The 1034721-nt window shown below is 37.9% G+C and overlaps 6 protein-coding genes and 3 long non-coding RNA genes across 24 annotated transcripts; 5 read left to right on the top strand and 4 right to left on the bottom strand.

The window, feature by feature from the left end:
• Positions 1-18729: 18729 nt before the first annotated feature.
• Positions 18730-29551, bottom strand: PAQR9 (progestin and adipoQ receptor family member 9). 2 transcript variants are annotated; one of them, XR_010474697.1, is made up of 2 exons: positions 27459-29551; positions 18730-20536 (listed from the first exon to the last, which is right to left on the bottom strand). XR_010474697.1 is itself a non-coding variant. In XM_065073971.1 (1 exon), exon 1 carries the CDS (start codon positions 28960-28962, stop codon positions 27718-27720), a length of 1245 nt encoding a protein of 414 aa, XP_064930043.1. In that variant the 5' UTR covers positions 28963-29551; the 3' UTR covers positions 21402-27717. The 2 variants fall into 2 exon arrangements, 1 of the variants encoding a protein (XP_064930043.1); XM_065073971.1 differs by lacking the exon at positions 18730-20536 and having other exon boundaries at positions 21402-29551.
• An 8462-nt stretch (positions 29552-38013) lies between these two features.
• U2SURP (U2 snRNP associated SURP domain containing) lies at positions 38014-84150 on the top strand. 12 transcript variants are annotated; one of them, XM_065073959.1, is made up of 28 exons: positions 38263-38442; positions 45689-45736; positions 50237-50335; positions 51394-51508; positions 51913-52046; positions 53184-53225; positions 53988-54055; positions 55588-55682; positions 55770-55802; positions 55913-55995; positions 56312-56477; positions 57584-57795; positions 58738-58781; positions 62045-62149; positions 63246-63312; positions 63401-63564; positions 64662-64824; positions 65333-65412; positions 66450-66537; positions 67889-68011; positions 69110-69266; positions 69597-69692; positions 70277-70343; positions 71336-71498; positions 78742-78852; positions 81264-81382; positions 82253-82429; positions 83633-84150. In XM_065073959.1, exons 1-28 carry the CDS (start codon positions 38398-38400, stop codon positions 83769-83771), a joined length of 3003 nt encoding a protein of 1000 aa, XP_064930031.1. In that variant the 5' UTR covers positions 38263-38397; the 3' UTR covers positions 83772-84150. The 12 variants fall into 12 exon arrangements, with proteins under 12 accessions (XP_064930036.1, XP_064930031.1, XP_064930028.1 ...); XM_065073956.1 differs by having other exon boundaries at positions 55770-55805; XM_065073958.1 differs by having other exon boundaries at positions 55770-55805; positions 63246-63316; positions 63405-63564.
• Positions 84151-95142: 10992 nt separating this feature from the next.
• CHST2 (carbohydrate sulfotransferase 2) lies at positions 95143-98718 on the top strand. The gene has a single exon (XM_005505921.3). The coding sequence runs from the start codon at positions 95560-95562 to the stop codon at positions 96853-96855; it is 1296 nt and encodes a 431-aa protein (XP_005505978.2). The 5' UTR covers positions 95143-95559; the 3' UTR covers positions 96856-98718.
• A 45786-nt stretch (positions 98719-144504) lies between these two features.
• SLC9A9 (solute carrier family 9 member A9) lies at positions 144505-335442 on the bottom strand. Its single transcript, XM_013368144.3, has 16 exons — positions 335055-335442; positions 329267-329469; positions 325127-325204; positions 324667-324743; positions 296258-296373; positions 288453-288558; positions 262160-262298; positions 261204-261309; positions 251738-251826; positions 234255-234368; positions 232337-232448; positions 226841-226994; positions 203707-203755; positions 197949-198028; positions 149374-149479; positions 144505-148859 (listed from the first exon to the last, which is right to left on the bottom strand). The coding sequence occupies exons 1-16, from the start codon at positions 335227-335229 to the stop codon at positions 148638-148640; spliced, it is 1926 nt and encodes a 641-aa protein (XP_013223598.2). The 5' UTR covers positions 335230-335442; the 3' UTR covers positions 144505-148637.
• A 26379-nt stretch (positions 335443-361821) lies between these two features.
• Positions 361822-381145, top strand: DIPK2A (divergent protein kinase domain 2A). Of its 2 annotated transcripts, none has more exons than XM_065073954.1 (3): positions 361822-362673; positions 375641-375944; positions 378248-381145. In XM_065073954.1, exons 1-3 carry the CDS (start codon positions 362020-362022, stop codon positions 378577-378579), a joined length of 1290 nt encoding a protein of 429 aa, XP_064930026.1. In that variant the 5' UTR covers positions 361822-362019; the 3' UTR covers positions 378580-381145. The 2 variants fall into 2 exon arrangements, with proteins under 2 accessions (XP_064930026.1, XP_064930027.1); XM_065073955.1 differs by lacking the exon at positions 361822-362673 and adding an exon at positions 362729-362924.
• Positions 381146-402153: 21008 nt separating this feature from the next.
• On the top strand, positions 402154-927968 carry LOC110361153 (uncharacterized). Its single transcript, XR_010474693.1, has 15 exons — positions 402154-402942; positions 422753-422858; positions 432659-432723; positions 434722-434837; positions 553780-553865; positions 629020-629188; positions 880284-880443; positions 889071-889249; positions 894797-906834; positions 911066-911115; positions 913992-914221; positions 917946-918086; positions 920831-920968; positions 921279-922573; positions 927009-927968. It is a non-coding gene; the product is annotated as an uncharacterized LOC110361153 (long non-coding RNA).
• Positions 446308-467286, top strand: LOC135580245 (uncharacterized). Its single transcript, XR_010474696.1, has 3 exons — positions 446308-446607; positions 447411-447532; positions 464822-467286. It is a non-coding gene; the product is annotated as an uncharacterized LOC135580245 (long non-coding RNA).
• A 5112-nt stretch (positions 927969-933080) lies between the features above and the next one.
• On the bottom strand, positions 933081-958092 carry LOC110361154 (uncharacterized). 2 transcript variants are annotated; one of them, XR_010474695.1, is made up of 9 exons: positions 957871-958092; positions 953019-953103; positions 951492-951620; positions 947500-947703; positions 940741-944513; positions 940442-940597; positions 938169-938343; positions 935790-935894; positions 933081-934786 (listed from the first exon to the last, which is right to left on the bottom strand). It is a non-coding gene; the product is annotated as an uncharacterized LOC110361154 (long non-coding RNA). The 2 variants fall into 2 exon arrangements; XR_010474694.1 differs by having other exon boundaries at positions 933081-935894; positions 940741-947703.
• Positions 958093-981612: 23520 nt separating this feature from the next.
• On the bottom strand, positions 981613-1033323 carry PLOD2 (procollagen-lysine,2-oxoglutarate 5-dioxygenase 2). 2 transcript variants are annotated; one of them, XM_065073951.1, is made up of 20 exons: positions 1032988-1033275; positions 1017013-1017104; positions 1015403-1015539; positions 1010289-1010452; positions 1009193-1009305; positions 1007141-1007204; positions 1006288-1006385; positions 1003526-1003627; positions 999054-999179; positions 997438-997559; positions 991951-992055; positions 990617-990742; positions 989309-989450; positions 988050-988112; positions 986559-986672; positions 986089-986154; positions 985320-985424; positions 984282-984428; positions 983916-984041; positions 981613-982834 (listed from the first exon to the last, which is right to left on the bottom strand). In XM_065073951.1, exons 1-20 carry the CDS (start codon positions 1033088-1033090, stop codon positions 982679-982681), a joined length of 2271 nt encoding a protein of 756 aa, XP_064930023.1. In that variant the 5' UTR covers positions 1033091-1033275; the 3' UTR covers positions 981613-982678. The 2 variants fall into 2 exon arrangements, with proteins under 2 accessions (XP_064930023.1, XP_064930025.1); XM_065073953.1 differs by lacking the exon at positions 988050-988112 and having other exon boundaries at positions 1032988-1033323.
• Positions 1033324-1034721: the final 1398 nt, after the last annotated feature.

The following is a 1034721-nucleotide window of genomic DNA, read 5'->3' as shown; positions in this document are numbered from 1 at the left end:
AGGTAATGTAACATTCATAAAAATTGCTAGGTATCCAAATCAATGTATATGACAGAGAGGTGTATAATCCTCACACCACAGACTTAGGCATTCCTTGCTGCTCCTCTCTGATGGTCAACATTTTTGAAGTCTATAGAAGACCCATTATTTAAAGACATTAAGATATTTCAAGCCTTATATCCACAGAAGAGCTGGCCTCCATACAAAACCACCAACAAAGGCTGTTAGTTCCCATGGCTCACATGTTCAAGGACTCTTTTACATGTGGTTGCTACAGACTTTTAACCTCTTCCAAAGGTAGTTTTAAACTTCTGAACAGTTAATGTGATAAGAGGTTCTGCATTACCACCCTGGAAACATCCAAGGCCAGGCTGGATGGGGCTCTGAGCAACCTGATCTAGTTGAAGACGTCCCTGCTCATTGTAGACAGGCTGGCCTAGATGACCTTTAAAGGTCCCTTCCAACCCAAACTGTTCTATGATTCTATGATAACATCTACAGATCTGTGTAGCAAAGAAAGGTTCTGCGCTGATGAGCAGATTGAGGCAGAGAACAGGCTGCTGGGAAAGGCTGAGGGAGCTGGGTCTCTTTAGCTTGGAGGAGTCTGAGGGATGACCTCATTAATGTTTATAAATATGTAAAGGGTGAGTGTCAGGAGGATGGAGCCAGGCTCTTCTCAGTGACAACCAATGATAGGACAAGGAGCAATGGGTGCAAACTGGAACACAGGAGGTTCCGCTTAAATATGAGAAGAAGCTTCTTCGCAGCGATGGTGACAGACACTGGAACAGGCTGCCCAGGAGGGTTGTGGAGTCTCCTTCTCTGCAGACGTTCAAACCCGCCTGGACACATTCCTGTGTAACCTCATCTGGGTGTTCCTGCTCTGGCGGGGGGATTGGACTAGATGATCTTTTGAGGTCCCTTCCAATCGCTAACACTTGGTGATTCTGTGATCCACGTAGCACATGCAGCCAGGCTCCTGCACCGTCGCTGTATCAGGGGCAACAGCAGCATCACTCCCTGGCATTGGCTATCTGGGAACACGCCCTAAATTACAGACTACAGACAAGGCACTCCATCTAAATTAAACTGTATTTACCAAATGTAAATTATGTTGCTAGAGAGAATTCACCCGTGAACTAAACCAGAGACATCTGGCTGGTTTCTATCAATGGCTACAGAAGGAACAAAAAAGTAAAAGGCCAGTGAGTAGTTACCCATAAATAAAGATGTTGGCATTGACATTAATCTTAAACTGAATTGGTATCTGTTAGAAATACAGAAATGGGAGGGGCCTTTCTTCTTCACCAAGCCCAGTCCCCTACTGTTGCAGGGAACCAAATCCAATAAATCCTTTCATAAACTGATCACACTTCATTTCTGAAGTCAGGAAGTTGCTTGATCAGCATCTGTCAGACTTTGTCTTTGTGGGATAAAACTGAAATGCATGGTTAGGGATTGTATGTAAGAAATTGATATAAATTCAGCTACAAAGGTTTTAAGCTCAAAACCGAAAGGTGGCAGATTTACAGTCTCTCATGCAATCTTAATTATGCTGCCTTGTGTATGTATTCTTTGCATAAATGATGCATAGGTTATGTGACAAAAATAGTATGGATTCACATAAGCATAGAGTCTGTATTAATGTGCACAAAAAAGCCTAATTTCTGACAGTCGACTTTGTAGCTCAAGTAACTTTCCTTTCTTTTCTAATGTAGTTTATTTTTGAAGGTAGAAGAAAATCTATTTTGTGTTATGTGTGTCTCTGAAGTGTGGTATCTAGAGGTGTGGAATGATGAGTCTTTAGTGATAAACTATTTAATGTTTAAACTAGAGAGCTAGTGCCATAGTAATTACAAAAACTGCCTGCTGTCCTAGGGCAACATTTCCTCCTGTAGCGGTCTAGCAGAAACGCGCAGCCTGAGGGACCCCTCACCTCCCATCAACATGTGTCAGCGCTCCAGGACTAAGGCAGAGTCCTCCCTGTCTACCATTGAACAAAGATATTTTATAAACAAAGCTAATGAGACAGATTTCCTAATAAATATCTGGCAAGTGTGACCTCGTCTGCCTGAAAATGAGACAACTGTTGAAGTGGAAAGAGGAAACCTCTACTTGGAATGTAACCCTGAGCGACAGTCTGTCACTGAGACGTTCTTTGGAAAGACCGGGTAAACGATGTGGTGCTGCTCTTCCACATGCACCTCCACGCATCCCTCCCACCTCCCTGTAACAAATTCTATAATGCTGTTGCTGTGAAGCAGCCAAAATGGCCTGCTGATCTGACTGAAAATGAACCTCCTCCCTAAAAGCTTAATTTCTTAGTCTTTATGCTCCAGCTTTCAGGCTTCTCACCAAATCTTCTGTTCCTCTGTGGAAAGTCATCTGTACAATATCCTTTGTACCATGACAAAAAGATGTAAGACCTCTTAGTGCTCTCTTAGTGTTTCTGCACAAGTCCTGTTTATCTGACACTCTGAAATTATTTTAATTGAAATTTATGTAAATGCTATCAACACCAGCTTTTTCTTTCATTTGAATCATAGAATCATAAAATGGTTTGAGTTGGAAGGGACCTTTAAAGCTCATTTAGTCCAATCCCCTGCAATGAGCTGGGACATCTTCAGCTAGATCAGTTTTTTCAGAGCCTCATTCCGCCTGGCCTTGGGTGTTTTCAGCCATCTCCCTGGGCAACCTGTTCCCATGTGTCACCACCCTTGTCATCAAAAATTTCTTCCTTACATATAGTCTGGGTCTACACTCTTAGTTTAAAACTATTACCCCTTGTCCTGTCGCTACAGGTCCTGTTAAAAAGTCTATCCTCAGCTTTTTTATAAGTCCCCTTTAAATATTGAAAGGCTGCAATGAGGTCCCCTCAGAGCCCTCCCTTCTTCAGGCTAAACAACCCCAACTATCTCAATGCATTCTTAAGTGCCAAAACCTTGATATTTTCACTGCCAAAAGAACTTTCATATTTCCTGGAATTGCAAGTTGTCCCTTTCCAGAATAACACTGGACAACTTGCAATAGAGAGGAGGTATCCCTATTTTCTTGATAATCCTAGCACCTAAAATGACTCTTACAAACTGATGTACCCACCCAGTTCCCAGGATTCCCAAATTTGCTTTGGTCTGTAAGCCAAGGATTAGTCTATGTTACGCCTTCACTTGAATCTGCTACTTCATAGAAATGAAAAAAACCCCACACAAGAGCTGTCACTGGAAAACTTGCAGAGCCTCCACCCTTCCCCGGGCTGGAATTCCCACTCTTCTCTCTTTTTGTGTGTCAAGCTTCATTCTCAGTTCGTTTATCAAATGAGAATGTGGTTTCTGGATTAATATAAAAAATGGCTGTGATGAGTCATAGAGCTCCCCCTCCCTTGCTTTCTTTTGATACTGAGATACCAAGTACAAATGCAGGATTGACAGTATTCCCTCACCTTCCTAGGAATTTAGGAACTCCTTAGGAACTGAGCTTACATTCTTCAATTAACTCCTTTGTCTCTTTGCTGGCTTCACCTCAAGTAATAACATATTTAACACAGTTGCAAAATTTCATAATTCGTATTATTATTTAGAGAGACCAGATGTGATGCATTAATCATATCAGTGCTACAGTTTTTCATTATGGCTTTTCTAATTACCTTCTGGTCCCTTCATTTGTCAGTTTGGGTAATTCTGACACCAGCTTCTAATTGCCTCTTCTCTTTGAAGGAACACAAGCTGATATCCGATTTTATTTATTTATTTATTTATTTATTTTTATGTTTTACCCCCTGTTGTTCAAAGTCAATTGCTTATTTGCCAGCACAAGAAAATATTAAGGAGAATGGTGCTGATTTATCATTAGTTTAATTGCTTTTCATCATAATATAAAAATGATAAATTGGACAACTACTGTTAAATTGCAAGTATTCCTGTAAGCAAATAAATCTAATAATTATTAACCAGACTGTTTGCTATCAAGCAGGATGCTTGAAACATTCATGATGTTGTGAACGGATAACTCCATCATAATACAAGCCTCCAAAAGGATTGTGTCAACATTTCCAATGAAGCATCCCAGGGTCCATTAACCAAAAGCGCGGCTTCCAATGACCATATCTCAAAACAGGTGGAGGAATTGCTGAAGTATGGATCAGACAAATGGATTCTAAAAGAATATTTTTAAGCAAGAGCTGTCTCCCTAATAGTGCATTTTAAACACATTGACCCAAGGAAAATATTCGGTACATAAAAGGAACGGGAGAATAAAGCATGGAGTAGAAGGCCATAAAATTAAAAAGGCAGAATTGCCTGCAGGTAACTGTGACTCGGGCAGTCCCATGGCCGAATCTTGCAGCAGCAGACAGAGAGGAGCAAAGCACTTTGGTCTCTGCAGGACATCTTCCAAGCCCCAGCATGGGGCAGGTCATCATCAAGTGTCTGTAAATGCTATTCTTATCTAGAGAGCCTTAAAAGCAAGACAGATTAGCTACCCAGTCATTATCCCAGGCTTGATGTAATCTAAATCAGCAAGTATTCAAGTAGATAATATTATGAAAGAAAATTCCAAAGCAGGTTCCCTTTCCTTTGGTGGATGCAGGAAAGAAACATGAGACTATTAAGTATGCTCATGTCTGGGGAAGGAAATATGAGAGGAGTTAGAAAATTATGTCACTAAAATGGAAAAAAAAATAGTTTCTTTCTCTGGATACAAAATAAAATTATTTTTATGCAGAATATAAATAACCAATAATCCTTGGATGCATTGTCCTCATATAAAGACAAGACTAACTCAGGTCTGCATATGAATAAATTCCTGGAGACTTAGAGTAGAGTCTGGTTTGTAGACTGAGAAATGAGAAGGGTCGATATTTCGAACAATCTAGGGCACAACAGCCTCCTCTTCCCTCCAAAAGTGCCACCATCAGAGACTTTTAAGCTCAGCGCTGGCCTGAATGAAGCAAGTGAGAGTGTGGAGTCCTTGCTGTGTTACAGGACACACTGGGTGGTGCTCACAAACCGGGGATGATCCCAGCCATCTTCCCTTCAAGTTGCCTGCAAGCGACATTGGAAGCATAAGGTAAAGGCACATGTGGATCCGCTCAGATATTGTGACTGTGCAGTGAGAGGCTTTGTCAGGTACTGTACATGCAGAAGCAGAGAAAGAAAAGTAGGGAAAGGCATCAAAGGTGCTCCAGAGAAGTCTGTTTCAGGCTTAGAGTGTGCTTTTGGGAAGCAAGCTGTCAAAAAAGAAAACTGGAACCATGAGCAAAGAAGCTGTCTATTTTTTATGTGTGCTTTAATTGTCTTGTGTTCAAGGAAGAGAAAGTTTTACAGCCTCTATAACGAAGCAGGTTTGTATTAAGGCACCCAGCTTCAGTTTCTTTTTTTTTTTTCTATCATCTTCTGAGTGCTATAGTTGAAAAATAGTGATATTTTTAAAGAGCATCAAATGTGTTATGCTTTCATACTGCTATTGCACAAGTGATACCTGGAACCTGAGCCTCATGGTGCAGTTTCATGTATTATATTTAGTTTACTGTTACTGGCAACACAGACTGGAAATCAGAACTAAGTCCAGTGAGAAACTATTCCATACCAATACCTTCATTGCTGTTCGTGGATTTCCCTCTGCTACTTTTTTCATAAGGCTATACACAAAAAGGAGAAGAGTTTGATCTCATTTATTTACTTCAAATGTTCTTAGGAAAGAAAGTGTTGCGAGCAATTTTGCTTTGGCCGACTAAAACACAGCTTCCTACCTTTACAGATAAGAAAATTCACTATCTGCTTCCAAACTACCATAAACTGTATGGGAAAGGGAAAATGAGGAATGACCTGTTTACGAAATGTGCAGATTGTATGATAGCCTGTGCAACAAGAGATGGGAGAATACAAGGAAATTACCATCAGATGTAATCATTCCTGCACTTGTTTACTTGACTTGAGTAGGAGTCCCTAGCTTAACTGAGCAGTGCAACAGCTACATCTGAATGACAAAATGGGAGGTCTACATCTGAAGGACTTTGTTCCTTGAAGGTGAAAATCCAGATCAGGGAAAATACCCCTTCTTCAACAGGCAGATTAGATGGAGAGACCTGAAGCATTATATTTGGAAGGAAACATCTTGATACAGACATTCTCTGCCAGGTACAAAAAGCCTCACTGGATTCTCTTGTTGTTTATGCTATACCCTCTGCTGTCCTTATTCAATCTTTGGAGCACAGAGTCCTTGGCAAGGAGGAGGGTGTTGCACCACTGATGTAAATTAGGGCTGTTCCTGTACAACAATAAATTGTATCAGGGCTGGGCAGTTCTGACTGGGGGAATTGCAGTCAGTCCCTATGGCCTCCTTCCCATCAGAGTACAGGGGTCATGGAATGCAAAACTGGGGCCAAATTGTTCCACTGGTGGCTGGAACTCAGCTATCTGCCATGTGCGTTACAATGGTATGTTTACTTTTTCTAAGTCCCGAATTGCTGCCCTGGGAGATGCACACATGCGTTCTGGGCCAGAATTTGGAGTTTAGCCTAATATTATGTTTTTGAACACATCTGGGATCTATTATATTGCTGGGTAATGATTTTCACAGAATCATCATTACTTAATATGTAAAGAAATGTCATTGTCAGTATGAGTCTCAGCATGGTATTGCACAGCAACACATCTGAACTCTAGATAAGTGCTTCTTGCTATGGGAAAAATACCATAGGTCATTAAAATGCTGAAGTACGAAGGCCAGAAGTTATAAAAAATGGACCGAACTGATATGGAAATCTGAGGAGCCAAGTCCAGAGGTTTCCAGAAAGTAGCCATTTTGTTTACAAAATGTATCACAAAAGTAACCTACACTAGAAAAGAATTAGGGAAACAGCATTATAGGCTGAAATTAGATATACAGTCAGTATAGAAATGCTTCAGTGTTTTTGTTGTTATACGGAAACAATGGCATGAAACTTCTATGCAGTGCTAACTCAGCAACAGCAATTTAGTACTTTAGGAATCAAAAGTGCAGGGTTAGAATCAAGCAGCAGTTTATCCTTTTTGTATTCCATGAGTTACTTGTTAGAATCTTTTCAAGAGCCTCAGGCTGTTTTGGTTTTAACAGTCTCTGAGGAAATTTCCCATATCCACCAAACAAAGAAAAGGCCAGACTGAGTCAGTAATATTGTCACTTAATTTCACTTCAGTGCCTCTAAACTGTATTAACTTCAGTTTGGAGGAGGACAGTTGAGCACAGGCAAATGTTTTGAAAGAGTCTTTATGTTTAAATGCTTCAACTCACTTATTGAAAGAGTACTTTGAGAGGAGAAAAGTCATTCCATATTCTAAGCCTGGTCTTTGGACTCATTCTTGAAATTACAGTCAAATTTCTTTGTAATCCTTGCAGGAAAGGAACTAAGAACACCTGCCTCTACCACATAATGTTTTCTAGTGGATGTATAGTGTCTTTGAATAAGGAATCAGAGAATTTGCAAGGATTGGTAAGTATTTAAATTTCTGTTGTTACCTATTCTAAAGGTGGAGACCTGTACCACTGTAACTCGTCCACTTCAAAAAAAAAATGCCTGGCTTTCAGTGCATCTGAAAGAGTAGTCAGGCTCTTGTGCTCCTGCTTTATTTACCCTATAATTGTTTAAAAGGTGCGGTACTTTGCCTGAGGTATGCTGAGACAGAATTCTCTCATGTTTCCAGATATACTGCAAGTGCACTGGTAATAATTATTCTGCACAGTGACACCTCGTAAGGAGTTCTTTGCTACAAACAGTACGGACAGAGATATGTGATGCTAGGTGTAAAAGCTCCTGAAAGGGAATCAGAGGGACAGTTTTATCTGCAGCCTGAGTTATAAGTGCAAGCAATGGATCATTATTATTATACTGTCTGTCCAGCACAACATCTCTGTATTCAGCTTTCCAGCTAAGTTTTCAAAGCTCTTGGTTCTTAGGCTCTATAAACTCTGATGACACTTCTCTCTGCCTTGACTCTAAAAACACCTAAAATGTTTGCTGGCCTGTGTCTTGGTTATCACCCTCTCATGGCTGCAGCTTTTATCCAGGTGAAATTGTGCTTCTATGGATTCCTTAATAGTTCTCTGGTGTTATTAATCCCAGAGTCTCTTCTTAAGTACCATTATTCAATTATCTGCTTTAAATGTAAGTGAATTTCAAATACATCTAATTAAAGAAAGTGATTCTAAGATCAGTGTATCTTCTGAAGCACTGCTGTGTCTCTGACCTGCCCTGGATTGTTAATTTATGAGTTTATAGCTGTAGTAGCACTTCTGCATTTTCTGTTACGTAGAAGAAGGCTCCAGCATACATTCCCAGCCAAGCTCTAATGCAAGACTTATACCCAAAAGGTTATAGCTCTAAAAAAAAATGATGAGAGGTCTGATGCAAACACCAAGTTTTCCGAACAGGACTTTTGATCATATTGCATCCTCATTGTGTTCAATGTTTATTTTCACAATTTGACTCCACTTCAGAATTCTTCAGATACTTTGTATTAATATGAGAATCAGGGGTTGAATCTGCCATTCAAATTTGGATAGTTTAGCAGTCCATTCCACTCCTAAACCCAGTTTGTCCATTTTGGTTTAGTTTGGTGTTTGAGTTACCCTCATAATATTAATCTATTTGTTAAACCATAAGCCATATCGAAGTCACGCATCTCCCTAGAAGGGATGAGGTCAATCTAAATACCATCAAAATGCGAATGCAAGCTCAATAGGTATTAGAAGCACAGGTGTAAAAATCACAACTGAAAACAGAAAACCTGTATTGTTTGCTAAAAATTAGTTGATAAATTTTGTAAAAAACAACCAACAAACTCAAACACTTGATTCTGGGATAAAACAGTCTCTTTTTGGGGCTTTTCATATCCAGCTTTTTAGTCCAGAAAAAAAGAAATATAGAACTGTCAAAAGAACAAGAGTTGCTGTTAAAAATAATTCCTATAAACTCCTCAGTATCCATGGTACTAGGTGAATACAGATATTATGATCACCACCTAAAACAGCAAGAGGGTATCAGAGTAACCTTGTTTTTGCGTATTTCTTCAGTAGATGAAGGGAACGTTTTCCAGTTGATGGAAATGAAGTTTTTCCAGGCTGTGAATTCCCATGTTACCCTGTCTTTCACAGAAGCCTTTCACTCTGTGACAACAGGTACAATTCACAGTTTTTAAAGCAGAAAGCAAAGATTATCTACCTGAACTTTGACTAGACTGAGATAGAAGGCATAGAATTTGTGGAGCACATACTGGTAAACAAGACATTATTTAGAAAGACTTTCCAAATTAGTTTCAGCTAATAATTGAATGAATACCTGGACAGGAAAGAAAATCGCAATACCTGGCAGCTGAATATAATTTTTTTTTTTTTGTATTTCTAAATGAAATTAAGTCCTCAGACTCAGTTTCATTTGGTGCAAACTATTCCATTTAATGCAAAAAATGTATTTTATATAAGTGTTTGTCAAAATAATGACACCAGTTGATGTGTAAATCCCATAGAGAAAGAGATCATATTAGCATTCCCAAAGAAGTCAGTGCACACCTCACAAAATCCAAATCTAACTCCTACCTGTGTTTGACAGAAATTTTCCCCTCCCCTCCCCTCATTAGGATTTGCCTCACAGCAGTGACCTGACCACCAGCCCCTTAGTCTGGAACAGTCTCACTTTGTAAAATATAGTTAAATATTCATGGAGCCAGCTGGTGAGAGAAAAAACAATGCTCTAGTTTGGTGGTTGGGTAACCCTCCTGGGGAGGGTAGGGATGTTAGTCCCAGTCCCAGTGAATATGTAATTATTTCTACAAAGCAGAACAGTGTCAACACGAGAAGTGACAAGTCCTGTCTCCCAAAAAATTTCCTTGCAGGAATGAAGAAGGCTAAAGAAACAATAATGCATTTGCCAGAAATTTGCCAGGTATAGTTAACAACAGTTTAAACAAACTCTTAAAATAATTTACAGATTATTCCTGAAATAGCTAAACTTTTGGATGAATAGATGTTCTTCCACATCTCTGAGACAGGCCTTGTTCCTCATATTAAGTGAACAGACCTTTCATCCTCCAAAGCAAAACAGCTCTTAAAATACGTTCCGAATGATTTCTATTTTAAGATCTTAGCATCTCATAACATCATACCTCTATCCTTGCTCCTATTGACATCAATGGAAGGAAAAACAGTATTTATATGTCCCACAAGCAGATCTGTCTCTTGGAGAATGCTGCTCTATAATGGTTTGTGTCTGACAGGAATAAAGAACTCTTGAGACCTGCCTGCCAGCTGAATAGTCACAGCTGTATGGAACTCCAGCGGGAATGTTTTTGCAGTGTGATGGCCGAAGGCATCAGGCAAGGCAAGGTTCTTAGGCACAAATGAGTTTTCATTGAAGTAACTAAAAAGACAGACAACATTTCAGGCAACAAATTCTTATTCAGGGCCAAGACAGAAGGAGTGAGCTTTCAGCTACATGCAGTCTGAGGAGAACTGCTGTCACTTTATCTTGATTTGTGAGTTAGACAATGTGACACACTGTTCTAACATTTTCTTACAGTTCATGAGTTAGCAAAAAAGAACTCACAAAAATCATACGTAGTGCCAGTGCCTTGCTGTGATATATTTCAATATGCACATTTTGCTAAATTCTGAACCTCAGAGAGACATTTTGCATGTAGACACTTAACTGTTACCGACACAAAGATGGTATTATATCTTACTGATGACTTGTGTATAATGTGGCCCCTAAGCCGAAATTCTTCTGATGGCTAGCACACAACAGAAATAGGTATATGATGGGGTAAAAGCATAGGAAAGCTATGAAACCTGGACCAGGGGATGAATATGCCAAGCAACACTCAGTAGGAAATTGTTACATTGTGATAAGATTTGCACTTTAAGAAGGTGGGTCCCTGTGACACCTCTTCCACCACTGCACATGTGAAACCTGGTCCTGAATAACAGCTCTAGGTGTGAAACTCCTGTGAGTGGGCATTGAGAAGGGCTGGGATTTCCAGCAGTGAGTCTCTGCTGAAGTCAGGCATCAGATCCATCAGCCTGGCTTTTATGGCAGTGGTGCTACAACTACTAGCGAATAGATGAAGGGGACACAGACGTTGCTCTTCTGTTTGGCTTCAGGCAACATCCCATGCAGAGGTTTTAGAGAAGCAGTAGAGCAAACCAAGATGGGAAGTGTGCTGAGAGCTCCTTGCCACTCACAGCAAAGAGGAATGTTGTGTCCAAAGCTGTGGGGACGGTCACCTCTGAGTGCCCCAGCACAAAGCCCAGAGACCTTGGTGCTGGCACCTTGTTCACCAGCTGGCCTTTATTCTCTCCCAAATCTCTGCTCGCTTCCAGCTGGGCTGTCAGACTCTGTGTGCTGGTTCTGCGCAATTGCAGGCAGTGGAGAGTGTAGCACAAACACCATCTTTGATCTCCTTCTGTCCACCCTCTCCCAATTGCACAAGTGGATCATTACCTAAAACTTTTGAAGGCCTGTGGTGGGTGACATTTGGCTGCGTAGTGAATTTACCCTGGGCAGAGAGCCACTGATACTGCAGTGAGCTGTTCAAGTCTAATTGAAGCTACTTAAGGCATTAGAACAAGGAACTTGAAATAGGAGAGTTTCTCAGGACTTCCAAGCAGTGAGTTTCACCTTGTATTTCTGATCTATAGACTCCTATGCCTGACAAAAAATAGCATCAGGAATTAGGAATTCACCATCTCTGGCTTAAAGAGGGAGTAAAAAACCTAAGAGACTTAAAGCTTTAGTCACCAAAACCAGAGCTGCCTGAAAATTGCTTTCAAAACTCAGCTGTAAACAGTGTAATAATTCATATTACGGTAACCATAGAGTCATATCCCCTTTGTTAGTCATATGTTTTGCCTATAAAATGACTTTCATGAAACAGAAAAAACTTCACAGAGTAGGGAAGGTCTTTCAGGGGACTGTGTAATCAAAACACAGTATTGTCTGGCATCTAGAAAGAAATTCTTGACTGCAAAACAATACATGATCTTTAACATTTAAAAAATATATTTTCAGATAAAAGATTTTCAAATAAAATTTTGAAGGAAAGCTGCCGTAAAAGCAGAGAAATCTCTGTCTTGAAATTCAGAGATGGGGCACAACAGATTCCTGCACCTATAACCTATGAAAGGACAAGCAGCTGTCAGCAAGATGTAAGAATCCACCAAGAGATACTGTGATGAATACTCAGAGCTTAAGGAATTCAATATTACATTGTGACTGAGCAGCAAGAACTGCACTGAACCTGGTATATGTAGCTGATTTAACAGATGAGCAAGTAAAAACTGGTGCAGAATCTGTATGAAGATTTGCACCAAGGGAGATGTGTGGTGCAAGTATATCAACCAGAAAAAAAGTAGCTTGGAGAGTTTAGCAATAGGTCTATCCAGATTCTGAGGTAAAAATGAACAAAACTTAGATTACTACAGAAAAAAAAATATTGAAAGTGTTAGTACTTCTAAAGCCATAGCAAGAAAATGGAGAATTACTGGCATGTTTCCTGTGTGGGGCAGGTCAGCATTTCAGGCCCTTTTCTTTAGGAAGAAATCACAAATTCTGTCAAACACAGACTGAGGCAATTGCAATGGTCATAAAACTAGGTGCTAACACATTTTTCCAGCACCACATTGCTATTGAAATTCAGCATGAAATTGGCACACAACTCTAGTTGGTGTCTTGCAAATATGCTCTAATGCCTCTCTGCTACCTTACAAAATTTCTTGAGGCTGGTGTTACAATGATGAAATGGAGGCACAATTGTATACATATATTCTGAGTATAGTGTATTTTGCTTTTGCAATTTAGAATCTGGAAAGAGCTAATTGCAGACATAACAATATGTACAGAAATGTAGTAAGCAAGTGTAGCGGATGTGTATGTTTTTGGAGGAAGCAGCATTTCTGTGTTCCTCTAACTGCCCTGCTATGTGCACCATAGCACTTTGCACAAATCCCAGCCCAGCCCAGGAAACAGACCTTGGGCTGAGGCGGTGAGGGCACCTGGCCTTGGGAAATGCGTGCGGTGAGCCACGGCCCAGCTGAGGCTTTGGCATCCTGCAGGCTGGTGGTCACTGGCCAAGTGCTCACAGAAAACAAACTCCTCTCCAGGCCCAGGTCTCTGATGTGTAGGTGATGCGGGTGTAAAACTCCCTACAGCTGTTTGGTTTGTAGCTGCTTGTCTTTAGGTTTCTCATCTGGGTTTTCAACCATGACTTCCTCACTCTGTCCAGCTCTGCTCCTGGCTGAGCTGTGGTCCAGGATGCTGGGCTTAACGTGGCTCATTGCCTCATCTTGCTGTGCTGGTGTAGGGGATATATGAGGCTGGGATGGTGGGGCTGCACATCAGAGAGCATGAGGCTGGGATCCTCTGAGAGCTCTGGTTGTGCAGCTGCAGGATATGGGAGGATGGAGGTTTTGCATATGAGAGCCATGAAGCCTGGCACCTCTGCATCAAGTTTTTTCCACCCATAAGTCTGTGGTGTCACACAAATTCTGTGTAGGCTTAAGGTAACTATTCAGATGAGCACTGGTGAGAACGTTGCTCTGTAATGCCAACTGGGCCAGAGAATTAGTCTGGAAAATTACCTGCAGTAGTCACAGCTGAGCAAGAGCTTATATTTTTTTTTGTCTTAACAGCTCTCCAAAAGCAACTGATACTTCTGGAGCTTGATCTCTGCATGAAAATAATTCAAGTGATTGTGAGAATTTTCAAGAAAATTGTTTGAGCTAAGGGATGATGTGGGAAAAGTTATATTTCCCCATTACATTTCTATTTCTTCCACTGTGTTCCCATCATAAAATAAAAGTCTTTGAATGCACAACTATAAAGGAGGTCTGAAATATGAGACTTGCCATCAGCATACCCTGTGGATGGCTGTCCTTCCTACTTATGAATGGCCTTATGAAAACCCCAGAGTTCAGTGCATGCTGTGGTAATTTGTGTAAGAGGAATTTTAAATATTTCAGTGAAACTCACCCTGCTGAATCCTCTAGAAGGGTGTTGTAGGTGAGAAAACTCCCCTACATGTGAAACCTTTCTGTTCTTACCATGTCAACTACAAAGGCTCATGTTTTACTGCATTAAGTCACTGTTTACTGCATTAGCTATAATCTAATGAGATGCTTCCTGGGGCAGATCCAGGGCTGGAATAGCTGGACAGATTGTGGTGGTTCTATTATTAGAAGCCTGTTATGTTTGACATTGAGCATAAAAGGTGGAGCTGGTACTGCAGAGCATTTCTCACACTCTTAGTTGAGAGTAAATCCCTGCAGTTGTTGTCAGAAAATATGGTCAGGCCTCTGGATTCTCATTTATCAGACTTGCAAGTCAATCAGTCACATTGAGATACACAAAATCTGTCAACAGAGAAATGATGATATCCTAAGAACAAAATCTGATAAGTAAAGACAAAAGTCTTGCTATTACCAAAGCAAATTCTTCAGAGCCTAGAATTTCTGTCTCACAAATATTTTGCCTGTAGCTAGGCTGTGTGCAGACTTAATTTATAGAATGTGTTTGAAACACCCAGAAAAGCTTTACCTATAGGTAGACTGTGTGAAGAAATAAGTGCATTCAGTTTTCAATGATATGTCAGAATAGATTATTGTGTTATTATTGGATTCAACTGAATGTACAGGCATGATTGCATGTTGTCGCATTTTGACCATATCTCACGTGGGACGTAGATTTACTCTACTTTACTGCTAATACAACCAATGGGATAACACAGGAAGAGACGGCTATTGAAAGGCCACAGGTAGGTGTATGTCCTGTCTGTGTCACAGCAGTATGTGTATCTACATGGTGTGAACAAGCTTGGGGCAGGGCATTGGTGTGGCACTGACATGGGGGAAAGCTTCTGTATTCAGCACGGACAGCCTTACTGTCTGCTCCACCTTGGTTTTCCTTGGGGAACTTTCACCCCCATTCGAGGCACTTGTCAGAGCTCAGCTTGCCCTGAATGAGTCAGAACTAAAGAAATATGGCTTCAGGCTTCAGATTGTGAAGAGAAGGTGATGACTTCGTGAAGAGAAGGTGATGACCTGGTGAAGAGAAGGTGATGACCTGGTGAGGTTGAGTCAGAAAGTGTGAAGAAATAAACAGCTGGGGAAAACGTTTTTGAAAGGAAGAAAGTAGCATAGTAAAGACATTCAGAACCATTTTGAGATGCTAGATCTGTGTCCATGCAGGGAGGCTGCTGATCTGCACAGTTTCTGCCAGCACAAGATGGTAATTGGTAATTGGGCATCTTGCACAGGAGCCTATATTGTAAAATACTTTCCAACATGTTGGTGTTAAATGAGAAAGGAGTGCACCAGACTTGCTCATATCCCAACTTTGACAAGGCTGTGGAGATCATCTGACAGCCTCAGGGCAACTCTGGTGTGTGCCTGTGCCCAGAACAGGCTATTTTGAAGGATGAATAGCAGACAGGAAAGCAGGGCTGTCCCAGAGGTGCCGTGTGATCTTTGGCTGCAGGTTGGGAGCGAAGTGTCATTGGCCAAAATGAATTGGAGCTCCCCAGGAGAGCTGGAAAGTCATGGCAAGCCAAGAGCTAGGATCTGTGTCTGTCCCTGAGCAGGAGGGATGAGTGGCAGCTCTGTTTTACAAACAGCATGGCTAATCCAACAGCTCCTGCTCAAGTGGGAAACCATGAGCAGGGGGACAATATGTATACTCTGCAGTTGAAGTAGGGGGAAAGGGCTAGTTAACTAGCAAGCAGGGATTGAATCATAGCACTGTTATAACACTTTGTCATTTCAACATTAGAGAGAAAAAGAGGACTGCAGTATTGCAGGAAGTAGTTTTTAATGCTTTAAATGTTGAAAACTGCATAATGAAATAGATGTGCATTGTTTGACATTAGCTGGGAATATGGTAGATAGACTGTGCTGACACAGACAAGTCTGAAAACTGAACGGCATAGTAAGAAGACTGGTCACATCTAGCAGGCACAGGTCAGCTGTGGCAGGGGATCATCGTGTCCTGCCAGCCAGGCATGTGCCTCATGGCTAACTCGGGCTTTACCAGGGCCAGTCGTGCTCACTTGACCTGAATTTGTCCTGAGAAATCCCCACAGAAGGTTCTGGGCCAGGAAGGAGCTATTTCTGAACTGATGACTTTCAAATGCTCGACCTTGTAGCCCTCCAGGTACTGAAGAATGAAATCCTACCTAAGGGAGTACTTTCAGATTTTTTTCTTTACCTATGGCCTATTTTGTTTCTTTGCTTGTTTAGTACACATTAGTTTTAAACTGTTATATGCATATAATAGGTATGTCAATCTGTATCTACTGTGGTATGCATATGGTAAAGGAAACAGAACAAATGAACTTATTTTAGTCAATATGTTTAAATAAGAAGTCAACATGGCAAGACACATACTCTTGCTATGACTGACTCATACTCAGTTTAAGTTCCAGGAATGTCTAAGAGGGCAGCGTCATCCCGTCCAAAACAGTTTTTCTTTTCATTTGGGATTATACCAGCAAGCAGCTGCCTCTAAGGTATTCTTTTTGCCAGACCGTCTGGCTCTCTGTGCCAGGTTCTCCCTTAAAGCATTCCATGGATGGGGCATCCCTTCCAAATCAGCCCTGGGGCAGTGGAGGTGCCCGGTGGTCCCCGACGGGCAGCGCCGGCAGTGGCTGTGCTGGCCGGGCGTGGGCGCTGCTCCGCTCCCCCTGCGCGCTGCCGGGAGAAGCACAGGGCGAGCTCCCGCGGAAAAAACGTGTCCTTGCTGCAGCCACGCAGCTTCCCAGGGCCCGGCGCAGGGCCACCCTGTCCCGGAGCGGGCTGCGCGCTCCTCCTGGCGGCCCCGCGGCTCGGGCCGCACCGCCCGGCCCCGCCACCGCCCGGGGGCTGCGGAAACCACCGCGGCCCGGCGGGGTTGGAATAGACCTTGTACTGCACTACGCTGCGTTTGATCTTCGCTACTGTTGAGGTCTGTGCATTGAATGGCGCAGATTAAAAAAACCCCTCTGAATTAGCTGACATTTTTCATTACATGTGTTTGTTTGTTAGTTGTGTTTTTTGGTTTTTGTTTTGCTTGGTTTTGTTTTTTTTTCCTAGGCTGGTGAAATATTAGGTGAGGATTCAATCAAACTGTGAGATTTCAGAGAGCTGATGGCTGAGTTTGAAAACTCAGGTTTGTTTTCTCAAAACTGTGTAAGACCAAACCTTGTCTAGGAAACTCCTGCTGGTTGACCTCAGTGTCCTCTGCAGGTCTGCTGGGCACAGACTAATGTTGCAAAGCTTTCTTCTGAACAGCAGGCCTGAATCTCTTTATTCTGAGCTTCATTTGGCACGGCAGGCAGGGCTGTAATTGCCTGGTTCTCAGGCTGCTTTGACTCATGCATGTGGGGGCAAGCCTGGTGGGGTCACTGGGGGCTGTGTGCCACAAATGGACTGGTTCAGCGTGGAAGAGATGCGCTGTGCCACTCTGCATTCCTGCTGCATCCTCTCTGCCAGCACTGGAGTGATGTGATTAGGGAACCAGTAGGGTCACAGGGCTTTTTACCAGCCAGAATTATTCTCCAGCCTGTTTGTGCCTTCCAGGCAAAATGCAAAGGGAAGTGAGTTGAGTCTGGTCCTTGTTTGTGAATTCAGCTCATGAATCACTCATGAAGGCAACCTCACTGCCACTAATCTATTATAGTACACACAGGACGTTTCGCCTTAGAGACTTCATTTACCAGTCTGTTTGTTGCAGATCGTTTAATTCATGAGGTACTGGGTGACTGAAACGACTTTTAAAAGTAAGAGTTCTTGATGTTGAATATTAAGTTGGAAGTCACACTGGGACATATCTGGCAGTCCTGCTCTGACACTGAAGCTAGAAATGGTAACACTTCAGACCCTGAAAATCATAAATGTTTGTCAGCTCTATGTGCATATTTGGCTAATGAATAACATTCCTTGGGGTTATTTAAAAACATCAATAAACTGTGTTTGATACTGCTAGGTGAACATCCAGTACTTTCCCTGGAGGACTTGCACTCTGAGCCACAACTGCTGTGAAGGTGAGATGGCCAGATTCACTGTGGGTCTTCTGTAACTCTGCTTGGAGGTCACTGTGACTTTCAGAAGATAAAACGGTGATTACTTCACTTGGTAATATTTGTAAGTCCACCAGTTCATTTGATTGTGCAAATCTATGAAACAAGTGTGCCAGTAAACTCAAAATCAACAAATCTTGTCAGCTCTATGAGATTAATTTTTCCCTTTTTTTCCTTTAATGTGGAAGACTTCTAAAATGTCTTTTTGGTAACAGCTGAAGAACTCAACCATAGTATGCAAGGTACTACCAACTTTTTAATAAATGTTGCTGTCTGGACACAGTTACCATGTAAGTAATTCAGCCTTATGTCTGAACACAGGATTACACTCATCACAGCTTAACCATAGTGGAAGTATATACTATTTTCCGTTCATTATATCAAATCACTGTATCCTTTGGATTACTGATTATTGCAGTAGAAGCAGAAGCAGATCCTAATGTGCTGGCTGTATACTCCCTCTGAGGTGTTATGGCTGCTGAGTTAGCCATGACTTTATGTGATCTTATATACAAACTGAATATTGCGTTTGAGCAGGATTTGCACTCTTGTATACCCTCAATTCCCTATGTTTCACTGAAATCAGTTAAGTCAAATTATTTTTTATTGCCCAAAGTACATCTGAACTTTAAAATACAGGACATGGCATGCTTCTGTTGGAATAGAATGGTCATAGTTTGAAGGAACGTGCTCTGTTGCTGGGGACAAAAGTATTCGGCACAGAATATTTGGCTTCTGTATTTAATCTTTGAGTCTATATAATAAAGAAATGAACATTATTTTCAAACAGGTAGGCTACAGAATATATTTTGTAGTGCTCAGTGAGTTTGATTACTGGTCCAGACTGGTTTACTCCGAGCTATGGTTTTCTACCAGACTACAAGAAGTGAGGTTTTGTTATTGCAATTGCGACAAGTTGGGAAATTTGCAGTTTTATTTCATGACCAAGTTGGTGCATTTCTAGCTTTTACATAGGTATTTTGCTCATAGTTTCATATTAAAATCTTTCAGACAACAGTCTGAAGGGAGAATGCTTTAAAGGACTAAGGCAGAGGGGAGAATGTGAGTCTTGGGTACTGGAGGGCAGGACACTGCCTTTGGGCCCAATGGCTGAATTTGCTGTGCCAGACTCTTGCTGGCAGCATTTCCCTGGCACTGTCTGCTCATTAGGGCCATGCTTGTATAGCACTCTTAAACACGAGGAAAAGTTCACCCTGTGAATGAACAAAGATAAACATATATTTGTATTAAAGTTAAGCACGTGCTGATGAGCTTTGCTAAATTTGGGATAATAAAAGAGAGAATGTCTGTGTGTACAAAGGTATCAGAGAATCTGTCCCAGGGACTCGTTTACCTTTTGCTCATTATTTATATTATTTCTGAGTGCTTCAGGTATTGCTGCTTGTTATCCACCCTGCTGACATTTCATAGTTATCTTTCTAAGTGCTGCTAAGAAGGAAAGCTGAGATTTTGGGACACTACTCTGTGCCAGTGACTTAATTCCATAGCCCCAGGACTGCAGATGCAGAGAGCTCAGCATATAAAGAGGCAAAAAATCAAGGTTTTTCTTGTTGTACAAGTGGCATTGCCCAGTTCCTTGGGACAACAGAGGAGAGTGCCAGAGAATAGATGTTTCCTAGCAAACAAACAGAGGATAAAAGATGAGAAGTATGCTTAACACCAAAAATGAAGGAAAAATATATTTTAATATTCGTCAGTCAGGAGGGACACAAATGGATTAGATCTTGGAGGCTGGGGAGACTCAAATTAGAGAACTCTATAAAATTGTTTACTCTCCAAAAAATTATGAGATATTGCTGTGTCATTCTCCTGTAAAGCGTATATCATACAGCCAAAGGCTGTGCTGCGTGGCAAGAGAAATATTTCCAGCTCCCCACTAGCAGAAGTGTGCTGCCACTCTTGATAAGAAATCTGCCTTGTAATAGCGAGCTTTCTGATGCAGAAGAGTGCATCTGTGGTTGTCTGCCCCAGAGGCTCTCCTTACCGAAACCAAGTCTTAGCCTTAGCATTAATACAGATTTGCTTTTCGTTTTTTCGTTTTTCGCTTTTTAATTTTTTAATGTTTCGTCTCTACTCACAGATTCTACTAACCATACGTTATCCTATGATGAGAGAGAAAAATCTGAAGGTTAAAGCTGTGTGTCAAATGTCCTTTTGTTCCTCCACAAATACGCTGTCCTGACTTTTTGGGCCGTTTGTCAGAGAAGTGATGTCATGGTAACAAAATGTAGATTGCCTTCAGATTTCCAGCTGGTTATCAGCACAACTATGGAGCCATCTCAACTGCAGGCTGAAGTACTGACCTCAATAAATTGCCTGTCCTAGCAGTGACTTCCATTGTTTTCCATTCTGCTCAGTATTTTGCCATCCTTACAGGCTCCATCAGTTTTGTGAGGTTTTCCTCCAGTGTGTTCATGTCCAGCAGTCAGATCCAGAGCCTCCTGATAACATTAGGAAAGGGCTTAATCAGTCAACAGTAGGATGCAGTCTTTTGAAGCATCCGTTTGTGAGGTGGCAATGGTTGTTTTTGCTGGGTTCCTCGAACACTTGAAGTCATTACCAGATTTCAAATAAGATGTACAAACTCTGCAAGTAAGAGCTCTGAAGAATTTTAGAACTTTTGAAGGAATTATACAAACTTCAACTAGAAGTTCCTACCGTTTTCCTTTGTGTTCAGCCTTTAACACTATTGGAGGGCTCCTGCAATTACGCTGGGCTACATTGAGTTCTGCTCAGTTTTGACACAGAAGGCTTAAGCAGATACTTTCTGTAATTGCAGTTCATTGAGTGCTTTTTGGTGCCTGACTTGGACTGAAAACAATATTCTGTCACTTGGAACATTCCTAGTCTGCCAAATGGGAGACTATTTGATGCCAAATAGATCTCTTAATTTTGCAGTCAATATTTTGCTGTGATTCTTGACATAGCTGTTGCTACCAATGTCTTGTTTTTTCAGTGAGCACTGCAGGCAGAACACTGATCTCCTTATGTGTATTAATGGATTTTAATAAAACAGGGATGCCTATCGTTAACTAGTTAGCATGGATATTGAAGAACTAAAAAGGCAATGATGCTATTTTATTGCTTTAAAATGTAAAAGGCAATGAAATGGCAACAATACTTTTGCAGTGGTATAGTGTTTACAAAAATACCAACACCACTATAAAAGAATTGGAAGTTCCTGTACTTATGCTAACATCATCTGTGTTTGAAGATAGCTACATTCAGCACACTTTCGATCTTACAGGTGTCACAGTAATTTATATTAAGAAATGAAAAAACTTTATAAATGCATTTCTGCAAAAATGTACTCAGAATCAACTTTATTTATAACTCACACTTTTTTTTTTTTGCTAAAAATGCATAGTCATTACATATACAGTAGTCAGCATCCAAAAGTGTACAAAGAGTATATTTTCAAACCCTCCCAAGAGAACCAAACGAAATTCACACTTTTTGTTCATTGCATGCACAGACCCTTAAATGTGATACCTCTTACTAAAGCGTGCTTGAATCTCTAGCAGGCAGACTTGACTTGCTATAAACTGTTTCTCCATACTATTAACCCCAGCTACAACCACAAATCCTAAGGCGTTCATATGAAATAGCGAAGCCCTACTTCAGAATCCTCTGTGTTCTGAGTATGGCCCCTGAAAGCAGAAATCTGCTGGTGGTGTTTCCTTGCAGGGAACTCTGAGCAAAACCCTGCTTCCTTTGTCTGGGTCATTCATTTGTTACTGAATTCAGTGGAGTGAAGCAGCATCTGTCTAAGCCAGTTGTGAAAATAATTTCACGTTATTCCACACCCAGCTCCAAGACATGAAATGTCTTGAATGGAGGTCTGTGCCTTTCAGTGCGTCTGACACTTCCTCGGCATCTTGCATCTCATCTGAGGAGAAGAAAGTAAAGTCTCAGCTGTAACCTGGGTGTTGGTTGTGTAGCCCTGACTTACAGGTGTCTAACAGAAGCTAGGAATATACTCAGGGTTTCTAATGGTAGAAGCTTTGATTTAATGAACCACTCAAACCCTTTGATGTCTTTGTTTGTTGTCCTTTTTTTTTTTGTCTCTGTTGCTGCTGCCAGTTATAAAAACCCTTAAACCCATCATCCTCTAGTCAGTGGTGCTGTTTATATCAGTCCCTCCAGGACAAGGGCAAAGTGGGTTAGCAGGATGATTAGTCAGGGCTCCACAGCAAAGGAAGGGTACACATCAGTGATAAGAAGATCCAAGTTCAGTTTTCGCTCAAGAATAGGATTGGCTCCATGCTGTTGATATTGGGGAACAGGAGGGGAAAAGACAAAGTTGTTTGTCTGATCAATAGAATTTTATGTTCCCAAATGATTACACACGTTTATTTAAAAGCTTCATTTATTTAAGGTCTTTCTACTCTGATAAGAAGTAGCTTGAAGTATGTTGAAATTCCCAGTGGCAACTGAGACACAATCATTGTCTTAGAGACATTGATGGGAAATTTTACTCCATTGTTTTGTGGTAACTGGAATACAATCCATGGCTAAACAAACAAGGAGGCCTCATGTCAGCATTATGGTGCTCCTTGGTACAGGTCACCAGTGAGAATTTCTGAAGAGAATAATATTTAACTCCTGTATGTTTTTTCTTTACTCCTGACCCTTAAGCATTCAGTCAGCCTGTTTGCTACAGCTTAGGTCTCAATTGCGCCCTGCCTGAAGCCAGCGGAAATTTTGCCAAAGGACACAGGATGTGAACCTCCTAGGAGTAGGGCAGTGATGAGGGTTTGTCCCAAGAGTTCATGATCTAGAAACGTTCATGTTCCTCTCCCTGTGAGATGAGGAGCTATGGAAAAATAAAACATTCTCTGTGCCGGAGTTCAATAGTATTTCTTCTTAGCACCTAGGAGGGTCTTTGCATTTTTAAGTGCTTTACAAACATTAGCTAGTCTTCAGAGCAACCCTGCGAGGTAGGTAAGGTATATTCTCCGCATCTTACAGATGTGGAAACTGAGACATAGAGGGTCAAATTCAACCCTGGTACAATTCCAGTGTTTTAAATTAATGCAAAATGAACATGGTTCAAATAACTTGCCCTAGATTACAGAACGGGTAGTGGCAAAGCAGGTACAAGAACCCAGGAGTGCCTGACTCCTCAGCTTGTTACTGGCCACTTGGTCATTTTGACTCTCATAGGCAATGAAAATCAGTATGAACTGGGCAATTACTACAGGTATGATTTCCTTCTGTAAGGCATGTGGATGGTAATCAACTGAGTTAAGTGCACTAATACTTTATGAATGTGCTGCCTCAGAGAGTTTACTTAAACATGAAGTAAAACTTTCATTTTTCTACAGGGCCACTGTTGACAAAACCCCAACATAGTAGCTGGGTTCAGCAAATAAATAATAAGCACAACACTTGGACAACTGAGCAAACCTATCATTTTAGCAAAACCCAATGTGTTTCTACTTTTAACTGCTAAACTTCTACAAGTGCAGCACGCTGATGAAACCTTTCCCTTTGTTTCCAGACTGCAGACTCCAGTTGTGCTAATGAAGCAGCTCAGAGCTGCACAGATATCCTGGAGAGTGACATTCAAATGATTACACTGCAGAAGAAGAAATGGTGTATCGCCAGAGAATATGGGCTACTTACTACAGACCAGGTACATTAGTCTTACACAAAGATGAGCTTAAAGCTTACAGGTTACTCGGCAGTGCCCAGAAGCTGGGCGTATGGAATAAGTGTAGAGTGCAGTTCTAGGCACGTGGTGATTGCAAGGAGGGTGTCTGTGCCACCAACACTCCAGGAACTGGCCCCATCAACTGTCAGTTCACACTGGCACAGGTGTGTCAGTCTGAAGGGCAGTGTTGGCCAAAGACGGAAAGACTCATTGGCATTTTCAGGCCACCACCTTGTGCTCCAGTTCTCACCTCGCCCCCAAATCCCCATACAGATTCTACCACAAAAGGTCTGAAAATCCTTTTTGGTTTTAAAGACGATCTGTAAAGTCCATAGTGTAGACCTTATGGCAAGTACCCAGACGATAAAAACATTATGACAGGTACTTTTTCAAATAAGTTCATTTTCTAGGATGTCCTTATATGCATCTAGTCTGCAGGTTAGACCTCGTGTCTAAGCTCCGGACATGCTTACGGACGTTTAGCCACATGTGCTTTTACAACAAAAAGAGATCCCACTCCCTTACAAGCCACACAGCTGCTGACATTCGCTTGTACATGAGCAAATTCAAGCACTATAATTATAGATGTCTTGTTCCTCTTTTAACATTTTTACTCAGTTTTGTCCTGCCCATATTTACGGAGACTGGTGACCAGACATGGCAAATGGAGCAATTATCTACGTACATGTCCTTCACCGAATAAACACAGACACTCAGGTAGCATTTCCCTAGATATTCTCCACACTTATTGCAACTTCTAAATTTGTAGCCACATTTTAAACAAACATACAGTAATTAGAACTCTTAAAATCTAATCACATCTCCATGTACCCGTTCATACAGCTTGCTTACAGTGGCTTAGAGAGCAGTACTTGCAACCAGCGTTTACAAATAATTCCACAAAGTGCTTCGGCACATACACATGCCTCAACGTTTTGCCAATAGAAACTTCTAAATTAAGCAATATTCTTAATATTAGAGCCAGGTACCACATCGGCAGCATGACTGGGGCTCACAGGCAACTCTTAAAACAGCAGTGAGATTCCAGTAAAATTTCAATTGGTTGCAATCCAACCTTTATACTGTTATCTGTCGTTGAGATATATATAGACGACCCTGTGTGGCCTAACTGCAAATATCAAATGTATTTTTACAAGTTAGCAACAGCCTTTTTTGACATTGCCTCTTGAGATGTCCTCTACATTGTGACTGACAAGCACAAATATAATTCATTATACAACATGCTTTAAAAGCCTTTTTTTTTTTTACGTTTGGCTTCTGCTGTTGCTTTTCTATGAGCTGTCTTCTAGTGCCGAGATTTGGTCTCCTCAGCCTTTTTGATTTCTTTTATAGTTTTTAATTGCTGGTTGGGCATGCTAGTGGCATCTCCCAGGCAAACCCTTTCTACATAATTGGTTTTGAAACTTGGATGAGTCATTGGACTCTAACTCCTATGCTTCTGTTATTTTAAGTTGGATACAACACATCTCAAAGATTTCAGCCTCTTTTTGCAGTAGTGAAAATTCATAGGATGACATGGTTGCAGGTCTTGACCCATTTGCTTTCTATTGTGAGTTTCCAGGCTTTTTTCACAATATAAAGCACATTTCAAAGCATGAGAGTGTTGTGGACCAGCCTCCTCTCCCAGTGGTGCAGATAATTTTCTGCTTCACTGACAGCTGAATAAAGCAATAACATGTTTATGACAAAAGTTAATGAAAATATGTAAAATTAAAAATACGTCATGTAGTTTTAATTTTCTTTTAGTGCAGGTTGGCAAATGAAAACAGAACACAGCCAGCCACATAGGGCTGTGCTGGTTTTTATGGCCCACCAGAGATAACTCAAGAGGCTGCAGTTTGGGAACTGATGTTTCAGAAAATTCTAGCCAATTTCTTCAAGAGACCACATGTGATCCTTCCACAAATTATATAGTAGCAAAACTGAGGTTGGCAAAGAATACATATTTTTGTTAGGCCGTTCTCATCATTCACTGAGAATCTGAAAGATCCAAACCATTAAAGTTAAAATGGGTTGAGATAAAAGATAGAAAGAAGTGGGTGTAATTTTCTTCTAGCTTATACACTTTCATAGGGCAATCTTCACAAAGCTGACATTGGTACAGGACTTACCAGTTATTGGTTTCTGTGATGATTCTGACCCATCTTAAGGATTTGACCTCATAATCCCTAGCTATAGTCCTTCCTATATTCGCAGTATAAACAAAGGGGGCTTTCTCTTACAGAAGACTATGGGACTGGACTCAAACCATTTTATTGGTGTTCAGATGCCATGTCTGTGAAAATAGGAAAGATCCAAGCAGAAATGTATTTCCACAACAGGAGCAAAAAGGCTGAGTTAAAGAGCCACTACACTATTGTGCAGTGTGACACCACTGTTTCCTGAGGATGTACCACTCTTCTTTTTGAAAACAGGGTATACAAGCAGTTTCTCACCTGAACTTCAAGTTGTAACCTCCTTTTGTAATATTATTGCATATGTCAGACAAAATCAAAATGCATCCATTTAAAATCTGCACATAGTTTACAAAAATGTCTTTTCATATAGAAAGTTCAATCTATAGTTAGCTGTTCGTCATGGGAGAAGGATAATACCTGGGCTGCTGTGAAAAGATACTGCTTTGGAAAATATCTCATAATTCTTGTATTTGACATGCATCCTCCCCCCCAGCATCTGAAAGAGGACTGCAAAACACCCGGCTGCAGCCACAACTAATCAAAATAGGAAAAGGTATGGAATGATGAGAAAATGCCAGTAGAGACAGATTTTAGGTCCTGAACTCAGAATCAGCAGTATCTTGTTCTGCAACTCATTTTATGATGGCAGATCTGAAAGAGTGCTCTAATTAAAAAGCAGAAGAAACCAGTTCCACGTAAGTCTCTAAAAGATCCAGAATGAGATCTCATGCATCAGTTACTCTCTTTACATCCACAGAACTCCCACTGAGCTTGGCAGAGGCTTATAGAAAGTCTGGCATCTGACTTTGACTCTAAAGGGCTGATTTGGGGGTGTTTTACCAGGGAAGATAAAGGGGCCCCTTAGCAACCCCCTTAATGCGACAGATGTTTCTGACATGCTGGGGGAAGAGCCATGCCATTATGCAGTGCCCTTCATTTCCCCCTGCCCCTGCTCCAAACTAGCTTGACCCTTTTCTGGTTCAGTTATTCTACATATCCATCTATTTTATTTTAGTATCTGAGTGGCTACACTGACCACTCACTGCCTGTCTAATTAAAGTCTCTCCATCAACTGGTAATTCTGTAATAATTCACAGGTGTTTTTCCTCTCTCTGATAAATCCATTGTTCCCTGGCTGAAAAGGCTGCAAGACCTTAGAAACTATAGATAGCTATCGATTTGTTTGCATTTAAAATCCAGTATGTGGCTGCAAAGGCCTGTTACAGTATCACAGAGGAAGATAAATGTCAGTGCATAATCTGCTAGGAAATTTCACATAGGAATTGATTAAAAGTCTATGAGTAATCATTGCACAAATGTCTTCATATATATATATACATATATATGTAGCTAATAAATATATAGCTAGATATATAAATATATATATGTATAGGCAGAGCTAGTTTAAACCTAATTGTTACGAAATGAGTAAGTGGCATTCCCAGTTCATGCATTCTTCCTAGTAGCAGAGCTAAATTACTTCAGCTTATACTCTAAGCAGCAACATACCAGTAAGCGTTTGCTTGCTTCCCCTGGTAACCTAGTAGTTTAAAGAGCACGAGCAGTTCCACCGTGGTCATTCTCTCTGGCAACCCCCTGCAAAAGGGACCTGGCTCTTGCACAGGTGCATTTCCCCCAGGTTTCACAGCATCTTCAGGACATGGTGGGGCCGGTGTGAGGGTCACCAGTCTGAAGGTCATTGGCCCAAGGGTCTTCAGCTGAAGGGTGACTGGTACGGTGGTTGCTGTCCTGAGGGTTGCCAGCCCGGCTAGTCCTGCTTGCAGAGGTCTGTGACGTTGAGGAATCTCCTGACGACCACGGCCAGGCAGAGTGTCAGGAGCAGCATATACCCCACAGTGCCCAGGTAGGTGGGCACAGCCAAAGGTGCCTTAAGAAACTCAGCCAGCCCATCCTCCACATAGTGCACCTGGTCATAGATGCTGAGGAAGGTGAAGATGTGGAAAAGCTGGTGGCTGTGCCCCACAATATCAAAGAGCCCTGGCTGGATCCGCTCAGGGATTTTGCTGACGTTGAAGAAGGCGGCCACCAGCAGCCAGCAGTAGCGCCGGTAGAAGTAGACGAAGAGCGTGGGGTTGCGGGTGCGGAGGTCAAAGAGGAGGCTCTCCAGCATGATGGGGCAGGCCATGCTCAGCGGCATGGCGAAGACGAAGGTGCGCACAGCAAAAGGGTAGGCGCAGCAGGCGGCGCGGCTGCGGCAGCAGGCGGCCGTGCAGCCCACGGCCAGTGCCAAGGCCACGGGCAGCACCAGGGCGCGGTAGGCTGCGATGGGCAGGCTGCAGTCCAGCTGCCAGCCCAGCCGCTGCTGCACATAGCGGCTCATGGCGCTGGCGTCCAGCAGGCTCAGCCCTGGCAGCAGGTAGTAGGAGTAGGCCACGGTGCTGGCAAAGCCGTAGTAGCTGATGGAGGCGTAGTCCAGGTAGAAGAAGGCTGCACGGAGGCGTGGGGAGAGGCAGCTGAAGAGGTGGGCCGTGCAGCTCATGGCAAAGGTGAGCAGCACCCCCGAGGCGTAGCACCAGAGGGGCAGCAGGGCCGGGTGATGGAAGGGCACGTCCCCGGCACCCCGCAGCAGCAGCAGTTGCCCAAAGCGACTGAGGAAGAGCAGCAGCGGGATGAAGTGGGTCCAGAAGTTGAGGGTCTCGTTGGTGGGCTGCAGCACCGAAGCCAAGCATTCCTGCGCCGAGCAGTGCAGCCGCCGGTAGCCCGACAGGATGAAGCACTCCACGAAGTCCTCGGGCACCTCGTCCCACCGCAGCAGGGCTGCAGGGCGAGGAGGCGGCGCCGCCGCCTCCTCCTTGTTCCCCTCTCCCGCCGGCATGCTGCTGTCCCCGCCGGCCCCGGGCACCCCGGCCGCCCCCGGCCCGCCGCCCGCCGCCGCGCCCCGCCGCCGCCGCTCGGCCGAGGAGAAACCGCCGCTCCCGCAGCCGCCGGCGGAGGAGCCGCGGTGTCTCTGCGCTTCTCCTCCTCCGCCGCCGCCCCCGGCAGCATCACTCATTGCAGCAGGGGCAGTGGCGGCACCGCCGCGGCTCCTCCCGCCCCGCCGCCCGGCATCGCGGTAACTGGAAACCGGCGGCGCATCCAACGCAGCCAGTGCTCCCGGGGAGCGGGGAGAGACGCCCCCTCCGCCCCGGGTAGGGTTTCCCGGGGAGGGAGGTGCTGGACACCCGAGCCGCCGTTAATGATTGATGCGGCCGCTGCGGGGGGGCGGGCCCGGGACAGCCTCACCGCAGCGAGGGGTGCGCCGGGCCCGGTCGGCAGCTCTCTCCGAGTCCCGGGGGCAGGGACACCCGCTTTGCACCCGCTCTTCCTCGAGCGCGTTTTGGTGTCAGAAGCACGAAGGGAGCATCGGCACCTGCTGTCCGCGGGGCCGCGGCTGCGCCAGCGCTGGTGGCAAAAGCCGAGCAGAAGCCTCAAGCAAGGGGAGAGTGACCCCGCGGGGCTGGGAGGTCCCCAGAAGGCGGGGCAGACCTGGGAAATACCCCCCGACAGGGGACATTTGTAGCTGTGCGGATTTCTGCCGTGTGTGCTTCAGTGAGGCTGCCTGAGACCTGATTTCTTGGTGACATTATCCGTCAATGGGCTGGCAGTAGCTGCTCTGCGTTGATCCTTACACAAATCCCACATTTATTGGTGGTGTGGTTATGCAAGCAGCGCAGTTACATAATTGGAATATAAAAATACAGGGGCAATCACTGTATGTGTGCTACTGTACCTTAACGCATCTGAAGCAGATAGAAGGTTGTGCAGAAAGGTAAGTAACTTTCGCAAGTGCAGGTAGGAGCCAGAGTAAGGAATTGGTCTCCACCATTTCAATGCATTTCCTTTTTGCTTGTTTTCAGATCATCTTAAACATCTGATAGCTCTATGTTTTCAAATGTCTGTATTCCATGGTGATATTCAGATATATATGTATAGTCATACAGTATAAAATGAGGTCTAGTGGAGGTAGGACACTCTGCCTAAAGATTTTTATCAAAGTCTTCTATTGGATAGTGAATTATTACAACATGAAAAATCTTCTGAACAAGGAGGTAATAGGTACCACAAAAAAAGTAGAATAGGTGCCACAAAAAAAGTAGTAAAAATGTGTTGCTGAAAGAGATTTTCAATGCATTTTTTCATTACAGTAAAAATATTGATTTTACGGAACTGTCAAAAATAGGGCAGCCTGGTGACTCTGCTCATAACGTTTATAAAAATTACACAGGAGTCCTGCTAGGAAAATAAATACAACTAAACAGTTCTGAAAAGTCAAAAGGAGGGGTAAAATATTAAACTGACTGATTTTTTTAGATAATGGGCCTAGTGTGCTCTGATGTCCGGTGTGTTTTAGAGGGGGTGTTGGGCAGAGTGCAGGGCCATACCAACGTCACACTCCTTGAGGAGTGACAGGCAGAGAGAGGGCTTTGTGGACCCTGCTTGTGGTGAGCCTTGGCAGCACCCACAGTGAGCAGGGCCCCATGTGTGATTGAGGCAGAGGAACAGCTCTTTGGGACTAAATGAAACATGCTCAGCCCCTGGCCAGGCTTCTCATGGGCTGCTCTGCACTAGACAGGCCCTCCTAAAGAAGAGATAAGCTGGGTGCTGGCTCATTTGCTGCATCAATGTAAATGCACCTGGTGGGGAGGGGGCTGTTAGCTAAAGGTGTTGCCTCCCCTGCCCTGCTCACACCACACCACACTTGGAGGTACTCCCATGATCATTTCTGCCAGTCCCTAAGTGATATTCAGTTTCTGGTGATGAGTGCTGTTGCAGCCCCCAGGAAAGAGGACTGAAGTCACCGCCATCTTCAGCCTCCCCTGTGAAGGTCAGATAAGGAGAGGTGGGTGACTCGGAGCAGTCTGGTTTTAGACCTGCGCTAAAGAGCCTGTTGGAAAGCCACCAGCAGCTGTCGCAACAGATGGTGTCTAAAGAACAACAGCGTCTGCTGCTGATTGGGAATGGCTGGCCTTGCAGCAGGGCTCATCCAACATGTTCTGACTTTCCTACAACCTCCAGACTTTCAGGGGAGTGGGAGTTGTTCAGCAGTCCTGCCTCAGGGGGTGCTGAGGCATCACCTGGCTTCTTGGGAGAGACACCTGCCGAGTTTGTGGTTTTGTGGGGGCAGCTCAGGCTGGGAGGAGCAGGTGGGGTTTGCTTCTCATTCGGGACTGACAGTCCCAGTGGCCACTGGACTGTTGGGGCACTGGTGGAGATATGCAGAGAAAATAAATGCCTGGAAATATGTCCCTACTATTGATGTCTTCCCATAATATTTTAAGATGTCTAACAGTAATATATAGGGGGATGACGGCTTTCTGTTTTGTAGAGCCAAGAATCACTTGAGAGACTTGTACTTACCAGCTCCCCTGGAGGAAGCACAGGCATATGGAGTCTATTTAGTTTTGTTTGTGTTGTCCCTAGTAGGTTTACCTGTTAACACTGAGCTACAGATAAATACAAGCAGTGTAGAATATAAATATTCTTTTCTCTGCCTCTGTGTAGGGATCCAGCTTTGCTTTGTCCCAAGTGCTCTGCTGATGTCACACGTATAACATGGGTCTCCTTGTTTGGCCAGAAAGCACCATGGAGATCCCAGAGTTTCTAAAGATCACAGTTCACATCATCACCAAGTGACAGCAATGTAACTTTAGCAGCCATTTTAATAAAACTCATTACTAACAATCTGGTTCTTTTGCTTTTTAGAAAAAAAGGCTGCCTCCTCACAGGGGAGAACGGTCTCTGAGGACAGATGGGGATTTCATAAAGACTACTGCATACATCGCACATTGAGTTAATTATTCTGTTCCCAAGCCCAGCTGTGGAGCAGTGTGCTGGGAACTTACAATTTAAAGCACTTACAACCTCAAAATAGCCTCTTATTCATATGTAGTCCATCAAGGTTAGTATTACATGACTATTATGTGGTAGGCAAGAGAAGATCAGGGCATTTGGAGGTCATAGAGAGGAGTCCACGTAATGGAGTGCATGGAAAGGCCTCAGTGCATTTCTCTAAACCAGGGTTTATATTTAGAAGGGCATGGTCAGCATATAACAGGGTTTCTTCTAGCATGTGTAGAATTTTCTGCAGGCTTTCTCTCCAAATAACCTTTGAGAAGACTCCTAAAACACCGGTGAAGGCACTGCCTAATGAGGTAAGCAATGGAAGATAATGTTGATCGGTGCTGGCTGGAGACTCAAAGAAAAAGATGTGCCAAAATACCAAATGTGCATTAGTTTCTATATTATACTTCTGTTTTATTCATTATTGAAGTCCTTTCACAAAGTATCATTTTGTCTGAATTATCAAAAGCCTGATAAGATATTCTAAATTACTTCAATCCTCCTCAATGAAATTATGCTATTTAGTTAGGAAAAAACCACCTAATTCCACCTTTTGCAATCTAGCATACTCAGCACACTAGCAAAGCAGTCATACTGAGCCCTCCTATTATCCATTGCCTTTCTGAGTAAACAAATGAACCGAGATCTACCACTAGAGAGAAAGTCCTCTTGTGAACAAGCAATAGTGGTGTTTGGAAAATTTAAAATGCTTTTTGAAGATATACCTTCAGCCTCACCCCACTCACACCGGCAAACATCAATCCTAAGAGCTCTTGCTTGACGTAATCCTCTACCATACAGTTCTGTCTCTCTCTTTCATTTCTTTTTCCTTTATGTTTTTCACCTTCAAGACAGATTTTACCAATTTCTTTCTTAATAAAAAGTTTTATCTGAATAAAATAATTTAACCTCTTTTTTTTTTTTTTTTTTCTGGATTCTTATCCTTCTTCATTAAAATATCTTCAGTAAATCTCATTCTGTCCTGACATTTTCTGTGGAACTCCACTGACCATCAGTGAGAATTTGTGGTATTTGGCTCTATTTATTTAAGAAGAGTAGGGTGTTAAGGAAAAAAAAAAGGCTTTAGCCTGGTCTAACTTTGTCTAATGTAGCTCATGCTTGCAGTTTCCCCGGGAGAACATCTTAACAGATACACATACATGCAAATGTGGTCCTTTTGTTCTGCATGATATTTTTTTTTAATCCTTTCTCAAGTGTGTATCAATCTCATGAAAATAATGTCTTGATGTGTAACTTTCTACTGCAACGATTATGATCTTTTATAATAATTGAGTGGGCACCATGCTTTGATCTGATACTGAAGATACTGACTTGCTGTTAGAGATTCTCCCCCATTATCTATTTCAGACAGGATAAACAGGAATCCTTGCATCATTTTCTCCTTCTTGAGTAACTAATTAGGGATAATTATACTTTATAAACATAATACCTTAATAGATAACAAAAAGTTAAAGAAATAATTGTATTTTAAAGCCTCACTAGGAGGTGAGACAAGCTAGGTATGCTAAAGAGAATAGCAATAACTGACACCATCATGGTTGTGTAGCGATGCTCATTTTAACCTCTCTTTCACCAGGAGTTTCTAATTTTCTGCCCTCTTTACCTTCAAGTTGAATATTTTCAGTTTGTGCTCTTTGTGGTTTAAAAATCAGCAGTAAAACGGATCTGAAATAATCTGAAAAACACTCTAAACAAGACAAACTGGGAAAAAGCACTTCACATTTTAAGAAAATTTCTCTGAATGTTTGATTGTATTTTTTTCTTTAAGATTGGGGGTAGAACTTGTGTTTTTCTGGACAACAGCAGATCTGAACATAAGCATTGCAGTGAAATTAGATTCACTGAGATGAAGAATAGCATATTGGGTGTATGCATATTTCCTATGTGTTTTCTGTAGTCAGAATCCATCACTCTTCCATCTACCAGGGGCTCACAGAATGGCTGGGGTTGGAAGGGACCTCTGGAGATCGTTTAGTCCAACCCACCTGCTAAAGCAGGTTCACCGGAGCAGATCACATAGGAATGTATCCAGGCGGGTTTGAAAGTCTCCAGAGAAGTACAACTTGTCCTTTGCAAGGATTGCAGGACTGAACCCTCACTTATAAAGTGCATGGCTAAGGAAATGGTTTTGTTTGTATGTGCTGAGTGAGAGTATTTTCCAGAGCATAAACTGTAAGCTGAAAGTGGGGACTTTTGGTATGGACAAAGATTGCTGTTACACTCATCTTGAACTTCCATGCTTTTAAATAGCTGATACATTTGCACATCTGGATTCCAGTCAAGCAGGCTGTTTCTCTCTGTCGAGAAGCTACAGGAGAACTTTTAGAATCAAGCCTTCATTTGATACTCGCACTAATGACTGAAAAATGTACTGGAAATTACAAACCTTTCTCAGTCAGACAGTACAAGTCAGATGTTTCCCCTGGAACTGATTTGTGTAATGGGTCTCACTACTTGAGGAGTCCCAGGGGGAGAAAGAACCGAGGTTCCCTGATAAGACACATGTCCCAGGAGAGCAGTGGGGTCCTGGGAGGGAAAGTGGCTGCTGGATGTCAGGACTAGAACAAGATTTGCAGCTGAGAAAAGGTCAGGAAGCAGCACTGAGAGACAGAGCAACAGAGACGGCTTCAGCTAGGAGACAGAGCAGCAGCAAGAAGTCCAGGCTGCTAGGGACCTTGAAGCCAAATTGTCCTCTCCCAGCCACCCTTTCTGGCTCTTTTTTGTTATTCTGGGGGTCCCTGCTAAAGCATCTCACTTCAGCCCAGTGGCTCATAGCAGCCCAGGCTACCTGTGCTCCAGCTGTGCATTGTTGCCTGCCTCTGCCCACGCTGCACACGCGCAGCTTCCTAGCAACACGAGAGCACACCGGGGAGTTTGCATCTACCTATTTTGAGAATCCTTGCCTAGAGGTTTTCAGTCTCAGGGGTGGGAGGAGAGGGAGGGTGCAATAAGGGAAAAGAAGCTGGAAGATTGCTGCCTAAGCAATGGGGAAACAGCACACGCAGCCTGTGGGTTTAGGGATCTGTGAGCAGCTATTGAGAGCATGAAATTACTCAGAGAGTTACAAACTTGTACACCCAGCAGCTACACTTCTGTCCTACTCCCGATCTGCCTGTGTCATGCCTTCAAATGTGCTTCCTTTGCTGCAGGATAGAGAACTTCCACAGCATGTTAAATCCTTCCTCTCCCCTTCCCTCACATCCACCTTGCAAAAGGCCTGTGGCAGTTCAGCTGTGCTCTGGCCTGGGTGAGAGCAAGGGAGAGATCTCTGAAAGTGGGGAAAAAACAGCCAGAAAGACACGGGTAGTTCACCACAGCATGTGGTTTACTTAATGTAGCTTAGTGTTAATTATTTATGATAATTCATTATTTTCCCTAGTATATTGCCTAATGATATCTGTCATTGTAACAAAAGTTAATAAACAACTCCCAGGTCTGCATGCAACCAGACCTACTGCATTATAATGAAAAATGTCTAATATTTCCTTTTTAATATTATGATTAGCCTACACTTCCCAGCATTAATTCTCCATAGATTTCTGCATCTTGCTTTGTCCTTTCTTTTTCTCTCTCCTCCCTCCCTTTCCTCTCCCACTAAGCCCAAGACACAGACGTGTTATCACTCACTAATTGTGCATGTGTGCTACTGTGCTATTGCAATGTGTTATAAATAGCACAGATGCAGGGATACAGTTCATTCTGAAAAATTATCTTTAAAGATGACCTTTGAAACTCTAACTGTATCTTTCCTGTTTTTCACAGCATGCTCTGGATCATGGTGCAGTTAATTTGGTGCAGTTTATTAATTACAAAAGAGTATAGAGGCTGAGCAGTAAGCAGAGGATTTAAACAATGAAGTGGATAATTAAAAAGGATTAATGAGGTGGATTAAATAAAAGGATTGAGGTCAAATGGAGCACAAATTTTCTAAACAAAACTCTAGCATCCAAGGGTATGTTCCTCTTTCCAGCTGGATGTTTGCTTTTTATCCAGAAGCATCAGTCTTTCTTTTGTACCAGCTTTATTAACGCAGTCCCAGGAGAACTGACCAGCATCTACCGTCTCCTCGCATGGCCTTAAGTGCCCCTTCTATCCTGTACAACTTCCCCAGCTGGTTTACTTCCAACTCATTGCTGCACCTGTTCCGCTTCCATGTAAAAAAAAATTCCGAAAGCAGGTCACAGATGACACTAATCCTGTGCTTCTGTAAGCTGGTGAAGTGCTTCTCAAGAAAACAGTGAGAAAGATAGGGGAAAGGCGGCCCTGACTTGAATTCTGAAACAACAAGATCCTACCTAATCCATCTCTAAAGCTCCTTGGCCAACATAATTACTTCCTGGGGAAGGGCTCTTCTATGGGCAAATTTGGAGCTCTAAAATTCCTAAAAAGATTGATGGAATTGTCCCCAAATCAAGTGGTGGGCTTTATTTCTTCCTCCTTCCCTCCAAGCCAGCAGTGACCCCACTTCACATCTGTGCAAAACCTCGAGGTGCCCACAGAAAGCTGTGCAGGTGGTTGCAGAAATGGAGAGCTGTCCTCCTGAGTGCTAGGTGAGATCCTACACGGTAAATCATGGCATCAGCTGTAAGTATGGAAAATGTTTATTGTTGTCATTGCTTATTGCTGAAGGGAGCTCAATAAACATCTAATATCTCTTGATCCTTAGCTGCCAATCCATTACCAGAAAATTTTTTCATCGTTATTTTGCAAATGGTGGAAGGAGGCTTGAAAACTAGGGAGAAATGCACATTTCCGCCACATCACCTGTCCTCGCCTACCTCACCTTTTTCTATATTGCAGCCGCATTGTCTGGCCAGCCACTTATTTGACTGCGGCGTGAAGCAGTTTGGAGAATGAGTATTATTAATTTGCTCTTTTTCGTGTGACTTACAAATCCCGTCACGAACGTGACCCCGTGCGGCGCGGAGGGCACGCGCTGAGGCGCGCGGCTAGGGCGCGCCCGCCCCCTGCTGGAGCCCGCGCGCACGGCGCCGTTCCCGCCCCGCCCCGCCGGGGGGGCCGCTCCGCGCCGCGGGAACGGGAAACGCTCGCAAGGGCTTGTACCCGTGTCCGCGCTGCTGCTCGCACGGGTTCATCCCCGTTTCCTGGCTTTGAGGGAGACGCTTCTCCTTCGCTCCGGCTCCCGACGGGCTGCTCGTTTTCACACGTCTGTGGCGTTGCTTCTGCTGACCAACCTGCTCCGCCCTGTCGTGATCTACGTGACAGGCAGTGTCAGGAGCCGCACGGTGACAGTGGCCGTGAACACTCACAGCTAAACTGTCCCCCTAAGGACAGCTGCAGGCAGAGCCACGTGCTCTGTCAGCACATCTCCCGGCAGAGCTGGGTGCAGGTTTCCTGAGGGTTTTGCCCTCCTCTCTGAGCTCCCAGCCCTCTGCATTTGCCGCTGCCGTTCTCACTCTCTTTTTGCCTCCTTTTTGCCCCTTCTGGAAGCTCCCACTTCCTCCTCCACTTAAAAATGTGGCTGGTGGCACCGGCTCCGCTCCCTCCTGTCGCTCACAGGGCAGGAGCTGTCAGGAGTTGGTGGATTTAAGCTTTCATTCTTTTCTGTGTATCTGCTGTCTTTACCTCAAGTATTACCTCAACCCCAGCATCTTCCATGTTATGCTGAAAATTCATAAAAGCGCAGGAATGCAAGACCCGTGATAAATGTAATGTGACCTCTGGCTATAATGTCAATAAAGCAAGCGGCTGTGGTGGTATGCTACCAAACCCAGTGCCAGAGAATTCTCTGTGCTGTCCTTTTCATTATTTATTCCTGGGGTTCCTCTCCCTGATGGAACATTTTGATATTAAGACAATGCCCTTTCCATTTCACCTTGCTAGGTTTAGGTGCAAGCCTCCAAACTGCATGACCATGCACTGCTCGGTGCCCGTGGAAATGGACAGAGCTGTGCAGAACGGCCGAGGCGCAGCGCCCTGCAGCTGCACAGCACTGGCCGTCCTGCCCAGCCCGAGCCCAGCTGAGACCTTCCCGCCTGGAACACACTCCGGGCCCATGGCGGGCACACACAGGACACCCACCCCGCAGCCTTTCCAGTGCCACACGCCTCTGCCGACAGCGAAGAGCTTATAACTGGTTAACTGACCCTGCTAGTGTCTTGTAGGAAAACAGGCACTGCGGCCGAACACCGGCCCCTGGCGCCGGGGTTTCTCTGGTGGGGCCGCCTGGCCCTCACACGGACGGCGGTGCCTCCTCATGGCCCGGGCCGGGAGCGCGGGTGTCGGGCGGGCGCGGGTTCCCGCCACTGGCCGCTCGCCGCTGCCCGCCTCAGCGCAGCAGGTTGCCAGGCAGATTTGGGTCGCCTAGCGACTTCATTTGGGTTTTCTTCTGCTTATGTGCGAGCAGGAGGCCCAGGAGGGACGCAGGCCCCGGCCGAAGCTGGGGATGGCGCAGCCGATGCCCCCGGGGCCGCGCCCGCCGCTCTGCTGAGGAGAGGGCACGGGCACACGCCCCGCCCCGGCGGAGGCCGCCCCATCGGTGGTTCGGCCATCGGCTTTCCGTCCTCCGCTCGCTGGCTCGGCGCTCGCTTCCTCGCCGCTAGGGCTGAGCGAAGGGAGAGGCAAGATGGCGGACAAGGCGCCCAGCGGCTCGCAGAAAGCCAGTGGGAAGGTGAGGCCGTTCCGCGGGGCGGTCCGGGGCCCGCCGCTCCGCCGCCGGGGGACGTGGTTGCTGCCCGTCGGTGCGGCGGCGGGGCGTGGGAGTGGCGGGGCGGCGAGGCGCGGGCGGTGCGGCCTGCTCCGTCCCTGGTCTCTGCTCGGGGTGACTGCGGGCCCCGGGCGGGGGTGGGGAGGCGGGAAGGGGAAGGCCTTGGGGAATCTGCCTTTCCCGGGGTATCCCCGCTCCCCGGGCCCGCCCTGGACACGTCTCTGTCGCGGGCTGGCGGCAGCGGCTTCCTGGCGTGCCCGTGGCCCGGCGGGGGCGAGGAGCGGAGTCCCGGCGGAACGCGCTGGATACGCAGCGCGGGCCGGCCTGTTCCAACCGGTACCTCACCGGAGTCGGCTGGGGGCGGTTCGCTAACGGCCAGGTGTTACCCGTGCGCGTTTCATTTCTCTTGTGCTGGAAGCCCTGATCGCCCCGTGGGCTGGAGCCCGCGTGGGGTTCCTTTCCAACCTGCGAGTGTGAAAGAAAACGATAATTTGAGGCCGAGTCACTTCTTTTGATTTGCGATGAAATTACCAATTTCACCAAATCTGCCGTGGTGTTCTCCGCTCGTTTCACTGTACCAGCTCTGCTGGGGTGGGAGTTGGGCGAAGTTCTCAGGGCCGCGGGGGGAGCAGCGCGGGGCTGCCCCGCTCAGAGCCCTCCCGGCCCGAGCAGGTGAGACCTGGTCTGGGGGACACACCGGCAGCTGACGGTTGAGGATTAACGTAAATGGCCCTCGCTTTCACTCAGCCTTGTTGCAGGTGCTAGGCCAGAAGTAAATCTTCCAACTTCTTAAATTTGATTTTGTGTCTGAGTGTGTAAGTCAGTCAAGGGAGAAGCCACGTTTTGGCTCAGGAATTTCCAGTGATATATAGATTAATGATCTTAACTCGTTTTTGTATTCAGCTAAAACAGGATTTTTTTTTTTTTTTCTGCTAGGAAACTAACTGAAATGTAGTTACCAAGAGCCTTTGCATGTTTGCCCAGTTGGTGTTATTAGAGTAGGAGAGTTTTATTTTTGTTTCCATTTTATGGTCCATTATAAGTACTGCCAGGAAACTTTGGGGTTTTTTTTGCATCTTGCCTTTGGCTTGGAGCTGCAAATAAGAGCTGGACAGAATACTTTAGTAGTAAAGTAGGTCTTAATTTATGGAGAATGGTTTCCAGGGAATAAGACATTTTGGGATTTCAAGAATAATTAGACATAAGATAATAATTTAATTATCGATTACTGCGACTGATAACATGGTACACAAAATCAACCCAGATGTGGTCCCTTTCTTTTCACAGTTACATCATAGACTATTTTTTTTGTCACTTACTGTTTCTGTACTGATGACATTACTTTTTAAATATGCAATAATAATTAGTTTATAATAATTGTTCTCTGTCCTAGTTCTCAGTTCCGCAGAGGTATGTGCAGACACTTAATTCTTCACACTAAGTCATCTGTCCCATTGAAGTCAGTGGGACTACCAGAGAATGTAAAGTCGCATTAGTCTGTTGAGGCCTGGTGAGGAGGTTCTGTGTTTTGCCATCTTTGTGCAGTTCCCCCCCACCGCTCCAGTTCCCATTACTCTGGCTGTATACGCTGTGTTTCCAGTAGTCTTTTTCCCTTGATTTACATTCTAGATCTTCTTGTTTCATATTGTCAATATTATTTTATGTACCAAAGAAAATAATGATAGTACATACCTGGATCCATTAGAATGTTTTTTCTGGAAAGTGAAATAAAATAAGACATGCCTGGCTCTTGGGATTTATTTCCTTCAACATCAACATTCTCGAGGGGGGCAGGGTGTATATGGTGTCTTTTTTTTTCCATTTTATGAATGTTTGTGAAATGTATATCCATACAGATACATCTTTCTGCACACATCTGAAAAGTATAGCATAGCAGCACTGAAATAAGTAATATTCTTATTTTTTGTAATGAATTTATTAATGCAAGGATAAAAATGTGTATTTTTAGTTGAGCCTTTATGAAAATGCTTATGGTTTAATAATCTAAGCAAATAACCATTTTGTTCAATTTTTAAGGTTAGTTATAATTGCATTGTATTTGCAAGTTGTAAGAATAATTGTACTTGCAAGACAAATATATCTTGTAGGCTCCATAGGTTATGTTTTAGTGGCAGTTCCAAGCCTTTCCTGGCTTCTAGCCTTCTTCCTGGGAAGAATCTGGTTCACTATTTGAAAACTTGTTGGAGGTGGTCCAGGAGCACCCATTGCCTGTGTCACTGTGGTGGTAGCTGCTTTTTATGATACTGGCAGCTTCTGAATAAGATTGAGAGTCTCCGATGTGAAATGTGTTGCAAAAGCATTATCTGTTCCTTTGTCACTTTGAGATTAGGATTAGGATAGCGAGATACATGGTTGAGATTTCCAGAAATCTAAATAGGAAAGAAGGGCAAAATTGAGGAAAAGAAAGTGGAGATTGCTTCAAGACTGCACTGGGGGTCAGTGTAGGGTACCACTCTAAAATGGCAGATACTGACGATATTCAGTTATTATCCTGATGTAATGAAATATTAGTTGCCCCATGACTCTGACATTTTCTTATTTTAGCTTCTGAGAATAGTGATTATATTGCATGTCCACTGCTCTTACATATTATACTGTAGACATTTGGTACGATGTGGCAGAAGAGATTATCCACTGCGACCAAGCTGTAGCTTTCCCGTTTTTCATTCTAAAACATTTCTTATTCTTACATGCATTTCTCAGACTTTTGAGTAAGTTATGTATTAATTAAATATTGAAGAACAGTGATTACTTGCTTATGAATGGGCAACTTTCCTTGGTAAGTTAAAGGGTATGAAGAGCAGCAATGTAAAATCTCTACATGTTGTGAACTCCAGTTAGATGTAGCATTCTGCAGGATCGTGAAATTCGTGATGTTTAGTTTTCCTTGTATTGTTGTTCAGCTGGTGACCAGGAGGAGAGGCTGAAGCGTGTTCCTCTGTTGAAACATAGATGTCTTCCTTGTTTCCTCTGTAGCAGTACAAAGTTAAATGTTGGCAGCTGCTGTTCATCTGAGTTTAAGGATATAATGGAATAGCATTCCTTGCAAGTATTTTGAAAAAAAAAAAAAAATAAGTTTGCATTTACTTCGATGCCTTCAAAGATGTCTATTTAGATAGTGAATAATATTATGGTGCGTTATTCCAGTGGATTTAAAGAGTAGGTAGATTATCTATAGAATAATCTGGAGGTGTTGCAAGCATTTATTACCTGGAGAGTCTGATAGGGAATGGAAGAATAAAAAGGACAAGTTAGGCTGGAAACCTCCCTGCTTTTGCTGCATTTTAGCATCTTATTTAAAGCTGTGATTCCATTTGCTTTTCCTTGTTATCAGTGCTGGCACAAACCAGTCCCAGCCTTACCTACTTTTTCCTCCCAAACATTTTCCTCCTTAGTTGATTTGGCATGATTTGGGGTGGGGGAGCCTGCTATGAATTGGGAACTGGTTTGGCTGAACCTCCCCATTGCTGTCTTTCCTGGGTGACCAGTTAGATTGGGAAAAGTGATCGAGTTCAGTGTGAGCAGCTGCCCACTATGGGGGCAGAATCAATGGAAGGTGTTGAATCAGGGCAAGAGTGTCTTACACCAGAGTTTCTTGTAAACTTTACCCTGAAGCTATTGTTTTTTGCAAAGGAAGGGCTTTTATTTATGTTTAAGTTGTAGCCATTACAGTTGTAAAAATAACATTCAGTATTTGGAAGGCCGTGGATTATCTCCTGGATTTTATTGGCAGCTTTTGTTGCTCTTTTTTAAAAAACAAAAATGATGCTGTTTAGTAAAACAACAAAGATACTTGATTATGTCATACAGCACATTTTAAATACTTATGAAATAATAGCATTGTGTCAGTTTTACCCTGAGATTGTTAAATTTGGAGAAACTATGAAGAGCTGGATTTGTGGGCACTTGCACTGCTGACAGGAAGGAAGATCTGGGAGAGCAGTCACCTCTTCTGCGTTTTCTTTGGAAGCCGCCATGAAGCTAAAAGAAAATACAAACATCAGAATGTGCTCTCTGCCTTGGCTTTCTGATAGGAATTTGTCATAAATCTCAGTCATTTGTATAGTCCTTTGGTGATTTTTTTTTTTTTTTTTTTTTCCCTCCTCTCAAAGACTGAGTAAACTTGGCTAGACTCAATAATGGAGCTTTGAGCGACCTGACTTCCAAGACTGTGGTTTGACAGGGCTATATTTTACTGGAATGCCATTTCCACAGCCTGCATTGCTACTTCAGTTGTGCTGGCACAATTCTTTGAGGGACCTCTGAGGTGAAAGACATTGTGAAAGCGATCCAGCTGGAAAATAATCTGGTTTAGAAAAAATATAGGTTTCGTACAGAGTGGTAGAAGCAGTGAATTATGAACAAGAGGACATTTGTAGATTGTTTATGCTGATGATCACTGAAAGATGGATCCATTGCACTTTTTCTGTCAGTGTTTTGAGCATGAATGAGCTATCCTTATGTCTTAAGACGTCATCAGGCGCAGGACAGAGCTTTGCAGATGTTTCTTTCAAAAGTTAGTTCAGTTGAGCCGCTTAATGTGATGAGGAGAAAATAATCATGTTCCAGGTTTCAACACAGGTGAGCTCCTCTGAAGTGCTCCTCTTTGTGAATGTTGGAAAGACACTGTGATTCTGCTGAGCCAACTTGGCTGGTATTAAGGAATCAGAATTGTAACAGAATTGCCCCTTTTGCCGAGGCAGTGCAGATTGATGTGAAGTGCAGTACTTTGAGCATTAGTTTTTTTAATAATTCCTATTTAGAAACTGGCAGATAGTGATGCATAATTTTGTCAAGAATCATTTAATGTTGTGCTTCATGGTGCAGTTTCTTGGATGGTCAGAAGCAGTGTCAAAGGTATGAACTAAATTTATAGATGAAAAGACCTTAAAAGTAAGGGCTGTTTAAAAAGGGTAATAACGTCGCTCTGCAAAGCTGCTCGTTGCTGTGCGATAAAGTTGGTCTGAAAGGTAAAACTGCTCTTAGAAGTTTTCAGAGTGTACCTTAGCAGAAATTCTGTTGATTGGCTAAAGCTCAGGATGGGTGCTCCACAGTGCTGTGGTCTCTGCAACATGGGTTGGTGAGCTCAGGGACCTGCAGACATGTTTGATCACTGGCTGCTTTCCCGCTTTTAGTCAGCAGAATCTCTTGCATGCTGCCATGCCTTGAAAGCCTTTCCAGGCAGTATCATCTGCCCTCTTGCTGGAGAAACGGATTTAATGTCTGTTACTTTTTTATGTTCTTCCTCAGGATATTGTGTCGTAAGTGTCATTGTACTGAGCATTGGTTCAGTTTGTTACGCTGTGTGATGCCTTGTTTGTTGTCTTCCCTGTAAGCAGCTTCAGCACCCATCCCTGTTGGAAGGTGTTGCTTTCCAAAACCTCTGTAAATTAAAAAGATATGAAGAATTGAGAATTAATTATTTCATTCTGCTGTTGCCAAACAGCCTCCTTCCCCCAGGCAGTGCTGGTCTTGACTCTGTCGGTATGCTAAGGCAGATGGTGTTATATCAGTCCACCTTTGAGATTTTTTGATTTTTCTTCTTAACCACAGGTCTGTTTTGTGGCAGCTTTTTCTTTTTTTTTTTTTTTTTTCTTAAGGTTGGAATTGTAACTGATATGTTGATTGCCACAGGGTGGCACCTGGCAGCAGGAAAACATGGTTTTTGAACTCTGGAATGCATTTGCACAGTATCTTTCTTTTATCTGTGTGGTGTTGTGCTGTACATCCATAAATTCTGTGGGGGAGGGCAGGTTTCCTTAGGCTACATTTTTGCAGTATGTAAAGCTGTGAGTGACAGATTTGAGTGCCGTAGGCAGTTGTGAATCACAAAAAATCCAACACCAGATACAGAGGACAAATTTGCAGGAAGCGGTATTAGTAAAAGATGCTTGTGATATTTGCTTCCACGTGTATTTTAATGAATTGCTATTGGTACACGTGAACTGAACTTTCTTTTAACTTCTATGCAAAGATGTGCCTCGTGAATGCTGTATAGTGTTGCAGGTAAGTGGATTTGGGATGTCTTTGAAAGTAAGGCATATTTTTTTTTTTCCCCTGTTTGTTTTTTTCCCTCTTTCTCATTCTTAAGAAAACCCCAAGCATATATTCTTAGGAGTCTTTTGCTTGTCCCTTTTAAGGGTTGTATCTTTGTGTCTCTTTGCCTTTGTGGACTTAGTTCTGGTTCTTGAAGTGCTGTCTACCATTTTTTCCAAATTGATTTGACTGCAAAACATAGGAATATACTTGTCCAAAGATAAAGGTTGCTATCTTAGTTGATGAAAAACTATTATGTGAAATGAAAACAAGGTCTAGTAAATTATCTTGTGGAGTAGCATTTGGTGCTTGTCTGTTTTGGAAGACTGAAGATGAGCACCTTGTATTACTATTTCTGGTGGAGGCTATAAATTCCTCTAATAAGGAGAAATGCTAATGTTCTGTAACTAACGGACAGATTTCAGCTAATGCTAATGTTTTATTTTGAATGAAATTTCAATTTAGATATGAATCATGCATCATATAGTTGTATCTTTAATAGTAGCTGTTATGTCAGTGAGGATTTCCGGAATTTGGGCATTACATAATTTAAACATGTGTTCAGTTCTGGTTTTTGTTTGTTTTTTTTTTTTTTTAAAGCCTGTGCAAATTTTTATATATATTGGTTTATGTGTTAAAGTTCAGTTACAGTTTAAAGTAATAAGGTTAGTTAGTACATACAAATTGGACTTCCATTAGCGTTCTTGTGGTGGCCAGCTTCCATCTATGCAAAACATACTAAGAGCAGTTTTGGAAATGAATTTATAGTAAGGCAAATATAATCAAGCACTCTGTGTGATCCTTAACAGGTTTTGATGACAATTCCTGCAGATACAGTGTGACAAACTTAATATTTTTTGCTTGCAGTGGTGTTAGTGGCATGTCTATAAAATCCAGCTGTGGAAATTCAGATGTTTTTAGTGATGGCAAGAACAGTCTATCCTTAATCCCTTGTTTGCCTTATTTTGACATTGTTCATGCTGTGACCCTGTTCAGATATATCATTAAAATACATTACATGTATCCTTGTTCTTGTGTATTTGGATGTTGAAGTTGAAATAAAAATCACATTTGAAGAACTGAATTAAAAAAACAGAGGTTATTTGGCTGTTTCTTTTTTCTGTGTCTTACCTCGTCTTCATTCGCTCTTCAGGTCAGAGCATCAGATGCAGTACACACCACTGGATCTGCTGATGCACATGTAAGTCCAAAATATTTAAAAACAACAAAAGAAAAACCTAAGCAAAAAAATCCAGCCAAACCCACAAACTCAAAATACGCTTGTTCTCTAAAGAAAACTACTTGCTGCAGGCAGACTGATGCATTGGGTATCTAATCTGTAGGTGTTTGTAATGAACCATTGATTTTCATGTTTAAAAATTTTCCTTGAATCTTTCAAACCACCACAACTGTAGGAAGCTCTACTGCATGATATTGCATTCATAATAGATACTGGAACAGCAAGAAGCTGTAAGGACTCTGTATATGTTTGTCTCTTAGACTAAGAAATAGTTGAAACTACAAGGTGGTTAATCACAAGAGTCACTGGATATTAAAGTGTCTTTTTGTCTGCAGTTGGCTTCTCAAAAATGAGATAGTGCGGCCCTAATTTAATCCTTTGAATTTGTTTCTAATAGAATATACTTAAAGCAAGAGGTAAAATAATTACTTAGTTGTTTTGTTTTTTACCTCGCACTGAGGAGACCTTTGCGTGGTCATGTGGTTGGTACGTTGCTTGACGGCCCACATATTCTGAGCTAAAATGAAAACAGGCAGCAAGAGCCAAATAGAGTGTTAATACCAGACAATTCATTCTGTGGTTTGGATTTTCTTCAAGATTTCAATTTGATTTTTGTATATGAAGAATAGCAGCTGTTAAATTGCTTGTAAGATAACATTATTCAAGTTATGATAGCAGAAGCTTTTAATAAATAAGTAGGTCCTTTTATTGATTTACTTTACTTGCTACAATTTGGAAAAATTACTCTTAAATTTCTTTTGAATATTTTGTTTCGTTCATGGAACTGGGACTTCAGTACTCTGTGCCTTCTTATAGTCAATACAGCATTATGTTTAATAGGAGTTTGCTTTCATACAGTCATTTCATTACTCAGCTAAATGTTCTCTCTTTGCTTCTGTCATTTGCTTTACCCTTGTCCCTTGTCCTTTTCACTGTATTCTTTTCCATCTTTTGAAGGAGGAAGGCCCTCAGGTTTTGTATAGCTCTGTTGCTAGGAGTTCTGTGAAGCTACATGTAGTTAATAATAATGTTATAATTGCCTACTGGAATGTAACTGACAGGCATAAATTAGTTCAAGTCTATTAACTTTATATTGCTCCAGCCACTTCAAACGTGTGTGTGTGTTTGTTTGTTTGTTTTTCCTGAGACCCTTTCTAAACAGAGGAGAACTTAGTGCCAGAAGTCTTGTTATCTTACAGCTGCTTCCCTTGTGTCACTAGAATACATATATTCATGTGGCTGATCTGCAGGTATCCTGTAACGCTACTGTGAGATATTATTTCCTGATGACATGATAAGCCTTGGGTAGGAGTGTGGTATTTGTTTTGTCTACATTGCTGTGCCATAGCAATATGCCCACGTTTTGCTAAGATTGTATATTGTTTGTTATACTGAAATATAAATTGTCTTTCAGACAACAGGAAAAACTGGATTTTATTAACTTTAAAAACACACATATGCATGAAAAGCTCCTGATAAGCCTGTCACAGCAGCTGATGCTGACAAACATAGTGCCATAAAACAGATAACTCCACAGGCAATGCTGTATTCATTTGTAACTGATAGTTTTCCTTTTTATGGTGAAATAGGGAACATTTTTCAAAGAAATACGAGCTGTTTTGGTCATATGCATGGCACAGATGTAAGAGGTTATTTGTGATACTAAACAAGGGTTATAAACTGAAGGTATTTCAAACAGTTATTTTTCACAGTGCTTTTTTGTATGAAAAAAATTCTGAATATGAAGCTGATACTAGAAATAAAACCCTTTACAAAGAAAATTACTGCTAGAGGAAACTTTTTGCAGTTGTCATCTGAAATTTTTAATAATAGGACAGTTAAGTTGTTCACCTTATTTGTCTTGATGTTTTGTTAAATTGAGCTGATTTTAATTTTTTTTTAAGAACTGTCATTGCAAAAGCGATAGTTTTAAGCACCACTGTGCCCTGTGGAAGAGCATCCAAAATATTTTGAAGATAAAGGCTAATAGCTTATGTTTTGGTCTTTGGGGGCTTTATTTTAATGGTCTGATTCTTTATGAATTACTGTGTTAAGCTAGGAGTTCCCAGATAAGTTTCTTGTCTTTGCTTTCCTTTCCTTACCATTGCTCATGTCTTCAGAATGTGGTCTTCATCCTGCTGTCTTCTCTGTGTTTTATTGTCTGTTAACTACCTAAATAGAATTTTCAGAATTCCAATTCCATATTCTCAAGAAATGACTGTTATGTGGAGTCCTTCCTTCATCAGGGTTTGAAGAAGGGAGGAATGAAGGTTAGGTTACCTAAAATAGAAAGAATCTAGGAGCTAAATGTGAGATCTTTTGTTTTATTTATACCTCAAGAACACATTTTCTTCCTCAGGGAAAAATACTGCATTTAACCTTGAAGTACAATTGAAATTTAGCATCCATTTTGTTCTTCAGTTACACCTGTTCAACCATGCACAAACATTTTTCTGGCCAAAATAGTCAAAAGAGCTTATAGAACATTTTGTTTTTTCTTTGGGAAACTGCAGTGATCAAAAAGGAACTGTAGTGCAAAGCATGTATTTCCAAAGGTTTAGAAAGTGTGTGTTGTGTAGCAGTAAGATCTCCAGGCTCTTAAAACAAGTACCCTTCAGATTTCAGCTGTGTTTGAATAATTTATTAAAACCTTTCTCATTAAACCAAGGATGATTTGTTTTTTTAAAAAAACCATGGATTTAATTATTTTGGTTCTATTAGATAATGGTAAGTTCAGAGAGAAGTAGAATCACAGAATCGTTTGGTTGGAAGGGACCTTACATGCTCCTCCCCCCACTTCCCGCTCCCAGCTTTCATGTAGGTCCCCTGTAGGTACAGTAGGCTGCTATAAGGTGTCCCCGGAACCTTCTCTTCTCCAGGCTGAACAACCTCAACTCTCTCAGCCTGTCTTCAGAGGAGAGGTGCTCCAGATCATGTTTGTGGCCTCCTTTGGACTCATTCCAGCAGGTCCATGTCCCTCTTATGTTGGGGGCCCCAGAGCTGGATGCACCACTCCAGGTGGGGTTTCACCAGAGCAGAGGGGCAGAATCACCTCCCTTGGCCATGCTTCTTTTTTTGCAACCTGGGATATGGTTGGCTTTCTGGGCTGCAAGCGCATATTGCTGGGTCATGTTGAGCTTCTTTCCAAACAAGTCCTTCTCCTCAGGGCTACTCTTCATCCATTCTCTACCCAGCCTGTATTTGTACTTGAGATTGCCCCAGCCCAGCTGCAGGACCTTGCACTTGGCCTTGTTGAACTTCATGAGGTTTGCCCAGGCCCTCCTCTCCAAGTGTCAGTGTTCCTCTGGATGGCATCCCCCTTCCCTCCATTGTGTTGACCATACCACACAGCTTGGTGTTGTCAGCAAACTTGCTGAGGGTGAGCTCAATCTGACTGTCCAACAAAGGTGTAAAACAACAGCAGTCCCATTACTGACCCCTGAGGAACAGCACTCATCACTGGTCTCCGCTTGGACATTGAGCTGTTGACCACAACTCATTGACTGGGACCATCCAGCCAGTTCCGTATCCACTGAATGGTCCAGTTTAGAGACAAAGATGTTTTATGGGGCAGTGTTAAATGCTTTGCAAAAGTCCAAGTAGATGACATTAGCTGCTCTTGCCTTATGCACCAATGCTGTAAGCCCATTGTAGAATGCGCCCAAATTTGTCAGGCGCGATTTGCCCTTAATGAAGCCATGTTGGCTGTCACCAACAAACTGGGGGTTGTGTTTCCCTTTTTCCCATCAGCAGAAACTTTACCGGGCTGCCATTGCTTCTCAAATATGATGGACAGTGGCTTAGCAACTTCATCTGCCAGGTCTCTCAGGACCTGTGGATGCATCTCATCAGGTCCCCTAGACTTGTGCACCTTCATGTTCCTTAGGTGGTCTCAAACCTGATCTTCTACGGTGGGTGGTTCTTCATTTTCTCAGTCCCTGCTTTTGCCTTCTGCAATTTGGGTGGTGTGGGTAGAGCACTTGCCAGTGAAGGCTGAGGCACAGAAGTCATTGAGTACCTCAGCCTTCTCCATATCCTGGGTAACCAGGTCTCCTGTTTCTTTCTGGAGGGGACCAACTGTTTCCCTAGTTTTCCTTTTATCACCACCATACCTCTAGAAGCTTTTCTTGTTGCCCTCGGTGTACGTGGCCACATTTAATTTTATCAGAGCTTTAGCTTTCCTAACCTGATCCCCGACTGCTTGGACAATTTCTCTGTATTCCTCGCAGGCGACCTGTCCTTGCTCCCACCCTCTGCAGGCTTCCTTGTTGTGTTTGAATTTGTCCAGGAGCTCCTTGTTCATTCATGCAGGCCCCCTGGCTTACAGGAAGCCTTTTCTTTGTTTTGTTCAGGTTAAGTCACTTGAGGCAGACAGTTTCTGGTCTAGACCAAGGTAAAGAGTAACAATATTTTAGTTGTTTTGTAAGAAGTCTAATGTTTGTTTTCTTACACCTTTTGCAGCCTCTAATGGAAAGCAAGCTTAAAGCATTCAGTATTGGCAAAATGAGTGCTGCCAAACGGACTCTGAGCAAAAAGGAACAAGAAGAATTAAAAAAGAAGGTAATGGTATATAATGAAAATTCTATTTTGTATGCAGAACTGAATTAAGTTTGCTTTAATATTATAATGCGCTTTATCACGGAATTGCATTATTCCAATAATTGTAACTGTCTAAGAATGAAAGTGAGTTGTATTTTACGTGTTTAATTTGTTCTTGGCACCCATGGCATTAAGATAGAGAGAGGATTGCTTCTTTTTCTCTTCTGTGTGAGAAATCAAGTTCTCAGGCATCCTGAAATACTGAATTATGGCAGTCCATTAGTTGTTGTATTGCTCAAAATAAAGACAACCATCACCTTATGTTATTTTCTGTTGTTTTCTTTATATCATTGGATTTCAATAATTAAAGTATCTATTATCTCTGAAATTCTTTCCATATGCATCCTTGTTATTCTGTAAAATGTATTTTTGTTTAATGGCTTCTCTTGGAATTAATAGCAACATTAAAATTGATATTGAATTTTAGGATACTCAGGAGCATCCTAATTTTAGGGAATATGTAGCTTATAGTTGGTAGGTAGAAGTTTGAAGATTTTGGCCTTTGAACTTAACACACACAACTCTATTTCAGTGGGATATCTCTTTCTAAGTTGTTGGGAAGAAATACTAGCCCAAAGAAACATGGTAGTGGTAAATTTAGTGCCTCAGTCTCTCATTGAATTAACTTTATTCTCTGAGAGATGCATAAAGATGATCCTGTTGTTAATCCCCTTCAGTCACAGGTAAGATGTCATACGTGCTGTTCTTTGATGCTTAGGTCAACAAAGCTCCAGTCTCACAGTACTGGTCTTTCACATTATCTTTCCTAGTAGACATTTTTTGAATGTGAATGAACAGTCATATTTGAGCATACAGGCCTTGTTTGTTTTACGTATTACAAGCTGTGTTCTTCCCACATTTCTCAGAAATCTGAATTCTTCTGTCTAAAGCTGAAACTTATTTGATGCAGTTTGTAGCATGAACTCTAGAAAAGGAATGTCACATAGCTAATTTAAGAATAGCTGTCTAGTGAAGGTTGTTCTATAATGATAGTAAATAGATTAACATTTGCTATGTAGGAGGATGAGAAGGCTGCTGCAGAAATTTATGAAGAATTCCTTGCTGCCTTTGAAGGAGGTGATGGTAATAAAGTGAAAACATTTGTAAGAGGAGGAATCGTTAATGCATCTAAAGGTATAGCTAACCTTTTTTTGGGGGTGGCGGTGGGTCATTTGGCTTTCAGTAAAGATTAGGATTGGCTTTGAATTACATTTTAAAATTAATATGTTGCATTAGAAGCAGCAAAAGAGACTTGGTGCTAAAATCTACTTTTATGATTTGACTTAGTACTTAGTGGCATGATTTGTCTTTTAAATTCCAGAGGAAAAATGCTTTGTTTCAAAATACCTAATATTTTTAATTTTTCTTCATGTTCAAAGATGTTAAATTATGGAACATTTGTATTGTCACTTTTAAAAAATGAAATAACATATTGAGTTGAATGAACAAGACTAAAGAACAGAAGCATTCTTTCTAATGAACAGTATTGTGTGGCATTAGTTAAAATAATTTGTTTTTTAATTTGCCTTTAATTTCAGAGGAGCATGAAACAGATGAAAAACGGGGTAAAATCTATAAGCCTTCATCACGATTTTCAGATCAAAAAAATCAACCAAGCCAGCCATCTAATGAGAAGCCTCCATCCCTTTTAATGATAGAAACCAAAAAGCCTGTAAGTTTCTTACTTGAATATTAATCCCATACTTAGGAAGTGCTTAGAAAAAGGTCTGTGTGATCTTGCAGAGTAGTTTTATCTGCATTTATCACATAGTAAAAGGAGGTGGAAATTTTGATTTGCTTAATCCCCTGGCAAATAACAAGATGGTGAAATGCAGAGGTTCAGTAGCCCTGTATCCACCATGGGATACCAGAGCATCATGTACTGCACTTGGATCTGGCTCTTCTACGTTTTTACTATGTTCCTGCTGATTGAGACAGACTTCTCATGGATGCAGATTTAGTGACTGTTGCAAAGTAACAGTATCTCTAATCCTGAGAATTTGTGAAGTTTTAGAAGCAATTCTTGCTGCCCTCTGTTTTTACATTTTTATAACTTTTTTAAAAAAAATTGACCTTTGCATTGAACCAAGTTTTTCTTGTGTTTTTAATTTTTTTATTTTTTCTTTTGTGGTGATGTTTGCGAAGTCCTTTATTTAGCTCTTTGAGTTATACTGAATGAGTTGCAGGACTTGCACATTTTTGAAGCTGAATACCTTGTTTTTATTTAACTTATTTGAACTTGTGCATTGTTTAATAATTTTTTGTTGTTCTTAAACTGAGATTTCATCATAAAAAGTGATGGCAATATTATGAACAACCTTAGTCTTCAAGTCAAGTGATAGTTACGTATGATTACTGTTACTACTAGAAATATGTAATGAGTAATTAATGTCTTGTTTTTCTTTAAAAAAACTTTTAATAGAGCTTACTACAATTTTTAAGCTTAAGTGAAACATGTGATACTGCCTGTTAGGGTGGGAAACAAGATATAATGTGGTAATTGTGGGAAATCCCATGCTAGCCTCCCTCCAGCTTTAAACAAAACTCTAATTTAGACTAGTGGGGTATTACTGGATGGCAGTTTTCATTTTCATTGTATGTAAAGCTCTACAGTTACAGAAGTGAATTGTAGCGTTTTTTGTTATGCTGAGCTCTGTTCTGTCATGTGCAAGTATTTGTACTGTAAGAATATTACTGCTTTTCAAATTTGTCAGAAATACTTATCAAGTAATGCAATCAGTTTACTCACTTGCCCTGTCCAATGGTGATTGAAGATAATGAGGTAAAAATGATTTTATTTATTTGGCAGACCATCCCCAAAAACAAAAACAAACAAACAACTTTGCCTGGGGTGAGTAGGAAGTCCAGTTTTTCCAAAGCTGTAGTGTGTAACACAAACATTTTGTATGTCTGCCTATTGGAAACGTTTTCATTTAAATTTGATTATATAAAAGCAATGTGTTGAACTTAAGAGTTCACATGAGTTAGTTAAGGTGCATATATTACAGTAAAAAAAAAAAAGTAGTAGTACATTATCCATATTTTTGTCATTCAAGAGTTTTTTTTTCTGAGGACCTTGAACTGTTTAGAGTAACTGTTTCTTCAGGCCTCTATTTGTATCCTGAAGGAAGCAAGAGAAGGAAATTCTTTTCACATAGAATGTTTGTCTGTGGATAAAACTATTCAATATATATATGTAAAGTACATTACATATATATGTACACACATATATCAGTTTAATTAGAGCATGGGGGTTTGCTAGGGGTGTAGTCAGCTTCTAAGTGGAACCAACTGCGAAAATACATCACAGATATTTTAAGTTTGTGTGTTGTGGGGAGTGTTTGATCACACATGCATTGTAATGAGAAGTAACAAAGTTAAGTTTAAGCTATCTTTAATTGTATATTTTCTAGCTTTGTGTTTGATAGCACTCAGTCTTAATGTTTTCAAGTCTGTTTTTTTTAATTTTTTTTTTTCTCCTGTAGTTCATTGGTTTGAAAGCTGTGGGTAAAATATGCATGGAAATGATCTACAATTTTGTGATATATGTATAATTTTTATTTTTGTTTCATTTTATCTACTGAAATATTTCCTGATATATCTTTAATTTTAGCCTTTGAAGAAAGGAGAGAAGGAAAAGAAAAAGAGCAATTTGGAACTTTTTAAAGAAGAATTAAAGCAGTAAGTTTACTATAAATAAAGAAGATGCAAGGTTTTAAACTTGTATTTGCAGGCAATAATTAGGACATTGCTGCTAAGCTGTTTTCCAAAGTAGTGTGGTGGTTTGTTTTCTGTGTGTGTGTGTCTTTTGGTTTTTTTTTTTCCTCCCAAATGTTTGTGGAGTGGTGTGGTTTAATTAACAGTAACAATGATAATTAAACATAGTATGAACCCATGCTGGTAGATGCTCATTGCAGGTATGTGTGATTTGTCTGGATAATCAGTTGCCATCTATAATAATGATTCCTCTGGTGTTTCCTGATACTTCTGCCCTTTCTTATGCTGATTGATGATAGAATGTGTTTACCACTATTGCTGGAAAGAGCTTCTGTTTTGAAATGTACCACCAACCAGAGTCTATAAAATTATTAAAAAACAAACCAAAAAAGACCAGTATGCTCGCTTAAATCTTTGTCTGTTGAAATGAATGGATTTCTTTGCATGTCAGAGATACTTGATTGTGACCTCTGAAGAGGTTCGGTACTGCATTCCTAAGCAGAAGAATATCCAGAGCAATTAGCCAAAAAAACTGCATATAAATGCCTCAAGTATTTGAGAGATCGCAGTAAGTGGATGGCTGGCAATGTTTCCAAAGCTACCTAAGCTTTGATCACTTTGGTGTGACTAGAAGCTTTGATGATTGAATCCACCAGCAATCTAGCAGGATAAAAAATGGAAACCTAGGTTTGTTTCTCTGACAGCTGCTGTCAGTATGTTCCTTAAAAGTGGAACTCGGGATGCAATTCTGTTATAAATTAGCAAATGTGAGTCTGTAAATGAGAATACTTGTTAATGTGGTCTCACACATTGTTAAAGTTAGTGAAGATACAGCAAGACAAGTAGATACTGTAGTGGATGAGGACGTTCAGGTGTTTGGTGTTGATGTAAATGTATTGAATTGACAGCCGTGTATTCTTGGCACATGATATCTTTGTACTGGGGTTTAAGGCCAAACTACAAAGAACTGCTTAATTACTCGTATGAGTACTATCCTCAGTGGTACAAACCAAGGTGAGGTCCTATATGTTCTGGAAATGGTCATATGGGGGTGTGTGTCACCTTACAAGGTGACAACCCACGTGCATAAGGTTTAGAAAAGGTAGGAGGAGAAATAGACACTAAGGAGCTGTGTGTGTCTTGAAGAGTCATCTGAACAGTCAGTGGGTCTCTGCCAGTTAGACGTGGAATTTGGGTCACTTTTTCAGAGCAGAGTTCTTATTTCTGGTCTTGTGAACTGTGTCTCAAACTAAGTCAATTCTGTTTCAGATTCAAACACCCTGACAGTATGAATGAGGAAGCATGCAGCTAGAGTAATGGTGTGAACTATATTCCAGTTGATTAAACAGAAATTCGAACATACTGGCAATTTGAAAGTTTTAACAAGTCGATTGTTTAATACTAAAATTCTCATATTTCTAATGTAAATTGAAAATTTTAGAATAAAAACCTCAAAATAGTATTAAGTTGTTACTTACGTTAAACTTGTTTTACAGGATACAAGAGGAACGTGATGAAAGACATAAAACAAAAGGTAGATTGAGTCGTTTTGAACCACCTCAGTCAGATTCAGATGGCCAGCGTCGTTCAAGTGAGTAGATGCTTTTATTTAATGTTTGTTTGGGTTACAAAATTTGCAGACTAAACTATATATCTATATATTTTTCTATTTATTCAGTGGATGCGCCTTCAAGAAGAAACAGATCATCTGGTGGTAATATAAATTCTTTTCTCATGCAATATAATATTGTCACTTAAATGTGTAGCAAGTATTATGACTTCGTTTCTCTTGTTGCTTTTTTTCTTCCTCCATCTTTGTAGTTCTGGATGATTATGCCCCAGGGTCACATGATGTTGGAGATCCAAGCACAACAAATTTGTATCTTGGAAACATCAATCCTCAAGTAAGTTTGGAGCCAAGGAGTAAAGTGCAGTGTTGGTGTTTGAGTCCAGCTGAATTGTTTTTCAGTGGCAATTCCCCCCCATCCCCCCTTTTTATTTTAAACCATACACACATGTTTAAACATATATACTAGGTACATCTGGTGACTGTGTTCATTTGAATAAATGCTCTGTATGATGCTGCAAAAATTAAGGTATCAGCAAAGTGTTGTTTTTCAAGAAAGTAAAAAATTTAAAATCTCGACATTTGGACAATAATATGAATCAGTATCTTAGAAATACAGTAGCAAGATGTTAATTTTACCCTTTTTTGTGTAGATGAATGAAGAGATGTTATGTCAAGAATTTGGACGCTTTGGACCATTAGCAAGTGTTAAAATTATGTGGCCAAGAACGGATGAAGAAAGAGCAAGAGAAAGAAATTGTGGCTTTGTTGCCTTTATGAACAGGAGAGATGCTGAAAGAGCATTAAAGAATTTAAATGGTAAACATGTTTCTCCGTTTGGCATTGTAATTATCTTTGTAGGAATACTGAGGAATGATTGTAAGCGTATCTTCAAGTTGCTTTATCAGGCTAGTGGTAGATGTGCTGTAACTCCAGCAGACACCACGCTGGCAGTGATTTTGGTTTGCACTGTTTTACTGGCAGCTGAATGTCATCAAACTACAGCTACACCAGGGCTGGGAGCAGTGCTGGCTTTTGCTGTGGGTAAACATGTGAAATTTCTGACTGTTCTGAAAATGTGAGCAAGAGCTAATGTTTGATAATATCTTTTATTTAAACAGACTATTTTAAGAAGGAAACTATTACTTGCGGTAGTTTACCAGCAACATTTTTTGTGGGTAAATTTTAACTAGTGCACAGTATATAATCAATAGTTGGTTATAAATATATTATTTTTAATGATGGCTAAATTCCTAATACTGAAGAGGTAACTGTACTACACCAGACATGTAGTTTTGCATGTGGGTTATCTTGTCTATCTTTAATTTGGAAAAAAAAAAAGAAAAAATCTTACATGAAGAAGAAAGCTATGTCCTTAAAGTTCAGGAAGAGCCTGAAAATAAAAAATCAGCATCCTTGACAAAAATAATAGGAAATGAAAGGTTACCCTTGCATCGCTTACTCACAATGGTTCTTTACTAAGCACTGCTAGTAAGTAGGCTTACAACATGTAGAAGTCTAATTGGTTATTACATTCTGTTTGAATAGCATAATTTGAAATCCGTTATTATGAACAAAACATTTTGAAGAATTGAAGTGCAGAAATAATGTCATTTAAAAATTACTCTGTTAATTTTGATGTGCTGTATATCAAAAGTTTTATATTTTCTTCCCACCAGCAATTCAAGTAGTTGTGGTCTTCTGAAAATGTACTTTGGGGAAGATTAATAAAGTATTTCTTTAATAGGCTTTAATTTGCGCATCATGTAGTCTGATAGACGTGATCCACTAATCAACAATGTAAGCAAAAAGTAAATGGTGGCAGGCGAACCTAAATGCTGTGCTTGCATGGAGAAATGTTGAGTGATGCAGAACCAGTTTATAACAGAATGGTGGTTTTGGGTTTTTTTGTGTCACTTTTTCAGGCAAGATGATTATGTCGTTTGAAATGAAGCTAGGCTGGGGCAAAGCTGTACCTATACCACCACATCCAATATACATTCCACCTTCTATGATGGAGCACACCCTCCCGCCTCCTCCGTCAGGACTGCCTTTTAATGCCCAGCCTAGAGAGAGGTTGAAGAATCCTAATGCTCCAATGTTACCGCCACCAAAAAACAAGGAAGATTTTGAGAAGGTAACTTACAGTACCCTGGGCCATATCGCATTGTTAAATGCTACATCTGTGACAGTATTTCAATGGCTCCATATATTTGCATTGCTCAGGCTGACTTTGGCAGCCCTTAGTGTACAAACTCCCTGGCTCCCTGCTGTAGCCCAAGGGAACCTGCCTGATTCCTGAAGCTCTGTTTCATGTTTGTGTTAGGGTACAGTATATCGGGTCTTGATTTATTTTAGTGCTGCTTTCAATCTGGCTATCATTTTCCCCCTCCAGGCTCCCTGGATTTTTTTCTCCTACGTCCCCCCTTTTGTTGGCTGCCATATTGCAGTATCTAAATTGTTTCCTTTAGAGAAAATACTACATTTAAATTTGGGTAGCATTATTTTTTTTACACTAGAGGAGTTGATATATTTTGTGTAGAAGCTAATTAATCTGGACATTGAGTAAGTATTTTATGTTACTTATGGAGTCAGTTTTCAAACTTTTTTTCTGCAATATTAGCTGTTTAAAAGGGTAAGTATCTTGTAATCACAAACCAACTTGATTTACATTTGTAAGAATTTGTTGATTCTTTGAATAACACTTAAATATTAGGGCTATTTTTGTAAGACTTGGGAATAAAGTAATACCAACTTGATCCAAGTCAAATAGTTTACAATCTTTTCATAAATTTAAGAAGCTCTTTCTTAATTATATTCAGTGTAGTACCTATTCAGTGCATCAATGTACATTCTGACAGGAATGTTCTGATACTTTGCAATTAGTGAACCTTTATGGTTCACTGACCAACCATTTGCATTTTGTATAATTGCTTAGTTGTAACTTCACAGCAGTGATTGCCTGCAAAACTTGTGATAGATGTGTAGTATTTTCATTGCATATGTATATTTTTGCTTGTTACTTGTTAACAATACTCACATATTCTATGTTTATTATCTGATGTGACTTCATATACAGACTCTGTCGCAAGCCATAGTCAAAGTGGTTATCCCAACAGAAAGGTACATGTTTTTCTTTATTATTACTGATCTAAATATAGAAAATTTCCACTTCGGAATTTTAAAGAAAAATGGTGATGTTGAGGAAAAGGTAATGGCTTGACTGAGCAATGGTTCTTTCATGACGCTTGAGAGAAATCTGTGTGTTTTACAGGCTTCTTATCCTTTCTTATCTTAATAACTCTCTTTACTGAGGATAGGTTTAAGTAATTATCTTTTGATTGAACTTGAGCACTAGTTTCAGTGTAATGAAGTCACCTGGTGAATGCCAGGGTGAAGTTGCTCAGCTTAGACACTGTGTAAGTCCTGATGTAAACCTCCGAGTACATCACAGCTGGGATGCAGCTGTCCCTAGTGTAGTGCTGTGGGGTTGCTTGTGGTTTTTTTTTTTAATTATTCTTATTATTCTTATTTGTACAATTTGTAACCAATTTAGTTAAAACTGGTTTTGATTTTTGTGTGTGTGGGGTTGGGTTTTTGTGTGTGGTGTTTTGTTTTGTTTGTTTTGTTTTGTTTTTTTTTTTAATGTGGAACAGTTCTCTATTACAAGGGTATTTTTTACATTCTGGTCCCAATCAGTGCTCTTCCCTTCACACTAGTCTAAGTACACTCTTGCTCAGTTAAGCTAAAACCTTTTCCCAAACATAGGAACACAACACTGTTTTAAAAGTAAATAAGCACAAAAGACTACCAAATTCTCTTTGACATTGGCCTTGGTGAGCAACACCAGCTGAACTGTCTGCGGCAGCGGGGGACCAGGAAAACATCATGGGATGGATTGGGAAAGTATACAGTTTTTGACCAGACATTGGTACGATCGGCTCCAATAAATGTGGTTTTATTATAACTGAAAAACTTTTTTTGTTGGCCAACTTAAGCTAAATGGCATTTTAAAATAATGCTCTTAAAACTGTCATCTTTTTTACTACACTTTTAATTGTCACAAAGTCCCTTTTTCCTTTTTTTTGCGTGTGGGGGGAAGTCATAGTGAAACTAGTCGTAGTAGATAAATTTGTCAGTAGATACTCAAGTGCACTACTATTTTTGATGGAATTTGAGGACAGTACAATTTTTGTTTGGTAGAGACATTAATAATTAGGGTGACCGGGAGGAGTCTTGATTTGAGAAACATGGAGTAGTAGAACAAGTACTTGTAAAACTGTACAGTGCATACAGAGCAATTAACTTTCAGAGAGAAATGTGTTTCCATTTTATTTACTGTAGCATTTTGAAAGCTTGTAGGATAAGAAAAGCTCATGTTAATTGAACTGTATTTGAAAATACTTTTAATTTTTCTTTCCTGGTGACTTCCAAAGATGCTAATGACAGCTTCTAAGACTGTTATTCAGTGCATCACATTGTGCAAAAAATTCACTTGATTTCAGTGGGATAATACATTTAATTCTCCTTTGCTGGAAAATTTTCAATACCAGTTTTTAACATCTCTTGCTTCTTAGCATTTACTAAACAGAAGACCTTGTATATACACAATCAAGTTTTTTTCTGAGAAATTCATTTTCAAGTAGTCATGTCTTATATACTGAAATGCATGTAACACCTTCTTTCACATAGAGAATGTACTGAATCTTTTTTTTCCTACATCTGAGGTCTTTCCAAAGCAGATGTTTATGTTAAAGCATAAGCTGCTCTTATGCAACTTAATTGTACTTGATGAAAGAAAAATTCGATGAAAACCAATGGCATGGTTCTGCAGGAAGCCAGAAATGATCACATTGAACTTGCCTGAAAATAAGTGGAAGGTGTAACAAGTCAGAGGCTTGAAAGCTAATTGCAAATTGTTTTCATACTGATGTTTCCAAATACAGTTCATATAAGAACAATCTTGCTATTTAGACTTTCAGAACACTACTTTAAATAAAATGGCTACAGTATTATTGTGACTATGTCCTCTTTACAATGTTTCTGGGATTATAAAAAGCAAACAGGAAAACTGAGCTGTAGGTAGTTGTGGGGTTTTTTGTGTAATATTTGAGGCAAATATAGATTTAATGCTAGCTGGTATAAAAGAGAACATTTTCTAAGTTTGCAAATGGCATGGGCAGGTTTTTATTACTGTTTTTAAGTTGAATATTTTTGTCTGCATTATATCTGTGGCAGATCATTGAATAGTCATGGTAGAAAATTATCACCTCATTACTAAGAAGTAATAGAAAATTCTGCAGCTTTTCAATGTAACAGTTTTTGAAGTTAAATCATTACAAAATTGCTAAAAGGAAATCTAATGAGATACATGTAAAGAACCAAGATCCATTTGTTAGGTCTAAGAAAATAAGTTTTAAAATGTAAAAATCTGTATTTTTGTTTGCATCACATTCAAAGGACACGGGCTGTGAAGCTTTTGATATATGTAGGTAATTTATATTTGAAAATTCAGGATCCCGTTTCCAAAAGAACTCCAAGAGATTGGAAACTGAAGATCACTATTTTTTATAAACTTAGATGACTGTCTCCTGGTAGCAAGCTTTGCATTTTCAGATTTGGCTTGGAAAACATGCACTTCACATCTGCTTCTTGCCTGTCTCAGGATGTAGTGCTGAATGAAACGAATACAGATTTTTAATTTTTTTTTTTAATTGTGATTTGGTTCATCTGAGTGGATGAAGGAGGAAACATTGGATGGTATGACACAAAACCATGGACACTCTTGTTCTATGCCTGTAGTTGAGTCTTGACTAAAAAGAGGTTATCTAAATTAATAAAACTGTTGCCTGTTTTGGCATCCAGAAGGCTATTTGCTTTTCCTTTCATACTTGAATAGGTTGAAAGATGAATGCAGTTTCTGTTGAATATTCAAAATATGTGTGTTTAATTTTGAGCGTAATATTCAGCCACTTCCTTGTCTGTAGAACTTCAGCTAACACTTTGGTCTTAGTTCTAGACAATTTAGATGAGGGCTTAGTTTTTGATAGTTAGTTGTACTTTGGTTTTCTGTTGCCCATTTTTAAGCATAAATACTATTAAGCTTCTGCTAAGCAAGAGATGGTTGTAGGCTAAGCCGTGAAAATTCAGGAATGAGGTCTCCTCTTAAATTCTTACTCCACAACTCCTAGGCATGTCGTTATTTTAGAATGCCCGTGTCTATGGTGCAAGGCTATAATATGTTCCATGTTACCTTATCTTTTATACTGTTTTCTTAACAAGGCAGCAAAATAATCTTCTGCACAGTTGTAGTGTCTTAGGTGGAGTGTAGTTTTATATAGTGTTAGGTCTGAATCAATTTTTCTTTAACTGTGTTGTTGTTGTAGGAATTTGCTCGCTTTGATACATCGAATGATAGAGTTTGTGGTACGGGAAGGGCCTATGTTTGAAGCCATGATCATGAACCGAGAAATCAACAACCCAATGTTCAGGTGCTTATTACTTTGCTTCAATTTGAAATAGTGCTAATATTCACTGCTGCTAATATTTTGCATTTTACAACTGTACAAATACTTATGCTATCTTTTTATGAAGCCTGCACTTTTATTCCAGTTGTTACTAGTGTGTGTGTGCATGTTAAAAAAAATACTATATACCCACTATAAAATACATTTCTACATATATAAAACTATATAACAGATAAATCAAGTAACATTTAATATCTACTTTCTGAGGGATTCGAAGTCATCAGTGGAAGCAATAGCATAAAAAAAAGAAAAATATTTCCCCCCGCTTTACCCTCTTCCCCCTTTATCCCCCCCCCGACAGACTATCTCAATATAAAGTCCAGTCTTCCTGGAGCCTAATTGCTTACCTTCAACAAGAGCTGGGAGTAATTTTTCTTTGATGTCAATAGGAACAATAGGAATAAGGATTAGACTTCAGCTGACACAGTGGAGTTGTCAGAATGTCTAGCTCTTGTCATTAATGGAATAAAAAAGGAACCAGGGAAACACTCAATGAACTTTTAAAAATGTATCGCAGTAAGGTTAAGTGCTTCATTTTGTTTTCTATGTTCAAATTGAGAAAATATGCAGGCGAAAATATCCTGCCCATTAAAAATGGGCTGCTGGTCCCTCTGCCCCCTCCCATCTTGTTAGAGCTCTGACTGACAATTTACTGGTGGAAAACTTGGAGTCATTTAGATCTGAGCAACCCAGGTGTGTACCTCTGAGTTCCTGCACCACTTGTGCAGAGGTTGCAGTTGCTCCCCTAGTGATTCTTTGCACTGATGATTCTTCTGCTTTATGGTGGGGCTGCACAGTTGTTCTTTTTCTGCTTATAACTTGTGAGAGATGCGGCGCCTTGTGCCACTCTGCTCTCTGCTTTGCAGATTGGATGTGTATGTGCGTGGAGCAGTTGCTCGTTCTGCACAGTGATGCTGGACGTGTACGTGATTTTAGCTGTTCACAGAGTTCACTCGGTAGCTGATGTGGGATTCTGAACAGGGGTTTGTGATACTTTTTTGTTACTTCATTTAAATAACGTGTAATATGCTTTGTGCCTCTTCTTTGCTCTTTGGTTTAGGTTTTTATTTGAAAACCAGACTCCAGCCCATGTGTATTATAGATGGAAGCTTTATTCAATTCTTCAGGCAAGTAGAATTTTAGTGACAATTCGTAACTTGAATCATAATGAAAGAAAAAGAACACCAACATAAAAATACTTTTGTTTCTTTGTAGGGAGATGCTCCAACCAAGTGGAGGACGGAAGATTTCCGTATGTTCAAAAATGGATCGTTCTGGAGGCCACCACCACTGAATCCGTACTTGCATGGGATGTCAGAAGAGCAAGAAACAGAAGCATTTGTGGAGGAACCGAACAAGAAGGGTGCACTTAAGGAAGAGTATGAACTCCCATCACTTTATAGTCCTGTTTTAACTGATAACATGCTTGTTCTTCTCCTTTTGCGTTTTTGTAGTTACAATACGTCATCCCTAAAGTGTTATCATGCTTGTCATAATATTACTTAGAAACACAGCACTTTTTAGTTCTTTTTTTGATGATACTTGCTGATAAATATGTTGGTGATTTGGTTCATTTGTCATCATTGAATAACAAGTCTTTTCATTCCAGTTGTTATTAACCATTTAGCTGAAGGGGATTGGGAAGATGAGAGTTTTTTGCTATTTATGTTCCTGTCTGCTGGTAGGGGTATATAGCACCTTTCTCAACATGGTTGACATCTCATAATATCTAAACAGTTATTACAATTTCAAACTTACTGATGCTGTTCATCAGTAATTAAAATTGGGGGCAGTTAATAAGCAGGAAGAGACAGATCGTGAGTGTTCTTTGCTGTGAATTCCAGGTGTGGTAGGGATGGCTATGGCAGTGGAAATACATAAATTATTTTCTTAATTTTGCTATTATTGTTTCAACTGTGTGCTTAGCATGGGGATTTTTTTCTTGTTTTATTCTTTTCATCGTAGTTATGATACCAGTCATGGTTCTGGAGATTTTAAATACATAATTTATTTCCTATATCTTTTTGGAAGGCTCAATAAGTTGCTCTTTTGAGAGTGTTCTCTATGTATAGAGGTCAGGGAAAACATGAAATAATTGCTTCATATTAGCTTTCTTAATCTAATGTTTCTTACTCCACAGCAGAAATTAGTTGCATGCTTTAGATTTATCCATTTTGATTTAGGCTTAAACTAAATCTAGAAGGAGGTATTGATCTGCTTCATTAAGTATTTCTGTTATTTTTCATTGATTTCAGTGTGTAGTCAAGACTGAGTGGGAATTTTTTGCACTTTGTTTATTTATATAACGTGCATGCATATGTCCATGAGTCACTGCAAAAACTCTGGCAGCATAATGTAAAAATATTTAAAATTGCTTTTGTCCTTAAGGTGGAAAAATCAGAAACATCTTTAAAGGGAAATTCCCCAAAGTATTATTAATTTTATGTTGAAAGCATTACAATTCCTGACATTTCAGACAGAGGGACAAGTTAGAGGAAATTCTGCGTGGATTAACACCCCGGAAGAATGATATTGGTGATGCAATGGTTTTCTGTCTAAATAACGCGGAAGCTGCTGAAGAAATTGTGGACTGCATTACAGAATCATTGTCCATTCTGAAGACCCCTCTACCTAAGAAGGTGTGGAGATTTTCTATAGTCTTGTATTTGGGGGGAGGAGCTCGCTTAGCAGCCTGTGCGTATAGTTTCAAGCATTATTTCGCAAGTTTCAGATAGCATTGAGGTTTTGTATGAAAATGTGGGCTTGAATTTAAGGATGCATTTTTCCTGTGGGATTTTGTTATATATTTTCGTTCATTCTGAACCTGCTTTTGAAACATGTTCTGCCTTACTGTGAAGTTGAAAACAGCAGGATAGTCTGTTCAAACAAGGAAATAAAAATTGAAATGCCCTGATCTGTCCTTTGTAATACTGTGTAATATCATGTTACAGTGGCTGTTACACTGTAGCATAACAGTGGGCTAATTGCCTCCTGGCATGTTTATTAACAATATGGCGGTTGTGTTACGCTTTGTTCTAATCTGGTACTTTTAGGTAGTTTGTCTTATATTCTTTCTGGAAAAATGCATATAGTTTAAGGATAATTTAAACTCTAGAGTTAGCTTAATTTAAACATTCTCTATTGCAGATTGCACGATTATATCTAGTGTCGGATGTGTTATACAACTCTTCAGCCAAAGTTGCCAATGCTTCCTACTATAGAAAATTGTAAGTGTAATATTTTAGGTTATTAATGATTAAAAAAAAGAATATCCTTATATTCAGTTTTGTACATCTCTGCATGCATATGGTTGTAGAGAAATTCATACTTTTCTGTGAGGATACTGTTAGAACACTGATATTTATGTCTCTTTTCATGAAAATGTATAGGATGTAGCATGTTAGTGCATGGGACGAATTACTTTGTAATTCCCTATGCGAGGGACCACTTTACATGGAACCTCAGAGAGGTGAGAAAAATTCGTGAGCCTCTTTACAGAAAGAGACTCTAAATAATATGCAAACTACAGTATAGATAATAATCCATGTGAAGTTGTCAATTTTTGAATATATATTTTTTTAATTAAAATATGTTTTTATAGTTCTCCATCAAGTTAAGAGAACTCATAAGGAGATTATATACTTTGTTTCTAGGGTGTTGAGCAGAATTTAGGAAAAATGTCCAAGGGAGAGTGTCTTTGTCCTACTTAGGTGATTGTGTCTGTGTCCCGGAGTCTCTCTAAAGTTAGGGGGGCATGATGGGGAATATTCAGCGTGTTACAAAACTCCAGCGATTGCACATGTTTCTCATTGCAGTGTGTCTTTGCTGTGACAGTTTATTTTTTGCACATTGATTGAAGCTCAAGAGAAGCTGGGCAGCTGTTACTGTGCTGTCATGGAGGGCCTCATTGAGTAAAGTAGAATGGAAACATAACTAAGGATTTTTTAAAAATACAAGTTGAATTTTGAGACAATTATTCCGTTGTATGTAAGGTTGTAAAACTCCTTTTATCCTCCTCCAGTCTTTCCAGGCTGTATAAACAGACGGCAGCAGATGTGAAGATCTCCCTTCACAGTTCTGTTGTTGTCCAAGGTGATTTAACATGTAGTAATCTTATTTGCTTTATAGTTCAGTTCATGGCTACTATAGGGATCAGAACCTTGTGCTTTTGAGTCTTGTGTCCCAGGTATTTTCATGAATTATGTATGTCCAGAAAGCATACATTGCAAAGTTTAACTAAAGAAATGTATATGTTTAATTCTAGTTTTGAAACAAAATTATGTCAGATATTCTCTGATCTCAATGCTACTTACCGTACAATACAAGGCCATTTACAGTCTGAAAATTTCAAGGTATGTATTTCATTGTTATTTACATGACATAGAAGTCGAATAAATAGATGTTCCTGCACAAGAGGTTGCATACTATGATAGGTGGTTTAAACCTCAAGCTTCCTAATTAAGCCTTTTTTTAAAAACAAACCTAAGTTTTTCTGTCTTGCAAAGATAGCCTTGAAATTAAGGAAGAAAAGGAGCATCCAGCAGCTGAGGTGTGCTGGTAGATGTACCCCTGCAGAGTTGAGACGTTATCTATCAAGTACTTGAATTGCAAACAGGGCCTTCAAGCTTTTGGATTATTTTTGGACCACCTGTATTTCAGTGTCAAAACTAAATTTGGTCTCCTCAGTGTGAAAAGAAACTGCTGAACATAACAGCATAAAGTTACTTTTTAATATTTTTGTGATAGTTCGGCTTCATTTTTTGAGGTCTAATAAGCTGCGTGACCGTGGGTAGTTGAGAGCGATTTTTGAGATCAAGGGCTGGGCTTCTCAGCATTCTCATGCTCATCCCGGCTTTTCTTTCTTCTGTTTAAAACAAGGGTGTCAAACTCATTTTTGCTGGTGGCCACATCAGCCTCTTGGTTGCTGTCAAAGGGCCGAATGTAATTTTAGGACTATACAAATGTAGGAGTAGTTTAAAAGATGTCTCTACATTTCTTTTCTTCTTTTATTTTAAAGCAGACTCTTCAAATACAGAAAAACTAACTATACTGTAACCTTTGTATTAAAGTCTTTATCCTGGCTGTCCTACCTTCTCTGCTCCCAGTAGCTCTAGACTGAGAGTCATTTTTAGTTATCTGCTATTTTAAAACTGCTTCTTCCATTATATGGTAAAGACAGGCAGTAGATTATTTTTATAGCTACTTCTCCAGCTACATTTAATGTGTCAAGCTTGAGCTGAAGGCCTATCATTTCAAATATACTTCTACCAAAAAGTGAGAGCGGGAAGATAATTTCACCTGAATAATATGAGTAAGCCCATGTTAATTTTAGTTACTCTGTTTTAGAAAAGTAAAGATATTTTCTGTTACGTTTAGTAGAGACACTTGCTTTGAACGTGTGGGCAAAATAAAATTTACCATTGGGATAGGAATTGTTTACAGCTGAAATTGATAATGTAACAGGAATTTAAAGGGAAAATGAAACCAAAGCATGATTTTTTTTTTTTTTAAAAAAAGTACTTCCTATATACACGGTTTTGTAAATTTACTAGTCTTGCCCAGTATGGTATCATTGTAATATACTCTACTATGGAACTACTTAGGAGTAGCTGTCTACAGTAGTAGTTCTCTGTGGTGTATTTCCGATCACTTAAAGTTTCTTGGGACAAAGTTTTTAGCATTTTTTTGTCCTATTGCTTCTAGCAACGGGTAATGACATGCTTCCGAGCGTGGGAGGACTGGGCCATCTATCCAGAACCATTTCTCATCAAACTACAGAATATTTTCTTGGGGCTTGTAAATATCATGGAAGATAAAGAGGCAGAGGTGAGTGACCATGGCAGTGGTGGCATCAGATGGTGAGGACATATGTGTAAATACAAAATAGGGCTGGCAAGCATAATTTTGATAGCTCTGTCAGGGTGAATAAACCTTTTTTTCCTCTGAATTGTTGCTCTTAAATACAGGCGTAACAGAAATTTTCAGATGCAAATACTGTTTAATCTGCTTATGCATTTATTGCTTGTAAATCAGGTGCTGTGATGGAGTTAAATTGTGAAACCATTTCAGAGCAACGAGTAGTGCAGAGTAAGAGGTTATTTCCTTTGTATTGGAAAGACTGTAGTATGTGTCTGTGAGTTTTGAGTTGGAATTTCAGGCATTAGTTTTAATTCCTAGATAGCTTGAGATCTGGCTGTCTGAATCATCCAGTTCTTTTGTGTGTGTCACGCTTGGATGCAGTAGAGCCATCTGAGCTTGCTTCGAGAGGAAGGTTGTGACAGGTCATTTACACTGGTGATACTCTACTTGGACCTTGGCTGTGTTGTATTAGAGCAGTAAGTTGCAAACTTTCTAGTTGTGCTACAGCATTTATCTTAGTTTGGTTTGGTTTGTTTTTTTGTTTTTTGATAGAGGTTATTTGAAGCGGGGTATGCAATGAGTTTTAGTTATTGCATAGTGACATGTATAAATTATTATTCAATATTTTGAAGCTCAATGCTTAAAATTTCTAAAATGCCATTAGCACTGAGTGAACGTGTACTGATCTGTTTACAGTTACGTATAAATATTGTTTAAGAGAATTGAGACAGTGAACACTAATAAACTGATGTATGTTTAGGATAAGTTCTCTTTTTTTGAATATAGTTATTGCAAAGCTTCCAGTACATTGTGGACAAATTCCAAGTTCTTGCTTATAACTTTTTGTAGGAGGATATTGTCATATTTTTCCTCTGCAATAAGCAATTGTACTAGATAGCAAAAATTGGTAAAGTTGAGTTTTTTGGATTGTAGGTATTTTTAAAACTAAAATGATAATTTTCAAAATTTAAAAATGGTAATTTTAAAAATGACTAAATTAATAATTGGAGAAGTAAAGAAAAGCAATGTAGATTTGTTATTGAAATAATTATTATTTGCTTTCAGGAAGTACCAGATGATCTCGATGGTGCTCCCATTGAGGAAGAGCTTGATGGTGCTCCGCTAGAAGATGTGGATGGAATTCCGATTGATGCTGCTCCTATTGATGATCTGGATGGAGTCCCAATTAAATCGCTGGATGACGATCTTGATGGAGTTCCTTGTATGAAATGTTTCAACTTTACTTTCAGTTTGAATCTTTAATTTTTGATGATGCAGCATGTAGCTTTGCAAAATGTTGAATTGATTCATTTCAATTTGTTCTCAGAAGAGCTAGTTTAAAAACTGCTTTTAAATTGTTAGTGCTTCAGGGACACAGTAGGTGTCTTCTGGTCTTTTGCACATCAGGTTCCAAATCCCAATTTATTTTCTTTGCAAATAAAGAAATGGTATGATGTGCTTCAGTATTTAAATCGGGTTGGTGTATTATGATTTTTTCATTTGAACTTTTGAAGAGCTTTGGAAATGATTTCTGTCTCTCTTTGGATAACAGTGGATACAGCCGAAGACCCAAAAAAGAACGAGCCAATATTTAAGGTTGCCCCTTCAAAGTGGGAAGCAGTGGATGAATCTGAACTGGAAGCTCAGGGTTAGTTTTCAAAGTGTATATTAAAATGAAACACTTCCCTAAAGTAACCCAAAAGCTTGAAGTCACCTGTTTCGTGATTATATTAAATTGATTTGTTTAAGAGTGTTAATATGATTTCTGTAGTAATACAGTAGGATTTTAAGTTGTAACTTCTTTTTTTAGCTGTAACTTCAGTGAAGGAAAGAATGTGTTCTGGTTTTGTTATTTTACTTCAGTAACCTACCAACCTTTAAAAACCATTTCCAGTTCATTAAGAATAAATATTGAAACAAAAATCTGGGTATGTAGTTGGCAGTCTTTCTCAATGTTTGTTTGCAGGATAAGATTTTACCAACTGACAAATATTTGGCTGCTTTTGAAGGATTTAGTGAAACATGAAATGCAGTGTAGGTTAATAGCTCTGTATAATAGTAAATATTTAGATAATGTGCACTTTTGAGTACTCCTATGAAATAGAAAGTCTTTATTAAGTTCTAGATGTTGCTAAATATTATCACATTGTAATCTTTATATCTACAAGGACTACTTTTCAGGTTAAGCGACAGTTTTTTCTGTTCTTACAATTATCTTATCGTCTCTTCTAGCTGTTACTACTTCTAAGTGGGAGCTTTTTGACCAACATGAAGAATCTGAGGAGGAAGAAATTCAAAAGTAAATACTTTTTCATTCTGATGAAAACATATACATTTTCTGCCTCTAAGGTTGAGTGTCTGTGAAGGTCCCTGTAAAAGAGATATTTTTTTATAAGAGCAGAACAAAAATGAAATTTTGAGAGTAAGAAAATAAGAAAATGGAGAAAAATTGGGTTTTTAGTACAGCGTGCTTTCAGCCCTCATAGCTATTTTCTAACATGATGAATTGCACCTTTTGGTAGAGTTGTTAACCATAATCTTTAAATTGACAATGATTTGATAACTTAATGTCAAATAGTAAGAGCTCAGGTGGTATCTTACAGTTTAGAAATCTTGATGTCAGATATGTATGAATGTAAACCTCTGCCTTTTGCTTTTGAGACAAACACCATGGTTACTTTTCTGATGTAGATGTTTCCTTGGAGGCTCATAAGCTCCACACCATCTGTTGATTTTGGGCAGTCTTTAACTTTGTTCATTAGGCGATTGAGAGCGTCTGTTAGTAATGCTGTAAATATCTCACTGCATCGTATGTAGTATGGCAGCACTCTAGTGGCCAGTCTGGGAATAGAATTTTGAATATCTGCCATGTCTCAGGTTTGTCTCCAAAATCCAAAAATGCAGTAAATTTTATTCTTTTATAAAACTTACTGTATCTGAAAAGCTCAGCTACAGCTCGTAAAGAGATTTTGATGAGGTAGGGGACTTGTTTTCTAGCAGAGTTAGATATGGATTTGGTGACTGTAAATTTAAAGAATTCTTCTGCATGCTGTGTATATGAAAAATATATATATCATCTGAGTAAGAAAACCTAATGACTTAAGTTAACGAAATTACGAAGCTATCTGTTTCACAGATGGAGACTGTTTTGTAGTTTCAGACTTTTACATAACATCTTAATAGATTTCAAATCATAGAAACTGAGTTGGAGAGGTAGCAAATTTTGTAACAGATAATTGTCCTTTTTTTATATATATATATCTCGGTTAATTCTTCATGTTTTCTGTAAAGTCAAGAAGAAGAAAGTGAAGATGAGGAAGACACTCAGAGTTCTAAGTCAGAAGAGCAACACATGTATTCCAATCCCATTAAAGAAGAAATGCCTGAATCTAAGTCATCAGTCAAATATTCAGAAATGAGTGAAGAAAAGCGTGCCAAACTCCGGGAGATAGAGGTCAGTATGTGGTGTTCTGTGCCACCCTTCAGTATCTTTCCAATCCTCCTGCCCCTGAGTTCTCTACATATAATAGGGAGTTATTTTTACTGAAATAATTATAGTCCTATTATATAGTGTGTTTTTCAGTCCAGTGTATTTTTATAGAGGTTTGTTTGTTTACAGCCTTGCTTTGCCTTGTTTCGGCTTTCAAAATAATGCAGGAAGAAATGAAAAATTGAGTTGGGGGACATTACATGGTGAGGATTATTCTTCTCTTTCAGAGTCCTTTTTCAGTACCACTGGTAGCCTTAGATTTCTTGGGCTCCTCTACACTTCCCTCCTCTGGGCAAGCAGGAGTGACTTTTGGATGTGGCCCTAGTCCTATGCCTTTCTTGTTCTGTCTCTTGCCTCGAAGTGTCTGTATTTTATTGCATTTAAAAGTTGCTCCTTTCACTGTGTCAGCCATCAAATGAAGTAGATGCAACAAAACTGAGTGGTCCTGGAAATCAGGCATTTTAATTGGAGATGTACATGCAATGTATAGGGCTCACTTGTCCTTTGATCCTTTCTCCAGGCATAGGTGTTAGGGCTGATGAGCGCAAATTCTGATGTCTTCATGCTGGCTTCTGAGCTTGTGGTTGACTGAGATGGTAACTGTAACTTGAGTTTAGCATGAGCTGGCAGCAAAGCCTTTTTGTCACACAGTGCCATGCAAACATTTAAAATTGCATGCAACTTTTCAGCTTGTGTTCATTATTGAAACTCATGATACATCGAATACTGAAATTCTTATATGTTCTGTTCATTGCATTAAAATGATATTAAGAAATGCTAAACTACTTGTTGAAGTTGTAGCATCTTCAAGTGACACATTATAATTCAGGTAATATTTTGAAGGTGGAGTTGTGGCTGCCTACCCATTTATGCTATAATGTGCTGGTTAGCTGAAATCAGACATAGCAAAGGCCCATAATATTATTTTAAAATATTATTGATTATACATCTTAAAATGTCACGACTGTTGTTTCTCCCAAATATGTTTCTGTTTAATAATTCAGATTATTAAAATGAATGGACCGTAACTAAGCAGTTAGAAACCTCTTGCTTTGTGTAGCAGTTTGAGAGTTCACGATTCATACCCATTTGAAGCGAGTAAATTCTGAATTTGAGAAGAGCTAAGTGGGATTTATGTCTGACTTGACTCACGATGGCAGTAGTTCTGTAGCATATATTTGATGTTAGACTAACAGAAGTGAAACTAGTTTTCATCTTTCTGTGATAATGATTGTAGCGGTTATGGAAAGGGCTCCTTTCAGATTGAGTATTTGTTTTGTAGATGTGATCCTGGCAGTCATGGAGGCAGATTAGGAAGTGATTTACTTGAAGCATTGTCAATTTTACACTGCACAAGTGTTGTAATTTGTTTCCTAAATGTATCCCGTCTGTAACTGTTTTAGGTGGTCAATATTTCAGGTTTTCAAGTGCATGTTGCCATCTTTATTCCTTATGGTAACTAAATTACCATCTGAGTTTCAGACTTTTAGAATCACCAGAAAAGGATTGTAATTTTTTTTTTCATTTTCAGAGTATTTCAGACACTATGTAGAAGTACTTAAAATGTAAAATTTCTCCTGAAGTCTGTCATCAACTGGAAAGTACTCCCTGTACTACTTTACAGCATTCATGCTCAAAGGTTCTTAGTATGTAGCCAGCGCCTGCCAAGGAACACGTCCATTATTAAATTTGAGGGGAGGAACTGAGGAAAAACAAACAAACAGAAAAAAAAAAACAACACAGCAAAAAACCCCAACAGTTACCAGCTTTAACAATTATGCCATCTAATATACACTGTTAAAAATGTCCTGTAAAATCTTTGGCAAAAAAACCTGCAAAGTCTGATTGTCAGTTTACACAGTGACTACCAGGGAAGCTGAAACACATTTTTTTAATGCATTTTTTGGAAATCCATGCATGCAAACAGCAACTCTTTCTCTTGGCACACTTAGCAGTCAGCTGGGAGAGGAAGGTGCAGTAAGAAACAAGCTTTGACTACAGCCATGTGACCGAAAGGCAGGTTATTAACGCTTTGTTCGCCTGCCCCCAGAGCCCTGCTAACCTTGCTGAAGTATGAATTCTTTCTGGAACTTGGCAAGGGCAGAACTTTTTTTAACACCAACGAACAGTGATTTCTTTATCGTTCTTTTCTAAATATGGAAAGAATAGCGCTTTGCTTTTCATTGTAACTCAAATCTCAGAATGGTCTTTACCAGTGCTGTGCACGTGTATCTTCTCTTTCCGTGCCCCAGGGACGTATAAAAGAAACGTGTGTACCTCTTTGTAAAGAGACCTCAGTGCCATGAAGTGTTAGAAAAATGGGAATTTTATGTTGCCTAAATTATTCATTAAGTGTTTGTCCTCTAAGTGTACGAAAACTCATAGACAAAATGAAGCAGCATTGTCCTCTGTGTGTTCTGGATTTCAAGGCCCTGTATACCTTTGTCAAGAAATTGAAATTCCATACAGTTTCCATTATTTCCTTCTCAGATTGTGGTGCTTAGTATGCAGAATACTCACTGTTACATATTTGTTCATCAAGTCATAGGAGATATCTGAGGCTTGTAACCATCACTAAAAGAATATAACCCTTCGGTCTTTATAGTCTGTGGAGGTTTCTGCACCTTGCTCATTTGTGGCCACTGCAAAATTATAACAAGATATCTAATTAAATATCTTACTCATTGTGGCTTAATGATAACAGATGAGACAAATTTGCTCTTGCTTGGCCAATAGTTTTGTTGTTTATGGTAGTTGTTCCTTAGAAGATAACTGTCTTAATTCAGCAGTTTCTGGTCTATTTTTGAATGTACTTTTGTTTTACACAAAGAGAAAAGTGAGGAATCTCTTAGCTGCAAGACACATGGCATTCTGCGAGTGTGGCGGAGCATGCCAGATGTCTGTTACCGTTGAAGAGGTATTTCACGTGTGTACACCAGTGTCGCTGTCATCTGTTGTTGATAACACCGTAGCTGCAGAAATTCCACTGCTCATAGACTCACTGGAATACTCAGGCTTTCAAATAAATACTTTGCTTTTGGCAAAATCTAGGACTTGTTGCAGTGACGCTGCTTTAAGGAAAACACTTTGGTTTGCTTGGACGTCTCTCCTGTCTGTAATCAGTCTAAATTTGAGTGAAATTACATATAAAACACAAATTGCTATGTTTCATCCAGCATCCGGTGATACCTTCCTGGTTAATCCTAGTGTGTAGCATGCAGCTAATTTACCTCAAATAAGTTGTGTTTGAACCTGGCTGCTTACGTTCTGACCTGTGTGCATGTGGAATAACCTCTTTTTTTATTTCCCCTGAAGACCACTGTGTGTGGACTCAGACAGTATCAGCAGAAGTTTAGGAAACCAAGAACAGGTTTGAAAATAGATCCGTTTTGAGCAAGGGAGGCTGCCCACAGCAACACCTGCTTGGGTCAAAATGCAAAAAGCTATGGGCAGGGCTTCAGTTTACATCAGTCTTTGGTTTCCATGAATCATCATAGCAAGATTTTACTCTTGTCTGTAGCTTGCTGCTTACTGGTTAGTCTGTAATCAAGACCTCAGCTTCTAGGAATGGCTGAATCTTTCAAGCTCTCAATGAGAGGGGGAAATTTCAAGTTGAGAACCAATAGACAATAGGCATGTTGTAGAGCTGTTTATCTTGAACTTATGAGAGATACCTCCTCATGGCTAGTGAAAAATATGGTCCATGCATTGGAGTGTTTAGTTGAGATTGTTCACGAGAACTCCAGTGGTACTGGACAGTTCTGCATTGCAGTCTCTGAAAACCTCTGAACTCTCTCTAGCCTGGGAGGCTGCTGTGTCTTAAGAATTCAGTATTGCAAAGTTTTGGCACAGGGTTTTGAAAAATTTTCCCCTTCTATATTACCAAGTGTGTTAATGACTCCGAGGTAGCCTAGATACCATGTATCCACTCCTAAGGATGAACAGGTTTGATAGATCTTGTCTGTTAGACAGGAATAATTAAAGAATAACCAATTTAATGAGAATATATTAGTTCTTTCTAAAGGAAAGCTTATGAAGTGGAATGCTTAGAACGTTAATCCCTAGATGCTTAAGCAGATTTAAGCCTAAGTTTTAAGGATCTCTTTCTCCTGAGGGTGTATCTGGAACTGCATGATAGGGATATAAACATCATATATTCTACTGAAAGAGATCAATAGAGTGTTCACTATGGCAAATATGCTATGAATGGTAATGTGATGAAAGGAGATAGCCAAACATGTAAGTCTATATAGTAATTCTGAGCAGTAGAATTCTTTAGAGAATTCTTTCCTGGACTTTGGGACCTAAGTAATTCCTTTTCTTTTAAAACATAGTTACAGTGGTGATGTTTTGGAGCATGTAGCAAAAGCTATTATATGTGATGGCATAGGATGAGTGGATCTAACTGCTCACCTCTGCTGAAGGGGAACATCCTGATCCTGCTTGTGAGCTCTGGCACCTGCTCTTTCTTCCCCTGAGCTAATACATCGCACAAATGCAGGGAAGAAATATTGAAGGCAAGGAGTATGATTCTGCTGGATTAGTGCATTGATCTGGCTTGTGGAAGGCTCAGCCAACCACAGCAGCTGCTGAAAGGGCAGATGAAGGGGAACCCCTTGTTTGGACTGCAGGAGTGGGGAAGGAAGGTGGAAGAGAGCGATCTTTCTGTAGTGAGCTATTGATACCATTTTGGCATTCTGTAACACTTAATCTCCTTTTCCAGGGGATATACTAAAGCCGATTTCCTCTACCCACAGCATCTTTCTAAAACCAGCCAGTTTTCATGGGTTTGAAGGGTGACACAGGAGTATGCAGAAGAGAGATCCACTGATAATTGGCGTGTAAAAGACCACAGCTGTCTCAGGAGATCATATGGTGACAACGTAGTTGGAGCCTGGGGAGGTGTTGAGGCAATGGTTAGTGTACAGGCTTTCCTATGGTCCTCTCTAGGCATGTGCTTATGACCACCTTTCCCCCACCTCTGCCCACAGGTATTGGAAAGGTGACATGCACAGAGTTTCTCTCGGCATTTTACGTTTCATGCCAGCGGTGGGTTGTGTGACATGCACGGAACAGGCTGCTAGAAGTTCAGCTTTTCTTTGCATCCAGATTAGTTTATTAAGTCAAGTAAAGCCTGTTGATCGGATTCCTAGTTTTCCTTAATTTCTTTGGGCTATAGACTTGTGGATCCTTGCTTTCAAAATACGATTAAACAGAGATAGTGTCACAGCTTTGTTGGCTAAAAATGTCAAGAAATGAAAATGAAATCTTCTGGGGTGTGGTGGGGTTTTTTCCCTTTTTTTTTTTTTTCCTGGTGGTCGTTTGTTTGCTTTTTAAATTATCTGGTTGATTTAATTGAGAAAATGAAGTCAAAGTTTTGTGAGCGTTTTGTGACCTTCTAGATCAGTTCAGCCTCCTCTTAACTTCCTCTGTTCAGAATGAGCTATGCAAGCAGCTAGTGGCCTTGGAGTTTACATGAAGGTAGAGAATGCAATCTTGATTTCTTACCAGAACAGGTGGTGCAGGGAGACACTTAATATATGGTTCCAAGAGGTATTCCTGCTTTTGAAACTTCTGCATTTGAAGGGGGGTGGGGGCATTTAAAAAATGCCTTTATAGAAGCTGGAGTGGTATGCGAACAGTTGATGTCAGTTTTCCATTGGCTGCTATTTAATTGGCTGAATTATAAACAAAAATGAAAAATGCTGAAGCACAGATAGAACATACTCTGTAAATGGGGGAGGTAAGCAGAACATTTGTCAGAAATTTACCGTGGTACAAGATAGCAGAGTTATTCCACTGTGTTCTGTGTTTGAGAATAAAATGAAAAATACGTTGTTGGCATAAGCTCTGTAAATGAAGGAGAAGTGGATCCTGTTCAGAGTAGTGCTTATCCCTGCCTGGGTTTTCTATTTTTTAACATATTTGTTCTTGTGATTAGTTTGTTTTTGTGAGCAAAATGCTCAGTCAGTAATTGGAAGGGCTGATTACAGTATATGATATCTTCATATGCAGCGCGGCTTCCTACTTTTGAGAAGGAAGAAAAAACTTTAGGGTTTGATTCTGTGCCTACTTCATAATTAGGGAATTGAGGACCTGGAGAATAGGAATCCTTTCAGATAATCAAAATGAACGCTGTTGCAAAGTCTTTTGCTCTGTGTGTTTTCAGTGTGAAACAGTTAAATATTTCTAAAGAGAAAAATGTTTTGTGTGTTTGCTAAAAATGAAACCTCAAGCACTGGAGAAATATACTTGTATATATGACTGCGTAGGAAATTATTAAACCAGGAAATAAAAAGAGGTCAGGGCATAAGCATTTGGAAGAGGACTGACAAATACAATGTGACTTATTACCAAGCTCCTCCACACCACCCTGAGAAAGAGACACCTCCTCATACGAAAAAATTGAAGGGTTGTTTGTAAAAGGCTGTGGCAGTAAGGATAAAGAATTGACAAATGTTAAGAGATGTGAGTGAAATTTTCTAATGAGAATCAACTTGGAGAAAGGTTTTACTTTGTCTAGGCAGAAAAAATAACCCTGTGCAAAAATTCTCATATTTGCTTAACTTTGTGACTCAGTTAAGGATATTATTGTAGTAAATTTAGTGTTACATTTAGCAGCACTAGTGAGCTGAATTTTGTTGCTAAGCTTGACAGTACATGAAAGAGTATTATGGTAGTAAAAACAAATTGCTTCAAATCATTCACTCTGTGCAAACAGCCCTGAAGAGGAGATGCATTTGTTTTATGTAGTAATTATTTCAATCATTTGATTTTAATATTTGGGGTTGAACGGAAAAAAGTCAGTTTCTGAAGTAAAACTTGGAGTAGGCAAGAGAAGTTGAAACTATGTATTAAGACACCTGCAGCAAATGATCTCATTTAAAAAAAAAAAAAATGGATAATGGTCTGAGAAATATAAGGGTTCGATGTTCTAATGATGGAAACAAAATTTAGTAAAATAACAGACAAAAATCCCTTTATTTTTGTTTCTTAACATGTCTGTAAACAACTGCAGGTGCCTGGAGACAAGTGTGTGGTTTTGTTGCTTTGATCCAGTTTAAATAAAGTTAGTGTCTTTTTGTGCACAAATTTGTATCGAAAGAATGAAGAACAGACTATAAATCATGGAAATTTCATTTTCAGCCACCTGCCTAACTGGATAATCATAAGCCAAATAACCTAATGGTCAGTATTATTTTCACAGCTTAAGGTGATGAAGTTTCAGGATGAGTTAGAGTCTGGGAAAAGACCCAAGAAACCAGGCCAGAGTTTTCAGGAACAGGTTGAACACTATAGAGACAAGCTGCTCCAGAGGGTAAGAAATGTTCTTTGTTTGGCTCTGATTCTGTGATAGGCTTCTGTTGAGTTTATCAAATGTAAGGTGGCATTAAGCGTAACAACACATGCTTCTTGTTAAAATTCTACTGCAATGTCAAAGTGCATGTCTAAATCCAAATGCTTTCTGCAGGGTAGATATAATCTCTCTTTTTAGTCAAAATAATGTATTTCACACCGTGCAGATGGATATCATTAGAATGTATTGAAACCTTGAATAGGTCACTTCTGGATGTACTACATAAACCAACCTGTTAGGTGTGGGAAAGGGAGAGCTGTCAATTGAAGATGTTCATCAGACTTTTCATTTTACTTTTAGCAATTGATCCGTTGTGCTAAAGGCTTCCAAAGGAAGAGAAAAAAGTAGTATTAAGCAGCGTATGTGCTCCTGATTCTCCAGTGTCTAAGATTTCCTGGATAATTCCAGCTCGCACTGTCACCTAAAAGTGAATAATTCTGTACCATTTCATTGCCGTTTTCAGTAGTCCTCTCTGGACTATGAAGTCAGAGCAGCTTTAAAAGTTATCATCATATAAACGATGTCATGTGATCTTGAATCTTTGAAACATAAAAAAAGAACATGTAACCTGTTCGGCCAACACATTTAGTGAGACAGACCAAGTGGCAGTTTCTTCTCTAATCTGGTTTCATGGCCTGGCAGATGCATGATGAAGTGAGATACCCATGTAGGTTCTTGGAAGCTAAAAACAAATAGGCAGTTTTCACCAGGTGTTTTTCTGTCATTTGTTGTTTGCGTTATTGGGTGCTCAATATCTGACTAATTCACTAAAGTAGTTTTGCACGGTACCTTGAAGAGAGAGACTTGGAAAAATTAAGAAAGCAGATCCTTCACGGATTGGAGGTTGATGTTAACAGTTAAGACTGCAATTTTTATAAGTAACTTTTATAAGTAATTTTAAACTGTAATCGTATCCTAAAACTTCCCACTTACCCAGTGTTTTCTGTAGTTGGAGAAAGAATTGATTTGTGCAGTAAGCACGGAATGTTTAGTGAGACAGTAGCTTGTAAGAACAGAATCATAATCCTGATACTTGTTAGATGCCACGTGTTGGATTAGTTCAACCAGATTGCAATATTTTAAGATTTTTAATTCTTTTTTTTTCTGTTTTCATTTTTCACTAATGAACATAATATTTAGGTAAGAAAAATTTCAGTGTAATCTTAACAGATCTTTAAAACAATAGTAACACCATTGTTAGGGGAATAACTTTATATTTTGCTTTAATGCCATAATAATTTTGGTTTGTATAATGTAATACTAGTTCTGATTGCATTTCGCACAGACTTGGTGATTGGTCATTGGTTTTTTTCTAATTGACTATAGAATAAGCCTTCTAAGAGTAAATTTCCTGTTAGTGTTGTATATTGTTAAGAGAGTTGGAACTCATAGCTACTTAAAATACTGTTTATTCTTATTTATCAGGATGAAATAATTAGTTGTGCAATGAAATAAGCTAGGCACATCTGAAGAGCCCATTGATTTTAGTGGAATCTAGCACTAGCTTGCAATGGTAGGTGCAACAATAAGGGACACTGGAAAATTTTATTGCTGAGTCTTACATGTAAATAAAATGTGAGACTAGATTAGTGCAGCTGTCCTGGTATTTTCTGCACTTGTGTTATCTCCCTCCGTCCTTTTCTTTTTCCCCTCTTTCTTTCATTTAGCTGAATCACCCCTCTTTGTCTTCATGGCATATGCAGGGAATCGTTTATTTTTTGCCATGGAAGGAATTTATGCCAGTACTTAAGGAAGCACATTTCCTCATCTCTGTACACAGACTTGCTGATGGTTTAGGTTTATTTCTGCATAATTAGTTTTCTAACTATTTGACAGACAAATGAGGTGTGCACAGGGTATATATTTTCTTTCAGAATGGTCCTGCTGGTATATGGAAATGGACCATATTTATGGGGGGGTTGGACAGAGTAGATGTTATTGCAGAATCTTAAATTTTTGTTTTGTCTTTAAATGTCTTGTAGTTATGAAATTACCTCAATTTTCAATCTGGATTAATGAAGATGAATGCATATGTTTTAACTAGAAAGGTTCCTGGTATTCTTTCATGTTTAATTTAGTTTAGAAAATCTGATACAGCTGTAATGTTTCCCTGAACATTTGTAAAATTGAAGACTGTATCCAATTAGATACTCAGACTTTCTCACATAAAGTGACATCTTTGATGTTGTTGTCAGTGTTTGTGTTAAAATAAATGTTTCTGCTGTGTACAAAGCAATAGTAACAATTTGGAGAGTGGGTATGGCATGACCATTTGTACCTTCACTGCTCAGTGCTTTTGTGCTGTTTGTGATTCACTTGTCTTAATAATTAGTCAAGCTCATCTGAAATCATGAATGCTTCTAATAATTTAGGAAAAAGAAAAAGAGTTGGAAAGAGAACGGGACAGAGACAAAAAGGACAAAGATAAATCTGAATCCAGGTCCAAAGATAAGAAGGAGAAGGAGGAATGTACACCAACAAGGAAAGAGAGGTATGGCTTCCCTGGGAGTCAAGTGGATGCGAGGAAAAACCTCACAGTTACTATCTTTGTATTACCTTGGCAGCCTTGAAATGACATTGTATTACACATCTGGTTTTGAAAGAAAAACACAAACACACCCAAACCAAACCAAAACAGTCCCACCCAACAAAAACAAACAAACAAACAACAACAAAAACAATTAAAAACCCCCACACAGCAAAACAAACCAAACCACAACACCCCATGCTTTGGATATTAAAACATGTTTCAAAATGTTAAAGGCATTGTTGATTTTATCCTGCCCCAAGTGATGTGCCTTTTTGAATGGAATTCCCTTTTGGTTCATTTAAGCCAAATACATTGACCAGTTGAAAACAGGTTATTTAGCTCTCTTTAGCAGTAAATCGACTGTAGAATATTAATCAGAAAACTATGCTGAAATCACACCAGAAATTTGCAGTGACCTAAATGTTATTCATTTTGTAGTGAAAATTCTTCAAAACAGCTAGTTTTAGGATAGTCGATTGTATACTCTGATCTTCTAATACTTGTATAGCGCAACCCTTCCATGGCATTAAGTGTAGGTGTGGTGAAATAGTTTGCTTTTCAGGAACTTATGACGATGTTTTTACACTGCATTAAACAAAAATGAGTCACTGGCCTTAATTTTTTTTCAACCAGAGAAAGTCTGGTGCACATGCTGAACTGGATTTATTTTTTTTAAAGTCATAAAAAGCCTACTACTTTTTAATTACTTAAAATGATCTAACGTTATGTTGGCAAAAGAAAACATCTGCGGAAAGGTATCAGTTTTCTTAATACACAGTTTTACTTCTGAGCATGTATATGTACATAACTGCGTTTTCTTTCTTTACAAAGGAAAAGACGACACAGCGGTTCACCCAGCCCGTCCCGCAGCAGTGGCAGCAGACGAGCAAAATCTCCATCACCAAAATCAGAACGCTCAGAGCGCTCTGAGCGGTCCCACAAAGAGAGTTCACGTTCTCGATCGTCACATAAAGATTCTCCCAGAGATGTCAGTAAAAAAGGCAAAAGGTAAGCTGCTATCTTCACTATCTCTGGTTGTATAAAAGTTAAGTACATAGGTGTGGATTTGGCTGGGTTTTTTGTTTGGTTTTTAGCAGAGCATATTTGATTGGCAAAGCCTCCCCCTTACCTGCTGTTAACAAGGCCGTTCACTTCTGTGTTCTCATTTACCTGTTTGCTGATAATTTTGAGAAACAGTACTTTAACCAAAGTACCTTGCTTCTTCATTAGCTTTTTATTTTCTAAGGGCAAATCTTCTGTAGCACATAGAACTTCTAGAATTATAGTGAGCGTGCAGTCTTTCAGTGGTAATTTGCTTACATTAAGCTCCTGTCCTATGGTTTGTTTTTTAATGAAAAGAAATCTAGATTAGATAGTGCTTATGGTTTTTCATTTCCAAAGTAGATATTACCTATTCTCTAGACTCACACAAATATTTGTCTCTAGTTAATGCTAAACTCAGGGTGAGATTTTATTATTGTATTGATGCTTTTGTAGCTCAGAACTCAGAAGTTCAGCTTCCACTTCTTTAGAGGTGTAGAGTATCTTATTGATATAAGATTCCTCAGACATGCTGAGAAAAATTCTTTGCTGTTGAGAAGATCGTAGTACATATTTATAGTAATTGGATCCTTGTGCTATAAGTTAGGAATTCAAATAGAAGTAGAAAAGTATTTGAGATTCTTTTAAAGTTAATATGATGGTCATTCAATTTAGATTATATCAGATTAATGTATTAGGTGTGAGTTAGATGGCAGTAATTTTATTCAGTTTTCATTCTTTTTCTGTGGGGTTGCATCACAAGCTGAACATGCTTAATGAGAATCAGAAGTATTGCAGCATAACACAGTTCAGTGTAATTTTTCACTTCTGTTCTCTTGTGTATAGATATAGGCTGCTATTAATACAAGAGCCAAGGTGGTTGGGGCATACGTGGAAGGCTGTGAATTCCTTATGTTGGTTTAAGAAAGATATGAACTAGTGTTATTTTTCTTCTGGATTCTAAGCACTGAAGTTAAGCCCAAAATATATTAAAAACCTTATAAGGCAAAAATTGTCTTTTTGTCAAAAGCACGATACCGTTCTTCCACTTAGTAGAGAAAAAGTATTTTCTACCTTGTTTAGCTCAACTAGTGAAATTGAAAATAGCCAAATAGAAAAAGTTGGTATTATCAGTTAGTATTTGACTTTTATTCTTTTCTTCTTTGGCAGGTCGCCATCTGGCTCCAGGACACCCAAAAGATCGAGAAGATCCCGATCCAGATCCCCTAAAAAGTCAGGGAAAAAATCCAGGTCTCAGTCACGTTCTCCTCACAGATCTCACAAGAAGTCAAAGAAAAGCAAACACTGACAATGTTAATATTTTTTATGATGCTGTCACTTACTGGAAATGCGGTTTTGTTTTTGTGCCTGAACAGTCTGTTAAAAAAAACAAAAAAGCATTCCTGATTTATTTTTTTTTTGGTGAATGCACGTGTTTACTCACGAGTATTGGCATCTGTAGACCTGTCATTGTTTTATATTGTACAAAATATCTTCATCGTGACTATTTCCCAAATGAAACATTTTTGTGTTTAGAAGTTTCATCAGAAATGTGTGTAACTGATCTGCTGGCAGTAGTGATATTTTGTTTTAGAATGTTGTGACATAGCAGAAATAACTCAAATGTTCCCCCTTTTTGTAGCTTTGACAATTTGAATTAGATTTCAAATAAAATCTGAACAGAAAAAGAAGGTGTTGTTTTCTTGCCCCACTGGTGATCCAGATCTCTGGAGGAATTCATAGTTTGTTTGGAAGTACTGTGTATTTCAGACATACTATGGTGCTTGGAGCTTTCAGCACAGTGGTAGCTCTGTGCCAGTTTTCACTAGTTTGACTATCAAGATAAAAGCACCTTTGGAATCCAGTGGATGGGTTTTCTTTCCTACCGTGTTATTTTACTGTAAAAAGTTGGACAGTCTGGTACCTACCATGATAAGCTTTACAAGGAAATCTTTGCTTCATATTTCTCCATTTTAATTGCAGGGAATATTTGTGACACCAGAGTGATGGTTTTGTTTTTTAAAAAGGCCTCTGCAGAGATGCATCATGTGTATGTATAAGATATATATGTGATGTATCAATAACAAGCCATATTCATGGCATGCATGAGGAACAATGAAAGAGCAGCAAGCCTGACGCTCTGTGACATCTTCCTTAAGTGTAGGTGCACTAATTGCAACCTACAGTTCACTAAAACTGGTTTAACTTCAAAAAGACACCTTTTACATTACTTACTGAATTTATTTCTCTGTTGTGGAAATTCTTAAAAATGGGGAATTTTTTTTTATGACTTACTTTATTTATTGCTATTTTTGAACCAAGAGGCTGTTGAACTTTTTGTTCCTGTTAGGCATTCCCTTCTCCAGACCTGTTCTCTGTGTTAGGCATTGATGTAGCTTTAAATCGCTGCACCTTGGTCTCTTATCATGCAAACTTTGTGGGTGGGAGGGGGGGAGGGCTGAGAAATGGGGAGGATACAGTGTTTATACTTGGAGGTGTGGGCAGATTGTAATAAAAACATAAAATTAAATGGGATCTGGCCTCCTGTGAACTGTTTCTAAAAGCAAAAGCTGTACTTAACTGCAGGCAGAGTGTGCTGGATGATGGCCTGCTGTTGTACTTGTGTTAGCTACAGGTTTTATGTTAGAATTTTGTAAATATGCTGGGCAAAATCTTATGTGATATATTCATATAGCCTAAGAAGCAATGCTTTCAGAAGCAGGATCTAAAATGTCTATTGAAAAAGTACATATTTAGCTTAAAAAATATATACCTATTTTTTCCGTGTTTTTCTTGATGGGAAACTTGGTTATGAGATTATATAAATTGTTGCAAATGTGAGAATTAAGGGAGAATTCTGTTTGCTAATGAGAACTGAATGATGAACTGGAATATGGAGAATGCATGTGTACTGTAAAGACTTTCTTAGAAGGAGTATGGAGTAGATGCATTAACAATGTCTGTTTATATAATGAAGAATCTGTTTTAGAAACCTGCAGAGTTTATTTTTTATATTTTTCTTTCTCCCTATAACATAAGGTGTTTTCAGATAAACAGATTTTGTTAGCTTTGCTATTAGAAAGTAAGTTGTTCTTTTGTCAAATGCTGTGTATTCACACCTGGCACAGACTAGATAAGGTTCTGAGGAGCACAAAGTAGGTACTAAAATCAGTTGGGGACTGGGAGAATCCTAATTTTACAATAGGAAGAAGATCACTTTGGCTCCTATTAACTTCTCTGAAACTATTACTTTTATCTTGTAGCTGTTTATAAATGGAGGAGTGAAAAATGGCAGCGTTCTGGGTGAAGTGAGACTAAAGAGAGAATATTCCTGTGGCAAACTATCTGCAGAATCCATTGTGTATTTCATGTAATAGATTAAAAATCCTCAAGGTAAAAAATCACTTAGCGTTGTGGGTTAGCCATACTTTTCAATAATTAATTTTGATTTTAGCTTTTATAAAATTCTTATTGGTGATTATAAAAGGCTCAAGCCAAGTAGCTGGAGAGCTAAAGGAGCACATCCATTAGATTTTATTTTGTAACAGCTTTATTATGCAATACCCTTTTCAGTATCTTTATTCTCTAAATGCCATTCTCATACCTCTTGTAAGCTGTTTTGTGCCTCATAGTCTTTTAAGAGCAATTAAGAATCTGTGTACTTAACTGGATGCCTGGTTTTTTCTCCTATTGAAAAGAACATCTTTGATCCTACTTATCTTTTAATTTTCTTCCCTTCTTTAATAAATAGTTTTGTTTATACCTTGGCTTTTCTGCAAAGGGTGGGTGAGACAGCATCTGGTAACAAATCTTTTGTAAAAGATGCAAATTCACATTGAAGACTGAAAATTAGACTGCCTATGAAATTTATTTTTCCTTAGCTCATTGCAGTGACAAGCTGTGGTGGCAGTGTGTCATTACTGTGTGACTTGGGTTTCTGCAGCTTTTGGGGGTGAAATGGTGACAAATCATCTAGTTGGTATAGGATAGGGGTGACTGAAATATTGATCCTGGGGTCCAAAAAGAAGCATTGAGGTGACTCCCTGTGGAGCTCCAGCCTGCGGAGGTGGGGTCCAATGCAAAATGGGTTTTGCATTGTGCAGGAGGAGAATCCATTCGCCCGCAGCCAGGGAGTGCCCGGCCCTCTGCTGGGGGAGCGGGAGGAGGCACAAGTGGGTCAGGGGCCGCTCTGTCCTCTCCTGTTCTGTGTTACGGATGGTACCAGCAGTGGATATTCATGCTTCAGTGTTTGGTGTATCCAAAGCAGAGAAACTGGAGTGTAGGCTGCTGCAGCCAAGCCCTGGAGCTGCTGAGTGACCCCGGCAGCCGGAATCCACAGCTGGTGAGGCCCATCTTGGCGTGGGATCCCAGGGGATGGAACTTGTGTGGTACATTTCCAGGTAGGTACCGGAGGCTGCTGTGCCGGTATGTTTTGGTGAAGCCTCCCCAGCACTCTGTAGGATGTCCAGATGTTTATGTGAAGGCCTTGTAGGTACAGAGTTGCGAGTTCATCTCTGATTTTTTCCGAACCAGTCCTGACATCTGTGGGTGTCTGTAAGAATCAGACTCTGCTCTGAGCACCCTGGCCCTGAGTCAGTGGAGAAAAGCTACTTGGTCGCTTGGAGTTAAAATCTTTCCTTAGCAGTGTTACAGAAGTGTTTATAATTCAACTGCCTTTTTTAAACTTTCCGACCTCCTTTGACTTCTCTGCACACCAGCTGCATATGTTTGGTGTAATACTATTTGAGGAAGACTTGGTTTCTGAAAGTCAATGTCAGGTTATTATTTGGGCACTTAGCAAGGTGCATGTGTTCTCCCCCTGCCTCCCCCTTGGTGGTTTTGAAGTGTAAGAATAAACCACTGATGAACAAGGGTAACAAATTATGTTTTCCAAAGCATATATTTAGAATTGTAACTATTGCTAACATGACTTCAGCTGTCCCAGTGACCCTGAGTGTACCCCTGCTTTCTGCATTTACAAATCACATTCTGCACTAAGATAGCAGCTTTACCTAAGCACACGTGAACCCTTTGAAGTTGCTGGCTTACTGTATTCATTGTGTTTTTCCGGATATAAAACTGCTCCTATTCTTTTTCAATTACTTACAATTATCCCCAGCATTGGGATGGCTTTCAGACTTGTATTGGTTTCATTTTATGAATTTCTGAAGCAGATTTTGTAGCTGAAACTGTGTAAAAATTGTATCAGACCTGCAATCAGGCCTGAGTACTGCCTGAGCCATCTAAGTTACAGAGCACTTAAATGGGAAATCCAGTTTTATCTTTGGGGGCTCTTGGGGATCAACCAATGTTTGAGTCATGTTCTTGGCACATTGAAATTAAAATAGTGCTATCTCTGAGATGTGCCTGGAAGAGGGAGGTATCCTGAGGGAGTTCATGTAACATTGACTTAAAAACTAGAATCTTGTTATGAGAAAAGCAAGATCGGAGAAATCTGTTCTGAGCATCTTTGATCCCTTTAGTCAGCCTGCGTTTGGGTTTTTCCTCCACACATATTTACAGTGGTGGGATTAATATTTTTAATAAATAAAGATTGGAAGTGTTGTATTTCCGCAGAAGGATTAAGGTCTGAACTTTGTATCTAGTTTTAGATTGCTGGCTTGCTCTACTTCACATGGTCGCTTGAGGACCTTGGGGTGAGACATTTCTCAGCTACTGTGGATCTGCGCTGGATACTTACATGAGGATGCATACGTTTGGCTGCATTATGGTCAATGTAGTTTTGCAGGGTATTTGAATTGCTGCCTTTTTCATAAAGATTGGTCTACTTTCTGTGATTTTATTTGCTGAAGAATCTAGATTTTGGGGCAGTTAGTGTCCAATAAGAGGGGTGAACTCTACAGCTGAAGACAGCAACAGTGGAATAATCTAGATCAGAATTTTACTATTCTTTTAAAAATGAACGGTTCAAAATGAGATTTATCAAATTTACCAAATTACAAACCTGCTATTAGCAATCAATCCCTGAAAATTGTCTCAGAGTTGACTTCTGAATAAGGCCGTTGAGTTCATAAACATTTATTAAAACAGCTCATAGTGCTACCTGAAAATTTCTTTTCTCATTGCTGCATGAGCTACTTCAAGACTTCCAATATACCACTGCTTCCATGCTGCTGCTATAGCTGCTCCTCCTCACTTTGTAAGCCACCCTTAAGAATCGTAACTAAAACGCTGATTTCATTTTGTCTGTGTGAATTGTTCACATAAAGGATGCAGAAGTCTTAAGCAATTGCATACTGTCTTTTCCTCCACCTGCTTCTGTCAGGGCAGTCAGTTTTCATGGGTAAGCCTGTTCTGTTTGTCATTTCTCAAGTCTCATCTTGTGCAGGGATGTTTTACTGTGTAAATCTGTCATAAGCTGGAAAGTTTTCTGTTTGCGGTTATTTAAAGAGGAAATGGGAGTTTCACGTTAACTTTTTTGTCTTACTTGCTTTTGGTTTTGTATTTTATGCAGAAAATTTTCCGAATGACATGGTGACAATCAAACTGTCCATTTGCCGATATCCAGAAATGGTTTTATTTCTAAACTGGAAAAGAGCGCTGTTTGTGCGTGTTATGCTCAGAGCAGGTCCCTGGCCTCGCCGGCTCTGCTGCTGGTGGATGCCCATCCTGCCTGTGGTGTCAAACTGTAATTGCTGCTGCTGTTCTCCTGTCAACAGCGACCTCTGCGCTGCCCAGAACCTCATTAACAAGACATGGGCTGCTCGCTGCATAGTTGCCTGTAAAATCCTCTCTTGAACAAAAAATAGGGTACTAAGACATGAACTAACTCTGGTTTGTGCTGTTGGTTGTAGGGAGTTCAGAGATACGCTGATGTGTGTGGCTCTTCCGTGTGACCTGCCAGGGGTTTTGGAAGCTCTTGACATGAAACAGGACATCGCCCATTGTGTTAAGGGACATGGTTATAGAAGCAGAATCTCTTAATTTCCTTTAGGACATAAAACAGTTACACAACAGTTGAGAAAAGATTTCTAATTTTAATAAAAGTCAAACAGAGACTTAACTACACTGCAGTGTCCTCAGGACATTCATAAAGTTCTGGAATTCCTTCAGCTGCACAAACAGGAATTTATAAATATTTATTGAAATTAACTTTTTGAAAATGTCATTTGTGCACCTGGAGGTGAATGTAAAGGAGCAATGGGGCGTGGGGGAACAGCTTTCTACAGATATGTTCTCCGCTTTGCTATTTATTTCTGTTTAAGACAAGCTGGTTTAATTTCGGTCCGTGCCAGCTGCTTCTGCAGCACAGGGTCTGCACGCACAGCTCAGAAGGAACATCCAAGAGGAAACAGGTGCTTTAGAAGGCAGATTGCTGCACCTCTTGCTTAACGGAATGGCTGTTGAAGACTTGAGCATTATTGGAAAGTAGTGTGTTTTGAGGGAAATCAGCTGCCTCTACTGTGTGAGACTTTGAATAAGCTGTTAAGAGTTATACACAGTACGAAAAGGAAGGGTGCAAAATAGAAATAGGCAATTCTAAATGCTACCATTCAGGTTTTTCTCACCCATCTCTAGTGGTGATACCAAAATAACTGTTGTAAACAAATTCATACATCTCCAGGTTTGGACAGCTACTCAATTTTATACAGATTTTATTCACATTTTGCAATCTATAACTTGTGCTTTAGTTTTAAGAATATAGCTTTTAAACAGTGTTTGAGGAATTCAGCATCTATATTTATCCTGCGTAGATTAGGCTAGATACAAGAGTTTTTAATCAACCCACAGAACTTATCAGACGTTAGGTGTATGTAACAGCAAAACCCTCCATCTTTCATCCAAATATAATTTGTTTTAAGATCAAAGGTCTTGCTGATGTTGGACTTCAGGAAGAGTTTCTTCATCTTGTGCCCAGTCCGTCCTTGTGAATGTGAGAAAGGCAAGTCTCAAAGCATAAAAAAATCAAGTCAGGAAGTGCGCCGGTAAGGATCGATCAGACCTTTTGCCCCATCACTTAAACGAAGGGATGCGAGGGTGGAAAATCTTGGAGAGTTCTGGCTGGGGATGGGAAGAAATCATTCAACTAGTCAGGATTAGGGTTTTCTAAATATTCTGAAATATTACATGTAAAAATCGTATATAATTAGTATATAGATATAATAAATATTAAATACTAAACTGTAACATTTAATATTTAAGCTTTAAATGCACACAATGATTTTTTTCCTCATAGTTGAAACTGGGGCATTCTAATCACAGTTGCTTACTCCTTACATTACACATTGCTTGCTGCAGAGTTTGGGGTAGATGCAGCCACAGTATTTATATCTGAGGGGTGACTGGGTTGCAGTGTGCAACAGCCCATACAGGAGAAGATGCATTATTTTCTGCTCTATCAAAGCAAACAAGATGTAATGTTTAAAAATTGAAGCTGGCCTATAAATAAATGTTGAGGGGATTTTAACTTTATTTTTTAAGGTTGAATTTTACTTCTTGAGGAAAGTTTTGTTGTTTGACATAAGTGGTCTAGTACACTGAAACTGACCAGCCTAAATTAGACTGGCGTGAAGTAAAATAGAGGGTGGAAAATATACGCTGAAGTATCTGAAAAAAATTGTGAAGGGCTGTATCTGTACAGCTGCGGAATGTTCCTCTTTCACACACTTAAGTGTGGCTCTTACCACTTAAGCTTTTATTCTTTTGGTTTTGCACGCAGCCAAGACGGTAAGACCCTGCAGAGCCTGGGCCACCGGCTGAGATACCGCCTGCCTGCGCTCTGCACTGGCTTCGAGAGACTGAGCGGAACACTTCACCTTAGAAATTATTGCAACAGGTATAAAACAACTCTGTCACTATGGTGCTGATTTTAATTCAGTTTTCAATTGGCTACAGTAGTATTTAAGCCCATGAGCTAATACTGAAGTATTTCACTGACCTGGGGCTCTATTTCATGGTAGTTTTTACAGCTGCCCTCAGGCTTAAAAAAATCATGGAAGTAGTTCTGCAAGTGGGGTAAGTTATCAGAGTCCTTGGTGAGGATCTAGTCCCCTGGATATATTGTTACAAAACCCTGCCCCATCACATTATTTTATTATTCTTTTTTTTTTTAATCTACGATAGGCTACATAAATATTTTTTTACTTCATTGTAAAAAGCAAGAGAAGTTCTGAACTGCCAGCTGCCTGATGATGACTTTTGTTGGCACTTGGCAATAGATGATTGATTCATTGGTACAATCTCTGTACGTTTTTACAGATCTTTTAAACTTGGGGAGTGTGTATGAACTTTTCAGCTACTTCTTAGAATTAAAATTACTGTTCGAGGCCATTGCTGTGGTCACACACACAGCCATGCCATACCACAGAGCTGACACCCAGCAGCTCCTATTCTAGAAGATCAGCAAATACTTTAAATCCCGGCCTGCAGAAGGAAAAGTAAAATTCAGAATCTCTTTAAGGAGAGTTCTTTGTATACAATGACAATGGCCCGAAACAGCGTGTCTCAGCTTCAACAGATCTGCAGAGCCAGTGATCTGGTGTTTTACTGTCTGTCTTTGTAATACTTTCCATCAGATGTGTACATGATTAAAACAAACAAAAACCAAATCAAAACAAAAAAACCCAAAAACTTGGTGTGGGTTGAAAGCTGTCTGCATAAATCTTTTCTGTATAAACTTATTAAAAATCAATTGATATTGAGTTGCTTAAAGTGATAAGTTGACTACCAGATCTGCAACTTGTTCCGAGAGGAGCGAATATTGCAGCTGCACTGAACCTGACTGATTTCGGTCGGGTTCTGCATGGATGCTTGAGTCCACCTGCACAGAATAAATACATATGCAACTCCAGTTTTGAAAAATAAGATGCCATTTTGCAGCGTGTAGGTCGAATTGAAGATCTGCTCGGACCCATGTTTTCCTAGGTAGAGGGGGAGCAGTGTATCAACGGCCGGGTTACTGCCAGTGCCTAAACTCTCTGTTTCAGAGAGACATAACTGCTGCGGAACAGAAGGGAAGGCGCAGAATCCAATTACAGCTCTTAACGTTTGGGTTTACTGATTAGTTTCACCATTTCAACTGTTATACTTGCAGTTCATGTTTGCTTGTATTTATTGATATAACGTGCTAAATTTTAAATTGTGTAAGAACTGGAGATAGCTTTGTAGTTTTTTTTTTGTTGTTGTTTTGTTTGTTTGTTTTATAAAATTTCATATCTGTATTCAACCAAGTGAAATGGAAAGAAGGGAATAATTCGAACTTCATGCTACTTTAATGATTTTTCACTGCTATAAACTGGTTTTGCTCCCTGTAGTCTGTCCGTTATTGCGTTAGTGCTGCAGCACAATATTGGTGGGGGATACTGTTTTATGAACTGTGGTGTCTCAGTACTGTTCTTGTTATTCATAATTTAATATAGCATAATTGATGCTATTAAAGACCATTCCAAAACCAAACATTTCTGCTTTAGCTGGGTGAAGGTCACTTCATCTTCAGTGAGCATGTGAAGCCAAATAAATATTTAATCCATGCTTTTATAAAAGCGATACAAGCAGTGTATGAAAACTCAAGGATTAGGACTAAGGAATAAAATAACTGCAAGAGTTTAATGCTGCAAGGTGCTTCAGAGTTATGCATATCTCTTTTATTATACACTGTGTTTCAAAAGTTACACCTCAATTGTTTTATGCTCATCAAGTTTAAACTTTGAATGTATTTTGCCCACTAGATACACATTATTTTTGCAGAATATGACTTTAAATGCTTCCTCTGGAGCAGTGTAGGTAAAAAACAGCTTCCCTTTCCCCCTCATTGTTTAATGAAATATGGATTTTTCTCAAATGTTAGTAGCAGAAGCGTCAAACAATCACTAAATGAGTTACTTCTATATGAAAAGTCACAGTAACATTTGAATACTGTGGGCAGCTTGTGAAACGAGTCGCCTGCCTTGTTCCTGGGGTTTGGCTGCATCTCCTGCAGGACAGCAGCTGGGGGGGCAGCAGCGTCTCAAACCGGGGGTCACCCCCGCTCCCCTCAGCCCTGCGAAGCTTTGTGGCTCAGAGGGGCAAGTGGGGAAGAGTGGAGCCCTCCTCCTATGGCTGTCACTCTTCACTTCGGGGCTTTTCCATACAGGCTACTTGGCTGTTACCATCTGTGTAGAAAATCTAGGAGGAGTACAGAAATCCTTTTGATAGGGGAAACAAATATTGTTTACACATTCAGCTCTTCCACCAGGTATGGCAAACAACAGATGAATTTGTGTTTTGCCCACTGTATGAGTGTAAAATTGTGTTGCTATAGTGTCAGATCTGTGCATTCAGAAAATAAATGTTCCATCACAACCTTTTGTCAATGTCATCCATCGTGGAGAGATCAGACTGTGTCTGAGCCAGGTACAGCTCAAATCTATCACCTGCCCTATAGGCGGTGGGCTGTATATGTGTCTCCTATAGATGATGAGGAAGGCTACAAGGATGGGAGAGCTGCTGACTAAAGAAAGCAAGGGAAAGTCCTCATCAAATGTTTCTGCAACTCGTGGTCACCCCTGCGTCTGCTCTGGTCTCCGCTGGGGAAATGCCTCGACAGAATGGAGTCCCCGGGCATTGCCCAAAACCCCGTGGTGGTTCCACAAATGTGCTGTCCCTCCAGATTCAGCTCGGGCCGTACCCGGGTGCGTTCTGGGGATGTGTGTCTTCAAAGCGCTGGTGCTACCTGGAGCTGCACCGCTGTTTGCACTACACTTCATGCAACGCTGCGGCTATAAACCACAGAAGTCATGAACTCCTTCTAGTACGTGATAACCACTCCGTGGCAGCGAGTCTCTGGGTTCACCACCAGCTGCTGAGTCGGGAACGCGGCTGGGGCCGTGGTAGCGTCTGCGCTCGGTTCTCACCGAGCAATCGCGGGGCTGGGGATGTGGGGGGGTGACCCGTGGCCGTGGGGATGGCGTCGACCATCTTCTCGCTTGTCTGCAACAGAAAACTCACCTTGGCGCTGAGTTAGCGGCCGCTCGGGCTCGCTGCCCGCGAACCGCGGCCCCGGCTGCAGGCGCGGTGCGGGGCAGCCCCGCCGCACACACCGCTGCACCGCCCGGGCCGCGCCAGCTCGGGGTTTGCTGACAGGCACCTCCGGATTGCAAAGGGACCGGCTATTTGTAGCGGTTGTAAACATATTCTTAAGAACTGAAGGTACGTTTCTGTCTGAGCTGTACCAGGATGATCCGGTTCGGGTTTTTCATGGCTTTGGAGACGTTCTTAGAGGACCCTTCAGAAATCCGAGTTCCTCCAAGTACCAAGTTAACGATACCAGGGGCACCTTGTCTGTTCCAGCCCTTCTAGGGTGTTTTTTGTTGCCTCCCCCTCTTGTTTTGACTCTTTTCATTTTACCGGCGCAGCTTCACTGCTCGAGGCTGTGCACCCGGGGCAGGGCTGACGGAAACCCACCGCAACACGGGAGCAGCTTTGAACAGCGCCCATCGCCCACCGGCGTTTCAGACCCGGGAGGGGACGAGGCGGGGGCAGCGCTGCAGGCCGCTGCCGGCGCGGGGCTGCGGCTGCCCCGGGGCTCCGGCCCCTCCGCCGCCGCGGGGCGCAGAGGGCTCGGCGGGCACCGCGGCGGGCGCGGGACGGCGGCGAGAGCGACCGCGGCGGCCGCCAATGGAGAGCGCGGGGCGGGGCGCCGCCATTTCGGGCCGCACCTCCGCGGCGGGTCCCTGCGCGGCGGCGGTGGCCGGGGCTGTCCCCGCTGCGGCGCGGGGGCGCCATGCGCGCTGGCGGCTCGGCGCAGCGCCCTGCCCGCCCTTCCCGCCCGCCGCCCCTTGCTCCCGCCCCCGCGGCCGCGGTGCGGGGCGGAGCGGAGCGCGGCGCCGCCTCGCCCCGGCGGCCGCTGTGAGCTGGGCTGCGGCGGCGCCCGCGGCCGCTCGGCGATGGCGGCGCGGCGGAAGCGCGGCTGGCCGCGCGGCTGCTAACTAGGGCAGCGGCGGGGCGGGGGCGGCAGGGCCGTCGCGGCGGCTGCGCCATGCGGGCCGGGCGCGGGGGGCCGGCCGGGAGACGGCGCCGGGGGTGGCGCGCCCTGCTGCCCGCCACGGGCCCTCGGGCGCCGGGGCGCTGAGCAACAGTTGGCCCCGCCGCCGCCCAGCATGAAAGTGTGCCGGCGGAAGGCGCTGGCGCTGTGCCTGGGCTACGCGCTCCTGCTGCTCCTCGCCGCCCTCAACCTGCTGGAGTACAAGTGGCGGCGGGAGCCGCGGCGCTGCGGAGAGCCCCCGGCCGCCCCCCAACATCGCCCCCCGCCGCCGCCCCCGCCGCCTCCGGCCGGGAGTCGCGGTCCGGCGGGCGCCCGGCGGCAGCTGGTCTATGTCTTCACCACCTGGCGCTCGGGGTCGTCCTTCTTCGGGGAGCTCTTCAACCAGAACCCCGAGGTCTTCTTCCTCTACGAGCCGGTGTGGCACGTCTGGCAGAAGCTGTATCCCGGGGATGCCGTCTCGCTGCAAGGGGCGGCCCGCGACATGCTGAGCTCCCTGTACCGCTGCGACCTCTCCGTCTTCCAGCTCTACAGCACGGCGGGCGCCGGCAAGAACCTCACCACGCTGGGCATCTTCGGGGCGGCCACGAACAAGGTCATCTGCTCCTCGCCCCTCTGCCCGGCCTACCGAAAGGAGGTGGTGGGCATGGTGGACGACCGGGTGTGCAAGAAGTGTCCCCCGCAGCGCCTCAGCCGCTTCCAGGAGGAATGTCACAAGTATCGCACACTGGTCATCAAGGGCGTCCGCGTCTTTGACCTGGCTGTCCTCGCCCCGCTCATGCAGGACCCGACCCTGGACCTCAAAGTCATCCACCTGGTGCGGGACCCCCGCGCCGTCGCCAGTTCCCGCATCAAGTCCCGGCACGGCCTCATCCGGGAGAGCCTGCAGGTGGTGAGGAGCCGGGACCCCCGCATCCACCGCATGCCCTTCCTTGATGCTGGCCACAAGCTGGGTGCAAAGAAGGAGGGGGGGGGTGGCTCAGACTACCATGCCCTGGGTGCCATGGAGGTCATCTGCAGCAGCATGGCCAAGACCCTGCAGACTGCTCTGCACCCCCCTGACTGGCTCCAGGGCAACTACATGGCTGTGCGCTACGAGGACCTGGTAGTTGAGCCCATCAAGACCCTGCGGCAGGTGTACGGCTTCGTCAACCTGGCAGTCAGCCCAGAGATGGAGAAGTTCACCCTCAACATGACCAGTGGCCCCGGTTACTCCTCCAAGCCCTTCGTGGTGTCGGCCAGGAACGCCACCCAGGCGCTGAGCGCCTGGAGGACTGCGCTCAGCTACCAGCAGATCAAGCAGGTCGAAGAGTACTGCCACCAGCCCATGGCCCTGCTGGGCTACGAGAGGGTCGACAGCCCCGAAGAGGTGAGGGACCTCAGCCGAACGTTGCTCAGGAAGCCGCGGCTGTGACGGGGCAGTGGGTGCCCACCAGCCGCCCTCGGGGGCAGCTGAGCCCCGCTGGGGAGAGGAGAGGAGCCGTTCGGCCGGCTTGAGTGAGGGAGGGAGCCGGGAAAAGCTGCCTGGTTTTTGATTTCCTCCAGAGACTGCTGAAGGGTAACATACCGTAATGTGATGATTTTTTTCTTTTCTTTCTTCCCCGACTCCCCACCACCCCTCCATTGGGTTAGATGCGATTTAAAAATAAATAAATAAAGTGGAACTGAAAATATGTGTGAAGCCCCTTCCCCTTTCTCTAAAATGCCAGGCAGTAGTTCTGTACCAAAATCTTGTTTGTGAAGTTCTTGTGCGTTTGAAAATGGTAACAAAAACTCTTGCACAATTTCTAACACATCTTTATCTCCCTTGATGCAGAGGGGATGCCCTTGCAAAGTGAAATGCTGAAAATCAGACTTTTGTATGAAAGCAAATGTTCAGACATGATAGTAAAAACAACTCAACCAAACAATAAATGATATTCATTTTTATAATTACCTCAGTTGTTTGGGAATTACCATGTTGCTTATATACAGCTGGAGGGGATGCTTGCTTAAAATAGCAATGTGGACTTTTATAAGGGTATGAGTGGAGGGCTGGAGTCCAACATTTGACGTGTTCGAAGATTAGGAGCTGCTCTCGCAGAAACAAGTACAGATTTCAGAAATGCAGTGCAGGTTTTATGGCTATGTTAAAGCAGGTTTCTATTTAACTATTGTCTTTTTTGTTGTATTTAAAACGTCTTTCAAGTGCCACTGTATTAGTGTCCTAAGAGTTTTAAAACGTTTGCCATCACAGCAGTATTTATTTTTGTCTTGACATGTATGTCCAGGAGTCACTGTCAAATAGAAGTGGATCTACAGCGTGACGAGACGTGCAGGATTTAAAAGGACTTTTATCTTACTGGAAACATTAGCATGTGTGAAAACAAAAATAAAATTATATATATTATCTATATTCTATAGTGCTAACAATGCATAAGATATGTAAGATATTTCTTGACGTTGATTGGTAACAGGCATAACAGGGAAGCACAGAAAAATGCATAAAATGATTTATTTTTCTTCTTTGTCTAAGTGTCTGAGGGTATATTTATGTACAAGGAGGGAGGAAACGTACAGCTGTGTGTTCATAGCTATAATGGAGCTTTTACAGAGTCAACCTAGCATTTGATTTCAAAGTGCTGGTTACATATTAGTTTCTTGTAAATTGTCGTTGCTCTGCAGTGGAGCCAGATGGTGGTCTGGCTCTTTCTGGGAGCTTTGCTTAGAGACTCTGTCCCATCGTTAAAACTTGATTAAAAAAAAATAATAGAAGAGCTTTTACTACTTCTGCTTTTATAATTTCCTGAAAAAGTCATGGTTTATTAAAGGTTAAGTGGTGTGTTGCAAATGAGAAGTGCAGACACCTCAAGTGGTTTTTAATCTTGGTGGTGTTCTCTGATGCTGTTTGAAGGCTCATTTTGGAACTCCAGTTTTTAAACAAAAGTTTTTTTGCCAAACTGTTCTCTTCGGAGACTAGAGACTTTTCTACAGGAAGCACATTTTACATTGCCTATTTGGGTGTTGTGCCTTCAGAAAATGTGAAGAGGAGGAAAAAGGAAATTGATTTGTGAAAATAAATTTATATAAACAGGATGCTGATAAGTGTGTGCGTGCGTATGTGTGAAAATTTCAGTGGTGTGTAGTACGTCTGTTTCTTGTGTTAGTACTTTAAGTTGAACAGGTGATAACTGGCTACTAAGATATTTGAGTTCTTGATGAAATTTTGGCATTAGATGTTGAACTTACCCTGAAAGGGAAACACATTTAATAAAATAGTTAAAAAATTATTGCATAAGGTTGCCTGTACACTTGCTGAATGACTGCATTACACACATCCATTCCCTCAGTTAATCTTCACCATCAGTACAAATAACATAAATAATATCTATCAATGGGAGGTCATATAACTGGTGTATTAGGATGTATTCCCAAATTCCAGGTGGCAATGCTAAAAATGGGAGGGATAGTTGATTTGGTACTTATGGTGTTGTGCAGTGAGGTGTTTCATGTTATCACTATGTACTCTGGTGTGGTGCTGAGTGGATTTTGGACATCTGGGTTTGGGATTTTTTCTTTTTCAGTCAGTGTGTCCTGGGACAGAGCTCGAGTATCTGTTCTGCATATAGAGCATGTTGCTTGGTTTTTATCCATCCGCTGCTGCACCACGCACCCCTGCTACCCAGCGCACAGTCCCGCCGGCAGGGTGTTTGCAGCTGGGCTGTGCGCAGGGTGAGCGGGACCGGGAGCTGCCGAGCGTCTGCAGAGCCGTGTGCTCCCCGGGGACGTGACCCCGGCCCCGGCTTCCCCTGCGGGCTGGGACACTGCGCTGTGATTTCGGCTCCTGCTGTCTTAAGTATGAAACTTTGCTGTGGTTTCTAAACGGGGTTTTGTCATGACAGCATATTAGAGCACAAGATATTTTGATTTCGGGGGGTGAAGCATGGTCATTAATGTGTGCAGAATTCCTTGGTCTCTTCTGGGAAAGTTTTCTGGGCAAGTAAAGTGAACAGGAATTAATTTCCTCTGGGAATGTGAAATAGATGAACTCGATTGACTTAGCCTCCAAAAATCTCCTTTGGATTCTAATTAAAACGCTCATCCTGTTGTTCTGAGACAGCGCTCTCTTCTCTCTTAATAATGGTGCATTGCAAGCATCTCCTTCAATTTGCTGACATGAACCATGTGCCAGTAGAGTTACAGCATCTGAATCTGGTCCATCATTTGAGCTCCACCTACTACATTGCAGTAAGGAATTACCCAACATACCGTACAATTGTACCTGAGCATGTTTTGCTGAACAGAAGAAGTAATCCAAATCTCATTTTGTGAAAATAGAGCACTGCAGGTAAAGCTTCAGGAGAAGTGAATGGGACTCTGCTTGTGTAAAATGCAGGTGGGCTAAGCCCTGTATTTAATGCTGCTCCATTAAAAAAATAAGTATGTGAACAACTGGCAGTTAAAAGAGGTCACTTTTAGTCCTTTTTAATATTCAGAAATGAGGATTAGGGGAATTTAAAAAAGCCAAACATAGCTGAAAAAAGAAGTTTTACATGTGGAAAAGTATAGAGAAAAATAGGGTATCAGGAAGATTATGAACATGGTTACAAAAGACATCTGCCTGTTGTGAGGAGGGGCATCTAGCTGAGGTCAGAATACTGAAATAATACTTGACTCTTATGCTTAAAAATAGTGCCTAGGTTTGCTTTTTGTCTGATTTAATAATTGCAGTGTGCTTCTTCAGCTGAAGCAGATGCTTATATTAGTGAAGAATCAATAGCATACACAAGATACAGGGTGAACTAAGTTGTGCTGGACCAGGAGGGAGACTGCTTTGGAGGCTTCGCCTGTCGTTTTGATGGAACAGAAAGGCCAGTGTGCAACTACGTGTTGTTTTATGCTGTGAACAAAACTAGAAAATTGTACAAGTATTGTAAATGGTAGTGATCACTCTGCGCATGAGAAGACAGGAAAATCCTCTGTTCGCCACTGAATCTACGTGTAAAAGTGTGGAAGGTGCTGCAGCTGACCTGAACACTGATAATGAAACAATGGTTACACAAAGGATCTTTCAGTCTTTCTAACAAAAAGAGGAAGTTCTTAATCTTTCCGATCACTTTGTGAATTGTCAGGTGTTAAGCTTCGTGCCCTGTCTGGGAAGAGGAAAATAACTGACTTAACTTAAAACCACAAACCTTATTTTTCAGTTACAATTTCAACTCGGGTCTCTAGAGATGAAATACTGGTGGTTACAACAAATTCTGAAACAAGTGTTTTTCATCCCATAGACCAGGAGAAGAAGAGTGGGGTTATTCTTTATTTCTAATTGCTGTAGTGTGTTTTAATGGCCTGTGAAAGTGAAGGGTGTTTTAACACAAGCTTTTGCACAGCACAAGGGGCAGTCTTAGGGTCTGTGTTTCAGTTTTGCTTGTGTGCACCCCTTGAAGTGCAGGCACGGGTCTTCCTGGAGCAGCGAATGCCAATTGTGTCAAATTGTCTGGGGCTGCTTAACGTGAACAGGCTGAATGTTGAGCAAATGCTGCTTGGTTACTTAATCAAATGGATCGTAAATACTCTCATTCTCGTGACATTTCAATTAAGGGTATTCTACCAGGATAAATATTACTCTGCTAAAATTATGCATACGAATAAGGCAAGCAGATTTACTTTGGAGTGTGAGACTGCTTGCCATTGGTGTATCTGACTTTGATGGCCAGTGCTCTCTGCTAGTTATCCTGGCAGTCATTGGATGCGGTTTACATTTCGTATCAGAGCTCCTGAGCAAGATCTTATGAAAATGTGCACATTCTAAAATCAAAATAAAAAAACCCCAAACCATGGAATAACATTTCAGCAATACTCATTATATTGCATACTTTTAAAGTAAAAAATAGAGTTTGGTTTATTTGGATTCACTGATATCAAATGAGTTCTGTTAATGTGTTTAAGAGCTCTTGGCTGTCATGATATGCGTTATTATTCATGTAAGTTATCAATTCTGCAAAGAAAATGCATAGATTCTATACAACACAAACTGTTTTAATTTAGCAAGGTAGAAAATTTCCTTGTATTTATTTTTCTCTGGGGCTTGGGGTGCCTTGCATCATGAGATCATTAAAGGATCACAAGAATGGGCCTGCATTATTGAGTGTTTAGTGTTTGGATCAATGCAAATCCAATGAGAATCAGTGTGAAACACAAGGTGTCCTGTCTTCCTTCCCTTGATGCATGAAGAGCTAACATTCCTCACACACATCAGTACCATGAAAAGTATGAAAAGAAACAAATCACAATATAAATGGGAGAACTAGGATTAAAGAATCATGTGCTTTTGCAGTGAAACACGAAGCTGTAAAATACATGTAAAAATATATGGCAGATTCCTTCACAGAAGAAAATTCTATATGTAAAGGATGCATTTATACCCACTAATGTGAGTGAGATCCCTGGTGTCCACTTCACTACAGGAACATGCTTGTCATAAACAGCGTGGTGAGGAGGGAATTGAGGTCAAGCAGTAGGTTACCATCTCTTTGTTCCTGTCAGAGAAGTTGGTGAGTAGCCAGGACAGCCTGCGGGTCTTTTAGAACGAGGTGCCACAAACTCTTGTCTGAATATAATGGCATTATTCTGATGGGGTTTGAATGAAAGTAGGACTTTCCTGCTGAAAAACAAGATGAAAATTAGATTGGAGAAACTCCCCAAATGAAAAATTATAAACAAAGCAATCTGAGCAGGGAAGGCCAGTAGGAGCTGCTGAGTAACCTGTCCCTAATTGCATCAGTGAAGTTTCTAACTGGAAGGGGCCCTGCAGCCACAATTTTAAGGACTCTGAAGATGCTAGTAAGCTTTAAGTGGAACTTTGAAGAATACCATCATGTGTCATTTCCATTGGAATGGGAATATTATGCAGGATTCAGTGGGAGTTATATTTCAGGGTGCCTCCAAAATTCACAGCCTCATAAATTCATATTGGAAGGTGCCTCAGCAGGTTTCTGGTCCAACCTCCTGCTCAAAGCAGTGTCGACTTAGGAGATCAAACCAGGTTGCTCCAGGCTTTATCCTGGTGGGTCTTGGAAACCTCCAAAGACAGAGACTGCACAATCTCCCTGAGCAACCTGTTGCAGTGCTTGATGGTCCTTGTGGATGGTCCTTCAGCAAAGCTGGTCCCAAATCACTAACTATGTTACATAAATCTCTTGTTCCTTAATTTGGTGTTTCGCCTATAACTGCTGATGTGGGTCATGTCCTGAATTCCCCTTAACTGCAGCAGATGTTGGCAGCAGCTCAGCTGTTGTGAAGGGTCAGCAGCAAAATGGTTAACGAGTAGTGATCTCAGTGGAAAAATGTGGTTTCACAGTTAGAATTCTACATCCAGCAATGTCCCTGGTTTTACCCAGGAGTGATAAAGAGGAGAGCAGAGAGAGAAGAAATTCACTTAGAAGAAATGAAAGGAATACAAAGTGGAGTCTGTTGGAAGTTACTCTTTCTCTGCTGTAAGAAGAGAGAAATACTGTTAAGGAAAATGGAAAGAAACAAATGATACCACACAGCAAGGTCAGGAGAAGATGAATAAAGGCATTTGCATGTTAAAAGCAGAGAGGATAGAACCCTGAAGGATATAAGATAAAATGTGCTGATGCTGTGTCCTGTGACCATTTGCAATTAATAATTATACGCAGAAAGAATTCCTCACTTTTAAAACTTACAGTTTTAGATTCACTGGTTTTACTCATGATTTCAAGATGAATTTCAAACATGAATAATTTTCCTGATTATTTGGATACTTTTGGTGTTCCAGTTTGTTTTGGGTATGGATGGAAACAGCATAGCTGACCTTTTGTCTAAATATTCCTTACTTCAGACCTCTGTGCATACATTCTCAAGAAGCCCCCTAGTCTGCTGAATTCTTGGCACCTTCTTATTTTCCATCTGCCAGATGGTTCCTTCTCCCACCAGTCAGGATTATCAGTAATTATGTTTCAAGCCCTGTGCATGTCTCATAACAGTTTATCATGAGAAACATAAAATGGAAAAGGGACATATTTAGTGTTTATATAACTTCCAGAATAACTTCTGGCAGTTTTCAGTATTTGCTTATTTGGCACTGGTGGTTCGTATGGATGCTTGCTGTAATGGTCTGGGATCAGCCCTTCACATCTCACATTAATTGATCCACTTACTGAAATTAGACACCTTACACAATCAGTGAGCAGGTGTTTTTAGGTGTACTAACTTAGTTGGTCAAGTGGTGACCTGCCTCATTCTTCAGGGCACCTATATTTCAGCTTGCCCTCTCTTCTTCCAAGTGACTAGCAGTAGAACAAGAGGAAATGGCCTCAAGTTGCACCAGGGGAGGTTTAGATTGGATATTAGGAAAAATTTAATCACCAGAAGGCTTATCAAACATTGGAACAGACTGCCCAGGGAAGCGTTTGAGTCACCATCCCTAGAGGTATTTAAAAGACTTGTATATGTGGTGCTTGGGGACATGGTTTAGCGGGACTTGGCAGTGTTAGGTTTGTGGTTGGACTCAATGATCTTAAAGGTCTTTTCCAACCTAAATGGTTCCATGATTCTATGATTCTGATTTTATGATGTGGTGGCTACATCAGACCCCACTAATGCCATATGGGGGTGGTTGGAGACATCTGGGGTCTTTCAACGCATAAAGTAGTGAAAAAGGTCGGAGTGCTAGGTCAGAACTCAGGGTTAAAGCATGCTGACCTCCATGAGGTTATGGGCTTTTCACCTGCTTTACTGACTGTAGCTCTAGCTCAAATAACCAGAGCTGGCAGTGGTAAAGGATGTGTGTTCAAAGAGTTTTTGGTACAATTTTAAGGAGTAAGTGGTGGGAAACAGTTATTTATGCCTCTTTGCTGTGGGAAAGAGCATGAAGCAGCCAGTGCTGACCCTAACACTTTGATTTTGTAAGAGTTTAACATCTGGTCCATAATTGCACATTCTTTCATGCTGAACAGGGTAAAAATATACAGTATAAAAATGTAATGTTGTGGCTGCAGTCCAGAGGGTACCTGCTGTGTTGTTTGAACCCAGGAGACCTCACCAGAGGGCACAACTTATGCACTTATGAGCCCCCTCCATTTTATTTTGTTTTAAATAGAAAATGTATCTCATACCACACCAGAAACATAACCACGAAGTTTCAGGAGGCTGTGTGCTGCAGATGCTAATTAGGAATGCTGACACCTGATGTAGAAGAGAAACACCTGGAGGTGGTTGAGGGGATGTGCTGCTAAACCCTTTTGTCTCCCAGACAGGTAACAGTTTCACAGGAAGATGGGATAAAAGCAGAAGTCTTCCCTGGTCCCCCTGGGTTAGGCAGGGCTGAGCTGTCCCCTTTCTTCTTTTTCTGTCTGTGTTTGTACCTGTGCCTTGCTGTTTCTGGGCAGATGCCTCCTGGCCCAGCTGGCCTGCAGGTGCCTGTTGTTCCATGTGCAATCAGCCTGGGGCTGCAGCTGGCCGGGGGAAGGAGCTCTCCTGAGGGTGGGCTGCAGGAGGATAAATGCAGGGCAAGTGCTCCTCTGCTTGGTTTGAGGAGACTTGTTCTGCAGGGTGGTGTGGGTTTGTCTGAGGCACCTTTGGGCGTAAGGACTGCTGTAGACCCCAGGTGCTTATGGCTGCTTTGTTGTTGTCTCTGTAAGTCTGCATGAAGGGCACTGAGGAAAAATACTTTTCAGTCTTGAGGCCTTGCTGTGCCCTGGCTAACAGAAGGAGGTGGTGAGGCTGCCGTGTTCAGGCACTATGTAGAAGGTGTGCTTCAGGATAAAGAGCTGGCAAAATGCCTTGAACTGTGTTGGTTAGGACTAAGGATGCTTCTGAGTGCAGCGAAGCAAGAAATGAGACTCAAGAGCAACACGGATGGCTGTGCACCACGCGGGAGAGATGGCGGGATGAGGAGCAGCTTGTGAGGCACCTCAGGACTGGTAAGGTGAGCTGTTGTGGGGTGGCTGGGCTGTTGTGGTGGGGAGAGTGAGGGTGGCTGTAGTTTTGGGACACTTCTTTGGTTTGTGGGTGAAGGTGAAGCATGTTTGGAAGCACTGTCTGCTAAATTGTGCTGAGGTGATGAACACCAGTGATCTGCTTGTCTTGGGGGCAACAGGAAAATGTTGTTTTGGGCTGGTAATTCGAGGGACTGAAGCTTGAGGAAATGTTAAAAATGAGCTCATATGGTACAAACCCCATGCTTCAGTCAAGTGGGCTCTGAAGTGGTGGTGAGATGTGTAGGGAAGGGCTTTGCCCCCTGTGAGTCCAGGGTGGCTGGTTGGTGCCAGCTCAGGCTGCTGGTGACGCTGGGAGGGGTGACCTCTCTGTCTGGCAGCCCAGTGGTGGGAGGCTGCTGATGGGTGGCCCAGTGGTTGCTGCTGTTGGGGAGCACCAGGTGTGTTTTGGGGAACAGCTTGAAGCTTATGAGGGGCCCCTGTGGAGTAGTGATGCCTGTGGGCTATTCACTGCAGCCAAATGGCAGGATGTTGTTGTTTGTGTGGCGTTCAGGCTGTGCATGTGCTCTGCTGCAGTGAGGACGTTTGGGTCCTGTCTGTGCCATGGGGTGTGTGGTACTGCTGTGTCCTGCCTGGTACCATGGGCATGCTCTGCTGCTGAGCTCTGGCCATCTGAGCACTCCTGCTTCTGTCCACCTCTTCAGGGACATGCAACAGCTCAAGTAAATCCCCTACAGGTAAGAAAAGATTTCGAGTGGATTGTCCCTCACACACATATGTACTGACTGGCAGAAAAATCTGCATGTGTTTACGTGCCTTTTTTTAAGTCTTGTTGGAGCTCAATCTGGAGTCCTTTGAAGTATCTAGTGACAGGCCAGACCCATGCCTGGAGTCACAGATGGATTACAGAAAGTGTCTGTGTTTCCCTTCCTCATCTCTCTGCAATGACCATGCTTGTCCTGACCTCTCATCCCCCTTGCACAGGGGTGAGCTCTTGTCTACTCACTTCTATCTCATTTAGAAAGTGTAGGTGGTCAGGCTCCCTGTTGCTTAATTAGTTCTTTCATAATGAATGATTTTGGTGCTTTGCTCTGAGTGGTAACCCACTGTCTATCCTTGTCATTTCTACCTGAAGAATTATTTTGAAGCTTAAAACTTCACAATTGCTGGCTTTTGCTGTGGCAGAGCCTGTAAACTGTACTTAGATTCCTCAAATCGTATCAAGAAATCGTTGGACTTCTTCCTCACAGTAGGCTTCAGACCTTGGTACAGTGTTAAGTAACGGCTCATCATTTTCTCTTATGAGTCCCTACATAGGAGGTGTTGATAAAATGCATGTGTGTGGGCTCACAGCTGACATCCTTTTGACTGCTCTGACTGCCATGACTGTATGTCCCCATAATCTATAACTTCTGGCTGAAACAATAAGTTAGACATAAATTATTCCCGTGTGTAAACCTTGGATTTTCTTGACTTAAGTGTACAGGCAATATGTAACAGCCTTCTGGATAGCTACTGAATTTATCCCTGTAGGAAGGTGAAATGGAAAAAAAAAACCAAAACCCTAAACATAATTTTAGAAAAAGAGGAGCTAACTGCACAGGCAGATGATGCATTTAAAATGGCTTGTGTTTAAAAAAAAAAAAATCCCCCATAGTACTAACTATGTAGTTAGTACTTCTGTCCTATAATTAAGACAACTACCTTAAGTGTTCCCAACAGTTCTGTATTAGGTTACTGAAGCCAAATCAAGATGCTGCTCTCAGGTATCAAGATTTCTTCTCTGACTCATCTGTAAAGGGCTTGGAGGTGGGCAAAGGGCTCCCTAATGCTGTCTTTGGAGGCTGTTAGTGCCTGGGCGTTCTGCTTCCATGCTATGCAGATGGCCTTGGAGGGAAGAGGGGGGTAACCCGTGAAATCCAGATGGTGAATGAGCTTCCTGTACCCATGCTGGCTATGAGTGTGCACCAGCGTCCTGCAGTACAAGGCTGTGCTGGGTGCTCTGGGAGTCGATGAACAAGTGGGGCAGTGAAGAGATGATAACAAGTCTGACAGAATAGACCATGTTATTGTCTAAAAAGTTAGTTTGACATATGGTTATTCTACCATGAATAGTAAATAACTCATTATACGAAGCTATTACTATTTCTAACACAGCTCTTTGGTACTTAAGTGAAAGCAACATATCTTTTGCATTTATTGGACTGCAATAGTGACAAAAATGCGGCACACTGGCATCCTTATGGGTATGCAGAACACTTGATTTTTCCAGACCACTAGATATATCACTGATGCAGATATACTTCCCTCCATTGTCCATGTACTTAACCATAAAATCTTGTTAAGTCTTCTAGTGGTGGTGTGACCTGGGAGAAGCACCTCAGGGTTTGTGTGTGACATCTCTTCCTAACCTATGTGAGGTTTCTCTGTAGAGAGAGGTTGTGGTGAGGATCGAGAGGTCATGTTGCTCCTCGACAAGCCTGGGGGGGTGTGACAACCCCAGGTGGTGGCATGAAGAACCCAGAGCAGCCTACAGGGCATTGTGTGTGGTAGGGGGCCTGTGTCCAAGAGCTCTTGACTTGGGTCACAGTGACCTGAGAATAACTAAGAGTTTTGAGCCAATAGCTGTGAGATAGGAGCCTTAAATATACAGTGAATCACTTAAGAACATATTTTTGGACGTTTTTAAAAATGGTGCAACAGTGTTGCTAAGTGTGTGTGTGTTTCCATTTCAACCATCCAGGCCTGGCCTATGTGATAAACACATACAGGGGCAGGTGCTGTGGTACAAGAGGTTGTTCAGTGGCTGTGGGAGCAGGAAATGGTGAGGCACAGGGAGCAATTTAGCTCATTGGTTTAACATACTCTTAATTTAAAATCTATGAGTAGTGAAAAAATGTTATTGCATTAAAATTAGAATATGGTATTAACTCATGGTCATTTAATTCTCCCATAAGTAAAAACAGTAACTGTATTTAAGGCAATTCAGAAAGGGAGGAAGCATTTTCTATACTGATGCAAGGCATTAGAGAACAAGTGGTGCATGAGCAGGCCACACAGAAGACATGGTATTTGAGGAGTGGAAGTGAAGATCACTTTCATTTATGTATGTAATGGCAAGAGCTTATCAGGCAGAAGAATCAAAAGAAATTTCTGAAGGTTAGGATTGGGAATTGAGGTATGGGCAGGACTGAGTTTGGATTTACGAGAGGCTAGGTGACAAGGTGCACACGTGTTTTGTATAGATGTCCCTTCTTGTTTTAATGACGCATATTGTATAATAACACTTCTTCCCTTCTGTTATGCTGAGCAGTCTTTGAAGCACATCTTCCCACTCCCTAAAATAGAATTGAAATCCCTAATAATTGCTTTCAGATATATTTGAATTGTAATTTAGCCTTGGCTTCTTGAGTTTGGCTTTCTTCAGTCATTTGCACTCCATCTCGCCTTCAATGCCCCTGTGAGTTGCATGCTTTGCTCTGCAGCCTGGTATAGAGCAGTATGTGTGCCAGCACTTGCACCAGTCTGGAACTATGCCACATCTTGGCAACACCTGTGGTGGACAATTGTTTCACAGCCTCCAATGTAGAGTTTTACAGCAATACATGCCCATGCATTAAGGGTAGTGTTCACAAATTTCCCTGTAATGGAGCTTTTGGAGCCAGAGGAACACTTCTGGTCCTAGTAGGAATGTAATATGATCTCACAGACTGAAACTCGGCTGGCTTTACATGAAAGTAAGGAGAGTTTGCTCTGTGTTTCCAGCAATATTTTATTTTTTTCTTTATAAAAGCAGTTAGCTTCCTGAACATTCCTCTTATTTCTAAGGTGTGCTGCTGGTCCAGCACTCTTTCTTATCTGCTGCTTCATCATGATTTTACTGTAGTGACATCTGTTGCCAGAAAGTCAATGCGGTGAATTTAGGAAGAGCTACAACTGTGTGGGAAGTGGATTCATCAAGTTAAACAGTTGATCTATCACGTTCACTTTCAATATTTGTTTCAGTAATGGATTGCGGTCTGTGATCCAGTTAATGATGGCCTTGGCAGTCACCTCAGTGATAGCTCAGGCTGGCTCTGGTAGTTTGTGCTAGAAAAATCTCTTCAGACAGCAGAGAAAATACTCATGCTGGAGTCCCTGAAGGAAAGCCAGAAAGTCGAGCTTTGGACAAAGGATATGCGGCTCAGTCCTTGTTCCCTCCGCACCCCTTTGACTGTTCATATCCCCGATATGTGGGTGGGCTTGGTTTTTGGTATCAGAATATGCTTACTGAAGTCTTACCCTGAGGGGCTGTCTCTATTCACCCTGGTCTTTTTCACTGTTAAAGACTTGAGGAGAGCCTTTAAAATGCAGATTGAGTGAAATGACTAAAAAGGATATTTCCATTATTGCCATGAATCAGGATTCAGATTTGATTGTGTATTATATTCTTAAATATATTCAGCACAAAATGCCTTGCATTTCAGTATGTGAAATGGTAGGCAGAGCATTAGCTGTAATGGGCCATGAACTGACTCATTAGGCAATGCATCTGATTTTTACTGAGTGCGTCTATTTCAATGGCAAGTTTAGTTCTTCTGATGGGAAGCAGAAATGTTCCATATGTAATATAACAAAATCAGCTGGTTATTTGATGGGGCTGAGAAATGAATGGCCACTTTAGTTCAGTGAAGGGCGAATATTTTTGAATGAAGCTCATCAGATTCATAACCATACCAAATCCAAGGCTAGATAGCTGGGAATTTTTCTCTGAAAAGCATTATAGAATTTTCTAGAAAAATCCAACATGCTGGCTGTGAACGTCAGATGTGTTATCATGTTTTAGTACAAAGGTGATGACCAAATGTGTTAGTGGATTGCATTTAAAAAGTTAAAAAGCTTTTAGGATTAGTGGATTTCCTCAGAAAAAGCTCTGCTTTCTGGGATCACATTTTTTCTTTCCCCCACAGATACTGTCTCAAAGGTAGCTCTTTAACAGAAGATTCTTGAAGTGAATGCTGAAGAGGATAGATACTTATTAATAGGCTATATCAATGTGTGGGGTTTTTTTTCTCCTTTTAAAATCATATGATTTGGATCTAGTCATGTGCAAATCTTTAAATCAAGAGTTTTCCTGTGGATAACGAAGTTCAAATGTTGCATAATCATTTCCCTTCTTAGAGAAGCACTGGCTAATGGATTCTGTGACTTAGAGCTTTATAGCAGGAACACTTTGCAAAAAGAGTGGTACTTCTTCCAAATTGATTTGAATTTGCAGAGTTCAAAGTAGCCATACAATAGCTCTACACCCCTCTGGTCCAGTGTTATAGATGGCTACAGTTATTTGGATAGTTTTGGAAGAGAATAAGGGAAAGGGAGAGTGAGATTATGGAACACAAATGTGGGATAAGGCTATTTCTGGCCAAGTGTGAGGTACTAAACATCTATGGCAGCCTAATGAACAATGCAAGACCAAATTTCTGTTAAATCAAATGATACTTAATGCATTTTGAGTGCCAGCTACAGGAACACATGTTTTCTTCTAAGAATTGGCAACCATCTGCTCTGTTCATGCCCTTTGTTAGCGTGACACACCGCCCCCACCAAAAGCAGTTTGAGGGAGAGCAGACGAGTTGCACAGTCAAATATGTAGATCAGCTTCAAGAGAGGGAAGCCCAGTGTGGTGTTATGCCAATGCTTTGAGAGAACTGTGTTTATGCATAATGTGCCCTCATTAGTATGTGGGGCATATCATGTGTTTCTAGATGCTGCACCAGCAACACAGTTGTCTGTCCATCTCTTTAAATCTTCCATGATTATAACTCATTATAATCACTCATTGGTGTAAGTGAGAGGGAGGGTGTAATAAACTTGTATAATTTGTTTTCTACTTATTGTCAAGATCTCCCAATTGTAAATAACATGAATTAAACCATGTCAGTAATCTAGTCAATGTAAGCTAAATCAAATCTAACATGTGTTTCAGAATTGGGCTACAGATCAAATCAGAATAAACTATTTAGAATGGTTCATGGAACATGAACATCACAATTCTTTGCATACTGAAAAACGTGGAAAGCAATGCTAATTTAAAGTTCAATATATAACTTTAAATTTTGTATGTTTTAATTTTCTAAATCTGGTTGTAAGGTTAGCAGTATTTCAGGTGATCCAGTTTTTATTTCTGTCCCTAGATTTAATCTTTATCCTATTTATCTGCTTTGAGACTTGATTCTGCTGCTTTTTATACCACAAGATTTTTGGACCAATGTCACCTGAACCTTGGTAATTTTGTTTTCTTCATTTATAAACCCAAATGACATAAGACTTATTTATACATTCTTTATACACCCATCTTTTGGAGAGTTTAAGTAGTTGTCAATAATTTCCTTAATTAGAAATATTGTTTTGAACAACACCTGGATAAATATCTGCTGATGTACAAAATATGAAAATTCATCTTCAGGCAGAGGTTTCACTGATATTTGACTTGCAGTGGACTAGGTATTCTGTCAACTACTGTCACAACCTGACTTCTTTGTCATAGGACCATGAGATGCTTAATATTTGTTCACAGTAGATGTTGCATTATGTGTTTTTTGCTGAAATACTTTGTTAAACCCAGAGGAGGAAAAGGATTGCTGGGTTGAACTCATGTCTCTAGAAGGCCCAAGTATTCATAGTTATTGAAATAATCTAGTCATTTACACTTTTATTGGAAAAGAACACTATATACCTAAGTGTTCGAATAAGACTTGTACTATTGAATTCTGCTTTTAAAGCTGTTGAGTAATAACTTTCAAAAAATGCCCTTCCCACAAAAGTAGTGTGAAATGTATGAACTATACAAGAGTAGCTTATTAAATAGTGCTTAATCTACACGTACCTGGCCAGGTTTAAGTCTTTTGTCTGTAATTCCAAAAAAGACTTCCTAAGCCAGCGAACATGAGCTTTCTAATTTTAGTTATTTGAAAGTCTAAATGTTAGAATTTAGTTTTTAGGAGGGAAATGCAAATGTGTGTTAGAGTGGAGCTAAAGCAGAAAGCTTTCCCAGTGCCTGACACGGAAGCTCTGGACAGGTGCTCACTGCTTTCCTACAGCAAATAACTCATCTGCAGTATTCCCTGGAATATTTCTTCAGTCCTTTTGTGATGGACCTTATGCAGAGTTCAGTTTCTCATTGCACAGAGATGCTTGGGTAGAGGAAGGGCTTGAATTTTGGGTTCCATCACTGTAATAAGAAATAAATTGGATACAAAGAGCGTTAGTGTTAGGCCTTATGACTTGGTGCTGTCAGGTGATGCTGTGTTGTGACTAATGACTTTGGCCACTGACTTCAGTAAGAAAGTGGGAAAACTCCATTTATATTTAAGAGCAAAAGACAAGATCCAGAGTAAGTGCCAGAAGCAGATGTGTAACAGAAGTGAAAGCAGTTGGGAAAGAAGAGCCCTATAAAGGGGTACGTTCAGAGCTGATTTAGAGCAGTAAGTAAAGATCATTCAGTGTCTGACTCAAAACAAGATAAAGACAACAGCCATTGAAGGCATAGGCACCATGCACAGAGGGAGTATCTTCATACATTTTAATTGTGGGGGGTGGAAAAAAGTACTTTAATTCCAGATGGTAGTTATACAAATTATATTTTAATTGCTAAGTAGGAATATTTCCCTTTGCCCGTATTTATTTTTTGAGATTAAACTTTTGCTTGTGTGAACAGTGTCTGCAGGCTGGTACACAACAATGGACATCTGTGTGTTTTCAGATCATTAGCAGTAGATTAGTAATTCTGACTGAAATTTTGAGTACTGAGCACTAGGTTACAACAACTGATTTCAGTTGGTCCATAGTAGTGTTGGCCAATTTTCTTCTACTGATGTAGAGTTTTTCCTGCCCTACAGTAGCTGTTCTTTCCCTGGGAAAGCTCTGCAGTTGTGCTGCCTTCTGGGTCCCTCCCTGGCGAGGGGCTGCCCGAGAGCCGCAGAGCAGCAATGCACCCTGTGCTCCTGGCCCTTGTGCTGTCTGAGGGGTTGCCTCATAGCTTAGAGGTGATCTGTTTAAGGAGTTCTTCTGAACCTGATATCACCTTAATGTAATACCAAACACTGTTCTGACCCTATGCAGTGGGTTTAGGTTTCTTTTAATTCTGAAACTGTGTTCATATGGACAAGTGATTGATGTAGCTGTGAAGCTGGTATGCAAGTGTGGAGGACAGTAAAGCTGGGACATGAATAAATTAGCTATTTAGCATCAGCCTTTGGTGGCTCATTTAGTATCTAAGGCAAGTAGGAAGATCAAGGCGCTGCCTTCCTTGGTGTGATGTTGCTGTGTTTGAGGAGCATAGGAAGATGCTGTAAGTGTGAAGCTGTTGGGTAACCTGATTAATGTTTCTAACCAGCATGGAGATTCACGTATCCTGCTTGATTTATAGGGGTGAATGGCCAGAATCCAAACTGCTCCTCTGTGATGGTGTTGTGCAATGGGACTTCAAATTCTCTGAATCACTACTTTTAGCTTGGTTGGCCACATGTATCAAATGGCTGAATTAGAAGTGATGCCAAGACCACTGATATGATCCCCAGTATTTATATCCATCCTGTTTGTGAGCTGCCTGGGCACTGCTCTCTGTAGCACTGAATTGAATCAGCAAGAAAGTTAGGCTAGAGTTGTATGAAGAGAATGAAGTTGTAGAGTGGGCAGTTCAAGAGAAAACTTCTGTTTGAACATCTAAGCAGAAAAGAGGCTGACATTAGCAAGGTAGAGATGTCAGCAGATGCTGAGGTAAATCTGCAATCCAGCTTATCACTAGCACAGACTTATGATTTGTTTAAACAAATTTTAGACACTGTGGATCACAAAACATTTTTAACTGGAGATATGGACCTCTAACCAGTAAATTTAGTGCTACTGACTATGTCTAAAATGCAGGGTCTTAATTTATTCTGTTGGAGTCCTTGGAAGCAGTTTCTGAACATTAAGGGATTAATTTCTCGGTATTAGTTTATTAATTCATGTTGGGAGAATTGCTGGCTTGCAAGAGAACTTGGTAGAAATACACAGAAATATGAATTTTAATTTGCTAGTCACGTGTTGTTGGGAGAAAAAGGGTGAAACAGGTAAATTGCACTGTGGCACAGAGACTGGCACTAGTGTTTAATGTATTCAGAGCTGTTGGGGGTTAAATGTATCACAGCAGAGTTTCTTGCACATTTCCAAAAATGCGGTTGTTTTTGTCTTCCAGCACTTCTCTCTGTAGCAGGAAAATGTGTGTGAAATCCTGCCTTGGCAGGAGGCAGGGACCTGGATCCTGCAGGGAAGACTGCAGTGGTGTCAGGATCCTTCTCTGTGAAGCTCTCCTCTTTGTCACTGAAAAACAGGGATTTTATTAAGCTGAAGGGAGGTTGGTGTAACACTTGGTTCGGGGTGGTGTTATTCCAATGAGCTCAGCAGTGCTGCATTTGGAAACAAATGGACTATATGGACACTTTGCAAGGACATGAGGCTTTCAGCAGCCTGATTGACATGTAGTCTCATCACAACATTTTTGAAGTAGTGCAGTATTTTACACTCACGTCATTGTGGCTTCCTAGGGAGTACAGCAACATACTGGGGAAGGAACTATGTGACATGGCACTTGGTCACCTCTGAAGCCACGGTTCATGGCCTCTGCAGTAACCCTACATTTCCCACAGCTCCAGCTGTTGTTCTTCTTCCCTACTTGTGCCTGGCTGTGTCTCTCTGCTCCACTAGCTGTGGTATGACTGTTGTGATGTTGTGCTATGAACTGGATCAGTGAATGGGCAGCTGGGTTAAAAATAATCTGCTTTTAACCTAGATTATGTCACAAATCTTGTGAGCATCAATCACGTGGTCAGCAGACAGGGACCTGCATGTTGGGGGTGTGGGTACAGGGAGGAAGGAACCAAGTGCCTGGGAGGCAGAGATGGCAACCTGTCAAGCAGGCTTGATGCTGAAACCCTGTACTGTAAAATAAGAAGTTAAGGTGCTGTGTGTGTTCAGATGTGGGCTGCTACAGGATTGTGTTCATATTCCCTGCATCAGGCATGCAGTGTAGGTGGTGTGGCACTTAACATGAGGATGGCTGGCAGCCCTGAAATGGGGCTGTGGAGCATCCAGGGTATTTGTGCAGGGATGTGACCACTCCACAGCAGGCGTGAAGGGCTGTGCAAGACAGTGCTGGGTGGGGAGGTGCCACCACTACCCCCTGGGAGCAGTAAGGCTGAGCTGTGCCTCATGCCCTGTGTGTTGTGGGACACAGCTTAGGTGTGCACATTGAGTAGATGTGAAATTTTTTGTGTGCGTGTGTTTTTTTTTTTTTTTTCTTTCCCCCCTCCCTCCCAGGGATTCTGAGCAGTATTTACGCTTTGTATTTGGTGAGATAGCCACTCTGCTGGAGCACCCACAGAGGTGGTAAGGAGACACAGGTTGATTCCTTTCTTGGTTGTAAGTTTTCCCAGCCACCGGTCTAAAGTAGACTTTGGATGGTCACTGTCCTGGCCTTCTGTTTCTCAAGCATAGTTTTTAGAGCTGGGACATGGCTCAGAAAAGAATGCATTAACTGTGACACCGGGGGAGGATGGGCAAGAAAGGTCTTGGCTTTGTAGCCCACTAACTAAAGCATTGAGATTGAAGCAGTCATTGGCTCCTGCTTCAAGGACTGTGTTAGGCACTCAGTACAGTGTAATCATCCTCCCAGGAGTGAAGTAGCCACATCTTCCAGATCACTTTTAGTCAAGGTGTTCTTGCCAAAGCATCTGTAACATTACTCTGAGTTTGTCAGTGCTCTGCAGCTTGTAAGTGGCTAAAGGATGATGGGGAGGCTGGCAAGGCAGGCTAATAAATTAATAAAAGGTTTTTCTGTGTTAATGGTCAAATTTTGAACTCATCTGAAACAAGGCTTCAGATGGAGCCAAAGTTGAGAACAATTAATTAAGGTACCAATTTTTTATTTGGAGCGTTTAGTTGTGGGATTTGTGGGCAAGATCATGTAGCTGGACATATAGATGCAGCTGAAACTAATGACATGCAGCTCAGCAGAGTGTCATAAGTGAAACAGTTGTAAAATACTCCTGTATTTAGAATTTGGAATTTAGAATATGGAATAACTAATATTTGACTGGCAAATCATGTATGGTGGTAATCTATTTACTGTGTAAAGGCAAGTAAGTACATTATTGAAAACCAATGAGAGAAACCAATCTACAGATGCTGTGTTTGGAAATATCTTAAATAGTCCTTTAATACTGCAGAAATTAGTGGGCTTTGTCTTCCTGGGTTTTGACCTTTTATGGGGTATATTTGTCTGCTTTTATTTGTTCAGTTTTAAAAATGCAGTATTGCAAACAAATGCAAAAGTTCAGCACTGTTCAGAGGCACATGTAAGAGGAATAATGGCTGTTATCCAGAGTCATTTAGCATGTGTCTGCACAGTGCGGTGCTTAACGAGGTAGGTCCCAGAAACAGCGTAACTGCATTAACACTGTGCTCTGCCTCTGCAAACATACCTTTCTTCTCAGCAGAGCTAATTACCCTAAATAGAAGGCTGCAATGATGTGTTTAAACCGTTCTAGGATTGAGAGGACTGACTAAATTTTTCTAGTGTAAACCTAGGCATCCTTTCCTTGAGTCTCTCTTTAAAATTAATTTTCCCATCTGCAGTGTCTCATACTTTGTTACTGATAACTTCCTCACTTTCTCCAGTTGACAAGTTTTAATACAAGATGGAGAGGATGTTTGATAAAGTCAGTAGGAAGGATGCTGGTCTTGAAAGTCTCTCTAGACTGTTTAACATATTGGAGTAAATTAATGCTTTATTTACTGATGCTTAATTTTTTTTTTTAAGAGTGCTTTGTCAATGTGATTATTCAGCCTTGTTTTTATAGCTCAAGTGTATCTATACTATTAAAATAACTATTTTATGCTTCTGAAAACACTGGCATGATATTTCATCTAAGTCCTATGATAGTTGATTTGAGCCTCACCTGTACAAAGTTTTAGTCTGAAAACTCTCCTGTATGCCACATTATAGGGAAGGAAATCATGCAAATATTTTATGAGCAGGCTGACATCTTATGGTGAAATGGTTTGATCGAATCTGTTGATTAATTTTGTACAGTGTTTAACCATATTATCTGTGACTCCACTTTTTCTTCTCATGCTGCCTGTAACTAGGAATACTGACCTGTAAAATCAGTTGTCTTTCCTATAAAGTGTCACAGCTTACCCAGGTTCTGTGTTTTAAGTGATTAATACTCCCTGTCTAGATAGGTCTGTTGCCATTTGCTTTTTAGGGAAGCTTGTTTCATTCATGAATACTTTTCTGTATATTCAGTTTGTCATCTTTGGCTTATTTCTCTTCATATGCAGATCGTGTAACACAGCTGCGGTTGTCACACCTGTGCTGGGAATAAGACAGCCCTGAGGGGAGAGTTTTGCTTTGGAGAGTGTTGTTCACAACACTGCTCATTTCTTGTGAAACCATCCAGAAGGCACAATACTGAGGGGCTTGTGTGGGATTCTGCTGACACAGTATATCCCAGAGCAATGAGTGGAGTGGCTTCTGGAGTCTCTTGCCAAGTATGAGGTGTGATATTGTGTGATTTCAGTTCATCTCAGGCTTGTGTTTACTGAAGGTAACTACAGGCTGAGTCTATTCACTGGCCTTTTCCAAGTATGATACTGACTCTGGCAAGAATCCACTCTCACAGCTGATTTCCTTGTTTTCAATGTCAAAGAGAAATCATGTAGCAGTGTCTACAGAAATTTTCTCACTTTTATAGTCACTATTTCATATTCCTGAAACACTTAAGTATTCAGGGCTGTGAACCTGTCACTCCTCTGGAGTTCTAAATTAACTATGAAAGGATTTTAATATCACAGTTGAATATCTCTGCATATAGCAGAGACTATTGTTAATGGAGACTTATCTACCTGTCCATGTTTCATTGTCCTTGCTTTCCCACTTCATGACTTCTTATTGAAGACGTGTCAATGATCTTTCTCAGTGGTCTTTAGTTGCTTGCTTTGGTTTCATGCATGTTGACTAGATTATTTTTTGCCCCATGCTTCCCTCAGGAGCTGTAACTTGCATTACTGCTTGTTTCCCCTGGATTTAAGACAACACCTGCCTGAATTGGTCTGTCCCCACAGTGTATCTGCCTAGCTTATGGCTGTCCCTCTAATTGACAGACTTGGCTGTCAAGTTGCTTCCTGATGAGACAAAGTTGTTACTGATGGTCATCTGCTGGCAGAGGTCTGTTATCTTTGCTGCTTGTTTTTCACCGACAACAATTTCCTTCTTTGCTTCCAAATCTCACAAATCTCATTACTTTTTTTTTTTGCTTTGAATGTTCCTGGGAAGCTGATATTTATTTATTTGATTTATTCTTTCAATTTACATGAAACGGTAGTAGCTTCAATTAGCAGGCATCCATCTGTGCTCTTGGCACCCTGGTGGTAATTAAAATTGAGTATCTCTGTGTTGTCCAAGACAACATGCAGAAAGAAATTTTTCAAAACCTTTCTGGAAGTGTCTAGGTGTATGGGTTTCCTCTCCTGCTGGCTTCCTTTTGTTTGTGGTGTTGGAGTGCAATCATTGCTGTGAATTAAGCATGTATTTTAACAGCTTTGCCTGCTGCTTTTCTTCAAAGGTTAGCAGTTTTTCACAATAGCAATACTTCACAATATGTACTGGAGTTCACACCCTCTGCCCAAGGCTGAGAAGTCCATGAGCTCTTGTGAAATGGAAAGCTGCTGGGAAAGCAAAACACACAGTGAGGATGTAGAAGCAAAAATTTTGTGCGAGTTTGTCCAGCAGGCTGTCACACTAAAGATTGTGCTGGTAGCTTGCTGGAGACCCACAAAAGGGGCTGTTTCTGGAGCTGGTGGGTTCCAGCCTGCAGCACAATCTCCCTGTCAGTGATGCAGGATTCCTTATGCTTCCTTTGGCCAGTCAACCCAGTGTGGAAGTGCCTAACCTGCAAACCAGCAGTTTTCCTCCTGTTCAGTGTCTTGAGTTCTAATGACCTCTGTCTAATCATGAAAAAGAAATGCTTTTCATTAGTTTAGAACAAACTCTTCCTCTTTCCACTCCCACCTCAAAAACTGGAAAATGCTTTCCAGAAACTATTATTAAATGTAAAGAACTAAGCAATTTTTCTGTGCTGCCAGCTTGCTTCATCAACATTGGTTCACTTGACTGAACCTTCTTACCTCAGTACCAGGAGGCCTCTTGGCAATGGAGATGTGGGAAGGTGTTTAGTTTGTTAGTACAGCATAGAGTGTAATAACCTCACAGCAGATGCATGTTGCCTGTATCTTGAGATGTGTTTTAAAATAAGTGCAGTCTCAGGTGAAAGTTTAGTCCTCTTTAATCTAGCAGAGGACAGACTGCAGTACAGAAGGCTGGAGGAGTAATTTCAGGACACTGGTGACCCATGTGCAACGCTGCTGCCTTAGCCTTGAGACTGGCTTAGGTTACCCAGGAACTGGATAACCAACTTGTATCGTGACATTGCAGACACTACAAAATAAGCAGTCTGTTTAATATTGTTCAATGGCCAATTTTTTCCTTAAAGGTCCCTGCACTAGTGAATTACTGATTAGTGTAATGGGAGCTATGCTGACAAGCTGATTGCAAGGATTGTGCTTTCTTGTACTGCAGGCGATTTGGATCTATTTTGAGTTTTTCAGCTATTAGTTTTCCCTTGTCTTTAGCTTATGTTACCAAACGGTAGGTTAAACCTAGGTGCCCTCAACATTATTCACACCAAAGCTTCTTTCTGACTGTCTTGGAACAGCGTACCTGCTACGTGTTGCATCTATTAACATCTCTGCTGTCAGAGTGAGAGATTTTTGGGAACAATGAAGGAGGGGATTGAGGGTGGAAAAATGCATTTAATACCTGAAATATGAGCAGCTCCTCTTGCTTTGAAATGATTATTTAACATGATGACAATATATTTCTGTTGGCGTCCTTTAAGCAGGAGCACAGGTTTTAAACGAAATTTACCTCATGCTTTGTTAAAGACAAGTATTTTTAGAGTTGTTGTTTTGCTAGAAGTCTGTCAAAAGAAAGGTGGTAATACAGTCTTAGAAGTTATTTTTTTTTTTTTTTGTTCAGTTACTTTTAAAAATCTTTATGCTTCGTACTTGAAGATCTGGCGTCCTTAGTAGGCTGATTTTCATATTTTGAAGTATAGATTGGGTAATACTTATAGCAGTACTGGTAGGCTTGGCATCTTGCAGTCATTCAGGTGTAAGATACAAAATTTATAGGTTGAAATTGTGTGTTCTATTGGAATGGCTGATGCAGTTGGAAAAATTTTGAAAGCTTTTGGGCACAAGGTCCTTACGTTAGGCTTGACAAAATTAGTGCAAGCTTCAAGCTAAAGACATTAGCTGAAGAGCTATGGCACTTGATGTAACCTCCCTGTATTAATCAGCTGAATCATTTTAAAGAAATGTACAGGTAATTGTAGGTGTGTAAAAGTGTTGTCTTCTGTAGAACTATTCACATAACTTTTTCTGAATGTAATTTGGAGGCAGGTATAATTGCTGGAAAAGACCTTCATGTAAATGGATTTTCAGCTTGTTTTTTTAGGACCATAGGCTGCTTTGAGGATAAGACTACTTCAGGCTAGTTCAACAAAAATAATTTGTTGGCCAAAACTGGGATTCACTGTGAAATAGTCCATGTTTAATTTGCTGTGGCTGAGAGGGCTGTTGGAGAGACCTCTGCATTTTGTACCTTATGGAAAAATTGCTTTGCAGCCAAATCTGAGCCTGTGGGTAACAGCAGGATAAGCACTGCAAGGTATAATCCCACATTAAATTGTCAGTCAAAGTCAATGTGTGTGTGTTGTGTGTTTTTTTTTTTTATTTTTTTTTTCTTATGATGAATTAAGCTGTGGAGTTGTTGGAACATGGGGCTGGTTCCAAAGGGGGAAGCATTTAGTTGTAAAATAGGATGTATGGTGGGTATAAGGCTTGGGGTCTGATCCGTTAATCCCACTCACAAGAAAAGAATTTGGAGGCAAATCACTTGTTTCAGCATGTGCTTGGAGGGCCTGCTCATTATCAGGGGCTTCTGCCTTTGTAGTTAGTTCCCTACCTCTCAAGTGAAAACTTTCTTGTAAGTACATGTGGTCTAACATGAGGGCTGATAACACCAGAGTGAGAAATAAGTTTAAAAAAAAGGCATTGTGTTTTGATTTATGTTAGACAAATATTGAGGTCAGAACAGTACCTGGTTATGTTTCCTTTGTGAGTTCATTTAAAAGCATGAGAAAAATATACTTAAGTATTTAACCAATGTCAGCTAAAAATAAATTGCAAACTTCAAAATACTGTTCCCAGATTACAAAATAAAAACATACTGCAAAACCCAACAAAACACAGTAGCTTGACACCAGTGTTAGTGATGATTATTAATGCAATCAGTGATGATTAGATGTAGATATGACACATTTAAATGGAATTTTCTCCAGTCTAAACCTAACCCTATCTATAGTTCTGTGTATGTAACTGATTCAAACTATGTCCTCATGTATTTTTTCTGCCCTGTTGTACATCATGAAAATTGTTAGTGTTCAGCTGATTGCAGACTATTCTGTGCTCCTAAGGAATCACAGCAAAGTCCCCCTGAGGAACTTGAGGAGGCTGGTACAGCCCCTATAGAGCTGTGTGAGACCATTGCTGTTGGGAGCTGGATCAGACCCTGTGCAGGATTGCCTGTTCCAGCAGCACTGTGTCTGCAGCCTCCTGGGAACACAAGCATGACTTCCAGTACATTTTAGCTCTGGAGTTCAGACCCAATCACTTAAAAATATGAAGTTGTAAGCAAGAAGTTATTCACCCAGCGTGAAATGTCACAGGGGAATTTCTAAATTTGGACTTCTGTTGTGCATTTTACTCTGAAAATACATAAAACAAGAGGAAGGCAGCCTAGAAGGACAGGTGGAGAGGAGATGGGTAAGGGGAATGAAACTGTGGAAGCAGCATCAATGAAGCAGGAAGGCTGATGGACTATCAAGTATTGTGAATAACAGACCTTTATTCCACACACACTGTTGTAGTTTGCAGTGCACTGATATTCTCTCTTCTCTTTTATTTTCACACAGCTTGTGGCCCTGTTCAGGTTTAATTCTTTGCTTTGTGGGTCATTCTGGATCACTTAAGGTCCTGCATGAAAGCAGATATTATCCTGCTGGGTTGAAGAGGTGAACTTGCATTATTCTGGATAATTTTTAAGTCTATTATTTTGACATCATAAGTCTACAGTGTTCCCTTTCAGTAGAATGAAGATGGTCAGATAAGGACAGTGTGATTTACTATGTCAAAGAATTACTGATGGGAGGCAATTAAAATAATGGGGGCTTTTCCTGCCAACTGGGGTTTAAAACACACGAGTTGCAACTACTGTATGATACAAAAAGACACTTCTTCCAGGTTTGTTAGAACAAAGAACATGGATGTGAAATATTCCCCAGACTATTGAAAGTCTTTGTCTTTCATTGCAGACCACGTGGGCACCATTAACACCATTTTGTCATTCATACCAGTCAACCATGGGAATGAGAATGCAGTGCAGGAAGAAAAGTGACATTCCTTTCCTTTCATCTTGCTAATAGGCTCTTGGTTTTATGCCTCCGTACAGTATCTGTGTCAGTCCTACCTCCGTGCAATGCTATGGAGAGTCTTTGCCTCAAAGACAACCTGGCCTCATGACCACTGTAAGAAGCACTGGGATTAACGGGCTGCGGGGGAAAGGGGAAGAGGAAAAAAGCTTCTACGAGGTGTGCCTAAGTACTCAATGCCACAACCAAGCATCACATGTTCCTTTCTCACTTCCATTCTTCAAGTCTTTTTAAACAGGATGAAGAGCATGTTTCTTTGCTTTATCTCATTGAATTAGGTAATTACATTAAAATTGGCATACAGTAAGTTGGCAAAATAGTGATTGCTTACAATAACCGAGCCTGGGCTCTGAGTACAGCTCAACATCCTTTCCTGAAAAGAAAACGTGCTCTTGAACCACAGAAAGTGAGCTGAATTTGAAAAAACGTTACCTTTTATTCCTTGCTGGACCCTCTGAGATTGTTCCCAAATCAATTCACTCTGCAGAACAATGGAGCCATTGTTTCCAGGCTGGCAGCAGTCATTTGCACAGCTTGCCTCAATGAATATTTTGTCAGAATGCTTTTTGCATTGCCAATCATCTATGCTAAACCCTACCCCCCAACTTGGAGCTAATTAGGAATGCATAACAGAGGAGGAAGTCCTTTACTTTTCCTCTCCTCGAAATAATTATTTGCTCTTCTAACAGAAAATTCTTGTCACTATAAGAAGAGCAAGACCACAAAAAATGCTTTTCTTATAGTAAAGATGCAGCAGGAGGAATGGACTCTCTTTCTGGAGCTTCTCTTGGGCTTATTTGTGTGTGGAAAAAAGATATTTAGCTGACTGCTTCTGTTTCTCAGAACTTACTTTTTTTTTTTAAATTTTCCCTCTGATCTTTACTGTGTTCTGTTAAAATTGGTTATACCTATTGTAACTCCACTATAAAATCAGTGGTTCACAAAACCATGCTCTGTCACATCTGCCCTGTGTTGGTTTATCGAAACTTCCTCATCTTTGCTTTCCTCCTTTCTCTTCCACCCACACCCAGGCACCCTTGCTAGTTCTTTCATGGAGCTGAGCCTGAGTCCTTTAGATGAGCTCTGAGAAAAGCGTTGAGTGCTGCAGTGGTCTCCTTTGGGCTGTGTCTCTTCTGAAGATGATAAAACACAAATTATTTGTGCTTGTACAAAACAAGATTAATTCTGTTTTATAGCTAAGAATGGCTCAACTAAAAATCTAATTTACAACATAGTCTAGGGAAACACTTAATTAGACACCAAGGAGTAGAAAGTGATGAAGGGGGAAACAGCAGCAAGGCTGAACAACATAAAGCTAGATGTATGCTGTGAAAAGAATTGAAGAAGGCAATATAATAATGTATTAAACTATATAGGTTTATTCTTTCCTTGAAGCAAGACAGCCAGTGTGCATTAATGCTGCCCTGAACAAAGCCCTTTCATCTTCTGGGGACAATTTTGTATTCAGTGATATTAAAATAATTCTAACACAAACCAAGGCTGTCTTGAAATCACTTGAAGATATGGTCTTCCCTAATTCCTGACTTATTTTCTAGATACTGTTTTTCATCGCTGGACATTGTGTTCTGTTGTAAACTGCATCCTTTTATTCATGGGGAGTCTGGCTACCATCTCATGCCAGTAAGGTGGTTCTTGATTTCTGTCAGCATAAGTGAGATAAGTCATGTTTTCTTCCTTTTTAAAAAAATTTCAGCTCATGGTGTTAATTACTGATGGTGGTGAAATGGGTATAGCAGTAAAACCGGGCGGAAATTCTTTCATTTGCTGTACAACTTCTCGTAATGGTTCCTTGCCTATCAGAGTTCTTGTATATCTGGGATTAATTCTGCAACCTGCAGGAGACCTCATCAAATGGTGTGAAATGGGACTTGTATGAGCAATAAGAGTTTTGTTCCTGTTTGTGATGTCTGATATTTTTAATTACTGGGTTGATGGACAAGGCTTGTATTACTGTCTAGTTTTTAGTGTTTACCACTTGCATGATCCTCTTCTTTCCATGAATGCAAAAATTCTATTGACTTGACTACAATTTCAATTTTGTGTGATTTACTGAGTGAAGGTTTTTGTAAGACTCTTATGAAACTAAATTTTACTGAAATAGCTGTTTGGATACAACAAAAGGTGATGATGCAGCTACTCTAGAAAATATTTCCCTGAAAGCAGTTTTTAGTTTGCTTTTGCAAATAAATCTGTCTTCAGTACAGCCGAAAGGCAGTGTCAAAATGTGCTTGGCTGTTTCAAGTTTGATTTTGATAGAATCAAACTTCAGCTGAATATGTTTGTGAATTATCAGAAAGAGTTAGAAGACTGAAATAATAATGGAATTAAGAGGAACTCTGAGAGTTACTGAGAATGTGACACTTCTGTCACTGATAGAAACTAATATTGACACAAGGAACAGCTTCTAAAGAACTACATAAGGTGTAAATTGCATTTGCATTCTTAAAAATCATGATAACTTTTTCCATGTAAAGCTTGCTGTGTGGCACCTGAGAAGGTTGAGTGTAAGTTAGTGCATGCTCTGAAGAGCTGAAACTCTTTAAGGATCATGTTTAAGCAATCAAAGACTTGAAGCCTTAGCCCTGGTGCCAGGACGTAGGACAACTGGAGCAGTGGTCAGAAGTGCTCTGTGGAGTTAGGCTTTCTGGCAGAAACCATGTGTGGCTTCTGCACAGGCTCTGCCAGTACGGCAGTGTTGGAGGATCCTCTAATTATGATCTGATGAACAGACTGACCATCCACCAAAAATATTTTCCAGCTTGCAGATGATCTCCCTCCTGCAAAATACAGCAAATAATTTGTTTTGCACCTATTACATTTTATTCAAGAGGATCACTATGTCTTACAATAGTTCTTTATATTAATTCTCCTGTGTGCTGGTAAATGGAAGAATACACAGAGACAGACACTGCATAAGGTTGTATAAGAAAAAATAGGTAGACGCAGAAATAAATTCTCCTGCTTAATCTGTTTTTTAATTTCTAAGCATAACTTTCAATTATATATAATATTCAGTAATTTCTCAGTGAACACCTGGTCATGTTAGGCACTGTGCCTTCAAGTGAGGTTCTTCAGTAGCTTTGTCACTAATAGGCATTTGTGGGAGGTTTTTGAGCAGTTTCACAGGAATGTACATCATCTTGCAAGACTATGTTTGTAAGGAACAAGAACACAACTCTCCCAGTAGTTTTCAGGCAGAGTTATTAAACTGTTTCCTGTTCTTCCAGTCCAAGTGATCAGCTGTGGGAAGTTGTGGCAACATGTCCAGGGTCAGCAGTTCAGCTCCTCTGAGCAAAACCCAGATGCAGCTTTAAGGGACTGGTAGAAGTATACCTTAACTGCAGTCCAAGGTAGAACTAGTCCATGTGAAGACTTGGGGATGACAGCTGTGACAAATCTCTCCTCAGAAAGCAGCCATGCTTTGGGGACATGGCCTGAGCTCCTGAGAGCACATGTGGGATCCTGAATGGGCTTGTGCAGGCAGGCCCTGGTGGGTACCAGGAATCTGCAGTGTTGCTGCTATGGATAACAGAGCTGTCTCACTCAAAGCTAATTGGAATGTTTTCTGATGTACTGCAGATACAGTTCTTGACTGTATTGCAGATAATCTGTATATATAACTTATATATGCATATGTTTACTCATCCTGAAAGAGAGGAACACAAAGACTGTGCAGCATCATATGTACTGCACAAAGTCTTTCAATAGCAGTAAGCTGATTTCCAGGGAAGAGCTGTGCCTTATTTGTCTCAAACCAATAGCATTTTGTAACTGCTTAATAGGATGTCTTACAGTTTTGACATCAACTTGCATTATCTTGAAGATGAGCGTGTACTTATGCCTTGCGAAAAGAGTGGAGGAGTCTGTCTGTGAGCTGTCCTCTTTTGTGTCCTATGATACCAATACAGTATGTGAGTTTCTTACATTGGTTAATGTTGGGTCAACTAGATTCACCTCAGTTAACAATTAAAAAATTGAGATCATGGTGTATGCCCAAACTGTCCTTGACCTTAAAAAAAAAAAAAAAAGGCTCCCTTTATTATGGCCTACTTTAGCTCTTTGAGGGTGTAACTGCAATTTCTATTTATTTTCAATGAAGTGTTCAAGTACGTGAAACTAGTAATATGCAGAGTGCCATAAACAATATGGTTATCTGTAACAAAAAAGACCTGCTATGTGCACTCCCAGCAACTGTGGTGGTGGGAAAATAGTAATTTAGCTGGATGTTCAGAGCAAATCTTGTGCCTTTTCCTGTCTTTTGAAGTTTCTGTGAGCATACTGCAGAGCCAGACTTAAAGTTCGACATGACTCTAATTAGTGACAGAGAAAAGGAGGTGTATTTGTGTGTGTGTCAGCTGGAAAGATATGCCTTCAAGGACCCTGTGCTGTTGATCTTGGATCTGATTTTGAATTGGCTGACTTGCAAAACAGCCTTTTAAACTTAGATTCTGCTTCAGAATGACTGCTGTCAAAGCAGTAGAAAAAATAAACAAAGTCCTATATGTCTAGCCCTGTAATGTGTGCAAAAAGCAGCTCTAGGAGCAGTATGGTTGGCTGTTATAAATGATGTGCCATAGGCATCCAGCTGTGTAGATGTAAGGCTTTTTCCTCGGGAGATGTGTATGCATCTCTTTGTGTTTGCTGAGGCATCATCCAAACTCAAATATATAATATTTTCTTGGGAACTGAACTGCATTTTAAATGTTCTAGTGGCTTCATCAGGAAGAAATGCAATTGGCTGCTATATACATTTGAAAATATAGGAACAATTGTACCGTTTCCAAACAGGGTCACATGGGATAGAGATAGGGGAGGTAAGACTTGTTCACAGAAAAGGGTGAGATTTCTGTTGTGTAACCTGCCAAGCTGTTCTGTGTGATTTCATCCAGCTGTTCCAGCAACAAATCCATTTTTTTCAGATGCATCCATACATTTGAGATGATTTGAGCTTGCAGAGTTTTAATCTACTGCTGTTTTGGGCTCAGCTTTTGCAAAAATGTATTTACCTGCTTAGTAGTTCTACAGCTATTAAGAGTCTGTAGGATTAAAAGAGAGCAGAGTAGTTTATAGACTGATGCTGGAAAGGGCTGCTCAAAACCTGGAAATTTGGTATAAAAAAACAAATTGAAAAATTGAAAGGCAAAACCACCGCTGCTCAGATTGAACAAGTTTTGTGCGTGTACTCTTCAACAAAATGGGAAGAAAGTTAACACTTTAGCAACTGATTCTTTTTTTTTTTTTTTTTTGACAGGAAGCAAGACACTTTTTAATTATTACTATTTCACCCTCACCCCACTCCTCTGGAACTGATTCTTAGAAATATAACTTCAGACAAATTGAAGACTCATTTTGAAATCAAAAGCCAAAATATCTTGGTGTTTCTCAAGAGACTAACTTAATCTGAAAATGTCAAAATTAAGTATTTAAACCTCTTCAAGAATCCCCATTTATACTTTTGTTGAAAACCCATAGAGCAAATCTTCTAATATGACTAGTAGCCAAATCGTGCTCTCTATGTCTCCAGGGTTTGAGTGGACAGTGAGCAGACTTATGTATTAATTATTATTTCAAGTAACAAGGCAACCTTGAGCCTTGGACAGAAGCAGACCTTTTGGATTAGGTCTGGAGGGTTTCTTGGAGCTGCATGTCATGTTTGGAAGCAACAGAGCTGGAGGAACAGTCTGACTGATGCTGTGAAACAGAGCTGTTATTCAGAGCAGTTCTGCGTCTGAGTTATAAGCTGCAAATTGCTATTGCCAGGTCTGATCTTCTCCAAGTATATACATACATGTCAAGAAATTAGAGCAGGAGTACAAGTAGCCTGGTGCTCCTGGCTAGGCTTGTTTCCAAAAAAATGACCCACCCTCACAAATATAAGTTTACCTTGACCACAGAGAAGCGGGACACGAGTTTAATATTCTGAATAATCAATAGAATACTGAAATAAAATTGGGATGATGAACTAGACAGGGAATAATTTGTGCTGCTCTGCTTGTCTTTTTTTTGGGCTTTTTGCCTAGCTGGCCAGCACCCAGGGAGCACAAACTGCTGCTGTTTGCTCCAGGAAACCAGCAACTGAGGGAAACTGGTTGGGAGTTAAGTCCTGCTTCCCATTCCTGATGATGACAGGCACTTACCCAGGGCAGCAGGGGAGTTGATGGTCTGTCTAAGGAAAGCAGCTTGCCAGGGCTCCACAGGGAATAGCAGCTGCTTGGTAAGGAGGAGCAAAGCATTGGGACTCAGTGATGCAGAAGGCCAAGGCTACAGCTGTATCAGAAAATGTTATTTTGGAAATCCTGAGGTGATGCAAAAAACAGCCTGGCTGAACAACTTCAGCACATAATACTGCAGTAGTGGAGGTACCATGAGAGACCTGCCTGAAGCACTGAGGCAGCTGGAGGTCATCAAGCAAGGAAGCAAAAATGGGGCAGCCTGAAAAGAGGTTCCCAGGCTCGATCGGAGACCCTGTGGGAAGGGCAGGACTCTGGCAACATTACACATCCACCTGAGAGAAGACACTGTGTACTTGGAGGGAGAAACTGGGTGGGCATCAGGTTGAATAGGCTGCTCTGTGGGGACCATGCAACAGAATAATGCTGCACTTGAGTTTGTCATAGGGGTCTCTAGAGATGTCTAATGGTAAATACCTTCACAAGGAAAAAAACATGAAAATGAAAGCAGGAAGGCTGATGGTGTCCCATGTGATGTACCCTGAAGTGAAAGGGGAGGAATTGGAATATTGTAGCATAGCAGGCAAAAGAGATTTAGAGGCTGGAAGTGTCTTGTGACCAAAAAGTAAATTTGTGGAAGCTGCTTCAACTACAAAGTCCCTGACAACTATTGAAAAAATAACTATATTCCTCAGTGTCATAAGTTCTTCTGCTTTGTAAAAAGGGACACTAACACTTTTCAGTGTAATGTTGGATGTGTGTGCACCAGTTATTTACATGTGGGAAGGACCAGAGACCTCTGTCGAGGTCTGAGTCTTGTCATACAAAGTGTTGTAAACAGCAGAAGAGCCCAGACCACTTTAAAACTAATGAATCTGTAATTTAAGTGTATGTATTGTTGTAGGGAAGCTGTTCATAAGAGCCCCAGCAATATGTTGTGGCTTAAAAAGGATATAGGTGGGAAGTGAAGAATAACTGTGAAATGGCAAGAATCAAATAAATTAAGCTTGCAGAATAGTTCTTAGTCATAGACAGAAAATAGTGGGAACAGATTTCCCAATATCTGGCAGAACTGAGAATAGAGTCTTTCCTGACCTTTCAGGAAAAGGTCAAAATAAAAATAAGACTTGAGATACTTATGAGAAAGCGACATAGAATGGATTCTGATGTTCTTACTGTGAGAACAGAGGGGTTTATAACTTCTTAGTCTGTAGCTTCTGTGGCTAGATAAGGTGTGTACTGTTAATTTTGTGATTTGGAATCACAAAAGGATTATTCAGTGTTCTGCATGTGTATAGCTGGCCCGAATGCTGTTGTGGTTGGTTTTTGTTGTGTGGTGTTTTTTTTATCTCCAAATGAATAGTTTGGGCAGAGTGCATTCAATACCAGTCTGTTTTGAAGGAGGGTTGTTAAATGGGAAGTGGTTTATTGATTACTATTTTCACAAGTTGTGATAGCTTACCTTTATCATTTTTAGAGATTCTTGTTTTGCCCTTTCACTTAGTTCAAGGTCATAGAACAATTGATTCAGCATTTGGTACAATTTGCAGTTAAAGGGATGTAAACTGTGGGTGAGGAAGTAGAATGGTTGCAGTGTTTGTTTTACTACTACCCCTTGCCCTTCCTCCCTTGAATGATTACCTGCTGCATTTGCAGGGAAAATTAATAACCAGATTGTCAATCTACAGATTTCTACTTGATCAGAGGCTCAGCTGGATCAAATAGTTCCTTCTTCAGGAGGTGCCGAAGGCAGAAAGGGATTCTGTGGTTATCCACACCCTCCCCCATTCACTAAGACAGCAGCAAATCCATGTTGCATGCTTTTAATTAAAGATGTAATATAGCATTTAGGGTGCAGGACATGGTTATTATTTTTTCTTAGTTATTTTTAATTCTTTATAAGGCTCTTGTGTAACATGACATGTTTTTAAAGTTGTCAAACAGTGTGATCTGGCTGTCATCTGAAAACATAGATTTAATTTTCTGTTTTAAAACCACACCACAAGCCAGCACCCAACAAACAATGCAGTGCTCTCATATGCAAGGATGCACTATCGTGATGTTAGATACTAATTTGCAGTAGATATAATCTGCCTCAATGCAGCAGCTCCTTCTCCATGGGGGATAGAGAGGTCCTGATGTGATTTGAAGGATGTCAAAGCTAGTGGGGATTTTCACCCAATATGGGCAGTGGCTTGGCTTTTAGGTTGGAAGCACAGTAGCAGCAGCCCTGTGACAACAGCTCTGACACTTTTGCCATGATGAAGTTCCCTAGCAACTGTGGCTGGCAAGTGGGGTGTGCTCACAGGGATGCTGTCCTCCCACCTCAAAATGCTGCCCTTCACACACTGCTGAGAGTTGGGGGAGAAAATGGCCCAACTCCAACCCAGACTGTGTGCCCAAGCAACTGAGTAGCAGCTGCTTTGCATATGGCAGGCACACTGAAAAACTGCTGCTGTTTGTGCCTTGGTTTCCAGAGTGATAGTGCTCTCTAGGATGAAATACTTTGTGATGCATATTAGCCAGTGTTTATGGTGGTTTTCGTCCGGAATATATCATACTGGTTAAAGATTGCTATAGGAAACACTATTTTTGGTACTAGGGACAAGAATAAGATATAGACTGCAGAGATTTATTTTTCCTTATGAGGAGGAGTTTGTTGTTAAAATAATCTGTCACATAGCAGCTGTTAAAAGACAATGCAACCACTGCAGTCTAGTGTTTAAGATCATTTTACTTTAAGGAAACACTGTAAGTACTGGGGTGTCTTTAACCTTATTTTCATAATGAAAATAGAAATCTACTGAAGCCTTCTGTGATTACTGATACTCGGGTATTTAAGGCTCTCTGCAAGCAGTAGCCCAAACATCTCTGTGCAACCTCACTAGATAAGGCATTACTCCTTGTTGTTTCTTGGAGGATATTTTCTGTTAATAAACACTATTTAGAGTGTGCAAAGAGTTAATTATATCTTGTGCTTAATGAGCTCTTAGTTTCTGAGAATTTCTCTGGCTGAGGCTGAGAACTGTTGACATGTTTCACAGGCAAACCATTTACTGTTATCCCTGGCTTGCTGAAAGATTGCAATTGCTCTGCCTTTGTAGGTGCTTGTAGTGAAACAGGTGGATGATGGGAATGGGAATTTCCTGATAAAATTGTGCTATAAAATGTGTGTTGTGCAACTTCTGTGAGAAGTTTCTTAATTTTTGTAGCTTTGCTCTCTAAAGCTGCCCAGATTCAGAAATGTAATTGTGTATAATGAAGGCTACCTGTGCCATGGAGCCATTTTCAGAGGAAATGTGGGAGGAGGAGGTGGCAATTCCCCTACAGCCAGTAAAAAATGAAGATGCATGATTATTTCTTCAGTTCATAAGGGAACTGGGCTTCTTATTTATGAGAAGAGACAAGCTTATTAGTCTTGCAGTAACCCATGGTCAATAGAAATATTGCTTCATCTTGTTAACTACACTTCAAGATGTGGGGAAGGTTTAATCTGTTTCTTGTCATGCCTTCCTAATTGTATCACTAATGGGAATCTGTGTCTAAGGGCTATTCACTTTCATGCCTCAGTGAGAGCTGGGAATGCCCAGCACTGGACAGGATGAAGTATTTTGGTTATCTTTTGCTGATGTAAATCAGGAGTTAAAATCCACAGATATGCTGGCATGGTTATAGTGAAAGAGAGAAGTGACTGGCTTTTGCTGTGGAAGTCTGCATGTGTGAATGATAATGACAAATGAATCAGGAAATGAATGAAGAAGAACATGTTGGGAAATGGCAGTTAATATCAACTGAAAGGAAAATAAGCTGTGTACAGCACTTACACAGCAAGGGATGAAAGGAGAGGAGCAATATAGTTAATATGGCTTCTCTCATCACATTTAATTTTTTGTTGTTGATGAAAGCCTGAAAATAAGCTGGAGGCAGCAGACTTTCTTGTCTAATCCCCAAGCACCTTCCCCTTTTCCTGTGTAACTAGGGGAACCTGGCATTAGTCATTACTTCAGGTGATTGGGGAGCAAGAGGGATTTATGGCTGAGAAGTGAAGGGTTTAGAAGTCAGTCACAATTCATCTAATCACAGCCACTGAACCGACTTTAATTTAAGAGCATTTGGCATGTTGTTGGCAAGCTTTCCACCTGTCGTAAACAAAGACACTGAACTAATGAAAATACTTGCCAACCCCCTTACCTCCTACACAAAAAACACTAAAAGGCAAGTGGCAAAAAGATGTGTATGATGTCGAATTAATACTGGCAGGGGCAGGAGACAATCTATTGATCTGCTTCGCATAGGCATGTCTAACTCAGATGGCTGAGTTAAGATGAAATAGTAGGTACAGAGAAGTGGCTTTATATTGAGAGAAAAGGAGTCTGCCTCTAATAATTATACACATGGGCAAAGCAGCTTTTAAAGCAAATCAAAGTGAAGAGTTTGGTCCAAATTCAACTTTGCTACAACTCCACTGAGGGCAGTAGTGTTACACCAAGGATGGATTTGTCTTTCAGACCTTCACAAAGGGGATGTTATTGAGGTTGGTGAAGTGAATTGACAATATAGTGGGTCTCAGGAGGCGATATTCAGAGCAGTTAAAGCCCTGGCCTTTTTTGCCAAGCAGGAACTGTGGACAGTGCGAAGGTCTCTATGTTCCCCATGGTGCCACAGGGAGGGATGTTTCTATGTTTTTTCTTGTGAAAGGGGAAGGCAGTGATGAGAGAGATAGATGGCAGCCTACCTACCTATAAGAGTAGTCATGAGAGGAAATAATGAGCCCTTTGGGGGAATTGAAAATGGTCAGCAGCCTGGCTGAACGAACGAAAATGTTCAGTCAGGTTATGTGCATCTCTATGCACTGTCTTTCCAACTGCTTCCCTTTCCTGCCCCAGCAAAGCTCATATGGTAATGCTATTCCCAGTTTTGTTTACATTTTGTAGCGCTTCAGCTCTGGATTCTTTGGCAACGGCTAAAGCAAAGCAGTACTAGACTTCCCAGACAAGCAACCTTCCACAAAATGATTGTGTGAAGCAATCCTGTCGATTCAGTAAGTGGCACTGTTCTCCCTGACTCAATCCTGTAGCACCATGAGGCCAGGAAACACTGTCAGCAATAATAATGAGTTCTTGGTTACTTGTGACAGAAAAGATGTCTGTCCCTCTTCCTGAAAAAAAAGTATCTAAGAAATATATTCATGCAGAGGGTCAGCTTTTTCAGCAACAAGAATGTAGGTTGTTCTGAGTGAGATTTATGTCCGTTGTGTTATTCAAGTCTGTGACTGTGTAAAGGGCTGAAAGTATTACTTCTTTGCTTACTTGCACCTTTAAAAGTGAAAATTTAAAGAGAGAGGCATTCTTTGGTTTATGCTCCAGTCTCTTCCCAGTTTAAGTGAACTTGACTCAGGCCATTTAAAAAAGCAGAAAAAACCAAATTAGTTTTCTGTGGGAGCATTAAAGTCTTCAGGTTTCTGAAGGTTGTAAATAGCAAGAAGAGAGGCTTCATTTTCATAATGATGAGCAACATGCTGTGAGCAATGGATTGAAATTAAGGGAAGAAAAAATGAGGCTTTGAAACACTGTTTTTCAATGAAGCCTATGTGCCATTGTCACATTCTGAGGAAGAGGCAGGACGTGCCAGCAACTGTTTCCTTTACAAGTGGCGAAGCTGAAACACTGAGTTGTGTAGCCACTGCTTCTCCTGGCAGTGGCTGGGATGATGTAGCTGGTGATGCCATGAAGGTCTGAGACCTGCATGTTCAGTGAGACAGAGGTTGTCACTTTCTTCATGTGCCTTGTGCTCAGTGCTGGCATGCATGACAGAACCTTGGGGTCATCATGGTGCTCCTCAGCTTGAACAATGCAGTGCTTTCCAAGCTATGGAGTGTATGCAGGCATCTGTGGCTTCAGGCTTAACAAACAGCCTGAAAAGCTATTGATTAGTTGGGAAATAATTTATTTTGATTTTTAGTGTTAGTATATTCCCTGTTGGCACTAGAAAGCTGAAGTACCTAAAGGAGATTTGGAGTCTCAGACTGGTGATTAGGTGCATTGCCTAGTGGCAGAAACAAGGCTACAGAGAGGAGGAGGGAAATAGTCAAAACCAGAGTTGCAATGGGAGACTTGAGCTGTGACTTCCAACCTTTTCAAACCTGGGTAGAGGCTATTGAGGTCTCATTCATGGGGTAGGAGATGTCCCCTCCCAGGACTGGTAGTGTCCAGCCTGTTCTGTCTGAAGGTGACTGTAATACTGTGTGCACGGTTTTTGCGAGAGGAGTAAGAACCAGCCCCTGATGCAATCTGCTCCCACCAGATGGGTCAGCTTTTGTTTGCTGTGTTCAGTCTCAGCTCTCTGCTAGTCCTAATGTAAACCCACCATAATGCTGCTCTGTCTGAACACAGGCTCGCCATCCCATCTGCAGCTTGTCATACAACAGGGGCAAAGCAACACTTTTTTGTTGGAGAAAATGGGACCCATCAGTTACCTAACAGTTGTGCATTTGCTTATAATTGCTTCTGGCAAACAGAGTTTGATGTGGTGTTGAAATAAGACTAGATGAATTCAATTTGTGAATTTCCTTTCTTTGTGTGTGTGAGAGATATGAGGGAATAAAAAACAAACCAAACAAAAAAACCACCCCTCCAACAACTAACCAACCAAAAAACCCCAAAATAACCAAACCACCTTCTCCCCCCACCCCCAAACCAACAACAAAATACCAAAAAGATACAGAAAACCCCCAAAACACCCCCCTCAACATTGGATATTAATCCATTCAAAAGGCAATTTAAGACCACTAGTGACCTGCTTCTCGTTCTGCCCCCTCCATCCTTGCTGAGATCAGGAAACTGAGCAGGAATGCACTAAACTGCATCTTCTCAGTAATAATGGTCCAGTGGGCAAGAAAACATCAGTGAATAAACCCTGTCTCAGAAATGTTCTCCTTTAAATGCTTTTACTGACTTCTCAGCTGGGTAACAACAACAGTGCCTTTGAGTCCCTTGTTCCCCTGTTCTTTAGGGTACTGACCTTGGATCCATCTTCTGGTTCATCAGGAAAGATGACTCCAAAGGCTATCCCTCAACTTTGCCTTCCTGTACCACAGCACAACGGGGTTCAGTCAAGTGCAGGTACAACATTCCCCATAGCTGGGTTGCTTGGCAGCATTGGCAAGGACACCAGACCTGTGCACAGAGTGGCATGTGGCTGGGCTGCCTGTCCTGGAACTTTCTAAGCTATGTTCCCTAAATATGGTGAGAAGGAGGTTCTGTTTATTTGTCTGCTTCCTAAATGCCAAGGGAGAGGGGGTGCTTTAAGGTGAAAAGCAGGTGGGATATTTGTAAGGGTATCTCCTTTGAGTTCAAAGATCAGCAAAATTGTTTGATATTTGCCTTCTGAGTTTTTAAATTTCTGAAGTCCAACTGGTTCCCTTCTTTTTTTTTTTTTTTTTTAAATAAGGCAAATCAGGTTTCTAGTCAGAAGGATTTTTTTTTCTCTCTCAGAAAAACCAATAGTCTTGGCAATGCATTAAAGAAACTGGCTACATTGTACAGATGTGCTCTGTTCAGCTCTTCAGATTTCTGTGAAACCTACTTTAGGTATTTGAATTCAAGCCACTGATGCAAGACAGGGAAAAGGAGCCCCACAAAAAGGGAACTGTTTACAGGGCAATTGCCACTGTGTCTGGCAAGCCACTTTCCTTAGCACAAGAACACCATGTGTTGGGACTAACATCTCAGTGAGGATTAAGGTTTTTCGCGCATAATGATAAACCTGCAGTTCAACTCATGCACAGATGATTAAGCAAGTAGATCTGAAAATAAGATCACACTGGGTCCCCATAACCTTCCTTTCTCCTAAGGGAACCATACTTTGCTTGCATCTGAGAAAACAGGATGATTAAAACTTAGATGTCACAGGGCTATTGGGAATGTTGCCAGCAACATTGGTCTCAATGATGCTGGATGCAGAGGTGGGAGGTGTGTGGGAGACAGCTTCCTGGGTGCTGGGGGCAGATGGCCGCGTGTCCCACGTGCTGGGCAGGCAGAGCTGTGGTCGGCAAGGGCTGCTGCTCCTTCCCCTCCAGCAGCCGGTGTGGCCAGGGCCACCTCTCCTCTGGCTGTTAGAAATGCCTGTGTCAGCTCCTCTGACCTCCATGAAACTGAATGCCATTTCAAGTTCTAAAACTTCCTAATTGCTCCAAATCATTTAAAATGGAAAATAATATGCAGAAAAAAATGGAAGATTGGTGCTTCTCAGTTGCTTCTACCTTCTCAGCTTTCTCTGAAAAATAACAGATTTTATGGAAAAAGGTGATTATTCCACTGTTCGGTTTGAAACTGAATTTTTAGTTTGGAATCATGCTATCAAATTGTAAAAATTCCAAGCGAAAAACTTTGAGGATAATTAAAGCTTTTTTTTCTAATGTAGAAGTCTAGGTTTTATAGGTTTTATACTAGCAGAAGTGATTTTACTGGAGAAAGGGTCAATATATTTTGTCTTTTCAAATTTTTTTTATTTTCTGTATAAACTTTATATATATATATATATATATATATATATATTTTTTTTTTTTTTTTTTTTTTCCTGGAACTTCCTTAAACAAAACAGCAAACTAAAAAAACCCCCAAAACCCAAACTTTGCAAACCTAGGAAACTTGCCAAGTTCCCCAAAGTGTGTATGATTCCTGTTGTATAGGTTTCCTTTTGACAGAAAGAGATGTGATACTTGGAAATGTCTCAGTTTTCTCTGTAAAGGGATTAAATGAATATGTTTGCCAAATGGACAGCTTATATGAATGACTTATGATTTTATTTTCTTTAACAGAAATCTGCCAGCTATGTACAGCTGGGTATTTAATTCAAACTGAATAATGAATGCAAGAAATTTATCTTTTTTGTATTCATAAAATCTTCTTATAATGTAATCTTAAACTGGAAAAAAGCCTGAAATTAACAGATGCTTTTGCCCATGAGCATATTAATAGACTGTTGTCCTTCCTTTAACTAGTGTGAGTTTCCTGGCTTTGTCGTCATGTTCCCATTTAAACCTCTGGGGGTTTTGAGGACTTGTCATGGAAAAAGATGATCGTTGTGGGATGGAGCTTATTTGGGTGAAGCAGACAGGGAGCCAGCAAAGCAAAGAGAGGAAGTCGGCTTGTTTGAGAGTGCTGGAGTTCATGTGATAAACGGCATTTTTTACTACCCTGTCGCCGCTGGAGCACAGAGATACTTCTCCTTCCTTATCTGGGATGCCCTGTGTGTGGCCTGTGTCCCCTGTGGGGCTGTTGGCTTGTAGGGCTTGGGTCTGGGCCTGGAGAAGCAGCCTGGAAAGACTCTGTCAGCCAATGTTCAAGGAGGCACTTTGGTGCTTTTATAATGGCTAACACTGGGGTGGGGGAGTTAACAGAAAATCTTAGTATCTGAAGTATTTTTTTCCCCTTCTGAACTAGAATTGAAAACCTGAAATTTCTTATGAGGACCTGAACCAGTATTTTCTCATAACTTTCATCTCTTTAAGTTTATTTTTTGATTTGGGTATAGTATACAATGTCAAATAATATCCCTATGTACTAATATTTAATGTAGTAAGGGTATGAATGTGCAACACTTTAACAAAAACCAAAACAACAAAACCAAACACCCCCCTCCCCAACCAACCACAACAACAACAAAAACCCCAAACAAAGCCAAACCAACCAAACAAAAAATGCAACACAAAAAAAAAAACCCCAGGTGATTGGCTTCTGTTCCATGGGATTTTAGTTAAGTCAGCACAGTATTATGCCATGTTTGATTTTGATGTAGAGGTTCTTCTTTTAATTGCAGAACATCTGAGCAATATCTTTGATCAGTTCTACAGCAAGTGCCCTGCAACAGTTAGAGCTAATTTAACTATACCTGAGTTGCTCTGAATTCTGCGGTTTGTGAAACAGCAAAGGTAAAGACTGTCCAAGGGGAAATGAAATAATTAGGTGCACAAAATGGACCATCAAAGAATGTCAGACCAGAGGGCTCTTTGTCCTGTGAACTCTTGCACTGGCTTTGCCAGTTGTCTGCATTGTTGAGACAGAAAGAGTATTTTATATATAGAGAGGGGGGGGAAAAAAGGACACAACTGATTCTGAGGGCAAGAGGGCTTATGGCTACCTTCAGAGGGGTGATGATTGCTGACCTTCACACATGTACAGTATTTTTCAAAGGTTTTGGGGCAGATCTGCCACTTCTAAAGACACCAGGAAGGAGAGCAGGCCAGTGCAGGAGTTTGCCATCTGCAGGGAAGCATCAACGTAACAGTGTGACAGGCACTGGCAATAAGTGATTTGTTTCTCCAGTCTTTGGTGGTGGTGGCTTCTTGTCAAGCCAGTTCACCTTGGAAAGTGTGGGAATACAAGTCCCTGCAGGAGGAGAGCAGGAAAGGCGCATTTCTTTTCTGCCTGGGATGGCCATTGTCCATGCTGGTGCGTGCAGGATCTGGGCAGGCTCCTGCACCCGTGGGAGCTGATGGATCAGGTCATCCCTCAGGATGCCTTCCCAGGAGCCTGCTCTCACCTGTCTAATCTATCCTTGGCACAGTTACAGGCAACTGGTATCTATGTCTGGGAAGCTGGGGCTGAGTTTTTTGAGGCATGATTTGTCAAGTAGGTGGAAGTGGGTCAAAAAGTCAGGAATAAGGGCTGGGAACTGTGCTTTCAGGGAGATAGATATTAATGCATTTTCTTCATGCAGTTATGGCTTGAAACTGTTAAAATTATATTGTTGCTGTAGCTTAACTTGCTAATGATTTGGACATACTAATTTCTAGATAATACAAAGCCTCTTTGTAAAGACTGAAGGTAGGTGATGCATTAGTGAATTTAACCAGTTTATCTTTAATTAGAAAATCTTATAAGCCCTCTTACTTTCAAAGAGTTTGGGGCTCCATTTAATACTGAAGAGCTGCATGACAGAAAATACATGTAAACCAGAGAATTGTTTCACTGTGGTGCAAAATTAAAATCAAAGCATTAGAGCTTCAATCCACAATTTATGCCTGAAGGAGAAACCTCACAGATCTTACAAACTGTTTTTCCTGTATGCAATATATCCCAATATAAATTGCAGAGCTCATCTGTGTTTGTAGCTGCTTGTGGAGCATATTCTCTTCATATTTTCAGAATTTGGAGGAACAGATGGTGAAAACTTCATCTAAATAAACTGAATCCCAACCAGGGCTATCAACACGAGTAAATACTGGATGTTAAAACCACAAGGAATCCAAGAGCTTCAGGCATTGCTTAGCTCTAACAACCACATCTCTAGCTGTACACTGCTGCTTGCTGAAGTGATAACTTTCTGTACAGGAAGTTTGAGAAAATCCCCATTATCTTAGGCTGTTATGAACAAGAGACCAAATTGTGCATAAGGCATATGCTGGAGCAGCCAAGAAAATAACAACCTGCAACACACACTGGGCTTTTACACTAATCCTGGCCCTCCTGAGGAGTCGTGCAGACTGGTCCACATTGCCTTGGCTGCAATGCTGAGAGACTGAACAAAAGATGAGGTCATCACTCCTCACACTTGCTCACATCTTAGCCTAGTCCTCCCTGGGCAGCCTCAACTTAAAACAAACAAAACAAACAAACAAAACCCCAAACCAAAACAAAAAAACCCTGCCAAACACAAATCTTCCTGAAGAAGGTCAGTACTGTTTAGGTCTCCAAATTATTCCTTACACAATAGCGGAGTTGTGCTGCCATGGAAATCAGTTTAATTCTTGGAGCAGGGAGCGTATTGTGCTGATCAGAGTAAGGTGCATTTTATGCTGCGCTTTTGTCTTACAAGCTCTGCTGAGCGTTTTGGTGGTTCCTGTGGGCTAATTTCAGCGTGACTTTGAGGCTGCAATAGATTTCAGTGTCAGCTGCTGGGTATTCTTCACTTCTGAAAATTGGATTATTTAATTAGGAGCTCATGAGTTTTAGGAGCTTAAGTTTAGACTTCAGAAAACTATGCTACATGTCTGTGGGATAAACCAGTTTTCCTTAGACTTCTGGTTACAGTGGGACATAAAACCAATTCAAGAATATGTTGTCATTACTTTGTTCATGCCAATGCATTCAAATTGTATATTAATGGTACACACCAAGTGTGTCACCGTTTGCTCACTGTGGATGTTGCATGAGCATAAAGGAGTATTCCAGATTACTTTATAATTGTATGTATTTCTGTAAAACGGCCATAAGTGTTGTCACTTGGGATGTTTAGCTGGAATACCTGCCTCATATACAAATAGTGTTCCTTATGTGTGGTGGTGGTTGGTTTGTTGCTTTTTGAAGTGACAGTTAATTGTTGGCAAAGGTGATTTACAGTTACCCTTCCAGAGCACCTGAACTTCACTGAGTCAGGGAATTTGCATCAGTGTTCCTGCCTGTATACTGAAATTCTCTTCCAGTGTTTTCAAACTTCAGTTTAGGGATACACCGTTGCATTCTCCAATGAACTAGGTCAATGTGAAACCCTGCCGGATGCTGGCATGTTGGGGGCTTGTATGTGGGGGTGTGTGTTCTGAGCCAAATTTGGGGACTTCTAAGGTCCATAGCAGATTCTCCATTACTGGTGTTGAGGCCTGCAAATATCAGGGTCTCAGTGTCTTTGGACAGATCCTTACAGTAAACAAGAGTTAAACAGAACAGTGTTATTTTTATTATTTTATTTTACTTTTTTTTTTAAATAAACCTGACGGTTCATTCAGCAGAAACTAGAGTGCTTGTCTCAAACACCCACTTCACATTAGTTTCCATCAGAAGAGGTGCTCCAGTCACTTCTCAAATCAACAGCAGCAGCAGAGCTCTCAGAGTACTGGGAAGCAAACGTGCCTGAACCACAAAATGGTAAGAGAACAACACCACCAGCTGCAAACCTCTGTTTGGTTTATTGCAGATGAATGGGAGCTCTCCCATGGGTGAGGGAGCTTTCTCCCCAGGAGCTGCCTCAGCTTGTAGAAGTGTGCACAAAGGGACCGGATTTAGGGTGTGTATCGGTGCTCTGCAGCTGCTGTTGGTGTGCTGGCACCTCCAGCAGTGGCTGTCAGCTGGCAGGTCTGGGCTGCTGAAGGGTGGGCTGCATCCTCCTTGCTATGAGAAAAGAATGTGTGGACAAGATTGCTCATATGATGTGGCTGACTGGCTCTGAAACTGTGTCATATCTGCCTCACTGGGAATGGTTTCTGTACTCTTTTATAAGGGTCTTTCCTCCAGTTGGTTCCTGTAGTTAAAATATGAGAGCTCTTGCTCTTTATTAGTTGTAGTGAAATGGCTCAAGGCTATTGCAATGTGTCAGACCCACCTGTCTTCAGGCACGATTTCTACTTGGGGTAGAAGTTATATAGTTCATGCATGCTTTCATTATATTGGTTTCTTTTTGAAGAAATGTTAAAACTGTGTTGGGTGTGGATATTGTGTGAAGGGGAAAAAAGGACTTAATAAAATTCTGTTTGCCCAAGCTGTGGGGAAAGTAAAGTTTTCATCTTAAAGGTAAACCAGAGAAGGTGAGACAGACAACTTGGTGAAAAATTGACTAGCTGGCAAAAGGAGAGATGAAATGAGAGGTTGAAGAAATTATATCTTCAGTTGCTTTTCTGCATTTCTGTAAATATCAGGCTTGTATTGCTTTTATTGCTTTGCTAACCGTGCTGTTGAAGGATTAGCCTTCCACCATAGGTCCTTTTTCTTCATTTTCTTTAAATCTGGTTCACCTTCAGCCAGCAGTGGTGGCTCCCTTTAGGCCTGTGAAATGCTTAAGTTTTACGCTACTAATGTCAGGGATAATGGCTCTAGTGAAGTTTTTAGGAGTGTACTTCAGGTTAATTCTTAGTTTCTGACACTACTGGAATACTTAATTTGGGTTTTAGTCTGCAGTTGCTATGAGTATCTTTCTGATCTCTTTCAATTTGAATATCATCTTTGGCACTGATTCTTTTCCCCTTTGTTCCCTCTATTCTTCTTTCATCATTCATTTATTAATTTCCTTTTGTCTATTATATTTTAACTTCTAGTCAGGCATGTGTTCCAAAGTACTGGGTTATATTTAGAAGGTACTGTACCACTGGAAGAAGAAATCTCATTATGATTAAGGGATATTATCTTATTTCAACTCACTTGTATATAACTTGCCCTAGGCCTGCATAATGCCTAATGTAACAGTACAAGGTTATTTCTGTGAGTGTTTGGATTGCTAGGTATAGTGCGCTCTCTCTAGTTACAAATCCTTACTGAATAAAATACCAGTATTTTCTTTACATCTATCCACCTTTTCTGTAGCATACCAGAGCAGACAGCTGGTAAAAAATGATGTAGAACAGTAGCTGGAAAACACTCCTGGGTATTCTCTTTTTGGCACCAGAATTTCAAGCCCCACCAGGCCCTTAGAAGGATGATGTTAATTTGACTTGCTCAGATTTGGGATACTCTGAGGTCTGAAACTTTTGTTTGTTCTATACCACAGATCTCATTTTTTGTAGGGAAATAATGTTGACTGGTGACACTGAATTAGGTCAGGAAAATGTTGATGCTGCTCTGACACTGGTAAAAAAAAAAAGTTTATTTGTGAGTAGAATTGTTCCTGTTACATGTCATGCAGCGGAGCTTGAACAGCACTTGCTGTCTCCTCTGGTGTGTAGACGGGACACTGCCCAGAGCCAGGGTGGGCCAGCATGCTTGGCTGGTAGTAGTGGGAAAGCTGGAAGGGTGTAATTGGAAATGTGAAGACTGTGGGGTTTTTCCTGTGAAATTCCATGGAAGTATGAGACAGTCTTGGCTGGTGGCTTTCCCGGCAGTGCAGCTGTAGTGGGCCTGTGCTGATGGTGTCATGGGGCCCTTAGGAACAGAGCCGAAGTTGGAGGCTGAGATCTGGCACAACTTGGGTTAACTGTATGGAAGTCCACATGGGGCGTGTGTGTGTTGTGGTGTGTGGTGTGGTGTGTTGTGTATGTTTTTTTCATTCCCTCCTGGACACATTCCTGTGCAATCTGCTCTAGGTGAACCCCAACCATTCTGTGATTCATATGGGAAAGACAAACCTGGGCCATTGGTTAGCACTGTGGAGTTGACAGACATTAAGTTTTGCTTTTTGAAGCATTTGTCTCTGCTGCTTAGCACACACTAGGATGTCCAATAGGTTCTTTTAAACTGGTAAGTGTGACTTCCAACACCAGGCTGGTTGAAGGGGATTTTAGCTTTGCTGGTGCTCATCCTTGCACTAGGGTGTCCTATTCCTTTAACCACTTGAAAGGATGAATAAAAACAAAGACAAGTACTGCATTGGCAGATAAGGCTTTTTCTACTCTTTATAAACTTGAACTTCATTTTGTGATTATGACGTAAAAAAAAAAAAAAAATCTGCAAACAAACAAAAAACCCCCACATAGAAAATAAAAACCACACCAAACCCCAAAACAAAAAAAGCCAAAACAACAAACAAACAAATTCAAGGAAAAACATGTTCAGGTGTTTTGTCTAACTCTCCTGATCAGTAATATCTACCTTAAAAACAATAATTGAGCTAAAGGAGGGAAGAGATTTTGTCATCTGAAAATTAGTATTGGGACAAAGGTGAAACAAATATTTGCTTAGGAAATTTGGATCAACTGGAAAATTTTCAAGTTCTGAAAGACTGTTTATAAAATAGAAATGTTGACAAGTCTTTTACAGTTCACTGAGCAGAACTCATGTCTGTTGGGATTACACTACCAGAGATGAGCTTCCTTGTGTTAAGTTATTTAAAATGCTCAGAACTAGTTTGCTTTAAGATGCTGAAAAAGGCTATTTTCCATTCCGATAGAAGGAAGTAGGGGAAAAACATCTTTAGAAGTAGTAGCTTCCAATATCTAAAGTGTGTATTCAGGATAATTTCTTTGTTATCTGAAGGCCATAATTAGTATTTGTATTCCAAGAATTCAGTCTCTGAAAACAGAATTTCGAAAGCATATGTATAATGCTCATGTGCATCTGAAATACACTTATGTATATTACTGCATTTATGGTCTACCCAAATGTATAGCGCTACTTGATGGCTGATAGCAAAATACAGACCAGCTTTCAAAAGGAAAGTACAAGACTGCCCTCAGCCCAGCAAGGCACAGAGGTAAGATGCCAGGTGCAAAGATTGTGAACTGCTCTCATGGCTTCAATGAATTAGTTTAGTGGCTTGAGTTCTGCACAGGGTTAATCAGTTTGCTGAAGATAGTGCTAATGTTGTTACTATGGAAAAGTTCAAGCTCTGAACACAGCAACATGAGTGTTTGCTTCCAACGCCCCTACTTTTGGTGAAGTTACCAAAAGTTGCACTTCTCTGTGAAAGTTATCATAGTGATCTGATATTTTTAGTACAGTGTCTTTTTAGACTGTCTCTGCTGTATAGCCAGGATTCATTCTGCTCCTTCCAACCTCAGCCAAATGATCTTTGCAGTTCAGTATGAAATTTTAGTTATTACTTCTGAAACCTGAAAGGTTTAGCAATATTGCAGATTTCCAACTTTCTTAACATTTTGGCTTTCATACAGAGTATGCAGTTACTATGTTCTGACAATATATCTTACATTTCATTTTCCAAGCAGTGTTTTATTAAATTAACTCGGGAAGAGAAGCTTCACATTTATCGTGAGAGTGACTTGCATGGTCAAACACTGTGTGATACTAAGTAGTTTAAATCTACAGCGTGTGAACTGTGAATTAACATTAAAGGCCTCTCAACATCCATTACTCTGTTTAAACAGTTGAGCAGAATTACTATTTGCTGATAATTTCTCCTTGAATACAAATATATTTCTGTTCTAATGTTGTTTTAACTCTGCATCTGAATATCACGAAAAGAATATTTAAAAATCAGAAAATGGAGAGGCTGAATAGTGTAATGGACAATAGACACTTTTATTGCAACTTGCAACTCAAACTATTGATTTTTCCTGAAAGCCAGTGATAATTTGGTTGCTGAGTGTGGCCTCAGAGGACAAATACCCATCCTGCTGGGATCTCTTGTATTCAGCCTCTTCATAGTCTCAGCATAAAAATCTCATTTGTGAAGGATGTACTCTCTTGTTGCAAGGAATGACTTTTTTGCTAAGCAAAGTAGTCCTTTTAAGGCATCCAGGCAGAATTGGTGTGGAGAGTATTCACTGCAGACTGCTGTTGATAAACAGAATTTCAGACCCTAGAGCTCTCCATTTATCACATTGTACAAGCGTGAGAAAGTTGAACATAGACATAATAAATCAGTAAAAACCCCATAGAGTATGCTGCAGGATGCATTTCAGAGTAGAATCAAGAGCAGAACTGTTGAAGAGCTTGTCATTTCCAGTTCATGTAGCAGTTGTGAAAAACAGCTTTGCATCTTCATAATACTGCAGCAGTTTATTGATTTGCACTGTAATCTAAGGACTGGGATCTGGAAGCCTGGTGACATACACTCGATACTTCTGAAGACTGATATCAAAACTCTGGCTACTGCAATCAGGCCTGTGTTAGTGCCCATCCGTGACAAAACCTTCTCACTGTGGTGCCACATTCACCTCACTGCAGTGTCTCTACCTTCCTATCCTGCCTCTGCTGCCTCCCACTGTGTGCTGTAGGGTGTGCAGTACTGAGCTGGAAAACCTGACCCCATCTATTCTCCATCCCTTCTTGCAACCTGCCACACATCTTTAACCACCTCATGCAGCTAAACAAGGCAAAGCGGGGAGGTGGAAATTCATTAGTTCTTCTCAGAAATTATTGTATCCTAATATTGTTTGTTTTAAACCACGTGGGGATTAAGATCACTTGAAGTTCTTTGATTAGCATTTAGAGGAAAATAAAATGCTAGTTTAAGCCTCTGATCACTTGTAACAGTATATAGAACTCCAGTGTTCAATTTTATGCTTATAACAGCTGTTCTAGAGTCACATTTAACCAGAAATCAATTATCCTGGAAAAGAATAACTAAAACTTGATTATATTTAAGTTTGTATTTCAGCTTCCATCTGTGGTGAAATCAAGACCTATTCAGCTTTAGATTATTCATGGAGATGACTTGATTTATTTTTTTATTTATTTATTTTAAAAATTCTTGTAGACTTCAAATTTCTTTCTTGCTCATTGTCTTTGTATATTAAGAATGACTTTATTTAAAAACCCCTTATGGTTTAACTTTCTTAGTAGGAACATTATCATGCGGTTAGTTTAAACATCTGTAATGAGAAAAGGCATGTGCTGTTAACAACAAAAAGCCTAACAACAAAATTCCTCTGTTTGTACTACTTAGCTGATATATGCGGAAGCTTGATAATAGTATATGTCAGGGAGTTGTAAATATGGTTGACCAGTTGTTTATCCGGTTAGTACATTTATGCAGACACAGTAGATACTACTCTTCTCCTGTTTGTGGGTGTGTGGTGTTTTTTTAAATATCTAACCACCACTGTCCTCAGAACTAGCATGATATTAAGTGCCCAGCATAAATAGCGATGAACAAACTTTTCCTTGGAGCAGCAGTTTTAAGATATAGCTGTTTTGCAGAAATATTTGTTTAGAAACAGCTCACTTCCCTTGAATGATAAAAAATGAAACAGTTGACTTCTTAAATCAAGTTGTACATTTAGAATGACCTTGTAAAGCAACAAAATTTTCCCTGGCATGTAAGCTCTGTGTGCTGCGAAGCTGTGATGACAAATGCCTTGTGGAATAACTGCTGTGTAAATAGTGGTCACGCCCACTCAGTGCAGCAATAATGGGAGCTGTTGTTGATTTCATAAACTTCATAGTCTCCTACTATCCATGGCCAGTTTGGCAGCCTGGTGCAGCCCTATACAGACTAGGTTATAAGGTGCATTTATAAAGCAAATGCTGGGCTGCTTGTCAGCAAAAGTCTATACTGTGAGCATGAAGGAGGCTGATCTACTAAGACTGAGGTGCTGCAATGCATGTTTTAAGTATTTTTAGATCACACTGTTTGGACAAAGTCTTCTGCTTCATCCTTATAAAACTAGTTGCTACTGGAGTAGCAGATATCTGTGTATCTGCTCAGGACCAGCTGTATAAAAAGTGCTGTTATCATGTGAGCACGACTATGTTAGAAGCTGTTTCTCTCCACCCCAGCTGACTAAAGGCTACAAGCAACATTCAAAGGCCTGTGTCTGTGTGGGGGGCACAGTACAGTCAAGTGCCATGAGACAACACGTGACTGTCAGGGACTTGCAGTGGGCTGGCAGTGCCCTATGCCTTTTTATTAAAAATGGAAAACCTGCATATTGTTGAAGGTATATGGATGATGGTAAGCTTTCTCATGGGGGGTGCAGGCATTTAGTTGGTAAAATCTAAGTTTTCTTTGATTTCTGTGCTTAGTATATTTTTCTAGCCTCTTGTTCACATGCTAGTATATTTTATTTATTTGTTTTAATCTTATTTTTTGTGATTAACATTACACTGTTCATGCCAAAGAATTCATCTGGGGTTGACCTGCAGGCTGTTCAAGCTGGAGTTTGTAGCCTCCTAATCCCAGGTCTCCTTCATGAATATCTTCCTTGCCTGTAGCCTGGATGGAGCCTGTTCTGTCCGGTGCTGGCACTGGTATGTGAGCAGACAAGTCATAGTTTTCAGTCAATTCATCGTTATTTATGATATGATCTGTGTCATCACCCTTCAGTTTATCCTGTATTCAAACAAATAAAAAGTTCAGTGACAGGAAGAATCTTAAGGAGAATTTTCATTTAAGCTTTGAGGAACAAGTCTGATGCAATTCCACTTTCATTTTCATTTCATTATTCGTTTATTTTCTCAGGTCTTAATTTAGTATCTTGATGTTGATTAAAGCAAATCGCTTCCTACCACATTCTGCTCTTGAGCAGTGTTGAGAAACATAACCTACCCTTCAGATCTTTAAGATAATTTCAATGCTCAAGTATCACTGATGGGTAGCCAATACTTTCAGCATGTGGCTGAACTATTTAGCATAGGTCAGTCATTTGAAGCTCACAGTATTTGTGGCTGTTCTTGGAAAGGTAGCACTGCAACTAAGACCTTTTCTCCACAACTGTGGATAAATTGTATAACTTTTAGCCTTGAAAGTAATAATCTTTGGGGAAGCGACTTTACCAAAGTGTTTCATTGAGTATGTCAGGTTTTGGTTTACACCTTAAATACAATTAACCAAGATAGATACTTACGCCATATGCAGAGGGGCTGGTCAAGAGCCTGGCAACAGGATTGCACCATTCAGGTAACGTTGTTGTGAGAGGTGGACCAGCGTGTGTTAAGATAGGTTTTAGGTATCTGTGAAGTTTGTTAAAGAATATTTCCCATACAGTTATTGATACTAACATGCTCCTCTATTACACAAAGAAATTTCATTGTAAAGCATAAGGGAGTCATCTAACTGAATGGAAATATCGAAAATACCATCTCTTTACGCACCCGTTGCTGCATACGTTCTCCTGTCATCAGTCTTGTCTAATGTTTTTCAGTAGCAAAAAACCCCCTTCAAACTAAAACCCAACTCTTCATTCCTCCCCCTACCCCCATCAAACCCAAATACCACCAAACAAAAAAATTCCAAAACACTTGGTGCCCTAGATATGTCTTGCAGGGTACCAGAATAGCTAAAGGGGATGTATTGTGGGATACATAAATGGAGTAGGAGCTGGAAGAGAGGAAATGTGAGCTAGATTACCCTCTTTACTGCTCACATCTACAGTTTGCTGTGTGATCTCTTATGTAATTTTAACAGGAAACAATTTAAGATGCAACTGTACCACCTACTTTCTGCAAGAACAGTAGTAAACATTTGCTTAAAAACATACTCAGCTTTTTGTGAAATCAGTGCATTTCTTCAACAGGCAAAATATACTTCATCAAATATTAAGTTTCTTTATCACTGGGAGTGCACATAAGTTGTTCTCTGTAACACTTTATTTTCAGCATCCAATGCATTTGTTTTATACTTCATATGTCAATGATCCTTTGTATAAGATTATGTAAGTTAAGAACAAGTTTTGTGCTAGAGTCTTGCACCTGTCTTTCCAGTCTTTTCATCCGAAAGTTCTTTATTGAGATAAAAACCTATTCATCTTAAGCAATTATATCATCCTCAAATCTGTCAATAACAGTTTTCCTGTGAGTCCCTCAAGTTGACTTCTCTGCTACTTTTACTTGCAAAGTAATTTTCAGTGTTCTTTGGGAAGCAGGTCTGTCAGCTATTTTTACTGCTAGGGAAAACTTGATTTATTGATTGTCATCCCTCTTTCTCCCCCCTGCTCCTTTCTATTGCTGCCTTGCTTGTGTTCTCTCTTTCTCTCTGCCTCCCTAAAAAAAGAAATGAACAAATGTAAAACTGAGTAGTGATTTGAGCTCTACAGCAATATTGTAAAAAAAATACTGAGTAAATAACAGTGGGTCTTAAGCCTAATGGCTACAGACTGGTGGAAGGCTGTGTAACTTGCTCTGTCCTCCACACTACAGCCATGGAAGTTGTTCTAGAGTATCTGGGGTTTGTATGTGTGTTCATATTTTTTAAAAATTAAATTGCATCTGTTTGTGTGATTCCTTCATCCATGGTCATATACCAAGTCAGTGTGAAAAATGGAGTCTACTTCAAAAAATATTAAAATTTTTATATAAATTCTGATCAGAATCATGATCAAGGTGGGAATTTAATGAGATCAAATTGTTTAGGGAAAACTTTAATCCACTTGCTTCTGTAAAAGTCAAATAACACCAAACAATCCTTTACTCATCTACTACTGATCTTGTGTGTAACCTCTAAAGCACCAAGCAGTTAAGAGCTATTGCTTATTAAAAAGCAATGTATGAAAGCCATCAATTAGAGTTGTTCTGTTCTCAGCACTTAAGGAAAACCTAATTAAAAGGCCAAAAATGGAAGTAGGAGCCTAACTCTAGGTTTTTAGTCTTTGGAAATATTGGCTTTGTTAGTACAAACAACTTGAATTGTTTGAACTGAGCTGTCAGACCTAGCATGAAAAATACAGGCTTGTAATGGAAGTTGCATTTAATTAAATTGAGTTTTGTCTGCTCTGTTATTTTATTTTCTTTCAGAATAAGTAACTGAAGACTAGTATTACACTATATTTCCTCCCTAATCTGATGATCTCTGAGCTAGGTTTTACTTCTAAGCAACCTTATAGTTTGAGCTTTTATACCTCACATGAAAAATGGTTCCTGTTTTCCTCCCACACTTGCATGAAGCCCACAGCACATCAGGGATAGGACACACATGCTGAAACAGGCTGCCACTACCACTTTTGTCATGAAACTTTTGTGTCTGGTGTGTTTAACTGGTTGCTATGTACATACACTGTTTTTGAGTAATGGTTTCTCTTTGGGCTGCAACAGGTCCTCTAGGTCCCCTTCCTATTACACTTGCTCCAATGCCTTCATTGTGCATTGGCAATGTTTCTGCTTTGAAGCCTCTTGAGATACAATTTAAAGTGAAGACAATTTTCTTATGCTTGTTGTGTTGTTTCTGATTCTGTAATAAGTTATTTATATCTTCTTTCTTTAACTAGTTGTTATTCAGCACCTTAAAGTGACTGAAATTGTACTGGCCTACTTTTCATTGTTTTAATAACCTATGCCATAAACGTTTCCTCTTTACTGACACAGTTGCTTTATAGTACTACAGACATAATCACATGGTTCAGTGCAGCATGAAAGAGCAATTCTGATCCATGTGCAGTGCTGGCATTTCAAAAGTATATCAGATGTGGGTCTACAGCATTTTAAGGCTGGCAAGGAATCTTAGCACACTCCAGCTGCTCTGGTTGCATCCCCAGGGAAAAATAATTTAAATAATGTAATAAAAGAGGTACTTTTTGCATGAAGGTTGCTTTAAAAATTGGAAGAAACTAAGTGTAAACCTCTTAACATAACTCAGAAATTACTGCCAAACCAAATTCATGCCTAACTAATTCAGGAATAGGGAAAAGATAGTAGGAAAACATTTCATCAGTAAGTCTGCTTCTAGATTTGCACTTTAGCCCTCCATGGGCAGAACAGCTCACCCACATGTCTCAGGTTCTACACCACACAGCATACTGTGTTAAAGGACATGAATAATTTTGTAAAGGTGGTAACATCTAAGCTGGGAAACTGAATTCAGCATGCCTGTATATGCACATGTATAGAATTTTAATCCATGTACAATGCTGGCACATTAGCATGCCTTAATTTGACATTCATATACCAATTTTTCTATCAATTCCTTACATCTCCAGGCTTCCATTTTCTGTTCACATGCCCAGGAATGTTTACCCTGGGACCCCTCACTGCTGCTGGAACATCCTTTCTTCCAGTCAGTCTCATTCTCTCCTCACCACTCAGCAGGCACAGCTACTCTCCCTTCCTGTCTCACTGACACCAAACTCAGTGTCAAAATCTGTTTACCCCTTCCTGGTTCAGCTTCTGTCTCTTCTGAGTTTGACTCATATGATGTCTTCTGTACTGCCCAGCAACAAGCAGCGAAAGCAAGGCCACTGCAGACAAGATAGCTGGCAAACGTCTGAACAAGGCAGCCCAGAGCTGAACCACGGGCGGGTTGTTTGCGGCGGCTGGTGAGGCTGAGCAGCTCAAACACAGCCTATGCACAGGATACAGCATAACAATAGCAACAGACCTTCAGAATTTAGCTCTTGAAGTTGAGGAGGGATGGTGTTTTCTTTTATTTTTTTTAAATTTTTTTTTAAAAAAAGGTATTAGCTATGTGATAGCCTAAAGAGCAAACATTTCCATTGTGTTTGAGTAGGAGCAGGCAAACCATGAAACTTTGATTATCTGAATAAGTTCTGCACGTGGCTGGCTACTGCTAACAGCTGACTGAGATTATTTGGTTACTTTATACAATAGCTTGTGTGTGCATGGCTGAGCTGGTGAAGCACAGAGACATCTCCAGGTCCTAAGTGCATGCACAACAGATTAGAATCACCCAAAGGAGAGGTTTTTTTTAGAGGGGTTTCTCCTCCCGATTCTAGCAAGAGAGAATGAGGTTTTCTCACGTATGACAGAGTTTTCTTCAGAGGATAGGGAGTTATCAGCGTAGACTAGTTGAAAAGTGCATGGCATGCTTATGTGAGATCTAATTGTTAGAATAACAGGTCTGTTTCTGAACAGACCATGAGATCTACAGTGATTTAACATGTAAGGACAACCTCATCTGCACTGTGTGAGAAAGCTGAGAAGGATCCACTACCTCTGGTGTAAAATATATTTTCACTTAGTTGTTACTAGTGAATGCTGCTCTAGTTATTTGTTACTTTCAAATCTTTTAATGAAGTGGTTAAAGAAAAAACAAACAAACAAACAAAACACTCGTTTCCCCCCCTGCCCTGCAACAAAACAAACCAACAAACTGCTAGTGTTTTAACTTAAAATACTAGACAACCAGAATAAATGGAATCATACAAAGTCAAATCATGAGGTCTCTATTTTCTAAAGATTCATTCTCTGTCTTTGTCATTCTCATGTCTGAGAGCAGGGAGAGTGGATGAAAATTGGTGGTAATAAAAACTAAATGTTCTAAGAATGTTCTGATTTGGGAGGGACCCACTAGTGCATTGTTACAGTAAAAGTCTCTTTCATATTCTAGAGCAAAATGCAGTGTCAGACCCAAGAAACTACCTCAGGCTTTTATGCAGAATATGGCTAAGAATTTGCTGCTTTCAAATTTGAAACTGGAAGCATTGCAGAGATGTGAGCAAAATGGAGGGAGTTAATAGAACTGATCTTAGTCAAGTCTTTTTGTATATAAGTATGTGCAAACTGAGAAGTGGCTTGTTCCTTAGTATGAACTGTGTGACGTCTGGGATTTTTGCAGACTATAGCTTCTAGTTTGAGTTCACTGAAACAGAAAGGAAAATTCAGACATCTTAAGTTATTTGAAGCCTATTATACCCCAAATATAACACCTCTGTGCAAAGAAAAAATCTGAGACATAGCAACTTGCTTATATAACTGATGCATGGATAATGCAGCTACTCTTGAAAATGGAAGGGGCATGTGAAAGGATAGAACACCACTCACATTCAAAAAGAATATATGCATAGACACTAATGTCAAACAAATTAACATTAGAAAAATCTTTGGAAGATGCAGACTATGTGAGGCAGTAAAAGAGGAGAAGGAAAAGACCTCCCTGATACTAGCTTTATAATAAAGAAACGACCCTCCATCTAACAAAAAACCCAACCAAAATACAACCAGCTAAAAAAAAGTGCACTGTCAGAGATAGGAGTCAGTTACACACAGTGAAAATACTGCACTAGTGAAATCGGCATTGACACGCATGTGACTCTTCAGAGAAATGTGTGTGGTTCGAAGTTGCCATCACTGGTAGGATTCATCTATCTTCATTCACCTTATAGTAGGGTAGCTGAAAGAAATGTAATCTACCAGTTTTACTCTTTCATCAATGAAGAGAAGTGGCCAAATCCCAAGGCAGTTAGTCTCATCCTGTGGTGCTGGAGTTAATTGGAATGAATTGAAACTAGGATGAGTTTCTTCCTCTCTATTGACTATAAGAATCTGAACAATTAGATTAGGCTTAGATAGCTAATAATTAAGTATCTAAAGTTTGGTGAAATGAATCTCGTATAAGGGTATAAGAAAATTGAACCCCTGAGGCAAAAATATAAGAAACCAAACACACTAGCATCATCCATACCAAGGAAACCAGCAGGCTATGAAAGGCATCCATTTTCATAATTAGGAAATACAATGCTAAATGTATTTAGAAGAAAGAAAGAGAAAAATAATAAACTTTTATGTAATAAATATGCGTCAAAGTCAGCAGCAGAAACAAATTTTAAAACCATGAAGCTTGTGAAAACCTGAATGACCATGGAAGTAATCTAAAAACTACACCTCAATAAAATTCAAAAAGGTTTTCTGACATGTTTGAAGGCATAGAAAACTTTTCAGGACATTGCCAAGTCACAAGAATACCAGTATTGCAATAGGGTTGCTTTTCCTGCAGAAAATGAACTTCTGCATATGGTATGTCTTCAGCATGATTACAAAACTGGAGATAGCGTTGGCCATGAGTAAGTGAAATGATTAGAAAGGACAAGCACTGGTGTGACCTGCTTGTGTGTAGACCCTTAAGGCCTTAAAAAGCCTCTGCCAGCTGCCTCTGATGAGATCACTTCCAAGCTCTTCATATGAAATGCATTCTTTGTATGAAATGCTTCATCTCTGGTACTGGCAGAGGGAATGGATGTGGAGGAATGAGCAAGTTAGCAGGGATTTCGGTGCTCTGTGTGAAAGCTTATGTTCCATGAGAATGTCCTTGGCATCACTGCCTGTCTGAGAAGTATTCCAGAAAACAGATGTGTGAAGAATGGGGACTGGCAGCAGTTACACACCTTGCTAATGTCGATCTAGCACCAGTGGCACCACAAATCTAATAATTTGTGAGCTGCAGGGGGAGTAAACTTTAAAGATTAAATGTAGTGAAGTACAAGTACAAATTGCTTTTGATCAAATGAATTACTTCAGTTGCGTCATAGAAGAAGAGAGAAAACGTCTGATCCAAATAAAGTAAAAGCTATAAAGCTTTTAAAAGCTTCAAAACCTCTAATCAATTATATTTGGTACAATTAACTTGCACCTACGAAGACAGATACTGAGGACAGGAATGGTTGTAGTGCCTCTGCGCTAGGAGACCTGGGGACCAGGATGGTGGTGGAAGGAGTGGGTAGCAAGGGAGTGATGTGAACAAGACTTCCCAAACAAGATGGGCATCATCCTGCTTGAACTAAAATATTATATTGAAAGCAAAGCAAAAAAAAAGGCTGCTACAACTTTGTAAGCACGGGCTGGATTAATATTCTTGCTATGGCCTCTGGTGACATGGGTTGAGGGCTGAAGCCGGTGCACCAAAACCGTACTCAAATAGCAAAACAATTATTTGGCATTTTTCTCAGGAAGTCAGATCAGATATTTCATCATTACATAGATACAGCTGCACAATAACTGTTAAAATACTTCACAGATCTGTAGAGACTGTTTTTTGACAAATCTCCAGCTTCTGCATTGCCAAGATTCAGAGGATGCTCTCACAGTTATAAAGTGAGACCTCTAAAGGGAAATATGATCCCCTATGAGAAAATCCTGTAAAGAACTTCTTGAACAATTTTGTTGAAAGATGAATGAGCTATGAACACAGAGGAAGGCTTAGAGGAACAACATGTCGTATTCTGATGTTTGTGTTTGTAAAGATGCTAACAAAACCAGACACAACAGTTATAATTCACTGTAACTTTTAGAAGAAAAAATAGTATGTTTTTAATAAAAATAATAGAATATCTCTTCCTCTATCAGAAGACTGTGGAATAAAGAGTAAATTAGGAGATGAGTGTATGTCAGTAGGGAAGAGTAGATCCAAAGAAAATGAGAAGTCTTAAAGTTTGAGGACTGGTTGGTGCAGCAGTGAAGTCAGACCAGAGAGCTATTTCAGCCCAGCAGTGTGAGTGTGCAGCCAGAACTGTGATCAGGGATGTGTGGATCCCCTACAGAACACGAAACCAGTGCACCAAGGTGACCTGTGCTGGGTGAAGCCCATGGCAAAGCTGACAGCAACAGGATAATGTGCCATGTATTATTGAAATTATATTATTTATTTGTACAGGTGTGAGAAACCATACTCATTCCAGAGATGGAAGTAGATTGAAAACCTGTCTGACAAGATCAGGACATGGTTTAGAGCTTTTGTGGAAGAGTATTTTACTCAGTAATGTGTTGTGCTTCTGTCCAGTCAGACGATGAGTAAGAGGTGCTGGGAGTGACTTAAAAAAAATCCCATTTTTTAGATCACTCTATGCTGAGCTGGTGAGAGCAGGAGAGCATTTGTAAAGCCCTGTTAATAGAAAGCTTGTTTAGTGTAATATCCTCTGAGAGCCTCTAGTCCTGTGAGCAGACTGGTCCAAAGGTTGACTTCAGATTCTCCAGCAGCTTTTCCCAATGCGTAACCTATGTTATACGCACAGCTATATAGCTGGGTGAAGTTGGAAGTCTCTAGAATGTTTGTGAAGAAAGAACATTAAGAAGTGGAGGGCTCAGTATTGAGGATGGGAAGACATATTGCACAGGAATAGGTTCTGCTGCAACCCAAGGAAAGCACCCTGCTGGCAAGCTAGATCTTTGCTTTGTATAGGTATTTTAAAATGGAGAAAGACCAGTTAAAAAAATCTCTCATGGTATAGTGTTCCCTAAGAGGTATGCAAAGAGCAATTGAGGATAATCAATGATGGTACATATCAGCTAAAAAAACCCCAAAGCAACCAACAAACTAACAAAAAAAAAAAAAAACCTTAACAAAGATAATATCAGTTTTTATACTGCTAGGAATGAAAGAAATGTGAGGTATTCTAATACTATAATTTAAGATTTTTTAAATGTGTAAACCAGGGTATTGTGTTTGGGAATAGTGGCAGATTAAAATAATGGTATAGAGGATACATAGTAGAAGAGATCAAAACTATCTTTAGATCAGCAGAGAAGCTTACCAATAATAAAACAGAAATAGGGAAAAAAAACTAGTAATAGATTTCCATTTGGGATAGTTCATCTTACTGCTCATATCACCACACAAGTCTGGAGCAGGATAACCAAACTCCTTGTATCTCTTTGTGCAAAAGGCTTTCCTGTGAGTGCTGGAGAAAAGTATGTTGGGTGAGGACAGTGTGCTGTGGTGGAGGGAGTTTGAGAGACATGGGGCATGACAAGTGACTTCTGTTGTTTGGTTAGAAATAGAGTTGGGCAGAGGTGGAAAAATAAGATTATTTTTGGTAAAGTGAAGATTTGAAGGGAATATAGTTTTTCCAAGCTATGATATTCCAGATGAGAAGCTGTAATGAGAATTTCTAAGCCTTTTTTCTCTTTCACTGTCTTTCTAAAGGAATGTGGGAACTTAATGAAAATGTAGAGCACTCACTTCCAGGCACACAGAAAGATGTATGATTTTAGAACAGGTATTCAGGGTGCAGCAGTCATTGCCTGAAGAACTCATGGAGCCTGTGATAAAGGAAAGTGTGATCTGTTAGTGTAATGCAATTCCAGCCGCTCAAGCCGAGGCACTGGAGGGTGCCAGGCCTCTGGCAGCAAATTCCCCTGCTTTTTTCTGTATGACCCACAAGATGCATTTGGAGGGTTTTGTTTCTTCCATCAGCATGATAGTAAATAATGGATCTGCCATAGCATGAGGAAATCTGCACCCTTGTATTGTTGTTATTGTCATGTTTGGCTGAAGTATGTAATGCTTTTGTCATTCTTTTTAATGGATTATTTTCACGTGGTGTTAGAGATGTTGCAGGTACTACTCAGGCATCAGTTTCAGAGAGGTTAAGCCAGTCTCTTAAAACTTGCCTGACAGTTCTTTGTTTCCAGTGAAAGATTTCGGAAACAGATTATGAAAGATATTTTTGTTTCAATTTGGCATCGTTCCCTTCTATTTATTGGCACAATACACTGCCTACATGTACCAGTGCTGGCACTGACCCAAATACAGACAATAATAGAGGTGAGGAAAAGTACAGTGCAGCGTGAATGGGCATGAGGTTTTCTCATTCTCAGTGTTCCATTACAAATGGAGAGGTCACCTATTGGGGTTTCAGTCAGGAGTTGCTCATAATACAAAACCAGCTGTATGGTGCACAAGCAAGTGTAGCTGTTCCATGAATGTGATTTGGTTAAGAAACACATTCATTGAGATTGCTGCTTCTCTTTTCCTTTCCCATCTCTGACAACTCCTGCATTCAACTCCTAATATAGATCTGATTTCAAAACTGTTTGCTACTCAGATTTCACTTTAATGGCTTGTTTTCAAATACCTTCACATTTTAGCTGATTTAGACCTAGATTTGTATTCAAAAGCCTAGCTCTGTGTGAATTTATGCTCAGTTTATTTTCTTTTTTCACAGCTATTTTTTCCCCATATAAAACTGATGTAGTCACTTCTTTTTTTTGTAGAGGTATGGCCTGTTCTCTAATAGATTCATGATGGTACCTTAAAAACAAAAAACAAAGCCAAACCAAACAAAAAGCCTCCCAAAAACTTCTAGATGGTGTGGAAACCTAAAATATTTAAAACATATTGCTAAGCTCACTGGATATCTTAGCAGTAGCAGTCATGTTTTTGAGTATTTAATGAATTTTATGTAACACTGCAGTACAGAAATGTCTGGCATCAGTGTACTCTCTTAGAAGATATAGAGCTTGCAGAGCTGTGCGAGGAAATGAGCTGCCTGAGACATTCAAGTCAAATTCTTCTAGAAAAAAAAATGAAAAAGAAATAGGGAGGAGAAGAACATCAAAGAAATGTATTGGGTTTGCCAAAATTTGAGATTACTATCTTGCACTAGATATTATTTGAATTTTCGATTAATTATTTTAAGCTAGACTACATTTAGCTTCACCCTACTCACTGTGGAATCTGGAGACTAACTATCAAAAAGGCTTAATATTGTGAATTGTCAAAAATTATATAAAAAAAACCTCTACCAGCCCAGCACTAGTGAATCAATTTAAAATCACATAATATAAATTTTAAAAATAAACTTTTATGTTCTGGTGTTTGGTATTGGAAAGCTTCTCCAGCCTCTGCAATATAGTCCTTGGAGATGGACCATTTTAGGCTCTGTGTGGAACTTTTTTCCTGTGGCTTTCAAGGGAGAACAGAACTATCACACAGTGGCAATAATATCTATTTAACCTACGTATAGGGCTGTTGAAAATGTTTCTGTACAAATTGGATCTCGTCAGATGTGTCTAATTTTACCCCTTAGATGCAATTACAAGTGTGATAAAAATGACCTGCATTTAATATGCTTTAAGGCATTTTGAATGGTGTTAAGATAAAAAATGAGTTTGCTACAGTATTGACAAGACATGCATTAAATTGATTAACAATTGGCTAGTTGATAGACCTGAAATAGTGATTGCCAGTGGAGAACTGCCATGAATTGGTGAGTGTTTCAGTGGAGGTTTGAAAGGGGTCAATAGAAAACTTGATATTCAATAATTTCACCACTATGAAGTCACTAATGATAAAACATGTGGATGATGCAGACTAAATCATGGGAAGGACAGAGCAGTCATACAGACATATCTTGGTTGCCTGATAAGCTCATCTCATTCAAATATATTTCCTCTAATTGCATTTCTGAAAACAAATAAGCAAGAAGGGCCAAACTTCCCTGCAGTGCCTGCGGGGTATAATGCCAAGGCTTTTCTTGAGCTTTGAGGAGAGTGATGTGTGCAAACAGTGAATAGAGAATAGTGTGTGTGCCAGGGCTTCTGTATTAGACACTAGTGAGTCTGCGGCTGCAATACCATGTCCAGTGTGGTGGTCCATCTTTTAAAGTGGTTTTCAAAAAGTTCAGAAAGATGTAAGAAAGACCTCCCCCTCAGCCGTCCCCCAAAATACTAAAAATAAAGGAAAAGGTAAAATAGTGACTTAATGAACTCCTTAAGTACTTTTTCATGAAAAAATATATGATACTGGAGTGTTTTTTTAAAAAATAAACTAATGCAGGCAATAATCTAATTCTGTGCTAAAAGACACAAACCAGATGTTTTAGCAGTGACTAACCAGTGCAAAATATTCCTAAGGGAAGTAATGAACTTTCCATTGCTGATATTTGCTGATGAGGAACAGACACCTTCCTAATACCTGGTGTTCTTTAGCTGCCACAAGTTTCTGAAATCAATACAGGATGAGATTTAAGAGTCTGCAATGTCCAGGAGTTCAGACTTGATAATGTGGAAGGCCCTGTGTACACCAGAATTTAAGGTCTAAGAATTTAATTAGTTAACACCTTAGAAGCCCTTTGACACTAGAAAAGTCATAGAAGTGCTCACTCAAGTTAATTCCCCCTGGAAAGATAGTTGGCTTAGTATCTGAGAAAGATTTAATCTTTAAGCTTTTTTTTTTTAAACTACTTATGTGCCTAGTTGTTCCAGGTTATGTCTGATGTGACTACACTTGCTAAACCCTCTCTTTCTAGTTACTTACCTCTGCTTCATTTAGCTTGCTAACATTCTGTGAAAGCGCATCATCTAAGCTCTTCTCTGTTCTCTGCCACTGGAATAAGTATTTCATTTTCTTTGTGCCAACCTGTAGTTCTTGAGTGAGTTTTACAATACTGTATTGGCTTTGTACTCAATTATAATAATTAGCTTCAAGTTTGTCAACAACAGACTGTAGAGGACACTTAACTAATTTAGCATTTTTAGAAAAATGCTGTGTGCGGTTATTAAAGGTTGTTTTTTTCTTAAACTCCTGTCTCCAACATAGATGAATACAATTACAGAGACTGACCATTCTCTCTTACTCTGGAAAAATATCCCCAAATCACACTGAGGATCTCACGGAAATTGATACTGGTTCAAAGATTTTTGTCTGTCTCTGCAGAATTGTTGTTGTAAGCTGCAGCAAGGGATCTGATGGTGCATGGTGAAAGCACTATCCCAGCCAGGGTATGATTGGTGATGGACAGCTTTCAGAGGGTCAAATGCTTATTTTGCTGCAGGTGTCACACACAATACATGTCCCAGGCAATAAAATACCTTCAGTGCTGTCACAGAAGCTGACTTAAAGCTGTGTTAACTAGACTCGATCTTCACAAACATCATGATTATGTCAATGACTGGTGAGCAGTAGTAAAATTACCAGGCTGTGGTGCTATCTATAATACAAGTTTAATGCATGGCCCTATATCACCTCAGATAGCTGGGATCATCATCTCTTCATGCTGTGTTGTCTTCCCCCCCGCCCCGCCCTCACTCCTGTGGTACCCAGTTCCCATTCTAGTGCTTTGCACAGCGCTCTTTCTCCCAGAGCAGGGCTGCTTGTCCCTCCTTTCTGCACAGTCCTGCTTGCTCTGCTCTCCAAAGAGCCAGAGGAAGCTTCTGTGTATCGGAGGATCTGTGGGGGGTTTCTGGACCACAAAAACAGCAGCAGAGGAGGGAACTGTGGTGGGGCAGGGTGTTCCCATTACCTCTAACCGTGATAATTTCTCTCCCAGGGAAAGTTGTTAATCTTCTGGGGAGATAGTGAGATGCAAGAGAGATACCAGGTACGGTCTCCAGAAACCTGATTAGCTCCTGATCCACAAGGCTTAATAATGTGGCAGTAGTTGGTCGCTAGTGTGTGGTGAGTTGTGGGTATTAGTATCATGCAAGACTTAAATAAGGTTGCCCCTCCTTAGTTTCATTTCAGCAGCCCAAAGGAACCCTCTGGACAACTTCCTTTCATCCATTTGGATCATTGACATTGCCATTACCCAGATGAGGGATTATGACAACTTTACTAAAAATATATTTTTTGCCTCTAATAATTTTTTTCCAGAGCACAATTGGAGTAGCTCCCTCTGCTATTTTTTTTGCATATATGTCTCTAGACTGCACACAAGAGCTCTCTGTCTGCCCCTTCCTAAATTAATTTTCTGTATCTGAGCATGATGGTGTGTGTGATTCTGGATTCTGTCACAGTAATTCTTGACTATTGCATACCTAGGAAAGTTTTTTTTTTTTTTTTTTTTTTTTTGATCAGAGTGAGGGAATCAAACTGCAATTCCTGTGAGATGCCAAATTAACATTTATAATAGAAATATCTTTGATTTTGCAGATGAAAATGCTTCTGGGTTTAGATGCCTGACTTTTCAATGAAAAGTCAGAATTTTCCAAGGGCATTTTCATTTTCTTGAAAATAGTTTTGAGCTAAAATATTTGACCAGCCTAGCTAAGGCAAACTACATAAACTACATATACAAATACAGCTTTGTCTGACCTACAGCAGCAGTCAAGGACGGAGGATTATAAGTATGTTGTGTTGAGGATCATTATGTAAGTCTGACCTCAGTACTAAGTGAAATCTTTGAACACCTTTTGAAGGAAAAGGGCAATCCAAGGACAAGAAGTTACATGGAAAATCAGGTAAAATGCAGTATATTTTTAACAAAAGCTGATTATATCAGACTACACCAGTATCTATTTTTGATAAGGTAACTGATTTGCTAGATGAGGTTTAAGTAACAGATCAAATACCCATGTATGTTTAAGTAAAGCATATAAGGTACGTTACCTCATATGAAAATATTAGAGAGACAAAGGGAATAGTATGCTTTAGAAGATCAATAAGAAATATAAATCCAATTTAACCAGCTTGTGTCATTTTACAAAGGGTGCTTAAGAAGGGCCAGAGGCCACATCGGCTCTGCCTCAGGCCCCAGTCTTGGGAACAGGCCTGGTACACAAGTCAGGGCAATGCATGAGATAGTGTTCACAGGCACATTCAGAAACAGGTGCAAAACAAAACCAGGATGATGTCAGCAGTACTGAGGAGGATTTGGCTACTCTACTTGAGCAGAGAGATAATCTTGAGGACAGCAGTAACAAAGGGAAGAAATTTAATAGTGTAAAATCCAGTCAAGCACCTTGTGGCTAATAAAATGAGAACACAGTGCAAAACATTCTTGTCCAATACATTTTTCTCCTTAACTGGCAAGTCCTTATTTTTACGTAACCAATAACATCATCTTATTAGGCAAGAGGAACTTAGTAGTTGCAGTGCAAAAGTAGCATGGCTTTGAGTGTCATTAAACAGATGCAATTTGCTCAAGAACTGCTTAGTTAAATTATTTAGGCACAAGGAGATTTGTCATATCAAGAACAGCTTTTCAGGATGTTTCTTGTAACTTATAGATTTGGTTATGTGAGGATGCTGCTTGAATAACATAGACTGGCAACGCTTTGGATGTGTGTGCAAATATATTCACAAATTATCTTTAGAAGGGGCCATCAAACCTTAGAGTGGAGAAATAGAATTAATTAATCTATTAAGCCTGGGACATATTTTTAAAAGCAAAAGCATGTAAAAAATCTTTATTATCAAATGCTTTTAAAGAAACTGTTTTTTTATGTTTCAAGTTTGATTCTTAAATGTTTGGTTTTAACCTTACTTTATTCTGACAAATTTGCTAAGTGTTTACTTACCACTGCTCTCTTCACACTCTTCACTAGAAACTATACTTGTAAGGTATAATAATACTTCCCATGTCTGTCAGGCACCATATTTCAGTGCTTCACAAATACTACTTGAAATTTACAAAATCACATCCTCTTCTGAGCTCGGGAGATGGGAACCCTTGCTCAGCCAGTGACTTGCCTTGTAAATGCACTTTTCAGTTTGTCATTCCATGAAATGTGATTACTAATCTGATATTTGACCTACTTGACAGGCATGTTGTAATCTGTTATTTTTGAGAATTTATTAACTCAGCTCTTGGTTTCTGATTTAAAGTATCTTTAAAATATCTTGAAAAAGATTCACCATTTGAAAAGAGGCTTTTGTATCCGTAGTTCAAACTATACTTAAGTAGATGAATTTTCAAAAGAACACAACAGTTCTGAGTATTGTGGTTTGTAATGCTAACTATTTTAAATTCATTCTGTGATTGTCCAAGAAATGAGATAATTTAAGTGGCTTTGTTTTAAAACCTTGGTATTAGTTATTTTTGAGACTGAAAGAGACTTGAAACCAGGAGAAATTTAAATCAAAAGGAATTAAAATAGGGTGACTTTTTTTAAAAAAAAACAAAAAAACAAACAAAAACAAAACAAAACAAAACATAAAAACAACCAAATATTCTGTCATTTGAGTGACTTATTTCCAGTTTGAAGGCCAGGCTTTTAATATCACGATCAGTTATGCTGATTTACAAAGAAGACGGAGGTAAAATAAAGCAGGTAGTATAGCATTTTGGCAGTCTTAATCTGAGACAGCATTTGAAAAGAAAATGTGTCTAGATGATAGATTCATATGCGGAGTAAAATGATTTGTCTTTATCTGCATTAATGCCATCAACCTAAATAAATTTGAAATTTACTCTTACTCATCTCACTTCACTCATCTCTTTAAATCCACTTTACTCACCTGACTTTTTGTAATCATGGGTCTCAAACAGCTTAATCCTAAACCAACCTATTGAGAAGATAAGAGGAATACATCTAAAAAAATGTTCTTGGCATAAGTGTTATCAGATTAGATCCTTTTCATGAAGTCAACTCCTGCTGCATGTCATAAGATTATGTTGTCTTTTAAGAAAGAAAATCACTTCTCCTTTTGAACTGTGTGGTCTTGTGTGATGGTATGAAAGAAATGGAACAATACCAGAGGTTGGAAAGTAGCGGTGGTAGATAGGTATCCCATGGGAAAGGAATCATACTGCAATTTGAACTCCAGTATGTCATAATTATTTACTTCAGCCTCTTCATTGTAAGAGTTCATCCATCATGGTGTTTGAGCCTGTTTGTTCTTAAGTGATATAAGTGGTACTTGAACACCCACACTGCTATTTTAATACCTTCTCTATTGCTGGTAACAGGTTGTGTGTACACGCTGAAGAATGGTATTTGATACATAATCTGTTTTGGAATTAAGAAACAATCTGAGCCTTCAGTAAAAGGCTGACCTGTTTAGCTTTAAATCCTTTGGTCTGTTTGCAAATGTATGTATTGTATTTTGTTTCCTAGCATTTGTGTTCATGTGCTTCTGCAGTGGACAAAAAGTAGCATCTTTCATGCACCTCACAGCAAGAAAAATTAGAGCAGCTAGCCAGACATCCAAGAGCCAATACAGCATTAAGGATACTCTGGAAGTTGTCTTTCTGAGCTCTTTTGCTGGGTTTGCTTGCTGCTCTCTTCTGTAAGAAAGTGGATTTGCAGTATGTGGAGTTTAAAGGCTTCCACATTTTTTATGGATCACGGAAAAGATTCATTAATCTTAGTTAATGTGGGTTTATGTACATATCACCTAGGCTTTATGCACCAATTTTCTTCTAAATGTCTGAACTTTTCTAATCAATACTCTTTGTTTGGGTTGTGTACGAGATACTTTTTTGGACCTGCAAGAAATTCTGAGACATTTCACCTTTTATTACTTCGTTTGTCCCCTAAGGAACAAACTCCTGAGTTTCTATAAAATACTTGATTTGATTCTTCATCCTCTTTAGTTGCTGACTCCTGAATTAACACATGCAAGTTTGTTTAGGTTAATGGTATTATTGCAGATGAGTAGATACAAATCATTAAACACAGCATATGAATCTGTCATCTAAACACTTTCCTTTCAAATGCTGTCTCAGATTAAGACTGCTAAAGTGCTACACTATCTGCCTTATTTTACCTTCATCTAATTTGCAAATATTTTTACAGGGTGCTCAAACAAAGATTTACCAGCTATGTATTATATATTTTATGTATTGCAAATGATTTCTCTTTTCCTACCAGGACAAAGACGAAAAAGGGAGAATGAATCATTGATCAGCAATTGTACATGACAAATTCCAGAAAAGTGTGTTTTAAAAGGAACTGAAAATGAAAGGGCTGACCCTTAAAATTCAAACTTCCTCCAGCCAAGTAACTGTTCAGTGATGCTGTCTATCAGGAGGAAAAACAGATTTCCTGAAAATCTGTAGACTATGCTCAGTAATAAATTGGGTGGTTTTCACCATTTTTGTAAGGCAATAAAAAGAATCATGGAATGATACTAGAAACTATGGTATGTGTTAAACTGTTGGAGGCAGTTATTGGAGTAATGTGACTCTGCTAATTCTATGAAAGATGATATTTTGGTGTCCTGTGGTAAACAGTTTGGTGACCTTGCATGATTTCCAAGATGTCAGGTCTGCCACAACAAAAAGAGAACTCAATCTGAATTTATATGGTTCACAAGGCAGTGAAGTATGTTGGAAACAGTATGACGCAAAGTAAAAAGTCTATGTTCTTCCCAATCGTCTTCTGACCTGGTTTCTGATATTTGATATGCCATTTAATTTCACATATCCTTCTGTCTTTTGTCTCTGATATTCGTGGTAAAGACATTAATCGAACACTTTGAAATCTACGGCTTAAAGATTTGCCACATGATCCATAGATATCCTTTTTGCAAGGTATTTGTGGAGGAGCTCAAGGGCTGAACAGGTGGTTGAGGGAACTGAGCCACTCTTGCTGCCAAACACACTTGTTCCAATTCAGAGCTGAGTGTAGAAAGGTGAAGGTGGTGTCTGTGGTGATGCACGTCTAACCTTCCCTGTGTTGGTGAAGAGCAGTTACAGAGATTGTTACCTATTATTTGTATAGTATGATTCCCTCATTTTTATTTCTAGTTATTTCTCTCATAGTATCAGGCTGATTGCCACCTATAGTGAAGCACTCTGACAATGTGAGAAAGGTGCCTGAGAAGTGCAGGTTTCCAGTCCTGTCACTCTGGGACACTGGGGGATGCTCCTGTGAACCTTGTCAGGTGAGCAAACTGAAAGGAGCCTGCGACATGTGAAGTGGAAGGAATTTAAGGCACAGAAAGGTTTAATAGCAGAGCATTCCTTTGACCTCACAGTTTTGACAAAGAAACTCCTTACAAGGCAAGCACAATGTGTTTGTGTTTTGTTTTTTTTTTTTTTCTTTTCCTGTTGTTTTCTTGTGTAAGAAAAAGTGTCAGCAGATTTTGTCTGCAGCAACATTGTTTGAATGGGTTTATTGGGCTCCTGTGTTTGTTTAAGCATGAGACAGAACTTTGAACAGACCTAGCATCATTTTGGAGATGCTGTGTGTCAGGTAGTCTTATTTGCCTGCATCTCAGTTCCACCACTGAGGAACTGAGACACCTCAGTCTTTAGTCATACCCTGCTGAGCTACATTGAGTTCTGTCTCCAGAATCAGCAATGGACAGAAAATACTCTTCAATTTCCTTGGGGAATTGAGACTGACAGGTCCCAACTCTTGGGTAGTATTTGTGGCCCTGCTGCATAAAGTCATTCTGTTTTACTCTGTATTGCATGGTCTTTACCTGCGGAGTTGGACTTTCTGTTAAGGTCTAGCAGTAGGTTCCTGCACGTGTGTATGTGGGATAGTGTTATAGGATGGCCTAAGGAAAGGTAGAAAAACGCAAATACACAATACTAGTACTAATATTATTTTGGTTTTCTTATTGGAAGTGTAGTGCTGTCTAAAGCACCTCACTCAGACTGGATAGTGTGCTGTAATCTAAATAGTATGTGTTATAAAACACTTCACGATCAAACAAAACATTATTTCAAGGAAAAATGAGCTCTGTAGCACTCATCACAAGTGTTAAGTTTTACTTCATGATCCTCGCTCTGACAACAGGAAAGTAGCTAAGTTATTTGAACTCATATAAACATTTGCCTTTTGAACATTTTTTTTTTTAATAAAAAAGGGATGCTTGTTTTAGGAAAGATTTGTGATTGACTTTCCTTTCTCCTCCAGTTCTGGACTTGCCTTAATGATATTTGTCTCTTAGATGTCAAGATAAACTATTGTACATGTGCATTTAGTCTTGTGCTATAAAAATGTCAGTTTGGAGGGACTGGGAGGTAGTAATAAGGGATGATGAATAGTGTAATTGGATGAATTCTGCGTTTAGGTGTCTGTCAGGCAGGCTAGATGGAGAGGGTGGGGGAGGGGGCTCACCAGCTTAGTTGTCATCTTATACTCACTCTTGATGTTTGGATGGAGAATCAGAAGGTGATCAAAGTCATGCAACAACAGGAAGGTGGATGGGAAAAGAACCAACATGTGCATGGATCACTGAAACACGAACAAAAGAGGTTTGAGAAAAAAAGAGTTTGTGGAAAAACATTAGTTTGTATTATAGTGCACACTGCATACAGAAAGGGCTGCATGACAATAATAGAGATATTTTATAACATTGCAGACTGTAAGACTGCAGCTTTAAAAGAAGAGCAAAGTGTTTTGCTATGCTCCTGTTATTAAGAGTGAGATCCTGCTTATAAGGGTTTGACTTATGCACTAGATTTCAGACTTGGTGATGATTAGTGATGCTAAATCCCAGGGGTGTTTATGTACATTGTCCTGCTCCTTTTTTCTGTTCCTTTTGGACTCCTTTCATTTCCCTGGATTTTCTGATTGAGAACGTCCATGGACTTGCCCCACCCCATCATCCATCTCTGTCAGGATTAAGAGTTTTCTGCCTCCACTTGTCGGCATCCTAGCTTGCATTATCCACCTATTAATTTTTCCCAAAGGCATGTTCTCTATTTTGTGTTGCCCCTCACACTTCCATTGAGTTTTCTTAGAAAAATATTCAAGAACAACTTTAACTGTTTAAAGTTTCTTAAAATATTTTCTTAAAACTATGCTGCTACGTCACAGATACCTATCTCTACCACACTCTGCCCTCAATCAAACAAATCTTAACCCTAAATGCCCAAATAATACTCAATGATTGTTAATTATCAATGTTTCAATACCTAAATCTATTCTCCTGTCATATACTGTCTGATAATTTTCTTTTCCTGTCTGTGTCTCCATATGCTATAATATCTTGCAGGTTGTTGTCCTGTAAGGTGGGGGGAGCTTTCTCTTTGGTTTCTGTGTGGTCTTGAGCACTGTGCAGCCTCCAGTTTGTTTCTGAAGGTTCTGAGAACAAATGATTTAGAAATAACAATGAAAATATACATATGTGATTTTGCATTTATATTGTGCAGGAGTTTTCTATTACGATTTTTATACGCGCACTTCTTCCCACCCCGCCCCCAAATTTTAGGCATAGAATGAGGTTTAAATTTAAAATGCTGCTCACTCACGATTTTTTCATTGTTCAGGTAAAGATTAAAATTAAAACTAGAAAATATATTAAAAAAGCAAACCCTAAGAAATAATAAAGAAACAGTGTGTTTTTATTGTTTTTAATTTTGTTGTCTTTCAGCTTGCTCATATTCAGGACCACTTTTGCCAATGCAGGACTGATTTCTTCAAAATGAGTTTCCCTTTGGCTTTTAGGCATTAATGCACTGATTTTTCTTTCTGCTACCAAGTATTATCAGATTCTGAAACTGGCTACAATGAATTACAGAACGTTTCTGTCAATCACCGCTGCTCATCTGAGTTTTACTGGGGCTAAAATTGGAAATTCCTTAACAGCGTTGTGTTGGAGCTTGGGTATTTTCCCATAAGGGCCAAGTCCTGTTCCCTCCTTCCTTGCTCCCTGCCTGCATCGCACCCGTGACCAGCTGCACAGTGGTTATAACCTCATGCAAAGTGGGTGAATCTGTGTTTCACCTTGTGTGATGTGAGGGCTGCAATGGTAGGGAGGAGGCGTTAGCTGAGATTGAGAGTTCATATCAGCTGGGAGGAGGCGTTAGCTGAGATTGAGAGTTCATATCAGCTGTTGTTAAGTACTGCAGCAACACTCCTGGTGCAGCGGTTGTTGAATGATGAAGCTGTTGCTGCCAAGTAACTCATGAAGGAAGACTGACCCAATGCGCACAGCCACTTTTCTGAGGTTGTGCAGAATACTGCTTGCTTCCTTTCTACCTGCCCAGCTCACAGAAAATGTCAGAATAACATTATGTTCACATATCTGCCCCTGTACTAACAACTACTATTAATAATTCATAACTTTGTTAGCAAAGGTTAAGTTTACAAGGGCACTAAAACTGTAAATCATGAGCAAGATTAAACGAAAACTGTACTGGGAAAGAACTACAGAAAGCATAAAGGTTTTATGAAGTGATGGCAAGAAATTAATTTGTAGAAAATAAACTAAAACAAAATACAATTGTCAAGTATGGAGAGAGAACACAATACACTATACCTGCCATTTTCCTTATAATCTGCATGACTGAGCTGAGTAAAGGCAGTATTCATATTTAGTTAATCTCTGTGCTTGTGCATAGCATAATATTAAGTCTAATTTTTTGTCCAACTAAAGTATTGATCTCTGTTTCTTCAAAGAACTCATAAAACAAAGATAAAACATCCTTTTTGCAAGTTGTTTCATGTACTTTCTGTTGTGTGTTTGATATAAGTAGGTTGTGTCATACACTTTGTGGGAAGTTTGGTTTAAATTAATGAAACGTAGCATAAACCGAGGCAGTCATGCGAGTTCTAGTGCTGCACAGTCTTGGTGTTCAGGAAATCTTGGAGTTAGCAAGAAGGCAGGATTCAAAAAATTGTAAGTGGGGGAAATAGTCTGCCTTGGGTGGATTTTATGACTGCTCTGTTTGTGTTTCTGAGAAAATAAATAAGCAAAGAACTTATGTGTTAATGAAAGTGTGATAACATATTAGCACATCTGAGTGTGGTAGCTTCTCATGAGACTTTAGGTGGGGGCTGGATGCACTCAAGAGATTTTGGCAATGGTCTGTCATGGTCCAAAGACAGAAGATATTGATAAACACCTTTCTAACAGCCTCTGCACAGGAAGAATACTTCAGTGTTACAGGCAGAGTTCACTCAGTCCTTTGGAGTACTGACACTTACGGTTTTTAAATATATATATTTTTTAAGTGGAGTAAACTCCTGCCTTATTTGCAACCAACATGACCAAATGTCACCTAGTCTCAGAAGCCTTTGAAAACATTCTCCATATGGGTAATTAAACTTCATTGATATGATTAAGGGATTAATGAAGTAGCTTTGCTTACAGATGTGGAAAGATTGCAAAAATATTACTGAAAACACAGTAGTATTCTCAGATTTTGATTCTAAGGACATAATCAATATGACTATTCATATGGAACAGTTTGCAAAACAAGTGTAAGTTGTCCAGCTTGTTTCAGAAAGGAACTTTTGGACTTCTGTTCACATTAGAGTTTTTGATGAAGGCATAGCATGCTGATGGGTATTCGAATACACAGAATCCCCATTAGCATACTCACATGTGTGTGCAGATTAATCTAATCACACCAGGAGCCAGTGCAACACAGATGTTACAAATGAATCAGTTTTTCAAAGGTAAAAAAATTATTTGGTTGGTCTTGTTAATTTTTGGCATCTCTTCAAAGAACTACCAGAATGCTCAGATTTTTTGCTGTGTTTTGCTGCTTAATTTGTTAGCTTAGGGCACGTTTATATTCAGAGCTGTACCACTGAAACTTAAATCAGGTAATTCAATAATAAATTAGGTATCTTGTGCGTCTGGTGCACTAAAAGTGTATACTCAAGGTTTTCCATGACTTTAAGGCAGTTTTAAAATATCACCATTGAGCCAGTATGACTTTGAATAAAGATCAGAGGATATAAGTTTAACTGGGTAATACTGAGAACAGAGGAAAGAGTTTGTTTTTTTTCATAGTAACACTAGCAGACCAGCAGTCACATAAAACAAACTGCCAGCTGAAAATAGTTAGTAAGCTTATGCAACACAGTCCTCCAAAGGTGGATTGCTTCCCTCCTTTCTCATCCTGTCTAGCCAGTGTGACTGGGCAGGACTTTCTGTGCTGAAACAGGAATACCCTGTGCCACTGCCTGGGCTGGAAGCAACTCTTTTGAGAACAGAAAAGGAAGTAACTCATTTTTGTAATCAGCTGTAAACCAAGTTTTTGGTTAACCAATACTTGTTAAAATGTTAATGGAGATTTACATATAGTTATGATATTTTGTTATTATAATAGGTCAAGAGGTTCAGTTCTATAGCCCTTGTTGATAATCCATTTTCTCACCAAATTCTGTGACGCTGGTCATTTGTGTAGGTGCACAGAAGTTACAGAACTGCATCTGCTGAGGTACTGTATAGTCCTTACCAAAACTGACTCTGAAACTGGTTCTTTGGGGTACTGGGGTGTTGTAACACTCAGCACTGCACCACATAACACCAGGATACCTAAGTGCCTGCTGGAATAATGAGCTTTAGGCTTGGTAATAGTAAGACAGGCATAAAGAGACTTTAGAATCCAGATGAGTGAGAGTCCACTGAAGATGCAGAGGAATGAGATGCTGAGAGAGGGTGGGAAGCACAAGTACCTCTCCCTGTTTTGCCCTCTGGTCTGGCAGGCACTCCCATCAGGAGATCTGTCTCCTCTTGGGATCTTGAACTGGAATCTGGGGTTAGACATCCCCTGTGAAAATCAAGCCTCTTTCCCATAACCGCAGACACCTGATGGCCTGGGGGCTGGAGCACATTCAAAAGGCTTGGTTCAGATTTACTTTGCCTGATTCAGAGCTGCAAGTTGAACCACAGCCAGGAGTTCCTGGCATTGTGTTTGTGTGTCCCACCTAGGATTTATTAGTATTAGCCCATTAGACATGGTCTTGAGCCTCAGTTTTCCTCACATGAGACACAGATTGGCTTTAGAGACCATTTTCCACATTTGATTACTTAGACAAGATAAAGTTGCTGTAATGGAAGAAACTGAGAGAGATCTGCACTTGAAGAGATTTCTAGAACTTTTTCAAAAATGAGATTGTCTCTGATGCAAACATGTGGCACTCTACACCTTACATAGCTGGTGATTTCTGCTGGGATGGGGAAAAGCTGTACTTAGGTGGCCTTGTCATCTTCTGGGTATGCCTAAACAATAGGAACAGGCTGGGAACACAAGCAGAGGATGCCAGTTTGTGAGTCATGCTCTAGGATGGCAGCAGCAGTTATAGTTGTGTCCCATGTTTTGCCTGCTGCTGGAAATACAGATATCTGGGGCAGAAGTTTAGCCACCACAAAACACAGGTGCTTCTGGGGATACCTCACAAGGGAAGAGTAACATTTCTGCCATTTAGGTTGATAAGCAACAGTATATGTGAAAAGACTGGGAGTTTCTAACTTGTTTTGGACACTTTTCTGGGAGTTATAGGACACTCTATGCTGCTTCTCATGCCCTTGTACATTTAGTTGAGTATACTGAAAGTGTGTCCTTGAATTCAATGTTGTGTGTGTGTGTTGTGGTTTTTTTTTTTTTTTTTTTCCTTTGGGTTTATCCTATAAATTATGCTCCACCTATACCAGAACCCTAATATATGTTTTATTTTAGCTCAGCACTGCAACCATTTGAGAAAATTATTTACACAGCGAAACACAATAATAGCAGTTGTAACTCACATGAAAAATCTATGCAAATGAAGTCAATATACCAAAAAGTAACAAGTAATTGATATCCTTGGGTGACAGACTAAAGAGGAAATAGAAAAGTGAGAAATATTTTTCTAAATGTAAAAATTATGTTAGAATTAGTCTGTTTGGGGCATCTTCCTGCAAAGTGGAAGAAAAATTTATGGATTTTCATTTACACTAGTTAGTCAAGAAGACGATTTACTGTGAAAAATACCACTTTGGGCTGGTCCGTTCTGCTTCCAAATGCAGCACAGTCCAGTGCTGTGAGAGGCAGTACTTTCTGCAGGCTTACGTGCTTATCCAGAAGATTATTGTCTAGTCACACTGAGGATTTCCTGTACTGAAAAAGCCAGGTGCGTGGGACATAGTATTTTTTAATAAAGTCAGGCCTTTTTCAAGGTTATAACTGATTTTATTTTAGTATCCAGATAGACACATCCTCTATGTGTTTGAAGCTGGAGACTAAAAAAAGAGGCCAGTGGTTAGTAGAAAAGGTGTTTAAGGTGAATAGATACAGGAAAAAAAAAATCACTAAATGAGTATTTTGGAAAAAAATTAGCCTAACAACTAGGCTTTACCCATATTAGGCACTTCTGCTGTTAGAACTATTTCTGTTCAGTCTTAATGTCACTTTAAAACATTAGGCAAAATAATCATGCCTTACTTGGTATCTCATTAAAGAGGTGGAATAGTGCTTTGCCACTTAATACAAAAAATATCAGATACCTGTCCTCCCACAATGTTTATTCTTAAGCTTTCTTGCACCATTCTTTTGCTACTAAATGTCGTGTGCTTCCTCTGCTTGGGACCCTGCTCCCCAGTAGCCAGGGCTGTGGAAAGACAATCACCCAAAGTGGATGGAGCCACAAAGAAGAGCAGGAAAGGACACAGCTGGTAGTGTGGGAGACTTCAGTGGTCTCCACCAGTCTTTTGCCTTTTATAGCTTCTGTTCCAGGTTTCTTTCTCCTCCCCCATGACTCCATTTTTAATATACAGGTAATATCTGTGTGGGGTTTTCTTTGTTTGTTTGTGGTGTTTCCCCCCCCCATTCAGAATTAAAACGGAAACTTCTGCATTTAATGTTCTACATTGTAACTCGGCATCAGTAACAGCCGTCTTAAATTTTTTCTTTGTATCTAAATCTGTAAATACTTTAAAAATAACTATAAAATTTGGCCTCTGTGGTTACTAAGCCTGAACTTTGATGTTTTTGCTCTATGTTTTTCTGTGTCAACTGAACACTATGATTGAATTAGGTTTGTGGATTACAATGCAAATTTCTTGTATAGTACTGAATATAGGTTGGTTTTGTGGATTAGTTATAATTTACTCTAGCTTTTAGAAAAGAACTGATGGCCTTACTTTGGTATCTGCCCAAAGAACATTCCAGTTTCTACTCTTGAAACTGAACATACTTTTTAGTTGTGACATGAAACATGTTTAGTAATCTACTGCTCTGTGGAAAGCACACTCTCCATCAAGGAGAGTTGTTTGACAGTTACTACAGTGAGTAAAGTATGAGGATCTATTTCATCTTTCATTCTACTGTATCAGGCATTAGATTTAATATTAGGGACTAAACAACTTATGCATTAGCCAGTATAAAATTTTGATCTAGTATTATGCATTTATCATGGAATTTGATGGTATTTGAGATACATTCTGGTTCTCCTATGAGGAACATTTAAATACTTCTACTCAGTAGAGTCATTAAATTACTACAGTGCTTTATCTACACCTTCATAAAAAATTGAGTTTTTAAATTGGAAAATGATTGCTTGATTCTTCATGTGGAATGATACTGCTTCACCATCCTCTGTTCTGAAGTTCGTGACATGGGTGTTTCTCACATCTGTCAAAGTAACAGAAGCTCATTTCTCTGTATATAAGAGATATTACTGCAGCTACGGACGTGCCCTCATGGTGTGGCATAAGGACACTGTGTTCTTAAGAAACTTAAAAGAAATACAACTTGTCTTCAAGAAAGTCTTCTTGATCTGCTTGGTAAATATTACTAGACGAACATTGCTGATGGTAGTTTGTTTTAGATTGGCAGACAGTATTATCTGCTTCACGGAAATATGACAAATAAAAGGGCAGATGAGGATGACATCACTCAATCTGAGATTCTCATTATGATCTTTGCTGAAATTCAGAGCTACACCAGAAACTTCAAGATAAGGGAACTAAATCTAGCCTATGATAAAGATACCCGAATGTCACCCTTTATAGGTATATCACCTTACTGTTAAACATACAGTTTTTGTGACAAGACTCAGAGATAACAAAACAGAAAACAGAGAAATTTTTTTATAAAATGCAGATTAGAAGTAGCAAAATACAGGGCTGTGCCACACTCTTTAGAACTTCTTCGAACTCTAGGGATGCCAGTTAAGAACAGGACTTGGATCTAGCCAGGTAATCTATGAAGCCTCTCTGTGGTAGCTTGATATGTGGGATAAACAGATTCTCAAGAGCAGTATTCTATTCTGCACAATCTTTAATCTGTTAAAAAAGTTGCCAACTAGTAAAGACAAAACATAGTTAATATTTTTAGTAATTTCAACAATGTAGGAAGGTGTATTTTAGTCTCATTTTTATCACCTCGGGGTACTTTAGAACTATTTTCCCCAAATTAGATTACTGCAAAGGTGAAGAATACCACCTGATAAGAGCTGAAGTGAAAGAAATGCACAGCGCCTCTCAAGTAACCATATGTGCTCCTCTGGGTTTTCCAAGAATAGCCAAGGTTGGCACTCCAGCTGCAGAAACCAGTGAATCATTCCTCTCAGAAAACATATACATCTGTGTTGTTTAGGTTTTTTTCTCCATTAGAGGGAAAGAAGGCTGAGAGGAAAAACGTAATAATCTATGGAAAGGAAAAAAGTCTACAATGAATTTTTAAACAGTAAATGGTTATGTCACTTTTGGGGAATCTACGTATTTTTAGTCATAGTAAGGTGTTTCTCTGTATAACATTAAAATGTATTTTGTATTTGAGGTGGATAGGAAAATAAGAATATAGATCTTTGTGCATTCTGGAAAGGACAGATGCTATTAGCTTTCTTCCTAGTAGGAAATCTTCTGAAACCATCAGGCTTCTGCATATAAGTAGGTCAAGGAAGACCTCTTCCCAAACTTATACTTTTTAGCTGTAAATAGAAAACTATTCCTCATTTTCATGTCTGAAAGGCTACATTAAACCTGACCTTGAGCTTATGTACAGTTTCACTTGACCTTTATTTAGAATCCCCTTTGCTAGAGAATTGCCTTTTATTGTCACTTAAAATATATTTCACTGCCAATGTTAGTCAGTGTTCAAAGAGAAGAGCTTTCAATTCAGTACAGATGTACAGCAGAATCCTGATTTTACTGATGTTGGTGGAAAGATTTCCACTTATTCTGATGGCACTAAGATCATCTTCTACCTACTTCACTGTACCGATTGCTTTCTTTATTTTTTCCCCTCTGTTTTTCCTCTGGATTACAAAAAAACCTTGCTTTTGACTGAGCAGAACATGTGTTTGTATATATAGAAGTATGAAGTTCTGCATTTATGCAATGACAGTTACATTTGTGTAACTGTGGTATTTTTATGTTTTCATCGTTCTTATCTTTATGAAAGAAATGTGGGTTTTTTTGCTTGTCTTCTATTGCATAACATCTGCACAAAAGCAGGATTCTCAAGCATGCTTCTTGTTCTGTTATTGCTTCTATATATCAATCTACTTTTTTTGGTAGCAGGAACGGCCACCCTGCTTGCAGACAGCACACTGAATAGCATAAGAAATGCTCAGTAGCTGCTTTTGTGGCTTGCGTCTCTCACAACACCAAATCTGATCAAGTTTTGATAAGAGCTGGAACAACAGCAAAATAGGGATCTATCAAGTTACTGGTTTCTTTCTTTCCACCACTTTTATACAATCTAGTCTTTTCTCTCCAGGCTGTCTACCATAACACAAGTATCTTTCCATCTCTTGGTAAATACTGTTGTATACACAACATCTGAAAAGAAAGAGATCCTCATCCTCATAAAAAGGGTGAATCATCTTTGAAGGCAAAGTTACAGGTGCAATTTATTGTTACTGCATCTGTGGAAAATGGTCATTGGGGTCAACAATTGATACCTTAACTACTGTGTGCAGTGGTTTATTCAGCTGCAAAAAGGGAACAATAATATTTATACCACAGGAAGTTTTGAAAGAATAAATATTGTAAGGTGCTTTGAGACCTGTGCTGACAGACTCTACTGACACACGCATTACAGACCTTTGGTTTGAAAATTGGGTCAAAAAAGTAGGCAAATCTGCATGTATTACATTAAAATGGATGGAGAAGCTTCCCTTGACTTCAGTGGGGCTGATCGTGGCCCATGCAACTTCTGTGAAGTTACACAGTGAAAGTGTTGTGAACCTGGAAACAGGAGCATAAGATCCTTTAACTTGCAGATATGTATTATATGCTTAAATAGGTGGTAACGTAGGGGCTTCCTTAATATTCTTCTTAAAACATCAAGGTATTTGTAATTCAGCAGTTCTTGAATATTTTGCATGTTTTGTGAAATTTATCTCTTAAAATTAGAAACATTTAAGGGGAAAAAAAAGTTGTGTGATATCCTTGGTTTTCATGTCTGTGCAGTATTAACAAAATTAAGACATGTAGCAGCAGCATGAAAACAAACTTGCATACTGTTTTGACATGTGCATCTCATGGAAGGATTGTTAATTGGTGAAAATGCCAATCATTACAGAAATGATTCATTCTCAGGAGTGGATTATATCTACCAATATCACATGGCATAGGATGGGTAGTGTGGGAACCAGTCATGACCAATATTTAGGAGAGATTTCAGTCTTCCAAATAGGTCTTCCACAGAAAGAACAGCACTTTTAGCCTGTTGTAAGCACAGAAACGAAAGAGTTGCTTTTAGAGGGACATTAGCGTAAGAAAACAAGAAATAAGGAATTGCTAAAGGAAAAACAAACCAATCAACCACAAACCTATGTGTCTATATTATTAATTTTGGTGAAAAGGAAAAATGGTGCCTTTCAGACACTAGATCCTCACATTAGAGGCACTGGAGAACAAACAGTGACAGTTATCACAGGAGTGATCTGGTCTGAGCCCTGTAAGTGATCAGCTGTTTCCTGACAGCTGCAGGAGGTGGGTTCTCCCACAGCCCTGCACTGGGGACCGGGTGGTGCTGCCTCTGGGATGCGCAGCCCCAGGGCAGAGCTGCTGGAGTTCACTGGCTGTGTGTGCTGGGCTGAGAGAGGGTGAGCACTGCCTCTGTTCTGCCCCTTTTCTTCTAGATACTGCCCCAAATGTTCCTCTGTGCCCTCAGCACTGAAAGATCTTCCTGCACATTTTACAAAAATCACTTAAGTTTTCTGTCCATTCTTGCCTTCCAAGACTGGAGCCATACTTCAGTATCTGAAAAACTGTCAGCTCTGTGAGCAAGGACATTGTTTCTGAAATGCTGAAGTTCATGCTGTGTTGCTGTGTGTGGTGTTGTTCTTGTTTTTTGTGGGTTTTTTTTTTGTCACTTATCCTCCAGGTTCAATGACACGCTTAGTCCTGCTGTCAGAGGTGTGACTGCAGCTTCTGCAGGCTGCTCCTGCAGCCGTGGTGCTCATGAGCTGGGGCTCTGGTGCCAATGGAACAGCAGGAGCAGCACAGCCTGGTGGGGTACAATTGCCAGGGAATTGACTCTATTTTCAGGGCAGGCGTTGCACTGCTAGAAGCAAATAGACAAGAGTTGTCCTAGTCATTAAGTCAGATTTAGTGAGATACAGAACATGCTCTTGTCTGTCAGGAATAAAGAGCAAGTTAAGTTTCATTAACAGGACATTACCAAATGCTTATGACAAGCAGAAAACAGGCTTCCATTGACACAAGGCTATCAATATTGCCTTCTCCAGTGTTAGTCATAGCCTGTTGGTATGATTTACAACATTCTAAGCAGTGACTGTGCTGGTAGTATAGATAAGTGAAGAATGAGTAGCCTGGAGACTCTTGCACTTGAATTGTGAAGAACAGCATCTTTTAAAAGTCTAAACAAAATATAAGCTGTTAAATGTGTGCAGCAATGAATTGCTGATTTGCAAATGGAGGTCAACTCAGTGCTTTTGTCAGAGTTAAAAAAAAGGGCAAGGATTTCCGCTACTTTGGGGTTTCACAGAAGACCAAGAAGCAATTTTGTTAATGGAGCAGTGGGCAGCACTTCTCCTTTTCTTGCCATATCAGAACTGCCACTGCAGACAAAGGCACTTCATTCTCTGCCACAGAGATTTCTCCAGGTACTGGAGAAAACGCCACAGCAGGCTTCTCTGAATCACAAATATGCTGGCTTGCAATTTTCAGGCTCAAGGTAGACAGCTACATTTAAATATGTGATCCTGTATTTCTCCCCTTATGGATCAGTTTGAAACACAGTAATTGGTCCTTGTGGGGAAAGACAGGGATAATTACAGTGGTGCTAGAGTCTGTGTGTAATTATGGAAATCACCTTAGCACAGTAAGTAGAGAGGTTTTAAATCTCAGTTTGGAGTTTTATCATATTGTATATGGCTTAACTAATATTCATGAAAAAGACTGTGCTTGATTTTGCATTTATCTAATGTCATTTAGCATACAAACATATATGAAGTTTAAAAATAAAGGCTGCACTGTGTGTATGTATGGTAAAAGCTGCATGTAGCTCTTGAAACCAGTCTTGAGGCATCTTTAAAGTCTGAAAATGCCATACTTATGGTTTGACTGAGGAAATACATTATTTCAATTAAAAAAGTTAATCTACTGAAATAATACTTGTTGATTCATAAATATTTTCTAACTTACAAATTGGAGGTCATAACAATACTGTTTCTTCTATGCAGGTGGTGTTATTAAATAATGGGTGGCATGCAACGATTTAGACCAATCAAAAAAACTCTGTAGAGTGGTGAAAAGGAAAAGATCTCACAAATATTTTATAACCATTATACTAAAGAAGCATGACTTATGGCGTCTATGAAAGTTTCAACTCTTCAGGTTTTATTAGATTCCTTTCAGACTTTTCAAAGAAAAAAATATTGCACATAGACAATGGCTGAAAGAGTTTTATGGAGACTGAGAACATTAGGTATTATACCAAGGAGTTGTATTGCAATCTCAGTCAGTCTTAGCAGCAATTTATTAATTAACCTATGGTCAGATACTCTAGGCCTGAAGGATTCTGAAAAGATGATGGGTTTTGTAAGTATGCTCCTAGAGGATTAGTATTTAATGGAAGCCTACTACAACTATACAACTATAGAATATTAGATAAGTGCTTGTGCATGGCAGAATGACAGCTCAAAACCATCGACTTACAAAGCTGTTTTTTTTTTTTTTTTTTTTTTTTTGATTGTCTACAGATAAAGGGGGATATAAAGGGCCCAGAAGTTTGTGCCCTCTTGACTTTCCTGATCTTTGGCATGTGCCATGATTATTTCATTTTCTCATCTCTTCCTAGTGAAGCCTCATTTCAGTTTCCAAATTCTGTTACAGCCAACATGATTGACCAGAGTTTCATGATATGGAGAGCATGTATCTCCCTTCATAGATTTCCTGCAGCTTTCCCTTGTTCTGTTGTGTATGCCAAAAGTACATCTTGTCAAATAATGAGATGTATTCTGATTTTTCAGCCTCTATACTACTTCTTATGATACTACCAATAAAAGTTATTTCAGGATGCCACTGGCATTCTGCAAGATAGAGGGTGTGCACATTCTCATTACAATGTGCACAAAAACCTAGGTCTTATGAGATAGCAAAACAAATTATCAACTTTTCATCTGATCTTTTGCTACTAATTTTTTTGCTCCATTTAGCTAAACAGGTGATCTGTCCCAAATGCAATAGTATATTTAGCAGAATGTCTTACCAGTAACCATAGTCTTTGTTTTGAAAAAAACCCAACCACCCAAACAATCCAAACCAACCCACCCAACACCTAAAAATAAGATTTAGGGGGGAAAAAAATCAAAGAGCAATAAGGAAAACTAACAGTTCTAACATGAAAACATCAGGGTCTATTGGAAATTTCAGCTTGAGCTGAGCTACAGATTTAAGGACCTTTCAGAATCAGATGAAGATGAAAGACAGGAAAACATATGGAAACTAATCACAACTGCACTGACATAAGTGGAGCAAGAACTGGAGAAGTGAAGGGATACAATGCTTTACTGAGGATGAAAGAGCTTGAAAGGAAAACCTAAATACTGACTCCTTATCAGTCACTGACTCTCATAACTCGTGTGCAGAGAAACATTGAAGAATTTCAACAAAAATATAGTGCTGGTAGTAACGTATGGTGATTAGAGTTGAAGATTTATTTATATATATTCCTTAGCAGGAGAGCAAACCAGTCCCCTCAGCACCTGAGAGAAGTGGAAGAGGTTAACTTCCATTCTGTAAATGCCAGCATGGGAAGGATAAAAAAGTGAAATGATGGTTAATGATTTTGCAGAGCTTGATCCACGATTCATAGCTTTTATGCAGATCTACAAATCACAATCAGCTGTTTACTTCCAGCTGACAAATGTCCTCTTCATTTGGAAACAGGAATAGGAAGGCTCTAGAATTAACTTCCTGCTGAAAGGTGGCTGTTCTTATTTCACAGTTAATGTATCACCTTGTCTTTGTATTGTTGCATTGGTTGGTCTTGGCTTATAATTTGCAGGTTAAGTTTGAAGCCGTAAGTGTCCTGAGCTTCCCAATTGCTGTAAATTAGCATGATCTGGCATTTCAGAAAGAGAGAGCTGGGTCATTATTTTAAAATGCCATCATATCTGTGACTAGAGCAAATATAAATGAACAAATACAGCTTTAATTGTAGGCTGTATATTTTTTTTCCCCTAATATATTGGTAATAATTTGCCTTAGATTTTATTGTGATATATTATTAATAATGTAGTTGTCTTAATGGAATACTGAAGATGAGTGTAGTTTTTACTTGCATTCTTATTGATTACATATGTTTTTTTTATACTATTTGATGAAATGCCTCTCTCCTTAATATCTGCCTAGTCCCCTTGTCTTGCCTGCTCTCTATTCTGCTTGTCTCTACAGCTCATAAAGAGTGTATATATTAGGTTAAAAACTTGACATATACTTATGAGAGTGTCTTACATCATGTAGCCGTTTACTTGGGTTACAGATCTTGAAGATGGTCTTTGCATTGTGAAAAGACACACCTGAAGGTTGTGCCCATACTCTGGCTCTGTAGGGAAGGACAGCAGTGCACAATGGCTGTGCTGGTGCTTTCAGGTTCCCTGTGCTCAGCTCGGGTTTTACTCTGGCTTTCACAGCAGACAGCTGAAAAGCATCTCAGCCTTCAGCAGGAATGGACTGAAAACACCATTTGTAGTTATTTTAGTTCCAGAAGAGCTCATTTAAACTTAATTTATCTGATTTCTATTGTGTCCTGGGGCAAAAGGGATTTGGAGTGTATTTTTCAGCATCTGCATGTGAAGAAGGAGCAAGATCTTGCACACCAGCCAGCTCAGGTACCCACCCTCGCACTTGTCAGTGCACAGGGTACATGGAACCTTGGCTAGTGTTTGCACCTAGGGGTGGTTACTGATAAACACTGAAGTGTATGCTGCCCAAGCACCCTTCAAAACTGGCTCTTCTTGCCTGGTCCCACCATTACAGCAGTTTGCACAACCCAGTGAAACAACAGGAAAGAGTCATCAAGGAACATTCTGCCCTCAGTTACAGTGGTGTTAATGCTGAATAACTGATTCCATCTGTGCTGGATTTAGTACTTGGAGCAAGAGCTAAGTTATGGCAGGAGTCATATCAATTCCATTTATTCCAAGGGGCTTATTTTGGACTTTTTCATTGGGTTTTTTGTTGTTTTATTGACACTAATACAAGGCAGCAGTGAATGTGTGTGCTAGTTTTGCATGTAATACATCTATATACTTTTCCTGTATGCTATTTTCACAACAACTTGTGTAACTGTAGTTTTAAAATAAAACATAAAATAGGCAGCATAACCACAAAACAAGAGTCACCTCTGTGCTCAAATAACACAGCTTGATCCACAGTCTAAGGGGACCAGCTGAAATTCTGCACAGAATCATTACACCCCTGATATCCCAAGTTCTCTTTTATTTACTGTGAAATTTATTGCCAGAAGATTTTTCTCTCCTCCTCTGCTTTCATTTCCCTGAGAAGTGTGCATTCTAGCAGCAGTCATCAAAAATGCAGGTATTAAGATACAGGGTACAGAAACATAAGAATCCAATAATCTCCTGACTGTGTGTGATAGATTGTAGCTCTTTAGAATTAGTCTTGAGCATTGTTTGATAGTTGCAGTTTTGCACACAGTAGCTCTAACAAATGTTCGTTGCTGAGGAGCCTACACCCACCTCTGTAAGCAACTAGAATCCAAATTAATGATGATGAGAATGGTTCATACATCAGAAGGAGAAAATAATGCAAGAAAAGTCATTTGTCTCCTGAAGCAGGCTGTCTCCTTGACTCTGTCAGAGGAAGGCAGGCATATCTTAGGAAATCAGTCTTGTCTTGTTAATTCCAGCTGAAATGTCTCAAAAATGTTTCTTGCAAGTGTTTTGACAGAAAGTACAGAGAAGGATAAGAGGCCTATTCCTCTGGTACTTCAGCTGGAACTAACATAGGAAGGCTTTTAAAAAAGAATATAGCAAGGGGGCTCCATGGTCAAAATGCGAGCTTATGCATTAATATTCAAGTTAAGCTTCTATATCTGAAAAACTGAAAGCAAAGCAATAAAAAGCAGGAAAACCTTGCTGAAATACAGAAGCCTCTTAATAGATCAAAAATCTTTAACAAATGGAAATAAGGACTTACTCTACTTCTCCAGTGTCCAAAAGTAAAAAGGCTTACAAAGGCTGGTGCTGACTGCATGTAATCTAATGCGAGGAAGTCAGGAACAGCCCCATGTGCATCAAATGCAAAGCAAATAAGCATTTTAATTCAATCTGTCAAAATTAATTAGAAACAAGATTAAAACCCCCCTCACAATCAGATGAAGCATTAGCTTGTTAATGTTAATTCTTGTTCTGTTATTGTTTGTGATAAACTGACTCATAGCTATTTGCTTTGCAGCTGATGAACTGCTCTACAGAATCTGAATTTTCCTTTTATTTACCTCAGATATTTTCCACTCACATTTTCAAGCTGTAGTGACAAGCTCACAGCATATTCCCCAGCTGTAGGGAGGGAGGGTTTTTGGGCAAGGTCTTGCTGAGGCTTCTGCTGCAGGAACTCCCCTCCCCACCCTGGGGATGGAACTGCACACCTTTCAGGGACAGGCTATGGGAGCAGGTCCCAGCTGCATCTTATGAGGAACTCCTGAAAAAGTGTTTGTGATGCATTTGCCCTGAGCCTCCAGCCTGATATGATCCACAGCTATGTGCTACAGCTTCCTAGCTGTATTTCATAGCACACCTACTTGTCCTTTTCCTGCCACGTGCACCCAGGAGATAGCAGCTCCAGCTTGGCACTGCTCTCAGGGGCAGTGCAGCTTTTGGATTGCAATTACCTTGCAGGTGGAGGCAAAGCAAGCATATGCCTGCTTGCCAGCACATGTGTAACAATTTTTGCTCATTTGCTTTGACTGGACCTACCACTCTGTGCATGAAATCACACCCCAAACTTTCTTTATGCCTTGTGTCAGGCTTGGTCTGATCAAATCAGTAGGTACCCCTATTGTAAATCCCACTGTGTGAAGTGGTATTGTGCACTCTCAGAACTGCTGTGTGTCTGGACTAGAGGGACAAAGGCTTGGCCCAGGAGGTCTTTATTTTTATCAGACATATCTAATGTTAGGAAAACACTGTGTATCATTGGTGTAGGTAACAGGTTATTGTTCTGTGCTCTGCAAGGGTGGGTATGTAGACAGAAGAAGACTGAGAAAACAGTCCAAGACCATAATGCTAATTTTATAGTTGTACTCATAATGTAAGCATCCATGTATTTATGCTTAACAAAATAAGATCTAGCTCTTCTATGTGCAAAAGTAAAAACACCAAGATAAATGGCTGTCTTGTTGAATGGGTAGCAACAGAGCCTAAAGCAAAAACATAGAGTTGTAGATGTATCTATTACTATATAGGAAGTTAAAATAAAAATGTAATTTTTAGCTATCCTTTATGTTGTTGGAAATATTGCTGAAGATGCATAGTCTAATAAAATGAACAGAGTTGGCATTCCACACTATTAAGAATAAACCACAACTCACCTGCAATATTAGCCACAAGTCTGCTTAGGTTTCTAATCACATCCCTATGTATGCTGAGAAACAACCTGGGCTGGGAAGGGAGGCATCAAAGAGGTAGACACTATAATTTGGAGAGGGCTGTGGAAATATTTCATTTCTGCCTTATTTCTTAGAGTGACATGATAAGTTAGGTGTCCTTGAACCATCCCTGACTCATTGAGACAGCAGTTAACTCAACCAGAAAATTTCAGCTACCAGGTGAGTTACTGGCCATTTTTTACATAATAGCCTAGGTGTTAAAGCACTGATCTCAGAAGTGAAAGACCAGGACTTTTGGTTCCTCTCAGCCCAAGAGGGTTTGAATCAGCTGCATATATTTCCTGAAAGAATATCCTTGCAGGCAAGACCCAGAGCTGGCTGTGCTGAGGCAATGCTTTCCCTAGAGAATCCTGCTGCTGGGGCTGCACCACTGTGTGAGAATGAAAGTGAGGGAAATGACAGTTGAAAAATATTATTACATTCCATATGGACTACATATATATGTGTACATTTATTTTTTCATATTTTTATTCTTTCCTCAATGTTAAGATTTAAGGTATCATTGAATTGAGTATCACAGATAATGAAACAAAAACTACATCTTTACATTGTCTCTTTAAATTTCTGTAGCAACCTGTGGAACAATCAGATCTGGAGTTGCTTCATCTGCATTTTCATGGATCATTAACAAATAGCATTTTCTGTATAGCACAAAGTGTACATCTCTAGTTTAGCTAGAAGCACCAAGCCCTAAAGACCAATCTTGATTCACTCCAGTTCCCACTGATACTGGCCATTATATGGAGTATCATTAGCAGTTTAACTATGTATTAGCAGACTATATATGTATTTTTACATCTGAATTTTAATTAAATGTGCATGAACCTGACATGCAGTCTTTTGTGCAGCAAGTGTAATTGTATTTTATGCATTTGAAACTTTTGGATGCCTGCTAGTACATGAAAAGCACTTCATGGGTACTTGCATTATTGCATATTTCATTATAATGTAATTCTATATTAGATATTCCATTTATGCAGAATCCAAAAATAGTTTGTGCTGTGTAGCAATGCAAATTTCAGTGAATAATCCACAAAGAATTTCAAAGCCTTAACCATTTGTGACATGCACTATTCTGTATCTTTAATGAGGACTTAACCTTTGAATAAATCATACTGGATTTTTTATGAGTAAAAACCGTTTCTGTGCTTCCCTGTTAAAGAAGGGTCTATAGTTTCTTATCTTAATCACACTGAAAATATTAGGGTTTATCATTACTATTCAAAATTCCTCAAACTGGTTTTAGGTGTTCTGCCAGCAGTTAAAGTGTAAATCAGGTTTCTGTGCTCCCCCTTCCCACCCGACGCTGATCACTGGAGAATGAGGAAGCAGGAGCGGTTTCATGACAGAGGCTGAGCAGGGTAGTGCAATAGCTGAGGAAAAATCCACTTTCTCTATATTTTCTTCTCAAGAAATCCAAATTAAATCACTGTAGAATGGAGGGAGTTTCTTTCCCGGTAGTTTGGGGAAACAGTGGACATGAAAAGGGATGCTTTGTTTTACTTAGTGCAACTGAGGCTCTAAGGACACTAAAGCCGAAGATGTGTAATTGAAAGCCTGAAGGCTGGATGCAGTGACAGCCTCTCTTGTACTGGTGTAAACTAAGACTAATGTACTACGCTTAAGTTAATGGTATTACCCTGATGTAACAATTGCAGTTCAAGTCATCTCTGAATTTAGACCCCAGGTCCTTAGCAGTGCACCAAACACAAAATGAAACAAGGAAGGAACTTCTTGAACAATTTATAGATGTTGCAAAGCTGGGGCTGTCTGTTCTTTAAAGTAGATAGTACTGAGCAGGTTTGGCTAACAAGGATACAATAAATAACAACTTACTGCTTAAAATGTAAAGATTATGGTTGAGGCTAGTGGTTTGTTTTAAGAAATTCCATATTGCAAAAAGTGTAGAGAAATGTTTCATTTTTCAATTGGTTTTCCCTACTTCTGCATCCAAAATTAAATGCTTAAAGTATCATAACATGGTAAAGAATCAGTTCAGAAAAACACGAGGTTGCTTTTAGCATATTGTATAAAATAACCCCTATAAATTTCTAATGAACAGACAGCAAAACACTCAAAGTCTATCAGCACTGGCTAGGAACTTTATAGAATCTGAGTGAGGTTTTACCATTCATAGCACAAAAGTATGTTCCTAGTATGTATGTACATGGAAGGTAAAAAAAGAACCTGTAAAAAATGTCTGCATGAATAATACAACTTTTGCAATGATTTGTAAATAAACATCTAACAATTTTTTTCATCAGGAGTAACAGGACAAATTAAAAAAAAAAAGGACCACGATCATCAGACCAAAATAGTTATCCCATCCATTAGTGTGCAATTAAGTATGCATTTCCTAACCTTTCATGACAGTATTTCTTTTTTGGAATAGCAGCTCCACAACACTAAACTCACAAAATTTTGGTGTTACTTTCATGATTTTTTTAATGTAAACTATATACACTTTGAAGTTATTATTTTTACAGTCTATTACTCTCCATCTGTGCACCCGTATAACCAGTTGTGAACAAGCCACAGAGGAAGTGCCCAACAATGTTTGTGTTGCCACCTGTTCCTCTGCTATCCTAAATTAAGAAGCTTTGTTTCTGTGGGCACTATAAACTGACTTCTATTGGAACCTGTAGTAGAGTTTAAGATGAAAGACAGCCTTTGTCTCCCCTGCTCAGGACTTTTGCATCCTTTAACAATTATTAAAGTGAGCTCATAAGATGTGATCATGTGCTCTAATACTTCATGCAAATGTTAATTCAGTCCTAAATCAGTATTTTCATCCTTCTGATTTATTGTCTTCCCCTTCACTTAGCATCCCCCTCAGAAAAAGTGCTGAATTTAGAACTGGTACTAAGACTGGTTGATTCACAATGTATTTGAGTGCGTGATGATGCATATGTTCTAGTGAAGCAGACACCTATTTCAATGTCAGAAAACAAAAAAACAGTTCTTGAGTTTCTCTGCTGCCAAGAATTGCATTATATAGAATCACTGATTGCCAAAGTGTTCTTAAAATTAGAGACAGACAATTTTTTCCTTTGCACATTTCCTTCAGGCTTATTGGTGGTTCTGTGTTTGTGTGTTGAAGTAGTTGAACTCAACTCACAACTATCACAGCCAGCACAAACTAACGATACCAACAGTGCTTTTTCCAGTGCAACCACCTAAAATGGGAAGAATGCCAAAATACAGACTTCTAAATAGGACCTGTATTGAGAGCCTCATCCACACCCACTGAAGGCACTGGAACATGTCAATGACTTTAAGGGTTTTGCATCCAGATATTAGCTTTCTGTAAAAGAGTTCAATTCAAGAATACTTTCTAATAGAAAATCAGTAACGTGCCCTTTGGCGTTTCTAGTAATAACCTTAATCATCCTGAATTCCTTTAGTCTCACAGCTTTTACAGGAATACCACTGTAATTTAACATTAATAATAGACCCTTACTAGGAAGTATTACCATTTTCTTGCTTAGCTGATGTTATAATTGGAAATATCTTGCTGTGACAATTGCTGCTGTAAAAGTGCCATTTATAGATGCTATTATATATGCAGCATGTGCTGCATGCACGTCTAAGCGTTCTAATATGTGCTAAGTGACTGGAAAGGTAACAATGAAAGATATACATGCAGAAGAACATTTAAAAACACTTTAGATGTAATTCAAAGTAACTTTTTGCACATACAGGGATGTAAGTGACTTGAAAGAAGGTTTTAAGTTATGCTTGATTAAATCTGCCTTATAAGCTTCCTGTACTCTTATATCATAGTTGGGTCTCCTGGGTGCTGTTAAGTATTGTGAGCCAACAAACTGTAATTTCGTGCTTGAGTGGACTAAAACAAGCCTTAGCTTCTGCTGCTTTGTATATTCAGACTACAGTACACTATAATAATAAAGTGAGAAGGGGAGGAAAAAAAAATAAAAGAAAATAAAAAATTGTCACATGGAATAATAATTAATACTTATCAGTAAAATCAGATACTACAGTGGCTTGGCCTATAATTTGTTGAAATCAATAACCTGTGAGTTCATTTACTTCACTAGGCTTTAGATCAACTCCTTCAAGTTCTGTATTTTGATTTGACAGGTACTGTAACAGGCAGCCATACAGGTAGAAGAAAGTTGCAGAACTGGATGGTGTCTTTTTAAAAGTAGCAGTTTTTTGAGTTGTCCATGCTGGAATATTTGGTTCTTGGTCAAGAGCTACTAATATAGCAACTCTGTATAGAATATGCCTGCGAGAGGAATCTTCTGTACTTGGTTCTGTCTTGGTGGTGTATGTGTTGAATTTCTCCTATGCTGAAGTGTAAACCTTGATGCTGGCTGACATGCTAGTGCTGTGTATGTATGAAGTGCTACGTGCATTGGGTGGGACTTGTGAGCATCTGCTGGTTTGCTCAGTAGTGTGAGAAGCAACCCTTGGCAATCTGGAAGGAATGGCTCGGGTGTTTCAGCTCTGGGGTGTTATGCCAAGGGTCCCCAGGCCAGGGGGACTGGCTGCTTACCCCCAGGCAGGGATGGAGCATGGAGTGGTGCTGTGCACAGAACTGAGATTCTTTAATGCCAGCCACTTACACATACTGAAGGAATGAATCATAGGCAGCGTGTTATCTCTGTGTCTAAAGTGCAGGTTTGCTGAAACTAAAAAAAAAAAAGCAGTTTCAGCAGCGTTATAGATGGAAGCTTTACCTGTTCCCTGCCCCTTTTCCATTATTTTCCCTGGCTCTGGTAAACCATGTGGAAGGCACAATAACAGCCTCTGCTGAGAGCCCTGCAAAAGCCAGATTTCTTAGGGCTTCAGTTCCACTTCTCTACTCTTTTGTCAACTTTCTGACCTACTTGGTGGGCTGCCAGACTCCTATGCAGTTGATGAGCATCAGAAACATTTATGAAAGTTTTCATTTTTAAAATAAGCTTTGGAGTTGTTACTCACTGGAAAGATTAAAATGTTATATTTTTTATGAGCAATTTTACTTCTAGTTTTTAGAACTCCCTTTGGGATGAGGATTGATGTTTCTAGCTGTTGCAGATTTTAACACATTTTAATATATTTTTGCATGAAAGACAGTGACATAGTTGCATAAAGACCCATGCATTTACATTGGGGCTGCTGGAGTCTGTGAAACAGTCTTGATATTCAGTTGTGGTCCTTGTTCTCAGAAATTGAGAGAACCGCTTGAACAGCACAAGCAAAAGGTATGCTACATCGAATGAGCTGTGATGTTCAGTAGAAAAGCTGGTGATTCTGCACTGAGGCAGGTTCTGCCTTAGATACCATGCCAAACTCTTAAAAAAAAAAAAAAAAAGCAATGACCATTCAATGCAAAGAATGGAAAATAGAACCTGGCCCAGCATGTCTTTGGTGGATGAGAACAAAGATTTGACAATAGCTTACCTACTGGTTTAAAAAAATAAATCACACAGATTTCCCCTATGTATTTCTTTCCTCAAAGGTAAAAGCATTGCATGCTTCTAGGAAGGTTTTAAAGAAATCAAGAAATTTAATATAATGGCTTTCCTACCAGTAAAGTAAAGTAAAGTAAAACCTTTGGCAAAAGAAGTAATTTTCCAGAATGACTTAATTTGTGACATAAGAGATAAAATAAGACAATAGACAATGAACCTGATCTTTCCATCTTTCTGTTGTCTTCCCTTCCCCTTGTCAGTTCTTTTTTTTTTTTTTTTTTTTTTTTTGGGGTGGGGGGGTGGGCAAGGTACTCAATAAGTGTCAGAGTATAAAATCTGAATAGTAAAAATTTCACACTTTATCTCCTTTTGATTATATTTTGTGCAACCAAAATTGCTGCAGCTCCCTGCTTTCTTCAGGATGATGATGGGGAAAGGATGGGTTCAAATGTTTATATTTTGCAATAAAAATATCAGGAAACTATCACAATTAATCTTTATATATGTCTCTATGCAATGGAAGGGTGAAAATGATGATATGTCATATTGTAAAAGAGCTAGAGGTTTTTTTTTATGTAAAGCCTTTATATTTATCTTCACATTCACACTTGTTTTTTAACTCTATTTAGTAATTGTTTTTCTTGTAAAAAATACCTGGACGTGAATGCAATTTTTTTCAAAGAATTGACATGAGAGAAATTTATAAATGAGAATGATTTTACTCATATATTTAGTGTGGAATTGTTTAAGAATTATTTACCCAGGTTTCTTTCTGTGAATGGAGGACAAACTGAGGTCACTTATTGTCCTGGTTAATCATTAGCCATGTTCCTTTATTAGGTTAATTTGCAGAGTTTCAACAATCTTGTGTCCTTGGAAAGGGTTAGTAAATAGCACCAAATCAGATATACTGATTATCTGTGCTGTAAAAAGAACAATGAGTTTTCTAGAACATGTGCTTGAAAATGTGTTGTTGAGTTGAACGAGTTTTGAGCCAAGTTCAGGCAATTGTTTCCATAATAAAATACCTTATGGAGACCTTCTACTGTTCAAGGTTTGCGGTGTTTGAGGAAGCCTTATGATATAGTCAGCTGCTCTTGTATCATGTTCGTGTTCATCTACTATAATTCATTTACTAAGATTTGTGTTTTCTCTCAGCTTTTATTATGATCTGTTTGTAACAGCTGGAAAGCCGATTCTTGTGCTCTATTGGCATGTCTGTGCTATGACATCTACCTTTCCTGCTGGCCAGTTCTACTGTTTGTGGCACCTGAATTTGCTCACATTGCATTATCTGATGCTTCTTTGATTCATGGTTAGACTGAAGTCTTTCTAAGATTGTCTTTCTTCTGTTTCAAAACTGCCTGGCAAAAAAAGATTCTGGTCCAAAACTAGGACATTAGGTGCTATTTTGCTGTTGGCACTGAAGTGATGAAGAATACCAAATCAGAATATTAGTAATTAAGAAATCTTTCATTCTCCAACAGGTAAAAAAAACCAACCCAACCCCAAAAACCAATGGTGTGCACACACATGCTTAGAGCCTTTTGCCTTTTCTTTCCAAATATGTCTGTCTCTGATATGAGTAGCAAGTCATTCCATAAAAAAAAATCACCTAAAGACCACAAGATGCTGAATTTTTCCTTGATTGTCAGTTCGCCCTGCAGCACACTTTTGCTTTTAGTATCTTTTCCACTTTCTCACAGGTACAGAATAGTACTTACCTTACTCAATAGGCAGCCATTATGCCTGTTTTATCCGCATACAAAGAACAGGAGAAATAAAATGATAGTTACCCTGATAAGTTAAGGAGGATAAACTTTTGGAGTCCACAAATAGTGCAATTCCTTTTGGCTGATTGACTTCAGGTAAGTGCAAGGGACAAAAACAACCTTGTTTTTTAACTGAAAGGAATGCATCTGAATGATGGGCAACTGCAGTTCAAGTAGAAACACTTTCAGAAGTTGTTTTATGGAGAATTGGCTCACTCTGTCCCAGCCTCGTGCTTCTGTTCAGTGAACCTGAATATACCTCAGATTGGAAAAGAAATCTGTAAAGCAGGATAAAGCTCTTCTCCTACTCGATTCATGGCACTGTGCAAGTGAGCCACTTGAAAAGCAAAGCTCTGTGCAGGTTAGGCAGCTTTGTTGCTATTTGGTAGCTTGGAGTAGTACCAAGGCGCAGAAGCCCTGTCCTTGCAATACTCGTGATACCCAGGCTGGCCAGCTAAGAACAATTGTTGTATCTCTTGTGCTTCCTCTCACCCCTCACCCTGCCAGAGATGGGCAGCATTAGTGCTCTGGTCATGTTGCTTACTCCTGGAGGACCACATCACACTCTCATCCTCACCCCATTGCCAGGGAAAAGAAATGATTAGACTTGGCTGCAGGTGGGCCCAAGGCCTCTGTCTTGCAATTTAATACTTATTAAGTACTTAAGAAACTTACCATGCATTTGAAGACTTGGACCCTCTTCCTTCGCTTCGTGCTCTCTTCTGTTGTAATCTTGCACACGTCCTCCTCTTACGCGGTAACTATTTCTTCTCAGTGCAAGTTTGTGTGTGCTATTATAGTACATATCCTTCAACATAATGTAGGCTTCTCTTTATGAACATGGTGAGCATTTATGGATGGAAATATCTTAGCATGTACATCATGGTCTCTTTATCTTCATTTTCAGTTATTTTTGCACTTTTGTGTTTTAGTGAAGCGATCCCAAATCCTTCCTTCTCCTCTCGGTTTATGGTGCGAGAAGCTGGGAGAACAGCGTAGTCATCTTCCTGATGGATGCTACAGAGCAGCCAGTGAGGGGTAAAATACCCCCACAGGAGAAAGTGAGAATTATATGAATACAGAGAGAGAAGCCTTAGTGGACAAAAGCCTTGTATAAGATCAAGTTAAACCAGAAATGATTGCAGGAACTCTGTCTAAAGTAGGTGGAAAAACAGGTGAAGATTGTTTGAAAGACACTTTTATCATCCTAATCTTATCTTCATTTTTTGCGGCAGGCTGTAACTGGGAATACAAGCCTATGTTGAGGAGGAATTCTAACTCTAGTTAGGTACACAATGTCTTGGGACTAGGCAAGGAAAACCCAGTGATATTTGCTGGAGTAAGCAATTAAAGAGGTTTGGGACTGAGAAGAGTTAAAAGCAAATTGCTGGTAGCCCACAAAGTTACAATTTTGTCGTGAGATGTTCTGGAATGGGACAACTTTGAGATGAAAAGCCAAGAGGACACCTCTAAAAACTTAAATGATCTGTTATTAATTTTTATTATTCCTGTATTAACATTTCTTAGTCTAGATTTTGGAGGTTGGGATGTTCTTCTTAGGTGTCAATACCTGATGCAAAGACATTTGCTTAAACAAGCTTTCTCAAACCCAGCGGGCTCTGGATCAGCCTCCTACTGTTTCTTTCAGAATATAAAAATCAAGTTTGATTCTCAAATAGAATTTCAAGCTCTTTTTTGTTTAGTTCTACCCTAGTGTGGCACGTTGCCATTGCCTATGGCTGCTGAACTAAGTGGAAATCATTCATAAGGTCAGCAAGGAACAGTATAACTTTTTCATTTCCTCAGTGATATTTCCTCCCTCTTTCTTTTCCCTTGTGAAATAAATAGGCAAAGAGATGGTATTGCCAGAAGAGTGGGTAGATTTGTGTTAATGCCGAAGAGAAAATGTCAAACTATAGATTTGTCACAGTTTTTTATGCTTTCAAAATATATAACCAGATTATTATTTTGCTGTATTTTTTCTTTGAAAGCTTTATAATAATTTTGTATGCAATCTTTTATTGGGCATAAATACTGTGCTGCATGACAATTTATTTCAAAGTTTAGCAGTGCAGATTTGTAACATTAGGCAGGGGAAAGCAAAAGAAAGTTTGGGTGGATAATTTCTCTCCCTGAAAAGAACGTATTTCAGAAATAGTCACACCAAAGAAATACTCAGAGTTGTGAGTCACAGCATTAGTGGGTTGAACCATCATTCTGTGCAGGTATATGGGTATGTATTTCCAGGATTAGTAAAATGTAGAAGCATTATTTGTAATAAAAATATATTTTAGGATAATGGCAGGGACATAATCTCTTAAAATCTAAACTCTAAAGGAAGATTGTGATTTGGCTGAGAGATTGACACTTAATTTTTTTTTTTTTAAGAATATCTAAAAGAAATCACTTAAAATATTTTATTGAAATGCAAAAGGCATGGAAACCAGGCTTTCTAGCATAAAGCATTAGACACTCATATTTCAAGATTTCTACCATAAAGAATAACCTCTGAGAGGTGGCACTTCTGGTGTGTTCTACAGTCCTTTCATTTTGCATGTACTCTTGTCTGTCTTCTTCATATTGATTTCTCTCTCTCCCACTTCTGCCTCTGTCCCTTGTTTTCTTGCTTGACTCTTGTAATCTCTTTCATGTACCTTTTTTTTTTTTTTTATAAAACTTGTGTCTGTCCTGTTTTTCTGTCCACATTTCTTTTTCCTGTTCTTTTCAGAGTAAAATTTTTTCCTTGTTAATCTGTTCCTTCTGACTCAGAGTTTCTAAGATACCACAACCACAGGCTATTCCTTCTGAAAAGGAAGTGGAGCTGAGTGGTAGTTAAAGCCGGTTATGCTGGTACTCAGCATTAACATTTAAACACATTCCCTATTTATATATAGTATTCACCTACTATTTCAAAGCATTCTTGAGGAATTGTCATAGGGAAATATTTTAATACTAAGTGCTTTTTGGCCCTTAAAACTGGTCTGGCAGATTAATTAGGGCAATACATTAATTCTTAACCAAAAACAAAAAAAGTGTTTTCCATCAAAACTCTCTGAAGGATAACTTCACTTGAATTCTCTAAGGAAGCTGTATTCTCAAAGAGTTACGACTTTATCAGCCAAAATATTTCATCCTAGTTTGCTGCAGCTGGCATCAGAAAAACATACATGTAGCCTGAGCATTAATCGCTACTCAGTAGTGCAGGGTAATGGCCCAAGAGATGTGCTATTGAATAATGGAGCCTACTGGTAGAGCTTTGCCTGTTTAGCTACTGAGCCACTATGCATGGAAATCAGCAGATGGGCTTCTCTTATGTTCATTGTATATCTTTGTTAAAGCCTTAGGGCATGATTGTTATTGTGGGATCTCACTGATGGCTATGCAAAGCCTTCACAGAGTCAGTTTAAAATGGCAATAAATTAGAACGGTAGTTTTGCCATCTTTGCACAGGCATTAGTGACAGCATGGATGTCAAAGGGTGCCTGTTCTACCTTGGTTTTGGGAGGATGTTCTTTTTAAGGATATTAAAAAAAAAAAAAAAATCAAAATACTTTCTTGTAAGGCAAAAGATGTGGAAACCAGACTTTCTAGAATAAAGCATTAGACACCCATGTTCAATCTCTACCACATGTGCCTCAGCAAGAATGAGAATAAAAGCACAAAGGCTCGAGAATCCATGGAAGAGGAAGCGTGAGCTCCAGGGGAGTCCTGGGAGCTACATCTTCACAATGGGTGCATCTTTCTTTGTTGTAAGAGGCATGGGGAAACCAGGGTTGTCTTATTTTTACTTTCTCTTGGGTAGTTACTGCTTTCTGAATATGTGGGCAGGCAGCAGCCATTGGGCTGCTTCAGTGTCCAAGTTCCTGGTTTCCCAAACACCTGATTAATAATGGATTAATTTTATCTTGGAATTTAAAAAGGTTACTTTATTGAAAGCTATTGTCTATGTACTACTGTAGGGTGGAGCTTCTTAGCTTGCTCTTAGTCCCCATAGCCTCAATTAGGAATGTACTTATTACTGCATGGCTCAGCTTCTCTAGACTTTCTGTTTCTTTGAACATCCAATATTTCTTCTCCTTACTAAATTCATTGAATTATGCTTTTGTTTTTAAAAGTATAATATTTTTTTTCTTTTTGGTTCTTAACTATTTTAAAGGTGCTAGTTTTAATACAACTATCATCTATGGTAGGAGTGTCAAAATCCTGAATAAATGTAACTATTCCTACATTTATACAGTCCTAAAATTACCTTCGATCCTTTGAAGGCAACTGCGAGGGTGATGTGGTCCCTGGTGAAAATGAGTTGGACAGCCCTGAGCTATGGCTTAACAGAAAAGGATACTTGTGGTCAAAGCCGTACCATATTCTGAACAGCCACGCGCTCTCAGCTTTGGTTGTATTTTTATCCAAGTTAGATGCACTCTGCAAAATAAATAAATGAATAAAGTGAAAAGCATTTTTATAACATAAATAAAACATAGAGTTCCAATATTAAAAATACATGTCAAGCCAAGTGAAAATTAACTGCACTTTTTATTTATTTATTTATTTATTTATAAATTTAAAAAGCTCCTTTGGCACACAAATGTCATCTCTGAATCAGTTTAGGAGCAAATTGGCTCATATAGCACATTTCTCATTGCTATAATACTCATTGGAAGAGCACAGCATTTACTTTTATTAATGATTCCAATTTTATTAAGCAGCTGAGAAGCACTATATTCTGAGATCAATAAAATGATATTTTGATTTAATTGCCATTGTGGGATTACTTCAGTTTACTCCTACAAGATCAGATGTTATTTGTGTACATCTAACAAAATGTCATTCCCAAAGGGATCATGATATTCTAATAATTATGACGCTACTTTTCTTTCTGTGCTTCTTTCCAAGGGGAGAGGAACATGACTTGAGTAAGCAAGACTCAAAATGCTGCTTTCCTTTCTGCAAGCTAATTCAGGGATGTGCTGCAAAGGTAGATAGGCAGACTGTCCTTTTACTCAGGTCATAATTTGAAACCATAGAATCGTAGACTAGTTTGGGTTGGCATGGGACTTTTAAAGATTGTCCATTCTAACTCCTGTGTAATGAGCAGGGACATCTTCCACTACACCAGGTTGCTCAGAGCTCTGTCCAGTCTGACCTTGAACATTTCCAGGGATGGGGCATCTACTGCCTCTCTGGGCAACCTGTTGCAGTGCCTCACCACCCACATGTTGAAGAATTTCTTCTTTATATCTAGTCTAAATCTACCCTCTTTTAGTTTAAAACCATTACCCATTGTTCTATCACAATATTTTATGTTTGCAGTCTTTGAGATACCCTCTGCATGCTACTTGGCTGTGGCCCCTTGCTAACTTCAGGTGTTTTGAACAATAAGGGGATCCAAACCCACTACTGGCTTTACTACTAGTGATCTGGAAAAGTGTCCTGAATAGCCAGAGTGGGCACCACCACAGGTGGTGCAGAATTCCTAGGTCCAGGGAGCAGTAATGATAATTAGCTACTAGGGGTTTCTATAGGCCAGTTTCTATAGGCCAGGTCTGCAGCTCTTCTGATGGGTATTAATACCACCTGTGGAAGGACAAGCCCTGTTTACTCAAGGCTGTGACTGTGTTCTTGAAGTTTATGGTTAGTGCAACTTTTGCCTTGGCTAAAATGGAGTCTCGTGTATCCCAGAGCTTCCTCAGTGACAGTGAACTTCTTGGGCACAGCATAGTGCTCTATGCCAGCAGTGTCTGTTTGCGGTGAGTTATCTTTTACCGCTTCTCTTTTTGGAAGCACTGGTTGCCACCTGAGGCTTGCAGAGAACTATTTGCATTGCTGTTCCTTAAGAAGGCAAACTCTGCTTCTCGCTGTGTTGGTTTCTTTGGTGCTTGGAGGGCTTATGATTAGTATGATTTGGGATTTTTATTATTCTCTGATGCCCAAAATCTCTAGTACTCTGCTGCACATATCTGCTATAAGGTTTTAAGCTATTTATGGTGCAGTACTCCAAATGTCTATGTGAGAATTCTGCAAGACTGTGTCTCTTGATTAATGAATTTGTGAGAGATATTTTATGTAATACATGTGGTGTCCATGATTAATGCTGTTCTTGATTCCTAGCTTGTATTGAGCTCTTGAGCATTTTGGTCCTTTGGAGGACTGAATAGTAAGCTGGATTCAAAGGTGCAGCTGGATTCCTGGTGTAGCTATATTGTCTGCTACTCTGTCTTTTTAAAATAAACTCTGTAAGAACCACTGTGGGCACTGCTTGTGCCACCTTGCATGCAGGTACTCACAGAAAGGAGTTTGATCTTAGGGACTCTACAAGCTTGGGGAAGAGTGGCTGGAAAGTTGCCTGGTGGAAAAGGTGTTGGTCAACAGCTGGCTGAACATTAGCCAGCAGTGTGCCCAGGTGGCCAACAGCATCCTGGCTTGTATCAGCACTAGTGTGGCCAGCAGGACTAGGGCTGCTGATGTCCCACCTTGGACACTGTTTGATTTTGGGCTGGCCTGGAGTAAAGGAGGCTGAGGGGAGACCTTATGGCTGTCTACAACTATCTGAAAGGAGGCTGTAGTGTGGAGGGTGTTGGTCTCTCTTCTCAAGTAACAAGAAATAGGATGAGAGGAAACAGCCTCAAGATGCACCAGGAGAAGTTTAGATTGGATATTAGGGAAAACATCCAATGTGAATGCTTTTGGGCTACTGCAGATTTTTGGATCCTATGATCTTAAAAAGTAACTTTTAACTTTCTCTGCACTTCAGAGATGCAGAAGTAAGGAAGGCAGCCCACCACATCTTCTGGATGATTTTTCTCTCTAGGAAGTGAGAATGCCAATGTTTCTCATCTCTTACTTGGAAATTACCCATATGGAGATTACTCTCATTAGTCACTTGCAATAAATTCACCAACCAGCTGGCAGATGAAACTGAAGGGGAAAGTATAGATGATTTCCTTATTATACTAATAAATATATACGGATGGTTAAATAAACTGTGAACATTAGTTTGGCAGAGATGATATTGCTACATGTTTTGCAGGCTATTTAGTTTTCTCCCAAGATCAATACTATATCCAGAAATGCTTGTAGAAAATATATTCTTTCACTGTCTCAATAGAGATTAATGTAGCAGAATTTCTAAGATAACATTAACCACCCGAATAAAATATGCTATTGACTAACTTTGCTTATGGGAAATGTGTTAAAAAGCCCACTGCCTTAAAAGCTTTTGCCTTTTTTTAACAGATCAGCTTTGTAGTTCTCCTTAGCAATTATGTATCCTGCGTTCTGCTTATCAGAGTTAGCTTTAGTGTTTATACTCTGAATTTACGTGATATGCAGCAAACTGCTTTTGTTTGTTTTTATATAATATTTTCTATAAAATCCTATATATTGCCTATAGTATATATTCTATAATTCGATTCTTTTAGAACTGAGTTGTGTCTGTCCATCAATAAATAAGCGGATATGAATATGAGGCTATTTCTTCTATTTATGCTTATATTGATGAACACATTTAAAGAAAGATAAGGTAGAACTGACATAAAGAGAGGTGCTTTTGATGAATGAGGTCATAGTGTGGAGAAGTACAGATGCTAATTATATATATAAAAGCTCTCCACCTTTGCCGGGGAAGGAGCACTGCATTCCAGGTCTTCCAACTTGAACCGGAATTTGCTGCTAGCTGACTGCCAAAATTACTGGGTAAGCCGGTCCAGAATAAAGCATAATCAGAAGTCCAGAAACAACCATGTATATGAAAGTCTTGACTAAATCAAATTCTTTCAGAGAAGAGAAAATTGAATTTGTGGAAGGGAAGAAAATGGAGATCAAGATAAAGAGGTAGGAAAAGGGCCATGGAGCCATAGAGCTGCTATTGCTTCTGACATAGTACTCATGAGGTGGAAGGTGTTTAAGGCTTTTTCGGCCTGTAAAAAATCCAGGTCTGGTTACAGATATGGATTGAGAGGTTCCTGCAGCATGATACCCCGTGTCCTGGTAGAGTGGTCACAGAGGAGATGGATCCAAATCTCTGCAGCTGACCTTGTGGCTTCTGCATTCTGGCTGAGCAGGAATAGCCTGGAGGCTTTTTTCCCACTAATTTTGCTGTCTTATAAACATCTTATTCTTGAGAAGATACTCAATTCTCATTTCTGGTACAATCCCGCTGAAGCTCCTATTGACAGCACTAAGAGTTGGCATGTGGTTTAGAGCTCATCTAAGCACGAGCTTTAACTTGTAGTGGGAGATGCTGGCACTTGATATTTTATTTGTCCAGGGATATATGCAAGAAAAACAGCTGCTTTCACTGTGAAGACACACTAACAAAGGAAGAAAATGAAAGGTGGGTAAATTAAATAAAAACATTGTATTAGAAATAAAGAAAGACAACAAAGGGGAAGAAGGGGAATGAGAGATCAGAGAAAATTATGAGAGAACGTGACATAAATTGAATAACTGTGATAGGTACTGAGTTAAAACAAAGAGGGCTATAGAGAATGCAACAGAGTTCTCAATTAGTAAAAGACTGAGATGTCAAAAACAAATGTTCAGAGAAATGAAAATAGAATACAATGTGGGGGGAAAGAATAATCAGAGCATCAAAATTACCTTCCAAAGTAAAATTTACTACTATAAGGAATGCTGACTTGGACATGATAGGGCATGAAAGGTGTTATATTTATTTACACCTTCTATGTTGTATTGCTGAGTTTTGTCAACAGAGAAAGGTGTTAAATCACAGGGCACAGTTGGGACACTGGATGTGTTATTGTTATTTATGAATATTATTATTCTCATGTTTAATAAAATGAGAAAATGAGATAGTTATTGACTTCTGAAGAAAACAGGTTTGGGCAAAGCATGCATTCAGTCAATTTTATACTGCATTCAGTGTTCTCTGATCTTTGATAATTCACGAGTGCTGCAAAGTAGAAAATTTCTGAAATGATATATCTTTAAAATCCAGTCAAGAGTAGATTAAGGCTCTGTGTTCTGGCCTTGTTCAGAATTTGGGCAGAGGCATTGCAAGAGTTCCTACCAAGATGCTCAGGAGGCTCATATTAGTGATTAGTCCCCTCAGAATAAATCAGCATCTTGGCATGGTACAGTGGAATGTTATGCTCACCCTTTTAATAGCGACTGAGTTGTAAAACTAAGATATGAATAATATTATTTTTCCATTTCTTCAAAGAAACATTAGGACAGTTAGGCACCTGAATACCATTCAGTTTCAATGAAAGCTGAGATCCTAAATGCCTTTGGATATGTGCAAATATGTAAATGTTAAGAATACTCAGTATGTAAGATACATTAAAATTCTGCCTAATGATATCTTTAATGTATTTTCAAGTGAATGGAGTATCTTATTCATGTCTTTTCCTAACTCATTTTCTGCATTGATATCACTGTTGTGTGATTTCTAGCTCAGTCCCAGTTGCGCAGTCTGACAGTGCTTGGGCTGGTGCTACCTGGAAACAGAAATCTGCAGGCTTCTTGTGTTGCTGCAGGCAATGCTGCAACTGAAACAAAGCTGTACATGCGTGACAAAAGAGGGAGGGTGACAGGTGAACAGCTGCAGCTTGTTAAATAGCCTCTTTTAGTTTAAAGTTTTCATGTTTTTTTCAAGTTTTAGTTTAAAGTTTGCAATGTATTTGAGTTTCCATGTGAAAAATAACTAAGAAATATTTTTAGAAACCTGACCAACTAGAATTAAACGTTACACATTCTCCTTTTTTATTACAGTGAATTAAACACTGTTCTGAGATGTCTCATTTCCATAAATGAAGCATTTGGAAGGTCATAAATATTTGGATTTATCAAGGTGATACTTCTCTTATTTTGTTTATTAGACCTGTAATGATATCTTCACATTTATTTATAATTTTCTTCAAAACTCTCTAACATTTTAGTTACAAAATTTTCATGAGTGCATGCACATTGAAAAATATATATCCTTTCTTTGTACCTTTTACAATAAAGATACTCTGCAGCTACTTTTTATTTTCAATGTGGCTGTTTTAATAATTTTCAGCTATAACACTATTTTGACAAATGTGATCTGCCAACAACGGAACAATTTTTAATTATGTATGTCTAAAATCCTGACATACCTGGCTTTCAGCTACTGCTTTCAGATCTTCATCTGGATCTACGCCAACTCTGTTAAAAAAAAAAACCCAACAAACAAACAAAACAAAGACAGATGATAATGGTCTGATGTACAGGAGAGAGCCTTGAGGGTGGAAATGTTTCTCTTGTGTCACTCATTTCCTGCTAGGTGAAAAATGCAAAGAAGAGCTGGCAAAACATTAAGATCACTTCTTTAATCAAGGGAGTTCTTAATAAGTTTTAGGGAAACTTGAAATTCTTTTTAACTGCCACTCATAACACCTGAGATTAGATCTTTACCTTGGCTCTGATCCACATCTGGGGAGAGACAATCAATACATTAACCAGTGCTATGAAATCCTTAATTACTGGCAGAAGAGAGGTGTTGAGGAGGTAGAGAGGTGGTGTGGAGGTCAGGACTCCGGTGTTTCTGGACTGTGCTGCATTATGGATTGACTGTAGCATTTGGAAAGGGCTTTACTTGGTGCACAAGGTATGGGGAAGTAAACCAGAGGGGAGAGGAGCTTGCAGTGGCTGATGTGTAAGATGAGGAGAACCTAGGTGGCATTTTACTAATATGGACAGGAAAAAAGTAAAATTGGCTGTTCAAAGTGACGTGGGAGGAGAACTGACATATTTTGAATGTGCCTGATATTCAAAACTGAGGAGAAATGCAACTGAGAAATAAATTGAATGACAGAGGCTTGTGCTGATGTTCACAGCAAGGAAGGAAGGAGAGCAGTGAGGGATGATGAACAAACGTTCTTATCACTGGAGACTGAAGCCCGTGGCTGGAGTGACCAACAGCTCCCACATGCCTCACAAAGTCCCACATAGTATCAGGTCCACCAAGCTGGTACAGAATTTACTGATGCAAATAAAATGTACTCTTTCACTAGGTATTAATATAAGGCCACTTTACTGTTTTTCTGACATTCATCCTTCTTGAGTGTACGTTTGCTTTTGGTAATAACACATCAAAACAGATTTTAAGATAATACTTTATATTAAGAATTGCATCCCTTGGCATTCTTTCCTGTAAATATTATGCATATACTCTTATTCAGTTAGAGACAATGACAGGAACTATATGCAAAGTAGATGCTTTTTATATGTAAATACTGAATGGAAAAGGAAAAAAAAAGGCGTTTGTTTCTGTCATAGCTCTTGAGCTTCAACAGATTTTAGTCCTTCAGGCATAAATATATCTATCTTCTTATTAAAAATAAGGATCCTGATGCTGACTCAACAAGGAGACAGAATGAATAGCTGTTTCTTTCTCTTGTTTAGTCCTGTTGTTCTTTAAATGTCTAGAAAAAGCTTCTGATGGCACTAACCTAGTCATTAGTTTGGAGTACAGCAAGTTAGGTATTTTCCACTTCATTAAAATTGAAATAGTACATAGATTTAACCATCTGACCGATATTGGATTTGCTGTTGTCATGTACAGGACAGTGGGGTCCAGGGCCTTACCTGTTGTGCTTGGCATTGCACGACCAAGCGGTGTATGACAGCCCAGCACCGCGGGGTGTGCAGCAGGACGTGGGGGCTGAAACTGTGGCAGAAATGGAACTGCCATGGGCCCAAACTCACAAAACAGGTCAGAATCACAGAGAGACTCCTGTTCTCCTAAAGGCAGTTAAATGTTTTTCGAACTATGCTCATTTGCTAGATGTGTTCACCAACAGCACTACTTGGCCAATACACCAGCAGTACAATAGTTAAGGATTTGCACAGTTTTGAAAATAAAAATATTCAAAGCATTTATGCATGATAGGTGCAGCTGAAAGGCTACAGCACAAACTTCCGCACACTATTCTTTCTCCTTAATGAGCTTGACTTGACCTCAAAGAATCAGTCTTCTGGGACAAAAGTAATTTCTCCTTCAATGAGTTCTGAATTTACTAGAGTTGAGAAACTGCCAGTTCTGACTGATTGTGTGTCTTGGAGTCGTGATGCATTTATTACAGAATGAGCTAAGGCAACAGAAAACATTTCACTCAGGACTAAAAGGGCCGTAATAGCAAATGGGAAAAGGGTAGGCAATGAGTGGAGCCAATAGGAACCAGAGTTTTTGGCTGTGATATCGTTTCAGTAATGGCGATATAACTACTAACTAATAATTGACAACAGGAATCCCTTGGCATAGAAAAAAAAAAATCTGGATTTTGAGTTCTTGCAGCATTTGTCATATGCTTAAGCTTTTCTACATGTATAATTTCTCATCCTTATAGCTTAAGAGATAGCTAGCTGGTTTGCCTTGTTTTTTCTGTAGACAACAGATTATTATAAAATGGCACATATGAAGATACGTGAAATCTTAACAGGAATACTACATCTAAAGTCAGAAAGAATTGGCAATAAATATATAATGAAATGACGCTTCTTTTTACACGTGAAAAAGAAAAGGAGGCTTCTATGCCACATGAAAGCCATGGAGCCACAGCTGATGTTTTCCTTTGGTCTGGTCTCTACTATCATTTAAAACACAGGACCAGATACTATTGCTGTTTTTCCCATGGAATGGTATCTCACTGCTGGAAATTAGTGTGGGTAATACAATTACCTATTGATTTAAAGTCCTTTGGGAAAAGGACCAGATCATTCTTTACATTCTATGGGAGAGTTTTTAATGCATTAAAATAGCATTATATATTTTTGTAATAATTTGAAGATTAGCAATTTTATTAAGTTTGCACTAGGCAGACTCAGTTCAGTCAATTCTGAAATTGAGGCTATAATTATTTAATATGCAAACATAGGCTTGGGAGCCTAACATCAGGCACCCAGCATTGACAATCATGGTCTGCTATAATTAACTCTGATACACTTGACATGAACCAGAATGCTATTTTTAGACTGCAAATGCTGAAAAAACAAAGCATAACAAATTATATGAGACAGTCAAGACAACTGAAATTACATACAGATACGCACTTCAAGTTTACATCCTTGACTTCCTCAAAAGACCTGCTATATCTAATGCTATTGCCACTAGAATTTGCAAACTTAAAATTCATATAAATTATTATGGAGACCTTTAAGAAATACTCTTGATAATAGCTGTATAAGCACCTTTCCCCCTTTAATCTTCCTTGTTTTCCATTTCTCTGAGAAGCTTTAATAGATGGTCAGAAAAATATTTCCTTAGTATTTTTTCTCCTTTCTTGCTGTCAATTTTGTCTCTTTTCTCCTACTATTTTGTTTTACTTCTTGCTGTCTCCCTTTTCCATCCTTCTGTCCCACTTTCCTGGTTGCTTTCTATTCCTTGTTCATTTCTTCTTGGCTCTTCTAAATATTGTGTGCTTCTATTGCTATCTTCTTACACGTTAAACATTTAGGATGACTTCTCTACTATAAAAACAAATGCAATGATGCATTAATCAGCTCTATATTGCAGTGGAGTTTAACTACTCTGTGTATTTAAGTAGGTTTTAGTAAAGTCTTGGATTCAAATGCCTTAGATGTGGAGGAATTCAAAATCCTGAAAGCTGTTCTGTGTTCTTTTTTCTCTGGGTATTTTCTGGGGGGGGGGGGGGGGAGATGGGGGGAAGGTGTTGTGGGGTGTGTGTGTGGTTTTTTGTTTTTAAGTAATGGCTGTATCAAAACCCGAATTCAGAGATTGTTCAAAATTGCTATATTCAAAATCTGGAAGTGAAGCTTGTGACTACAGCCAGACACAAGCAATTAGGCCTAAGTATCGCTAGGAACTGTGCATTAGTCTGCAGAAGCGCCCTTTACAGTTGGCGGTATTTAAATCCCTGTGTGCTATCAAGTGCATCATTTTTTTTTTTAGTCACAGTCAGAATGCATTGGGTAATAAGAGGAGGAATTTGTCTCTGAATACAAAGCAGTCAATAATGTCTTTTCTTATGTGGTTTGAAATGAAAATGGATGGAAAGATAAATCCCAAATTGTCAGGGGAACTAGTAGTAAGAAATACAAAACCAATCCATAGGAATACCGAGTAGTAAATCACTATTCAGGCATTGCAAACTTTTAATTTCTTCACTTCAAATCACTACAAAGTCAACACAGTTGGATACAAATCTTTGCTTTCTACGTTGAAGCCAGAGAAATATATATAGACTAGTGTTTTCATGAGGATCTAGGCATGTAGAGCAGAAATCTGGGTGTCTATACTTACAAGCGTGATTCACAGCCCTCCCTCACTTTAGGTGCCAGGGAATCTGTAAATTGAGACATTTCTCTGAAATTTGAATTCTAATTACTGAAATTCTGCTTCTGGGTCTATGCAGGCTTTCTGTATTTGCAGAAGGAGCTTGGTTCATGCAAGCTGAATCTTTCTTGCAGTCCCACCTAGTCTGCTTTGCTGTCAGATTTAGCCATGCCTCCTGTGCTCCCTTTCCAAACCAGTGTGGAACCAAAGGCAATTCAAGAAGTGAAAAGTCTGGCATCGCTTTCTGTTTGAGGCCTCATACTAGACAATGGAGATAATAATACTTTCCCACCCCATTGCTCATCAGTTTTGTGTATTCAGCTTGCAAGTACACATCCTTCATTATGTTTGTATAAAATCTAGCTTAAAGCTATGATTTTGTTTAGAGCCCTAGGAGTGCTGCTGTGTAAAATAATTAATAACAATATTGGCTTCTTTGCTTGTCAAAGGTTTTACTGGAAGGACTCACCTTCTCTGTGCAATTGCCCCAGCCGTTTCATTGTAACAAAAAGAATCTTTAAGCCTCAGCTTATATCTCAAAAAACTGTGAATACCGGGAAGGGTTTTCTGAGTAAGTGATTTATAACCCAATTTTCAAAGATGGCCATTAAGCAGCATTTGCAACAGGAGTCTTGAATATTTTTGCATGAATAAATCTGAAGCTTTTGGCTATCCATCATCAGGATATTACATTTAGCACAGAATTATTAACTGTGAAGACTAGAAACATGAACAAAATCCAAAAAAGATTGTTTCACCATCTCTAATAAATCATTAAAATTGAAATTAAAAAATCCTTCAGGATGAATAATGGTTGCTCAGGCCATTATTCCTGTCCATGTGGCAGTAAGTCTGATGTGTATTCCTAACAGACTGACACCTGAAGTCTGCTTTTGCTTCTAGATTGCTATATTGCTACTACATATTGCTATTGCTGTGGACTGGTGCTGTCAAAAATATCTGCTTTTTATAGTACAATATTTCTATTGTCATGAACCCTAAGGAGGCTTGTGGCATGAGTATAGATCTTTAAAGTTCATCTCAAGCTGATTTTGTTAATAAATGAAAACACTTTAGGTTTAAGGCAAGAATAATCAATTGTGTCTCAGCAGAAAGAACAAATCAGTTTAATTTCATGCTGGGAAGGATTAAAATAAATTATCAGGTAAATGATACTTCCTAAATGGTTATGACAGCTGTTTGTCATGTGGCTAATGCTTTCTATCTTATTAACACAGCATACTGAACTAAAACGCAGAGTGTGATTTTAAACCTGCAGAATCATGTGAGAAAAGGGAGGTGTAGTTTGACTTTTGAACTTGTAATTTTGTAAAACTGGTGAGATTTTTTTGGGAATGCTTCTGCAAAACATTAGTCCTATGGTCAAGGTCTGTGGACCATTTTTGGTGGACATATGGAGAACTACTTGGTTGTAGAGTGTGCAATCAAATTAATACAATAAGTGTATAAATGCTTTCCAAGTAAAGAAGGGTTGTGATCCATGAAGGTAATGCGTGAATGTAAACAGATGAAGTTGAAGAAGGAACTGTAGTACTCTACAAGAGATACACAAGTTATAGTCTCTAGATGTGATCTTAAGTATCAAAAAGATGGTAAAATTATGGATAATGTCACTACATAAAATTTTACCAGTTGCTTCCCTACAGCTGTGCAGCTGTCTGAAGTATAAAGCTAAAATTTAAAAATAGATGATGGCTTTCATTTACATTTACGTCATGCACTTATGCAGATAGCAACTAGAAAAAAGAAATGGATCTTTAGTTTTCTGATATCTGATTATCTGTCCTGTGAATCTTATCATGACATAGGGGGGGAGGGATAAAATAGTTTGGTCACTTTGAAGTCTGTATAGCAGAATGTAATATCAGACAGCTTACAACCATGACAGCATGGCAGTCCAGCTCAGGAGTTCGGGGCAGCATTGATTTCTGTCTCTGTAATGCTTCTGGCACACACAGTAGAATGTCATTGTGCTACGTGAATATACCTGTAGTAAGGGATGAGGCCGCTTGCTTAAAAATGTGACTCGAACTTGACTAAAATGAACATCACTTAAATTCTGTGAAATTTTTAGAAATGATAATTTGTCGTAGTATGAGTGCATATAAATAGAATTGGCATAAAATCAGCATGAAGGTTGGCAGCAACCAAAATAATGTGAACATCCGTGTGGTGACAATGTAAGAACTGGGACTTGTTTCAGATTTATGGAAAGATCATTGTAGTAGATTCTCAGTTGATTCTGCAAAGTGTCAGGTGAGGCTATTCTACATTCTTGTGTATATATGTACACATGTGCAGTCTTTTGGGATCCAAACTCACATTTGCTTCCTGCCTCTGATAGTGGGTGCATGAGAAATGTGATTTCTGTGTTTTCTCTAGAACTGTTTGCTTGGACTTCACAAGAGTTGTCCTACTAAATATGTTCAACATGTGGCTCAGAGGCAGGTAGTGAAACCCACGGACCCTTGGCAGCCATGTGAGCCAGCCAGTCAGGACATCAACTGATCAGCACTATTTTGCTTCTTTTCTGTACTGATGTCTCTTCTGTGAAACTCTCCCTTGCTTTACAACGTTGTGGGTTTTTTTTCTCTTTGTTTTTGTTTTCCCCTCTATTTTTGTTTTTCCTGTTTATATACAATTATAGTCTGAGATTTATAAAACTGCTTGCTTTCCAAGCATTCCATAAACAAGTCCTACAAGCTTCTTCTTACTTTGAAGAGCAAGGAGAGCAAAGAGAAAGTCCCGAACAGTGTCAAAAGGTTACATGGCCATAGACAGTTAATAGTCACAGCCCTTCTCAGTTACACTCTCTACTTATTGAACAGGTATGTGATTGCTTGTAAGCAATCAGACATAGATTTATGAGAATAGGATGAGAAAGCTTGAAAGGGCAGTAATCCTCCTAATTTTTTTTTTTTTAACCCCAAATCCTCAGCAAATCTAAAATTTGGGGTGACTGCATTGCTACCGGCAGCCTTCTAAAATGAAACACTCACACTAATAGTAGAATATTTGGTATTAAAATGTTACAAAATTATTAAAAGCTTCATTTGTTCTAAATTGAAAAAAAAACCTTTTCAGACCCAATTGAGATGCAAATGTCTGAAGAAAAATGTGGTTACAAGGTCACATCACTAGGGAATTCTACATTGTGATTAGAGGCACTGAAAAATAACACATGGAAAAGAATGTAACTTGAATACTTTTCTAAAACTGCAAGAGAAGTTTAAATGTGAGGAATATGCATGATAGTAGCTGTGATATACAGTGCTTTTATTATTTAGTTTTCACCTGAGTTTTATGTCTCAGATAAGAGGTAGGACCCCTAGAATAAGAGGATCCCTTGATATCATATAATAGCATTGGTGCAGCATTGACTTTGAACAAGGGATGGGATTTGGGACCTATTTTGGTAGTGATGAGGTTATTTCTTTTGAGTGCCAACCCAGTAAATCCCAAAAAAGCTGAGCTTTTGAAATAGTACTGGATCACTGTGGAGTGGCAAGTCTGTCATGAGGTCACTGTGATCCCTTCTATCCAAACTCTTTACCCTGTAACTGTTGGGGGGAAGGGGATTAAAAAAAGTAATATGTTTTGCTTTCCATTACTTTGAGGCAAATGATCTTGATCAGCACCTGTTGGGACCGATACCAGCCTACATGTTTTAAGGACAAGTGATTCATGCAGGCAGGTGCTTTTTTGCTGCAATGTAGATGTTGCAAAATAGAGAGATATAGGCACACAAATGCCTGTGTTTCATCCTTTCGATATGAGGCAGTACACAAAACACAATATTGATCAGCCACCACATGCTTCAAGAAATTCAGTATTATTACCATACCTCTCTCCATGCTGTGAGGAAGTCTATGCACCAAATGCTCTGAATGCAGTTCTGAAACTGTATTAATACAAAAAAAAACCCTGGAACATTATTAAAAATGTATTTTCAGCTAACACGAAAATACGAAAACACCACTACATTACAAGAAGTACCATTTCTGTACATAGCAAAGGTTCTAATTGCTACTTTTGTGAACACTATGGAGATGAATACAGCTTTCAAAAAAAAAAGTAGTCAGGAATTAGGCCATTTTGTTGGCATCTTACTTAGACTACTAATGAGCTTTGCCAGCCAGGAAAAATGAGAACTGATTTTACAAAAGATCTGTATGAGGAAAAGGAACTGCGTTCAGATGTATTTTGACAATTTCCTACAGATGAGGCTGGTTAATTCTTGGCTCAGAAATAACAGTGCCCTCCAGTGAATTATGTCAATGATTTTCAGAGCAGTAAAGTGTTTGCTTTCTGAATCACTTTAGGTGTCTGTTCCTTTATTTTCCTTGAACTTAAACAGCACAGCTTTGGAAAGAAGCCCAGGCTATTGCAGACGCATTACATTATTGTTAATGTTATTAACCCAAAGTAAACCATTAAATGCTCCTGAGGCATTAGACTAACTAATGAGATGACCAACTCTAAGTTCCCTGGGCTCACAGCATGGGGGGAAACATCATCACACTTCATCTTTCACATTAACGTCTGAAATCTATCATGTAAAGCTGGTACTGGGAGCAGGTCTTTGCATAGCCATTGGAAGCGATGAGTAACGCTGGTCAAGCCAAATTTGTGCTACAACCAAAACACACTGAGTAAAGGCTACTGGTGTGGCTGCTGAGAACTCTGAGAAGGTACCTTGCATGAAAGCTGTCACTCATCTTTCCATTCAGGCTGTTCTATTCACAAACGGTTTGTAAAACAGCTGAATTGCTTAAATTAATATTTAATTTCTGGTGTGAAATATGTTCTCTGAATTCCTACCTGAAATGTTCAGAATAGCAGGAAATTATACCAAGGACTTGTATGGATTGATTGACCCAAGGCTGTATTAAACACACATTCATGGTATATTGGAGAATATACCTTTAAAGATACCCTTTGATAAAACAATTGTACAGGATATGTCAAACTGGCATTTCTGAATTCTTGAAATTGTCTTAACCATGCAGCACAATGGTCTTTAGAGCTGAGGTCACTATCTTTGTTAGCAGATACATTGCAGCTGGTAGTCTAAGTACTGATAGGATTTTCTTCATGTTTTCTCTAGAAGGAAATACTGTAGAACAGAGAGTGCTCAGTTAACTGCAACTTAGTCATATAAACATGGAAAAGATACTATGAAATTTAAGAACGTTATTATTTTTATTTTAGTTATCTATTTTCAGATCAGATGCATAATTGTTAAATTTTGCCAACTCTGGGCATTCACCTTCTTTTTACATTTGAAATTACATATCAAGCTTTATAAAGAAACAGCCTAGGGAAAAGTCTCAGACTGAGTAAAATGTTATGTACTAAAGTGGAAGAATTTGCCTAAATTTTCATCGTTTGTATGCAGTGTCAACAATTATTACCCTTTCAGCTTTAATGGCTGAGAAACACCTCCCCACACCCATATCGAAACACTCTAAAGTAAGTGAAATTCAACCTATGTACATACATTTGCATTATGTCATGTTGTATTCAGAAGAATTCAGGAAATGTCAGGCACTTATTTTGCATTTGCAAATACTTATTCTGGGAAAGGAAAGGTTTCAAATGTCAACTCTAGCTTTTTCATATTGTGTCATCATCAACTCAAATGTGGCTACAAACTTCTTGATTATGTGAATTCTGTCCATCTCAAGTTAAAAATACTTCCCAGGTTTTTTTTTTGTGGGATAGTGAACTGAATTGGCATTCTTGGCTAGATTACTGGGGGCTCTCTCCTAAACATGTACTCTTTTGAGATTTTTTTGTGTGCTGCCTCTGTCCGTCCTTGCAAGCCTTTTACAAGCAGCCAGAAGCAGAGTTAGTCGCTCTCTTGTTGAGTAGTGCTAACTGTGACGCTGTAGTTAAGGTTGATAAAACACTTTCATTTTAATTAATTAAAGCATTTATCTTTCTTACAAAAGCTTTTGGAGACACTCTTCAAAGCTTCTAGAACAGTGCTTTGTTTTGTTCCCCTCTCCCCTTCACTTATAACCATATATACAGCTTGAGCACAAAGCCTGAAGTTCCAGTTGAGGCTGCCTGCCATTTGAAATGGGTGCAGTGGAAAAGGAGCCCTGGGAGGATGAGATAGGGAGTGTGCTAGAAAGACTCATAGTTTTACTTTTGCTTCTTGTGCTGCTTTGCAGTTTGTTGAATGTGTTTGCTGCATTATGATTAAACAAGTGACTCCACTTCATTCCTGTTGTGATTTTTGCCTTCTTGTAAAATTAAGAATAAGCTAATGCACATAGCAACTATGAGCCAACCTCTGAGTTCAAACAATTATGACAATGGAAGCTATAGCTTGCATGAGATAATGAAAAGGTAAAGTGAAGAAAGTAAAGAGTGAGAAATTGCCTCAGTCAGGGGTCCCCAATGCATGTTATACTATTGCCTACAGGTCAAGAAAATAAATGGCTGTTACTACGACAGCCTGCACCAGCTGAGGATCTGTCCCAACTTATCCACTGCCACTCAGCTTCCCTGGGGCTCCAAGTAATTCTCTGTGGGTAGTGACTGCAGGCATGTGTGATAGTTCTGTCGCTGGACACTGGCCTCAGGTTTCCTACCTTACTGAATAGAGTGAGAAAACTTGATATCTGAAAGGCAAGTCTAATGCTCAAAATTCCACATACCCTGCACAATAATGAATCAGTAAATACTGTGAGACAGGACTTCTAAAATGTAAAGGATTTTCCTTCTGTTCATGGTTTAACATTGGCATCCAGAGAGACCATGTATATATACAAGAGTTGATTTGTAAACCACAAAAGCCGTTTTAATTTTTTAAAAGCCCTATAAAATATAACTTTTCCTCTTGTTGAGAGACAACACTTATTGATAAAATCATCAATAAATTAGGCATTTTAAAAGGATTTTGTTTAGTTCTTTGTTAGTGTGATTGCTGACAGTTTGTTTAGCTTGGTACAGCTCAGTGTGGGCACCCCAGGGAGCTTTTTATCTAAAATACAAAACTGGGAAGGCAGGAGACACTGAAACTCAGAAAAGATAAATTAATTATACATTAGAGAAAGAAGATGCATATCCCAGAAAGGAGCAATACATTTAAAATGTAACAGTAGTGCAAATTGAGGCATATGTAATAAATGGGATTGAAAGCTGTGACACTTGCTTAATCTAAGTTGAAGAACTTGTCCCTTGTTTATAATTCAGATTTTCAATGTAAGAGATAGCAAAGTAGCTCACAGTCATTATGAATTAGATTTCATAGCAATAAGGCAATGTAAATAAATTCCCTGAAGTCCAAAGCAATGTTTGTTTTTCCAGTAAAGGCTGTGGGCTGTCTTTTGGAATTAGGGTGGGTGAATGGATGATTTTTTTACTTATCAACGTTGGAAGTATTAAAATAGTATTTTTGAAGGTGTGGAAGAAGGAAATAATGCTGCTTAATTGGTAAACTAAGACATGGCCATTGAACCAGCTTTGGCAACTCATTTCATGGGCTGAGAAGTTTTCTTAGTACTCTCAGGATCAGTGAAATGTAAAACCATGTTCAGTTTCTAGTTTAGGAAGGAACAAAAGTAATGAGGACCCCAAATGGTGCCCACCTAAAATGGGAGTTAGTTACCCACAGCCTGAGATATTCAGATCAATAAAGGACGGTGAGATTGATGGGAGATAATGTAGTCCTACTGATCTCAAGGAAAAAAAAAAAAAATATGATCTTTGGTATTTTTTTGAAAACCTGATCTTCAGTAAATTCAAATATGTGTATATGTAAGGGTCATTAGGTCAGAAAGCACGTGAGAAATCATTCTGTATACTACTGAATAGGGTTCTGATCTTTACTATACAGAAGATTACTGTATTTTAGTTGATGACTCATTTTACATAAAACAGAAACACTCATTTGGACAGGAGTTAAAACCTCTGTAGTGAACACATTAACCACTAGTCTACAAAATAATTTTATCTCATTTTCTGGTTCAGTAAATACAAATTATTTTCTGTCCTCTCTGCTCTGATCTCATCTCATCTCATGGATACATATCCATACATGTGCAGAACTGGTGACGTTTGAGCTAGAATTCCTCCAGAAAGGTGGAAGAAATAGGTGCGAATCCAAGGAAGCAGAGAAGGCCAGAGCTGCTGAGATGCAGCAGGCGAGGGAGAGCTGGGCTGCTGCTGCTGGGGCTGAAAGGAACAGAGAGCTGCCACAGCATTTGTAGGAATCCCTTTGGGTGGAGATTAGAAAAAGTCAGGGAGACTCAGGCAGATGGCCCCAACCTCCCCTAGATGCCCGACCAGGCTTAGTGTCCGCGGGTGAGGGAATAGCAAAGGACACTGGGAAGTTTCAAGGTCACAACACCTTGTCTGCTTGTAAGATCAGTTCAGCAAAGCGTGGCTTTTTAGAATATTTTATAGGGTATGTTTATATTTTCTTTTTAGGGTATTTCACATAAACAGCTCTATATACATAAGCTTTTATATAAACAGCTGTTATATACATTTATTTACATAGAAAATATCTTGGCTTTATAAAAACAGAATTTTATGTACAGTTTTAAAATTCCCTTATATATTATTTGTTACCTAGAAACTGATAATATGCTGTAAGTGCATTGAAATCAATTGCGTCTTGCTGAGATAAGAGGTAATTTTCTCATTTAAATCTCATAGATGTACTGACGAGCAGATCACCGTTGGGCTGTTTCTGCACTGATAATTCACTACAAAAAGCCTGTGTTATAGTGTAATTTGCTGTTTACCAAATGCGAAAAAGCCCACGCTGCTATACAGAGCCTAGGTTATTTAATATCTGCTTTAATTAACCTTTCATATTCAACTAATTCTGGAACAATTTGATAGGTTTGTTATCAAGGGTGCCAGAGCTTTTATTCGACTCTACATTTTTAAACAGAACAGAAAGTTCAGGATTTCCAGAGAAAAGTTTCAGGAGACATGAAAGCTGATGTCACACAGGTCTCTTTTGTCACTGAGGTCCTCTGCAAACCCAGATACACCCACTTACACCAGAGTCTGCTTCTTTTTGCTTAGATTTAAAAGATTTCTATCAGCCTATATACTGTATAAGAGCATTAAGGCCTAATTCTCTTCCCAGTTAGCATCTTTCTTCTTGGTAGAAGACACAAGATTTTACTTATTTATTTTTCTCCTATACTTTGTGTATAGTTTAAAAATGGAATTAAATATTCTTGCACTCCATAAAATACTTGATAACAGAAAGAGGAAAAACACAGGAAAGCTTAAAAACTTGAGAAAGACTGAGATTTATTTTTTTTTTTTTTTTTTAGACTGAAACAATATTTCAAGGTGAAATGAAAACTTTCATCCCTTTAAAATGAAACACTCATTTCACTTTTTCTTAGTGAAGGAATTCTAATATTCTTTGTCAAGCAAAATGAGTGAAGAATTACTATATACACTTTGGAAATTAAGCAAACTAACACCTGTGAAGGACACATTAATTTCATACCCTCCTATTTTTGAGGCCAGCTGACAGTATTACACAGTTCTTAAACTGTGAAAGTTCAGTGAGTTTCCAGAGCAATTATTTTGCAAAAAGCAACAATATCTGATCAATAATAGAGTTAAGAGGCATCTTGATCAATACGTACAAAGCAGGGATGTAAGATTCATCTCAGCAAATGCGATCATTGTGTTTTTTACAGCCAGGATTTTGTACCACATATTTATCTTAAACTTTTAAGGGCTCAAATTATTTTTCTCTACCTTCTACTTACCCTCAAGCAACACCGTTTTGGCATATGCTTGAAGTCAACTGGGTTTATGATTGCACCAATTTATTTTTGGTGGACTAATAGAGATAAGGGTCCAAAGTAATTGGGCATGTTTTGGTAGAAAGTAATGAATCATCAGTTTTGTTCTGAAGTCCCAGGTAATTAAGACATTCTCTAGCAGTATTTCCAGATAAGTTTGTTTGATTACTTATTTGTAGCTTTAACAAATTCATCATGTTGACTGTTGCATAGCAGCTACCTTTTATAGGAGACACATTTTAATGGCACAAATAAAAGATTGCATGAAATGGAAGAAAACTTTTTTTTTTGAGTACTCAGACATCTCAAAGCAATGGTATTTTAAAAGATAATATAAGAAATATTTTAATTGACGCCCACCCTGCTGGAAGCTATGGGTTTGTTTGTAGTTTTCTGGAAATATCTAAACTATCCTGGGTTTTTGGCATGTGGAAAATTCATCTTATTTATTCCTGGTAAACTGAAAGGCATGAATCTTTTGTATTACTCTGCAATTTTCAGTTTCTTCTGTGCTAAATATTCTAGCAATAAAAGTGTATTTTTCACTGTGTCCTTCCTTTCCTGTTTTCAGTTGTTATCTAGAGCTAGAAATACAAGGTATGTGAGGTGGGATTTGTTTGCCATATTAGGAGACTGAGCCCAAAATTAGACCCCTCTGGCCAATAAGGATCAACAGAGTTGGCAGCAGGAGTCGGGTACGTGTCATGCACAAGTCACAGTTGCCATCCCAGATCTCCCATTCAGCCACTGCCCAGGGCTGCCTTTCACAGTTGGAGTGAGAAAACCCAAATCCTCTATATTTTGGTCTTTTTATTTTGTTTTCAAGGACTATTGCAACACAAATGTTTATAAACCTCATTGAGTATCATCCAGGCAACGTGCTATGGTAAATAACTCTGAAAGATCAAACGCACACCTTATCTTAGCAGAAAAGTAACTTGCAAATAAATGATAGGCATTTCAGAAGATCACTGAGATTCATTACCTGGATGATTTCTCATTTTCAGATAGAAATGAAAGGAATTATCCAATTTCTCTTTTTATAATAACATCCAATACATCTAATGTCCAATTTTATATTGCTTCTTGATTTATAGCATTTCCCAGGCTAATTGTGTTCTAGCTACTATTATAAAGCAGATATTACATTAACCCTTTCAGCGTGGGTGTGCCCCAAGAAGAGTTTTCTCTGCTCACAGATAATTTCGTGTGAAGCAGAATATATTTCCCTAATATGTCTTTAGTCAGGAACACCAGATTTTTCCTATTTCTTGTACATACTACATACATGCTAGGGGTCTACATTCCAATAAATCCAGGACTGGTGGCAGAGACTACCAGGCAAAGGGAAAGTATTACATCTAGCAATATGTTTGTATAACAAAGATCTTTAACTAGTATCTAAACCAATGTTTTAGTCTGTGCTACTACAGCAGATCAAAGGGAATGAAGTGATAAGCCAGAATCTGATCTTATGCTCTCTGTGCCCCGTGTCACAAGTAGTCAATAGATTACTGTGCAAATTACTTAAATGCTTAATCACAATGATCTCTAATGGACTTGGCCAAACTTGAAGTTGCTGATACAGTGGCTAAAAGTCTTACAGCTGAAGCTGGAACTTTGCCTTTTCCTCTTTCTCCTTGGGTCTCTTGTTGCTCATCTACTGCTGGACAGAGGGACTGACAGCCAGTTTCCTAGCTAAGTCAACCCTAAATGACTATTTTTCTGTCACACCTGGAGTACTGTGTGGGATCAAGGAGAGGGCTCGGCAGCCAAGATGGGTGTTGTGACATAACTCTCCTTTGGTAACCATGGGACACTGTCTGCTTTAGTTTTATTTTTAAATAATTTTCATAGTGTTCTTTGTGATTGTGAGACTTAACTTTTAAATAGCAATATAGATTTTGTGCCCTAAGAGTCTGCATGTAAATCAGTAGTATCCTAATGCTGAGAAGAGCCTAGGGAGTCAGCAACAGGTTTTCTCATGTGTATGCAATTAGTGTTTGTTGGTGCAGGAAAAGTCGAACTATCATCAGTGTAAAAGATGCTTGGCAAAATGCTGTCCTTGAGATGTTCACAGGTGTAGAAAGTTGTGCAATTAAGGACAGTAGTAATTTAAAAATAATTGCAGCATTAGTGTTTTAGAGTTGTTACAGAAAGGTGTTTCTGGATTTGAGAGGGTTTTGTCGGGATTTAAAAGACTTTCCAGGCAAAGACAGTGTGATCTCTGTTGAAAAAGTGTCTGCATTAAAAGGAACTCAGGGGGCTGAAGTGGCTTGGCTGAAATTGGACTCTCAACAGGAATATTTATTGCAGCCTGATTTAAAATAGTTACTGTACTATGGCTAAGGAGGAATATGACTCTGGAAACAAAGAAAGGACTTTGTTTATTGGAGCTATTTCTGTCACAGAGAGGGAATACCAGCTAGATTGATCATGAGTATTCTAAAAACAAAACAATAAACAGTACAAAGTGCACAGAAATAAAATAGTACTTGAAAATGTACTGCCTTTAATTGAACTGTTCATCTCTGTGTTGTGGTGACTTGCAAATTACAGTTAAAGATAGGCTGACATTCCATTTTCAGTACTAAGTCAACAGATCCTTCACTTTCACTAAATTGTTTTCAAGAACTCTAGAGGAAATATGACCCAAAGGAATACAGTTATAGAGGAGAGAACATGCCAAGGCCAGGAAAAAAACCATTTAATTAAACCTCTTTTTCTAAACTGACCTTCCTTTCTCTTGGCAAATGATAATAGGAAAATGTCTTCAAAGGAATACAAGCAAAACAATTAAGAAAGTTCACAAATGCCCAAGAGACAGGTGCTGTCTGTTCTTTAGCCATGCACAGGCTACTGTGGATTGTGTCCATCCTCAGTATCTGAAAGGCTCTTCCTCATTATCAGGTAAAGATGAAGAACCCCAACCCAGGGATGGAAGAAGCCTTATATGAGAGGAGTTTTCTGTCAAGTTCAAGGTGAAAATGAGCAGTCGCTGCTATTAGCTTGATCATTCAGTACAATCTTGAGTAATACACAGTTCTACCCATGTGCCCACAGCAGATGTTGCAAATAGAAACTGATATGAAAATAATGAATTTTAATATTGCTTACATCCTGTTTAGATAACTTTTAAGACAGTTTGTTGCTGTCCAAAGACTTCCATTTAGCATACGTTATGGGGTTAAGCTAGGTGATGTAGGAGTTGAGTTATATCACCACCTTTCCCATAGCATTCATACACATTCCTACAGATGTGCTCTTGAAGAAGATATTTTTCTGTTAGAACTGACAAAGGAGAGTGAATAAAGCTGTGGTACAGATGCTACAACCCTATGATGGCAAAATGGAACTTAATTCTGGCAGAACTCAGATTTTATTTTTATTTATTTTTTTTTTTAATAAGAAAGACTCTATGTCATTATACAAAAAAAAAAAAGAAAGGAAGAAAGTACAAAGATTTTTGTATAACTGGTAAATACAGTAATGCAGGCAGCACTATCTACCTTGTCTAAAACAATCTGTTAATCTTTTGTTCTCAAGTGCATCCTTCCTTGGTTCCTGCTCAGAACCTCCCTTCTGGAGCCCTGAGGCTCAGTCACATTTTTACCACCATTTTGACCCTTGAGATTTCTTATTACAGCTGTTGCCTTGCTAGATAAGGCAGAACTCTTGCCCAAGTCCACAATATTGTTCAGTGTTTGTTTTTTTTAAATTTGAAGGGACTCTTCTGGGAAGCAGAAAGAACAACTTTGGAAGCTTAAAGTACGGACCAAATCTGATCAAAGCTTCCCACTTGGCAGCAACAAGTGCTACCACTGTGGCATTGTAAGCTGTCTTTCTGCAGCATCTCTTTGAACGCAGCTGAACACAGAGTTTGGGAATAATGAAAAGAATATTTTTGTTACTGAAACTGTAGTGCTGCAATACTGGCCAAGGTCATGTTGTAACTCCAGTTGCTCTATCATAAAGTTCTGTCTTTCAGCAGTCTATAATCAGTCGATAAAGACGTGGGATAAGCGCAGAATCTTACTTTAACAATCAATTTTTTTTGGTAGACAGCCATGGTCACAAGCAGTCAAGCCACAACAGTTTTGGGTTTAGTTTTGCCTAGATGGGCAAAGAGAAACAGCTGTTGGTAGTTATACAGCTGTAATCTGAATAGTGAATAGAATAAGCAGAGCTCTGGGGAACTTCTGGAAGTGAATCTGAAAGTTTGGGTCAGTTAGGGAAGCCAATAGCTGGAGATTAGAAGAACAGTTTGTTTAGATTAATTTAGTTTCCTGAGTTGGTGCTTTCTTATAGAATAGTGCAATGAGGAGTTGCTTCTGCTGAGAATGTGGGTTTGGACAGCCTTGGTCATCCCCCTAAAATGTGCTATGTCAGGCTTCTAGCACTAGTATTTGGAGAAAGTTGGAAGTTTAGAACTGCAGTTTTAGGTGAACTAGAGAGGGCACATTTTCAAGGGCAGCCAGGCGCATGGACACTGCCAGATTCTAAAACACACACCAAAAGCGATGGCCAGATAGGCACAGTGTTAAAAGTTACTGTTCAATGCTGCTGAGCATTTCTTTAGAATATGGAATAAAAATCTCCTTATTCACTGAAGAACTGCTGCAAAGAGATATACAGAGAGTCTGGAAATCCCTTGACAAACATTTACACAGGAGGTGATGATAAACAAACAGGACCTAATACCTACCACACTGCTTTTATAGGACATGTTTTATTAACAGCTTTGTATTTTTGCTCTGCTGTCAGGAGAATCCTTTATCCCCAAACCTCTCATTGCAGGCTTACTGTAAAATGTAGCTCTCTATTTTTAATCAGAGTATAGGGAATGAAGTGAAACATATATCCAAAAGCTTTAGCAGGTAATACTCAGCATCTCCAAAGGCACATTTATTGAATTCTTCAATTTGACTGTGAGCTCATGCTTAAATGACTGTCTTTGTTTTGCTGTTGATGTATCATGATATTATTCTCATACGCTGATGCAGGTTTATTCATTGTCTGCCAAGAGCAGTATTTTGTAGCCCTTTCACACAGGGAGGAAAGGCAATTTTTTTTCTAGTTATACCTCTCAGATAAGCCAAAAGATAATGTATTATTTGGGAACATGGTGCAACTGATTCTGCTCTCAAAGTGCCAGCTGATAACACTGTTACTGACTGTGCATATGCCTCTGTGCTCATGAATGTCTTGTTACTGCACCACACAATTGGGAATGTTTAAATAGGGCCTGATTTTCAGATAGGAAACACTCAATGCTTTCTGAAACTCAGAGTTTAATGTATCTGAAAAAAGAGACAGCTAAAATAAACAAGATGTTTCTGAAAGCACATCTCATTCTTTTAGAACAAAGTTAAAAAATATTCAGACTTCACCAAAAATTTTAAGACTCATTTTGAAGGCTGCTCTGCCTGGGTAAATATGCTAGTAAGATAATGAGAACGATTGGTATGTATTTCTTTTCAAACTATAGTTTGGCTTATGGAGACATGTAGACATAAAACTTATCATGAGTAGGTCAGGTTTCCAAGGCTTTAAGAACCTTTCTTAGATGCAAGCTATAGTTTAAGTAGGAGCATATGCTTCAATATCATTTGTTTGTTAAATGAAGAGACCTAGAAATGTGAACCTTAAACTTGGGTTAACTCCTGGGATCCATTTAAGCTTATTTTTGCAAAAGCTGTCAGCACAGCTGGCCTCTGCAATCTTGTGAGATAGTTGAGTGATATTGATGCCTTAAACGGGAGATGGAAATGGAGCCTTTTTCAGGAGCACATGTTTAGTTTTGATAATATCTTAGTATATGTTTTGGCAACAATTTCCAAGTGTTGTATAAGCCACACATATTTCTGGAATAAATCAGCTGGTAGTTATCTCTGAGGACACATCTTCATCTTTTCTCAAAAAGAGTGACAGATTATATTTACATTAAGATGAATTTTAACTTAAAAAGAAAAGCAGATCAGATGCTATTGCTGTGAGGAGAGGTGGAAGCTTATGGAAATTCCAGTTATTATGGAAACAAAAATTGATTTTTCAGAAGACTATTGCTACTACTGTTTAAAAAGTGCCATAGTTCTATTCCCTGATACTCTGTTGATACACGAGGAGTCTTGGTCACTATTATAAGAACTTCAAAATGCAAATTACAGAGTGTGTAATAAAACATTGAAACGTAGTATACTATATAGAGAACAATTTAAAATAAGAGGGCTGTACAGATCTTGAATACTGTCTTTCACCTTGACTAATGCTGTAATGCATTATGGTAGAGTAAATGGTAAATATATTAGTGTCAGTTATTTGTAATTTATGTTATTTTTACATGTTTTCAACTTAATGGACGAAAGGTTTATGCATGTTTTAAAATGAAAACCTGGATCAGTTTGTCTGTAACATATAAACTTAATCACTTCTATGTAGGATAAGACTGCTGATAGGAATGGTAGCCTATTCTATACAGCTAGGTTGCACACAAATTAAAATGTACATGAATAAGATTCGATTCATCCAAATAGTTTCAGAAATCGTGTGCTCCTTATTCTGAATGCCTTCTGTTCAGTGAAATACATTACCTGCTGGATAATAATTTTATGGTTAAGTGGTTGATTGGCAAAAAAAAGCAGCACACTCAGATTTTGAGTGTTATTCACTTGATCACAGTATTCTTGATTGCTCTTGTCTCCTGAGAAGATTTACCTTTACAGGAACTCATAGGATATGTAGGGAAATCCAGTGTGGTCGCTGCCCTTAAAACAGCCATTCATGTCTTTTTCATCTCCTGTAAGTACTTAATTTTGATAATGTGCATGACTAGAGTTGTTTAGATTAACTGATTGAGTGTTATGCTTTGGATTTGAACAACAGTGGCAAAGGTGGTTCCCTAAAGCGTTGGGAAGTCATATAGAAGTGGTCTACACTGTAAATCCACATCAACTGAACACTTGAGGGCTAGTGTGGTACCTCTCTGCCTCTTCTTACATGGTTGCAGCATTTCACTGGCTTCATCCCTTTTTTTCTGTAACTGGTGACATGCCAACCCATTCCAATGAGTCTCTTTACAGACAATCATGTAATCTTTGTGCTCATTATACAGTTTCCGCTGGCTTTTTGAACCCTCCAAACTAGCATGAAAAATACAATCTCTCTCTTCTAATTTTATATAAAAAAATGTGGAGATAGATGTAGTGCAGAATTGCTGTTCAGGCACCATTGCAAGCATATTGGGGGACTGTGCCCCAAGCAAGGTGGTGGAATTTGGAGTAGCCCCATAGCTCTTTCAGCAAACCCAGGTCTGCTATAACCTATACAGGTATCAACCGGCATGAATTACCACCACCTTTAAACACAATTACTTAGCAAAATTGCTTAAGGCTAAAATGACAAATGCTGGTAACTAAGCAGAAATTCCACACTGAGGTGTAATGAATTATAAAGACAGTTAAATATACTCGCTAGAAAGATAAATCAGAGCCTCAAGATACATTTGTAATTACAGATGTTGATTTAAAGTTTTATCTCATTTTGACCACACACTCCTAATTTATGAAGCTGTGTGTTCTGATGTCAGGAAAGCGAGTGTGAATTGTGAACCTAATAGCTTTATATTGGTAGTAAGAAAATCTATATCCCTGTTACAAAACCAAATCATTTGATTAGTAAATCTGCCTGGCAGATCTGCTGGGATTCAGAGGAGATTCCCAAAGAGGGAAACATTTCAGACCAATAATGATTGTCTACTTTCAGTATCTTTGGCAAAGACAGTTTTGTATGTGGGTAATGAAAGAAGCATATGCTTGCGTTGAAGGGTATAAATAGTTAATGAGAGTCACCTCCTCACTTGTGGTCTCGTGGGCCTTCCTGCCTCTGAGTAGTACTAAGTAGCAGAAGTGCCACTGTATCTGGTTAAATTGCTAGTGTTAGTGAAAGCACTTGGCAACTTTCATTGTAAAAATTACCTAGAAAGCTAGACCAGGACAGGCATCCAGTGACCAAAGTCCTTGGACTGGACACACAACTACTGGCCCACCTCCTTTTTCCCACACTATATTCTCGAAATTATTCCTTAATGTCCTGTGACAGTAATTCAAAGAGATTTAGTCCACAAGATCCAGTGAGAACATTCCTCCTCACCCACATTCCTGTTGCCATGTAGAGCAACGTCATTGCTGACCAACAGTGAAAAAGTGGCAAATCTCAGAAAGATGAGTGATAGTGGCAGAGTATATCCAAACTGTAATGAACTCGGTTGACGTTATGGGGCATAAGAGAGATGTCATGAAAAAGAACCAAACTGTCACAGAAATGGGAAGATGCCCCATTGCATGCAGGTGGCTGCATTTTACGTTTACACACTACACTTGTGTGCTAGTCCTTATTTTGTCTGCAAGCTTTTATCTATGCTGTTTGTTAAACTCCAGTTATCTTCAGCTGATATTTTATAGCAACCATCTGACACTAAGGGTTCTTAATCAGACACCATTCTGTAAACAAAGCAAGAATATGCTATATATATAGAGAAGATAAGGAATTCTGATACTCTTTATTCTAGCTTCCTATTTGCCTTTTTTTTCTTTTTTAAATCTCCCTTTTTATTCATTTCTGCCTGTGAATACAAGTGACTATGACATAATTTAAAAAATAATGTAGTGAAGGAGCATATATAAAACATGAGTAATAAATCAATGGCTGAATGACACACCAATGCAGCTAGATTTTCTAGTATATTCACATTATAATCATAAATACATTATTTATTATATGTTTGTGTAATGAATACACATTTTGGATGAGGGCAATATATGCTTGTATAGATCTTTCTTCAACAGTGAGGAGGACACTACTAACATTTATTCAGAGTCTTTAAAAGGAACAGTAGTGAAACAAACTCTAAGGAAATAAGGATGGATCTACCTGTAGGTCCAAACCCACAACGATCTTTGAAAGAACCTGTTCCTTGTAGTCTGAAACTGCTACCTCTCTTTGGTAGCCAAATACTTCCTTTGTGGTTGCACAACTCTATTAAAAAGCATATAAGTAAGCCTTAGAAAGATGTAGGAACTCAGTGATAGATCCATAGTGATTGCATTCTATTTTGATGGTTGATATTGTAAAGAGAATACTAACCTGATCTGAAGCCACGTGAGCATCGGTGTTGTGCCTCCACCAAACACCCAGACTGTGAAAAACACAACAAGCAGTGCTGTGGTAAACATCATTTGTTTGGGCTGGGATTCTGTCTCTCGAATAGCCAATGCAAACGCTATTGCACCACGTAAACCTGAAAAAACAGACAAGAATGATGAACTTAATGTGATGGAGAAACAGAATTTTACTCTTTTCAGCCCAAAACAAATTTCAAGGGCAATGGAAATTTTCAGACCATGATCATACTTATAAAATGCTGAATTGTGCTAATTGAAAGGATGGTTTTTAATGGAAGTATAAGCAACCATGCAAAAGTGGACAATGAAACTACTCTCATATTCACACACTTGTTTTGCATCCACTGAATCCTTTGTTTTGAATAATTGCAAATTAATTAGTAATCTGGACTCTATGCACGTTAGGAAAGAAATCTATTCCCTGTGTTGTTTTACTGACTTCAGTGGGACTGCTCCTGAAACTAGGTGCATGGGAGAAAGAGGGTTAGCATTAAAATCTGTACCCAAGTATGCTACCCATATCTTGCTTGAAACAATAGAAAATTTATTTTAAAAGTACTTAAAATCTTTCAGTGTGCTAAAAGCAGTCATAATAATTATGACTTAAAAACAATGAATAATTTTTAGAAGATTATTTGAAGTATCTAAAAAGGGGATGCAGAATGAATGTAGATTTTTAGCATTATAACAGTTGTAGAATTATACACCTAGAGAGACTGAGTAAACAAAAACTTTAAAATGTGGAGAAGACAGCTAAAAGTGAGTTTGAAAAAAAAGCCCCAGGGTAGTAATAAGCTAACTAAATAGGTCCTCACAGAGTGACACACGTTAAAAAAGAGGGAGGAAAAAAGCCAGCCCTCCAGCCCTCAGGATGTATAATACAAGTAATACTCTACATTTTCAAATGTTTTTTTATTTATCTATTTTAATTTACTTTATTGTTTTCTTCAAAAAAATCCCCAAAATAACTGTAGAGAGTAAGGCCATTACATGTATACAATACACACTGAATCCAAAAAGTATTTTGCAAGCATTGAGAGATGAAATCTAATAATTAAACCTCTTGTATGGCATTGATGGTATATGCAGAATCATTTAATCAACTGCTAAAAGGCAGCTATTTTTGGAGTAGAACTCTAAAGCTCTCTAACGTTACATAGCTAGACTGTGAATTGTTTGGTATAGAAGACAGACAGTTTATCCAGAGAACAAGACAAAGCCATTTCTGCCAGACTATAGTTACAGTAGCTGAAAATGGTTAGGGGCAGCAGGTTTAAAATCTTTGCTTTTATGAAAATAACACGGCAGTCAACAAGTGGGCTTGTCCTTGACTTTGCTTTTATGTAGAAGACATCTCTAAGGATGCGCATGCTTTCCTAGTTTCTTATGGGAAAAAAATGCCTGCTCATTTTGAACATATATCTGAGGAGGGAATGAACTGCTACTGAAAAGGTCTTTTTCCGGTGGTTATAGTGGTAATTCTAGATGACTAACCCAGATTAAATGCTTAAATTATTGGTGGCTACATTTTGGCGGAAAACAATGCTGCTTTCCACAGCTGCATCACAGTGGTATGTGCAATATTAAATCTCAAACAGCTCTTTAGGCAAGAAGGAATGTAAAAAAAAAAAGTTGTTAATTAATACATCACTAAGACTCTACTTCTTGAGTACTGGACTGTGCATTTTTCCTGTTCAGAGAAATAGTGAGTACCTTCACTGCGTTTTTCATTCATAAAAGGCTCAGTGTTGGTCTATAAGAGCTAATTTAGTTTCAACTAAAAGCCTGTCTAAAGTAAAATAAATAAAGAATTTGCTTCCAACTAAAGCAACGGGAAGCAGATGAATATAACCTAAAATGTAAAGACTTGATGAGAGCAAGGATCTTTATATACTTTCCAGGAACACATTCCAGATAACAACACAAATGAAGGAAGGCATTTTTAACAATCTCAGAAGATGGTAAGATGATGAACTAAACTGAAGATAAGGAAGGTCAGGGTTTCTGTCACACCTCAGGGAAAAATACCAACAAAGCACAATGGAACAGTTGGCTCCAGTGGACATTGGTATCTCAGCTACGCCTGCAAAAAGTGGAAGAAAAAGGCTCTGATGAACCTTTAGCAGAGATTGTCTCCCTTCATCTTTCAGAGATGCAGCACTGACAGCAGCTTCACATCTGTGCTGTGATCCATCCATCCTTTGGGCTCCATCACAGATTTCCTACCAGATTTTCCTGCTAGCTGAGCCTGCCTTTAGGAATCATCTTTTCAAGAGATATTCTGTCATGTGTCAGGGCCTTCAAAGAAAAGGATTTCAAGGGTTAAGCTTAAGTGGCCCACAGGATGGAAAAAGTGTTTTCTATCCTCCGCTCACACTCCACAAACACACCACTCTGAACCCATCCTTCTGAAGAGCCTTGGAGGGCAACAGTGTTTGTGGGTAGCGTGGAGACAATCTGCCAGGAAAGGAGACTTTCTGTATGCAGATCTGGTGTTTTGGTTTCAACCATAGGTCTCTAATCTTTTCTTCCTTGCTTTCTTTCCTCTTTAGCTGATCTCATATGTATCTTTTGGGAAAGTTCACTTTGACGCTTCCCACCACTGTGCATGTATTACTGTGCAGATGTAAATGCCTGTACACAGGCATTCTTTTTTTTTTTTTTTTTTGTTTTTCTTCTGCATTTGTGTTCCACCCTTTCAGACTCCACTGCTGCTGTAATGTCATATATTAAGAGCAACCACCCCTGTAGCACCATGTCCCAGAAGCCTCTCACTGGTTTATATGCTGTAGAGAAGAGAAAAACACAGTAAAAAGGAAGTAGAGATACTGGAAGAAGTGTGGAAGGTGCGGCACTGTACCTGTTTAAAAATCCCCTCCTGGTTATGTAGCAGTGATGCCCAAATATCAGACATGTTATTCCAATTAATAAGACCACCTGGATCTATTTAGTTTCTTTTCCTTTTAATTTTATTTCCAGCTAAAGGTATCATAGTGGAGTCTGAACTGACATGAGCCATTTTTCATGCAGCATAGACAGCTAATGTACAGTGGTAGCTCCCTTACAATTTGAGACATTAGAATATTTCTTTTTCACATGATCAGAGACTGCTGGCCTACCCACTTTGGCTGACATTGAACTTAATTTGAGAAGCTTGGACTTCTATAAAGACTAATCCAGTTCTAATTTACAATGGAATATTATCAAGAATCATGATTAAACATAGTTGTAAAAGTGAATCCACCCTCTGTAATGTGGTGTTAGAGGAGTGGCAGAAGCAGATGAATGTAATAAATCAAAATGCTACATAATCCACTTAAAAGCCTAACTTTTCCATGTTTTCTCAAATGTATTAATACTCCTCAAAAAGCAGAATTTAATTACTTTGGTAGAATTCTTTGCAGAGTAAGGTATACTCAAATGCTAATTGACAATGTACTTGCCTGACCTTAATTGCTTTTTTCAGACTTCGATGTTTATGGTGATTAAGGCAGCAAAACTCAGCAAATAAAGCGGTAAATATTTGGTGCATATGGCAGTGATAAAATGGAAAACAAAAGTAACCCCAAATTTGTTGTTTTCTACATCTTAGTGTGTGGTGCTGTGGAGAGGGAAGCCCGTTTTCCCCATGTGTGATTAGAACCGTATGTTGTACCAGAATATTGCTGCAGATCTCATGTAGGCAATAAGTGTCTTCCTCCAAACTCAAAATGTAATGCCTTGTTTACTCATATCAGAAATGTGTCTTTCTTCTGGCAGTCACTGTCTTCTCTGTTTATCACTATGTACAGGATGATCAATTTATAGTAAATAAGAATGTTATTGGTAACTGAGCACAAATCTTAGTGCAAATTAAAAAGCACAATTCCACGGAAGATTCACAAATCCAATGTGTTCTGGGAAACGTAAAGCTGCGGGCAGCATGGTGTGCAGTCAGTCTTTATTGCTCTACTTGCAGATGATGCCGTTGACTTTTTTATCACGTTGCAAAGACATTTTTCTCTGCAAAATACAGTTTTCCTTTGAAAAGAGTTAAATGTTACTTTTCTGAGTATTTTAACATTCACATTTTAGAAACTTTCAATACTACTACTTTTAGTTCTCAGCTACCAGATTGTACTGGAAAGCTAATGTGTGAGAGCGAGTTCTCAAGTTCATTTGTTGGCTGCAGGCTACTTTCTGCTCCTAGTTCTCTGAAGAATAAAAATTGACTGGAGAAAATAAGGACAGAGAAGTTGACGAATAAGATATGTTTTTAGAAAATTTTTAGTTGTATACTTCATCTGATGAAAAATAAAAACAAAATTGAGGCCCAGAAACTAGGTAACTAATGATATGAAGCTATTTATCATGCTGTTTTCTAGTTGGCCATCTGCTAACTCTACTGGTCGTCTATGTATATGTCTTACCCAGGCAACAATTGTAGGCGAGCAGGCAGTCTGAAAGCCAGTTCCTAATACATGTATGTTACCATCTTCCACTATGGTCCAGCTGGTATTAACTGACAATTTCAGTGGCTGCTTTAAGCATAAAGATTTGAATAGATATAGAAATGAACAACTGTGTTCTCTAGAGAGATGGAATTATATAGGCATAAATGAGGCACCCTGATGTGGAGAACTCCTGACGAGAAAGCCTGAGATGTGGTGCATTGTATTTTACTTGTTATCTCTCTAAATAGATCAGTGTACATCATGGCTGTCAATCTACCTTTTATCTATAAAAATTTGTAACAGGGTTTTGTATAAAAAGCAAGGAAAGGAAGAAAAAAGTGCTGAATTTCTAATTTTAGAAAATTATTTTATCAATGGCACTGGGGATTCTGTGTTTCTGTCTTTTACTGAACAAATATTCTTAGCATATGGGTGAGTTTTTACTAACTAGCATTAGAAAGTAAAGTGGAAGTACTTCTAGCTTGTGGAAGTCCAAAAACGTAGAATCTAGCTGAGATTTTAACAGTTCAAGGGATGATGTGCAGATCAGAATAGAACACGGCTCCCTCTTCAGGCTGGAGTACATATGAAAAGGTCTGTGGAATTAAAGTCTCCTGGTCTCAGGTTTCAAAGTAAAACTGTTCCTGAAGTTAGAAGAATTGCCAAAGACTGTCTGATTTGAGTATCAAGACTAGCATCTTCAAGGCTGGATATTTATTTGCTGGTATGTAAGCATCCTATTAGGTGCACTACAGGTACCTCTAAAGCAACACAACATAAAAACATAGTATTCCCAAATTGTCCTGGATGTTGGACAATGAGTTGAAAAACTGGCTTCCTGGCTGGTAGGTTTCCAAAACAAGCTAATTAAAATAGGTCCAGAGCACAATAAAATTGTTGAGGATACATCCATTTGCTTCAGTAGCTTTGAAAATGCTATCTTGAGTTTTAAGATAATGACTTCATGATAGATGACTTTGTCAGTTGTTAAATGTGGACAGCAAAAATACTAAAATAGCACTCACCTGAAAACATCATCATATGCTGAAAGTTCCTGGGAATCTTTTGTTTTCGACCCAAATTCAAAATGAAAGAAAGTGGATATATGTTGCAAGCTCTTGCTGCAAAAACTGCCACCTAAGATGTAAGTAGCTGAGGAAAATCGTGGAGGAAATACTGAAAAAAACAGAGTTAACTTAAACCCAATATTTCTCCAAAGTTTTAAAAGTGTAATTAAAATGAATATGAGATTATCTTCCTTCATATTCTGCATATCAGATCCTTCTTGCTCCAATTTCATTATGCAGTGCAGTGGAGATTGTCTTCCCCAGACATCCTGGTTTTATATTCATTGTCATATATCCTGCTTCAATCACTCTGCTTTTACTCATCACATTTGTATCACATGTGCCTTCATCTTCAGGCCTTCAGTAAAATGCCTGTCATCAGTTGCAGAGATGGTATAATCTCCTTGAGCAGCAATTTGCAAAGAATAAGTGTGCTTTTGGACATGATTACTTTCTTATTTCCTGACAATTCATATTGTCTATATCCAACATTCTTTGCTTTTTTCCTCCCTTTTTCTTTGGAGATTTTTCAAAAGGAGTTCATTATTACTCCTTTGTGAAACGATCACAAAAGTTACCTGAATTAGAAGCATGGGGCTATTTCAGATTTAAAAGGACAATCAGAGCTCCTTCTACATGCGTTTAGCAGGTTTCGTCCTCCCCTTGTCTTTGTGGCCCTTAGGGCTCAGTTGTGGCACTCTGAGTCTGAGCCACGCTGTGGCCTGTAGAACACATGACGTACTCAAGCGGCAATGCCTGGATGTATCGTATCTGCTGGCCCAAGAGCTGCTCAAAGCTCCTGTGTGCTTGGGAGAACACATCTGAGCAGTGGTTGCCCCTGTGCCCTGTGCTCAGCCACCACGCAGCCCCGTGGCTGTCTGCCAGCTCATAGCGAGAGCTGGGGCACAGCTGAGAAACCTGGGAACTGTGGCTTCTCTGCCCTGCACCTCCCTTCCCTGGCTGGGGATGTGGGGGACACTGCTGCACTCGCCTCGTGGTGAGGGGTGCAATGGGCTTTTGGGGCTTCTCTGTCACATAACCCAACCTTGTAGCCAGGGGATACGTGATGTTGTTCTTCTTATTCATTTGGAAATTACAAATAAAAATTACTACGAGTAAACAGTATGATCCCAACTTTCAAAGCTATTACAGATCATCAAAAAGTGATAAGCAAACGGCTGCTGCTCTGAGCCGAGAAAGTCATTGGGTGAATTGTCAGCATGAAAAAAAATCAATACCACTGTACAAATAAGCAACAGATTTGTTGAGAAACCATGGCAGAATTAAAGATACAGACTTTCTTACCAGTGTCTTAGGCACATGGTGATGTAAATAATTCCATGTACACTAGAGATATCAAATACAAAAAAGGAAAGATTTGAGCAATGCAGAACTGTGTGCTTTTAAGGGACTTTATATCATTTAAGTAGCTTTGGGGAAGTTCTGCTTATGACACATATTTGTCTGGAGGCAGATTCACAGTTGGTAGATCTGCACGGGCTCTGGACAGGCAAAAAGATTTTTTGTGCCTCCAGCTGCCCCTACAGGTGTGTCCCAACACACATCCCCATTTCCCACCCCACTTGTGAACCAGTGGCAAAAGGTCCTCAGTAGGTTTAAACCTATCTGCCTTGTGGCAGATCTGCAAAACAGCAACTGTCACAAGACCATGTGCTCACCTGCATTGAGCCGGTTATTGGGATATACATAATAAACATGATTGGCTTTGGACTTGACAAAAACTTGAGTTTTAGTATTTAAATAACTGACTTGTTTGTTTGTTGACTTTTTTCACATAGAGCACACATTATTTTTATATATATAAAATATGTATATGCATGCACATAGAGATGTACTTCTTTAAAGGAAAGGATACAAATGCACCAAATATAAAAAGAGGATTGAAGATATGATTTTGAAACGTGAATAGCGCGAGTCCCATGTAACAGAAGATGACATTCTCAGCCAAAAAATTCATGAACTCGAACAACTTCAATGAGAGAGAAACAACATAATTATGACTCATGTCTATAAGTGACTGCTGTTTGTCAAAAGACTCCCTTGGAATACAGAACTGTTTAGAGGAAAGAAACAGAAATCACACCTATTTCAAGGGCGGATTTTAAAACCATTCAATTTGCTATATAGTGTGCGTGGTGTCTTTTAGCTTTAAAGAAATCATAGTTGCATGTTTGTGTGATTTGTGTGTGGAAACTTGACAATGACAACTGATAACTTACTTGCTGTTTATGTATTTTAAAGAAGCTTCAATGCAAACTGCAAGGAAGCTGAGGGAATTTAACTTCCCTCATGTTTACACAGGTGAACCTGGGAAGTGGCTCAGATCCTGATTACACACATGGTTATGCATAACACAGAGCTGGGTATGGGCACACTAATTCTAAGAGAGGGAAAAAAAAATCCTAAAAGGACTTCTAAGAATCTGTGCCTTCAAAATATAACATGATCTTTTATTACCGCGAATACTATCCTGCAGATTAAAACTTATTGCACTGTATGGACATCACTATCAACTACTCATTTCAAACTAAACTATTTAAGATATCATTTAAACATATTATAAAATAACCCTAATATATATGCTTATGGTAGTATTTCTTCTGTGAGAAAAAGCAAAGCCAAAATATTCATTTGCCTTGAGGGGATGGTCTTGATTGCATTTGCAGCTGATTATATAAAAAACTAATAAAATAAATTTTTGTATTTATGCACATCTGGAAAAAATTAATCATTGCTGCTGAGTAACTACAGAGGAGACAAAAAGAGGTCTGTCTCTTCACTTCTGAAGTCACTTCTGGGCTCAGGAGACTACACTAATAAATCCTAATACAGAATTAGGGCTGAAGTTTGTCAATCTGTCTACAACCGGTCATATGTCACTATATGGAATGTTACTATGGAGACATTTTATTCATCCTCAATGGGCTTATGTATTTTCTGTAATATGTTTGTGCTTCTAAAAATAAATATCCAGTAACAGTCACTAAGATCTAACAAAGGAAAAATGAGAGCTGTCAGAACCATTATTTAAAACAAATTTCAGAGGCAAAATGGCATAAACCCCAGTAGTATTTGGGAAGATATTTCAGATCTCATGGCAGCCCTATCAGTTATCCCAAACACACATTCCATAGCCCCCATTTTATGCTGCAATGCTGAACAATGTGAAAATAAAACACAAGAAATATTTGCAAGTTAGTAGGCTTAAATTATTTAAATTAAATTTAAATGAGAGAAACCAGTTGCCAAAAAAACCTCAAAGTATTGGAATCTTGTGACCCACACAAATTATTATGGTAAATCTTCACATTTCTATTTTGGGACTTACATATATAAAAAGATATATATTTGTGTGTACATAAAAAATCTTTTGGGGAAGGGTACTGCTATGAGGAGCCATAACTGCACACTTCTGTTGTTGGCATAAGATAGAGACACTCCAGAGGTTTAAAACTGAATGATATTTCACTCTTAATTTACAAAATCTTATTCAAGGCTTAAAGAAACGTAAAGTCGATCTACTATTGATGTGCTTTGGAAATACAGTTTCCAAAATTAAAGTTTCTTTCTCGTATTTTCCAAACTTTTGTTGACATACATTTTTTTCAAGGAAAACAGGTTTTGCTATATTGTTGCTTTTGCTGTATGCTCTTTCTCAATAACATCCCATAGTACATTTAAGCTTTTACTCTTGCTTGAAGTGCTTTCCTGAAATTACTGCTCACTCCTTGTCTCCCAGCAATCTGGTCAAGACGCAGTCTTTATGGATTTCTTGTAAATTCAGTTTAGTGCATCTTTTACATTTCCCTACAAGTTTACCTCAATTTCTGGCTACATGCACCCTGTTGCTTCCTACTTTACTGCAGCTTCAAACCTCCAGAGTAATTTCAGTAAGTGACTCTTAAAAAGGAAAATCTGTAATTTTGACTGTGTGCTTCCAATCAACAGGAATAATATATCTTTCCTTTGCTCACTGGGCCAATGTTTCCTGTGCCACCAGCACAGGCCTATTAGTTTTTTTAGCCTGTATTTACAGTGAATTTAACACTTTTTAGCCAGATACATGCAACACTCTAATCTGTTGCAGTTCATGAATCGTACTGCTGGACATGAACTGGTTTATTTGCAGGAGCAGAGCACTGCTTACTTGCTGGAAGATTAAATCTAGACTAGTTTCCTTTCTTTGTATAGCAAAAATCCAGGTGCTATTTCAATAGCTAATTTAGAGTAGGCTCATTTCTATTGCAGGCACTGCCATGATAGGGGCTTTTATGAAAGATTCAGCTCCTTGGAATGGTAAAACTAGCTTGTTAGCTTCATTCAGAGACTTCTCTATTCACTATATAGTTTGCTGTCTCTTTTTAAAAATATATCCCACATATGACACATCCGTTAATGGAATGCAATCGATACAAATTTCTCACCTTGAGTTAACAACAACAACTTTAAAAATATTGACTGCTTCAGAACTAGTTATTGTCACAAAAGAAGTGATATCTGAATGCCTTTTCCTGGAACACAATGCTTGTAGATATAATGTGAAACTTATCCACCGTCCTCCAGACTTCACTTTTATTCCTGTGTTTAGCAGAGTGCTTTATTTAGTGTTTCTTCAGCTTCTGTGTTTTGTTGAACAGCAATACGGAGCCGATGGAGACGCTCCATTAAGCACTTAATGGTCAGTACCATGCAGTATAAATCCCCTCAGAACAACACAATTTATTCTAAAGAGAACTTCAGAAAACCATGTTAAGAAACATCTTCCATAGAAGCATTTTCCCAAGTTGTCATGACTTACACACAAACGCTTGTCAGTATTTTAAAGATGAGATATGAAGACCTTTTGATAAGAAGCAGAAGAACAGGAGGAATAGGTTTTCATCTGGAATTTACAATTTTCTGAGAGCGCCATGGAGTTCCTAAAAGAGTTGCACGATGCACATTAGCCTCTGAAAAAACATCCTTTTTTGTCTGAGTGGCCATAAGCCAGGTTCATGGTCTGCTTAAATGACACTCAAAAATTTCCCTTATTTTGAATGTGTGTAGTTGCAAGTAGGATTACTTGCATTTTAAAAAAAAAGGGATTAGAATTTTATGTGTCAAGTACTTGGAAGTATTTTGTCAATAACCATAAATTCCCTTTCCTTACCTCCCACACAGACAATTCACCTCTTTCTACTCTAAATGAAATTGGCACTAAACTGCTCATCTGCTGCCATTAGTTTCCCCAAGGCTACAAGAAAATTATACTAGAAACCATTTTAATATACTCATAGTAATAAGACATTTTTTTCTATATAAAAACCTCATTTGTAATGTGCTGTTTCTGTCTCTCCATGAAGTCTATAAATCTGCTTGTAGGTTTAAAGTATGAGTTGTAATAAATCACCAGTGTCAACACATTGCAGAGTAGAATATTAATTACAAAACCACCAGTTCAGAATGAATCCAGGTACTTGGTTTAGGTGTTTAGATCAGCTAGTTACTGAAACTGGTATTTGCTTGGCTTTGGTTATTTTCTCTGTAAAAAAGGATAGTACAAAAGATTTATATTAAAAGACGCCTACTAAAATTGACACATTTATGTATTCAAAACCACATTATTCACCACACCTGCTTAGGTTTTCTATTACTCTCAGCCATTGTAAGTACTAAGAGGGATGTGCAAAACATCAGTTTTAATTTGGGACACTCTTCTGGAAAGTACTGTTTGCAGTTCAGTTCTCACTGGCAGAGGAAGGAATTAGCCCAGCTTAGTGCTGTAACCGCTACGTTTATCTTATATTGATGTTTTAACTCAAGTGAAAAATTGTATGTAATATAAAAACTGCACTAGTTTTATCTTTTGAATGAGGTAAGGGAAGTAACTTCTTTTTTCTTCTTCTTCCTTCCCTCCATCCTTATAGTTAAGTTCAAGCCAATTAGAGAAACAAGCTAGGCCAAAATGAGTTTTGCAACTTGACCTGTTTTACAGAACTACTTAAATTTTCACTGAATATTAAAGAGATTATCTAGGTAGGTAATTAGTGCACCTGGAAGATGGGACACACTAAGTTCCAATCTCAACTGCAATAAAAATAGAATTCTTTAAAGGAGCCTCAAAAGTAGAAAATGAATGTATTCTGTGACACTATCCCCTTGTGGTTAGGGAGATGGAAAATAAGATTTCACAAATCCTAACTGTTTTAAAAATTCTCATCTCAAGGGAATAAAGATTGTATGAAGGTATTGGGTAGAGGCTGAAGTACACCCACAACTTATTTCCAGGAAAATCTAGTTACTTTTATTCACTGATGGCAATAGTACATTCTTTCACTTGATTTAATGCCTGTGATGGAATGTCACCTGCTTCTTGCAGGTACCTGGAAGCCTTCTCTAGTTACATTGATTTTTGCTGGTAACATGGAGGAATGCCATCTGTCTAGGGGTGACATCTGACAGTGATATGTACTTGCACGACATCAAAAGAGAGGGAGATTTTCAATAGTCTAACAGCAGCTAGGCTGTAAAATTGATTATACTTTTTAAGAGAGATGCGAAGGTGACAGAGAGCTATTAAAATCCCAAGCAGTCAATGTTAAGTGATGGTTATAAAATTTATTATGTTTGAATAATGCTATTTAATGAGAATACAGCTATCAAAAATGTTCCATGAAGTCAAGATATTGATAAATCAATTGATTGAAATTGCTTTTCCTAACAATTTTGAATTAAAATATAGTGAGAATTCAGACTACCATAATTTTTCTGAGATTGTAGAAGCCTTTATTGTAGCCTAATTACTTTATTTAGTCTTCCTATTTTGATTAGAAGTTTCAAAATCAGAAAAAGATCTGAATTTCAACCCCTTGCCTGAAATACTTTATACAGCTATAATGAATATTCACAGCATAGTGATCATAATGCTCATTTCTAGAATAACATACTTAGAGGAAAGAATCAAATTAATGATAGGACATAAACCTGTTTATGGTGCTAATTTTGATATCCAAACATATTTCACTGTGAACTTACAAACACACTAGCAGAGAGAGATTCTTACAAGACCTTTGAGGCCCTGGGGCAAAATCCTGGCCTTTTTTGTCAGCAGGCTTTGCTACTGAATTCAATGAGTTTCACCCAAATGGATTTCTGGAAGGCACACAATAACTTTCTATTTCCCTGTAGAGCTGGGAGGTTTAAAACATTCGTAAGGCCTGAGGAAGAACCGGGAAAGTAAAAGGAATAAAGAAAACTACATCACCAAGGGAGAGGCCAGCAATATTTTGCATTTACACAGTATGGATTATTCTTTCTGGTATAATCTATACACCACCACTAAAGTTCAGCTTGGAAGAAGCTGGATAAATTATTGGCACAGAACACACTTCTGACCAGCAACAGTAAAGGAAAAATGTTGGCCTTGGACATCAAGGCAACTTGTAGAAACCTTGGAGTGTACATGTGGCAGCACAGCCAGACTCAGAGCTTCAAGAGAAAATTTACATGTTGCCTTCAATAGAATTTGGATCTAGCTGTCAAAAAATTAATTATTCTATCATTAGTCTTGCTAAGTTGCCTAGGAAAGGGGGTTTCTGCAAACTTCATTGTTTTTTTCAAACATGGATTGGTTCGTAAGCGAGGGAACCTTTTTAGACAAGTATCTCCCTTTCCTGCAGTGCAAACAACTTTTGTTATTACGCATCGGACATTAAGTTGTACCTAAAAATAACCCAAGAATGACACCTTAATGGAAAGTATCACCAAAACAGAGAGGATAGTGCTGTTGCTCCTACAGCTTGTTATTTAACTTGTTATTTGGCTCGCAACTAGAAACAACCATTTCAAAGTGCTTATTTATCTTAAATTCCTGAACAGAGATGCCGCAGGCTCAGAGGAAGGAGGAACCACCTTTGCTCGGTTGTATCAACACCAAGTGCTTGGGGAACAGCTCTCTATGTTCAGCGGTGCTGTATTGTTTGTGAGTAGGAAGGAAGGGTCCTGTTCAAGATGGGGCATAACAGATTAGAGCTGGAAAATTGTTCGAAGGGATATAAGTACTTTTGACTGGTCGGTAATTAATGGTGGTACTAGAATCACTGTGTTCAAGAATTTGTGATTCATTTGGACAAAAAAAACCAAGAAATGTGAATAGCAACTATGATTTTTGTATGTCACTTTTTTCTTAACTATTAGACTACATTACTTTTCTCATCTAACAGTACTCTACGCTTAAAGATATAATCCACAGTGCAGACTGTACTTAGATGAGACAAATGAGACAGAACGTGAAAGGGATTTTCTTGAACATTAAATGTGAAAAGTCCAGTTTCTTAACTACAGAAAATGTCAGATGCTGGCTGGTGTACTTTTTGCAAACAGTACAAAAGACCATCTTGTGAATAAAGCACAAGAAAGCTGCTGTCAAATACAGTCAGCTTCCAAGTGCCTGCAGCTTCTAGTGTGAGTAAATAACTGTCTGTGGTGAAGGGCAGTAACACCCTGCACTTATGTCTCCGAAATACACCAAAAATTGCAGATGAATGATAATTGCAGAAAATGAATTTAGAGGCAATTATCAGGGCTGTTTACATGCGACTTTTACATGGCATGGAGTGTATGTTTGTGCATGTGTCTGCATACACTAAAAGTGTGTGTAAAGGCCAATGGTAATGAATATGTAGTATTATATGATGCACAAACAGGACAAAAATTAATCATGTCAAAAATACAAAAGGTACAGCGGTTGGATGACATTAGTGTGCAAAGCCTGAAAAGTGAAATCTTGCTTTCAAAGTAAGTGTACACAAGCCCGAAGTGAGCCCATGGCTCTTTGAATTTATTTGAATTTAAATGATAGTTTCATAATTAATTTCAATGGGGCAGGTTTGCATCTGGCTGTAATGAAACTCAGCTAAAACCAACAGAAGCTGTTGGAGAAAGTATTGTACAGATTTCCAGTATTTTCAGGTCTACTATATTACTAGTGTTCTCCTTGGTGATGTTTTAGTAATCCCAAAACTGATCTCAGACCCCCTCCTCCCATGCTTACCCCCAAAATAACGGCACCCAGTAAAATAATCAGAAATAAAAAATCCTAAACTAAGACACAGCTCCAAACTGTACTTAAATCTGAGAGCTCATGACCCACTTTATTTTACATAAAATTAAGTATTTGTAGTGAAAAGATACAACCAGTCACTCTTTAATTCACCTTAAAAATAACTCCTGATAAGAATCTGTGGGAAAGCAGAAGGTGGGTGGATTAGGGAAATATCATCTGGCACATCATACAGAGAAATGTTTTTTTCCAGAGAAGTATTAGTCACTAGACAAATATGCACTGCTGAGGATGCTGAATGTCTGGTTGGAATTCTCGCTCAGAACTCTTCTCAAGCTCACTGTCGGCAAAGCGCGGTCAACACCCCCTAACTTAGTATGACTGAAGCAGAATTAAAAGTCAAAAGCTTGAAACAGATGCGCGAACTTGCACGCTATCTTAATTGTTTTAGGTAGGTACCAAACTGTGTGGAAGGACAGGGCGCTTATTAGCATCCTAGTCATGATTTAGATGTTTCATCTGAAGGATTTTGACAAAGGGCGCTTTAGCCCTTACTCATTTCCACAGACGGCACCAGGAGAAAGAGAAGAGCTATAGTCAGCTGTTCAGTATTTCTTGCACTGTTCTACCATGTTGTATGATTGTCACCTTTGAAGGTAGAAAAACCATTAATTGTGTAATGGAAACACATCTGTGTGGTCACTAAAACGATGGGATGCTGGTAAGTGCTGTAGACTATTGTAGTGCCTTATATACATGTATTTATTTTTTCTTGCAGGTTATTGTGTGAGAATTTTAGTTATAGCTACATATTTCAAGATGTTTTGACTAAAGATTTGTGCAGTTTTTAAGCTAATATGGAATTTTGCAGATGGTATCCCTAGAAAAAGAACCTTAAGGGATCAGCACTGATGCAGGAATCATGTAAGTTAAAAAGGAGAGAGATATAGAAAACATATTCCACATTGCAAGAATGGATCTTTGTCAATAGTAGTTTGGTAATGTCAGAAATCCCACAACAGCTCAGATTCCTTAAGGCCTCCCATTGCCCCAGGGTTCTCTGGGATGTGCAAAAGCCTCGTGGTTTGCAGGGGAACCAGAGGCCTCACAATATTGGCAGAGCTGCCAGCTTCCAAACCATGTGGGCTTCCATCTGTGACAAAAAGCTTGATGCTCCACAAAGATCACAATGTCACCTATCTACCCATGCTAGGAATCGCTATCTTAATTTCTTTATCAAATCAAATGACCCCACAGTGAGAGAATTATGACCATGTTGACACAGGCTTATGTAAGTGTGAGGCAACACAGAGTTATAACAAAGGAGCCTATTAATAATACCCTCAACATTAAAAACTATGTAAACCTGTGTGCTTAATTTTACTGCATTGCAGTTTAGCAGTATAATGTACCTATGCACAGAAATAAAAAAACAGATGTTGTTTTCTAGAGGTTGATTGCATAATAAGAGAATTTATTGATAAATCTTATACTAAAATCAGTTAATACAATAAAGTCAAGTGTTAGTGTTTCAGACAAAGGTTAGAGAAAACTATTACCATTAGGACGTAACTATATTTTAGAAAAGAATCTGAGTGGTTTTACTTATATTATCATTATATTTAGAACCTCTTCATTTACAGTGTAAGCAAAATCTCGCTAAAGACAAAGGGCTTTGGTTCATGACATAAACCTCTATTAAATTAGTTTACCTGTATGAAAACTGAATAAAGGCTTAAATAAAGAATCCTACCACAAATTCTTAGATGAGAGAGTTGTGACCAACTACATTTAAGGGCATGTTGTAATTGTCAACTTCTAGAAAACATGAAATTGAATAAGATATAATTTAAGCTAGAGGTAACCTTATGTACTGTAAGGATGTGATGTTAAACTGAACTCTGCTCTGTTTCAGCCCTACATGCTGATGATACAATAATATATTCTTAGCCCAGGATTAGATTGATTTTTGGATTGCTTTTTCTGCCTCTGTATTCCACATCTGCAGGGGCAACAATGAGGAAGGGACTTGATTTGACAGCCCATACACTTAGAGGAAATTCTCTTCACAAAACTAGATGTGCTTGACGGAGATGGGGTACAGGGCTGGATGTTTGCATGGATGCAGACTTGAAAACCAGGGATAAGTGCTGGCTACCCACAGTGAGGAGAAACGTTTCAGAGGTCACTCTTCAAACCTCTCATGTGAAGATCGAGAGAGAGAGACAATAACAGATGTGAGCAAAGTAAAATTACATGATCTGCATAGTTACATAAACCAGTTTTTGATTTGGCAGTAGCTTACATAGCCCCACACAGTTTGACTTCACAGATGAAGTCATATGAAAGTCTCATTTGTGATTCAGGGCACCTTTTGAAGAAACTACAGCATGTGTCTCAGTTTGGAATTCCATTATATATTTCTCCATATGCCAAGGAGATTTTGGCCTATAGGTTTTAATTCCATGTGGTATATGTTAGCTAACTGCTGGCATCTGCTACTGTGCTCTAAAGAGTAAACTATAACCTTAACAATCAAAGAACTTTATTAATATTTAAAGAAAATGTTTAATGTTTAAACAGATTATAAAAACTTTAATGAAGCAATTTGGAAACTAGTTTGCATATGGTATTATGTTCCTTAGCCTACCAGCATCAAAAATGACATAATTTTTCAACAAGATCGGCTTCTCTGTAGAACTACTGCTTTCACTACAGCTCTGGGTTTCTTCAGGCTATGAAGTATATTTCAGCATGTCTATTTTCCAGTTTCTGTGCTTAACCAAAATGAAGGAAAGTTGTTTTCTTTGTTTTACAGAAGACAAATCCATAGATCCAAAATACTGTTTTTATTCAGCAGGATGTGTGCATGTAAGATACTAGACTATGTGTTCTTTACAAAATGCTGATGACGAAGGGACACATCTGATGGGAACTAATGAGGCCAGAGTAAATCTGGACATTCTCAGTTAAGGAATAACTAAAGCACATATGCAAAACCAGAGGAAAAATGGAGATTAAGGAATTAAGTACAGAACTGAATATTCTATATGAGATTTCTGTATGTGGACGCCCAATATATTCGGTATTATGGATAAGATAGTAGGTATTTTATGATGTAAATCATAAATTATGCAGCTACTTACAGGTATACCATAGTTATAAGAAGTATATTATCAGTTTACTTGTAGCATGTTTCCTAGCTGTTTATCAAGAAAGAAACAACGACAGCATTTCCACATAAACTTAAAAGGAGCCACATGTAAAGAGACCACAGATTAACATTCTTTTAGCCTGGTTAAGTAATCAGGAACATCAGTAAGATAATGAGGGATTTTGTGAAGAAATTCAGATTGAAATACATGGTAGTATAATTCCTTTTGCAGAAATCAAGATTTTGTTGTGTTTTTATGATTCCTCTTGTTAAACCCATACAGTAAGCAGCTTTAGCTTTCTTTATAGCATTATACTATTCTACGGGGTTCCATAAGATCTCATGGTACATCTGGTCAAACAATGCATCTGGCGCATTTCCAGTCTTCATCTTTTTTCTGCTAAACACAGAAAATAGCTGTGTAGAGAACTGGAGTTCATTGTACACTTCCTGTCAATTGCAATCCATTTTAAAGGTAATAATTATTACAAGCGCTATGCATGTGGTGCATATCCAATTAGAGATAAGAAGGCAATTTATAAACGAGGGCAGCCTGTTTGTAACAGCCTCAGTGGCTCTGCAGGGATGCAGGAGTCAGCGGGCCGTGCGGTCCAGCTCGGGAGCACGGGGCTCAGCCGGTGAGGCAGCTGGAGCCGCTGCTGCCTCAGGGGAAGGGGGAAGTTGGATGGGAAAGTGCTGGACAAGAATGAAGGGATGCTTCTCTTCAGAGTCCTTAGGCTAGAGCTGTAATGATAGTTTGTATCCAGAGACATGAGAGTTTTTGGATTTCTAGAAGGGTCTACACTGTGACTCATTTGGTTTTCAATAAGTTAGATTCCTCAAAGTTAGCAGAAACGTCTACCTACAATTTCAGGTATCTACTCTTAGCAGCCATGTGCTAAATGCAGCATTAGCTATTCTTCTTCTTTTGACTCCATGCTTATAACCTTTTAATGTCTGTATTGGTTTATTCTCTCAGAAAGAAAAAGAATGTGGGAATTTCTATGTCCGCCCTGCTTGTTTTGAACAGCTGCAAAATGAAGGTATTGCTATAGGCCTTCTCTAAAAACAAATCTGATTAAAATATAGGATACTATGAGCAAGGCTTTCCCCTAATGTAACTCATTTCCAGAATGTTTACTTTAAGCAAATCTGGCTAAAACAAGAGCAAAACAATACTGATACTATTCCAATACAAGTAAATCTTCCCAAATTCATTTTCTTGTTATCAGAAGTACTAATAGCTACTTCTTCAGGCCTTTCTACTGACCACCTGGACTCTTTCCTGAGCAGCACTGCCTGAAGCCCCCGTCTATCACTTTTGAGTCTGAACTTGGAGGGGTTCCAGAAGGTTGGAAATTAGTTTTTTTTTGTTGAGCTACAGAAAGGGAACTATGAGACAGAAAGAGGCAGTGCCCATCAGGGATAATGTTTATGCTTAGGCTCCACTTAAATGGAAGAAAGTACCTCATGCATGCAGCCTGTTTAAATCTAACTAGGAATTTGGACTCTATTGGATCCTTTAGGCAAGAACCTCTTGTATACTTTTTGAAGAGTGCCAGACCTCAGTGCCATGTATTAGTTAAAATGGATTTCCAGTTTACCCTCAGACAGAGTATTAGCCATCACATATGTTATCTTACATCAGACAGCCAATGGTGCTGTATACCTTGGAAGATAATGAAAGAACATTCTAGTATGAAATTTTCCTGCAGGCAGCATGATTTTGACGTGCTGGGAGAACAGATTCCTCCTGCACAGTACATATGTGGAGACTGATTAGAATCTGGTACTGGTGGTCACCTTGTTTGAAAGATAACTTTCTTTTCTCTCAGTGTTTTTCTCTGCCAACCATTCATGTGGAAACACCTGACCTCTTGTAGTGCCTTAAAGGTCATTTTTTCCTAAGTGTAGTTCCTGAAGGAATCACAACAACAGCTGCTAATTAGGCTGCTCATTTCAAAAGGATGAGAATTGTATTTTATGGTGGTTGCTGTGTTGCTAATTATCAAGGACATTTTGCTGTAAGTAGGGTTTTCTTCAGTCTAGAAATACTTTTGAATTTTTTAACAGTCAAGAGACTGAATTGTGAGAGCCATTATAACCTGCCGTTTTGTGTCCTTTTCTTCCTAGAAGTGTAAACTAATTATCTATAAACAATCCAATGTCTGATAACAGAAAATAGTAGGCATTAACCATAAATAAATTCATATAGCCTGTGTGCTTTAGATTAAACACAGCTCAAATTGTTTGGTCTATTAAACACTCGTACAAATAGCAGGACCAAAGCCACAGGGCACACACATGTCCTGTGTGACCGTGGAGGGTTTAAGATAGAGGCACTAAGCCCATTTCTGTTTGTGATCTTGCTGTCTATGATTTCAGAGGGCTGCTGCTCCCAAATGCAATCTGGATGCTATGTATCTGGAGCAGGACCCCTGGCGGGCAGCAGATGGATGCAGTTTGGGCAGCAGTAGCACACAGCCATCTACTGAGCTGCTCCCCTTCTCTCGCAGAAAGATACAAACAGTAGCTGCAGTTCCTGGCATCTGTTCAGGAAACACTCCTTTGAGTGAAGTGTGGTGTTGTGTGGTGTTTTTGTGTTTTTTTTTTTTCCTTTTCATTTTCTTCCTTCCTTTCAGTAGATCTGGACATCTCCATTGCCATACTTTACTTTTTAAGTTATACTTTCCTGTCCCAATTTCCTTCAGCAGTGAGTCTATAATTAAGGATGAAAGAGCATCAAGTCTAAAGTCCATATCGAGACTGTATGATGACATATCAGGATGAAGATACTATAATGATTTGATTTACAGTTCTTGAGGACTTAAATAATATTTCGTCACTTTTGTCAGCAGATTTCAATTAATATGATTAATTAGCATTAAATTAATATGCTTATTAACATGATCTTTTTACACAACTCAGTTTATGATCCAGCAATCAGCTGATTAATCCCTAACCTGTTATCTTGTTGGAAAATGTATATCATAAATAAGCTAAGCAAGTTTAGAAAACTTAATGTATTTTTGAAGGATTTCTAGGAGATATTAGCTGCTCCTCTGCAAAGTGATGACTTTTAGTGATCGTGCTTTATAGTGTGGAGATGAAAATTTGAAGCAATCAGTCCTGTGTCCATTAATGAGAAAAACCCAAAAATCAGTCTGAACTTTGAGTCCTTCAGTGTAAATTAGTATATATTAGTATTAGTAACACTACATGCTTTTGTAAGGTTACTCAGAACTTACACAACACTGAGTTCTCTTGTTTTACCTTTACCCCATTCTCAAGCTTGTATAAAACCTTGCAGGTGAAGTGCTGCTGAAATCTGAATGCAGCATCTTGTGCTCACTGCACGCCCTGTGCAGCTGAACTGTCAGGCCAGAAGCTTTTTCTGTAAGGCAGCTCTTCCCTCACGGGTTTGCCATCAGGATCAGTGAGAAATGTGAGTAACTGTTTGACTGGCAATGTGGTTAGAAAGGCTCTTACACCTAATCTGAGAAAGCAACCTTCAGGAATTAGGCACGACTATTTCAGAGAAGACTATGTAAACAAGGGTTAGACTGGTGGAATGAATGGGAAAGGGCAGGGCAGTATGTGACATACTGACTTGCTGGCTGGACAGGCTTCCCTGTGCCTTCCAGTAATTCCCTGGCTCTGCTTCCATAGGAGGCACATTTCAGAATTCCCCTTCTGGAATTTATAACTTGCTGGTACTGTGTTCTGTCTGAAAGCAGAATTCTCTCTACCCTTACACACTTAACCAACGAGACTTATTGCCCTGTCTCCTGGTCTCTTTGTTGTGGCTGTTCCCTGGAGTTAAAGGAACTTAATCAGAAAAGGATTTAACTTGTAAATATGATGGATAATGTTTACAGCCATTAGAGAAAGCGAGAAGCTTCTTTTAATACCCCACCACTAGGAAACTGTGCTGGTCTTAGCTTGGTGTTTGAGTGAAACTGATAGAGGACAGAGAAAAAAACCAGCAAGGACTGTCTTCCCTTCCTGTAGAAAACACAGTATTGTCCCTTCGCCCTTTCCCAGAGCTGACTGTAGGGATTTACAGTCCGCTATCAACAAACCAGAATTTTCCATTTATCTAGCAACACCTTGCCCAGCCACCGAATTACTTGTAGATGAGCAAATCAACCCAGCCCAACTGTACATCTGAAGAACCCAATGTAAAATCTGAACTATAATGTCTCAAGGTTTAGAAGCAACTATTGTTTGCCTGCAGCATAATGTGGGGTTATACTGGCAGCTGTAAATAATTCTAGAGAAAGCTGCACAGAATCAAAGAGCTTTCAACTGGATTTTAGCAGTTTCATCTTCTCCTTCACTGGAGATATATATTGGATAAATTAAACATTAACTGTGTGAAACGCAGGAGCGCTCTGTTTGACCTTACCTTGTTGCCACAGATGGCAGTGTCAATTTTAAAGTTAAAATCACTACGGCCATAGTCAGATCAATGATGATAACTTAAAAATACTGCCAAAACCCATCTTTCATGTTAAAAACAAGCAATAAAAACACAAATACAGAAGGCTTCTAAATACTTTGTGAGAACTGGAATAATTGGATTGAATGAAAACTCTCTAAAGCCTGCATTTTCCCTAAATCTTTGTTATCTTACTTTTCTTATGGCAGTGTGAAAATAATCCATTGTTTATGATAAGATTTGAGTTACTTTATACTTTCAGATTCTGTAAGTTTCAGATGCTTGAAATCTAATTCTTCTCTTTCATGGGATGTTAAACAGTGATTGACTGGATAATAAAGGATACGTGGGGACTAATAATTACACGGCATCTTTTGACAGGCATTCTTAATAGAGGTTCTTCAATTCTCATTTAAAAACTGTAGATAAGTTTTCATTTTATATCCGTATCTGAAGAAAATCATACCAGTCTTTTAATTCTTTTTTCTTATGTATTCTTTTAGAGCAAATGATGAGGTATTATGAGGAATGCAGAACTCAGCGTCATGGCCAGACACACCACCTCTATCATTATATACTAAATTTTACCATTCAGCTATGAAATTTTAACAGTTAGTAAAAAATGTAAAGAAAATTGTGCAAAGCAGTAGAGAAAAGCATTTGTTTAAAAACAGCTAATACAATTTCACAATCCGATTTACAGTTTCAATCTAATTTCCATGGTTTTTGCCAGCTTTAGCTTCAGCCTTAGCTCACTGTTTTGTCAGCGTACATTACAGTTCACCAGTCCTTACTGAACGATCTGTCATATTATAACAAAAGAGAGAGACCGCCTTTGGATAATTCTATAAATGAACAGAAAACTCCTTGATTTTGGCCAGTAATGATTAATAAAAATGAGTTAGATTGGGAGCGAAGCCATCTGTCTGAGCAACAATATTCGTTTAAAATGCACTGAGGTCGTATTTGATTATGAGAATGCCAAGTGTGTGGCTTAGTAAATTTGCTTGAAGAGAATTCTTGGGGGGAGAGAAAGAGGCGGTACAAGTCTCGCTGAAACAGCTGCATATGAAAGGGTAATATTTGGATTGGAAAATAAATTAGAAGAATTCAGAGGAATTTAGCAACAATTTTTGAACCATATTGTAAGGGAGGCTGAGGATTAAGAGCTTATAGGGGAAGAGCAAAACAGAATAGAAGGGGTGCGTAAAACTCGTAGCTCCATAGAAAAACACATAATCCCTTTCCTGGCTGTCCAAGAGTAGATTCAGTTTATTTTCATTATTTTCTTTTGCATTGTTGAATGGGAGGGAATGAAAGCCTGAAAATGAACAAAACCAGTAAGCATTTAAACAAAATGTTAGTTAATTCTGTAGTGGAAAAGGTTCATATGTAATTAAAAATACTATGACCTTTCTTTTTTCTCGTTCTCTGATGCTCTGCATCATTAAACCATGCAGATGAATCCCTGAAAAAGCTTGTATTAAAATTGTGAAAGTTATACACCAGGGTAGTAATGGCATATGCAGTTCAGTATTTCTGCAAAATAGAAATAATTCTATATTAGATATAAATGTTATTTCCTTATGATACAGTGATCAGAGAAGGGTTCTCTGCTGGAATACTTTTTGAAAGCGTTTGCCTCTACTTATGTGGGGAAATGAAATTGAGAAGGATTATCCTGTTCAAGAGTTGAGCTTTATTCTGGAAGTACTGACCAGAAACTTTTTTGTGATTTAAAATCTGTGAGAGTCTGACAGTTGAACTGATACTGTGGCCAGTATTTTTCTATCAAACTGCTTGATAGAAAATAGGATTTTTGATTAAATTGAGGTGTGCAAGAACTGATGAATCTTTTAATGTAAAGTTTCCAACACTTAAACAGAGGAATTGATGAAAAAGGTACCAGATTGCATCATGGAAATTATAGTCTTGGACCATATATTTCCATTTTGTTCTAGGAGATAGATTTTCTACAATTTGGGGTTCTTGGGACATATGAGTCAACATTAAAAGGGAAGAAAACTGCATTTAAATGACTTCACACAGGATCTAGGTAACGGTGAGGTAGTCTAAAATTACTTCTTACACTGAAAATTATTTTGAACATTGCAATGCCATGTATCTAGTAGTGAGAACAGTCCCAGGTTTTAAAAAATAATTACAATTGCACTAGTCATGTGCTCAAACAGAAAACCGTTGACCAAATTTCTCTTGTCTCTGAACACTAAATAGCACAATGGAAAAAATCACTTCCTTTCTAAGTGTGACAGATTTTTAATGAGGCAGAAATGAAATGATGTCACTGCTCAAGTCTGTGGGCCAGACTGCAGTTTATACAATTGCTTTGCAAAAATCCACATGAATCCAATCTCTCAGATCATTTCTTATTTACCGGAGCTCTTTGAATTCCTTAAGTTCGTAGCATTTTCATATGGAACTTGGTGTAACCTATTCTTTCCTTATCCTCATCTCCTTCACTGACATCTCAGATTTCTTGGGAGGAACCGATTCTTATATTTTTTGCTTATCAAGAGAATTCTTACTGTTTTCCTGGCAAAATCTCTGGTCTTTCCCCTCATGAAGATATAAACCTCTAATTTGCATTAATGAACCTCCATTCAGCTGTATTTCAGTACCTCTGACTTCTGTCTAGTCCTTACACCCGCTGAAGACACAAAGTTGGTTATTTCCATGCCCTACCTGTTTAGTTCTCATTTTGGAATCTGGTGATAGATTGTTGAAGGTATAATGGGCCTGTGTGACTCCGCAGAAAAGGACCGCAACAATACCTGAAATTCAAAGAAAAAACAGAGTTAGCAGGTTTTATTTTCTTACTCAGGTTTGTCAAAGGGCTACATTTAAAAAGCTAATTAGACCATTAACAGCATTTTATAGCAAGAGAACTTCAAGATATGTTTTAGAAGAGCGTCTTGCAACCAAACTAGAATTTTTTCCTTTGATAAAAACCATGAAGTCTTCTACTTGGTCCATCAGGCATTCACAGCATTTCCACTGTTGTGTATTTGGCCCAGAACTGTAGCAAATTTGTTTGAATTAATACATGGTTAATATCTCACCATAATTTGACTGACAGGCAAGACTAACATAATTGTAATATGAAGGACTTCAGATTATTTGAAAATTTTGGCATAGACTGGGTAGGAAAGTAAAAGCTAATTTTATTGCATTTAAATGCTTTGAAAGCACTTGGTACGGAATGACTGCAACAGGGGAACGTCGTTTCTATCTGTGCCTGACTGTGACCCTTATGGTAAGCAGTGAGTAACAATGTGCAGGGTAGACAACAACAACATATCGCTTAAAAATGATGCTCTGGCAGGTGCAAGCCGCACCGCCCACGATGACTACACCAATGACTGTGGCCATGTGGCAGTAATTATACTTCCCAGCTTGTGGAAGGTCTTGAGGAGCAGGGCAGCAGTTTTGTCAGGAATAATAATAATAATAATAAATTTGAATTATATTTCTTATTTTTGAATACTTGCTCCCTGTCCCTGGTCCTACCTCACTAGAAACATTGAGTAACTTTACTGTAGTGTGGTACAATAATTAAAGTAGTTGATAAGATTGTCAGCTTTGGACACAGATAAGGCAGAAGGAGCCCACAGAGGGAGAAAATGGAACAGCAAAAATAAGTGTCCACCAGTAACCATATGCAAATGCCCATGGAGGAAGAAATCTCTGTGCTTTTTTTTCGAACTCGGGACATGTCTACATAGATAATTATATACGCAACAGCTCAGGGCTTGCTCATGTCCATTCCAATCATCATTCCCTGACAACGTCCACGCACATTTCCTGAAGCACGAGGAGCACGTGAGTCCTGCTGTGTTTCCAGGAGCAGCACTGGTGTGCACAGAGCCAGCCCGCATGGTGCCACACACACATGCTCGCCGGGGCTCACACACACAGGCGGTTTCCACCATCCCCCCACGCACTTTAGTTCTTGTGCCTTTCAACCCTAATGCTCACAGCCTCCTAAGATCTAAATTGTGCCCTAATTACCATTTTAGTTCTGCTTCCTCATGGGTTGCTCTGCAAATTTTTAGGTAATTTTTAGCTCATAGGCTGCTGGCATGTACTGAAATAAGACTGATGAATCCAAGGAAACATATTGAGGCAACAAAGCAAGCAAAAGTTACCCGTGCAGGTTTAGGTAATATTCATTCTTGCAACGTGACTGCAGCAGATTTCTAGGCATTTATTGAGTTAAACTAGCACTGAAACATATAAACCAGTTAAACTGGAAGCAAAGAGGATGCAGTAGAGTTGTGAAAATAATCTCAGTCTGTTCTCCATCCTGGACTTGAAACTGGATAAGGCTTCCTCCAGCTTCTCCAGGATGGTGGCATCCTGAGTTTACAAAGGCCAGCAAGAAGAGGCTCAGTAAGGGGGGCAGAATCTACAGTGCTGCAGGCTTTGACATGGTAAACCCAGTACAAAACAATCTGCTACTTCCAAAGGATTAGTACAAGCAGGCCGGGCTTCAGGCAGTCACAGGAAAAATGGATGGTAATGCACTAAGCAAGTGTCAGGTGAAAGTTCTGGTGTCTTGATAGGCTCTTTACTAGGCTTATCCAAACTTCTAAAGGCTTGAATTTTAGCAGCAAGAGGGCCCTGGAGGTGGGTGAAATATCCTCCTCCCCTAAAGCACGGTATAGTTAAGGAAGCATGGCAAATAAAAATTTAGACAAAGTTAAAACTGTTGCATGTGGGGGAGTGTGTGCATGTGGGAACAGCACATTGCCACATACCAGTTAAAGTAATTATTACTTTACCAAACTTTCTCAAATTTCTGACTCTCTTTGGATGACTAACCATGAAAATAGTGCCCAACAAAATCCAACTTACTTCACTTGCAAGGCTTTCTTGTTTCTGTGAAGAAGGGAGGCCTGGAATTAATATGCTTTTGATAGAAGAAAAAAGTATGGAATAAAAAATTCTGAGATGAATTTGGCACGAGGGATAACCGCCATCAGAAAGAAAATGAGAAAGCCAATATATGTATATATTTTTCCCCCACAAACCACTGTGGACATTTCCTTTGCTTCTGGGTTGTCTTGATGTTGTAAATTTACCTGTATCACTTCTACAGAACACAATATCTGCATCCAAGAGAAATTCCACTGAGCTTTAACTGCTGTGTCTTTGTTTTTTAGTGTTTATTTTCTTATGTCTAGTTTTCTTTTTTCTAACTACACCAATACTTTCTAGTAAATAATGTGGGGAGTAGTGAGATTGTTACTGCTAAATGTGTTTCAGAAAGTTCATGTTTTTGTGAGGTTTGATCGTTCTCTTAAATGCGTCTAAGTATTTTTTCTCAGTAAGTGTATTTGATTGTGAAGAAATGATCTGGGGAGTTTAAAAATTCTCAAGGCATTAATAATATGCAATGGGATGCTCAAACAGTGAAATTCCAGTTAAAAAATAGAGCTAATCAGTAACGCTGCTAAGTATCATTAGCTCCAGGCTCAGTAACAGAAATGGAGATAAAGAGTTTCTGATTCGCTTTCTTCAACATAAATCATCATCATGCCAAGCCTTGCATTTTTAAAATTGACTATTAAATTCAGCTATGATTATAAAATGTTTTTTTGACTGCTAAGAAAGTGCTAATTATGGGTAGTAAGAGAACTGAGAGAGAGACATGAGGAATAAAATCGCCTAAATCTGATTTTACAATAGGAATAAATGATCTGAACCATGCAATTATGCAAGTGTAGAAACCAGATACCCCGTTTCTAGGGAAGACTGAGGGAATGCAATGGAATATTTCAATTGCTACAATTGAAGGCTTAATATGTACCAGCCATGTCTCTTGCAATGAATGCTTCATTAAAAGGCTTGGAGAAAATTGTTTGTAATGCATTTCCATGAAAATGATTACTTAAGAGTAATGGCCAATTACATGTTAATGTAACTACAAAGGAAAGACAACTACCTAAAGAAAGAGGCAAACAGAACTTTTCAGCTAGAAGGAAAAAGCAATCTGGATTTCTTTGTAAAGACTATTAAAGCTGGATTTTGAAGTTAGCTGGGTAGCAACATCCCGTAGGAACTGTGTCTGGCACATAAATTAGGTTGTTAAATTTCTGCAAACTTTCCTTCACAGAGAAACAGATAAGACCTTTGGACCTTATGACAATATTGGAATTGTAAACAGAAAGTATTTATTAGATGCAGGGAGGCAGCTAAAGTGAGATGGTCCTTTTACCACCTTCAGTGCTCTGAACTTTAATTCCAGGGTGTTGGACTCTCAGCTCACCTTTTCAGTGCTGTCATATTGTTTCATTTTTAAGTGGCAAATTTAGCAATTACAGAGATATGTAGTACTACAACTGCTGAACAAAATGTAAGTAAACAGGGAATGTTTTGAGTTGAAATGTGTGATCTGTCATGAAGTGCAATACAGCCACTTGTGTCTGTAAAGTTACTGAAATTTTTCACTCAATATAAAATTGAGAAATCTCACAGTAAAATATTGATAGTCACTAGTAAAGTTTCAGCTACAGCTCAACCTCTTTGAAGAGGTCTTATTAGAAATAAAAGCCTATACTTTTATTTGATGTTTTTGCTCCTTATATAATAGAGAAATATTGCTGGCTTGTTACCTGCTCATACAATTAGAGAACTTATTCTTACATTAGTTTTACCAAATATTTGTAGTTGAAATCTATGCTAGGACAAAAGCTGGTAATATTAAAATATAGTATAGGATAAAGCAGTAACTTATATCTTTAAAAGTATTTTTCTGACAGTGTGAACTTTAACATGATAGTATGAGCATTAGTTTATAAGTGTTAATCTAAAAGTAATTCCTATATTTTTTCTGAAAGACAAAATATTTTTTTTATCATTTAATAAATGGGCAAAAGGAAGTGTACCCTTGCTTTTCAGCAGCATGCACAGTGTGCTTTTAGTGCATACTTGCAAGTGACTGGCCACAATCTAAGCTTCAGAATTTGCTAATTTAAGACAATAACACTGACATTATGTCTGCAGGTGTCAGGTCTTTTAGTGGTAAAAAAAAGAATTTGGAAAAATAAAAAGCCAAAGCCAAACCTCTGCCTTCCGGGGAAACAAGGAAATGGGTAAAATGTATAATTTCATTTGAAAAGATCTGAAGGTAAACTGACCAGTTTTCATCCCAAATTGGAAGCACTCCAGAGGTTCAGGGATGTCTTTCTGATGATGCCCAAGCAACAGGAACTAGTCTTTCACCAAATGTAGTGGAATGCGGGGAAAAGAGAACAATGAGGACTCGGTAATAGAGAAATCATTTAAATCAGATAACATTTGCCTTGGAGTCATATTTATGTCAGAATATCTCCACAGAACCTACTGGGAACATCCCAGTGCAGCCTGAATGCGCGAGTGGCAGGAAACGAGGCACCGTCTTCTGCATCAAATTGTTGCAGTAATGAGGCTACGAAACCAGTAGCAACAATATCCCTATTCAGTCTGTTTTCACTGAGTCTATGAAGTGTGACTAATATTTTTTTTTATACTGAAGCAAAGATTCAAGGCTTCTTTCACCACACCTGCACCAACGCAGAACTCAAGCTGGTGCTTTTTTTCATGAAGCTTTCATCTCTGGATTTGTCTGAAGTTGATTTTATGTTGAAGTGACAGAAAGAAACAAAAAACTGACCTGAGGGAATTTTTAGGCCCTCTTCTGAGGAACGATCTTTGGTTTTGACCTGGCTGCTTCAAGTGAGACCTGTGCTTCACTGTTGTACTTTTGTAACTCCAAATGAATTGTTGTATTTGATTTAGATTGGAACTTCTACAGTGAGACACACCAGGTTTTATTTTAGACATGCTGAGAGTGCTTACCTGTTTATCCTGAGCCTGTTCACTAGCAATACGACTCCACTATCCTCATTTTATGCAACTGATCATTGATCTCAGCCTAATGCCAGCTAGAATATGTACTTTTCTCTAAAAACAACCACCTTTCTTTTCTTCTCTTACTATCTTAAAAGGCTGTACCTCCAGCAGGACCTAAGTTAGCCAGACCCAACCATTGACTCAAGTGTGTTTGTGGTCTGGTCAAGTGATGCTGTTGAAAGGGCAAATGGGATAAGTGAAACTGCAGACTATTGTATCTAGCTTATATGTCAGCAAAGTATGTCTAGAACTTCCCCTAAAGTACAGGATCCACCTGATATTCCCATTTTACAATAGCACATATCATCCAGAGCCATCTCTGAAGTCCTACAAGCAAACAATGGGTTAGTAACTTGTGGCACACTTGCCCAGTTGTCACCTGTGTCTGCATAGCACTGCAAATGCCGTCTTATTAGCTGTGAAGAGGCTGCTTTCCTAATTAGACCCAAATTTAATCCTTTCTTCCTGGGAGTGACAGAACTACAGCTTGAGAGTTGAAATCCATCTCCTTTTTGACCTGGAAGCTAAGCTGTCCCTTCTTCCTGGAAGGAGTCTGCCTTCCTCTCTGTGTGACACAACATGGCACAGTACTTATGAATATAGGAAAGAAAACCATAAAGTTGAGAATTTAAAGCTCAGAAAAACTTTCTTTTTTCGGAATAATGCCAGCACAATGAACTAAAGCCAATGAGGTACCAACCCGGATTGTGCTCGCGGTGTTCAGAACTGCAGGCAGAAATGTTTTGATAGAACCCTTCTGAGAGTGATACAAGAAGAGCTGGTCACAACATTTAAAGAAAACAAGGAGATAGATGGTGGATCTAAGACAAATTACAGCAAACAGATCAGAACAGCAAACAGCCACGAGAATAAATGCACTTTGTCAGCAGCACTAAAGGAAATGGAAGTTGGTGACATTTGTTCTTGCTATGTCCTAAATACAAATGTAGCACAAAACTACCCCAGTGAGAAACCAGATCATAATAAGCTGCTTATTTATTTTTGGAGGAAAAGTGTTCTCACTAAGTGGACTGTGCTCTCCTGTGAGCTCCTGAACAAGAAGGCAGGTGTCGGACATATCACGAAATGTTCAGATGAGAATTGCTGTGTGTGAGGAAGTAGCAGTAATTTATTATCACAAGCTATTTCCTTTATAATGATCAGAAAATAATAATTTTGGACTGGGCTTTGAAAATCAGTAAAGGAACGAAGATGATCTCCTCCAACAATTTTTACTTCATGATCTACTGTCTTTCTTAGCTTCATAACACAGGTCTTTAGTGTGCAGAAATCAGAGGTGGTTGGGCCATAATTTTGATGCTTTTACACTAATAAATTCGATATGACTCTGAAGTACACATTAATTGAATGCATAACTGCAAATAAATTCACATACATATATTTGAGTGCATTTTTGCAAGTATATTAATCTGTTTTTATTTGAATATTTACCTAGTTCAAACAGCTGTATATAGAGGTGAATATTAAATGCCCATGTACATCATGTAAGCTTTCACAGACTAATGACTGAGTGATCAGTTAAAAAATAGCAAATTTTGTTAATTATAAAACAAGAGAACAGGCAGTTAATAAGCGTAAGATGTACTTTCCTCATTTATTTTGACAAGTGTTTAATTTAAATTACTTTTTTTTTTTTTTTGTAGCCAACTAGTAAATACTCTGTAATAAAGTTTGAAAATGAAAGCAACTATATTAACACTGACCTCACTATAGTGTGCTCTTACTACAACTTTGCTCAGCAGTCAGGAATTATATACTTTGAAGCAAATGAGAAAGTGCACAAATTAGATTCTACTGTATAAAAATCAATTCATAATGCATATGTCACAGCTTGATGATACAGCTATAAGATTAATAACCATAACATTCATTTATAATTTACAGTTATCAGTATAACAATAATTGTGTAGTCATCTCAGATTTTTACTTTGAATTGCTGGTTTGATCACATCCATTTTTCAACCAGGGTCAGGCCCATGTATTGTATGTTATATATCACAGGATATCTTGAGGTAGAAGAACGAAATATTTAATAAAATATTGATCTTCACTGCTCTTCATTCACATATATTTTAAAAAATCTGCAAGCTAAACAAGGGAGCTCTGCCACTTACTATACCTACCCAAAAACCAGTTTAGCCTGTTATTTATAAATTGTGACATACTTCAATATTAAGACATCAAAAGGCTCATAGTGATTGAAGAACTAGTGTGGAAAGCACTATAAGAATAAAATTATTTTGCAATTATATTACTTACTAGCTACAGGGAAATACTGATGCTTAGTGTTAATCCTTTGAAGTTCATTTAGAAGGAATGAACAGAGGAAATGTGATATCCAAGGAAAATGAAGATGAATATAGGCATAAATGTAGAATGGATCAAGTTAATTTTTGAAGCAAGCCTACTGAAGTAAAAGACTTCAAACTAGGACTTTAGCTGATGGAATGGAGTGGTCCAGCAGGGCCATTGCATGGTTATGATGCTCTCTTGATTGTAATGATTGCTCTTGAGGACAGACACACTTGACTGTAAAACAGATGCATTAAGTAAGACAAGGGGCAAAGCAAGTAAGCTAAAAAAGACTGGAAATGGTAGAGTCCGAATTAAAAGCTGAGTGTGTTCTGAAGGATGAGTGACTTTCCCTGGGCTCCCTGCACCTTCTGCAACAGGTGCTTTGTGCAGCGCATTCCTGTGTGGGAGACTGCACTGCACACATAACCGCATCTTACACGGGTTGCCTGAGCATGGGGGTGAGAAATCAGAGCCACCTCTGAAATCTATGCTCCCAGCAGAACCTAAGTCACTTGATAATTTCTTAACCAATACGGTAATTCTCCTGCTGAAGTGGACGTTTAAAATCATATTATCAAAGATGCAGTTATTTCAGACCAGACTGAGAGAAGATGAAAGCAACATCAAAACTGGTTAAACCAGACAACTATAAATAGCCACTCTAAGATGTAATGTTAGTGCAATACTAATGAAGTCAAAGCACTTAGAAAATACAGCTTCGAATTTCTGAAGCTATCCTCCTTTACTTCCATTTTCATATAGTGATCATGCACATCTCTGGGAGCTGTTAAACATCAAGACACAAAATGGACACAGTCCAGCTGGTATCTGATTTTCTCTGTGTGTTGGAATACCAACCTTTTGTTCTGTTCATGTGCTCCTCTTTTTACTCATTGTCCTGAAGATTCTGGCAGCATGCAAATTTGTGTATTTAATAAGGCAAAGATGCCAGAAATGTAGATGTTAATACCATTTTGGAAACAGTTTCATTGTGTGGCTCATATTAAAAAAGTAACACGCTGGCTCCATAGAAATCAGTAGAAGTATAACTGTTGACTTCAAAGGCTTTGAACTATTTTGCAAACAAACCAGCATGGGCTGCAATAACAGTCTATTAAGCAGTTTTCTTTCCCTGACAGTAACTAGAGCACTAGATTTCAGAGGTGACAGCATCAAAAACATCAAAATGATCAAGCTCTAACAAACTGTTCTTTCAAATCTCACTATACAACAGCTTGCTCTGGAGGTAAACTATATTCTTTACAATTTTTGCCTAAACTTCTGTGGACTTTTTATGTTGTAAAAAGCAGTCCCTGAGTATGTACTTGGCTGCCGTTGCATGATTTCTTTGTCAGTATTGACAAAAATTAAATCATACATCTTTCTGTCACTGGGACATGACTGTACCTCTCCTGTTGCAAAAGGTGTTTTAGACATAGCACTGAACAAGATGAACATTTATTTTAAAATTCCAGAGATGGGTGCAACTCCCTGGCAATGCTGAGGATGACCCTGTCCTCTGTTTGGTCACTGATGGCTGGGAAAAAGGCGGAGGGAGCGGGACATGTGGCGTGCACAGAGGGGCAGAGTCTCCAGCAGCCACAGTGCTCTGTATGTTTGCTTCCTCAGACTTACCTGCAGCTCTGGTCCTCTAGCTGGGCAGAACAGACTGGGATTAATAGTGGCACTCATAGGGACAGGACAATGTGAGAATGGAGAGGAAGAAAACTTAGGGCTTTAGCCTGATCTAATAAGTCTTTGTCTGGAAAAACTACTCAATGTCTCTTCAGATTCATTCTTGAAGGTGAAACCATATCCAATATAGCAACTGGCTTTGGGAAGCTTTATGCATGATGTCATGCCTAAAATAAACAAGACATTTTCCCACACTACAGGCGTATTTTTAAACTGCCTTTATTCAATAAAATGAACTGCTTACCTGTAAGACCAGCAGCTTCTGCTGATAAGAAGGCACTCCAGGACAGGAGGAAAAACAGTCCTGTCTCCAACATTGGGAACTCACACAGTTTTGTAAATTTTGTCAGGTGCTGAAAGGTTGTTGAGGAAAAATAAAAAAGCAGCTGTTTTGTGAGCTAAAATCGCCCCCAACCTGACAAAGGATGAAAGCAAGCAAGCTCCCCCACCATACTCCTCTATACAAGTTGAGTGCAGGAAAAACCGTACAGCTTCTGAATTCTCTTAAACAAAGAGGAAAATCCAGCACAGGTTTTAAACAGGTGCATTCTACAAGTTGGCTATTTCAAGTGCTTTTGTGGTTTTTGAACTAATGCCTAATTGGTTGCATTTTGCATATTCTTTTCCCAGAAAAAGGGGAAAGAAAGTAATTTTGTCCAGTTTTGTTAACAAAATGACTTGTGCCTACATTTGCGTCAATGCAAGACAGACAAAACTTGCTGCCCTTTTGATGATAGTATTTTACAGGAAGAACTGTAAAACACAAGAATAAATGCAGGACAACAGATATGTTTTTTATTTCTAGTTTAGGTAAACTGACTGACTTGATTTGTAGTCTAGTGTTTGCCTTTTTTGTATAATTGCTGCTAGTTTGTAGCTCATAAATAAGTTGCTGTAGTTCATAAATTCATGTTTTAACCTTAGAATATCTCAAAGCACTTTTGTAAAAATGTAATTACTTACAAATAGTAAACTAAAGACCAGAGTCTTGCATTATGTCAGGAAGAAACTTATATAGTTCTTTGTGGATTCTGACAAGGGAAATTTCCTGTCAATTATGATTTGACTGCTTGCAATTTGACTGTTTGCTTGTCTTGAATCATGGTTTGGGCTCAAACTAAAGATGATCAGTCTCAGATATCACACGTTTTTTCTGACATACATTGATACTTTTCTTCAAAAACAAACTATAAAGGATATTAAAGCTGTGACAACAGCATAAGAGGATCCCATGGCAAACGATCCAGCAAAGATCCCCAGGAAATTTCCCACAGACTGGAAGAAAGCAGCAGCATCAAATGCATTAGGATTCTCCTTAGGACTGTAAATGGATATAGAGCTGAAAAGAAACAAAGGGATGGGGAAGAGAAATAGAAAAAGGAATAATGAATTCAATCACATTGTTACTGGAATCAGTAATTGAAAATGGATATTTTTAGGGACTCAAAATGCAAAATGAGGCTTTTCTGGGCTGATAGCAAATGGAAGAGCAAAGCAGATGGAGGCTGAGGGGCGGAATGGTTTATTTTCAAGGTATCACACTGGAAATCAATAGTCTGCTGCCAGTCAGTAAACATTTTTATACTAGAAGTGCCATAAAGAATATTGTTTCCAGGCCAACTAAACATTAAAAGGTGGTAGGTGTATAACGAAACTGCAGAGAAGATAGATAACTTTGAATTATTTATTGGCCATATGTCTTTGGAGCAGTTATATATTCAGAAATATTGTTGATAAAAAGCAGAGTTTTATGGCTGAGGCTCAAATGGGTGACACAAATCACAGCAGGTACCAAATCTGCAGCAGCAATCTTGTCATAAACCACCCAGTAGCTCCCTTCTTGGTGTAACCCTTCATAAATAGGGCTGAAAGCACATCAGGAGCTCAACATGGAAAACCTTGTGGGCAGAATGAATGTTGTCCCCCAGAAAGAAATTGCTGCAGTTGCCAAAGGTCATCTCCTGTATCGCACCCCTGGGTACTGCCACCAAAGGGAAGGCCACACACTAAAGTGTTTTGGAGTTTCAGAGTTATTTGCCACTAGTCAGTTACTGCACAGGACACTAGTAACACCGACTATGCATACCTTTTTTCTTGTTGAGATGTTAATTTTAACAGCTACGAAATAGCTCTAAGGCTACCAAACTAATTAAGCAACCTTTTAGATCTTGTGGTTCCATTGATTTCAGTACTGTAGGTCTTTTATGTTCATTGTCAAAGAAAACATACTGAGCTTGGCATTGGATTCCAGAAAGCAGCTTGGATTGCTGGAAAATTACTGGTATTTTAAGCATTAAAAATTTAGAATTTTTTTAAATGTCTTGAATATTTTAAGCTTCTGCATATTAAGAACGTAATGCCTACAGTCTGATGTCTTTCATCTGGAAATGAGGCTTGGAGATAAAACTCCATGTGGAGGATTTTCTAAACAGTTGCATTCATTTAGGAATCTCCAACTAACATGAAGACATGAAAACAGACCTCATGCTTTCAGTCTGTAAAAAAGGCACAAGGATTCTAAAGGCATATGGTGGAGCACCACTAAATATGAGGGGTGAATACTTACCCAATCCAACAGAAGTTACTAGGCACCAAAATCTGGTATCTTCAGTTACACTGATCAGCACCACCACAAAACTAGTGAGATGATTTGTAGTGGAAAGTGCTATTAATAGCGGTATACAAAATATTGTTCCCAGAGGAAATGCTAATCAACAACATGTTGCTATCTACATTTTCAGTCCTCTTTCAACTGTGACTCTCTTAGACCAGGGGTCAGTCTTTGCTTCTCTTGCCTTCAGATGATTCTTGAAATGTTCCTTGTCTCTGGCCTACTCAGAATGTTTTGTTAGATCCCACATGAAATAAAAACTATATTAAGCCATAGAAACATTCTCTAAACTGATGGAAGAGCTCTATGAAATGAAATCCCATCAGCTGTGATACTGTATGTTTATAGTCTAATTTGCTAAGTTTGTTTTGCATACTTAGGTAGGTTTTGGTTAGTTATTTAATGTTGAAACTATGTGGTTGTGTAACCAGAACTGTTAGATCTAAAACTTTTAGGCATGTTTTGACACAAAGCAGCCACTTGGTTCTCTGATATTTGCCCCAAATAAGTATAAAGAGACTGCGGCTGCTGTTCTGTATTGCTTAGTGAACTATGGATCAGGAACTGATCTTTTGTGCCACTGGTGCTGCCTCAAGCACAGAGTGGGGAATTCAGAGAGGTCATTTTATTACACTATAAAATCAAGGAAAATTGTTCCATTATGGGCTCTGCCCATGGAAGGTATGCTCAGTAATAAAAAGTAGAACCAAAAATCTTGACATGGAGTGAAAAGTTAGTAGTCAAAAGTAAACTATTGCTATTAACTGACTTTTTATTAGGTATGTTAACTTTAAGGCAAGAAGAGGTGACTTTGTCAAGACCTGTTAGAGCTCCAGTTTACCCTCCAATTTACCAATAGCTTTCAGGTATGGAGAAAACTAGAAGAAAGCATCCAATGCTTAAGGCAATTATTTAGGAACAAATACAGAGTAAGTCATTCTCACTGGGCATTTTTTCTACTCAATATGCCCCCAAACTCCATGATTTTTTAAAAGCACCATAACACAACATATGCTCATTATGCTAACCATGGTTTCTGAACTAAATCTTTCCAAAACTCAGGTTTCCCTGCAGCTCAGAGAGTATAGTTCTGTTTTTCATTTTGTATTATTCTGTACTAGAGGTATTATTGTTTATTTTTTTCTGAATATTTTTCTTCTTTAACACTAACTTTTAACCCTTTCAAGCATCTAAAATACATACTAATCTAGCTGATAATTTTTCTATATAAGCTATATTTCAACAGAACATAATTTTATCCTGTTTATTCCAGTGCTTCCTGACAAGCCAATTATTTGACCTAAAAACAAAATTGCAATGTTTAACACTGGAAAGAACCATAATTAAACTTACATTCCTCTACTCTTCTTCCTTTTCCTCAGAACAATTCAAGAAACACACTGGCATGACTTGCTACTTCTGCTATCTGGTCTCTCTTGCTGATACAAAAGGGGTTGATAGCAGTTCACTAACAAGCAGTGTAAGAGTTTGACACTAAATTTGAGACTGTGTTTAGTGTTTAAATATTAGAGGTTTTGTAACTGTCAAACTAGTATGAGAAAAAATGGATTTATTTCTGTAAATTTGTATCAGAGGTGGATTAAGCAAGTTCTGAAAATAAATGCAGTAGAAAACTTCAGAGACTGATAAACGAACAGGACTAATGGTAAAGATATGCTTTACCTACCACCTGTCATGAGACAGAGTGGAGGGACAGAAATAACAGGTTTTTGTTGAGTCCTCAGTGAATGCTTACTAGATATGTCTCGTGAACACCCCTGCTTCACTCTCTACTGCCTATCTATATGTAAGTTTGGTTATCTCTGCATCTCCTTCAGGTTGGAGTAAAGAATAATAATTAGCTTCCTCACTGGTTCTTGTAGGGATTAGCTGATACTTTATCTATTAGAAAACTATTTAACAGATCTCATTTTCTTTCCAGTTCTTATGCGCTTCTTCGACTAAATAACAATGGACAGGGTCAAGTGCTTTCAGAGCTTTCAAAAAGGAAATACAGGCAATATTTATTTATACAATAAATTGCAAGTTAGGATGGTAGCTTTTGCTTGAAATAGAAAGAAGGATTAACCAGTTGAACCATGCTGATCATTTTGCTTCTTTTCTCCTCTCATCTGCTAAATCATTTTAGGATGAAATCTCAGTGTGATGAAGAATGTTTTTTTTCTATGGACTTATAAGGGGATGTAATACTAAAGGTCTCCATTGCCAAGCAAGAAGTGCTTTTGCAACAGAAAGATTACAGTCATATTTCCAGTCACATCTTAATCAATTACTTTTACATCTTCAGTTATTTTCAAGGAAAATCTCTTTTATTCATAAGATCCTTTTCTTCCTGTTAAGTTTTCCCAGCCTGTGAACATAGCAGATCGTACTTCCCTTTTGTTAAAAAAAAATTGAAAGCATTTAGGATTAGAGCAAAGATTTTTCAGTAAGTCATGGAAGTTTTTTGAGGAAAAATTGGTAGGTGAGACTAAATCTTGTGTCCTACCTTTTGTTCCTGTCAAGGTCTGACATGCCTAGGGCCAGTGTGGCACCATCAGATAGAAATGTAACTAGCAGAATAGCACTAAGATCCTTGGTTTTGCTATCAGCCAAAGTGATGCAATGCACGGATCAGACAAATTTTAGGAAAAGGCAATGTGCTGAAGAAAATATACTACAGCACCACAAGAAAAATGTGTACAAACAGCAGAAAATTTCTAATTGTATAATGTAGAATCAATGATTAGAACTAACCAGTAAACAAACAGTTTTATTCCTTTTTTCTTTCTTCTGTCTGTTTGATCAACATGAGAACAAACAGCTTATTATCTTTGTACTATATTTGAAGAAGATTTCTTTCTACTTGCTAAATCAAAAGGCTGCCTCTTGCCCAGTGGCTTCCTTCCTATTTGCTGCACTATCACGTGCCACATTAATACTGCACAGAAAAGAATCAGGAACAGCCTTAAAAATACAAAAACCTCCATACCTGAAAATACAGAAAGGTCAGATATTCCTTAAAATACCTTCACTGAATGAAGTGGGATCTCCCTCGGGTGATAAATAATTATAGAACTGCATTGTGATTTCACCAGCTGCTAATTAAGAAAAATAAAACAGGCCAGGAAAAAAAATAGAGTTCAAGGTTGTTTTAAGAGGGAAAGAAGGTTTTTTCCTGACATTACACAGGAAAAGGTAGGTCACTATACTGTGTTAGAAAAATCAGAGCTTTCAGAGAAGTGGATTGAACTGAACAGTTTCTGTTTCCACACAACATTTTAACTATATAATTTTCCTGAAAGTGTTGGAAGAAAGTTGAAAAGACAGAACTGTCATTTCCCCGCAATGTTAACTGTTGAACTGGAATCTAGATGGACACATGGACAGCACCAGATACCTACACCTTCTCTTGGCAAGGTTTGTGTTGGTAAAGCCTTCCAGGCCTCCTCATAAAATAGCTCCTCACACAGTGAGTAGACAAACTATAAAAATGAAAACAACTGAGGTAAGATTGCAATGTGAGTAGGCAAAGCCGACAAAAGCTCATGTGAAGTAGAGAAGGTTCGCAGACCATTAAAATGGGGCAAAGGAGAGACACACCAGTGCGGGAAGGTGTTGGGAGTAGCAAAAGCAGCTTGAGGCAAATATCTAGAGAGCTTCCAGATGAAAATTTCCAACAACAAACAAGCTTACTGTATTTTTCCGATGTGTTTAAAACAGCAATCAGTAAGCAACAGAATGCACAGAAGGTGCATTAAAAGAACATAGATGAGTATTCAGTACATCCTTTGTATAAAGAAATCTGTCTCCCTGGAATTTATTCCTCACAATGTTTGCAAATGTTTAGAGCATTAAGTCTCCAGAAACATGGATTTCTCAGAAATATACATATTAAGCTTTCTATTTATACAGGTATAAGAACTGGAGAAAAAACCCCAAAAAACAACAACAAAGAAACCTGCTGGCTGAGTTACTGCTCAAGTGGCTGGCTTTTGAGAGCGTTAGAGCCTTCATTTTCCTGGATATCCAAAACTTTATGCTCCTTGGCATCACATAATGGTTTTTATTCCACTCACAACCTGGTTTCAGCACATTCCTAGTAGTGCTACTGGTTTTAGTTCTAGAAAAAATGTCTAGCAGTTATTTTATAAACTATCTTCTAGCTGGGATTATACTGTTCCCTTTTCTTTGTCTCACAGCATATTTGCTTCCTCTCTTTTCTTGTCCTAACTTTTGTTCCTTTCTAGGCTTTTCCAGACTTTATGAGCTATTACAGAACATTTAGTTTTGATTATTTTAAACCAAACTAACACTTAGCTGTTGTCATACACAAGGTTTTTAGTATTTATGGAAACCTTTCTCAAAGTTGGATTTGTTATCGGTTCCAAAGTGGACAGCTGATGGCAGACTTCAAAGCACCAGCAGTACTGGAAAACTAAAGCTGTTACAGACTTTACAGAAAATGTGTTTTCCTATTTATAAAGCGAAGCAACATCTGCATGAAAATAAAATACAAATTCACAAGCTCTGTGAGATTTTTGCTCAGCATAAAATATCACAGGCTAGTTCTACTGATAAGCTTCTTTTTTAAGTGTCACAAAGCACCCTCAGACCTTATGTACCTGGAGGGCTTACTCCGTTTTTCAGTGGTATCACAAAGCAGCTGCAGCTGTCCCTTAACCTGGGCAGTCAGAAATCAGCTTAGCTCATCAGGAGTCATTTTTGGAAGCTAATAATGAATATTTTCTACACTGGTATCTACTTCAGTTTTCTTCTTTGTTCAGGCCTGAGGTGGCACAAGGCAGCAGCTTGTACTACAGTCAGAGAAAATAATGAGTTGTTTGTGTTGTTCCAGGTAGACTTTCCCTAATGCAGATCTTAGTTCTCATCTATCCTCAGACATCAGGGATAGCAGAAAACCTGTCATTCTCCCTCCTTCTCCTCTGCCTCCCCAGCCATTGCCCTTGGGACACCTGCTCTACATCTTCAGGGAGCTTTGGAAACCATCTTTTAATCACAGTGATCCCATTCTTGCTCTGAAAATTCCACCACTTTGCCTTAAAAGGTTCTGGTAGCTCACCCACCTCAATGGGGTTGAGCCCAATATTCTGGTGCCCAGGAAAAATCTCTGCAAGTCCCTCCTGACAGAGGTGCTGCCAACAGCCCCTCCCTCCGATCCCAATCAGAACTCAGTCACTACAGACATGTCAAAAGGAGATCTGACACGACAATTTTGACAATGAGTAACGACCTAACAGGCCTGCAGGCTGAACTATTTCAAGTCTAAAGTCACATCTGATCTGGTGAATAGCTTCTCTACCCCTTTGCATCTGAGAAATGGTATGTGCTGTCCTAACATATCTGTACAAGTATCTTAACTTTTCATTATCTTGTTCTAGGCAAATACTACCCTGTTTTTATTTTTGACAGAAAGAAATTCTGATGAACAGCAACCTGAACTTAAAAGTCTTTGTAAACAAAAACTAAGGCTTATCAAGAAAAATATGCTAGCATTTATCTGAGACTTGGTATAAGAAAGTTTCATTCTTAAATGGCTGCTATTGCTTCTAAATGCCTAATTTTCATGAATCTATTTGAAAATATCACAGTCGTGTTCCAGTGAAAAATCTTTTCCGAGAAGCCTGTCCCGTATCTTTGAGAGGAATGATGCCCATCAGCAGAAGACAGATGGCTGATGGTGGGTCGGCTGTGGCAGCATGTGCTGCATTCTGTGTTACGCTGTTACCAGCCTCTGATTGTCCTTCTTCATGAGGTGGTCGTATCTAAAGGCACATAACTTATGGATTTCTGTGCCTGCAACTATGATCCCTTCTCATTTGGATGCCATTTGGGTATCAAAACTGTAATCCAACTCTGTGTTTAATTTCCATTCTTTTCAAACATCCCATAAAGAGAAATGGTTATTGTTGTATTATTATTGTATTAATATGAAGAGCTGGATTTCTCCCCTGCCTTGCACCTCTCTGTAATCACTTATGCCTACACAAAGTAGAACTTCTAAATTAGAACAGTACTGTAAAAAATATGCAGTTTTTTCTTCATAAAAAACGTGACTGTAAAAGTTACAAAGCAGTGATGTATCAAACCACCAACTCTCTGAGTTAACAAGAAACAATGAACAAGGAAAAAATTCTCCAGTCAGTATCTGGAGGAAAAAAGAAATAAATTCCTATATGTTATTTGAAGCAAATCTGCTGCATCCTGCTAATTATACTACCTAGGGAGGGCATATCCATTGAATAATAGTACCTCATGCTTTTGAAGGCAATTTCAGGGACCCCAGAAGTGCAACAATCCCCAAGATGCACATCAGCTAAAGCTGTTCCTGAACAGGAAGAAAGTGGCAAAAACCAAAAAGAAAACCTAACATTTAAATATTTATATTGTGCCATTAAGGGAATTAGATGTGCTGCATGTGTTAACACTATTACTAACACGCATCTATGAGCCTGAACTACCTTTTTGCCTCCCTACTCCTGCTCCTGAGTGAAGGGAACTACCACCCACTCGCAGCTCTCTCACTACTAGACCCAGCCATCTGAGCTTGTAAAATGATCCTAATGATTCGTATTTCTCTAATAATAAAATAGTGTGTAGTACTTGCTTTCTTCATATATGGCTAGACCTTTGTCTCCTATCACCTTTACATTATTGTTCTTCACTACAGCATTCTTTACCTTTGTATTATCATTCAATTTCTTGTCAATAGCCTCCAAAGTTACTCAGAGCAAAGCTGATAAATATTTATCAAAAACATTTGTACAACCTTCCATTTATAAGAGAGTTCTCACCACCAATCCCAGTGATGAGACCCCGAAATAAGGATTTTCAGTGAAAATTATCTCTCTTGAAAACAAAAATTGAATGAATGTGTAATTGCGAGTGTTCAATGAGCACTTGGAAAAAGAGTTTAATGTGCTTTTGGAGGCCTAATTCCATCTGCAGGTCAGGTTTATTTATACAGAAGTGGCAAACCATGATAGTATGGGACTTAATTTGCTCTACACACAGAGAGTGCAAAGAATAAAACATCAGGGCAAACAAACAAGACACTGACTGATGTGGCTGTAAAGAGGAGGGAAGGTGATTACTGGGAGGATGGGTGGTCTTAATTAAACCCTCCTTTTGTACTTTTTTGTTGGGATAACTCCAAGATGAGATAATGAAGCCTTTCAACTACCCTCATCTTTTACAGTGACTGCACTCTTGCAAATAGATGTGACATTTATCCATGTCAAATGAATTCTACCCCCTGTTGATAAAATGATGTAGCCTGATGGCTGCCTGCACTGAGAGACACAGGTGAGAAGGCTGCAGCAGGTACCAATAAATGACTGTGATTTACTGTCATTCTGCTTGAGCGCTCTAGATGAGAAACTGCCTAAAAGTACTGCTACAATGATGAGCATCTGAAGTAACTCCACCGATTCAGTGCAGTTGTTCCAGATTTACACTGATGTCACAAAAAAAAAAGTAGAATATGACCCAAACACTTTAAGGAACCTCTCAAGGAGCTTGGATAGCCATGAAAAATCCTTTGCTCTTATGGGCAACTAGTAAAGATTAAGCGGAAATAGTTTGCACTGAATCTTTACTGAATCGTTGTTTTCTTAGAATCACACAGCCAGTGATTTTGCTCAGATGAAGCTTAAGACTGAAATAACAGAAAATGATGTATATTTTATGCCAGACAGTGCTCCATTTATGTTTTGACTCATCTTGTGACATTGTAGCAGAACTCACTACACCGGTCTGCAGTGTGAGGTGTTGAGGGGTGAATAGCAGCCTTCCCTTTGTAATAATAGCTACTCCTTATCCTTTGCAAATACGTAGTTCTACTTGCATCAACCTCCTTTGGGGTTTGAATCAACTTCTCCCTGAGAGTTAGATGGTTAAACAGTACTGCAGCACACTGTCATCTTCTCTGAAATCCCCTTATATGAATCTGAATGAAGGGGTGGAGGGGCTATATCCAATTGCTTAGCTGATCGATGAAAGAATGTATACGGCAGGTTCTTATTTAATATTCCAAGACCTTTTCTCTCCTGTGGCCTCTGCTTATGACGATCGTGGGAGTGATATGTTCAAGGGTGACGTGTCCAATTTCTGTGTACAGACAGCACTCCAAACTGACAGGAGACCCGTCTGTAGACAGGTCACTGCTCCCAGAAACAGTGTGAGGAAGCTCCAATTGCCCAGTCCCCCTCATCTGAGGAAAACAAACAGCCTGTTCTTTTGTATTTCTCTCCTCTTTGTCAGTGAAACAGGACAGAGCCCCACTCTCACCACTGATCTGCCAAGCCCAACTATTCCATGTAACTACTCTGTTTTAACAGAGATGTAAGGCTTACCCGCGAATGCTGAAGGACAGAATTGGTAGCATGTTACTGGTGATATGCTACAAAGAATTTAAAGCGTTTAGTGAGGGAACAGAAGAAACTGAAAGGGAACTGCATCTTTGTGATTTCTACCAGATCTCTGTCTCTTAAAAATATAACGTACAAACAGTGTGCTTTCGTAGATTTTTCTGAGGTGTGACAGAAGTACTTTTGGGATTTATTTTGTTTTTCCTCTATACTACCTCTATGAAATACACTGTCCATGACACAAAAGCAAATTAATGAAGCTGGACTAAACAATAACCTTTTTTACAGAAGAAACCCAGAGTTTAGTAGGTAGTCAATGAAGTATGGGTACTCTTAGTCTGTTGAGAGATATTTACTTTAATTTATTAATTTAATTTATTAATTAATTTAATTACTGGTTGTGTTTAAATTATTATATCCCAGGCAGAGCTGAGGTTGCTGTTGGAAGGTGCAGGCGGTGGCTGGGGTGCTAGAAGGGCCATTGCCAGCACTGCCAAACGTTCAGCCTCCCAACAGCCTTGGGCTTCTTCACTTCCAGAATGTTTGCTGTAGCAGATTAAGAATGGAGCCCCAGTCTCCCTTCCCAGAACTTCAGCATCCTTAGGAACTTGTGAACAGAGCAGTACACTGAGGGGCCTGATGCTGAATGCAATTGATGAAGATAAACTACATTATGTCCCATAGAAATTAGAGTGAAAAGAGTCTGAAGGTTTCTCCAAAGTTTTTTTTTCTGTTCAGTGTTCTCCCTCACTCCTGCCTAATATGTAACAAATAGGAAGAAATGTGATCCTTGGCATGTGTCCACAGCATGGTATGTAGTCTCTGTACAGTTCGTACTTGCAAAACACGTTTTATCATTGTCAGAAGAGGCTTAAATAGGAAAACAGTTTTACATTTCATGTATATTTTCTACATCTGGAGTACAGTTTGTCAATCTACACAGATTCTTGTGGAGATTTTTTTTTTTTTTAAGTTTAATGCCCTGAGAAATATTGGGAACAGATGCAAACAAAATAGGCCATGTGATTTCTAACGTGCCTGGACCATACACTGGATGAGACTACCTCAACTCTGACTTGAACCAATGTGACCTCGAGCTCAGTGCAAGACTTCCCTCTTTAGTCACGTTTTATTAGGGAAAATAGTTCACTATTATCTCGGGTACCATAGTATCTTGCAAGCAATATGAAGCAAGTCTTAAGGGAAGGATAGTTCATTTTCAACTATTTTGTGTTAGCATTGCAAAGTGCCTACGACTTTTTCCTTTGCATTAGACATCAGCACTTTTCAAGGATGGGTCATATCTTTGCTCCCCCCAGGGAAGACACACCCAGTGTACTCAGTTTGCTGTCTCTGTGCTGCACTTGAGAACATCGCTAGCATGGGAATGAGATTTTCAAATCTCGGTACCCCTAACAATTTTTTCATGTGCCTACCAAACAGATGACAATTTTTGCCTCTTGCTAATCTGGATTTGAGATTAGGCAGTAGTCTAAAGAAGAAAATCTTTTTTTATCTCCTGAGCAGTTCATCCCACCTACATTTCTTTACTAAAATATTTTCTATATTATTCTTTTAAAAAATAGGAAGGCTGGGAAAAAATGGTTCTGGCATTGTCTGAATGAAATACTATACTGATAACAGAGCTTCTCTCACAAATATTAGTTCCACTTCTATTGCTTTATAATAAATGGTTGCAGCTGTTGCTATGGCAATTTTCATTTTTAAAAAAGTATCCAAGTGAAGACAAGAAATGCAGCTGTTATCATGAGAAAGTCTAAAATAAATCCAGATGTGAATTGTATGCTCTAGTGTTGGCAGTATTAATGTCAGAAACAAAACATTTTACATGTTTTGTCTTCTTGATATGCTGAATCTGAGAATGAGGATTTAGGGATATTCTGATCCTGATCCAAATATAGCAAATGAACACACTGAAGTTTCACCTTAGGGAAAGGCACTTGCTAGAAAAGCTGGTCAGTCTTGCATAGAGAATGGCAGTAATATCCCTGTAGCAACAAGGTAGGCCTGAAGCTCTCCTCATTTACTTTTCTGATAATATGTTAGCATTTTGGTTTTTACAGCTTATAAAAAGAAAAATCTAAGCCATGTTTGTTGACTTACCACTTTGTAGCCTGAAGTTCTTTAAAATTACTGCTATACCTTTAATATTAGAGAACATTAAAACAAAATTACTTGCCAGTGCTCTTCAAGGAAAGTGTAATTCAACTAGTCCCAACACATGTACCAATAGTTATCTGCTGGAAAAATGCACTGTGTTGGGAAGGTATGGTCCATTTAAGACACTTTAAAGAAAAAACTATTTAAAGAGAGAATTTCTGAGAAGGTGATAGCTTTGGACTTATTTCAAAGCCAAAACCAAGAGTTTGAAGTTATATCTCTAGCAAATGCTGTTCATGCCCAAAGCATGAACAAGAGAGGTGCTTGGAGACAGATTGTGTAGTCTGACAGAGTGTGGGACTTTGGCAGGATGGCAGATGGGTTGAAAGGTGCCTTTGCATCTGGTTTGTACCTTTTCTCCTTGCCTGGGAGCTGCAGAAGATGCTTTGGCTGAAGCCATCCTGAACTGCAGCTGGCTCAGTGGTTCATTCCAGCAGCTCAGGGCTGCTGAGAACAACAGACAAGTAGCTGCTGAACCTTGTGGAAATTATTTTGCTCAAGCGTGAAGTCAGTTGTGTTTATGACACCTGCAAATACCCTTTGGAGGATTACTCACCTTCACTCATGGTAAAATAAAACAAAGAGGAGGAATCACCACTTAGGCAGTGAAGCTGACATGGATAGAATTTGAGTTCCAAACTCTAAGGCAATCAGAATGGCAAAAATACCTTTTATCCGTAAAAATTATAGCAAGAAGAGAAATACTAGATCACACACATTCCATATTTCTGAGTTCTGTCTTCAGGGATGTTTTTCTCAAAACTCTTGGTACAGTCTTTATTTCTCCATCCTTGCTACAGGAGTTTCAAATGATAAACTAACTTTAAGCAGTGCTACATAAACACATACTGCTCTTGAAGAGCAATCTGAAAGCTAATTGAAATCTTGAAAATAATCTGGGTAACAAAATCCTAAAAAACCTCCACAGTTTCCTAAATATACTGCTTAATCAAAGAGATCTTTGCCAAATATATTGGATGGGAGTTCTTGCTTTGGTAAGAGTATGTTATTCATAAGTACATATGCTAAGGTTTTTGGACATATAACTGGCAACTGGTCATGAACTATTTCTCAACAGTAAGATTAAAAGAGTAAAGAAAAATCTCCCTTTCTTTAAAATTAAGGTATCTGCTGTTATCTGTGGCCTAGAACCAATGCACTGTGGAAAATCTCACAGAAATGAAAAGCAGATAGATAGACAATTTTTCGTTATGTAAGACTCCATTGATTTATGGATAAACATGTAGGATAACTCAGTAATTTCTACCACTTAGTTTTAAAATAGATACTTTCCCCAGACAGGCAGTTCCATGAGGTTCAAACACAGCTATTAATAAAATTAAAATAATTCTGACTAGCTTCATTGCACTCATAATTACTCGAATGAAGGAGTCTTGCCTCACAAACTTGTGCATTCACCTCACTCTAACGTTAATCGTGCAATGAAAACACTCTCCTAGTTATGGGTTAAGTCCTGCTAATTCTAGAAATAGAACGCAAAACTGTGGACAACCTAAAATGATGCTTTAGAAACACCTTTACGTTACTCTGTAGGAATAAAAATACTGTAATAAAGAAGATGTACACTGTTAAATGGTCTAGGAGGCTGAAATATTTTCTTCAGGAATACTTTAATTTACTAGAACCCTTTCTAGTGTGTCTGAGGCACAGAACAGCAGTCTGCTAGGCACTCTATTGTTCTCATTTCTCTCGCTATCGCTTCTGGCTGTGCTTGCTACAGATCAGTAGAACAATGTAGAAAGGAAGAACCGTTTGATTTCTTTTAAGTCAATATAAATGTGCAAGGAGTGGGGATACAAAATTAAAAGGCTTTATATTTAAAAATGATTTCACTTTTGTGAGATTTTGTAATGGAGAAATTACTAAGGGAAAATTGCGAATATCAGTTTATTCAATGTATCGTTGGGATGCTATTTTGTTCAAAGTTTTAATCATATCTGAACATTTCTTTTCAAAAATCTAAATTCTAATGTCACTATGTCTCCCCAGAAATGTACTGAAATTTCATGGTGAATTCAAGTAACATAAACGTATGCATATACATTCAGAATATGTAGATCATTATAACTGGCAATTGGGCTTGGCAACATCGAAACACCAGACACATTAGGAGCTAACTGGTAACAAGGCTAGATTTTTTCTTTGATACAGTGGTCTTTACAGCAAATGTTCCTGAGCCCTATTTTCCTAAACGCTGTAGAAATGAACAGGCTTTGTCACACCATCCACTCTCAGGGCCACTCACACAACTGAGTGTCCCCAGTCTCCCAGTTTAGCTCATACCTGTTTCATGCCAGGTAATGCTCTCCTTTTATCTGGGTGTTATTTTTTCATCATTTGTGACTTTACCAAAATGGCACCATTTTAGACTACATTTCCCTATTGTATTTGCCCTTTTCCTGAAGACTTTTTTCTATTTGCAGGACCTGTACAGAGAGAATACACGTGTACTTATCTTGGACAGAAACTGTATAACCATGTAATTACAAAGCTTTCTCACTGTACCACTTTGAAATTCAGACTTGTCACTTCTAAAGGAAGGAAAGAGGAAATTACTCATCTGTTACTCATGAGTCTTTCACCTGTGAAAATGTGCCAAAACTGAGCAATTTTTTAAGGTTTCTGAAATGTTTAGTTGACAAATCTCAGCAGATATCTGATAAACTTAATCAGCTAAAAATCTTCTAACATCTCATTTGTATTAGGCATATGCTATCTAAAATGTAAATATTTTTTTTCTTGTAATTGCTGCTCCCCAGACTCTGCCACCTATTGTTTCACCAGCCTGCAGAACTGACCAGCAACATCAATCTCCCTTGTCCTCACTAGCTTCTCTGTTTGTCACAACTTAATAAGGAGGATAACAGAGGTGCAAGTGTCAGAAACAAAGACAGGGTATCTCTTGGCTTTAGAGAATGAAGGAGATTGGGTTAAGAGTTTACAGTCCTAGCTTATCTTTAGAAATAATTTCTTTCCATCTCAGATGGGAGGCAAAAGGACTGGTGACTGCAGCAGAAATGGTGGAGTAGATCATGCAATTCAGGGCAATGGGCAGAGCGAGAGTGAGATGGTGACACTTGTCTGTTGAAAATACAAAGGAGAGAGAAAGAATAAGATTGAGACCGAAACAAAAGAAGGAGGAAAAAAATGAGAGAGTGGAGACTTATAACCATTGGAATAAATTCTAAGAATAGAAATTTGCTGAGTCTCAGAGTTTAAGTGGCTCTGAAATGCAGTAGCTTGAGGTATACAGTCTCTCCTCCTGCTGTGCCTCCACTCAAGGAAGGCAGCAGCATGCTACTGTCATCAATTATTCTCTTTGCTCAAGAGACTAAAGTATATTCTGAAAACATTAAAGTTCTGAATCTAAAAGGTGAAACATGCACAATGAAATAATGTCTTGGGTATGGAGAGAGGGAGGTTTCTGCGTATGAAAAAATAAACCTAAAAATTACATTTGATTGAAATGTTTACAGAAGGTGCCTCTCAACTCCCCTTCTGTAAGACAAGAAAATATATTTAGGGCATTATGTAACTTTTAAGTACTTGATAAGCTTTGCACTAGTTGGATGTGCTTTGTGGATGCTTCAATGTGCACACATAAGTATACATGTGCTCATGTGCACATATAAATGAATTTCATGTAGAGTTATGGCAATTCACTTTAACAGACTCAGTAGCTTAACTCTTGAGTCTTGAAAGATCAAGGCTTGCAGCTGGAACCAGTTTACCTGATGTTGCTGTTGGTAAAAAAAAATTAAAATAAAGAAATCAAAGGCCTTAGAGCAGGTTAGAATGATGAAATCCAAATTAAACTGTATAAAACTGTGTATTGAGCACATAGGTTCTGGAGGGGTTCCTAGAGGGATCAGTAGAGACCTCAGCCTTTCTCAGTGCTCCTGGGTAGCCACTGGAAATATGCAGTCCATTCTCCCAAAGTGTGAATGGGTTTTTCTTTCATGTCATCATAACCAGATCTCCAAAGAATAAAAGAATTTTTATAGGAGTTTATCCTGTTGTAACAAAACCTCTGTCTCTTTGAGATAGCTGTACTCTTCAATAGTGTATTTCTGGAAAGCATTTGAACAATGAAGAAGTATTGGTGGGTACCCAGTAAATGAAATGTCAAGCTCTCCCTCACCTTTCCCATACATAATCCTCTTCTGTCTTCCCTGCCAAGAAGACTCAAAAAATATGCTCATCTACTGCAAGTACCAGACAGACTCTTATGCACAGTATCTCATCCAGAGAGGATGAAATGAGTTTTCTTCTGGAAAACTTCAAGGGAAATAATATCAATACGTTCATTTGAAACTAAAAGGGAGTTGTCTCTGTAAGTAGAATTAGACTCTGTGTGTAATTATCTTGCTCTCAGAAAATCTGTCTTATTCACTAGAGAAAGGTTATTTGGATAAGAAAAAACATCTGGAAGAGCTCAAAAAACAAGCTGACTCGTACCAGGGTGTACTTCAGTTCTGAAGAGTTCCCAATAGGAATCTTTGAAATGAAGAAGTTTTGATGCCAATTTGGTCATTTGTACAGAAAATGTAGCTAAATAATTGCCTCTTAGATGTGATTTGCAAGCACTGCAAGCAGCATTCTTAATTCTGAGCTTGCATTTCATATTTTTAAATGTTATCGGTTTGTTTGTGTATAAGTGGACAGAAATACCTGCAGCTACTCTGATTTGATTGGATATGACAAGTACAGACGTTCCCAGATGATTTGAGCTAAGCTACATTTTCATACATCCCTGCGGGCAACCTCCATAACAGAACTCTCTGAAATCTATTATAGTTTAGCAGACTGCAACCGAAGGCTGTCTATTCAAATAAATTGCATAAACAAAACAAAGCCAATTAGATAACTTATAGCTAGAAAGACCTTTAGCATGTATTAACTAGGAGCTCAGTAAAATTTCAGTGTGGAGCTGAGGTTGGAAAAGGGAAGATGAAATATTAAAAAGTGAAAAAACCCCATAGTGATGAGGACTGCCTCCTGAAAACATTCTGTTCCAAGTCTCCATTTTCATACTGAAATTCTAGCTATAATAAACATTACAGAAATTCCAGAGTATTTTCCCCCTTGACTATAAGCACAACACTGGTCTGTACAGTAAGGCTCACGGAGAAAAAGAAAGCAAGTTTTATTAAGCCAGGACGCTATCCGTTTATGTGGGATTTTGTTTGTTCTGGGAAAGAAGCTCTTTCGAAGTTCCTGCTAATAGCAAGTTTTGTTAGTGTCCCAGTGCTCACGTCTCCTGTTCCAGATGGTCAGTGACGTGAAACTCTAATTATCATCAACAAAATAAGCTGGGACTAAAGCCTTCCTCAAAGGTAAAAAGAGCAGATGGACAACCATAATTTCATTATTATAGAAATAATAGATGGAAAGGATTCCTCATCTACTTTTATAAATCACTCACTAACATTTTGTACAATTAACTCCTTGTTGTATTAATTTATAAGTTACTCTATTATATGACTGGTTGAATGCTGCTTGGTACAGAAGCCTTTCTAACAATACTGGGAACAGTGGCCAAACCCATCTCATCTGTGAGTAACCAGTAAGTGTTTGGGCTGAGCTTCAGTCCAGCATTTTGCTCTCCTACAGGTTTTCAGGTATTTTATTCCCCTCCACAGTGTTACTGTCATCCCTCCTCAGGAATTTTCATTGGAAAAACATCACAAGCAGTATTTATCTGGAATGAGGCTATGGATGACTCCAGAAGTCCAGTTAGTCATTTGTCCAGAACTGTAGCTCACAGACATTGAAATCCCTGAATACTCGTTGAGCATTCAAGGTCATGCAAGTCAGTACCATTGACTCTTCCTATGGCTGTTGTGCTCCAGTGCTGGTCTCACTTTGATCTGTGAGTTCTAGGTCAGGTTTTGCAAAGGCAACCACCCATCTAAGCCTGCCACTGCTCAAGCTGAGCTCATAGAAGCCTCAGTTCCTTCAGTTCCACCAAATTACTTTACATAAAGATGGCTACAAAGAACAGGTCGGGGAAAACTCCCTGTGTCTCTGGCAGAATCTCATTCTTTTTCTGAATTCAGATTGATCACCTGATTGCAGGGTAGAATGGCTTTAGAATGGCTGACAATTCCTGTGCTTTTCAGAGTTTCTTTACAGTTCAGGAACACATTTTGATGTACTACTTAAGGACTTCAGACAGACGTTCCTAACAAAACAACATAAAACTGAAAAATTGTACTAGAGAAAAATAATCAGATTTTCCTCTGCATCCCTACGACTAAACAAGCTTTCCTTCCCTTTGAAGAGTCCTAGCTACAGGTGTGTGTAACACTGTGAGGATCTGTACTTACACAGTACACCACATCTTGGTTTTTCACCGTCTTTTCTCACTCTTGCTTCTTTTTTTCTAGCCATGACTTCATAATCTCAATTTGTTGCTTTCATCAGTTTGACATTTTACTTCCTCTGTCACCTTCTCTTCCCACCCTTTGAAATCTATATGACACTTGTTTTCTTTCAGTAGGAAAATGTTGCATGTGTTAATAATTTTTACCTTTTTGTCATGCCTGATGGCCCATGTGTTTGTATTTCCCTCTTTCTTCCTTGGCTGGAAGCCTGTCTCTGTGCAAACTTTCTACAATAGTTGGCAAGGAATGCGGCTTATATACTTTTCAACAATAAAGTACCCAGGCTGAACAGTTTGAAGTGTAGGTACACTAAAGCTATTAATTGTGTGTCCATAAGGGCCCACTTATGAATACAAGTTTTTACTGACACTGTTAACTTACATACTGATAAGTCTAGGATGTGTGAATAACATTTTGTTTGCACTCAGACACATGTTGGAAATATAAATAAATTTCAATTAATTTCTTTTTCACTATGGTGGCTGAAATAGTATAGTAAAAGACACTAAGAAATTGCATGAATACGTGTTTAAAAATGACTAAAAATACAAGGGCAACAGAGAAGCATTCTTTTTTCATGTGATGATTCAGGACTGAAACAATCATATTTTTTGCTTTTTGCTAAGAGTGCCTAATAAATCTCAGCAGGAGGTGTGGGATACAAGCTGACACATCCTTAGACTTAAACTCCCAGTTACCTGCAGAAAAGGAGGAAACTGAAACAAGGAGAAAGTACTAACCGATAGAAAAATCTTAGTTTCTTAATTGACAACACATGATACGAAAGATTTTGAGACAGTACATATGGAAGCCCATGACGTCACTTTTAAAGGCCACTTTCTGACTATAAATGCAGTTTAAGGGAAAAATACAATATGAGAACATTCTGCTGTCTTTCCTTTGCAAAATTTGTTATTCAGGGGGTTCAGGGATCAAAGTGTGGCAAAATCTATACAGAATAATTCTTCAAAATTGAATGGCAAAGGATCCAAATTAGAGACAGTCCATGATAAAAGAAGAAAGCTTAAAAAATTGTAAAGGGAGTCTTCACATCTCCTGAGATGTGAGTGAAGGAGACACCCATCATAGTTATCAAAACCGATACTATTTCCAACAAATCCCAGCTCTCAACTTTGTTATTCAGCAGCATAGTTACAATATCTTTTTGTGTCCTTTGTAGAACTGCTGATTTTAATATATAATAAAAAAGGAATCACAATTAGAAGTCGTGAAAAGTAGGAAGGCAACACTTGCAGACAATGGATAGTTACCTCACCAAGCCAATGACCAGCTTAACTGGAGCATAAACTGAATATTTGTACCTGTATTTGGTGTTTGTCAAACTTCTGTTTCTTCAGTCTCTGATTACATTTTACTCCCATGTAAACTACCTTCAAGCTCAATGACATAATAACAGAATTAAAACCATGGAAGAAATAAAAATACAGGTAAACATCTAAAACCAGAAAGGTTTAAAGGTTCTTATTGATTTTCTATTTGAGACCCATTTGATCAAAAGAGTTTCTTGTATTTTGAAGAGATCTGAATTGAACTAAAATTAGTAACATCATAAGTGTACCTATCACTAAGAATCACCAGTGTGACAGGAGGAATTCTCTTGACTTTCTAAGGCAATTATAAGGATCAGTGTCTGAGAAATGTCAACCTTAGAGGGTGCTCAGCACAAACTGAATTGAACTCTGGCTTCTGAGTTATTTCCCCTGGAAATGGATACTGGTCTTCGATAAATTTGTCTCAGTTAACATTGCTGTATTATTTTAGAAAGCCCCATACAAGCTTTCAGGAGAAATTCTGCAAAGAAATTATTAACTTGTACAAGGTATTTCTAGACTAGAAGGAGACTATTTTTGAGCAGAGAGTTATGCCATGACATGTATTGATTCAAGTCCATCCTGGAAATGTGTAAGAGGATCCAGGAAACTACTTTTACAAGGGGTTTCCTCACTGGTCATAGCAAAGCTGATCATCACCTTTATCAATTTGCTCTGCCCCTTTTCCCCTCAATACTACATCCTGGTATCACGAACACATTGAATAATTAGAGTTCCTCCTTTATACTTTATACTGCTGTAGCAGATAAGCTCTGTTTACACCAAAGAGGGAAAGACAAAAGCAAGATGAAATGGGTAATCACCAAACTATTTTTAATAAATTTCAAACCTTTAAAACTATTAAAAAGGGGTCTGGATTCTATAGACAGTTAATTTATCAAGCACAGATATGGTGTCATATGCTGCAGCTAGATCATGAAAAACAAACTTGAAATACATCTATTGTTAGAGAAAAATTATATTCTAAGAACTCTGGAAAATGAAATTTCTCCATCATGGCAAACTGCTTGATAAGTCTTTGAACCAATCCACAGAAGCTTATTTATGTAGAAGAGGGTTGCAGTACCTTTCTACTAGCACAGTGGGTTTTTTGGGGGGGAGGGGACTGGGAGAGGGGGATAACAATAAGGGGTGGGGAAGGAGAAAAAAAAAAAAAGGTAAAAAGAAAGAAAAAATGAATGTTACCTATTTATTCTAGACCATCTTATTTTGCCAATAGAGGCTCACTGAGTTCTTGGAACAACATTGTGTCTATGAGCATTAGTAGAAATATGAATCTCACCAACATACACTGTTTTATCAGCAAGGGGTCACACAATAATAGAATCCATTCCACCTCCAGTTCTTGCCTCATTCTAGAATTTAGGCTTTTGAAGCTGGTCCTAGACTTTTGTGAAGGGAGCCTTACAGCCTGACTATGTCAAAATCTGGGCCTTCTATTGCCTAATTTTTGCTAATAGGCATGAATTAACTTTGTGGAATCTGTATAACCGATAGATACTTTACAAAAGAGGCAGGATATCCACTTCAAAACAATCCAGTATTTTTTGTTTACTTTCTTCTTCACCTTCTGAACCATCAAGGTTATTGTCTCTTCCTTTACATACCATTTAAGGTACTTTACTTAAAAATGGCAAGCCAACCTTCACAAGAAAACTATCCTTGCAGTATTACTTTCCTTGCTGCCCAGAAGTATCTATACTTCTAAGCCTTCTAGGGCAATTAGTATTTTGATGTGGGAGGTCTTAATTACATTTGTCAGCCAGTGTTTGCATTCTCTGGCTTCATTGCACACTTTTTATCTCCAGGATTTCCACTTGATGCATGTGTCAAACTGCTTTTGGTTGCTTCTAATAGAGCTAGTAAATCCATTCCTTGCCACGTGTCACAATGTCACATGTTCCCTGGCTGCCACTCACTTGTTCGGATTACTTGTGAAAGACACTGCTGTCTGTTGATGTCCCCGCTGCCCGTGTGGCCGCCGCACCATCGCCTCTCCTAGGAAGGGCATGAAACTCCTCAGGCCCACTGAGCAATGGTCCCGAGCCAGCAGAGAAACGAAGCCATGTCTTTTGCATAACGATGATGCAAATGCTTCTGACATTAACTACAATGGAAACATCTCTCATGTAATGTTCTCTTAGATAATTTGTTAGCAGGGAACACGTATCAGTATTCATTACTGCCTTCCACATCCTGCACTTACTGAGCACTCAGCATGAGAAAGATTAAATAGCTCTGCTAAATATACTGTCTCAATGCAAATGACCTGTTCAGCTACTTTTCAGTCATATCTCAAGCTATTCAATGCTTTTTCTACAACTCCTTCCACACTTTCTTCATCACATTTCTCTGTAAATGTGTGAAAACTATGCCAAGTCCAAACCTACAGCATGTTCACTCAAAATATACACGGATGTTTTCTTCAATAAGTGGTACATAATATGTAGACAGAACAACAAAAAGGAAAGAGGTTAATCTTTATGATTTGGTCAAAAATATCCATAAATTATTAATTTTCGGTCAGATTCTACAGTCTTCAGTGCACACAACTCCAACTAAAGTTACTGGGATCTTTCTCAATTTTGATCTTTAAATCGTGGTCCACAGCTAATAAGTGCCCAAGCACACAGACAGTTCATTGGGTTTGTCTGTAAAGTACTATCTACAAAGCTAAGCAATGATAAACATTCCTGGGTCTGAAATCTGTGAATGGAATAGGTCACCTTGACTGTTGCATTCTATAACACGAATGCTTCTGCAGATCCAAAGCTGAACAAACTGCTGCTTTGTGATGTTCAGGGGACTGGATGGCAGAAGGTTAAATGGGTAGCCAAGAGAACAGCTTTATGTGTGCTGGAACATTCGCGAGTTATATTTTGTTGTTAATATTTTTGAAAAAAAGCTGAAGAAGTTAAAACCCCAAGGGTTAGAGGATAGACAGTGGTAAAAAAAAGCTATCTGGAATCTTTATGAAAATGTGCACTACATCATAGACCAACCCCCAAGAAAGCAAAAGAAGTCACTCTATATAATAGATATTATGATCCAGCAGTACAAGAAACAACCTTAAATTATATTCTTTCTGGAAGTTAAAGTATAAACTCAGGTAAAGTATTTGTGATGAAATACACTGTATCTGAAGAACTGAGAATGATTCTTAAAACTTGTAATAGAATATGACTGAAAGTTATTTTCATAAAAGGTTGCTATAATCTTTGGTCTAAAATTAAATTCCCAATAGTGAAAAAATCTCTAACCATAAAGACTATAAGCATATTTAAACAGACTCAGGAGCAGCTCAATTGTCTTTTCCTACATATGTTTTATTTGTTTGTTTTAGTGTTAGCATATATAAAATACTTCTACAGATAAAGCTTTAGCTGTAAATAGACATAGGATGTGGACACAAGTGCTGGGTCCATTTCCTGGAAAACAAAATGTGCAGGAAACATTTGTGGCATAATTAGTCATATAGGTTTTTTCTGGATAAAAGCAGACATGTTTAGTCATCTAATAGGTATTGCCTTGTAGGGCTCTGTTATTATTTTTCTTAAATATCTGGAATTCTTATTTAAAACAGCCTCAAAAATTGCTCATTTTGAATATTTAAATCCTCATTTTCTTCCAAAATGTTTATTTTCTGTGAGAATTCTCACAGACTTTTTATTAAAAGGAGACTTTTGTCCTAGTAATGAAAAGTTGTAAGCAACTCTGCAAGTTACTTCTATAGAAGAAAATCCTTGTTACGTGTCCAGTCCCCTTGCCTGCAGAGGCCCTTGTGTGCATGAGCTCTCCCAGATGCACAACAGCTTGTCAGCCTTTCTGCAGCCGCTGCTGTCAGCTTGAGTCACAGTGATCCTCCTGCACTGCACGGATTAGCTTAAAATAGCACAATAGAAATGAAATCTTGCAATTATCACAAACACCCAGGTGTTAGGGCTGGCAAGATGGCCTGTAGGAGGGTTGCTAATTTGGCCTGGAGGACTTGTGTGCTTGGTCAGTGTGTTCTGAGGACGGTTGGCCGCAGTGTCTGTACATACTGTTGCAGCAACACCCAGCTAGTGTGACTCTCTAAATCCATAGGCAAAATGGGGGGAAGCTGCTCCTGCTGTGTCCTTAAACTAAATGATAAAGAGCAGAGGAAAAATCGAGGCTGGAGGGAGAAGCTGAAGGCAAAGAGAGAGATCAATAGAAAGCCTTGTTGGCAGACAGCCCCACGGCCTTCACCTTGCCAGACTGCCACAGCCACCCGCAGGGGCCTTCCCGCTCGTCTCTGCCTCCCTTCCCTGCAGGGACCCACTCCTGCAGACATTAACTTGGTTGTTCTCTTAGCTGATGAAAGACACTGTGTATTCTCTCATTTTCTTTTCAGTTTACCATTATGTAACACAGAAAATTGCATATTATTGCTTTTCCAGATTTGTAAACATTATTGTCACACCTTTTTAAATAGTCCCCTATTGCTGTAATAATGAACATGTTGTGTTTGCACCATCCTGAAAAGCGGTATCTGTTACAGAGAAAAAAAATTAGCTGTTCTTTTGTAGTGACAGGAAAATAATGTTCTTAATTTAAACTCAGCTTGGTTCAGTGGGGTGTTATTGCAGCGAAGCTGACATTAACAGTATAACTTTACTTAAAAGGCTACGGGAATGAAGATCACGTTAGGTTGCAGAAACATTGTATTTGTGCAGAAGCTGATCACTTAAGCCAGATATTAATGAAATACGAAATTGATGATGCTGTAGATTCTCTTCAGCCATTACCAATGCCTAAATATGTTAGAGAAGTTAAGGTATCAGTCACCCCAAATATAAAGAAAAATACCCTAGTTTTCCAGTGACAAGATATTCTGTAGTAGAAAAGAGTTGTAATCTTCCATGTGCAAAAAAGAAAACACGAGAAGGAGACACCCAGCATTTGCATCAGGCATCCTTCCTGTAGATTTCTGTATCCATTGCAGGCTGAGGGTCATAGCCCAGACCTGAGTACTGGGCAGACTAGAGGTTAGAAACCCAGGAATCGGGTACTGCCGGACAGTATTTTTCTGTGTAGATTTGCTTTGCAGTCGAGTTGCACCTTTGAAGAGATCCGTGTGCTTTGACATCACAGTGACTGAAAACTACAGACGCTTAAAATATTCTGGGTTTCAAAGAGCTGCTTGTAGCCTGGCTGTTCCACCATCTATAGGAACCTTGCATCAACAGATGAAGTGTAAATGAGCTAAAAACGTCTAGGCCTTATTAAACAAAGCCAGTGAGAGAAAAAACATCTCAGATTTTCTGTCACCTACATGCTTCTTTCCCATTCTGACAGCTGCTTTAATGCTTTTCTATCTGTTCTCTCCACCAAGGTTTCTGTTCTTTGCTTAGGTTCCCTTTTGTGCATTTTATTCGCTGATATACAAGATGCTCTGCTAAGTGACACATTCCAGCCACAGTCACTGCATGTGACAGCCATGCTGTGTCTCATAATGAAATGCCCTGCTCAGACACTTGACAGCATTTGAAAATACTACTCTTGCTCTAAAAACAATGAGGAGTTTAATGTAAGTGAATGTAACTAGACTGGTACTTCTCTGAGAATGATAAGTTAAATAGGAAAACTATAGTTTTTTTTACTTTGAAACAATTTTGGGGCTTTTTTTGCAATCCAACTTTGATAAGTTTCTCCATGGGGTTTCAGACAAAATATAAAGCTCATTTTTAACTACTATAAACTCTGTAAAAGTCTGGTTTTCTGAAGGATAGGATTAAACCTAGTTCAAGGAACTGTATTTTAAGGAGAAAGGTGGCACTGAACTGGGGCTTACTGTGAAGCATCTTCACGCATCCTGAAAAGCTGGATTTGATTTGGCAGAGTTTTGTTGCTTTTAAGATTATCTGAGAGGATTATTTGTATTTCTAGCAAAGCTCCAGGAAGCATATAATACATGCAGAGTGGAGTTAACTTGAGATCCTGTTAATCATGTACTTAGCATCTATGTTTTTAGGACAGCACATATTTGTGTGATTTTGGGCCATCATTTGTGATCTGTTTGAGCCTTCCTGAGAATAAAAAAGCTAGATATAAATTTAAGATAATAAGATCAGCTGAAGCTGTCTCAGATTCAGTAGGCAGAAGTAGATAAACTGAACTACTGTGTACCACTTTGTGGCTTTAATCTTGGAAAGTAGTAGATTGCAAAAAATAAAGAGACCCCATCTCCAATTTTATAGTTGCCCTATGTCTTAGGTGCTCATTCAGCACAATTTTTTCAACATATCTTGTTTATATGAGAAACAAAATTATATTAAATTAAATTTACACATTTTAGAGAATATACTGCTTTCTAAGCTGAAGAAAATGAAATAAAATTATATTCCGGATACATTAGCAATATTTGAATTTTGGTTTTTAACAAATGAAGAATAACTCCAGAACTACATCTCTGTAATGAAACCTTTGAATGTTATATCTATACTTGCACAAAAGGTATCAGTGAGAATTATCAGCAATTAAAACTTGTAACTATCTCACCAAGTAAAGAATGGAGGTGGGTGTACTTACTACGTCAGCACGATAGCCACAGCATCATTTAGGACACTCTCTCCAAACAGGAGTGTGTACAGATCTGTATCCACGTGCAGCTCGTGGAAAATAGCAAGCACTGTCACTGCATGGAGACAAAGCAAAGCAAATTTGTTATTTTCACATTTCCTCTGGCAGTTCAAGAGTTGAAGCAATGTTAGAATACAGGTTTTGAGAAGTCCTATCCTATTTATTACCTAAGTGGATAGCAATAAGTTAAAAGGGATCAACTGAAGTATATAAATTCCTGAAATCCAGCAAGTCTATGAGTCTTGGTGCTTCAGCCAAGTTGGGAAGAAACTTTCCTTCTCACACAGAGAGTCATGCATAAATGAAAATGTCACAGCATATTTTACTGTGCATAAAATACTTTGATCTTGTGACCAAGGAGAAATAAGGGTGTTGAAAAGATTTGGTTTTTGCCATAGACTTGTGTGTGGTGAGTGTAGCACTTTACCTATTTTAAGAAGGATCTAATAACACTTGTCTGTCTGTTCTACACATTTGCTGAGGAACATGCAAAATAACCTTATACCCTGTTCCACCAGCAGCAGAATTACTTTTACCTCAAGTGTAGCATATTGGTAGTCATGAGGCCCTTTCATCCAAATACAGATATCTGATACTTGTAACCCATTTTAAGGTTCTTTTAGCATATCATTAATTTAAATCCCATCCTTCTCCCTGAGTTATCTGCTATATTTGATTTTTAGTTTACCAGTGCAATAGAAAAAAGTAGAGTATGTTGAAATTAAATTGAAGTTCAGCAAATCATTTCAACACACATCCTCAAGGGCATTTAGACACTTGGCTTATATTCAGGTAATTAAGTGCTATAGTTATTAAAAACCACCTTAGTTGGTTTATGCCTCATTTTCCTTACCTGTAAAGACAGAATCACAGTCCTTCCCAAGATCTACCCAGCACTTAATAATCTCCAAATTAAGAAGGCTATCTACATTCTGTGTTGATATTATTTTCTCTTTGTGTGGATGAAACAGAGCTTTCTCTTTTCAAACAGAACTTAATGTAAAAGCCTCCAATTATTTGTAGGGTTAACAATTACATGGTAGCTCACTGTTTCACTGGTGCTCATTCTAGTACATAACTGTGCAACTGACTGTATCCTCATAGCCCAGGAATCCCAAAGATCAGGAGTGACTCTGGGATGCCATGCTAACATCTAACATTTCAAAAATGAAATCTATTTATTTTTACATTGAGATGACTGCTGATAATTCACACAAAAACATGAACAGGTGATTATGGTTTGTGTTAATAACATTTCTTGGAACCTTGAAATCATTACTGATAATATTTTCTAAATGGCACTTAAATATCTGTGTAATCTAAAAATTAGTTTATCAACCCCAAACAGATTCTCAGTTGTCCTGTGAGATTTTTTTGTCAAAGTGATTGCTGTTCATGTGTTATGTTTGAAGAACTTTGGAAGTGTTATTCTACAGAACACAATTTAGGAGATGTGCGTGGCTGAACATTTGCTGATATAGCTATATTTAAATTAGCTAGTTATATTTAACCATCCTGGTAACCTCATCTATCTATTCCCAGTGCAGTTATAATTTAAACTAGGAAAAGAGTTCTTTCCCCAGAACAGCTCAAAGGTGTAGGAAGGAGTTTTTTGGCACAAGATATTTTCTTGGTTCTCCAATATCTATATTCAGGTTTTTGCTTGAATAGCAATGCTGCCGTAATGCGCTACGTGTGGACCTAATTTAGTTTCCCATTCTTTGATGTCATTGGCACAACAACAGACTTGTTTTCTAAAACTGTTTGCCACTTCCAGCTTTTGCTTATTAACTAATTAGTTTGGGCTCACATTAATAGTCCCTGTGAAAATGATAGATGGAAAATAGCAATCAGTCCAACGCACTGGTGGTGTGTCTGTGCAGCAGGCCAAGCCAATTAGGCAGATGCTTTCACATTCCTCTCCTTCCTCTTGCCTCCTAAGAAATCAACAGCTTTCTTACCTTCTTTCCCCACTCTGCTCCAGAAATCTGACTTAAAGTATTTTCAAATGAAAGTGAAACGATAAAGAAAGCAACACGGTAATGCATCAATTGCTTCTTTTGGGAGAGACTCCCCAGTTCTCACAAAATATCTTTCATTGCAAATGTTTCTCCCATTCCAAATGGACTTTAATGGATCTTCCCTACAGCATTGCCAGCTCCTGACTGAAGAATTCTGGTCTCTGCTCTGTCCCTGTGTTTGTCTGGCCCAGGACACAACACGCTTCAGCCATGCCACTGCTGACAGATATTTATCTGACCTGTTTTTAAAGAACTGAAGTGATGCTGGTTCCACAAATCCCAAGGGCAACTAACCTGCTCTTCAGTATCCACACCATTTATAAATGCAGTTATTCCTGAATGTCTAACCTAAATCTCCCCTCCTGCTCTTCAAGTCTCTAATTTCCATTCCTAGCCTAATGAGACATGAATAATTTGTCACATTTATTCCCTTTTTCTTTCCAGCAATATTTTGCCTATGCAAAGACTTATTTCAGACATCTCCTCCCTAAACTGATTCACTTTTTTCAATCTCTTCCTTTTAGTAATGTTTTCCAGCCCTCTAATCACTTCTAATCAGTCCATCTCTTTCCTAAAATACAGTGCCCCAAATCAGATCTAAGTACTGTAGTTGACACTGTCAAGAAACAGAGTGAAAAGATGCTGTAGAACATGTGTTAATAAATCCTGTTTTCCTTTTTTTGCCATGTATTGGTACTGATGACTCATTTTCAGGTTGTAAACTTGAAACCCTTTTCAGCAGTGGATGCTCATTTCTTATCTTATATGAACCTCATTATCTCTAAGCGTAGCATTTATCCTCCTTGATTTTAAATCATTGCAAGAATCATATTGAGTTCTAATCATGTCCTTCAAAGTCTCCTCTCAGCATAGTATCATACGTTAAAGAAGCATCCTCTGTTGCATTAGCTAACTCATTAAGGAAACTGTTAAATAGTATCTGCATAAGAACAGAGAACTATATAGTCTTTAGCACACCCACCCCATTTAAGAGTTCAATAAGACATTTTCACCTTGTTTTGCCACTCATCATCTAGTAATTTCCTCAAGATCACATTTGCCTTCATTAGTTATGGGAATCTGTGGATATAGTTCAGAATGGGCATATTAAAAGGGACATGATACTCTGCTACAGAAGGAAGTTAATTTAAATTATACTCTGGATAGAATAATACTCTGTGAATAGTCAATATTGTCCAAAGTAGTCACACCATGTTTTGTCTGATGGATGACTTTAAAACTCAAGATGATTAATTTAAAAATTCAAAAATTCAATTCAAAATTAATTCAAAATTAATTTGCCCTCCTATACCATAGTATCATATCTAATCTGGGAGAACTTTCATATATAAGTAAAGATTGTGGATACTACATTGCAGTAAGTCTGGCCTCTCTGCCTTTCTGAAGGCATTTTTGAGGAACAGTAAGTAGGGCTTGGTTTTGTGTGGTAACTACTCAAAGACTTGTATAATTCATTAGATACAATAATACCGAATGACTTTTCATTAATGTACACAGCATATCTTCATCTCTTATTTCAATCTAATCATATGAGGGCAGAGATAGAGATTGGTAAAGAAATATTATATATGGCTGGAAGGCCAGGAAATTGGGGCCCAGCAAACGAACATCTTTTGTGGCAGTAGAAAACTGACACAAATAGAAAATACATGTATGTATCAGCTCCTGACTTAGAAAGGGTTGTGAACTTCATTTAAAAAATGAGTGATGGAAAGCCTGAAAAACGAAGCATCTAAGGTTTTTTTGGTACTTGTGCCAAGAGAAATCTGATTCACTTCTTCCTTGTCTTCATGGACTGAGACAACATCTGTTAGGTGCTAAGGCCAGCAAGATTCTGGTTGTACCCAGTTCAGAGCAGTGTCTGTGGGGCTGGTTTGTGGCAAATATCTTTTGACAAACGTAGAAACAAATTGGCTTCTTATTAATTCCTGGAAAAAGTATGTGTAACTGAAATATCAGCAAACTACAACAATCCCTAAGATAACTGTCCAGCACTTATTTGCTGTTACATTTGAAATTAATAAGGAAGCTCAGAAAACAAATGAGAACATTATATAAAGTACTGGTACCTTCTGACTAGCAGTACTAATATATTTCATAGCTCATCAGCCTAAATTATTTTAGGAGGACAATATCGAATGAGAAGAAAATAAGATGAGAGAAATCTCACCTATATTTCTTAACCATTTTTCTCTAAAAATAACAATTTCACTTTTAATTATAGTCTCCTTTCCCTACTAATCAGTCACGCCACTCACAGATTAGTTCAGTGGGGAATAAGAAGAATGCATAAACATATTTTAATCAAAACCAGATTTATAAACACTCTTATATAACCACTGTATAACATGTATTACCTTGCTATATTTATAAATTATGCTTCTTAATGCAAAATGCTTTGATTTTATAAGAAACAGAAATGTCTCTTTCTGATAAATATCCAATTTTATCAATAACAACAGCAGTGGAACTCTCATCTTCAGTTCAGCTGTAACCATAGTAACTTCAAATAGAGAAAAGCCTTGTGATTATCAATAGGACCAAAGGTAAGAGAGTTCATGTAGCTCAGAAATAGCTGTGCTTCAGCAAACCCTCTGAAGGTAAATCTGTTTTCTATGCTTGAAATGTCAAAAGTTTTTTTAAAAAATGCCAGAGAAGCATTAAATATCTCTGGACTGGAAGGTCATTGCACAGAATGTGTTAATAGCAATAGCTGAGACAAACTGTCAAAGTTGTACTTTCCAGTTATTTTTGGTGGCTAAGGCAGAGGTGAGGCAGTTTGGTTTTGCGGGTCTCTGGTGCTCAGAGCCGGAGCACCGATACTTAATAATAATAATAATAACAATAATAAAAATAAAAATAAAACCCCCACTGGTCTGATGTTTTAAATCAAACACTAATGAAGGGAGAATTTGGGAACCTTAAAATTCTATTTCTTAGAAATTAAACCTCTCACCTGAAGTCTTGAAATGAGAAACTTTTTCTGCTGAAAATGGTAAATTAGTGGAAGGAGGAATTTCATGTAAAATGAAGGATTCACTTGAAAGCAACCTTGCTTAGTCCCTAAAGTTTCAACCTCTGCTTTCTAGAGACATGAGAGATTTTTGAGGCATTCCTAAATATCACAGATGTTTAGAGATCACAGTCTATGAGGCAAAGCACAGCCCCAAGTACAGCCAGTCACAAATTCATGTCTTAATCTTGGTTCAAGTGCTAGTTTTCTCTTTAAGAGCAATTCTTCTGAACAAATTTTATGCAAAAATCTCTGTATTAAAGATTTTCAAACACCCTTAAAAACCAAACCCTACAAAGTGCTATATGACATTATTTCTTTCTTCCTAACAATATTAACAACCTGTAGCTGGCATACATTTTTTTACTTCCCTGGTAGCAAAATTATTCATTTAACAGGTAAAGATCTACCAGTTGTCTTTACCATTACAAATAAGGAACTCAATCAAAACAACTTCTGCCAAGTCAACAGATCGGTTTTTAACATCTTTTGAGACTTAATTGCTTTACACAGCCAAAGGAAATTAAATCTCTTTTTGAAAGAAACTTATAATCCTACACAGTGAAGAATTAAATGAAAAATCAGGTAGTAAATCTGAGAGGAATTTATTATTTCATTTTAGGGCAGTAATTTATTACTTTTTTAAGCTAGATATCACATATAGAATCATGAGACTGATTATTTTGTGCCCTAGCATGTATCAGTCCTCCAGAGGACCATATTTTAACTGACTATGGAATTCAAATGATCTCTTTACATGGCTTGAGATTATAATTAATCAGCAAATCCTACAACACAATGTAATATTTTCAGCAATGGCTACTATTTAATTAAGCAAAAATTTCATTCAAAATTCTCTAAGTCTTTGAGGGACTGAAATTTATGGATAAGATTAGCAAAACCACAAAACAGCTTAGACTTTTTTTAATAGACAACAGAGGGAACAACATTAAAAAAACTCTTGTACATGCACAGGCATTCTATGTAAGCAGAAGAGTAATTACAAACAGTATTAATCAATGATTGTCGCACTAAAAGTAGTTCTCTCAACTGCAGTGTTAGCTTATCAAGCCTATGTAAATATCTGGGAATAGTAATCCTTGTTACTTCTCACTCCTTCCAGTGCAAGATGAGCTTCTGTCTCTTCCCCGCTCCACCCCCCCCACCCCGTAATTATTCCAGATTAATCAGTGGTGATTTAATACTATTCTAATAAAAATCAGTGTGTTTGTCTTATATATTTCTCTTTTTAAGTCAACATGTTCATTTGTTAAACTATATAGTATAGGATGGGAAAATGAGGAAAGAAACTAAGCCAACTGCAAAGCTCTATTCATAGCACAGTCCAGAAATGTACTTGGAAACCATAAGCAACCCTATATTCCACAAGCAATTTCTTTTCCTAGATTTTCTATGTGCTTTCAGTTTCTGTGTTTTTTCTCTTGCTCTGAAGATAGGCTTCAATCGTGCTGAATCTTATTACTGTAGCTGGGGAATTTTACAAGTGGCAGCATAGTGAATGCTTGGATTAATTTAAGAATAACAATTTGATGCAGCTTTTACAGCAATCTTGGCAACAACCAGTTTTGTGGAAATAAATTGGTTTACACCATATTTTTAAGCCATCAGAATGATAAATCACAAGCCCAAAGTATTTTGTTAAATATTGAGTGTCTGTTTAAAGAATGGAACAAATCTGTAGAACAACGTTGCTTTTTGTAATTTCTTTTAATAGCCATGAATTTGAAAGATTTATTCATAAGTTTCTCAGAAAAGCTTCTCAAGGGTAGTCAACACTAATGCAGCATGTCATGTGCATCACAAAATGCTTTCTGTTCTACTTTCTGTAACAGCTCAACTGAAAATCTAGCAAAAATCCAATGTACCCTTGTCTCTTTGTAGATAACTTATCAAAAATTCCTTTTTTTTTGCCTCCTTCACTGTCATCCCGCAGATGCAAAAATACTACTTGCCTTTTAATATCACAATACTCTTATTAATGTGTTCAACACAACAAAATCTAGAAAAATCTATCAAACCTAGGCTAACTTTGAGGTTACCCCTGTTTTGATTAGGAAGTTGGACTCAAAGACCTCCAGACATCCTTTCAAATCTAAATGATTCTGTAATTCTGTGTTTCCGAAATTCACTGCATCTGTTTGCTAGACTTGGCTGTTTACTGTAACTTCAGGCTTTAAATCTCACATCTGCAAATTCAAGTCAACCTGGTGGCGTCTATCTTTTTAGATTTGTATTTATCATGAAACACTGCATTTAAATTATAAACTGATACCTTATAAACAGTATTTATGTGGCTAAATCTGAAAGCTAGGTTCCCCATATCTTTAAACTGGAACAAAAGGTCTAAATTATTAACCATGAGGCTCCAGCATTACAGCAGTTCTCACATCAGCAATGAGCAGATACGTGTCCTGAAGACTGGAGAACATCAGTTTTCTAATCTCCTCAGCAACTTCATTTATAAAGTTTGTGAGCTAAACATGGGTAAACCGGTTACCAAAACAAACACAAGGGATCTCTGGAGCCAATTTGACTTATGATTATCAGAATATCAGACATTGAACAGCTATGGAAATTTAAAAAAAAATCAAAACAGAGACTTTGAACATTTCTATGGCATGTACAGTTGTTACGTTATTTACTCTTCTGACTTTTGAAAAAGTATTTTAAACGGTTACCTGGATCTGTTGCAGACATCAGCGATCCAAAAAATAAACAGTCAGTGAAGTGGAATTCCCATCCTTTTAACTGGCCAATGTGTACCATGGCCTTCACAAAACCATACATTATCAACCTGTCAGGGGAAAGATAAGACAGGCATTTAGACAGAGTATATAACACGCTTAATTTACAGTATGAAGCAGGTTCTTATTCTCTCCAGCTTCTTTTAAATAAATGTATCATGTGAATAATGAACATAACTACTATCATATAAAAATTCTATTTCCTATTCAACTGTTCAAGTATTGTATTGAAAAGTCTGAGATAACTCCAAAGCAAAGACTTTTCTGAATAATTGTCATCTGCTGGTAGCAGAGGACAATGCTTTTAGCTGTTTATTTTTCAAAAAGAAAGATAAGGTAAGCTTACGAAGGCATTATTAGGACTAATTTGTAGAACATTTAAACAAAGGCAGTTCTACTATCAGCTCTGTGGCCTGCTCTAATGTTTCTAAATGAATTGTTTTATTCTATCAGCTTTTAAATGTTAGCTGTATTCAAAGTTCCAGATGAGGTCTCCAAATGAGACAGATATTTAAGAACTCACAATGACAGTGAGGCAGCAAAGTCACACTTGAAAACGCACTGCTAAATCCTCCCTAGTTTCACAGGAAATATTATCATTGGTTTATATAACTAGATAAACCTGTCTGAGGTGTGTAATAAGAATCTTGAAACACCTTGAAAAAAGGAATTCAGTTGTTGTTAGAACCGGTAGTAGAATTTTAAATTTTTGTACATTTTCAACCTAGTTAATAAAAAAACCCCATTGCATTCCATAGCTTTTCCATAAACACAACACATAAATTGACAGCTGTGCTTTCCTAATGACAAACTTTAAAACCAAAATCATTTAAACAGGGCTACATGTATTCACACAATTAGCCACATTTTGACCTCAGCTTTGTTCCTAAGATATTCCTGAAGTCGCATATGTATGGAAGATCTGAGTGACAGATGAAGGGCTACTAAACAAACAGACTGAGAGTTAATTACAACTTGTTTTCAGGTACTTTACCAAGCTGTACATTTTCTGACATACAGTAACCTTGTTAAACTGAGAGGGAAGCAGACAGGTCGGTGCAGGATTCCCTGGTGGCCCCAGGTATGTGTGTTGTGTTTACATGAGCTGCCTGGCAAACTGTTGGCCACCAGTTCTCAAACAATTTCTCCAGCTGTGGGTCTCCTTGACTGATGAGCTCACTTTCCCTCCATTCCCAAAGGATAACGATTCAAGACCCTGCAGTGACATTTTTATCCCCAGCACAAATAGGTTTGCTTTAAGGAATTATTTCTTCAAAAAGTGATTGTAGTGCTGCTATCCTGATTTGCAACTGTCCCAAAAGTCAACAGGAATGGAAGTGAGCATATGCATGCCTTTTAGAAATAACTGCCCAAACCTGCTTACACTTTTAACCAGACACTCTTCTGACTCAGTTAAAAATATTCTTAAATCATAAATAAAAATTAAGTTTTGGCTATCTGACAAATTTAGTCATGATAACTCTTTCAATACCCAGTGTAGACATCATCCTGGTCTTTAGTATGGTTTCTTAAATATCACTGTATCAGTATGTCTCCACTTGCTGTCTGTACAAAGTTGCAGATGAACTGGACAAAATTGGATTTGTGAGTCTTTCATTGATGTGGGAGGTCTAAGTTTGCCATAACGTTTGGTACAGTAGGTTTACAGACCTCGGTCTTAGTTCACATACCATTCAATTCTTGGCTGCACTGAAAAGGGAAATGAAACTGTAGGTTGGACAAAACAATGGTGCTGATTTAATCACTGAGATGTTAACCCTCATCCATCAGAGAAAAGAGAACAGCAAAGTCAGAATATTATGCCTCTTTAAAAAAATAAATTCATGAACTACTTAATACACTTTGGCAATGCTGAGGTGATACAGGCCCAATTTTTCAAACACAAACCCAACTAAGTATGTTTGGATTATGTGAGAAACTGCCAGTTTAAATAAACCACAAGAATATGTGCTTTTACCTCGCCCTCTAAAATGTATGAAAACACGTACAGAAATTATTTCCTTTTGAAAATACACTGGTTTATCTTCTCTTTAAAAGCTGTATAATTTTAGTGAAAGTAATACATGAGAGTGATAATCATAATTTATCGGTGACTTCTTACCAAACAACTGTACCAAATGCAATCCCCCTTCACTTTAAATAACTTCACAATAACTTTAAATAAAGTTAAACCAGAAATAATTTATTTAATTTTCAGTTATAATTTTCTAATTACCTCCAAATTTGGTTCCTTGTTATCTTCTTCAAACTACAGAAAAATTTCATCTAGAGGCTATTTTGAAAACTAGAAATCCAGGGATACAAGGGGAAGTTCTGAACTGGAATAAGTTATCTGACATTTGTAAGATTAAGAGAACTATGGCTGTTCATAACAGCAGAGAATTTGCTCTCTGGAAAATAATAAATTCATCGTAATACAGAATATACTTACACATCCACTGAAAAAATGGGAATTTACCTTATTGTATCTCTCCAGACAAATCACAAGCTGAGTATGTAATGTATTTAGTATTTTTAAACTTATACTTTAAATACAATTGCTTCTGTTATCCACACATGACATCAGATCCTGTTCTCAGTTTTACAGATTAGAACTAAGAGAATTTCCAATTTTAAATCAAAGGAGTTACTCTGCATTTTAGACAGGTAAAACTCAGATCGGACCCTAACCCTGGGTATTCCAGCTTGTAATTTTCTGTTATGCAAAAGTGTTACTCTGGGTCTACCAGTGACAGAGATTATTCAGGTGACAGTCTAATATATAGGCAAATTTAAACCATAAAGCAATTTATCTATGAGAAATGTTAACAACAACTCTTTTTAGAGTACTAGTTGATGATGTAGTGCAACTTTTCCACTACATAGTCTCAGCCGGATACTTGAGCTCCCAATGATAGTGACATTAAATGTCATCCAGTATCATACAACATAACTAACTGGTCTTAATGGAAATCCAATGAGGAAAGGCATAGCCCAGTGACAGCAGGGCATTAATCCCACAGAAACAATCTGCACTGGTGTCTCTATTGCTATTATAAAATAGAATTGAAATTATTCTTGATTTTGAAGGCTGCTGTAATTTCATTTGATACATCTAGGCTATTTTTAGCAATTTTACACCTACCAAGTTTCAGCAAATCTGTTTGCTCTATTTATCTTCGATAATTCGTTTAATATAAATGTTCAAAAAATAATTAAAATATCTGTTAAAAAGCTGTAAATAAATCAGCATCAGTGACTCTGAATTTCCTTCAGAGTGTTCCTGTCTCTAGAACACATTCCTAACCCAGTGTTCGCTGTCGGACTCAGCGATGGTTTAGTACTGGAAGTAATATTTGTGAATAACTGGTTTGGTCATGGCAGTGATCATCCCTCTGTACTCACTCACTGGTGAGGCCCCACCTTGAATCTTGTGTTCAGTTTTGGGCCCCTCACTACAGGAAAAGACCTTGAGGTGCTGGAGAGAGTGCAGAGGAGGGCGACAGAGCTGGTGAAGGGTCTGGAGCACAAGTCTGATGAGGAGCGGCTGAGGGACCTGGGGCTGTTTAGTCTGGAGAAAATGAGGCTGAGGGGAGACCTTATCGCTCTCTACAACTATTTGAAAAGAGGTTGTAGCATGGTGGGGGTTGATCTCTTCTCCTGAGTAGCAAGTGATAGGATGAGAGGAAATGGCTTCAAGTTGCACCAGGGAAGGTTTAGATTGGAGATTAGGAAAATCTTCTTCATGGAAAGGGTTGTCAGGCATTGGAACAGGCTGCCAGGGAAGTGTTGGAGTCACCATCCCTGGAGGGGTTTAGATGACGGGTAGATGACATTCTCTGGGACATGGTTAGTGTCGGATTTGGCAGTTTTAGGTTAACAGTTGGACTCAACCTTTTTTTTTCCAACCTAAATGATTCTATGACTTAGAATATTAATAAAGTAGCAAAATAGAAGAATAAAACTTAGATTAGCTTTGCTGCAGGACGACTGACATTTTCTACACCCAAACATTTCTTTTGTTTTTTTTAAATCTGGGGAGGAGCCCATCAAGCTAGAGCAAGTATTTTGCTACTTTGACAGGAAAAGAATAAAACAGTAATATAATGAAACACAGGAGAATTCAGAATTTTCCAGATTATGCAAGTCTGGCCCTTACAAAGTGCGTCCTCTCTAAAAAATGCTACATACAATGCTGTCATTACAGAGTAGAGGAGATGCCATTTACATATTTGAATTGCTGAAGTAAGAGTCATCTTCTGGGAAACTGAGCTTTAACTACCATAATTTCCAGTATGAATTGGCAAGTAGACCACATAAAATCTCAGTACAGCAACGCAAAATAAACTTTAGACTGACAAAGATATCAAAGCAAATGACCGACACTGCAGAACCAGAACAAAAATTCTGCAAGGCTTTAATGATTCTGAGCACTGGGCTGTCCTTCCATTTTTGAAGCTGGACTAAATTAAAGCTTGCCTGTGTGAAAATCAAGAATCTCCAAATGTAAAAGGCCCAGGATTTTTACTACCACAGTTCTGCTGCTAACAACGTTCTACTGCTATGCGTTGAGGAAAGGAGTTTGGAGAGCACATTAACTGTCTGGGTACTGCTGGATGTTTCCAGTGAATTTCTTTATAAAGATGCTCGATAGGAATGCTAGTCTGGGACTGGGACATTCTTAAACTAGCTGTTGTTTAAATGTGGAGGAAAAAAAAGAGCCCTCTCCTATGGACTTATCAGAGAAATTACTACACAAGAAACTACCTAAATGCTCAGATGCAACTCAATAGAAGCCTATTTTTTTTTTTTTGCAAGAGTTCCCTTTAGCAACAGCCAGTTTTAAGAAGGGATCTAAAAAGAGACAGTGAAATTGCTTTGGGGGTTTTGGGGAAGCTCTTGTCAGAAAGTTCTAAATAGTAAAACTTCTATCCAGCATACGCCTAGTAGAACAGAGATAATTTGTAATTTTAAAGTAGAGGCAAGTGGGGTATGTCTGATGCAGAACAGAATGGGGAGACTGGAGGAAAGATGCAAAGAAAGAAGGTCTCAAGGGGCTGGGAGGATGATATTAACAGCAGCCTTGTGAAGAGCCACAAATGGGGTCAGACCACATTTGTGAAGGAAAAGGATCCTGGAGTCATCAAGAGAGGCAGGATGAAAGCTTGGCAAGAGTCTTAGCCATATGGGTGGATGAGAAAGACCATATAAGAGACATGTCAGTAAACAGCATACTCAACATCTAAACACATAACAAAAGGCTGTACAGTACCTAAATGCAGCTGGTAAAAAAACCCCACAACCCAAGTTACCAGCATTTCTGGGAATGGAAGACAACAAGGTGTCCAAAAGAATTGTTGAGAGAGTCTATATGCACGAACAATGAACAAAGCGGGACAAGATGACAATGACAAGCAGGCCACCTTTGCATAACGCAGCTCAGGTACATGTGAGGTAAGACAAATACAAGTTGAAATAAATCCTACAAATCTCTCATAGTAAAAACATGTTCAGATGGGATGGTGCAGTCAGGTGAGAAGTCTTGTGCTGAGATTTGCTTCCAAAAAAATCCTGGCCAAATCCTCAGCTTGCATAAACTGGCATCCCAGCACCTACCTCTGCATTACAGCATACTGGAAAAGTATGCTAAGAAACACAAATTGGCAGGTTGGTCCATAGGATGCTGCTTCTTTGATACCTGCATCCTTATATGCAAGTTAAAAGGAAAACCTATCAGTTCTAAAAGGATCTACTCTTAATTTAAATCCATAAGGGACATAATTAGAATGTGACAGAAACTGCTAAGTGAAGATGTACAATATAAACACCATATCTTCAATACAGACAGCCACATCTGCCTGATGATCTTATCAGCAGTTGTATTTTCTTCAGTTTTGTTATTCACTGCAACATCACTGCTAAATCTCACTGCTAAGGGTCTTTATGGTGTTACGGGTTTAAAAAACGTAATTCCAGACTTAAAGTGTCTGTGCAGTTGTGCTATGTAGCATGAATGAGACTTGTAATTTAAATCTTTCTTGCCAAATATGTTTTCTAATCTGCGGAGAATTTTTCATCTCATATTTTAACTCCCCAAAGGATTTGACTCTATCTAGACGTGATTATCTTGTAGCCTGAAGCCAGCTGAACATAGCTGAACAGATTGTAATCATGCAAGAAAAAGATGAAAAAACCTGAGTTGCAGTTCTTTCTTGTCACGACAAATAGCAATATTAATAAGCCAACAATAGGAAAAGTAGATGATTTTATTCTTGCTCATGTATGAAGTAACATAGTGATTGATCAATATCACTACAGTAATAAAAAGTCACTAGTAAGAATTTAAAATGTATGCTGAAAAACGTAAGTAGTAGAGATGAAAATGAAATACTCATTCATCTATTCCAATCTTTCTATTTCTACCATACCAATATATTTCTACATTTTTTTCTATACAGTGCAATGCTTCACATGAAATATTTTGGCTACAGTGATTCATTATTTTGAAGTGGACTCTGTGCTAGTATATTGTTTCTCTCATCATATTTTAAATCAGTTTTGTCACTAGAAAGGTTATTATCATGGGAGTTTTCTGCAATAAATCGTTTGCTAACTAATCCAAGCAAGAGAAAACCTCAGCAAAGTGTCTCAGGTAACAATAAACTAATAACAAATTTACCATAAGCTATTCTGTATAAATCACATGAGAAGAAAACCCTTTTGGCTACAGAAATAACTGATAGAACAGAAAAGAAACTGGCTTTACAAATCGACTGCATACCTAGTTATCTGAGGCACAATGATTGTTCAGCAGTTGAGTAACAGAACTATATGCACAGCTTTAGCACCTATAGATCTGACAAACCATTCAAGTGAGCACAGATGTGCTCCTGGCAGGGCATTTGGTGATGTTAGAAGAGCTTTTGCTTAGTTTTTCCCAATGAGCAATGGAAAAAAGCTATCACCAAGACTTTTTTTAGCAGTCACAAGTTATCTTCTGTTTGCTTCTTCAATCAGAAGTTTTGATGGGAAGTCTTAATGAAGAGAAACACACTTCACACCTTAGAGATATTGTGTATGTGGGTGTGAGTAAGAATGGCTGCATTTCAGTAACCATGGTACTATTGCTGGATTATCTTGTTAGATATTCCTATGATATTGGACTTTTGGGAAAGTAATGGCTGTTCAGAGTTATCCAAACAATCAAGAAACAGATACTGAATGTGGATGAAAAAAATCCAGCCCAGGTTTCTGTATCAGTCAATTTGGGGGCCACCGATAACAGAAAAAGTTAAGAAATCTGCCACATACTTCAAAATATTTATCTTGGGTTGGACAACCCACCTTAATTGGTACAGGACCAAAGTGAGACACTGTCCTGGGAGAGATGAATTGGAGCACAGGCAAAGCCATCCAGTCCTGGGCTGCAGCAGGTGTGTGTGTGCAGGGGCTGCAGAGGCTGAAGCAAGGCCGGAGGTGGCTGCGCTTGCTGTACCTGCACCTCCTGCTCTACCTCTGCCCAACTGCAAGGGTGTCATGCTCCTTTGACTTTAGGAAAGACCAACAATATTTGTGTTTGATGCTTTAGGACTGGCTGGTACAAGACTCTGTAGAATGGCCAAGTGATCAGAAAGCCTGAATGTCTGAGCCTTTGCTTACTGAAAAACAACCTTCTATGGAGTCATGCTCGAGAAAGTAAAGAATTGCTACATGTCAGTATGAATTTTATTTTAGGTAGTCTTCTATAGAACATTTAACCATGGAAAGTATCTATCGAGATATAGGGCTGCTTTCCTTTAAAATGGAAAAAAAACCAAAAATATTTTGCCCAGGTTCAGAATTTCAAGATGCAATTGTAGACTTTTCTAAATAATGCTAAGTGTCGCAAAAGTCACTGAGGAGTGGAAAAAAAGGGGGTAAGATGTGGACCTATATGAGCTGAAAAGTTAGTGGAGGTCCCCAGACACAGTTGGAAAATGTCGATAAATGGTGTTTCACTTTTTGTTTCTTGTTTTTTTAAACCCTCTTTTTTCAGACTGAATTTCAATCAGCCCTCACTGTACTATAGTTTTACATTTTGCATCAAAGGTGTCCAAACCAATTCACCTAAGAAATGTCATCATCCTGAAGAATTTAGTCTGGTCAAAACGTTCAAGAGTTTTCTAAGTTCAAGAAAACCTGTTGCAGCCAATTCTAAAATTACTTTCTGTAAGAGAAGTTTCTTTCTAGTTCTCAGCTCTGTGGGTGCTTTGTATTCTGAAATGTGAAGACCCTTAATCCCATCTCATTATCAATATAAATGTCTGACTTTAATAAAGACTCTGCTAAATCCATGGCTTTAACAACATCTGATAGTGTTAAGTATCACAGATTAGCTACGGACCAAGAACAAAAGTTTATATCTGTTTCCTTCATCTTTGAAGCTTCAGATGTGTTAACTTTTAATATCGCTGAGGAGCACCTCATTATTATATTGACAGAGGGATATAGGAGGATCATTTTGACTTTTCAACCTCAAGAACATTCCCCGTGTCAAAAAGACTTTTACGTGAGTTTTCTTCAGAACTCCATCTAACAGTCAAATCCTACTTTCAGAAATAAGTTTCAGGACAGTTGAGAATGTCAGTGTAAAAAACCTGAATGATTAAAAGGAAAAAAAATGTCTGATTCAGCAGAAATTCAGAAGAGAAATATTTTGAGTCAAGAAAGTGACAACCAATAATGTTTTGAAATCCCTCTCCAAGTACAGAAACATTGCCAGATGCTAACCTGCTATCAGTCTGTGTGGAAGACAGACTCAGGCTTCTGGTTATTATTCACACTGAACTAATTAATTAATAATTCAGCTATTCTATAAATTTCCAAATTAACCCCCCCTAAAGATTCTGAAATAGCAATATTTTTGCCACACATTTAAAAATACAGTGTAAACATTGAATTTTATGCATAAAATATGGAAATATTTTTATGTAATATTTCCTATCAAAATGTATAAACTCCATGATCAGATGTGCAAGGACCTGTTACGGTAGGTTTTCACTGGAGCACCTGATGTTCCCTTTAAATGAGCTTGTATTACCATTAAAAGATAATTACAAGCAGTTTGTGATTTCAGAATAATATAAATCAGATTAGAGAATAACCTGCTGTAAAATAGAGCATGAAATGAACTACCAAGAAACATGTTTGAAACCGTTTTAGCATTTTTATTGGATTAGGTCAGTCAAATTGTGATACACATGCTCAAGAACAAAGAAAAGAGGAATTGGTAGCCATACCATAAGTGGAAGTGTCAGGTACCCTAAATAGACGTTTAATTTATAGTGCAGTTTTGAAATGTAATATGTTGTTTGATGAAACAGCTGGATGTTTTTAGGATAGACAGGGACCTTCCTGAGGCCTGAGAGTTTCCGTCTCCCGCAGAAATAAGGGACACTTAAGAATATCAACCCCGACGTTCAAGTTTCTAAGTGAGGGTGTGGTTACCTCTTGGGATATTGTTCATTCTTGTGCTGGATTATCTTCCTTAGTCATCGAAATCCAAAAATTAGACCTCTGAAAGTCTGAGAATCTCTGTAAGCACATAGACAGGAAAAGAAACCCATCCAGCCCTTAACAAACATACTTAGTCTGGGTTTATTTTTTAAACAGCATCCTTGCTATAGCAAACAAGGATGGAGGAGAATGACAAGGTTTCTAGTGTCCAGGCTAGTGTTCTCTTTCTAGGGATATAATGTGCAGTGATGTTCATTGGTCAAGTGAAAAGCTCGATTTTTCTTTTTAATCGGAAAAAAAAATAAGATCAACTGAATGACAGGCATAGAGACAGGTCTAATGTGTCACAAAACTAGTGTGATAAACTTTCAGAAACAGGAACCTTCTAGGCCGGCAAATAACTTCTCAGGGTGAAAATATTTGTCCTGATGCAATTCAGAATGAGTCAGCAGGACACGAGCCTCAGAACACTTAACTTCTGGAAAACATGTTATCTCCTGTTCATACTGCTGTACTTAATTGGTGTGCTGGGTATAAATGTTCTTTTAATACATTAAATATCGTAGTAGAGTCCCAAAGAAGCCTGCTATTTTGCTACTGTATCTTTTTTAAAAAAAACATTCTTATTTAATAGGTTTGTGAAGTTGTAATACTAAAAAATTTGATAAGTATCGTGTCCTATAAAGAAGCTGATTCTGCAGTTATAAGTCTGCAGTATTACAAGAGTTGTATCTTCCCCAACCTGCTTATATTCCTGTATCATATACATTACATTGCTCAGTAGGTACACACATATTTCCTTCCCACAGTGTTTTTCGTTCTGCTCCATATAACATAGTTCTTTCTTCATTGTAGTTTTGTTATTTTTATTTCAAATGTGTCAAATGTGCATCTCTTAAAACAGTTCTTTAATTATGGCTAATTACGATAATAACAGTGTTGTGCTGAAGATTGGACTTTGTTTTTTTTTCTGATGCCACAAAACATTTCTGGCAAAGCTCAGTGAGTTACCGTACCTGAGGAGCACAGGCAGTGGGAGAAGCGGGAATACTGGGAAACTAGGCGGGAATAAGATGATTTGTGTTTCCACATTCACTGTCCATTCCAGGCTCTGCTCCTCAGGCAGCCTCAGGGAGGGGTCTATGCCAGCGGCTGGCCCGAAAGAGGGTCCCAAAAACATCTGCCAGATTCATTGCCAAAAATATCTACCTTCAGCCTCAAGAAGGCTAAACTAACTTGCTCCAGCCTTATCACAGAAAATCCATTGGGGCAAAGACTAACAATAACCAAACAGGAGTGTGAGGGCTGAGAGCAGAGAAGCCATTTCCCAATCCTCGGCTCGTGAGCATGTTTAAAAGCAACTGACAAGTTCAAGCTAATGGATGATAGTGCAAATGAAAACCTATTGTCCACACTACCAAGAATATACTAGATATTCAGAGTGCATGCTACTTTTTGTCAGATCCGGGCTCTCCTAGATTGATTAATAAACTACTGCCTTATCAGTTTTAACCTTGTAAAAAGGCCTGTGTAGAAATTATTCTTTTTTTCTTCTTTTAATGGAATTCACACTGCACGAACCCCAACCACACAGCAGTACATTTTGTGGCTCTGTCCTATACCCACACTTTTCACTGACAACAACCAAGCACAGGTTCTGTTTAAGCTTAGGAAGTGCCAGGAAACTAGGTTAGTTGTTGCTAGAAGGCGGCAGTAGGTGGAAGTTATTGCTTATTCCTTTTAGTTTGTAGGACATAAACCTATAGGATTCTGTAGGATTAAACCTCTAGCATAAATCTACAGAAGCAACAAGATCTACTTCACTCCCCATCCAGTTTTTCATTTCCTTTCCTCTGAAGGCAGGACAGCCTTCTAAAGAATCGTATTCTATTTTACTGGTACTGGCATCCAATTAAGAAGACTTACATGGGCACAAGTCAGACATATAAAAGAGAGTTTTACCGCAGCATTTCTGAACAGTTCGTGGAAGTAACATCTTTAGGACAGGTAGACTCAGTGCACCTCATGAAAGGCACTTTTCTAAACTCCAAGGCTTGCACATGCCCAGCTACATACGTGTTATTCCTATTACAGGGTCTTCATAATGCTTATGTGTCTTGTTTAACAAATCAAATTTTCCATTCTACAAGATGAGGCTCGACAGTTTTTAAAACCTAAAGCTACTACTGTGGCTTTTAGCTGAAATGATTAAGTGGAAAATTGCCTTAACTGTTTCCTGGGTGAGGCAAATGAATGATAATTAAATTGATTAAATGGAAATGCAGTTGTGAGGTATTGGCTGCTTTCACAAGGAAAATTTACTTTGTAAATATACAAAGAACAAATGTTTTGATGAGAAAAGATTGAGATAATTGTATGAAAGATTCTGACTTCGGAACACATCTAACATAGTGACAGTGGATAACAGGAGATACAATTATTGAATGTTTATGTAAAAACATCAACCAGGGGACAAATAATTTTTGTCTAACCATGTGAATTCCATATAAAATTAAATACAAACATGAATAACATAAGCATATATGATTTGGCTAGCTGAAAATAACACTGAAAAACTTTTGTGTCTCTTATTCTTCACTTGCCCAGATTGAATATCACTCCTAGACACTGGTTCCTGTCAACAGGGTGTAAGTGCAGAGTAACTGCATGAATAACTTTGGACATACGTCACTATTCACTGGGTATGACTGTCAGTCCCTGACACCACCCCGAACATGTTTTGTATATTTTACTGATATTTGAGTGCTAAAGAGCTTGGAGAAAGAGTCCCCTTTTCATTTCCAGGCATGGAGAATTCTGTTAGATGAATCATATAAACACTTATGTATCAGTAAACCACATCCAGGTGATACAATGCTTTACAAGCCACAGTGTTTACTAACATAAATTAACTGATAATAAAAAGAAGGAAGTCAAACTCAACTTTCTCTGTAAGAACAAGCTGTTTATTTCATTGCAAGTTATACTTCTCTTTTTTTTTTTTTTCCAAGTCTGTGATAGCTGACTGAACGATATTTTCCCTTTACAGTGTACATTAGGGCTCTTTCAGCTGAACCAAGGGTTACCAAAGAGCAAGCAGAGCTGGACCTTAGGGGTAAGGAATGACCTGTCCCCACCTCCAGCATGTCCATGGCTCACGTGAGCAGCCCGGCAGTGCCTGTTCTGTGCTGTTCCAGCTGCCTCCTTCTCCTGCTGGGATTTGTAACCTGGCCAGGTTACAGCTGCATCAGACCTGAGAGCTGTGTCTTGGGCTTAAACTGACCTTAAGTTCCCAGGTTTGTGAAGGCAGAACAACACTACTGATTAGTAGAAAAGCAGGTGCAACTTAGAGTCAGGGTAAATTTATTTATAAATTGGTGTCACATTGTGCAGTTAATGTTTTCATCAGGACGTAGCAGTCGCTCTAGTGCTTGTCACTCTGATAAAGCACGTAGAACAGGGAGCGAGAAATACAGCCTACAGTCAAAACTGCAGGGGGAGTCTGGGTGAGAAAAATGCAAGATAATTATTATGGCTAGTAAGGATATTGGGGCAAATGTCACTATTCCTGCAAAAGTGTGCCATGGGATCTTTATACATGCATTATTCAGAGTTTTACAGTTCTTCCAGAAGCACAGTTACCCTTGCGGGTTGTGCTGGGCAGTATGCTATTAGAGGTGAAAGGAGTAGTTGCTGAACCACTGACACTGCTGTATTATGTTTCATACATGCCAGTGTTGTCTTCCAAAATTATCACCACAGCCTTTTACTAACGTGGGCCAGGACATGGCTGGAGTGAAGTGGCTCTGTAGTAATGCACTGCAATCAGACACAGATTTAACAAGAGCCTGGAAAATATTTTTCTACCAATAGGACTGATTAGACATTCACAGCTAGAGCTGAAGCACTGTAGAAATGCAAATAGTTTTGTTCTCTGTAATGGCAGCAATTACTGCTTTACTTCATCCTATAGCTGGATCAAAGCATAGAGAAAAGGACTGACATTTCTGCAGACTAGAATTGCTCCTTTGTTATTTCCATGCTCCCGGGTTTTTACGGATACTGGACAAGGTACCTGAGAATGCACTGCAGTCACCTTTTAGGGATGGAATAGTGAGCTATATGGCCTAATGGCTCTTTTCTTGCTCTAATTTCTGAATAAATGTTCCTAAATGAGCAAGACTGAAGAACATTCCCTTTTTGGGAGGACACTGATACAAACTAACTGATATTACATTGCCTATGAAGTGTGGTAACTTTTGGTTTTGATAGTCTATAGCAGCTGTAGTCAAATTTGTTTAACACACAAACACAGTTTTACACAGTATATATTTAGACTTTACTGTAAGCTGTAAATTGCAGATTTTTTTTTCTCTTTAATCTCATATGGACAATTAGTTACTCAAGATGGTTTCCAGTATCAGTTTGTACCATAGGATGAACCACTATTCATGAGATACTGCTCATCCCACATTAGAGAAGTCTTTCTTAAATCAGGCTGGGCCTCTGCAGATGGGAAGCATTTTCGAGACTACTCACAAAAGTAAAAAATGCTTCGGAAACAAGTGAATATTAATTGGTTTAGGCTGCCTGTTGTTATAGCTCCAAGTAATTAAGTTAGTAAGTGTTTCAGGAATTTCTTGACAAAACTTTAAAAATTGGCCTTAAGATCTCTATTTCTTTCAGTTTGGAGTTCTTGCTATGTTAGCTTATGTATTATACATTTTATATTAAAGTACAGTTTTTTATATGCATGCATACATGCAGCATTCTATTTTTCATACAGATTTCTCCTGTACAATAGTCACCGATGTATGTTTTGGAGCACTGAAAGAGTTAGATATGTTACAGAATTACTCACAGTTGTCAAACACCTAGTGAAGTCAGCAGACATTTGGGCTGCACAAGGAAATAACGATGACAATGTTTTTTCTAGTAGCTGAATGTACAGTAAAATCCAAACACAACATGAAAGACGAGGCAGAAGAGCACAGCAGAGCTGTCTGCAGTTAAGCAATAGCACTAGCAACAAGGGAGCATGGAATAAATCTTGTTCCCCATGATAGATGAGGAAGCCTCGAGACTGGAAATGAATGTTAAATACCCGTTCAGTCGCAGGAAGCCGCCCAGGCTGCTGGGGGGGATCACCAGCTCCCACCAGCACCCCCAGTCCGCCCGTGAACTGTGCTCTGCCACCCTCTGCTGCCTGCGCCTTGCCAAGCAGCAGCCAGTCCTACCCACAAAAACCCTGTTTGAAGCAACCCCTGTTTTCGGGGGGCAGGTATGGTTGTCTTTCAGTAGCCTTTTACTCTGCAAAATGTCACCTGAGCTTGGTTCTAGGGTGTTCTCAGCAACCACTACAGACCCAGATAGGGAGCTCTACACACAAACTTGGTAGATTTTGTTTGCCACGTCTTTTTAAAACAGTTCAGCTAGCTGCGGTTGGGATGTGACACAGCATCAGAAGGACAGGCAGGATTCTGCACCAAAGCTTCTGGCCCTGAAGCCAACTTATTGCTACCACGTAGCACAGGATTTTGAGCCAGCCTAAGGTGTCCCTTAGGATGGATTGTTCCCAGTTTTCCTGTTCTTCCCCATCCTGTTGCAGCTTAGGCCTGAAGAACACCTGAGTCTTGACTGACTGAAAGACTATTTGTACCTGCTTTTGCTGATTGAAAATAATTTCCATCTCGAATAATTTTAATGAGTGTTAGAACTTCTAAAGGATAAAAAAGCAGATCCAGGAGCTCCATTTACATTCAGTGAAGCTTGAATATGTACAGTGGCATAGAAAGCAGAACCGCCTGCAACACCTTGCCAGGAGAAAAAGCACAGATGAAAGGAGGAATCACAGTGCTAAGGATTTTACATTTCCGTTGCACTTTGATGTTCAGCTCTCCCTCCTCTCCCTCCCCGAAGCAAGTGAACAACATGGTGTGGGACTATGTGCTTCTAAGTGGTTGAATCTGCCTCCAGGCACTCTCCTCCTAGTCCTCCTTGCTCCATTTGAAAGATCATCTGCCTCCCCAGCATCTGTTCATGAGTGATGATGATCAATGCTAAAGGAAGAGAAAGGGCATCCCAATGGCAATTTTATCAACTGGAAATCATACATGAAGCTTTCAAAATGGCCTAGCAAGACGAAATTAAGGATAGGCTAGACTAGAACGATCAAGCAGATCAAAGAAGTGAGAAAAAGAGGGGAAAGTAACTCGGACATTTTTTTAGAGGCAGAAAGCCCTGCAGAAATGGAAGCACGAAGGCACAAATATCTCAGCACAGCATCTTGGCACTGTTCTGTTACACATCCCCTGGAGAATAAGGGCTTATATGGTATCACTGTGGGAAGAAGAGAGCATTCAATTGGCTGAATAACACTGCAGTGCTTCCATTCCCAAAATGTTAAAAAAACACCAAAAGATAAATAGTAAGTCCTCAAACAAGATTTTTATTAAATGACATAATTAATATTCTTTGGATTGTTCAGATTTTAGTTTGCACTTGGATTGTGTTTCTATTTTTTCTTCATAATGAGGCATTAAAAATAATGAAATATCGGTATTTTGAACACCAAAAAATATCCTCAAGTGTGGCACTTTCATGAAAATATGAAAGGTAATGAGGTTTGCCAATAAAACCCAAGTTTGATAACACAGGAGTGTGGCACACCTCTGAAATGTGTTGCCTGGTTCAGCCACCTGTTCTGACTGTTACCAGAGGTTTTTGTCCTTGTAACACAATGGGGTTAGTTGTTAAAAAGAGAGATGTAGGCAGGGTTTGAATAATTAATGCTTTCAAAGCAGAAGCCACCCAGAGGCCAGTACCTAATGAACAGGGGAAGAACACGGAGGAGAAAGAGTTCTGAACTGTGTGGTTACAGGCGCCTTGTTTACAGCCCACAAGTTAACCTCGTGGTGTGGATTTTTTTCTCCTCAGCAGAGAAGCCCTTCTGAGGCTCTTTAATCAGGGGGAATATTATCTGAGAAGCTTTGTGGAACTGTTTGTCCTTCATAAAACAGTTGTGGGCAATTATTGGGAAATGTGTCAAAACTGGTCCCAGGGTGCTCTACTGGGACGTAGCCCGCCTGGGTGCTCCACAGCTCTCCCAGGTCAGCCTAAGGAAAGAACTGCCTGGTTTAAAGAACCTATGAGAAAATATGGATTTTGTCCTTACATTATATTGAACATCTTTGCCTTCAGAACCCAGTGGCTGTTTGTCTCTGCACTGAAAGCCTATGAACTGACAATTCAGGCAGAGAATGAGGGTGAATACCGTGAAGGAATGAAGACTGAGTAGCTTGTGAACGCTGGGTGCCCCATTGCCATCTGTCCTATCAGGCAGTGTTTTCTCCTGGCCAGACCTGAGTGCTCATGGACATATATTTGAGTCCTACACGTTTTACTAACAGGCACCTGTTCTCAGGGCAAACACTGAAATCAAAAGTACCCTTCCCTCAAAATGCACTTTGACCACCAGCTGGTGATACCCCCCCTTCCTACTGTAATAGCACATTGGTTTGTTATCCTGGCTTTGTTACTCGTTTCTATGTTTTTCTCTTACTCAATCGCTCTACTAGCAGGAGAAAGGTCTTGCTACCTTCTTGTCTGCCAGGCACAGTTAGGAGATAATAATGCTCCTTTAATATATGCATCACAAATGCTTTCAGCCAGACTGTGTTGTGAGGGACAGGAGGGAGTGCTTGTGGACACTTGTGGCAGACCTATTCCTAATTATACAGATTCCTTGTATTAGCAGAGCATGCAAACAGGATTACCTACTGCCTGTCTGATAACAGCTGATATTGCCCTACAGTAATGTTAATGCATTGGCAGGGCAATATGTCATTAATCTCTTCTTTCATTAAAACATATATATATATGCACATCATCCTTGTCATATATAAGAATTATATAGAACATAACATCATTGCAGAGACAGTTTTGCAGAGAGAGAGAGAAGTTACTTTATGTGTCTTGGCTCACTGGGAAAACACGACAAAATTTATGTCCGTGTAATTATCATTAGATCTTAATTTTGGCAGGTTTAACTACTATCTTCTCTTCCCATTTATTTTTAAGTGAGTTGTGTGTTTGTCAGTGCACCAGTTCGATAGCCCCAAAGACAGAGAGCATCTGTTTGCCTATCAAGGAAATATATTTACAACATTCACTTCCTCAAAGTGCTCCCGAAAGAGCGCTTCACTCACACACTTGAGGGGCTAACAAGAGGATCAGCAATGTAAAACCCCCGTCATCTTGCCAAGATTTCTAATGAGACTGCAATTCGCCAAGCAGAGGCTGCAACTCCTAATGGGTTTTGCAGTCTATTCCTTTTACTAGGAGCGTCGTGTAACAACTAGTTCAGGCTTCTGAGTCACGTCCAGTCCTGCAAGCGTTCCCATAACTAATGTCATTTTGCTAGTGATGTCCTTAAATCATTGTGTTATGATTCCAGTAACTATGTCCATACTTAGAAAACTAAGTGAAAACATTTGAACATCAGGCTGATTATTAACATTCTGACATTTAGGCATACTGGACAACAACTTTAGCTAAAAGACTGTGACCATGACACCCCTAGTTTTCTAATAATAGTTAATCAGAATTGCTTAATTTACTGTGTTGTTCAGAATACTTGGGTAGACCAGTGTTCAAAGCAGTGAGTGACGTGTAAAGGGTTGGGTAACTCCTGGGATACCCTTACAACCAGCGCTCGAAGTTGGAGGAAAGAGGAGTATCCTGGCTCCTGCCGACTTTGGAAGCTGTTCCCATCGCACAGTGAACAAGATTGCTGGCACTGGGTCTTCCCAGTTTGGAACTGAAGCATTGCCTCACTCCAGTTATCCTGAATGCGGATGCCCCCAAACTGGGCCCACCACGTGGATGGGTGCCCCCAGCACTGACCTAGAGAAGAACTCTAAGTAGAAACCAGGCATTTGAAAAAAAGTTGAGATAAAATGAAATGTTGCTTTTCCTTCTTAATATTTTTCTTTAATAATCTAAAAACTAACACAAAATCTGCCTTTGGATCAGCTTGACTGCCGACTCTTCCCGCTCAGCCACGCACACGCAGGGCACAGGCAGTGCCCAGGAGCCCCCGGCTCTGAACTTGGGCTCAGTCTCGCTGTTCCCCGCCAGCCTGACCCCGGGGGCCGCCGTGCCGCACTGTGCCTGGGGCGCTCACCGGGCTCTGAGCCAGCGCTTCGCCGCCCTCCCCCGCAACACAGACACGACATCCGGGGCCGGGCGGGGCGCAGGGCGGGCTGCCGTGGGGCTGCGGTTAAGCTGCGCCCAGCTGAGCAGCGTCTTAAACCGGCCCCCGCCCGGCCCGGGGGACACGGCGCGGGCAGAGCGCGGGCGCCACCTGCTGGCTGCCGCCGGCGCTGGAGCGCGGAGCGGGCGGAGGCTGGAGCGGAACCGGGGACCCCCGAGCAGCTGGACCGTGCGCCCAATGTGCGCTGTTATAATCCTTTCCTCACTGCTGTCGGGATGCTGTCGGGAAATACTTCCATTTGCGGCTTCTCTCCTTGTTTATTTGTATTTTAAAAGTAGTTAAGATGCGTTTTTTTCTCCTCGGGTGGGCTGTGCCTGGAGCAGAGCAAGGGCTCGCAAGCAGCACAGCCACACGTGCTGCATGGTAAACATACGGCAAAGTTCAACAGCAAAATAGGACCATTCAGAGTCTTCATACAGCCATGAGCAAGGCTCTTGCACTGACTGCCTGACTCAGGATGAAACACAAATGTTCCTTTTGGCCACAGCCGAGGGCTGTTTTGGAAATATGCCAAAATGGGATTGTGATTTGGGCAGGAAAGCAGATTCTAAATAACCCAGCTACATCTGCCAGCCCGCTGGCTCTGGCTGTGCCCTTTGATGCCAGCCTCACCGAGGCCACACTCTCTTACATTGTATGTGAATTTTTGAGCCACCTGAATGGTGAGGGCAAAAAAGTGCTTTTCAGACCCTCCCAGCTGTACAGTATGTGGCATATCACAGCATATCAGGGCAGGGCATGGGGCTTTGGAGTTGCCTCCCAACTCTGCTACAGGCACTGCTTGTGAACAGTCCCATCCCTTCACCTGTCAGCAAGTGCATTTTTCCAAATCTAAAATGAGAGCAATATTCTGCTTCCTAGAAGTCAGTCCAAACTTAAAAAAGTATTTTAACACCTCTGAATGAGAAAGTCTGCGTAGTAGGCAGGTTATACAGTAATGCTATGCTATATGATAGATGGGGGATTTCTGTATGGACCAGATGAGATATCATCGAAAGCTGGTTAAATCAAGTCACTCACCATGGAAGGACTTGTGGATGGAAAACCACCCTCCTGCTGGGCTCAAAAAGTAATGAACATCGGTTTGAAATCCAGCTAGCACTTGATTCCTAATGACGTTCCTCAGAGATGGATACTGAGGTGCATTCAAAACTTGACCAGACAAGGCTCACAGTAACCTGCTCTGACTTTTGAGGTTAGCCTTGTTTTCATCAGGAGATTGGACCTAAGGTCAATTCCACTCCAAATTATTTGATGACAGTGACAAAAGAGTGGTGAAGGGCAGTCTCACTCAGAACGGTGGTTGAAGGGAGAGAAACTGAAATCAGCTGTATCCATATCCCTATGAACGATAGAGGGCAACTGCATAAACCAGATAACGTGATTTGCAAGAGGACTGAACAACATCAGATAGGTTCCTCTGCTTTCTGAATTTCATTTTATGATACTCAGGTTCCACAGAGATTACATAAACACAAACGCTTTCCTCTCCCAAAATTAAATAAATGAAGATCACTCTCAGGGAACACACCTAATGTCTTCATGTGCAGTCTCACTTGGATTAAATCAATTAGGCTAACAGAACTCTGAAAATAATCCATATTCCTCAGCAAAATGAGTCTTTCCTTATGTTCACCACTGAGGGGGTTGTAAGGATGGGTGAAAGGAAGGTGATCAATTTAGAAAATACTTTGTTTTTCAGTCTGGGTAACAGCAGTAGTACAACATAAGCAGGCTACAAAAGGCATCAATGGTGCAGTATCTAGGTCAGCTAGTGTGTCTGTGTATGACCTTACATTCTTGTTGCAGAGTTTCATTGTTAGTCATTGTCTTTTTACACATCAGGTTTGTGGTGTTTTTGTTTGGTTTGTTGTTTTTTTTTTTTTTAACCAGTGACATCATCCTGCTCAAAATTTGCAGTGTGCACGTAAATACCACATAACAGATAAAAGCAATCAAAAAGCTCTCATGCTCCCAGGAAGGGAGAGGTCAAAAAGGAGTGGAGATTGTGGTCTTTTAACATGGAATGTTACTTTGGGTTACTGCTAAGCTTCAGAGGGAGGCTGGTTTGCTGGGAGAGGTGATGGCGCAAAGAGCAAGGAAATGCCCAATCAGCACGTTACAGAAATGAAAGTGACTTTTCCTTAAGGTAGGAGCAGGCTACGAACAGAGGCTCATTAGCATTTTAAGAGCCATCTTCATGCATAAAGTCCTTGCTGCAGCAGGAACTGAAATAATCCCAGTCATTTTTCTTCAGTAAGCTTTTTTATTGCAAACTCTAACAAAAAGGTGATGAGAAAGGAAAACTGCCTGGGAAATGAATTGTTTGGTATGGGATGATGGGGACTAAGGTAATTGAATCAAAAGAAAAAGTGGTAGAAAAATTGAAAGTACAAAATGTCTGAAAGGAATGGACTAGGGGCAGAGTATGTTCTTCTGTAATGTATTCTGTTTATAGCATCACAGAACTGTAGACTAACTTCGGTTGGAAGAGACCACAGGACATCTCTAGTCCAAACCCCTGCTCAAAGCGGAGTCAGCCATGAGATCAAACCAGAGTGCTCAGGGCTTTAGCCACTTAGGTCTTGAAAACCTCCAAGGATTGCACAGCACAGGACAAGCTGTTCCAATGCTTGACTGTCCTCATGGTGAAAAAATTTTTGCTTATATCAAGTCAGACCTTTTTTAAAATTACAATTTATGTCTATCAATTTGTCCAGCACAGTCAAATGTATCATATGGAGTCAAATGTAATGGAGGTCTTCTCAGGCAGAAAGTATTAGGAGGACAGTAAGGCTAGTGAAAAATCTTGGATGGTTCATTGTCATCTTAACAACCAGGAACTGAAGAAAAGCTCTGTATACTATTTAAATGTCATCTGTCACAGTGAAGAATCTGACTATCTGATCAGACCAGCTTTTGCAGGTTTTGTCTCCACTGAGTGTAGCATCTATCCCAGAGCCATCATGAAAGCAGGTGCATTTACAAAACATTTCAGCCTAATAGCAGTTGTGCTCCATAAAAGATTTATCAGACGCAAATGTACTATTTCATCAACTGGCTCAGAAGAGAGATTTGTAAAACGGTAGTGGGTGGGTGAACAAAGCATCTTTTGAGTTGGCTTATTATGAATTTTTTAAGATAACAAGCAGGAGATCTGTGTCACCCTCTCACTTTATGCTCGAAGTCAAGCACACCAGTGAGCTACTGCCTGTACACTTCTAAATGCTGGTCAGCATTTTATCTGTCTGTCAGTAACTGGTCAGTTTGAAGAGTTGCAGGTCGATTCATGCTACTGAAGCAGAACAGGGTTTTCCTTCTCTGTTTTAAATTTCTGTTACACCTTTCACCCTGAAGCAGTGCCAGGCACTTTACAAACAATTCACTAATTCCTCTTTTTGTTGTTGTTATTGTTTTTTGGTTTTTTTTTCCTGGATTCCTGGAGAACATGCTGGTATCAAATACCAAATTAACCATCATTTTGGCTGAGCCTCTTAGTATTCCAGGTCCTGTTTGTTTCTGCAGTCCCACATCTTTAGTGTTTGCCGTAATACAATTCTTTCAATATCCTTAGTATGCTGAGGGGTTCTTCTAGAAGATACAAATAATTATACCCTGCTGTTCACCACATCTGTTTATGAGAAGAAAAATTGTGTTTCCTGCATGATCAACTCTGCTGCAGTAAACAATGTCAGATGTTTATTGCGAAATAGCTACAAATTCTGACTGAACTCACAGCAACACACATACTTGAATGCATCTTGGAAGAACTTCCAGCTCTGTGTGGGTGTTAGTGGCCTGGGAAACACTATTTTATATCAGTGTCTTGATTTAATACAGCTTATTATCCATAAGTTCACAAGTCATGCAAATGAGAGGCTTTTTTTCACTACTTTATAACTTTTAGCACTGCCAGAACTCTCTAAGAATTGCTTAAGAGAAAGCCTCTTGTTTTTTTTTTACTCTCTGCAAAATTCCCGCCCCCAGATATGACAGCAAGAGTATACTTGCATGCTTCTCTAAACTCATACTTTACTAACCCATTTCAGATTCACCAAACATCTTTAAACAAAAGCAATAAGTGGGAACTACCCCTTGCAACTGCAGCTGTGAGTTGCAGCTTGCAACTCCACAGACAGCAAGAGAATTCTTTTCAATGTGGACTGACCAAAGAATCAAAGCGACCATACTGGGGCACCGAGCTGTGAGTGCCTGTTGAATTTCCTCAAGTCAATGCAAAAATGGCAGAATACTGCCTCGTGACAAAGAGAACACACACATTCACACCAAAATGGGATAGGAAGGCAGACAAAAAATCCAAAAAGAGTACCAACACAGCACTATATGCTTACAAAAGTTATACTATACCCAAATGAATGTCTGCTTACTAGTTTTGTTTTTATTTCCAGTCACAGACTGAATATGTGACTTCAAAAGATAAACAGAAATCATTAAAGACACACATCTGATTTCAGGGGGCTTTATCACTGGGGAGGGCAAATGGCCTATATATAACTTTATATATATATATCCCTTAGATAATCTCTACAGCATCAAGATACTTTAACACTCCCCCTCACCAGTTTCTGTTTGTACCAAAAATAAAGCTCTTATGTTTTCTTGTGGGGCGGTGAAGCATTAGCTATTTACAGATGGCCCGTGTAGGAAAGATGGGCCTGGGGTTCTTGCATAATTTGGTGGGAATAGGCAGTAGAAAAAATATTTTAATTCGAAAAAAAATACTACTTGTACAGGAACTAATTGTGAATTAATACAAATGTGATCATCTGGGAAGGCAAGAGTGTAGCTGGTGTAGCAGCAGATAATCCTTGTAAAGACATTTGCCTAGTTTATGCAGGGCTCAGTAACAAGGATACTTTTTTCTGTTACCCTTAACCTGGCCCCATCTGTCCTTGCAGAAACAGTTTCCGAAATCCAGAAGAATCCCATAGCACTGTACAGCAGATTCAAGCCAAACATTTGGTTTTGCTCCACTGCAACACGTAGCTACAAGTGTTTCTTTTCCAAGTTGGAAAGTTTATCCATAGCCCTCAAATGACAAAGAATAGTTAGATTATAAACTCTATACCACTTCACATCAGCAGGCACCATTTGTATGTTTCATCAAGCTTCAGTCAGAAAGTGATATAGAACATGCCCACAGCCAAACTAAACTTCGATCTAGCATTTGCCAAACTACTGAAATATCTATGAAAAAAAGAAAATCCCCAGAGTCACGCAGTGTTCAGTAAACATAACTGTTGCATCATGAGCCTCTCAGGCAAGTGCTGCCATGTGCTTAATGAGAGAGGGAACCTGTGTCTGCTGGGACCTTGTCAATATATCAGTATATCAATATATCAATATCAATAGTCCTATCTCTTGTTTCTACAAGGCCAGAGCAAGCTACTTATAGTTGAGATGAAGGCTGTAAAATAACTAACTTTTCAGGAGGAAATGAATACAAACACACACGCACATAGAGTAACTTTTTTGGTTTTTTTTTAAAGGCTGTTTTCTGTACCAAAAATGATTAATTGTGAATAGTTTAAGTGGTAAGACATTGGAAGGAATTTGTTTCCTAATCTTTAGAAGTACGTTTGGATAGGCGAACTGATGAGAGAACTAAATCTTTGACTGCATAGTTATGTCAAGATGCACCATGCCCATGCAGTTGAACGTTTCTTGCTACTGCTGCTTTTTACCAATGCTGTTATTAATTCAGCCCATTGCTTCCTCCTTTAGGAGGCACAAAGAGGGGCTGTTAAAAGTGCATAGGTAAGACTAAAGAAAGAACATTTTCACAAGGTGATGGAATATCGATACCAGAGACATTTGAAAGGAAAATGTCTACTGTCATAGGAAGGTTATGATGGAAACCTCAATCTTATGCCTTTTTTTTTTCCTTCAAAAATATCTGGAGTAGTATTTCATATTTCTTGATGTTTCTTTCCTTATCTGTTACAAATTTGTATTCATTTATGTGTATATCTATATTTAAAAAAAAGATCTGGTTTAAAAAATATTTAAGATTCAGTTTTTGAAAGAAAGAATTTAGAAAATTCTATTCTATTTTGAGCTTTTAGTGATCATATGCAACATGCATTTGAATATTCATTTGTAGAATGGTGAGGAATGGCAAGGGAAAGAATTCTTGACTGCCTGTGAGAATCAAGTATGATGACTTATCCCTTATACTTTAATTTAAATGTCAGATGATACTTCTTTGTCCAAACTGTTAGTCATTGCAGTTAAACACAGATGCACAAAAAGAATATTTTGATTCTATGTGGGGTTTTTTGTTTGTTTTGTTTTTTTAAATTAGAAGTTCACTTTTAAGCACTGTTTACCACAAAACAATCCGTTATGCTTATTCTAAAGCAAGCATCCATGCACTCACAGACTTGTACTGGAATTCATCAGACCAAACAAAGCAACTTTGGCTCTAATTGGAATATGGGGAAGTCCCACCGCTCCGGCCAGAGAGACTATGCAAACTGAGTAGCTTAAATAAACACCTACATCTTTCCGCTTGAAACAATGATCACCTTGGAATGACTCTTTCTAACAGCAGTATTATCAGCTGTTTGTATTTCATAACTTCACTGTCTTGAAACTACAACTACTCTCTTTTGTTTTCTGATCCAAATTCTGTTTTTTTCTCTCAGCTTTATTCAAGCAAAATTCTCACTGCAGCCACACAGACTGATCAAACTTGGCCTAAGCTGTCTGCAAATAAGTTCGCTATTTGAGTTGCGCACTCAAAAAGCTTTAAATTTCAGAAAAATCAGGCCTTGCCAAATGTAGAAGATAGGCTGGAAAAATATGAATGACAGCAAACATGCTGCATTCTGAGTATCTAAAATGTGGTTTTGGCATTGCATTTCAAGAGAATCCAAGTGAAACTGAATAAAAAAATCACAGATAAGGACAACTTTATGAAGTTATTGCTCTTTTGCATAGGCATCTTGGCCTTGGATGGCACCGAGAATGCTGATCTAAGAAGTCAGGATGATTTCAAGAGGGCAAAAAATGCAAATCTTTCTACCCCCCACTGCCACTCAGCACCTCATATGTTGCTCTGATAGGTTGTTACTATAGTATCAGGATCTGTCCAAATACTTAAGCACTCTTCCACTGTCAAAATCGAAAATATCTATCACAGGCATGAATTATGGAAGATGCATCCCATCAGATAGCACAGTTTATTAAAAGTAAAATCAAAGGGAAGAGAGCACTGTTCCTTGCAAAAGCTGAAGTCAGGCCCTTCTCCCTGCTTCTTAGGGGGCTGATAGGCGTGATGTCTGAGAAGAGATAAAGGGCTGAGTTATTCCAGCCTGTAGAAAAGCAGCTCAGCTTTCTCTTGTAACTAGGAGGTGTGGTAACTGATGTCTTCAGCTAACAGGTGGTTATAGAGAATATGAAGCCACCTTCTGAGGGATGCATAGTGAAAGGATGGTTACAGGGCAATGGTTACAAGGTGAAGCAAGGGAAATCCTGGTTAGATATACAGAAAAACAACTTTTGGAGTGAGGGTGGTTAAACCCTGGAACAGGTTTCCCAGAGAACCAGCAGAATCTGCATTCTTTGAGATACTCAAAACTCAGCTGGACAGGGCCTTGAGGAACTGGACTTAAATTTGAAGCCAGTTACGCATTGATCAGGAACTTGGACTGCAGGCATCCAGACATTGCTTCCAACCTAAATTATTCGCTGAGTCTGTGAAACTCAAGTAGTCTGTTACAACAAGGGACTGCCCACTCTGTGTCAGGGAAAGCCTCAGAGAGACTTAAACTGTATGATTTTTCTTAGGAATGACAGTATTTGGAATTTAGACTAGACTCAAGATATAATGTTTGTTTTAACAAGCTTATCGAAGCTGCTCTGGCATTTTCCACTTACCAAGGGCAATGACACATGTCAGAGCTCATAAACCAAATGCATGTTTAAGAGCATCACTGGGATGGACAGCCCTACTGCTTTTCTGTAGTCTCCCAGAGCTATTAGCAATTGCTTTACAGGAGAGAAATGGTCAATGGCTAAAACAAGGGAGAAGAAGCAGAGGAAGAGTCCTAATGAGATCCAGAACCACTGTTACCTCAGTAATGTGCTAGCATTCAGCTCAAACTGTTATCAGAATTTAGATTTTTTACTGAATTTCTAATTCTAACCTTTGGGGTGCTATTTGCATATGGGTATGAAAAGAATCAACTCCAAGACTTAGGGTCATACAGAGGTGTAAAAAACAACAGGGGAAAAAATGAGCGGTGTAGCTGTCCAAGCTGTGAATGTCATGGATCTTTGAGCAGGCATCCACCCCCAAGTGACAGTGCTGGGATACCGATGTTTCTCTTTCACGTGGATAAGTGCTTTTGGAGCTCTATCACAAACTGTAGAGCCTCACGAAGAAATGAATAGTGAGGTTTAAATGTGGGGACACCAAGCAACCAGGCAGGAAATTGTTCTGATTGTTTAATTATGTCATTTTGTGAAATTCTGTATATTCTGTGTCTTTAAAACACTCACATCTATTCCCCATTAGACAAGAAGGATCCCCAAGATCTAGAGTTTTTTGCCTCACATTCTTTTCCAGAGGAGAACAAGTAATAGGAGAGGGGAGAGGATGAGGTGCCATTTCTAAAGGAAAGCAAAATTTCAGAAAGAAAAGCAAGATTAAGCTTTTCCACCCTAATAAGTGAGACACATGGCACATTGTTCACTGGAATTACAGATTTTATCTGAAATCTAAGGTATCCTTTGTCCTTAGCCCACAGATATTCAGCAGTTTTTTTCACACGGAGGGGAGACAGCCACATACAGAGCTTACACTCCTTGGTATTTCAGCACAGAAGGTGATCATACTTTGAATGTTGCTTTTCATTGTGGAGTTTAAAATTTCCTGACATTTGGAGTGACCATAACTTCCAGAGCATTTAATAGCCACAGTGTCTCAGGTGCATTATGCTTACTAAGCTACTTGTTTATTAGGAATCTAGGGTGTCAAGACAGATATGATGACATACCTATAAAACAACAGTTTTAAAATCATTGAACTCTAGATCAAAATAGTGCCAGACTGAGGCTTTTCACATGAACTTCCACTAAAAAGTTTCACATAGCCTTTGAAATGACTCCATTTATTTTACATATATGCCACTAGGTATTTCTTCCTCCCCTTTTTGAGATTTAAAGTAATTTTTTGTTAAAGATCTGCTCTCCTCTAGAAGTAATTCTGGTTAGAGGCATGGGATTTCATTTGCGAGAATGGTTGTGTTTCTCAGAACAGATGGTTAAAGCTGCAGGGTTGTAGAAAGCAGTTCATGCTTACATCAGTCACGGACCAGAAAGGAAGGACACATTTTCCTGAATGTCCTGGACAGTTTGTACTATCCAAGAGTTTTGCCTTTTCCATCTCAGCATTCCTTGATAAGGAATTACTTGATCTGTTCCATAAGTTGTGAAGTATATTGAAAATGCAGGGTCCACAATTCTTTTTACACTTCAGTTTTTAATTGAAAAAAACACCGAGCACTAATAATGACTTCAGCAATAATAGCAGCATGCATGTACTTACCCTATGACAATGCAGGAGATGGCAGTTCCCAAAAAGGCATAGGTTAAAATCGATCCTAAGTTACGAAAAAAATGTCTCTGGGGAGGAAAGTTTGGAAAAAAGTCCTTTGTAATACAGTAAATACAAGAACATTCAGACCTAGCTGAAACACTGCATCCTAGAAGTACCATTTGTTACAACCCATATCTAAAATATAAGATGAAATAAAAGATTAACATAAGATGGTCTCCTCTGAAAACAGGAATGACCGAGTGTTATAAACCTCACAATCAAATCTTTGTACAGATGCAGAAAGGGAGCACAATGAGGTCCATGCATCTTTCATACTCATCCATTCCTGTTAAATTCCTCCCATGTAATCTAATTGTTAACTGACTCTTTCTACTGTCACTGGCCTATTGGATTTATGGAGTAGTAACCATACTCAGTCACTTTTGTAATGTAAGAAAGAGACACATACCTTCTTTAAACTATATCCAGCATGAAATATAATGGGTGGCAGCAAAATATTGAAGAAGATGGAAGGATCAAATGTCATCTACCAGAAAGGACAAAAGAGAGGGTAAGGACACAAAAAATAGCATTTAATTTGACAGGTTTTAATTGTAACTTCTTATCAGGATTAATCTCAGGATCAGCTTCAATGTCTGTGGGCCAGAATGTTACTCTGAGTTGTTTTCTTACAAGTATCAATGTGTAGTTCCTTACTCCTCATATATGTAGAATACTACTTGAAAAGTTTTTCTTAAAGAAGAATATCAGTCATGCACCACTTTAGAGGGAACACATAGAAGCAGTGTTACCTGTGGTAGCATCTGCACTACCAGACAACCAGCTTAGTCCCATGGCTTAATTCCTGGTTCAGACCTGGAATTCCTGTTCAGTTTCAGGGAAGACACATCGCCAGTGCTGTGCCTCAATTCCCCACATACAGAATGACGATAAAAGAAAAGGCTTACCCTACCAAAACCAGGGTAATGTTTCCTTTGAAGCATACCTATTTAGGCACAGACAGAGCTTGCTAATGTTGCTTAATGAACCACTGGCTGTCAGCTAATATGAGCTTTCTTGAACTACTGCACATGAAAACTGTGCATACTTTGACTATCTTCGTTACTTCACTTGAGTTAACCTAAAAGTGATAAAAAATTATTTAATGTCACATTTTCAGCAGGCAAGCAACATTCACGGGGCCAGGTAATGTAGCTCAGATGCAATATAACTATTAAACTATAACTGTATGATCAGTTCTGCTAACCTGCCAGCACAGATTTCTCTTGTCCTAAAGTTTCTCAGTAAATCTGCTGACTACTTCTCTAGCATAATTTCCATTGTAACACATCTTGTAAAGCATAATCAGTCCAATCCAGTCAATCAGTTTTTGCCTGACTGCAACAAAATAAGCTCTAGACTCTCTGCAGTAACTAGCTATTTCTACTTCCTAACAAAATGTAAGTTTAGCAAAGCTAAATTGTCCTTTTTGACAAAAGCATTGCCTACACAGACATGAAATTCACAAACGGCATAAAGCCTTTTCTTCCAGATTTCGATTTGATGGTGTTATGATGGCCTTAATTATTAGCAGCTCAACTAATTTACTAGTAACATCCTCACTTCCTTGCTGTCTTTTCTATTTCTATATGTGCTGACATAGTAAGTCACATTGTTATGGCAATGAAACTGTAATTTGCTTCTGGTGACAGTTATCAATCTCTGTATTACTGAAGACGCAACATATCCCTGTGTTAGGAAATCTAAGAGGCACTGATGCTGTCCTATTGCCTACATATTTTCTATCTGTTTTATAGGCAAAGGGCTTTCCTTGTATCTTCAGTAACCTAAGGACTAGATTTTCTTATATCCTCAATTATGTAAGGACTAGGTTCAGCCATTCTGCAAAGACTAACTGGATTCTCTGCCAAGACACAGCTAAGGTTCTATTTGCCTTCAGACCCGCAGCTGTGCTCCTGGGTTAGTCTCTTTGCGGTTCCTGTTCCAGGGCGCTGGCTGCCACAGCACCCGGCACAACTTCATCCCATTATGCAGTTTGTTACACTCAAATGCCTGTGTAATGTAATACATTTTTGTTTCCTCAACAGCCAGAAAACGTTTATAAAATACCCATTAAAATTTTAAAAGTCATGCTAGAATGAGGATGATGTTAGGCAAGGCAAAAAGTTCTTATTCCAGCTGCTGTTGGTACACTGTTCATAATTACCTTCAACTTCAGGCACAGAGAGGGACTGAGGACAATGTTTAGTCCCTGCAATTCATTACAAGTAGCTTTCAATAAAATAGAGTCCTGTTTAAAACTACAGTATTGCTGGAGAAAAAAATATTTTAATTTGCCTGTGTACTGCTTACTATTCTGCCATTGGTCTGGAACCAGGCCTCGGATCACAGGACAGTGCTTTTAAAAGACACAGAATATAATTAATACAAAGGCTTGCAGGTCCTTTGTCCAGATAAAGTGCTGTTTTAAGGCTATAGTAATCTAGATGAACTATTTAGCTTCAATAGAGTAAGATCTGCCTACAAACTTACTTCTCTCTTACTGATAACTTGAGTTGATAAACAGGAAGTGAGAGCTCAGCCTGTTTTCCATTCTGCTTACTCTGAATTATAAAGCTGAAAAAAAAATGAGCTGGCAAATAATGTGGCAGCAACTTTAGCTATGCTGAAGTTGAAAACATGAAAGGAAAACATGAAAACATTGAAAACATTGTAGGAAAAGGATTTTCTTCACTTATAAACTAACAGCCTCCAATGTTAATTTTGGAATTAATACAGCGAATATGTTGCACTATTTTTTCCATAGGGATCAGAAATCCCGACTGCAAATTCTATTATCCAAAACCACGTTCTAAGGAATACATGTTTGTAAGTCATGGCACAGCCTCTTCTTTCTGAGAAACACACTTAGTAAACTCTTAGGTGAAAAGGGAATTACAGTTGTACAAAAAACAGTGCATGGTGTGATCATATTTTCTGTTTTTTACATTAGTGCTTCTGCCAGTCAGGAAGGCTGCCATGCATTGGTATTCTCTCCTAAATACTGCTGAATTCCTCTCTCTTTCCTTTTTTAATTATTATTTTTCTTTTTAAGAAGGCATTTGCCAGATGATTTTAAAGGAAAAAGGAGTGAAAATCCAGGCAGGCTGACGCCTCTTCAATAATACAGAGAAACCCACAATTCACAGTTGCCACTTTTAAGAATTTTCCAGCAAAGGGAGACTGTGGAAAGAAGACTGGGCCATGCCCCGTGAGGCAACCAAGGCTTGTGTGGGAGTTGGTGCTCCTCCTTGCTTGTAACACAAGTCAGCTTCAATGTAATGGTTTTGATGAAGATGTTTGAATGTAATGGATTAGTAAATATACCTTGGAAACTAAACACACCCTTTGACTAAAACAAACCTTGCAACCAACTAGCAGGAAAGGAGATGAAGATTCAGCAAAATCTGCCTAGTCTGACTGCCCCAGTGTTTTCCTGTCTCCACCCACCACAGCGGTAACAGCCCTTGACACTCTGGGTCTTCCTGAGAGTGGCAGAGCCTGGTGCTGCATCAGCAAGGAATTTGAGCAGATGGTCAAATCCTAATTCTGCTGAGTTCCCCAATGTACATTCTAAGCATAACTTTATAGTTTTTATAATGATAACCACTATAATACACAGGAACATGTATTACTGTGCTAGATAAACTTGGAAAAAATGAAAATAATATATTGCAATATTGTAAAAAAAAAACACTGCTAAGGGCTTAGAAGCTTCATGTGAATATCTGTTGTCTTTGAGCATAAAATCCAGCTTTTAAAAAGTCCCTCTGCACTCATGAGTTCCTTAAATTGCTGTAATTTTTTAAGAAAGTGGATGTTACAGGAAGTAAATATTGCAAGGGTGGGGAGAGAATATAGTAACAAAGTAAAACATTTTAATTGTTATATACTGGAAAACAGAGAAGGCCATGGCATTGTAAAAGACTGTAAACTTTCTCCCATAACTCCCTTTCTGCATCCAGCCTGAATTCCCACAATGCTGTCTCCCCAAGCTTGGGGGCAGCCAGTGAAACCCCCGCTGAGGACCACTGCAGCAGTGAGTGAATGTTTGGGAATGTTGTCATGCATTTCAGCATTACCAAACTCCCCACTTATCTATGGAGGTTTACATATTTACAGGTTTATATTTTGTAAAATGTCCATTGTTTGTAGTCACCTTTGTTGTGTACAGGAGGTAAACCTCCCTTGCATTATGCTGCCAGAACAGACAAAGGACACAGAGATATCAGTGGGGTTTATAAAGTTGTGGTGGCAATGAATCCAGGGCAGCAGTTGTGCCTGCAAGTGAACACCGTGTCTGCAGGAGGTGGGACAGTCACCTAAAAGAGTTCAGGCAACTATTCTGCCAGCATACAGACAGCTGTATGCGAAACGGTGCTCAGGTTTTTACCACGTATTTCCTTTCCTGCTCTCTTTGCTCACCCTTCTCATGCTAAATTCAGAGTAGTCTCTCTGTGTCACATTTTAGCTTGAAACTTGTTTTCCTCTCTCAATGGTGTAAATAAAAGAAATTCTTACACAGTTTAAAACAAAAATAAGGTTTTACCTTTTGAAGCATTGCATTGCCCTGGTGACCATTGACGTTGTGGTAGCTGATCTCTCTTTTGTATTGATATTCATAGACCTGATTAGTTATATTAATAAGTAGAGTGGATGGCCCAGATTTCAGCTTTTCACATTCATAAACAGTTCCACTTTCAACATCTGATGTTTTTGTTGCGTATCGTATAATTAATCCCATTACAAGACCTGGAGAATAACAAAAAAAAAAAGAAACATAAAACACAAAACCAAAGAGACTCAGGTACTTTAAAGTATCTGATGGTACATAATTATTAATTTGTAGAAAAATGAACTCTTTTAAAGCTCGGACACCTCCTTCTCAGTGGTACCTCCACAGAGGTACACCTCACTCAACACTTCATGGACAACCGTAAAATATTGTTCCAAAAGGGTCATTTCATTAGGATACAGATGTTGGTTTGACGCATGCTCAGTTGTAATCCTGTTTTGAGATCCAGTTGCTGGAATAATTCTGATACAGTTGTTAGCTGAGTTGCTCAGGCACCGCATTTTCAATAGGTACGCAGAAAAGGGAGATGCCTCCATAACTAATGTGCTGTACTGAGCACAAAATAATCAGCTGTGCTTTTGGTGATTTCACACACTTCATTTGTGGGGGCAAAACTGGCACAGTATCCTCAGGTGCATTCTGCTTTCTGTAGAAGACTGTGTGTATTTTCAAGACTGTATGAACATGGGAAAATAAAGCAGAAAGAAGGAAGGGAAGATTAAGACTAGGATTAATTGATTTGATTATCTACAATTCAGGACTCTTCTGTAAGACAGACATTTTAGCTCCCTTTACTGCTAACAGAGAGGAAAATGTACTTCTGCAATTGTCCTCTGCACGCTTCTTTCTGTCCACTCTAGTGGGAGCTTGCATGATAACCTCAGGAGAGGTGACCAACATTCAGCTAGACAACATTACTGAGATTATTTCCACCCCCAGAGACTTGCAAATAAGTTAAGTTAAATAAGTTAATTTGCAGAAAAGGCGTATTTTAAAAATATGATCACAGTAGATGCAGAGAAATAAAGATCAACACTGACTGAGATTTAAAACTGCAATTCAAGTTAGCCTTTTGGGTTTTCTTCTACTGCCTTTAGATCTTATTGTCTGATGGAGTCCAGATCCCTATTATGCACAGAGCCACACAAATAATGAAAGGATAATGAAAGAACAAGGAAATGATGAGAATATCCAAAGGCATACACATATTGGAGAAATTACCTTAGAGAAGATTCTAACAATCGATATTCTTAGGGCATCTTTGAGGTCCTTGTAGCTCTGAAGGAAATTCTATAATGTATTAAATTTGAACAAAATGTGGACAGGATCCATAATGATGGGTTGATTCAGAATATTCTCAAATGGTCTATGGAAGGTTCAGACAAAGACAATTGCTCTCACTACACTATATTGTAAGAGTCAATATAAGTGATGAGATTGTATAATATTCTTTCTCCAGTAATAATAAATGTGCCAAAGACCCTGTATAAACCCCCCCAGTGAATTAAAAATCTGGGAAGAATGTATTTAATATTTTATTAGGTGTATCATTTATGGAATGCACTTTCTGCCTTAAATCATTATATAACATTTGTTTCATTATAGAATTCAGAAGCCCAGATTATATTCCAATAGAAATAATTAATTTTTAAATAATGCACTCTCATTTCCATTACTCCCCCTTCCAAACGGAAATCATGCTTCTGTAATGTATATTTATAAACATTCTTTATAGTTCATGCAAAAAACCCAGAGTGGTGGACCTCAGTCCCCTAAAAAATCAGGAAGCATCTCTAACCACAGCACCACGAAGCCATTTCTTGTGAGTGCTACAATGATCGTGTTTTGCCATTCAGCCTTTCTAGGTTTTCCTTCTAGTCTCATCAACTAGTCCCACAGAGCCTTCAGAGCCTCCCCTCCACCCTGATGGGCACCACACATTCCCTAGGGGTGACAACCATGCCAGCTGAGAACAATTTTAACCAAAGTTGCTAATTAACCTGGCAGATGAAAGGCACAGAATGCATTGGTGGGTTGTTGCTAGTGAGTGTTGGGTTTTTTTTTGGTCTGTTAGTGTTTGGTTTTTTTTTTTTTATAGTTGTTAAAGTTTAATATTGGCTGCCTACCCGTAGGAGTGCTTTAGTCTCTTAATCAGAGGTAACTGGTGGCACCTGTATGTAGCCCTGAGGATGAGAAATTTAGACACACTTAGTTTTTCATTGTGCTAGCTCTGTGCTATTCCCTCACTAATGTGGGGGGCTATGACTTATGTATTAGGTGGGGAATGGGCACATACCATGATGGAGTCAGCTAAAGACACCAGGCCCTGTAGGAGCTGTTTAATAGGCACCTAAGTCTTTTATTTGGTCTAGTGCTAAGAGGCCATCTTCTGGGGTCTGGTGCTGAGGGAGAGGCCACTGAGAGAAGCAACATTCAGGTTTTGTTACTGCTTCTGTAGACTATGCTGTTGTACAGAAAATTGTGCTGAGAATGTACATCAAGGATGCTCTTCCCTTTTGGGGTGGCACAAAGTTATTCTTTCATGTCTACCTGCCTCTTTGATGTACAGAAATCAGAAAGCTGAGTTTGCTGTGTGGGGTCTGTTTGTCAAACCAGCTACAGAAACTTAGAGAAACTTATTCTCTGAGACACTGGAAAATGAAGGGATGAATGAATAAACAGGTAAGTCTTTATTCTCGGTCATTGTTTGTGAGTGATTTTTTCATTTTGGTGCCTAAACAATTTGACTATATAAATAGCTACAAGCTGAACGCCCTGAAATGTATATATACATACATATATATATATGTGTATACCTTTTTTTTGTGTGTATGAAATAATGTTGAATTTGTGTTGAATTAGTTCTTTTGACTTAATTCTAGGTTATGATAAATTATTTGGTTTTTAACTTGCAAGTGCAGAAAGATTTTTAATTTAAATATATGTGTATTTAGTGTTGAAACATAGATTTAAAAAGTCTGGTTTTTAAGTTTCTAAATGGACAGTTTTCCATTATGGGCTTTTATTTAAGCTGGAACTGTTCAGCCTAAAACTGCATTTTCCTACAAAGCTCTTGCAAAAAAAAACAAAACAAAACAAAAACAAAAAAACCCCCCACAACTCTTTTATTTGTTCTATACTTTAAATAGAAGTTTCTGTCAGGCTGTTCCTAGTGTTCGATTTGTGGCTGTTCAGCACTTTGCAGAAACTGTAAAATGCCTTCCTGTTTTTGTGCTTCTGTGGGTTTTTCTTTTCCCCTGGTCTTCCTCATATTTCACTTTCTTCATCCTTTCCACTGCTATTCCCCTGATGGCGCACTTGATAAGGAATACAGACCCATCTATCCTCCCGTGGGACACAGTCTGCAAAATAAGTGGCCATATTGTTCTGTCAAAATGTTTGGTTTCTTGTGCTCCTATTCAGGTATCTAGCAAATAGTTCAATGGGCTGGAGTAAAGCAAACTGTAGCCCAGAGCCTTTAGGTTTGTGCAAAGCAGGTATAAACAGAATTGTTCTCATGATGAAAGCAAAAAAAATAAGCAAGGGCAAGATTCGGGTCAGTGTCAGTGCTTGGTGTCCCAATCCTCTCCTGAAGTAGCTGCCTGTTGATCTGACACCTCTCTCATGACCTCTGACACTCCACTTTATTTCCAGTATTGCTATTCCACAATGCTAAAGATACTCATATCCAAAATTTCTAAGGACAAAAAGGACATCAGCAACTTTTTGGATCTTACAAATAAGCTTTTTTCCCTTTTGAAGGTGGTCATAAATAATGCAAGACTAAATAGATAGCTTATTTACAACCATCAGAAATGTTTCCTTTGTTCATGAATGTTTTAATAATTCAAAAGCTCTGTCCTGCTGGAGCACTAATCTCTTAAGTGATCAAAAGAATATAATGAGCTGGTTCTCCTCATGATGTCCAGATTATGTTCTGGGCAGGCAATGAAACACAACCAAAAGATAGATACAACTCTCATTAAATACTGATTGGTTTGTGATGTTGTAATCCCACATATTTAATTTCTATTTTGATAGGCTTTTGTCTAAATCTTCAACAAATGTTGTCAGCCTCACATGGGAAACAGTACAACAGTGTACAGGAAGCTGCTATAGAAGAGTCACCCACGTAAATTATGGTGATGTTTTTCAAATTACAAGTCGATCGTAACGAATGTATTTCACAGTGTTCTATGGTTTTCCTTTTGATGGATGTTAATAGAAATGTAACAACCAAATGTATTCTCAGTGCTTCTGTGTAGCTTGTAACTCATAAAACTGTTAAACAACAATCTAGGTGATGTTCAACAATGCAAACCATTGCATTTAACTAAGTATCATGTGACACGTATTTCATTCTCAACTGATTCAGTTGAAGTATGTTTTCTGTGTGCAACAGATTAGAAAAAGGGCATACTATCAAATATATTTTTCCCACAGCTTTAAAGTAAAGACAAGGCAAATGAGAATCAAGAGATCCCACAGGCTGCCTCACCCAGGTGTCATGGGCTCAGTGACTGGCTTAATACGAGTCTCTTATTTACTTGCTTTCCTTCAAAATATCAAGTCACTTGTGAAGACAGTGAGCCAAGAGCATGAAATAGCCCGTGTTCTTGAAATTTCTTACAGTTATCTAATGAAATAGTTTGAAAGGGATACAAGGAAGGCTGATCTTAAGCTGTAGTCCTCCTATAGAACTGAGATAATCTAAAAAAATGCTTGATATAGAAAGAGCAAATAAAGTTTTTACCTCAAAATCCAGAGGTCAGTTGCCTTTTCTATTGCAGGCTTGCAGTTGAACCTCCATAAAGTTTTTTGGATGACATGTGCCACGATAAGCGAATATTCTTCAAAATATGCAATCTTAACAAAACCATTTTTGGGTATTACACTGCTAGAGTATGTGATGCACACAGGATGAGCCTGAGTCAAAATAGGCTGGCATTTTGATATGTAATGACTGAGCTGTTGACTTATATCTTCCATTTTGATAGTTACCCACCTATATGTGTTTTATGGTAACAAAAATGGCAGTCACACACTTTTCTCAAAGTGAAACAACAGTAAGAGAGAATGACAAGATAAATTGTTATACTTGTAAGTGTAGGCCACTAAACTAGTGTGAACTTATTATCAGTGGACAATGCAGGAAGTTCTACATGAAAGTGATACACAATATTGCAAAATTTCATAAAAGAAGATTAGAACTAGACAGGTAAACTGAAATTACAGTACAATGACAGTATTTAGAGAAGACTTGAAAAAGACACTCTTCATAGTTCGTTTTTCAAAGGCACAGAGGAAAACCAAATTAAATATCTCAAGATCATTTAAACTTTATTAGACAACACGGCTGTACCCATAAAGCTCCTTAGTCTAACACTTTAGAATGCTACACAAACCAAGCATGGAAAATAAGCAAATTAAATAATCTCTCTCAATGGGAGCATTTAATTATTTTCAAAACAATAAACTCCCTAGCTCCTGAAGTATCATGTAGTGGCTGTTTGCCTGTAGAGGAACACAACGTGCACGTTGTGAGAATAACCAGGTCACGAGTGTCGCTCCCTTACCCAGTCAGCCTCCCACTACTTCATGGGAGATGCTGTTACATTATTATTATTTGACTGTACAGTCATGGATCTGATGACATTTCATTCAGCACACCTTCCGAGCTTCGTCAGAACTTGATCTCAAGCGCCTGATTATAAATATGCAACTAGTGCCAACTTAAGCTGGCACTTGAGTTTATACTCACCATAAAGCATAGCTCCTCCAGTTTCATGCAGAAAGCGGAACCGATGGTTTTTGAACAACCAAATTGTTAATATTGTAAGAATGAGCAGAAAGTTGAAGACTAGCAGCTCCACAGCTCCCTGATGATAAAACTGATCTTCATCTTTCACTGACACGTATTTCTTCAACTTCTCCATTTCATTCACTTCATGGAAAATATGTGCAAAATAAAAGAAAAAAAAAATCACAGGAAGTCAAGTTTTATCACCTTTGGTACAAAAAAGTCCAGATACTACAGAAATTCACAGAAAGCACATCTGTTTCATTTGCAGCCTCAGGGTAAAGTGCCTCAGCTCAGAATTCAGCTGGATTCTGGTTACAGCTTCCTGCTTCTCTCTTAAAGCCGCCCTGTCTCATTTTCAGTGTCGTGGTTGCATCGCTGGACTGCGCTTGCTCCAGCTGCAGATACATGAGTTGCTTCCAAGTCTCAGAGTCTGTCAAATTCTAAAATTTCTTGTAAAACTTAGTCGGTGTTCATAATGCTTGTTCCTATGGTTTACAGCATAATCTCTATCCTAAAAATACTATTTTGTCTTGATAGTTTAAGATGGAAAAACTGATGTTAAAAGGATGGCATAGCAACCTTCACTACATTTTGGAAGCTTAAAAATCTTTCCTCTTTCCTACTTTAAAAAAACCCAAACCAATAACATTTTGGGCCAAACTAATCTGTACAGCATCCATTCCAAGTCAGGTATTAAAATAGAAATAGATACCTAGGTATCCATACTCTTGGTAATTTCAGGGCCGTAGCTCATATTAGTATGAGCATTGTGAAGGAGGTACTGTTGATTTAATCTACAATGTTTTAAAATAATTTTTACTGGGCAAACAATCAGTTCTGTCCTTTGCATAAACTAATTTCATCACGTTTTACAAGTTTTCATTTTTTTCATTCACTTTGTATCAAAAGCTATTTCCTTCTATTTCTTTTATAATTAATGTTTGTTCTTTGCTTAACAGATTTTTTTCAATCTCTATCACTGGTTTTACTCTATTTTCTCCACTGTTTCACTCTCTTATCTCACCCACCTCAAGGGTGGGTGTCAAGAGGATGGGACCAGACTCCTTTCAGTGGTGCCCAACGACAGGATGAGGGGCAATGGGCACCAAGTGAAACACAAGGGGTTCTGTCTGAACATGAGGAAGAACTTTACTCTGAGGTGCCAGAGCCCTGGAACAGGCTGCCCAGAGAGGTTGTGGAGTTTCCTGCTCCGGAGACACTCAAACCCACCTGGACACATTCCTGTGCGATCTGCTCCGGTGAACCTGCTCTAGCAGGTGGGTTGGACTAAACGATCTCCAGAGGTCCCTTCCAGCCTCAGCCATTCTGTGATTGTGTGATTTGGATATTGTATTCAGAGTTTAGAAATGACAGTCATCTTAACATTGTGAAACTCATCATCCGTCTCCAATGCATAAGTATCAAAAGCAAAACAAAAATAATTTGAAAATAACCACATTCAGGAACCACAAGGAAAAACAAAATTCTACTTATGATGAAAACCAGAGTTCTTTGCTGCTCCTGTCAAATAGATAATTTGCAGGTGCTTATAATAAAATTAATGGAAAATAAGCACAAAACAGTAAAAGGATGCCATTTTATACCAAGAATCTCAGCAATTAGACTATTTCCTTCAGATCTGGGAGAGCAGGTTCAATTCCTTTTTCTATTTGAATTTATCTGAACTCTATTTTTCGCCAGATGATAATGAATTTCTCAGTTTTGCTGCTAGAGCAGTTGCAGTATGAAATATTTGATAGGTGTAAGTGCTCATTTCCCAAAGCTGCATTTCCTCTTCTGAAAAATAGGGTTATAATTCTGCTGTATGTCACAAGATAATCTGATGCATGTTTGTGAAGCAATCACCCACTATAGCAATTTGCAGCACACCAGAGCTTAAATGGAAACAATTTTAGATTTAGTATCAGATTTGGAGAATAAACATATTTTAATTTATTGACCCATAACAGAAGGTGAAAATGATAGGAATTTCTGAGTTCTCTTCTCTGTGCCCTACTCGTCTGCATACGGGTCACATGAGTTACATTAAAAACCAAAACAACAACAACAAATCCCAAAACAACAACAATAAAAAACCCAAACCAAACCACAGTATTTTATAATATAAATAAAATATGCTTAGGAGCAAAGGATAAAGAATTAAATTGCATAAACAACTTGAAATCTTTATTTCCCAGTCTCTCACACTCTCTCTTTTAATATGAAGTATTTTAGAAGGTATTGAACATCCTGAGAAAAAATATTAAGAAGAACAGGGTGAGTATCACATATACAGTACAAATTGCTAGGCAATATATTAGTGGGCAAAAAGTAGTACAGTTTCTCTGGCTTTCATTCCCCAGTAATGTATTTGACATAGAGCTTCTAAGTGTGGTTTGTTTATTGTCTGATGGTTTTGGGTTGGTGTGTGGGGTTTTTTTATTGGTTTGTTTTAAATTTATTTGCTTATATTGAAAAGTATAATTCAGAGGGAAATCTAACTCACAGGGCTACTAGATAACCACAGATCGGACTTTATTCAGGAGGAATTTTCTAAAAAATGAGCACACTGTGAGAATAATTTGTGTAGTGGTTGATCACTCATGTTTCTTTTTGTGGAACTGTTTAGAAAGAACTGTAAGGGCACCAGAGAGAATGGTGGTTTGTTTGTTTTTGGAGAAGTGCTGAAGGCATTCTCAGACTTCTTTTATGTAAGAAAAGACATCTGTGTCAGGAAAAGATTTACTCAAAAAACATCATTGTCCTCAGGAATGAGAATTTGGACACTAGCGGTCTTGCTTCAGCCATCACAAAAACTTGCCCTTGTTAGGAAAATGTTGGGGTTTTGGTGTTTGTTTAACTGGTTTTATTTGTTATTTTATATCTACTGAACTAAGGATGACAGGCCTGCTCTGAGGTTTATTTTTTTGTAGGTTATAAGTTTCTGATGTTTGAATTTTAACAACATAAGGACTTCAAAAAAGACTGTATCTGAACAGCAAGACCAAGTGTCTCAATTCTATGAACTTCTCAGCATGTGCTGAACTTAAGTCAGTGAAGTCACTGATTAAAACCTCACTTACTGAAGAGGTTTTGGACTTAAGTTAATCTAGACACATACCAAGCTTCCATCTTTACTGATAAAGGGGTATATTTCCTTAATGTTGGCATAATAAAAGGATGCTTATACTTCAAGAGCCTATTGCTGTAATGGTTGAAGGATAAATTAAGTATTTTATCACTTTAACTGCTTCCACATCCTGGGTTGCATAGAAATGAATTATTTTAGTAGAAAAAACCCCACAGCTCTACAGAAAATAGCTAAATACTTCAAGTCAGACTTTGAGGTTATATAACTATAGCTTTGGATCCTGTGATGAAACATCTCTCTTTTTTAAACTATTGGAATATCCATGATAGCCACAAAAAGGTTGGGAGAAATGATGTTGCTACATATACTGAGTTTGGCAAATTATTTTTAATGCTTTCCTTAATGCACAGAAGCACACCACTAGACACTGGGGAAATGTTCTCATCAGAGTTTTCTATTAGCTGGATGAAAGTTTTAGGCTTGCAGGTGTTGGATTTGGGGTTTAAATACTGCCAAAGACTCAGCACAGCTCCTTATATAATTTGGGGGAAATCTGCTTCCAAAGAGCATTCATCATGCTACAGGACTGTGCTTTTGGGTATTGCTTTCCTCTCAGAGATGCAAGACAATTTTAAATCAGCTTTCCGGACATAGAACACCATCATTGCAGCTTATGAGGAATCCAGAAATGACATCCAAAACTGTTCTTCATGTTCTCAAACTTCCTATTAATCCTTTACAGAGCCATGTGTACTTGTCTCTTGGCTAATCCTGTAATTGTATCCTTGTCTGCAACTGGCACTAACAGAACTTTTAGCTTCTGTGACCATAATGCCAAACAGTAGTTTTCTATTAGTGATTAAAGATAAATTTTATTTAAAACCGTAATCTCCATAATTTTTGGCAATAAGACCAAATAACCTGTTTGATTCTGTGCTCAGACTTTTCCATGTTCTTCCATGTACCCGCATTTTCAGTGGTATCCAGCCCCTTCATCAATTTCCTCTCCTAACTGGAATAACTTCTCTCCAAGTTTTGGTTGGTTTGCAGGTCAGATAGAACAATGTTCTGCAGCAGCTGCATCATATTTGCAATATTGGTAACACAAAAAATCAAGAAGGAAGGGATCTGGATAAAATAAAGCTAGATTTTGTTTTCAGAACAGGCTATCAGGTAAATGAAGAAAGTTTTCACAGGAAAGATCTTTTGAATATTACTTAACTGGCCAAAGAAAGAGCCAAAATATGTTAAAGTTTCTGTTGCAAGGTAGAATGTCAAGTAATTCTCATAATACCATGCTCTTACTACAAATATTTGCTTCATCTCCCTTGGCATGTAATTTTACAAACAAAGAGGTAGTAGTCTTGCTTATTTTCTGTGTTCACCTTATCGGCTCTATGAATTTCACTGAGCATTAATCCGTTCCACCCTTAGCTTGGCAGATGTCAAAGTCAGCTCTTACAGAAACTATCGAGTTTGAACAGAAAGCGAGAGTAGCCTTGTAAATCAGTAGAGAGATTCGCATCTTGGAAAACATAAAGTCAGAAAAGAAGCACAATTTAAAAATTGTAATTAATCACAGTAATTATAGCTAGTGGGAATTCCAAGCAAAGAGACAATGCTTTTAGCAACACTGGCAATTCTGCAAGCATAGGAAAAGTACAGCCAAAAGTAAAAACAAACATTGAAAACAAATGCATCTATGTGTGTAAATAAAAAACCAAGCAAAACAAACTCTGAAACTGAGAAGTCAATCACATTGCCAGTGCCCAGATAACAAATGTTCTGTCACAGCTCGCTTGCCTAAAATCCCCAGACAGGCTGGAACAGGATTAGTGGGATCACAAGAGTTATCCTTCTCTAATCCATTCCAGCCAGGAAGATCTGCCTTGCTACCTCCTCTGGTACACAACTGCCTAGGAAACAGTGGGCGAAGGCCACTTAAGGCCACTAAGCCCATGGTGGTGGGCTGTCAGTTTATAATTGCCAGGCCTTGAGGTATTTTGAAATCTGTTCTACTGCTTAGAAGAGTCTTTCCATGAAATCAGGCTATTTGCTGGTTGCTATTGATTGTTCCCTCTCTTTATTTCCAAGATCAGACTCTGGTTTTATTATGGCTTATTTGGTATTTGTGACATTCTATCTACATGGGTCACAGTGTTTCTAGTGACAGAAATAAGTCTACATAATCTATATATCTAGTATGTCACAACTATTACTCTTAGCCAAAAAATAGCTTTAAAAATAATTTTGCTTACTGGATTACACTTTTCTGTCCAGAAGGCAAAGTCTATTTTTTTTCCCCTCTCCTTGGTTTGGAGCCGGTTTTACTACCTAATCAAAATACAATACTAATTTTGATAAATATACATTGAATTGAGTGGAATTGGACTTTTAATCTCCCGAGAGAGCTGTGATATTTCTGCTCATACGTCACTGTCTCCAGGCAGTGTGTCAACACAGAAAAATCTTTCCTCCATTTTGAGTACCAAGGAATTCAATGCACCCTGGGATTTAACAACCAGCTCGACACACGGGAATCATGATGCTGGAACCAGCCTTTACAGACCAATTTCAATTAGGAGACAGCTGAAATTCTCATGTGCTTTTTTCCCTCTGAGAAGACAGAAATGCCAGACCTTCTGGAGAAATTCAAGCTCTGAAAGAAAGAACAGTTTGCTTCTCTGAGTTATCAAAGTACAGCTGATCTCTGTTTTAGACAGTTTTAGTCAATAGGTTCAGAACTAAGACTAATTCCTATGAAATTCTGAGAAACTTTCTGTGTGTTGGGAGGTTCTTGTGCTTGAGGAAGCGCTCTCTGAAGATCCATCTGCTCTCCTGGGCTGCTGGCATTAATAATACTCCACCCTTCCATAGGAACAGTGACACCACATCACTGATTCGGTTGTGTTGTATATATGGCAATCCACACTGCCACGCAGCAGCAAACATCCTGACTGTGGCTGACATTTAAATCTTAAAAAAAACCCCAAACAAACAAACAACACAAAAAAAAACAAAACAAAACAAAACAAAAAAAAAAAAACAAAAAAAAAACCCCAACCAACCAACCAACCAAAAAACCAACAAAATCTGCCTGACAAAGTATATTACACACAGAATCACAGAATATTGCTCCAGTGTTTTTTGTTTTTCTCGGGTAGATTGTTCAAAACTATGTAATTTGGTGACCTCTGTTTCAAATACAAATTATCTTACATTGTATTGTGTGGTACTAAGGAAAGTTGAGAAAAATAGCTGATTAAACTGGCTCTTAGATGACAAAGACTGTTCTTTTTCATGAGACACATCTGCAAGCATATTCCACTAGAGGGCCGTCTTTACACGTGAAAAGAAAATCTGACTTCTAGCAGTACTGGATCTTCTATCAATTCTTCAGGTTAAAGACGGGTTTTGGTTTACATAAGAAAAACACTGTAGTGCATTACTATACTGGATAGGACCCCGTTCGGAATATATAGTTATTTTTGTGTCTTCATTTTCAGAGGAAGCATGCTGGTACAACTGAATTATTTTTAGTCTGTGAACATGAACATTTTGGATAACTCCTCATTAAATTAAACATCTCACCCAAATTCATATCTTCCCAAGGTCAGTAGGAATCTGATTAGGCCAAAATTATGAGTTCTGACAATATCATGATAGTATTTTTTGTTGGGGGCTTATATTTACATACACTGGCTTTTTTATGTGAAAATAACTCCATCTTTGTGCCTGAGAGTCTAAAACAATATTTTACTAAAACAGGCCTAAAATGACCAATGCTGTTTTCATCCGTATCCAAACAGCAGCTGTTCCTTTTTTCACCTGAACACTGTTTAAAAACTTGTAAATAAGAAACATTAAGAACAGTTAACCATTGTTTCTGTGTAATTGCACCATTCTATCAGCAGCAGTATTTCAAGAACACAGGTTCCATTCTTCCATACTGTAAAGAAATGTAGGCACAAGAAGTGCAGGCAGGTGCTTTTGAAAATCCCAGTGCATGTAAACTCCTACTGGAGACAATGTTTACCCCTGCTTCTTTCCTGTAGTAACCAGTCTTTCTTTAAGAGAACTATATCCAAGACATAACTAATTTAGATCTGGGAATATCTGCCTGGAGTGCCGTATTGCTTCCTGTACCCAAGGGGAAGTCTGAACCGCTCCCTCTCATCTCCAGTCCAGCCCTCGGCCTGCGCTTTCAGTTCCTTTGCCATTGTCTGCGAAGGTTCTGGACAACCATTTCTCTTCATTTCGAGCCATGTTTTACCCTTATGTTGCTTTTAGTTCCAACCTTCTTTTCACAGACCTCTTTTCTTCCAACTGACAGTTTTCAAATATTTTCCTCTTGTACTCTGGAAACTCTAGTTGCTATAGAGACACCTGATGATTACAAAGACAGTGACTACCTTTGTTAGAACCTCAGTTGCTATAGCAATGACTGTTGGCTATGGGTTCAATGAAATCTGCTACATGGTTCATGCCCTTTTACACAGCAATACAGCTTGTAAAAGCTTCTTTTAATTGTTCTGCTCAGTAATGAGACTGTGAGCCAAATTCTGTTCTAATTGAAGTCAGTGGGAGTTTTGCCATTAACTTCAGTGAGACCACGGTATGGTCCTAAACTCCCATGTGCATGAATAACAAAAGGAATCTACTTTCAGCACAGCGGCAAATAGGGAATGAGGGTATGGTTTCATACCTGCTATGAACCCAGTAACGAAACTTGGATGTCTGTGACTGACTGTATTTTAGTAAAGACTGGCTTAAATTATAATTATCTCTTTTGGCTTATTATAGTAAATTCTCAGTTCAAAAATATCATGGTCCTTGGGGGGTGTATGTATTCTTTTAAAGAGAGGAATTGCAAATAAAAATGTTGTCTTTAAAATTCTTAGATCAATTGATTTTCTTCAAGGAGAAACGTTTCCCTATTGTTGCTTTGTAGAAATAGTGACAAGAGGGTAAACACTTTCAAGGAAATATCTTCACAACACAGAGCGGGTGTCCCTACTGAAAAGGCACATGTAATGCTGTTTTTCCAAGGGCCATTATTACTTGGCAGTCTCCCTGCATTTCTTTTTTGACACTATGGGGATGACCTCTGAAGAATGTCTTGAAGCCAACTTTGTGTTTGAGCTATTTCTGTTCTATTTAAGGTATCCTGGAGATAGTTTTAAAGTTGTGGGAGTCCAATTCAATACAAGCTGAGTTTAGAAAGCACTATATTTGATGTTTTGTTATGCTATAATGAAATTGTCTTATATTACGACTGTTTTAGTCACTTGTTTCTACATCTAGCGGCCTTTTTAGGAAGTCAATACTGTTTTCCTGTTTACCCACTGTTTTTGTGAAGCTATGTGGAAATCTGCTGTGAGTTTGTGTCAGCAGAACAGAGGTTCTTCCCCTTGATCCTCTCCATAAGGTCTAAGTTACTGGCAAGATTACAAAATGTCTCATTTTCAGCATGCTCAGAATAAAAACTCTGACATGCCCATTTCAACAGCTGCTGCAAAACTAGAAAACACTCAGAAGTCCTCTTACAGACTTCTGCCATGCACGTTTTGTATGAAAATCTGCTCGTTCTAAGCAGTCAGGAACAGATGAAAGAAAATAATGAAAGTACCTGAAATAACTACCATTGATCCCTTTCCAAGGATCTGGACCAAGATCATCACAGTGGAGTTTTTCATTTGTAAAGTGTAGAATAAAGAAACGTTACCATTACAACAGAAAAACTGAAGTCTTTAGTAAATCACACCTTGTATCAGCACATAGTTTGTACAGATTTCTAGTGGAGTCACTCCCCAGGTACTGTGAGGTACATGCACAGCACTAGAACCCTATACGTACTGCCAGGCTTTCGGTGCGCTTGCTGCTCTGCAGCATTTCCTTGGGCCCAGGCCAAGACTCTGAGGGAATCCAGACTCACTTCTCTTTCCCTTTGTATAATTTCCTCAAAATCTGGCACTTCTTCTTGCTGCAGCAGTCATTCCTGTTTCTCTTCTGCTCTCAAAGAGAAGCTGTGAAAGACTCCTAGAATAAATAATTTTTAAAAATCCTTTCTTATGAATTCTGTTCTCCTCTGGTAATCAGTCTCATCTGATTTTCAAAGTCCATATTAGGCGTTTCTTTGTTTTGGTACTTGCCTGTTGGGCAAACTCATTCTTGCTATTTATGCATGCTAGGTTTTCTATGAATAGAGGCTCATGAATTGTTAACAACTGTCTATTATGAATCCTAGGCAATTATCTTTTGGAGTTTCTGACTGATATAGCATCATCACATTAAAATGAAAGAATAATTCAGGTTTGAATGGACTTCAAGGGGTCATCTGGTCCAAGGTCTGAGCCAGCGTAGATCAGTCAGTGCTTTGCTGTTTCATTTACTGGGTCTTTAACTCACAGGTAGAGAAGAGAGGAAGCAAACAAGTATTGCATTCAAATTAAGTTGGCAGTTTGAAGAAGTTGTATAGAGAAAAATCATTTATAAAATAGACTTGAAATTATAAAGATATACATAAATTCCACAGTATTCAAAGCATTGTATGGTGACTCCTGCATTTTCATTCCTCTATCCATCAGTCAGGTCATGGAATAACATTAGAATTCTTATTTTTGTTGCTGAACTTTCACCTTCTTAGGGATTACATTAGTATTTTCCATCAATCTGTTATGGGGAGGCACAGGAGACGAAAAATACTGAAAATTCTTGGAGACCACTAATATTGGTGAGATTTTCCCTGACTCACCTTTGCAAGAAAGGTCTTTATGACTTATGTCCTGCCTAATCTGTTCTATTTCTGAGGCATGTGAGGAATTCTGTCCTGTCTTCTAACATGCGTACACAATGTATTTTTTGGATTATTCACATAGTCTGCCTGGATGCCTAGTGCATTCTTATATGAGTTATGGGCAAACTATATTCTGGTATTTGAAAGAGATATTATTTTTCATATCCTTCTAGTAAGAATACACAATCTGAAATGAACAACAAACTTAAAGGTGTGCCTATTGCTATGTGAGGGAGAACAGATACTAATTCCCTGCTTGAGGATATTCTTTCCATCTGTGCTCCATGTTAAAATGTACAGCCGTTGTCTGGCACTGGTAGGGAGAGGAACTACAGGTGCTCACCATCCCAGTTAACTAAAGGCTTGAAATAAAGCTGGATTTGTGTGTCTTCCAAGCAAACACGCTGTTCTGGCCAGTGCTCCTTAAGTGCTTAACTGATTAATCAGTGCGCTTTCAGGACACTGAGACTTCTGGGGGTTTTCATGTCTGTCACATATTAGGTATCTCTTAGGAAAAAGAGCGTATCTTCTCAACATCCCTAAAAGGAAATAATTTTAGAAGAAATCAGTTAATTATCCCAGATAGGAAATGCTGGCAAGTTATTCAAACTGAGCCAGCACTTGTAGTATTGCTGCTTTGTTCTCAGACTTGCAGTTAACAGTCTTCTTTATTCACCGTGTTGTCTCCTCTCTTGCCAGTCTTCTTCCATCTCCATTGCATGCAGGCCAGGAGAACCAGTTGTGCCTTGTAAGGCAGCTTTAGCAAAAAGAAAGAAAAAGGGTGTTGAACTTAAATTTAGATATTGTTGTTGCTTGATGTTTCTCCTCTAGTGTACAGCTTGAAGTCTTCCATTAAGAAATACATGTCTGACAACCCAAACCTTGCAAGACTCTCATTAATGTTTATAAATACACAAAGGGTGAGTGTCACGAGGATGGAGCCAGGCTCTTCTCTGTGACAACCAATGACAGGACAAGGGGCAATAGGTATAAACTGGAACACGGGAGGTTCCACTTGAATTTGAGAAGAAACTTCTTCATGGTGAGGGTGACAGACACCGGCACAGGCTGCCCAGGGAGGTTGTGGAGTCTCCTTCTCTGGAGACATTCAAAACCCACCTGGACATTCCTGTGCAACCTCATCTGGGTGTTCCAGGGGGATTGGGCTGGATGATCTTTCAAGGTACCTTCCAATCCTGAACACTCTGTGGTTCTGTGAAGACTTCACGTGCTGAGTACAGCCCTCCAGCTGTACAGAGGATGGAAAGATAGGTCCTCACCCACCAGCATCAAGATTCTCTAAAATGAGAAGAGCCATCAATAAGGAATTATTAGATCAATGTCTCACAGCAGTCCTTTTTTTGTTTTAGTGGCAGCAAAACCCAGAAATTGTGTACATCCACACATTCTGTCACTCTGAAGTGGAGTGAATTGAACTGGTCTTGGAAAAGAGGAAAAGTTGTAGCTTCCCGATAAGCTGAATTTTACTGGATTTGGAGACACAACAGTTATAAAGATTCAGCACTCCTCTTGTTGTTGCTTTCATCTTCTTCCCACCTTCCAAATGTCAAGAAAAAGAGCCTTTGAGTGTAGATCTTCCTATATTCCACAACATTTAACTTGCAAGAGAAAAAAAAAAAGGTCTTTGGGAGTGTTAAATGGGATATATTACACCATGAAACATGTTTGCCAGGTTGAGTTAATGTGCAGGCTTAAAGGTTCTTTTTGTGACTCTGGAAGACTCTGCCAGTGAACCACACAAGCTATTTTGTTTGAGTATTTGTTATGTCTGGTTTTGAATATGGCCTTTTGTTGAAAGACACAAGCAAAAGGTCAGTTATTGGCTCTGACAGAAAGTAATTTCTTGTATTACATTTGCATCTTGCATGCTAATTAATTTTTAGTGGTTTACTGAAAAAGCATTACCTGGCTTCATGAGTTGTTCCTTTATCTAGGAATTATGCATTTCAAAAAATAACATTAAATATTTGGAATTTGGATATTCTAATGTTTTATAATGGTAGGTATTTTTCATGTCTTAAGATGGTAGAAGAAAAGTGAGAGTATGTTAGTATTCTGATAATACAATGGGTTGCATTTTCCCAATGAGAATTCAGATTTCAGTGTCTCCTCCTAAAGCCCCCATAGAAATCAGTTCCATGGAAGTGAATAATTCATATCTCACAGAAGAGCTAGACTTTTTACGAAAAAGTCAGTAAAAATGTTTTAATATATTATTTAAAGTTACTGACTAATAAATGTCATTCAGCATAATGTCGGAATGGAATATTGTACGCTAAGAAATACCTTCTATTGCACTGCTCTTTTATAGAAAGAAGTGGGTCATGTAGTTTTTCATGTGATATTTCAAAAGATATACGGCATTTTGAAAGATATGATAAGAGCACACCTTAAACTGAATTGCAGTCATAGTAGGCAAACAGGGGAATATTTGCATACCAAATGGGAACTGGCAAATGTATATGTCCTTCCTTAACATTTTAAAATTTTCTATTAAAATTATAATTTTGTAAAGGAAAATAGTGCAAGTTTTGATATCGAAAGAACCTTTTCAAGACAATCCTCAAATTTGTCACTCATTTGAAACAGATGGGAGGGACCATAAGGATAGCCAGCCAGATAAACAGTGTACAAGGTGTTTCAAAAACATGTACCCAATTTGAAATCAGTATTGCTTCCAAATTGGGCCCATCTTCTTGAAACACCCTGTATTTTAAACAGAATAAAATCTTGAGTTAGCCTGATTAGTCATCTGCTCAGGCATAAATTATTGTTATTCTGCTTGTGTTTGGCTTTTTTTTTCTGTGCAATCTAAATCTAATGCAGACATACTTGTTTTGCAGTTCATAAAGGTGATATTGCCGTAAAAACAAGCAATTCACAGTTTGTTACTTGTGTTCTGCTATTCTACCTGGTTTCATTAGAAAAATAAATCCCATTTCAGATTTTTACATATGAATTTAGACACTTGAGCCCTGTATTTCTGAAAATACTCGCTAAATGATTAAACAGAGTATATGCTTTGGCCTACGGAAGAATTGCAGTTACCTTAAATTGTCCAAACATCTTCATGTGAGATAACATTTTCAAAAGTACTGTAAATAATGGATTTTGTTTCCAGGATTCATATCAGTAAGGAAAAGTTGCTAGGGAATACCATTATTTGAGTGTCTGTTGCAAAGCAAATAGAAGTCAATACAGTGTTATTTAATGCGGAAAAGGAGATTTATTTCTTAAATAATACTAAAAAATGTTGGGTTTTGTAAGCAGGATTCTTTTTTTTCCCTCCCACTCCTTTTCACATGATCTGCTCAGGGCAAGCAAAAAAGGGGGTTTTTCTTAAACAAAAACCAGCCAGTGATTCAGAAATCGTGAAGGAAAATGTAAAAGTACTGCTGAAATGAAACTACTTTTGAACAAGTTACCACGCATTTTTCTGTCTTGTTGAGACACTGGACAATTGTTACAGCTCATGGCAGTACATCTACAAAGAAACTGGGAATAGGCATCATCCCTCTTTCATGAAAAGGTAGAAACTGTTTCCTCCAGGACAGTCATTTGGTCTTGTAAGAAAACTCATATAGGAAGGACAGGCAAATTCAGTTAATACGTAGAATCAAGGAAAAATTCAAAGCCCTCAATACTGACACTAGCGCTTTGTGAGAAGGCAGCATCATTCAAATGTACGGATCCTGTAAACTGAGGGTAAATACTGCCCCAAAGCACAATGATTTTAGGAAGCCACTTCTCAAAACCTCCTCTGTGGTTTTTGTTTCCTCTTTGAACCTAGCATGACAATCTCAGGACTATGATGCTCTCTTTTTTCAGAAATGGATCTTTTCAGTGTGACAAACTCAAAGTCAAAATTGCCAACTAAAAAATATAGAATTGATGAAGTCTACTTCTTCTAAAGCCCAGATCTGAGAGATGGAACATGTGAATTCCTTGCCTTACTTTGCCATGCACTTCCTGTAAAGATGTTGCCATTTACGTGTTGTGAGATTTACTCATGTTTCTGAATGATTTTGGGATCCCTGAATAGTTACTATACAGGTGTTTGGTGTTATTATGAATTATCAAGTAATTCAGGCATTTTCCTAAAGGAAGACATCCAGCTACACAGAGGCTTAATATTTTGATGCCACCACACACGATCTTTTATTTGGACATGCTGTTGAAGAAAAGCTGCCAATAGCTATACAGAAGACACATCTTTTCTTTCAACTCTGCCCTCCATTTCAATCCCATTTACAGAAGACTATTGTCTTCATTGTCTTTCCTCTGCACTAAAGTGTGAAGTGAAACTTGTGGCCCTCCATTTTAAGTTATTTCCCCCAGTGGACAGAGGTTTCCATGGACAACAGCATTTATAACACTGCAGAATAACAGAAAGCTGGAATCTTGCCAGTCGTGCAGCCTAAATAGTAAAGGATTACAGTGGCATACCAAAAAATCTCTCTTCAGATATGGTACTTGTCACTTCTGCAAAACTATGACATATGTTTTGAATCTCCTGGGAAACTAGAAAATACCATGCTATAATCAATGCTTTGGGTGATGTTTTCATTTGTCCCATAAATCTCCGGTAACAATTTCCTTTGCTTCAGTTCAATACAGAGTAGGTAACTCAGAAACACATGTAATAGCTTTCTCTAATTTTTCAGAAGTGTTTTGTACTGCTACTGTTGAACTGTATGAGTCCAAAATTATGGTTGTTAAATGCGAGTGTACACATTTTTTTTTCAGTATGAAATGTATATTGATTCCACTGAGCAATATTATATCATAAGTAGGATAAAAGAGAGCCTTCTTTTAACTTGAACACTGAATAGTGTACTGAGGAAGATGAAATCCACAACATTTAGTGTCAATGTGGGAAAATATGATGGAATCTTTGCGTTAAAAGGTATTTTTCAGAACCAAAGACCTGGCTATTCAGCATATCTGAATACATGGTGCTCTCAATGTAAACTCTGCAGTCTTTTTTTTTCCTTGTAGCATTAATGTCTAGGAAACAACATTCTCATCAGTAGCCGTGGCATTTAACCAGACATTTAAAAATTTCATTGAAAGAAAAAAATGTTCACGGTGACTTGGTTTACTGTCCTGTCCCTGCTGGAGACTTACAGTTGAATTCTGAGTTGGGTCACAAATGAAAGAGTAATTTGATGCCAGTCACCATCTGTGCAGCATCGCAACCTTAGCACACATTCTAGTATCATTCAGAATGCTGTGAAATCCAAGTTACAAAGACACGCATCCTTGCCTCAGTAGTGAGATGTACCGATAGTGCTGCTTGGGAATACTTAAGCAGCACTACTGCGTGATGGTTCATCCTGTTACTGCTTCATTTATTAAAAGCAGATTCTCATCTCTTGCATCTGAGGAAATGAGATCACCATTTGGCCCCATAACAGTGAAATAACTCATTTGCAACCTAATATGCTTTTCCATTAAGCACCAACATACCAACCAGTGACACATATAATTCTCTACTTCTTGTTTTAATCCTGGTACACTTTCAAATGTACTTCTAATGTTGGAGAATTTTTCTTTATGGAAATATAATTATATCTTTAAGTTGGGATCATGAAACATTTGCATCTGGTGACAGTGATTTTGATACCTACAGATAGATTGCATTAAGCTAACTTTGCTACAGAAAACTGACAGGGCTTACAATTATGCCATCACTAGGTCTGCAAAAGCAGAGCAGGGAAGCAGGCTCTGTAGGACTGCTTTGTGCCAGATGGCACACCATGTCGGGAAAAGCTATTTGAGCCCCTGTGTTCTTGCATTATAACCAGCAGATTGTCAGCTGGAGTAAAGTACAGAAAGTATGTAATGTAAGTGACTTTGTCTCTGTAGGAATTGATTCAGAATCAGAGGATGAAACTATTGATGTTTTGACTTGGGCCGTTTTCTTTCTTCTCTCTCTCATATATCAGTGATTGATAAGGACTACTGCAAAACTTGCTCTGAAATAATTTGTGAACTTGAAAGAGATGCCATTTTAATTAAATATCACTCTCTAATACTGCTTCTCAACCCTATGACCTCAGACACCTACAAGTTTCTTTGGGTGGCAAATTACAAAATACAGCTCTATTCTTTTACATGGTTAAATGCTAGAAACCACGTATTTTCAGATTGCGTCTTGAACTTAAACTTCAGACACAAAATCGGTCTTCAGAGCATGTTGTCTCCTAATAGAGTGTGGCCAGCGAGCACCAGCCTTTCAGTTACCTTCAGGTTCTGTCATTAACGTACAAAACATCAGGTAGTACACAAACAAGTGAACTGCTTGAGAACCCTCACAGCTGAGTATGCGCACTTGGGTGCATGTTCTTTATCACTTAACAGGGAAAGATGCTCACACTGTACATTACTATCATGGTAGAGTTCTGAGAGTGCCCTACCTTAGATTCAGCAAAACTTTGTTTAACCCAAGATAGTTACAATTAAAGACTTCAGAATCTATGAATGAACACTTTCTAGCTATGTGACCAGCAACAAACTATGGTCTTTTAGGGAACCCAGTTAAAAAAATGCAGACCGCCTTTCAAACCAGTCATTAATATTTGTTCCTGTAAACTACTCATTTATCAATGAAAACCAGTGAAAATCAAATTTGAACAAAATGAAAATTAAATAAAAATTTCTACCTTAATTGTATCCCCTCATTTCTTCCAGTGGTTTAATTTTAAACAATCAGCCAGACTGTGGCTTTCTAAGCCATGTGGAGCACCTTGTTAACTTTTTTCTCACTGTTTGTAACTAGAGTACCACCACAAGCATTTTTAAGATGCCTTTGACCTGGCAAATGTTCAAGGCTAATACAATGTATGAAATCAAACTGGAGATCTAGCTGTTTCCTGAAGAGGAGGCAGGTAAATAGAAAATGTTTGGCCTTAAACTTAGATCTTTTTGAGTGCTTTAAAGTGCAAACAAAAAAAAGTACTTATTAGGACAAAACCTTCAAAATATATATTACTGGCAATGCTGTCTTCATTGTTGTCCAAATGTTTCACCTTGTAGAGCAATTTTCCTTTACTTTTTATTTTAGTAAGCAGTTAAACAATAAGTGAATAATGGCTTTTTTAAAGGCATTTGTTTGTCTTAGATCTCTAGAACTTTTCCAGTTAATGAAAGTCTAGATCATGCAGTGAATTAATGAGTAGAAAAAGAGAAACCAACCTCCACCTCTGCACACTGTTACCCTGCAGGCAAAGCCGGACTGAAGTATATTCATTTCCACTAGCTTGGGGTTAAGTTTATACTTTCCAGTTGTAATATTTAAAGTGTAGTAAGTAAAATGATTTTAATGTGAGTTCTGATTATGGTACACTTGCATGCCAAACCCGTATTTGAACACAGGTGATTACATCTTGCTCATTGCCATAGGACTAAGGTGATGAATAGATAAGTCAAAATTCCGTGTATCATTTTGCTATGCCTTTTTTTACTATTGTCTAACTTATGTTCCCGAATTAATATTTTAAAAGTCAATAACTTTTCTGTCTGTTATATTCCTAATCCCTTAGTTCCCATTTACTGTAAGTGAATTAAAATATTTTTTCTTTGTCTTTGTGGCTATTTTTTTCTTTAGATCTCATTTCTCTTGTTCTTCCGACTATGATAGGTCTATAATTTGATCCATATGCCAGTTTTTCCACTTAGAGACTACTGTTTCTATTTATGTAAGAGTACATCTTAACACTCTTGCTTATTTTGAATATGCTACTGTATACATGTTATCCAAGAGTGAACCATGCTCATGTAACACTTTTGAGATCCATTTAAAAAATATTTCCGGTTATACAAGCCAAAACTGAATATTGCTTCTGTAGACAAATACATGTTGAAAGTCATAAATGTGCTGTGGGCCACCATAATGAGACTTCCAGAAAGAAAAGATCATTCTAATATCACTGAATTTAAATCTTGGCTGAAATCCTGCATTGGGATTCTACACTTACTTTCAAGATATTAATCTCCCAAGGTTTTCCTGACCATTCCAGCTCCAACAATGGCTGTGGTTTTGCTCCCTGTTTTTAAAGATACAAATTCAATACTTTCCCCCTTTTTGGTATCTTTGCCTATTACCTTTCTGAGACTAGAGGATTTTAATTAGCTGTCTGTAAACAGATGAACGAGCGGACATTAATTACCAAATGGTTAAACCCATTTCTCTCTTAATAAGTTTTTAAATTATTTTTCATATTTTTTTTCCTCTCAATTCTTTTACAAGTGTTTGGGTTTGTTGGTGGTTGGTGGTGATTTTTTATTTTTTTATTTTAATTATCTTCTTCCTTTTCATTCATTTTTGTCTTATGTTTGTAGCCACCTTACTAAGCACAGCAGCAATACTTTTTTACTTAGGTGTGCTTCTTATGACAAAAGAAACATATCCTTCTGGATTACTTAAGCTGAATTTGCTGTGGCTGTGATCTATATAAACCACAGTTGTGCGGACAAAACAGACTTTACTGAAAGTCTGCGGCACGATTAACCATGATGCTCCTTATTCTAGCCATCTTAATTCTGAGGTCTGCAAACATGTAGGCCTTGTTACAGTGTTCATCTGCAAAGCAGGGTAAGCACTGTATGGTTTTCTATAGGCAAGACTGTTGGCTGATGTAAAAACTGGTTAGAACTGGCTTTTAAATTATGCCAACTAGACTGTAATTTGTTATTTATTTCTGCACAAAGCTTCAAGTTCCTAGACTTTTCAATGTGGTAGACTCCAAACGAAGGTCTTTGCAGCGTTGTGACTATATTCACAAAGGGCACCACTACTGGGGATCATTCATATTGCTTTTCAGCTCTTGACCCTCAAAAGTGGAATCCAAAATCTTTTGTTAGACTCTAAACAATGCAAAGATGGGATAGTAGCTATGTAGCTTTGACTGACTGATGTGATACGTCTGGTAGATGTGTCCTTCATCCTATTGAATGAAGCCACTCAGGTGACACTGGCAAAGGATTGCTTACTGTTTTCAGTTCTGAAGGGACTAAAGCTTGAAAGAGAGGCTCAGCCCTTCTGAACACAGCAGAACTTCAAGCACATATGTATTTTTGCTAGCAAAATATGTCTCCATTGTTAGATGGCATGGCAACTTTTGAAGATTTTGAGATGCTAAGGCCTGAATTTACCTACCAACTCCTACCTGTGCTCTACCATTTTCTACATCTAAACTTAATTTTTAAACATGCTCATTGCCATACCAAATGTTCTGTCATTATTCTTCATATTTTAGTCTTCTTACTTAAGCTTAATTCCTGTTATCATAGTTTAGAATTTAGTTTTGTATTTCTCATTACTACCATTCTCATTAGTTGTTATTAACAGTTCTAGCACATCCTTTGTATGACAGTAAAATTTATTTCATTCCTTTTTTTTCCTTTTGAAGAGTTACTCATCTGCCCAGTGATGCTTTAAGATTTTTTTTTTCAAGTATAGCATATGCAAAATATTTGATTTCCTCCAAGATTTTTGTATTGGGTTTATGTGGAAAGGTTTTGGTAGCTGGCAGGGCCTGCAGGGCTGGTATGAACACACCTTAAGCTGTATTCATGAAGGAACAGAAAAAATACCAAGCTATTACAAAAGTAGTGTCCTTTGTGGCAGCGATTCCTAAGTTGTACAGTTCATTACTATGGTAAGTACTTCCAGTGTCAACAACTGTTTCTTTGTTTCTTCCAGTATGAGTTAATTTTAATGAGCCAGTCATTTCATATTATGTTCCCTACTCTTGAAAGTTAACAAATGCAGTTAGGAGAACTACATCCTTTAGAACATTCAACACAAATGCAGTTAGGAGAACTACATCCTTTAGAAGATTCAACACAGTGCGAGGAAACTCAATTAGGTGTTTAAAAAATATGTCAATAAATGGACAAGAAAGCAAGTCTTTAAGTCCTTCAGTTTACACTGAAGATCAATCATTTAAAAGTGCAATGTTTTACAAACAGAATAATAATGGACCTACTGTCAAACACTTCATCTGCCAACAACTTTCAAATATTTGCATTTGTTTCATGTCTGAAAACCAAATATAGCAAGACTAAACACCTTACCGTTGTTTTATATTTTGAAAGGCAATGCTGTTCACAGGCTATGGACATTTAAGGACAAGCCTACTGGGCCAAACCAAATACCCATGTAGACCAACATCCTGCCATTAACTATTAATATCTCCATGAAGTGGGTGCCTAGGAAGCAATAGGAATAGCACGGACATATATTTTTGCCTATTATTTTTGCAGACTTTTTGTACCTGAGCAATCTTTCTCTAATCAGGGACTTCAAAAGTCAAATACAGTTTCCGTGTACTCAGCCTCAATGTGCTTCTCTCTTGTGAACCTGCCCGGTCTTCCTTAGAACCAATATAAACTTTGAGTATCTGCGGTTGCCTTTGCTGATTGCAGTACTCATTTTATTGCTCTGAAACAGAATCCAAATAGCTTAATTTGTAGGGTTTTTTAATTGGTACTTGTAGTTCTTGCAGTAGAAAAGATGAACATCTGAGACATATGCAGCCTTTCCATTATACTCACCATCTCGTACTTCTATCATATCCCTCCATTATATCTTTTTCTCAAACCTAATAGTCCCAGTTTACTAAATTGCTCCTAGTAAGGAAGTTATTTTTTTGATCACCCCTTGGCTCTTCTCTGAACCTTTTCTAGCCCTCGTTTATATTTTTTATATAGCAGATATAGCATGGTGAACTGTAATACAAGATTCCAATTCTTTTGACCCTTCTCTATGCCAAGTAATATTTTATTTCCATAAGTAATACTTGAGATTTCAACCAGACTTGTAACCTTTCTGTGTTATATTTTCCTCATCTTTAAAGCAGGGATAACATAAAATACTTCTCTCACAAGATTGTTCATAAGATTAATGTGATTATTTTACTGTTACTGACATAAGGCACACACTTTGTTCTTCCTCTGCCTGCTGGACCAAGAGACAGGCTGTTTTATAAAGTATCTAAATAGCAAAGCAGAATGGCATAGCTTAGGTCCAAAGACATCTCTGAAAATGCAAAACAGAGTACAGCATAGAACCAGAGGACAACTGACTAGATTTTAGTCCTTAGAATATGGGATATTGAAATTAAAAAAAAAAAAAAAAAAAAAGCAAAAAAAAAGGCCGGAACAGAAGCCCTAATTATATATTCCTCCTGCAAAGGCTGGCAAGGGAGGAAAACTTCACAACTGTTGACTGTGATTACTACAAAAATTGATCAGTATTGATAATGAAGAAACTAATTATTGGAAATTCTTCTCATCTTTTGAATTTGACAAAACAGTATGGAAGGGATTCTGTTGTGTTACCCTTTGTGCAATAATTTCTCATGGCACAAAATCACATTAAAGCTCAGGCTTTAGATGATCTTCAACAACTCTAAGACTGAAACTGAAAGACGAAATATACCTAACTCATAGATTGGCTTCATTTGACATTAGATGTGTAGCTTTTGAAATGCTGATGTCTTTTTTTTTTCAGGTTAAACACATTAAAATTGAAATAAGAGACATCGTAATCTTTAATGTATATATGCAACAGCAAGGAAAAGCAAGCAGCTGCTGTTGTGGATCACAGTTACCATAGCAATGCATTCCCATAATCACTTACAGATTCATTTATAATGATAGCGACTTTAGTTAAGAAGAATGTGAAAGCTGCCAATAGCATTCATGGGGTTTCCTGTATTACACATTTTAACTGTTTACACTAAGACAATTTTATTAACAGATGGACGGTCACCACTGAATGAGCATGATGAAATAAATTAGGGGGTTGGTTTTCAGTTCCTTTCTTCCAACCTGAATAATTACTTGTAAATAATCCTTGGAAATCAGTAATGTCAATTCACTAGAAGTCCAAGCCAATGTGCAATCAATGATCTCTTATCAAATTTGGTGCAGTCTTATCAGGCTCATACTTGTATAAAATAATACAAAAAGAAGAATAACTTTCAGGGGCCCAGAATTTCCATGCCATGAAAATTCTAATTACTACAAAATAAAACTTGCCAGCTGATCATTGAGTGGTATACAGGAAGAAAGAAAAGAAAAAAATAACCCTAAATCCTCACAGCAGACAAACCTGAAAATCCACTTTAAGCAATTAAACAATAAACAGATATATGAAATGCTATATAATACCTACACATAGAATTAATTGGACAAAATCGAGTTACACATAAAAGTAGCAAAATTTTCCAGTGAAAGAAAAGATCTTATGTGTTTATGGTAAAACTATTGTGTAAAGTTTGACAATGAAAACAAATCATTTTTTTAGCTGAGAAATTTCAGTATTTCCATGAGAAATAAATTGAACGGACTTCACACAATAACATAAGCATTGTTACCTTATTGGTACACCAATATTAAGAACATACTGCCTGAAATCAGAACAAAAATAGATGTTGACTTTAAAGGACAAAAAATAATGGCCATCCTTAACCTATACTTAAAGATGGGAGGAAAGACAAAAACCAACTTAAAAATACTTTTGCTGCTTTTGATATTCAAGTTCAGTGCTATAATCAGCCAATGTGTGTATCATGATGATAAAGCACATTTGATAGGATGTTGGTTCAGCAAAATAACTTGTAACATTATTAAGCTGTTCAAAGCATGTAGTACTTAAGACAGCAATGAAAAGGAAGAGTAAATGAGTAAAAATGCCAAATTACTCAAGGCAAAAATTCTACAGAGCCAATATTTCTGCATTATGCTGCAGTATGTACAGTGTGTTTTGTGCATGAAATTCAACTCAAAAATTTGACGATTATTTATAAAAATGTAATCTTGCTGCTTTTTTTCATTTTGCTTGCATTCTAAGTGGGAATTAGTATTGTACATAGACAATTGAACCACCTATTTACTGCAATTGTTTATTGGTTAAAGAAGGACACTCCCTCCCACTTCTCATACGATAGATTAACCTAAACCACCTCTTAGGTGTCATTTTTCCAGAACCACAATACTAATTTCATTTTGCCATACGGTAAATGGTACAACACAGTAAAACAGATTTTAAATCTGCAGAAGGTGGAATACAGAATAGAGGTTGAGCTACATGTCCTCAGACAACAGCAAACAATGTCGCTCCCTCTTGATCTCTAAGACAACTGGGATAGATGGTTGGCTGGACAGACAGTTTACATGGCACAGCCATATAGCCAGGTTTCTTCAATATGTTATCTTTTCTACCAAAAGATCAAATGTGAAAGTTGTCTGAGGATACTGAATGTTTGCGCCAATCTGGGGATACCCTCTGACATAAAAAGGCAAAATATTCAGAAATCTCAGGTATGCCCACTGCAGCCATTCCTGTGACACAGGCTCCTGAGCTGTGCGTATGCACTCACTCTGATGCGTGTGAATAGAAATGTGAACAGAAACTATTGGTTATAAAGGTGCAGAACTCAAAATTGTTCTTCCCAGCACATCTTTCAGACTTGCCTGGTTAAAGTGACAAGGATCCTTATTTTGAAAGTGGCAAGGTGATTCTGTGAATGTGGGAATGAGTATCTAAATAATTAAAAAAAAAAAAGGATACTCCAGACTAATTTAAAGTATCTGCAAGGATTTTGAGATAGCTGTCATTTGGGACAGCTGATCATTCTGCAGTTTGAAATAGAAGAGCTCAGTGTCAAGTGTCCTAGTAAGCCAGAGTCTGTTATCGAACCTTTACACAGAGCTGCTGGATTACCTTTTCATTCTAAATTGTTTAAATTCTGGGTGGTTGCTTGCTTTCTCGTTATGGAGAGAAAAGGCTGGATCTGGTCAAGCCTTCTTTTAAATCAATATACTAGATAACTTAATCTTGTGCAAGACATCTCTGTAGCCATACAGTCTGTTATTTCCATGAAGCCTCTTGATGCCTCTGAAAACTTTGGGAATATATGATGTCCAATTATATTAAAGGTCTGTGTCTAACTCCAACAACATTGTTATGGGAGATTTTAAAAAATTGATATATGGAGCCAGCAATAATAGGTAACAGTTAGAATGACACTTCATTACAGCAAACTGAGACCCTATTGCTAAGCTACTGCAGAGCAGCCCTCTGCAACTGAACTAACCTGCTGTATGTCAGAGACTCCATGCACTTGCACTCCACTGATGCTCTGTGTTTTCATTCCAGTCACTGGAATCTTTATGAATGACACTGCCATATATAATGAAGTCTTCACAGGAAAACTACTGTAGTTTATTTTGAAACTTAGTCAGAAGAGCACAACTCTAGAAAAACAGGAAATGTATTGCAATAATTGTAGAGCAGCTTTTGTTTTATTTTGCCTTTCCCTGCACCTGCTTTGCTTTTACTTACAAACTCTTCCAAGATCTTTTTTTCACTTTTCAGTCTTCCAAATTGAGTTAGTTGCATCTTCCTTTCAGTCTTTGTTTCTTTTAGTAAAATTTGTAAATCTGTGAAACCAAATTACAGCCATGTTGTCTAAAAAGGCAGTCTCCACCGTCCTCAATCCCTCAGAAACCCCCAAAGTCTCCAATGAATACCAATGAAACCTGAAATAATAGCAACTTTTATGTAACTCAGAACAAGCTTACTGATCTGCTTAGAAACAGCAGATTTATTTATTTGTTTATGGATTTGCAATGTCAAATGCTTTAAGAACACGCCAGTGTTGTTGGAAAAGCATATTAGTTAAACTATTTAAAAGATTCTTTGTACTTTAAAATGGTGGTTTTATCTAGTAAAGATTATTCTGTTCATATTCAGAACAAATGAGAAAGCTTGAGAAATACACAATGTAGAAAATAAACAATAATTCAATATATTTGTTTATATTTGGATTTGTTAGTGACTTCATAAGTTACAGATTAAATATTGTTAGATGAAAAAAAAGAGTACCAACGTAAGACCAAACTTGTTTGGCTTGTGAGTTTGGAGTTTATATCCAGAAAAAATCTGTTCATCTATCAGCATCTATTATTATTATTTGAAATGTGGCACCAAGCAGTGTGTCCACAAATTAAGACTTGAGTTAAGGAAGGTTACATACACTTATTTGTTATGTATAAGTATTTATGTTTTAATAAAACCAGTGGTTTGCAGACTAGAAGTTGCCGATTGGATGTTTTGACTCTACCAGCAGCATTTAACAACGCACATTGAATGAGATGTGGTCATGCCTGATAAACACTCAGAGGTGCGAGTTCACTGTACACATTCAACAGTAACAAATTCTCAGTATGATGGATTCTTTAAGCTGTTTTTATACATATAAATGTGAAAATGCAGTACATAGGGAGATAAGTACATGCTAATGTAAAAAAGACATGTACTTCCAATATGCTAGATACTAAATACTTACATTTATCTATCATGCAAATGAAATAACTGGAAATTATCCAGTCTGCTACATTTCTTACCCCAACGATCATATCTGTGCTGCACTATTGAGACAGAACAAGCAATATGAAGGTTGTCTAAGTAGGGAGAGGCCAGGCTCACTTTTAGAAAGGCAGTGTTGAACGAATTGAGAGTTCCACTTGTGTGTGGTTGGGTTTTTTTTTTCGGTTGTTGTTTTGGTTTTGTTGTTTTTCATTCTTAATCGCTTTCTTTCTCTGTTCTGTGTTAGTTTTACAGAACGGTTCTTAAACTGTGGCCAGCTAACGCGGATGGAAGGAGTGCAGGCTGCGGAGCGCGGCTGAGCGGAGCGGGCGCTGCAGGCGGCACGTCTCTCCCTCCACACGGCGGTGGGACGGACGCGTCTCTGGACACGCTGTCGCGGTCCCACGGAAAACCGAGACACCGGCAAGCACACGAACTGCCCGTGCCAGCTGGAACCTGAGACTGCTAAACCCGTCCCACGGCCCCAGCAAACCAAACCGGTTTATGCAGCCGGGTGACTGTAAGGCTTGTTTGTAAACTGCAGAGTTGTACGGGGTGATTCGCACGGACTTCAGCTGTGCGCCTCTTTCAGATGGGAAGCACGGTGCGCAGGGCGCGGCGGGCAGGGCTGCGGCCAGCCTCTCCCGCAGGCGGCAGGCCGGATCCTGGGCGTCCCGGGCACCCGCGGTGCGTGTCCGCCGGCAGCCGCTGTGCGGCAGGTCTGAGCCGCGCGGGACCGGTCCCGCCGCGCCCCCACAGCCACAGCGGCCGTGCCGCCGCGGACACCCCTGGGGGGGGCTCGCGCCCCCCGCGCTGTGCGGGGCTGGCTGCGGCGGGCGCTGAGGGCGGGTAGGGCCGCACGGGGTGATGGAAGCCGCACTGCCAGCAGTCCCGCCGGTCGTGCAGCACCGCTGGCCCGGGCCGGCTTTAGGCAGCCGCCTCCCGCTGGCAGCCCGAGAGCGCCCCTGCCCGGGGCCACGGGGCGGGAGCCGCCAACATGGCGGCGACGGCTGCTGACCCCCCACCCAGACCCAGGCGGCGCGAGAGTCCGGCGCGGCCGGGGTCGAGGAGGCGGGAAGGACGCGACGCCCCGCCCCACGACGCCCCGCCCGCGTGCCCGCCTCTCGCCCCGCCCCCTTTTCAGCGCGCGCACACGGACCTCCCCGAGCCCCGCCCTCCTCGCTCCCACCCCGCGCGCGTGGCGGCCCCTCCCTCCGCCTCCGAGGTGGGGCGGGCCGCACGCGACCACGCCGCATCACGTGCAGCCAACCGCCGCGGCAGACGGCGCTCGCGCGAGGCCCCGCCCTGGGTAGGCGGGGGCAGCGGCGGGAGGAGGAGGTGCCTCGGGGGGGGGGCGGGCGGCTCGCGCCCACCTCCGCGGCGGCGGGAGCGGCGGTGGCGGCAGAGCCCGTGCCCCTCCCCCGGGGGCGGGGCCGGCCGGGCCGGCGGGCTGCTGGCGCCTCCCCGCCTCCCCTCGTCTCCCCCTCCCCGCCGTCCCCTCAGTAACTTGGCCGCCTTTTATCGGGCGAGCGGCGAGGCGAAGAGTTTATTGGTGCCGGAGCCGCGGCGCGGCCGGGGCGGGGAGCGAGCGCGGCGGAGGGCGGGGGGGCCCGGCTCGGGCCCGTCCGGGACGATGCTGCGGCTGGTGTCGCTGAAGTTGGGGCGGTTGTACCGCTACGTGAAGCTGGCGGTGCTGGGCAGCCTGGCGGCGGCGCTGGTGCTGAACACGCACTCGCTGCTGGCCTCGCTGCAGCGCAACGAGCTGTCGGAGCGGCGCTTCCTGCAGCTCAATAAGTGCCCGGCCTGCTGGGGCACCAGCTGGTGCCGCAAGTTCCTGAACGGGCAGCTGCGGCTGGAGAGCTGGGGCCGCCTGCGCCTCTTCGACTTCTTCAACGTCAAGAACGTCTACTTCGCGCGCTACGGCGAGCCCCGCGAGGGCAGCCGCCGCGTCGTGCTCAAGCGCCTGGGCTCCGCGCAGGAGCTCGCCGACATCGACACCAAGATCTGTCGCCGCGCCACCGGCAGGGGCCGCTGCGACCTCCTGCAGGCCCTGCACGCCACCGAGTTCGCCAGCCTCAACGGCGACGTGCGCCTCCTCACCCCGGACGCCGTGGAGGGCTGGTCGGACCTGGTGCACTGCCCCTCGCAGCGCCTGCTCGACCGCCTGGTCCGCCGCTACGCCGAGACCAAGGACTCGGGCAGCTTCCTGCTGCGCAACCTGAAGGACTCGGAGCGCATGCAGCTGCTCATCACCCTCGCCTTCAACCCCGAGCCGCTGGTGCTGCAGGTGAGCGCGCCCGGATGGGCGCCCGCCCCGCCTGCTCTCCGTGGTGCTGGGCGGGGGCCGGCGGCGCCCGCGCTCGACGCCCGGTCACGGCCGAGCGCCCACCCTGGCCCCTCCGCCCCTTCCCCCGCCGCGGCCGGGGTCTCCTTGGCCGCCGCGCCGGGCGAGCAGCGCTGCTGTAGGCTGGCCTCAAACAGCGGCGAGACGCCGGGGTCCTCCTCTCGGGCTTTGCCCTAACAGTGACCCGTGTGAAGGTACCGGCTGGGCGAGCTGGGAAGAGGGTCTCTGATGCCCACTCTGGGCAGGAGTCATCTCTGTATCTCACTCGGTTTCATAGTTTTTCGCTCTTCCTTAAAGACTTTTGTCTGTTTTCGCGATTTGGCTTCCTCGTCGGCGCTGCTGCACCTGAGGGCTTTAACTCGTTGTCCATCCTTCCTGCCTTTCTGCTGGGTGTGCAAGGGTGCGAGCAGGCAGCTGTGGTGCAGGAGGCAGACAGGGTGGCACGCTGTAAGGCAGACGCTTTCTGGTGGATTATGCTTTTCTTACAATTAAGTGTTAGGCTTTAATCCTACAGCATCTCCCATAACACATATATTCCTAAGGCAGCTATGGGAATCTCTGATTAGTTTCTTAGGGTCTGGTTTAATAGTTAGCGGGTAGAGTCTTTACTGTAATGCTGTTGTGCTTTCCTCTTCGAAAACTGACTTCGTGCCATGTCGTGCTCTTACGTGACCTATATAAAATCCTTGTTTTTCTTTTGGTAACAATTAGAAATAGGTATTTCGTAGCCTGAAAATGGAGCAACAAATAAATGAACAGTGTAGTCTTTTAAGCAGTTACATATTTTATCTTCTTTAATTAGGAGGACTGGTTATGCACGCAGAACAGAAATTTGTGCTTTAACATGTAATGTCAATTTTTAGGTGAAAAATTTGTAGCAAACGGTTCTATTGTGTAGCACCACTCAGTTGCCTCTATTGCATATCTATTTAGATTGTATCCTTGCATTTAGGCTCTTTACACTACTGAGGGAACTCCATGAATGCCTTTAGTGTGTAAGTTTGGACTCAGAATTGTTTTGTCTAAGTACTGGTCTGTCCTTGCTTTTATCCAGTGTATGATAAAAAGAATACTTGCAAATATGTTTGAAAGCATCACAGCATGATTACAATTGTAAAGATCTGCTGTTTCTCTAGTAAGAGACCAAGAAATATCTAATGCTTAAAGAGCAGTGCTGCAGGCTTTACCCTCTAGCAAATTCACCTACTGATTAATTTATAGAGAACGCATTTATGAACACTACTTAATTAAAAATATGTTTTGGGGTAATATGCCTTCTGCCCTCAGTCTCTAGATGTAAATACAGCTCTTGGGTTTTGTTTTCAAAGTTTCCAGTTTGCTTCTCAAACTTAGGGTACAGTGTGTCTTTTCCATTTTACTGTAAAGTTACTTCTGAGCACAGTGAAAAAGGAAAGTCCACTTCGGTAAGAAAATGAAAACTGTTTTGCTGAATATAGTTGGAAATTCTTTGAGAATCAGTTTGTTTTGGCTGCATTTCATACAACTTAGAGTTTTGAGTTTAAACACTGGTTCACGCATACCGAGCCTAGACCTAAATGGTCAGAAAGCAGCTTTGTATTACAGTTCCTTCGTAATTTGCAGGGCTGATAAATGCTTTACAGACAAAGGGTGTGACACAGTTGTGTGTACTATTGTGGGATGGATCAAAGGCCGTGGGCAGCACTGGTTGAGGTAAGAGTCTTGATCCCTGTCAGCTTCTTGGTAAGCTGTGGATGAGCCCTGAGGCTGTCAAGCAAATCTGTTGAAGAGGTGGAAATCTTTGAAGGTGAACTTAAGCACTTTGCTCACCATTTATCTTGGCAAAGGTGCTGCTGAGAGCAGAGCAGTCAAATTGGTGGGAAGTGAGGCAGCCTTTACCAGTGCAGAGAGTGGCAAAGTTGTCTGTCATCTCTTACCAGGTCAAGTGTCTTGCAGGGTCTTTTAAATTTTGATGAATAGGTATATACTGGAAAATATTTCTGGGGAACTTCAGGCCAGCTTTGTGTGTTTAAACACTCAATGTAGTTTCCAGAAGAGTATTCCTCAACTTTGGTAATGGGTACTGAATGCTTGAATACCTTCCCTCAGTCGAGCACGAAATATCTTATCTGAATGAGCTTTTCTCATGTGCATAACGTGTCACGTACCTTTCTGTTCTCAACCTGAGAAACATGTAAGGAACAGATAATCCTGTGTTATGTGGCTATTGCAACAGTGAGATGCAAGGCACTCTTTAATAGAAGTGAAGTTACTTTCCAGAAGTGGTAACCAACTACTGAGAAGTTTGCTTGTATTTATAGATAAGATGTGTAAAACATCTCATGGTATAGTTTCTGCAGTATTGATGAGGGCAGATATTAGCACAGGAATGAGACTCGTAGGCTTGTTCTGAAAATGAGCTGCTTCCAAGAAAGGAAACCTGCGTGAGGTCATGTGAAGATTCAAATGTTAATTTTAAATAAATAAATAAAACTGATGCATTTAACTGATGCTGTCTGCCACTGGAAGGTACAAGGAAAAGTATTGCTAGTTTTTGCTTTGAGCTTTTCATGAAACACTCATGTGACTGTTTAAACACTATGATGAGTAACATTTTTGGCTTAGAAGCAGAGATAACTTCTAAATTCTCAGTGTTTCATGCATTGAAGTTCTGTGGTTTTAAGTTATAGGAGCAGTCAAATGTGAATAGGCACTGAATTTAAAGCTTGATCTTTGCTTTATAATAGAAAATTCACTGTAATAATCTACTAGAGCTAGTAATTTCTGGACTGTAAGACTTTTTATCAGAGATCAGGATTTTAGCTTGAAGCTTATTTGGAGTATGGATTATTCCTAAAGTGGCATTGCGTACAAGCTGCATATTGTTACAACTAACTGACAGCCTTTGCTGCAGGAAGTTTTCAGATGGGGCTCTATCCCATAGCATGATAGACTTTTGTTACAAGTCTCTGAACAGTAGTATACCAGCACAGTTTTATTTAGATTACTTATTGTAATGCTAATTCAATATCTATCTTTTTTTTATAGCTTCTTTATCCACATTTGTTAAACAGTCGCGTAGGTGTACTCAGTGAAGAATTCAGCCCCTTTTGCCACTTCATGAAGCAAACAGAAGGATATCTGCATTATTATTTGGCACAACTTACATGTTTTCTGGGTATTAAAATATTATTTTTACTTTTGTAGAATCTCACTAATCTAGTCAGTAATTAAATCCTCTCACATTTTGATCTGAATTCACATTTGAATGAAACAACTTGTACATGAGGGTTGAGGAAAGAATTTTTTAACTTGAAATGTAAATGTTTAAGATTGAACTTCTGATAGGTTTGGGTTTTCTCCTTCATCTTTCTAGCCCTTTCCTGCAATAAAGGCAAATACTTTTTAGTAAAATGAGTTGTGATCAGTAAGCAAAATTTGCTACATCTAAACTGATATTTTATATAAACACAAACAGCTTATTTGGACAAAAGCAAGAAAAAACTTGCTGCTGTGCCCTTCGACTCATTTAATGGATAACAGATTTTTTAAATAGGAATCACCTGGAGGACAGGATCTCTGCATGGCATCTGATTCATAATTGAATGTAATGACTATGTGCGTCAAACACTTGCAAAGATAGGTCAGCCAAAGTTGCCATGTGAAAAAATAGCAAAATTTTAAAAATAAATTGGGTTACAGACTGAGTACAGTGTGAATATTCACTTCTTGCAGAATTCAGAGAACCAGCGTGGATGTAAGTAGATTTATTCTCGCCCCATGACTTTTTATAAACCACCCACCTTGTAGGTTGTTTTTTTTAAATAACTCTACTGGAGAAACTTTCTTCATTTTTTTAACCATGGTGTGTGCTTAAATAATGAATGTTATTTAACTTTATGAAGAAACATGAGTAATTGTTATTTTCATTAGCAAATAGAAACTTAAACTTGCTGTTATAGAATGAAAAATGTCTGCTGCCTGTGGTTAATTTCCATACAGGCTAAGGTTGTTGTTCAGTCTTTGACTCTTCTTTCATTCCCCAGTTCCTAACCAGATTCTTTTCAAAACCAAGGCAGTTGAACAGAAAGGTTTGGGGAATAGTTAAGTTTTTTCTAGACATAGCTCTTATTTTCCATAGAGCTCCTGCACTAGTCCCTATCAGACTCCAGATTTCCTATTTGGAGCCAGTGCGGTTGTCTTAGTTTTCCAGCTGCTGCCGTTGTGCCACTGTGACTGCTTGTTGTCTAACACATGAAGGCCTGTGGGCTGAGTTTTAAGTTATGTACTTAAACACGAAAAAACCCCCAAACCCAACAATGCCCTGAAAAACAGGGTGAAGAGGAGAACTCCTTGTTCTGGGAATTAAGGAAACTACAATATAGCTCACTTCTGCTGAAGTAAGAAATTGCTTCTAGATAAGAAAACTGTGTTTTTCAGTAAAGTGGTTGTATTTCTCCTAAGATGCTATATTTGGCTGAAAAGACAGTTTACATCTGTCCCATCAAAACTGAAACATAGGTTTTATTAAAGGTAGTAGCAAAAGTGCATCTAGAGCTGGTCTTGCAATACTCAGTGCTGGCTGTTGCACTGGTGCCCAGTATCGCCAGATGCACTATTCAAATGACAGCGCATTTGCTTTGTTTTCAAAGCAAACTTGAAGTTGGCACACAAACTTTGCTATTAAAATTGAAGTAAATAAAATGCTTGCAAGTAATGTGCTTTTACTTTTTTTCCCAAACTGTACAAGGTGTCTGTGAATTCTACCCAGAGTGCATTAATGCAACTTTGTCTTGACCTGTAGCTTTTTGACAACCTGTCTAGAATGGAGATTCTTCAAAGAATGGTGGTGAACATTTGTATCTTGTATGCAAATTACAAGTCTGAAAGACTTTAGTTCGTCCAACTCTAAGAAAAATTCCAATACCACAACAGTATTTCTGCATTTTTACCAGATTGTGTAAATCATTGCCTTTTCTCAGATATATATTTAGTTTTCTAAATACTTAAGCTTAATGGCTTTATTCATCTCGCAACTTCTAATCATTGTTATTCCTAGTGGGAAAAAATAAATAAACAAAACTAAAGGAAAAAAAACCAGACCAAAACAAACAAAACCCCAACCAAACAAATAAACCCCAAACAAAACCAACTGCTGTATCTGTATTCCTGGTATAATTACTGTGCATGAGCAGTCTGTTGCCACAGAACCTAAAATTCTTCTGGTTTTTCTTCATGTCATCAATGAGGTTTCTGTTTGGTTTTGTTATGGGAAGAACAATAACTGCCATCTGGTAAACATACATTAAGACATTAACTGTGATCTCTTTGAAACAATTTCTTGTGCTGAATTCACTCAAAGTAGCAATTTAGCCAAATGTTTTACAGAATTATTTTCCTGATCCATGCATAACTCGGTGAGAAGTAAATGGGTACTTTTCTTGCTTGGGATGTCTCTCTTTTTAAAAAAAAAAAAAGTCACGCACGTTGTTCTACTCATAGGCTATTTTCTGTAGTTCTAGTCTAAATACACTGGTAGAATGCCATCTAGTTTTAATACTTGGTGCCTTTTAAGCTTGCTTCGTTTCTGAATTTGGCATTTCTGATATATAATTCCTATGCTATATATCAAGTGGTGGATTTAAGGTGGTTATCAGCACTACCTGATACGTCCTCTAGTGGACTCGTATAATACTATTTAAGTCCTGGCTCATACAAATACTGTCAGCTGACACCTGTAGAAAAGATAATTCAGAAAACAAAGGATTTAAATTTTAGATGTTAAAGTCAGGCTTTAGTTTTTCTTGATTCCTGTTCTACATACTTCTAGCATTGTGGAGAAAGGAGATTAATTTGTTGTCTCTCCCAGAATTTCCATTGTGCATGTTTTTAAAAAGAAACAAAAAAATCATTGTTTTGTTGGAATAAAATGGAGTAGCCTCATGTTACAAGAATATTTCACTGATTTGATTGAAACTGGACAAAAGTCAAATGAAGGAAATGTAATTTCATTGGGAATACTAATATTTAGAATATTCAATGAAATCTGCTTTTCACTCTGTGTAGGCTATATATGTACATGCTTAACTTCTGTGGGAGTTTTAGTTGAATGTCAAGTAAATTGGCATATAATTGAGAATGAAATTTTCTTCATTATACTCACTAGCTTTTGCAAATACATTTGAATATGTATCTTCTAGAATGCAGATTGGAAGAGGGCAACTGCTTTTGGGCTGTGCTTTTAACCTTCTTTGATCTGAAAAGTTTCATTGTAAAATCTGATCTCCATGCCTGCATGGCTCCAGAGCTTCACTTATTTGCCTTGGTGACTAATGCAAGTGCTACTTCTGTTTACACTGTAGAACCAACAGTACTCTGTGAGAGAGAGCGATTTTTTTTCCTTTTGAGGAAAAGCCCATTATTTAAATTCTACTTGCCATGCCAGTTTGTGCCTGGGCACAGTTTAGTAGGATGATTTTAGTGAAGGCGTCACAAAGAGTGTAATTTTGCCATCAAGGTCTTCAGGATCATAAGGAATGGGAAGACAAGTCCCACTCTGTTTTGCATATGTTTTTTATTTCTATTGTATTTAAGGTGAACTCTTTGTTTCTTTGTTTTGGGTTTTTTTGGGGGGGTGGAATTCATTTCATACAAAAATTGGTAGTGACGTAGCATGTTTCAGGGTAGTTTTGAAAATGAAAAGCATCTTTTTTTTTAACAGTACTGTGGTACAGCAGCTCAAAGACGTCAGCCATTACTTAAACTTTTGGCCTTTTTTGGACTTGATTATTAGGATGAATTGTGTGCTTGGTTGTGATAAACTAATATCCTTTTAAGTGTTTAATTCAAAGAGGGTTTGTGTTATTGCAGACTACAATAGACCTTATCTCCTTCAAGCTGCTGAGTCTTTACTGCATCATCTAATTCACAGCTCTGAACATTCAAAAGCAGTGGCAGATTTGTGTATCTTCTCGTGTTTAGACAGATGGAAGTGAGGAAGACAAATGCACTGATAGTGTGTTTCATGCTTCAGTGAAATGATAAATTCACCCTACTAATTCTCAATATTTATTCTGAGACTACAGTGTATTCTTTTTAAAGACATAAATGCAGTATCATTCTTGCAGGAACAAAGTGACCTTTGTCCCTTTGACAGGGTGGGCTTAGGTTTTTAAGCCTTACTTAGAGAGATATCTTGTAGCTGTGCTAATTAAGGCAAGTAATATTTTTTTTTTATGTATGTGTCACTGGGAATAGAGGTAGCAGACGTTTTTGTTGTATTTACTGTTTTCCGTCTTGCTGTTAGAAGATTGTACATATTTCTGTGTGAATAGAAAAAGGTAACAATTTTAATGAGGAAAAACTTCCTAAGCTACCTATTTGTAGTTTTTCATATGCATTACTATATTTTAAAACACTTTTAAAAGCTTAATTGTTAGTGGTTTCCATGGCATTTCTGTGTATATTCACAGATAAAATGTCAGTGGGTGCATCAGAATTGCAGATGCTTTTGTCAGATAGCAGTTTGTGGTTTTGAACAAGAGCTTAGTTTTTATCTTAATTTTGTACTTGAATATGCTACTTGAAGATTTAAAAATGTGCATTTGACAATTATCTAATAAAATATTTATGCTACTAATAATTTGAGAAGTAAAATAAAAACTGTATTATGCATTGCTCTACAGAAATCAGAGATTTTTGACAGATATTAATATATTTTTGTTTCTAAACGCAAGTTGATTATGTAAAACATGTTTAATGACTGTAGAAGTGTGTGTTCATGTCTTACTGGCTTTCAAAATTTTAATAGAGGAAGAAAACCAAAATCCTCGTGTTCAGTTAGCTGCAATTACATGTAGAAAAACGCTTTCAAAATAGAGTAGTACACAAAGTTACAAATCTGTCCTTGCAAAGACAACAGATCTGCACTTCAATTAATATTCTTATCAAATTCACTGAGTGAACATGAAACTGCTGAATGAGGCACTTGTACATATTTTTATCCCCTTCTTCGGCTCCTGACTTGGGTAATGAAGTGTAGATGTGGCTGTTACATGCCAGTTGGAAGGGAGCCAAAACAGAGATGTTGTTTGTACATGTACAGATGTTGGCAGGATTCCCTGCACTCCTGTTGTCAAAAGATCCTTTTATTGCCATAGAGTTATAAATATATTTGTGTTACAGTATGGCATGCAGATATTTTACCAGTAATGTTAAGGATATTCACTTCTTAATAAACCAAACTGCTCCTAGAATTTCTTGTGTGGAATGAAATTCGTGCACACAATGCAGGAAGCAGAATAGATGTGTTTTGAGGATCAGTGTACCATTGTGATGGACTCTGTACATTCAAAATTAGTTTAATCCATTACATAAATCCCTGCTGCTGCTAGAAAGCAATGTCCTCTCAGCTGCTTTCCTCTCTTCTGCACCTGCCTGTTCAGGACTTCTCCCTTTATTTTGTCCGTACCAGCATGATGCAGCGATGTGGTGAGCTGGATCAGGCTGCTGATCCAACAACACCAGCCCAGCAAGTACCAGCTGCATTGCTTTCCTCATGATGTGAAGGAGGGGATTGAAGTGAGTGTGCTTGGTGTGCTAGGAGAGATGGACACCTTCGCTTCCACGATAGCATGGCCTTTGCCAGGTTCAGCTGTTTGTGGTTGAATTTGTATTTGTAAAGGGAGGCAAAGTTATAAGCAGAGCAGGACTGGAAAGGAGAAGAGTGAAAAATAAAAGGAGTGGTGTGGTCCAAAGTAATATTTAAATACAAATATTTAGGTATCATTACTGTAGCACTTGAATTGAATATATTGCATTGAGTGCTAATAAAATGCAGCAATATGAAAATGTTATGCACAGTTGGTGAAATCAGTTAAACTTCTGTTTAACAGAAAATGTAATCAGAGTAAATTTTCTCAATTTTAAAATATAAATTTGTTTTTATAATATATGGATAAAGTAGACTTGCATGGGTACAGGTACACACGTTTGGACTTCCCCAATACTAAGCTTTATGTCTTTTTCCTGGTAGATGCTGGTAGGTAGTACTTTGAATTTTCCCATATGCCCCTTGACCCCTCTCACTGGAATGAAAAAATTTTGCTTACCCATAGTTCTCTGGAGGTTATGCATTAGCACCAACTCCTGTTGGATTCTTTTTGAGTGAAATGACATGTTCCTTTGTAAATAACTAATTTCATTTGATGGACAACAGCTGTTTGGCTATTGGTTTGTTTTGATCCAGGACGGATCAAAATGATATCAGAAATGATAAATGTGCATGGAGTCTGTTTAGTGGCATTCATTGATGCACAGGCATGAGTTTTCATTATATTGGTCTGTTTGTAGAATAAGTGATGAACACAGAATTAGAACACACTTCATTTGTTGGAAGGTTATTTTGCTAACCACAGAACAAGCTAAAAAACCAAGTTCTTAACTGCGGAACGTATCACTTGACTTGCTTCAAAATAGTGGATGTTTGTCCATATTTACCACCTTCATAAATTGCCCTGAGGCCTACATGCTGGTCTCAAAACCATCAAATGAATTCTGTATCATCCTCAGGATTTTTCATGACCAGATTCACCTATGTGGGTAGATCAGGTGATCAAAATAGGGTAGAAATACAGATGCTTAGATACCCCAAAAACTTTGAACCTATTCTGTTATTAATATGGGTCTGATGTCCTTTGGACCAACCAAGAAAGGTTTTTCTTTGCAATGGTAAACATAGTTATTTCCCCTAAAATTGTCTTCTGCACTTGCCATGTCAGAGGTTAGCTTAATGGCTTTTGCTATAAAGATGACAAACTATGTCAACAGAATATATAAAACATGATTTTGATTTCTTCACATGTACCATGTAGGCAAGATTGGCTATGTAGAAACTTCGAAGAGTCCTTGAAATTCCATAGAGGACATACTGAGCCAGAATAGTCTGAGATGGATGCTCAGCTTCAGTAGGATCCAATAATCAAATAGCGTTAACACTTAAACAAATAGGTATTTTTACTGTCTCAAAATTATATTTAAAATATTAAATAATTTTAAAACTGTAGATGAACAAATTGCAATATTCTTAAGTATTCCAAGCAAGGACTGCTGGAAGCTGGGTGCAGGTTAACCTGGTACTCAGCCTTCAATTTAGATATGGGCTCAGTTAGGGTCTCCATAACATTTAATAAAATGCTTTAATTAAACAGATTTTATTAAACAAATGCCCTTTTAACAAAAACCACTTAAAAGCAAAAGTGGGCATCTTTCACTTGTGGAAAGCAGAAAGCTCATCTTCCTGATGAGAGTAGCTAATAGATAACTTTAAGCAGCATGTCCTGACATAATAAGGCTTGTATTCAGAACGGAAAAATTAAAGTGGTAATCCTGTCTACTCTGATGCTTACGCGCTGTTTAAATATTTTATGGTTTTGGTAATAATAGTTGCCTTAAGCTTTATGTTCTTTATCAAAATGAAAACTTAGTAAAGGCGGGAGGATTATGCTGGAGGATTAAGCACTTCAGGTTCTTGCTGGCTGTGTGATCAGAAGTACATCTATTCCTTCTTATTTGACAGGTATATATATCTGGGAAAAGATATATAAACATTCCTCACCTGACATAATGAAAACAAGGAAGGGCTGTGGGTCATCTGGCACAGAAGAAGTCAGCAAGGAGCATGCTTCCAGAGCAGAAACTTCGATCTTGAATCTGTTCTCTGAAAGGCCTGTAGAAGAAGGATGGAAATGACCGTGCTGTAGTTAGGGGAAACGGGTTTGCTCAGCTGCAGACTCTACAGTTCTGTGCTGGTGATTTAAAGTGAGAGCCATATGAAGTGTTAGAGTGACGTTCTCTGGTATCAGCATAGAATGGGGTAGTCTCCAAAGTAGATGGAGACAATCTCTACACAGACTTTTGTTTTTTCCCTCTGGAAATCTGCAGCTGTTGTAAAATACTGAAAAATTGATATAACCAAGAGAAACTATTGTTGCAGTGCTGAGCAAGTGTTCTTGTTTCACTTTTCTTTCTGTGTGTTTACCAGCAGTCTCTTTTAAAAAAGGTAGAGAAGACAACTATAAGAATTTTCCTCTTGGATATTACTAAAGTATTCATTGATCCAGTGACCTTTTGGGTCGAGGCCAGTTAGTAGTCTTTTGAATGAAACTTAGTTCCTGCCATGGGAGTGTGCTCATGTGGAAAAGCACTAGTGAAATATTTGAGTTCTGCGAGTAAAGATTGGAGCGTGTATTTGTCATTTATATTATTGTATTATCATGATCTAAGCAAATATATGTTTTGGTTTTTTTTTTTTTTTTTTTTTTCCCCAGGGCTTTTTTTAATACTATATTTGAAGCCTTATTGTGTGAACTGAATATAGCCTTAACTTTGCTGTTTGCATTTCAATAACAAGTATTAATTCTTGGGAGTAGATGTGGCTTACAGTTCCTTACGTATGACAGAGGTGCTAGTGTTTCTGACCAACATCAGTATTCTAACCTTGTCTTATTGTCAGCTGATGCCTAGTGCTTAAGATAAAATGGTCAAAACTTTGTTATCAAAGGAACCACAGACATAGGTAAAATTAAGGATTGTTGTAGAGGAGGTATGGGTTCTAAAGCTGCAGTGATTTGGTATGTAAGCACTCTAACTTCTCTAACCATTTTTTTTTTTTTTAAGTGGGATATTTACACAGATGGGTGAGTGCTGGACACCTCTTCCCTGACTGGTCTTGTAGTTCAGCTCTGTTCTATGTGATGTATTTCCTTCCTGTGTATCTTTTCTTGATTTACCATAAATGTTTTCTGCTATCGTGAATTTCAGGAGGTATAAAGTTTCCATTCAGACTCAAACCCACCATGCTGTTCGACATAGGTGTGGTAAAACCTTTGCTACATGATCATTGCAGAACTGATTAGGTGTTGTTTCTGGTGACACCATAGCAAAGTGGTGCACGGGGGAGGAGCATGTCCACATAGTGGTATCTCCTAATTGTTACAATTGGTGTACATTCTAATCTTAGAGAGTGCTAACTTCTACTCATTTGAAGCTTCTTAATTTAAAATTTTGTGGTTTCTTCCTGATACATAGTATGGAGGATACTTTTAAAATGCTTCTCTGTTCATATTGAGGTCTTAGGGCATGTTCAGTACAACTGAAGTAGGAAAAATATGCTGGTGTGGTTGAGTTTTGTTTGTTTGGGTTTTTTATTGCTTGTAGGATGTTATTACTGTTCAGTCTCTTATGTTAACTTCCAAGAAAGCTACGATTTGAGACAGATTTTTACTTTTGGTAAAAATGTTATGTGGCCATGTGTAATAAACACACGGAGTATGTATGTAGCAATTAAGGAATACCAGAATCATAAGAAACCCTGAGCTTTTTTAATGTCTTAATCTGTTCTGTAATCCTTCCTGTGAGAGTTCTTCAAGTGAGAGGATCCTCAAAGGCACCCAGTCAGCTGGGGAAAATGGGAAGGGGGGTGTGGTCGTGGAGAAAAGGAGGTGCCACTTTTTTAAGCTTTTTCCTTTATGTTATTAAAAAAAGTAGGTTTTAATAAAATATATCAGATACAAAATTATCTTGATGGGAAGTATATTTGCATTAGTACAACAGACATGTATAAAACACCATTAGGAAAAGATGGCTGGTGGAATTATGTATGTGAATATATAAATGCATATATAGCACATAGAAAGCTAGATTTTGATTGTATATTATCTCAGGTCCTCCAATTCTTTCCCTTTATTAGTTGAGCAGGGCCTCATGCTCACATAAATACATTTTGTGCTGTTTATTCTTTCCCTTCAAAACTTGGAAGTATATGGCAATGTTGTGTATTTGCAGGTGTTTCTCCTAAATTTTATTGAACAGCCTTTTAAAATCTAAGCTGTTATGTATTAATGAAAATTTTTAAAAATCTTTTTATTTACAGAGTTTTCCGTCTGATGAGGGTTGGCCGTTCGCAAAGTACTTAGGAGCATGCGGAAGAATGGTGGCTGTCAATTATGTTGGAGAAGAGCTGTGGAGTTACTTTAATGCACCATGGGAAAAACGAGTGGATCTGGCCTGGCAATTAATGGAAATAGCTGAACAGCTGACAAATAATGACTTTGAATTTGCCCTCTACCTCCTTGATGTCAGCTTTGACAACTTTGCAGTTGGACCGAGAGATGGGAAAGTTATCATTGTAGATGCAGAAAACGTTCTGGTAGCAGACAAAAGGTTCATCAGACAGAGTAAGTCTCTTCTTTCTCTCTCCTCACCCCATGTCTCTTGCTTTCTCTGCAAGCACAGTATTTAAAGTATGTGTAGTGGCTAAATACCCATTTTGTTGGCTTTATAGCTAGACAACTAATTAACAAGCTAATTAGCTTTCTTCTGCAATTAGACTACTGATTAACTTGACCAATTTGTCAATTTCTATAGTGTTGAGTTTACCTGAATGTGACTTACGTATACTTTTAATCTTTGTAATCCTGCTTAAACGGGGAGGTGAGGGTGGGAGGAGAGGGTCTGGATGTTGGATGAGTTTGTAGAGATGGATGGACAGCTAGATGGGCTGGCTGGCTGTCTGGCCTGCCTTAGCTACAGTAGAGAGGTTCCTTTCATCTTTTCCAGGCATCAAAGTCTTGGCATTCTGTTTTCTGTGAATGACAAGACATTCCTACTGCCCACTTTGCCTTAGTTACATAGCCTGCCTCTGGCTTGGTTGTAATAATGGAACGGAAGGAATGGGTAATTTTAGTCCTGTCTCCAAATGGGAATAGTGCAAATTCGTTCATCTTTCTGTCATCAGTAAAAGCTCAAAGCAGTGGTAACAGGAGAGATGTTTAACCAAGTGGCATTATGTGGATTTATACTCCTTTTAAGCTTATAAGGAAAACTTTACAGACCTGAGGGCTGGAGACACTGAACGTGAAACCCTGGATTCTGCAGAAGTGCCAGCAGGCCAGGTGACTCCAGTTTGAGTGAATAGGGTTTTTTTAAGCTTTGCAAATAGACTTCATATGCTGTGCTGCTGAATTGACTTTAAGACTATGTTTTCTATCCACATATTTTTGTACAAGGAAGTATGGTGTTTGGTTGTTTGGTTTGTTTTTTGTTTTTCTCTCTCCTCTCTCTTTTTTTTTTAATATATTTTTTGGTATTAAATTTAGTATATGTTCCGAGGGACCCTAGATTAAAATTGAACTGAATGCTGAAAGTGTCATGCTTAAATCTGTTGTTTAGTTCCCAGACTAATTTGGATCTAACTAGGATTTTGCAGCATGATTTGTAATCTGACAATTAATTAAAACCACAAAACAAATGAGGACACAAGAAAGTTTTTAGTCTTTATATAAACTTGACATTTAATACTGATTTCATTAATCCTCTGGAAAGTTTGTTTGAACAGTCTTTGTCCAGAGTGATTAATAGGCCTATTTAGATATTTGAATATGTACATTCTGTCCAATTGCACTGTACAGTAATATCTAACTGTACTCTATGTGGGATATCATATTTCAGTTTGCTGAAGTACTTTTTTCCCATTCTCCTTTGTTGCTGCCTTTTTTTTTTTCCCCTTTTGAGTTTGCTGCTCGTTGTACAAATTTTACTTCACATTTTATAGTTTTGGCAGTCACCCTTCAGTCCGCTTTTTTTTCTACACTGGCTTGCAGTGCACCATACATGAATAGACCCATAGTCAGCTCAGAGACTACCAAACACAGATAATTTCTTCTGTGTATATCATAGTGCTAAAACTATGAGTCTCCATGATAAAGACATCTTCTCAAAGCTGGCAGTAATCTAGAAACTTAAGATGAAAGGTCTCTAACAAAACATAGTAATAATTCAGGAGATCTCATATTTAGTAACCTTTTATGTATTATTACTGTGTAAGGTATTTTCTGTAAACCAGCTTTGGCAAGGTCACTAGTTACACCTTCAAATTTTGATAACGTTTTTAATATATATAAAGAAGGGTTTATACATGGATGTAAATGCCATTTGCTCTTTTGGATTTTTTTCTTAGTACCATGTTGGTTGGAAGATAATGTTTCAGAAGTTTATGGCAATTACTTTGCAGTGTTATTTTTGTTCTTTGGTATGCCACTTGCCAGTGTTAGTTCCCAGGGCAACTGGAGAAACCAAATCTATGTTGCTAAAATAAATCATGTTGCTTGTTTGTTTTTCTCTCAACTTCAGCTGTGGGTCATTCTCTTGTACTTGTTTGTGCTACATTTTTTCCTCTGGGTATGTGTGTGCATGTAGATTTAATGTGTTCAGTGTGCTGGTTTTTCTGCTTCCCCTTCTTTGCTATTTTACCCTCTTTCTTTCTTTCCCTTATTTTCCTGTATTGCCAGGGCCATTTCAGCAGAATGGTATATTAAACTGTCTGATGCAATCTTACACTAGAACATTTAAAAGTTTACCTAAACAAAGTTGGTTTATAGTTGCTGTGTATTGAGTTTCTGATTATACTCAGATGCACATGTTCTTTCCTCCTGTCTCTCACTTAATTATTGTTGTTTTACTATCTCCTTATATTTCACAGATAAACCTGAAAACTGGGATGTGTGGTATGAAAGCAAATTCGATGACTGTGACAAAGAAGCTTGTCTGTCCTTCTCGAAAGAGATTCTTTGTGCTCGTGTCACTGTGGACCACAATTACTATGCTATTTGTCAGAACCTTTTATCAAGACATGCCACATGGCGTGGCACTTCTGGAGGACTACTTCACGACCCCCCAGCTGAAATTGCCAAAGACGGCCGACTTGAGGCCTTGCTGGATGAGTGTGCCAACCCAAAGAAGCGATACGGTAGATTCCAAGCCGCAAAAGAACTGCGTGAATACCTTGCACAATTGAGTAACAATGTGAGGTAGTCCACAGTGAAAATTATTTGCAACACTGGCTAAAACACTATTGCAGAGACACATAGAAAATGAAGTTTTAAACTTGTGCATTAAAAAGAGAAAATAAAATAAAAAAAAGAAACTAGTTTATCAGTTTTATAAATACCATAAAAATATAATTTTATGGTGTTATAATGTTCCTTTGCAAACAGACAAGGTACTTACTGAATCAAAACTTGAGCTACTATTGACTCTCCTCCCTAACTGTTTAAAAGGGAGCAGGTCAAAAAAGACTGTGAGAGCTTCATTGACAGCTTGTGTGTCAAAGGGTACTTTACATAAAACTGCATTTGTGTCACAGTTTTGTGAAGCTGATGTTCTTACTTGGAAAGTCAAGTTAGACTGATGGCCTGTTTTAAAGGCCTTTTTCCTGACATCATTGTCTCATTTTTGTGTTTGTTTAAACACCTTGAAGTGGCATTTACATCCAGGTAAATCTAGCTGTCTGCATTGCTTCAAATTTAACAGGCTTTCATGTTAATGCTGTGCAGTACATTCCTACTGTGAGTGCAGGATTCCCACATTTACTGTCTAATCTTAGGGGGTTTCACACTGTTTTACTATGCTTAGACATTGTGTGTTTTTTTTTAAGATCATCGTAAACTCAAATGTCATTTGAACTAACATTCATTTGATGTATTTTGTAGTTCTACCATTGGAAATATCACTTAATGTAATTACTGTACAAAACTTCTACCCTTCATCCCAGTATATACACATGACTGTTTAGCGGGAAATCATGGTATGAGCAAACTCTTATTTTTAACAGAGATAACTTTAGAGTTGGAGAGAGACTACAATAAAAAGATCTGTATGAATTTAAATTGGGGATAGAATTTTGACTAAAATAAAAAAAAAAAACAAAAACAAACACTAGTCCAGTGTAGTTGAGCATAAACCAAAGAAAATGGTTTTGTTTATTAGCTTCTAAACAAATAGTAAAGAAAAAATCCTATACTGTAGTGAAGCTGATAATTCCCAAAATTTCAGTAGTCCTTGGTTACTCTCAAGAACTTCTAAAACTACGTGCTTATGCTAGAAAAAAACACTAATTTGAATAATAGTGTCTAGAAAGTTAGCAGTTTGTTTTACGTCAGTACCAATTCTATGGAATTCAAGTATAATGGAGTTTACTGAATATTCATCTTTTGGTTTACCAGCTAAATTGATTAAGGTGTATTCACTCCAGTCGTCTTTACATGAACCAAGTTTGACTATTCCCAGTGCAGTTAAAATTGACTTGTTGAGGTTTGTGTAAATCTGGAGTTGTTCTTGTAAACTACAGTTTTTATAAAAGCCTCAGTTACTGCTATAAAAACTCACTTCAAAGCTTTCAAAGCTTGCTTCTTCCCCCCCGCCCCAACTACTCTAATGCGTCACTTTCCTGATGTCTCATTCATAAAAAGATACATTTAGGAAATGTATGCATGTTCTTGTAACAGTAATGAAGGAAACTAATATTTCCTAAATGTGTGTTTGATACACTATTTCCTGCAAGCTAAAAAGATTTCTGACCAAGGCAGTAAGTGCTGCCTTCAAGAGCAGAGTTTGTATGGCTCATACTGCATCAAAAGACTGATGGGAACTGCTGCTTTACCAAATTGCTGCAAGTGCAAGGTGAGGGAGATGGCAAACTCACTGACTGGACCTTCTTTCTCAAAGCTCAAAAAGTGGAGCCATATACAGATGCAGAGTGCTTTTTGATTTCTTACACAGCTCTATTAGGAATACTTTAGAATACAAAATTCTGACTTTAAGTCCTCTTTTCCTATATAGTCTTAATTTGCTCTCAATCCCTTGTCTCCTTTTCTGATGGTAGAATGCCCAATGCAGCTTTCAGTTTTCATTTCTCTCCTCCCGTCATTTGAAAACCATTTTACATGCTTTCTCTGGCACAAGCTGTCAGAAAAGATTTGTGTTATTTTTCATCATAAAATCCAGCTATTTGAACAAAATAGACTAACTCTCGGACTAGTTAATACTACCCTACCATAAAAGCCTTGACTTATCACTAAAGTTGACTTTTAAACATCTACCATATTTCCCAATGAGTGAGTGGAGTGTGATTGTCGAAGTTGTAGAAGAAACAAACACTGCCAGTTCTGGTTACAAGCCGAGGCAGTTCTGTAACTGTCAGGATGTCCTATCAGATTTGGTTTGGGGTTTAGTTCCCTGAGAAATAAGTTACTAAAGCTGATTAGAAAAGGAATTTGGAACTTTAAAAACAAAACAAACTACTACAGGGAAAAACACTGTGGAGAGCAATAAATCTTGTTCCGTTTGCACCTATCAGATATTTATTGTACAATAACAATTTATATTTTTAATCATTGCCCATTATTATTGATGAACATGGTGAAATATTTTTGAATGAGATGTTTGGGGTTTGTATGTGCATTACAATTGTCCTTTTGTACTGTAAGTTACTGTTTGATTGGAATATTTTATCAAAACTGTCTCCCTGTGCCTTTATATTACAAGAAAGTTGTTTCTGCAACTTTTAATGATATTAATAAAGAATACTTTAAGAACCTCATCTCAGATACTCATTTGCAGATCAGTAAGTCTTTGAAGCTTCACTTAGTTTAGGATGCATTACAACAGACGTAGAACTAGTTTTTATAGTGTTGCAGAGTTTACCATCATCCAAAGTGACAGGAACTTCTTTTTCTCTTTCTAGTAGCCTGCTTTGATCCACAGTATGAGTGATCTATCAGGAATATTTTTGTTTTGCAGATTATCATAAGTAACACTATTTTTTTAAAAACAACTTGATCAAGCCATATCTTTCTGTTAACTTGAAAATATTTTCAAATTAAACAAGTTGATATCTTCTCTACTGTTTGAGAAACTTATTTTTCCTCGTATGTGGTCATTTATATTGCTAGTACCACTCTGTCTTCAGTACAATATTCTAGCAGTTAATATAATATAAATGCATAATGACTTTCTTCTTTAATCTGGATTTTTCAGTGGGTGTTTGCATTTGAAACTAAATCCGGAAGTTTTACTAGAGTATATGTTACCTTCTAACGTTCTGAGCCTGTGTAATGAATAGGAACAACTTGCCTTGAAAACACTTGATTTTTTTAATTTATTTTTTTAACTTGCATTCCCGGTGCTGCAATTTACACCTCCAGGAAGAACTGCAAACATGTAGACTGAAACTTGTAAGCTCACCAGTGTGCCTCAGATGTCAAGGTTGTTACGATCTGAAGAAGAAACCAGCATGAATAACTGCTGCATCTTTCAACAGTTTCCCAAGTGTAGCATAGTCTGATCCTGGTTGCCTTAAACTTCAAGACTTGGTGTATCTGGTACTTTCTTACCAGGTACTTCTTCAGTGTGAGATGTTCTCTGTGAGACACTTCAAATATGTTAAGCTTTGTGTGCTACTCTGATTTACCAGAAAGACTAGGTTAAATGTGATTTTCTTTACATTTATTGGAGTGGAGACCTTGGCTATCTTTAAAAGGCACCAAAATGTTTTGGTTCTCTACAGTCACTCTACTGTTTTTGTAGAAACCAGCAATGGTGCTTCATGTATTCCTGTTTGGTTTTTGTGTGGTTTTTTTTGTTTGTTTTCCATATGACATGTCTAAATTCAGTACTAACTTCTAAGCTTATTTGTTAGTTGTCTATGTTGTTTGAAGCCTGTGATTTGGAGTTTAGGGTAGACTGAACTGTGAAACCTCTGCAAAATGTGTGTGTCTAGTGAGTATCAGAGGAATGTTCTGTTAGGGAAGTGTATTTTTCAGTTTGAAGATCTGATGTGCTGTCTGATTGCTTTTGAAGTTCCTCAAGGTTCCTATCTCGGGGTCTTCCCATGCCATTAAAAATCCAGCCCATCAAATGGAAACTTCATTAGTGTTGATTTCACACACTTTTTTTTTCTGAAATTGCAATATACAGACCTGCTAATTTATTTGATAGTCCTCACCTGACTAGTTCACTCCTTATTAGCATCACTTATTTCTGCTTTAAATGTTTGCCAGGTTTTGTTGTCTGTTTCCTCACTTCCAGATCATCTTCAAAGATGTACAACTAGTTTAAATAGACCTTTATCTCCTTCATTTTAGTGTTGTAAAGAATTTTTTTCTATGCTGATTAGTCATTTTTTTGATGTGTTGGTTTGCCTGAGGCGCTTCTAAGCATCAGATTCTTTTTCTATTTGATACTGAATTTTATGAACATGTCTCATGCAGTCGTCTTTGGTAGTCTGCCGTGTACAGTGTGCGACACTAACGAGCTTTTCTAGATGGAGAAAGGCCCTGTGGCTGCTGGGTGGCTTTGCAGAGTGTGCGTGTGATGTTGGGACAATAAAGTCTGTTGTTTTGGTGGCACTTGAGTCTGTTGTTGCCACATTGGAAGTATAAGAACATAGATGATTTGTGTGGTTCAAAAGCTTGACAAATTTAAGGAGCATTACTAACAGACATTTGCTACGAATACCAACCTGTGTGTTCAGATCAGAGCAGGAAAGTTCTGACTTGAAAAATATATCTAGGACTGGTTTTTATATTGAGTGGGTTGACTCAGCCTTCTGAGAACAGAAATGTGAAAGCAGAATATACTTCAAAGCAAAATAGACTGCTTAATATACAGCTTGTATTCAGATGGAAAAAAGAGCATTATTTTTTAGGTCAGAGATTCAAATAGCTTGTCTATTAGTCAAATAACTTAAATACACTTTCTATTCTGAACATGGTGCTTTTGTATATGCCTCACTTTTACTGCAAATTCTGGCTTTTGATATTATTAATGGAGGCTTAGTGCATCTATTTAATGTGCCCTTGGTATAACTACAGGTTCCCAAATAGATGGACTGTATCTTTTTAAAGAAATGAGGTTTTCAAAATGTAGTGCATGTTTATTTTGTGCTTTTTTCCCCTCCAAAAATACTTCTGAAACTCCTCAATAGTTGAACAGCTGATTTCATTACTGCCAACCATTAATGCCAACCATCAGTTTAATTCTGACTTGAAAGTTCTCATCTTGTTGGGTATTCAGGCAGGGGTAGGAACATCTGGACCTCAGTAGAGATTTTTTCCTTGCAAGAAAACTTACGGTTTTCTTATTTTGTGGAGATTTTTGTCAGTTTCATATAGTAAATAGTTTTCTTACTGTTGCAAATTAACTTGCAGTTTCAGTGTGGGAAGAAGCTCTGATCTCCATGTGGAGAAAGCATGAAGAGCTAATCATCAGAATTCTGAGGAAATAAAAAAAATCGGGAATATTTTGAACTTGCTGACTTCAGTGTCTCACAGTAGAAAATTAGTATACTAATAATGGGCCTAATTATTTAACTTCTTATAGAATATCAAGAGCAGTTCTAGCTGTTCATCTAGATACTCATTTTAGAAACTATCTGTTGAGATGGTTGAGTTTAACATGCTCGTTCTTGCTTTCCTAAGGGTAAATTTAGAGCTCTGGCAGAAAGCAGATGCAGTTGTCAACAGCTTGTAAGAACCGCTCTGTTCAAGGGAGCTCTGTCTTTCCCAACAGCCGCACACCCAGTGGCAGAGCGGAGGATGTTTGTGCAGTGAATGCACAAAGTTACATGAATGTGGCAAAACATACTTGTTATCTAGTTCTAATATGAAGCGTTGATCAATATACTTAAAAATATGTAGGTTTCTCTTTTAATTTGTTCTATAAATGCTATACATGTGAACACCAGGCTTTTTTTAAAGTCTGGCAGCTGTTCCTTTGTTTGTTTTAGAGGAAGATCAGACGTGACTAAGGATGGAAAAACGTGTTTGTTTCTCAGGCGACAGTCTTATATTGGTTGACTTACATGCTCTTGGTTGTGTTTGTTTTTGTTGGTGGTGATGTTTTGTTTCAAAACTTCCAAGTTCACAAAGGAGGAGAACTTGACAGGAAAATAATAACAGTTTAACAGCTGTCCCTCTGTCCCTTCAGCTGTTCACCTTCCAGTCCTCAGCTCTACATACTGCTACGATTCTCCCTGGTCTTTTTTTACAGATACTGTCAGCTATTCCATTACAATATTTTTTCTAAATTATTTTTCTAATAACTTGGAATACTGTGTTTTGTGTTTGGGTGCTTGGTTGGTTTGTTTTTTCCAAAGGCATTTTACAAAACAATATTAGAGCTTTTCTTAACATCTTTGTTAGAAGAGGTATTTTGTCTTTGCTGACTAGTAAAATGATGTATACATGTTATATTAAATGATATTTCTCTTTATTATTTTTAGATTTTGTTTATTATCAGCATAATCATTAGGTGCAATCCTAGTGCAAATAGATTGGATTAGCATTCTCCTAACATGGTATTTTTTCCTTGATAATGGATTGGGAATTGAAGCAAAGGCTTATGGTCATGTCATTCCCTGTTCTTTTGGAGGCATGAGAGCTGGGTAAAAAGGAACTGGCTAATGGAAGCGTGGTGGTGTTCACTGTTTAAGATGTGAAAAATTGTGTTGTACTACGGAAGTATGGACAGCATATACTTGGCTCTGATGTACGTCCGCCCCATCACCAGGTACAAACATTGTCAGAAACCTTTTTTATATTCTGGATGCAGCTGTCTGAATTTATACATGTTTGTCATGTATATGACTGCACTATCCAGACACTTTAGCAGCAAGTACAGTTGGAAGAAGCCAAAAGCTTTGAGAGGCCCTTGTCCCCGGAGCTGTTCTTCCCCTGGCCCTGCCTGCCCCGTCTCTGCGGATGGGGGTTCGCTCTCCCCCACCAGCCGTGCCCGAGGAGCTGCTCGGCCAAAGCCTCTGCATCTTCGCTCTGTGCACGTCTGAGGTTTTGCTTCAGCCTGAATTGAGGCTTGCCTCCCCAACTGAGCACCTTCTGTATCTTTGTGCTCAATTAGCAGTTTGAACTTGAATGTATCTGCTAGGGTTTGGAAGACATTTGCACATGGATAAGAGCTTCTGGCTTCGTTTTCTATGCAAGAAACATGTTTCACTTGCATCAACACTGCTCTGCAATCAGACCAACACCTGGAAGTGGGAAGATGGTAGCGAGATTCACTTCAAATGTGCCTTACTTCTCCAGAATGTTTGTGCAAACCCAGACTCTAATAGCTAAACGTTGTTTACTAGGCAAAGTGAGGACCTGCATGAACTGACCTTCTTCTGAGTTCTTAAGTTCATACATCACTTATCTTATTTTTTACAGATGTCATATTCAAATTTTATCTCTATACACGAGTGTATACAGGTATAAATATACATACACTAATTTGACATATAAATGTATAAAAATTAAATCTCTCTATACACATGTATACCTATGTATAATATATTTAGCATAAGATGCTATTGCAAAACTCTAATTGGACTCCCAGGTTCTCAGCTAAGAATGATGTTTTACTTAATGGAAGTGTTTTATTTGTGGAAAGTGTGATAACCTCATTTCCCAACTTTGTTGCCTTTATCTAAGTCACTTATCAGGTCTGATGTGTTAAGGACCTACAAACTGATCTGATGCTGGTGTTAATCTATAACCAGCTATTGTTTGGAACAGACTAATTCTTCTAACAGACTAATTCTTCTTCCTATTCTTATTTTAAGTAATTCTTAAGTAAGTTTTTTGTTTTCTGATGCAATAACTGAGATTACATGCCACTGTTGTATTTGTATGATAAGGAACGGTGTTTATTGATTGTTTTGATAATTTTGAAGGTGTTCATGTTGTCTTGATTTGGAATATTAGTCTTACAGACTTCTAAATTTTTTGTCAGTAATGTGAGAAGGATTGTGACTGAATGTTAGATACCCAGTGGTCCTCAACAGAGCCGATCATAGGAATTCTGAAATGTACTCACAAGGGCGCCATCTCTTGTCAATCACTGCATGCAGACTTGGGGCAGACTCTTTCTTTTAATGCCTGGATGTTAAAGTCATGAGAATATTCCTGTGTGTTGGAGCAACTGTAACCCCCCCTTAAGGTTAAAACTTCGTGAAAAGGAGAAAATGTATTCTTATACATGATTTTTAAATCTTTTTTCCCTGTTATGTCTTCTTTTGTTCTGCATTATTCCATACTTGTCTGGAGTTTGTGATGACACTTCATGAGATGTGTCTAGTTATGCTGCCTTTATAATGTTAAAATATTGCAAAAATCACTTTTTAGAAATTTGTAGTTGTTAATTTTTTAAGTAGAACTTCATAACTTTAATGTGATGTATTTCTATAAATGAGAAGTAATCACACTTTTGCCAAGTGTAACCATATTTTCATATTATGATTATTCTTAGACACTTTTTTCCATAATTGGGCTAGCAGTCTATTTTGTATATTTAACTTTGTCTGCTTTACCAAAAACATCCCTTGTGTCAGACTTGGATTTACCCAGGAGGCACGCTCGCTCTTCTGTTACCACTGAAAGTCATGTATGGTATGGACTCTATTGTAGTTGTGCTTACCCTCTCCTGGCTGGAGACCTGGCCTTGTTCTCTATCACTGCTCTTTACTAGTGGGTTATCAGAGCTGCTCTGTTATGCAAACAGAAAAAACGCATTCTGTTGCTTCAATACCATTACATTAGCCACAATATGAAGTACTAGTGCATCTAGTAACCTAAATTCAGTTGTCCACAGCATGAAGTATATTTGTGTAAATTAAAAGTACCTGGGACTGCAAGCATGCACTAGTTTGTAGCATTTCACAATAATTTTGAACACAGATTTAGGATTTAAAATGTGCTTTTGGTCTCACTTGGACATCATGTGATTTGATGTGTTAGGAGAGAACATTTGGTTTTGAAGAGAAACAAAGGCAAGGCTGTCTCTCCTATGTAATATTCTTAAGGAAAGCCTCTGATGAAAATATGTAAAGGACACAGGATCTCATTAGCAATATAATTTTTAGTCTCTTTTTTTTTTTCAAAGAATATATCGAAATCCTTCCTAATACTTGATGATGCAGGAGCTAAGGGTTTAAAGGGGAACTGCAGAACAAGCACAGTGGGGACACCAAGAGCAGCTCTGATCAGGACTCTGACGGTTACTGTCTCTGCCTAAAGTCTAAGGCCTTGCATACTTTTAAAATTTGCTGTATTACAAATTTAAATGAGACTTCCACAAGTTGCTCACAGGATAGAGGTGCCTCTGCAGAAGCGCTTTGCCTTGCTAATGACGTCCTTTTCAAAGGGCAGAGAGAAGAGCATCCGAAGCCAGTTTGCATCTGATGACATTTTCTCTTCTTAGACATTTGGAGTTTTTCTTTTCTGTCATCATTTCCTATCTTCCCCTTCAGAGAAGGAGAAACCTCCAAAATATCTGCACAAGTAGTTTAAGGCTGTTTCTTAACCTTGCGTCGTTTGGAAAGGTAAGGGAGGTAACCCGTGTTACTGTTTAGGTACCGGATCGGTCACGGAGTGGGCAGAAAAGCTCGGGCTGTGCCAGACCCCACAATTAAATTAATTATGTACGACAATGTCTTCATCATCTTCCTGATAATTCAGAAATATTTATAATTCATAGTCCCCCAAGTTGAGAGGTTATTCCTATTATGTAAATGTTATTAAAAATGAGTATTAAAATTTAATATTCTTTGGCCAATTCTAACTTGTAGGATGAAATGTCAAGGCATGTGGGAAACTACGCTGTGGGAATAGGTAAGTAACTGGAATATGTGTGAAAATAGAGAGCTTGACTGTCTGCTGAAGACATCTAGGAGATTTACATATCTCCGAAAGACCTTTAGGTAATTTGTAATCACCATGTTATGGTGAGATTAAGAATCTTTTGATGTAACACAGGAGTGTGTTACAGTAAGTATCTGTTAAAAAGCTCATTCCTGCTGTAGTTTAATATTGAAAACATTTCGCATGTCCGTTATCTTAAAGGTCTTTTCCAACCAAAGCAATTCTATGATTCTGTGAATTCTGTCCTTTTACAGCTTTGTGGTGGATTCCATACGGACACTGTGCATGGGGTAGAAGGTGCTGCGCAGTCCAAATGTGGTGCCTTCTTAAATCCACCCGTTTCTGTGATGTGTTCTGTCTCTCTAAAAATGCTGGGGATAAGTAGAAAATTGTATTAGTAGGACATCATCTGAGTGATAAATGGTTTCTAAGTGCATTTGGTGATTTAGGAAGTATTGCAATAAGCTGAATGTAATTTCTTAGATTAGAGAAAGTGGGCTAATTGAAAATACACCATAGCAGTGGGGTTGTAAGTCAAACTTCTCTTATTTCACATGCATTGTAGGGAGAGTGAACCATGTCTGAGAAAACTCACACACTGGAAAGTCATCCAGAGAGAAGAGATTATGTTTACAAGGGCTTTTGTTCCCAGTGAGGTACACATGGTAATTGCATCTGGTATACAATGATGTCAGCTTACTGAATCGCAGGAAGAGCAGGTACCGGGTGGGGGTCGGGATCTGTTTTTAAGATTTATTAGTGCTCAATATTTAGCAAGAAGAATAGAAATATAATTAGAAGACCATGAACCAGGGTAAGGGTTGTTTCTTCCAAAGAAGAAACAATGAGGGGAGGATGTGTGCTGAAATAGCCCCTCGATTCAGGCAACCAAGAGATGTCCACGGAAGGAAATCTGTTCAGCAGCCTATAATCGCCCTGAGTTCCAGGTAGATGTTGATCTTTTGTTCTACCAATTTCCTTTTGGTAACTGTTTTCTATTTTACAATCAAGAGCCAGAATAAATTTAACCTATGTTTTTCCTTGTCTAGTGACAAAGGAGTGTATGGCCAAGTGTTGGTAGACTGTTGCTCTTCAGGGAACAAAAAGTGTTATAGAAGCAGCACGCAGGTAGAGGCAGAATTCTTCACCTCCACAGTGTCTCAGATTTCAAAGGGCTTCATATACATTATTTTCTATTTCAGTTTGATGCAAAGTAGTAGCTTGCAAAAGGAAGCCTACAGTGACAGCTTAGTCATTGTGCTTTTGCCGGGGTCTGTTAAAAATGAGATTTTGATGCCACCTGGGTTTTCAGTGGTACAAAACAATGCCTGGAGAAATTAAAAAGGAAAAAAGAAAAGGAATCTGAGACCATCTCACCTACCCACCCTCGTGGACAGTTAGTAATGTGCAGAGTATTTAAGGTTTTTGCCCTGTTGCAGGAACCTAAGGGACATTCTTGCCCTGAATCAAGTCGAACATTGATGTGGCCATGAATCCCTGAAACCCCCTGGAGGCATCTCTCAGAATAAGTATTGAATTACCTCGCTTCCTGACGTGTTATTCCGTCCTGTCCCAGAGAAGTCCTTCCTCCAGAAGTCCTTGGAAGACAATGCTGTGTTTAGAAGACAGTCCAGCAAAGCAGGGGAAGGGTTCTGTGAACTCTTCTACCAAAAACATAGTAAACATACCAGGTTCCTGTCTCCTTTCCCCCAGTCAGCGCTTCCTTTGGCTGCTGCCGTGTGTGCACTGATGTGCAGAGCAGGTCACCATGGCTTAGCCAGGGACAGACCAGTCTGTGACACGTCTGTGCCCAATGAAAAGACATGTACAGCTGGGTTTTTATGAAATAGTGTTTGAGCACTAGAACAACACAGTGAAGGCATACAGTGTGTCAAGGTTTGTGCAAAGTTTTAAAATCAAAGAGTTGAATTTCCCTTACTGTTGTGCTACCAGTCACTGCTGTGTGTTACCAGAGACTTTATCAGTTTTGAAGACTGTTATTTATAGAGAGCTGTTTCAGAAAGGGAAATATTGATTGCTACTGCACTGAGATCATAAATAGGGAATGCGCATGATATTTAAGCGCTAAGGTTGTATTTTAATATTGTTATTCAAGAATAGGCTTACATACATCAAAGCAAAGCCTGGACTTGTTTATGGTGCTGTTAAAAATATTTGTATGACATATGTAGTAACATTAATAATGATATAATTGTTAGTAGAAGCAATTTATATTATGGTAATGTCTAGGCACTGCGAGGACTGAGCATCTTCACGAGAGACCTGTGGGAAACAGAGAAGTAAGGACATGATCTGGACCCAGAGAATAACAATTTAGGCATTTGTGTACATGTGGATGGATCAGCAGAAGGTGCGGGAGCAGGTAACAGTAACACAAATCTGGTCAGCTCTGCAAGCTCCTCTCACAGTTCCCCAGCCCAACTGCCACCATTGTGTGCTGTCCGTAGGCATCGTGGAGCAGGGGACTAGGGAATCTCCCCCCATTTACAGTTCAGCACAGAAAGGGCGAGGTTCCATCAGTGAGGGACACAGAAAAAATCACTGCAGTTGGTGTACAACATATACGGATTTTAAGTAGGCTGTTCTGGGCCAAGTCTTTCCCTGAAGGGAACTCTTGCTGAAACTGTTTAAGCCTGCTAAGCAATCCTGTTGGGTAAGTAAAGTGCTGTATTCGGGGCTGAGCTGTGAAAATCTCTCTCACAAAGGAGTGAATGTTCAAGGTTCAAACTACAACATGGATAGATTCATTTATTTGTAAAGCATGAAACAGGAAATATTTCCAAGTCTGGAAGGAGAGGCATAATAATGGTCAAGCCTGTTTCTCTGGCATATCACAGAGGGAAAATTCAGGTGCGTGGGCTCAGAGGAGTGTAGGAGCCTGTCCTAATAAAAACTGGTTTTGAAAGATTAGCATTTAAACACTGCAATCTTGGATTCAGCAAAACACTTAAACACACACTTTAAATTGAAATTTAAGTGAAGTTGCACAGAATCAAGTTTATATTTGTGTTACTTTAAAATGCGTTTGAGGACCATTAAGCACATGTATCCTTTCAGGAAACCTTTATTAGACACCAGAGGAAGTGAATTATGTCAAGATTTTATGTAACCTTAATATGCACTGGGATTGCTGTCCATTAGTTTTCATTTTATTGATGGGAATAGAAAATTAAAAACAAATGAAATATTTAGGAAACTATTATGACTACATCAAGCTGGTCATGCAACTAAAAGGTTTTTATAATTGTGAAAAGAATATGTTGTGTAAATTTTAGAGATATAAGTCTGTATATGTTTCATTTCCAGCTGTTGAATAACAAGTGTGGAAGCTGATGGCTCCATTTGATTTTACTTCTCAGCTAACAGAAGTCTTGAATCAGAACAACATTTTAAAAAAGTTGATCTCTTCAACTTTCTCCTACAGTTGGAATAATATTTGACTGAAGGAGGGCAGTAAATTGAGCAGACTGGTTTAATAAAAGACGTAATCCTTTTCACATATCTCTAGTACTTTTCCAGATGGGAAAGAGCTAATGTATTTATTAAGTACACTTGCAAAGGAGAAGAGCAGCTCTGTAGTCGATGGCGTAGCGCTGCTTTTCCTTGGTTTACAAAGTTACTCAGTTTCGCTGCTTTGAATTTTTGAAACTGTCTTTTCAGTAGTTATTTTAAAATTTAAAACTTATTGAAACTAAAACTTGTTTTAACTTGGCGTGTTAACAGAGGAATTCTTTTTAAAAATATTGGCTTAATTGAGAGAGACTCTGACTATCACCTCTTCAGTGCCTAAGTTCTCATACTCTGGTCCTTCTATAATTAATGGAGAGAAATTTGAATTTTACAATATTACCTAAACAAAAAAAAAGTAAATAAAAGAAAATATTCAGGAAATTCTGCTAAAGAAACAGACAAAGCAAATGCTGCTGCATGAATATCAAATTTATTGGCATGGATTTTCTGAAACAAGCTGAACATATGAATGTGGGACTCTCATTAAATATTTCCCAAATGAGATTACAAAGGTAAAAATTAAGAGTGATTGTTCTAATAGTGTGTGCATAGGAGTGCTGGGTAAAATTGTAAAAGGTTTTTCTTCAGAACTTTGAACTTCAAAGATGAATGTTTCCTGAAATGTCACACTTCCAATACATATAGCTCATAACCTTTAAATGCCGTTACAGTAAAACAAAACATATTTCAGATTCAACACATTAATCCTCGATGAGAGATGTGCAGAGCTGTTGTTTTCAGCAAGCATTCGTATATGGTCACTTGGGTTTTCCACGGGTCTGTTCCACAGAGTCACTTTGCCTTTTAGCAAGTAAACACAGGTTTTATATTTTTACTAGCAAAACTGAGAAAAATCTGTCCTCGAAGAAAAGCAGCTCTATACAATCTCTAGTACAGCCCTATATTTTTCTGTAAAAGCTTCAAGAGCTAACTCCATTTTCACAATGCTGCGTGACACTGTGATTAAATTTGCCTTTTTTTTTAAACATCTCTAGTGAGACATCGTCAGTGAAGCTGCACATCAGCACCCGAGTGCCATCTGGAACAATTGGTCTTTAAACCCGACTGTTAAAAAATGAGGTGATTAAGCCAATAATGTTGGATAATATATGGTTCCTGTATTTTCTATTTTGGTTTGCAAATTCATTTACAATATGTGCTTGCCTGCATACCCCAAACAGTATTTAGTATTTTGGAAGAGTGGCTTTTCTGATTAGTTTATTATTTATTTACCAAACATTATATGTGCAATGGGTCATTAAGTAACATGGCTCTGAAGTGGTATTGGTGTTTGGGGATAGCAGCATTTCCAGAAGTATTTTTAAAAGAGCAAAGGTAAATTGTTCAGAGGCAAAAAGTCTGTGGTGGTTGGATCCCTCTGCCCATATGACTTTTATTCCATAAATTATGACAGAGTCATTTCTGTCTCTGGGGAGGAAGGAAGTTGAATGCAGAACTGTTTGTGCTGAGTCTCTGGTATCTCTGCTGCCTGAGCAGCGGGGGCTCATGACATCAAGTGGGTCCAGGCTGGGGGCTGGTGAGTTGGGGGAGAGAAGAGGAAGAGCAAAAGCAAGAAAAATGGGTCGACATGAAGGCATTTTACTGAGCAAAGGGAAGAACCCTCAGTGATGCAAACACAACCCCTCACCTCCTCCCACCAGCCAAGCAAGGCCTGGCCAGTCTCTGACCAACAGCCACCTTGGCAAGACCACCCTCAGCTTCATCCCCTTCTGTGAGTGTTACTGCTGAGCACGGGGCTTGGTGCCACGCGGGGTCCCCTGGGCATTCCTGGCCATGTCCCCTGCCAGCCCCTTGCCCACCCCAGCCTGCTCTGGGGAGGACAGAGTAAGGCATGGCGAAGGCCTTGACAGGGTGCCAGTGGTGCTCAGCAATAGCCAGAACACCCTCGTCTTGTCAAGCCGGGTTTAGCCACAAAGCCAAACATGGGCACTGTACGGGCTGCTGTGAACAGTTAACCCAGTCCTGGGCAGAGCATGATCCAGGTGAAACTGCAGAACACTCGCAAAGGTGACTATTACAAGGAAAGATGTTTAAGGACAGTATTTTGTTTCAACTATTTATTTCAACAATTTATAAACTCATAGAATACCAAGGTGTAAAGGACCACAAGGATCATCTGGTCTGGCCTCATAGAATACCTGAATTTAGTTTAAGTCTCTTGGATTTTGGGGGTAATATTGTCTTGTTAGGAGAGATGATCAGCTGCTCTCAAATGACTAGTGGTTTATTGAACATGACCCAATTATAATGAGGTGAATGGGAAATATTTTCTGACAGGCTGAGAAAAGCTCTGTGGGAAAGAGCTACGCAAGGTTGTCTTAACTGGGGCAGGAGGGGGTGAATGGAAGTTAACTTTGGGGAGACTGCTCCAGGCACTTAGATAATTGGATGATGGGAGCTATACCAGAACCCAGATAGAATAACTCAGACTTGTTTGAAGTCATTAAAAGGACTAAATCCACTTCAGAGCAGCAGCGTGATTTTGAGTATGGTTTCTTTGGAGAGCCCTGCAGTGAGTGAGCTTGTGTCTCTCAAAGACAGATAGCTAAATTAGTGCCCACTCTACTTTTCTCAAAGGAATTTGAGTTTGTAGCAGTTAAAATTCTCTTCATAGGCACTAATGATTACCTGTTACCTCAGCAACACCACTGGACTGTGCTATTGTTTTGAACATGAGGCTCCATGGGCTGCACAGTTTAATATTTCTTTCAAAATGCCTGAAATACACCAGTAAACAGTTATGGAGAAAGTAATCTTGTACGTCAAGTCCCAGAGATGATATACATTTCCTACCAGTTGCATGATAATAAAAATAATGGTAAGTGGCCCCAAAGACCTGGCAGCTGGACCAAGCAAGAGAAGCATGGAAGCAGCGGCTGCGCTGTGCTGGGTTTGCTGCCGGGTCTCTGTTGCTTTGAGACACGACACGGCAGAGGAGCTGCAGCAGCGGGGCATAAGGGAGTTTCAGTAAAACTGTGGCTTGATTTTTCTGGCCTCTATTGTTCATCAGCTAAAGCTGAAAAACCTATAATCACCCAAAGGAATTACAGTCTTAGTCTTAAGCTCTTGAGATCTTCCATTTTACAAGCTTTTCGTTTGATTTCAAGAGTACAGCCTGGGAGAAATAATGCAATGCATAAGAGACAGTGTCATTTTGGAGTAATTTGGGGGAGAGAATATAGAAAAATTGGTTGTAAATGCCCCTCTCCACCTTTATGTTAAAGAATACAGACTTCATAATACCTAGACTTTTAAGCTGTAAAATTGCTATTACCATAAACATAACTAACAGGGCAAACAAATTATTTTTTCCCTTTGTGTTCTGATTTTATGATAAATATGTAGACAGAAAAATAGAAGCCAATTGCACAGAATAACTGCAGATTCTGGAAAGAATTTTGATTATTGTTAATATTTTGAAAACCAAACTCGGATTGCTGGAAAAAAATGAATATGCGCTGTAAACTCTCACAAAAGTGCATTGAATTTATCATTATGGGTGATTTAAAGAACCTATATACCTACATTTGAATGCACTTACGGAACCTATTGTATTCCTCTTATCATTATTTTAATTGTATTGTAGTGGTTTCATTTCAGTGACACAAAACTTTGGTTTCAATTATTACACATTTAAGGTCATATTAAATTAAATGGTAATTTAAAAATTGATTGTGATAATTTCAAATATGGATACAAAAAAGGTAAGTCTGGATGAAATGCTAAATACAGAATTTGGAAAGCATTCTTATTGTGACTCACATTTTCTCTTGTTCAAATGTATTTGGGTTTTTTTTTTATGGTATTCTCAGACTGGAAAATAGATGTTATTTTCTTTAGCTAAGGTTGTTTCTTAAGGTATTAAGTGAATTAAACTTGTTTGCTGTAGACTTTGGTGTACCACAAGCCCCCGGAAACAGTTGGTTTCAGGCCAAGGGGCGCAGTGCTGCAGCTGGAGAGCAGCGGGCTGGCCGGCCTGATGGCTGCTGACAAGCAAAAGTCTTTAATGGTTGAATTCTGCTAATCTCTCCTCTCGGGATGTACTAAGTTGGGTCTCCTCTGCAAACACAAGCTGACAAGAAACCTTGAGGATTACAATTAAGTATGAAGCCACAGCTCCTTTATCAGAGTTGCCTGGAATCAACCAAAGGATTAAAACCTGACTTGACAGGCAGTGTGGCTGTGTAAGCATCGCCTTTGTAGGAAAACAGTGAACCCTCACCCCTCTGCAGGTCTCCTTCCTGAACCACCCACTGTCAACCAAATCTGTTCCCTCTGGGATTTTTTTTTAAATTATTTTTTTCCCCCATACATAAATCTTTAAGTCCTTGTCAGGTCTGAAACTACAGGCAATAACTTATTCTTTTACTAAATAAAACCAAAAATCACCATTCTCTCATAAAATGCTGACTGAAGATACAATGGGTCAGTACTATCTTTCATTGGTAGTTTACATTTGGTTTGAGTTTTAGATGTTTTATGGCATTTCGGGAACAAAATGTGATCTTATTTTAGGGAACTGACTTAAAATGTATAATAAAGCTCAGTGTATTCTATCAAGTGGACATTATTCAAACTGAATGGAAGCTCCAATATTTTAGTTAGCATTCAGAACAATGTTTTTGTCTTTTCTTGCTTTCCTTTGATTTTTTTTTTTTCTCACCATAGATCTGTAAATATTATTTTGCTCTGAACAGGAAAGTTGTTTCTGGTAATGTGTTAGAATATGTTTGTCTCCCCTCATGTCTAAAATCAGTTCTTCCTTATCCTGTATTAGAAGTATTACAACCTCTCCTCTGCAAAAAGCACATTCTGTGAGAAGTTAATAGCAGTAGGAAATTAAGCTAAGAAGTAGGTGCCAAATAACCTGACTGTACTTCTCACAGTTCTGAGTAATCTGCACTTCTCTTTCCTAATGCCTTTACTAAAAAGGCTTCTTTAGTGTATGTGCTTCAAACTGTAATATAGTGCTTCATTTCTCTCATAATTTCTGAACCTGGGAGCTAAAATAATGGTTTTCTGTGCCTTAGCACATTGCTTGATCTTGCAAAGTCTATTTCATGGTCTGGTAGATCCTAATGGAGATTGTTGGTAATGAGATAACATTTATTTATATAAAAGTAAATTTACTGCCAACTGCCTAAAACTTCCAAGCAATTGAAGTAACAGGTTATTTTTAGTTTTTAGTTTATTTTATCAGTGTGTAAGAAAATACACAATTTCAACTCCCTAAAAATAGCCCCAAATACTCTATGTTTATATGTCACGGTATCAAGACATGATGCCTTTGCAAACTTTGAAATGAGGCTGTATGTGGGAAGATGATGGATTTATGTTTGGAGCTTCTGCTTCTGAAGCCATTAAAATAATTTGGCAATAAATGTTATACCTCTTTCAGTAAAATCAGATCTTATGTGCATCTGTTAACATAGTCAACCTTAAAGCTTAACCATATGCAAAAAGATGGGGAAGTCCTATGGATACTCTTGACAGGCTGTGAGAATGACCTTGGTATTAGCTGTGTTAATAGCATTTCTGAGAATCCGCTGTCGGCTTTTTGCCTAGAGCCACATTGTAAATTATTGCTGCATTGCAGATTACAGTTTAATTGTTCAAGGGAAGTAGGGGAAAAATTACCCTTCTAAACTCCCAAGTGGAATCTATAGTACATCGGTGAAGGCCAAACTGAAAGGTCTAGTATGACAATATAGATGCTGCACAAACCAAAGAGAATCCAAAGATTGCTCTTCCCCCAAAGAGCTCATTGTGCAGTGCACACTGTCTGCACTTTAACTTACGGGATGCATCCCTTTAGTGTGCACATAGAATTTATTTTCAATTGGTGTTGATATGGATGCCCCATTTCAGATATTTTCAGGATGTTTTGTTTAGATCTTGCCAGTTTTCAGGTGGTCATTTGTTTCTAATCCATGAGATATCTGATTTGGGATCATCAAAATCACTTTCCTTTTGAAAGCATGAAACAAGTTATAAACAACTAGACATCCAAAAATCTTTATATTAACCCATGCATGCATTTAAATTAGGGGGGGAAAGAATACAGGGTAAGATCTATCTGTTGTTCACAAGGTTATTAATTGGATTCTATATTGATTTTAAGATCAATTTTGTATCTATAGAACAGACTGATAATGTAATGAGTTCAAGTTTGAAATAGTGAAGCCATGGCTTAATTTTGTAGGTCATATCAATTCTGTGCCAATAATTTTTTAGATGATGGCAGATTATGAGTGCACCTAATAATTTTAAAGGGGTAGAAACACTTAAAATGTCTATTAGCTCTGTTTTATTAAAAACATCTTATGCAGAGTGCTGGAGACACTGATGATTAAGTGTCCTGGTTTTGCTAAAAACAAGTTTCTCTTTTAGTGAATTTGCCTGTCAGCTAGAGCCTTCATATTAACTGCATTTTCCTGGAGAACCAGACACATGTTTTGGTAAACCTAGCAATGGAATGCAAACTTATTGATAAGCACAGATGGACATCTCGCGAGAGGGGCGACGAGAAGCAAGAGACCAAGAAACTGACCAACTGTGTATAACATTCCATTCACGTGAATACTTCATATAAAGTGGGAGATCACGAGGATCTCGTGGGCTTTTCCCTTTTCCCTTCTGCTTATGGCCGACATTAGGAGAGGACCTTGCTAGTCGTCCCTGCGAACTGAGGCCTAGTGGGAGACTGAATCCAGCTCCGATTGGCTGCAGAGTCTAATCCAGGACTTCAGGTGCCGGCTCTGCAGTTGCTGAGACTTTCAAGATTGGTTTTGTATATTTTGTATTATTTTCTCTATTCTTATTAGTAGCATTAGTAAAACATCTTTAATTTTTTCCAACTCTCTTCACTCTGTGCTTCTTTTCCTCCCAATCGCCTCTCCTTAGTGAAAAGGGGGGAGAGGGAGGGGGAAGTGTGGGAGGGGGAGAGGGGGTTAACAATACATCTGCCAGGGTTTTATTGTCACCCCGCAATCTTAACCCTCGACATTAAGAAATCAAGTCTAGTGGCCTCAGGCAAAAGGGAACATTGCACCTACCTTTCAGAAACCTTTCCAAGTTATTTAAAATAATACCTTCTTCACTTTTAACATTTTTTTAAAGATTCAGGAACTTAGGAGTTTCTGAGGCTGTGAAGTTGGCAGTCTTTACTGCATAGGAAGGTTTATTGAGAGATATTAGTTTTACAATCAAAGCATATTAGAAGTTGTAAAAGATGTGTGTTACCTTTTCATGTGAATTTAGACACTGCACAAGTGATGTGGAACATAGCGGATTTAAAAGGTTGCAAGAGAAAGTTTATAACAGTAAGGTGATGGAGCAGAAAAAGGCAACCTTTGCCAATGTTATGGGAGGTGAGATTTTAGGTTTTGCAGTGGTATGCTTTATCTTGTTCTTTGAAAACGGTGTTAGGCTGAAATTATACTTTTTTTTTTTGTTGTTTTGTTTTATTGGTTTATGTTTTAGGAAAAGATTTAAAATACGCGTTCAGAAGATACGTTTAAGGGAAAAAATTCCCTTTGGTCTGCACATATGCTACTGGAGGTGACACCTTTTGCTCTTTCCCTGCCTTTGTAGCTAACCTAACACTTGATGGAAGTTTCCAGAAAGCAGCTGAGGATGCAGGTTCAGCTGTTCACTGCTGCACCCTCAGCTCTGTGTTCCTGCTACCATCCTCATTTAGCTACTGGGAAACATGATTGTTTGCTTAGCCAGTTCATGCAGCTGAATTTAAAACCTGTGATAAAAAAGCAGCTTTTCAGCTCTGGGATTTCTGAATCAGCTCCACGAACCAGTTCACTTGACATTCTAGTTCTCTCTTCATTGCTGGGGAAAAAGCTGGAAGGGGTTGGGTGGGACTGGGGTGTGACAAAGGTCCTGCACTCCCACAGCCAGCCTGAGAGGGCACAGATGGTTAGCTAGCAGTTGTAATGAGGTCTTTTCTGGCCAGTTAGTTTAACGTTCTCTGTGACTGTGGAGATGCTAGTCCTTCCTAAAATAAGTAGCAGTGTGTGCCTTGGTGCCCAGAATGGCTGCCTGCCTGTCCTGGGATGGCAGGTGAGTCTTGGAACAACACAGGTTTCACACTCTGCCTCTTCCCCAGAATGGCTTCTTCCACTGGGGATGGGATTTTACCCCAGCATCAGGAAAAGTACAATTAAAGCTGCAAATCGGCTAAGTAGTTCACTTTTCTTGAATGTAGGTTAATTCCAGAGCAGATTTATATTGTGTTATTTTGTGTTTTTCTTCTGAATTTATTAAAGGATTAGAACTATCTGTTCTCCAGGCACTTCAATCAACCAAATTAAAGCACAGAAAACTGACGAATAAACACTATAATCAGCGTAGAAAGAAAACAACTCGTAATTACCAAATACCTAATTCAGTAAGTATGCAGAGCCAATGATTAATAATAACACCACCACACCTGTGGCATAATTGCCCTTCAGTGCTTTTAAAACACAGCGCTAAACAGCCTTGCAGCACATCCAGGGGTCAGACAACTGACTATTCCAAGTCAATAAAGGAGGAGCATACTTTAAGGTACCAAAGCAGTTTCCTATTTTTTGAGCATAGGGCTGGCCTTAGGGCATCAGCTGATTTCAGGTGCCATGTTGCATTTGGGGGCAGAGCCAGACTCTCAGCTGTGCCGGCAGCAGACCTGACAGGGCTTAGGTCAAAAATTGCACCTTGGAAAACTGCAGGTCACTCCTGTGTGCTGTGAAACACCCATTTAATGTATTCACGGTCACTTGCTCTACTTAGACTTTACATAAATTCCCTCCGAGTTGCTGTCTTGTCCTATTTCATTCTTAAGATGAATATATGTCCTGTCTTGAGGCTTGTAGCAAGCTGACCAAACACTGACTGAAGAAGATAATGTGGACAGAAGTTAAGAAGTGATACGAAGAAGAGATGTCACTGTGCTTAACAAAAACATGCAAGACAGACTAGGCATATGTGATCATCATTAGAGGCAATACCATATATACTGTTGAAGAGGTATAGCAGTATCACAGATATCATGAATCATTTGGGCTGTATCATTTGGAGCGGGTCCAGAGGAGGCCACAAAACTGATCAGAGGGCTGGAACACCTCTCCTGTGAGGACAGGCTGAGACAGTTGGGGTTGTTCAGTCTGGAGAAGAGAAGGCTCTGGGGAGACCTTATAGTGGCCTTTCAATACTTAAAAGGGGCCTATAAGAAAGGTGGGGACAGACTTTTTAGCAGGACCTGTTGTGATAATACAAGGGGTGAGGGATTTAAACTACAGGAGGGGAGATTCAGGCTGGACATGAGGAAGAAATGTTTTTACAGTGAGGGTGATGACACACTGGCCCAGGTTGCTCAGAAAGGTGGCTGATGCCCATCCCTGGAAACATTTAAGGCAAGGCTGAACGTGGCTCTGAGAAACCTGATCCAGTTGGAGATGTCCCTGCTCATGACAGGGCCTTGATGGTCCCTTTCAGCCCAAACTATCCTATGATTCTATGATTTCCTGGGTTGAAACCCAGTTTAGCATTATAACAGCCAAGGCTCTCATCCATGCTTGTGTTTTTTGGAACAATGAATGACATTTCAGATTCTGGGTTTGTTTTTCAGCCATCATCACCATGATAACTCCAAATGCAGCACAAATATACTCTATACAAATACAAATATACAAATACAAATACACATATACAAATATACTCTACTCAGTATCAGTAGAGACTGTACAGACATGATTTTGTATGGGTAGAGGTGAGTACTTCCCAGAGGCTCGTGGTGAGCTTGCTCTCACCTTCAGTCTCTGCCAATGCCCCGGTGTGGATCTAGGCTACTACACTGACATTAAATTATTGAATTGCCAATGTCAGCTGGATAAATTACTCTTTACTTTTGGTGGAAGGTTGCTATCTATTATTAAATGATTCCTGTATTCAACATCTGAAGCACTGCTTTGCAGAAGTACTGCTTTACAGTAACAGGCAAACTAAGTCCTGTACAATCTATAAAACTATTCTTAATTTTCCTGGATGAAAAGTATTACAAAAATAAAAATGATTCATAATTTCTCAACACATATCTAAATTTGTTTGTATTTTAAGCAAGTGGCTTAAATATTTAGAGTCTAAAATTAATGTCAGATCATACTGAAATGTTAGACTAAGTTCTAGAAACAAAGAAATTTCTGCATTGTTTAAAATGTTAAGTATATCTTTTATATCTGAAATAGGTGTTTTTCAAAGTAACATAAGTTCATATTTTATTTGAAATGGGAAAAATAACTTTATCTGAAAAGATTATGTTCTAGGAACTGCAGTACTTTACTCTATTACACCTTTTACTAAAATACCTCATAATTCAAGATTCTTTAAAAAATCATGGAATTTTTGTCATAGTTTGATCATTTTAGCTTGAATTTTGAGCTCAGAAAAACACATCAGTGCTGAGAGCCAGATGGAATTACAGAGCTGTATTGGAATAGAGCTAGTATAGTAAAATATTAATAAGAGTGATTTTAATCTACTCTACATTGCCAAGAACCCTTAGCTTGAGAGAAAGCTGTCAAAAAGATGTGATGTAGTACAAGTCGTAGCTGGAATTGAGGATGCTAAACAAAATTATATGCAAAGCAGAACTAAAATGACATTTCTACAATGGTATCTATGTGTGTGAAACCTAAATTGAAGGTTATGGATGAAATTCAAAACAACAGTACTGGCAGTGGTGTAATTATTGTGCTGAGCTATTATTGTAAACTCTTCATTCAGCTGAGCCTTCCAGGGTACCACATATAATGAAGTTTAGATACTCTTACTTAATTTAAAGCTGCATGTGCATAAGGGTCAATTCCTTTTGGCAATGCTGCCAAGTGGTGTTGAATATTAAAAGGGAGCAGCAGGCTTTAGGAAGTCATGGTGTTAGAAGTGAGTCACTTCAGTGGATCCTCTTGGATTTAGAGCTGGTTTTAAAGCGTAGAAGGAAGTTAAGAGTGATACCGTCTCTCATGGTTCATGGGGGTATGAGATGAGGTATGGATGACCCTCAGCTGTGTAGAGACATCTGAGAGCTGCACCTACCCAAAATTCAGCTGGACAAGATGTCCCTCCATGGCCACTCGGATTCAGTGCTTTGCTGGAATTCCCTAAGGTACCTAGCATGGACTTTGAAGCATTTGATAAACTACTTATATTTCAGCCTTTTGCGATGTTTGTACTATTAAACCTTGACAGACACTGGGTTAAACTCTATTCTGTTCCATTCCGCTGTCTCCACTACCACCTTATACACCTGTTTTATGATAATTCCTAGATTTGTCAACTGATTTTGAGGTCTTCCCACTCAGGAGGCTGCACTTCTGTCCAGATACTCTGTAGCTTGCAGAATTGGGCTGTGTTTTAACGACATAATAAATTCCAGTTTAGTACTCTTCGTTCTGAAAAATTGCTATGGGCACATGGCAAAAATGCTGACCCTGTGTAAAACTCTTTGTAGGTTCTGATAAGTTTTAAAATTATTGACAAGTTAAATTCATCCCAGTCCATTTGTACTGAACAGGTGTTATTTATCTTTTGTAGCCAGAGTAATGTTTCATGAAACTGTAACCCAACCTGCATTTCAGGATTTCTGAACTGGCTAACTTGAAAAATGCAACTGTGTGAATCTGAGTTCAGATCCACACACTTGGGTGTAAGGACAATGACTACGAGTGAAAAATTCCAGCACTGTGTATGGCATGGACTGTAAACAATGCTGCAAACAACAGCATTTCAGCAATGCTGGAACCTTGTGAGCTGAAATTGCTACCTCATAACTTTATGTCAACTATTTTGACATAAAATTATGACATAATTTTATAAGAAACTATTGCTTGCCCTTCAAATAATATGGGAAATGACAGAACAAAATTTAAAGTGTTTTGAGGCAAGAACACTGAAATAGTGATGGAGGATAGAAAAGAATGTTTAGGAATGGTTGGAAAAGCACTTTGCAAAGGTGACCAGTGCATTTTGGTTTAAAAGTAACTTGCTCTTTTTGAACACAAGGAGGAGTGGAGATGCAAATAGTGTTTAAGTATGATTTCAGTTTGCCTTTGAAAATTGCATAGATGCAGCTGGCTGGGAATTGGCTCACTTTGTGTGCCCATGTGTTTTCAAATGATAGATAGGCAAACAATTTGGACTGTTCATTTTTAAGCTACTGTGAAATACTGATGCTTATGGCAGACAGTAATTTCTAGAGCCATTGTATTTTCCTTCAGCACTAGATGACTTATCCTATAAAACTCACACCTTAAAGAACTGGTCCTGTTCTAGTTGCCCTTGCCACATTTTCTTCCCTGGTATAAGTTATCCGTGTAGCCTACCGGCAGTAATAGGGCTGCATTTTATTTTTTTTTCTGTTTCAAGAACTATGAATGCCCTCCAAAATGGGACTAAGTGGGACTCGCATGCAGAAAGACAAGAAGCCTGTTTGCATTCATGATGTTTGGAGGAAGAAGTAGTCTTGGCAAATAAAATAAGTCTTCCTAAAGTAAGATATTGGAAAACAAGACACAGCGAGCTGTTAGACCTCATGTTTGGCTACCGTAATGTAAGAGAGCTCCACCGGGCCGAGGAAGTTCAGATATTGCTGCCTTTGGCTCCTCCTAATTGCCGAATTCCCTTATGTTCATCAGAATTCACTAGTAGTGAGAGGTTGCCAGTTTTGATGGAAATAACCAGAAACTTGAAGTGAAGGGTGAGAAGACTGGAACATGGGGTTGTTGTAATGACTGATGAAATCAGAATGAAGGGTGAATGACATTGATGCCTGTATGATAAACACTGGTGGGTCAAAATCTGAGCACTACTGTACCCCAGGAAATTGCAGTTATATTTAGGAGAAGAAGAAAAAAAAGCCTGAAACTTGCCTGTCAAGTTGCATTTCTCTTACTTATGTTTACTCTTTCACTGATGTCTCCTCAGGTTTTCCTTTTCTATGTGTTTCCTTCTGAGCCTTGACAGGCTAGACAATGTTGTTGAATTGACGTATTAAGTTGGAATACAAAATTTAGAAAAGCATGATGGGAAAATGGTTGTCAGTGCAACTTTTCTGGTGTTCTTCTGGACTTTTATTTGAAATATTATATATTGAAAGCTCCTTTTCCAGCTCTTACCTCATAATTTAATCTACCAGTTTATCCTCTGGACCACAGCACCAGTATTCTGTAGCTGTTGCTTTTCTTGTTTCCTATGACTTGTCTTTCGCACTTGGACTCTTTCATGAAAGGAAAATCAGCAGAGTTCTTCTGCCCATGTTGTCCTGCATATGTCTGGCTTTGGTGACATAGAAGTCTTTTTGTTGTGGCAGTCCCTAGTCTTTCAGCAATTTGGTTCTAAATAAAATACTTAGAGAACATTGTTGGAAATAAAAACCAAAATGCTGATGCAACAGAAGATACAATATGGGGATTTGATAAATGTTACTTCTTCATGCCACTGTCTACTCATGTGCCCAGCTCAGTTTTAGGAAAAGCCATCTATTCGCAGTCGTATTCAAGCACATATTTCAGTGCTTTACTGAGTCAGAGTTTCAGTGATCTGTTTTTTAGATTATACTAAATTATATGAATTACTCACACATGGCTTTGGAGCATAAGTCGCCTTTTTGAGATGTTAGCCTTGTAAAATAAGCAAGATTAAACCCCAGAGGGAAGAAAATCCACATTCCTTTCTACATTTTAGGCACAGGACTCTACTGCAGCAAAGCCCTCCTCTTCCAATAAAAACCCCTGTGGCGAGTTCAAGTATATATATTTTTTGTTTTTCTCTAATATGATCTTGGTGATTTGAAGAATTTGGAATTCACGCTCCTCATCCTATCAGAAAACTTTTATATTTATTACTTAGTTGTGGTGGAACTGCACAAGCCTCCAGGCCAGGGGACTTGAACACAGCTCTCTCACCTCTTGTGCATGAAAGAAATGTGCTTTCACGTCAGACTTTTTCCTCTAGGATGGAAGTAGATTTGAAATCAAAATGGCATTCTTGAAGATTTCTTTCCAGGAAACAGGCCCTTGAGGCTATCTTTGCTTGTCTGAGTAATGAACCGTGACTTGCACCAGAGTCTTAAGCACAACTCAAAGTGTTTCACTGCAGGGGCTTGGGATTAATCACATGCTTGCAATCGAACAGGTGTTTACTTGCTTGCCAATCAAGGATCAACCCATTTCAGTAATTGCCTTTTATGCTAAAAAATGACTACAAAACAGTCCTACTTCTCTGACTTTTCCTAGTTAGCCAAAATGACTACTCTAAAATCCTTATCAACATAATGAATCTCATTCTCATATAATGCAGGCTTTTATTAGAAAACTGTAGTCATATGTCTCTCTCTCTTCTTACTCAAGGCTGATGATTCTGTAAGTGTAGACAAGATGAATGTGCATCGTTCTTTCTGGGATTCTGCACATTCCTTATTTCTCACAGCTCCTTCACTTCTAGGATAGACATTTGTTTAATCAGAGCAGTCCTGCCAGTCATACTTAGTCATTCTTGGAGACACAAACTTGGCTAGTAATTAATTATGCTCTGAATTTGTTAATGAATTCAGGTTCAGGACATCTTAGTATATATTCCTCTCTTGTATCATGTATTGTACCTATACCCTAGACAAACACAAGTGATTGTTTTTAGTAGGCTGAGATTCATGGCATGCTTGAAAAGATGGCTGATTTCTTTGAAGCTGTGATCCTGTAAGGTTAGGAATCCTATCAGCTCCTGGAATAATTGCAAATTGCATCTGATAGAACTGCTCAGCAGCTGTTTTCTGTGCTTTTTTATCATCAAATGCCTGCATATTGCATAAGGTAAATATTCTCATTTTTCAGAAGAGCAAACTGAAGAACAGCAGTGATGTCATTTGCAACAGAGCAGAGGGACCAGAGTGACACCTTTCCGGCTGCCTCAGGCCAGGACGTCGCACTTCAGTCCCTGTCCTCCTTGGTTTGGGGAAGGAATTTGCTGTACAGTGGTGCAGAAGGGGCAGCACTAAAACTGTTCCCATTTGCTGTACGCTGTCCGGTTGGGAAGCCAGCAGGCTGGCAGGAGCTGCTTCCATCTAACTGCACACAGTCTGCAGCCTTCGCAGGAGAGTTAATGCCTTTCTATTCTTCCATGGGAGTTCATTTCAGTTTCTAGCTTATGAATATAAACATTAGTTGGGAAAATGAAAGATTTTCTTATTGATAAGCCATGAAATTAAGTTCTCCTTTGATCTTTGCTGGAAACAATCATATACGTTAACTTCTCTGTTCAGGGAAAATGGAGGATTAGTTGCATTAAACGTCTGGAAAATAAAACAAAAGCCGTGACCATTTTCCTAGGGAATAATGGTGTCGCATTATGCTTTATCAGTATAATTTATCTATGCATTCTGTAGAAAATAAATCCTTTTAAAAGGCTATTGTGAAGAATAATTAAATAAATGAAAAGTGCCACTATTAAAAGTCATCAGCTGAGTTTTTTTGTGAGTTGTGGCCAGGTCAAAAGATCCAAAACCTGTTGAAGCCAGTAAAAAGCCTTACATTGATTTAAACTGACTTTCATATCATTTCATATAATCACGAGTATGCTGTATGAAGGCTACTGTGTTGTTTTTCTCTACCATATCATAATAAGTAAAATATTGAGAAGCTAGAGCAAGAATCAAAGAAGCTTATAAATCCAGTCTCACTATAATTTCTGTCTTAAAGCCACATTTTGAATGCATTTAGGAGCCTAAAGATCAGCTAAAGAACATGCTGGGCTTTTCAAAATCATGCGAGCACTTTCCGGCATGATCAAAAGACCTGCAGGTCTGTGCTGTGGAAGCTGAGGACACTCTCAAAATCGGGCTCCTGGATAAGTGCCCATTTGATTGTATAAAGGATAAGTAGTCATTAAGTCACTGAGGTGCCTTTGCAAATTCTACCCAGAAAAACAACTTCTCATTCTAGAATATCTTTTAGATTTTCAGTAACTGCAATGTGCAAATTCAGTCAAAACAGGACCCCGTCCCAGCTACCACGGCAATAAAGCAATATGACTTATAAATGGTTTGGTCTGTTATTTTAAATACAATTATTATACTGAATTAATTATGTTTTAAGAAAACAATAACTAAAATATTTTAACAGGTCTTGGAAAAAAACTGCAAAAACATATTAACAAGAAAAATGTTAGTGTTGTGAAATAATAAAAAACTTTCTAGCTGAAACATGAAGCAGAATAAATTGTTTTTCCTCACAATAGTTTTGACTCAAGACACTGATTGTAATGTAAACATATCTATAAAGTCAGTGCAACTCAGAAGTTATGTAATTCCAAATTTTAACTTGCCTTGGAAAATGTCCTGAAAAAAAATCAACTTTAAGAAGCAAGCAAAAAAACATAATATTGCTTATAGATCTGTGGTGACATTGAAGGTTTCTAGAACTGCTGTGTTTATTGAGAGTTGAAAATTTGGAATCTGAAAAGCCAGAGAGTGTAATACAATGCTACCATTTGTGGAAACTCTGCTGTGTGTTATCAAATATTCCCAAAAGGTTCCTGGGTATAAAGTTGAAAATTAAATAGTGAGTCAATGTAAAAGCAATTTAATGTTTAAAACTGTGGAATGAGGAACAAAAGTTGTCAAATGGCCAAGATAAATGCAGATCCCTTTTGGTAGTTGTTTTTGCGCATATTCTAGGACTTCTGTGTACTGTGTTCAAAACATAAGTTACGAGATGCATTTTAATTGTCTTTACCTTACATCATGGACCTATGTAACTAAAAGATCTTTGCTTCCAGGGAGTGTGTGGAATTTACATCAGTCAAATTAATGACTCAGGCCACCTTAAAGATTCTATAGCATTAAAACACTTTCTATATCAAGAACACTCTATTATTAGTCAGCACAGTTTGTATTTAAGCTTTCTGAAATTACTTTATTCTCAGGAGAAAATGTTTTACAATGGAAGCCTGATTTTTCAGTAACTAGGTGTACCTGTGTGTACCTAGTAAACGTGGCATAATTAATGCAGTGTAGTTTACAAAGATGATGTACACAAAAAACATCAGGCATAAGGTGAAGGTATGAAATTATATACACTCATTTAATTGTATTCAGAAATTTCTGAAATTACAGTCATTTACCGCAAAATCTGATCAATGAAATGGAGTTTGTCTTGCTGCCACCTCAAATGTGTAATCTTAAAAATAAGTAAGCACTAGGAACAGCACTGCAACCTCCAGCTACCCACAAGTGGCAGCTTGTCTACTCCAAAGGCTGCTTAAAAGCCTTGAGTTCTGTACAGGGTCTGGATGTTACCTGTTAGCATTCATCAGCAATACCTGTGGATAAACACAGAATAGTTACTAGGAGAGTGAATACAAATTGCCTCCACTAGAGAAGACTAGTCATTAGACCTCAGAGGTAAGGAACAGAAGTACTTTGATGCTGATTTCTCTTTTGTCTTTTTTTTCTTTCCTTTGAGGAAGGGAAAATGGGAGAAGACCACATTCAGCAAATGTGGAACTAAATGTGCAGTGCCTGTTAGCAGCAAAAAAGCAACCAGCCCTAGTCCCATGCTGTCAAATGTGTATAGTATGTTTTACTGTTGTCGGTGTAAACAACTACCTGGTCAAGTTCATTAAAAATAGGTTTAAAGCCTCACATAAACTTTCTGTTTCTCAAATGCAGCATCTTAAATGAATCTTAAAGGATCTTGCTGAATTCTTGACCATTTATGTCTTAGCAGCTGAACAGCTGTTGACCAATGGCTGCTGGAAACTTTGTGATGAATGGTAAATGGCTTGGATTGAGAACTGGCTAAAAAATTACAAGATATGTGGAAAAATAAACAGCCAGGTCTTTATTAACATCAAAGACAACAGTGCAGAGTGCCCAGAGATAGATGTGGAGGTTGCTGGAGTCCCACCAGTAACCTCTGTGGGCTTTTTCACTTGAGGGCTGGCAAAAAGGTGAAAGTTACCCATAGTCTGAGAGCATTTTGGCTGGGAAAATCCAAAGGTTTTACTCCTACAGAACCTGAGCACCAAATCTGTAACTTCAATCTGTAATTTAATCTGAGCTGTATCTGATTTTCATCCATAATCAAGCAAGAGAAATGCAAGTGCTGTTTGTCTTTTCTGTATCCACTACCCATAAGGAAACTGAGAAGGGCCAATCTTATGGAAAATTGTCTTGCAAACTGTGGAGATGTACTTGTAGATAAAACATGGTAATCTCCACAGTTTCTTATTGGCCCAGGCCAAGGGATACAGCTCCTCTAATGAACTGCTTTCTGACCTAGGGCACAAGAACAAAAATAATATGTAAGTTTAGCAGTGGCTGACAGTATTGATGTTTGTGACTGCACTGCAGTTATCTTTAGACTTTCTAGCAGAAATGACCTACCTAATATCGCAGACATGCTTTCCTTGAGGGTAGGCTAGACCTGGATGTCTCTGAAATAAAATAATCACATGTATTATCTAATTCTGCAGGCAGCTGAGGAGAGGAAATTTGCACCTCCCAAGCTGTTCTGTCCTATGTAGACTGAACTATGTTGACAGGAACCACTAAAAGCTACAATATAATGCAATTCTTGCTTAGTTGTGTGAAGTAACATCACAAAATGCTTTAGTACAGCAAGTGAAATACCTAGTTAAAATTTTAGAGGAAATGCTTACTTCAACTATAATGTACTTAGAGACTTAGCTAAACTTTGATTTTTCATTGCAAAAAAATGCTCTAAAATCTTTAATAACTTCAAAGGTTGAGGGCTTCAGTTTTACAGTAGCAAAATGCTGACTGAGCTTTCCTCAGGATGAGTTCAAAAGCAAGAGCACCACTTGCTTTGATCAGAGACATATTCTTAATTATATTATGGTTCTAGTGAAGTCTGCATCGCCTTGATAACTGCAACTGGCAAATTTTACCCTTCCATTCCTTCATCATACTATATGAAATGGTCATTTTCCACATATAACTCATGAGTTAATAAATTATCTCCTATACTGCATGGCCTTGCCTCTGATCTCTGATTAGATCAAGATTTTCAATATATGGCTGGAAAGCCTTCCATGCCTACACACTGGCAGAAAACAGGAAAGGAAAACAGTCCTTTCTAGGGAACATGTACCCAAGCCAACTGCTTAAAATTCCTGAAACCTGTATATTATAGAATGTATTTTTGTTTCATTTAATAACAAATAACTATGCTTGAGTCTAGCAGGTCATGGCCATATTCACCAACAGACAATTAATTACGTCTACATGAGAAGGTAGGAACTGAAGCCTGCTGAGAACAAGAGAACAAGAGACTGTTGTTATACAATTTAATGCCCCTTACTGGGACTAAATATCTGCCAAGCTGCCTGCTTTTATAATCCTTAAAAAAACCACAAAGAACCTTTTATGATTGCAAGACAGACAAAAGGAGATGCTGCTGAACTATTGATACTTACTACAGGATCCTTACTACAGAGCTTCAGCAGGTGAGACTGAACATGAAGAAAGGCTTTAGGCAGATTGAGTTGTGCCCAAATGCTGCCAACTGTGCCAGAGGAGACAGGATGAAAAGCATCACAGATCCTCATGTAAATGATGAAGGTCCAACAATTTACACCTATTAGCACATGTGTGTCTTGGATGTCTGTTCTCTAGACAACTGCCTGAACTGTCCACATGGGACCTTGTCACTACCTTCCCTGCCCCAGCCTGTTTCTTTCTACCTACCCTGTCTTCAGTCCATTCCCCACATTGTTTTCATTCCTTCCCTTCTAAATTCTGTTCTATTTTTCTATTTTCTTCAGTCTTTTGTACTATACTGTTTCTTTTTTTTTTTTTTTTCCACTTCTCCCTGTCTCTGTCAAGTCTTTTAAACTTGCTGTCTTTCCTAATTCTTCCCAGCTCTTTTCTTCTGAATTACACAGCTCTCTCTTCAGCGCCAAAGCTACAGAAAACAGCAGTTTCTCCTGTTTCTCAAGCTTGGTGTTAAATTACTCATGGCAGTTGTGCAATTATAGAAAAAAAAAAGTTTCTTTAGTCCAGGCTAGAAGTTGCATATTCAAAACATTTTACTGTCAGGCTTTTCCAAAAACCTCAACTGTTCACGTGGGAACTGAAATTTTGCAGGCTTGTATCTTAACCAAGTTTGGGAAGATTTTCACACCATGACACTGCAGTGATACTTTCCTTCTGCCAAATTTCAATTTCTTGCTCTGTAGCTGGAAGGTGTTAAAAATTGTAAATGAAATTTTCTTTTTTATTGAATGGTAGATCTTTATTGACTTGCAACTTCATTGAAATCAGCTCATCTGTTTAAGCTGGTAGTTTCCAAAATGTTTCAGTGCAAGGCAACCACCCAGCAGCACAGGAAATTCCCAGGGATGGACAACACTGGCAAAGTTATAAACAACTAAAAATAGGTCTTATTGTGGAAGGCTTTGAAAATGCTGACTGTATGCTGTACTCTCATCTCCACATGGAAGAGACAGAACAGAGAGCCTGGCTTTCCTGAGAGGTACCTTGGCAAAAACCTGCCCATCTCTTGAGGCAGTTCACATGCACACAGTTTCTGGGCACATTTCCAAACAGAGAGTGGAGTAAATGCTATTCTGCAAGCCAGGACAGGATTGAAAAACTTGCTCTGTAGTCCCTGTGCTGTCCAATTCAATGAGCAAAAATGGTAGGGCGAGCCTGTGGTTTATATCCTCTTTAGAGATCCCAGAGATTACTGTCTCCATCTGCTCATCACCACCTCTTCTGGAGTTCATAATCTCTGCTGATTCGCCAATGGCAGATACAAGTGGTCTGTTAGATCGGTTGGCTCACTGATATATCAAATACTAAGGAAAAAAAAGAACCAAAAAGTTGGGGAAAGTTAGGTGTGTGGTATTTTTATTTTTTTTTCCTGGAAGGACACCAGCGTAGTTACTATACCTTGGTGTAAAGGCTGATTTACTACTAGTTTGCCTTACAGAATTTATTCTCACAGAAATGTTAATGTTACACAGTTCATTTTCAAGTACTGATAGATTAAGCACTACAGCGTTCTTAACCTCAGCTCTCCAGCACCAGATCAATATGAGCCAATGGCTTTCTGATTAGCCGTATATTGATTTACCTTAATCTAAGTGTAATGTTTCTCCCTAGTCACAGTAATTCCTCAGGAATGCCATGGCTTCCTTTTGTTGTGTTTTTTTGGTGACGTGGCTACAATTCACAAGTAGTGTATGAGCTGTTTCTCCATGAAGAACATAAGCCCTATTTGACTTACTGCTATACTTTGGTCTTAGTGGCATGATCTTTAAGAAGATGAATTAATTAACTTTTAAAACTTTTTATTTAGATATCTGCAATTTTAACTTCTGTGGCATGAATAGTTTTCTTTTTTATCTTTTTTTATTTAATTCTTCATTATCTGAATAAAAATAGTTTCCAGAAAAGAGAGGAGTATGGTGTGCCATTATGGACAGGGGATGAGTGCATAGCAACACAGTTTTGCTTTCTAGAAGTAGGTCTCTTGAGGCTAAAAAAAAAATCTTTTGAGGCTAATTGAAGCCTAGTTATGCTATGTCTGTAAAGGAAGTGTCAATGGCTCAGTAACTTTTTGCCATGGAGTTTTATCTGGTGTGCTCTGTTTATGTGTAAAAGACTTTCCATGATCCCTGTAAACAGCACCTAACATCTGAAATCCAAGGTGAATAATTTCCTTTCCAACCCTGCTACTGTTAGTAAGAGCACCATAGGCTAAATTATGCCATCATTTACATTGTTTGCCCCTATTTATTTCTTTCTGAAAAGACATCTTTGGATAAACTTGTCCAAATCTATTAGTTTTCAGCAGGATTTGCACAGGTGTAACCAAGGACAGTCTGGCCTGCAGCAGTTTATGCAAGTGCAGGTGGCAGCACAGGAAAACAAACATAATCAACATGTGACCTGGCCATCTCTATCTTTTACTGTTCTTTACTGAACAGAAGTTCATTTTCAGTATAATAAAATGATTTACTTGTCACTGCTTCAATGTAACTGAATTGGTGTAATACAAATGGAATAAATATTCGGTCACTGTAAAAGGAATATTCTCTTCCTTTTCTAGATCAATTCCCTGCCAATAGAAGGTTGTTATATACTGACTTTGGTGTTTTGGATAGTTCAATTTTAAATTCTCCAAGCAGCAAGGAATCCACTGTTGCCATTTAAAGGCTATTTCATTTTAATAGCTTCTACTAGGGGGGATTTGCAGCTTCCCTATTTTTTAGCTACATGAGCTAAACCTGTGCGTGTCAGAGGAAGTAACAAGCAAAAGAACTTTTCTCAGCTCAAGTTATGGTTAAAGCACAGCGGTTTGGTGTCCCTGGGCACTTACAGGAATCAAACTTCTTTAAGAGGTATTCAACACCTACAAACTGTATTTGGCTATGTTTTATTCTCTTTAATCCCATCTAGCGTAGTCACTTAAAATACATCTTGCTGAGAAAATGACGTTTGATCCAAGACTGGCTTAGCAACTTTTGGGACTGCCTCATCAGGCAGCTTGAGATGTATTTTGAGTTAAACTCAAGTGATGAAATGTTGCTGTGGGTGCCTGAACTCATACCTGGGAAATAATGACTATTTCAAATACAGTAAGCATTCAAGGACTGGTTTATGTCCTGCAGATTCTGATGGGAGAAGGTGGCAATTTGTGCTTGCAGAATCAGCTGTGCTAGAAAAGGGGTTAACACCTTTGTGACTGTGGCAGCTGTGTAGCTGATTTCTGTGAGAGGTTTTTATTGGTTTAAATTCCACCTGCCCAGTTGAGAAGCTCTTTTGAAAGAGGCTGCCTGGAGGAAGGGTGCTCCTGTCCTGCTCTGGCTCTACTTCTCTTTAGTTTTTTAAGAATAATAAGTTAGATAAATCAGGATATGGAGTTGCGGGTAAGACTGAGAATTGTTTTGCCTTTTGTTATTGTGAGAGATGATATGTAAGTGCAAATATTTAATGTTTTGGGGTGGAATCCCTGAAGGTATACCCAACTGGAAGAAAGCCCTGGCAGCACATTGGCCTGGGGTTCACCAGCTGGTGTCTGCCTGGGCCCCTCTTCACTCATCTGAGCTTCTCCTGAGGGGCAGAAAAGTACATTTGTCACTGTCTCTTCTTAGTTTTACTTAGCTGAGCAGTCCTGACAGCAGCTTAGAGATGTTGCCTAAATCTTGGCAGAGAGAGCTAATGGGGTTACCCAAGGGACTAACTGGTTTTGTCTGGCCTGTGTGCTGCTTTCAGCTTTTGCTGGCAGTGGCACAGGGAATGCTGTGGGTGCGTTCTGCTGCAGCAGCTTTCTTGGTATGTCCATGGTGAGGGTGAGCTAGAGCTTAACCCTGGAGTTGAGGTGAATCTTATTACTAAGGTCTACATTAATCTCTCTGACAACTGTGCTCTTTACCTCAGTGCGTTTCTACTGGATCCAAATGAATTGTTTTTCCTGTGGACACTAATCTGCTTTAAATATAGCAAGCACCTACACAGCACAAGAGGAGACAAGCAGGAACTTATGCCAGCGTGCTTCAGCTATATATTATTGGGATAGTTCTTACAAAAACGCTAGTTCAGCAAATAGGAAAGTGATGTTTTGTCAATCCTATATGGGATCTGTCTACTATTATCATACATATCAGGTTGCGTAAGTAATAAATCAGGGGCAAGTAAATTGTATGATGGCAGAAAGCCAGTCAGTCATTTCTAATCATCACATTATGCTTGGCTATATCTTTAGAAAGTGCATCTGTTAATGTGGGGATGAAGGGAACCTTCCTAGCACAATGTCTACCAGCTGCTCTGTTTTCAGAGGTCTGAAGAGATGATACTAGGTTTTGAAGATAAAATCTGATTTTATGTATTTTTTAAAAAAACAAAAACAAAAAACAAGTAAATCTGGTGAACATGTTACTTGGCTTGAGAATGATTTGGGAAAAATGCATGTGGTAGAAAACCATTTGTTAGGCTTCACAGAAGCAGAAAATCAATTTGACTCCCGCAAGGGTGGTTGTTATCTCTGGTGTGTATGCTCACTGCCCATGTCAGTCCATCATTTCTGTGGCCTTTAGGTTAAAGATATTATCTTCTTTAATGAAATTTAGTTCATTTTCCCAAATGATCTCAATGTCAATTCCTATTTAAAATACACATTAAATGCAGTTCTGGTTTAGGTTAAAGAAGATTAATCACATTCCACTAGTGTAAAGAGGCTACCAGCGATCATATTTTATGGACAATATAGAGAAACTAAGATCAGTAAATCTGAAAGGCCTGTGTTTCTTTTGCATTTCCTCTCTACTTCTCCCATCAGCTATTTTGTAGCAGTGACTGCCCGCTTGGAATAATACCCTTGTTGACATACTCCATGAAATAGTGGGATCAGTTGCAGGATTGGAGCCTGTATGACTTGGGGTCATATCTGATTTTCCTTCCCAATATCTGACCTCAGGTGGTTCCTGTTCTGCCTGTGATGCTGGGGCCTTGCTTGTATGTTGGTTGTTCAGAAGGATGGACACATTTGGTATGGAACAATTCAGAAGTTAAACCAAGAAATATAAGGAAAACTCAGGTTGTATAGAGAGCTTTTTTCCCTCAGTATTGCAGGGATTGTGTACTATTGCATGAGACTGAGGTCAGATTCTAGTGCTATACGAATGCAGAATTTTTAATATGAAAGGAGAAAGAAACAAATCCATTCTCACAATTTTACTCTAGTATTTATTTACTATTAACTTGTGAGAAAGAGATAACTACATTCTGCCTTGCTTCTGCCTATTGATCTTGCTGAAATTAGCTGTGCACTTTCCTATTAATACACCTCCCCTTCAAGAATATGCCTAATGAAGCTTACAAGAATCCCATGGGATGGTTTATTGGAGAACACAATACTGACATTTTGTTTCAGGCTTCAGGTCTGTCTTGAATCAGATACCAAGTTTCTGGCTTATTTTGGGTAAACACAGAATTGAAGCAGGAAATGAGGAAATAACCCTCCTGCATATTCAACTGATATAAAAAAAATACTACAGGAGTAAATATGTATTTAAAGACTTTGGTGATTAACCCTCTTTATAATCTGACAGCTTAGTCTTAAAGCTAATTGTGCAATGACTTTACTAGTTTCTGCATTGGCAAATTTACCCTGAAGACACATCACTTTTGAAGACACATCACTTTTAAAATTTGCAGTAAGAGCTGAGTCAGCAGCTGACCAGCTTGAAAGGCAGAGTGAACAGTTCAGCATATTTTTATCAGTGCAAACAAATGAGTGGAAGAAACATCGTGATTGTCTCAGAATTATTTATTTGTCCAAATCAATTAGCCATTTTTGCCTTGCTCTTTCCTCTGTCAAGCCTCTTGGCATGGGTTAGCAGTCGTGGAGACAGGTGCTGCGTGCCAGCTCTGTTTGTGCTGCGCTGGTATGGCTCTGCCCCAGCAAGGGATGCTCCTTGACATCCTTCCAATTGAAAAAAAATGCTGGTAGTTATATAAACAGCCAGATCCTGCAGATTACTGGTGACTTTTCCAGTACTAATTTTCACTTCTCAGAATTTGATAACTCACTGGCTGAGAAAGAAAGACGAATATTGCAATAAATCCTTGGTTAAGCATGGGTTTGTGTAAAGCTCTGTGGTTTGTAAATCCATTTGATTGCCAGTTGCCTCTAGGAACACTTATTTTTAAAACAAGACGGCTAACTGTTTGTACGGTTTTGTCTGTCTTCATCTTTTTGGCCTATCGCTAGAGGATATCACTTGTTTTTTCCTGCACCACTACTTGGACTGTACTGTGGCCAACACGTACTAAAAGAGTCCTTCTAAAAACACAGCACAGGCACACTTTCTCACTCTCTTTTAAAACCTTGCTTTTCACATCTTTCTCCTTTATTTATTTTTTTTTCTGGTTTTGCTGCTGTGTCTTCCTCCTTGGGCTCCTGTGGTGCCACCTTTCTCCTTGCCCTACTAACTGAGGTCCTAAGCTGTGGCGGTGCCAAGTCTCTGCTCCCAGAAAAGTCTAGTTCCAGGCACAGATACAGAGCGTTGCATGAAACACAGAATACTCCTCAAACCTGTTTTCTAAGACAGTTGCTGACAAAGTGATCAGGAGTGTTGAGGGGCTTGCTTACACCCAGTGGTGGCAGGGCTGCCTCCAGCCTGAGGTGGGTGTGAGGGAATTGCTGATGGAGGGAGCAGGGGTGGGGTGGCCTGGAGAAGGCAGGAGGGGAGGCACAGGGAGTTTTCCTGCTGGGGTTTGGCAGCCCTTTCACACTTGTCTGTCTCAGCCGGAGAGCCGTGTGTCCCAGGGATGGGGTCAGGTGCTGCCTTCCCCTGTGCTGCTGTGTAAGATGGCTGTTGCTGTGGAAACCACCTGCCAGCTTGTCAGTTATGTGCTGCTGAGACCGGCTGCCCGTGACATGTCTCAGAGTGAGCAGAGCGTGATCTGGCAGCACAGCTCCCCAGGGGACACGTGCTGCGAGTAGGTGTGAGGCCCGGAATGGAGGCTCCTCTCCTGGGCAGGGTCCTTGTCGCCTTTGTGCCATGGCTGAGAGGAAAGCTGAGGGGAGGGCATGGGCTGGACTCCTTCAAGAGCGCTGGTGGGGGAAGCTGGCAGTACAAGTTTATCTTAGTTCTCCTTCTGGAGATGTCCTTTAGATAGCAGTTAGTTTTTGTTTTAAGTGTAGAGAATACACACATTGTATAGGTGAAAGCAGCACCGGCATCCATACCTCACTGCCCAGGCATGGAGGGTCCTGGAGGCTTGGCACAAACCACCTTAGTACCTCACTGGCATGGCTGTTCTTTCCTTAAAAACTGTAAGGTTTTTTCCTTGATTTTTGTCTACCGTCTTGCTATGTAAAAAAACAATCCTAATAATACTGAAAGCCATGCAACAGTATATGGTGAAGTGATACTTTAGTTTAAGCTCATAAGTGCTTCATCATCTGTGTAGTCAGTGTACAGCTCAGTTACTTAAGCAGCTGTCAGAAAACAAAAGTACTCTGGAGACCAATATATTCTTCAGGAATCATTTGAGATTATATAGGCAATTCAAACAACCCCTCAATACTTGAAGCTTCGCTTTACATGTTGTCATAACGTTAATGTACCTTTATAAATGAAAACAGGATGCCTTTTATTGTCAGTTTCAAGTGAGAGCAGTAGTATCATTTGGTTTTATATAATGTCAAAACGTTAGTATATCTAACTGCTTTGTTCCTTGGTCATGTATACATGTAGTGTTTTTAGTCTGGATATTGTTTCCAAATTTGTCTTTGTAATTCTTCCTAATATGGCAGAATGTAGTATGTTGAATTAGGTTACACTAAATTACTGTTTGTACCAGGTAAAACTGCTTGGGACACAGTTTAGGTGTCACTGCATGGCCTAAAAAGTTAGGATTACTGTTGAGTAAAACTGTGTGACTCCACCAGGTAAAGTAAAAATAATAAAAGGTACTTAATTATTTTCTGCCTGAATGATACTGCTGGGATCACCAGAGAGATAATAAATCTTATTACTTCATGTTAACTCCAGCCACCTTGTGGTCTTTCTATTTTGATTATGGGTGCTGGTTTGCAAACAAGACACCTTTTGTGTTTCATAGCCTGTGCATGTTTTGTTAGTAATATATTCAGACTTTGGTTGTAGATTTTTGTTGCTTTTTCCTCAAGCAGATATCCAAAGAATATTGACAATAGCAACCTAACTCTCTCTCTCCTTCTGTTGAAAAATGTCATAGAATTCTGAGAAGCCAAAACACACCTGGCAGTCTTCTCCATTGGAAATCTGTAAAACAGTGCTGGCATAATTGAAGCTCTTTATTGTTACAGGCTGATAATCCTGACTATACATTTTAGGAGGAATCATGCTGCCTGACCTCATATATCATATGGGAAGATTTCACAGAGAGCTGCAGTGTCATGTCCACCAGCTAAAACAATTGCCTATCTCTAATCTTCAGGTTTTGATCTGAAGACATAGTGAGTGTTGGAAGCCTGCCACATATCTTGATAAGCTGTTACAAAGGTTAATTACACTATTTCACTTTCTTGAAAATCTGTTTCATTTTCTGGTCTGAAATTTCCAGCTACTGTGGCAAGGGAGCATATTCCTGTATGAAATGTGGTCCAGAGGGAACATTCATGGGGCCAGAGTTCATTAGATTAAGGCATTTGCTGAGGGGTTAAGTCAGGCAGGAGACCTGTGAGAGGCTTGCGGTAGGTAATGTGAATCTGATAAGAAAGGCCATAAGAAGCTGAGAGACAAAGGCCAGAGGTAAAGGGGGAGAGTAAGCAACAGGGAGTGTTATATTCAGTATGAGCCTTTTTTAGAATATTTCTCTTTTCTGATTTGGCTTGAATTTGTACTGTGTGTTTCTGCAGAAACCCACTTGATCAAGAAATCTAACACACAGTCTAAAACTGGAGCTCTGAACTCTGCCATTCAGACTAGCAGTGCAGATCTGAACAGCTTGAATACTGCATGAGCTAGAACGTGTTTTGAATTGGCAGTGGTGATAATCTCTTAGCAACTTTATCCAGTGTGATAGGACATAACCTCCTCTGCCAAATGACACATTGTCCTGTTCATGAGTAGACTGGAAATGGAGTTCCTAGTGAACAGAAATAAGAAACTACAGCTGAACAATGAAACCTATTGTGTTCTGTCCAGTAACTTGGAAATTACTCCAAAACTGCAACCCTCATTTGTAAGGGTGGCAGAGTTATAGCAGCTGAGTAATGCTGGCCAGGTGCTTTGCCTGTGCAGGCCAGGCACAGGATGAATGCCTTGGAGACAGCAGAGGGGTGTCATCAGGCTGACCTGCAGTGTCCCTCTTCTTGCTGTGCCTGCTCTGCACAGAGCTGTTGCTGCTTGTCGTGCAGGGCCCTATCAGCTTGTCCGGGTCAGCTCTTCAGCTTAGTAGCCGGGGCCTGTCTTGTGCTGTAAAGGAGCCTGCTGTAGCCACCTGCTCATGGAGTTGTCCAAAGAAACGTTTCTTTTTCCTAGAAGGCTAGTGTTGAAGAGGTTCCTTCTATTTCACTCCCCATCCTGCACCAATGCAACTGCAGTATATACAAGGACTTCTGTATTTCCTGTACATTTTTACATAGGTGAGATAGTGAGCATAATGGTGTATCAGTCTGGCAGTTATTCTGACAGTGATATGACTCTTGTGGTGAGAAAATTCTAAACAAACATTGAGTTGCAGACTTTCAAATGCAGACCAGAAGACCTGACCTAAACATTGTACTTATAAAGGGAAGTAGATTTAAAGGCTCTTCTCATATTAGATTCTGCTTAAATTAATTTGAAATGGCTTTATGATTGCTTTCCCCCTGCCCCCCCCCCCACCCCCCGAAGACTGTTTTATTGTTTTCAACACTGAAATACGGATGCTGTGTAAAAGAAAGCACAGATTTTGGAAAAGTTTGGTTTCTGCTACGCGCTATTCAGTTTAAAACTAACGTTATGTGGTCAAGACTGTGAAGCTTTTCTGTGGAGACTGTAAACTTGCTGAATCCGCCTGGTTGATGAGCACCCAGAAATTATCTACTCAATAGCTGGAAAAAAAGTCGCTCCTTTGTAAAAGATTCACATTTAAGCAAACAATGCTGCTGCTTGAAGCGTTCACCATGTCATTACTGCCCTACACCCTGTGAATCAGAGATCTGCTCTGCTTGTGTTAATGCAAGACAGTTCTCCCTGTAAAGTGGTAGTTACTTTGTAGTGGTTTAAAAGACTGTGTAAAATGCAGTGCAATGGTTGTTAAGGCCTTGTGCATCCACATTTAGGAGTATTTTGTGACGCTGGGTTTCAAAGTCTACACTTATTTTTTGCTTTAAAAGGGAATCACTAAATTCTGTGAAAACAACCTGCCAAGGCATGGAAAATTCAAGGCAAACTTTAAAATAGAAAGCAAAATGCCTTCTGGCATTTTATTATATAATAGCTTCTATTCAGCCTGCATGTAGTTGCAATTCTTGTTGGCTCTAACGGGAGTTGGATTTATTTATATGTCAGGACTTCTGTAGTTCAATAGTTTCAAATATATCAAAGCATATGAAACAATTGTGTTTTGAACTTCTACGTGGTTTGAAGACTTATTTTCTTTATAGTGCTGCATTTGCATCCAGAAGATTTAAACTTTCAAAAACTGAAATTTACAGTCTAGATATAAGCTTCTGTTTTACTCCTATCTGTTTAAATAAATATTACTGTTCTTTCTCTTGTGAATACATGGTTTGGGTTTTTATAGGAGAAAAATGTCTAACCTCACTAGGAAAATACTGAGGTTGATAGCATTTTGAATCGTGAGTTTGAAGAGCATTTAACTACAAGGTGCAGACACTTGTGCAGTTTTATTTTTTGATATGGAAGGTTTCTGAATCTTAAGGTCATATATAATACTACAATATTCTTGTGTTCCATTGGAAAACCCATTTCTTCCACATATCATAGAATGGTTTGGGTTGGAAGGGACCTTCAAAGGTCATCTAGCCCAACCTTCTTCTAATGATCAGGGACGTCTTCCAGCAGTCCAGGTTGCTCAGGGCCCTGTCCAACCTGACCTTCAATGTTTCCAGGATGGGACATCTACCACCTCTCTGGGCAACCTAGGCCAGTATTTTATGACTCTCAAAATAATAAAAACTTCTTCCTTGCACTATTCTGAATCTTGCCTCTCTTAGTTTAAAACCATTACCCCTTGTCCTTTCTCAACAGGCCCTACTAAATAATGATTTTTCACAGCTTGACAGATATTGGCCCAGACACTTATTGGTGTAAGCAATGTTGTATTCTAAAATTTAGTAGAGCTGTTTTGATATTAACTCAGAAGGGAATTGGTGTTTAGTTTCTGGAGGTTGCTCATTTGATTTTTTTTTTTTTTTTTTTTTTTTTTTTTTTTTTTATTTATTTTAAATCTTCAGGCAATGAAAGCAAAAACAAACCCCAGAAGCCTACAACTTCCTCCAGCTTTTCAGAGTACAAGTGAAATGACAGGATTTTCTTCCAGGAGTAAAGTTGAAAGTAAAGGTGTGTGCCTCATTTTGCATGTCCTTGAAGACCTAGGCTTAACAAATGTACTAGGCAAAACTCTACAGACGGGCATTATGCAAGTGACTGCTTTGTGGAAACTGGTGTAGAGATGGAAGTAATCCATCTATAAAGTTAAATACAGAATGTATGCTACTTTTGAAACATCTGTTGTTAAGATATAGAGGCAATGCTGGTCTCCTTAATTTTGAAGACTGGAAGAAGGTAATTGTTGTAGAGTGCTGTTGTGCAGTGTACTTCCACCTGTGATCTCTAATCTGACTGAACTGCAAGTGATCACAGAGGTGTCAAAATATTGCCTGTGAAATGTTTGCCAAAAACTGAAGTGCCAACAGGCTTAGCTGGAATCTGACTCCTGGTTATTGTTAGCATCTGCTGGCAACAACAGCTACAAATTGCTAGAAATTACCAGCAAGCAACAGTTCTGTTAACCAAACTTGTTATGTTTAGCTCAGTGATAAGTACCACACTGGTCATGTTTCCAGTGAAGAACGGGGACTGCAGCCCTTCTAAGGCAAATCAAAGCAGCTGGACTTGTCCCTCCCTCCCCTCACCTCCTTCTCTCCCCCTCTTTCCCTTCTCCAAGTCTGAGGTTTCAACATAAGTGTTTTGAATAGAAAACTTACTACTTGCCCATATTATTTGAGAATGCTTTTAGTTTCCCATTTGTTTTGTACTCTTGCTGGTACAGGAATTGGCAATGGCAATTTTAAATATGCTCACATGTTTTAATTGGGAGACCATGCTGCAACACTACCACTTTTTCAAACTAATAGGAAACTAGCAGTGAGTGAGGGGAAAAAGTTAGGAGTATGTATTAGATGAACTGACTTAGACACATATAGCTTCAGACATTACATTCTATGTCAAGATATAGTCTCTTTCTGGTCAGAATCTGATATAAATGTTATAGCAGAATACAGTAATTTTTTGCATGAATCTTATTTACATTGACGAATTTTTCTCATTTATATAGCTCTCTAGCTACTGCAGTTAACACAGCTCTTAAAGCGGCCCTTGTCTTTGCTGTGCTGCTTTTTCACTCTTGATTGTTCTTGAATTCTGTAATTTTACAGATGGTTCTACCTTCAGTGGCTTCTAGCTACTATAAGGGGAAAGTGCTTCATCCTGTGTTCAGCACTGCTGTAGTACAGGATACTTTTTCGTCTGTGTGCAATTCCTTGATGCCCTAACTGCATTGTGCCTGAACTTTCAAGAATTTTGTGAAAATACAGAACATGGAGTTGTTTTTGTAAAGTACATTTGTATATATCCACATTGTGTTTCCTCGTTGCCCCACTGATTATCCATCCCCTGTCATAATTCTCTTTCCCAACTGCTTCTCCTGTTTTATTCACTGTTCCCCCTCTCACAAATCCTTATTGTAATAGCAGTGCCTCTGGCAATGTTTCTCCTGTTGTCTTGCTTTAACAATACCACAGCTTCCCTGGAGTGCACTCTTGCAATGGTGACTTGTGACTATCTCGGTGTATCAAGGTCACCCAGCCACCCTGCCTTTGTCCTTCCCTCCTTGGGGAGATGCAGCATTGTCAAGGACTGGAAATCTGCCACTCACTCAGATTGTGATTTCTGACCCAAACAGACATGCTTTCAGATTAGTGCATTCTATACATCACTGACACTGATACATTTTGCAGGCATTGTTTAGGACTGGCTCCCAAAATCCTACAGTACTCTTTAGAGGAAAGCAGACCCTGTCAGAGTGCTGAATGCTTTAGTAACTGGAATTGTCCTTTAAAAGTTCTTCACAGATCATGAGAATCATCAATAATATAAATTTGCTTCATTGAAGCACTGCTTTATCAGCAATTTTAGGCCCACGTGGATTACTTTTGTAACAGGATTAAGAACTCTAATTCTTTCAGTAAGGAATTTGATTTCTAGAAGGGATGCTGAAATTCTGTTATGTAATACTACCTCTTTTTGAAGGGGTGTTAAATGGACAAAGATGTGTAATGTTAAAATAATGCTTGTGTGTTTACACGTGTGAAAGATTTTTATACTGTATGCTATTGCCTTTTCATCCAGAAACTGGTGCTGTAGCTTGATCCAGCAAGCATTTAAGCAATGCCTAATGTTAAAAATGTATAGAGCTAGATGAAATCAGTGAGGACTACCTCAAATTGAAACAGTTTTCTGAATTTGGTCCAGAGGGGCAGACTGTGGGAGGTATTTAACTCTTGATGTGTTCCTAAGAGGTAAAAATGCCTCACTTGCCCTGATGTAATTACATCCTCCCTCCCTTCAGCAGGCCTTGTTATCAGTAGGTGTGGGATATGGCATCATAACGACAGCAGCATGCTCCTCATAATTCTTTAACTTTTGTGGACAGGAGGAGATTTAAAAAAATTGCTAAAGGATTTTCATTGCAGGCCTTCCATTGAAAGCCAGTTATTCAAAACTGCAAATACTGTTATGAAGTTGACAAAATCATTTGACCGCACTGATGATTAATTTATCAAGGGCTTAAAGGCATTAAACCAGTGACCTGGTAAAAAACATTGTCAAATAAAGGGATGCCTACATTCCCAGAGCTGAGGCCTCTTGATAGCTTTTAGATGAGAAGTATCTGCTAAAAGAATGGTAAAAATGACAGTGTTCAGAGAACAGGGTAGACAAAGTCATTTTAAAAGAGAAATAGTGTGGTATTTTTGCATACAGATTTTGCTTGTTGTGTACACTAATCTAGGGCTACAGCAGTAATGAGAGATGAAAGCTGGAGAAAAATAAATTGCCAACCTCTTTCTTAAAGAAAAATTAAAGTTGATTCTATATTATTAAATGCTTGGGCAATAGGAAACTCACCTCCTCTTGTAGTTTTGGATCCTTGCATCCATCTGAAGCCAGATTTAAGCTCTTTCTAGAAAAAGTGTCTGCCTGAGAACTGTGCATTTTAGCACAGGGGCCTCATTCAGGAATCTGTGTATTCTGTAAGACCATGTGGTGCTCTGATATTGCTGGTTATCTCCTGGCTTATGTCTGTTCATAGCATATTTATGTAAAGAATTTCTATAAACTTCACCATTTAGTCTAGATAGTACTGTTAATACTTAAGGCCTTCTGATTCTTGATTAAGTAGAAACTGGACTTTTGTATGTTAAGTTCTGCAATTCAGAAGACATTATGGGAAGGTAAACTTTTATTTTTTTGTCCATATAAGCTAATCGCTTGCTAAACAGTCCAAGAAACTCAAAATGTCTGCTTCAATACATCAACATGACTTCTCAACTACTTTGGCATGCAATATTCTGAACTGGCTTTTTGAGGCAAGAGGGTAATCACCTTCCATCTATTTACAGATTGACTGTATCGGATAGGGTCTGTCAGGGTTATTTGCTCATGGGCAGCACTATGTCAATGTGACAGTACGGATTCAAATGTTGAGGTGATATTATCAAGCTTTGCCAACCTGTGCATTGCAGGAAGAAACATTCCCAATTTTTTAACACTACCTGTTCAGAATGATTTGCCTGGGATGTTGCCCCGCTCCTGTGACCACATCTTGTAACTTTCTGTATAGTTTGACTGTAACTGTCATAACACTACTTCTTCCTTTACATTATCCCAAGCTATTTTAAACATAAGTTTCAAACAGTAATTACTACTATATTACATATCTTGTCTGCTCCAAGGGAAGTTCACACCAATTAGATTTTAATGAATTTATGTAAAATTTAAACCACTAGTCTCCATCTAGAAAATACCCATTGTGATGAGTCCATCATTGCAAGCAGATAAGTGAAAGCAATTCACATTTGTCGTGGTTAAATTACAACATCCTTTCCTTGAACTTTTGTCCAATTTCTACTGTTCAACAATGCTGTAATAGAATATCAAGTCTTGGGCAACCCATGCGATAAATAATAGAGACTATTGTGGTTAATGAATGACCTTGCTGACAGAAAAAAATCATTACAATTAAACATAGTGAGGTAGTTGTTCGGCTTGTTGTTTAAACCCTTTTCCTGTCAAACACCAAAACAAAACACAAAAAGCCCCTAACCCCCCAAACCCTCTTTGCTTTAAAGAAAGAAACAACCATCAGTTTGCAGCTGGGTTGTAAATAAAATAGCACAATCTTCAAACATCACTGCTGGTTTGTGTTATTAGCAGACAATGTGCACCTGCTGATGTCGTCTTTAAAGTATTTTTAGCTGGTACTTAACCAGCAAATCTGGAATTTATTTACTAACACAATCTTTCTTGGGACACTGGCGATACAGACACAGGAGTTATTTCTTGGTGGTGGTATAGTCTTAGTTCTCTTCTCTCAATCATGTCTTCTCAGTTCTTGTTATCTTTTGAGCACACAGCTTGGTGAACCAGAGTGAAGAACTCATTTGAACTAAAAGCAGCCACTTACATTTCCTTACTGGGAGGAAGGTTGTGTTAGTCCAAAAGGCTTTGTAATTAAAGAATACTTTTGCTTAAATACGTACATATTGCAGTAGATAATTTGCGTTGTCTTTCTATGGATGGGAAACCGAGTCAGAAGTCCAGTGACGTTTCCTAGATTGAAACACAGCTTTTTTCATTCTTTCAGTTAATTAAACCTTTCCATCCCTAAAACACTGTAGAAGAGAGAAGCAGAACTCCGAAGAAATATTAATAGCAGGGCGTATAGAAAAACAATCAAATAATTTTTTCAAATGTATTGCAGTGTTGTGTTTAGTTCACTGTATCCAAGTTAAAGAGAAAAGTAGCAGTATTGGAAATTTTTGAGAAAAACAGCTTTTAGCTTTTTTTCATTGTGCTGGAGTGAAACTGCCTTTTCTAAACTTTGCATTATATACTCTTGTACATATTGTGTGCCTTTAATATTTCAAAATGAATTTATTTAGAAAGGTAAATTTACAAAATCTCGAAGTTTGTATTGAATTAGGGATGCTGCAGTTGACACACAAGAAGGTATTTTTTGAAGGTTTTGCCCATAAAACTTAAACTCACTTTCTGTCCTCATTTAAAATACGACTCTTTCTTGTGTAGATCTACTTGCTGGTAAAGTAATTTTTGTTGTTGAGGCTGAGCAAAGTAAAAATGTAACAAGATGAAATAATTGATGAAAAGAGGGAAATATTTTAAAATTACACTTTTATTATTAAAATAAAAGTCACTGACTTTTTTTTTAACCCAGGAGTCCTTTAATATAAAATCACAGTTTAAGTTCTCTGCAATACTATCCTGGTAAAAGATTGTCCTGCTTATTCTGTGACAGGTTCTCTTCATAAACTATAACTTGCCATTGCTGTGTTGTCTCTATATGAGGTTTTGTGTAATATGTTCTTTCAGAGGACATTGCAATTGGAGCTTGGGTTACAGTTTACCATGGTAATCCTTCAGAGAAACCTACTGTTAAGAAGACATGTGGTTATGTTTGTGATTTTATTTTTTTTTAAAAAAACCAACCTTGAATATTTTGAAATGTTCATGTTTGGCCCTATGCTGAACAACCACTAATCTAGGTCTACTTCTAGAAGGGAAACTTGTCATTCTGTATTCTGTCTTAAATGTTTAAGTGAGAAAATTAATTCATTCAGAATGTCTTCCAAACACCTGGTTAAATTTGACTTTTTTTTTTTTTGTGTGTGTGTGTGATTCAAGATGAGCTTTATAAACTTCTGTCATTCTGCATCTAAAGTAGAATCTGAAGAGGCAAGAAATGGTTCCCACAGTATACTGGAGCCTTTGTGGGCTTTGAAAAAGAAGTAAACCGAAAGGGGAAGCAACCACATGAGACAGTTGCGATTTCTATAAAAATTGCCACGCAAACACTTTTCTAAGATCCTAAATTAGCAAAGTACTGATTGTTCTTTAACACATTATGTAGTAAAATAACTTTCTTTGTTCCCTTGGACCATCTCTTTATATTGCTATAACAGTATATGTTGTATCTTTTGGAGAGAGATACATTAGCATTTATTAATAGTAGTTGTCACAGGAAAACTCTCACTGGGATATCACCTCTTGTCATAGAGTAAATCTGGAACAGAATGTTGTAGAAAAGATTTTTGTGTTATGTGGATCTGGTTTTGCTTGACTGCTCCCCTTTAGCCATCTGTTACAAATGGTTTAAAGTTAAATTCAAAGAACTCCATCTCCATATTCTCAAATTAATATATTCAGTTTATATTTTAGTTTCTTATAGTTTTGTAAGTTGCACTAGTTTTCACTTACTACTTTATTTCTGCACTGTTTGTTGCATAGAAGTGCACATTGATGCCGGGGCTTAGGACTTGTCACTCTGGAGTTTTAGAGCTCCTTGAATGGGGCCCCAGATGCATAAGTGAGATAAGCCTGATACCCAGAGAGCCCCTGGGATTCTCCTCTGCTTTTGACACATCACCTTCTCTGCATGAATGGTTTAGATTCAATTTCTTCAAACTGAAGCTGAGCACATGGACTCAATTTTTATTTGCCTTGAGGGTTTTGTTAGAGAAGTGGCAGAAATTATTTAACAATTAGGGCAAACTGAATTAAAAATACAAAATACATTTAATTTTTAAAAGGTTCAAGTGGTATTAGGCAGGGAATGTAAATAAAACATTGAATCACTCGTGCAAATAGCATAGCTGCTTTTAGCTATGAAGATTAAATTCCAATAAACCGAAGAAAAATTAAATATATTATGGCATATATAATTGTATTCAAGAATACTTGACATAGTAGTTCAGCAGTAGGTACCTTCTTATACAATACTATTTTAATTTATTCTTTTTCACCTCACGTAAGCTGCCTGCTTCTGTAAAAATCCCCTACGTTACTGCCAGGGCTGACTTTGTGGTAAGTGTTGTGGTAGGAGAGGGTTTCTGGTGAAAGGGCTGGTCAGGGTCACGGAATACAGGTATTTGCTTTCCAGTTTGGCTTCCTTGTTTCAGTCATGCACAGGAGACGCTTCTGTGGGCTGCTGAAAACACCCCTGCAAATATGGGTCCTTTGCTTACATGATGAAGTGGGAGCTGAGCTCTTCAGAATGTGACCTTTGGGATTTGCTGCTTTCCCTGTTCTGCAGATGAGCAACATTTCCAGCATTTCTCCCTGGGTCTCCTCTCTGCTGATGGTGCTTCCTCCAAGGCAGGCCTGCCTCCTCCTGCTTTTCTACTCATATGCTCTGAATATGCCAATGTCTTTGATCTCCTGGGGGTGGCCCTTAGTCAGTGTCCTGGTGCAAATAATAAATGGGAAAGCTCACTGGCAGCAGAATGCTAGGCTGAAAATTCTTCCAGCCCAGTGTTGCTGAAGTGCGTTTTTAAGTTATTCTTGAATTGCATTTGCCTTGGAAGTAGAGCTTTGTTGCTTCAAGAATATGTGCTTTGTGTATTTTTTTTTTAATGGGAAAAGGACTGAGGCACAGGAGGCTGCTGGGTATAACATTTCCAGTTTCTCCTTTCACTATGCACCATTATCTAAACTTAGCTGTTACTTTAAATACCACTTGGTTACAATCTCTTCCTCATTTTCCTCTTTTTTTCTTTTTATTTTTTTTTAATACCTAATGAAAGCATTGTGCTTGGCTTCTTTGGAGAGTGGAATGATTTGTGAAAAATTCTTGCAATTTATGACAGCCACCTGCTCTCTTGGTCATAGATTAATAACACCTGACCAAGCATGAAAACATGCTGGGGCCATCTGCTGCTCCCCATACTGGGGGGCATTGCGGTGTTGTCTGATTAACTCCACAGCACAGCATCCCATTCAGAGCCATATTATCAACTCTGTGCCAGCCAGCTCGTTTGAGAGAACGTGGAATCTGTTCGTACAGGACCTTGGCAAACAGCATTTTTATGTGGACTCCTTTTGCCGCAGTGCTGCGAAGTCCTCTGTGTGTGTGGTTTTTAAGAAGAGCATTTATTGTTAGTTAATATTCCATAGAGATTTAGTGAACCTCCCTGAATGAACAGCAGGGATGCTGCCTGTGTCTGTCTGACTGTGTCTCACAGGACTGCTGCTGGGTTCCACGTTCTTGCTTAATTCTTCAAGGTACTAAAGTATGTTTTCCACTTTAAGCACAAAAATGGTCCTATTGAAATAAGTACCAGATGGAACAAAAAAGATGACTAAATTAAATTTTTTTTTGTTATTTCAAAATTTTAAAGAAAGAAAAAATCTTTCTTGGAGCTCAAATTCCATTAAGATACCTGCAACAAGCAAACTGCTTGAAGTGGTGGCTTACATTCATATAAAAGATGTTGCTTAAAATAGTGGTGATAATTAGTACCTTCAGGAGCTGGCAGCCTGTATTGTACTTGCACGAGACCCACCTATATAACTAAGTGATCTTCTTTTCAGTTTGGTCCTTTCTTTTTCCACAGTTTTCTGTTCACATCTCGCAATCCTGTCTGCAAAGCTTGACACTTGTGTTTGTGTTACATCAACCAAAGCTTGAGCCTTTATTCTACAGGTAGATCAGCATGTGCAGAATAGTTTATAGCATTAGTCCAAAAGTTTAATCTCCTTGTGCCAAAGGCCCCTACCAAAGCACTTTGTTTCTAGACAAGATCTTGACTGTGATCTTACGTGCTATAACAATGCTATGAGAAGATATAAGCGCTGCATTCTGTAAGGCTTTTCCAAATCTGAGTAGAAAACAAACAGGTAAATTAGTTTGCAGGAGCTGTTATAAATAATGAAGGATGTAAGTAAAAGTCAGAGTTCATGGACATTAAAGCTGAATTTTGAAGGAACACATCTATTTTGGAATGAAGCAGATGCCTGCTCTTTTTCAGAAGTTTGTAGCCCCTCCTCCATTTTTCTCTCATGTCAATACTGAAATTCCTTTTTGATGAAAGTATATATATCAACTTATTTTAAATGAAGACACAAATTACAGAAATTCATTGGTAGTTAGGACATATGCTGGAGTTTCTTTCTCCAGTGTGTTTTGTAGGTTCTAGATGGTTTGTGAAGGGCTTTGCTAGCCTTTCTCACCACACACCTTGGCTTTTCAAATTGTTGTTTGAAACTCTGTGCTCAAACTTGTGGTTGAATGAACATCTGGAAACAAGCAGTGTATGTGGTTGTATCCCATATTAACTACTTCTGCCCAAATATTTTGCTACTGTTCTTTAAATCCTAGGAAGGGAGAAAAACACTTTGCGGTGAGAAAATGAAGTATTTGCTTGACTCAGAATGATTACTCAACTTTTTTATTTGTGGAAACAAATTTAGAAAGCACTCATGTTCCTCTGCAATAAAATTTTTGTTTTGCTTCACCTCTGAACAGAAAACTGTTCTTCATTGTACTGGTTTTGTCTGGGATGGACTCAAAATTACTTACATGGTAGCACAGCTCGAGTACCTCTATAACAGAAAAAGTTAGTAAAGAAATGTTGGTGGCATATTCATGTGTCTACTCTTTTATTTGCTACACAGCTTCTTTTGTAGTCAGTGGACAAGAGAGCTGATTCACTTAGAGGGAACATCATTTTTGGGAATAGAAGGTGATTGAAAGTGCAATTACATGTAATGTGAGTTTAAGTCAATTTTTAGATATGTGACATTGTTCAGTTTAGAATGCCAGATCAAAAAAATTACTTTCACCCCATTTCTACCACATCCTAAGCAAGCATTTTGTACTGAAAATTTATGAAATGCTTTTGATGATGGATTTACTTTCATGATAAAAAAATTAAACCGGTTGCTTATGAGGCTTATATAATGCAGTGGATTTTTATGCTTTGATAAATACTCTTGTGATATTTAGTCCCATTTACATAATACATTGTCAAAACAGGAATTATTCTGAAATGTTTATGTTCTAGGAAGATGAGAATTTCTCTCCCTTCGGAAAAGAGAATCAAAAGAGAACACTGGTCATTTTGTGAAGGTAAGAATGATCTTATCCAGTGTAGCCTGCCAAAAATCATTTTCAAATCTAGTGAATTTGTTCTTATTCAAGAATGGAAATAAAAAATGTCTGGAAATGATTGTCACCCGTTTCTTGCTGGTTCTTCCTTATGAGTGTTCTCCCCACCTCTCCAGGCTGGGACCTCATTTCACAACCCAAGGAAGGCAGCAACTTGGTCCACACTGATCCCGGTTTTGATAGTCTCTTGTTTATCTTATTGTTTCTTTCTTAACTTTCATAATAAAAACAATCATACAGGTCAAAGAAAACAGGCTAAATGCACAACAGAACTAGCTGAAGGTTGAGCTGATGAAATAGTTTTCTGCTGGAAATAGGACTTTAATGAAATTGGAATATCTTAAAATTAAAAAAAGGAAATTAGCTAATTTGACTTTACTCTTATGTTTTAAGAAAAATTAAAATGTACTTTTTTCCTCAAAATGTAGCATTGAAATTACACTAGAAATATAATAACCTTAACAAAATAACTGATTGGCTTAAAAATCAGTATTTGTATAATTTGGAATTAAACTATTTAAAAGTCTTAAATTTTCACCGGATGAAAATTACTGGTGGCTTTTTTCTTTTATGAACACAGCTAATGCAGGTAAAAGACTAGGTAGCTAGAAAAAAATATTATTGGTATTATTGCTCACTGTTCATATGTATTAAGCTACAGTTCTCCCTTCCTTCCTAACACACTCTTTAGTCTCCAAGTAAAAAAGCAAAAGGAATTTGTAATTCATATTCTTCATCAATGTTGCAGAATAGAGATGATATTGAGTCCTGTGTTTGCGCTGTCACTGACCTAGAATTGCAGAGGAATAGTTCTCTTGCCTCTGCTAGACACATCTGTGCCTTATCTCTCCAAACTCTGATTTCTGCTCCTCTCTTTTCCCTTCTGCTTTATGGACTACTCCTTCATTTTAAACAGGTGACACCTCTATCTGACAGCAAAACGCTGCTTTAGCAGTTTGTGAGACCATGTACCTTTTGGGTTTGCTTTCAAACTTCTTACATCTGACTCTCTGGGGCTGGTAAAACTGTAGGTAGAAATTATATTTAATTCTGAGTAATGTTCAGCTGCCTTATGATGCTTAAAGATTATTTTATCCCCCACACAGGCTAAAATATTCTATCAAAATAATTTTCACTATGTGGCACATCATGAGGGAAACTGCTTGTTTGGTCCCAAACTGCTGTGATTCTGTGGCTGAGAGAAGCTATTTACCAACCCTCCTTCAAAGTGGGAATTAGATTTACAGCCTCAGTCTTTCTAGTGTCTCCAAAAACATACACTGAGTGGCCAGCTTCTGTTGTTGTGATCAGTCAAACACCACATTTCTTTTTGTAGGTTTGCACGTTGGAGATACTCTAACTTCCGAGGGCTTTTGGATTTCGCCTTTGTTTGGAGAACAATCTACAAATGTGACTTGCTAACTATACAGATTGTCTGTTATGCCTGTTTTTTAATTACTGTGATTTACTGAAATCAAGGCTTTTTAAATTAGAAAACCATACTTGGTGAAAGTGTTTATGCAAAGGAACCCATGAAAATGTCAAGTCTCCTCTGCTTAGGGGCTTGTGTTTCAGAAATGTGCTCTAGTGTGTTGCCATTTCAATCTAAGATCTCCCTGGCTACCCTTGGGGGAGTCTGCAGGCACCTGCGAGTTTTTGCACAATTCCCGACTACAAAGTCTGTCAGACCCATCAGATTTCAGTTCTTTGTCTGTCTTCATGGCCCATATGTTTCTTATCAGTGCAAACTTGTGACAAATCTTTAGCCTCTAGTCAATTAACTTATGAACTGATACTGCTTTGCAGGCTTTTCTCTGTGTATGGAGCCTGTTTGCAACTAGGTGAAGACCTTATATTATTTAACTTGAAAATTAATACTCTTCTGATTTAACTTCATATGCTTTCTGGTTGCTGAACTGCAATCAGTTGATAATTTCTTGAACTTTTTTCCATTGCAAGGTTTTTCTACATAGAAAGAAGCTCTCTGCTGCTCTGCTTTGTTTTGCAGCAGTATTTTCCACAGAGATCTGCCATCCCCTACAACTATTAATGTCTCAGTGTTGACCAGTGCCGTGGTACGTATACTGTGAGTTTTTTGTTTCACTCTGACTGTTCTTGGCTTTTTCAAGAATGTTCTTGTTTGTATAACTGCCATGTAACCTTAACCATAGATTTGTTACTATTTGCCTATTGTGCTCCTACATGCGTTGTGTTAAGGGGACAAAAAAATAATACATAGTTGTAAAGGGATAGTTTATCTAGAGTTCAGTGTAAAGAAAGCTTTAATTACAGTAGTTGGTGTAGAATTACTGTAAGAATTAAATGTTTGAAACAATGGAAGATACATGCTTACTCTTGCTAGTATATGGTGTTGAATTAATACTTGAATCAATTAACAAGTATTATATAATCTCAGCCTCAGGGTGAGAATCTGGTATTCCTAATAACACTGATTGAGATGCCTTTAGGGAAAGTGTAGAATGAAGTACTATTCATTGTAAGGGCACTTTGCAGAGCATTTCCCCAAGATAGTAAATGTAAGCTAGAATTGCACATGTATTAATCTGGCATGCAGTTACATTGTTTTAGGAAAATCTGTCTATCTTGCAGTTTATAGATGGATGAGAATGCCAGCAAAGCACTCAGACTATCTGCCATTTTTTGAATGGTTGCCAATAATTATGTCTCTTTTGAAATGATCTACAAGGAATTCAAACTGATGAGAATGTAAAATGTGCCAAATGATTTGGCAAAACATCAGGTATCTCTGAACATGGCAGTTCCTGCTGACCTGCTCTATGAAATGACATAATGTGGTGTGACTGACACAGCATAACGTAAAGCAGCATGTAAGAAATTGGAAAATACAGTGTTTTCAAGGCCAAAGTAGTGAGAAAATACTCTGTTGATGGATGTCTAATTAAAAAGAAATCCTGCTGTTTGTGAAATGTCTTTTTGGTCTCGGAGAGAAGAGAATGGATTTTATTTCTGGATATTAGCCTTGCCTCTGATCATCTAAAATATGTTGTTGAAGATATTGGGAAAGGTGGTAAATGACAGGGTAAACATTTGGATCTGCTCAAGGTCTGTTTTCTTCTGGATAGAGAGGGAGAAGAAAGTGAAACTTCCCTTAATAGACTGAATCAAAAGCTTAAAGAAAAACTTAATGATGTGAGAGACTGGGATTCTCTTCTGCATTCAGAATTCTGTGTTTTAACTTTAAACAATAAGTTCCAAGCTATGAGACTTAAATATCCTTTGTCTCATCTGTTACTACCTTGCCTCATGCTCTGATCTTGCTGACATGAACCAAGTTGCTCTCAGAGTAAGGGGACAAAGGGTGATGGTCTGGTCTACACACAGATGCGTATGCTGGCTCTAAACTGAAGAGGATTTACCAGTTATGAATGGGCAAAGGCTTACCTGTGAAAACAGGCTGATGGAAATCCATACCAGCTTGCCAAAATGCGCTAAGAAACAGTCTCTGTAAAATAAATGGTGCTTCTTTTTCACATTTTCATTGTTGTGGTGGTTAGAGTGAGGAAAGGGGATGAGTAGAAGCTGCAAAACTAATAGGATCTTACAGGCTTAGGTTCAGAGTAAGAGCCTGTGGAAATGGATTAAAAACTTGGACCTGTTATGAAATTAAACTTTTAAGACTAATAGCCTTGTTGTACAAGGAACTAAAACGATAGAGTATAGTATTCTTCTGCTACTGCTAATGTAATTTGTGTTTCCAGTAACTTTGATTTTTTTCAGTAGTGCAAAGAAATACTTTTTTTTGGTGTGGTGGAGGCTTTTTTAATATGTACTTTTGTTTAAGCAAAATGCTGAGCAAGTTGGAAGTGCTGCAGGAGGAATTCAGGAAGCATTAGTTCAGAAACAATCATGATGATTGTCTTGTCTACATTTATTTGAGGCCTATGGTGATTTACTAGCCAGTGATATTTCATTTTGACTTCATTGCCGATCCAGCTGCCCTTCTTGAAAAACAAGAGTGGAGCCAAACCTCTCTCCAGTGCTTACCTGGCTCTTCCAGAACTTAATGTAGGTATCCTGCTGAATTTTGTGTGTTACAACCTGAGGTCTGAGTAGAGCACCAAATAAAAGGGAAATTGTACCTTGTTCTTATTCTCTAGGAAGGGAGTACAGTCTACATTTCAGTTCAGCTCAGTGAGATTAGACTATTGCATGAGAGGTTCCTGAGGGGAATGGGAGCAGTTGAAAGAGGAAAAATGAGGCAGGAAGGGATACTGTCATCTACATCAAAAAAATGCCCTACATTGACAGAGAGAAGTGAACTATGTGATACCAATTCACTGGTATTATCCACCTCTCATTTCTCTGATTGGACACCCTTGCTAGAAACACTGCAATAACTGCACCCCCTGAACAGTGTCATACACCTTCTTAGGATAACACAGGACTGTACTTGAGTACAGACTTTTTCCACTCTTGTTTTTTGCTAATAATTGCAGCTCTGGGAGACTTTTTGCTGATATATAAGATGGATAGGTTGTTACTCTTAGCTTAGTAAAATGAAATTGCTATAGATGTGAAAGCGTTGATGTGAAAACACGATGAGGTGTAAGGAAGCTAAGATTACTGCACTGTTGTCCCACTGAATCTTCTTTTTTGCATATTTTGTGAGTCATTTTGATGCACAGAAGCATATGTGTACTGGAGAATATGACACCAAATAAACAGGGAAAAGGAATCTTATGAACAGTCTTCTGAAATAGAATATTTGATGAAAGTTAATCAGTGTTAATGTGATTTATGTGTTTGCTCTCCAATATTACTTCCAGTTTTCTCAACAATGTTTTCCTCTGTGATTTGGTTTTAAACTTGCAAGTTTCCACAATCATTCCCATCTTTCATCATTAGCCCAAATTTAACTAAGAAGTTCCTCAGAATTCTGCTGGTTTCCTAGTATGTTACTTTTATTGAATTGATTCCCCATTTTCTAACCATGCTTCCGTTTTACTGGTTCTAGGACTATGTTTCTGTGTAGTTATAATAACTTTTTTACTATAGACTATTTTTCCTGTGCCTTTTTTACACAATTTGTATGCTTCTCAGGCGAGGTTAGTTACTGTCTATTTGGAGATTCTCCTGAGGTGTGTGTAAGGTGTATATAGGTGAAACATCATGTGTTAAGTTGACTTTGCATGTATTGAAATCAATGGGGATAATTCTTGGATGCAGAATTACTCATTCACTTAATTTTTTCAAGATTGAAACCTAAGATTACAGCAATAACTTTAAGCTTCTCTTTTTGTGTCAAATAATGTTAAGCAAGCTGAAGTTATTTATTTTTTAGCATGAATAAGCAATGAGAGGAATTTTTTAGAGGAACTGGGAACTTTTTTTTAATGTAGCTGCAGTGGAATTTTCTGTTTGATTGTAATGAGATAACCAGATCAAGATGCTGCTTTACCAGACTTTGCCAGAGAACTCACTCATCAGGTTTTCTGTCCAGTCAGCATGGTCTAAGTGTCACAAATGCCAGAAGGCATTAGTTAGCTCAGTCTAAGTTTGCAAGAAGTACAAACTACTACAAAGCTTTTTATTTTCTGACACGAGTAAATGCAGAAGTTCAGTTTAGTCTGTAGGCTGTAGCTTCAGTCATTGGGATGGAAACACCTCTGAGCTGCACAGTTCTAGATGGGGCATGTAGGTAGAGGAAGGAAAATTTCCTTTGGCATCTGGCTTTGCGTACTTGCCTGCTGGGAGTGTGGATGAGCGCTACCATTGCCACGGTGGTGGCTCTACTGATGCTGCTCTTCACTGTCTCGAAGAAAGAACTAGAATAATAATTTACTCATCTCAATATCACTGTGGGCCAAGGTCATTAATGTGGAAAACCTTGAGTTAGCTATACCATGGACCCTTCCTACTCCTTCATTCAGCATTTTAGTAGAGACGTATATAGGCTATGTGTGTCCTAACGTGGCACTGGCAGAAACTGGAAGTATCACAAATGCAAATGATGTATGAAATGCACAAAGTATTATAATGTTAGCTTAAAAAAAAACTAAGGCATAGTTTATGGTATGCAGAGGTATAAACAAAGCTCATTTATTTTTCAATTCGGGCAACATAGAATTTACTACTTTTTAATGTCCAGGCTGGAACAACACTCAAGTTAGTTTTCTTTCTTTTCAGTTTTATTAGCCCATAGTAATGATGGATGCATGCCAAACAACAAACAGTGCTGTTCCCAGTTACTTTTGGTTTTGTTTTTTACACAGATATAAATAGTGAAGGTGATTTTAGTTTTAGGTTTTGTTCATGCTTAGTGATCTTGGCCAGCCAAAGCCTTATGTCCCATTTAATTCTGAGTCAAGGACTGGGCTCAGTCATGCCTGTGAAAACTTGTCAGCTTTCCAACCATTCATCTTCACAGCCAAGGAGCAGGAAAAATGTCTGCAGCTGAACGCTGCTCCTCCCCCAGATTGCTTTTGTCTCTTGCTTTACAAAACTGTCCTTATGCAACACACTTAGGCTGTGACGTAGTGATAACTCCAGTGTGGCTTTCTCAGTTTTAAGTCATTATTGCCTATTATATTCTTTCTGCCTCAAGAGCTGTTCTAATTATATAAAGAGAACTGGCTTTTCATTAAAATAGACACGCAAATCATAGCATGCATAAACTTTCCTTATGAAAAACAAGCTTTTGTCACTTGCTAATAATTTCTACCATATACTTTCTGTATGAAGGGATTAATGGTTTTGATTTCATACAGTTAGATTCTTTTTAATGGTTTTGTTTTTCCCCTTCATAGAAATGGATATGAAATAGTCATGCTCAAAAGCCAAAACAGTCATTGCTGGCTTATAGTTGTTGCAGGATTTGTGTTTGCAATGATATTTTAGTTTCCTTAAGAGTTCAAGGAGTGCTTTAGGTAGTAGTTTTTATTAAATAAAAGGAATAAATAGGAGATCTAAATTGCAATCAAATGCCTGTGGAAGAATAAGCATCTCTGAACAAAGTATTTTAGCTGCAGTGTAGAAGTGCATTCTATCCAGCTGGCAAGAATGTTAATGATGGCAATTACCCATTTATGATAATGAATGGGGAAGGCTGGAATGCAGGATTCTTCTGATGATGATATGACTGCATGAGTGATGTTCAAATAACTTTCAGTAAGATCCATATTATAGGTCTGATTTTTAAACAATGCAATTAATTCCCCTTCATTCTGTCTTTCAAATGAATGTGTTGGAAGGTCAGAAAGTGTATCTGTTGCAGAGGAGAGTGGTGAATCCATAAATGATGAAAATTCACTTAAGTAATATGGCAAATTGTCTGAGGAAATACTGGTATTAAGGATATTCTGTGTGAGATGCATTGGTTTGTGGTGTTGGCAATGATGCTGGCTGTTTGTAGGACTGTGCCACAGGTTCCAGCAGTGGAGAGGGCATATGCTGCTCTCCCAGGTCACCAGAAGGCTCCAGGCTGGATGAATTGTGGCAGTCCATGAATTCTGCAAAGGCTGCAGTGTTGCCATTGCTTGTGGAGCCTCTCAAGTGTGTATCCTCTTATCTCCCTGCAGGTGGATAAATCAAACTTTCAGTAATTAGGAGACTGTGAAGCTTCATGTCCTCCCAAGAATAAGTTAACTGACCTTGAGACTTCTCACATGTAGAGAAGCTCTGCTGAATGGAACAAAAGTGTTGCTTGTGGAAGCTCGTAATGCTCTATTGCATTAAAATATACTTACTTTAAACTTCAAATATACTGTGTTCCACATGAGGTTATAGACTATTCTGTAGTCTCCTGCCTGCTGAGAGAGAAGTACTAACCCTCTGATTGTAGAAAGTGTTAGGGGGTTGGGGAAAGACATCAAAAGTAGAAATTGCTTTTCCATGTGGGATGAGCAGTTTGAGAGAAACCTGAACACAAGCAGCAGAGGAAGGGAGTGGAGTATGTCCCACTGCTGTCCTGGTGCTTATGCACACAACACTGCATTTCAAATTTCGGAAGAGTATGTTAGTGTGGGCTGCACTGATCAAATTAAAAACAGAAACCATAAAAATGTACTGTAAAACTTGTGCTTGATTAAGCATTGTCTCTTATTCCTCAGCCTGCATACTGCCAGGACAATGTGTTATAAATTGTGTACTTGAAAACTCTAACACATTGTTCCTCTGCTGAAAACATCCCTGACAAATTCTTCCCCTGAGCAAGAGTTCACTAGCAAATTCCAGTAACGCTCTGGGTAGTTGTGTGTCGTGTAAACTTGTCTCTTAACCCCTGAACTCTGCTGTTTCTAATTTCAGCTAAACATGTGTGACAGGCCAGGGCTGGGGCTTGTGAAACCAGCTGTTCTGTGCTAATGCTACAGCTGTGCTAGACCACCAGGCACTGTCCCTCACTCCTTTGGATAAAGAAAATATTTATTCAAGTACCTAGTCTTGAAGCAGCAGCGTTCATGAAGGAGACATGGTAGTACTTGTGTAAGCTTCCCTTTCTTGCATTCCTGTGTTTTTTAGAAATGTATGACACAGTTCAGACCAATGGCTTGATGATAAAATGGTTCACTTTATAGCCAAATTCCAGCTGGCTATTGTTTATGTCTAGCTGCAGCTGAAATTTCTCTTGAAAAGAAAAAGAAAAAAGCTGGGGAGGAGGGTGGAAGGGTTGCTTTTCTGTCTAGAGCTGGTCAAATTACTCCAGTTTCACAATATTTTTTTTCCCAAACAGGAAGTTTCTATTATTGGCATAGCTTTGCTGACAGAGATGCTTGTCTAGAGTAGGAAATAACTTCAAATAAGGTCTGACATTTCTGTTTAAAACACAGCAGAATCCCAGACTTATTATTTAGATTTAATAACTGGAGTTATTAAGTTGTATATGTGTATCATAACACAGTTATGTTCTACAATTATTTAGATTTCCTTCTACTCTTGTTAAGTTATCTGTAGCTTTGCTGGTTTCTGTGCAAAGAAAATATAAGAGAATTTAATTTTTCCTTCTTCTGTGATTTTTTTTCTTCACTTTTCTTGTCATTTGGTGAATTGTTTAATGAGCAGTTGTATTCTTCTGTAGATCAGTTTCTTTCTGATTCTAGCTCATGACTCAGCTGTATTTCCAAAGACTGCATCTAGTGTGCATCCTCCCCCAGCCTCCCAGAGCAAAGTATTTATAGAGATCACTTTGCAAAATACATTTTTAGTTCAGTCACTTCAAATTCCGAGCTTTAATTGGCATGGCCGAATGCAAGCTCATGGAATCCAAGCCTACAGCAGTGACTCACTCTTAGTTAAAATTGCACATATCAAATCTGGCATGTCTAGTTACTATTTAATATGCTAATTATCAAACTACTGTATGCTACCTATTGCTAGTATAATAGTCATACTGACCTCCCTGTGTAATTATGCTGCTGCTTATTTATTTTTATTGGAGAGAGATGACCACCTCTTTTCCACCTTGTACATAAATATTTGAATGCTTTTTTTTTAACCTTTCTGCTAACTCAGGTGTGGTTTGTTTGTGGGTTTTTTAATGTGTTTTTGTTTTTAATTATGGGCAGTCAGGGTTGGGGAAAACAAACAAGCAAACAAAACCAAAACCAAGCAACCAAAAAAAACCCCATCAACCCTGCCCCCTGCCACTAGAAAAAATAGTGTTGCAGAGGTCAAGTACTTTTTGATGCATATGCTGTTGGTAGGAAAAGGCTGTACTGAAGCTGTTTCAGCTTTCCTTCATGTAAATGAATGAGGAATAGAAACTGGATGCAGGGCACAATGGTGGAAGTAGAAAATAATGCTACAAGATTTCAGTACCAGCATAAAAAAGAGAAACAAACAACAATGAAGCTGTTGTGCCATTGACTAGCAGTAGCCAATGCTGACCTGGGAGAAAGAATCTAATGACCTTGGAGGAAAGAACAGACTGTGGTTTCTCTCTCTATGGCTTGCAAATCGGTTCCATTCTGTTTCTTACATACAGACTCTTTTCTGCAAGCACCTTCTATCTTTCTGCTTTCCTTGCATTCAGCCTCTGCCCTAAGTGGCTGATGGTTCTGTGTAGAAATGCTTTGAGACACACCATTTAATCTTCGCAAGTGCGTAGCAGGAATCTATGAAGTTTTCTGTGTTAATATACAAGCCTCACTTGAAAGCTTTTGTGAGTGTAGACGGAGTGCATTTGAAACCTATGCCAGATCAGTTACCTCTTTCTTTGTCTGTTTAATGGCAACTTTTTAAAAATAATATGCTGTGACATCTTTATTATGCTTTAGTGATGAGGACAGCGAGCACAACAATAATTTAAACCTCAGTAGGTTAATGCAGTTAGAGATGTCACCATATATTATAAAAGCAATAAAAAGTGGTTTTAATGAGCTTCAGTTGAGTGTGAACCTCAGCTTTATACAGCTCAAACTAGAGAGAGCCTCATGACTGAGCATGCCTTACTGCTTTGGAAACCCACTAGAGGAAGAAATTTCATCTTGTGTCACCAAACACAGGCAGTTTGACCATACCAGTTAGTCTAAGGCTTGTGTAGAGAAAACAGAAATTGAATGAAGTAGAGTGATATTTGCAGACATATTTTAGTTGGCCACCTACTTTACTGTCTCTATATTTGTCATGGCTGAAAGGAAATAGTGTATGCTCTGAGTTTGGTTTGTTTTGTCATGTGTTGGATTTTATGTGGGCAATTCAAGCCAAAGAAAATCTATAAACACTGTCTCCACAATATATAATGTATTACTTTTGCATTGCAACTACCACAGTGCTGTTGTATATAACTTCTTACTGAGATCTGTGGGAGGAATATGCCATTCCTGTAGTGCCTAGACATCTAAAGATTTTAGAGTTCTAATCTTGTGACTTCCCCAAGGTAATGCATTTGTCCTATTTATAATTAAAGCTAGGCTCATGCTCTAACACATCAGACCCTTTTTTCTAGTTTCAGGATGAGGCATCTCTGTTTTCCTAAACTTTGTCACTGGACTTGATAATGTACATACTTTGCCAGTTTGCCTTTCCCTATGAGGTCTTAAAATGATCCAGATTCCTTTTTCTAATCCTTTTAACCTAAAATATAAAATTACTTCATGGGTGCAGAGAGGAGAGGGTGAGCTCTCTGCCTGCTGAAATAACTTTCCTTATCTAGTAGCAAGTAATGAAACCTCTAGGAGTATGTGTCATCATTGGGTAGAGATTTGCTGCTGCTTGCCTCTGCTCTTAAGGCATTAATCCTGCCCATTTGCTCTGTATATGTTGTCTCTCAACAGTTTTCTGATTAATTTCATGTGCTGTGATTCTAGCTTTGTAATTCCAACATTGCAGCTGTGTATAGGTGTGGGGACGGTTGAATTGTTACTCTCCTGTGATTGGGGTGGCAGTCACTTTCTTTCGAAACCTTTTCTGAGATGGTTATAATTTTCTGAATAACTTATTTGTTCTGAAAAATTGTATTACTTACATTACTTGCATTACTTCCAAGTAATCACCTTTATAAAAGTCCAAATTTTACATGTATATAGGAGGTGTATTTTGATACTGAAAATTCTTGTCACTGGTGCAGAGGAAGATATGGGTTTAAAGCTCAGGTTTGGACCATGAGGTCTGGAGCTCAGCAGACCTAAAATTACTTCAAGTGAGAATCTTTCTAATGGAAATGAGGTGTTACTGTGATACTCCTGAGAAATGGTGTGCTCTTTCTATTTGCTTTAATGGGAAGTCCAGTATAGAGCTCACTAGCAACTCATTCTGTGTGTAATTGCTGACTTTTTCCTGTGGTGGCTACATGATAGAAAGAGACGGCTACTCTGCTTATTTAATTTCTAGTTCAATTTGGGTGAACACATTTGCTTGTCAATCGGGTCCCTGAGAAATTTTCAGATTACAGTTACAGTGTTATTCTCTGTTCTGCAGATGCTGATGATCTGTTATCCACACTCCTGATAACAGCCATCTCTGCTTCACTTTTTTTTTCTTCTCTCAAATGACAGCTACTCTTTCTCTCAAATTTTCTAGTTAATTAACTTAATTAGGTTAAATCTTTGTCTTGGAGGCTGTGATATTGAGGGACCTTTTCTTGGCAGTTCTTTTTTCCTAGAGCAGTTCCTGTACTTGTTCTTCCTTTTCAGTTCTTTCAAATTAATAGCTACATATGGTGCTTAATTTAAAATAACAAAATGGACCACTTTTGACTAGTGAAGTTTGGAAGTCTGACTCTGTCTTGGAGCTGATCTGCCTCTGTTTTGCTAGTATAACAATGCTATTTCAGAGGATGGATGCATGTGTGTTATGAGTTAGGTTCTCTGTTCCTCCCCCGAGTAACAGCCCCAGCACATGGAGCTGCTCCAGTCAATGCTCTAGTGTATATCTAAGTGTATAAACTGCCTTTGGAGACTTATGAGCTTTGTTTAGAGGCTGGTATAAGCTATTCTAAAGGCAGCTGATGAAAAAGACTCTTCCTCGAAAATAGCTGTGGGAAATTTTAAGGAAACCAATGGGAGCTATCACCACAAGAAAGGCATAGGTAGCAAGTCTTGAGGGTTTGTTCTGTGGTGATGCATCTTTCTGCAAAGCACAAAAGTGAAGTCAATGAAAAGGAGACAGAAGAGAGCAAATAACTGGTATGGCAGATGTGAACAAAAAGTTATGCCTACATTTCTTCTCCCACTGCTGGTTTCAGCAAGTTTATTCCAATCACTATAAATCCCTACAATATGGGTGGAATCAAATGTAAAAATGGTATTGCTTAACAACAAGATTACAGTGGTATTTACACTCATTACCTGGGCCCTGTCAGTGTTGCTGGGTCACTAAGTCATCAGTGTGTTTGATTATACTGTGCTGAGACCAGTTATGCTGTTGTACAGAGGAATTGGAGGCTACAAAAGGGAGCCATTCCTTAGAGCTACCCTATTTGTACATATACACACCCAAAGGCAGAAAAACTTTTAATATGAGCTGTGCTTTGTGATTTGCTGGCTGGGCACCACTTGGTCTCTGAAATGCAGACCTGATAGAGGAGCATATATGCTTGTCTGCAGAGGCAAAGCCACAAATCTTTGTATCTTATGTTTCATGGTGGGGTGGGTTGGATGATGTGTTTGTGTGGTGTTTTTGTTTTGTTTGGTTGGTTGTGTTTTTTTGTTTTGTTTTTGTTTGGTGTTTGTTTTTTTTGTTTTGTTTTTCCCTTCCACTTCTGTAATGTTAAGTTTGAAGTCACTCTGGTTTTGGAAAAAAATTAAACATCCAGTTCTGGAAGTCAGTTTAGAAACCTAAATATATTTTCTGCCGCTCTTCAAATTCTTAAGCCCTTTTTTACTTTATCTGTTGCCTTTATGTATAAATTTTTTTCTGAAATGATGTCTTTGTCACATAATTACACTTAAAAAACCAGTCTAAATATGAAAGAGTTATTGGGGACTTTTATTTATAATTCCTCTCTTCCTTTGCCGTATGGCTAATATCTCTATGCGTAACTGGGGCTTTGGCATAATTGAAGGATTTCTCTGAGGTCCTTGCACTTGCACCTGTTTTCACCAAGGCTGAATTCAACTTTGTTTTGTGATTTGGATGTTCTTTAGGACAAAAAAAAATTAAAGCACTTGAACCAATAAACTACAGCAGATTTAGCAATGAGGGGTTAAGACGTCATTCTGTGCAGCTGTCTGCCTGTCCCGTCAGCTGTGGTTCCAGCAGGAGAACAAAGCTGGCAGCATCAGACGTGTCTCCAGGCAAAGCACCCGCTCTCTCTGGCCTCCGTGGCCGATGGATCCTGTGGATGTGCCAGACTGACTGACAGTGGCTGAGACACGCATGTGTGAGATGCAATGGGGGCAGAAACTCCTGGCAGAGGAGCTGAAGATGGTAATATCTGCAGCTACCTCAGTACCACCTGATTTTGTCTTGGGAAATTCTGGCTCTGATTGATTTAGCATCGCTTCTTTCAGCCTACCATTGAAAACAGGATATAGTGGAGTCCCTGACGGAGAAAATGATCTTCTCTCTGATATTTCTACTGGAAGGAATACTGTCCAGTATTTCTAATGAATTCTTTTATTAATAATTCTAATGCCTTGGAATCACTCTTCAGCTAAGAATTTAGTGTAATTTTTATTACATATAGTGACTTTTTTTCTTCATCAGTAACAGTGATGAACAAAGGTTATTTTCTATTTTCTCTTTATAAAGAAAACTCTTTCTTTTCCCATTTCTGTGAAGCCTTATTATAAATCATTCACATCTTATTGGAAATGCCATACTTTATTTTCATCTGATGTATTTTAAAAGGTTTTTCAGTCTTCCCAATAATCTTGAGTCTCTTATTTTTGAAGCATTTTTCCCTTGTCATTTGTATCTTTGCTTTATATGCACTGACAATTCTAATCTTGCCAGATCAGAGCTTTGTAATTTTGTTCTTGCAGAGCGTTTAAGTACTAATGGCTTCACAGTAGTGGCACTAAAGAGCTGGGACCTTGCATTACAGACCTGCAGGATAATGTCGTCTTATTTCTGATTTGTACAGAGCTAAGCAAATTGCTCCTATCAAGGGACATGTAAGAGTAGTGCTGGTTTGTAACTGTGGTAACTAGAAATGGGTAGGTTATTTAAAATCTAGTTTTTTGCCCTGTTGTATAGTATCGTGCTTACACTGGCAAATCTTCTCACAGCAAACCTCATGATCACTCATGGACTGGACTTCTGTATTTCTCCTCCTTTCCCATTCCTATGGTCTTACAGTCAGCTACAGGCTGGAGGCCACATGCACATTCTCTATGGACAAGACAATGGTGTAAGTTGTTGTTTTTTTTTTTAATACTTCGATTCTGAAACTTGTGTGAATTTTACCACAATTTAATCATTTCAGCCATATCTGTATTCAATGAATTGTGTGGTTTTGTTATACGGTTGTCCCATCTTGATCCTAGCAATGTAATTGTACTTTGTCTGTATTACTGTTGTTCCTCAAGATAGTTCTAGAAACCATCTCAAAATTAGTGTGCATGCTCTTTCTTTTTCTCATTTTGCTGCTGCTTCTTTGCTCTCTTTATATGTATCCTGGATGCCTGCTATAGAAAGATGGTGGAACGTCTTTATTAGATCAACACATTTTCACTAGGCTTTTAAAGAACTTCATTGAATCCATTTGAAAAGGTGATGAATTATAACTAAGAGAGCTGAGTCTTCAAGTATATTTTCAATGCAAATTTTCATATCCTGTGTAATAGAAATAAAATATTAAATTAAATGCATGCTTCATTCCAAATAGTTTGATACATATTCAAATACATTGTGCAACTACAGAAAAATGTGTGAATTTTATTTAATATATCATAGTTTCTTTTGTTTGTGGACTCTGAGATCAGAATCACAAGTTTTTTCCAATGACTAATGATTAAATCTCCATCATCTAATTTATGTGGCTGAGCATGAATTTAGCAGTCTAGGGTGAACCATGTGCTTTTTGCTGTGCTGATCTTTAGCATTCTTTTCTTATTTTAATGCAGAATTTATCCTTTTGGTTGCTACTTGTTTTCAGTTTGCCTAATTTAAAAAAAAAATGGTGGCGAACTGTTTGATGCTAACAATTCTTTTTCTTCATATCCCTACTGAGACAAAAATCATGTTGTCATGTGAATGTGTGGTGTCTTTTTTTTTCATTCCTACAGCACCAGGTAGAAAGTAGTAAAAATCTATGTTAATGTTATTTTGTTCAGCTTTAAGTAGTTCTCCACTCTCAGCAGAATAAACCAGACCCATCTGACTCAGAGCCAAGAATAACAGTAATGTCTCCTCTTCCTTCTCTGTTTTCTTCCTCCTTCTCTCACAGGAAAAAATAAAATAAAATCCTTTATTCTTTGGTGAGCCCATACAAGTTAAGGCCCTGCATCAAATATTTTTTGAACCCTTTAGCATTTCTGAAGTGTGATAACATATTTTGTGTTGATTATGTGACACATAGTTTACTTATGTTATGCTTGTAAAAATTTCCATGGCCTATGTTGGTGGTTAGAAATGCTGCCAGTATGCATGAGTAATCACAAGAACAGCTGTCGGTCTTCAGATGAAGTCAATATTTGCTTGTGCTTCAAGTTGTGGATATGTTTGTGTGGGAGCTTAAAAGAAAGTATTGATAAATGGTATGAAGCCATCTTTATCTGGACCAGAATAGTAGCTGAGGTGGTGTTATTAAAACTATATTAGAGTTGTGCACAAGAACTATGCTCCTTGCTCAGTTTCTAAAACATGACACTGAATTAAATGTGAATTTACAAGATTTCTAATTTAATAGATTATCTTAGTGGGATCTTGAGGGTTCAGAGAGAGAAAAAAAAAAATCTCAAAAATGTCTTTGTATTAACATAAGAACTAAAAGTTACTATTCTAACTTAATAAATCCAGCTGGAAAATCTTTCTGGTGATGTTTGAGATAATTTTGTTGTTTTATCCTTATTTTTGCATTAGAAGCACAATCAGAAAGCATGTTGGGGTACAACAAAGGAAAAGCTCTTGAGGCATGTTTGGATTCTAGCTTATGGTCTTCCAAATTTCACTTTTAGAGGGGATTTGAGGAATGAGGTGAGACTGGAAGCTTCATGTCTTCAGTGTTCATTCCTGCTTCTGGCAAGAGGAAAAAAGCAGGACTTCTCAATATTTGAATTGTACATTGAAGTAGGAAGTGGGGGTGTGATGGCTGAAAGAACTCTAATGGTATATACTGCAACACAAACATACGAGACCTTTGGCATATGAAGAGCAGCTTTCAGAGCCATCTGTTCTTTTGTTGGAGTTGCAGCAGCTTGCATCAGGTCCAAATACTCACTGATGTGGACTAAACATGTCTCATAACCACCTATTGAAAACATAGCTTACAGGAAGCAAATCCCATGTTGTTTCTAGACAAATTGTGATGATTATTGTGGTATATATCCACTTGGCTAGCTTTTTGTCTGTGCCCTTTTGTTTTTCTTTGGGGAGATTGTGACTGTTCTGACATGTTCATTGGCTGGTATTGGCATATTCAGAGATCAGGGAGACTTACAGTGATGAGAGAAGGAGCTCTGCCTTTCTAGGTAGGCAAAAATCTAGAGAGAGGAGAGGATAGCAACCTGATGTGATCTGTCTTTACAAAGGAAAAGTGGGCTTGGTGAAGGATATAATTCAAATATCTCTCAAACTCCACCTCTAAAGCTCCAGTAGAATCTAATAGCTGACTTGGGCTCTCCAGCCTTTAAATTAGGAGTCTATAATTGTCTGTCAATGAACTGCCAGTCAGCCCTGTGGCAAAAGTGGTTATGATACAAACATCTGGATGCGGTGTTGAAGTGATGCACTCTGGATCCCTTCAGACAAAATCCATCTCTTTTATGGTTCTTATAAATTGATATTAGGAAAGGATACAGCTCAGATCCTCCCCTATTTGCTAAGTCTATCAAGCAAAATGTTACAAACCAAAAAAGTCTGATGGAGTGCTTGAAGGTAATTTGTGTTGGCTATTGATTATTCTGGGAGGTTTGGGAAATGACGGAGCCCTTGGCTTGCATTATCATTGTGAAATTATAAACCCTTTTTTGTTTTGTTGGTCCATGTCCCCCCCCCCTTCCTGTACCCCCTCCCCCCAGGTTTTCTGTTGAATTTCTGATTCTGGAAATGTAAAATATTCAGGCAGACAACCTAAACTGAGTGTTACTTACAGGGGAAATGCTGACTTTAACTTATTTTCTATTCAGATTTTTACTCTGGGCTAACACAGGAATGGGAAATAAGATAATAATTCTATATTTAGTTGGTGTTGCTAACTTTCTCCCAATTCCCGATTTGCAATAGCTACCTCACAGATTTCAGAGTAGCTGTCTGTAACTGTGAATGTGTCAGAAGTTGCTAATGAGCACTTGTAAATGTGAAAACTAAAGTATAAATATTTTTAATCAAAATCATTCTTAAATTATCATAGTTGGTGAATGAATAAGCATCTAGTTAGCCATTACAATTTGTCTAATGACATCCTTGCTGGAGAAAACTATGACCATCCTGTCACCCAGTGACCAAGATCGGGCAACTGCAAGTGTTGAAATGCATGAAGTATCTAAAATATAACAAGGAGAGAATCAATTGCAGAACTCAAGGAAAGAATGCTTCAGAGCTGAGGAATTTCAGGCTTATATATTTACTGGGCTTATATTTATAAATTTCTAAATACAATGTTGTCTTTTAAACCTCCTACCATAATTTCTTTACAAGCACTTAATCTACAGAATATAAAGTATTGATCAAGGACTGTCCATTTAGGACAGATGATGAAGAAGCTATAAACATAGTTGCCATACTTGCAGATATATCAGCAATATATGGCACCTTAAAGCACAGGAAGCTCCTTATTAAAATATATGGCATGGTGAAAAATTATTTCATACTAAAATCAACACCTATGAAAGGACTAATAAATCCATGATTGAATGAGTGTGGTTTTTTTTTTTTTTTTTTTTTTTTTTTACTGTAGAGCCCTGTGTACATTGTAAAATCCAACCTATTTTGTCTATTTGTGATCTTCAAGATTCAGTTACCATATAAAAACCAATACTGTGGAAATTCCATCAAAACACAAATTAATTTCTCCCATTTCTGGAATTATGAAGGTAATGGATAATTTGATATAGTTTGGAGAAAAGTGCAGGCCATGATTGCTTTCTTTGACAGTGCCTTTATCTCTGTGTTCTTTTTTGGAGTAGGAGGTAGTCTGTGGACTAAGGATAGGAGTTCACAAATTCAAAGTTGAATAATTAATTCAAACTATCCAACCTAAACTCAGTTACTCAGTAGCTGAATAGGATATCCAGTGTGGTAAAGATTTTCACACAAGCGTGTTGAAAAACATTTTTCATTTATTATTGTGTGCCACAGATTATTGTAGACTTGCTGTCCTGATTCAGCTGACCAGAGCTCAGAGAAGTTCTTTTTTGCTGCATGACTCTTCAGAAAATCAGTCAAAATTTAAATAACTGGAGTGTTTGCACAGTCAACTCATTCAGTTTAGTGAGGGGCTAAAGAGCAAATCTGGTACTCTCGAACACCTGCCTGAAGGGAATGGAAAAATCCGGAGATGTTTGACTAGTCTTTGAATGGGAACTGGAAGAGTTAAGTCTTTATGATAAATATTTCAGTTTTAATGTAGATAATGTCTAGTTATGGAGAAAAATTGTTTGTGTGGCTGATTCATAGTTAATTATGAAACAAGCCAAAGTCACAGTGATGAACAAGCAGTCATATATGCAGAATTTAAGCCTGTAAATCACGATAGTTGGAGATTTTAGGCTTTGGGACTAATCTGATTTTCTGTTCATATTTGCATATCTCATTAATATGCAATATAATTTGCATATATGACATGATCCCTAACATCAGGTCTTAGCCTAACAATGTATATCCTCAGTAAGAAGCCAAATGGCTGTGCTTTAATCTCACAAGTGCTGGAACCCAATGCACTAGAATTAGATAAAATCTCTGTCCTGTGAGTAACTAGAGGAACTGACCCTGCCACCTTTTAGTCTGCAAAAGCTGTTTGCAGTTTCTTGGAATGATTAAAGATCAATGCTCTGCCTTGGGTTGCTGGATGTCCTTCTCCTGGGTTCTCTGTAGCTAAAATCCTGGAGCGAATCAGATGAATAACTGAACTTAGTAGTTCTCTAGACAGGATGGTGTTCAGCTCTCCTTGGGAAGAGGCTGAGTCACTCCCCACAGCTGTCATGTTATGGAGCTTCCTGTAGAGTGGTGCCAAATCTTGAGATTTTTAGTTTGCTAGTTCTGATTTTTGGCTTAACACTCAAGTTCATTCATTTATGAAATAGTGATTTCAGTTTTCATTTAAAACTAAAAGCAACTTTAACTGTGATATAAATGTAGGAATCTCAAACTGTGAAACAGTACAAACTAAGCTCCACGATGTTCTAAATTCTTGTTAAGATTTAAAAAAAAAAAAAAAAAAAAAATCAACTCCACTGCTCCTGCCCCCCATCCCAGAAAAATAAAAATACAGTAGTATATCTTTTTTCTCTCCCCGCCCCCCAGCCCTGTGTGGGCACGTTGTAGACAGGACAGCCTGTGTCTGGGACTGATAGTGGGAGGACTGGGAGCAGGAGTGACAAGAGCTGCTCTGAGGTGGGATGAGATGAGAGATGATGATGATCATTAGATTGTGGGGACTGTACGCTGTGAGGAGCTCTGCATCTAGAGCAACTGGGAGGCATGATCCCACCAGCAGGATTCTAGACTCCTGTGTGGCTTTCATAGTTCGGGAATACTGAAGGAAGCGCTGTTCCCCTGTTTAATTTTCCCTTACCTGTGTTTTCCAAAACACCTCTCTTGTTTTCATCACTCTGTGGAGTTTCCCCACTTTTCACTATCTATTATACCTCAAAAAAATCAGTTATCTTGCTGTCAGATATGTTTCAAGTAAAAACCCAAATATTCTTCCTAGCCTATTGAGCTATTTCATAATAAAATGTGTTCTAGGTATGCCTCTTTGCATTAGTCCTTAACTTTCAGATCCAGCTGCTGAGGATCCATCATAAAAGAAAAAAAATAATGTATCATACTTACAGTATTTTATTTTCTTCATTGCCTTAAGGTGCTCAACTGTCTTCTTTGAGTAGAATTTGTAATAGTGTTCCATCAGGCTAGCCTTTTTTTGGAAACTATTGAAAGTTTGTGGATGGGATCATGCCTGTTTCCCATGGCAGCAGACTGCCTTAAAATTAGTGGTCACGTTATACTTCAGAAGAAGATTGATGCAATTTTTTAAGGTATGGTATTCTGCTTGTCTGAATAGACCCACCTAGTTTCACTTGTAATTTAAGTAGTGGGACTGCCTGGTACCTCATTATAAACATTTGGTACTGAAAAATGGCAGAAAGTGGCACCAAGTGTTGTTGTTTTTAAAAGCAGCATATGAAATAACATAAGCATTACTGAATGTGACAGTTTTCAAGAATATTTGAAAATTGGATTATATGGACTGTCTATATGAAGGACAGACAGCAAGTCTCATTGCAATGGGCAATGTCAGAAATAGACTGAGAGTGATGGGACCTGAACTGACAGATGTACTGAAAGATATAATATACTTATTGTTTAATCATGTGGATAGAGTAGAAGATGGAAACACTGAGAATAAGAAGCTTACAGTAAGAGCTACTGCTTAATCTGAGCAATAGCCTCTGAGGCTTCTTAATCTACTAGGGGAATTGTATAGATGCAATAAGTCTGACAAGACAAAAAAATAAAGAATCTTGTAAGTAAGTGAAATTCTATATTTTAATTTCTGCTATTCTATAAGGGACTGAGGAAAGGGAAATAAAGAGAGGAAGGCAAAAAAAAAATAAAAAAGTACCCTGCATTAGTTCTGTTCATGATTTAGGAAATGGAGAAATGAGTCTAAGAGGGCCATTTTTTGTTTTTGGAAGCTTGGAATCCCCAGCTTTGCCTGAGGAGTCAAGATGGTTGCACTGCTGATTGACATAGTTTGTGGTTAAATATTGCCATAGTGTCAAAAAGCCTCAGCTAGGTCTGAGAAAAACATGTGGTAAATCACTCTCCCTGTTCCACAGGCTTGTGGTTTAAATGTTTGCAAGGAATTAAAGGGTGTAAAGATTTGCCTGAGAGTTATGCAAGTGCTGCCCACAATGATGTGCTGGGTTGGCAGAATTGCAGCAGCTCACTTTTGATCAATGGGAATGATGTGGGACGGGTGGGAGTGGAATGAGACAAAAAGCAGTAGATCCTAACATGCCCATCTTAATACTTTAAAAATGCTGAGACACTTACAAAGCTGGGCTTTTCAACAAGCATGCTTGTGTGGCAGTTTATCACTTGTGGCCACAGAGAGCAAGGTAATGCAAATAAACACCAGTAATCTATTGGTAGTTAGAGAGGCTACAAATAAACCTTCCCTGCACGTACTGCAAGAAAACACTGCTTATTGCAACGTGTTTGGGGAACCGTGAATTAGAATGATTTTTCAAAGCTAGAGAATCATAAAAGCTATTTAGCATATTTATTATTACAAACACAAGTCATTAGTGTTGGAAGCCATGTAATGTAAATAGACTACTTTCTCTGACCTGTCTGTCATGCTGCTTGTTGAAGAGCACATTAACTTGAACTGGAGCAACTTCTACATGTTCTATGCAACATCCAAATTACATCAGTAGGTAAGGTATTTTAGGAAACTTAATTAGATACCAAAGCATGCAGGTGCTTGAAACTCAATTGCCCAAAAAGGATGGATTGCTAAACATTTCATAACTTCATTTTTGTGCACCGTCTTTCGCTTAATTCACACTGGTTCTGTGAATGCCAAGCAGTGGAATTTTTAGCAGAAATTTTAATAAACACTACAGTAGACAGTTAAAAACTATATATATTTAAAATTCTTCTGAAGTCTGTAGTAGATATAAGATGCAATAATTTTAATTCTTCTGTACTTTATTATAAGGACTTTAAGAAAAATTTCTATCCCTTTTGAGTCCAGCAAATCTTGTGCAAGAAAGAAATGCCTTATGTGGGTTTCTGCAGTGTCAAAGGTTGTTGTCAGCCATAAGCATTTAAACAATATAAAACATAAGCTTAAAAAACAAACAAAACATTTACTACCCTGTCTTTGTTACGTATGGCTTTCTTGCTACCTTAGAGCTCGATGTGTTAGGAAAGTAGCATCATTCTGTGGCTTAATGTCTGTTGAAAGAGATTGCCAGAAATCATCTTTGTAATTACATTAAAAAAACATTCATAAGAGCTGGCAATGTCAGATAGCCTTTCCCTCTCCTAGGTGTCTTCTCTGCTTGTAAAGTGAGTATCTCAGAGTTTTTGCTCTGAGCGCGTTGCTTTCCAGACTGTATCTGCTTCCCTACCAAGAATGACTTCACGACTCATTCTTTAAAGTCTGAACAATGAAACTAAAATATGTTTAATTAAAGCTGGTATGACTAATGATTTAATCTCCCCGTTCCTCTTCTCCATATTATCACAAATGGTGCTGGAATGTCTTCCCCAGCAGGACTGACAAGAGTTTGTCCACTTGTTGCTGTTCTAACTTGCCTGGATTCAGTACTGTCAGTACAGACCCCTCAGCCCTGACAGGGAGTGTTCCAGGAACATGCTGGACACGCTGGAGCAGGAATATCGCTGTACTTCACAGAGACGTGTGCTGAGACTCATTTAATCCCAAGCAGAATTGTTCTGATTGCAATACTTGGACAGTGGTTTCATAACATGGAAGAGTTTCAGTGTTGAGAGATGGGAGGAAGATTATACAAATGAAAAGATAGTTTCAACAGTGTTAGTTAGCTGCCCAAGCTGTTTGAAGGCTTTTCACAATATTTTTTTAGTAATCATTTAGTTTCACAAAGTCACACATCTCAATGCAATTGGTGCCACTGGAGTTACTGTGTCTGGATGGCTCTGTGGGGGTTAATGCATGGCCAGCTTCTCAAATGAACACTTACAGTTCCTTTGAAAAAAAAAAACAAAAAACAAAAACAAAACAACAACTAAACAACCAATACCTACTTTTTGTGTCATCTTGATTTCTGAGAGTTTCACACTGATAGTGATCTCTCTTGCATTTTCTCCTTGTTTTGTGTTGTTTGTTTGCATGGTTTGTTTCGTTTTGTTTTTTTTCTAAGGACTTTGGATTCCTATCCAAATACTGGTGAGATGTAGATTCGTGTCCATCAGCTGTGCAAGAACTTTACGGCTGTAAAGTGCACCTGTCACCTCAGCCCTCATCCTCTGCCCATGTGGAAAGGAAATGTTGATGGAATGACTGTTTTCATTGAAACTGTACAGCTGGGAAGATCAGGCTTTCCTGACAACTATTTGATTTTTACATCTTTCTGCCTCTTAGAGTTGATTTGCTTAGCTTAGGTCAAGTGCTTTTTTTGCTTGGTTTGGGCTTTGTTTGGTTTTGGTGAGATTTTGAGGGTTTTGGGGGGGGTTTTGTGGTTGTATTTTGTTTTGGCTTGAATTCTTGAGGAAGGTACGGTGTTGACAATACTGTGGAAATGTTCAGTTCAAAACTGTACATTTAAAGTCTTGAAAAATGGTTTTAAAAGGGGTCCTAAATCAAATATGTCATGTTATATTTAAACCTACATAACTATTAATAAGTGGAATCCACACTGCATACTTTATAAACAAGTCTCAGGGTAGGGAAGTTAGCAAAGGACCATCATTTCCTTAGAGCACAGAGAATCGCAACAGTGAAGATTCAGGTCATTTATGTCTTAGATAAAACCAATGGAATATTTCCTACATATAGCAAGCTGTTTTTTTCTGAAGAAGAGAGATGAGGAAGACCTTGTCAGTAGATGAGGTTTGATACTCACTGAGCAAAACACACATTATCAGCTCCCAGGAGCTGTTATTCCATTCACTTATTGCCCCTAATCAGGTTTTCTGGTTCAATGAGATGAGTGTAAAGGTTATTAAAGCCATTGTGAGTTAATGAGAAATAGAGATACTTAAAGAAGATGTGTAGTAATTTGTGGTACCTAGTTTTGCAATTAACATGTGCTGTTTTCTATTTATGATCACAAATAACCCACTGCCTTCTGTAATATTGATTGGCACATAGCAAATTGAATCTATTTACCTAATTTTCTTAATACATCTCTGTATTAAACGAGGGGCAAGAAAGCTGAATATAAGCAAGTAAATCAAAGCAGCTGTCTGCTTCCGTTTGTTATGGTGTAGAATTCTAAACTACAAGGGGTATTTCACTGGTAGACAACTTCTTTCATAAGGCAACCTAAGAAGTGGCTTTGTAAGAGACAATCTATTGTTCATTAGGAAACAGCTTTAAAAATATTGTCATAAATAAATCCCTGGGAATCACTGATTGGAGTAAGGTGAATTATGATTTACATCACAGTTAAGTCTAAGATATTTCATTATGTTTTCTATATTCTTACTGAAGATTTATAAGAGCTATTAACATCCTGCAATTCTATGAAGATGCATCCTTCTGAAAAGGAAAAGGTTATTTTGGGGGTTGGTTTAATGCCAATTTATCACTCTACACAAGAGCACATATACAGGTGCATAAGTACATACTCTTAAGGCTTTTATAGTTTTATGTGCTCTGCTCATGTCCTGGGTTATACTCCTTACTGGACAGTTAAGCTGATAAAATTGTTCTTAAGATGTTTCTAGCTAAGATACTTTTAGCAGATTAAAATGGATAAGCAGGATGAACATTTAGTGTATAAAGAACACCATATTCAGCAGTCATGTCCTGCAGCCTCCTTGGAAGATTTCTGCTCTGTGATTGTTATCAAACCTAGATACAGAGGACACGTGTTGGCATCATTGTGTCAGTTGTCCTAAGGTCTTTGTCTATAGGAGTTCTCACTTGTGTAGATGTATTAGGGTAATAGGAAGAGCATGTGGCCGTGTAATCTAGTTGCTCCAAAATAGAAAAAGAAACATTAATGTTCTGAGAAATGCACCAATATCAAGAGAAATCTACAAGATAAAACTTCAGTATTTATTATCTGTTTGTTTTTAGCCAATGTTCGGAACCAAGACATGTCCCAAAACCACAACAGGGGTAAGATTTTTTCCCTTGAAGATGCACAAAGACTTCCAGAAAGCCTTGGAGGCAGAGGGGCAGAGGGATTTGTGAACACTAGTATTTCAGGACTGAATTAAAGAAGATTTATTGAGCCGCTTTTTTATTTTGTGAAGAAAGTGAGATTTTAATTTTATTTTTGGTGGAAATGGTAACTGCAGTTCAGAATGTCGATAGGTTGTAGAATGTATTTTGCTTTTTTAACAATGAAACACCAATTTCTACCAAATAGTTGATGGGCTGTCTTGAAAAAGAGTGTCTGTATTGATCTTTGTCTTGTTGTTGTTGTTTTTCTTATCTTTTTTTGTTTCCCATAATTCCTGATGGACAGAACATGTGTTAGTTATGGTTGAGAAAATGTAATGCTTCACACAAACAGAACTTTTTCTAAAGGTAACTAGGCATCACGCGAGTGCTGATATGCAGAAGTGTCCTATACCTGAAATATCCCAGTTTGTGAAGTTGGTCAAATGCGTCTAATTCATTGTTACCAAGGTCAATACAAAATCTGTTCAGAAAGATCTTAAATAAAAGATTCTATAGGGTCATTTTCCTTTCCTCTGAAAATTAAAACGTTAGGACTGTTTATGTAGGACTGAAGATCAGAAAGCTTGACAGCTGAAGCTAATCGCTTCTGTGAAATTTCATTTAGAAACTGAAGCTGAAAACTGGATTCAGTGAGTGGCTCCTCAGAGTTGAGACAGCTGAAATAACAATTCAGTTCAATGTTGTTTGACTTTCATCTCAGAGCAGACATGAAAAACAAGGTCAGGATCCCCTCAGTGGTCAATAAGGGATGTTTTTGAGTCTAGAGCTGTCCAAGTGTGGTGAACTTTAGAGGACCGAGTGTTTATAATTGGGGAAGGAAAGTCTGAGAAGAGGGATGATAGCACGATGTGACCTTTTGTATTGCTTCAGTTTCTTTTTTTCCAGTTGACCAATCTCAGAATCTTTAGGAAGGTAATTTCAAGCATCAGAGATCTATTAATATCTGGGTTGAGCAGAACTACCCTGCTGCAGAAGCTGTGCCTGAATCCTCACTGACACATCTAAAGTGGCTGAGTAATAGCGTGGTGATCACCAAATCTGACCCGGTGACTTGGGTGATGGTTTTTTTTTTAATCCCAGTCCCACCCCCCCATCCATGTGAGCAAAAATTGCCACAATCCCTTTTGCTCTCTTGAGACCAGTCAGTCTCCAATCAGTCACTTCCCTCTTGAAACTTGAAACTACTTTCAGAAATTGCTTAAGGGGAGAGGACAATCTAAGAGCAGCAGTAGGAAGAAAAAAAAAAAAAAAAATATATATATATATATATATAAAACTTTTTTTTTTTTAAAGATGCATTTCAGAATTTAAGTGAAAAGAAACCATTTCAGAGAACTCCATTAAAATTGGCTTTCTCAGCAAAACTGAGACTCTATCTTTGTTTAGCTACTTCAGATTTGGGATTATTTCTACGTATGTCTTTATAGCACTCTGACTTCTTATATTTACTCACTTTAAAATACATGGGGGTTTTTGTCTTTTTTTTTGTTGTTGTTTTTTGTTTAGTTTGTGTGTGTGTGTTTTTTTTTTTAACTCTTCTACTTGTTTTGTGGCAATTTAACCTACTTAAGTAGAAAAAATAATTCTGGATAAGTTTTTCATAAATGTAGAGCTAGAAAAATGCTTGGAAATTCTTACTGATGCTCACTCAAATTAGATTACAAAGAACATTAATTCAGCTAACCTAAACTTAGTATAGCTAGGGAGAAAAAGTGTCTATGAACTATAAATATCCCGTCAAAGACGAAAAGATCTGCATGGTAATGGTAGACTGTGATTTCCAGTGAATGATAGCAGGGCTTACTTGAATACAAGTAAGTGAACTTAGTGTCGCAAAAAATTAGGAATATTGTATAAGGAATTATCTACATATTTACCTCTAGGTTCGGAACTGGGTTGTATGCAGCTTTTAGTGTAGAAAAATAATTCTAGAACCTTTAAAAGAATATATTGGTAGCATGCACCATTACATGTGACATGAAATACTGCTTTGAAACATCTGTAAATAGCCTTGTTCATCTGGAGATGCCTGGCATGGCTTTTAGCTTACAGCACAATGTATTTATCCATTCACTGCAGTGTACAAGATAATTTGAGGGAAAATTAACATGTCAGCTTGAACCAGTACAGAAATGCTTTTATTCCAAAAGGGTATAGAAGTTCTCAAGTGTAAATAAGTACCTGCTGGTATTTTAGGTTAGCAAAAGTTGTGTACTTGCTGTTCCCTGAATTAATGGGTGTAATTTTGTACAATTTTCTGTGAAATTTGAAGTATTTTAACTTTCAGAACTTTAGTTCCTTTGGATTTTTGCCTATCCCCTTTTCTGACTGGGGGGGGGGGTGGGGGGGGTGGGTGTGGGGGGGTGGATAGAGAAAAACAAACAAAATCCAAACAAGTTGGTCTGAAAAATACTGAAGTATTTGCTCAGAGGTTGCAAAAAAAAAAAAAAAAAAAAAGGGAAATAAGCACGGCCAGAAATAGAATTATTTCACTTTTATTCTGATGCTGTTTCTTCACACTAACCTGGAAGAGTTTTCTGGAGGGGCTGGTGCCTTCAACACTGCCCCCCGCCAGCCTCTGCCATGACTAATTCCATGCTGATACCTCCCTGCAGCTGACTAGTCTGAATAACCGGGTTGATTTACACTTTTCTGAAGTCATGTTTTCAAAAGTTGACGTGAGCGTACACAATACCTTCCACACCCATGAGACAGCAGTTTAGTTTTCTTGAAAACACCTATTTTTTTTAATGGGCTGCAAACAAACACCTAGATAAGGTAAGTTCGAAGCAGGTCGTGCAGTGAAGGTGAGGAAGGATTTTATGTAGGTTGATTTTAGCACAGGGAGTCTGGTTTCCCTATGCTCTGTTTTATTGATGGGTGATGATTGCAGACACTCCTTCAAGAAAGCATAATCTGTATCTTAACTGTACTCAAGAGGATCATCTCTCTCTATCCATTGAGTATATAGCAAACGTATGGCTGTTAACCTCCTTGGAGTAAAGTAGGGCTTTGTAAATACTGCCATGCTGCTCCTTCCATTTTAAGAAAGGCAAGCAGAGCTCTATTCTGTGATATAAGGTCAAACAAAAGCTTAGGCATATAGATAAACGTATGGGGCTGCTTATGACTTTGGACAGCTTTCTAAGAGTCTGGGACTCGTCAGGATCTGCTATTTGTGCAGTAAAAGAGGAAAAAAATTAATGATACTTTTTTTTCTGGTGGCTAGAAAATGCCTGGTGTTTCATAGAAATGCTTTGTTTTTGGTAGTAATTAAGTATCCAGAACCTAAACAGTCATGTTTTATTTGTGTAGACAAATCAAAATCAGTATTAAATAATATTCCTTATGTCCAGATTAAGATTACCCAATCTCACAGAGCTACTACTTGTAGGGAGCTGCACTGCATGTTCTACTATTTGCAGGATCTTCATGGGACTGTAACACTGGATAAATAGCCAGAAAATTTCAAATATACCAACATTTTTATTAGAACCTAATGTTATAGGATCACTTTTTAATATACAATAACTAAAATGACAACAATTAATTGAAATAATTTCATTTTTCATGTAATTGTGGAAAATGACCCATCCTTATTCTCCATAAAATCTTTACATGCCACTTGGCAGGGGCGAGATTGCACAAGATTTCTTTGACAAGGTGTGGAATAAGCACACCTTTCTGTGCATTTGCCCTTATTTATATCCTTTCCCCCGCTTGCCATATATGTTGGCCTTGACTTTATATACCTTTTCTAAATGACCCATACCCATGAAATTCAGAATTTAGGCCTGTCTCCACTAATGTATTGTCTGTTATCTAAGATGACATTGTAATTTTAACCCTGTCAAACACACAGCTGTTACCTGAGCTGGTTGGTTTGCTTTAGCATTTTAGTGTATGTGGGAAATAATGGGATTCTATCTATACTACAATAATCAGCTGTGTAGTAAGGAATAACAATGTTCTAATCAGCATCCTGGGTTAATTATAACTGAGGTAATGATGAAACTCAAGGGAGACTGGGGGGCAGGGTGACTGGGATTGTTAATTTGACATAAAGAGGCTTTTCTTCCAGAAAGCATTTTGATGCCATGTGGTCATTTCTCACAGATAACTAGGCAGCCACCAAATGATGCAACCTCTTGGGGACAAATCTTCCTGTATTTTATATAGCAATCACTCAGCCAGGCCACTGAAGGAACTACTGTTTTCTGAATGGTGTCAGAAATAAAGCTATCTTGTACCTGCAACAGGTCTCTTAACACTTAAGCTCTAACATTTTTCTACCTTAGGAAGCCTTGATCAGTATTAAGAGAAAACTGAAATTGAGGTTTTCTAGGGGTATTTAGATGGAATATTCTGCATTACATTAGAATATGTTTTCCTGTTGTTTGTGTGCCTGATGTTCTGTCTGTCCCCTGCAAGCCTATCTTCAAACATAATTCATATAATTTTCAGTCATCTTTCCTTATTGGCAATAAAAGGAACCTAAGGTCTGGACAAATACATTTCCCTGTTTGAGCATTAGAAACAGCTGAACAGGCTGACTGCTTTTGTTCATTTTAGTGCAAAGAACAATCTCTTTTGTTGGTATTGCTCTGTCCTGAATGTCTAGGGCCAGACTTTTAATTTTTGGCTACAGCTGCCAAAGTCAAGTCCATCAAAAACAGGAATTATGTACTGAGTGATCAGGTATGTGTTGTGATGGCGAACACAGTCATCAGTATTGCACTGCCAACCTAGAATGAGCTGTGGAAATTCTCTGGTAGAGTAACTTGCTGCTATGTGAATACTTTTAGTCTGCTTTTGGTCTGTTTTCCTATATTTTGCTTGGCTATGTGCTCCATAACCTTTTTCACAGAGCTGTAGCAAAGCATGGAAAATTTAGCCGCTCTTTTCCACTAGGGAAACAATGGCTGGTTTATGGGGAAGTGAGCAGGGAACACAAAAGGAAAGCTTCAGTTGTCTTGTATACAGATCATTTGGGTAAAAATTTCCTCTAATATCAGGTGCAGATCTGTGTGTATAAGGAGCCATGAATTAATTTTATCATTAATTTGATTACAGTAATAGTTGCAGGACTTGACCATAAGGACTGCTTTTGGTAACTTACAAACTAGCAAAGTCATTAATTCCCTTTATTCTTGATTAATATATTGTCATGCGTGTTGAAGCTTGTTTCTAATTCTTTTAGGATTACTCCAGTTTCTCCACAGACTTGCCAAAGAGTGGCAATAGAGCAAGCTTGGGCAGGTTGGAATTTGCCTCCCATGTCAATGTACCAGCTGTGACAAAGATGTGAACTCCTAGAGCATTAGCTTAGAGAAAGCAGTTGTCTAAGCCACCCAGATCGGCACTTCTGGTGAGCTGGGTTGGGACTGGGGGTTGAGGACTTCTTGAAGTTATCACTTCTGTGACACCTCAATTTTTCTGGAAGTTCATTGACATGAAGCTCAGTGTCTGGCAATACCAACCTTAAAAGCGACTCTGGAAATTTGGCAGGAGGCAGTCGCCACCGCTGAGTTTCCACAGTTGGTTGCATGCTCTAAGACCTTTTTCACTAACCTGAGCTGCCATGCTTGCCATTACACAAACAAACGCAGCCTTGGTTTGTCGTCTTCATCCAGATTTGCCTTTGTTTTCAGCTTTCATGGATGCTGCATGTAATTCACTCAAGGCAGATTCAGTATTAGAGTGCATTAATGTATTGTCTGTAAAGTAATTTCACCTTTTATTTTAGGAGTTCTTGAGGTCAAAAATCCAGTATTTTCTGTTGAGATGTGAAACGCACCAGTGCTTCTCTTCTGGTTACAGTTATTCCTCCTGGTCTTGCACAGCCTAGCATAGAACAACATGATAACAGTTACGTTTATAAAATGCAGCTCTAAGTGTAACATGTGGTGGGGAATGGTGAATTTCCTGACAGTCTATATTCTCGGCCTAGATTAATGGCTAATTAAACATATTGCTTACCTTCTTCTTATCTGCAGTTTCTCTCTCAAGCATTTTCTGCTGAAACACTGAATACTTCTTCCTTTTGAAGGTAGATGTCATGTAGCGGCCTCTTGGTTATAGGGCATCTTATTAGCTATAGATTTGGGATAGCAGTGGTTTGAGGGAGGAGGGTATACTGCAGAATTTTTTTTCTAGCTTTTTAAAGGTATTTTGTATAAGCAAACGAAGAGAGCTCTTGATAATTTGAAAAAGAAAAGGACTAGCAGGTGAGGAAGAAAAATAGAAGCTAAGCAGAAAAATGTTGGCAAGAATCAATATACCTGAGCTAATTTGATCTAAATTTTTTACTTGCTAATGTTCCCTTTAAAGTTTTGTTCACTTGTGTTAAATATTATCTTTTTCCAACCATTTTACTTAATCAAGTGTTTCTGTCCCCATTCCCTCTAGTGACTGTGTTTCTGTGCTGTCTTGGAAAACCACAGAGCCTTTGGTGAAGAATGGGAAACAGTAGCTGCTTGGTGTATTCTTCAAGTGGTGAACACCTGCTGATGGAGAGGTTCTCAAATGCATGCTGCACACAAAGCTCAGAACAAAACCAAGCAGGATTCTGGAGGAAAGACTGAAATTAAGAACAGTACCTGTTGAGGAAGCACTGCCTCTTTCTTGGCCCAGGGAGAGGACTCACCAGAACAACATGTGGTTGGGAATTAAATCCAGATTTCCTGGGCCTAGTCTGGTGACCAGTCCATAAACTGCAAGTAGTTGCCTGGTCAATTAGTTAAAGACTTGGGATTAATCTCCATTAGAATAATCTCCAGAATTGTCACTCTATGATCAAGCTTCAGGGTTCTGTCCATACTAATGCTTATTCTTTTATTTCGTTGTGATTAGAATCAAGTAAGTGTGAAATTAAGTGTATTCCTGTTCATAAGTAATTAAGATTTGTATCTCTAATACCTGACAAGCTGGAATCATGCTGAGATCAAAAAATTGAGGGAAACCCAGAAACCTAATGACTCAAATTCTATTGGTTGGATAGAGAGATCATATGAACATGAAAGCCTGTGATTAAATCTATCCTTGTGTCTCTGTTTAATCTTCTGCCATGGCTGTCCTTGCTGCACTGCTCTCCAGATTTTCAATCCTTGTCTTGTTAAGTGTTTGTTCTGATCTTTCTTCTCGGTTCCTGCTCTTAGGCTTTTTTAATTCTTTCCACCCTCTGGAGTCAGTAGCTCTCATGCTACAAGGATATTGACAAGTAAAAATTACTGTTCTGAACAACAGATGTTGGATGAAATTATGGCCCCTGCCCTCAAGTTCATTAGGAAATGCATAATGTTTACCACTGTGCTATGGTTTAAGGTCATAGTGCAGGGATGTAGAGCATAAGGACTTAGATGCCTGGAATCTTTCACATGTCGCATATGAACTTCCGAAGTGCACAGGCTGAGGTTTGAGTGCCTGAGCCATTCTGTTGTTGAAAATAACTTTCATTCCCAAATGCAGAGAAAGTGACACTAGTGAAAAAATAAACTAGCTTGATACACATTTAGTGCAGGTATATTTTGTGTTGCTCAGGAATCAAAAAAAATCTAACCATTCTAAAGAAAATGAACTTGAAATTTGAATGTAAATTCACATTTACTGTATATGTGTTCTTTCAAATTTTGTTTCTGATCATAAGTTGGACTAGTTTTTGACAGTCTGCATAGCTTCCTCTTGATATTAATGCAAAGAGAGATCAGTGCAGCATATTGCAGAAACCATTTGCTACTAATCCTGCACAAAAGAGGCTGTGTGAACTGTTATTAGCTACATATAACTTCAATATTCTTTTCAACAGCATGACATATTCTTTCTAAATGAGGAAGACAAAACTTAAAGGTCTTGGTGACACTGCATCTCTGTTACCAATAAGTACATCCTTAAGCCGTAGAATTTTGTGACAGTGTCATCAACATCGCATACAATGTCTGCATCTTTTTTGTATTGCTCTTATTTTGAAAAAAATCCCTGGTAGAAGTTCTTTTCAATATTACTTCACATAAATAGAACGATCCTTCATTGCCTTTATAGGATGATTTCTTAGGGAAGGAATTGTGTTTTGTTCCCACCCCCCCATCTATACCTCTGCTCTGCTTTCCAGTCACTCTGAATTTTAGTTGCTTTTTAATTAAAGCTTTGGTCAAAGGGTCAGGATGCCTTGAACTTAGGCTGAAGGATAATGTAGGATAGGAATTGGATATTTATATAAATCTGCTTTCATTTAGTATGTTTCTGATAGGAAACAGTACTTTCAATTCAGAGCCCAGAACGACTGCATCAACTTGAAGAATGAGTTTATGTATTTAAATAACGTACTTTAAACAAAATGCCCGAACTTTTGCTTTAAGTGAAACAAAGTCATCCCACTTAAAGCAGTGCTTTTGAATATTGAGTCAACCACAGAATTTTCCATAGCTCTTCCACAAGGGTAAATATTAATGATGATTTATGAATTGTTGCTTGTTTGACTCATACACCAGAGTTTCAAAAGATTTAATACAGTCTTGCTATGAAGTGTTTGCTGTCTGACTCTGCAGTCGCTGAATAGTTACTGTTCTTAAGTGATGTAGAAGTAATAGTTTGAACAACTGCACTAAGCCATAGTAAGAAGTTGAAATATCAGCTCTTGTGAATGGCAATTAAATGTTTCTAAGCACTCAGATTGGAGTGCTGAAATTTTATTACTTGTAGCTGCTCAGGCTTTTGTCCAGTTGTTATCACGGGGTTACAGTTTTCTCTTAACTAGATCAAGAGATATTAAGGTTAATTTAGTCTGTGTATGTCTGCCTCACTTCAGGGCTGAGGTTTTTCTACTCTTCTACATCTTGCTGAAATAATAATAATAATAAAAAGTATGTGGACTTCAACCCCCTTTTTTTTCTCTCCTTTCTGAGTATGTTGCTCCTTAAGAGGCTGTTAGCACAGAGGAGGCTGAAGAAAACAAGCAGTTCTAGCAATAAGAAGACTGTACACACTGCTGTGTTCCTTCAAGTGCTTTCCTGTTAAACTACATAAAACTATGTCTGAGAAGGCATGGCAGGCAGACTACATCTATTTAGCTTAGTTTCCCTAGTCAACATGGTTAAAAGCTGGCACAAGCAATTCATAGTACAGTTGCAGAGAGCTGAATACAGCTGCCATAAATCACACATTTTTCACCTAAAATGGGTTAATGTGTGTTTAAGTAAAGTGTCTTATCTGCTTGCACACTATGTTTATTGTATTAGTGTCAGAAACACAGTGATGAGAGTTCCAATCTGGTAGGATTATTTCATATTGCTTTTGGTTCAGGCAATTTCTGGTTCAACTTAAATCAATGTTCGTGTGTCAGTCATTCACCATCACCTTTTGCAAAGAAGGACAATGCTAAACCTTCAGGAACACAGTGTCAATTTGCACCAATTTCTGGGACTCTAAAGGACCTCAATGGCTTTATGTGTTTTTAATCACCACTGTGCGAATACATGCAAAAATGGCAAATCAATATTGAATAAATTCAATCATGAGGGTATTAATGGAATACAAATGACTGCAATGTTTGTTGTTATGAAATTTAAAGGTAAATTTTGGACTCGTTTTATGTATTCCTACACAAGTTATTCCTGAACTGTGCACATCTTTTTCACTTTACTGTAACTTGTATTTTTGTAGTAATTCAAACTAAAACAAGTTAATATAACAAAGTTACTAATATGCTAAATACTAATATAAATGAACGCAATGTTCAGTCTTGAAAGTAATATTAACTCTATAGGATAATTCAGGTTGGAAGGAACCTTAGTTCAGTGTCCAGCTCAAAGCAGGGTGAGCTCTGAGGTCGGCCTTTTACTACTATTGTAGATGCAGAAGATCTTTTTGCTCTTGGTGACTAAGTCTCAACTCCAACTGAGCTGCTGTTTTCCTAACACCATCCTTACATGCCTGGACAATGTTATGAAAATCTCTGTAGCTCAAGAAAAAAATGTAGAAATTTAAAATAAAAAAAGTGTAAAATGCCTATAGGAATTAATTGAGCAGTCTAGAGATTGTGTAGTGTTTGTAACATTTTCCCACTGCATCCAAAAACAGAACCCCATTTCTCTGCCAGTTCTCTTTTTAGTCATCATTTTAAAAAATTTTCTGCACTTGATCCTGCAAGATTCTGAGTTTACTGACCCAAGTTCAGCAAAACATTATTTTAGGTGTGTGAGTAAAACGTAAAAGCTTGCTGGATCATATATTGTGCTTACAATTTGTATGATGAACTTCTAATTTAGTATTTGCATATGATAGCTAATCAAAGGTCGGTTTTTACTTTTACTTTTGCATACATCTGGTCATTTAGATGATGTAGTAAATTGCTTCAGAGCTGAAAAACATTAAAATTGTGGCTCCTGGCCAGCTGCAGCTTAGCAACCCATAGCACCTCTCTTTTCTGCAAAATGCTGATGTCCAGCCTTGTTCAGAGGGGTCCAGAAAATCTGGCACCAAGGCCAAAGAATAGAAAAAAACATATTCTGTTATTGCTCTTGATATGCCTTATCTGTCTCCCCCTTTTAATACCTCTTAAACTAAAGTAAGGCAACCTATTCTTTACAGTGTTCAGTTACTCCAAAGGGAGAGAGCTGGCAGCTGGGTAGAAAAGGAGCTGGAAGTAGAGAGGAATTGTGATGTGAGCTGTTCAGCAGCCACTGTTAGTTGCTTGTATTTACCTGTTCTGTTTGTTGGTTCTCAGGTTTTTTTTGTTTCTTTAACATAGAGTTCTGTTTCTTTAGAGTTCATCCAGTGCCACCACTTGCAAACCAAAAAACAATATTGTTTATAGCGTGAAATCAAGGTTACTTTATCTTCATAAATTTACATTTCATCCAGTAGTATGTTATGACTCTAGTTCCTTATTGGCAAGATTGTGACTCCGATTCTTTACAAGCATTTAAGCCTACTCAGGTGTTATATGAACTGGCCTTTTTTTTTTGTTGTTTTAGAAGCTCTATAGTACTTTGTACTTCTTACAAATTAGACTGAGCTAACAAGCCTTCTGAAAGGCACTTGTGACACTTGAAACCACGCTCAGACCAGCTGGGGAGGATATCTTTCAAAAACTGCTTGACTTAGTGACCAGTGTAACACAAGCTCACAACGTGGTCTCTGCAGGTATCTTGAAGATAACTTCAAGATCCTGCTATTCTGTGATACATTTCTGAGCTAGGGTAGGTATATCTCACTTTTCAGACACAAACAAAGTTAATTCAGCAGATCTTAATGTCTAAGAGGGTTGGAAAGAAAAGCCTCCAGCCCCAATCTGAATTAGGATGATTATAAAGAAGCTCTGATTTGAGTTTGAGAACCTGTTTTGAATTTGAGGGATGAAAAATTGTCAACATCCATTTTTTTTCTCTGTTAGTAAAGATTATCCTCCTTTAGCTATTTATTTGAGCTTTTTTTTTAATTTAAAAGTGATACATTGATGATAAATATATAGCATTTTATTTAAGATGTTTCAAATTAGGGTTTTGAATAAATGTTCTCTTCTTTAGCTTCTCTTGGTGACTTTTGAATAGATACTTGTTGTAACAGGATATACATATTTATGTATATGTATAATGAGTTCAGACAGATGAGGGGACAGATGCTTTCTTCAGCCAGTGTCCCATTATGGATGTTCTCACTACTTGACAAGGTTGCTTTAATTAAGTTTTCTTTAGAATTTTAATCTTTAGCTTCACTAATGTTTTAACTCTTTGGGTTTGTTTCAGGCTTTTTTTATAATATATTGCATGAGTTCATTGCTACCTTTCTCAACGGCATGAGGATTGTTCAATTCTGTTCTTATTTATACTTCTACAGTCCTGATAAGCACATAAAGACAATTCTGCCAAATATCCTATTTAGTAAATACCCGGAAATTTTATGCATTCTGTAGTTACTGCAGTACTGGAATATCAATTTTTGCTCATTCATGTACAAACTTCTGAAATATCTTTGTGCTAAGGAAGTATGTTATTTATCCCTCATTGAAGTATTTAGAACACTGAGAGTCTGACACTTGAGGCAGCTTTCCCAGGCCAGTGGCAAGGTGTTTGGTGGTATGTGGTGTTTTTCGGTGGTGCTTTTTTGGTATTTGATGTACGGGTGTGGTGTGTGTGTGGGTTGTTGTTGTGTGTTGTGGTTTTTTTTTTTTTCCTGTTTTTCTTTTGGTTTTGGTTTGTTTGTTTTCAATCTGTGACCTGAGTAACTTTTCCTCCCAGCAGACAGGACCTCTGCTAGAAACCCCTCCAGACAGTTCTGTGTTTCTGCAGTGGTTCTGAGCTGGTGGGTCGGGCTCACGGTGCAGCTGTGCTTGGGGTGGAGAGCTTTTAACAAGTACCTTGCTGCCTACACCACAACAACTGAGGGTGACTGGAACAGTTGCCTTAAGGTATCACTTGTATTGGGGGAACCTATGGTAGACTTGGGAATCAGAGTGTTTCACCTCACTGTTATACTTTTGGGGTTGCAGTTGGTATTCCTTGCTGAAATCAGGATCTGACCCAGTGTCCTGTTTTCTATCAGAGCATTGCTTACTTGTGATGTGCCACAGGAATCACATAACAAAATAGCACAGATCCCCAGGGTAATGTTGGAACTAGGTCTGCTTTCGTTCATCTGGTTTTCTCTTTGCTTAGCTGCCAAACATTTGTTAAACTCCATGGTTATTGATTTTTCATTCTTTTTAAAGTGCAGCATTTCTCTAGCCTTCCTAAGATCTTCACAGGATGCTATATAAATGTGAACATCTGAATGATTAACAGCCCAATTTTGACACACTTCATATACAAGCATTCAGCTGTACTGTTACTGTAAAATTTCTTACAAAAAGTCTTCAATACAATGAATATTGATTTTTTTTTTTTTTTTTTCTTATGTTGCCAGCACTGGTAACTGCTTTGTCGTCACCTTTGGCTTCTTATAACTCATTACATTATTTTTGAAGGATTTAAGGATTTTCAACGACTTTGACTTTACTGTTGTATTCCTTTTTACTTACACACTACCTTAGTAGTTTTCAGCTTGTACTCCCAAAGCATTTTCCTACCTGTTTGGGGTGTTGTGGACACTGGCCACAGGCTGTCAGGCCTCATGTAGTGGAAGCAACTGGCATTTCCTACACATCATGGGTCTGGAAGGGAAATGCCTGAGTCACTGTGAACACTCACAGCAGTCAGGAGAGAGTGGGAAGGAGATGTGTGAAGAGGAGATAGCAAACCTCATCTGGAAGCCACATTAGCTCTTACACTTCCATAGGCAGTCAGGTAACATAAAGCAAATTCTGCCCAAATGGATTAAGCACCCTGATACAAGAAGGAGGTGAGAACAGACTGTTTCCTGACTCACTTTGAAGTGTTTCTGATTTGCCTTCTCTTTTGGGTCTGCCAGACATCAAAGTAGTTGAGTAACTGGCCCATGAAGCAGGTAAAGCACCTTTGTCAGCTTTATGCCAAAAGACATCACCTTAACATGGGGGAGCTGTCCAGTGTCTCATCTTTCAGTGCTGTAGGTGTCATATGGGGAGTGGTCCTAGCGGTCTGAAAAACTTGGCCTTTTCTCTCCATGCATTCAATCTGTAATGTGTTGGCTTTTTTTTTTTTATTTTTTTTTTTTAATTTAATTTTATTTTTTTTTTTTTTTATTTAGACCTATACACTTCTCTTTTTCTGCACCGGGGACCAGAGTTTTTTCTGATATGTTCGTTTGTGTTGTCAGAGGAGTTCCAGTTTGTCAATGTGATGCTAGATGTAGTAAAGTGGCAGAAATCCAAGGATGTTAACAAATAAAGAGATGTTTTGTGATTGTGCCTTAGTGTGGTAAAGAATGGGAAATGATTACTTTTGACAGGGCAGGCTGAACAGCACCACTTTTCTGAATTATGTTTTGCATTTGAAATGTTAATTACAGAGACTAGTTTAATGAAAATGTAAAGGGGATGTGCACCTTAAATGTAGGTCATACTGCTACATATGAAAACCTCTGCCCTTACAGCTGAAGATATGCCAGACATTTTCTCTAGCGGCAGCAAAGACAGGGTATGCTTGACCTGATCTACATAGTTCACTGGATCTAACATCTGTGTTATGATACTGGAGTTTAGGTGCTTCATTTCTTACCTTATTTTGTCACTTAATTCCTGCCAAAAGAGGATAGCAACTGAGTGTGAAATAAAGCCATGTTTGCGTATGCAAATGAAGTATTTGCAATTGCGTGTTAGATTTTTTTTTTTCAAATTGTTCTCCAAGAATCATTCAGCAGCTAAAAGGAAAAAACTTATTAAATATTTAATGTCTCTGAACCACTCTGAAATAATCCTGTTTCTGCAGCTTTGGTTTAACATAATGGACTATGAAAGGAGGCCAATGATTACATGACCATTTGAGAGTCAAAGTCAAACCTAATTTGACTGCATCAGCAAACAATGAAAGACTTTTGATAAAAATCATCCTGACAAGAATATAGCAGAAATATAACAGAAGTAAAATATGGAGTACCTAGGAGTTCAATGTTCATAAGATAAACTATAGCCTAATGTTAAAAAATGAGTATACAGTGCTCTATATTATTTAACCATAGGGGATGTTTTCTTTTACCCTTGGTCAGCAGGACTAGCACTTTATTTTGTGGATGTACCTGCTCAAACTGGACAAACTGGCTATTACTGGCATAAAATGCTACTCAGTGGGACTGTGGCCACCTGAATGCTGCACTTCTTGACAAAGGATCAGCAAACTTCAGAGAAGTGCAGAGCTAACTGAAAGTTTGGGCAGACCTCTGTTGTGGACAAAAAAAAGAAAGTAGAAAAACAAACAAGCACCAACCAAACAACAAATAAACTAAACAACCACCACCAATGAAATGAAACCCCAAATGAAAAAAACAAGTGTTCTTTCCCAATTTGCTCCTGGAAATGAGCTGCTTTTTTTATTTTTTTCAGAGTTTGGGGAAGCGGAATGACAGGTTTGATCAGAACCGGTCAGATGTCACTGTGACTCGTACTGTGCTTGGCGTATTATTTGGCTCCACTTGTGCAACTATGAAAATAGAGTTTTGCGGACTCAGCTGGAGAGGGTAAAAACATTGTGGTTTGCATTCAGATACAGTGCAGTCTGCTGAAATATGTCTAGCTGAGTGACATAAAATAAAGCATCCCTAATACTCTGTGAAAAGTAATTCCAGTCCTGAGTCTAGAATCCAAGTTATTCCGATAGGCTTTCAGAGATAGTTTCAGGTGAGGCTGAGCTGTGTTTCTCTGATGGGCTTATCAGGTGGATGCTGGACACTTGTCATTAAGTTTTTTCTTTCTTCCCTTCCTCCCTGCAAGAATTGAAGAGTAGCCACAGCATTGCAAATTTGAACTATCTTCACGTGAGTGTGAATCTAGTTTCATCCATCTGTTGACATCCTGTTGAATTTGCCTTTGAGCCAATATTATTCAATAAAACTAAGGCTCTGTGGACCGGTATTCTATTCATTATTTTTCTATTCAAGGATGTGTAAAACTGGAGGAAAATTTGAAAATTATTCTTCCTGTTAGCCACTGTAATTACAGGTGCTGAGCAAAAGATATATTTTCCTTTTATCAGTCCTGCACAACAGGAACACAATGGACTCCAACTCTGATGCAAGAGCTGGGCAATAAAGGTGAATTTACAATTAAAAATATATCAGAAAAAAAAATCAAACTTGTCAAAATGATATTTAAAATAGTGCCCAGTTAAATCTTATACTAATTAATTTGTTTTAGTTTTTAAAACCAGACTTTTTTGTTGCTGTTGTAACAGAATACACTCAGCTGGTTCCTCATTCTGTGCTGCTAGTGTTGCAGCACTAAATAAAAACCACATTTCTTTAACTCTTTCAGTTACTATTCCTGCAGCGCCTAATTTTCCTCACCTTAATATTGGACTTCAATGAACTTCCATCACCTTTAACATGATGAAAATGAGCCTGTGGCATGACAGTTTTGATTGTGTGATTTTAATTTGGTTTTTGATTCTGCTTGCATAATTTACTATGACAGAAGATGTTCTGAGATTTCAGCAGTTAACTTGCATCTGCGGTGGAAGTGAGAGCGGAGTATGTTCATTAATCATACCTTCGTTCCCTCAGTGCACGAGAACACTTCAACTGAACAATTACCTGCAGATAATAAAACCTATTTCTATTCAGGCACTTAAATTTCATTTTGATTAAATAATTCCATGTTTGAGTGATGTTCGCAGGCAGGACACGCTTGTGTAAACTCCCTTGATTAGAGTAGCATCCTGAGGAATTGATCACTTCATGATTTTTAGCTTGAGTATGTTCTGGCAATATGAAGCTTGCTGCATTGTCTGCACGTCTAATCCACCAAATTTTTCACACTGGCTTTAGCATAAACCTCTAGCTTTAGAACACTGCTTCCAGTGTACAAACTGCTAATTGTTCTGGGGTGCAGCTGCTGGATTTAGATTATGAGTTGTGATATACTACATGCATTATGACAGCACATGGGAGCACCAATGGTCCACAGTGCTACACCCCGTGCAAGGAGACCCAGGGAGTTCCCCGAGACCTTCCAACCAGACACAGATTGCCCGGGTGGGCACAGGGGAGCAACACAGATCAGCCTGAAGGGAGATTATCAAATCACACATCAGTACATTTGACATGGGAATGATTTGGATTGTGTAAATCAGGTTTGGATTTGAAGTGTTCTCCATAGCCTGAGAAAAGGAGCACAGGAAGCTGCTGGAAGTAAGAGTGCTGCCTGGGTAGCCATGCTGATAGGATGCCTTTCCTTTAGATTGTGGTCAGGTGTGTGTAAGTATTCCTGAAAAATTTCCATTTGCAGTATTTCAAAGGAGGAGGTTTACCAAACCTGGGGACAATACAAAAGACGGATTTTAATTGAATTTCTGAAAGATTAGACCAGTATGCCAACCATACTGCAGTTTTTAAAAATAAAGAGAAGCCATGATATATTTTTTTTTCCTGGATAGTTGTAGTGTCTCTGAGAATATTTTGTTTATAGAGTATATTTACAAATTGTAACACATACAAGCACATAAAGGTGGATTGCAAAGTTTTTATTTAGTTGTTAGTCACAGAGGACTCCCAAAGAAGGCTGAGATCTGTGTGTTTATGTGAAAATACAAAGTATACCTGCCTAAGGTGTCTACATCAATTTCTTTCTCATTTCACTGTTATTTCATACACTACCTATTGTAGTGTAACACAGACAGAAAAACAAGAAGCACTTAGCTACGTTCAATTTCTGACCTTTAGAAAACTGAGGCATTGCAAAATGAAAAACACACTGGTGACCTGAGCTCTTCTGTGCAAAGCAGTGTCAGCCCTCAGACAGTGCTCCCCTTGCTTCTCCTGGGTCAGGAGGTGGTAGAGCCAGGCACAGGTGTTTTCTTCCTTTTTCCAAAGCCCTTCAGGAAGGGGCAGGAGCAAAGCACTGTGTCACTTCAGAAAGTGTGGCCAAATGATGGGCTCTTATGCAGTTTTCACAGTAAGCCACTGCCAAATTTGTATCTGACTCTAGCACTGCAAGAATAAGCCCTAGCAAAACAATGGGGGAGTGATCCCTTCCACCTACCTGTCCTGTGGTATTGAGGAGTGAAAGATGGTTGGGCAAATTGCTCTTTAATTTCAGTTAATGAGAAAAACCTGCATCTGATTACCCAGCATGCTCTCAGGCAACACTGGGACCCAAGGACTTCTATCGACAGTAAGCCAAACTGTTATGTGTGTGTGTATATATATATATGTTTGTTTTTTTCCTGTTAGTACCTGAGTACATTTATTTTTTCATTAGATATGTTTAAAGCTCTTGATTGGAAACAGAGCCATACTGCTTGGGAGTCCAAATTAAGCTACCAAATCAGCCAGAGGCAATGCCAGTCAGCTTTTGTGTCATAACAATCTTCATTTTAATTTATAGCAGCAAAACGTGTGGTGTTGCTGCTGTTGGGGAGGTGTTTGTACAAATATATTTTTGTGGGTGCTTTGCTCAGCTGAAGCAGGTAACAATTTTTTTCTGGCTCTGGTTATACAGATGACTGGAGAGATCTCTGCTCAGCAAATGGGGAGGGAAACTTGGGTTTATCCATAGCAGAGCACAAGGGGCAATAAAAAGACCTACCCCTCATCTACTTCAGAGTGAAGTGCATGCGCCCATTGCTGTTTTGAGGAATTACCTGAAAACCTAATTGACTTCTTGTGATTGTTTTAAAGAAACATTCTTCAAGTGTAAAGGTAACTGATCCTATGTCTATAAATACAATAAAATAGATGTCCATAAATTGAGGCAATTCTAACCTACTATGAAATCTTATTACAAAAGCAGTCCTAGAATGTATATATCTGATCTCACAAACAAGAAAATAGTACATTATACCTCACTACATTGTTACTGTGCTGCAGCTTTTTTAATGACTACGTGTGACAGCAACTGCATTGTGATGGAGATCACAGGTCTAAACCATGTTAGTTTTCAGAAACCTCACGGAAATGAATTTCTGCTCCCACACACTTCTCCAGTTTCTTTGTTGTGTTCAACATGTGTGCAAAATGGAGTTACACAACACCCAAACCTAAGGAACCAACCGTTCTTCCTGATGAAAGCTGTCCCTTGCCCGTTGAGCAAGTGGGGATTGCTCACACTTGTGTATAAAGCAGGCTCAAGTCTCCCTTTTAAACTGTTCTTGTGTCATTTACTAATGAGAACTAGGTGAGCCTGAGCAAAGTGGTGCAGACTTTGCATGTTTAGTTTTTCTTCCTCATTCCTACCCTTAGAGTATGGTATTTGGGTAGTAACTGTGAAGACTGGGGAAGATCAGTCCTGTTAGTGAAGAAGTAAGGCTCGAACAGGAAGAGTCAAAATTAGTCTTCACTTGTTCTCTTTTTTTCTTCTTTTCAAGTGCTCTGAATGTAAATAAAGGTTGAACACATGGCAGTGTTGCCAAGACATTGTGTGGGTGGGCAAGAAACAAATTTCTTTTCAGTGGAGTTAACTGTGTAACTCTCAGTAAAGCTGATGGCCTGATTCTGTGTTTCTTCAGTCAGCCAGAAATTTCCTGAGGCTGATACTTAGCTGGAGTCTTGATTGGAGGAAGAAACAAAATGATTTTTTGGTATTTAAAAAAAAAAGTGCTTTAGTTGTACTTGCCTACATGCCTTGTGTGTGACTTTAGTTTTTCTTCACTCTTGAGGTATTTTTTCCCTTTATACGCAAATACAAATTATGGAAATTGCTGTTTCCTTCAGGAGAAATATATCCCCCTGCTTATGTCTGTTCTTTGTGTGCAACTGTTGTCCTGAATATGTACAGAGGTGATGGGATCAGGAAAATGGCTCCAATTGGTGTTCATGGTCTAAAATAAGCAAATCCTACTTGTTGCATTGTTATAAAACAACCTGAAGTGAATTTTACTTTTCACTTCTATATGTGCTTCTTGTATCTGTTAAATTTCACTAGTCACAGGAGATTATCTATTAAATATACGTGTACAGACAGGAGACATATTTCAGTACTTATTAACCTGATGTGCTGTGGCATCATTCCAGGAACAACTTGATAACACTATGCAGATTTTGTGTGTAGTATAATTTTGTTTGTTTGTTTGTTTTATAAAATTATGAAGGCATGTCTTGTAGAGATCCTAGTGACATGTTATACAATATAACATAACTAAACCAAACTTATATTAGTTATAAAGTAGCACAAACCTGAAGGGTGTAACACATCCAGTTTTTTTCTCTTGTAGCATATTAGTTTTTAAAAATTTTTTTTTTAATTTCTTCATTTATCTTGCACAGCTGAGCAGGGAAAGCCTGTTATGTCTGCTATTTATCATTTAGGAAGAAAGTTTCCAGATCTTAAAATTTCACAAAACATTATGCAGTCCCATGCTGTTCCTGCTGGGAAGCCGTACAGCCCATGCGCTTGCTCCCTTCCCTTATTATTTACTAATAATAGGGCCTTCCTCTGCAAAGAGGCATCTGCCTTACAAATTCTATGGAACAATAAATTACCTTATGTAGGTGACTGAATCACTTTGCAAGACCACAGAAGGCTAATTTTCCAGTAGTAAATAATAAAACAAAGTTTACTCGACAAGGACAGATGGGAAGACATGCAAATAAGACTATGCAGTCAATTATACATTGTTTTGATGAGCATATGGACAATATAATAGAAAAATAGAATGGGTCCATGCCAGACAAATGAGTTGACTGCATTAAGAAAAGCATTTATAAAGAGTGGTAAACAGAATTACTCTGATTACTGAGCAAGATAAATTACATTAATGGCAACTCTAAAATGACTGAAATTGTTTTGTCTTTAGCAAGAAAAATGTTATTTGGACAACAAGGACATTTTGGGAATGAGGGAAACCAATGTGTGCATATGAGCTTGTATGTATTGGGTAGTGAAATGCAGAATGTGTTTGGTGGCCAGGAAAAGGTCATGCCTGTACTGAAGGTCCTTCCCCTGTATGTGTCACACAAAGAGTCTGCATGTTGCAGCAATGGGTGAAGCTGCCATTTAAGCAACAGTGAATTTAACTTCTCCTCTGAATTCCAGACATACAAACATGCACAGTCAGGTGTCCCCCCGTGTTTGTGTGCCATGTATGCTATTGCTAGTTACTCTTCAGATTTATAGAGTGTGAAGAAATTGTGAGAAACAGTAACAGTTCAAAAGAACAATCAATGCAGCTATGTTCTGAGGCTGAAAGATTTCTCATCTTAGTAGTTTTGTTTTAATGGTAAATCCTATTGCAAGAATTCGGGGAGGATGAAAACATTCGTAAAATATCTCTGAATATTTCTGACCTAACTTTCCTTTGATTAGTATTTCTCCTTGTAAATAATTGTAGACTTCAATCCAGCAAGTGATGGAGAGGTAAAATACGTATAACAAAAAAGGAAATTCATGCTAACTAGCTGTTTAAGCAGTATAAATCACCGACTTATTGTTAATATATTAGGTGAACTTTTATCTCATAACTTTAAAACTCACCTCTTGTATTACGATCAGTTAGACATAACCTGTGGTTCTACCAAAACCAATATTTCATTAACTGAGACAGCTGAATGTTCTTCTAGGATTTTGCCTTTTTGTGTCTTATTAAATAAAACCAAGTGTGGTGATCACTTCTGAAAAAAAACAGTTTTAGGGTAGCCACGATCCTTTTTTGACAAGACACAATTTCCATGTTATCTGCAGCAGGAAGTGCTGTACGTTTCTAGTCTCTGTCTGTTGCTAAATGTGCCAGTTGTTGCAAATGAAATCCATTTTCGCAATCACAAACTGAAGTGTGTTGTTTACGCAATGTATTTAGCCACAGGAAGCTTTTGTTTAAAATAATCTATTCACCATAACTGCTAGAAACACTTATTTTGTCTCCATTAAACTTCTGCTTTAGTTCATTAACATATTGTTTATTGTTGTGTGATTTAGTTTAGTTCCACATGAGTGGTGGCATTGTGAGGCAGAAATTGTTTTTATATTTGTCTTTTGTTTGGAAAGAGAATAATCTAAAGTGATTGGAAGGGGAGGGGAAGGTAGAAAACTTGCATCATAGCTGCACCTCTAAATAATTTTGAAGTTTGCCATTTAAAAATAAATAAAACAACAAGTAGGTACAAGATTGTGCTTATAGGCAAACAGAGAAACAAATGATCTGATAAAACCAATTTCATAGATAGTGTTCACTCAGAAAGGTGTTAGCTTTAAAGTACATTTAAAATATGTACACTGGAGCGGGGAGAAAGAGCTTTAAATTAAACTCAGCCACGCTTTCAAAATTCTGAAGTTCTGAGGGTTTAACTCTCTGTTGCTTTGTGAAGTGCTACCTGATAATCCAATTGGGACTGAGATCTCAGTGCAGATATTGAATGGTAACTGCTTCAAAACACCATAATTTTATCCAGAAAGACAAAAAATGCCTCTCACCCCCTCGCCCCAAATGCATAAAAAATCCTGGATGGTACAGGAAATGTGAAAACCACAGATGGAAACATCTTTGTCAGGATTTCTTACTGCCTGAACTACAGTAGCTAAAAGCTATATAGGTCTAATAGCAAACCAACAAAGTGCTGATGAAGAAGATACACACAAGTCAACACTCTGTGCTGCCCTCTTTGTTTTGACTCAACTGAAAACCTCTGACAATTGTTTTCGGTTAAATTCAAAGTCAATTGTCATACTCTAAAATTGAGGTTCTATAGAAATCTATCTCTGTATATATATTTGTATGCATGCATGGTTTTATATACATACTCTTTCATTTTAGGGGAACATCAAAATATATCCAAAACAAATACACTTGGAGCAATTCTGTATTGCAGTAGTATTTTTCTGCCCTGGGTTGTGATTTGATCAAGTGTTGATGTTATTTAAATAAAATGATGACCAGGAATGACATAAAATGATCTGACTGTTGCAAAACAGATCACCTCATTGTTATAAAACTGTGAGAAGTTAGTCCGAGTATATCAGGATAGGAATCTTAAATAGAGATGATCTAGAAATGTCATAGTAAAATGTTCCTCTGTGCCTGGAGGAGGAGATACTGAATGATTCTAGGCTTTTCTGAAAATTAAAATGCAAATAATTATTTTCATAGTTCTGCATGACAGGAAAACTTCAGAAGATCTACTTCAGAAATTTGGTTTCAGGATTCCTTTCCCCTCCCCCCCACCTTGCCCAGGGTTTTTGGTTTGATGTTTTTTTGTGAGGCTTTTCATATAGGTATTAGTTATGTAATAAGTAACATTGATGTGACTGAATTGCTCAGTAGTATATTGCACTGATCTTCCTGTTTGCTGCTTTACCTTCACTGTTTCTGACAGCACTCAAAACAAATATCTACCTTTTAAGAAAGATGCTATTTTGGCTGATACCAAATCTGAGATAAGAGGTTGAGCTTGGACAGCACTCTTTCATAATCCCTAAAAGAGTTTGTCATTGTTGTATTTTGTGTGGTTTCCCCTCTCCCCTCCTTAAAGTTAAGAGTATTGAAAGAGTATTGGATTTTTGTATTTTCCTGAAAAATTCTGTGAATGTTGCTGATATGCAGTTGTTTAACAACACGCTAGAATTCTTTGCCATATCCTTATGAAAAGATCTACCTACTTCTGTTTATTCCCCGAACTCTGGGCTTCATGGCCAATGTACTTTGGCTGCCTACGTTTGTGTCAGGGTCTCATTGGGACTCCCTGAAATGTAATTTGGTTTTACTGCAGTTTTTATGTTGTTTGTTTTCTCCTTTTCACTCCTCATGAGATGCAACATAAACTGTTTGTAGAACCCCAATGTAAATGAATCAAAAAAGTCTGTCACTGTGAAAGGAGTCCACTTCTGCGCCAGAAAAGTAAGAACAGATTATATGAAGAGAATCTTGGAAATATTTGTTACCTCTTGTAAGTAAGAGGTGTTGAAAACATGCACAGGGAGCAGGTTCTGAGTATGCTGCTCATTTGCTCCTTATACACAGTCCAGCCCCATCACACTATCCCTGTGGGGCCACCAAGGGCTTTCAACCTGCTTGACCTTGTGTTTAAGTGCCCTTGAAAACTGCTACCAGTTGCAAATTATGAGAACAGAGAACACAAGCCTCTGTCCAAATGCCTCTTTTCTTTGCTCAGCTCAAGGAATAGCTACAATGTACTTTTCCTATTTCTATATAGAAAATACCTGCTGTTTTGCCAAAGAGTTCTTTAGCTGGTACTGAGAATATATTTGAGTTGAGCTTCCAATATATGAGCTGAACTTAACGGTCAGCTTTCTGGCAATGTGCTTGTCAAATTGCATTGCTCTGATATAATACAAAAGGTTGCCTAATCCTTGCTTTTGAGAAAATGATTTCCTTAGATCTCGCTTTTCCAGTTTCTTGGAAGTTGTGAATTAAGGGTTAGATGCTTGGGCATATGAAAATTTAATTTTAGCAAAAATGTGGATCAGAAACATAGAGCGTACATGGCATCTAATTAGCAGGAATTTTATTCTGTGCTGTGATTAATGAGAAGAAAACTAAATGCTGTTTCTATCAGAGACAACTCATTTGTGGATCCAATCAAATTTACAATTTCTACAGTTAACTTAATTCAGAATTGTCAGAAATTAACGTGAAAATATAAGCATCTATGCTGATGCAAAGTTTAAGGCAATATTACTTTGCTGTTGAATTACCAGACCAGAACAGGGGTGTACACTTTTTCTCAAACTTAAATCGGGAGTGAAAATATTTACATACTGCTGTTTAAAACTGATGGGTTTTTTTTGCTCTGAAAGAAATGGTTATTTCCTTGGTATGTGTTTTATGAGAAGATTGCTGTGTGGTCTTTTGATTGCGTTGATAAACATGATTTGCTTGATGCCAGCTCGGCATTTGTGCATGAAGTGAATCAGAAATCTTTTGAAGTGTTAGCATGCGTTTACCATATCGTATCTAGAGACAGTTCCCCCTTCCTAGTGCCAGTTGCAACTCTCTCAAAAGCAGCTTCATAGTGTTTTCTATATGGTCGCAGGAAAAGATTGAGTGTTGCTTTAGCTTTTTTTCTGTGAGATTTGGGAGATGGAAACAACGCAGATGAGCCATCCTTATTTGGTCAGTGGGCCTGATTAACTGAAGAACTAGTTGTTTCTGCTTGAATCATTCTCAGCCAAAATTTTAACCCTGATGGTTTCTTCTGTAACATCACAGGTTTTTCTGTTTCTCTGGCTTTCTGTCAGTAACACAAATTATAGATTATACACAATAAGTAGAGATTTGTTTAAAAATCATACAAAAATACACTTGCAAATATGGATTTTTTTCTTATTTATATATATGTGAAGCCCTTAGGCCTATGTTATTTGATGTAATTTCTTGGAGGTATCTAGGAAACACACACCAAATTCATGCCTTAGCCTATTTTGTGATTTTTGTATTGAACAAAGTATATGGAGTACAGGGAAGGAGTGGATGAAAGAGAAAAAAGAAAGTATTAGGAAACTTAGATGAAGAAATGTAATTTACTTAAGCCTTTGAAATAACCAGACATCAGAAAATGTGACAGTAGAAAGACATAGTTTTGCAAAAAAGTGGTTTCACGTTTGAAGCTGTGGGGGGAAAAAAGATCCCATTCAAGCAACTTGGATTATGCATTATTTGCTTCTCATTAATCCATTGATCTAAGAGGACCTGAAATATCATTCAAGTCTTAAAACACAACTAGTAGTTAGAAGTCAAAATATTCCCCCTTTTTTTTTTTCTTTTTTCCTCATAGACAATTGTTCACCCTATTGCAAACAAAGCCATGAAGCTGGTGCTGGAAGGCCGCTGGTGCTCAGATCATGTCTTCAGAGCCACATGTGCAACATGGCCCCACAGGGTCTGTCCCTGTCTCTGGTTTGGGAAAGGACATCTATAGCGCTAGAGCATATCCTTACAGTTAAACAGATAGATACGGTGTTCTCTTTAAAGACGTGGTTGTTCTGTGGAATGACAAAACCTCAGAAAATAGATTATTACACCTAAATATGGATTCTAAGTGCGTGGTAATGAACCTAAATAAAGATAACTGTGGTCTTAAAGGGTCTGATAAGAAATTAATTTATTTTGGTGAATTTTGGAGCAGGATCACATCAGGGGCTGCCAGAGGTGGCAGCTCCTGTGGTAGAACATTACTTACTGCTGCTTCAGAAGAAGCCTGAGGGGTTTCTGCCCTCTGCTGTCTGTGCTTACTTGTTCCTCTTCTCCCTTCTGTAGTCCTCTTTAAACTAAGAGAAATCTGATCCAGAGTTTGATACAGTTTTACAAACAGCAGCACAGGCATTATTGAGTGAGTAATGGAGGAGTGAGCAGAGGGGGAGGCTCAGCACCTTCTATGCTGTGTGTTGCTGGAGAAAATGTAAGGAGCAGCTGTGCTCTGCCAGTGAGTAGCATTGGCTGCTGCAGTGATGTTTCATGTAGCCTGATCCTCCAAAGTGCTGGCATCTATTTCATCTAGAGGATTCTGAGTAAAAATGAACCAGTCAGAGAATATGAGCAACTTGTCAAGAAAGCCAAGACCTGTGCTGCCTTCTGGGGATGCTCACTTGGAATTTATCTAAAAGGGAAACCATTCCAGAATATCTGCTTGCTCATCTCAGCATGAAGCATTTTCATTTCAGAATATGACTGTTTATGTAAGTCTATGCAGGACAGCAATCTCCCTTTACATTTACATTTTTCTTTGAAGTCAGTTCTCTGTGTAAACCTGTCCTTAGAACATCACTTAAAAGTGAGTAGCATTACTTTTTGCAGTATACCCAAAGTCCTTTGGTACTCTGTTTCTAAGGTTATTTGGATTCAAACTATTTCGGCTGATCTTTAGCTCTGGCTCTAGTTAATGAGGGAAGGTATCCTGAAAGCAGATTTTCTTTTGCTGAACAGGTACCTATAAGAGTATGAAGTAAATCTAGACCAAGTTGTAAATGAGATAAATTAAGCAGAAGGTATATTTGGAGAAGAAAAAATGAGACAGCTAGTAAAAAGTAAACGTGAAATCAGAGTTGCTTTTCAGCATAGTTGTAAAATTCTGGAGTGATGGCCGAAGAATAGATTTCAGGAATATATGAATGAGGTTGAGTAACTTCAGTGCAGAGATGCTCTATGAAGTAGGAGAAGACACAAGGACTGAGTAGATACATTTTGTCTTTTAAATGTCAAATCATAGAGAAGGGAGTTCTGACTTAAAAATAAACATCCATGATTATCAAACATTGAAAGTAAATTCATATTTCATACAATTAAGTTTATATTTAATATAGGTTATAAAGTTTTAAGCACATGCTTCTACTGCAAAGTTACTACAATTTCTTTTAACTACAAAGCTTTAACTCGGACGTGAACTGTTAGCTGCTTGGGCCTAGTAAGCTGCTCATGGATGGTACTGTGTACACGTATATCTGAAAATACTTGCTAATGGTATGCTGTTGCACATTATTCTGACATCTATAAAAATATGTAATACTTATCTCTTGACTTTATTAACTATTATTAAACTGTGTATGAATGTAGCTTTGATGGAAAGCAGGACTAAGCTACTGACTTCACTGATCCTAATGTAAAGAAAGTCAATATTTGTGTGTTGCACCTAAGGTTTTAGAAAGCCTTGAGTGTTGATAACAGAGATTGTGTTACTCCAAAGATACAGGAGTGAGAATAAATACGGTAATACTAGTAAATAATGCAGGATCAGTATGGGAGAATAAGAATCCTGAGGATACACAGAGTGCTGAAGAGTCAGGAAACACTAGAATTCTCCTGTGAATGCAGAGATTTATGTGCTGCTGAGGAGCCAGAGAATGATGTAAGGTGCAAATAAATTTAGCAAATGCAAGAATGTTTATTACCTTCACATGCAAATGAAACATCATTTATTTAATCAGTTTTTGACATCTGTAGTGGTGTGTATACTGTGTTTTATATGGTTCCTCTGTAGCTATAAATAAATTTTATTTACAGCATATGAGGCTGCTGTTAATAACAGAGTTACAGCCAGCATCAATTATCTCTGGTATTCTATGAATACTTATTTATGGTTACTTTAGAAGATTCTTGTGGAAGTGCAGTTCTGTAAAACTACCTAAAAGACTTAGCATGAGGACTTCATCTTCTAGAATAAATCCACAGTTGTACGTGACCAAAATATGGAGAATCAGTGAGCTGCTGAATAACCATCAGTGTTAACCCTTATGAGCTAGTGCATTCTGTCATTTTTCTTTCTTAGGGCACGTTTCTCTCATGTCATGAATAAAAGCTTACAAGAATGCTACCTTTGTAATGAGATGAAGGTATAATGATTTAGAATAATAATTTGCAATGTGGTACTAAAGCTTTCAATTTTAAAAAATTGGATAGCTACAGTTATTCAGCAAGCTGATTACAGCCATTTCTTGTAAGTAGTCCTGTGTTTCTTCTCCACTTTTGTGACTTGTCATAGAGGTAATTTAAGTTTCTGGAGCAGAATTGGTATTTTGTTTTAGCATCTTGATATACATGTATCTAGTCTTTGACAGTTTCAAAGCCCTAATGAATTAATTATTCTAGACTTTATTTAGAGTATTCTTGAAGTATAGGGTTATGCATATGAAATTTTCTCTTTATTCTTTTACGTCACTGATGAGGGACATTATAGCTACCAAAAAGCTCACTATTTCACAGGTTTTGTGTCTCTCTGTATTGCAAAGATCCAAATAAGAGACCCTCATGCACAGTGGCAAGTGTGTACTCATCAAATAAAGGAAAAGAGTCGTTTCTGCATTTGTTGCAAAATAATTGGAAGATTATTGGTGGCAGAACTTTACTTCTTATCTGAAAGTCTTTTGCACACAATGAGAGTTATCAGCTTGTATTAGACAAGAATATTTGAGCTAGAGTTGGTAAGCTGTAAATCACCAGAGTCCCTGAATTAACAAAGACATTAGTGTTTAGCCATGTAGGTTTATAGTTGGGTATTTTTCTTTTAAAATATAAAGAAATGTACAGACATTGATATAATTTCTAAGGAGCACATGTATTCATCGTTTCATTGACTATTGCATAATTCCGTTCTCATTGGATTATTATGAAGTGTTTTAATTTGTGACTTTAACAGATTAGACTTTCTAGAAGTACTGTCAGGTCATATATGGGACTGTGCAATTAGTGATAATGCCCTTCTGTTTGTCCAAGATTCTTGAAGGTCTGGTGGATGGTGAAAAATCATCAGATTCATGTTTGTCAAATCACATGCAGATTTCACTGTCAGTGAAACTGGAATTCTGCAGAACTTGAAATATGTTTCTCTTCTATTCTGTACAATATGGGAAAGTAAGAGAGAGGCAGTCTACCAGCAACCCACAGAAAAATTATACATCATCAATTTTGGATGCCAAAGTGTAGTTTGAGCATAAATGAAAAACCATTAAAGAATGTGAGGTCAAGCAGGTATCATGTGGAGCTTGCGTATTTCTTCCCTCAGGAGTAAAGGAAATTACTTTATAATAGATTTTTTTTTTCCTTTTTTTTTTCTTTTAACTGTATGAATAGTAGGAACAAATATGATGTTTTCATCAGAGAATTGCCTCTTCTAAAATAGATAGGTCTCCAAACAGAAAAGAGCTTTTCCATGTTGCTGAAGTATAGATATGGAATATGAATAAAGTCCACACGGAAATGAATATAGAACGCCGAGTAAAACATGGCTGACTGGTCACAGCGTGACAACCAAGTTGCACTGGATCGTGCTATGTGTTCCGCAATATTTTTCTTTCCATCTAGCCTTAGGCAAATACTTTATTTTTCTGTTAATGTTGGCTGGACTGCCACTGTTTTATCATGGATATTTCTGGGTGAGCTGGAAGTTAAACTACCTAAAGTACCTTGGGTTATTATAAAAGACAGGGAAGTTATTTGGCAGTTATATTAATATAATTTCAAACCAATAAAGCCAGACAATGCAAGGAATCTGCCAAAATACATAGATCCTAAAGCTGGCTGCGTTCTCCAATTAGTAAAGAGAAGGCGGCTGTTTCTCCACATCTCAAATGCTCCAAAATTCTGACACTACTGGAAACCAAAGCATGTTGAGGGGTTAATTGTTGCCTTGAGGGTCTGTGACACCATTTCAACTCCAGTTTTACAGGGAATTGCATTAAGTGATTTAACAGTTACTTAAGTAAACAGATAGACCATACTTTACTACAGTCACTTCACTGTGCTGCAGTTAAAAGCTTCCAAAGCAGGAGCTGGAGCATGTCTCTGTGTAGTTATTTTATTCTGCCTTGTTTGGCACAAGAGAAAATAACCTTCCTTCTGATCACAGAGCAGCTCATGCAGAGCGGGAGATGCTTCCTACTGCTTACTCAGTATGAACATTCTCTACTTGCTCTGTTGACCCATAATTTTATAAAAATGACCGGGCCCATACGAAGCATGTTCTTTTGTGACAGTTTTTGAACTGTGAAAACTCATTGTCTGGCAAAACAAAATAGTAAAAAATAAGTAGTTGAAAAAGAAGAATGACTGCCATAAAAATAGTTGGGAACTTCATCTCTCAGTGTTTTTAGGGTTTTTTAAAAACTTTATTTGTAATATTTGATCCTATTTAGCATAAAACAAATCAAGGTGGGAATTTTATTCTACATTTGGTATTTTTCCTGTAATATTCTGGGTTTTATAGTCACAAGCTTTAAGGACAATTCTGTTCCTATTTTGTTGTCATTACATGGAGCACGTTAGAATGGGAGTGTAAAAGCTCTTCCATTGGATGAACTTGGAGATTTTTCAGAAGTAAAACGCTTAGATTTTAACTGGTTCATTTTTATGTATTATGCTATGTCAGACAGACAGAAGACAGGACAAAGTGAAAGTTCAGATTAGGTCCTCAGGGTATTTGAAATTTATCTGAGGCACACACATATTCTTTTTGTCTTTATGACCTGCATATTTGCTTTTGGGCAAATTTCATTTGAAACACATGAAATCCTTCATATGCATAGAAACATGCATGCTTACAGGTCCTTCCAGATGAGAAGAAAGTACTAAAACACAGATGTGCAAAATACCAAATGGGACGGAGGAAAGCACCCAGAGACACACTGTAAGAGCAAGGACGTAGGGGAAAATCTTCCCTTTAGGGACTGTTGCTGATGAAGGGCTTTTTTCTGGCCTGTGAGGTAAGACAGCAGTTGTTAGTGGGTTTAGCCACCAGGCTCTCGCTGCTTCCCACCTCCTGAAATATCTGTCCAGGGGCCTGGATATGCACATGTATGTTGGGGAATGCAGCACGTTACTCCTGGCTGCTGCAACAAGGTCAAGGTGTGCCAGAAGGGCATCTTGGCTACTTTGGTTCTGTAGGCACAGCAGAAATCTTTCTTCTTATAATGAAGTCAAGGTGCATGTTGTAGATCCTGTAAGTTTCCTTTCTGTCCAGCAAAATCCCAAGCACTAATACTTGCACATACTGCTACACTCTTATCTGGTTCCCATTTGATTTTCCAGGTTCTGCTTTTGTGGTTTGTTTTCTTTTTTGCTATGGGTGTTCATCTGTTTTCCAGTAGCTCAATTCCAAGTTCCAGACAGCTGCTGCAACTGTTGCCAGGGAAAGGTTCAGTTAGTTACGCACCAAAGGTCTAATTAGACTTTTGACTGTTAGAGCTCACCTAGTTACTGAAAAAAGATTGAAATGATTCCCTCTCCTCTTGCCATTTCAAATAATTCCATTTGGAGTGCTGGCTTAAAATGGAAATTATGTCTTCCTGAGTTTGAATGATCTATTACTCACTAATTCCCTTGACTTAATAGCTGTTGAAAATATACATAGCATGTTCTATATTCTTTACTTACTGGGAGATGTGATTTCTTGGATTAGGCCATTCTAGATGGAGAAAAGGCACATTTTAGCTCAAATTTCATGTCATTTCCAACTTTGAAGTTGTGTTACATACTGACTAAGTGGTTTGACTACTCTGGTTATTTAAGCATTTAATATCCTCAATTGCTGTACCCAAAAGAAGCTGAGATTGTAATTTGTCTGTCAGAATGCATTTCCTTTGCAGAAGCCCTGTAGCAATGGTAAAAATTAGTGGTTTGCTTTGGGTGTTTCATCAAGTGTGGTCAATTTAAGAAGCAAAATCAGAATGGATCCTGTAATTCTTAGAGCTCATTAATGAAGTCGAATAAGTAATAAGATTTTTGTCTATTTATTCAAAGAAAAGTCTGTGTTAAGAAGTAAGGTGTTTTTCATAGCTAGCACAGAAAGTCTGAACTCACTTCTGCAAGAACTTTGAAGGTCATTGTAGCAATCAGTGAATGAACTTAAATTACAATAGAAATGGATGGAGATGTCTTACACTGATGAAATTCTGTGAAAATAATAACACTGATTTTTTTTTTCATCATAAGTTAGCATAATATGTCATGATACTGTGTTTCACATGGAGAAGGATCTGTGAAACATTAAGGTTAGCTACAGATTGACTGAATTACTAATATGCAGTAGTACTTCTTGCTGATTATATAAACTATGTAGAAAAAAGGGTGAAGACTGAGATGTGTTAGACTTGCAGCATTCTTTGAATCATGCTCACAGAGTTACCACCTCCAATCTATTCTTGTGTTGCTTCTTGTGTTCAGTGTATGGACAGGAACCCCCAAACCTTTTATGTTCTAAACTGGTGATTGCTTAACACTTGTATTTTTATTCCCATTTCATACCCAGGCAAACAGACTTTAAATGTCAATACATTTTTGGAGTTTACACTTGGAATATATGTTAATTTTGGTTTATATATTTGTTTGCTTTAAACAAATTACTTCAACTGAGATTTTGAGTAGTTGGTGGCTCTAGGATTCATATGATGGGTGTAATGCAATTTAATCTAAGTAAATTCAATTTTCATGAATAGAACTTCCTATAATTGTACTGTGGCCCTATACCAAACTGAGATTTGGGAATAGAAATGAAGTTTTGTGAGATATCAATAGGCTTAGGCAAAAGCCTACTAAAGTTTTTGGCAACTTTAATGGGCTCAAGCCAAGTGGTAAGGGAAATTAACACTTTTCCAGTAATAACTAAAATACATACCAACAAGACAGTTGAATGTAGGGTTTAAAAAAAAAAAATCTTGGATGAAACGTGTTTTGTTCAGCAATAATATTAGGGGATAAAAAAAACACAGACCAAAAGACTTGAAGATGAAACAGCTTCTCCCATCTCCCTGGTGGGGTGGGACATTTCAGTCCTGCAGTTCTGAAAATTGCTCTTTCCCATACATAAGAAGACTGAGGGTCCAATTCTGTTCTCTTACCTACATGCTACCCATTACAACTAAAGAAAGCAATTTGTATCTGTGAAAAGTCTCATTAAATCAAACAGCGTTCATTTCAGTACATAATAGTCTCATCAAAATCAATGAGATTGAGGGCTGTAATCTCTGTGACCAAGGAGAATGACGTGTGCTGGTGCCTTCCCTGTCATGGGATGTCTCTGAACCTTTCTGCTCTACCCTGTAATATAGAAAGGAGCCTCATGAAAACCTTGGTTGCTATGTACTGAACTGCTTTAATTTTGCTTCTTTTCTGAAGTATTGTGAGATACTGTGTACCACTGTCCTTGGGATGCCTATTAATATCTATTATAATGGATATACTATTTATTTCTTTTTCATGTTGGTACAAAGGTTTGCATCCACTAAAAAAAATTAATTACCGTGCATTTTCTTTAATGTTTTTCACTTGTAAAAAAAGAAACCCTCAGTAAATGGCACATCTTCTGATGTAATTATTCAGCAATTTAGTTTAATTCTCTGACTCTTCCATTTTCCATATCTTTTCCCAGTCTGATTAACATACACAATGCAAGTATTTATCAGCGTGGTTGAAAGCACAAAGTGCAGCTGTATGCTACCAAATCTAATGAAAGACATCTCGCTGTTTATGTAGGTTGGCTTGAATTTTCCATTCTGCCTTATTATCATTGAGAAAATCCTCTCTGACTGATTATGACAGTTGAAAATGTAGCAGCGGATAATCTGAAGAGAAAAAAGCCCCTAGGTCATTAGAAATGCAAATTATTTTATATTCCCATATAATTGCAGTGAACTACATACTTACTGGAGTAAACAGAACAATAAGTTATTTTCACAATATCCTGTACTGACTTACAATTTAAGGAATTGTTCACAAAGTGGGAACTGATGATTATCTACTGGTGCTGGCAATGTATTAATTAATACAATCAACCATCAGTAATGACACTTGAAAGCATTACGTAAATCTTATATTTGAGTTATGCTTACAATCTGATTAGGAATTACTCAAGGGACTTCACATCATTAGCTGAGTCCTTTTTAGGCTTTTGGTAAGGACCTTTACTTGCTTTCCTTTTTCTGTGGATGATGAGTGGAGGTGTGGGTTGTTTTTGTTTTTGTTTTTTTTTTTTTTTTTTACAGGCACTCTGTGTCTGACTAAATCTTTCACTATATTATCATGCTTTTTGTTATAGAAATGTTATAAACCATTTTGTCAATTATCTGTAGGAGTTAGCAATTGTTATATGCATAAGAATAAAAGGGATAGTCTTTTCTTCAGAAGACTTGATTTCAGTCTTATGGGCAGGAATTGTCTGTGGGATTCCCCTCCCCCATAAACGGTCTAACTGCATGAGCCATTGTGGTGATCAAGATCCGCTCACTTCAAAGTGTTTAAACCATCTCATCAAATACACACTAAGAACAGAAATAATGAACAGCCAGTCTTTCATATTTCTGATATTTTTTTTTCTTCCTGTTTTACTTTCAAGTTTTGAAATCTTTGGCCATGGGGATAATTAGCCTGCCCTTGGGACCGAGTCTGTTCTCTGGCAGTCAGCTTCAACAAGGATCTAAAAATAATTTGCAAATGGAAAGTTGGTTTATGACTGAAAGAATAAATGCAGTCAAATAAGCAAATTTGCTGCCTATGACCTCTACCTTTTAAGTCTTTCTTCCATGTAATGCCAGGTTTATCATATCCACATTCATCTTTTTCCCCTTCTGCTTTTAAAAAAGTGTTATTTTAATCATCAACCTGAGTGAAAGATCATTTATGGTCTCCAAAGAACATGAAGCAACTGGGAATGACAGAAGGAATAAAGATAAACATAGGATGGCCAAGAGAAAGAAGGAAATAGAATACCAAATCTAGAAGGAGCCTGCATTTCCCATATCATGGTGTTCGTGACTGCTGAAGGTATTGGAGAGTGTTATGGAAATGAGCTCAAGAAAGTCATGTTGCTCCTGTCTGTTTACAGCCCTTATGCATTAGATGATTGTGGGAAAGGTTTGTTTTGTTTTGTTTTGTTTTATTTTCCAATTTGCCACACACAAAGCTTAAAAAAAAGTTGGGGCAAGGTGTATCTAAACCACTGATATAAAGGTGCTTAGCTTTGGTGTCTGAGTGAAGAGGGTGAGCTCTCCAAACTCCATAAACAGACGGCAGTCTGTAAAATCATTAGCAACGTGCAAAGTGCCGGTGAGGACTACTTGTTGCTGTCTTCTCCAGCAGTAGCAGCCGGAGGGCATTGGGTGAAGGGTTAGGTTCAGAACAAACAAAATGAACAGAGGAATTAAGGGGTAGCAGGCCTGTGATCTCCTTGAGGAGGAAAACTATGGGTGCCAAAAGTTCAAGTAGGTCCTAGGGCAAATTAGACACATTCATTTGAAGTTTTTTCATGAAAGACTGTTTTTATTAGTAAAATGAAATTATGCTCTTTCTTAAAAGAAACCCTAAGTGATTTTGACTCTTTTCACCAGTCAGGATGAAAGAAAAAAGAATACTTAGTATTTTAAGAATTTCCATCCTGACAATTCTCAGAAACATGGCAAGGTGTTAGCAGCTTTGCAAATAGACTTTGTCTTTTGAAGTTAGATTCAATTTTGGAATAAGATCCCCCAAAACTGAAGACAAATGAGATTGTAAGGATCTAAATGCAAAATAATAACTATTAGGAATGACGGTATGTGTAGTTTTGGGTAGTGCCCTACTCAGCATCCTGGTCACACTGTACAGACAAGTAGTTTCACTAGACTTTGGCTGAAATACTCTAAAATGTAAGCATCTTTTTTTCTGCAACACCTATTTTGTTCTTCAACGTGCCAGCAAGCTTCTTTCACGGAAGCATTAGATCAAACCTAATGTAGAATGAAAGCATTGACTAATATCTTTCCTCTGTGTTTTTAATGTGGGAAAACTCTCTATAAAGAAGGTACATTTACTCCTTAACTAGTACTAAAACATGACAGCTAGCTACATGCTCCATTTGCTTATTGCAAGATTTTAGGTTAGTTTGGCACATAAAACTAGCCTATCACTCCAGCTTCTTTAAACCTTCCAAAAATCCCTCATAAAGTAAGCAAATGTAGTTTTGCATAAAATGTGTAGTGAATATGAGCTACTTTCCTCTTCATTTGTTTTCTCCTTTTTTAGTTGGTGCATATTATGTCAGATGATTCAGGTTTGGGTGGTTTCTCCTAATACAAAGATATGATTATCATCTTAAAAAGAAAAAATCTAAAAGGTAACATACCATCAATTTTACAGATGAAAAGCCATCAAGGGCTTTCTGAATTCTGCATGTTTCTTGTATAGATTTATTGGGTCACTTGAGCGCTAAGTTGTCAAAAAAAAATTATGAGAATAGGAATGTGATGATGATAAGACTCACAGTCATCACTACGAATGGAACGTTTTCCTAGCTTTCAAAATACCTAAGTTTTATATTTTAAAATAATCTGTTCCATTACAACATTCTTCCTTTAATTTTTTCTTGTATCTCCATTTCAATCACCAGTTGGAAGGAAAAAAAAAAAAAAAGATTTGTGGGCTTGATTTTAAAAGAATAAAGATAATATTATCCAAATGTAAATGTATTTCTCATACACTTCAGCATCTCTAGTCTTCAAAGTGAGTTTGGGCCAGTCCTGATATCTAACTCCATTTTACTTTTGCATCCATAGTCACTGTGATCTAAAGTTAAATCATCTACTGGCTGACATAACATTCACCCATTTTAGAAACAGATTATTCCTGTCAATGCTAATCTTAGCTGTATGTGTAAGACTCATATACATACACACTAACTGTGTCTGCATTCCTGTTATATTTTCGCAAGCAAACCTCACTAGGGAACAATATGAGCTGTAAGCAACAGTCTGTAATATGCATGAAAAAAGCCTTTGTTATAATAGTTAACTGTGGTGAATGCTGACAGGGTTACTAAACAGTTTCTTCAGATTTTTTTAAAAATAAAATGTAATTTCTTAGTAAAGGTTTGTTCTGAACCGACTGTGAAGTAACTCAGTTGGATTTCCTTTTGAAAAACAGAATTTGTCTGTTCACTAATTACAGTTCACTACTCTTGCTCTGTACAACAGAATATAGCTTGAGTGTGGTAGCTCTCTGACTCAAAACCACTGATACTTTTCACGTGGAACATACATTTTAAGTCAAAAATGTTAACCAAAACTACAGTCAGATAAAGGAGTCTTGACTAAATAATCTGTTACAGTGATCAAAAGCCATTCTTGTTAAAACACACATTACTGGAAAGAAGCAGCAGCTGATAAAGGATGCTGGTGGAAATATGTCAATGGCCAAAGGGTAGAACAATTTAAAAAAGCATTTTAGAATGTAACAGGGATCAAAATAAACCTTTATTGGATCCTTTTCTTGATATACAGATGGTGAAATCTTCAATAGTGATGCAAAAGATGCAAGAAATGTCAACAACACTTTCTGTCCTATATTTGGAACAAAGCAAGGACACATGCGGACGGCAGATACCAAAGGAATAGAAGGTTCTAGATGTTCACCATTTAGGAGAAAAAAAGAAAAAAAGGTGGTAGCACTGACTGAAACAAGGATTTTTCTTAAATCATGGATTCAGAAAATTTCCATCAGAGACTTTAAATGCGTTAGATGAACAACTGTGCTATTTTTTCACAGATCTGAGAAAACTGTGGAAACTCCTGGTTTGGATGAGTGGTTAACCACAAACCAAGCAGAGACATGATAAATGTAATAGTTAAATAGAGACTGTAAACAAAACATTTTAATTAAAAATGTAAGATATGTCCATCAACATGGCTTCATGAGAAGTATTTTTTGGTAAACGATTTTATTATCCATTTAAGACAAAAATATACAGAGAAGATTTGGGAGGGGATGCAGCTTAATATTGGAGCATAGAAGACTTCTCTGAGGTAGAAATAGAACTGTGAAGGCACCAGCCTGAACATGAGGTGTCTGGAGTTTTGTGGGTTGAAAGGTTAATACAATCCTTTGATTTTCAAAAAGAAAGGACTTATTGAAGTGCTCTTTCCTCTTGCTAAAAACACTGCAAATCTGTAATGTTCATTCTTGTTTTGACAATCCCCAAAGGACTTTCAGATAGCAGAAAAGGATGTCACAGAAGTGAAATAGACTTTCAATGTGAAGTTCTGACTTGCAGCCGATACACAGTGTAGTTGCAGTACATTTGTGGTTTTCTGACCATGTTTTATACGCTGACAGGATCAAACCCACAAGCACAATGGAAATTCCACTTGAAACAAGAAATGATGGATTGATTTTTCTTTTACTTACAGGCCATAAATTCCAAGAGTATTGCAATAATTTTTATGGAGGAAAATTACAGTACCAATAATCATCAGTATTACCAGTTGATGTACAGGTCATGTCTGCAGTACTTAGTCTAGAATGGTGTGAGGAGGAAAGATTACTTTCTCTGTCATAGATACCATATGAGTTTTGTGGTTACAGATCAGTCAGAGCAGCTCTTTGCACCTACAGATTTCTTTGGATAAAACAGACAGGAATGTTACATGGAGAGTTGCTGATAAACTTATAACAGGAGCTGAGCACTTTCCATTGTAGTAAATCTGGTTATTTACATAGCAGTGTAAATTTCTATTTAGATATCTTATTTTGGAAATGCAAATCATTAATCATTTTGTCTTCAGCATTTTGGGTATGAAATGGTAGTTTCAGGTTCTGTTGAAAAAGTTTATGAATACAAGAGTCTAAGGATAGTGATAGTGTGGGTAGGAGTCAAAAGACAGTGCAGTTTGGATTATGTACCTAATCTTCTCCCTATTCTTAATGGCTGGTTGAATCAACAGGGAGTTACACAGAATGGTGGGACACCTCTCTACTGCCTGGTCCTTGTCTGAGGAGTGAGGATTGATGTCAGCTAGTGTGACTTCCAGACATCAACATCCCCTAAGCATGTTGTGCTCTAGTGCCTTCAGGGAGTTTCAAACCTCTGCAATATTTAGCCCTGTGGGCTCTGAATATGCCATGGTGCAATCTGTGTGTAAATATCAGATGACAAACCCAAGGAACTATATAGCAGTTTATATACAGTTCATCAGACTGTATGTTGCGCATGTTGGGGTCAAATATGCACGGTATTTGTGTAAGATAAACTGTGATTGGAAAAGGACCCCCTGTTCTAACCTCTAAACACTCCTCAGCCATCCCAGGCTTGGGAATAGTGCTCCCCTACACCAGGACCCAATTTACAAGTTTTGGGGGTTTTATTATACATTTAAATTGCATATAACACCCTAAGTATATATTTTCTTTCTCATGGTAATCTTCCTTTCCCTGGCAACATTATTAAAATACCTATTTCATTTAACTGCTCTGGCAGATGGCAGCTGGGAACTCTCAGTGGAGAAGATGATGAAGTTTTCCGAGTGCTTGCAGTATACTTGACATAGTAGCAATATCTTCTGAGTTATGTTCTATATAATTTTTGAATCATGTTCCACAGCACTCAGCAGTATCTGTCATATGCTTTGTATCTCTGTCACAGTTATTGCTGACTTCAAATGAGTAATATTTAGGTAAGTTTCATTGAGAAATTCAGGTGAAAAGCTCCAAAAGATTCGCTCTGCAGCAGAGTTTTGTCTTCTATTGATGAGTCATTTTTTAAACAAAATTTAATGAACAGCAAGTACATATAAGTTGTACCTGAGTTTATAAAGAAATGTAGTATTATAATTTATTTTTCTGTGCTCATCTAAAATATTGCTGACTTCCAAGGACAGGCTTTTTCTTTCTTAATTGATCTAAATAAGAACTGGTTCAACAATTAGATGTTTCTAAATAACCTTTACTATATGTTAATGGCAACAAAACTGCTTGTGAAAGCAGTCATTAAAACACAGTAGTCTTTAAACAACAGAGAATGTGCATGGTAGGCAAGGATCAGTTAGTATCAAAGGTAAGAATTCAAAGATTTTCAAATAATTAGAAATAGGAAGTGGAATGGTCTATTGAGGCCACATTTTCTTTTTCTGTGCATAAATTCTTCAACTTTAGTGTCTTTGTTAGCTGCAAACGTTCTGTTTCTTGGGAGATCCTTACCTTAGGCAGCCTTTATGTTCACACGCCAGGCTTCCCATGTTTCTGACTATACAGCATTTTCGTCTGGGAGGTTGAAAACAGATGAGAATATTTGGCTTTTACCCCCTATCTGCCACCTCCTCAGCAGCAACAGGTTCTTGATCTCTCTGCTATACCACTATATCTATTTGCCGGTCTTCTTTCTGGCAAAGGACAAAATGAAAATATGTCTGTAGCATATTTTAAATTCAGTAGAGATTATTTTCTTTCACTATATGTATAATTTCTGGTGGATTTCTTTGGGCTCAGGTTTACATCTCTATAACTAGTACTGTTTTAAAACTCACAGGCAAAGCTGAAATATCCCAGAAGCTGGATGTAAAATACTATCTTAATTGTTTGGATTAATTCATATATACTGCATTCTTTGCTGAAGAAAAGATTTAGAGAAAGATGCAGGGCCTAATTCTTGCTGATGTCAGAGTATCTCTAAAGGCAGCAGCAAATCCTTGCTTTTCTAGATACCAGCTCTTTGGCCGTGGTGATAAGAGTTCACTTGGATTGTGCCATGCTGTTCTTCACACAGAGCAAACTGAGATCAAATATACTGCAGGTTGCAATGTAACACAGAAATAGCCAAGTTCAGGAACACCAGCATTAGGCTTGTGGTAAGCTACATTATAGCCCTGAAGTTTCAAATTGGTCCCTGCAAAGCCACTGGAACTGTTTTTCTCATTAACATGGCGGTAAGCACCTCATGATTTTTCTGACTGAAACACTGAAATACTGCTGTCAGTTCAAGCAAGCCCAAGAGTCCAAGCACAATATACTATTAGGATATAGCTAATGGCAAGAGGAAAAAGGTAATTTCTTATCACTGTGGTGTTCCTGCTCAGGCCCAGACGTTGATGGGAGCGGCCCCCTCCAGCTTCAGACAGCTGGGTTATGGTGTGAGAGCTGGCAGGGCCGAGTGCGCTGTGATCCTGCACCCCCTGGACGGGGGGATGTGGGGTGAACGGGCTTCGGTTGCTTCTGATGCCTTTTGTCAGAGGAGCTTCCCTCTCCCTGGAGAGCTGCTAGCGCCCAAATCGAGAGGAGTCTGTGGGTTTTGTCATTTTGCATTGCTGATCTGCCTGGTGGTGCCTTTACAGTGTGAGTTATTTCATTTTCTGCATTAACTCAGTCTCTAATTTAAAAACATTTCTGAACTGGTGTCAGCGCAGTTCCTGAGCTGAGAGCGCTTGTCTGTCACTGGAAAAACCTGACAAGAACAGATGTTCTGAGATATTCCAAATTTCTTTTTTTCTAGTTGGCAGCTCCTTACTTCTTAAACGTACTTTACCTTTTCTGTGAACCTAAAATGATACAAGTACATTAATTTAAAGGCACTCAAAAAGATATCATGCCTTTTATATTAAAAATGACAAAAGCAAACAATGTGAATGTTCTATAGCTGCCTGGTTATACTTAATGTAGCATATTTGGCTTATCAGCTGTGAAAAAACCTAAATTAATTAGTGTAATGGTGCTGTATTGAAGGAGCTGTGAATTATTTGGGTTGTGGAAAGTAAATGCTGTTTGTATGAGTATTGGGATTAGGAAGACTGTACTAGAATCACTAATAAGAAACTAGGCCATGAGATTTTTGCCAATAACTCTTTGAGAAATTTAGCAGTTTAGTTCTTTTTGCTGCTCATTCATGCAGGATCCCATTCCTTGCTGTAATAAAAGTTGCAACTCTGATACAGCCTTGGTGTTTCTGCACGTCTCACTAGGCATTTTGAAGAAGTACCCCCTGAAGGTGGAATTCTCCAACTGTAAATGGGAGTTCCAAAAAAACCTAAAAATTACTGGGGACATGCCTCAGGCTCCCAGGCCTTGTTTTTAAATAACAAAATATAGAGTGAGACTCCCAGATATCCTTTTCTTTCATGTTCCATGCTTAGGGCCATAGCAACTAAAAAGTCTTGCTGCACTGAGACTTGAGATAAGCTGAGGGAATATTAAACAAGCGAGTATGCAGAGATCACTGGGAGCTCTGGTTTATAAAATAACTAGGAAATTGTGCTGGTAGCTAAAAGATCAAACATTCAACCTATCAAAGGTTATGTTTGAAGTTTTGGGAAACAAAATAAAGAAATTCCTTGTCCTATTTCAATGACTTCTGTGGCATATATTCTTTGGGTGTTGCACTTTCCTTAATAACAGCTGATTTTTGTGGGGGTAAATTTTAGCAGTGCTGCATCATACAGGATGATTTCACAGTAAATGTTCTGCAAACAGTGTGTTAAATTGATTTCTTGTCCCTACTTGAGGTTGATTAAATGTAAATTTCAGGTTCTTGATCTAGTAGTTGTTGGCTTTGTGCCCTGGCTCAGATTAGAGTTTCTTCTAAAACACACTTCAGCTAAAAGCACCAAGATCTTTTAGTTGCCTGTATTTGTGTTTAGAAAAATATTTTTCTTGCTGCAGTGAGGCAGCAACTTTCGCAGAATGGATTTTTTCATTTGGGATATGACACCTAAAAACACTGTGCCTGAAACCAGCTTTAACACTGTGCTGCTTGTCCAGAATACAGGCTTCAAATGCATTTACAGGCAAGAGTTGCAGCAGGATTAATGAAAATTAATTATATATTCTTCCTCATTTTGGCAATTTTGAGTGGATAGCTTTTTCCTACTTCAGGGGAGCGTTAAAAATATGTCTATGGAAAATGAAACCTTTATTTGGTTTCTTGTGAAAATCACATTAATTGGAGAAAGAATAGAAGATTTTCTTTGAAGTAGAACCAAAACCACTGGCAAACAAGACCATTTCTACTCAGCAAAATGCCAGACATTTCCCTGTTTATTTACAGGTCAGGTCTGAAGGAGAGGCAGGAGCCAGGGAACTTTCCTCTGGCTGGATCCCTAATTCGTTCAGCAGTTAAGCTCTGCTTGCCTGTCTGCTTTGTGAATAGTCTGATTTCAGTGGGATTATTTATAATACATAAAGTGAAATCATGAGTGAGCTTTGCAGGACTGGGACCTCCAGAGGCAACTGGCAGATTTAAAATGCATTATTTCAAAATGCACTGAAGAGTTCTCCGTGTTATGCTAAGTGTGAGTTATTACACCAAACTAATCTTCTAGTTATAACTAATCTCTTAGAGCTTGATTCTGTTCATCCTCATTTCAGGAAATGCAAAGTCATTGCCTGAATCAAGTTCGGGTGTCTGGCTTTTTTATTCCTTCATCCTTAATTATTACATAACGTCTAATACAGGGTTTACAGAATAGAGAGGTAGGTCCAGGATATAAATTGGATTACTCCTCCTGAAACCTATGGAGTTAAAATTATTTACAGTGACTAAGAATCTGGCCCATAAACTTCACTGAAAGGCCTTCTGTAATCTGGCAGTATAATTAGACTGGAAGAATTATTTTTGAGGGTTGTTAATACCTGAAAGTGAATATTCACTCAGGCATCATTAGCGTAATAGCAAGGTCACTTCTTGAGGATGCTGAAAAATGGAACACTGCACTGTTTGTGTTGCTCAATTGGACAGTCAATATATTGTTTGCTTCCTGTGTGACTTGTGTAGTAAAACTGGCCTATTAACTGTAGCAACACATACATATTTCCCTAATAAAAAAATGAAACTGGTGTCTCTGGCAATAAATAATAATACACCTAACAAGACAAATAGTGGTGCCTTTTGGTAGAGAGAGCAGCTATTCAATGTGCAGTGAGGACTTTACAAAAACATATAAACTGCAAAACAACTTTTATTTGTAGATGAAAAGAAATATTGTTTATACTGACTAAGCTAGAGAAAGCTTAGCATATGTATTTTTAACACAGTTCATCAGCAGTACATTAAAGAGCAGACCCAAAGCCTTATGGAAATGGAAAGAGGCTGTCTGACTTTAGCGGGCCTTGGTTGATCCTTAAGGTGTGCAGGCTCAGAGGGGAAAGGAGCCATCACACGTATAATATTCAGGCATACACAAAATCACAGTTCCAGCTACACTGTCCCTGTGGGCCAGTCCCACTCACATGATCAGATGAAAGCAGGCTTCAGATAACCTGTCACATCCTGGAAACGGCTGCAGGATTGTTTGTGATATATCAACAGAGACCTTAGCAAAGATGAGGCACAGACACATTGAAAAGTGTCATGAGGGGCACTATGGCTCCGATGGGTGAAATACTGTCTGCAGCCACTTGCTCCACTGGTGAGCCTGGTGTGATGGCGGTGAGGAGAGCAAGAGGGAGCAGCTCCTCTCCATGTCCCGTATTTGTGGCAGTTGAGAGCATCCCCTTGGCTAGCACAGGCGCAGAATGCCCAGTGCCGGTGGGTGCTGCTTGCCCTCGTCAGCAACAAAGCCAGCACTGGGAGTGGCAGAGCTGTCTCCTCCTGCCTCCCTCCTGCTCCATCTGACTACCAAGGGAGGGACAGAGGTAGTCCCTGAACTCTGAAAGTCTCCGTGGGCCTTTTACAGACTTTAGGAGGTGTTTAGGAAAAAAAGTCTTCTCGAAGGTGTTCCCTATCACTGCAGGCTTGCCTGCTAAGACTTCACAACTCTTCTTGGCAAGAAATCAGACATTGCTAATATCTATGGAAGTCTAGCTGCTTTCTTCCTAAACATCCTAGTAAGAATTCATTATTTTTTGGTTAAGATAAGGTGTTTTCTCATGATAGGTCATGTTAGTCCCACCGCAAGACAGTCACCATCAGCTCTTGCACAGCTGCGGTTGTCAGGTCTGTGCAGAGAACATGGGGCTGATGTGGGTCAGAGTGAAGGGTGAGCCCTGCACACGCTCCTCCATCTCCACCTCCACCCAGCTCTGTGTGCGGGTCTCCCCTCGCCTTAGCACCCCATTTTCTCAGACAGGCTGTAGACACATCCTAGTGGCAGAGCAGCACCTGGGAAGAATATGACAGCAGTGAGGTCTGTGTGTGGCTTTCTGCACTAATATGACTGTTGTTGCAACATGTCATTTTACATGCACAAAATGTTTTATGCCTGTACTTAAAGTAGTAGGTCAAGTATTAAGACATCTGTTTTACATCTGTTGTGCATATGAATGCAAACATTGGTCTTTAAAGGTAATTTTTACTAATGTGTTCACCTTTTCAGAATTCACTGTCTTGATGTATCATCAGGGTGATCCATCCAATGCCATCATGTTTCAAGGCAAATAATATGTTTCTAGTATGAAGCTTAAGACATGCTTTGTTAAAAGCCAGCTTCTATCGAAAAGATTTTTCTTTCTTATATCAGAGACTATTTACACTGAATAAAAATAAATGTGCTTCTGAAAGTTATCTGACCAAATTCATACTGTCAGTTTCTAGGAAGCTGTATCAGGAAATTTTGGGTTATTTCATGTCTCTCCATGCTAAGCTCTAAAATCACTTTGTCCCACTTTATGTATTTACGCTTTTGCAATGTTTATAACTTGACCACTGAGGGCTAATCTGGTGCATAATGTATAAAGTGAAAATATGTTATCCATAGCTGTTCGAGCTGGTTAAATGATGGCTTATCAGTATTTCTGTATTTGCTAAGTACAAGTTGGAACTTTTAAATAAAAAGTTAACCTAATCTCCTAATGCAACTGTTTGTAATATTTTCAGTCACAAATTTATTCTTCCAAGAGCCACAAAGCATATACTTAAGACATGTGTGCTCTCTTTAACTACAGAAAAGTGACGGTACTCAGATGAATGATAGGAACAGAATTATTTTATGCAACAAAATGATCAAAGGGAAGCTTCTTGTAGAGTATCATTTGCTAGAAATTTGTGCTGAACTGGAAAAATATCGGCACTTTTGTGAAGTCTACAGAGAACCGCTTTTAAATGTAAATTAATCTACCACTGCTAGCCTTAAAAGCTAAAACTAAAGAGAAAAAAAAGAGAGCATATATCAGAATGTCAGATGCCAGAGTGGTGAGAAGATGAAATGTTTCTTCATTGTTGATTATAAAAGTGAAACTTGGTAGTCATTTGACTGACTGGATCATAAGATACTATCATTAGATATAATGATTGCACAAAATTCTACTACATATTGTCCACATCTTTCTCATTGGGAGTATAAGTGCTCAAAACTCTTTAAGAAGAACAAAAAAATAAAAGATTTGTCTTTCAGGAAACTGCAGTTTTCTCTCATCTAATGGATACATGAATGGTTCCTAATACAAAAAAGGTGAGAAAACACAGTTTCCTCTGCTTGGAAATCCAGAGGAACCTTACACTATATTTTTATTTAGGAGAATTGGGATACTTTCAAAGGAAGGGACCTCTGACATTATGAATACTGCTAATTAACTCTTCCTGTCAGGAGGGTTCTTAAACCTAATTTAGAAGGACCTCTGGGATGTGCCAGCACTGTGCCTGCTGTGTAGCAGTGCTAGGATGGGCACTCACCAGTGGTAGTATAATCTTGTATTTATTATGCAAGGACTGCGGGATCACACAGCAGTCTGAGGTTTTGTTTCCCCTTTTCTACCTAGCCTGACCTGTACAAATTAATTGATATTTTGGTATTAAATATTTTTAAAATACAAACATTTTTTTGTAACTTTCTGATGTATTAATGAGAAAATGGAGAGAGGAGACAGATTTCATAACTTTTAATAAGAAAATATTTATTTTTTCAGCACTTTTTAGTATTACTTTCCGCGGCTAACACTGAAGTCAGTTGTTTTTATGAGGAAGTAAAGTAAATGGGCTAATGTGAACTGAGAGGAAGCCAGTTAAGATCCTCTGTGAGTGGCCCTTGCAAGACCTGTGTGGTTGCAGAGAGCTCACAAGTCTGTCATCCTTGGGCATCTGCTCCAGAGCCTGCTGAAGAGCTGAGACCATCTATATCGGTTTATGACGATGTGTCTGGTGCCCCCCCTTGACTTCTCCACTTGCTGTAGTTACAGGAAATTGGTTGCGTGTGAGGCACCTCCTGTGTAATCTCAGTAGATGCTCTGTTACCTCTTTTTTTTTCTGTGGCACAGTTGATCCTTTCCACAAACACCCACAGCCTGATACTCATTTTCAGACTCACAAGGATTTGACAGGCTGAAAGTGCCTGCTTTGCAATTTCCTGTTTTGGAACAGTCTCCTGACTGCTTTTTCTGTTTTGAGCTATACCACAGGGAAGAGCTTACAGCTCGACATGGCCATCATGCTGTAATAATATATTCCATTAAATCATTAAGTTTACTGTTTGTATTACCTTTCATATTATATATTTTATTTTATTTTATTAAGAGAGACAGCAAAACTAAGTGCTTCTGTTTTTCAAGGGAAAAAAAATACAGTTATATGATGGGAAGAGGGATTGTGGGCTTGTGCAAGACATAACAAGAACACTTAAGTACACTTAACTCTCTAGCGAGGAAAAGCAGAAAGAATAAAAGTCAAGATTTTTCCATGCAGTGGGTGTTTATTTGCTTAACAGTATTCAGCTTCATAAGCTGTAACAGAAACTTCTTTTGGTAGGTCTTTCATGTCTATAAACAGCTTACTGCAGCCATCACAGTTAATTTGATTAGTGGCACTCAGATGTAAACCCAGTGAAACAGCAGCTTAAGAGCACTTTTGCAACCAGTGACTATATTGGGAATTCTAATCTTTGTCAGAGCCACACAGGAGGACAGCTTCTCTCACATTTCTGAATGTTTTTAAACTGTTTTGAACACTTACGTTCTTCAGGGAATGACATATAAAGGGTGAGAAAGATTATCACCTGACAAAGCTTTCTTGAATTAGGTCACTGGAGGCTATTTCATTTAACAGTTGCTCCTTTTCCTACATGCTAAAAATCAAGCTTGTTTTCTGAACTCTTGCATAAGGTAGGGTGGTGTTTCTTGATGTGCAAACACAGACGATGGATGACTGTGGTGTCAGAGAAGGGTGAAACCTTTCTCAAATACCCTCAGAAGGAAGGAAGGACAGGATCCAAATTTCCTGTAACACTTGGATTCTGCACATGTCCCAGGATTGTACCGCGCTATTCCTGTAAATTGTCTTCCCAAGACTATCACTACCCATTGTAGTTAACATGACTTTGTTTCCTGTTTCTCAGGTTCAACAGTATAGTATATTTGTTTGCAGAATTGATGAAATGCCCGGATTTTTTGGGTCTTGCAAATTTTTAAATGGAAAATATGAAATGCAGACCTGGGGCAGAAAAAGAAGGGAGAGCAGCTGAAGGCTTTGACAGCTGATTAGGGGAGTGTTTAGGTGTACAAAGACTGGAGCGATCAGTTTCCAGGTTTGACATGCAGGTGTCAAAGACAAATGCTGAGCTGGGAGAGGATACACTTCCCCTCTCTCCTCTATTGGGAGGAGGTACAGATACAATATTCATTTCGAAGGCTGTACCTGATCCTCTCTTGATACAGCAAAAATGAGTAGAATTAGCTCTTAATATCTCTACTTACATAAAATAATAATGTGAGGTTTTGATTATCACTGGTTTAGTGTGGCTGCCAAAATGATGAATAATGAAGCAGTTGAAGTGAAGGTATTCAAGCTCTGCCACTTGGTTTTACAGTTAATACCTACTGAGATAAATTCAAGCTGCTGGCATTAGTTTCAAAATGGAAAAAAAAAAATTAAATAGAAGTTTAACTTCTGTAAGTCATTGACTTGGCAAATTTTAGGAAAGAGAAAACTAAGCTGCAAATGTGAGCAAATAATCATGTCTTCACTATAAGATTTGAATTACAGAGGCTGCAGAGGCTCTTGGCCCAAGCAGGTTTAATATGCGTTAAGAGCAATAAGATGTCTTCCAGTAACCATGTATATCTGAGAATGGATACATATTACGCAATTATAGAGACTCTGTATCTGATCTGCAAGTTTTTTATGTGGTGTTTTTGTTTGTTTGTTTGTTTGTTTTACAATATGTCCTTTCTCAAAATACTTAGACCTGACTTAAGCTCTTGACTGCAGAGTTATCAGTACTTGTCTGTACAGTATGAAGGCAAGCATACTACTTTATTTTCAATCTAATATTAATCTAAACAGTCAATACACTGAAAAATTATGGCAAACTTTCTTCTGATGATATGAAGACCATATGGTTATATGAAATGTTGTCTGAGCCATTGTTTCACTAATGCTGTGGAGTAAACCATGGCTGCCAGTAAAAGAAGGGCTCTTGTGCTTGCCAGCTTGTTTTTCCTGACCAAAAATTATTTGGATCAAGGTATTTTGCCTAAGTGTATTCAGGGTACTTTATCTAAATATACTTAGGGTACACATCAGGTATGTTTTAGATAAGTTTGCCTATTTATAGGCAAATTTTTATGCATATATTCATGTCTGTATTTATGCCTAAATTCAAAGCTAAACAGGAGCTTTGAAAATTCCAGCTGTTTCACACGCTATGTGCCAGCAGCAGTCAGGTGACAGAATTTCACTGCAAAACTGAATAGAGTTTCTTTAAACAAACTATTCAAACTCCCAGGTCAGCTACAATTTTAATCTGTTTAGCAACCCACCAACCATCCCATCCCTCCCTGGCAAAACATGGGAAAGCAGGAGTTTCTGGAGGGATGATAAATTGAGATCTGATAAACAAAGGTGGGATGAGGGTTTCAGAACTGGTCATGTCTTTTGAGGAGTACTCTGTTCTACTGAAACATGTGTGGATTTACACTGGTTTATTTTATTGCAGTGAAACAAATAATTCAGTTTTAGAATCAATTTGCAGTTAAACAAAGACAGATTGTTGTATTATATTGGCCAATAATGGCTACTGTATATATTTGGTTTCTGCTATTCAGCTTGGTTTCAGGGGCCTGAACAAATGACAGGGAAATAATGTAAAATTGCGTGGCTCAAAGGGCAGCTTAATAGGATACAGAGCCTCTTATCTCTAAGTACTCTGTGTGGGCTTAAAGGGCCCAAATGTTGTGACAAACACTTCGGCAGACACCGGAGCACAATGTTCTGGTTTTTTTTAAAGGGCTACATACTTCAGTGCTACTGACGTCAGTGGAACTGTGAACGTCTCATCTGCTTATAAATGACTTAGTGTGCACTGAAAACTAATTTAGATCACCCAGTTTTTAACTCGCAGCCTTACAGTGCTCTCATGTAAGTAAAAACAACAACAGATATTTTTAGTCAGTTGTAAAATTCACAAGAATCTACTTAGTACCAAAAGGATTCTTGCTGTTTGAGCAATTACCTCTTTCTAAACTGCTTCAGATTGTTGGTACAAGTAGTTGGTCCTGCTTCTTGGGAGACAGAGAAAATAGCCACTTCAACTTGTTTCTTGTTCCACCAATGTCATCTGTTGTTTGTGTATATTAGCAATACCACTAGATGCAAAAGTATTGAAAACCCCAAAAGGAAGTGCCAAAAACTCCCAAGAGATTTCAAGTCACATTGAAGTGCTTGGATGTGTGTTTGCAGAGTGCTTGGATCCTTTTTGGAACTCCCACTAAATCCTAATTTTTCTTGGTGCTGATCATCTGCCGAGCATGGAATTGGGAATGGTAAGGAAGGGACAGACTGTGACTTCTTGCAGTCACTGACTGCCTCAGAGGAGAGGTTAAATCTGAGAAGTCTGTAAGGCCTGGCTTGACTTTCTGCTCATACCAGGGATCCTTGGGGTCTGTGCCAAGGCATAAAATACAGCATGGCCAATGTCTGCACTTCACTTACTAGGAGAGAAATCTTCTTTCCAGGACTCAGCCTGAGTCCTTTCATGGGTCCTGACCAAACACCAAAAAAGTAGAGATGAAAAGGAAATAAAATGTTTACCATGAACAGTGTCAACAGCTTAACTAAATACTGCTGCTAGTGAGGAGAGATCCCATCAGACACCAGTTTTTCATTACTTCAAGAGCTCTTTCATTAGAATACTGAAAAATGGCTGTAATGAAATCTGTCTGGCTCAGCTTACAGGATCTATACACTTACCATAATTATGTATGGTCGTAAAATTCAGGTTCAGCAGGTTCAGCATACTACAAGTAGATTCCTGCTTGCAAGTAAATTGTATTTATTTAAAAAGTTAGAAGTAGAGAAGAGAAGAGAAAGAAGAACATATTGAAAAAGGAAGATATCTCCCAGACTTTCCTGAGAGAGTTTGGAGGATTTCATGCTTACTCTGTAAATGTTGCAGAGGAAACTCAAACCCTTTGTTAAGCTGCCTAGAATGTGCATTCTTCAGAAAAATTTTCATACTTTAAGTTTGAAGATGGCACAAGCCAGCAAATTCACTCAGCGTTTCTAAGAAAGCAGTTTTTTTTCTCATCACAGAAAATCCAAAGCTAATCTTATGAGTATAAAAAGGCACTTATTCCTTTCCACGTATATAAAGTAAGAAGCTATTATTCCAAGCAGACAAAAATTCTGACACCAACCTCTTGATCTCTGACTCACAAACCAACAATGGTATCTGTTCATTACTTCACCCAATATCCCTTTCCACCCTGCTTAATGGAAACTTTTCTTTGGCTGCAGTGTATTTCAATGAAAACTTTTTAAAGTAGCTGCTTCCACACTTTGCTGCTTTATAATCAAGCAGACAGCTCTTCAAAACAGTTCTATGCATATACATTTTTATATATATATATATGTACTGCCTATACATATATAAATAAAATATACACACATATAATATCTGCCCCCCATGCTGCACTCACTGTCGGTTGACTTAGTTCCCATTTAAGAATTATGAGAATTCTGCATACAGTAGGGGTAAAAACACAAAATATTCTTTCACCCTGCTGAGCTGTTTCCATAAAATGTGCAGTCTCTCAAATTGCAGGCAGAGTTTAGAAACTACTGGAACTTTGAAGAGCTGGTAAAAAACCATTTCTTGAGCAGAAAATTTTACTTTTTACAAATTTTCCCTTCTTTCTGATATCTTTTTTTCATTCTTTCTGTCTCCTATAGAAAGTGTCTCTGTTCTATTTGAGTAATGTAGTTCCTAGATCATGGTATGCATTGTGTCTACAGTCATGCATCACTGTGGTGTCTGATTTGCAGGGAAAAAGCAAAGGCTGTGGGCCTGCATTTTTGTTTAAGAATAAGCTATTTACCTATTCTTACTGGGTCAGTTTTGGAATATGAATATCAAAGTCTAATAAGGTTAAAGAACCTGCAGGGAGTCCTTCCATATTAGGAGAAAGTTTAGTATCATGCAGCTATGAAGTGCATGTTGTTACATGCTGGCCCACAGCATTTTTTTCAAGGAAAAAGGAAATAATTTGGTTTTGAATCTCAGGATAGCCACAGCAGAGCATGGTTTAAAGACAATCACACAGCAGTCAGCCTCCTCTACCCTTCCTCCAGCAGCAGCACACAGGTGTGTGACAGCACAGTTACCAAAAACTATAGAAGCGGCGATGAAATGGCTTCGGCTTCTGCAAACTCAACACTGAACGTATTGTTTACAAAACCCAGCATGTAATATCTGGAGGCACGTAGCATCAGCCAGTTCTGATGATATGAGGAGTGCCCTATTTAATTTACCTGTTCAGTAGCAATAGCTAGGGAAGAGTCAAGCCCAGATGAACCTGTAATGCAGCACTGCACTGCTTTTAGTGAAAGCTGAAACAATATCCACCTGCTGTAGAGCACACCTGAGCATTTTGAGTTATTATTTCTGCTCCATTTAAGGGGCTAATACCATGATTTGAGGGTATGTATTAATCATGCCTACATCAATACTGGAATTTCGTTAATAACATGTTAGTTCTTGTTCATAGCAGATGCTCTTTATTACAGCAGGGAGGTTTGGGAGGGGAAGGTACAGTTGACAAAGCACTGTCCTGTTTCTTGTTGTTGCAATTGTCCTGTTTTTGGTTGTTGTTGTTTTTTTTTTTTTTCTTCCAAGTGTGCTAGTCAATCTGTATTATAGTCATGCAGGAGTACAGCGTGACTAATGCATTTCTGAGAGACTTTTCATTTCAGAAAGTTAAGAGTATAAAGCCGTAGCTGGTATTTTAGTGAGGTCCCTTCCCTCAGCTCTGGATGAAAGACCTTTATTTGTCAGAGACCACTCGTACCACACTGAAATCACTGTGAAGTGCCCTCTGTGAATGCCCATTGCACAAAACTAAGAGCACTGTGCTTTCTCATTTCCTCTACTTGTTCTACTAAAACCAAACCAAATTATTGTTTCAATTGTACAGTGCTGTTGCTCGTCTCAACCTCTCTAGAAATAGGCAGGAATAAGAGTACTTTATGCACAGGCCGTATTTCCCATCAAAGTTGACAGATAACTTCACCCAGCTGCTGCTGGCCAGGTCAGCTGGTGTCATCAACTCATTTCCTCTGAAATGACCCTTCTCTCTCTGAACTTGTGCTTGTTTTATACCCACATTCCACAGTAATTTTAATTGTTAATTTTGTGTAGTAGTGAGCCGAGTAGTTTTGGTTTACATAGCATAAGACTTAGCATCCATTGTGGCGTTTATAATCCGTGACACTCATTTCACATCTCATCTGTTGAGTGAAATGTGAAAATAATCATGTTTTTCTATGTTATCAAGGATATCTTACAACCAATGGGAACGGTTGGAGTTATTTCTAGTCCTATGCATTAGTGTAATTTACCAGCCAAAGACCGGAATGACTTTCCTGTTCTCACAGGTTTATAGTAGCAGTAAGTGCCAAAAATACGGAACTGCTACAGCTCATAAACCCGTTGCTGAATCTTAAGATACCAATCTCAATGGCAGGGTTGTTTTTTTGTATTTTCATGTAGCACCCTGGGCAGATTCAGAACTTTTTGACTGCTGGCCCTGCACATAATCACAACTGGCAAAATTCTGTTACTCAAGCACACTGAGTAAAATTCTGGATGGTCTAAATGACATCAGTGTCACAGCTTGATGTATTTTCTATTCACCATGAACAACAGTATGCGGGTTGGAACCTGATTTCTAGTGAGTAAAGATATTTGTTTGGAAACAAATTAGGGTTTTTTGATTTTGCACTAGAGAAGGCAAATATTTGGAAGGGAAAATACAAGACTGTGCTGTCCCCTATAGAGTATAATGTCAAATTACAGTCAACAGATTGTTTAAAGATTGAGAAATTAATTCATAGTGTGAAAACTCATAAGATAGTTACTGTACTATAGGAGCAGAGTGTAAGGATGGTGAAGTTTGGTTATTAGCTCCTTAGGGCAACACTTTGATGAAGTTTGGAATGTTGTTTGAAAAGTCTGTGAGAGAATTTTATGTTTTGTTTTATAGGCTTCAGATTACGTATCTGGTGCAAGTGTCATAATGAATATTAGGAGAACCAATTTGGTTGCACACCTAAATACAGTCAACCAGATTGCTACAGGCTTGCCTCTATGACTTGATATATCTATTATACATCAAAAGGACACAACAGTTGTGCTGTGGACCAAGAAAATTCACAATTACAGAAAAAAAAATGAACACACATCTACTCAGCAAAAGCACTGTGCAACTCATTAGAAATTAATTAAGCAACTCACTGTGAAACCTTTATAAAGTCAAAACTCCCACTGGTCCAAATTTACTGCTAGCCTAGAAGAGTCTAGCTTCATGAAAATCGAATTTATATCAAGATTTAATGTTGCAAAACAGTTGGAGTTTCACATGAGGAAGGACTACAGAATAAGGCACTAGACTCGAGCAGGACGGATTTCTTCTCTTGTTTTGGAGAGAGAGAATCCTCAATGAGTTTTCCTTTCACAGTCAAAGAAGCAATAAACACAGATGTTTCTCTTGAACAATAGATATGGCATAGTATTATGCAAAAGTCACTATGTTGTAAGGACTTGGATTAATCTAGGTCTCTGTCCACTATTTAGAGACAATTTGGGCCATTACCCTGAAGTCAGTAAAAATAGAAAGATATCTATTTTCAGATTTAGGTGACCTATGCAATGATTTCTGATGATCATCAGCCATTAAATCAAAGTCCGAGTTCTGTCCATTCCTGTAACTACGTAAACAGTGTTCAAATTGTACTGATGAAAACACATGGAATTTGAATTGTATCTATGTTAAATTTGTCTTTCTAAACTATCTATATTAAGATGTGAAGATAACTATTGTTGTCCACACACAATTAGACTATGAGTCAGAAATTTTATTTTCATGGTTGGTAACAACTTATTAAATGAAAGACTGGCCTGAAGCACATATTAGCAAAAGAAAAAAAAAAAAAAAAAAGGAGACAGGGAACAAGCTTTACGGAACATGAATAACATTCACAAGTTGTTTCAGGCATTCAGATTTGTAATAATGCAGCTAATTAACTGACTTTTTTTTTTTCTCCAGTTGCCTTTGGAAGTAGTTCCAAATTATATTTTTATACTGAATTAGTAATTGTAAAAGGAAACAGTGCTTGAGTGGTGCAGTTAAGTATGACGATGAGAGCATCACCTGGAGCCTGTTTTCAGTTGGATTTGGAATCTTTATCCTAGATGTACACAGACACTAACTTCTCCTTTCTAGCTGATATGTTCATATTAACCTCAAAAGAATCACTTTATTACCATTGTTCTTCTAACCTCTCCCTGAAGATAAGGAGTGATGCTATAGATCTGGTTAAAGAAGGAAATCCTCGTAGTCTGATTTACTGATGAAACCCCTATGTTTTCATATCCCATTCCTTGTTCCATGCAACATATTTGTTTAGGATTTATAGGAATCCGACAGCCTGATAGAAGCAATAAGTCTATCTGGAATCTTAGACATGTGGTCTTGAAGATTTTCAGGCAGCACACCTGATTTTAATCCCTTACTGGGCACTTAAGTGCTCGTATGTGTTGAACCAGATTCAGAGCTAATGCATTGACCTTGTTGCACCTGCAATGCAGGACAGAGATGATGACAGGAGAGACAGGTATGCAGTCCCATGTCACATGATGGGACTCTGCAGGTGCCATTCTTCCATTTGCTGAGTCTGAGCAAATAATTAATTTTTTCTTACTAAAAAACATAGTTTCAATATATATTTTTGCTGTTTCAAAGGGTTATCATAAGTGACAGGATATTATATGCCCACAGGAAAACAGAACAAACATTTTGTGATAGTCGTTTATCTAAAATTCTGTGTTGTTAGAGCAAAAAGTCTTTATAAAAAAGTACTATTCCATTACTTTCCAGACAGTTCAATTTTTATGCTGTTGCTGGAGAGAGAAAGATCTGTGTGCGATCCACCTTTCTATAGCTGTCTTACAACAGTACAAACAAATTCACATCTTAATTATTGCATTTGGCTAACTGGTATCCAGAGACCAAATAGTGAGAAAAATGACAGAAAATAGATTATCAAGCTAGGTACCACAATGGATAAATTGTATTTTCAGTTATGTCATTGAAAATCCTCTAGAAATCAATGGAGTTAAAGATGGCTTGCATGAATGTGACTGATGACAGGATATGGCCTATTAACTCGGCATTAAAGAAGGGAATAATCTGAATACCTGTAATTAGTGTGGCTGCTGAAAGCAGAGATGGACCTTACCTGCTGCTGTGGAGTATAAAAAAAAATATTCTGGTTTTAAATCCACCTTTCAACAACAAAAATAAAGGAAGAAAACCAATTTTCTACTTGAAAGAAATAAAACATCTATTTTGATAAAATTTTAGTTCCCATTTGCAGAGAAACTGAGGTTTCAAGGCCAAGCAAATCAATAAATACATGTTTACTTAGAGATGTTGCCAGATATTTAAGCCTAAAACTATGTCCCTGTCAGGAAACCCAGGAAACCACTGGCCTCTTCTAAGGCTATAGTAATGTTTTTGGTGGGGTTTTTTTTTGGGGGGAAGAGTGAGGGGAGATGTAATATTAAGGGCCTCAGTGGTACTGTAGATTCCATAGCAAAGCATCAAGGCAAACCAAAAATAGAAAATAAAGCATAATGCAGCTGCAATGAAAGGACTACTTTTTATCATTTTTAAAGTATGCTAAGGTTTGAGAGCTGTCTTAATCTTTTCAAAATAAACCTTACAGGATCACTATCCTGAAGAAACATTCAGCAAAATAATTTTGCAATCCACAAATTCTTTTCTAGGTGCTTTTTTGAATATCGATAAGATATTTCTATTTCACAGAATAAATTTTCCTTTTAGCTTAGAAATCGAAGTACATACAAACTCTGAAATAAATGGATCTTAGAGTTACATAATTCAGTGTTTTAAGATGACCACATGCAATAATTCAGAGAAGCACAGAAAAGAGAGCAGATCAAGCATCCTATAAAGTGAGTCACATTTGAATTTCCAACTTGTTAAGAAACATAGTTTCTTAAAGGTAGTAGTTAGAAAAATAGGTCACAACACAAACTTGTACCCTGGATGTGAATGTTATGTTAAAAATCTTTCACAGCTATTCATATTTTTTCTCCATCTCATTTATTCCTTGAAGCAAGCCTCCAAAGTTTCAATAAGAATGAATTAAAAATGCTAAGCAGATCTCCCCTAATCATCAGGGTAATTTAATGTATCTTTTAATCAGTAGCATTCAGGCTGACTGATATTTGAACAGCAAAGCATCCAGTAGCATGCAGTTTTAAGGAAGACTATATTTATGGTTTATGTACAGAAGTAGCTATTATTAACAGTTGTAACAGTTGGCTTTGCAAGGTAGTACATTTTACAGATCTATATATTGCATCTTTACCTGTCCAGCTGGCTATAAACATAATACAATTTAAACTTGGTCAAAGTTATCTGGGCTTTTGCAGTTTTCTGTTCTTAGAATGTTTTCTAATTGCATCCAGCTGCTTGGAAGTTTGCAGATATTTCAGAAATATAGACTTTGAGGTTTGCAGTGGTGTTTACACATGGAGCAGGTTGCTGCTGCCTTCTTTGTTTGAGTTTTGGTCCTTGGTTTCGAGTAGGCGGGATCCTGTGGAACAGCAGCCAGCCAAGCCCTGCCAGGAACAGTAGGAGCCAATAATGTACTACAGTCCACTGTGGTACCCCACAAAGGAGGTTATTCTACCCCAGACTGGACACTCATGGAAAATGAGGCAGATTATCACTAGAGATGGAAAAAAACATTTTATCTCAGGGAAGCCCTGTCACAGTTTCTGCTAGAACATGGTTTAACATATGAAAATCCTGGAGAGCCTGTATTTTTCTGCAAAAATAAGCAGAATTTAGTCTCTGCACTGTGGAAGCGGGTGCAGAACTTGGAAAGGATGCTATTGTCAGCTCAGATTTCATTGACTGGAATTGTCTCTGAAAACCACTCTGCTCGGACAAGAACCATATGTAGCAGAAATGCTTGTATGTGGTAACAGTGATGTTGCAACCTAAAAATGATTTTATTAAATAAGCAGCAATGTCAATTTCTTATAAGTTCTAATACCACCTAATATATTTGAATAATGAAGTATAATAGGAACATTACAGATTCCTGTGTATTTTTGTCAGATTCTTAAAACTGAGTAGCAACTTCAGTAAGAGATGGGAACACCAAGCTTTTACAAAAGTAGGTAGAAAAAGAGGAGGAAATTTCACCAGAAGAAGAATACTAAGTACTGGATTTAAAATCACTACTGCAAAGGGAATGAAGAGAAAAAAATCTATTTTGATCTTATTTATGGCTTGACAAGACTTTGCATCATTGAAATATAAGATGGACTAATTACATTAAAGCAATTGCATTTAGTTTGGTTTTTTTTTTTTTTTTTTTTTAGTTATCTGTAAAACTAATTATAAAACAGCTTTTAATAAAATATTCTGTGGCAAAGACAATGTATTTTATATTGTCTTTGTTATAAAATGAATAATCTCTTGTGCTGTGGTTTTAAATTTTTAATCACATTCTTCATTTAGACTCTAGGAAAGAAATGAAGATGTTATATTTAACTGCCTCTTTGACAGGGTTTTCTTTGTGAATAGTCCAAGGATGTGATGAAATACTTTCTTTAATGAAGCCTGGGTGATAATATAGAAGCATTTTCTCAATAGTAGAGTCAGTTTAAATGTGATATCTCTAGATATCTCCCTGCGATATGCCTAACTCTAAGTCAAAGATCTTTTTCCAACCTTCATTGAGCCTTAGCCCTAATTTTGTTCATTTTTGTTCATCATGTGTATAAACATCTATGAAGAAAGTAATCAGTTCTCAGAGTAAGCTACAGTCTGAAATATTCTTAAAAATAATTTCAAAGGTAGACCAATTTTCTACTGACCAAACTAGAGAGGTAGAAAAGAACTAAAACATATTTCCAATTTCAGCTTCAAATTCTTAGCCTGAGACTTTAAAAAGTTGTGTTGATTTAATTACTTAGACTCCACAGATTTTAAGGGGAACTGTATGCATATAATCCTTCCTCATCCTTTGTAGATTAGTCAGAGGATTTAATGAAAAAAAAGCAATGTACATATGTGAGCAATTTGGTTTTTTTTTTTTTACTCTCTCAGACTAAGCTGCATATAAGTGTTGGAGTATCCAGTCAGAGACTTTGTAGGGCATTTAATATTTAGAAACCATTAAGCAGAAACGCTTTGAAAACAGCTCTGGTTTTTTGTTTTTAAAAAGTGCCCTAAAATTATTTTTCCAAAGTCATTTGAATATTTGCCACAATTGTGCTTGCTCCTGTGCAACTCCAAAGATAATCCGTGTCCTGAAGGACTTGTACAGCAGATTGTTTGGGCCGAAATGTTATGTGATGACATGCCATTGCCAGCCCTGATGATAACTTCACTTGGCAAGCAATCTCACTAACGTCAGAGGAGTAAAATGTTACTCCAAGTGAGCCACATTTAATCTAGAAAAGACAAAGTCCTACAAGATCGAGGTGTTTTGCTCAAGCATCTTATTTTGGCTGATAATTCTTGAAGTCTGCCAGTGTCTTGGAAACAACGCACAGCTGCCTCTTGCTTCAGGTTGGTTGTGTTTGCAAGCATTGACTCACATCAACATGATACGTCTCTGTAGTGTCATATACAAAAGCGGTATTTCTTGTATCACTGTGATGTTTTATTGCATATCAACCCAAAGGAGGATATCTCCAAGGACATTTTATCTGCATGCAGAAACTGGAAGGAAAGCTGTGTGCAGAGATGGTTAATATGGCAGCCATGTTCTGTGAGACTGCCTTCATCACCTTTCATGGGCTTGAAACACAGAGACCATAAGCCAAGCCTATCCTTTAAATGCCCAACTGAGGAACTCCCAGCCCAGCCATGCAGGCACAACAGCTGCCTTCTGGTCTTGCTGGCTTAAAGTTTCTTCTGAAGTGTCTCTGAGTGACCACCCAGATGGTTAACAAGACGTACTGATGCGCTAAGTGACAGACGTCTTCAGACCTGGCAGACGTGTCGTGCTCACACTGTCAGGACAAACTGCTCACTAGTCTTAGGGGAAGGCAGGGATTTTTGCCAGTTAAATTGAACTGTTTGTCTCAGTGGCTTCTGATCTTTGAACCTTCCAATATTGTGGTTTGTCTAGGAACAATCTATAGGCAAATATATGGGAAAATCTAAGGGTAAAACCATAAGGAACGTAAGATATAGACAGATGATCTTATGATGTTCTCTGATGTGGAGTTCTCTAAAATCTTGTATGTGGAGATGTAAAGTAAGTAGAAGAGAGTGTGTATAAAGATCATATAACTCAATTAGCTGATCTGAGGCTGAGCAAATTTTCCAGAGGAGGAAGAGGAGGAGATGATGATGGATGATGGCCAGCAGGTGAAGGCCAGAAGGTGGGCGTTGGGTACAAGGATGAAGGGGTGAGTATTGCAGTATGGGAGATCAGCAGAACCCACTGCAAGAGTAAAGGGGGACTGGTAAGAGTTAAAGATGGTTGGTATTGATGCTGTCAGATGAGAGATAGGCAAAATCTTGGAGCAGGTAACTCGGCAGTGTAGGTGGTCAATGGAGGTGAGGCTGAGGAGCTCAGGGACAACACGGCCTGTGTGGCAGGATCAATGGGGCTGGGCTGCAGGCGCTTCAGCCAGGGGATTGCCTGGGTTTGCTTTTCTCACTGAAGCCTGTTTTGTGAAATCCTCTACTTTTCAACTCAAAAAGATAACTCCAGATGAGATTGCTGCTTAGAAAATAGGAAAACTCATGAGCTGATGATACTGTATGCTTAATTTCTTAAACTCATGACTGGTATAAGTTATTCAGACATATCTGTGCAAGCAGTTAAACTGAAGTTGCACAGTTCAGCCCTTACTACTAAATAGCTGTAGGATTTTGCTCTGAAATATTTGCTTCATGTTTATTTTTCTGGTGAGGTATGATTGTGAGGTTTCTACAAAAACTGTTGATTTGCTTTATTGTGTTTTAGTGGTCTGGTTTCTGGTAGCTGTCAGTAGAAGCAAAACAGAAACCTTGTTCAGTTCCAGAATCTGCCAGGGCTGTTGGCTATTCTCAGTGAGAGATGTTAGTTACTGAAATAAGCTATCCGATTTCAACAAATCTTGCTAGTCTTAGCTTTTACTCTTTCAAACTTAAATTCCACTGAGAAAAAAAACAGGCATTTAGGTATAAGCTAGTCATGTACTTATCTACCTGCAACATCAAAGCAAAGTTGTATTCCTGCAATCTGGTTTAAACACGAGTTTTGTGGTAGTTGTAAAGCTGGATTTGACCTACTGGCAAGCAAACGTCAGACACATCTCAGCCTTTGGGTAATTTGCAAGTGCCAGATTAGCACAGCAGGAATGACTGTAGCTGGGCTATGGACGAGCCTGACTCCTGTTCAGACATCACTGGCAAAGAATCAATCATCCACAGATCAGTCAGAGCTAATCAACACTTTTCAAGTTATGAATACTGAACACTCGTCACAATCTGCAGCCAAAAAGTTACACATTGAAATTATACACTGAATTAAATGAAGGTAGTACCTTTGAGAAAATTATAAGTGTTTTGCAGGCAGTTTGTGAACAAGGTAAAGTGAAATTAATTGAATGAATGATTTGTCATGAACTATTCTCCTAGCAATAACTTAAAAGTACAGAGGTTCTATTTTTCCTTTTTCTGATTTCACTAAAGAAAGTTTGAAATATTCACCCATATATCCTGCCATAGAAACATAATTCCAGGCTTGGCCGTTCTTTTAATCTTCTTTAGCACTCTGCTGTGCTGCAAGGATCACGGACATCTTTAGGTGCATTCATGAAGGAACTTAGAGCTGAAATGCATTAGGAGTTTCTTCAATTATTATATAATTTGAAATTGTCCACTTTATTATTTTTACCCAATTTCCCAGCTGTATCATATTTACATTAGTCTACCATCTAAAGCCAGCAGGTAAAATTTTATCTATAAGCAACATTCTGAAACAGTAATCTAGTCCAGATTTCTTCCTGATTTCTGAAGTAATTCTGCCTCTGAAAGACCACACATATTAACTGCTGACAGTTTTAGACATTTTTCCAGAATGTAATGTGTTGTGGTTTTCTCTCTCAAAAAAAATTGTTCAGTCTTTATTAATGAACATTTTTATTTAGACTTGACAGATTTGTCAAAATCACAATGCATTCTGACTTGCTTAGATTGGAAGTGAATACCCTGTACCTCTCAGATATGCTCTGTTCTGAATATGAAGGTACTTCCATTGCATGATTTTGTTTTTTGCATGTGAAATATGTCTGAAACATAAAACAAAGTTGTTTGTTTGTTTGTTTTTTAATATTTCTGTAAGTAATCTGTTAAGATGTCACCTTAACAGTGATATTAAGAGTAATTGTGACACTTGATAGTTTTTCACTTTGCCCACAAGTTCTTGCCCCTGTGTAGCAGGTAATGCTGAGTAGTTCAAGGACTCTCCTGCCCGAGGAGATTTTGCTATATTTAATGAATTCCTCCATCCCTGATGTTTTCATACAACATACAGGCTACAGGAAGCATTTTCAGAAGTATCTGTGGCCTCTTACCTCTAAAATCACTAGATATTTTGCTTTCTTCTCTGAGTCAGACTAAAGTGAATTCCTTTGAAAATCTACTTGTTTAAACAGGAGAAAAAAAATTAAAAAAGATTGTGGCCTACTAAGATAAAAGCTTTCTCAGAGAAACACTGACACCTTGATAACACACTTGGGGAATTCTTATTAGCACTTTATTATATGGCTTTGGAGAGCAAAGTCAGATTACTTTGCTGTCTCTGCCAAACTATCTGAGGAATCCTTGAGCAGCATAGAATAAATATCCTTAGGGCCTTTGAAAAGATCAGAGGTACTATGACTGAGATTTGAGACTGCAGTTTCCTAGGACCTTGGTTCTTGAAGCTCAAATTGTCATTATTTAAACGAAAAGCTTCCTCCTTCTGTGAGAACAGTTTTGATTTGTTGCAGTAATGCTATGGAACAGTTTATTGAGGAACAATTAAACATCCTCTTCCCCTACCCCCTCTTCCCAAGATCCTTTGAATTATAGCTGTCCTAACTAATTGCAGTGAGCTTGGGTTTATAGTTCCAACATGCCTAAGGTGAGGAAAACCTTTTAACTAGATTTGCAACAAAACAGTCCAAATTCCCTTCCTCAGAGTCTGAAATACTTTATTGACATAAGGAATGTGAAACAAAGAGAACTACTAGCATTTGTTAACAGTACATTTTGTGCAGCTGCAGCTTCTAGCTGAATTGACGTTATTCAGTACAGCTATCAGTTCCCTTAGGAACAGTAATGTAGGCTTAGACCTGAGACCATGCTGTGATCTGGACACCTTTCCTGTGGCTGAATTTATTCTCCTATAATGCAGTAAGAAGAAGAGTCAGGCAGTGCTGAACTAGAAGTAAAATGGGTTTCTTTACCTCTCTCACCTTGGATTTAGTTTGGAAAAGGTGAGGGAGGAGACCGTTGTTCTCATTTACTTTTAGTGAAACACATCAGAATGTTGTAGATAAGGCAAGTAACAAGCTGGTGTGTAGTCTGGGATGGCTGAAACAGTCTCATGTCTGTTTTGCCACGAGTAGTTGCTGAGATGACTTGCCTGTTGTCCGATTGTTCTCTGGAGACAAAAGGTGTCACGTTGATCTGCATGTGGCCTGGTTGCTGCTTGGTCACTTCACCCCAGTGTTAGCAGATCCCTAAACAGAAGATTTATTCCATCTTTTCTCAACTCTGGGATTTCTGAAAATACGAAATTTTTAAAAACTATTTAATTTTATTCCAATTTAGATTGCTTTGCCAGTGCCAAAATACTCTGTCCCCTGAATTAATTGTGCTTCCCAGCTGTTGTGTTCTTGCTGACTTCATGAAGTTCAAGAGGGATGGGGAGGAGATGGCTCTGGGCCCCAGGACACTGCTGAGGAAGGCAGGAGCTCACCTGGGGTGCGTGTCCCAAGAATCTCAGTCCCTCCCTGCCAGACATCAACCCAGCAGATTTGCCCTGAAGCCATGGATGTCTAGTTGTGAGGCATCGCTCCATAAATCCATGTGTGTTTCCCTGTGAGGAACTAAGTAATTGTCAAAAGTTCATCACTAAGAAGTTTTTATTCAGTTTAAGTTATCTGAATGTACTCTGTTAGTGTTTCCTGCAGAGCTTTTCTGCAGAAAATATTTGGTAGTTGTAATTCTAATATCATTATCTGCTTTGACAATGCTGCAATAGAGAATTCCAAGAAGTTTTATTTTCCTCGCTGTGTTTCCCAAAGAAATCTTGCCTCTGTTAAACACAAACAAGTCAGTGCATTTGTTTTTGTACTTTGAATTTAAACCAATTCAGCTCTAATTGCCTTGAGCTTAGTTTCACATCAATGAAATTGATACAGTGTTTGTGAACTACATGATGGACAACAGAGACCAACTTTAAATTACTAAACTTTTTTTTTCTTAAGAGAAGGGGACTACAGAGACCCAAAGAAATGCTGGAGCTAAATAAATGTGGCTTGTGTTTTATTAACGGAGTTCAAAAACCTTTTGCTGTTTCTGATGTGCACATCATTCCAAGTACATTTTTTTCCCATGAGTCTTCAGACAATGTCACGATGATAAGAAGAATGGATCACCAGACAGTGTGTGAATGCAGTGGGAGTTCATACTCATAAAACTATGGGTGTATTACTAAAAGGCGGATAAATCACTTGAAAGCAGTTCCACCAGCTGTAACCTTGGAACATACTGAGTTGTTAATTGCCAAGACTTGTTCAAAGGTTCCAAATTCATAGATTCAAAGTGAAATATACAATCATTTCAAGTCCAAATCTGCTATGGGATGTGATTTAAGAATATTATGCACTCATAAACTGCTTCTGAAATGTATTCCACTGACTGATTTAGAACAAGAGAGCAAAGGCTGGGTTTGCCACTATGCATTAGGTTCCAGCTTCTTTAAACACCAGGACCATATGTCCAGGATGGGCCAACATTCCAGGCTTTACTGTTAGTGAGAATAACAACAAAAGCTAGGCTTGTGCTCTGCAGTAGTGTGAAATGTATTTTCCTGTTTGTGTACACAACAGAATTTATTTGTGGTCATTAAGGTATCTAGTCCTTGTGGTGCCTTGTCAGTTCCTTTTAAGTGGTAAGATTTCAACATAGGTATTGTACACTTTCAGTGTGCAGAAGACCGTCTACAAAGAGATCTGCATTGTGCTTTTCCTGTTGGTGGTATATAAACAGCACTAGAATGCCTCTAAACACACCAAGTCACCAGACACTTAAACTTTTAATATCAGTGCTTTGCCATGATCTTATTCCTTTTCTTCAGAATAAAATAAATAAAGGTTTATTGATTATCTTTTCCTGCATGTGAAAAGCTTTGAGGTGGAAATATTATTAAGTGTTTTTCATAGCTGCAATTAACTGATATTGAGAATAGCTGATCTCTGGTTCTCAAAATCAAACATTTTCTTAAATCTGTGTCAAGATTTCCCAGTAATACTTGTTTAGTTTTCTTGTGAAGAAGAAAAGCAGTCTTCTTCACAAAGACCATCTGATTCACTTGTACTACTATTTTGTCACTTGAGTGCCATCATAATCAAATGCAAAAATGATGGGATAACACAATAATTATTAGCTGGAATACAGATGTGAAAATGTACAGACTAATTTCACCATGCAGTGTATGGAAAGGAAACAGTCGATAAACCTTTAAATGTATTTGGAAGTGAAAATGAAAGGCTGAAGTGGATACTTTAATTACTAAGGGCAAGGTTCACACTTGGTGGTGAACACCAAATTTAGCATGGGCACAAGATGGGATGTGAACACTGAGAGGAGTTGCTATCGTTCCCCAGGAAGCAAGGACAGCCAAATGCACCAAGTCATCACTTAATTGTATTAGAGCTCATTGCTTTTGACAGAGGCTGTCTCTTGAGGTAGAAGAGATGAGAATGGAACTCAGATGACTTTGTATTTCCTAAAGAAGTGTTTATAAGCCCTATTTCTCAATACTTTGGCTTGTATCTGATGCTGTTTCTAAATTAAATACAAGCAAATGTTTGAGTTTCTTCTTGCAGTCTACCTCAGGCTTTCATGTTGGGCCACCCAAGAGGACGCTTTGTATGGAGGGGTTTTCCAAGCCTCTGAATGGATGTTCAGATGCTGAACTCTGTATTGGAATTCAGTACTGCATCTGCCAAGAGGGTGCGATATTCACATTACGAAGAACACAATTCTTCTTTCATTGAATTGCTTTGCACACACCTTAAAGGAATTGTTGTCTATTGAAATAAGCTATCTTGATAAATTTCATTTGGTATACTAATCATCAGATATTGGAATGTCATGTAAAATTTACTAACCAGATGGCCTTGCTTACATGAGAGATTTACTTTTATTGCTAGATTTTTTCAATATTTGTAATTTTAATATTGCCTTCCACTCAAGTAATATATAGTCACAGAGTATCTAGGGCACTCAGGGCACTGAAGAACTAAACCCTGCAAATTACAAGGCAATTAATTTTTGAATTATTTGGTAACTTCAATTAGAGTGACTAAACAAGGTACACAATTACTTCATTATATGCAAATATATATTTGTGAAGTAATTATAACGCATTACATGTGCCAGGTAAATAGTGAACAAAGGAAGCATCCACACACATGAATCTGACTGAAGACATAAAGTAATCTCCCAGATAGAGGGAACCCACTTGATTTTTTTTCCACTATATCTGAGGGCAGAATTTCAGTTCATATTGTGAATTTTCCTTTTCCCAACATTAGTTGACAAGATAGCTACAGGGAGATCACTAAGCCACTCCGGTTTTCTACTACTTTGCTTTCTAAAATAATTGTTGTCATGTCTTCTCTGTCCAAAAAGTTTTATAGTTACCTGGATACAGTTAATGAGAACCTTGAATTTTGACAGTTACAATGTTTGAAGAACAGGAGCTTTAACTATTAGTAGCAACAATTTAAAGTTCACCACCCTAATTTTGATCCCTTTTGGCCTTATGGAAATGAATTTATTTTGCAATTACATATTCTTATGACAGGCTTGGTCATTAGAGCAAGGAAGCAGAATGAAAACCAGATATTTGCTGGGAAGTGTTACTGTGTGCTCTGTGGTGGGAATCCTCAGCTGCTTTGTCTCCTCTGCCTGGAGTTTCAACTAATGGAAAAACATGCAATAATAACCTGGCATGCTGTGATGAAGAAATGATCATACTAAAGAGGGAATGGTTGAAGGTTGGTTTAGGAGGCTTAACAATTTTTCTTATCGAGATGAATAAGAAACAAATATCATAAATCATATTGGGATCTGTGCTGAGTTCCCTATTATTCTGTCAAAATACAGAGCACCTTACCAGGAATTTTAAGGAAGGTTGTAGTAATGACTGTCACTCCACTGTTGTTCCCAGTATGGGAATACCATGTCCAAGGCAGAGAGGGAGTGAGACTCTGTGTGTGAGAGAGTGTGAGAACATGCTCTGCTTCTTTACTTACCTCCCTTTAAGACCACTGATGGACCCTTACAAATTGTAGAGTACCATGTCTTGCTGAAATACAGTGAGAATTAAGAAACTTATCATACAAGTAGATAGTGATAGGCTGGAGCAATCCTTTTGCCCAGAAGCCTGCTGGTAGTCTGTGCTTAAGGTTGTCTTAAGCATTGCTCCTCAAAAACTTTCTGGGAGGAATCTCAAGGGATAAGATTTACATAATCCTCTCATTCTGTGTTGCTTCTGACAGTGCCTCTTGGAGGTGTTTTTATTCCAACTTATTAGTTGTATTGTAACCTACAAACATATATCTAAAGAACACCTTGTTTCTACCAAGGATTCAAGGCAGTTGAGCATGTTGACCTGTTGTTCCATGGAGGATTGAATGGTCAAAGATTGCAGAAATACTGAACAGCTTTCAATAGAGAGGCTCTAAAAGTATTTTGTGCCTGTTCTAATACAGAAAGAAATGATAATCAGAACATTTTTCAGAATTGGCATTGAGTTTACTACTTGGAAAAGCACTTATCTAGCAAAAGCAAATGATCTCTTTACTTCTTCAAACTATAGACCCTTTTGAAATGTAAATTAGGAAAATGGAGGTCTCAGCGCTTGGAAGAGATCTAACAATTCATTTGTTTTGATTTCCCTTTCCACTGCGGTACCTCCAGTCAAACAATGGGGCTGCCGTGCATAGTTCAGCTGCATCAAAAGAAAAGAGGTATCACTTTTAAAAGATTAAGCTACAGGGATGTGTGAGGCTGAAGTTCACAGAAATACCACCTCTATCAGGTATAGCAATTAGTTATTTCTCTTGTCTCTGCTTTTAACATACAAATTAATTAGTGTACTGATGAACGCACCTGTTACAGCAACAGACCTGAAAGAAGTCCATTTTTTCATGAATGTAAATGCAGAAATAAATGTGCAGAGAAACTTCTCAGTGCTTCATCATGGATGAGAAGAGAGAGATAAAAGAAAATTATTGTAAACTATATGAGGCTGCTGTCCTGACACTGCTATTTCTGTGTATGACTGAAGACCACCATCACTAGTGAGCTGGTGATATACTTCTAAAAACATAAATGCTTAGTTTTTGAACTGTCAGAATTTCACAAAAATTGTTTTCCTAGGAAAGCAGTGGTCCTTTTAACTTCAGTTTCATAGGTGCAAGTAAGATAAAAATTTTATGAAACAAAATAACTTTTTGTGACAGTCATTCTGTTTAGTGCAGCAGGACTGAATATGTTATTCCTAAACTGGAGAAAGCCTCTGCACTAAACTGGAAAATGACACTGGGAGGTGAAATGTCAGATTGTGAAGGTTGTCCTGAGGCTTGCAAATGACAGTAGACACTATTCTACAGAGACACCATGTTGAGTTGACCCTGGTTGGACACCAGGTGCCCACCAAGACTCTCTATCACTCCCTCTTCTCAGCTGGACAGAGGAGAGAAATTATAACAGAAGGCTCATGAGTTGGGATAAGGACAGGGAGATATCACTTACCATCTACTGTCACAGGCAAAACAGACTTGAGGAAACTAGTTTAAATTGTTACCAATCAAATCAGAACAGATTAATCAAAAATAAATTAAAAAACCACAAAATCTTAAAATGCCTTCTCTCCCCCTCTCTTCTCCTTGGGCTCAACTTCACTCCCAAATTTTCTACCTGCTCCCTGCCAGTTGCACAGAGGGACAGGGAATGAGGGTTGTGGTCAGTTCATCACACATCATCCCTGCTGCTCCTTCCTCCTCAGCATGAGGACTCCTCACACTCTTCCTGTGCTCTAGCATGGGGTCCCTCCCATGGGAGACAGTTCTCCATGAACTTCTCCAGCATGGGTCCTTCCCATGGGTTTCAGTTCTTCACAAACTGCTCCAGCTGAGGTCCCTTCCACTAGCCCACAGGTCTGCCAGGAGCCTGCTCCAGCACAGGCTTCCCATGGGGTCACAGCCTTTTTTGGTCATCCTCCTACTCTGGTGTGGGGTCCTCCTCAGACCTAAGCTGGATCTTTGCTCCACTGTGGACCTCCATGGGCTGCAGAGGGACAGCTGGCCTCACCATGGGCTGTACCAGTGGCTGTGTGGGAAACTGGAGCCTCCTTTCCTTCCTCATGTATTCTCACTCCTCTCACCATCTACAGTTGCTATATTTCCACATCCCCGGTTCTTAAACACATTATCCCAGAGGTGCTGCCACCATCACTGACAGGTTCAGCCTTGGCCAGCGGTGGGTGTCTCTTGGAGCCGGCTCGGGTTGGGTCTGTCAGCCACGGGGGAAGCTTCTAGAAGCTTCTCACAGAAGCCAGCCTTGTAAATCCCCCTGCTACCAAAACCTTGCCATGCAGACCCAATACAGATACATATTTAAATGAATCTCTGTATTGTTGAATGGTGCTATTGCAATGTGCAGCAGGCTGCAGAGAGCAGCATTCAGGCAGGACAAACCTTCAGTCCATGAGGCACCTTGCTGTGGGTCACACTGCAGAATTTTTTTGCCCTTGCTGTTCTCCCTGCTGCTTTGGGAAAGTTTGTGCTGATTTGTCGAAATCTGTCTAATCTTGCGTGACACGGCTTTGTGATACTAGCATGCGGTGAAATAATGACTTCAAACACTTTGCCTCAGGAGGAGAAGATTTCCTTGTTAACAGCAGGTGGAAGATTTGGTTATGTGTCTGTTAGTGTTTAGATAATAAGGCTTTTGTACCTATTTTAGGATCTAATAGTTCAGTAACAGCACTCAGTGTTTTATCAAGTATTTTTCTATCACTCACCTCAAACCAGTGTTATTCTATGTTGATCAATGCGTTAAATAATCTTGCAGAATGGATCATGAAAATTATTAGATAGAGCTGTGGGAGCAAGTGTGGATTGTTTTGCACAAATTTTCTGCCTTCTACCTGCATGGCTGGTATGTCATAGATGTTAATGCTAAAAGCAACCATTGTATTGAGGATAGTCAAAACTATTGTTTCACTGTTGGCCTATTTTACATTCTTCCATGCCTACAGGCTTTTTTTTTTTTGAAATTTGGAAATGGTCAAACCTTGATGCAAACACAATGTATTTAGAAAGTAACTGTCAATGTTATCATTGTGAAGCTGGTTTTATGCATGTATTTGAGAAGAACGAACCTTTCTCTTCATGGAGGAAATGATATTTAAGTGTTTTCAGTGAGGATTTTGAACTCTTTTAGCAGATACATAGTCAAATGGGAAGCCCACCACTGGCACTATGTCTGATGTGTGGGAAATAATCCTGAATTGGCAAAGTATTGTCATGTGATAAGAACAGGGCATTACATCAAGTGAATTAACTAATTACTTTGGTGGGATGAAGAGGCCCTGAACTAGCAGTTAAGAATATGTTTAATTTTGAGATAGTATGTCAGTCGCTATTGTAACTCTGCCTCTGAAAAATGGAAGGTTACAAAATAAAGCAAGTTTGGAGGTAAACTTTGCAAACATAAATGGCAAGCTTGGTGCTTTAGTGTAGCACGGCTCCCAGTGCTTTGTTGCTGTTGATGAACACTCTTCCTTTGAACACTTAGATAAAATAACCATTTCTCGATATCCTTCCTCCCTGGTGTGAAGTGATCCAAAGCTACAAATCCCACATGGACTATTGCTCATGCCAGCACTAGTTTAACCTACTTTTCTCTTTGTAATTACAAAAAATACTTCTACAAGTAAAACATAAACTTAAAACCTAGTATTTTAAGGTCAATGCTATGCCTCTGAAGATGTATGCTTTCATATACTTTAATATACTTTTGCTTTTGGTGCAAGGTAGACTGTTCAGTTAGTTGTCCTGCTATACTTTCACAAAATGTATACTTTAAAAAAGATTCAGGATAATTGTTGTTTGTGTCACGTTCATTGTTTCTGGGTTCTGGTTAGTTGATTTTTTTCTAACTAGGTACAGCTGAAGCGTTAATCACAAAAACTGTAAGTCACGGAGAGCAAGGCCACTTTCATCTGCAACAGAAAAAAATGACCAGTATTCCCCTACATAAAAATTAAAAGGGGCTGTCTTTCTGTCACTGTACGGAAGAAATTGCTGTGGACGCTTGCTCATGAGCAGACATGTCTAAGACACTGCTATTCCTGACCAGAATCTGCCCTGTCAATTAACACTCAGCATGGCGGATGCTGCCAGGGACAGAGCTAATGCACTGTGTCATGATTATTGTACTCCTCTGAGCATAAATTGAATGGGGAATAGTTAGTAATTAGCTCAAGCCAAATAGACTCTACACTTGTCTTCTTTTGTCATTAAAGTCCAGGCTGATAACAAAAGAAGCTCTGGTAATTAGCACAAAACCAGGCAAGAAGCCTGACTGTGCTTCAAGAACTCTTTCACACATGCATTTTTGTTCTAATGAAAATTTGACTTGAGAAAACAATGGGCAATGAAGAGATAATTGTACATTAATAAGCAATAATTATTTTAGAAAGAAATTCAATTTAAGGATACTTTCTCTTAATAGGAAAGAATAATTAATAATTACATACAGATTTATGGGTATAGATATGCAATCAAATATGTATATGCATGCAGCCCTTCCCCCAGTTCTCATGGGTAGATCTGAACAGGGAGCTGGTTTTGAATTTTGCTAATATTCCCCACTCCCGGCAATAAGATATAAGAAAGATCTAATTAGATCCTTTTTGAGATAATCTATCCATGCTTCATGAGGCTGTAATGGAATTAAACATCGCCCTCCTTGTACAGTATAACCACTGCATCCCAAGCTAATGGGAAAGAATATGATGCAAATTTTAGGAGAAATATTTTTCTTTTGGTGCCTTGAAGCTATTCCAGCTTGCTTCTTCACTCTGATAACAGTGTTTATACTTCAGATAGTAACAACCAGTACTAAAAACCACCAAGTGTGCATGTGCAGGGAATGCAATGCAGCAGGTCATGTATTTTGGCGTTTCAGCAGCTCTGCTATATTCCTCATTTTTTTTTCCCCTCCCTTGAAAGTGCCATCTAAGCACATTTTCCCAGAGAGATCAATACCTGCTTCATGTGTGTGTAAACTGATGTGTGTGGCTTGCAAGAAAGATATGGTAAAGGAAGACTGGAATTGCTGATATGGACAAATTCATTGAGATAACAGTCTGTTTATCTAAACTTATTGATGTGCTCCAGTTATAGATCACCTATTATTATAGCTATTCATTTCTGTTCATATTCAGGTAATTTTTATCATTTGTTTTTTCTCTACACAGATTGCTCTAAATGACTTTTCTCAAGATTTGAGATATTTCGAATTTAAAAGACAAAATACTTCTGTCAGTTATAATGATAAAGACAAACATAGATAGCTGTAGTTCATTGGTCAATAGTGTGAGGTTTTCAAGAAAAGCACTAGAAGAAATCAGTAGGATGAACAAGAATTTGGGTGATCCTGTTGAACACTATGTTAAGGACTTTGCAGCTTCGGAGCTGACTGTTGGAATAACGGAGCTTTTATCCTCAGCCTGTGACCAGCATTTGCTCCAACCCAGTAAGGGTGACAAACCACTGGCATCCAGGAGCCCTCTTGAGGATCCTGTGAAATGTGTGTGGGGTGGCAATCTCCTTTGTGGAGAAGACAACATGGTGTCTAGGGCTACTGCTTTGATTGCTGATGTTGGCTAAAGGCACAATGTGCCCAGCTTGGGACATGCTGCATGCAGCATGGGGCTGGTGCAGAGAGGCCCATGGTGGCTTCATGGGGTGCCCCAAGGGCAGTCACAACACTTGTAACACCAGCATATCTCATGCATTACATATATAAACCACCCATCATGTTAAAATCAAGTTACTTTTATTCAAAGGATACTGATGAGTTCAAAAGTACAAATGTTGATAAAATTCTCACAGACTCTCCAGGGGAAAAAAAAAATACAGACAGATGTTATCTCCCCCATTTTGCAGAAAGTGAAGCTGGGACTTAAAGAAGGAGTGATTTCCCTGGGGAAAGTACCTTGTCTGTTTCTGAAGTGCCCTTTCGTGAAGCTGCCAGCTTATGTGCGTGTGAATAATACTGAAATGGGGAGTGATGCCATTCATTGTATTTAATGCTGTCACTGGCATCACGGATTTTTTAGCCCTAAATTTTATTATGAAATTTTATTCCATGTGTTTGGAAAGGAAAACTGATAGAACTCATGTCATCATGTGGAGCCTGTGTGCCTTTTAAAATCCTGGTTTGAAAGGTTATAGAATTGCTGCCCTTTGGGTGCCACAGGAAGGAGCGAAATGCTCGGTACCCTGGCAGAGGAGAAGCTGTTTGTGTGAGCATTGGATGCTGGGCTGGTCCTCTGCTCTGGCTCTGGGAAGCGCCTGTTCTGTTGAAGGTGTAATGGCCTCAGTGTGAAAATTATCTCCATCAGGCAAGGATGCACCATGGATATGAAACTTCTGGCACAACTTTGAAGCTGTATTGGGAAATACCTTGCTCAGTTGTGCAATTTGCACTCTTAGATGTAATGCCTTTTCCTTACTGCTTATGAAACTTTATGAAAAAGCAAGGGTCTTAGACTATATCTTGAGTTTAATATTCAGTTTATACAGTAAGTGCAAACAACAGCAGCAAATTATGACAGATATTTCCAATGCTTTTATTGCGCAGTTAAAACCCACATTAAAAAAAATCTGTTTCTAGTACATCACAGCAAATAGCTCTTCAGCATAAATGTTTTAATAGTTGTCAAGTCGCTTTACAAATTTAATATGGGTAAATAGCTGGCAGTAACAAGAAACCTTCACACCAGATAGGAAAACGTAACTGACATTGTATTAAAACAATTAATTTGTCTAGGCAGCCTGGATTATATTTTCACTGTTTAGGTGATACATATTTGTGTTTAAATATGTACCAATGTTCAGGCATTTTGAATGGAAATAAATGAGTGCTGATGGAATTTCATAGTATGGGAAAAAATATTTCTATGGTAGCTCTTTCATGGTTGTGTTACTTAAAACCACAGACCACTTTTTTTTTTTTTTTTTTTTTTTTTTTTTTTTTTTTGGGGGGGGGGGGGTCAGTTGTCTGCTTTTCAAAAAGGTTTTGATTGTAATAGTTCATGAAATTATTTGAGCATCAGGCACTTGGGTACAAGGATAAGAGCTGATGTTCCAGATGGCGTTCCTTCAGAATTTTGTTGTCTGGTTTACTGTTTTATTTAGTTATTTAGTCTTGCACTGGCCCTTTTTATTCTTTTTCCCTGATAAGATCTGACAAATTTTGATTCATCTGAAGAGTTGATTCTGATTTAGTTATTGTCTACGATCTCCTAGGGAAAAGTTTATGGGTATTGTTTTGGACAAGATATTAAAGAAATGAAAACACTGTATTGTTAATGAAAGTCAAAATAGTATCTAAGACCAGGTAAGCAAGAGTCCTTATTTTTAGTGATAGGTTCAAAAAATATCAGCTGGTTATGTTGACCATTCAGGCAGTGAAACTGATAATACTTCGCAGAGTAACTGTTCAGTTAATGATGAGGGTTTTTTGATGCCTTCCAGGATAGGTTAGGAAGGGCAGCTTGAGTCTGTGTGAAACAGCCAGAATAGCTGATATTGTCAGCTGTTTGCTGAGGAATGGGTATCTTGGCTGTTTGCTGCATTGCAACAGGAGCGATGAAACCATTCACATTAAAGTGCACTTCTGTAATGAATTCACTTTTCAGACACTTATAATTCAGTCCTAAACTGGGCTCTATTCTTCGATTTGGCAGTAGCATTAATCTCGAAGCAATGTGTGTGGTGTGTAGTTTTTGTATGTGTTTTGCTGGCATTTTTTTGTTTGTTTTTTTTTCTAATCGTGTGGGAATGCAAACAATAAGAAATTAATAGTTCTAAAACCATTTTTCATTTGCCATGTGATAAGTACAGCTGGCAACGCCTGATTCACCAAGTGTGTAAATCCATGTGGCCTTACAGGTTTACAAAAAATTCTGCCAGGTGACAGCTAAGTCTGGTAAATAGTAAAAAATTTGACACCTTGCTACAATTTATCAGGGAAAGTTACAAAAATGTAAAGGGGTGCCCTTGGATGATAGACCCCTGTTCCCTAGAGAGGTCCATTGGAGCGGTGTGTACATAACCTTGGCCGAGGTGTCTGATGGTGGGAGACCCACCTGCACGGTAGACACACCTGCCTTAGCAAAAGTTATCCAGGTCTGTCATTTTGATGTTGTAGGTATTTTTATTCTATTGATTTGTCAAGAAATTAGAGAAATTTGGAATGTACTATTAGTTGAGATGACAGACAATATTTTGTCCTTTTTCACTCTCTCATGACTACTTTCCAGTGAAGCTAATTTAGGCATGCAGCAATGGGAGTTGTGATGGTGGAGAGTGGGCTGGCAGAGAATATATACACCTAATGGGATATGTTGTTGTCTCTCACATGAATTTTTTGGGGAACAAGTTGAGTTGAAGCTTAAATTTTAATTTGACAGTTTTGTATTTACACAAATGGTGACAAAACCTGCTGTGTTCCCACGCTGATTCATGAGTCAAAAGAGAGCCAGTGTATATCTCAGAGGATCTTACACTAACACTAGCAGAGAAGACAGGGCATCAGAACTGTTGGCTCCATAGCAGCAGGAAACTGATTGATTTCCCCTCATCCCTTCACAAATCTGGATTAGAGTAGCTCTACAACAGGCCAATCAGGAAGATGTAATGGCACTTCTGGCAGCATCGCAACCTTTTATTATCTCCACCTGCACCACTTGACATTCACAACTCCAGCTAGAAAATGCAGGATAATGTCCAAAGTACAGGAGTCTGTAGTAGGCTCTGGTGTACCGTTCAATTATGGAAGTACTTCCCAAAGCAATATTTTAATCTTATGTAGCTTTTGGCTCCGGGGATGGGAAAGTTAGAGCTAATATTTAAGTGAAAGTTAGGCCACCTGATGCCATAGGGATGCAGTTCTGGTCTTCAAACCAGCTGTGTGAACATGTGGATACACTTCAATGATAGATCGCTGGTGGTGTTTTCTATGTCTGGGCTTTGTCAAGCTGAGTGTCCAGGCATGTCATCATTTTAACTAGCAAACTCTTCTCTCCAGCAAACTACAATGTGGGATTGGACATGTCTTGACTCACTTTATTGATCTCATTAATATTGCTCACAATTTTTAGAGGAGGGAGCAGGGTGCGACCCTTACACTACCTAGTCTTCAGCGTCTTGTTGCTGCATGCTCAGTTTGTATGAATAATCCCAGCTCCTTTGTTTTTGCTGAAACAGTGTTCTTTTACAGCTGATGAGCATGTTACTTCTTGTCCTTGACAATGCAGAGGGAAATTCCTAAGGCTGCTATATAAATCAATAGATATGCACAATCCTCTGTCATATTTTCTTTAGAATGTATGCAACATGGCGTGCAATGAGAAAGAACTAGGTCCAAGTTCTTCTGTCAGTTATAGTGATACAGATCCAGCCTAACAAATAGCATTACTTTTATTGGAGCATCTGTATCAATACACTGGAGAGAAAAATCTCTCTTTTGATGTGTTGGATCTGAGTGTTAAAATAAAACATCAAAATTAAGCTAGAGAAGATGTTAGGTATGAAAGGAAATGCAGAAGGGAGTCATCCACATTTTTTTTTCTTATGATGTTATAAAGTACTATAGCCATTTCAATTTGTACTGAGCCAAAAATAACTCAGTAAAAGGGTTTCATGAATTCTTCTCCCTTTTTATCACTGTCATTTTAAGAGAAGAGATAAAAAGAATAGTAAGTTTAATGTAAAAACAGAAGTGAATAGTGTCAAGATTGCTGGTTTAATATGCTTTTTTTCTCCTCATTTGTATTATCCAGTCCTCTTTGTGTTACGTGTCTTCCTGGTTATAGCAGGTAGTTTACATCTCCTCAGACTGATAAATCTGTTGCCTTACTTAAGGCCAAACCCTTGTGTGTATAGGCTTTCATCAGTATGAAGACAGATTTTGCACTCATTTTATTTGTGGTACAGTCTGAGCAACTCAGCGGAGCTCACTGAATGTTTCAAATGTCCAGCAGTCTTAAACAGCCTCATCTTCTGTCTCCTGGTGAAACTTTTATCAGTGTTGCTTATTGCAGTGGGCAGGCTTGAGGAGCTATGGCTAATAAAAACAGCATTTGTATTAGGGGAACATCACTAATAACCTGGGTGAGACTTGTTTATTATAGCTTGAATCTTCACTCTGTTTCGCTAAACACTTAAAAGGGAATCAGAGATAGAAAACAGATGAAGAAATTCTCCACTTAGCCTTTAGCTGTGGTGTCCAAGCGACCACTTCGGGATAAGGACCTGCTCAGAAGTTTACCTGTGGAATCACAAGCTCCAGGCATAAACATGACATTTTCTTGAAGATTTTGACATGATTACCAACTACTGTGACCATAAAACACATGCAAGTCTTAAGCAGACCCCTCTGATTTCCAGGAAGACAGGGTGAAAGCAGATGTTCGCTTACTGTGCTGTCTTGTAGGGCAGGAAATTTCTGTCTCTCCTTTAGTTCTTTAATCTGTAGCTGTTTTTTGTGTGTACAGAAGAATATGGGAAACAAAAGAACAGGCAACGGATAGCTTTTTCCTTGCAGAAGTGGGGAATCTGTATCAGGAACCATTAAAATAACTGTAGATATAATTTTGACATAACTACACCTAAAGATCTCCATTGAGTTAATGCTGATATATAACAGTGTAGCTGAAATGAATGTCAGGTCCTAGAACTGCTTGAATGGTATAAACAGAAAGCACATAGAGACTTTTGGCAGCTAATCTGAAAATTCATATCTAACAGAGATGGATGAATATAAGTTGTGGGACACTTTATCTAACAGTTACTTCTGATCAACTTCTTGTGGGAAGGACTAGAATTCCTGTCACTTGAGAACTGTTCAAGGAGAATTAAAGGAAAGCAGCATACCGTTGGGAACAACACACCTTTGGCTGGTTGGGACCTTCTCTACTGCTACAGGTTTTCCGTACCCTTTTAGTCTTCTATTTCAATGAAGCTACAGCCACCTCGAAACTAATCCTGGGCTAAGATGTGTCCCCCAAATAAACATACTACTCCATTGAATTAACTGACAATGAGAAAGAGTAGAATTGGCCTGATTTGATTGAGGTTATGAATACATAATATGAATACAGGAGCAAAAATGTCACTATTGGTTCTTACATGAACTTTGATATTGAAATTTTATGCCAACTTTTATTTTCACTTCTATCAGTGCAATCTCACCTGACACTGAATTGATAATAATAAGCAAAGAAATTGACTCATTTCCATTGAGACGGAATTGAATTTGGAAGAAAGTGATGCCCTAAGATTATATTGGGGCAACAACTCCAAACCTAAATAAATGAAAGCATTCCTCAAGATAGAATAAAAAATAATGAGATTCACCTACTAATCACAGGCTTTTGTTCCTAAACTGATAAAATAGTTGAGAACCACAGTAAGAATTTAAAAAAGTCTGAAATAATATGAAGAATTAATAGGACGAGCAATCCATTCCATCACAATGGGAATTTACTGAAGAGTTTGTCTGAGCTCCAGAGACTTTCCTTTGTGTTATTTCAAGTGTCAATGACAGGCATGGTGAAGAAATTAAAATGAAAACTTAGTAGAAGTCTGTTCAGTTTAGCAGATGGAGGATTTAGAGGATGCTGGGACTTTGGAAAGTGTGTGGTCCTTGGGAGAATTGTTCTTCAGCATGGTTTTTCTATGGAACAAAATAATCCAATTTCAATAACTCCCTAAATGCATCATTTTAATTTATAAACTAGTCTCTGAACTTTTTTAAAAGAATACCACTGAGTTTACCATGACACTCTTTCACACTGAAAAGAGAGTTGTTAATCTGGTCAACTAAGTTTCTGGTCTTTAGAGGGGGAGCTTCAAGAACAATAATGAAAAGTTTCTCAGTTCCGTTTATAAATCTGGGAATATGTATCAGCTAAATTCTGTCTGTGCTTTTAGTATTAATGGAAACAACAATAAGAATCTGCATAGCCACAGGGTGATCAGTATATCCAGATCTCCCAAAACATAAAAAAGGGATACAGGGTAAGAGAAGGAATGCTTTTCTGTTACGTCTTATGCAAGAATCCTGTTTTGCACTGCCAAGGGGTTTTGGAATGGTACGCAGGAAAACATGCACTCAGTTTCTAAGGAGTAGTATGCTTTCTGGTTTTAAATTACTTAACTATTTATGAACAGTATGTTTGATAAAGGACAGTGAAATCTGTCTGGAAATGCCATCAGTGTTTTCCTCAGCCTTTTGACCAGCGTTACCTAAGTGGAATCAGTGGGATTTTTGTGTTCTAAACTGTGCATAAAGTTAAATATGTGAACTCAAAAAGCTGATTCACTAATTAAAAGAATCTGTCTTGTTCAGGTCAGCTATCAGCTGTGATTTTCTTGAATGATTGATGTTAGACTTTTAAATCCTTTTTTTTTCTTTTAAGTTTAGTGAGAAGCCAAAACAGTGTGACTATGGAATGATCCCAGCTTCCTTAAACATGATCAACAGATTGCTAAGAGCCAATGCAGTAGCAATACTGTACCTAACAGAGGAAATATCTACTCAGTTGATTTTTTTGATTGCTGGCAGTACATGTGAAATGGACTGTCCACTTACTGCTGGCAAATTAAGTACAGGCCAGGGGCAACATAATACAACTAGTCTGCCTGTATCATTATTCATTGTTCCTGTGGTTTGAAAAGCAAACCTGTGACCAGTATTGTTTATTAAAGCCTCTACCTTCAAATGCTGCTCTAGATCCTTCCTTTTCATTTGCGTGTTGCCGGACTGTTCTTTCTGTTAGAATGGTCACCTTTCTCTGACAGGTGCTGGTGCTATTTTGCTTTTGGGGAGTGTTGAACCCAACAGATCCACCTCTCAGTCCATACCAGACTAACCAAATCTTAAATGTGTACTAGCAGGAGGTGGTTGCACAGCATGAGACACAAACTACACATACACGTTTTTTTTCCCCCCTGCCCTTGTGATTCTGGCTGGGGAGCAGGTTTTCTCTCGTTTCAGTCTCTCTGCCCAGCCTGTGGTTAAAACAGATGCTATCGCTTTCTTGACCTTCTACCGCATTCAGATAGTCTGCCCAGCAAATAAGGACTTATTCAATTCAATTGATTAGAGTTAATAGTGGAAGCTATCTTGGCACCTTTTACCCAATATAACTCATCTTCTAAGTATGCAGACTCCCAGAAAAGTAATTTTGCTGGTTCATTGAGTATGAGAAATTTGCAATGCAAATTGAAAATGCATTGTTGTAGCACTTTTGCTTTCAATATGTAAGTCAAACATTTTTCACAGATTTCGGAGCATGCTTCAAATAATATGTGAAAAAAATGCTAATGTAAAACTTGTCTTTTGCTGAATCCCTGGAAAAACTTACAGGTATTGTGTTAGCATAAGGGAAGTTGTTACTGATATATTTTGTTCCATGATTTATGTAAGATGTATACCAAAGTGAAAATAGATGTCTGATACCTGAGAGATACTGCTATTGAGTTTTGTGGAGAGGGGACTGAAAGCAATAATTTTGGTTTTTGTTCATGAGAAACAGAGCAGATGACCTGTGGGCTCTGAGCCGCACCACTGCTTTGATGACAGGGCACTAGGCTTGGTGACCAAGTCCGATTTTCCAAAATGAAGTAATGGTTTCTTATTATCTTTGCATGCTACTTTGTACGTTTCTCACAAAGCCTTCCTTGTAGTGTAGCTTCAATACAATGTGTGTATTCCACCGTAAAGCTCACAGTTCAAAGTTAATTGCTTTATTCTAGGGATTTATTGCTTCCCTTCTCCATGTCTTCCTTTGGCCAAGTGAGCACAAGGGTTCAGAGAGAAGCAGCAGTGCTGTGAGGGGGACGAGAGGAGCTCTGATGTCTAATGTCAGTCATGGGGCAAGACTTATTTGCCTCCCTCTGGATAAACCCCTTCAACAGTGAACGCATCCATCTGGAGTTTGGTCACATAAGAAGATTGGGCTGTATGTCTTCTATGAAAATTGTAATCTGCTTATCTGTTTTTGTTTGCCTTCCTATTTTGGTTTTCCTTTTCTTTGTGCTACAAAGAAAGTATTGCTCTTTTATTGTTAGTTCTCTGGATTAATAATGCAAAAAACCATAACATAATGTCTAGGGTACTTTATTTTCCTCCTACAGTCACGCAGCAGTGTCACGAGCACAGGGCTGTTGCACTTGCAGAGTGAGTACCTAGAGTGAGCTGGGAATTTTTACTTAGAAACAAATAGAATGAGTGAGTAAAGAAAATCATTAAGGCTTCATCTATAAATACTCCCTAATTTAAATTCACATCAGCATGAAATTTTAAAGATTTATTTCCATGATTTGAAGTAAAAGGTATTTGTTTTAGGGCTGATTAATTCACACACTGCCTTATGGGTAAGAGAAAATTGCAGAATCAGAGTAGTATAAATTAACGGTTAGAGTATGTGTACTGAAAGTGCGAGAGAATATTTTAGTCAAGCTTTTTTTCTAATTCCTTCTTCCTATTAGCATGGTGGCTGTAGGGTTTTCTGATTCATCAGTGTTAAACAGGTATGGGTTTCATCACCATCGCAAACAACATTATCATCACAGTGGTTAAACAAAACTACCTACACCAGGAAAAAGATGGGCAAGAATTAAGAAACAGAAGGAATTTATTACCTGGTTTAGAGTGGGAAGCAGTTAGGACAACTATGTTGCTCAATGTTTTTTAATTTGTAAGGAGAAATATACTTCCTTTAAAAAAATAAATTATTTTAAGGGATGATCATGCTGAAACGTAGTAAATATTATGTATAACAGCTAGAGCTGAGGCACCAGTGTGCTTTACCCAGATATCATCCTGCAAATCCATCAGAACAGTGCCGCTGCTCTTGCTCAGCAGAAAGCGGGGTTGGTTGGGTGAGTTATGAGGGGCACAGCTGCCAAGGGCAGCTGTCTGTGCAGGGCCAGTGTTGGGCAAGCTCCTGCTTTGGTTACAAGGCAGTTGCTTTTGAGCATTTAAGGGTGTGTGGGGTGACTCCTGCAGGCTTTCTTTTTGACACGCTGACATGTGCCTAGTTCTCTAATAAGTTTTAGAAGGTTCAGTGTTCTTAATAATTACTTTAATAAATTAAATATAGGGGTTTCTTTTAATGTTTTCTTTATTTCCTATGTTATAGCAAATTGCCTGATTTTCCTGTGAGGCTCTTTAGTGATTAGAATGGAAAGCACATGGTATTTATGAGGGTCATGATATTTCAGATTCTAAAGACAGTTGCAGCACCTTGAATATCTGCTGTCCTTTGTCACTTTGTGGAGCCAATGCGGACTCGAGGCCTTGTTTCCATGGAGGCAGTGCTTGTTATTAAAGATATTTCTTCTACAAACAGACTTGTCAATTCTCATGCCTTTGGTTCAAGCTTTATAGTTTTAAGCCTTATCTGGAGCTTTTATGTTTCATTTTCTTTGATCTTCTGCCAGAAGGCTTTACGTTGCAGACTGAGGTTATGATGTTTGCATGCTTTACTTTTCAGTTGCTCTGTGAACAGCAAACAAGAGATGAAAAACTTACACCGGAGTCTCTTCCTTTACGCAGTAGCATTACAAGTCCTTGAACATGGACAAAGCGTGTTTTATTTCATTACACTTATTATTTGCACGTTTTTCAAGGCTTGAATATCTATTGACAAATACCTTAAGCTACAGCTGGGTTCCTCCTTTGCTCTCCTTCGTGACAAATCAGAGTTGTGAGAGACTTGAACTGGGAATATGTTTCTCTGCAAACCATTTTCACCATAAATCCCGTTGATTTGTTCTTTTTTTTTTTTTTTTTTTTTTTTTAATCTCAGGAAGGTTTAACATTTCTGCTGTTTGGATAGAGGGGCTACAGTATGAATTTTTAGTCCGGAAGACCCTATCTGATTATCAAGTCACCTGTGGCATATTATTTCAGCCATTTTATCTCTTTGAGTTGCCAGAATCGTATACATCAGTTTTATTGCCAGAATCACAGAATTCCAACAGACATTTAGGTTTTGACAGATGGGAATTTGCTATTGCTAGTGATAAACTGTCACGGGGCTAATTATCTCTCTGCTTATTTTAGCTTTCCTTCATTCACCACTCTTCCTTTTCCGCATTATAGAGGCCTTACACTGTGAGTTTTCTTCCTGCGAATTTGTTTACATATCCTTTTCTGGGCAACATTCAGTCTATTCTGATAAACTAAACAGACTGAACTCTTTAAACCTCTTACTGTAAAGCTATTTTAATACCCTAGAATCATTGTTGTTGTTCTTTGCATATTCTTTTCTATAATTGTACCAATCACAATCAAGTAAATCCTGCAGCAAAGCTGTTTCAGATAAACACTCTTTTCCTTCTCAGAATTTTCTGAACTTTTCCTTACAGAGCCTCAACAAGTCTTTGATAACAGATTAAAAATATTTAGTAAAGACTTTTCTTGCTGGGGCACAACTTGATTGTATTTTAACACAAGGAGGACTGCCAATCGTTTAGTTGAACAAGAAAAACCTATCTCTAAAATTAATAGACACTTGAAATTGAAATATAAAACTAGTAGACATTTTGGAAACAGTTTAGAATGAAAAGAATTATCAGAAAAAACTATAAGGAAATAGGTATGTATTCAATTACTCTATGTAATTGAAAGTAACTGTTCTCTCTGTTCACTGTGGCTAATATGCATGGTACAGAGACCTTGGATTGCAATAAGTATAAGTTAGGACACCTTGGGAAAAATTTCTAATAACAAATACACTTACATACTAGAACTAATTTGCAACTGAAGTTGCGGAATTTCCATACAGAAATTTACATACAGAAATTTGCCAGAAACAGTTAAGGATAATTGATCATGGTTTGGACTTGGGGGATGAGAGAGCGGATGGCATTGAAGACACTTTTAGTGTTTCTTTCAACTTTCATTTTGCTTCTATTTTTTTGACGATAGATATTTCTGTAGAATTCTGTGAATCTGTGGTCCTGTCAAAGTCAATGTCTTCCATTGAATTCACTGTGTGGGAAGTTCAAACTTTAAGGTATCAATCTGGTGACCTGAAGTTACTCAGATGCTCTTACCCCCTGAATATTCACAGGTAGTGGATAGTGCTGGTGATTTCTTCTTTCCCAAAGTCACCCGAAGCTGTTTTAGGGCAGATGGATGGATTAGATAGAACACCATGTTACCTGCCAGTCCTAGTTTTATTAATTCTAAGATTTTAAAATTTGATTCTGAGCAATTTCATTAAAAATGGAAATACATACTAAAGTCTCATAAAGAATAACCCTCAGTAAGGAATGCTGTGGAGTATCACAGTCTTGGGATGTCTTTTTTCATTTCTGTAGATTCTACTCATGAGAGTTATTAGAGGTTTCCCTTGCCAGCTCATATCTGTATCTCCCCTGAGCCTCAAGTTCCCCTTACACCCAGTTTAGAATAACGCGCTTTTTTTTTTTTGTTGTTTGTTTGTTGTTTGTTTGTTTGTTTGTTTGTTCATCTTAAGAACAGCAAAAGTGGATCCTTTTGCAATCAGATTACCTGGGCTCCTTCAGGCTCTCAGCAGCAAGACAGTTGTTCTAATAAAACAAAGCACCTCAGAGCCACTCAGCATCATTAGGGTGACCAAGAGAAGAAGGATTACGTTTTGGGCAGAGTACGCAAGGAGAGCTTCCTGGCAAGAATAGGAAAGTCCTGCTGTAACTAGAGTTCTGATAAATGTAGCAAAAAAGATATTTTGGATCAAGTGTCTTGGAGTTGCATGCGTTCTTTGAACAAGGAAAAACTCTACCGGCCTTTCTTATGGTTTGCTCTATTGCCTAACGTTGTCACAATGCACTGACTTCTGAACTATTTTTTGTTTGTTTGTTTGTTTCCAGAGTGATCTTTACTGGTTAAACCTGAGATTTCTTATGTAACTGTGAAAGCTTATCTGTGCTTCAGTTTCCTATCATTTCCAAAATTAGAGTGTTATTTGCCTGCCTCAAAGTATCTACATAGAAAACCAAGATCCTTTTAATAAATTAACTGTGATCTATGATGTATCCAGCTATCATAATGGGAAAGCCAAGGTGTGAAACTGCCTACAGAGGGTTTGGGGGCTGACTTTCTAAAACTGTAAAAGTGACACAGACAAGAAGCGTCATGTTTTTGCTTTGCAAATACAGCCTCAAGGTGATATAAGGATTGAAAAAAAATAGTGTCTGTGAATTTCTTAGGATTCTTTTTTCAGGATAATAGCTAGTATGTAACTAGATAACTGTATACTAGTATATAACTAGTACAAACAAGATTACTAGTTCTGTTGTTTGAGGAAGAGAAACTTAGCAACGTAAGTTCACATGAGGATACTCGGCTTCAGACAGCCCCTTATAATCAGATTTTGGAATGTATTTATACACTTAAGAATGCAGAGAAGTCCAGAGCAGGATTTCCAGAAGCCTCCAGGCACGTTCCCCGAATAGGATTGGGTGATTTTAGACTCAGCTCTAACCTTAAAAAGGGAAGACATGCAGTTGTGGATTCAGACCATCATAGTTGTGTTTGTAAATGATATTTTACATGTTGTGAGCTAAAATATGTCATATTAACCCTCAGTTTAAGAGTCTCAAAGATATGTTGTCTAACATCTAGGTGGGTTACGAGCTTAGACACAGACAATTATGACAATTCTGCTGTTAAATGCTACCTTGATTACGTTCAGTTGTGCATCCTTAGAAAATATTGATGCCGTTATATGCCATTATACTTACTACAGGTACTGAGAAAATGGTCTTCAAATATTCTCTGAAAGCATTTATTCAAATATATTGTGAATGACATTATTCCTTTCTCCAGTTGTTATTACTCCATGACATTTGTATAGAAGAAGATAAAGATATTTGTCAAGTGAATTCACAGGTTTATTCTTCTGCTAGAAATATGACTTTGTGATCTGATAGGAATAATTTTGATGCATAGTTTAAGGAAAGTATCTTTAAAGAAATGAAAAGGATTAAGACCCACATCCCATTGAAATTCTGTTACCTCTGAAAACTTCAGCCTAAATATGTTACCTAAAATTTAATGTGTTGATCCAGAGGTATGAATTCTTGTGGTTAGGCTATTTTTCATGGTCAGAATCAATCTGGTGGCTATATCTGTATATCTATATCTATCTTTTTGTTTGGTCCAAATAGTTTGCTTTTCTGAAGTAAACAAGCTTTCTTTCCTTCCACACTTGCAAAATCTGAGTTAGATTCTCTGCTTTGTCTTTGTTCTTTAATAAATGTTGTTGACTAGAAGCTTAAGTTGAAGATTCAGTGATCAGATCTAAACTTTTGAAAAATCATTTGGAAAAAAACATCACTCCCTTTTCCTTTTCTGATGTTGTTTGCCTGTGAGATACTGCCTAGGCTCCTGTTCCTATTGATCTTGATAGACAGATCGGCCGCCCTTGTGGGGAGTAAGGATCTGGGCCTGTGAAAAGGTAGCAAACCGTTTCAGGTTCAACCTTTTCCCAGCCTGCCTTAAAGTTATTCAGTATTTTTAAAAAATTCTGCAGGCATTGATTGTCCTTTTAAGCATCAAAACATATTATCCAGTAATTACAAGTTGGATTTTTCAGACAGTTTAATTGTTGCAAAAGTCCTAGTAATTAAAATATAACTTTTTGTTTCTCTTTCTCTGCCTGCAAAATACTTGCTTTTATTTTGTCTTTGTTTATGACAGGATGACTGCAAATGGTTTTACATTATTCAGAGAAGAAAATGGACTAATTGGTAGATTCTAAGAGGCTACATCTGTGACAACCTACAAATATATATATGTACATACACTGCACCATAAAGATAAAGAGAACAGAATGAAAAAATCTTGTATAAAAAAAATTTCTAGGTGAACATAAAGATGTAAAATTTCTAAATATTTCCCATTGTAGGATAATCCAGGTCATCTGCCTACATTTAAAGGTAAAATTTTAGAGATAAAGCAACAGAGGTATAGAATTAAATTTACACAGGATCTCCTTGAGAACAATAATTTAATATCTTCCAGAGATCTGAATAGTGGATTAATCACCCATATTTTGTGTAATTACACAAGTCAGGAATCAATACCTTCTGACTTAGACTTTCTCTCATCAAAATTTACAACACACCAAACTAAGAAGAAAGGGAAATATAATTGAATTTGCAGGTAGTTTCTGTGAGATTTTTCATTTTATTAGTCTATAACACTAACCTTAAAAAAAGCCCAAATTTAAGCTGGCAAAAAGAGAGAACAAAAAGCTTGAGGAACCCATTTCACTGACACAATTAATTCAATAGCTACACTTAATTATAAACCTACCTTTGACACTTAACAAGGGTCTATAACTCAGTCCTGAGTGCCCTTAGCTGTAATTATTTCATGGATATTCTAGACATTTACAGTATTACTGGCCTCTTATGGATCTGAAATGATTCCAATAAACAACACTTGTGCACAAAAATTCTTATATATATATATATATATATATTAATGCCTTTGAAACAGTTTAGTATAACATTAGTAGGGGGGTAAAATTTAGGGGAGTTTTCAGTCTGACGAATGGGAAAATTTTGCTGCTTTTAAGGCGATTCTGAATTTACTACATCAGATGAGTTGACAACAGTCCTTTGACCATCTCTGGTTACACTGAAACCTTCATCACTCTGGATTTAGTGCTCCAGATTGTCAGGGAAAAGTATTCATTCAAATGTTACACAAACATAGCCAGGTGAAACAAATGCTCACATGTTCATATCAGACTCTAGAAAAATGTTTTTCTTTTAAAACAAACAAACACCCAGAAAATAGGGTAGGCTCAGGTTCAGCAGGCAGTTTGTTTGTTAGACAAGAACTAGTACTTGTTATGTAACAGGAGAAAGAATTTCTATAATGTATAAAGAAAGAAACAAAATATTACTAAAAAAAACCCCAGTGGTCCAATACTATCATTTCTTGATTTAACTAAATGTGTTCTGAACTAGAATTTGTTGTGTTCTTCCTCAAAGTATAGGCTGTTTTACAGCGCAAAATAATTATTGTAGTACTTTTCCTAATGTCTATGAAATTTAATATCTCTTTGAAACATGGACACTAGAGCTGAATGCCAGAGTCTGCCAAAAGCCTCATTAATACCCTAGTATAGAGATAACACTTTCCTGACCTCCAGTCCATATTTCTGTATTAAGTTTTTGAGCTCCATGTTAACTCAGTGGCTTATCTTGTGTAGTTTTGTCTCTTCCGTGGTCCTGAAATCCTTTTAAATACCACCAGTTTCTATGAAAAGGTGTTTTTGTTTTGTTTTGTTTTGTTTGAAGCACCACCTCTGCTCTTTGTTTCTGTGTCTACAGTTCTTTATTTAATCACTTTAAAGTAACATAAATTAGAATAAATACCTTCTTGCTACAGTATTCTCTTGAGACCAGGGTTTAAAAACAGTGAAAAATAGTTTATACATTTCTGTGGACATCCACAGTTAAATGAGCAAGTATAAGCCAAGAATTCTTATGTCTTCAGCATGACACAAATGATAACTGACTAAGCCTGGGGAAAAAATGGATGCTGCAGGAATCAGGATAAGGGTATTTGTATATGTATTTGGAGTATTGTCTGAAATATTTAATTCCATGTAGTCTCAAAATGTGTGCTACATTTATGCTAAAACATGTTGAGTCAGAACCTTTGTAGGGTTTGCTTTTTGTTTTGGGAATTTTTTATTATTTGTTTTGCTTTGTTTCCCCTTACCAAGTTTCAGTTCCTGCCACTAGTTGTTATGGAAGCATCAGAGGAGAGGGTTAAATTTTATATGATGTTTTCTAAGCTCAGGGACCACTGTGAGAGTATCTAGATTTGGTACTACAGAGTACACAGAAAAGGCACCTGATGAGGAAAACAGTTACAAAACACCTATATATAACTGAAACGCAATATGGGAAGTTTTCTATTTTAAAATGCAAATTATATATAGTTTTAATAACCTGCAAGTATCCTGCAAAGTTCTGCCGAGTGCATGAAGATGAAGCAAAGGGGAAATCTAAGTCATAGAAGTTGGTGATATAAAAGATGTACTGAGTTATCTCCCCAACCTCTTGCAGATGCCGGACAGGTTCCTGTTCCTATTTTTGACAAGTTGCACATATGGGATATCAGTTAAGGGGGGATCTGTTTCTTGAAAGTTTTGTAATATTTACTTCCGTGTGACACAAGGCACACATTTTGAAGTTGCACTGGAATGTCAGCAAAATTTGGTAGGCACAGATGTCAGAAGAGAGCTTAGATGGATGTAACATGGGAAACATCTCGCTTCTGAGGATTCTGTTTGCTGCTATGACCTATTCTTTTTATCAGAGTAAGGTCATACTATATTAACTTGCTAGTAAAAATGTTGTGTAGATAGCTTTGCAGCTTTGAAATGTAGAACACATCACTGGCAGGATTAAAATCTCTGTCTCAGAATAAAACTATATTAACACTGTAAGAAGAGCCGACTTCCATTAATTGAGTCAGCATTAAAACTCTTGCTTTCCTACTCCACTTGGGTGTTGTAAAATTGTTTCTAGGCTACTTCTGCTTTTCGCAAGATTAAAAATATGTATTTGTTAATATACATTGTATTGAAAAATTATCTCATTTACATTTTAATTGTTTATGTGAAAATAAGTGTTTTTATATCACAAAATAAATAAGAACATAAATTTATCTTTTCCCCTAAAGGAACATATTTGACAAAGCTTAGGAACGGTTCTGCTTTCAACAAAAAATATGCATATTATGTGTTTTTTAACTCATTCTAAAATAGAAATTCTGTTCTTATTGAGTCAACTATAAGATTCTTAGAAGTTTGTTTGCTTAGGAAATAGGAATGGGAATATGCTCAGATCGAAGAGAGAAACTGCTTTACAAGGCAGCTTATATTTCTGAATGACTTTTTGCAAGCTCACTAAATTGGATGCTGTTCTTACCATGCTTTGAAAGCGGAATTACTCAGAAGCCTACTTCAATGTCACTGTTTCCTTCAAAAACACCAGTCGTGCTAAAATGCCTGCTCTAACACTGGTTCTCTAAAGCCTCTAATTTATGGCATAAAATATAATTATTTTTAACAGAGCAGAAAAATTTCTTACGTTAGGCCTTATACTTTTTTTCATATCATATTGAGCATTTATAGCTGAATATCTACCTTCAAGCATTTCCATTTTATCCCCTAATTTTTCCCATTTGTAGAGCATAAGTGTCCAATTTAACATCAAATTTCTCTTCCATGGGTTTAATAGCACTTAGATTGGTACTTATGGAAATTTCATAGGTAGAACCAATCTCTCTCAGCTTCCCCAGGGTGGAAATTGCAGCGTGTGGGAGAGAATATGGAGCTACTGAGGGAGAACTCCCTGGAGTGATGTCCCTGTCTTCATCTCCAAAGCATATTAACAATCATTTCTGAAGAGCCACAGCTATATTTGGAGGTGTTTTTTCTAACAAATACAAAAAGAGAAGATAAAATCTTTTGCAAAATCTCCTAATCTAAAAGCTTTGCCCCCAAAATCTTACTGCTGGATGTGTCAGCTGTGCTTGCAATTATGAGCAACTCTAGTGAAGATAATAAGATGCCACTATGTCCAATAGTGTTCACAGCAGTGGAGTTCAAATTACAAAATTACACCTTTTCCACAACTGTGAAATTATTAACTCTCAGAAAATGGCAGATATTTTTTTCGTTATTTCCCAGCTTTTAAATTAATACCATCACTGTTGATTAAACTCAAGGTCACATGAATTCTACAGAAAATGGTCTCACATTCTATGGTTGCTGGTTTCCATGGCAACCTAATTCATATCAAAAAAGCTTAATTTTATTGTGAAAGTTAGCGATGCTTTTAGCACCATAACCTTTGGCAGTTTGTTTTAAAATTACCTTTTGTCCTTTTTCTACAGTACAGTATGGTGCACAGATTTTTTCCTTTAACAAAACATAAATGCTTGAGAGAAGTTACTAATAAAACTTCTGGGTTGATGGATTATTACCAGTAGTAAAACATCAGATGTATGTTAATCAGCTGTCATTGCCTGCAACCTTGATAATCTAGTGGGGGCAGTGTTCACTGTTAGAGCTTTAGTTCTTTTGATGCTGTCCACAAGTCCAAAACCTAAAACAAACATCCCCCTCCCACAGCTATCCTACATCTCTATATATAGATGTATATCCTTCAGGTAGAAGGTGATATTTATATTGTTTTATTTTGAAACTAGAAGGTGATATCTTAACTAACAATCACTGCCAAAATGAAATTGCTGTTCCTCATACAGTTTCTCTTTATGGCGCAACGGCAAGTAATGAGAAATGAACTCTCAGAAAAGTGAAAGCTTCCCTTCATCATACTGGGGCCAAGTTCTTCCCCTGCAGGTTTTGATGGCCATTTCTAAATGTGTTGTTTGCTGACCATAAGTGAATGAAAGTAGGTGCATGCACATGAACTTTCCTGAAGTGAATGGTAAAATTCTCTAGAAGTTGGTATTTGCTCTCCACTTCTGAGTAAAGTTCACGTGATATTGAATTCACACTTATTTTACACAACCATAATTTTGACCAGTCAGGGCAGTATCCATCCCTGTTTCTGCACTGTCATTTTTTTTGTCAGTTACTACTCTTACTTGCATGTCTTTGATATCTTTGAAGTCCTCTCCCACCTACCTGAACTATTATACATCTCACAGGCTGAGCTTCCAGTTTTACAGAGCCATTCAGCTCTCCTCATACTGACTCTGGTGAGGAGAGCTATGCTGGAAATCTGTAAATAAGTAGTTTTTTTCCATTAACTTGTTTTCATGTATTAACATGCAATGGGAAAGTGTGACCTGTGTTCCTAAATGAGTGAGACTGGCAACAAAGTAGGGAAAGGATTTATATTGAGCTCTCTCAGACAAATACTAGGCACTGTTTCATCTGAGTTGCCCCTTTGAAGGATGTGGCCAAGACTCTTCTAATCTGATTAGAACGAGATCAGTCTAAGCTCTTCAGTGGGTAAGATCACTGTTGCAATCAATTGGAGCTGAAATTTCTTCAGTGGACATTTGGTGCAAACTATATAATCACCCTTACACACAGCACAATGCGAAGTTTGAACTAGTTGTCTGCATCTTCCATCAGGAGATCAAGTATGAGGAGGCAGCTGTCAGAAATTGCTAATGAGATGCACTGACAGAGCTGTGTGAATATTTTACGCACCTTATGTCTGTGCAAAAGCCGGTGGAAGCTGAGTTACCGTTATGCTAAATTACAGAAGATTTTTTATATAATTGTATATTCAGACTTGTCAGATATAATTTAAACAGCATGCGATAGTCCCATAGATGTTTGCTGCTTCATACTACCCCATAGTTGTGGCCATTCAGTGAAAACATGACCTCTTCCCTCAAGCACCGTTACCAAGTCTCAATGTGCCTTCCGAGCAACCCCAAAGGAATGTTTTTTCCACAGTTACAACCTGATGCTGAATTTGCTACATGAAGAGGATGAGGTCAACAATTTCTGACTCAAATTTGCCATTGCTTTGGTCAGCTTCACTAGATCAATGATGAAAAAGAGGATGGTTTAACAAAATACCTTAGTCCTGTCTAACTTTGAGCACTGAATTTAAACTTAAACCTAATTTATATCTAATTTAAATCAATGGGATTGCTCATGTGCCCAAATACATAATGCAGCATTAGAGTCTATGTAAATAGGACTCAATCCAACATCATTAAGGTCCAGGGTTTCTTAGTTCTTCTTTAGTGGTAGAAAGATTCTAATTATTGGTATACTACAGGTCTGTGGAAAACACTCTTGAAAACCTTCTGAACAATGTTCTGCAGAAGAAAGAAATCCATAAAACTATTAAAATCATATCCTTCTATTCTGGTAAGCTGGTAGTACAGAAGCACAAAATTTGTGACTGATCAGACTGTTTGTAGACAGCTCTTCCTATTTTTCTCTCTCAGTTTCTTCTTACTGCTGTGAAACACCAATAGTGATCTTCTTTGCTACATCAAAATACAGAAACAATGAGTAAATTTTCATGGTTCAGATTTTTTTTTAAAGAAGGCATTATTGGAGAATCAGATTAGTTTAAGGAATGCTTGTTATTCAGAATTCATTATCTGGATGATAGTCACGCTGCTGGATACTGACAAAATTCTATTAATCTTTTTTTCTAGCTAATTAGGGTTTCTATGCTGTTTTCATCAAAGAATATCCTATTCATAAATTTAGTACATCCAGGACTTATGTTGCATTGCTTTTATTATTATTGTATCACTGTTTCAGTAGTTCAGTTTTAGAACTGCAGACATAACTATGAAGGAGATTTACACCTGACCATTATCCCAGTATTTTATAGCTCAGACTGCAGTACAGTTCCTTTAAAGGCTTAGCACTTACCCTGTGACTTCAGTTTAAAAATACAGTTTGCGTCTTTCTGTTGATAAGAGCTGTTCCTACCACAAGATACTGGAATAATCCGTGGCCCACAATACCGTTTTACTTATTTTGGATAGAATGCTGAGTTTCTGACAGTATTGATTTGCTGCTAAACCAAAAGTTCATTATCAAAATGCACTTCTCCCATCCAATTACATTTTTCTTGCCCACTTTGATGCATAGCACTGTGATTCCTTTCCATGTCCTACTTTGTGCCTCAATGAAAACATGTGGAGAAAAAGCATTGCACAACCTGAGAGCATTAAGTGAAAAATGATCAAAGAAAACATGTTATTCCTTTCACCCTTTTTCAGGGGTTTCTAGAGAGAATACTCAAAAACCCAAAAGTCTTCTTTGTTTGGGGTCATCTATATCTATCTTCATTTTTTTACCAATATCCCTCATTTTCCGAAGTATTTTACTTCTCCAACTATTTTTTTCTTTCTGCCTACAAATAGCCAATTTCATCCATATCTTTTTTTTTCTCATCATGGTTACTGATTTGAAAAATCTGATGTTTCCCTCTGCGCTCTCTACTCTCTCTCAAAAAGTAAATATCCATGTGGCTTATCCTTTGTACCTTGAAAAATATTTATTGCTCAATGTTCTCCTTGATATGTAGTTCAACTGCTGTTTTTCCTGATGCAATTTTTCTTTGATAAATCTGTCACTGAGTGGGTTACCAGTTCAGCATCTCAGTAGTGAATACGTGTTTGTCTGAGGGTGTGTGTGGTTGACCTCGGTGAAGATCAAGGAAGGAAAAAAAAAGAAAAAAAGATAAAATATCCACCTCTTTGTTTCTCTGAATTACTATTTTTACTGTGCATTTGTGTGTATAGTAAATGCACACATGCATATAAAATAACTCCAGATTGCAGTTATAGAGCAAAAAGAAGTTGTTAAGTAAAAGAACTTAATTTTGTTGTGAAGAGTGGAGGCCTGGCTTCTTACGGATTTATGTCCTTTGTCTCCTAAAGCCTGTCTTCTGACTCTCAGTTCTTTCCCAAGTCTCCTGTCATGATCACACTGGCAAGAAATAGCACTTTCTGTTGTGAACATGCAGCTGACAAAGAGGCATATATAAAGCCTGGATCCTGTTTGTCTTTCTCTCTGTTAGAGTGCTAATTTGTTTCTTTCCTGTACAGCTGCTGATTCCCAGAGTATGTGCAGGAGCTTCAGACTTCTATCTTTCAAATTATTCTTCAGCTGGCCGGTATTTACTGTGGGAAAGGTAAGTTAACAGACATGTATCATTATCAAAGATATCTTTCTCCTTTAGTACCAAATAAAAAATGAGGTCAAGATAAAATATACAGTTTGTGTAGAATAAAGTAATTTTGGAGCATCAGTTATTCCAAATGCATGTTTTACTTTGTTATAACAATTGCCAAGTCTATTGAATAAAGTGCTACTAAAAGGACCCACAACACTAAGAATTGGAACCCACATATAGTATTTTACTAACATGTGTGAGCATCAAATATGAAACAACCTCCTCATTGACTGTCCTGCAGAATGGAAATATCAGAATTCATGGCAGCTAAACATACACTGAAGGCAGGACTACACTTGCCATCACAAATACTAGGCCAGTGAAATCGAACTAATGAGCATAGGAATAAAAAGATAGGAACACTCAGCCCTGAGCGACAGCTGTAATATATTGTCAAAAGATGATTCAAGAACCGGACTCCAACCAGATAGAAGTCTTGGACACAAAAGAGATACAGTTTTTATGGCACATGGATTTCCACATTTTCCATCCAACTTGACTTTTCTACATTCCAGAAATGGTAATTTTCTTTCTACATCTCAGAGGAGCTGAGGGTTTCATCAGTCCCCCTACTCCCTTTTTCCTTGTGTTTATCTTTCCTCCTCTCTCCACCATCCCCACTGTCTGTACACAGGACAGTTGTCCCCTCTTCTACCAGACCAAGTACACCAAGTTTTTCCATAAGGAGAGGTCTGAATTTAAGGTAGTCCTTCTGTGCACCTATATGGGACTAATCTTTTTCTTTAAGAAAATATTTGAAAAAATTACAGCCTAGTCTTCAAATAGAATTAAAAAAAAAAAAAAAAAAAAAAAAAGAATTGCATAACAATTTCTCCATAACAATTTCTGCCTCAAAGGTTACAGAACCTCATGTCTCTGCTCATGTCTCTTCTCTGGTTGAATCAGTAAGTGTGGTGGTTTGTGTGTGCCAAGTAGCTGGATGACAGAATATAAATATTGCATAGTAAAATATTGTTCTCCAAAGAACCCAAGCAGACTTAGTATAGAAATGAAACTCCTAAGGAAGCATAAAAGTTCCCTAGCTGAGTATAAAAGTTCCCTAGCTGAGTATTTGCCTCTATTTTCTATTTTAAATAAATAACATTAAAGTATAAGCCCTGAATCCCTATAAAAAAAAAAAAAAAGCCTTGAAATGGTAAAAGGAGTTTGCAGTATTAATGGATTAGAAATAATTCATCATTCTAGCATATTTTTGAGTGCTGTGTCAATTTATTTAAACTTTTTCAGTGCCTTTGCTGGAATGAGGTATAGCTTGCATGAGGAAAGATGTGGCACAAGTTGTAGCTGTTTAACTGGCTGTCAGCAACAGAAACAGAAGACACTTGTATGAGCTAAAAGATATTATCAGGAATGTATTTCCTTTGAAAAGGAAGCACGGCAGGAGCACTTTCAAGAAACTCAATGAATATGAAGATTTTAACTCAGGGACAAGAAAGGAAGAGGCTGAGACGCTGTGTGTAGTTAATTCTATCATATACTGCATTTAGCTGTTGATTCGTGGGATTCTGGTTGAGGTTGGTAACTGATGAATCTTTATTGTAATTAGTAAGAAATGTGCGAGGGGGGAATTTGTGAGAGTGAAGAGTGAATGAATTGTGTGACTTTCAAGCTTTTCATGAAAACATGGCATTTGGATCTCCATGCTGATGTCAAAATTGTATGGCTTAGAAGATAAGTGATCTAGACTACTGTAATCTGGGTGGTGACTGGATGGAAACTAGACCATGTGGAAGTTTTGCCAATATTTCCCCCAGACACCTCAGAGATTCAGAGCAGATTCATTTCCCAGGCAGGTCACTTGTAGCCTTTGAAGAAGCCTTCCAAAACGTAGCCTCCTCACCATGGCATTGCTGCCTGTGTTGGCCCATCGTAGCAGTAATATTTTTCAACTGTGGAATTTCAGCCTTTAGGAATTTTAGTCTTTTCCAAAGCCATGGATTCAGATTTGTATTGCAAGCAGGAGACTGCTGCCAGATTCTGCTGCTCATTATTTACTGCTGGAGGCAGGATCTTTTCCCAGCACGCTGCTGGAGACCAGTCTGCCGGAGATTCCCCCTCCCACTACTTGTGTTTCCTTCAGGCATTGCTGGGCAGTTGGCAACGCCTCCTGACACACATCTCGTTGCTCTCCTCTGATCATCACTGCAGAAGTAAGATAACAATCTTGTCCATGAATATCTTGAAGGGGGGGAACTTTCAAGATACAGTCTCCTCAGCATCAGATGGTAACCAAAAGGAATTAAACAGAAATTAAAACACCAACAGTTGTAGCTTGATCCAGATGTCTGACCATGAAGGAATGTTTGCTGTGATAACTCAGCTTCTTCATCTCTCTGGTTCATCTGTCCATTTGCAGTAGGCCAAAAAACTTTGTCAGTATTCCCAGGCAAGTTACAGACAAGTTCCACCATGGTCAGGTATATGTGACCATATGGCATATTTTGCCTTGTGTTTTTTTTCAGGACATAGGGTGGTTATGATGTCCCAGTCCTTCTGCCTTTCACTTCCACACCTCTGTAATTACAGCGATAATGTGTTCATGATTTCTTACCAAGTCTGTAATATAAAATTAATTTATTTAGGTATTGAATCTCTCTTTTTCCACCGTTCTCTTTCAACTCCTCTGAGTTGCCTTTTATTTTTCAGTTTGGTATCTTAGCCAGTCTCTGCACAAGCCAAATCTCCATGACCCCAATTACATAATATTTCTTTTTAACAACTCTGTGTTGTGTCTTTAAAAAACCCACTAATTTGTTCCTTCTGCTGCTTCTATTTTTGTAGAAAGAATTGACTTGCATATGGCTCATGTGCTCCCTCCTCACCATTTCTCCAACTCACTTTCTCCCTGCTGCTGGGAGAGAGATTCTGTCTGTTAGTTACTGTTTTAGTTTTATCCTGGGTTGCTGTTGCCCAGGATTTAACTCTTGGTAGTCTATACAGTGTTCTATAAGAAAAAATAATATTCCCTATATGTTTTTGTTTCTTTAAAGAGGAAAAAAAAAAAGTAAAAAAGAATCACTTTTTGAATCATTTGACTACTAATTCTAGTTAAAAAATATATGTCTTAGTCAAGCTCATGTGCTAATGTTTGTCCCGTTACCATTGCTGCAAGAAGACACATTCAACTCTAATAACAGAAAATCGTTCATCAGAACCAATCCAGGGGGTGCATAACAGGCCACATGTATGAATGTGTCTGTGGCTACTCAGTATGTAGTGGCTCTAAGCAATATCATTGAACTGGATTCTCTCTGGGAAATGATATTGTTTGGATGTGTGCATTATCCTCACCCTGTCATCTCCATTCATAGCTGGGGAGAAAATGCAGCAGGGACAAGGATTACTGAAAAGCTGTTCTGAAATGTATTTTACTGTGTTTGAATTGCAGTCACACAGAGAGTTTCCCAAAGCTGTCAAGGCTTCTCTGTACTATCTATACGCGTTGCACAAATGAGTAGTGAGAGTGGTTATTAAAAACTCTGTAAGTTAAACAAACAGGAAAGACTGCAGAGGGAGCGGACTCACATCCAGGCATCATACACAGGAAAAGCAACCAATAAACCCTTGATCTCCTGACTTGCTGCATTAAGTTTTATATGCTGTTTCTGTCCTTTCTTCCTCATTTCAGGATGTTCATCTGATACAAGTGCCCACCAAGTGTCAGAGGGAAGAGCTGGATCTCCAGCAGCTTCAAAAACCACAGCTATTGGTGCTCAAAGCTTGTCTTAGCACTTAAGCAATGTTACTTTCGAGGAAGGGAACCCAGGAATGTGTTCCCCCAAAGGTGGACAGTCCAATGGCTGGTTTTACATGTTTCAAGGTTGGATGGCTGCAAATAACTTCTTGTCAATGCAATAGTAATTTCCAGGAAAAACAGAAACACTCTGCCCAAACTGAGCATTTGAGGTCAATTAAAAAAGTTTGTTATGGGGTGGAATAGAGTAGCACAAAACCCTATATATCTGAAAGATTTTGGGAGAAGGAAAGAGCTCGACAGATTTCTAGGTCTTGTCATGTGGCAGAGAGACTACAGGAAGTGCAGTGAGTTGAATTATTGATCCCACTCACACGGATCGTGCCTTTTGTAACTCTGAATCCCATTAAGTACACTTGAGCAAAGGTCATTCTTGAGGATATTACTCATTACTAATTAAGCCTGATTTCTGCCTAACTGTATCCATGCCTTTGATCTCTTCCCTATTGCCTGTGAGAGTTTAACTTTACTCTGGAGTTCCCACTGATGAGGTGGGTGAACGTGCCAGAATGGAGTTGACTCACAGCCTGTGTACCTGCTGGGTGTTGCTGGCCAGGCCTGGGCTGGTGGGGAAGGAGCTCTGGAGGATCTGAGAGCTGCAGAGGCACTGCTCTCCTGTTCCAAGTGCACTCAGTGGTTCCCTGACCTGCTTGCTCACCTGAGCCCTCCTGAACCTCCTGGGGAAAGAGACTAGTAAGGCCAGGAGACAGCAAACAGGATCAGTGCAGGAAGGAGCAGCTGAGATTAGAGCAGTGTCAGAGTTTCACAGATACATGTTATGGACAATATATAAACTTTATCTCTTTGCACTTGGAAGAATACAATCTAAAGCCTGTACTGTTTGAGGGGATTAGTGTGACAGAGAGGGAAAGCCTGTGAGATTAGTCATGGGTTTCTTTTTTCCCCCTGTCTCCTCAGGTTTGTTTCAGAACTCCTTATGCAATTAAAAATAACCAAATAAGAGTTAGGAGTCCTCATAATGCTAGAAATGAAGTAGTTGAAGGGATCAAAAAAGAGGAAAAAAAAAATATGAAATAAACAGAAACAAAGGTGTTACCAAAGAGAAGTGTGATTTTAGATGTTATTGCAGTCCTAGGTAGAATAGATCATTCATGAAGATTCAAAAGAGAACCAGTTTAAACTCAAAAGAACAATGAATTTATGGTATTGTTTTAAAATATTGGATTGGATAACACCTTAGGTTTATTGTACAGCTTACATTAAGTGAGCAAAACAAATCAAACTGCACTTCAGAGACTTGAATACTGCATTCTCCAAATAAAAACCAAAGCAGTTTCATTGTAGAAATCAAAATGAGGGACAAAGGCATGAGACTGAGTCAGGTCTTTCAGATTCATGGAATTTCTAATTTTAGGACAGATTGTATCAGGGATCAGAACACCTAAAATAACTGAAAGCCTTGTTTGGAAGAAATGGGATTGTTTAGAGCAGGAGAACATAGAAGTTTTGGCAGGAAAATGATTAAATGACTCAGTGGACTTAGTTTGCAAAACAAAGAACCAAAATTACTTGCTATGCTGGAAAAGAAGGACTGAGAAATACAGAGTGTGTGATTTTGAATAAAACAAAAAATGCAAATAATACAGCAGAATCCTCAGAACTAAATAGTGTTGTGCCTTTACACAAAGGTGCAATGTTTGCATTAAGCATAAACATTTTCTGAAAATCCATAGACAATGACAAATGAGTGTACTTACACTCTCATACATATTCTTCACAGCACAGATTGAAGCAGAAGGTGATTGCAGAGAAAGGAGAACCAAAGGATAAGAGGATTTCTCTGCACAATTTGTTGAGAAAACGGCTGCACTTTTTGTTTGGAATGTTAACATAAATAGTCTTTCCTTGTGTTCTTTGTAAGATGTTCTCCACACCCAGAGCCCAAACACGCAGCTCTCACTCCTTCCATTTGAAACTCCTTTTTTCCTAATGCTCAACAGTGTAAATGTTGCTATATTAAAAGTTCACCTTGTTATATACTCAGTTGTGCTCAGTAAAGCTCACACAGTGATGGACTCAGACATAGACTTCTGTCTAATACAAGTACATAAGAGCAGTAGGAAAGCTGTAGTACTTGTGTGTAAGTAACAGTCTTGCTTTGTCTGCAAAAGTTTAGTTCTTTACTGGTCCTTTAAGATGAAGAAAATGTATGATAAGTGAGTGGAAAAAGCACTGTGAGACTAGCAAAGCTTTGTTTAGTTTAGCACAATAAAAAAAGATGAGAGGAGATGAGATAGGATATATTTGTTCCTTTAAAGGGGATTTCATTTAATCACCTTTATTTATTTTAAATTAATTTAATTAATCTCAATTTAAGGGCATAAAAGAGAGTGAATAAGAGAAACACCAAGGAGAATAAAGAAGTGTTTAAATGAAAAGACAACACCTGACACAGGCAAAACTCTGTATAAATTACTGATGATAAATATGTCACTCATACCAGAAATTATAGGAATTAATCAGTTCTGGACTAGTTCAGTAATAGTAACAGTGTGGATAAATCAATAAGTCTGATCTCAAGATAGGTTGTATAAATTGTGGTAGCTCTAAATTGGGCCCTTAGGACACTAGTTCCTTTAATACTAGGAAGGATTGAAATTGAAGCTGTATTCACATTCTGCATTATTTTGCCTTCACGTTTACTGACTAACTTGAAACATGAAGTCTGGATATCAGGCAGGAGCTTTGTGGTGGCCCTGCCCCAAAAATGTACCTTAGCTTCATTTACTATTTGTTCTTTCTCTTTCCTGAGTACTTGCTTTATAGAACCTACAGTGAATTACCATGTTAAAGATTATAGAATCTTATTGTATAACTGCTTTGTTTGAGGTTTTTCAAGCTGAAAGCTTTGCTTTTTTTGTTGTTGTGTAGGTAGAGCTGGCAAAAAGATTGATATTCTTGGTAGTTGCATTGTTCAAGCTGAGGTTTTTCTGAAAGATCAGTCTCATGCTGCGGGGCACAGAGGGTGCTTCAGTGTCTTTCCTTGCATTCAAAATGAAATTCTGACATCCCAGAAAATATTGTTTTATGCATGCGGTTTTGTGTGATTCATGAAAGCACCATTGAGGATTAATTTTGTATTATTTCGAAGATATTTTTCATGGCTGGAGCTAGGTGAACATTTATATCTATGTAAAACAAAAAAAAACCCAATGTACCTCTTGGAAACTAATCATGAAAAATGTCAGAGACTTTTTTTTAAAACTACAGCTTATTTTTGCAATCGGGTAAAATAGCGTATCTTTGGATCTGTTTATTATTCTCTGTGAAGGATGGAAACAACAATTTTCTTCTTTCTAGATCTACATTTTCATTATGTGATTGTACATGTTGGAATACAAAGGACATGAATTGGTAATTCCTCATTGTTTGATAAGAATTAATATAAATCAAATTATTAAATATGTATGAAAACTCAGCAATAACAAAATCCTTTGAATAATCTTTCCTGAAAGGGAAAGACTTTAACTTTCTTCATGAACCCGGACACGTGCTATTGATTTATAACTTCTGCAGGAGGAACAATCACCAATACTGCACCATTGGCAAGCTATTTAATGGAACCTTCTTTCCAACCCACAGTATGACAGGTCTCATACTCCTAAGGAAAACCCTATCATTTTCAACTCATCATTAGTTTTCATTGAAGGCCTAGGTCAGGTCACAAACCTTTTTTCAAATACCCTGTGACTATTGCTTTCTCTTCCAGAGATAAATAAGGAAATGATGGATGAAACTTGCCACAGTTGAGTTATTAGTAGAAAATTCATCAGCTAGTCCAGCAGGGGAAAATAATTTCACAAATTCAATAAACCACCAGCAGTATTGTGTGTATATATATGTGTGAGATGCAATAAAAACAGAGATCAACCAAGTTGATTAGAGAGACAGAAACACATTGAAATGCATGTGTGGTAAACTCAGAAGGAGGCTGTTTGATGCGGATAAGCTTCATACTGTGCATCTGTGCTGGTAGCAAAAGTAGCTGGAAATTTTATAAGGACAGCCCTGCAGATTGTGCAAGTGGCTGGTATGGAAGTCAGAAGAGAAGCCAAATGCTTTTCGGTTTATTTCTTCCAGGCCTTAGTGGCTTTCTTCTCTCTAGTCATAATGAGCTAGGGCTTTTCCAAACTACATTAGAGACTTTGTGAAATACCTTTATTTGTCATGGAGTGTTTCTCAGCCAGCTTCTGATACTTCTGAGCATGACACACAAGTAATTCCTTACTTATCTGTCAGTTCCATTGACTTTAGTAGGACTATTTGCAGATGCCTCTCTATTTGATACTAAACAGCTGCTGAATGCTTTGCTGGATCTAGTCCAGAACAAGGTATTAGTCTGCTTAATGACAGATACTGATTCTCAGTGCCACTTTGCTATGTTGGCAATAACTTTAGCCTGTGGCAAGCAAAAGAAATTTTATCTGCTGCACCGAATGCAAAAGTTGAGAAAAAATTGGTCTTTCTTAAGAATTTGCTGTTTCTTTTTGTCTTTTTCATTGCTGAATATTAGCCTGGTAATTTCCTTTACATCCACAATAGCTTGCAACCATTTTTATATGTTGTTTGTTGTAAATGTACAGCTTTTTTTCCCCTACACAGTCAACTAATGTGCTTCTCCCTTCTATCTCAAGTCACTATTTTAGGAACACTGAAGGAGGGAAGAGGCCCATGATAGAAACAAAGCACATTTTATAAAGCAAGGAAATGTGAGCTTTTCTGTGACATTTTTGTCTCAAGCATCTGTCATGTTATATATGTCTGCTGTAGTGATAATTGGTATTCTGTTTCTGTTCTGAAGTAATGCTGAATCAGTAGTGCTTGTACGTGACTTATAGGCTTTCTGTGGATTTAATCCAATAATATATTGCTCCTGAAAATTGTTCTCATTAATGTTACCAAAACAATGCATCTAGATCCCACCACAAACTGAGAGACTACTCTGTAAATGCTTCTATATTTGTTCAAACACACAGTGCTGATACATACTGGTAGACTCATCTCTAAAGCATCACCGATGTGCAGTGGAGCTAAGTAATAGCGTATACAACTAGAAACAGCACCAGTTGCTTTCAATTCCATTTTTGTCACCTGTGGAAGCTTGGAAGGGAGCCCAGCTTTTGTACAGTGCAAGTCATCTGGTACTTGAAGCACAAAATGCTGTTTGTTTTGTCACTTTCTGGACACATGATTTTTGGGTTGAATCCAAAGAGGCATCTTGAGAATTGTGTCTGATGATCAGTAGATAACGTATCGTTCATTGGCTGTATCATATTTTCTGTTGTTTAAAAAGGTATTTCTCCAGAATAATACAAGAGACATTTGTGTGTGTTTGTATCTTGTTTTCCCTCAAAACAGGGAATAAATATTATATTATGGAAATGTAGCTTTATGTTGTGTGTGGATGTATTCTTTAGCATAAAATAAAAACAAGGTAAAAACATTAACAATTATTACCCAAAATATACTCATTAATGAGATCCTTCCAAAGACTCTAATTGTTTTGATTCACAAAACCAATTATTATACAAAGGCAATTTTCAAATATAAATTTAGAAGTGCATTTTAGTAAGTTGTAAACAAACATTAAAATTTTTAAAGAAGATTAGTAGAAAGGTTGGAAAAGGATTGGAAGGTGAGGAAAAAGAAATGCAAAACCAAACTCATCTTGGTTCCAGTGCTGCTCGAAAACTACCTTTCCTGCACTCTGTGCAGAATATTTTTAGTTTTTAGATTCCACTGAGAACTTCTACACAGAAAACTAGAGAACAATGAATTCCCACACAGTGCTCAACAGCAAAGAACATGACAAAGCTCTTTTGTGGACTTCAAACAACTGATGCTGCTAGGACACACAGTTCAAAGAGCATCTTTAGTGCTCGATTCGTGCAAGTTCTGTCAGTCTGCACAAGTATGGGAAGAACTTTGTGTGTACAGAGATTCAGACATGAAAGCTGCTGCTGAAATGTTAGATCAGTCTGAGGCCTTTTTGCAAATGTAGTTCTAAGGAATTTTACACATGGAGAAATATGAAAATTTTGATTATCATCCCAGCAATCAGCACGTCAGAGAGTGTGAAGGGATGTGATGGGGCAAGGGTGAGTGCTGTGACTAGACCTTGTTAATAGGAATTGCACATTGGGGCTGCAGACAGTTGGGCTGAGGGTAGAGCAGCTGGATGCCAACATCCACGGGTACCCCAGTGTCTGCCTGGCTTCAAGAATTGAAAGGAGTCCTTATGTAGCATCATGACTGTTCCTCTCAGATCTGCATCTAAGTGCATGTAGAAGGGTTAAAAGAAAGGCACTTTATTTCTTATTCTTTGTCTGATTGACACCTGCCTGTGATGTACTTTTATTTTTTTTTGTTGTTGTTGTTTAACTGCAAACAAATAGTGTGAATGAATTATCATAGATTAGAACTGATTGGAAGTCTGATCCTATCTAATTAATACAAGAAACAGCAGACTGGCAACGATAACTACAGTCTTGTTAGTGGTTTATTTTCCAGCTAGTGGTGACTATCCAGATGAGATTCCACTGAGAACCTTTGTTTCTGCTGTCATTCTCAAACACTCAAGAAAATACACATTTATTGCTCTTTGCATGAAATACCATTCACATAAAACTCAACAGCTAAGCTCCCATTTATTTAAAGAGATTAAGATTTTATTTCCTGAGTCATCTTTTGCATGGCAGCAATGACAGTATTCATAATTCTCCAATTTTACTAGTTTTAATTTATTATTATTATTACAGTAAGATTGGTTCTATTCATAATTTTTAAAAAGAAATGCCAGCCACATGTATAATTTCGCTTGTATTATATTGCTTGTTCAGTTCTTGTAAACCATACTGCCACAGAAAACATGGCATTGCTGCAGGTAAATTGCCTTACAAATTCTGGCAGATCTGTCAGAAAGCCTAGTGCAAAAGGAAGATTTATTTATTTTTTTCCTCAAGAAGGGTGAAATGCTAAGTCTTCGGTAAATCCATATGTTATAAAAATCATTAGGTGGTGACTGCCAAAATTTCCAAACATTTAATCTGCAGTAAGCATGATCCATACTTGTAGTGCAGATGGAGCTCCTGTGGACGGGACATGATAAAATGAATGCTACCGCCTGTCTCGTCCTTCCTCCTGTGTTCCTGTGAGGTTAAACTGCATTAAGCAATCTTTAGACTAGTAGGTTAAGACCACAGAGTGTGATCTTGATGGTAGACTCAGTCAGTGATTCTTATTTTTTCTCTCCTATAGCCATGCCTCATATCTTAGGTTTGTATTCTGCAGTCATTTGTGTCCTTCTGCTTTCTGTGACTATAGTAGAAACACTGTCCTTTTGTTAGATGCAGTTTATGGAGATCTCTTCTGCCACAGGGTTTAGGTAGAGAGACTAGGAATGGAATGAAAAATTTTTGTTTTGCTATGTTGAATTTTGGAAAATTTATTAGCTTTGTCTTCAAAATATAATGTGGGCTTAATGAAGGAAGGCCTATTTATTCATCTTCAGTTTTGCAAAATATGTTAGGACTCCATTCTAGCTGTGATGTTTACTGTCCTTACTTTGAAGTCTCAGCTATTGAGGATTTTGCATTTGAAAAGTAGCCTCTGCTACGAAGATGTCCAAGTTACTCTTATTAGTGTTTTCACTGTGTCATAGGTAAATCAAATCAATTCCATGAAATCCCTGTCCCCAGAGAGATGATTTCAGGGCAAGCATGTCTGAGCGTCACTTCCATTGAGATAATTATTTCTTAGAAAAAAATAGTAGCTGTGGCATTAGAGTCATGTTGCATCTGTAGGGCTTCAGGGAGGGGGAGTACAATGACAATGCAAAGCATCACAGATATTTTTTTCTTTCTTTAAAATCATAAATACCAGTGATTTTGCCATTGAAAAGAAACTGCTTTTATTAATACATTTTAGTTACGGTTAATAGTGTTTTCATTGTGTCAAAGGTGTATTGAATTTGTTCCATTAAAGCTCTGTCTCCTGAGACACAGCTTCAGTGGGAGCATCTCTTACTGTCACTTCCATTGAAATCATGATTGCTTGGAAGGTAAAAAATAATAACAGTGTCATTAAAGTCATACCATATCTGTAGGACTTGGAAAGGCTACAGTGTCAATGGAAAATGTCACATGTACTCTAACTTGCAGGATTTTAAATTAAAAAAAAAAAAGTGTATGTAAGGGGTGAACATAATACTTTACATCCATTTTAATCTCTTCAGTTCTGCTCTCATGTTTAAACCAATAGGAACTGCTGAGCAGCATTGGAACACTGAGACCTATGAACACATTTGAAAGTAAACATGCAAATCAAAAAGCACAAAGTTTGCAATCATCTTGTTTCAGTCAGCAACAAAGATGAGCATAGTACAAGAGATCAGATGCAACTGCAAATCGAGAAAGTCAAGCCATGAAGCAGCTGAGCTCATTAGAGTTGGTAAAAATAATTTCCTTAACTTCACAGGAATTTGTGTTGGGCTTGAGACTGGAATTCAGAAGCTGTAGCACAGGGGTGTGCATGGTACTTGTGGCATGCAGGGCTCTTTAGATGATGGGTGCTTCTGCGAGTGGTGATGAGGACTGTTTTTGCCACTGCCCAAAAGATGAAAACAAGGGTGTATAAACCTCTCAGACCTATCTGAAGAAAGAAAAGATGCCTTGTTACCCAGCCACTTGGCTAATGGTGACAAAATGTGTGCCTCTCCTTGTACTGAGCTTAGCCAAGGTCTCAGTTCTATAAATTAATTGAGAAGTGATTACTGTACTGACATACAAATACGCATTTTTTAAAATGTCTAATTTCTGTTGTTGCAGGTATGTAGTCAACACAAATCTGTTGCTCTTTTTGATATGTAGTTTTGAACTTTATGGTGAACACGTTATTTATTATGTGAAGTCGGCTGAGAAAAACTGTAACATGACTCTAACTTACTAGAACTTATATACTTACAACTTACTTGTCAAATAGCACTACCAGCAGAGAATGTGACAGCTTCAGCTGCACGCCCCTTCTCCATTCTGCTCACATTTCATTAGAAATCTTGTTCTAATAGAATAAAAATAATTAACTTGTACGTCTTCACAGTCGAGCTAAACAGCCTCAAGTGAAAACAAATTTTGATAATTTACGCTTTCACACTTTCTATTATTTAAATTAGGAGCATGGTGGTCTCTGGCCAGGAAAATCTTAAATCTAGACAAGTAAAAGAAGTTACTTGAGTGGCTTGAATTAACAAGTCCCACATACTGACGTCTTTTTTAATTTTCCACCTCATTAACATCTGCAAATGAGCATGTAAGGCTGAGGCTGCGGAAGTGAGACTCTTGTCATTAAACACATTTGCTGCTAGCAATAACTGGCTCTCCTAATGTTGTTTTGCAGATATGTATGTGTTTACTCCCCCAAAAAAACTGTGTGGGTGGCTTGTGGAGTGATGTAAATCAATACACGTCCTGAATATGTGTGACAGTTACAGCTACCCTTTCCAACCCATTACAACCCAGTGGCACCTGTCTTAGCAGCTCTAAGTTTTAAGCAACTTCTAATAAGTAAAATTCAGTTTTAAAAAAATCAGTCAACCGCTGAAAGACAGAACTTTCTTACTCCAAACTAATAATGACCAAACCTCAAAAAAAGATTCTTCTTGTTCTAAGCACCTCTGTTAAGCTTTGTATCGGATATCACGGAGGTAGATAGTTTTTCAGTAATGTTCTCCCAAATCATAGAACCGGTTTGGTTGGGTCCAACCGTTAACCTAGCACTGCCAATGATCTAGTTTGAAAGCAAATGTAAAAGAGTTTCCTTCACAGTTCCTGCCTGCAAAGGGCTCAGTGAGTTTTGTTCATACAGAAATAAAGGTGGGACATATTCCTTTAATAAATCCAAGTATCAGCTACATATAGTCTGTATAGCATTATCCCAACATATATAGACTATAATTCCATTGTAATAATTGAGTGGATAACACACAGGCATTATTATGGGCCTGTAATTTAAGCCTTGGATTCCAAACCACCATTAGCTGTCATTGGTACTAGTGCAAAGTTGTGTTCCTGTGGAAGTGTAAAAGTGTCATTTCTCAAAGCAGGGCAAATTTATAGACACTTTATTTAAATTGAATCCAGCCATTTTGTTAATGTGCCTGACTGGTCCCTATTGCCATACTCATCCTTGCTAACTGCTAGAAACTTATGATGACAAATGCAGTATTATATAAATCCTTAATAGTTTTTATAACATGATTTTTGTTGTCTTATGATCAATAAATTTCATTTTCTCCAAAAGATTTTAAACGTCAGAACTGATTTTCAGATCTCTTAAAACTGCTGTCATCCGTATCTCTTCCAAAATCCAAGTCCATTGGAAGAGAATTAAACAGCTTGACAAACCAGAAGGAACAACTTGACCTTTCTTGTTTCGACTGTTCTTTCTTAACGCCCCCACAAAGCAAAAACAAACAATGTCTGATGATGCTCGCATACCAGGAAAGACTAGAAAATGGCATTGCTAAGACTTGACATTTTGAGCGGCAGGTGGGATAACAAATAATTTTTCCCCATCTTTTCTTGTCAATATTTAATTTAAGGCACTGAAGCTGATAAATATAGTGCATTTTACTTCCACAAAATAGGAATGTCAATATGCTTCTTTGTCCTAATTGCTAATATGTTGACAAGAACTAAATCATAATTTGACATGAAAACAGACCTTTTTTTTCCTATTTTGATACAGTGAGAATAGTGTATTACAATGCTGATAGAAGTCAGTATCGCATTGTCAAATATTCTCTGTGATGTTTTCAAAACATCCGTCTTTCAGTATTTTGAGATATCTCTCACTTGAAGAGTTGAGCACTCTGCAAACCAATGGCACCAAATATATAATGTTTCTAATTGCTCTGACTTATGAACCCCAAATGTTTTAAATATTAATTTAGACATTAGTGAAGTCAACATCAAGTTTTTACAGTATGTATATCACCTATGAAAATATAAAACAATTAACTGTGCATATATTGTTCTAATTCTAGTAGTTGCATAGACCTATGTCATGACTTATTCCTGTTAATTAGGCTTGCTCTTTCTATCAGTCTCACTTATTCCTGCTAATTAGGTTTGCTCTTTCTATCACTCTACAGATTGTCTACAGGGCCTGTCACTGTACAGTTAAGTTCCTCCTCTGTCATCTCTCAGGTGTGTTCCAGCAGGTTTTGGGAATGGTTTACCCTGTGTACTGGAAATAAAGCTTTACTGAATACACTTTGCTATTAGCTACGCAGCATCTCAAAAGGGCTAAAACCAAACACTAGAAAAAGTCTATAGATTTGGCTTTGACTGAATATCAGCTGAAGGTGGGGCCATATGCAATCCTTGAAAGCATTTAAGCATCTAAAATGAAAGGAAGCATTTAGTGGATTTACAAAGCTCCCACTGGGAGTATTTAAACACAGCTAAAAATCCCACAAATTTTATGTCCCATCTTTTACCTGGTGGCACCCTGGAGTGCCTGTAAAACTTGGAAAATTGCACCAATGAGAGGTTTTTATTTGGACATGTGAACATCTTGTATCGGTAATAGCTACAATATTAGAATTGTAATTGATGTCTCATTGATTTAAAGTTTACCTTCAGTCATCATTTGCTAGGAACTTTTTACTTCAGTCCTACTTTTCTACCAGTAATTTGATGGAGTATAAATAACATGCATATATGGACCGTTAGAGTGTTAAGTTTGCTTTCCACAGGCAGATTTTCTGCTGGATTTCCCTGGTGGAGCACTCTCTGGCTGATAGAAGTGTGAACTTACATTTTAAGGACTCACAGGACACCGTAGTTCCCAAGATTCTCAAATAACTTTTAAAAATTCACTAGAACCAGGGAGATAATGATGGAGAATTGATAGGGTTACATGTTAGTATTAAACCAGTTTCTTCTTGCTGGCTCTTTCATGCATATTTTCTCAAAACTCTCAAACTTAAAACTGTTTTTCTTCCTCCACATAACACTGCAATTACTGATTAAAGTGACTAATTGCTAGTAAGAATGCTATAGCAGGAATAATTTTCCAAGTCCAGATAAAATTTTCAGAACTAAAAAGGAATTCAGCCTTTTTTTTTTTTCAGCAAAAATTTGGATGTCTGCAGTTTCTTCTTATATGGGGATTTCCCTCCTTGCACTTGCTCTTGTTGAACTTCATGTGGTTTGTGATTGCCCAGTTCCCCAATTTGTCCAGATCACTCTGCAGGGCCTCTCTGCCCTCAAGAGTGTCGACAGTTCCTCCCAATTTTGTGTCATCAACAAACTTACTTATCTTACTGAGTACTCCCTCAAGTCCTGAGTCGAAGTCATTTCTAAAGACATTGAAGAGTGCTGGCCCTAAGATGGATCCCTGTAGAACCCGCTAGTGACTGGTTGCCAGCACGACATAACCCCATTTACTAGAACACTTTGAGCCTGGCCCGTCAGCCAATGGCTCACCCACTGTATTGTGTATTTATTCAGCCGTATGCTGGACATCTTGTCCAGGAGGTAGTGCTGTCTGCAAGCATTTTAGGTAGCTAATATAGAAAAACAACAACAACAAGGTTAACAGTTAATTGCTGCCTTACTTTCACATGAGCAAAACAAGATCTGGAGAGGTTTCTGCTCAAGTTCAGAGTCATAGCTACTCTTTAGGAGGCCATTAGACGTCACAGCTCGAGCAAAGTTTTGAGATTCTGTGTGTAGGTACAAGATAGCTGAAACTGAACTTTTTGGAGTGGAGTAACTACTAAGACAAAACTACACCATCCTTTTCATTTTAGTTTTGGGGAAGAAGTTTACAGAAAGATGTGAAGGGGGTGATAAATGAACTCACAAGCTGAAGAACACCCAGGAATAAACAGTCTCCCAAGATCCAGTACTCAGTTTGCCAAGCAACACTTTTTGTCTCTTAAAATATGTACTGGCTTCTTAAAATATATACAGGTACCTTAAAAAAATATATAGATATTGTTACTTCAAACACCCATATAATGAAATGCATTTTCCTCACTTTAAGGAAAAACTAAATAAGAGCTTCCTCACTTTCTAAACCAGACATGCAGTCCATACCTGGATAAACTTTTCTGCTCTGTATGCTCTTAGTGTACGAACATATCAAAATTGTAAATGCCAAACTTGGTGTGAGGTTTGGGTGGGGACCTCTCTGTAAATTCCATTTTCAGTTTGCCAGCAAGCACTTTACCCTGCTCAGTAGCCTACGCCTTTTCAAGAAGCAGAATAACTTAAGGCACTCCTCATTCAGTCATTAATTGTTTGTTTCTAGTGGGATCTCTTCACTGAGTGCACGTTAATGTTCGTGATGTGGGTCACAACTCTGCATTGCTATTTTGTCTAATTACCATCCTTCACTGTTTTTTCCCTTAACTGGAACATTGTGTTCTCCCAGGCACAGTGTATGCAAAAGTGGAGATATCACAAAATGAGAGCAAAAAAAATAACCTAATTATCTTCATGGTCCAGGAAGGTCCAATTAGCAATTAGAGAAATGTGCTGAAATATAAATTGTACACTGCTTCTTTGGACTCTGCTTCTAAACTATAAAGTTCACTGCTCAGATTTATCATGGGATTAACTAACTGCTGATAAGAACACTTTTAACACCATATCTGAACACAGATGGTTTGAGGTGTTCCATACTGCATGAATTACTGAACTGTATTATCATTGCAAGGTTGTTAATTGTCTACCAAGCCTTGACTGGAAATATACTTTAATATATGCTGCACCATCACTGGATGTGCAAAAATGATTACAAACTAGGATTGCATTTTGGCAGTGAAAAAGGTGATGCTGTATCTAATCCACAGTCAAATCCACAATTTATATTCCAAGTGTTTATGTTGTTATACAATAGTCTTCATTTATACTGTTATGTCTCTACTTTGGAAGGTGTCTACATCAATCTTAGAAATCTCTCTCTAGGAAGTCCTAAGACTAGGCATAGATTTGTACTAGCATGCAGCCTGAGCTTAGAAGTCTTCTTGGTGAAAAGCTATTTATTAAAACCTCTGAAGTGAAAGTGGAAGACATCAATGTAAGCACACAAGTAACAAAGAATTTTATCACTTCTTCCTCTGCAGGATGACATTTATTTTTTCTTTTTGTCCAAACAGATTTACATTTCTGTAACCAGAAACTTTGAAGTTGATAGCTGACAGGAATATATACGTCTTTTTCAGAAAAGCAGTGTGCAATATTGAGTGTTGGGGGGGGTAGGCCATGATGAAATATCTACAAAATTTGTAGTCTGTATGATCTGAAAGGCACTAAAGGTAATACCTGCATTTTTCTCCTTGTCCTGGACAGAAGAAAATAGTGGAAAAGTATGCTCTGCTTACTATTATACGTTATATTACCTTATCCATCTTGTCATTCATTTGTTCTAGGCATTTCTTTTTGCATCTCTGTCTTGCAGCATGGACCATATATAACCTCTTTTTTTCTTCTTAGACTAGAAAATGACTTTTATTTTTAGATTTCATACTCAATGTATGAAGTGTTCTCTAATTTCTCACTCTGAAGCCGAACGAGTCCTTGACCACGCTTTGCTGCTCAGGTGTGCCATACAAATCAGGCTGGAAAAATAATAACAGGCAAAGGTACTCACTACACGTAAGGCCTGAGTGCTTAGAACCCAAGATTGCTGTATATAGGCATTTAAATACAGGAGTGCTTCCTAGGGTATATGAAATGTAACGTTGCCTCGTTGTTCCTTAGATGTATTTGGAAATATATTTTTACTAGTTCTGCCTTGTAACAAAATTCTAAAAAATTGTAACCACGTTGATTCCCACAGCCTTTTGGGTTCCTTTGTTCTGTGCCACAGGCTTTGTTGGCTTGCCTTGGAAGAACATCAAGGAAGACGGGGCCATGTTGCTTCAGGGTACAGAGATGATAAGATCTAGGCTGGGGAACTGTTTCCATTTTCCCATTCACTGCATATCAAGCAGGAGTTGGACCACTTGAAGAAGGTCAGATGGAAAGTAAAGAACAGCATGTAGTAAACATGAGTTATGAGAGCATAGGGTTAGTTACTCTAGAAAAAGACAGACAGATCTCCTTTGTCCAGGGAAAGGAATGGAAGGCCACTGTGGACAGGAAGGGAATAACCTAAATAATCCAATAGATAGACAAAAGTAAGTTGGCAAAGAAGACTTCAGCTAGATAGCATAAAAAATAGCAGCTGGGAAAGTGAAACATAGCACGGATTGATTGTGGAAATAAGGCATCTCTGCCATTGATACTTTTAAAGAACAAGTGAAATAAGCAATCCATCAGCAATATCAAGGAAAAGCTAATCCTTCCTTGGGCTAGGAGAATGTTTTTTTCATGTCTTAAAACCCCCTTAAGTACTAACATTTATTTGACTGTATTAAGATTTTACTGGGAGACTTTCAGCCCAAAGGGTATATAATAGGAAGTTCTGTGTTGTTTGTCTGAGAATTTTTTGATATTTTGTTTTCCTCTGGGAATAAATGGAAAATGTCACGTGGGGAATGTCTGGTCAGATAAATGAATGTTGAGAAGTAGAGTGTTTTACAGATGTGCACTGAGCAAGTCTGTAAAGCATATTCCTGTGGTTGCTACAATCAATGTCAAAAATCCTATTGACTTAAGTGGTTAGAGATGCAAACCTTAAGCTACTTGGAAGATATCAGTTAATCAATTTGACTAAAATCCTCTGCATGTGTGTTGAACCAAGCAATAGTTTTCTGTTCTCTTGAGAGGTGACAGTCTATCCTGCCCTACCCCCACCATTCTTGGGCATTCATTTTAATTAATGTTAATTAAATTTGCCTTAAGCGACTTATTTTGCCTTCCAGATTTTGTGAAACATTTTCCATTCTTGCTGCTTGCCTTCTTTCTCTCCTTGGTGCGTCCATTTACAGAAGATGTAGGTGCAGTGTAAAATATTCATTAATCAATTTGCTGAGGTTAAAACAGTCTTTCCCCCCTTTCCCTTCAGTGGTTTGGATGAGTGGGGCTCTGTGAGGGTGACTCAGGGCGAGCTGTTCTCCTTTTGGGGGGGCTGGTGTAGGGCACTGCCAGCTGCCCCAGGACACCAACAGGGACCTGTGGTGGGTGGAACTGGGCTGGCAGCCACCTGTGGGGGTTGTCCCTGGCTGCTGCTGGGCAATGGCATCAGGTGTAGGAGCAGAGCCATGCATACTAGGGTGCAGAGAGCAGCTGTGCTTGGTTATGAGTCTCCTTTGCCCTGTTTCTCACAGCCCCTTGGGTCTGGGTGCCTCCTGGCTTCTGGGGAGGTTCCTGCAGGGTTGCCCCGGGGACAAAAGGCTGCCAGGGGAGCACAGCTGCACGTTGGTGCAGTGATAGCTCTCAGGTGCAAGGGGTCCTCATTCACCTCATGCGGGGGTGGGAGAGCAGTTAATTGACCCTAATGTGGCTCAGCTGCCCCACTGAAAGGACAGAGGATTGGGGTAGTGCTGTGCTGCCTGGCAGAGGTGTGATAGTTGGAAAGGAGCAGAGCTACTGCAGGAAAATTGCTGTGAAAGGTGAGTGACCGCCTGCCTGCCTGCCTGTGGGGAGGGTGCTGCAGGGTTTGTAGGGCTTCTCCTGGGATGGGCTGTGCCTGTGCTGGAGCCTGCCCGGCTGCTCCGAGCAGACAGTGGAGCCCGCCCTGTGAGTGGCCTCGCTGGAGGATCCCTGGGGGTTCTTTGGCACATTGGCCTCAGCCCACCCCAAGTGTTGGCAGCTTGGACATGTGGAGAGCCCGTCTTGGCAGCTGCACTGTGTGTCCTTTGCTGTTTAGATCAAATGAATCTTGGTTTATTTACTTATCTTTTAAAGGGGAGTGGGGAATTTGAGCTCTCCTAATGTGAAATGGTGTTCTGGTGGTCTCGCAAAAATCCAAGTACCTAGTGAGCACTCCTAGGTGGACCTTGATGACTGTAGTGCGAGGCTGTGTTGTGTGATGGGAGGCAACTGTTAATGAGGGGGGGAAAAAAACTCTCCCTCTTTTTTAGGGTTAATCTGTATGCAATTCTAGATTTGAGTGAACTAAACAGCAAGATAACATGGACTTGAAGTTCCTGAAGTTCTGAATTGTGTTGAGTAGACAGTCATAACCTTCTAGGTTTGTTTTAGTTCTACTTTGCTTTTCACTTTTGAAAAGTGATAGGGTACAGATTGTTTTATTTGGAGTATATCTCAAACTGTAGTGTTCTCCTGACTGCTTTATCCTCCTATTCTGTGTACCAAAGAGTGGAATAGTGCATCTTGCAACACTGTAGAAAATTTATGTAACTCTGCTCTTCAAACCCAATTTCCCACAGAACATCATATATAATAACTTGGTCTTACTTCCATTTTTATCATGTTCTCTTTCGACTTAAAGCTAAAACATAGTAAAATCTAGCTTCAGAGTTGGATTTACAGCTGCCTGTGCTCTTAATGAGTGGAATAACCAGTCTGTTATATTAGTGATGTTGGTTTAGATTCTGAAGTATGGTCATCTGTAGATAAAAAAAAAAAAAAGGCTTAATGGGTGTCCAACTGAACATTGTTTTGTTAAACTAGACATACTCATCTGTAGTAAAATCACTGTAATTATGGAAATGTTCTTACTTTCATTGTACTGTGGCAGGTATGGCTGCAGAGGTACATGTTGTAGGAATATCTAAATTAAAGTAATTTCGTTGGTGCTTACAAAGCTAAGAAAGACTTTCACTTTTTTACTTTCAGTGAATTAACGATATGTTTAGGCTTTTAAAAACTCTAGGAAGAATACAGTCTTTCAACAAACTACTTAACTGATGTTTTAAAATACAATATGCTCTTTAATATGTAAGCCTTGTGATCTTTGAGGAAACCCAAGGCTGGTATTTTCACAGTCAGCTCAATCTTTAGTGTAGCAAAAACTAAGGCAACTGTAAAATTTATGTCAGTTACTGGTTGTACAACAAACAGTTTTTCCAATTGTGGCACTGTCTTGTTTTAAACTGACCTGTTTTCCTCAAAATTGTTTTTTATGAGAAAAATGTTCTTAAAATTAATACTCTGAGCATCTAGTTTGAAAATCCCTGGAGAAATCTGGCTGCGTTGCAGACAGTGAGAGCAGCACTGGTTTGGGGGAAGGCAGGGCTTTCTCCTGTCCCTCCCTCTCCAGGAAGGGAGGGCTGGAGAAGATCTTCCAAGTCCCAAACCCAATCACCTGCCGTTGTAAGCAGCTGGTACACCTGGTTCTGTGCAGAAGTTCAAGTTACTTGCTCATATGCATGTCATCGTATGGCTTCATTGATAGCTGAAATCTTCCTCTGCTTCTTCGGCTACTGTTATTCACTTTCAGATTAAACCTGCCAGTCTTGAAGCTGTTTTTGACTCTTCTGCCTTGTTGGTTGTCCCCTTTACACAGATCACGCCCGGGTCAGGGATGACTTGTGATGTGTCTGGCAGTGAATACAGGATGCATGGGGAGAGAATGCTGCTTTCTTTACTTCTGTTTTCCTGTAGTTTTCCAGTCTCTCCACAGTGTAGCACCTCTGGCTTTCTGTCTTTCCCCTCTATCTCCCTCTCCAGTGGCCTCCTGCTGGTCCCACCAATGTCTGTGCACCAGGGCCTTGGTCACCCCTGGGCCTTCTGCCATGCTTGGCTGTGGATGATTCCTGGTGGCCCATCCCGGAGAGGCAGGAGCAGGTGACTTTATGCTGCTGTTTTTGTTGTTTATGACTGAGGGAATGGGGCCAGCCAAGCACTTCATCCAGAGAGTGCAGGAGGCCAACAAAGTGGCGTAGTGGAACACATCCAGCTGAAGAGTTTTATGTCATGCAGTCCTGGTTCAGCTCAGGGTCTTCATGCAATCCTCCAAATATAGTTAATCCTCAAAGACTGCAAATTCCTCTCTGCTGAGATCTGCCTAACGCCAGCCAGGAGCTTGCTGCATACCACTGGGGCTGGAACCCTGAGCACAGCTCTTCCAAAGCATCATGCTCTCATTGCTCTAGTTGGAAATATCTTTTGCTCGGTATATCGGTTATCCCTTAAGCTGTCCACATAAAATTTATGTGAGCCATTTGAGTAGGAGTAATTTTTTTCTTTTGAGTGCTGCTAACAAATATTTGGTTACACTGAAGCATATGACATTACTCTCTGAAAACTTTTGGTTGTTGCAGCTTTTAAAAACTGTTGCCTATTGTTTTGAAAAAGGGGCTACAGTGGGCTGATTAAAAGTGGGATCTATCTGAAAAGTCAATGATTTCTTGCTGCAGCTTCATAACGTCCTTAACTTATCTGCCTCAGGTTAGATAGGGCTCACGTTTAGCTAGTTTCCTCAATAATGTTTGGCTTTCAGAAATTGTATGTGTTCATCAGATTATTTTTCCTCTTTTTTTTTAAAACAAAACAAAAATCATATGGCCGTTCCAAAGTGTGTTTTTGTTTTTCCTACTAATGTAATTCCTTTTGGAGATGATTAATCATGTTTGAAAATTTAAGAGTGCCTATTCTCTATGTTTATCAAAACACTGTGTATAACATAGAACTAAATTTTAACTAATGTTTATTTTACTTTATTTTTTTTTTTTTTTTACTTTGGGAGAGTAGGGGCCACCCTGGCAAGGTATTTGGAAAGATATATTTATATCAGGTGGAATATTTAATGAAAATCAAGTCAACAGGTAAAACCAGCTCAATGAAGACCTGAAAGGAATCTGATAACTGCATGTTTCTCTGCATGTGTGTTTATAAACATGCATTGTGCTCCTTAGTTTCAAAGACTTGAAACAGAAGCTAAACAATAACTCTCAGGGTTATTACCAGGTACTTCTTGAGCGGTGAAAACACTCTGAGGACAGATGAAGTTCCTTTAGTGGAAAGAGTAAGAGAGGTACTTAGGGAACTCAGAAATTTGCAGTGAGTCTCAAGATGAAAGTGTATTTTGGATCTATGAGGGACTCTGAGCTGTTACAATGTGACAGTTAGTACTTGCTTAGTAATATTTATTACAAAACGTTTGTTTATTGCCTAGGAAACTTAAAAGACAATTTTTATGTATCGTTGCACATTGAAGTAAAATACAAACATTTCCAAGTCCTAGACTTGGATTAATTTTTTAGTATGTCTCCTTGTAATATGAGCTGTGTATTTTATTATGGAGCAATACAGTGGTGTCTAGCCAGTTTAAAACAGATACATCTGTCTGAGAACTGGGTACATAGAAGAGTTGGGATGTAGTTGTTGACTCTGTGCAGGACATACCGATGTGGAAGCAGCACCCTCCCTCCAGCAGCCTCCCCTGCACCTGCTGGTGATGCCGCGGCTGCACAATGCTCTGCCTTTCCTCACGCTCCGTGTTCCTCTGTCTTTGCTGAGCTTGCTCAAATATGTTTCACTTTGAGTTTGTTGAGAACTTCAGGGCTGCCCCTTGGTCCTTTGTTGAAGATCTCAGGTTTGTTAGTCTGAGCCTGTTACCATAGCGTTCCCTTAATTTATATTTCTTTGTGAAAGATGCCCTGCTTCGCACTAAAGCTTACAAACTACAGTTTTGGTTAAATGGTATTCTGCAGGACTTGCACGTATATTTGTGCAAGGCTAATTTTCTTTTGGGTTTATTGATCTCTTTAATGAAAGTCTAAGCACTTTCTTATGATCCAAAACCTTATTACACTGTACAGAGGCTGTACTTTAAACCTATCCTGTTATTGTACATTTTAATAAAACTTTATTAGATTTCTCTTCTGATGAAAGGCAGCAGGAAATGTTTCTTTCGTTAGAAAACTAGAGGTGCTGGGAAACTTAATGTTGCATTCTTTTTTCAGATTAATTATGTGTTTTGTTATACATGGTTAATGGACGTTCTATGAAAGATATTCAATTTAAATTATCCCATAGAAGATAACTGCATTCACATCAAGATTACCTTTACGCATCTGATCACGTGGCTTCTTTTCAATGAATAATGATTTTTTTCGGTCTTGGATTTATTAAATTTTTCCTGTTGTAAGTGGGTATGATATACATTTTATATCAAGCTATTTTAAATAAATTCTGCTTTACCAGTCACACTTCACTTTGCTACAGCAGCAGGTGCAAATCTACTGCAAATGTAAATCTATTGAAATGTATTTTCTTCTTTTAGTGAAGACTTCATTTTTTTTTTTAAGTGGTTCCCTATGCAGCATGGGGTACAGTAATCTGTACAGCTATTAGATTGTCTGAATAAGATGAAACGAAACTCCTATTTCATAGGAATGAAAGCATTTTTATGTAACTTAATTTTGTAAAATCCTGAGTAGCATCTGGAGGGAAGAGAATGATGGGGAATTAAAAACTCGAGGGATTTGCTCAATATGTTGAATCTACTCCAATATCTTATTTTTCCTTTTATGACTGCTGCACATATGTTTGGGCTGTTACTGAGAGCAGGAGAACATGCTTAACTGAAACTACAAGAAGGGCTTTTGTGTGTGTATATGAGCAATTCTTTCTTCTTTCTTGTATTACCGGCACATCTTATTAGCATCCTGGCTTAAGTAAGGAAGGTTAAAAATCACTTGTGTTTTCTTTCCTTGCTGTCACCACTCTGGAAGGCTATAATTAATACAGAATTTTACATCCCCTTTTATCTGTGCTTAAATTATTCCCATATTCCTAAATTTAATTTTTGTTTTAAATTAAGAAAATTTAAAAAAAAAAAAATAAAAGCACCACTTTTAACCCATCTCAGCACTGTATAGCAGGAAATAGTTGTTAACATGGGGGAATTTGGGTCTTAAAATACTGCGAAAGAAGGAACAAACAATGCTCTGTACGGCAGCGAGGCTGACATTTACCTTACCGGGGCTTTTGCAACCTGGCCCACGGTGGCTAGAATTGCTCTTTCTCATGCATGGAGTTGTTTTGATCATGAACTTTTAAACTTTTAGTTAGATACAGGTGTCCCCACCAAGCAGGTGCTGTTGATTACATTCCTTAGATTTCATTAGGTCCTATCTTTTCAGTAGGAGTGCTTTCAAGATAAAAAAGGGAGTGTTTGGTAGGAGAGGCTTTTCAAGGCTTCCGAAGGCTCTTGGGCTCATAGTGCTCCTGGGGATTGGGCCTCATTCTGTTTAGTTTTGGGTTTAGTATTTAGTCTTTTCAAAGTCTTTGATAGATGCTAATGTTCAAGCTGGTGGCTATGCATGGAATATATGCTAAAGCACTAATCTGTGTAACGTGGTCTTGAATTGTTTGAGTTATGTACTTCTAAAATAAATGTCCATTTAGAGTGACCTACTTCTGACACACTTCATCTGACATAAGGAACACTTCCTTTCCAGTAAGCAGGTCACTTTGAGGTGTTCTTAATGATAGGAATAAATAATTTATGAATATAGAGCAATTTGGGTTTTAGCTGGAACTTTAATCTAGAAATACATGGAGATAGTGGACTGGTTCAGATTTCAGGACAAATGCTTCCTGTGCCTCCCAGGAAGTGTTTTCCTTTTCATCTCCCCAAAGCACTCCAGAATTTGGCTCCTGAGAGGCATTCTGTCATAGGGAAGGAAGAACTGTTGATGCAAATACCCTGGCTGTTGTGCTGAATGATGAAACAGTAATTTGTCTCTCCATGTTCATATTGACTGGCTCTTCACTTCTGAAGGACCACTACAGGTGCTAGTCAGTGAGTCAGCCCAAGCGTGCTGACCTTGGGGGTTTTCATCTTTGGAAAGATGTGTTAAAACATGTGTTCCGGCTCATAATTCAGGGAGAATGACATAAGTACGACTAGTTCCATAGAACTGACATGACTTGAATTAAGTAATGAAAACTGGCTGCTCCCTCTTAATTGTTACAAAATGGCGGTGCACAAAGGAAAGCCATGGGAATGTTGTCAGTGTTTAGTGGTGAATGATTCCATAACATTGTCTTCCTAATAATGTATGTGGAATAGTTTGGATTATATCAAATGGATTTACATTATTACTTTGGCTTCTAATGATCAAACTTTGTGCTTTGTTTGCTGCTGGTTTCCTAGAGCTTCTTGGTATAATATAGGGTACAAGGGCTTTTGCTACAGGTTGTCAGGCAAATGATTTGCAGTTCAGGCTCTCTGAGCAGCGTGCTCTAAGGGAATGTGTGGCACGAGAAGGCACATCCAACTCGTCCCAGCCCTCTTGACTCTCTTCTCGCTGCAAACAGGTCATGTTTTCTAGACTGAGAAACACTTCGAGTTTGAGGGCTCTCATACAACTTTTAAGGTAGACCAGGCACAAAGTTCCTTATTAGCAGATTAAATTGGCCTGGAATCTTGATTTAGTTTTTTATAGTCAACATTTAGATGCATGCTTTTAATTACCTGAGTTGCTTTAACCTGGAAGGCATGCTTGTACTTCATCATGCTGAGCCAGCCTGAGGGTTTTTTAGTGATCTCATAGACATGCAATAGTGCACTGCTGATGTAATGAAACAAAAACTTGGGCACGCAATTTGCTGCTTAATATTTTGTATTTAGTGAAAAGGTTCACGCAACAGCCCCTCACTTGAACCTGAGCAGATCTGCTAATCAGGTGGAAAATTTCACATACTGCTGTGAGGGCTGTAGTGTGCCTCTGAGGCTAGATCAGACCTCTGATCCAAATGATGCGATGTGGCATCTGGAGCTGGACCTGCTGCTTTTGCACCCTGTGGCAACCAGAACCCTGTAGAGGCACAGACTTATTTATTTTCCATTGGGAAGCTGATGAGATCTGGGTCTGCAAAAAGCTGCCTTTTTCAAAGCCTCCTGCTGATACCGGCTCATTAGGTTCCTTATTGTCGCAGTAGAAAAATTTTTCTCCTTAGGTGGCAGGAATTGCATCGCCTCTTGGTTCAACTTTAATTTGCAATAAGTAAAACATTGGGTATGGTCTTGAGAGTCTTGTCATACTAAGACAAAAAGTGGTGTGTTTTGTTTTCTCTCCCCAGTTCCTATATTGGGGAAATTATTTCATTTAGTTCTTGTCCATTTACCCTTTCTTTTTACTACTGCTTGACTCAGAGTTACATTTCCAAACACTACAAATGCTTGACAGTTAGTGTCTAATTAGCAAAATCTAAGAAGTTCTGCAGCTTTGGATCTCTTCTAGACTTGTGCTACTGCCCAGTCCATAAGCTTATTGAAATGCCTGCAGTGAGACAATCTTGTAGTGAGCATCAGAGATGTAGTCCTTGACCCTGTTTTCACTTGTCAATAGTTCTTAATACTGTTCAATATTCTGTATGAATGAGAATAAGCTTGTGAAGTCTTGCAGGGTTGATGGATTAATGGATCAATATTGACCTTTGCCATTACAACTGCAATTAAAGCTGCATATGAACCGAAATGAGGGCAGCAGTTCTGGCACAACTCGGGCAGGGGAGGAGGGCGTTGCAGGGATATATCTTAGTCTAACAGTATTTTATGCCATTTTAGATGTCTCTGAAAATGTCAGTATCGGGAATAAAGATATATGGACAACACTATGAGGATGTGGATAGTTTTAAATCAAATCTGTTATGTGTGGTTTGTTTTGTGTTTTTCCTTGACAGTGCAAAACCTCTTAGCAGTGAGTTTAAGCTATCTTCATTAAAAACCAGCGATGGATTCAGCTGGTATTTGGTTTTACTCACTTGATTTCTCTCCCTGCACTTGCTGAGTGCTTTGGATGAAGAAATGACATTTAGGTTGAGGAGATCTCTCAAACAGTGGGCAAGCTGGTTTAACGTAGCACTGTCAGTGGGTCGTGGCCACGTGAAGCCAGAAGGTGCTCGCTCCCTGCCAGCACGTGTCCTTCAGCTCTGGGCTTCACTCGCCAGCGCAGTGGCCTTTGAGCACCCTGTGGCTGTGCTTTCATGTCTTGTGTGACCACCTGTGTCAAATGTTAAAAGTGGCCCAACATTTCTGAGTCATGATGAGATGATCTTTGTCTTGAGCAGGTAGAAAATGTGCTTATTAAAATACGACCTCTTGGGCATCATCAGCAGCTTCTGATTTTTTTCATGTACTTAATATTCTGTTTTAAGCTTGTGTGTATGTTATCTGTTGTTTTGGTGTTGGGGGTTCTTTGGGATGTGTGGTGGGTTTTTTGTGGTGTTTTCATTTGTTTATTTTGGGTTTTTTTTAGGAAGCGGATGTAGCAGTATGTATGAGGGGAAAAAAATAGATCTGTTTCACACACTGAGTTTCATGCTGTGTTCATACAGAGAACCAAGAACAAAAAAAATGGTGTGTGGGTGGAGGGGCCCAAGGACAGTCAATCCACTTCAGAATACTTTTTCTGTTTTCAAAAAATAAAATCAAATCACTTTCCCACTGTGCACAAATTCTCCAACTCTGCATTCTTGTATGTTTGTGGATGGCTTTTACCCTGGTCCTTTTAACCTGCTATTCTCATGGCTATGTTTTATTATAAAATACAGAATGTGAGAGTGTCTAAGAAGCAAGAGGAGACACCAAATAGGTGAAGTCTCCTATAATTTTGGCTAGCTTTGGTTCTAAACTCAAGAAGGCTATGCTTACAACTAAAGAAAGATAAATACATGTTCTCACTTTTTCTTCTGAAAAAGTATTAGTGGCAGAAGGAATAAAGTGAAATGGGAAAATGAGAATGAAAAACTTTAAAGGAAATTTAATAGTAGCCAGAAGACACTAAGTGAATAGATTGAGAACAGCTATCCCTACTGAATTAGTATTTTAACTTTGCAAAGAGTTAGAAGCCCTCTGAAAGCTCTGCCCTACTTGTGATGGGAAAACTACTGCCAGCACTGAAATACAAGTTTTTAATTTGTCCACAGACACTTGTATGTGTGGAAATGTGGTAAAAGAAGACATGCTTTCCAGGTTGGAATACATAGTATTCCCTGCTTCAAAAGAAAAAATCCTTTTTGACCAGGGCTGGAAATGAATGGGATGCTACAGATATCTGTCTTGTCTCTACATTCCTGCCAGCTGGATGTCCAACCCTCTGCCGCAAAACAGTGTGAAGAAAGCCAAAAGGGTCGGGAGGATTGATCTTTCTGGATGGGTTCAAGTACAGGATGCTCCCCAATGCATCTGGGAGAAAAAAGTAGTATTGATCTGTTCTGTGGGAATGCTAAACTTGCACTGAACAGAAAAATCTCATTAAATCTCGCCTTTCTTGCTATTGTTGTTTGGTTTTTTTTTTTTAAACAATTTCAGTACAACAGTTTTCTTTAGATCAAATGGCCTCAAGTATAGCAGGATCGATGCCGCTATCTGGAGACTTACTTTTGGTAAATAAAAATAATTGTTATATATTGTTATCTAGTGAAAAGCAGGGCAGAATCTGTAATTTTGTCTGAAGCCTTGAAAATCTATAATGGGTGATTCCTCTCTCTCTATCTCTCCTGTGCTGGACCATGTTCTTGATGTGGTGAATAATCTTGCCAATCAAAGATGCTTTGCTTCTCTTTTTTTTTTTTTTTCCATTAATGACAATTTTTGAAAAGACTTTATTTTAAGGTAATGAATATTTGAAAGGCACTGTAATTGAGGTGGGTCAGTAACCGTTACTACATGTCACCTGTATTTAAACTAATTTGGACCAGACACTTCCTTTTTTGTTCTCTTGAATAATAGAAGTTGTGTATATTTTATGGCATCTTTAGACTGCTGCACATAACATTAAAAAATACAAGAGGTATTGTCTCCTTCCCCTTTTAGATTCCATATACAGATGTTTATCTGTCTGTTTTAGTAGGTATCTAAGTGTGATTTAGTCTTAGATGTTGTTTAATGGTTTGGTCCTAAATTGGTTCTGAAAATGAAAGTTCAGGTTGAGTTTGAGAATATATCACACAAGTAAAAACTGCTGGTTGCACTGATTTTTATCTGAAGAGCTCAAAGTGCTTTGGAAATGTGTTATTTATCATTTACTTACAGTATTGTGTAGGGAGCTTTATGAAACTTGTGACCTGTAAAACCATGTATACTGGCAAGTCTTATGTATGGAAGACTATTCCAAAAGGAGACCCTCTCCATCCCTGGACTTAAATTGTGGGGGTGAAGCTCCCTCTGAGCAGGAGCTGTCTGACAAAACCGTCTATCACAGCAGTAATAGACGGTGTCAAGCAACTTGTATCACTTCAATTTATCTTTTTGTTCCTCAGTTTGCCTGGTATATATAACATATCTGTATAAATGCATTCTGCTAAGTTTTGCTTGTCCTTTTGAGTTAAAGAAAGTATTAGCAGTGATTCAGCATCCAGAAAAAGGACGGTTTGATTCCAAGCTAGTACAACAATGGAGAACCTGGTGTCTTGTGAACTGTCACAGCTGAAAAAAGGAATAAGGAAAGATCAAGGCTTTCTCGTTTGATCTAGTTTCATTTTTCTATGAATATGGCAGGCTCCTAGTAGTATAATCCTGTAGACCATCATTTTCACTTGACAGCAGCTAATTGCTCACATTTTTGTCAGCTTTTTGACCTTTAAATGGTGCGACTTTTGACAGCACTTTAAAATGGTGACTGCTTTTAGAGGAAGCAAGGTGAAACAAGGCATGCGTTTCCACTTTAATTAGGATTTGTAGTACATTAATGACAATCATATTGTCAGAAAACTTTACATGCTTGTAAGGCTGTCATGATGGGCAGTTTGTTATTCCTTGTCATCTTCCTTTCTTTTTTCTATCCATAAAAGTGAAGAGTGTCCCCAAGGGTAATGTGACTTGGTGCACTGTGCAGAGATGTGTTTTCAGTGGGATGCTGCTGGTGACATGAAGGAAAAAATCACTACCAGACTGCATGTAGAGAAGAGCCAATGGGGACAGAAGGCTGTGTGACAGTCCCCGTGTTGTGATACTTCTGTAAGTTGTGTGGTATGTCTGAGCATCTCCTACTCTGCAGGGGTAATGCCTGAACTTGCTAGATGATCTGGACAAACAACTTCTGAGGGCAGGAGAGAGCCATGTGTTTTGGGTTTCTGTATTAGATTCTGTCTGAAAGACCTGAGTGCACACAGTAGGGCTATCTCTGACCTGTGCTGTAGGTCTGGCCTTACCACAGAGTGACAGGTCACAGAGTCCAGATGTTGGTGTTCTTGCATCCTGCCCCATCCCAAACAAGGAAGCAGGTTGGAGCTGATGGTTGTTAACAGAACTGCTTGCTTTTCCTGCTTCACAGACCTCCCCACATGAGGGATCTCCATTTCTGTTGTGTGACTGCAGGGGTACTTGTCACATCTTGGGGGCAACGCTGCAGAGGTGAATGGTACTGAGAATGTAGCTGCCACTAGAACAATTCACTGAGCTTGTAGTTAGTGCTTTGGTGTTGTCACTGGCAAAAGGAAAGCCTCTGGGACAGGCTGTGAAACATATTAATAATTTGTTTTACCCTTACTTAGTGTAATGCTTGTCTGTAATTTTAGATTTAAACCTATACATATACCTTTTGTGTTTACTTTTTCTGGTTCATGAATTGAAGCCCCAGCACTCAGCAAACTGTTCTTCTATACTTGTACAGGGGACTGTACCAGTCTTCTGAGGCCAGTTGCCATTTATTTGAAAGAAGGTTTATTTAAAGTTAAGATTGCTGATGAAAAATGAATTACACAGGAAAGTGTAAGTGCATATTTCAAGCTATCATAAGCTTTATTTTTCTCCAAGACTTTTACTAGCAGGTTATTTAAAAAACAGAATATAAAGAATAAATGTTGGCTGTGGCTTTCTTGGGATTTTTTTTCTTTATTTATTTTTTTTTTTTTAGAAAGGATTCTTTTCTGATCCACCTCAGAAGCAGTTTGTTCTGTGTCTGTCTTATACTCCTTTTTAATATGTAGTTGTGATCATCTTATGTGAAGCAGACTTCCTGCCATTCCTAGGAGCAATATTTATTGTCACTATGCTAGATATGTGTTTGTTCCAAAATTTGTTATTAGTTAAACTCTTCACTGTCAAAGTAGGTGAATGAAGTCACTGAGCCTCTGGTATTCATAAATCTTTGTACTAGATGGGTAACCCTCAATCAGTGAGTGTGTGACTTCTGAACTGCTGAAGGAAAGGTTTACTCTGTTAAAATTTCATTCGTTCTCTGTTTTCCCTGACTTTACAAATATTAGTATCTGTATGCTTGACCTTTGAATGGTCACTATATAGTGATAAACGTAACAGTACAGAGAAGTAGTAAAACAACACAGCTAATGTCACAAACGTTCAACCTTCACAACAGCAAAACCAAGACCCTTCTAGGACAGGGGTTGAACGCTGCTGCTTTAGACGTGTTTTTGGTACAAGTAATGTGGATTCTTCTGTCAATATTCTGAGCTTCATCTGTCTGTGTTTTATAGAAAGCAAAGGTCTGACCCTTCAATTAGAGATAAATGTGCTATTTCATTTTTTTCAGAGACATGTGAAATAATGAAATGTGCCATATTTGATCTTGGGTTTTGTTGTTTAAAGTACTTTTAACTTGCAAATATACTTACATAAATGAATGACCTCAAACTGTGTCAGGATTTCATTGGTTTGTAATAAATCCTGAAAATAAGTTCTTTAGTTAAAATCTGATGATATTTTTAGAGCAGTGCATGCATTCATAACACCTCTCCTGGTAAAATAATGACTTTAATTGGAGCATGAAATTTTAAGAATTTTTCTTCTTTTACCCTGTTCTGCACCATCTGATAAAACTGTGAGAAGCATCCTGTAGCTGGGTGGCTTATTCTGTAACCTTAGCGACTAAGATCTCACAAAGGCACTATTTCCGAACTCTTGGCTGTGTAGATTAGAATTTAGACCTGCAAGGGGGACATGGAGAACTTAACCTTGAAGATATTATGTTGAGTGGTTTTTGTTAATGTGTTCTAGTAGGCCAGTCTAAGTTTTTGCACAAGCTGGATGGGATGAGTCGGTTGTTCCATTTTGATGAACATTTAGGGAAAAATGCATTGTCCCCTCCCATGCTCACAGCTCTGTAGGGGTTTGGCACTTATTTTTCTTTGCTAACAATACACCTGGCCTTTAACGTAATTAAAAGAATGAGAATTCTCATTAAAACAATAGCCTGGTAAGATTATATATAAGTTAAAAAGGCTAAAGCCTCTTTTATTTAGAAAAAGTGCTGAGTGGTATGTTCATGTAGGACCTCATTTTTCATGCAGAATTCTGTATAAGGCTGTTAACAACATTTCATGTTTGTAGACTTTTTTTTTCTGGGAGAAAAAAAAAATATTGAAAGTACAGAGCTGAATGCGATGTATTTTTCTGGAGAAGGGTGGTGACCTGTTGACATTGCCATGTTCTGGTCTGGTGAAAGTGTGACCTTGTTTTGGAGCTGCAAGGTGTGTCTGCTGGGCTTAATGTTCCTTTTGAGTGTGGACAGCAATTCTCTTTTGCCTAAAAGCAGCATGCCCAGCTTGAATTACAGAGATAATGGCTTGGTTTAAAAACGGTAATGCCCAGAAATATGCCTGAAGACTCTAGAAGAGGAAACATTTAGCTCTCTCTCACAGTGCAGTTTATTGAGGTTTAAACATATGTTTAAATACTGCTGAATAGGGGCCTCCATTATTTTTTAGGCTTGTGGATTTTTTTTATTTAAGTATGTTTCAGAAACATATTCTCGGTTAAAGAAGATAGTAATAGGGCACACTGTGACAAAACCAGGCTTCGGTTGTGTTTTTGAAATGCTTTCACCACTTCCAGTCTCTCTCTGCATGGGACCAGGATCCTGCAGTGCAGATGTTTGCCCAATCTGTTGCTGGCATCTTTTTTTAGGTACTGCTCTCCAGGATATGGTCCCTTATTCTGAATTCCTTTATCAAATGTCTGACCTTGTGTTTATCTGTGTATAGCTTTGGCTTGTCAGCTAAGCTGGTTTGCTTTTATGGTCATCCTACCCCCTCAATGTTTACTACTATTCCGATTGTTCAGTCATCTACGCATTTTATCAGCAGTGACTTTCCTATTTATTTCCAGCTTGCCTTTTTTTTTTTTGTTGCCCTTTATTTATTTATTAACTCTAACAAAAAACTGATCTAGAGAAAGAATTACTTATAAAATTTGAAGATTATGTCTTGAAGATCAAATAACAAGCATTGAAGGTGAAACACCTGTGCAGATCAATCTAGTTAGATTTGGATTTTACATGAAGGAAAAAGCTAATTTTCCTACTGTGTAGTAATTTCTCTCTGTGAACTCTACTCTCACTCAGTGGTGGCAAGAAGGGGTGAAACCTCCACTTAATGCATAAGTGAAATGTTTTAATTTCTCCATGAGCACATGATTTCTTGTAGTCTCCTGCTGTAGTCCAGCAAAATCACAGCACATCAGTTAAAGGACACTCCCTGAATATTTATCAAAGGTTATCTGCACCTGGGAGATATCAGATGTGTATTTTCTTATCTTAATGGGTCAGGGACTTGATAGTTTCTTGTTCTGGGGTTTGCAATGGAAGGGGAATGAGTTTCTATAAATAATGACAGGACTGAAAGGTTCTGAAAACCTTAACTGCTTCAGTGCCTTAAGGATGTAAAGAATGTGTCCAATAAAAGTTACCCCACTGTGACCCCCTTTCTCACTCTCTTCTTGAATGTTTCTTGCCTTATAAAATGTCTCTTCATACAAGAGATTACTCCATAAAGGCATATGCTACAGGCACTAAAATACAGAATAATGGTTTTATTTCTCATTCCCTTCCACAAGGAAAAGGGGAGAAACATATATATATATAATATTTTTTTTTTCTTACAAGAGTGATTCTTTATGACCCAGTGAATCATCCTTTGCATTTTTCTCCCTCGTTCCTATCTTTATTCTAGGAAAAGCTCCCATAATTACGAAGTCCTTCATGGCTGTAATCAGTATATCATCTTCATTTCAGTAGGCAGTACTCAGAGTCATTAGGAATTCTGGGCCGTAATTAAAGTCGGCACAGAGCTCTAATAGGTGTGAGGCATCCATTGTCTATCTTGTCTCTGGGTGGGGTGTTTTTAAAAACTGAAATATGAGCTCTTTTCAGAGAGGCTGAGCCTCCAGACAGGGGTATATGATTGCGAGACATGATTTACTGATATACAAAATACTTGTGCACAGCTATGTGCAATTATCAAGATGGTTCATGTTACTCTTAAATCTGCTAGTATTTTGACATGTTTCTACAAATATTTGTGTGAGTACTGGATAAACACAGTAAGTCTGTTACTTTCTTGTGCTTTGAAGCTTGTCTATCTCCATCCATTTCAAAGTCTGGCTTTTGCATTTGTGTGTCTATTTGAATCTGCAAATGTTAATTAACATTTTAGTTTGTGGATTTTAGGAACCTCACTCTTAAGCTGTAACTGTTTTTGTCCGGTTGTCTCAAGTCCTTTTAGTCTTAAATGTTACATTGATGTGAGAATGGGATATGGCCTTTTATATAGTGTGCTTTTTCTCTTCCTCTGCTGAAGCAGTATCTGTTTAGAGGGGCATAACAAAAGTAATTCTTACTGAAGTGGCTTGGTGGGCACACAGTGGGTGTCAAGGTGACAAAAACTTCTTGCAAACTAAAAATTCCTTTGTGTTCTAAGATCACAACTGGAAGTTGTCTCTGCCTGTGTATTTTTTTTTTTTTTTTTTAAATTTCAAAATATAGGAGAATTCTTTGCATTTTACTGTGCACCCAGAGATAAGCAGAGTTACCTTCAAAAGACCGAGAGTTACCTCTCTGCTACTAGAGGCAATGGATTTATTTCCAGTTCTGAATTTGGAAAGATAAGATATCTAATAGCCATCTCTTAACAATGGCTGCTCTGTGGTTGTAAGAAACTTGGCAGACCATTAATGATGAATTAACTCCACTGCTTTGGTCTCTCTCTTTGATAAATATCTATGGGCAGATAATGATTCCTTCAAATGGATTTGCTGTTCATTTTCTCTTAAAACCTTTTCTTCACAGAAGCTTTGCTTCTGTTGCTGTATCTCTATTAGCAAGAGCTCTCGTAGAGTATTGTATTTGCAAGAACAATTACTGCTTAGCCCAATAACTGTAGTTCACAGACTTGGTGGACTGATATGCATTATAGTGGAAAAAGGATTGCCACTGTCAGTATATGGGGATGTTTGGCAGCTTTGTATTCTATACAAATACACCAGAAAATCATTGTGCCTTAGCACCATGCCCTATCACTCTGTTTTCACTTAGGGACTCCTGTAGTCCCTTCTTGCATATCTGGGCTCTTCCACCCATCTCCCCTTTTCTCTCTCAGCAAGGCTTCTCAGTCTCTTCTGGATCAATAAATATAGCTTTGATTTCTTTCTGTCGCACAACACAATATTGTGCTAGCCAAAACGATTGTAGCTATTTCTCATCCTTGTAGTATGTTGTTCCTGCTTATTTGTATCTGAGCTTGCAATATGACAGTCACAATACTCAATCATTTCTGTTTGAAATCTGATAGCCTAAATACGCATGAAGACTCTAATGAATCACTAAACTATGAGGTTTTCAGATATTTTGTGTGTTTTTTTTTTTTTTCCTCATTTAAGATAAACAAAACAAAACACAACACTTAGAGCAAGAAAAAGAGCAAACTCTGCCTATTTGGTTCTGTCATGTTAACAACTGGGAACAGCTGCCATTGATCAGAGTCCCATTGCTTTATTACTGTGCTGGTACAAAGCAGGAAAAAGTAGAAATGTGTAGTGGAGGAGTTCTTTGGAGGAAGCTCCGCTGAAATGGGCAACATAGTAGATAGGTTGAGCCTAAAAAATGGGCCACCACTCTTGTCTTAAATGACGGGGGTGTAGCTCTAGTTCAGTTATTTCAAAAGAGTCACTGAATTACTTTTCTTTAAACCTAAAGAGAGACATTAGCTTTGCCATTTGTTGTCGTGAGCTGATGGGACAGAGCACCAGTCCCGTCAGTGTCCCTGCTCAGAATCACCAGACTTGTGTTGTTGCGGACATGTGGCAGTGCCCAGAGAAAGCCCCAAATCTTTAACAGTGAAAGGAGCTAGTGGCATAGAGGGATATTACATGTCTGCTAGTGTTCTGACATGGAGTAAATTGGAGATCAGATGGCTAAATTAGAGGGTTAATCTGTGATGTGCATCGTCTGACAATGTTGTAGGTACCTGTAATTTAGGTTTCTGTGCTGTCCCTAATAGTACATGCAAAATTGTAGAAGATTGCTTTTTCTTTGTGTTTGAGGGTCCAGTCTGTTTTCGTGAAGGGATCTGCAATGGCTTTTTGCTGTGTTAAGAAACTGAAACTCAGTGGAAATTTACTGACATAACAGAATGGCTTCATCTGAGCACTATGTTCATAATAACAAAGCTGAAAACAAGTAATCCGATATGGGAAGAACTGATCTCCCATTCAGAGCAAAACAGTTATATAAACACAAGAGAAGTATAGTGCATCATTAGACAGTTGTACTGATTGAAATTGTACTTAATTTAGTACCATGGAAATCTTAAGTGGCCTCTGTCTTTCCCATTGTAAATACCTACAGATATTGTGTAGTGACTATGACGAGCGTTACTGATTATGCATCGTTTGTCGATAAGAAAGTATAATTCAGATGCATACCCAGATTTGGTTGGATTTTGGAAGAGTTAATGGTCTGGGAAGAGCTAGACAACAATTTCAATTCTAATTAGCAAGGTTAATGGTAGACGATATGAAATATAGAGAGGTGACTGAAAGTGAGCTTAGTTTTCCAGGCATCACTAAGGAAGAGAGAATGTAAATTGACGTATGGGAGAAAAGTCAGAAAAAAGAAGGTTGGCAGAAGTAGTTAAGGAGGGGGAGGAAAATGAACTTTGGGAGGCTTTATTAGACTTCTTGTTCCTCCTGACTCCTTGTTTGTTTGTGGTTTCTGCGGTGTATTTTTTTGTTTGTTTGGGTTTTTCTGTGTGTGCTTTTATACTTTTTTTTGGTTAGCTTATGTTCACAAAGCTATTGCATTTAGATCCATATCAGAAACTCAAGCTGAGCTTTAACAGATGTACCCAAAATATTTTGGCACATAACTGTATCAACTGAGGCATATTATGTGATTGTTGGTCTCCTTTTGCAATTTTTGTTTTACTTACTTCTGTTCTTGTGTAATTATTTTATGGAACGTGAAGGAAAATGCAGAATGCAAACTAGTTCTGACATTTTTAATGAGCTGCATCTAACTACATTTAACTGCATTCAGGTCTGGAAACTTAAAAGATTATCTGTAATTTTACTGCATGTGTCCCAACAGAAGAGGACTGTAGCAATGCTGTATGAGTTATTTTATCATAATTAGCTCTGGAGTATGCCAGTAGTAAACAGCGTTGTGGAAGAACCACTTTACAGACTATACCCCAATTAGTACTGTTCCTTAAGTGAATGTTGAGAAATGAACCAAGATGTTAAACTAGCAAGCAATCTTCAGAGGGGTAATGACTCTTGTAGTTCTGGCTTTATGGATGATGAAGCAGCAGCCTGCAGGCACATATCTCCAGGTAGGGCCACCACCAATCACCTGGGCTAAACAAGCTGCCAATACCCACTTGGCACAAATATGTTTTTCAGGCAAAGGATCTATTACTTTTTTTCTTATTCATGCACTTCCCATTAATGTCAAAGGGAACTATGTGTTTGCAAAAAGAAAATGGATCCCCTGAGGGTGTCAAGTATTGTAAGGTAATGTTCTTCTGTTACGTTTTATGCACTGCTTATTTTTATGAGTTGTTGTAATTGTTTAGTGTGTGTGATTGCTCTAGGGCCTGCTGCCAGGTGTGGAATCACTGTGTAAAAAAGGCGTTTGGGTGAAATATTGAGAATACAGAAAAGCAACCTCATCCTTTTAATGTCAGCAAAGCAAATAGATAATATTCACATAGGAACTTACAGAGGTAGCAGCAGAAACTAAAAGCTGTTTGAGAGCTTGAAAATGCATGTCCCTAACCGCCCAGTTAATGCCTACAGTTATTGACGTGTCAGTAATTCACTATGGTCTGTATCAGTTCTGAAGCAACTGGTCTGCTGGGAGGGGAGCTTATAAAGGCAGCATTGATTAAATACACTGAACCTGAGAGACCAGATTAGTGGTCATATTTCTAATTTGTAAATCAAATACATTTACAATGTAAACAACTTACTTCTTGTTTTTGAAGAAACCTTTTGACACGAGCTTGGAAGTGCTTCTACCTGAGATAACAGAATTGTTCCAAAGTAATTGTGAACCTTTTGCCTTGGCTTATACCATCAGCCAGTGAAAACTGGGTATTCTTTGGCAGTGACCAAATGGCGCCTTTTTTTTTTTTTTTTTTTTTTTTCCTTCCCTTGAGCTGTAATAATTGAACCTTTTCTTGAAACAAACAATTAGTGTTACTACTGCTACCACTATCTGAAAACAGATGACTGGAGTTCTTTGACATTGTTGGCTGGGTAGAGTCACTGAAAACTGGGTAGAGACAACTTGTGTAAGAGTTGTCCTGAATGTGAATTTGTCCTGCATTTGACAGGGATAGAGTTAATTTTCACAGGAAACTGGGAGGGGACACAGCTAGGACAGCTGACACAAACTAGCCAAAAGGATATTCCATACCATACGATGTCGTGCTCAGTATATAAACTGGAGGAGCTAGTCAGGGAGGGAATCACCACTTGGGAGTGGGCTGTGCATTTGTTTCCAGGTAGCGAGCATTTTACATTAATTGAAGGGTATTTTAAGCTGCACAGTTCCCTGCTTCCTGGAACTCCAGTGCTTTTCTACATTTCTGTTCACCATCCAGGTGAAAACTTGTTATTCCCTAATACCAGGCCTGAATTTTTCTTTCAATTTTACATTCCACAGAGCTATAAAAATGGCTGTAGTTGTTTTCTGCACAAGGGTTTTTGTTAAGGTGAAGAGGAATAACTGCCTTGTTTCATGTGCTTCCACTTGACGGCAGTTATCTTTGGTACAAACCTGCTCATTTGGAGTTTAGTCCACTCAAATGAGTGGTTCTATTTGGTAAGTAATGCATTAGTAGAAAATCCATAAATAATAAAAGTAACATTTTTATTAGCACACAATTTCCTACCCAATCCTTGGCCATGGGAATTAACTTGGCATCACCATGTCCAATTTGGGCTCAAACAAGGAATGGTGAATTGAATCTGTAGACAAGTTCAGTATGTGGATCAGATTTGTGGTTCATGATTGGTGTGAATTATTGCCAGAATATGCGGTCAACCTGTTTGTTACATGCTGATTTGGATACCCAGTTGTTGACTCTGTTCTGATATGTAACCTGCGCTATAGCTCCAAATAAATTTGAACCCTCTGACATATTCCTGAAGCAGCTTTTTCAGAACTTTCTTCTACATTGGGAAAGCATAAACCCTACTATGGTGATGCTTTTTGTCTACTTCTGATACATTCTTGACAAACACCAGTGCTGTTTACTTCAATATTTCTTTTTTTAATAACAATCTTGGTTCTTTTTCCTCAGAAAATGCAGTATTTGCCTTTGTCTTTCAAGTGGATCTCTGATGCTGTAACTAGGTTACCAGACTGGCACAACAGACAAGGCAGCTGCCTGGCCAAGTCTGTGTGTCTGGCAAGACAATGCTGCAGGTGCAAGAATGAAATACTTGTTTTCCAGAACAACTTTTTGTGGCTGACTTCATGTCCTGGAGCTTCTTGCAAACAGCACATATTTTAATTCTTATTGCATAGCTGAAGACTAAAATTGCATTAATCTACTTATCACTAACTTTCTACTATGGATATTGATTCTACCAGAAGCCATTTTTCTTATGTTTCCTTTCATACTAAACTGTTTTCCTTGTTCTCCCTGGTAATGCAGCAAATGCTTAGATTGCAGGTGATCTTGTGAATTAATTTGTAATTAGTTTATTACTTTAGTGACCACTTGTGTTCTTCAAAATGGGGCTTTTCAATGTTCAATTCAAAATAGAATTCTGTAAAAATCCAAATTATTTTCAAGCGTAGCTTTGGGGAGCAAGAACAGGAAATTAAAAAGGGATACATGAGAATAGCTTTTTCTTTCAGTAGAAACTTCAGATGAAGTTTCCAGCTTGAGATAAATGCATTTTCAATATTTTAAATACCTTGCCTTGTTTTTTGAATATTCCATATTCAGACATACTGATTTCTTGTATTCCTATTGAGCTGGCCCCTAGTACATGAGGGCTGACCTTTCTAGTTAAGTCTAATTGCTGAATTAATACAAACACTTGAGACCTGGCTGTACCGCAGCTGTGACCAGACCGGAGGCAGGAGGGTCACTGGGCTGTTCTGGCAGATGTGGACAGCACGTGGCTCTGGAGCTCCAGGAACAGCCACCCTCTGACTCTGATAATACTTATTCATGGTTTCTCATCAGAAACTGTGTATTTCTGCATGGTTATGGAGAAACTCGGGATGACGCTTCCATCCTATCCTGTTTCATCCAAGGGAATCCTGCTTTGTCCACCTATCCTCCCTTTGGACAAATCAAGATATAGGGTTCAGTACAGAGATGCATGCAAGAAAAATTGATTGCTTCTGATACATAGAGACTTGTTTTTATCAGAGCATTCTAGCACTGTCTTTAACTCCAAATTGTATGAATATATGAGCCTTTATGACAAAATGAAGATGGATACAGAGGGTAATAGCTCTCAGCTGCTCTGTTTTATTATAGTTGCAGCTGTAATATCAACAAGCAACTATCTGCAAATGAAAAAATAAAAATTATGATAGGCTAACCAAAGTCTGAAACACACTATCACACCTGTGATTTATCTCCTCCTAGCAATCTAAATCAGTTTTTCCTCTTTTCAGTGCCCTTTTTGTGGTCGCAATTGAAGTAAACTAATAACCAAGTCTATACATAATTGTACGTGAGCTTACTAATTCTCTTCTTCCTGGTCTTCTGTATCTTGCTGTCTCTCAGCAGGCAGAACAAGAACGAGGCGTTCCCATAGATTCTTTTTAGGTCTCTAACAATATATATTTTTTCTGACAAATTAACCTAGTGTTTCTATTATTTTAAAATATACAAGCACATTCATGTAAAGAGTATTATGACTAGAAAAATAACTGGAACAAAGTCTTTAAATTGGATTTTTTTTTTTTTAAAAAAGGTTGTGCAACAAAGTTCAGTAGAAAAAGTGAGAGAAATTATTCAACTGTTGTCTGACTTCTCTATTCAAAATTGCATTTTTTTTGCATACTACCTATACCATTTAAAGAAGTCTGATGTTTAGGTCTCTCAAGAAAAAATATATTATCAAACAGCTGTTCTGTATATCCTTCTACAATATTTATTCATAGCTTTTTAAAATAAAATGAAAACTTGGCAGAAAAACAGTGTTTGGGAAGAGTCTGGCAGCTAATATTTGGCTACATCATTGGGTACCATATGAAATATTATTTATAATTGCAGTTTACTGTGTGATTAATAATACAAGTTTAATTGTTGAAGGAGAAATCTTCCATGTGAATCCTACATCAATTTTATCTAATTGTATTTCCTTTTTCAAATATGATTTTTTAATTCTATTTTTAAAATTTTTGATATGTCAGAGTGCTCTGTGCTCTCTTCACCACTAAATCTCCACGAATGTTTGCAGACAATCTGTTCATTAGCCTTTACATGGTGAAAAACAATATCAACCTGTTTGATAGTTTTGTTGATGCTTTTTTCCCCTCTCAGCATCCAAAAAAAACCCCACCAAATCACCTGACAGTTTAAAAGCAAATTCAGTGTTCCAGGGGAAGGCAGCTTGATACTTGCCACAGAGAGAAATGTTCTCTCTGAAGAAATAAACTAGAAATAAACAAATACAAATGCAAATTTCTTTGAATCTGGGCGGTATAGGTCCGCTCATGAGAGCAATGAGATGTCAATTGCCAGCTTTTTTTTCGCTTGTCTGTTCTTATGATCTTGCTTTTCATTTCCTGGAGTCACCAGGCTTTTTTTTTTGTTGGTGGTCATTCCTCCTCCCCGTCCCCCCCAACTAATACTCCTGTCCTGTGTAAATCCTGATGCTGCGAGCAGGCCAGCTCCTCTGGAAATAGTCTTGAAGAGCACGGTCAGCCATGGAAAACTTCACCTTTAGGTGTAATTGGGCCACATCTGGGGCAGCGACTGAACTGTCTGGAGGTCTCACAGCTGGTCACAGTAAGGAGCAGAACTGGGGTGACCACTGTGGGCTTAGATATCCAGGAGCCTCTGTCTGAGCAAGGTAGAGGTAAAGCACTTGTGTGCAGCCCTTGTTGGATAACTTGTAGTGAGCTAGGTCCCTCTCTACTGAGCAACCAAAAAAAAAACCTGTAAAAACTTGTATTGCTGGTAAAATGCTGCCTAATCTGCTGATATCTACCATACATCTTTTTTACTCTCAGTAGTTGGCTTTCAGTAGTTATGTTGTATTTTGCTTAATTGTAAGCGGGCTGAAATGCTACACTTTCTAAATTGAATTTACACTTGTACCAGTCTTCTAAAATGATTTCTAATAGTTTTTAAATGGCTGTGATTTGGGTTCATTGAACAGGCTATATTTTCCATGTCTAAAGAACATTTTAGGTATTTAGTTTTTGTAAAAATCTCTCTTTGCTACAGAGATGCATATCATAATCTCACAGATACATAATCAATAAAACAGGAATTCTGAGCCCTGTTCCAAATTTCTCTCCAAGGTTATTAGCATTATTTATCCAGTCATTAGCTATGCCTATGCACTTATCAATCTTCAGTTTACAGCTAATTTTTGGTGTAATTATTTGCAGTATAACTCAGCTACACAGATGGCTTTAGTAGTTCCAAATAGGTGTTCTTTTACTCTCTTTATAAGAACGAGAGAACAGAGTAGACTTCCACTAAACATAAGCCCTTTTCTTTTTATAACAGTGGTATTTCATTATGGTCAGTAAAGCTTATCCTGAATTTCTACCTGGTTATTACATTATTTTACTACTGCTGAGCCATGGTCTTGGACACCTGACTTGGTGCTACTCTGAAGAAGAGACATATTTCTTGCATTCCTATTTTACTCTACTTTTCTCCTTTGTTTTATGATCACTGTTGCAGAACTAGGGGCAGTAGCGTTTTTATGGCCTGAAAAAAATGAGTCAGCTAGAAAGTGTCTTAAACTCTGAAGAGATGAAACTACATGTCTCTTTTAAACTGTGGGCTGGATACATTGGACGTACTTGCGTGTTGAGAAATTTGTTATTGCTTATACTGTACACTGCTGTATGCTCCTGCAATAATGTGTGAAGGCAGCAAGACCACTATAGAACTCTAGAAGGAGCACAGGGAAGGGTAATTTTCTGACAGGATGCTTTGCTTCCTTAACCAATTATGATTTCAAAGCATAGGTATTTAGAGTAAGTCACTGATGTTTCTTAAAACATCTCGCTTCTAATAAAAGCAGGACCCTTTATGTGTTTTTATTTTTTTTCTCTGCTTTTGATGTGCCATAACTTTCTCTGGGTTGCTGTCCCAGGGACTGGGAACTCCAGTGCCATTCCAAGCAATGCAGTGACCCTGCAGGTAACGTGGTAATTTCAGCAACTGGAAGGCAGTAGCACTGTTTGGAAGACTACATGAAAGCTCACTTTTACTAGGCATGTGCATGAGCAAAGCAATGATCTCCTTTGGCCACACCTTGCTCTCCTCTGGGACGAAGTGGCCTCACCTGCTTGGGGCAGTGCTAGCACATGGAGCAGCTCTGGCCCGTGCTCCTGGTGGAGGTCTTGACGGACCATCTGTTCTTGCTCCGGTCACTTCTTTTGGCTAGCACTGTTGCTTCCACAGAATAGCACTGGCTGACTGTTTTTCCTAGCTTGATGAGAGGAGCTTATTTGTGTGCCCTGTGGTCTTTCTATACACCTGCAGGGGTCCAGCAATAAGCTTTCTTAAGATTTAAGTTTGATTTTTAAGACCAGGTTTGAAGCTTTTGTATCAGACTAAGAGGTTTTTGGACAGCTTTATGTACAAGAGCCACTTGGAATGACAGCAATGAATAGAGACCTTAGTCTATCTGCTGTGAGGTACCGTAAAGCATTTTGTGAGAGAACGAATATTTGGTCAAAAGTCAAATAAAGTGGTGTTCTTTGTGTTTGTGTAAGCTTTGTGTTTACAACATTGCTTTCATGCCCTCATAAATAGCATCTCTTTCTGTCCTGGGTGTGAATTGCCTCAAAAATGGCGGAGGTAGTAATTTTCAATGAACAACTTTTTGAAAAAATATAAGAAAATACTGTTTCACTCATCAGTGCTGCAAAATTGGAACATTTTTAACATTACCATGGAAAACTGCATTGCATTTAAATAAAAATGGTTCTGAGAATTAAAAGAAAATGAAGGACAAAATGATGCATGTGAGGATCAGTTAGATACTCTGATGGAGAAAGGATGAAGGTGATACATGAATAGAATGGACTTGTAAAATTTTGTAACACGTAACTCCCATACTTTCATCACAGGACAGATACTTGCGAAATCTCATCTTTCTCAAACTAAGCTGATTACGAAGAGAACTCCTTGCAGTATTTCTTTTATTCCTTGCTCTCCCGGATACATTATATGCAGTGCTTTTTCCAGGTACCTGTCTCCCTGCCCAACTTGCTCTGAGCCTGGGCAGGTTGTGAGGGAGCTCATTAAAGTTGTGGTAGGGAAAGAGAAGATTGAGAGATAGTCAAATTGTTCTTTCCTGTGTTGCCTTTGCCTTTTCTGCAGTCTTCATAGTTTCACATTTATAAAATATGTGGCTGGATGGAGCATATGCTGAGCTATAGGCCCCTTTCAGCTCAACAGGCTGTGCCTATAAATCAGGAGATATACTGGAATGTTCATCCTACCTGAATTGGCATCAGCTGGTCTTTGTTCTCCAACTGAGTCACAAAGTGCCATGTCAGCCTGGGCAGAGCAGACTGCGAGGGCTGGATAACTGGTGGGGAGCGGGTGCAGGAGAATTATTCTGTGCTTAGAGGCTAATCACCAGGAAAGAGTAGTTGTTGTCAAATTGGAGCATTATTATTCTTAAATGCTGACATGAAAAAAAACTTATAAATCATGGCTTTGTGTAATCACTACATACTGTCTTCAACCTACTGGGAGAGGGACGGATAGGTTTAGTTATTTCAGAGTCCAATTTGCTTCCTAAATGCATCCAAATCTGGTTCCTGCTTGGAAGGCAGATCATGGCAGAGGATTTTCTGATGCCAGTTTTGGATGTTTTCCATTTTCACAGATTTAGCTGAATTTTACATATGACTGCACAGATACACAGCCTTTGGAGTGACTGGATTCTCATCCCAGAACAATTAATCTAACACAAACAGTCTTGTGCCCAAAGATCCTTCACTGATCTGTGATTGTGCATTGAAAAATGAGTTACTTTGGCTGCGTGGTTTTTATTTCTCTAAAATAAAAAGACTTGGGACAAAAGTACACTTGTGACTTGTATTTAGAAAACAATGAGGTGGTTTCAATATTTCATGTTTTTGTTGCTAGAAGTTGAACTTCTGTTTAATGTCTGCCATTATATGTTATATATGATGGAACTTGAAAATTTGTTTCAGAAGAAGTTTTGGTCGAGATGGAGATGTTAGTGCAATTTAAAAAATATTGTCTTGCAAATCTATCAGAGCAATTAACAGAGCTGTCTGAGCCTTTTTGCCTAGGGCTGATAATGACTGAGTTATGTCAGTAACCACCAAAATACTGGCACCTAACTGTGGCACCGAAATTAGGAGCATTTGCTAAATCAGCAGCGAATGGCAGGTGCTTTCAGAGACTATTCAGATCTTCTGATAACTGAAGCCCAATCTGCAGGTGCTCATCTGCCTCCCGTGACTGTAGAGGAGGATGAGGACAGTTGTCCTTAAGGCAAGTGTAATATCTGATTCTTCTCTGCTCTTCCCTGGTGTGTGCTGTGCTACGAAGAGCAAAGCATGGAATATGCAAGGCTTTTCATCGCATTTGGAAGTTATGGACAGAAAACCTAGGCTGACTTCAAAATATAAATGACAAAGTCAGACTGTCAGTTCGAAATAATTTTCTTTGAGAAATCGTAGTTTTCTTTGCATATGTAAGAAATGAATAGAACAAGTCTGGTGGTTTTTTCCTTTTTTTTTTTAATATTTTTTTTTTTTTTAAATCCAAACAAACAAAAAGCCATACAAACACGCACACTCCCTGGTCCCTGCCCCAGCACTTTAACATTATTTAGACTTCTCTGAAAGGCTTGTCAATATTTTTAAGACCTGTGTGCTTAGTAGTCATAGCATGGATCTGATTACTGGCTTGTCAAGCTAAAAATGGTACTCAATTTATCTTGTTCTAGGTGACATACTGATAATTTTTGCTTCATTCACTCTCACATCTACCTATCACATACCTGATGTTTTTAACCTCATTGTAAATGCACATCTCACTGTTCGGGTAGATTTGTTCACTTTCTCATTCCTCTATCAGTTCTCTGTAGGAATTAAATGAGCAAGATGGTGCTCTGAAGAATCCAGGATGAGAAGAGTTAGACTGTAAAATGTGGGTTCTAAGTATATTGGGAACAAATAAAATCCTAATTACTATTTTGCTGTCAAACATGATAAAACAGTATCAGTATATGAGACAACTTATAGAAGATAAACATCTGTAATTTGGAGAGGGGAATGCACATGACATGTAATTTTATATTCTTAGCATGTGGCAGCAAAAAAGTTCATCAAATGAGGTGAATTGCTGGTTCATGATACTTAATTGTAGCCACTGAAGTTGAGTTCTTTTCATATTAGCAGATGCAGGTAAAAGGGGTCCAAAGGATTTAGAGAGTCACGAACGGAGTACTCTGGAACTCAGTGTTTATGGTGATGGTCATGTTTTTTTAGGTATGGGATTTTTGTTTGTGTTTTTTGTTGTTTTTGTTCATTTTTGTTTTGGTTTTAAATGATGTTTGTTTGTTTTTCCCCTGGAGCACCTGGGCAGTAGAGTTTTGGAGTTCTGGAAGAAGATTAATGTCTCCCTGGTATTTTGCAAGGGTAAACAGGGTGATTCACCTGAATATCAGAATCAGCCAGTATGACTGTGGAAATAATGAGCTATCTAATGTGGTTCTCAATGAACACAGTTAAGAGGAATACAGATTGAGACAATTAGCATGAAATTTTGATGGATGGCAGTGTTAAGCTAACTCAATAGGATATTCTCACTCAATTTCAAGTTTGGTTAATTAATTAAAAATAGTATTAAACTTAGAACACACACATAATGAATTTTTAGCACTTACCGTAACACAATTGAAATAAACAGAAAAATAAATAATGTAAAATTAACCAGACTTGCATAATGGGGATAAGTAGCAATTTATGGTAATCTCAAAATGTAATTTTAAATAGGAAGTGATTATTGTATTTGAGTAGTTTTAGATTCCAGAAAATGTTGGTCTCAGTGGTTCAGAGCAATTGTGAAATTAGTATTTAATCATACTTACATTTAGAGATGCTCTCTGGAAAAACTAGAGAATACAAAATAACCAACACAGGTCCTAGCTGCTCTGCATCATTTGGGTAGTTGAATTTAGTCAGCCACACACGATCTTTGTTTGTAGGCTTTTAATTTGGAGGGAGGGAAACTCAGTTCTGGGAAATAAAGTTATGAAAAAGTAAGAGGATGATGATGATGATGACTAATTAACAATTTATGTTCTCTCAGGGTGAAATTGCCCTGAAAACCTAATTATTTTCTTAGGTTTATAAAAAGGGAACTATTTAGTAGCAGCCGTATTTTTTATGTTTGGTATGAGGGCTATTAGCATCACCTTAATCTGAGTCCTGAATGTAAGCAGGAAGCTGTAAAATTGGTTGAAATTCATTAAAAAGTGGTAGATCAAATATATATTTTGAGTGAATGACTCCTGCTTATTTACCTTAAGGGGCTACTTTACGTGTTTATGTACTTCTGTGGGACAAGTATTTTGGTCAGACTTGAAATAAGGTCACTAGTCCCTTTTTTAAACAATATAATCAAACTTCAGTTTGACACTATTATTGCATTGTGAAAATTGCTTTCAACAGTAAAACAACAAGCAACATGAATTTATTTCAAGTAACAATCCTGCTTTTCTGGAGGAAAATGGACATAGAAATACTGAAGAAATGGCAACAGTAGACAAACCATATCCATGTAGTTCATTTGAGACAATAAAGATGCATCATCACAAATCTGCTTTTCAGCTGTGCCACAGATTGACAGAATGTTAGTGCTTGGAAGGTACCTTGAGAGATCATCCAGTCCAATCCCCCTGCTGGAGCAGGAACACCCAGATGAGGTTACACAGGAAGGTGTCCAGGCAGGTTGGAATGTCTCCAGAGCAGGAGACTCCACAACCTCCCTGGGCAGCCTGGGTCAGTGTCAGTCACCCTTACTGAGAAGAAGTTTCTTCTCATATTTAAGCGGAACCTCCTGTGTTCTAGTTTGTTCCCATTGCCCCTCGTCCTATAATTGGTTGTGACTGAGAAGAGCCTGGCTCCATCCTCCTGACACATACCCTTTACATATTTATAAACAATACGTATGGTATTTATTTATTTCTCTATTTATGAACAAGAAGAATAGACTAACAGAAACATTCACTAAAATTGAGCCAGTCTATCCAGAAAAATGACTAAATGGTTCGTGTTATGAAACTTTACTAATTACAATAAAAGCTTCATGATAACTGTTTTGCTGAATGTAACCGATCGGTGGCAGTGTTCCCAGCTCACATATGAATGCAGCCTGTGGAAACTAATTGAGTTGTTTTGGACTTGCTAGAGCCTAAATGCTGTCATGTTTGTCTAGGAGAAGAGGAAAAGCTCTCCTGGTTTTTGCAAATTATGGTACATTTTATACCACAAACAAGATGATGAGGTAGGGTTTTCAGGTTCTTCACAGTGGTGAAGAGCATCAGCACTTCAGTGAACATCAAGCTGACTTGATTTTAGCTTCAGATAATCCAGGAAGGTCAAATTGTATTACTGTTTAAAATTTCTAATTGCTGTTTGTTTAACGACTAAATAAATAATGGCAAAATGTGGTTAACTAAAACAATATCCTATTTAAACTTGTGGCAGAGAGTGTAATCCACGTGATATTAGTTCTACTCTTAAACATTTTTGTGATTAAAGCATGCAGTTGAACAAGTATTCATAGTAAGGAAAAACTTTCCATAAGTTATTCTGCAAACAAAATCCAACCCCATGGTTAGACACTTGTAAATGGACTGAAAATTGTGTTTATGCAAAGAAAACAGCACAAAGACTACACTCCATTGGCCTCTTGCTTAAGCTTTTTGCATCCTGAGGGCCACAAGCCATGAACTGACCTTTTGAATGGAAGGCTAATTTAATTTATTCTCAAGAAGTCAAAATGTAAATTAAAGACTAAATTCTGTTCCCAGTTAGGGCAATAAATGTAATGATGGTAATGAGCCATGACCAAAATCATGTATTAAAAAAACTAGATCATGGAACACAATAGCGATATCACTTGTCTGTCTCCTTGGGAAGAGGATGATCTCATAGACCATGAAAGATGGGAGGAAATATGTTCCATGTAATTTGTTATTCATTGAACTTCCCTATGAAAATCTAAAAACAGTTAGAAAAAGAAAAAGTGTGTTGACCGAAGGGATGCAAAGTGAGCGTAAGAAAAAACTAGAACTAAGTCATTAAGTTTGAGCAGGTCATTTAAAAACACCAAGCAAACAAACAAACAAAAACCAACAACAAACAAACCAAAACCCCCTCTAGCCCCCAAAATGTGCTCCACATGAGCAAAAGATGGTGAAAATACCTTTTTGGGGACTAAGCACATGGTCATTTAAATCAGCATGAACATTTATACATATTCTAAAACAACATTCTAAACGAGCTACCAGTTTTTCTGGTATGAACTTTGAAAATGTAATCTTTCCAGTTTTCAAACTGATCAATATGAATGGGGCAATCAGTCTCTTGCCTTTGTATTCCAAAGTAAATCCTAATCAAGTTTTCATTTAGATTAAACCAACCAAACCAAAAACTTGCCTGAAGATAAAAAGTAAAGCACCTTTGTTAAACATCTTGTACATCACTGCACTAGAGTGATTTTGTTAAGGAATTAATTCTGTTTCTGCCAAATGATTCAATTGGCTAAGTGGATATTTTGTATTACCATGGAAATGAAATCGTAAAATGCAATTGTCAGGTTTAAAAAGTCTAATGCACAATATGATGTTTTTTTCTTTTTTCATTCACTTTCTCATTTCTTGATAATTAATTTCCTGATTAAAATCTGAGTGATGATCTTGATTTGTATTCAAGGAAGGATGCTAACATAAATAGCAGAGTCATAGAGGTGAAATAGATCATTGTTTCAAGTTGTACAAAGTTAGCTTTTTTTTTTTATTTCATTATTCTGAGAAAATCTGGATCATTTATTTTACTCTGTGTTTGTCATGACTCAAAGACAGAATACTAATTTTGCTGGGCTGCAAATATTTCGTATTAAGAGCAGGAAAGCCAACTACCTGCTGTCAGGGCTGTAATTACTGATAATAGGGGAAAAAAAAAGTGTTTAGATTTTAATATTAAATCATCCTCCACAGTTTCTGGCTTTCTCTACTTCTTTGCTTAGTGATTGCAATGAAATTTGCAATATTGACTACTTGTCTTTAAGGAAAGAAATGTCTACTGGGTACTTGATGCTCCTCCTAGATGAGGACATTTATTTATTATCTCCAGGTTTCACTGTTGACGTTAATTATCTGCATTTAGATCTGCCTCTAAAATGAGGCAATTCCTGTTTTCATTCTGTATCTACTACTTTATATAAAAAAGTAGTTACTGTAGCTCCACTATGGTCTCTCTTATCTGACATACCATTTATATAGCTTTTCATTTAGTGGTTGCAGCGGCTGGCTTCTGTCTATGATTCAGTTAAATTTCATACTTGGGACTGGATTCTCTACTACTTTTTTTTTTTTCCCCTGTCTCTTAAGAAATGCTTCATAATTCCTTATTCCTCTCATTCTGTAACCACAAAAAGCTAACTACAAGGCTGGGGGAAGTAAACAAATTAAATCCATTTTTCGTTGAGTTGAGTATAGATTTGACTGAGTCTCCAGCATCCTTTTTTTATCCTCTTGAGCTTGTATTTTTCTAGGCATTTGGATCTGGTAAATCCTGACAATGTAGCTCTGGAATGCAGAGCAGGAGGAGGGACGTCTGGTCCTCCTGCCCTGTCCTACAGATGATCACACTCCTCAACAAACATGGTCTGTATTCTGTCATAGTCTCTTTAGCTTTAAAGCTCCCACAGGTTAAAATACAGAATGGCATGAAACAAGAGACATGAATCACAAATACATGAGCTATTGTTCGCTACTCCTATAAACAATGGAGAAGATTTTTTTTCTCAAGTTGTACCCTGAAAAAAACTGTGAAATAAAACTATCTTGGCATCAGAAAGGGGATAGTAATCCCAGCTCTCCCAAGATGCTATTCAGAGTATAGCGGGGCTTTATGTGATAGTGTTCCAATAGGGATTTGTGATTGTATTCTCCCTACAACAGAACGAAATAAATGACAAGATAGATGTGGTTTTACTCTTTTGCAATTACAATTGTCTCTAACATCTGATACAATACTTTGAGGTGATGGGGAATGAAATGAATTTATGGGCTGTATAACAGGATTTTTCTTCTTGTAGAATTGAACTATACCCTACAGTCATGCAATTTACCTGTCATAGGCCTATGCTACTTTCATTCCTTAAGCTTATATTTCCTGGAATTGCTTTTACAATGTATGTTTTGCTGGAAGTGTGTCATTCACTGAGCCTTTACTTTTCAACATAGCATTTAACATTTAAAACAAACAAACCCAAACAAAACCAACAAAAAACCAAACAAAGATCAAAAAAATGAAAACAAATTCAACCACCCCAACCTCCAAAAAAACCAAAACTGAAACAAACCCCCAAACCTCAAAAAACAATAACATCCCCCAAAAAAACCCCAAAATAAAAAACAAACAAAAACCAAAAAACCCACCCAAACAATAACAAAAAACAACCCCCCAAAAACCCAAACAAAACACAAAAACCACAAACAAACAAACTCCACAAATGTGCTAAGAGGAGAAGCCAAATTGGTGTTGAGAAATAGGGGTATGACATCAGTCACCTTTTACAAAATAGTCAGGCTTTCTCATGTACTCCAGTGTTGTGGATTTTTTTTTTAAAAAAAGAAGGTCAGGGAAATGATATTGTTTTGACTGTGTGTTCATAATGGAACTTAGATCTTTAAGCCAGTTGCATCTGAATATCACTTAGTAGCTTTTGTGGTTTATTTAACGCATTAGTGGTGTGTTAGTTCTCAGTAGTTCGTGGCACTTTTGAAATCTTTCTTGATCTTGAGTTAATTCCAACTGCTATCTGGTGGGCTGAGGGAGAGAGGGTAATGGATTCCTAGTGGGGTAAAGCTGCAGGTTCCTTGCTGGCTAAATCACAGCTGAGAAGTTGAGGAGAGTGTTTCCAGGTTCTGTTCTTAATGTAAATCAGTGTGATCAGTGTTGTTTGCACAACTGCAAATTTCCGTGTATCAGCTTGCTTTGCAAAAAGCCTAGTGTAATATTTGGTAATATTCATTTGAGTTTCCTTTAGTTTCAGGCAATCTTTCATTCGGCTAGTAATTGCATAAAAAAGAGGTAACTCTTCACAGCTATCTTGGCTGAAATGTAAATACTAGTAATAAATATCCCAGCCTCCCCCACCTTTGCTGGCCTAGAGATCTGTAGAAAAATTTTGAATTAACTTCTGGCAGCTCATGGCTCCGAATTGCTTTTAGCTTACAGGTAAGTCTGTAGCCTTCCTCCTCCTCAAGCCGTGTTTGAAGTGTACCAGGATTCACTGGTGTACTGCATTGAAAAGAACTCTTTTATGAGAAAAGCTCGTTAGAGGGCATAATAGCAATATTACGCAGTTTCATACCTCTAAATAAGGATTGACGTTATTTTCATCTGACTGGTCGATTGCAAAAACATTTGGTAAACGTGCACTTACGTGACTTATTTAAACCCTTCTAAAGATAGCCTGCCTTAACCGTGTTTGCTGTTGCAAAGAGACTGATAGTGCGGCCTTCGTATGACCTTGTGGTATAATAAACTCTACATTATAGTATTGCTACTTAATTAGTTAATGATACCTTGATCAAGTTAGATAAATGGATTGGAACAATGCTGGATTCAATTAATTTTCATTTTCAGCTAATTGGTATTGCTGCTAATGCCTATAATTCAAGATGTGGTTTTGTGTTGCGATATCTTTTTTGTTTCTACTTAAAATAGGAAAGCTGCATCTTTCCAGACTCAAATGCATTTATTATACTGAGTGTAATTACATTTAAACTTGTTAATTGATGGCACTGAGTACATATTTTTTTTTATGTGCGATGCTTGTGTAGTCTGTACCCTGCTAGTATGTGTAGGCAAGATTTATGTAAGCCTTGTGGGTCTGACAGTGCTGGTGTCCTGCATTGGCTTCATCTGTGAGATCCAGGGAGCTTAAAGGGAACAAACTTGAGCAGATGGGGAGAAAGGATCTGGTTATCGTTGGGTTGGGCTGTTGCTCTCTCTGGCTTCTGGCAGTTTACTGGAACACAAGAAATCTGTGAAAATGTCATTCCTTTTTGTCTTATCTCTATGCCTGGTATTAATCATGGTTTACAAAGCCCAAATAAGGTGCTATGACTCTAGAGCCTTGAATCCTGCTAAAGACTCCAGATAAGAATTCACTGTTTCTATTTACTTTCATAAAGATAGAAGTTGTGTGCCATTCTGTTAGAGATGGGTGGAGAAACCTAATTCCACTTCATAGAGAATTTCAATGTGTCAAAATCTCGTTTCTTTCTTGTCTGCAATGAGAACTGAGCACTTTGAAATAATGTTGGCATGGCAAGGTGTCCCTGACACGCACCAGGACAAGAAGTGGTGGAGCTTAGGTGCCAGTGTCTTCAGGCTGGCACAGAGTTGAAGCCGGAGAGTCTTTGGTCTACAACAGAACACAGGACATGAAGAATTTGCCACTAAAAGGGAATCCAAGTCCTGCACTGCTCATCGTGTTGCTGCTGGAGCACTGGAGAGCAGAGGGCTGGGCCAGCCCGGGCTCTGCTGGAGCTGCCAGAGCCACTGTTGCGCTTCGAAACCGTTCTGCCAGGCGGGTTCCACTGGAGCTCTGCCTGAGGTGTCTTCAAGATATCATTAAAATAATGAACTTGCTTTAGTGAAATGTTTTATTTTCAATGTAGGCATGTTACTCTTTGAGAAATTTTAAAATACAGTATTCTGTCAGATGGGGAAAACTGAAAATTACATCAATGAAATGTCAACATACTGTACAGCTTACTGTGTGAATTACAGTCATTTTCTTGCTTATAAATGCAAAAATAACAGATTTAAGCTACAGGCGATTTGTTTGAGGTGGTGTTTGGTCTGATCAGTGGTCATAGTCTCTCAAAAAATCAACCTTCTCTGTCAGTAAAGGCTTTATTCAGATTTTTTCATATGATTGCTACCAGACAATGACAAAAAGTTAGTGGGAGGAACTCATGAGAAAAGACCAATTTGTACCATCTGTTCCAGAAAAGTTAGCTGAGGTGGCACCATAAAGGGGAAAACCAAACACATCTGAAATAATGATCAGAGGCTGGTTTACATTTGTGTTAAAATCATTATTTTTTTCATATTCTAGTTCTGGAAGTAATTAATATTTCATATCATTAAAGAAATTTATATTTTAACTAGATTTTTGCATTGCCTAAATAGCTGGCATGGCAGTTTAACTGTGTATATTGTGCAACTTACATGGAGAACTATAGTGGGCTTTTAAAAATATTTTTATTTATAACAGTGAAGGATTGCCAGTTCCTGGTAATATCAATTGGTACTGTGCTTGAACAATACTAATTTTATGCTGATACACAGTGATACATCAACTTAAGATCTTGGAGTGCCAGAATGCTCCAAAGTGCCCAAATGGTTTATTATTTAGTTTGTAAAATAAGTTTAAAACTGTAATTCAGTCTTTCTGATGCTATGGACCTTTGCAAATTTTAAAGAGTGTTGGGTCTGTTACAGTTAAGGTGGGGATTGCGTGGTTTGTATTTACTGCTGCCTCCCAGGGTGTTTGCAGTAGTTTTAGGGAATGCTGTCACAAATCACACCTGAACCGGGACCCTGCTCTCAGTTCTTGAGGTGCATGGTCTGTGGTCTTTGCAGAGCACGTTCATTACAATTGTGTAAAGTATCTCAGTATGTCTTCAAAAATCTTCAGTGTGAAAAGATTAGGTTATACAGAAAAGTTCAATTAACCAAGTCTGATAACTGTAGTATGGAGTTTTCACTGAAAAACTGTGTGGTTTCAGCTGTTTTGGCACCATGTAGAACATTAAAATATACAAATAATAGGAATCTATGGCTGTATTTCATATTTTGTAAACCTCTGGTCTGTATGAAAGGTAATGTGAAATATTTGGGCATTGGACTCATTATTCCAGCTCTCTTAATACAAAATTTTATGAAAATGACAGAATGTGTTCTAATACATAAAGTCCTAATTTCTGTTGGAGAATTTTCTAATTTCTAGATTCATATGCGAGGAATTAATTTCTACATGTTAAACAGATGACAGTGTTGTGATTATTGAAGCTGGTCTATTAGTTGTTCTTCCTCTCTGCATATGTTAATACTTAAAGTTAATTACAGCTTTCATTCCAAAGGCAACTTTTCGTTGTCACAAATCTTTATTTAATTTGCAAATTTAGAAATGGTAAAACATTGTCTGGGCCAGAGTCCAGGCAAATATAGATAATATACACTGTATTTTAAGTGCCAATTGATTTTTTTTTTTTTTTTTAACCCCTATGAAAAGCAATATGTTCCCTTGTTTTACTTTTGCTGAAGACATAATTTGACTAAATGTTAATGTGCCTGAATCTCCTTTGTGTCACATCAATTTAATTTTAATGGTTCTTGTGAAACAACCCACGAAGTTGGATGCCTTAGTGGCTCTGAGATAATTTGAACTTTTCATCATGGAGTACCTGAACTTGCTCCTCCTGGGGACACCCTCCCTTTCCTGAATGATTGCAACAGGACGGGGGGCTGCATGAGAAGTCCTGCCATGGCCCTGTTATTTGAGCACAGCTGGAGAGTTGTGAGGAAAAGAGTGTCATGTGAATCACATCTGCCTGACTCAGTGTTTTGGACCAGTGCATAGAGGTTCATAGGCGCAATGTTGTGCCAATGCAGAATGCTGCTCGGAAATATCTTGAACAGATATTACCAAAGGGCTTATTACTATTTTACATGTGGCTGCACCTAGATAATTTACACTTCTCGCTGTATTTGCAAAAAATGTCAGAATTATGACAGGGCCTGTCAAGCAACTAACAATCAGCATTTTTTCTTTCCAATAAATGCATGTTCTGGTAAAACCTGAAGCAAAAAGTCACTGATGACAAGTGCTTTACATTTTAATAATAATAAAGGTCTGATATAGCAACAAAACTTCTGTTTACAATTCATCTTAGAATTTTGATCTTGTCTGCTTTGAGTGATGAGTAGAAACTGTAATGGAGAAGATAATTCTATTAAAACAAACAGAACACCACCAAAACCCAGATATTGATTGGAGGTATTGTGGGGTACTCAGTGTGCCTTTTTTTTTTATGGTCTGTTGGCATATTTTGCAACTCAGTCATGAATGTGTTTTATGTGTGGGGAACTCGGTTGAAAATGTGAATCAGCTGGTGCATTCTGTGTGGTTTTGCAGGCTGGTGAAGTGATTGGGAATGCTTGCAGACATCAGTGTGACCCCAGTGCTGGGTACAGTGTTCCTGCAGCTGTGCTCTGCAGGTTTTTTGTGCAAACTCAGTCCTCAGAAACCTAGATGTTATTAAGAGTTGATGGCAATTGGGTAACTTCTGAAGCTGTGACTGAAGACTGAAGACAAATATACTCATACAGACCTAGAAGGGTTTATGAAACCATCTATAGTTAGTCTCCAGCTGGGAAGAAGTAGTGTTTTCCACAGTGCGTCACCTCTGTGGTGACTTAGACAAATCTGATCTCTTTTGCATGTGAACAGATACAAAAGGGTTCTGTGGTCACTCTGGCTGTGGGAAGAGCAGCAATAAGTCTATATAAGTCTATAACTTATTTTTCTCTCGGTAGCTTTTGACCTTATCCTATGAAGTTTAGTTAAGTTGTACTTAAGAACCAAGTAAATCTCTCATACTTGTAATATCATTAATTGAAAAGGACAAAGAACCTAACAGTATGCATACTATCTTCTTTTTTTTTTTTTTTTAATGTTACTGCCTGTTTTGTTGTTTTTTTTTCCTGTACTAATTGAAGCATTTCAGTGTATTGATAGGAAAAAAAAATGGAACAATTAATTATTTTCATAGTCCTTGCTGTGTGTATTTTGAGACTAAAATGTTTAGAGACTGTATGGCTTGAATATTATAAGTTCTTGAAGGTAGAAGACCCCACAGACTCACACTTCACTTTTGTCTTGCTTCCCAAATACTTAATTGCCTTATTTGAGTCTTTAGATATGCTGCCTACTTTACAGCACCCAACCATGCCAACTATAGTCTGTTTTATGGTAATGCAAGATGTGTTGCTCTAATTAAAATAAACCTTAACATTCTGAATTGTCATTTTTTCCTTTCATACTTGGCAATAAAAAAAAAATCCTTGTCAGGAATGCAAAGCATTCTCTTCACAATCTCATTAAATAAGCAAAGTAGGTCACTCAGCATATCTCTATGAAGCTAATATAAGAACTACACTGTCAATGTATTTTAAAGCTGCATGGCTCAGCCCTTGTTTCCTACAAGCAACGACCTTATATCAAAACTGTCATTTCAAGGTTTTGACAAAATCTGACATGTTGTAGCTGTAACATATCAAGAAGCAAAGGGATGGGCTGAGGAGAATGAATTGCTTGATAGGCCAGTAACAAACTGAAATGTGAACCGAGATGAAGATATATTTGTCAGTCAGCAGTGCAGGTTTTAAAAAAAACAAACCAAAACAACAAACAAACCCCCACAACCCACAAAGACATTTTTTGTAGATGTTGCCTTTTTCATGAGCAAATAAGATTAGAGTGCTGCTTTTGCTCTTAGTCTGCAAGAGAGGAAAAAAGAAAAAGAAAAAACCCACAACTAGTGATGCATTAATTACAAAAACAGTCATAAAAATAATCATTCTGGTTCTCTGAAGGAACATTTGCATCTAGATGAGCTTTACTGCCATGGACAAAAAAGAATGTTTAGCAATTAAGCAAAACCTAATGTTATGGATGTGTCTAATTTTCTTTCAACTGTAAGAATTTCAACATGTAGAGCCGCTTTATCTTTGATGTTTGAGATTTCAATTATGATCTTCTGAAAGATATGAATAGCAAAAAGGACCTGGAATTAAAAATGCCTAATTAATTGTACAGCAAATTCTGCTAATTGCTATACAAAATCTAGAGAGAGTGGTAGGCCGTAAACAAAAGATAGCTTAAAATTCAGTCAGTCTAATGTAAAAAGAAACTCTGACTGGTTATGAACTGGATCCATGCTAGTTTGTGAGATGGCAATTATGAGTTTTCTGAATCAAAAGTCTTCTAAGCAGAGTTAGTTCCAGTTCCAGCTGGTAGTTATATTGACTGCATTGAAGATTATGCCAATAATGTCTCATTGTTTTGCATAAAAATGGAGAGCAGTAACATATGGGGAGTGTAGATCTGCTATGTGAAGGGTTTTGGCCTTACAGTTCACCTGGAAGGGTTTTGTTCAAGAGGTGATGATAATGCAAGTATGAAGCAGAGCGCGAAGCATTCATGGGGTACAGCAGCTCCCTGATCGGGGTGCTATGCAGGGAACACCACCAACACATTGGGTGTTCCAAGGCGTTATTTGAAGGTATGGGGAGGTCTGTTGTATGTTATGTGGCTTCCAGAGATGTTTATATTTTGGAGTTCAGAAAAGTGTATTGGACTTGAGAATTTTATGTCCCCACCCTCCTTCTGGAAAGCTGAGATCTTAATTTCATCCATAGACTTGTGAACTGATCTGGAGTTTGGTGCCACCCATTGAGTGTACTGTCCTGGACTGGAAGATGACAATAGTGGGCTTCCCTTGAAGTCATACCTACAGAGTTCTGTCCCTTCATCCATTCCACCCTCCTACCACTTCTCCGAGCTAAACCTGTGGTGGTCCTACCTGAAAATGGTAAATCTGTTAGTTGAGTTGTCTGTGTGCTTCCTTGTCTCACATCACAATTTGGTACTTCTAGGCTTGTACCAGACTAAGCTTCTCAATATTGCCTGGAGAAATGCAAATAAGCGAGGCATAGGTCACAGGGTTGTTAACAGAGTGATGGCGTGGTGCCTCAACTTTGTGCAGCAATATGCTACTCTAAAGAAAAATACAAAATACTTGGGTTTTTTTGTTGTTGTTTACATACTGCCAAAATAAATGATCCTATAGTGAAGTTCATGAGACAATTGCTCCTTACATACATGTCATATGAGTTGGTTAATTTGACTTATCATCATGGTGTCCTTCCTTTGATGGGAAGCTATGGGAATAATGTCTGATCATAGAAGTTTATTAGCAATAATTTTGATAATCCTTATGTCAGTTGTATTTTTGCTAAAATTTGTCTATAGTTCAATGAAATGATAACAACCCTATTTTCTCAAAGTTGAGTGGTGTTTATACTATTTCAGCTCAAAAAAAAAAACACCCTGTAAAATGGCAAATTAATCATATATACAGCTGTAATAATCTTATTCACAGGAACAGCCTGCAGCTGCAATGTGACCTTTGTAGAACACAATTACTGGTATGTTTTGCAGGATTTTTTTTTTTTTTCCCAGAATTCTGAACTTGTTCTAAGCAGACAGATACAACCTAGTTGGGAAATATCAAACAGACATTAATAATGTTAGATTAATAATCGTTTACAGTTTTAACTGTAGAAAAGGGGGGGAATAAAGGACATACACTTTTAAAAAAGCTTTGTCACTGAGCTATTATACTATAAGCAAAGATATCTCTCTACAATTCTTTAAAGAGCAGGGGAGATAAGATTTATAAATCTGACATAGTCAAAGTTAGTACTCTTGATATAATGCAGGTGTCCCTGTTTGAATATAATATTTACAGAGAGACCCTGAATACAAATGACTTTGTTTAACCTTGAAAATAGTCAGATTTTATTCAGTGCTTTAAGTAGTATATGTAAAGAAGATAAAACTAATCTACAAAAAATTGATATCTAAAGTATGACAAAACTCTATTGCTTGATGTGATGAGCAGCTTAAAGGTAGTGAAGGAGGGTATTTACAGCTGTAATCCTGCTTTTGTTCCAAGGAGCTGTCTGTACTGTGTCATGCATATATATATCTTTGGGGAAAGGACCTAAAATATTTGTCTCTACCTTAAGACCACTTCTACATAAAAGAATACTTACTCTAGGAGACCACTTTACTTTTCTTAAAATAAATAAATAGTGCAATCCAGTCAAGTGAGTTAAGTGAGTTTGAATTGCTTCCTCCTTGCAACTCCACAGCTAACTATGAATTGATTTTCAACCCTTCTGTCTCCAAAACAAATTACTACAGAAGAATACGTTTGACCAGCCAGTTATAAGAACAGGTCATGTTTGACTTCAGTAAAGGCCAGAGAAAATAATGTTGCATGCGATAACTAAAGTTCTGGTGTATAGGGCAAAGAAAATTTCATGGTGTTAAAGCTGCATGTAACATATTATGCAATATGAACATTAACAGATTATTACATAAGTATTAAGAATTATTTTACAGTTTGGATTACTCTTAAATTATGTAATACTTCTATTAAGTCACACACTTGATAATTAAAGTGAATTCTGTGCAAAATGTATTTGTAGGATAGTGTTTATTGTTAAAATCAATCCATTATGTGAGTACATTCGAAACACTAAGTCTTACAGAATGTTACTTTAAAACTCTACACAGACCAGATTCCTTCTCTTCAGACTGTTATACCTTTTATTATTTGATAATAGCATTTAATAAGACCTTATTCTGATCTTACTAACAAAAGTTTAGATAATTTGATTACAGAGAAGTTACTCTAAGGAAAGCTGAAGTAAATAAAATAAAACTCAGGGCTACAGACTTGAGCAGTATACAGAAAGTATCAGGTCCTCAGCTGTTTTCAGTCTGGCTTATGCTGAATAAAATGTTGGGAGATCTGTAAAATTTTCTGCCCTCCTTAAAAGTGACTGAGGTGGACTCCTCTTACATGGGAGCTACAGCTCTTAAGGTGATCCTTAGTGTTCCTCTTCAGTACTGTCTTTCACCACTGTTGAAGAATGTGTACATCAGGTTTTTTAATAGTGAAATACTATTATGCAGTTAATGACAGAGATATAACTCAGCATCATCCCCATGGGTGTAGCTGGGACACACAGGTATGCTAAGGCAGGTAAGGATTTTGGGCATTGAATAGTCTGATTCAATGGATGAAAGATGTTCCGAAGTGTACACTTCGACTTTGCTTGGGATGGAAGTTAGATGATAATAAAACAAATAGGTTTTGTCTGGATTTCATCTCTAGCCTCATTATGAAAAGAAAAAATAGATTAGCTATTAAAACACCAAGAAATCTGGTTCATATGCATAGAACATCTGTTTCAAGAGTTGCAAATTCAGACTTTTGCAAAATTTCACAGTGGACAGCATGATGCAATTTCTAAATGGATTCTGTAGGGTCCCTTTCCAGCAACTCTAATAAATATTTCTACTGTTATTGTTTATCCTTTTTAACAGCCCTGAGTCACAGCTCTTTTTGTCTGAAATCTAATTGAGACTTTTTAGACTCTTCCAGTGCAAGACTTGCACTGAGGGATCTCTAGAGAGATCTATTTCCTGCACATACTGCCTCAGCTCTTTAACTGTTTACCTGGCCAAGGTAATTGTAATCTAACCTGTGCAGATAAGAGAGCCCTTGCCATGGACAAGTTGGTGGGTTTTGGTTTTATTTTTGGTGTGTGTGAGGGTTTTTTTGGTTGGTTGGTTTTGTTGTGATTTTTTGTTTGTTTTTGTTTTAAATCCTTCTTTCTCTCTGAGTACTATTCTCCTGCAGCTTCTAATCTCTTCTGCAATATTTCTTTTTAATAGAGAGTTAAGAATTTCTTATGACAGTAATTATTCAGGGGCAACCTCTGACCTGATGTTCAACCTGGTAAATGAAGGTTTTGTTTTTTTAGCCTGAATCAGAGAGTTTTTGGGCTCTTCTTGTTTCTAAGAGGTGTAACTTCCCAAGGTTAGTTTAGATTCCTGGTGCAGCTGTAGAAGAGCAAACTTGCTTAGAGATGGGGTGCTTCTTCAATGAGATCTCTGGGAAAAATATGTGATGACATCACATCACTCTTACTAGACTACAAATGATGCAATAGACATCTTAAGGCTGACTGGCTTACACTTGTAGTGTCATTGTGGAAAGAGTTAGAAAATAACATCACAGTTCTAGGTCTCTGGGTACAACACACAGTTCTTGGATGATTGCACCCCTGAGGCCAGTGTTAACCACCTGGTGAATGTGGCTTGCGGGAAGAGAGAGCGGCACCTGTGGAAAGTGGGGCAGAAGCGTTGGAGGGGGGACCCCACAGCCTTGACTTGCTGTCCCCTCTCTTCAGCCTGTGTGCAAAGGGAAGCAGAAGGGAATGACCATGGGCAAAGCTGAAGTGTAGCGAGGTAACCTGAATGTCCAACATGCAAACTGGTATGCCTGAGGCACTGTCCCAGTGACAGGGAGAGCAACTTCTAGGAGAAGCCTTGAGTGAGCAGTTGGAACTGGTGTCACCTTGCTCTGCTGGGCTCCCTGCCGGGCTGGCAGTGCCATGTCAATGACATGTCAGACTTTGCTGCTGCCAAAATGCAGCTGCCCACAGTGGTCCCTTGTGGACTTGCACCAGCCCTGTTTTTTGCCCAGTGTTAGAGTTTCACACAGAGAGAAATTTATGAAGTACCTTCTGTAAAGTGAAGTTTATTGGAGAAGGAAATAACTTTAAGACATCTTAGAAAGCTGGGTTCACTGTAGGTGCAGAGGGTTGCACTAAGGGTAAGACAAAGAAGAGAAAATGGAAATTCCACACTAACAAATACTGATTTCAGTGCAATATGTATCAGAGAGGCTTAGCACTTTCTGTTTTTTAAAAAAATTAAAAAAAATAAGAATTTCAATGATCAAAAATAAAAATTACCTTGAAGACGAGGGCAGTCTCTTGTAGAAGGTTTTAATAAAAACAAAAATATTTGTTCAGAGTTTTCAAAAATTAGGGAAAAAATCCTTTTCTTTTAAAATTACGATTTAACAGCTATCTAACAGTGCATAATGTGTTTAACAATGAAACTTCACAAATCGCCACGTAGCCTTTTTGTTTTTTTTTATTTAGCTATTCTTCTAAGAAAATCAGTTTAGCTGAGCAACAGTGATAGGATCTCCAGCTATTATCACTTAATCATTAATTTCTCCTGGAGTCTGTTTAATACAACAGCTGCAGAATGTTTAATAAATCATTAAAATAGCCTGGATTTAACTGAAAAATAAATTATTTAAAACCACAACTGTGGCCTCTTCCCTCACTACCAACCCCCAAAATCCTTTTCACTTACTAAAGTGTATGTGAGTTAAAGCACAATAAAATGATACATATGGGAATCCACAGCTTTTATAAAGATAATGAAATGAATAAACGCAGATAACATTTCTAAATTTAGTCTGCTCATGATCCATACTTGCAGATACCAGACAGCTGTAATTCATAAAGTACTTACTACCTCCATTGTTTACAATGTGGTTGTCTGTTTAGAATTAAGATATTCCTGTCTTTGTGTTTGCCATTGCATTTTTTTAACCCAAAGCTTCAGAAAGACCTTCAGCACTATCAGATTTAAGTTATTTGGTTGGTGTTTTGCAGCTTTGATTCCAGCCTGCGCGGACAAGTCAGGGCAGGAGGTGATTGCTCTGCCTGCCCAGAGCCCACACAGGGTACCCACAGGCAGCTGAGTGCTGAGGAGCACCCATCTACAAGTGCTTTGCACCCCTGAGTAGGTTTTGGGAGAGTTGCTCGTCTATTGTAACTTCACTTTGATAAAGTGTTGGTGTGTGGTGCTTTGTTTTGTTTTGTGTTTTGTTTTGTGTTTTGTTTTGTGTTTTGTTTTGTGTTTTGTTTTGTGTTTTGTTTTGTGTTTTGTTTTGTGTTTTGTTTTGTGTTTTGTTTTGTGTTTTGTTTTGTGTTTTGTTTTGTGTTTTGTTTTGTGTTTTTCTGAAATTTGACAGCTGGTGTTTGCTCTTTGGGCATTAGATCCTGGTGGTATGGAAACAATGAAGGAGAAACAGAAGAAACTTTCAGTTGGTATACAATGAAATAGTAAACTCTTTACTCCTGCTCCGTATTTTGTGGACTGGACAGATGCCGAGTCTGGATTTTTCATTTAAAAGAACTGAATAATTAAAGAAAAATTAAGGTCCAACTGAATGGCCTCATTGGGTTAAAGAGATTCATTTTCTAGGACTAAAGGGCAAGGAGAAAGAAAATGGAAAGAGATAAACATTTTACTAGGGAGATCAAATTAACTTTTCCTGGTTTTCTTAGTGTAATTTTAAAATATACATTTGTATGTGCCAAGTGGCAAATCCAAAAACAGATGATTACCAATATAGTTATTAGCTCCTTTTATGAGAACATAATCTTTTTAGTGGAAGTTACTTTTTTTTAATAGCAAAAAATCAAGGGAAATGTTCTTTTGTCTTCCTACAACTCTTTTAAAGTCAATTTAAAGGAACAATTAATTCCTCCTGCAGACTTTTTTCATTTTTAAATTAGAAAATAAGTAATGCAGTTAACAAATATATATTTTTTAAACTCCAGTTATTTGTAGCAAGTGGGACTATTTTCTTCTTTAGAGGACTCTTATGGTCTTCCTGTCTAATAAACACACTCTTGAAGCCATACATTGATGTAAATAATGTCATATGATGTTGCTCATACTGATGCTGAAGAGGTGAAAAATTATACCACAAAAAGCTTTGAGAATAGGGAATAAAAGATCTGTTTACATGTGTGTGCTTTGCATAATCAACTGATGAATTCCTGACGTTGAGGATCTACAGGGAGAGAAATTTGGATGTTATTTTTTTGTAGAAATAACAGTCGGACCCATGTATTACAGAAAGTGAACAGAAAAGTTTATTTTGACAGGGATCGTCAAAAAGGAAGAGTAAAACTTGTGTAGAGAGGCTTAAAACTGGCCCACAGATGGCTGTATATGTAACATGTGGTGTTTTTTTTTTTTTTTTTTTTTTTTTTTTTTTTTTTTTTTTTTTTTTTTTTTATGACAGAAGCATGCTGCCTGCTACTACGGGCACACAGGTAAATGGGTCTGACTCTGAAGCGTCCACTAATATGGTGGATGTGCAGGGTAAGAACATTCTTTGCTTTGATTGAGGTCCAAATGGGAGGTGAGGCGCAGGTAATTTTTCTATTCTGTTTTCTTTGCAAAAGTCTTGGCCTTCACAACTTTAGTTGTTTATACAAATTGACTTGAAACAAGTTGGGAAAGATACCTCTGCTTCTCTGCAACCAGATGTGAGAGCAAATGTGTCCCTCTCATAAGAGGAGTAACAACGACTGTGTTTCCCAGAAAGTAGAAATGTGCAGCATTTTCGAAACTCTCCACTTTTCCTAACAAATCCTGCATTTATAGTTCAAAGAAAGCTACTTCAGTAGTAGCTCGTAAAAGAAAACATTCTTAGCTACTTACAAAAGCGAATATCACATATGACTCTGTCTAAAGACCTTGAAGATTTGACGTATAAAGCCTTATAATAAAGCACTGAGGGAAAATGGTAAACTTCTCATTTTAAAGAAGGGACACTTAATACTCTCAAACTCTGCAGTAGTAGCAGCAGCCTTCCAGCTGATCAAGAGCAAACAGACACCTTTGTGTCACCCCTAATTCTCTCCTTTCTGTTTCCTGATCTGGAGATGAGGGGTTTGGAAATCTGGCATTATAGGGGCTCTTTGGAGGAATTGCTTTATCTCAAGTTTGTGAAGTGCACAGCAGATACGTGTGGCTGTGTTTCCTCCAACTAAGGGCACCAAACCAATGCAGTGTGCTGAGGCTGCTCACATGCAAAACTTGGCTGTCCCAGTGCAGCCTCACACTTTCATAGGAGGAGGAGAGGAAGAAAATGTGTCTACCAGCTTCCACCAGACTTTTCCTCTGTCCTACCCAGTATTTAAACATAAAAGCTAAACTGCAACTGATATTTTTCTGCTTCCTTGCATGGCTAGAAAACAGCGTTTAGAGGCATTTTTAGCCATTATTAATCTATGCAATTGTAACCTTTGTAATTTTCTACCTTCAAAGTGTGGAAGACATTGAAATAACAGCCTAAGGAGGTTTGGAAATTGGGACTTGGCATTTAAAGCCTAGTCAGCTTGCATTGCATTGTGTAGTAATTGCTAGTTAATGTAAAAGCAAAACCATTGCAGTGACAAAATCTTAGAGTGGATTTCTCTTTTGATGTGTAAGTTAAGACTGTTAGAAAGCACTCCCAATACTAAATAGAACCCCTCATCTGTTCTAGTTTGAAAACACTTTGCTTTAATCACTGGCAGCATATATATACTCTTTTGCTTATGTCGGCCATACTCACTAGTATAATCTTTCATGCAGACCAAAGGAGAAAGTTTTACAGGGGCTGTGAAATGTTTTGAGGTCTTCTGCCCTGAACAAGTTATCTGTTTTGTACAAAGAAGCAATGACTTTTCAAGTCAAATTCTGCTATATTTTAGTAGCTCAACAATGGCTTGCTTTTTACTCCTCCAAAATACAGCAGGAATGAGAGGTGATTGTTTTCATTTTAGAGATTATTTTATTTTTTATATAATAGTGAGTAAAGGATATGGGAGACTGTAGTTCAATGTTGTTTTCTGCTTTATGAGGTAAAATTAGTTTCAGTGCTTTTTTTTCCCTAGAACAGTGCCTTGTATTTTTTAAGATGACTGTTGGGTGACTCGGTGCTGCTGAATTTAAGGCTTTTTACAAACAAGATGGAATAATCTGGTGCAAGAATCCTTCCAGCCTGATGAGATGAGCAGCAAAGCAAACAATTTATATCATAATGTTGATTTTCCCCCCTCTCCCTTTCCTAAAGGCTCAGAACCTTTATTAGCTTACCCAAGAAGCACAGTATAATAGGAGTCGATTGCAAAGCAAAGTCTTGATTCTGCCAGAAGAGTGAATAAGAGCGCTTGAAGCGACTCCACTGACTTCTGTTCATTTCTTCTGCTACTCTAATAGGTGAATTTGACATGTTTTTCTTTTCTGTTTTCTGAACAGTTTTTTCAACTAACTGATGAAATTTGATTCAGGATAGGAATTAAGATGTAAGTACTTTGCAATTTTGAACTCCCCATAAATCGTCATGGTTTAAAAGAAAAAGGAAACACCCAGGAGCCTCTGTTCCTGTTTGCTACAGCCCATGCTAACAGTATGTGAAGTCGCTCCTTTGCAACTGCTAACAGACTGACCTGTAATCAGTCTGTCTTACTGATTTTGTCTTCCTTATTCCTATAGCAGTACTTTATATCCTGGTGCCATGTTTGGTCTCAGCAATGCTCGTTTCTCATATTTTCACCCTAAGCACAAGTTTTTTGTTGCTATTCAGGCACTGGAGATGTAAAAACATTCCTCTGACCAGAGACTTGCTTGGTCACAAAAACTCAGAGCATGGGTTTTTTGTTTGTTGGGTTTTTGTTTGTTTTTGTTTTGTTTGTTTTTTTCCCCCCCAAACAAACCAGATTGAAAAATCCCCAAATCCTTTCCAATTTAGTAGTCAGGTGTTAGCAGGATGAAAAAAATGGGAGATGGAAGACATTTGACTCCATGTTAAAATGCTGCTTCAAAGATGCACCTTAATTTTCACCCTACTGCACCTATACTGCTATGTATAATATAAGATAGTTCCAAATATCTAGAAGCTGTGACACTATTTTTGGTTTCCAGATCCTATTCTATCCTGTCTGTTAGTTGAACCAATCTGGACTGTCTTTTGGTCAGGGTACCTTACTGGAGTTTAATCTGTTTAGTACTGTATTTTTTAGGACAATCTGATGTGAACTGTTAAACTAATATATCATTGGAAAGAGCTGTCACTTTAATGATGTATTAATGTCACCTTGTATTTCACCTTCAAGACATGTTAAAAAAAAAAATGTATTAGGCAAAATATGGTGTTCTCTACGGAATGAGATTTCTGGAGCCAGGTGCATAATAAAGATTTAAAACAAACAGAAACACTCAAAACCAAATCCCCCCAAGCCCCCAAACCAAAACCAGACAGATCTAATTAGTATGAATTCTTCTTCAGTGCCAGCTAGGCTGATTTTTACCAATTGTGTAGCACTTAAGGAATACAGCATTACTATATTTGAGTGTTTTAAGCAAAGTGAGAGAGATTTTATTATAATAGGGTGCTTTTTTTAAACACTTTTTTTTTTCCTGTTAGCTTTTGGCCAGGTTCACTGGAACAACAAGGTATGACTGGACTGACAAACAGCTCAATGTGATTCTACCTACTAGTTACATATATTATTTTACTATAGGAGAGAGTCTTTTGCATATCACTTTTCCCTTGAAACCAACATCACCATTATGCAAACTCAGAAGAAACAAAGTGGGTTTTGGAGGGTTTCCATTCCTGTGTCTTTTCTTCCTGAGAGCTCTACAGTCTCTTTACGTAACAAACTCACCTGTGAGATAGGAGTGCCAAGCCAGAACCACTGGCAGCATTTTTCCAGGGCCCTGCAGAGACCATTAGGTGTGTGGTGAATGGCCACCTCAGACTTTGATATCTCGGGCTTTTAGTTGCTCTTGAATGGGTCATGCCAATGTTTTCTGCTTCTGTTTCCTGCAAGGAGGAGTAGAAAATTTGGGTGCCAAATGTACTGGAGTAACATTAGATTGCTTGTGGGTGCTCACTGGGGGATGTGCAACTGGCACTAAGGATTCTGTTCAGCCCTGTGCTGTTGCAGATTTTATTTCATGTAAATTAAAGACACATAACTGTGCAGTTTGGATTTCTGGAACACTGCTAGGCTTTGTGGCTCGAGTGCTGCTCCTCTCATGCTGTCACTTTTCTTCGGGTGTTTTCTGAACTGCAGGAAGCAACGATATTTGGAAGAGTGTCTGTGCTTTTTGTGGTGCTTGGTGGTGGTGAGTGTTAAATGGGAAACGCTATTCCTGAGATCTTAAAAGTTTTTTATAAGCTTGGAGAGATGAGTTTGGGTTTGTTTTGTTTTGTATTTTCCTGTGTGTTTATGATAGCAAATGTCAGTGTTTTCATGGATGAAACCCACCTGCTGGGAGGGCTGTATCAGAATCTTGGATATTTTTTGTGTATTCAGATAAATGTTGCAGCAATTTTGTTTCCATATGGACTCTAGAGGATTGTGTCTTGTTGTTGTGATTTTTTTCTGTTGACACTGTTTCAGCCCTGGGTTGCAGAATATATTGATCTAACAAAATATTGTGGAAATAGAAAGTTTGGCTGAACTTAAATTATGAAGAAGGGTTGAGAGAAGATGAGCCACTTATAATGGGATAACTTAAAATTGCGATTGTTTTATAAACTAAAGAATCTTACCAGTATTGAGTCATTAAGCACAAAGTTACATACAATTAAAACATTTAGAAAATTAGTGTTCTTAATAATGACTTTTTACTACATTATTTGCAATTGTTTCCCCTCCTCTTTGGCTTTAGGAAGACTGATAGTTTGATACTCACAAAGGAACATGAAAAGAAAAAGGAAGTAAGAATATATGATTGTGCTTATTAGAAGAAATAGTCAGAAACTGATTAGTGTGGGAGGAATTAATTATTAAATCTACCCACGCTCTCTGTTTTTTAATTTTTTGCTATTCAATTATGCATCAGTAAATGTTATCATGCAATCACTGGCACGATGCTAATTAGTATTTATGAATTGCTGCTTTTTATGTCTGACCTTTTGATAATTTCCCTTTGTGGAGATGGTGTTAGGTATACAGTGATCTTGGAGAGCTGGGTCCGTTTTTTAGTTCTGAATTTTTGATACGCTGTTGCTGTAGCAGTGACTTACAATCCCCTTTTTTTTTTACTAATAAAAAAGGAAGCTCTAATGCACAGAAAAGTGCCCTTGTAAATCACTGAATTAGAACAAAACAGTTCTTAAAGTTAGGTAAGGAAATATATGTATATCAGTGACCAGTGAAAAGTAGTAAACGGATCCCTTTTAAAATCAAGCTTCTTATCTGGGTGCCTAAATTGGATATAGATGCCTATGTTTAACCAAAAATTTAGTTTTTAATTATTCATGAACCTTTGAGATCACTAGTGTTATCTTTAGTAGCGAGTAATAGTAATACCCACCAGTATGAGCTCATCTTGAAAATCGCCATTTATACCCCTACTGAAAAAGAAATCTAGTGTTCCTAATTTCCCAAGCACCAATTTTGTAAATGTCCTGAGGTGATTAAAGAGGATTGTGGGAATGAGTGAGATCACAGCAAATCAAACTGGTCAGTGCTGCTCAAACACTTATTCAGATGAAGGCTTCTGATGTGGAAGAAAAACAAATTATTGCTTTGATTTCTATCCTGTCCTGCTGACATGTTTTGTGCTTCTCCTGGAATAAGTGGTTCTGTGGGTGCAAACGTGCCAGGATCTATTCAAATGGTCTTCATGTGTAACCAAAACAATTTAACCAAGAACTCAAAAGGGGACAGTCACATATTTTATGCGTATACAAAATTTTCCTGTATCTTAGATTTGTGTAAAGTGTTTGGTTTTAGTATGAAAACACCCTTTCCTGATGAGGAGGATTTATTGCTAGTCAAAACACTCCATTGTGCCTCATGTGCACTTGTTTTCTTGAGGAAACAAGCTCGTCTCGTAAGAATTGCAGAGTCTTAAAGTTGAATTACCACAATTCATGCCTTTACATTTTGACTTGTATTTTTTGCCTGTGTGACGGAGGACTACTTTCTAATAGGCTGATTTAAAGCATGTTTAAGCTCTAAAGGATTTTTTTTTTGTTTTTTTGTTTTTTTTTTTTTTTTTTTTTTTTTTGGCAAACCTAAGGACAGTTTTGACAACAGAAAAGTCTATTTGATCAAAATGGGTTCTCACAGGTCACACGGTACGATGTAATGCTTTTTCAGACACCATAGTCACCTTGTGTGCTAGGAGTAGCATGGCTCTTTCAGGATGTCGTCCATTCTCAATGGGTAGCCCATAAGTGGAAGAAATAAGCCATGGCTAGTGTGGGGTGTAGGGTTTTTTGTGGTTGGTGGTGTGTTTGGTTTGTTTGTTTGTTTTTTAATTTTGTTTTGTTTGGGGTTTTTTTGGTGTTTGTGTGTGAATTTTTATGACTGATCTATACATAGTCTCAAACCATCCGATGCAAATATGCCCTTGTTCCCCTTCTTTCCCCACTTGAACAGTATAAAGTAGCTTTGTGGAGCTGACTTGAGAAATATCAAATATTCCATTATGTTCAAGATGTAAAGTTAAACTCAAGGACACATTTTTATAATACTATTTTTATTTTCTGAAAGTGGTTTTGAAATGTATTGAATCATAAAGATGCTCTAGTCAGGTAATATCTCTGTTGCTGAAACTGGGTGTGGAGAAGAAAATACACTGAATCCTTTTGCCTTTTTGGATTTGCTATAGTTATGTGTTGTGGTTTGTTTGTTTTTTTTTGGATCACCTCTTCCTTTAAAAATACAGAACTCTGACAAGAACATGATATATGTTTTATACTGATGTTATTTAACTAAATACAACAATTCTTTCAACTGCAACATAAACTCTATTCTTAAAAAGTGTATTCATGAGTATATATAACATTTTATGTCACCAAGGAATGAGTTGGTCTCATGTTACTGCTGATAAGAAAGTATCATTTCCATTGCTAGTTATGTTGCATTAATGAATGGTTACTGTTCAGCAAATCAAATGCAGAGATTCATTAAAGCAGCAGTGAAAAGAGCAATATCTTAGAACAGTTATGTTTTCCTAAAAGAAACTTATCCCTTCTGACTAAATTTGAGTTTAACTTTGGGTTTTCTATTATTTGCCACCTTAAAGTGTGTGGATTTTGTATCTTTTATATACTGCCCAAATACAGCTACTCACTTAAATGACAAAATGTGTTTTGGCTTTTGTGAGATTAGATTTTTGTGGCTAGTCTAATTTTGTGATTGTAAGCAGGAAAACCATAATAATCTTCAAAACTTTAAGTTTACCTTCAGGTCAGTCTGCATTGGCTTGATTTTCTTCTTCTTATAAGAATTTGAATATATAACTACTTTGAGAAAAGTGCTATTAAAAATAAAACCCTGCGTGCATAGGCAAAGCCAAAGTTACCTTTTGATTTAGTTTTCCATTTAAGTAGAATATGACATTTGTATAATTTACAGAGTGTTTAGTCCCTAAAGCAATTGAGGCAGCTTAGCTGGGAGCTGAACTAAGATCCTTAATGAGCAGAGGCTTTAGCTGAAGTCAATACTTCTTACATCTGGAAAAGAACTTAGTTAAGGAGTTTGGGGAGGAGATGTATGGTGCCCTTTATGAATGATTTATGCGAGTTCATGCTTTTTCAAACACAACCAAAATGAATTTGTGCTAATGATCTACATTTTGATCTCCAGAAGTTTAGCAACAGTATTGTCTCACTAAATGCTATATATAATAATTGGAAATCTGTGGTATTAAACTACTTACAAGTGATTTTTCTTCATATTAGGAGAAAAATCTGTTTCAATAGGAGACATTGTATTCATTGCCATCTTTTGATTTCTGCACTCTGTATTTAAAATCCTACCATGGAGTCCATACTTAGAGCATTTAATTCTCTTCACCATCCTTTATTTGCCTTTGCAAGCCACCATAGGGTGATCTGCAGGACCCGAGTTTTAAAAAAATGTAGCACAAATACCTCTGTGCATTCTGGAGGGCAAGTGCTTTTGCATGAACTTGCTTTTGCTCCCTGAGGTTCATATTTATAGGTTGACTAAACTGCCTCCTTTTGCCTTCAGCCCTACTACCATCCACAAAAATCTTAAAGGTATAATAATAAAGCAGTCTCACTAACTAATATTGATTATGTAATAATAAGTGGTATCACATTGTTTGTAATTTTCCCTGAAATGCTAAAATAATGCATAAAAGTTATTCATGTTAAATAATTTTTCAATTCACTTTCCAGATGCTGTGTAATAGTTCTGCTGCTCTGTGATTCTTCATGAAGCTGTAAATCTGAGATGTGCCTGTCCTGATTCACATGGTCTGTAGTCAGTATCTGTCAACAAAGAACTGCAAGTTTCACATTCATCTGGAGGAAACCCAGAGCAATCATAAGGAAATACTTCTCAGAGGTAAGAAAGCTTGATGCTTTTTTGTTGTTTTCAGTCTCTCCTCTGCAGTGATGAATTCTGCTCACTTGGACCTGTGCAGTTGCATGGACTAAAATTTGTTGCAGGAATGCAGCAAAAATGAAGGAGATAAGAAAGCAACTCTTCAGCTGTGGGTTTTGAAGTTTTCCCCTAAGTTATTGTTATGTTGGTGTTTTGTGGTTCCTCCCACCCCACCAGCCTCTCAAAGAGAGATTTTTTTGCACTTAGAGTATCTATTTCTGTTTAGTAGAGAATTTGTGTGGAGCCCTTCCTCTTACACTCAGAAAATGGAAAGGCTGAAAGGCTTCTCATGAGCCTTTCAATCTGCTACAGCAGTCCAATTAGCAAATTAGCATACATTTCCAGGTTGTGCCCCTTTCTAGTGTATGGAAGTTAGCTCCTTTTCTGTTCTGTGTTGAATTGGGGAGGCAGCAGCTAAGAAGATATCTTGAACATCTGGGAAACAGAGCCTGGAAACAAATGATGAGCTGTGTGTAGACAAGCCTGATATAAAGATCTCCCACAGGGAAATCTGAGCACAGGGTTTGTTGTGGACACTTTGGGGATGGCTCTTATTGCACTTGCTCTGCAAAGTCATTGTTACAGCCATTTATAGTAAGCTGCACCCTGAAGTGATTAGTCTTCTGTAGATGGGCAAGAAGGACATAACTGTCGTGTACAGCTCTAGTAAAAAATACTGTGTTAGGAGGAAATTTCATGGATTGGTTTTGACCTTTACCGCAAATGAGCTATGGAAATCCTTGAAACTCTCACCCAGAAAAACAGAAAGCATCCGTTTTCCTCATCAAATGGCCTTCAGTGGTTTAACTTATTTTTCTGTTGCTATAAGGGCAGAAGCCCTTCTATTCCATGCCACTTGATCTTGCTTTTTGTTATTTATTTCTTAATAGTTTTAGCTGAGGCAAGACACACTTGTCACACTGGGCTTTATAATTTTCTTCCTGAGTGTGATTGTAGTGAAAAACATTAGACAAAAGAGTAGGAGGGAAGGGAAAAGCTTTTGGAATTATGCATATGTGGGCTGTAGCTAGAAACCCCATAGGTGAGTTAATTAGCGTGGTGAGAGCTTGCATGCCCAAATTAGTATTGCGGTATTGGTGTTTTGAAAATGCTCTAGAAATGAAGATTGCTCACAGAGCAAGAAGATGATGTATTGTGTTATTAGCTATACATCTTGTTGCAGTGTTTCATATTTCTAGCAGACCGCTAGCAGTGTTGTATGAGTTCATGCTGTTGCTGTTATTTTTTTTTTTTTTAACATAATTATCTCTAAAGCACAAGCAAAAGTCTAAAAAGTTAGGAAGCTGAAGGCAACAAGGGATTATATTTGTTCCACTCATGATTGAAACCTTTTTAAAAGCTTTTTTGTAATTCACACTGACTCGTAGAAGTATCTGAGTCAATTTGTAGAAGTTGGAGTCTTCACAGATCAGTTTCTAGCATATTTTGAGACTGATTGGTAACTTATCATTCCTCTGAAACTTAATGGCACAGTAGGTACAGAGCAAAAGGTTCTGTCTTTCAGTTTCTGCCTCGTAGGTAATGGTTTGAGATGTGTGGTTTGCCTTTCTCTTGTACCCTGTTCCATAGTAAAAGCAGCAAAAATAACAAGTAATTGACTCAATAATAACATATTGGCCTGTACCCCACCAACTAAATCCACATGTGACTGTGATACTGAAAGCTTTTTCCCTTCCTTAGTAAGCAGTATAAAGCAGAGAATTACAGAAAAAAAAAAGTGCATAGCTTGCCCACGGATGTCAGATGCCAAAGTCACTTAAACCTGTAATTTAGGTCATCTAGCAAAGATTTCAAATTCTGGGAAGGTCTTTCAGAATCTTTCTATGATCTCGGCTTTTTCCAAAGTCTCTGTAACTGTTGCACAGAGACCGGTCTAGTTGTTGGTATTTCTTCCTTAGTTTCTCTGTGAGGATGCTCAATCACTTGCTTTATGTCCTGCACTTCTTTATTTAACTAGATGAGAATCTGGTATTAGATTTACTTCACTCTTGACTGTGTGAATCTCATTTATTTCCTGCTATTAGGTCAGGACAACAGGTCATAATACTTTATTAATAAACATTTGATACATTCATCCATAATTCTGTTCTCTCCCTATCCCTTTGCATATGGACTTGTAGTGTAATGTTGAACTAAAGCATGGCGTATCTGTAATACAAATTCAGCTATCCAGATTTGCCAGTTTTGGATAAGTATATTGGAAGAAGTTTACTCATTCATAGCAAACACTGAGAGCTGTGTCAAAGGAAAACCAAAAGATCTTGCCATGGGCTGAGTTGTAATTTCTTCTCTTTTGCAAATAAGATAGATGTAATGTTGAAAATAATCAAAGAGGTGAGAGGAAAGAATAATGAAAAGCATCAGAGAAAAGGAATATTGTGAGCTCTAAGAACTTCTGAAAAAGCAAGAAGTTTTACCCAGTGTTCCTTAGCTAGCTTCTGATACAGACCTTCGATATGTACATATAAATGAAAAACTTTAGCTGTTAATGTTCAGGCAGTCAGATACTGAAGTATTTTGTTCCTTTGCAGGAATTTAAAATGCTAATGAATGATTAGGCTTCACTAACAAGCTGCCTAATTTCACTTGCAATGATTTAACAAAAGTGTTTTCCATATGGGAGATACTAGAAACAAGCAACTCTTACTTTTTGACAACAGATTTGTTAATTTATTGTTCTTTCTGAGGTTGCATTATGATGGAGTCCTATAAAGGGAGTGTTGACTGTTTCTGGACCCTGTCAGAAAAATAGACATGGGTAATATTGTTAAAAGAGGAAAAATATATCTGGAAGATTATGTTGACATATTTGTGACAGGTTTTCCTTTAGAAACACAGATGAGTACCATAGTCTTCAAAGCAGAGAAACAGAACTTTAAGATGAGATATTCAGAGCTTTGAGGCTTATTTCTATAGTACTCTTTAGGAAGTTCCGGTAACGTGTTGCAAAGCTCCTGTGGGTGCATTGCGTTATACAGCAAAATCTAAAAAGAAATGCATTATGGATTTTTTAGTTGAAAATAGTTCCTAACTAACTAAAAGCATATTTATGCTATATTTCTTTAGTTTCTCAGGACACATATTTCTCTTTATGCAACATAATAAAACGTTTGTGTTGTGGCATATGTCAAGAACCTAGTGAGAAGACAGGCATTTTTTTGCATTCAGTATGGACTTCAAATAAAGAGAACATTGTGTGATATTGTTTGGGTTTTTCAGCATGTCTTTAAATGCTATATTTCTTCTCCTTTTCTTCATCCTTTTTTCTCTCTGTTCCAAATATTTATTTTTTCCCCTTATTTTCTATTAGAGTTGCAGAACTTACCCTTTCCTGAGTTAGCTGGTGTGGAGATGAGAACAAATAGATCATTGTTTGGTCTTGTGCAAATGAAATTGTTTTCATTAGGGTTTTTTCCTGTTGCATTATGTGAACTGGATGTAGAATGGAAGTTTGCAATGCAGACATCCTAGGTAACTGAGCACAATACAAATATTTTTGATACCAGTATCTCTGTTAACTGTTCATGGAGAAAGGGATACCCGCTGTGGTATTTCCATCCCTTTTGCATAAACAAGCTTCTATGCTTTATGAACTTGCTCCTATAGTGTGCCTAATGTGTGCTCTATAGCCAGTAAAGCCTCAGGATGTGAATGTAACTGTATACACGGGAAATTCCATTAATCTTGACTGTGGCTATGCATACATTTAGAGTTATATATGTTCTTGGATCATACAGTCAGTCTATTCAGCACCTGGAAACATCAAACCCCAGTCTTTGAAACACTTAATTTAAATGTATAGTAGTGTAGTTCTGCCATGTGCACAGGCATGCTAATGCCAGGTAATACATTGTGCGTATGAATGTACTTAATAAGATCAAAGGGTGCTTGCTAGAAACTACGAAACATCATGATATGTCATTGTGGTGAACATGACTTAGAAAACTAAAGGAAGGGGCATTTTGTCATAATTGGATTGCTAGTATAGATATATTACAGATTATTTTTTTGGTCATGTTTTGTACAATTGTTCTGCTTATTTGTTACCTATATTGGCAGATTTTCTAAGTATTCCTAAGTGAAAGTTTAAAGACACAAAATAATTAGAAGCCAGTAGAAGTTTAAAGACACAAAATAATTAGAAGCCAGTAGCGCTGCTGCTGGTGTGGGGAAGCTATGAAGTGAAAATATTTGTAGTCAATAAATTCCTATTAACTTCAGTATACCTAGGATCAGACAATAAATCACTTCTCTCACTGTATTGAACTTGATTAATGATGGCCCCCCACCCTCCATTTTATTTCTCACTTTTGAAATCTTTAAGAGAGAGACCAAAGAGGAAAAAGACAAACCAAACCAAAGGAAACTCCCCCTTTCCAACAACAACAACAAAACACCAAAACAACCAAACAAAACCACCACCACCAACAGAACCAACAGGAGGCAGGGGAAGAAAAAATATTCGTCTCCCTGGCAGTAACTAAGCTGCAGTAACTTTGGTTTTACAGCCTTGTTCTGCACTGCCGTGTAGTAAGTGAACTTAGAGTTGAATCACCTTATTGTGTGAGGTTTAAATGCTCATCTTCTACTCTCCCATGCTAGAGAGAAACCCTGGCATGTTCATGTCACTTTCCAGACTAATTGAGCCTCATGTGGAAAAGCTTAATTAATTCAAATACTGGGGTAAGTATTAGTAAGCATGAACTGCTGTTGTTTTGTAGTTATTTCTTGAAAGGGTAGGTCAAGGTTTTATTTATTGTTTATTTTATACAGCTGTATTAGGTAGTTTTGCATCCTTTTCACCAACTGTAAGTACTTGTTTATTTTGGCAATGTTACTATTTAACTCTAATTAGGTAAGATTTTACATACTGATTTTAGGTTAATGCTGTTTTCATTCAAAGTTTTTATTGAGTCCCATCCGTTTGAATGGACGACAATGATGAAATATTGATGTGTCCTGTAAGAGGATAGTCCTCCTTTACTGACAGAAAAGAGCATTTGGTTTGAGACAGGAAATAAAATTACTTTATGCTTGTAAGGCTTTTTAATTATATCTGAAGTAAAGGATTTTAATTGATTTAAATATTGACATATATCATTTTTGACAGCTGTCAATAAAATTTAGAGGAGAACAGTAGCTGTTTTGATCTTGAGTATTTGGTGTCTGTTACTCTATCACAGATCAGAATAATCAATCAAAGCAAATATTTTAAGGAATTATTTATGGCTTATAGTGATATTGTCTAGATTGAAGACATACGCCTCTTGTACTTGTGTATTATGATAGGTCCTGTGTGATACTAGTTCATATGAAAGAATGCAATAAGTGGATCTTTGTCTCATATGTTCAAATATTCATGATTAATTTAGATTAACTTCCTATTCTAGCTTGCTGGCCCATGCCAGTGAGGCCTTCAGAGCCTGTTGAGTCCACATCAGATAAAGTCCACCAGATGAAATTTTGCTGTAAATCTTGTTTAAGGGTAAAAAAGACATGGCTGTATTTTCAGGAATCTTCTCTGTGAGATACATAGAAACTACCATTCGTCACAAGACCAGCACCATACCCTGTCTTTTAAATTTCTGGCAAGCTGACAAATCTTCTAATCGAAGGATCAGTATCAAAACCTATAATAATCAGCTATAACACCTGTTCAGAAAATATTCAATCCCTTTCAAGTAGATTTAATGTCAGGTGTTAAAAAACTGCTACAAACCTTTCTGTACCTTGACACCTATACCCTATGCATCCTTGGTACATGTACAATTTTCAAACTACACTTGTGACTTGTCATATTAATTTTATAGTGTATCATAAGTTAGGACAAAGAAGTTGCTATTCTTGAGCCTATTCTTTTAAACATTGTTTAAAATTATAGCATTGTGGTAACCAAATCAAGTGTTGAGCCACTAACTTCTAAAGCAATGGATTTGAAATAACAACAACAAAAAAATCTACTAACTATTTTTTTGTAATAAAATTCAGTTTATGAAACCTTTGAAGAAATCAGACAAACTTGGGTTTTTTTTGTGACCAAGGGAGCATCACTAAAGATATTTGGTTTATTACAATTACAAAAACAGCTACCATGAGAAACATGTTTTGAGAAAGCTGAAAAATTGAGTAAAGTTTTAATGAGAGCTTTTGTTGCACTCAAATAATGCATACCTCCAGCTATAAAGATGTTTACATTTAAAGATTCTAAAATATTATATTCCACTGTGTGTACAATTAAAATGTCTTTTTATCACCAATTTAAGTAATGCTTGGAAACTAAGAATTTAAAGTGTCTTCCCTGAAGCAAGAAACTGTTCAATAACAATAACAATGGCTTATTCCCTGTTGTACTGTGTGAGCTGCATGTTGCAGCAATAGTTTTTGAGGAGAACTAACCTTCATCAACCTGAATTGCTGAAATATGGAAATTATGTTTTTTGGGACAGGAACAATGCAAAGATCTAAGAATATTATAGAACAGAGACACAATGTATACTGTTTAAATAGTAGTCTTCCATACAGTATTTTATGTTCCAGGTTTGTTTTATTGACCCCGTTTGCACCTCTTTCCCCAATCAACTCTTTCATTCAGTTTTCACGTGATTTGTAACGTATGCTAGACATTTCTGGAAGGTTTGGGTTAAGTGAATTCTGGATTCTCAGGAAATCCCTTCTGGTGAAAGTGGAAAAAGGGCTCTGAATCAGGCTGGGTGTAGAGAGCGTGGTGTAGAGAGATGCATTTCTGCCTCCTCTTCCAGGTATGGACCTTTCTTGCTCTTTTCCATGAGCACACGATAAACTTGTCTTTTATCATCCTTCAGACCCTAGTCCAGGCCACTTGCTTTACCAGACAAGTCCCAGGCCTCTCAGTTTTCTTGTTATCACTCTAAGGCTGCTTTTCTTGCAGTTCCTAATTTTGGTACTCATCAGTCTTCCTTTGCCCTTGCTCTTCATGCAGAAGGCTGGGTCATCATTCCCAAACCATCGCTAGAAAGTACACCTGGCCCACCACAGGGCAATGCATCTCCAGTACAGAGCAAATCTTTGTTGGCTTCTAAGAAGACCCAAGTATAATGGATATCAAGTCTCACAATATTGTGCATATATTGAAGCTTTCCAAATAAAGGACTTTTTAAAAAAATTTTTTTTTTTTTTAGATTTATTTAAGCGAAACTATGCAATAAGTGTAGGTCTCCAAAATAGCATAATGTATATGACACTGCACAATAAAATAACAGATATATCAGTTTCTCTTAATTATGGGCAAATCTACAAACTATTCTTCAGCATACTCAATTTATTCAGATTATAGTATTATGTAGAATGCATGGGGAAGTAATTCACACATCCTTGTTAGAAATTATGATTTAAAAGACTTCAATAAATGCAGTTATAGCTCTTGATGACCAGTAAGTTTACTGTAAGTGATATGTAAAGATGGGATATGCAACTGAAGTACCATCCTTGCTTAGGGTGCTGTGTGGAGAAGTTGAAAGTAGTTATCAGAATAATTATATTTTAACCTTCTTTTTGGAATACACAAGGCATATCCCTGTGCTCTGTTACACCATAGGTACCATCATTTCCTTGGATTTCTCTGTTCTGTCCTTTTCTATCTTCTGTTATCTATTGCAGAAGTCAATGGTAAAATAATAATAAAGATAATATTTTTGCATACAGGTAATCATAAGGAAAAAAATGCAGAACTTCTTAATTGTCTGGTAAAGCCGGGAGTTCTTCAGGGACAATGCAGTTTATTTCCTTTCTTTGTATTTTGTATGCATATTGCTATTAATCACGGAGATCATGAGCTTAACATTTCTGAAAATGTGGAAGTTAAATAAATGCAGTTGACTCATGATATACATCATAAGAAATCTTTGAAGATCTGAGTTTTCTGCCCTGCATAATAAATTGTCAGTACTGGTTTTGAATGTGCTATTGAAATGGAGCAAAGGCTCAGAGAGTACAGTCAGACCTTCTTTAGGGCCTTTGGGTGGATTAGGTGCCAATTCTCAGTCCTCAGTATGGATGTTATTTATTAAGTAAGCTGTTTTAAAATATCTTTTAACAAATTATTGGTGATTGATGAAACATAGCTTCATTATTGGCTGTGGATTTGAGAATTAGGTGATTCTAGGTCAGCTTGTGCCTGGGTGTTTGATTCTGATCTAGACTGAGCAGAAGGCGTTTTGGTACTGGACTGGCACTCCACGTAACATTTTACTTTCATTAAAAACAAACAATCAACTGTAAACATCTCAAAACCAAACCAACCAACCAACCAAAACAAAATACCCAAAAAACTCACCAAGCAGTAATTGTCTCTGTGTTTGGCATAACTCAACTTTTTATAAGCCTGAAGAATCCTAAAGTCAGCTTCAGTAATTGAACTGATACATGTAACAGTTTGTATGTGAATTATTTTTACCACCTCATATGCCTGAATACTTTATTTTGCAATGTTGTCCTCTGGATTAATCCATCATTCTAATTGTGTGACTGAAAAGGTCACAGTATTGTACTGTGAGTGCTGAAGGCCTAAGCTGTATTGCAACTCATAATTTATGAGTATCCATAAGAAAAGAAAGACAGAAAATGTGACAGATTAGTCTTCTTCAAGTGAGAATAAGAAACAAAGTGTTTTTTTCCCACACAAGCAATTATGACAGACCTTGGCAATGTAATTGCTTTCAGTCTGCTAACATTACATGTACTTGAGCATTTTGACTAAAATCCAGCTGCTCTTTCTCCATATGCAATTATTGTTCTCAAAATTAGCATTTATATCTATATCTTAACCTTAATTAATTTATTAATGAATAAAATATACTCAAAGTAGAAACCAAACACCAGTCTAATTGCCTACTTCTATATGCTTGTAAAACTTGAATGGCCACTTATTTAAGTCAAATTATTCTCGGAGAAAAAAAAAAATGAATGTTGTTACAAGCACTCTCAGTTGTAGAAGAGAACAAGATACAGCTGTGTAGTTGGAGGAAGACTGTTTTTTAAAAAAACAAACTGATAATAACCGTCCATTCAGTTAGTATAACCATGCAATGCTCACTTTGTGCTGCATTACATAGACACAGTAAACTTGGGGACAACGGGAGCTGTTTGGACTCCTAGCTTTGTTTTTAAGAGGCTGTCAGTCAAAAGCGCTCTAAGGTGAATCTGTCTGAAGTTTTCATAGTGCATTTCCTTGAAAATCCAAGTGACTAGAAAAAGGCAAAGTGAAATGCAAACTTTTTCAAGCTGGACTAAACCAGTGAAGAGAAAATGATGACAATCACACTTATTTTATGATCCTGATGGTTAAAATAGTGGCTTATAACTGGGAGTGCTCAACTTCAGTCTCTTGGGACAAGATCATGGGTTGAAATATTTCTGCTTACTTTGTTGTAGTGGAGGGTCTTTGCTGTGAAAATTTCACGTGAATTTTTATGTAGGACAGGAAGAAAAGATGTGAGAAACACTCCACCGCCTGACACATACCTGCTCCCCTTCTCAGCAGGGTCACCTCAGTCCCTCCACACACCCACGAGTGGCATCTGAGGCTCTTGGTGGGAAACGCACCTTCAGGACTTTGTGCTCGAGCAGGGATTTGAACAAATCTCCGTGGTCCTGCACAAGTTCTCGGGTAATGGAAATGCTGTTCCTTTTCACTCCCTCATTAGAAAGGTGGAAAACTATTGCTCTTTGTTAGTAGGCAGCACCCAAATGGTACCTTCTGATTTATTTTGCGAAACTGAAAAATAAAGGAAGCAATTTGTTTAAAGCAGAGTAGAAAGCTTAGTTCAACTAGAAAAGAAAGCTTTTTCACTCTGTCAGAGAAAAGTGGAAAAAAAATGTGATTGCTCTGAAGTGCATGTCTTTGGTATCTTTTATCCTGAATGTGTTTGGCGTGTTTTTTGTTTTTTTTTTTTTTTTTTTTTTTCTATTGGTTTGTGGTTTTTTTGGGATTTTTTTTTTTTTTTTTTTTTTTTTTTTTTGGTCAGGTGTTTTTAGTTCTTTTCAGCCCCTGTTTGGAGGGTCACCTTTTATAAACTGTTCCCTGTACTGAGGACTGGGCTTCAAATCTGCAACAGGGCTACACCATGTAACTGCTCTTACCTAAGGTACTAAAGGTGATGAAAGGCTTTGAAGAGCCAGAGCTTTTCCTGATATTAGCTTGCTTTAAAAACTAGGTTTTTTAAACCTGCTTATCCTGTTACTTTTAGTTACGTGATTTTTGGGTCAGTACTTGTCCTCTTCATTAAAAATAGATCTGTCTTGTGCAACTGTGTCATGCACGGCTTCATGCCATGTTTGTTTATATGTATATGAGAAAGGCTTAGGGAAAGAGAGAGAAGGATCATACCACTGGTTATGACTCTTTGTTTTTTTAATTATGGCTGCGATTTCTTTTTGTATTTGAAATGGAATATTTTAACTACTGTACTTTTTGATAAACAAAAACCCATTCTATTGCTATGAAGTCTTTAAAAATCAACACAAAGTCAAAAAAGTTTGGATTGTTAACATAAACTTTTTGATTTAGTGTCCTTTTGTATATAGACATTAAATATTTAATAGACACACTTTATTTTCACTGTACAAAAGGTGGTGGTATTGTCAGCCCTGTTTTCAGTGATGTACTAGGACCTCCTTGATGGACCTCACTGCACTGTGGCTGTGTAAATATTGCTGTGTTGTCTCCAAATGTACTATATAATATAATTCTTATTGACTAAAAAACCACCTCATGAGTATAGTTCAAACTCCTGATGTTATCCATTGCATTCTCAACTGAAACTTGGATTTCTTTATTATTTGTTTTTTTAAACTATATAGCATTTTGGAAAAAAAACTATTATTATTGGGCAGAAAAACAACATGCTAGGTCTGTTGCTCTCTACTGTAACTTTCTTCAGCAGCAGTTCCTAGATACAGTGGAAATCGCTATTCTGTGAAAAGCAAGAGATGCATATATTAAACTGTGATCATATAATGTATCTCTGTTGTAAGTATCTCTAAAAATCCAGGAGTAAGTTCAGTGGATTTTAGTGGAAATGAGATTCTAAATAATTTTATGCATTAAGGCTCCATTACTGTTTTGATACCACTATAATAGGTAAGGTATTTGTTCAGAATTACTAGTTCAAATTGTTGCAAAACAAAGAGGAAAGCTCTTATTCAATTTAAAATAAGGGCTTTTCATTCTCACAGAATAATTTGTGAAAAACCTGAAGGGTTCCATGTACAGTACAAACTGAGGTGTCGGTTTGCACTTGAATCTGCTAGTAGAAGTTTATCTGTTGTTGGCTACAGTGGCATTACAGAGCATTTTATTCAGCTTAGTGGTTTTGTGAAACTGGCTTTTATGCAATTGTATTACACAGGTTGCTTCCTTTACTGCTGAGCTTTAGTTTTCCTGATGAGAAGTGTGGGGCATGCCAGAGAATACATGGTGCTGCCAAGAAACACTTCAGGACCACAAAGAATATTTTTTTATGCAGAGGAGTTTTGTTTGATCTGATCTCTAATATTTTAGTTTTTACTTGAGGGAGAATCCCATAAGCTTTTTTTTCCATCACATCAACATGGGATGTATCCTAAATATTGAGGGATTTAGGAAATAATGAAGAGACAGTAATGTGGGTTTAACTTTGCTGGAGGAATATCTGCATTTGGCCTAAGCTAATCCAGGTATTTGGATGAGGTTAACAGTCACTCAGACTATGTGGTGAAGACATACTAATGCTGACAGGTCCTGACACTACATTGTTTATGAGATCTGATGAGATAACAGCATGAATTAATGTGGCTGCAGTATGTGGAAGACACACTATATTAATCAAACTGAAGTTTACAGGTTTTGAGTTGCTCACTTAAAATTTAACCATCTTTTAAAAAACAAAAAGTAAACAATACTGTGATCTGTCCCTAAGATTTATTTATACCAAATCCAACAACTTTTACCTTTATAGGAAGTCACAATTCAACTGTGACATCCTTTATTGCAAAACTGCTATTCTAGACATCACAAACAGTATTTCCCTTTGAGTGAGACTGCAGATGAAGCAGCACTGATACCTGTTTAGAAGCTGATTTAGAGTTAGCAGGGGGACAATTTTACTATGCTACAGTACATAAACATTCTATGTAGGCGATGTTTTATAGCTGGTCATGAGGCTGATAAATATATTTTATGGAATATCTGCTTGTTATGTGCAGATAGAATCAGAGGAATTCTCTGTTTTATTTTGGCTTATTTTATTTTGTGATTTTAATATGATTTAGAATAAACCTGATAGGCCATTAAGAACTCACAAATATACTTAGCTCTTAGATACACATATATAAATTACAGTTTGCTGTCTTTGGTAAAGTTATTCCACACTTACAGAACCATTTGCAGATTGTAGCTATGCCTTATGACATGACAGAGATGTAAAATCAGAGAAAATGAAATAAGCATCTAACCTTTCCTGGTTTTATTTTTTTTTTTTTTTTAATCCTGCATTTAAAAAACAAAATCACCACAAAACAACAATAACAAACCTCACATGAGACTTTTATATTTGTACTATATTTTTACATCCTCGAATAATAAAAATATCTTGTTATTAAAAGCTAAAGTTTGTCTTAGGATCTTTGTGTCTAAACAGTCTATTGTTGACATTGAAATAGTGGGCTGGGTGCCTGGGAGAGCTGGCTTCCTAAATTTTAAGTTCCTTAACTGGTCATTCTAGTTTAAAATGTCATAAACCTTGTGATCCTCCATTAATAATTTTTGGCATCTTTTACTGTGCATATTAGAACAGGGAAATATGGACTATGAAACTCTAATCCTCCTCTTAAAGTCACTGTGAGAAGTCCTATGAGCCCTATTTTTTTTGTCTTGTGTTTTGTTCTTTTTAGTTGAATAGTTCAAGAAGCTGTGATTTAAAATTGCCAAATGTTTTTCTTTAGCACTGTCAGGGCAGCCAAGGGCAGCCTCAAATCTGCCTAAATCCTGCAAAACCTTCCTATCCCAGAGGCTTTCACCATCACAGCCAGAAAGCACCAGAGTAGGATGAAATTCGGTTGTGAAGCTCCATTTTCCAACCCTGCCCTCTATGCACAGGACAAGGAAGGAGACTGGTAGAAAATGAGAGCTGTTCTTTGCTATTTGCTGCTATTCTATTTTACATCTTTCACTCTACAAGTTAACTTCTTAACAGCTGTCTTAATTTATTTAAGAATCTGTTAGACTGGGGAAGGGAACATCTTGTTCACAAGGTAGGAGTAGGAACAGATCTGCAAATATTAGACCTGCCTTTCCGTGAAACTGCCTGGGACTGTGCTGAAGGTAAACGTCTTGTAGATCCTCGTTAGGGGTAACAGGATGTTGTTGACACAGGTCTCGGAATTACCATACTGAAAAGTGTACAATTTCCTATTTCTAGATCATAGATGGAGAATATTGAGACTGGCTGCTTTGTGTCCTATGGAACAGTGAAATCTACAGTGTGGATTCTATAGTCAGTGTTCAGTTTTGATGTCATGCCCTAATGACCACATCTTCCTATTGCAAGAGAGCTATCCTGACTGAGTAATGCCTTTGCCAAGTTAAAAGGAAAAACACAATACTAATTGTCTTGATTCCTCTCTCGCTATGTGCTACAATGTAGTGAAGCTAGTAGTGGTTACGGTGTGCTTGCAATTTAAATTTTGGTGTTGAATTTATAAGTTTTGTTTTACTTTTGTCTGTTTGCTTGTGTCTCAGAGTGCGCTCCAGGATGATTGGACTTAGGGAAGAATCTTGAAATTCTCCTTTTTGCTGCTCCAAACTGGCAATGTTAGAACTATGAGCCATTGGTTTACCTAGACACTCACCAGACACTTGGGTTTCCTGAAGAGAGAACCAGTGCATTGTATCAATACAGTAGTGGTAATGTGTGCATGGGGATTTTAGAATCAAGAGAAGACAAAGTGCAGATTTATTATCAGCTAAGCTGCATCTGTGCTACAAGGAAAAACGTGTGTTTCTCTCCTTGAAATAAGGCTATTTTTCCTTAACATTTTCCTGTCTCTTTTGTATACATCTGTCTAGCCCCACAGTCTAATCTTTTATGTTTAAATAAGATTATGTTTGACTTCATGCCATTGAAGTTAAAATTAATAAGAATTCATTAATTTGAGCTGTGCTCTGGATCCCACGCCAGGGTCTTTCCTACTCAGCACTGCTGTAAATGGGTGCTAAGACATATATACCTGAGTGCTGTTGTGCTTTATTATGCTGACATGATCACCTATGTGAGCTAGAAATAAATCAATTGCAGAGCAAGAAATAAAGAGACACAACTGAGACATCTGGCTTTGGCATTGTCACTTAAGAGCCCTTAAAAGTGAGCTTGTAGAGTATTATTTTTTTGACTTATGTTGTAGCTGCAGCCTCTGCCTTGTTACTTCAGCTAACAGTTACGTTTTTTTATACCCTCATGGATATGTCTTTGCTGTGATGATGGTTTTCAGATCTGTGTGTTAACAGGGTCTCTGTATTGGTAAGCATACTGTGAAGCTGTGTTCTTTTCAACAGTGTTATCACCAGTCTGGCTTTTTTCTGTGTGGCTGAGATTTATGTGAATGCCTTGCACATGCATTTTGTTTTGTTTTGGTTTTCTTCTAAAGCAAGCTGAGCCACACAGATTTCTCTCACCATAAACTGTGGGAGAAGCTGCCCATCCTCCTAGCAATGGTAGAAGCATTATGGGCACACAATGAGGGTCTGCAAGTGTTTTACCTTCCTGCAGGCAGAGCTGTCTAGCAGTCCAAGCTGAAGACATCACCTGAGATGGAGATTCAAGTTAAAAGCACCATTGATTTCAGGTCAAAAAGTTCTGTATTTTAGTAGGGAAGAGGTCAGAAACAATGGCTGTGGAAAAACTTAGGTTAACTATGGTGTGAATACAAATATTAGTCAGTAATAACATAAGGGTAGAGAGGTACTTTAAGTGGGTAAATGCTAATAAAACCTGCAATTTGACAGAGATTTTGCTGGTTTTATACTGGTATTGAATCTGTATCGATCTGTATTTCAGAAGCTGCGTTACATTAATCTTGTATTTATTTGTATTGCAAACCTTAGTAGAAGAAAAAGCATGGTCCTCATCAATGTAATAACCTGTCTTAGTAACTGGTTATGTTCATGCTGATTGGAAAGTAATGCCACTGCAGTTAACCCTGCTGAGTTTCAGGAACTGTAATTACTGTTATTTGTTGCTGACATCTTTGTTGCTTGGAGTATAAAGATGACTGCAGTACTTATTCTTGCTGTTTACCTGGCTCTGTTGTGCTTTCCCTAGAGTTCTTTTTTCTTCTTTTGAAGTACTTGCAGATTTTTTTCAAAAGAACAGTCAGTTCAGCTCTGAATATTTAAATCCTTATAATACCACTTCTATTTGGTACCTTACATCCGACATCTCTGCCATAAGGAAGAAAAAAAAAATGAACTATTGGAGAAGAATAAAATAATTTGATTTGCTTTCTTCAGTGATCAGTTATACATGGAAAAATATAAGGGAAAACAAAAAATAAGACAACATGCATGTACAAGCACATGCTTAAAGCTATGGTGTTTGAGAAATTTATTTGGTACACATGAATATGAAGAATTTTTCTGATGTGATCTGAAGAAACTCTTTTGATGACTCTTACAAATCAAGCATTGTATTTCAAAAATGTTCCTTTAAAAAGAGCTGATATTTCACTGTAGGTTTTTCTACAAGAAATGTTCCTATAGTTGCTGTGTAATGATGCAATAAATTCACCCAGGAGCTTGTTACAGTTAATAACCTGTAAAGGGCAAAGGTATTTGGACAATGCACATCAAATTAGACCTGTATCAGTTACTAATAGTGTAGGTGATTTCTTTTTTTGTCCTTCAAAGAAAAGTCATTTCATGGAAAAAAAAGAGGTCAACTTGTTTTCTACGTTTAATTTTTACAGCCAGTGACTTCTTTGTGAATAAATAATATACCTTATTCAGAAGACAAGCATCAACTCTGAACAATTATCAAAGACATTAGGATACAATGCTAATGTACTTCATGCTTCAAAAGCTACAGCTGCCAGAAATTCAGAGCAATCAATCAACATTTTTTTGCTGTTTTTCATATATTAGCAACATACCAGGGGTAATAATTATGACCCTGGCTGCCCTCACTCTTTCAGACAGGTTTACTGGTTATATTGATTAATTTAATGTTCCTCTGTCTTGTAAGCAGGTACCATTTCAGAAGACAAGCAGCCTCTTATTTCCCTTTCTCTGTAGAATGCTTATTTTCCTTTTCAGACAATTTAACACCTTCCTTTGTGTTTGACTAGATTACCTTTTCTACCACTGTAATCTGTAAATTAGAAAGCTGAACAATAGACCTGCAATAGACAAAGGCTTTGTCTTTCATAGCCTGTCAAGTCAGTCTTTGATTCTTTAATAAACGGAGTCTGGTGATCACAATGCAAGTGCTAGTGTAAAGTATTCCCTAAGAGAGAACTGTCTCCATTTATTGGAATAAATGTTTGTGCAGTTGAGGTCAGAAAGGTCTTTGGTAAATACTTGCATATAGAGTGAATTATTTCAAAACCTGGAAACCCAAAGATACAGGGGTTTTCTAGGTCAAGGTTTCTAATACAGGCAGAAGAACTTGTTAAAAGAATTTGCATTGTGTGCTGTCTTCATTTAAAAGACTGAAGTTTCCAGTCCTGTCTCTCTCGCTTGACCTTCACCCCGAACAGACTGTAATAAAAACTATTTTTATAAGTGACAAAAAGGAAGCACAGGCAGTGCAGCTATAACAAGGCAAGATTACCTGTGGATTTATGAGTAGTGGATGCTGCTGCTTTGGTTATAGCAATGAATCTCACTAAGCTGTATTGTCTCTGCCCTGCGCATGCCAGGACAAAGTCGTTGTGATGCTCTCAGCCAGAGGTAGTTGTGCTCTGTGGCAATGAGCTCAGTTTTCCATCTTTCACACTAGATGAAAAAGGAATCTATCTCCAAGAGAAAATGGAAATTATGAAATGCCTATTCATAACTTTACCTTGGTTGTGTTTTTCCTTTTTTATTCCCCCCCCCCCCCCCCGCCTCCCCCCACCCTAAATTACTACATCTATGAGTAGTTTCAAATTAGTTTCTCAGAAAAAGAGCCCTTGTCTTTCCTGCTAAAAGACAGCAACCAAGGCCTTGTGAATCTCCTGCCATTCCTTGCTGTTATTCAGATAGCCAAGAAATAACAGACTAGATATGTCCCTTTAGATGAAACTGGCTGCTCAAGACTGCCTTCTTGCTTCATGTGAAATTTGAGAGGTACCACGGTATCTCCTGTTGATGAAAGGATGATGAGAGGAATGGAAGACTATTGGGATGAGACAGTGTGATACTTCCCTATTGGCTTTATGCCCTGTGAAATGAAGAAATAAGAGATGAGAAAAAAATGAGTGTAGAGAAATTAAAATAGTGTGTTGCAAGTAGAAACTGTGTTGTTAAAGTAATGCTCTGAAATGCAATATTATTTATGTGATACTATATGCTATCCTAAACTTGTGGTTATTGCTGTAGCAATTGTAGGCAAGACATACTTGTTGCTTATGTTCGTAGGGTTTAATAATACTTCAAAGCTATTTTAACATTTGACAACTTTTGTGAGATCAGTAAAATTTTACTATAGATATTAAAAGTTGGGCTATGATATTGATATGTGACAAAGTTAGATTTTTTTTTTTTTTCCTGATGCTGCAGAGAAAAGGAAAAAAACCTAGTTCATAGTGCTTTAGTACTGCAGTAGTATAAAGGAGTGAAGTAATTTTTATTTGTGTATAAAACCAAAGGAACTCATTTTGAATACCCGTAACTAGAGTTTGTTTGCAACTACAGTGAAGAACAAAAATATAAGAAACTAGTTTTGCTATTAGATGTTTGCTCATGTTATTAATGTGTCTCTGGGCATGTATTTGTAACTACTTTGCTACGAAGACCAGTGTCTGAAACACCTGCTTTCAGTTTTGGGGTACTTCAGGGGTTTGCTTGTTGAAATACAATAATTGAATTCTAGGTGGATCTTCTGGGTAGATACACAAAACTCTGTTCAGCAGGTTTGACTCCATATGCCTGGTTCCTTAGGTATTAAGTTAATAACGTTTTTCAGTAAGATATCAAAATTTCCTTTTTACACAGCACTTGGTGAATAATTTATTGCCAATTTACTACAACATTGCTGTCTGTGATGGCTGGTTAGTGGTGCACCAGCTGTGCCCTCACTCAGGAAGTGTGAAATGCTTTCATGAGCTCTGAACAATGAGGAATGATCTCAGTTTATTTGCTTATATGAAAGAACAACTCCATGTTAAAAGATAATGGAAATAAACCCCCTTAACAGCTGTATTGAGGTAGTTAACTACAATTTAAAAAAAGGGGCAAAAAAAGAAAGCCCCCCAAAAACCACACACCAACCAAAACCACAATAGATTAGGTTTAATATAAAACTGATGAAGATCCAAGAGATTTTGCCTTCCACTTCATAATTGCCTTGAAGGTCATGCTTCCTCAGACATAAGGTATGTAAACAACAGTATCCGTTAATCTTTATAAAGTGTCAAGGAAAGTAGAATGAAACAAAAGAAAGTCCTAAATATTTTTATTGTGCCTGAAAGACTTAAGAAAGCATTCTGTTTTCTTTCGGATGCTGCACTGAGTCCTGTTGTCTATAATCATGAAAGAGAGATTGTTTTTTCCCTTCTGCACATATGAGGATGAAATAGAAGTTATCTTACTTTGAGAAGATAATGCTACAAAATAAAGGTTCAGCAACAGGCAAGATACAAGAATTATTTCAAAGCATGTGTTGATCTATTTTTTATTTATAAGAAAAGGGAGATATTTGCAATTGATGTAAATTACTAGTGTTGTCCTTAAGATTGCAGAGTTATGCCTGTGTGCAAGACCACTCATGTAAAATTGAAGCCAAATATTTTTTCCAATGCTTTTCCCTCTCTGAATTTGTGACTTTCCGGCAGAGGCGCCTTCTCCAGGACTAGAGTCAAACTATAACATTTAAAAACCTACCAACCTCCATTCAATTCTTCAGTTACTTTGTAAGTCTTAGCCCTTAAAAAAAAGGTGAGAGGTTAGGACTGCCAAAAGGTTTGAGGGCTAAGCAATCCTTAGCATTTGAGTATACCAACCTGTCCTGTTTATTCTGTCTTAATTTGCGGAGTGACAGCTTTTTGTTTATCTAGACATTCATAGTAGTATTCTTTGTTCTTTGCTTGCTCTTCTTTGTATTTGCCTTTTAGCTTCGGCCAGTTGTTTTTTTTCTACTAGTTGGAAGAAACAGAATAAAGTGAAAAGATAACCAAAGACGAGGTGAAGAAAGGTAAGATAAAAGTAATAGAGCCAGTTTAGTGTGAACGTGTTTATATATCTATATCTATATCTAAAATACTTGCCCGTCTTATAAAAACAAAGGCACTCAGAAAAAAATGTGACAAAGGGTGGAGAACAAAGACAGAGTCATATACAGAAGATGCAGTCTGCAACCTCTGATTCCACTCCCTCCCATTCCTTTCATATGGTGACAGTGAAGCAATACAGGCTTTTAAATAGAAGGCACGCATCTCATAGAGTCCTAGAGTTCTGTGTACTTAATGATAAATGCACTTTTATCTGAAAAGTACAAAGGGCTATACTGGTCTTCCAATCCATCTAAGAAAGTGTGTATCTGCTCTGCCTTCAGAGCACGCCTGAGGTTGAGCAACTTGATTTCCCTTGTTCTGTGGAGCAGTTTCAAGGCTGCTTTCTCTGCATGGGCAGAGCCAGACTGGCCCATGGTGTGTGGTGGTGAAGAAGGCAGATTCTGAAGATTTGCCTTCAAGATCTTTCTTGAATCCCATCTTGCTGTAGTTGGGGAGATGTCAGCACTAGCCAGGTGCCACCTGCATGGTCAGAAGGTGACCTGTGCTCCCCTGTGGCTGGCTGTGGGCTGTTCCTGGGAGATTCAGCCCTGCTTTTTGCCACCTCCTAATAGCCAGTCTGCTGGGGATAACATATCCAGAGGTCAAGGCTGAGTGCTGGTGTTGCTGGTTCATGGTTTAAAGAGCATAAGTGAATTTATTTTCTGGTGGAGTCCCTCTCCTGCCTGCCCATGATAGGTTGGGTTTCTGAGAGGGGACTTTGATAGTGGTGGGTTAATGTGTTAATTTTATGTTATCTTCTTTGTGTATTTTTTTGATAAATGAAACCCTGCTCCCCACACACTAGAAAAATCCTTAAAGTGAAGAAGCAACACTTCTTACACTGTGCTATTATTAATTAAATTTGTGAGCAATCCTTTCAGTATGTTTGAATATTATTAACATAATTGGAAGCTTAAGTGAGACGTAAAAGGAACATAGTATCTGTCCACCCTACCTGGAGGGCAGTTCTTACAGCACTGGAAGGCACTTTGTGGGACTGACATCCCTGCAATGGCAGAAAAACAGCTCTAAAGGTAGTCTTTCAGAAAGTGTCGTTCTCAGAAGCAAAACACCAAATACAGAGATTTTTTTTCTTCCCAAACTGTACTTACATTGGCTGAAACTCACTGCCTTTATTCTGTATTATTACTATTATTATATGTAATTACTATGCAATTTAATAATGCAGTACAAGTTGTACAGGATTACACATATTATACAGTAGTATCACTGTTATCTCAGTAGCTTTCTTCTCATCTTCAGAGTCTTATATTTTGTTCAGTTCTTTCTTTTCCACACTTCTGATGATGACTGGATAAACTAAAATAAAATACGACTCCTTTTCATCCCATCTTATCTCATGGTGCCATATTACTGTTTTCTGTTAGATTGCACCTAACTTTCAGGTATGTGTTATTTCAATAAGTTCTGTGCAACATTTTCTTCTTTAAGTGCATGTATGTTTTAAAATAATATCCTTGATGAAAGCATACCTTATCTCCGAAGCTATGGTACACAGGGATTCAGGCTTTTGTATGCAGCCTGAGCAGTTACTGACTTGTGATTTAGGATTAGCTATATTCTATTTTTTACAAAAACAAAAGCAACCAAAGCAAGATTGCCCCACCCAAGCCAAATCTAAACTATAGAAGAAAAAAATTAACAAAGTTAATGTATGTCCAATTAAAAAGCTATGCAGAAGTTAACTTTCCCTGGTAAAAGTCTGTTTTGTAACGAAGAATGTGAAAGGAGTTGTAAAGGAGTTGTAATACAAGTGTTAAGAGGAATTTTAGAAAAGAAACTAAAAGGAATTAATTACTTAAATTTCTTTGAAGAGGAACAGAATTTTTATCTTTTGTTGGTGCATACAGGGTTTTGCCTAATGTCCCAAGCTCCTAGCTATGTCAATGAAGACTGACTTTGAGAAAGAACTTTTTTAGAATGTTTTATACTTTTCTGAGAATACGTCTGCTAAATTATAGCAGTCTAAATCTTTGAGTTGTGAAATACAGTTTAGTCCTGGGTGACTTTATAAGATAGAATGCATTATTTGAATATGTTCAGAATACTTGCACTTATGTTAAAAATGTTCTGCTGTCAAAACCAAATAATGACTGAAACCGAAACATGGAATTTTCAGAGCTGATTTTATCTTCAAAAGCATTAATGGCATTGTTCTAACTGCAAGTATTCTCTGCTGATATTTTATATATGGATTAACTGGTACAACAATACAGACAAAAAGAAGAAATAATGAACATGAAGAAATGTAAATCTGTGCTCTGTGCTAGTAATAAAAAATAATTTTGAGTGTAATGTAATATTTTATATGCCATCTCAACCATCTCAGTGTATTTATATGCTTGTAATTTAGCCTAACCTGTACTATCTGCATTCATCAATATAAGAAGAACCCAGTGAATGAGTTCATATTATATGCAAGATCTATAGCCTGGCAACAATTTTATTTTACTCATAAATTTTAATATCCATTTGGTGCTATGGTAAAAATAATGAGCCTTTAGTGGTTTTGGCCATTGTTACAGAGAACTTATTTTAAAACCAGAAAGAGGAGTTCTAACTGATCAGAATTGATCCATGAATCTGAGACAAGGGTGTGGTGTTTTGGTTGTTCACTTTTTGGTGTTGTGTTTTGGTGGTATTTTTTTTGGTTGTTTTGTTTTTTTCCAAATGCCAAACAGCCTTCGGACAGCATTATCTTATATATGGCCATGAGAATGATCTTGCTTTTTTCCATTTCTCATTATTTCCTTATACTTTTTTAGAAAAAGAATGGATAAAATCATTTTTGCTCTTGAACAATGAAGCACGGTTTTCCTCTTAAATGAAATATTGGAAGTTTTAGCTTATCTTGTTTCATAAATTCCATTAAAAATCATGTTCTTAGGATCATTAGCAATCAGAATGAATAATTCTTTGTGGATTTTGGTGGAATTTTGTTGCTGAATCAACATCGACTCTTGTAAATATGTAAACCATTATTTGCTAATGATCACTTGTAGAAAATAATTGTGGCTTTAGGGTTTATCCAATCCATATAACTCCATATATGGAAGGTCCAGTGGGAGTCTGTCATCACAAAAACTCTGCAGTTCAGACTCTCTGTTAGGTTTGCAGGATCCTCTGCCAATATTCAGTGAATGTGTGTTCACTAGATAAACACAGAAAATTACACATGCCTCTCTGAGTGGAATACGTCTCCTGTTCTAGATGAAATCAGTCCATGAGCTGGGTTCTCAAGCTTCCAAAAAGCGTACTGTTTATACCAATAGTCACAATTTGTCTACCAAGTTTTGAAACATTGATCATGTTCTATTTCATGTTAAAAAAAAAAAAAAAAAAAAGCTCAAGCTACTGTAATGAAGTTAATGCACAGTTTGCGGCTGTGTATGATTATTTTAATCACACAAATCATGTTTATTTATGTGTGGATATTTCAAAGAGTCTGTTTAAAAAAAAAAAAAGGATTATGTAGTAGAAGACAGATAAGGAAAAGCAGTAGTAAACTTTCTCAAAATTAAAAGTGAGCTGTCTTATAACATTGCATAGAACGAATCCCTACATTGCATGTTACCTAAGTTTACCTTACAGAAGGATAGTCTTTTATCTGCTAAAAAGTTTTTATAATGATTCATAAATCTTGCTTTACTATTAATATTTTCTATAAACTTTCAAGATTTGAATCTCAATCTTACTCCCTAGAAATATATAGCACTCTGGGTATTGTATTGTCTTGAATTCAGAAGCGTTAATTCCTTCTGCCATGTCATTAAACACCTGTGTGAGGATCAGGCATGATCAGGAATTGGCACTAATGGCTTTCATTGAACTCTAAATATCTGTGTCCTTAAAGTTTGGCCCTGCCTTCTTTCATTCTATTATGGCTTTTAAAGTTATTGGAATACTTTATGTTCAGCAATTCTTTGAGCAACATATTATGCCCAAAGGGGAAGTGTAAGGTAAGTTTTTTTTGGTGAGCAGTGGTGTTTTTGTGTAGCCTTAATCTCTTGAGGCCCAGTCAGAGATCTCAGGCTGGTGTCCATATGCAGACTTGCTTCCTGGGCTTCCTCAGACAATTCTTTTTCATTGAAATTAGTCTTCTGAGAATATAGCTACTCTTTCTTTTCAGTCGTTTCCCTTTTCATTCAAGTAATGTAGTTTATTTTTGTTTTGCATCTCACTTTGTACCTGCTCTGACCATAATCTTCCCTTTTTGGTTCCTGAATTCATAGTCATGGTGAGTCTTTGTCATGTGGGTGCTCCTACCGGTTGCTGTAGCTCTGATTTCCCAGAAGTTTCCTTAGTGTTTCCTCAATGCCAGATCACATTTAACAATGGAAAGAGTCTTGCATCCATGGGCAGTCTGGTGAGGATCTGGGACAGAGAGAACATTTGACCATGTCACATGTTAAAAGTTTTCTCCTAAGCCTTGTGTTAACATAAACCCATTGTTCTGGCAGTGTCTCAGATTTTGACGAGTATGCACTTTTCCCTAATTGACACATTCCTTCCTGGTCACCTACTGCTGTCTGCTTTTTTGTCACTACTCATACAACCAGCAGCTGCTGATAGTCTTCTTTGTTCATAATTTTTTGTGAAGGATGCTTTTTCTGGAAAGACATGCCTGCATCTGTTCTGTCAGTGCCTCCAGCTTGGGGTCCAGACACCTGTTTCTGTCTTGTTTAATCAACAAATTCTTTTCTGTTGAAGGAAAATAATAAACTGATAATACAGTAAGTGTTGATTCTAGCTCTTTGAGTATCAGTCAGGATTGAAAAAACCAATTATTTGAGTGGTAAGGGCCACTGGTTTAACATCTGTAATTATTCATGTTAATAACAAAGACGATTAGTCTATGTTATATAGGTCACATTGGTATATTACATTAAATTGCAAAGATATAATAACCGGTATATGATTCCCAAATGGTACTAAATTATTCTGCTTACAAACCCTCTCCACCCTCCCCAAATCTATCTCATATTTGCCAAAGTACCACTGCAGTTTTCTTAATTATTTCCCAGTTCCAGGTAGCACATGAATCTGCTTTTACTTTGTTTTCCAGACTGTTGTGTTTTTTGAATGGAATTTTAATTTGGGTCAAATTCTTAAACTTTATTGTGGATTGCAGTAAGTCATTTGAAGTTTGAGGTTTAAGTTAGTGGCCGATTTTCTTGATTTCTTTGATATCTGCACTTTCACTCTTAAGCAGAGGTTCTCTTGCTAGTGGGGATGCTTAAGTTTAAAACAAACAAAGCAAGCCACCCCTCTCAATTTGAAATAAGAAAAAGATTCATAAGCTCTGACAAAACATCACCATAAAATTTGATCTATTTTACAGTTATTTCTGTTGCAATATGCCTTATGCTTGAAAACTAAAACATTTATAAATACCATTTGTAAAGTCTGAGCTGAAAACCAACAAAAATGTTACAGCTTTTTAGGAAATGTTTTGAAAATTAAAAAGGTATATTTTTATAAACTCCATGAGTATTTGTTTCAGCAAATTAACTATTTTAATGAATAATATTTGTAATAAAAAAGCTATTAAGCTCTCAGTTGAGGTTCATAGGATGATCTTTTTAATGTGGATCTTTCTTCCAGTTAACACTTCCTAATTGTTGGTCATTTAGTGGGTGCAATGACTCTTTTGGGACACTGATTTATGCTGTTTCATCATTGAGGGAAAACAAACAAACGAAAAAAGCCACTCGTTCTGTTGATTGGAGGTGAGCACTAACGAATGTACCTGTGGTTGTGGCTGGAACAGTGCAGACCATGGGAGCCATCAGTTCAGAGGCCCCAGCAGCAGCTGTGCAGTTTTTATCTGTGTGCTATATTATCTCCATAGGAATCTGTTATTTCTTACAAGTGCTGGAGCTGTTGTAATTTTTTTCTTCCCTGCCCCATCAAAAATCTCTAAACCAGATATTGCAGAAGTTGTAGATGGATGTTGTTGAATGGTATTCATTACATGGAATGTTTGTTATATGTGTTATTTCTGCTTTCATACTACAATACTTTAGCTTCCTGTTACAATATGAATTTCTAGTGAAAACTGTATGATAGGTGGTACTGCAGAGAAGCATATAGAGGAGATCAGTTAAATAGCTCAAGGAATGCAATCAAATTTTCCTTTTAATCTTGCTCCCCAGTGGTTATGAGAAAGAGAATGTCATGAGGCATTGCTGCTTTTTTATACCCTGGACATCCCAGGAGAAGGAAAAACAGGCACAATGGGCAGTATCTGGCAGAAGAAAAGGTGCCTGAAGAAATATTGCTCTTCTGCTCACCATGTGTTCCTCTTTGCCCTGAAGGAAAGAGAAATACTGGGCTGGATTTTGAAGTACATGGTCAAAAGCTGGTGAACCTCAGCTTGGAGTGGGAGGGTGGTATGGACTCCCCAACTCTCTGAAGTGACTTTGTGCTCTTTGTGGCTCAGATGATAAAGGGTCACAGCTGATAGAAGGACTCTGCGCAAGGCCTGGTTTTGGGGTAACACCGAGCTCTCTGGGACCCCTCTGTCGGTGGACAAAAAAGTGTTTTATTTAACAGGATTAAGCATGGCCTTAGATATAGGCAGAAATGTGATTACTTTATTGATTTGGGAAACTGGTTTTAAATTTGCAAATATATTCTGTGTCAAATACCCATTCTATTTCCAGAATGAAGTGTAACAGATCAGATGCTTAGTAAAGGAAACATTTTTTGTAACATTTACAACACACTAATCTTTTCCTTTGCTGTTGTTGCCTGTAGACACAGTTGAGTGATCATTGTGCTCTTTTGAGAGGATTTTAATGTTACATTTGAATTACGTTGTATAACCTTCAATGCAAAACTGCAATGAAAGGCAATGTTTTTATATGCTGAATATTTCTCCCTAATGGCTGCTTTTACAGAGAAGCTGGCTTCTTTCTGACAAGGGTCTGCCATGCTGCTTTTGGACTGGAAGTATTTTTATGTTAAATTAATGAAAGCAGTAAGTTTTTACTATTTGGTTGCTGTAGGGCTAGGATTTCTCTATTTGAATTATAATTTTGTCCCAACCAGTCTTTCAAATATTCAAGAATATTTGTTCTCTTCTGATTTCTCTCCTAAGGAGTAATTGGAATTCTTAAGAGTATTCCAGATATTATTTACATCTATAAATGGTACAAAAGAGGCAACTCAAGTCAGATAATTCTTGCTGACTGTTGTAGTGGTTTTATTATTATTATTTTTTTTTCCAGTATTAAAAATGTTTGTTGCCATTTTTACTACATTATATTTTGCTGCTGGCAAAGATACACAAATATGCATTTTAAACTGTTTTTTAAGATCAGGGAAAATACTCCAGCACACCAAAAGTGGATCAATATAAGCTTTTACTGGCTGCATACAGAGCAGACATTTGGAAGTAAAAGCTCTTACTTCTATTCAGTGTCTAGCAGTGTAGTAAATCATGTTTGTCTTTCAGGTTTATATGAGTTATGTTCAGAAAAAATATGTAAAAGAATATTAAAAAGTTTAGATCTAAATTAGCAGAGGTGGTTTTCCACTGCAGATTTAGTGCTTTTTGAACCTTCCAAAGAACATTATTAAAAGTATTTCATAATTGCTCTCCAACAGTTAAATAACCTTTCATTGCAAACATTTTTGTAACTGAACCTGTGCAAGTACAAGGACTTTTAATAAGTGTTTAAGACTTCCTCATTGATTTAAACACTTTTGTGTTATGCAGCCTGTATCATACACCTGCTCTAGCCTTTTACAGCTGCTGTAATGAAAGTCTGTAATATTTTATATCTTTTTATATTTTTTTCCACTTTCTCCTCACTTTACATTTTTCACGTACTCTTTTTATAGCATTTCTTTTTTCTATCTTCTGGTATTTTAGTACACTTTTCATAAAGTGGTCAGAAGACCATTCATTTCTCTGGGACTTCAATGAAAAGAAACAGCAGCAGATCTTTCTCCCTTAGATTAATTCTGTCCTTTTTAATTCCTCTAGTCCTGGAAATGCACTTTTCTCCATACCCTGCGACTTTGAGATACATTGGAAAAAATGCTATTCCAATGTCAGGATAAAATATCATCTTTGAAATCTTTTGGGGACAGAAGAAGTATGATAACTCATCCATCCTCCAGGGGATATCAAACACCTTGCTGATTACTGCTGAGGGAGACCTGAACCCAGATCATGTTGCCAGATGAATTTTCAACCAGCCACAGTCTGGAATTGGCACGGTAGCCCCATCAGCAATACAGATGTACCTGATCAGCTTCGTAACTTAATTCATATTCCCATTGAAAGCAAAGACTGAAATACCTGTTTCCCACCTCCTTTGGAAGACTACAATCAATCAATTCCTTGTGAATTTTGGCTGCAAAGTCCTGCTCCCCCCCCCTTGTCCTTCTCATAGTTTGCTGTAGCAGAATAAACATTTAAGGAAGAAATTTAGCTCAGATTTCTCCTGTGGCTAAAGTATTTTACTGATGAATTGATGCTGTGACACACAAGGTCTATGAAATTATAGAGTATATCAACAGCGTAAGTTAATTGCTTTTTAAAGAAAAAAAAAAAAAAAGAGCTATGCAGTGGGAGCTGGATGAGCTATGAATATCTATGAGTTTCTTTGAAGGAAATGGGTTATTGCCAGGGAGTTAAAAGAAAAAATATAATCTACACAAGAAGATATACAGATTCATAGTAAGATTGAGCTGAAACTTTGTACCTCAAGAGTCAGAGAAAAGGAATAAATGGATGCAGTAAAAGGTCTGGAGGAGATGTTCCATTATTTGCAGGAAAACCCGTTGATTGCTAATGCATTGATGCACTGAACTTTGCTATGTTTCCTGCAGCACATAGCAGTGACAGGTTTGTTTTCTGACCATGCATCCCACTTCTGCCAAGGTAAATACTTGCTGTACAAAGCAAGATCATTTTGCATCTGATTGGGTGGGGGATAATTTAAATGAATGTTAAAATAATTCAAATATACAAATTAGTAATATAGAGTTGTCATTTGCTCTTTTGTTTCTTCAGCTTATTGCTTGACATCAGAGTTATCTGTCACTTTGTGTGTGGGGGAGAGGGTGGGAAACAACAACAAAAGAGAATGAAAAAAACACCAACCCAAAAGACATAAACCACCAACAGATCTTTAGCATTTTTCTTGGTGGCTTTGTTGGTATTTTTGCAGGTCCCCAGGGTGGACAATGAGGCACAGGCTTCTTACTGAGCTGCTCGGTCACATCTCTCTACTGTTCTTAACTTTACTCAAATATGCCTAATTGGTGGCTAAGGCATTATTGTTTCTTGCACAGGTTGCTCTCATTTGAACCAATTAGAATATAATTACACTATTTTATGCTTAATTAGACTCTCAAGTAGCTTCTTCAGACTGAGGATATCCCCCTGGCTCTGTATTTTGAGATCTCTCTTTGCTCCACTGGAAGACTCAGGTAAAAGAGGCCTTTAAACTCAAGAAGTGCTGAACTTTCAAGTTCATTAAGTCACTGCTCAGGAACTCTGCTATTCCAAAGTTAATTTCTTCCAGAATATTGGAACAAGAACCATATGGTGGCGATTCACTTTGCTTGCGTTTCTCGGGTTGCTCTATTATTTCCTTAGTAAAGTGTTCAATCTCTGTTAAGGCCACACTGTGAATTGTTGTAAGAAGTGCCCTTGGAATAGAAATTTCCTCATTACCCCTAATGATAAAAGCTTGTGCCAAAAAATCGTTTAATTTTGCTGCTGTCTCATCATTATTTTAAATTCCTTAAGATCCTGAATCCAAAAAGAACTTGGAATTACTCACATGTTCACCTTGATATTAAAGCATTTAGATACTTCCATGCATACAGAAATCTCAAACCCATATTATGTTGCTGACTTTTAAAATATTAATGGTTGTGAGCTGACTATGGAATATTTTCTTATATTTTTAAAGGTCTTTTTCCTGAGTTGAGAATTATGAAAAAATTAATTGAAAAATAGATTTGGCCATGACAAATAAAGTGAAAAGAATGAAATACATGCCTATGAAATATTGAGGTTTAGGCACTTCTTCCTGGTAATTCCAGTGGAATAACATCAACAGTTAATTTGCCCCAGTGCCACCAATATAGATTTTTGTGGCTTTGATGTTAGATACAGGTTGTAACCTGTGAAGTGACTTACTAGTAAGTGAGTTTTCTTCAATGTTTACTCATAAAAATGACATACTTCATCATCTTCATATTAGTCATTAACTCAAAAAAACCCTTACTAAGACTGTATATTCAATGTGCTGAATTATATGGAAGATTTTTTTTTTTTTATGGTAGCTGAAATTAGGCACTTGATGTAGCTGGGACTTCTGTGTAGTGATCAGGTGAATAAAGAAAAATAATTATATTATCGTATTTCTTAATGAATATTGAGTAGATATTTTAGATTCTTTTCAGTGTATATCACTTCCATTGTAGAAATTTTGTGGGGAAGAAATGCAACGCTGAGTAAAACCATTCCTGCTGGTACAGTAATCTTAAACAGCCTTGTTTGTATTGTGACAAGCTGAGGAAGAGGTTAAAAGTCTGATATATTTATGTAATGCTTCTAATAGCTAATCACTGATACCTCACCTTCCTATCTGTCTTTTTAAGGTGCAGGACAAATACCTGGTTGTATTTTCATCCTGTGTGCCATTCAGGGGTGACAGCTGCAGTGTATCACAGTATCACAGTATGTTTGGGATTGGAAGGGACCTCAAAAGATCATCTAGTCCAATCCCCCTGCTGGAGCAGGAACGCCTAGGTGAGGTCGCACAGGAACATGTCCAGGCGGGTTTTGAATGTCTCCAGAGAAGGAGACTCCACAACCTCCCTGGGCAGCCTGTTCCAGTGCTCTGTCACCCTTACTGAGAAGAAGCTTTTCTCAAATTTAAGCGGAGCCTCTTGTGTTCCAGCTTGATCCCATTACCTATCATTTTTTGCCACTGAGAAGAGCCTGGCTCCATCCTCATGGCACTCACCCTTTATATATTTATAAACATTAATGAGGGCCCCCTTAGTCTCCTCCAAACTAAAGAGACCCAGCTCCCTCAGCCTTTCTTCATAAGGGAGGTGCTCCACTCCCTTAATCATCTTCGTTGCCCTACGCTGGACCCTCTCCAGCAGTTCCCTGTCCTTCTGGAACTGAGGGGCCCAGAACTGGACACAATATTCCAGATGTGGTCTCACCAGGGTGGAGTAGAGGGGAAGGAGGACCTCTCTCGATCTACTAGCCACCCCCCTTCTAATACACCCCAGGATGCCATTGGCCTTCCTAGCCACAAGGGCACAGTGCTGGCTCATGGTCATCCTGTTGTCCACCAGGACCCCCAGGTCCCTTTCCCCTACACTGCTCTCTAATATGTAATTTCCCAACCTATACTGGAACCTGGGGTTGTTCCTGCCCAGATGCAGGACTCTACACTTTCCCTTGTTAAATTTCATCAGGTTATTCCCCGCCCAACTCTCCAGCCTGTCCAGGTCCTGCTGGATGGCAGCACAGCCTTCTGGCGTGTCAGCCACCCCTCCCAGCTTAGTGTCATCAGCAAACTTGCTGATAGCACACTCTATTCCTTCGTCTAAATCGTTAATGAATATATTGAATAATATTGGCCCCAGCACTGACCCCTGAGGCACTCCACTAGATACTGGCCTCCAACTGGCCTCCGCACCATTGACTACCACTCTCTGGCTTCTCTCCTTAAGCCAGTTTGCAGCCCACCTCACTACTCTCTTGTCTAGACCACACCTCCTCAACTTAGCTGTGAGGATGCTGTGGGAGACTGTGTCAAAGGCTTTACTGAAGTCAAGGTAGACCACATCCACCACTCTGCCATCATCCATCCACCTTGTTACATTCTCATAAAAGGCTATGAGGTTGGTCAAGCACGACTTACCCTTGGTAAAGCCATGCTGACTGCCCCTAATAACTCTCTTATCCTTGATATGCCTTGAGATGGCACCAAGGATAAGCTGTTCCATTACTTTCCCAGGGACAGAGGTGAGGCTGACCGGTCTATAATTTCCCGGGTCCTCCTTCTTGCCCTTTTTGAAGACTGGAGTGACATTTGCTTTCCTCCAATCCTCGGGCACCTCCCCCGTTTCCCAAGACTTGGCAAAGATGATGGAGAGCGGTCCAGCAATGACTTCAGCCAGCTCCCTCAGCACCCGCGGATGCATCCCATCTGGACCCATGGATTTATGGATGTCTAGGCTATTTAATTGCTCCCTAACCCAGTCCTCATCGACTAAAGCAAACTCCTCCATTGACCTGGCTTCATCCGGGGTCTCAGGGGTACAGGGCTCCCCAGGACAGCCTCCAGCAGAGTAGACAGAGACAAAGAAGGCATTCAGTAATTCTGCCTTCTCTGTATCTTCTGCCACTAGGGCACCCACCCCGTTCATCAGTGGGCCTACATTGCCTCTGGTATTAGTTTTATCTGCTATGTATTTGAAAAAGTTCTTTTTGCTGTCCTTGACCCCTCTCGCCAGCTGTAATTCTAAGGAGGCCTTGGCTATCCTAGCTGCCTTCCTGCATCCTCTAACAGCTGCCTTATATTCTTCCCAAGTGGCCAGCCCCCGCTTCCACGACCTGTAAACTCTCTTTTTCTGCTTGAGCATACCCAACAGATCCCTATTCAACCACGCAGGCCTCCTGGCTCCCTTCCTTGACTCCCTTCATGTGGGGATGCTCTGATCCTGAGCGTAGAAGAAGCAATCTCAGTGACAGAGAGTCCATCTAGCTTAGAACTAGGAGAGTGACCCAGCTGGCTGGATCTGTACAGCAGGAAGAGATCCTGGGTTTGTTCTGAAATACGTATTGAAATCCTGATATTTTTTTTAAGAGGAGTGTAGTTTTCTATTCAGTGCAATTGTGAACAAATCCTATCCCTGTTGGTGCCAGTGGTGCGTTGCTGCAGCTGTCAAAGTGGAAGGCTTTGTGTTGTTTTTGAGAAGCATAATTTCTTCCCTTCCGTCAGCTTTATTCTACAGGCCTACTAATTAATCTGAATCAATGTCACTTAAAGACCTTTTTTTATTCAGGTTTAACCAGCATCAGTGCTCTCCTCCTTTCACTTATCCACATCCCTTAGATAGACCAGCACTGCTCACTGCTTGCTTCTCTGTATCTGCACCAGGGGAGCTGTAAGAGGCATGCAGTGGATTATTTTATATTCTTCTCTGGCAAAGCCCTATTCAGTAGATAGTTCTTAACATTTAGAAAAAGGGGACAGAAACTTTCACCTTGTAATGACAAATGCATATATCAAGTATTAGTATTAAAATGGAATACTTGAACTTCTGAAGAGCTCACACCAAGAAAAAGACTCGCTCTTTCTCACCAAGTACTTTTCTTATCAGTGGCAAAATGAATCACAATCCTTATGATTAACCGAGTTGGAGATTTAAATGTACAGACACTCAAATAAGGGCCTGAGGTTCACCCAGATGGGCTGACACATAAAATAGCAGGAAATTACACCAATTTGAGACTGTCCATACTCTAATTATATCTGCTGTACATTATTTAGTGTTACAAATCTCAAATCTCTGACAGAATAACACTTTCTGAACCAGCTGTTTGCTGCCAACTAATGCAATGTTTAATTCCACCTGTCTGGGATCTATTCTTCAGGGTGTATAGCCCCTGCAGGTGGTAGGGAGGTGCTGCAATACTGCAGATGCCCAAAAACCCATGCAGATCGCTGTGAACTTAGTGTCTAGCAGCTGCTGGTGGAGACTAATGGCACCCAACTATTTATATACCCAGCTATTATATTTTCTAATTGCCTGACTTCAGCAGCAGAGAAAACTGATGTCTCTGGCTGCCTGGGGCTTTGAAACCTCGAAACTTGCTCACCACTGTTGCAATTCTTGACCTAATCAGCAACGCTAGAAATGAAAACAAAGCCTTGAAAAGATTTTTAACCTGCTGTTATGCAGCAAAATTAAACAGGGCAAGTATTGTTTTATTAACCATAGATAAATGAAAACATTTCTCAAAGTGCAAATATATACCTGTGGCCTATTCTGGAAAGTACAATAAATATTGTTTCTCACTTACCAGTTTTCAACTCTGCAAGTTATAATATTAGTTAGAGACTTGTTTAGCATGAGTTTGAGCTAATGCAAATTTTTGTTAGCTTTTCTATTGTAAGAACAGTAAAAAAAGAAGCAGCCTTCAAAGAAATAGGACAGATACTTTTGTTTAAATCAAACCAATCAAACGTTCATGGCTATTTTTTGTGTAGCTGGTGGTCTCGCAAAATTGAAAAGAACAAAGGAGAGCTTAAGTTGGCACTTTTCTCTGCACCCCTCCTTTCAGCCATTCCCCGTTCTTGTGTCTCAGGATGTTTAATAATTCATTTCTAATCTCAGATGAGAACAAGTGTATGTAACACTCATTTTTCACCTGTTTGGTGTTTTTTTTTTGTTTTTTGTTTTTTTTTTTTCTTGAACAGATGCTTTATCTGCAATGCATGCATCATCTGCTTTGTTTCAGAAAGCTTTATGTAATTTTGGTTGTATGGTTTGAGTATTTTTTGCTTTAGGGGGATATGTATGCGCCAATAAGCAAACAGCTTGCATTAGAAATAATGCAGCATAGCATTATTTCAGTAAATGTCATGCTATTCAAATGAATTAGGAGTAGCCAGATAAATGGGTACTGAAGAAGGAGAAGCATCTTTGAAGATCTGGAGAGAGTGTTTATACAACAGAGAGTCATTAGGGTAAGGTGTGTGGCTAATATTCAACTATTCTAATTTCTTCCACCATCCTTTGAAAGTTGCTTCTGCTTGTTGAGGAATAGTGTTAGCTAACTGTTTTCAAACAAGAGGCTTTGTTCTGCATTCTGAATTTATGTCCATGTTGTGTGAGCTTTTGGAGAAAATTCAGCTCAGATAGTCCAAGAGTGACTTGGGAATTAATAAGGTTGAATTTCTATGAAGAATTGTTGTAGACCAGTTCTGGGTTGTGGATAGCACAAGAAGGTGAGCCAGACTCTTTGGGGGCTGTATTCAGCATCACACCACTGCCTAATGGCATTGCAAGAACTTCCAGTGTCCCTCCAGTCATTCCTGGAGATCACTGAAAAGACAGTCTGTCCAGTAGGTAGCAGGGTGCCACAAAAATACGCAGCCTCTTCCATTCTGTCGATTCACATCAAAAAACAAATAGTCAAGAAGGTTGCTGAGGTCACTTTGATGCTGTAAAATTAGAAATTTAAGTAGTTTTAAGTTCCCGAATGCATAATTTAAATATGATTTTGTATTGTTTTTGCTTTCTCCAGGATATTAAATTAATGCATTTGAATGCTGCAGTTCAAAGCAGAATGAAACGTGTAGCAGTCATGAAGTCAGGAGTTTGAGCAGATATAAGCTTCCAGCAGATGAAGTCAGGGTGCCTAGTGGGATGTGTGCTGCATTTTGCACCCAGGCGGGTTGGATATGAAAACATGTCTTTTCCCTGAATGATGCATATCTTGGGTTTTGTTTGGTTCATTGTTTTTGTGTGTGTGTTTTGTTTGTTTGTTTGTTTTAAATTTATTTTTAAATACCTTCAAAAAAATCAATAAATGTCCATTGCATTTTTTTATGGTTGAAGAGTCAACATGGAGTCAGTGTCCCATTCACACCCCATTGAATTACAGAATGCCATGGAGTGTCCTGAGAAATACCAAACCTCTTCATCATGGGGTCATGATGACTCCACTTGGAGTAGTCAGACTACCTAGGACCAAGTACTCCAAATTTCTCTGATCTCCATTAATCAGAATTACTCAAAATCAATAGTTAGCAATAAATTCTTATGCGTTCTTTTATGCCTCATCCAACTAAAATTAAAATCTCTTTGTTTCTTAAAACTTCTTTGTTTCTGTCTTTTTGTCCTTTCTACTGTGCCTGTGTTATCCTTGAGCCTTGACTGTATATTGCCCAGCTACTGTTAAGTGTATTTCTGGCCTCATCAATGCCTCAGAATTTTAATTCAGGATCTATCACCTTTTCAGTGGCTAAATAGAAGAATGGAATTAATCAAAAAAGCTAATGGGAGAAGCAAAATTGTGGACTGTGTGATACCTGCCTCTTGGGTGCAATCGAAAGCTATAACTCTATAAGAAATTTAGATGAGGATGAAGATCTTCACTGAAAACTAATCTCTGTGTGTGGATACTTTTGGAGTGGTGACAGACTGCAAGGCTAACTGAGTAATAAAGGTCAGAACTGAACCATGAATATTTGGAAAAATGCAGTTTGTCAACTTTTATCTTCACAGTCTTCTTTGTATCTTTAATATTATTAATCACTGATCAGTGAAGAAGTAATACAGTTCCCCCTGCGGCATGTCATGGTGCTGACATAGCAGTGTTATTTACAAACTGAAGCATCTCTGCCAGAAATGTATGGAATGTTAAATGACATTAAGTCACAATAGTTTTCTCCTCTCTAGTGGTTTAGAAGGCTTTCGTGACTTGTGAATTACGAATATTAAATTTCACTCAGGGTCACAGAAACCACATGTAAATCTACTAACAGCAAGTTCAGTTTCAAGGACAATATGCAACTGAAACAATCTTTTTGTTTTATCAGAAATTAATGTTTTGGGAGTTCTGTGTTATTTCAGTGAACTAACACTTTTGAATGCAAGTTCCTTTCTTTGATGGCTGCTTAGGTAATATTTCATTTTGTGTAAATTCTGCTAGAATACAAAAACGAACTTGAATTAAAAACATGCATAGGGCTAACAATCTAGTGAAATCAAAGCTCTTCTGTTCCAAGTGTTCTCAACAGAAATTGGAAGCATTCATTCAGTGGTAGGAGTAACGGCTCTTAGGGTTTTAAGTACAGTATTTATTACGTTAGTGAAATGCAGTGATAGTAGAATTTATTTGGTGAAATCACAGGTGTTTTGCCTCAGGAAACCCAAAGACCCATGAGCACGCAAATGCTGAGCATTTGAGACTCATCACCTTAATCATCCACAGCTGAAATGCTTCTACAGTTGATAAACTAATCTTTTTGGGATGAGTCCCTCTGCTCTGTACCTACTTGGCGTCCTTGTCAGGAATGTGCACAGGGAATGTACCAGAGCTCCAGTCCCATTCCATGCCCTCGGAAAGTTGCTTAGGCAATTATTCCTGTCTGCTGCTTTTCCGAGACCTGGGAACAGGTTTCATGAGCACTTTTTTATCATTTCAGACTAGAGTTACATAGCTTCACTAGAGAAGCACCAAAGATGATTTTGAGGCAGACTGTTGTCCTTCACGCTGAGACAGACTAGAAATACTCTTGTGTTCATCTGTTTTTGAGAATCATAGAGTCATTTAGGTTGGAAAAGACCCTTAAGATCATCAAGTGCAACCATTGACCTAACACTTTCAAGTGCACCACTAAACCATGTCCCTAAGAATCACATCTACATGTCTTTTAAACACCTCCAGAGATGTGTTCAACCACTTCCCCGGGCAACACACTCCAATGCCTGACAACCCTTTCAGTGAAGACACTTTTTCTGGTACTCAATCTAAACCCCTCCCCAGCACAGCCTGAGGACATTTTGTCTTGTTTTGTTACTTGGGAGAAGAGATCACCAACACGTACCTCACTACCATCTCCTTTCAGGTAGCTGTAGAGAGCAATAAGGTCTCCCCTTAGCCTCCTATTGCTACCCTTCAAATAAAGAGCTGTGTCAATTTTTTGCCCATACTGAAGCTGTTTTAGAATCCACCTGAAAGATGTTTGGTTTTTTTGTTTGTTTGTTTTTTTATATAATACAAAATTTAAATTTTATATGAAACACAGGGTCCAGTGCACAAAGTCCAGTGGATGAAGTATTTAACACTGCTGTCTGACTTTTTCATTATGGTATGGAACACAACATTTATGTTTTGCTTTTATGGATGATTTGCTACTAATTATCTAAATACTGGAACAACAATCTGAGTCTAAAAGAAACAGATGATCATTTTAATAGGTTATGTTCAAAAACCACCTTGAAGTTGGAGCAAGAAACTCCAGGTTTAAAACCTGCCACTGGATTAACAATCACCAATTAATGAGAAAGAGGTGGTACCTCTCTGGAAAGAGTCAATTCTTTTGATCTGGTTTAGAGGCCCGCAGGATGTAAAGGTTTCCAGATTCATATCCTCTTCTGTAAATGTGGTGTGAGGGCAAAGAGTTGCAGAATGGCCAGCAAGAGCCTTGTCGTTAAATATGGGTAGAAAAAGAGAGATCTAACAGATGTAATTTTGGGACAAGTTATGCCTAGTTTTGTTTTAGTCACTTTTCTCATGTCTGGCTTGCATATCTGTAAATAAACTTGTTTTAATCTGGTTTGAGTTAAAGTTGATTTCAAGGTAACTGTCTAAGAGAACTCCATCCTTGCTATTGCAGTGGTCCTTACACTTGGTAGTAGGGACTGCTGGAAGGTGCCTTCTCTGAGCTGTACTGACTGCTCTGGGAACTGCTCTTGCAGATGTATGCACAGAGATAATATTTTTCCAGTAGTCAGTGTTGACAAAGCTGCCAAGTATCGTGGCTGCTGGAAGCTAGGGAGGATGCCTTGCCATGATGATCAAGACGGGGGTTATGAAATCTCGGGGATTAGTTTAATTAAAAAGGTATAAAGGTCTGCTAAGAGGCACAGATGTTGAAATTGTCTGTATATACCTAAAAACAAACAAGCCCTGTGATTTTCTTCCTGAAATAGTAATTTAAGCTAAAGTAAGCTCACACTGAACTGAGAATAAAGGTAGATTAACAGGTGTGCACGTATTTAGATTTATGCTAAATTCACACATGCACAACTGAGTTTTTTGCTTTGACTTTTAGAATATTATTTCAAGATGCTTTTGGTAGCCTGAGATGTTTTGCAGCTGTGATTTGATGTTAGTTTCTTGGCATACATCTGTTCCTTTGAAACCAGTTAAAAGACAACATAAATGGTGAGATAGTCCTAACGCCATATTGTACTGATAAAACATCCCATAAAGCTTCATGACATTTTGCCTTGGAAAGCAGAAAAGTAAAGTAGAAGTGAAACAGGCTTACTTGGGTTCCAAGTAACATAATTTAGTCTGCTGTTACTATTTTTAGTCTGTGAAGCCAGGAGGTTTCAGGATGCTGGATTAAAAGTGGTTCATTAACCACAAGGCCCAAATTTTATAAGTGGAAAATGGGACTAATATTAGATCTGGCAGCTAAACAAAATTGTTTAGGTTCTAGGTTACCAGCTCCAGTGCTTCAATTAAGATTGATAACATGGGAGCACTTTACAAGTCTGGTCAGTGGAGACTGGAAAACACCTGAAATGATTAGGGTTGCCATAAATAACAGAATAGGACTCTCTGTGGTCAATTGTTTCTATAGATTGCTGGATTCAAAGAGTTATTTAAGCTGTGAGGCCGCTGAAGTGACTGTCAGGTTTGTTAGCAGCATGTGGCCATTAAGTACTACAGCAGGAACTTGGATGTGAGGAACAGCGAACACAAACCAATCTTTAGTCCCAGGTCAGAGCTCCTCTGGAAAGACGGTGTCTTTTCACTGTTTGTAGTTCTTTTCAAAAACCAAAGAGGTGGTCTGGTGGAAGTTGCTGCTGGAGGCAGCATCGCTTCATGCTCCTCTCAAAAACATAATGGTGTGACTGAGACTCTGGGAATTGTGTTCTACCTTCCTCTCTGTGGACATATCCAGCAGTGCCTTTGTCTAGAAATGGAGCTTCTAGTGGACCTCAAAGGTCTGTCAGCTTGGGAAGTATGTTGCTCACCTCCATTAACATAATCTTTCAGCAGCTGTGAGGAAGCTAAGGAACTACCAATCTTGCTGTCTGCAATGGATGTAGTTACTGTTGCTCAGTAGCTTGGGTTGCAGAAGTCCTCTTGGTTGCTGTAACTCAGAGATAAATGTTTGTCTGTGTCTGTTTTATTTATTTATTTTTTAAAAATTTATGTATTTTTTATTTTTCCCCACTGATATGTGGAAGAAGGAGGTGGAGGGAAGAACTAGTAATTTTTAAAAACTGGCAGAAAATTTCCAAATGAAACTTCTTTTTCATTCAAGGTAACAAGGTTTGTTGTAGGCAGCGAGAAGGATACACAGAATTCTGTTTTGATGGGACCAGAAGTGATTTTTTATTTCCACCTTAATATTTTCCACTTTGCTCCTTTATGTAGCAAAACTTCTGTATAAAATGAAATGGGGCCTCACTACTGTCTCAGAATTTAATTCTAATGTATACTAGCAAATTTGATAGATGTGACCAGATTCTAGTGTCTTTTGAGGCGAGCTTGACTGTAAATTTTGTTTTTAGCCATGAACGTGTCAGTGTCCTCTTTTGTCACCACCATCGCTTCAGAGCAAGGAATTCCACAGCTTCTCCATAGCCTCCGTGAAGAGCCATTTTCTTCCATTTATTCTGAAACTTCCACTTGCAGGCATACAGTGATACTTCCAGCTCAGCTCACTGTGAGACGTGATATTTTTGCATGGTGACATCAGGCACCGTGTGACATTTTTGCATTGAAACACCCTTGACCAATTTCTTTTAAGTGAATTTGCATAACTACTTTTCTTAATCAAAGTTTGGAAATTCTGCTTTATCGCACTTTCAATTCAATATTTACAAGCAAGATTTGTGATCCTGAAATTAATAGTCTCATCTAAGCCATTTTGGTTTTTTACTGCCTTGGTGTTCAATTACACTGTGATCTGATCCATTTGCTCCGAAACTGCCAGCTGCTGGGGAACACTGATGCTTTGGGGATTCCCTGCTGAGTGACAGTGAGGTCTTATTCCTATCCACTGGCAGCTGAAGCAGCTGGAGTGTTAAGCACTAAGTACAGCATCCAATTCCTCCCGTTTCTTGCTGTAAAACAAACAGAGAATACTCCCCATAGAGTGGTCCTTTTCCGTTCTACCCAATCAAAGCAATACTGAGAACACACGCCTTAGTGGACATCACAAACAGAGTTAGTAAACATAAAATATTAACACAGGCAATAATGTACCCCAGGAACATGTAGTCATTATGACCATGTTTTTTAAGGCAATGGTGTCAACTTCATGGTGCAGCTTTCTGTGCTTTCATGAAGCTGGCCAGAAAGGGAAGCTCACAAAGTATGTTAGAGCACTGTAAGGATTGCTCCTTCCCCATACTGGTAGCTCTGCTTTGGGAATTCCACTGCATGAAATTATTGTATAAATTATCTGAAATAATGAGTGTTGAGAAAATGAGTTTCTTTCAAGGGAAGCTGTGGCAAGGGGTGACTTGTAGGGGTGTATGTTTATATTTACAGGTATATATCCATGTATATATTTTAATTCTGAGTCATACAGTTCTAAAAATTTCAGCTCTCTAGCATGGCAGCATATGAGGTTCCTCCAAATTAGAAAAATAATTTCTCTCATCCTGTTGTCACTGTAGTATTCATAATCAAATTTTTGCTTTTATACATGCCTACACATCCTAGTTTGTAACTTTAATCAAATTTGCTTTTCAGCAAGGTAGTACAGTTGCATCCTTAAAGGCTGACTTTGGTAATGAGTACTTTTTTATATATCTGTCTCTGAGGTCAGAATTTGACATTATAATGCGAAACTATGAAATCTGCATCAGTTTCTAGTCGTGTTACTGCATCCAATATAGGTTCAATCATTCTGAAATGGTCTGGTTCTTGCATGTGAATTATAGCTCTTTTTATCTGCTTGGTTGTATAGGGAGTGAGAGGACCTGTACTACTTAGAGCTGTGCAATGCAGAATTTCCAAAGGTCACCTGCACTCTGATCCATCACTGTTGCTTTTAAAATGAAAGAAAGTTTCAGGACTTAGTTTCTTGTCTCCTTTGCCTCCATTTCCTCTATTATTTTGGTACGAACTTTAGGCCAGGTGATCTTCAGTCAAGCATTAATGACAGCATCAGAATGAGCTGAATTTTTTAGGAGGATGCCTGTGACAACTTCCATTTGTAACTCAGTTCCAGCCCAAACAACTTTTTTTTTTTTTTTTTTTTTTTTATTCTGCGGAATTTATGCCACAAGAATCATAGTGCTGCAGGAATCTCTTTTGCAGACAAAATTATATGAAAACTAGGACAAATAAAATTGAAAACTCCATAGTAAGCAATGAACTTTTGAAAATCATTGTATGTAGTATGTGCAGAAGTCTTGGTGTGGTGGTTGTATAAATGTTATAACAGGTACTTAGGAATAACTCTGTCATTTTAACCCATATTTAGAAGAGCCTTATATTGTGTCAAAATGTTATATATTTTGTAGATACTCTGTGCACATATATATTTCTATTAATGTTTCTGATCATTTGCAGATTATATATACCTCTTTTCCACATCACGTGGTAAAATTACCATTTCTTTTGACATATGTTCTCTTCTTACGTTGCTCATAGACCATCCTTGCACACCACCCCTTTGACCAGGTTAGATGTAAAGAAATGAGGTAAGGATTTTAGTTTATAAATGCAAAAACGTGACTGGAAGATGATTATTTCTTCTGGTATACCTATTGGTAGGTAAATGTTTTTTCTGTAGTTTAGTTCTTCTCTAAAATACTGCATTTAAATAGATTTTTGAGGGAGCTGGAATTTGTTCATTGGTTTGGGAATCCTGTGCTGTAAAGAAAGAGAAGCGAAGTTTGGTCACATTATTAGGAAAATGGTAAGTACACTATATACCAAAAGTACAAACAAAATAATTTCTGTAGTTTACTAGCTGAGTGCATTCTTTGAATTATGTTATGTATTTAGGGCAGAAGGAATGTACACTGGCTTTCAGATATGTGCCATGTGGTGTGAAAGGGTCTATAGTTTAGAACAGGAATATTTGTTGTTCATATCAGTAAATAACAGTAGGAACACAAATAGTGAGAGAATAAAAAGGTGTTAGGAGAGAATGGGGATGAAAAACAAAAACAAACTGCAAAACCCCAAGCAAACAAAAGCCCAATAACAACAAAAAACCCCAAAACACAAACAAAAAAAACCCATACAAACCAAAACAACATCAAAAAAAGCAAACAAACCACCAACAATAAAACAACATCCCTCCCCCAAATAAACCAGTTTCTGTTCTTTATTTTGAACAGTTTGGGCTAACTCTGTTTATTAGTTCTTTTCTGAAAGGTCTTTATTCTGTAAAAAATTCAGAACTGTGTTCAAAGCAATCCATGCTGAGACACCCTCAAAGTAAGTCTGTAGTATTCCATGGTATTAGAGGAAAGGTAGGGTGTTATTTTATCGCTATTTATCATTCCTCTACAGTGCTGTGCATCATTATCTCTGCTCAGAATTCTCCCAATACACATGAAAACATAACAGAGTAAAGACTACGAGAAAACAATGTGCATTTACCACCTTCTTCACAATGTGATCATGTAACAGGTTTCAGACGGATACAAAGGTGAAGGAAAATGCAGTAAATTGCCCTTCAAAAAGTGCATAAGGGAAGAATAATATGATCTCAACCACTTTATAACAAATTTCAAATCCTAGCCATATCAAAAATAACCAGTCACCCATCCTAGCTTGGTCTTTACCCTTTCAGTAGTTTACGAACAATTTTAATTTACTCCTTTCTGTGTTAGTCACCACGTCACTGCAGAGGAAACACAGCTCTCCTGTGTGGATTAAAACTACTATGTCATTTCATGACTATCATAACACTTAAAAAGTTAAACCTGAGAACGTGCACAGTGTATCATTTTCTGATACCTCTTAAATCCACTGGGCTAATTAGAGCAATGCATATGCAAATGTAATTAGAGGGGACATGCATGCAAATAATTTCAAATTCATCTTGATAAATATTTCACTAATTCACTAACAAGGATGACATTTGATCAGGAAGCAATTGCTTATAGCTGCTTTTAATTGAAATGCCACAAACATTTGAAGAGGAATGTCTTGGTTGTATACAAGTTCTGCTCTCAAGAAAAAGAGGATGAATGCTATATTTAGGACTTCTTCAAAAATAAGACTGATTAGAAATTAGTTTTGAATGTGCACAGTTTACACTGGTGTTGAAGACTTCCACCGCTACCCAATTGTCAGGAGTTTTAGAAGACAGAATGTGTGCAGCCTCTGCATGACCGGACAGCGAGCAGGGAGCTGTGTGTGATACAACAATAGTAAAATCAACAGGAGTCTAATTATGACAACCCCAAGCTGTTTGTAGTTATAATGCTTAATTAGGTGAGACACAGACAAGGAGAGAGTTCATTTGGCCAGCATTGTCTTAAGTGCTGTGTTCTGACGGAAAATAAAATCTCTATACCAGCCAAGTAATCAAAATGACGTTTCAAACTGTTCATATTCTTTGGCAAAATTAAACTTTGCCAGAGCTTTTAGTAAAATATCACAATGACAGAGTTTAACCTTTTGTAAAATTAAAATTTACCTGTAAAGAGCAACTCAAATGCTTTCCTTCCCAAGCCACATTTTTCTGTTTCGGAGGTGACATATGTTGCTATGGAAAAGCTGCCTGGGTATCTGCTTAGTTATATGTGGTATATTGGAATTGTCATCTCTTGGTTAGGTAAGGTCTTTCACAGCACTGCGGTCTTCCTTCACGGTCAAAGCAGGCAGCTGTAATGCAGGAATCTGTTCCAATCAAAACCCCAGGGACATGCTGGGCAGGTGTTAACCTGAGGGTATCCACAGAGCTGGGGCTCTCCACAGGGAGCTGTGCTGCTCCTTTACAGTAGAAGTGCAGAGAACTCGGTGATGGGAAGTCCCAAGATGATGATACATGTCCACAAACCCGTAAGTTTGTTCTTTAGACCTTTGTGTGCTGATCTGTTATTTGGATCCATTTTAGAGTAAAAATCTATATTCCAGATCAGACCGGTGTCCTTTCTTGGCATCTCATCCCCCACAGCAGCAAATATGTAGGAAGGAGAATAAAAAAGGAAAACGCTTTAGTAATATTTCCCCACAATACACATGCAGTCTCCAGCAATTTTGTTCCTTAAAGAGCATTTTGAACCAGTTGTATCTTATAAGTACTAGCTCTTGGGGTATTTTTCAATTTTTTACCTGTTACCTCTCTCAGCTGCATCCTTTGTCCTGTCCCGCTGTCCCCCCAACAAGAGGATTTCCTATTTTTGTAATGAAAGCAACTCATTTACCTTGAAATGCTCTCAGTACAGTGAAGTTTTGATAGGAGATTCTCATATAGTCCTGCCAAGGGATCAGACTCTGAAACATGATGTGAATCCATTGATGCAGACTCTGTATTTTTATTGTTTTTTGAGTGGGACATCACTTAGTTGTCACTGAGACACAAAGGTGGCATTTTTTGATTGAAATGTTTTTGGCAGAAATGCAGTGTGATTTACATATTTTTTTCTGCAATTTTTTTTCAGCTTGCTTTATTTAAAAAAGGGGAATATGTGAAAATTCCACAAAACTAAAGGAGATTGTCCCTTAAAAGTATCTGAATTTAAAACCCAAATGTGAGTGCCCTCAAACCCAAGGAAATACTTTGGTGGAGCTGACATTTCTTCCACTATAGAGGAAAATAAAACCCAGTTTCATTGTTTTTGTGCTGTAATGGTCACTGCTTGCTGGTATCTATACTGAAAGCACAACAATGGGTGGTGTGTAGAGCACAGGCTGTAAAGTGCTGCAAAAAATACTAGAAAATTGTGATGTTTTCTCATTCTTGGCTTCTGTCCATTTGTCAGTCAGATTGAAGTAACAAAATATTTTACTAAACTAAGAATTAATTTGGTCATTTATCCTAAGTTTTGGAGAATACTTCATTATTATATGTAATTGTGTGGCTATTACAACTGTAGAGTAAGTTAATAAAAATGATTTAGTGCTGAGTATTAATTTTTGACTAACAAGTTGTAATGCTCACTTCTGTGCTTCAGGGATTGTTTCTTCTTTAATGCAATTAGCATTTTTATGCTGAAAGAGGCATGTTCTTACTCAAGCCATAAATTATTAAGCGGCACTAAATAAAAAATCTGAAGTACGCATGTATGCATTTCTGTCTGTTTCTTCAGGCAATTAATTTTTAATTTGACAATGTCATATATTGACAGTAACTTTTAGCACAGTTAGGTTGTTTTATCCATTTTATTGTCATTTAGTAAATCAACTGTAGGCTACATACACAAGCAAGTGCTTTTCGAGCCAGGGTGTTGAATTAAATTCTTTTCTATTTCTGTGTGCTTTCCAGAAAATGAGCATAAAATGGAGTGATAAACCTGACTCAGAATAAATCATGTTAAAATGAGGAAGCAGAATGTATTGAAAGATTATTTAATAGAGTTCCTGAGCATCAGTCTTGGAACCAATATTGTTTAATGTTTTTAGTAATAGCTTTGGCACAAAAAGTGTAGTATTCTGTTGAAATATACTGAAGACTCCAGGTTAGGTGGTATTGTTGTCAGAGGAGATGGACTGAATTGCTGGGCAGAATGTGTGGAATGACATTGAGGGTGGAATTTTTTATCTCCGCTCCCCCCCTCCCCCAAGAAACTCCATAGCACCAAACATAAAATTACGCACTTGAGGAGCAAACCAAAGATGTTCCAGATTAGTCTAACTGTCAGTCCCTTTGGGGGAAAAAGTAGCTTCAAGTATGCATTAATCCAGGAATGACTGTTAGTTTCCAGTGTGATGTAACTGTGGGGAAAAGGGAAATCAATTGCAAAAGGGAAATTAGTTGCAGATTGCAACATTCAAGGTCCTTCCAGTAGGCCTACTGTTGTGTTAGACCCCTGTGCAAACCCTGTTACTCTATAAGGGGCTATATATACTCTGTAGGGGTTTATATACTCCTGATAAAGAAACATTAGTTATTACAGGTGAAGACTAAATTCAATAATGATTTTGAATATTTTATATCAGTGTTTGCAGTTTCTTTTTTGTATATTAAATAGCATGTTAGATGCTAGCAGAGCACTATAATTTAATAGCTAAATCCTTAGAATTCCTACTAACGTGAGAAACAGAAGCGACGTGGAGTACTTTGGCTTTGGGCTGAATAATTTTTGATGCTTTTTTTGATCATTTGCCTTTCTGAAAATCACCTAGCATTTCATAACTTTAGAATACATAAATTGAAAAAATAGAAAAATATAAATCATGTCACTTCCTGAAAATTTCTACTTCAAAACAGTTAGTCTATTCCTTATGTCTGTTGAATGATAGACTTCATTCCTTTGCCTTTGAGAATGATTTCTGACTAATATTAGTTTTAATATTGTAGATAATTTTAGTTATATATATTTCTATAATATTATATCATAGTTTTATTTAAAATGTAAATTGTAAATGGAAATAAAGCTGTTCACTGTAAATATAAACATAATTTTCAATAGATATATTTTTAGATATAGAAAACTGCAGCATTAAGCAGTGGGATAGTCACAAGTGGGGATTTGCAGACATTAACATCTGCTGTGTTATTTGAATGCTATGGAAATACACTGCAGAGTGCAGAGAGAAATAATTGCACATTAATGGAAGAGATCCAGATTGAGTCTGTTTATTAGTGCATACCACTGCTATAAAAACCAAAACAAAACAAAAGTTGTGTGCTGAAAAGTCCTTATACATCATCATTTCCATATTAGTGGAAGTTGCTGCAGCCCATGATTTTACCTTTCCTCATGCCCTGTCATAGGAGCTTTCAGGAACAATTCATTTTTTGTAACTTGACTTGCCAGTCATGAAACTTAGGATTTAAAGAGCATGATGCATGTCCAGAGGAATGGCAAGGATGAGGGGAAAGGTGAAAGTTTTCTAGAGACCAGACACATGTCCAAGCATATTCTGCTTTACAAAGGGAAGAGGAGAACTGCTATGGCTTCAAATCTGTCCCACAACTAAGCACCTTTCATGTCACTTAAGGCAGATGCTGCACTGTGTCCAAGTCTTTACTGAGGCTCTATCTTGTTTGGTGGCACAATAGTTCCCTCTCCCTATAAAGCTTAAATAGAATTTTTATTTGTTTCTTTCTTTTTAATGCTCTTTTATTAATGATAGGTCCACTAGGGGTAGGCAGGTGACTTAGTCTCATAAGCAGCAAACTGGAGTGCTACTTACCATATCATCTTGTTTATTTCAAACTGGTGACCTATCTGACAAATATTTACATGTTCATGAATGCACTGCTTTAACATAAAGGATTTTTTAAATATTTTTACTCTCCAAGACCCTTGGGCATGTCTTTCTACTCTTGCATTTCAAGCTTGCTAAAATGGAAATGTTTTAGTTTAAGCTACATGATTTTGTAAATAAATGATATGTAATCAGTGGATGAGTCAGTCATGTGTATGTTCCCTTTGGACTTGCTGGAGATCTAGTCTATAAACTCAGTGCAAACTAGGATTTAATTAGTATCACCCTAAAGGAGATGTTTCCATGTGATCAGCTACATGAGGTTCTAAAAATGCCTAGTTTTCTTCATTGACTATGAACAGAACCAGTGACATCCATATTGGTTCATTGAACTAATTAATTCATTTTCCCAGTTTAGCACAAAGTGGGTAATATCATAGGGAATTGTTTAAATGTTTTTTGCCTTGTCATATTTAAAGCTTTCATAACAAAAATTTCTGTTGATGGGACTGGGATCAGGAATTCACTCCAAATGTGTTTGTATGATTGATGGTGTGTTGTTAAAGGAACTCTGGGTAAGCCATTATGAAGTAAACACTAAATGTTCATCATGGTCTATGAGAGATTATTTAATAAGATCACAGGGGATAAATTCTGTCAGTCCAAGGTAAATGGCTTTATCATTCATCATATAGGAAAAACTGAAGTAAGTTAATTTTTTCCAAACTGCCCTAGTTGGCCTTAGAGTCTGCTTTCCTTGCAAACCTTGTCCTCCTGAATACCAGTACCTCATGTTTTATCTATTACCAGTCTTGTGATCTCAGAGTTCAGGAAAGCTTATCTGAAATAAAAATATAAACTGTTTTAAAACTTTTGTTAAGATGAAGTTTTGATTCTATAAAATATATAAAAACTTTCAAATTTCTCTTACAAAGTTATTACATTCTTGACAACCCTGTATAATGTTCAGTACTCGATAAAATATACTATTTGTCTGTGGTTCAAAAGGTAATGATTTGTAGAAAATTAAAAGCTGGAATTGTAGTTTTAAGTACTTTTTAAAAATCCAGTTGGTTTTTAATCTAGAGATAGATGCGTCAACAAATCATTATCATTTCTGATTTATATTTAGAACATTTCCACAAACAACACAAACAGCATAATATTTTCTTGTGTATTTAACTGCTTTTCAAAGGAATAAGTAAGCATGAAAGAAATGAGATGATAACAGCAAAAAACTGTAGGTTGAAGTACTGCTTTCTTGGCTTCTCCTTTCAGGTTTTCACTGAATATATATTTCTTTTTCTATAATTTCAGTTTATAAGCACAGTTCATCCATGAGAGTTAAATGTGATGCTGATTGGTAAAGTGTCTTAGCCCCCGAGCATATTGCCAGTATTAACCTTGCACCTTGAATGGCTGAAGGCAGTCCTGCTTGCAAGTCTGCTCGCTCTGCGATGCTGTACCGCCCCAGGCTAACAGCTACACTTAGCAGAGCCATGGATCCGAAACCCTTTTCCCTGAGTCCAGTGGGGTGACACAAACCTTTTCCATGAAGAGATTTAATTTCCCCTTCTATTCCTCCTGAAAATTCCTGGTAGTTTATATTTCTTTCCTTGCTTCAAGGAAGAGAATCCCCATTTGTCCATGCAGTAAACTAAGTTTTCCCCTCTGATTTGGCCTGATTAAGGCTGCAGCTTCTCTTTTCTCCTGAGCTGCATCAGCCATGGATGATCCATCTCCTCGCTTTCTGCTGGACCGATGTCCTTACGGGATAGCCAGCTGCCTGTTTCCCACCTGCTGCTTTTGCTCTCCTCTGTGTACACACACAATTAGTGAAAGGATGCTTCTAGAAGCAGTAGAAAAGTAACTATTTTAGAAGACAACCTGCTGCTTTTAATAATATTTCTCCCACTTTTGGCAGTATTGACAGTTCTAACCTATTTATAGCTTATTTTTCTGGCTAAAAATGGTTTAAGTTCGAGTCTAACAGGTAGTGATAATGCAATGGCTTTTCTGAGTTCTGCAGTATGAGACTTATCCTTGTGTACCCTGAGGTGTAATGCTACCACCTAATGATATCAGAGTGAGAAGCCAACTAGTTCCCTTGAAAACTTTGGAAGCATCCTAGAAATTGGAAGGGTTGCATATACATGAATCTTTTATTTGCCTTTTTTTTTTTTTGTACCTTTCTGTGTATTAATTAAAAGTTTGAGGGAGCTCGGCATTGCCTGAGTAATGGTTAACCAGAGATTATTTGATGCTAAAGGTCTGCTCTCATGTTGCAGGTGATTTCTTGTTTACAGTTATCAGTTCCACAAAGTATTAGATTAAGAAATAAAAATAAAAAGAGGAACTATGATAACTCTAAATTGCAAAAAAAGAACCATTTAAGTTCCATTAGTGACATTTGTATAAGTCACACTATGCTGCCTGTGATGTCTTAAAAGCAGGAACATAAAGAGCTACTAAACCACATCTAAAACCAGAAAATTAAGAATGAAGGTGGGTATTATTTCAAGTGCTTTAAGTGTACAGGAAAAAAATCCAAACCATGGAATAAATAGATAAATTGTTATTGCATGGATACCTCTCCCATCGGACAAAATCTTCCCTACTTTAAATGTTAGACCATGGGAATGTCTTAAAATATATGGGAGAAGAAAAGCAAAGCAAAGGCCATGGAGTATGTACTTTTCTCCTTTATTTTATAATTCAATTGTATTGTGAAAGGAAAAGTAATCTTTCCTGTAATACTAAAACTCATCTGTCTTATAGCACAGAAGTTGTAACACATTAATAGATTGTAGTACAACCTTTTTTTTTTTTTTTTAAGAAAAAAAGCTTCATATGCTTGCAAATTCAGCAGATTATTTGGGAAGACAGTATTACTTAAGAGACAGAAAATAAGCTAATTTACTTTGCAGTAGCTTTTACCTGTATATGACTGATTGAAGAACCCTGTTTTTTTCCAAGGCTTGTAAATGGTATATAACAATAAGAAACTAAATGCAAACATAATAAACATGTATTTCAAAAAATATTTTAGATATTTATCTTGACAGATGTAAGATAACAGCAGCAAATTATTTGAATAGCAACAATTCTGTTTGTTTCTGAGATAAGCAGAGTGTACATTTGTAAAGCTGTATACAAGGAAATAAAAATTTACAGTACTCATAATTGTTTGTATAATATTGTTACCACTGGCTCATAAAAATATTGTTTTGAGTACTGAAGTTACATTTTAAATAGGTTTGAGTTTTTTTGCATTCACCTATGTAATAACATAAGTCTTATCCAGAAATTTTTACAATGATGCCTAGTGCTTGCTCTCCTAATCACATCTTGAGTCAGTTCTCTTGTTTGAAATGTCATGTAATTTCAAAAGCATTAGTATGCATCAGTTTGGTCAGCTACCTTTAGAAATGTGAAACTTAAAAATAATTATTGAGAGAAAGGTACTCCTCCCAAACTCATCTAATCCATCAATTGCAGAAGCTTCATGCGGATGCTCACATCTGTCTGAAAAACTGAGAACATTTCAGGTTTCCTAACATATACAATGAGCTTGATGAGGTCTTTACTTTGGGGCTTTTTTTTTTCCCCTTTAATTTTTGTGGGTTTTTTTGTTTGTTTGTTTTTGGTTTTGTTTTTTTCCTATACAGCTCTGTTTTGAGTATGTTTTCTCAGGTTTTGAGTGTCAGGGAAAAGGAAGAGAGGGGGAAATACTTAGGGAGAGACACTGTGCTGGTTTTTGTAGGATGGTTACTGTGGAAGAATCTTTCCCTGGTAAACCAGGATCCAAGTTTGTAGTCTGACATGCAAGCATGGACTGTCAGGGAGAGAGCAGGAGGGAGAAGGTATGGCTCAGATATTGCCTGGTTAGTGTGTTGTACATTGTCACTTGTTCCATGTCAAATGCAACATGGTTCCTAGCAGTTTGGGTGAATCTAAAGCAATCTATGAGGAACATAAATGGGTAGTAGTATGTAATTAAGCATCCAGGTATCATTGGAACACCTGATGTGGTCTGAAACCTCAATTTGATTTGTTGTTGCTGCTTCTTGCTTGTCAAACTTATGAGCTGAGAGCCAGGAAACCAATACACTTGTCAATTGCTCAGTGAAGTGTTATATTGTGAAAACTCTTGTATCTCTGCAGACACCTAATAATATTAAAAGGATGATTGATGCCTCTGGAGTACAAATATAGAAATTAGAGATGATAAGAGTTGTTTTTACAAATATTTCATCTGTTGGAAGTTGTGTTTTGTTGTGTTTTTTTTTTTTTCCTTTGGTTTGTGGGGTTGTTCTAAATGGGAAATTAAAAAGATTAGTAAAGTTCCTTGAGAGAGAGAAAGAGCAAGTACTTTAATCACTACAGTGACCTCCTTCCATTGTATGATCCCTAAGTTCAAGTTCCTTCTCACATAACTTCGACTTAGGATTTGAATGTAAGCCCTTTGACTGATTTTTTTTTTTTTAGATTCTGTCACTTTTCCACACATTGTTCCTGAAGTTGAATGAAATCTTCAAAAGCTTTCACAAAATAATTCATGTTTTCTGCTTTGTTTAATACCAAGGACCCTTTGGGCTGAGCGATGTGCATGTAAAATTCACCTGTCTATTAACAAACTGCCTCTGCAACAAGCTCCTGTTGAGGAACAACATCCACAAATGGATTTTCTCTTTTGTAGTTCTTTCCTGTATGGTTCAATCTGAAATACATAAATTTTGTTGGACATGATGTAAATCATTTTCATGGTTTGTTGTATTGCTTTTTATTAGAAATCTTAAAACACATTTTATATGACATAGCATAGTAAAATTCTTGTGGAAAAATATTGGCATATAAAACATACCCTTTTATAAAGGAGGTCCATTCAGAAAATAATTATTTTCCCTAATTATTGCTAACTCTAATAGAAAATATATGAGAGAGAACTTTAACATGATCTGTAGCAGTTTACTTCCATATTACAGAAGTCAGTTACAAATAAGTGTATTTTAACCAAAGCCAGTGTTAAAGTAATACACTGGAAAATTATATTTATAAAAACATTCACCCCAAAATGAACAGAAAATTCTCGAAGTTTCACAGAAGAATTCTGCCCATTATTTCCAAACTTGAGTAGGAAGGAGTCCTGTCTATGATCAGCCCTTTGGGTCCTCATGGAATGGTGAGTTAATGTTGTGAAGTTATTCTCAGATTGCGTTTTTTGTGTACTGCTACATCTTGTGGGAAATGGAAATTTCGTTATCTGAATTCCCACAAGGCTTTGGGGGTCTGTGGGTTTGTTTGGTTGGTTTTGATTCATTATTTATTTTGTTTTTATTGTCACTGGTTCATGTAGGTTTAGTCATGACGTTACAACAAACTTATGAGGAAGGGATTTGGTGAACTGTAAGACAGTCCCTTGGGACTGCTTCTGGATCAGAGGTAACATAACAGTGCAAATAAAAGGCAGGCTTCCTACAAACAAGATAAGTAGAAAAAATAGTCTCTGGTTGTTGAATTAATTCTATGCTACACATTCAAGGTGATAGAGTTTACACAGCTGTGTGAGAAGATAGATGTTGGGCTGGCATTATAATGGAATGACTGAAAAAATTGGGCAGTTACTATCTGTTTGAGAGGGCAGCATATATATGTTTATAATAATTTGATTTGCAAAAAATTTCCTCATTTTTTGGGTTAATAGGCCTCTGTTTCTATTCTGGTTTGTTTTATTCATGCTAATAGCTCTCCTTTTCATGGCTGCAACAGTTCTCAGACTGTGGCTTTATCATTTATGTGAGATCCTGGATGGCTCCTTCAAGTGGGTGAATTTTAAGTCAGAACCCAAAGCAGGACTTGTCCATCTGTCCTGTGTTGTTTAATTTCAAAACTTGTTAGATTTGTGTTGGATTATTGACTTCTAGAGACAACCTTGGAAAGGATATGCCTATCTTCCTGGGGGAGAAAAACCCAAAGCAAAACATGTCCACGAAATGTGTGTGTGATCATAAAGCCTCTTCGGTTGTAAACACGTGTCTCATCTCAGAGAGTGAGATGAAAACACTCTTGATAACATAATCCTGCTGCTTGTGTCAGTTTATGCATTAATTATGCCGTATTCATGCTGGTTTGGGTGTGCACGGTCACAGCCAGCCAGGCCAGTGCCTACGGCTGCTTTGTTGCTGGTGTGTGGGGAAAAAAGGGAAGGCGATGGTGGCCCTGACTCATCTGTCATCACCTATGCATCTTTTGAGACACCAAAAACTGGTGTGGGAAATGTTTATTTGCTTCCCTGAAATTAGCAGTAGAACTTGATTTGCTACATATATCTAAATGCACTTCATTAAATCGGAATCCGATCCTGAGAAATCTTTTTGGAGACCTGCAGAATAAAGGTTGTTTTCAAATTGATTGCCTTTTTTGTTTCAAAGAAGTATTCATCAACTAACAGGTTAGCAAGGATATGACTATAACTAGATTTTTGTTTTTCAGTTGCTGGATATTACCTAGCTGATAGTTCTGTGATTATGCATTCAATTACTTGCACTTTTATTTCTGTTTCTTGTACCATAACTCTGTATATTGTGCTGCCTGTTATAATTTCCTGTCTCTCGTAGAACAATTGAAAAATACATTAAGGATTTTATAAATCAAGATTTGGTAAAGACATTTTCCTCTTAATTCTCACCTGTGTTTTGGACAAGGCTTTATGGATTAAATAATAAACAGAGTGAACATGGATGACTTTATCCAGTTCATTTCCTGTTGTCTTAATAATTTACAGGATTATTTGAATGATACTTGAATACACTCAAGATAAACCAATGAACACATACTGAAAGTGAATGAAATGTTTATGTTGTTAGAATTAAAGGGAGAAAAGGACAATCTTCCTTGGAATAAAATTTTGTTTTTACTGATGAAGGATATCTACACGTAGGAGGTGATGATCTGTTCGCTGATCTCATATTTAATTTCTATTTTGCAATCTGTGAGTTACAGTTTGGAAAATATTGTGTATATAAAACCGAAACTTGGTCTATATTCAAGCAGACTCCCCAGTTAAACTACCATATTAATTATGCTGCTGTTATTCCACAGCAGTTCCACCAAAGTAGGTTGAAGCCTCCAGATTTACTGAGGTACAGCAGAGCATACATTTGTCTATATATTTTTTTGCATAAAAATAAGCTCTCTCCAGGTCCATAAAATCCACATGAGTTTTATTAGTCTTGAACTAACTGTGAATAAAAGCAAGTGCTATTGTTTCTGGCACTTCTGCCTACAAACAGAAACTATGGTATGTAATCTAGCTTTTGTTCTTGTTGATGTTAATGATTATTGCTATATTTACCTCCAGATAAATGCATCATATGTGAATCATCATATCAGGCTTATGTAATGGTGCTCACAACTGTGATTTAGGAATATATAACTATTAGTCTTGTAGGATTCTTGAAGAATATGAGCATGGGGTGTGGAGTGGAAGGCTCTTGTGTCAGTGTGTCCAGTCTTCAGACAGGAGACAGTTACATGGTCACACCTCCTGTGATGCTGAAGTGGGTACCTGCCCAGTGTCTGATGCTCTGGGAGATCTTATTCCTGAAGAGCACTTTCAGCAGGCGGGACAGGTCCTGCAGTCTCTTATTCTGCCACGGGATACATGTTGCTGCCAAAGGTTACAGCAGTTAGAGATGCAGAGTAGATCCTTGTAAGAGCAAGGTCTCCTTTGCTGAAGGGAAGTGGAACTGATTTACATGCTCCTCATTCTATAGCGGTTTTGTAGCCACTTTTGAAATGCTGGCAAATTTGGGTTTGGCAGTACTTTTGAGATGTGCAGACTTCTCAATAAGAAAATCTAAAATTATTTGCCCCTGCAAATAATCTTTCTTTCTTTCTTCTTTGCATGTTTTCCTGTGATGAGAGTACCTGTAACGTAGTACCTACCTATAAACTGGTGCTTAAGTAAAGGTTATAGTCACCTTAGGCAAATGATAAGGTGTAAATGTCTTACAGTTTTAATAGTCATAAAAAGCTTTGGTGTTTTGTGATGGCAGAAGATAGATGAAGAACTATTACTGAAATAGTTCATTCAGGCAGTATAAATTATTTTGGTTGAACCATATTACTTCTTGTCAATCATAAGTTGAAAAAAAGATGAACAGAGGACACCTGACATCAACTTTCACACCTGTCTCGCTGTGGAAAGAATTTTCTAATTAATATAAATTGAGGTATTTGCAGTTAGGGTGCTTCTTCCATTTCAAATCAGTGTAGTTACATTTATACTATAAATGTGAATGAGGTGATAAGATCTGACTTTCTTTGCTGTCCTATTTTTTCTTTAATTTAGAATTCCGTTGAAATTGAGACTTAATTTACTGAGGCACTATTTCTCTAAAACCACATAAAAATGACTGAATGTATTACGTACTCTTCCCAGAGGACAGTAATTACTAAATATTTAAGCCCAATTTTAAATACATTTTAGTAAATATTATGAGTGTCAAGGGTGGTAGTGTCCCACTGATCATTATAAACTCTAAAGAAAGCTGTCATATGGACATGGTGGACAAAATTCAGTATCCAGGGCACAGGTTTTCCAGGCTTTCCCTGATCCTTGGTCATTTTCCCTGGTCCAAGGCCTGTAAGATGTAAATCTTTGTGTATTGTGACATTAGTGGGTGGTTCTTCTGCATAAAAAACACCAATAAAAAGGAAAACGGACAAAGAAAAATAAAAAACACTCTATGAATTTGGGATCCAAACACCATCATCATGGTTTTACTACATCAAATCCAAAATGGCATGAGAATAGTTCAAACATGCTGTTAACGCTATGCAAGTTGGTAGTCAAGCATAAACTCCCAATTTTTCCCCTTTACATTCAGTAGGATTGGAATCACAAGTGTATAAATCTGAATTGGTGTCTAGGAGCTTGGTAGCCTGAGTGATGTAGCTATTGCATTTGGTTTCTGAGGAGGAAGAATTTAGGTGCAGGCTGGCTGCTGTCTTGGACATGTGTGCTCATCTGTGCAGCTCTGCAGCACCAAACCTCCTTTTCGTTACCAACACTTTTTTTCCCAGTATTATGGATGACTATAATTGTGTTCACTACATATGGAGAAATGCAGACCATCCTGAGTAAAGCCTCAGAGACTGCATACGTGTGCGTGAAATGGAGCTTTTTTCGGTCAGCAGTTAGTGCTATTCCTGGAATTAAAAAGGTAGTGTTCAAAGAGGTTTAACTCTGCCAACTTCAGATGTTATCTAATATGAATTAAATCAATAAAGTAATTATTAAATCACTTTAATAAAGATGATGAGTCTGATTTAAGCTCCAGTCACTTTGGGTCACACCAGGACAGATTACATTCAGCTTCCATTAAATAAAACCTTGATTTAAAATTTTTAGCAATTACTCGGGCTTTGGAGGAGAAGCCCTAGCCATGGATGAGTAAATTAGGGAAATATGATATTGTATGTACTATTCCGGAGTAAAATCCTGAGTGATGCTGAAAGAGTATTGAATTCAAGGACACACTTTTTATTGAAGCTTTCAGGAGGATTATTTTGGAAAAAATGAAGGGAAGAAATTTCCTCCTGAGGGAGGTTCTGAATTAGAAGCAAAGTGCATAACAAACTGAAGATGGAAACTAGGTTCTTGCACACTGCACAATTATCTTACGCAACCCCTTACAACAAATTACCCTGGGGTTTATAATTCCCCAGGGGTCTAACCTGTAGATAATGCAGCTGTTTGCAATAGATAAAATTGGAAGGTTGGTAGCAATTTAAACATGAAAATATTAAACAAATAAAACAATGCCCCTGTTGTACCCATTTTTATACCTGATTAATTGTTTTACACCTTTTTTGTTTAGTTTTAAGATTTGGTATGCAATAGAATTTCAAGGAGAACAATATTGAACAATCACTCAAGGAAAACCTATTATTTTTGGCCAAATGACAGCTAGGGTTTTGGTCTCACATTAAGTCCGGGAATTAGCTGGGATTTACAACAGATGCAAAAGCCGGTCGTTTAATCACTAGGGAAATAATTAATTGACATTTGTATGATTATATTTCAGCTAAATCAAAGCTACTATTTCAGGCTGTCTGCAAACTTGGAATGACGTTAATGCATTGTGTTGCATTTGTTTCCCTTTAGAAACATATTTTTAGCAATTAATAAGCTTTTCAGACCTCATTTCTCCCAACCCTAAATACTGTGGCAGAAATTGTGCTGCTTCAGTGAGCATGGAATATAGTCATCTGGGGAAAGTAAACTTAGAACTTGTGTTTCCTAAGTGCCATGTGGAATGAGTTTTCAAAAGAAAACTTTGTGAAGTTTTCGACAGTTTCCAACTTCTGGATAGACAAAGACATTTGTATTAGCTGCTTGTTAGAACAGATGCTTATTTTATACAAAATGCATGTTTGGGTGAAGTAATTGAAGAATTCTGATGGATGCTTCAAGTGCCAAAGTATTATAGTCACTTTAAGTGTAGGTGGCCAGTGGTGCTACTTGCTGTGTGAAAAGGCTGGGGTTGCTCGTTCTGTGCATGGTACAGGCTACTGGTCTTTAGTGATTACAAGAGGGGTGGAGATACAGAAAAGAAGAAATGGAGACTTTCTGCATGGCAGCATTTGGGCCATAAGTCTCCTAGAAGGCTTTGCTAAACATTTGGCAGGACTTTTTCTTCACTTAAATGGACAATGACATTCTTCAGAGACTGAAATTAGGACCAGATGGGCATTCTCATATGTTGTTTTCTTCTAGAGTGAAGCAGTGTGTAGTCAGTGCAATTCTTGAGTTACACTTTTCTTTCTCATTTTAAAGTAGTTTCAGGAGGGTGAAAGCTCTGTTAGTATCTGGCTTAGGTGGTTCTTTCTTTCTTCCTTTTCCCATGGATGAAATATGACAATTATAATTTTTTTTAAATTTGATCTTCTTAGCTTATTGTTTTTACTGTTGAAACAACAATGGGTGTCTTATGGCTTGTAAAATCTCCTTGGGGGCTCCATAACTGGAGAGGCTTTGAGCACACTCACAACTCACCTCACAGAACATGTCCCTATGACATGAAAATGCCACCAAAGGCTTCAGAGCAGCTTGTTGCTTGCAGCAGCTTTGTGCCAGATGTGCAGCACAGACATCTCTGTGTGCTGCTTGTTATGACTATGACAGGAATAGATGAAAAGTGGTAGAATGGGTGGCTCTATGAAACTTCTAGACTGTGGAACAAGAGCCATTGGATAAGAGAGTTTAATATAACCTACCATCTTCTGACCCGTTTCTCTTCTCAGTTATTGAAAAACCACCCTCCTACACTGGTTTAATAAATTGGGGCAGTTATTAACAGTGTGTTAGGAAGGAATATCTCACAAACTTGTTTGACCACAAAATGTATGTTGTTAGAAAATAATAACAGCATTTTTCACAGACAGCATGAGTCAGGTTTGGGTTTCATTTTCCTTCCTAATGCTTCCCCCTCCCCCAATATGTTTTGTTACCAAGAATTATCAATTTTCTTCATGTGTAATTTGCATGTACTATAAATGAGCCTACTTGTCTTTTCCGAAGCTCATCTTGCCTTGAAAGAACTTAGACTAATACGGACAGTGGAAATAGACAAATGCTGCTTCAAACTCAGATAGTTCTGACAGCAATAGTGTTAGCCTCTGTTTTAAAAGCCAAAAAAATTATCTAAACCAGGAGAGTTCTTTGAGCTTCACCCTGCCTGACACTGACTGATCCTACTTGGGCTACTGGAATGTAGCTGGTGTGGAATGATGTGCTGTAGCTTGCATTCATGTATGAGCTTAGCAGGTTGTAAAAATAAACCAAAACAAATTGGTATTTTAGAGCTGATAGCTAATGAGGATCTTTGGATTGTCTTTTGACACAGGAATATAGGGGCTTATTTAAGGTAGTGGGTTTTTTTTTTGTGTGGGTTTTGTTTGTTCGTTTGAATATGGTGTATATCTGAAGAGAGCTGAATGAGCCTTGTTGTAGTGGAACAGACTTGTGCAGTATCATGTGCAATAGAAGCTAGATCGCAGTCTTAAGTTTTACCACAGACTGTTTGTTTTCTCAGACACGTTCAAAGTGCAAAGAAAGTAAACCCTCGCCACAGCTTCAGCTGAGCAAAACACTTTCAGTGAGCCAACATCTACTTTCTTCTGGCCTGAGGTTTTGGAACCACACTTTTTGTGAGCTTCAAACTATGTCCTCTAAAAGCACATAAATTCCAGCTGAAGTTTTTCCATAGGCTTCCTAAATCACCTCTTTGCCTGCAGAGCCCCATTTATCCTCTGGTGTCTCTGACTGCAGTTCTGTGGCTGGGTGGGCTTCAACTTTTGAGCTTTCAAATATCACTGGGTAGCTATCTGGAGACATTACTTGATAGAGTCTAGAAACCTCCTTCTAAAACATCTTGTAGGGAGGTGGATTCAGGAAGTGGACCAATATTTCAGACAGGCCATCTGGTTTATGGAGGCAGCCTACAATAGCAAATCTTGTACATAACGATTCCAGCAGAAAAAAATTAAATACAAACAGACCAACATCTTGTGCAGCCAGGAACCACCACTTAAAAGCTAGTTCAAAAGGTTCTGCTTATGACCTCAAATCTGAACACTGGATGACTGTTTGCTTTAAATTTTAGTTATTAATGAGATAATAAGAAAAACCCTGGGTTTGATTTTCATCAAATTCAGGGAACTTGGCTCAGAATAGGCTTCCTGTTTTAGAAAGTGCGTAAGTGCTCCCAATGTCCTGCATGCCACAACCTCAAAAGTCAGAGCTAATTTTCTTTTCTACCTGCTTCAGTTTCATACTAGTTACGTTACCATAATGCCTGTGGGTCTCATGATGAATATACACACATAGCAAAGCATCTAGTCTCCTAGTTGATTTTAACTATTGACTTCACACATTTAAATGCCTTGTTTTATTTGAGCAATGAGGAGTTTGTCCTGTACATGCACAAAATGAACAGTGGACACTCCTCCATGCACTTTCACTCCAGTCTGAAATTGAACTGACTTTGATAGTCAGTGTTACTGCAGCTTTGTGATGCTGAAATAAATTCAAATACAGAGGATTTCATACAAAGAAGCGGTAGGCGAAAAGAAATACTTTTAGTGCATGTGCTCTGTTCAATTATGCCACACTCTGCCCTGCGATTCCATTGTATTTCTATGTAGTCCATGAATATTAAATGAAAAGCTGATAAAACAAAGAAAAAAAAAGCTATTTGTAGTCTAATAAAGGAGCAAATAATGACTGACTCAGTACATGAGTTGTATGATCTGAGGATTGAAATTTAAGTGTGACCTCACGCACTTTAATGTGAGAGCCACTGTTGGAAGAGGAGATGCTCAGATAGCTGGGACATGGACTGAAAGCAGTGGTGTACTGAGTGAGTTTGGGGAGCAGAGGAGGTCCTGTGATCATCCTGGTGCTTACGCTGGTACCTCTGGGTGTGTGAACTCCTCCAGGAGAGCTTTGGGGTGTGTGTACCAGGCTGAGGGGTTGCACACTGTTTGCTCCAGTCAGAGCTTTGTTACCAGCAGTGCCTGTCATTACCCTCTGTCCTGTTTTCCCCCTGAGCTCCTGCTCATCACACAGTGGGTGGCCAAGTCAATGTGGCTGCTGGCACTTTGGCACTGTGCTGTGCTCAGCTGCTGAGGAATTTGCTTGGTTGTTAGTGACGAATGAGATCCATAACGTATGTCATGCAGTGAAGAAAACAACTACACCATATTCTAGCAAGATTGGGGATTTCTTCAATACAGTCTATTCTCAGCTCTAGTGAGCAAAATGAAACTCATTTTTATTCATGCTTTACTGAATCATGAAGAAAGAAGTATTTTTCTTCGTGCTTTATTTAGTAGTGTGGTTTCTTTTGAATTTGTCCTTGAGTTTGTAAGAATGTTGACATGGAATGAGGGACATGTGAAAGACAGAATGTTCCACACAATTGTGATCACTTGAAGAACTTAAATTATGATAATCAGCTGGTAGGCAAAATTTAATTTGGGAGATAACTGTATATAATTAAGAATACAGTACTAGTGAGGATTGACCTCTTCATATATTATTACCCATGTAGGATTTAGTAAATTAGCAGGTGAAAATGTACTTCTACCATTTTCCCTGTGAAATGAAAATCTGACCTACTTTTTGTTTTATTAAAAGTATTTTCATTACCTCTAAAAAAGGGTAGTTATGAAAGAAAATGAAAAATAGCTTTGATGACCAGAAGAAGACTTACAGGGAGAAGGTTTAGTAATTGCTTATAAATACTGAGATCTGTATTAATACTAGCAAAAGAGAGTAAATACCCATTTGAAGAGAATTGGCTTTTGCTTGTGTTTAAAAGGAGAAAATGTTAGAATGTAATGTAAAGAAAAAGGCCTAAAGAGAAGAGGTGGTTAATTCTTTTTCAATCAATTGTCGAACAAAGAAAAGCCCTACATTATTCAGTCAGGAGCTTAAATAAATTTTGGATGGAAAGAATAAGCATTGCAAAAATGCACAAAACTTACAGCAAATATTTCTGGCGAAAGTGATAAGATCTTTTTGCGATGCTACATTCAAAATGTAAGTGGCATAGTTTACATGCAGGGGAAAAAAAAAGTTCATTAAGAAGGACTGTCTTGCCACAGATGATATTAATTAGTCCTGACACAATTTCCAGAAGAGCAATAAGAAAGAGGAGCTCACTAAATCAGAGCATTGCATTGGACTAAATTATTTCCTCTCTGCTGTTTGCTGTTCAGTCCCTTGCAGCAGCACAGAGGCTCCTGCCCTGGCAGCCCCCACCTGCTCCCTTCAGAGTTGTATCTGGGTATGGGCTCTTCCAACACAGAGATCTAAAGGAAATAATTTTTGTTACTATCTGTGTCAAGGGTGTGGGAAGTTTTTTGTCTTTATTTGTTTGTTTTTAAAGGTGGGGGGCATGTCTCAAGGTCGGGTAAGGTAACCGCCACCTCTGCTGTAGTGAGTGCTCTGAAGCTGCTTGGGGTGGGCTGAGTAAGGTGATGGCATTTGGCATCTGTTTTGGGTCAGTGTGGCCCACACTGCTGTGATGTTTCTTCTGTGGAACTGTTGTTGGAAACATCATTGATTTTAACAAACTAATTATCTGTGTATTAATTAGAAATCCCTGAATGCATTTGAAGGTACAACTTTCTTAACCTTCCACTGCAACATCTTTCTGTGCAATAATGAGCCCTGATATTCCTACATCCACTAGCTGTTCAACTCCAAACTTTTATCATTGTCACGGCAACAAAGAATTTGAGAATAATGGACATTGGCGTATTTACTGATTGTCTTCTGATCATCTGAACTGCTACTGTGATACTGTGAATCCTCTGCCACGTGGCAAACTCCGAGGCATTCTTTTTTATAATAAGGTTTTTGGTTGTTATTTATTTGTTTATTTTACTATTTGCCATTTTACCTTCTCAGTTCGATATGCTTCCTGACAATTCTGTACATGAAGATAATAATCTATAACAAAGCCAAACAAAAAAACCTTGAAATTTGGTATATGAATTTAAGGCTTAGCCAGTTATTAAAGAAACAAAAGTCAAACCTTGTGATGCAAGCTGACATCTGAAAAACGGACAGATAGGTCATGAAATAATATCTTTGAAGACATGTATTCCGTCTTAGTCTTTTGGAATTTAATGCAACTGAATTTTCATATCTGGCAGGGAAAAGATATGTTTGACCCGTGTCATTTGTGAGCAATCTCATAAACATGATTAATCTTTGCATCTTAGGCTTCATTTGTCTCTGTCGTGCCTGCAAACTTTGATCATGAGGTGGTTCCATCTTGAATAGGAGTTTATAGGAGTTGATAACAATGTGTATTAATATTTGGAAAGTTGGAAATGTGAAGTATATTACAATTTTTTTCTGTATTTAGTCAAGATGTCATACCGAGAATATTCCATTGAATTTGAGTTTACTGTTGAGTTTACTGTTTGAGTTTACTGTTGTTTTCTCTCCGTTGTTGCACCTATGGTTTCTTAAAACCACTGAAATCTCCCTTAGAACTGCAGACATGTAAAAACCTGTCTGCAAACAGGTGTAGTAAGAAGCAGACTGTGCCTCATAGTTTCCTTGCTATGTAGGATTCCATATTTGTTGTTGTCTTGTGGTACAGGCTATTTTTACATGCCTTACAGTAAGAGCACCTGATTAATGGTTAATAATTCTCAGGTATAAATCCTTGAGAATTAGGTCTAATTTTATTGACATTTTCCTTGGAAGTTTGTAGTGATTTGGTACGTCCTAATGGTCCGGACTACTTTTCTTTTTTTAATTGTTTCTCTAAGTTGTATTAGAAAAAGAAAAAAAAAAATCGCTTCTGCAGAATAACAATAGCCTAAGTTAGCTAGGTGATGTTCTAAAAAATGCATCCTTACAATGCAAATAAATACTTCTGTAAGTCTAATGGTATTTAAAATTAGCCAATACACTGGAGACTGCTTAAGTAGGTAGGTGCAATTTAATGTCAAACTTTTGACTGGAGCATTTAAATTTAAATGTAATCCATGAAGCGATAAATACATCACTAATTAGCATTAATGTAACATGATTACAAAATAAACATTTGATTAGTACATTTAAATTTCAGTGTAATAAACTGCTGAACTAATTAGTAAATAAAGTGCTGCTAATGGCAACCTTTAGATGAGACATTTATGTGTTGTATATAGGGAAGATATTTATAGTAAAAACACAAAACAAACTCCTATCCTTGCCACTGGATTTGGAAGTTAAATAACTTAGGAAATAGACAAAACCTTTGAAAATATCTTTCCAGCCCTCACTTGCATTTTCTTTTGATGGAAGTTTAGTAACCGATTCAGAAGACACATGGCCTTATAAATGTTGCAGACAAATGTTGAAGCTGAGAGGTTGAGCGACTGCTCCAGATCCTGCCTGTCACCTGAGAGATTGGAGATAAACATGAAATTCTGACCTGATTAATTAGCTGATCATCTGAGTTTGCAGTTCAGTATGGTTTTAGGGAAACCCTTGGCTATAAATAAAAAGAAGATTTGGTCAAAAATACTATCTCAATGTCAATATTAATGGCAATGATGGTGATTCTTCCAGTTGACTGATAAGTCTTTGAGAGGCTTAACAATATGAAGCCTGGAAGAGCAACAGTGAGCTGCTGGCTTAGAAAAATGATGTGGAAATATGGACTTAAGTCTCAAAAGTTATTCTGGGAAACCCAAGATGGATATAGTGCTGAGATTTGTTGCAGCCAATGAGTTTCATTTTTTTATTTTCCATTTCAGATACAGCCTGTTGTCAGATTTGAAATTTCATATGGAAGCTGTCTGTGGTTACACAGCAGGACAGTTACAGCTCTGTAAGGAAAGTTCAAATACTGATTATCCAATGAAAAGAAAATGAAAATTCATGTTAGATAGAGAGTGAGTACTAGTGCAAACATTTAAAAACACTTTCTCTGGGTACCAAGTAAAAAAGTGTTACTGCACCTAGTGTCTCCCACTTAATACACAAGTCACCAAATGAAACATAAAATATCTGTAATAGACTTTTAATTTTAACCTATTTTTTTCCAAGATTCAGGCTTTAAGTCATAGGTTCAGAGAATGGTAGAGTTTTCTTTGTATTTGAAAGTTCTCTTAAGACAATATAGAGATGTTTTCCCTGAAGATCCTGAACTAATATTGTCTTGCAATTGCTGCTGTCGCAGATAAGAGCAGTTGCTTTAACAATAATCACAATTATAGTGCTGTACAGAACACAGCATTTTCTAAGCTTTTGAACATGTGTTTTTCTAAAGCATAAGCTCCACGGAGCAACCCTGGGACTGGGCAAAGCCATTTTGCACTTCTTCAGCCCTACACCCAGTGCCTGCTCAAAACATTTTGGGAACAGCCCTTTTATCTTTCAATAGACAAAAAGCTTTCTCGGAAAGCTCTCTTACTCCTTGTAAAGCTTTCTTTATTTCTTTTGATATAAAAGGCATTCAGTAACTGTAAAAGACATCTTTGCTGTAGTCATTATTTTCTCACTAGTTCCTAGAACAGAATGTATTTCAATTCCTCGTTATAAGGCAAACTAGTTAGAGTCTTTTTAATCAGTTAACTATAACAGTTAATATAATAGAGGAGAGAGCAATTCTTCCAAACAGCTTATCTGGGTTCCCAGTGTCATTTGTAGTACAAAGTGTAGCTATAAATAAAGCTCTTTTCAATGGAAGTCAGTCCCAAAGGGCATCATCTTCGTTGCTATGAAGTATGATCTATTCTATAGTGACTTAAAAGTGTAAGCAGGGAATATATGTAACTAGTTGATTTCAAGGATATTTACAGTAGGATTGTTTTTCAGTCTAGGAACTTCTGAGATAGCTGCACTTATTTATGTTGCACACAAGTACAACTTGTGCGTGTGAGGTTTTACATGTTAGTTATACTAGGCTTCATAACAGCTGCAGAGATTCCCATGTGTTTTGCAGTAGTTTTCCTAGACTTAGCTTTTTTTTTTTTTCTTTTTTTTTTTTTTTCTTTTTAAAATCAAGAAAGTAAACAAATTGCTGACATAAAATAGCCATAACGAAGCACTGATCAGCACGTGTTGAGGGGTGGTATCCCTCCAGGAAAGATGTTGAGGTTTCTATACCATTGCATCTGAAAAGACAAAAAATTTAATTTAACAATTATTCTGATGTGCTCAAGATTTCTTGCCAGGTAAAGCTCTATTTCTTGAGGACTGGGTAGAAGCAAAATATAAAAGATGTGGCTTTTGAGAATTTAATTTTTGTTTCCTAACCCAATTTTTATATTGGAGACATAAAATCAACACCAAACATTACTGTCAAATACCACTTTCCTTTAGCCTTCTTATGGATGTAATTCCTGAAACTTTCTTTAATTTTAAAGTATGATAAACTATTTTGAGCATACAATTTGTGCTGTAAAAAACCAAAAATAGTGTAGAGAGAAAATACTTCAAAACCAAAATGGGATACTTGCAATAGGTATGAACATAATAGTTGTTGGACTCATTGGTTAAAAGAAACAAAGCAAAACAAAATAAACCCCATAACAACAACTTGGATTTAATCCTATGGCCTATCACTTTTTTTAATTGTCTAATTTAAGTATGCCAACTAATTTTACAGATATTAGGAAAGAGAGGTTTCATTAAAATTTCCTGCTTCATGCACACAGTCTAGACAACTCAAGGAGGTTTCCACAGAGTGAAATGATTGGACTTGATGATCCTGAGGGTCTCTTCCAACTGAAATGATTCTTTGATTCTATGAAATCTTACATTTTCAAACTACTAGAATTATTAGCTCACATACTAGCTCCTGGGTTGATGTTTTAGGTTGCTTTTCCTTTATCAGCTTTTGAACACTGTTGCTTGAAGTTCAAGTCCAGTGGATGCTGTCAAGTTTAAAGCCAGACATCAGCAGTCTGTTGGGCCCTTAGTGAGGGAACGTTGTTTTGCCTTGTACATCTGCTATGCTGCTTGGTGAAAGTCATTTTGATCCTGCATGCAGGAAGATTAATCTTTCTTTTCTTGCTGATATTTTGATGTTGTCCAAAAATGATTTATTGTTAATGAAGTAACAGTCACTGCATAAATTTAGAAAGTATTTCTGTTATCTGTAGTTCGGTCATTAAAGCTTATCAATTTCTTTTTTGAGCCTTTACAAAATGAATGTCTTCCTTCAACATGCAGTGCTGAAATGTTGTCATAGTTCTGGATTCTGCAGACATCAAATCCTACTTAGAGATAATTTTGATCAGTTATGCTCAAGACACAGCTGAATATTTGTCTAAAAATCTCCAGTTGTTACATTTTGAGCAAATTATAATGTTAACCAAATTGGAATTCAGTAGGACTAGATAAAATATTTTTTTTTATTTTGTTCCTTCTTTAGAATTACAGAAGACAGCAAGAGGTATGCTTTTTTAAAAAATAAAAACCAAAACAAAAAAGCTAAACCAAACCAACAAACCAAAAATGGGGTAGGGTGGTGATGTGCAAAACATCTACCAAGAGCCCAGTCTGAGTCACTCTGATGACATTTCTCTGATCTGTTCATTTGGCAGTGGAAAGAAGGGATCTGTGTCATATTGACATTTTCTATTAATAAATTAAATTTAAATTTAAAAGTAAGGATAGTACCACTTATATAGTGGTATGATGAAATGCAGTGCACTTAGATAGAAACTTTAATGTCAATTTTTATGAAATACAGTGATGAAAAAGTAGTATATAACAAGAGGTGATTTACATAACTTGCTGATACACATTTCATGTGGAAAGTGGAATTGAGCCTGAGAAATGAAATAGAATAAAAGAAAATAGCTGGAATTTTAAAACTTTGAAAAAATTCTTGCAGATTATGAAAAAGGCAATAGTGCCTTTAGTCAATCATGGGTTAAGTGGCACTGACTTAAGAGCAGCTGTTGAAAGCAGAAAACAGTAATGCTTCAATAAAAGCTAAGCTTGCTATCGAGTGTCTATATAGTATTGCCAGAGATGAGATAATGATCCAGAATACTGTACTTTCCATTTAAAGAAGCCAAAGTGCTTTATAACCTGCTATCAGTGCCATTGTGGAATAAACAATCACATTCTCATTTCACTGCAGGAGCTGGTCTGTAAGTTTTCCTGCCCCTACACATGAAAATATAGTTACCTTGCCTTGGGGGCTGTACATGGAGTAAGGGATTATCAAAGTCAAGAGTTGCACTTTCTGAGTAATCTGAAATAGTGGGTTGAGTTTGAGCTGCTTTTGCTTATTTTTTCTCCAGAGACTGTCAATTTTTTAATTTTTTTTTGGCTTGGCTTCATTTTCTGGATGCCGAAATAAATATATCGGTCTTATTTTTTCTCTGCCCTTCTTAACTTTTCCATAACTCATAGCACCTTTTTTTCCTTGACAAACAGCCTTCACCTGTGTGCTTATTCTTCAGCAGCCCAGCCAGCTCTTCAGGTGCAGGTCTTGCAGAGTGCCTGTAGTGCTGGATGTGATGGTTGTGATATGATTTTGTTCACATACTTTAGCTTTTTTCAGTTTTCACTACCAGATTTTTCCTTCTCTGGCTGCAATCAACCTGAAATTTCAGGTTCATTGGCAGTCAGTCAATCAGCTTGTTGGTATGTATTAATTACTAGTGTAGATATTTCTTTAAAGATTACCTCCTCAGGGGCACTTAGGCCCCTATATTACTAAGACATTTTTTCTCCATACACTTACAGGACATGCCTAAATTCAAAGGCCAATTGTTTCTCAGCTTTATATTTTACAATACTTTGTCACAGTCAGTCACCATTTGTGATTTCTTGTGCTTTTATCATTAATCTCTCCTCCTTCCTCTCTCCTGTTGTCCTCTAACCTTTACCAAGCCTCCTCACTAGTGGACAGGACATGTGGAAGAAGGTCCTTCTTATGGTCAAGTGTTGAGGCAGTGAAGAAAGACATAATAGGTGCTGGACATCAGGAGTTCGTGTGAACAGAGTAGAGGGAATGTGCAAGAAAGAGGAAGATTAACACCATCACTTCTCAGTTTTTCTGGATATCACTGTGGATGGGCAATTTCTAGAATCCATATAGCTGGAGAAAGAAGCTACGCCAAGACCATGACTCATTGTGTGGTTTCATAAACCAAGTCAAAAGATGCTTGAGATGATGGCAGACAGTTCACACTGCTTTTAGTGTAACCCATCTTCTTTTATGTTGAATCTTTTATAAATAGTCCCACCATCAATATATTAAATTCTTAACATCAAGTAATTGCCTTCAGAGTAGCCACAAGGGAGACATGCCCAAGATAGAAATGGAGTCTACGCTGCAGACTAGATGCTGCGGTATCCAAAGGCTGAATTTGACATACCTGCAGCTCAGATGAAAATAACCTCAGCAGCTGATTCCTTTAGCATTCAGTAAACTCCATCCAATTAGATGCTTGGAATCTGATGGGTTATTCAGGTGCTAATTAGAAGTCTCCAACATGACAACATTTATGTGTACTAATGCAGGTAAAATGGCTGCAAATTCAGCTCCAAATTATTGCCATTAGTTTTGCCTGAGACAGTTTGAAATAATTAGATTAAAATCCATTAGTTAAGAAAAAGCAAATATAAACCACTGGGCAAACTTTAAAGTTATTTATGACAGAACAGCACATAGTAAAACTTGAGTAGTCTTCATCACTTATTATATGAAGTGGTTTTATATAGTTTATGCTTTCATTACTAAATGGACCATGACAGCAATTCTTCCATAAGAGGAGGTTTGTTAACTCAAGCAATGAGCTAAATTGTTTAGTTGCTATTTTTGTTCCCTGCTTTTAAAAATTTTCCTCACAAAGTTATTCTGAACTCTCCATTACAGCTATTTACATCTTATAATTTATATCTTGCTATTGAGGTAAGTCATTTATAAATATAGGCTTCCAGTATTTGGTGATATTCAGATTTATGTATCACTTGAGTGGAGTATTGATTCTTCTATCTATTTTTATAGCAAAGTTTTTTTAAGACATGAAAAGGATGCAACACAATTTTCTGTAATTAAAGGCAGACTAAATACAATTTCTTAGTGGGGAACTGTTCTTGAATTTTAAGGAATAGGTGAATAGAAATATTTATCTTTTACATGTTGAATAGCCAGCAAATTGAATGCAGATAAGTAAATGTCCAAGTGATTATTTTGAGCTATATACCACATAAATTTGTACTGATGTCTTTGAATGTTTGTTGAATAATTTAAATTATATATATATTTGTTAGGGTAGAATAAATTAGTGAATGCCTAGGTGGATGCTCAGCAAAGAAATGGTTTGGGCTCCATTTGTGTAATATGCACAGTTACTTACAGGAGCACATACAGGAAGATATTACAGACTGTCTGCTCGTGCACTGATTTGGGTCTGAGCTTGGTTCTCAGTGTCCTTTGCTTCAGCTGAATAGGCTGTGTCAACAACGACGCTTTGGGATGCTACTCAGTTGTCCTACAAGAACAGATTGAGAAGGTTTGGAAGGGAAAAACCATAGTGTAGTAAAAGTAAAACATGTGAGAAAGAAAATGCTGTATTAGAGATTAATCGAGTACTGCTTATGACCAATACTTCTTTATTTGAGTTTTTGTCTGGTTTTGTTAAAATATTTTTTATTAATCCACAAATTATTGCAATCACTAGCCTTTATATAAACTGATTTGCCTTATAAAGATTGAAGGTTTAAGCTGGGTTACATATAAACACATAAACATATAAACAAAATTTGGAGCAGCAGGAGAAATATCAGTGTATACATAATGGTTTGTTTTATTTTCCATAGCATCACAATTTAGTTCTTCTGGATGCCTGTGTCACTCTTTGCAATAGCTCCAAGTACAGCTTGACCCGGTACGTTTTTGATGGAATACAACTAAGTGAACAGGATTTTAAAAAGCAAGAAAGGAAGCCCTTAACAGTATATTATTGTTAGTATTTTATTTGTGATGGCCTTGATTTTTGGAAGCAGATACTTAAGGACATGGCTTCCTATTCTGTTAAATGATGCCTGCTTTTTCATATCAATACTTTAATTTGGAATTCTTTTTGAAGGCTCTCTTCCTGTGCATTCTTCTTGGTCTACCTAAACAGCCTTACCTTGAGACAGTTATTGGCAGCAGTACAAATTATCTGGCTCCTGTAATGATCCATTAGAAGAAGAGCATGAGAAACCAGTGCAAATTAGCAATAAAAAAAATGCTACAGCTATATATCTCTGACAACATTTTAGGAATAATATCTCTACCTGAGGCAAATTCTGGTGATTCACAGGTAATTTGCCAGAAGCCTTTTAAATTGGTTCTTATTTATAAAATTAATGGTAGGTTATTTTGCATTGTGATTGAAAGACCTGAAATTTTAGTTATTATTTAAGACTATTGATTTCTCCAGATGGAAATTTACCCATATATTAAAGATATTCCTGTCCTACACTATAAAGGTAACAGTAAGAATATTGTTTCCACATATTTTAAAATACTACTCTGGTGCAGACACTATGTTTGCTTGGGCTTGAAGTTCACCTGCTGGTTGGCATGTAGAGGAAGCTCTCAGTTTAGGCAGCTGCTTTTATGACAAACATAAGAGCCAGTGTTTTTTTTTTTTCCTTGAAGAATAAGGGATCTCATTCTGATTCAAAGGGCTGATGGGATTTCTGCAATCAGGGGTAACAAAGAAGGCAGTTGCCCACAATGGCAGGTTGCTTGGGGCAGCAAAGCATGTGCTCTGATGTTTTGCCTGTACTCTGACTTTTTGACATCTGTGCTGCGGTTGAAGGGGACATGAGGGCAGGAGGGAGATGGCTGTAGCTGGGGGAGGTTTTCACTGTACAGCTCCTGTGTTTTGTGCTCTTCCCTGCACAGCACGGAACGCAAAGCTCTCAGGCTGCTTTGTGGATAATTAAACCAGGCCAGGGTTGTCGCCTTCGTTCCTGTGGTTTGGCTGGAGTGATGCAGTCCCAGCCCTGTGCTTTAGCCTCTGCTCACCAAGAACCTTGAGCTGACTGTGCTGTTCACACTCTGTATCTTTGTGGACAATACGGACGAGTGCTGGCATCACTGTCACTGAGCACCCCTTAGCACTGAGAGAAATGGCAGAGGCTTTCTCACAATTCTAACAGGCATAGTGGGATTTAATTTTAAAATAATATATCACACATATGGAGAACACACGTCCTTCTGGATATTCATACAACTCTTCAAGCCTTGTCAGAGGGCCCATGGGATATATGTTTTTATGTAATCAAGAATAATTCTTTTATAGCAAGTCAAAAAAGTAAAAGAGGCAGAGAATAGTTTTTACATAAATATATGTTAAATCTTCAGTATTAATCTAATTATCATGTTGAATAGAATGTAGCAGGGATCTCTCCAGTTAATTTTAGATAGTAATTTATGGTTTTGTGCTGTTGTGGGTGGTTGTATTTTGTGTTTTGATACATATCCTGTATATGGCTTCTGACACTTTGCTGCCATGTGGTTGTGTGAAGGTGGAGACACACACAGGTTAAGAGGCCACTGTTAGGGTGGCTGGATTAAATCTTGACCCACAGGAGGGGCTACAGGGTAGCAGAGGCTTCCTAAATAAAATCAGAGTGAAACTGAGTTGTGCCAGCGGGCTCTCTGTAAGAACTGTACAACTGGCTGGGTCCTGAGTTTCCTTATTTCCGAAGGCTACAGAAATAAAATAACATAAACTGTTGGATGAAAAATGCGCAGTTAAGTTTTCAAAGGTCAAATCTACTATGCCATCTGCTTTGTTTAATTCTGTCCATTACTCATCATTACTCAAATGCCGTCATATTTGATTGCAGCATGGTTGCATAATAAAGTTTATTTGTGGTACAAAAGAAGGCTTATAATACTTAACATTAAAAAAAAATTATCTTCCTGGTATTTTTCCATTTCATTGTCCATGCTAGAGCTACAGGCATGCACTTTCTTTCAGAGGTCATGCAATTGGCCGGAGTGTGTGGTTTTTCTTAAAAAGCGTTAAAGACACACTGGGAATTTAATCAACTTCCTACTGAAATTCACTCTGAATTATTTTTCCACAGGAAGTTGTCAAGCTCAGTTCTGTGTGTGCAGTGTAATTCACTTAGGAATACCTCAGTGAACTGAAGCATTCATGTAGTAGAAAAGAAACCTTTTCATAATGAGGCATATTTGAGGAAATACTATTTTAGGCTCCATTCCTGGTTATGCCGTGGACTTAGAATAATACTAAGCAAAATTTTTCCTCATCTTACACCATGATAACTGTCAGTGGAATTTGTCTCACTGACATCCAGTCAAGTTGATGAATAGGTGCCACCTGCTATGAGTTGCACTTATATATCTTTACTCTTTATTTCCACATTTTAGTGCTTGCTAGTAGAAAATTATCATGAAGATGCATTTGTTAATACCTTGGAGGAATTCCTGGTTTCAGTGAGGCCAATACTTTACTCCCAAATACAAGATGGCATATAAGAAGAATTTTTGTTTGCCTTTGCTTTAAATGTTTTGGCTTTAATATCTATGTTTTTATACTGCTTTAATGCCAGCCTATCCTTTTCAACATTATGGCTGTGGAAAGTCTAAACATATCAGTATTCAGACCATCTTGGAATCAGAAAAATACTTTTCACTATTAATAGACCAGAGGTACCATCACTTAGTTGCAAGTGCTAAAGCTGAATATGTAGATTACTATTAGTATTAGGAATAGGGTATTTAATTCTATTCTGAGTGTTTTGGAGAATGCTGCATATACTCTTGACACCTCAGTTTCTATAATGTGCTTAGTCTCTGGTCTGTATGGCACAGGATTATAATGGATGTTTTGCTGAATGAGGCAAAATTAGGAGTGGCGGCTTATTTGATTTTAGGATTTTTTTAAGGGAAGAAGAAACAGATCTCTTGGAAGAATAGTTTTGTGTCTTAAGTCTGCTTAAATGAGCATTTATCATGGACAGTATAATTAGGAAACTCATTTAAAATGTGGCTAACAATGCAGCAATTTTTCATTCCTGCTAATTTTTAAATTGCAGAAAAGGTCATGTGGGTTTATTTTCCATTTTCCATCAGATGCATGGCATCATTTACAGGCAAATTTCCTGGTGTATTTTAATTTCAAATTTTTCTTTATGCAGACTATTGTTTTAAAATTTCTGGGAACACATGACCTCTCTCTTTTTCTTGGGTAGCAAACTTAGTGTTGTACATTTAAACTGACTACCCATCAGATTTCTGAGACAGTGCTGTTAGTGTCTTGTTTCTTTTATGTAAATGTTCTATTGACAGATGATGTTGCTATAGCACAAAAAGGAAGTGCCGTTTTCCCCCTAGATACCTAAGTTCAGTTTCAGAAAAAATTAGCAAATCTAGGAAAAAGCTAAAATCCCTGAAACACATTTATAATAGCTTGCCTTCATTTGTTGTAATTTTTGTTGTTGTTGTTGTTTGGTGGTGTTTGTTTCTTTTCCCAGTGAAAGTGGCTACTTAAGCATTACAGATGGTATAAAAAAATAGTGTTTATAAGGATCTGGTCTGAGACTCAGGAGACCTGTATTTTAATTCTGTTCATCTGTTCACCATAGACAAGTTACTTTGCCTCCAGTTATGTCACCTGAGACCTCTGGGTCTGACTGCGGTATAGAGAACATAGCAATAACTTCTGTATTGATTTAATAGCAAAAATGAAATATAGTTGATCCATCATCTCCCTCATCCATTGTGTACATCACTGGTCCTGTGACAATGGTATGTTTGCACTTCTAAGTTTCACTGTTAATATGAATTAAGAGCATTGTACTTCTAACTCAGTAGAATACCAACCACTTCTTAGTCTGATGGAGTTTTGTTGATGCTTTCATTTGGTTGTTTTCTTGTACTTGAGTTTTTGAAGGAAACCATAGGCTTACAGAGCTACAATTGGCCCCACCCCAGTATTCTGAAAGCTTTAATCATGCTATTGAAGAGTCTGTGTTCCTAAACAGATTATTTCAGCAGATGTCAGTGAAATAAGTCTTCCTGAAGTAAAAAGAGAGTATTCTTTCTGTCTCCTCTTTGTGTGAAATGATTTGTGAAATGTAAGGGAAAGAGAGCTAGAACTGGAGGCCAAAATTCATTGGGTTTTAAACAAGATGAAATATGTAGCAGCTACTCTGGCTGTTCAACTTCTCCTCCAACACTCATCGGGAGCACCTGGCAAGTCAGGGATAGAAACAAGCAGCTCATCCTCCTACCTGAGCCCTGGCCTCTACTGTGCTTAGCAAGGATACAAACTAGTAGCAGAAGAGCTGGAGCTTTCAGAACAGGACGTTTTAATGAGGCTGGTGTAAAGTCTGAACAGCTCATGGCAACAACTTCTGTTCGCTACCCAGCTGACTGAAATTCAGACGGGCTTCTGTTGTGGGGGTCTGTGCTCCAGTCAAACAGATGGTGTTGGGTGTTGCTTACACGTTACCCCATAGCACACATGCATGTAGCTGGGTGAAAAGATGTGTAGATAAAAAGATGCTGTATCATCTCTTGCCTGTCTCTCAACTTCAGTGGAACAGACCCGGGTAGCTCTTTTACTATTGGTGCAGTCAGAATAAAAATAAAACGTTCCCTGCTCTGTGTGGCCATGTAGATGACCATGTTCACTGCCTATATTGTGAATGGTCCTTATTTTTACTATTAAAAGATTAGCAAATTCCCATCAATAATTTTTAGTAACTTTTTAAAAATTTTGCATCAAAAATAGGAGTTTTTCAGTCAGTACTGATCCCTGAAGGAGAATGGGAAAAAAACCCAGCAGTTTTAATTTTTATAATACTGAGGCATTTCTAACCCTTTTTCACCCCAGCCTCTATTCCACCCTTGATTTGTAACCTCTGGTGGAATGAGCACCTGCAGAAAGTCATCTATTTTTCCCTCTTGCTAGAAAAGCCCTAACATTTCACCATAGATCAATGCAGCTTTTTGAATGCTCATGTCTGCTCAGTGTGAATCAGAATTTCTCGGAACAAGGTTGTGGAGAACCACTGTCAAAGGGAAGCAGTCTTCCCTTAATGGGAAAATATTGGGACTCCCAGCAAGAATACCAGTCTCTGAGTCTATAGGGACTTATGCGTGTGATGAAACTTAAGTACATGAAATATCCAGCTGTATTCTCTTAAGAGTAACCCTTTGCATAATTAAAACTTAGGACACCTTTTTTTTTTTCTTGGAGAAGGTGATTTAAAAGTTGTGTCACTATGATTAAAATTACTAATTTTGTCTTGTAAATGCAACTGGTCATCAAGACAAAAAAAAATGGTTAGAAAATTATTATTGTTCCCATTTTTCACATCAAAGGTTTCCAGGCACTCAGAATGTAGCCGCACAATTAGTATTCACACAACTGCAGGGTCGAAATGAGTGGAAGAGGAGGAAGTGGCAGGGAGACAGAGAGAAGAGTCTGTGGTGTTTCCAACACTGATGAAACAAGTTTCACTTTTATCTCCTTTAGCAGATTCTCAGGTTCCTCCACCATCCTCCTTTTTACCTTTGCCATCAACAATTTGCTCCATCAGGTCAAGAAGTTGTTTGTGTGCCTGAGCACCAACTGAGAACTCAAACAGTTTACGTATGGGGTCAAGCACAAGAGGCTGAAATAGGAACATCCTTTAAAGAATAAAAATGTAAAATGAGTATTGTATGAAAACCAAAATCTCCAAACAGGTTACCATTAGTAGTGATGTGAATTGTAATCAGGGTATGGTGCCCTCTCCAGCAGAAGAGTCACTTTCTTCATTCTTCCTTTTCAAAACATTGCTCTGAATGTAGCTGCTGAATTAAGTTTCTGATTCATTAGGGTATTTTGCTGACTGAGTTTGTTGTGTGGGCTTTTTTTTGTTGTTTGTGTTTGTTGTTGTTGGGTTTTTGTTTGTTTGTTTGTTTTACACTACAGCTGACCCATTTTAAGTGGTCAGCTACCTTGTATACAGTAGCTTTTGGACTGATATTGATGAAGATTCATAACTAAAGAGAATCCTTAAAAGATTTGAGGAAATATGTTTCTTTTTGAGTGAAACTACTTTACAGTGCCTGTCTTTCAATTTGCACAAATAATTGACAGCTCATTAACAACTCAGTAGGAGCTCTGAAAACCAACTGAGAAAAACAACTTCAGTACAACAGGGGGAACAAAGTGTCTGCTTGTCAGTTATGCTGATAGTCTCAAACCAGATTTAAAATAAGGTTAGAAAACATAAATTATCCAGGAAGAGAAGATGATCCTTGCCTGGGAAACTCCTGCAAGCTTTCCCAGGCTGTATGGGGTGATTAATTTGAAGTGTGTGGGTGCCTGATGCTTCCTATTGGTGCCGGCTCAGGGGCTCAGCAGATGTTGGTGCTGGGAGAGGGTCTGTGTTGTTCTGCAGTTGCGCTTGGGCTCTGGCACTGCTGAGGCAGGAGAAGGACATGTCTCTACCTTAGACATTTGCTATGTCTTCTTTTGGACTTTGTTTCAAATTTTATCAAATTAGTTAACACTATTGTTTTTATCTGGATCTTGGAGCTACAGCATAAAAACTGGTGTGTGTGTTTTTCATTAAATGCTGGGTTTAGGGAAGACTTCTTGTACTCATGGAAAAGTGATGTCCCATAATGATGTCAAAACAAGTATCAAGAGAGCCAGCAGTCAGCTCTGCTGCCCAATCTACTGGCTGTTCTTCTTATGTAACAGTTCCTCTGTGTGAGAAAAATAATTTTGTCCCTCATTTCTCTCTCATTCTCTCATTTTCCAGAACCCACATCCCCAAACAAGCACAGCAGCTCTTGGCACCCTGAACAAATAGGGGTCTTCTGCCAGCAATGGCTCTTACCAGTTTTGCATGGAGAGAAAGGGAACCAAATCCTGCTTTTGCCTTCCTCATTTTGTCTATATATGCCACTCTGTTTGGTGATGTTGCATGCGTACTGGAGATTTAAATTGGCCATTGGAAAAAAGAGACACGGTTTTGTCCAGAAAGAAAAGGTACTGGAGTAAATTTCTGAAAACAAATCATGACTTTAGTCTAAAGAACTAAATTAGTCTCTTATATCTGGCCTCATGGCAACATCCCCTCAATTGTTAGTTTGATATAACAAATAAAGGGATAACACTTGAGAACATCAAGTGAAAACTTCAACATATTGGTTTAGAATCTGATAGAGCACCTAACTACTGAGCGTTCTGAGGAGCTGCAACTGCAGTTGTGGTCTGTGCTATGTCAGGAATACAGCACGCCTACAAAACTCAGGGTCTGGGACATTTAATTCAGATCACCAGAGTGTACTGGTGAGGTAAATGCATGAACAGAAATTTGAAACTGGGGAAAGGTACTCTTTTTCTTTCATTTTTGAAGTGTTCTAGTAATTAAATGGTGTTCTTGAAATAATTTATTTCCTTAGGAATCAAATTAAGATTGCGGCAGCATGTGTTTTTAGCCATGGTAAATGAAGAGAACTGTAGTTAATGATTTTATCAATATTTTATGACCTTGTTCTTTAATGTGTAATGGGTGATCCAAAAGGCACTGAGTAAAGGCATTCCCATAAGTAAATATTTTGATAAATCTTAAAGGCAGTGGGCTATGCAAAATGAAAATAAATACTACTTGGAAACCATTGACAGCATTTCTCTTCTTGGAGTATTCATATTGCTTGCTTTTTTGTGGTATTTGTAATAATAAAAATAAAAAAATCAGAGGATACTGAAGTAGCCAGGAAAAGACTACTTTGCATGTTGAAGTGTGTTTTGAGATAAAGACAAATACAAGATGCTTGTTCCAGAATATAGCAATGTGATTCAGGAAGTAATTAAAATGGTATAACGTTACTGCAGCAATGTAAAACAAATTGGGTAGTGTTCCCAGTATAAATATTTACCTGTTGAAACTGCTAATTGAGTATACAACCCTTTATTCTTCAAATTATGCATGCATATACATCCTCTGAAATTACCAATGATGTTTACAACCTGATGATAAACAGGATAACATTCATAACCAGAGTTATATATATAAAATTCAAGGCTGGGCATAAGATGGCTTCAGTTAATTGGCTACTGTTTAGATCCAAAATACACAACCAAAAGTCAAATGTATGTCACACAACTCAGGAAAAAGCCTTAGTGCAGTCCACAGACAGACTTCTCTCCAGGCAGCGGAGATGCTCTCTGGAGGACAGTGTTTCAGATAGAGCTCTACAGCAAAGACTTCCAGTGTTGCCTCTCTCTGTTTTGATGACTGAGTAAACAAAGAATTTGTTGTTTCCAAAGCTGCTAGTAAAATATATTTGAATTTCTCATTTGCAGATATTTTTGAAATAAAAACCAAGCACATCTTTACACAATTCTGATTTTTTACGGGGAAATCTGGGCCTGTTTTGGTTACTCTACTTTGCATTCTCTGCTCTTGTCTCTACTATTCACTGGGAAAATAGCAATTTCTTTGTTATTTTTGGCTTTCTGTCTTGCATTATTCACAGACTTCTGTTTTGAATCCCAAAAGACAGAAAGACTTCATCGTGCATTCAAATCCACACATATATTATAAGAACATTCACTGCTGATGAACGTCATTGGCAGCTTTCGCAAGCTAACATTAATTATGCACATAACTAAAAAGCACCATGACTGGGAATCATCATTTCTAATAAAAACACTGACTTCTAGTCATGGATCATTTTATTCCTCCTTGGGGCTATAAATCACTCATGTCACTAAGATATATGCTTTTGCTCTTTACTTTTTTTTTTCTTTATAGAAAGCTGTTGTTGGGAATGTGCTGGTATGGGGAAGGGAGGAAACTCTTGGAGGAAACCGTCTTGCTTTGCCTTTTTCTCTGAATGTTGTGGTCATCTACAGTGAGATGCCAGGGCAGGTTCTGTGCCTATGGGCTAGTGCAGAAAAGCAAATGCTGAGACTGAGTGCAACAAAGAAGACAAAGTCGAGGGTAGATTCTGTGTAGTTGCTATGTTTTACTGTCTCACAGTAAAAGCTTTACTTAGGGGAGATTTATATCTTTAAGACTGTGTCATATCCCTCTCTTTCTGTTCTTAAGACATAAAGAGGCTTGCTTTTTTGGTGTAGAAGCTTTTCCAAAGCTTTACTATTTCCTAAAGGAGGCCAGGTTCAGGATTAATCATCACCTGGTCACTGAAAGCTTGCTCTGTTGTGAGATACTTTCAATCAGCAAAACTTTTCCCGTGTTTCTTTTGTTTCTGAACTTTGTAATATATTTTATTTCATAAGGTGACCTCATTGAATTAATCAGTTGTGGAGAAAACTTTAAGAATGTGTACCGAGAGAAAAAGGAATTCTAAATCCCCTCCAGAACATTAGTCAAGTCCTTTTTCTGTGTACCTCTTATCTATTATTTGTTTCCTTGCTTTAATGTTTTTTTAGACTAGACTTATAAAAAAGTTGTTAATATATTTCTAATCTTGTCCAAAGATGGAATATTAAGAATCCTGTAGATTTTTTATTTACTAAATATTTGGGAAAATGTTTCAGAAATGCTGCTGTAGGCAAATTTAAACCAAAAGCAATACTGGGGTTATGAAGTAGCATAGTTGCAGGTTACAAACATTGTATAGATCTTAACTAAGAGTATCTGAGGCCTGATTCAGGACTGGCACCTAACACAAACTGTTGAAGTTATGAACCCCTTCACCACATAGTAGCGCAAAGCATAAAATGAGTAGATGAAAATTATTTGGCAGCTGAGGGAACAAGACCTAGAATCTTAGTCTGTCCCCAGTTCTGCCTGGTCAGATTTGTGGTGCCCAGATTTCCTTTTGTACTGGCTATTTCAAAATCTTTAATTTCAACCAAAATTGTATTTTATCCAACTTCTTTATGTATGTCCTTTAAGACAGACTAAGCTGATATAAATACTGCTTTGTTTCAGCTACCAAGCTGCCACCTTATTCTTATTTCATACCTATCACTGATGGCAAGGCCATGTCTGTCCACTTTTGTGTTTGCCATCTCTTGCAGGTTGCTTGGCATTTGGATTTGCCAACACTTTGAAATTTATAGATATACATGAACAGAGGAAGCAGGTAAAGAGTACATGTCAAGATTGCATCTCCTGCTTGAAAATTGTTGTCAATGTTGTGATGCATTTGAGAGCAACAAGATCTGCAGAAGCAGCTGCTACTTTTGTAGAGAATTTCTGAAACACCGAAGGCATGACATCTTGCCCTGAAATACATTTTTTGAAGAGCTTTCTAAATTCTTCTAGTATGGCTCCACACAAAACAGAGAGATACGTAGATCCTGGTGGTGAGTTTGGCAGATGACAGTGAGCCCATATAGATTTGCCTGGTTCCATCTGGAAACTGTGGCCACATTTGTGTGGTGCAGCACGTCCCACATGAAGGTTTCAGGGTTACATGTAGACGTCTTATACTCTGTTCAAAAATTAAGTGTTTGAGAGGTGCTGGCCAGATTCTGAAAAAACTTCTTATTAATGTAGAGACAACAGACCTCTTGGTTTATACATATTTATTTATTTATTTATTAAAAAAATAAAAGTTATTGTTTTCTTGTTGTACTTCCCTTTTCTTGGTGTTTGGTGCCTGTTTAGGGTATGTCAATGTGAAGTGAAAAAGTAGTAATAGGTGAAATGTGGAGTTTCTAAAACAACCATTTTTCTGTGAATGGCAAACAAAGACTTTAATCAGGAGTATGAAAAGACAGAGTAAACCTTTTCTAAGTTTATTTTCTAAGAATTGAAGTTAACAGGTCAGTTTCCTTATTCTCCCTTTTCAAGGCTGGAAGTTTCCATTTACCATCTGAAACTTTTTCATAAAACCATTTAATAAGATTTCCAAGACCTCTTATGCAGTATTTCCTGATATGATGTATGTTTAGATAAGATATTTTAACTTGGCATTCACTGATTGTGAAGGTGCCAGATCAGGTCCGCAGTTTTGTTTTAGCTTCCAGAAAAGTTAACGCACATATTAATACAAGTAAGCCTTGCATTACAGCACTTGTCAAGCTGTGAACACACATTGATTGACTTTCATCCAAGCAATTGCAAGAGTGGTGCAATGAACTATTCATTCCACAAATATATTCCTTATTACAAGCAGAGCTGAGAATTTATGAAAATGTTCCCTGTTGAAACATCAGGCCTTTGAAACAAATTGAAGCATTTTTAATTAAAAAGATGAAATGTAAAAACTTTCAGAGTTTATAAGCCTTAGGGTGGCTCAATTAAAATTAAAAATAAATTAAAATTATCAGAATTTAGGGCAACAGGAAAAAAAAAAGATAGGTAGGAAATTTCAGGCTATAATAAGAAAAAAAAAAAAACAAAACCAAAACCACCTTTATGTTACTTGGTAACTGTAGAGTAAAATTTCTCTTGTATGCTGGATCAAGTTATTAACTGACCAAAATCCCTCTAAAGCATCTAGGTCTTAGCCTAAAATAAAGCTTTTATGTATGGATAGTTCTAAAATAAAGTAACTTTACTTCAGTTATCATGTTAATGGAAACAAACTACTGATAATGTATAATGAATTCTTATCACTCTAGTCTTTAAAATTGCCAATTAAACTACTTTTAGATTACAAAGGAAATTATAATTTAAATTTAAGCTATTTTCAGTATCATTGGCTGCCACAATTGTGATTTCTATCAGTCTGTAATATTCCTGACAGCAAGTGGCACCCATTCTGTAAGAGTTGTTGTAAATACTGTCCATAACAGCCCATTTGCTCAGGAAGATCACTGTAAGTTTCCGCGGCACTGAGAGTCAAAGGCATTTTGGTGATGTTTGGCGGCTTGTGTAAAATCACTTCCTATGTCAGACACCTTATGTTATCCTGCAAAACTTAATGCATCTTCTTAAGACAGGAGTTCACAGTGCTGTTTGTATTTATCTGTTGTTTTTGCAAACTTTTGTGTAAGGAGCATTTTCCAGCACAGTGGCTCTGTTACAAGAGGGACATGGTAGCTGTCATTAGAATATTCTTCTCTTATCTACAACAAGGTCCCTGCTAAACTTCTTCAATATCTACCCAGACCGGACCATTACCATCCATTCTTTAGTCATGTCCTTTACACTGTTTTTGAGATTTTATAGTTAATTATTACACTAATACTTAAAGGTTAGTAAAAACTAGATTTTAGTTGCTAAGTTGTATTAGTAATATTGAATAGGAAGAAATGAAATAAACCTTTTTTTTGCTTTCGAGATATCATCTTGATTTTTATGGTTAGAAAACAAATTCAGTTTAACTGCATGAAAAGCCACACAGCAGTGGCAAATCCAGGCACATCACACCACGGCATCAAGCTATTATTCAAAGCTCATAATGGAAAGGCTTGGAAAAACGTGGTATCAGATGACAGACTACAGTTCACTGTTGGATCTGTTTGAGGTAACACCTTAGGAATAAGTCATTTCTATAATAAAACTATGCCCAATAGAAAATAATTCTGTTTGCTGCAGCTGATGATTCAGTGTACAATAGCAGCTTAATATTGCATGAAGAAATTTTTCTAATCTATTTTTTATCAATTGGAGCACTCTGAGAACTTAATTATGTGTTTCCACCTACTCTTTCTCTGTTTTTTTGTAGTCCCACCTTTCTTAAGGAACACAGTGAGTTGATCTCACCTTTCACAGCGAGGAATTTTAACTAAAATGTTTGGATGATGTGATATAAATTATCTTCCTGTTTTACTTTTACAAAATAAAAGTATCAATGTAGAGAGGACCACTGCTAAAAGCTTCACATGTGATTGCTTGGCCTTTTCCAGACTATTTTTTGTTAACTAGCTATAATAAAAGATGGTGAGTTGCATATATTTATCCTAAGTTTACAATTATGTTGCGTGACAGATGAATGAATGCTGCTGTCTCTGTTTTTACACTAAAACATGAAAAGTATTCAACTTGAAGTGATCGGCATAGAACGTAAAATGTGATTTTTACCTATGCCACAGATGTACTTTCTGGGATTTTCTCTTGTGAAAATGTTGCTGTGATATCCAGTAAAATTTCTTGGTGTGGTGTTTGCGGTAGTTCAGAGGAAGGTGTCTGTAAGTAAAATCACACAGTCTGTGATTCAGGCAAGCCTTGGTGGGGTAAGATGAGCAAGGCACTGCAAGAAGTGAGTCTGGCAAGCAGTACAAGGCTGTTGGGCAACTCTGTACCACACAGACTACTCTGCCATAGTTGGGGCTAAGCCCTCGAAAGCTTCCTACAAAAGAATGGTTTTCAGAGCAGCCACTTCTTTTCTCTGGGTTGTGAATTCTGTATTTGTCCAGGCACTGCCTGCAGTTGCAGGTCCCCAAGTGGGTGCACTGATTTCTGCTCCTTTATGGCTTTGGATTTCTCAGAGGCTTGTTGGGGTTTATTGTTATTTCTTCCAGTCTATGGCATGGTTGTTGCCATTGTTTATCCATTATTTGCTTTTGTGGGTATTTTTTAGCCTCTTCAAAGGGTTTATACGTCAGGAACAGAGGTGTTTTATTTATCTGTAGCAAAAAAGATGGCAAATGCATTTTTTACCTATACTCTTAGTAGTACCTCTTTTCTAAGATGGGAGAAAAAAGGCAGTTTAGATGCTGTTACCATTTTGTTGAGTTTTCATTAAGGGTGCAGTTTGTGATCTGGATTTCTTGCTTGTCATATGTGTTGTCTGATAACCCACTGGTTTTTAATTACCCCAAGGCATTCCAGGCCTATCTTATTTGGACAAGTGCAAAGCTGTGTATTTTCTCGGGGATTACAATTTGAGCTCTATTCTGAGCATTATTTAGATCATAAAGCATAAATTTAGAGGTGGCAGGTTTATGTATTTTTCATAAGGGATATGTGGTGGTTGGTAGGTACCAAGAGTTTCAGAGGAATTAATCTACTGCACAATAGCAAGGCTGATGGTTTGATTCATCCCTGTACATTCAGTTCAGATTCAAGCGCATTACAGTACCATGCGCACTGCTTTAAATGCTCAGTATTCACACTCTTCACATATGAAATATTCACATAATGTGAGGGTCCTTTGAAAAAAAAGAAGTATTTAAAATGCAAGTGTATTTGTTTGAATGAGCTTGTCTGTCTGTATCTGGATTAACAAATGCTTCAGTTCTGACATGTATAATCTGTTCTTAAAGGTCTTATATATCACATAATATGCTTTCTGTTGTTATTTCTAAAAAGCCATTCAATCAAAATGCACATGTGGCCAAACCTAAAAAGAATATCTGTCCTGTTGATTAATTTACATAAAGACAGAACCAACATGTTCAACAAAACCCTTGAAATGGAGCCTCTCTGTTGGTTTCAGAAACCTGTCTGTTCTGTGCAGTTCTAACGATGAAAATATTGAATAATGCATTATAATTTAAAATTTTAGAACAAAAAATGAATTTTTCAAAAGCGTGGTAAAATTACTGAAGCTGTTTTTTTCTCTTTATAAAAAAGGTCTTTCCTTTCATGAAAGATTTTTTTAATAAAAATCTCCAAATACTGCTGTTATTTTCAGACACTTAATGTGAGCACTAATGTTTAATTAAGAATTTTAATTCAGAGAATATTATTACAGTGGTACAGAAAACAACAAAATCAAACAAACAAACAAGCAAAACCACAAACCAAACATTCAATGTATTTGTTAATGCCAAAGGACAAGATATTTTTATTGTAGTTATGCAGGCCATGTAGTTTGAACTTGCCCCAATGTTTGCTAATAGCGTATTCTCCTACACTCTCCTATCACAGGGTATCAGCATGGTCAAGTCCTGTAGGGGAGCATGATAAGATTTGATTTTACAGCTGAGGAAAGATCTTTAATGATAGTCCACTGTCACAGTCTAGGGGTTTTCAGATATGCCAGTGCAGGGAGCTTGATGAGGACCAGTGCTTGAGCGTGGTGCAAGCAGGAGAGGAGAGTGTTTGGCGGGAGGATGCGGAGCTGCTGCAACGCTTAATCCTGGCCATTGGCACCAACACAGCCACACGGGCATCCTGCAGTGCAGCACCACTGCAGGCACCTCTGGATGGTAGAGATATGCACCAGGGACACATCTCTAGAAAAATAAGACCTGTTTTTTTCCTCTCTCTGGTTTAGGAAATGCTCTGGTTTTGTTGCCTCAGGTGTGCCCTTGCGTCTCGAAGGGTGCTTCAGTGAACAAATACACTGAGATCCCCTGCCAGCTGAGTAAAAACAGGAATATTGCTTAAATAGTTCATTTTATACATTGTGAAATTTGTGCAATTTTGGTCTCCATCTTTTTGGTCTTTATCTTATCCCCTGTTTGAATGGGATAAAGGAATGATGGTCTGATGAATCTTCAAATCATCTTTTCATTTGGTAGTAGAGAGAAAAAGCACATTAAAAGGATACTGTTTCTCTTAAAGATAATAATTTGTGTTTTGCATAAGCCTTTGAATGTTCCAGGTCACTTATTCATGTGAATGTGAGAGTCAGCTGCTGAGCTTTTGTTTTCTGCCCATAGCTGGTGCTTTGCTTATTTAATTGCTGTGAACATCTTCAGTTTGATGACAAGATGTATAATGAGGCAGCCGGCTATCTGTGCATCTGTGTACATAGAAGCCTCAAGAAGGGAACAAACAATATTACATCTTAATATAAGGCTTATAATTATGCTAGTTATATATCTGTCTCTGGGAATATTCAAATTATTTTTTCTTAGGACTGTATATTCCTCGTTTTCCTTTTCATCTGAATTTAAAATATATTTCTATCTTGCACAGGGTATAAAAGTACTAATGCATTGTGTAAACTGAGGTAGATGAAACAGTCATGATAACAAACATAATTTTTACTTGGAAAACTCTTAATTGTCACATATTTTCCTTGAATGTATGGTACCTTTTCCTTGCATCTCTTAAAAATGCAGTCTTCACAAATCTTGCTATTTGATGTTACACTGTCAATATAGCAAAGTGCCCAATCAAATAATAGCTACACATTTTTTTAAAGATTCTTTTGTGTAAAAAAGTCTATTTCCATCTCTGACTTCTTCTACTTCTGGAATGATAGATGGAAAAGAGAAACACGTAGTCAGAAGATCCTAATTCTTTTTCTACTTAGGCTTGACAAGTCATGTCAGAGATGTACCTTATGTAGTCTTAAGCTAACAATTCTAATTTAGTCAATGGGAATTAAGTGCCTACTTATCTGTAGAGAGTATTAGCTTTAATATAATATCTTTGAATGTAGGCTGTTATTTTGTAAAGTGATGACAATAAATATCTTGCCTTCCTCCTCAGATTATAAATTCTTGATGAAGGCTGTTATTATCCTGTAGGGCAGAACTTGACTGGACATCATTACAGGCTTCTATGCACTGTCATGTTGCAAATAATAGTAACAATTTTATCTTAATAAAGGTGTGTTGTTGTTGTTGTGGGGTTTTTTTTGCACTATTACACCTTTATTCCTCATAAAAGAAAATAAGCAGACTTGTTTAATCTACTGACAAAATATAAATCAATCTTAGACACTCTTTTCCTCTTTTTGTTACAAGATCAAAAATTGTCTTTCTAAAAACCAATTTCAAAATAGTCCTCATCTTTATTCCTATCCCATTTTGCCACCTAGAGTCTGTCAGTTTTATGTTCCAGAAATAATTTATTTCTTTTATCTTTTCTTTTTTAGTGTTGTGTCCTTGTGAAGAAATAAAATATCTTGCATAATTAAAAGCTCTATGCAATATGAATTAGAATTGATTAGTTAACAACAAAACTCTGTTTCTTCTGGGTTGGGTTACTGCAGCTGGAATAATTGTTAAAGGCAAAATTATAAAAAAGGGAAGAAAATAGAACACCATAATCAGCCTTATAGCTACCAGAATAGCAAGAGTTTAATTGCCTCGTTTGACTGCATCGGTAATGAGTATGGTTTTGTTAGAAGTTCCATGGGCTATTTAATTATAACTGGAAACTTGCATTATAACTGACAACTTGCATCTCTGCTTCTTCCAAAAGCATTTCCTTGGTGCACCTCCCTGGTACAAACCTTATGGCAGACTGAAGGCTACTTTATTTGGAAAAACGCAGGAGGTCAAAGCCCAAATCCTACCTCTGCTACTTTGATCTGGTGAACATTTCATACCGAGTATGGCAAAACAAATTCTCTGCCCATTTTTGTGGACAGGAGGTTTTACTGCAGAGTTTTCAATAAGAGTTCCAGATTTGGAAAACCATTTTCAATTAAGGAGGACTTTATCTCTATGTTAATTTGTTTTTTCTTTTCTTGTTTTCTACTTGTTGTTTTCAAAATGTCAGAATTTGACAGGTCTGCATACTTAAAGCAATTCTTGGCTTTTGTCTTCCAACTCTTTAGATAAAGTGAAAAACAGATTTAGAAAAGATAAAGTTTATCAAACTGGATAGATGTACAGCCCCAAAATAAAACTGAAAATAAAAGTGAATACATTACAAATGAGACCTGAGCATACAGGGAACGGGAGAGCAGAATCATCCAATTATTCAGAAACCGGTTTATCATTAGACAGAGCTAAGGAGAATAATCAAAATATGAATCCTTTTTGATCTTCTCTTGAAATATTGATTTCCTCCCCTACTGCCAAGTAATTTTTCTTTTTTTTTTTTTTTTTTTCTTCCCTGTGACTAAGTGAACTGGAGTAGGGGACGAGTAGGGGACTTCTAATAATTTTAGCTAAGGGGTGCCTGACATAACTGCATTTACCAGAAACAGTGACATGAGCAAGATTTCAACCATGTGATTGTTGCAAAACCTCTTAGCAAGTGATGTTTGTTCTGCCATTTCTCCAGTTGATTTTTTCCCCCTAGTTGCCTGCCATCATCAGCAAGTATTTAAATTTGCTTTGAGTAGCAGCTCTCAAAACTGAGGAATTTAAAAAGAATATGATGTTTGGCATTATTGGGAATTTTAGCAGGGAGGGTTAGGAAAACCTTAAAACTCTCTGTGTGCACCCACTGTATGCAGTGGCCTCTGCTCTCTGTCACAGCTGTCTCCCCACCCTGGCAAAGCCCGCACACCATTGAAAGCCCAAAGAGCACGAGGTCCCATTGGCTTTAGAAGAATAATAGACTTTATGCCCAGCTACTTCCATGGAGATGCCAGAGCCTTGTTTGCAAGACTTTTCTATGTTGCTGGTGACCAAAACTCTTGGGAGAGGTAGTAAGGGTGTTCGAAGGAGATAAGGGTTGGTGCAAGAGGTGCTATCTAGCAGCAGATCCAGGCTGAGGAACAGTGAGTTTTCAGATGGATATCAGGAATGTGGCATTTCTGCAATGTGCCTATTTTCATTAAAATCTCAGCTTTTCCTGTGGTTCACAGCCTGCTCCTCCTTCCTGTGCAGTCCTGGGTGTGAGTGGGGTCTTGGATGCTGGCAATGACCACAGCTGACTGCACTTCTCTCTGTGTTGTAATACAGATGTCTGTAACTGCATTACATTTTACTCAACAGCTATCTGTAACCCCTGAGGGCTGCTTCACTCAGATGTGTGATAAGATCCAGATTTGTAAGACTTTTGATAGATAATTTTCTTTTGCGTTACATTAAAAGGGCTGTAAGGAACACCCAGTGATAATTTATTGAAACGACAATTAACAATAAGGTTATTGACAGTGATACATCTGAGCTGTGATTCAACCTGGAAAAGCAATTTGTACTTTCAGAAATACACAGGGTCTTTTCCTTTTTTAACACAAAAAATTAAATACCTAACTGTTAATGGCAGTCCTGTGGGTTCATAATTTTCCTTTAGTCTTTATAATGAAGGTTAAGGTTTTGCTGTTTTAATGTTTGTTAAATTAATTCCTCTCTCACAAACTCCCCAACACTACAAGCAGTTCTCTCAATTCTATGCTCCATAAGGAACACAGCTACTGTGGTGCTTCATATTGATTCTGGGAGGCTGTGTTTCCTCTTGTTCCATGCATCATAAGCAGCACAGCAGAAGGCACAACTGTGTTCACTCTGCTTTCACAGCTATTTCAGCATCATCTTAACACCAAGCTCCTCAGGTCACTTGTTGCCAAAACAGGAAAAATCTGTCACTGCTTTGGTGGTTAAGAGGCATCACAGGCAAAGAGTGTCAGCAGAATTAGAGCTCATAAGCAGTTTTTTCTGTCACCCCAAGACATATTTGTAGCTATAGCTGAGGATGTTCTTTGTACCTTTTCCCGTTATTATTAATTATCTCTTATACCCTTTCTTGGAAATTAAAACTGCACATCTAGGCTACAAGAGTATTTTGGTACATTTGTCTTTGTTTAGTGAGAGGTTTAAAATATATTTAAGAAACAATACTAGTCTCCAATTTGTGGTATGAATGTGGTTTGAGTTATCTTCTTATGAGGGAAGACATCTAGAAGCACAGGCGGCTGGCATTCAGTAATAAGTTCTATGACCTATGAAGATATTTTCCATATTTCATACTAAAAAGTGCAGTAAGTTAATTTTTCAAGCAGAAATACATCTATGTATATAACATATTTCTGTGGGATGAATGTATCAAATTCATCAAAACACAAACTCTCATTTAAGGAATGTTACTTTTTCAATGTGTTTGAGTGTATCTCTGAGTTGTTGTGACTTTAATAGTGACATGTTTAATAGATAAGAGGTGCATCATTTGTGACAGTTTCATTGCAACTGATTTTTTTAAGAATTCATTTCTCTTTCCTTACACACGTTCAACCTCCCAAGCCATATGGTCTGTGTTTCTTGAGATGTTTGAATTAGATCACCCAACTAAATGCATCAAAACATGAGATATCTCAAATACGAGAGACAGGTTGAAGATGGAAGTACAAGGTTATTTTTTTTCCCCTGATTACACCATGTAATAGAGTGCTTGTCCTTCAGCTCATGTGGTAGAGCCAAGTAATAAACTAATATTCCAGTAGTGATTTACTGCATTGCAAACTATCTCCCTGATAACTGTGAAGTATTTATTTTCTGTTATTTCCTGTAGATGCAAGATACTGATTCTTGTGTAGTGTTGGGTTGATAGTAAGCTTTAAAAACATAGAGATGCCTTTTTTTGTTGCTGACATTGAGGTGAAATGCCGTGTCCAGAAACAAATTATTTTATTCTTTTGGGCCCCAGCCTGCATATGATACAATTTCTGGTACTTCTGAGATTTTTATTTCAGTGCAGAGAGGGCTGACATGTACTTTTTAGGATGTGAACCCCTTTCAGCGTAAAAATTCCAAAGGAGGGAAAGTTTTACTCTTCCTGCTCATACAGACATGCTAATACTTCACTTTAGTGAGTTGCTGATTAAAATGGTAGAATGTTATTTGTGAATTCTGCATTTTCAAACTGAAAAATCTACAGATTTGCCATACCTAGCATGAGCCTTAAGGATAGGCTTTGTTTTCTGGAACTGTCCATTTCCCCATCTTTCCTGTATATGTCTCTGTGGCATTTTCCTCACAAACCTTTCAGCTTGCAAGGCTATGGTTGCAGTTCATGGAAATGCCATGGATTCTGTTGCAAAATTTGTCACTGAGATTATGTCCAACAATTTCTAATGCATGCTCTAAGGCCAAATTTTTGGATTACTTAATTTTCCATGTCACATATTCCTTGCTCCTTTATTGAATATTCTGATGTTTTAAAACCAGTCAAATAGTCAAGAATAGTTCTGGTTTCCTTTTCCATTCACAAGGGCAGAAGTGCCCTGCCAGTATACTTGGTGAAAGGGCCATCCTCTCAGTACGGAATTGTCAACTTTTACATACTCTTTTAGTCTTTCAACACAGGTGAGCCGAACTTTTAAGACAACAGTTTCCCCCAAGTGGCCAGTCACTGTGAAGCCTCTCCATATGATCAGATGCTTCATCTTCGTGCTGGGAGACACAGCTGGAACCTTTCTTGCCCTGAACAGCCTCCCTGTGCTCTCATGCTGGAGCTCACTGTCTGTGCAAGCAACTTGTTTCCTCTCTTCGTACACATGAGGGGGAAAAAGAGAAACCCCACAAGCAGGGCTGGTTTTCAAACAAGCAATGTTGTTAACTCTAAAGATTCTCATGTCTTCTGCTGCCTCAGCACCTTTTGATGACCCCTGCAGCCGAGGAAAGGGGACTGGCTAGCATGCGTAGAACTACAAGGAGCTGAGGCTGAGCTTCCTCTCCAAAGATACCTTAGTGTGGTGCCAGTGCCTTTTTATGAGTGTGGAGAGAGGAAGAGAGAGAAAGAGAGGAAAAAAAAGAGGTTTTATGCTGATAGAGCTTTCACTGTTACAGAAAGGATTTGACCACAAAATGCACCCATACCATTCCAGAGTCTGGTAAAACATATATAAACATTGAGACTCAAATGTGTACTTGAGTTTATGATTTTGATTTCTTCGCAGGGTCAGAATCAAGGCGAGATAGCCCTTAGACTGCAAGATGTGTATTTCAGGCAAAGGTAGCAAAAGGTAACAAACTACCTAAGGATCCTGCTGCCTGTGTGGTTGCAACCTGAGAGAAAACAGTGAACGTGCTTCTCTAACAGCCATAGAAGACAATACTCTCAGGTGGTATAAACTGCTTTCCCTTCAAAAAAGGTTATGAGGATGAGTCAGGCACTGTTTGCCAGGAAGATTACTTTTTAAAGGCCGTTCTGTGCAGAAGCAGATGGCTCACTGCACTCCAAAAGTTTGCCTCATCCAAGCGAGAAGGCCTAAATATGTCCTAAACTGCTGCTACTATTGAGCTTCGCAGATAATCCTTCCTACCTCTTGCAAATACTTCTGTCAAAGTTAGATTCACGTCTTTCCTTCAGTGTAGATGAGGGCACTGCTGAACTGTACTGAGCAGAGCATTTTACATAACACGCAGAACCAGAACACAGCAATTTCTGTTTGTTTTCCTATCAAAGTGACTCCGTATGACAATGTGTAAAGTACGTGCAGATGGCAAGAACAGTTAAGTTATCAAGTTTTTTTTCCTCTGCAGATGCTTACAGAAAAATAATTCTAACTCTCCATCTAAAAGTATAAATAAGCAATGAAACAAAATAGCTTTTCCTTCCACCAGCAGAACAGACACTTCAAAGTTTTTTCTTCCCAGAGTGCAGCTATATGTGATATAAATGGAACAAGGAGTTTTCTGAAGATGACTGTATTTCTCAGTCACATGCCTTTCAAACTACATAATCCATTTAGTCCCTATTTTATATACCGATTAGGTACCCTACTACATTTATTGTTAGAAAGTTATTTGCATAGCCTGTAATCCAGGGAGATACACAAAATAAGATGATTTATGAGGGGAAGCTTCATTTTGTTGCACATCTGTGTCAAGCCATAGGCTCTTAGGATACTTGGCCTTGCCAGAACCAGTGAGGAAACCTTGTTTGTTTGCAGTTTTCCAGGAAATGTTTTGGGGTTTGCACAGCTGAGAATGTTTGGATTGTGCTGAAAGAAACTGAAAAGCCCAGATGCAAGAATCTTTCCAAATTAGTTAAAAACCCTAATCCCCTTCCATCAAAAGCAAAAGGTTCAACTATGATCTGAACTTTTTCTAATGAGAACTTCGTTTATTTTGCACCCCTTTAAATAGAGATGTCAAGTGAAGAAATTTCACTTTCACGATGGTAAAAGTGCAACCATATTGGAGAGTTTTCAAAAACAGAAAAAAGATATGCGTCTAGAACAGAGTTAAAACTGTGAAAGACTTTTATTACAGAAAGAAAAAGAACAGAGAAAGGGAAAATAAGGATGTATGTAGTATCTATAGATTCTTTATTCTGAATACGTTTCCTTCTTGAAAAGAAAATATTATTTCTTGCAGTTTTGAATGGTTCAGCAGTCAGTACTGTTGTGTAGATTTTGTTCTGATGGAATTGCTTTTTATTAATGTTTTCCCATTCACAGTGTCACAGCTGGAAAATAATTTGTGCAAAAAATGAAGATACAGAATAACAAAATAAAGCAGATCAAAATATCTACAAGAAAACAAAGCTTATTTTTTTCCATTTTTGTGGTGTTGCAATAAAAATAATCACAGAATCACAGATTGGTTTTGGTTGGAAGGGACCTCTGGAGATCATCTAGTCCAACCCACGTGTTAAAGCAGTTCCACCTAGAGTAGAGGGGTTCATCTGTAGTACTTATTGCTTTTACCTTCAACATATAAAATGTTCATTTTCTTTATATTTAAGATTATATTTATCAAGGGGTTTTTTACATGATAATGGGACATTTCTTTTAAATTCTATTCTTACAGACAAGCACTGAAAAATTAATGGTTAATTTTTCTTTCATGTGGGGTGTTGAACAGGAGAGATGAAAACGTTCATCTCCTGTGGTGAGATTCAAGTGTGGGATTCAGTAAACATTTGCAGTCTTTTTCAAGTAATTCATCAAACAGAAATATTTCATTTACTTAAAACATTATAATAAGTTAAATATTTGTGCCTGATACAGATATTTTTAAAACACCAAATGAGTGGATCAGAAAATTATTAATCCAGGAGCTTCCATTGAGTTCCTCACTGATATATTGCTAGCAGCACTTCAGCACATTTTATTTTTGACATTTGTCTGTCTCTGACATTTTATGTCAGTTTAAATGCTTGAGATAAGATCATTCCAGTCAGCTGGTGCAATAAAAAATGAAGATGTAGGATGTTGTCACCTTGTCAAGCCCTGTAGCCGTCTCTCAGAGGTCAGGTGTTTGTTTCTGGCTTCTGGTGGAAAATTCTCTCTCCAGACGTTGGCTGCCTGTGGAGGGATCAGGAGGTCTCCAAGGTGTGAGGGGAGGAATGCAACACACATGTGCACTGCTGCTCCAGCAACAAATGACGAATACAAACAACTTTGTGCACTAGGAAAACTTTTCTGACAAATATATTTTAAGGGAATTTTAGATTAGATTTCCTGATTGCTTTCCAGTTTAATCCCCAAGTGGGCTGTGTGGTGGGGCACCCCCTACACTGTTGGCCAGTGTAGTCTCTCTGCAGAGAGAACCTTACAGTGAACATTCTTGCTGTTAGCAGTGGGTTTGGGTCCTTTATACCAAAACAGGATTTAGGAGCATTCAGTATGGTATAGCATGTGCTGTTCAAATGCCATACAAAAAGCATTATAGATACCCGTCTGTGCCACAGACAATGTCTGATGGGAATGCAAAAAAGCAGGATCAGAGGTAATGTGGGTTGATACTGACATCCCTTAGCCTTTGACAGTAACATGAAATACATTTTTCTTCCAGAAATTTTAACCATTGCAAAATTTAAATTCTGATTTTGTACTTGTTCTGATAGTTACACATACCTGTAAGATGTTTAAGTAGTGTAAATCAAGTGAACCTCATTGGAGAAAATCCATGTCTGAAATATTAATCCTACGAGTTGAAAACTGGAAGAGAGAGAATCCAAGATGATTGGTACAAAGCAGGGCTTTCATTTTCTCATGTGCAGGAACATTTCAGAAGCAGGAGTTCCAATGACAATTAAAACCACCGGTTGCAATAATCTGAAGAGCTGTTTGTGGCAATGCATTTCTTGGCAATTACACATCATGCCCTATACATCAGTAAGGTTGTATTAGTTCCATTTCCTACAGGGAGAAAATCACTCATCAAACAGCCATCAGGGACTACAAATAAGGAATATCAGTGTTCAGACTTTAATATGAATGATGTAAAGATTTTAAAGTTTGAGACAGAGTAATATTGTGAGACTGCCTCCAGGGGTTGTGTTTTCATCTATAACAAGTAGCTCACAGGAAAGAGGTACAAAATTTAGTTGATCAAAGGCAATTTCCCCAGAATACACAAATATGCACACAAACCCGGGATCACTCCACTGCAGTAGGGACCAATATGTATTTTCCATCATTTTTCATGGAAGTGTAAGCTGACCACTTCCTTCTAAGGACTGTTTTAAGTACCACTTTTTGTCGAGTGGGTAACCCTGCACTCTATAACACTTGAGTGGGATTTTTGCAATTGCTTTAACTAATTTGACTTTCATAGAATCATAGAATGGTTTGGGTTGGAAGAGACATGTTAAGGTCTGGATTCAGGTGCTGAATGATTTATGAAGTGCAGCTCCTAGATTTGCCCCACCATAGGCTATTTTTCTCGCTATGTAGAAAGCTACACTTTTTTTTTTTTTAATGGAGATCATAAACATATTCTACCCAGTTCTGTCTTGAGATGTTTGTTTTTCCAGCATCGAAACTGATACGTTCTACTCACTTTGTACCATCTATATTTTGTGTTCTATCATATGGCAAGAGGAGGTTAAGTTATTTTAATATTTGTAACCAAATTGTTCCTAGTCCTAATTACAGCAACTCAATTATACTTTAGGAGGTTTTAAAGGGACAAATCCTGTATTCTGTGGTTTTGATGGAATTTCTCTTCTTAGTTGCATAGGCACTTAAGATGAAAACCCTGGGTTAATCTGTAATTTCTGAGTCCTACCTTTATAAACAAACCTCCATAATTTTACTGGTATCCTTGAAATGATCCAAAGTAAAATACCAAACAACCTCCCTCTGCCCCCCCCCAAAACCCACAGAATTTTAAAAGACACACACAAAAAGAAAACAAACAAACAAAATACATGCACACAAAACCAAAAACAAGACAGAAACAACACTCCCTCCAAAAAAAACAAACAAAAAAACAGAGCAACAACAAAACAGACACAAACCACAACCCACCCACATAAAAAAAAAAAAAAAAAAAAAAAAAAAAAAAAAAAAAAAACTCGAAATGCTTAATGGATATTTCAGTTAGTGTGGGTTTTGAGTTTGCTGTTTTAAAGGCTGAAAGAACTGTACATTCTGATTTAAAAACAAACAGAAAGCAAACAACCAAACCCAACCCAAACAAATCAATCTGATAATGTTTTTCTAGATTACTTACTTGCTTGCAGGTTAGACTCCTAGGTTTCATTAAAACACACAATCTACCAGGATTTTGTTCCACTGTTTTCTGCAACAGGTCCTAAAGGATTCATAATTGCAGTTATATTTTTCAGAGGTATTCCTGTGCTTTTCAATTGTGATTTACTAGTGTAGAAAACAATGTAGTCCTCTGTCTTTGTCTTACAGCTCACTTTTCTTTCATGCAAATTAGACAATTCCTTCTCATTGCCTTTGAATTCTAATCACACCATTTTTCCATCTCTTAGACTTCATGTGCTCTTTCTGGAAAAGTTGTCGTAAATGATCTGGTTTACCCCAGCCCTTGGCTTACCCTCCATTTCCCCCCCCCCCCCCCCAATTCTGCCTTTGTATCTCTTGGCACTGGATGTAGAATTTTCTTGCATACACTGTACCTGATCTTATCCTCATCCATATACCAGTGGCCTTCACTTAATTAATCTCCAGATCTTTCTTTTGCCCCTGACTTTCCCTCCCTTCTCATTCCTCTGAAGCTCTCTGGTTTTTGGGTTTTTTTTGGCACCCACAGTGCAATGAAGATGCTGTGCAGTGAAACCTTGTGGCTCATTGCCATTTCTGTTTAGAGACAGCTAAGTCAGCTCCTGCCTCTTGTTTTCACCAAAATCTCTAAAGAGAAGAACTAGTTACAAAGCATCATTCAGGCAGATTTGACCGGTTGTCTGACTGCTTTTCTCCTTCTACATATCATCTCCGGCAGGTTCGTCTCAAAGCACAAGGTCAGCAACTGTCCTTATCCAAGTTGCTGGCAGACCCACTCTTTACGTGTTTGTATCCATCTGTCTAGATGCAGTCAGTCAGTATGCATTCACTATAATCAAACAGAATTTTTATTATTTACCCCCAGATTTTCATTTTAACGATTTTCTCTTTTCATTAAGAAAATACTGCTTTCTCTTGGCCATTTAGGCCATATTATGCATATCATCATCCATCTTCTCTGGCTTGCAATATCCAGGCCCTATACAGATGGCATTTCCAGTGCTGTATCTTTTCTTTCCATATGCTTTGACTGAAATTTGTCTTCCACAGCCTTCTCTTGAATGTGACAAATAATAAATGCTTTGCTTGTATTCATTTTCAGTGCCACTTTTAGCTACAGAGATCTTTCTCCTGGCTTGTTCCAGCCAGTCCCCAATAGCCCGTCTCTGTGGAAATGTTTCCTCCCAAACAAGCTGCATCTTTACAGTGGACCTTTCGTTCCTTGTTAAGACTCTCAAATACATGTTTTTCCTCTTGCCATGTTTCCTGAGATCCTTGAAATATTAATGTGCTGAAAACCTCATTAACTCCTTTCAGATACTACTGTAAAACTGCATGTTTTTATTGTCTTGATTAAAATAATTTTGACAGTGTTAAATGCAGAATTGCTAAGATTGCTCCTTGTCACTAATCAGGTTTTGTCTTTGTCTTTTTCATTTGGTTTCTTGTAAGACTGGACTGAAAGTTGTTTAGGACCAGACCTACTTTTTTTAACGAACTGATTCACAGCAGGAATTGTTTCCTTTGTGTCTTTGCACCTGGAAATCACACATTTTATAGGAGATTTTTTTTTTTTCAGTCATCTCACAAGATCACCATCTTTCCCCCCACCTTGCTCTTTCCTCATACGTAAGAGCATTAATTTTACATGTGCATTTCTCACTAAGGACTGACTGTTCCCCTGAGAAGTTCAGAATCTCTCTATTTCTGCTGGATTAGAGATCTAGACAGAAGCAATTAGAAAGCAGATGATAATAAACTGCTTGATGCCACAGCCTTTGAAATGGTTTTAATTCCAGCCATCCTCAAATTCTCTTTCTTATTGTTTTTTTCTAAAGTACTTTTTCTTGAAATAAGAATATTTTCTTGTCACCGTAAGGCAGATACCCAGAAGCTGAGCATAATGTGTTTATCTTTCTCTGAGTTTGATCAGGCTGTTGATTGTAAAAAATCAGATTTGAAGTCTGTAATTTCTTGGAGGTATTTAATTTTGTTTTTATCAGAGTCTTCTCAATTTCTGATTTTCAAAAGAAGAAAATTAGGTACAATCTGAATATGGAAGATCTCCAGGGTCTTTGGAAAAACAAGCATAACTTTCTCCAACAGCCCCAATCAAAGAGTCATTTAGGTATGTTTAGGTATAGCTTCAAAATATTTGTGTGTGAAAGAAAATAGCTACAAAAGAAATATAAGTAGTTCGGATTAATCATAGTTCAGTTTTTATGACTGTGTGCTGTAAAATAAGAAATGCCAATTTTCTGTTGTTTCTTATCTCTCATTTCTGGTATGTTGTAAGAAGTTAGTACTGCGTACGATTCCCTTGAAACAAATTTATGGGGAAGCTCTGAATAACTGCCTTGTTCTAGCTCATCTGAAGTGAATTTTTCTTTCTTCATGAGGGAAAAAAAAGTGATCCCTGACCTTCAGTAAGTAGGATTTGTAACCTTGGAATTGTGAAGAGTTCATTTCATCACGAGGTTATATTGAAAGGCAACTCACAGGATGAAGTTTCAGGATGTTTTTTTACTGCAGTGATTTAAGAATTTACAATATCTGTGCTTTAATGTTAGGAGGGAAAGAGAACACCCTAGTGAAATGGTAACAAGAAATCCATTATTGCTTAGATCTAAACCTTGCGCCTTCAAAAAGCACATTCAGCTTCTTCTAGGCTTTGAAACCCTCAATTCTTATGCTTCAGCAAAAGGATTTGTTAGGTGCAGCCAGGACTGCGTACATCCTAACAGTGCACCGCTTAGAGGTACCAAAGGCCCGGTGCAGGAAAGTTTGGGCCCCATGTCTGTGTTCTCTTGGGTGGGCACTTTCAGCTACTGGATAAAATAGAGAGAATAACAATGTCTAGGCTTGCTTAAATATGGTTCCGGACTGCAGGATGGTATATTTTTGTGCCTTGAGCTTGGGCAAGAAATCAATGGAAGCATCACCATTTACTCCTAACATTGTGGTAATTTCCCAATCAGAAGAGCTGTCTGTTCAACACCTTGGTTTGTTGAAGATCTTGCTATTTACACTCTGTAACTCATTATGTGATTCCCCCTGATGATGTTCCCCTAGATATCACCGTTTTTTCTTTCAGGCAGTACTAGTGGTAAATACAGCCCCGTAGCTGACAGCTTATGTTTAGCTTAAATTATTGATTATGTTTCAGAAAAGTTTTTGTGCCTAAAAGGTGTTTTTTCCCCTGCATGATGTCTATTAGCCTAATGAATATATACCCCCTGCCCCAAAACTTTGCCTTATTAAAGCATATACACTTAGGGTATTATTACTATGGCAACATTCCTGCTAATTCAGCATAGTTGCTGTATATGGAGTGTGCAATTAAAAGCTGTGACTTTACCATAGAGCAAAGCAGGTGCGAGTGAAGTACTTTGACACTTGCAGAGACTTATGTAAAAGATACAGTTTCAAATCAGCTTCAAATGACCCGATTCAGTGCTCTGTCTGCAGAACAGGTTTTCTACACTAACTCAGCAATTTGGTCATATGAAGAGTCAGTGGAGGCTTTGTAGTGCCTTGCCAGGGAAAAGCTCTCAGAATATGCATATTCTAATAACTGTCTTGGAATTAAAGGGAAGACTTGGAGCAGCCCATGATCTAAAAGAGTTAAATGTATATGAATAAATAATTCAGGCAGGAGTAGTTTCCTAACCGTTTTGAGAACTACAAGGCCTCTTGGAACATCCCATGATCCAGATAATGTGCTTATAGCTGTGCAATAAAAGTACATGCATCTTGCCCAAATTCTCTTTAAATATGCTTGCTGAAAATGGGTTGTTGTTGTCCACTTCTTGACTATGAAACTTTTTTTGTTGCATATGTGTGTTATATGATAAATAGAACAACATCTCAAATACTGAATATTTGAAATAGACTCATTTATATGTTTTGTTTGTTTTTTTTTTTTTTTTTGTTTGCTTTGGGTTCTTTTTTTCTTTTTTTCTTTTATTTTTCTTTCTTTTTTTTTTTTTTTTTTATTTTTTAATTTCTGGTTTAAAATGCTGCCTCGTTTCACCTTTTCCTCAAGATGTGACATTAGTTCATTCTTAAAGGCCTGCCGTATCAGTTTCATTTTAAATGGGGTGTATTTAATTTCTTTAAAGGGGAAAAAAAAATTGTTACTTTTGAAAATTATTTTTAATGTAACTTGGCTAAGCTGTAGATTGAATGAATTAACATATCCGTTAAAATCCAGTCTAAGTGCAAGATTTAATTTGGGGTGATTTCATTGACCTAAGAGGATTTTATATCTAATTTGGCATCTCTGGGGTCTTGACATTCTTGACTGAGCTTTTAAAATACAAAAACTAGGCTGGACTTTTGATACCCCTTATAATTAAATTTCATTGACATCTGTGATGTGATGCAAGTGTTAATCTGTGCCCAGAACATGAAGACCTGAGGCCGTGTCTCCTCCAAATCAATCTGTAGCCTTTTTCCCATTTGTTGGGTGGGCTGGGTGGACACAACGGCAGCAACACAGAATTTTGCACTCAAAGGCTTTGGCTTCAAGAGCTCTGGCTGCTGCCTGATGCTGTCTGAGCCGTGCTAGCACCAGAGACAATTAAGTCTTTTGCCATTCCTATTTGCACATTCCTGCTTATGTAGATGTGCCTAGGGCTGAAAGCTAAAATGCCAACATCTGTTATCACTTCTGTTTTGAGAAAAGAGGAAATTACTGTGAAGAAATTTGGTGACGTGTTGGGGGAGTGGGTTAAAACAAGGTGTAATCTTAATTTTGCAGTGCTTTTTTATTTTTCTTTGAAAATTGTTGCCAAAAAGTTTCGTTCTTTTTAGTGTAAACTCTCATAAATTCAAACAATGTTAATTAAATCAGTTTAAGGACTGCTCTAAAAGTTGAGTCCATGAAATCAGTTGTATGTAAAAATCTTAGTAGGGATTTTTTTTTTTTTTTTAACAATGTATCAATAGGCGTGTTTTGAAGGAATGGCTGTAAAGTGAAATTTAACATGAATGTATCCTAATCTCTAAAAGTAACTTATGTATCCAGTACTCAAATGTAGTAAACTAATGGAAAGCTTTTATGCAGAGGTGCACTTAGCCTGGATGTTTTACCTCATCAAGATATTTGGGGATTAGCTTGGCAATACTAAGTAATAATGGAGAGCACTCTTGATAGCTGTATTATAGTATAAAATCTGACCTAACAGTCTACAAATATGGTTTTGGGAATAAAGCGATCAACTCTGGTATAGATGCTCTTGCTGTTGATTGTATTACAGTGCATCAGTGTAAGTGAGCTGAAGGGAAATCTGTACATGTTTTATGTTGGGAGCATAGCTGTGCTTTGGACTATATTCCAAAATTCATAAGCCAACTCGAAATATTCATGTGCACACTATGTATAAAATAGTCGTATAACTCTCTGTTTCACTGGTCCATCATCTATGAGCTTTCCTTACCTGGTGGGATTCACTTAGTTACCACCTGTATGGGAAACAAACAAAGACATTTTTTGCATTAGTCTCATTAGCAAATGCTAAGCACTTGTTTAAAGGAAAAGGCAGCTTTTGAAAGCCAACCAAAAGAAAACAGGAGGGTCACAGCAGAGTTCTAACAAGCTTGCAGGCTTTTGCAGCCACATGCTGGCGGTGAGGATTGGTAGTGTATACTGGGTGGTAGCACAGCTATGGAGACTTAAAGAGAAGAGTAGATTCTTCAATATTCTCAGTGCTGTGAGAAACAGCATGTTGTCATGCCATAGCGCTAAGCAAGATTTCAGATGCTCCTTAGGTGGAAGCGACTCTTTTACACACAACCCCAGCAGAGGTTTGTGTGTGATAATCCTTTAACTGGCCAGGGCTTTTGGTTACTGACAGTTCAAGTCAAAATCTCTTGCATTTGACTGTTCAGGTGTAAAGTTTTTGGAACAGATGAAGCTTCATTTTTTAATGCAGTCTAGAATTTTTCTCATTCAGAATCTGCAGCAAGGTAACAAGAGCTGCTTATATTTGAATAACAACTAGCCTAAAAAGCTTTTTCTTCAATCGAGGCCAAACTTTTCAGCTAAGTGTTTCTTATGTTGCTATATTGGTTTTGGTTGCTTATTTTTATTTAATGTAGTTGTACCTATCCATGGCTATATTTGTTCTGAAAAAAAAAGTAGTGTTCAGAAATCTCAGTTTCTGGTATGGTCTTAGTCAGTGAGAGACATACTGGCTATCATATAACTGTCAAATTTAAATCCCTGGGCTGATTCTCAGAAAACTTTCAGCTGTGTAGATGTTTTCTTGGTAAGAAGGATATGTAGTGTGATTTCTTTTTTGCTTGTTCCTAGAAGTCAGATGAAGTGTGTTGAAACTAAGACTTGCACATTATGCTTATGTTGTGGTATTTATGGTGGAAAATGGAGGAAGTCCTTATTTATTAAAATATCAGGAGCATCATCTATCTCATGGCAAAATAGTTTTCTCTCAAGTACATTTAAGAAAGAAAATATAATTTCTTTATATAACTTTTATGTTACATTTGTTAAATTCTGATAGTATGATATCCATATTTTGATACATATTGATTGGCAAGTATTTATGCTCCCCTGCAATATTACTACTCATGAAACAGAGAGGTGAAATTTGGATTCAGTGTTTCTCAATGCTATGGGATTGGTTTTGCTCATACTTTTCAATGCGAATTTCTAGTTGAAATGTATTCCTTAATAAGGCATTCTTTAAATTCTTATTTTAAAAGTGAAAGGTGGAGTGGACTCATTTTTACTAATGACTTTCTGAATGTGAAATGTAATAAGTTTAGGAGTAGAACCTGGTTATATTCTCATATGTAGTGGTATGTTGAAATTCTTTCAAAAAATAGTTTCTTCTAAAACAGTGAAGGACTGATTATACTCATGTTTGTGTGAGTTTTGGCTAAACAGATCAGTTTACTGAATCCAAGTTAAATCAACAACATCTGTCCACACAGGGGATTGCATTTATACTGTTTTTTAAATTGATATCATATAAACAAGTAATAGATTCAAATGCATGCACAAAATTTAAATTTCTTGTTTGTTTATTCTCCTGTTCCAAATCATATTATGAATAGGACACATTTGCTGTTACTCAGGCAAAGCCTAATGGGAATTGTGTTGAGAAATTCTTTCTGTATTTTTCACACTGGCTAGCTTTGCAAGAAATGATATTGACTCTTTTTATAGTGATGATACCATTTAGTGTGGCATCAGACAGTGAATTTTAAATCAGATCTTCAGTTTGTGACATACCTTTGTATTTGGTCTATTAAATTAAAAAGAGAAATTAAAATAAAACATGAAAATGAAAGTAATCAACTTATTTTGATTTTATGGGAGGGTATCTCTCTGTGATGCTTGTGTACATGGTTTTCAGGGCAGACTGAGCTTAAGATTTATCTTATTATTTCAGAGTAGTAATGTTGATTCCTGTACCAAAAAATAAGTGTATAAATTAATCAACTGAGATAAGATAGGGTTACCCTGTCACCCACTTATTGTCATCTATGGGTTGTTCTAAAGTAATTTTAAAAGAGTCTGTCACATGATTTGTAAATTCAATGGTAAAATTCTTGGGAAGTGGGGAGTTACTGAATAAGCAGTTTTAAAGAGAAGTGACTACCTTGTAGTGACCCTGGTAGCAGAAGGATATTTTTGCAGGTTTGATCTTCCCTTCCTACAGTGACGACAGACTAGCTGCCTTGGTTACTGTCGAAAGACATATCAAAGCATTTACCTCCATGGTGCGACTGCTGTGAGACTCAAAATCTCACACTGTCTTCTCCTTAACCCCATATGTTAGAAGAGAATTACATATCATGAAAAATAACACTTGACACAAAAACTGTTTGTTTGTTTTCATCTGGACTGTCAAGGTACCTAAATTATTTCATTTAAACAGACATGTTGTCAGGAAAATGTTTGTTGGTGAAACACAATCTTTCCTTAGGAGCACACCAGTTTTGAAAACATTTTGTTTTAGTTTCATCTCCACAATGGACTTGTGGCTTAAATCAGGGTGGCACCTTTCTTCATTAAATTTCTGTTGAGAAGTGGTGTTTGATGCTGCAAAATCTTTCAGTACACATCTTACGTTAACTTGTCAGCCATCAGGCTCATTAATATGGTCAGTTGCACTTTCCCACTGAGTAAGTCAGGTTTTCCTCCAGGATGAAGCCTGACTCCACAGCTGGTGCTCATAGGATGCGGTGAACGTTGGTTCAGCACATGCTCCTTTTCTTATCTTTCTATATGCAGCAAGGCAACTCTAGTGGGAACTATTTATACCTGGAAAACCAAAGGCATTGTAGTGAATTCCTTTGTTTCAGATATTGGGTAATTGTAGCAAAAGAGGGAGCTTATTTTAATGTGTAACAATAGTTTTCAACATGGGAAAATAGTTTCCTATTCATTATTTTCAGCTCCTGGTAGGACTGTGTATGTCAGATTTTATTACAAAAGTTTTTATTATATTCTGTGACCTTCATTTTCTGAGATATGTAAAAGAATATACAAACACATTTTTATAGGGTTTGATGCATCCATTTCTACATAGAAAATCTGCATTGCTATGTTTTGCGAATTAGCATAAGTGTAGAAGTTAACCCTTCAAGACTGTCTGCTAATATTTCAAAGAAAAAATAATTTGGGAAAAATAGTAGGTTGCTTTTCCAAATCTCATTTAAACACATGCTCTCTTTGCGCTTTGATAAAATACCATAAACTTTTATATCTTCCAAGTTACGATCTTACCCTCTCTACAGAGTTAATTAAACCTGTCGAATGGTTATACTCAATAACATGAGCATAAAAAGAATAAGCAGCAATAGCTGTCTAGAAATAACTCATCTTGCAGTCAATGAACATATTGAGAGTTTTATTCAGGAACAGACTTGCTTTAATAAAAAACCCCCACATTTCAGATACCAGTAAAACTGCGTGTTTGGTGGAATTCAAAAGAAGAGTAACAGAATGGAAAATTTGTCTAGTGGAAGCTAGTAAATCTTTGATACCTACATAAGTATCTTAATATCATGTCTGACATTTGTACCCTTGTCTTATTCAGAACCAGATTTATCTTATTTGTAGCTGAATATAGAAGTCCAATAACATTAACTTGGTATTACTATCTAATTTGGTTGGTTTTCCATCTTCCTTCAAAAAAACGAAGGACATCTAAAGATAATTTTCTCACAGTATATAAAGAAACTTGTAATCTCTCTAAAGAATAGTGTCCAGCATCAACAGGCAAAGTGCTTTATTGGCAGAGAGTTCTCGTTCATGTCAAAAAGCTCATTAATAATAACATTTAACGGATAGCAATTTAATGGAGACTGTTCTACTCTATCTCATCATATAGAAACCTTTTCAGTAGCAGGGAGAAGTGGGCAGTTCATTTTAGACTGTGAGAACACTTAAGCAACTTAAACGTTACTGAACAATTTGTCTCAAGTAACAACATCCAAGCAACTTTCAGGAATAGTTTAGACAACCAGAATGAAGCTGTGTGCTTTGGCATTGTCAAGGATATAATTAATAACAGTGCAGATTTCTTTGTTCAGTTCTCTCCCTGGCTTCTTTCTTACTGCATTTGCACTACATTTTAAGCGAATCTGCTCTCATAGTCCCAAAACCATGCTTTCAATATCTTGGTGAAAATGTTATTTATCAGACTTCCAAGGTTAGTTTCTTTAGGTCTCTGTATTACTTTTGAAGACTTTGAGTTAAAATATTGCCTAAGCCTGATTATTTATCTCATGAGACTTGTCAAAATAACACACAGATCTGTTTGGATGCCACAGGAAAATATGAACAGACTTCAAGTTTTCTGTTAATGTTTACTCCATAGTGCATCAATTCCACTACTGAGCTTTAAAATAAGAATGGAGCTTAGTGAGCCAGGGTGTGTAAATATGGGTGCCCTTTAAAAAGAACCTTGTTGGGTGATTGCGTTAAATCTATGAAATCCATATTGCTGAAAGAAATTAAGCAAAGCCAATGCATTTTTGAGGAATTTGTGATTATACAGAATAATCATGTAATTTCAAATCATCAAAAAGATTAATAGGATGTGACAACTAGCTAGTAGAGATAGCAAAAGTAATTAAAAACAAAAAAACCCTGAAAAACAAGCAAACAAAAAACCCTGAAAATTGTTCCTTTTCTACTTCTATTGTTAAATCATAAGAACATGATAAAAAATTATCCTTTTTACAAACATAATAAGCTTTTTCAATATCTGAATTGTCATGTCAGATGCAGAGCTTTCAGCAAGGCCCATTGCCTGCTGCTTCTGATGCAGAGTCCGGACATGCTAGAGCTAAGTGTTGGAGTTCTACCTATAAAAATGATGCCAAATTTAAAGTGATCTTTGAAGTCCAGTGATGAAACTGATATTGCTTTGGCTAAAATTAACATTTAAAAGAGAAGAGTAATAGATAGACTCTGAAATGAGTAAGTTCTGCCAAATTAGTTACTTGTGTATTAGATGCATGTATTTCAACAGTTATTATTATTTTAGATGAAGAAAACTGATAAGACAACTTACAAAGAAACTCTTTAATTATGATATATTGACACGTATATTTGTCTTTAAAAAAAAAAAAAAGCTCATCTACATGATTAGGGAAATGAAAGGAAATGTCAACAGCAATCTGCAATTTTCTGGTGTGAAATCCAAGTACAGAAGCTATTTTCATGCACTATAACAACACACATCAGAAAGCAGGCCACATTTTCAACACAGCAAAGTGGGTAAAAAATAATTAAATAATTCATACTGAGGATGTGAGACCCTTCTCGCTTCTGCCCCCTGTATTTTGCTAGATTAGCAGCTCAAATGGAAAAAAATGCCTTTGCTGGATTAAGGACTCCTGGAGATAGTACAGGAATCCAGACTTTGTGCCACAAGCCTTTTATCCTTTAAGTATTTTTCTCTCTACATATAATAAACCATGAAATAATGCTTTAACCTGTAAAACTTCAAAACCCTTTGGGCTCCACTGTGTGCAGTTGACTGGGGTTGACTTAATTTCGGAACATTTCTGTCCTTTTTTAAACGTCTGTGTTTTCTTTCTCATTCCCAGTTAAAGCTAGATTTTTATACCTCTAAGAGGATTTGAAACAGGTTATGTCTGTTTCATGTCCCATAATAACAAATGGTTCTTTATCCTTATTACTAAATTACACATTCACATAATATAGAGACAAAATTTAAATAGCCTGTAACATTTACATTTACTTGCATCTATTCCATTGTTAAAAAATAATGAAAAATAATATAGTAATTGTAAAATAATATAAAATTAACTGTATTTAAATATTTCATTACATTATCCAGGACAGTGAATTCATTAAGCTGTGTATTATGGCATATGTAATATAAAACTAGAACTCTTTTTTATAAACCTTAGAATTGTATGGGACAATTTAATTTTTAGTTGGCGAGTATAATTAAGAAGGTCAATTTGAAGAAAACCTAGACTTAAATGTGTTGTTTTAGACATTATATTGGATAAAATATACTGTTAACTTTGAATTTCTCCTTGTTGGGTTTACAAAGTACTGAGGACTGCTTATCCAGGTTTATTTACTGTCTGACTACTGAACAAATACAGTTTTTTCTTTGTTGTTCCTTCAAGAAGTCAAGAACCTCTTCTAATTTGTATGTCCCAAATTCTTTCCTGTTTTAGTAGCCTGTTTGTTGTATTGGAGTGTTTATGCAAATCCTAAAACAAATTTCTGTCCTGTTCATGAGCTTTTTGCTCTTGCTTTCAAGTCTTGGGGAATCTGATCTTCACTTGCATGAAATGTATTAAAGGAAAAGTTAAAATGAAATGTTTGTGTAATCACTGAAAATGAATTCCGAGTTACATACCCAGCTATAACATCGATGGTTGCATGGAGTAATTTCATATGCTCTTTAGTTCAGGCAGAACAGTTTAATTTGCAAATATTACAAATGGCTATGCAGTGGGTGACAAACATGTTACCACCAGTATGGATACAGTTTCTATTCCATTAACTGATATCTCCTGTCTAAACTATGAGGCAGAGTTTACAGATAATTGCTGTAGGAACAATCAGAGAATAGCCAGCATAAAATCTGAATTCTGTTTTAAAGCATTGCCAGTGTTGTTACCAATATCTTCTAAAGAGAGGACAATATTGCCATCTGTTGTCAGTAAGGAGATTAGAGTCTTTGTAGGGTCTGTCAAAGCCCCACTTGGAAGCAAGTTGGACATTGGTAAGGAATTTAGATTCCTAGAAAGAGGTCTGCAGTGCATCTTGTTGAAAAACTTGTGTCTTTAAGGTTTTCATAGCATCCTTATATTATCTCTTCGTAAATTTCATTACCAGAATATATTGTCCGTTGACCTCAAGGTAAGAAATAGTTTCCTTTGGAAAAGGAAACCAGCAGTGAGAAAATATATATTTTTTATACAAATAAGTACAAAAAAGAATGAGCCAATTCTTTTTTCATGCTGTATCTGGTACCAATAGCAATCTCAGAATAAATTTAAGTAAGGAAATTGATGTAAGTTACTTAGAAAACTAAGTAAATTTGTTTCTGTTTGAACTGGTTTTAGAACATACTACGTTACTATAGTGCTGCAGTGGAAAAAATGTGTTTAATTCTTGTTAATTTTCAAGTATCTGTACATTATCTGTGTCTGTATTCAAGTATCTGTACATTATCTTTCTGTTCTTATTGAATTAAATAAATGAAATATTTGTATTATAGAGTGAAATATTTGATTTTAAATCTTGAGGTGCACCAAGAGAGTAAAATCCTTCAATGAAAAGGCGGACTAATTTTGATGTACGTGGAAGTTTCAATTCAAATTGTAAAGTATCTTGGTTTGCATGGATCAGTCTTAGCAGTTCCATGAAAGTCTTCAGTTTTTGGGAATCAGGTACAGTGCAATTCTACTGGGACAGGACTTGCAGAGAACTCAAAGGATTTTTTTGAAAACTCGTGACTGGTTGCTTAGGGGACTTTCTGAACTTGGTACTTACTCATTGCTTAGTGACGGACATTGCTATGCATTTAGAAAAGCTATCTGAACTATCTGTAGGAAAGGAGCAGAGTATGAAGCCAGACATTGACAGAGGTAGTGTAAATTTTCCTCCAGTGTTGATCCTGCTGAGTTTCATCCTTGTCAGGGAACTGCAAAATCTCTGAGCAACACCTCTGAGATTGACTGCCTTGTGGATGGCAAGTTCTTACAAAGTGTGCAGGATCACACTGCAACAGTGTTGCTGTCCTGGTTTTGCCTTTGGGACAGTTGTGCTCCCTTTGCAGGCTACAAACCTGAGAACTCCCTTTGGAGGTCTCTTTCTTCCATTCCATTTTTAGAAATAAACCTTAAGAGACTTTTATTTATCCAGATTTCCTCTGTCTCTCAGTTTAGTGTTACATGCAAAACATTCTTCCCTTTTCTGGACCTCAGGTTTGTCAGATTTGCTCTGCTCATGACTACAGATAGTCATGATGGAAAGCACAACGGGAGTTATATATCAATCACATTACCAGAATTGAGAAAATTATTAGGTCTTAGTGACTTTTATGATGTAATTACTGTGGGAGGAAAATGATGTAATATATTTATTGTAAAAGGTTGGTTATTGCAAATTCAATAATCTGAAATGTAGTTTATCATGCTGGACCTGCATTAATACTGGAAATCTGTCAAAAGAGAATGGTGGAGGAATTGGATGACCTAAAACTAATCTCTGTTGAGGCCAGATTTGGCCAGGTGGTGGTCAAAATGCCAGATGTTTGGATAGTGCAGTGCTGTGTGAATGTGTGTTCTACTTTAATTATCCTTTGGACATGTGTTCTGGTGGATGAGGTTAGCAGTACAAATTCATCTCATGCGACTGTTACAGAGTGGTAAAAGGTGACCATATCTTAAGGGGAATACGTTTCGTTTTTTTTTTTCCCAGTTGGAATTTAATTAGTCTCAGGTTATCCTTCTGGTTTTGTAGATATCATTTTGATTAGACAGAAGATTGATTTTGCGTGGGCTGGCTCCTGATAAAGTTATGTTCCAAGGACTACACTCTGAACTTTCAAGGAAAGTAGCATTCAGTTTTCTCATACTAATTGCAATGTAGCATTCAAATGCTTAGGTAAAATATAGCCTTCAGATAAGACATTTTCTGAGTATCATCACAATATCTTTGTGTGTGGAGTAGAAAGGAATGCCACAGCATTTAATTTTCCTCCATAAGCTGTTGAAGAATACAATTTTATTTGTTTTACAAATAAACAATGATAAACTCATGCAGGATTGATTGTAAATCAAAGGTATAGACACATACATGTGTTGTACCTCATTCTTCTCCAAAATCATCGTATGACTTCACTGTGAACTGGGCATAAGAAGGTAGCAGAGAATGTACTCTGCAGCCATATCAATAATTCCAGCTTTTCAAACACAGATTGTCTTCACTTACAGCAGCTTTTAGAAAATAATTTTTAATCTTTTTTTTTCCCTCATTGTTCTATTATAATGAGTATATTTTGTTTTCAGAATGAGTCAGATTTTTTTTTTTGTATTCTTTGAATTTTGACTTATATAATCAACAGAATTGACAAACAGAGCTGACAAACAACATGCAGAAAGTCAAATTCAGGATAATCAAATAGATAAATAACTAGATAGAAAAAGAAAAGTTTGGTCAGAACTAGGATAAGTTGTAGCCTCACATCAGACCTGACAAGCCAAAATACAATATTTTATATTCACATGTGCGCTAACAAAAGTAGAGATTAAATAAGGCTGCAGATAGATAGGGGTATCTTCTACTGACTCCACAAAAATTCAGTAGGTTGGATCTCCTCTAGCTCTCTCCTATTTCTGTTCTAGAGTTTCTGTCTCTAAAAATTTACTGTAAATATCCAGGGTGTAAGAGACACAGAACTAGAGGAAATAACTCAGATTTTTGGAGGACTGGAGAATCTCAATAAATCTGAAAGTTACTTCTGAATATGACTAGGGGATAACCACTGAGCCTGAGGATTGAGACCCTTTGCACAGTTTAAAAAAAAAAAAATCTGTTTCTGTAATGAATACATAACATAGTGTCATAATACATAACATACATAAAATGCTTGTCTTCATGTGGGATGAGGTGTGTAACCCCAAGCCTGCTCACTTAGTCTTGACTACAGTTTTTCTGTCTCTTCCCAAGTTCGGTGGAGAGACAATAAAGGGCAGCTACCAGCTGGATAATACCCTCTAGATTATGAATACCAGATATGTAACACTTGAATTCAGCTATTGAACAAGGAGATGTAAATAGATAAAAGAAATGTGAATGCTCTTAAGTGCAAGCAGTTTAGAAAACCAGCCGGTAGCCTGGAAATCTTCCACAAAAGATCCTGACTACTAAACCAGAATGATGTAATGGTCTGTATTGCTTACAAGAGCTCTCACAATAGAAAAAACTAGAAAAATCAATACACATTTTCAGAAGAGTCAAAGCTTGAAATATTTCATTTGAGTGAACAGCGGTAGATTTTTATTTAAAGAAAGAAGCAATTTCTCATGCCAGGACTAAATAAGTCTTGTTTGTTTGTGTTACACTGAAAAAGATTAAACATGCTGAACCAGGTAGTTTAATGCAGATGTGAGTGGTAGGAAGGAGTTACAAATCTGCATTAAAGTTGTGTATGAATCCAGAATAGGTTTCACAGCTCCCAAGTGGCTGAAGAAAGGGTAGATTCACCAGTAAAGAATAATAATAATGATAACAAAACAACAATGAATATCATAATGACTCTTCATAAGGCTGTAAATGTGAATTGTACTTTCTAAACCAGTACATGACAACACATTTCTACAACATTAATGTGTATCAGCCAGGAAGAGATTGTTGCAACTTGAAGGGTGGACAAAAAAGTAGATGATCAAGATTTGGTTTGGCTTTCATTTAACTTTAATTTATTCATTATGGTTCTATTCATTCTTCTATTTTCATTCTTACTTACTAAAAAGAAGCTTTAAATTTAAGCTTTTAAAGCATTTGTTTCCCCAGTGAGATCTCACTATGAAGTAGACACATTTGTATTGTACATATCAATTTCATCCACTCATGATTGAACTCTGTCAAAGTGAGTGTGCTTTTGCAGACTCATGAGGCCAGAAGGGTTGTTGTTTCATTGTTTAAGGAAGAAGAAACCAAGAAATAAGAAACTTTACAGCTCTCTGCAGTGCGAAATTTTCAATTAAAAAATCTTTTCGATTTCTCCCTGTCACCCAACTAAGCACCTGTATGTTCATAATAGTATGCATATTTTTCTTGAATAGTGAGAAGTAATGAGTGACTGCAAAAATACTTTTTCAGAGAAGGAGCCCAGTGCTGCTGCTGACACTCTTCTTGCCAGGACAGGAGTTGATCTGAGATACAGCTATGCTCTAATTACTGAAGTGTCATGCTCTGCTGGAGCATTTGCTGAATTCCTTCTTTCCAGCCCCTTCTCTAACTTATACAAGGACGTGTAATTTGAAGGAGGTTCAGAGCTAACAGTCTCTTGTGTAGTCACTAACAGGAAATGTTCAATATAAAATAGGGAAACACAGTTCAAGAGTCTTTAGGAATGATACAAGTTCTTCTCCAAAACACAATGTAGAACAGCATCACCTTGGCCTTAGTGAAGACTGTCTGTCCTCATTTTTACAAACGTCTGCTCTAAGCTAATGCAGAAAGGTTAAGAATTAGAGCTCAGCCAGTCCCTGTAGCCACCCCACTCCCTTATAACTCTCTGCAACACACCTCTTTGTCTTTCCATGTGTCAGATTTTGTCCTGCTTAGATAGCCATAGGGTGCATGTATATAATAATGATTTTATGTTAGCTGTTGACCTTGGGTTTGTCAGTGAATGTCCCCATATTTGGGTCATTCTGTCCTCAGGGCTCTGATCTGCAGTTCTGACATTTGCTGCATGGGGCAAGTAATTAGAAAGTCTGGAGAAATATCTGGGTAGGGAGGAAATATGATTCTGAAATCTGAAAGGATTATAAAATGTCGACTTCCAGCTATGATGAAAGAAAATGTGCCAGAGCCACCTTCAAAGATCCTTGAAGTTCTGAAGGTCATGGCCAGTGGGTGCAGGAGGATGTTAGAAAGAAATTCAGGGACTAGGATCACTAAACTTGGAGAACTGAAATGTTTTAATGGTTGTCTTAAAAAAAGAAACTGCACATTATTCTGATATAAATTACATTATTTATTTATTTCATATTACATAGAATACCTGTTATTTGAAGTGAAAATGTGGCAATGTTTTATAAAAGGTTTTCTACGGTGTTTAAATGATGTAAATCATGATGTCTCAATGATTAGATTATTCATAGCAAAGTCCAAAATCATATTCAATATGTTATTCATTAGGATATTACTAAAAACAGGGAAAAACAGGCTTTGAAAATCAAGCTTTACATCTACATCAATGTTAGGCACTTAAATGCGTACCCTTATTTGCCTGCAGGTCAATTATTCTGACTTGCAATGTATGGAAGTTTAATTTTTTGTTTGTTTGTTTTGTTTTGTATCGTTTTTGTTTTTTTTGTGAGAACTGGTTAAGTGAAAAGCAAATATCCAAAATCACATGAGGTGCTTTCTTGTAATAGGACAGTTTCTCTGTAATCCTAGACAGTACTTGCCATTTTCTTTTTCCTGAGCTACTATTTGGCCAAAATAGAAAATCCATCCCATGTTCTGTATATGGAGAATGTGTCTCGCACACATGAGAAGAACATCCAATCTGGGCAGATGATTCTCTGCCATTTCTGAAATTTCAGAAAGCAATTCATCAGGCCCAGCTATAAGGAAAATGTGTTTTGGTGTATACTGAAATAAACAGGATTAGGAGCTGAATATTAAAGACATTTAATGAAACGGCTTTCCTTAAGCTACTTAAACAGTTAGGTGTGAAGCTTTAGTATTTTTAGCTTATTGTTCACTATGCCATCTATTCTCTTGAAATGTGGCCAAGTTGTTTAATCCCTTAGGGGTCATGAAGATGAATTAATTAACACTAGTTAAGCAGGTTGAGATATCAGCATAAAAGACACTGTAAAAATGAAGTTATACATATTGCTGTAAAATTACATAGGCTGTAAGGTGAAACTTTTATTGGACAGTATATTGCCCCATGAACTTTTCATTTTAGCTGTCACTAAGGAGTTGTTTTCAGTAGGTCATTATACACCAACATGTGTGAGCTCTGAGGAAAGCATAAAAGCACATCTTTGCAATTCAAATGAAGAGTAACCTATTTATAATTTCATTATTATTTTATGACTGTATGACTTCTGCTATTTGTAAATGTCAAATACAAAAAAGAGTGTTTCAATTTAACCTTCCCATCAAAATAAAAGCTTTATTTCCACTGTCTTTAAGGAAGTACTTCGTGTCTCAGAGTAAAATATATTAGATTTAGCTGTGTGAATGGGGATGGGGAAGGATGGCATTTTTTTTTTAAAGCTAATTTCATACACACAGGACATACAAGCACACCATATTTCCAACTGAGCTTAATCAGTAGCTTCAAACATCCAGTGGTCTTATTCTCCATCTGTTCATTTTCTCCCACTCTTCTGAAAGTAGGCAATTCATGCAACATAGACTGTATAAAGCTCTAGAGAAGGAAAACAGATTTCTGTATCTCAACCTATTTTGTATATATCCCATCATCACTGTATTTATTCTTTTTTGGGGCATAATTATAACTAATTGAAAAAAAACAAAACTGAAGAAGTTCTTCCCATAAAGCCATCACCAATGCCAGGAAGAATGCTACAATACTGGAGAGAATGCTTATTATGCTGAAAATATTGTAAATAAACTAGCTTTTTCTAAATTTGCGTGCCTTTAACCCAAGCTTAAAACAAGAATGTAGGGACATAGAAAGGGCTTAATTTCCTGCCTTGAAGCAGTTCTATTCTAGATTTAGAGGTCAGCAATCTCTGATTTTAGCAGCCAATGGAGCAGAGTATTTGGTGACCCAACATCTCACTTAACAGCAGCCTTAGGTAACCTGTTGACTCAGTCTGTGTTCATGTAGTTTTACTTGAACACAGAAGATTTCAAGGAAAAACACGAAAATATTATAGGCGTTCTGTTCAATATAATGGACTGATCCACTTCTGCAATATTAATATTCAGCTTTGTTCTGCCCTATTTATATGCAGAGAATGTCTTAAAGTTAAATAATAGTCCAAAACTGAAATACATTATTTACTTGTCCTTTTATGATTACCTTCGCTTTTTCTAGAAGCATTTTTTTTCTGGATTAGTGGAAATCATCATATCTATTTGGAAGGTGATCAAGAAAAATAATACATAAATATCATAAAAGGAAATAACTATAGGAGAAAATTGCTATGCAAATGTTAAGTTTCAGATGTTTTATCTTTTTCATAGGACATATCTGGGCAACTTCATGGAAGTAATTGGTCATACTAACATTCACTTTGAACATAATGTTTAACTACATTCAAAATATCGATGAAATATTATTTCTTCTGGATAGTGGCAATAAGTAATTATTTAACTAGAAGAATTGAACTACAGAAGAAAGTGGATGCATACAACCTCTTTTGATGTGTGACTATGCCTGAGGGAGCCACAACTGGATTTCTTAAGCATACTCTACCATTGGACAGAGAAGATAGAATTTGATATTCTTGCAGTAAAGTTATTGTAGGTTTAAGAACAGACTTTTGCTGTCCATAGAGTTAGTAAAGATTTTCACCAAAATATTTTCTCTTTTTGTTTTTTTATTGTTTTTGTTTTTGTTTGTTTGTTTGTTTTTGTTTTTTGTTGTTTGTTTGTTTGTTTGGGTTTTTTTTTTTTTTTGCAATGTTCTGTAGAGAAAAATGAGTCTTCAGGTTACTGGCTTGTGACTTCTGCAGAAAAGGAGCAAACCCAGGGAGTTATACTGTTACTTTTTTATCTTCATAAATGAGTAATCACACTTGGTTGGCTCTGCTGAAGAATGAGTGATTAGGAAAAATACAATTCACAAGCCATAACACAGTAGCCAGCTCTCAAAGAGATTTTACTGTGTTGAGGCCTAGATCTGTAGCACAGAAAACCACCATCTTTCTGCATTTATAATTCTATTTAATCTTTCTTCAGGATACTGGATAAATACATTGCTGTATAAGAAATAGAAAGTAGACTGTTATTTCCATCTAGATATTCTTTTGTGTGAGACCTTCTTAAATATTGATTTCTTGCTGCAATCAGTGTTTTTCTTAACAGTTCCATTTTTCCCCCATTATGAAATCTCAGATGGCCTTACAGTCTTGTAGCATCAGGCTTTGGAAGTAAGGAGCTCTTTGCTCCTGCTTGTCAGAGAATATATTCCCTTATAGGCCTTCCATCTCCGTCGCTGCCCAGACCTTAGAATGGGTAGCAGCTCTAGAAGGCAAGGTGTTCTCTTTTACAGAGTAAAGTCTTGATAAACTTGGGAAAGAGCATACCTAGGAAGCTTCAGTTTATTCCTACTCAGCAACCTAAAATGACACGGGACGGGAGTTGGTTACTTGAACTAAATACAAATTCGGAATTGAGTTGACTGGATCATGCAACTGAAGGGTCTGTAGTAGGGAGACAGATAACACTGGCTTAAAGAATGGTGGTGGCTCCCCTCTGCTATTAATAGCTTAGATCAAACAGTGTCACAACAGTTTTTAAATGTCTACTCAAGCCAGCATTTAACTGATTACAACTGCATTTTCTCATGAGCAGTGTAAGCCTGTCCAGTAGTGTAAACTCAGCTGCCATTTTTGCATATTACTTGATTGCAAAAAGGAGTCAAAACCCACTGCTCCTTTGCTGGGCTAGATGCAGAGACCACTAGGAGCATCATGAGCCAATTCCTAGAAGCTCCATCTTTGTATATTCCATAGATGAAAGTGAAACCTCTGGCTGATTTAGCGAATGGAGATTTAACCTTGAGCTGACCCATAAAAATATATAAAACTAAAAAGAGAAATCTATTTTACTCTAAGTTTTATTTTAGTCACAGCTGGATTAAAACTAGTATATTTTGCAGAATAGTAATTCTGAGGAAATGAAATGCTGGGGGCGGAGGGAGGGCAAACAATATTTCAGTAAGGAAAGAATCACTTGGTTTTTTGTAGCTCAACTATTCACTGAAAATTTGACAATTTTATCAGTTTGGTGTAAGTCAGTAGAAGGTAACATTAGCCATCCTCTCTAGGCATGTGAGAATGAAAGGTAGAATTAGGGGGTAGAAAAGTAATAAAATGTAATAAAAGTGTATTTGCCTCCTATGAGTTCTCCTCAGTACCTGAAGCTCATTGATGTGATCATCTAGGTTACTGTGTGGAAATATTTTACTCGTTGAGATAGTTGTTTTGTGAACAGGGTTTTCCAGACTTTTCAGGCCTGGATTCACCAGCAGTACTTGTGGGGGTTTATTTGCCTCCCCTGACTCCTTCTGTTGGTCTGGGGAGGGAGATCTCGCGCTGCTCTTTGCAGCTGCAGCTGCGCTTGGTTAGAAAGGGCTGGATCTGCTCCTGCGTGGGAGCAGTTCCTCCATCTCACACATATGCTTAAATATTTCCATAGGGAAAAACAGTCTCCTTAAGGGTATATTTGGCCCTAGATACTTTAAACAAGAGTTCAGGAGAGGATATTTGGTAGTTTTAAAAGAACTTCTCACTATTTCAGTGGATTCTTGTTATTTCTGACGATACTTGACAAAAAGTATTCCCTGAAGAGTTTTTCAAACTAGAATGAGATATTTCCCATCAGAGTGTGCTAACTGGATGAAATTGAACTCTTTTGAGGGATCATGTTTATTTTCATATTTTTTGTCATGAATAACTGTTGAAACATATTAGATTACTACTTCTCATTGTCAGCTTGACCATTCCATTGTACAACTGGAGGGGAAAATAAGGGATGTGTTTTCCATGTGTCAAAATAAAGCACATCAACAAGGTCATTTGTATATTTCCTGAAAAAAAGTTGCTTGGAGTTTTCATTTTTGTAGGAAGTTTCAGCCTATTCTTCCACTTAAGGAGGGGGAAACAGGGTGGGGGGACAGGAGGGGAATTAACATAAGGAAATTCAGCAATTCAGCAACAAATGGGAATACTAAATCGTTACCCAGTTTGTTAGCTGCATTTATTCCGCCAGATATTTCAGCATTTAATTGCAAGATGAGTAGAATACACTTCACTGAACTGTCATAAAGTTATTATAAGTAGCTCACTTCCGGTCAGCTAAAAACATCAAGGCTTTCCATATGGACTCCTAAATGTATTGCAAGCCTAAATTTATAGTAGCAAGAACTTATCTTCGAAAGAGTAAAATTTTTTATATTTCCATGTAGATGTCACTCAAAAGATATTTGTTGGAAAAATAGTTCACATTTGATAATGAGATTTTAAGAAGGCTTACCTGGATATCATACATTATCTACTAGGAAAGTGTGTCTGAAACCTGATTAAGTAGTTTTGGGTTGTGTTTTTTTGCGTGTGTCTGTTGCTTTTTGCTTTGTGTTTTTTGACTTTGTTTTGTTGTGTTTTTATTGGTGTGGTGTTTTTTGTTGTTGTTTGGTTTTGTTTAATTTTTTTCTTAGAGTAATGCTGTTATCAATAAGATTAAAAAAAATGCAAAGGAAACTAGCTTTTAGAAAATGGTTGAATCTTGAAATAATAGACAGCAATAGGATAATTCTTTTCTCCCAGTATACAGTGCTCATCTATATATAATTTAAAATGTATTTTGTATTTTCTACTTTTTATTTACTTCAGTGTGTTATAGGCTTGGCATGACTGTTGTGTATAGTCAGTCACAGGCTGTTTAGTATTCATCAGCATTGTCCAGTCTGCCACCTCAGCTTCTAACAGAAAATGAAGGCTAGAATTGTCCTGTATAATCAATTACGTTTTCAAGATTTTTTTTTGGATGGGAGTTATACTGCACAGGGAGTTGAAGGTAGAGGAGGTTGTAATACAATCTGACTTCGATAATCTTAAATAGGGAGCAAACAAAGTTGTCAGTATTTAATTTTCCTAAAGGCAGCAGTATGCGGGAATGTCAGGAACAGTTCTTTTGCTAGTACTAAAGCAATGACACACTTTTAATTTTACATTTTTTGCATGCTACATTTCTGTAACTGATGCTTGCTTACAGCTGCAGCAAGAGCAGTAAATAATTATCTGGCTAGAACTGGCTTATCATTTTGGGCAGGCAGGCTCCAGCAGGTACTAAATAAACACCAGCTCAGTCATTTGCATTGGGTTGAGATAACAGCCCTGGAAGAAGAATTTCTTCATCACTACAAGGCTGTTAATCAGTTACTTTCCATACTAGTTCTGAATGCTAACAGTGATTTTCTGATAGGCTTTTAATTTACTGACTTTTTTCATCTACCAACATAAGCTAGTGGTGCGAATTGTATACGAAGTGTATGAACTTCCTATATTGAGAGGCTGATATTGTAAAACATTATGGAGAGCATATCTCAACATGGCTGGACCACTTTGGAATCATGGTACTGGGAGGCGTAGTGAGTACCACAAATGCAGGAATGGCATCTTTACCCTTGCGAAGCCTGAGGGTCCTCACATCTCTTCACAGCTTGTGCCTGGGGAGATGAGGAAGTGAGCAAAGAAAGGACTATTCAGAAATAAAGATTTTTGGAGACATAGCATATGTGATTAGAGAACAGAAAAACTTCTGCTACTGGTTTGCATAGGTGTTTCTTTTTTTCCATTGATCAAGTAGAAAGTAATTTCTAAACTAAAATTTGCCAAATGAATGGAATTCTGCAAGTTATGTGTGAGAATCAGATCTGAAACTTCTCCTCTTGGCAGTGTTATTAATATATTTCAGTTGAGAAAGACTACATCTGAAGATGCTTAAGCTAGCATTCTTAGTTACATCAAAAATATTTTTACCTAAAATTCCAGTTTTTATTGACTCCCTGGGCCTAATTCTGAGTTTATCTGAACCTATGCCAATCATAACTAACTAAGGAAGTCAGGTATTTCAGAATTCTCTGTGTATTTATGGATATAAAATTGAGATGAAGCAGCAGCATCTAAATCAATGAAAATATTTTAACTATGGTCTGTTGATTCCAGCCATTTGACATCGAACAGAACATTTAAAGGAGACTTATTCTGAAACAGAAGCCACTGATGCAAGAAGCTGGAATTCTGGAACACTTTAATTTCTTTGTGTTTTGAGGGCAGAAGCACATGGCTTTGTTTCATTGTAATCTGACAGTGTAATGACCCTCTTCATATTAGTAGTGGGAGGGACCTTGATATAAACAAGAGTTACATCACATGTTTGAACCCACTTTGTTTCAGTCATAGTTGTCCTTTTCGCTAACTATAAATATATAGGTGGAGAGAAGGAAAAGTGAAAGTGTGTGGTTAGTTTTCTGATAAATTGCTCTCAATGTATGTCCATGATATTAGGGAAGTGACTTCCTAGATGAAGGGAACTATGTGAAATATCCCATGTGTAGTTATATTTCTCTGCTGAAATGGAAGATAAACTCTTGACACAAAGCTCATCTAAATCAATTTGGACCTTTTCTTAAACTTCTGTTGGCACTGCATCAGGTCTTGGAAGCAGATACAGAGCATAGAGTTGGAAGCTATTCTAGTGGAAATGCATAATTAGTCTATAACCACTTACAACACTGTGAATTATGCTGACACCAATAATTGCTTTTCCAAAATTTAGTATGCTTCTAGTTTATGTCACTATAACTCTTTAGTGAGAAGAATGCCTTTTTTTTTTTTTTTTCCTAAGAATATCCCATTCTGTATTCCAAACATCTTTATCTCTCAACAAAAATGGTGAATTAAACTTTAGTTATTCAAATCAAATATATTTGCTGGTTATTGATGGATTATATTTTAGATAAGGATAATTTCTGATATTTGTTTTGGTTTTGTTTGTTTTTTTTAAGAAAGAAATCTTTAGATACTATCATCTCTGCCACTTGCCATCAGGTAGCCTCAGTAGCTATTATTTCTTATCAAATCAGGCAGGCATGGGAAGCAAAGTGAGTAAGTTTGGCATGTTGCCCACAAAAAAGCATTGCTGCCTAAATCCTTCTATTGAATTTATCCTTTTCAGTGTATATATAATTTTATGAAAAAGCTTTGCTGCAAGGGCTTCAACACTGCATTTTGGATGCAAAATACAAAGCAAACAACAAAAGAAGCAGCTGATGTGCTATTGGAATTTTTCACTGATGACTGAATCTGATTCTACCTACCTTCTAGGTTGGTGCTCAACATTTTCTTAACTCAGCTTGTGATTTTGTAATTATATTGACCTCTAGAGGTCAGAAAGAACTCCAGCATTGGATTGTAATTTATCCAGTTTTTCTTTATCAGAATGTCTTTGTGCAGACTTATACTCATCTTACATGTGAATACTCCAATTGATTTCAGTGGACTTGCTTGCATGAGTAGGTTCCTCACAGTGACCTTGTATATACAAGGTTTAGGAAATAAAATACAGAAAAAATGAGTGTGCATATGTAACACAATACAATTCTGATTTACCAAAACACTTCAGCATTTGTTTAATAAACATCTTCTATAAATGCAGCTAAATTTTAGAGAAGAGAAATGTGGCATTAGTGAATATTTAATAAAATACAAAGCTCAATATTATTTTTTCCAAAATCCTGTAGATACCAGTCATACCACTGAAGATTGCTTTCTCAGTACTTATTTGTTTACAGTGCATAAAAGAACAATTAATAATTAGTAGGCTGTCATGTAAAGAAACAGGACAAATCAGTGTTTAATGGTGTATACTGAATGTTCAAGTTCCCTTTTCAGGTTAGATATTTAAAATAATGGGGTAGCAATCTCCTTTAGTTAGCACAAAAGCAATAAAGGAGTGACTACTATGGTAACAGGATTAAGGAAATAAAAGAATTAATATAGAACACATATAGAGAAGAGATTGGGATGTAGAGTATTCTATTTGCTGCAGATAATTAAATTTTTCAGAGAAACTTGGATAATTCCTTAACTATAAAACTACTTAGTGAAGAGATAAACTGCCTAGACTAAGATGAAGGACCAAAGTAGGAGATAGTGTAACTTTTTGTCCTGTAACATTAAAGCTGAATGTAGCTGTGTCATTAGTTTATTTTTGAAACATAATTTCCATAAGTAGTTGGATTCACGTGGCTTTGATATGCTAATGACAGCTCTGAAGAAGACCCTGTAGAAATCAAGTAGTGGAACTGGATGTGCTGAGACAGAGCCCTGGTGTTTGGAGAAAAAGCATGCAAAGCAATTTCACTGTTGAGCTGATAGGAAGATGCTTATAATGAGAAATAACTTACAAGCAAGGCAGTATAGTATTGTATATTTAATGCATAATATCTGTGTCTAGACAGTTTATGAGAACACACACCCCTTTTTGGATGCCTGTGTGAATGAATTACAGTGTTAGCATAGAACCGGAACTAAAAACTGCTACTGACTTTCTTTGAAGCTCTAGATACTATCACAGGATCAACAGCATATATTCAATGATAGTTTTGTTCCCAATTGTATTAACAGAATTATTCTGTAAGCCCCAGCTCACTGGAGAAGTTACTCCTCACATCGTATTTTTGAAATTGTTCAAGCTTATAATGACTTCTGAAAAATTTTGTATACTTTACTTTTCTCTGTTTCAGAAGAAAGTGAAAATCAAATTGTTAGAGATACAGTTATATACTTGTTCAAAAAAATATTAAGAAGTAATCCACACTCTTTATTTTACATGAAAGTTCTCTGTACAGTAGAAAAGGTTTTACCTTCAGTGAGGCAAGAGGAGGATAGAAATACTTGTTGAAGGAATGTAGAGTTATTCCTAAAAAAAAATGAAAAAATGAAAGACCTTCAATCCAGTATTATATTAAGCTTACTTCAGTGTTAAGGTCTTGAAATATTTTTATTGGAGAGAAGAATTGGTAGTTGGAGAGAGCAAATAGAAATACCACTATTTTCAAAAGGTGTGTTTTGCAATATCTATGATCTGCTAGACATTAATTTCTTAAAGGTCAGCTTACTCATTAGAAGATTAGTTCCGAAGGAAATACTTTAAATTTTTCAGAAATTAGAGAATTCTGGACAGTTGATGTCAAGTTGCCAATTTCAAGTTATGTGGATTTTTTTTTTTCCAAATGTATATCTGGTCATAATTTATTGTTCAGATATACCTCAGAAAAGTCTTGTTTCCTACCACTTCTACACTCTGCTTTTCATCTTATTTTTATTTAAATATTATTTCTTGATGTGACATCCAAAGCCTAAAATTCCACTTAAATTGCAAATACAATGAGAAGAGATCCAACCTCTGGAATAGCTTTTTAAAGTCGAAGTCATGTGTTCTAGCTTTTTGAATCACTGCAGCAAAAAAGGAGAAACTCCCACCCTTGCCATGCTGTCTGAGCTGTTGAGAACAGGGCCTCTTACTATTGGAAAAGCTTGTAGGATTACCCATAAAAAATACTCAAATTTGAAATTTGCTTGCTTCTTGGTTCATTAAAGTCTCAAATAGCAACCATCAGATCTTATCTGTCTTCATAGGCTTTTCCCAAAAGGGTATAATGTTTTTCTTGGTTCTGATATTCACATAATTTGTATTTACGTTAATTGCCCTCTATGAGAAGTGGGGAAGCAGCAGTAGTGAATGTACAGCAGTTTGTGCTGTCATGGTTATTTGTTTGTGGCTGTCTGTATTTTCATGTTTTCTGTAACTGAGTGAGATAAATATTGTCCTTTTAAAATGCCAAGAATAAACGAGTACAAAATAGAATGCATGCTGATATTAATTATTGAAGTCATTTCAGATCTGTGACATTGAAGTCAGAAGGATTTTTACAATAAACCTCCAAGCCTGTGTGTGAATATTTAATAGGTAGGTGTTACTCCTAGAAATGAGCCTAAAATTTCCTGACTGACCTGGAAGGATTTTGAGGACATGAAGGATGCTACCAGTCAGGCTCTGTATATGGCTCTGAGTTTGTAATAAGGCACCTAAACTAAGTACTGTACTTTTGAAAAGTGTTTTTAATCTAAAACTATGAAGTTGCTTGTAGTTAAATTTTTAATATAAATTTGGCAATTTCATTTTTTCAGTCCAACATTGTTAATAAGATAAGGTTTAGTTCATTGTTTCCAAAAGCATTTAAAAAGTTTTAGAAAAAGTAAAATTTATAAAGCTGACTAGGTCCAAAGAGATTATTTCAGTACTGGACTACAGAAAAAATACTTTAGCATATATTTATGGTCCCAGTACCTGTATTACAGTGAAAGAACAATGTAAGTGCTGTTGCACTGCAACTTTTGGAATCTGTCTGAATTTTTCCCCTGGATGAGCCTAGAGTCATTTTGTCAGCTACAGATTCTGAAGCTGACCCCAGGTCTGAGCTTAATTTCAGCATCTTGGAAGCACAGCCCCTGTCCTTGCTCTGAATTTTAAATACATCTCACTGCTTTTATTCCTGCTCCACACTAGTGAGAGATTCAAGCCATAAGCATCTGTATTTGTAAAGCAGCGTAAGTGATAAGATATATTTGCAGATGTGTTGTCCTCCTGGCTTTGTTAAGGAAAGCCTCACAACAGCTTGTGTAGATCAGTTAACGTGGCTCCTTAGTGCATAAAGTACGTGATAAATAGTGCCTAAAGTACATGGTAAATAATGCAAGTTAGCAAGTTAAAGTGTGTGCAGGGTTTGGGACCTCAGCTGGATTGTTGTTTTGAAGCAGAAAGTGATAGTTATCTTGAAAGATGAAAGGAGTTCTATCAGTGTGGAATCATTTGAAACTAAATTCTCTACAGCAACCTTGAGCAGCAATTGGTCCAGTCTTTCTGGCCTTGAAACTTTGATGTATCTTATGGGGGAGAACAAAGTGTTTGCTTTCAATTATACAACACTACTGGATAGCCATACGCAGGTTGGGTAGTTGGCTGTTTAATCTATCCTTTAACATTTGGCAATAAACAGGCTTTTTTCTTTCAATAAAGATCCATTTCACAGAAGACAGTGAGATCAAAGGATGGTAATTTTAAGGTAGATAACATCCATGAGTTCTTAGATCAGATTGCTCATTACACTTATCATCTTTCTGACTGTTGTTTAGTATTTATTGCCAGTTGTTCTTCTTGCCAGGTCCTTGAATGCCTTATAGTACAGGAGTGCTGTTATGATACAGTCTTTAAAGTAGGTTTCCAACACTGAAATGCAACATTCATGAGAAACAGCTTAGAACAAGTACTTGTTTCATTTCTATGTGGGATGCTGTGGCAATATAAATTATGCAAAATAGAAAGTACTTAGTGGATTTGCAAAGATAGGGATCCAGTTGAATTGTGGGTAGATCCACCATTGTTGTTGCATTAATACATGTGTAACAAAGGGTGAGCAAGACTGGGGACTGCACGATTGGCTCTGTACTCAACAGATGTCTAATAACCTGAAAATGTGCAAAAGGGCTCAAAATGTTACTTCTGGGTCAGTGTTGCAATGATCACTACCAAGCAACATGGCTTCTTTTCTTGCCAATGTCAAGATAATTTGTTTTGAGAGTCAAAATGAGAACTGGTATTTGAAACAGTGCTGCTTGTATCCAAGTCATAACCATGCAGATTAACCTGTCTCGAAACATGAAAAATAATCTGTACTGCAATCTCAAAAAATCACCTGTTTCTGGAGTAAATGCTTTTTAAGAAGAGTCTCCAAATATATGTGAAGCAGTTAACACTACGTAAACTTGAAACAATGGACAACTAAGTTTTACATAAGCTTCAAATTGGGTGATTGCTACATTTACATATGTTGTCTCTAAATGTCAACTTTGGTGTTCTATGGCAAAATTAAAAATACTGTTCCTGATTTGGAACAGTCAAATGACGCTTGGCTTTGGAGGAGAACCTGAAAGGATAGAAAAGAGATGAATTTGTAGAAATTAGGGAGAGAAAGAAGCCCTGAGTACTTTCAGCTCCTCTGATATAAATGGTGAATGAACAATAGGAGCTACTGAGGGGAATACGTATGCCTCAAGGCTGTCTGCACAGGAGTGTAATTGCTTAGAAAACTTGCTTTTTATATGCAGTTCTACTCTTAAAATAAACTAAGCAATAGATTTCCTTATTTTTCTTATTGATGAGTTGTCAGCTACAACAGAATAATGTTTCTATAAAACCTGGATTATGTTATATTTATTTTTCTTGGGTATAATAGGCGGAGGCAGGGAAATCCTGCTCCTTTGGATAACTCAGGTCACTGGAATTGCTCTGCGTTTGTACCTTTTGCTGTCTAGTTCTTCTGTGCTAGCTTTAAATATGTGTGGTGGTGTGTGGGCTTTTGGGGAGTTATTTTTGAGGGAGGGGGTTGAGGCTATATTCTCCTTAGACGTACGTGTATTGTGATTGTGTAACCCAGGTCCAGGGATGTGAGACTTTTCCTTATTTATACCACTCTGTGCTGCAGATACTTCCTGCTTCTACCAGTTCGGGAAAAAAATCAAGAGCAGTGCTGTAGCAGTGCTTTATAGAATTATGGAATCATTTAGGTTGGAAAAGATCCTTAATATCATCGAGTCCAACCATTGACTTAACACTACCGAGTCCACCACTAAACCATGTCCTTAAGCACCAAATCTACCTGTCTTTTAAAGCACCTTCAGGGATAGTGGCTCAACCACTGCCCTGGGCAGCCTGTTCCAATGCCTAACAACTCTTTCCTCGAGTAATTTTTTCCTGACATCCTAATATCCTCCCCTGGAGCAACTTGAGGCCATTTCCTCTCATCCTATCACTTGTTACTCAGGAGAAGAGACCAACACCTTCCGTATTACAACCTACTTTTCAGGTAGTTGTAGACAGGAATAAGGTCTCCCCTCAGCCTCCTTTTCTCCAGACTAAACAGCCCCAGCTCTCTCAGCCGCTCCTCATCAGACTTGTGCTCCAGACCCTTCTGCAGCTTTGCCCTTCTCTGAACTTGCTCCAGCACCCCAACGTCTTTCTTGTAGTGAGGGGCCCAAAACTGAACACAGGATTCAAGGTGAGGCATCACCAGTGCCTGGTACAGGGGGACAATCACTGCCCTAGTCCTGCTGGCAACACTATTTCTGATACAAACCAAGATGCCATTGGTTTTCCTGGCTACCTCGGCACACTGCTGGCTTGGTGTTGTGCTGGTTTAAATGGCTAGGTGACATTTATTACAATGCTATACCAGAGCAGAAAGTAATCTAATATTTTATCCTCCGACAGTGGTACATAACAAAATCAAAAAACTTGCAAGCCCTATGGAAAACCTGGATAGTAAATATACCCAGTAGAAAAGTTTCACACCAAACAGGAAATATTGGCTGCTAGGGCTAATGGGAATAGATGAATCACTGCTGTTATGTGGTATTGTAATAGCTATTTTTGTAATCTCAGTCAACTCACAGCACAACTAGAATAATGTCCCTGAAACCAGTAGCCTTTCTTTACTCAAATTCCCTATCCTGATGTGGGAAAGGTCATTCCACTTTTTTTTTCTTTTTGAAGGTGTCACAAACTTTCTCATTATTCACATAAATGTCTATATTCTGATTAACCTCTTAGCCATTTTGATTTGCAGAAATCAACTATATAGTGAGCACAATACCAATAACTTAGGTTCATGTTAACTCATATTTTATTTGCCATGTTCCAGCTTTTTCAGTAAGGAGAGAGAGTCCAGTACGATTTCCTCCTGTTATTTATAGTTACATGTAAGATTTTTCAAGACAGTCTTAAACTTTCCATTGTCAACTTATAAAGCTCTTCCAAGTTCCAAATACTATTGGCTAATATCAGTTCAGAACTAGGCAATTCACTGTTAAATCTGTGGGATTTTTTCCTCCTTAATATGCAGCAATAATTATTGAGCAGTATTAAAAGTTGAAGAAATATTTCTGAAGCTGCATTTTATTTGACCCTAACCTTAATTTATAGTTACATTAACTCTTCCTAGCTGAAGTAGTATGTGTGTATATGTGTGTATGTGTGTCTAGAGTACTGTTCTTTGCAAAGATTTATTACAGAGTGTAAGAGAACAGAATAAGTCAAACAAGAAGGAGATGGTGTTAGAAAGCTGCAGCACAGCACTTTAGTGGGCATGTACAGTTGCAGGACAAAGGGAAAAAAAAGTCAAGACAGAATCAGGAAGAGAGAAAGAATTTACATTAATCCAAAAGGGTTTGTGCTGCATAGCACTCCCCAGGAGTCACTGGGTTTAGGCAGAAGGGAATTTGCATTTTACAAGAAAGCTGATGTCATTAGAAAATGAATTATTAATTTTGTTCTTCTTCCATTTCAGGTTTATATGGAAATAAGGGAATATTTAAAAGCGTCTAGCACCTCTGTATGATTATATTTCAGCAGCTCTGTATGATTATGTGGTTTGATTTTTTATTTTATTTATTTATGTTTTTTAAATTCCCCCTTAAAAGAATTTCGGGTTACACATAACTAATGAGCATCTAGAAATTGACTTATTATAGTATAGCAAGATTCAAGTGTGGGGGGAAGGTAGCAACTGTGGACTATGAATCTTACTGTTATGGAGGAAATACTGCACATTCTTAGCATTGCCTTATATATTTGCTGTGGAGGAATCAGACTCGCATCTACTCCTGAGGGCGCTGGAAAAGGTCTGCAGCCCCCTTGCAAGCACAGGGCAAGGCACTTACTATAGGATCACACACCTTCTCGTGCTCTCTTTCTGTTGCAGTGAATCCTTAATTCTTATCTGCAGAGTGAAATAACTGCAACAAGCAAAAATGGGAGTGCCCAGTCAGTCCAGAATGTAAATAAGCATAATTTTTGCACTGGTTTTCTGCAAACTCGGTTGGATTACAATGAGCCATGAAATACAAATCTGAGTTTGCGTTTTCCAAAGCTCTTGTTTTTTCATTTCTGAGAGTGCAGTAATGATCACAAAAGTTTTTACGGATTTTAGGAATCTTCTGCAAAACGAATGATACCTTCCGGTGGCCTTTATTTGTGGCAAGGTGAGGTGTAAGCAGAGAAGGTAATTCCTATCCCTCTGTGGTTAGAACATTCCCACATCAGTATAAGTTTAAAGGTCTTCTGATTATTAGCATATGTTGCCAGAAGCAAAAGGAATAAGAAGCGCACAGCCAGATAGGCTTCCTTATAGGAAGTTTCAAGATAGTCCTGAAATGTCGCTATTAATATAGAATTGGAATCATAAGCATTTCAGTAAGTGTGAGGTAACAGCAACAAAAATGTCATTTTGTGCCATCAGCCATGCCTACAGTGCCACTGCCTGTGGCAATGAACAAATTCTTTGTTTATTTCTTTTCCTGGGAAATGCACTGCCTTATAGTTTGCAAACCTGCTTTGAGGATACACCACCTCTGCATAGACTTACAGATAGAAATAGTTTGAGAATTGTATAAAGAATTGCAGAACTCATTTGTTATTATTACTGCTCCTTTAAAAACAGGCTTAAGCATTGAAGGAACTGTTTCTGTCAACATAATTGTCATGGTGAACTTGGCATGTAACAGAAATGGACCCACTGAGGTTATTAAAAATAAATCATGTAGCATATCTAATCTGAAATATCCAAAGAGCCTATTTCTTGCCTAAAAAAAGATTCAAATAAAAGATCAACCACAAAAGAGCGTTAAGAGTAGCTGTAAAGTTTTCTGGGAAGACAGTTTGCCTATCAAATCCGTTGTCTTCCTTGTCCCATGTCCTCTTAATTTTGGCGCATGTTGTTCTCTATTTTTTTTAAATTCCATTTAATTTCAGTGAATTTTGTTTGTGTAAAGATCATAGGATATGAATTTTCTTATGTTGCATTTTGTTTGGTGTGAAAGCTTCAGAAACATTTACAGAGAGAATAAAAAGCCCCATCAGCATGCATCTCAGCAGCTGAAACAAAAGCCATTCCTTTGTTGGCCCTTTTTCCACATTGATTTTCTTTGTAAAATGTTTGGTAAGAAAAATGTTGCTTTCCAAACCTTAAAATAATAAAACATTTTTCTGCATTTTGTCTATCTCAGAAAAAAATAGCATGGCTTTACCCTAGCTTCTCTGGTTATACTCTCTTGGAGCAGGGAATCCTCGTTTCTAGTTCCTAGCTAGGAATATAATCATATAACTAATTATACCTTCAGCACTGCATGGATGAAAACCATGAAATATTCTTTGAGCAGGAACAAGGCTCTTGTTATTTGTTACTAGACTGAGTGAAAATATTTGCTAAACTCTAAGAGGCAATCCTATTGCAGTAGAAAGAAAAAATTTTGCAAGTTTGGACTGTATTACAGCTTTTTTCTCTCTTATATGGAAAGCTTCCTCCATGTAATGAGTACATTAAGGCTACAAAACACTTCTCTTTCCCAGTGGTTTCAGTTTTTCAGCATGATGCATTTTGTAGTTTATTCTTCTGTTGTCTGTAGAAAGCAATCAGGTCACTATACCTCTTAAAGGTTTACCAGTTACAGAAGCATTTGTAGGTTAATTGATTAATCATTAGTGGTCCCTGTTATCCTTATCATCTTCTAAACTGATGTGAAATGAATTGGAATAGAAGAAATTTCATTCCTCAGTCCAGAAGGCTGAACTGGCATGGGCCAGGGTGATGGGGCTCAGCCATGGTGGTCTCTGCTCCTCTCTCCAGGGAGGATTTCTTCAGTCATATTCTGCTCTTTACTGACTTTGATAAGATTTACGCTACACCCTCAATTAAACAACAGAAGTTAAACTACTTTGTAGACAAATAAACCTCTAACTGAAATTCCTCATTGCAACTCTGTTTAAAATCTAAACTCAACGTAAGCCCTAAGGCTAGAGAGTAAATTATGCATGTGGGGGGCTCATCAAGGGAGCAGGGTTTTAATAACATGGAACACCTAACGCTTTTTTGGGATTTGTATAGGAAATAAACTTTTCTGTATTTACCTCCCTCCACATCCCCAGTAAAATGCAAAGTGGATGCAATGGAAAGCATCCACTTACCTCATTTCTAATGCAGCCTTTTATTAATGAGGAGGTGCTGTAGCAGGGCTCTGACATAAGGCTGCATTTTTCTGGTGCTGAGCTCATGTTCATGCAGACATTTTCACATGCAGGTGAAAGCAGTCCTTCATTCCCTTCAACCTGTGGTACCTGAGAACAGGTCCAAGCTTTTAGGCCAGCTGCATAAGTAGTGTTTCCCAGCATCTTAAAACTTGCAAGAATGTTAAGTATTAAGACTCTTGTCTTTTATACAGCTATACTATTCATGCATCTCTTCCATTTAATATTTATATTCCATTATTCCAATTCATTTGATATATTAAAGAATGTTTTCAGTAATATTGTTAGGTTGTATCCTTGTTCATGCTTCAAGATCAGTGCTGAGAAATGGGACTTATAGTTTAGAAAATGTTTCTGAAAGTACTGCTAATACTTAAATAAATTTTTAAAAGGGAAGGACTCCTGTGACTTTAGAATTCTGACATACCTATTTATCTACGTATCAGACATGGTGAAAATTATAAGCCTGTCTTTATATAGTCTGATAAATCAGACAAACATTGATTTTGAAGGTCCATTTGTCTCCAGCTCTAACATAATTCAATATCTCTCTGAGCACATCTGCTGCCCTCTGCCATGTCGAAATGCCCAGCTCTGTCTGCCCACATGGCTTACTCACAAACATGTTCTTCTATCCATCTAACAAATGCTACTCACAATTTATTGTGAGAAGCATATTCCTTGAGGTAAAAAAAATAAAAAATTAAAAAAAAATCTTTTGTACCAGCTCATTCAATGTCCAAGTGTATTCAAACTTAGCTTTAGATGAAGAGGATTCTTTTCCTTGAATACTTGTAGCCTATTTATCAGTAAAAAAGTGAGTGAAAAAGAAAGACTAGGGGCCTGTTAGTAGCTTCTGAAAATCAGTGACTAAAGGAAGTATGATGAGAATACTGGTTTTCTTCCCTTTAGATTTAATGAAACCGAACACCATTCTTACAGTGACATTGATGAAGTCATTTGTCAGTGAGAATTTAAAAATATATTCAGAATGAGAAGCCTGTTGAGCATTTTGTCTACAGCAATTATAGGGAAGAAGATGTTTTACCCAATATTGGCAGATTCATAAGTTCTTTTTGTTCTGTCAAAGAAAAAAGGGTCATATCCCATTACAATTGGTTTTTAATGTATTATGCAGAAAAGAAGCCACAGAATTAAAGAGATTAAGAGAGTACTATTCAGAGCAAATCTATGAGCAGATGAATAGGATAGAACTAAAGTGCTGGAATCCTCCTACACCCAGAGGGGATACATTTTCATGTCTTAGAGTTTGCCCGAGTTCTCAACTAAAGCATTATTAACATCAATTTAAGTTACTTCTGCTGAAGCTTGCTGTAGCAGAACAGTTTAGATCTTTCTCCATAAGCATTTGATTTTTCTACTGGCTGTAGATTCCATCTTATTGGCCAAGATGCAATTTATCTCAGAAGAACATGAATTGATTCTGTGATTCTACGAACTGAATTTTGTTTACACTTCCCTGAAGTGTATATGTTGGATATCCAAAATCGGTAGTGGAGAAGCAGGTCTAATTTCTAATAGCTGGTCTTTTTGACAGTTTACTTCTCTTCTCTGCCAAAGGAAAAATCTGCCTGTTGTTTTAGTTACGTACTCAACATTTCCCACTTCAGTCTTATGAGTTGTAGATTTCATAATTTTCCTCAACCCTAAGATACAAGTCTATACTTTTCATCAGAGCTAGCTTCTCTAGAATAGAATTCTTCAATTATTTTTATCCTGTTTTTACAAATACAGCAAAATAGTTTCTTCAGAAACCCAAATTAATGAACTGTGCAGAGCAGAAATTATCCCATGTCTTCTAGAAAGAGCTACGTAACATTAATTTCCTTATCTCTGTGTCTGGAACTGCCTTTTCTGCAGCACCAGAAGAGGTTAAAGGATTTGGGTTACTGGTCAGGTCTTGATGAAATAAAAATAATCCTATGGGCATGTAATTCCTTTATCTGGATTTTTGTCACCTTTTCGTGGTTTTGCTGGATGGAATAATTGATAATAAAGCAGGGTTCTTCGTATCATGAAATACAGTTGCTGACAATAGAAGAGAAGGATCCGTGTTTCTAAAGACCCTTTTCTTGAAAATGTTTGGAAAGCAAAACAATGTGTGTGTAAGGAGTTATTATTTACATTTTGGTCTGCTTAGGTATTGCCAATACAACAATGTGGAATGTAAAAAAACTAAGCAAAACTAGTTAGATAAGAAACCTAATTAGGTTATTTTAATTTCTGAGCTCTCTAAATCGGCTATTTAATGCTGTTGTGCGTACTTCCAACTGAACAAAATTTGTTGCTTGATACTTGTCTTTTGTGTCAGTGGAAAGCAGTGACGGATTCTCAGCTTGACAATTATTTGTGGTAATGTGGCATTTTCATGCGAATGAATTTTCAGAACATGGGATGTGCATACTCCAAGCTTGATTCAGAAACACAGTAAAAGAACATCCATTTTCTTGCATTTAAATATAGTTTGGATTGACTGTAGTTCAATCAAATACAGAGAAGGCAGCACTGCAAATGAATGGAGTAGCAGGAAAATCTCATTTGACTTAATAACTTGTAATTTCATTTAATCAGTACTAACAAGCCTCTAAAAATACATATGCTGACATTTAGAAAATACTCTCATTTTTTTGCTAAATCATACTGTCTGTCAGGAGCTAAGTTTTGATTCTGCCCTGGAAAATATTGTATTGAAATTGGTCACTTCATATACTCTAAGCAGCATTCAGTGTGAGTAAAAAATCCATTGTGATTGCCTTACTTATATGAATTGAAAAGTAACCTAATCTGTGCTACATTAACAACTTTAGTTCACATACATTTTTGAAAGAAATGTAGTCTTTCCTGTTGAGGTCCAAGCTATTAAGATTTGTTATGTATTTGATATGCTGTTCACAAGATACTGCTTAGGTCTGAAAAGGATGAAAAAAGCTTTGGCTCCCCCTCACCCCACACCGCCTGCCATCAAATTCCTGTTGGTAAGCAACAGACCAGTTCATATAAAAGGCAAACTGCTCTTAGCTTCTAGTTGTCACAAAAACAAGTAAGTAAATGACCTGTAAATATAAAAGTTAAAATGTTCTCTGCATATTAATATTTCCTATGATGTTTGGCAGGAAGTGAATAACCTCAGCAGGTATTGCTAAGCTCACTGGATCACAGCATGCAGATGACAAATGTCAGCAAAACCAGGGTGCTATAATATTTTTATTCCTGACTTGAGAAAATATAGCTGTATTTAACTGAGTTCTGTATTCTAACTCTTTCTATATGAGCTTGAATAAATTTTCAAATCATGACACTGACAGAATTTATTATACATTTTCCAAAATCATAGTCACCCTCTGACTTAATTCAATTTCTATTTGCCCTTAAAATAGAGCAATTAAATTTCATTCTTTGCTTCTGACTTCTACAGCACTTGCCTTTTTCTCAAAGAATTTTTGCAGAATTCCTTGCTGCAAAATACCTCAATTTGAGGCTCAGAGCAAATACTTAAAGATTTGTTTGATATTCAAACGATGTGAATGTTTAATCAAACATTATGCTTAATAACCTTTGCATAGTGATAAGTGTTAATTTACTACACAAGCCTATCTTGAAAGTGTTAGGGTAAGCCAAAATTCTGATTGCAAATAAGTGCAAATTTTAGATAGCCACCTTGTTGTTTCCTTGGTGACCTGATACCAAGCTTACACGCAACACCAAAACATAATGTAAAGAATATTAATTACATCCCTGCTGTGTTTGATTCTGTAAATTCCTGTTTATATTAGCATTGTGTGGGGAGAAATGAGCAACCAAAACACATTAATCGGTGCGGAATTAACCCTGGTTCCAATCATTCTCAGGCACTGGAGGAGGTTTGCTTAGAGTTTTTCACTGGTTTCACCAGGTGGCCTAACTGTGGAATTTTCAGTATTGAAGAGATTTTAAAATATCTGTATTTGAGGGGTCTATAGAAAAATGAAATAAGTAACTGTTTGTCTTAGGAAACAGAATGGTTTGTCTTAATAAATCTAGCAACAAGCTAAATTGTCCCCTTTAACAAAAAACAAACAAACAAACAAAAAAAAAACAAAAACAAACAAACAAACAAACAAAAAAAAAGACAAATCTCTATAAGCAAAAATTTCTAATATTTCTATGCTTGATCTCTCACCTGTTTAATTCTTGTGGTTCACTTTAGTTTTACCTGCTTTGCACCAGCAAAATATTAATAACCTTGATAGCAAACCAGAACAATCAAACTAAGAGGTCCATAATTAAGTGATCACCAATAAGTAAAATTATTGGTAATAAACCAGTTTGTGCGTGGTGTTACCTTAGTGGCAAATATGTTGTCACATGTCAACAGTTGCTTAAAGGACAGGCAATGGTTTGGCGTTAGAAATTTTCTCACCTATGCATATTGTGTTCTATATTTTGGTGGCTGGTAACCATGTAATCTACACCAAAAATATTTGTGTGTATGTTAATACAAGTCAAAGATTCTTCAAAGCTAAAGAACAGCTAACGATAGATGAGAGCTTGGGAGAAAAATGTAACCTATGTTATATCTAACAATTTATGTAATGGTATTTCTAGTTCTGATAGCTGTGGAGAGAGATTCATGTTTCTTAAAGAGAAGCTGATATGTTATGAACAGCTCAGGTTATATTTTTGGGTGTTATGGTGCAACTTTGTTCTCATTGTTCATCAGTCCTGCCTGTGAGCTGCTAATTACGTTACTTAAGTATCAAGCAGCATCTGTGCTGTTTCTACATCACTAAGTTGTATATCACACAACTCTATTCTTCACAGAAGCTGTCATTTAATTTTTCAGTAGATAAAGAATAGAGTCCGATTCTATGATATCTACATGTCTTCATCTCTATTTTTAAGTCACTTCCATAGAAATGGACCGTTAAATTTTTACATACTGTCAAAATCACAATGGCATGGCATGATAGCACACAAATGTCATAAATCTTCTAATGTTTATGTGCTCTACTTTTTAAAGATTGTAATTGTCATTAGTTGTTTACCACAATTTTTATGGAAGATGCTTGCAATGATACTCAGTTCTGTTCAAATAATTTGCAGGGGGAGATAATAGAATATTGGGATCATATTGAAAATATAGGGTTTTCTTTTACCTACTTTTGAGCTACTGATCAAGTAGCAGCTTTTTAATTAGAAAAAAAAATCTTGACAGAGAAAGTTTCTTCAGAATATTAAAATATTTATATGCAAACAAAGATAATTCTCTGGCAATTTACAAATCTTCTGTTTAAAACTCTTCTATTATCAGAACCCAAGCAGATTCAGTATCACGAAGTCAGCCACATGCCATGAATGTATTTTTTGTTAGTGACTGGATTTATTGAACTTTTTTTGATCAGAGCATAAGTAGCATAAAATGTATCCCTAATACTGCATTCCTAAGAAGAAATAAATCATACTAATAAAGTAAGCAGAGGTGTTGTTAAAGTAGTGATGTGATCATTCACCTACATTAGAAACAACAAAGCATGTTAATGTAGTATCATGTAGGGTTTTATATTAAGCCTGTGTTGCCATAGCAACCATAGGAATCATAGGATCATATTTTAATTAAGAATCTCCTAGTAATTCTGATTCTAACAATTGCTTGTCATAAATACATGATGTGCTAATCTCTATATTAATGTAGAGGAGGTTGATAAACATACTGGTCACTAGAATTTTAATATGCTTTTAGGAGGGTAAATCCAGATTCACGGCATCAGGTAATTGCTTTAAATTTTGCATATTGGTGAAATATGACAGGAAAAGTAAAAACAAATATTTGTCGGGCTGTATTCTAGAAAAAAAATGGGAAAAGTAAGAAAATATGTCTTTGCATCTGTTGAAATCAGCACATGGTAAGATCGTAACAATACATGCTACATTTGTCTCCAGGACTGCAGAAATATTGCCATTCCTTCTTAAATCAGATGTAGATTTCATGGCTAGTGAATTTAGGAGTGACTGCTGTATAGAGAGAGTTAGAGACCATGAAGCATGTTAACTGGAAAATTTCATGTGTTCCTGAGAGATAAATATCCAGCAGGGTTGGTTTGCATTTGAAGACCTCTGAAAGTAGTCAAAGGTCTGAATCTTGCCACCCTATTTAGTTAAAATGGAAAAGCATTTATGGAAGGAAATAATTAAAAATCACTTTTGAGTCGACTGAAGCCAATTTCTTCCCTTTCAGTAACCCAAACATCTTGAGGCGTTAACATGTTACTGTCTAAAGTTTGGTACCATCAGCATTAAGAATGCAAATCTGTCATCATACTGCTGTTCCCCTTAGGCAGCCAGAGGTACATGTCTTGTTTTACTTGAAGCACATGATGGAGTAATTAAACAATAGAAAGATAAAATTGTTTATCTGTGAGGTAGGACTTATATATACATATATATATATATATATATATGTATGTGAGGGTTTTTTTACCTGTTCTGAACTGAACCTAAAAATTTTAAACAGAAAATCTTTAATATCACCATAAGTCAGGTCATGTGTATTTATTGAGGGATATTTAGAAAACACACTGGAAGGTCACTTGAAGCTGAGTTACTCAAAGCTGGCCACTTGTCACAAATAATGTCAGCTTCTACTGGAAAAAAAATTGGAGAGGAAGAAGGTTACACTGGAAAACTTGTAACTACCACTATTACTCATGCAATCTTGGAAAGTAACATGTGTAGCAGAAAACATTTTCATAATACAACATAAACTGTACAAGCTTAAAATGTCATTGCTAAATGGGTTCTTGAATGCTATTCAGAAATATTTACTTTGGTGATACAACCTACATTCCTGCCAGTCAACAGCTATATAATTCTTTGCATGTCTTTAACTTCTTTATCTCTACACTGTTTAAAAATCCTGGGATTTCTGACCTCTTACAGTTTGCAATGACTTACAGAAAGGGTGTGGAATAACCATTTCAGGTGTCATAGATTTATTCAATGTGATGTAGAAACAATCTCCTGTCTTCAAGTAATTTTGATAAAGACATCCAACTAACGTGCTCTCCTTCAAACTCGCATGAGGTATTGACTACAGGTTTCTACTAGACTATATTTCTCAGTTATATATAATGGGACTTTCTTGGTAAAGATTGTGTTAAAATGTAGCCACATTTTCCAGTATAACCATTGTACCCCTTCTGCTTTTAAGTATTCACATAGGATCCATGTTTAAGGAGAAAATCAAGAAGGAATATTTGTACGTAGGTCAAACTAAGCTGAAATAGGAAATCAGTGGCAGCATAGTCATTGGATGACTCAGTTCAGTTTCTCTGTGGCACTGGATGATGTTGTAATGATGGATACAAGCAGTTCAAACTGGCCCAGTTATGACACATCATATTATGCAATTTTAATGTGATATAATTTAATATTATCTGCACAATGCATTAGCTGCTTAATTAATTGCACTAATGACATTGTCCAGTATTTTACACTTAGTGACAGAAAATTAGGTTGAAGTAACAATCAGCCTAAAATCTATTCATACAAAATTTCAGTAACATTATCCCAAGACTCCAACTGCAATATGAGCAACTATGAATATCTATTGCAGACTATACTGAAATCACTCAATAAAAAACAACATTTCTAAGATTTTTTTAAGGTCAAATAAAAGAGTTACGTGCTTCCTGGATGTGCTATTATTTAGGGTAGAAATGCTTTTTGGTTTTTGTTGTGACATTGTTGAGTTAAAATACATTTTGGATTCACAGAAACATAAAAAAGGACAATAAAATTAATCTGAAATATCAGAGAAATATATTGTCGTATACTAAACTTGAACATCCTCTAATTGTGGCATTGAACATAAAAAGCATTTTGTCATTTTCAGTGGCAAAGTTAAAAAATTGAGGAAACAAACCAAAACCCACAGAGAACAAAATTACTTCTGAGATAGAATACATTACTGTTGTTATGACCATAAAAAATTCTCTCCTCTTGCTCCACTTTGTGAAGGTTCATTATTGCTGTATGGTTGTGGTGTATACCACCGGGTGTCCTAACTAAATCGAGAAAAAAAAATAATCTATTTAGCTTACAGTCCTTTGCAGTTAACGCATGCTGTTCCATGAAAAACAGTGACTGCTTTGTTTTCTTTGCAATTGTATTCTACTTAACATGTGAAAAAGCCTACAAGTAGAACTTTACATTGAACTTCATGTTTTGTATTTATGTTCTCTCTGGATATGGAATTTGAAAGATCAAAATTTTTAAAAACATTTGCAACATTGCAGCAAAATAGAAGCTACTAGGATCTTGAAAATATGGCTGTTTTCTTCAGATGTCTGCAGTGATCCTTAAAACTTCATTTTGATTATTTCAAGGGCCATGTAAAGTAAGACCAAGATGTTACCTCCCACAGAAAGAGAAGTCACATAATGAAATAAAAGGTTAAATACAGGCCAACCTTATTTAATTTAACAAAAGAGATCAAGGGAAGCATTCAGAAAAAATGCTGAACAGATATTAAGGATATTTCATGCTCTGATGTCAAATTATAATGCAACCTGGACAAAAAAAATATAGTATGGATCTAGTGAAGGGGTTACAGATCTACATTTATGCAAGGTGCAGAAAACTCTTTCAGTAAATGTTAAGTAGAATTTTTACACCAATTTTTGTGCTAGTGCCTGCAAAAAGCAATGCATACTAGCAATTTAACTAAGTGGGTGATTAATAATTTGAATAAATAGCTGATTAGCAATTGCATAAAAAATGTAGGAGTGCCTGCATGTATATGAATGTCTATAAAATAATCTCTAAATCATAAGAATCTTTTAACAGCATTTAGAAATTGTTTGATGATGCGGAAGGAAACAATTTTCCATATGGTGTTTTCTCTCTGGCTCAAAACATTGACTTTCAAGTAGAACAAGGTTTTTCCATTTTTGTTCTAACCTTATGCCACCAGGATAAAAGCAGTATCATTAGTGATCTCCAGTAAGTAACTAAACATTAGAGAAGCTGGTATTAGGGTGTTAAGATTGTTTGATAAGCTGCTGTTACAACAGATGACATTTTCCTTTTTGAGTAGCTGAGGGGGAAAAAAAAGTTATATAGGAGTTTATCCTGAGAGATTTCCAAGATATGCATGACAAGTAAAATTGTGCAAAGATGAACTTTTTTGTGTTGTGAGATCATTCAAAGTATGACCAGGAGAGTTATATGCAATTTTATAGACAATGACACAAGAATTTGACATGGAAATTATTCCTTGTGTTTTGTAGAATTCAGTTTTTCAGGATGTGTTCTGAAACTGGATTTTCTTTTGTGTGTGCGGGGTGTATTTTTTATTTTTCTTCTTTTTTTTTAACATCTATTCGGAAGTTTTTGTTTCAATGTTGTCTTAACCTCCTTGCTAGGAAGAACTTTCATGAAGTCAAGTAGTAGGTCAGTGTCTAGGGTTGTTATAGAATATTTAGTGTGATAGTTTTAAAGATCTAGAGTAGACCTTTATGCCATACTAATGGTATTAATTTTATTTCTGTTTTCATTTATGATTTCTTCATTATTGTAGAATTTTCTGCTACGCAATATATGGATTTTTTCATTCACTAGCCAATGTCTTTCTTTCAGTCTAGTTGTGATATGTTTCAACAGTGCAAGGGTATGCATGAAATGCAAAAGCTTGCTGTTTTCCCAGTACATTATACTGCTCTGTTATTAGCATTAGTATAGTTTTCTGACTATTTAATGTCACTCATATGTAGTTCTCTGCTGTGTAGGGTTTCTTTCTTACTGTGTCTCCATAGAAGAGTCATGCTTAGCTTGTTCAAGTTGAGCACATAACCATTTCTTCTAAACTTTGCTCAGTCACAAAGTCTGGAGTTGCTTAATGTTTGTATTGGAAATTATATGTTATTCATCATGTCAGAGTAGTCAAACAGATAAACATGGAAATGGTCCACCATGGTCTTTGTTATTTAAGTACCTCTAACAAAAGCAATTTGCTCTATTCAAATTAAATGCTATGAAGAAAACATTAGGTTCAAACAATGTTCATAGTTATGGGAAAGGCAATGTAATTACTCTAACTTGGATATTATTAAGCTTTTTTAACATGTAAAAGCCATTTACAAGACAGATGTAAAACCTGAGTCTGCTATTCTGTGGACTTTTTACCACCCTCCTGTGCCCTTACTGTTCTAATCAATTTAGTACCAATGGAAAATTATTTACATTTTAATTTTAAGAAGATATTTCTACACCTACAGCTCTTTTAAGTCGATATTAAATACGTCAGCTACTCAGTTCCATTTGCCATTGATCATCCTGGTGGTGAAAACTATAACTTACAGCAAGCAAGGCAAAGAACTTTACTGTCTGATGACCTTTGGATGTTATTAGACAGGCCAGAAAAGCAAGTTTATAGGTAGCTTACACCATGCCTACAGAAAAGAAAGCTGTAGCTCTGTGATTATCTTGTAGAATTATATCACAGGATATCAGGTTGGAAGGGACCACAAGGATCATTTTCTCAAACTATTCTTAGCAAGGCACAGTCTAGGCAAGATGGCCCAGCACCCTGTCCATCTGAATCTTAAAAATGTCCAATGTTGGGAAATCCACCACTTCCTAGAGATAATATATGCATATTATAAATAAAAATCTATATTTGTATGTAATATTGTATATGTACATATTATAAACAGCTTGTACACGTTTAATGTGATATAAATTATGGTAAATGCATTAATTATCCCATAGGTTTGACATTACTCAAGTATAATTTTATTTACAACATTTAACCAAGAGGTATATGTTTTCCCAATAACCATGCATACATTTGAATTTTATTATAAAATACTTGGCATTTGAAACTTCAATTTTGAATGTCACATTCAGAAAGTTTGGTAAATTATAATTCTGATATACTTCATGATTTCCATTTTGTAATTGCCAGTGCTGTTTATTTTATTTTATTTTTTATTTACTCTGGAAAATGAAATGCATAGATACTTTGGAATGAGTAAGTAATACAGATTAGAACATGTTCTAAAGATGTGTGACATGTTTTTACAATTAAAATGGAGAAATATGTAAGCAGATTAAAAGAGTAACAGCTGCAACAGAATAAGATAAGCAGCCTTTTGCATGAAAAAATATGAAAAGGAGAGGAGAGGCTTCAATCTGGGATTTTAAAATGTAGCTTTTTATTATTTAAAAATGAAAATCAAGCTTAAAAAGATTCTGACAGGCAACATTTCAAATTGAGGCTATTCAGATATAGGACCTTCCTTATAAAGACGAGTACAAAGAGTCACTAGTGGACTTTTGAGTAGTTATGTAAAGGTTTTTCAGTGACATTTTTTACATTATTGCAACACAATATATTTTTGGCTAAGCAACATCAATCCCTTTTATCATTTCCCCTGCACCTGATGTACAAACACAAAAGATTTATCCTCAAAAGAGTACAACAGTCATCCCTGCATTTCTGAAGTTGAGTGGAATGTAAAAATATGGAAACCTTGATTCTTCTGCAGCTCTGACATGTATATTTATGTAAAAACCACACCAAATAAGCTAAAGCAACTGAAATACTAATGTACATATTAATGTAAATTGAGCTTTAAGAGTTGTGGTGAATGGAGCCAAATCTAGTTGGCGGCCGGTCAGCAGTGGTGTTCTCCAGGGTTCAGTACTGTGGCCAATTATGTTTAATCTCTTTATCAATGATCTGGGTGAAGGGATTGAGTGCACCCTTAGTAAGTTTGCAGATGACAGCAAATTGAGTGGGAGTGTTGATCTGCTGGAGGGTAGGAAGGCCATACAGAAGGATCTGCACCAGCTGGATCATTGGGCCGAGGCCAATTGTATGAGTTTCAACAAGGCCAAGTGCCAGTCCTGCTCTTGGGTCACAACAACCCCAGGCAGTGCTACGGGATGGGGAGGAGTGGCTGGGAAGCTCCTGGCAGAGAGGAATCTGTGGGTATTGACTGACAGCGGGCTGAACATGAGCCAGCAGTGTGCCCATCGTGCCAAAAAGGCCAATGACATCCTGGCTGGTATCAGGAACAGTGTGGCAAGCAGGAGTAGAGAAGTGATTGTGCCACTGTACTCAGCACTAGTGAGGACACACCTTGAATACTGTGTTCAGTTTTGGGACCCTCATGATAAGGACGTTGAAATACTAGAAAAAGTGCAGAGGAGGGCAACAAATCTGGTGAGGGGCTTGAAGCACAAGTCTGATGAGGAGTGGCTGAGGGAACTGGGGCTGTTTAGCCTGGAGAAAAGGAGGCTGAGGGGAGACCTTATCCCTGTGTACAACTACCTGAAAGGAGGTTGTAGCATGGAGGGTGTTGGTCTCTTCTCCTGAGTAGCAAGTGATAGGACAAGAGGAAATGGTCTCAAATTGCACCAGGGGAGGTTTAGATTGGAGATTAGGAAAAAATTCTTCCCAGGAAAGGTTGTCAGGCATTGGAAGAACGTGATTAAAAGAACGTGATGAGGTTCTTAGGAACATGGTTTAGTGACAAAGTTAGGTTATGGTTGAATTCGATGATCCTGAGGGTCTCTTCCAACCAAAATGATTCTATTATTCTCTGATTTCTGAAAGACAAGGCTCTTGGCAGAGATACGTTTCTAAATTAAAACAATTTTTAGAACACTGAAGTTCTGTGCTGATTGTCTTTTCCTTTAGAATGATTTTTTGTTAGTATTCACAGTATTTTTATATGGTACCTAGAACTGGTTACATCTTTCTTATGAAATACTTATTCTAAATCCAGATGTTGCATTGGAAAGCGCTAATATTAGTGATGGGTTAATTGGGGAAAAGGGAAACTGTGTCGTGTCTTCCTTATGTTGCCACAGTATTAATGGTTTGTTGGTTTGTTTCTTTATTATGATGTCCATTTATTTTATTTTATTTGTTATTCCTTGTTTAAATGGCCCTAAGTTGAAATCTGTGGAGAAAAAACAAACAAACAAACTTCTGAATGTAATTCAGCTAATGATGTTGGTTTTTAAAATGCTAAAATTGCACAAGTATTAATATATATTTTCCTACAGTATTTTTTTAAAAATAATCTTGTTCAGCAGAACCAATCATCATTAGGATGAGATAATAATTTGAAAGAGAAATTCTCCTTACCTTTCATAGGGTCCTTGTAGTCATTGTTAGTTGTCACTAGTAGTGTCAGCTGACCAACTGACCAGATACTGAAGTACAGGACTTAAATATTGACCTACTAAAGTCAATGAAGTCAGTTCACATTTTCTGGGAATTTAGCACTGTACATTTCATTTAAAAAGGTTCATCAGCAACTGAAGAGAAAACTTAACTCTGTAAATATCATGCACAGAATGTTAATGTTCTCACAAATAGTATTTACTGATAAAACACATGTTTAAGTAGTATATCTTTAAGTCATACATTCAATGTTATCACTCAGTACTTCTAGTTACGAATCAAGAGTTGAGCCTGAAGGGTACCTAGTTATATCAAGCAACGTTAAGGAAAGGATTAATCTTATGAAATACATTGCTTGAAATAAAGAGAGAAATGAAGGGTAATTTATAGGAGGACTTTAGATCTTCTTCAGTGTTCCAGAAATTATTACATTTGACAGTAGTTGATGGACAAGAATGGCAAAATATTCCCTGTGAATGTCTTCACATTTTCAAGTAAACATGTTTGTTCATACCCTATGAATACCCTTACCAATAAGAATGTTGCCAAGATTACTTGTAGAAATATCTGTAAATTATTATCTAATATTTTACAAGTTTAACAATTAATTTCTTGTAATATGGTGGAACAATTCTAGTGTTCATGCTTTCAGTTGCTCCGTTGTCCCAAAGGGTATCAAGCTCAAATGGATCATCAACAGTTAACAATTGAAACCACTCCTCATCTGCAAGGAAAAAATGTTGTTGCAAATGGTGGATTATTTGGCTGTGTATATGGTGACTGTAATCACAACAACTTACTTGCATCACAACCGGAATTTACAGCAATACCCAAGCTACTCAAACTACCACCTGTGTCAATGCTGTTCCTCATCTGATCAGAATGATTTGTATGACAGTAGAGCACTGAATTCTTCTTTATTGCTTAGCTTCATTACACTCAGACTAAAATGGCAAAATATTCCCTGTGAATGTCTTCACATTTTCAAGTAAACATGTTTGTTCATACCCTATGAATACCCTTACCAATAAGAATGTTGCCAACATTACTTGTAGAAATATCTGTAAATTATTATCTAATATTGTAAAATATTACAGAAAGGCTAATTTGGAGTCACCAGTGTTTGCACTGAGAATCTGATGCTAAGACTGACTTAAAGTTGTCAAATCTTTGCAGTGACTTTTCTCTGAATAAGCTAAGTACCATTGCATTATTTAATCATGAAAATTCAAAGGGAATCTCATCATGTGGAATATGGAAAAGTATTTTATTTTATATGAAAGCATTTTAACTTTTATTATTTAAGAGACAGCTAAAAAATGTGTTATAGGCATTTTAAGGCACCATCATGACAGTTACTGAAAGAATTTAATTTTACAACTCAAGATCATGGCCATTACATATAGTGATAATCTGCATTAAGAAAAAATTTATCAGTTTATTGGTAATTCAAAGGTTTTCCATGTGGATGAATCTTTTTCTTATGAGCAAACAAGAATATGAGAAGATGTTTCTTCTTTCCAATCAGAGAACTTTGGAGTATGTAAGACTAGATGTAACCAGATGCATGCATGCATGCAGTGCATGAAAACACAAGTGGATTTGTTAAATATATAAAAGAAGAAACACATTTTCTGTGGTTCTACAAATCTAATCTTGCTACATTCAATATAGCCTGTGTGAGAGCAGAATAGACTAGATTTTGGATATGAAATTATTTCTTCAGAATGAATTATTTTTTCATATTCAAGGTATTTACGGATTAGTGCCGTAAAGGCATCTGGTCTCTGAATTGAACTCTAAAGCCCTGAACTCTGAATGCTGTCTACAACCTAAACAGGATCTAAAATGTACAGAAATAATATAAGAGACTGTTACGTAAGTGGAGGCCATTCCAAAGTAACTCATAGAAAATGTTGAATAAAGAAGAGAGTTTATACCTAGCTATTTGACTTTGCTGGAGAGGGAAAAGGTAATTTATAGACAACATATGTTCCTTGTTGCTCTATTTTGTAATTTACTTCAAATGCATGTCTGACTGTATTTTCCTGTCAGCGACTGCAAAATAAAGAATAGTTCTTTGTGTGGTTTTATTAGAAACATAGCTATTTAATTAAAATTTAACAGATTGTGATCTCTCACTTTAATATATGGTACATTAATTTTCTGTGATGTTGGCATGCTGTGCTGATGGATTTCTCAGTCTACCAAATGAAGTAAACCAGGGACTTTCCAGGCAGTTTAATTTTTTATAGATGCAATGATATTAACATTCTTTTTGGGAAGATAGTTATCAAAACTCTGTATTTCATTAAATGTTTGAACTTTTATTATAAAATGTATTCTGTCTTGTCACTGTAGTAATGATTGTGTGTTATACACCACCTTTTTTAGTGAAAGTACCACAAACTTACTCAATGACCTTTGGGCTTTATTATCAAAGAGAAATGATTTAAGAAACTGGAATTCATAGATATCTTTCCATCATGATACTAATCATTACCATCCTCTGCAATATCAAAAATTAAGCTTGTCTTACCATTAAGATTTCTATGTTTTTAATTTTAATTTTATTTTTAAAAGTATGTTTTTTATTTGGAGGTGTGTGTGTTTCCCTTGAATCATTTGTTTAGATTTGTCAGTGCTCAAATTCCTTCTACCATAATAACTACATTTCTAAATTTTTGTGTATACTCTGCATGACCTGATGATAAGTAAAACAAGTTGCAGACCCTCTTCTTTTCTTTCCAGTTTGTGGGTCAGTGGTCAGTATGCACTAGAAGATTTTTGTTCCTTATTAATTGCTTTGATGAAGCAGAAATTGCTAGGACATCCTTCTTGCATGTTCATTTTAGGAAACTGTTCCCTGAGCATCTGATGTTTATGCTTATGTGTCAGAATTAGTGCATGCAGTTGTCCTTTTCTAGATTCTCTGTAGCATATACAAGAAATTCTGTCCCTGAGAGCTTGTCAGAAGTAAAAGGTGAGAGAAAATAGATAAGAAAGGAATGGGGAGATGAAGAAACTGGTATAATTAGCATTCTAATACATAGTTTTTTGTTATTGTCATTATATTTTCACTTCATTTTGTGATTGCTAATGGTGACATCTTAGTAAAAGAAAATTTTTCAAATACTTTTCCATTGGTGTTGGTGAGGAATTCCTTCAAAGGGTAAGGTGCCGTTCTGAAGAATATGTTAACGTACTTCTGACTTCACCTTCAAGAGCATACTGGATTTCAGACTGGGCTTTTCCAGTCTTAATGAAACATAAGTACAATGTGAAGAGGGTCTGAAGACAAAGATGGTGATATGGAGGGAAACAGAGACAAGAGATGTGATTCGAACTCTGATTTTTGTGGCATGATTCTGCAGAATTTATTGTTGTGCACTGGAAAATGGAGTGGAAATATTACATGCATCTAGTCACAAACAAAGGATATTATAGGAATAAAACATGGGATAATATCCTGAGCAAACATTTGACATGTGAGGGGTTGAATTAGAAAGACAGCATGACACAGATCCTGCCAATGTGGAAATGAGGAAGACGAGCCTTTTGGATAGTTGCAATATATCCGTTTTAGGACCATACATACAGTGTTTCTAATTTGCTCCTTTTCAGAGATTTTTCACATTTCACTGCAATTCATACTCCACTGACAGAATATGTTTGGTGAGGAATGCAAGTAAAAGATCAGAAAGGGTTGTCAGACATTGGAACAGGCTGCCCAGGCAAGTGGCTGAGTCACCATCCCTGGCAGCGTTTAAAAGATGTGTAGATGAAGTTCTTAGGGACATGGTTAATGGTTGGACTCAATTACCTTGAAGGTCTTTTCCAACAAAAATGATTCTATGATCTTATGGACAATAAAGAGGTTCCATTTTGGTGTGGCATTATGAATTTCTGTGTCCATGTTCAATATGTTGTGATATGGGGTTGCTTCTGAAAGTGTAGTGTTGTGCAGCAGGAAAGAGCTTCTGTGCTTCTGCTCATTAACTCAAATTTGCTGTACTTTGTTAGTGCATTGTTTCACTTTTGATACTTTACAAAGGATAGTGAAAGAGATATTGAAATTCTTCCAGTTGGTAAGATGTATTTTCAGGCTGTAAAATTACAGATATAATAGATAACATTTAAGTAGAAAGCACTTACCACAAATGATGGTTTATTGTTTTGGTGGTGGTTTTTTGTTGTGCTTTTTGTTTGGGTTTTTTTGTTTGTTTTGGTTTGGGTTGGGTTTCTTATCATTTGTGTGTTTGCTTGCTTGTCAGGTAGTTTAAGATATAGCTTATGACACTTCTGTCAAACTTGTTTTACTGCACATTTTTGATTTTTCAACTATAACATGAAACTTGACTGAATTCTGTTTCTTCTCTGTGTTCACATTTTAACTCTTCAGAAACAGTTGACTTAACATATATTTAACAAATATAGGTTTTGCACCAATTAATTTCTTGTAATATGGTGGAACAATTCTAGTGTTCATGCTTTCAGTTGCTCCGTTGTCCCAAAGGGTATCAAGCTCAAATGGATCATCAACAGTTAACAATTGAAACCACTCCTCATCTGCAAGGAAAAAATGTTGTTGCAAATGGTGGATTATTTGGCTGTGTATATGGTGACTGTAATCACAACAACTTACTTGCATCACAACCGGAATTTACAGCAATACCCAAGCTACTCAAACTACCACCTGTGTCAATGCTGTTCCTCATCTGATCAGAATGATTTGTATGACAGTAGAGCACTGAATTCTTCTTTATTGCTTAGCTTCATTACACTCAGACTAAAAGGATTCTCTAGTGTCTGAGGATGTGGTGGTGTTTACTTTCCAGAAGCACAAGGTATGTGCTACGTGGGTTTGTTCTGTACCAGAACATATTTTTTCTCTGCTTTTTTCCTGCACCAGCTAACAAGGGTACTTCTCAGCACTCTGCTGCAGCAGTATGGCAGAGGTGACAGAGGTTGTGCTGGGTTGTGATGCAGCACAGCAGGCTAACCTAAGCAAACCATTAACGCAAGTCACTGTGTGGTGGGATTCCAGATTGAGTTACTTCAATTTTCTAATCACTGGGAGGGTGACTTACAAGAGGCCTGTTTGCTGTGGCAAGTGGCAACATCAGGAATTGTAAATAACAAGAATGTGTTTGATCCAGCTGAGAGCTGAACTTTTGCCTTCCTAATGCAGCATGCAAAGCATATTAATATGCTGAAGACTGTGATTCCCTTAGCATGTGTATTTGCAGCTGCTTCTTAATGCAGTGCAGTAGTGTGCTGTGCAAGGATGGCTGGTTGGAGACTGCCTGCCCGGCAAGGTACCTTATCTGTGATATGTCTTAATCCAGTCATCTTGCTTCCAAAGTGAAAAGAAAATTTACTTCAAGGAGCTCAAAAATATAATCCTCAAATCTTCTCTGTTCTTTGACTCTAATATAATCATTACATTCACACTTCGTATTCACAAGTCCTTTAAAAGGGCTCAATAATTATTTTTGCTGTTCAAACCTCTCAAATTCTGAATATGATTTGTGCAATCTATTGAAGTTCTTTCTGGTTATTTTAAAATCCTCATCCTAGCACAGCTGACCTGGTTAAACTATGTAATAACTCACATTTTGTAGTTAACAAGGACAGAATTATAATAATGCCAGAGTCTATTAAAGTAAAAAGCTATGCTTTTATTACTTAAAGGTCAGTGAAGTCCTCTACAGTGACATCTGTGTTACGCTATTGTGTTTTCAGTCTTTAGATTTTCGTATGAACAGATACTGGCACATTACGTATTGAAATTAATCATGAATATTGGGGATAGAGTATTACAAAATAATTCGGGTTTAACGTTTTTTCATGCACTAACGTGCTACCACCAGCTTTCTGCAATTTGACTGTTTTTTCCCTTCAGCAGTGATTACGCTATTCCTTGATTGATTTTGCCAGACAAAATGGTAGTGACCATAGGCAATTATGCTAAAATAACTTGTCAGCTACTCATTACTTTATTTTTAATGCGTTAAGAAATTAAATGCTTGAAAAGGCAACAGACCATGGAGCTGAATGCCTCCATTTATTCATAAGATTGCTTCAGAAGAAGCAGTAGCTGTGCAGAGCTCCCGTACTGTCCAGCAGTGTGTGGCTCTGGGTGCCTGGACCCCAAGGTCCATAGTGAGCTGTAATGGCCCCGTGTAGCCCTCCAGGACCTCCCACCACTCCGTCAGCCTGACTGATGCCCTGACAAAGCCTACATGACAGTTCCAGTGCCACAGCTGCCCAGCAGGACCTTAGTGTCCTGAGTTAAATCTGGACAAGGCTGTGAAAGGACATATCTTGATACCTTTGCAGTACCCTGATGTGACTTCTCTGTGAGAAGATCTAATTTTTCACATGCTTGTTCTAGAATCGCCATCTCTGGCTGTGTTCACCCATCTCAGGCTCCAAAGTGAAGGACTCCCTTGGCCACTTAGCAGGAGAGAAGGGAAGAATCTGGCTTCTTGGAGGGAGCTTATCTTAATTTCTCATGGGAATTCAGCCTCCATGAGAGGAAAAGAGAAGGAAAGAAAAACTGTGATAACTGATTGCCTGCTCTGAGGGGTTTAGTAGAAACTTGTTTGTAAGCTGCTTAGCTCCCACTCACAGATATGTTACCATACGTGACCAGAATAGCTGGAGTGCCAAAAGGTTCAGGGAGTCTATCCTGATCCAGCTGGACCCCTGCAATGGTGACTCCTGTCACCATTCAGACAGCAGCTGACCATCCTGCTTGAGAGGCTTGATTACCCAAATAAGTATTACCTTATCTCAAGGCCTTCATTAATAATCGTTTTTTCTTTCAACAAACACTCTGTCCATGGGCATCTGTGCAACAACACAATATATGCACATACAAAGACATCATCTCACTATCAGATTGCAGCTCTGTGTAGGACATGTTGGGGAGAAAAACCCAAGGGCTTGCTTCTGTGGTTGTGCAGTACCCTGGAGAACATTTCTTAATATCTTGGTCTTTGTTTTCTATGTGAAGGAAAATAGAGCCAGCAGTGTTTTGGTGTATGAGCAGTTCTTGGCCTTGTTAAGAGTCCAGCATTTCCTCCCTTCCACTGGGAGGATTATTTTTTATTATTATTATTATCTACATGTCGTAGAGCAAAGGATGCCTTTCACTGAGGTATACTTTATAGACTAAAAGGCACCATGCTTGTTCCACGGCTTTCAGTTATTTTTTTTTTTGTCCTCCAAGATTACTTTGACTAGGAGAGTACCTTATTATTAACAGACTTTGAAAATGTGCATTGTAATTTTCACAGATTTCTTTGGTATTATTGATATGATTCTAGTACACGCTGCACTGTACTTCTACAAATGACATACTGCTGTCAGTAATGAATATGATAATCTTACAATTTTCTTGTTCTCTTTCATTATTATTAACAGCTTGGACATATTTCTTGTAATATCTCTCCATAAATAATTCTAGGCTCAGAAGTTTGTTTCTTTTATAAATTAAGCTATCCAAAAGTGACAGCTCTTTTCTGCATAACTAGAATTTGTCCCCTCTAGGGGCAATTTATCTCTGCAGCAGCTAACCCTTAGGCATTATTTCATTCAGGAACGTATATTAATCATCTTTTCTGGTTTCCCTCTTTCATTCTCTTTCCACAATCTTCTGCTTCAGTCAGAACACCCACCAAGTTTTCCAGAAATGAACACTGCTGGTTTTAGAGAAAGAAAGGGTTATTTGAGACATTGTTTTATTAAAACTTGAGAGTTTAAACACCAGTCATCAATGATTGAACACTGAAAACTCAAGTCTGACTTTGTTTGTAGAGTAGGGGATGGCTGTTTTGTAAAGTCAATCTATCTGATAGGTGTAGATACACATACGTAATCACTATGGATTGTCCTCTGGGAGAGACAGGTGCAGTAAATGAAAATGAATTTGAAGCAAGATGGCAAAAAGTAGACCTAATATTTTTGAGTTTTCATTGCACTGACTGGAAGGAAAGAAGTTAGCTTAGCAAGAAGACTTTCCAAGCCTCTGTTGTGTCAACTGTTAAGCTTCAATGGTAGTGATTAGAAAGCCCTACATTTCAGAAACATCCTCTTCTATTCTCATCTACTGTTCAAAGTGTTACTGTGGTTAACTCAGTTAACCATGAGATGGGTGGACTCTGAGGGCAGGCTGACATAGCTGCCAACAACTACCTTGCCAAAATTATAAAGTCAGCTCTATGCAGGGATGAGAAACTCATAGTAAGGTTGGGATTATACAGACCACAAAACTGATGTTCTGGGTGAGGAGACATACCAGATCGGCTATTTAAGATAGATCTTTGGGACTTCTTTTACATCAAACAATTAAGATGTACCCTAGTGAATTTAGTATTGTCCTTCTAGCTATAACTTTTAAAATTTGATACTTTTGATTTGAAGTATCTGTTTAGTTTGCAGAGTAAAATTATTTCTTCTGATGTTAATGATTGGGGAAGTAGACAGAAAGAGAATGCTGAGATTTGGAGGTCTCTTTCAGTAATGGCTGAATCTATCCATAAAAACCTTCAGTATAAGAAATTTTACGAACTCTATAAACTGTATATTCCATTACTTACCTCTGTGTACTTTCAGAAAGCTTTTTGTGATGTCTGTCTTGTTCCTTGCTGCAACTTAAACCTTACTGCTGTTTTTCTCGTCAGTGGTAGAGATCTCATATTCCCCTTCTGTGTCCCTTCAATCTTCTCTTTGCTAGACTAAAATGATGGTACCTGGTAAAGCATTCTCTGCCTACTTACTCACTGTATAATAGAGACTTTTTTTTTCCAAGATTATACAGACTGCCAGTTCTGCATCCTGCACTGTATCAGAAAGTGACTTGAATAGTTCATCAATATCAACAATTGATGGATGTTTTATAAGTTGTCTCCATTTGTTATATTGTTTTTTCTTTACTTTTTTTTTTCCCTGCTGACATTTCAGCTGTATGAAAGGCAACTTCTTTACTCTTTTATTTATGGCATGAACTGTTTTCTCATTTGCTTGTATTTGTTGATGCATATTGTGGATTGTTTAATCTAATGCTAGAGCTTGTTCACCGAAAATGGCTTATTAGACTTCATTATCTGTGACTGAGTATTTTAACTCTGTATTGGCTAAACTTGCATGATACTGACAAGCTCCTTCCTTCAGCTGTGACATATGAATGCTTCTTGTGGCCCATACTACTCAGAATAAAATGAACTTGATTTCATAACTTTATTCACTGTCTCTCCTAATCCATCCATTAATTTTTTCCAATGCATCTAATTTTCTTATCATTTTCCAAAATATTTTCCTTTAGAAATGTTTTCCATGATCACAAAATCACAATGTTTTTCTTGACCTGGATTAAATTACTACTGATGAGATCTTTCTTTGGTTGACTTCTTCATAGAGAACAAAATCTCATATATGTTCCCTGAAAGCTATAGCTCATTCTATATGACTGTTTTCCTATAATGTTCTAATGGCAACTCACTTTCGGTTGCTAGGGCATGTAGATTATTTCACTTTTACAATTAGAATGTGTTTCTCTGCAAGACCAAATGTGGGTGCAGAGGCTTTTTTTTTTTCTGGTTGGCTGATAGAATAGACTATAGATCTCCATCTGAGAATAGCTATTCATTTTTCTTTTGTCATGCTAATTGTTATGGTTTCTGACTCCCCAGAAAATGAAAGGTAGAAATGCCACTGCTTTGAAATGAATCCACTCTGAATTAGTATTATATTGCTGTGTCTGTTTAAACAGACAGAACATTATTTGTGTACTGGTTTTGGAGGAGCTGAATGTACTCTTTTTGCCTGATTTTTTTTTTTTTTCTCCCGTTCCTGGTATTATAGTCACTTTGGAAGAGAGATTGGTATACTCTACCCAGTCTGCAGATCCAGACATTACCTTGTGTCTTCAGGCTTTGAAAGGGTAATGGCAAAGAAGTGCTTATAAATCTTGTGTGAATTTAAGGTATTTAGTCTTCTGTCTCTTAGATGGATATACTTTGTCATTTTAATTAACTGCTTTTTAATTCTAGACTTGCACATTGTTTTGTGCAGAGGTTTTAAATAAGATATGCCTATATCGAGACTATATTAACTGGCATATTTTAGCAGTAAATAGATTACTACATTATGTTTTATGCATCCCATATATCATTTGGCTTGTGATTCAAAAAACACAAGGCATGTTTCCAGGGTTTCATGTACTGTAAATAAATGTAAAACAGGCTCCTTGCTCAGAAGTGCTACAAAGTAATCAGCACCAGGAAGGCTAAGAAGCTAAATGGTACTTGGAAGACTGTAATTAATATTAATCTCTTGGATGCCAGAACAAGTGATTAAACTACTCCACCTCTTTTGCTTGATGTGCAAATCTGGCTGAATGGCAAAATTGTATGATAAATACACTGCTGGAGCAGCCACTGGTTGAATTTTAAATATCCTCTGTAGCAAGAGGGGAAAAATTTAGGAAAGAGTGTGCATAGTTAAAGAATTTCAGCAGCTTAAAGCCAGTGTTCTGTTTTCATTTATAGTAGGAAACAAACGGACAGAATAAAGCAGAGTATTCCAGGCAGCTCTACTGGTGTACTAGCAAGCCTGTAGCAAAATTAATAGTTATAATTTTGAATACATGGAAGAGGATCTTTTGAATAGAAGGTTTCAACTTTCAAAAGCTAATTTTCAATTTTTTCATTATTGTTATCATTTCAAGATGAGTTGGATGCTGTTGTAGTTGATTTGGACCCTGACTTACAGTTTGATGACCCTGGATCAGGTTTCATCTGGAAGATATGCCCTGACCCTTTGATTAAGGTTTCTACATGTGATGCATAAATGGACAAATTTTCATTCCCACCCATCCCAGTTAATGTATCAACTTTTTTTTTTTTCCTCCCCAATGTCTTTGTTTACAATTGTTTGTTTTTTTTTTTTTTTTCTGCTTTAGGACAGCTGGGTGAGATGAAGCCCATCTAACCCATCTACTTATGTGGTTTGGTCATTGTTGTTTCTTTTGTTCCAAGGGTGGTTGTTTTTCTTTTCTGTTTTGTGTGAATTTTTTTGAGCCTCGTGGTATACCCATACTGATAGAGATAACTGGTTGATTTTCCTGATACAATACAAAGTAGAAGAAATAGAAATGAAACAAAACAATAAGAAAAGTACAAGCAGTGAGGGTCTGGTTGTTATGTTTACATATAGAGTTATGATGCCAGCTGTGTCTTTTGAATGACATTGTCTGGCATACTTATTGGAGGGGGAGGAAATCAACAGCAAAGCCTCAAGTGCTGGAAATTTTGACACTGTCCTAGTGATATAACAACCCTTCCCATATTAAAACAGAAAAAAGAAACAAACAAACAACAACAACAACAACAAAAAACACACAAAAAACCAACACACACACACAAAAAACCCAAACCAAAACAACAACAAAACCCACAAACAAACAAACAAAAACCAGCCCATAAAATAACAACCTGAACTGATGAGATTTTTTTTTTCCTTTTTTTTTTTTTATTTTATTCCAAGTAACAGTGTATTACAGAACTGATCAGCATGCAGTTTTCTGAAGATGTTGAAAAATGGAAGGACAAACCAGTGCATTCCCTTCACCTTTTGCAGATTTCCTATTTGCTATTCCAGACAAACTTTTCAAAACTTGGAACCTCTGTTTAGTTGCCTATGAAGGGACTGAATTGAATTTGTCTTCATGCTTATTTCTTAGTTAATTTTATCCTCTTGCCTCAAAGTCTTGTAACAGCAGTTCCACATGCTGCTACTGCTAAAAATGGATGGTCAGATTGACTAGATAGAAGTGAGAGCATTCCCTGTCACTTGCCTGGGCTTTTCCAGTCATAGCAGTCAAATTTCAAGAAATAGTTTTGTTGCTGGTGCTGCATGGTTTTATTTACATTTTAGCAGTCTGTTGCATTTGCAGTGTTGAGGTCCAATGCGGTTCAGAGGCAGAGGAGACAGAGTTTCCCATGCGGTTGGGTGGGTTTGCACCAAACGGAAGGTGGTCCACAACAAACCCAGGTCCTGAACTCTAGTTGCCTGGGTTTCAAAGGGATCTGGGGCTGGTTCAAATCTGATGCTGTCTTAAATCTAGTGATCTGTTGGCAGATTAGGAGTTTATCCTGTTAAATTTGAAAGAATGTGCCGTACTACCAACTTTGAGCAATGTGTGTTCTTGGGTTTGGTTTTGGGGATTTTCTGATTAAAAATCTAGCTGCCTCACCAATGACTGTAAAGACGATTTAAGTTCTACCCAGATTTTATAATTTTATAGAAATTGTTCTTTCCCTTTCAATTTTTCCTTCACATCACTGTGTTCCATGATTTGAAAGAAGTGGCGTTTCTGACAAAATGCGTGTGGAATCATTTTGACCAAGCTTTGATATATGTTGTTGAAAAATATTGACTATGATTTTATTTTCCTTTTTCTGTCTAGCTTCATAAGAAATAACCTGTACCATCTGGCAATAGAACTTCTCCAGCATATTTCAGTAATCATAAGAGGGTTTTTCCATTACTTCTGATCTCATTAGCACTTAAATTAACCAATGTGATGAATATTTTTTCCATTAATGTTCAAGGGTGTTTCTTTATATCTCACAAGAATTTTCAACTTTAAATCTTTATTCTGAACATACCAAGCAAAACACTTGATATGCAAGTGTGAACTTCTAGTTGGTAATATGAAATTCTCTGTTTTGTTTAAGTCTTGGTTTTTTCCTGATGTCATGTTACTTCATGGTTGATAGATGCCATGATCCCTATGCTTTAGGAGTAATTCCTACTTTATAAACAATATATTGTCCCAAAAATGCTTGACTGATGTATAACTTTCTCCCTCTTGACATTTTTCTGTGCTGTTGGTAGGGTACAGCTTTTTTTTTTTTTTCTTCAACAGCTTTGTACAGGGCCTTCAGGTTCCAGTATAGGTTGGGGAATGACCTCTTAGAGAGCAGCATAGGGGAAAGGGACCTGGGGGTCCTGGTGGACAGCAGGATGACCATGAGCCAGCACTGTGCCCTTGTGACCAGGCAGGCCAATGGCATCCTGGGGTGTATTAGAAGGGAGACTTTGATTTCAGAGTATTTAGTACATTTTTTTTTCCATTTTGATATTTTTCAATATTTTAATCAATGTTTCCATTAATTGAAAACTCATTTTGTTTAAACAAAATTATGAAATCACTATATTGTTTTCAGTTTTTAAAAAGATTATATATTTGATATCATAGATCTTTTTTCTCTCAAACCTTCTTGGAAATGAACTTCAGTCTATTTTTTTAGTTTATAGCATGTCAGTAAATTTTTACAGAACACTTAAATTTTAAAAGAGATCTCCCTTCAAAGTATGTACTTGTTTTCAATGTTTTATCAACCCTACTTGTCAATTATTGGAGCAATAAGAACAGTTTAATTCTGGCTTGAGAAAATTCTTCCCTGGGAGATTTTATGTGGTGTAATATACTCATGATATTTGGACAAGAATAACATGAATAGAGTTTAAATTTTGTATCCAAACTAAGACAGACTGGATTTGATGTGTTCATTTATTTTATTATTTAGTAATATTCTCTTTTCGTTTTTGCCAAGGCCTAAGATTAACTGACCATCTGTCTATTTTACTACAAAGCAGTATCTGTTACTTATTATTGGCAGTTAATTTTGTGGCAGAAATGCAGAGAATGTGGTCTGGTGTTATGATTTATCCACAGAAACCTAGCAAATCCAATTGGTGAATTAAAGGATACTTAGCAGAAGAAAAATGTCATGGAAAATATTCACAACTGTCACTATTTAAACAAATGGCAATGGTATGATTCTGTGTCATACCACTTAGCCAGATTTACTCCGAGTAGCTCAAACTTTTATTAGATGCATCCATTCCAACAGAATCTACCATTTGAATTTTACTACTATTGCAGTTTGTGCAAGTCTTTTAAATCTTTCTTCTGATTTTTGTCATTGATTTTTGCTGGTGTACTTAGAGCTGTAGATGTCCTTATCAGGGCAATTTTCATCCTAATTCTTGTTCAGTTAAGATTATGATCTTATGTTCAACAAAGTTCTTCACAAAAGCTGCCGCCAGTAACTGGTCCTCTTTTGTCCTTATGTGTTAGTTCCTCAATTTTTTGCCATTACTTTGGAGTTTAAAGTGTACTCAGAACTAGTGCATAACAACTGTATTTCTTGCTTCAGGGAAATGAGTAAGGGTTGCCTCTGTTTTTCCTTTGTGGTAACCAGCACACCAAATTGTAGTGATTGGAGCTGCATATGAAAGAGCAGCTGAAGGTATGTTGTGCTGCAGATTGCAGTGCATATTTAAGAATACCTGTGTTAACTTTAAATATAATAACACAGAGACTAGAAGCATTTATGTAGCTCCACTTAGCTTAATTTTCTCTTGGGGAGACTTATTTTCTGAACAAGGCATTATAATTTTTGCTGCTAATTGAGTAGTTCATTCTCCTAGTGTACAGGGTTATTCTTTTATATTGCTTATGTGGTTGTTCTCGGTATTAGCACTCTTCTCTGGAGTGTAAGCCAGTTGGCACTAATGTCCACAGCTGTCATGGTTAGGCTATTATAACTTCTGTACAGTCATGCTAGACACACGGAGCTTGGGTAGATGCTTTGAACTGACAGAGCAACAGATGAATCCTGATCCTGCATGTCTGGGAAAAGAGTTTCCTCTTGGGACAAGTAGAAAAATTACTGTGCATTGGCAGGGAGTCACTATCTGATATCTTTGTCCTTTACTCATTTTCATGTTAGGCTTTTATTATTTCCCAGTGCATAAAAGGGAATGAGAAACTCTTTGAGTACCTCTTCTGTAGCATTTGGACAATTCCTCAAACTTTTCTCTGCAAACTGCAGAAGAACACCATAAAAAACTTGTAAAACCATGATAAAATAGCTGTGTTACTTTTTGGATCTATTGCTGCATGTGGTGTTTAGGCTTGCTCAAGGATCTCTACCATTTTTCTGTGTTGTACTGTATATGTAGTCCACTGTTCTGGTTTGTCTTAAAGTTACTGTGAGCATCTTAGATTCATCAACAATTGATCTTCCTAGTATACAAAAAAGTTAATTTTACAAAGCTTATTTGCATCAGCAAAGATTGGTTGCAGAATTAAAGTTTATTCCAAATTTGGTTAAATAACTAAACGTGCAAATGAGAAATCAAAGTATATCATCAGAAAAGCAAATATAAGCAGGAAATTAAATAGATTTATTAATATGTGTCCCTCATAGAAAAACAACTGCTGTTTCCATTTAGAAAACTGCTTTAAGGAAGATAATTTTATTGTCAGGAAAGTTAATATATACAAGAAATGGTGGTTTAGTGTTTTTCATAGGTTTTGGGGTGTTTTTTTCTTTTATTTTTAGTATGTATTTATTTATGCTTTTATTGCCTCACTGAAAAACAATACTCATACACCTGTACAGAACAGCTATTAACTTGGTTCTTATCCTTTTCCAGTTAAAACATAGCAGATTAGAAAGATTGCATGAAAGAGAGGAAAAATTAGTGAAAGGTTTAGGAGGAAAGGCTTCGTGGTTTTTGTTTATTTTTTTTTAATCCAAATCTACAGTGCCAACATTATGCTGATGGGTAGCTACGTTAATCTGATGGCAGGAGATATTTATTTCTAGAGTTTATAAAAGTATATACTAAAAATAAATTACTTAGAGATGCTCACAATGAAAATGAGGTAAGTGTGCAGATGAGTAATCCCATTTTTGGACATAACTTCTAGTTTTGTTATAGCAGAAGGACACACCTCTGCACTCAGATGCAAACATTGTATCTAGCTAATATCCTTATATCAGATCTATATTTCTCTGTATAAAATGGTATTTCTATAAGAAGATTATAGCCCCATATAAATGCTGTAAAGTGGAGTTGATAGAAAATGTAGTTTGAGACATTTTGAGTGCTAGACTGTATTACAAAATGGTAAAGCAATTTATTGATAATATTTTTAAGGAGTAATTTTTAATTTTCATTCAAATTAATGTTATTTGAATGGATGTTTATAATGTGCACATTTTAAATTAAAATATTTCTATATTAATTCATAAAAGTTTAGTCACAAAATCACCATCACTAAAAACTTTTCAGTAATGCTTTTTAGTACTTTCAAGTTATGCCAAAGGAAGTTTCAAATCTGATGGTTAAGGTAGAAAAGTCTGTTGTTAGGAAGCAAAAATATGTCTACTTGATTTATATAATAAATCAAGTACTAACCTAGTCCCACACCTTGCAAACCTTTCTCTACATGGAGTTACATTGAAAGGATTCATGTGCATGCAAATTCTGAAAGTTTGATGTACCATTTAATGAGCTGCTTAAATGAACCAGAATTTTCAGGTGGTGAAATTTATATTGCAGAAGCTTAGTTTTGTTTGGAATATTTAGTGCTGTCAGTACTTCCAAAATGTTTTCATATAGAACTAGCTGGATGGAGGGACGCAATTTATCAAATACAGCTTATTTGCTCAAATAAATTTATTTTTAAATAATCATTTAATATTTTAATTCATAATTAATAATGTAATTCAATACTTTAATTCAATCTAATGAAAGAACAGCAAAGAAATATTCTGTCCCTTCCTACTATCCAGCTGAACTTTTCGGAGGTGTTGCAGAAGGAGTATGAAATATTTTCTTTTCATTGACATTGTAATGATGCTTTGCAGGTGTCCTTAGACTCTAATCATCCAAGACTTTCACATATGCTGCACACTGAGTACAGTCCCTTTGAAGTTAATTGGGTTTCACCAATTTACTCCAGCAGAGAGTGAAACCCTGTTTACTGAATTTTAAATTAAATATAAACACATTAAAATATAAAATTGTACTGTAACTCCTGGTACTTCTATTATGCATGTTGTAGGCTTCCTAAATTAAAACACATCCAATTAGATGTACTTAAAGATGAAATCACCCTCTGAGGCATTTGGTGTAGAAATGGATTAAAAACTCATTAAATGTAAGTCTCAGGAGACCTAAATTACTTTCCCCTCCCCCTAAAATCAGATATATGTCTAAATAAGAAGGAGATCTGAAGGTTAGTGATAACCTCAGGGTTGTTGCTTTTTATTTACTCTCAGATCGCATGACATCGACTGGCGTGTTCTATCATACATAATGTTACCTTCTTTTTGGCTTCTTAGAGACTTAATTTGACTTCAGGTACTCTCAACACCATTACAGAATCACAGAATCACAGAATGTTAGGGATTGAAAGGGACCTCAAAAGATCTTCTAGTCCAATCTCCCTGCCGGAGCAGGAACACCCAGATGAGGTTACACAGGAAGGCATCCAGGCGTGTTTTGAGTGTCTCCAGAGTAGGAGACTCCACAATCTCCCTGGGCAGCCTGTTCCAGTGCTCTGTTACCCTCACTGAGAAGTAGTTTCTTCTCAAATTTAAGTGGAACCTCTTATGTTCCAGTTTGAACCTATTACCCCTTGTCCTATCATTGTTGTCACCGAGAAGAGCCTGGCTCCATCCTCTTGACACTCATCCTTTATATATTTGTAAACATTAATAAGGTCACCCCTCAGTCTCCTCTTCTCCAGGCTAAAGAGACCAGCTCCCTCAGCCTTTCCTCATAAAGGAGATGCTCCACTCCCTTAATCATCTTTGTTGCCCTGTGCTGGACTCTCTCTAGCAGTTCTCTGTTCTTCTTGAACTGAGGGGCCCAGAACTGGACACATTATTCCAGATGTGGCTTCACCAGGGCAGAGTAGAGGGGAAGGAGAACCTCTCTTGACCTACTAACCGCCCCCCTTCTAATACACCCCAGGATGCCATTGGCCTTCCTGGCCACAAGGGCACAGTTCTGGTTGTGAACCTGGGATTGCTCCTAACCAGATGCAAGACTCTGCACTTTCCCTTGTTATATTTCATTAAATTTTTCCCTGCCCAACTCTCCAGCCTGTCCAGGTCTCACTGGATGGCAGCACAGCCTTCTGGTGTGTCAGCCACTCCTCCCAGCTTGGTGTCATCAGCAAACTTGCTGATAATACACTCTATTCCCTCGTCCAAATAATTGATGAATATATTGAATAATATAGGCCCCAGTACTGATCCTTGCGGCACTCCACTAGATACAGACCTCCAGCTGGACTCCACGCCATTGACCATGACTTTCTGGCTTCTTCCCTTCAGTCACTTCCCTGTCCACCTCACTACCCAATCATCCAGACCGCGCTCCCTCAGTTTAGCTATTGTGTCAAATGCCTTACTCAAGTCAAGGTAGATCACGTCCACCGCTCTGCCATTATCCATCCATCTTGTTATGTCCTCATAAAAGTCAATGAGGTTGGTCAAGCACGACTTCCCCTTGGTGAAGCCATGTTGACTGCTCCTAATGACCCTCTTATCCCTGATATGCATTGAGATGGCACCAAGGATAATTCTCGCAGGGATGGAGGTGAGGCTGACCATTCTATAGTTAACCCGGGTCCTCCTTCTTGCCCTTTTTGAAGACTAGAGTGACATTTGCTTTCCTCCAGTCCTCAGGCACCTCTCCTGTTTCCCAAGACTTGGCAAAGACGTTGGAGAGCAGCTGTCCATGTATGCTGATGCTAACCTGAGTAATAGCAAGATGTTCAGACTATACTTTGGGCCATAATGTAAGGTCTTAAGGTACAGAATAAAAACATTAAAGACAGTTTCTTGTTCTTTATGTGATTAAATGTGATTCCCATTGTTTCTATAGTGTGGGTTTTAGTTTTTTATGTAATACTTCAAGGGAATCTGTTGAATAGAAACTGGAATGCTATTAATTTAGTGTAACTCTAAGCCTCAGGAGCAAATGCTAAATAACACTTAGTAATGGGTTTTATAGGAAATTAATGGAGCTCCTTATGTGCGCTTTTCACTCTTCTTCAATGCTAATGTTATTATAGATTAGCACTCAGATGTTCTTCCTCATGATACAATAGCTACAGCAGTCTGCATACAGAGCATCCAAATAATTTAATACTTGTTGAAGACAATAGATGGATTTTATGGGTGTTGTATCAGGTCCTCTACAAAACCATCTTAAAATACTGATCCACCACTTTTCTGTATGCCTTTGTTCTTCAAAATGAACTATGTATTCTTGAACGGGATTTATTATTTTTTGTGTATTCTATCACACATGGAAAAAGGCAAAGATTTGTCAGTGTGCCTAAAATAAAATTTGTACCGGGTATAAGGAGCTAAACTGAGGTATTTTGGTTACATTTTAAGTTGTTCACTGGGCAAGTGGTCATAAATTATTATTCCATAAGGCAGGAGGAAAAACAATGTAATACAAGACCTGAGAAATTCTGTTTGAAGCAGTGGATTCAGTGGATTCTGACTCAAGTATTTTTTTTCAGATTGTTTTGTCCCTGAGCTTCCACTCTGGAAATGATTCTGGGGATACATTTGTGTACAATGTTCTTCTCAAATCTGTGAGATGATGAAGATTTCATTAAAAAGTATCTGACTGTTAGGAATGAAAATGTAGAAGGTTTTTCTGCTAACATATGCAACCACCACCTGTGGTCAGGATTACTTCAAATTAAAAGGCAGGGCCAAAACCACTGTTAAGATGGAATTATCAGCTGGAAGTCCAGTCAATTAGTTATTTATTAAATGGACAAAGCAATCAGTAAAATGGTAAGAGGATATCTTCTTCATTAGATGACCGGATAGACTTCTCTCATGAGATTTCTATGTTGTGTTACAGATTGCTCTGTTTTGGTCTCTGGAGAACTAAGACTTGCAATTCTTACAGAACTGTTTTTTTGTGAAGTGTAGGTAAAACATCTGTTTAATGCATATGGCTTCAAGACTTCTTTGCAATTACAGGTTTGACCTAATAGTATATAGTGATGTCATCAAATAATACTTCTTTTGAGTATTATTTTGTATTAACTTTTAATTTCCCCTGCCGGAATTTATCTGCTGTCTTTTTCTATAAGTTAGCACAGGTTATTGTTACCTATGCTTATATATAACCTACCAGATTACTATTTTAGTGCCTGTGACAAGAAAAGTGAGTTGCAATAACATTTATATTCATTTGAGTTTTCTTTATCTTCTGATGGAAATGTCATTGCATTATCCTACATGGTGGAATCTTTTAAAATGGAATCATTTGTGCTGAAGAAAACAGAGAAGGAGAAAGCTGAAATTACTTTTGATATTTTCCAAGATCAATGCCAAATGTTCATCTAAGGTAGATGAGGCTTCTACAGTTATTTTATTGCCAGATCATCCATTTAACTGGTCTGCTGTTTTAACAAAGGTAAATTTCTCAGCCAGCAAATATCAGTTCTTTAATGGCATTTTCATTTTTCAGGAGTATAGTTCAGTAATTGCACTATAAATGTGCAAATATTTATTGCATGTCAGTTGTATTGCTTCATGAAAATATCAATTCAAGTGCAGATATTAAAGATTTTCTAAATAATCAAAATATTTCAAGTGTTGCTGAACTATGAAATAGCATTGGGTATGTACTTTTTTGTCTGGGAAGGGGAGCTTTGTTTCAACTTTTCCCCTGCCTCACAGCTCCGAGTTAGCAATTGATTCATCAAAATTTAAGTTGCACATTTACTTTCTGAAGCTTGTCCGTGTCAGGCTGTCTAAACCAGAGGCAATAGGAGAGAGAAAAAGTGCATCTCTTAATGTATCTATCAGAGGAATCCAGTTTCATGAATGAGTCACATAGTACTTGAGCATTGCCTCTAGCTTTTTTTTCCCGTAGTGTGGCTATCACCAAATTTATAGATAGAAAGAAAGGCTGTGGCTTCATCCAGCCCATCATCCCTGACAGTTCACATTTATTCTCTGAAGTATAGTTTCTAACGTAGCATTTTGTTTAGCACTGAAAGGTCTGTAATGGATTGATCTACCTCCTCCTTTACTTGGTGCCTGGAGCATTGTGAACAGCAACCTCAGACCTTGTAGTCTCTCTCCTGACTTCACAGCAGTGTTTGTGGCACCTGTAGATTTTTCAGCTCTGGTGTAGTAAATTAGCATGCTCTGTGTTAATAATGGAAACAAAAGGGAAAAAAAAAAAAAAAGAGTGAATTAAGACTTACTGCACTGTTGTTTTGCCCACAGGAAAAACTGTGATGGGTAGTAGATGCCTCTTCTTATTTGTGATTGTTTATCGATTTCTGTAAATGTCATCACTTGAAAGCTGAGATACAGCCATAGCCATGAGCAAGACCATTTAACAGGCTTTTGCAGTAAGTATAAAGTCCATGCAGACGTCTGAATATGACTTACTTTCAGTGTAATTTTTCAGAATAAGAGGGAGCCAATGGCCATTTAATGTAAAACACAGAATTAAACTTGGCTTATTGACCAGAACTCTGGATTTTGCTCTCCCAGTTGAAGGTTCAATTGCTAATGTACAGAGCTCCTGCTCTTTGCTCCAACAAATCTGGAATATGTTCACATATCGCTGTTCCAATGGGAGGGCTGAAAAATGCCTCTATCCAAAATATAACCTAGATGTGTGTGTCCTGTTGCCAGCCAGTAGGCCAGATCCCAACCCCAAGAACCTTCCAGCTGGCCTGTTTGTTGCCTTTTCTTTGAAAAAGAGGGACAATGTCCAAACGGCTGTGAATGACAAGAGCTGGAGGCACATGTCCTCAGGGACAGAGAGGGCTCAGTTGGAGGCACATCAACACCTATTCATGCTGGTGGTTTATTTTTTATGGTCACTGCCACATGAGTGAAGTCTGTAAAGAAGTGTTACGTGATTGAGACTCGGCTCATGTGTCTGAAGACATGGAAAACCTTGACTGCCAGTAGGAAGGGGAAAGGGAAAATTTGAGTCTTGGTACAAAAATGAGCGTGGGGACTCAAAAGTGTAGGGAAAAAAAATAAGCAAGTAAATGTTGCAATACCCCCAAGTTCAACTATAACTACAAAACACCATAAAAGACTATGCCTACTTTTTCTCTTTTTCTGAAGAAAGATTAATGGAAAAAGGTTAAGCATTTCTAAATCCCATTACTTGCCTCAGGAAACTGAAATGGTAATGGTGTGTCTTTTCATAGTTATTTCAAATTACTCGTGTGTGTTAGCTGACGTTGGCATAAGTAAATTGTTTCTCTGTGGTGTTTCATCTTCTCGGTTGTTTGGAGTTCAGTTTAATTCTCAATTTGTCTGCTTTATGCAGGCATGTATATCAGCATGAAACTATTCACACTCATTTTCTGCTTGTCTCCCAGACACACTTCCATATGTGGAATCACACTTAACTAATATACGGAGATAATTTCATGTGCCCTGAAGCTGTATTGACTATATTATTGATTTTGTACTGTCATTCAGAGTTAATCTTAGTTTTTGTGAGTTGTCTTACATCTGTCTGTCAGGGGTAATGCAATTCGATAAGGATATACTGTCTGATTTAGCAGAGATATTTCAACAGAGTGAAACTGTTAAGGTGTTTACATGACTTAATTATTTACTGCTGTTCATTCTGCCTTTTTTTTTTTCCTCTTAAGTACTGCCTGTCTTTCTTGTTTTTATCTTTACTAACTGCTTTGATTAAATGTTAGTATATGTTATTTTATTGCCACTGAATTTGGTATTTACCTGCTAAGAGCTCTCTAACAAAAGAGTTGTTCCCTTCCCTTTTCATAAGTGTTGACACCTTGTGTAGGAGTGGTAGTGATTCCTGCTTTCCAAAATTGTGTGCACTTAGAGTGGATATAAGCAACTAAAAGTGTATCATCCCTTTGGCATATTTCTTTAACTGCGTTGCATTTTCTTGGGATTGGATTCAAGTTTAGATTTACAGTATGCAAATAAAGGGTCCAATTACCCAAAATGTTTAACTCTGTCTGATTTCTTAAGTTACTATTTTTCTGTAGGCATTAGTGTCAACACTTTCTGTCAAGTCAGTTATTTCCCCATCTTATTTTTTCCTTTTATTTCTTGAACTATTGAGAGTTTAATGATATACCAAATCTCTTTTTCACTTTCACACTACCCTTTCATTCTGAGGTGGATTCTGACTTTCTCTTTGGCAGTATCAGAGATGAAACTTCACTGTTAAAGTATCATGCATACTTTGAAAAGTATCAAGAAGCAGGTGAAAGTATTTTATATTTATATTGCTTTCTGTTCTAAATTTTTTTTTTGCACAACTCTTTAGTATTATTTACTATGTGTTAGCAATAGGTAGTAGTGCACAGCTCACTGTATGTTGTTGAGAACTCTAAAATTTTTGGTAGGTTTTATTGCTTCCAAAAAGGTGCTGGCAGTTTGTTAAATGTATGATGATATCTATTAGTCTCTCTTTACTGACTACTGTGAGATTCTACAATTACAGACTGAAATGTAACCTGAAGGAGGTTGATTGATTTTGTTTTCTGTTTCGAAGTTTGGTGGGTTTTTTGCGCACATTTTTCCAAGTAGCAAGTGGAAGAAAGGTGGGACAAAATGTCAGCTAGTGAGGAAAACTAAGTAAAAGCGTGGCATAGTATTGCCTTCTCATCCATTCCTCCCTCGACCTGTCAAATGTCATGCAAAACAGATGGCAGAGGCAGCACTGTGCCTCGAGAGAGCTTTTGATCTGTGGTGCAGACGTTTGTAGCAAAATTGTCCAGTTACCTTGTAAGCAGGCAAAATGCCGTAACAGCAGATGAGGAGGTGTGAGTAGCCATATATCATATCTGTGTGTTGAACTGAGACTGTCCAAAGGGCCTTGGGTTCAAATAAACAGCTTGCCTGCACTTGGTGCAAAAAAGGGACAAGGAAAGAAGGTGATTCAAAGCTCAGTACATTCTTTCCAGATATCGTGCTACACACCGACACTGGAAAAATGCTCTATTAAGTAAGTTAGAACAGCATAAAAATAAGTCTGTTAGTAACTGGGTTTCATGGTAGATTGTTTCCCAAACTTGGATCTGCTCTCCTATGTTATCACAATACTTCTGGTGTTCCCTTATCATGGAAAATTAAGCTGCAAGTAGGATGCTTAGGAGACCACCACAGTGTGAAGATTTGCTTAAAACGTCCATGTTTTTCAAGCTTCTGGATTAATCTGTCAAGCTGTATTGTTCCTTATGCAACAACCGGCAAAATAAAGTTTGGTTTTGTAATCAAAATTCTTACACTCTATTTCAGTGCATTTTAGTTAGTAATACACACTGGTATTTGAGATTCTGTGAACATCTTCTTTTCTATCACTTGACACATTTTGTATTCCAGACTTGTTGATAAGCATTTATGTTCAGCGCACAATGTGAGTGGGTCTTCAGCTTCAGATAGACACATTCAAACAAGATGGGAAATAAAGATATCTGCCTTACATGTTGTATATTTTTGTTTAATAAGACTTTCTCAGTGAAGAAAATGGAAAATTTACTGGCAATTTCCATAACAGTAGGGTTTTCAATCTCACTTTGGTTTTGCAACACGGTGTAAATACTTATATAAATGCTGTTCAGGAGCAAAGCACAAACAAATCCACACTGTCTTACTGCTTCTTTATGTGTTGTGAAATTTATTATGATATCCTGTTCTAATATTTTCTCAAGTATGTCATTCTAAGTATAGCATTATTGAAAAACCTTGACGATTTAAAGATTAAGGCTCTGCGGTTCAATAGAAATATAATTTACCTCAACAGAAATTGCTGTGAAGAAATCAGAGAATTAAATAGAACGTGCAAATGTTGCTATAAACTTTTGAAACTTTCTACTAAAGGACATAATTTTCAATGAAATTATGAAAACTTTCCAGAAGGATAAGTCAGAGATCAAAATAATATAACTTGAAAACCTCACTCATCTGAGAAAACTGTATTTACTCTTTTCAAAGATATGTTCACATAAGAATCTTGGACAAATGATTTTACTATTGAATTCTATTATATTATTATAAGTCTTAGCATCTTCTTTACTTTTCAGTAACTAGGTTGTAGATACAACTATTTATTTTGAAAATTCTATTTTTCGTGTGAAGAAAGGAAATCACTCTCATAAAGTAATTAAAAAAAAAATTGAACCCTGAATGAAAAAAAAACCCAAAACCAAACAAACAAGAACCACCCACCCCGCCCAAAACAAACCAACCAAACTAAAAAACCTAAACAAACCTTAGAGTGAAAAGAAAAAAGTAACACGCCCATCAAATTTAACATGAAAAATAAGAAATTGTAATGGCTTGAAATGTATTATTTGAACACCTGGATTGCTAAATAGACTAGCTATGATACCTGCTATCAGGACTTGACAGCAAGGGAATGTGTCAAACTACATTTGCTCTTTTCTTTTTCACCTTTTTACTCAGTACTCCACTGAGTGAGACACACAGTTCTCATCCCTGAGGTCAATACATGCTGTAGTCACTTAAATGATGCTTGGAAACCCCACTGCAAATGGAAATTGATTACAACAGCTCTAACTGTTTCGCCTTTCTGTGTGTATTCAAGACATCTTTTTTGGAGTATTTTTTTTGTATGGTGATGTAGGCCAATGTTTTAGTTAATTCACGGTGCGTGTAAGCTCTGAACATCAGCTGAGAAGGGAACAGCAACCTGCATCCTCATTTAGTTGTGGATCCTTTAAAATGCCAGATTTGGAAAGGGATTATGAAGTGATGTAGTAGCAAAAATATATGTTGGTATTATTCACCATTTTAGCACATACACTATATATTTAAATACAAAATTGTGTTATTAGAAGTAATAGGTCCATACATATGGTGAATTTGAATGCAAATAGTGTCATTTTGATAGCACAATTTTGCAGGTGTCATTTATTCCCAGTAGATGTCCTGCTGAAATTTTATGTAGCAATTGTAATATGGAATTGTCTGTATTAGTAGTGGTAGGTGGTATCCTTGCCCAAATGTATATTAGTGCCAAGAACACTCCTGCCTTTGCACCCTGATGCAGCCCTGCTTGTCTGGGCTTCTCTTCCATTCACCTCTGTCACTTCTGATCTCATTTTGCCATTCCCTTGGTCAAGGCTTTGCCTCTTAGAGCAGCAAAATTAATTTTTTTCGGAAGATTTGGATCACCTTAGATTAAATCAAAATGGCCTAACTTAACTCTATATGGAAGAAGGCTGACCTCTCTGTACTATAGCACTATAAAGTTATTTGTCTTACTTCTGCAGATGTTACAAGTTACTCAATGATTCTCAAGCCAATCTTCGGGCTGTCTAACCTTATTTTTCCTCTTATCCATATTTCAAACTTCTGGTATTTTATCTAGCTGCATTAAAAGTATAAAGTTTCTTCTCAAGTTTCTAAGTTTTATTTCCTACTCAGTTGTCAACATTTTTTCGTTGTTTTGTCATTTTGGGACAGTCATGCTGATTAAAGAGCATTTTTTTTCATAGTTTGCCTCTGTAAATCTGCTTTGGTTTTGGTGCATTAGCCAATAGCATCTGTACAACATTGTGAAAATTATTTGAAAAACAAAACAAAACAAAACCATCTGACTAGCTGCCCAGATAAAAGAAAAGTAGTATGCTTTGATTGCATTTATGCTACTTTTCATAAATATGTATAATGACTAAGGGAATATTTTTTTTAATGCAGGAAAAAAATTGAGTCGTATACATATTAGAGAATTTTGAACTTATTAAACTATGCAAAACAGAAAATTTATTCTGAAAACTATACTTGTCATTGAAAAGAATATATGCCTCATTATTTGTAAAATATGATGGATCAACATTTTCATAACACCTTTGAACTTTATGAACTGTGAATAGGGTTCAGCCCAAGCACTAGTGACAGAAATATGCAGGTATAATGCTAAATAATTTACGATAATTTGAAAAATAAGATTATTATAATGCATAACCTGTGAATAGAACAATACACTTAATTTTTAGCAAGTCACCTATTTATTATTTCAGTTATTTTTAGTGCTAGGCCAAGTTTGATTTGCATATACATATGACTTAATGGAACAACTCAGGTGCTTAATATTAAGCATAAGATTAAGTGTTTCACTGGATCAAGACCCTGTTTGATAGTCCTTTGTCCTCTGGGCTATGCTAATTCATTTTTTGGCTGATTACAGTGGTGTATAAGGAGTGTGAAATTGCTTTCCATTGGAAATTTCTCACTGTGGTAGCGATGTGTGCATCTTTTGAAGGTTGTCTGCCCAGGATTCATCATCAGTGGTGCAGTGAAATTCGCCTCGCCATATTTCTTTCATGAACCACGATTTATATATTTTTAGCTCTATTCAGGGCTGAATAGAAGCAGCAGCTTTCTGTCTCATTTTCTTGAGTTCTTGAAATTACCTTTCAAGCTGGGACAGGTTTTGAGAAGTTTCTGCCAAATCAGCTGTTACATAGAGGTTGTATAAGTTTGCCGGAATTTCTGTTATCAATGGCATAATAACTATGGGTTGATCTTTGAAACCTGTTAGTTGACAGGACATAATGAGGTAATTCCCTTATCATCTTGCCAAGTTCCTGTACGAGAAAATATTGTTGAATCTTCATATCTGAAAGACGTTTATTTATTGGACCCAAGAAACTTCACCATTATCATTTTGTCTCAGGTTGTGCCAGACTTCCTTGAGGGCTGAAGAAAGGAAGGATAGAGGGACCACTCACTGTCACAATTTTTTCTGGTACATGAAATACCGACATAGGTTTTGGTCAGCTCCTTGGTACAATAGCCCTTTCTGAAATGTGTCAGAGGATTTGCAAATCATGCTGGAGACAGAGAGTCAGAACCCAAAGATTTGTTAGCCTGTATTCAGCATTTGTGGCTAGGGATAAAAAAGCTTTTCCACTCGTGTCTTGGAGGAGACATGAGCTGGTCAGAAAGGGGAATTGTTTTGAGAAAAAAGCTTCATTTCTAACCATCCTTTCCGGAAGTGCATTTGTGTGCATGTTGACTTTTATATTTTATGAATGATGATTGATAGAGTCATAACTCAGCATATTATTGGCTCAAATTAAGGAAGGCTGTGAGAAAAGGCATGTGTTCAGCCCAGTTGTTTGTATATGGGCACTATTACGTCTGTCAGTTGGTGGCCTGTCTTTGTAATTAGGAAAAATCAGATGTATGCCATTCTACTGTATACTTCTGGCTTAAGATGTTTATTTTTCAAGAGAGGAATTCTCCTACAAGGGGAAGAAATGGTCTGCAGAGGGATGAGAAAGCAGCTGGATGAGTGTTTTTGTCTCCAGCTGGCCTGCTTGCTGAAGAACAGGAATGGGGTTTACTAATTCCAGTCTGACTAGCTCTTTGAAATGAGCAGATGAACCCATGAGTTTTGTATGTGGTGCAGAGAGTCTACCTAATGCTTGAAAACCTTTATGCCCTGCAGATTGTGTCGAAGAACAATTGAACTTCAGTCTTTCAAAACTGTAGCTGAATCCTAAATGGCAACACATTTGAGGCCCACAGGCTCAAGTGATCTAAATCTTTTACAGTCATTAGATTTCCGGCATTTGTGTTGAGATGCAAAGTATTACATATTACCAAGAACATAAGCCTGTTTATCTGAAGACAAAACTGCACATTTGGATTTTCATCCAATCTACTTGAGACAGATTATCCTTGTTTCTGCCTTCTTGCACAGCTTTGTAACCTTCCAAGTTTTTTTATAGGAGAAAATACATCTTTAGTTTTAGGTTCTCCTTTTGCCTTTTATGACTTTCATTCTCTGCTCACAAAATAAGTCAAACATGTTAGACAGCACCAGCTGTCTCCTAGGGTTCTAAAACTCTTTCTCAGTGCTCAGTAGAAGATGAGCTGCAGACCAAGAATAACAGGAAATACATTATTTATGTGCTTCATTCCTTCTGAGCTGGCAGTTCCAGAATTCTGGAAGGTGTAAACTGTATTGAATTTTCGATGTCTCAATGTAAATAGCAACATGGTCTTATTAAACATTCTGGAAGTCTTGAAAATATTTCTGTTATTGGAGTATTTCTATCCTTTTCTCTCTGTCCTCCCCCCATCTCTCTCACTCTCCCACCCTCTTCCTTTCTCCCAACCCCAAAGGTCACTGGGGCAGATCTGCTCATGACGACCATGAGATTCAGTGCTCTTTGCAGATGAATTAACTGGAGGAATGTGTGTACAAAAATATTTTGACTTGTAATATCCACGTGTCATGAAAATCTCCATAGCTTTCTGCAATATTGATTTCGCTAGTTCAATTCAACCTCAGATGCTTAGTCTTTTATAATAAACAAAGTAAACTCACTGGCAGCACAGTTGCCCTCCTTGTGAAAGGCCTGTGAAGAACCTGCACACAGCTTCAGGCACATTCAAGCCTTGTCTTACTTTTACTTTGCATATTCAGACCCCATACACCTGTAATTACATGCCCTCTACCTGATGGGCAGCATGATTCATTGGGGCACATTGATGAAGGTTCAGATTATATTATGGGAGAAGAGTTGAAGCAATTTCTGACATAATTCCAGTACGAGACATGAAATATATTTCAGAAAAGAACATTTACTTTCAACAGTTGGATCAATTTCTACAGTGGTGTAAGGAATGCATGTTTGGTGTTCAGGTTTTAATGAGCCTTCCAGTGATCCTGATAGGCTTATTATGCAGTTCAACTGTACCTCTCACAAATGACATGTTTGTAAAAACAGGCTGCTGCTTTTCTGTGCTATGCAAGAAGAAAAAAAGTCTTTATCTGCCACACACAGGGAGCGCTGCTTCGTGCCCTCTTTAAAAATCTTTTTGGAGGATGGCAGTCAAAGAACAGAGGTGATATGCAAGCCAGGTCTCTAGCCACTCAGTTTTTGACTTATGCTTTCCAAGTTTTTAGGATGATGACAAGACTAATCTTACCTTTTTAATATAAAAGGATATTTCTATTTCTCTGGTCTGTGTAGATCTCAAAATATGTTTTTTTCTCTCTTGCTTTTTTTTTTTTTTTTTCCCCTTGTTCTCCTTCTGCTTTTATTTTCTCATTGGCCTATGTCCTTTCATTCTGCTGTGTTACACTCTCTATGTTTTTTTGTCTGTCTTTTACTAACTGCCAGATGTTATCTCCCTTAATATAGAGGGCAATTTTACTTCAAAAGTAAGTGCTTTTTGACCAAACACGACTGTGTTAATAAAAAAACAGAAAAAATACTCTTCCTAATCAATATGGTGAATCATGGCTATTGTTCAGCTTTTAAGCCATGGTAATAAAGCCATAGATTTAAATGATTATGTCCAAATTAACAATACTGTGACTTTTTCTAAGTATTTTTAGCTACCCTGGTGATATCTGTATAATACAATACAAAAATAGCAATATACAAGCTTAGTTTATTCTATGACATTAAATAGTAGAATATAGATTTCACATATGTGACATCATTCTACATCTTTATTAATCTTTCTGTAATCTTTCTGAGTAGTAATCTTTATTCATTAGATGAATCTTTATTCATTAGAAATTAAATAAAAAAGACAAATATATCGTTCACTGCCTGTTGCAACAACAAAAAAATGAAATATTGTGTCATTTATGCATTCATTATATGTATTTTTAATTACTTCAATAATATTAGATAAATTAAGCATATATAAAGCAACAGAAAATCCATCTTGATTCTACTTTATATAGACAAACAAACTGCAACCATTACAAAAGGATCTGTAAGACTTTAGTCATTTTCAGCTGAAAGAATTCTGTATTTGCCTGCTTTAGAATATGCATTGTCTTATGAACTGATACTGGTGCTGGAAGCCATATTTTAATAATGGTCTAATTAAAATCGTATTTACCCATGATATTGATCTGCAGTACAATGGCTAAAGGGCCTTTCTCTCCTAATGTATCTGTACTAATTTACTCTGTTTCCTCCGTAACAATACTAGGCACATTGAAAAATATATGTTTTGGTTTTGTTTTTGTTTTTTCCTAAAATGAAGTACTTTGTTTCATTTGATGCTGAGCAACAAACCACTTCACAGAATCACAGAATCACAGAATCGACTGGGTTGGAAAAGACCTCAGAGATCATCGAGTCCAACCCTTGGTCCAACTCTAGTCCGTTTACTAGATCATGGCACTAAGTGCCATGTCCAATCTCAGTTTTAAAACCTCTAGGGATGGCGAGTCCACTACCTTAATTTGTCTTGTGTTGATATTCATTCACATTGGCTCACATGCCTATTTTACCACAAATGCAAAAATATTTGACCAAAGTACACCTGCCCCAGCCTACCAATACTTTAGAAGAAGGCCACAGTTCGTGAGCGCGTCCTAAGAGAAGATCTCGCTTGTAGGTATTTGAGCTGCTGGCAGTTTAATGTCACACTGATGCACCAAAAAAATAAGAAAATCTTAATTTCAACAAAGCATTTTGATTTGGGTTGATTTAGCTCCTAAAGGCACAGTTTGGCTACATTCTACCTCTATTCCTCATGGTTTAAAGTTTTTTTAATTTTTAAGAAACCAATATATCTGAATATTGAGAAATAATTCCCCTTTGTCTTGTAATTTTTTCCTCTGTAGTTTTTGTTTGTTTGTTTAATTCAGCACCTCTGGAGACAAAATGGAAGACAGGAGCATTCTCTGGGTACAGTTTTCAATCGATTATTTTATCCTAGCTTTTCTTAGGAACAGATTTCTGTCCAAGTACATTAACACACTTAAACCTCACAGGGCAGGAAATCCTTGGATTAAATCTTAATTCCATTGAAGTCAGTGAGAGTTTTTTCCTTGTTAACTTTTATGGGACAAGGATTTTGCAACTCCAGAACCTGTGCAGAGCAAGAATCCAAGGATCTTGTTGGAAGGCCAAGACAGAGGCATTTGCCTCTGTCCTTCTCTTTCTCAAGCTTGATTCAGTCAAAAGTTTCTTTTTTTTTCTCTCATACAGTCAATCTTATGTAAAAGACATATTATTTTAATCGGGGTCTTGAGAATGTCATTCATATGAAGTATCGATGAGTACACTTCCTTGGTTTCAGATAGATTCTTCCATCTGGAAAATTGTCTTATACTCTTGGTTTAAGTTTTTTCATGAAAAGATGTCTTTGCCAGCTGCATGCTATCATCACAGATATTTCTATATACAGACAATTGCACTAAAGAAAAATGCTGACACCTGTTAGTTTTCAAGGCCAGTTTTCAGATCAAAACAAAAAAAAAAAGCGTGAAAGAATTTCATTTTGGCAAGTTCTTTTAAAGTTTCTACATGAAAAAAAGGTTTGATTATCAAAAAAGCTTACATTAGTTGTACCAGAAGGTGACATGAGTTATTGCTTTTGTTTTGGTTTTCTCCTGTACATGATTTACTATGAGTATTAAAATGGAGGAACAATCCCTATTACTCATAAATAAAGAAAATGAAACATTATTTTTTATAGAATTTAAATTGATGAGTCTTATTTCTGAAATTATGTTTTTCTTTCTACTTTGTTTTTACAAAATTTGTTATAGAAAATATTTTAATATTTTTTCATTCACAGAAACACTTTTTAAATAAAACTAATATTGTTGATAAAAATGTTACCCAGTTTACACAATCAGTGTGAAGTGCATATCTTTTAAAAATATGTATTAGTGAGCTCCACCTCTCTCAAATGCCACCTCATCATATATCCTATCAGGGGCTCCACACTGGAAAAAAAAAATGGTTAAAAACATATTTAGTGAATAAACAAATTTTTAATAGGTTATTTTTTAAAAGTAAAAAAGCCCTGGTTCTGGCCTTAGTTAACCATTTGGATTTAAGTAATGGAAACTTTTTGCATTACCATTGCTGTCCCATTACTAATGCAAAGAGAGCCAAGAGAATAATCGGAACCACAGGGTAGTACAAAGAAAACATCTCTATTGTAGTACCGAGACATTGATGTAGATTGTTGTTTATTAGGAAATCACATGAAGTCCATCCTTCCACAAAGGATTGCCTACAGGGCTAAAAGTGTCAAGGATTTTCAGTAAATTGCAGCTGCTATTGAGCACTTCATTGACTCTTGCTTCTTGTGTATCAGTGTAGAAGTTCTGTGGATTTGTGACATGCCAGTGTTGTTCTGAAAGCAGAAAGCCATCAAACTGGCGCAAAGATATACAGAGGATGAATGTGTTCAGCTCCTGGGGGTAGACAGAAGCACCATAACAATGCTATGAATGGAACTCAGATGTTTTGAGCCGTTTCCTGTTATCCTTAAATTAAGGGATTCTCTAATGGAAAGTGACAGAGAGAATAGAGATAAATCACTAGGTACTTTGTTGTTTTCAATGAGACATGCTTCCAATGTGTCTTATAAAAGAAAAACAAGCTACCGATAAATAGGGGCTGTACAGTAGAGTGAGTGTGTGTGTGTGTTGTGGGAATCTTACAACAGGAGATCTTGGGTGATTCATAGCTGTAAAAACTTGTGTGTGGAAACAGGCTTCATTAGCTACAGATTCTTAGCTAAACAAGCTGTGCAAGCAAGCTGGAGCTGTGTAAACCCAGAATTGCTCTCTAAATCTCTGCAATGACATTGTTCTTGCTGCTGTTGGAGTTATTTACAGGGCTAAAGTACTTGTGGTATCATCAAGTACTGTCTCATCTAAAGCGTATCTTGTCCAGTATCCCACTGAAATGCTAACTCATCCTCTGGAAGAATCTTTCTGTGATTCCTAAACTCTTCTCAGTCACCCTAATATAGAAATAGACTACAAATCACATTCAGAAATAACAATGTATGTCTTTACAGAGAGCAAATTTTGTATACATCTAATGATTTTAATTATATATGTCATGGGGAGCAGAAGAATGGTGGGGGATGGACACATGGTGAAGAAGGAAATGGAGTCAGGAGGGCAGAGGGGATATTACACTTGCTCAGCTGAAGACTAAAGTACATGTTCACATCCTACCTTAAAACCTCTGCAGTCATAAGTGTCTATCAAATGACCTGAGTAAGCTTCAATGCTGTAGTATGCTTCATTTGCTGGCAAGCATCCAAGCTCTATATTTACATATTCTGCAAAAACAAAGCTTTTGCTGTCCTGTAGTACAATCTAGATAGGGAAGTTATTGTTGTTGCTTTAAAAAAGCAGTTGAAAGACTGAAAGGAAAATGGTCCTCAGCTATATTAACTTTAAACTAGTAAGTCTTGCAGTAGTAATTCAAGTAATTCTGTTATATGCATCAAGTTTTCTGACAGGAAATGTTACTGGATATACCTTTCTCATCAAAATCACATTCAGTTATACAGAAGTAAGAAAGAAAAGAGTGCTTTGTGTAAAATTGTCATTGGAATTGCCAGTTTTATAGGAGCTCCCGTTCTTTAAGAATGGCAGACATAATGACCAAAGAAAATAAAACTAATTGAGTTGCCTGAAACAGGAAAGATTCTTTTAGATTATTATGACTTTAGACAATAATTGCTTCAGATATACTGCTAAAACAAGACATACCAGCATAAAGACAGAACTTATCATGATCATTGTGTTCTGTAAACGACTATTTTAATGAAAGAAAGGTATAGCATGAAAGAGAACAACATAGGCTTTCAAAAACCATCAGTGCCAAATTAATCAAAAAGATTGCAGCTAGTTTAAAATCCAGGAAAAAAGTTCTGTTTTCTTAGTACATAAAATGATCTAATTTCAACTCAAATACTTCTTTATGATATCTATTGCACATTGCTCTTACAATTCTCTGCTTGTTCTTGATCTGAGTATCCCAAAGACACCGTCATACACCAGAGCACATAATAATAGTTAGAATTAAAACCTTGTAGTTGAGCTTTCTAGTCTGTAGGCATGTCCATGGCTGTTGAAATAAAATTTTTTTTAAAAAAGGGCCTCTGTGACAGGCATTATTTATAGGTTTGAGGTTTTGTCATAGTTTTCTCATGCTTTCTGGCTAAAAGTGACTGAAGTCAGACACCCTAAAGCAGGGTGTCAAAGCCATTTTCACCAGGGGTGCCACCAACCTCGAGGTTGCCTTCAAAAGGCCAAATATAATTTCAGGACTGTGTACAGGCTGATGGGGCCCCTGGTGAAAACGAGTTTGACACCCCTGCCCTAGGGAATGGGGATTGTGCTACAATGTATGTTTCAAATTCTATTGTTTCTTGCTTTAGAAAGCAGAAATACTAGAAAATATTGAAGATACTTTAACTACAGTTCTGCCAATAAAAGAGAAAGGGCAGTGCCTGTCCCTGTGTTGTGGGGGTTTCTCTTCCCTGACTCAGCCCCTCCAGCAGCCTGGGTTACTCCTTTGAGTCACCCCATGAGTCGTAATTCCACTTCTGCTTCTATGGCTTGGGTGGGAGGGAAAGGAATTTCCTCTGACCTGTACCAGCAGCAGAGAGAATCCAATTTCTGACAATAGAAGAAGGAGCAGAGTGATATTTTCTGTTAATTGTCTGCTCTCTAGGATTATTCAGTGTTTCCTTTCTTCAACCCTAGAGTCAAGGTTGGGATATTCTGTATGACAATGGTTCCTAATTGTATGGCCCATCTTACTTGCCAAGTGATGCAACAATAAAGTTTAAAGGATAACATTATTTTATTTGATCCATCTTGATTAGGAGTAATCATAATGATAATAGTTTGCACTCTAGATGACACTCTAATCTGAAAGTAGGTAGTTGTCTGCATTATTTTCATGGGGAAACTGAAGTATGCGCTTACACATTTGCTAATTGTTAAATGACTAAATATTAAGTGGCAAGTTCCTGACAGAAATTTAATTAAGATGCTGGATTCTCAAAACAGGTGCAAGTATTAGTTCTCATAAAATCCATACTAGAGTCAAAGCCTAAGGCACTACAGGGAAAAATTACCTCAAGCCATGTTTTTGGATGCAAAACAGGTAGAGGGATGCAGGAACCAGAAACCAGGAGTGTGTCTTTCCCATACTTCAAGCAGAACCTCAAGTTGTCAAGGTTTTTGAGGAAGTTGGTTCTATTATAGGAAATATGATGCATTCTGATCACCACCATTTTTCCACAATAATAATAATAAAATAAAAAAATAGCTGAAAACAATCTCCACAAATCAGATTTCAGGTTTTGAATGTGATATTTTAAAAGATCAAATTTCTAAAGTAGAAGCCATTGTCTGACAGTCACTCTGAAAGTCATCTTCCTGGACATTTCTTTAATGGTAATAGAAGTGGGATTTGAGAGAAGAGAGCTGGTTAAAGAGAAGGAGAGAATGTTGTAGAAATGAAGGCAAGTAAGAATTAATAAAAACTAACAGTGATTTGTCCATGAAAATGCAATAGAGAATAGGGCATGATGGACAACTGAAGAAACTTCAAAAATATCGTGGGCACCTAAAATATTTTTTGTTGATAGTCCCCTACAAAGGGAGCAATAAATCGTACCTTTGTGAATAATTTGTGTCTTAGTTTATTTTCTCCTCTGTAACAGGAGGAGGGAGACAGAAGTTGAACTTATTTTTATATATATAATTACATTAATCTGTAATTTTTTGTCTACTACGTTAAAATATCTGATGTTTATATGAAGTCTTTTATTTACAGAAATTTAAAAAGAAAATAATTAGGCTATTGAGAAGCCTAATTAATCAATTTTCTATATTCTGACAGACAAAAGAAATTATGTAATGCAAATAAGCATGGTGTCATAAGCCTATAGCAATGTAGTGCTGCACCTTTTCGCTTAGTAATGTGTTTTTTCTGTTTATTGGAGTAAGAATAATGATGAACTTTATGGTGCATTACTTTTAGCTTGACAAGCATTGTCAATTCAAGAAATAAAATTTCGATACATAATGTCTTCAGCAGTGTTAGCAAAGTCAGATTTTGTGGAAAATAAACTTACATTACCTGAAAGATGAATGCTTGACAACATTGAGACTGATGGTATATAATTGAGACTAATGGTATATAATGGTATATAATCATTCATCATATGAGAGTTATAAGTGTAAATTTATTCAATAAAGTTCATTCAGACTGGACTGTAGAGTATATGAACTATGAATAAAGCTATACAAAGGGCTATTTAAATTGGATTTTGTAGTACAGAGCACATTTGAGAATAGTTGTTTCAATAGTATAAGACCTGCATGTCCGTGATCTGCCTTGTTCTTGCCAAAACAAATGAGCATAATGGTCAGTTTTCTTTATGTTGATAATAATATTACGTGATGATCTTTCTATCTCTATCTGCAATCATGTAGTATTTGCTATGATGACTTTAATAACCACCATATGATTGAGAGTTCTAATTCTGTATGTGCAGTAAGTTTTATCTGACTTGAAACATCTGAATACCTCAGTTGGATTTTCCTTCTGGAAGTCCCTGATGCCGGCTAGTGGTTCTTCGGGCAGCAGCAGTAGCAGAAGGCTTCAGAGTTTAGCGGAACATTTTTGTTTCTGGGTTCAGCAGAACATTTTCCTTGACTGCTTTCCAACAAAAGCCACTCAACTGTTTGTTATATCTCTAAGCACAAAATGATGCTGTTCTGGAGATTAGAAGGAAATTATGGAAGCTAGCACAAGTCTGATGGACTTAAGTGATACAATGTATAAATTCACAACACATGAAGTTATCATGGACAATGTTTTCCGTGCTTAAGTAACTAAACCAGTTAAAAGCAATCTCCAATTTCAGATGTGCGATAATGTGTGTTATAGGATTAATCCACTGTAGCACACTTGGCATAGTTTGAAATTTATATTTGCAATTCTTATCCAGTGTATTGCTTCTAGTAGCAAACAACATCTGCTAAGAATATTAAGAATATCATGATTATGAGCATGGAAACCCCAAATTGAAATTCCTATATCATATTTTAAAACCACTCAAACTTTCTTGATTCTTATACTTTTCTTTGCATCACCTATATATGTGCCTCCCCTCTACCACCATGGAATCTGAGTCCTCTTACAGTTCGTATTACTTTGTGCATAATCATAAAATTACTCTGTTGCAGTCTGTAGTGTGTACAGGAAGGATGTGAAAAGAAAGATGCTGAATGTTACTTGATCTAGCAGTTCACAGGTACGTGCTGATAGAGTAGTTAGTTGGAAGGAGGAGTTGATATCTAGAGATCAGAAATGAGGGTCAGAGATTAACAGTGAAAACCAGAAAGGCAGCAGAGAGCCTTTCACTGTGCTCAGCAGTAAAAACAAATGTTGTTTATTAGTAGGGACAGGGACAAAAGGAACTGGTAGCAGTTGGCAGGAGCTATCTAACTTTTTACTGGCTTTGACTTTTACGTATAATGTTTGAGAAGATGTATCAAGTGCCCCAGGTGGGGGTCCTATCATAGTTATATCTGCTGAGACTTCTGTTTAGTAATGATGGTAGCTAATTTAGTAGTGGCTAGAGCCAGAGCCAGCGTGAAACAATTCAGTTACACTTTAATTTGCCGTGCTCTAGCACAGGTTACATTATATTGCTTCAGAGATCGTAATCTAATTTTGTTTGGTCAGAAGGAATTTTAAACTTATGTATATCCCTTAATTCAACTAGATGAGATTGTCTCTGGAAACCTAAAAAGTAGTGATGCTTCAGCAAAAGAAGCTGTCCTAAATCAGTTTTCTGTACATGGGTCTGTTGAAAAGCTGCTAGTAATAAGTGCAATATAGTTTGCTGTGGTAGGTATTCTCTAGCTAACATGTAATTTTTACCTTCTATGTAATAAATCTATAGTGTCATCCTTTTTCTTTTTTGTGGTTTGGTGTGACAATAGAGGAGACCTCAGACATTATACACATGGTTCATTTTATAGTTACGGCACGTTGATCTCATTCTTCAGTCAAAAGACATGGGCAGACAACATAGGGAGAAAAACATATAATTATAACTAATAGCTGCAGAAAATTTGTTGATTCTTTTAACATTTTTTGCCCTTGTTTTTTAATGAAAGTTCAGGAATTCTGGTATGGTAAGCAGACTGCTCTGATGACAGAAAGTTAAACACATTGCTATTTATCAAAAATTATAGAAGTTGAGCACTAACCACTTTCTTCCATGGTTAGCTGTGGATAACCAAGTGCCCTGCTTGACTGTGAATTTGACTGTAAATTGTTTCCCTCTGAAATCACAACAGGACAAGTAGTTCTTGCTTTTCTGAGATAATTCATTGCCAAAACTGGGCTCCATTTGTGTGTTGTGGGTGTGCTGAGGCTGCTGTTGTGCTCATTCTGTATGTATGTAGCCACAGGAGACGGGACATGTGCCCTGTACAGAGACTGCTGAACCCTGTTCTGCTCAGCCTGCAGAATGCACTTGGCAGTGGGTTTTGGTCCACTGGCCAGAAAGCAGCCCTGCTGCAAATGCTGTATTTCATGTGTAAATGGGTATGAAGTTTTCTCGTCGCTGCAGGGTTATTCTGGTCTGTCTGGTCTCAGGATGAGATTACAGGGATGCAATTTGTAAAGAAAATGCATCACTTCTGCATTCAGCTTCTGAAGCTAGTGAAAAATATTTCAATTAGTTCATTAATATCTGCAGTGAGAAAGTATTAGGTTGGTACTTTTTGACCTTCAGTTTTAATCGGTTTCTGGATGGAACTCAAAATATTGATCAAAACATATAATTCGGTACATATTGGAGCCAGCATACCACATGAATTTCCTCTCTGCTGCATAATAGCCACAGCTGAGCTTTGCAAAGGCAATTGACTGGAACTTCGACAGGATAAGTAAAAGAAAGATAACCAGTTTCTGCAGAAGAATTGGGGTCTGGAACTTGTCTTTTAATCCTGGGTCCATGATGAGTCATTATAAAGGATAAAAAGCAATGGGAGTGGGATTTAGCAATTTCTTGACCATCCTTGCTTGCTGTGATAGTTGACAGCAGCATGTGCTGAGATGGATAATTTACATTAGACTGTGATTTTAACTTCTAGACAGGATTCCAAAAGACTTTTTTCATTGTGTTGTTTCCCCCCCCCCCCCCCCCAATTCTTAGTGCTCTATTTCCCTTAAAGTAAGTTCACTACATATTCACTTCAATAAACATATCACTGGTATAAGCAGAGCAGAGGTTTAGTTATCTGCTACTTTTCTGTTAATCTAGCAATATTTCCACTATATTTATGTTCAGTTACATTCATGTTAATGTCTTGCTTTCTTCAGATGCTTTTTAAACCATCTCTTAAAATATTAAAAGTAATTACCTTTTCTAATGAGAAAACATAACAACTAAAACATCCAGCATATATTTTTCTTTTTGTGAATTGATTTTGAGGGCTTTTACTTGTGTATTTGTTACACAGCTAATCTTATAAATCTATATTATTTAAAGATTAAATATATTAATTTATGGATGGATTTGAGGACAAATCTGTCAATAAATAGGTCTCTGGAGTATGAAGTTCATTCTTCATCTCTGCACACATTACACCCATTTACCCCTCATGGATGGTGGCTATCAAAGATGGACAGTCCCCAGCAACTTCATGCTTATGTATGGAGCGTGATATTCATGGTATGGAGTACTTTATCAATTAATGTGGCTGTCAATGTAGGTGCTGTCCTGTTATGTTCCCTCCCAGTCCTATCTTGCATCTACAGCTGGGCAGCTGTCCTTTGTCCTCTTGGCAACACCCAAGATATCAGTAATTTCTTACATTCTTCTCATACTAAATCCTGAACACTGGAAAGCTTCTGGAAGAAAATGTTCTCTCTAGCCCAGGTTGCTAGCTCATTATTCTCACATTATCTCACATTAAAACCAAAACAAAAGACCATGCAAGCTACTAAGAAATAAAAATTCTGTGTGGAAAGTTACTTCAACTTCAGCTAACCCAGCACTTGTATCCAGAAAGCTAGCACTTAGTCTACAAATAATTTTTTCTATTTAAAATATAACTCTAAGAAACAAAAAGTGGAAAATATCCTGAAGTATTTTTAAAATGTCATGTTAATATTCTATTGGTTTTGAAATTATGTAGTATTCTTTAAAGCCCCAAATGTTCTACTTTAATTGTTTTTCTAGTAGAATAATGGATATAAAATATGTTTTACATCTTTTTTCTTTTCATATATAAGGAAACTGTGGGTTATTTGTAATGATTTGTTTTTCAGAAAGATTGCACATAATTATTTCTTTCTAATGTACTGTGGATATTATGGTATACTTACACAAAATTGGAAACACGAAGGATAATGCATTGGCCAGAGGAAAATAAGGCACTAAATTAAATGAGGACTTGGTAATGAACTGGAAAATTAAGAATTTAGATTATAAATCATTTCTTTTGCTATGACCCTGAATATATATACCTTTTGGGAAATCACAAAGACTGAAACAAGAGCCAAAAAAGAATGTAAAATATCCTTGTGTCACAGGTAATCAGCATTTTTTAAATGTTACCATTGTTTTATTGAACACCTCCACAGAGCTATTAGAAATATGTCTTCTTTTTAATAGTAAGGTTAGATTATATTTGGTAGATTCAAGCTTGACCTTCTGTTCTGTGTTTAATCATATCTATAGGTAGTTATTTCCTTCACCAGAGTGTTCATCAATTATTGTGAAAGCTACAGCTGCCTTCAGAGGAAAGCACATGCAGTTCATTGTAGTTTTTTATGGGTTTTTTTAATGTAGTTTTTATATGTAGTTTTTTCCTTTGGAGATTTATTTTGAATTTCTTGTTGACCTCCAAATCCTACTGGTGTTTTTGAAAGCTTCAGAGAAGGTAGAAAGGTAGAACTGGGCCTTTTGTGAAACATTATGTGTTTCCTAATGCTGAGAGTTAAAATTTAGGTTGTAATTACATAGCTGTCTTTTCTGCAACGGAGTATTGGAAGATCATTAAACTCCCAGTGTTGTGCACATTAAGTACTGTTCCATAGTTTAAAGCTGCAGCATTTAGAGTTAATTCATTACTCTCATTTTTTCTTCCCTAATGATATAACCTTTCAGAAGTAGCCTCTTTTTTGTGGTTTTTATACTTTAAGGGAAAGTTTGCTAACAGAGAATTGGATTTCCAACATGATCAATAAAACTAAGACTAAACTACTCATGAATCACATTAGTTACTCCTTTTTCCTCAACTGTTTTATCAGTCTTTGAAAGCACCATGAGTAGATTAAAACACCCAGTCAGGAAAAGCAAGTGTTAGCTTCTTGCGTATGAGCCAGCACATGGTACAAACTGTCCATGGTGGAATTTCACAACACTAGTGAGATCTAGACTAACTAATTTTCTGCAGGTAATTCCTTTAGAGAAGAACCTTCTTTTTGGTGTGCAAAAGTATTGCTCAAAAAACTAAGATCATGTTATATTCCTGGTGTTCAGATACATACGTGAAAAGTGAGAGTCCTGGACGTAAATAAATTTTTACTAATTGAAGTGGGAACTGAAATGTGAATCTTTCTTCACTTCACAATTCACTGTCAAGTGACCAGTCTGCTATTCTTGCATGTGATCACTTGGCTACTCTGCAATAGTCTGTTTCTATTTTATTTAAATATTGAAATATTTATTGTTAACACAGGAGTGTCGTCTTCTCTAAGTGACTGCCTGTGAAAGCAGAAAGCCTTGCTTTGTAAGTAAAGGATTTAAGCTTATATATGGTGGGCTCCTATATCTAAAGCAAAAAATAAAAATAAATATTTAATCCTTTAGATTTATAATTCTGCATAATTCAAGAATAAAATGCATCTCATTCTGCCATCATGGAGTTAATAAAAGCATTGCCTTTGGAAAGTATTACCTGCAGGCAGGAGGTGAGATACTATTTTTAGGGAAAGCTTTTTCATTGTTTGTTTTCCATTACAATCTCTACCTTAAATTCAAAAAGTAAAAACTAACGCATGGACATAAACCCTTCATTGTGGCATATCAGAAAGTAAGGACCTAACATTTACAAACAGCACCTGTAAAGAGACCTCTTGCAGTTGGGCGTGACGTGTCTAGGCTATTTCAGATTTTGCTCTACACAGACAAAAGTTGGGCTCAACTTCTGTTCTCTGGAGTCCTGTCCCTTTTCTTGGCCTAGAACTACGCAATCAAGCCTTGCACATTGCTCTTTGTATGTGGCTATGGTGATGCTTGTACAAGCAGGTTGGCATATATACAGCATATGCTGTATATGTGCTATAGCATATTCTCTTCTTACGCTATGGCATATAGCTTCGCAAACTGGTGTACTTCTATAGGATCTTTTAACTTTAGGGATATGAAAGCAACTGACCAATACTGTTTAGCTGAACCTCACAAGCTAAGTGTTGTTTTTTCAATTTTCTCCAAAATGACAAGTTTGGCTGTGGTTTCACATCTAGTGGCACTGAACTGATCACGCTGAAGGATTTTGCTTCCTCCAGTGAAATCAATTATTTATTTTAATTCATTATGATAAGGGCTGTGCCAGCTGTCAGTGTTACACCAGGTGGTGGTACAGGAATTCAGATGCCTTCTGTAACTGGGGGCAGCAGGGTGCTTAAACTATCACCAAAGAAATTGTGTGAAACAGCTTCTGACATGTGGTGTGGTTATTGGTTCACATAAAATCACATTGAAATTTCTCACAGATAAGTCTTTGCGTTAGTGACAAGACTTACCTGCAACAGGACAGAATATTGTACATAGTGTGCAAGATTGTCTAGAATTTCCATTTCCTCCTTTGTTTCCATCTGTTTGTGGAATACTCTTTTTTTTTTTTTTTTTTTTTTTTTAATTAAATGCCAAGCTTCTTTTGAGATTATCAGCTTGGATGTATTTGCAACCAGCCCACTAACTGCCCCAATTATTTCTGAATGATAAGAAGCGTACTGAAACCTAGGAAGAGAGACAAGGAGTCCCAAACAAAACAAAAAATAGTTGGTATTTCTTTGTAATGATTAGGCTTGTGAAGGAAGACTTGGTGTAAGGCTGTAGGAGAGAGAATGAATAGTGGTATTATTTATCATTGTATTCATTTCTTACTGTGTAACTTCTAATTTTCACATGAGCAAAGCAGGACTCTTCCTTAATTAGGAAAGCAAAAATATTACAGCATTGAATGTTGATTCTGTGTTTAGGTCAGTCAAAAAAAGATCAAAGCTGTTATCCTGCTATATACACCCACACTTTCGAAGACAAGACTTAAAGCAAAGCCTAAAAAGACAGGAAAAACACATTCTAAAAAGAAAAAAAACCCCACACAACCAAACCCTGTTTTGCAGTTGGATGAATAAGATTAGAAGTCCAAACTCTGGGGTAAGGTTGGCTGCAGGGGAGGAACTAGCTGCAGCTCTGCAGAAGATATAATGAAATAGTGGATCATAGACAGGAGCTAATGATGTCTTACTGATACCTGTGGTGGGGAGAGCAAATGCCCATCAGCTTGTGATGGATGAACTAGCACATACAAGACACAGTGTTCCACATTGCTCATTGGTGCTAAGGGAAGTCCAGAGGAGAGAACAGAAAAGGTTTTGAGAAATGCGGCTTGGGGAAAAGGAAAGGCTGAGTAAGTAGGATGCAAAGATTTCAGACGGGACTGGTTTTTGTGTTTGTGGTGGGTAGGCCAAGAAGACGACTTTTACTTCATGGCAAGGAAAGGCATTTATGAAAAACTGTTTAACGATATAGCAGTAGCCAAGATTGCATATGGAGCTTATTAAATCCTCACTGTTGGAGGTCTTTAATAACAGATTTGAGCAGGAATTCATAAAATATGATCTATGTAGCCTTGATGTTGTGTGACCACATCCTGAGAGGTGCTGGTCCAAGGTACTGGATGGACTTTTCCATATAAGAAGGGAGAGATACTGACCAGAACTGTCCTTTTCCATGGCAGTAAGGGACTAGCAGTGCATGACTGCCTGCCAGTCCATCTGGAAATCAGAGGCAAACTAAGAAAGCTGGGCTGGAGAGATATTTGTCTCAAATGACATAATTACTGTTGCTGATCCTGCCTTGCGACAAAGAGGTGACTTACATCAGCTCTTACAGGGCCTTTCAACCCTGTTTTAACCAGGATTCCATGAGTAACATTTTTATTTTGCTCTAAATGTTGTAAAATTGTAAACAGATTAACAATGAGTAACCATTGAAAAATGACTGTTATAGTTGTATGTCTCCCCAGATGCTAACGTGGTAACTTTCTAACCAGTAACAAAACCAGAAGGGGAAGCATATGGAAGAAATTGGCTGCAACACAGTGAAAGACCAGAATATGAGGTTATTGCTAGATTGGTCTGTGGCAATATCTGCACTAGGATTATCACTTGTGTGAACACTTCTGCTTTATCCTTTTGCTGAGCTCTATAGAGGGAGATAACATTATAGGTAGCTCTTGTGTGACAGAAGTCTCATTCTCAGAATTTAGTCCAATTATTTACTTATCTTTGAAGATAGTGCTCCAGTAGTTCATACTTGTTTGCTAAAACAGTAATTTGAGTTGTCACCTTGCTTCTAATCTTTTAGTCATTATTTCTAATATTTTGAATCATTTTCCATGTGTGACTTCTAACCAGAAACAACTGCCTCAGTCAGGAAAACATCAAATACTTTTAAGAGTGGAAAAATAACCAGAAAGTACAGATTTCTGTGCTTTTTGCTGGAAGCAGTTATCAATACAAGATTACATTTTAGAGGATATTAGAGAGCCAGCATCTCCACAACCCTCAAACAATACATCAAATATTAAAAATAACAACTGAGTATTGGAAAGGAAAAGGAAAAAAAAAAAAAATAGCCAAGACCACGGTCTCTTAATCAAATGTATATGAAAAACTACATTTGAGCTCCTGACTAAAGGACTCAGCTGTCAGAACTGAAAGATATCAGTACAACTGAAATTTGGCCTCATATTTACAGGTCAGCCACAGGATTTATTCTACTCACTGCTGTGTTGTCATGTTGAACATCTTCTACTCACAAAATATTGTCAAGCTTTGGCTTTGCAAAAGCCCCTCTGGAATGTATGCAAATACAACATTCAATGGTTTATGGCTCATTTCACTGCGATTGCAAAAAATCGTGCTGCTGACCCAGAATAACTATTGAGAGACGCTCTAAAAAATGAAGCATTTAAGATGTGCTGATACAAGTTTACATCCATTTGATATTATCAAAAATGTGTTTTTTCTAGCCCGATTCTCTGAATGCTGTGCCTTTTTAAAAATAAGTCTCAGTAATAAATAATAATAATAAAATAGAACTAAAATTTAGCAAAGTTATACGCACCTGAAAACACAGTCTCCGTAGGAAGGTATGAATGTTATGAGTTCTTGAGGTTTCTGATTTTTGTCTCTCTTCCATGTTTCCTGTTTACAAAAGTGGCTTTGCTTAATGCCTGCAAAAACAAGACATATCCTGCTGCCTCCCACTGAGCCTGCCAGCCCGTGTAATCAGCCCCCAAGCAGGTCTAACACCCTCATGGAAACATCTTTCTCAAAGTGTTCAACGAAGAATTGTGTAGTATACATAGGCACTTGATATGACAAGGTCCTTTAAATATCACTTCTCGATGTGGAACTTAGACAAACTTAATGTTTAGCTGTCCAATGTTTAAAAAGACATATAATGCACATTTCACTCTGCCCAAGCACTAACCATTCAGATTTACTGTGTAAAGTTCTCACCAACATACTATCTGTTGTAGTTTGAGGACCATGAAAAATATCTTTAGATTAGTGAAAACACTTGCTACTAACTACTGAATGAGATCTGAAGACAATGACAAACATTGGTGAAGGTTTGTGAGTGGATTTTCTGTAATTACAACCCTTCAAAGTGCTACGCAGATTGTTGATTTAGCAGAAAATTCTGTCCTTATTAGGCTAATTTCTTCTTTCTCAGTTTAATAATATATAGAAGATACATATATATAACAAAGATCTTTTCTGTACAGGTTGTACAGTGTTAAAATTATTCTGGTGACTGTTTTCTACAATTCATACCTCAATGTTGCAAATACGTATAGTCTTAGTTTACCTTTGGCTTTAAGAACTGTTTCAACACTGAGGATCTGGTTCCCCGGTGTCAGTATATGTGAGTATATACTTTCTGGTATTTCAGGCACTGAATTCAGAATTTGTTAACATAATGGGAAGGGCTAGTAGAGACCACAGTCATCTTTGTTGAAAATTACATAAGATTTTATGTAACTTATTGGAGAGAAGCAGTGATACACTTGTGGATGAGCCATGTAAGCACATATTTAAGTACACATTTCTCATGGGTGAAGAGCTGACAGACAGGAAAGCTTTTAAAATTTTAAAGACATACGAAAAAGATTTGCAGGTTTATCTGTGATATTGATATTGTGATATAAGTTACAGGAAAATCCGATGTCAAAGCATAGACCCACCTCTTCATGTTCTGTCCATCTTCATTCACCTTACAAAGACCTCCTATTCTTGGTCATTCCCAGCTTTCAATTGTGTGTAGTAATTGCGAACTATAATTTGCTTTCCTCCCACTACACACCCATATTTCCTCACCCCTTTTCTTTTAGTCTGAGTTCACCAGAGGTTGCTATTAATACCTATGGACAGGCTGAACACGGTTGCTTGAATACATGTTGCAGGCACCAGCAGAGATTGGGGACTTCTGGTATGAAAGATTAAATGCACCTTGCTGGAAATAAACACAAATTACTGACATGATGGACACAGTAATGCAGAGTTAGTGTTTGCTTCAAACTTTAAGACGGTCAGAGATAAAAAAAAAAAAAAAAAAAAAAAAAAAAAAAAATCTGACCTTTAAGGAACAGACTTTCCCGGGAATATGTTTAATGTAAAATAAGGAAAAAAGAGGAGAGGCTTCTACCTTTCTAGTCATGGACTGAAAATCAGATAATAAAGTACTGGATTCTAACGCTTCCCATTTTTATCTCCAAGTTGCAGTCATTGTTTCAGAAAAATCTGGACTGAAAGCTTTTTGAGAAATCTGTTTTCAAGCAGTTATTTACTAATGTTTTCAATTATATTGCACCCTCAGCTTTGGCTGGGCAAGAAGGGGGAGAAGAGATAGATGGCAACTAACCGAAATGAAATGTGCTTTCTAATTACATAATGCCAGGAATGAGAATGATTTGTTATGGTATGACTTTAAGTCTTCATTTGAGTTCCAATAAACCTTGCATAAAAATCCTCTTATTCTGAAAGAGATTTGTTATAGCAGTGTAGCAGAACAGTTTATTTTAAACAAATAAGATACAAAATCAGAACTCTGAGAGCGTAGGACATTATTCAACAAATCCCTAATTTTTTCAAGAAATGCAGCTCTAGGGGGAACAAACTCTGAAGGGCTCAAAAACTGTAAATAATCACTTCTCCCCCATGCTTACATACGGGCTTTCTGTCTTTGGTGCTTGTGTTCTTTCAGTACTTTCCCTATAATGTCTCAGTGCTTTGTGGCCTTGGGAACTTGGTGTATGTCGGGACTGGCACTGCAAGCTGGTCTTCAGGGAATAATTTTGGATGTCCAAAATATGTTTGTTAGAAGTTTAGATGCCTTTCTGTACTTTAAAAGTCCATCTTGACTGTGGGAAAATAACACAAGTAGAAATTCAACACCCTGAGGAGGTTTGTACTTCAAAGTAACTGATGAGTTTTTGTGGGCACTAAGTCTTGATCTGGTAATGCAGCTGAGGATCAAGTACATGAAGTATAAGAGAGAGGCAATCATTCATTAAGCACAGGTTTAGTGGGCTCCTTGTTCTAAATCCATTTTTTATTGTTATCTTCTAAAGCTTTTAGAACATTAAAAAATATATTAGCCCATTTTCTTGAACTTTCTTGAACTTTCTTCTCCAATGGATAAATCCTACAGGATGAGCCTTAACAGTTTAGTCTCTTACCACTGAGGACAAGCCCAGCATGTATTCTGTGGCATTTTCCAAACTACTCACTCATATTTGATGCCTGAAGCTGTAGAAGAAAGTCCAGTAAAACTTTAGAGTGGATTCTCTATCCCACACTGACAGGTAATTTTCAGTAGATCACTGAAACGCCTATCACTAACTCTTGGTATAGTCTCTGCCATGTTTCCAGTCACTTTCTTGAATCCACAATCAACTTCAGGGCAATATCCTACCACAGAACTCAAAAAGACTCAGAGAATCTAAAGTATTGGGAAATCTCTTTTTTTAAAAAACCAAAATCTTATTCTAAGATTAGCATCAGAAATAGCTGCTTTCATGTTCAGGTAACTCAGGGAGCAAAGGACATACAGAACTTTCACAGCACTGAAGTACATAAGTATCTCCCCTGAAACACTTCTGGAAATGCTTCTGAAAAAGCATTGAAGTAGAGCATTTGCAGTTTAGGTTTGTGGTTTGCCCTGAATCATGGATGCTTTTGAATAATGGGTCCAAAATGTTAAGTATCATACAAATTAATAATTGCGAGGCATTTTTATTCAGTGAGCTTGTCTTGATCCATGTCTTAGCAAAAAAATAGGGCAAAGGGGGAGATCGGGGTCAGTGGTTGAAGGAAGGAGTGTGCAAGGTCAAAGTTATTAATTTTTAATTTTCTGCCATTCTAGACACTATGAATTCCCTAGAACTTGTTTATAAGCAGTATAAGGTTTTGCATTTTCATTTCTCAGTGTGCAGTAAGAGAAACTTTAGCCTTTTAAACAGCATGTCAATTACAAAATCGGTTTTAAAAAACTTGGCTGCTCCTCTGTAGAACAGTGCTGGATAAAATCAGTGGTGGATAGGATCAACAATGTTTCAGTTACCCCTTAAAAAAGATTAGACACTGTGAAAATAGTGGTTTTAGTTTTCTGAGGCTGATTTATACTAAAGGAAAGAAACATTTTACAAGATTTGAAAAACTTTACCTAAAGGCAATATTCTTCTAAATTTATATTCTTCTCAATAACTAAGCACGACTATCTATACCTTCTTTACTTTTTTTTTCTAGTAGAAATTACTATAATCCAATTTCATAGTTTTAAATGCTATTTGCCTATAATTAGCTCTTTTTTTTTGATATGAAGCATATTTTTAAAAATAAAGAAAAACTGCTTTTGACAAGGAGCTTACTTTGTATTTCTACTACCACCACTGAACTGCTACCACCATGTCAGAGATAATTTTCATAATGCCCTGTGCAAATCCCATGCTCCCTTCTTACTCAGAATAAAACAAGCTTCACAAAAATCCCACTATGCTAGCCAGCATAGTCAAGAAATTATTTATAATCTTTTAACATATGTTATCTAGCAGGAATGTATTTGAAGGACTAAATAGGTAACTTTTTTGACATCATGTTTTTACCACAAGTAATTTGTAAAGAAGTAGTTGAGTTTAAATATGCTATCTATTTCAGGAGATAAATTTTCAACACTGTGTGAATGATTTTACAGCTTGGTAAGGAAAATATGTATTTTGAATTTGAACTCTACTCTGTGTGAGCTGTAGTCTGAACAACTGTGAACATTTCAAAATGAATCAATTCCAAATTCTCTGTTACTTCCCTTTCCTCATTAAAGGCTTTAACTCTTGCTTTAGAACCACACAAATATCTTGACAAGTTCAAAAAAATAAAAAAGAAAGTCAGTGCATGACAGAGATTATTTTTGTTCTTGTCAAAATTGTCTTGCTAAGTAAATATTGATCAGATGCTGCAAAACCCTGTGGCTGAACTAGTTGAATTTGAGGAGGAGGGAGGAAAAAAACTGCCTCAGGCTACTGTAACTTATACAACTGTGATGAGCAAAGTAGGCAGGCACCGTACTTTCAGCTGGGATGCTGATAAAAATAAAAGAGGAGTTTTGAACTAAGTCCTTTGAACCTGCTAAAATCGCTCTCCCTCTTGCAGGGTTATTGATTGGGTGCACCCAGCTGCAGATGAAGTCTGCCGGGGAAGGAGCAAATCTTCAGCCTGCAGCTACAGATCTGCTGACATCAATAGCTGTGTAAGAGCTGGATCTTCTTAGCGGTTGCCGTAGGAGAGCTGTACTAGACCTGAGTGCCTTGTTTTGCTTTCTTAATTCTCCTCTTCCACATTTTAAAAATATATAAATGCTTATAAAATCTCTTGCTGTATCACATGGAGATTGGCTACATCAAATACATATTTTCAACTACAGGCTCTGAGCTGTGCCATCTGGGATTGCTATTAGCAGCTTGCAGAAAAAAGCATTAAGTGACTGTTCTCCCCAAAATGGGACAGGGGTCTGCCTGTTTGCACAGAGCTTGGTGTAGGGGTATGGCTCTGGGATTATCGGGACAGAGTGGAGCAGCTTGGTGACCCCCAGCTCACAGGGAGACTCATGCTGTGGTGCCCTGCACAGTGGGAGTGGGTGTGACAGGCAGTCCAAGATGTGAACTGACTGGGAATAAAGAGAAAGAGTTGTGGCTGTGTGTACACATAATATTTCCTTATGTTAATCTCAAGAGATTTCTTGTGGTGCCATCAGATACAAGAAGTGTGATAATTAGTCTCTAAAACAGAAATTGTTTACAGACACACTTATTTATTCCCTGTTCATCTTAGGGTAAGCACTTATGATCACAATTACCTGTGTGCTATGAAACTTAGTCCAAAATATTTTGCTGTTTCTATGCCCATTTAATTCTATCTGCTTCTGTGCCACTTTTTCATGCTTCTGGGTGAAATTTGCTCCCACAGCTTTTGTAAAGGATAAAATTTTCGTTTGCTGAATTTTGAAAAAAGTAGCCTCCCTGAGATTTTTCTGCTCAAAGTCAAGCACAGGCTTACTGTAGGAGGTCTCTAAATATCTTGGAAAGTTTTCAGGTTCATCAGCAAAGTCAGTTCATATTTCGAAGGCAGGACTATGTTGGCATTCATCACCATAGACTTTGGAGAAATTTCAAACTGCTGCTGAGTGCTAAAAGGAAAAATTTCTCTATCTCTTCCAAATAGATGTGGTTAAATTCAGAAGATTATTATATAAATTATAGTGCAAAACTAATCTACAGCTTAATATTGAGTTACAGACAAGCAAATCAGCTTTGCTTAAACACAAAAGCATGAGTTTCAGACATCTGTTATGTCTACCAAGAAATTAAAGTATTTTATTTTTTTTTTCCTGATCTGCATTGCTATCTCTGCATTTTTATTATTATTATTATTACCAATGCACTTTTTTCAAAATAAAGTATTCACCTGAGTCTTTGAACAAACATGAAATGTTCAGAACCTGATTTTTTTTTTACCCCAGTAATGTTTTTGGACATGCTAAGGTAAACATATACTGCATTCCTGATGGAGTTAAAGGACAGATTTACTTCCAGTTTCCTGATCTGTTTTAGTTTTCTAATTTGTTAATACTGACCAAGCTGAAACATCTTATTTGCTGGTTAGCAGGCCCTCTGTAATGCAAATTGTATTGAAAACAGTTCAGCAGTTCATTATCGTTGCTCACTGGAAAAGACAGATTTTACCACAATACAAACGGTAATAGAAAAACACTAGAGCTGTGCAAGTCTACATCACAAAATAGATATAACACCTAATGAGTTAAGGTATTTGTACTGATGTTGGGGTAGTTATACTCAATTATCTACGTTCTGTCTGTATCAAGATGTTTATTTTTAGAGACTTAGACTAACTTAGCGCTCTCTAGTGGGTTTTTTGGCTGGCAACAAATATAGCAGTTGTGAAAAGGACAGCGCAGTTTCCATCTTTGAAGTTGTTCTGTAACTTTTTAAGCTTTTAAACTTTAAAAAGGACATTTTTTTCCTATGCTAAATCTTTCCATATTTTATTTTAGGTAAATAATTGCCTGATTTGCTAATAACATTTGAGTCATCTGGAAGTCTCAATAATTGAGTGGCAAAAGTGAAAGCTTATACTAAATAAAATTTGCAAGTATATGAGAAGGAAGATACAGATCAAAGCTGGTTTTTATTATGTACAAGCAACTATTACCTATGAAAGGTTCCAAATTTTGTTCAGTCATGCCTCAAAAAAGGAAGGCACCAACAAAAATAGAAAATTGTCACCTTCCAATCATATTTTCTTTTGAGCTGTTCCCTTCTTGCTGGCTTCCTTTGAAATTCCACTGTTCAGCCTTGGAGATTACCAGCAGTGGTCTAGCACAGCCTCTCGTCTTCTCTGTGCTGCATTCAGCTACTGGCTGTGTTTTCTCTTTTCAGTCACCTGCTATAAATTTTAAGGGAAGATGATTTGACTTTCCTGTACCACATTCCAAGTTTCATTGTATTCGACATTTTCAAATGTGTTGGGATTTTTTCTATTCTTTCTTCAGTTTTCTGAAGTGCATATCATTATTACCCACTGGGTTCTGAGAAATACAACTGGAGATAGCCAGCCTTTTTGGATCGGAGAATGATTTTTCGTTATATTTCATAGGTCTTACTGACAATGTCAGTTCAATCCAGTAAGGAAAAAAAGAAACAAAACCAAATATATTTTTGCAGAAATTCCATTTATCTGTAATCTTTCTGCTAAATTGGCTTGTTTTTTAAAGGATCATTTTTCCTATTTGGTTCATGTGCTTCATAAATCCTATGTTAGATATCTAATAAATAAATAATGACACAGAATCAGATTAGCTGCAAAGAAGGATTAGTACTAGGAATAATGTCTGTAGTAACTAATTTCTTGTAATTATAAAAATTGAACTATCTAAAACTTGAAACTCACGGAGTCTGGAAATTCATAGGCATCAGATTTGTGACAATCTAAATATGACACCTGAATATTCTACAGGAATCAATAAATTGAAGTGTCAAGAGAGATGTGGAATAAAAAAGTTAGCAAATATTAGATATAACACAAAATATTAATAAATTCTTCAGAAATTCCTCCAAGACAAAAACATAAGCTTATTTTGACAGTTACACAAGCATTTCCTACATATTACAAGTTTCGGACTAATTTTAACTTTGAAGTGGAGTTTGAATGATCTTACCTTCTGCAGCCTGCTTGTGTTTAAGAAATATGGGCGTTTGTTTGGGAAAATGAACAGATTAGATACAGTCAAGGCATTTTTTCCTGTTTCATAATTAGCAGAAATGAATAGATTCTTAAATATCAAATCTGTTCGTCCATGATAGGAGTTAAAAAATACAGGATATTTATAACTTCTCCAGTCAAGTTTTATGTGCACTCTGACTGAACTCCTGAAAGTCATCATCTTTTGTCTCACTGAATTAACTTGCTTCTCTTCAAGCAGCATTTTGTGGGTGCCCTTGAACCAAAAGTCAGTAACTTTGCTCTTACTGACTGCACAGTACTAGTTGAGTTTCTTAGATTCTTTTTTTTTTTTTTTTAATGCCATTTCTACAGCACAATATACAACTCATTTTCAGTTATTATCTGATATGGAACGCAGACAGTAATCCCCAAGGCTGGCATCCGTGTACATTTTTTATCGCTTTGAGACTCAGCATATCAGTGTTTTCTGATTGCCTTATTTTTAAGCTAAATTCAGCAAGAAATGTTCCCTGAAGATCTAAATGTTCAGAAAGGTATTGCTTTGTTATGACAACCAGGCATCCCTTCTCACCCACATGGTCTTGCCTCATTTAACATTATTGCTTTTTTTTGCCTATATTTCTTTGGTTTTTTACATATATAGTATAGTTTCATTTCTAGTAGGAAAAGATCTTTATTTCTCTGCTACCTATTTCTTTACATTACATGTGTTGTACAGTCCAGCCCCTTCCTCCCATCTACAAAACAACAAAAAAGATTCTCTCATAAATGTAAACATTATCGTCTCATGTGGAATAACAGGGTTCAATTCCTGGGTCATAGACTGACTTTTGTGGGAACATCACTTAGAGTCATAGAATCATTGAGTCATAGAATAGTCTGGGTTAGAAGGGACCCTTAAAGCTCATCTAGTCCACCCCCCCTGCAATGAGAAGGGACATCTTCAACTAGATCAGGTTGCTGAGAGCCCCATCCAGCCTCACATTGAATGTTTCCAGGGATGGGGCATCCACCACTTCTCTGAGCAACTAAAATTTCTTTCCCCAGCCCCATGCTGCAGAACCATGCAGCAGATAATATTGGATCTGCTGATTCATGCTCATGCATGTCCTCATTACCCACCTTTTGGATTTTTCATAAAATTAGAAGAATCAAGTTGTTTTGCAACCTGGGTTTATAGCCATATCACTTAGTGTTTTTCTAAGCTTCAGGGAAGATTTAACACTTATCACACTTGTGCTGGCTTTCAAATCAACCATAGGTATTTGGAAGCTGGCCAGTGACGTGACATTGGTGCAAATCTGCTGAGTTTCATAACTTTCAATCACGGTAACTGAAAGAGAAATCTAGGGATTAATATTTTCCTTCAGAAGAATATATCCTTGAGGCTATGCAGTGAATAGAACAAACTTATCATTACTATGTACTGAACCATGATATAGCAAGAATATCCTTAAGCTTTGAGAAATAGTTCAAGAAATGCATCACCAGATATTACATTAGAAAGCACACATTATAATATTCATTACAGTAGTAGAATATGAACTGCATGTTATTGTAAAAGAAAATCCAATTTGCTGCCTACTGCCTTCAGTTTGGTTTTGACAAGTATTCAATCTTTGCTATATTTTACTTGCTAGATTTTTCTTCTTAGGCACGTTTTGTAATGCCTGCTTAGGGCAAAACCAATAATCTTTTCATTTAATTTAGAGAAAAAGCTCATGTATTGTCTATGCTTACAAGGTACAACAATATGAAAACAAATCCCAGTGGCTAAAGATCCATTTGACAGTATGAAATAGATTCTGACTTTTTAATTTAGGCATGAAACTGCAGAGGGCATATAAGGGATGCAGATTTACCAAGCTGTACCATTTATTTATGAGTGGTTGCGAGGGAGTGATCTGCAAAAGCTCATATTATTTTACCAGGGATGGATTAACCAAAGAAGGTATAAAAAAAGTTGTCTTTGACCCTTGCAAAACAACTCTTGAAAGTATCAAGCTTATTTGGCTTTGTTAAAAATCTGAGAACTTGAGTTCATCTCAATTTCTGCAATGAGTATCTTGTTCAAAGTGGAACATAGTTTTAATCACATTGAAGTTTGTTACTTTGTAATTTAGCCCACTGCAAACCATGGAAGGGAGGGAAGGAGGGGAGAATTCCCTAAGTATTCAACCAAATCTTAGTATTTCTTCTGAATTATGCTTGAAGCAATACTGTGTGATAAAATAAAACTAGTCTCGCCAAAATTTGAATGGTTTTAGATCTGAGGATTGGTTTGCTTCATGTTCTATCTAAATAAGCACCTGAATTTGTTCAGTAGTCTTTGTCTGGAAATGTCAAAAGAAAATGTTCTATCTTGGTAACTTGAAGACTGGTAAAAATCCTTCTCTAATTTTCATATTAGTTTTTCCTCAGATGTAAGTGTGATTTTTTTTTTTTTCTTACCAAATCAGATAAGTGGACCATGCTGACCTAGAAAACCATTTTTTAACCCAATCTCTCCACCATCTTCCAGAAAACAAACAAAGAATTTAAAAGATTTTAAAGTTTGTTCTTTACAGAGCTGTTAAACTTGATGTCTTATTTTTTCAAACAGCACGCTGCAGCATCTTTCCTGTTCCCTCATTTATAATGGAGAATAGCTGAAGGGATTCCAAGTTAGGTTCATTATTTTTTCCTGGGATAAGCATCAGGCTGAACACCAGGAGCTATACTATAACCTTATGTATTAGGGATTGCTTCCAATGATGACTGAATAAAAGCAATTATTCCTTATCTTCTCAAACTTGAAGGAGGCTACAAAGCCCCAAGCAAAAACAACCACAGCCACATGGTTCGTGGAGATTCTTTTGTAGAATCAAATACTGCCAGAGCCAATTTGATATTTCTCAAACCTCTGAATTTACATTTTCAGTTGGCAAAGTATATCTTTAAATTTTAGTAGAGTTCTGTTCCATAGCCAGAAATGTATTTTATTCTTCTAAACTGAATACTGCAATCTACTCTGTAAAATTCCCATTGACTTCAAATATAATTTGTCTGACCTGGTTTGTAGGATTTGACCATCTGGGAGCTAGTTGACAAGATATCAGACTTTTGATTTACTTGATATAAACATCCGATTTGTTTTATGCACTTGTGAGCAATTTAATTTTTCTCACCAAGGCGTTCGGTCACTATGGAGAAAGGTGTGATTTTAGAAACTGTGGTGTCACATATGCTCCGGAGCTCTGCTGTCAATCAGTACTTTTGCAACAAATTGCAAATATTTCTGCATGATCTGAAGATGCTCCAAAGGCTGAAATTTACCCAAAAAGTACAGATTTGTGATTCCACAAATCTCACCAACTTGCTGCATTACCCCAGAGTTTCCCAGGACTGTTTGGTGTGAGAATTTCTTCGGTCTCTTAGCATTTCATTTATTGGTGTGTTCAAAGCTGTCTCAGTTGTGATAAAGTTGAACATCTTGAGAATGAAGCCTGGTTTGGATTATCCAGACAAAAAGATCCAGGTTTTCTGTCACTTAAATCTCTGCGAGTCTCAAAATTTAGGAGGCCTTTTAGACCACGTTTGCAGGGTTAGGTACCGCATCATCCCTAAAATTATTGATGAGACCCATCATTAAACTGAGGACAGAAGCCCTCAGACACTCAGTGCCACCTTCCTGTCTCTTCCCTTCACAAACATCCTTTTGAGAAAGCTTCCTTAGATGTGCTGGCCTGGGCGACTTTCTCACCTGATTCCAGTTGATACTGATGTACATGTGTGGAGAGGAGTCAAGGATAATGGTGCCAGAACAAAGACATGCCAAGTCAGTGCCTCTATGGAGGTACAGGGGAAGTAATTTTTGTATCTAGACTTCTGCATCTTCTGAAATTGCTGTAATATTTAGATACTCTGAAAGAGAATGATTTCTTTTGCTGCTTTATGTTCTTAGGTTTGCAGCCTAAAAAGTCTAAATTATTTCTGTTTCTAGAAATTATTCAAGGTGGTTTTTTTTGTTTTTTTGTTTTTTTTTTTTTTTTGTAAATCTCTGAATCCTTAGCCAATCTGGAAACGCACAATAATTTCAAAATACACTCCATGGTGGTTTAGTCTCATATGTCTTCATCCTGCACCAGCCTGTTAAGAGTTCTCCTCTCATCTGTTGACTTCCATGTCTGTTTGCTGTAAGCTTTTTGCCACAGAGAGCCTCTCATATTGATCAATAAGTTTCATATACAGCAATTGTGCAGGATAATTAAATAACAACTCTATTTCAAATCCATTTAAATCCTTCTGACTTTCAGAAATGACAGTTGCTACAGTGTAAAACCAGTGAATAAAACCCTTTTAAATACTTAAATCAATCCCAACTTTGTTTCATCCTAATCTTCAGAAAGCAATTCCTGCAAATGCCAATACTGCCCTAATAGATTAGGTGATAATATCTCTGTATATGTTAGCTTCAGAGATACACTTGTATGAGATCAATTAGATGACTGTAATTGTTGCTTTGCTACACATCACAGATATGAGCAGTTTTCTGGTATGGTGCTTGAGATAAGGCATGTATTTACTGTAGTAGTTAAGTATTACTATTGACATAACTGGTTTCCTTCTATTTATAGGGTATTGCTATAGGTTTATTAGCTAACAGCCAATACTGCAGAATGGAAATTTTTGTATGACTGGAGAGGCAAGCTTGTTTTTTTTTTTCTCTAGGATCAGGGCCCAATTTGTTCCTGTTCTGTACAAATACATATGCAGAGGTAATCCTTTTCCCTTAATCAAAGGCAGAAAGCAGAAAGAAATAATATAACAACAGGTTACAGTGAAAATCACTGACAGAACAAAAACCATCTCTATTGAGTCCCATATGAGTAAGTCGTATGCAATAAGGGATCTACAATATAAAAAATTGCTTTGTGTCTTTTTTATGTATCGAAGTCTGCTGTTATCAGTCTATGAACATCAAATACATGTTTCAGTTCACATATTCACAAGGAGGTTTGCAACAAAGTAACAACTAATGTATGTTCCTAATGGACATTTGCTTAGCTACTCCTAGTCATTTGCAATCCTGAATATAAAGATAACTGTCACAAAATTATTAGTCTTTATATGTGCCTGGTGATAGTGGTCATCTTATCCATCCTGATAGGTCTTGTATTACTAATAAAGAAAAAAGAACAGGAATTAGCAGGTGCCATTGGTGTATGTAGCTTGGGTGATTTGCAGTCATTGAACAATAACAATCCAAATTACTAAAAATCAGTAGAAAACACATAGTGTCAGTACCTTGTTCAAAAACTGCAGCTGGCAGACAACTAATTAGTCTGGGGTTTACCCACAAAGCACTAGTTATGCCCTCAAATGAAACAATTAGGTTGGGTTGTAATATGCTTTTAATAAGACTCAAAGTCCTTATATCTAAAATTTCATTTGCAGATAGTATCATAATTTGCCTGCGCTTTTATTGAGAGTTGAAAACTGTCATGAATTACATTGCTACCCAAGTAAAATTATAGTGATGGTAGGGATTTGAACAGCAGCTATCTAAAGGCTTATTCATAATGTCTGTTGGGCTGAGCAGCTCCCTCAGCTCAAACTGTTTCCACTAAATTAGCAGACAGTGTTGCAGGAGGACTGCATTAGAAATAATAGGCAAGCCAATATTCACTTGTGGTACAAAAACATCCAGATAAATGAACCTGAGCATGGCTAACCCAGGTCATATTGGCACAGGAGCCAACTGTCTAAAAACAGAGGAAAGTAAGAAGGTAATGAAAGGTAATTTGGCTGTGTCCTGGTATCTTTAATACAGAAGCAGACATCAAAAAATGGAAAAAAGGGCAGTTGATTCTAGTAGGCTATCAAAAATCTTTAGCATTAAAATCAGCCAGCCTGAAGTGCTGAGTACATTGAGATTTACTAGGGGTAAAGAAAGGAAGAGTTTCTATAAATACATTAGATGAAAAAGAGAACAATGAAATGAGTCAGACTATCAATTAATGGGAGAGAAAAACAGTAGATGTCAGGAATGAAGCATTCAAAGCCTTCTGCCGTCGGTCTTTGCAGAAAGGTTAACAGTGACCAGGTGCTTATGAGTCTAATAAGTATTTAAGAAACGGCCAAAACAGATTTATCAAGAACTAATAGTATCAAACTGATTTGATTTTCTTATTTGATGGAAAGCTTAGACTCTAAAGAGAAGCTATGCGGTGCTGGAAATTTGGATAAGGCTTAGTATCCTGTTCACCGACATGTTCATAAGCAATTGATGGAAATACAGGCTGAAGGAAATGCTGCTCAGATGTAGTGAGACAGTCAATTTGGGAAACTGTAATTGAACAGCAATTGCCTATAGGTCTTTCAAGTTTCTGGAACGGTCTTTGCATTTTAACATATTTTCCCTTTTTCTTTCTCCCCTTTTTCTTTTCCATTTTCTTTTGCCAGTGAATGAAACAAGATAAAATAATTGTAGGTTATGAATTACTTTCTTTACATTTATTTTCCTTGCCAGTGATCAGAATTTTCCTAAGGTTGGAGATGCTCAGCAGAGAGACTGAAGATATGCAGAAAGATTTTTTTCTTTTGTTTCAATATCAAGAAAGAGAAGAAAAACAGGGTTTCCCTACATTAGTTAATGAGATTTATTTTTATTTTTTTTTAAGTCTATTACATTTATTACTCTCCTTCTTAAAAATATGGTGCAAAAAATTTTGATCGTATTTTCCTACACAGTTCTAACAAACAGAGTAGAGGAGTCCAGGTCAGTGGGGAAAGTAAGTTGACATTGATTTGTTCTTTCAACAAAATGGGCTGAAGGGAAGCTGATGCACAGCTGAGAGAAGCAGGAGGGCCCCTACTATTAATAATCTACATGTCACTCAGAAAATAAATTCCCATGCAGAAACTTTCCCACTGCATGATTTCTGTTAGTATTCATGTAAAAAATCATAACTGCTAAATAACAAAGATCAACATGCCTATGGCCACAAGTAAGCTTTTCATTTTTTTTTATTTTTGAGCTTCTCATCTCTGTGATTAATAGTTTGTTAAAAGGCTTGAATTCTAGACTCGGAATGTTAAATACATTGGTAATTACTGCTCTGCAAAATAACGTTGTAAACAGAATGCTCAATGAGCTTTCAGATATGCTCTAAAATAAAAAGACCGTTTGAAGGAGGGAGGAACAAAGCAATGTAGAACAGAGGGAAAGGGAAATGCCTGTGCTGAGCGGCTGAGGCCTAACAGGGGCACGGGGCTGCTTCTGCTCTTTCCTCACCACTCACAACCTTCTCAAAAGCACATGGGAAAGGCAGGCTATTTGGGGTACATAGACGGCATCTTTGGAGATAAGCCCTCAGTCCAGGATAGAAAGAGAGGGAAGGGAGGCTGGAGGTTGGAAAACAAATGGGAAAGGAAAGGCCAGTAATACCAAAGTCTGTGGCCTGATGTGTTTGCCACTTCCATCTCCAACCTGGCCAGTGAATCACCACGTTTGCTCACGGCAAAGGAACAGCCCATTACCGAAACATATTTTTCACAGAATCATTTTGCTTGGAAGACACTCTCAAGATCATCAAGTCCAACCGTTTTAAGAATACACTGCATAGCACATCTTGGAAAATAAGTTTATAAAGCTTTTGTGGGACTGCAAGGAAGTTTTAACTCAATAGGATGTCCAAAAACTTAAGTTGCCTTTCAGCCTAGGCCAAGGATAGGATTAGGAGTACAGAAGAAATGGTCCATCTCACTGTCAGTTAAAATTACAGGAGGTTCATTTGTGTACAATTCACAACTGTGATTATTTGCTCTCCAAAGACAACAAGCCTTACAATAGTGTGCTATGATTTACAAATATATTCTCATCTGTGGCCAGTGAAGGGGCGCTGCTGGGAGATCTAGAAAAGTACAGTTCAGATTTTTTTAATGTTCTCAAAATTATCCTAATAAATCATAATTGTAATAAATCTATTCCTTTTAGTAGAACATGGCTATCAGCAAGATCAAATTGTCTTTTCCCTACTGGAGTGGAGTGATAATTCTTGGAATTTGACCTCTTTTTGTGTATAGCCAGTGATCATAAATAGCAATTACAGACCACCACCATAAACCTCCTTGACAATGCAGTAAACTGCTGAGATGGAAACATAAGAGTAGGTAATATTTTAAATGTGAACAGTTGATAGTTTATAAACTGGTGCTGTTGAGCTGTTGCTTTTATGTTTCAGGACTTACTTTTGTAAACAAGAGAGTACAAAAACTGTGGTTTTACTGTTATACCATTAATTCAGAAAAATCTGGGGGATAAAATGGAAGTGTGTTTTTCTGAAGCCGACCTATGTCAGTCACTGAAAATTCTCCCACCAGGACCTGTGTTACTGCAATGGTTTTATTTTATAACTGAATATTAGGCTAAGCTTCAGATAATCACTTTTGCTTTTATTTTCCTTTTTTTCTGGTTAGTCATTTGTTTGCGTGCACAGGAAAACATGCAGCTCTTTTGTTCTCTCTATTTTATTCTTTTGTGTGTGTGTGTGGCAATTGTTTCACAGTCATCTTCTGATCTCCTACAGTTCCCATGACCACAGGACATGGTAAACAAAAACACTGCTTACACATTAGCTCCTACAGCTCGTGGTTCTCTCCTATAGATGTGAGCTGTCAGCCCAATTATACACCTTTTAAGCAACAAAACCAGTAGCTATTGTTTTAAGATGGAACAGATAGCTGATATGACTGAGCCACTTTTTTGGTTTTAGCTAAATAAACATTCAGCTGTATATATTTTTTTTTCTCTGTCCTGTTGGTGAGGTATTTAGTGGCACTATTTTACTTGTTTTATTTCTAAATGAAGGAAATCACAGCTGACAGTTGGTGTCTTGGTCAGTACTTTTCATTTCTGAATAATTACCAGATTCAGGTTAGATTTGGACATGTCACTGAATTTCCTTGGCTGCAGAAAAGACAGTTGTTCGTTCAGGTCCATGCAGTGAATACCTTTTGCTTGGACTTCTCCAGACAGCTAAAACATGTCTTTCACTGATTTTTGTGGAAGATCCTGCAGTGCTGATTATCCTTCCAGTCTCTGGTAAAGCAGCTGCAATGTGCCATCATACTGTGAATGTCAGAGATGGCATGGAGTGCCCTCCCTCCTGCCGAGAGGCTCTCATAAAAATAACTTGACCTCAGTAAAATTACCCTGCAGGTCTTGGTGAAAATGAACAGAATAGACCAGTTGTTAACATGATGATGTCAAGAGTACCATTCTACATCAATGTAGCTGCTATTGCTGCCATCAAGGGAAGACAGCAAGAAGGAAACTTGGGAGGAAAAAAAAAAGGCTTTTCCATCTACTTCAGCCTTTCTGCCCACACTAGAAAAACAAAACCAACCAAACAGAAAACAGTTAATGATACCCTTGCAGTGTAATGTAACTTAAAATGCTGATGATTCTTTCAAACGATTGATTGTTGCTGTAGAGCGTAAGAAGCAAAAATATTTCAGCTAAGGACTTCCAGTTTGTTTGTTGGAGAAAAACAAAACAAAAAATCCCCACATGATTAGCAAGTTACACTAATTTTCCTTGTTAGTATTCAATGACCTGTAATAAATTAATTAACAAGAATTTCTAATTCCGGTTGCTACTGAATGAAATGGGAAAACAGGTAACTAGCCTGCCTGCTGCTCTGGCTCAAGGATATGCACAAGTGTCTTGCCAACTGTACTCCAGAAATGGTAATTCAGAAAAAGGTAAATTCTCAGTCTTTAACTACCTGAAATCTTGTAATATTCCATGCTGATAAACAGTGTCTTCTCTGTATATTTTAATAGCTGCAATTGGGGTTTCCTACTGCAGATTTTTACTTGGAAATATTGTGCAGTGCTGTGGAGCCTATGCTGGGGTAGTTCTAAACTGCCAGGTAACATCGCTGTGCTGCATCACTCCTTTAATGCACAGGAAATGGGGTGGTTTTACATTGTTGCACTTGCGTGTCTCTGGATTTATCAGGCTGTCTGTGTATATTTTATACCTTTGCTGTCATGCAGGGTAGGATTTCTGGATATCCAGCATTCTGGCTGGAGGTTTGGCCACTGTTTTGTAGAGGCTTTGAATAGCCTGAAATAAAAAACGTGTGCAATTCTAATTCCAGGTGGTTCAGATTTCATGGCCAAAAATGAAGAGACATTGTGGAAGTAAAATATATATAGTAGCCCTAGCCCACAAGTCTCTCGTCCATCCTATTTTGTTGCCTCTACACTCCTCCCAGAACCAAAAAACAGGGTTCTGCTCCTGTTCCACCTGGAAATTGATGGACTTTTACTATTTCTGCAGCTCAGATTGTCTCATTCTATTTTCCTTACACCTTTCTAAGAGCTAAAAATGATTTTATATGTATGGTGCATTATAAGATTGTTTAATATGCAGTATTACAAAAAGCTATACATTCTTTTCTGTGAACTTCAATAATATTCTTCATATTAATATTTTCATATGCATGCACTGCTAATACATCTGTCTGAGGCACAGTGGCATGACTCTTGCAATGACAATATGTTTGAACGCTGCCTTTACCAGTAAATGGCAGAGCTTGTTAAGTTACTGGGAAGGAATCATTGAAAGTTTAGAGACTGACTTCTAACTGGATTTGAAAATTAAAATTGTTAATAAATCATTCTGTATTTAAATGCAAAAACTTATGTATAAACATCTGAGTAGCCACATGTGTATATGCTTAAGGATATGCTCTAGGTTTTCTGAGAAATAGCATTTTGTTTGCTGTGTCTGAGTTTGGATGGCCTGTGTAGGTAACAAGGAAAGGTGTTTCAAGACTGCTGGACATTTTAAGAGACAAGAAGTATTTTTTGCAACTTCTAATACAGCCTACAGTATACGGCTTAAGTAAAACAAGCTGCACTAGTTCAGAGTGATCAGTAGTTCTCAGTTGTCAGTCCTCTGGAGGCTTTTTTATGTACATCCATGTGTCCACAATTCTTGAACCTGTTGCTCAGTTTCAGATGTATTTGACAGAGGGGAAGATGACTCAACATCTTGAGTTAATTTCAGTAGCATTAAGATAACTGGTCAGAGCAGAGAGGCCCCATCAGTGCCTTCTCCGGGGGAACAGTTCAATGATGAGATCAGTTCTTACCAGATATCAGAAAGAGAAACATTTTAGAAATGCCCCAGCTGTTGGTGAGGCCTCAGTCAGAGTTAGCACCAGAAGCACTTACCCATGGAACACACTTCTGAAAGAAACCAAGCTGGGAAAGGGACTTGGTTAAATTTCTTTTGAGTGTTGAGATCTTCCAGTTCTGCTTGTGTCTTCATAGAAATCAGTTTGGTTTCCATGCTGTATATCACAGAAGTTCATGCACTCCTTTTCTGTCTTTGCAAAACTGCGTATTTCAAATAGACACAAAACATTGATTATCATTTCCACGGTTTTCCCCCGTGGCAAATTATTGTAAATGCATGCTCAAAAGAACAAGAAAGGAGATGAGGTACATATTTTGTCACAGTTTTCAAATAGACAGGAATGCCCAGTCAGTTATGGATAGCGTTTACTACAAGGTCAGTAGCAGGGAAATATATTCTTAATGCTCAGTTGCGGTTTAAGTTACATGTAACTTTCTTGCAGCAGTTGCGTAAAAAGGTATATATTCTCTTGGAAGAAAGAAACACAGTAAAACTGAGAACAGCAAAAACTGATATGTGGTCACGTTATTTGTCAGAGTTACTCGTTATGAGATGTCCAAAACTGAATGTATGTAGAAGCTGTAAATATTTATTTTGAGATCAGCCCTTCAAAGTGATTTTGGTGGGCAATACATACCTAAATGCCTTTTTGAATTGCAACCTAAGCAGCTGCTTGGCAGCTACTGCAGAGCCTATTTGACCGGGATATATATATATATATATATAGAGAGAGAGAGAGAGAGAGAGAGCGCGAGAGAGAGAAAGAGAGAGAGATATGTCCACTAGATACTTTTGTATCTTTAAAGACTGATTTAACTTTGAAAATAATCTGTGTTTGAAATATTGTGTTATATCAGGCTCTTGACTCTACTGCTATAATCTCTGTTAAATGCAGATACATGTATAAGAGGCCATACTCCCATCGCTAATTCTAGTTTCTGATTTATATACTGGCGAAAAAGCATATATTTCTGAATTTAAGCATATTCATCAGGGATCTGGTAAATGGAGTGAGCAGTGATGTGACAGCATTTGCTGATGTTAGTTATTTAAGGTAGAAAGGGCAAGAATAATTACAGAAGTATTTTATAAGACTGAGTGACTGTGCAGTAAAATGGTAGGTGAAATTCAGTGTAGTAGAAGCAGAAAACAGTTTGAGCTCAGCATATAAAATTATGGTATCTGGACTTATCAATAGTCAAGAGCAAGACCTTGGGTTTGTCATGGATGGTGCTGGCGAAAAGTAACAGCTCAGAGTTTGCCGAGTGTCCAGAACAAATCACCTTTTAGGAATTATAAGAGAAAGAATAGAGACAAAATAAATAAATAAATAGTGCCCCTGTATGAATACACTATTCATCCACACTGTGAATGCTGTGTGCTTTTCTAGTGTCTCTTCCATTTCAGAGGGGATGTATTGGAATTTAAAAGCTTTAAAGAAAGGAAATAAGGATGATGAAATGGTTTGCATACCTGAAATGGCTAAGTGGGCTGGGACTTCTTGTTGGAAAGGAAGAAGTTTAGAGGGAGATCTTAGATAAATTTATACTTAGTCTATAAATTTTTAGTTAGACAGTAAATTCAAATATATTTAATATGACATTTGAAACTCTCTCATGTTCTTGTCCTTTATTCTGACTGTTCATGTTTTCTTTATGGAAGCATACAATTAAGATAGTTAATCGTGCTCTAACTTGAGGACCTTATGTGGAGTAGATTCTTCTTTAGCAGAAGTCAATGGTAAGAATCTCAGTGGGATTAGAGATTGGAATATATAAATACTCTTCTATGTGATATGGAAATTCGTTTAAAGTATAGGATTAAATCCTGTTCATCACAGTCAGGCAACATTTAGTGTTTGCTTCAGAGGGACTGCTCATTTGAATAAGAACATTATCCATAATCAACAAGCCCTTTCAAAGCTTGGATCAATGCCAGGCTAAAAGTTTTCCCTTCTTATCTCTTGGAACCAAAGGAAGGCATGAAAAGAGAGAATAAAATTACAATAGACATTTTTATCAGCTGGTTTAATCAAGTATGCACTTATCGCTCCACTATGTTGGAAAAGAGGAGAAAAACCTCACTTTTTTTGAATCTTCTGACCTTGTAAGTTAGACAGGCTGGCCTGCTGCATGACAGGCTCAGCAGATAACCTTCTCTTTTCCTTATCTGAGTGAAAGGACACATGTTTCTGCAAAGGGAAGAGCAGACAGGCACTCAAGGCTGTATTTACTTGAAGAAAGAGCAGGCGGGCTGGTGGGAAGTTCACTGACTGGTCTGAGAGAGAAGGAGCTCCTGTTACTGCTTTTTACTGGTTCTCTAGTTCATTGCATACTGTGCAAGAGCATAGATAGTACCCATGAGAGAACACTGGGATCATTTATGTGACACAGCAGGGAGACCAGAATATGCCTCTTTTTATCCCCAGAGTACATAGAAAAAGGAGTGGAAGCAGAAATGTTTCCGATCTTTTCTGACCCTTTTCCAACCTTCTTCGACTTCCTGGGTTTTTTACCTTTTGCATAGGGAAAAAGTGCGTGTAAAAATACCTTCAAAATAAGCTTTATAAGTTTAATATGCAAGTTTTATATACCTACATATGTATATATGCCAGCAGGAATGTTTTAGGTTTTAAAGAGAAAATTAATGTGGAAGTTAGAAATGGTGATAAAAATTTGTCCTGAAGCTGTGCAGGGACACTGCTGGTGACAGGGAAGCTATAGCACCCTGCTGTGCATGCATGGTTGTCCACACACTTCCAGTACCTAAACCTATATTGTCTGGTTATTTGAGAGAGAATCAATTACGGAGAATTGTAAGGAGAAAATTTCAAATAAATCCTTTTTCTTTGTCCTTTAAGCTACAGAAAAATATCAAACTCCATTTTGACCTTATTGCCTGTGTTCATTTTTTTTTACTTTTCTGTGTAATTGAGGTGACACCTCAGCCCTAAATATCCCATGCATTTCCATCTTTTCAATTTCTTCTCCCTTTTCCCATACCTTGGTTACAGCAGGGTTGTGTGGCAGAGTGTAATTTGAATTCCACTGTGCTCTGAATGACCTCAGAGCTACAATAGCTGTGCAACTTTATAGCATTTTCCTCGCTGCAAATAAATGCTGCATGGAAGGCTCCCTTCATGATTCAACATTGTAGAAATAGAAACATTTAGAACATAGAGTATTTTGCAAGGATTTAGTGAACTACTTGGCAGTTTTGCTCCTGGGAAGCATGTGTGAAGGGGGCAAGAATGGAGGTCTGTACCAGATGAGAGGATGGAAGAAATATTATAAAGAAAAAGATACTAGGAACCTCACCACTCTTGATACAACAGAGCAAAAAATAATGGTCTCAAATACTGCTTTAGCTACCAAAATATTTGCTTAAAATATTGTCTATAGAAACAAGTAATTTTTAACACCTACAGCTGATCCAAGATGAAGTAGATATATTTTCCACTCTTTTGCACTAAAAATATCCTCCCTGAGCTAATCCCAAAGTAATTTCTTTTAGGAGATTCATTGCTTTTAAGTCCTTAGAGTCTACTTTAATCATTGAGTTTGTCTTTCAGTATATTACAGGCTAAGTAATTTTGGTATCAATGATATAGCATCTGACTAGAAATTAAGAATTAAACATTTCAAGTTGTGAAAAATCTATTCCCTTTGATAAAATATTCTAAACATTTTTAACCTTTCCAGTTAAAAACATGTACCCTTTTCTAGATGGAAATTCAGCTTCCAGACTTTCTCTTTCCATTTTTATATACATCTTCAGATATCTCTTTCTTTAAGAAATTAACCATGAAAATAGATTATGATAATTGGATTTCTTTTAAGTTCCCTATGCTGTATGACCCTCCTCCCCCCCCCCTAGATAATCAAGTATTTTGGGAAATGGGTATCTGGGCTTAAGTTAGATGAACTACAGTGGTCCATCTTCCAAAAAGCCTTAACAGAAAATAAAGCTAAAATAAACATATGATTGCAGAGGATATTTGAAAACTATTACCACAAATCAATTTGCTGGGGAAAACAAACAAACAAACAAACAAAAACACACACAAAAACACCCAAATAAAACAAAACAAAGAAACAAACAAAAAGAAATAAAAACAAATAAAACCATAAACAAAACAACAAACATAACCCACAACTTTCCTGTTTTCACTCATATATTTTTTTAAATGGCAGCCAAAATGAAGAAATGAGTTGATTTTATCTGCTTCATACAAAAATGCAGCAGTTTATTTTCATCATGTCATAACAAATTCATGTTGTTCCAGTTTGTATTTAGTAGAACAAGACTGTATGACATTTAACATTGTGTTTGTTTAGTTGAGTTACTGATCATCTGAGAATAGCTTGAAATGGAACCCAGCTTGCAGCTGGAACATTAAGTTTGGATCAGTTAAGCTAGAATTATATTTACAGAATTAAAACATTTGAGGGGAGACAAACAATAGGAATTTATGATGTTTTCTTGACTCCCAGTTTTACTTCTCACATTGTTTTATAAATTTATTTGAAATTCTTATCCCAGAAACCTCTTGAATGCACTTTCAAAAGCATTGCATACTACTAATCTTGGAGTTTCTTTCAAGTTGTTTTTTTTAAAAAAATCAGTTCTCTCTATCCGCGATTTATTGAGGGGGAAAAAAAAAAAAAAAAAGTACAAGAATGCACATGTGTTAATTCTGTCTCTCAGAACAAGTTTTAGAAAATGATTTGTGAAAACCTGTAACTGTTTCTCTATTTTAAATGCTATTTCTTCCAGACTAAGTCAATTTGTATTTTTTTTTAGCCTGGAAAGTTTTTTCCATGGCTGAATGAAGAAGCAGTTTCAGAGAAATTAGATATGAGTCCTTGTTTCACAGCAGGGTAATTCTCTCTAGATGCTCTCTCTAGTCTTGCTGGTGCTGAGGTTTGGGTTCTCTTTTTTTCTTTTTCCTTACAATGTCTCTCCATTTTCAATTACTTTAAGGTCAAAACTTTGGCTAATGCTGGGAAAAGCACTGAAATACATTGATACAAATGTTATCACTGGGTAAACAAATGGTCTTTCTATTTCTATCTATTGCCACTTACTGACAGCTTGTGTGACAATATTTTCTATTCATATTTCCTAGAAAAAGTGCTTCTCAAAATGTTTTTTCTTTTGCTTGAAAATCTTTCAAGTTTAATGCATCCACTTAGATGTTTTCTGGCCGCTGTATTTGGAGCAATTCCACTTTGAGCGTCCACCACATCCCACTGAGTTTAGAAGCCGGTTGATGAAATTTCCTAGAATTTTGTCAGTTCAACTGCTTCAGCTGGTAGTTTTCAAAGACGTGGCCTTCAGTTTTCTTTTTGGATACTTAGCAAGTTGACTCAGACTTTTGTGAATCAGTCTGCTAGACACAACGGACTTGTGGATATCAGTGCTTGCTATATGAACTTTCTTATAGCAAGAGCTTGTGGTTTTAAATTCAGTTTATACAAATTATATGATTTAATTATTTTCTATTTTTAGTGCACAGCCAACACTTTCCAAGCTGAAGTTATCCCTGTGTAGGCTGTTGAAGTCCTACTGAGAAAAAGGGACATTTTAGAAGGAAAGCCATCACAACTGTGATGTTGTGATCAATCAGTGCCTTAAAATTTGCTGAAAGTGGGGCAATAAACTGGAGATATTCCCTGAGTTTTTATTTCCATTAACTCTAGTTTCTTTTTTGCCAGGTAGTTGAGTGTATAATAGATAAGCCCTTATAACTTTGCAGGGATGCACTCATTGCCTCTGTCTAATGCAGAAATGCACTTACGCATACACCCTCCTTTAACACATACAGGAACAAAAACAAGATCCCAAAGAGACTGTTAATGGGGGAAGCAGAGGAGGAGGATAGCAGAATATTTGCTCAGTTTTATCTAGTCCAGAAAGGGAAGAGTGTCACAGATTTAGTGGCATAACAGTTACCAGACCAAGAAAAGCTATGTTGCTTCTTATAGAGGAAAACTGAGATAAATGACACATCCTAATGACAGACTACATCAGCTACCCTTGGTTCATTCTTGTTAGTGAAGTCATCCTATTGCATTTATTTAAAAATTGCTTTTTTTTGTTTGGCTGATATCTTAGGGGTGAGGGCAGGGGAAAATGACTTTTCTGGAACACATATGCTTAAGTTATGTACACTTGCAAAAACCTTTGGGTACCTACTTTTTTTCTTCTTGTAGTATCATTGTTGATTGAGAAGTTGTTTATATTCCACATAAAATTATTATTTTCAATTACTCATTTAACACATTTTCAGGGATCATTTTATGCGATCATCAAATGTCTGGTCTCCAGAAGGTTTATAAATCTCTGTGAGGCGCTCAGTCTTTTCAGAGGTATAATTGCAGATGAGCCCATCTGTTCCCTTTTCATTTTCATCTTCCATGTTTATCTACCTTTCTTATGTTTGGCAGTATATGGATGGCAGAGGGGAGCAGCAATTGACGAAAAGATAGCAGTACTTGATATTCTCAAGGCTGAAAAAAATAGACCCATTTTTGAAACTTGAAAAATGTATTGTTATAAATATGTGAATGACTTCAAATTCAGAGTTTGTGAACAAAAATGGTGAAAAACTACAACCTGAATTGAAGTTACAGAGATGAATTCCTATATAATTCATTGTAAGGGTAATATGCATTTTTTTCAAAGGATTTACCTGCCACTGTGCACTCTGTGTGGGCTACCATAGAGGTGATGATGCTTTTCTCCTGAAGCCATTGCAATAGCTGCTGCTGCAGTGTCAGTAGGGGACAGGACAGCACAAGCTACCTTGCTTGCCCAAAAGACACATGGGTAGAAGTTAATAAGTGTGTTTCGTATTCGTATATTGATGATAACTTCCTCATGCAAATGGTTGATGAGTCAACTAGAAGAGTAGCGTTGCTGGATCTCATCCTCACTAACAAGGAGGGTCTGGCTGAAGCGGTAAAGGTTGAGGGCTGCCTTGGTTGCAGCGACTATGAGATGGTGGAGTTCCGGCAATGTTAGACCCGACGCATATGCAATTTGTTCATTGTTCAGATTTATTATGCAAATTCATTGTTCAGTTCAGGAAACCTAGTCCACATTGCTGGAAGGGCATTGTGTGAAAAATGTTGCTCTCTATTTGTTTTCCAAATATCCACTCCTTGGCCATTACTGAGACCAAAGTACTAGACTAGATGTAACTTTTATCTGGCCCAGCAGAACTGTTCTTGTGTCCTTCAGCAGTGATTGACTGAATCTTGCCAGTCAGACTGCTCAGCACCGCAGCGCACTGGCAGACACGCTGCAGGGTGTTACTGCATTAGTAACTAAGCTGTGTAGCTCCCCCCTTTCTCAAGGGCTACAGGTCTCACAGCAGAGCTGATTAGAATGAATGAGCCTCAGAACTAAGTTTATTGTCATTTTCTGCTTGCATTGTCTACCTAGGTATGTACACAGTCTTCAGCATCTTACAGTAATTACATTTTTTCCCATTGCTTTTACTACCTACCCTCCTTTATAGGTACTGAATTGAGATAAAAGACATCTGCTTGAGGGCAAGTAGGTGAAGATTGTCATGAGTCAGAACCAAATCCACTATTTTAGAGTCTTACCCTGATCACTCATCCGCTTATCTCACAATAAATTGCTTTTTTCTCTCCCAGATAGCTTGAAAGCCTCATTCTTGCAATTCTGCTTCCTCTCAGTGTGCAGTTCTGCAAGTTTTCACATGCAAATATAAAATAAGACTAATTTTAAAAAAATCACCAAAAATAAGCCTCTTCTTATCAAGGTGTCTAGCTACTCAAGGAGTGACTTGTTATTCTGAAATACTAGTATTACAAACCTAATTTCATAAGAGTTTTCTTTTCTCATGAGCAGTTTCCAATTAATGCACAATATCACTGTACCATGCAACATTTAACCTCTCACTATTGCCCCTAATGACATACAACTGCATCAACATTTTTTTGTAATAGATTGAGTGACAGTTTTACCACAATTCCTGAGGTAGTTCTCTCCCACTTCCTTATCAAAGAAATAAGGTAAAACACATGTAATATTTTTAATTGACGACCTTTTCATTTTTGGAGTTGGCTGATTAGTTGAAGGCAGTGTTCTCAAGCAGAGCACATCAGGATGATTTCTGCTTTATACAGATATTTGACATACTTTATAGAGCATGTCTCATAGTCTCCTTTTTTTTCTGTAACAATGACTTTGTGAATTTTGTGTTTCCTGGAAGCCCTTACATGCATTGATAATTTGTTGGGACTCAAAATAAGAAACATCAATTAGTTTGGCAAGGCTCCCTGTTTTCCTGTCCTGTGGCAAGTTAAAAATTAAATAATAGCCTCTTTCTAATGGAATGTGAGATTATTGGAAATGTTTATCAACACACAAAGAGGATATCTAAAATAAAATTATAGGTCTCAGTTGCTTCTGTAAAGCAACAGAGTTAAAATCTACATGATTACCTCTTTTTCTGAGAAAATCAAATGGACTGAGAATGTGCTTGGAATTAGACATCGTATAGATTATAACTTTTTATGGTTAAAAAGAGAAGACTTCAAGATACACTTTTAAAAAATGTAGCTACCTTTCTATTAAAATTGTTCTTTCTACATTAACAGATAATAGAGATGTCACTTCATTGACATCTTCCATGTTTCTGTATAATGAAAATCCATCTGTGAAGTTTCAGACTCCTGAAAGCTGCCCTAATGGCCACTGTTCAATTAAATGGCCCCTGCGATTCTGTCAGTGGTCAGGATACTGCAGACCCTTGCAATTTGGCAGTCTGCAGAGGAAGAGAACGAGATATTTAATAAAATGCACAATTTTCTCCTGAAAAGCCTGGGGTTTATAGATTGCTCAGAAGTTACCATGCACAGCACAGGGCTGTCAGTTCTAGTCCTTTCCACTGGAGGACAGTCTGCCATAACATCTTGCTACCCGAACTGGCAGTGGTGCTGAGCTGGAAGGAATCTGCCTAATGTTCCCTCAAGGGAGGGAAAGACAAAATTACCATTCCCACAACAAAGCTCTGAAGTTTAGGCCAGAGGTATTAGAGGCATATATAGGGTTTTCCACAAAGGCAAAGTGAGTGCCTTCTCTAGCCTTACTTCTTTTCCATGATACCTGGAGATGGAAAATATCAGTAAAAATAAGAATCTGGCCACAGAGTCCAGGAAAGCACAACATCTCTGTAGGATTTGGGCAGCTTTATACAGAGACTCTCCAGGGCTTGGCTGGCCAGTAAAGTACTGAGAAGCGAAAATACTCCTTTTTGCTAGGACTGCAAGGAAACCCAAGGGAACTGAGAAGGAATTGGAGGTAGAGGTATGGCCTATACATACTGTAAAAACCTGCTATATCTTCCTCAAGGTCCTGATTCAGCTCCAAACAATAATAAAGCAAATCACGGGCTTTATAAATTTGGATAGATCACAAAGATATCATGACTTATTGCCTAGTGCTGTTTGCTAACAGTCATCAGCTGAGCCGTAATTCTCTTTACAGAATCCAGACAGTCACTGCCTTCCTGCAGTATTGGACAGAATCTTGTACCCAAGAGTCTGTTGAGTGGGGAGAGTCTATTTCTTATTGGTTGGTCGTCTGGTGTTTTGCTTGGTTTGGGGTTTTTGTTTTGTTCGTGTGGGGGCTTTTTTGTTGTTTGGTTCATTGGGTTTGCTTGTATGTGAAGAATAATATTCATTACACTTGGCTGTACCTTTGAATATTTCACCCTCATGGAATAATTTGCCCTGAAGTCATTTATTTTGCTGCAGGCTGTGTGCATGCAAGATATTGAGAACTCTCACTCTGATGCAGAAAGCACCATAGGAATGGTGCAAAATTACATCCTGCAGAGATAAATAATAGTATAATGGTTGATTTAGTTGGATTTTAGAGATCAAAACACTTGAGTTCATATCTTAATGCAGATTTCCTCTCTGACCTTGAGTAAATCACATGTAATCTCAGGCCTCATTTCCTTGCCTGCAAGATGAGGGTAACTAGTGCTGTTCTGCTTGATAGGTTAGAACTGTAAAGACTGTGAGGTATTTGGTAATGAAAACCATGAGTAGTCACACCTATTCACAGCCTAATGAATGGGGGGATGCATACAGACTCGGTCTGCACTAGCAAAATGTGGATTTAGAAGCTACAGAGCAGATTTTATCTGTAAATACCTATCCAAGTACCTCTGAAACATATTCACTCTTTTGAGCACTGTAATAGATAAAGAAAAAGAATCTGTTAGTGCTCTTTGTACAGTCTAGAGAAGTTTTTTTTAATATCTTTCATGTCAGAAGCATTTGTCAAAGCTGGCCTAAAAATGAATTATTAGACAAATGCATTATAAGTACAGGGGAGAGGTCCAGCAAATGAGTCTCAAGGAACTAAAGTTCACATTCGGTAATGTAATGTAAATGCTTGAGTGGTTTCATTTTATCCTACTTCTGCAAACAGGGATTTATTGTTCTTTCCTTGCTTCTCCTTGAAAATGACAAGTAAAGAGCTGAGAGATTAAAATTTATCTTAAGAACCTCAATTCAGTAGAAAATTACACTTCAGGGTAAAGGGAGACCACTAAATTATTTTCAATCAGACAAATTTTTTTATTCTAGCTTTAGTCAATATTGCATGCTCAGAAACTGTAAGGGGAAAAAAAAATAAAGGCAAACCTAGATTGAAAATTGATTAATCTTTTAAAGGAGAAAAGCATTTCCAGTAGATGAAAGGATGTCATTTTCTGCTTTGATTCTTTCATTAATATGGCCAGATTTCATGATACATACTGTCTTGACAGAATGTTCTTGAGGTTCTCAGAAATTGCTATGGTTTACAAACACTATTTTTTATTAGTACCTTCCAGTTTCACAAAATGCACTTGGCTGAGCACGGGATAGCATGGACAGTAGCTGTAAAATACTGATTTCCTCTGCCATCTCAGAGCAGCTTGACTCTATTAGCTGGTATGTCAGATGTTACCTAGCCATGTGTTTGACTGAGGAAAGAAATTTGGGGATGCCACAAAGCTTCTATTTGCTGCACTTAGAGATTTATGAGACTACAGTTTCTTCCTTTACTCTTCTTACATAATTTATGATGTTTGATACACGTGAAAGGCATTTATGTGTTCTGTTGTCCAACAGACAAATCAGCATTGGCCGATCCCAAAATACATTCAGGTAACATGTTAGATGTTTCTTAGAAGTGAATATCTTATTTTACTCCAGCACTTTCCCATGTTTCCAGGTATGTGGAAGGAGGAGTTCTTTCTGAACTACTACTGAATTACAAAAATGTTCGCTGCTTCTGTCAAAAAAATGGTTGAAATGTCAACCAGGAATTTATTTTCCAGATCACATTGATTGTTCTACTGTTTTTGGGCTGAATTGTAATATACAGAGGAGATTGTTGTGTGGCAGTGTAAGGGGAAGTATTTGCCCATTTGACATTTAACAGGGCTAAAAGTCTGTGTTAATCATAAGAGCAGCTGTATCACTTGACATCAAAGGCCAAAACCTCCTTGCTTTATTTGCATGAGCAGTCACTTTTTGAAGTTAGCATGAACGTTGCTGTGAGAAGGCAAGTACTGTGTAGCCTAAAGGTAGCAAGCAAAGAAATAGTATCCAGAAATATGTAACATAAACATAAAAATAGGACTTCAGAAAAATTTACTATAAATAATTGGTAAGCTTTCAAACCACTGTTGTACCAGTTGTACTGCAGTATGACCAGCAAAAAAAAAAAGACACAGTGGAGGTCACAACTTTAGAATCAGAAACAATCAATTTCAGTAGCTTTGCCAAAAAACAATCAAGGATAGTGATTAGTCTCAAGTGACAAAATACCCTGAATATTTTATTTCTGTCTCTGCCTGTTCCAAAATTTGGTATGCAAACCAAACCATTTACTAGTTTTCAAAATTGCTGTCTATCTTCTTACAGTTTTTTTTTTCTCCTTCCCAGTTTCACTGTCATTTATTGTGGTCTTACTATTTTAAAGGAAGATTCTAGATCAATTTTATATCTTTAAAAATACCTTTCACAGCACTATGTTAATTTTTAGAATACAAGTTCACCTAATGCATCCTGGAACCTGAGTTACTTTTCCCAAAAGACGGACAGGTTTTATACGTTAGTATAAAAGCCTGGAAAGAAAACTCTGTGTACTTTAGAGCTGTCTATTAAGAATGTAAATATCACTGGCCTACAAGGCACAACATAAAACAATCAGAAGAATACTGCCTTATTTTTTCTGCTTATATTCAAAATAATTTTTTTCTTTTTTAATGTATATGCTTATATAAGCAGTCTGTAAAACTGGTAGTTTTCAGTTCATTGTTGATGCACTGAATACACTGAATGTTCAAAGTGGGCCAAGACTTCATGAAAAAGCCAAAGTTAAATACAAAATTTGTATTCCAGTTAGACAGCTGTGCAAACTAAGGTTTTCTGGACTTCTTTCATTGTCACCCATAAATATTTGCATAACTTGTCAAAAAAAACTTGGCAGAACTGTTAGGCCTGTTTCCAATTCTCTTCATTCCCAGCACAAGCATGGAGAATGCTTTTCCAGACGCAGAGTGCATGCACAGAAACAAAAAGATATCAACACACTGATTAGTGATGGCAATTTCCAACTAGTGGCAAAGCGTTTACTTGAATCACCAGAGGAGAATGCAACTGGGATAACAAATAAAATTGTATTAGAAAATATATATATGAAATAAAGCAGGGTTGTAATAGAAAGGTTGGAAAGCTGATACAGCTTCTAGAGGAGATAAATTAGTTTACATTGTACTTAAAAGATTACTGAATGAAATAGGTGCTAACTAGGTTATTTGTGTGATGGTCATTGATTAAAGTTCTCTTGAGCTGTTCTGCAGTGATCTCACCTTACTTGTCATATTGACACCAGTATCTACCATGCTGTGTGAAACACAGAATGCTTTTTCAGTTTTAACTTTAACTGTTTTAACAGCTTATATTTGAATTCTTTTTGTTAGCTTCCCAATGTAAGAATGTAATTATTAAGATCTGGGCTTATTAAAGAGAAAATTGTTTCATTTGGTATAAATCTGTCACATGCAGGGACAGGAGCTGGATTCTATGATCCTTGTGGGTCCCTTCCAATGCGTGCCATTCTATGATTCTATGTTGTGTCCTATACAAACACCTAAGTGTTGTATTTTAACAAGTACTTTTCTTTACACCTTGCAACCAAAGCAATAGTAGATATGATTTTCAAGAAAAGAATCTTCCTCTCCCGCTCAATGAATAACCTGAGAATAATCCGAATCAGATTTGCTTGCTAGAGTGATCCTGTAGCATTAAAAATTCCATGATGCTGTATTTTTTATATTTGGGTGCTCTCTTCAAAAACTGCCATAAGGAAATGAGAGGTTTGATCCTAATGAGTTTCGAGGAATTTTTAGGAGATCTTTACAGGCTGCTAGAAATTCAGAAAGAAGGGAACTGTGGTCATCTGAATATTTTTGTTTTATTTGGCTTCAATAGGTACGCTGTTTTCCATAATGACAGGAAAACTTTCTCAGAAACCCGCTTGGAAAAGAAAAAGCCAAATAATTCATACATTCACCAAAAAAAAAAAAAAAACAAAACCCAACCAACCAAAAAACTAAGTAAATAAATTAAAAAACAATAACAAAATTTCTATACTGGTTTATATGATAACTATTTTATAGTTCTCCTAAAAGGCTTTTGTACTTTACTGGATAAACTCTGATGGCTTGATCTTTGTGGGGGTTGAGCTTTGAGTTGAGGTATGTGTTATAACTCTGATTTGTGCCTGCTGAGTGCTTTTCTTAACCTGCTGGCCTATATTTTTTATTTACTTTTTGGCATTTTCACCCCTTTACTGGTATTTTCATATACTTGAGTGCATAAAATTATTGGAAAACAAAGTAGTGTTGGAAATGCATAACCAATATTGTCAGCCTTTCTTTGGAGAACTTTGCAAGTACAGCTTTTAAATCCCCTGCGCTATTTGTGTTGGATGTCACATTGCCTGACTTACTCTAGGTAAATCTGTACAAGAGTGGCAGATTTAGACAAATATTCTTGTCATCCAGCCCTAAAGGAAGCAAATGGCACTGATGGATCTAAAAGCCACGGACACGTTACCAATATGAGTGAAGGTGACATGAAAGTGCAGCTACTCAGTAGCAAGTACTGAAATGCCAAGTAACCAGAAATGTCAAACTACAAATCAGAAAAGGCGGATCTCATGTCACAGATCTGTGCAAGAAAAACCAGTAAGGGAGGTAGCAGTAGCTGCCTGCTTTCAGTGCTCCATCTTAGCTTCTATTTCAAAGACAAAAGAAAATAACCTGATTGCTGTACCACGAAGCCAGTTTTGTCCCTAAACATCTGTGCCATGTACCTTTAATTCTGTTGTTTTCATTTATTATAAAATAAACCAGCTACACTGAAAAAAAAAAAAATGGCAGATGTCTGATACATAATTCTGTTTTGAGGGTTTTAGTGACCCATCACACATTAGAAACAGGTGTTTGTGTTGAATGGGAGATTGTTGATAAACACCGATTGTATTCCCTCATCTGAAAATCTTTAATTCTACTTTGAAGGGCTCAGCTTTGAGATCATTTTCACACGCAGAGGCTTGGGTGCATCAGGTACATTTGAATACATTGCCTCTAGTAATAATTCTGATAAGGAGAGCAACAAATTAGTGCAGAACAATCAAAGACAGCAAGAATTTAGGTTTATCTTCCTTTTCTTGAGAAAATGACTATGGCATCTCACAATTTGAAGCTTCCCTGTGCAGTGGACCAGCTAAAAGCCAGGGTTCAAATGACAGCATACTAAAATCTTTGCTACTGCCATTTTAACCTAAATATTAATTTTAAACTTCTCAGCCTAAATTTGAATGCCTCTTCCAGCTAGTTCAAGATGCTTGGCTTTGGGTTCAGTCTCTTCTAGAAGAAACGCAAATTTAAGGTTATGGAACACTGTGAACACATGAGTAAATTCTGTATTGCCTGACAGCAGACTCTGATTTCACTCTGTATCAGGACATCTAAAATAGGAGAACCTAAAATTGGTAAACATCTCAACCCATAGTGTGTATCTTAAAAGATCTAATTTTTCAGATATTGGAAATATCTTCAACTTTTACAGAAAAACAGATACAGTTTTTTAAATATGTAACGTGTACATTTGTGGTGCAGATCTGTGTTCAAACCTGCAAGTGGTTCTTTATGTGTGTGCTTTCACCTCTTTTTGCATGTGCAAAAACAAAACTTGGTAAGAAGCTTATATGACTTTCTTATATGTATTTAAAAAGGTATGGTGGCAAAACAGCCTCTCAGTATATTTGCAAAGCAGCAGACAAAAAAAGAAACCATGTTACAAAATAATCTTCTGGTTTCATAACTGTATGTAAAGCTGTAAAACATTCTCATATACATATAAAATATATTAAAGTCTTTATTTTTATATTATTGATCTCTTTTCTTTTTAAAAAATCTGCTTTCTTCTTTTGCCTCAGTAACCACAATGTTCCCAGTATGTTAGAGGTCAGTTTCCCATCACATAGTGAGCAGATCCGCTGACTCCTGTGCAACACCAATGGCATCTGACTTGTTCTCAACATTTCCATCTCTCAAGTGATTGTGAGTTTTGAAAACCACACATCTTGAAAGTTAGAGCAAAAAATGCCCCAAACTTCCTGGAACACTAATGTGTCCCACCTAAGAAATTAACCTACAGCCACTATGGATGATGTACTCTCTGTATGCATATTTTGTGCAGTGAGGATCTGATCAGAAGCCAGTGGAAACGGTGGCTCTTTCTTTGGATTAGGATCTGGCTCTTGGCATTCCTTTCCATTTTCAGCAAGGAAGTGCTTGATGGCCTGCAAATTGTGGAATCTTGCCAATTGCAGACTAATGAATGTTGCAGCTATGCCCTGTAATTAGGAAGCAGAGGATTGCAATTCGATTTTCTAAAAATTCTGCCAAGGTTATTTTTCTGTTATTATAACGGAAGGAAGGGATGGGTTGGCAAGCTTTATTGAAAAAGAATTTACACTCTGTTTTAAATAATGTAAATTTGTATTAGTCTTTATGTAGAAGAAAAATAACAAATTTCTAAGTGGAATTAAATATCTTGTCATGTTATCAGACAGGAAAAAACATAACCTGTCTAACAGCGTAAGCTATTTTGGATCTGGCATTTAATATCTCTGCATTCATCTTAACTTCTACATAGTAATGCTTCTAGTGAAACTTCCTCAAAATTAAAAATCCTCATTAGGAATAGAAGTATATCCCAAACTCAGTGTTATCTCAACTGGAATTAAAAATTATATACATCACTTGCTTTTCCAATTATTAGTAACTTTCTACTTGCAAATTGATGTAAAAGGCAGTTTTCTGACTTCTAATGTGACTGGTCACTTTAACCCTTTGCAGTGTTATCGTGTTTCTTCTATTGCCTTGTCAAAAACCTCATGTTCTGCATGTGACAAAGACTCTGTATATTAATAAGTTAATTATACCTCTTCCAACCCTAATTATTTTAATTACTGCAATCATGGTAGCATAGCACCTGCAATTCAGAGCAATCAGCTGTTCTTGGATTACAAAAATTAAGTGTTCATATGAAATATTAAGTAGTGTGAACCTTTGTAGAGGTCCGTCAATAAGTCAGCTATAAGATGACCTACTCTCTTCTAGCCCTTTCTTCAATTCTTGAGAAAGAAATGTTTCAGAAACAATCATCATTGAGTGGCACTGTATGTGTATATGAACCAAGTGTATGCTATAGGTAACTCTAGCTTTGCCAGAAGGATTGAAAATATAATGAGTGGAAGGAATTAATTGATAAGTTGAGTGGCAGTATGAGCTCTTCAAAGATTAGCAATTTTCCTGTGTATAATAAATCTGAGAATGCAAAGGCATTTTTCACAGGAGAAACACCAAAATAACTAGATTAGCAGTATCTGTAAAAGAGCTGAGCATCTCAGAGACATTTCAGAATATGTGTTTGTCATCTCACCAGTGAACCTGGCACTGAGATAGACTGGTGTTCATAAGAAACTGTATCAACTTCTTCCATATTTGATTCTGAAAAAGACCAAGTGAGCCTAAGAATGATCTATAGCTCCTTGACCTATTTAAAATAATGCAGTTTTCTTCTAAGTGGCTAAGTAATTGCTGAAGAATTTAAACTAAATTTAAAATAGATATTTTGATTTATCTGGGGATTTATGATACATATGTGGCATAAGATACAGTTTCCTAGAAGAACTGAGATTAATGTTGATTAGAATTATCTACTTCCATGAAAGTTAAAAGAGATGACTATTAGGAAATCAGAATACTGAACTAGAAAGGCAGACAGCCTCAGAGTTCATAATGATTAAGTTCTAAAGGCAAGTGTCCAAACATATTACTGAGGAATTTCTCTGCTTAAATGCTAGATGTCTTCTTTCATAACAGAAAGCTGGAATAGCAAAGCAGCTGTCAGTCTGAAATGCAGTTTCGTACAACATATGCTTCATGACATATGGAGAGTGGTACAGAAAACAAACATCATGGAGATTTTCTTGACTGAGACACCATGCAATACAGAAAAACATACTGGTTAAGTAGATTTATTTGAACAGTTAGTGAAGCTGAAGTTTCTCACAAGTCTCCATTTCAAGCTACTTAAAATAATTTGAATGCTTTTTGGGACTGCTGCTAAACAAAATAAAAATGATGTTCAGTAACAATAAATATAATAGATTTTGTTTTTACAATTTTTAAACAAAATATTTCAAGTTCTTATTTTGGTATGACATTTGAAAATAACATTTAGCTAAATTCAGTGTTTAAGGGGTCATCAGTGAATTTGGAAAAAAAAATATTTTATTTTGACAGAATAAAATATTTTGTCAACTTTAAATGTGGGGTTTTTTCACATTTTCACTAGAAGTTTTGTTCAGGTATATTCAAAATAGATTGTTTTCTCTGAGTGTGTTCCTCACTACACTACACACTTTGCACCAAATAAGAAACCAGCCCAATTTACAAATGTTTATACACTATATTCAGTATATAGATGAATGACAGTCAATTCTTCCCATTTCTCATAAGCAATTTGTATGATCTCAGAGTGCATAAAGACAACAGTAAGACATAGGTAAAGTACTGCAATACACTGCTTTTTCTGAAATGTGACATGCCAGCAGAATGAAATACACAATACAAGCAACTTTTGGGCGGTGAGAAGTTGCCTCAGCTGTGGCACGTGTTAGCAGAGAAACTAGAGAACAATGTGCTTTTCACCGTGTAGAAAGACTGTGCCTTTACAGAATTATGCAGTCTGCTCTTTCTTCTAGTAATTTCTGCTCTCTCAAACACAGAACTCTTGATAGTTAAATAAAACTGTTAAAAAAACTCAAACCAAAACAAACAAACTAGTTTTTTCTTGTGATTTTATAAATTAAAGTGAATTAGTTATTTAAAGAATTGTGTTTATTTCATGACAAATTTTTAAAAAAACAGGAGAGGCAATACATCTAAACATTGTCAGAATTTCATAAATTACTAGACTATTTCTATTTTGTAACTCTGAGTTAAAGAAACCTGTATAAGCTGTTTCTTCTAAATTAGAAGAATGTACAGAAGTTCAGATGCCAGACCTTCAGCTAGTGGAAACATATAAATGGTGTACCTAACAACATTCATGAATAGTAGGTAAAGACTTGGTCAGTTGCACAATTTCCTTGTGTGCTAGTTTCACATAAGTGTCTGTGCATAAAGCTTCTTAGAGGTGATTTCTTCCTTGATTTGTACTTAGGGATTTTAGAGAAAACTTTGGGCTCAACAGAGTAGGTCTTGTGTTGTTACCGTGTGCTGTGAAATTACATTGCTTCTTGGCTTCTTAGGCTGCCTCCATTTTGCTAATTTTCAATACATTGGATTTGGGCTCTGATAGAGTTGGGGGAAAAAAAAGATAAAGACTATGTTTCTAGTTGTTAATTTTCTGCTCTCTCAGTCAGACACAGGTTGCATCTGACTGATTGATTTTCAATGTTTCCTAAAAGACCTGATGATAAGGGCTCAGCAGGCCAAGGTCAAATGTCGGTAGCCAGGAGCCAGGTAAGATTTCCTGATACAGCTGCTGCTTCTTCTTCCATTTACTGCATAATGAAACAAATCCCTTAGGCTTTCTGCATCCTATTCCCAGCTTTGAAATGGGAATAATGATGTTTGTGCACTAGAAAATGCACCAGAATTTTATGATTTAAATATTGTGTTCCAAATCCTGAGGTCCTATTGATTTCAGTATGAGTTGATTAGACCGTATCATAGTTATGCAGAAAATAAGCATGCTATCAAAATGCCATAAAATAATGACACTTCAATGGGTAGATTTTGATGGAATTGTGATGACAGTGCTTACCTAAGAAAAACACTTGAAAATGCCTGCAGCATAGAAAAGCAAACTCCAACATTAATTAATAAATGTTATATTAGTAGAGAGAGTTTCTGACTATCTCTAACTTACTTTCAAATTATAGATTGCTTACTTAGCGTACTTCGTTGCCAGTAAAACTTTATTTTAAATAGAAGTTTATAAAGCAAATTATCCAACTGTGAAATTGGAAGCACAACTGTTTCAGCCCATATGATTTTTTTTAAATGTTCCCCCACAGTAATCTGCACTCGTCTTTATAAGTGCCTAAAACTGAAAAGGATTATCTAGTCAGAATACATCAGTATATAATAAATGTGCTTCATTTCTTCCTCAGTCCTTAAAGCTGACAGCCAAAATGAATGTTTGCCTCAGCATTGGCAACACTGGTACTTTCGCAGAGACTATTTCATGGTCCATTGGACCCTAAAGGACATTGTTTTTAAAGGCATATTATCAAAAGGACTGAAGCACACCATCAGAGCACATATCAGCATGTATTATTAAACTTAGGGGTAATAGTATTGCGTATTTGATATTGTAAGACTCTCTAGTCAAAACGTATTAAAACTAAATCTTCATGCTTCTCAGCTTTTATAATTTTTTTTTTTTTGTGTCTAACTAGTAAATACAAGTCATGCAAAGTACTTGTAGATATCCAGTAACTTTGAAAAAAGAAAAGTGTTTTATAAACAAAGTAATGTATCATCCTTTCTATATCTATATGGAACACATATAATCACAACCACTGTTATACTAATGGGCTTCCCATACAGTGCCACATTAATTGGATGTCAAAGCAGCACAGCTCTGAATCCCATTTTGCTGATTTATGAAAAAAATAGCTACATTCCTTTAAAAATATGCAGATTCACTGCTAGGAATATTATCATGAAGTAATCAGCTTTCTTGGAAAAAGCTGTTAAACTACACAATGTAAATTTCTGAATCTCAGAGGCTGGGGGCTCATCAGAATATTCATTGGTCAAATCACAGCAATGGTGAGATTGTTTGGGCAGTGCTTAATTTGATGGAGATTGCAGCAGTGTTCATTGGGTTAGATGCTGCACGATCCTGACAGCTTCACTGTCAGATAAATTGCTGCAGTTATAGCATATGAGCAAGCCCATAAGCTGATCATATTAATGTTACAAAAATATGACACCAAAAACTAATAACATTCTTTGAGGCATCTGGACAGAAGCAGAATCTAATCTTGTCTAAAAGATCTCCACTAGCACTAATCATTTTGTAATATGATCAACATATTCTTGTCAGAGTAGATAGTACTGTGCAGTATCAGTAGAACTGATTAAACTTGGCATGCTATTGTAAAATAAACCTTCAACTTAGAAAATCAGGGCCTGCTGATTACACTAGATTTGTTGGATAAAACACGTCCAAGCCATTTTAAAAATAACTTCTGGTGATTTGTTTTCTGTAAGTGAGAAATATACAATAGTAGAAAGGGAATCAAAATGAGAAGTTAAGCCATATAGAATTTGAATAGCTTGAGGAAGAGAAAAAAAAAATCTGATAAGTGTTGAGCCCTTAGTACAATAATCTTCCATTGCCTCCCAGAAAAAAAATTAAATTTATACATCCTTTGCTCATGATACCTTGTGATCCAATTGTGTTATCAACCAAAGTTCCTTCAAGGATGCACATTCTTACAGCTGAAGAATAAATGCATCAAGAGCACATAAGGCTGCCTATTTCTTTGTTAAAAAAAGGCCTCACTCTGTGGATTAAGCTTTTGCAAGTGATGGCTGATTGCTGAAAGTTTTTGCTGTGAAACATATGGTCCATGATGCTCTAATGTTCCCTGCAACCACAGAAGTTAATGAACTTAAAAGGGAGGAAAGAGCTTGATATCAAGCACCATGCATTTTTTACTCAATGTTGCTGCAGGCCAGCAAAGTTTCACGCATGGTGCTTTATAGCAAAACAAAGGAACTAAGGAGTTAGAATTTAGTATTAAGAGACCATGTAAATGGGGGGGGGGGGTTGTGTTGTTGTTGGTTGGTTAGTTTGAGGGAGGGGAGGGTTGTATTTTTTGTTGTTTTTGATTTTTTTTTTTTTTTTTTTTGTCATTGGTTGGGTTTGGTTGTTGTTGGCTTTTGGTAAATATTTTAATTCACCTAATTCTTCTGGAAGATCTCCAGGGTATGAGGGTATGGCAGAATCAGTTACTCTGATAGGTATAAGGATGTGCATTCACACAGTCCTAGTTTAAATTAGTATTAGAAAATATTTCTCCAGCTATGAACTGATTTCCGTTCAGGGGTTGTAAAAGGATCCAGATAGATCTGATGAGTTTTAATCTGCAACATCTGAGTTCCTTAAGGATAAGAGGATTGTTTACAGGCTATAATTACAGCCTGCAAGTGTTTACTTTGTAGGGAATATTGCTAAATACATTTAACAGCTGGCAGTGGCTAAATTTCTCCAGAGAAGGAGAATGAGCAAAAAAGGTACAACAGATAAGGATGGCAGTTTCTGCTTTCTTTCCTGGAGGAAATGAGCTTTGGCTGGTTGTGGACCCTCTACAAACAGAGAGGAGCTAAAACAAGAAAAGAAGGCAAGGCTTGAGGAGAGAGACTTTGGAGGGACACAGGGGCTGCATTTCAGAGATCCATCAGTGCTGCTGCTGCTGTCCCCACATGGCAGAGTGCAGTGCAGTGCAGTGCATTGCCGTGAGGTGCTACTAAAGAAGAAACACATAATTTGCAGACTTCAAGTAGGTTATGAAAGTTTGAAGACAAGGTAGAAACAGCAAGATGTTCCTGCTTCTATGTAACAAGAACTAATTAAGGCAAATTCAGGGCTAATTTTATTTGGGAACTTGACAGTCATTGCAGAGGGCAAAGGGGTGGACAGAAGAGTAAGGAGAGAGCTAAGCAGTATACTGACTGACAAAGAATTTGTAAAAGTCCAAAAAATACAGTTTTGAACAAAATGCCCACCCATAATGAAGAGTCTGGTTCCAAAGTACAAGGGAGATAATTTAGTTATTTTCTGTGATGTAAAGACAAAGGCTACCACCATTAGATCAACAAATAATGTGTTTTCAGCATCATTTTGTATTTTCTTTCACACAGCTATTTTGAACTGAACATCAAACACTTTTTTTGTTCCACTGATGAAAGGACAGTTATTATGTTGGGATGAAGTATTTCCCAATATTTATCCTTGTAAAGTGAAAAATAGGGCTAAACATTGGAACGACTCAGAAAATTAAGTTTAGTTTCTACTGGCACAACCTTGTCTAACAGGATGGGCATCTGTATCATGATATTATAGTGTCCTCATGAGAGAGATGCCTCGTTTTTACAGCAGGAGAGCTACTTTCAAGGTGAAGGATGTTCAGTGTTAAATCATAAATTCAACAAGCCTACTCTGTCACAAGAAACAAATTCAATTTTACAGCAAAAATTGTACACTGACTATCTGTGCTTCTGAAATGGAGATGGGGTGGTGATAGATGAGATCAGGGCAATAGATGTCAGACCCTCTAAATTATATGAGCTAGACTAAAAGTATTACTAGACATACACAATGAAGTACAAGGAAATGAAAGTGCACTCATTTATACTAATATTTACTGCTAAGTATATTTTAATTTGTGTGTGTTAAATAGATGGAAATACCTTCACTTTTCCCCATCCAGTGCGCCAACACTGGCTCACAGGAGGTTTTGGAGTTTGCTGACCAATGTCTGAAAGTCCACCTGGCACTTTCCTCCGCTCAGAAGCAAGAAGGCAGTTGCCACCCAGACCCACACTGTGTCAATCTGCCGCCCACGCTGATGCACTTACAGGCACGTCCTTGCTCAGGCTGCATCAGGAACTGGTTTTAAGTTCTGAGTACAATTAATTGCAATTTTAACATTTTGCCCTGATGATTTAGCCCTTAAAAGCTAACCTCATTTAAACATTATTTCAAAGCAGAAATAATATTTCAGTGATATCTTATTAGAACAAATAGCTCACTCTGTCATGAAATCTGAACTCTACCAACAGTCAAACTGAATGAATACAAAGGAACAAAGCTGCTCAAACACTGGAAACCAATTATTTCACTTTCTTTTCTGTCTGTACCATGCAATGATTTCCCCTTATTAAGGCAGTGTATTTCAGAGGAATTACAGTTTATATACGATTAACAACATCTTAACATATCACTGTTTCTTGGATAATTTCGGTGAGAGAATCAATGGGCAGATTTTTCACTGGAAGATGTGGAAGCAGAAATTAAACTGCTGTGTCCCATTTATGTCAGGAAAACAATGACACTGGGTTCAACAGATATGGATTATAAATACAGATGACCACATTTATGTAGTTGTTTTGAAAATTTTAGCATTGAGGTAAATTTACTAAAATGTGCTCTCAGACTTACTATGTTGTGCTGTATCCTGGACTTTTGGTGATGATCAGACTTAATGGGGTCTTCTGATTTACAGCTATCCAGAGGTGCATGGCATTGCCAAAGATTTTAGGCATGCACTGTTCGGCACAGATGATGGGTGATTTCAGAGATAAAACTCTCTCAGGAGTGATAATGCCAATGTGCTGCTGTTGTGAATCACCTTTAAAACGTTCTCCATTATGTGTGAAGGACAACCCCTCAGTTAAGGGGTCTGGTGGTTTGCTTAAGTCAACATTGTTATGGTCAGCAGGTTTGCAGTAAAAAACAACTCTGCTGGATTTCAAGATACTGCCGTTACAGGCAACTTTGACACAAATCCTTACTTACAAATCTCCTTTTTCTAAGATTTATAAAAAACTGCTTATGTGCCTTTTCTGAGAAGGGTTTTCTACAGGTTTTGAAAATTGAGGAAAATAATACCATCACTTTCTTGCCCCGTAAATAGAATGGATTATAAATCCTCTCAATTCTGCTGGATAAAAAAATATTAAAGAGGTATTTGACCTCCTGGCAAAATAGAGTTGCCTGGTTGCAATGGTGTGTGGTGAGGCTACTGGGCTTTCAGCTAGTGAAAATTGCTATGACATAAAGGCAGGAGACAGTACGATTTGATGGACTGTAATATAAAAATCAAGAGAACAGGAAAGATACACAGCGGTGGTGAAATATGACAGCAATCTTCCAATTCATGTGTTGTACCACTTAAAACTTTTGATGACCGTAAGTTGCCTTGACCTTGTGAGCTACAGTCCAGTAGTTCTGATTGTGTGTGTGTGACACAGAGCACATATAGGTAGGTCAGGCTGTATTCTGACACACTGACAAGTAGCCCAAACATGTACAAGAAAGAAGAAAAAAGGAAAAAAAAAATGTATCTTAATTAGGCAGAGTGAAATCTGATTAAGAATTACCATAAAATTTTATTACTGTCATTTTCAGTATGGAATATGTTCTAAACAAACTGGTAGTAAAAAGAGGACAAAATATGAGCATGCTTTCCATGCATGGTTCATATCTATTCAAACAGTAGAAAAGCTCTTAGAAATAGAATATTGTGAAGGGACAATTTTTCTGACCACGAAGATCTTCCAGCAGCAAAAGACCTGTGTTTTGGTGTAAAGTGAAAGACCATCAGGGAAATGGCAGATCGGAATGATTCCTCATCATTAGGACTACGTGAAATATGTTGTGTGTGTAATAGTCTTATCTTCTACTCTTAGAAGAAGGATGTTACAACGTTGTAACCTCATTGTTTCTGGAGGATGCTTTCCTGGTATTTTGGGAAGAGTCAGAGGTTAAAAATCTCAGTCTTTATCTGAATTTCCCTGAAGTGTCAGAAAAATCTCATAGCCCCACTATATAAGAAAATTTTAAAACTTTCAACTTTGATATTTCATTTGTGTCAGAATGCTGACAATATATGCTGTGTATACAGCAATTTTAGATCCTGTTTAAATAAAATGTTATCAAACTATTTATGCAAAAGGGAAAAGACATTACCAAAATCGCTTTTTTTTGTATTTTGCTTCGTAAGCAAACAGAAATAAGTAAAAGTAGCATGTTTTATTGCAAGGGGAAGAAAGAGGAATTAATATAACTTCCTCAGGAAGGAAATGCTGGTTACACTACCAGATGTTGAAATGATGTACATTAAAATATTTTTATACTAATCAAACTTCTTATCAGGAATTCAGCTCTGTGAGTAGTTAAACAGAACCTTCCTCAGTGGATGAGATGCATTAACATGACAAGATAGCACAAAGTATTGTGAAGGTTCTACTTGTAATTCAGCACCCAAAATGCTGGAAATAACTGAATTATTGAGGAGAAAAAAAATATTTGATGTTTTCAAATATTGTACAAAAGACTTTTCATCCAAAGGTTATTTGTAATTGCTCTTAGTAAGTTTACTTTATATTACTTTTCTTCCCCATGATTTATTTTTAAATTTCTTCAGAAATGGAGAACAGCCTTGTTCCAATGAAGTGAAACTAAGTTAATACAAAATCTAACTAATTTAATTAAGAGGTTTTTGTTATATCTCCTAAAAAAAGTGATTCAGAAATCTTTTATACATTTTCATAGGACAGCTTGATGTTAAAAAAATGGAAGTTGAACAACCTGGCTCCAAAGAGGTAGTGTTACATAGGGTGTACATACATAGGGCTTACTACATTCAACAGTTTGGCATTTGCTTATTACTTTAAATTGAAGTGATGTGGGGAAGTTTCATGCTTGTTCTTTTTTTTTTTTTAGCTACTTGGGCAGATTGAGGTCTTACACTGAGGTCTGTCAAGCTTCATTTTACTTGTTTCTCTAGTCACCATTATGGCAATGGCCAAGGGAATATATCTGAGAAATATACCTAAACTCATATTATGTTTGAAGGTAATAGAACAGGAATTTGTATATATTACTCTTAGTAAAAACTTACTTCCCCTTCTCTTGTTAAAAACACTGGATAGCATACATGTCTCTGAAGCACCTGGAAAGACATTGACTCCAAAAGGAATTGGAACCAAATCCGTAGTATGTCCCTAAATGTCTTATGTTGAACTATGTGGCATAATCTTCTTCTGTGAAAACTCAGATGTTAGGGTGGGGGGTATAGGGGCATTACTAACAAGAAACAGATAGGCTTTTAAGAACAGAAATGCCTCCAGACCTGACTGGTACAGCTGAGGTCCCACCGTACATGGAGGGACAGATCCAGGAAGTCTGTAAATCCCTCTCTGTCACTGTTCATGCTGCTTCAGTTTGGAGCCAGGGTGGGCAGGTGACCCACTGCTGTCCTGCCCTGTTCCCACATTGCGTGGGTGGCCAGAGGACATTGGGCTAAGCAGCGACCGCGGAGGGTTGGACTGTGCAGGAGGAAGGTGAGTCCTGAGACTGCAAGAAGGGGGAATATGGAGAACACCAAGTCCAGAGGCAGAAATGGGCTGTGGACCATGCTGAGAGGAGCGGTGAAGTCATGGGCAGTTGTGGTGGGCAGCAGGAGCCAGTGTGCAACTGGGAAAGGGCATCTTAACAGGGCTACTGAAGAGCAACACAGAGGTTTAGGAGGAATGGTCATGGGCTCACGCTGTGTCTGCAGGCTTTGAGAACTGTATAATATTCATTTAACAATGTTTATTTCTGTCTGTCAAAAGTCCTCAATTCAGATTCAAGGGGTGCCTGGTGGCAGAATTTTGTTCAGGACTCATTTTTTGGTTGTTAGTTTTTTGTTTTGGCTTGTTTTTTTTTCTTTTCTTGAATTTAGAGAATAATGCAGTTAGAGTAATAAGCTTGATTGTAATGAAAATAATTTTAATGAGTAAATCAAGTGAGTGCAATTAAAATCTAGATACATAAATAATATGCCATCCTAATTAGAAGGAAAGTGGGGGGTTTTTGAGAGTTTACTTAAGGTTTTTTTGTGTTTTGGGGTGGGGTTTTTTTTAAGATTAATTGAAAATATAGGCACTCCAGACTGAAAAAAAATAATACAAAATAAATTTATTTTATTTTGCTTAAACTTTAGCAGTTACCCCGTGTGTTTGGTTATCTTCCATCCTGGAGTCTCTATGTGAGGAGGGAGGGAGCAGGGAAAAGGAACAAGAGATATCACTTCTTGCAGAGCCATGGTATGGTAGGAGCAATTTGTTTGAATGGAGCTTATAGCAAAATTAATAGCTGTTGTAGGATTTATATAAGTGCATTGGAGATCACCACCATTGCATGAATATGCTTTAGGCTCAATTACCTTACTGTGGAACACAGACCATTCAGATCCCATTGTTCATGTATCCCCAGCCTGAGGAATTTAGTAAGAGCATGAAGTCTATAAGTGATAAAGGTTTTTATCAGTGTACCAAGGTCTACTTTCTAAAAGCAATACATGAATGTGCTAATAGATTTAACTATCTAAACATAATTTTTTTTTCCAAAAAACCTAAATCTTGGAAGACTATAAAACAAACTAGTGTCTTGCTGGCATAGTTTTTCCTCAGTTTTGTAAAAATTACTGACTGGATAGTTTATAGATGCTGCACCATAGGAGGAGGAATACATGCTTTGTTTTCAGAAGCTCACTGAATTATAAGCATAAGAAATGGAAAGGTATATTAACTTGTTAATGTACCTGTAAGTATAGGATTGCTGTTGTGCATACAATTATGTACTTTTTTACATTACAAAGTGAATCATCATACTCTGTTCTCTAGCTCTGATTTTCTGCTGCAAAAGTTCTACTTAAAGACTAATTTGGGTTGCTACAAGTGTGTTTTTTAGAGGCTAGTAAATCAACTCTGCTCACATTGACTAAGCCAAGAAAATACTAGCTTGAAAGGCTCCCAGAGCCTTGTGTACCACAGTATTACAACTTCTGGTATATTATAAATGAGATAGACAATTTTATCAGAGAGAACAAGAGATGATTGAGATTCAGAGACTGGTAAGAGACATCAACATAGAAACATCGTATCTTTGCTGGTGCATCCCATGACCAGCCCAACATGAACTGGGTGTGCAAATTGAAGGCTTTCCAACTTGCAGTGGGAGGCAGAGATGCCTATATGTTGAATAGTGTAAAGCCTGCTGATTTGCAGAAGGAAGAGTTGACCTACATTGGCTCCCCATATGTACTTTTATTTCAATTCATGAAATTGTGAAGCAAAAGTGAGGGATAGATTGAAATGAAGCTGAAGATCCTGAATACTAAGTGCCATGGGAGCCTGCACTGTCCATAGTAAAGAAATGTCTGGTCTCTTTGGAGAACCCTCAAAATGAAGTTTTCACCTTCCATTATTTAAAAAAAATATATTAAAAATTGCAGCCTCTGCTCTGAAACTCATCCCTGGATTTTATCCTTCAATAGTCTAACCAAATAGTGAGTCTAAAAGGACTTAATTGTAACAAGGGATAATCTTACATTAAAGACCTTACTGATATCGACTGAAACGTGGTTGCCTTTTCTAGTCACACTGAATGACACCAAGTACCTGAGGCCAGCATCCCTGTGAGGAGCAGTGAGATTCTGACTCCATGTGAATACACCATATCCATGCTGTAGTATTCTCTAGCAATGTTGTGCTAAGCAGCTTGGCTGGAAAATGCTTCACATGAATAACAAGTAGAGAAAGCTAAGGTTAAATAAAAAGCATTTAAGCTCTTATCAGTATAGCCAAGGATATTTTTCCTGTTGGAAAGGTATGTCTAGACATTGAGTAACTGATGTATTTAGTTCTCATAGCATACTGTAAATGCAGATCAACTTGATAAGCAAAGACACATCTGCTGAATAGGAACATGGTTTATCATTTTTCTCCTGAGCTAATGACTACCAATTCACCCTCCCCTGTCTTGCCAGCACCTATAAGACTTCTCCTGCATTCCTACACAAAGTGACAGTGCAATTTATTCTACTTATTATTCTTGTATTGTCAACACTGTGCCTGTCTTTTTTAATGATGTATGGCCTTACCTTAGTGGTGGTTAATCTAATGATGGGCTGATTCCCTGGAGGTTACAGGCACTGTTTTCTGTGTTTCTAGCTAGCAGCCAGCATCACACAGAGATGAACATCTTGGGCTTCCCCCACCCTGCCTCACCCATGCTGACTATGTGTGTATTTATTGCAGTGTGAAGTTATAGATGCAGCTTCAAAAAGTTCAATTTCCTGGCAAGGCATCTTTGGTGTCTTATGTGCTATAATATCATTTATCTATCATTTAAATATCTCTGCAGTTTCAGTTAAAAGCTCAGACCATCAGCTAGTAACCTTCAGCATGCTGAAACATCATTTGACTGGAACCTGGCCAGGCAGTTTCAAAAGAAACTCTATATAATTGGGATAAAAGGTTTTTTTTTTTTTCTAAAATATTGATTAATGTGTGTCCTGAAGTCCAACTAAAAGATAAAATGTATGATAAAGGAGAAATAGTAAATTTTGCGTAGATTTCTCAGGAAAATTACTAACTTCTCCAGTAATATAAAGCACGTAACTATGTTCATCCTGGAAACTTAATTGGTAACTAAATAATTATTATTACTACAAGTGATTCCAAATCACCTACAAAACTGGAATTATTGCTTATGCAAAGTATAAACAACATTGATATTAAAGCACAATTTTGTAACATGTTTATACTGCTTTCATGAAAGATACTTAGCTTTGAAGTTAGTGGTCACAAGGCATACCAGAGAAGAGTGCTCAGCATTCACCATCACACTATGTGCTACTTCTCATATTTAATAAAAAGCTACTGCTCTGCACTGATCTCCTGCTGGCCTGCTCCCTTGCCAGTGTGTCACCTGTTATATTATGGTCTTACTCATTTCAACCAAGCACTGTTTTGATATAATTCTGTTTTTTTTTTTTTTTTTTTTGTGACTGAATATTTTCCATTTTATGGACATTTACCAGCTTAGAAATCAGGACTCCACTCCTGCAAGTATTAAATAAAAGTATCTTGAATCAACTCTCAGCCTGGCAGTATGTAACATATTGTGTCCTAGTGCCCATTTTTCCACATAGTTCTCAACTCCCATTGCAGTTCATTTCTTATCACTTGCTCTCTGCAAGTGGAATCTCTGTGCATCGATATTCCAGGAAAAACAAACCAAAAAAACCCCTTAAACACAACAAAAGAGTAGCCTGCTAGATATACCTGAAAGGGCTCCAGGAGAGGTTCACTGCAAATGAGGTGATGCTGTTTGCAGCTACCTCTGAACTCAGAGAAAGTGTTTAAAGATATTTGGTATGACTATTTCTTAATAATAATGGTGTAGACCAGTCTCTGAAATGCAAGAAAGCTGACTGCATTAGTTTACCAAAGAATGCCAGCAGATAAATGATATAAATATTTTAGGAGCATTCTTCTCCAAAAATCTCTTATAACCATAGTTTGTCAACTTGAAATTTATGCTTCAGCTTGTGGCTGCTATCCTACAATAACTATTTTGTGACTGCAATTCTGTCAAGCAGAGACAGATAATAAGAACGACCAATAGAGGAAAAAAACCCAACAGATAGTGTTTGAGTATTCACTTAATATAATTTGTTTCCAGAGAGTGTGCAAATCTCACAATCAAACATAACTGCAAAATCTTAAAAAGGAGAGACACCATTAATATTGTTTTTGCAAATTTCATTTCATAAATTGTATTGAAATCTCACTCATGTCATAACTTATGCCAGAAAGCAGTTCACAGTTTTGTTTGTGGCTCTGTTTTTGAGTTCTTTAGGGTGTTTTGGTTTTGCTTTGGTTTTTGTTGGTTGGTTGGGTTTCTTTGGTTTGGTTTGGTTTTTTTTGGAAGAATTGGTGAAGGGAAAAATTGAGATGAAACAAAAGAATACAGTGAACTCCCATCCTGGTTCAATCCTCCTTCAGGGCTGTCTGCCTTAAGCAAGTAAGTGGTGTCATGCTCTCACTAGCTCACAATTTGTTTGACCCTTCCTGGGTTTGTTACAGTAGTATGTGTAGCTAACGAATAAGTATGTTGTTGCTATATGTATGGCAGAATTGTAATATAGTTTCTAACTAATAATTATATTTGGAAACAGCTAATCATAGAAGTGTTACCCCAAACTGAACATGTGTTCATTCTGTCTGCAAAGTGAAGCTGAACAGAGTTGACTTAGTTGAAATGGATTTTTGCGTTATTTTGGCATTTCTTTATTTTGTGTTTATCTTCTTTTCTCAATTTTTTGTTCTTATTGTTTGAATTATTTTAGATAGATATTGAAATGCTTAAATAATCCCTTTCCCTAGTTTTTCATAGAATTAGTCACAGAAATGTATTGAAAACTCAGAACATTTTATTAACCCCAAACTGCATTTTCCAGAAGCTAAACTATCTGACTAGAGACATTTGCTCTGTATTAGATACATTATTCGTTTGGCTTTTCTTTATTTAGTCAATTTCTGTTATAGACTTTCTCTTCTGTAATAATTTCAATAGTGTTTAAATTCAGTTTCAGATATTCTAAATAATATTGAATGTGCAGGTATTTTGAAATGGAAATTTTTAAGTTTTTGACTTAAAATTGTTTACTTTTAAATAATCTAAGTAGTCCTATTGAGTCATCCATTGATGCAGCTGCCTCACCCAGAGCTTTCTGGTGAACATTCCCTTGTAGTTCGTAATGTGTATGGCCTTTGCAGAAATGTTTTTTATATACTTTTTAAATAAGTACTATAATTGATAATTTCCCAGTCAATTGCTGCACAGATTATGAATATGGAAAATTAGACAGATATAATAAAATTATTAATGATGAGGGGTTTGCTCAGATTTAGCTACCAGGTCTCTCCTCTGACATTTTTAAAATTTGGCCTATTTTAGTACCTCGGTTCTTTTTCATTGGGTTTCTTGACTGTTTTCAAGCTGTACCATTTCCCCTGTGATCATCCCAACTCAAAACCTGAAACTTTTCATGTGAAACTTGAAGCTGTAAATTATTCTAGGTTGTACATTTGTTTTTAGGACAGAGGACAACTGTATTCAAATTAAGATTCATGGAATAAATTCTTCTATTTTAATTGCATCTTATGCTGAGGGGTTTTTGTTTGCATAGATTAAATAAGGATTGCAACAATGGGGTTTAAATCCTCCAGAAATCTGCTGAAGACAGCAGTATACTTTGCAGTTTACTTCTAATTTAACAACTTAGAAAAGCACTTTCAGTTCTCATTCTAACAGCCTGATGGAGGAGCTCATGAAGAGACAAGACAGTCTCAGTGAGGAATGTGTAAAAAGCAAACAGAGTGAGCAATTTCAATTCACAGTTTTACAGTGCTGATGTTTCCTATATTCCCATGACAAGCTCAGGCAAGGAAGGTTGTAAAATCACATCCTTTTTAGTTTTACTGTAGTTTATACTTCCCAAAGACCACTGGGGATACTAGGTTCAGTTAGACAAGGCATGAGAGAAGTCCCCAAATAAATCATTTATTCCTCAGCATGGTACAAAAAGAGTTCCTGCAAGAGCTGAGAAAAGAAAAGCCACTGTAATATAATGGGATACAATGCAGAGGTCCCTACATACCTCTAAGGTGCACCCAGATTTGTAGAGAACATTTTATCCCTTATCAGACAACTACTGAACAAGCTGATCCAGAGGTTTTCTTCTCCTGTCTGTAATAATCTCTTGGACACCTAACACCAGGAAAGTAATTTTTTTCTTCCTTCATGAAGTAAACATCCAGAAATCAATACTGGTGTTTGCAGCTCTTCATAGGAAATGTACTCTATTCCTATTCCCTTTAAAGAAACTAATGTCAATAGCATGACTACTTAAAATCTTTTCTGCCTTCAACCTAAGTATTTGCTCTTTGTTGTGGACTATATGGAAGAAACCTTCTCTCGGTATCTTTAAAAGGAACAGATGCAATCTGACTACAACCAATTGATCCTCAAAACTGGGATATAAATATTGTAATACTTCTCAGTGACACTAGCAATATGACCTTTACAGATTAATGTATTCATGTCTTAGCAAACAACCCTATTTATGTTTGACCCAATTACTTAAGAGCTCATTAATCTGAGATCTAAATTTTTAGAGAGAGAAGTTTAGAGTTGTCTTTAGAGTCAGCTGCTCATCTCTATTATTTTGGACAAATATAATCAGACCTCCTGGGGATCGATATGCAGCTGATTTAGATTTACAATTAGAACAGGGCTTAAAGCCCAAGAGGATTTTCAGTGCTTACTGCTGGAGTTATTTTCTGAATTTCCCAGACTGAAAACACAGAGAGAAAGATGCTGAAGTAACACTGCTATCTCTTCCCAGCCTTAAACCACCTTAAATCTAAACCTTAATAAATATTTCAGCCCAAAAAATGAGCACTTAGCACACTCAAAAAGAAGACTTGAGGCAGTGCTGTGAAACCTGTGAGCCAATAAGCTTTCCTTTTTTTTTGCTTCTAAATTCACTCCAGAGAAATGATCACCTCATCCTGGGCTGCTCAGCTCCGAGCCTTGCCCAAGTCCTGGCCTGGCCTTATGGTGGACCTGAAGCAGCAACACCAAACTCTTCCAAAAATCAAGATGAGGTGCTGCAATCACACAGTGTAGCTGGAAATCCCTGCCTCACCATTGCCAGGCAGCCCAGAAACATTGCTGTGTTTTCTGAATTATTCACTACCATCTGTAACCATCACCTTAAGGCATTGCCACATATTTTTGGCATGGGAATAGCAATGTTGCCTGGGAAGAGACACTCCTCCCTGCTGCCACTTTGTCACAACCATAAGCTGTCTTTTCTGGAAAAGTGCACTTGTTTTCATGCATTAAAGAGCTGGGCCCAGCCTCAGACTGGAGGGGCACAGCAGGCTCCCACCTTAGCTGCAGTTGCAGGGAAGAAGGTGAGTTTCATGCAGGTTGACCCTCAGCTTTCCTTGGCTAATAACCCCCAAAATGAGCCTCACTGGATGTCTTCTCCTCCCAACTTATAGACCCAAGCTCTCACTCAAACATGAGACTTAGCTGAGTTTTTAAAGGAAGGGAGGAAACCTTCAATACCGCAGCAGTGCAGGCAAGGACACAGATTTCAAATGTCCCCAGTCTGGAATCCATTCTTCCTCTCACCGTTTTGGTTTTGTATCAAGGAAACCCCAGCCTTAACTCTTACTGTATAGGTCTCCTGTAGCAGGAGCTCACAGTGGCCCAGAACAGACCAAGGGGTTGAATACAGAGAGATGCAGCACTGAGCACTGCTTGGAAGTGCTATCTAAGGACACTGATGTTAAGGAAGGTGTTAAATGGTTGATTATACTAAACATTTACTGGAAAAGTAAAGTAGGAAGATTCCTGAGATTATTATCTACTGTTTTCTGGATGGATCAGTTACATTTCAGATACATCGTAGTGAAAAAAATTTAAAAAATATGTTTTTGAAACTCCATAGTGAGGCATAAATTACTTTAATGACACTTCAAATAATTGTGTTTATATTCTTAAAGGTCTTATAATTTCTAAACAATCTTAACTAGCTAAAAATGTGCATAGAAGAGACCACCTCAAAAAAGCTGTGATGTAGATCCCCTCTATAATTTTTAGACTGGATGCATCAAAGCAATATATATATATTAGTTGTATTTTATGTGTGTCTAAATTTATTCAGTATCAGTTTCTCACATAAAATCTAGAATAAAGCTATTGGTTGGTTTAATGCCATGACAACATTCACATTAAATGTAATGTCTCTGATGACAGTTGCAACTGGGGTCAGAACCTCCGAGCACTAACCCCAAGGGATAAACCGGTCAGAGTCTGTGTGCAAATAAACAAAAAGGCACTCGTAACAACATATGCACACAAGCACCCCAAATCCCATCACAACGGGTTCTTGTAACAAGTCAGATCGTGCACAGAGGGCTTTGAAGTCTCTTGCTAAAGCAATAACTGGTTCTGTCAAATACCAGTAACTTCATTTGACAGCCATAATGTTCCTACTTTGTCTTCATTCAGGACAGTGTTGCTCCAGTGGCTAGAAACATGACAAAGAATTGTAACAAGCAGCAGTTCAAAACATTTTTTAAAATTCTGTATAGAGGTGATTAAAATAACAAGCTAAAAATATGAGATAAATCACTGTAAATTTAACCACAACTTTTTAAAAGCCAGCCTTATGTAATACTGGGCTGTCACAAGCTCCTTATGAGCAGTGACATTTTAAGAAAAGCTTCTGTCCATTTCTCTTCCAATTTACCCCGCAGAATGCTTGCTTTTCCACTTGCCCTTTTCAATCAGACTGGCATTAATGAAATAAGAGGAAACAGTGAAAAATACACAGTAGAAAAAGGAGAGAAGTTTGTAAAACTGCTAAAAAAATTTAGGTCATGAGACATACATTCTGATGGACAATTTCTGACATTCATTGGCAAGGTGCTGTGCTATACAAGTGCATTTTTGACCTCAGGTCCAGGTGGAAGGATGACATTAGTAGTTTAAGTATGCATTAAAATCTGGATACAACTCATAGATACTCAGTTCTCTGGCAGTATAACAAGAATCATGGAAAAAATATTGTACTCCTTATATTACCCTAGACACTATGCTGGAGAGAAATAAAGAACCTCTTCTACATTGGCCATTGATCTTTTCTTTCTTCAAGGCTTTCCAGCTTATCACCTGAAGTATGCTGCTGGAGATTGTTGCAACCTGATGTCACTGGAAACCACAGCTGTAACAAATATTCTTGTAGAATGAACTGTGCATGCTGATGCTGGGAGGATAGCAAGCCATAAAGCCCTATTTGGCCTGCCTCTTCTTGGATTTCATGAAATCTCCTTCCAGAATTCTTTGTCTGGCTTATTTTGCAACACTGTTCTGGCTGAGCAGGTTAAAGCAGTGCCTTATAGGAACTTCCAAAAGTTGGAAGAGCTAAAAAACTAGCACCTGAAAGAAATCTTTCCCTGGGGAAGGTGGCCTCTCCTGCCCTCACAATTCTATCTGGCCTATAAAGTCATACCAAAATGCTAAGAGTGATTTAGGGAAAAACACACAAAAGAAAGGAAAGAGAAGCAAAGGAAAACAAACTTCAAAGTCAAACCACCAAAATATTTTTTTTTAATTTCCCACACAAAAGAAAAGAAAGAGAAGCAAAGGAAAACAAACTTCAAAGTCAAACCACCAAAATATTTTTTTTTAATTTCCCACATTAAGAAGTCATGTAAATGAAAACCCAGCCTTTTCCCAAAATTCATTTAACTCAGTAGGACTACTCAAGAAGTTGTAACTCCAACTTAGAAATGTTAACTCACACGTGGCACGCAGCAAAAATGCAAATCTGTTAGTAGCTTCTAGAACTCCTCTCAAGTAATCATTCAGATAAAATAACCTTCATATAATATCTAGGAAATGGTTCTTGCATCTTACCATTTAAGTTTCTGTAGCTGAAAAAGAGAGTTTTGAATTAATAGAGGCAGCAATATAAGTGATTTTAATATTCAGCTAAAAATAGTTAGCTATTCCTTGAATGATTATAGTTTGAGGAAACCATCCCTTTTACTATTGCATGTGATTTGGTGATGCCTTATTTTGCTTTACACCTAGCACTGCTGGTGCTTGCACAATTGGGAAATGTTAAGAATGGCAACTATCAGTTCTTTGCCTTTATGAGTTAATAAAGTCTGTGTTATAAATTATATATTATTTTTAGAAAATCTACTACAATTTTGTCGTTGGCCACATTAGCAGTTTATTATGTACTAACGGGAATATTATGATGCACAGGTGACAGAATTTCTGGAAACAATCAGCAAGCATGGCCCTACTTGAGCAAGGTAGTTGGACAAGAAGACCTCAGTAGGTTCTTTCCAACCTCAGCCATTCTGTGTTTCTACGAAGTGTGGGCTATTGAAAAAGGAAATTTAATTAATGGTATCCAACATTAATGACAAATAGATTACTGCAATTTTGAAACAAAGTGTCCCTATTAAATTCAAATGTTGTAAATACAAAAATTTTGGAGTTTAAGCAACCTACAGATATAGTATACTTCCAAAATGTAGGGCTATTTGGAAAGACAGAAATGTCATTAAATGTTTAATTTTGGAGGTAGATTTGCACCAGTATCAATCGTGTCATTTGACTTAATTATACAGAACCAGTGCTTACTGTTATTATCTGATTATTAACCCCCACGTGAGCTATTTACATCTCAGTCTTGAGTAATCAGCATAATGATTACCTGCCTGTTGTGGTAATAATTAAGCAGAAAAGCCAGCCACAAAATAATGAGTTTTTTAATATTCTTTTTAGGTTGAACATAATGGGCATGGAGTGTAATAGTGGGTCTCGAATATAATGCAATTGAGATTAATTTTTAAGGGGCCTAATTTTTTTCACTTACAGGTATTTATTTTTCGTCAAGGGGAAGCTAAAAATATTTAGAAGTAAAATAAACTAAAAGGTCTGATTATAATGCATAAGACTTCCTGATATGCCAGAAGAGAAAGGGTCTGATTGCACCTGAGCCCAGCTTATGCCAGTATTCACACACCTGCTTAACACTGTGGGCCACCCAGCAGATCCTCATTGGTGTGAGTTTGCAGCAACTAATTAACAACATCAGAAGAATTCTTTTTTAAATCAATGGGTTTATTCATCACCAGGTTTTCTCCAGGCATGTAGTAAGTTATGGATGTGCAATGTTTGTTCAAATGAAGAAGATACTTTCAGCTTAGTATAAGAATAATATCACATAGGGCTGATCCAGGTTGCAGAGTTATCTCCAGAGGGAAATGACAGAAGTTTGCTGACTGTTGGCGCTGGAAATTAGTTTCAATAATGCTCTAAGAAATTTACTGCAAGGTACTAATACTGAAAATCTGGTAGTGTATAGCATATGGCTCTGATCTGAAAATATTGAAGCATGAGGTCATTTTCACTTGAGTAGTCCTGTGGGACTAACATCTTAAATTCATCTGGAATTTTGCAGCTGGTATACATGTTGGAGGATTACTTGTAAGTGTTTATTTTGCCAGCATATTAAACTACTGCTGGATTGCATTAATTTTCTGCCATCAACCTCAATTTAAGCATTTTTCACTACAATTTCTTAGTATATTCTGCTCTCTTCTCAGTGTTGACATCCTGATAAATATATAACACCCCATAGATGATAAAGCCACTGACTGTATGAAAGAGTTGCTTTCGGAAGAGTTGGTTTTCTCCAAACTTCCTAGATTTTGTTCAGAGTTAATTAACAGTTTTTCATCTGTAGACACCCCAAAGCAACACATGCAAGCCACATTAGGCATATATACAGAAAGACTCTTATATTCATTCTGGATAACAAGGTGCCCTGAGAGTGCATCTGAAGTATGTTGGCCTTATTTGCTACATTCTTACTTAATGATCTTATATATACATTGCTTTCTGTGCTGAGAAAACTCTTGTCTGATTGCCTAGCTTTGTCTGAACCAGTTTTTAAACTATTCCTCTTGTTTTTCTGTTAGTGTTTCAAACATATTTACATTGCTTAAATATATATTTCTGTTTAAAATCCCTCTTACTGCTGGTTAGTTCAGGTTCAAAAATATGGTAAGAGACCCCTACTAATTATTTACAGGTATTTGTGTAGGGAAAAGAAGTCAAACATAAATCATTGATGACCTCAACTTTTATAAAACTAAAAAAAAACAAAATTGTATTTGTTTAATTAGAACAACATCTTCATGAGAAATAGAAGTTAGTGGGAAGCTACTAAGCTGTCCAAGGATTAATAACAAAAGCTTTAGTATTCTTACTTGATTTTGATTCTGACCTCTTTGAAACATTGATTGTTTGTGATCATTTTACAACTCCACTCTCAAACATCTCTTTCATCAGCACAGGACACTCAGAAAATCCAATACCAGTTCTCCCCCAAGGCTTTTCTCATCTGGTTTTGTTCTTTGTCTTTTTGTGTAATTGCATTTGTGTATTAAAGGGTAACATGTTCTATTTCTCTGCTGATAGACAGCTGGGGGTGGTTTTGTTTTTTACTGCAGAATAGTATCAAAAGCCTCAGCTCTGCAGTAAATTGCATAATCACCCTATGATAATTACAGGAGGGCTGTTGAGGCCCATCCAGAGGCTATTCCATGGTTGAGGCCAAAAGAAGAAACAGAATCTATTTTATGTATACATTAAGGCATACGCAGCACCAGCTTACTATAAAGTCCTCTGATTCTTCGAATGATCATCTATATTTAAAATCTAAACATGAGTAACTAATTAACAGTAATGGAACTACTTGTGTCCACTTCAGATTGTTTATTTATCCAGGAATGGAAGTTTATGTCCTTGGTTGCAGCCCTTGGAGGAATGTTTTAACTTTAAAACATTAATCTCTGAGTGCAATGATCCTTGCATGAGCCCTATATTTGAAGAACTGTGTTTTTAAACAAGAGGAAACTGTGTCTTCTACTTTCAGTGGATATGTGCTTTAACCACGATAATTTAAAACTTCTGTTAGGTTGTTGTTTTTTGGGTTTTTTTCAAGTAAAGTAGAGATGCTTTTGCTCAGTGAAGGAAAAAATACTGGTGTTTTACTTTGCTCTAAGGGTGAGCTTAAAAGAGTACATTCTATATGCTGCATGAATGGTTGCAGGAGACAGAATGAAGAGAGTAATAGCTTTTATTTTTGAACCCTATTTTTTAAAAACACTGTTAAAGATAAAAATGCAGAAAAGATTAAACTCTATCAAAGCTTCAGTAGATTGAAATGAAGATGAGTTAATGTCTAAGATTATCTTTTGAATACTTTTCTTTTTTTAAAGTATAGCTCTGTCAGCTAAATATAGTTCAAATTTTTTACATTTTTATAGACCATGTGAGTTCCCTGCAGGCACATTGTCTCTCTTCAGTGATTTATATAGTTTGAATTATAGGGGATGATAAGCATTTGCTGTTCAATAGTGTAGTTAATGTTCAGCCCCCCGGGTAACAGAGCAGTGAAGCATTTTAGTACTCTGTGGTAGTTCTGCAACAATCAGCAGCAGTGTGGCTCTATCACAGTAAATTTACATCAGTATACTTCATTCTCAGGGAGCTGAATATTCACTCAACATAGCCTAGGGAAAACAAGTAGAATGGACACTTACCAGTCTTTTTGGGTGGCAAAACGGGAGAAGCTTACTCTTGTAACAGGATCAGAAACAGAAATCACAGATGATACAACACGAAAATTATCCAACTTCTATTTTCTCTCTTTTTGTTTCTTTGTTTTGTTTTTGGTGTGTTTTGTTTTTTGTTTTGTTTTGTTTTGTTTTGTTTTGTTTTCCTCCAGCTTAAAAAATAAATATTTGGACTGCAAATTTTTTGGAAAGCTGAAAGTCGAAAGACATGCAGTATTGGCAGAACTGCTGCAGTTCTGGTGCAGAAGCCAGAGGCTCTGGGAGGGCTCTGACCCTTTCCCTCCCATGATTAGGAAGGATCTCTTCCATCAGGTAGGTGAGCTTACAGGCACTGTAGATATATAATACTTCTGTGCTTGTGACTGTGATGAGAAAATAGCAAGTGCTGCATCAGCCAAGCAATAATAGCTTTTCTTTCGCAGGATATTTTTCTTCACTAGGCCTGAAAGCATTTTATAAAGGAAGCCAATATCATCTTTGTATGAAAAATGGTGAAACCAACACAGAAAGAGGCCCCAGGAGTTGGTCACGTCCTTCAGCAAGACTGTGGCAGAGTGAAAAATACAGCTGAGCTTCCCAGGGTGTCCTGCTTAATGCTTTACCTGCTGCAGTGAGCACTGCTCTCTCTCTGCAATGCACCTGGAAGCCTCAGGCTGCAGTACAGCCTACAGCGAGAATAAGGACTGACAAAATTAAATTTTCTTTTGTAAGATACAAAAGATGAGGTACAGTAACCTGCAGCAGGCAAGATGAGCTTCAGCCTAGAAAACGCAGTGGAAAAGCATTAAGTGGGATTTCTCTAAGTATTTCAACCCCACAGACACTGCTGTGGTTGTAAGAAAAGGCGATTACAGTGAACCGAAGAGATGTAACTCAGCTTTGGTGACAGGGAATCTATAGGTAATGACCATTAAACCTACACTGCGGTTTTAAGCCTGACTGGTTGTACAGTAGAGAGCCAGCAAGTATAAACATAGGCATGCTTAAGTGCACCTCTCAGGTCCCTCAGATCTCCACATCTGTACATTTGGTAGCATATTATCACACCAGAGTGCCTGAAGAGCCTGTCTGCAAGAAGGCTTCAAGCTGAGAGGGCAAGTCAGGTCTCCAGAAGATGCCTGTGTTATGCTTCGTGCTTGCCTGCCTGCCGCAGTGTGGAAACAGCATAAGGACATTGTGAAGGGCCTCAGGAAAGCTAATGTTGACAGGCAAGTGAAGACTGAGAAAAAAGGCATAATTTATGTTAAAGTCATAGAGACAGAGCTGCTGACATCCCGTGGTAGTGGTGAGAATATAACACTACCCTGTGTTCGCGAATAATTAAAGAGTGGCTCGATGGCATTAGAATTCGGACTGGTTTGGAAGCAGTGTAAAAATTAAGAGCTTCAAGACTTTCAAAGAACAGGAATCTGATGAATAATGGGGAGAGAGAAAAAAAAAAAAAAAGTTGCTTGACTAAGAATTGTGAAAAGATCCCAGATGAGCCATTGCAGTCAGTGCTCCCCTGGGCATTTATCTGCTTCCTGCTGTCAGCATCCATGAGTGTCCTTGCCCCACACCCACCTGCATCTGACCTTAAAGCGTGGACACTGTGATAATAAAGTGAGGAGGACTATTTACGTAAAGCTTGGAATGAACCCTGTAGAACTGACAAAAATAAATCTTATGAATTGTGACCTGTTTGATCACTCCAGTCAAGAAAATCAACATTATGCTCCAGTTCTAGAAGGAACTCTGAATTTAAAACTGTGAAATGGAAAAAAAAAAGAACTATGAATAAAATCAAAGAGAAAAATGTAAAGGTCACACTTAGAGTCAAAGAGAAGATGAAGGCGCACTGAGCTAGTAGCAAGCCAGTTTACTGTGAGGCAGAATAATAATTTTGGCAGTTTCAGGGCTCAGGTAACTGAACTATTCCTTCACCTAAAGCTGAAAGGCAGGTCTCTTGGGGAGAGTGGTTGTAATATTTGAATAATTTCTGTAGTAATAGCAGAAGGAAGTTGGGAATAATGAAGGATTCATTAGGTCCGATTCAGAATCTGTGGTCTCAGAAACAGGAGGGCAGCAGCTGTGGAAGGGAGATACAGTATTAATGTTGTAAGTCTCAGTGCACATGTAGGTAATACAAAGAATCCATATCTCTTTATCTCTGATAAAGCATTTACCTCTGCTGTTACCTCCATCCTCTTTCCTGCATCACAGTATGCCTAGGGCAATAGGAGTGAGCTGAGGCATAATGTGGAGTTACACAATGCAAATAAAGGTGAGGGTGCTGCACAGAACATCTATTATAAGTGATAGTGTGTATGATTGAAAGAGTGGATGTCTTCAACTGATAGGAAAAAAATAAATCTTTCTTTAAACTTTGTGCAACTGAGAAAGAAACCATTGATTAAATCAGAATGGCACTATACCAGCACATTTTATAGGCTCTTTCCAGAGCTGAATCACATATGGAAACAATTTTGGATAACGTGCTGTAAAATACATTCCAGGGAATAATCCTGTGCTGGCAGAGATTGAACTAGACAGTTTAATAAGTCTTCCATCCCTAATTTCTCTCTGCCTGTGATTCTTTAAGCTGAAGTCACATAGTTTAATGTTCTCTGCAGCTTTTGAGTCATCCAATACCTCTGATTTAGAGCTTGACCTGCATATAACAAACTCCAGGTTGCTTGTGGAAGAAAGACACCCTAATCATAACAGCAGGTTTCAGATACAACATTGCCAATTCCAGACGCTCATTTTATTCATTTATTTGTTCATTCATTCATTCATTTATTTAGTCTGGGGAATTAAATATACTGATAAGAAATACTGACACTTCCAGAGGCCAGTTTATCCCATGTGTCCATCACAAGAGGAATTACTTCACATGACTGAAAGTAAACCTTATCCTTCAAAATTTAGCAGATGCAGTTTTATGGGATTAATTTTAACCAACAACTGGAATACTTCCAAATTTTTCCTGGAGAAACAATAGGCATTTAAGAAGGCTGAAATCTGTAACAAAGTTTTGCCAGGCTCCAAGGCTTCAGCAGCTTGTGCTCTTACCAGTGCGAGCATGAGAAAAATTTTAAAACTGCTAGCAACATTTATACAAGACTTTCAAAAATACTTTGATCTATGCAAGAATACTGTTTGGGGAAGATGCCTTCCAAGAAGAAGCTGTCAGGTGAGGCTGTTGGCTGTTTTGTTAATGAACAGCACAATCAATGGAATCCATGTGAAATGTTAATAGATGAACTAATTAGAAATGGAGATATATGCGATTATAACTATGTCATACCAAAAGTACCAAAAGAATGCCTCCCCCCCAAATTGTATTCATCATCACACTGAATACTACACATTCAAAATGACAGTATTAGCAAGTGAAGAAGGACCCCAATTGCATTTAAGTAAAAATTTATACCCAGAATTTTCAATAAATGGGGGGTAGGGACAGAAGGAAGGAGACTAAGAAACCAAATAATACACTTGTTTATAATAATTCTGAATGTGATGTAATTTTATAATTTTAGTAGGGATTTAAATAGTTTGTGGACTCGTTATGAACCAGTAAGCAGTAATTGATTGCAAATCAATTTTCATTCCAAATGTAGTCTCAGGGTTTGGAGGAGCTCTTGTTTGAATAAGTAGAAGTTTAATTTTTATATTCAAGATATGATTGTATAACCTAGAATTGCACCAGGAAGTCTGTTTCACTATGAATGTGTCAAACTTCAGGCATGGCAGTGTTGCTTCCTTATGAAATAAATACACAAAAGGTAAGTGACTGGAAGTGTCATGCAGGTTGATTTTTCTATCAGGAAAAGCTTGCTAGGTCTGTCTGAATAAGGCTGTTGAACCTGAAACAGGACAATTAAACGTATCTATGATAGGCTTCATCCTGTGAAACACATAACATCCAAACTCTAACAAAGCAATGAGGAATTTATTTTAAAACTGTGTTTAGATTTGGAACATTGATACACATCACCATTGTGGGGGCTGACGGCAGGGATTGTGCAAACCGACCTCCCAGAGGTGTGTGCGCAATGGTATGGAAAGTCTATATTCTGTGTCTTGTGGTTTTGGATCAGTTTGAGCTAAAATTCATTGTAAAGGACTAAACATAAAGTCAAGAAAGAAGGCCATCTTAGCCAGCCACTTCAAAGCATTGATTGAAATCTTCGTATAGGCAACAGTTCGACTAAGGTTTGCCAAATAGAGATTGTACGTTGACTACTGATGCTAGAAATGTGTTTACAATCACTTTTGTGGTACAATTAAAAACAGGAATAGGTGTTTTGCATTAAAATGAATTTGAAAATATTTTTAGAACTCTATTAACTAAACTTATCCCAGGCATAAACACAACCTCAATCCCAGTCCTACTAGAGAAAACACATGCTAACCTAAGCTCAGGGATCTCCACTTGACCCCAACAGCAGGTGCTTAATGGGAAAATAAAAGCTACATGTTCTTACTTTTGTTTAGAATTCTGGTCTGGAACATCCAGAGGAGGAGTGCTCAAGCAGCTGAACTAGTAATGAAAAACTTGGTGTAATATGTAATTGCCACATGGAATACTGCAGGCTCCAGACACCTTCAGTTCCTGAATGTGACCTGGTTAGCTATGTTTCAGGCAAGGATCAACGTTATTTATTCAAAGAATACTACTTCATATATGTGACATTCATGTTATGTGATGATAGTGAAGACAGTCTGTGATTTGTATTTCCTTTTTCCAGAATAACACATCAGAATTTAAAGCCATATCTCAGAATCAAATACAACTTCGACGATGAGGTAGCAAATGAAAATGAACAACACAATTGATTTATGCTTGCAAATTATGTCTTTATCTTGAACACAATGGAATGGTCCAACTGTGCTGTAGAATTGAATTTGTTCAAAGTAATTTGATATTGATCAGCCTTCAGCTGTAATGTTACAACAATCAAGCTGATCAGATGTAATGCTACACAGATATGCTTTTCCAGGCGTATTATTTCTATGAGAAATCATCACATCAAAGGGAAACAAAGCAGACTGGCAAAAGCACATTTGTCATGCTCAGTTGCTTTTTCTCCCTTCTGATGTATTTGTATTGAGTTTTATTTTTAACATTTGAAAATGGCTGAGAAATATGTGGTCATTTCAGACATTCTGTGGACAGTGGTTTTTTTTTTTTTTTTAATCCTCTTAAATGCGCTGATGATTTAAACAAAGAACTCAAACATTTCAAGAAGAGGCAATACCCAAAGTGTTTCTTTTGAATTTAATTATTTACTCCAACCCATCTCTAAAATTCAGTAAGTTCTCTAAATTCATTGGAGACTGTTCTTACTTACTCTCTTCATTAAATGAAGAGAGTGTTTGGACTCTGCCAAAATACTTATAAATAAGACACATTCATCTGGCGTCTCCTGACTCCCTGTGTTATGGTTCTGGCAACTGTGTCCATTTCCAGTGTAGCAGTATGACTTTTCTGTGGCTTTCCAACTCAATATACCACTTGCAGCTAATCAACCCAGTGACCACATAAGCTGATCTATACACTTGCATACATAATTCTGTTGCTTCTGCTGTAAGATTGATCCAAGGTGTATTGACATCAAGAAAATTCATTTGGTCATTTGACCAGTTTAATTTGAGTTGCATTTCTACAACGAGACACATTTTGAAAGGTATTTTACTTATTGAAAAGGTATGAGTGTCTTATGCACGCCATCTTTTTTCTGCATCTTCAACATCTTAATTTTAAAACTTATTTTTCTTGAAAAGCAACAAGTGTTCAGTTCTGTTTTTAACTCAGAAATAGATGCTCTCATAAGTCATGCAATTAGAACCTGGGTAGTGATTTACCCTGATACTAAAATTAATTTAGAATTATGTGCTTCATGCTCATGTTAAGTATAGAAGTAAAGGTAGTCAATGTGATTGCTTAAAATAGTCTGTTTTCAGTGGGAATTGCAGCAGCATTCAAAATTCATCAAGATATGGGCATAAGTTACTCAGCCAAATATTCACCATCGCCTTTTTTAGACAATTAACAGCATTAAATCTTCACATATTAGATTCTGACTAACAGAGTCTTGAGCAAGCTGCTTATACAAATAATATATAACGTGTTAATTAATGAATCCAAGCGCAAACTCATTAGCTTAAGACTACACAGCAGAATCATGAAAACAGTTACGTTTTTCCCCTTAGGATGACAACTTCGCAATTATAAACAGAGCTTGGGAAGATACCCTTAGGAGGCACTTCTTTCAGATGGGCTAATTAAGAATGTTCTGTTTATTTTTGTGTGCACCCAAGTGAACAGTACTATTAGGGCAGAAGGAAATAGATAATTTTTGAGTCCCATTCACAGTTTGTTCAAGTGGCTAAGTTTGGTTTCAGGACAGTGGTTCAAATTCAGGTTGGATACATTTTATTCACTATAATTTTAGAAGACAATAAAAATGCAAACATCTCGCAAGGGTAAGTCCTATCACCTAAATGAGGAATTCAGATGTCATCTTTAAATTAAAAGCACTGGGTTAGACAAAATAGATGCAGATGTAGTTAATGTTTAATAAAAGATTTAGAAACCATGGTATTCAGAATATTGTTGTCCACTAATAGAAAGAAAGAACTTAAGTCTTTTTTTCTGTGCTGCATTTACACTTGCTGCAGCATTATGACTTTTGTTATAAAATATCCATGTACCCATCAAAACAAATCCCATCAGTTACATCGGTACTTTGTTTTGTTATGATGCTTTGTCATTTGATAAAAATTGATTGATATCAGTGAAATTACCTCAGCAGTAATCTCTGTTGATGTATTCATCTGTTCAGGAGCTGAAAATATACCCATGCAAACATTTCTGCTGAGAATAATTCTTTTTATTCTATCTTGTGAAAAATAATATTAACAGTAAAGTACTATAGCTGCAGATGTAGCCCTAAGTATATAAAATAATGCAGAAGCTTTTTCCATTGTAATATTAAGGGTCAGTCTGCCATTGTTGCAGAACAAATACAGCAGTGCAGACTATATGCCTCCTTACTCCCCCTACGAAGGGGGTAAGAATCAAGTGAACTTTTCTAATTAGGAAAACACCCCTACCTGGATTGCCAGAACATATTGTATGTATATGGTGCTTTACAGAGAGAGAAACCAATACACTTGATCACTCCAGAAAATGTGTCAAAAAGCTGTGTGGGAAATTCTACCACGAGTAGATATACAGCTTTACTTTTGCTTAACAATGCCAATTTATTACTTTATTTTTCATTATTATTATTATTATGAAAATGCACGACAGTCATGGACATGGAGTGACTGCTTCTTAGAAAACACCATTGAATTAGTCAGTTTTCGTAGTGGAGAAAAGAATGAAATCTCATTATTTTGAATTTAGTATCCATGATTCTACTTTACTCATAGTTTTTCTAACCATCTTTTTTCTGTTTGAAAACAAAGCATTTTGACATCCTTAAAAGCTTAATATGCTCCCATGTACTTTTTATGACTTAATCATTAGAAACAAACTGCTTCAAAGTTTCTGTTACTTGATGCAAGTCTGTTATTCTTTTACAGTCCATCTTGATTACAGGAAATATAAATGTCTTGCTGGTAAGCCGGTAAAAATACTTTTGCAATCATTTAGTAGCTGTAGAAAATAGCTTATCTGAATCAGGGTCTTGAAATTTGAGTGAAGAAATTTAGCTGTTTTTTGTTCTCAGACAAGCCCTTGTTGAGCACCGTTGATGCTACTGAGATTCCTGTCTTGCTCTTTGTCCCTCAGTCTGTCTCTCAATGTGTGTTTGTCCATATTCCCCTACTTATGAACACATTGAGTAAGTTAAACTGAAGTCTCACAGATATTTGTGCAAGTCATTACTACAAGTTTTATGAAAATAGGTAGCCAGGTAGCAGAGGGAGATTTATTGTACCTTTTCAAAGGTATTCTATGCTTTAGGGGAGGAAAAGGCATTTTTTCTTCTATGCAGTGGAAAAATAAAGAGTCACATTGTCTTTCACATCTGACCCACATAACAGAGTCAGGTAAATTCTCCAAATTCACTTTTCATGCATTTCTTCCACAATCACAGCTGCTCTTGGCTGAAATTCACTGGGAAGTGCCGAGGCTGCCATTCTGATCGCAGCTCTTAAGTTAATAAGGATGTTTTCCTGGGGCTTGCCTGGATCCCAGTAAAATTCCACAGGAGAAAAATCTTTCTATTCCTATCTAGCAAAAAGGGGAAATTTGTATACTGGATGCTGTTTCTTGTTTTTCTGAGATTCACAAGCCTAATAAAATGAAATGGCAGCAAGTGAAATGGAAATTGTAGTGCAATTAAATTCTAAATACATTAATAGCCAAGGAGTTGTGCCAGAAATCACTCAGGATCATGAAAGAGAAGAAAACATTAAATCACATACATATACAGGAGGTACTATTTCAACGTGAGAAATGCTAGTTTATCCTTGAGCAAAACAACTTATTGCACAGAGAATGGAGTTTTACATCACTTCATGTTGCACATTTTTCTCATGTCAGAATTTAATCCCTGCTCTTCAAATTTTAACCCAATTCCTTGTTTGGCAAATTTGAAATATGTGTAGATATGGAAAGAAGTACTGTAGATTTATTAGGGCTTTGCACCAAATTAAAAAGAAGGGAGCATACTAAAAATGGTGTAAGGTCTGCTGTGAGTTAAGAGAGGGATGGTTTTGCTGTTCCATCACTAATTCCTTGATCTGTTTTTTCTATTAATGGTTTAATGCCACAGTTATTTGAATTGTATTTCAATAGCAGCTCATTAACTTTCTTTTACATTTCTTTTCATGATTATGTTTTGCAGGTTGGAGAATACACAGTGATAATGGTCTCTACCTTTAAAATTTGGAGCTTTTTTCCTAAACAGGAGTGATCTTATATGCTCTTTTTCCTCCAGCCAGATTGATTTGTGGCAGTCTGTAATGACAGAAATCCAGCATCTTTGGCCATACATGGGACCTGAGATACAGTCCACGGAAGCTGATAAAATATAACTGGCTAGAGTAATCTTCAGAACCTCTGAACTGAACACAGCAGAGACACACCATGACTGAAGTTTCCAAGTCCCAGTGTAAGGTAAACAACTTTAAAAGTGGTAAAGCATGTGCAAAATATTTGGCGGTGTTCTGTGGACAGTATGCTGTTATGTTCAATACTTCTTTTAATGTTTGAGAATTCCTTCCCTTCTCTCTCCTTTTTTTTTTTTTTGTTTGTTTGTTTGTTTTTGAACAAGTAGCCCTGACATGTGAGAAGAGTCTCACTGGATTACCTTACTAAGTATTTTCAATAGTAAAAAAAAAAAATCATGTAGGACTATTCTTATTCTACTGAAGTCATGAGAGAAAATCCACTGGAACAGGAATAGGTAGAATTTGCTTATCAAAACCCTTCAAGAGGACTGTATAATCATAAACAAAGCATCAGCTAAATAGTAGATATGTGGAGTCAAGTTCCAGGAGGAAAAAAAAAACAACACACACACCCCACAAAACCCCAAACTTTTCACTATTTCTGTGAATTCCAACTCAAGGAAAGCAACTTATGTCTGCTGTTATAGATAATATTAACAAACTAAAGGAGAGATTTTTTTGTGGGAGTAACAAACTGGACAACAAAGGAAACATTTCTGTTTTAGGAAGGGCTCCTTTTACTTAATCCATAATGGAAAAACATTTTGTATTATTATTCATTGGACTGTTATAAAAATAGTTTTGAAACTAGTCGGTTCAGGAGGTATTCTGCAGTCCAGATTATTAAATGATAGAAGGTATAATCAAGAAATTCAGCTAGCAGCACACTTGGTAGAATGAGAAATATTTGTTTAGACTCCAATTTATGGTTGTTTGTTTTGTTATTTTACCCTCAGGAAGAATCTTAAATGTTTAATTCTGAAGCTTTTCTAATACTGTACAAAGCACACAATAAAGGATAAGGCAACTTTGCCTGGCTTATACTGGCATTTTTAATTAAATGTTTTCCCTTTTTATTGCAAACTGAAATTTAAAACCAAAAATCAGCAGCAGGAGATTTTAACTGCATGATATTCTATTCTAGTTGGAGACAAAAGCTCTCATTAGTTTTGCTAGTGAAGGATCATATCTTTCTTTCTCACGTAAAGTCCGGTTTAATTTGTTGAGTGTTTCTACCTGAGTTTGTGATCTAGTCACTTAGCTAAGTCTGTCCAGGTATTAACAAATTATCTTCACAAAATTGTTGTCAAGGAGAAGTTTTATTTGCACTTTAGAAGCTGGAACAAGATATGTCAGAAACAGTAAATATCTTTGTGGATCTCATGCTGTGTCCAGTTATGTACAAACACCTCCCGTACCCTACCAAATGCCTGTGCCACTGAACTGTGGTTTTGCCTTGATGTGCTATTAGGACATCTATTAGTACTCCAACAGAAGGAATACAATTCAAAAAAAAATTAAATTCAATGGACCAAATCAGATTTTGACTGGGCTTTGTATTGTGTTTTTATTTTTATTTTGCAATCTGCAATGGAGTTTGCTTACAGGGACCAGTTTCATTAAGTCTCCAATTATGACCTCCTTTTCCCATCATAGGGTGTGGACCAAGGAGGCCTTGGTGTAACCTTTTTGTTATTCCTTTCACTCTCTATTTTGGTTTGCACAAGCCAAATCACACTTCTGACAAATAGAAGAATACAGCATTAGTTGGGTATCTTCATATAACATTTTTATGGGCACCAAGGGTTTCTGAAAATGCTCTTCTTGCAGAGTATGAACTTTAAGATGTAACTACAAACAGAGTGGGAGAATGTCTAGGACTTTCTATCACACCTGTGTACATGGGCATTTCTGCATCCCCACAGTCATTACATCTACTTTACTTACATTTGATTTCATGCGAAGTGTTATTCAGTGAAAACCTTACTAGATTGGATTTTTAAGCTCGCTTGAAGCTATTTGTCATATCCATTGTTTGGTCAAACCAGAATATAGAATATACAGAATATAGACACCATAGAATGAAAATCTTGTTCTTTGTTTAACTTGGAACTCCTGGCTATATGCCTACTTTACTAAAAACAGCTGTAAAAATTCAAACTAGGTGGAATGATTCAGGCAAATAAAGCCCAAGCCAGAGACAATAATTTAGAAGCAATATACTTTTTCATTGGTGTTCTAGGAGCTGAAATGTGAAATACTGACTCATTCCCCAGAAACATGAGACTAATTCTTGCCACATTCCTAACCTAATTGTGCAAATTCACCAGTTCAGCTGAGTTTCAGGTAGGCAGCAAAATGTCTAGGCACTGTTTTATTCAATTTGACATGAGTTGAGAGCTGATTTGTTTGAAACTGGACTTTTACTGACTGTGAGCCTTGCCTTCCGGATTTTGTAATTCCTGGATTTTCAAAAAGCTTCCTCCTGGTCATGAACTCTGTAGTTCTACCACCCATTAATGTAAAATGTTTGCATCATTATTTCTAGATGAACAATCCACTTGTTAAAAAATAATAGCAAAAAAAAAAAAAAGAAAAGCTTAAGAGGTTTCAGCAGAAAAGCAATAACCTGGATCCCTCTAGAGGCCATTTGTGTAATATTTGATAGGGAAAAAGAATTGAACTTGTCTCCTAGTTCTTTGTCTACAAATAAAGGAAGCTTATCTGTCTTGTGTTGTTGCTTATTATCTTGCCAGCATGCTTCTGTTGGATGGTGAAAGCTACATAATTATTGTACATTCTCTCCCTTAGACCAGTTCATGCTTAGAATGAGTAATACAGCAGGAGTTCCTGTATGGATTAATTCAGAGTCTTAAATTAATTCCTGTATGCATGTGCCTTGAAGATTTTTTTAGAAAGTGAATGTTTTATGTCAGACACTAATCGAGGCACCAGAAAGACTGGCTTCCATTTGTAGTAGTATTGCCAAGGAGCTAATTAAGCAGGCCAGACAAGAGATACTATTTCTTTCCCATCTGCATGCATTTTAAGTAAACGCCTGTGTGCGTCCGATTCTGATCTCAATTACAGTGACGTTACTCCTAAGTAGGTGTGAAGAGACAAAACTTAGATACCTGTAAAAGACAAGACAGGCTACCATGATTGTGGAAAACTGCACAGAAGGAGCCACAGTGTGAGTAGTTGGATTGCAAAGAACAGTTCTCAACACAGCAAGGGAAAGCCAAACATTCTGAACTCTTCACATTGCCTTTGGGAGGAAAATCATCAAAGCCCAAATTTAAGAGAATACCTAAGTTATGATCAAGTTCATGCCTGTTAAACACTTACTGTGACAAATTTTCCACATTAAATGCTTCCTGGGCCTGAGAGCACTACTGGCTCTTTCAGGACAATCTGTTTATTGGGATGTATTCATGAACTTAAAGGATAGAGAGAACACTGGTTTATCAGCAGTCCCTATGACACAGCAGACTGTGAATACAGTGTACGAAATACTAGCAATGTGTCACAATTTGTCCTTCATTGATTAATTGAAAACCCTTACGAAAAAATAAACAAACAAAAAACCACAAAAAAGCACCAAATTGATTTAGACAGCTAATTGAAAAAATCCGAATGTTTCAATAGGGATCTTGATAAAATTCATTGAATTGACTTTGTTGCCAGCTATGTATGCACTTTGTGTGATTTTAGTTGATGGTATGTAAATAGTTTATTATTAATGTCCTTTAAAATGCTATTGGTTCACTTCTGACCCTTGTTCTGTTTCTCCCAAAAGTTTATCATTCTTATCACCTTCCTAGCAAAGTGTTATAGTCCTTTATCACTGTGTTATTCCACAGGATCCTCTCAGGTATTTGAAAATAAATTTTAAGTTTTTAATGACACAAATGTGGAGAAAGGTATACTTTTATCCTTCTGGCATAGAAGAAAATAGTTTTTGATCATTCATTACATGCAAAATACCCTATTGCACACCATCAAATGTGATTTCATCCACATGAGTGAACACTGATGAGGTACTTTTGAAGAAGTGTTGAGTAAAATTACTGGCCATATTCAACCTTGCTGTAAGGGTGAAAAAATAATTTTATAATGCAAGATAAAGATGTGGGAGAATACTCATAAAGGCAATTTACAAAACAGTTTAAAAAGAGCAACATCTTCTTTGCAGCATTATGGTGCCTAGGAAAAAAATAATCTGTAATTTACGTTTATTGTGCGCTACCGTATGCCAGAACATAAGAAGATTGTGCATAATCTGGATTAATTTTCTGACCATAGAATGTCACTATACCAGACTATAATAATCTGAGGTTCACAAGAAGTACTGGTAGTGTCAAAATCTCACATATACTTTTGTACTGGAGCTGAGCCAAGAACTATTGATGGCAGCGGAAAGACTCCAGTGGGCTTTGTTTCATTCTTCATTCTGTTTCAGCACTTTCCAAAGTGCCACTTTACATTTTGCCCGTGTACTTGTTCACGGAAGAAGTTTCATTTCAAATCAGGATGCAGGATACTGGAAAGTATGTGAGCTGTCACCAGGTACTTTTAGGCAATATAATTCTTCTATTCTGGGATGATCAACAGGGTAATGAATTTATCTCTACTTACTTTTGGTTCAATAATGAAGTGGGAAGCAATAACCCATGGGCTGCATCTGCCAGTAAGTGGAGCTCTTTGCTAACCCAGGGAGGTGTGTCCTCACCAGGAACATTTTTTTTTTCCCCAAACTGTAACTACTGGACAGTTGGTATTCAGTTTTTCTTTGGCCCTTTTGCAACTTCCACATTATGTTCCAGTTCCGTTGGTTTACAAAACAAGAGGATGATGGCTAAAATGAAGTACTTTATACATTATTTTGTTTCCATGGAGATTTTATTGCTTTTCTCTTTGATAGCCAGCTGTTATATTCATTGCAATTGTCCCTTAAAAGAAAGAGGAGATTTAAACATTTTATTTTCATTTCATGGTTTTGTAAGAAATATATACTGATACTTTTAACAAAAATTGTGCATTTTGCCCTACCAGTGATAAGGGGGATAGAGGGCATGGTCTTTCTGTACTTTTTACACTATGGACTCGTTGCTCAGTGATGAACATTTATAGTAGTAGTTCCTTAGAGCAGTATGTCAACCCAGTTGTGTCATTATTTACTTTGATGATTTACAAATGGTTTAAAGTATAGGACAGTGAAGGATCTGCTTTCATGAGAACTGCTCTTCAAGAATCAATTTTATATAAAATTATCCTGCTTTTCTACTCCAAGCTGTCTCAGTTAGGAAGGATTTTTAATGAGAACATATAATTTCCTGGTCATACAAAGAAAAGCATGGAGAAAATTGTATTCAGTCAAGATGAGATGTCAGGATTAGTTTTCCAACTTAAATTTGCAAAAGAATCCTCAATGAAATCCAGATTGAACATAGCATTTGCTTGTTAATGATGGAGGTATGTTTCTCTATGTACTTTATTAATGTTGGAATCTCATTTATTTATGCTGGTATGTGATTTACTTGGTATATTATTCCATGTATACTGGTAATGTTTTATCCTAATCATTGTATATATACATAGGCTAATGTTAGGTCAGCCAGCTTTCCAAATGCAGTTCGTTTCTTGCATAATGTGTGTTCTGTAATGCTTGAATTTTTTCCCTCAGAGTTCACCAATGTTCTTACTCCCCCAGAGTCAAAACAGGTATTGCTATCCTATTCCTGAAAAAAGAGCAAGACTATTATGACTTAACAAGAGAAAGACAAAGATGCATCCTCTCCTTACCAGTCCTTGTGCACTTGGCAGGCAACTTGCTCTTTGCCCCAGTTGTGTTGAGGACAAGGTAAGCAGGGAGAATTCACCACACCTTCAAGATGACTTCTGCTAACTCCATGGCTTTGAAATGAATCTTGAGGGGAAGAGAGACTGGATTTCTGAAAAAGGTTTCAAACACTTAATCTCATCTTCTCAGTGCTTCTGAGGAATAAAAATCAGTAAATTCACAATGTTATTTGTGTTAGTAACAATAAAGTCCAAGGAAGTAGAGCACACACCCACAGTATATAGACAGAGGCATAGACTGTAAAATGGATTAAGTAAATTGCCACATGTTAAAGTTGGAAATTGTATCCAGCTCTCTTGTGTCCTACTCCATGAGGCCTCTCACTTTTCCTCCTTTTGAAATTATTAGTGTTATGAGGCATGCTCAGCTTTCCTCTTCTTTCATTGCCAGGACAGTGTTCACTGGAAAGGCTTTGTAACCTTGCATGTTTGGCCAGGTCTTTATAGTCCTGGGAGACAAATTCAAGCAGAGCTTTGAAGGAGATCTGCTTAGACTAAAATCTCAAACTCAAAATCAGGAAAACTCAAAACAACAAAGTAAGAGGAAATGGAAATAAAATGGGCCTGTAAACTAGTGGCATATTCTATGCCTGTCTTTCCAAGCTGTCTGTTGCTTTTAGGATTAGCTTTTGTGTCTCCACAGCCTACTTAAGCTGCAACACAGTGTGCAGCTTCCAGCTTTGCCCCTCCTGTCCCTCGAGGCCCTTGGAGATTCTTACCCTGAATTTACTCAGCAGCTTTTGAGAAATGATGTTGCTTCCTCTCTTTTTCCCCAGCCCACTGATTTCTGAAAGGAATACAGCGTACAATGAAGAACACAAAAAATAAATAGTCACAATTTTCCCCTTGTAGAGGCCATTTCTCAAGTTGGAAGGTAGAAAGGATTGCTGTATCTCAAGAAAAAAATGTTACCTATACAAACAATGAGAAGAGGTCTCTTATAGCTATGGGGAAAGTATTGAAATAAAGGGGAAACAGTCTTCACCAGACAAGAGTGCCTTATGGCAGCTTTCCACAGTACTTTCACTCCCTGTAACCTATTGTGTTTCCCAGCCTCTGCAGAAACCAAAGCTCATCTGTGCTTTCCCTGAGGTCTTCAAGAGGCCGATTGTTTTTTTCAAGTACAAAGACCTATTTCATTTGGCTTTTAGGGGCTTTCAATGGTGCTATGAAGTCACTCATATATTCAGAAAAGTACACCTGTATATCTCTGCAGGATCATGTTGTTTTATTACTGCTACAGCACAGTGAAACTGCATTTCAGATCACTCCCAGGAAAATCTGACTTTTGTTCCACATAAAAGTAGGGTCTCCCATAAACCATAGCTCAGTTTAGAAGTGTAGTCAGGTACTGTTGCCCCTTACAAAGCAAGGAAGGCAGCCAATAGTTTCACTCAATCAGAACAAAAGCAAACAAAAACCCCTTCCCTGAAAGCCCACTGTATCAGTGCAATAAGCCTCAAGGCTTCAGTAACTTATACTCCTCTCGATTCTGTGTGACTTTGTCAGAGGATTCATTAGTTAACACTAATGAGTGCTTGCCTACACACCCTCATCTTCATAACTAACACACCAGCACTTGTCTCAGAGCACTGCAGAGGCATTACTGTGATTTATTAGACTGCAAAACAAAAGCAATGTAAAAATTAGTTAGGACGGATACTGGGAGGAGAAAAAATGTCAGACTCTGATCTTGTGTGTTTCCTTAAGAAAGAATGCAGCCATTCTGTCCAAGTCAAGGTCCATGTATATTCTTTGCTCTGTCTTTGTATTCCGAAATACCATCTAGAACATGCTGCATTTTATGACTGTGTGTTAAAATTCTCTGTTAGTTTACACAAACATTGGAGGAGCTGTCAAAAGTCTTTAAACTCAAGGTAAGGGCTGACAAACTGCATAGCCATAAGTCCAAATACAGAGAAGAGTAGCATTAACTCCAATGAAACAGTGTAGAGATTGCAAACTGAGGAAGTGCTTAAATGCTCTGACGGATCACCGCCTTCTTCTGCCCTGTTTTGCATCAGACTAATACAGCTGAACTGAACAGAAAAGGCAGAGTAATGTAGCCATAGTTCATAGGCAGCCAGTGAACATATAACTTTCTAAGACAACTTCCTCTTTGGCTTGTGTCAGTCTCGGCAGCTTAGATTAAGTAAAGGGATTATTTTGTAGCTTTATGTCCCTGTGCTGCAATCAGACCTGGAGAGAGTCTCTCAAAAGAAGTATCTGAATCACCAGAGCCATTTTGAGTCACTGTCCCTGCAGGAAAGACAGTAAGTGCTGTGGTACAGAAAGCTGCTCGCAGGGTAATCAGGTGCTAAAAAGGGACTGATGCTGAAAGCCCCGATTGGCATTAACATTCATCTCCAAAATACATGCTCATAACTAGCTTCCATTTTTAAGGGCTTATGTGAAGTAGGCACCTCACAACAGCCCATTCCACATGGCAAAGGTATAGCTCAAGAAAAGTTTAAAGAGATAAAGATAAGACAGTAGTGAATTATTTTGTCACTTTTCTCATGTTGTTCTGTAAACAATGGACAAGTTGCTTAAATACATTGTTTGGTAAGTATTTTGATGTCTAATCATTATTTTTGCAGGTTTGGCTATTAGATAGGTATAGTCTCTGGATGTGCTGCAGTTGCCATCAAATAGAGAAAAATTAATTCTCAACTATAGCTTTTTTTGTACCACACAAACAGAAGTAAATTTAATTGGGTTCAACTTTGGTTGCCTTTTCAATAATTTTCATGTAGGGGCAAGGATTTATTTCTGAATTCTTTGTGAAAATAAAAAAGCAAACCCAAGAAAATAACAGATAATATGAAAGTTAAATCACAAGGCAAAATGTAAAAAGAGTTGATCCTATAAACTTTCCAAGAATATAGTGGAGTTATAAAGAGGAGGACTGGACTGACCACTAATACATTCAGGCAAAACTATTAATGAAGAGACATGGAATTTTTTTTACTTCAAAAACACTGAACATGCACATTTGGAAAGTTCTGCTGTTTCTTTAAACCGTACTTATGAAAAAAAAAACCCACCACATTTATAAATATACAATGTGATATCTGATAAATTCAACAAAAGCAGTTTTGTATCTATTGCAGAGATAGGGCCAAGCCTGACATTTAAATGAATGCCTAGAGCAGTAGACTGAAGAGAGTAGGTAGACAGCTATATCCATCGCCAGCTTTCTTCCTTCTGACCTGTCTTTTAGAGCAGTCAGATTTGGAAAAAAAGAACAGAGTTTTTTGTTTGTGTGGGGCTTTTTTTGTTTTGGTTTTGTTTTTTTTTGCAAGAGAGAAGACTAATAAATGAACTCTTTTTGCCTTGTTAAAAATAGGGTTGCCAGATCTTAATTTATATTATCACCATCCATTTTTATTTTCAGCTCTAGTGCAATACTTTGAGAATAGTTGGAATAAGCAAAGTAAAGCTTCAAGCTAAAGAAAAGGTCATTCTGTAGCAATAAATATTAAAAACATGAGTTAAAGCTTGTACCATAAAGCCTCCTTTGTGCTTTTTTGGTAGTGGTAAAGGTTATTAAAGACACAGAAAGAGTCCTAAATGTTACCCATTTGGAAAAGAAGACAACGTAATTGGATCAGCATTGCTCCACAGCAGTGTAGAAAGCAGCAGGAATGAATTTCTTCAAAAAATAATGGAGTATGCAAAGAAGATGAGAGTGACAACCTTCAAACCATTCAGGGGAAGGCTGGCCCAAAAGGCTGCAGGGCTGTGGGGCACAAGACTGCCCATGCACGCTGCGCAGACAACTCTGGCCTAGCTGCCTGCCCTGCCCCTGGGAGTGCAGCCCTGCAGCCTTGGTGAACCACCTCTGCCAGTGAGTACTTTGCTGCTGAGAGACATTTCCTTCAAGACTTCTATATTTGGACTAAAGCTTTTTGCACCTTTCATCTCAGCTTGCAGAGCTGCAATGAATTTGTAGTTAAGATTCTAAACTACATAAAACACTGAAAAAAAATCCACTCTCTTAAGCAATTTTCGTGCATCTCTCTAGAGTGCTGATGTTACCAGGGTGATTGTGTAGCAGAGCGGAGAGCTGGGATACACTGGGTCTCTGTTTTGGGGCTGGTGGCCTGCAAAGTTGCTCTGACTGCATTTACCCCCTTCCAAAACAGACCTTGCTCTAGTGGCTCTTTGACTCTCTTGCATGTATGCCTATGTCTTTCTTAACATGAGCTATAGAAATTTCAGTCATTACAGTCCTGAGGCTGCAAACCTGCATAGATAGAAATCCATGCTTATTTTGCATTTTATTTCCCTGTGTACCGAATGGGAAAATTGGATGGCATATTGGAAGAGGTTCAGCTTCTCAGGAGAGGTGCTGCCCAACTCCACTGAAATCTGGATTCATAGGTAGAAACTGATAATGTAAGAACACCTTTTAGATGTGCTGTTGGTTGATCTCTGTGTTACACCCGTAGAGACACAGGAAAATAAAGCTTTTTGTAGAAGTCCAGATCTGCTGCACAACAGTTAAATCTCTGACTGGTTCGTCACTGTCCAGAAAACCCATGTATGCTACGTGGAGAAGTGTCACAATGTGAGATGGAATGGCTAAAAACCCATTAGTCCCCTAGTAAATCTGCTTTGAAGACAGTAAGGGCTAATCTGGTCTATTGAGCTCAGTACAATACTCCCCTGGGCAGACCAGATTTACAGCACCTCCAACAAGTGCAAGTGCAGATCATCATTTCTGCCTCAGGGGGTTGGCTCTGGTTGCTAAGTTTGCGGAGCAGTGGCACATTTGAATTCTTGTTTACAGTTATAGCCAGAGGATTTTCATTTGGGTTGTACTTATTTTCAACTCTGAACTTTAATAATATTGAAATTTTAAGAGTTAATTGCCCAAGTCAGTTTTCTTCCCACTCTGTCTTCATTCAAGAATGACTAAAGGATTTTGATGCTGTGAAAGTTGAGTTGTTATCTAAATAGAGCATTGGAATAAATATATCTGTCCATCTGAGCTTAACCCATGACCCTTTCCCTCTTGAGACTATGATGTCACATCCATCCTTTCTCCCAGAGTCACCAGAATCATTTATTGCAAAGCACACCACTATGGTGTGAAACAAGCTAAAGATGGCAATGACTTTGCTAGAGACCTACTCGCTTTCAAAAATCAGGAATAACTCTGTTGATGACAAATAAGCTGTGCTGAATACAACTTGGGCCCTGGGCCTAATGATGCAAGAGTCTGGACACTACCCCCAGCAGGACCAGAGAACAATGATGTCTCTGGGACCTCCCTGCTCAGCCAGCCATGGAAATCCCCTGGCACAGGCTCAGCCTGAAGCTGCTGCTTTAAACAGTCATGGCTAAGCAAGCTGACTTTGCTATATGCAGAAACTGTTCTCTTGTGACAAGACACGGGAGAAAAATGCTGAGAATCACTCTGGGCTGGGGATCCTGACCTGCCTTTGTGTTGTTATTGGTTTTGCAAAAGGCAACTTTTATTTCTACCACATAAACTTTCAGACTTCAGCAGCAGCTGTATGATGCCTTTCCATTCTCACTGCTGGGTGAAGGTTATTGCATCCAGTGGTAAATCATGGGGTGCATTACAGTGGAAAAATGTTATTTTGCATAAACAACCCTCTTGAACACTCCCAAGCTGGTCTCCAGCCTGTTTCTGGGACAGAGCCATGCCATGTTACTCCTTCTGGCAAAACCACGTAAGTAATAAATAATGAAGGAAAACTGCGAAGAGACACACAAGATTCAGGTTTTTGATTCTGAGGCCTTTATCCAGTCAGGGGGAAAATTCCTGTTCTTTTTTTTTGAGCAGTATGGAAAATAAATCTGAGAGTTTGTTTACAGATAAAGAAAATATACAAAAATGCAATGGGATGAGTGTAAAACTTTCCATACTGAATCTCTGTGCTTACACAGAAAGAATAGTGGTCTATTTTTTAAGTTCTTCCACCTTTGTCTTGTTACTCAACAGGGACAATATTTGTTTCCTTGTTTTGATGTTTTAAGGTGAGAACTGATCCATAGACTTTATGCTCTGTGTCACTTACAGGAAGATGGAAATTTATGCGGGATACATTTCTCCTCACTATTTCTCTTTGGCTAATCTTTTTAATAAAATCTCTGTCCAAGAGCCAAAAATAAATATGAAGCACTTCTGTGCTGATGGTTGAAGCTGCTAAACCCCTGGATGTCCCTATGACACATGTATATCATATTCTGGTTTCTGTCTCTGAATACATGAGCTCTTTTCCTCCCTCCAAAAGGATGTAGTTGGCCAATGGAAGAGGTTTTGTCCTGCTGCTGCTGTTGCTGCCAGTTTCTCATGTAGTAAAAGTATATGATTACAGTGGTGCTGTAAACTTCATCACTTTTGAAAGCATTTCTGCACATGCTGGACTGTAAAGTGACACTTGCCAGGTGGTTTCTGTGCTCAAATACATCTGCTCTGTCATTGTAACTTTTTCTAATCATAAATGCTGTTGGTTCTGGGCCTGAGTCTCCCTTTAACTTGCACCATTGATGTGTTGTAGTATTTCCTTACAAGTAAAATTCATTATGCCCCTGTCAGTGTCATGGAAGTACTAACACAGAAGTAGTCTCTGCACAATTAACATGCCTGCGGTGGCAGCCCAGCAGTGTGAAGTTTCTGTGGTCTGCTCTGAAACTACACCTAATCACAGGGCTCTGAGTGAGGTAGACAGGAATTTCACACTGTTTGGTATTGCCTCTGATTTCAGATAAGAAAACCTTACATTGTCAGACACACTATCTCTTATTTATTGGATGACTCTCTTCCATTTATGTAAAAAAATATTTTACCACATAAAAATTGCTGGAATAACATTAAATGGAAGTTAACTCATTTGCAGGTATATTTAAGCTCTTAAAAATTTCAAGGTAAGTTTGCCAGAATGTTTTAAACGTGCTGTTTCAGAAGTACCATAGGTCCTTGGAAATACCCTTTCACAGAATGTAGCCTTCTAAATGTTTAATTCAACAGCTGATAATAGGTTTCAGGCTCTTCAGGCTGAGAGCTTTCAGAAGTTTATTCAGCTTGTTTAGATAGATAGAGCAGAGACACAGCATGTAATTGAATAAACAATGGTTTAATTAATTTTTCAATCTTGCAGTATAGTTCATTTGTACATGTGAATGATAATCTCTTTGGCAGATGCCAGTTTCAGATCGCAAAGTAGTGTTCCACTACAGGGAGAAGAAATGGCTTTTCAGTCCCCATCTGTGTGTTACTTCTGAAAAAAGCACTATAAATCTCATCTCTATTTTTATAGATAATACAGAAATATTATGATGCTTGTTTGCAGGTTGAAATTTCATGGCCTTAGATCTCCTGTTTAATAGCAGTTTGTCTTTCACTTCAGCATGAACTAGACCCTTTCCTGGGAGAATGCAGGTGGAGTGTCTAGATCCAGTTTGTACAGCACCTTCATCAGCTTCCCAGGGACATGGGCTTATTTGCAGACCTGTCCAGCAGTGGAGGCTGGTGCATGATGGCCTGAGGGTATGTGGAGACCCTGACAGGCATTGGTCAGGTTGGCAGGTTTGGATGAAGAACCACAGAAGCTTTGTTTGCTTTCTCTCTTCCAAACACATGGCTGGGAATAAGAAATGTCTGAGCATGCACAATTTGGCTATTCCTACTTTAAATTCTAATATGTAGTTTCAAGCTTTGGGGTTGTGCTTTTGGCTTGGTTTTTTGCTTGTTTGTTTGGATTCTTTCTACTGAAGCAAACAGAGCATTTGTAAAGTGCAGATGTATTTTGAAAAACCACAATAAAATGAAAGAAAATCACAATAATTACAAAGACTGAGTAAAGGTCAAAGATAGAGTTGGTCAAAGTCATCACCCAAACTTGCTCTGTAGTTTTCCTGTGGTGCGTCACAGCTCTTCAGACTTATGCTGGGCACTGCCAGTGCTGTTTGCTTGATTGTCTATCTCCATGTTTCAGTCTTTTTATAGAAGTCCTGAGCCCACAGCTGCATGAAGAAATAACATACAGACAAAGGTTGAGACTTCATATTAAACACAAGAATGTTTTTGATCCTCCATTGAGCTGAAGTAATCAGACTGAGACCGTAAAACCTCTGTTTTTTCTCAGATTTGTCTTACAGTGCCACTTTTAGGATCCTGGTATTTTTACCATTTTTAACGTGTTCTATGACAATGATTCCAGGAAAAGAGGCAAGCAGAAAATTATTGAGAACACTGACTCAGGTGATGTGGCTGGAGGATCATAGGAGGAATTTAGCACCTATTACAAAAATAACTATGTAGAAATGTCCAGGCTTTGAGACAGGGATTTCGGTTATGATTGAAGTAGCTAGAGGTTGCGCAATAAACGTGTAACAAGATAACATTAAATTTACCTTGCCCTTTGTGTTTTTCAACTCCACTGATAAGGAAATACATTAAAATTTAATTATAAGGAGAATTTGGATGAACATTCATTGAAATAAGCGTCAGCAAAGATTTTATCATTCTGATCAGACGAAGCACATGATAGAAAGGCATTGGTTACATAAATCACCTCATCTTGTAGCATCTGAAGATTATGCAGATTGAAAACAAGCAATTCAGGGTCTCTTGAAAGGAATTAGAATGAGTGTAGAAACTCCTAAGCAAGTTTAAATTTCCAAGGAAAGATGTTTTCTGGCCTGCACGATTCTGAACAATAATCAACTAATACAGCAACTAATAACTCTCGTAGTAGAGATCTGCACAAAAGTAGTGAAGGAGACCTCTCACATCCCTCCAGACCCAGAAAACTTTGGAAAGCACGAGTATAAGGAGCTGTCATCTACAGTGTTGGCTGGCTTTCTGGCAGGAAGGCTGTGTCCTCTCCACTCTACATTCACTGGAAAAGCCTTTGGAGTTTGCTGTAGAGGGCTTTACTAATTTCTGGAATGTCCTTTGTGCTAATAGAGTTGTCTCTGGCCTGATGCAGTAAGAAGTTTCTTCTAAAAAAAAAAATAGGCAAAACCAAGAAACAACAAATCCAACAACTACAATAAAAGGATTTAGAAACAAAACCGAATAAGTTTATAATAGCAGACTGACTGTTAACCTTTCCTGTACACAGACTGTTCTGATTTATTTTTGGAAGGTGGCACTAAGCTCTAGATCTATTCATGAATGCTCTGAGAAATGTATTTTCACTTTATTACAGGACACAAGATCCCACAACTCTCTCATCTTCTTTCCTTTCACTTTCTACCTTAGTTTTAAAGACTTTTTTCTCCTGGCTCCTCCATTATATTCCTTGGCTTTTTACAGAAGTACAACTTCTGTGTGCCAAACTCTTTTCACATAATGTAACTAAATTCATATGTCCACTTCATACAATTGAACACGAATCTCTGGCAGATGCTCTCTCAAAATCTGGCTGCCACTTCAGCCTTTTTCATTCCATGCAGGTTTTTAAGAGATTTTTGCACATGTAGCTTTAACTTTTGGCAACTGGAAAACAAATACACCTTCTTTCCTGCTATAGATTTCAAACAATTTTGTAAAGACTTGGTTCCCAGTTTTTGCATTCAAAGAACAGTGACTTGGAAATTAGCTGTTCTTTTTTCCTAGCCCTTACTGTTTTCCAAAGATTTGAAGATTTTTCTTTAAAAAAATGTGGAAACTCCAGCATTTTGCCTAAAGTTCCTCTGTCCTAATCCAATTTCTTTGAAGCACAGGTTGGATCAGCAGCTTGTACTTGGTTGCAGATGTTGTTCTGCCTCTTACTTGCCAAGCTACATGAGTCTGCTGAAGAAGTGAAAGCGGTGGGTTTTGTCTTGTGTTTGTCCATCACATTTAAAAGCAACTCATCAAAATTAGCTCTGCCAGTTTTCTGTGTTTTCTTTAGAGAGAAACAAGCACAACAGTATTCAAGCTTCTGCAACAGTCAAAAGTCTATTCAGTTTCGTTATCTGAATACTACCATTTTGGATTATATGTCTGTGAAATGAAGTTATATTTTCATGTATCCTTGTTCTGTGACCAAGCTCTATAACTTAAAAAGATCAAACACTAAAAGATGTGTGCACAGTGTACTTTTACTGCACTGAGACTGAAAAAAAAATCAGGCTGTAAAAACTGCCTGAGCTACCAAAAGGAGTTGTGAGGAAGTATAAGTGCTTCCAAAGATATGTAGAGAGAATATGTGTTTATATAGTAAACTAATTTCAAACAAAAGCAATTTATTTTGTCTGGAGATTCACATGGTATGTAATGCAGTTGAATTAGAAAAACAAGAACAAGGAGCTTGGAAATTCTTACCTATTTAAAAGCTGCACTAGGCACTTTCTATTTTAGAATAAGATTTAATTACATTCTGTAAAATGCATTGGCAGGACAGTCATTTTCTCACCAGCAGGTAACAGCAGTTCCAAAAAATGTGCTTTCTCCAATGTAGCTGTAGGAACTGTTGCTGCTTAGAAACTAGCATAGCCATTAATCAAAATGAAAAGAACAGACTGTTATATAAAGTAATCATTTTACCAGACAAGTACTTTGAGTCTGCCTAAAACAGATGATCAGAACATATTACCCAGTTCTTGGTTTATTGTCTCCATAAAAACTTGGAAGAATACATCTCTGGTCTTTTTTTATTTATTTTTTTTAATTTCTCCCAGGGACAAATATAATGTTCTTTCTCAAGGTTTTGGTGGTTTGGTTTTTTTGTTTTGTTTTGTTTGTTCGTTTTTTGTTTTTCTGTTGTTGTGGAGTGTTTTGGGGGGTTTTTTGTTGGTTTTATTTTATATATATATTTCCAGTTCTTGCAACATTTTTTTCTTATTGGTGTCTGGCTTATTACTGCGGTAGTTCAAGCACACACATAGTCCACTGTGATGGCACTGCAGTTGCTGAAAAGGAGTGAATATCAATGGGAAGCTTCACTGAGGGTGTTGTTATCAGGAGTTAGGTTGCTGGTAGCAACCATGGAAACGTTCAGGATCATCTGAAGTAGTCTAAGGATAAGTAATAGGATGAAAGCAATTTATGCTGATTCTTAGGGAAAAATAAACTGTTAATGTTGCATCCTGTTAAATTACATAAAAGGTCACTAGGGAACAGGTAGGTGATCGGAGTAGTTTTAAACTGGTTTGGATTAAGAAATTTGAGGTTCTCTTGCAGGAAGGGGTTTTGGCAGGAGGAGGGACCCTCCTGATCCTAGTTTAATCTCTCAGTCACCTTTACTCTTTTACAGTCCCTTTTTTAGGGATATGTTATGCTGATTACTTGTGACTCATGCTCTCCTGAATAGGTGAGTATTTGCAAAACCATGTCTTTTCCTACTACTTCATATTGTTACAGTGGCTGCAGTATTTTCCAATTTCAATTTCAATTCTTTTTATGCTGAAGTGGTGCCAGAACACAGATTACCTCCTCCTGGTCCTCCCACAGGCAGTGTATCACTGGCAAAAAGATAACACTAAATTGCTTTATTTTACAGTGTTCTTGGTGTCCATTACAACAAAGGTATTATAATAATTTTTATTGTATTGAATCTGCACAAATATTATAAAGCTTTTTCCTCATTTGATTGACAAAACCACCAGAAACACCAAAGAAAAAAAAAAAAAGGAGCTTCCTTGATTCAGTATGCATACCAGGATGACTGGTAAGCTCCATGTTGTAAAAGACAGTGATCCTTTATGTGGCATTCTCGTGAATGATGCCTTACATTATATCCTGCTTAGACAGAAAATTTTTGATGCTCCTATGAAAAACTGAGATGGAAATGAAACAGGCAATTTCTTTGAAGAAGGTGGTAAATGTTTTTGATATTTCCTCACTTTTATTATTGTAGAACTTTCCACTGATGAACCCATGCAAGTAACTTACACAGAAGTTTTGTTCTGTGACTCTTTGAGGTTAGTTTATTTACTTTTATATTAATAAAAAGCAGCAGAGAGAAGTCATAAGTGTATTACTTTCCAATTCATGCTTGCCTGGGTCACAAATTACACTATATTGAGTTGTTATTTAAAGCATGTACATTTTTATGTAATAAGATCAAATTTTGTTGAAATTGATGGGTAAGAAAACTGCCTCCATCTCTCTCTCTTTGGTGCCATCTTTGCTCAACATTTGGAAACCAATGACCTATAAGAGTCTCCCAGAAATCCCAGCATGATATGTAGGAAGCAGCCAAGTGTCACTACTGGTCTCTGGCTTATACAGCTTCTTACATCCCACAGATGTGATTTAGGCAGCTGCGAACATGCTTTTACACAATACTAGTTGTAAGGAAGCCAAATTGCCCTTTTCTAATGCCTTGAATTCATAAAAGACTCAATTGGTACAAAGCCAGCTTGAGTCTTCTTAATACTACTCAACCTTAGGCTGAACACAGCTCAGCAAGGCCGAGCTCTATGACTGTATCTAAAAATGCTCTAATGAATAATTTTAAGTCTTTTCTGAATACCTTTAGATATTATTTTTTGATATATTGAGAAACTTTTATTTACTGGGATCAGTGTAATCGAGATGTGACAGCTCTTCTTTATATTTCCAGTTACATGCTTTTAGCTTCAAATCTGCTCAAAAACAACATATTGTAGGATAATGTGGTGAATAAAAATCATTCTGCCCATGACCTATTAAAAGCTGAGTGAAAAATTACTCACTGTCTGAGCTCACAAAGACTGAGGTTTTCAGTCAGCTTGTACTGAGCAAACTCTGTAGTTTTCTCTGACCTGTGACGTTGACTTAAAATATTCGATGACCATTTGTCCAATACCAAGAGATCAAAATAGTTCATTATTCAGCTAAACAAATGTAATAATATGATATTACTGTTCAGCAGCTTTGCAGCCCATTTTTTAATTAACTGGTTTAACAAAAATTATTTTCTTCCTGAAAAGAACACCCAGGATATTTAAAAAAAAAAAAAAAAATCCCTCAGTGCTAGAGTTATGGGGCCAGCTTACAAAAGTATTGTATGCTTTTACATACTAAAAGAGATAGAAGAAAAAAAGCACATACTCTAAAACCAGAACTTTTTGACTCAAATCAAAATTCTGAAAATAAATCAAAATTAATATTTAGGTGCTTGATAGATGTAATCCTATGCGTAATTACTTGCACCAAACATAATTTGGTATTAAACCCTTTGAAGAACTTTCCTTATTTTCCTGAATATAATCTGAAAGGGATCCCAGCTCTTGTCATCATGTTTATGCTGGTGGGAGCTCTGCCGAGTAGTATTTATTTCTGACTTTAGCAGAAAGCACAGTGTGAGGCTCCAGAGGTAGCACCTGAAGGGAATAGTCAGAGGAGCACTGAAAGAACGTGCCATCGGAAAATATGGAGATCCAACACAGACACTCGTAGTCTGCCAGTTTGTCTGCCTGTTGTAAACACACAGGTCACATATCTCCGGTAAGAGTAAATTTTTTTGTGGATTTTTTCCTCAAGAAGAATCTTTTGAAGAAAAAGCTACTATCTTCTCTGACTCTTTCAGATAAATGGTTGCCTGAGATGGGGAAGGGCTATAAAGCAGGTGTATACAGCTGCCATTCCCAGTCTCCTGTAGGCATAGTGTCAGTATTGGGTGGGCTTTGAGACTGCTCAGTCTTGTGGTTGTGTTAGCTATGCAACCTCAGAGTCTGGAAAAGTGCAGGTATTCCCGTGCATCACCAAGTACTCATAGTCAATGGAGTTCCCATTTCTTCGCAGTCTAAGAATTTCTGCAAGTCTAGGAAATAAGCTGTATTTCATTCCAGTTTATATCTGGATTTTTTTCCTCCTAAAGATTAGGAGATGAAGCATTTCTGCAATAAAATTAATCTTTGTGCATCCATTCTATTGCATGTGCTATTTTTTCTTATCAGAGGAATTAGCCTCTAGTAGCAATAAATACGATAAATTGTAAAAATTAAAGAGGGCACTAAAAACACAGGCACTATAAAAAGAGTACATAAATCAGTTTAAAAATAGGAATAGGTTTTCTGGTTAAGACGTTTATTACCACTCATATTAAAATTTTATGGGAGAATAAAAATGTTGTTTTTTCTGTGCATCTGAACATCAAATTGCAAACTCACCAATCAGTTAGAATAATGAAGTTCAAAGCAAACACTCATGTCTGAGCAGCTATACCATCTAAAATTTCAACATACTTTAAATTAACGACATAGAAAACAATGTATTTCAAACAAGTCTATACAAAGCTAATATATTTCAATGTAAGATGTTAAGAATGATCAACTCTTAGATTACAAATTGTAATCTTAAATAAGAAATCTTCATTCTCATCATTTACGACAAGTCTTCCACAGGAATACACTTGATTTAGAATACTTCAATCTCTTGAATATCAAGTATCCGAAAAGTGATATAAAATCAGTGCTAATAAAATTTGCCCATGACTCAAAACAGCAACAACAAGAACACAAAAACAAACAACAACAACAAAAAGTAGCAGTAAGTAGTGGTGCTAGGTCAGTTCTACAGCTCAGCTTGGGTAAGAAGATGTACTTAATATAACAGTGCAAATTAGGGTTTCTATGGAAGTAGAAACCTTTATGACTATATGCCGAAGTTTGTATATTCTCTAGAATTTTGATAAGTTCAGCCATGTTTCGATGCATAAGGTCTCCTCTAAAATTTTGTTTGAGTCTTAAGTGTTTCAATTTGAACTGTCCTGAGTTTTTATTGAGTCTGGAAATGTAAAAGCCTCAAAATTTTGAAATACATAAGGCTGGTTTTTACATCAAAATACAAAAAGAGAATTTCACATGGTTTCAACTTGAAACCATATATCAGAACAGTTTTTCCTAAACCTGATACAAAGGCAGCCATAAGAATTTGAAACCTGTGATGTGATTCATACCACATCCTCTTCTTTTTGAAACTAGGTAAATTTTCAGTAATCTTCCATTTATTATATGATTTCTGTAACTCTGATATTTAGCCTCTGGCCTTACACTTGCTAAAACAACCTCTTGTTGCAGAACTCCCATTTGTGATGCCTCCCCACCAAGATCTCTTTGCATTGAATGATGACAGTGTTGCTCAGTCTTTATTCTTTGCTTCATGACATATTTAAGGACAATCAGTTGCTTCTTGAGATGCAAATTCTTTTATGGGACTAAGATAAGTGGTTGCCAGCTCAGACTAAATAATTCCTCTGTGACCTTAGGCAAGACACTTCAGTTCGATGTAGCTAATGTCCTTATCTGTAAAATGTGAATGACACCACTTCATTTAGTGCCTAAAAAGAAAGTAAAAATAAAACTTTTTCTTCTAGTACTATGACAGTGTACATCTGACAGACGTTACTGTTCATGAGGAAAGAAATAAATTAGTACTACGTAGGACTAAACAATTACTCTGTGCAAGTCCAAGACTTTGAGTGTTTTATACCTAGACACAAGTGTTTCAACCTTTCAACAGTTATGCAGAGATTTTGGAGTTTGCTGGTTATTACTTTAAGACAACCAATCAAAGCAGTTGTTTTTTCTGTTCATTACTGAAACTGAGTTCAATTTTTGAGTGCACCGCATTCAATTTAGTTGGTGGAAGAAATGAAGATCTAAGTCCCCAAAGTGTGTGGAGACCTGTCTGTCAGTATGTCCTTTAATGTGCCTTCAGGAAAACTACAAAATCCACAGCCTATCTCTTTTCACCACAGTGAGAAATTCCGCACAAATAGCACCACAAATAGGCTGCAGCCATTCGTACAGAGCGCTTGCTTTCTGAAGTGTGAGCATGATGAATATACTTCACTTAACAGTGTTGTGGTGATTTAACATCGTCATTTTAGTTATCAATATTTACACCCTTCAGAAAATTTAGTGTTGGTAAACACACAATAGGCACAGATATCTTCCATGACTGTAAGCAGGGAGAATGATAAAGGCCACAATGTCTAGTGTGGGTTTAATTTTTACTGTCATTGGCAGTTTTAAGTATTAAAACTATAAACCATTTCTAACCAGCTCACTTTAAGTAGTTGGATTAATTTATCTTTCTCTTCTAAACTGCTCAGAAATGCAGTTCATTATTTTTCTCATGGTTTACGACATTTTTTTTTTTTTTTTAAATAGCATCACTTACTCTGGTATTGGACTTTATTAACAGTTCATTTCTATCTTGCAGACTCACAACAAAGTTCCTCCTCTCCCAGGCAGACTTCATCTTACATACAGGTACCTATTTCCTGCTAAGCCATTAATGAGCAGTGTGCCACTGTACTTCCACCCATTTGCAAATCCCAAACCACCAAATACACATAAAACATACCAATTCATTTAACTCACAATTTCTTCTGTAAAGGATTGTAATTGTTCAGGACAGAAAACATATCTACATGGCACTCCCGAACCTCACCGTACCTTCACATTGTGGTTTCAATGTAGTGTAGAGACATCTAAGGTTTTTGCAATGTAGTTATAAATTAAGCATGGCTCGGTCCTTATGTTTTTCTTTAAAAGAAAATCTGCAGATCTATAATTATAGATGGCTAATATTTTTATAACTTTTTTTCTGATTTGTTGCCAAATTTAAACATAGCTTCAGAATATTATGCTTTACAGAAAGACTTTTGCACTGTGTTAACTGAAAGGATATGTGTTCGCCTATCAGACATACTGGGTTGCAAGACCTCATCTACACAGGTGAGACCCTGGTGTAAAGTTTTAAGATCTTTCTGCTCCCTGAACTTTTATTTCTAAGGGAAATACAGGCAGGCCCATACAGGCTCAAACATTGCCTCTCTGTCTGATTCCTGATGTGGATAATTAGAAGTCTGAGACTCATGGGCCACCCTGGGAAAAATATGTGGTTATTTGAATTTGCATTTTGAACTTGCATGTGCTTTCAGATAAAAAGGAACTCCTTGAAGGACTCTAATTACCTGGCATGCTTATATAACAGTAGGATTTAAAGTTCAGTTCTTTGCTTTTCTTTATAAATTTGGCTTCATTTTGGGAATTCAGTACACATGAAACCACGAAAAAGACAAGGTTGCCATTGTATTGCTCTGTTATTGCCATACAATGCCATCTATAGTAGACAAAAAGATGATGGTATGATGTTTCTCTGTTTGGGTGCAATGATATTCAATATGCATTTTGGAGAGTTGTGTGGTCAAAGTCAGAGAAAGCAGAGGTTTTCTTCTGACCTTTCTCATGTCCTTTGTAGAATTGTGATAGAAAGAGAAAATGACCTGTAGGTCTGTAAGCTTCTCTTAAGACAGATAAAGGGATGTGGAATTTCTGATATCGAGTTTCCAGTATCTTGAAGAACACAAGATCATTTAAAAGTTGACACAGTTTGAGTCTTTTATTTGAATTCAAATGTGCCATAAGTAAATTGTGACTGCTTTGAAACCAGTGAAGTGGAATGCTTTTATTAAAAGTTTCAGTAATGACATTACTGTTATGGGAAGAGATGATTTCATTTCAAATATTTCCCCACTCCCTGTCACAAATGCAGAGGTACTGCTGCCCAAAAAGGGGGCACCTGAGAGAGGACTGGTAGCTACTGTAGCATTTGCATCCTGCTCTGTGCTGCCTTTCTTTTTTCCTGGGTCCTTCATAAATTCACCACAGCTTGCAGGTAGAAAATGGCCTGCAGGTTGTAAGATGGCTACAGCTGTTAGATTTAGCCTGCTTTGTATAAAAAAAAAAAAAAACACACAATGTGGCATAAAGTAAAAAGGCATGCAAATGGTTTTGCTTTTTGTGCTTTCCTTTTTAAAACTTACAGACTAATGATGCCCTGCGCATGTTGAAGAGACTGGGACATACAGACTGGAATATTTCTTTCAGGTTTTTATTACGGGGCTCGTTATGCCTTGGTCTAATCCATCTGCCTGGGTCTAGTATTACCCTTAACTGATCTGGACCACAAAATCAGAAAAATGTCTCTGCCCTTAGGCTGAGTTGGAAAAATCTTTATTATGTAGCAGATTTCCCTTCCCTCCCCTATTCCCTCAATATCTGAGCCAATAGGTAGAGTAAATACCAGTATGTTTACTATTTGATAACTGGCTCATGTATTAGAATCTCGCTTTCCAGCATGCTCTTTATGTGTCTGTTAAATGATTGAAAACTATAACAGAAAAAAATGTGTGGAATTTTACACGTACATTTCAAGGCATGATATATGGGTCTCTCATCATTGTTTTGCATTAGCAAATAGACGTACAAGGACAGGAGACAATAAACCCTGTAGAAAACAAGGTCCAGTCCCATGCACTGAGGCACAATGAGAAAGATGTATCAGAAGATGGTATGAGAAAAGTGGAAAAGAGTTGCATACATTTGCAAATCAGAAGTGTGATGGTGAAGCACCACTAGAATCTGCTTGCCTTAATAATAATGTCTTGAAAACACGCAGTAATTAGGCATTATAATCTTGAGATGCACTTCTTTCACAACATAAGGCTTATGATGAGCATTTATCTCACAGAGATATTTTCTTTCATTAAAAAATGATTACTCAAGCATGGTTTTAATAATTTTTTAGGAAAATGTAAACAGGAGTTAAATCCCATAGCCTTTATGTGCTTCAGAGGTTCCTTTCTGTGTCAGTCTTGCATAAGTTAAAAGACTCAAAAGGAATTTGAAACTGTGTTTTTTAACACAGTATAGAATTTTTCCAATTATTAACATTTACAAAAAGAAATGTAGTACTGAACTGAAATACCAAACCTATTTAACAATGCCATACTGTGCTTTTTTAATCTTCTTCTCTGGAGTAAGCTCCGGTTTCCAACCAAATTATGCAGGAGCTAATTTTCTTATCAAACTCTAGAGCACAGACAAGCAGTATTTAATTTAAATTTCTTACCATAATTTTAAAGGTTATTGCTCAAACATACCATTTTCATGCTACTGAATGACATTGGATATGTCTCTAGCTTGGGAGTAGACACACAGGATAAAAATCTGTCTTCTGCTTCGCTCCTCTTCCTCCCTCTCTTTTTCTCACAGTTCAGCCATATTATTTCATACATATTGTTGCATACATTTACCAGTGTTGATATTTTACTGTTTTTAATGGTTAACCACATTGGCAGTTTGTAGACTCTGCAACAGCAGAATATGAAGAAGAGGAACTGCACAAACCCTCCCATGTCTCATTAGTAAGGATGTTTCCCATAACTTCAGAGTAGCATATACCTCCAGCCTGTTCTTCGTGAAGAAAACATGATGACTTCTTAAGGCACAGACACCAATTTCTCTGCTTCTGGAGTTCACTAATGCTCAGACGATGGGAATTCATTACCGTGCAAACCCAATAATGTTGGTAAGTTTATAGTTCAAGTAATTGCAAAATGTCATTAGACCATTTATACTGATTTTCTGGTTAGATAGTACATACAAAGTTGCTATAAGCAGGTGGAACATTGGCTGTGTAACAGGATTACAGAATATTTTTTCAAACCTGTTATTATATAGCTGAGACCTAATACCTGAAATGGTTCACACCAATTCTTCTGAGCAATGTAGACAACACAGACCTTGTATGAGCAAGCAGAAATGACTTGATGAGGTTTTTATCACTAGTAGAACATAGAAAGGAACAGTCTTTATCCATTATATTTTGAACAAGCCGTTTATATTTGCATTGTGGGTTTTAGTGATACTTTAGACTATTTTTTTCAGCATGCATTTTTTCTTGATGCTGATGCTGAGGTTATATATTAATCTGTCCTTTACTGATGTATCCACTGCTTTGCCCAGAATATTTCCTCACAATGTCCTAAATACACTGCTCCCTTTCTCTTTAGCAGGATATATAGAAAGACCATAGTGAATAAAATTTAACAATTGTTGATATATTACTGAATAAAAATAATTCAGTATCTATACAGCAGCAGTCTTGTAAGCATAGGCAGACATAAAGAAGTAGTAAAAATGTAATTAAATCAGCTGAATTATTGTTATCCTTCAAGCTCAAATGGGGAAGGGAAAGAGTAACATTAAAACTGCTACACTGATTACTAGGAGACTTGCAAGCATTTATAACTTAACACAAGAAAATAAGTAAGATCAAGACTAGTTTTAGGTTGAACTAACATTAAATTGTCTGAATTAGGTACTCCCCAAATAAAGGTATGTCTTGTCAGAGAAGAGACATGAGCAAGAAAGGACCTTGCACTATTGATATGCTGAGCGTATATACACATATATATAGGAGTGGTCTGACTAGAAACATGGGAATATGGAAGATGGATCCACTGGGTTTTTTCTTCCTCAGTCTATTCCTGTGCTGGGCTTAGTTTGAGCACAGCAGAGATATAAGCCCAGAGCATATCGGAGAGTGATATTTCTGATCACTCAGAACACTGAGTCTATAAAATATTCATAAAACCCCTGCAATTTGAATTGGCCTTTCAAGTAATAAAAAAATACATCAAAGTAATACAATAAATGAGGACGTCCCTCTACTATGTGTGATAAAAAACCATAAGGATTTCTTTTAAATATTCGATTATTGAAAATTAACTGAGGCTTTTTCTGATGTGACAATTATGGGATTTCATACAGTATGAAACAGTAAAAAGAAAAATAATGTTATTGTTAATGGCTCTATTTCTTACCGTCTAAACTAATGAGCATCTTTGATCTTCTTTGATTTCTTTATGCTTCCTTGTTTTCATCATTGTTAAAAGCCTACTTCTTCACTTTTCTTGTGAAATAATCTACATAATGCAAAGTGACTGTTTATGGAGCACAGTCAGTATTCCACCAGCAAGGAAGAAAGGGCATCATTTGATAAAAGCAGACGTATCACCGAGACAGCTACAAAATTAGAAAATTTTAGCAGGGAGCAGATCCTTTTTTTGTTTCCTGGCAGTCAGGATTTAAACAAAGGAATCACCCCACGTTTGGCAGATAATTATGCTTCTCCAAGGGAAAACATAACACTGATTGAAAAGAGTTAAGGTGTCCTTTTTCTCAGATAATTTTGTTCTTTGAACATTTTCAACTGCCTGTTTCATTAAAAAAAAAAATCTAAAAAATCTGAACAATGGCAACGATTATTGTTTCAGGGATATAAGCAATGTTGATATCATCCTTTTGTGAGTTCATTTTTTATTTCAGTTTTCAGACTCCTGCTTCACTAATTTTTGCTTTTAGTCCCCAGACAGCAGATACCAATGTAGGAGGACACCTGCCACCTTCCATATTGCTGGTGTACAGGCTCCCATAAATTTATTTGAAGCATTGAGGTTAAATATTAAAATATAAGGCTCTAATCCCATAATGTCTTCTAAATTTGAAAGCCTTACTTAATAGCATTGAGTGTCTACCTCAAGTCTATCTATACGGAATTTTCACGTAATTTCTTATTGGACATAGTTCCATAAGGAACAAGAGAGAATTATTTTAAAGAGCTTAAATTACAAATGTGTTTGTATTTAGCACAGCCTGACTGTAATTGAATTGTTCCACTGCAAATAAAAACTATGATTTAAGAAGCAAATCCTTAGCCACAAATAGATATTGTTGATATGGCAGATTCTGGAAAAAAGTATTGGCTCCCCTGGACCTTTGTCTGAAAGTGGGAAAATAAAGCAAAGTTTGTCTTAGGAAGCTGTATGCCAGATGTAGAGTGTTTCATTACCAGTGGGATCAGAAAATGGACAGAGCTGAGGAGGCCAGGGATCACCCAGACATTGCTCTGCAAAATATCTGGCTAGGGAGAAGCTGACTAAATTCTAGTATTCTTTTCTGAGACTAACATTCCTGATCCCTAGAAGGAGAACGTACTCATTTTCTCCTCTCTTCATACAGTCCCGGGAATATCTTGATCAGTATCAGAGCTGTATGCAATATGTAACAGAGATCACATTTTATAGGATGTATTTTAAATTATACATTTCCACACACTGTATTAATGTGAAATGCATTTTTATCTGTTTTCAATACTTTAACATTAGTTTCCATTACTTGCACAGTAAGTAAAGAACATGCTCATCAAATTTGGATTTAATTAGACAGGACATGCTGTCACTTACTGACTGACATAAGTAGAATGTACTACATACCAGCATTGTATAATACTTTTCTGTTCTGAGATGATACACAGCAAAGTTACATTTAACGTTGAGTGCCTAAACCCAGTCATTTGAGTTTTCTTAAAAATATTAAATTAAGTTTTATAGACGGTAAGTGTGACATTGAAAACTTTTTTTTTTTTTTTTGGCTGAGATTATTCACTGGATTCATCCAACTTTCAAAAGCATTTCTTATGTCTTTCAACAGTAACCTTTTGACGTCTCATTAATTCTACTTGTAGCAACCAAAAGAAAATCCTGTATGATTCTCCCATAACTGAGGTTTGGTGCTATTGCTGCCAGCGGAAGCCTTCTTTACCCCAAATATGTAGTTGTTATTATGCCACATAGAAGAGCACCAGATGCAAGAACCAAAAAGGGGAGTTTGCAGAAGGAAAGTCAGCAAGTCTGGGCCTTTACCCAGGGAAATGCTCGTCTCCAGGTGCTTTGAAAACCTGCTACAGAATGAAATTGCTTTTTCACTGTTTAGCTCCCATGGAGCACAGTCTAAATGCCTCTGTGATTCACCAGCATCCCTGATAATTCCCTGAGACATCCAGTTACAGCCTGATTTGTGCCGTTTGTAATCCTGGTCGCTTTCTGCAAAGGCAGGTTTGCAGGAGCAGCCCTGGGGAGCAGGTCCCTTCCGGAGCTGCAGCAGGAGCCACCTGCCAGGGCTGCCTGGGCTGAGCTGGGCACTCGCTCAGCCTTGTTACTCTGTGCAAAATGACAGCAGTGGGATGGCTTTTCACTCGAGCAGCAGCATTGCTTTCAAAGCCCATTCATTGTGACCAAATAACAGATGCCCAAGCCTTACTCATTGCTGCTGTGTCATAGCTCCTGGTGACCAACAAAACTGAGGAAAGGGTTTCTCTGTTTTCTCAGGCTACTTTTTCTATCTGCAGTACTTTTCTAGCCCTTTCATTATAGTGATATCTGAGCACCTGTTTGCTTTTTATCTCTCAGAAGCTTCAAAGCTGTATCCAGAGTAGCAACTGGAGCAGGCCATCTCAAGAACCACCATGGCTCATGGAGATCTTCAAACAGACTTAATGCAGATGCTGGCAGCTCAGAGTTCAGCATGAGCTCATTCAGCTGCCTTCTTGGGTAAGCTTTGCACCCTATCGTGTGTCTGTAGTGCTGTGCTTGGACTACGGTGGGTACCCGGTACTGTTCTGGCGTATGTGGTGCTTCAGCTCACCATAGCCATGTGCCTCATGAGTTTGTGCAGGCAGACATGCTTATGGTAGCCAGAAGACTTGCATCCATACCGTATTAGCTGTGACAGTGCTACAGGACATTTGGAAGACAGGACAAGTGTCCTAAGGTCTGACATTTCACCAGAACAAGAAAGAGAATGGTGTCCAGTGCTGTGGTAACTCCACATACTTCCCTCTGTATTTTTTATTTTCCTCGGTTGCTAGTTCCCACTAGACAAAAAAGCTTTCTTTACCACAGTTTGTTATATACAATTCACATAGAAAATTGTTGGTCAATGTTAAAACATTTGTTATTTTATAGGACAAGAGTAAAAATAAAACTAGATCCATTACATTCCTCCCCATCTCAAGAGGTCTGATTTCCAGTAGATCCTTCCAGTTCCCTATGGCTTTTTGCTCTTCCATCACAATAGACTCTTTATTATGTTCAGGAAACCTTTTTATCTTTATTCATAGCTGCCTACATAAATTCTTGGCTTGTTATTTATGCTATCTATGATAATGCCGCTTTCATCTTAAAATACTGCACTGAATTTGTCTTGATTTTATGTTAAGGGTTACACTGACAAAGGCTGATAGAACACGTGAAACTTTATTTGTATTTACTTATAAAGCTGCAGTATCCAGGACGACATCATCACTTCTATAAAGTATTATCCCATAAAGATCATTTTGAAAGTGAATGTCATATATCATTTTACTTTGACATATAAATATATTTCAGTCTATCTGCCTAAGCCTTTCCAGCACATCCATCACACCAGAAGTGTGCTGGTGCCAGTGAATCAGAAGCTACAGCAGCAGTTAACAAGTGGTGTGCTAATTAATGGCTCAAGCAGAACAGTATAAGAGTGATTTTTCCAGACACTTCACTCAAAAGTGATTTAGAAGGAAATGCCTTTTTAAAATTTTTATATAATGTCACACTAAATGAACCATAAAGAAACAATATAGAAAATACGTAGCTTGGAATTTATGAGAACATTTTACAACTATTAAAGACCACAGTTAAAGGTCTGAACTTTAAATGGAGCTGAGGGACCTTTAAAAGTAGATTTACCAGCAAGGTCATCTTTAAAAATGGAAAGGAAGAAAACCAGTCCCCAAACATCAGAGTCAGGAACATAACAAAGCACAGAATTGCTAGACAAGAAAGGAGGCAAGAAGAGTTTTCTGGCTGCTAAGTCTCTGTTTGAGATTTGAATACCGTCTACCTTTGACAAAGACATCATTCAGGAAGTTTTTACAAAATAATACTAGCCTATTTCATATGCATTGAAGAGCAACACTTCATTCAAAGCTACAGTAAATGTATCCAGAAGAGAGCTGAAAGGTAATTAGCAGTGGCAATTGTTTGCCACCTTTTTCTTAGTCAGACAAGTCCTGTAAATAAGTCCTGTAAATAAGTAGTGTCTAACATCAATGACCTATTTATTTTTATATAACATTGAACTCACCAACCATTTTTACTTATCAGTTTTTTAAGAAAATATTTTAGAGCTAGAATCTTGTAAAATTTCAGCCTGTAGCAGAGTTCACCAAAGTTAATGAGCTGTGAAAAATAAGATTTAGTTTGGGAAGGCTGCTAAAACCTTTTTGTAGCTGTAGCCTGTACTAGCAGGATATGATCAGTTAAAATTGATACCTCAATTAATCCTTTATTTGAAATTGAGAAAATAATCTATATAGTTTTATTTTTAAAAATATATGAAGTTCATCTAAATGCTACACCCCAAAAAATGCCATTCAGACTTGTAACAACCATGGAGGCTAAGGAAAAGTACTTAAATAAAGAGACACATATGCTTCTTTGGATATAGTTAATAAATAGGTTATTAAAAAAAATGAAGAAATAATCAATAGGGAAAGATTTCTTCCCCTTCCCTAAGTACCTCTAGCAAAGACAGCTTTTTATTATGAAAAATAGGAAAAAAAGAAAAGTCTACTTCAGTTTTGCAAAAATGTCCTGCTACAGAAAGGGATATTCTCTGTGAATCCTATTGCAAACCAGAATAGTAGATATTTCTTCTTTAAAGTGGAATAAACGAGACCATCAATAGTATAAAGTGCTAAAGTACCAAAAACTAGTGCTGGCTGAAGATAATTAGTTACTGTACTGGCAGAGTATCTTGTTATAAATCAGAATGCACTCAGATCAGTCTAATCTTCAGGAAAGAAATTGAGAGGGTAAATTTTGTTTTCTAGGTTTCTCATATGTGTGTATATAAATGCTCACTCATATATTCATATGTATATGTAACACACACACGTAAGTATGTATACCTATGTATGTGTTTATCTGAATTTAGCGCAGAAAAAATGAGATCTGGGAGAAAAGCGTAGCTCTCAGTTATAACATGCTTTAGCTTAACCTTGGCTACTTATATAAATTGGAAAGGCGTGCAGTCAATAGGGGGACAGGTTCTGATGGTAGAAGGAAAAAAAAAAAAAAAAAGAGGGAAAAGATCTGCCAAATCAAATAACGAGCAAGTAGCAAGAAGAGAAATAATGTAGGGCCTGATCAATTCTTTCTTGCATTTTGAAAATGTCATTATGTTGGGAGGAGTTCCTCACCGCCCAGCAAACCGGTGATGCTGCTCACTGAGGACTTGCTTTCTCTGCACCCTTTAGCACTGGACTGGCCTGTGGCTACTCAGGGGTGAAGCTACGAAAACTACTGACCTGCTCACAGTGTCACATCACCTGAGGACAGATACTGATCAAGCGAGAGCTCCCTCCTAGGATTTACCTGGATCATCACTGCTACAGGTAGGGGATTGGATCTGGGTTTGCAAGCAAACAAACACACACAGTAGCCAGTATATCCTACCCATGTAATGTGAATACCATATCCTAAAACTATGCTTTGAAAATAAGATTGGAAAACTCTTGTATATGTTCTACATGATATTTGGAGTTATCTTCTTTCTTTTCCTGACCAGAAACAATAATAATCTGTATTGGGGGGGGGGGGGGGAAGTGATTATAAGAGTCTGGCTTTTGTTATCATGTGAACACCGTGTCTACATATTGATATGTTTTCTTTTAGAAGAAAAAAACCTGCCTTTTTCTATTTTAGGTTAAAGTCATCACAGGATTTCAAAACAAACAACAAAGAAATCAAAAACCCATTTACTTCTTTTACAGTGTGAACTGGTACATTAAAATCTGTCATCAAGTTATACTCAATATTATGCTGCATTCACAATTTTTTTACTTTCGGATTTCCTTTCTTTTTTCAAGACAAATGTCTGGGAAAAACAGAAAACAACAAGCTGTTGCTACATTCACCATGCTGGACTCTTGTTCCAAATGTCATTTTCACTCATGCTGCTTGGTAAGATCATATGAGAAATGACATAGAAAGGTCACAGAATCGTCACTTCTGTATTAAAATGGAATAGCCTCTTGTTTGCTGTGCTTCTTCACAATTTTCAGACCTTAATGTGAGTAAATGAGTGGCATATAAAAGGCATTTAAAAATTCAGTCCATTTTGTTTTATCTAGAAAACAGAAATAGAACTTGGCAACTTCTGTGTGTTTTCTTGATAGCAGATATTTAGAGAAATATCCAACTACATGAAGAACTATTTATCAAAATAAACATGCTATCTATATGTAAACACCTCTACCTGTTGCAGAGATTACTTTTATATCCCCATTTTTCTCCAGTCTTGGAGGCATATTGTTGCACTTGAAGTGCTGATAAAAATGATTGGGTTCTGCTGACCACAAAATGGGAAATGTCAAATAGATCGAAATCCACAGATTAAAGTGAAAATAATTGCTAAACTTGCTACTGTCGCTTGAACAGGTTTGCTTGGCAACACAATGTCCATATTAAATAGACAACTGTAATAGATAAATGTCTTTCCAGTCCAAAAAGAACGCCTTACATTGTAACTGGCTATAAACATTAGCATTCCATCCTAGTGGGTGAATGTTGTTATGAGATTAGGCACTAAACATCCCTCATTACTTTTTAGAAATCATACTAGCTGCTGCCTGTCAGCACCTAAATATCTGTGACCATCTGGTGCACATGAATAAATATTTAAAGGTGCATGATAATGTGTAGTGTAGAAACAGATGCAGTTCTTTAGTATGTGGAAAAGAAGAGCTCATGCTCCAGACTAAACTACTTTCCTGACTTGAGACACAACTGAAAAACTCACCCAAAAGCAAAGGGCTTTATTGTCACTGGATCCAGCTCCTGGTGCTGCAGGCAAGGCAGCTACTGCCTTCAGCAAACTCCAGCCCAAACTGATGCAGACGTCTTGTCCCTTCCTCCTGGCTCGCCATGCAGCACCTATGCACAGCTCACCTCCCCTTCCTCAGCTCTGGCTACATGGCAAAGCCTTATTTAAAATCTAGGTAATGTACAGTTACTACACGTGTGTCTTAAAGGGAGGAGTGGGCTGCTCTGGCATTTTTGGTGTTGTTTTTCAAGGCCTCCTCCTTCTAGGTCTTCTGTTTCCATTTCCTTCCCCCTTTGTTTCACTGACCCCCTGCCTGGAACAATCATCATGTAGCTGACTTCTCTACCCCTTTCCCCATCTCCTTCTGTTCTTCACTGTCATTGTCATATTTTATATTCACAACTATAAGGTATCCTCTCTCCCTTACAGCCACAATCTGAAATAATTATTAAATTCATTTTTATAGTATTGCAACATTATGTGCCAGGTTTTTCAGCACTGTCAGTGTGGAATAGTAAGTCAGTGTGAGTGTATAGAGGTCCTTGTATTTGACTGCCAGCTCTCCTGTCACACTTTCTAGCTAATACACTCCTGTATTAGCAGGCCTCTATTCAGATCCATGAACTACATTAATATTCCTCCTGAAAAAGTAACATGCTCATAGCCTGTATAGTCCCTTCTGTATTGCCTTAAACCTTCCATCTTCTATCATTCTCTGTAATTTGGCCATCCGAAGCTTTCATTGTATTCTTCATTTTCTTTGCAAAGTCTGACAGCTTTCACTCCCTCACTTCTCCCTAGATCTCCCTTTCTGTGCCTAAATCTCCAAGATTTAGCTGTTGTTGCAAATAAATCTCTTCTTGCATTCCAAATAGGTGTCATACTTGCTCTTTGCTGTCCTGCTGAAGGAGGACATTTGTCCAATAATCTCTCAACTGCTAATTTTCACATCTTACTAGGATACAGATTTCAGACAGCTTTTACCTTTATTAGAGAAATAACCTAATTTCTCTATTCCATGTGGTTTTATTAGTTGTTTATCTTAGTTTCTAAAAGCTTGCAGCTTTTGAAACCAAAGTTTATGATTTTTTGATGATATTTATGCAAATTTGATCTGTGAGCTCACAATTTACATCACTTCTTCCATCATCAGTTTCAAACTAATCCCATCACCAAAATTCATGGCAGAATGAAGAGTACCTTTTGTTTTGGAAAAGGTGAAGTAGTCTTTCACCTGTCACACCTGTAGTGACTGAACCATCTAGGCAATACCCATTCTCCAATCTGCATTTGGGAAGTTAGGGTACTTCATGATGATATAGATCCCAGCAGTATTTATCTCACTAGTAATGTTTGTCTTTTTAACTTCATCCCTTTCTATTCTGCTTGAGCAAAGGAGAGTCATAGCAAGGGAAGGATTTGGGACAGACACACCCTTCAACACTAATGGAAATTAATCTACAGTAGTTCTCCAAAGCTCTTTGGTTCCAGATAAATTATTTGTAACTCCAGCTTCCCAAGCAGTACATGCCATCAGTCTATGTCTCGGTCACGCCAATGGTTTGGCTGTTGCTATGATATCTGATCCATCCTGCAGCAAAAACTCTGATTCCCATTTTACCCTCCTCAGGTATTTTTATCTTTTTAACTGAACAAATATTGCAGTTGTTTCTTTCTTAAGCCTAATTGTGTGCCATTACAGCTAAGCAGCCCGTGGTCTTTCCTGCTAAACAATAATATTTTTTATGTTTGGCAATATTTCATGCAGCCAGTGCAGCTGTAGGCTGTGGCATTCTGAATGTTTTCTGTCTGTGTCTTTAGAAAACCATTCTGTGTTTAATATGTATGGAAGGGTTTTCTTGATTAAAGGACATACAGTGACAGATACTGCTAGATCAGGTCTCTACTATATTCTTTCTGTTACTGCTCAGTTAAAGCAGCTTAATGACAGATGGGGACTCTTCTTCTGGTCAATAATTCCAGAATTTCTTAAGAGGAGAGTGCATGTTCTTGAATGGAAAAGACTGGGTTTTCAGTACTAGACTTTCCTCAATATTTGTGCTTGTGGGTGCAGGCATTTTTTTTTTTCTCATCAAGCAGAAAGATGAATGGAAAGAACACTTTGCTATTCCTCTGTCTGTAAAAGTGATTTTCCTGTTGCTTCTATTCATTTGCTATCGAGTTGGAAAAGTAAATTCTGGAATCTGTCAACGTACATCCATCGAAATTAGCAGTAAAACTTCCAGTCAACTTAGCAGAGGCCAGACTTCCCCTCAAGAGTATGAGAGGGTCTTGCTTTATAGCACAGTTCTGTCCCCATTTGCTCGCTAGAGGCAACAATAACAGCCCAGCAGAAGGAAACTGTGGTGTGTCCTGTGGCCACTGCCTGTCTGTGGTGTCAAGTATGCAGAAGATATATCTAAGGATAGTCAAGAACGTATCAACATAAGTATCAGTAAAATCAGTTATGGTCCAGACAATGTACTAGTCTTATGCAAGAGGCAGATTTGCCAGGACCACCTCCAGTCTTTCTATACTTACTCTGGGATGCAATGAGTCAATTGTCTCTGTTTTATGGCCTCAAGCTCAATACCACCATGGTACTTGAGACCTAAGAAACAGAAAATATTACAGATATGTGTCATGAGAAAACCACAGAATTACAAGCCAGTAAATCTGATATCCATACCTTAAAATCTTTAGAAAGTACAAGAAAAAAGGGAGTAGATAAACTACAATATAAATGTGAGTCTTCATTCTTTGTTGCTCTTTGAAGAAGACTAAAAGTCTATGATAAAGAAGATGCATTTGATATAATCTATTTGACTTTCCAAAAGGCTTCAAAATCTCCCTCACCAAAAGGGAAGTATTAATGAGCTGAAAACAGAGAGTAGGAGTAGAGATTGAAGCTTCATGAAACCCTTTGAGATGGTCATTGAAATGGCAGATAAATTTCCACAAAGTAAATGTGATGTGGTAGACATGAAGGAAAGAAAAATGCTGATTTCATATACAACATGATGGGCTCTAAGTTACTCTAGGATGCATGTTGAAGAGTAATACACAATCCGTGGGAACATCAACTCAGGGAGTAGAAAAATAAAGTCAAATGTTAGGAACTATTAAGAATTGGGGTGTGGGGGGAAGAAAAACTTTCTCTGATGGAGGTCGTTTCTGATTTCAAGTTTGGTCTGTCCTAGGCATCTGCTTTTGGTTGTTGCTACAGACAGCATACTAGGACCTTTGGTTTTACCCACTGTAGCCATTTTTAATACTTTTACCAATAATGCCCAGAGAATTAAGCAATTTCTTCAGTAAAAAGTATAAAAATCAGACTTCCATTAATAATATAACTAGGCCTAATTGCATCAGGCTTGTTTTAATTTTCATAAGTATTTATGTATATGTTTTCCAATCTATTTCATTTTTCTTAGCCTAAATTGCAATGTTGTTTTTATTCTACCTTATATCCTCCATATTTATCTCTCCTTAAATGTTCCTTGTATGGTCCTCAAAACCATGACTCTGACTAGAAGGGCCAAGGAACATTAAATCAACCACACTGAACTTGTCTGGATATAATTTGACTGGCAGCTTGCCTTAAATAGTATTTTGCTCCCTGTGTATCCTTTTGATTTTACAACAGAAATTTCCCTGAAGCAGCACTTGCACTATGATGTTTTCCCTAAAAAAAGGTTACTTGATATTCTTTTTAATTATTCTCTACTCAGCTTCAGAAAGCTGTCAAAATATACCTTTAATACTGGAATAAGGAGTCGACCATTAAAATAGAAAGTTTAAAAAAAAAAAAATATTTCTAGGCAGATAAGTTTTGCTTATCAGCTACCCTGGAAGTAATTTGCACAGTATAATGTATTGCAAATGTCTTTTGCAAATAAGCTAGGAACAACTTGTTGAGAGTGACAAATAACTAAAATGAAGTTTGATAGGGGAAAGATGCAAGCATATAAAGACTCATAAAAATAATACATTTTTAGTAGATGCAATTTATGCAGAAAATTTGGCTTCTTCAAGTAGTATCCTTCTGATGTCCCTATGCCAAGTTCAAAATTAAACAAATTGAAAAACTGGTTTAAAATTAGGTCCAAGCCTAGAAACTTTCTTCATCACTTTACTGTAGGTTGCCAAAGAACATTATCTGTATAATAAATCACGGTCTGCCTTGGCTTTAACCAGGTTTTTCTCTATCTTCCCTTGGCCTTTGAGATGTTTTTTTTTTCTTTTGGCTTATGCAGTTGTCAGTGAGGCACAACTTTTTTGTTACTCATTTGCTTCCCTTTGTACTTGAACAAATTGGCTTTACCTTGTCAAAGCCCATATGCCTCAGGTGTCTTTGAGTAAAGAGTTTCTTCTGAGGTGAGCACAGATAATCTCAGGATGAACCTTCATTAGTGTTTGAGGCTGATCTAGATCTGTCATGTTACCAGCAGAATTGTCTACCCCTCGTCCTGCTCAGTCTGTTATTTTGGTCCATGTGTTTAGTGATTTACAGATATGGATAAAGAAGTGAAGATTAGGGAAAAGAATACAAATTAGTGAAAATAATCACACTGACTAATCCTGTCTCTTATGTGTTTTACATGTCTTAGTTCATACAGTGGCTCTGCTCCAGGATGGAATTAGAGGGAGGACAAGATCAGCAGGAATGTGGTTGTTGAAGAGTGGGGCAGACGTTCTCAGACAGCTGGAAAAGGCCACTTGCCTTCCTGAAAGTCTAACGTGCTCTTCCCCTGCATCTCTTCCAACACTTCAGTGGAAAAAACTCTGTAAAGAGACAGAATTTTTTACATGGCTCAGTTTCACAGCACACCTGGTTCCTGAGTGGAATGGGCTATTAACTAATTGAAGGTCCTATGAAAATATTTCAGGAGGAGGAAGGATTGGAACCGGATATCAAGGTTAGAACTGTTGCAGCTTCAGCTCTGTACTCATCAAAAAGTTTGTCCATTAGCTAAGGCTCTGCTAAAAAGTTCTTGATATAGCATTTTTTTCCATTTGTTTTCTGTTTAATATTAGCTATATTATACCCCTGAACGTGGCATAGTCTTTCAACAGGAAAATATATGCCTGCTTAAATATTGAAGTTCCACAAAATAAAATTGATATTAACTTTAGATCCTGTAATTATGTGGAAAATAAGTAGTCATCGCTGATCTCTTTCTTTTCATAGCAGAAGCAAAATTATTCTTCGTGTTTTAAATTAAAATTTGAAATGTAGTTTTTTTAATGTTCTTCAGTGTGCCACATCGTTTTATTTATAACTAACATGACTCAGTTTAATAGAAGGCAAAAGGACAGAGGAGAGACTATTTATTTTAATGGTCTGTAAAATGATAAAATACCAGCAGAAACAGGATAAAATCAGTGAGAAAGTATTTGTTGATGGGAAAAAAAAATAGCATTATAATCAGATAATTTTTAGTCAGCCCATTTGGATGATATTTTTAACAAAAATACATGTAGTACATACTATTATTTCTTCAAAATAAATGTCTACTGTTAAGCTATTAATGTTTTTATTGGGTTGTGAAATAAAAATTTATAGCCTTCTTGCTGCAATTTAATTTATTTTCAGATGACAATGTATAGGTTGGAGCAGAGCAGCCAGGAGCTTAATCTACATACAGGTTTTGTGTAAGAAAATTATTTCATAAGAGTACAAGTTTTAGAAATTTCCCTGAAAGTAACCTAGTGAAGTATTGCAAGAAGAGCATTTCTTGTTTGTATACTTGTGCCAAAACCAGTGAAACCTATTTCAAATTAGACATAGAAAGCATTTGTTGTCTTTAGGCTTCAGAAAGAGCAGTGAGTGCTTGCAAATGCCTTTGTCTTGATCTGTGCCATTCTTTATGGGTATTGTACGTGAGCACATACAGATAAGTGAGCTTGCTCATCCTAGGCTGTTCCCAATTAGTAAGTAAGTTTAACTCAAGGATATTACTTTTCAATTTTATCTTATTCTGAATCTCAAGCAGATGAGAAGGATAATTTTTTGGGAAAGTACTATCTTTGTGGAATAGGGTTTAACAGTGAGACAGAAGACAGTTTTGTTGCAGAGTAAACCTCACATTTCTCCACTTTCCACCTTCTTTCCTTAGCACAGTAGGGTTTATTCTGGAATAGAAAAGGTACTACTTTTGTGCAATTTTTGTCAACATATTGTGGTTGTTTTAAGTCTGTTATTTGAGGGCCTTTTCCATGGAATTTAGCCATTCCGATGACACTTTGTAATTTGCTTTGTTCAGGAAAGATTTTCAGTCACGCAAGTAGCATACAGGCAAAGAATACATAAGGCCAAAAAAAAAGCTTTTCCAGGCAGCGAGATGTTGATATAGAAGGCTTACAGAGAAGTGATGTAGTTAAAGGAGGAATCGAAATATCCTGTAGGGCTCTATTGGACACATATGGCTGTAGCAAATAATATTTCCCATCTTTCAGAATACCTATTCCAAAAACAAAAACACAACAAAACCCACATGAAAACTACAAACCTTTGTACTGCAATTTTCTGTGCCTCCTAAATGTCACCACTGAAATAAAATCTGAAGTAGAAAACTCATTGAACCTTCAGAAACATTTATTGTTTCAGTGCTTTTGTTATCATATTTCAATCTGTTACTCTAATACAAAAGATATACTCTAGGAGAGTGCTTATTTATTTGTGCAATGGTAGTGCCCAAGTGGCAGTGGCAGAATAAGGGATAGGCATTGCGTATGCATGAAGCGTTGCATGCACAGACAGTAAATTACATGCCCAGCAAAAGATATGGCAACATAAGTGCTATCCAAATTAACTAAATGCATATACTTAAATTTGTACTGTCAAAGAATATTAAAAATTAAATCTTTGCAGAGGCAACAACTATATTGGTTCTGTTCTCTCTCTATAAGCAGTAACACAATTCAACAGAGAGGAGAATGTAGCCAAAGGATTCATTGCACTGTTCGCAAGAGTTAAGGACTTGGAGGGTTGCGGGCTTTTTTTCCCTCTGATATGTGGAATTTCTCACAAAGAAATACAATTTTTACTTCCATTTCAGGATATGTGATCCTCGCATCTCTGATTTTGCTGTTATCTGTTGCCTGTGTCATATTTATCATTTGCAGACACCTGCATTCTACGCCAGAAACACTATCTGGAGTGTGCAAGACCTGTATCGTGTGGATACTGGGGTTGTATTTGAGCGATGGACTGTTACTTGCTGAGGACTGCAGTCTGCAATACATATGGCATTTCTAGTCTGGCCAGCTTAACCAGAGCATTTTATTTTTATTGATCACTAGGGATTTAAGTATGCAGTGAAATATCAATACCTGTAGGTAAGAAAGTTTTCCACACAGACTGTTTTTATGGCTACTGTAGATCATTTTTTCTTGTGTTCCAAAAATATCACAGTATGTTTGGGATTGTAAGGGACCTCAAAAGATCATCTAGTCCAATCCCCCAGTAACTGTCTTCTAGCAACTCATTACTCAGACATTCAGTGGAAAATGGAAACCCACCCACAGTGATGACAGCTAAATTAATATGCAGTATAATGCAAAGAGCTCCACAAGTTAACTGGAACAATATAAATTATTCCTATACATGCCAGGGCATTTCCAAGAAGGGTTTCACCATTATAGAAGGATAAATTCAGTAATTCTTTCTTATAGTTGAAGAAATATCAAAGAGAAGTTCACCAGAGTACTTTCACAGTATTTTGTATAGAAGTCATGTCTTGATAACAAGGAAACAATATTTCTTTGGACAGTACAGGGGAGAAAATCTTGGTCTCTGTATGTAACCACTGTCACCAATTTCGTAGTTATAGATTTTTTTTTTTTTAAATTTGAATTTGTGCTGGGGTTTGCTTTTTTTTCTGTAGGATTTGGCTGTGCTGATAGTGTTGAAAAATTTGCAGGTTTTCACTCTTTTCTGGTTGATGAGTAGGTAGGAGCAGCAGTGCAACTTTCCTGCCCTGCTAAAACACAGAAACTGTAACCATTGGAAACTGTGCAGGACTCAAGGCCTTAGAGTTCACTTGCTGGGGCAGTATGTTGCTGTCAATGGAGGACGTTCGTAAGTAATGCTAAAATTTTATTACCAGATATTCTGCTCATATTTTTGCCTCACTTTCAACATTAGAAATCCTTCCCCATAATAAGGATGTTTTTGGGTTTTGTTGTTGTTTTGTGGGTTTTTTTGAATTTTTCATTATTTTTTCTTCTTTCGTCAAGAGAAAGCAAAAATTAAGAACACATACAAACAGACCAAAGAAGAAACTTTAAAAAACCCAGTGTGTATAAATTAAAAAAAAAAAAAAAAAAAAAAAAAAAGTTTTTAAGCTTTTTCCTTCATGGAAAGCAAAGGTTTGAACATTTCTCCCATTCCTTTTTATTAAAAAAAAAAAAAAAAGTGGTTGAGAAAATGTCTCAGCATACGTTACTACTTCTGTTTCTCTAACTTCAATTTATCTTCAAATTTGTGCTAAAAAAAAAAAAAAAATTAAACCCACAAATTAAAAAATAGAAAGATGCCAGAATTTTCCCAGCATTTTTCATAAAAGATCAAACAGAAGATTGTTGATAAAAATGCCCTGCTGATTCACTGTAATATTTGTGATCTGTCTAAAACATCAGCTCTGAAAGCTATTTTTCTAGGTGTTCAACAGACTTGAACAGCCATGCCTACATTTTCATTGTATTCATGGTTTTAGACCTTTTAGACTAAGTCTAATATCTAGACAGGTTTTATTGTTGTTGTTGTAAATAGAGGAGGAAAAAATTCTTATGTCAGAAAATTCCTAGAAATGTAGAAAGAGCACATGCTGCCCCATGCTGGGCTATTCCAAGTCCTGCTGCAAAAGAGCCTTGAAGAAAGGCTGCGTAATCACAGAAGGAGAATTTCCATTATGGTTTCTCATGACAGAGAGACTAGTGAGCAGTATCGCAATAACTCATAGGATATAATTTATGTTAATAGCATTATGGCCCAATGTTTTACAGGAAACAATTTATCATAGCTATTCTGCTATGCAGTAATTTTACAGCTAGAAATTTCATAGGGGAGAGAGGTATATACAGTTCCATGACTTTCTACATATAACAGTTAATGGCCATAGAAGCCCAAACTTTTTTTGAAGACTGGGTACATCCATTACTAATGTGTACTGCCCCATTTATATCACCTGTATGAAAGTACTCCTGGCCAAGTTCAGCATTTTCCTGAGGAGGACAGTGGACTTTATAAAAGTATTTGAATGCATCTCAGGAAATACTGACAGCAAGCCAGAAAGAGATGGAAATACCTGATCAGGAGAAGTGAGCTATAAGAAAAGAAATTTGTGATTTGTGCTACAGTTTGAGTTCTGTGGTTGGTATTGGAAAAAAAAAATCCTGGATGGATCTAAAACCAATGAGGTATGAACATAGTTCACATTAGAATAAAATTTTGTTTGTAATCAGAAGGACTCATATTGGCTTCAGAGGATGTAGAACTGTGGCATGGTTCCTCAGCTGCCTTTGGGTTATAGAAATCAGAGGAACATATGACAAGATTTAAACCATCTGCTGAAATCATTGTTCCAATAGAAAAATCAAAGGTGCACTTTAAACCATTTTCCCCTTAATACAGATTTGTTTCATACAGAGTGGAAGTTTCCATTTTAAATAAGGTGTCAAAAATGGCTTTTTTAATGTGTCAAATAAATATCTGTGTAGAAATATATGTCACATTTCAAACTGGCACTGAGTTTGTTTCTTGTGAATAATCCTCAGAGGGTAAATGTGCCACAAGAACCTAAACAGAAATATTTGACATATAATATTAAAGCAGGTATACATGTCTTCTGGGGATTCCCTCTCTAATAGGAGTTCACATTCAAGGTCAGCTAATTGCCTCTGTTACAGAAAAATACCATAGCTAACACTACATCTTAAGGCCAAAAGACTCCAGCTGAAATTAGAAACTCCTTTGGGCAAAGTCATGTCCATGCAATAAGAGGCAGCCAGTCCCTCATCATTTTAAAGTCTGAATAGACTGGACAAATCAAGAAAGGTGAAGAAAGGTGCCCCTCCAGAAAGGTGCCTGGGAGAAAGGGAAATTTCCACTGTCACCTCACTGAGCAGTCACAAAATTAGGAAAGCAAAGTCTACAGAAAATCTTGGTTTTATCAGTTTTATAATAAAAACACAAAATTTTCATGTTTCTAAAAAGTGCTGCTAAACTGATCATGCATTAAAACAGGTACTAGTTTGCAGGTGGACAGAATATTCCTTGGTTGGCAATGTCTCATTTTGGTTCCCCCTTCCCTATTTTGGATTTGATGTAGCCCAATCCATAACAAGCCCTTGGAGCACGGAGATCAAATGCCCTGGCCCCTCTTCTCCTAATGGACTGTTGGGCAGAGGGGAAATTGTTGTCTGACAATGCCCAGTAACTTCCCATGCATGGGTACAGTATCACTAACAAGTGTAATAGTATATACATTTTTGCCGAAGTGGTAAAATATCAACATTCGCTGTAGCTTGTGAGTCATAGTAACTCCATGGCGGGTTAGCAGATGGTGAGCTGACTGAGACAGCGTGCCACGTCTCATATATTTTGAAATAAATGAGAAACATATCCTCTATAGGGAAAACAGAGCCACAATATTTTCCTTTGAAGGCAGACCCTGGTCTTTCTATATGACAGCATCCTGACTGAAAGCAAGAAGAACAAAATCATTTCAAACACTTGCATATTTCCTGCATTGCTCAGAGCCACTCCATAAGCTACTACTGCACATCTTCTCCAGCATTACCTCCTGCAATACTAGTCATATGAGCTGATAGTGTTCATAGGTTATCACTGTCAATACCCTTCCAAACCCTACTTTTTCAAGTATAGCAAAACAATATACTGCTGGTGCTATACACATGTAAACATGAGAAGGGACTTCAGTTAACTAACTAATAAAAATGTACTTCAAAAATATACTTTGCTGCCTTTTGAGACACCAATATGAAAAGCTGTTAAAATTGAATGCATGTGGCAGCTGTTTAGACTAAAAAGTATTTTAAAGGAATATAAGTGTCTTGACAACTCCTTTAAAAACAAACATTGACAATATATTTAAATAGCTAAGCATACATCTTCCCTTCAGTGCCTAAACAACTTGCTTACAAAAAAAAAAAAAAAAAGAAAGAAAAAATAATCAAAATCAAGCAACTCCAAGGAGTATATTGAATCTGGAATGCCAAAAGAAGCTTTTGTTTCTAAGTGTAATGTACAAAGATACACAGAATAGTACCATTTGGTTGTTATTATTGCTTTCTTGCTTTGATCTCTGTAACATGTCTGCCTGTACAGAAATCACCAGGCTGCTGGTTTTGCTCCTTCTGGACACCATCTTTGCCTCAGGAATCAATGTCATAGTGAAACCTCAAGACACTTCCTTACTTCACAACTAAATTTTTATCCTGACTTATTTACAAACTACTCCTAGACCAGTATTTTCTGAAACATGGATTCCCCGCCACTTCGGTACTCTGAGTCACTAAACTCATGATTAAGCCAATTTGCCTTTAAGTCCCTAGATCTGATGGGGTTCAAACCCACTGCCTTGACTATACCTGAACAAAGTATTTGTGCTCTTTTCACCCCAAGCACACAGTCTGAATCCTCACTCACCGGGTCTGTCCAACCCAGCCAGGCTGCCAGCACAGCCCAGTGGCACTCAGTAACCCCCCTGTGCAGCAACTGTTTTCCAGGCTGCTTTGGAGCACAAAAAGTGTTTATAAAGTTTCAAAAATCTGTCATCACTTCTGTTGCTGGATCTCTAAAGGATGGGCAACCTCTCTGAAGTTGTTGAGGCATCATGACAGAGGGCATGACAACCTAAAATCTGTCATAAGAAATCCACCACTCTGAAAAGTATTTTCTCTTCACTTCTCTGCAATGCTGAACAGGCACTAGTGAAGCATAACTATTATGTAAAAGGTCTCCATGTTATATATAATTAGTGTACGCATGAGCAGACAATAATCTAGTTAATATTTCTGCTTGATACTTGTATTGTCATATGTGATTAACCTTTCATAACTTTGTGATAACACTATGTGCTAATGCCAAAACAGAAAAGGGTTAGGAGGGAATAAAGATATTTGTGTAAAAGGTGATGCACTGGTTCCTGAGTCTAGTGCACTCAATGGTGCAGAAAAAATACATGTTGAAGTTCAGGTCAGCATATTGGAGGCAAACGGCTAAATAAGAAAGAAAATAACTTGGCAGACCAGACTTCAAATAACAAAGTAAAATTGTAGAAGACTCACATATAAGTGAAAAAGCTGACAGCGAAACAGGTGGTCTTGGATGCTCTTTAGTAAATTTTCTGATCCATGTGATCTTAAATAAAAGAGCAGAAGAGTTCTTATGTCTTTACTATAAATATGACAATATTTTCCACTAAACTGAAAGTGTGATAATCTCTCTGTAATGACAACAAAGATAATATTCATCAGTTTATAGTTTGCTGAACTTCGAATCAGATACACTTGAATTGCTTACTCATGCTCATAGAAAACGAATGTCAGCATTGGGACTAAAACCCCACAATTAAGACTAGAGTAATATTGAGAGGCCTCAGAAAAGTTTCCTGTTGCCTAAGGTATAACACAAAAAATAAGTTGGTGTGGGGACATGGGCTATGGAATCTGAAGGGAAAAGTCTTTCTAAGAGCACAAAAACAAAAGCCAATAACAGCCTTTCTTCACTGTCTTAATAAGAATTTCCCAGATTTATATATCTCTCCTTCTATACCTTATTTTGTTACGTAATTTGTTCAAATGCCTTTAGCTGAATCTCAGTCATTGACTTTTCTACTGGCCTGTTCTCAGAAACCTTGTTTCTAAATATTTCTCCTTTATATTTTAATATCTACCACAGCCAATCATCAGAGCCAGATCACAAATTTGTAAAGGAGAATGTCAGATGTGTTTGTGAATATGCCAAGAAAATACATACACATAATATGTAAAATAATTTCTTTGCTGCACATTTTAGTAAGAAGCAGGCAGTCATCTCAGGTACAGTGAAAAGAGTGTAAGTCTTCAGAACTCTGACAATTTGCTAAAGTTACTTTTCTAAGGAGTTATTCTGGTAACTCGTGGTACCAAAGGGAAAGTCCAGCTTTTGAATGCATGTCTTTGTCCGCTGGCTAGAGGACACTGGTGAGGCCCAGCACAATCCTTGAGAGGGCACGCAAGGATATGACTCATGTCCTCAGCTAGCACCCAGGAGCTATAAGGAAATATTGGAGAGAGTAAACAGTATTTTCTGTAAAAATAGAATAATTTTGGTGTCTCTGTTTACAACTGTCTCATTTCTCAGTGGATTCACAAATTCTTACCTCTATTTTTGTCTTCAGGCTTTTGCAGGTATAAAAATGAGCAATACCTTTGCAGATGACAGAATTTTAGCATGAGTCATTTGGCACCTAAATGCTGATTCCATTCTGTCAGACATAAAATATTTATTATGATTAATTTTTTAAAAAATAGTAATTCATTTTCATGCCCAGTATTAGACACCTGGGAAGAAAAATTATCTCATTTTAGTGTTTATATGGATAACTCTAGACAGGCTATTATTTTAGCAAGAGGACTGAATTTTTTAGAAAATTTTATCAATGAGTACACAAAATTGACATAACACCAGCTTATATAATACAGCTTGTACTTCTCCATTCATGTTACAACTGTGATGCCAGCAATTCTTTTCATCTTTCACAAAAAGCTTTGAAAAACATTTGTAAAAATATTAATTAGAAATTTAACTCCTTAGGGGGCTGAGAGAACAGATATTCCCTGTTTATAAGAGCTCTAAATTTGTATTCTGAAAGCTCTGCTGTTCAAAATGATGAGCAAAAGTTTTAAATGCCTTTGTCCAGCAACAAAATTAAAAAATTAAGGTTGCTCTTATTTTCTTTTGTTTATAATGTTTATGAAATGTTGTCCACCAATTGCATATAAAAAGCTTTTAGCTGCTACGTGCCTTTTCTAGAGCCACCTGCTCCTGCTAATATCCTACTGATTTTCATTTTCAAAATGAAGAATATATTCAGCTGCTTCTGTATAATAAGTGCATATTTTTGACAAACATACACAGAACAATAGCTTTGCTGCACTTATGAGTCCTGTTTAAATTAGATCCTTGGTACATAGAGATAGGCTTGGAAAGGAAAGTATTTGAGTTTCAACGGACAAAGATCTGATTAATAAAGTGAAGTCTGCCAAAATACAAGTCCAGGATGAATTTGCAAATTCAATTTAAAACATGCATTCTAAAAGGATTGTTAGTCAAATAAATGGGGTGGGGGAGGAAAGACAGGTAAAAAACGAAGCTGAACTGTTATACAGTAAGGATGGTATGAAGTTTAAAGAATTTTAAGCCCAAAAATGAAATGCAACATGTGCCTGCATTTTTAATAAAGATGATAAAGGAGAGCATGGGGACAAAACTAGGGTTGTCTAATGAACTGTGACTATAGAAATTAAAGTTACCATATCTAAGGTTCATCCAAGGCTGAAAGTTTTTTGTTCACAAAAGGACTCTCTATCCAGAATACTAGAACAACTAGCACAGGGTCAAGCCTGAGATGCCTCACGACAGAGGGAAAACAAAAGTAGAAATTCCATTTACGAAAAAGGGAAAAATAAGTTTATCATAAAATAATGAAAAATATTTATGAAGGAAAAATGAGACTAAAATACAGCATGTGATTAATAGTGATCAATTGTATCGAGCTCATTGAACTGAACCTTGAATTAATGTTGAAGATTATTTTTTGTTGTTGCTATGTTCCATTTTTTGAAGATTTGAAGAAATGCCATAGTGTTAATGTGCCTGGACTTCAATAAACACATGGGAAATAATTAACTTGGAGGAAAATAGTGGTAGCACCATAACTAAAGAAATGGTTAGGAATTTTGTCAAAATGAGAAGAATCGTACTGGAAAGACATTAAAACAGTGTGCTTTAGGAGAAGTGATGGGCTCCATCTCATTCCGGGTCCTGTAGGAAAGATGCCTTATAAAGCCCTTGCTGCTGGAGTGTGCTGGTGATGCAGCACTGGGAGACTGGTGCATACCAAGGAGGACAGGAATATCATAGCGAAGAAACTCATTGTGGGGAACTGGGTTGAATAAAATAGAAGAAAGTGTAATTGCAGAAAGCAATTTTATAGACTACAGCCCTTTACTGATTAAAGCATCAGAACTTGTGTATACATAGACTGGAAATGGGAGAAAGATGCCCCATTTGAGAAAGCAGGGGTTTTAGTCAGAGGGACTAGGACCAAGCTTAGTAAAGTCTGAGAGTGTGTGACAGGAGCAGAGGGAACAAAAGAATCAAAGACAGATTTGAATTTTTCCATGGAACAAGTTCTCAAGTGGAAAAATTACTTTTCAAATATATATTTTTTTTTTTTTTTTAATATTACCCATGGTATTAAATAGCATAGCTGTCTGCTTTAGGAGGAGCCTGGATCTGGTATTCCTATACTAACATCTAAACCCCTAATGTGTTAAATAAGGCCAAGATATAATGCAGAATACAGCAGCTGTAAAGCCACAACAACATAAAATCACAATAGTATAGTGAATGGAGAAGTAATTTTTTCATCTTTAAAAATGTGAAAGCAAGGAACATTCACCTTTTTTGGGAAAGGTTCTGTAGCTGCCACACCATATCCCCTACTGTTTGCAGTGTTTATATGAGCATGGGGTACCTTATATTTCCAGTCTGTATTCTGCAGGAGTCTCTTGGACTGGTGACAACACGTATGGAATCCAGGAGCATCCCAGGCAGCTGAACCACTTGAAATCTCTCTGTTCTCATATTCTATCATAGCTTTTTTCCCACCCTAGGCAGATTTGCAGATCTGTGACAGATACATCTTCATTCTAATTAGATGAGAGAAGTAAAAATCCAGGAATCACTAAGTTATACAAATCTTAAGAGGACATGGATACCATTCAGTGATAAATAAATGTATCAATTCCAGATATTTGTAGATGAAGTTATGTGTGCCAGTTTGTGCATATGTGAATAATTTTAGCTTTCTTGACCTTTTATTTGCAAGCAGCATGTGGGAGATATCGTGACTTACTTTTAAAACCCACAAAACATAAGCTTAATTTCCTCCTACTTATAAAAAAAAATCTCAGTTCATACACTTCTGTGGAAATATAGTGTTTAGGTTCCTGTTAAATTCTTAGCATGTTTCTGCCAACTTCTCAAAACGTCTTCCTTCACCCTTTTTGATTATGAAAAAACTCCAAAACAAGTATTGAGGCAAAACACACTGGACTAGAATAGAAGCTCTAAGTGGCTAGCAGTTAATTTTTGACATTATCAGCTGATATACATGAGTCTTTTTCCTAGAGGAGTGAAAGCTGGGAAACCACACTGCAGGAAGTGAAAGTCTGGGCCTGCCCAGCACAAGCCCTTTCTTCCCCATCTTGTCTGCCACCATGAATTTTCCATGGACCACAAGCCCATCATTCCTGAGAAACCCCTTGGAAACTGAAACTGCATTTCCTAACTAAAGACTCAGCAAAAAGCACCACCTGCTCCCTTAGCACCAGAGTAAGAACAAACTGTATGAATCAATGTCCTTCATACACAGTTCATGTATGATGCGCTCCACTATGGGCTTGGTATCACAGCTTCTCTCCTACTGGAGTTTACTGACACTGTAGCTGTGCTAAAGTCACATTTCTATGCATTATTTTTCAAAGATATGATTACACTTGCACCAAAACAACCCATTTTTCAGCCTTGTCCTTGTTGGACACACAAAAGACCTACTCTGATCTAATACAGACTAAAACTTAATAATGAAATATTCAAGGCCATGAGAGAGTGATGGAAACTCCAGCTTATGCTATATTTGCTCCATGGCCCCACCATAACAATTTCTCACAACTAGAGAAACAGAAATAAAATCAAAACAACTGAAGTTCTGCTGACCTAGGGGAGGAGGAAAAAAAAATTAACAAGTTGCTAAGTTTGGAATAATCTCTATTTTCTTCACCTCTGAAATAGCAACTTCACATTTAGTAGTTGCTTCTTTATACTTTTTGGTACCAGATGCAGTGAGTTATAGCAAAATAAAAACAGAGCTGTCTTTCCACTTCCAGCCATTATTCCTGCATGCTTCTTCATATGGTTTTATTTTTAAACATTTTCCCATAAAGATGTAACTTACTTTAGGGCTTACTTCAAGGAAGTTCCCAACAAGTTCCCATATGTGATTGCTTAACTCAGAACAGCTGATCTTTGTAAATCAGCACCAGACCCAGCAGCAGTATCTGACTCTACGAGGCTGCTGGGTTTTGCCTATTTGTAGTGCAGTCGGTTCACTAATGAGTAGCTGGCAAGAAACACAATGCCCCCTGGACCTCATTAAAGAGGCTTCTTTTGGCCTGCTGACATGTTACCTCAGGACTTGGGCACAGTGACTGGAACAATGTCCTGCTGCAGAAACAGAAGTCCTGTCTCACCAGTGGAGGTTGTGTCTTCCCAAAGAGTTTTAAGTCAGGTTTCCTCCCTGTCATTGTCTCTCTAGGTATGACTTAAGGATACAGTGACACTTCAATGAAAGTAGATTTAACTCAGAGGCTTGCCAATGTTCACACCATAGAGGCTCAATCCTGTCCTGGAGACCACTCTGCAGTCACCCCCCGTGTAACAGCATCTCCCCACACTGACAGTCTCCAAACACCTGCTGGCCCCCTTGAGGCCGCTCTGCTTTGCAGAGCTGAGCAGCTTTAAAACTACTTAACAAATCACGCAGACATCTTCCCAACATAAGGGAAACAACAGGAGTAGCAGCAGAGCTGCCCCACTCCCCACTCTGCTCCCAGGCTCTGCAGCCTCAGGGCTGTAGGAGGGGGAAGCCACAGCTGCATTAACATTACTCCAGTCAAAATGCATTACTTAGTTCTCTCAGGTACAGAGGAGTCTGAAAATGAATGGCAGTCATTAGAGCTTTCTAACCTGCTCTCATTTTCCTCGGCTGTCATGTCCATGTTTGCTATTTCTAGCTCAGACATGCTGGCAAAAGAGATGCTTATGGAGTGAAGCTCAAGTGCCAAGTCCAAAGGTCCCCCGAGGCTGCAGATTATTTTGCTTGGAGGCTCATCTCCACTCTGGCTAAGCAGAAGCATGAAAATACGACAAATCTAATTAGGCTTTTTCCTGCCCATGAGTATGCAACTTCTGCTACTGTGAAAACTAGAACACAAGGCACCTTTTGTGCAAAAATCTCAAAATTGCTTTAGAAGGGAAACAGTTACCTATAGGAGCACTTGAGCTGTGACAGCAGTGCTTTGATCCTGGTAAAGAAGAAAAAACTGTGGTCATATCATCTCATGCTGGAGCTGGATGCACAGTGCCTGCTGACTCTTCAATGCCTGTGCTACATGCAGGAGGCTTGTGTGAGTTCAGTGGGAGTGTTAAGTTAGTCTAGGAAGCCCCTGTTGAGTTTTGGATTCCTCTTGTGTCAGGTAGCCTCTCTGACTGTCAGCAAAAGTGGCATTCTCCAGCCAGATTTTTAAGTCAATGGGATTGGATTGCACCCAAAGCTGCAGAAGTATTCATGAAACAGAAAAAAAAAAAAAAAAAAAAAAAAAAAAAAGTTAAGGATCTCAACTGCAGATTTTAATTAGCAACGATTAAAAGCTACTTTAAGTTAGCTTCACTACAGTCTTTACTTACTAATATAGCCTTATCTGTTTCCAAGTCCCTATAAGCACAGCTAGAGGTGCAGTGTCAGCTGCTTTGGCTGCACGACTGCAGTTGGTGTCTGGAGACCACCCATGTCTTCGGTTAACACAGTGGGAGGCTCTCAGGCAGGTGGTGCACTGAAATGTCACCTCTGAGGCAGCGTTTATATAAAGAGATATACGAGACACGCTTTTCTAAATTAACGATGACTTCATTAATCTGGGCAGGAATGGCTATGGACATGTAACAAGAAATGAGAGCGCTATTTTTTGTTCTTCTTTGTCTGTACAGAAATGTTTGATAACATTGGTGGCAGTCGGCTTGCCAATACATCCATCAGAGATGCTGAAGCACAGAGCTACAGGGGATCATTTGTTCACAACAGCATTCCCAGCCATTCCTGCCCTTCCGGAAGTCTGTATCTCCTGCTGCCTTGGTGGGGCACAGTGCTGTGTTGTCACGGCGCTGCCTTGCTGCCCCCTCCATCTAAGCCTTTATTCACTTGATTGAAGCACAGTATACTGAAAAGCAGTGGCGAAATCTCAAGGCTTGTGGGGTGCCTTGTTTGACAAAGTTCACAGCTCTGCTACAGCTCCAGTTTATCATAATAAAGTAACTGTTCTAGTGTACACAGAGGGTGTTTCTTTTTCTGTTCAGTCTCCTGTGCTTCAGATTTATTGTGGTTTCATTATACGTCCCCTAGGAACTGTTCTCACCATATTTTCAGCAGACAAGTCTTGCAGCATATTGCCATTTAGAAGGTAAGCAGTTATTCCTGTTTCAAGATTTGCCATTCAGCAATGTGGGATCCAGACCTGCTTTCGGTTCCTCTTACATCCAGTTTGTGTCTTAAACACAGAGACAAGCCATAACTGATACTACCTGAACTCACTTGCCCTTATGGATTCAATGGTTATAGTCTTTTTAAAAATTTAATATTAGTCCAAAGCCTTTTGCCTAATATCTGCTTAGCCTGAGATAATTCTTATCCCGACTCATTCAGTTCACGACTGGGGAGAAGCTGAGACTGACTTGCTTTCACTGTTTTTGATGCTTAGTTGGTAAAGAACTACTTGTTAACAAAGCTTCATGGACGTTTAAGAAACACTTCAAGGTAGAATTAGAAAACTGCCTTTTAATTTTCTCTAATTTGAATAAAACACATTTGTCCAAGGGACCCATATTTTATGTCTGTTACCTTCACAAAATAAAAGCAAAAGTAGAAAAGTTCCCAAAGGACTGCTAAGGAACCATTGCTTCCTGAAAGTTACCCATCAAAAGTGGAATGAAGTACGCAGATAAGTTTTTGGTGTTGGTACATTCTGCCTAGTAACTGACAGGAAAAAAAAAAATAATATGCATTGAAGAAATAAGTAGCAAGTAGCAACTTAAAAAAAAGGAATTAAGTACATTTATTATTATGTTGCTATCAGCTATGTAAATTTCCACTGAAGCTAAAATTCAGTGGTGCATTTCCCACGTTTACTTACAGAGCCTAACTCACCACTGGTACTTTATCAAGATTATGTATTAAATGCTTTTTCTGAATTTTTTTTTTAATATGTTTGGTCACTAAAATCCACTTGTGTTGCTAAATTATATTAGCGGTTTGATGAAGCTTCATTAGCATCTGTTCTACCTTAAGTTTTTTCTCTAATAACATTCTATGCATTCCCTCTATAAGATGTGTTCTAATATTAGTTTATATTAGATTATATTATATATATAATATTATATAAAATATTCTTATTAGAATATTATTATTATTAAAATATTATTAGTTTATTAGTTATTATTAGTTTAAGAAACTTACCTGTCTTGAGTGGTATGCAGGTGAAGATCAGCTACAATCTGATAGCTGAAGGTGTGTAAACACTGAATTGCAAAAATTAACCTGTAGGATTAAACGACGTGGCAATACTCACAGCACTGAATGCAGGGAATTGTGAGAGATTTTGCAGATTTCCTCTCTCCATGAGATCCTGAACCCCAAGAAAAAAGCTTCCCAGCCTGCCTGGCTGTAAGCTGAGGAGAAAAAACTTTCATGGATTTTCACGAAGTAAAATGATGCTGCTTTACTCTAAGAGGCTCTGTGGAAAACAGTACAACGGGAGTAATTTAAATGATTGCTTTAAAATTAGTATGAATGAGAAAAAGCTTTTTGGGCAAGATCTCCCAATAGGACAGTGGCTTCAGACTGAACAGATCTGTTCTAGATGGGACTTAGCACCGTCAGTGCAAACAGTTTACAGTTACAGTCAATAAGTCCCAGTGGAAACATTTACTCCTAATTACATCCTGCAAGCAGAGAAAAAAAAAAAGGCAAAAATTGTTTTTACTATTCAACTACTTAATTATTTATCTCCCATTTTGCATTTCCAGCAAGAATTAAGCTGTGCAACAGATCCTAAGCATCCTTGATCGGTTTAAATAAACAATACAACACACACCAGCCTGCAAGGGTCATCTGACACTGATTTCTTTCATTTCCATGTGTGGAACAGGCAAATTATATACTGTACAGTTTGAACAAACCTATCCATGTGATTTCATCAAAGATCTTCATTTGTGGTGGTAAGTTCCACCACACCACTTGATGGTCTGTTTTTCATAAATGGAAACATTTTTGACTCTTGGAGGGTGAAGGAGATGACATTTCCATAAGAGGAGTCACTACATGTACTTTTGTGGTTCCCTCATGGGCAGAAAGCTAGTAAATGCCAAACTCACAGGGTTCAGGATCATATATATGTTAACCACAAACTTGTTTCTCCTCTGAAGGAATTGAAAAGCTCACTGGAAGCATTTTTCCTCCCATTTGTGATACGTTTTACAGGTTGGAAAGGCTAAATTAATAGGTACCACTTACTGTCATTCAGCAAGATTGTTTCCATAAGAAAAACAGCACTGTTCCCTAGTCTAAATATACATTAAGTAAAAAGACTTAGTGCAGCCAGAGTCTAAAATTGCCCAAGCATTGATTGAACAATTGAGCCAACATTGAGCCTCCAAGACTGGAGAACGCCGAGTATCTGGGAGGCACCGCAGAACAGACGTAGCCTCCATTTAGGGAGCGTGTTTCTCCCTCAAGGGGTGAAGGACGTCTTGTAGCACAGGGCTCCTGTCTCTGCCTGAAGGAAGCATCTCCTTAAGATGCCACTTACACCACCCAAGGGACACAGAGGCCACCTATATCCAATAGACTCAATGCAATAATGGCTGTAGCACCACCCTTTCCTTCTTGGTCCTTAGGTTCAGGTACTCGAGTTTGGATTTCACCTGTGTTGTCAAGCCCCCAGAAGCAGCAAAGCCAAGCATCTCCAAAGAAAGCCTCTGAAGAGCCCTGAGTGAGAGAAGGTTAGAGGAAAATCAATTCCCAGAAGAAAACATGAGGGAGATCAAATGGCTCCTTAATACAGAGGAACCTAATGCCAGTTGCCAGCTGGTTACACCATCTAGAGCAGCTCATCCAGTCCTCTTGCCATGCAACAGTGATACTGAATATGGGGAAAAAGTATTTGAAACAGCAAGAGTATTTTTCTTTTTCTTTTTTTCTTTATATGCCAGAGAACTTTTTATCTTTATGTACAAGGCCTTACTTCCACAAGTGTTGATATTGAACACCAGTATTTTGTTATTTATTATTACGAAATAAAGGAAAAGATTTTTTTTCTACAGATAGTTTATTTTGTTCCCTGAGTATTACTTTAGACTATTGGCAGTCTAACTGCCTACTATTTATCAGAAAGCTAATTTGATAATCCCATAGCAGGCAGATCCATGGCCCTCCTCCAGACGATATTGAAAATGCTGGTTTAGCATCAAGGAGGTTATAAATCCATGCTATGTGATCAAGCTGAAGGTTCAAAGAACAGTTATACTGAAAAATAAGTAGTTATGTTCTTGCTGCAGCCTTGAGATCATTTCTAAGTTAGCTGATCCCTCTAGAGCCTGACTTATGTGACAGAACTGCATATAAACTCAAGCAACATTGTAAAGCAATCCCATATTTTTCTGAGTTTTCTAATGTTAAGAGATAACCACATAGACTGACAGAGCAACTAAAAAATATCTGAGAGAAAATGTAATCTTCTGAGTCCTTCAGATGTTTTTTTTTTAAAAAAAAAAGAACTTTCCCCTATTTAGACATGCCAGGAGATTACATATTCTGGCAATATAACTTTTCCATTAATATCCTCAGAAATAATCCTTTGTCTTAGAGACTGACATATACATGTTCTTCTGCTTAGCCTGGCAGAAGCTGTAAGCAAGAACTGCCCACATTTGGACAGAGTTTTGGCTGCCTGTAGCACATCTTGAGTAGCAGGCTCCCTGCATGCCTTTGATAGAGTTGCTGACTTCTATGTGGAAGTGTTAATTAATAACGATACATAAGGTCACCTCTCTACAGTTGAAATTCCTTCCCTGTGGAGAACACCACAGAGCAGTGGTGATGCAGAAGAGCAGGTGAAAGCCACTGTAAATATGGCTAACGGGCATGCGTATTCCCTGAGCTTCTCTTCTTACAAAAAAAGGGGAACTATTTGGATGCTAGAATACATCTTCCACAGATTACAAGCACAGACAAATCCTCTGCTGCAGAACAGGCATCTCAGTTTACCTAATGAAGATTTACTAATTTGTAGGAAAAGATTAAGTTGTTAACGAAGTGGAAAAGGATCTCAATAGAGCCATGTCATCTCTTTCTGTGAAAAAAATACATGAGACAATGGATAACTCCACTTCTTGCCTAAACACCCTCTCTGAGAAAAGTGCTCGCTGGACAGTGAGCAAGGAAGGTGGTAATTCTATGCAATATGAAGATCGAGATTTTTCATTAAGAACTCCCTAGGGTCTGGGGTCTGTTTTCACTTGTAGCAATTTGTCCTTGGATCTGTCTCCTCAAATAGCTTATCTTAGTCAAAAATTAAACCTAGGGAGGAGGCTAAGAGGCTAGTTCCAAATGCAATAAAAACTGCAAGAAAGGTAGCTTCCCCGGTCTTTTCTCATGGGCAAGAGGGTAGTAAATTGGGTAAAAGAGCAAGCAGAGAGCTGGCTTTGTTGAAATACACTACAGAGAGAGAGAAAACTCTTTGTGTAAGCCGTTTTCCTACATGGTGAAGCAGGGAATTTGCATCCATTATGTGCTCAGCAAGAAGTGTAAAAATACAACTACTTCAAGCGTGTGTGAATTGATGAAACCTTTGTTTTCAGAATCCCATGTGCTAGACCTTCACACAGACAACAAGCAAGAAACATCTGCTACACAAAAAATAAAACCAATAGGGTATGAAATAACAGTGCATTATGTCAGATCTATGAAGGTCAGATGATCTCAGACATGCAAATGATATTGTGGGATTTATAGTCTCCATATATATATATATATATATATATATTTACAAGGGTTATTACACATCTGCCACTTGTTTTGTTACTCGATTGGGACAAACATGGCCAGAAAAGCAGTTATGCTGCTAGCCAATATGGAGGTGGTAGGTGAGGAAGATCTGTGCTGTGGAGTTAGGCTATAGTCAAGCTATATAGTCATTTGGAGAGATATTAGTTACACTCTCCTGTGACAGCTGAGGTGCCTACATCCAGAAAGCCTCTTCTCCAAAATAAGCCAGGGAGGAAGGGACCGGGAATCCTTTCCTACATGGCAGCAGCTGGAAGAGTGCTTGAATGAGCTCTGCAGCCCATATGGGACAGTGCCTCCTGTGTCTCTATATTTACCAGAAACTCACAATTTTTGCACTTGGGTTTGACTTACGCAACTCCTTCTGAGAAAACAGAGTTGCAGCTTATTTTTCTGTCATGGTGTGTGCTAGCTGTGCTGCTATAGATCCTTGTATTGAATTTAGCCCTAAAGCTATTAGAGTTTCACAGGTACTAAATTCTCCAACATAATTTTTAGAAATATAAAATAAGGCACTAAAGTTGTTAACTTAGAACTCACTTGATACATTGTCAGCTTGAGGCCTTTCTAAGAAAACACATGGCAGAAAAGCAAAACAAAACTAAACAGCAACATAAATTCTGAGTTCATAAAATGTTCAGTGCAATTTGCAGCATTGATAGCTGTTACAGCCCTGTCTTATACTGCCAGGAAATATTTAAACATACTTAAATACATATGCATGATACACCCTGCTAGACAAAACTATGTGCTACGTAAAGACAGACGGGCATGAGCTGTGTATTTTGTACTTGATCACTGGATTGTATCATACTAAGACTGGTCACAGACATAAAGTCAGTTCATGCAACTGTTCATGTTTACTTAAAAATTCTCAAGATAATCATTGAAACAACAGTTCTTTTCTTACCCAAAAAAAACAAATGCAGAGAGACTGAAAGTATCCGAGTTCTTCTGGAAGATGCTATTGAAAGCATAGCTTGCTTGATGTTGCATTCTTTTGACTCACACATGGAGATGGCTGGAGTGTAGCAGTCACCAAACAGCAAATAAAACAAAGCACTTGGAGCTGGCAGCCAGACCAATATAACGCAGCAAAGGTTGGAGACAAAGCCTGTGAATCATTCCAGAAATACAGTTGTAGTGATTTAAGTTTTGGACAAATATCACTCTGCACTAAAAATATGTGAATCTTCTAGAAGAAATAAATCTAAAACAGGATTATTTTTTTAAAGGCCCTCAAAATTAAATACTTCTGCTGTCCAGTATCTCTGGAGTTTACAAAAGAAGTATAGACCATCTGTTCATGAGACCAGTAACACAATCTGTGCAGCTAATCAGCACAATAGCAGCAGGAAATGATTTCATAGGGGCCTATCACATCTGTTTTTAAAACCAGTAGTCTTTTAGATTTTTTTTTTTTTTAATACATTTTCTTCATCTCTTGCAAAACCTCTTTTCTGACAGGATTTATGCTTTATAATACAGCTTTTAAAACTTTTTATCAGTCTCTGAAGAGGAATATGAGTACATAAATACATATATAGCACAGTGCATGAAGCCTACTACCACCTCTGTGAAAAGCAGTTAGGGTTATGTCAGCAATGGACAACATCACTATCATCATAAAAGACTAATATTAAACCTTTACATGGATTCACTTGATTAATTATACAATAAAAATAATTCTAAAAAATCCAAAGCAGCAGTCCATTAACTGAACTCCCTAGCTATTTTTCATTTTTACTAGCCTATATAATTATTATCTGGGTATAATTTTTACTATTTTTAAACATTTTGCTAAATTCTGAATATGGAAATCTGGAACACTTTACTGAGTGTATTTTTCATCAATTTAGTTTCATCAAGAATTGTGAAAATTTATAATAAAAAGTGCTACAGTGCTCAGAAATCTATTTACTACATCTCCCAATGGCAGGAATACCTGATACAAAAACATCTAAATCAGGGAGTAGTTACATTTGTACAGTGTGTATAAATAACGTAATGTATAAATGTAGGAGTAGTTACATTTATACAATCCTAAAATTACATTCGGCCCTTGGAAGGCAAATGCAAGGCTGATGTGGCTGATGTGATGAATTTGACAGCCCTGCTGTAAATGAATGTGTCTTAAAGCATTTAGGGGAAGAAAAAAAAAAAAAAGTTAACAGGTATTTCTGAGGATGCTAGGAGATACAGTTGGGGTTTTTTACAGCAATGTTATACAGGTCTGATACAAATATCCTGGATATTGTACCAAAACATCTCCAATACTTCAGTGAACTTCACTAACATTTCCTTTTACATTTACCTCTGTAAAGTCTACCTGACTGCTTCCCTGGAAGGACCTCTGAGTCCATCATGCTTTCTTTTCAGACAGGGTGCAAATAAAAAAACTGTGACCTGAGAACTTCAAGAAACAAATCTATATTCACCAAGAAAGGCAAAGCAGGAATGGTTATCTAGAATAAATAAATAAGAATGAACTAGAAATATTTGAGTGACGTCATTATTGAAAATATTGTTTATATATCTTGGTCCTGCATTATTATACACAGGATTTTCCCCTTTCACACTCCTGACGAACTGCTTGTATTTTTTTCTGGCAGCATGAAGGAGTTAATAGTAGTCAAAGTGCTTGTAGCCCTACTGTGGTCTGATAGAGAAAAGAAAATCTATGCCAGTGAAGAAACTCGCATGTTCCCTCCCACACCCCTGTTGCTCACACCAGTCATTCCCCAGTGGGCTGGAATTTCCTTTTCATGTGGCAGTTAGCTCAAAGCTCAGTCCTCCAGCCCCAGGACATTCCTGTGTCATCTATTGAAGTCTGGCTCTTACAAAAAGGGCCAGTGTTGCAACCCTCTTCCCAAGAAGTCCTGCTTCTCTGGTTGCCTGATGAGCTTACGCCCTCCCTCTTTCTTCCACAGGAGACAAGACCAGAGGGACTTCTGTCTAATCAGGTCCGCTGCTTTACTGTTTCATCTTAGCATGCTCTACACAAGGACAACAAGGCTCAATCCAAGGGTGATCAATCTAAGCAGTTAGTGTTTCTAACGGGGATATTCAGAGTAAATATTGAACTGGTTCAGGAAACTTAAAGAACCATTATTTTGGGATATTCCAGGGTCTTATGCTCCTGCCCAGAGAAGAGTAAATACTGTCATTGACAGATTTGGAAGCAGGACTGCATTTACATATTCTGCTTATCTCTGTTAAAATTCCAGCCTGTTCTACTAATGACAGGCATGCCACTGAACCTGTGAGAAAATGAACTGGGTCCTGCTAAGATAGGCACATGGTAATGGTGATGTATTACCCAGGACAGTTTGTATTTTTCCTGAAAACAAATTTGACTTGTTTCTTATCCTCATCTGTCTGCAAATGGCATGTGCTGTCAATGTATTGACTGCTGTTGTTCCAACATATGGATTGGCTTGAAGGGAAATGTTTTCTGCACATGAACTCAAAAGCAAGGGGGGGCAAAAAGGGTCAATGTACATTTGCAATTTATAAGCGGTTTTCAATCCACTTAACTTAGGTGGTCCCTGGACAGTGTAGATGAACGTTTAAAGCTTCCCTATTAACATTCAGCTAATTAAATTAATTTTGACCCACAACTACTGGGTTTTAATAATAGACTATTGATATGCAATAAAGAAACCATTTGGATTTCATTTGGATTCCATATCTGATCTTTGCAAGAAGGTGCCTACACAGGGAACTCCCCACATTCCCATCTATCTTCTGCTCTCTCCCTGCTCTTATCATAACAAAAAATTCCAGCTGTGAACAGTTCGAAGACTGAGCTGCTTATCACCACTGGTCTGGAACCAGGGTTTTAAAAAACCACTAGTACAAACAACGCAAAGCTCGCTCAGGAAAAGAGATCACTTAAAAAAATATAAAGTGGAATGAATGAAAAATTTAAGTGTGAAGCCCCTAAGCTATCTGCTAAGTTACAAGAAATTAAAAGTGTATTGGGCAAGCTATTACTTTTAGTCCTTTAAGTTCACTGGAGGTGTGTAGTTATGCTTGCAGGCTGATGGATATAAACGAAGGACTTAATTCTACTCCCAGTTTCCTTCTACCTGATTTACTGAAGTCATCTACCAGCTTCTGCAACACAAGCATGAGCTCCAACAATCATGATGTGGTTTACGACGTATAACGACAAAATCTGTAAGACATTTAGTCCCAAAACTGAGCTTCTTTCTTGCAAGTTTCTAAAGGTCATTTATAAAAAACAAACAAAAAACTACCACCAACGACAAAAAAAAAAAAACACAAAACCAAAAACACAAACAAACAAAAACTACTTCATGAAATATATTTTTGAGCTTAATGGCTAAAGGACAACTTGCAATCTGGCACTTCCTGCTACATTTGCAACTAAAAACTGCATTATCATATAGATGGCATAGAGCATCTACAAAACTACGGGAAAATAAGCTGAATGAGGCTGCTGGAGTCATCAGCAACTGCTCCATGCTTCCAGTCCCTTCCCTCCCAGGAAGGCACAGATACAAACTACAGTGGTTATCCCCGAATTCAAATGGTCACACTCACCTACTGTTGCACCTGGAATGACTGTACCAAACAAATATTACATATACACACACAAAGTTAAATATCTTAGATCTGCACCAAACTTCTTTAAGGCACAGAGAAAGTGGGGATGTTTTGGCACCCTCGTGCTTTCAGGTATGAATGACCAGGCTCCAAAACAGTGAAATGCTGATCAATAAATTTTGCATTAGTAAATTTTTTTAGTCTCAGATTCTTTCCCAATCTATTTTTCTGTTTGGTTTGCTGGTCGATCTGTTTGTTTGTTTTCCATGCTGAAAACCAGACAGCTGCTCAGGAAGAAAGGACTGTTGTTTCTATTTGAGAAAAAAGTACCTCAGAGAATTATGTGGTTTGCTAGACCTTGTACACAAACCAGAGCTTCTTCTGTCCGAGGATTTTCAAAGGAAGCAACAGATTCCTCTTTACCACTGTGGATGCTTTACAGCACCCAAGTGGCAGCATCTAAAAGAAAAATGTGAATTACTATAGGACATTTTCCCACCACTGTGCAAATATTATCCTGTAGTGACAGGGCTTTCTATAATCAGTGTAATAGTCTGTAATATCACCTAATGCAGAGTATAGCCTGTGTAGCTCACTGCTGCACTGACAGAAACAGTTTGGTTTCAACCAGTTCATTTAGAATATGATCCTGAAATAAAAGGCTTATGCTTTCAAGCCTTCTTACTGTAATGCTTCCAAAACATTTCAATGAACTTTTTATACCACTAAATTTGATCTAATATGTCCCACATATTTAACATATTAATCAGGTACTGAAATTGCTAAATTAGGTAGTTTGAGGGCACTGTGGTGTGTATTTGGTACCTAAGTGGTATTGTTTTTCCTTATGATAAACTGTCCCTTGACTCTACTTTGTCTTGCACTATTAAGCGATCAGTACTTCTGTCTGCCACAGAAGTCACCTAAACATCATGGGTTTTATAGCTGTAGATGCAGCTAAATGAAAATCAGCAGACATCCACAAACAGACATTTTACTGATCCTTTTTACTGCCATGGAAACAGTGATAGAGCAATTTGTATAGCCACAGCATCACTGAACTTGTGTGTCAACACAAGCAACAAAAAGAATGGATTGGGCAGGGACCAATGGGAACAGATGTATCTTCAATACTGCCACTGTTTCCATCAAGTCCAAAGCTTCCTAGAAAGCTTTATGCAAGAGAGAGGGTATAATTTTCAGTGCATAACAGGTTATGTTACAGAAAAGTGTTTTCTATTCAATGGCAATAAAGAGACTTTTTGGGTAGCCAAGATTTTCTTCCACATTTAGGAAGGCAGTTCTGATACTGCAGTAGTAAGAAGGTGGGAGACTGAGAAATCCAGATTATCACGGGCTGGTAGCCATCTGTCTTTTCTTGCAGCCCCACAAGCTTTTCTGGTAATCAGCAAATAAAATGCAACTTTAAAGCTCTTAATTGGTTTCTGTACATTGACAGTGAAAGGGTTTTACTGGCATCATCCTACTCTTGCTGGATAGATCCTGAAGGTTAATAAGATAAAAATTTTACTTACAAGGAATTTGTTTCCATCAAGAGATAAATTTTAGATGACTTATTTGTAACAAACAAGTCAAAAACAGATATGCGAAAGTGTTTTGAAATATGTTATGATTTAACACCAGCCAGCAACTAGGAACACACAGTCACTTACTCACTCCCCCATCACCAAGTGGGATGGGAAAGCAAATCAGAAAGGGGGGGGAGGGGGTGGGGGGAACAACACCACCACTTCATGGGTTGAGACAAGAACAGTTGAATGGGACAACAAAGGAAGAGGAAATAGTAGTAACAATAATAATAGAATAAACAAAACAAATGATAATGCAGTTGCTCACCGTGGTACAGATAATCCATTTGTTCCAAACAGTGGTATTCTTGTGCACTTGGTAGAGCATGGGATGTCGAGAAGTCCTTGACTACCTGACAACAACCAAAACATCAGCATATTATCAATGTTCTTCTCATATTGAATCAAAACCACAGCTACTAGAAAGAGAATTAACTCTATCCCAGCCAAAACCTGGACAAATATTAGCAGGTTAATGATATTAAATACATTTTTAAAAGTTATACTTGCAGATAGTTACTGTAAAATGAGCATGGATACTTATATACCTAGATATAGATCTAGCTGACAACATTATAGTTATAATTCACAGCTAAGTTGAGGAGGTGTGGTCTAGACAATAGAGTAGTGAGGTGGGTTGCAAACTGGCTTAAGGAGAGAAGCCAGAGAGTGCTAGTCAATGGTGCGGAGTCTAGTTGGAGGCCAATATCTAGTGGAGTGCCTCAGGGGTCAGTACTGGGGCCAATATTATTCAATATATTCATTAACGATTTAGACGAGGGAATAGAGTGCACTATCAGCAAGTTTGCTGATGACATCAAGCTGGAAGGAGTGGCTGACACGCCAGAAGGCTGTGCTGCTATCCAGCAGGACCTGGACAGGCTGGAGAGTTGGGCGGGGAATAACCTGATGAAATTTAACAAGGGAAAGTGTAGAGTCCTGCATCTGGGCAGGAACAACCCCAGGTTCCAGTATAGGTTGGGAAATTACATATTAGAGAGCAGTGTAGCGGAAAGGGACCTGGGGGTCCTGGTGGACAACAGGATGACCATGAGCCAGCACTGTGCCCTTGTGGCCAGGAAGGCCAATGGCATCCTCGGGTGTATTACAAGGGGGGTGGCTAGTAGATCGAGAGAGGTCCTCCTTCCCCTCTACTCCGCCCTGGTGAGACCACATCTGGAATATTGTGTCCAGTTCTGGGCCCCTCAGTTCAAGAAGGACAGGGAACTGCTGGTGAGGGTCCAGGGTAGGGCAACAAAGATGATTAAGGGAGTGGAGCACCTCTCTTATGAAGAAGGGCTGAGGGAGCTGGGTCTCTTTAGTTTGGAGAAGAGGAGACTGAGGGGTGACCTTATTAATGTTTATAAATATATAAAGGGTGAGTGCCATGAGGATGGAGCCAGGCTCTTCTCGGTGGCAAACAATGGAAGAACAAGGGGTAACGAGATCAAGCTGGAACACAAGAGGTTCCACTTAAATTTGAGAAAAAACTTCTTCTCAGTGAGGGTGACAGAGCACTAGAACAGGCTGCCCAGGGAGGTTGTGGAATCTCCTTCTCTGGAGACATTCAAAACCCACCTGGACATGTTTCTGTGCGACCTCACCTAGGCGTTCCTGCTCCAGCAGGGGGATTGGACTAGATGATCTTTTGAGGTCCCTTCCAATCCCAAACATACTGTGATACTGTGATAAATAATGTCAGAAAATCAGGTGGTTCAAATGAGGAAAATCTGGAAAAGCAGCACTCTGGTTTACCTGACTTTTCTGGTTTTTCATGTGTTTGTTGTTATATATGTTGAGACTAGTGAAGGAAGTTAGAATACCGCATGGGTTTTTTGGACAACAGCTATTTTTTCATAGCTGTATCAAGAATGATAATCTTTTAAGGCTTCTAAATATCCTTTGCTTGCAATACTAAGGACTATAACAAGGAGAAAAAAATTTTTGTAAATCAAATAATACAAATAGCTTCTAGAAGTTTTGCTGGAAAAAGGACTACTTAACAAATTAGCAAAAAATAAAAACTTTATCAAACATGAGATGCTAAATGCCACCTAGCAAAGCAATGGATTGCTAAAAGCATTGCAAAATGTTTGAAAATAAGTCTCAGTGATGACTTGTCAAAGGACGTACTTCACTTATCATTCTGACAAAGAAATTAGGGCCCTTTTATGCATCGACTGAGCTAGTATTGACTACATTCAGATTACATGTGACTGTAAGCAACATAATGAGAGGAGTAGGACGAAATTTTCTTATTCCCTTGGCTAACCTGAAAGTCCTAAATATGTAAAAGCTAGATAGTCACTTAGCCTTAAAGGAGGACTGAAAAAATATTATGTGAGTTTATTTTGAGGGGGTTTTGCTCTTTAAAGAGTTACAAAGAGAAATACCAGCAATATCCATTTTTCAATTTTTAGCATCAAGGAATCAAGGAAGACTATTACAACTCCAAATCCTGTGCTATGAACGCATAGACACATGTGAAATTATTCCATTCTTGATTTCTGGTAGAAAAAGGTATTTAAAAAACAACCCAACCTGAAATGTTTCTAATTATTTGATTAAAATTCTCATTTGTTATTAATGACTAAAAATTTGTTTCCTGGTATCTCTGATGTTAGTAATGCATTAGTTCTCTAATTAAAGCAAGCAGTAGAAAAAGAGGGGGCAGGGAAAAATCTCAAAGATAAAAGGAACTAAGAAAAAAAAATACAAAACCTTTCTTACACTTTAGAATCCACTAACTTAGGAAGATTTACAGTCCACTTTTAAACAAAGCCAATCTAGTTCTTACTGAGAATACAAAATGTATGCCTTTCTTCTCCAATACAGACATATCCTTCCTATTTTGTACCAAAATCCTACTTAGGCTTCAATACACATTAAAGTTAAACCAAAGCAGCAAAAGCAAACAGGTCTGAGAACCTAAGATTCCATGCAGGTGTTTTTCCAGTAATTAATCATTATCTTAATTAAACCCTCCTCTTGAAGCTAATAGAAGTTTTATAATCAGTTTTAACTGTAATAAGTGCACATCTGAAATTTTTAAACACATTATATAAGCATGTCTTAATAAAAGTATTTAAGACCACTTCTTACAGATTTCTAAAATGGAATTTTCAGATTTAGAATAAATCATGGAAAAAGCCTGCTTTCTCTCCCAGTTTGGCATACTTATCGATTCGAATTGCTTTCTAAGTATTTCAGCATTAAAATATTGCAGTCTCTGAACATAATGGCTTACATCTGTTTCTTTTGGGCTCTTGCACCTCTAGCTCAGAGTTAGAGCACAAGAACATGAAGCATGGGAGGAAGGGAAAGCTACTGCCTGTGGGTCTCACAGGGTGGCAAGCAGTTCTCTCATACCACTTCTCCATATAGCTCCAGCCAACCCCCAAAGGGTGGAACAGGCTTATACGTGTCCTCAGACAGGTCCATGAGCACCACAAGGACAAGCTTGAGTTCTGGTGGTTTGGGTCTTGCCCATGGGAAGAGAAGGTGGTGTCTGGCAGCTGTGGCACAGCTTGGGGCTGGATGTGGCTCCGTGCTGCGGTGCACACCTTGGAGCTCCAGTAACGTTCCTCTCATATCAGAAAACATACAAATAATGAGAAAGGTTGTAGGAATCATGTGAGAGAGTGCTAAAAGAAGCATAAACCTTGTGTGTTTAGGAAACCTGGCTAAAAGACAAAAGAAAACTAAAAACACCCATGTGGATTAAATTCCCTGTCTATCCTCATGCCACTGAGCTGTGTGAGCAGGAGATGTAAGTGATATCAGATTGCCTTGGAGGGCAACATTATCTGGCTATCGCTTTCAGAAACATATTTCTAAAAGATGAGCCTAGACTCGAAGGTATTTTAACCTGGGAATTAAAGTATTGAAAAAAATTATTCCTCAAAGGAAACCATCCGTGTAGTTAATTAGCACCATGACAGGGTGCTTTTTCATAATTTTGTTTCACTGAACTCAAATGAATTGTATATTAGCTTTTAAAAATGCTTTGAAATGAAGATTTTTTGACTTAATTTAAGCAGGCATAAGAGAATATAAAGGGGGTTAAAAGTTCAGGAAGCTACTTGAGACAAATAATTGCATAAAATCTGTCAGTACACTCTTGAGGAGGAGAAAAAGCAATGGCCGTTTATGAATGTTTAATGATTTTACTCACGGATCAACGAAGTCTTAATCAAAGTGGGATGCATACTTAGCCTGATCAAATACTGCATGAAGATTCCAACATTCTTTCTGAATACTAATGTGGTATTATACTTGGACTTTTAAGCAATCAAGGTTTGAAAAATGTCAGAAGACCACCATTGCACATGTAAGAAATACATGATTAAGTTAAACATTTCAAATTTCATGTCTTAAGCATAGATATTATCTTAATTACTGACACTAAAGTGCCTACTAAACTTTTTTTCAATTAGACTCAGGAATCCTGCATGTCATTTGTTTTTGTTTGGGTTTCTTTTGGGTTTTTTTTGAGGGTGAAGCACATTTAATATTAAATTGAAAGTTTTCAAGTTTTGGTTAATCATTTTCTCCAAATGTACATGTGCACGGCATGCAAGCCTGTGTGTCTCTTTTCCCTATTCATGCCATGAGTTTTACTGGGGGACACTGAGAATCCCCTGAGTCTTACTCACGTCCAATGCTATGAGTCTGTATTCAGATACAAACTAAATGTAGCAGCTTGTGCTGGCACAAGTATCTTGTTTGCCCCAAAAAAATGGGACAATGGTCAAGTATTTCCCAGTAACTAAAGGAATTGGCAGGAGAAGTATGCTGCTGGTTTGATTCTGTAAGCCTTTTTTTTTTTTTAAATACTTTATTTACTTTGCTTTCTAATCAATGTTGTTACATCTAAGTCCAAATATGACCTAACAGTTCATTAGGTTTTATAGTGAATTAAGGCTACAGCTACAACCAACAAGATTTTTTACTGATCTCTGCTAAACTGGCCATTCTCCAAAGATACCCTGGTATGAGTGCTTCCGCACTCCTGGGCTCTGTTTATATTATTTTCATTATTATTACATACGTATACACGCATTGTTTAAACCTGAAATGGGAATGATCTTGAAATCACAGCTAGTAGTAATGTCACTCACCTGTGATTTGCAGAGCTCCCCGTAACAGCCCTTCATAACAGGAGTCTGCTTCATTAGTTGTATGGAAGTTTAGTGATGCTCAATGATCAGAAGTCAAATTCTCCTACTGCCAAGACACAAGGTTTAAATACAGAAAGCCAAGGATATTTGACAGCAGGTAGTACAGACTACCCAACATATACATTTATTTTAATAAGAGAGAAGGGATAAATTACTTACAAAAGAGGGCAGTGCTCATATGATTTTACTATAGTGAGACTGTCCAAAACCTTTTCCTTGCTAAATATATTCCATAAAAATCCATGGAAAAGAAAGCAAGCAGAAAGAAAGCTCAGTGAATACATGAAGACCAACAAAATGCACAGGACAAAGAACTTTGGGAAATGGATATTTATCTCTTGTTTACTTTAATAAAGAAACAGGATTAGTAGTTCCTTCTTGTATATACACTGAAATAACCTGATCTTTTAGGAAGATTACTATGTTCCTGCCACTAGCTAAAACTAATATGCAGTACTTTTTGCTGTCTAGTACCACTATAAATTAGGTTTTTTGCTCACATCCAAATATGTGTAATTGGAATTTTAAAATAAATTCTTCTAACATGCATTTGGAACTGCTAGTAAGCCACACACTTTAAAACACCCTAGAAAAGGACAAGCAAAGTGTTTGCTGGAACTAACTCCAGTTATGACAGTCAGAATACCTTGCTTTAACCATTATAGCTGTGATGTAAAAAACGCAAAGCAGCTGTACCCAAGGATAGCTGGATCCAAACAGAATTTTCTGACATTTATGTTGATGATATTTCCTTCTATGGCTTGACAATCTTGAAAGTATGAAAATCATCAGCACTCACAGCAAACTCTGGAAAATATTATGAGAGCTGTGTTGTTGAACTTGTCTTTTGCTCCTGGAGGTGGCCCTTTCTAAACACAGCTGAGCATCTTTGCCAAACTTCACTGCCAGTGTTGGCATGGCTCATTTCATGCATACACAGCTCACAGTTTCCACCACTGCTGACATTTGGCAGAATTTATGTTTAGGAAGAAATGAAAAAGAAATACTTATTTTGATGAACTATCTGAAAAAACAGCTTTTCAAACAACAAAAAAAATCTAGCACAGCTTTTTAATGTCAAGTGCTTCTGTTTACAGCATTCCTAAAGGAAAAGGGTACAGTCAGTTCAAATTCACAGCATCTTCCTCTTATCAGGTTTTCAAGGATGCTGCTTTTGTGGTCTACTGGTATTTGTTGTCTCGAGCCATAAAGGATAAAGGATATGTTGGATTAATAAAGTAGAGCAAATATATAGGGCCATCTATAGTGCTGCTTCCCCAAAATGGGAACATCACATGCTCCTGTAGTTACTGTTTCCAAATACAATTTGTCCCTTGATGGTTCACTCTAAAATGTTTTCATAACTTTTTTTTTTCAAGAAGTGACATTTCTGCTCACTATATCAGTAAAAACAGCATAAGAAAAGGTTGGAGTTTTTTTAGTCTATGGCTCTCTATTGGAGGTTTTATTTTTCTGTTACTGCACAAATGCTAAGTGTTAAGATCTTAGAATAGGTATCAATTATTAACAAAGATGATGGAGAAAGAAAGCACAATTTTTCATGACAAATTGCACTATAAGCAGAGTTCCATAGCCTGGTATACTGCATTGTCATTCTTCAGAGGACAAAGAATGACTAATACATCAATTTCAGTGCTCTTCCCTTGCTTTTTTTGAAAAGCACCTTGATATCTAAGACCACCCTTAATTTACCATCTTTTGAAGACAGAAAATGTAATGAAAACATCTGTCTCTGTTTTCTGCTACCCTGTAATATTATACATGAGAGTAACAGTTATTCTCCACCCAGTCATTAATCACATCCCTGCTCCATGCATACTCCTCTGCTCTTCTGACACATGATATAAACCACCCAAAACGGACACCTCTTCCTCTGCTTAAAGAAATTTCCACTATTACAGAAGGGAATGAAAACTCTGAACTTTGTGAAGTTAAGTTATACAGTACTTTCTTTACACTGATGATCCAGAGCTTCAGATTTTAATTCCTTAGTGCTGTTAAGGATTTTAGATGCCTGGACTTCAACTCACGACATGCCAAATGTCAAAATCCCACAGCAAGAGGTTTGCAGGAGCTACCCAGCCAGCCACTTCAGGAGAACTAGGGTATTTATACCCACCTGAGAGCTTCCCATCCTTTTCTCAAATAGATAAATAAATTGTATTTTACCTATGTATGATACTTGAATCCAACTCAGGTTCACTCTGCCTGTGCCCTGGAGTGTCAGGACACAAGCCAGACCTGATCCAAAAGCCATCTGAGAGCATGAGCATGGCACAGAGCCCACCCTAACATACTTGCTAATCTGCAGGATTTACTACCTCAGAAGTAGTGCCATGCTAACACGATAATGGCTCAGAGCACCACCAGGCTGTGCTTGTTTCTGCCACATACCATGTCACCAGACATATCTAAGGAGCAGGCTCACTGGTCTGTGAAGCACAGCTGCTCATAGAAAGACTTATGAGACATGGCTGAACAATGTCAGTCTCCATGTTGTCAAAAACTAATGGCAATTTCCTTTTAGCTTCAGTAGCAGGGTCTGTGCTTTTAAGCTGCACAAACTCTGGTGGTTGCCTTCACTGCTGCCACAAGGTTCTCTGTGGCCACAATGTGCAGCCTCCTATCGACTAATCTGTCATCCCAATACTCCCACAGCCCTGCTTCACAAAGCTCTTGTCATGTTCCCAGCCCTTCAAAGCTCTATCTGAGGGTTTTGCTTGTAGGTCACTCAGTACTGGTCCCAGAATGTTCTGTAGAGTACCAGACTCCTCCTCCACAGTAGGAAGTCACTGATGGCAAATAAATTTCAGATCATTTATGAATGTTCAAGGGCTAGGAATTTGGGTGTCTAAGGGATTACACAAGGAAGCTGCAGTGCATCCAGAGTTCTTTGTTTTTTCTGGAGGACAAATTGTGTGTGTGTGCACGAGTGCAGGTGGAGCTTGAAAAAGACTTTCATTTAAAGAATTTGGAAACATCATTTAATTTTTCTCATCCTTTCATCTAACTAATTGAGCTAGGCATAGACTATGTATATCCTGAATAAGATAATTATTACAGCTGTATGGATTTCTGCCATGTCCATAGTTACTGCTGAGGTCTCAACAGCAGTGAATCACAGCCTCGTTCTGGCCTACATGCCAAGGGCCCAGAGGCCAAGGAACTAATTGAAATCAGTGCATTTATACACAAACACACATACATGCACACAAATAACTCATGCTTCACTTTGAAATGCATTATTTTTCAATTGAAAAAATCAAACCAAATCAGAAAGTACTCACAAGTATTTGCTAGCTGCAAACTACTGGACTGGATACCATCCTAACTGGTAAGTCTGATGTGTGCAGCTTTGTCCAAGAGGTTGTTATCATTGTTCAACATTTCAAAAGATGTTATCTGAAGTTTTTGATTTATAAGGCTATGCAGTAAGGAACAGAAGTCCTTCAACTTTACGACAAAACAGTACTAGCTCCTCGAATAACGCTCTAGTCAGTCTCCTCCCACAGTTTCACATTTTCCTCTAGGTTTTGCCATTTGACATTTTTTCATGTAGAAGTTTGGGCTATAGCTGGATGTAGTCCAAATAATGTTCTTTTGAGATGGAGTAGGAAAAAGGAGTTTTGTTTTCGCAGGCTGTGTTTTTATGAATATCTTATTTCCATACTACATAATCCCACTTGCTATAAATCAACTGTCAATGATAATTTAACACTCCAGCTTCACAGGCATTTCCCACAGCAGCAGTGATGCCTTTGAGATGTTTCTCATCCCATCCCACACACAGTTTGTGCAACTCCTCAGCAGTGACGCCTCCTCTGGTGCTGACACAGCAATGCAGCACTGCAGGGGGTGGGGGGAAGCACTGACACCAGAAACAGCTTGTGAACTTCTCTGTGTCAGAAGGAGTTTGTAGGACACTACAGGAGGAGAGAAAGGGGGCTGGAGAACAATGGATTAGAGGTGGCATGAGAAGGGAGAGAGAGAAATTGAGCAGACCTGTGGAATCTCTTGAGACAAGTCAGGGCAGATTGAGCTCATCTGAAATAATGTCTCACCTTGTTATGCTAACCTAGGGTTTCTAGCTGTAAACCAAGGCATGAAAGGGAGGACTTTGGCAGACAAAGGATTGCTTCACTCATTGTTTGAGCACTTCACTGTGATGGCAGTTGTGCCTGGCTGAGCTCCTCTGCTGCAGGGACGCCTGTGGCCAGAGAAGCTGCTGTGATGGGCACAAACCTAAGCCTTTCTTTTCATCACCTACAGAGTGACCACATCTGCATATTTCCCTGTGTTCACCTCTATATGCTTCATCGGGCTCCCTCCTCACCCAATCCCCCCTTTTTTTTTTTGGATTTGATGTATCTGACTGCTGTTATCACTATTGGGTGGTCTTGCCCTGTAAAGATGTATGGAGCATCTTGTTCCCATTGGATTGTGACAAAGCAGAAGGAGGAGGTAAAATATGAGTGGAACAAAGCTCTTGAAGCCTTTCTACATAAGCCATCAAAAATAAGCCAAATGCATATATAGAAATGAGAGTTACTTTTAACAAACATGCTCATTTTATTAGCATAAATAAACTTTACATAAAAACACTAAGGGTTTTTATTATTCACCTTGAAACAGACAATTCTGATTAATCTCTTAGTATCTGTACTTACCCTTTGTTAAAAATTAGTTGAATAACTGCATCTGAAGACGTACACTTCTTACTGGCAACAGCAGGACAGCACAAAGAAAACTGTTACGGAGTCCAACAACACAAGGCTAATAAAGTAGGTTTGTACACCAGATCATTTCCAGACTGATTTTTTTTTTTTTTTCCTTCTTTAAAGCACAGTGCTTTGGAATAGTTTTCAAATGCAAGTCTGACTCCCAAGGACCTGAAAAGGGCACTTGCTGATAAAGAGCAAAATGGGCACAGGCCCATTCTTCTACTTTAGCTTTTTTTGAGTCTTTGCAAGATTGCTAGTTTACAAAAATGTCAATCCACAGAGAGTTAATCTTACTGGCTCTAAGAAAATATATATCTGCCTCTGGCTAAACTAGAAGTGATACAAATCCAAACAATTACTTTTCTAATAAAATACTAGAAGGGATCCTTTACGCACCAATCCATCACCTATAATGTCCTGTCAAAGCTGGTTTAGTATATGACAGTATACTTTAGGAGCCCCTAGGAAAAAAAAAGGACAAAATAAGGGAGGGGAGGCCTACCTCATTCTTTCCTGCTTTGATCCTGCGGATCAGTAGGGCTAATAAAAGACACCATTTTTACTAAATATCTTTGCCTTCTTTATCCCTCCAGATCATTCTGGTTAGTAACAACCAATGTTTTTTGTCCTTGCCAAACACAATCCCCACCTGGGTTCCCACTCCACTTGCAGAAAAAGGCCTCAAAGTTCAGGCATCCTGGTAATTGCCCTGGCAAAAACAGCTTTACCAGCTGCTGTAGGTGTACCCCAGCTAGTAATCAAAACCAGGAGAGCCGCTCGCTCACTCCCCACCCTCAAGCAGGGAAGAGAATTGAGTGGGAGAAAACTTGTAGTTTGAGATAAAATCAGTTTCACAAAATAACAAAATAATAGTAGTATACTACTACTAATATATATACAATGAAAAAATAAAATAAAATAAAATAAAATGCGATACTCAATGCAATTCCTCATGAAATCTGTCCTCAACAAGCAGACAGTCCCAGGAAGACAGCACCCTTGTCCTGAACAGCCAATCCCAAAAAGGAAGAAAGGCCCAGAGGCCACTGCAAAATGGCAGAACGGCAAAAAGCCAAACTAAAGGAACTGCCAAACAGAACTAAACCTGAATTAAGCAGAACTGGAACTGGTCTCCCTACCTGGAAAACCCAACTCCCATTAAATATGAAGGAAAACACTAATGGCATGGAATGTTCTCATTGATCAGCTCGACTGTTAGTCAAGGTCTGCCCCATCTATACTCCCCCTTCCCAGTTGCCTCACACCTGCAAATAGAAAGCCCAGAAAAAACTCAGTCTCCCAGAAAACAACTAAGGAAACAGTAAGTTCTTTTATTCGCTTCATTTCAACTGGAAAGTTACTTGAAGAAAAACATTAATTCTGTCCTGGGGTGCTATCTTCTTATTCTCAAACTAAATCCAAACAATGACCATGCTAGCTATGAAAAGAAGAGTTTCTAGCTGCATGAAAAAATTAACTCATTTTCAGTCAAACCAGGACACCAGCCAAAGGGATATAGCAGAGGTGAGGTTTGAAAAAAAGTTTGTGATGTCCCTGTTGCAGTTGCTGGTGCTCTCTCCCTTCCTTATCTCTCACTGCCAGCTTATCCATCACCTGGGGCTCAGCATGCTCCAGTGGAAATGGGTACCAGACTGTAGAGTAAGCTCCTGCATACTGCACTTCCTTAGGCATCTCCTTACTAAGTCTTTAGCCATCTATTCTTTACTACTTTTCCCCATTTCATCTACACAAATAGGCTGTGGAAAAAATGATAGAGAGGTCTCTATATGCTCACAATAAAAAAAGCAGAACACCTCACTCCTGCCCTCTTCATCCAGCCTGATACCAAAGCTTACAGGTTCCGTGCTCAGAGCAGCCTGTTGATCTTGCCCTCCTGAAGGTCTCCATGCCCTTTCATGTATCAGTAGGATGCTCGGTGCCCTCATCCCACTTGGTTAGCCCAGAGCTCCAAGGTAGGTAAGGTGCTGCATGTACTTCTTGGGCTGCTCTGCCATGCTCCAGCTCTGAGCCTGCTCACACCTGCACAGTAACAAAGGCAACGGTACCAAACACCTGCTCCCCTTCCTGCCCTGACATGTCTCTGCTCCAACTTATTATTTCTGGCATGTTCCACTATCTGTACAGAGGAAGAAATGCTTTATTTTAGTAACTGAATGCAACCTGACAACATCACATCCAGAGCCTCAGAGAGCATGAGTGCCAAACTCCCTCTGACCTGGCTTCTCAGCCTCTTAGGACCTCATTTCTCCAGAGTCAGACTTCTCAGCCTCCCCAAGCACCTAGCTCCAGCCTGGGATCAGAGCTCATGGAGACTACAGGCTATTCTGAAACAGGAACCCTTTGTGCAGCTACATTTGCTGCTACCACTATGACTACTGAAAACCACCTGCATTAAACAAAAAGCTGATATGTCACCCAAATAACAGAACTTAAAATTATCAGTATCATGCAATTCTCAGCCTGTAACCCTTGTAACATAGTCCTTAACATACATGTAACTCTGCAATAACTCCAAAATTCAAAATCATAATCCCAATAGTCCGTTTTCTTCAACACAACACTTAACTATATAATATAGCTTGGGAAGAGAAGCATGAAGTAGAAAAAAAAAAACAAACCGCAGACCTACCATCTAACAAACAAATTTGCTTTTTTCTTTACAACATATTCTTTTTGGCTACAAATGACAAAACGAATTTAGGACAATTACAGATTAATTGCAACACAACCAAACACAGAGTGGATGCAGACTGACACACCACTCACTAAATAGCCATAGTCTATAATATGTCTAAATTAGCTAATTCGTTTCAATTCATTAATTCTTAAATTAGTAAACTGTACACCTGCTTTGGCAAAGCCTGTTTCAGCTGCAGCTCGACGTTGCCCTCCTGTGGGCCGAAGAAAGGGAGAGCTGTTGTGTTTCTTCATGCCTTTGCCAGATCTAGAGAAATGTGGCCATGGCCCACTCCTTCCAGGCTGAGACAGAGAAAGCACAAATGAGATGAGTCGCTGTGAACCATGCACATGTGACATTGTTCTCCAGATTTAATCACTTCTGGACTACTTCTGGTACAAGTCTGCTCCCCATCAGTCACAGGAATAAACATCTGTATTCTGCCAAATTAGCCACAGTTTACAATACCGTGTTTATATTTCTTTCTCCCAGATGAGGAAAGAGGTGTGACACATGAAGTTTGCTGGAACAAAACTAAAAAAAACACAAAACAAAACAAAAACAAACCAAAAACAGAAACAAACAAACATAAACAAAACAAAACCAATAAAAACTACTCTCCAATTCTTTCAGCAGGTTTGAATAGCAGAGTGAAATTTTTTTCATCCTTTTCCTCCTGACAGTACGGATGCCCAACAATGGAGTTTTCAGTCTTGAGGACCCGCAGGCACAAACCATTTTTGCTTTCAATTTGATGAAGGCATCTCACTTGCCTAGGCTGGGGTGGATTTGTCTGCAACAGCCTTATTGTAACACAGTTAAGTGTTTGTCACTTATGGGATACTTCCCATGTTTTTGTCACTTGGGGACTGTAGGTCTCCATTTCTGTAACAGTCTGAGTTTGGGACCCATCTATGGCTGAACTGATTTGAGGATGGCATGTAGTTAGCCTGGTCTCCAATTAGTCTTCTGCTCCCTAAGGATGGGATAAAGGGACAAATTCACCACCAGTAAGAGGCAGGAAATGTGAAACACAGATAGCACTTAAGGGCTGGGAAGCTAATAATTGATCTTTTCATGCCTGAAGCAACAGCCAGGAGACAAGATGGGAATACCTGCTCTATATAACACCATACTCCTTTTCTTGTGCATAATGCATGAATAGTGGGAACCATGAGAAATATAGGGTAGTAGGGCTTGTTTTTTTATTTAAATTGGTAATTAACAATTCTTCCTGCATCAAAGGCCCTAGGGAATTATTCATAGTGCTGTCACAGCTGTCATTCCAGCAAGGCCGATTCCTCTGAGACCCATCCAGGGCCTGCACAGTGCTAAGGGAAGGAAAAGGTGTTTGAGGCAGCTGCAGGCAGAAACTCAGCTTCAGTTCCCCCTACTGGAGCAGCACAGCTCTGGTGTGTGCCAGGGTCACTGCAAACCTCATGGAGAGATAGTCTCACTTCAAGCATACAAAATGAGACTGCCCTCCTTCCTGGGATTATATTTATGGCACTCTGGAGCAAAACCACATCAAGTTGGGATTTACAGGTCATTTGTTTTCACTGAAGATGCAAGTTGCCCATACCACTGTTCCAAACAAAAAAAAAGGGGGTTAAATCTCTAGCAAGAGAGTTTGACTTTACATGTAGTTAACACAGAGCAGTACGTTGTGTAGTCTTGGATCATTGGTAAAATCCACCTCCAAATTCAGAAATGAACTTTGTGGCTGGTTTTTACTGTTGCCATATGCCAAGCCATCTCAAATCCAAACATAACCTCAAACTGAGGAAGCTGAGGTCAGACAATTGCGGCTTGTGTTCATGTCTAGTTGCTACCAAGTCAAAGGCTTCCCTCTCGAAAGCAGAATGCTAATGATCAAGCAACTATCCAAATGCAAACAAGAAAGAAGCACCGAAAAAAAACATCTGGAAGCAATACTGGTAGGAAGAGAACGTGGAGACGTGGCCAAATGTTTCACTGCCAAAGACAGGAAAAAAAAAACAATTCTGACAAGGGGCTTTTCCCTGCCTGCATTCAAAGATCATCAACAGAACATCTATGTAGAACAAAAGACTAAGAGAGAATGTATACACATGGCTAGGGAGTGAGGAAAGAAGAAACTGCTAGAAAAGCAACTCCAGAGCAGTTAAGGAAAAGGCAACTGATTAGCATGCAGTCATTTGAGATCTACAAAATAAACAGCATAATCAGCATGCATAGACATTTGTCTGATAAAGCCTGTAAAAGCCACCATTTTTCCTTAACATTCACCAAGTTTATATCTAAAATTACCAAGCACTGGCAAACAAAATCAAATTTCTGAAATCTTTCTTGCCACAATGGATCCATTGATTAACCATCAGGACAATCCAAGGAGTCAAATTAACAAAATCCACTGGAAACTTTTACATTAATACTTAGGCTATGGTAGCTGCTGACAAAAAGAATTTAAATGAATTCCAGAGACCAGCTGGCAAAGAATATATGTTGAAGCAGAGGGAAATTTTGAAAGCAAATCTGTGCATTTCCTGAAAAGGTAATTTTGCTCTGGGGCTTGTTTCTGAAAGAAAAAAATGAAACCAACAAACAAAAAACCCCAAAACAACAACAACAAAACAACAAACAAAAAACCAACAAACAAAAAACACACCTACTTTTCACTCTACTGCAGCAGGTTTAACTTCAACAGAAACATTGCTCCTTATTCCCTGGCCAGTTCTTACATACACACCCCTTCAGGGCAGACTTCCAAATATTAGGAAATGGGCAGAGATGCAGCCTGAGTATTTACTGTGTTCTGTGAGGTAGAAAGTGAGGGGCAGTAAAACACGGGTTTTACAAAAGTAGAGAGAGGTGCCTGTTGCCAAGGGCACCCATCGCTTGGTTCCCATTTCCCAGCTCCCAGCACATCCCTGCAGGAGGCTGAGGCTCCCATCAGGGTGGGGAGATCCCCCAGCCTGGCTGTAGGCTGCATTTGGAGTCTCTGTCCTCAGGGACAAGCTGTGACACACGCCTTCGAGCTGAGTTTCTGCATCACAGGCTGCAAATACAGGAGTCAACAGCCCTCAAAAAAAAGTCAGGACACAGGAAAATCTGCTGTCTGCACAAGCTGCTTTTAGAAGAGCTGGTTCTGCAGCCGAAAGCACTTTTAACCTACTGTCAAATTATATAATGGAGCAAGGGACAAATTACTGCCTCTTTCCAGCCCTGCTCGAAGCGAGTTTCACAGGCTTTATTCTTCCTCTGAATCACTGCTGCTCTAGCACAGTCTGCCAGTTAAAAAGCCATTTCTGAGAGTGCCTTCATCCAAATGACAATCCAAATAAAATATACTACATGCAGACATTTATTTGTCCTTAATAGCACCTTCCTTGATGGATATATACTTTCCATACATCTAGGAAATGAAATCAGAGCAGAGATGTGAAGAATTTGCAAGGAGGCGAGATCCGATGAGTAAGCAGCTGCTTTATTAGCAGCTGTACAGCTCTTGATTTAGAGGCTTCATTCACTCAGAGCTGAGGAACATCTCCTGCGCCTGATGCTATAAATGTCATTCAGGACTAAAAATGGCAACAGGACATTTTTGTTGTTGCTTCCCAGCCACGTCACCGGAGTCCAACGAAGCTAAACAGGTGATATAGGAAGCGGATCTTCTGCAGCAGCATTGCCATCCCGTTACTCGCATCTGTGCCTCCTTTCTGGCTCCCACAGCAGGGGCAGCTGTCAAGGGAAAGCGGAGCCGTGGAAACGAACGGGGCTCCCAGCGACCACCCAGCAGCCAGACGTACACACCGAGCTCATTCTGCATCTCCAAACTTCCCACCAATGTGATGAAAGCCTGATGCCTACAGAACGGCTTTGTACTTTCAAAACTATCTGGACTGTCAGATTTGTAGTCATTCCTGACCAAGAATGACCTCTTTAGATAAACACAGCATGTTTTACCCAGTGGACTGCCCAGCTGTGGCCCCAGAGTGACACAGGATAACCAGGGCATCCAGCAGGACACCACATTAGACCAGCACTGTGGTGTTTGTGAAACAGTGCTGACGTGGCACAAGAGAGACTCAACATACCTTCACATTTCCAGCAACCTTTCTTTTCAAAGGAAGCTGTTCTTTCCACCTCATCCCAGAAGTCTGCTTTACCCTGATACCCTAGGAACAATCCCACAAGTCCCTTGGTAAACAGATACTTGCTACATTTTTCATTCCTACAGGAAAGAAGGTTCTTAACCCTTTATGATCCTTTGGGTTTTAGAAGGAACAGAACGTTAAGTAACCATCAAACAAAATAGGCATTTTTTTTGCTGTGTTAGTCTTTAACACTAGTTTAGGAATTTTCTTATTTTCCCACAGCATGAAAAGGCACCATGTGGTTCAAAACTAACTTTTCAGCTCACACAGAAGAGGAACTTAATAATCTCTGATAAGAAAACAATTCTGCAGTTATATTCTCTGATCTGTCACACCTATAAATTCAAATGCCAATCCAGAAAACTCCAACTGGCTTTACTCACTAAGAAATTGGCTCTTCTCCTGGTGATGACTTCCTTTGACAATAAAATTATACTGAAACAACTGAACTTTGCCAAGAGAGAATTTATGAGATAGAAAGTGAAATCTTTGTGCTATCAGAGTCAGTGGCTCAAAATGTAGTCCAGAGCAGTTAAGGGAAATAGAACTATTATTAATAATTAATATTTATAAAACATAATAGCCCAAGCATTTTACAGTTTAAAGGTATAAAATGTAAATAATTTTTCCATTTTGTCTTTTCCTCTGCAGCATACAAACCACATAGCCAATTAATATACTCACTGAACTACATAAAGAGTTCTATTTAACTTCTTCCTACTTGACTAAAATGAGTAGGCAAACCCAACAAATTACAGCTGATAAAAATGTCTCTATCCATTTACCTCAACATTAAAAGACCAGGAAATGGTTCTATGCAAATATTTTTTTAATATAGTTTTAAGTTCTCTATTCTTGTTTTGACAAGGTACAACCAAGCATATGTCAGTGGTCACTTGAAATATTTAATGGTGTTTTGGTAAGAACTGGAGATATCAAAACAAACAAACAAACAGTTTCAATTTTTGGAACAAAGAAACAAGATGAAATTTTCCTTTTCATTCTGGGAGGTAACGGTTATTTTCTCATATCTAAATAATTAGCAAAAAGGCTTGGAAAAGGGGCCTCACCACTCCATTTCATACTTACCACATGCACCATACTAAAACAGCACATCCAACCGACATCTAGGAGAATAACAAGCAAGTTATTTGCTCCAGCATGTATTAACTGGTCCCTATATATTAATATTCAGACAACAGCATAGGAGTTCAGAAGTAACATGTTACTAGAATGTCAAACAAGTGCATAAGCAGCAGGTGCAGAAGGGGTGTGTGGAGCACAGGGGGGTGGAGGCTCCGGCAGACAAGATGTGGGAAGAGACGTTCCCACAGCATCGCCCTGGCTGCTGTCGCTCTTGGCTCCCACAGTCCGGGAGATTTTATTTCATACCAGAAGACAATTTTAGAAAGCAACAGAATAAGACCAGGGAAGACATCAGCTTGTTGGGAAGGTTTTGATTTAGTTTTCACTCTGCGCATCGCACTGGCAGAGAGCTCTGTCTGGTACTTGAAGCACGTCCCTCCTCGCAGCCCCCTCCCGTCCCGCCGCCCCCAGACTCGAGTGGGGCTGCCAGGAAGGTGGTGGGATGAATCGAGGATGCTCGCCTGACTACTGAGTCACTCGGCTGGAGGTCAAAGCCAAGACTGCGAACTGAGACTCTGCAGGCTCTTCCCAGATCTGTTGCCAAACAGTATGAAAAAATGGGTTTTCCTGAGCCTCAGTTTTCCCACCTGTTTACAAAATACTTGTATAGCCTTCTAAATGCATCAAAGTACTGCTCTACTACCAGACACTATTTAATCTTCTCTCAGATTATAAATTGCAACTACTACCTAAAAATAGGGGTTTGCAAGTATTTTTCATTGTTTTTTAGGTATATGTGTACAAAAGCAAGCTGCCCAAATGTGAACATATTACTAGCCTAGAATTCTCAAACTGTATCTGAAGTATGATGCTTAAGTATTTTTGCAGCTTTTATGTCTATTCTAATTTCTATTACCCACAACCCATCCTGTCTCTACCAAGCATCTGTCAAATTCGATTTTGGCCACAGGATGGCAGAGTATAAAGACACTATTTTATTTTCGACTTCTGCTTACCAGGGAAAAAGTATACACATAAGGCAAAGCATTTTTTCTTTCCACTGTCTTTTTTTCCTCACGCTTTTAATAACTAGGTAAAAATACTTTAACCTCCCTAGCAAACTACAGAAAAGTTTATAAAACAGACATTATGAAATTAAATTGAGAAAGGTCATTTCCAAGAAGTAGTTTAAGTCAGATATGCAGAAATTCAGCAATTTGCAGGCATGGCCTCAAAACAGATCTCACTATTTTATTGTTCATACATAGTACTATTTTAATTTTCTTAAAATTACAGTTATTTCCTTTTTATCTAATGGAGTGTTTATGATTATTCTTGCAAGCAGCGTTAAGCAACCACCAAATGAATTAAATTATGTTGTTGTGGTATATTTACTCAATACATACCCAAGAGAGCAGAATAAATGATCAGAAACTTAGCAGACAGAAGGTTATTGTGGGACTACCCAAAACTCATTCCTAAGTCATAAGCATTTTTTTTTTGCTGTTATTATTCTTGGCTTAAGTTTAGTGAATTTGAGACTTTCAACAGCCTTCTACCCTAACTTCTTAAGAAAATGGAAATGCATAGAAAGCATCATTAAATATTGCAGAGGGCTTTCTTTGAGCTTCACATGTTATGATTTAACCAAAGCATAATGCGCTCCAACTTGCAGAGGGCAGCAGTTCAGTTCAGTACAGAGTTATAATGCTTCTTCAAATACTTTCCTGAGTGATAAATAAGTAGAAGATTGATGCTGTGCAAAGCTGTCTCTATGCAAGGCTTTACACAGTCCGGAATCTATTACTATTCTAAAAAGGAAAGGAAAGTTTTTCTTTGACGTTTGGTTTGAATATATTTATTTTTAAACTGAAAAGAGGGATGGACACAAGAGAGGAACTGTAGCCTGGAGAAGCATACCATGAAGAAACCATGCTTCACTCTTAAGTAGCATTTATATTGCCAAAGCTATTGGCTGTGTTGTTGAAGTGTTTTCTTATTTCCCACAACACTCTACTACAAAGAAAAATATTCATAATTCAAAACTTAGGAGGTTGGAAAGCTAGCTGAAAAGGATGAATATTCTCTTTATCAAGGTTCATTTTATACAGAGGGCTACCAACACGCTGAACTAAAGCCAGGTGGAAATGCAGAAAGAAGCTCTCTATCTACAACCAAATTCCACGAAGCTGAGAGGAAAAGTGAAATGTTAATAAAGTGGTAAGGAAGGACTGCAGGCATCTCTGTAATCGCTTTACCAGTGGACCACAGGCATTTAGGAAAATACTGGACTGAAGAAAGAAGTTGGCACAACATACGGAGAAATACCATGTCTTAGAACTCCTGCTTGTACCATGAGACATTCCACCAAGTAACACACATAGAAGGCAGCACAGTAAAGTAAAAAAATAAGGAATCGAAGTAATCTAAAAGACGATGACAAGAAAACAGAGTAAACTTAACTTTGGGATGGAGGGAACCTAGGAGCTCCTTTAGTTGTTTTACGAGTAATCCTCATTGTTTCAGCTGACCAAATGTGACAAATGACAGTGGAGATGATTGTTGGGGATTCAGCCCCTTAGAGCAAAAGACAGCAGAGGATCTGCTAACTTCTGACAAGATCAATATATTTCACTGTCAGCTATAGCTTGGCAATTGGCCTGAAAAAAGACCCCACACTTCATGCTATTTTTCTCATGAATGGTAGACTATGATATCCAATGCTGACACTAGCTTGCTCAATACCACTGACTTGTTCTAAACTTGTTTCCTGTGCATAAAGATTTATAACTTTACTTCATATACAATCCCTTGGCTCCATTATCATATAAAAAAAAAGGTTTTATTTCTTTACCTGTGAAAAGCAAAACTGAATCCCAAAATGGTCTTCTTCAGTAGATTTTTTTTTTTATCTGCAAGCTTCATTAGTTAAATGTAAACATTCTTATGATTAGCAATAAACAGTTTTCTCTTTTCTTAGATATTGGAAAGAAGAAAGATAAAAATCCAGTAAAGTTTGCTAGAAGACATTCAGTCCAAAAGAGCTTCCTTGGCTTTTCTCTGAAGTACAGTAGTACTACAACACAGCATGCTGCACATTAAATCCTCGGCTTCAATATAAACACATCAAAAACAAAAGAGCGGTAGCAGTATTTTTACATATGGGAAAGATAAAAACCAACCTACGTTTTGTTTATAAAAGTAACTATACAGTAGTGGTATTTATGTATGAGTTACTTAAAATAAACGCAAGGCTATCCTGCCCTAAAGTTTCTCTGTGAAGTAAGGAAATATTTTTCAGCCTTTTGAGACCAATTCCTTTTGCATTCGCCAAGGACTGCAGACAACTCCATTATCTAAAGAAATAAAATAATTCTGTAAGGGAGTTTCCAGCAAAAAGAATAAGCATTGCTCACTACAGACCTCCTATATGTTGTCAACAGGAATTTCTTCATATTTGAACATTCAGATTATTTATTTTGTTTATTTTCCTGAAAGAAAGAAGTTTTCACTTCTCAAGTGTTAACACATTTGTATAGTTCTAGTGATACACTGTGGAAAAAACAGAGTACGCTACCAGCCTCCTCTCTTCCAGGGCCTTTGCTCTGTCCCAGTGTCTGGGCTTGGACGTCCATCAAGCCTTAGTGCTACTCTGCAACTGACAACCCGCCCCTTCAGGTTAATGAGAAATGCACCAGGAACAAAGAGCTCTGACTGGATTTCTAAAATACCAAGACAAGAGAAGCTTCAGTCAACCCTGTATAGAAGAAAAGTATCTTGAATTCCAAACTGTAAGAGCCAGGTGATATTTCAGCATTCTTTGAGATAAGTCTTTCATTCAACAACTGTCTTGTTTATCCTAAAGGTGAAGCCTGTCCAGAAAAACCACGAGAACAAGATGGTGAACTTACAGCCTCTAAACCCTTGGCCCCAGTGGTCTCAATATAAAACAGTATCACCTGCTTTGCCAGAAGTAGCATTTTGGATATAAGTATTTTGAAAACATGTTATCAGCTCTTGGGTACTTGCAAGCAAAAGACACTTGGAAGCCGGTATGCACACACTCATTCTAGCTGAAATTAATACTTGCATCAGAAACATGCATTCGCAAATGCAGGCACCTTCAATTCCTTCATGAAATCTGTTGAAAAAGTACCTGTCTCTATATTTGTTGTTTTTTTTTTTTTCCTGTTAACTTTGAATAATTTACTTCACATAGAGTTTTAATGCCAGGCATGAGACCTACTGGGCCTTAGAGCTAAATGCAGTGTTGTATGCTGGGGGCTTCTCAGATAAGGAATGATGATAGAAGTTTGGCCTTACTTTTGAATATGTATGTTTTAATGATCTCTCATTTATCGTTGTATATGAAGAAAAGACCCCTTTTTTTTTTTTTTTTTTTTTTAAAGTGTTGAAGAAAGTTAAATTTGTCTAAAAATAAAAAATAGGTCTTCAGGCTGCGGTATTTTGATGACATTCCTCAAGTGCCTCCTCAGAGTTCTGGTCAAAAAATACTCCACGTAGGGAGTAATTTTGTTGTCTTAATGGCTGCTAAGTTTTCCTCTCCTCTGCAATATAATCTCAATTTATTTTTGTTTTTTTAATGAGCTTCTAATTCCCAGTATTTGAATGCTACCATAGCTTTATAATGTGCTTTTGTTCCCTTCAGACTTAAAGTAAATAAGAATGGGAAAAACTTGCCAAGAACAGATCCATTTATTTGCTCAAACATTTCAAGAACACCTGCACAGCTATTTTAGAAACATACTGGTATCTCCATTCAGCCTTTTATGTTATCCAGCTTCAGGTAGATTATGCCTACCTAATGATGAAAAATGTACAACATTTCCCATACCTCTGTGTTCAGCTAAAGAAAATCTAATTTTCATACTTTCACCATTTGTACAAGTAATATGGATCAATTCATTCATGGAAAGTTCATATTCCCTTTGTGTCAGTGATATTTAGAGAAAATCAAGCCTTGCCTCTGTACTTTTCTGTGAGCTATAATTTTCAGAATAAGGGAAACAATTCTTTCAAGTCTTAGCAGCAAAATGAAAAAATCCTCTTTGTAGAACAAGGCCAAGATACAGCCACGCTATGGAAAAGATCAAGCACGGGTTTGTGTTTGTACACACAGACCCATATGCTGACGGATAATGAGATGGAAGACTAAAAAGCTCTCACCAGATGCACATCAGAACAGTGAAACACTGCAGCGGTCAGCTGCTCCAACAGCCACCAGTGATGCCACAGGTCAGGGTGAAAGGCTCACCTGGGATCTGAGAAACTGAACTCACCATCCTCTATAACCATCTCATCCCACTGGCTGTATAAACTACAAGAAAAAAGTTTAATTGGGAAACATCTGCTGTACTTCTCTACAGCGCGTATCTCAGTTACACCCTTGATATAAAATAGCTCCCTAGGTTTGATCCTAAGGCACCTTTCATTACCATGGAAGCAGCAGTCTAAAATTTACACTTCAAGAACACTTTAAAATAAAGATCCCTTCTCTCTGCCTTCCTCATTCCTGCCTGCAACAGCCATCGGCCACCCGTGCTTGTTTTTTTTTTCCCCTGCTGGATAGCTGACATATGGCAAACACATGACATGCAAACGGGGAACAGTTTGGATGGAAAGCAACATGCACAAGGGCAAGGAGTCTAAGAGAACAAAATGTTCATACCTCACATGACCAAAATGCTGTCGTGCAGATTAATGCATGTGATTGAAATTCAAGAACTGAGCATTTCCTCTTTTTGCAAGCAATGCTATCAAGATCTCTACTCTACAATTCATGATGGCACAGTGAACAGAAGTCTGAAACAGCTGGATCTGGAAATTTTAAGGTAAAGCATTGTTTTTTATACCATGACCTGTCTTACTTTAAAGCTACATGTTTTAAAGAATGACGAAACACTTGAAACAGCTCCCCGGTAAATCACAGTTTGCAAAAGTGTATCAGAGATTATGAGTCTCTAAATTTGGCTATCCCAGAAGTTCATTGTTGCATTATGCACCCACCCACCTCTTTCATTCACCTAGTACTACCAAAGACAAAAACTAGCTTTTAGTAGCTTATACTTAATACTTTCTGCCTCAATTCCTCATGCATTGTTTACTTCATGTTGGAGAACCTTCCTTTAAAAAGCTGCAATGACCTTGTGTTTTTCGGACTTGAAACTCATTAAGGGACATCACTTTTTGCAGATATGCCTTCAACTACCACCATGCCCAAGCTAGAAGTCTCTGTGGAAAAAACACATTAAATGCCCCAATTCCTCATCTCCTGTAAGTTCAGAGACTTGGTAGAACTCAGAAGCTAAAATACCAAAAGAGTTAATTCTTACAAAGTGTGCTCCGCTTTCTCCAAGCTCTTTATACACATCCTGGGGGCAACTAAGCTAGATCCAACTACAGCAGCAAACGCCAAATTTCTCTGTAGTCTGTGCGCCCTAGTGCAAATGGGGACTGAAGAAGGATACAGCTACCTCTCTGAGGTATCCTCACCAACTCCATCTCTCCATCCTCACTGCTACCACAGGAGGATGGAGAAAGATGTGTCATTCAAATACTAACAACAGCAGTTGGACACTACTTCTTGTATAAGAATAACATTTGTTATCAGGCATCAAGTTACTTTAAGGAACAAAGACCCAAACATTTATTCTGCTAGTTCTGCTGCTATATCACACTGAGAAAATAATTTACTTTATATGCTTGGAATATGCTTTAATTTAAAGCTGAAAAATACTACTTCAAAAACAAAGTGGAAGACAGTAAGGCTGCAAACCTTTTCACACACTGCCAGTGGATGAGTGCACACTGTGAGATATTGGCAACTCAAGTCTGAAATGTTAGGCAAGCTCACTGTGAAGGGTAGGTCCTGATGTCTTAAGGTATTAAGTATTGTAAACCATCTCACAGGCTTAAAAGTATTGCTCACATTAACTGCCATTCCAACTGAAGCTGTGCAAATGCCATGTTTTCATCCTTTGCCTGTACTACAGATGTTGCAGTAAGTAAGTAGCTTATACTATACTTGCTCTGCTACCTTCCTCCTTTCTCTGCTCCCCACTCCCAAAATAGTGCAGAAACAAAATGATGCAAAGGCATTAGAAATTAAGCAACTCCTTTCACAATTAAGCAAAATTATTGGAAATAGAAGAATTCTGATTTCAAGCCAAAACACTAGTTTCTGAATAAATTTGTCACTATGCGACTATGCATCTCCCTTGCCAACTTCAGGCACTACAAGATCTTCAAAAACTGTAAACCAGGAGTAAGTGTAGGAAGCAAGGATGACCAAAAGCACAAGCAAGTCTTTTCATAAAAACAGAGTTTTCTCCATCACCTTGATGGCATGGCATTGCCCAAAGCACTGCCTACCATATGGCCAACGTCCTCCACACTGGCCAGGCTCTCAGCTTTGCTACTTCTGGAGTTGCACTGACACCAAGACAGACTGTAACCATGCTGAACAAAATCCTTTTGAACTGTTGCCTTAGTCTAATAAATACCTTAAGATGAATATGCTTTTATCGGATAGCTGATTTCACATTTTATTCTTGTGCAAAATAATCCCAAGAGGCATTGCTCTAAACACAGCCAAAACATCTTTTCTGAAGTCAAGCGCAATCCAGAAAACTTTCCAAAAGCAATAAATTATGAAGAGAAAAAGAAAATTATTATCATCTCTCTACATTTAGCCACTTTAGCAACACATCAGGATATGAACTGCTTTTCAGATCTCCTCCCATTAGTTAGGACTGAGGTGCCACAGGAACACACTGCACAGCTCTGTGCCAACAGCTGCACAATGAACCAATTCTGTGCAGTGAATTTTGAACTTTCCTGAGCTTTGACCCATCCCCTCCTCAGTTCAGCCTCCTCCCAGCACCAAAATGCACTGTAAGATAGCCATCACCCTGTAAGTGGGATGTATTTACACAAATCAAAGCTATGTCAAGTGGGAAGATAATTATGGAAAGAAAAAAGAAATAAAAATAGCAAGTAAAATGTTTCACTGAAAATAAAAGCAACTCTTTCCAGTTGTGTTTAACATCCAAATTGTATATAGGAACAAGGTTCTTCAGCACTGTTGAGCAAGACTGTCTGCCTCATTAGATCCAGAACAACTTTTTATACTAAGATACAGAAAGTATTTGGGAAACCATGTTGGAAAGTTATTTTAAGTGACACTTGCACCTTTTAGGTACAATAAAATCCTGTACCATCAATTATCATTTCAGTTTTAGCATTGTCTGGAAACTAAGTTTCTGTCAGAGACCATCTTTCTGGGCAGCAGCTGGAGGGAACGAACAGAACACCTGGGACTTCCTGGCCATTGTAAATTAATTACTCAACCCTGCAACTCTACAGTTAGCTGTACTAGTGCAAATTTCAGCTCTAAGAACTGCCAACATCAATTCTACAAATGCATTTTATAAAGCCTCTGCCCTCTAATTGATGCAGTATGGAATGAAAAAATCCCATAATTAAAAAAAAAAAAAAATAGTTAAGCAATTTACATGACACCTCACTCACAGGGGGCTGCTGAGACAGGTATTTTGTACCCTTTCACTCAGAAAAATAGCAGAGCAGACTATGCTGCCATGCAAGAACATGAGAATTCAGGGAAGTAAAGTTTCAAAAAATACTTGCTTCTTTCAGAACTGAATCCACTAAAGACCACATCAGAAATAAATCAAAGGAAACTGCAATGGAATATATTTTTAAAAAGCTTATTGTAGTAGCTGAAAAGAAAAATCTAAATAAATCCTTTGAAGCAACAGAACAAAAACAAGACTAGTACATGCACACAGGAAGAAGAATTATAAGGGTCTTTTCTAGACCTTTCTGTCTCTTCAAGAAAATTCATTCATCTCCTTATTTCTTGCACTCTGCAAAAGAGAAGCTGTTGTGGAAGCCCTGCATTGAATTAACATTTATTCCATGAAGACAGCAGATGTGGGGGAAGAGCCATTAGAGAAGAAAAATGCACAATCACATACATTTCACTATTTTTGCCTCACTGAAAAATCTATCTTCTTTTGTGGCGTGTCATAGTCTTATTCCTATCAGCTCACAGTAAGAGTGGAACAGTAACCCTTTGGGGAAAAAATTGAGTGACAAATACATACTGGAATTACTTGTTGCACAATGACGTTAAAGAAGATTAAATTTGTAAAATACTACTGAATGCCCTGAACATTTTTTAGGAGTATCAGAGTCAGAATAGTTTATGAATTTGAAATAAAAATCAAGCTATACTCAGTCTTCTTTTGGTTAAAAAATATTAAGAAATGCCCACATACTGCTCTCCTACCTCTTACCCACACCACAGTCTCAAATTCGAGTACTTAAAAGTGAAAAATAAAGCCAGAGAAAAGCAGAACAAATCAAATACTTTACAAATGTCTCATCTGTTGCAGAGCACCTTTGTGTCCCTGTACTCCCGAGCTTTCTCAGATCCTGCTGGAACTAAGGCTGCTGCTTTCCTCCTGATGCATTTATCGCCTATGCCCCAAAACACACTTTGTTAGGAGACACAAGAGCCTTTAAGTGCTTTTTAAAGAGGTAATGAAAATTATGAGTAATTTCCTAATAGTGACAGTTCAGTTTAGCCTATGTGAGCTCGTGTACTCACATGCCAGAAGTATAGCAAAGCTTTCAGAACTAATTCAGGTGAACTGTTAAGAACAAACTTTCCTCTAGTATTTATCAGTTCCTAAGAAATCAGACACTTTCATACATGTTGTCATTCAGCTGAAAGGCAGTTGTTAAGCTTTTGCAAATACTTCATCAAAATAAAAAAAGAAGAGAGAATTTTAGCAACGTAAGCATGGTAAACACATTTTTCTCTTCCAGCAAATGTGCAGCACAGTAAATGAAGCATTATGAGTCACTATGTGACAGAGTAAATTAACAGTTGCAAACACAGATGTTTAACAGTAAGTAAAGCCCTCACCTATACTACGAGGAAAAAACATACACATTAAAAAAAATCAAATGTGACTCAGAACTAAAAAATACATCATTAAAATACAAGTTATGCAAAAAAATTCTGCAAAATAACTTCCCCTGTGTGTTTGTACAAGAGTGTATTTTTGTGTATTTTTTTTTTCCCAAGAAAGCTCTTTATAACAGTAAACTGTCTGTAACTGATCCACTGGTAAAATATTATTCTGTTCTGAGTTAGCCTAAAAGACCACAGGCAAATGCTCAGAAAAAGGTGATTAACAAAGGCTGCTTTCATTCTGAAGGCCTGAAGATCTGTAAAGGTTTGCCTAGGCATGGGCTACATAGATGAGACACCACTAAGGCTGAGGTGTTCCACGTCTGGAAACAAAGTCAGGGGATATCAACCTCCAAATATTACTGTGTAATAAAGGAAAGTTGACAGTCTAAAGAGAAATGAAAAGACAGCAAAGAACTTTGGGTGAGAAGCCATTCCTTTTCAAGCCAGCCCACTTTAGTACATTATTGAAGTTACTACATTTTGATGTGTTTACTTCAGGATAACTTTAAGTCCAGTTACAACCCACTCCTCAAAACAGCAGAACATGGAAATGAGCAGACACACTTATTTTCAGTAATGGAATAATCTTTGAATTCCTCTCCCAAGCCTTTCAGCTCCAAACAGAGCTTCTGTTTAAGGAATGTGATTTGAAGTTTCTTCAAATATTATCAAGTAAAAAGCAAACTACTGATTAGATAATAAAAAAGCTTCTATATAAAAACTAAGGTTGCTGCAGAAAACAAGACACATCCATGCTGCTTGGGTTGTTCTGAAAGTGTACTGCACTTTCTGTAATGTACACAGGCACCACCTCACATGACAAATAATTTCAATAGTATAACAGAGTAAATAAGCCAAAAACTGACACTTAGAGAAACTTCCAATCTAAATATATATGCAAATCCTTAAAAATATTCATCAATAAATATAATTTCTGTAAGAACAATGGCAACATGCAAAGAAGCTACCTAATAGAATCAAGTAAAAGCTGTTACATTAATTTAAAATTACCTTTTATTTTTCACAAGTTTTTCCAACACATTGTGCATTTTGGCACGGTAGACTTTGAGATAGTTTGCTTCAAGTTTCTTTAAATTACAAACAGTAGATACAGTAGGAATATTTTAAACCGATCTCTTTAAAATAAATGGCAAGTTAAGACCCTTAGCTTTAAAACAGAGACTGCCACAATTTCATTTTCCTGATACAAAATTCAAGTAATTTTAAGTAAGAGTAGAAAATTGTCTTTATAAAACACACTATTCTTAAAATTTACCAGCATTCTGAAAATAAACATCAAATTTCCAGTATCAATTGGATGCAATTACATATCTAGAAAAATAACTCATTTTAAATGAAGGTCACTTAGTGAAGAAAAGTAAATTTTCAACAGGAGTTCTTCAAACAAATGATAAACCATTTTCTCTTAGCTAAATTATTTCATCCTTGTTCCATCTACACAGTTAATTTATCTTTCTTCTAAAGGTGTACATTTCAGTATTGAAAACGAATTAAGAAAACAGGCTACTGAGATGTTTTCCCTTTAGTATATACCAGCATATGGAACTATTACTTATGCCCAACAGCCATATACAAGATTAACTTGATTTTGTTTTTATGCTGTGGTTTTCAATTGGTTGGTACCACATATATGCACCACAAAAACTTTACTGTGCCACTTCACTGAATGAAAACTATAATAAATAGATAATTTTGTATCAAGAGTTGTTCGGGTTTTTTTCAAGAAATGGATTAGTTATAAAATGTTTTTCCATTTTCCCTCCTTAGGTACTCTTTTTAGACAGCAGAATGGAAAAACAAGCAGGACATGTTTACTTTGTGACTCAAGGCTCAGAGCAGATATTGAGATATCTTCAACAACTTTACAACATTTTCTTTTATTTTTTTTTTTTTTTTTTTTTTCATTCTTTTAGCCCAAAGTAACTTTGATGTCCAGGAACAGTAACTTAAAGTTTCTTTTATCACCATCTTCCAGAAGAAATCTATAAATAAATGTTTGTATAAAGAATCAAACATTGCTGAAGAGGGGGAAAAAAAAAAATTAAGGATCGATAAATGATACTGCAATGTATCTAGTGCCATTCAAGATAGGAAGTCCTTCATGTAAATGAGTGAGTCTTCCTGGGTGCATGAAGCTCCAGCCTTTCCTGGGAGACTCGATGGAGCAGTTGTATCTCAGAAACTTACAGCCACCTCCCTGCAGCCAAAACAAAGGCAAACAAACACCCAAACATTTACCTTGTATTTTAATTAAGTTACTTTTTATTTTTCCACAACTTAAAATATTATGCTATTATTACTAGGTTGCTAACAATATATATATATTTTTTTTTACTATCCCTACTAACAAGGTTATTTAAACAACACCATGTTCAACGCGATACATAACAGACCTACAATTGTAATCAAAGATTTCCCCTTGCTTTGCTTTAGCATTCCCCAGATAGCAACTCATTCAAGCAGCAACTCTGACAAACAAATCTTTAATTACATTGCTGTGGATGATACCAGGGAGAAGCCAATCATGCTCGCAGGCTTTGTTCCAGGACTGCATCCCTATCCAGGATGGCATTTAAACACATCTTAAATAAATTGATCTGGCTGTTGCTTTGACACTGAAGGTGTGTCTTCTAAAGTAGTAAGTTTGGGAAACTCATGGGTGTTAAGTAGGACTGTGAATAATACAGGTTTATAAACAAGTAGGTTAAGTTCTCTACTAGTCAAACCTGGATATAACTGCCATAAGCCCTGCCAATCTCCGCACTCTAGGGATTGTTTCATTTGAATCAATATCAGAGTAGAAAGCAATCTCAAAAAACAAAACAAAACAAAACCAACAGTTGAAATTTTTCAGTCTGTGGCTGATCTAAAAAAGGATCATTAAAAAAAATTGTAAAGAAAAGAAACCACTTGAGACAACCTGGGACTATCTAAATTATTTTGAAAAATTGGTTTTCACTCTATAGAAATGAAGCATTTCAGAAATGCTAAAAGTGAAATGGCTAATGTCACCAAAGCTGTTCTTTAAACTCCTTCTCCCCCACTACCGGCAACCATTTTGACCAATTCAGCTTGACTGCATCAACAGTTCTGGATCCTGCAATTGAGCAAAATTAGTACTTATCAAAAACCAACGAGGAATAATATATCCTGATTTGTGACCCACATCCTTTCCTTTTCAACATGGTCTTTAAGTATACCCATTTAGGCTCTAGTTTGGAAATAATATTAGGCACTCAAAGGACAACATTTTTTAAGTCAGTAAGTTGTCAACTTACTTGAAAATCCTCTCCTACTTTGTTGAGAGCGATGTTGATTGTGAATGTAGAGGAGTCATGATGAGGTCTGAGCGACCGTTGTCTGTCAGGGCTATATTTTACAACAAAATTCAATAAAGCAAACCCCTGAAACAAAATATACAGTCAGACATCAACATGTGAACTTCCAAGTCACATACAGGGTTCTTGTTTTCTGTGTGGGTTTTTTTTTTTTTTAAAGATGAGTAAACAATTCAACAACATTCATCTATAACTACTTCTACATTAGATATAAGCTCCCCAATCAAACAAAAGTGTGTATTCAATAAAATACTTAGAATTACTCATGCCATACAGTAATAATCTGCAAAAGTTTTAAATGCATACCTTGGTATAATAGCCAGCAAACACTTTTAGCGTTACCGGTGCAATGAACTCTCTGATGAAATGCAGCCATTCATTATCCAGTCCAATTTGCTTCATATGAATATCATCAGTTGGGACATTTTCATAACCTCCAGAAATACGGCTGTCCTAATGAAAACACCATAAATGGCTTTGAAATATGGACATGAAATGCTTCTGGTACTTCTACAAATATTTATTTGAAATGTGCAGAATCACAAAATGCAACAAGGCAATGCTTCAGTGGGCACATGTGAGCTTGCTGTACAGTAGTTTCACAGCTAACTGCTGTGGAAAAAATCCTGAGCTATCCATAAACAAAAATTGGAAATTTTAAAAGGCGAGTCAATACTTGGATGTGTTGCCTGTCAATAAGCACTTCCTGGAGTAATGGTTTTACTCATTGAGATGCAGAGGCAACTGAAGTTATACCAGATCAAGAGAGTACAGACCTCAACCTGACGTGGTAATAAACATTGAAATAATTTGAAGATAACAGTATGTTAAGATCCTTTTTGGAGGTTCCTCTCTGCAGTAAAATAATGACAGCAATTTATGTTTGTGAATATGACAAACGTTCCTCCGATTTTAGCAGTAGTTGCTGAATACCTTGAACTTTCTGCAAACAAACACAATAGCTCATAACATTTGTGGGTAACTGCTTAGGTGGAAAAGTCTGAAAAATTAGTACTTAAGAGGTAAATGAGTAAAACTTCTCTGAACATTTATTAACAATCATCCAAGATCAGGCTTGGACAACTATCGGACAATTACTGCAGCAACAACACCACTGTTCGTGTCTGAATTTGCTAGTTCAAGGCTCATTGAGGAATGTCACTACATTTACTGAACAACAAGCTACATGGTAGACTAAACGAAGTATTTTATACCATAAAGCAGATGTATTGGTTCACCGGCAATTGTTGGAGTGTTTGTTTGTTGACGTACACTGTGACATATTATTATAAAGGTAAAAGCTACTCACTCATCAAGGTCATGTTTATATAGGCTGACACTTACTTGGTGCTTTCCACCAGACCACTGTCCAAAATGTTCCATTTCTTCTACCAATTCATCACAGGCAGTGTCAGAAAATATGGGAAACCAAAACACATCTGGACATGGCTACAAAAGGTTAAAAAAAGAAAACAAACAAACAAAAACAAACAAAAAGTCACACAAAACCAAAACCAAACCATTCATCTCTTTCAGTAGAGTTAAGCTTTAACATCTGTCTTATTTTGAACTGCTAAAAAAGGACATCTTCACTTTTCTTGGTCACTAAACAATATCAGCTGTTTTAACCTGAGCCATAATTCAGATACATTTAAATAATTACATTTTGTCTTGACTCACAAGCACATTCTCACAGAATGAAGCAAAAACTATGAGCTACCTTGTGAGTCATGGCCCAGCATAAACAACGGCATCACCCAAGGAAGGTGTGTGGAAAAGCTTGCCTTTGCTAGATACCAGGAAACATAGCAATCTGCTATAGAAATTTTATTGGGCCTTCTGCTAGTGGTACTAGCTAGTTCAAATAACTAAGCTAAACACATCTGTATTCTGGTGAAGGCAGTTACTTGGATGACATTATTCTGAGCAATCAAGCAATTATTTTTTGGACTCCTCTCATCTAGTTTTCAAAATGGCAAAGATTCAGTTCTGACTCAAATCATCACACAGCTGTTCAGCCACAGACCAAAGAGCATTTCCATGGAAATACTTGCTGTATGCCACTTCATTATCAGGCAGTCCCATACATTTTAAGGAAACTACTTATACCTACCTGTTCTACTATATTATCAGTGAAGATCTTTGAGTAGTTGGGATTTATATAGGTTTCCTTCCAGTCCTAAAAACCATGATTTTAAAACATTAAAACAGAATAAATTAATTTATAAGTGACAAAAAAATAATTTATCCATTTGCTCTACTGAAAGCAATGGAAACAATTAAACAATTTCTTATACCCATGAACGAACTGGCTCTCATCATGTCAAAAATCATGAAACCTGTTACATCAAAACCACATGTCTAACTCCTTACTCTGGTCATCAGTTGGCTTGTTGATATGATATATTGTCATTTGCTTTAACAGGTGCGGAAAACACCTTTTAGTACACAACCAGTATTTAGCGTATAATAAACAAATGTTCTCCATGTAAAGTCTTTAAATCCCAAGTCCTTTATAATACATAAACTTTACCATTTTTTTTTCAAATAAAACAACTGTTTCAGCAATAATTAGATACATACCACAGGATTTTCAAATATCTGCCAGAGGTCATTGTTGTAGTGAGAGGTATTGTAATTGGCTGTAGAAATAAGTCTGCCAAATTCATGTCTGTTGGTAATGTACATGAAAACGCCCTATACCAAGCAGAGAAAAATGGCATTAGCAAAACTGTCCATCTTAGCAAAAATGATGTTTTAATAAAGCCTGTTTGCTTATGTCTGTACTTTCATAAAATATATCACATGCTTGTACATACATACTATACATGTGCTATTAATTTAAAATTCTTAAATTTTGCATGGTTAATTCTAATCACCAACCAGTGTTCATAATTCCTTCTTTACAGGTATTTGATTGAATTTATTTTCCAAACATATTAAACCAAAACATATACTGTTCATAACACAAACCCACATGCAGTTATAGAAAGGAAAAACAGAAAAGTAGTTGTTTTGTCTTCCAGAAAATCTAAACAGACACACTGGAAGCACCTGTTTTCAAACTGAAAATACCCATCCAAGAAAACCAGCATCTAGGGTTTAGTTTCTCATTAAGAATTGAAAGAATAAGCTAACGATAGACAAGCTAATGGAAGTCAGAACAAGAAACTTATTTCAGAGTATTCACTACATGGTCCTCTGGTGAATTAGCCTGAAATAAAAATATAGTGGCAAATACAGCATAAAGTAATATTCAGATCATGGTACAAAACAGCTGAGCACTGTGAAGTATGTTTGCCTAAGCAAACATTGCAAAATATGTGCAAGATATCGACATGGTAAGATACAGCTTTATTGTCAAGCTATTAACAGAAGATATTAACAAAACTCTCTTAATTAGAAATAGTAGCAGAAAACAGTTCCTTTTAGAGAAACTAAGGTTTTGTGGGGTCTTTTTCTAAGTTTACTGTTTTTCAGACTAAAACCACATTTCAAAAGTGTTTGTGATGTTCAGATTTGCAGCAGCAGAAGACATTCTTATTTAGATATTTTGGTATTTCTGTCCATGTTTCTGTCTGAAAAAGAGTTAAACTGTTAGAAAGATGATTATTATGTTAAACACGTGCCCAGTCTGGGGCACTTACCAAATCATAAAATAGCTGCAGCATGGAAAATAAGGAGGGTCTGGGTCAAGAAAAACAGCTTAAAATGACACCAATTACACAACAGCCCTGTGTGGTCACCAAGGGAGCCTGGCAGAGCTGCTGGCGACTGGAGCTATACTCCTTCCTAGGACTGCGGGAACAGTTTTAGCTACAAAGAAAGGCTTCAGCACACCTGGACCTCAGGATCCATGAGAAACCTCCCTGAGGAAAGGACAAGCCTCTCTAAGACATTTTGAGCTGGTCATGAAGAACCTGTCTCTGGCCAAAACTTGAACCTTGAGAAGACTGAAGAGAAAGCTAAAGCAGTACTTCATCAGAGTAAGTGGACAGAGGAGAAGTATCTTCCCGTGGTAGAATAATACTGCACGTATTAATAACTCATCAATTAAAAAAAATAAAGCAACACCTTTGGGGGTCTGAGCATATGGAATGTTTCCGAAGAAGGGGAGTCTTTTTCCCTTTGTAAACTCTAAAATGAAGGAGAATCATTACATCAGTTTTCTGATACATAATCTTTCTCTTTTTCTGACTACTATTAGGTTTCCACAGTTACATTAGGGTAATAGCAGCCTTTGATCAAAAGCTGATATGCCTTCACAGACAACATGCATCACCAAGCAAAGCTCATAATACACATGTCAAAGCTGTTTCCACCAGCCCCTTCTTATCTGCTGCAATACAAAAACAAGCATGGACCAGACCATCTTACAGCATAGACTGGGAAAGAGGAGAAGAGAAAGCAATTTTCTGATGAGCCAGTCAGATTAGTTTAACGAGCACAAAGGAAGCACAGGTTTGCAATAACTCAGCTGAGAAGGTTTGAATACAAGAGAATCGGATGGGGATGTTCTGAATAATCAGTACAAAGGAGATCATGCCTTGTTATGAGGGAATAAAAAAATTAATACTTGCCAACTTTTCTTGTTCAATTCAGCAAAATTATTTTTCAATGCTATAGTGTCTGGAAATAGGTCTGGTTTAGGTTTTATTTGTTTCTGTGCTGAAACTAGTGTAAATATCAGTAGAAATGTGGATTTACATATTCATATTTTTACAGTACAAATACTTTTTCTCTCATTACTTACAGCTTAATGCAAGTAACAAGTTTCTGATACAGTTTTAATCTATCTGGAAAAATCAATGAGTAACTCATGCTCCCTAAGAACATACGTACAATTTCATAAATCACTTAGGCTTTTTATATCAACACTGCCCATCATTAGTTCAAATATGTATCTAAATATAAAATTGCAAAATATTCCAACTTCATCTGCTAGAAGTTTCACACTGTATAAAAACATGCGTAATAGAGATGCTCTAAATGCATTGATAAGTTTGAAGTCACAGACAGTACAGAAGTTGAGCCCTCTTTCATCCTGTTGAGGTTGCACCAACAAGAAAGGTATTTTAACCTCAACAGGAATTTTCAGTGCATTTAAATAAAAAACATCATGCAGTCAGCACACCAGTTCCTTGCAAACACTTCTGTTCTCAACAATTTAAAGAAATATATCTAAAATGCTCTATGTCACAAAAATTGGCCAGTACTTTGAAACAGAAGTAAAAATAAAATATCCAAGATCAATCAAATGAAGCAGTCACGTGCAGCAGGACATAAAGAAGGCTGTGTGTACTTAACAGCAAGCTGTTATAGATACACCTTACCATTTCCCTGGCATTCCTGCAGAGAGCCATATCAGGATCCAACTTATCACGCATAAAGTAGTTCTTTTCTTTCATCTCAGATCTAAGAGTTTGTCCTTTAATTAAGTATATATTAGCCATATAAGGAATATTCCATACTCCTCTGTAAAAAAAAAAAAAAAAAAAAAAAAAAGGCAAATAGTTTAAAACCAATTTGTTGCCTATTCTATCTAATCAGCATCTCCATACTTGCTGACAAGACTAAGCAAGTTTTAAAGAAATGAAGCTGAAAGGTTCCCAAGACATTTGAAAAACTTACAGCTGGACAATGTGGACATCTCAAATGTAGGCGTAGGCAGTAATTCATCTTTTATGAAGTATTGTTAAAAAAAATAGAAAGGTCAAATTCTCTGAAGAGTCATAACTACAAACGTACTTCATGTTTCCATAGTTAAGACAATCTGTCAAACCCTTCTCATATTATTCTACACTACCAGATGGAGAAATTCTAAAACAGAGTTTTAAGTGAGTTTAAAGACTTCACTGAGGCTTCACACTGCTGGTCTGACCTCCTCACACAAACACCCACGGATCACAGCAGGCCACATATTCATGTCACTTGGGCCAATATCAACAGAGAAGTATTACTGTGACAATGCTCACTCTGCAGTTTTCCTCCCTCCCAGCACCATGAGCACATCTTTCAGTGCAACTGAAAACGAGCCAGTTCTTTTCAAGCAGTCCGTCTGTTTCAAGACCTTTTTGTTCTTCCAGGGCAATGAAAAGGCATCACCACTTGGAAAAGTCAAGCTTAGAACAACTTACATCACATTCACCTAGGGGAAGGAGAAACCCCAAAGGCTATGTGACAAAAATACTTCTCAAGAGCTCATTGGGATACATCTGACATAATATACAAGAAGAAACACATGAAGAAATTACAGTCACTCAGCTGATTAAATATTTGCCCCAAAGAGAAGAAATCATTTAATGAATGCACCAATCATTTCTTTTGGCTGAGGTTCCTGGGATAGAGTTTTGGGTTTGCTATTTGTTTGTCTTACCATTTTCTGCATTATGCATGGCTAGAGCAACCAGACACAATCAGACAGGTACCAGCAATGACTATGTCTATTACTAATACCAGCACATCGTGTTAAACACTTTGGTTTTTTTATTCAAACTGCAAACAGGGGAAAACAAAGGCATTCCTATGAAATAGAAAAAGGTAAACAATAAAACTAACCTAGGCTATTCAGGAATACGAGATTGCATGAATATGAATAATAACCATACTGGGTGCCTTGACTTCAAAAATTAGTTACTTACATTCTGTTCCCTTGGACAATATCAACATAATCTTCTGATCGAGCGTAATAGCCATCTGGACTCAAAGCACCCCAGAAATTGGACCAAAGCTTCCCATGACGAGTTACAAGCGGAGCAATTATCTTTCTGTGGAGTGACATATTGAATAAGAAAATATAAACTGCTACACATATATTATATGTCAAAATATACTAGTTTTCCTCAGTTTGGACTTCAGTGTAGTTAAAACACCAATGACTGTCAAGCCTTGGAACAGCTATTCTGAACTTAAGGTGGAAGAAACAGCATTGAAGTAACCACTGTCCAGAAACACCATCAATGTAACTGAAGCAAAGACTCATATATATCAGAGGTGGCTTGATTTTCAGTCAAGAAAAAAAAATACTGCCCATAGCATAACGACAAAAAGCACAAAGACATCAGAAAAACAAAACTAAAGCAACACACACTACAGTGAGACTTAGCTTACCCAAAACTTGACAGTCAGAAGGGGAAATCTAAGTTGACAAGAATAAAATGGCACTTTGTTTCAGAGGGTGCCTACTGGTAGATATATTTTGCAAACCTTCTGTTTCTTCCACCCAGTGCACCCGGCTTTTAGCCTCTTTCTACAACAGTAAAAATTACAAGGAATATAATGCAAAGGACTGACAGCCACATCTTTACTTAAGCTCCATCCCTTCTCACTAGTAGGTCAAAACAGACATTGATAACTTATCTTTCCGTGACACACCTGAGATTCGCAGATTTGTTATGACCAGGCAAATACCACCTACCTACCCAACAAGGAAACTCAAAAATTGGCAGGAGAAAGTGCACGGTGAGCCCTGTCTGCTGAAAGGTGTTGCTGACAAAATCACAGCTTTGTATAGCTTAAAAGATTGTATTAATACAAGGAGAAACTGGTCATTGTAGCTGCTTCATTTCCAATACCTTTCCACTATTTTATTGCACCTCTGATCTTAAAAGAAAGTAATAATACTGCAACACTAGAGCCATAAACTCTAGAGTTTTTATTTGGTTCTGTATCAGGGTTTTTCGTTGTGTGTGACCAATTTTGAAATCATTAGTCAGCGAAATCTTAAGTCATTACATAAAACCTGCTTACACCATACCATTCTCCTCAGAGGAACTTTGAAGCATTTGAAATTCACACCAGGAATTGTTGTTTGACAGGAACAAAATGCCTTGTGAATTGTTGGACTCCAAGCCCACTATGAACTATGGCAACCAAATACCAAAGGTAAACAAAGAGGATCTAACTCTGCAAGGAGAGACCCAGAAAATCCCTTCAAGTTGGAGGAAATTCTGTAAAATCAAGAGATATACTACACCTGTTCTGTTCTATCAGTATTCGTAAAGTTTTGGGGTTTGTCAGCACAACATCTGCATCTATGCTGAAGTAATATTCACATGCTTTATCCTGGCGACAAAGGTCCCTAAAAAGACAAAAAGGAATGGTAACTCACACATGTCCAGAAAAGAATCACAAACAAAAAAACCAAGAAAATAAAAATCAAAATAAAACATAAACAAACAAAAACCCAACCCAAACAAACAAAAAAAACACAACCACGTGCTCTACTCATACATTACATTAAATGCCCTGTGTAGTGTAATATAGTAAAATAAAGGTGTTTTTGGAATACAGTAGTGTGAGGAACTAAGAGAAGATTTAAAACCAGGGATCAGATGTCTTGTATTTTTCTTTTACTAAACTAAGTGATCTCTAACCTTTACCAAGTTCAGTAAGAGCTACTATGCACTGCCCCAATAGAGAACAAGGCAGTGGGAGGGCAGGGGGAGAGTATCATGCCACTAATTTATATAGCTGGATATCAGTACAGTCACTTAATAGTGAAGTATGAGCTTATTAAGTAGGCTTCTCTAGTAAGTAACTGCATGTGGCTATAACACTGTCTGGGCAAGGATGCTACAGATGTGATCTGCTGATCTGAATAGTAATTGAAACCTTATGGAGAGGATAAGACAAAAAATATAAAGAGACCTTTTCTTAGTGTTCTTGTAACTTACAAGAACAACACCATTGCTAAAGAGAAATATAAAACAATTGCACAGGCAGTGAATAGAAATCAGAAAAAGGAATTGAATTTGTCCCATACACTATTTCTATTATTTGCATAGATTCCCACACCTTCAGCAGAAAGCTTTGACCAAGCAGAAGACATTCTACTATAAATATAAAAGATAAACATTTGTATAATTCTGGCACAGTACACATGCTAGGCTAAGATCTGGTACAGTGAATTCAGCTTTCCTATGCCAAGAGAATAGTAGGAGATGATAGTCAATCAAACATACTTTTAGAGGACGTAGAACAAGCAGTAGCTTTCTATCATGCAGGTGCTATTGATTTTGTCTATTTTCCCTGGTATTATTGACAGAACTTGCATTATTTCCACCATAAAAGCTTGAAACAAGAAAAATATTTTACTTTCTTTCTTTAAAATGTCTATAGACACTGTTTAAGTTCCACATTAACTGATTGCTTGCAACTGTTTTCTACAAAGATCTGTCACTTCAGGAGATCTGACAAACAGTAGATATGAGGGGGTACAGACAAGCCAAGGCAGCTGCTGGCTGCATGCCAGCTCCTCTGTTCCCCTCCACCACCACACAGCACTTAATCAGCGTTTAGCCCGTCTCCTGTAAGAATTACTACTTATCAACATCTTGTGGACCTTTTTGTTCAAGCTTTTTTCTGCTCAAAGGACTTTAGAGCTATGACTTTGTTGGAACCACAGTAGAAGGCAGAGCTTTTTTATGCAATAAATTTAAGCTATCTTTCATTATCAAACTTAACCACTAAAGATGCAGTAATGATTTGAGACAAATTTTTAAAACACCCAAACGACCAAAATGGTCTTCCCACTACTGCTGAAGTCACTCTGTTTGGACACATACCCATAGTTTAAATCTTTGGTCAATCTCTAGTTTTGCTTTAAATGACATCTCCTTCACTGACAGACTTCTACCTTACATATAAGATTTTTTTATGACAGAAATTCCTTAATCAGCACTTTCTTCCATAATTGCCCCAGTTGAAAGCAGTAGGTTTTATTTTGGTCATAAGACAGACCAGCAATTAAGTCTTTATGGCATTTTCCATTACTAGCCTATTCTGCTCAAAGCTTTACAAGTATGGAACACAATTCAAACGTAGCTTTATCATTAGCATAAGTACAACCATTAACCTGACTTTTATATTGCACTTGACATTAGCTATTACATTTCTTCCAAAAATATTCAGCTCCTGTATCTTTGTTCTGTTAATGAAGAAACTAAACCTGACAGACCAATAGATTCTATACCAACCCAGGGTTCCAGCCACAACACTGGCCAGCACCTCCCCAAAAGCAGTAAAAACTTCGGTGCTAACAAAAGTATGAATGGTATTAGTATTTTTTTAATTACAAAAATGTGAAAAATAAATAACAAATAGAACATATTTGTATTTAGTTGTAGGCAAACGTGACTGGAAAAATCGATTACATAATCTCAAAATGTATGGTGCTTCAACTTTTTTTTAATCCCCTTTAAATTGAGAGCCAGAGAATTCCACCAAAATAGCTCCAATGTGTTTAGTTTTGAAAAGTCTTCTGTGCTCCATTCACGGAGTAATCCAAAACACAAAATAATTAATTAAACATTTTGGTCTAAGTCATACTCAGCCATTCATTAATCTGTTGAGAACTTTGAAAGCTTTACTGCCTTAAATAGTCTAGAAATTCAGCTGCAGCACGAATCACCTACAATATGAAACCTCTAACTTCAGCCTCGAAGCAAAAAATCAAGGCTCCTATTCTGACTGCACTTTGATTCATTTTCCCCTCTATTCCTTTCTATAAAGCAGTGAAGGCTGGATCACCAAATGTCAAAACTTCACATTTAAAGTGTAATTTTCCTTGCATTTCCAGATACGAGTCACCATGTCAAATGTGTAGTATGAGTTTTGCCTTTGCACTTTAAGGTGAATAATAAAAACCTCCACAAAATGCTTGCAGTTTCAGATATACAGAAAAAGATTAGTAAAAGTTTCTGTCAAAATTAATACAGCAAGCCTATTCTTAAGAAATTCATGCATCTTCTCTTCAGGCTTTCAGTGCTGTCAAGTAGCTTTCCCAAGGAAACACAAGTAATCTTGGATATTCTTATGCTTTAAAGTATTACTTTCTTACAGTGTATGCTAACCTCTCCAGATGTAGAAATCCCAGATTATACGTGACACTATTTATTATGTGTATCCAGGTCACAGCAAGGAACAAGTGGAAAGTGCTTCCTGGCAATACTCATAGGTATAGCAATATACTTCCTAATCTAAATCCAATGGCTAAAACTTTCAACCTGCCTGTTTTACACTCCACATGCTTATAAGCTAAGACCAAATATTGAGAAGGAAGTTATATTTTTGTAGGTAACTTAAAGTCATTTCAGTGTAATAATTTAAAAGCTTTAGTAAAAGGCCAAGATTTTTTGTTGGAAGTGTGAAGTCAATCTCAGCAGATCAGTTTACAGTATTTTGCAATCAGAACGATGTTAACTTTGCTTACAAACCATGAGCCCATCTGGAACAGTGACCTCATCTGAAAAGGAAAAGCGTCACTGCTCTTCAAACTTTCCACTGAGGTATTCCAAGGGCTGAGTTGTTTATAGCAGTGAGACATACTGTCTACTGAATTTCTTTACTATTGAGTTACTTACACTTTCTTTAGACATAGTTTGAATTTGCAATTAATCAATATATATTTTTTATACTACTCATAGTTTGAGAATACAATTCTCAATGTGGACTGTGAGCTCAAAGGTGTGAGCACTCACACCTTCTGACAGACCTATGAAATAAACGGTGCCCCAGATACAACCCTGCAGCACTCATTGAAAGACTGGGAGACATTGCCTGCCACTTAGGATTACATTTTGCACCTCGCCAGATAGTCACAACAGTATAAAGAAACTCTTATCTCCCATGACTAAAAGCAAACAAGTGTAGCCACAAAATAGATAAACCACTAATGTCTAGTTTTTCATCTCGGGTAATCATACCACGGTTACCACACTTGGAAGCTACTGAAATCAGATATCGGTGGGAAAGTTGTTTCTCTTCTGCAACACTCAAAGTTCAAAAAGGTTAACAGGTTTAAAGATCTTTTGGTGAGATTTAGTAACAGTATAGAAATTGTTTACCCTAAAAATTCTGCCATATGGTGTCTATATAACAACAAAGAGGACCTGGTGACTCCAGAAACTCCACCTCAGTTACACGTAACATACAGTGCTTCAAAAAGTTTGCAAACACTGTACAACTGCTTTGGAGACTACTAGAAACAAAGAAAGAATGATTTGTAAACACGCGAATGGCTGCTTACCCTACCGCTGCACATCTGTGGTGTTTCCTAGAAAGGCTCTGGGCGAGGCTTGGACCTCAGCCAAATATCAGCTTCCCAGTGGCTTGGGCACAACAAAACCCCATTCAAACAAATTGCCAAGAACACCCCTGAGACTCAGGATTAATTCCTCATTCTTTCAGTGGATGCCATGAACAGCCTATGCTATGTTCCTAACCTTTGAATATTTAAAAAAAAAAAAAAAAAAAAAAAAAAAAAAAAAAAGGCTTTTTGAAAATAATTTCTCGCTTCTGACGCTCATGGAAGATTTGCGAAAAAAGAGAATAGAAGAATTATGCGAGAATGACACCTGCTCATGGGTCACAGCAAAGTGTTGGTGGATCCTGGTCTGTAAAACTCCATATTTTGATGGAAATACTGGGAGAGCCATGAGAAACTCTGTGGTAGCTGCAGCCACTAAGGAGACCCCTTTGCAGGCAGGTCTGAGATGGGATACATACTCCAAGGTTCAGATTTAGGCCTGGCAAGTGCCACGTTAAAAAGCTAAAGAGCTGTAATTGCTAGTAAGATGGGAGGAACAAAAACATTAAAAAAAAAAAAAAAAAGGCAAGACCAAGGAGATAAAATCAGTTCCTTTGCAAGCCCTGTTTTTCTCCTGAAAGCAGAAACTCCTGCTAGAGCACTTCTAAAGGATATTCCTGTCTCTTTGTATCATAGAAATAAATACAATTCTGTCAGCTGTATGCCCAGGTCCAGCTTTAACCGTATTTTTACTTAAATGATGGCAGACTAAGACAAAAAAAGTACAGATGTTAAATGTATATTCAGTCCAAGAGGTGCTTCAATGCCATGAAATCCCTTTGTGATAAGTTAGCTTGAAAAGGTTTTGGATACAAAGTAAAACCAAATAAATTTTTTGAAGATAGACTGCAATTAGAGTTTCCATTTACTTTTGCACCTGTTTCTACCTTCTTTTTTTAATAATTACTGCTACATATATTTTTCTGCACAAACTTCAATAGTTTGCTGAAATATATAATCTATTTTATTTCAACAGCATTCTTTAAAAAAGTATTTAAACTTTACATTTTATGTTCATCATGTTTCAATATACACCCATTTGGCCTAACCATAATATAAAAATAATCTGAGAACTTTCTTTGTAGCCTACTATTGTCTATACTTTCATTAGAAGACAAGATGACAGACTATCAAAGTAGTCTAAACCAGAGAGATATTTTCACAGTGACTAACAGCTTTTCATATCAGACAGAAACCAGAAAATACTCAATAGTTCATGTCTTACATCTAGAGCTTGTTCTACCACAAAAGCTCCTACTTTTTTATCTTAAGATGTAAAGTTGTTAGTATTTAAGATGCAAAATAATATACATAAAAGATGAAAAACATGTTAGTGCATGCATCATTATAACAGATTCATAAATTAGAAATTACATTCCCATGTTCCGGGCTTCTGCTTGACTCAGATTTTCTTCAGGTCCAACAATTTTTATATTTCTGATAATGTTCTTGGCTTTTTCCCAGAATTTCTTGATGTGCTTTTCATGGTAAACCTCCTGTAATCATGTTAACATTGTTTATAGTAAATTAAAAGTACAAGTTGCTGTGAAATCATAAACATAGTGTCCAAGAACACATTGTATTCTATCCTAAACAAACAGATGGTAAACAGTATTTGAAGATATTCCAGTATATCTGTCATTAAAATCAAGCTCTTCTGTCCAAAATTTTAGCAAAAGAATCCAACATCAGCAACTGAAGCTGAACATCCAGAATAATGATGCAAGACTCACAGACTGTTTATGTAGTATTTTTTCAAGATTTTTTTTATGATCTTCAAAACCCATCCTACAATCTCAGTGGCACATAGGAGGTTTTTATACCATCCCAGATGGCTTTAGAGAAGGAGCTGCTACCTGTACTCAGGTGGACAGTCACAGTCATTGTTTCTTTAAAACATAGTCACAGTGATTGCTTCTTTAATTTATAATTACTCTACCTCTAATTTAAGAGATCTCAGCTGCATGCAATGCTTCCAAACCAGTGCCCTCACTTGTAGTTTTGGCATATTATGGCTGACTTTAGAATAATTAAAATATTGGGTGTTGGATTCCCTCCTGTGATAAAGAGTTGTTCAATCTTTTATATTTTTTTCAAATATCATATGACATCTGACTGAGGCCACAAAACCTAGCAGAGCCTACAATTCCTATGTGCATATCTCATTTATACCTTCAGCGTTCCCTTAGAAAAATACACCAAAGGCCTTAAAGGTAAGCTGTATTTCTATTACTCAGGTCTTTTGTGCTATGGTATCAACAGTAATTCACACCAAGTGAAAAAGGGCAAAATTATAATATATTCCTCCAATTTCTCTTGCAGCATTTTTTCCAAAAAAACTACATCTGTCACCTCATTCATGAAAACAGCAATACTGAAGTCACTGGTGAAGTATCAGCAACATTAGATCATTAGGTAATAAGCAAAAAGCATTCAAAAAAACATTCAGAAAAGCAACTCATCTGTACTGCCATTTAAAATATACCTGGACACACCAGTCTTTCCCACAGTACCCAGCAGGAGCACCAAGAGAAACATAAATACACTGGAGTATCAACAAGATGAAAAACAAATCCGATGTCAACTCTTGGATAACAGTTATTAACAACATGCTTTAACTTCTGGTCAATCCTGAAGTGGTCAGGCAGTCAAACTAGAAGATCATTGTAGGTCCCTTCCAACAGAAACTATTCTTTTCTTTGTCTGTTACATTTTCTTATGACAATTAGTACTGCTTCCAGAAGCATATGCTTAAAATTTTTTTCATTACTAAAGAATCTAAGAATTTCTTTAAACAGACTTCAGTAAGCACTGCCACAATTTCATTTAATGAGTGTATTTTTCCACTTCTGCATACTAAATTCTGAGATTATCTCTTCCTATGCAGTTTAACTGTGTACATATGTAGAATCCATACACTCCCACACTCATTTTCATTCACATCATAACTTCCAAATTGAAGCTTTACACAACAGTAACATCATACTTACATTATTATGAATGAAGATACTGAGTGTCTCCTTTGGGTAGTCCAGAGACAACAGTCTGTCTAAAAATTTAGGTAGGAAAGGGGTGGGTTGTTCAATGAAAACACCAATTTTTACTCTTGGATATTCCTAAAAAAAATGATATTTTGACACAACCAATAAGACTTGCCTCCTTTCTAAGATTAGTTATATTAAAACGCAACTAATGTCATGTTGTAGGAACTTAGATTCCAAAGAATCAAAGACAACTAGCTCAAAAGTGCTATGTCCCATATTTATTTTCATTGACTTCACTAAAAAGGCAAAGATAATGGATTTAAACTCTCTGAATTCCAATAACAGAAACAGGAAGTAGAAAATAATGTGTTATGGTTTTCAATATTCTTACTTAGAAAAAAATAAAGCAGCAAAAAAGTATTTAAGAACTGCATGGCAAATTCATTTTTTGAAAGCAACATACCTATATATGTTAAGTTTACAAGAAAATACAAGGAAAAACAGGTTTTTATAAGTAAAGAATAAATACCACAAAATATTTAACTCATTTGTATGTTAAGCAAAAGACTACAATATCCTTCCATACAATCATATGTGCTGTTTCCCCCAACCATTATAAGTGGGCTCTGCATTACTTCCCTACTCAGTGATTTCATCAAGACCTTTGATGAACTAACTAGAGCTTCTCTCCTTGCATCCAAGGATGCTGAAGTTCTATGCATCTTATTTTAAAGTGAATTCACATCTTTTGAACAGTCACATTAATTCCTGCTTTGCCTGTGCTTGATATAGAGATCATGACCACTAAAACAAACCTAGACAGCACTTTTGTGTATTCCTAAAATATACTATTACATTATGCAAGACAAAGAAATCTGACCTTCAAAGGCCTCCGCTCTTACACAAAGAAATGCACTGATTAAATAAAATTTTTTTTCCACCTCTAAAGCAGACAGTTAGTATAAACGTCTAACCCACTACAAGGCTCGGAGAGAAACCTTATATGAGCATAAAAGGCTGCAAGTTAGCTTTCCGTAAGCAAGCCAACACCCACTTGAAAAGTGTCTGGATAAACCATCAGTGCATGGTGAGATTTCACAATGTCACTGTCTGCATCGGAAATTCAGAAACATACTGGCAAGTGCACCAGATCGGAAGCATTAGGAAGCAATGTTTACCCTGACTGCCTCCTATTAGCAAATCCCATATGTACTCATGCAGACATCCTAATAACTTCAGAACAGACAAGTCCACTGACATGTCTTGAAAAAAGCAACTGTGACATTCTCTACCAAACACTCCATCAACGCTGGTATCACGGTAAGCGGTACCGCTGATTGTGAGCGATGAGAAAAGCAGCGTGTGCCATTGGGCTCACTAAGCTGAGCATGCACCAATAATAGAACTGCTGCAATCATTTCTTTGGCATATTTCTCTAATTCTAAACCATTTTCCCTTTATTCTCCGGGACAAAGAAAACCAGGTTCAGGCTGGATCTACAAAGGTTATAGGGACAATCAGGAATTACTAACACTCCTTCAGTACAAAGAAGTGTGAATTGCTTGGCTCTACACCAAAATCTCATGAGAAAAACACTGTTTAAAAATCAGGAGCAAAAGTCCCTGCAAACTGCATCTCCTTAAAGCAGAGAGTTGTCTGCTGCATCTCGCATGTCTGCTGCATTTCTACAGAGATGCATCTCTGCTCCATCTCCTCAAATAAGAGAGTTCATCAGCTGAGACACTGATTCACCAAACCATAAGGAGTCGTCACTGCACAATCTGAATCTAGGTCACAATGAACAATTTTAATAACCAGCATTTTGAGTATAGCAAGTTAGAAGTTTTGATTCTTTTCAGGTGTGCCTCAGCAAAAACACTTCAGAAATACCAAGTCTGCACTGGGATGTTAGATTTTCTCTGACAAATTTTTCTCAGTTTCACTAAAGTCATACACTTGCCTTTTAAAGTTTACCTTTTCACAAGCAGTAGTTGAGAATATGACAACTTTGGAAGAAATACAGGACAATATCTCAGTATGACTACACTGAGCATAGTCCAGGAACCCCTGACACAAGTTGCCAGTGAAGCAAGAGGATGAGCAAGGTCATCCTTTCCACCCGCACTGTGAAGTCTCCACACCAGTAACAAGCAGGTCTAGGGAAATTACATTTATTGTCCAATTTAATTTAGGTTTTAGCAAGAAAAAAAAAAAAAAATGAAACAAACAAAAAACCCCACTAAGAAAAGTGGCAAAAATGTACACTTATTGAATCAAGCTATGTTCTTCAACTTCCTTTCCATTACCCTGCTTCGACTCTCGGCAAGTAGCTAACTTGGGGGTGGCACAGGCTGCTGACATTATGACATTAGTAGAAGAAAGCAGTTACTGAGTGTTTCCACACATTAGCTGTGATCAGAGCACAGGAGGTCCTGCTTCTGTGAAAAGGACAAGGACTGAGCAAAAGACTCTGCATATGTGGCTCTCAGCTCCTTCACAGGTAATCCCAAAGCTCAGGTTTTCACCAGCCATGCTCTCAGCACCCCCCTCACGCTGACCACAGTAGTGCCTTGGGCTCTTCTGCTCATCCACAGCAAACCAACCTACGCAACCCGTGGCAATGCTGCCCCCATCTCTGCCTTGCATGGACCTACCCCTGACCTGCACAGAAGGAGGCATATCCCTGCACTCATGATGGAAAACAGCATTATTTCAGCTTGTTGTTCTACAGCAGAGCTGATCTGGTTTGTACTGCTAAAGTCAAGGTCTGTAGGTAAACCCAGCCCAAAACATTGAATCCGCAACACCTGAGCTCATTGAGTTAAGGATCCATTCATGCCAGAATTCAGCTAAAGGAACTCAAAGCCCAAAACCTAGTTGGTATCAACAAATCTGATTCTCTACATGCTTATCAGAACAACATGCAAAATGCTCAAAAGATATGAGTGTATCAATGCAGAAATTTAAATAAAACAATATGGTAAGAATTATTAGAAGCACAGAGCTGCTATTGCTCTTTTCAATGAAGATTTCTTGTTAAGTAGCAACCAGCCAGGCCTGAACAGAAAGCACGTTCAGAAAATGAAGTATTGCTTTTACTCAGAAATGCCTGAAGTAAACACTCCCACTGAGGCCAAAGAAAAGTCTCGTTATTTCTGCTGGCAGAGTGGGTGAGGTATGAAGTCCAAAGAATTAATTACAGTAAGGAAGGCACATTCCAAGTAGATGCACATAAACTATAGAAAGCTTTCCAGTAAAAAATTGCAAGTTACTTTCCATTACTGGCTTTAAGATTTAACGACTCCCCAACAATGTTTTAATTACCAACACCATTAGGAAAAACTCAGACAACTTCTTTTGTTATGTAAAATTGATGTCGGGAGTGCAAACACTATTTCAGTAGAACACCATTTGAATGTTTTATCTTCAAAAGACATAAAAAGAATCTGAAAGTTATTACAAATCTAGCAATAACTTAAAATTTATATTCCAGTCCATAAGCTGCTTATTGTCCAGAAATTCTTTCACTTTGTGCTTTCATTACAAAGATAACAAGCCACTATTTCTTTCATGCTATCCTTGACATGGCCTTCTAAGACCTGTTCTCATTCAAATCTTCAATACGTAACAGATATGAAACAGCTGCTGGAAACAGCCTGTTAAGAATAATCAGAATGTTCTTTTAAGCACAGGCCTTACATCTTCCACATGGTAGATCTTGGTATTTACTCTGTCTAAAATTTACTGAGTACAAGCTGATATCTTCATAAAGACAATGAAGACATCATGCTGGGAGCCAAAGAGCCAACGTTAAGTTCCCAAATATTGGATATACTCATACACCTAATGTGTACATGTATGTGTGTTCTGTAAGAATTCTGAAGATTGTACTGATATCTGATTTCAATTACATCAGATTTGTTCTATAGAAACATATTTGCATATACAATACAGATATTTGTATCATCCTTTACAAGCTAAAGCAGTTTTGACTATTTCTCTATATCTCTCAGAAAACAGTAAGTGTAACCACATTACAGTTAACTATTAATCTCTAGTTGTAACAGAAATTGTTGAACTGATGCATATCCAGGTTTTTTGTAGTTCTGCACTTAAAAAATCTGAAATACATAAAGAGTATTTTTATCTACATCCTCAAAAATTCTAATTATTTACTTGAATCTTACATGACTCAAAATTGATTCATTCAAGCTTAGTGAACACAAGTAAGCATCTGGATGGCTTTTGGGGACTGCATCATCTTAAGTGATATTGGGGAAAGCTACATTAAAATGCATGCATAAAAATATTTCTAAAAGTAAATAAAAATTCCATCTTTAGTTTCATATACCAGAAAACATGCCCCAAAGCGTCTACAAGACATAATATTGGGTACTGAAGCTACTTTGCCTCAGAAATCACTATACACCTATTAACTGCATTCAAACAGGTTTTGTTCTAGTGGAAAGTACTCTTACCGTCACTGTTGACAGGTCTAGTAAGTCTAAATCACAAATACTGCAACCCGTTTCCCGTGTCCAAGCATTAGGAATATAGTTTCCCAAATAATTCAAGTGAATCTGGTAAACAAATGAACAATTCACATTAATGAAAGGTGCATGCAAATAGTGATTTGTACCTTTTAAAGAATTTGGGCTTATTCATTGAATCTCATATCTACAGGCAATTGACTGTATTTTTAAATTTCCAATTAAAACAAACAAACAAACCACGAAACAAATAAGCATACAAAAATAGCTGGTAAAAGCTTTTTCTTCTTCTTTTCATTTACAAAACAGGTTATATTCTCCTAGCATCTACATTTATTGTTTCAGTTAAACCAAAAATCTGCTGCAAGTGTAACTATCAACTAAATGCTTGTACAACTTACAAAACACAGATTACAGATTATACAGGTCTCAAATCTGCATGGCGTGATTATGAGGGGAAAAAAAAAAAAAAATCTACATAGTTTAATTCTTTCCCTGAATCTGAGAATCATCAATACTTTACACAAAACACAAAGAGTGACCATATGAAAAACACATAGAAAATTTAGAGGATACATGCCCAGACGATGTATTTTTGACAGGCTATGCCAAAATTCAGAAGCCAGCCTGAGGGACACATTTTAAAGCAGCATCTAGCTTCTTAACACATTTCAAACTGGCACTGAACAAATTATGTATCTTTTCTGTCAATGGGATGCCCTGTCGTCCTGGATTACACTGGAAGTTTGTGCAGAACATCACTCTTCTCCACTGCCATTTGCAATGGGTAAGGGATCTCATCTGCTGGGGAAAGTCAGCCTGAGGAAGGCTACTATTCATTCCTGCTCTACTGCTCTCATAAAAAACTGGAAGGAGAGAATATTATTTTGAATAGAAAACCCTCCAGTCCAATAATCAACCTGGGTTTTATCATATTTTGGGTGTTTCTGCACGTTGAAAATAATTTCAGACACATTATAAACAGAATTACTTGAACTTAATTTCAAAGACGTACAATAAAGTGGACAAAAATTAATATTTCATAAAAGAGACATGCACTTGAGGGGAAAAAAGAAAAAGAAATAATTCCATGTTAGGATATCAGGATAATTTGGTATCCATTTCAAGGTGTCTCTGACCAATGCTATTTACTAATCTGCAAATTGAAGAGATTAAATACAAACCAGAGGGTTCTTATAAACAGAACTTTTATTATTTGGAGTTAATTCTGGGAATTACTTTCATATTAGTTTATTTACCTATTAGAAAAAAACATTTTCCAATCTATTACACTATTGTCTTCTTAGTACTATCCTATGTTTAAAACAGACTAATCTAGTCACATTGGCAAAGTGATATATAACAAGTTTCCTTTCTGCTTTTAAAACTACATCGCTATATGCAGAGATTGAGTTTTGTTTAATGTAGCGTAACTTGTGTTAGTATAAAGAGTTCCAACCTAAACTGCTTGCCCAGCTGTAAAATACAGCACCTTTCTTTTCACTGGCAAAGTGTCAACAAAGCCAGTGATGAGAGATAACTTGAGGCAAAAATAACTGTAGCAACATGGAAGAAATCGGTCACATATTTCACTGCTACTGAGTAGATATAAGCCAAAAGATAACAGGATCACTATATTCGCTAATTCCAAAGATGAAATTCAGTGCAAAAACTAAGCAGCAGCAGTTATTGGGATATTAATGAGTTTGAAACTTTATTTCATTCTCCTGGGAGCAATTTTTCTGAAAATAAGGAACTGCAGTAAGGAACACATACTTAGAAGAACTTAGGCAGTATTCATGCCCAATCCTTCAGCCAACAGAGGCTACTAGAAATGATACACCTCTACACTTTTTTTACAATTTAACAAAAAAATGCAACTGCCGTATGATCAAAACTTAGCTGTTTCTCCCAGAGAAACTGCGCCAGGTCCTCTGGACAACTGAATCCTTACACACGGTCAGAATCTGCCAGAACAGCTGTTCCACAGGGCAGACAGTGCTCTACGATGAACCAAAGCTCAGGAACTACGAGTACATCGCAAGCACTGATCAGTGACACTTCTGGACAACACCCTCAGACACATGGTGTGCACTGTGGGGTTGTCATATACAGGGACAGGATTTGGACTCTATGATCCTTATGGGTTCCTTCCAACTCAGGACAGTCTATGATTCTATGAAGATGCAACAACAAAAACTAGCCATGCGTGTGTGTGTGTGTATATATATATATATATATATATACACATGCATATATATAGATATTTTTTGCCTATATACTATATATTTTTTTATATATGTGTATACAAACACACACCAAGTTCTACAGTAGGATCAGATGTGTTACTGTTTTGTACCCCATCCTGCAACTCTCGGTTAGATTTCTTTCCTCCTGAAAACCTGTTCTTCTGATTATCATTTAATAACCAGATAGACATTCTTCAGTAGCTTCAAGAACTGTTTTGTGACACTGAACAAATTAATATAAGCTTACTTGCTTCTAACATCTCATGCTACAATAAATTTGGGAGCAGAATGAGTTGTTTCAGCACTGACATCAAGTTACAGTGACAGCAGAATAACATGATGGAGAGAGCTATTAGCATGGGTTTCTTTGCAATTGTTATTAACATTAATTGGAAATGAGCAGTGGTTGTGTGCTATGACTGTTTCAGACTCTTCCATCATTGTTTTGCCTCTATTAAAATTGACATGTTTGCACAAAAATAAAAACAAACTGCCACTCACTTTAGTTGGACCATTTCCATGAACAGTGATCGGTAACGTGTCATACACTGAATTCCTTGCTCTCACTTTTCCTTCTTCAAATTTCAAAAGGACTTCATCTGCAAATCAATGAAGATCATACAGTAATAAAAGTTTATAAGTAAAAGCTAAAATTTCTGAGTTATTTCAGTTCTTCCTGATACCTTGCTGTCACTATCATTGTGAATGTTACTTATTTAGAAGCTTTTGTTCGTTTTTTAACTAGATCTTGAATTCTAAGCTCTTTATGCTACATAAGGTTACATCAAACTTCAGAATTTGTCATCAGTAGCCTTCAGTATTTGAATAAAATCTGCTTTAAAAATAAAACTAATTTTGTGCAAATGCTATTTATAGAGAAATTATAGTTATTTCAGATATGATAAAAAAGTTGTTCCATAATTATAGGTTAAAGGTAAGAAAGGAAGTCTGCACAGATATCATTTTTCAATTTAAATTCATGACAGTTGAGTAAAGGAACTTCTACATTATTCCACATGCTATTTCATTATGTATAACCTTTTGCTTAAGAACATCTAAAATGCAATTTTAATTACCATACTCCTATAATTAACTTTGTAAAAGGCAGACAGAAAAATGGTTCTTTGTGTTTATTGCTAACTTCATTTATTGAAACTATTTTTTCTATTTTAATCAATGGAAGAAATCAATTAATATTAAACCCAAAAGACTTGTAACCAATCTGGTTATCAGGTTTACCCATTCAAATATATCTTTAAAACATGCATATGTTTAGGGAATGGTATTCACAGTTGAGCAAAGAAAGCATTAATAACAGTTAATAAAACACATAATGTGCAAATCCCATGCTTACCAACAGCTCCATTTAGGGTCTGGAAAATGGTACATTTGTGATCCAATGTAACGTTAAAGCGTTCCTGAAATAAAAGTACTAAAGATGTTAAAGCATTTTAAAAAGCAATGTTTTTAGAGTAATACTGCAGTTATAGGGCAGTAGCAGCAAGCAAGCAGGCAAAACTATGTATTCAGCTCTCAGACATAATCTTAATTATATATTGTTAAGTTTTTCTGTATTCCTGAGTTGTGCAGCCCTACAGCAATCAGTTTTATGTATACAAAAACTTTAATAAAACTTGCAGGATAAAGGTCGTAACTCTCCAAAGAAACTACAGTTTGGCAGTACAAGCTAAATAAAACTTGTGTCTTGGCCAAGCAACAAAACATACTGTGTTTCTCAATCTCAAAAATACAAAAGCCAAATTTAAGTATTATGTCAGAAAACACTAGCGGGTTTAAAATGTGTTCCTAATATTGTATTATTAATCCTACCTAGCTGCTTATTTGAAGTACCACATTTTGAAGTTTTAACATGTGGATCAAAGCATATAACCCTTAAAACACTCTTAAAAACTCTTATATAGATAACATACTCTGTTTTGGTCTTCTAAGATTTGGTTACATGTACCACAGCATAGGACATGACCATACAGATAATAGTGCTAATGTATAATACAGTATCCTACACTATGCCATGGAGGCATTTTGAATTGCAGCGCAGTTGTGCGCTGTGCAGAAGTACACATTTTTCTCCAGAAGACAATCTGTTTAGGCAGCTGATTTTATTTCTTCTGACTTTGGTGCAGAGTCAGCTTTAAAGCCTCTACACCCTGTCCTTTCAATTGCATATCTAGCTTCTGACTTAGCTTGCATAAAATCAATTCAAACATTAAGGGCTGGAAGGAATGTCCTATGAGGAGCAGTTAAGGACTTTGGGTTCATCTAGGCTGGAGAAAAAAAGGACTTAGGGGTGACCTCATTGCTGTCTACAGCTTCCTGAGGAGGGGACATGCAGAGGCTGGTACTGAGATCTGCTCCCTGAGATCCAGTGACAGGATGTGTGGGAACGGCTCCAAGCTGTACCAGGGGAGGTTTAGACTGGACATTGGGAATCTTTTCTTTACCAAGAGTGGTCAAACACTGGAAGAGACTTCCTAGTGAGGCGGTTGATGTCCCAAGCCTGTCAAGTGTTGAGGAGGCATCTGGATAATGCCCCTAATAACATGAATTTTTGTTCAACTCCCTGAACAATACAGGGCTGACCTAGGCGATCATTGTAGGTCCCTTCCAACTGAAATATTCTAGTCTAGTCTAGTCTAGTCTGGTCTATTAACTGTATCTAAACATGCCTGATTGTTTCACGCGTAACTGAATGGAAAAATGTATATGGATTTCAGAAACTTCACATCTTCCTAAGCTAAAACTCAACCTCGAAATTCCGCAATATCATATTCTAAAAATCTTTTTGCGTCAATACATTGTTAACTTTCCTTACTTTTTCCAGCATCAGGGCCACGCCTCTGACATCTATCATGCTTTAATGCTGCTACTCAGCAGAGAACTTTGTTAAGCTAGGGCACTGAGAGGTCTTCACCCAAAATTTACGATGTATGTATCTTGAACTTATCTGCACAAAAAGCTGAAGTGTCAGAGGCAGCTGCAGGCAGGATCTGAAATGGCAGCAAGCCAAAATATAAAACACTGGATCAGCAAGTAGTTCAGTGACACCCTGGAAAAATGCCACATTCTCCAGCCGTCAAACTGCCAAGTACATGGCACCCTCATTGAGATGAACGTGTCCAATCGCATTCCTCACACCTATTATTTCTAATACTGAAGACAACCTGCTTGGATCTGCAGACAGTCTGAAATAATAGATCAAGACATGACCCTTTGGAAGTCTGTTCATTAGTCCTACAGCGGGAACCTCCAGAGAACAAACACAACCATCAACACAGCACTCCGGAATAAAGAGACATCACTGCTTTTATTTTTATCTCCTGATGTTTTATGAGGAGCAATATGTTATCTCAAGAAGAAAGAAATGAGAAAGCCAGTCACTACCTACCCTTGCCAATGGGTCAACATAGATTTTGGTGTAAAACAGCTGGTCATCATCATTATCCTGCAGATTCCATTGCTGCACAATACTATTTATATACGGAGCATAACCAATAAATCCTGCAATATCACACACACACAAGTTATTTCCATAAAAAGCACTACTCTGCCAATGCTGTCCACCAGTCAGGAACTTCATTCTGACTGTTTGGTGCCAGCAAAGGAAAAGTATGAAATCTATACAACTTGGCTCAAAATACAGTTTTCTTCCTATGATATGTACCAGTTCTGTTGTGAAGGGTTTATAATTAATGGTTATTTTTATATTAATGTTATTTTAGGTGAAAAAATAGGAAACAGATCTGTTTAGGATGGCCCTGAGAACTACAAAGCATGAGATTAGAGTACTACTGTTCCCAAAAAGCCTATCTGTGGAAAAAGTTTCATTTTCATCAATCACTTCCTGCTGGCAGAGAAGCCTGAATCTAATACTGCCAGAATTACAAAGAGAATTCAACTCAAAACCAATATACATTAAGTTTAAGCCAAAGCAAAAAAGATAGGGCAGATAGGTGAGGTAAAAAAGGGAGGGAAAGGAACAGGTACAGTCCCAGATCTATACATTGTCCAGCACCATGTACCTCGGAGAAGTGACATTCTGTGCTCTGTATCAGTTAAACCACATTAGTCAGGAGATTCTGTGACCCAGCTAAACTGTGCCTTTAAATAGCACATACTGCTTTGACTGGGCTTGTACACTAGATTGTTTCTGAAGTAGATTCAATCAGTGGCAAATGGGTCATCCCTGCACAGCATTTCATTGCAAGGCACAGCTGCTTGTTAGGCAGTTACTTTATCTACCTGCTTTGTTACATGGGATTGACAACTAATACTATGTAAGTTTGAATGAAAACTATTCTTGAGCACAGAAGAGGAGCTATTTCAGTGGGGAGGGAGAGTGGAAGAGGAGAATGGCAAATCCAGTCCTCGATTTTATACTTGGGGAATTCAAGAACAGTTCCACAAACAAATACATAAATCAGATAACAGAAGTGAGCCATGTTCAAGTTCAAGAGTCTAATGTGTTCAAGAATCGCACTTGCCTCCTGAGTTCAGGAATCGTTTTCCACTCCGGACAACAGGATACTTGTCAGCTAGCCTTTTATCTGGCCAAATGAGTCCATCTGCTGCAAACACCACTTTATGATTAGTTTCCTGAAATTTCTTTAGCAGCTCTTCAGGGCCCCCCGCAAAGATAACATCATAGCTAAAAATAAATAAAAGATATCCATTAGATTATTTTTAATGCTGCTGTGTTCAAAATGACAAGGGGTTGGACTATTCAAATATTAAAAATCATACAGACAGCCCTTTTATTCTGATAAATGACTCATTAAATCATGCTTTGCAACCATGTAAAATCATATACCCTTCTAGGAGAAAAATTTCCATCAATACTGTTTATCCAACACAGTCTCCCTTTCTTTTTACATTCTTTTTTAACCTTCCATATTTTGGACATTCTTTTTGCTTCAGATTTTGTCTACCTTTCTCATTTCATGTATTTTGAGTAAAAAAAAATACATTTTCCCCTTTAGAAAACTGTTTATGGGTTTAAGAACCAAAACCAAAACAAAACAAACCCCAAACCAAAAACTTAGCAGTTGAAATAGAGTAGGACTGAAAGATTATTTGATTCTCACTGGGAAATTCTAGATGATCTTGTTCCAAAACACAATGGCACCAGCTTGCTTCTGAAAAGTCTTATCATGAAGGTACTTAGATATTTCTTAGTAAAGTCTAGTTGCCCAGAAACTTAAACTGTATAGCATCCACACAATATACATAATATATCATAATATAATATGCTGACAATAATGCCATAACATATACAATTTCTCCTTCAACCTCTTTAATGAGGCAAAGACTTCAGAAGGCTCTAAACTTCACAATATCTATCTACAAAAAAACTTCACCTGCCTATATATGTTCATCAGAACTGACTCCCAGCTCCTATTGCGGACAAAGACCTAATGGTGGAGGGCTCATCTCTAAAAACTGCAGTTACACACAGCCAAAGGTCACCACTACCCCAAAACAGAAAGAAGCATGCATGGGTTTGCCAAAAGTCACGTGAGAATATAGTATCACAACCCTAGTGGTTTCTTGTTGTTAAACCATATCTAAATCAATGCCCCTGGGAAACAAGCAAGCAAGCAAGCAAGCAAGGAAAAAACCAACTTCAAAATATGTGTGATTAGATTATTCAGAGTATAAGGTTCCTTTGCTTGTACTTTAGATCCACATATAAAAGGCATTAATGTGCAAACCACTTTGAGGTTCATTTTACACAGAATGAAACCATGACACACTAGTATTGGAATCACATAATAGACTAACCTCTGTCTGTATGAGAATATTTGGATCTGATGGCAGCATCTCAGCCTCACAGCTTCCTCAGCTGGATGCACGTATATCCTTACTGTATACATTTACCTTAGTAACTGAAAATCATCGGCCCTGATATAGGGCAAAGGAATGGCACAGCTACCAAAAATCAAAAGGTCTAGCCTTGACTAAGATTCTGTTCTTGCATAGTCTTTTAGCTGGGCTAAGAAGGACAACAGTACCCACACTGGCAGTACACAGAGCTTTTTGCACCGCAATGTATTAATCAGCAAGAGTACCAACAGATCAACCATTACTGACTTGTGGTACTTCTTTATTACAGTTCTGAAATTATTTACAATGTCCATTCTTCAAAGGGGATTTCATGCAGTTGGCCTAAGAGAACTGAACAACAGCTGGCTTACAAATGCAAGAGAATACTTCCACCTCAGAGCAAAGTATGAGCCTTGGAGAGGAAGTGTGTTATGTTGTCTGTATAAAGTAAGTGGCTTTCTGAAAGCTCTCACTGCTTTGTTTTTCTGTAACTTTGGCAGAAGAATGTATGAAAAAAATAGTGTACATTTTGGAGCTTCCCCAGTTTTGCAAACACTGTCTGTTTCTGCCCAAATACACAGGAATACACTTCCCTCCCTTTTCCATTCAATTGGTGTAGCCCGATTCAAAGTCAGAATGAGCCTGAAGAACAAGCAAGAAACAGGAGACAAGTTGAATACAGACAAAACTAGAGATTTGTCTGAGGCTTTAACTTAATAGCTCATGGCAGGCTGTGCTTCTCCTCTTTTACCAGGTTGGTGCTGCTGCTGCAATCACTTACAGCTGCAGGAAGAAACCAAACACCCCTGGAACATTGCTTCCAAGGACTTTCATTCTGGAAAACCAAGCCAAAGTTGAGCAACATGCTGGGCTAGACAGAGGCTAGAATAAAAAAAATAAAAAAAATAATAAAAAAAAACAAACAAAAAGAAAAAAAAACAAACAAAAAAAAAAAACAGTGCAGAGCTGCTAAGCTGCATTACCAATTATTGTAAACTTTACACACTAATGGATATTATGCAGGAGAATGAATCCAGCACAGATATATATTTTCCACTAATTTTCATGGCCCTCTGTTTTGTCAAGAGGTGACTTACTGCCACCAGACCTCCTCCCAGGCAGGATCTCCACCAGCCTCCCCATCAGCTGCTTTATGAGGCTCCTGCCTTTCCCTCCAGGCAACAGGAAAACTTCTAGAGTCAAACGAAAACCTATAAATCCATAATTTGTCTTGCTTACCTTCTATGTCAGATTATGTTGTCTATCCAGCACCCAACTCCTACTGTAACAGAGGATTCACCTCAGGTCTACATCACTAAGACCATCACAAAATGGGTCCCAGGACTATCCTTGACAGTTTATACTGTTATTATGGGTGATACACATTACTTACTTTTACCAGGACTTCAAAATTTGACAGGGGAGAAATGGACTGGGTAAATCCAGGAAAAAGCAGGCTGCCTTGGCAAGCTGGAAAAACTCAGACACTCTTTTTATTTATTCTTCATGAATCCTTCCAACTAAGTAGAAAGCAAGAAGGGGGGAAAAAAAAAAAAAAAAAAGGCACACACCAGTAACTTTCCACGACTCCAATCCCATTTCCTGAATCTCCCAGATGGCAGATGCTTGAGGCTGGAATCTACCCAGCTACGGGCTCAGCACTCCCAGCAACACAGGGAAACACTGAGGATAGCTCAAGTCCTCTAGAACTGAACATGCAACTCCTGAATCCACAACTTTTACAACTACAAGGACTTGTTACTATTTGAGCTGTGGGTTAAGAGCTTAAAATACAAACAAGAGAGGGCTTACTAGTCACCAGCAATTCAGGTCCTGTATCTCATCTTATTTAACTGGGCTGTTCACCCACACAGCTGTTTTGTCATTTACACCATACCGTCACCAGGATCACACCTTAGCCATTTTGAGATATGTAAAAAATTGTAATTATCCTTTACTTTCTGACAAATGTTAAAAAATAATAATTAAAAAAAATATATAAAAATAAAAGGGGGTGGCTTCAAGAATCTTCCATGATACAAAGAGATGGTTGTGGGAGTTCTGGATGAACAGTCACAGCATCGACTATTTTATCCAGTCTACACTGGCCATTAGCCAGTTCAATCTGAAATTGTCCAAAGTAAACCAGTTGTTAGTTCTTGCAAAAACAAGCTGAATTTATATAGCGTTCCATCTACAGGCAAAGCATTTTGCTATCTGTACCTAGACACAAGCTGTCCACAGAAGTTCAAACTTTTTCCGGAATTGTGAGATATATTAAAAAGTGTTCAAAAGCAAGAAGCTAACTTTGTTAAGAAAACAGTTCACTATAAATTATTTGCCTAGTTACAGTAAGTAAACCAGACATTTCCTTTCCCTGCCCTCAAGATTAATATTCCAAATGCTTCACAATTAATATAATAAAAAACACTTGAAAAAGAAAGGAAGTTCGCTATATTTATCTTCTCCAAACTTACTGCTACATTGATCAACATTTAAATTGCAAACCAGGATTCCTGGAAATGAAAAAAGCTCATTAGAATTAAAATATAACGCTAGAATGAGCAAACCATTTTTTTCTCCTATCTGGAATCAGTTCCACCAGCTTTAAATCAATATGTAGTTGGGATTATGGACCTCAAAAACTTGAGAGGCCTTAAATCCTGTGATTTTTCATGGCAAGAAAGATTAAGGCATCTGCACTTCAACACACATGGTCCTCTGTACTTTCCAGGAGACAGCTTGCCCCTCCAGAGAACAAATTTTGTTGGAGAAGAATTAGAGCTATACCCAAATCTGATAACAGATTTGCATATTTTACCATATAGGGAAAAAATACTGATGAATCAGGATAATAAATTTGAAAACAAATAAACTCAATGTAAGTAGGAAACATTTGGGAAATATTTGATTCATCTGAGTGTTTAGTAAAGACAAAAACCTCCCAAATAAATCTTAAAAAGTTTTAGTTATTGCATGATCACTAGGACAAAATTATGAACAAACATGTAGTAGATACTTTTTGCACTTACCAAATGCAAAACTGATCAAGTCAATAAAATTCAAAAACAGAACGTGCACCTCCAAACTCTTTTGTTATTTTTACTGTCAATTAACCATACAAAGAAAATATTCAGTGTAATAAGTTTCCATTATAAAGCTTGGTCATCAACTGGCTTGCTAGCTATAATCTGGCACCTGCAGCAGCATTGTCTCTCCATCCTTCTGTCGTAGAGACAGCACAAGCATCAGAAGCATATCTGGCACCAAGCTTCTCGTTTCAGTTCTCTAACATGTAAAAGAAGTTCTCTTAAGTGCTTTCCTCAGGGGCCCATCTCCAGCTTCCTCCGTACCACTGTTATTTCAATGGAACAAGATCATGCTCTGGTCCCTGCTGGCCACTTTATTTCTGGAGCTGCTTTTGCTCTCCCCCATTCCACACTCCCAGCCCACAGCCACGTCCTGCCACGTCCAGCACAGCTGAACAGGGAGAGGACAAATGCTTGCCTAAAAGCCCGTCAGCTCCCAGTAACATTTTTTCACCCCCTTGAGGCAGCAGAACTATGAACAACTCTCACATCTGTAAATTCATCAAAAAGGATTGCTCCAAGAGCAATCTAGTGTTTTTATGAATGAAGAAAAATGGAAGCACAATCTCTCAAATAAACAGCAAGGGAGAAAAGCAGCATACAATTTTCAGCATGTCACAACAGCATGTCACTTTTGCATGCCTACCCAGACTAAACTGTAAAGGCAACAAGACAGGTTTGCTCACCATTCAACAAACATTACAACCAAGTCCTCTTGATCAGCATAGCTTTCTATGCCTTCTTTTAGCAGTCGAACTTTCTGCCCTCCACCAATCGAGTTAGGCAGCTCACCACCTTTCCACTCTTCACCTTTTCCTAGTACCTGGAATAAGAAAAAACCCACTTTTTGCTAGTACCCAAAACCAAGAGGCTTTTTAAAGCAGACCCTTATTGAAAACAGATGTTAAAGCAGAAGCAACACATTAAAGCATAACAAGCCAGCATTTCCAGCATCATAAGTTTTCCATGTCTGAAGCAGCATTCATCACAATGACATCATTGCAAAAACATGAGAGACACATTTCTTAACCAAATAAGAATTGGAAAATTGCCTTCTACCACCATTTATTCAAATGTGCCTCCTTCAGAAGAAAAAAAAAAAAAAAAAGGGCAAAAAAAGAAAGCTAATAATTGTTTCAAAATTTGTATTAGGAAAACATTCTGAATGAGACCTTTAAAAGTGAATATAATCACTTTAGGAACTGTAAGTATAAGAGACCTTGGTGGATCAGGGTATTGCTAAAACAAATTGCAAGCTCCAGGCTTTCTGAAATCCCTCCAGAACACTTCTGTACAAGGGAAGGATAGGTTCCTCAATGTACTGCTAGCTGCTACAGTCAGCTAAGTAAAACTCCTCCCTAGCCAAGCACTATATCAAATTACATCTCAAAAAAAAGAAAAAAAGCCCTGAAACTTTTTGTGGGTTTTGAACATAATGTTTTTGAAACTTATAAAACCTGAAAGAATAGTGTTTTGGACAAATCTGCAGAGCTAATAGATGTATCCAGAGCTCAGACTTCTCAGTTGCTTTAATACAGCATTATCATATTAGGAAAGGTTCTCTCTGTCTTCCAGATTCAGTGGTAGAAGTCAAACTTCAGAGACCCAAATAATTTCCTATTTATAGTGTAGACACTGTGGTAAGTAAGCAGAAAAATTTCATAATGCCATCTGAATTCCTGGATTTTCTCTTGCAGAAGCCATTTGTGGGGAAAGTTTAGAAGAACGTTAGTGCCCTCCCTTTTTCCCAAGGTCAGACGGAGGCCAACCTCAGTACGTGACATAGAGAGACATGGAGCAAGGCAGAAAAAGCTGGCAAAAATGATAGAAATGTTTTGTCCTCTCAGAGAATTACAGGTTCCTGGGAAACATAGTGAAACTTTCAGTTGTGACCCTCCCTCCTTCCCCACAGCTGGGATCCAGCCTTGTTTAAGGAGGAGGAAGACATCCGAAGCTCTCTTGAGTGCAGCGCCACTTCCACAAGTATTCATGCAAACAAAATCAGTCACACAGGAAAATGAGGCTGTATGATGAATCATGACAAAACCTGCAAGTGACTGAGGATGTGGATCACAACAGTTCCTAGGCAGTGGAAGAAGCCTCCTCCCATGGTTGTTCAGAGGGGGTCAAGCAGGTAAGTAGCAGGGCCATGTAACTGCCCTGCCTGACCCCAAGCTCTATAATCATTTTACTTTGTTACAGCATGCAAGGAAGCTAACGCAATTTTAGTCACTACCACACTATTTCCAAATAAAGGTTGTATAGTATGAATATTTGCTTGGAAAACATACGATACCTTTACTGTGTAGTTGAAGTGCTTTGCAGTTTGCATGAAACGGTGAAAGCCATCAGTTTCTTTAGTTGCTACAGTAAAAACTAGTAGTTTATCTGAAGGAGAAAAAAGGAAAATGTATTAATATGTTTTCAAGCCACAGTTTATAACAAAAAATGCACTGAACGACACTGGATCGGGGGGCTTTATGACTTCCCTGAATCTCATTCAAAGAGAGGAGGCAAATACACTGTCATATTACAGGCATGAGAGATTATCCAACAAGAACAAGGACAAGGGTGCTGTATTTAAAATTATCCTCAAGAAGAAGAAGCAAACAAATCTGTCTAGCCAGTAAACAACTAGCTCAAGACATAAAAAAAAAAGCTGGTATGACTACTGGACAGGAAGGACTCGTTAAAACAAAAATAACTTACTACTTTTCAGTCTGAGCTAATCCTGTGACCTCTTACCACAGAACTGAATGGTACCAGAGAACTTCACCCAACATCAGTAACTCCCCTGAAAATGGTTCATATTCTTCACGCAAATAGGGCAAAAACCCAAACCATGGAAGACAGTCAACCAGGACCCCAACAAGCAGCATTTAGTGCTTTTAAGTCCTTGGGCAGAAAAAGAAAGATCAAGGGTTTTGTTTGATTTTTTTTGTTGGTGTTTTTACTCAGAGCCTCTGTAAATTATAGCAATGCTAATTTTGTCCTCTTACTACATTACAGGTAAATGACCGTGCAACCAATTTCCTTTTCATATCCCAGGGATTCTGACACAGTTCAAATGAGGCCATGAATTCCCACTAAACAGCTTCCTGATTAAACTACTGAACAGCATTCAGCACCCCTATGCAATATGCTGCATAATCAAGGTACATAATTCAAAGCTATGAGACAGACACTCCCCCTATCTAACATCCAGTATTTAATCAAACCAGCCTGCACACCAGAGCTCATTGCAGTTCCCCAGTTTGGTCCAAGTTCAAGCAACAACTGCCCTCTAAATAGAGCCTATGAGATCAATCCTTACAAGAAAGTAAAAATAATCACCTCTAATGAGCATTCCAGACACAGTGCCTGTTGTTTCATCACTTTCCCAAAAAACATCCTCTGGGTTTATCTTCACCAGCACAGTAACATGTGCTGGAAGTGGCTGCTGTGAAAAACATCCCTATTAACCCTTCAGCCTTGTCCACCACCACAGACTTAGTAGCCATCAGACACCTGAAATGTCACCCTGAGCATATTCAAACCAATAACTGCTTGCCATTTTGTTGTATTTGACATCAGCGAAATTAACACACAAGATGACGATCTGCTTCCCACTGTGCAGAAGAAATGCACCTTGCAAATTACTCATGCAATGCCCTGCAGCAAAGTACCAGAGTACTTCAAGTACACCTCTGTTCAGTCAAGCAAAAATACCTGTAGGAGCACAGACTGTTTGCAGAGTAACATAAAAACACTTGTTCTAATGAAATTCAAGTCTGTCTGAAATAGCCACAGCAGACAAACCATGGAGACCAGTCTCAGGAGTCACTGATATTTTTTCCACTGAAATAAGGCTTAGATTCAGCCCTAGTCAACAGGTCACTTCCAAGAACATTCCTACCAGAGCAGACAGTGGTCTGGCCAGTCCATCCTCAACAGCAGCTATAACAGTGCGAATAAGCAAAAGCAAGGATAAGACAAGCTTATGTGATGTTTTCTCTGCTTTTTCTACCAGTCTCAGTTTACGGGGTTTCCTGACCTGGATGGGGTTTCTGCACATTCTGAAACAGACAGTCCATTTTGTGACCTTGCTCTTACGCAGCACTCCTTGAACTGATGTAACCTTCAAGCACTGACAGCACCATGTGCCCAATACCCACTCCACAAAAAACGACCTTCTGTGCCTTGAGCAAGGCTCCTCTGGGTTTTATCTGACACTGCCCAGGTTCTTCAACTACAGACAACATTTCTACTTGCCCTCCCCAATATGTACAATTTGCAGATTTCTCCACCCCTGGTGGGTTTTTTTTGCTCCTTTCACTCAACAGAACTGAAGTAGTGAAGATGTGAACTACTGGCTCTGCTGAACCAGACTGAGACTCCCGCGATACAACACACAGCAAAGAAAAAACTGGAAATACCTGAAATGCTTGAATCAACTAGAACAATCAAAACTTGGGGGAAAACAGTTTTAGGAGATAAATTGCTCCATCTTTTTCTCACTTAAGTGCTAGCAGTCTTTGGCAGACAAGAATCAGAAGAAAATCCCATGAGCACATCTCAGCAGCACAGGAAGACCTCCATAGAGGATTCGAGTGCCATGTGTTCACAGATGCACTGACTCACAGACATAAAAACAGCAATTATAATTCGATACCTTCAAAATCATCATAGGTCATGCAATCTAAAGTAATTCTACAGGAGTCACCACAGAATAAATGAGAACATTTTATCTTAGACTATGACTAAAACAGAACGGAAGACAGAGGATAGGATTTTTCTCTATGGAACAGATTAGGTTATGATCAATTTTTTGTTTAAGCACTGCATTTTCGAATTAGAGGGAAGTGGAAAACCTGATTGTACTAGACTGCATTGCCAAGCCAAGTGAATCCATTGTTGAAAGTTTCCTAGGTGACTGGTCAAGCACTGACTATAACTGCAGAATTTGGTTTCACACCTAACCCTTCCTGAGGAATGCTAATAGCAACTATTTCAAAAATCTGTACTTGACGAAATGAGGTAGATGACAAGATATGAACTGCATCAGATTCCTCCCACCGTCACTAAGTCTAAGTATTAAATCAACATACATGTACAGTCTGGCAAGCAAATAATAATCAACCATTCTTTTGTGGGATATTGTTACTCTCTTTTAATAGAACTCACAGGAACTCCACCTTCACATTGTTCACATATTTCAAGATTCACTATGGAACCTGGTATGTTACTTGAGTTTTGCGAAATAGGAAGAAAGAGAATGAGGTGCCAAATCATAAGGGATTTCAACCTGAGCTATATAAAATGGAGAAAGCTGAGCAGACAAATAACGCTGTTTATATTGACATGAAACTGCAAGAGAACCTGTATTAAATTCACAGCCAATGAAGCAATCGAATTTGGCTGCCTGAGTCATGTTTGCAAGCAGTCACAGAACAAACAGGAACCTATTTTTATAAAGGTATTATTCACATTGGAAATGTTTTCTTCTTAGCATACTTGCCAATGTTTGTTGTTGGTTTTTTTTTAATTACAGATGAAGAGCTTTAAAGGGCTTTATTTCCATGTCTCTGCTACACCACAGAATTTAAGGTGCATGTGGAACTTAAATAATTTTTAAGTGCAGCAGAAGTACAATTATAGCATATGGAGTCCATTTAGAATTTAAGTTTCCTTCTAGACTATTTATTCTTTGTGGGTTTTGTTTGTTTGGGGTTTTTTTTGGGGGGGTGTTTTTTTTCTTTTTTATGGGTTTGGTTTTTTGTGGATTTTTTTAAAGTAATCTCTGTCTCACCAAAGAACAGAGAAACATGCTTTTTTCTTCTATAGTGTGTGTGAAAAGACAATACAAAGTGTATCGAATGATAGTTACCTTGGCATACTACAGACATTATTAACCAAATTAGGAAAGAAGCACCGTTCTTTTCTAGATAGCAAGACACTGCAAAAATATAAATGTAAATCCAGTAGTCTCCTGTGACTTTATTTAGATGTAAGTGACAACTTGAACCAGTTTTACTGGCAGAGTTCCACTAAGCGTAACATGAGAGATATTTGTTTCTTCCTGTGGAAGTTAATGACGAGAATGCTTCTGACCACCAAATACTTCTCCTGATTTCTTTTTAAGTTCATTCACTTTGAAAAAATATATTCCTTGTTTGCTATATTTAGGTACAACAGCCCCTCAGAACACCTGTCCCATTTGGGCCTAGTAACACAAATTCAAAATGACTTTCATGAACACACAAGAGTGTAACTGCGAGTACTACCCAGACCCCAGGGGAGTAAGCTTATCCAAGTGCCGTTTCCATTTCAGGATGTACTCAGCATTTTAGCTGCAGTGACCCACAGTATCCCTGCTGTGTGGAGCAGGTTTGGCCACACGAGAGCCCTGTGATGCGGAGGGTCAGCACACCACCAGAGCCCTGACCACCAGCTGTCACACGTAAATGTCACACCCAGAGGTTGAGCGACTGGCCCAGTGTCCCCAGCAGCATCACTGTGCCTGCTTCAGGGCTCCAGCTGTGCCATGAAGACCCAAGCGCAGCAGCGGAAAGCTGTCTGCAATTACTCAGACCCCAAGTCACCATTGTGGCCCGGTACTCCCCAGAGAGCGAGCCACAAAATTCTCAGTCTTCACAAAAACCCCACAATGAATTCTTGCTGCAGCTCACCACTGTTCTGGCTCCACCATCCACTTTGGGACAAAGCCCTGCCCTGCCCTCCACCCAGGTGCCTACCCTAAGGAGCTCTATTGTATGGCATTACATATAGACTCGAGCCATCCACAAACCCTCGGTAATGTTTTCCAACAAACAGTAACAGTATCCTCAAAATGCAAACATCTATGAAACCAAGAAGCAGCAGGCGGGCAGAGCACTCCCCACCCACAGGGCGCTGGGATGCCGCAGCGGGTACGGGCTGCCCGGCGGGGCTGGGCTCTCCCGGCACGCAGCCTGCCAGAGGCATCTTGGCAGTCACTGCAGGGGATTACCAGGCTTGGCTTTTATTTCCACAAGTAAAGTCAGTCTGTGTAAAAAGGAAATGCAAACCCTATACTAAAGTTCAATGGGAAGGCATGAATAAAAATCACTGAAGGGCATAATGCCAGGTAAGAGGGTGCTGGAGTGCAATTATGCCAAACAGCTTTCCGATAGTTACATTCGCAAAACAGCTGTTCTGTTTTGAAAACAAGCCTGAGAGAGCATGAGTTTGGCCAAGAAAAGTATATCCAATGACAAAAAGAATTCATTTTTACATGCAAATTAGGAAACCCTTTAGCACTCAAGTTGTGAAAGACAACACTGCAAATAGAGCACATGAAGCGTATTAGGAAATCCAATGAAGGTTTTATTAAAACATCTCAGTATTTCACTCAATCTTTTGTGTTGCTATCATCAGAGATCTGACTGCACCATAAATATTTATTTCCTCAAATAAGAACTACAAACGAGAGCCTTTTTCTTCAGTGAATTGTCTAGTGAGGTCTCAGCCAGGAACTGCCATGGCAGGTCTGTTCGAAGTAGCAGTGACCTCCCTTCTTGCACCTTGGCAAGGTTGTACGCAAAGGACTGCAGTTATTCCTTGCACACCCACATCGTTCTTATTTATCTTGAATGAACACTGACAGGGATTACTACGTAATTTCTACCAGGGGTTGCAGGTACTAGTACAGTAGCTTCAGAGGAGCCAAAAATGAGGATTTTGCTCACAGCCACATGGGAACTGCCATTTTATCCTTGGATTCAAGTACCATGGAGTTCTCTACAGCAGGACTGGGCTGTCAAGATCAAATGACATCTGTGCATGCTACCACATTATGCCATTAAATCTCAGGAGATGAGATCCACAGACTGGATTAACTTGCCTTTACGCTACACAGGACCATGCTTCTCCGTCATTGGAGAGACACATTAAAGCACAATACAACTGAACAACTGAAAAAGTTTTCAGCCTGGATTTCTCCCATCACACTTGAAGAGCATAGTAATGAGGAATGTTCAAAAGCATGCTGAACTGAGAAGTAGCTGTCAGAGTGGCAGAAAACAGCCCTGACTGACTGAAGACTTCTGATTGCCTTTCCCCTATTATTTATTGTTTCCACAGATTAACTGTTTGTTTGTTTTTTAAAAAAAGAAGAAAGAAAATAAAAAGGGGGAAAGGCCTGTTTATTTCCAAGGCAGGCAACCTTTCCCATGTATAATCATCTCAAATTTGTGAATCCTGACATCGCCATGCCACTTTCCCTTCTAACTCCTGTACTCAGCCAGTAATGAGAAGGTAACCTAGAGGAATTGTCCTCAACAAGTTCTGTTTTCCTGCCACACACACCTCACCTAAAGCACATACTCCACCAACAAAATGCATGTTCTGAGACTTTTATGGTAGACTGAGTTATAAACAAAACATTAATAGTTTCCTTGACCTCCCCATTTGCTTTGCTCCCCTAAAAGGGGAATACTTCTGTGCCTGGAGGAGAAATCGCAGTCCTTTGCTCTGCCCTCCATGTAGCTCCTTGCACACCAGAAGCTCCTGATGGGTGCTTTCCAGCATGTTATAATACCAGTGTCACAGATGAGTTAGCAAATAAAAGGTTGAGCTGTGTGTGGGTCAGCTTAACAGTATGTGAAGGCAGGATCCATAACTTGGATTCAAGATCTAGAGTTTGTAATAACTGCATGATAAAACTGGTAAATTTCAGAAGAACAAAACTTTAAACACTATTCAGAAAAACAGTGTTACTATACAACTGACATCCTGTAATTTCTCTAACACATGAGTTACACTTCTGGAAGATGTCCCGGAAAATGTAAAATACTGCACAATATCTTCTGAACAAGATGATAGAAGATCTGAAAAAAAAAAAAAAGCTGATATAAATCCTGTTGGAAAATGTCTTATTTATAAGCTCAATTGCTGTTTCCTCCATGAAACTGAATAACATAACAGTCTGAGTTCCCAATTAATTGCAAAACTGTGAAAGAGCTTTTAAAGGCAATGCAGCACAAGATTTAAGCTCACAATAGTTAAAAAAGCATTCAAAAACCTGAAATGGATCATTGGGCTACATGGTATAGTGTACAGAATCAGTCAATACCATCATGATAACCAGTTCTCTTCCCAAGCAGTTTTGATGACTTTACTAAAACCAATTCTTCCATATGCTTCCAAGCCACGCTGAAGCTCTGCAGATAGCTACAGGGTCACCAACAATGCCAAAAGCAATTTCCCTTCCCTATTTATATGGACTTGGTACGTTCAAAACTCAAGGAACTGTTAAGCCAACTAAAAAAAGAAACATCAAAGAGCACTACCAAAATCCAGATCCCAACACAACATGATATTCTGCTTATCACTCGAGAAGGCAGTATCAGATTCTGCAAAAAGAAAATTGATTTTTTTCCCCTATAAACAGGAGTTATAGGCTAAACTTAAGATTCTACATAAAATAAAACTTTTGAAAATCCGCATACTCTGAAAAGATGTCAAACAGCTGGAGACAGGAGAAACCCCTCATAAGCAATGATTATAAGTTACACCTACATCCATACACTTGGTTAATGTAACTCAGCAGCAAACAAAAATCTTAAGAATGCAACATGAAAAACACAAACTTTAAACATATATATCTGTCCAGTGTCTCTTTATATGATGCAGATATGGTCAAGGAAAGTAATAAGCCAACAGAAGAATTTCCAGTCAAATAAAAATTTTGGCATAAAGAAGAAAAAGATAGAGCCATCCAACAGCTGTTTTTTTTCCCTCAGAATTTTTTAGAAACATGACAATGTGCTGAAATAGCAAACATGGTCATGTTCTGTTCCTAGGAAACAAACATGCATTAGACTGCAGGAGGGGGAAAGATGACTGGTGCATAAACAATACTACTTCAAATTTGGAAGGTCTGGGGTTTTTTTTAACCTGATCTTGATACTATACAGTAAACTCCTGTTCTGCACAGCACACTTTGCTGCACGTCTCCACTCATCCCACTGCTGATCACTTCCCAGAGAGGCAGACTGGCTTCAAAGTCCCATTAACCTTAGCCATGACCACCTTGTAAGACGGGATTCTCTGCAATTTAATAGCATGGATGGATTGCTGTTAAAAAATACCCTTGGAGGGGAGACAAAATATGCTTGGAAAACTCATGAAAGATTGGAAAGTGATAAGATTTAAAATAAAAGATGAAATTTGAATTAACAGCTACCAAGTTAGGAACAGACACCAGTTGCCAACCACATACCACACACTGATTTCCTATACAAATACACATTCTCGTGTGAGAGGGATTTTTAAGAACCAATGCTTCAAATAAAGAACAGATTTTGAAGAAACCACCTTCCTGTACAGACCTCTTTTGAAAGCTTGGTCTGTTCCTCTGTATCACAAACCTCCTGTTAATCACTGCACTTCAATACATACATGTCTGACTGCAAAATACAAAGAGCAGCACAAACATTATTTATGTAATTTCCGAAAAAATACAATGGCTAGCTATTAGCAGACTTGTACCTTCTCCACTTTAAACCAGACGTATTAAAGTAAACAGAAGTCTGTCTTTTGATGTTATAAGCAGAGTAATTGCAAAACTCATGTAGGCACACAGGTATTGCCTCTGCTACCACCTCATCCTCAAAATGGTGCAACATGCAGAAAAAAAAAAAAAAATCACTGCTGCCTCCATGCAAACAGTTTATGACAACAACTGACATTTATAGGTATCAGGGATCAATCAATGCATGGATTGTGCATGGATAATCCTTCCTGTGCTCCTCCAAGTTATTTGTAGACCTTGCTGAAGTTACACAGCAGTAACTATTGGTATCAAAACTCGCAACACTATCCTGAGCCAGGGAACAGAACTAGTAAAGACAGAATGTTTTCAGAAGCTGTCTAGGGAAAATATCAAACCATTATTTCCCAGTTTCAGTTACTTTCGAATAGTCGGTACTGTTTCAACTTCCTCAGTCACAGCAAATCTTGCCCGTTACAGTATTCCCCCTCTTTTTATGTGTTTTAAAGGAACAAAGAAGCTGAGTTAGCAGAAATCTGTGCTTACATTAAGCAAGAGCTGCTCTGAATTTTCTCATTTATAATTTATGCTAGGTTAGCACTTGCTAACACATAATGCCTGCCTGGACAGGACACTAAAATTTTCTTTTCCTTTTCTGCTACCTGAATCCAAACTGAAGTTTTCTAAGACTCAGAAAGAGACCTGTCATTCAAGAGTTAAACATCGTCTGCAATGTAATTCTACTTATGAAGAGGTGAACAGTGCTGTAGCAACTATGCATTTCAGCATCTCAAGTTTGTTATCAAAACACAAAAGATTTCTCATGCAAAAAAACTTTTGTGCTTTTATTCACAGCCCACAGGGATGTGAACCAGCATTTCCCTCTTCCATGCATATTGACTCAAACAGCAAGTCTGCTGAGCTGCTGCTCACTGCCTGTCTTTTATCTCAATTTCTGATGTCACATAGAGAAAACATCTAAAATGTTTACATGGAAAAGACCAACTGTTCAACAGAGTCAGTTCTAAAGAAAATAAATAAAAAAACACCACCCACAGACTATATCTCTGTAACTATTTTCTGTATATGCATATATACACACACTTTCAGACAAGGATTAGCAGTTATTCCCAATATTAATACACAACTCACTGCGGAAAACATCTGAAAGCTGACTCTGTCCCAGCTCATAATTTACTTTCTTTTAATTTGGTAGTATTGAATATACGGTCAACAAGAGCTCATTAAGACCAGTATGTGGACCCATCAATCACCCGCATCAGTTCTGGGTGCCATGCTGGCCGGTGCTCAGGCCCACACTCATTCTAACACAAGATGTTCTCATTTTCACAGCTGAACAAAACCAGATAAAAGCAGCAGTAGTCAAGAGTTTTTCCATCAGCTTCAGTGGACTTGGATGGGATTCTGCTTACTGAATCACTTATTCTGTAGTAAAGCAAAGACACGTTCCTTAGTTCCCAGATAAGAAAAAAATTAAAATCAACTGTTTGTAAATGACATCATTGCCATGCATTCAGCAACTGTTCCAAGAAGAGCTGCCTAACTTCCTGACAAGTGGGGAACAGATCAGGTTACAGCTGTTTATTAGTGCCCAGATAGCAATCAAACCACAAAAATCTGCTGGAGAGTGGGAGCGGATAGAGTCATGGCACAGGCTGGGTCTCGCCTGAATGCAGTGATTGGTTGTCCCTGCCATAAACTGTCATCGGGCCACGCAGCTGAGAGTGGGACACAATTAACATCAGCTGTTCAAGTGAGAAAGTTTACTCAGCTTCTGCCTTTTCGTAGCTTTGCCTTCCCTGTCTCCCTCATAAATATGTATCTAGAGAAAAGCATGCTTCTTCTCAAGCTGTTGTTTAGCAAATCCAGCTGTTTAAACAGAAGCGGTCACACACAGCACCAGGCATTGTTAAAGTCCATTTTCCAACACCTAATCAATCAATCCATCAATGAAACTCAGCAAAAACCATTTCTCCTTAGATCTAGTCTTTGCTTAAAACAAAGAGAAATTGGATCTGGAACTGGAGCCATCCTGAAGATGTGAAACTGTCCTTCATGCCTGCACCCTGGTTCACGTTGCCAGCGGATGCTACCACCCCGATTAGTCAGTTATTTTGAAAAAGCTGCCCTACAGCTTCACATCTGGCCCTATGTCCAGATACTGGACACGGAAAATTCCCCAAACAGATGCCAAGGCCATGTAACCCTGGAAAGAGAAAAAAAACCCATACTTTTCAAAGATCCTGTTCCTGTGCGAACAAGCAACATAACGTCCACACTGGCGAGATACAGGTAGTGCCCTGCCTTGAACAACTCAGTCCTTCAAATCATGAAATAGCACCAGAAACTCATGTCCTACTTCTGACACAAAACATCATGACATGTGATGTGTGATGTATATTTAAAGATGCTTTTAACACCTAACACTTGACACAGCAACCCCAGTTATGCAGTTTACAGGCCCGGTTCTGATCTGATGTGTGTACAATTGCTTTACAATGACATAAAACAGAATTAGTAAACTGATTTCAAGGACAGCCTAAGGAAACACTTTGCTGTATTGCAGTTTCATGTGCACTACAAAAGTAAAGGTAAACAATCCATTTTTACTGTTTAGGGAAAGAAAAAAAAAAAAAAAAGAAAAAATTACAAAAGCAATTCTATCATATACTGATTATTTTGTGCACAGTTGATTTAAGTGAGAGCCCCTAATGGGCTCATTCAGTACATTAACACTTAGATCCATAGGTACAGAATTAACTCGCAGGGAAATGGCACTTAAATGCCAAACATATTTTTGTTCAACATTTTTCTGTCTTTTTTCCTTACAGTTTGTTTGCATTAGTTACAAATACTGCATACGTCAGCTTTAAAAACATACTTGCAGTTACATTGCAAGAATTAATATTACCACCATAAAGGAATTCACATGCCATCTTTTTTCTCCCATGTCTATTTTATTAGAAAATCCACAGATCAACAGATTTGCAACTTGTCAAAGTAGGAACCCTGGAATACTTTCAAAGGGCAGACCATAAGAGCTGGTGAACCAACCACTAAAATAAAGGAGGTTTATTCACAATTGTCCTATAAATTTGAATACAATGTTTTAAGATAAGGCAGAGTTCTACTGTTTAGCCTTAAACTATTAAGGAAATTGGTCTGTAATTATTTTGTACTCCACTACAAAAAGTCACGTGTTTTAATCGAAATTATATAGTAATCCACAGGATCTTTAATTTTAGTTCAATCAGAAACAGAATTAAATGATGAAATATGTATACACTGTATAATTTGTCAATAATCAAATATTTCAACTATTAGTGTGCTCAGTTGGAATCAATATCATTAAAATATTATATAAGAAAAGGCACACAGGCACACACACACATTGAGAACACGAAGAAGGCAGATTACTCTTACTCTGATCATCAAATAAAATATATAGTCAGTTTCTTTAGTGGACTTATCATTTGTTTGTTTTTCCTTCTCCTACAAATTGTAAAAGGAATTCTAGTTTCTGGACATACAAGATATCTGGGATGAAACAGTAACCTTACATATTTAGTCTCTTCATGACCAATATAATCCATATTTTGAAAACTGAATTGACCTTGAGGAAATACTCCAGAAGTGGTCCTATTAAACCACCTAAAGCCACTTGTGGTATCACGCTGTGCTTGCAAGCACGTATTCGTTGATGACTAAGTGTCACTTATTCTCTAGAGCTACAGCATTCCCACACATACAGGCACATTCCTAATACTGATCTGTTTGGTCAAGTTGTATTTTGTGCTGGAGGGAACCATGCTCTATGTTTAAATTAAGAGGGAACAAAAACATTCTTCACTTTCAAACTTGTTCCCCTTGCAGCTGGTCCCCCTAAATCTATAAAAAATTGACATTATAAATTAAACAAAAAAGCACTTATACTTACTTATCATAACAAGGGAATTTACTTGAGCAGCATGTCAGGTAATTTATATTCCAGAATAGCAGCTCTACACAAATGGAAAGATACTGCTCGGATGACACATTGTAACAATGCTAATTCAACAAACTAAACACTTTCCCATAAAGAGACTGAATCACTTTTGCTTTGGTAAGCAGCAGTGAGGGAAAAAGCCAAGAACTCCGCAATAAATCACATCTCTCCAGAATTATGCCGCCAACATAAAGAAAACTCTGAGAAATCATCCCTTAGTTTCGATCCTCAACAGGAACATGTTTCACACAAACCCCCCTGTCTCAGATAACCATGGCAGTCATTCCACTATACCTTTACACTGCAATTTACAGCATCAAATGCTGATGATAAAGATCACAACTGTTTTACTTTTTCTTGTTTTAAATAGAAACGCATGTTACAGTAAAAGTTACAGTGATCTTTTCCAACCCCCACTGCATGTTGCAGAGAGAAGCAATGTCACATCCACCACGGCGGTCTGTCTCCACAGCCTAATTATTCCCTCCACCTAAGGAAAGAAAGAAAAGCCTGGCCAAAAAAACTCTACAGTATTTTTTCTAATTTCACAACAGAGACTGGCACTGTGCGGCATCTAAACCAGGTGCTCTGAAGAACTTGGACTGCCAACTTTGGGTGTCTTTCCAGGGAGTATTTCCAAGGGAAAAATATGTGATAGAAGAACAACTTGGCTGCTTTGCACCTCCACCGCCACATTTGCTTACTTTCAGCTAATTTCCAAACACACAAACACTCCCACTATACATTGTTTCATTTGTTATTCACCATTTATTTCAAAACCTCTCCTCCACCACAGGTGCCTCAGAGAGAAAGGCCGATTGACGGCTCACTGACACTCACAGAACCCATTTTGGCTAAGTCCAAAAAGTTCATCAGAAATGGCAACAGTACCTGCTGTACTTCCAGATGAGTCCTCACCCAGCTAGACCCAGTCGGCAATTATTACTTGAAGCATTTGTGACCAGCATTTGACAGATGCTGTGGCAGAGCAAAGCCCTCTGCCCCAGAGCACTCCCACAGCCAGCCAGACTGCCTGCACGCTACTCACATGGCTGGGACCATCTCTGTGACAAACCCCCTCCCACCCCTCACATTTTGAGAGCACATACAGACAGCAACGAAACATGGGACCCACCTCAAGACCTGCCCGTTTGCCGCTCTTACAACCTGCAGCCCCAGTGACTCAGCACAGCCCCACACCAGCCGGCCAAGTCCCCACAGCCACGCTGGGGAACAGATTCAAAGGTGGCAAAGCCATTTCCCATGCAAACAGCTGATTAATAAAACATTTTAGGTGGGAACACTATTTACATCTGTTGCCAAGAGCTCTGTCTGCTTCTAGCACAATGACAAATGCCTTTTCCACTTGCTCTCTGCGCATCCGGGACTGCATTAGATGATAAGCAACATACATGCAGCAAGTATGGTGCAATGGAAATGTTTTAACACGGAAACTTTTGTATCTTCACCACAGAGCAGTCAGTGTTTCCCAGCTCAACAGTGATTGCTTGAAACATAAACCCACAGCAAGGGAGCACAGGAGGGATTTCTGCAAACAGAGTTTGCCACACCGCCAGGCTGACGGCTCATGGCTCAAGTAACCACCGCTGTACAACAGGCAGTTCCCTTCTCTAAGCCTCTCTGAGTAAAGCAGTAAAGTCCTATTAAGAAACAATGATGCTGCTTGACAGTGGTTTTCAAACACTCCTGTTACAGCTCATTTCTGAAGCATGCAGTGCTAATGGACCGCTTTAAAATCTGACAGGCAAATTGTGTCCCGGCCTGCTGCTTTACACTGAGTTGTACAAAGTATCAAGAAACTAGAAATTAAAAAAAAACAAATTTCTAGAACTGGACACATAGCAAGGTCTGCCCCTCTTCAAGCCATACAGCACTGACTCACAGAAAAAAAAACATTTAAGGGTTGAAACTGGAATAAAACAAGTAACACAGCAGGCAGTGTCTGGGGTCACAGAACTACTCAAGGAGTGGTTTCAATTCAGCAGAGCCTTCTACAATTCAGTCTACTCATGTTTAAATTAAAAATAATTAAGATCTTCCTGTATAAACATCTATATAGAAATGCATCAGTGCTTTCTAGTACTGTAATTTGTTTACCACCATTTTTATTATTTATACAAACGTAACAGTCTGGTTTTGATATGCTGAATCATACAGTGCTGTCTAGATTATGTGCTCTTTGCTTTTCACACCTTCAAACACCAGCAGGATTAAAGAAAAATCCTTGCTATGCCAGCTATTAGCTTGTATCAGCTTGAGATCCCACAAATACACAAACTCTTTAAAAAAGTATTATTTGGATATGTTTGAGAAAACATAACTGTGATTGTAATAACTGATTTCTAAAGGAGCTTGATTTGCAATCTCACTGCTCTGACAACAAGCATAGGAGCTCAACTTTTTACTCAAAGCATGTCCCTGAAGGCTGCACCTCCACAGGACAGTGAAGGCTGAACAGAAACGCTCACACATCCCTGCAGACTGCAAACTACACTGCACATCACAACCTTCAGAGAAATCCTCTCAGCAACTGAAAGCAGCAAAGCATTAAGAAAACTGGAAACAAGAAGCTCATTGAGTAGAGTCTGGTATTCATCAACATCTTTTTTTTATTATTTTTTTACACTAGTTATCAACCGAGTCAGCGGGTTTCCTATCAAAATTACAACTTGCTGAGAAAACTTGTTTCTCAAAAAAAGGAGCTTCCCTCTGCACACCAGAAGAAAATTAAGCTAGATATTAAAAATAACTTGATTACACTCTTGAATAAACAAGCCAAGAAATGAAACTATTTTGGATTTCATGTGGTAATAATCTAGTGGGATGAAATACCTTTGATGCCTAGAATAGAAATCAGAAGTAGATTCTAAAACAGCATTAGAGCAAGAAATATGTTTTGGCATATAGTTGGACATACATGTGCTTAGATACCTCTCTCTGGGGGAATTTCCTGTATACATTCTTTTATTTTACATGCTGAAGATAAAATTTCTTTCTATCTTCTGGCTCATTGAAAGTAAAGTGATGTCAAAATGCAACAAGCAAAAAGCAAGCAAGGCTCTGCAGGACGGGAAGGGGCAATGAAGTCTTCAGCTGACTTCTGCATGAGGTAGGAAAGTTCATCAGCGGTTGCTACAGTTCAGAGAAGCAGCGAATGACGCTATGCTTTTCCCAGCCTTGGAAAAACGTGTTCATCAACACCTTGTCTCAGGGAAAGGCAAGAAAATAATAAGGGGGAGGGGGGAAGGAGAAGAAAGTCAGGGAGAGTGACTTCCCATTAAGCATACTCTTTTATTTAATTATTTAATTATTTATTTTCCTGAGGGACGATTATGCATCTACGACCCACCTCGGCGGGTTAAAGCACTTTCAGCCAAGCGGCTCCTCTCGAAAGCAACCTGGGGAGCCCCGGCCGGCGCCGCAGCCCCTTCCCGCACTACCGAATCCGCTCCGGCGCCGAGAGCGGCGTTTTGAAGTGCGGGGCGGACGAGGGGGATGGGGAAAAATGAATAAATCGGGAAAGCGGCTGTTCCCAGCCTCCGCACCCGAGACGGGAGTGTTTTCCCTCCCTGGCATATATTACTGAGCCGGGAGACGCAAAGACGCCGGTACCGCCCGGCAGCGCATCCCCGGTGCCGCCACCCTCACCGCCCCCAAACGCACCTCCCACGGGCGGCGGGACCGCGGGGAACCGGGCTCCGCCATCCCACCCCCAGCGCCGAGCCGCCCCTCACCTGCGGGGCCGGAGCCAGGCCCGGGATGCTGCTCCGCCGCCGCCGGCAGCGCCAGGGCCAGCAGCAGGAGGAGGCGCGGCGACCGGGCTCCGCTCCACGCCATCTTCCCCCTCCACACCCGCCGGCCTGCCGCAGCTCCCCGCGCCGCCAGCCCCCGAGAGCGGGGGGGAAAGGGGGCGGGAGTGGAAAACGAAGGGGAAAAAAAACCTGGTGCCTGGGGAGCAGCCGCCGCGCCCAGGGTGCCGCTCCTCCTCCGCAGCGGGCAGGACCGAAGGGCGCTGCCGCCCGCCCCGGGCTTTATACGGCGGTGGGAGGACCCGGGCAGCGAGGGCGCCCGGCGGCGCAACAGGAGCCGCTTGTGGCCGCCGCGCCCGGGTGCACGCGGCTGCCGCCGCCGGGGGAGGGGCGAGCGGCCACGCCCCGCCCCCGCTCCGCCGCCTGGCCCGGAGGGGTGCGGGAGAACGGAGCCGCGGGGCGCGCCTGACTCCGCGCTGCTCGGTGCTTCCGCTCGCCGTACCTGCCGGAGCGCGGGGCCGAGCTGGCGTTAGCGACACGCTCCTGGATCTGCTGGTCGAATGGGGAATTATTCTCACCTCCCCACCAAACGTTTTGTCAGTGGTTTCTCAGGCCACCATTGTGTCCTGATAAACGTGTTCCTGAAAATTTACTGTTTTTCGGGAGATTGTGGGCAACCGAAGCCGCTACTCCATGGGCCAACAAAGACAATGTGAGGCTTTTGCTTATGGGTGTAGCACTGCTGACAGGGGAACTGCCCTGTGCATCTGTTCCAGTTGTGAACGACACACTGGTCAAACACTCTGTCATCCTAACATTCAGATTTCCATAAAGAAAGAGCGCGTTTGCCTAATCTTAACATAAAAACCTGTTACACTTTATCATTAAAGAAACACCCAACAAAACACTGAATCACCAAAGGCAAGCATGGTGATGATGGAGGTGGTGCACTGGCTCATCTCCACTCTTTTTCTAATTGCGATGCAATGTATATTCAAAAAATACTCTAAACAATATCTTAAATGTTTAAAAGTCATGCAAAATGATAAAAGCAGATGGCAGCCTATTGGAATGAGTGTGGATTTACACCTTGGAAATATTATTTGAGGACCAAGGGCATAATCCAGAGCAAAAATTAGTGCTGAAAGCAGGATTAATGTGTTTGAGATCCACCTATATAATCGTCAAATAGACACTTCATTTTTTATCCTAAATGTCTCTATGGGCCTAACAGATGTGCTTTTTTGGAGCCACAGAGGAAAGAAACAATGGAGAAAGAAAGGAAAACTTGACCTTGGCTACTGCAACCATAAGAACTGCATGCTTTTATTTGGAACCCAGAGCAGAAATCAGAGCCTGTGTTATGTGCTCAGATACTTTTATGGTTAATTGAGAGAGTTCATTCTTTCTGGACCAGGCAGCACACATAGCAGGAAGGGAGGCCGAGCAAAACAAAGAAAAAGACTGGGTCCTTGGTCAGAAGGAGCTCCTATGACAGAGAAGGTCCAAGAAAGCAGCAGTTGGGAAATACTGAAAGCGTAATCACAAAATGATGAAGCTGCAGCTGCTAATTACCAGAGAAACAGAAAAGATCCTCCAGTTCTTGGGCAATTATTCATGACCTACATTCTCCTGCCACCTCTGTCAGTCACGCAAAGATTAACCAGAGAACAAATAGGTTTTGAAGGCAGACAGTATGACCATATCTATGCACACATC

The sequence above is a fragment of the Columba livia genome, chromosome 9, assembly GCF_036013475.1.
Source record: "Columba livia isolate bColLiv1 breed racing homer chromosome 9, bColLiv1.pat.W.v2, whole genome shotgun sequence".
NCBI lineage: Eukaryota > Metazoa > Chordata > Aves > Columbiformes > Columbidae > Columba > Columba livia.
Note: the sequence above shows the minus strand (reverse complement) of the source record. Positions and strands in the feature narration are given on the sequence as shown.

Excerpts from the sequence above, each read along its gene's own strand:
- U2SURP (XM_065073956.1), top strand. The coding sequence starts at position 38,398 with ATGGCGGACAAGGCGCCCAGCGGCTCGCAGAAAGCCAGTGGGAAG. Across the intron at positions 51,509-51,912 it reads AATCGTTAATGCATCTAAAG|AGGAGCATGAAACAGATGAA; the intron begins GTATAGCTAACC and ends CTTTAATTTCAG. Across the intron at positions 82,430-83,632 it reads GTCAGTAAAAAAGGCAAAAG|GTCGCCATCTGGCTCCAGGA; the intron begins GTAAGCTGCTAT and ends CTTCTTTGGCAG.
- SLC9A9 (XM_013368144.3), bottom strand. The coding sequence starts at position 335,229 with ATGGAGAAGTTGAAGAAATACGTGTCAGTGAAAGATGAAGATCAGTTT. Across the intron at positions 296,374-324,666 it reads ATCTCCTGCATTGTCATAGG|GTTGATAATGTATGGTTTTG; the intron begins GTAAGTACATGC and ends TTCCCCTGACAG. Across the intron at positions 251,827-261,203 it reads AGAAGCTGCTGGTCTTACAG|GTATTGTTGCGGTCCTTTTC; the intron begins GTAAGCAGTTCA and ends TTTGAATTTCAG.
- CHST2 (XM_005505921.3), top strand. The coding sequence starts at position 95,560 with ATGAAAGTGTGCCGGCGGAAGGCGCTGGCGCTGTGCCTGGGCTACGCG.
- PLOD2 (XM_065073951.1), bottom strand. The coding sequence starts at position 1,033,090 with ATGGCGTGGAGCGGAGCCCGGTCGCCGCGCCTCCTCCTGCTGCTGGCC. Across the intron at positions 1,015,540-1,017,012 it reads ACTTCAACTACACAGTAAAG|GTACTAGGAAAAGGTGAAGA; the intron begins GTATCGTATGTT and ends TTCTTATTCCAG. Across the intron at positions 986,673-988,049 it reads ATATGCTCAGACCCCCAAAG|GGCGTTTTCATGTACATTAC; the intron begins GTGTTGCTTTAT and ends TGCTTGGTATAG.
- DIPK2A (XM_065073954.1), top strand. The coding sequence starts at position 362,020 with ATGCTGCGGCTGGTGTCGCTGAAGTTGGGGCGGTTGTACCGCTACGTG. Across the intron at positions 362,674-375,640 it reads CCGAGCCGCTGGTGCTGCAG|AGTTTTCCGTCTGATGAGGG; the intron begins GTGAGCGCGCCC and ends TTTTATTTACAG. Across the intron at positions 375,945-378,247 it reads CAAAAGGTTCATCAGACAGA|ATAAACCTGAAAACTGGGAT; the intron begins GTAAGTCTCTTC and ends TATATTTCACAG.
- PAQR9 (XM_065073971.1), bottom strand. The coding sequence starts at position 28,962 with ATGAGTGATGCTGCCGGGGGCGGCGGCGGAGGAGGAGAAGCGCAGAGA.